The following is a 1,017,484-nucleotide window of genomic DNA, read 5'->3' on the forward strand; positions in this document are numbered from 1 at the left end:
AATCCATCTGCAGCGGGACGCTCTGCCGGAAAAATCCATACTTACCTCCATCAACCTCCAGAAAGCCAAACTAGAGACTTCAATCTATCCAGAACTAGAGACCCAGACCAGAGAACCAGAGAGAGCTGACCCAGATCACTGTGAAGTGCAGAGGCCAGACCAGACCAGACCAGAGTCCAGTTTAAAACCCTGACCAGATCCATGGCGAGGCCCATTTCACTCAAGAATATAGTGTGAGTACCTAGAAAACTGTGCAGAACCAATCTCCTAGTTAAAATAATATAATTCAATCCTATTTTAATCTAAGTAGAACTGCAGCTTAGAAATTGTGTTATTCTGCCATCATTTTTTAAGCTGAAAAAGTGTGCGTTTAAAATTTCAAATCTGAAAAACGACCTCTATTCAATCGCTCATATCTCCGCAACCGTTTGTGCTAGAGACTTGCAATAACTTTTATTTGAAAGCTTAGAATCTTAGCTTTGAATCTCACCTAGAACCGCATTCCTACCCTTTATAGTTTTACCGCAATCGCGGAACACGCATCCGCGAATTTTACCGCGATTTGCAAATTTCTTCACATGTAAAAACTGCTGCTGCTTGCCTTCCATTTGCCAGAAATTCGTTTAACCTGCTAACTATCCCTGCATCATTGCTAGTGTGAGCCTGGACTAATATTAACTAGATACCACTCACCCTGAACCTCTGAAAGGGAATTAAAAAGCATTTCCAGCATATTTCTCATCCATTGCCAGCACATATCAAAGCATTTGGGCCTGTGTTTTCAAAACTCCTATCTGTGTTTTCAAACTTCTGTAGTCTAAGCTTGCTGGGGTGAACTGAATCACATTTGATTGCATTTCTGAGAACTGTGTGTTTTCCTTCCATTTCCTTGCCTTGCATCAAGGGGGGGAGGGGATTGCCAGAGAAAAGTGATTACATTGTTTTGCTGAAATCATATCAAGTTGTTTTCTATACTGCATTTCATTCATTCAACCTTGCATCCATTTGAACTCTATAAAGCATTTTGTACCACCTTCTTCTTTTGTTCCTATTTACCAGTGTGCTACCTTATCCATTTCATGTCAACTCATTAGTGATTATAAGAAGTGTGCTAGTGCCAGATTCTCCGTTGTTGATCTTTATCATATCAGATTAAGTGTGCTATTCAATTATTAATTTATTATAAAGTGTCATATATATATCTATTGTTTAAATTATCAAATAAACCTTTTAAACTTGCAAAACAGAACTACTTCTTGGCTCAGTGGGGTCAGGGGGATTCCAAGAGAGGGGTGTTATATAGGGGTAGTCATCCAGAACGCATGAACTGGACATAAAGTGATATCAATAAGGGTTTTCATTCAGTATTATAGACTAGGCGTTGACTTAGCTGTAGTGTTGAATTGAATCCTCTTACATTCTCAAATTACCCCTTCTATTCATCCCCATCTATCTTTTTTGCTTCATCCCATCTTCCTCTCCCTACTTCAGCTCACAACCTCAGCGTTATATTTGCTTTCATTTGTTCCTCATAGCTCGCTTGTTGCTTGATCCTGCCGTTTCCATGTATTTAATATATATAATATGTATTTAATATTCTCCTTGGTCTGCCAGTCTGTCCTGCCCCTTTATGATCCATCTTCAATGCCTCTATTCACCTCATATGCTTTCTTTCTCCTTGTGATTCTATGTAATGTTCTTAATTTTCTACAATGGTTATCCTTCAATTTTAGATTCCATTTTATTTAAATGTTTGTATGGGATGGGTCCTCTATATCTTTATGCACTTTTCTATTGGTATCACCCCACTCGCTCTTTTCATTCACAATCACAATGTTCACTATCTATCCAGGACTATCCTTGTGCCTAGTCTCACATCTGTTCTTTTTTCTCTTAGCACCTAAATTATGGAATTCCCCTCCACTCTCTGTCCGGTCCCTTGACTTGTTCTCTTCTTTCTGCACTCCCTTAAAAACTCACTTTCTTTCTTCTTCATAATGGATATAAATCTGCATAATTCGGAGGGTGTTTAAAAGGGCGAAAAACAAGGGTTTGGGTGGGGCAATTAAAAATTGCAGCTTTTCAATGGAAAGTGGTATTAAACTACATTAGATTAAAAAATGTGTTGAAAAAAATTTAATGGAACATCTCTTCAATGAAAGAAATTAGATGAAAAGACATGTAACCCTTCAGGAAGAACTTCCTTCAATTCCAAGAAGGAGTGAAACAAGTCGGCCCAGGTCAGGAACCTTTCACACTCTTCCCTGGATTGATATGATTCATAAATAGTCTAATACAATCCAGGATTATCGTACAGAAAATAATCTTAATATAGGAAGATATGAAGTTGTACATATGTGGATTTCATCCCATGGGCGGGTAGACTAATTTTGCAAGCCATATTGTCATTGCTCTTACATCACTGACACTTTCTAAAGATGCTTTCATATTTCCAGTAAACTTGTTTTTAACAGGATACGTTGAGGCTGATTTTTAGAACGTAAGTGTCAACTGTTGGATGCACTTGCCTGGGTGGATATGTCTGTAGTAGGTAAACTCTCAAAGCCCCGCGTATTCCCTGGGTTGCCTCTCTGGATCAGGGCGGCAGCTGGACATTCCCCACTGTTGTGTAATTGGATGAACGGATCAATAACAATGGTTTGATGGAAGATGAACATGTTGTGCTATCCCAATAACTATCACCAGCTCATCAGCTGTGCCCATTCAAAGAGTGCATCACCATCCACGTAAAGATGTGTGTGAGAAGTAAACTCTGGATGCATGAAGGCCATATGGCCATTCCCAGCGTTGAAACATTTGAGCAGCGGGCATGCGTCAAATGAAGAGGCTGCTCTGTTCAGTCCATGCCTGCAATCTTTAGCTTTATAACTGAACTTAAGTTCCATACATACCTCAAACTCTGCGACGAAGCAATGCTCTCCACTACAAAAGGGAGAAGTACCCCCAACCAGCTCCGTATGAAGGCTTGATGGGGTTGCTTCAGCACACCCAAGCGAAATTCTCATGCATGAAATCACATTTTATGATTTCAGTGTCTGGGCACTTACACACTTTCCATTCATTTTTTCTTAGCCTACTCTTGTGCTATTTGCTGACCAATGCTCACCACACTCCCGAGTGGGAGGAAGAGGAAGCGAGAGAAAAAGACATAAAGCAAGAGAGAAAGTACGCCAGAGAATGAAGGAAGACAGAGAGACAAAGAGGCTCATATGGAGGGTCAAAAGGAGAAAAGTTAGAAGAAGCAACACAGAGAACAATCACAAACTAGGAGACTGTGACTGAGAAACTGTGCTTGAAACCGTCTATTATTGGTATATGTATTTATTGAGTGTGGACCTTTCTTCGGGACGCAACAAAGCCCTTTACAAGTCAAAGGGGGAAGTACATGGCAATGGTAGCAGATTGCAATGGATCAATAAAAGGGAGAGGGGAGCTAACAACGGGGGAGCGGGAGGGTTGGTAAATTGGCAGCAAGGGATCTACAAGCAACCATGGGAGAAAACACATTGCCCAGTCCCATGTTTGTTGTGGAGTTTGATTAGGCTGGAGGATTATAAAGGATGAAGACTTGGCAAAGAAGAAAGATTGTCATGAATGAGAAGGTTGGTGACAAAGGAGAATGATTGGAATGAAGGGAAAGGGCAGTGACGAAGGGGAAGCATGTGACAAAAGACTGTGGTGAGCGGGAAGGACTGTGATGAAGGAGAAAGATTGTGCTGCGTGAACTTGATGAAAGAGACAGCCTATGACAAAGGACTCAGATGAAGGGGAAGAAAAGTCACAGAGGACAAGGACTGTCACAAAGGATTGTGACAATAAAAGAGGGACTATGACAAATGTGAACAACTAGGATGATGTAGAATGAAGGTAATGGCTCATGAAGCAGAAGGACAGATGAATGATCTGATGAATGTTCAGAACTGTGACAAAGGACAAAAACTGATGAAAGAGAAGGACTGTGACAAAGGACTGTGGCAAAGAAGAATGACTGTGATTAAGGACTATGTTGGTGGAGAAGGACAGGGACAAAAAGGAAGGACTGACGTGAAGGACAAGGGCTGCCACAAAGGACTGTAACAAAAGTAGAGAGACCATGGTGATGGTAAAGAGCTGTGATGAAGGTGAAGGACTATGATGAAGGTGAAGGACTATGATGAAGGTGAAGGACTATGATGAAAGAGAAGGACTAGGAGGAAGGAGAAGGACTAATGAGAGAACTCTGACGAAGGAGAATGATTGTGATGAAGGACTGTGATGAAGTAGAAATACTGGGATGACGGACTGAGATGAAAGAGAAGGACTGAAAAAGAGCTGGGACAAAGTAGAAAGACTGATAAAGGAGAATCACTGGTGAAGAAGGAGGACTATGATGAATAATAAGGCCTCTGAAAAAGGAATGTGATGAAGGAGAAGGACTGTGATAAAAGAGAAGGACTACAATGATGGAGGAGAAGGACTACAATTGAGGAGAAGGACAGAGATGAAAGAGAAGGACTGCATCCAAAGGGAAATGCTGGAATGGAGAACTGTAATGAAGGGCGAGAACTCTGACAAAGGGGAAAGGACTATTGCAAACTACGATTGTGACATAGTGTGCTTCTGAACACTGTTTCTCTTCTTTCTCTTATCTGCAGTATTGTTTTGGCCTCCTGCGTGGTACTAAACCACCCCATATTGCTGCCAAAACTAAAAACAGCAAGTTGCTTACACTGTCTTGATTGGACGCAGGAAGGCAAAGGAGAGACTGAATTACAATGTATCCTTACCGCAATCTGAAAGCTCATATACACATAAAGACTTTAGCAAAATTGGCCCCAACACTGACCTAAAACTGAAAATGAAAAGCTGAATTCTCACTGTCACACCCAAGACCACCTAAAGACTAACTACCCCAAGCCACGTCCTCGTCACCTGCCATCTCCACCCACCAATGTGGGTGATGAAGAGTGGAGCCAGTTACACAAGGCATGTGATTGCCATTCCTGCCATACCAAACTTAGTATGGCATAAGATGGCAGTACACGATCACATGAGACTTACTTTGCTTAGGATTAGGCTACCTAGCATATGAGGCTTACTGCTTCACTATAGGAGGGTGCACTTAGCTTATTATTTCCACACGTTCCTATGAGGTGGTATTTAGCATAAGATTACTATATCTGTAACTGGAAGCTTTCAAAGGAATGGGATGCATTAACTGGCACTACAAAGGCAATTCACTTGCTCTGGGATGGCTCTGCTTGGTGTGCCTTTGGCATATCATAATTGCACCACAGTTTTTTTTCTTATTTGTGTGTTCACTTCCTGTGATGTAATCAGGGTAAAAGGTCATGTGACAGCACTTCCTTTCATGCCATTGGTGTCAAAGATTGCATGATGACACTTCCTGTAATGGCATCCATTTTGTGATGTCACTTTTGCTACCCCATGTATTTTGGTGAATTGGCGTCCATGTTATTACACTGTTTATGTGTTCAAGATAGATATATTTATGCATAGAGACAGGTGCATAAGTCATCGGAAATTTAGCAGCCACATTTCCAATGAGGTCCAGGTCATAGCTATTTGATTAGAGCACAGGCGGGTTGAGGAGATACTTGGTTAAGCAATGGTTTTTACGGGTCTTGTGGGTCCGGGGATGGACTGGTGATTGGTGCAAGAGGGTTGAAGTCAAGGGAAGAGGAGTGGGAGTTTAGCTGCATACTGAATGGTAGAAGATTTGTGACAACCACAGCATAAACGCTTGAGATCCTTCCATAAATAAGGGTCTGACTACTTATCCTGCAAGGTAACCAAGACATTTTCTCTGTTATATCATAGGTGCCGCACACGCCCCCGACAGAGGAAACCCATGCGTACTCTCTAAACGCTTACTCTCATATACATTTCATGATTGTATTACATGTATTGGTATAAACGATATCATTTGTATTTTCCCATGCTAAATCAGGAGGTAGTGTTATGTACTGAAGGCGAAGGTGCGGCCAAGTGGAGCAGGTCATTATGCACATGGGAAGTCCTGAGTATCAGGAGAGTCTGGGCAATTTGCGGATACATAGATTTAAGGGATGGAGACTGATGGGGAAAAACCTACAGATGAAGCAACTTTACCTTACATTCAAAATCATATATTTCTTTGTCTTCGCATGAGTTAGGCCAAGCATTTTTGGGGAGGAATAGAAAAGTGGCCTCTTCCACGATTCACTATTTAGCATTACTTTTTAAAACGTATACATTTTTGGATTCACAAATGTGTTATGCTGTTCAACAACTCAGTGCAGGGATTTGGGAGCAGTGGTATATGTATATGTATAGAAGGTAGAACGTCAAAGCTGGTACAGAGAGAGTTGGAAGGTTATGGTGTCTGGATTGGTGCTGAGGCAGGTGGGAGTTTATGGACTCTGGTTTTGAGGTAGTCGTTGGCTGGGTGCTGGTACGAGAGGGTGGATGGAGTGTGGTACTATGGTGTTGAGAGTTGGTGCTTGGGATTGGGGATGCTTGGAAACTGCAAATCAAGGACGGGGTTGAGAAGTGAGCGACATATTGAGGGTAGTGATTTAGGTAATACGGAGGAGGGTGCTGCATGTTCTCTGGCAGAAGGGTCAAGCATTAAGGGAGTTTCAGATTGATCATGGCTCCTAATGGGGAGCCAGAACTGAAAGGGGTATGGGGTGCATGGAGGCTGGCTGATTGGATACCAGTATTGGGGAACAAGTAGGATGAATGTAGGGAGCACTGAAGAGAGCTCTGGGCAGTTGGAGGCTGGTAATGAGGAACAGATGCCGGTTGAAGTTGGAGATTTGCGTAAACTGGTAATGGAAAACTAGTCCTCTGGAAGACGGAGATTGAAGAAAGCTGTAAAGGAAGGATTGGAGCAGTGGGGGCTAAATATGGCAGGTGTTTGGAGCACTGCGGGCTACCACGGGGAAGGTTGGGGTTGGGTGAGGCAGGTAATGCTATATTGCTACTGGGTGAGGTGGGAGGTTCTCAGAGGAGGGAGTGCTACATGTAGGATGGTTTTGAGGTTTGGTACAGCAGAAGATGGCTGTGAACAGAACCTGGAAGGCAATCTACAAGTTTGTAGGTATAATCGTCTCTTCTTAGACTATAATGTGACTTGGATCCCAAATGCCCTTGATTGGATAGAATTGCCACAAATATACCTAAAAGGAATTAAAACGAATCCAATGTCTCTAGCTTCCATGGTAATCTCTGGTTGTCGGGAAATCACCCTGATGCTGAAAGCAGACCTCCAGGAAGTGGGTTGAATCACACATAATCAGCCTAAGAAATATAAATAAAATGTAATAATATATTTTTTAAATATGTTTAGCAATTACTGGTCTTGGTTGGCTGTTTTCAGCACAAACAATAGCACCTGCTTGTCTTCCTTATCTTAACAGTACTCTGTGTATCAATCTTGAAAGGATGAAGGGCTGTGTCAGCAGTGGTGGCACCTGAACATGTGACCTGCAGGTTGATGTCAGCTGGGAGTCTGCACCCATTGTGCCATCTCACCCTACGACAGGGTGAACACGTGTGAGCCTTCTTGATTAGTTCACAATCTTCTCATTTCTGTTTTTTAAGCATACATATCTCGGAAACCTCCTAAAAGGTGTCACGCATAACACATCTTCCTGAATTCAAGAAGATAGTCTTAGTGGTGATATGAACTACAGATGTAGTTTAAGACTTGCACCAGGTCACAGAGAAAATGGATTACAGAAAGGTAGACGTACTCATCCAAAAGGAGCCTTCTTGATCCTGGAGGAACCTCCCTCATTACAAAGAATCCTGCCTAATCCTGGAAGACCCTCCATGTTAGCGGAGGATCCTCATCTCATCGGTGCCTACCTGATCCTGGAGGATCCTCCCTCATCCCAAAGAATCCTCCCTAATCCTGGAAGACCCTCCATGTTACCAGAGGATCCTTATCTCATCGGTGTCTACCTGATCCTGGAGGATCCTCTCTCATCCCAAAGAATCCTCCCTAATCCTGGAAGACCCTCCATGTTACTTGAGGATCCTCATCTAATCTGTGCCTACCTGATCCTGGAGGATCCTCCCTCATCCCAAAGAATCCTCCCTAATCCTGCAAGACCCTCCATAATACTGGAGGATCCTCATCTCAATGGAGCCAACCTGATCCTGGATGAACCTCCCTCACCCCAAAGAATCCTCCCTAATCCTGGAAAACCCTGCATGTTACCAGAGGATCCTCATCTCATCGGTGTCTACCTGATCCTGGAGGATCCTCTCTCATCCCAAAGAATCCTCCCTAATCCTGGAAGACCCTCCATGTTACTTGAGGATCCTCATCTAATCGGTGCCTACCTGATCCTGGAGGAACCTCCGTCACCCCAAAGAATCCTCCCTAATCCTGCAAGACCCTCCATAATACTGGAGGATCCTCATCTCAATGGAGCCAACCTGATCCTGGATGAACCTCCCTCATCCCAAAGAATCCTCCCTAATCCTGGAAAACCCTGCATGTTACTGGAGAATCCGCATCTCATCAGTGCCTACCTGATCCTGGAGGATCCTCCCTCAATTCAAAAGATCCTCCCTCATCCCAAACGAGGTTTCCCCTTCCCGAATAAACATCCTTAATCCTGAAAGAGCACCCTTGTTCCTAAAAGACCCTCCCCCATCCCAAGTGATCCTTCCTTATCCTACAGGGCTCTCCCTGATTCTGATCAGGCTCCTCCCAGAAATGCAGAGTTGACAAATAAATTAAATCTCTAAACTCTAATGTTTCCCACCGATAGGGCGTCAATCTTACACATTTAAATGTTTTGAAAATTAGCCCAGAAAACCCAATGTTTCTCTGCATTTGTGGCAGCTGTGTGGTTTGTTTGAATTGATGGCTGCTGGCTATGGGTGCATTAGTGGGGAGAGCAGACATTGGTCATGTGAAGGAATGGCTACTGAGCGCTCAAGCAGTCCCCGGGGATGAGTGGTTTGTCTTGTTTTTTCATTTTAAATCTGGAATTTTGTAGACATGTGTTTTGAATGCGAAATAGTAAAAACCTAAAATATACAAGAAAAAAGCAACAATGGAATCACCGGACATCTAGAAACATAGAAGCGCTGTCATATCCTATATTACCCAATTTAATGGTCCTCGTTTTATTGTCTTCAGATGGATGAACTGCACTGCTGCGCACAGATCTGAGTGCTAGCTTGCTGCTGTTCTGCGCGTTATACCTCCGTGAGGCTTTCCACAAGCCTCTTGGGCAGTGGTCTTCAAACTGTGGGGCTGCACCCCACCCAACCCGGGGGTCCAAAGGGTGTCTAGGGAGGGCACAAGGCTCTCCCAAAATGGAGTACAGTGACTGCTTTTAATAGAGTATAGAAGCAGAAATGGCATTGTGGCGGCAGGGGGGTGCAGCAGCAATATCTTTCCCCAAGGTGGGATCGGGAACAATATTTTTACTCAACGGGGGCTCGGCATAAAAAGGTTTAAATACCACTGCTCTAGGGGTAGTGGACAGAATGGGGGCAGCCTTCAGGTTGCCTTTCTGCGACCAAGGGCTTCTGCTCATTGGGCTATGAACGCTTCACACCCTATTGAATGAACACAAGTTGCCACTTGGTGCGCGCCTGTCAATGGGGAGATGCCCACCCAGCCCTGTTGGTTATTTCCTTTGCACTCTGGGATTAGTCTTGGATTCAGAACCATTGCCATAACAACCTTCAAGTTACAGAAGTTAAATGGTTCAATGTGATAATGTCACCTGGAAAACGTAGCCAAGTAGGAGACTTTTTTTTCCTGCCCTCCAAAATACTTTACACAAATATTTTAGGAGGGGTATCATTTTATATTATGAACTTCAATCCTAGAATATTTCTGGAAAGTGATTGATTTTACTGAGGGTGCATTTTTGGGGAAATGTCGCCCTCTGGTGGCCATTTCCCAGGAGATGTTATCACTAGACGCCATTAGCATCACCTGAATGGCATGAGGCATGGTGGCATGCGTGCTGGCACCCATTGAGCCTTGGCATGGGTGCATGATGAGCTCGCCTGTGTCTGAGGCTGTCCCTACCTCTGGCGAGTGAACTCTCAACCCATTCCACTAACTGATGAAGTGTCCCCGGTCCCGCATGAACCGAACAGGCGCAATGGGGAGGAGTCACAGGGTGAGAATGCAGGTTAAGAAAATGCAGCCCTTCAGTGTGATGTATAGAGGCTGAGCTTCCTTCTCTGTGTTCATTCCTGAGGACCCCCTTGAGCCCCCCAGATCCCCCCCTGACCCCCTATAGTCGCCTCTTGCTCCCCCCCCCCCACCCCCGCTTACTCCGCATCAGTAAGCACTGTAAGCTCATATGCTACTCAGTGGTCGAAGTGTACAAAAAAAAGTAGTGGAACGACTTTCTCTCGGCCCCGCCCCCTTTTTTTCTCCCTTCACTCCCTCATACTCACCGCCATTCCACTCCCCCATTCAAACCCCCTACCAGGGTCCTTCCTTTCTCCCCTCCACCCCACAACCCTGTGTTTTACGACAGTTCTCACTAGACTGAAGAAAACACCATGAAAGAACATACATTTAAATGAGTGTCATTGTCCCCCTGAGCATGCAGCTTCATGCAGCCCCTCCCCCCTTTCAATCACCCGCCATTCACACCTCTTAAGGGACAGTGCCAGGACTACAGTCACACACACACACGCCCCTCCCATTACCAGCAAACACCTCTGTTTGACAAGCAATTTACCCGAGAAGGGAACGTCGTGCCGCTAAATTCCCTCCCACTTGGACTTCTGATGTTCCTGTCACCCAACTCAATGACAGTCACTTTCCAGGCCTGCAAAGGACTAACGGTTAAGTCGACATTTGATGTGACGCAATCCTGCCGCCCGCGTGCTGCAAACAGAGTTTAGCATTGGTGCGCAATCACCTACTGTGCTCGCTTGGTAGTGAGTCTGGCCTAATTGAGTCGGACACTCCTGACTAAAGCAGCATGAACAATGCCCCCTTTGAGTACAACAGTGTTTCAGATGCGACAGGACACGTATCCAAACCATGAAGAGCAGCTTTACAAAAGTTCCAAAAAGAATGAAATCACAGCTGAGCAGGTGACTCAGAATGGCCATGCTGTGGTTTGGCAAGATGGCGGCTAGAATGACAGAAGGTTCGTGGCAGCTATCTACACGCCCATAGCTCCACCCTTGGTTGGAATTTAACCCACCCACACCTAAAACAGGAGAAGGTCCACCTTAAGCTTGTGCGAAGTCTGGAGACGCACCTCTTCGAAGTAGCATAGGGTCTGTAGCCAACCCTCCCACCCCTGGTAAACTGCTCGTCTGACTTGCACGCTTTTTTGGCTGGCCAGGGGCCTAACCATCAAATCTACTCTTGTGGGGATGGTGATTATACCGCGGTCACCTCCACGCCGCCCTTCATCGTTGATGCTGTTCTCGAAACACGACAGCGCTCCGAGGAACTGGTCCAGTCTTCCATTTGACTTTTGTACACCTGCAGTCTCTGTTTAAAGATTCACACACAAATTTCTAGCAGTGCACTGTGGCGGCTGCAATACGGCCCATAGCACTTAACGAATAAATAAATAAATAAATAACATGATTGTCCTCTCAAGGCCGCTATTTCTTTGCATCCTCCTTCATTTATGACACCAACTGCATCAGAACAAGCGATTAGGCGCTGGATGAAGGTCCATGATCTCTTACCTTCCTGCAGTGGCATGTCTTGACCCTTTGAGAGGATCCCTTAGGATGGCACAGGAATGGCTGGAGCCTGGAGAGCACGATTGCCTTAAGGAACCCACCTGTGTACCTCTGGCGCCCACGGATCTGCTTTAGCACGTCAATGGAGGTTTGCTAGCTCTTTTTTCATGTTTTGAAGTCAATCCTCAGTTCAAGATGGGGCATTATTGATCCTGCATGCAACAGTGTTATTTTTAAAAACTCGCATCTGAATCCAATGAGAGTCCGACATTGGACAATCAATCAGGGCCTTGCGACAGAGCATCCACTCTGTGAGGTAGGAATGTTTTCAAACCCTTTGCACATTGCCCGAAGGCCCTCAGAGTGAGACCCGGGGCTTCTCGTGCCGGCAGCTGAAAGCTGGAAGAGGATCTTCGCTCACCCAAGTGGAATGGTTTGGATGGAAGGTATCCAACTCACCACAGTGGAAGTGTATAGTGGAAAGGTATCGAGCTTAACAAAGTGGAAGGGTGTGGTTAAGGGGAATTTAGCTCACCCAAGGGGGAGGGTATTGTGGAAAGGTATCTAACTGAACAAAGTGGAACGGTATGGTGCAAGAGGACCTTACCTCTCTCAAGTGGGACGGTATGGTGCAAGAGGACCTTACCTCTCTCAAGTGGGACGGTATGGTGCAAGAGGACCTTACCTCTCTCAAGTGGGACGGTATGGTGCAAGAGGACCTTACCTCTCTCAAGTGGGACGTTATGGTGCTAGAAGACCTTACCTCTCCCTAGTTGGACGGTATTGTGGAAGGGGACCTTGGCTTGCACAAATGGAAAGTAATGGCGGAAGTGGATCTTCCGTCGCCCAAGTGAAAGGCTGTGGTGGAAGAGAATGTTCGGTCGACCAAGTGTAATTGCATGCCAGAACGGGCTCTTAGCTCACCCAAGTGTAAGAGCATGCCAGAATGGGCTCTTAGCTCACCCAAGTGGAAGGATATGGTGGAAGGGAATCTTAGCTCGCCCAGTATAAGTGCATGCCAGAACGGGCTCTTAGCTCGCCCAGTGTAAGTGCATGCCAGAATGGGCTCTTAGCTCACCCAAGTGTAAGTGCATGCCAGAACGGGCTCTTAGCTCGCCCAAGTGGAAGGATACGGCAGAACGGGCTCTTAGCTCACCCAAGTGGAAGATTATGGCAGAATGGGCTCTTAGCTCACCCAAGTGGAAGGGTATGGTGGAATGGTAACTTAGCTCGCCCAAGTGGAAGTGGTAGGGTTATGGTGTACAGAAATGTAGCGTCATGAGAGCAGAACACACTTTCCTATGACAGACGGCTATTATTTCTTTGTAGATTATAGGGATGCCATGCATTACACAGTGAAGAAATAGAATGTGTTTTTTACACAATGGGGGTCATTACAAGTTGGGCGGTAAGGGATACATCCCTTAGCGGGACCGTCAAAGAACATGTGGTCTGACCACACGTTCTTTATGGGTCCCGCTAAGGGACCAGGGCGCTAATAACGGCACCGCAAATTGTGGTACCGTTATTAGCTACTTCCCCATTCCCATTGAGACCTATTGGGGCTCAAATGGGAATGGTTTGCTCAATGGGGACTTACGTGTCCCTCCAGGGTCGGAATGCACTGGCAAGTCCCCATTGAACAAGACCAGTGCCGGACCCGGTATTGGAGGGAGCCATGGTGCAAATAGCGCCATGGCTACCTCCAATCTCGGAATGAGGCCCAATGACAGATTCAGTCAGAAGGGGGCTCTCTGAATTCATGAATAGTGCATGTCTTGCCACAGTGTGATCCACTCACCAGTAGCTATGCAGTGGATAACAATTCCTTTCAAGATTCTGAATCGATAGGAGTGCACTCCCAGAAAGCCATCAAACATGCAATCCTCAAACTGGCACAGCTTTGGGAAGAGTTGGGGTCAGTAATGCACTTTCTCTGATGACCTACGGGAATTTCAGTGGCCTCAGGGTAAACTGGGGGAAATCAGTCCTCTTCCCGGTTAAAGGCGACGATCTGGCAATTCCCCGGGACACCCCATGTCGAGTGGAGAGGGAAGGTTTTCGTTACCTGGGCATATGGGTCACTGGGACACTATCAAACTATGTGTTGCATAATCTACAACCGCTGATCGACCGCTTCGATGGTGACGTACAGCACTGGAGGCTCCTGCCACTAACACTCATGGGGAGAGCAGCCCTCTTCAAGATGATGGCACTTTCACGTTTCCTCTACGTCCTGCAGAACGCCCCGCTAGCCATACCAAATTCTGAGTTCACCCGGGTAGAGGGCCTCTTAAGGAAACTAATATGGAAAGGGGGGCAGCCCCGAATAGCACTAGCCACGCTGCAGCGCTCTGTTTGGGAGGGGGCATAGGAGTCCCACATCTCAGATCCTACTACTGGGCCAGTCAATTAAATATAGTTAATGACCTCCTCCATGGGGACCCAGAACTCCCACACATCAGAGCGGAATTACCTATTACCCAGGACACCCCACCAATCCGAACACTATACCAAAGCCTACCCAGACCCCTCGGACAAACTACTTCATCCCATATCACGATTGCCTGGAGGCAGGCCCATAGACACATAGGCTGGGAGAACAGGATCACTTCGGCACAACCACTATGGGGTAATCATATGCTGACGGAGGTTAATAAGCTGACCACATGGACCCGATGGGTGAGAGCAGGGATAACAACAGTGGGAGATGTTATCGCGGATGGCGCCATCCTCCCGTTTGAAACGCTCCAACAGAAATTTGGAATCCCGGCAGCAGAACAATATCACTATACACAACTAACACACGCTCTCAGGGGTTACAGGCAAGAACTTGCCGACGCACCAGATTATACACCCTTGGAATGTAACCTACTAACACAACATATCCCCACCAAGGTAACGACTATACTGTATAAGGCCATCAATGCATTCTCTACTCCGGAACTGGCCAGCCTCAAAACTAGATGGGAGCGGGATATTGGGGATATTGACCCTGAGGACTGGATTCAGGTCCTCATGCACCCTCGCGAAATCGCAATAGACTCCAGAATAAGACTGGTACAGCTCAAAATACTCCACAGGGTATACTACCCCCGTGTGGCCCTTTTCGGTTGGGGAAGGGCAGCAGATCCCAATTGCCTGAGATGCCCGGGGGAGGAGGGCACTTTTTTTCATCTCCTCTGGGAATGCCCCAAAATCAGAGACTTCTGGACACAGTGCTCACAAGTACTTACAAGAACGCTGGGGCGTACAATAACACTAGAACCCGCAATAATGCTACTGGGCGCTCCGGATGAAAGCACCTCAAACAAATGGGAGGGTATTTTTCTCTCCACGGCAATGGGCCTGATAAAGCGGGACATAGCACAGAAATGGGGTGCACCGGAATGCCCAACAGTCGACCAATGGGTCAATGAAATGGACATCTGTGCGACGAAAGAACACAGAATATACACTGCACGGGGGTGCCCTCCAAAAGCTACGAAGATCTGGGGAAAGTGGGAAGAACGTGAAATCTGAGAACTATTGGTGGGCAACGACGGGAGCACTGGGGTCTTATCTTGAACATTACAGGCAATATACTACTGGAGGTGATGCATGAAGTGACAAACCTGAACAGACCAAGGAATCAACCTGGGATGGGGGGGTGGGGGGGGCAGGGGGGAAACTGTTGATATGTTGTACGAATGTGTTTAAATCACCAATAAAATATGTTTATTAATAATAATAATAATAATTTTAATGTGTTTAAATCACCAATAAAATATGTTTATTAAAAAAAAGTAATGCACTTTCTCCCATGCAGCGGAAGTGTGCAATGCCATAACCATGATATATTGTGATAGGGGCACCACAGAGACCAGGGGTCTGCGACCTGTGGCTCTCCAGATGGTTTGGACTACAAATCCCTTGATCCCTCACCAGTGACTATGCTGTTTATGTCTGACCGAAATTGTAGTCCAAAAAATCACGGGAGCCAAAGATTGCAGACCCCTGAAGACCATCAGGCTGTCGAAAGTGGAGCTGCTCTCGGGCCCTGCTGTGGTGCTGCTTGGACAAAATGCAAATTTTTCTGTGTGTGACCAACCTTGTAACCGATCCATTAATAGATAATAGCGCTTGGAATGATTGCTGAATCCTCATGCTGAGATCCTAAAATCCCACCCAGGGATGTGCGGGTCCACAGACATTGGCAAAAAATGGACAGAGCGGCCACTGAAGCAGAAGCTAAGCCTTCATCCGCAGGAATACAGAAGCACTATTCCGTGCCCTGAATTGCCAAGTATTACGGCTACCTCAGACCAGTGTTTATGAAAATAATCCAACCGCCTTGATAAAGACCCTCAAGTGGTCGAAACACGTGTCGTCACCTCAGTAACATTAAAAAACAATGGCACAACGCAAGATAAAAGTTGTTGTTACTTTTTCAAATGAAAACATGACAAGCGCAATCCAAGTTTGCTATAATATGTGAGTCTTGTCTACAGCGCAGATTCCGTAAGAATCTCCAACTCCTCTGCATTGGCAAGAAACTGGCCAGTCTGAGAAGGGGCAACACATCTGGCAGTGATTCTTTGCTGTCCCTTCCTCTGAGATCTGCTCGGGGTCCAAGCTCATGACACACCCCGGCTACACCGAGTTTATGTGGCAACTTTTCCAACATCTCGAATACTTTTCCCCTTCCTTCCTGACAAATAAATGCATGATCTTGAATGGCCCCTGACCCCCTGTGCTATGCTTTGCAGGCTTTTAGCCGGGCCTGTGCTCTATAAATATGAATACATACGTCATGTACATGTATTTTATACTCTTAATTGCAATGGGAGGAATCGGATGGTGGGCCTAGACCTGAGAAACCAAACAAGCATGGGTAATGCCAACAGTTTGGGCTTTGTGTGGGCATGGGAAAGGCCCAGTCGTAGTGTTATTAACTGGCCATTGATGGTAACAGGTGCAAAATCGTGTGACTGCCTGGGCATCTCAATGACTGGCAAATGCCTAATACTTATACACAAGCCACATCTGTTGGCTTTGCCAATGCTTGCTTTAACAAGACTTCAGTGAATGATACGCCGAGTGCTTATGAATCGAGTGGATAAAGGCAGGCCTGGTAAGACATTTTTATTACACCAGTAGTGGGTTTAGAACTCCAATTAAGTCATTAACCCATTAACTATCAGAAGATTGCTTTGAAAAAACACTGGCAGGCACTTTGAGTGCAAAGTTTGATGGTAAGGCTTCATTAAAGAGAACTCAAAAGGTTCCATTTTGGGATGGATGGGGAAAGAGCTTGGTGGAAATGGCCATAGGGAATAGCAGGGCCATTGGGAGTCAACCAAACAACACCTACAGGATGTGTGTCCCTCCTCATATGCCATTTCCCGTATCTCTACTCTAATGCAATAGTTTCTGCTTATAGGTATCGCAAGCGACACCTAAGAGCCCAAACTAAAAATTGAATAAAATGACAGAAATATACAAGAATAATGGGGAGGGGATGGGTTATTGTTGAACGAGTCGAGAGGTGTGGGTAGAGTTGGTGAGTGTGACCTGGACTGAAGCAATGGATCCGGTCTGTAAGAACCCATCACATTTGTCATTTATATCCTGTTTAGTTTAATGGTAATTGAGGCATCTGTGTTTATCTCTGTTAGTGACTGATTTGATTATGGCAGGATTTATGGATCCTCCTCGGCCCTCCATCCCCAAGGGGGTGACTGGGGTTGGCTCCCATGGCTGCTCCACTCTGTCTGCCTTACTGGCTAAGCGCGTAGTGTGCAGGTGGGACCAGTGAGCGACGTAGTCCCACGGCGCACTACCTGCCTTACCAAGAAGTACAATAACTCAAGCTGACTCCGTCGCTTATTCATGCATAATCTCATGATGTACACACACAAACACTGAAGATCCAATTATATTAACACACAGCGTTCAAAAATTAAATGACACTTGTACATAGCATGCCCCCAGTGTATCTGTGATCCAGGGCCTACTTTGTACACAAAAAGCACTAGACACAAGAAGTGTTGATATTTAAAGTCGTGGGATACGACCTTTCAAGTTCTTCCAGTGACCCCCGGCAAGTGGCTGGACCTAGTCTTCTTCAGATCTCTAGATAGGATAGGCCGAGTCTTCTTAGACTCATGGCCAGAACTGGACCTACTGACTTAAGATTCATTGGCTGGACCTCCTCAGACCCGTAGCTGGTCCTGACTTTTTTAGGCATTTGATTAGGCTTAGCCTTAGACACACTAAGAATTGTGGCTAAAACTAGACACCCTTAGGCTCGTGTTTGGGTCTGGGCTTCTGTAGACACATATAGTAGTGAAGCCTGGGCTTCCTTAGAACAGTGTCCAGACTCCACTTTCTTTAGACGCGAGGCTAGACCTAGACCTACTTACTTTAGATTCATAGGGCTCGACCTCTGCTGGTGTTGACTTCTTCAGGCATGTGATTAGGCCTAGATACGTGTAGACCTGTGGTTAAGGTTAGACGTCCTAAGACTCAGATTTGGGTCTGGCATTCTGTGTGCTCACACACTGGTTAAGCCTGGACTTCCTTAGAAAAGTGACTAGCCTGTCTTCTTTAGACTTGTGGCTATACATGGACTTACTTCGATACGGTGCTATGATACAACTTTCTTAGTCTCCTTATTAGTCATGGAATTCTAATTAATCTGTAGACTGTAGCTAGACTGGCATGGTTTGAGGCTCATGGCTTGGCCCCACATCTTTGCCTAGACCTCTACTTCTTTAGACTTTTGCCTATTTTCCCTACTTCTCTGCTACACAAGACAAAAGGAGCGCCAAGTCTGTTTTTGCATTTACTTTGAGCCATAGCCTTAAAATACCAATGACAGAGCTTAGTCCTGTACTAACCGAGTGAAGGACAAAAGTCCATAGAAAAGGAAGAAAGACTATGTATGTATGCCCAGCTGGAGGAGACTTGAAAACCCCCGCCTCTCACTCTTAGTAGTCGAACAAAGAATTAATGGCAGCCTGAGGTACTCGTTGCTCCCAGTAAACAGAAAGGCCTCACTCATTAACTGGTCTGTCTGTCAGCGGATCGCCTCAGCTAAGAAGCGATATTCCTTTGAGGAACGAGGGTTCCAGCTGGTGGGATGCGCATTCACCGCTGACTTGTTGAACAACCCTCAACTAAGCATCCACGCACCTGCAGTGAGAAAGCAATCTTGCAATTCCAGGGTTCACTCAACAGTCCTCAATATTATAGAAATAGACAGAAAGATAGTGACAGAACAAGGCCTAATTCCAGGGTTCACTCAACAGTCCTCAATATTATAGAAATAGACAGAAAGATAGTGACAGAACAAGGCCTACCGTAGGTCAGAAAATCACGGGTTAATATAACTCTTTGACAAGCGGTGCATTTTGCTAATACGCAATATACAACCGGAACTAAAGATTCCAACAGAGGGGGGCGTATTCAGCCCAGAGGTGCGTATGCTTGGTACTGCCTAACGCAAGCCGCGGTACTTCTGCATTGTGGATGTGTTGACCTACTCAATGTCCTATTGTGGGACTGCATTGAAGTGTCTGAGGGCCATTATTTGAAGCTATTAGGACCCAACTAAAGTGTTTAATTATACAAATATTTATTAAGATATATTGTTTAGCTGTCTTTTACCAGCTTTTACAAAGGTCCGTCAAATAAAGTTAATCTCTTCCACCTTGGTTTTCCATTTGAACCATACATGGGTTGCTTTTATTTAATTTATTTTTTTACTTTTTGTTTTTTGAGTCTTGTTTAATTCTTAATTCTTTCTTTTCCTGGATATTGGACTTGTCCTTACATCACTCTTTGGTCAGATATATTTTTTTCCAGGTTAAGACTCTCAAAAGGATATGGGAGTGAGTGGGATCCCATGATAATGTATGGGAACGAGTGAGACTCCACTTTGGTACCCTTGGCAAGTGACAGAAGAGTATCAATCTAAGGCCGTTATTGGGCCAGTGGTATGAGAATGAGTGAGAGCCCATTGAAGTATGCGAGGCCAGTGTTATGGGCAGGGGCGTTGCTAGGGGGGGGGGCTTAGGGGGCTGCAGCCCCTGATCTTTTGGTTGTAGCCCCGGATAGAATCTCAGGAGCTACAGCCAAAAGACTAGCTAGCCCCCAGTCCCAACAGTTCCGACATCAGTTTAGCCCCGGGTCTTTTCCAGACCTAGCAACTGCCCTGGTTATGGGAGTGGCTGAGAATGCAATTAAGGGCATTACCATCCGTGCTGCATATGTATAATGATGCTTCTCCTGGCCTGCGGCCGCTGCTGACGCCATGTTTCTTTCTCCCCAGCCACTCGGCCATGCGGTGGATCCCTGGGTTCTGTCTCGCGGTCTGTGCCCTCTTCGGTGCCCAGAATGCTCAGGCTCAGAACCTGCACTTTGCCCCTCAGTGGCACCACCACTATGAGTACCAGTCCCCTGGGGACCAGCTTCCGGTTATCAGTAAGTGCCTTTTACAATCCAATTTCCTCTTGTTATTGGTAGTACATCCATAGTCATTATAAGTCATGTTGCTCAGTTGCTGCCTGAAAGGCCCGACTGTAAATGAAGTGCCAGTGAGAAGTGCCAGACTAGAGTGGCATATGTATTCACAACATGCTTATGCTGCCACACGGAGAACAGGTAAGAATGCACAGTGGAACGCACATGAGACACACCACAGGCAGCAGCAGTGCAAGCGTCCTTCCCACAAACAACCGTGGCAGCATAGGCAGCAGCAGAGCAAGCTACCCCCACAAACAGAACCGGGCAGCATAGACAGCAGGAGAGCAAGCGTCCCTCACACAAACAGAACTGGTGCAGCATAAACAGCAGAGCAAGCTTCCCTCGCACAGACAGAACCGGGGCAGCATAGACAGCAGCAGTGCAAGCATCCCTCCCACAAACAGAACCGAGCAGCATAGACAGCAGCAGAGCTAGCTTCCCTCATACAAACAGAACCGGGGCAGCAGCAGAGCAAGCTTCCCTTGCACAAACAGAACTGGTGCAGCATAAGCAGCAGCAGAGCAAGCGCCCCTCGCAAAAACAGAACCAGGGCAGCTGCAGAGCCAGCTTCCCTCGCACAAACAAAACCTGGCAGCATAGACAGCAGCAGAGCAAGCTTCCCTCGCACAAACAGAACCAGGGCAGCAGCAGAGCAAGCTTCCCTCACACAAATAGAACAGTCACAGCATAAGCAGCAGCAGAGCAAGCTTCCCTCATACAAACAGAACCGGGGCAGCATAGGCAGCAGCAGAGCAAGCTTCCCTCACACAAATAGAACTGGTACAGCATAAGCAGCTGCAGTGCAAACTTCCATCACACAAATAGAACTGGTACAGCATAAGCAGCAGCAGAGAAAACTTTCCTCACACAAATAGAACTGGTACAGCATAAACAGCAGCAGAGCAAGCTTCCCTCATACAAACCGAACCGGGGCAGCATAGACAGCAGCAGAGCAAGCTTCCCTCGCACAAACAGAACTGGTGCAGCATAAGCAGCAGCAGAGCAAGCTTCCCTCGCACAAACAGAACCAGGGCAGCAGCAGAGCCAGCTTCCCTCGCACAAACAGAACCGTGCAGCATAGACAGCAGCAGAGCAAACTTCCCTCGCACAAACAGAACAAGGGCAGCAGCAGAGCAAGCTTCCCTCACACAAATAGAACAGTCACAGCATAAGCAGCAGCAGAGCAAGCTTCCCTCATACAAACAACAGAACCGGGGCAGCATATACAGCAGCAGAGCAAGCTTCCCTCACACAAATAGAACTGGTACAGCATAAGCAGCTGCAGAGCAAACTTCCATAACACAAATAGAACTGGCACAGCATAAGCAGCAGCAGAGAAAACGTTCCTCACACAAATAGAACTGGTACAGCATAAGCAGCAGCAGAGCAAGCTTCCCTCATACAAACCGAAATGGTGCAGAATAGGCAGCATCAGAACACGCTTCCCTCCCATAAACCGAACTCGTGCAGCATAAGCAGCAGCAGAGCAAGCTTCCCTTGCAAACAAAACTGATGCAACATAGGCAGCCGCAGAGCAAGTTTCCCCGCACACAAACAGAAATAGTACAGAACAGGCAGCAGTAGTGCAAGCTTCTCTATCACAAACAGAACTGGGGCCGCATAGGCAGAAGCAATACAAGCTTACCTTGCAAAAAGAACTGATGCAACAGAGGCAGCAGCAGAGCAAACTTCCCTCACACAAACCAAACTGGTGCAGAATAGGCAGCATCAGATCACGCTTTCCTCCCACAAACAGAACTGGTACAGTATAAGCAACAGCAGAGCAAGCTTCCGTCGCACAAACAGAACCGGGGCAGCAGCAGAGCAAGCTTTCCTCACACAAATAGAACTGGTACAGCATAAGCAGCAGCAGTGCAAACTTCCATCACACAAATAGAACTGGTACAGCATAAGCAGCAGCAGAGAAAACTTTCCTCACACAAATAGAACTGGTACAGCATAAGCAGCAGCAGAGCAAGCTTCCCTCATACAAACCGATCCGGGGCAGCATAGACAGCAGCAGAGCAAGCTTCCCTCGCACAAACAGAACTGGTGCAGCATAAGCAGCAGCAGAGCAAGCTTCCCTCACACAAACAGAACCAGGGCAGCAGCAGAGCCAGCTTCCCTCACACAAATAGAACAGTCACAGCATAAGCAGCAGCAGAGCAAGCTTCCCTCATAGAAACAACAGAACCGGGGCAGCATATACAGCAGCAGAGCAAGCTTCCCTCACACAAATAGAACTGGTACAGCATAAGCAGCTGCAGAGCAAACTTCCATCACACAAATAGAACTGGCACAGCATAAGCAGCAGCAGAGAAAACCTTCCTCACACAAATAGAACTGGTACAGCATAAGCAGCAGCAGAGCAAGCTTCCCTCATACAAACCGAAATGGTGCAGAATAGGCAGCATCAGAACACGCTTCCCTCCCACAAACAGAACTCGTGCAGCATAAGCAGCAGCAGAGCAAGCTTCCCTTGCAAACAAAACTGATGCAACATAGGCAGCCGCAGAGCAAGTTTCCCCGGACACAAACAGAAATAGTACAGAACAGGCAGCAGCAGTGCAAGCGTCTCTATCACAAACAGAACTGGGGATGCATAGGCAGAAGCAATACAAGCTTACCTTGCAAAAAGAACTGATGCAACAGAGGCAGCAGCAGAGCAAACTTCCCTCACACAAACCGAACTGGTGCAGAATAGGCTGCATCAGAACACGCTTCCCTCCCACAAACAGAACTGGGGCAGCATAGGCAGCAGCAGAACAAGCTTCCCTCGCAAACAGAACTGATGCAACATAAGCTGCAGCAGATCAAGCTTCCCGCACACAAACAGAAATAGTACAGTACAAGCAACAGCAGTGTAAGCTTCCCGCGCACAAACAGAACTGGTGCCGCATAGGCAGAAGCAATAAAAGCTTATCTCGCAAAAATAACAGATGCAACATAGGCAGCATCAGAGCCAGCTGCCCTCAAACACACAGAACTGGTGCAGCATAGACAGCAGCTGAGCAAGCTTCCCTCCCACAAACAGAAAAGGCACAGGACAGGGAGCAGCAGGGCAGGCTTAATTGGCTTGCAGAGCAAGTATTGCATAAGCGGCAGTGGTGCAAACTTCACTAAGATATACAGAGCAAATATAGCACAGGCAGCAGCACTGCAAGCTTCCCTGACACAAACAGAATGGCTGCGGCATAGGCAGAAGCAAAACCAGCTTTCTTCACACAAACACGAATGGTACAGAACAGGCAGCAGCAGAGCAAGCTTCCTTCACACAAACAGAAATAGTACAGACAGGTAGCAGCAGGGCAAGCTTCATTGACACGCAGAGAAAGCACTGCATATGCATCATTGGTGCAAACTCCACTTACTAATGCAAAACATGTATACCACAAGCAGCAGCAGGGCAAAATAATTCCCTCACACAAACAGAACTGGCACAGAACAGGCAGCAGCACTGCAAGCTTCCCTCAACCAACCAGAAATGCCACAAAACAGGCAGCAGCAGGGCAAGCTTCCCTCACACAACCCGAATGGATGCAGCATTGGCAGCATCAAACAAAGCTTCCCTCACCAATACAGAAATGGTACAGATGGGCAGCAGCAGGGCACGCTTCATTGACATGCAGAGAAAGCACTGCATAAGCAGCAATGCTGCAAACTTCACTTACATATGCACAACAAGTATTGCACAAGCGGCGGCACTGCAAGCTTCCCTCACACGAACAGGACTGGTGCAGAACAGGCAGCAGCACTGCAAGCTTCCCTTACACACAGAACACATTCAGCATGGAAAGCAGCTGTGCAGGGGGGAGGGGCTCAGACCCAAAAAGCAGGCAAAAAAGGAAACCGTATTGCAAGTTTCCATCACCTACAGAAAAGATACAGAGCAGGCGGCTTCAGTGCACATTCTCCTCACACTAGTGCAGCACAGGCGCAGCTGTCCAAGCTCTATTCAGACTTGGAGTACGTATAGCACGGAAGCAGCAGTGCAGGATTACTTCACACACAGGTACAAGCCAGGAAGGGGCTGTCACATGTGCGCTGCATACATTGCAACACAGTGAGCAGCGATGCAACAGTCCCTCAAAAACACATAGAACTGGTACAACGGGGGAGGAGCAGTGCACACCTCACACATTGCGAGGCCAGATGAAGCCTCAGTAATGTTCAGCTGCATGTTTTCACTTTAGTCCCATGGTGTTGGCAAAATACTGACCCTGTTGTGCACATAACAAGGATGGTCCTGGGAGTCTCTCTGCCAGACTTTGGTCCTGGTTACGAGAGCCTTACCCAGAATCGTTAGCTAACTATCTTTCACAGAAGAGAAATATCCCGAACATATCAGTCTTTGTCCTGCCCTGAGGCAGTCCAGCACCGAAATGCTAGGCAATTCTCCTCTGAACAAGATTACCAACAGCAACTCCAGACACGTGTTTCGCTTTCGGTCTGGTTGGACCGCATCAGTAGGGTGGAGCTGTGCCTCTCTAAGAATAGTGAGCAAGGGGTCCACGTCTGGATTTCCCTAGTAACTTAGGGTGCAAATAACAAGGGGGAGTCCTGGGAGTCTCTGCTAGACTATAATATTGTGTTCTCATCAGCTGATTGTGAGAGTTCCCACTCCCATGGCTTTTGCTGCTACTCATATGCCAAAAACACCAGATTATTGCCCGGCTTGATCTTTCCCAGTCTGAGCTGTCGCTGCACTTTCAGTGGTGCTTGGGGGCTGTGGGTCATTGGATGGGTGGCTTAAACTGTATGGAGGCAAGACAGAGGTCCGGGTGGTTGGCCCTCCATCTATTTCTTCGGTCTCTTCTTTGTGGACCCCATCGTTTTGGCTATCTGCTTTGGGGGGCTTCTCCTGTTCTGGTTGCAGTAGTCAAGAATCTGGGAGCCAGGATTTTTACGTCCCTCTCCATTGAAGCTCAGGTCAGCAACATCGGTCAGACTGGTCACTAGCCTCTTAGGGTTCTTCAAAGAGTGCATCATTACCTCCCGGGCCCATTTACGAGTTTTGGTGGTTGCCTCTCTTGTCCTAAGCCATATCGCTACATTGACGCTCTTTTCTTGGCTCAACCTCTTTTTCTTATACGCCGGTTACAGCACCTTCACAATTCTGCAGCTCTTGTTGCTGCAAGTTCTCCTTATAACTCCCATATCTGTCGGGTGACTCGGTCTCTCCATTGTCTCCCAGTTGCTAAAAGGGTCGAGTTTAAGTCCCTACGCATTGTTCACCGGGCCTTTTATGGGCAGGGGGCTGAATACGCGAGAAACGCGTTCCTTGCGTCCCGGGGCGCCCTCTCCGCTCTCAGGATGCTCGGTTGATTGCTGTCCCCCGTTTTCAGTTGTCCGGGGTAGGTGGGCGAGCACTCTCAATCGCCGCAGCCAAACTCTGGAATCAGCTGCCACTTTCTCTTAGAGGCCATGAAAATCATTATCCGTCTCAGCGTCAATTGAAAACCTTCCTGTTTTAAATGTGGACATTGGCGTCTCAGTGCTTTCTGTTCTGGTTTTTAGTGCCAATATGCCCTTGAGCAAACGTGTCTGGCATAAATAAGTGTAACATAACAGAGCTGTATGTGTTCGTTTGAGTGGCCCTCCCTCCCCCCACTCGGGGCGCAAAAATGCAGAGGCAAAATAATACACTTTCCCGGAGGTCCCGAGTACTTGGTGGGCATGTGACTTACTGCCCTCTTACACCTGTGGACATATATATGCCCTGTGAGCAAAACTAAACCACTTTCAAGAACCTAAGGACACTCAACTGTAAACTCTGCAGTTCACTGAGTTACCAAGCCTCGAGCTCTGAAAGTGTAGGTCAGTCTTGTGCGCAATGGCTACAAGAGGGCAAGTGCTTTTATTAAGGAAAGATCACACACTTTGGCTGCAGTGACTTCATGCTACAAAGCGTGAGGGTAAGTCTTGCAGTAAAGTGCTTGTTCCATTGCTTTGAAAAGACAGACTGAGAAACACATGTCAACCCAACTGAATGCAAAATAGTATAGGAATGTCCTGGGAATGCCTGCTGATGCCAGTGACAGAGGTCACTGTGGTGTGTGACAGGGAAGCCAGGCAGCCCACAACATCCAGACAGAGCTGGAGCGTGTGTGCAGGCCTGCTCCCAGCCCCGCCTCACCTGAACATGGCGGCGGGCCGGGCACCGGCTGCAGGACCACCGCCGTCAGGCCGCCAGAGCCCCAGGAGGGAGCGGTGCCACAGGACGCCGCGTGTACGGTAGCAGACGCTGCCGCACATCGCTCGGCATGGAACGTTGCAACACCGGTCACAGGAGAGCGCGGCCCGGCAACCCAAAAGCAGGTGGTGCGGCAACCAGGTCACCGCAGAAGGAGGAAAGCGTGACTCCTGCTGATGGTGTCGGCTGGAGCCTGTTCTCGAGAAAACCACTATACCACCAGGGAAAATATTTTTTTAAGCAAGGCCTCTGTGAAGGCCTCTGTAATGCCACTAGCCCGCCAGGGACACCTTTAAGTGGAAAAGGCCTCCTGGGAGGCCTGGAAGATATGCTGATCCCTGGGAGCCACGTTAGTGTCCAAGCCAGAAATGCAGTTGCACTGGATGGAGAAGGGGTGGAGGTAACAAGCCCTTTTGGAACCTCCCCAACACTTTCCATGTCTCACCCCCTCAGCCTTGAATAAGGTAAGTGGCCAATCCTGGGAGTGAGTGGGCTATTCAAGTAAGTGTTCTAGTGTGGGTTAGTGGGGTGAGGACGGGAGTTGGTGGAGGATGTCTTAGAGACCATAAGAGGCAAGAGCAACCATAGTCTGGAAGCTATTGGGGGGAAGTGGGTCTGTGGAGTATTTGTACGTGAGTGGAGAGCGTGTGGAGTAGAGGTAGAGTAGGAGTAACAGGGCAGTAGTGGCAGCAGAGGTGGTAGTCGTTATGAGAGAAGTAGCGTGCTGCTGGCTGGCATTAGTGGATGGTTGTAAGTCTTAGTGAGTGGTGGTTGCAGTCGAGAGGGAATACTGGGGGCGAGAGGCAATAGTGGTAGCAGCGCAGCGGTAGTAGTGACAGGGAGTTGGAGAACAGAAGTAGTGGTAGGAGTAGCAGTAGGAAAGGAGAGGTGGGAGTAGTAGCGGAGGAAGCCAGGAGGGATGAGGGAGGAACATATAACAGCGGAGGGAGCAGCGGAGGGATAGTTGGGGATCAGATTGATAGTAAGAGCGAGCGGGAGCAAGAAGAAAAGTAAGATCAGTGGGTGGAGGTGGAAGGCCAGGGGAGAGAAGGGAGGGACAGTAACATGGTGCGAGGAGAACATCTTAGGAACGCAGTCTGGTGAAGGGTCGTGCAAGAAGAGTGTGGAAGGAGAGACAGTGACTCAAAGCAGGGTAGGTCAGGGAGAGTTGGAAAATCCCAGAGGGAGTTAGGGAGCCACCGATTTAGGGAAATATCATTAGAGTAAGACAGCTGACAGACAAATAGATGTCACCATTGGCACTAACACCCCCATTAGGGACACCTGGACTGGGGAGGGGGTAAACCGGCAGGAAGACAAGAGAGCAAGGGATGCCGCTAGAGCCAATTCCCCAAGAACCCGCTTAGCCCTGTGAACTACCCGAGAATCCCTGGACCAAAGTGACTGTGAAGTCCCTACACACGGCCTTGCGCTTACCATTCCAGTCAGCGTGCATCTTTGTGGCGAGCCACCCCCTCACAGGTGGCAGGTGTTCCATGGAAGGCTCGTCAGGAAAGGATACGTGCTACCATCAGCACTGTTGCATCCCAGCCAGATTTGGACTATTTGGTCCCATATATGTCCAGCGCCTCGATGCCCTTGGGCTGTAAGGCGCTTTACAAATACAAAAATAAATAAATATACCTCCCATTCATTAAAGTAACCTTGTACCCTTAAAATGCTCCTTCTGTGATTGATTCTGTGCAGTGAACACAAAGGCTAATTGGTTTTGCATTAGGAATTGTTTAACAGCGAGTCCCCAATTTCTGCCCATCACATCGCTCAGCAAAAATGTTAGTAATCCAGAACCCAAGATGAAAAGCCTCCTCTGTGGAAATGTCCTTCCTTCTGGAAATCCCGTCTATGAGAGAGGTTTTCCCTCTCAGAGAAGTAGCAGACTCCTGGCATGTCTGCCGATGGATGAGTTACTTTTCAAGGTGGAGCTCCCGCTTTACAGAAAATTCCTAAATGCAACCAGTGTCGTTTTAAACGACTCACCTCTGCTTTACTATAAGCAGAACTGTCTCTCTCACAGTGCCAGATTGCCTGTTAATTGGGGTGTTCTGCTACATTTATGGGGTGGGCTGTCTACTATGTGTTCTGGAACTGCACCACATGCGACGCGGGTCTCTTAGTAAGAATTGTCACTTAGTCTCAGAGAAGAACTCCAGAGACTTCCTTAGAAGTGGCTTCTGTTGTGAAGACATTATAGAACCAAGATGGACTTGGCACTGAGAGGTGCCCCCCTAGACACTCCAGAGCCAGGGCTTTAAGTGGGCTGGGGCTAGCCAGGGCTAGGCCCCGGCAGTCTCCCCAAACCTCTTTCGAGCCTGGGCTTTGCTCGGGCTCACACTACCACTGACAACCCCAACATGCACTTTTTGTTCCTTTCCCTGCGGGGGATTTAAACTCAAACCCGCGCACTGCTGGTGACTGGCCAGTGTCACATTGCACTGTGCTATTCTGTAGGTGTTGGATTTCGTTTGTTTCATTCAATAGACTATGTATATTATGCAGTCTATTAAATGAAACAAAAGAAAAAGAGCACAAATGAAACAGCACAGTGCAATGCAATTCTGGCTTGTCACGGCAGGGCTCGGGTTCAAATACCCAGCATGGGACAATAAAAAAAAGTAATTCAACAACTTTTCTTTTTTATTGCCCCGTGCTGGGGACACTTCAGGCTATGTCCATTATTTAGTCCACATACCTTCGTTGCAGAGCCCCGCCCCCTCAATTTCTCAGAGCGCCAGGGGACCACTCGGTATCCTTTAACATTAACATTAACCCCACTTAAAGCACTGCCCAGAGCCGTCTCCACTGCTAGTTCTGTAGCCTCTGCCACCTGGGGGCACTTTCATGTTTGCCCTTAGGAGCATGTGCGAACTAAGAGGGTGTAAGCAAAACACAGCATGACTGCCCCACTCTGGTGAGGCGACAGAATACAGACGGGCCCTTTCTCGGGTCTCTTTAAGGGTTTTGGGAAGCTGGGCTTTTGTATTCAGGACCCAGGTACACTCCATTTGTAGCAAGCCGGAGATGTCTTCTGTTGTAGTGTTTTGTGTAGACTGTGTTCCGGCTACTAGCTAATGCATGAAGTACATCAATGCAGCGTTGAGTATTTACACCCGAGTGGAGTTCACTAGAGAAGCTATTTCTGACAGGAGATCCAACTTTAGGTAGGTCTATGTGAAAGTCATGTGAGATGAATGCATGTAACAAACATGTTTCCGTCTACTTCCCTCTACAAACTAATTGGCTTGTTCAGCGTTTAAACAAAACAAAAAAAATGGAAGGACTACGGGCTACTACACTACAGGAGCTATGGAAGTGCCCATTGAGGGCAAGCGGTGTGTCCTCTTTCCATGTATATTGTTCACCATCTTCATGGGGTCAGAAAAGCAACTGAGGGTTGGGTGCTTGATCTGTACAACGTTCATTCATCACCCGTTTTTTTTCGCGCAGTTTTTCGGCGGAAAAAAACCTCATCGAAAAATATGGCGGGCGGGAATGGGTAAGGGCATATAAGGACGTAGGGGTGGTGGGAGGATAGAAAAGAAATTAAATGGAAAGTGGGGTTTGGAGTGCGGTAACCCCCCAATAAAAAAAAGAAATTCGAGGAGCTTTTTCGGTGAAAAAGTTTCGTCAAAACTCCGCGAAATAAAATCCGTCCTGGGACACTTTCAAGAGAAGCAGCAGGTTGTACTCTAAATGTATTCTCCTAGATACCCAGATCAGAGCCTCTACCTGCCTGGGCTTCCCTTGAAGGGGTGTTTCCATGGTGGCGCTTGCCCCTGTCCACACACCCAGAGGGAATGCTGCCTCTTGCACTCCGTCCTCTGTATGACCATCACAGCATATAGGGCCACCATTTTCCCACGAAAGCAAGTGCTTCATGGCAGGCGGGGTTTGACAGGTGTGGGCAAGGGCAGGTTTTAGAGCGGTCGCGGCTTCTTGCACACAGTCTCTACCACCTAGATCTGTACCCATCCTTTCCTGTGCCCTTCACCTGTGACGGACCCCCAACACCATCGGCCATCCCTAAGCCACGACCTTAGAAATGGCACTGACCGGTTGCCATGCGGAGAGGCAGCCAAGCACCGAGGCTCCAGTTCCACTGGAACGTGTCACTACCCAGCCACTGTGGCAACCGATCAGGTTGGCCTTGTGATTTGTCACCAGAACTGATTCTGGAACCTTCTCTGCCATCTTAGTACATTACCGTGGAGAACATTTTGAAGGGGAGGGATATTGAGATTGGAGATCTAACAACCAACCCTTGGAAGTTGAAGAAGAAGCTCCAGACGTGGGACTAGATGGACACTGAAGAGCGTTGTGAGAAAGATGAATTGGGGTGTTTGAAGATTGAGGATGGAAAGGATATGAATGTGCTTCCAACTTACTTGCAGAAATGGCCTTCTCCAAAGATCCTCGACCTTCTACTTCGCTGTCGCCTAAATATCTTGGACACAAGGGAGGTACAGTGGAGGAGGAAGACGCCGGGGGTCTTAAATCCATGGGGCCTCATTACGACCCAGGCGGAGGACCATGGTGCTATTAGCACCATGGTCCATGCCGGTGTCCGCCATGGCGGAATGGGGAATTACCACCCCATTCCGAGGTTGGCGGAGCGGTAATTCCCCATGCCGCCATGGCCCTTCCCCATTCCCATTTTTGCCCCATAGGGCTCAATGGGAATGGGGAAGGCGCTAAGTACGGTGCCGCAAATTGCGGCACCGTACTTAGCACCAAGGTCCTTTTGCGGGTCCCTACCTTAACGGCTGGTAAAACCAGCCGTTAAGGTCGGGTCCCGCAAAGGGACCTCGTAATTAGGCGCTAATAGGTTAACGGCGCCGCAGCTTTTTACAGCGCCGTTAACCCATTAGCGCCTGGGCCGTAATGAGGCCCATGGTGTAGATTCTGCACGCTGCCAGAAACGGTGGAATGTCCGATGCATTTGATAACGGCCTGTCAGTCATTGATCGAAGTTAGACATTTCTTTTTGAAAGGACACATGGAAAAAGGGTCAACCCTGAGCCCAGTGGAGTGGTGGAAATGGGTATTGATGGGTGAGCAAACTGGACTGGTAATTGCTACAATGAAAATGTTAGAGTTTGTATTGATAGCAAAGGGCAATGTTGAAGGGGGTTGAAGAAAAGAACAGCTTCCTAGGCTTTTAATGTCATTTGAGAAGAGGATGATGATTAAGTTGTAAATGTTGAAGGATTTTTTTTTTTTAACAAAATCATGTAACATTCATTTGTACCTGACTTTTGTTTTTTAAACCAATAAAACGTTTTAATGAAAACATTTTTTACTAGGAAGTTGGGAATTTCAAGTCTTAATTTCGGCTCGAGCAGTTCCTCGAAAGTATCTTTTTGTGCTTCAGAAAATGCGGGAAACGTTAAGTCTCTCCAGAGGCTATAGTCCCCGCAGGTCAGAGGCCTGTGCTTCTCTCAGGAGGAGGGGGTACCTCTACCTAGACGTATGCCCCCGCCTGGAATTACTCATGATCTGTAAGCCCAACATTCCCCATTGGTTCTCATGTTCTTTAGTTTTAGACACTCTGCCCGCCCACTTCTTTGTTTTGGTTCCTGAACCTGATTGGGACTCTGCCCTATCATTTCCCATCTAGAATGTGTCCAGCGCCACGTGCACGCTGTGTGGCTTTCAGGGTTTCCTGGAAGCACATCTAGTCTCGAGGCGTCTGTGCGACTCTTCTTCCACTATCTCGCCACAGTGGGCGACAGGGCAGTGCCCGTCTGCCACCAACCATCCTGAAGCCAAAGACGGGCAAAGGTAAAATCTGAGCTCTCCCCCTGCTTCAGCATGAGCAGAAGAAGCACTCCTCGGCCGGCGGTACACCTGCTATGCCATTTGCATTCAGTACCACATGCCCACTACACGACACAAGGTCAAGGGCATTTTTCAATCCCAGCCTTTCATGATCCATTGAGCAGACAGGCTGGTGTAGTGCAAGGCCTGCCAAGGGTGACGTCCTTCATGAACCTACGCAAGCACAGAGATCAGGACTCAGGAAGAAGTTTCTACTGGCACCTTCCCTTGCTTCTGCTTCTTGTCTGCGTAGGCGTAGTATGCCGGGTGGACTAGCTTGGGGAACTTGATGATGTGTGTGGACTACAATAAGCCCATCGGAACGGGTATGTGAAAAAAACAATGGGCCTCATTACAAGTTTGCCGGTCCGGAAACAACGGTACCGGTAAGCTTGCCGATACCGTTGTTTCCGGACCAGCAAACAACGAGTTCTGCAAGCAGGAGCCTTTCAGCCTGCCAGGTCTGACCTGGCGAGCGGAACAGCACCCGCTCGCAGAACTCGACGGATGCACGGTGCCGGTGCATCCTGCCTCCCCATTCCCATTGAGTCCAATGGGACTCAAATCGGAATGGGGAGTCATATTTTCCGGCACCCGGAATGGGCAATTACCGGGTCCGCTGGGGCTGTAATGCCCCGGTAATTGCCCATTCCTGGGCGCCGGAAAATTCATGTCTCCGGTGGCATCCATGCCGGTATTTACCGGCACGGCTACCGCCAGGGTCGTAATGACCTCCAATGTGTGTGTGTGTGTGTGTGTGTGTGTATACACATGAGCATGTGAGAAGTTGTGTGTGTCAGTATGTGCCCATGTGTGTGTGTGCACATGCGAGATTGCCTTCTTAGAGTGGCAATGCCTAGCAAACATGAGTGTGTTCTTAAAGTGGTACTACTGGAATATCTTGGCGCTGCGAGCATGGCTGTGTCTTCACACAGTGTTGAGACTTGCATTATTAACCACAGCTAGCATGCGTGTGTTCTTACGGTGAACATTTTGGCATGAATTGGCACAGTCAGCATGAACATGTCGCCTTACAGTGGAAGAATAATGGCATACATTGTGGGCACAGGCATCATGATTTTGTTTTACAGTAACAATGCTGGCATAGCATGAAGTGTGGGCACTCACATCATGCTCCTTTGTACTATTAGTGACCTGGCATCTATTGGATGTGTTCATGTGTTACCCTACATTGCTGATTGTAATGCTTTGAACAGATTTTTTCACAAAACGTGTGCTGTAAAATTGACCATTTTAACCGATTGTTTTAAAAACTGTTTCTCGAGAAACCCCCCCAAACCACAGTTGGTAGCTCGGGGCTCCCTTGCTACACTCGATTGATAATTCTCGTTAATGGCACATGTTGGCAGCCCTCCAGTGAAAGGATTCTCAGCCAATAATGCATTGGACTCTTCCTTGCAGCGGCCTTCCTGACAGGCAGCATCTTGTCAATAAGCCAAAATCAAGGCAAATAAGGCACCCCCGCTCGAGGCCCCTTTATTATAATCATGGCATCTTCCTCCGTCTGCTCCATCCTTTGTTCTTAGTGTGGCAGAGCGCCCGGGAGTGGTTCGCCCCACTCGGTGTCACTCACTAAGTGTCCTTCCAGGTTACACTCCTCGTCACGGCTGGACGTGTAGCTTAAACCCTGGGAGCGTGGACAGCCGGGCCGGATCCCTGGCAGTCAGACTGGACTCTTGCTGCCAAGAACACAGGCGACAGCTGCAAAGGAAGCCGTCCTTCCTCCTCTCCCCTCCCCTTCCCTTCCCCTGGGTCGCAGCTCCTCCACACTCCCACTCTTCTTGGCCGGGTCTGATTATGGAAGGCAGATAGCTACACCGACCGCCTTAACGCTAGTGCCCAAGCTCCCTCTGTGCCAAACAGGCAACAAGAAGTTAAAATGAAGACTGGGGGGCCTTCCCAAAGTCCTCCGAGGTTACAAAGTGGCAGGGGAGCACAATGGAAGATGTGGCAGAGTTATGATTATGATATGTTATTTATGACGCTGTGAATACCCAGATGTAAGCGCGGACCCGTGATCGAACCTGTGTCTTCTTGTTTTCAAGGCGAGCACGTCGCCGCTGAGCTATCCACTGAGCCTAGTGCCACAGTGTAACACAGAAGTCCCAAATAAACCAAGGAATATCCAGGCAGAGACAATTTAAAAAAAAAAGACTTTTCATAAAAAATTAACTAATGACAAAAAACTTTTCAAAGGGAGGTTTCCATGGAATCAGAAGCTCTTCATTATGAAGTTCGAAATGGCTAAAATGAAAATGAGTCAACACTAGTCCAGCCAACTGTATGTAAGAAATCACTCTGAGAGGAGTGGATTGGGACAGTGGCTGGGGAATGTTCTGATTAGTTACCAGTAATACAATTATCCTGAGTCCTTCTCTCCCAGGGTCAGTCCTCACAAGTGGGCATTTTAGGGAACGTTTTCAGCCTCACGTTGTAGGGACGAGGAGGTAATTAACTTCTCCTAGCTGAGCTCACATAGCCCTGCTTAAATGGCTTGCAGATAGAGCCTCTCCTGCATGCATTATTTGGCTCACCTTTAGTAGCATGGTCCGAGCTCAGAAGGCTGATACTCTGCCAGAGGTTTTCAACTGTGCAGGTGTAACGATTTCAGATTTCCTTCTGGCTCTCAATTGGGATTATGTGTAATGAGTCCTCTTTTGCAGTCTTTTAAGGAGGGGCACAAATGCATTTTCCAGTTAAAGAAAGTGAACAGATGTTAATTCACAGTTCTGTTTGTACAGAGCTGTAATTCAAGCAAACACTCCTGTAACAATTCGTTGCAACCCTATTGAGATTTAAATCCACTGTTGTACAAAAAAATGCAGGGCTCACGGCTCTCCATTCGCCAGAGCCTCTGCAGGGCTCACTAACCTCCGTGGCTTCATTCAGCCCACATGGGTCCTGGCAGTTATCTCAAGGAAAGGGAAAGTACAGTGCAGTGGGCTCTGCAGAGATGCAGTGTCAGGGGAAGAGCGCACAACCCAAATCATCTTTTGATTGCCATTACGGCCACATTTCATTACACAGAAAAACCTAATCAAACACCCAAATTGTGACTTCCTAAAAAAAACTCAGCAGTAATGATGACACAATTTAACATCTTTATACTGACACGTGGTCCAGGCGGACCATGGGCCTCATTCCGAGTTGTGCGGTAAGGTTTTACTGGCACTGGTAAGGATGCCTGTGCCGGTAAACCCTTACCGCCCTATTCTGAGGTGCCTTAGCGGGACCCGCAAAGGACGTGTGGTCTGACCACACGTCCTTTGCGGGTCCCGCTAAGGGACCAGGGCGCTAATAACGGGCCTGCTATTTTCGGCCTCGTAATTAGCGCTTCCTCCATTCCCATTGAGCCCTATTGGGGCTCAAATGGGGAATGGTTTACGGAATGGGGACTTATCGGGTCCGCCAAGGTCGGAATGACCCGTTAAGTCCCCATTCAGCCAGACCGGACCCGGATCGGTTTTGGAGGCAACCTCCAAACTCGGAATGAGGCTCCATGGCTCCCGCCTCCCAAGGCGGGAGGCTCTGTCGCCTCTCCACCATGCCATTCTAGGGGGGCGATACCAGGAGGCAGCCCCTTCGTCACCGCCCCAAGCTGCCCCCTGATCTCACCCCCCCAAAACTTCCCCCGCCCGGACCCTGCGGTGGCTGTACACCCATTACAATGGGGTGCACCCTATGCCCTCCCCCAAGCACTATTCCAGCTTCGGAGTCCCCGGAAAGGGGATCTTAGTGTCCTCATGGTCCTCTCGCACCTGACACAGGGGTGCGGACTCACCGGTCCGTGGCCCCCCCCAACCCCCTCCCCCCGCCTCCTCTACAAATGATCTGGTTATGGCCAAAAAGTGCTGAAGCAATAGTTCGGTTCCTAGTTGGGATAAGTGCACCCCATCCTAATGACATGTCCCAGGGCCCCTAAACAGGCCATGTTTTATGATCCGCAGGCGCCTGTGGCATGAAGCCAGCCAAGCAAGTTCATTGTTGAAATCCCAAGCCAAAATGTTCAATGGGCGTGTTGGTCCCGGTCACCCCCAGTCCAACCTTGGAATGATGTGAGACCAGGCGAGAAAGGCCCTCAGGCAAAAACGTCCAAACCAAGAAAAGAGGCACAATAAGCCTTCTATCAACCCTTTTCTCCCCAACTGTGCCAAGTCGTTGCCCCCCACGTGTAAAATAACCAACGGAGAGTTCAGCAAATCCTTCTTTCTTTTCCGAGACTCCACCAGCGAGCGCCTCTGGCAAACCTGTAAGCCCCCACAACTAATCCAGTCAGGCTGCCACGTCAGATAACAACCCCGGGCACTCCTGAACCCTCCGCTCCATTCTCCGTATGAAAGAGTGGTCCACAATCCACATCACAGGCCTTGTCATTCTTCCTGCTCAGAACAACACAAAGATGTGTTGTCAAAGTAATACTCCCCCCACACCTGAAAATCCAACAAATGATAATCATCCGGATGCACAGGAAATAGGCGAAAAGAAGATTTGATGATATCTGATACCTCTTCCGAACCGCTGCAACTAAGCCAACGCCCCATCAAAAGAAGCATACCTCAGAGAGCGACAAGTCATCATCAATTGCATCATTTACAGAGGGCCCCTTAGGGAATGATAGATTGTGAATCAACCAATACGTCCCTGGCTCCTTCTTGGGAACAATGCCTAATGGGGAACATACCCAATTTTTTAAGAGGGGGGTTAAGAATGGTCCCGTGACCCTACCCACTTTGACATCTTTTTCTACTTCAGTTATTAATGTCCCGGGTTGGGTCCTGGCTGACACATGATTCTCCAGGACCATGGCTGGGGGGTGGGCAACCCCAGAACGGAATTCGAAAACCCTTAGGAAAAAACATCCACCAACAATTTTATGTCTCCCGCCCGATGTGACCTGTTGGCCCATGCCCACAATACATTCACCCACACGGGCGAGGGAAGGCTCACTGGGGGCTCCTCAAGGTTCCTGTCACTATTATGCTCCTTACTGCATTTGACACACCTAATCTCCCCGTGTCTAAACATCCCGCAGAATGAGAAAACGTGCTTGAATTTACAGACCGGTCTTGTGCACGTAGCTTTATTAAATGTTCAGCATGATCCCTTCTTCTTCCCCGCTCACCCGATGTTTCGAAAGGACTGCAGCGGTCTCCCCGTTGCCAGTCCCTTTCTCAATAACATGGCCTCTACTGTGCAGCTGGCCCACAAATCCATCGCCATAGTCCCCCAATCCATCAGTGCATTCCCAGCCCTGGCACTTCTGAACCTTTCATCATAAACTAATCAGGCCCTGCATGTACAGTCATGGTACATGGTCAGCCCTAAATGATTATAAGACAACAGCTTTTGTTGAAGTTCTCAAAACGTCTGGAGCAATACAGCAGAAAATATTGCAAAGCATGTTGCCCAATTAGCCAAGCAACTTTCTACACATGATTTCTACTATTTTCCCTCCCCCTCAGGATCCTTAATCTCCTCTACCCTCCTGTAACCCAGCAGGGAAAACATGTCGATATACTTTTCTTTCCATATCTTTTCTTCTGTGTCTTGTGTCACATGCCACGTGAGCATACTTGGGGCTGCTGGCCTGCTGCCTGAACTAGGGCAGAGGCCAACGCTGCCTTCCCGGCCCCTACAACCTGGCCGCTGTGTCAAACTAGAAATTATATCGGGCCTCCTATTGCTATGAATATATGTATATTGGCCTACGCCAAGCTGCTAACAAGCTGCTTATAAACTACATGTGAATAAACTCGCATTGCAAGGTCCTGACCTTAGAAACCATGTAAACTGTCATTTTGGGTCAAGCCGCCATTTTAGGTTTCCTTGCTCTATAAAGTCACCATGTTAGCTAAAATGGTAGCCTATGTCATGCAGAACAGAACTCGATTGTCATGACCCCTGTACAGCTAATGTATAACTTGCCTGCAGGCCACTTGTTAGGGTCATGAGCTGAGACCTTGTCCTTCTGCTGACCTGTGTGCAATGGATTACCTGTATCACCAAAACTGATCTATAATTGAATGAGAACACCTGCTTAACTACATTGTATAAACTAAGTCCTGCATTGTAATGTTAGGCCTAGAGCATACATTATTACCATTCCTTCTTGTTAATGTATAAACCTAAGATGAACTAGATTTGACCTGGCAAGGGACCCTAGAGCAGTAACTTATTTATGGAATGGTTAACCTGAAGAAAGGCTGGACAACAGGCTGGAGAAATGTATACAAGCCTGACTGTTTCAATGATTATTTGCACTCACTGAGCACACCGAACCACGCCGGAGTTCGCTGTGTTGTACTGAGGGTCGATAGCTATCTGAATTTTGTTCTATTCTTTTGTAACTGGATTCAGTATAAAATAAAGTACTTTGTATGTTCCTTTGTAACCTGTGTTTGGTGTGTTTCCTTTTTGGTTACCCTGCCTCATATTATTTCCTTGTTTTCACAGTTGGCGCCCAGAATAGGGACCCTCAAGATTGATGCCGGATTATTGAAGGTTGACGCACGCTATCGGACTGGGATCGGACGGTGTGACATAACGGGCCCGACTGAAAGAGGCGCGACACCTCAACAGCGCTGCACGATCCGTTCCCTGGACGATAGCCGTGTGGTCTGAGACGGCATCTTGACGAGGGTCAATTTTTTGAGGTGGGGAGATTTGCCGAAATCACCATACACAAGGTAAAATTCGTTAGGTAAGTCCTTTGTAAACCGATCGGTCCTCCTTAGGTTTGGTCAGGTGAGTCGTTACCGACTCTTAATTCAACCCTGACAATTTGAATTTGGCGCATTGTATCTGCAGACACAATTATTGACCAGGTAACACCGAGTATTTGAGAAATGCCTGGGAAATTGTCTAGCTGCTTTAGGGCATTACTCCGCAGCGATAGACAATCTTTGGAATTTAGCCATCCGGCACCACAGGAGGGGTCACCGGCATGTACTATGTACTGTAAGCATGGCATTGGAAGTGTAGTATTTAATAAAATTTGGCACAGACAAACCAGACATGCCTCCAAACTTCAGTGGCCAGTCAATGGAAGTTTTGAGATCCCTCGTATTGAATATTTAGAGTCAGTCTTGTTAAAAAAGAAGGCCAGACCTACAGCATTTGATGTTTTGCAAAATTGGAAAAGAGAAGCGTTGCAGCAGCTTAAAAGTAGGGAAAAACATGTGCGCCGTCATAAAACAAATGCTGAAAAGGCGTTGTTATATGATCAGGACAAACAGTCTGAGTCGGTTAGGAATATGGACAGGGCTTTCTCACTCGGTATTCAGAAAATCTATCCTTCTAAAGATCTTCATGTTTCTGATGAGTTTATCGACAAATTGTTAAATGAACGAATGCCTGGTGCCTCTGTACCACCTCCGTATTTTCCTCTTTCTCCTGCTGTACCTCTTCCTGCTGTTATTCCTGCTCTTCCTGCTCAACCTGTTGCTCCTATTCCTCCGGTTGTTGTTCCTCCATCTGCTCCTCTGCCTCTTCCCATTGCACCAGTAATAGTACCTCCATTGAATTTGCCTGCACCCTCACTCCCAAGTAGTTCTGTACCGCTTGTAGTTGATCAGGGTGCGGGGTCGAGGATTGTTACTCGTAATACTTTTCCTACAGAAAAGAAACAGGATTTGTTTGCATGGGTTAAGCATTGTATGGAGAGAGATGATCGAGCTAATGTTCTTGCCACACTTTCTAATATGGATAATTTTCCTGAGAAAAATGTTTTCATTGAAGGTTTATGGATTCATTTATGTGTAATGTGGGGTAAATTAAATAATGCAGATCTCCCACAAGGGTTGAGGGACCTGAATACTTTAGCGTTTTCTAGAGACACTGTGGAGAAGGTACATGAGCATGTTGAGAGGATATTTGAGTATAGAAAGGAGTTGGAAAGGTTACGGAATGAGGATGACGAAGAAGAAAGTATGTATGTACAGAAACGATTTCTTCCGTGTCGTAAATCGACATCTGAGGAAGCGCCAATTTGTACAAAAGATGCGATTAGATGGATTTCAGACATATCGATAACTCCAGTTGAGGTATATGACACATACAGTCAATATACGCTAGAAATGCAGAGGAAAGTGATACAGGTAATGGTAGAGTACCTGCAGGATGAATGCTTAAAGAGAAAGGTTAGTTGTCCCACAGAGTTATTGAGCATTTATAAGAGAGCTTTTTCACTTGACACTTCTTCAACTGCTTTAGCGCTCGACTTAGCTCTGTTGCTTAGTAAGCGTTCGGAGTTGCCTACATCTCAGTTGCCTATGAGAGAGGTTCCTCCGACATTTGTCCCAAAGGTTGAGATTCCTGCTAATGCTGCAGCAGGTACACCTGCTGTGGAGATTCCTGCACATTGTATCGCAGTTTGTTCACGTCCGGTTTTCAAGACAGCAGGAAGTGAATACTATTAGACAAACTATTCCTGACATTAGGAAAAATCCGACAGGGTTCTATAAAGAGATAGAGTCCGTTTTGCAGTCCTCAGTGTTTACCCTAGGCGACATTGATTTTCTATTCCCTGTACTCCTGCCTGTAGATTTGTGGAAACAAGTTAGAACTATAGACGATGTACCAGGGTTGGGAGATACATGGGCTAACATAGTTAGGCTTGATGGGGAAAGGCCAGCTGGTGATAGACCACCTCAGGTGATACTAACTGACAGAATAATTGCAAAACTGAAAACTATAATCCCCGAAAAGAGAATTATTTGGGACAAGCTTACGGCCTGTGTCCAAGGAAAATCTGAGGGTGCTACCGAGTTCTTTAATCGGTTCGAACAGGTATTCTCGGATTTCAGTGGACAAGACTTAGGCACAGAGTCTGGGAAAAGATTATTTGTGGACAAATTTGTACGTGGATTGCTGCCTGACATCCAGTCACAAATTATGTCTTCTGAGAGCGCTTGGCAGGTGAAATCCCAATCAGAAGTACTGCACATGGCTCAGTACTACGAGAACCGTGTCAATAATGAAAAAGATAGAGTCGAGAAGAGAAAAGGTGATTTGAAGACTAAAGTATTGTTACAGCAAATTGTTAGAGGCCCCAGAGGGGGTAGCTCGCAGATTAGAGGTCAGTATGTTCCACAAGGGAATGTGCCCTTGGGTCCCGTGAATATTAACCAGTGTGCCTATTGTCGCCAGGAGGGTCATTGGCATGCACAATGCCCCGTCCTTCGACAGAGGTCGAATAACACATTTGGAAATATGGGTAGACGATCCAGAGGTCGCCCGGGTGTAGGGGGCCCTGGTGGAGGCCAGTTTTCGCAGGATCCCCAACAACCTTTTTCACAGGATAATCAGACTTCGAGTGTGGATACTAGAAACATATTTGATCATACTTCTGCTGCATATCTATCTGAAGAGCTTCCTTTTGATGATATTTTGTTTCGTTAGGATTGCCCGAAGCAGGGTTTGGAACCTACACCTATTACCGTTAATCAGAAAGGTCCCTACGTTGAAATGGTAGTGGGAAATAGGAAACATCAATTTTTGATAGACACTGGAGCACAGAAGTGCTCCATTGATCATTCTCGGGTTCCAAACATTCCACTGTCAGGGCAAACCAATGTTTCTGTAGGGTTTTCTGGCACACCAGTTGTTTGTCCGGTTTCTACACCGGTACCTATTTCTTTGGGTCCCTTTACGGACCACTGTCCATTTCTCTTGACTTCGAATTGTGGAGAGAATTTGCTGGGGTTGAATCTGTTGAAGGAATTAAATGCGGTAATTCATGGTTCTTCTGATGGAGTGCGTTTGACGATTTCACCACAGCAATGTTCTGTTTTGCAATTCTTGACTAGACCTTTGCCGCCAGAATCCAGTAATGTACCAGAGTGTTTGTGGGCAGTTGATGACAATGATGTCGGTGTTTTGCAGATTGAGCCTGTTAAAATAGTTTTGAAACATGGAATTAAGCTGCCCCGTATTCCACAGTATAAGATCTCAGTTGAAGGCGAGCGAGCTTTGAAGAGCATTGTTTCCGATTTTGTGCATCGTGGGGTGATTGAGGAGATTGCAGGAAGTTTGTGCAATAGTCCGATTTTACCCGTGTACAAAAAAGGTGATAATGCAATTCCATTTTGTTTTATAATTGATTTACGTGCCATTAATAAAGTCGTTGCTCCGCAATTTCCAATTGTGCCTGATGTGACGACAATATTAACCATGATTCCAGCTACGGCTACTCACTTCAGTGTTGTGGACCTAAAGAATGCTTTCTTCAGTATTCCTATACATGAGGATAGTAGATACTTGTTTGCGTTCACCTTAGGGAGACGCTCATTCACATTTACTCGTGCACCTCAAGGTTATACTGAGACTCCTAGTATTTATAGTAGGGCTTTGAAAGAGCAGCTTGATACCCTTGAATTGCCCCCTGCTTGTGCGTTGCTTCAATATGTTGATGATTTGCTTTTAGCCGCTGACTCTGAGAGCTCTTGTAAAGAGGGCACTGTGTTGTTGCTCATCCATCTAGCTAAGCATGGTCACAAAGCTTCGCTCAAAAAGTTTCAATATTGTTGCCAGGAGGTCGCCTATTTAGGCTATCTCCTGTCAAAGGAGGGAAGAAGATTGACACCTGAAAGAATAAAACACATTTCTGGCATGTCTGTCCCAAATACACAAAATGAAGTTAGAGCCTTGATAGGTATGGCTTCTTACTGTAGGTTATGGATCCCAAACTTCTCACTAGTGATAAAACCGATGTTGGCCTTGACGAAGAAGGGTATTTCTTCGCCATTGCCATGGAATACGGAGCATCAACATTCATTCGAGTTGCTCAAGACTGCATTATGTTCGGCGCCAGTTTTGGGCACACCGAACTATGAGAAGGCCTTTGTGTTGTTTGTGCATGAATGTGATGGATGTGCTTTGGCTGTATTAACGCAGGAACATGGAGGGAAGAATTGGCCATGCGGTTACTACTCTTCCTCCCTTGATCCTGTTGCATGCGCTTTGCCAAGATGTTTGCAGGCTGTCGCTGCTGCGTCTGTAAAACAGAGTGAGGGAATGGTCCTAGGCCATGATTTAACCCTTATGGTGCCTCACTCTGTAGATATTCTATTGAACAAAACCCAAACGCAACACCTCACTTCCGTACGACTGACAAGATATGAATTAATCTTGTTTGCTCCCCACATTCAAATTAGGAGGTGCTACATTCTTAATCCGGCTGAACTCCTACCTTTCCCGCAAAATACTGTTTGCAGTGACCAAGAGTCACATGACTGCCTGTATACTACTGAACAAGATACAAAAGGCAGAGTTGATTTGAGGGACACTCCTTTGGATAACCCACAAGGGGAGCTGTTTTGTGATGGCTCCTGCTTCAAACTACTGGATGGTACATCCACAGCTGCTTATGCAGTCGCTACATTGAGTACGGTGGTGGAGACCAAGAGAATTACGCATAACTCTGCGCAGGCCACAGAGATTATAGCATTGACTCGAGCTTGTGAGCTTTCCGAAGGGCTAACAGTAAACATATATACTGATAGCCAGTATGCCTTTGGGGTGGCTCACAACTTTGGGAGACTTTGGTCAGAGAGAGGGTTTTTAACTTCGCATGGCACCAAGATCCAACATGGCTCCCTGATAGTACAATTGCTTTCAGCGCTTGCGCTCCCTAGTCAGTTAGTAATCATTAAGTGCGCAGCACATCGCAAGATTATAGATGATGTAGGGAAAGGGAATGCTTTCGCTGATCAAATAGCTAGACAAACTGCCTCTGATCTCTTCACGGAGATGTATGTTTCAAGGGAGACTGTAGATGCCTATGCAATGGATGAGGATGTTGGGTCTGTACGGGATATCCAAGCCGATGCCACATTAGAAGAATCCAAGAGGTGGGCTGAGGGCTTGGGGAAACTCGATGATGATGGGTGTTCGGTGGACATGGTTGAAGGGAAATGGTTGCTTCCTAATGCCTATATAGTAATGATGGTTACCATGGCACACGGTCCCACACATGTGTGCGCTCAACAGATCACGAGAATGTTAGAGAAAGTCTGGGTAAATGATAAGATTTCAAAAATTGCCCAGCATTATGTCCAAAATTGCATGATTTGCCTACAACACAATGTGGGAAAGGGGACAGCAACTCCAAGAGGTAACTTTGGGCCTCCTTCTGTCCCGTTTGAAGTGTTTCACTTTGACTTTATTGAAATGGAGCGATCTAACAATCTAAAATATGTCCTTGTGGTCATTTGCTCCTTTAGTAAGTGGGTCGAGGCTTTCCCTGTTAAAGACGCTACAGCCATGACCACTGCAAAGACCATGTTAAAGGAATTCTTCTCACGGTTCGGTTTGCCGAGAGTTATCTGGTCGGATAATGGTCCGCATTTTATCGCTGCTGTAATTCTACAGATATGTACGGCATTGCAAATTGACAAACAATTACATTCGGCCAGACATGCCCAGAGCGCCGGATTAGTGGAAAGACACTATGGTATCATAAAAAACAAGCTCGGTAAGATGTGTGCTGGCACCAAACTAAAATGGCCGGACGCCTTACTGATCGTGTTACTAGCCATGCGTACAACCCCTCAAACTAAGACTGGGCTCTCTCCATTTGAGGTGGTAATGGGGAGACCTGCCAATATCTGGGGTCTTCCGAAGCCTAGGGCATTGAGGAATGTAGAAAATGTATTGCTTTCAGACTATTGTAGCCAGTTGACTAAAAACCTGTATTTCATTTATCACCAGGTACGAAACGCTTTACCCGCGCGATACGAGGGCCCAGGCCACAGTATACAACCTGGAAGTTGGGTTTTGGTCAAATCCTTTGACCGATCTTCCTGCCTTGCACCTCGGTGGCGGGGCCCGTTCCAGATCCTGCTGGTCACCCAAACAGCGGTGCGTGTCGCAGGCCGGAAGCATTGGATCCACGCGACGCATGTCAAGAAACTTCCTCATCCAGTGCCACACGTTACAGAAGAAACAGAACCCCTCGCTAACGCTGCAACCAATGATCCCAAAGCAGTGAGTAGCACTGAGAGTGCGTCGGAGAATCTTTCTGAGCCCGTGAGGCTTGGGGAAGCTGCCATTTTGTCTCCGCACTCTCCGGAAATTTTGCTCCCGGAAATTGCTGTTCCAACTTCACTTGCCTCTGATACGCTGCTTCCAACGGGAAGTGACGACATCTTGTTCTAGGATCAAACAATACCAGGCACAACAAGATACAACTTCCGGCCACGAAGATAGACATACGGCACGGTTTTGCTGTGCATCTGATAGACATACGGCACGGTTCGGCTGTGCATTCAAGGAAGGAAAGGATCATCAAGGGCTTGCTTTTGCCCAAAAAGTTGAGGAAGGGGATTCTGTTGGCTAGGGGTTGTGGAAGGACTAAGAAGCCGCGCGACCGTAGTGTCGCCAGCAACAAACATTGGGGTCGTCAATTGAAACTCTACAATGCCTTCTACCGCCACCGCTGCTGCTCGTATTGGACTTATAAATAAGAGGGTGACCAACTCGGACAATGAACAATGTGCCTGGGCCCCGAAAACGTATTGCTGTGTTTTTATGATAATATTTGGTTTTATAATAGTCACTGTCTTAGGCCTTTGGTATTTCGAAGAAACTCATCCTTTAGAGTCTTTGCTGCCGACTGAAATTGTACCCACTGTTCCTACAGCTTTTGTACATTTGCATACTCTGTCACCTAGGGACTCACAACATAGACATAAGTATCACAATAATACCTTGTTGCTTATAATGAATGCAACACATGCCATTTTTAATAAGACTAATTGTTGGGTCTGCTCACATTTACCGCAACATGGGGATAAGGGGCTAGGTTGGTATATTCACCCTTTACCTTTGACAACTGTTTGTTATGCTTCACTTAGAGCACTGTTCTTTGGCCGATGAAACGATAGCATCTCGGGGAACTTTGATGGCACTAATTTGAATAGTTTTGAGTAACGTGTTCTGACTCCCCTGGGATGCTCGCTTTTCGCAAATAGGAGTAAGCTCAATATTGCTTCTATTAGGCCTTCTGATAGACTGTCTCGTCCTTTCCAATCTTTGATTTCCTTTAAAATGGCTCCGATAGGCAATAAGGATGCCGTGCCTCCTTCTTATACTGTTAACCATAGCCCCGATTCAGTTTCTTTCTGCATACAGAGGAATGGCACCCGGTCAATGGGAGATTTTAAAGGTTGTGCCAACGTTGCAAATTTGACTGGGGAAGACAGACCTTTGTATGTAGGCGAACCTATCTATTTTGTTTGCGGTAATGTAGCATTTCCATGGTTGTCCAGGGATTGGCAGGGAACTTGTTATCTAGGAATCCTGTTACCTGGGGTGTTTATAGCAAGTACTGTAGAGGTTTCGAAGGCTCGTCCACGGCGGGACGAGAATGGCGACACTCCAGCACAGGTTTTAGGAGACGTAGCGAAATCATTCCTTCCATTCTTTGGGCAGATAACGAATTCTGAGGATATCAGGAAACTAGCGAGAGTACTGGAGAGAACCATCAACCGGACCACAGATATACTCTATAATATGACTTTAGAGCAGAAAGCGATCAGATTGGTAGCGCTTCAGGACCGGATGGCATTAGATGTCATTCTGGCTGAACGTGGTGGAGTATGTAAACTAGTGGGGTCCGCTTGCTGTGTTTTCGCACCGGATTCCTCCCCAACTATTTTTAAGGCAATACAGAATCTGCACATTCTTAGTTCAGAAGTGCATGTTCCCGAGGGAAATTGGGATCTTAGCGCTTGGTTCTGGGACTTCTTGCGGTCTTGGGGTTGGAAAGTGCTTTCAGTCTTGCTGATTATTTTGGCAATTCTGCTATTTCTTTGTTGTTGTATCCAATGTCTACCAAGTGTATGTTCAATGCTAGGGGGATGTTGCGCTCAGGCGATAGGTACAATAGGACATAAAGTGTATGCCCCGGATAAAACCTCTAAGGAGCATGTACTGAAAGAGATCTTAGTAAAAGATCTAATGGCGATAGATATTTTTGACAGCTATTCAGGGTGTATGGACGATGACGCATGGAGTTATTTGCAGGGAGATCAGAAGTAGTTTAGCACTTGGCATAGGCCAAAAGGAGGGTTTGTCAAACTAGAAATTATATCGTGCCTCCTATTGCTATGAATATATGTATATTGGCCTACGCCAAGCTGCTAATAAGCTGCTTATAAACTACATGTGAATAAACTTGCATTGCAAGGTCCTGACCTTAGAAACCATGTAAACTGTCATTTTGGGTCAAGCCGCCATTTTAGGTTTTCTTGCTCTATAAAGTCACCATGTGAGCTAAAATGGTAGCCTATGTCATGCAGAACAGAACTCGATTGTCATGACCTCTGTACAGCTAATGTATAACTTGCCTGCAGGCCACTTGTTAGGGTCATGAGCTGAGACCTTGTCCTTCTGCTGACCTGTGTGCAATGGATTACCTGTATCACCAAAACTGATCTATAATTGAATGAGAACACCCGCTTAACTACATTGTATAAGCTAAGTCCTGCATTGTAATGTTAGGCCTAGAGCATACATTATTACCATTCCTTCTTGTTAATGTATAAACCTAAGATGAACTAGATTTGACCTGGCAAGGGACCCTAGAGCAGTAACTTATTTATGGAATGGTTAACCTGAAGAAAGGCTGGACAACAGGCTGGGGAAATGTATAAAAGCCTGACTGTTTCAATGAATATTTGCACTCACTGAGCACACCGAACCACGCCGGAGTTCGCTGTGTTGTACTGAGGGTCGATAGCTATCTGAATTTTGTTCTGTTCTTTTGAAACTAGATTCAGTATAAAATAAAGTACTTTGTATGTTCCTTTGTAAGCTGTGTTTGGTGTGTTTCCTTTTTGGTTGCCCTGCCTCATATTATTTCCTTGTTTTCACAGCTGCACCTGTTGCAGCCACACTTGCGCCCCCCGACCCTACAGCAACACGGATACCACTTACTGCCCTGGGTGGGTTTACACTTACTGCTGATGCTGATTCTCCCCTGTAACCACTACTGCTGATCCTAAAGAAGCCTAATCTCCCAGAGAAGCCCCCAGTGGGTTCGGGCTCTGGTGTCGCTGTTCCCTTTGATCCTGCTGCATTGGCTCCTACTGCCACTGTGTCCACCTGACTTCCTTGCACACTTGTGACCACCCGAGGTTGCTCAACTGAGCTTCTCCTTAGCTCACCCTGGACTAGGTACATCCCTTCTTCCCATCCCTTGCGACCCCTCCACTCATGGAAATGATGGCCCCCTTGGTGAAAACCAAGACTGATGCTGTGACCCCCCCTTTGCTATCACACACTATTGCCCCCAAAAGACCATCCAACTCCTCCTCCTTCCGGGGGGGAGGGCGGGCATAAAGGGTCTCAACCATAGCTTGCATCCTGCCAGTTGTTCATCCCGCATGGGCCACTCTGTATTCCACCCCCAGACCCCAATACCCCAATGTCCTCCATTCTGGGTGCACAAGGGTCCCACCAGGGTAGTGGGCCCTCCAGCCATGTCTGGTTGTACCGTGGCAGGTTGTGTTTTGGCTGTGTTCGCCCCGACTTTTACTGTAAGCAGGGACCCCAGGTTACCTGGTCCCACTACCCCCATATGTTCAATTGCCACCACACCAGGCTCGCTATCTGTCAAGAGTGTGGGAGTGGTTATCACCATGATCTCCACTGACATGGGGGTTGCCCCCCTGCTTTCTTACCCCCTTCCTTCTTTGAGCAAGAAGGAAAACAATACTAGGCACTACATTCTTCTGCGGTGGACGTGCAGGAGGAGGCACCTCACTACTGACCTCCCCATTCTCATATGCCCCCCCACGTCCTCTGTTGGTGTGCCCCTGGATAAGGAGCCAAGGGCAGCGTCTAAATCCTTTCCCTGTAGTAATGAAATTACTGCATCTAACTTGGCACGGTCCATGGTGCCCAATATACAGTATTTTATTTCAAACCAACTCCTTCTGTCACTGGGTTACCATTGACTACATAAACATACTCCACCATTTTAAAATGAATAGTCCTATTAGCCCACTGAGCAAAGCAATCCCGCTGCACCCACTATGGAACCCTCTATTAGAGACCTGCACCATTCACAATAATATTTTACTTAAAATACAAAGATACAAAGATGGATCTCGGTCCATCGCTCACTTGCTGACAGGTCAAGCAGTGTTCCCTCCTTCTTGTAGAACTGCTGCAATACAAGGCTCTGAGTGTAATTCAGGTTCTAAAATCTGTGAGAAACTTGAAGGTTTTCTCTCCTGTCATTCCCATGGATTCTTGATCCAGGTGGCCAGGGAAGGGCGATCGCTCTTGGATCCCAACCGTGGGGGCGGGCCAGCAAGGGAGAATCCCCTGGATGAAGGATTCTTGGGGAGGGTTCGAGGGAAGACCTCAGGTGAGACATGGTATATTCAAAAGTGGAAGAAGCAAATAATATAACAGAAGCCTTTATGGGATATTCCAAAGCCCAATCTTGGAAATCTGAGAAAACATTAAACCCCTATACTGAAAGGAAAGTACCAAACAAAAGGATAAAGGTTGCATTAAAATCTAAGGCATCTATTTTTTCAAACAAGCAATCCTCCTTTTTCTCTGACTTTCAGAGTTGTTGTGAAACCCAACCTTCTAATTTACTATCATTTATACGGAAAGAGAGCAGGACAAAGAATAAAAGAGAAATGTCATTTTCCCATTACGCTAAACATTTTCATAAACATAAAACCATACCACAAAACTATTATCCCCACTCTTCTAATAATCACGGATCCAATATTCTTAGAGGATACTACAACTCTCATCTTTCCTACGACAGTCCCGACCATGAGGGCGGACAGGCGAGCGGGAATCACCTGGGTGGAGGGTCCCTTAGGATTGGGGAGGGATTACCTGAGAGTGAGACATGGTATTCCCCCTTTCATATGACCCCCTACCCAATGTTTCCTCAGCCTACTGTAATCCAGACCCCTGGTTTCCCCAATGGTTCTCCCAAAAAAACAATATCCCGGCGGAACAACTACACTCAAGGGAACTTTACAATTTCTATGAATGTCCCTCTAATAAGGCCAGGCAGGGTCAGGCATTTTGCTACAACCACAAACACCTGAATCCAGTTGAGAACCAAACTTAAGCATAAAAGGTGGAACCAGGGCTCAAGTCGAGGGTACACGCGGGGGGTGGGGTCCCCCCACTTTATTCAGAGGGTGGACTCAGTCCCCCCGAGCTAAAATGAGAAACATTGAATGTCCTCTTTGAATTTATAAATTAAAGACGACCTCGGGGATCAATACGCAGTCATCAGGTTTATAGGCCGGACGCTTCACTACTGCACTATATAACCTGATGAAAAATAAACAATGAAAGGTGAAATGTCCCATTTCCATACTGCAAGTCCCAGGGAAACCATTTGTATTGGTTCTTGGAGTGTAAAACATGCACACCTTTTAACATTTTCAAAAACTCTATTAGAAGAATATATCCTCTCTTGGTTTTGTGTGTGTTGATTTTATGAAAGGCAAATGCCATTCGTCCTGTGCAATTTGGGTTGTTATGCAAAGCCAATTTAATGAAATGTGCATATTTCACCTTCGTATGCTAATTTCTGGCGACGTCACATCCCACTGCGTTTGTTCAGGAGTCCCCCACTTTAATTTTTAGGACTTGAACCCTGGTTGGAACCCAGACTCGTTGAAGGCGCAAAAGCAGAAGCACAAAAAGCCAGGAATGCAATGGCGAGTTCAAGAAGGAGAGCAGGCGAGATGGTGAACAGCTGAGCAGTGTCTATCGAGAACCAGGCTTGAGAGAACGGGATGCCGCAACACTACAAGGCTGCAGGTTGAAGCAGGAGAAAGCGAGACGAGAGAGCTATGTTACCAAGAAGCCAAAAGGGTTTGTTAAAGAAAGCCGAGATGATGGTTTATCTCTCCGATCGTTGTGCCAAGAGATTGCTCATTTCCCTGGGACAGTGAAGCCAGCCAGGAAGGTCTGAGGGGCAGGGCTGGAGAGACCCTGACCTTGCATAATAGAATTGTGAGGGGCACATTGTTACAGTACAACTGGTGAATTCAAAGTGATGAGAGAGCCCGGTTTGTAAAAACGCAAATAATTACCAAGTTGCAAGCCGCGCTGAAAGAAAGCTTGAATTAGTTTGAACTCTGATGGAACTAAGTAACAAAGTGGTCCTGTGGAATACCACATTGTGGAAAGTCTCTGTGAAGTGCAAAAGTTAAACGCAGTATCAATGAGGTGAAAAGCGAGCTGAATAAAATGGAACTGAAAACCAACGGGAAAGGTTACGGAAGAGGATATTGAGTGAAGCAAGATCCCGATAGGGATCGGATGAAATAGAACTGTGTGATTAAATGAATTGAAAAGAAAGTGGAACTTGTCGGGGTGCTAAGGGGCATGTTTGAGACGGATACAAGGAAATAGAACTTGTTATGTTGCTGAAAGGCGGCGCGTTTGAGGAAAGACTAACAGAGTATATGGAATGCAACAACCAGATTGCAACAGTGTCAAAGTGGTCCGGCATGAGGATAAGTAAAGCTGTGCCATTTCAAAAGTCTTCGACATAAACTGCATGAGTAAAGCAGAAAGATTGGGAAAGGGAATCCTGTGTACCCAGATGATGAAATGTTGTAATGTGAAATACCAAAGAGTTGAAAGTAACGAGAAAAGAGAGTATAAGCTCTGGTGAGGAAAGCCAGAAAGATCTGCCCAAGAACATTGTTAAAACAGAACTGTGTTGTGTTAGAGATAATTGGAACAGGCAAGGCAGGCCTGAGGAAGAAAATCTTGCTAAAACAGAACTGTGTTATATAAAGGAGCATTGAAATAGTTGAGGGAAGCGTAAAGAAGAGAAAATTGTCAAAGCAGAACTGTGTTAAATTAGAGAGTGTTGAATCAGGCAAGGGAAGCCTGAGGACGGTACATACAGTGTGCTGGATCAGAAAACTAGTGCCTTGTTGTGAACTGTTTGGGACGTACTGAACTTTTGAAGATCCCAAGTGACTTAAGCTTGAGGAAGGGAGTTAATAAAAAGATCCTTGGTCATCCTGATATTCTTTTGAGACATATATATTTTTTATTTTAAACCCTACACATTGTTCAGTTAGAGAGTGAGGACAAGTACAGGTTTGACACAGTTTCTTTAATTTGGACAGGCAGACTTTTAGACTTGTCTTACTTCTTTATTTTTTTTATCGAAACTACTCCCATTTAGAAATAGGGCAAGTTAGGCATTTTTCAAATCCCATCATTTTAAATAAAGTTTTTCAAAATGTGTATCCTAGTGTCTACATCTAACTCTGAGCACCATGCCTTTCTCACACATCCCACAGCAGGGTTTGAACATAGGGAAAAAACACAATTGGTCCCCTCCTGCAGGAGTGAATTTAGGGGCGTATCTTTGATACCGAGCAAGAAAAAGTATTCCTTGCACCCCAAAGAGCTCTGAAGCTCCGTCAGTGTCTGAGATCTCTGTTGGATTCCAGGGCCTCCAGTACAGCTTCGGCTTCAATGACAAGGAGACCTTGCCTCCACAGTTTTTAATAGTTCCCAAGGCTCAACTTCACCTCAAGCAACTAGTGCAGTGTCTGCTCTCTCCATGGACACAGGACTTTCAACCATACAGGACCAGGCTTGCAGTCCCACTCCCAGTACAGATATCCTTGGTGTTGTCGCTGAATGACAGAAATGCATTGAACAGGATTTCCCTTCACCTACTACTTCGACTGGTGGTAACACTGCATGTGAGAAAGGTGGGCCTCTGGGATCCCTGAAGGGAATGCATATCCTGGAAGTCAAGAACCTTTCCTGCTACTGTCAGGAACTGACAGCCGTCTTGCTGACTTTCAAGTCCTTTGCTCCTCATCGGCTTCTCTACCCAATCTTAGTTATGACAAGCAATCAGGTGCCAATCTTATACATAAGACAAATGGGGGCAGTCATTCAGATCTCTTGGCAGAGGTGGTTTATCGGCTGTGTTTTTGGTCAGAGGCTTACTTGGTCTACCTCCCAGCATCCTACATCCCGAGAATGGTTTCATCAGAGTCTTCCTCTCTTCCATGTCTCAGACAGACGGTCTGTTCACCCAGCTGATGACAAGTGTAGCACCCCTTGACTCAACCTGTTTGCGTCTAGTGGGAGGAGCAATTTCTTCTCTGTGTGTCACAGGTCAGGACCATCATAATTGGATGATCCATGCACTGCTGATCGGCTGGACTCAGGAACTCTTTTTTGCGGCCCTTCACCCGGATAATTCCCCTGGACTTCACTGCCCCTTACCCTCTGATTTGCTAGCAGACCACCCCCTCCTGTCTCTTCTCAAACTCTGACTGCCAGCATGGCTAGTGAAAGAAAGGGTTTAGTTAGGTGAGGGATTTAAAATGATGTAGCCCTACCTATTCAGCAATCAAGACGCAAGGCTACTCTAAAAGTCTGTAATCACCACTGGGCAGCATTTTTGGCATGTTGTCTTAAGAAAGCTTGGCTTTTTTGTCTTAAGGCCCCCATGTGTATTATAACTTCCTGAAGGATGGCTTCAACATGTGCTAAACCAGGGGTGCACAACTGATTTAGACAGAGGGCCGAAAGTACCTTACATGATGGCTATAGTGGGCCAAAAAGTAAATGTGGGTGGGGCGGTAGGCGTGGTGGGGCGTGGTGTGGCAGGAGGCTTTTTCAACCCCCTATTTTTATTAAACACTATGCCCCATAGCCCCCACCCCTCAAGCAAACACTATGCCCCATGGCTCCCACCCCCAAACACTATGCCCCATGACACCCACCCCTCATGCAAACACTATGCCCCATGGCCCCCACCCCTCATGCAAACACTATGCCCCAAGACACCGACCCCTCAAGCAAACACTATGCCCCATGGCTCCCACCCCTCAACCAAACACTATGCCCCATGACACCCACCCCTCATGCAAACACTATGCCCCATGGCCCCCACCCCTCATGCAAACACTATGCCCCAAGACACCCACCCCTCATGCAAACACTATGCCCCAAGACACCCACCCCTCAAGCAAACACTATGCCCCATGGCCCCCACCCCTCATGCAAACACTATGCCACATGGCCCCCACCCCTCATGCAAACACTTTGCCCCAAGACACCCACCCCTCATGCAAACACTATACCCCATGGCCCCGACCCCTCATTCAAACACTATGCCCCAAGACACCCACCCCTCATGCAAACACTATGCCCCAAGACACCCACCCCTCATGCAAACACTATGCCCCAAGACACCCACCCCTCAACCAAACACTATGCCCCATGGCCCCGACCCCTCATGCAAACACTATGCCCCAAGACACCCACCCCTCAAGCAAACACTATGCCCCAAGACACCCACCCCTCATGCAAACACAATGCCCCAAGACACCCACCCCTCATGCAAACACAATGCCCCAAGACACCCACCCCTCATGCAAACACTATGCCCCAAGGCACCCACCCCTCATGCAAACACTATGCCCCAAGGCACCCACCCCTCATGCAAACACTATGCCCCATACTCATACAGACCCCAACCCCCCCACCCCTGCATACAAACTAACAAGTATACACCATGCACCCATACAGACCCGAACCCCCACCCCCAACTCAGCACACAAACCCACAAGCATACACCATGCACCCATACAAACTCGAGCCCCCCAACTCAGCACACAAACTCGCAAGCATGCACGCATACAGACTCGGACCCCCCACATCTCAACACACACTGAACGTGCACACAACAACAACAAACATTCAGGCAGACCCGACCTCGCCCCCCCCACCCCCACCCTCCCAGCATCTCAACATACACTGCACTTGCACACAAACACATTCAGGCAGACCCGACCCCACCACCCCCCCACATCTCAACATACACTGCACTTGCCCACAAACACATTCAGGCAGACCCGACACACACCCCACACCCGCATCTCAACATGCACTTTCACACAACAACAAACATTCAGGCAGACCCGACACACACCCCCCGTCCGCATCTCAACACACACTGCACTTGCACACAAACACATTCAGGCAGACCCGACACACACCCCCTCTCCGCATCTCAACATACACTAAACTTGCACACAAACACATTCAGGCAGACCTGACACACACCCCACCCCCGCATCTCAACATACACTGCACTTGCACACAAACACATTCAAGCAGACCCGACACACACCCCACCCCCGCATCTCAACATACACTGCAGACATACAAATACAAACACACCCATAGACACCCGACACCCCCCCCACCTCCGCATCTCAACATACAATGCAGACATACAAATACAAACACACCCATACACACCCGACACACACCCCCACTTCCGCATCTCAACATACATACAAAAACAAAAAACACAGGACGGAGCCGAAACAGACACACACACAAACATACAGCCCCCCCACCATGTACTTACCCAGACGTCCTGGGACGCTGGCGAGGCTTCTGGCACTGCCCAAATCGTTTTGGGTTGGGTGTACCTCTACATCTGTGCACCCCGGTGCACAGATGTAGAAGTATACCCAACCCAAAACGATTTTTAGAAATGGAGGGACAGATGCAAAACAAGAGCCTCTTGCTTTGCATCCATCCCTCCATTTTTAAACATCTTTTTTTCTCCGGCTTTTACCCGGGCCGCCAGAGAGAGACAGTATGGATGGAACAAAGGGCCATCCATACTGCCCCTGTTCTGTGCGGCCCGTGGGGGGGTGGGGATTGCTCAGCCCCGACTTCATTCTGCCGGGGGCGGGAGGGGAGGAGGGCCCCGCAGCCCCCGCTACTCTGCACCCCTGCCAGGGCAGATTAGGTCACTGAGCCCCAGCTTCCCTGGCAGCATACACACACACACACTGCGTGACTCACGGCCCGGCAAGGAAAACAAAGACTTTCTTAATGGAGGGCGACCTTTGCTGCTTGCGGGCCGCCTTCCATTAGGAAAGTCTTCAACCCTGCCGGGCCGCATCCAGCAGCATCACGGGCCGCACTTGGCCCGCGGGCCGTATGTTGTGCACCCATGTGCTAAACTATATCCTCTTTAAGATTTCAACTAGCTGCCATCAAAGGCTTGGGCAATCTTTGAGGGAAGGTGTATTGGAGAAGTGAGACGAGGTCTGTCTCGTCTGCTTCAGTTCTCTTGTTTCACATCCCACTATCTTGGCATAGGTGACACTTGGGACCACTCCCTACTGTTGACTACTCCAGCAAGTCCATCTTGTGTGCTCTTACGTCAAGTTGAGATTACGTTTCTGTCCTTTGAGGTACTGTTTCTTGTGACCAATACATCTGTTGGATCTTTGAGGTTTTAGGGGCCCTTCCTTGTTGTGAAGGGTACCTCCGTTTCTAACTGGAAGGGATGATCCTGAGTCCTCTGTCCCTAAGGTCATGCCTTTGTTCCCTGATCCTCCCTTCCTCTGCAGGATCTTCTAGATGTAGGTTAGGCGGCAGTGGGGAGCCCAGAAATGTTTCATAGGGATGGCCCGCTAGAAATCTTGGGGTGGCACACCAAAACAAACACATGCCTGTGGGTTCTGATGGTGTGGCCAGCGTTTTTATAAGGCTGGCCATAGCTGTTAGGGGGTCCATGAGAAAGTACCCGGAACAGTCCTATTCAGGTCCTGGCGCTGTCATTTTGTAGCCTTTGCACCTGGGGATAAGGGCCAAAAGTCCTTCAAGGCTACCTTTAGTAAATGGATTCGGAAACCATTGCAGTCAAGTCGCATATGCACAAAAAGGTGTGGCTTTGCTGAAAGCGATCCACGGGATATCCACTGGAGGAGTGGCCCTCTCTTGAGCTAAAATGAGGGGTGTTTCTTTGTTTTATCTGTGTGGGGTGGTGCATTTGGACTTCCTCCATAAAATTGTTAACCACCGTCAGCTCTGCTCTTTGTTTTTGTCCCGATGAAGGAGAGAAATCCAGCACAGCTGTGTTAAATTCCACTCCATGATGGTTTGTTTTCCTGTTAAAATGGATGCGTTCAGCAATCGCTGCTTTGTGTAGAATTTGTTGCAATGCCTGGGCGCATGGTAAAAACCCATACTGTTTGGTAGAACCAGGAAGAGGCAGTAGTGCCCTTATTACTTACTGTTGTATTCTGCTTGGAGGGAATGCAGGTGCATGGAGATGCTGAGAGGATATTGGTGTGCATGAGAGAATGTGTGTGTGTGAATATTGGAATGACTGTCGTGGAGGTTCCAGGAGTTAGCAGGAGTTAGCAGTTGGAGAAGCCTAGCCTAGCCTGGGTGATCGGACTCACTGGTTCACTGTATCAGCTTAATATGTAACTAGAATAAAACCTACCTGAGGAACATGACCTATGTGTCCAGGGAATCTGCTTTTCCCCACTGGCGACGAGGGTAACATAAGTGGGAGTGAGTGGAGTGAATCCGTACAAAGTGAGGCGTTGTGTATGTGTGCACCACCTTTAGTTGACAGGGATGTGGTCGCATTCCTACATGGTAGAAGAGTGCTGCAGGGAAGCTAGCAAATGTAGAGAGGGGGGACACCTTGCGTGTATGGATGCTGTGTTAGTGTGTCCCTTGTGTGTTTCCTTTCGTGGATTTGTGTGTGTGTGTGTGTGTGTAAAGGAGGGAGATGTGTTGTATTGTGCTTGGAGTGAATGCAGGTGCATGGTGATGCTGAGAGAATGTTGGTTTTTGGGAAAACGTGTTTGCACTTCAGTGTGAGAACAATGGTGGCGCTCTTTGAAATATCACGGGTCAGTGAGACGCGGCAGCATGCCGGAAGGATTAGTGAGCTGAGTAGGCATCTGGCAGGGAACTGCGTTCGTTAGTCGGGTGGCATTTCAGAAGTGGCGGGAGCAATCGGAGGATTATTTACCGCCACTGAGACAGCAAGAGTTATGGTGTAGCATGCATAGTTAAGGTACTGTCTCAAGATGCCGTGGTTGTCTTAACCGGCAATACAGATTACGTGGTGATCATGGGCATGCAGGAGAAGACAGCAGGGCATGCCCCGTATCCTTTTGTATATTTCAATATGAAATGTGGTCGGTGAAAAACTAATTTACACGTTGAGTTAAATAAACGCCTTATGTTAAATGTGTAGTGCGCAGTGTATGTGAGCAGAGGTTTATAGCTGTGTTTAGTTGCAGATTAATCTTTTGAGGAGTTTCAGGTTAGAGGTGCAAGCCACCTATGGACTTTAAGGTAATGGACGTCATCGCTTTTAAAGGCAAGAGAAGTGCACAACGTGTTGTGAGTGGAGAACCTGAGAAGTGGGCTAGAATTAACCCGTTGAGGAATTTCAGGTGTAGAGCTGTTGCTCAGCATGGACTCTTAGCAAGTTATAATATTTTTTTTTAAAGATGTGGGGTAAAGGATATTCAACATGGATGCACATTGAATGTTAGTTATGTGTTTTAATAGTGCCTGATGTGATGTTGGGATGTTTCAGGGGCTGGTAATTGTGTGTTTCCCATCAGGTAGGAGGGTCATGCATTCCGCAGTGTGTGTGTGTGTGTGTGTGTGTGTGTGTCGGAATGGTGTCCCACCATGTAGGAAGGGCATGCCTTCTGCAGTGTGTGTGTGGGAATGGTGTCCCACCAGGGAGGAGGGTTATACCTTCCGCAGTGTGTGTGTGGGAATGGTGTCCCACCAGGGAGGAGGGTCATGTCTTCCGCTATGTGTGTGCGGGAATGGTGTCTCACCAGGGAAGAGCGTCTGCTGTGTGTGTGTGTGGGAATGGTGTCCCACCACATAAGAGGGCCATGCCTTCCGCAGTGTGTGTGTTTTGGAATGGTGTGTTTCCTACCAAGTAGGAGGGTCATGCCTTACATAACATAAGTGGGAGTGAGTGGAGTGAATCCGTACAAAGTTAGGGGTCGTGCATGTGCACACCAACCTTAGTTGATAGGGATGTGGTCGCATTCCTACGTGGTAGAAGAGTGCAGCGGGGAAGCCGGCAAGTGTAGAGAGGTGGGACGCCATCTGTGTATGGATAAAGAGAGTGTTGGGGGCGCATGCTCCCCACTTTTTATGAGTTGCATCTCTCGTATAAAAGGATGCCATGTTAGTGTGTCACTTGTGTGTTTCCTTTCGTGGATTTGTGTGTGTGTGAGTGTAAAAAAGGGAGATGTGTTGTATTGTGCTTGGAGTGAATGCAGGTGCATGGTGATGCTGAGAGAAAGTTGGTGTGCTTGAGAGAATGCCTCTCGGCAGCCAGGCTTAGCATTTGCCGGAATTATGGTTCCGGGACTTTTTCATTGGGCAGTAACTGTAAGCCTGAGCAAATTGTAGCCTTTTACGTTACAAAGGCCAGTGTGAATATGCTTCGAGATCTTCACACATCCATACACCACTGGTCAGTTTTAAGTGGCTTTCACTCTTGGCTTTCATGTTTTACTATCCTTATAAAGACACAATTTTAGTTTTGAATCCCAAATTCGTCCCTCCTCACTTGATTCAACCAGTGCCTCAGCACACATCCCCAGAAACGCGAACAATTCACCCTTTCTACTGTGCATGCACCTTTCTAAAAACGTTGTCCCAATGCATCCATCTCTAAACACACACTTTAACCACAGCCCACCTTATTTTACCTTTTCCCGTTGCTCCACAGACCGCAACCTGGGCATCCTCCCCAGACCACAGCCTAAATACCCACCACAGAAAACGGCCTAGGCACCCTCCAGAGACCACAGCCTAGGCACCCACCACAAACAACGGCCTGTGCACCCTCCCAGGACCACAGTCTGGGCACCCTCCACAGATTACTGCCTGGGCACCCTCCACAGAACACGGCCTGGGCACCATACAGAGATCACAGCCTGGGCACCATACAGAGAACACAGCTGGTAAACCTCCACAGACCACGGCCTGGGCACCCTCCACAAAACACGGCCTGGGCACCGTCCACAGAACACGGCCTGTGCACCCTCCATAGACCACAGTCTTGGCACCCTCCACAGACCACAGCCGGGCACCCTCCAGAGAACGGTGCCTGGGCACCCTCCACAAACCACGGCACGGGCACCCTCCACAGAACACGGCCTGGGCACCATAGAGAGATCACAGATGGGGCAACCTCTACAGACCACGGCCTGAGCACCCTCCACAGAACACGGCCTGGGCATCCTCAGCAGATGATGGTCTCGACATCTTAGGCAGAGGCACAACAAGCCAAAACTCTGTCAAGTTTGGGTGCCAACAAATCACTAGTGATTTGGTGCAGTACAATAATCACATCACAGGTGTACTCCCCAGGGAGGAGAGGCTTTACTAAGTGGTTGAAGTGTAAAAAGTTAGTAGTGGAACGATGTTCCACCCGACAACATTGTGTGTTACAGCGGGTCAAGCAAGACTGAAGCAAACAAAACATGTATTTAAATGTCCATCATTAGTGTGTCGTCGTCTCGTACAGCATGCAACGTTATGCAGACTCCCCTTCCAATGACCCACCATTCGCAACTCTCGAGGGACATGCCCATGACTATAGCCACTCACATCCCCCTCCTATTACCTGAAAAAATTGCTGCACCTATAGCAATTCAAACGCAGATCACGGCCGAGCTGGGCTTTTTGGCTGCTTTATGTCCAAAGCAGTCTATCGAAATAAATAAAGCAGCTCAGCGCTTGTCAGATAGCGCAGTGTGCTGTGACGCAGGCTTGTTTCCAGCATATCACAGGTTTGAATCCCCAGCATGGGAGAAGACAATCCAAAAACATACAGTATTCCAGGTCACAAAGCAATGACGGATAATCCTGACAATTACTCTTTCGCTCCACTACCACCCTCAGGCTTTACTAAAAAACCCACAAAGTTAATTTAAGAATTCTGCTTTGTAGCGGGCTCTTGGGAGGTGGGCGCCCCATACCGTTTCGTCTGGTATGAGGAGTCTCTGAGTAATAATGGACGTGGACAGGAAATAACCAGAGCATCGCTCTGTTTCTATTTTCTCTGAACCTGTGCCCCTCCCCCACCCACATAGTGGGTTGCTTTGGGAACTTTACAGGAGGCATCCTTATTTTTATTTTATTTTATTTTTGGATTTGTATAGCGCACTACAACCCTTGGGCAACGAGGCGCTGTAAGAAGACTGAAAGTAGGCTTGCATGTGAGCAGCCCCAGTTAGATACAATTGCTTAGTTACAGTACAGTACATGGTATGAAAGCGACAGAGGGTATGTAGCACAAAACAGGTTAGAATGAGAAGCTGTCATACGAAGAGGCTGGTTTTTATTGCCTTACGGAAGGCTGTATGAGATTCGATCACTCTGATTTGTGCTGGGAGGGTGTTCCAGTATGTCGCTGCCATGGTTGGGAAGCTGGAGCCGCCAGCTCGGACTCAGCGTGTGGTAGGGACAATGATGCGATTGGTGTAAGCAGACCTTGACGATCTAGAGGAGGTTTGTCAGATGATCCTTTGGGCTAGATAGGGGGGAGCTAATCCATGCAGACATTTATGTGTGAGTGCCAGTGTTTTAAAGACAATCCTTTCTTTGACCGGAAGCCAGGGCACTTGTCTTCTGACACCAGAGATATGTTCCCTGCGTGAGATTCCAGTTGCAGCCCTTAACGCATTATTTTGAGCCAGCTGAAGTTTAGCCAAGTTTTTTTGGGATGTTCCAACAAAAAGGGCATTGCAATAGGCAAGCCTAGAGGCAATTATGGCCCTAGCAATAGGTCCATGTAGTCCTTTAGGACCACGGGCTGCCTGTCCTGGGATGTGGACTAATCTCAATAAACGTAAGTACTGGGGCGAGCAAGTAATATTAGTTACTGAACAATGAATACTAAGTGATTAAAGCATTTAGGGTCCTCCTCATTGGCACACTTATGCTGGGTGAACCCCCTTCCTAAGTGTGCCACCATTAGCCTCTTAATGTTAAGAGTTTTTAATAGTGTGGGAGATGTTCTTGCGTTTTGTGCAGGGCGCATTACATTTCAAAGAGGCATTTGGATAATGGTGGGCGAGTGGGGAGACCTGATATCCAAATGCTCCCCAAAAATAATTGTGAGGCAGCCCTATATCTGCTGTGCAAAAAGGTAGGCATTTCACGAGCACGCCTGTTTTTGCAGAAAAGGGGTTTTCAGAGGATCTTTGATGTGTGGAGACCAGTAATGAATGCTCTTGGGTAAGCTCTACATATCCTTCACCGGGGAGGCAAATGGGACAAGGCCCTCTGATAGGCTGGCTGCTACAGATCCGGGCAAATGGTGTCCAAAAACAGGACACTCCCGCCCCCCGCACCACTTAGTGCTGTAACTACAGCTAGAATCACAATTTCAAAAACAATTGTATACAAAACTTGAGATTCATATAAAACTGATAATACTTCTTCATTTTGCAAAGTCGACTGCGCAACGTGTTTTGGGACGCTATCCCCTTCTCCAGGAGCACAACTGTAAACATAAGCATTTTAACAGATTTAAGCTCACATTTTACACTCTATTCTCTTTGTAGTTCATAAGTCCTTATGAAGGGTTCTGTAGGCTTCTTCAAGGACACTGTAAGGGGAAATTAAGCATCACTTGTTTCACTATATTTTTTGGGTGATTTTGACATAATATAGGAGCAGCTGTTGAGTCTTATATTTTTGTGATTCAGCTTCTTATGAGAGATGGGTTGGTGTAGTTTTGAGAGATGTACAAATATCTCTTATCCTGACAGCATAACCACTCTCATACCAAACCCCAAAGAACTGCATCAGGCTGGTGTTAAGAAATACAAATATTTTTTTTGCGCAGGCCCTACCCAGACGGTTTAGGAAGGCCTTACATGATTAAAAGTTTGAAAAGGTGGGAGTTGAAAATAGAAGTTGCAAAATGTTTTCAGGAAAGGATAGAAAGATTAGGATAGACAAGTGATGGCAGTAGAAGAGGGAAGGATTATGTGTGAGTAACCAGGTATATTTTGAGGCTTGTTCTGAAAGTGGTGATGAAGGATGTAGTAGGTATTTAAAAAGGTAGGGTGTTCCATTCCCTGGGTGCCCACTGGGTAAATGTGTTGTTCTGTGCATGTGAGCTTGCAGAGTGGAATGTGTAAAGGTGTTGGCTGGCACGTCTGGTGTTTGTGTGGGTGATGGGTTCGAGTTTGTCATGACCGTAAAATTGACTTTTGAGGTGGATGGCTTTGAATACAATGCAGAGTTCTTTGAAGGCAATTATTTGGGGTATGGGGTGCCAGTGGAGCTGGGCAAGAGCCGGGGTGATGTGTGAATGTTTGGGTAGGTGGAGGATGAGGCTGGCTGCTGCATTTTGTACGGCTTGCAGGGGGTCAAGGGTGTAGTTGGGGAATCCAGTCATGAGTGCATTTATTTTCATAGTCCAGTTTAGAGAGAACTAGTGCTTGGGCTGCAGTGCAGAGGTCATCAGAAGGAAGGATGTGTCTGATTTTGTGTAGGAGGTGTAGTTGTAGATTGCATGTTTTGGTTACAGTGGCTATGTGGTGCGTGAAGGAAAGATGGGGGTTGATAGTGAAACTAAAGGATTTGACAGGTGTGGAGAGTGATATGGGAGGTTGTCCACAGTGATTTCTTTGATCCAGCATGTGAGGTCGGGTCTGTGCGATAGAGGACATATGAGGAGGTATTCTGCTTTGGAAGGGTTGGTTTGAGGAAGTGGGTGGCCATCCATTTGGTGATGGTGGAGAGACAGGTTTTGAGGGTGTGGAGTTGTGAAGGAGATGACATTTTGAAGTATATTTGTGGGCCATCTGTGTATTGGTAGAAATATAAATTGTGTCTGCTAAGGGTCTGTCCAAAGAATTCAACATATAGCTTGAAGAGGAGTGGATATAGGAAGGAGCCTTGTGGGACCCCATACTTGACAGAGGTGCTGTCTGATTGACAAGGGGGCATGGAGACAAAGCGTGTCTTGTCAGTGAGAAAGGAGGTGAACCAGTCAAGTACAGTGCTAGACAGATTCATCCTGTGGGCTAGGATGTCTAGTTGATGGTGTCGAAGGCAGCCGAGAGGTTGAGGAGTATGAGTAGTGCTGTGTTTCCTTTGTGATGCTGTAGTGGTCATCGAGGATGTGAAGAGTAGCGGTCTCATTGCTGCGTCCAGGTCGAAAGCCAGATTGGAAGAAGTTGAGTAGGTTGTTTGTGATGATTTGTTGTTGCAGTTGGTTAGTTACAAAGAGTTCTATGGTTATGGCGCGGTATGGTACGATAGTAAGGGGTGGTAGTTTTCCGGAAGCGTGGGTTCGAGAGATGGTTTTCTGAGGAGGGGTAAATTGATTCCATTTTGAGTCCAATGGTGATGGAACCATGTGAGAGACAGGAGTTGATGATGTTGAGTCAGTGGGGAGCTAGAGTGGTGACACAATTGGATGAAGCTTGAGGTGGGCATGCATAATCCAGGAAGTATGCAGGTTTTGTTTTGGCAGTGAGGGTGATGGGTGTGTTTGGGTCAATGGGGTGGAAGATGTTTCATGTGTTGGAATGTTAAAGAGTGGGGGCTGTGTCACGATGCCTGCCCCCAGACATCTGGAACAGGTCCATCTGTCCAGGGAACAGGCACCCAAGAAGACACAGGAATTCCCAAAACCCCGCCTAGGGGCTATATGGGTTCAGTCCTGGTGCCGTAGGCGCCAGGCTCATATTTCCAACTTTAAACTATGCAGGTCATCCTGCAAAGAGCTCATGTACAGGCCATCATGAGGCCATGAAGGTACTACTTCCCTTTAGGAACTATTTTGCTGCTTGGGTGTGGTACTCGAACTTCTTACCTGGGAACTACTTTTTTGATGCTATTTAAACCACGCCCTAAGAGCAGCACACGCTTCGCGTTATTCTGCATCTTAGCAGCGTAACGCTCACCATGTCTGCAGTTCAGCATCCAGTCTACAGCCACACCCGTCTTGTGTCCGGAGCCGATCCTAGAGAAAAGGAAAGAAGAAGAGAAGGTTAGAACAAGGAGATTTCCATTTGGTCATCATCTTTTCCTGGAGCAGCTGCACCTGTGGATAAAGGAAAAAGATATTAAAATAAACCGGGTCGCATTGCCAGCTGCAGCACTGCGCCACATTCACCTGTCTTCGAAGCGTCTCCACGACCCGGCGCAGCACCCGTTGAATCGCTGCCCGAAACATCAGCATCTGAAAAGACAAGAACAAACAAAAGGTGAGTGGGGTTCCGCCAAAGACATTCTTTTACTTACCGCAAGATACTTACTCGGAATTTTACCGTTCGAGGCAGCGCTGGTCACCATCCTACGTTAGACATTTTCGGCAAGGCGCCGCACCTGCAAAGAAGATAAGAGAACTATTGGTTAATTACATTTGGAACAATATTACTTGCTAGACAGTGCTTGGTACAAACTGACTCTTACCTAAACGCTACCTTCATACATCGAGGCAAACTCACTCCTTGGATCACGCTGCAAGGGAAAAGGTATGAAAGGAGAAAGAGTGAATTAACAGACATTTGAACTCTAAAAGAACTATACATTCGGTTTACACACTACTTACCTCGGAGTCATTGTTGTCTGGAACTCTGCCAAATACCTTCGAATCAGTGAAGTAACTGAACTTCTACACGCCCCTGCACTCCACGCAGGATGGAGAGTTCATCCTTCCAAACAATAAGGTGAGACTTTATGAAGGGGAATACTGGAAGTTTTCAGGGACAATAGTGTTAGTGTAACCTCTCTACCACGGGTGGCTAATCCCCCTTTACTGCTTTTAGGAGAATATACTTGCGGGCCAGGCAGACGAAACTGAGTGGGCAAGTGCAGTCGATCATCACTTCGCTACGAGTCACACTGGTGGAGACCGCAGCAGTCCAGCTTCGTTCGACGCCCCTATGGAATCCAGGTGAGCGTAACAGAACGCGAAGCCTTACTACAAATCTCTACCCGGGCGTTATGGAGACCTCAGAGACTGACCAATTAGCCCAACTACTGGGAGAACTAAGGGCTGAAGTGCATTCCGCCCATCAAGAGACTAATGCTCTCAGGAGAGAACTGACTGTGGCAAAAGAACGTACGGATGATCTCGCCCGGCAATTACTTTAAGCTCAAGCTGGGCACACACCTTTACCTGGACTCGGGGGAGCTTCTGCCCAAGCTCAATCAAGTAATCCAGTGCAAGTAATTTTACCAGGGACAGTTCCTTTAGCACCACCAGAACGCTTTGCGGGGGACCCAAAAAGGTTTGCTGTGTTTATGAACCAGTGCCGCCTGCATTTTTTATGTAGACCTGGAGCCTTTCCGAATGATCAAGCAAAGGTAGCCTTTGTACTATCGTATCTGAGCGGCAGTGCAGCCGATTGGTCTATTCCACTAGTCAACCAGGATGACCCTCTTCTTCAGGATTTTCAGGGTTTTCAACTAAGCATGGAAAGACTATTTGCCCGACATTCCCAAGGCCAAGCTTTGGATAACAAACTTTTGTACTTGCGTCAGGGTAACCAGGAGCTGCTGACCTACATTGCAACCTTCAATAGGTTGGTGGTAGAAACCGGATGGCCAGAGGTCAAGCGGATTACGCTATTTCATCGTGGGCTACGAGGTGAACTAAAAGACGTTTTGGCACAAGTAGTGAACCCACCTCAAGATTGTGCTGAATACATAGACCTGGTTGTCCAGTTGGATCACAGACTTCAGAATCGGAAGGCTGATCTGGGTAGATTCGAGAATCGAGTATTGGTAAGACCTAAGGACAACGTCACCCCCAAAGGAACTGATGTATCTGAACCCATGCAAATTGGGGGGGTTAAAGGACTTTTGACTCAAAAAGAAAGGGACAAGAGGCGGCAGTTATAATTGTGTTTGTATTGTGGAACCTCGGGACATTTTTTACGGGATTGCCCAGTGAAACCACCTAAGAAGGTGGTAGGAGTCGCCGACAAAATCAATATGGAATCAGAGCCGGGAAACGACCACGCCCGACAAGCGTAGATGTCCGCTTGCCGAGCATGAAGGACACTCAGACCTCGCACCTAATTATACCAATGGTCCTTATAGATCAAAGGCAACCATCTCATATGCACGCAGTGAGAGCATACATAGATAGCGGAGCCATAGGAAACTACATGGATCAAGAATTGGCTACAAGGATGAACCTGCCTCTTTGCAAAAAACACACAACTGATGTAATCACCACCGTCGATGGGACCGAAATAGCTTCCGGTCCAGTAACTCATTCAACTATGGAGATGACACTGTTGGGTCAAGATGGGCATCGAGAGAGCATTGTGTTTGACTTAATCAAGGCCCCAGAGTTCCAAATAATTCTGGGAATGCCATGGTTGGAAACTCATAATCCTTGTATTGACTGGCGAGAAAAGAGAGTGACCTTCTCGGATTGTGCACACACTTGTTACCCTGAAAGAAGTTTGATCAAAAAACTGGCTACGGTCACAAATCTGATAACTCAGTTACCCCAGGAATACCAGGAATTTCAGGATGTTTTCCAGAAAGACCAAGCAAACACATTACCACCCCCCAGGTAATATGATTGCCAGATCGACCTCCTACCCGGCGCTCAAATTCCATGCAGCAGAATCTACGCCCTCACTGAACCCGAAAATCTTCATTTACGGCAATATTTGGATCAATACCTCGTTAATGGCTTCATTCGCCCATCCAAGTCTCCGGCAGCATCGTCTTTATTCTTCGTCCCTAAAAAGGAAGGTGACCTTAGGACTTGTATTGACTATCGCGCATTAAACCAAATAACGGTAAAAAACTGATAACCGTTGCCCCTGATCCCAGAACTACTGGACCAAGTAAAGGATGCTCGTATCTACACTAAATTGGACCTCCGAGGGGCGTATCATCTGGTACGAGTGAAAAAAGGCGATGAATGGAAGACTGCCTTCCGTACCAAATACGGATTGTTCGAATACCAGGTGATGCCTTTCGGGTTTTGAAACGCACCAGCAGCCTTCCAGTATTTTATGAACAATGTCCTTCGCGAACTCATAGACGTCTGTGTTGTTGTATACATAGACGGCATCTTAGTATACTCTTCATCTAAATCAGACTAGAAAAACTACGCCAGCATAAATTATATGCGAAATTGGAAAAGTGCGTTTTTCATACTTCGGAAGTTGAATTCCTTGGATTTATCCTGACCCCAAATGGAATTCGAATGGATTCATGAAAGGTGGATGCAATCCTCAAGTGGCACTCACCTACCTCGATTAAAGGGGTACAGAGTATGCTTGGATTTGCAAACTTTTACCGCAGATTCATTCCTGATTTTTCACATCTTGTACACCCCATCACGGCTCTTTTGTGGAAAAATAAACGCTTCCAGTGGACAGAAGAAATTGAAAAGGCCTTCCAAGACCTAAAACAGAAATTTACTTCAGCTCCTGTTTTAAAGCACCCACGTCCAGAACTTCCGTACGTGGTTGAAACTGATGCATCCAGCTTATCCATGGGAGCTGTCCTTTCCCAAAAGGATCCTGAAACTGGTCAACTTCACCCGGTGGCGTTCTGGTCACGGAAATTTTCAGCACCAGACTTAAACTATGCATTTACCGACAAGGCACTAATGGCCATCAAGTCGGCGTTCAAAGCCTGGCGGCATTATCTTCTCGGAGCTTGACACACCATCACCGTAATCACAGATCACAGGAACTTACAATATTTAAAGACAGCCAAGGCTCAATCATCACGCCAACTTAGATGGGCCTTATTCTTTGCGGAATATGATTTCGTGATTACTTACCGACCAGGTTGTCGAAATGGCAAAGCAGATGCCTTATCTCGTATTGGAATGGGAGAAGCATGTTCAAATCCAGAACCAGTAGCCATAATTTCGGAGAGAAGAATTCTTGGTATAACCACTCTACAGACTCTGCACGACATCTAAAAAAGATTCAACAGCTTTTCGACCCTGCAGCCTTACAAAGCTGGTTGAACAAAGGCAAAGATTATTCAGTCACCGATCACCTACCATACTATCAAGGACGTCTTTACCTACCAAATAAAGAATTACAAGAACATGTTATCTCCAATTACCATGAGTCTTTGATAGAAGGGCATCCTGGGATCGCTAAAACCGAGTCCAAGATCAAAAGACAATTCTGGTGGCCTACTTGGCGGAAAGACATTAAGTCATTTGTACTGTCTTGCGGTATTTGCGCCCAAAATAAGACCCAGAAAAGGAAACCAGCAGGCCTATTACAACCTTTGGACATTCCGCCTACGCCTTTACATACCTTATCCCTTGACTTTATTACTGACCTTCCCCCATGTAATGGGTATAACACCATCCTAGTTATAGTGGATCTTTTTTCCAAAATGGCTCATTTCATTCCATTAAAGGATCTACCTTCAGCCTCGACCTTGGCCAAGGAATTTCTAGAACATATCGTCCGAATACATGGATTCCCCTCCGTATTGGTTTCCGACCGGGGAAGTATGTTCATTTCTCAGTTTTGGAGGAAATGCTGTCAATTGGCCCAAATCGACGTTAGACTATCAACCAGCCACCATCCTCAAACCGATGGTCAATCCGAGACGACGAATCAGACACTAGAGCAATACCTACGGTGCATGTTACACCAAACCGAAAGAAATTTTGTGGATATCTGAATATGCATACAACAACTCATTGCACTCAGGAACAGGACAAAGCCCATTTTATACTATATATGGGCAACATCCTCGAACCTCTGAACTCGATTCACCCCAACACTTAGAGATGCCCGCTGTGAACCATCTATACGCCATCTTACACCATCTTACACAAGCTTTTAAAAAGGCAACTGAACATTTGAAACAGGCTAAAGAGAGATACAAGAAAACCGCAGATCAACATAGAAGCGAAGCTCCGAAATATCAGATAGGAGACCAGGTTTGGCTGGTTTCAAGACACATACCTTTAAAGGGGACTCGAACCTTTAACCCCAAGTATTTGGGACCTTACACTATTAAAGCCATTATTAATCCTGTGGCCGTCAAATTGGAGTTACCATCAAATATGCGAATTCATCCAGTCTTTCATGTTTCACCTCCAAAGCCAGTACAACCAGGGACAAGGCTAACTAAACCACCTAACCCCATCCTAATAGACGGGGAACCAGAATTTGAAGTAAAGAATATTTTGGACTCAAAAATAGTCAAATCAAGAATTTTTTATCTGGTTGACTGGAAAGGTTATGGTCCACAAGAAAGGTCATAGGAACCAAGTGACAATATTCATGCACCTCGATTGGTGAAAAGGTTCCACCAGAATTTCCCAGACAAACCGGAACCAGTGAGGAGAATAGCCTCAGGAGGGGCCTTGGGGGGAGTGCTGTCACGATGTCTACCCCCAGACATCCGGAACAGGTCCATCTGTCCAGGGAACAGGCACCCAAGAAGACACAGGAATTCCCAAAACCCCGCCTAGGGGCTACATGGGTTCAGTCCTGGTGCCATAGGCGCCAGGCTCATATTGCCAACTTTAGACTATGCAGGTCATCCTCCAAAGAGCTCATGTACAGGCCATCATGAGGCCATGAAGGGACTACTTTCCTTTAGGAACTATTTTGCTGCTTGGGTGTGGTACTGGAACTTCTTACCTGGGAACTACTTTTTTGATGCTATTTAAACCACACCCAAAGAGCAGCACACGTTTCGCGTTATTCTGCCTCTTAGCAGCGTGACGCTCATCGTGTCTGCAGTTCAGCAACAGTCTACAGCCACAACCGTCTTGTGTCCGGAGCCGATCCTAGAGAAAAGGAAAGAAGAACAGAAGGTTAGAACAAGGAGATTTCCATTTGGTCATCATCTTTTCCTGGAGCAGCCGCACCTGTGGATAAAGGAAAAAGACATTAAAATAAACCGCTTTGCATTGCCAGCTGCAGCACCGCGCCATACTCACCTGTCTTCGAAGCATCTCCGCGACCCGGCGCAGCACCCGTTGAATCGCCACCCGAAACATCAGCATCTGAAAAGACAAGAACAAACAAAAGGGCAGCGGGGTTCCGCCAAAGACATTCTTTTACTTACCGCAAGATACTTACTCTGAATTTTACCGCTCGAGGCAACGCTAGTCACCATCCTACGTTAGACATTTTCGGCAAGGCGCCACACCTGCAAAGAAGATAGAGAACTATTGGTTAATTACATTTGGAACAATATTACTTGCTAGACAGTGCTTGGTACAAACTGACTCTTACCTAAGCGCTACCTTCATCCATCGAGGCAAACTCACTCCTTGGATCACGCTGCAAGGGAAAAGGTATGAAAGGAGCAAGAGTGAATTAACAGACATTTGAACTCTAAAAGAATTATACATTCGGTTTACACACTACTTACCTCGGAGTCATTGTTGTCTGTAACTCTGCCAAATACCTTCGGATCAGTGAAGTAACTGAACTTCTACACGCCCCTGCACTCCACGCAGGATGGAGAGTTCCTCCTTCCAAACAATAAGGTGAGACTTTATGAAGGGGAATACTGGAAGTTTTCAGGGGAAATAGTGTTAGTGTAACCTCTCTACCACGGGTGGCTAATCCACCTTTACTGCTTTTAGGAAAATATTCTTGCGGGCCAGGCAGACGAAACTGAGTGGGCAAGTGCAGTCGATCATCACTTCGCTACGAGTCACACTGGTGGAGACCGCAGCAGTCCTGCTTCGTTCGACGCCCCTGTGGAATCCAGGTGAGCGTAACAGGCTGTGAGTGGGAAAGCTGAGAGGAGAACTGTGGAGTTGAAGTAGTCCATGAGGGAGTTGCATACTGCATTGGATGGGGTGTGGATGGTGGTTTAGACAGGAACTTGATCTTGAATAGTTTATGGGTACAATTGGTGGCGGATTTGAGTTCTTGGAGGTAATGGGTGGCTTTGGCATTGTGAATGGCTGTTTTATATTTATTACAGCAGTGACTGTGGGGTATCCTGGTTGAGGGTTCTTTTGCCAGGATCTTTCTAGGCATCTGGTTTCCTGCATGCTAGAGATGAGGAAACTGTTGAAACATGGTTTGTGGTGGTTTTTGTGGGGTTTCTGTAATTTGAGGGGTGCAATTTTGTTGAGTGCCTGTGTGATTAGGGAGTGATATTGGTGGAGTAGGGTGGAGAGATGGGCATGTGTGGAGCGGTGGAGTGGTATGAGTGGTACTAAGGCTTTGTCTGTAATGTTTTTGCTTTGTCTGCCTGGCTTTGGGAATGTGTGGCAGTTGGTGGGATTTTGTGTGGTAGTGTGAGGGGGATAGCAAAGTGGTCAGAACAGGATGCCCAGATTAGATTATCCACAGAGACATGATTTTTGCTTGCAACAAAATGTACATGGTGTTCCCAGCAATATGTGTGGGATAGGTGAGGAGTTGTGTGAGGTCATAAGGGATGAGTGGAGCGACGATAGTCTTTAGTATGGAATTGGTGTATGGAAGGGAACCTCCAGATTGAAGTTGCCGAAGTCGCCAAGGTAGATGCTGTTTCAGGGGAAGTGTGGTTGTTAGTAGTGAAGTCAGTCCACTCATTGTGGAAGCTGGGATTGTGAGCAGGAGGACGATAAATGAGGTGGAGAAAAGTGGAGTGAGGGTGTGAAGGAGTGGAGCAAGTGAGAGAGAGTGCTTCAAAGGATGTGGATGGGGTGGGATTACTAAGTGTGAGTGTGTCTTTATGTATTATGGCAATGCCACCACCTTCTTTGTGTGGGCGGTCTCTGTGGTGGATGAGATAGTGCAGGGGAAGCATGTCAGGGATAATAGGTGTGTGGTGGGGGTTGAGCCATGTTTCTGTAAGGAAGAATATAACTGGGGAGTGTGTTCTAATGAGTCAATTAATTTAATATGTGTGAGCAGGTGTAGAGTGGCAGTTGCGAAGAATGCAGGTGTGTGCAATTAGTCGTTTAAGTAGAGTGTTGTGTTGGAATTTGATTTGGATGTTGTTTGTATGATTTGTTTGTGGAATTTTTGAGGCAACCTCTGGAAAATGATGGCTACCAGGGAACCCAGAATGAAATACTGAAGGATATGGCAGCATCCCTCAGCTCTGTCTTCCCTTTGCTCTGGACGCCTGGGCGAATGGACACCCAAAGGACAGTGCTTATACACCCAAAGTGTCCCGGAAGTAACTTTGAGTCAGGTGAGCAGTTCCCAGATCGATCCTGGATGCTTTGTGTAGGTCCCCTCACCTCTGGATGCAGCCTCCAGCAGATGGAAAGAGTGCCTCCGGTGATGTTGGGGTGAGCTCCATGTTGTTCTCAGTCCAGTTGAGGCCCCTTTTGGAGGTGGAAAGCCCTTTCAAAGATGGCAGTTTAGGGATCGTGGGTCACGTGAGCAGTCCCCATATCGATTCTGGATGCTTCTTGCAGGTCCCCTGACGTCTGCAGTCAGCCTCAGGCAGATGGAGAGATTGTGGTGTTGGGGTGAGCTCCATGTTCGTCTCAGCCTAGTTGAAGATAGTTTCAGCAATGCATTTTTCTCTTGCTTTACTGAGGAACAGGGCCGTGGCATTTGACTGCTCTGTCGTTATGTTAACAATGTTCCATTTAAAGAATGGTTTCAATAGCCGCCCACTTTGCTATAATAAAAGCTTGGGAGTAAGCTACCAATGCTGGAAAAAAGAGAGTGAGTCGAAAGTGTGTTTTAAATGGAATGGAATGTAATTTCTGGGGGAAACCAGAAGGCGCTGGTGTACAGGGGTTACACCAGTGGGAAGTGTTAAGACAGGAATTCCAGCAGCTATTGCTGAGCAGAATTTCACACCTCCTACTGGACACCTTTGTTGTGAGCACAGCCCTGTTTTATTTATGTATTTGTTGGAAATTTGTAAGGCACCAACTGAACAAAATCACATTCTAGTACTACTCACCCCCAAGCTTGGAGGGAAAGAATGAGGGAACTCTGATTATTAACTGCTCGAGGGAAAGTCAGATCAAGTAAGTTCAATAGTGAAAACATAATCAACTAAGTGCTGTAAATGAACTAGTAAGTGCAAGAACAACCTGGAAATGAAGGTAACGTTAATGAGAAGGCATCTGGAATTTCACAGTTCAAGGGAGGTTCAGTTCCAATAAGAGGAATAAGCTCAGGCATGTTCAAATATTAGTGCAGCACATACCTCTTATAAGTGCAATATAGGCCTGTAAAGGAAAAGAGCCGGATGTGTTTGGATGATGTGTTTCCTGCCAGAGAGAAGGTAAGCTGACTTGATGCTTGCGTTCAGTGGTGAGCCTATTGGTGCTATGAGTGGGGCTGGCTTTTTACTAAAAAAAGTCAAATTGTTCCAAAGTATCTTGGAGCCACTTGCCCACTTCGCTAGGAGTGCGGATATTCAGCATCCAGGGCAGTGGGGTCAGCCTTCCACTGCGATCCAATTGGAGCCCAATCCCTCCCATTGGCAGGTGCCACCTTACCTACGAGAGGCTTCCGGTCCAAGAGGTGTGTGTACCTGCTTCGGGGAAGTACCTTTCTGGTGACATCCCCTTGATGTGACATCTTGTGGGAGGCCTTCACAAACGGTGAGCTTGCAACTCTCTCCTCTCTGCCAGGGCCCACCCTGCAGAGTTTTCATGCTTACACACTGCTTGCAACCAGGTATTTTTAGAGCACCCTCAGCAAGACTTTCTCTTAACATGGCGGTTTGCCTTCAGCGTGCACTTGCAAGAACCAGCCACTGGGATGCTGTCTTTGTGATATAGAAAGTCAGGTGAAAGTGTGGCACTTATAATACTGCCTTGGGCATCACAGCACTCCCTATGAGTGGGGAATTGTCACAAATCCTGCTGGGCTTCAACCGTGGAGTTGTACAGCCATGAGAACTCTTTGTTGGTTAAGGAGACCTTTACAGCATTGCCGACAGCCCCCTGTCATGCTTTTGCTGCACATCTATTTAGTTGGATTAACTAAATTGTGGAATTATTACTGTGTAGTCCCACAAAAGCCTGAGAATTGAGAATACATACGTAAACATCTCCAGCGTGGCGTTTCTCACACAAGTTAGTTGCATAGATTCAGAGGCCTGTCTCCCCCAAATCCCTGAAACCAGGAAGAGGGGTTTCTGGCCCTTTAAATGTGCATCCCGAATCTGCATTCAATTATTTACAAGATTCAAGCATTCTCCTGCCCCTGTTTGGATGAGGCTCGTGGGGATGTAAAGTGCATAGACGGGTCCTTTCTGAACCGCTGCTCTCCTGAATTATGTGTTTCTATATCTTTCATGGGGCTCTTTTTTTTTGTTGCATTTCACCATGACATCTCTTTAGGACCTGGTTGACATAGGCAGGGTAAACCCCTACAGTTAACGATGGCTGGGGTAACATATGTATGCAACATAAAGAGGTCCGCCATCTAGTTTTTCTTGTTTATAATCTAAGTCAGTGACAGTGGGTATCTCAACCTGATATCCCACTGAATGTTTTTCTGGCATGACAACCAAAAGAACAAACAAGGCAAAAAGACAATCTTTTTTTGATAGTTATTGAAAGGAGAAATAGGGGCCATAATTATTTAAACAATTTATTTGGGACAAATATGTAATTACACAACTTGAATGAAACATTCATGGCATTGTGCCAAGGGACAGTACCATGGACAGATCGGTTAAAGAAAGAAGACCCAAAAGGTTTAATAGCCTTGATCTCGGCAAGAGTCCCTTCATGGCATAACGGTGCACAATAAATAGAGAGAGAGACAGGGAAATAAGAAAAAATAAATAAATGGTAAAGCAACTAAATCCATGAATGGAAGGGTACAAAAGTACTTATTTCTCAACAATTCCATCCAAAGAAATATAATATAACCATATTATCCAATCATTTGATATTTCTTATATCATCATAATTTATAACCGTTATTTGCAACAGAGATTGATATTCGACCACATCACTCAATCATTTGATTGTCGATTCAGTTTCTATTTCTTTTTTTCTTTGCATCACCTAGGATGTCTTAAATACTCTATTTTTGGTCTATAGAGTTGTTTTCTATGTAGAGTCTGCCAACGTGTGTGTATCATCACGGTGGTGTACGGGGAAGTCCTCAAAGCTAAGCAGAATCCCCAGTTGTTACACGTTTCGGCTGTCGAAAGTAGTGATCAGAACGCCTTCCTCAGGGCAAGTTCAACGGCCCCGTAAACATATGTATGTGTCATATCAGAAACGAACCTAAAAGGTTTAGAAGCCATTTTGTCACCCTAGAAGACTTACCTTCAAAAGGGAGGGGGGTGCTCTTGGCATCTACTCACCTCTCGGTGGCCAGTAGCGGCAGTGGCGCTGACACTGCAGTAGCGATGTGTGGTGGCAGGAAATTATCCTACGGCTGTATGTTTCCTGAAGGACCCCCTCGTTGCTGGAGGGATGTCATAAGAGCTGGGGACAAAGTCAAAGAGTAATTGTTTGGAAGGCCTCTATGATATGACAACATGTATCCTGTGCGTAGGTGTGAGTAAATTAGATTGTCTGTGGGGACCATGGGAAAGTGCAATCCTAGCTGGAGTTGGTGGCATCTCCATTGGTAAATCCCTGCTCTATTAGGATGAAGACACCCTGGCTATGGGACTCTGCATCCATAATTCTGAACATCTGCATGTATTCTTAGCCTCCAGCTCGGCTACAGACTATTTCAGATTTGATCTTGCCCATCGCATCCAGGGTTTGGAGACTATTAGCCATGGTTACTTGAGTGGCACGCAGAAGTGAAGCACGATTATACTTCCAGCTGCTCTATACTTTTTATTTTATTATCTATAGTACTGTTCTGTGATGTGTCATATTTTTCTTTAAGTTCAATGTTATATTTTTATATACTGACCTGCCAAGTCTCCATTTATGCATTCAGAGGGGCATCTCGGAGGGGTCTAGGTTGCTTATCTACCATTTACAGAGAACCGTCGGAGACGAGAGTTCAGCCTCGCTACCAAAATGAAATCAGGTTTACTCCAAACTAACTTCATATCAAAGATGGCATATGAAAGGGCACCAGAAGGGAGCTGGCACTGGACCTACCCAGATGTACCCAGGTGTTACAGCTGGAATTCAGCTTTGCTGAGCCTAAATGTTCTTCGACTGCTCTTAAGTAGAAGCAGAGTAATCCGAGGCTGCCCAGTGTAATTACAGTCAACCCCAAACACTTGTCACAAACCTTTCCCGGAGGAAGGATGTGGTGGCTGGGCACTCAATGGACACTAAGGGACTAACAGGGATTGGCGCCTTCTGTTGCACGCAGTATTGTGATAGCTGTCACGCAGAGGTTCCATGTGGCGTTCCTGTTCCAGTGAAGAAAGCTCTGACACCCCAAATGGGAACGGTCATGTGCAGTGGAGACCTGCTCAAACATCTCCTGCCCGGATGCCACCTTGACCAGAAAGGGGTGTTCATGGTACACCCTCCCGTCAAGAGGGCACTCCTCTGCTCCTATTGACCGCCTCAAGACCGAGTTTCGATAGATCCTAAGATCCCACCCCTAACCTTTTAGCACTTATATGCCCATTTTATGAGCACTTCAGTTTTTCTGAAGGACCTCATGTATAGAACTGTTACCCATTAATCACTAGTGTACCGAGCTTGCCCCCTCAGTGGCTCTTTCAAGAGCCAGACTGAGACATTTGGCAGCAGGACACCAGCAGGACACCTCTCCCGTTCAGCACCCTCATTTGCAATGAGGGGGCCGAACGGGAGCGGTGTCCCACTTTCAGGAAAATGTGCCAAAATGACAGGTTGGTCCCATGACCTGTAGACCCCCTCCGCGGGACGGCAACAGTCTTGCTTTTGCTTCAGGCTGCCTGTGAGGGGGTCTGCAGGACACAGGACCCACTCTGTCGTTTCGGCCTTTGCAGCGCTCACAATTCCAGGGAATTTACGTATTGCTCTGTATCATCAGAGCATGATAATGGGAACCATTAGGCACTGATGGGAGGGAGGGGGGATTATTAGCAGCGACTTTTGTCCCTTACGAAATGTGAATGGGGTAATAAGAAGTGAGACAGGTGCATTATGCTGCATGCTTTTTGACATAATGACTATTGCTTCAAAACGCAAGGGAGATATGTTCAGTTCACATTAATCTGCATAATGCTATTGTGACTTTGCATGCAGGATGGGGAGAACAAAATAAAGCCATGCTCTTATTGCTCAACATATTTCTATGACGATGTATATAGTGTAAAGTTTGTTTATTATGAAAGGCTAGTTTATTATGTAGTGTGGTCTGCTTCCAAGGCATTGCTATAAACAAAGCCTTCAGCCAAACCAATTGACAGTGTCAGGTCTCCTGCTACCAAGTTTGTGAAAGATTTGGTTGGTGTGTATGTGGAGGGTTCTGATATCCTCCAATGGATTGAAGCATTTGAAATGGCTTGTGGAATCCATGATGTTGCTAAAAGAGACTGGGCTAAGTGTTTGTTAAGTAGAGTGCCTCAGACTGGTTATGACTGTATTCTGAAACTGAGTGTAGAAGAAAGGGGTCAGTATGAGTGCATGAAATCTGCTTTGATTGCCAAGTTTGGCAAGACACCTACCCAATACCTTAAAAGGTTCAGGGATTATACAAATAGAGAGAATGTGTCTTGGGTTGACTGGGTGAGTGCTGCACATATGGTTATGATGGGATGGATTGATGATTACAAAGTGAAGTTTTTTTGTTGAACTGTCACACCTCTTGTTTTTTTAACATTTTTCTGCAGCTTGTTCACCAGCGCTGTGTCAGTACATTGCTGACCAGAATATCTTGGATCCCTTTAAGTTGGCCAAGTTGGCTGATAATTGTATCTCCCACAGGGTGTCTGTGATGCTGGAAATGCATTGGAGAGACAGGGGGCCTCCAAGCCCTTCTCCTGTGCTCCCTTATCATGTGTGTTCTGTGATGTTTTCTGCAAAGGAGTTCAGTTGGGACTCCTGGCAGTGCAGCTCTTCCTCTTTTTGGTCATGGTGAACACAGACCTTTGGGATACCCTTATGGCGCCCATGGGTGGGGGTACAACCCTGTACCTCTAGTATATGTTTTTGGGCACCTGTGTGTGGCCCACAGAGCAGGGTATGGGCTTGTGGCCGCTCCATGCTGTTTTTGACAGGTGCTCTGAGTATCCTCCATTTTGGGATACCCAGGCCCTGCCATAGGAATCAGTGGATTCCTGGTGGAAGGCAAGATGGGCCCTGTGGCTTCTTGGTTTCTATTACCTGTTACCTTGTTTTCCCAAAGTCCGGGGAAGCCCTGACTCTGTCCCTTCCCCTGACTGGCTGTTGGGTGGAAGAACCATATATGGTATTGTGAGGAAGTCCTGGCCAGACTGGCTGGAGCCTTCCCAGTGACTGTATGTTGTGAGTACACCCTTAGGGTGGGACCTGGGTGAATGGAGTGTGTGACCAATATGCATTCCATGTTATAGATGTCTGGTTTCTGTGTATGTGACACAATGAATGAGACAGCCCTGCCTGAAACTAACATGAATGCAGTGTGGTGTGCAGAAAGGCTGGGTGCTTGCCCCAATCCACATTCGTTGTTTGTTTGTTTGTTTGTTTAATCACTTTTTATGCGCACCAGACCCGTAGGTAACAGGGCGCAGCAGTAAGATAATGCAAGGCTTACAAGGTTACAAAATATACGAGATATACAATATAAAGGCTTACATGGTTACAGAATATACAAAATATACAATATAAAAGCATATATGGTTACACAAAAGTATGTAATGTACAAATATACATGTTACAAGGTGACACAAAGTTTGACTGGGAAGTTAGGCAAGTGGGAATAAGCTGATCTATGTGCAGGGTTAGCCAAAAAGGTAGGAGACTAAGGGTCAGTAGAGATGAGGAGTTTGATTGCATTTTTCTCTGAAATGTAGGTAGGGTTGGTCTTCTCTTATGTCTAATGGCAGTAGGTTCCATAATATGGCAGCCTTCACTGGGAAACTATTGCCACCAATTGTGGTAAGCCTGTATCTGGGTATAGCCAGGCAGTTAGCATTGCCAGCTCTAGTTGGTCTGAGAAAGATTCTTCTGTGAAGTTTGTCTGTGAGGTATCTGGGGGCTGCATTATTTAACGCTTTGTGGGTCAGTGATAAAGTCGTTAGCTGTATCTTGTTGCCAGTAGACAGCCATTTATGTTGGTGTCTAATGGAGGAGATATGGTTTCTGCTGTTTATGCCAAGTGCTGCTCTCAAGGCGTTATGTTGTAATGTTTGTAGCCTCCGGATGGTGGTTATGTTACCACCACTGTATAGGGCATTACAGTAATCAATTCTGGATAGTATTAAGGCTCTGGCCAGGATCAAACAACTGTCGTTAGAGAGGAATGGCTTGCCAGCTCTTACCAGCTTGCAAGTGTAGGCCGTGGTGGAGGCCAGGGATTTTACCTGTTTATCAAAGGACAAAGTCGAGTCCAAGTAGAAACCAAGGGTTTTTACTTCCTTGGAGACTTTGATGGTATTCCCGTTGATATTGAATGAAGAAAATTCCTGCCCTAGTTTTTTGATGTTGGCATGTGTGGCCATGATTATCAACTCAGTCTTATCATCGTTCAGGCACAGGCCATGAGTGGCCATCCATGCCTGGATGATAAGATATACCCTGTTCACCAACTCCATGTCCTTACTATGATCCCCAGAAAGCGGGAGGAGAATCTGTGTATCATCTGCATAATTAGTGTAGATGACAACGAGATGGTCCAAATCCTCGAACAAGGGCTTGGTGAAGATGTTGTATAGTGTTGGAGAGACACAAGAACCTTGGGGAACACCGCGCAGGATAGGGGTGGGGTATGCGGCTGCCGATGGAGAGAATACTCTCATGGTTCTCTCGCTCAGGAATGATTCAATCCATCTGATAGCCTCAGCGGAGAAGTAAGCGACAGAGTCAAGGTGTCTACAGAGGACCTTGTGGTCCACTAAATCAAATGCAGCAGAGAGATCAAGTAAGAGCAGTAGTACTCTCCTCCCTTTGTCTCTCAGCTCATCGATTTGGGATTTTAAATCAATTAGGGTGGTTTCCGTTCCGTATAGAGGGCGGAAGCAATATTGTCTGTCTCCTAAGAGTTTATGCAGTTCTAGGTGTTTCTGAATTTGGTTGTAGGCAGCGTTATCCAATATTTTAAGTAAAAATGGTACCATGGTAATGGGACAGTAGTTGGTGGGGATGAGAGGATCTAATGTCTGTTTCTTGAGGAGAGGGAGCACCCAAGACTGTTTTAAGTTGGCAGGGATGGAGCCTGAGGCGAAAGAGGCATAGATCAATTTGGTGATGAACGGAGATAGTTCTCTAGCCGCATCTTTTATTAGTTGTGCTGGGCAGATGTCGCCTTTGCAATTGGAAGGCTTCAGTGGGAGGATAATTTTTTCTACTTCCAGGGTAGACATTTTGTTGAAGTAGAATATATTGTTGTGTGCCGTCGGTGGGCCAATAGGCAGAAGGTTTTTAGGCAGGTGCTGTAGGTTCAACGTTTCTTTTTTTGCTGTATTTTATTTTGGAGCATGTTGATTTTGTTAGCTAGTGCATGTTGGATGTCTGTACACCAGGACTTATCCTTAGTACAGATGTCGGGTATAGCTATGGGTGACTCTAATTCTTTTAGTATAGAGAAGAGTTCTTTCATGCTAGAGTTGGATTTGGCAATGCGTTCATCATAAGAGTTACGTTTTGCCCGGTAAACTTCATTCTTATAGTGAGAGGAGAGCGAGGTTAATTTGTCTTTGTTGTCATTGGAGGGGCAAAGTCTCCAGTTAGTTTCACTTTTTCTTTTCAGGAGGCGTAAGTCTCTGAGTTGTGGCGTGAACCATTTATTTAAGTGGGCTTTTGGTTTGCTAGGTCTGAGTTTGAGAGGGGCAATTTTATCCAAAGTGGTGAGCATAATATTGTTAAATTCATGGACTAGGATACTGGGATTTAGATTTTCTGGTAATGCATTAAGAGTAGGGAGGATCGCAGGGATTACTTTGTCTACTGTAATTAGATGAATGGTAAGTGATTGTGAATTGTTTATCTGGAATAGAATTTTGCAGGATTGTGACAATTGGGTAGGGGCTAGTCTGAAGGAGAGACACTTTTTGGAGATGATGGTGATACCACCTCCTCGTGCGCCATCTCGGTCTTGTCTGGCTATTGTGTAGCCATCTGGGATGGATAACATAAGCGACGGTCCTGCCGTGTTATGTAGCCATGTCTCAGTAACCGCAAGGAAACCAGATTACCTTCTGTGATTAGGTCAGCAATGTCGAGGGCGTGGGCGACAAGCGATCTCGCATTTAGAAGTGCGCCTTTAAGGTGGCCGGCCTCAGTTACAGCTTTGACCTGGATAGGTTTGGCTGTTATATTATCAGTTAGTTTACGCTTATGGTTGTTAGTTAGGGAGGCATTGGTATTGGAAATAGAGTGTAGAGGAGGCAAGGTGGAATGACTATGTTTCAGCAAATGCTGGAGGTTTGTTTTCTGGTTGGTAGGAGGTAGAGATCTTCTCAATGGTTCATGTAGTTTTGTTAATCTATTAGACGTGGCACATGGTAGAGAAGCATAGGTAGCTGTCCCTGGGGCACTGTAATGTGTAGGTTGTATGGAAGTGGCATTATGCGTGGCTGTATTTGTCAGTTTAGGTGGGCTGGGATCTAGGATAGGTACTGGCGGCAGCTCAGTGCAGCATACTTGGCTACTAGTACCAATGTGTAAGGTGGCAGCCATTGTACAGAGCAGAATTGTTAGACTTAACATCTTTCTCGAATAAGCAGCACAAATAAGGCAGTGCCTGTGAGGCAACTGGGCACCTAAGGCAGATCAGCTAGGCACCTAGGTCAGATCACAGTTGGGCCGCAGTATTAAGCCAAAAAAGGTCAAAGCAGGTGAGGCACCTGAGCCAAATCTCTGCCAAGCAGCAAGAATAAGGCAGTGCCAATAAGGTCGGATGGGCACACTACGTAAACAATAGGCAAGGTGTCACTTTCACGCTATACCTAACTGCAGCTTTCAGAGTATAGGCTAAAAAGCTATGTGCTAACAACTAGATACAGGAGTAGCAGTAGAGGCGAGGTGTCACTTTCACACTATACCTAAATGTAGTTTTCATAATATGGGCTAAAATGATATGTGCTAACAAGTAGCTGCAAGAGTAGCAAAAGGCGGCACTGTGCCTAGTGCAATTTTCATAGTGAAGGCAAGATGCTGTCTGATAAAAGCTAGATGCAGCTTCAGCAGTAGGGGCAGGGTCATTTTCATAGACTTTCAAGGTAACACATTTTGAATGTAAGAAAGCAAGTACTTTCGGGGGCGCTGTTGCGCCGAAGCAAGATGGCCGCCTGACTCCAGTGCTCCGGACCGGGAGAGCGAAAAACCATTAAAAAATACCCTTTAAGCGCGCTCAATCCACCCTTCGCTGACGGAGCTGATAGAGGAACCCCTCCGACATCTCCCGGCGGGTTCCTGAGCCCCTGCACCATCGTGGGACTTTACTGCGACCCTCGGTCTCGGCTGGGACTGCCTGTGCCTGCCCGCCCCGCTCCGCGGCTCCGGCGGCTGCGGCGGCTGCGGCTCTCTCTGCTGCGGGCCGCCGAGGGGGAGAGGCGTCCGAGCCCTCCTCAGCAGACTGGGCTGCTGCGACCGGGGTGATCGCTCTGCATTCCCCGGATCCAACCCTTCACTGCTCCAGCTGGCCCGCGAGGCCTGTCGGAGCCTTCAGCTGCCTCCTCAGCTCGACTTCCTTGATGCCCGGAGGCATTGAATTCTCCCGCTGCCTACTCCCGCACTGTGTGGTGCCTCGGCGACGCTGTGGGACCCCGCACCCTGGCGCAGCCTGCTCGCCCCCCCTCTGCAGACCCCCTCCTAATTCTACATAGGCTGCATTCTACAACAAGGTAGGGGGACGCGAGGAGGCTCGGGGGGGGGGGGATTTTTTTTTTTAAACGCCGGCTCCTTTAGCCGAGGTGCCTGGTCTTGCCCTGCATGACAACAACCTACAGTGGCCTGGTGCTATCGGTGCTGCCTCACGCCGCAGCCCTTCACACCTGTGACTGTTTCCAGCTATTCCTCCTCTCCCCCGTGACCTGTGGGGACACCCCCAGCGACGTGGCTGGGGAAACAACAACACTACCCCCGGTGGTCGCGGTCCACTTCCCCGGATCCCCCATACTTGCTACATGCTTGCTGAGCCTGCCTGTCACACCACACCTGGGGCTACGTGACTGCCAAATACCTTGCTCACAGGGGCACCGCACTCCCGGCACCTCTGAGCTCCACTATTGTGATCAATGTGTCTGATCTGGCAGTCACTCCCCTGCCGACTGCTGTCCCCCAAAACAACAGCTGAGGACACGAGTCCGTTAGGTCCTCTGCGGCCACACAGACCTGGTGACCACGGATTCAACCCTGGGGCTATCTGACTGCATCTCTCCTCCGGGACGGCTGTGCAGTCCCGATCCATTGCAACCTACTCCGGCTCAAAGCGTGCTGCTGTGCTCGCTCCACCATGCGTGCTGTTCTATAGGACAGTGGCCCTGGTGCCCCCTGTCATCACTGGTGATAATCTCCCTTGGTTTCATCCTTCTACCCACTGCTCCCTCGTGACATTGGACTCGAAGCGCTATAACAAGGTCTGTGCTTTTTGGGAGTCGTGGGACGCATCAAAGTCTCTGGTTGGTTGGAGATAGCCACACAGAGTTCACGACAAACTGAGCTTCACCACCTCCCTATTGGCGTCCCCCCATCTAGACAACCATCTGCATAGAAACTTTTCGCACTCTCTCGCTGGCACTCCTTGGTGTCCCTGGAGCCCCACCTTCACCGTCAACATGACAAAGGGAGCTGGCACAGGAAAGAAACAAAGCTCGCTCAATATGTTTGCCAAGACACCTTCCAAGTCACCGCCCGACCCCCCAGAGGAGGCGCCCACCGTCTCGACACCCTCGCCTTCCGTTGACTCACAGAGGATGTTAGAATACATGCGAGAAGGATTTACCGCATTACATTCTAAACTAGACGATATGAACGGTACTATCTCTTCTATAAAAGCCCATATGGAAAGAACAGATAGTCGGGTCGCTGAGATCGAAACTAGAGTCGGCACCGCCGAAGATGACCTGGGATCTCTTCGGGCTGTGGTTTCCACACTCACCAGTCGTGTCTTGGCAGTAGAAAAGAAGAACAACAACCTTGAATCCCGCTCTAGGCGTAATAACCTGCGCATCGTTGGCATCCCCGAGGACAACATCAAAGAGCCCATGGAGGACTATGTAGAACGTCTCCTTTTAACAATACTGGACACTCCGAAGCTCTCCCCACAATTCGCGGTTGAGAGGGCACATCGCTCTCTCACTGCCAGGCCGAGGCCGGGTGCACCTCCCCGACCGATCATTGCCAGAATTCTAAATTTCCGTGACCGTGATGCCCTGCTGCGTGCGGCCAGTGCCAAGGGTAAACTACACCTCGGGCCGGCAAGGATCTATCTCCATCCTGATTTTTCTGTCGCTGTGCAGCAAGAGCATAAGACCTTTCTTGCTGTAAAAAAGAGACTTTGCAACCTGGGAGTCAAATACTCCATGCTCTTCCCTGCGAAGTTAAGAATCGAACACTCGAATCAAACTTTCTTCTTCACTATCCCGGAAGAGGCATCGAAATTCATTGATGAACACTATCCCGGATGATCCTTACATTGTCACTGCATGGGTCAGACTTAAGATGACTCCTGTTCGCTCCTATGATAGCTATGACGCCATTGCTCCCGAGGCTTTCCATGACACTCATGCTCCAATGAAACAGTTTTTGGATACCAGTTCTATTCTTATTGCCCCATTGATCCACGGCAATGTTGCCCCTCGATGCCACACACCCTCACTGTGTTTGGAGCGGGTTGGCACCCGGATGAGGTCCCAGTTTAGACACTATCCCATAGCCAATTTTGAGCCTCCTGAACTGGTCCCCGGGGCTCTGGATGTACCCGAAGTACACTGCGCTCACTAGTCGCCACCCTGGCGGTCCCCTGAGGTCCACGACTGATGCCCTTGGTCCCGGCTGCTCTCTCCTTGTTATATCGGGACCCTGCTGCTCCCTGGCTCAAACACTATGTATTCTAATTACCGCTGCTGCATTGTATATTCTCCTCACGCTCTCCCCGGCCCGGCGTGCCATCGCCAGGCTAACTAACAGCCCCCCAGGTGCAGATGCCTAGAATTCTGGTTCTGTTGTTGATTGGTTTGGGTTTCGTCCCTCTGATTGGGGGAGGGAGGGTAGCTATGGTTAATAATGGCTTGACGACCACTAGAGGCGCCACATGCGCCGCAGCGCTACATTATATACACATCGGCAGAGCTCCGTTTACACCCAGATTGTCAGACTTCCTCTCATTTGGTAACCTATTTGCTGAGATTGAATCAACGCCCCTGCATTAATGGCGAGTAACGACCTGACCTTTATGAGTTGGAATGTCCGGGGCATGGGCAATCACCGGAAGATGCGCCAGATACAGCTATATGCTGAGCGCCACAATGTCAAAATTCTATGCCTGCAAGAAAACCATGCGCGTTCCGAACAGTGTGAACAATTCGCTAAACAATGGTGCCCTCAGAGATATTATACTAACTATTCTACCCAAAGCCGCGGCACCCTTACTCTAATACACAGACGCTTGAAATTTGTGTGCAATCACTCACGTATAGACCCCCTTGGCAGATATGTGTTGACCATCGGCACGGTGCAATACCAGGAGGTAGCTATCCTAAATATCTACGGTCCAAATGTCGACTATCCCGACTTCTATTTACATCTAGCCTCTATCCTGGAAAGCTTTCCCTCGATTCCGATTATATGGGGAGGTGATTTTAACACTATATTGGATGTCACCCTAAACAGGTCGGGCTCGAGACCTCGTCAGCTCTCCAGGGCGGCCTATACCATTCTTACAACACTCCCTCGACTGTCACTAGTGGATCCCTGGCGACTAATGTACCCCGTTTCCCACACGTATTCTTCCTATTCCTCAGTCCATGATTCACACTCTAGAATAGATAGATGGCTTATAACCGACATGCTAGTTAGGTCCTTGTCCCACCAGGCTATCCTCCCCAGAACACTATCAGACCACTTGCCTGTTCTCATCTCGCTGAACTGGGGCCCTGATGCCTATAGGATGAGACAATGGAGGATGAGCTCTCATGCGCTCCTCGATCAGGTTTTTGCTGCTGAGCTGGAATCCTTCATTTAAGAGTTCTTCGAGATCAATACGGACTCTGTGACAACACACGCTATGCTCTGGGAATCATTTAAAGCATACACGAGGGGGATCGCCATTTCCAAGGGGTGCGGCATTCTCAAGGGAATACGAGCAGATATATCTGAATCAACGCTAGCTGAACTCGAGACCCAATACACTCTCGACCACTCCCCAACCACGCTCTCGACGTTGGGCGCGGAACTAGATAACTTTCGTACCCTTGCGGGACGAGAGATTAAATTCCTGGACTCCCCCCACTTGGCGAGGAGGTACGGCGAAGGAGAACGCCTGGGCCGTATGCTGGCAAGGCTGCTTCGTCGCGAGTTTGGTGCCCCCAACATCCCAGCTATAGTTAAGCCGGACGGATCCATGGCCGTTTCCCCCCAGGACATTAACTCTGAATTTCTATCGTTCTACACTTCCCTCTACTGACGGTCACCCCATCTCAGTAATCGACTCCTTCCTGGACTCTCTTCCTCTCTCTGTCCTATCCGATGAAGCTGGGATCTCCTTGGAGAGACCTATCACTCCCGAGGAGCTCACCGACGCCATAGAGTCATTAGCATCTGGCAAAGCCCCTGGCCCAGACGGGCTCCCCATAGAATTCTATAAGCAATACAAGACACTACTGGTCCCACACATGCTGACTCTGTGGGAGGAATCGTGTGAAAAGGGCATACTCCCCCCTTCCCTACGGGAGGCATTGATTACAGTCCTCCTTAAACCTGGTAAGCCCCCTTCCCAATGCGGCTCATATCGACCCCTCTCATTAATATCAGTGATATTAAAATATATGCCAAACTTCTAGCCAACCGTTTAGTCCCAATTATGCCACACATTATTCACCCTGACCAGGCAGGATTTGTCCCAGAAAGGTCCACATCCCTGAATTTAAGAAGACCACTCTGGACATGCAGAAAGCATTTGACTCTGTCTCGTGGAAATACCTATGGCGAGTTCTTGAGAAATGTAAATTTGGTCCTAATTTCCTGACTTGGGTTAAGTTACTCTACACTGCTCCCTCAGCTAGAGTCCGCACAGAGGACAGGTGCTTGATCCCCTTCCAGATAGCTAGAGGGACTCGACAGGGATGCCCGTTTTCCCCACTAATCTTTGCTGTAGCCATCGAACCTTTCGCTGATGTGATTCGCCAGTCGCACTCTCACAGAGGATTATGTACAGTGGGCCAATCCGATATAGTCTCCCTCTATGCAGACGACATTCTCCTGTACATTCGCTCTCCAGAAACCAACCTTGCCCCTATCCTTGCGGACGTCGCCCAATTTGGGGACATTTCGGGATTGAAAGTAAACTGTTCTAAATCTATATTATTCCCACTCACAGACTCTACACGGCCCCCCTTGGATTTAATGGGTTTCACCTGGTCCCAATCGAGCTACCTGGGGGTGGAGGTGTCCCGACACACGACGAAGCTGCACCAGGACAATTACTTGAATTACTTGACGAACCTGACTATCAAAACGTCCAGTTGGACTAGGCTCCCCATCTCACTAGCAGGTAGAATTGGAATTCTCAAAATGGTGGTTTTACCCCAACTCCTGTATCGTTTCACCAATCTACCTATATGGCCAGGGGCCGCATTCTTCAAGACACTACGCCATATTTGTAACACCTTCCTCTGGCACTCAGGTGCAGTTCGGCTTAAACTCTCCACACTGACCACCCCCAAGGAATTAGGTGGATTTAGCGCCCCAGACTTCACTAGATATTGGGTGAATGCCCAATCCCAATTCGCCTCCCATTGGTTCAACACCACCAACCCCCCCCCACATGTTCGACTGGAGAAGCTAACAGTTTCCGATCGGGTGCTTGGCTCCCTTATCCTCAAGCCCATACCATACAAGCCCGACTCTGCAGACCCTGTAGCTAGAACATCACTAGCACTCACCAAACTCTGGGTTTTGGTTAATACTCCGCACCCATTCCACGGAGACCTGCCACTATGGAACTTCCTCCCTGATGTCTCACCTACCCCACAAACTATCGTATCCTGTTGGGCTGACGCCGGCTTCCTGACACTTCGCAATGTATACGAGCAGGGCAACTTCGTCGAGTGGCCTGACCTGCCTCTATCCCTCAAGCGTCGCCCCACCGCTTGGCTCCAATACTCCTCCCTTCGGAGGAATCTTAAATCCAGATACCCTGATTTTCCCACACTACCACCTGATGAACCCAGTTGCGGAACTCTGTTCCTATCTATCCTTTAAAGGTAAAGTGTCAAGATTATACTCCCTGTTGCAGGCTAGAGCATCCCCCGCCTTTACTAAGTTGAAACACAGTTGGGAGGTGGACTTGGAGGTTGAGATCACTGACGAGAGGTGGTCTAGAATGTGTGCTCGCACCCAAGAAGTGTCTTATAACTCGAAATTCAAGCTTATACAATTTAAGGTCCTGCATAGGTACCATCATACACCTCAGAGATTACACTGTATGTTCGCTGACTCCCCATCTAGCTGCCCCAGGTGCAGTACGGATCAAGCATCTTACATACATATGCTCTGGCACTGCCCTCATCTGTCCCAATTCTGGACTGACATTTGCCACACGTTATCTGACATACTGGATCACACCTTTGCCCCCACCCAACTACATTGTCTCTTCCATGACTTTCCCCAGCTGGGCCGAAAATCAAGGAAGCTGGCGGGTCTCTGTATGCTACTAGCGCTCTGTTGCATATTGTTATGTTGGCTCCGGCCTAGGGCTCCTGCATACTCAGAATGGCTTAGATCAGTTACGTGGGCACATGACACGGAAGAGACCTGGACTGCAATGCAACATCCGCATGCAAGGCCAAGAGATATCTGGCGAAAGTTCAGTGACTACATAGCCTCCATGCCCTCTCCTTTACACTCTGTTCAATCCTCTCCTGGATGTTCCTCATAATGTGACTATCATGCTATCTGTACACTCCTTTTGATTTAAATGCCGGTACCCTGTTTGTTCACTCGACCCTCCTATTCCCCACAGAGAATCCGATGTGTATTGCTGAAGATTTATGCTTGCTGTTATCGCTTCCGCGGCCGTAGGACCGCCCTCTGTTTTCAAGTGTGTTGTCAAGTCTAATAATAATAATAAACATTTTTTTAAAAAAAAAGAAAGCAAGTACTTTAAACAGTGCATAGCTTACAATGTGAGGACATACAGTATAATCCAGGTTGCTGGCACCGTAACGAGAAAAGAGGCGGGGTGGGGGTGCCGAGCCTTGCAGGGTAGTAGCATAACAGTGTTTAGTGTGGTGGCCGCCTAGGAGGGACAGGGGAATTAGATACGAGTAGGCAGTACACGCCGGCGAGGAAGTTGGCTCGTGAAATATATACTTGGGGAGTGAGCAGCGTGGTTTCTGAATAGAGTTCTAGGTGCCAGGGTTGGCGAGCGCTATAGCACGCAGCCTTAGAGGCTTCCTTAGGTGGGAATAAAAGTACCAAAACTGAGTTCTCAGGGGTCCGTCTTGCAGAGTGTCCGGCCGACGGCTGGGAAGGCGTGGACAGGCTGGGACAGGATAATGGCCTTAGTGCAGGCCTTGGTGCTGGAGGCCGGCTTACGCCGGCCGGCTCCAGGATTGGCCCAGGAAGAGGGCTAGCCAGCCAATGGGACGGGCCAGCAGCCTACGTGTGCCAGCACAAAGAAGCAGACACTAGGCTAGTATTGGGCAGCCATCTTGGAGGGGCACCACAAGATCCACATGGAATGGATCGGATCAGGATGTGGCGAGTTAGATCTTGGCACGGCAGGTAATGCGCATTAAATAGCGCTTTTATGCAATATTTCTGGCGGATGCTAGAAGGTGAGGGGTGAGCCCACGGACCTACGTCAGAAATGGCAGAGAACCTCCAGCTTCTCTCCCTTGCGATGCACTTCTCCTGCAGTGTTTTGGAGGGGCTTCTGCTCCTCCGGTGCGTGGGGTGGGTGGAACTCCGGCTTGGACGGGATAATGGCCTCAGTGCAGGCCTTGGTGCTGGAGGCCGGCTTACGCCTGCTGGCTCCAGGATTGGCCCAGGAAGATGTATAGCCAGCCAATGGGACGGGCCAGCAGCCTCTACTTCCACCCAGACACCCATCCTTGTCATGGGTGTCTAGGTGGAAGTGAATGGCCTGAATGCATTATGAGCCTGATTGGCTACCTGCCTGCATGAATGCCCTTCTGTCTGATTGGTTCACTGAGCTTGGCTCAGCAGCGTGAATGAGAGACGGATGTGTATATCTGGGAACCCACTTCCCAATTTGTTCAGAAGCTGAAGGTGAAACTTGAAGCTGCTTATCCTTGAAGTCCAGCTGGAAGGTTTGCTGCTGCTTTCCGTTGACAAAATCTAAAAGCTCTCAAATCTGTCAAGGACTGATCCAAGAGAGAACCTGGCAAGGAGACCTCTCCCCGAGCTACGAGGAAACATTGTGCAGAGGCTGATCTTCATCGAAGCACCCTGGAAGACAGTCCCGAAAGGCTGTCGACCAGAGATGGGGTCCGCAAAGAAATCTTGAAGTAAAGCACCAGAACATCGAGGCCGTCGAAGTCCATCGTTGTCGACCGGGGTTCGGAGGATTTCTGTAACCGCTGGAAGCCAGTCGAGTCGTGATGCCCAGAAGCGGGGACAGCTTGCCCCTGTGCTGCTCGATGACCAGAGCCACAGGCTGTACGGTATTACTATCTACGATGAAACCCTCATTGGGACCGTATGATACTTTAAATTTGTAGCCACCTATGTATGTATTTTTACTTTATTCTTTGTTAGGTTAAACATACATGAAATATAGAAAGAAATTCCTATTGTCAGGCTGCCCACTCTATGTAACCCTGAGCAACAACCCTGAGCCAAAACTTCTTACGTGTAACCAAGACAACCTCATGCAACAGCGCCTCGATGCCTTTGGGCTGTAGTGCGCTTTACAAATTCAAATAAATAAATAAATAAACGCTCCACCTTGTCTAAGAACATTGAACCAAGGTCTCCCTTGCCATCACCGTCAACTGCTTTGTTCCGCCGTATAAAGTCGAGGTCATCGACGACCGGGGAAAGTCTGCCAGTGGGTTTCCCGCCACCTGAAGTCCACAAAGACGCTTACAAGTGAAGATCTGAAGCCGTGGTCGAGTCCCGATCATCGACGCCTGACGCAGAGACCCGACGCCCGCTGCCGGGCCTATGTTCTTTACCGAGTCTTCTTTGTGGCACTGAACTCTTTACATCGAGGTGCACTGCGCACCTCATCTTCGCAGGACGTCCACGATCAATAGTCGACGAGCACCGCAAAGGTCAAAGCTGCGATCTAAAGGCCAGAGTTCACATTTCTTCGAGGAATCTAGACGCCTTGTGGCTCCTGCTTTAAAGGGAGTTCACTCTCGAGGGATCTGTCGACGAACCGTCGAAGAAACTCTTCTAAGTCAGGTACATTGGGGTAGTGGAACATTTTAAACAGGAAACAAGACTATTTAAACATATATAGAATGGGCTTGTCAATACTCTTTATTACATGCTGCCCAGGTGGGGGATCCTCACCCAGAACTGCCTGTAGGTAGGGGGAGTCATTATCTGCCATTGTTTAACACAACTTGTCTTCCTTCCTTCCTATGATCTATGCTGATACACCTTGTTAATATGATTTGTATGACATTATAACTGTCAGCAGTTGATGCATTTTAAAGGAGTCAATAGCTAAGTGTGGTACCACATAGACATTGTATATATTTGCCATATTAGACTTGCCAGAGTAACACGTGTGTTGTTAATTGATGTATATATCTTGAACCTTATTTTTATATAAAGAACACATACATAGTGTGTGGACATTCCTTTGTGGGGGTCTTGGGGACTACACTGTACTTAAGAACCAGCCTACATCACCTCCTGGGAGCTTAAGCCTTGGTTACTCATCCACAGCTACCCTACAGAGAACCTTGGCTGGGATGCTCTGTGCTTCTACTCTGCCATATAGAGGGCAGGAATACAGATACCCTCCTCCAGTCTTTACAGTGTCCCCTAAGGATCCCAGTGGTAAGGACAAGGACAAAGAGAACGGGTCCCCTCAGAAGGCTGAGGAGTTCAAGAAGCAGCCCCATCTGAATAAACCTAAACATTCTCCCTCTAAGGTCCAAACATCTAGTGGGGATAAGTCTCATGGGGTGGGAGTGAGAGTAGTGGTGCTCCTGCTGCAAAGCAGGCTGCCAGTGGACCCAGTTCAGTCCCTTGCATTCCTGCCATCTGTTGGGACTGTGGGGACTTGGACCACAGGAAGGATGACCCCAAGTGTAAAGGTTAGGCACTTGGTGTCCAGGCTGTCTGCCTGACACACCCTTACTCCATACCGGAGGTGGAGGCCACTGTCCTCCCCTCCTCTCCAGGGATCATCTTTGGTGCTCCTGTAGAGCTAACCTTAGTGTCTCCTGGGGCCTTTGACCAGTACTCAGAGGTACTGGCTACTATCCCACAGAACACTAGAAGATTTTTGAAACGTGTCCTCATAAATGGCCATCCTTCCACTGGTTTGAGAGACATAGGAAGAGCGTGATCATGGTGGACAGAACCCTGCTCAGGCCAGAGTACTATTTAGGTGCTCCTCTGAGAACCACTAGGTTACCTCCCAACTTATCTCCTGTAGCCCTAGTCACCATTCAGATTGATGGCAAGACAGCAAAACTTCCTGTCCTGGTTCAGGACAATGTGCCTGCCAACATTTATTTGGGGAATGACTTGGTCGAGATGGGGTTAATCTCAGATGGGTTACAACTGACTGCTGGTGCAGTCACTAGGTCACAGGTAGAACAGGGTCTGACTGATAGTCAGTTACCCGAGACAAAGGGGAAACCCAAGGCTAATAGGAAGAGGAAGAAGAACACTTCTGTGAAGGGGGCTCCTTCTCTTCCTGCTGTTTCTACAGCACCACCTGTGGCCCCAGCTCCCAAGGGACTAGGGCCAGTGGTGACCCTTGACCTAACTCCAGAGGGAGAAGAGCCAGAGGACCCTCACCAGGGCGAGATACTCAACCCAGATGATCACCCAGGCCTCTAATGCCTGCTGGCAAAACGTGGGCCCGCTAGGGGGTATTTGTGTAAGAGAGAGTGCCACTCTCTTGAGGCTCTAAGAACATTGGCCGAAGCCCAGGCACAAGGAGAAGTTCTTAAGGCGTTTAAGATGTATTGAGAGGGTGAGCTCCTTTACAGTGAGCCCACTCAGACTGAACCTGGTGCAATCAAGAGTTTAGTTGCATCCCAGGTATACAGGCCCTTCCTGTTGCAGTTGGCACATGGGGTACCCTTAGCTGGTCGTCTTGGGACCAAGAGAACTAGGCAAAAGCTCTCAGCCCACTTTTATTGGCCCAGAATGGGAGCAGAAGTGGAAGCTCACTGCAAGACCTGTCCCACTTGTCGGTTGTCTGGAAAGACTGGAGGCAGTGTCATTGCCCCACTGTTGCCTTTGCCAATGGTTGGCGCACCGTTTGAGAGGTTGAGCATCGACATTGTTGGTCCCCTTGATCCTCCCACATCTGATGGATACCGGTTCATCATGGTACTGGTAGATCATGTCTCTAGTTACCCCAAGGCTATACCCCTTCCGACCATAACAGTCAAGGTTATTACCAGGGCTCTGCTGGGCCTCTTTACCAGAGTTGGATTTCCTAAAGAGGTGATCTCTGACAGAGGAACCAACTTCATGTCTAGTTACATGCAGGCTATGTGGAAGGTATGTGATGTAACATATAAGTTCTTCACCTCCTACCATCCTCAGACCAATGGTCTGGTTGAGAGATGTAATTAAACTCTCAATGGCATGTTGGGTGCTTTGGAGGAGCCCCTAAGGAGGAAATGGGATCGCCTCCTACCTGCTGTTTGCTTACAGAGAGGTGCCTCGAGAGGGTGGTGGTTTCACCCCTTTGAGCTCCTCTTTGGACATCCAGTGAGGGGGCCCTTGCCTTAGTACGAGAAGATTTGGAAGCCACCCCTCCAGGTCCTGCCAAGCAAGTGGGGGACTATGTGTTAGGCTTCAGGAGGAGGATGGCAGAGATGATGGGCCAAGCATCAGCAGATCTTAAGGCCAGCCAGGAATACAACAAGTTCTGGCGTGACCTTAAAGCCTCACAAGTGGATTGAACTCCTGGTTAGGAGATCCTTGTGATGGAGCCTACCAAGCCTCAGGCTTTTGAAAATAAATGGACTGGACCCTTCAGGGTAATCTCCAAGATGGGTGAAGTCAATTATCTGCTGGACATGGGTATCCCTCGGGTAGTCCCTCAGGTATTCCATGTCAACAGGCTCAAACCTTTCCACAGGAGAGAAGTATCATGCTTCTTTCTAGCTTCAGAGCAAGGAGAGGATGAGAGTGAGCCCCTTCCTGATTTGCCCAGAGAGGCAAAAGAAGAGTAAAATCAGGAGTAAAAGATGTATGCATAGTTTTTTAACTCATGCTCCCACTCCTGGTAAGTTACACGCCTAAACGTCTACACAGCAACTCATTGGGGTGATCAGGTTTGAAGCTAGGTTATATACCTACCTGCTCATTGTTTCTGATATGCAGCCACCCTGTGTTCATCCGCAGATTTCAATGGGGATTTTGAGAGTTTATCTGTGATTTTTCTCTTTAAGCATCCTAGTTTACCCATAAAGCGTAGTGATTTCTATACTGTTAGTTGCCTTTCGGGTCTACCTTTCCTTCAAGGTCTGCCAACTTGTATACATCACAATATTGATGCCAAAACGGGGCAGAATCAGTCTGTGATTAATGGATGTCTTTGAGAGATTACTGCATTAGGCTGACAAAATCCAATTTCTTGCAAATGACTTAAAAGAAAATCATTGTACTGAGCTTTTGGCAGGAATCCCCGATTTTGATGTCACAGTGTGTAAAGGTCCCAAGGCACGAGCTCAGAATAAAAAGTGACTTACAGAGTGAAAGAGAGGGTGAAAATATTATTAGAGAGGGGGTGAATGGGGAGAGAAACAAAAAGAAAGTGATACAAATAGTGAGACACAAAGAGCAAGGCACACATCGAAAGTGAGAGAGCTAGAGAACGACATGACTGGAAGGGGAGTCTTGGTAAATTAAATGGAAATGGGATGAATCCCAAAGGTCCCCGACACAAGAGCATTTTTTGGGGCCTTACTGGGTCTGAGCCCCGGTACACTTAAAGCCTAGATTGGTGAGTACCTGCACTTCTTTTTTTACATTTGAAGCACTGCTTTTACCAGGGCCAGAGATGTGCGTTCAAAACTGACCATTAGTACCAGGGATGCCCTTTCTTTCAGTGCCAGAGCTGCTCCTTCTTTGGGTGCCAGGGGTGCCCTCGGTTTTAGTAACGGAGCCATTCTTTCTTTCGGTGCCAGGAATGCCAATTTCTTTGTGGTCAAGGGTTACATAGAGATGCCCTTTCCTTTGGTGTCACGTTTCTTATTTCTTTTAATAGTACCACCTCTGCCCTTGTGTCATGCCAGGCGGCTCTGAAATGCAGGGGGCATCCCGGCTCCCTCCTCCCAGCAAGGCGCGTCTCTTCTCAATGAACAGCCATGGAGACGGCGAAAGCATGTTTGTGGGTGCAGGCAGCCCCGCCCGTGGCTGGCATCTCCCAGTTGCCGCTGCTCGGCTCCTTCTCCCACACCCCCTCTCGCCGAGGCGGGCGCACAGCATGCTGCACAGATTGGCAGTGGGACGCACTGGCAGGAACAGCGAGATCCACCTTGCGGGTGGGCAGCCGGCAGTCTGGTTCCCAGCGCTCGGACACTGCCAGGGAGCTGGGGGATGGGACAGCGGCTCTGCTCGCTTTTTAAATAATGGGGTACACAAGGAGTATATGGCTGGAGGGGAGGTGTTGGGGAGATGGATGCACTGGACAAAATATGAAAGCTCCTCTGCTCTGAGGGAGACCGAGAGGGCATCCCACGGGAGTGGGTAGCTGGTGGTATAACGGTTCTGTGGCATGTGCCCGCCCATCCACCGCGCTGTGTATCTGTGGGATTAGGGGCCTGTGGTATGCCCGCCCATCCACTGCACTGTGTATCTGTGGGATTAGGGGCCTGTGGTATGCCCGCCCATCCACCGCGCTGTGCATCTGCGGGATTAGGGGCCTGTGGTATGCCTGCCCATCCACCGCACTGTGCATCTGCGGGATTAGGGGCCTGTGGTATGCCTGCCCATCCACCGCACTGTGCATCTGCGGGATTAGGGGTCTGTGGTATGCCCGCCCATCCACCGCACTATGTATCTGTGGGATTAGGGGCCTTTCATGTATGCCCGCCCATCCACCGCACTGCACTGTGTATCTGTGTATCTGTGTGCCTTTCATGTATGCCCACCCATCCACCGCGCTGTGTATGTGTGCGATTAGGGGGCTGTGGTATGCCCGCCCATCCAACGCACTGCACTGTGTATCTGTGGGATTAGGGGCCTAAACTAAAGTATCCCCACCAATCCACCGCACTGTGTATCTGTGGGATTAGGGGCCTGTGGTATGCCCACCCATCCACCGCACTGCACTGTGTATCTGTGGGATTGTGGGCCTGTGGTATGCCCGCCCATCCACTGTGCTGTGTATCTGTGGGATTAGGGGCCTTTCATGTATGCCCACCCATCCACCGCGCTGTGTATCTGTGGGATTAGTGGCCTATGGTATGCCCGCCCATCAACCGCAATGTGCATCTGTGGGATTAGGGGCCTTTCATGTATGCCCGCCCATCCACTGCACTGCACTGTGTATCTGTGGGATTAGGGGCCTGTGGTATGCCCGCCCATCCACCGCACTGTGCATCTGTGGGATTAGGGGCCTTTCATGTATGCCCGCCCATCTACCGCACTGCACTGTGTATCTGTGGGATTAGGGGCCTGTGGTATGCCTGCCCATCCACCACACTGTGTATCTGTGGGATTAGGGGCCTGTGGTATGCCTGCCCATCCACCACACTGTGTATCTGTGGGATTAGGAGCCTGTGGTATGCCTGCCCATCCACTGTGCTGTGTATCTGTGGGATTAGGGGCCTTTCATGTATGCCCACCCATCCACCGCGCTGTGTATCTGTGGGATTAGGGGCCTGTGGTATGCCCGCCCATCCACCGCAATGTGCATCTGTGAGATTAGGGGCCTGTGGTATGCCTGCCCATCCATTAACTGGAATGGGTAACTAAGGGGCTAGGGGGCTGCATCAACTGCAAATTCATCAACGGCAAGGTGTATTCTGGGGCAATAGAGGGCTGTTGTGAAGGCCCATCAATCAATCGGAGTCTGTGGTTGTGTTATTAAGAGGATATGGTGCAGGCCTGTCCATCAATTGGAATGCAAAACTGTAGGACTAGGAGGCTGTGGCGTAGGCGCGTCATCAATGGGGGTGTTCACCTGTGGGATTAGGGGGTTGTGACATATGTCCATCCATCATAACAACTATGTAGCTATGGGGTTACGTGAAAACACAATGGTTTCAGTGTATATTGGGGGACTAGGGGTCTGGGATATAGGCCTGCTAAACGGAGGGAGCTCGTAACTGTGCAATTTGAGAGTGCTCTTGTGTAGGAATGGCCAACCTTAACATTATTTAGCTGGGCGGTGGGGAGTAGGCCCACAATAATGAACGCTTAGCTCGCATTTGGGGGATTCTTTGTAGGCCACCACTACCGGGGGATGTTAATGTATGTAGATCAAGTTCCTAGTGGGAGTTTCTGTAGGATTCATCTTAACGTGGAGTCTGTAGATGGAACCCCGTGGTACGCAGGCTCATTTGACTCCTCCAATGATAGAAGAGTTTCCCTTGGATCACGGGACGGGGTGGAATTTCTCGAAGGAAGCTCTTATTCTGCCCTCCTTGCCCCAGCCTTCCAAACATACATAGTGGGTTACTTGGATTATTTATTTATCTTCATTCTTTAAAGAAACCTTCGCCATAGACTCCCAATTTTCTGTGCAACTCTGTTCCAACTGGATGCCCATCCTTGTTTAGTTTTGGCCATTAAGTGGCACTTTAGTGTCTCCTTTAAAATCAGAACTATTGGAGTTAGTAAAGATGGGGGGGTGCGATGTGAAGAGGGACACACAGCTCGTGGTTGCTGGTTGGCTTTGCATCCACCCTTTGACTGCCCATAGCCATGCTAACACCTATGAGCATTTACACCCACTAGGGACCCCCTTTTTGCCCCAAGCACACGCTACTGAGATTTCTTTGAGCCAGCTCGATCATGCAGTAACAATGGGCCCTTATGGGGATGCCGTAATTACAAGTACCGCGCACACCACCAGTATCTCCGGCCCCGCAGCGTGCACTCCATACCTGCCTACATTTGAAAATAAAAATTCCTGATATGTATGCCCCGCCCACAGCCACACAAGACTCCGCCCATTTGCACGCGGCTCCGCCCACACGCCCCACCCACCTGTCAGTGGAATGCCCTCTTATATCGAATCCTGCGCTTTGGGCAGACATTTGAAAAGTACTGTACTGCATTGTTGTCGCATATTTGGCAGTGCAGTAAACTCCGAAACCAAGACTGGCCACGGTAGTTATGGACCAATCAGATATGACATTGTCTCTGGGGGCTAAGCTACAAGACATTGCACTAGCAACTCATTGACTACTGGAGGGGGGCATTGAAAGACTGGACAAGCTGAGCTCTGCAAGGATTCACCAGTGAGCTGCGAGCCCCAAAGCGAAGGCTCAATCTGCTATTCGCCTGCACAGCTGCAAAACGATGAGGGACGTGTGGGAGTTGTAGTTTAGTTTTCTCCATTATAATTGTGGGCCCTTGTCAAGATGTGTAGAGATATCACATCCCGAATAAAGCACGGACGCGGAGTCTTCTTCAACACATCCTTTATTATCTAACTCGTTACCCCGAAGTGCCTGCCCCACGTCATCTCCTGTCCCTCCCCTTCCTGCCGCCCCCGTGTTCCTCTCCACGTGACTAGGGAGTTATGTGACGACATCACACCCCCCCCCCGATACTAAACATTAAGTTCGTTATCAGGGCATCTCCTCAATGAGACACGGTGGTCTTCTTCGAGTTCTCTGAGGTCTCCAATTATTTCTTTCACTCGATTCCTGAGGTAGCCAACAGGGCTCATCAGTGTCGGAATCTTCTTGGTCTCCTTCATAAGGTGCATCCCGCACCAAAGTGTCTCTTGGCATGTGATGTTCGACTAGGGGTATGATCCCTGGCATTTTCTTGAAGTGAGAGCTGTTTCTTGTCATCATGTGCGTAGTTCCTTCAGCCGTGATGAGAGAGCCTTTCCTCTGTGTGATGGTGAGGGGTTCTTCATTGAATGCTGCCATGTTTTTGCGATTTTGTGGCTGTCTCGCAACGACGATGTCTCCCGGCTCCAAATTATTCTCTTCGGCCCTCCTTTTCTTGTCCGCTGTGTTTTTCATATTCAACTTCTGAGATGCGTCTTGTTGTCTCATTTCAGCGTCACCTTTGTACCTTTCTTCCTCTAGTTCTATGTGGGGTAGTCTAGTTCGCACATTTCTACCAAACATGACTTCTGATGGTGATTTGCCAGTGGTACTGTGTGGGGTATTGCGATAGTCTCTCATTAGCTTACACAGCAATTTCTCCACCGGTTCTCCCGTCAGGCGAGCAATCTGCGTGGTGCGTTTAACACTTCCCATGAATCGTTCAACTGTACCGTTCGCTTGAGGCCACAACGGTGTTACTTTTCTGTGATGGAAACCCATAAATTCTGCAAAGGTTTTGAAGTCTTGTCCGGTAAATGGGGGTCCATTGTCTGACTTCACTACTTTTGGAATTCCGTATGTAGCAAACATTCTATCCAATGCAGGGATGGTGTGATATGCTGCTGTTGACGGTACAATTTGTACATCTGGGAATCTTGAATACTCATCAATGGCCACAAGGATATATTCACCCCCTTCCAAAGGACCATAGTGATCTACTGCAATTTCTTCCCAGGTTCCGTTGGGCAATTCAGTCATTCTGAGCGGTTCAGGTCTAGTTTGAGGGTTAAGAACCACACACGTGGGACAGTTTTTGAGCAGTTCCTCCACTTGTGTGTCCATTTGAGGGAACCATACTCTTTGTCGCAGCATCCTTTTAGTGGACATTATTCCTCGGTGTCCTTCATGCGCAAGCTCAAGGACCATTTTTCTCAACGAATGAGGAATCACTAGTTTTGTCCCTTTCAGTAAGAGTCCTTCTGTTTCAGCGAGCTCTTCCTTTACTGTGAGTAGACAGGTGATGTATTGTCCAGTTTCCTCTTCTGCATCTTCTTTGAGTTGCTTTGCCTGTTTCCAGTGACCTGTCTCAAGACATCTCATGATAACCTGCATCGCATGGTCCGAGTTGGTTTCTCTGGCTATTTGTTCCATGTCCAAACCTTGTGGTGTGCTTTCTTGGACCACATACATGATGTACTGATCTGCAATGGATGGATCGGGGTTGCAATTTTGACTGGGATGACGCGAAAGGAAGTCTGCTGGATTTTGTTCTTTTCCGGGTCGATGAATGATGTCAAATTGATAGTCTTGTAGCCTTAGAGCCCATCGAGCTATTCTGGGAGGCATTTTGGCTTGGGCATTGCCATAGATGAATAGCAATGCCTGGTGGTCTGTGACTATTGTGAAAGGTTTCCCGTACAGGAAAAGATGAAAGTGCTCGCATGCCCACACAACAGCCAAACCTTCCCTCTCAGCTTGTGAGTATGCTTGTTCAGTTTTTGAGAGGCTGCGACTGGCATAAGATACTATGTGTATGGACCGGTCATCTTTGCGATCAAGTTGAGTTAGAATGGCCCCTAGGCCAACTGGACTAGCATCTACTATTAATTCTGTGTGCTTCCGTGGGTCAAAATATGCCATGTTTTTGGCATCTGCAATGCGATCTTTGATGACTTGGAACGCTTGTTGGCATTCATCCGTCCATCGGAAGTCGGCGTTAAGTTTGGTGAGGGCTCTCAAGGGTGCACTGACCGATGCAAAATCCTTAATGTATCTTGTGCAATAACTTGCAAGCCCTAGAAACGATCGCAGATCAGTGACGGAGGTTGGTGGTGTTGTGCTGGTGAGTGCACTGACCTTCTCAGGATCCGGTGTCATTCCATTTTTAGAGAAGATGTGGCCGAAAAATCGTAGGGTTGGTTTTCTAAATTCGCATTTGTCCTTGTTCAGGGTGAGGTGTGCTTCCTCCAGTGCCATGCACACACGCATAAGGGTGTCATCGTGTTGCTCTTGATTTTGTCCAAATACTAAGATGTCGTCACTATAGTTCAAACAATTTGGCACGTGTTTTATTATGTTATGAATTTCTGATTGAAAAATTTCTGCTGCTGAAGAAACTCCAAAACTGAGCCGCTTGTATCTATAGAGGCCCAGGTGAGTAGCAAAAGTGGTGATGTATCTGGACCTTTTGTGGAGTTCTAATTGATGGTACCCTCTATTGAGGTCCAGTTTTGAAAACACTGTGGCTCCATTGAGCAGATGCACCATGTCCGTTATCCTAGGAGATTGATGACGTTCTCTCAGGATTGCTTCATTTGGTCTTCGCATGTCCACACAAATGCGAATGTCAGCAGAGTCTCTTTTTGGGACTGGCACTATGGGGGATACCCAAGGAGTGGGGCCTTCAGCAGGTTCAATTATGTCTGCCTCTAAGAGTTTCATTAGTTCGGTTTCCACTTGCTTTTGTATATTGATGGGAATACCGCGGTAATGCTGCGCTACAGGGGGAATGCTGTTGTCTATATGTAGTTCAATTTGTCTGTCCTTCAATTTTCCGAGTCCTTTGAACAATGCAGGGAAAATTTTGTCAATGTTGGCGGTGGGGTCCAGGTTCTTATGCATCATGAGTCTATACAGGACATGAATTAGACCCATGTCGACCGCAGATTTGTAACTAAGAATGCATCCACTGTCGGTGGCAGCTTCAAGAACATGCATAGGTATTTCTTTACGTGATCTTTGTATCGACATGATGCCGTGAAGAAGCCTTTACACGGTAGCAGCGTCTTGGAGCCATACGGAAAAATGAGTGCTCTAGCTGGTTGCAAACGTGGTGCGTTTGGCATGTTGTTGTACACTTCCTCACTCACCACGTTTACCGTGGCTCCGGTATCCACCAGAAATTCGGCAGCCACTTGGTTGACATTGATGATGAGAGTAGGGCTATTTTCTTTTGCAGTGGGGTTTCCAAGTGCATATAAGTAGCCTTTTATCCGCGGTTCTCCTCTTCGTAGATTTAATTCCTTCTTGGGTTTGTCCTTTGAGGAGGTGCTAGAGATGCTGTCAGAATGTGATTGTTCTACCAGACACCTGACATATCTCCGGGGACGTCTTCTCCGTCCGGAGGATGTAGATTTGCTGTCTCGCCATTCCTGTGAGGTCCTTGATTGTTTTCGATCCGACGGTTCTTCTCGTTGTCGGCGGCGTGTCGCCTCATTCTGGTAGAGTGAGTCACGATTGGGACTCAGACGCCTCGGTTCTCTTTCTGGTGTGGAGCGTCTATTTCTTCCACTTCCTCGCATTTTGCTACGATATATGAAACATACAGCCTTGTAATGATTTTCTCCCCCACAGGCAGAACAGACTTGACCCATAGCAGGGCATGTGCCTTCATGAGGATATTCATGTCCGCAACGATAACAAAATGGATCTGTGTTTCCTTTGATAGTGCTCTCAAGTTTATGTAGATTCTCATGCTTCCCATGAATGATGGTGATGCCATCAAGACCTTCTACCTGTGCTGTTAGTGCCGCCTCGGATCGAGCCAGGCGTAGAATCTCTTCCAGATTTCGAGCCTTTTGTAGAAGTCGTTTTCTGAAATCACCGCTTTCACACCCTACAATTATCTGTGAGCGAAGTGCTTCTTCATTTGAGTAGTTGTTAAAATCGCAGTGTTTCATCTTTATTCTTAATCTCATCACAAACGCATCCATTGTTTCACCCTTTAGTTGTTTAGTGGTGTGAAAGATGTGACGCTCATAGTCCACATTTGTGTGTGGCGTGCAGTAGTTGGTTAGGGTTGTCTTCATTTTGGTGTAGGTCTCTATGTCATCTTCAGGAATTTCATCTAGAATGTCTCTCACATTTGATCCTACGGCATGGGTGAGTAAGCAGTGTTTCCTTTCATCCTCCAAAGGACCTACCGCCTTGAGACACACTTCAAAGTCCCTCACCCACTTTTTCCACCTTTGTCCCAGTGTGCTGGTGTCACTTAGGTCAAAATTGGGGGGTAGTTGTGTTATCAGGCCGTCCGTCATGCTTGTGCGTGTTGCTCTAGCAGGAGTTACTTGAACTGTTAGTGATTCCTCAGATGAGTCATCAAGCATGACAAGCGATATAAAATTGTGCACTTACTGAATGTAGTGGATGACAACTGCTACGTTTTCTCTTGAGGTTTGAAAATGATGGATGTTCCGTGTGACGTGAAGGTGTTTGTGTGGGGAGCCGATGTGCTCCACCCGCGTGGCTTCCACAATTTTTTTTTTTTTAAAAAAAAAGAGAAAGTCTTTGTGCGGAGCTGATGTGCCCCACTCGTGTGTGTTCCGCTTGACGCGAGCGTACCTTTATGAGCGTGGGGAGCCGATGCGCTCCACCCACTGGTGCCACTGCCTTTTGGCGGGAAACGCTGTGAGGAGCCGAAACGCTCCACTCACACGCTTCTGCGTGAGGAGCCGATGCGCTCCACTCACAGGCAAATCCCCTTCCAGAGAATGAGCCGTCGCAGGGAGCCGATGCGCTCCACCTGCAAATCCCTTGCACGCCGTTGACGAGAAACGCTGTGAGGAGCCGACACGCTCCACTCACGCGCTTCTGCGTGAGGAGCCGATGCGCTCCACTCACGGACAAATTTGCCACTCTGGACGCGAGTGATCGCAAGGAGCCGATGCGCTCCACCTGCGATAACGTGCGTGACAATTGCAGGGAGCCGACGCGCTCCACCCGCGGATGTGCTTGTCGCCGTTGACGGGTATTTGCGAACACCCCGCTCGGACTTCTGGGGGGAGTTTCAGTCGGCGGGGAGTATACTTACTCCCACCCGCCGTACACTGCCGTTGCGCCTAAAGTGCCGGGAAAGTGATCCTGCTGCGTGAATTCGCTCGTCGCCAGTGTCAAGATGTGTAGAGATATCACATCCCGAATAAAGCACGGACGCGGAGTCTTCTTCAACACATCCTTTATTATCTAACTCGTTACCCCGAAGTGCCTGCCCCACGTCATCTCCTGTCCCTCCCCTTCCTGCCGCCCCCGTGTTCCTCTCCACGTGACTAGGGAGTTATGTGACGACATCACAGCCCTCTAGCCATATAAATAGCCTGTCCTTCCTAAAGCTGTTGCACGTGGTGTGTAAGAGGGTTTCCGTTCTGAGCGTGTGTATTGCAACAATGGATAGGCTCGGCTACACATGTCGTTTTTGATGCGCCGTTTCCGGGTCCAGCCCACACCTCCACCCGATTGGCTACCGGCAGCAGCCAATCAGGTGGAGAATATGACGGGACACAGAAAGAACAACAAAATTCCTGAGATTGCAGGGTCTTTCCTGGAGACCCGGAGAAATGCTTAAAAATTCCGGAGTCTCTGGGAAAAATCTGGAGGTTAGGCAGGTATGCCGCACTCTCACTACATACAATCCAATCTTGCAACACACACTCACGATACAAAATGTACAAAACACTACAGTCCCTCCCCTTCCCCCAACCGCCACTTCCCGCCTCCCAGACCGCATGCTCCAACTCCCGACCCACCTCCCAAACCACTCCCTACAGTGTCTCTCCACCTGAGCCAGTGCGCTCACATCTTCTCCACCCTCTTCGTCTGAAATACACCTACACAACGGACAGCCCACAGCAAGGAACCCGGAAGGCAAGTCCTCAGGAAGCAGGAAACAAAAGCACTCCAATGCTGACAGGTCGATGACTCGGGGCCCGGGTGGCAGGAACGCAGCAGCACAAACTCCCTCCAGTGTAAGGCAGAGAACTGTGCTCCTTTGCACTCTTGCCCCCCTTTTTGCGCCACTGCACTCCCCCGCACACCACCAGTATCTCCGGCCCCGCAGCCCGCACTCCATACCTGCCTACATTTGAAAATAAAAATTCCTGATATGTATGCCCCGCCCACAGCCACACAAGACTCTGCCCATTTGCACATGGCTCCGCCCACACGCCCCACCCACCTGTCAGTGGAATGCCCTCTTATATCGAATCCTGCACTTTGGGCAGACATATGAAAAGTACTGTACTGCATTGTTGTCGCATATTTGGCAGTGCAGTAAACTCCAAAACCAAGACTGGCCACGGTAGTTATGGACCAATCAGATATGACCTTGTCTCCCTACAGTGTCTCTCCGCCTGAGCCAGGGCGCTCACATCTTCTCCACCCTCTTCGTCTGAAATACACCTACACAACGGACGAAACATGCCAGGCCCCATGCTGTGAAACCAGTTTCACATGGCACCTCCTGGCCGCAGTTGGCCGACATCCCCTCCCATGCCCCCCGCCCAACCCGGCATCCCAACAAGAGCGGTTCATTTGCCGTTTGTTATAAGCAGATTTCACAAAGCTAATGCTTAATTACAACTGTAAGACGACTCCTGGTGCAATCAAATGTCTTAACCAAGTGTACTTTATGCCACTTGATTTATGAGCACGATCTGTGTCCTTGCATCTGTTACTTGCACTGAATTCCTGTTAAAAACAAGTAGTGGAAAAGGCAACAATTTTAGACATTCAGTAGGCATTTCTCAGACATTGCCATAATATTTCCAGGTGCTAACATAATTTGCCAGATGTCACTTTATGGTCAGGTAATACCATTATGGGGTGCCCGAAAAATGGCTATCCGTGCCTACAGAAAAGCCAAAACGGTTGGCTTTGTCAATGCATGTTTTAAAGGTGGCCCATCTTTGCTGATCCCTGTCATGCAAATAAACTAACATCAGAGATCACCCTACATTCACTACATGTTTGTGCTGAAGGTATTGGAACACTGGACACATCCATTGTTCCGCTACCTTTTGCTGCATGCATGCAATGAAATCCCTTACATGTTTCGTCCGTGTACAAAGATAGATCAGAGATTGTGGAAAGATCTAATTTACACACAAATGATGACTGATTGGCTGCCCAGCAGCATATCCCCCAATCAGGCGACGCCAGCAGGCAAAGCAGGCCCACTTGCAAGGCACACTTTTAAGGCTCCTGACTGAGCCTGACCGAGGCGAATGAGAAGCAATCCACTATAGTGCAACATTGGGGTAAGAGCACATTCCTACACTAAGATGCCATCCCACTACCTCCCCAAGAACCCCCTCGCTCAGTCTACATTGTGGCCACCCCCTAGGGAAAGTCGATTCAACTTAATTACTGCACCTCACAGCGGCCCGTGCCCTCCAGGCATCTGCGACTGTACTGCTGCTCTGTAAACCCAAATTACCCAGCTCCCTCTATTACCATTGGCCACTATACTGAACTGCGGAGCGGTGTACACCACAATACACTGCCCGCATGTTGCGTCCTACAGGGTCCTTCGGCATTTCGAACCATGCTGCTTTGCTGTTAAATTCAGACTACCTAGTGCCCCCCATTGTCCTCACGCAGTTGTTACTGTATTGCTTTTTGCTAAATTAGCTACTGGATTGCATACGTGCATTCGCTAGTGTATGGCTGCTCTCTGTTAAATTCAAAACGACTGAATACCCCTATTGCCAGCGTGCACTTGCAATTGTACTACTTCTTGTTAAATGTGCCACTCTATTGCTTTTTGTCAAATTTAAAACTATTTATTGCCCCCCATTGCCCATGCGCAGTTGTTACTGGGTTGTACTGCGGTTCTGTGTACACTATAATACACAGCCTATACATTACGGCCCTAGGGCCACCATGCAGGTCATACTGCACTGCCCTGCCACTGCCATGTCTTGCACCTAACCCTGTTATACACTTAGCCTAGCCACTTCACAAGCGCTCACCCAATCACGCTACCTTGCCACAGACCCAACCCTGCCTAGCCCTGCTCTATGTATAGCCCACACATATTATTAGCCTAGTTGATTTCCGTTTGACCTGCCCCACTTCACCATCGCTGTGCACCTAGCACAACCTGGCTGCACCCTCAGCCCAGCTTCATCACTGTATAGCATGCCTAGCCCAGCCACATATCTTAGGCTAGCTACCCAACTGTGCACTGTGTTATCAACTCTCACGTATTCCTCAAAGCCCCCCCACCCGGACCATGACACATATTCTACCACGCACAGCAGGCACATTAGCCCGCATAGGCAATGGCCTCACCCGTCTAGGATGTCCACGTCACCACCCCCTCCCGATGCCCACCCCTTTCCTACCCACTTTCCGTACCTTCCTACCCACCACCATTCCAGCCTCACCATCGACTCCTGCCTCCATCTTCAGGACCACCAGCCCCCCAACCAACCTTATCCGACCATCCCTTTTCGAGGCCAAAACATACACTCTTGCCTTTGATCTAGGACATTCATGCATGCAACCCCTTCCCTACCTAGTCTAGGGACATCAAGACTAGAAAGATAATCAGATCACACACTAAGAAAGCCCATCCGCCCCTCCACCCTAGCCACGGCCAACCCGCCCATTAAAACCCCCTCACCCTCAACCAACCATGCAACCCAACAATCACAGCCTCCACTACCTACTGAAAGATATACAGCACTCCCTACTGGCTCGCATACGGCCAGACCTGATGTATGTGCCCCGATGACTCATGGTACAACTGTACTGTCCACCAAGAAGCCTACAATAAATGCCCCCAACACCAAGCACAACCTACCACCAGACACCCAAAGCACGCCCATGACCAACATAACCGCTAACCTTCTCTCACACAGTCTGACACCCTCCATCGTCACAACCAAGCCAGATCCCCACACCACCACTTCATACAATAAGCCACCTCAATTACTCAAATGCGCCCTCATCAATGCACGGTCGCTCCAAGCCCACGCCCTTGACATTCAAGCCCTCATCACCACTAACAATCTCGACCTCCTAGATATTAGTGAACCCTGGCTCCACAAAGCCTCTGGCCCAGCACTGTCGCTTGCCCTCCCTCCTGGCTACACCATCTTTAGACAGGATCGCCCCTCCGCAAAGGCAGTGGAGTCGGCCTGATTGCAAACGACTCTATCCCCATGAGAAAGGTAGAGAAAACAACCGAAAACAACAGTGACCATTTACTCCTCAAGCTCAACCCATCCCCCAACTGCACCATCTCCAACCATATAGTCTACCGCCCTCCTGGACCCTTATCTGACTTCCAAGCCTCCCTGGCCCACCTTCTGGCGGAAAACTTAAAACAAATCCACCCAGACCATCCTCCTAGGCGACCTCAACCTTGGCCTGAATGACCAGAAAGATCTGGGAGCAAAAACCCTGAACGAAGCACTTAAAACACTAGGGTTCGAACAAGTTAGTTCAGACCCCACCCATATCAAGGGCTGCACCCTTGATTGGACAGCACAACTGCCAAATCACTATTAAGGCAAACCTACCCCTGCCCTGGACTGACCACCACACCATCCTCTTTGAAATCACTACAACCAAGACAGCCCACCAACCTATTACCCCCCTCCAACCAACTCACACCAGAAGGGCCTGCCAACTAACCAAAGAGAGACCACCCTTCACTAAAGACCCTGAATCACTTATCCAATTTTTCAACACCATCATCTCTCAAACTATAGACACCATTGCCCCACTCACTATCAGAAAACCCAAACGCACCAAACACGGCAATGCCTGGTTCAATCCTGACCTCCTCGAACTGCGCTCCAAAAAAAGGGCCGCACTTTCCACATGGAAAGCAAACCCCTGTGACGCCAATAAAAGCGAATTCAACAGTATTGCAAAAAAATACAAAACAGACATTATTGAAGCAAAAGCCACCTTATTTGACACCGGGATAGATTCAGCAAGTTCCAACACCAAAGAGATGTTTCTATGTTCAGGGACTTAGAAACACCCCTACCCACCTCATTGATAAAGATGAAGCTTAGAGCAACAGCATCCAAGATGGCATGCTCAAAAAACTGGACCTGCTACATAATAAAATCCAAAACCACCCAACAGGCAGTTTACAACCTAGCACCCCACATCCCTGCCGAAAAAACTAACACTGACACCCGTGAAAACTCACCCCTATCCTCCTTCAGAGAAGTCACCAAAAAGGAAGTCCTAGCACTCATGAAGTCCATCAAACCATCGAATTGCAAAGGTGACATCTCACCAGCGAAAATCATTAAAGAATGCGCATCCATCCTTCCCCCTTTCTCACAACCTTCATCAACGCCTCTTTCTCAACCGACACAGTCCCAGCCTGCCTCAACGAAGCATGGGTCCGCCCCCTTTTAAAGAAACCATTGTTAGATCCATCCACACCAGGCAATTACAGGTCCATCACCATGGTCCCCTTTCTCCTCAAGATAATAGACAAAGCAGCCTACCTGCAAGTCCAGCAGTTCCTGGAAAACAATAACCTTCTCGGCCTCCGACAGTCAGGTTTCCATCCCTGTTATGCAACCGAAACATCCCTACTGGACCTTAAAATCAAATAGACGACATCAGAGACTCAGCCCTGCTACTCCTCCTTGACCTCTCAGCGGCTTTCGATCTCATAGACCACGAAACCCTATGGAAACACTTGTCAACCTCTGCACACTTCACATCCAATGCCACAACATGAATCACCTCATTTCTCAAAGCTAGAGTCATGAGAGTTTTCTCCAATCTAGCCTGTGCACACCCCAACACCATCCAATGTGCAGTCCTTCAGGGATCATGCATATCACCACCCCTCTATAACATTTTCACCAGGCCCTTGTTCTGTATCCTAGATTCGCCAGGCATCACGTATGCTAACTACGCTGATGATACACAGGTCCTCCAAACACTCACAGGTGACTAAGAAGCCGATACCAATTCCGTCTACACCGCCATCCAAACTTTGAGGCCCAAAATTGGATCTGTCTCAATGGAGACAAAACAGAGCTACTTATATTTGGATTGCCGGAAACCCTAAAAAAACTGGAAAACCAATACACTGCCTTTACTATTGATAACATTCTAATCCCAGTTTCACAGGCTGTAAAACCCCTAGGAGTCTATTTAGACTCCAACCTCTCAATGACAATACAAGTCAACTCCATTGCCTCGTCCTGTGCCTACTACTCCAAACTCATCACTGCAGCTAGGTTTTACCTGACGAAGGATAACTGCCTTACTACAGCCAGAGCTATAATTGGGTCCTGTATCCTGCTCCAACACTGTATAATCTGAGTAGCTACTATGCATCATCATCACTCATGTAACCTTCTCCAACAGTGCTACGCCTAATGTAACCAGTAAACAAGGCCATGTCATGTAACACATTGCTCCGCCTAATGTAACCAATAAGCAATGGTGTGTCATGTAACTAAGCTACCCTGATGTAACAGCGCCTCAATGCCACTGGGCTGCAAGTGCGCTATATAAATTCAAATAAATAAATAGATAACCTTTTTTCTGCAACGGTCAAATCCCAAGAGTCGGTATGGGCGCATAGATGACAAGTGGCACCATTGTATGCGTAACACCTTGAGCTATCCATGGTAGTGCCCATTACATGCTTGCCCTTGTATTTTAATTTACCCATTTGTTAGTATGGGACTGCAACTGCAATGGTCCCAGCATGCAAAGATAAAAGCCAGGAGTGGCTCCGGGTGTAACACACGTGGGGCCACTTGGCATTTATGTGGGTGACAGACAGGGCACAAGTTGAGGGAACACAGGCACTTTTTTCAATTGGTAAAGATAAATTGACAAATTGACTTCAATGTATATATTCCACTGCAATATATGCTCACTTCCTGTGACGTCACTTCACGTTCGTCGGAGCTCTCCCCACCTTTTTAACCCCGTGGACAGTACTGTGATGTCTTGAACTGAAGGCATGCATGCGCGAGCCTCGCTGTGGAACGCGCATGCGCGGTATGAATAAAGACGGTCCGTGCAGCAGTTGCCGCCGGGACCCTGTATGGCACAGACGTGTTCCTCATTGTGTCAGTGAGTGTGTGCGTGTGGATGCAAGTACAGGGCGGCCCAAGGCACGGGTGTGCCCATCACATTGGCGACAAGGACGGGTGTGGAAAGGGAGACATTCTGACACGCGCGGGCGTTGTCAACGGCAGATTTCTTCCCCAACACACCATGGACCTGACACAAGTGATGGCTGCCATTTGCAATCTCACGTGTGAGGCAGTAGCGGCCCACAAGGGTGGTCGTGCGCTGCCCACGTGCTGAAGGAGATACATATCTTCAATTTTTGGAACCCCTGTGGTTCTCCAACCCGGAGGACTGCGGAGAAGACCGGTGAGGAGGGGCTCTTTACGTTGGAGCGTTGGAGAGTTGTTTGAGGCCACATCTTGGTGCCTGGGGCAGGTGACAAGGCTGAGGCACACCAGGGCAGTGCAGTACACACGTCAAGGTACGTGCATGTCTGCGTGAAGGCAGGTTTGCGGCCTCTAGGACCGTGGGAGGTGCCTGTGCGACCTGTGAAAGAATGACAGACAGCGACGGAGAAGCTACTGCGCCGCCCAGAGTGATGCATTGGCAACATGGCTCGTTGCTGCCAATGCAAGAATTTGACATGTCTGGCCCACCCTCAAAATTGGGCCCAAAATCGCTCCTGTGGATCAAGAAATTGGACATGTTTTTCACTGCCACCGGAGAGACCGATGATGATGCAAAAAGGGCCACTCTGCTCTATTCAGCGGGCATGGACGTTCTACGCATATATGAATCCCTAAATTTGCAGGTGGTGACGTATGCAGCCATCAAAACGGCGCTCCAGAACTATTTCATTCCGTTATCCAATGTTGACTTCGAGAGGTTTCTGTTTTGTGGTGAGAAGCAGCACGAGGGCGAATCTCTCGACAAGTTTTGCGCACGTCTGCGGCAAATGGCAAGCACCTGCAGGTGGGACAACAATGAAAACATGATCCGCAATCAAGTAATCCAAGGTTGCAGTTCTGGCAAACTGCGCAGACAAATTCTGCGGCAGCCAGGTATGACTCTAACCCAAATATTAGACAGTGGCAAGGTGTATGAGCTTCCCAAGACGAGGGCTGCGAAGATGGATGCGGCAGTGCGCCCTGGCAAATGTTAGGAGGCGTTTGCAGTGGGGAGGCAGGCCCCGTCGAAAACTCGCTGGAGTCAAAAGCGCCAGGGGGCGGCTCCTGCGCAAGGGAATGCTGCCAAATGCCAATACTGTGGGTACGACCTGCCCCACTCGTAGGACTGTCCGGCCAAAACGAGAGTCTGTGGAAGGTGCAACACTCCTGGTCACTATGCCAGGATGTGTCGCGCAGCTGCCCGGGTAACCACGCATCGAGGGCCGGCGAGGGCGAGTGGAGGTGGCTTCAGGAGACAACGTAGCATCACCTCACTGGAGCAGGACACTCAGAGGCTCAACATCGCGGAGGAGGAGGAAGATGAAGAGGAAATTTTCTTCATTCCAAACCTCGCGACAGGAGTGAAGAAGAGGTGACAGCCCACATGCGTCGTCGACATTCAAGGGGCCCCCACCCAGGTTTTGATTGACACTGGAGCCTCTGTCTGCGTACTGGCCACTGAACACTACAAGGCCATCCCGGGCCCACCCCCGCTGGACGTGTCAAGGGCCAAGATATTCACCTTTTATGGTGACACACTGCTACCCATTCAGGGTGTGTTCGTTGCACCAGTGACTCGAGTGGACAGGTCCCTCAAGGCAAGGTTTTTCGTCACTGACGTCAGCCCGCACTCACTCCTGAGCTGTGCTGCATCGGAGGCGTTGGACCTTGTGCATTTTGCCCTCGAAATTTACCAGGTAGACACGGATCAACTCGTTGACAAGTTCTCCAGCATTTTTCAAGGGGTGGGCAAGTTGAAGGGTCCCCCAGTGCGTTTGCACATCGATGACACTATCCGGCCCAGGGCCCTAAAGCATCGACACACCTTTCCCTCTCTGGGCACAGGTGGAGAAGGAACTGCAGCTACTTGTAGAGATGGACATCATTGACAGAGGAGAAAGGGCCAACGCCCTGGGTATCACCCATTGTAGTGGCGCCCAAACCTAAACAGCTAGGTGCCGTCCGCATCTGCGTGGACATGCGTCTCCCGAATGCTGCCATTAAACGGGAAAGGGATATTACGCCCACGCTGGACGACATCGTGGGAGAGCTGCAAGGGGCTAGGGTGTTCTCCAAGCTGGATCTGAGGTCGGGGTATCACCAGCTGGAGCTCCACCCAGACTCGAGGTACATTACGACCTTTACTACTCATGAGGGCCTCTATCAGTTTAAACGCCTGAGCCTTGGCATTTCCTCCGCGGTGGAAGTCTTGCAAAATGCCATGAGGGGAGCGCTGGCTGGTCTCAAAAGGGGTACTCAATATGAGTGATGACATTCTGGTTTTTGCGGAGTCCCGGGCTGAACACATGAAGAGACTGGAGTGCACGCTATAGAGGCGGGGTGAGCTAGGCGTTACTTAACATAGAGGGAAGTGCGAATTTTTCAAGGAACGTATTGGATTCTTTGGATTCATATTCCATGCCAACAGCCTGTCGCCAGACCCCGAGAAAATTAAGGACATCCGCGAGGCGGCCGCGCCCCAATCCCCCACGGAGGTACGTAGTTTCCTGGGGATGGTGAACTACTGTGGGCAATTTATCAAAGGTCTGGCGTCCCTGTTTGAACCTCTCCGAGCTTTGACCAAAAACGACGCTACGTGGGTGTGGGACAAGAGGGAACAGGATGCCTTCCTGGAGATTAAGCGTGCTCTCTCAGATCGAGACACAATGGTTTATTTTGACCCCACCGCTGAGTCGGATTGTCGTTGATACCAGCCCGGTGGGACTGGGTGTGGTTCTCATGCAGTCAGACACCAGAGGGGACATGCGAGCCATCGCCTACGCGAGCAAGGCCCTCACGGACACCGAGAGCCGCTATTCGCAGATTGAGAGGGAGGCATTGGCCATCCTATGGGGCTGCCGGCATTTTCGCCTGTACATACTTGGAAAGCCCGTCACGGTCGTGACGGACCACAAACCGCTTTTGCCCATTCTGGCGGGTGTGTCATCGAAGCCTCCCCCGAGGATTGAGCGCTGGATGCTGGCACTAATTGAATATGGGGTCGAGCTTGTGTACAGGCCGGGGACGAACAATCCGGCGGATTACCTGTCCCGCCACCCGAACTATGGGAGAGCGCAGGGATCCGATGAGCTGGTGGAGTGCCAGGTATTTGTAAACAACATTGTGGAGAGCGCGATGCCGGTGGTGCTGTCTCGAGAGGTAGTGGCTGAAGAGTCGTCATCCGACGAGGTGTTCCACATTATACAGGCGGCGATAAGAAGTGGAGACTGGAAAGAGGTGCTCCAGAACAACGCCAGGCGAGATGTCAGGGACCAGAGAGATCTCCAGGCACTTTGGAGGGTAAGGGACGAACTCTCGATATCGGACGATAGGTTGCTGCTGCGCAGATGGCAGATTGTCATTCCGCAGTCACTGAGGGCTCGAGTTCTGGAGCTGGCACACACGGGTCACCAGGGGGTTGTGAAAACCAAGGTGCGGATAAAACCCAAAGTGTGGTTCCCGGACCTGGAAAACCTAGTGGAACTGCATGTGAACAGGTGCCTGCCCTGCCAGGCAGCTAGTCCCATTGAGAAAGCTCCGCCCATCAGCTCCATTGAAAGAAGTGAAAGCCCGTGGGGCACAGTCCACGCAGACTTTGGGTCGACCGGGAGGGGCATGTACTTTTTGGCCATAGTCGACCAATGGTCGAGATATCCAGAGGTGGAGGTGGTGGAATCAACGGCGAGCGAACACACCATCGTGGCTATGGACAAGAAGTTTGCGACCCATGGCTTCCCGGAGATCCTACGCTCGGACAATGGGCCGCCGTTCACAGGGAACCAGTTTGCGCACTACCTGAAAGAAAAAGGAATACAGCACCGCAAGGTATCGCCACTCTGGCCCAGGGCCAACGGAGAAGCTGAAAGACTCATGAGGACCCTGAACAAGGTGTTCAGAATATCAGCCAACGAAGGGGGCGACCTGAAAAGGAAACTGGTGGAATTTCTTTGGGAATATCGAACCACACCCCACCAGTCGACCGGAGTTGCTCCAGCAGAGGCTTTGTTTGGACGCTGCCTGAGAGGTCTCATCCCGGAAGTCGAAGGCTGCGAGCCTGGAGCCATCGATAACGACAAAGTCCAAGAAGAGAGAGTGGCACGCAATGAATAAGAGAGTGTGCGGAGAGGTCTGCAGGAAAAGGAGATTGCAGTGGGAGACGCAGTACTGGTGCGGAACCGTCAGCCAGAAGGGAAGCTATTGCTCCCGTATGAGCCCCAACCGTGGTCAGTTACCCATGTCAAGGGCACCATGGTCACCGTGGCCAACGAGAGAAGGACCGTCACCCGCAACCAGTCCTTTTTCAAGAAGGTGGATGTGCACCGTCATGAGGAGAAACCGGAAGAGGTTTCCCCGCCTGAAACCGGGGCTGAGAGCCCGGAGGTAGACCTGCCTGCGGATACGCAGCCACCAATGGATAACCCGTTGCCGACCCCCAGGAGCAGCAGCCGGTATCCTGTGCGACATGGTCGCAGACTGCCTGTTCGACTCAAGGACTACGTCATGGACTCGGGAGACTGAGCCAACGTTGCCGTCAGGTCAGCGACCCCCGTTGGGTCTGTTTATTGTTACCCTTTAATATGGTTGTTGTCAGTTGTTTTTCTGTTTAAAGAAAAGGAGGAATGTGACGTCTTGAACTGAAGGCGTGCATGCGCGAGCCTCGCTGTGGTCCGCGCATGCGCGGTATGAATAAAGACGGTCCGTGCATCAGTTGCCACCGGGACCCTGTATGGCACAGACGTGTTCCTCATTGTGTCAGTGAGTGTGTGCGTGTAGATGCAAATACGGGCGGCCCGAGGCATGGGTGCGCCCATCACAAGTACCACCTGTCATTTATGAAACATATTATGGTCCATTCACGGAACAGGACAGCAGAGCTATCTTCCCAGAGAGAGGCAGAGCTATATCTCCAGATCATTCTTTCTTGTGGGTGGCAGGGGGGAGGGGGCAGAGCTACGCCCCGCCCAGCCCCTTCCCTCGGCTCTCCCGACACCCAGCCCACTCACTCACTCGATGCACTTCACACCACTTACAGTAACTGCCTCATCCCTCATGTGTTAATTCAATTTTCCTGCAGCCTTTTTTTAAACTCTGGAAGCGACATACAAAAACAATTATTTTATTTTATATTTTGCACCTAACCACGTTACAGATAATTTAGTTGCCAGGCTGGAAGCGGGAGTGAGCATTGATTTTTCTCTGTTCTTTAGTAATGTTGTCCTGGAGGCTGCACCGAGGCTGCCTCGCTCCAGAGCCCCCCGACTCACCCCTCTGTCTCTATGCATGACAGGACTTGACTGTTCCACGCCGAGGAGATGTTCAGAATGAAAAAGGATGCATGCTTTCCCACTGAGCCGCTGCCAGGCCCATTCACTGCTGCACTAGAGAGTGCAGCTCTAGCTTAACAGTGCAGCTGCCATGCCAATCCCCTGGCCGTCAGCACTCGCAGGACGCTGGCTGCTGTTTCAAGCAAAACGCACCGGCTCTATTACTGCTGATGAAAGGCAGGCCCGCTTTCCAACTTGACAAAATGAAACTTTTGGTGCCCAGGGCGAAACACTAGGAACGCGCCCCACCCCCGCACCCCACTCCCACCGTGCGCCACTCCCACCGCGCGCCACTCCCAAACTCAATATAACACTGCTAAACAAATTAAATCGGTTTTATTACATCATGATTCAATAACTTTGTAGAACTAACTTCAATAGGACAGTTGGATATGCCTACCATGTTCTATCCTCTGAGAAGATTTGTAAGACCAAGAGTCACAACAGTGGGACACGGGGACCAGTGGGGCCAGGGGACCAGTGGGGGCACACGCTGGGACACAAGGACCAGTGGGGGCACACATTGGGAGACAAGGACCAGTGGGGGCACACATTGGGACACGGGGACCAGTGGGGGCAGAAGAGTGGGACACAGGGACCAGTGGGGGCACACATTGGGACACAGGGACCAATGGGGGCACACATTGGGACACAGTGGGACACAGGGACCAGTGGGGGCACACATTGGGACATGGGGACCAGTGGGGGCACACATTGGGACACAGTGGGACACGGGGACACACATTGGGACACAGGGACCAGTGGGGGCACACAGTGTGAAAAGGGGACCAATGGGGCAGAGGACCAGTGGGGGCACACATTGGCACACAGTGGGACACACATTGGGACACAGTGGGGGCACACAGTGGGAAAAGGGGACCAGTGAAAACACACACTCTCATACTTTCACGCTGACACAAACACACACTCAGTACACGCACACGAGAGCAATCATGCATAGTACGGCTCCAACAGGGAAAACACAAACGAAGGGGTCAAGGACTTGGAAGAACAAAGCATATTAAAATAAACAAGGCACCTACCTTCTTTTTGATGAAGCGGTGCACACAAACAAATCTGAGCTGCAAAGAAATGTTTCTGCCGTCTCGAGCACAGGTTACAGCCAGCAGCAAAGGTGGGCAGCCATCAGGAAAGGTGCCTTTTTATGCCCCCAGCCCACCTCCACCCCAAGTGCATGGAAAGTCAAGGGAGGGGGTGGGCTGGGAGCCTGCTCTGACTTCCGTAATGTCACGTAGTACATATGTACTACGTGGAGTTAATGTTAGGGCGCCTGGCGGGGTCCTGATATACCCAGGTGGGTACACGTATAAATATAAAAAAATCAGGATGAGAGATCCTATAAACAGCTGCGTGGTTCTGAACATATGCATTTATTTCAAAACACAACATTTTTGAAGATGAATTCTCAATTATTTCACAAAACCTTCGATAAGCATGAAAGTGACAACAGACAGGTCTGATTATATACAGTGGAAATACAGGTAAGTATCAACCTCTCTAATGTTGAGGTAAAAACTCCACACAAGGGCACAGTCACACATGACAGCAGGGTAGACCTACAGTTGAACAAAGTGCATCCAGGACGGAAAATGGTCCAGGGTGACACAGGAGTGTTTCGGCCAAAGAGGGCTTGATTGGATCTTGTCTGAGTGGAGCAGTGGTGATGCTGTATGTAGACAATCCTTTACTGGTTGCTGGATTGTGGGTGTGAAATGCACTCAAGGGTAGTCATGCTGGGGGGCGTGGCTTGGCAGCCATGGACTAGGCGGCTTTTCCTGTGAGCTCCTGGATCCGGACATCGATCCGTACAAGCGCACGCATGTGAACCGAAAATTCCGACGAGAAATTGTGATCGCACCGTTATGAATATATGTGGACTTTAAAGAACGTTGCTGTGTGCTGCCTGGACTGATACATTAAAAGTTACAGAACTTTGATGCTGCTGGTGAGCGCTGCGGAGCCGATCTCAAAATGGCGGCGAGACGCGGACAAAGGAACCCATGGGAGTGAAGACCGTGCCCGTCGCTCGGGCTGAAGTGGTCAGAGGAGCCGGCGCTTCCCAGGGAGGCGCGGTTGATAGCCAGGCACCGTGCAGCACACACCCAACAGGGCACTGGGAAGCCCGACAGAGTAAGCCTGCTCACACCGGAGCACCTGCGAGAACGTGGCGGCGGGGGGCTGCCCCGGAGGAGTCTGAGACTGCAAAGCAGTCTCCCCTGGAGGAGGAACAAGCACGACGTGCCGCGGTGAGACGCGGACAAAGGAACCCACGGGAGTGAAGACCGCGCCCGTCGCTCGGGCTGAAGTGGTTAGAGGAGCCGGCGCTTCCCAGGGAGGCGCGGTTGATAGCCAGGCACCGTGCAGCACACACCCAACAGGGCACTGGGAAGCCCGACAGAGTAAGCCTGCTCGCACCGGAGCACCCGCGAGAACGTGGCGGCGGGGGGCTGCCCCGGAGGAGTCTGAGACTGCAAAGCAGTCTCCCCTGGAGGAGGAACAAGCACGACGTGCCGCGGCGAGACGCGGACAAAGGAACCCACGGGAGTGAAGACCGTGCCCGTCGCTCGGGCTGAAGTGGTCAGAGGAGCCGGCGCTTCCCAGGGAGGCGCGGTTGATAGCCAGGCACCGTGCAGCACACACCCAACAGGGCACTGGGAAGCCTGACAGAGTAAGCCTGCTCGCACCGGAGCACCCGCGAGAACGTGGCGGCGGGGGGCTGCCCCGGAGGAGTCGGAGACTGCAAAGCAGTCTCCCCTGGAGGAGGAACAAGCACGACGTGCCGCGGTGCCTGGGGGCCCGCAGTGAGGGCATGGAACGCCCGTGAACTGGGATATATTCGGCGGTACCGGGCGCAGCCGGGGGCCACCTCTGCAGCCGAAACGAAAAGCGGCTGTGAAAGACGAGGGATCATAGCGGGCGCACACATAATGAAAATGTGGCAGTGATACACAGACGTGCCCCATAAGAAACAAAGGGAACTCCAGCCAAACGAACCTAAGGAAACAAGGATACCGACACTGCCAACCATTACGACCTGCCAGTAAAATGAGCTTTACTACGAGGTGCTAACCCCCCCGCAAGTCAGGGTGCACCACATAGCGCGCCCAGAACGTGGATCAGGGTGCAGCACGATAAAGAAAGGAATATTGAGTGGGGGCCGCAAGGAAGCAACCCCTCACAAAGGAGATGGCAGGCCTTGAGGCACTAGGAGGCTGCCAATGGAAGATGCGCTGAAAGGGCATGGAGAAGTGAGAAGGGCACCATCGGCGAAGTACGGGTGGAATGCTGGACTGCCTAAATGGGCGCTACAACACAGGTTGCCCCGCAAAACGCCACCATGCAAGCGAACTAACGCCTAGCCCGTCCCAGCCACGACACTACTGGGAAGGTGAGCCAGCGAGGATACATAAGTGGGGCCGTGGGAGCATGGTGCATGGTACTGCTGTGCTGGTAGACGCTGCCAAAGGGTAGACTGAAGCGTGTTAAAACAGAGCCTAAGTGCAACCAGCATCACAGCGAAGCACTGCACAGGGTAGGGTGCGAGGAAGATTGCGCAAGACATACCTAACTGTGCACATTGGGCGGATGGCCCTGAAGTTGGATGCCTGCGACGCGAGGTGAACTTATCCCTGCGGTCAATCCAATGAACCAATACGTGGGAGAGCACAACCCATTCCAGGAATAGCCCGGGGAACGCAGGCCTGTACGGAAGCTCTCCTGGCCAGCTCTCTGGGACCTGGGTCTGCATTGATATAGTAGTGCGGAACCGACACGTCAGAAACCAAGCTACCGCAGGCAAGATGACGGGAAGAGGGACTGCAACCAAGAGTAAGGGTAGACAGTCCACAATGGAAGCATTTGCCAAGACGCAGTTGTCCCCAGGGACCGCAGCACCAAGGGGCGCGTCAGCACCAATGGAGAGCACTACAACGATCGAAAACCACCAAATTTTGGCGGCTATCACGGAACTAAAAGACTCATGGGGGTTGGCGATGGCGGACTTGCGCATTTCCCTGGAAGCCAAAATAGATGCAGTGGGCATCGATGTCGCCTTGCTGAGACAGGATGTCAGAGCGTTGGCCGAGAGGACGAGTAGCTTGGAAAGTGCGGTAAAAAACAACACGGACACTAGTAGCAGCAATGCGAAAGAGGTTCACGTGCTTAAGCAACAGGTAGCTAACCTGGAGAATCGGGCAGAGGAGGCAGAAGGAAAAGCGAGGAGAAACAACATTCGCGTGGTCGGCCTTCCAGAGGGAGAGGAAGGCCGAGACCCCACTGACTATGTCGAGAATTTACTCTTGCAGGAAATAGGGGCCGAAAATCTCTCGCAAGGTTTTGCTGTGGAGCGAGCGCACAGAGCCCTCATGAGGAGGCCACAACCGGGGGCTCCTCCCCGGCCAATAATAGCGAAAATACTGAACTATAAGGATCGCGATTTTAGAATACTTCCGTAAAGGAGGAACCATTAAGAGGGCGTCTTGCACTGTCACGGCGTATCCAGATTACACAGTGTTGGTCCAAAGGCAGCGGTACAGCTACGTGGAGATCAAAAGAAGGCTACGTGCGATAGGGATCAAATATATGCTGCTGTATCCCGCAAAGCTAAAAGTGATACATAAGAGCAAGATGTTTTTTTTCCACACGCCCGAAGAAGCGACGACCTGGCTAGACCTTCAGGGCTGTCCGGAACAAGGAGCGGATCAAGCGCAAGAGTAATACGATAAGTGGCTGAGATACTACATGTAGCGGGCAGGATGTGCAGTGGGTATCCATTTTTAAAAAGTGGGTGGTGGCTCTGGTTGAGGGACATCACTGGGTACGAGTGGCACTTGAAGTAGATCTCATGGACTGGAGCGGACACAAGGACTTGAATATAGCAAAACGTAAATATATGGGGTATTTGTACAGTTAAGTGTGTTGAGTTTATAGCAAATAGGAGCGGCAGGATGCGAGCACCCTATCCCCCCATAATAGTCTTAGCAGGCTAGCCAGTAGGGCGGCCTTACCCCGCGGAGCAGTGAGTACAGGCGGGAGCCAGGAAAGCGCTAGATGCGGGGGAGCCTGAGATCCAGGGATGGAGCTGGGCAACAGTTGGGGAGGGAGTTAGGGGGGTTGGGAGGGAAAATGGGGGGTGGGAGGCGTGGGGAGTTGGGTGTGGTTGGGTGGGATGAGGGGAAGGGAGGGGTGTTTGGGGTGTGTGCAGTTAAGGGAAGTTTGAACTGGGATACGAGCCTATGTAGACGGGAACAGGTACGAATAGTGGATTGCGCGGCTGGGGTGGGGGTTGAAAATGTAACAAGCCATGGGGGACCTTAAAATAATCACGTGGAATGTTAGGGGTCTCAACAGTTATCTGAAGAGAAACAAGGTTATGTTATACTTGCGAAGACAAAAGATAGACATCGCGCTATTACAAGAGACCCACTTGACAAAAGAGAGACTGGAAATGATCAAGAAGAAATGGAAAGGAGTGGTGGTGGGCTCAACATACTCAGCCTATGCTAGAGGGGTCCTTATCTGGGTGGCCCCGCATGTCCCCTTTCACGGGTTAAAGGAAACTGCTGAGGGAGACGGGAGGATGGTCATAATCAGGGGCCTGGTAGAGAACAGAGAAATAAGTATAATCAATACATACGCTCCCAATCAGAATACAGCGACGTACTTTAGAACCTTGAGTGCTAACCTTGGTATGTGCATGGGAAGTGCGGTAATCTGGGGTGGGGATTTCAACTGTGTACTAGACCCAAGGGTGGATAGATCGGACCAGAAGTTGGAAAAACCAGCCCCGGCAGCACGAGTGTTGCGAGCGTTACTCAATGATTTTGATTTGACTGATGTATGGAAAGTGATGCACCCCCGAGAAAGACAGTACTCTCACTATTCGGCCCCACAACAGCTGTCCACCAGACTGGACTATGTCTTTGCTACATCGGACATAATAATGGAAATGGGGTGGGCGGAATATAAAGCGAGAGTCCTGTCGGACCACTCGCCCTTGATTGTTAGCTGGCAATACTGCCCTCCAAGAGCAAGGATCCCGACGTGGCGTCTCCGAGCGGAGGCGCTTAAGGATCCTGTGTTTAAAGAAGAGGTAAGGGAGGAAATCATAAATTACTTTGAGGAGAATACGGGTAGTGTAGATTCGGCATGCACGTTGTGGGAGGCCTTTAAAGTAGTGTTGAGAGGCGTGGCCATAGCAAAGTCCAAAAGTCTGCAAGGCGGTATCCTGGCTGATCTGCAGGAGGCGGAGGGGGATTTGGAAAAAGCACAAAGAGAGGATGGCGATATTGGTTCAAATGCGGAGCGGATACTTCAACTTCAACAGAAGTGTGGAGAGCACTGGGACAGGTTGTGCAAATTGAATTATAAGAAATACATAGAGAGACAGCACGCGGGAGGTGATAAGACAGGACGGCTTTTGGCGTGGTTATATAAGAGCGAAACCCCCAGATCCACCATCAGAGCAATAACAAGAGATGATGGCAGTGTAGCGGACACCCAGGAGGGAGTTAATCAGGAATTTGCCACGTATTACAGAGAGCTGTATGGGGACGTTGAGGAGGATAATCTAGGGAGGATAAAAGAAACACTTGAAGATATAGGTCTGCCCAGGATAAGTGCTGAAGAGAGGGAAGAGCTGGATGCACCAATCACTTTAGAAGAGCTAGAAACAGTGGTGAGACAATTGCCTACTAGTAGGACCCCGGGGGCGGATGGGTTTCCGAGCGAGTTTTATAAAGCATACATGGCAGAGGTGCTCCCTCCGATGCTGAATATGTTGAATGAAGCGTTTGAGACGGGACAGCTGCCGGAGTCGCTAAGGGAAGCAATTATAATCCCGCTCCCAAAGCCGAATAAGCCTGGGGACAGTTGTGGCTCCTACAGACCACTGTCAATGCTGAATCAAGACAGCAAGATTTTAACAGCTGTTTTGGCGAGCAGACTGCGAAGAGTCATAGACAAACTTATACACCCGGATCAGACGGGGTATGTTCCAAACAGGAACATAACTCACAATCACAGGCGACTCCACCGAGTCATCGAATGGGCGGGGGGAAATGAGGGCGACTTGGCAGTAGTGTCCTTGGATGCGGTAAAGGCTTTTGATTCTGTTAAGTGGCCATGGCTGCTGTCTACTCTGGCGGAATATGGAATGGGGCCCGGATATGTAAGATGGGCAAAGATGTTATACAGTGCGCCGCTCGCTAGAGTTAAGACGGGAGCTGTCATTTCAGAGAGATGGCAGTTAGGCAGAGGTACTAGACAGGGATGCCCGTGGTCCCCTATGTTATACATATTGGCATTGGAGCCTTTGGCTATATACCTCAGACAGCAGTATGACATCATAGGCATCGAAGTGGGTGGGGAGCGACATTTGATCTCTTTATATGCAGACGATATGTTATTGTATCTGAAGTATCCGGAGGAGAATCTCCAGTATATTTTGGAGGTTATGGATCGGTATGCGGGGCTGTCTGGAATAGCTGTGAATCCACAGAAGTCTGTGATTTTCCCGCTGGGTAAATATAGGGGTCTCCCGGTGGAACAGCTACCGGTGTTGCAAGCCCCTTGGGCAGTTGATACCTTCCGGTACCTTGGGATAGACGTGTATCATACGGTTGAACAGGAACATAAGCACAACACAGAGGTAGCTGTGGGGAAAATAGAGAAAAGTATGAAATTCTGGGGGAAGCTGCCGCTAGCTATGATGGGACGTAGTGCAATGCTTAAGATGGTGGTTTTGCCCAGACTCCTGCATTATTTCGGGAACATTCCATACCTCATACCTGGGAAGTTTTTTGTCAAGCTTAATAGTATATGCAGGGACTTTTTGTGGCAGGGAACTAGATGCAGGATGGCATTCTGGAAACTGCAAAACTCTTACGAAAAAGGGGGGATACGGCTCCCCAATTATGAGGCCTACTATGTAGCAGGCCAACTGCAATACGTTGCTAAATGGCTCTCGGATGAAAATACCCCCGAATCCAGATTGTTCAGTGCAGACTGTGCCCCATTTTACTTAAAAGAGATGATCTGGCTATCCGAAACAGAAATGCAGGGGCGCCCCAAAATGATGCTGCTTGGGTGGAGGATTTGGCGCCGCGCGTGCAGGATGATGGAGATCCCGGCTCCGTGCTCCCCGCAGGTACCACTGGTGGCACTGGCTAAAGGAGATGTGCAACTGCGGAGGAGGATTAGAAACCACTGGGAACCAGTGGGGGTGGCAACGGTGGGAGATGTTTGGCGGGAGGGAGCCATCATAAGTTTTGAGGAGCTGGGCGAGGACACAGGGCTGCACGTAGGTCAATATATTACATATCATAGACTGGCGCGGGAAATCAAGAAGACTTGGCCCGAAACTATTCTAGAAGCAGAGCCGGATGGTATTATAGACACTATATATGACGTAACAGAGGGAGGGCATGAGATTTCAAGATTATATGACATGCTGATGCTTAGGATTGGTAAAGAACCAACGCAACTCAGATTAGATTGGGAAACTGAGGTGGGAGGCCCGATGGAGGATGGGATGTGGGAGAGGGCTCTGCGGTATCATCAGAAGGTGTCGAGGAATGCTAGGCTGAAACAGATACAATTATATATTACACATAGGGCGTACATGACGCCCCTGAGGATATCAAAGTTTAAAAACGCAGGTAGACAAGCATGTCCCAAGTGTGATGAAGAACGGGCTGACATGTTACACATGTTTTGGTCCTGCCCGGTGGTTGGGCGTTTATGGAGCGAGATAGCGGCAAAACTGGCGGATAAAGGAGTTACGCTGGTCGTAGAGTCAGCGTGGGCCTGCCTATTGGGAGGGTTCCCTAGATCGCAGAAGCTGAAGCATGTGAACAAATTGAGGGACTTGGCGTATGTGTTGGCTAAGAGGAGGATCGCCATGGGGTGGAAGGCTTGTCATAAACCACAGGGGGAGTTATGGTGGAAGGAATTGCAGAAGTGGGCGGAAGCAGAGACCATAGTATGGCAGGAGTCCAGTGTGATGGGTGGGGAAGAAGAGGTGGGAACCCTGCTGGCTTGGAAATCACTGATAGCGGAATTGTTTGGAACGATGCCAGATCTGGCAGATTCTAAAGGAGAACAGACCTCACCGCGCGGCGTGAACACAAAGTGAACAGACCGGATGGGCTCGTAGGGGGGTGGGTTTTGGGGAGTAGAGATCAAATTGTATGTTATACACATTCGAAACTGTATTATGGCGTTTTGTACTGTATATTTGGTCTGTATTGTTTTGTTGGTTGAACCTTAATAAAAAAACGTTTAAAAAAAAAAAAAAAAAAAAAAAGGGTAGTCATGCTGTGGATCCCTCGGTGACGCCCGCACCCTCGTAATCGGGATTTGGGACCTGTTCAGGCCCTCTTCCAGCCCTCGGGATCCTGAGACAAGTTCACCCATCAGGAACCCACGGCTACCCTTGAGTGCATTTCGCACCCACAATCCAGCAACCAGTAAAGGATTGTCTACACACAGCATCACCACTGCTATTCCAGCAGAAGATATTACGGACAGTACTACATCCTGTGTCCATCCTGATGAAGGCCAACACTCAGAGAGGGTCCAATCAAGCCCTCCTTGGCCAAAACACTCCTGTGTCGATCTCCTGTGACACAACCATATAAACCCTGTTTGTGTATGTTCTGTAGATAGTGTTGTGTACACCCTTGTGTTAATCACGCCCTCGACCATTTCCGTCTTGGGTGCACTTTGTTCAACTGTAGGTCTACCCTACTGTCATGTGTGACTGTGCCCTTGTGTGGAGATTTTAACCTCAACATTAGAGAGGTTGATACTTACCTGTGTTTCCACTGTATATAATCACACCTGTCCGTTGTCACTTTCGTGCTTATCGAAGGTTTTGTGAAATAATTGAGAATTCATCTTCAAAAATTTGGTGTTTTGAAATAAATGTATATGTTCAGAGCCACGCAGCTGTTTATAGGATCTCTCATCCTGATTTTTTTTATATTTATACATATGTACTACGTGACATTACAGTGAGAAGAGGCAGCACCTGCTACGGTGCTGCCGAACTCTCTGCCCTCGGCAATCGCCACCACAAACCGAGACATGTGAACCCCTCCAGCCAGGGGCAGGGACCGGGGCAATTGCGCCCCCAGGGCAATTGCACCCCGGGCAGGTGCCCGCCTCGCCCGGGCCGAGAAACGGGCCTGCCACCAACTTTCTTCCCTTTCTTTCCTTTTGAGACCTATTATTGCGCTCCTTTCCTTGTTACCTTCCCTGCTTATTTCCCCTCCCTGAGCTCTGTCTCTCTTTGTTCGTTGCCTTTCCTTCCCTACTGCCCTCGTTCTCTTTCTCTTTTCGCGTTTGTACCTGCCCCCACCAGGACCAAGTACTGTTGTTCTTTTCTCTTTATTTTACTAAACCTATCTATTCTCTTTTGCCACTGTTTAAAATGCAACTTTGTTAACCTTTTTTTTCCAGTTTGTCGACTATCCCCAGATGGTGTCTCGCTGCACCCTCCAATCCACCTCTCCACCCACTTCATAAAGCTGCCCACCACGTCCATTAAGCTCATCTGGTGTATTTATGTACCTAAAAAGGACAAATGCACTCAGTCCTGCCGCAAGTACGCTGTATTCTCGAATCATATTACTTTGTGTCCCACTGTCGCTATACCCGCAGCCATGCACAATCCCGGGCACTTCCCTGTTTACTTCCTTCCTAGCTTTAGCATTAGCTGCTGGCTTCCTTTCACACTCCCAAACCCTCCGTGGAAGCACTTGTGTCCAGACAATCCCAGTTCCCGTCCACAACCTTCTTCAGGCCTTCCATGGCACTGGGGCACTCTATCTTCGCAAAACAAACTTGTCAAATATGTTCCTTCAAGACAGTTGCGCTCCGCTAACCAGCTATTACTATCTGTGCCCCATTTTATTCGATCTTCGGTGGGAGGAGGGGCATTCTCTGCGGCCGCTCCCACTCTGAGGAATTCTCTGCCATACTCCCTGTGTGCCACTACTGACCATCTGGCATTTGGGAAGGTACTGCAAACATTTCTTTTTCTTTCACGTGATTGATAAATTTTTCGGTTTTTGGGGTCAGTCGTTCAGGGCTCCTCACTGTGTAGCTTTTTAGCGTCACAATACTTCCGGGTCTTAACTGCACTTGATAAATTCCAATTCATTCATTCACTCATTCATATAATTCCCAACTCTTCTTCGTCATCTTAATTATTTCCAGCCTAGTCCATTGTACCAAGTCATTGGGCCTCATTAGAAGGTTGGAGGTAACCATGCCCCTTTTAGCCGTTGTTAGCTCTCTGGTCCCCTCGCGGGACCCGGTAAGGACGCCTGGTTTTTCCAGGCACCCATTGCGGGTCCCGCGACGAGACCTTGTAATAGGGCGGAACGGGTTTCCCGGCACCGGCACCTTTACCGGTGCCGGTAAACTCATTCCGCCAACCTTATAGTGAGGGCCATTTTCTTCCAAATGATGTTTCACCAGTTCCTCCTCAGCTCATGCCTTTGATATATGATATGATAGGTTATTTATCACGCGCTTAATACCTAGAGGTTTCTAAGCGTGGACCGGGGATCAAACCTGTGTTGCTCCGTGTCGTCTTGCTTCCAAGGCGAGCACGTTGCCGCTCCTCCCGAGACTTTCCAGGCTGCACCATGCCAGCTCTCGATTGCTGTAAACTCTCCCCAGTTGCTTTCTATATGTTTTGTTTCCACCTGTCTAATGGCCCATTTAACAACAGAATGTCCACAATCCACATTTCTTTCAGGATTTCCGTCACTATCAGTGAAAAAAGACACAGTAAGTTCAGTTAATATTAACATTTCTTTTCCGAGCTCATTAACATAACCTGTAAATCTGTGTGACTTCCACCTGCCAAGAGCCTCAATCCCTATTTCCCAGTGCCTAGACCAGCCCCCTATTAAGCCTTCCCAATGCAGAAATAGTGGCTACCAAAGTGTGCTGTGTCCACATACCCCATTCCATTGCAATCAATGTACCCCCATTTACTATGTTACCATTCTCATGCATGAAGGACACCCCCCCTCTTGTGTTCTTTTTCCAACAAAACTCAAAAGTGCCACCAGCAGGCAAATTCCTTGCGCCCCAGACTTGCTCTGCTCTCCTGCCATCCAGTGCATCTCTGGTCTGTTTTACTCTTCTTGATCCACATCCGCACACCTTCTTCTGTCCAACAAATGTATTTCACGCTTAACCCGCCTCAACTCTTCTCCCAAACCAATTTCCGAATCCCAAATGCCCTAAAAGCAAGACCAAAAACATGGCCTTAAATAAACAACTCTCCCGACTCGAGCAACATACTTCCTCCATTGCTGTCATTAATCTTTGCAGCATCAATACTGAAACAGGTCTTTGACAAGCCAAACTCACTCCAACATCCTTCTGCCCATTTCGCCAGCTGTTGACTCGTATCACAAAAAAAATTGCCAGTTTTCAAATAATACAACATTACATGCTACAACTACGCAGACGACACTCAAATCATCTACAAAATCGAAGATGCACAAGCAGATCTCTCAACTCTAGTAGAATGTCTAAAAGAAATCTATGACTGGATGCACGCCAACAACCTAAAAATCAACCCAGGAAAGACAGAAATGATGATTATATCCGAAAACCACGAGAACAACACCTACATACCCTGGCCGATTGAATTGGGAACCGCACCCACACCATATAAGGTAGTAAAAAACTTGGGAGTCCTAATGGGCAACGCTCTAACCTTAGAACCACAAGTAAACGCAATAATTATTAAATGCTTCTTCCTTCTTCACTCAACAAAAAGAATTCTACCTTTCCTCTCCTTCATCCACAAAACACTGACAATCGTTGCCCTCATCATGTCAAGAATCGACTACGCAAACAGCCTCTAACTCGGAATGCCGGATCACCCCCTGAAAAAATTACAACGCATCCAAAATGCTGCAGCTATACTCCTCCTCAAACTATCTAGAAGAGATCAGATAACTCCAGCGCTAAAAATGTTACATTGGCTTCCTATCAAACATTGTATCACATTCAAAACAATGTGCATAACACAAAGGGCAATCAACGGGCAGGGAGTAGAATTCCGACAAAAGAAAATAACAATCTGCAAGCCAACAAGACCCATCAGACAAGCAAAGAAATCTGCCTGGAACCAAAACCATACGCCAGGAAAAAACTAGGGGGCTCCTCTTTCTCCCACCTAGCCGCAAAAACCTGGAACAACCTCCCGAAGGGAAATAAGAAATACCAAAAACCACCTCAAATTTAGAAAACTACTAGAAACCTGGCTCTTCAACACCTCAGAACCAGACAGAAACAACTGAAACAATCAAACAGGAAATACAAAAGAACAGGGCGACCGAATATATGACGGCACACACAACAACTAGGACTGACTAAGGGAAACTCCAACAAGAACAAGGGCGACAATTCTAGGTGGAACAGAATACGAGTGACAACCCCATCAGGATAGAACAATAGCAACCACCAACCATACCCACCCAGACAGGGGGTAGGGTACGGGCGCAAGTAGATTGATCCGAAAGGACTAGTTTGCACCAACCACAAACTGGGATGTAGGGGTTGGCCAAAATAAAAAGATAGAAATGCAAAGAATAGCTAACTTAAGATAACGGCAGAGAGATGAGAGACAGCCTTATCATGCTGAAACTTAATCACTGAAAGGAAGCCAGCCATGTCTAAATCCCGAAAGACACACAATAGGAGTGTGTATTTCTCCGAACAACAAGGCTACTAACCCCACAAAATTTCTAAAAACCACACCACTCCTCACACACCTCTCACACTCTAACTAAACAAAAGCCACACCTCTTAAACTGCAGCAACCTGCATGCACTTCACCACACCGCAACAACAAACACACCACACAGACCCTCACACAACCGCACACAATGGACTCAGCCCGGATACCACACCTAAAAGCTCAGCGAACGGTGTTAACCGAACTGAAGCTGCCAACAGTACATCACAGCTCCCTTGCTCCTATCCAAACTTTATCCTACTAACACGCCCTAACCCCCCCTTCTTTTCTTTCAGATCCACCAGAGCGCCAGGGGACCACTCTGGTGGTGATAGTGCACGATACAAATATCCTTTAACATTAACATTAACATAGAACACCATACCGCTAGGTTAGTTGAAATTGTCACTGACGACAGCCCTCTCTTCACTAGCCACATTATAAATGGAACTATATCATCCCTCTCTTCCATTTCTGTCTTTCTCTCCCACCCCTTCTCATCCTGGCCCCACACTCCTGAAATTCTTCCCTTGCCAAATGATGCTCTTGTGGATTCCGCCAGTGAGCTTTCAACTAACGCCAGTACTTCTCGCTTCCAAGCTTCCAAAGCTCATTTGGCACTGCCACTGGCAATGCATCTGCTGTTGGAGTCAGCTCATAGAAATTTGTCCGCTGTGAACGAGAGAGTGCATCAGCAATACGGTTGTCCACCCCTGGAATGTGCTGTGCTTTAAAAACAATGTTCCTTCTAAGGCACAACAGCACTAACCTCCTGAGTAATGTTAACCCCCATTGATCGTTGCTGGACTGCTTGCTGATGACTGACTCAATGAATTAATTATACACTCTGAATAATACCTTCTTTTATCCAACCTCTGCCGTCACAGTTCAAGGGTACCAGTACCCAGGAAAAATTCCAAGAACGCAGTGCGTTGCTTTTTCACTAACCTCTCCGCCGTCCACCTGGCTGCACAACTCCCTTCCCATTATATCCCAAAGCCATGAGCCTCTGCCGTATCTAAAAACATCTCCACATTCCTTTGTATCACCTTATCCTCCAGCCACGTTGGAATCCCATTGTAACCTTGTAGGAGGAAGGTGTTATATTGTTGTTTTGTTGAGACTCTTGTTGGGAGAAATATTAACATTTTGTAACCATGTTTTTTTACCTATTAGTTATATCTAGGATTACCTTGAGTTGTTATATATGGCAATGCTTTCAACAATACTGATAGAAGGTTATCTTGTTTCTAATCACTTGTAGAGTATAAAATTGCATCAAGACCCATGATGAAGAGAAGATTTCTCGATACGCGATGGGTCACAATATGAATAAAGATATATGTTTTACTAACACACTAATGTCTATTGTAGTAAATGATATATAGTCGAACAGTAGTCGGAATTCAGCTCAAAGTTGTTAGACGGGAAAACACGGGGTTCCTGGCTGTCTTGGCTCTCAAGGTGCTTGTGAGTCCCAATCCAGGTGTTCAGGGACTAGATAGGTATTTGTTCTCATTCTCTTATACATGGTTAAGGCTTGTAAACACCTGCAGGACATCTTCAGCTCCAGTGAGATCGTGGGTACCTTTGTAGCTGACAGAGAGGCAGGTCACCCCCAATGTGTCCTGCGGATGGTAAGGGAGCAGAGCTTGCCTCTGCCTTAGATCACCTGTCTTCAACTGACTGGTGGAGGACTTTGGAAATAAATGTTCTCCCAACAGGGTCCACATGAATTGTTCTTGAAGGTTTGAAGTCCAGAGATGAATCAAAGAAGGAGTGGGTGACCCTCTTTTTCATAGGAAAACCTCCACAAATGATTGGTCAAAAGCAAACCTGCTTTAAGGGGTCCAGTCGCTGACTTTGAGACAAGTGGTCTTTGCCTTCTGGCATCATATCCAAAGTACTTTGTGCTAAAAGAAGTGGAGGAGACAGTAAGAAAAAAGAGGCACAGAGAGAACTAAGTTGGTGGAGTCCTTCTCCACTTGTGCTGAGCTACCTTAGTCTACACTAAGCCGGCCTCTTGCCAGACCCATAACACCAAAGGCCCTTTGGTATGCAACACCCTTGTATGAGGCTAGTCCTTTTCATGTTGAGTATGTCCTTTGATTCTGGTTTCCCAGGACAACCCTTGCTAAGAGCTTCCTGAGCGTGAAAGATTACATGAGGAAACGCTGCTTTGGATTGGATTTATACTAAAAGTTAATCAAATGTATAACCTTTGAAGATTTACTTCTAAGTACTTGGCTTTTGATAGGCCCGTGATAGTGTGCAGGGGAGGGAGTTCCCCTATCTTGGGAACTTTGACTATTCCCTGTCCTTATCTGGTCTATGTGCCAGGACCAATTATTTTCTCCCCCGCACTCCAAATTTTAGTCATTTTCACCATCATTGTACCTAAAAGGGTTACTTCAAATTCAGTCTTCTGACCCTGATATATATAGTGCAGGCTTTTTTCCTTCCCTGTAAAAAGCCCTGCCTAGCATCACTATCGTACATGCAGAATTCAGATGTCTCAATATCTGTTGTATTTTAGAACATCACATTTTTTTCTAGAATGCACTTTTGCTAGCAATTTTCTCAACCTCAGTATTTAATCTTTTGCAACCTTGATACCACTTTTTCTCTGTCTATTTCAATGCCAAAGAACATCAGTATAGACACTGGTCCTTTTGTCTTGTCTGGAGCCAGGTGTCCGCCAGTTCTAGTGCTTCCTCAGAGCTGTAGGTATTTTTCACCAAAACCTGCCATGTATCTAATGGCCATACAATTCTCTGTATATAATATTATTTCCTTGGCATGCCTTAGCTCAAATATTATGTTTCCAATATGTTATGGTCATCTCGTATACAATTCACTATCATTTTACATTTGGTATACGTCCTGTTAATTTAATTTATCAACTTAATTATGAGCTTCATTTTTGTACTTGCTTGTCTGGTAACTCTATCTTTCAGTATGTTGCAAGAGCCATGTGTTAATTTTATACTCGGTGACCATAACATATTGGAAACATAATATTTGAGCTAAGGAATGTGTGGCGATTCAGTAGATGTTGTCACTTCTCCCCGAGGGGATACCCTTTCCTGTGATGCCAGGGCGGCGATGCCGCTACCCGATAGTCCTTCTATCGGGTAGTGGTGGTATATTCACCCGTTAGTGGTCGTATAATGCAAAGTGGGTCTCATGGGGAGGGACTCCCCCTATGTGGATAAGGATGGCCATCTAGGGTACATCCCTTATGAGAACATCACTCCCCCACATACTCTAGCCTCTCCATCCTCTGCCACCCCTTTGTAGACAGTCTTGTGCTTCGTGTAGGTTATCCGTCACTTGTCTCTCGTGTTCCTGTCTCTGCGCCCCGAAGCTTGCGAGCTACCGGCGCAATATAAATAAATAAAATAAAATAAACAGTACACCTATGTACTGTTATAAGGCAGAGTGCCTCAAGGTTCTTGAAAGTACTGAGATGAAGAAGAACGCGGGAACCTAGGTAATCCAAGTACTGGGATGAGTTGGCCACTCAGAGAAATGAAGATGAAACCTGTGAAAAGAGACTAAGGATTTATACAATGGGCCCAGTCAATGCTGGCAACATTGTATAAAAATCGAACGCGGGAGATTCAAACCTGCATTGCTGATCCGTATGGAGAGTGCTCCAAGGACGTTGGCAGTCCGCTGCATCTGATCATCAGAAGGTCTGCAGGAGCAGACCTGTGCACAGTAATGTTGAGAGGAGGAAGGAACGCAGAAGGCTGCCGGGAACGCTGTTGCAGAGCCGCAGGTGAAGCAAGATTCCAGAGAAGCCGAACCAAATGCCTGCCATCCCAGGAAGCCCTGGCGATGTTCTGAAAACCCCAACAAGGTAGAGGGTGGCACAGGAGACCGGGAGGGCGAATGCAGTTGTCCATAGGCTCCTTTGCAATCATAACGATTTCTTGGCATGGCAGGGGCAGAAAGCCTCCACACCTTCTCCTCCACACTGCAGTGGTGGAATGAAGCCTGTTGACCACCAGGGAAGGGTCAAGGAACCCAATCACTATAAAGAGAACTTAAAAGGGAGAGTTCCTCATGACAGTGGTGGGGGAAAGCCCACTGACAACCAAAGGAGGGTCAGGAACCCTCAACTAGATACGAGTCATCTTTTTTGTGGCAGTACTTGGCAGGGAAGTGAACTAAATTAAAAAAAAAACATCTTGAACTGCACAATCTCTTAGGTAACAGACAATCTGGATTCCGTCCACTACACGGAACAGAGACAGCTTTAATCGACCTAAAGTCCCAAATAGACGAGCAGAGAGACAAAGATAAGACAGTACTCCTTCTCCTACTTGATCTCCCTGCCGCATTTGATCTGGTCAACCACAAGGTCCTATGCCGGCACCTTGACTCTGTGGCCCACTTCTCCACGGGAACTATCAAATGGATTGAGTCCTTCCTGAGCGAGAGAACTATGAGAGTCTTTTCCCCCTCGGCAGCCGCATACCCAACACCCATCCTATGTGGTGTTCCTCAAGGCTCTTGCCTCTCGCCAACCCTTTACAATATCTTCACTAAACCCTTGTTCAACAGTCTGGACCATCTGGGTATCACCTACACCAACTACGCAGATGATACTCAGATTCTCCTCCCGCTTTCTGGGGATCACAGTTTGGACACGGGATTGGTGAACAAAGTATATCTTATCATCCAAGCATGGATGGCCACTCATAGCCTGTGCTTGAACGATGATAAGACTGAGTTAATAATTCTGGGCTCACAGGCCAATATTTAAAAACTAGGCCAAGAATTCTCCTCATTTAATATTGACGAGAACACCATCAAAGTCTCTAAAGATGTAAAAACCCTTTGATTCTACTTGGACTCCACATTGTCTTTTGATAAACAGGTCAAATCCCTCACCTCCTCCACGGCTTACACCTGCAAGTTACTCAGAGTTGGCAAGCCATTCCTCTCTGATGTCAGCTACCTTATCTTGGCCAGAGCCCTAATACTCCCTAGAATTGACTACTGTAATGCCTTATACAGTGGTGCTAATAAATCTACCATCCAAAAGCTCCAAACATTACAGAACAATGCCCTAAGAGCAGCCCTAGGCATAAATAAAAAAAACCCACATCTCCTCCCTGAGACGCCAGCACAAATGGTTATCCACTTCCAACAAAATACAATTAAAAACGCTTTCCTTGACTTACAAAGCCCTTAATAACGCAGCCCCTAGCTACCTTATAGATAAACTCCAGAGAAGAACCTCGATCAGACCCACTAGAACTGCGAATGACAACTGTCAGACCATACCTAAATATAAGCTCACCACCATCGGTGGTAATAGCTTCACTGTAAAGGCAGTTACATTTTAGAACTCACTGCCTCAAGATCTGAGAGCCGACAACCCTACCTACACTTCAGAAAAATGTAATAAAACACATTATCGCTACTGACCCCTAGCCTACTAGCACCCGTCTTGGACCTCTTTTGACTTGAATCTGAAGACACATATCCACCTGTATTATTTTTGTATCGCTGTGTTAACATTTGAAGACCATGTGTAATTTAGCCTACCTGTGAGCCTAAGTGATATACGAAGGGCATCACCCATGCAACATATATTGTTGTACATTGTCTACTGTTTATTTCTGCAACTACATAGGCCATTACTTAGTTTTTGCTCCCATTTTTGTACATTGTGTATATTTTGTCAGTATGTAAGGACTGTATCTGATGTATACTTCGCAACTTTGTAAGCTTTGCATCTTCATACTGCTGCGCCCTTTTACTTACGAGACTGGTGCGCATAACAAATGAATAAACAAACAAACAAACAAACAAACAAACAAGTGGGCCAGATTAAAGAAGAGAAGCCAACGTCGTCGACACTCCTAACACTTAGAATTGGGTGTTGTGGGTTTGAAAACTAATGCAAAGAAGACCAGGGAATTATTCCCCCTGTTTGTACAGAACTGATCATAAGATGCCAGCAGAAGGGGGTCATTCTCCTGGTAACCTGGACCGGCAGTCAGGTCCAAAAAGGCCTGGGGAAGAGAGTAATTCCCCTGGGCTCTCTGAGAAGGGACATCAGGAGAAGGGATACATTCGACCCAGCAAGAAAGTATTGTTTGGCACTTTACCATCAGAGGAAGGGAGCCATTCCCCTGATAACATGTAAGAAAGTATTGTTTGGAACTATACCATCGGGGGAAGTGAGCTGTTCTCCCTGACAACGTGTGAGACAGGAGACTGTTCTAAAGTTTGGGAACTGTTTACTACAAAAAACAGGAACTTAACCCAGGAGAAGGGAGTCATTCTCCTTTGGCCAGAACAGTACTGCCTTATTCTTTAGTTTCTAGTGTAAGGGACAAAAGAAAGGTTTTCCTGTCACAGGACGGGGGATACTTTTGAGTTGACATACATCATATCTCTTTAGTTGAGGTAGGGAAACCCCTCTTAGGAATAGGCTTAAATAGATTTTCTTTTTCTTTCATATACAATAAAAGTCTTTAGCCCCCAAACATGCCATCTTTGTGTCAGCCTCCTTCTTCTTTACCCTTACAAATGCCAAGGAAATAATATCATATATAGAGAACTATATGGTCATTAGATACATGACAGGTTTGGCTGAAAAATACTTATGGCTCTGAAAAAGCACTAGAGCAGCAACTTGCCTCTGCATATATGCGAAACACGTGTTAGCCAGTGTAAATTAGCCATTGTTACGTTTTGTGTCATTACAAGTCAATACCGAAATCCTATCAAATTAGATATTGTTGCATTTAGATGTAATTAAATTATATTTGGATGGTTTGTAATTCCTAAATATATAGAATTTCTCAAGTAATTCCTAAAGATATGGAATTACTTAATGTTAATTCAGTAAAAGAAGATTTCTATTATAAAGATTAGATGTGAGAATTTACTGCAGCACACGTTTAAGATCCCAAAAACAATTTGCTGTGCAATTTAGTTTCTTCATGAATAGGAGGTTCGATGTTTGGGAACAGGTGGCTGCTTCTTTGTGCAGTAAAAACTATCGAAAGACAAGTTTAAGGTATAGGACAGCGCAGGACTGGAAATAAGCTATCTGACTTTTTTCATTGTCCTCTCACATTATATGCTAGTGTATATTAAGAAGGTTGACATCCAATTCTCGATCGTCATCAGCACCCTAGGGCTCCTAGATAACTCACATTCCCCTTCCTTCAAACCTCCTTGGCATCTCACCTTCCTCTTTAATAGCTTACATATCTCTACAAACTCTCCTTTCCGAATTCTTTCTTTTATCGCCATTGTCAAATGTGGCCCAGATGGTTTAGCTACCCCATATAAGGCAACCCAATATATTTCCTCGCTTTTTTTGTATGACAAATTCTCACCGTTCCCTACTGTCCTTGTCCACTTCTTCTTTTTCTTATCTCTCTTCACCTTCTCCACCTTCTCGATGTGCTTCTCCCGGTTCTCTTCCTTCCCCTTTCTTTCACTGTCCCTCGCTTATTCCCACCATCGTCCCTTCTCCATACCTTCACCAAACTACACATCTACTCTTCCTACTCCTTGCCATACCCTTGGGCTTCCCTTTTTTCTTTCAAGAATTCATCTCCAAAGCCCCACCACCTTTCTTGCTTTTTCCATATACTCCGTGTTTTATTTCTGCTCCTTTCTCCCACCCATTTTTCATGCCAGAACCATTCTTCCCTCTCACTCTCAGTCCCCTTCCTTCTGTTGTTCTATTTACACTGCTATTACCTGCTGTTCTGGGACCGCACAATCACTGTGCCCTTGCCGGCTGTTTGTCCATATCTCTGTAACTATCTTTTCTCCCCTCATTTTCTCCACTGTGTACAGATCTCGTCCTGCTCTGTGCATAATTGTATGTGTGTGGTCCATGTAAGGAATTTCCATCTGGATGTTTTGATTTTTTTTAAACAATTTTTATTGATTTTATTTCAACAACCAACACAAACCAAACTTACAGCATTCATAACAATATTAATACACATCATCTTATCTTGTCCACTGTGTTCGCCCCTCCCCGCCCTCCCCTCAAGCCTACTTTCCTTCCTATTCCTTTTCTTCATCATGTGGTGAGGTTTCTGTATCGATTACTCCTGGTGGGTCCTGGTCACTATCCCTGTCATTTGTAGGCCCAAATAACTCTGCAATTAGTTGTTTCCAGGCTATAAAGGTTCCTGCTTCCTCTTCCCCCGCAACATTACACGCCTCTTGCCATACTGTTGTTTCTGCTTCTGCCCATTTTTGTAGATCCTTCCACCACATTTCTATTCTTGGTCTGTGACATGCTTTCCATTTCATTGCAATTTTCCTATTCGCTAGTACATACACCAGGTCTTTCAATTTGCTCACGTGCTTTTGCTTGCGTGGTCTAGTGAACCCTCCTAGTGGGCATGTCCATACTGTATCTATCTCTACTTTGATCCCTTTATCTTCCATCCTGTGTGCTACTTCGCGCCAAAAACATTCTATTTCTGTCCATGACCAAAACATGTACACCATTCCAGCATTTTCTTCATTACATTTGGGGCATGCTTGTCGCCCTGCATTTTTAAATTTAGCTATCCTTTGTGGCATCATATATGCCCTCTGGGTGAAATACAACTGTATCTGCTGTAGCCTAGCATTCCTCAACACTTTTTTGCGATACCGTTGGGCACGCTCCCACATCCCATCACTCATTGGGGTCCCCACTTCTTCTTCCCAATCTTGTCTAAGTTGTACCACTTCCTTTCCCACCTTGGTCATAACCAGCTCATATAGTCTTGATATTTTGTGGCCCCCCTCTGCTATGTCGTATATTGTGTCTATGGCGGTATCAGGTTCACTCGATAGTTTAGCTACATATTGGAGTTGGCTTGCTATATAATAGAACTCATAATTTGGTAGTTTGATGCCTCCCTTCTCATATGAGTTTTGCAGTTTCCAAAGAGCCATCCTGTTCCTTGTCCCTTGCCAGAGGAATTCCCTGCATATACTGCTCAGCTTAGCAAAGAATCGCTTGGATATCAAGTATCGGATATTGACAAAGTAATGCAACAGTCTTGGCAGGACCACCATTTTAAGCATCGCCCTCTGCCCATCATCGCCAAGGGGAGCTTCACCCAAAATCTCATACTATTTTCTATGTTCCGTACTGCCTTCTCAGTATTGTGCCGGTGGTCTGCCTCTACCATATGATATATGTCTATTCCCAGATATCGAAACGTGTTAACCTCCCATAGTATCTGGAGGATCGGTAATTGCTCTAGTGGGATCCCTTTATACCTCCCCAATGGAAACACACAAGATTTTTTGGGGTTCACTGCTATGCCTGAGAGCCCTGCAAATCGGTCCATCACTTCCAGAACATACTGTAGATTTTCTTCCGGGTAGCGCAGATACAGCAACATGTCATCAGCATATAAGGAAATTAGATGCAACTCTCCTTTAATGACGATGCCTATTGTGTCATATTGCTGCCTCAAATATATCGCCAAAGGCTCTAAGACCAGGATACACAGCATGGGGGACTACGGACAACCCTGTCTGGTGCCCCTACCAAGCTTCCACCTCTCTGATATAACTGACCCTGTTTTCACTCTGGCCAGCGGTTCACTATATAGCAATTTGGCCCATCTCAGATACCCCGGCCCTATTCCATAGTTTGTCAGGGCAGCAATCAACCATGGCCATTTGACCGAGTCAAAGGCTTTAATTGCATCCAGCGACACAATTGCCATTTCATTCGTCTCTTCGTTAGCATATTCAATGACTCGATGGAGTCACCTAAGATTGTTGGATATATTCCTATCAGGGACATGACCAGTTTGATCGGGATGGATTAATTTAGTAATGACTCTCCTCATTCTGTTTGCCATGACAGCCGTCAATATTTTGCTGTCCTGATTCAGCATCGTCAGGGGTCTATAAGATCCGCACTCACCACCAGGCTTATTGGGTTTTGGAAGCAGTATGATTATCGCTTCTCTCAAGGATTCTGGCAGATTTCCGACTTCGTATGATTCGTTGAGCATTTACAGGAGTGGTGGGAGCACCTCATTTTTATACATCTTGTAAAATTCGCTGGGGAGTTCATCGGCCCCCGGGATCTTACAAGTGGGTAGCTGCCTCACCACTTCTTCCAATTCCTCTAGAGTGATTGCGGCGTCAAGCTCCTCCTGTTCTTCAGCGCTAATCTGTGGCAATCCTATATCATCTAAGATTTCATTTATTGCATTATTATCACTTTCCTCCGCGTACCCATACAGGACATGGTAATAATTTGCAAATTCCAGGTTCACGTCCTCCTGGGTATCTGCTATACACCCATTTTCTTTCACTATCGTCCTGATCACTGGTCTGGGAGTCTCATTTTTGTATAACCATGCTAGAACTCTCCCCGGTTTATCTCCCCCAGCATGCTGTCTCTCTATGTATTTTTTATAGTTTAGGTTGCACAGCCTTTCCCAATATCCCGTGCATTTCTGTTGTAACCTAAGTATTGCTTCATTATCATCTTTGGTGCCACCTCCCATTTTCAAGGCCTCTTCTAGCTCCCTTTACGCTACTTGTAAGTCCACTATGATCCCTCCTTGCAGCCCTTTGGACTTGGCTATTACTATCCCTCTCACCACTACTTTAAAGGCTTCCCAAAGAACCCCCGCTGACTTCACACTACCTATATTGATCTCGAAGTAGCTTATTATTTCCTCTCTCATGTCTTCTCTGAAGATGTTGTCCTTAAGTGCTTCCGCTCTGACTGGATGTTTTGATTTTTATTGATCAATAAAATGCAGGTACTTCCATCTTAGAACGGATGGCCTGCTAACCAGGCCACCCTTTCATAAAAGCATAACATTCCCCTGTGCCGTACTGCATCAGTCTTCTGATCTGCAGCCCCTGCTCAGCAGTGGCACAGAGCAGGTTCAGAGAGCACAGGTGCCCTGTTTGACAGCTGCTGTGACAGCCAAATCACTGCAGTGTAGAGCTTGCATTTAAGTTTCTGTTCCAAATTCCATGATTTTGATAAACCCCTCAGGGTAATCTGAAAATATAAGCTGATCCCTGCGTATTGTGGTGATGGAGGGTTTACATATTTATTAAGAGCCATATCTGATTTATATCACAAATGTGTCAGCTCAGCTGTGGAAGGGTTAGGTGTATTCTGGACAGACAGCCTGTTCCTGAATGGCATGCAGGACCAGAGACGAATGGCTCCTTTGATCCATTGTAAGGTTGGGTAACACCTCTCTTAAGCTTAGGAAGCCCTCAGCAAGGGTTGTCCTGGGAAACCAGAATCAAAGGACATACCCAACAGAAAAGGACTAGCCTCACACAAGGGTGTTGCATACCAAAGGGCCTTTGGTGTTAATAGTCTGGGAAGAGGCCAGCTTCGTGTAGACTAAGGTAGCTCAGCACAAGTGGAGAAGGACTCCACCAACTTAGTTCTCTCTGTGCCTCTTTTTTCCTTACTGGCTCCTCCACTTCTTTTAGCACAAAGTACTTTGGATATGATGCCAGAAAGCAAAGACCACGTGTCTCAAATTCAACGACTGGACCCCTTAAAGCAGGTTTGCTTTTGACCAATCATCTGTGGACATTTCCCTATGAAAAAGATGGTCACCCACTCCTTCTTTGATTCATCTCTGGACTTCAAACCTTCAAGAACAATTCATGTGGACCCTGTTGGGAGAGCAGTCCTTTCCAAAGTCCTCCACCAGTGAGCTGAAGACAGGTGATCTAAGGCAGAGGCAAGCTCTGCTCCCTTACCATCACCAGGACACATTGAGGGTGACCTGCCTCTCTGCCAGGTACACTGGTACCCACGATCTCACTGGAGGTGAAAGTGTCTTGCAGGTGTTTAGAAGCCTCAACCATGTATAGGAGAACGAGAACTAAGACCTATCTAGTCCCTGAACCCCTGGATTGGGACTCACAAGCACCTTGAGAGCCAAGACAGCCAGGAACTCTGTGTTTTCACCGTCTAACAACTTTGTGCTGAATTCCCATTACTGTTTGACACATTTGACCACCAGGACCCTCCAGAGCTGCTTTTGGCACTGCCCCAATCTATGATCCACTGTGCTGCATTCTCAAACCAGTTTGCAGCCACACTGTACTGGCTGAGCATGTTGTTGTCTCACCTTGAACATGAAGCTCATCGCAGCAACCCTAAAATGCTGTATGGACCCCACACAAACTAATGACGAAGTAAAGAATCAAGAGAACCTTTAAATATGAAAAAGATTACACGTGCACAAAGTGCTGCAGAGAATCAACCGTTCAATAATTCTACAGATGATATGATATCATATGATATGATGATATGATATGGCATTTATAACGTGCCTATACACAAGTGTTTCAAGGCGCGAAGGGGCAAGGGAGGGGGAACAAAAGGAAGACAGACAACAATCCTACTAGGCCAGGTGTCATTCAGATCACGCAAGTGCGTGGGAAGGGGGAAGGGACAGTGCAGTACATGGGAATGAGTAAAGGCTAGCAAGTGGCAAGTGCAAGGGTAAGTGCAGACATCAGGTGTTAAGTGCTGGTAGGGGGACTGTAGGGATACAGAAACAGTCCCCAAGTGCGGGGGTTGCCAGGCGGGCAGTGCAGGTGTGTGAGACTGGCGAGGGAGGGACCTGGGCCCGAGATGAGAGGGTGTCCAGGTAATACAGTGCAGATCCGGTTACAGCCAGGAGGTCAGCAGGGGAGAGGAGGAGAAAAAGCAAAAGCAAAGAGAAAGGTTTTGAGGTGCTTCCAGAACCACAGATGGTTTGCCTCAAGTTTAAGGGAGGTAGGGAGGCTGCTCCAGAAGGAGGCCCCAGCTGAAGAAAGAGATCTACCACCAACTTGTTGCTTGGAGAAGCGACTAACCCTGAGGGAGTTGGAGCCAAATGAGCGAAGAGCTCGAGAAGGAAGATATTTAGGAAGAGAGAGTTGAAGGCATTGAGGCCCCGTGCCCCAGAAGGCCTTGTGGACAATGCATAGGGTTTTGAACTTAATCCTCACAGCCACTGGGAGCCAGTGCAGAGATTTCAGACCTGGAGAGATACGATCCCTGGGCTTGAGGCCAAGGACAAGTCTCGCAGTCCTGTTCTGGATGAGTTGCAAAGGGCAGAAAGTAGAGGCAGGCAGATTTAGAAAGAGGCTGTTGCAGTAATCCAGCCTAGAGAGAAACAGTGCTCTGGAGACAGTGAGCTTCTGGCGGAAGGAGAGGAAAGGAGGAATACCTCTGAGGAGGTGCAGCTGGTAGTGTGACTTCTTAGAGATGTCAGAGATGTGAGGAGAGAAGGAGAGTGTGGAGTCGAAGATGAACCCAAGGTTTTTAGCCTTGCAGGTGGGAGCAGGAAGAGGGCCAAGCAAGGCTGTCCAGAGAGCTACAGGAAAGGAGGGAGCGGGTGGGCTGATGAGGAGAATCTCAGTCTTACTGGCATTAAGACAGAGGTCATTGGTGGCACACCAATCCCGGATAGCAGACAAACAGTCAGAATTGAGGGAAGGAGAAGAGGTGGCCGAAGGTAGCCTGAGAATGAGCTGGGTGTCATCCGCATAGCACTGAAAGTTGGGGCAGAGAGCGGCAATGCGTGGGCAAGGAGTACCAAGTATTGGTTGAACAGCCAGGGAGAGATTTTAGACCCTTGGGGAACACCACAGGTAGAGAAAACGATTTTGCAGAGGAAGGACCCAAGTTGGACCAGGGAGGGTTGGTCAGATAGGAAAGAAGTTAGCCATGCCAGGACCTGACCAGTGATACCCAGGTTATCACGAAGACGGTTGAGCAGGGTGGCATGGTTGACAGTGTCAAAGGCAGAAGAGAGATCAAGCAGGATGAGGACACAGGGGGTGTTAGAGTCAAGGTTGGAGAGCAGGTCAGAGCAGTTTCTGTGCTTCTGGCAGCTCTGAAGCCAGACTGATGGTCATGAAGACAATCTACAGTTTCAGTTTGGAGATTAAGTTGGGAGATGGCCAGTTTCTCCAGGAGCCTGCCCAGGAAGGGAGTGATGGAGATTGGGCAATAGTTAGCCGGGCAGGAGGGGTCGGCAGAGGGTTTCTTAAGAAGAGGGTGCACAAGGGAGTGCTTCAAGGGGGGTGGGAAGACTTCAGATGTGAAGGAGTGGTTGCAGAAGTCAGCCAGGGCAGGAGCCAGGGAGTCAATGTGGTCCTTGATGGTTTTGGAGGAACAGGGGTGAACCTGTTTTGACAAGACTTTCATAGATCGAACTTGTCTAGAAACCTTGTCTGCAGAGAACAAGGGAAAGGCAGAGAAGGAGGGAGGAGAGGTGGCTGCTGAAGGGCCAGAGGTAGAGCAGAGAATAGGTGGAGGGAGGTGAGAGGAGAGTGAGGACAGGATGAACTGAGTTTTAGAGATGAAGTGAGAAGCCAGTGCCATGCAGAGGGCCTGGGAAGGGACAGGAGAGGTAGAGACTGCGGCAGGATTGGCCAGTTCCTTGCAGATTTTAAAGGGTTCAGCCAAGACTGCGGCAGGATTGGCCAGTTCCTTGCAGAGCGATGCTGAAACGCAAGTAGACTAAGTCCTCATAAAAGCTGGCTATACGTAGTGAATAGAAGGCAGGCGCAGCCACCATTGTATAGAAGCTGGACATAGGCATCATGAATTTAGTAAGTCAGGGCCCACGACGAAGAAAGAGAAAACTATGTTGCAGCAAGAATACGCTGAAACGTGGAGCTGCATGGCGAGGTTGTCTGGCCTGGAGTCAAGACTGAAGCAGCCAAGGTCGGCTATCTATTCTTAAAGAAGCAAACATGCAAAGTAAGAATCATCCCTTGTTAAGGTGCAAAGAAAGAACACCAAGAGTTGCAAGTTTTATTCATTTAAGACGTTTATAACCTGCAAAATGGACCAAATCATGGTCTGCTGTCACGTGACCCAAGGATGAAAATAGAGTTTGGACTTGGAGTCCCAGAACATGATAGTGAGTGCCCGCACTCCCATGTATTCTGAAGATAAGGATACTTTTGCAAGGCCAAGTTCAAAGACAATCTTCATGGCAGAAGGCTTGGATGATGAGAGATGCAGGGCTAATTGGGTAGCGAGATAGTGTCATGCCCCATCTCCTTGCACCTGGATCAGGGCTTACGTGCTGCTAAGTGAAAAGAATGTTCTAGAAATGGCACAAGCGTGCCAACCAATTATAGTGGTCCATATAACGAAGGACCTTATAGTTTGAAAAGCAATGAGAAACCATGTATCTAATGTTTCTGAAGATTACATGTTTTAAAGGAAGGCATATATTGCCCACCTGACAGTGGGCAGCCAATCAAAATCCTAGTTCCTATAGATAATATACTTAGATCTTCCCCTTAAGCCAATCCCGATCCCTAGTAGGTTTTTCATTATTTGCCATGTAGTATGACGTCACCTCTACGTATTTTGTAATATAAAAGATATGATTTGTGTGAAGATCGCTAAGAGAAATCGTACGTCTGTTGATGTTTGTTATAACTCCCTGTTTTAGATAATTGTTAATAAAACAGTACTTTGCCATCTTCCTGAGTTGGTTCGGTTATGTGGACTCAGAGTTATTCTGTGTGATCCCATCCATTGCATGCACCTTCCTAAAGGGCCCTAAGCTCAGTGTGATGTCACTTCTGCCAACCCTATTACTGAGGGGAAATGGCACCAGTGAGCATGCAGTCCTAGGGCTCCCCCTTGTGTACATTCATCACCTTGGTTCGGGAATTGCAAGTGCACTACCAGCGGAACAGGTCAAGGCTCACTCAGTAGTTTTGGTCCTTTGTCCCTAATGCCTGGAAGGCGATACACCGTAGGAGTCCCCTACAAAGCTATCCAACTTCCATTTTGAAGGGACAGGAACTAGAGTTGTGAATTCAGGGTGACATAAGGCAACTCACTCAATAGTTGCTAATGCTCCCTACACAAAAAGGCACATGGTTGCTTGGGCTAAGACCGCACAGTTTTGACTAGTGACGTGTACTGTAAAGCTCGCAAATCACACGACAATATCATATTTTTAGGAGGCGCTTTGCCAGATTCCTGAGATTTTGTCTGGTTTGGGATGTCCCCGACGTCTGGAAGTACCTAGTATGAGTGTATCACCTATGGTTTACATATATATTCAGATTTTCACAGTGGTCCTGGTGTCCCCAGCAGGCGTTTTCAAAATATTACAAGGACACTGGGATAAGAAACACTCTGAAATGGAAGGACCTCACATCAATAAGATCCTATACAAGGACCTTAGGTCCTAGAAGCAGACCTGAAAAAGAAAATACCTTCCACGGCCTGTCAGAAGGAAATTAACCTCACATAGAAGTAAAAGTGAAGACAATATAGGCAGTACTTGGTCCCTGAATATCGTCCTTGGGACCAAATGGCATTGGACATCCTAGGAAAGCCTATGGGGCTCATTACGAGTCCAGCGGTAACTATGCTGGAGCTACAGCACCGTAATGATTTACCAGCGCCTGACTTGCCGGTAACACCGGGGAATTACAACCCTGGCATTCGGAAAGTCGGGCGCGGGTAAATTGTAATTCCCTATTCCTATACAGTCCAATAGGACTCTATGGGAATGGTGAACACTGGACACCGGCACCATTAATAACGGTGTTGGTACTTCTGTGATGGTCTGCTTGACGTGGCCGCTGAGTCCGGCAGGGTTCGACCTGTCGAGCACAGCGGCTCCAGCATGCAGACCTGTAATATGCCGGTCCGGAAACCATGGTGCCGGTAAGCTTACCAGCATCATGGTTTCCGGAGCGGCGGGCTCAGAATGGGCCCCTATGTCTCTGAATAATAAAAACTTATTTTAATGAAAATCATTCAACAATTCGGAATATTTGTGTAACAGGAATGTTGAATGTATATGTAAACCATAGGCGATACACTCACACTAGGTCCTTCCAGACGTCTGAAACATCCCAACCCAGACAAAATATCTAGATAAATTCCACATCCCTTTGTGCAAGTGGGCCTCCCATTGCTAAGTGTTGTAATAATTACTGTTAGTAATACCCAACTCAAGGCTACTCAAATGTATGGTCTTCGGAAGAATGAAAGGCAGAGTCGCTTACGCCAGGATTTTATCCTGTAACTGCACACAGATCTCTCAGGTGTGCCCTGAATACATTCAGCTATCCTACCATTTTTGTGACATATCTAGAAATAGATATTTAATGCCAAGCAGGAGTGCTAAGCCTTGAAATACCTGGAGGCAAGAGTCCCTCAGAAAATATGTGGGCACTACCTGTGAGCCTTCCCCTTCTTGTGCCAATCTGGTGGCAAAACACTTCCATGGCAAGAGGTCCTCGGAGAGCGGAGCAATGACGCCGCAAAGCCTGCCTGCAGCTTTTATTTTGGAAGTTGACGGAACCGATGAGATTAACAAACCCTTCCATGTTGTCTCTACCTCCAGTGCTTCCTTGAAGCCACTGGCACCGGTCTCCGTAGATCCAATGATACTTCAGAATGTGGGCGAGCTTGCACAGGAGTCCTCCCTACCTAGAAGTGGCCCTTGGGAGTTGTGGTTTAGCTTGCAGCCTATGAGGGCCCTGTGAGACCGCACGTGCCACGCTGGAATCCTTGCCATTCTTTGATTTCTACATCGCTGGTCCCTGCTTGGCCTCTGAATGGCAAAGCTGCTAGTTCATAAGGTGCCCCCACCTCACGTGTCTGGGATTGCTGTTGGTACTCTTGTTCAGAGGAGAATTGCCTGCCCCAGGGCAGGACAAAGACTGATGTGTTTGGGATATGTCTTCTCTGTGAAAGATAGTGAGTTAAAGACTCTGGGTAAGTCTCTCGTAACCAGGACTAATGTCTGGCAGAGGGACTCCCAGGACCCCCCTTGTTAATGTGCCCCCACCTAAGAAGCCCCCTTTGTGGGCTCCTGGAGGGATTATTGCATGACACGCTTGGTCTCCCTTGCAGCTGCTCGCACGTGTGCTCCTGCAAGCCTAATTCTTCTAAAATGCTTGTGAAAATGTCACTGATACATATAAACGGGATAGTGACTATAGCAACCAGTGTAACCATTTGTGAAATAATAGAGCAGGCATAGTAGAGCAGCAGTGCGTGCAGAAGTGCACATGCATGCAGTAGTAAATGAGACAAACACATACTTTATGTGATAAATGCAAACATGTGTCAATTGGCGATTGCTGGTGGGAAGGGTGCAAACGTAACTCAGTTTAAGGCGACACTACTCACAGATACTGGTATTCACTGACTTCTATTTATGATGGGGAAAATAAAGTAACACATATTTTCTGTATTTATTTCTGTTTTAGTATTGTCCTGTTCATTTATCTTGTGATTTGTGTGCTTTGCAAATTAACTCTACATGATAGAGTATTAGTTTAGTTCCGGAAAGTCAAACGTTCACAAATAACCGCCCCTTGTTGTATGACATATGTGGTTAGGTGATGAAATTGCAGAATGAGGTCAATTTCCAGCTTCTAATAAATTGTGGGGCCCTGGGCACCTCATATAATCTCCTAGTGCCTAACCTCTCAAAGTGCCCAGCCCTGCCAGTAGCTAGAACACAAGTTCTCCCCTTTTCCCAAACAATCTCTGTTGTCTTCTCCATTCTCTCCCTCTGTTGTTTTTCATTTGTCTCGTTCTCTTGCTTTCCTGCGCCTGGGCATTTTTCTCTTCCGATATTATTTTCTCTTTCCAGTTTTCAGTTCTTTACTTCCATCTTTCCCGTCACGTTTGCTTCGTTCTTCGAGTGCCTTGCACTGCCCCCCTTTGCCCTCCCCCCACTCTTGCCGCATTCAGCTGCCGTCTTTCCTCCTGTTTTCTTTCACTCGATCGGCTGGAGTGTTCCTTTCTCCGTATAAATTAGGATCAGATATTCACACCACTTTTTGGCGCCCCTGAAATAATCTGGGAAGCAAGAAGTGAGAGCTCCTGGGAAAGAGCGTACATCCGTGCCCAGTCTCGTGGCGGAAAGTGGGCTCTCGAGCCAAGCATGGCAAAGGGGGATGTGAGGATTTCGACCGTCCGCACAGTGGGTTTTGGCTCCTCTGTGCTTTTTTGAAATTTTAAATTAAATCGAATGATGGTAGATCAACCTCCATTTTCCTATGGTCACCATGCTACATATACATAGACCTGTGTACTCTGGGTGGACACAGCCTACAGGTGCAGTCCCACCTGTCATATTTAGTTGGGATGTGACAGCTGGGAGTACACAATGTCATCTCAGAGGAGGTGTTGGGGGACAAATATTCCGCCATGGCCAGCCTAATTAACTAACACAGGATGTCCTTCTGTTGAGCCCAAAGCTGGTGGCAGTGATTAACATAATTAACATAGAAACAGAATATATTTCAAACAGACTCATATGGGGCGTGGCTGCAGAGGCTAACAAAGGAGACAGGAAACTCCAACACCCTTTCATATGCACAGTGTCAACCTGATGCCAGCTCCCACCCTCAGTAGCGAATGACAAGGAAATGTCATGTCTGAGACTGCGTATTACAGTAGTCATTCCCGCACGGAGACCCCATTTAGAAGGTACAAGTATGTTGTAGAGAGGCAGATGTATATGTCATCTCTAGTGCCCGCCCCTTCAACTCCGTCATATTGGAAGAACAAGAAAGCACTGTGAGTGACACCAGATACCATCCCAATACTGCACCGAAAATATGAAAGACGTAAGCACTTAGATAATCGTATCGAATGCACCCTTGCAATGATGAGGTGGAAGGATTTCTGCATACACCACTGCACACAGAAGAGCTATAAGTGAAATCATTATCAGGCCAGAGTAAAGTGACGTCATGAAGAGAAGAAATTAGCACACATTGAAACGATATACAAATACTTAAAGAATGAAGATGCAACTGAAGTAACAAGGGAAACATGTATGCAAATATGAAGAAATCCTATATAGTAAGAAGATACGTAATAACAGAATCAGCAAATGTATATACGCAGAAACACTAGGTAGATGAGGCATATAGAAGCTTGCTGCAGGAGAAAATACAACGCAAGCGAAACGGCCATGATGGAAAGATGGAAGTCGGTTTCGTATAATAGTGATCTAAGAAGCCTTGAAGGGAGAGACCAGAACTGCAGAGCTGACAGGCGCTGGAAAACAGCTTCATGCGAGGAATAAAAAATATCTGTTTGGCTTGAGATCAAGGATGCCACATCAAGAGGCAACTGCAAGGCACAAGGGGAGTTAAAGAGGATAAGCCTCATATGCATGGCATATTTCTCTTAGGTCAAGGAAAAAAGAAAAGATTTGCAAGTGCCGAGTATTGGATAATTAAAGATGCAGAACTCATATGCAAGACAGAGCATCCAAATCTCCAGAGGTCAAGAGGAGTAACAGCAGCCAACTTGAAAGAATTAAATAGCACTAAATAAAAGGTTGTAATTGACAAAATCGTGGCCTCTTCACACATGGTGCAAGACTCGAAAACAAGGCCTGTTCATTAAGCTCCAACTGAAGATAGTGACGTACCTACACTCCCTTAAAAGTCTCAAGGAAGAGAACAGTCAGCAAGGCCAACCACAGAGAAGAAGCCTTGGCTTAGGGCCTAACTGATGAGAGATGGTAGGCTAATTGACCAAAGAGGGCAGTGGTCTGACATTGTTCCCCGCACCTAGGTTTCGTTTTGCTTACGTGCTGCTAACAAGCCGAATGTCCATGGCTGGGAGAGAATGCCAACCAATCATAAGGGCCTATGAAGCAGTGTACCATACATTGTTGCAGAAGCCAATCCGTTGATGTTATTCTGCTATTAATCTGTGTTATACATAGTAAGAGGTAGTTCAAGGCATGCCTACCCAAAAGAGAGCAGCCAATTATGTACCTAAATAAAGTATAGATATATATGTTCCCTTAACCAATCCCTCCTTTCGATAGGTTTTTACTGTTTGCAACGTAGGATGATGTCATAGGTGACATACATCTGGGTATAAAGTCTCTGTGTAATCGAAATGTAGATGAGAGTGTATGAGTTGCAATCTGTTTCTTCACCAGGTTTCCCTACTTTATCATAGCTGATAATAAAGTCGTATTTTGCTGTCTGTTTTTTTGGGTATGAGATTGTTTATTGGTAATGCCATCTGGCACTTGGAACACTCCGGGTGCGATTGCACATTTTGGTAGCAGTGCAGATGGTTCTAATCCAGTCTCATGAGCCCAGATGCAGACTATCGGATATTTGATGTCTTCTACCATTAGCCAGTCAATTGTAGCGTTTCCTGTGGAGAACGGAGTAAAAAACACATGTGTGAAAAAGAGTTGGTCAGCAGGTGCCCCTTTGGTGAAATTCATGTCCGGTCCCGGCAGGTGCCCCGCGACAGAATGCAAAGTGGTCGATTGGGCAAGATTCGATAACGAGGGACTCGAGCTGGGCGACGGATATAATTAGAGCATCGAAAGGGGCAAATAAAGGGGAGGGATTGTATTATAAACGTAAATATATATAGTAACAGGATTTGGGTTAAAGAAAGAGAGAGATACATCGATTCCTGCTTCCAAGAGGGCGAAGGACACGCATTAAACTCCAGGTGGGGTATTTTAAGAGATTCCAGAGGCAAGGCGGAGATGAAGAATGTGTGTCAAACTCCAATATGGGGTAAACCTAAGATGAGATACATTTACTAGAGAAAGTTAAGGAAGGCGATCACAGAAAATGAAGAGTGCACATTTGTTCGGGGTTATAAATATATCAGTGTAAAACTTTAATCATGTTCAAACTAGGAGGCACTAAGCGATAGTAATAATCTAGTTGGTTATCAGACTCTATAATCAAGTGATTGACATCAGAGATGGATAAAAGTAGAGAAAAAATAATAAATAAAAGAAGATTCTTAGAGTGTTAATAACAAAACAGCAGGACAGGAAGAATCGATAGGACTATAGACGAAGGTATAAAGAGAACAACATTATTTTTAAAATTGGTTAAATAATTGTGTTTTGGAAATGGGCAGCAATTGATGGTGCTTGCCCGAATTGATTATTGTAGTGCATTTGATTAAAGTAAAAAAAGAATAACAAATCTGGTAAGTATTGGCAGTCAAAAACGACTAGTCATCATGGGGCACACAACCCTGCTACACCTGTGTAAGACATTACCGAGATACACACCCAAGATTAGGAAGTACCATTCTGAATGGGTAAAAAGCACGGCTGACAAAATGTATATGCCTTGGCCTCAAGAAGGTTCATTATCAAACACTGTATTGGAACACGGAACACATGACAACATACTTACATGCTGCATATACAGGGAAGAAGTTTCAGGAAAGGTTAGCCATTTTGGAGCTATGGAAAATATTTCAGAGCGAGAAGGAAGAACCGCCGAAAAGGAGTGAATTCTTAATCAGCATAAATGGGAGAATGAAACGCCTTTGTCTCCTCTTTCTCCTTCTGAAAACAAGAGCGCAAATACCGAGAAACAGGGACTCTATCCTGTAAAGGAGTTGAAGGCAGCAGCGATGTATGTTAATCCGACATACAAGCCCCCGCTTATAACAGTGAGTACAACATGGAATTCCTTATCACCAAGTTACAAAAAAAGAGTGTGGGATAATTTTCACCAGAAACAAAATAAGTGTTCATAAAATGATAAGTCAGGATGGTATGGCATGGTCTCCCTTCCCCACGTTTTTAGCACGTGACGGTGTGCCTCATGAGCTCAGCACACTCCTGTTATGCTCACCTAGTATCCACGGGGGCGCCACACAATAGAGGATGGAGGTCTAAGCACTATCCCGGACCCCTCTCTGCTTGGTTATGTGCCAGAGGTTGGGTAGCGCCTATAACAGGAGAATGGAGGGTTAAGATACTGATTCTGTGATGGGTGGTCTCCCACCTCCCTCTGGTCCAAATCCCCCCTCCCTTGGGGTTATTGCTCACCTTAGGTTTTTGTGCGTTGAACTCTCCGTCCTGCGTCTCTGTGCAGGGGCGCGTGGTTGGTGCGGGCGTTCCGTGGACCTAGTTGCTTCACTGGTCCGTGTGCCCTTATGTCGGGTCCAGACCGGCTGTGACTCTGACTCTGCTTGCTGTCTTCCAGGTGAGTTATAATGTCTTTTCCGTCTTTATTCTGTCTCTTTCTTTCCCTCTGTTTTCTCTGTCTTCTCAGCGTCTTGTTCCACTACACTGTTCCCTAACAATGTCTCCTTTTGTTTTCACAGGGATGGTTGCGATCTCGGAGTTGCCGTGCCGGTGGCGAAGACCACAGTGAGTTATTGATGCGTGTAGCGCTGTGCTGTTTATTGGTGTTAATTGCTAACTTGTGTTCTCCTCTCTTCTTTGTACAGGTTGCAGTGATGTTCCGGAGTGATGAGCGATCGAAGCGCTGCTTGCCCAGGTAAGTGCTTTATTAATGCTGACCCAGAGATGGGCGAGGTAAGAGAAGCGCACGGTGCTGCCATGACTCGCTGCTTGCCCAGGTAAGAATTGTTATTAATGCTGTCCTTGGCCCTCATTACGACCCAGGTGGTAAGCGGAAAACGATGCCGGTAAATGAATACCGGCATCGTTTACCGTTAGATCTGATTATGACCCGCGATAGTGCAATTAGCGACATCGTAGTTTACGGTGCCGCTAACAGCACCAAGGTCGCGCGCGCGTGACCCACCATGCCGTAAATACCGGCATGGCGCAAAGCTACGCAGATCACAAACCAAGCGGACATGCCCCTAACGCCATCGCCAAGGCCGTAAAGTACCTTACCGCCATGGCGCTAATTCCGCCATCGCGAACCAACCGTAAATGGCCATGTGCAGTGTTCCCAGCTGCCACAGGTGCACAGAATCAGCACAGGTGGAGGCAATACAGACTCTCCCAGTGCAAAAAGAGCACACCCCACCCCTACCAGCCCCAGTCACACTCCACAATGATACCAATAGGACTAGCAATGTTGGGGCTGGAGGACCTGATAGCAATGCGAGTGCTACAACTGCAACAACAACAACAACAACAACCTGCACAGAGGAGACGCAGGAGTAGAAGGGGGGCAAGGCAGGGCCAGCAAGCCCCACCAGCACAGCCAGTGGCACCACACAGGCAGCCCCCAATCCCACGCATCAGAGCCAGTCCATTCAACCTCACCCAGAGCAGATCCACACCCTGTACCGACTGGACCGGGACACCATCACCAACATTGTGCACATGATACACAACGACATCGTCAGCATGATAGAAACACCCACCGCCATCCCGCCCCTACTGAAGGTTGTGTCCGTGCTCCACTTCCTGGCCACAGGCACCTACCAGCACACAGTGGGCCACTTGCATGGCATATCCCAACCATTATTCTCACGTACACTGATCCAAGTGCTCGATGCCCTCCTCAAGCACACAGACGACCACATCTCATTGCCACGGTCTGCCCAGGAGATTGCCAACACCAAAGTGGGTTTCCATGCACTAGCTGGCATACCTGGTTGCATTGGTGCCATCGACTGCACCCATGTTGAATTGGTGGTCCCACATGCCATGGAGGTACCATACCGCAACCGTAAACTATTTCACTCAATCAACGTGCAAATGGTCTGCGACTCCAACAGGATCTTCACACATTGTTGTGCCCGATTCCCCGGATCAACGCATGATTCAATGGTCCTTCGGAACTCCACAATACCACGCTACATGGAGCGACATGCAGGCCCAAGATCCTGCCTACTCGGTGAGTCTAATGTCATGAGCATGGAAATGCGAAGTGTGTAGGTGATCGACGTACCAATGCATATTGCACCTGGCAGAAAGGGGGGGGATGATGCATACGTCACATGGCTGCGACTAGCAGTAGCCAGATCATACCCTGAGGCAGCACTCACGTCATCTGACAACAGTATACATGATGCCTGATCTAATCAGCCCTAACATGTGAATGAAAGTGTACCCCAACCATGACACAACCATCTGGAAGTGCATTGTACGAAATGTGACCACATTGACTCCAAAGGAACGCACCTACATGCACGTCACCAAACACCATCAACTGAAAGGCCTGTCCCCCATAACTGCGCACAAAGGAGGCACATGTCGGACAGGAACATAAATGCACCACTACACAGACAGCAAGACCCACAAACTCCCCCCATTGACACCAGTATTGTTCCCTGGGGTCATAATGAGCCAGAGAGCAATGTTGCAATCATGTGAGCATTGACCTCACAGGACACGTGCCAGGTCACATAAAGTAATGGCCTGAACGGACACAGTGGATGGGCACTCACAAGGCAATTGTCCCCCCTGCATTGTGTCTTGGCATGCAAAACAGTACATGAGAGCCATGAACATATACCGGTTGCATAGTGTGAATCCATTAGCACAACTAAATCTGGTGCAAAGTAACAGTTGAATGCAAGGCATGGTGGTGCGCCATGTTCAGAAAGCAATCTCATTCCTGACACATACATTGTTGCCCATTTACAGGTGATGCAGGCTATCCCCTGAAGAGGTGGCTCCTTACACCAGTCCGGAACCCACAGAACCAGCATGAGGAGGACTTCAACCGTGCCCATGCACGTACCCGTGTGGTGATAGAGCAGGCCTTTGGCCTACTGAAGACATGTTTCCGCTGCCTCAGCAGGTCTGGCGGGGCACTCCTGTACCGCCATGAGAAGGTTGCGAAGATCGTCATGGCATGTGTCATGCTACACAATATGTGCGTCAGACGTAACGTGCCTCTGCCCCCTGACGCAGAACTGCAACCACCTGATGATGAGGATGATGAGGGTGGGGATGGGGCAGCACCTCAATCAGGCAGCGATGCACAGGAGGGCCGTGAAATGCGTCAGAATCTCATTGACCAATGCTTCTAGCACACACTGCGTGTGTGTGTAACATGTGGACGGCACTTGGGGCACTGTGTGTGTCTGGTATATGCACACTGTAGACTGTACAACAATAAAGCACACATACACAATGAGCAATGTCCACACATTTGGTTTGTGATAAACGTAAAAGTGTATTGTGCTCCTGAAAAGATATGACACGCCCAATCCCCCCTCCCCCCTGAACACCCCAACACTCCCAATCCCTCCTCCCCCCTGAACACAGCAACACACCCAATCCCCCTCCCCCTGAACACCCCAACACACCCAATCCCCCCTCCCCCCTGAACACCCCAACACACCCAATCCAACCTCCGCCCCCCGGAACACCCCAACACACCCAATCCCCCCTCCCCCTCCCCCCAGAAATCCCTGCAAAGGAGTGCCAGTGCCTGTGGTGAAGTGGGTAATGTTTTAGTGGTCCACTGTGCGGGCACTATTGCCAGCCCCTTGTCCCGGAACCTGGGGCCCCCCTGCCTGTACTCCTCCGGGTCCTGGATGACCTGCGGACGGGGCTGGATGGGGCCGAACTTGCAGCTGAGGAGGTACCGGGCTGCTTGGTATGCCGTGTGTCCATGATTGTCCGTATCAGTTCACTAATCATATTCCGCACTGCGGCTAGTTCCGTGCATATGTTCGTGCTTGCTGATTGGATGGCTGCCTTGATGCTGTCAGCACACCTCTCCATGCCTGAACTGGCACCTCCACAATCAGCAACATGCTGCGTTAGGATTGACGCCAGTTGTTCTTGCCTCGCAGATATTTGGTCCAGCACCTGGCTGTAATCAGGCACAATGGGGGTTGCAATTGCAGGCCCAATAGAACTACTCCCCTCCTCCCCTACTCCCACTGGGCTTGGAGTGGCTGGCCATGAACCTCCAGGGGATTGCCCCTGTGTGTCCTGTCCATGCAGGCTACATGGGGACAGGTGTGGGGAGGTAAGTTGGGTGTGGGGGGGACCTTGCATGTCATCATCCCCATTCGCCACATCGCTGTCGGAACAGGCTGCGATTGCTGCAGTCTCCCCGACTGTACTGCTCCCTGCAGACACGATCCCCTCAGTGGGCAGCAGTGGTTGTGGGTCTGCCGTGGGTGCCATCATGTCCCTTTCCTCGGGGGGAATTGCTGCCCTGGGCTGTTCGGCAACAGGAATATTGGCCTGCAGTGGGTTGGCCATGGGTCCAGCAGAGGTGGATGGTTGGTGGCCTCTTCCCTCTGTCCTGGTCTTTTTGGCTGGGGTGGTGCCACTCTCGTCCCTGCCGGTGTCCGAGTGTGAGCCTGTGGTGGAGCAGAGGAGGGAAAGTGTTATTGATGGTTCAGCGGACATTGAGCAGGCATTGTGATGAGTGCCATGGTTTAGTTGGATAGATGGTGGACTTTGTAGGCCGTGACATACAGGTTGTCTCCCTTTTGGGTGGGTTGAGCATGCAGGAATGTGTGTGCCTGCTGTAGAGTGTACATGCTGCATGTGTGCAGGGTGTGGGTCTTCTGCTGCTGTGTTGCGTTTGCCATATGGGGCGACATTGTGATTCCCATGTAAGTGTGATTCAGGGTGTTTTGCAAGGCTGATTTGGAGGCACCTACCTGTGTCTCCTGATGTCGGGGCTCCTCTCTCCATTCCGCCGACGCCCTCAATGCGCTCTATGCCGATCAATGAGGCACATGTCTCCTCCCATGGCTGCATCTTCAGTGGGGAGTCTGCTCCACCGCCAGGTGCCAGTCCCAGGTTGCGGTTTGCTGACAGTATGCCCCTTACTCTGAGCCGGAGGTCATCCCACCTTTTGGGGCACTGTCTGGCGGTGCGTGGGGTGGTACCTACGGCACTGACGCGTTGTGCCACGAGTTCCCATACTGCTTTTTTCCGGGCTATGGCTGGTCTCGTCATCTCTGATGAGAAGACGACGTCTGCCTTCTCCTGCAGCGTTTTTGCCAGCATAGTCAGTTCTTCGCGACTGAAGCGGTCCTGCCGCTGCCTGTCGCAGGCTTTTTTAACAACTTTTGGCATGGTTAGGTGAGGAAATGGGTGGGTAATGGAATTCACAGGGTTTCAGGGTCAGATGTAGTGTGGTTGGGTGGGATGGCAATGGATTGTGTTTTTAAAGATGGCCGATGTGCTCTTTCCCGTTCCACCGCGATGACGCTACTTCTGGTTCCGCTTATTTGCGGTGACCGCTAATTACGGGGCCCGCTATGATGGGTGGCGGTAGGTCACCCAGCGCGGCATTCGATGCCGGTAAGGGCTGTTTACGCCATGGCATAGTTTACATTACCGCCATGGCGTAATGCTCGTGCGCGATGGGTCGGAATATGGCGCTCTTTATGCCATCGGTCCATGGCGTAAACAATGATTACGCCATGGCGGTAATGTAGCTTACTTACCGCCAGGGTCGTAATGAGGGCCCTTGTTTCTTTACCTTTGGAGATTGCGGCGAACTCCGGAGATGGGCGAGGTAAGCAAAGCGCAGGATGGATTCAGGGCTGGTTACTTCACAGGTAAGTGTTCTTGCTCGATAATGCTGTTCTTGTTCTTCCAGGTTATTAATGGAATCGGGATCTAGGGCTTCAGGATTGGGCCGCCGGAGAAGCAGATGAGCAGGAGCTGAACACAGTGAGCATTACGCTGCAGGAGTGCAGAATAACGCAAAGCGTGTTCTGCTGTTTGGGTGTGGTTTAAATAGCCCAGGTAAAGTAGTTCCAGGCCAAGTAGTTCCAGGACCAGCCACACCCAAAACACTAGACCGCATGGCTTGGTTCTAAAGAACTGAGCTGTGTAATAGGCCTCCATGGTGGATTAAGGTCCAAAGCTGGTACTGCTTTATTCCTTAGAATGAGCCTGGCGCCAAAGGCGCCAAGCCTGACTCCATGTATGTTTCTGATGGAGTTTTAAGGACCTTGGGGCCAGTGTGAAGGACTTTAGCCCCAGTGCTGCCAGGGGGCTGTTATACCTGAGGGGGTCAGGGGCATGGATCGTGACACTCCGGAGCCTCTCCAGCACAAGGTTTCACAAGTCAATTTCACGATACCATAACCTTCAAGGGTTAAGTCTCTTTCCTCAAAATCTCTTGCCTGAGAAGGCCTGCTGGTTCAAAACAACAAACATACAAAGAAACAAATGTTTCTTCTGAGTTCTTGCACCTTGGGCGATTGCTCTTCGCCCCTAGGACCTCCTTCTGCAGGCTCAGATCCTCTTTCCAAAATGTGCCTCCCTCCGACGCGTTCACTACAGCCTTTCAAATATCTCTCATAAGATTCAAGAGCTTTAATGGCAGTCCTAGTAGTTTCTTGTCAAATAAAAAAGGAACTATACTAAAAAAACTATTGTCAATCCTTACCACTAAGTTACAAAAAAAGAGTGTGGGATAATGTTCACCAGAAACAAAAGAAGTGTTCACAAAATAATAAGTCACGATGATATGGCAGGTCTCCCTTCCCCAGACTTTTAGCGCATGACAAGGCATGACTTGTGAGCACAGCACACTCCTGAGCCTCTCCAGCACAAGGCTTCACAAGTCTATTTCAAAATACCTGAACCTTCAAGGGTTAAGTCTCTTTCCTCAAAGTCTCTTGCCTGAGAAGGCCTTCTGGTACAAAAAAACAAACAAACCAACAAAATCTCCTTCGGTGTTCTTGCACCTTGGCCGATTGCTCTTCGCCCCTAGGACCTCCCTCTGCCGGGCTCGGATCCTCTTTCCAAAATGGGCCTCCCTCCGTCGGGTTCACTACAGCCTTTCATACATCGCTCATAACATTCAAGAGCTTAAATGTCTTTTTAAACAAACAACATGGTGCACAACCCTCAACCTGGTTGAATTCCGTCGGCGCTCTGTTCCTGGGTGCATTACTCTTCACCCCAACTCAAAGACACCCCTCAGCCAGGTTCACATTTGCCACATATACAATTCACTCTGCTTTGTCTCAATGCAGAATTCACTTGCAGTAACTTTCCCCTTGGCATCCCTCCTTTGAGTTCAAATAGCCATATTTAAGGCAGTTCCTGAATTTCTAACACAGTTCATGATTTGCTTATTTTAATCAGAAAGCGTGGGTTCCCTTCTCCTATCTTTCTTTCAGCACACCTCTGTCGGGTTCACACTTGCCTGATTCCACAGTTTCACAATCTTATCAGAAAGTGGGGTTCCCTTCCCCTAGCTTTGTCTCGGCAATGGGTCAGAGACTTTCTATTGTACAGGGGATTTAATGTAATCTCTGTAGGACCACTCTGACCTCTCATGCCGCCCTGTCCTAGGGCCTCTGGTACTTGCAGTGTTCACACAAAACAAAAAGGGCCAGCGAGAGTACTGCAAATGAGTACTCCCGCGATGCCTGACCACTCTGCAGCTGGCCCTTTTCTGGGCTTTTATCAAAGTTCAAACACACACACAAAGTTCTTTCCTCCCAAGTTCCTTGAATACAATAAAGTTGCTACTTGCAACCTTGGGCTCAACACAGTTCAGTTTCCTATCAGCTTCCTCTGACTCACCGGCTGTGTTGAACCCTGTTGGCGTGTCTTGCCTCTGGAGTCAAGGACGGTACCACGGTAGCCAGCATGCCTCCCCAGCTGTGCTATCAATGCAGGAGGCCCTGTGTACCATTGACAACTGTTCCTCCACACGCCAGCTGTAACTCCCGGTCTTATGATTTCCCCTTCAGAGGCTTTGCGGGTCTGAGTTGAAAAGGGCAAGGGCAGTTCCCCCTTCATCGTCCTTCCAGGTCTCGCCACCTTTCTCCTCTGTTTGAACTGCCGGTTCGATGTAGCTGTTTCCTCCTGCATTCGGCCTTGCTCGTAGTGTGCTTTTGTGTTCCGCCTTTTATCCATGTGGGGAAGGTAAGGAGCCGTCAGGTGTACATGGTTATTGTCAATTGCCTGATGCTGCCTGACCCATGTGTTGGGACATGTCAGGTAAACAGCTCTGGTGTAAATCCTTTGTCTGTTTCGCTTTAAGAAAGTGTTTGCGTCGGAAAAGGGGTTGAAGGTAGAGCTTCTAAATATCCTACAGAGTAGGATGGGGAAAAGGTGTTACAAGGAAGGGTTACTGCGTCTCAACTCTCGGTGTCCCACTTCCACTCCCCGAAGACCCCTCATCCAGGTGATCCTCCCACACTGGTCCACCCCCCACTGGATCTAATAGTGATGGCCATGTCCTGGCCACCTGGATGACAGATCCCCAGGGACTAGTAAGTGAAACGCCTTCAGGTTTCTCACAGAGAACAGATATTACTCCAGTTAGATGGAAAGGGCATCAATGGTGTTAAAGAAAGAGAAGAAAAAGAGGAAAGGGACAAGAAGGAAAAGGAATGGGAGACAGCATACAAAGAGGAGAAGGAGAGCAAGGTAGCGAAAGGAAGAATGAAGAAGGTATGAGGAAAAAAAGAAAGAGAAAGAGAGATTAGAGCAGAAGAAACAGGATGAAATAGAAACACAGATTGAAAGAAAGTAGGTTGCAAAGAAGGCGAGAGGGAGATAAGAGGCAGGCATCATTTCCCCCAGGTGAGTGCCAGCGGGCCCAAGATGGGGCCCTTTGGACACAGTCCTGGCGCCTTAGGCGCCAGGCTCATGTTGGACCTCTGTCCTGGCGCCTTAGGTGCCAGGCTCATAAAGCTAGACATGTGTGCAAGTGTTTTAATGTGCACTTACCTGATGCAGACCATCTTGAGGCCTGAATGGAACTACTTTACCTGTGGGACTACTTTCCACCCGGGTGTGGTCGGGGAAGGATACATACCTAATCGGAGGAAGGATACACACTTGGAACTTCTTCCAAAGCTATTTAAACCACACCCGATCAGCAACTCACGCTTCGCGTTGTTCTGCTCCTCGCAGCTGGACGCTCACCGTGTCAGCTCCTGCATCTGGACCTCAGCCACGCCTGTCAGTATCCTGGGTCACCTGCAAAGGGAGACAAAAGACCTTACCTGCTAAATCAGCACCACAGAGACATCACACCAACGATCCTGAAAAGGAAGACATCATTTTAAAAGCATTTCACTACGATCGCTGCAGCGCTGCATTTCACTCACCTTTTCTGGACGCCACCATCTTCAGCAGCGATCATCCGGATCCACAGCCACTTCCCAGAGCCTAGAGAGAAAAAGACAAGAACAAGGTGAGAGAAGGAAGGGAATAGGAAAAGCTCAGTTTCCTTCTAAGTCTTACCTGTTGGGTCATTCCCATTTCATTTCGGGTCTTGCCGCTCCCAGGCATCCGGACCCCGGCCCCTATGGGGAAAAAAAACAAAGACATTGAATGAGCGAATGCAAAGACATTACCCAAGCGCTCATCCAGAACTTACCTGTCATTTACTGGAACAGCAAGTTTCACTTCGGGTCGGCGCCATATCTCCGGCATTCCGAACCCCGGCCCCTAAGGGGAAAAAGACAATGAACATTATTATTAAGCTTGGACTTTTGAACTTGCAACAGAACTTTTACAGAGCCTTACCTGAATAGTCAAGCTTACCTGAACTCCCATCAATCCTCAATCCAGTGAAGTAACTGGATTTCAACGCGCCCCTGCATCAGAAGCAGGATGGAGAGCTCATCCTTCCTGACCCTAAGGTGAGACTTCACAGGGAATCGTGGAAGGGTATCGTGGAGGGTTGGAAGAGAGTGGGAGGCTTGAGCATAACTCAGTCAGTAGGTAATACTCCCTTTTCACGCACAGGGGAATATTCCTGCGAGCCTGAGTAGAGGGGCCCTTCCTGTCCATCTTCAGAGTCCTGCGCTTCACCATTGAAGAAGCATCAGCACTCGAAGCCAGACCTGCGCCTCTGTGGGAATCAGGTGAGCGTTACAGAACGCGAAGCCTACCCACAATTTCCTACCCGGGCGCTATGGAGACTTCCGGGACTGACCAGCTGGCCCAGCTTTTGGGGGAATTACGGGCGGAGGTGCACTCAGCCCGCCAGGAGACTAACGCTCTCAAAAGAGAACTGATCTTATCCAAGGAAAGAACAGATGACCTAGCCAAAAGGTTATTACAGGCCCAGGCAGGGCACACTCCTTTACCTATTTCCGGAGACATTTCCACATCAATGGGTTTGAGTAACCCGGTACAAATTAATCTACCTGGACACATGCCTTTGGCCCCGCCTGAACGTTTTGCGGGGATCCCAAGAAATATGCCGTCTTTATGAACCAATGTCGTTTACACTTTCTATGCAGACCCGGAGCCTTCCCTAACGATCAGACCAAGGTAGCCTTTATACTATCTTACCTCAGTGGCAGTGCTGCCGATTGGTCTATTCCATTGGTAAATCAGGATGATCCCATTCTCCAGAATTTTCAGGGCTTCCAGGCCAGCATGGAAAGATTGTTCACTCGACACTCTCAAGGACAGGCCCTTGATAACAAACTGCTATCCTTACTACAAGGTAATCAGGATCTTCTGTCCTACATTGCCACCTTTAACAGATTGGTGGTGGAAACTGGATGGCCTGAAAACAAAAGGATCACATTGTTTCATCGAGGCCTGCGCGGAGAGCTCACATAGTAAACCCACCCCAGGTCTGCGCAGACTACATAGACTTGGTGGTTCAACTTGATCACAGACTTCAAAATAGAAAAGCAGATCGGTTCAAGTATGAAAACCGAGTACCGATCAAAACCCACGCTAACTCCAAGAGTACCGACGTATCTGAACCTATGCAAATCGGTGGTGTTAAAGGACCATTAACGCAGAAAGAACGAGAGAGAAGGCGGCAAATGCAACTTTGTCTGTATTGCGGGACTTCCGGTCACTTTCTTCGAAATTGTCCAGTCAAACCACTTAAGAAGGTGGTTGGAGCTACTGATAACGAATTATTGACACCTGATTCGGGAAACGACCTAGCCCGACAAGCGTAGGGGTCCGCTTGCCGAGCTTGAAAACTAACTCTTTGACCTTGCATTTTGTCATGCCAATGGTGCTCGTGGACCCAAAACAGCCTCAGCAGTTGCATGCTATAAAAGCATACATCGACAGTGGAGCTATTGGAAATTACATAGACCGTGAATTGGCTTCCAGGATTAAGCTTCCTCTCCGCCTGAAAGTAACCTAAGATGTCATTACTACAGTAGATGGAACCGAAATAGCCTCAGGGCCTGTAACGCATTCCACTGTTGAAGTGACTCTGGTGAGTCAGGATGGACATCGGGAAGCAATCGTGTTTGATGTGATCAAGGCCCCACAATTTCAAGTAATTCTTGGAATTCCTTGGTTAGAAACACATAATCCCAGAATTGACTGGCGAGCAAAGAAGATAAGTTTTCCTGATTGTGAACCAACTTGTTATCCAAGAAATCCAGCTATGGGTCTAGCCTCAGCATCTTCCACCCCTGTACAGCTACCGTCAGAATACCAAGAATTCCAAGACGTTTTTCAGAAAGTACAGGCTAACACGTTACCTCCCCATCGGTCTTATGATTGCCAAATCGATCTGGTACCCAATGCTCAACTACCTTGTAGTAGGATTTATGCTCTTATGGAACCTGAGAACCTGCATTTGCGTCAGTATTTAGATCAGTACCTAGCCAATGGTTTTATTCGCCCGTCCAAGTCTCCTGTCTCTTCAGCTCTGTTCTTCGTGCTGAAAAAAGAAGGCAACCTTAGAACGTGTATAGACTATCGTGCCCTAAATCAAATAACGATTAAGAATCGTTATCCTCTGCCCTTGATCCCTGAGCTTATCGACCAGGTGAAAGACGCTTGTGTGTACACCAAGTTAGATCTCCAAGGAGCTTATCACCTGGTGCGCATAAAAGAAGGCGACGAATGGAAGACTGCATTCCGCACCAAATTTGGGCTCTTCGAATATCAGGTGATGCCCTTTGGGTTGTGCAATGCACCTGCCGCCTTTCAGTACTTTATGAATGATGTTCTTCGGGAACTTATCGATGTCTGTGTCATTGTTTACATTGACGACATCCTGGTGTACTCTTCTTCAGAATCTGATCACAGAAAACATGTTAGGGCAGTTCTTGAGAAATTGCGCCAGCACAGACTATTTGCAAAACTCGAAAAATGCGTTTTTCATACCACAGAAGTTGAGTTTCTCTGATTCATCCTGACACCTCAAGGAGTCCGAATGGACTCGCGAAAGGTGGACGCCATCCTCAAATGGCCATCTCCTAGCTTGGTGAAGGGAGTTCAGAGCATGCTCGGCTTTGCCAATTTCTATCGAAGATTCATCCCGGAATTTTCCCGAACAGTCCAACCCATCACCGCTCTCCTGAAGAAAAACAAACGCTTCGAATGGACTCTTGAGGCCGAACAAGCCTTCCAGGACCTGAAAACCAAATTCACCTCTGCACCTGTATTGAAACACCCGCACCCAGATCTCCCGTACATAGTGGAAACCGATGCATCCAGTTCGGCCATGGGAGCTGTCCTGTCGCAAAGAGACCCAAAAACTAACCAACTACACCCAGTGGCCTTTTGGTCCAGAAAATGTTCACCTCCTGAAATCAACTACGCAATTACCGATAAAGAGTTACTGGCCATCAAATCTACTTTCAAGGCTTGGCGTCACTACCTTCTCGGTGCAAGACACACCATTACCGTAATTACGGACCACAGAAACTTACAGTATTTAAAGACGGCCAAAGCTCAATCTTCACGACAACTCCGATGGGCTCTATTCTTTGCGGAATTTGATTTTGTAATTACCTATCGCCCTGGCTGCAAGAATGGAAAAGCGGACGCCTTATCCTGGATTGGCATGGAAGAACCTAATTCGAGCTTAGAACCTGTGCCCATCATACCTAAGCAAAGAACCTTAGGCTTAACTTCATTGCAAACTATTGAGGACATCCAAACGCAAGTAAAACAACTTCTAGACTCTTCAACCTTATTGGAATGGAGTCAGAAGGGTCCTCATTACACCGTTAAGGATGACTTACCCTACTTCCAGGAGCGGTTGTTTCTGCCAAGTAAAGAATTGCAAGAACTTGTTATTGCCCATCATCATGAATCTTTAATGGAAGGACACCCTGGTATCGCTAAAACGGAGGAAAAAATCAAACGTCACTTCTGGTGGCCTTCTTGGAGAAAAGACGTAAAGTCTTTTGTTCTGTCTTGCGGAATTTGCGCCCAAAATAAGGCTCAAAAGAAAAGGCCAGCCAGCCTACTTCAACTCTTGGATATTCCATCGGCACCATGGGACACCCTGTCAATGGACTTTATAACTGATCTGCCTCCTTGTGTTGGTTACAACACAATCCTTGTAATTGTGGACCTATTCACCAAAATGGCCCACTTTATCCCTTTAAAGGGTTTGCCTTCTGCTTCCACCTTGGCCAAGGAATTCCTGGAGAATATAATTTGCATACATGGTTTCCCTTCCATATTAGTCTCGGATCGTGGAAGTCAATTTATCTCCCATTTTTGGAAGAAGTGTTGCCAACTAGCACAAATAGATGTGCGGTTATCCACCAGCCACCACCCCCAGACCGACGGACAAACCGAGAGAACCAATCAGACTCTCGAGCAATATCTTCTGTGCATGTTACACCAATCCGAGTTAAATTGGAAAGAAATCCTTTGGATCGCAGAATATGCATACAACAATTCAGTGTATTCTGGAACCGGACAAACCCCCTTTTATACTTTGTATGGTCACCATCCTCGGACCTCTGACCTAGATCCACCTTTGACCCTGGAAATGCCCGCAGTGAATCATCTGCATTCCACAATAACCTGAGCCTTCAAAGAAGCTGCAACTCATTTACAGCAAGCCAAGAAAAAGTATAAAGAAAACGCTGATTTGCACCGAAGTAAAACTCCTCCTTACCAAGTAGGAGACCAGGTATGGCTAACAAGTAAACATTTATCCCTCAAGGGCCCGCGAACCTTCAATCCCAGATTCATAGGACCTTATCCCATCAAGGCTATAATCAACCCAGTGGCCTTTAAACTGGACGTACCGTCCAACATGCGTATTCATCCAGTTTTTCATGCATCACTTTTGAAGCCCGTACAACCAGGAACCCGATTGTCCAAGCCTCCAGATCCAGTACAAATTGAAGGTGAATTAGAATTCGAAGTTAAAGACATTTTAGACTCCAAGGTGGTAAAATCGAAACTCTTCTATCTTGTTGACTGGAAGGGATATGGACCTCAGGAGAGATCATGGGAGCCTAGTAACCATGTCCATGCACCTCGATTAGTACAAAGGTTTCACCGGAGATTTCTGAACAAGCCAAAACCCCCAGAGGGAAGACTCTTGGGAGGGGCCTTGAGGGGGGGGGGTACTGTCATGATGCCTACCTCCAAGGAGCCAGGTCCGACCCAGCAACCCCAGAGGCAGGCATCATTTCCCCCAGGTGAGTGCCAGCGGGCCCAAGCTGGGGCCCTTTGGACACAGTCCTGGATCCTTAGGCGCCAGGCTCATGTTGGACCTCTGTCCTGGTGCCTTAGGCGCCAGGCTCATAAAGCTAGACATGTGTGCAAGTGTTTTAATGTGCACTTACCTGATGCAGACCATGCTGCCACACCCAGGCCCTCTTGAGGCCTGAATGGAACTACTTTACCTGTGGGACTACTTTCCACCCGGGTGTGGTCAGGGAAGGATACATACCTAATCTGAGGAAGGATACACACTTGGAACTTCTTCCAAAGCTATTTAAACCACACCCGATCAGCAACTCACGCTTCGCGTTGTTCTGCTCCTCGCAGCTGGACGCTCACCGTGTCAGCTCCTGCATCTGGACCTCAGCCACGCCTGTCAGTATCCTGGGTCACCTGCAAAGGGAGACAAAAGACCTTACCTGCTAAATCAGCAACACAGAGACATCACACTGACGATCCTGAAAAGGAAGACATCATTTTAAAAGCATTTCACTACGATCGCTGCAGCGCTGCATTTCATTCACCTTTCCTGGACGCCACCATCTTCAGCAGCGATCATCCGGATCCACAGCCACTTCCCAGAGCCTAGAGAGAAAAAGACAAGAACAAGGTGAGAGAAGGAAGGGAATAGGAAAAGCTCAGTTTCCTTCAAAGTCTTACCTGTTGGGTCATTCCCATTTCATTTCGGGTCTTGCCGCTCCCAGGCATCCGGACCCCGGCCCCTATGGGGAAAAAAGACAAAGACATTGAATGAGCGAATGCAAAGACATTACCCGAGCGCTCATCCAGAACTTACCTGTCATTTACTGGAACAGCACGTTTCACTTCGGGTCAGCGCCATATCTCCGGCATTCCGAACCCCGGCCCCTAAGGGGAAAAAGACAATGAACATTATTATTAAGCTTGGACTTTTGAACTTGCAACAGAACTTTTACAGAGCCTTACCTGAATAGTCAAGCTTACCTGAACTCCCATCAATCCTCAATCCAGTGAAGTAACTGGGTTTCAACGCGCCCCTGCATCAGAAGCAGGATGGAGAGCTCATCCTTCCTGACCCTAAGGTGAGACTTCACGGGGAATCGTGGAAGGGTATCGTGGAGGGTTGGAAGAGAGTGGGAGGCTTGAGCATAACTCAGTCAGTAGGTAATACTCCCTTTTCACGCACAGGGGAATATTCCTGCGAGCTGGAGAAGCCTGAGTAGAGGGGCCCTTCCTGTCCATCTTCAGAGTCCTGCGCTTCACCATTGAAGAAGCATCAGCACTCGAAGCCAGACCTGCGCCTCTGTGGGAATCAGGGGAGCGTTACAGAGAGGTTAACGTCAGATTTGGAAGATCCCAAAGAAAAAACACCAGTACTGACACCATATACTGAATGACCACCAGCATGGACGTGCAGTACAGGGATATATCCCCACCATATATAAGCAGATTAAGGTTGTTGCCAGGACGGAGACAAACGGACGAAACAAGCCCAACCTGGAAGATGAGAAGTGTAGGTGGGTACGATTGTGGACCAGGATTTGCCCAATTTTTATTATTAAAGAAAGGGGAAGGATGACCACAATATATTCTGTGGCCACAAATGGATAATGAAATGTGAATTACCTACTTTGACTGCAGGTGTAGGAAAATGGGTTCATGAGGTAGAAAGAATGACAGCGGGAATGACGTTAGCAGTGTGCGATATAAAAGGCCTATTAGGGGAAGGAAAGAGCTGGTGACATTTGGAGATGAGCAGGACATGCAAGTGTCACTGCACAAAAAACTACAGACGATGGAGCGCCATTTAATAATTGCAGAGTAGACATATGAGGCCGCTTAGAGTACAATATCCTGACACATCAGACATGGGTGTGATTACGACAAGGAAAATGGGTGAAGATGAGGATCCTGCTGCCTTTATTCCAGAGATCCAAGAACGTTGACCCCTTGAGATGAGAGAACCGTGGGTTAAAGCAGTAGCATTATTCTATCATATTTTAATGTCGAGGACTACCTGAGCCAGTGCAACGGCATATGAGGAAATAGGTAGGGATGGACTTGAAACCATGGCCAGAAATACAGTTGACTTTTGTACATCATTGTCACAGTTGACATCATTGTCGATTGTTACAAGAAAAGAATAAGAAAAAAGCAGAGAGCAGACAGCAGGAGGGGGCAAAGTTGGTTCAGAATCAATTGTCAACATTTGCCATAGAAGGAACAATTTCAACAAGTGGTGAAGGTGTGGCAACTTGAGAGATACAGCCAAGCAATATAGGGTATCCTGTAGATCAAAGTGGGTATCCTTTTTGGCCACAAGGTAGAGGGAATGGACCTAATGAAGTATGAGGGGAAATTCAAAACCCTCAAGGAGGAGGAGGATTTAATGGAGGACAGCTGCAGCGATGCTGATGTTGTGGGAGGATAGGACATATGGGCCAAACGTGTAGAAGCAGAGGGGGCATGCAGCAGAACTGGCAGGCTCCAAGAGGGGGGATGGCCTATTCTCCACAGTACAATACAGAGCCACAAGAATATTATGCCCAAGATCACTCACAGAACCAGATACATGCAGCGCAAATACAGCAAGTGCAGCAAGTTCCATTTCAAGTGCAGCCTCCACAAGGTCAAGCGCCTATGCAAACACAGCAAGTACAAACTCAGCAAGCACAGGCACAACAAACAATAGTGCCACAATGGAATGTGAATACAGGAGCCCCACAAACATCCACACCCAGGACAGGGAGTCTGACCGTGGCAGGTGGACATCCTTTCATGTGTACGGGGAGGAATTTATATCAACAGTAGGAAAGCACAGAGAGCATTCTGATGTGTTCAGTACTATCAGTGACACCAGACCCCCAAGAAGAACCAAGAGTCAAGGTAACGATAGGAGGCAAGACATTTTTGTTTCTTGTAGACACTGGAACAACTCGTTCCTGTGATCGAGAGGGGAAGTATCCAATGTCTGACATTGTCATAAATGCACAGGAATTCTCTGCGGCTATGAGCTTAGTTCCTTTCACAGACGAACTACCAACCTCCATAGGAGAACATGACGTGTATATGCCACTATTGTATTCTCGGCTCACACCAGTTAGTATATTAGGGCGTGACTTGATGACAAAATTAAACATGACAATATCTTTTACTGACAAAGGGATAATGTGTTCCACTCCAGGGACACATTATATGAATATAAGAGAGTTCATATTAGCAATTGCAGGCCAAATGGTATTATGAGGTGTCCCTTTAGATCCAGAAGTATTTTTCTTTGAAGTGAATATTTTGTTGACATGGCTTCCCAGATTGATAGGTAAAGTGTTGAGAATGCCTGAAGACGTTTTTGTTTAGGCCAGAAATACCTATGGATGATGAAGAAGGACATGTTACCCCTTTAGAGTTATAATCAGTAGTGATAAGAGAAGAAAGGGTGGTTGTCCATGGGACAGATGATGAGGGTAGAGGATGGAGAGCGGTAATAGCTCTTGGTGAAGGTGTCACAACGCGACCCTGGACAAAGTGGAAAAGATGGAGGCTTACTTAGGTACCTTGCTGTCCTTACCGTTCTAGTCTTTTTGGTCCTTTTCCTTTAAAAGGTGGCCACGCCCATAACGCTGTGCATTGCAACTCGCATTGTCAGCCTTTCGCTAACTACGCTTGCAGTGCCGCTCCTTGAGCTTGGACCTTTGTTACTATCTACCTAGTACTCAGCCCGCTTCGGCTTTCCCTGTTTCTCGGCTCTTTCCTTTTGTACGGGGTTCCGTACCTTAAAGCTATCCTTCGCGCCCCTTCGCGATTTCTCTCCGGCTTGAGTTTTCTTCCCCCCTGGCGCTTGATTTCTTACTCCTGTTCACCCACTTTTGCTCCCGCTCGCTCTCCCGTACTATCTCTCTCTCTTCCCCTTCCTTGCTCGCTCCCGTTTCTGTTCGCTCTCTCTTTCTCCCTCTCTCACTCTTACCTGCTGTATAGTCTTACCTTCCCACCTGACTGCTCTGGTGCAGCCTCCGCTTTTGCTTTCCTTGGACTCTCTCCCTGGCGTTTGATTGCTTACTCTTGTTCACCCGCTTTTGCTCCCGCTCGCTCTCCCTTTCTATTTCTCTCTCTCTCTTCATTGCTCGCTCCCGCTTCTGTTCGCTCTCTCATTGTCCACTCTCTCCCGCTCTCCTGTACAAGCCTTCCTTCTCTTCCTCTCTCACTCTTACATGCAGTATAGCCTTACCTTCCCTCTTGACTGCTCGTGTGCAGCCTCTGCTGTTGGTTTCCTTGTGGCAATTCTAGTCTGGTAATACTTGGATTCAAGTACCATTGCTGTATACCATTCACCGGCCTCGTCCACTTCTGACACACTCCCTGCCAGCAAGGACTCGCCATCTAACAGGGTTTTTTCTGCCATCACTGGCTTTTTCCCTGGCGTAAAGGGACTGGCTCCCCTGGGTCCACCTGACAGCTTGTTCCTACCACTGTCAGGGTGGCCTCAAGCGGAGCTCGTCCCTATCTCTACGAGCGCAAGAAGCACAAAAAGGGAAGGAAGAGCACCAAGACGGACGAAGAACCGCAGGAGATCAAGAAGGAGGGGAGAAGAAGACCAAAGACATCTACCCAGGAGGATTCCTCTAAGGAGTCAGGTGAGGAGCTTTCGGGGGTGGTAGTTTCCGATTCTGACAGTTTGCAACGCCCACAAGTCAACATGGCCTCCCTAGAACAGTTCCAGGAGATGGTAGCTGCAATCCAAGGCCTTCAGACTGAAGTACAGAATCTCCGAACCGAAAACGTCAGCCTACGACACCAGATCGCAGTACGAGATGATACTCGGGGCGACTTGCCTCCACAGTCATTCTCTTTTGGAAAATATGATGGCAATCCAAAGCATTTGAAAGAATTCCTGGATGCTTGCATGGTCTATTTCACTTTTAGACCGAAGGCCTACGAACTAGACAGGTCCAAGGTTGGTTTCCTTGTTGCTAATCTCGTCGGAAACGCCTTGGCTTGGGCCACCCCGTTGATATCCCAATCCGATCCAGCAGTCAACGATTATTCCCTGTTTACCCAACAGATGAGAGCCAGATTCGACAGACCTGAGGTTCAGTTTTCCTCTTATGAAGCCCTCTTGGACATTCGTCAAGGGAATCAAGATGTCCAAACTTTTGCTTCTGCTTTCATCAGACTGGCAAAGGATGCAGGATGGCCTAACTCTGCTCAACAAACCCTCTTTCGCCGGGGACTCCATGACGATCTCAAAGACGAATTAGCCAGAGTGGCTCGTCCAACCTCCTTTCAAGAACTAGTGACTCTGACTCTTCAGCTGGAATACCGACTTCAAGAGCGAAGACAAGAAAGGAGGAGATTCCGAAACCTTCCTGCTGCCAGTTCTACTCCAGTTCCTCTTCCTAATCGGAGCCAGACTGAAGAACCGATGCAGATCGGAACTACTAGAGGCCCCCTGACTCCAGAGGAGAGAAGGCGACATAGAGATCTGGGTCTCTGCATGTACTATGGATCTTCTAAGCATTTGCTCCGGAACTGTCCCGAAGTACCTCTAAGACGTTCGGGAAACGCCTCTTCTCGGTCTTGAGCAGGGATAAGAACCGAGCAGAGACGATCAATCCCTGCAACATTACTTGTCAGAAGGCTATAGAAGATGATAACAGATTGTTGGTGTTCACCATTCATCTCACTTTCGAGCCCAATCCCACCGTTGAGGTCTTGGCTATGTTGGACTGTGGTGCTGCGGGCAATTTCATCGATGTCCAGTGGGCTCAAGATCAGGGGGTGCCTTTTCTACAAAAGAGCTGTTCCTTACCCGTAGAAGGAGTGGATGGAACTCCACTCTCCTCCGGGCCCATTGTACAAGAAACCATACCCGCTACTATGCTTCTTTTTCAACACCAAGAACAGATCGTTTTCGATGTGATAAGAGCCGCGCACTTCCCAATAATATTGGGAATACCATGGCTACGTAAGCATAATCCTACTATAGACTGGTCAGCCAACACCATATGCTTTTCATCATCTTTCTGTACTTCTTCCTGCCTTCTCCAGACCAATCCGGTCCCTGGTAAGGGAATCCCTACTCCGAAGTCTGCCTCAGTGGTGCAGATGGTGCCGCTCTGCTACCAACAATATGCTGAACTTTTTGAAGACAAATTACCACGCTCTTTACCTCCTCATCGGCCTGAAGACTGCTCCATTGAGTTAAAACCAGATGCTTCCGTTCCTTTCGGCCGAATGTATCCCATGTCTCTCCCAGAAAGAAGGGCCCTTAAGGAATATCTGGACGCAAACCTTCAGAACGGTCTCATCAAAGAGTCACGCTCTTCTGCCGGAGCGTCTATGTTCTTTGTACCCAAGAAAGGGACCTCCGAATTGAGACCGTGTATTGATTATCGAGGTTTGAACTATATGACTATCAGAGACAGATATCCCATGCCTCTTATAAAGGAAGTACTGGAAGCAGTAGAAGGGGCAAACATTTTCACCAAACTCGATCTTCGAGGTGCCTATCATTTGTTGAGAATCAAGGAGGGAGATGAGTGGAAGACCGCCTTCAGAACTCCTCTGGGACACTTTGAATATCGGGTGATGCCCTTCGGACTGGTAAACGCCCTGGCGGTTGTCCAACGGTTTGTGGACAAGAAATTCTCAGACCTGCTTTATTCTTTTGTAGTAGTCTATCTTGACGACATTCTTGTCTTCTCTTCTTCTCCGGCCGAACACCACAGACACGTTGAACAGGTGTTAAGAAGACTACAAGAGAACAATCTATTGCTAAAGCCAGAAAAGTGCATCTTCGAATCCTCGTCTGTTCCCTACCTAGGCTTTATTCTTTCCAAAGAAGGTGTCCAGATGGATCCCGAGAAGGTGAAGGCGGTACTCCTATGGCCCACTCCCAACAGTCCTAAGGATATACAGAGGTTCTTGGGTCTCTCGAATTTTTACAGACGCTTTATCCCAAATTTTTCGGAGATTGTGCTACCCATTACCAATCTATTAAAGAAGGGTCAAGAATTTGTATGGGACTCGAAGGCAGAACAAGCTTTCCAGGTACTCAAAGAAGCCTTCACCACTGCGCCCATCCTCGTTCAACCCAATCAGTCCCTTCCTTTTGTGGTTGAAACGGATGCCTCTGGAGGTGCCATAGGAGCAGCCTTATTACAGTATGGTAAGGATGGTATCGAACACCCGGTGGCGTATTACTCCCGTACTCTCACCCCGAGTGAAAGAAACTACTCGGTGTTGGAACGGGAATTGTTGGCCATCTGCCAGGCTTGTGTCGAGTGGAGACATCTGTTACAGGGAGCTGCCCATCCATTTCTGGTGAGAACGGATCATAGGAACCTTAAGGTGCTCCAACAAATGGAGTGTCGCAATTCCAGACATGCCCGGTGGGCCTATTTCTTCTCCCAATTTGACTTTGACATCACGTATCTTCCAGGGAAGGAGAACGTGTTGGCTGATGCCTTATCCCGGAGTCTAGGAGAAGAATGCCCTGTAGACGGACTCAAACCTGAAGAGATTCTTTCAGGGAAACGGATATTAGGGGCGGTCAATTCATTTCTACAAGAGGTCGAACGTACAACTAGTTCTACCCAGATACCCAATGACCGTCTGTCTCCGCTGGAGAAAAGAGGGACATTGTATTTCTACAAGGACACCCTGTTCCTTCCGTCTAAAGAGCTTCAAATTCAAGCAATGTCTTGGTGTCACGATCTACCTTCTGCTGGTCACAAGGGGCAAGGAGCCACGACCAATTTGGTATCAAGGTATTTCTGGTGGCCCACTTTAACCAAGGATGTAAAGACTTATGAAGCCGCATGTCCTATTTGCGCCTCCAGTAAGCCCTCTACGCATCGCCCTTTGGGTCTCCTTCAACAAGGACCTTTGCCAGCACGTCCTTGGGAACACATTTCTACTGATTTTATTGTGGATCTTCCTCTCTCTATGGGTTCTACCGCCATCATGGTTACCGTGGATTCCCTGAGTAAGATGGCACACTTTTCTCCTCTACCTGGCCTACCTTCGGCTCCAGAATTAGCTGAGGTTTTTCTGAGAGATGTGGTTAGGCTTCACGGTCTACCCCAAACTATTGTTTCCGACAGAGGCTCCCAATTCACTTCTCGTTTCTGGTCTACACTGTGCAGGACTCTGGGAATCAGTAGAGCTCTCTCTTCTGGTTATCACCCCCAAAGCAACGGACAAACTGAGCATCTGAACTCCACTTTAGAACAATACCTTCGTTGTTTCTGTGGTCAAGAACAGGAGAGTTGGAAGTCTTTTCTCTCCACGGCGGAATTTGCCTACAATAATACAGTACACTCTTCCCTAGGAACCAGTCCATTCTTTTTCTCCTATGGCTTTCATCCCATGCATATCCCCTTGGTCGGAATACCATCGACTGCTGTCCCAGCGGTTGACCAAAGGCTTAGTGAACTAAAACGTATACAAGGGAAGGCTAAGAAGAACTTGGAGACTAGCAGGGAGCTCCAAAAGAAGTACGCTGACAGGAAGAGATCTCAAAACCCCCAATGGACTGTTGGCACTAAAGTCTGGTTGTCCACTAAATTCTTGCCACGCTGGTTACACCCAGGGAAGTTTTCTGCCAGATTCATTGGGCCTTTCCCCATTTCTGCACAGATCAATCCGGTGGCCTTTCGACTGAAACTTCCTCACAGTATGAAGCGCATCTATCCTGTGTTCCACTCGTCCCTTCTCAAGGCCTATCTATCAGATCTGCATGGTCGGACAGTGCCACGCTCTTCAATTCCCGATTATCCAGAACCTGAGGAATACGAGGTGGAGAGGCTGGTGGATTCTCGCTACAGACATGGTACAGTTCAGTACCTGGTACATTGGAAGGGGTACTCCACTGCAGAGCATACCTGGGAACCTAGAAGTCACATCCATGCCTCTCGCTTGTTACGTCTATTTCACCGCCTTCATCCGGGGGATCCCAGATGAGAAGGGGGCATACTGTCACAACGCGACCCTGGACACTGTGGAAAAGATGGAGGCTTACTTAGGTACCTTGCGGTCCTTACCGTTCTAGTCTTTTTGGTCCTTTTCCTTTAAAAGGTGGCCACGCCCATAATGCTGTGCGTTGCAACTCGCATTGTCAGCCTTTCGCTAACTACGCTTGCAGTGCCGCTCCTTGAGCTTGGACCTTTGTTACTATCTACCTAGTACTCAGCCCGCTTCGGCTTTCCCTGTTTCTCGGCTCTTTCCTTTTGTACGGGGTTCCGTACCTTAAAGCTATCCTTCGCGCCCCTTTGCGATTTCTCTCCGGCTTGAGTTTTCTTCCCCCCTGGCGCTTGATTCCTTACTCCTGTTCACCCACTTTTGCTCCCGCTCGCTCTCCCGTACTATCTCTCTCTCTTCCCCTTCCTTGCTTGCTCCCGCTTCTGTTCGCTCTCTCTTTCTCCCTCTCTCACTCTTACATGCTGTATAGTCTTACCTTCACACCTGACTGCTCTGGTGCAGCCTCCGCTTTTGCTTTCCTTGGACTCTCTCCCTGGCGATTGATTCCTTACTCTTGTTCACCCGCTTTTGCTCCCGCTCGCTCTCCCTTTCTATTTCTCTCTCTCTCTCTTCATTGCTCGCTCCCGCTTCTGTTCGCTCTCTCATTCTCCACTCTCTCCCGCTCTCCTGTACCAGCCTTCCTTCTCTTCCTCTCTAACTCTTACATGCAGTATAGCCTTACCTTCCCTCTTGACTGCTCGTGTGCAGCCTCCGCTGTTGGTTTCCTTGTGGCAATTCTAGTCTGGTAATACTTGGATTCAAGTACCATTGCTGTATACCATTCACCGGCCTCGTCCACTTCTGACACACTCCCTGCCAGCAAGGACTCACCATCTAACAGGGTTTTTTCTGCCATCACTGGCTTTTACCCTGGTGTAAAGGGACTGGCTCCCCTGGGTCCACCTGACAGCTTGTTCCTACCACTGTCAGGGTGGCCTCAAGCGGAGCTCGTCCCTATCTCTACGAGCGCAAGAAGGACAAAAAGGGAAGGAAGAGCACCAAGACGGACGAAGAACCGCAGGAGATCAAGAAGGAGGGGAGAAGAAGACCAAAGACATCTACCCAGGAGGATTCCTCTAAGGAGTCAGGTGAGGAGCTTTCGGGGGTGGTAGTTTCCGATTCTGACAGAAGGATACAGACTAACAGATTTGGTAGATGAAGAATTGTTTAGAGATGATTACTCAGATGATGAATTAGTATATTTCATAAGTCCCACCTATTGGATTAAAGTATAGAATAGAGAAATGCCACAGATAATGGCATTGGTAAAAAAAAGAACCCGTCATTTTCTAGGAAGATTTAGAAAAGGGGTCAAGCATCTTGTGCACCAGCAGTCCATATGACCTGGGCCTATTAAGTGGAGCAGGAGCGGTTCAAGTTAAGCTCAAGCCAAGAGCAATTTTGCCATGAGCAATACAGTACCCCATGTCCAGAGAAGAAGATGAAGGTATATTTGAAATATTTGCGCTTTAGTACAGTAGGGAATATTGGTACCATCAGAATCTGCATGTAACACAGCTGTGTACCCAGTGAACAAATCAACAGGGGGATTGTGGAGATTCATTCAGGATCTCCATCCCATAAACAATATAGTTGAAGCAGAGTTTCCTCTGGTTCTGAGTCCAGCTACGATATTATGCAATATTCCAGCCACAGCCAAGTATTTTATAGTAATAGATTTAAAGAACGCCTTTTCTCAATTCCCCTTCATGGGGACTCACAAGATTTGACCTAATTTTTGTATAGAAATCAGCGCTTGAAACACACAAGATTGCCTCAAGGGTGCTGTGAGCCCCCCTCGATCTTTAATAGGATCCTCCATATGGATCTGGGGAACGTACAACTCGAAAGCACAATACTTCAGTGCATAGATGATATATTAGTGTGCAGTGAGACAGAAGAAAAGTGCAGAAAAGGCTCAGTTCAACTAATGTGAACATATTAGCAGAGGAAGGGTATTAAGTAGACAAAGAGAAATTTCAATATTGCCAGGAAGAGGTTCTGTACATAGGACAGCTAATCTCTCAAGAAGGGAGAAACGTGACACCTGAGACAGCAGAAGCAATCATGAAAATTCCAACACAGGAAACAGTGAGGGAAATGCAACAATTTTTAGGCCTATGTAAGTATTGCAAGGCCTGGGTTGTTGATTACAGTACATATATTCAACCACTGTTAAAATGACTTAAGTAAGCACAGGTAGGCAAAAGTAAGATAACATGGACAGATGAGTTGACTGAAGGATTGAAGAATTAAAAAGGGTGATTTGTACATCCCATGTGTTAGGAATTCCAGACTATAATGATTTCCCAAACATTTCTGATTTTGAAGAAGAAAGTGTTAAGCAAATGTCAGGACTATGCATGATGGTGCAGGAAGGTTTAAATATGTTATCCATTGTACAGTTAATTGAGTTACAAGGTCGAGCACCACAAGAAGAGCAGGATTTATGGAAGAGACGGGGTGTTCTTTATCCCACATTTATTAGAACATGTGGAACAGTTTATTTGCGAACTGTGTTGTGTGCCAGAAATTCACAGTAGGGCACTCTTTGAGAACAGTGGGAGGAGTAAATCCCCAGACTAATGGTCCCTTTCAGCATCTACATATAAATTATGTGGATATATTACAACCATGCAACAGTTATAGATATATGCTAGTCGTAGTATGTCCTTTTTCCAGATGGATTGAGGCAAGTCCATGTACGCACCCCAATGCCACATGTGCTGCCAGGTTTCTCGTACGTGAGGTGTTTCCTAGATGGGGTGTGTGCGAAGTGGTGCAACATTTTTTAATTGTGCTATTTGAATGGGTCACTTTTTAATTAGGTATAAAGAACAAGTTTTTATCTGCCTATCAGCCACAGGTGAATAGTATATGCAAGAGTTTAAATGGACTCCTTAAAGAAAGGATAGCAAAGATCAAGATAACTTTGAAGAAGGGATGGCTTAATTGCCTACCCCTTGCTTTAATTGCATTTAGAAATCATCCTGGCTCAGATCACCACTGGACACCGCATGAGAGTACCTATTGCCTCTCACTCGAATAGAAACTGATTCCCACAATGTAGCAAAAACATTGGGTGACAAAACGCAGGATTATTTAGCAAATATGGCCGCTAGTGTTTCTTTTATTTCCCAACAGATCAAAAGGGTTGAAGAAAATTAACGAAGACAGCCAAAGAGTTGATCCTACTGACTTGCAAAAATATCCCAGTTTGTATCCAGGGTACCAAGTTCTTTGAAGAAGTTTTGTGCTTACTTGCAACAAACCCCACTTTGAAGGACCATACCTAGTAGAGGGGGGTCACTCCCACACAGTAAAACTTGAAGGAATAAGAGCCTGGTTGCATCTGAATGACATAAAGCCATATAAAGGAGAGACACCTACCCCGCCACCACCCATTGACAGTAAAGCAAGAGAATGCCACGGATGATGACGAGATCAGCTACCAAAATAAAGACTTACTGAAATAAAGACACTTTGAACGTTTAAACCATTACCAAGTCTAAAGGAAAAGAGCACATAACTTTTGCAGCAGTTTCATGACTATTCTAGATAGGCACAAGAGACAATGTGTGGTGAATCAAATATAAAGAAAAAGGAATGTGGTACTTTATGTTACATATACAAAATAATGTTACACACATTTCAATATGCTGTTTTTATCTACGTCTTCGGTCTTACCCAGCTCTAGTGAGATGACACGTTGATGCTGTTCTATTCTTTGGAAATCCTAAAAAATGTTTTATTCATTTCTGGACTATCATTGCAATCCCCTTACAATTCCTACTGTAAAAAGTGTGGTTTTTAAAGTTGATAGAAATTACATGTTGAATTAAGAAATGGGAATACTTCAAAGGATAGGAGACACATGGCCAGCAAGAAGATCGATATGTCTCACTGGAATACTTTTGGCAACTTCATTCTGCATGATGATTTGTCTTTTCTTCCTTATTATTATGGTATTTCATCATATAATGATTGAAAATGCACATACATTGTTGGGCATTGAGACATCTATTTTTGTCCCTAACAAAAGCACAAGTGATATTTTCCCTGTTATTTCCAGGCAAATTGTTTGACTCTAGAGAAATGCTACAGAAAGTCATGAGGATATCAATACATACCTTGGTAATTCAGCCCATTTAAAGAATAACATATGGTATCAGCACATGAAGAAGGTGGGGAGAAGTACAGCAGAGAAAAGCTGCTGCGTGTGTTCTCTCATCCCATATGCCATGAGCACAGCCAGAACATTTATTGCAAGAGAAATATCGGTACATGACGCAAGGTGTCTCAGTCATCTAGCAGCTTGCACAATGAGAGGGCAATTTGAAGGAAGATGGGCCACCCTACGATGGAGGGTGAGAAAGACATCCCCAAATGAAGATGAATACATAAAAACACAGAAAATGGAAAAGGACCCATTGGAAAACCAGAATGCTTATGTACTCATTCAGTGGTATGAATTGAGACCGGATAAGGAATGTTGAACAAAAGAGACTGGATTGTGCAGATGCATGGGAAATGCCAGGATTACGAGGATATTGGGAAATACCTTAGTTATTAGTATAGGGAAGAGTAGCAACCAGTACAGAATGGGTTGAAAATAGGGCGGAGCCCCTCTTTTGGCAGATCATCTGAAGGCTTCACCAGAAGCAAAAGGAAGAACTCAGCATTGGACCCTGGCTGAAGGTAAGTCTGCCTTACATCTTCTGCCAGGGAAGGAAGGCCAGGACCTCCAAAGAGAGACGCAAGAACCCTCCACTAAACATCTCCCAGGGAACAGAGGGAGATACCGAATCCAGAGGACCTTCCAACAGCTGCAGAACCAGTACCGAGCCAGCACACAGCATGCCCTGCTAGGCTCTGCAGCAAGTTTCCTATCTACTTTATTATTATCACAACAGACAGTTCTAGCACACCAGGAAATACAACCCACCCTGTAAAGGAATGCAGAGGACAGTTTCAAAGAAGGAAAAGGGATGCACTCTGGATACTGACATGAGGGTAGTCGGTATAATGATAATCGCAATAGTTCAAGGCGGTAAGGGAATAGCAGTAGTCATTCTTAGGCCTTGACGTTTCAGAATGATCTAACAAAAAGTAAATAGCGTACTAGGCCTGATGGCATTCACCTAATGCAACCGCATGAAGTGTAACAGGCGCAACCAGATTAGGGAGGGGAGACAAACGAGGGACAAGAAAGGACTCACTAGGCCTAGTAAATTCAGGTCATGCAAGTGTACAGAGGGAGGTGCAGGGGAGGGGGGACAAGTGCACCCAGTCCCGCAGGGCCCTGGATTAAGTGCAGAGATGTTACCTCTCTCATGGAACATAAGCTGCAGTGCAATAAGGGGTTACCCCTTTTATGAAACGAAAGCTGAAAGTGCAGTAGTGCTGGGCATAGTGCAGAGCCCCAGAGGCAAGTGCAAAGGCTGGCAGGGGAGCCTGTGACCTGTGAGGCTCTGGAGGTGAGCCAGGCAACCAGTCAGCAAACAATTGAGCAGAGCTAGGAGAGAGATGGAGGAGTGAGGCTGGAGAGAAAGATAGGGGAGTTTAGCAAGGGAGAGAGAAAGAGGAAAGGAAAAGGAAAGTCTTGAGGAGTTTCCGGAACTTCTGGCTCAAGGCGAAGAGAGACAGGGAGGCTGATCCAGGGGTAGACACTTGCAGAGGATGAAGATCTACCCCAAAATCTCTGCTTGGAAAAACAGCTCACACAAAGAGAGTTGGAGGAGGCCGAGCGTAGGGCTCTAGAAGGAGAGTATTTAGGAAGAGAGCGTTGTAGATAGTGCGGGCCCCGTCCGTCAGAAATCCTTCTGGACTATGCAGAGTGTCTTGAACTTGATCCTAGCAGGCACGAGGAGCCAGTGAAGGGATTTCAGCACCAGAGAGATGCAGTCCCTAGGCTTGAGGCCAAGGATAAGTGTTGCTGTTCTATCTGGATGAGTTGTAGTGGGAGGAGAGTAGAAGTAGGTAGATTGAGAAAGAGGCTGTTGCAGTAGTCCAGCCTATGGAGAACCAGGGCCCTGGAGACAGTGAGCCTTTGGGGGAAGGTGAGAAAAGGTAGTGTGCCTCTGAGGAGGTGCAGCTGGTAGTGGGACTTTTAAGAGATGTCTGAGATGTGAGAAGAGAAGGAGAGAGTGGAGTTAAAAATTACATCAAGATTTTTAGCCTCACTAGCAGGTGAGGGCGCAGGGCCCAGGGAGGCCGGCCAGTGTGAAATTGAGAAAGCGGGGGCAGGGGTCACAATGAGGACGATATCTGTTTTACTGGCATTGAAGCAGAGATCATTACCAGCACACCAAGAATGAACTGCGGACAGACAGTCAGGAATGAGCGAGGAAGAGGACGAGGGTAGCCTGAAGGAGAGCTGTGTGTCATCCGCATTACACTGAAAGTTAGAGGTGAATGTGGAGATCAAGTGGGCCAGACGGGCCATGTAGACATTGAAGAACCACATAGATAGGTTAGATCCCTAGGGGATGCCACAAGTGGAGAGAGTGATAGAGGAGAGAAAGGGCCCAAGTTCCACCTGGGAAGGACGGTCAGAGATAAAGGAGGCAAGCCACGCTAGGGCCAGATCTGTGATGCCCAGGGTATCACGGATACGGGAGATCAGGATGTTGTGGCTTACAGTGTCGAAGGCAGAAGAGAAATCGAGAAGAATGAGGACGTAGGAGAATTAGAGTCAAGATTTGAGAGCAGGTTTTCACGGGTGTTCAGAAGAGCTGTTTACATGCCTCTGGATGCTCTAAAGCCAGACTGATGGTCATGAAGACAACCAACAGATTCAGTATGGAGGGTAAACTGAGAGATAGCTAATTTCTCCAGGAGTTTTCCCAGGAAAGGAGTGATAGAGATCGGGTAATAGTTCGCCGGGATAGAAGGGTCAGCAGAGTTTTGTTTTTTTTTTAGCAGAGGGTGCACAAGAGAGTGCTGGAGAGAAGGGGGTAAAAATTACACATCATTTAGGAGAAGCAGACCCTGGGGATGCAATACTAGCCTTAGACGCTGAAAAGGCTTTTGATATGGTCAAATGGGATTATGTTTTCTGTCCTAGACAGGTTTGGGTCCACTGCCCCATTCAAGTGGCCTCTCTGGTGACAAATGACTACACCTCCACCCCGTTATCTCGATACACTGGTAGACATCCTGGGTGTCCATTATCCCCTCTTTTGTATGCCCTTACGATAGAGCCGCTGGCGGTAAAACTCTGTGATGATCCAAACAGGTCGGGTATCATAAGGGGACCAGAAGAGCACCAGATTTTCCTCTATGCAAACGACCTGCTCTACATGAGCCAATGCTCTGTGCCCTTGTCACATATACAACATCCTCTACAAGAATATGGACCCACAGCAGGGTGCAAGGTAAACTGGGACAAGCAAGATCATCTGCCTTTAAGAACAGATGTCCCTTGGGATCCGGGTGCAGTCGTGCCGCTCAGACTACATGGAAACTGCATTAAATACTTGGGGATAAATGTGAGTGCAAACCTTAGTGAAATTCTCGAGCTGAACTACACACCAGTGTTTCATAGAATCCAACTAGACTTGTCCAATTGGGAATAGATAGCGCTCTCGCTTACGGGCAAAATAAATGCCTTTAAAATGAATTCCCTCCCGAAATGTATTTATTTCGCCTCAATGATACCAAGCACCCCACGCCCAAGATGTTCACGGAATTAGACACACATATCTCTAACTTTACATGGTGAGGGGAAAAAGCACAACTTATTCAGAAAATATTGCAGGCATCTAAAGCTGATTACGGCCTGGCGCTACCATCTGGGAGACTCTACTACCTTGGAGCACAGGTGTGGTGGGCCAAGAGATGGCTAACCCCTGAGGAGTTATCGAGTTGGCGAAAGATAGAACTCACCTTATTACATCCACATTCACCGCTAGAGATCCTGACTACACCACCGACAAAACCTCCCATACATATTAAAGCACCCCCCATTTTAGGTCTGACGATTAGGCAATGGCACAGAATGAGATCCATGGTGGGAATGGACATACGCGTGGCCACTGCTTGGATTAGCATAAGGGCAATACTATCATATGGGCTGAAACATAAATTACAACCCAGACAAGATGTAGAATGACAACATATTAGGGTAATGGACTGGACCTATACAAAGATTCAGAACCTACATTGTTCCAAGAGGCCCATCGCGTTCTGGGCATGGGGATTCTGACTGGCTTCACTATAGGACCCTGCAAGCTGTGATGACTGCAGACACCTCTACACAATCCCGGAATGCTTAACCTGCTATCTGTGGGGTAGAATTAGAACACGAGGTGTCGATCTTCCCACGCCTAGGTACGTTGTACTGTATGTGTATCCCCAATTACATTGGTAGAAACAATACTTTCAGGGTCATCACGAGGGGGAAATCTGCTGAGAATTTGCCAATTTTCGGTGCTATTACCTTGCGGTAATACCGCCGACGGTGGTCCCGCTGAAAATTTCCAATTGGGGCCAATGGGGAATAGGGAATTCCCAAATGGGCCCAGTGGGGAATAAGGAAGTACTGTTCCGCCAAACCCATGATCCGGCTCTAACATCGCCGGACCAGTTGGCGGTAGTGCTATTAGCAGAGGTGGTATCCCGGTGGGAACACCACCGGAATACCGCCCAACTCGTGATGAGGCCCTTTGGCTGAAATGTGGTCTGCTGACCTGGGTCTCAAGCAAGATGTAGGGGACATATACATATATATTGCTGGTATTCCAGCTGTGTCTTTTAACCTCAAAAACAGGGACTTTCAAATGCTATATCATTTGATAGGGGTATAATATGCCTGTTGAATTCATATAATGTAATGTCCCTATTTTTGATGTTAAAGGCCATTCTGGGATATGGTACATCAACAGGTCTGACGTGTCAGCGACTCTGCGATCGAACTTTCCCCACGTCCCTTGCGGTTCAGGAAGGGCAAAGTTGACTGGCGTGAGGATGCGCTGAAATGTGAACTCATTGTTCTTAATGGGAAGGTAAAAACTCCACCTACTAGAACCCTGTGGTGAACTATGCCGTCTAAACGCTGCGTATTGATACTGAGTAGCTACGCGTGAGTATCTTGCTCTGAACAGGCAGATCGACTTGGGGAACTGGTGGGGCCCTACCTATAGCGGGGGTCCTATTCCTCTCCTTGTTGCAGGTCTCTATGCTCAGTCCACTGATGGGGTGGTGGGATGGGCTGCATAACCTGGGTTATGGGTACGTCATGGACTTCATATGTCTCTCTGTATGTTCCTCTGTCTGCGCTGTTGGTGGAGGAGGGAGACACATAGGACTTGATACCCTGTGCAGCACTATGCATGGGTTGATATGCTCACGCTATCACATGTATAATTAGATTGAAGATCTCTTGGTTTGAGCAGTAAACCGACCAGATCAGTCGTTCCTATAACTGTAAATTGCTTAACACTACGGAAAATGTCATGAAAGTGACGTGTGGCGTAACACGACATGTAACATGCACTTAGAGGGAAAGGGAATGGGGAGGAGGAGGCGGACAGATAGGCATTTGTTCTGTAACTTTGATTTCATAGCTGTATTAGATTTCAAGTGCAAGTGTCATAATGTCCTCCTTTTATGCTATGTTCTTTAGTTACAATTGATAATAAAAATAGATTACATAAAAAATAACCCATATGCCTTAACAGAGAGGGCCCCACTTTACATATCAGTGTATATTTTACAGAATACGAGTGCCGTGTCTTACAAAGGTGGGGAACTCTGTACCCGTAACCCATGATTCCTAGCTCGTAAACAGTGCAATTGTACGTTCTATTCCATCAGAGAAGAGCTAAGTGTGCCATAATAGGTGCCAGTAGCTCGTGCAAGCCTCTTTTTTACTTGCATTCTGGGACGTGTAGTCCTGCAGTTGCAATGCAAAATGAAATAAAAAGTATTGGGTGTGCCATTCATGACATGTGATGCACTGAGAACTGTGCAAAAAAGAGTGCTTTCCCCGCACTCTCCTGCACATCTTTACCATACAATGAGGCTCATTACCAGTTCGGTGGTGTGCTACATTTTTGCAGTAATTCTGCTACAACCACTTTATTTGGCAGTAACGGAATTACCACCAAATTTACTGCACCAAGGGCTTCATTATGACCCTGCCGGAATCCTGGCAGTAACCCCGCCAGGATACTGGCAAATGTTATTTATGTTTCCATTACTCGGTCCGCCGGCATTGCCGGCAGTGTGAGTGCCGGTATAAATCACTAGGACTCCATGCGGGGATTTGCCGTCATTACCGGTGCCGGCAATACCAGTGCTGGTAGTGACAGATTTTTTGCCATTAGGGCGCCTGCCTTACCTCCAGCTTTTGGCTGGCAGTAACTCAGGTGCGTCACCAGTAAACCCGTAGTCGGCTGGTCCCATAAAGTGCCGGTATCCATGAGTACTGCCACTTTTTTACAAGATCGGCCAACCTGGAATGATGCCCCAAGTTTGTATTTAAAGTGGAGGATTACCTGTCCTGACGGTAAACACTGCCTTACCTGCCAAACAAAGTGGCCGATTTACCGTGGGTGGAATTACATGCTGCACATCCGCCAAATCCCGAATGGAGTCGTATTGACCACCAAAATGGGGATTAACACCACTATGCCACCACCTCAGCGGTCAATAAGCCGGACCGAGTGGCTGGAACTGCACCAGAGTTTGGCAGCATTCACACAGAAATACTGCCAAGCTCAGGATGAGGCGCAATGGCTTCTTCCCCGCCAGTCATCTCCTGCAGCCATTGCACTCTTTCAGTGTGTGCAGGCCCTCGCGTGGCACCAACACCCCCCCCCCCCCCCCCGCCCCTCTCATGCCCCATAGAGCTAGGAAAGAGCCCCCCGCCCTCAGCCTCCTTCCTCTCATAGCCTGCAGGGTGCGGGTTCTCGCCAGCACAGCATGGTCGGTCCATGTGCCTAGAAGCCGGCGCCAGGCGCGCGCTTCCGCTCTCTTGTGTACTCTGCCTCCTGGCACCGGCTGCCTAGTGAGGGCGGATCGGCAGATGGGAGCCGCCAAGCGTTCTGTTCGCTTCTCTCCCGTCCGCCGAGCGTTCTTTCACAGAAAAGGACTCCAAGTTCCTGTGAACGCTGCAATAAAAATATATGTAAATAAAAGATTGGGCAGCAAAACCCGCCATGATGGAACATTGAGGATTTTGCACAGAAAAAAGTTTCAGTTGGCAGATCCAAGAGAAGCACCAGGCAGCGGGAGCCCAGGGATTAGGCGCTCGCTCGCCTCTGGCAAGAGCCCACACAACCCTTCGCTGCATAATGATGACAGCTATTATTACAACGCTTAGAAACTAGAGGAATCCGACCTGAAGCGCTGCATTCAATCCGAATATGATGACTCGGACTCCTACTACGGGGTAATAGTTTGGCACTGATTGAAGCATGTACACCTTTTGAAATTTTCCAATAGTATTATAGGAAAATAAACTCAATTAGGTTATTTTTCATATGTTAATTGTATGAAAGGGAAACAGCGATTCATCCTGTGCACTTTCTTCGACTATACAAACTCATTTGAATGAAATTTGCATATTCCACTTTGATATGTTCATTTATGGTGATACCACTCGCGTATGTTAATGAGTCCCAAAACTTTTTTTTTTAAGGATTTGTGCCCTGGTCTCTAGGTACAGCAAGCTCCGAACCTACATTTGGGCATACTTGTCCCAAGCGGAGTGACATTTGCAAAACAGGAAGATGATAGCTGGAAGGTTCTGAATTCATGTAAACTACTCTGGGCAACCCTCCCGACCACTGTTTTTCATCCTGCCACTCCATTACAGAAGGGGAAAGACCATATGCAAATCAGGCTTGGTCCCACCCCAAAAGGGGCACTCCAGCCTGAACTGCCTGGCTGTGTCGTGTCCTAGGCTGCTGTACAAATGCTGTGCCCAGTTGGCTGCCCAGGCCTTGGGCTCCTCAGGGCAACTCGATCTCAGGTGGGACCCAAATCTTGGTCATATTGCCCTTGATCCTGCCCTTAAGCGATGCCATGCTCTGCTAGCCCTAAAAGGAGCAGCAGGTACTAGCGCCGAGATGCCCGCTCCATGTGGGTGGAAAGATGAAGGACAGAAAGTGTACACGGCTAGGTCTACGCTAATCACAATGCACTGGGTCTGTGTGATCTGTTGAGGGTAATGCAATTCCTGTGGGGCTGTGTCTGTTGTGGGATGTTTAATGAGCTGTTTCAGGCTATGTGAGGGTCTGTTGAGGGCAACACATGTTTTGTGAGGCTATGCCGGGGGTATTAAGAGTTGCTTAATGATCTGCCAGAGGCTATGTTGGACTGAACATGTGAAAGGGAAGGGACGAAAGGAAGGGAAGGAAGAAGGCATGATGATCTCTGGGTTACCTTGATCCTGCATAATACAAAAGAAGAATAACGAACGCCCCGTGCCTGAAACCATTCACCCCGAATGGGACACATTCATAACGACAGATGCCAGCGCAAATGGTCTGGGAGCCCCCCTCACACAGAAAACCGGCAATGTCGAACACGTGGTTGCTTTTGCCTCAAAAGCCCTTTCGAGCGCTGAGAAAACCTATTCCACGGTAGAGAAGGAAATGCTTGCCTGCGCCTGGGTAGTGCAGCACTTCAGGTCATATGTATGGGGCATGACATTTCTGCTGATCACAGACCAGAAGCTGTTAATCCACATGCTGAGCCCAGGAGGCACCAAGAGCTCCACTCTGCAATTGGTGCGGATAGCAGCCAAGTTACACGAATATACGTACAAGATAAAACATATACCGCACTGGAAGAATGCACAAGGAGATTGCATTTTGTGTTTGTTGAGGCGTGAAGAGACACCAACCATATTCCTACAAGACGTGCTGCATTGTAGCGTCAATGAATGATCTGCGATGCAGGGTGTTTAGAGATGAGCGAGAGTCATTGGAAAGAAGAATCCGGAAAAGACACCATGCTCACCAAGATCATGGAATGGGCCAGAGAAGGATGGCCCAGTGAAAGGACCATCCCCGAGATACCAAGCCCATTTTGGAAGGTCAACAAAGACATATATGAGGCTGGGGACCTACTCATGAGAGGGGACCAGATCACACCCCCATAGGGATGGGCAAGATGATCCTATGCAGAGTGCATGCAGGTCACTTGGGTGGCAAAATGACCAGAAGGAGAGTGAGGGAGACATACTGGTGGCCGGGCATGGACCAGGATATAAGAATCTTGGTAGAGATATGCCACAAATGTTTGAACAGTGACAAAAGACTCAGGATTCACCAAGCCCTGTTGATTCCCATTGAAATTCCTGAAGGTGTCTGGCACAAAGCAGGGTTAGACTTTATAGGGCCACTGTATCGCATGCAACCAGACCATAATTATGGAGTCATCGTGGTGGACTACCTCTTGAAATGGGTAGAAGTGGAATTCATGCCCAAAATAATCTCAGCCACAGTTATGGAAGTGCTCAGTGCAATATTGCAGAGAGAGGGTCTGTCCAAAAGATAGTCAACCACAATTGCATGCAACTGGTGTCCAGAGAAATTGAGTGCTTTCTGTGATCACACAATATTAGGCAGACCAAGGAAAGCCTCTATCACCCACAAGCCAATGAGCCTGTGGAAAGAACTAATAGATTAATTAAGGGAGCTCTACAATTGGCTGCGGCTTCCAGAATGGACAGTTACATGACGGCAAAGGAAGCTCTGGCGGCACATCGCCCCACTCCAAACGCTATTATATATGTCTCACCATTTAAAATGTTGAGGGGGAGGAGGGTCGCATCCACCCTGATTCCCCTATGGTTGTCCAAGGTGAGGCGGAATGACAGAATAGATATGAATTAACTTGTATGGAGGATTCAGAAAAACAAGGTGCTCAGTAATGCACGAGAGGCGACCAGAAGAACGGAAGTGAATGAAGGAGATCTAGTGAAGATACGACTGCCCCAGAAAGACCAGATGGCGGGATCCAAGCCAGAAAGACCAGATGGCGGGATCCAAGTACAGCCCACCGATAGAAGTGACTTACAAGGGCATCCACCAGATACGTACCGAGGACGGAAAGAAATGGAGCTTAGAATGAGTTGCCTTACTCAAAAGACAGACACCCAAAGCAAGAGGATTCTTCGAAAGGGAACCCCATTCAGCTGGCTGGGAGCCAGTCCTTGGACAAGAGATAGGAGCAAATCAATCCCAGGATAAGAACAATGCAGAGGCAAGGCCACTGCTGATGATGGAGACAAGAAGAGAGAAAAGCACAACTTCACAACCTCAGCGCAGTGAGGAAGCAAGTGAGGCAGGGCTGGCCGACTCACCCCAAGTGAGAGTTGCCCACGGCGAGAGAGAAGGCCGGCAAGATACAGGGATTTCGAAATGGAGTAGCACCATGCTGCTCAACAAAGGGAGGCTTGTGTCAAGACGGAGCTCTCTGCAAATCTCACCCGCGCAAGATCTCACGAGAAGCCCGCACATGCGCACGGGAGCCGGCGGGAAGACAGAGAAGAGAGCAGGGCCACAGAGGCTCTCTGCTATGGCTCCACACCGTGCACAACTACACAGCACACAGCCCATAACACCACAGATGAGACCCTACCTTTCTACATTGACTTAAGGACTACAGAGACTCTTCTTGACCTAAATATGAGTTTAAACCTGTAAGATGTCACATCAGTGTAGCTTGTTACATGCTCAGTTGGGCCTCTGTGTAATGCAAGCAACCTTGATCCTGCATAATTAAAACTTTTAAATCAATGCACATGTAGTGTCTCATCCCATGGCCACAACGCCCCATATCACGCATTTTCAGCAAGCTCAACCGTTTTCCTGGGCAGACATTTGGCAATAAAATAGGTTACCGCACAAAAGAGGGCTAGGGTGCAGAGGCCTACCGGAAAATCTCCAGAGTTGCATATAGGGCAGTCCACCCCTGATGGCTAGTCCCGCGCTCCCCTCAGGTGCTGGGGCGCTCGAAGACCCTATCCGAGTGGTCGGCACGTGCGCGGTCCTTGTGGGCCCACGCATTGTGATTCTCGAATCAGCCAGCTGCCACCAATTAACCATCGCCGATTCTCAAGGTGGTCCCACCACCACCGGTACCAATTTGTTGTCTTTTGCTTTGACTTAACACCTCCCACGTCGCTCTCCAAATATATCTCCATATGCGCAGAACAGGCCTTTCTTTTTTTATCGGTTTCTACATTCTTTTTTTTTTGTCTGCGTGTTTGGTTGTTTTTGTTCTCGGAGGTGTGAAGGCTCCTCTCTGCCGCCCGCCCACCAACCAACGCTGCGCAGATAAAGGCGTTCTAAATTCTCTGCCAACTATAAACTCCCAACAGGGCCCTGCTGGGGCCGGGATCAGTGCGGAGCACGGCCATAGACACGGCAGAAGCCCTGCTTCTTAACCCGTTGAGTCCCCAGGAGAAATCAGATGTTTCCGAGGGAGTCTATGGAGGCCGTGCATGGGGCTTGCCATGCGGTGGAGCTGAGTGCAGGGTGAGTGGCGCGCTTCCGAGTGAGGGAGAGTTGAGAGGTATGCCAAAAGCAGTTGGCCTTTCCCTTCGCTCTGCTGGGCGCGACTGTGGCCTGGTGGATAAGGTGTTGACTATAGAACTGAGGCCTGAGATCAGTTCCCAACTTATCCGTTTGACAACATTGTTTGATCCTGTGCAGGGGAGTGGGGGAATGTAGGTAGGGCACTAGGAATAAAGTCCTGGGGGGGCTCGAGTGCTCCCAATATTAGAGCGAGACCTGACAGTCATCTCCTTTGGCTTCCATGCCCCACTCCGGCCATGGCACTATAGTCCAGAGAGGTGGCAGCTGGTGCATTTGTAACGAGGAGGAGTGTAAACATTTCCCCTGAATTGGCCCTGAGCCAACGTGCCTCAAGAAATGCAAAACGTTTTTGGGTGGTTCTTAACTTTAGTAATGTTTTTTAAAAATGGGTTGAAAAAATTTAAACTGGTTTCTGCAGGCCCACACATGAAAGACTCCAATAGATGCCAGGCTACTAACAGTGCCCAGGAGCATTTTGCAACAGGTGCTGATGCTGGATCTTCACGAAGGAAACACCATGAGGCCTGTATCAACAATGGTTTATAGTGATTATTTCGAAACAAAAGTTTCGAAAAACAAAAATTTAGAAATCAAAGTTTCGAAAACAAAAGCTGTGACATGCTATATTTAACATGCAAAGTGCATTTCTTTCAAAACCAATCTGTCATCAATAGTTATGGATTGGTTTCAATTGAAATGCACTTTCACATGTAAAAAGTAGCATTTCAATGCTTTTTTTTGTAACTGAAAAGTTACATGGATCTGTCTAGTGCTGTAATTTCAGCACTGGACAGCTGCATGTAACGGTTCAAAGTTTTAGTGTATATTGGTGGCGGGGGAGCTTCCCGGGGGGTTCCGCACCCCATGCCCCCAACCCCCACTCCACCCTCCCACCCCCCAAACCTAACCCAAGCCCCAACCCTAACCCTAATCCATGTCGACTGCACTTCCACATTTTTTTCAACTAAATTGTCATTCGAAAGAATGGCATTTCGGCAAAAAAAAATCGAACGTTTGCCATTCGAAACTTTTGCGCTCCAAAAAATGACAGGACACCATCAACAATATATGCCAGCTTTGCGTCGCTGTCAAGCAGGTGCTGCCCAAATAGGATCATGAGATCTGTTCCCGTTTCATGCTACTTGTGTCAAGAGAAAGTCACGAGGCTGATCTTAACAATACATTCCAGCATTGGCATTGTACAACACATTTCCATTCTGCTTGTGCCCAAAGAAAACATCAGGCATACAGCTTGTAGGTGTTGTTTAGCTCTTTGCCCACTTAATGACTGCCCATTGCCATACCAATCCCTATGGCCATTCCCACACACTTCCTGCCCCTCCACACCCAAAAAACCTCCTGATGGGAACTCTTTGAGCTCAGTTTATTCAAGCCTTACCATCAAACTTTGCACTCAAAGTGCCTGCCAGTGTTTTTTAAAAGCAGTCTTCTGAGAGTTAATAGCTTAATTGGAACTGTAAACCTGCGACTGAAGTAATACAAATGTCTTAACCAGGTCTGCCTTCATCGGCTCGATTTATAAGCAGTAGGTGTGTCCTTCATGGAAGTCCTGTTAAAAACAAGCATTGGTAAAGCCAACAGTTTTGGCTTGTGTATAAGTATTAGGCATTTGCCAGACACTGCTATTCAATGCCCAGGTACTCGCAGCATTTTTTCACCTGCCACCATTGATGGCCAGTTACTACCCCTACTGCAGTGTCTGGCAAGTGCCTTTCCCATGCCTACACAAAAGCCCAGACAGTTGGCATTGCCAAGGCTTGCTTGGTATGGTATGTCCCAATTTGTTTAAGAGTCCACAGGACTCTATGTGGCATGTTAGGTGCTATTACCGCCGGCGCTAATAGCCCTTCAGTAATAGCACAGAAAATGGGCGGAAAGTGGAAAGATTTACCTCCAACTTAAAGCTGTAGGTAAATCTGCTACTTTCCGCCCAAACTCGTGATTGGGCGGAGCGGTAATGCAGCGGTGACAACCTAAGCCTCCTAACGCCACTTAGTGGCTGAGAAGTCTTATTGCAGATAGCCTACACACAGATGTATTTTGCCTATTTTTGTGTTGAGATGAGTTAGGGCAAAACCCTGTTCAATCATAGTTTGTGCCCTTCAGTTTTTTGGTAATAGCATTACCACCACTTTCCGCCCAAATCGTGATGAGGCCCTGAGCCTTAAACGCACAATGGCTTATGATTGAGATTTGTGCCGGACATATGCCAGCATCATTGGAATGGAAAAGGTGAACCAGGCAAGAGGGGACAGCGCAACAGTCACCAGGGGACAGCACCAGCAAAGAAGCAAGGCCTGGGAAAAAGATACTATCACAGGAGGAGTGACAGTGCTGAGCATCGAGCAAGGGCTGAGAAAAGACCACTACCACGAGAGGAGTGCCTGTGCTGAGCATCGAGCAAGGGCTGGGAAAAGACCACTACCACGAGAGGAGTGCCTGTGCTGAGCATCGAGCAAGGGCTGGGAAAACGCCATTTCCATGGGAGGAGCACCTATGCTGAGTGCTGAGCAAGGCCTGGGAAAAGGCCACTTCCACGCTAGGGGTGCCTGTGCTGAGCGCCGAGCAGCGCCTGGGAAAAGGCCTCTACCATACCATGGGAGTTGTGTCTGTGCTGAGCGCAAAGCAAGGCCTGGGAAAAGGCCACAAACTCGGGAGGAGTGCCTGTGCTGAGCATCGAGCAAGGCCTGGGAAAAGGCCACTTCCACGCTAGGGGTGCCTGTGCGGAGCGCCGAGCAGGGCCTGGGAAAAGGCCTCTACCACGAGAGGAGTGCCTGTGCTGAGCATCGAGCAAGGGCTGGGAAAACGCCATTTCCATGGGAGGAGCACCTATGCTGAGTGCTGAGCAAGGCCTGGGAAAAGGCCACTTCCACGCTAGGGGTGCCTGTGTGGAGCGCCGAGCAGCGCCTGGGAAAAGGCCTCTACCATACCGTGGGAGTTGTGTCTGTGCTGAGCGCAAAGCAAGGCCTGGGAAAAGGCCACAAACTCGGAAGGAGTAGCTGTGCTGAGTGCCGAGCAAATCCTCGGAAAAGGCCACTACCACGGAAGGGGTGCCTGTGCTGAGCACTGACAAAGGCCTAGCAAAAGGCAACTACCACAGGAGGAGTGCCGGTGCTGAGCACCGAGCAAGACCTGGGAAAAGGCCACTACCACGGGAGGAGTGCCTGTGCTGAGCGCTGAGCAAGGCCTGGCAAAAAGAAACTACCACGGGAGGAGTGCTTCTGCTGAGCGCTGACAAAGGCCTAGCAAAAGGCAACTACCACGGGAGGAGTGCGGGTGCCGAGCACCGAGCAAGACCTGGAAAAAGGCCACTACCACGGGAGGAGTGTCTGTGCTGAGCGCCGAGCAAAGCCTGGGAAGAGGCCACTGCCGTGGGAGTGGTGCCTGTGCTGAGCACTGACAAAGGCCTAGCAAAAGGCAACTACCACAGGAGGAGTGCCGGTGCTGAGCACCGAGCAAGACCTGGGAAAAGGCCACTACCACGGGAGGAGTGCCTGTGCTGAGCGACGAGCAAGGCCTGGGAAAAGGCTACTACCAAGGGAGGAGTGCCTGTGCTGATGCCGAGCAAGGCCTCTGAAAAGGCCACAAACCCGGGAGGAGTATCTCTGCTGAGTGCCGAGCAAATCCTGGGAAAAGGCAACTACCACGGGAGGAGTGCCTGTACTGAGCGCTGAGCAAGGCCTGGGAAAAGACCACTACCAAGAGAGGAGTGCCTGTGCTGAGCATCGAGGAAGGGCTGGGAAAACGCCATTTCCATGGGAGGAGCACCTATGCTGAGTGCTGAGCAAGGCCTGGGAAAAGGCCACTTCCACGCTAGGGGTGCTGTGCGGAGCGCCGAGCAGGGCCTGGGAAAAGGCCTCTACCATACCATGGGAGTTGTGTCTGTGCTGAGCGCAAAGCAAGGCCTGGGAAAAGGCCACAAACTCGGGAGGAGTGCCTGTGCTGATGCCGAGCAAGGCCTCTGAAAAGGCCACAAACCCGGGAGGAGTATCTCTGCTGAGTGCCGAGCAAATCCTGGGAAAAGGCAACTACCACGGGAGGAGTCCCTGTGCTGAGCGACGAGCAAGGCCTGGGAAAAGGCTACTACCAAGGGAGGAGTGCCTGTGCTGATGCAGAGCAAGGCCTCTGAAAAGGCCACAAACCCGGGAGGAGTATCTCTGCTGAGTGCCGAGCAAATCCTGGGAAAAGGCAACTACCACGGGAGGAGTGCCTGTACTGAGCGCTGACAAAGACCTAGCAAAAGGCAACTACCACGGGAGGAGTGCCTGTACTGAGCGCTGACAAAGACCTAGCAAAAGGCAACTACCACGGGAGGAGTGCGGGTGCCGAGCACCAAGCAAGACCTGGGAAAAGGCCACTACCACGGGAGGAGAGCCTGTGCTGAGCGCCGAGCAAAGCCTGGGAAGAGGCCACTGCCGTGGGAGTGGTGCCTGTGCTGAGCACTGACAAAGGCCTAGCAAAAGGCAACTACCACAGGAGGAGTGCCGGTGCTGAGCACCAAGCAAGACCTGGGAAAAGGCCACTACCACGGGAGGAGAGCCTGTGCTGAGCGCCGAGCAAAGCCTGGGAAGAGGCCACTGCCGTGGGAGTGGTGCCTGTGCTGAGCACTGACAAAGGCCTAGCAAAAGGCAACTACCACAGGAGGAGTGCCGGTGCTGAGCACCGAGCAAGACCTGGGAAAAGGCCACTACCACGGGAGGAGTGCCTGTGCTGAGCGACGAGCAAGGCCTGGGAAAAGGCTACTACCAAGGGAGGAGTGCCTGTGCTGAGCGACGAGCAAGGCCTGGGAAAAGGCCACTACCACGGGAGGAGTGCCTGTGCTGAGCGACGAGCAAGGCCTGGGAAAAGGCAACTACCACAGGAGGAGTGCCGGTGCTGAGCACCAAGCAAGACCTGGGAAAAGGCCACTACCACGGGAGGAGAGCCTGTGCTGAGCGCCGAGCAAAGCCTGGGAAGAGGCCACTGCTGTGGGAGTGGTGCCTGTGCTGAGCACTGACAAAGGCCTAGCAAAAGGCAACTACCACAGGAGGAGTGCCGGTGCTGAGCACCGAGCAAGACCTGGCAAAAGGCCACTACCACGGGAGGAGTGCCTGTGCTGAGCGACGAGCAAGGCCTGGGAAAAGGCTACTACCAAGGGAGGAGTGCCTGTGCTGAGCGACGAGCAAGGCCTGGGAAAAGGCCACTACCACGGGAGGAGTGCCTGTGCTGAGCGACGAGCAAGGCCTGGGAAAAGGCCACTACCACGGGAGGAGTGCCTGTGCTGAGCGACGAGCAAGGCCTGGGAAAAGACCACTATCACGGGAGGAGTAGCTATGCTGACTGGCAATCAAATCCTTGGAAAAGGCCACTACCACGGGAGGAGTGCCTGTGCTGAGCGACGAGCAAGGCCTGGGAAAAGGCTACTACCAAGGGAGGAGTGCCTGTGCTGAGCGACGAGCAAGGCCTGGGAAAAGGCCACTACCACGGGAGGAGTGCCTGTGCTGAGCGACGAGCAAGGCCTGGGAAAAGACCACTATCACGGGAGGAGTAGCTATGCTGACTGGCAATCAAATCCTTGGAAAAGGCCACTACCATGGGAGCGGTGCCTGTGTCGGGTGCCGAGCAAGGCCTGGGAAAAGGCCACTACCACAGGAGGAGTACCCGTGCTGAGTGCAGACCAAGACCTGGGAAAAGGCCACTACCCCGGGAGGAGTGCCTATGCTGAGTGCAAAGCAAGGCCTGGGAAAAGGCCACAAACTCGGGAGGAATAGCTATGCTGAGTGCCGAGCAAATCCTCGGAATAGGCCACCACGGGAGGGGTGCCTGTGCTGAGCACTGAGCGAGCCCTGGCAAAAGGCAACTACCACGGGAGGAGTCCCTGTGCTGAGCGCTGACAAAGGCCTAGCAAAAGGCCACTTCCACGTGAGGAGTGCCCGTGCTGGGCAAGGCCTGGGAAAAGGCCACTACCACGGGAGGAGCGCCTGTGCTGAGTGCCGAGCAAGGCCTGTGAAAAGGCCACAAACCCGGGAGGAGTACCTATCCTGAGTGCCAATGCCAAGCAAATTCTGGGAAAAGGCCACTTCCACGTGAGGAGTGCCCGTGCTGGGCAAGGCCTGGGAAAAGGCCACTACCACAGGAGGAGGGCCTGTGCTGAGTTCCGAGCAAATCCTCGGAAAAGGCCACTACCATGGGGGAGAGGGGTGCCTGTGCTGAGCGGCGAGCAAGGCCTGGGAAATGCCACTGCCACAGGAGGAGTGCATGTGCTGAGCGACGAGCAAGGCCTGGGAAAGGCCACTGCCACAGGAGGAGTGCATGTGCTGAGTGCCGAGCAAGACCTGGGAAAAAGCCACAAACTCTGGAGGAGTGCCTGTGCTTGGCGACGAGCAAAGCTTGGGAAAAGGACACTAGCCTGGCAGGACTGCCTGTGCTGAGTGGCAAGCAAGGCTTGGGAATAGGCCACTTCCACAGAAGGGGTGCCTTTGCCGAGTGCCGAGTAAGGCCTGGGAAAAGGCCACTTCCACAGAAGGAGTGCCTGTGCTGAGCGCCGACCTGTAGAAGACGACCTTGCCACGGCTAACAGGCGGGTGTATCAGTTCAGTAATAATGTTGCCTCCATGTGCCCTTCACTACACGAACAAAGCACTTTCCCTCTTTCCCTAGTTCTGTGGAGATCTCGAAAGAAGTTGGTAAAAGGTCATTTCCTCCCTTTGTAGGGACTCCACATGCGGGAGATCAGCGCTTAAGGTATCCTGTTGGTCATCCAACTGCAACTGGCTGAACCCACACATGTGTGTTGTTCTCCCGGATCTTTACATTTTTACCTCCAACGAACAGAGCCGTCTTTGTGGGAGGGCAAAAAGGGCATGTGCCGGGGCCCGACCCATGAGGGGCGATGGGGAGGGAATATCTACCTGATGAAAAGAGTTATTTGCCCATTTCTTTAAAACCATGAATAACACGTCAGGATATTTTATAGTGAACTGGTGAGGCGATGAAGGTGCTGCCTATCTGCTGTACACAGGTGCCTTGCATTCAGATCGAGCACCCTTGTTGTGCTTCCTGTGCTCACTATAGTGCAACCATTGTGTGCGTTTCCTGTAGTACAACTTCTGTAGCATGTTCACGTTTTTTTGGAACATTATATTATTCAATTGGAAACCAAAGCTGAAATGCATATTGATATATTTGAGTGCCACTACGGTTCAGAAGATAGCTCAGTGTGTTAAGCACTCATTCCAGATATCTTTGTTCATATGCCAGATGGCAGTACCCAATTCTGGCAAGGCATTTTATGCCTGATGTTGATAAACTTGCATGTACATATACTTTGGGGGTAGTAACAGAAAGTGTTACTAAACAATACAAATCCACTTTTTCCCTATAGTATAAAAATGGACAATCGCATTAAGTATGGGGCACATTTAGAGCCCCGCTCCTCCTGAAGAAGGTTGCAAAAATTGGACAGCAGTTCCCAATGAAGAGCATAGCGTGTTAGTCAGGAGGGGTCGCTAAGGTCACATTCAAGACTGTGGAGCCAATGGGCCTCATTACGACCCTGGCGGCCGCGGTATGAACGGTGCCGATAAGGTACCACCACCGTTCATACCGGGCTGCCACATTACGAGTTTGCTCGCGGGTGGCGGTATGGCGGGTCTGGTCTGGCCAGACGTGCATACCGGCACCCACGAGCAGACCAGGATGCTAACAACGGACCCGTCATTAACGGGTCCGTTGTTAGCATCCTCCCCATTCCCATTGATCCCTATGGGGTCTCAAATGGGAATGGGGACGTACCAGGTCCGGGTCCCGAAAATGGGAATTACCGGGCCTGCAAAAGTCAGAATTGCCCGGTAATTCCCTTTTTTCGGGACCCAGACCCGGACATGAGTTTGGAGGTAATGACGGCATGGCTACCTCCAAACTCGTAATGAGGCCCAATATGTTGAGGCTCATATTCCAGCTTTACTACCAGACGATACAGGGCTCCGGGACAAATCATTGTATCTTCCTCTATAGTTCTGTGCTGTCTTCTCTGAAAATGTTTGCCCCCTCACATTCGGGTGAAATTGTTTGAGCCATTGCCTGCTCTTTCCTTTTATGTAGGCCTTTGGGTTGGAAGGGGTCCTAGATAGAAAGGAGCCAGCCCAATGTCACAGGTCTGTGTCAAGCTTATTTTCAGGTCTGCTTATTTGTAACAAAAACAGGTTGCTTTTTTGTACAATTTGAAATGTCCTTCTGCACATCATGAATAGCAATCCACAGGCCCGTGTGTTGGGTGCACTTAAAGCTTTACAATACAATGCAGCGGAAAAACCTACAGGAGATTTTTTTAGGCTGGCATCATTTAGTAGTCTTGCACTCTTCCCTTGATGATGGAGAAAATTAAGCGAAACCATTCACATTAAACATAACAAATTTCTATAAAGATTTTTTAAATGTTGGGTTAATATTTGATTTGTGTACTTTTCAATTCAGGTCTGTTTAAGTTCACAAGATTCAAATATTCACAGCACCTTGCTATACGATACGATATGGAAAAGAGCTTGGTCAAGTACAGAAAGTGCAGACTGGCCTCAAATCCCAGTTTCACCTTTTAATTAAAGTGCGTCCTCCTTAGTAACCCAGTTAAGCTGTCACATTTGTCAGTCCCTTAATATTTCAACATTTTCAGCCCCTAAGAGTGCTTTAGTTTTCAGGGTACTCTTAAAAAAAGATTCACCCATGGTTTGATTGCTATAATGTTGCTTGATATATAATAGTGACCATTGATATACCACACTCCACAAAGAAATGTGTTTCTTTGCTCACAAATAGCAATACCACGAGAAAACCATGGCCCTCTTGTTATCTCAGTCTAAGCCCCAATACCTGCACCATCCTGGTAGCTTCTTGTTGAATGTTAAATGTTAAAGGTATTCATATCGTGCACCGTTACCAACGGAGCTGGTCCCCAGGCGGTCAGGCGGATGTGTAAACAAAAGGTGAGTGGGTTAGGTTAGTCGGGAGAAGAGGGAGTAAAAGAGTGAGAGAAGTGGTGTGCTGTTGGCGGCTTCAGTTCGGTTATCACTGTACGCTGAGCTTTGGTGTGAGTATCGGACCAAAGCGAGACCTTGTGTGCTGTTGGTGCGGTTTATATGTTGTTTGTGGGTTTTTGTTGCGGTGTGGTGAAGTGCATGCGGTTTGCTGGGTGAGAGATGGTTGTGTCAGTTTTCAGGTGAATTTGGTTTGCAGAGATTAGAGGGTGGGTTAGTGGTTTGTATATCCTAGTCCTTGTAGATCTTTTCTATATAGCTAGTATTCCTGTGGTTGATACTTTCCTTTTGTCCATCTAACTATTGTGGGCGGTGTCGTGGCGCATATGTTGTATTATACTTAGTCTAATGGAAGGGCTTTGTCTGGTCCCCCCCTCTAATTTGGTGCTCTGGAATGGCCGTCTCCTATGCCCTGGCTATCTGTCAACGGTGGTCTGATGGTGCTTGGTGTAATTTTGGGCCAGGATGCTATTGGTAATTGTCCTTTTCCTTCCGACCTGATCTAGCTATGTATTCAGACTTTGGTGTCATGCTATCATAAGTATCTCTCAGTTGGTAAGTTTGGTATGTCCTGGAGTGTCTTCCTTGGGTTCTGTTTGTAGTCGATTACTTAGTGGAATCTGGGATCGGTTTCTTCACTCATCAATGTTTCAGCTGTGGGCTTTCTTCTAGTTATGCAGTGAAGAGCCAGGTTTTGAGGAGTTTTCTGAATAGTAGGTGGTTTCTAGTGTTATGTATGTTCTTTGGTAAGTTGTTCCAAGTTTTTGGTGAGAGATGAGAAAAAGAAGATCCTCTGAGTTTTCTTTTGTTGTAGGATTTCAGTTCCAGGCGGATGTCGTTGCTTGATCTGAGCGTCCTTGTTGTGTGATGTAGGCTTAATTTGTCTCTCAAGAACTCTGCACGTTGGTTGTGGATTGCTCTGTGCGTGATGCACATTGATTTGAATGTGATTCTCTGCTTTATTGGTAGCCAATGTAGTGATTTTAGCCCTGGTGTGATGTGTTCTCTTCGAGGTAGTTTGAGGAGCAATCTGGCCGCCGCATTTTGTATGTGTTGTAGTTTTTTTAGAAGTCGTTCAGGCATACCCAGGCTATTGGTGTAATCTACTCTGGACATGACAAGAGCGATGATGGTCATTGTTTTGTTGGCAAATGATAGGCATGGTAGGATCCTCATTGCTGCTTGCAGGAGAAAGAAGCATTTCTTGAGTAGAGCGTTCACTTGTGGCTCTAAAGTAAGTTTGTTGTCCATCAGGACTCCTAGGTTTTTTACAATCAGCGATGGGGTTGGGGTTGTACCAAGTTCCCTTGGCCAGGGAATGTAGTGGTTGTCTACTCCATTTTTTGTGAAGATCATTAATCCTGTTTTGCCTGGGTTGAGTTTGAGGTAGTTAGAGTTCATCCAGTTGAATATCTTGCGAAGGCAGTTCTCGAGTGTTGTTTTCCTCTTGAGTGTCTTGTATCTTGAAGAATATTTGTATATCGCCTGCGTAGTTGTAGCAGGCGAGGCTGTGTCTTTTGTTGAAATGGCCTGCTAGGTGATTGCATAGTTTCCTTAATGGTATTGGAGTATTGTTACAGCCAGGTGGGTTTTTTATTTCATTTTTGATTTTAAAGAGTTCTTTTGGGTGTTTGGTGCTTTGAAGATTCAGTTTTCGTAATATTTCCTTTTTGGCTTTTGTATTTCCTTTTTGTATGAGCAGATATGTTGTTGAAATTTCAATTTATTTCCAATGTCGTTTTTGACCCTCCATTCTAGTTCCAGTTTTCATTTTTTCCTTTTCATGGCGCTCAGTAGTGGGGTGAACGATTTTGCCGTTGATCTTTTGCGTGAAGGGGTGAGGGTTTTTCTTTGGCGTTTTCGTCAATTGTTGTTGTGATCCAGTTGTGTAGTAGGGTTGCATTTTTGTTCAGAACAGCTTCCTCCATAGTTGTTGCTTGCGGTTTGCTGAGTTCCAGGAGTACAGTTAGGTTGGAGTTTTTGATGGTTTTCCAGTTTCTTTTCATGGTGATTGGTGGTTTGTCTTGTTGCTTATTCATTGGAGTGGTCAGTGTGATTATGAAGGGGATGATGAGCTGGTCGCTCTAGGGTATTTGGATTGGCGGTGCAATGGTAATTAGTTTTTTTATTGGCAAAGATCACATCAAGTGTGTGCCCTGCCGCGTGAGTCACACCTTTGACTAGTTGTGTAGATTCATTGCTGCTAGTTCGCTTGTTAGAGATTTGTGTGTGGTTGTGGTTTCTTCTTCGAACTAGATGTTGAAATCTCCGAGGACGGTCAGATGATTATGTTTGATGGCTGGGATGATGATTGACTCCCTGAAGACGTCTACGAATGTTGCATCGTAGGTTGGTGGTCTGTATGTCAATACGTATTTCAGGTTTGTTTTGGGGTTTACTGATAGGCGTAGTATTAAGGATTTGCATTTATCAGTGTTTAAAGGGTCTTCCAATTTGATAACAAGGTGTTCCTTGTGGATGATTGCCAGTCCACCACCTCTTTTGGTTTCCCTATTTGCTTGGATGCATTTGAAGCTGTTGGGCAAGCAGTTGTTGAGGGTGATCTTGAAGTTATCATCTAGCCATGTTTCAGTTACAAATAGGATGTCGATACCTCTGTCGCATAGGAGGTCATAGATTTCGGTAGCACGTTTGGACATTGACCTTGCGTTGATTAGATTGCAGTGGATTTTTTTGGTCTGGTTTTGTCTATTTGCTGTTTCTTGTTTTGGTTTGTGGATGTTGACTCTGAGAGCTTCTGTGTTGTTGTTGATTGGATGAAGATCAGCGAAGGTCGCTTCTTCATTGAAGCGGTCCGCTAGATTGATAGTTGAGCTGTTCAATCATGGCACTTCTCTATTGATGCCAATTGGTTGAAGATTAGTGAAGGCTGTTTCTTCATTAAAACGGTCTAGGTTAGTGGTTGGGTTGTTTACTACCATAGCTTTGTCGTCCAGTATTGTATTTTGTGGTTATCGATAGTGCCCTTCTGTTCTTGTGATGTGTGGAGTGAGGGAGTTGAAGTCTTCCCAGTCTCTTCTTGGGTGTTCTTGTCTTCTTTCCAGCTGTTTAGGGGGGATCTTTGTTTGTCTCGAGATGTCAGTGTCATTGAGATGTCAAGGTTCTGTGATTGTCGCAACATACGTTGTAAGATATAAGGATTTTTCTCTTACAATGTTTGTTCTGTTAATAGGGGAATTTGGCAGAGTGTGTTTTTCAATCAGGCCGCTTCTACTGGGGACAGTTAAAATTGTGCATCCTTGTTAGGTGTTCCATGTTGCTGCTCTCTTTCTCTGCGTCCATTTCTGCATCGGGGCATTTCCGGTCCTCATTGGCGAGGGCTGGTCTCAGTGCAGGGATTATAGAGCAATGGCCGTCAGTCGTGATTTGTGCCATATTGGTGTTTCCTCTTCTGTTGCTATGCCAGAGTCCTGTCGGGGGCTGCATGTTCTTTCCGTAGGGTGGTTAGGGCTATACTTATGGGGTTGCAATTCAGGTGAGTGGGGTGCTGGATCAGGATGGGTTTGGCTATTAGGTTGTGGGAAGGTAGATGGAGTAGGTTGGGGATTAATAGCTATAGAGGCTGCTGTGTGTTCTCGTTTCTAGGTTGGTCTGCACTCAAATTACGGTACAGTAGATATCAATGGAGTGCTCAGAGGTTTTGGCGATAGGAGACAGGAGAGATGGAGCCTATGTTTCACTAGTGTGGCTCTTTCTAGATATGAATCAGTTCAGTATGAGCAACTCTCTATAGTACGACTCAGGCCCACATTCACAGTACCACTACAGCGTGGCCTAGGCTCACATTCACAATACTATCACAGTGTGGTGCTATCTGGGTGTGAATCAGGCCAATGTGAGCAGTTCCCCACGGTGTGACGCAGGTTAATACTCACTGCACTATTACAGTGTGTCGCAGGCTAACAACAACAGTACTATCAAAGTATGGCACTTTCTAGCTATGAATTAATTCACTGTCATCTACTCCCTGGGGTGTGACACAGGCTAATAGTCACAGTACTACTGGAATATGGCACTTTCTAGGTATAAGTCAACTCAGCATGAACAACTCCCTATAGTGCGTCGCAGTCTAGTATTCTCAATATGTCCCTACTCCAAATTGAACACCTTTAAGACCTACAATTCCTTTTTAAACTCAATAATTCTGGCTAGTCTTTGACGTGTCTCCTTGGTTGACATACAATCTGTTCACCATGTTTGTGGGATTGCACTTTTTCTGGGAATCACAAGTAACACGAATATGTATGCCTGTGTCAAACAATGATTAACACACTTCTGAGGTTTGTTTTTAGGTTTTGAAGGCAGTATAAACTACTGGACAACATACAAAGATGTGAAATTGTCAAATAATCACCCAGTCCTAGCTTTCAGACTCATATCACATTGCATTCTAGTACAAGTAGTTATGCACTTAAAATGGGAAACAACTAGACATAATGTACCAGAATGCAAATTGGCAATGACACGTGTGTAGTGGTTTGTCTGCATTACTAGCTTTAGTGGGATTTAGACATTTTGAAGAGGGTCATGAGATGCCACGTTGTGTTTTTTTCCTGAGCTTTTCCTGGACCCTTTCCCCATTTCACCCCTTCTCTCCAATCAGCCTCCAACAGGCTGCTCTAGCTGGACTCTTTTCTTGCTTGCAAGACCGGATGCAAGGTCCAGGGGGGGCCAGCTCTGCTAAGCTGCAGACCGAGCCAATAGTGAAGAACAGGTTGGCCCCGAAACGTACTGCCTGCCCACAGATTGCAGTGCAGAGACTGTGAGAGTGCAGGACACAGGGCCCGGCCCAAAGGATCTTTACACATCTCTCCTTCAAAATCCCAGAAAGGAAACGTGTGCCCAGCCAACACCTGACCAAGGACTAATTCCAATGGATGCGCATAACGACACACAGACCTCACAGTACTGCGCTACAGTTAAAAGATGGCTGTCCAAATGCTTGCTACTGACATTCTGTGCAGCATTGCGCTGCTCTCTAGCTAGGTCTGCTCTTTAAACAATAAAATAAATAAAATATGCCTAAAACCCTAGATTTCATAAGGTTAAGTCCTCGCGTGTGAAGGGCGAGCGACATTAACTTTCGCTGTTTGGCTGTTTGCTGCTTTGTTGCTGGGATGCTTGACCAGGCTGCCGCTTGTAGCTATTAGCGGCTTTCAGCGAGTGGAGTGACTGTGATCAGCAGCAGAGCAAGATTTGTCTTCGGTGCAGGCTCTCGTGATTCGATTGACGGAGGGCCCCCTGACCAGAAGGAAGACGCTTTACCATAGAAGAAGCGGAGTGGCGGCAGAGTGACAGTCTCGGGCGGTGACTACAGGCTGCTCCTTTCTTTCCAGTATGTCTACTGTGGCTACAGTATAAACCGGACCAGTCCAGTCAAAAACCTCTTGACTCCGCGGAGCGGCCGCAGAGAAGCGGCAAAGTAGCAGTCTTTGGCCAGTCATGGACGCCGTGGACGCCACTCTGTCCCCCATGCTTCACCCGCCGGTGTGCGATAAAGACTTGCACCAACGGAGCTCCCGTTCCCGTACTCGAGCTGAAGAGGGCAAACTTCTGTCTCTGAGTACTGGGAAAGTGATAACTCATACAAAACATACAAGCTCGACTAACACCAAGGAAATACTGTCAAAGAAATGCACCACTGAGGAAACACGTTGCCTTGTCCACGATGACCAAAATGTAGGCACTGGGAGCCCTGGAGGCTCGTGTCCGAAAACTATATGGGTCAAGGAACAGGTGCCGACGTCAGAAAATATGCCTCCACCCGATCAGGGCACCCAGACAAATATTATTAGCGCTAGAGGCGAGGACTCAAGGGGCGAGATAACTATGGTCATGCTGGCCACTCATCGTAAAACGGAGCACAGAAATCACAACTTGCCTGTGCTGGAGGATATCTATGACCCTTCCGACGTGCAGGCCCCTGGTCGGCTGAGTGAAGCTGTAGTGGCGTCAAAGGGCGCTGAGTGCTCTTCCCGCACGAGAGACATCGACTCGCCGGTGGGAAATGGCGCGGCTGACGCCTCTCACACGCAGAGCGGCCCCCGGTCCACCGCGGACCCTTTGCCGCCCGTCGGAGGACGGTCGGTATCGGTTCCGGGGGAGACGGGAGGGGCGGACTTGCGGGAGCGAGCAAGAAAAGGCGAGAGCCAAGCGACTGCCTGGGACCGAGAGGTACCCGTGCGCCCTCTGGTGGAGACCCATGGGCCGAAGATGTTGGAGAGTGCTGCCGATTTGCCTGGGGTGGATGCCCAGGAGGGCCTCCAAAGGGGTGAGCCGCGTGGGGATTGCGAGGCTCGTAAATTGCTGAGGGCCTTGGATGACGCCTCTGATTTTGGGGCTAAAACGAAAAACATACCGGTGGAGGTGGATGTGGAAATCCGCCTCCTGCCTCTCGAGACACCAGCCGAAACATCTGGCTCTAACGAAGAATGCCAAAATAAAGCCAGGGACGACTCGAGCCAACAGCCGTTTCTAAAACCATCGATAGCCCAAACAGAAGACGGCCCACTCCCGAAAAAATTGAAAACAGCCCAAAACAATACGGAGAAAAACCTACCAGCGGTCACCCCCCCCCCAAGTAAAATTGTAAAACCAGCCCGGTTACGAAAGTTCAAAGGAGCTGACGCGAACAACACTGACAAACAGAGAGCAAAACGGACCATAAAGCGATCTCTGAAAACTACAGACAAAAAGTGCACACCAGAAAATAACATCTTCTCATCACAAAATCTAGTGGAATTTTTTGGGAAACATCGCAAGAGAAAATTTGAGAACATTTGTGAAATAAGTGACAGCGACATGCTGGAAATTGTCTATAGTTCAGATGATCTGCCGCTTGAGACACCTAGCACAATTCCAGTTGTACGGGGGTCTAGCCTTGAGGCTAAAAGCAATCTAACCTCCGATCAAATGGACAAAATCGAAGAACAAGAATTCTTAAACAAATCTGGGACGGAATACCGACTGGACGAAACTCCTTTAGTAAACCCAGAAAACGAGATTTTGATGGACAGTATCGAAGCACACATACTTATAACAAACGAAACGCAAAACGAAAAAGACAAAGAGGAGATAAACAACGAGAGCTTTGTGACAAATGACATTTTTGTGGCAAGTTTGATACCTGAAGTGGATATCTCAATGGCTGAAGATAGATATACACCTAAAACCACAATGCCTGCAAAAGAAAGGGTTGGAAGCCCCTGTCAAAATTGTATGCCAGAGGAAACATCCGAAAACAAACCGGACATGGTAACGCTGATGTGTGCAGTTGCAGTGGCCATGGCGCCCTTCACAAAATTGTACGAGGCTATAAATGATTCCTTAAAGGACCATAGCTCCCTACTGACAACTATGCATGCAAAGTTCATGTTTTTGGAGGGCTATGTCACTGCAGCAGAAAAAGAAAAAACAAAGGCCTGCACCGTCCAGCATCGACCAACATCGCCAGAGGAAAATATAAAACCTTGTGCAAATGGAACCACCGAAAGAGGGTCACAAACTCTGCATACTGCGTCTAGCAAGACTCTTTTATCATTGAACGAAATTAAGATCACCGAAAGGCCGAAAACAACGATAAACACGAATGTTCGACTTCCGATAAACAAGGCCAATCCAAAAAAAAGCACTACTGGAACTCACCAGGGACAAAAGGATCTCCAAGCCAGTTTAAACGAGAAAAAAGATCACACAACGGGCCCTGTGTAAGAGATTCATCTAACAAAGACTTTTAATTCTATGATAAATAAAGACTTCTCTATCTTCAAGGACTGCAGAACGACAAACGTTCAAGAAAAAAACAGCGAGAGGCAACTGGGTTTCTGCCTACCGGTGGAGGAAAAAAGCTTTAATGATAGAACAAAGCCTCAGAAAGGTGGAACAAGTTTAGAACCAAACTTAAACTGTTCAACTCCAACAAACCAGGAGGCTCAGACCCCAGTGTGTATTGATCTAATAGAGACGTCACGGGCCTCAAACACTTCCAAATCTACAGAAGATCTTTTGATGGAAGAGGTCCTCGAAAACTTAAACCATCCTTGCGAAAAACCTGCCTCTGATCTCGTGGAGTGTCAAACGAAAAGAGAAACACCACGTGAACATCAATCAAAAGTGATTTTGGACCAAGGTCAATTAGTCATAAGAGACTACTTTCCATTTGTCTCATTAGAAGATCGTTGCAAGAAGTTGGCCCGAAAGGTAAACTGGGGCCTAGATAAATCGCCTGATAAGGACGAAAAAAACATAAATCAAAGATTGCAACAGTCAAGCCACAGAAAAGCGTCAAAACTAGATAGTGGCACTGGGACAAATCCCGTACACAAAGAAATGGAAAAAAGTAAGCAAACAAGTGACGGATATAGAAAGAAGGATAGACGGCAAGACAGCCAAGAAAATGTAAGATCAAATAGAAAGGAAAGAGATCATGAGGATAGTGGGGTCACTTCCAAAACAAAACCTGACCCGAGGAGGGTTGTCCCCGCCTTTAAATTGGAACAAATTGGAAACTGTCGAGAATATGTAATCCTCAACAGAAGAACGGTAATGGAACTGCTTCATAGTATCCCTAAATTGAGATCGGTGGAATCAAGAGATTTGTTACTAGTGGAACCAATACACGAAGGTCGTCAAGCAACTGCATATTTATTCATCTCATCAACATCAGTGAAACAGAAACTACGTGATTCCTTAAAACAGTTAATGAAATTAGGATATGACCTAAGTGAAACTGAAGCAGCCAGAGACACACAAAAACCTGAACGCTGGAAAGCCAGCTCTTCCTACCACAATTCAAGGAAAAGACCAGACTCCTCTAAAGACTCTAGATTCTGTGAAAAGAAGACTCAAAAACAAGTATTGGGGCAGGAAAACAACATAAAACCCCTATCACTAGACACAGAGAAGACATTTAGTGTGGAAAAGAGAAGCCCTCGACCAGAAGCTGCAAGAATACTGGAAACATCTCAAATATCTAAAACCAACGACAAAGGAAGATTGAACGAGTCAATAACAAAATATGAAAGAAATCCAAGAGGTCCACTAATACAAATTAAAAGAACATGTACGCAGAATGTGAAAACATCGCAAAAAGATGGAAAAGACAAAGAAAACTCAAATCCTTTGCAAAATCTCTGGGCCTGGCTTCCCAAAGCCTTGACCACACAAAAGAAATAGCAACTCGTTTCCACAAAGCTCTACGACGACTCTACACGAGGAACAAACATCAAACGAGCCAAACTAGGCTCGTGGAACACCCGTGGATTTAAGCACCTTACAGTACAGAGTGACGTTGACTTGTCTTCTTTTGATATCCTGTGTTTACAGGACACTTGGCTAACTACAAAGCCCACCCTAGACGGATATGATATAGCCTTTGAAACAGCAAAAAAGGGATTAAAGGGGAGACCCTCCTCAGGGTTGTTAATCGCAATCAGAAATGGAAAAGGAATGGAATTGTTAAACATCCTGACGTCATCATTACTTATGATCTCAGTACAGATAAAATGGAACTACTGGAACACCATAACGACCAAATCAGTGATAACATCCCTGATTATCATAAATCTGTACTGGAATCCGGATGCCATTTCGGATAAAGACTTTCTGGACTCAGTAGAAAAAGAAATTGACAAGGCTTATATTGAATACTCTGAGGCCCATCTGCTTATCTGCGGAGATTTAAATGCCGTATGTGCTAAGAAATTTTCAGGCAAGGTGAGAACAAAGGCCGAACTGAGAGGTGAAAAATGGTCAGCTTTGATGAAATTAAAAAATCTTGTAAATGTGGCCACGTCATTTCAAACGACAAATCTGCCTCCAACATGGGAAGGTAGAAACATTATGGCCACAATTGATTACATCTACGTTTCATCCACACTTCTGCCGATCATTACATCCCTTGACATTCAAAAAACTAAGGCGAGTGATCACAATCTGCTATGCCTAACTTGGCCAGTCACTGCAACTGAAAAAACAATGAACGCTCCAAAGCTTAAAACGAATCCTAAAGGAAACCGGCTCGCTTTGAGTCAAAAAAATGTCATCTCCCTAACAACCAACTACATAAAACGAGATCTGTTGGAAGGCGTCTCTGCACAACCGGACTATAGTGACCTGCTAGACGTTTTCATGAAACCAAAAACTAAAAACAGTACATCTACAAACAAGTCAATACACACTTATGACCAAACTCTGGTCACCAGAAGACGAAAACTTAGAAAGCTAAAGAGAAGATACATGAAATCCGGTCTAAACATCGATAAACAAGACTGGACCCGTGAATTAAGGGCCTACAAGTCCTGGCTGATAGAGCGCCGACACATCATGTATCAAAAGGACTCAGAAGACATGCTACGGTGCGTGTCCCTCAAAAATCCTAGAGATTTCTGGGCTCTGATAAATGCGACTGATCAAATCAACTCAGATGCCCTGATCAATGGCATTTCGGAAACAAAGTGGAAAAACCATTTTGAAAATCTCTTCTTTGACGTCGCTGCAACCAACATCATTATCCAGGAACAAAATCAATCTCTGTGGGTGGAGCTCCACGATGTAGAAGATATCTTATACATCTTGAAAAAGCTGAAAAACTCAAGAGCCCCTGGGCCCGACGGCCTGACCAACGTGCACTTAAAAGAACATCCGGAGGTCTGGTCAAAATTTATAAGTGCAGTTATTCGAAGAGTGACCACAGCGAAAGCTCTACCAAAATCCTGGACAAATGTGGTGATTGTCCCTATTTTCAAGAAGGGGGCGAGAGATGTCCCCAGTAATTTTCGACCAATCGCTTTGCTAAATGTGATCGGCAAGGTTTATGGATCTCTACTCCTTAAACACTTCCAAAAATGGGCAGAGAACGCGCCATGCAATGACCCGTTTCAATCTGGGTTCAAAAAGAACGTGGGAACAACCATCAACATTCTCACGGTTAACATCTTAAAAAGCAAGTCTCTTGCTGGCGGCCCACGAACTTACATGGCTTTCGTCGACCTCAGCCAAGCGTTCGACCAGGTAAATAGATCGAGGCTTTGGGAAAAGCTAAGGGTCTGGAAGTGTCCAGCAAGTATACTACAACCACTCATAGCCCTCCATACGGCCACCAGAATCCAAGTGAGGCTTGACCACCTAGGAACACTCTCTGATGAGATACCCACAAACCGTGGAGTCAAGCAAGGATGCCCGTTGGCCCCGACGCTCTTTTTGACCTTTATAGGGGACTATAAAGAAACAGAGCACATGGTTCATTCCTTCCCCCCACAAATTGGAAACACGAAAATCTCAAGAATTTTATATGCGGACGACATTATTATAGTAGATCAGACAGCAATAGGGTTGCAAAGACAACTGACAAACCTTGCTATATATATCGCCGCAAATGGCTTGGAGATAAATAAGCCAAAGACTAAGATTCTGTTCTTTGGCAAAGGAAAAACTAAAAGTGATCTTTTTACATGGACTTTGGAAGGAGAACCCATCGAAAAGGTGACAGAATTCAAATATCTGGGTATCATGGTGGATAATAGGCCAAAGGAAAACGCCATGCAAAAACAACTCTTAAGAAAAACAAAGAGTCTAATATCTCAAGCAAAAGCAATAGATAAGAAATTTGGCCGTTTCTCTCTTATACCAGTTATAGAATTTTACAAAACCAAGGTCACACCCACACTTGTGTATGGAGCTGAAGCCATGCCTGGCCTTCCAAAAAAAATCTGGCCCATGTTAGAAAGCCAATATTGGAGAGAAGTTTTAAATCTACCGAGTTCCACACCTCTGGTATTAATAAGACGCGAAATGAGCCAGCTCTCGTTGACCGCAGTAGTAGAAAGGAACACCATGATGCTTTTTAGAAAATTACTGCTTGAAAAACGCTCGAAACTACTAGAAGCGATAGATGTAGAAGCTGAAAGTGGTTGCTCCGCTGTCCTGACCCAGTGGTATAAGGATCAAGAAGCGAAACTGGATGAAATCAATTGCTCAAAAAAAGACCTGGTGGAAAACCCAACGAAAATTCAAAAGAAATTAAACGAGCTTGATTGGGTCAACACCTTGGAACAAGCAGGTTCTTACAAACTGGTGGCCGATTTACCATTCATGACATTTAAACTACATGAACTCCAACCCTTTGTGAAAAGATATCCTGATCGTAAATTGAGGAACACTTTTTTAAGAGCTCGTCTCAACTTACTCCACACTAACGAAATTCTCAAGATAAGAGGGTTAGCAACAACAAACAAATGCAGATTCTGCTTAGACCCAGTGGTGGTAGAAACCACTAGACACCTACTCCTAACTTGTCCAGGCGTAGAGTCTATAAGAAATTCTTACCTGAAGACGACTTTAGCAGCGGCACATATCTTTGACGAAGAGATTTGGTGGGCTAGGTTAATCGGAGGTGGGCGTACTACATGGGTTACTGCAACCGCCAAAATCTTGGACACAATACTCGCGACTGCAAATAAAGAAGATGTGTAGAGTAAACTGTAACCTGTAAAAGAACCCAGGAACGAAGAGTTTGAACACAAAACCTTTTAAAAACCTTTTAGGTTAAAGAAAGTATAAAAAAAAAAAAAAAAAAAAAGACAAAGTGATGGAAATCTTTAAACGTAATGTGGGTGTTACACATTTTAAAGAATCCTTGGTTTCAGATAAGAGTGGGGGTGGGGTAAGATAATGCCCAAAAACAAGCAAATGGGGGTTCTTTCAAAAGATGATGAAATGCCTGTGCACATCAATATTTATACCACGCTAGTCTAAGCCACCACCGTGCTATAGATACTTCAGCGCCCTGAAGCAGCCCTAGAAGCATGCAGTGCTAACCAAATTCCAAGGTGCAAATACATAAACCATGAAATATGTGATGTGGACCAGGGTCTGACTGGGGCATAACATGAACCAATTAAAAAGAGTCCCAACGATGGAAAATGTAATTGGTTCTTTACATGACTGTTTGAGAACGACCCGGGGAAATGGGGGGGGGGCGTTTCTGGTGCAAATGTGTTGCAAATAGGGTCAGTGGTCGAAGCGGTTGGGAGCTGTGCTCCTATACTTTTCCCCAAAAAGTTTTACTGTTCCTATACTTTTATTTAAAAAAAAAAAAAGAAACCAATGGTTTACTTTTAAAATAAATGTGTAGGAAAAAGTTGAAACTTGCACCTTAATGCACTGCACTGGACATTCCCTTAAACAGCAGGTGTGTTTGGGGGTTTGGATTGCGTGTGGGAGGGGGCGTGGCGTTGGGGTTTTACCACTGAATAGTGTATTTTAAAGACTATTTGGTCAGTAACAGTGTATTAACAGATCTAACAGGCCACCTTTGTCTATAAAAACTGTCCCGGTTTGTCCAAAAGAACTGTGCCACTCTAGTATGTTGGTTATTGCCCTGTTGCCCTACAGGCCAGTACAAGCCTGATGTTAACAGCTGCAGGTCACGATGAAATGCTTCGATCCCATCTGTGAATGTAGAAATGTGAGCCCACGTGAAGCCCCAAACCTGAGAGAAGCCGCTGAGGTTGGGGCAAGGCCCTCTTTGCCAGGGCAGGGAGTAAGGGGCACCCAGCAGCTATCTGGCGCTTTGTGCCTCTCCTTAGAGGAGAGCTCTCTACTCTGGCCGAGCGTCTCCGGCTGAACGACTCCGGCTGAGACAGCAAAGAAGTTGGGGTAAGGCCCTCTTTCGCAGGGCCGAGTAGTGGGTATCCAGAAGCTGCCTGGCACTCTGCCGCTCCCTAGACGTGAGCTCTCTCCCCTGGGAGAGTGTCTCCGGCTGAGACACCCCGGAAGTTAGGGCAAGGCCCTCTTTCCCCAGAGGAGAGGGCAGCCAGCAGCTGCCTGGCGCTCTGCGCCCCTCCCTAGATGTGAGTTCTCTCCCCTGGGAGAGTGTCTCCGGCTGAGACACCCTGGAAGTTGGGGAAAAGCCCTTTTTTCCCAGGGGAGAGGAGGGGGCAGCCAGCAGCTGCCTGGCACTCTGTGCCCCTCTCTAGATGTGAGCTCTCTCCCCTGGGAGAGTGTCTCCGGCTGAGACACCCCGGAAGTTTGGGCAAGTGCTTCTTTTCCCAGAGGAGGGGGCAGCCAGCAGCTGCCTGGCGCTCTGTGCCCCTCCCTAGATGTGAGCTCTCTCCCTTGGGAGAGTGTCTCCGAGTGAGACACCACGGAAGTTGGGGCAAGGACCTTTTTTCCAGGGCAGAGGAAGGGGCAGCCAGCAGCTGCCTGGCGCTCTCTCCCCTGGGAGAATTGCAGGTGAGACACCTGGAAGTTGGGGCAAGGCCCTTTTTTCCCAGGGCAGAGGAGGGGGCAGCCAGCAGCTGCCTGGCGCTCCCTGCCCCTCCCTAGATGTGAGCTCTCTACCCTGGGAGAGTGTCTCCGGCTGAGACACCCTGGAAGTTGGGGGAAGGCCCTCCATCCCAGGGCAGAGGAGGGGGCAGCCAACAGCTGCCTGGCGCTCTCCCCCTTGTGAGAGTGTCTACGGCTGGGACATCCTGGAAGTTGGGGGAAGGCCCTCTTTTCCGATGCCAGAGGAGGGGCAGCCAGCAGCTGCCTGGCGTTCTCTCCCTTGGGAGAGTGTCTCTGGATGAGACACCCCGGAAGTTGGGGCAGGGCCCTCTTTTCCCAGGGCAGAGGGGGGGCAGCCAGCAGCTGCCTAGCGCTCTCTCCCTTGGGAGAGTGTCTCCGGGTGAAACACCCCGGAAGTTGGGGCAAGGCCTTCTTTTCCCAGGGCAGAAGAGGGGGCAGGCTGCTGCTGCCTGGCGCTCTCTGCCTTGGGAGATTGTCTCCTGGTGAGACACCCCGGAAGTTGGGCAAGGCCCTTTTTTTCACAGGGCAGAGTCGGGGGCAGCCAGCAGCTGCCTGGCGCTCCGTGCCCCTCCCTAGATGTGAGCTCTCTCTCTCCCCTGGGAGAGTGTCTGCGGCAGGTTTATTCTTAGCAGACTGGCTTTTCTGCGGTGGAAGTGTGAGGCCTGGATGTGAGTGTTGCTAGCACCTCCATCGTCGAGGTGGCGGCTGTCGTGCAAGGGTTGGCACCACCCACCTTCCCCATCCTCAGGTGCTTCGTGTCTCCTTTTAGAGGGGCTGCGGGAAAGTGGCGCTGCAAGGGAAAAGCAGGAGCTGGCGTCTTGGCAGGTCAGGTCGCTGCCAGCCAAAGCGGCGTCTAGACAACAGGGGCCGATCGCCCCTAATGGGCGAGGGGCGCTAACCCGCCAGCACCCTCGCCCACTGGCACTGTGGAAGAGCCACGGCTTGAACTGTCAAAGGGCAAAGGGGGGAGTGTCCGTACACACAGCCCTATAGAAAGTGCAACGGGTATAATAAATATAAGAGATATATAAAGAATTAGGCATATACAGATATTAATGTCATATACAGCATGTAGTATGAAAAGGATCAAAATCCCAAATAATGCAAAAGACTTCAATAACACAGCATTAGCAACAGTGTGAACATCCTCATCGCATGGGTCAGTTCTGGGTGATAACAGGAAGAAGAGGCCTAGGGTGGGGGGAAGCAACACCGAGTGAGCCAGCTCATGATTCCGCTATAAGGGAGGGTCGGCCCAGAGATGGGATGGCGAGTAGGATTGCGCATCCGAGGTGAGGTGCTAGAGCAGGCGGTCATTGATTACTTCTCGGTGAAGAGTTTTCCTTGTGAGAGTCCGCCCATTAACGGGGGGAGCCATGTTGAATGGATTCCTTGAACATTTCAAAGGAAGTGCCTGTTTTGATGTTGGCAGGTAGGCAGTTCCACAACTGAGGCACGTGGCTGTAGAAGGCGGAACGCCCTCATTTCTTTCTTGGAGTAGGCGGGAACCACCAGAGACAAGAGATTGGAAGATCTCAGAGGGCAGGATGCGGGCAAGTATAGAAATGGCTGTTAAAAGGTGTGAGTAAATGGCGTGAACTGCCAGGCATGGCCCATGGCGAGGGTAACTGAGAATATCATCCCCATGTCTGGAGAATGGAATGAGTAGCCAGGCATACGTTACGTGTCAAATCACCACCACAGCGGTCTCAGAGGACCTGGCTTCTCTGGGAGTTGGTGTATTGTGACCCCGCCTGGGGTGTAGGAAAAGGAGTAGGAATAAGGTAAAGAAAGGAGGAAGCCGCTGCAAGAGCAGCAGACAAAGGGAGGGGGTGATGTGGCAGCAAAAGGTCGTGTTTGGGATCGCTTGAGTGCATCTTAACCCTTTAGGGTGGCCCATAATCTGGAGGGAAGAAAGGGGGTATAGTCTAAGCATATTTGTAAGTAAATCGGCTGCTAAATTTTGGGATTCTATACCAACTGACTTCCCCGTCAACATCATACATCATCAAACCTCATACAGAATGTAAACACTCTGTTGCCCATTTGCCAGAAACCTATGTCTACTGCCACTGTAATGGCGTGGTCCCAGGCCACTTCCCCTTCCCGGAACAGCACCAGAGCTTCCACTTTCTTATCGTCAGGTAAGAAGTCCAGAATAGGGCCCCGTTTATACCATCATCATCATTTCAACTTTATCCGGCCGTGAGGCCATCAAAGTACACATATACATCTTGTCCACATTTAGAACACATACCATTGATCAACACCATGTGAACCCCCGCCCCCCATCATCAGGCTGTAGTTTATATCTCGTCTGGGCTGTATCCAACGACTGTAGCATCAGTAAGACCAATACGCTACTATTTAAAGCATGCGCTGCTGGTTAAAATTTGAAATGTATCCCATCACACATTAGTGGACAGCACAGATCTTTTTCCTAGTGGGACAGTGTTGGCTCCAGAAAGCAGTGAAGACTTAGATCCGTGACCCGACAAGATCACCAATCCTGGGGACAAATGTTCTTACTAGAGAGGAGAGTGCTAATTACAATTGAATTGTCAGACTTTAAAGAGCGACGCAGGGCGATGCCCAGTAATTCAGCGGCCATTCTCGGCACCCTGAGGTCCAGCCTGATAGAGTCATGTGTGTTACTCTCATTACAACATAGTCTTTTGCAGCTTATAAGGTCATCTCTTATTAAGGATCAACACCTATGAACTGGTATCAGCTAGTGGATACACTTTTTCAAAAGCGATTCTCCGTCTTCAGACTGCTCGCTGGTACGTTTGGGACACCCATGCATATATACCACTCCCATTCTTTGGGCCCCGCAGCTGTTGGCCATTTTACCTATCTGGACCTTGAGCATTTTGCAGTTTTTGGGCAGATATAGCTGGTGTGCTACGAGTCACCGGTTCTCGGGACATACCATAGTCAGCTACTCCGACCCCAATCCCTCTCGAATATGCTGACCCCCTTCGGCCAACCTCTCACGTGCCCTCCACCGCCTGTGCATTTGAGGAGGTTTAACCTGGGGGATGATGATTGTGGAGTCAGTGCCAACATCAGTTGGCCCCCGCGGGCCCACATTGGCCACTAGTTTCACAAGAGTAGTTGAGTCATGCAAATCAAACCGAGTCGTATCCGACTTGGGGGCACTCTGAGGTTTCTGCGCAGCAAGTTCCAACCCCCTGGTGCCTATCTCCCTCTAGATCGAGAGTTCCCCTGGGGTGGTACTTCCTAGGTTTCCGCCATTTTCAAGGATCAGCAGTAAAAGTTTCTGCAGGGCTGCCAGTTCGACAAGCACCAAGGAGCATTTGCAACATAGGGCTGGTTCATCTGGGCCAGGAGCTATGACGGGATTGAGAAGCATTCCGATTCCAGGCAGCATCAGATCGACAGATGAACACTCAGGAACTGGATCCAGTGTATGTGGGAGCTCCTCAACCAGCCAGCGCCTTGTGAATCTCTTGTCGCAGAAATGCTCTAAGCAGTTCAAGCAGTTAGTGGAACACTAACTCTTTGACATGTCCAGCACACACCATTTTATGTCCATCTTTGATGGACTTGAAATCCATTGGGGTTTCCCCGCGCAGGTTTGATCCTGCCGACTACATCACCTTTGACGCTGGGATGCTTGTATGCTTGAATCCTTCATCTTGCTGTCCCCCCTCCAAGACATCCTTCTACTGCTATCTCCCCGGCATCAACAATCCCTCCCTGTCCATTGTGGGAGTTTGTATTGACATATTATGGTGACACCATCACTGCCTTGTTGCTAATGCTTTGATTTGACTTTTTGGACTCCTGTTAACCCATCTTGAATCTCGTTGTTCTCATGCTGGACTTCCTTAAGCATCACGTAATCATGCTGACCTTGAATCATTTTGTGGCCATCTACGACTTGAATCCTGGCTTGAACTTGCTGATCTCTTGCAACATTGTGTTCAGTAGTGACCTCAGCAATTTGTTGTGCTCTCTCCACTTGCTTACGTGCTCTATAACACTATTTCGCCGGCTTTGCTTCTTCTTCTCTTTCACCACACTCACTTCTTCTCAGTCTTCTCTTCCTCTCCCTGTCTTTTCCCTCTCTCCTCTCCTCTCCCCCGCTCCCCTCACTATATTCTATGCACTTCTATGCATCAGAAATGTCGTCAGACCTAATACGGTAGTCGCTTGGTTTGTTCGTCCCCCCGGCCCCCTCTCTCACCTTTTGTCAATCTCCAGCACTACCAGAAATGTCGTAAGGCCTAGTATGATAGTTGCTTGTCTGTCTCATCTCCTACCTTCCCCTCCCTCCCCTCCTTTATCTTTCTCAAAGCTCTTGCACTATCTGAAATGTCATCAGGCCTAGTACAATAGTTAATTTCACATTCTTGATGTCTCAAGGCCTTGTAAGAATGTCATTGTATTTTCCTTTGCTCCCTCCCTTGCCTTGAAGCGCTTTGAAATACCTGTGTATAGGCGCTATACAAATAAACAATCAATATCAATAGAGTTTGTACAAGTGGGATTAGCTCCCAACAACAGCCCTTTCCCAACAGGCAGGTTCCACTTCGATTTTGAGGTCATTAGGGTCTTCCAGAGTTTTCAGAAGGCTAATCAGAGAACTGATCCTTCATATCAAGAGTCCCATATCATGTAAACCTTGGTTGTGGAAACTTGAATTTGCGGTCGAAGGGGTGGCAGCCTTATGCCCCTCTAGGTTGTGAGATGCAGGTTGCTCAGAGATCTCGGGTGTGTCCGGGATAGAATTGTGGATACACTTCATGTGGAACTTGTTCTCAGAGATCCCCAGAACATTTCTCTGAGACTGGAGCATAGGGGCGGTACTTGAAGGGACAGTAGGTACACCAGTGCATGACAATGCCGTGGGTTCCACGTCCCCTCGAGGAGCCTTCGTTGGGGCGAATAACCTACAGCACAATGGGTGTAGAAAGGAGGGAGATACTCACCCCTGGGTCCCTCTCTTCCAGGCACAGATCCCTCTTGAATATCAGCCTCCCTCCCATCCGGTTCACTCTGGCTTATATTCAAAATGATTTCTCGATTGAATTCACTTCCTAAACACTCAGGACATCCTGTCTTCACTCTCCTCCTTCCCCAGCTCTCAGACTTCCCCTGATCCCCCTCACCCGTTCCCTCCTACTTTCCTCTTTCTCACCCATAGCACCAGATGAGGTCTCTAGACAAGTCCTCTCTATGAAAGTCTCCTCCAAACAGGAGCTCCCCTGCTCCTCCAGAACTATCAAGGACAACATTGCCTCCCTTGCGCCAGCCTTACCGATTTCTGCAATCACTCCTTTTCCACTGGCTCTTTTTGGCTATCCCTCAACCACTCCCTTGGGCATCCTCTCCTCTGCCGACCCCTCCTGCCTGGCTAACTACTGCCCTATCTCTATCACCCCCTTCCTGGGCAAACACCTGAAGAAGCTGTTCATCTCCCAACTGATCCAACACACTGATTCTGTTGGCTGTCCCCATGACCACCGGTCTGGCTTCAGAGCAGCCAGAGGCACGTGCATTGCTCTCCTGAACACCCATGATGACTTGTTCTCAAATCTCAATTTCAACTCTCCATCCGTTCTTATCCTTCTGGATCATTGCTCTGCCTTTGACACGGTCAATCATGCCAACCCGAAAAATTGGCTCTGTGACACCATTGGCATCACGGGCCTGGCACTGGACTTGTAGACCTCATTCCTCTCCGACCAACCTTGCCCGGTTCAACTGGGCCCTTTTCTCTCCCCTATCACTCTCTCTGCCTACGGCATCCCTCAAGGCTCTATCCTCCTGCTGTGGCTCTTCAACATCTACCTTGCCCCTCTGGCCAACCTGATCGCCTCCTTCTCTCCTCACTTCGAGTATTATGCAGACAACATACAGCTCTCCTTTAAGCTTCCCTCTACTGCCTCCTCGCTCCTCTCTCATCCCTGACTGCTTGACTGTTATTCAGGCATGGTGTGCTGCCAATAATCTCTGCCTTAATGGCAGTAAAACTGAGATCCTTCCCTTTGGGACCCCAGCTCCCTCTTTCCTTCCTACCCTCTGGCTGCCCGCTTTTGTTACCCTCCCCTCACTCTCTTGTGAGGCAAAAAACCTTGGTGTCATCTTTGAGTCTCTCTACTTCGCTCCGCACAGCACGGATCTTGCCAAGCAGGCCCACTATCAGCTTCAACTCCTCAGAGGCATCCACCCTTTCCTCACCTTCCCCCAGAGAATGTCTCCAGAGCTGTGCTCCTCTCTAAGGTAGACTACTGCAACATCCCCTTCCTCAATCTGCCTTTATCCTCCCCTTCAACTAATCCAGAATAGGACTGTGAATCTTATCCTTGACCTCAAGCCCAGGGACAGCATCTCCCCAGCACTAAAATCTCTCCACTGGCTCCCGGTTGCTGCTAGGATCAAGTTTAAGACCCTCTGCGTCATCCAGAAGGCTTTCTGGGGCCTGGGACCCCGCTACATCCAACTATGTCTCCCTAAATACCTCCCTGCTAGAGCCCTTCGATCCTCTTGCTCCAACTCTCTGCAGATCAGATGCTTCTGTAAGCAGAGAGTGGGGGGTAAATCTTTCTTCCCCGCAGGAGCCTCCCTCTGGAATGGTCTCCCTGCCCCTCTCAGGCTTGAGCCAGAGCGCCTTAAGTTCCCGGAAGCTGCTCAAGACCCCCTGTTTTTCTTCTTCTTTCCTTCTCCCCATCCCCTGCTAATGCCCCGTCTGCCTAAGTGACTGGCGGCCTGGTTTCTCTCTGAGTTCAGGTAATAAGAAAAGGAATAAACCTGCAATTTTAATCCCAGGTAAAGTACATTATATTGAAAACAAAGTGGACCAGTAGAATGGGATGACACAAAGTATTTTCTCAAATATACATTTTTAATATTTCATAACTACAAATTGCACATAATTCATGTATGTATGATGTAAAACCATAAAATCAAATACTTCATTCCATCACTTGGGCATTCATATCTTATGCAATCACACTTAATCCCATACTTTCACTTTCAAACCATCAAAAATAAAACCAATTTGACATATCAAGGCAGTGTCAACTACTGCTCTGAGTATAATCTTCCTTAGTTTTTGCCTGTACTGATGACCCAGTCCAAAGTATCAGGTGTCAGAGAACTGGTGTTTTTATTAATCCAGATGCACACTGCTAGTCGTCTGCAAGTCGTCGACACGTGTTTCAGTCTCAAAAGACTTCTTCAGGACGTAGGGCACAAAGAAACTCTGCCCTTTTCGAAAGCGTGTAGGCCAATGTTCATTCTAAAAAACATACATATACATTCATCAGAAGAGTGTCATCCCTATTTTATTTCAACGGTGACTAATATTGTCACAAAAAGTGTATCTACAGAATAGAATCACCAAGGATTACTCACCCCCAAGACCCAACTTCTGGGGTATGTAAGTAGAACGTCGGAATCAATCCTCCACAGGACTCTATAGTATTCTAGACATCCTGTGGATAAATAAAGCATAGCACTAGGTCTATTTTTGATCACCCAAGATAGGTAATAATCAAACACCAAGCCATGCTACACTCCATTAAAAAAACATTAGAAAGCAATATACAAAAGTACACTTACAATCTCTGTTGATCCATGCGATAAAAATTCGTTCACACTCCTTCGGCGTAATCAACTGATACATTCCAACTGTTGTATCCGGATAGTTCACATATGGACCAATGCACAGACCTCTCCAGGGTCTTCTACCACTGTAAGAGTAGAGGAGACATACTAGTTAGTAACTTGTATGGTCTTACTGCCACACAACACTGTTCAATAGAGTTACACATGCCAACTCAGGATTATAATACAAGTTTTCTGTTATGGTGGAGATAGAAATCCATCAGTCCCTCAGGATCAAGTCTACTACATTCCCAAAAGTAATATATTATATCGAGTCCTGATACTACTCAGATATATTCACTCGTGTGGTCGTAAAGTGCATGCAGCGTTCGCTCACGCGTATTCAATGCTGCCCCACCTGGATTTCGAATCAACGGAATGCAAAACTAATCAGTCCCCTTTTTACCGCCTCTGGCGCTGAACTTACATATTTAAATTGGATCTAACCCATTAAATACGAGACAGTAATCATCACAGGCTTACCGGCACAGGTTTGTGGCGTTCGGAAAACAATCCAGCGGCACGACTCTACACTCGTACGTAATGAACATAGAAAGGGGACGGCCTCTTTATATTAACAAGCAAACATTGCCTCGAGCGTTCGAAACACAAACAAGGGACTCAGATAACCCCCAAAAAGGCTCCAGTACAACTAGATATCTACAGTACAACTAGATATGCCTTTCGTCATGCCGTCTAAGATTGAGCTGAGAGCACAAACATACTATTAGGTATCGGTCTCAGGAATGATTAAACATCAATAGTGTAGTCATGTGTCATATTTACGAGACACGTTGTGCTGCGGTAAACGTCAGTGTGACATCTGACAATAGCTATCGGCACGCATCAGTGTGACATCTGAAAATAAAAAATTAAAAATTAAAATCCTCTTCATGATTATAACGGGAGGGGGACCCCCTGATGGTCAGAACAGGGTCATCAGTATATCAATACACCTGACAGTGTTCACCCTGTTATTATGGTCTATACTCCCCAATAAGATCTAGTCAACATCATTTCTCCATTCCAACATGAATCTACAGGGCTCTCGATTAATAAACCTAGAGTACTGACCCAAAATCCAATATTCAGCAGAGTGCAAGGTATGCCAAACATCTAAGTGCATACATTCATTTTTGCTCAATTATATTCCACATTGATGTAACAGGGTTGGGAAAGAACAAAATTATGCACAAATTAAGTGAGGCACAATTCAACTATATGATCTACCTCTCAGTTTTTTACAACCAGCTTGTTCCACTCTACTGAAACATTAAGTCCATTCCGGACCGTATCCAGAGTATAAATCCATTTCTGTTCTATACGATGTAATATTGACCCCATATCACCTCCTCTCGTATTGTTTTTTATGTGTTGAAGTACAAACCAACGTAGATCTATGTCTTTATGCTGGAATTTAACAAAATGTTACGCAAGGGGTTTGTCAGCCACTTTGTTCCTTATGCAGCTTTGATGTTCTGAAATTCGTTGTCTGACTTCACGTGTCGTTTTCCCAACATACAACAGTTGGCATGGACACTTAATAACATAAATGACATTTTTGGTCAGGCAATTGGTATGGTATTTCATTTTCCAGACTTTTTCCTCGTACTTGAACTCTCGTGTAGTTTCACTAAGTGGACAAGCCACACATTTGCCACATCTATAGTGACCAAGAATCGGGGGCAATCCCCATTGGTTATTAATAGTTTGTTCTTTTTTTGGTTCCCTATAAGTATGTACCAATTTCTGTATCAGATTTTGGTTACGTTTAAAGGCAAACATAGGTTTTTGTATAAGTGACCCTGGTTGTTTTATCAGGTTCCAATGTTTGTTTATGATCTTATTTATATCACTACTTACAGGATTAAATGTTGTCACACATACAAGACGTTCCCTCCTTTGTTTTTCTCGAGTAGTAAGACATATATCTCGAATAGTGCATTCAGCTGTTTTCATTTGATCTTTAATTAGTCTCCTCGGGTACCCTCTATTTATAAGTCTCTCTTTTAAATGTTTTGTGTGTACCTTAAACTCGTCTTTTTCTGCACAGTTCCTCCTAATACACAAAAATTGCCCGTAAGGGAGGTTCTGGCGTAAACTGGACGGGTGAAAACTGTTGAAATGAAGAAGAGAATTCTTATCAGTGGGTTTTTTTTAAAAAGAGTGGTGATGAGTTGGTTCCCGGATTTCTTGATAACTAAATCAAGAAAACTTACTTGACGGTGACTATACTCAATAGTAAATTTAATGTTCATGTCACACTGATTTAGCCAATCATGAAATTCCATTACTGACTCCACAGAACCCCTCCAAATTAAAAATACATCATCGATGTACAGTCTCCAAAGTATTAGATGGAGTTGCAATGTAGGGTGGGCACTCAACACATTATTGGAACCCAGAATGAACTTATCTTCATGGTCGGCCATGTATAGGTTGGTGACATCTGGAGCGAATGTCGCCCCCATACTGACCCCCTTCTGTTGCTTCTAAAGTTGTTTCTTGAAAATAAAGACATTTTCGGTCATCGCTAATCTTATGCACTCTTGGATAAACTCAGTCGGGGGCTGATGCGGTCTCCTTCTCGTGTTGAGATATTTTCCCAAAACTTGGAGACATTCTAGTTGGGGGATTGCCGTATATAGGGACTCGACATCCATAGTGACCAAAATGTCGGACTCTTCCACTTGGATGTCACTGATAATTTTAATTATATGCGTCGAGTCCCTCACATATGATGGCATCTCTAGAACAAAGGGCTTAAGGAAGAATTCCGAATAAACGGATAGAGGTTCCAACAAAGAGTCAATGGCAGACATTAGAGGTCTGCCAGGAGGATTTGTCTGATTCTTATGGATTTTTGGAAGTATATAGAACGCAGCTCTCTTAGATCAAATTTCATTCAAAAAACGGCCCTCATCTGCACTAATCCATTGTTCACATATTGCATGATTCGTCAGACTCTTTATTTCGTCTTGCAACCTCGACGTGGGGTCAACAGCCAATTTCTTGTATGACCTCCTATCGTCCAAAAGTCGCATACATTCTGCTTCGTACATGGATGTGTCAAGCACAACTATTCCACACCCCTTATCTGCAGGTTTAATGGTGATGCATTCCTCCTCACATAGTTTCACAAGGCTTTTTCTCTCTTCTCCTGTGAGATTGTCTGGCTTGTGGTTCTTCTTCCTGATAACTTCAAGTATTTCCCGGGTTACAATATTCTCGAAAGCAATGATTTCAGGTGTGCAAGTATGGGGCGGGGGTGTGAAGGTGGATCTCTCTTTGAGGCCGCTGATATTAGGCACTGCCTCCAGGGCTGATCCCCTCTCATTTGGGTGTGCTGGGAGATAGACCTCGAAAAAATGTTTGAGCCGTATGTTTCTAAAGAACTTTTGCAATTCCAACTCTGTGTTGAACCTATCGGCTCTCGCGGTGGGGACCTAAGACAGCCCTTTAGATAGAAGATCTAAGTCTGGTTTTTCAAGATGATACAGTTCTACAGGGCATCAGCCCCCCCACACCCAGTTGACCCCCTTCCTCACACTTATCATGCAGACCCCACACCCTGCACCCGATGCAATCCCTGGCACTTGCCCAACTGGCCTCCCCTTAGCACTCGCCCAGCCCCTGTGGCCCTCTTCCACCCCCTGACCCTTCCCTTTTCACTTCACTCTCTCCTATTGCCCTGCACTCCCCTTACGACCCTAGCACTTTGCATTTCACACAAAATGGCACTTCCCCCCCTTGCACTTCTTGTTACTGCACTTGCACGATCCCAATGTCATAAGGCATAGTAGGACCGTTTTTGTTAGCTTTCTCCCTTGTTTCTCCCCCCCTTCCCCATTTTGCCTTGTGGCACCTTAAAAGACCATTTGTTATATAGGCGCCTTACAAATATCCAATAAATAAATAAAAGTAAAATGTGGTCTGTTCAGGCATTGGTCCAATGCCTGACAGGCCAGTCTAAGCCCGAGTGCATCTCCTTAGCATCACTGCTGCCCTGAAGGTAATCCACCAAACATCACAAGTACATTCCCGGGTATGCCGGTGGGTTGCAGCACAGCATGGCATCCGCTCTTTCGACACACAGGTGTTACCACACCTATGGAAGCTTCAGAGCTGTATCTCAGGTGGCATCATAGAGCGTCCACAAGTCACCAGGCGCTACGCAAGATGGCTATTGCTACTGTCAGGCGAATCATTGCAACGGACTTGTCTATTTGAAAAAAATATACTGCTGAGGAGCAGATGTACATGTCATCTGTAGCTCGCGACTCCTCCCCTCCATCATACAGAGCCCTATGTGTGACACCTGGTATTGTCCCAACATTGCATTGGTGTATGAACGACGATATGCACTCAGACAACCGTACCGAATGTACCCTCGCACTGAAAGGATGTCTGCACACACCATTGGACATCAAAGAGCTATAAGTGAAACCGGATGAGGGCAGAGTGATGTCATGACGGAAAGACACGAAGAAGCACTGAAACAATATACAAATACTTAAAGAATGAAGATGTAACTGATGTAACAAGAGAAACATGTAATCGAATATGAAGAAATCATGTGCACCAAAGAAATAAGTGAGTAGAGATGAAGTGAATCTACATACACAGAAAAATGGGTAGTAGTCTGACGTTGTTCTGTACACCCGAGTTTCGCTTAGCTTACGTGCTACTAACAAGCGGAAAGTCCAAGGTTGGGAGAATCATGGGTCTATGTAGCAACAACCTATACAATGTTGCACAAGCCAACCCACTGCCGTTATTCTGCTATAATCTGTATTGTACGTATTTAGAGGTGGTTCAAGGTGTGCCTACCAGATAAGGGGTATCCAGTAAAATTACTAATACTTATATGATATATAGGTACATATGTTCCCTTAACCAATCCCTCCCTTCAATAGGTTTTACAGTTTGCCACGTAGGAGGATGTCATAGATGATGCATATTGAGGTATAAAGCCTTTCTATAATCGAAACTTAAGCGTGAGTGCGTGGACTACATTTTGTTGTTCACCAGATTGCCCTACTTTATTGAGCTGGTAATAAAGTAGTACTTTGCCATATTCTTTGAGTCTGTCCGGTCGTTTGGGTCCGAGATCATTATTGGCAATTCCATCAAGCACATGAGACGCTCCAAGGGGCTAGTGAACAATACAATGGGACTACATCAGACAATATTATTTTCCTGCTTAATGAAGGCAGGGTTTGAAGCATAGTATAGTTTCCTTTTAGGTGTAAATGCCAGTTTTCATTCTGGTAGTATTGTGAAAGTCGCTGTGTTGCTATATGCCTCAGTTATAGGAGCTCTGTTTGCCGCTGCAAACATGGTTGCTGAACCTCAGAATTGACGTGTCTGTGTTCTGGTGGATGAAGCTTAATTTTTTGCGTTAGACTGGTCACATGGCGCTCTCATTGTTACTCATGCCACCTCCCTTCTCGTACTCTGCAGGTGGTGGCACCTGTGAGGTGATTGCGGCCCACCGGTGCTGCAACCGGAATCGCATCGAAGAACGTTCGCAGACAGTCAAGTGCTCCTGCCTGCCGGGCAAAGTAGCCGGTACAACGCGAGCCAAGCCGTCATGCATAGATGGTGAGTATGGCACTCTCAATAAAAGGTGTTTAAGCAGGCCAAACTAAAAATAGAAATGCCTACTTCCGATGAAAATCACACATATATATATATATATATATATAAAATATAGATGTGTATAAGGAACAATGTTTCACCACAAATCCCACCACAAACACATTTTCATATATGTATATATATATATGAAAATGTGTTTGTGGTGGGATTTGTGGTGAAACATTGTTCCTTATACAATTCCACACTGTTTCACCAATCTGCACCAAATTGTGCATAGTTACCTGTTAGGATGCTCCAGACATTACTGGCTACATAACATTTGGACACCACACCCCGTTCCCCGGATTTTCGAAATTTGTGGGTTTGAGGCTTGGCGAAGCTTGCATTGTTCCTCCTTTACTTCAGGGTGCAACACACATCAAGCGATAAGCAAATCGGAACAGCGATCTACTGAATCAGTGTTATCATGTCTGTCTACAGAACCCATTCAGAGAACGGGTACTTCTGCTAGTTCTCTATAAGATACAGCGGTTCAGTCTCTCCTCTCCTGAGCACGCAGGGAAATTATAAGTCTAAACTCTTGCTGAGCAGCCACCTGTACCCGGGGTGGATGCTCTCACCGCGAGCTGGCACGGTATTATAACAGGACATGGTGAGGTTTGAGTCCAGCGGCTAACATTTTAAATAGTGAGACAGTCAAAAGAAAGGCCATGCGTTTGCTTACATTGGGGGTCATTACGACCCTGGCGCTAAGGGGTTAACAGCGCCGTAAAAGGCTGCAGCGCCGTTAACCCCTTAGCACCTAATTACGAGGTCCCTTTGCAGGACCCGACCTTAACGGCTGGTCTAGACCAGCCGTTAAAGTAGGGACCCGCAAAGGGACTTCCGAGGTAAGTACGGTACCGCAATTTGCGGTACCACACTTACCGCCTTCCCCATTCCCATTATGTCCTATGGGGCGAAAATGGGAATGGGGAAGGGCCATGGTGAAATGGGGAAGTACCGCCCCGCCAACCTTGGAATGGGGTGGTACTTCCCCATTTCACCATGGCGGACTCGTTACAATACCGGCACCAACCATGTTGCTAATAGCGCCATGGTTTAGCGCCGGTGTTGTAATGAGGGCCATTGTCTTTGTGGCGTAGCAGGACTTCACATTGACCGTAACACATGCATCTAAAAGAGGGACAGCACAATGGCTCTCTACAAGGCTCGCAGGGATGTTCTCAAGGCAATAGAAGGACCTAACAACGTATGTCCGGTGGGGTGCATTGCTGTTCCTTAGTCACTGGTAGGGCAGTGATGCAATAAGAACATCCAGTCTTCACCTCTTGGAGATAGACTCGTGGACCCCCAAAGCAGCTTGGGTGCTTCCTAGAACCGAACATGCCATTGTACTGTAATCCCACCTAAATAGGTTTTATAATTCAATTCTACAAATGCAAGAGGGCACACTCAACACTACATTTCAAGGCCAGCGAACAGCATTAAGGTCTACAACTTTGGACCAAGAGCGTCATGGGAAAGGCCTTGGACGCAAGCTTTCTCTACTACTTTAAACAAAGTATTAGCAGTGAACCCAGTCCTGAAAAAGACCAGGAAAAGGTTGGAACGCATTGGCATAAGGACATCAAAAGCATGTGATGATGTACAAGATCTTTGCAAATTAGCATTAGACTTTTATTTTGTCAAGTCTGATAACTTCATGATTACTTGAGAAGAGTGAATCAACCAGATTGGCATTCTCAACTACTGATTGATTAGGGCTATTTTAACAAATAGCACATAGTGCACAGGTCATGCACATGTGATCTGGGGCAATAATTCCAATCTCAGTCTTCACCTAGTAGAACAGGTTTTCTTCACCGCAAGTGAGGCATCCAATGTGGCTCCCTCCACCAACGCCATGCGCTATACAACAGAGTTGTGTGAGTGTTCAAGCACTAGTGTATCCTCTAAGTCAAATGGTGCTCAGCAGACCTATTGATTTCCTTTTATTGAATTTGAGTGAGAGCGCAGCAACCCTGAAAGAAGAAAGGTCCCTCACTCCTAGCAAAAGAGAGATGAGGTGCTCCTGCCATGCAGAAAGGCCAACGGGTTTCAGTCAATGGTATCCCTTATTAATAGAGTAAATAAGGGGCATCACACAAGTAGACATCCAATCAAATCACTGCTACTCTGACAGGAAACCTTGCATCATACAAAGGATTGGCTTGGGCGGGGCAATTTCCACTATGGCAAAGATGTTACCGTTCTGTCAGGATTTGCTGAAGGCTCCAGTGACTGGTGAGCCTTGCCCTTCTTAAATCTCCCAAACACAAGAATCAAGCAGCTTTTTATAAATAAATAAATAAATAAATAAATAAATAAATAAATAAATAAATAAATAAATAAATTACATCTTAATGGTATGTGAAATTCCATATAGCTGGTAGGACCTGTTTTGACACTAATTTGAACGCTGTGGAATTTCCCTTAGAGAATCCCTTTCCTTTCAGGGATTCGGTTAAACACTTCATGTTTGCAAAAGCGTCTTTCCTGGGCTTTCCAAGTGAAGCAAATATACTTCAAACAGAGTTTTTGAAAGGGGATTTTTCCAACACCTACAGTTACTGTAGCCAGAAGCTGTCCTCTTTTTACTAACTTATGAGGAAACTCAAATATGCCAATTTTAAAGGTCTGACAAAAGACTGCTTTACACGTTTACTATATGCAGATCTATAGATTTATATCGCATGCAGTCACCCACGTGGGCGCCTTGGAACTGACAGGTGCAGTAAGAATGAAACGCAGATTTTTTTCAGAATGAATGAATGAGCAGATTTGAATGGCTCCGAGAAACAGGAGATGGTCGGTGACTGAACGAATGTTGGTGGAAGGAAGTTCCACATATTAGGAGTGCGCGGCCCAAAAAAATAGTCCTCCATTCTGTATGTGACTGATTGCCCAAACTACTAGTAGATTTAGAAGAGAGCCACAGAGTAAAGTGCAGGGTTGTCTATCAGCTAAGGTGGGCTAACATCACTGTGCATTGAGTGGGTGGCACAGATAGCTTTGAATGTTATCCACTCCTGCAAATGTGTCTCGCCTCTGAATGACACATGCCGCTCTTCTTAACAAGAAGAATCAGAAAGAAATGCAGGCACTGTAAAAGCACTAATGGCATAATATCAAAATCACAGGAACAAAATGAAAATATCCAGGGAAACGCTATTTAGGCTTAACCCAGCCTCACAATGAGTGCACACACCATTGTATTCCATGTCCGTGTGTTTACAATGTGTTTGTCTCCTTCATGGTAGGTGTACTAACTGCTTTTACAGTAATCAAGATATTTAATGCAAAGGCTGACTGATCGTCTGATACCAGTTGCAACCAACACTGAGCATCATGGGGGCAGAGAAAGAAAAATGGGACAATAGAGATGCAGCTTTGCTGCGAGCATAGACACCCGCGTTCACGTGTCTTCCCTCTTGTTAGCTATTAAATGAATGAATGAAGGGGCTTAACAGCAGCCAGCATTGATAACAGTGAAATACTGTTAACCACAACAGTGTCCTTAACATCAGGGGACAGGGATGGCGAAGTTTTGCCTTGGGCAGGCACAAGAGTTCCTTTGCCAGGGGTTTGAAGGCTGAGGACTGCCTTACATCCACATCACATTGCAACCAGACTCTTAAATGCAAACTTGGCTTCAATAATCATTGCCCTTGTGCAAATCCTGTTAGGGTTTTATGCATGTAACGCTCTGTTGTTCTGTTTTCCTTAACTTTTGCAAGCTCTACCTCTTGGAGCCGAGAGAATCCAATATACCTGGAATGAAGGTACCATACGCCATGAACTTTATGACCTCTCCCAAAAAGTAGTGCAAGTATAGTACCCTTGGTCAGTGCCATTAGCACTCTGAAGAACAAATCCCCTCTCACATGGAATGAAGGAAAAGTAAACCCCAGAATCCCGAGGTTCCATCAAGAATTTAAAATGGAATCATGGATGCTCTGCAAAAGTTTGGGTGTAGCCCAAAATCCAGAGGATACGCTCTTTACCAAATCCGACCAAGGTGAAGTCCCTGGCGCAGAACATGGTATGGAGACCAACACCAAAATCTACCATATCAAGTGATGGTTACAGTGCCCTCCTGAACGCAGTAACATCCCTGCTATCGTATTGGTCAACCACAGACCCATTGATAGTGGAAAGAGAGCGAGTTCAAAGCTAGAGAGCTGCAGGGCTGGAATCTGTGTGCTGTGCATCACAAGCTCAGACTAGTGTGATGCTCTGCTACGGGACACTCAGAACATTCAGCCATCCTAGAAGACCCGGGCTCAAGATTCCAAAAGGAGGTCCACTCTGGTTATCCAGGGATGAACCAAAACACTAACACCTTGCCCTCTGCAAACCCAGGGCCCCGTCTACTGTGATCTGCTAGCACTCGGAAGTGATAGCGCTACATGAATAAAGTAAACGAACCTACTGCAATTTACCATACACTAAACAAGATATGAATCACTACCCATAACTCTGACTTTATTAATGATCCCTCAGCACACTCATTCAGGCAAACTAAAGAAACCACTACCCCCTATTACAAGTTACATGACACCATCAAATAACAGATCTGACTCTCGCCTGATCCTCTGGGCCAGTAAAATAGCCACAAGATGGGACTTAATCACACTCTGGTTCCCAGCTCTCTCAGCTTTACAGTCCAGTGGTATTCTCCTCGTAGCACCTTTGTGCCTCTTGCACTAAAAGGAAGGCAGTTCAATACAGGTGTTCCTGGTAAAAATCCAACGTCAATGCTGCAAGGAAGTCTGGTAACTGTAGTTAATCACAGCCAGATAAAGAATACAGGGTGAAACCCCTCTTTTTTGATGACGCGGGGCCTGACTCCAGAGGGGGGGTACGAATTGAACAAAGAAAACAGAGTACAGGCTACCCCTCCCTTCAACTCACAGGTAGTCCTAGAAAACCTACAGAGGGCTAGGAGCTACTTAGGCTAGCCATATCAGATCACACTTACAAAGTGGAAGAATACAGATACAACAAGATTAATTTGAAATTGAAAAACATAATAACATCACAAGGGTGCAAGTGAACACCTTTGTCTTGCAATATACAGCTATGTGAACTCAATACATAGTAACAAATACAGTGTTATTAGATGTATTGTAACATATTCGCAACACCTTTCTACTGTCGACACATTGGGCCTCATTACGAGTCCGGCGGTAACCATGCCGGAAATCCCGACAGGTTACCACCGGACTCGTATTACCATTCCGCCTCCGTGATTGCCGGAATCACCGGGGCATTACAACCCCAGTGACTCGGTAATTCCTGAGGCGGAATGCTGTTAATCCCCATTCCCATGGAGTCCCAGAGGACTCCATGGGAATGGGGAAGTGGAAACACCGGCACCATGCTGTAATGGTGCCGGTGTTTCCATGTCCGCCTGCAGGCGGGTGGTGTTAAACCCGCCAGGTCAGACCTGGCAGGAGTGACACCTCCCGCCTGCAGGACTCTCAATCAGCCGGTCCGGAAAGAATGGTGGTGGCGGATTTACCACCACCGTTCTTTACGGACCGGCAGACTCGTAATGAGGCCCACTGTGTGTTTCTGGTCCAGATACCGATTTGCAACAAAAGCTATGAGTTATAATGATTTTACGGTGCTCCCAACTTTCCTCAAGACACAAAGAGGTGTAGTAGTCAAGGGACGTGTAGAAATGGTCTGTAGATACTTGAAGGCGTCTTGGGAAGGAATGAATGTACATGGGAGTTGAACATTGCAAGCAGATACAGGGCCCCCTTAAAGTGGATGGCTTGGTTTCTGACCTGGTTTGGTTTTGTTGCCACCTCTTGAGGAAGACCAGGACCAATGGAATCTTACTCTTAGTTCCATGGAGGAAAGTAAATGCTGCTGTACGCCAACAGAGGACAGAAGCAGTCGGAAGGCCAGAGATGCCAGCATGCGCCGCGGACGTGCAGCAGAAGCATATGCTCTCGCAATGGAGGAGCTGACAGCCAAGTAGACGGCGTGGCGGAGACCCACAGCAGACTGCGGAGTGCTGCTGCAGTTACGAGGATGGGAGCCCCGACCAGACAGGGACCATGGAAGAATGAAGCAGAGGAAACAGAACGCAACGGCATCCGGATCCAACGAAGCCCTGAGCAGGGGGAGGCCATGCATAACAGCGGACCGCACCGACCAGAAAAAAGGCAGACACAGAACTGTTTGGGCCAGAGAGACCGCCTCCAGTACACAGTGGCGCTGCCACAGAAAAAGTATGCAGCAGCATCCGACAAGCAGCTGCAGGTGGTGAGGTCGAACCAGAGCCCATACTGGGCTGAGAGTGTGAATACCCCAGGAGGGGATTAGAAAAGCCAGAAACCATACAGGGCTGACCAGGCCAGTAACCGACCCAGGGCTATTGACCAGAATACCTCAGAAGGGTGTGATAGAAGCAACCAGAAAAAAAATTGCCAAAAATGCCCAAATAGGCTTCAGAAGCCTGATACCCTGTGAGGGGGTGATAGAAGCAACCGCACAAGCAGGGCTGAGCAGGCCTGCAGCCCTCACATGACTAGCGATCCGAATACCCCCACGAGGGGGAAAGAAAATCAATGAACCAAACAGGGCTGGGCAGGCCTGTAACCCTCCTGGAGCTGAGAATCGATTACCCTGCGATGGGGTGAAAGAAAGTAGAACCCCATGAGAGTGAAACAGATTTGGAACCTACCTGAGACTAAGGGGCTGAGATTCATGGAATTATTTGCGCCGAAAAACAGGGATTTGTGCGCCATTCTGCCCACAAATCCCTGTTTAACAAATGGGGATTTGCGGCAGAATGGCGCACAAATCCCTGTTTTTCGGCGCAAATAATTTCATGAATCAGCCCCCAAGTTTATCAATCAACCAGAGGGAACAACGAGTGGCCTTTGTTGTCTTTGTAAGTACCGGCCTATCCAGGTCAAGAGAACACATCCCAGGAGAAGGGATAAAACAGAGACTATGTGGAGTACCTTACAAGACCATTATTTGAACCGGAGAACCATTGAAAGAAATGTTTCTTTATTGATCATTTTGTGAAAACAAAGAACCAGAAGAGACTCATTGACTCAGGAAACCAGCCACTGCAAAAGGACAGAAGCTTAGTCATTCTTTCGTTACTTCGTTCTTTGTTTCTTTCTTAATTTCCTTCTTTCTTTCTTTCTTTCTTTCTTTCCCTCCCTAGTGGTAGGTTAGACAGTAGTTTAGCGTAGTTTTGTACAGAGGACCAAGTTTATTTGTGAGACATCCTGACGAACACCGGTTTGTTATTTTGTAGCATAGGGAATCCATCATAGAAGTAGGAACTAGAGAAGAGTTTGTACATTTCTTCAATAAAGATGTATGCAAAACATAATCTCTTGTCCATCTATGTTTGATCATACAGGAACTGACTTAACTCCCAGGAACATGATCTGGATTCAGGCTGCAGGTGGACCACCCCAGAAATTCCTGGCCCACCTGATGATCATCACGCATAGCATGGTGGCTGGCTAAACCTGCCAGCCCGCAGTCCAGTAAACTAGCTTTGGGAGGTTGGCGGCCAGATTCCTGTTTGAGTTTGCATCCTGCAATGAGACAATCACACAGTTGCTGTACTGGTATTCTTCTAGCACCTGAGGTCTGGCAGCACAAATCTGTAACAATTGCCAAGAGTGTGATAACTGTAAATGCAGTGCCAAAGCAGGACACATTTTCAGCTAGCTGTCCCTCTGTGGAGAATGTACCAGCTGGCTGGCAGCTGTCACTCCGTTAAGGTCTCGGGCTGCACCTAGCTAGCAAAGATACCATTAAGTAGTCACCTTCCACCTCCCACGAAGGAGTAAACATCCAGGAATTGTGGTGTGTGAACTCCAGGAGGGATACCTCCAAGTAAGGAAGCACCTGCTCAGCATAATAGGGCTTTATCATTTCAAGCTACTTCTACAAGGGTCTGCAGCAGGAAGGTGAAGTGAGTCAATGCCTCTGGTCTAGGCATGGGAGAACCATCATAGCTTGCAACAGCTTTCCAGGTTCCAATACTGCAACAGATATGTCTGTTTATTTGCCCGAGCCTAAGAGAGACGAGGCACATACTCCACCCGAGCACAGCCACCCTGGCAATACATGCAATATCTCAGGTCCCACATAAGGATTACCCCCAAGTCACATTGGCCAGACAGGGGATAGATGCTATCATGCTCCCGTCACCACATATAAATATGGCTGCCTTAAGTGGAACAGATGGCAGAATTTTGATCCTCCCTTTAAATGTAGTGGCACGTGAACTCATGCTGTAGATGGCTACAGCACCAAATCACAGTCATCTAGACAAAACTGAGCGTCCTCGATTAAAGGATCTTTGCACTAACAGCTAATTTTGCATGCTCGATTTATTTGATGAGCTTTGACAGCATCCTCTAGATCAGGTCCTGCACTGGTGACTGAGCCAGGAGCCAGATTGTACAGACAACCCAGCAACACCATCATCAAAGCATAGCAAGTTCTAAGGACATGTTCACTTTTGGTGGGATGTTCTGTATCATGTCATGAAGCTTTTATATGTCAGCAATCACCACCAGAGCAGTCAGAGAAACTGGCGCATTCTGTCCATGTCTGGGGTAAACAGCCCGTATTTTGTGGAGGAAGAAGAAGGAAAAATGGAGAAGAGAGAATCACAGAGATGGAGAGGGATGCACAGCGCTGACAAATGAGGACGATATGATGGGTTTAGGTAGAGGGGATGAGGTGGTATAAGTAGGGGGGGGTGTCATGATAGGCAGCGGATCAGACTTATATCTAAATCAGATGTATAAATCCCATACATACATACATGCAAAGCACTTCTCTAAAAAGAGTGGAAATGAGGCATCTCCTGGTGACAAGCCTTTTCCAGTGGTGACAGTCTCTGGTACCTGGGAAGCTAGCATGAGTACTAGTGGATGCATGGCTGTGCGATGGCCCCTCGAGATGGCGAGACCAATATACTCAAGTAGAGGTTCTTTTTTTTCGGCCCTTCCGAGATATCCTCTGGAACTGGCAAGCCAACTGTCAAGGACTGGCAGTCTTAAAAGTTGAACGAAGAGAAAGCACAACGGAACAGGAAGAAAGGAGGGGAAGTTAAAAGGGCCCCGTGGGGGCAATTTCACCAAACTGTCGAAGATGTGCAAGGAGAATGAAATCTGGCATAAGGGCGGTCACAAAGAGGGCCATACTTGACAGTCGGCACACTGAGGGACGGGTGCAAAGGGAGGGAAGAGTGTCATATTCTTATAATATATTGTCGGCACACTGAGGGACGGGTGCAAAGGGAGGGAAGAGTGTCATATTCTTATAATATATTGTGTGTGAGTGGAGGCACTGAACGCGCCCCGTATGGGCAGGGCTCCGAATACTCCCAACTCCATGGAAACATTTCCTGTTAATTAGATTTGTAGGTGAAGAGGTCAGCGTCACAGACGCAACCTCATGAGTTTTACATGCCCAGGTAAGGTTCTCTCTTATGCGGGCATTAGGAGCAGTGTGCGTGCCCAGTGCCAGGGCCCCTACTATGGCATAAAGGTGCAACTCCTTGCGCACCGCGTGCAGGCCTCGCCAGCCTCTTTGTTGGCCTTCTGCCAGGTGATCAGCCCACGCCATCACATGCCCTGCTTCTCCTCGAGGGGTACGAGCGTTTCCCACGTGCCTCCTCTCACCGAGCTCCCGTGTGGTCATGCCTGGCTGGGCTTCCCGTGTCTGCTGTCATCCCCTGTGACCAATACCTTGTGGCACACGTTCTCACTCCATCCCACCGCATGTGGGGGTCCCGCATACGCGGATCAGCCCGTAGCCGCAGTCAAAACAATGAATGTTGTATAAAAAAAAAACAGCTAGCTGCGGTCCCCCAAAACAAGAACTTCAACAGGGAGCAGAAGGCGTTGCGCTGGTGGGAGATTATTTTAGCTTTGTACTGTCTGTGCCTGTCATTAGCTCACTGCATCAAAGATCCGCCTACAGGAGACGCCTGCAGTGTTCACATCACCCATCTACACTCTAACGAGGGAATGGTTTCCAAACCCTTGCCTCCCAAACGTCAGCAATGGCTGCCATTGCGCATCTGCTGTACCTGGGAGGAGAGACATGTTTACTCTTTAGGGCGAAGTGTTTGCCATTAAAGAAGTGTCTCGGCCGTCAGAGAGGTGTCCCAGCTTTTAGAGTGATGAGTCTGCCTTCAGCGAGGTGTGCCTACGCCTAGAGTTATGTGCCTACCCCTCGAGTGATCCGCCTACCCCTAGAGTTATGTACCTACCCCTCGAGTGATCCGCCTACCCCTAGAGTTATGTACCTACCCCTCGAGTGATCCACCTACCCCTAGAGTTATGTACCTACCCCTAAAGTGATCCGCCTATCTTTAGAGTGATGTTTCTGCCTTCAGACTGATGAGTCTGACTTCAGTGAGATGTATCTACCTGCAGAGTAGTGTGCTCACTACTAGAATGGTGTGTGCCTACCTCTAGAGTTGTATGCCTACCTTTGGAGGGGTACGCCTACCTTTGGAGGGGTGAACCTACCTCTAGAGTGATGTGCCTACCTTTAGACGGGTGTCCCACCTCTACAGTAGTGTGCCTATATCTAGAACTCTACACACAAAAACAAGTGAGTACCAGGTGCCAAGGATGTCAGCATCACTCATGGAAGCAAGCAACCAAGGAAAGGAACAGAAGGGTTGTGATGCCTCTTCTCCACAATGGGTAGCCTGATGTACCACCTGCATGTCATTTGACAGGAAGGAAGTGTGCAACCGCTTTGCTGTCTTGAGACTCGCCTAAAGCCTATGGGCCTCATTACGACCCAGGCGGTAAGTTACCGCCTGGGCCGTGACTTTACCACCATGGCGTAAACTACGTTTACGCCATGGTGGTTGGCGGACCTACCGCCCCATTCCGACCTTGGCGGGGCGGTAAGTCCCCAATCCCCATTTACCCTTCCCCATTCCCATTTTTGCCCCATAGGGCATAATGGGAGTGGGGAAGGCGTTAATTACGCCACCGTAAATTACGGTGGCGTAATTTACTCCATGGTCCCTTAGCGCCATGGATTTTAACACCTGCTAAAAGCAGGTGTTAAAAGCACCATGGCGCTAGGGGACCTCGTACTCAGGCGGTAAGGGTCGGCGCTGTTAACGCTGCCGTAAACCCCTTACCGCCTGGGTCGTAATGAGGCCCTATGTCTAGAATGAAAGCAAAGTTAGAAATACTAAAAGACAACTTTAAATTAATTCTCATTACAGTGAGTCAATGCAAAGCTGACATACATCCAAAACCACCTACCTTGCGGTACACACATTGCAAGTACAAAGGCAAGAACATGCGCATTTTGGATGATTTGGTCTAAATGCGGATGACCCGGATAACCAGACATAATACCTAGAAACATGTCCTGGATGCAAACCACCCACAGGCTGCTGCCGCGTCCCGTGCCCCACTGTCTCAGGAGGATAGCTCAGCGGCAACGTGCTCGCCTTGGAAGCAAGACGGCACGGAGCAACACAGGTTCAATCCCCGGGTCCGTGCATAGAAACCTCTGGGTATTAAGCGTGTTATAAATAACCTATAATTTCATATCACTTGATGATCGTCACGACTAGCAGCTTGACCCGCTAAACCTGTCCAGGAATTAGTCTAGCACACTATCTCCGGGGTGTCGGGCCCAGATCCTTCTTTGAGTTTATATCCCGCAATGAGACAATCACACAATTATCACACTGCTCTTCTCCAACCATAGATGTAGCAACACAATATGCAACAATGGCGAAGAGTGTGAGAACCGTAAATGGAATGCCAGAGCAAGACATTTAGCTGTGCCTCTAGAAGAAAGGAAAAAAAGCAGCTGGCCAGCAGCTGCCAGTCAATAAAGGTCCTGAGCAGGACCTAGCTAACAAAGATACCATGAAAAAGTCACTCACACCAAATGTTCCATCCTTCCATGAAAAAGTAAATATTCAGGAATGGTGCTGCAGGAACTCCAGGAGGGATCCCCCAAGTTAGGAAGCACCTGCTCAGCATAAAAGGGCTTTAGCAAGTAATTGCCTCTAAGTGCAAGCCCTCTACAAAGATCTGCAGCAGGAACGCGTCATTTGTCAATGTCTCTGGTGGAGGCATGGGAAGGTCCATCATAGTTTGCAACATCGTTACAAGTTCTAATTATGACTACACGCATCTACACGCTGTGCCCATTTGCAAGTGGCTGTGCATTGCGCTGACAATGATGTTGCGTTACACCTATAAAGCACATATGCATCTACAAGACAACTGCAGCTACGAGCATCACTTCTCCATTGCCAGCTCCAGGCATATTGCTTCAAAAACCTTGAACTATACATATCTGTAAAGGCAACCTTACGCTTCCCTTTCTGGTCAAATATGTGGCCAAATGATGCTAAGGATCACAATCTCTACCCTTTTATTATACGAGCACTGAAGCAATTGGCTATCGTGACACTTTGCTCAAAGAACCTCACGACAATGACAAATAGTTTTAATTCTATTATTAAATAGGTAAACGCAACTCAGTTTGGGCACCTTACCTCAACCTCCAATTGGGCTTCCACCTCCCTATCTCAGACTTGCCTATTCCACCACAATGATTTTAAATATTGGTAGACTTAGAGTAGCCCCAGGGTGCCCCTACTGTGTGGATCTATCTCTTTCCCTAATGGCCGTGGCCATATCTACCTCTTGTAATGGTGTTGAAGAAGGAAGCTGACACAAATGTGGTGTTTATAGACGTTTGTTTATGAACGAAAAGACCCTCACTATCCCTATTATCTAAGAGGGGTTTCCCTGCCTCAAACTAATATTAAAGGATCAGTCAGAATCAAACACCACCGTTCTGTGTCACAACCTACTTCTATCCCTTACACTACAACTTAAGACTTATGTGATTCCACAGAAAGTTCCTTCCCCAGGAGAATGACTCCCTTCTCCTGGCATCTGGGTGGTGTTCAAAAGAATGTTCTCATAAAAGGTTGCCAGGGTGAATGACTCCCTTCCCCTGGCTTGCGGGGTTTACCCAGTCTTTGCACAACTCGACATTCCGGACTAGGAGAATGACTCGCTTCTCCTGGTACTGGTCTGTACAGTTCACAATCAGGCCAGAGGGAAGGACTCCCTTCCCCTGGCATCTTTTGAATATGTCCCAAGGGATTTTGTGTCATCTGCAGGAGAAAGACTGCCTTCTCCTGGTACTCAAATAGTTCCCTTTCGTGTCTTCCAACTTGCGGTGTGCTTTCCCACTCTCTCTTATTACCAGCAAAGTCCCAAACCCGTCGATGCTGTTCAAAGGATGCATCTTTGCCACTACGCCGAGGAAGTTCTCTTTGGTTTCTCAGATCCCTTTTGTTGGGTTCCAGACCCTTCTCGGGTGGTCAGTGGTTTATGGTTGACATTGCAATGAGGAAACTCTCCTCGGAATGCTCAGTTCCTTTTTGTTGGGGTCCCAGACCCTCCTCTGGTGGTCAGAGGACTTATTCCTGCCACTGTGAAGAGGAGGTTCTTCTCTGATGTTTGGTTCACTCTTGGTAGGGGCCCAGACCCTTCTCTTGTGGTCAGTGGACTTATTGCTGCCACTACGACGAGAAAGTTCTCAGATGTTTGGTTCACTCTTCCAGTGTCCAGTATCTATCTTTCTACGACTCAAATGAGGGAGATCATCGCTGATGCACTCTACAGGGTTCTGTTCCCCAATAGCCATAAAGCTACCACTGGGGTGCGGAACATTATGTTCTGTCCCTCTCTCACCACCCCTGTATCCCTACCGGGTTTCCGTGCCTCCCTCTATCTTCTTGTGTGATGGGGCACACCACCAGTCCTTCCTGAGATGGGGTTTCTTGTCGACGGCTTCCACTGCTCTCCTCGTCTGCTTTGACGGTCCTGGTGCACCCTTGTGGTCCTCCCCTCCTTATGGTCTTGTCTTCTCTCCAGGACCCGACGGTCCATGCTGTTTGTGATCACGCCACCGCTTCTTTCCTACAGCCTTGCAGTTGGGTCTGCTCCTATCAGACCCACCATGGACTCTCGCAGCCTGTATCTGGCACCCTTGCAAAGCCTTTTTTCCTGCTCTCACTCAGAGTTTGAAACTCCTGGGCTGTAATGGGCTCCTGGTTTCCCCACAATCGGACTCTCCTTAGTCCCTCTTCTCTTTCCTTGTTATCTTCAAGATTCCACCACAGCACAGCATCACCACTTACAGATAATTTCTCTTTGGAATTCCTCACGCCTCTGATGAGCCACCTTGTGACAGTACTTAAGAGTTTGTTACTCTTCATGGTTGTTGTGTTCTTCCTGATCTCAGTATGTTTGGTTTTGGCAATCTCCAATGTGCTACAAAAATACATGAGCTTACTCTCGATGAAATGGCTCAGTATGGAAGGGGGGCTAGGGCATGTTGGGAAGTGATGTGGCTCAACAGGCTGTACTCTAGGCGATCGTCCTTGTCACCAAAGGGGAGTCCCTCCCCATGAGGTCCTCCATCCTGCATTAAACCACCCCTATGGGGACTATTGGCCAGCACCCCCACCACGGAGAGAAGTGACGACACCTTGCAAATCATCACACTCTCTACCTCAGGGACTTCCTAAGGGACCTAACAGGGTAGTCTGCTTCTTTTTTGTTACTCCCCCCGATTTTCGACTCCTCAGCTTCTCCTGACTCACTTGTCTTCTCTCTTCTCTCACCCCCTCACTCAATCTCTCTAAACACTCCTTCCACTGGTCTCATTGCTCTCTCCTGTTTCTCCTCTCTGAACCCTCCTGTCCACCTTTACTCTACTTCCTGGTTTTACCTCTTGACCTCTATCTCTCCACACCATGTCCCTTGGTCTTGTTGCCCTCTCTCCCTCTCTCTCCACTCTCCTGTCTCTGCCGACCAACACCATCATGGTTTTCTGTCTCTCCAATACTCTTTGCTCCCACCAGTACATTGCCTGCACTGTCTGCTAACCTCGCGTCTCTCACTTCCCTCTCTCATTCCCATGCGCATAAACCCACTCTTAAACCCACAGCCTTTTCCATACCTACTCTCAAACTACTCCCTTTTCAATCTCTCGCCAAAACTCCTCCTAGTGTGCCTATTCTCCTCCCCTCCGATATTCTCTCCCTGCTCCTACCTACTCTCTATCTCATATTAACTCTCAACCCCCATCGCACACTGTGTCAAGCACACAATAATTGGTACCATGTTCTCAGCTCCAACACCTTACCTCACTTTCTCCAAACAAGCCAAAATCTGCTGTCCATAAATAAATAACCTATCATATCTTCAAACCCTAGAAGTCTGTAAAAAGGCTTATAATCTTCCCCCTTTTGAGTCTCAATTCTTGTGCAGCACCCATGTGATCAGGCTGTTCCGTTTTCCTGGCATTATCTCCCAGCATTAGTGTGTTTCTATGCACGTAGGGGTTGGGGAGGGTGTCTGGGTCTACCCTGTTCCCCTGCAGTCCCTTGTCACTTTCAGTTCTTGATATGCTGCCCCACTGCTTCCCAGTGATGGCGTTTGTGGAGCCCAGGATTGTTGTGGGGCTCCTGTCTGAGTTCTTTAATAAGTTGGGAGCCTTTAAAACAGCCATACATTGAAATTTTACATGAAATTGAATGATGGTAGATCAACCTCCGGAAAATGTGTGGGGCTAATCTGCACACATTTTCCTATGCTCACCACACGACATACACATAGACCTGAGTACTCTGGGTGGACACAGCCTACAGGCGCAGTCCTCCCTGTCACATTTAGTTGGAATGTGACACCCAGGAGTACATCAAGGCATCTCAAAAGGGCGAGGGCAAAACCTTCCCCCTGCCATGGCCAGCCTAATTAAATTACAAAGACTCCATGGATCCACCCTATCCTTTGTTGGCCCTGCAAGAATGGTGGCAGCAATTATACATAATTAGCATACAAATAGAGTATGCTTCAAACAGGCCCACATGAGGCCTAGATGCAGAGGCTAACGAAATACAGAACCCCCCCCCCAACAACCTTTGATATGCACTGTGTCAACATGAAGCCAGCTCCTGCCCCTCAGTATCAAGGGCAGTGAAGTGTCATGTCTGATACATGTGTTTACAGCAGGCAACCCCCGCAGGGGGACCCCATTCAGAGGGTCAATATGTGATTTGATGGAGACAGAAAGTCTGTTCTCACCACAACTTCAAGGGCGACCTGCGCTTTAATCAGGAACCACAGGAATCTCAATTAACCAGAGAGACCCTTTGCCCACAACAGATAGGAAGATGGCTGGGACTTATTATTACATGTTTAAGCACTCTAGTTATGACCTCACGCATAACAGAAGATTATTGCTGGGGACCCAAGATTGGTTTTCTAAAATAGGCTTAGCCTGCACCAATCACTGGGGCCCATTTGGATTTAAAATAGGGTCGAGCCCCACTTTTTGGCCGATAATCTGAAGACTTTGTAAGGAGTAACAAGAACTCATTTGGACCCTGTCTGAAGATACAATCTGCCTTACAGCTTCTGCCAGTGAAGGAAGGCCAGGATTTCCAAGAGGGAAGCAAGATCACTCCCCTAAATATCTGCAGGGAACAGCGGGAGATACTGAATCCAAAGGACGCTCCAGCAGCTCCAGAACCGGTACCCAACCAGCACACAGTGTGGTGTGTCCTGCAAAGCTCTACAAGCAAGCTTCCTAGGTGGGAAGTGCCAGAGAGTCTCTGAATCAAACCAAGGACAAGGCCGTTACCTGCAACACTCTCCTTAGCTTTGGGCCATCCGCCTTAAAGGACCACACAAGCCCAGTGAAGAAGCTAGGAGTGCATCGACAAGCATCAACCAGCGTTTGCCTTAAGGACATTTTTCGAGCCAGTTGAGCCCATCGAGCTGAAACCGACTGCAGCACTGACTGTCACGCCGCAGTCGCTAACGTCATCCGCTTTGGCCAGTGCTTCAGACTCGCCAAATAGCACTGGGACAACGGTTCCTGTGCCGCCATGTAGGCCAGCCTGCAGCTGTCCGTCCAGCCTCGCTCGCTGAACTGCCTGCCGCCTGATACTCTCAGCTGTCTCCCGTCTAGAACTCTGTCATAGAAGCTGCAAAGCACCCTGAAACCGACTCGACCTGTCGAGCACCAAGAACTTCTACAGCAAAAGGTACATTGTGGTTCTGTCCCCATGGTCCTTCTCCGAAGGCACCTAATGAGATTTTATGACCCATTGCTCCCCTTGTGTCGAAAGCAAGTATCCTTGAACTATTGAGATTAATTACTTTACCAACTACCCTCCTGTCAGTATCCAGAGTGTATCCCTTTTGCTTCTTGAAACTGTCTGTCCTCTGCATTCCTTTACAGGGTGGGTTGTATTTTGCAGATCTCTGATTTGACCGAGTGCCAACATTTCAAATTCAAAATTGCTGAATACGGCAATACCGGATTCGAAATCGGCACCTCTGTGAAATCATCATCCCCCAGTCACCCACCCACTACTTACCTGGTGGTGGCACACCGCATTGTGTGCTGCCCATTCCCACACCAGTTCACCCCTCTCCGACGCCAGTTCCCTTCACTTATGCAAAAGGGAACCGGAGCCACAGGGTCCTTTTCTTATATATATATATATTTTTTTAATATGTTTACTTTGTCCCCCGCATTCCTTGTTATGGAAGCTAGGGACACCCCAGCAACCCCCGCCACCCTTGATCAGCATTTTGGGACTGCGGTTATTTTTTCAATGCCGAATTCAGCATTTTTGTCAATTCGTTTTTTTTTTCTTTCTTTTCTGCAGAACCCGTATTTTGCAGTATGTTAGAACTGTATGATGAATTATAATGGACTATTCTTTTTTATATCTATTTTTATACAACCTTGACTGGACAGTCCCTTTTATCATTGGATAATGATTGTATTTTTTCACGGTGTTGCAACTAACCAACTATCCACGGCCTTGCAGCGATAAGTTTGCCGTTCCGTCCACATTAACAAAATTGGACAAGAAGGTTTATAATTTGCTTGAGTTTCCAATCTGTTCAGATCCCTTCTGGTGTACTAGAGGTGTGGGGCTGATTTATGATTTAGAAACTGATATTCATCCCTGGACCACTGGTACCCCGGAAGTTGATCCGTCACAGGGGTTTGGCTGTTGCTCCTAGGTGCATTCTGTGGAATGCAGTTTTTCTATAGTTGTTGTTTCCTTCTTCTTGAGGGTGCAAAGGCTGTTAGTTGCTGCAGAACCTGGGTCTATCATTAGATTCTCGTGCTGCTCTGATCCCGATGGCTGCTTGCAATAACCTGAAATGATGGAAAGAGAGACCTGGCCAGGACAGATTTTGTAGGTGAAGAGAGAAGGACAGTGGTATCAATAGCCCTAAATGTATTCAAACACTCTGGGGAACCAGGCACTGCGGGCCCTCTCAACCCTCCATGGCACTACTGGCGTAGGATCAGCCCTGCCTGTACCCTGATAGGTTGCCTACCCAGGTTGGGAGGAGTCCCTCCTGAAAGGGACCCACCAATGACCATGTCACACTATGTAATTATTTACTCACTCCTGACCCCAGGGTTCCTGGTACGGAAACTGGCAAACCAGACAGATGATGAAACAGAGGCTGATATCAGTTGGGGGTAAGTTCCTTTGGGTTAATGCATGTTCCTGCCACTTTTCTGTGGTTAAAAGTAAGGTTGTTTGCTCCCAGGAAGGCCTAATACCTGCCTTATCCGGATGATATTGCAGTATTTCACTACAGCTGGGTGAAATGGACACTAAGAAAGGGTAACGGGGCAGGCAGGCCGTCCGTCCAATTTCGGAGGGGACAGGTAAGGAAAAAAGAAGGGGAGGTTTGGAATCAGAGATGGAAGTGTCATACTAATCATTGGTATGCCGTACTACTAGTTTGTTTGGTTTCTACAGAGCGTACCATTAGTTCAAAGGCTCAAGAAAGCGTCCTGGCTGCTTTTTCTTTCTCCCATGCCAAATATAGAATCAGCAGGGTCGGACATTCAAGCACTGCCAGTTTCCCAAGTCACAACTAGGCAGACACACACACACACAGTGTCCATGGCTCTGCAGGTCGGTAAGGTGCTCAGGTTGCAAACACATTTGTTTTATCAGTGGCAGAGCCTTTCATATGCATGATGCTAATTTCCAACTCAGAGAGCTCGCAAAGCACCAGTTACCTTGCAAATCTGTGATAGTTAAAGTGAGCAACACTGTGCCCATTTAAAGATGTGTTTATATCCATGATGTCTACTATCTTGACATGCAAAAAAATAAAGTTGCTTTAAGTCACTAATGAAATGTTTTGAAATGTTTTGAACATCATGAATAACGACGAGCTGGAAGTGTGCGACAAAGAATCTGCTTATCTATCTTTGTTTATTACACAACTTCTTTTATTACATGTCTTAAATCAAGAACAGTGAAGTTAACTAGATTTTTCAGGATGGAAATATCTTGCATTCTGGGATTTCTAGTTTACCATTCAAGATTTGAAAATCAAAGCCGCAATGATATTCTTTTGGCTTAACATGTTGCTACAAGGATTTACATGTTGTCATTTGTAAGTAAACTTTTTAAGACATTATTACTGTAGACCTTGAAATCCAACAATTTAAGCCAACGTGTGTGATCCTGGTCACTCCCACTACCGCCACCATCTGTCCGTCCATCACACTCCCTCCTTTTTGGATGCAGCCAGAGCATCACTAGTTCCTTTTTTCCACTTCCACCACTGTTCGGGATGCTGGGAAGAGAACCGAGTCAATCACAATCGGCGAAAGTGTCACGGAAGTCAACATCAGCAAGTGGCTTCTTGACAAAATAGTGGTTTTGTTGTTTGACCGAAGATGGAGAGCTGTTCCAAGATCATTTTCAACAGCTAGCCAAAAGCGTTCCAACATCAGGAATCAAATTGTATTCCACTAACAAAGAACGCATTACACGAAATGGTAGAGTGCCCTCAAACCCTGTGTGCCCAGTTTAATGCCGTGGGAAGCACCCCTAATGCAATAAATTCATCACAAAGGTGAATGCACTCCTGTGAGACATCAGGTAAATTGGCGTTGAGATCCAAGCACGCTGTACCCTGTAGTTGCACCTCGGTTGCCGCCAATCGACAGACGCTTTTGACCGATCATCCCTGATTGTACATGATCTAACATACTGTTTCTAAACAAGGCTGGGCGCTAAGTCCGATGAGTTACCATTTCCAATGACATCGGTCACCTGGGATTTCTAAATATCAAATCATCCTCATCATGCTCCAGGTGCAGAGACGCGTGTTCATGGGAAAGCAGACATGCCTGCTCCCCTTGCCACTGCACTTTGTCTTGGACTTGTTAATTCTTCAGTACTGGCCCCACCTTTACCGATATCTCCTCAGACAATTACATTGTTTAATTGATGGTGTCACCCACGTTCATTTGATTCTCTGATCCATTGGAGCGGTCTATTAATACCAGCCGTGTCGAGCGCTAGAATTCCGTTTTGGACATTGATCCGGATGTGCTTTGTTATTTTTTTCTGAGGCAAAAGGCGGAAGTAAAATTCAACCTTGAAAAATACAATACCTATTCAACGTTACCTTAATTAATATATTTTATACATTTTAAAATAAAACAACTTCCTATGGTTAGTAAATCTCTCAGAAAACGTGTGTATATTTTGTGTAATAACTATCGCAAAGCATAAAAGCGTCTTGAATGACCAGCAACTCCTTTCCAGAAATTGTATATGCGACTTTATGCATCCTTTTAAATCTTGCAAATATATGGAAGGTAATGCATTTCAGCATATACATGTATTCATGACTTCTCTTCCCACACACCTGATGAACCCCTACTGGGTTTTGACCCAGGCTTGGGAAACCCTGCTCTACAGGAATTCCTTCATCAGCGGCTCATGCAGTCTTAAACCTTCTTCCCAGGTCTTCTGCCAGCTTTGCCCAAATAGATAACGCCTGGCTGGCTAGTAGCCCGCCTGGAAACACTTTATTAAGTGGACCTGAAACATATCATTCGTCCAAGGAAGGAACCCAAAGTTCAGTGCTGACCACGGTGCATTAGGATAACATCTAGTGTGGTTGCAGTGCTGCATAAAGCTTCTTAAAAAAATCCAAGTGGTAATCATTTTTAAAAACAGCTACATCGAGCCCCCAAGTGAGACTTTTATTTTAAATCATCATCTGCAGAGGCTCCTGCTATAATGTTCTTTTCTTCTAAAAGAGTCTGATGTCTTTGCAAAAAGAAAAACCAGTATGTGAAACTGCAAAAATGAGGGTGGCTGCTGCAAATGGCATCCCACGAAATGGAGTCTAAAAAGCATACCTCTGCTCGCTGTCGAGTGTACTCATTTCTAGAAATTGCCTGGAGCATTTCCCTGCAAGGTGCCTCTTTCCTCCACAAACATTGAACTCGTCCTGTCAGACTTCCATTTGCCTAATTGCCGAGGCTCAACCACTTCGTTACCATTGGATGGTATCTAGGGATTTTAAAATGTTCCATTTCTAAAAAATCAGGGTGGAAATGAATGGAAAGAAAAATACATGAATCCAGAAAAAGTTAATTTAATTGCATATCTAATTCCTGAACGCATAGTTTTCATTTCCTTATCAAATAATGCTTCATTCTTCAACATATGTATTTGTGATTCTTTTATTTGTGAAAGTAGTATAGTCCATGTGAGCAAAGTCACACATTCCACAATGCCACCTATTAGCCATAGCTGGAAATTCATCACCAGTTCTGACCCACATCAGCAAGGCATTGTGGGTATGCAAATTATCCCAAAGCAAACCTTTTGCAAAACGTCTGTCTAGGGTTGATTAAGCTATGTATAAACTAGCACTGCTCTCTGAGACAATTGCAAGGTGAAAAAGGCTTGCTTTTGAGCCAATTTGCATACCCACAATTCCTTGCTGATGCGTCTCAGAATTGGAGGTGAACTTCAAGCAATGGCTACTGTGTGGTGTTGTAGAATGTGTGACTTGGCGCATATGGTCTATCCTACTTTCACATTTCAGGTGAAAGTTTTTTTTTCAAGCCTTTCTAAACCCACCATAACTTTATTGCTGTTTTTATTTATTTATGAGATCCATAGAGATGTCACCTTGCTGCATCTATAGATTGTTAAAACAGCCTTTGTCTTAAGATGGTAATTGTCCAGTCTTTCTTATGGATTGCCAGCTCATTTTGGGTGGTGTATGAGACCGGCCCCCAGTTTGCAGTCAGGGTGTTACGCAATGTGTGAGCAGAGGTGTGATGGCCTTGAGGTGCATTTCTCTGGTTCATCCACTGGCAGCAGTATGCTTTTTAGAATCTTGTGGGGGTTAGTCCCACTGTATGACCGAGGACCTAACACTTGTCTGAACAGGCTCTTCTTGAAAGTTCTGCAGATTTGCTTTTCCCTTTGAGGGTCAAGAGCATTCCATATTTGGGATTTTCTACTAATTGAAATGTTTGGATTTCTTTTAAAGCATAGAGAAAGACTGACTAAAGGTGAGGTTTCTATGTTGGGTGTTGTGGAAAGTCCAGGTTTGAAAGTATCTAATGCACTTACCAAACCAAAGCCTCTACACTCAGAGAGTATCCCAGAACAAACCAAAGCCTCTACACTCAGAGAGTATCCCAGAACAAACCAAAGCCTCCACACACAGAGAGTATCCCAGAACAAACCAAAGCATGTACATTCAGAGAGTATCCCAGAACAAACCAAAGCCTCGCCATTTAAAGTGTCCCCATACAAACCAAAGTCTCCTCACTCAGAGAGAATGTGGCTGGAGAGATTGTGGATGAACATCCGGTCGGCACGTGAGCACACGTTTTGCCTGTCTCTTTTTGGTTCCTACTCGCTTGATGCCCGTCCTTCTGGTTCATCTCACCTTGCTTTTTGGTTCTGTTCCTCTCTGGTGCTAAGAGGGAATCTGCAGGCCACTTCTAAAAACAGACCCTGTGTAGAGGTGCTGCCTCCCAAGAGGATGAATCTGCTTCCAGAGATGATGCTGAGGACCCTTCCGTGCGTGCTTTAGTGGCTGTAGTCTCTTTTATCATATGATATGATATGGCATTTATAACGCGCCTATACACAAGGGTTTCAAGGCGTGAAGAGGCAGGGGAGGGGGGAACAGAGGGTAGATGGAGACAGTGATCTTACTAGGCCAGGTGACATTGAGATCACGCAAGTGCAGCGAGAAGGGGAAAAGTGCGGGGGAAAGGAGGAGGGGGCAGTGCAATACATGGGATCGACAGTCAAAAAATAAATACATAGAATAAGTAAAAGCAATAAGTAAAAAGGGTGCGGCCAGCTGGGGACAAGTGCAAGGGTAAGTGCAGACATCAGGTATCAAGTGCTGTACGGGGACTGTATGGATACAGAAAACAATCCCCAACTGCGGGGGTTGCCAGGTGGGCAGTGCAGGAGTGTAACTGGTGGCAGAGGGGACCTGGGCCCGAGATCAGAGGGTGGCCAGGTGACCAGTGCAGTTTCAGTTAACGCCAGGAGGTCAGCAGGGGAGAGGAGGAGAGAATGCAGAAGCAAAGTGGAAGGATTTGATGGTTCTCCTCAAGTTTCAGGGAGGCTGTTCCAGAGGGAGGCCCCAGCCGAAGAAAGAGATCTACCACCAAAATGTTGCTTGGAGAAGCGACTGGCCTTGAGGGAGTTGGCAGCGGATGAGCGAAGAGCTTGAGATGGAAGATATTTAGGAAGAGAGAGTTGAAGGTATTGAGGCCCCAGAAGGCCTTTTGGACAACGCAGAGGGTTTTGAACTTAATCCTCGCAGCCACTGGGAGCCAGTGCAGAGATTTCAGTCCTGGAGAGATATGATCCCTGGGCTTGAGGCCAAGGACAAGTCTTGCAGTGCTGTTTTGGATGAGTTGCAGGGGGGCGAAGAGTAGAAGCAGGCAGATTTAGAAAGAGGCCGTTGCAGTAGACCAGCCTAGAGAGAAGCAGAGCTCTGGAGACAGTGAGCGTCTGAATGGGCCCTTAGTTCCCATTGAGGTGCCTTGTGGCAGCTGAACCAGTTTCTTGTAATTGGTGCCAGCAGTCTCTCCAAGATTAAGGTTGTTTGTTTCTTAGTGCAACTACTTGATCCCGATATCTCTTAAGGCTGATAACTCCTTGTATGGTAAGGCCATCTAACATGCCCTTAGAATCCAGCCATGCCCCTATCTCCCACGTGTTTCAGTTTAACGTAATGCATCTACCACCTGCAGCTTGACACTGCCCTTAAAGGAAGGCCTTATTAGACATAGCCTGTAGACCGCCCCACCAGAAGGAGGTGCACTTTGCCATTGCACACATTTCTCAATTTGTAAGCTAAACCAATAAAAAGGGAGAAAAAAAACAAGAATTCCCCAAATTATACATCCAGCCAAATTGAGACGCTGGGGCTGGCGATATACTTTGATAAGCTGGGTTTTCCTGTGTTAGGCTCCTAGGTTTCGATTTTTTACTGATTTTTACACATAAATACCAACAAAAATTAATTTGTGCCCTTTCTGTAATTATTTGTAATGAACAGAAAAACGCTGAAATTCATGTGTCTTGATTAGTTCTTAACGTTGCGAAGTAAGTCTTCCAGAGCAATGGCTGTTCAAAGAAACACAAGTGAGGTGCCAAAAAAGTGATTTCCCTTTGAAGTTGGTGAAAGGGCTGCAGAGGTGTTTACCACATCAGGAGATGGAGCAGCTGTTCGTTTTATTGGTGAAAGGGGATCTTGACTTGATGTGCAAGAATCCGGCTCTATTAGCTTTCCATTACAGGCATCAAAGTGCTACAGTTTTTATTTGAACTAACGCAGAAAAGCACTAATTGGATATATTTTTTTTTTACAGAGCAGACATTAATGTGTTCAATACAGATAAAATGACAACAAAATATAGAAAAATGGAGACGGAAATGTAAAAAAATAAATAAAACCGCGAGCCTTAATTATGATACATGCTCTCTTTTTTTCTAAAGATGTCTTTTTATTGAGCATTTATCAAGGTTGTTTCTCTTTGTGAGCTATTGCCATACCCATGCTATTCCTCTAATAAGTTACAGTACTTGGATCCAATGCCATTGTTGTATGGGAGCTGTTCCTACTTTATCTAAGTTGATGTGCTACTCGGCTCACAAGCACATCAATTTAGATGAGGGAGGATAAGCTCCCATGAAACAATGGCTTTGTATCCATGTCAGTGTAAAGATAAGTTAAGTCGAAAAGCACCCTTCTGCCAATAATGGTAAAACTGCTGCATGTGGCTCTGTAAAAAAGATTAGTGAGGTGCTGTTAGTTGGAATATGAAGCGGCAGATGCAGAAAGATGTCATGCTGATGACTACAGGTTGGAAGCACCTGTTACCTGTGTGGCGGTCGGGATTCTATGTGTTTGGGGAAGGGGCGGCTCATCCCTAATGGGTGAGGGGGCGTCGACCCATCGGGTCTTGGCCCCCTCTCACTCATTATGGAGGAGCCAGCCCAGTGAAATACAAACACTCCCCTCAGCTGTTTTTTTTTCCACTGAGGGAGCGCTCTTAACTGTGAAATGGAAACATTATTTCCCTTTAACAGTCAGGGACGTCATTTCACCAAAATGCTTGGGGTAGCGGAAGTGACAGCACAAGACCCTTGACCCCTGGTGACATCTCAGGAAGTGATGTCATTTGACCCCACCCCGAAGTGATATTGCGGGAAGCGATGGAACACGGCCTTTCACCCGTTGACAAAACAGGAAGTGGCATCACATAGCATTGTACACTATGAAAAATATGGTTACAATATCACTATAATGTGATGTACATTTCATACAAGAATGGATCGCCATATGTATCGTTAAGATCAGTGTGTATAAGTCCATATTACCAAATTACTGTGAATGCAAGCAGACATCCATGACCAAATGATAATGATGTTTTATTATATAGCATTTATGCTTAAGCACTTTATATAGAAAAAATATACACCCAATATCACCCAACCTTTGTTGGTACTCATTTAACGACCTCAGAAGGATGAAAGGCTGAGTTGAGGCGTTTAAGAATAGACTTAGGGCCTCATTACACGGAAGGCGGTATTGATTTAACGTTACCGGTAATGTATTACCGGTAATGTTAAATCCCCATGTGGATCACGACCCGGCACACCGCTATTAGCGGCACCGCTAATTACGGTGCCACTAATAGCGGGCAGGCCGCGTGCGCGCGACCCTCCATTCCGTTAATTACGCCATGCCGCTATTAGCACAGCATCACAAGGCCAGTGCACATGCAAATAGCGGCATGGTAAATCCCCCCAAACCCCTTACCGCCATGGTGCAAATACCGGCATCGCGGACCACCCGTTAAGGGAAATGGACAGTGTACCCACCTGCCACAGGTGGACCAAATCAGCACAGGTGAAGGCAATGGAGACTGTGGCAGCTCAAAAGGAGCACACCACACCCCTTCCCACACCCCTCCCCACAGGTTCCGATACTGGCAGCATTACATGGCTTGGAGGACCTCATTGCAGCGCAGCTGCTACAACAACAGTTAGCACAAAGGAGACGCAGGAGGAGGAGGAGGAGGGCAAGACAGGCACAGCAGGCACCACAACGGCACCTAATCATACCACAGAGGCACCCACCAGTACCCAGGACCAGAGCCAGTCCATTCAACCTGACCCCTGAGCAGATACACACCCTGTACCATCTGGACAGGGCTCCCATCACCAGCATCGTGGACATGATCCACGACGACGTTGCGAGCCTCATAGACATCAGAACTGCCATCCCCCCGCTACTGAAGGTGGTGAGTGTGCTCCACTCCCTGCCCACAGGCACCCATCAGCATACAGTGGGACAGATGCATGGCATCTCACAACCAGTACCCTCACGCACGCTGAACCAGGTACTCGATGCACTCCTGAAGCATGCACCTGAACACATATCCATGCCACAGACTGCCCAGGAGATTGCAAACACAAAAGTTGGCTTCTATTCACTGGCAGGCATTCCAAGTTGCATCGGGGCCATCGACTGTGCCCATGCGGAATTGGTGGTGCCACATCACAATGAAGCAGTGTACCGAAACAGGAAGCAATTCCACTCTATCAATGCCCAAATGGTATGTGACGCCAGCAAGATAATCACACATTGCTGTGCCAGATTCCCAGGATCAACACATGATTCCATGGTTCTGCGGGACTCAAGTATGCCACGCTACATGGAGTGACACACCGAACAACGTACGTGGCTACTTTGTGAGTAGCAGGGCAAGCACATGACAGCGTGATTTGGGGGGGAGAGATACATACTCCAACTGGGTGTGAATGGGGGGGAGATACATACTCCAACTGGGTGTGAATGGGGGGGGGAGATACATACTCCAACTGGGTGTGAATGGGGGGGAAGATACATACTCCAACTGGGTGTGAATGGGGGGGGGAGATACATACTCCAACTGGGTGTGAATGGGGGGGGGAAGATACATACTCCAACTGGGTGTGAATGGGGGGGGGAAGATACATACTCCAACTGGGTGTTGACTGGCGTCCGTAGGGAAAATGGACATACAGATGTACGCCAATGTCCTTCAGGGAAGGCCACGATGTACCTGAGAAGAATCCACATGCAATTTGAAGGTATTTTGTATTTTGTATTTTGTATTTATTTATTTATAAAGCGCAGCCAGGCCCAGGGGCATACGGGCGCATAAGTTAGATCTGGTTACAGTTGCAATTGAAAGCAGTCAATAAGGGTTACGTTACATTGCAGTTACAGGTGGGTACAAACTTAGTCGTGCAAATGCATATATACATAGTCTAGTATAAGTACATTAATTACAAAAGTGTGCCAGTGACAGTCGATCATGCTGGGATCAGGCGGTTAGGGTGTCAAAGAGTCCATGTTGTGAAGCCAACACTTCGTGTTATGTTTAAATAGGTTAAATGAAGGTTCTGCACGCAAAAGCGCAGGTATTGTGTTCCATAATTTAGAGGCTTGTACAGGGAAGCTAGCACCACCCGAGTTATGAAGTTTAAATCTCGGTATGGACATAGTGTTAGCTTGTGCTGCTCTAAGTGGTCTTGAAGAAGTGTGAGGTGTAAGTTGGTTGGTGAGGTAGGCTGGTGCAAGGTTGGCCCTGGCTTTATGTGTAAGGGCCAGAGTTTTAAGGGATATTCTGTGCTTGACTGGAAGCCAACGTAGTTTGCGTCTGGTCTCCGCGATGTGCATCTTTTTGGGGATGTTGAGGGCAGCTCTGATGGCATTATTTTGAATTACTTGCAGTTTGTTGATATTTTTGTGGCTAGTGCCTAAGTAAAGGGCATTACAATAGTCTATCTTGGATAGGACTAATGCTCTAGCAAGAGTAATGCAATTGGGTGAGGAGATGAACGGCCTACATGCAGTGATCAGCTTGCAGGTGTAAGCGGCTGATGATGCTACTGCATTAGTTTGTTTGGAGAAGGATAAGGTGGCATCGATGTAAACCCCAAGGGTTTTGGTGTTATTTGACACGGGGATGAGATTGCCATCTATGGTGAAGGATTTAAATGCGGGATTGAGATTTTTGAGTTTGGCGTGAGTGCCAAGGATGATCAACTCGGTTTTTTCGTCATTGAGACAAAGTCCATGATGTGCCATCCATGCTTGAATTACTGAGTAGATTTCATTAAGGGTTTTGCGATCTGTTTCATAGTTCCCCGAGATAGGAATGAGTATCTGGGTGTCGTCCGCGTAATTGGTATATGTGACACCCAGATAGTCAAGGATATCAAAGAGGGGCTTTGTGAATATATTATAGAGTGTCGGGGACACGCAGGAGCCTTGCGGGACTCCACAGGGTACTGGTGAAGGTTCAGCAGAATCAGTGGGAGAGAAGACCCTCATGGTTCTGTTCGCCAAGAAGGAACTGATCCAGGCTGTGGCTGCGTCTGAGAAGTGTGCTGCAGTTTGCAAGTGGTGACATAGTGTTTGATGGTTGACCAGGTCAAAAGCTGCTGACAGATCAAGCAATAAGAGGAGTGCAAGTTTACCATTGTCTTTCAGGATTTGGATCTGGGTAGTGAGATCTATTAATGCAGTTTCCGTACCGTGTCTAGGTCGGAAACCTGACTGCCTAAGTCCTAGGAGATTGTTTGATTCTAAGTAGGCCTGTATTTGTAAATAGGCTGCTCTGTCCAGTATTTTTAATAAGAAAGGTACAGTTGTTATCGGTCTATAGTTAGACGGGTTGGCTGGATCAAGAGTAGGTTTTTTAAGGAGTGGGATGACCCACGCATCTTTTAGGTTATCAGGCACTACTCCAGTTTTGAAGGAGGCATTGATGAGGTTGGTTATGAATGGTGCCAGGTCGTGCGCAGCAGCTTTGATGATCGGGGCAGGGCAGGCATCACCTTGGCAATTTGAAGGTTTAAGTTTCCTGATGATGTTTTCTACTTCCCAGATTGAGAGGGGTGAGAAGCTGAAAGGTTTACAAGTTGACATAAAGGTAGGTGATTTGTTAGGTAATTGTTTGTAGTCCGGGTCAGCAAGTAGCAGGGATTTTTTTGCGTTGATTTTAGATTGTAGGCGAGCTATTTTATCTAATAAGGCCTTCTGAATATTACTACACCATAGTGCATCTGTAACATATTTGTCTATGGGGGCAATGGGGGATTCTAGTTCTTTCAAAATCTTAAAGAGTTCCTTTGTGTTGGATTCCGCTTGTGTAATCCTTTTGTTATATGTGTCCTTTTTAGCAATAAAGATGGCTTCTTTGTAACTAGAGGAGGCTAGGGTTAGCTCAGTCTTATTGGATGCTGTGGGATGTTTTTTCCAATGTGACTCTGCGGTTCTCTTAGCTTTGCGTAATTCTCTTAGCTGCGGCGTGAACCAAGTGTTAAGGTGACGCTGTGGTTTGGGTTTCCGCAATTTTAGGGGGGCAATGGTGTTCAGTGCTTTAAGTATAGCCTGGTTGCACGACTATGAGAACAATGCAGGCTGCAAAATATTACACATCCATCCCCATTGCACATCATGCCACGCCACACATTACACAAATCATCAACATGGCGTCAAGATGGTAATACAGAATCAGCGCATCACAGCATCAATCCAGCAATGTACCCTTGAATGCATGCAAAGGGAACACCCCTAGACATGGCACTGAACCACACACCTATAGCACCACGGAAGTGATGCTTCACAGCATGGCAACATTGGTGTCAGAATGTCAGTACACAAGCAGTGTGCTACAAAAATTGCCTGGCCCAGGGACACCTAAGACCTGGCCACACCCAGGACATGTGAAAACTACTGTTGTAGCCATTATTGTGCCATTTCTACTTGCAGGGTCAGCCACACACTTGCACGTTGCTGTCACACAGACCATCTGCATGTATGCGCTCATTTTAGCACTTGCATCACAATGCTATGTCAATTTGTGTGATGTGAACAGGCCGCCCTTGAGGTGAACAGTAACAGGACCCCATTCATCCCCCCATACAGGTGATGCGGCCTATCCCCTGAAAACCTGGCTCCTCACACCTGTACGGAGACCACAGAACAGGCACGAGGAGGTAATCAATCGTGCACATACCTGTACCCGCATCGTGACTGAGCAGGCCTTTGGACTTTTGAAGTCACGTTCAATGTGCATTACCAGGTCTGGTGCTGCTCTCCTGTATGGACATGAGAAGGTGGCCAAGATCACCATGGCATGTGTCATGCTGCACAATATGTGTGACAGACGGAATAGCCCACTGCCCCCTGACGTTGGGATAGAAGCACATGATGAGGATGATGATGTTGATGTGGACGGAGGTGAAGGGGATGCAGGCGTTGCAAGAGGGGATGGCCAGGAGGCACGTGCTGTGAGACAGCATCTGATCAGCCAATCAATCTGCGGAAAATGTTATTGTACTGTCACATGGATATGGGGAGGAATGCACTGGTGTATGTCTCAGAGCACGCAATGGACCCTGTCGCCAATGAAGTACACACACACACAATGAAGATGTCCAAGGCTGTGTTTTCATCAGAAACCAGTGTATTGACTAACATAAAGGTGAAGAAGTGCAAGCCCCTCAACATCCCACCACCCTTCCCACACACCCCAACAGACCCATAACACCCTTCCCACCACCCCCCACAACAGACCCATAACACCCTTCCCACCACCCCCCACAACAGACCCATAACACCCTTCCCACCACCCCCCACAACAGACCCATAACACCCTTCCCACCACCCCCCACAACAGACCCATAACACCCTTCCCACCACCCCCCACAACAGACCCTCATGTCTCTGCCATTTTTGCCATGGCCAATGCACACCGGGGTATCCCCATTAACCCCCTAATTGCAATTGTCCTTGGAAGGATCTTGAGGGTTGCCAGACGTGCGCCTGGTGGTTCGCATTGAGTGCCTGAGGGGGCTTGTTTGTGTCGACCCGGAAGTCGAGGATGGGGCAGACTGGCCTTGTTGGTGAAAGTGGCGGTCCATTGTGTCTGCCATGTGGACAAGCACCTCCCTAAGACTTGCAATTTCATTGCATATCCTGTCCGTGTTGGCGTCCATGCGCTCAGTGGAGTGCCTCACCATCTGGACTATGTTCTCAGTGAGATTGGCAGCCTCAGCGACATGCTGGCCAACCAGCACGGACAGCTCCTGTTGGCGCTGCAGGATGGCGGAAATTTGGAGGTCAGTGCCGGGTGACCGTGCATTGGGTGCCGTGCCCTCAGATGGCTCCAATGCAACAGGTGATGGTAGCATGGGTGACATTATTGCAGGGTTGGTGTCCTCGAAAGTCCCATCAGAACCAGGGGTCTGGGATGCCACTGCCTCTGGGCTTCCTGGGGGCTTGGGGTGTGCATCTCCATGTGCTGGAGTAGGGTGTCCTCTGGATCGGACTGGGGGCCAGTGGCGGCTGCCTCACCAGCAGAGCTTGCCGCAGCTGATGGTGGGCCCTGGGTGTCTGGCATTGTTGACAGTGGGTTTGCCACCGGTGGTGGGGCCACAGTTGGTCGTGCAGCTACTGCTGCCCTGGCAGTGGCACTGTGACGTAGGCTGCCACTCTTCAGGTGTGGCCTTCCCCCCTTGCCCCTGGATGTTGCCGGGGTATCCTCCGGCTCCTGTGCCCTTGGCCTCTTGGATGTAGGTGGTGCCTTTGATGCATCAGCAGCATCCTCCCCATCTGTATGTGAGCCTGTCAGGGACGAGAAGGGGGATGGCATTGGTTGCGTTTCAATATACTCAATGTAAATTACAGGAATGATGCAGTTGTGGCCATTGGGACTTAGCAGTTGTGGATGCAGGTGATGTGCCAGTTCAGTGCCTCATCCATGCATGGTTGAGTTTGGGACTTGTCTCTGGTGATGTGTGCATGTGTGTGTGTTTGGGTCTGACACTGACATGGTGATGGATGGATGCATGTGTGGATGTGTGTCCATGCATGAGTGGGGTCTGTGCTCACATATGGGGGTGACTGTACATTCACACCGCATCCTGTCATGTGTACACTCACCTGCATCGGAAGTGGTAGCCACGCCGACCTCCATGCTGCCCACTCCCTCGATGCTTTCGGTGGCAATCATGTTGGCGCATGTCTCCTCCCATTCCTTCAGGCGTATTGGGGAGCCATCTCCACCGGCACTGGCAATGCGGTGGTTCTCCGCCAGGATGCCCCTCACCCGCAGCCTGAGGTCGTCCCACCTCTTCCTGCATTCGCGCACAGTGCGCGTGCTGGTGCCCACGGCACTGACTTTGACTGCCACCTCCTCCCAGATGGCTTTCTTGTTGAGCAAGGTGGCGCGGCGCATGTCATTGGCAAAGACTACCTCTGCATGCTCTGCAAGGGTCTGTGTCAACATGACCAGTTCCTCGTTAGTATACTTTTCCTTCCGCTGCCTGTCACAGGTTTTCTTCAGGACCTTGGGCATGATGCAGGTGTCACGGTTGATTTCACACAGCTCCCAACTCCAAAATGGTCCAGGGGGCAGAGGATGGCAATGGATTGTGTTTTTAAAGATGGCCACCGTGCTCTTTCTTGTTCCGGTGCGATGACGCTATTTCCGTTTCCGCAATTTAACGGTCGATGATAATATCGGTCACCGCTAATAGCTGTGACTGCTAATAGCATGTACAGTGAGGGCGGAGGTGCTATCAGCACTTTGGGCGGGCCCGGTAAGGTGCTTTTGCGGCATGGCGGTAGGGTCATTTACCGGCATGGCGCTATGCGCGTGTCCACTTACTCGTAATGGTACGCTATTGGCGGTCTCCTATGAGGGCGGACACGCTAATAGCGCCATGCCGGTAAATCCCGTTTTTTAGCACCTACCGTGTAATGAGGCCCTAAATCAGTGACTCATCCCCTGAAGTGTGCCGGAAATAAACCTTTAATGAGTCAAGGAATTATTGTATAGAATTCCAGAAAGACACATTATTTGGTATTCCCATTGTTTGTTATTTAGGGTCAGTGCTGAAAGTGTTAGACTTGTGGCACTCATGTTGTTTTTTTAAAGGGACCTGAACAAGAAAGGCAGCCACTCCAGAAGTAAAGAGCCACATGGTGCTGGCCACAGCCCATGAGCTTGCATTACAAAAAAAAAAAGGTCACAAGGAGGACCACAGAGGTCGCAAGGGAGACCTCAGAGGTTGCAGTTGCGACCTCTGGCGACCCCTAAATGACGTCCCGGTTAACAGTTACAGTTCCCTAGCCATGCAAGCTCAATGAGCCATGCAAGGCTGGGGGCATTTTGCTTCCCCAGCCTTGCATGGCTCATTGGAAATGCTGGCTGGGGAACTGCATGTCTGTATGTGCAAGGGGGCCCTCCTGTGCTTCCTCGCTCATACAGACAGAGCAGGCTGGAGTGGGGCATCTCATCGCCCACGCCCCTGCACGCATGTGTAGAAACCAGGAAGCTTCCTGTTCTTGCCAGCAGGAGCCTGAGCGCTGGAGAGGAAAGACCCACGGCAGAAGGTAAATTTGTTTATGGTCATGTTTTTTTAAATTTAAATTTAAATTATGTGTGCGGATGCATGCATGCTTGTGTTGTTAGGTGAATGAATGTATGATTGATGCTGGTGTGAATGAGAGCACGAGTGCTATGTGCATATTGTGTAAATGTGTGTTTGTATGGTCATTTATTATTTAAATATGTATATTTACATAAACTAAATGGCACTGGAGGGCAACCATCGGGGGAGGTGCGTGGGTCGCAAAATGCATATCAAGGATTCACAAGGGGACCTTGAGCATCAGGACGATGGAGTGTGGATGTCAGTGGTAGGAGGCATTGTGCAGACTCCTAATGCTGCAACCTATTGTAGGTTGGTGCAGTCGCATAAGTGGGTGGTTGGCACACATAGTGGAACACGTGGGGTGGCAGTAAGTAACGCCCTAGCATGATGGAAACTGGTCTTATGTCTATTGGGGTCATATTGCCAGGTCAGGTGTTGTGAGACCTGTCACATTCTGTCACTGGGTGTAACAAATGCAATAGGTGAGGACATTATCTAAGACACTCATATGTCTACAGCCAATTAGGGGGTATTCTTACAAGAGCATATCTAGCATTTCTGGCTATATGATGTATAGTTACGCCCAGGCCACACTTGCTTCATTTAATCCGCATGTGATGATTTGGAGATTAAAGATCCACCACGCTTCTTTGTGCTTTAAAGCATTTCTAGTATTGGTGTTACTGTCCACTTTGAAATGAAGTTGTCATGTCCATGGTGGAATTCCAAGAAATGAGACGCCATATGTGCATTATGTACTCTGCATTGAATCCTGGAGCAGTGCTCACAGATCCTTTTGTTGACTGGTCTCTGTGTTTGGCCGATATATCTGAGCCCACATGGGCACTGTATTAAGTAGATAGCATTGCATGTTTTACAGTTGGAGAAATGCTTCAAGACCCAGTCTTTGTTTCCAATTTTGAAGGATTTGATTTTCTTCGTAAGTTTACACGCAACGCACATGAATGAGTGCATGATGTGTGCTTGTGATAATGAGACAGAGTGCTTGCAGTGAGCACGTTGTCTAAATGTGTTTGTATGTTCATTTATTTATTAATTAGATAGGTGTATGGATGCGTGTGTGTGTGCGTTGATTTTGGCGATTGTGGGTAGGAGGTTTGTACAACAAAGGCATTTTAAAAATGCAGTTGTTGCACAATCCCCCTATACAACCAGACGAAATCAGCTCAGGGATGGTATTTATTTTTTACTGGACTCCATGATAGATGTCTATTAAAAAAAATACCATACCTGCCCCCCTGATCCCAGCACCTTGCAAACACACATAATCACTTTGAGAGAGAGTGAGTGAGTGAGTGAGTGTGTGTGTGTGTGTGTGGAGCTCAGGACCCAGGGGACAGGCGTGTCATTTTTTTACTGGGCATCTGTGATAGATGTACAGTAAAAAAAAAAAAACAGACACCAGTGGCCCCATCATCTCGCATACACACAGTCAAATTCATCATGTGCGTGTGAGGCACTGGAACCCAGGGGGCAGGCATGGCATTTTTTTTACTGGGTATACCCAGTAAATAATGTCAACCCAGTCTGCTGGGATTCCTAGCGTCTCATATGCAATGTCAAGCCTCACCCCTAAGCCCCCCAGCGCCTTGCATGTACACACAATTGATTATCTGTGCATGTGAGGTGCTGGAGGGCAATGAAAGAAGGAATGCCATTTATTAATGGGCATATAATAAATGCCCAGTAAACAATACCATGGCTGGGACCCCAGCAACTTGCACGCACACAATTAATGTGTGTCTGTGAGGTGCTGGGGGCCTCAGGGATGGGCATGGCAGTTTTTCTGTGGCATCTATTCCAAATAAAAAATGCCATGGCTGTACCCTGGAACTCCAGCTCCTGACACAAATCTGCCCCCTGCGCCCCCAGCGCCTCACAATACCACATAGTCACATTCATCATTAATCTGATTATGTTTTAGTGCAAGGCTCGGTGCACCATGCAGCAGGCATGATATTTTTTACCGGGCATGGTTCATAAAGCAAGCATGATAAGTGTTATGTAGCTAGACTTGCATTTTAATGCAGCCAATCTAGCAATTTCTTACTGTGGTATGACATTTTATATTGAGCAGCTTTGATAAGGCAAGCATGCTCAGTGGTATTATTCTTTCTGTGGCATGACATTTTGTATTGGACATCTTTGATATAGCGAGCATGATAAGTGTTATTATGTAGCTAGACTGGCATTTCAATGCAGCCAATCTAGCCACTTCTTATTGTGGTATGACATTTTGTATCGGGCATCTTTGGTAAAGAAAGCATGATAAAGGTTATTACGAAGCAAGACTGGCATTTCTTATGCAACCAGTCTAGCCATTTCTTACTCAGGCATGACATTTTGTATTAGCCATCTTTGATAAAGCAGGTAGGATCAGTGGTATTAATGTCACTGTGCCATGACATTTTGTATTAGGCATCTTTGGTAAAACAAGCATGAGTGTCATTATGTAGCTAGACTGGGACTTTAATGCAGCCAGTCTTTTGTATTGGGCATCTTTGGTAAAGCAAGCATGATAAGTGTTATTATGAAGTAAGACCGTCACTTTTATGCAACCAGTCTAGCCATTTCTTATTGGGGTATGACATTTTGTATTGGGCATCTTTGATAAATCAAGCATGATAAGTAGTCTTATGTAGCTCCACTGGCATGTTAGTACAGCCAGTATGGATATGTATTGATACTTTGGCATGCATCTCTAATGGTAAAGCCAAGCGGAGTATGCTCTTACGTGGGGATACTGCTTTATATTGGCAGAACAAACATGGGCATGTTTTCTTATAGTATCATTACTGGCATTATGCGCAAAGCAAAAATGAAGTATATTCTTATATGGAAATACTAGGGTATAATGGTGCAGTCAGCATGGAAATGTATGGGCACAGCCAGTGAAAACATGTTTTATGCTGGCACATATTGTCCGAAAAGGCATCATGAAAACATGTTGGAGAAATGCTCCTGTGCACTGTTGGTGACTTGCATCTGTTAGATTTTTTCATGAGCTACCCCACAAAACCAAATGCAAAATGTTTGGCTTTTTACCCAATTTTTCAAAGAAAAGGTGTGCTTTAAAATGCACCAGATTACCCAATTATTTTTTTTAAATGATTGGTGCAGGATTCCTCACTACGCTCGGTCACTGTGGCATATATGGGATATATATTTATGCCCCTCCAGTTAAAAAATTCACAAGCCGCCAAAGGTGTCGGGGGAGAAAGAATGCTGGGAGGGTTATCCCTAAGGGAGGCATCAGAGTTGGGAGAGCTGAGAGGGACATGTTGCAACTGTTTATAGAAGCAGGAGAAGAGAGGAGTCTCATTTGTACGCTAGGCCTTGTGGGTGATCTGATAAGTAGTTTGAGTAGCGTAAAACATGCAAGATTTTAGGTTTAACGGTATTAATGAGGCAGGAAAAGGAATAAAGGTGGTAAGGACTCAGGAAAAAACATCCCAGTGGCCAGCTGGGGGTCCTTCCTTAGTTGCAGTGCTTATAGTCCGGTTGGAAGACTGAATAAAGAATATAAGTTGAGACTAATGTGAGTTGTGGTCCGTCGATGGGATGCATAGTAGACCAACTCCATGCTCAGCTTTGGGGGTGTTAAGATCAGTTTTTTATTTATTTTATTTATTTATTGTGCATTTGTAAGGCATTTTTTACATCAAGTAAATTGTTTTTCAAATCGCCCACAGGGCAACAGTGAGGGAACATGGGAATGAAAAGCAAATACAACAATGAAAGATAGAGGCGGACATACTAGGCCATGTGAGCATTCAGAACATGCAAGTGCAGAGAGAGAGAGAGAGAGAGGGATGAGAGCGTGGGGGGTAAGTGCTAGGAGTACCATAGAGGGAAGTGCTAGGGAGTAGGCAGCTGTTAAGTGAGAGTGGTCAACTGCCAAAAAAAGAAGTGCATGCCTTTGGTGGTATAGGCCAGTGGGTGCTGAGGGAGATTGGGTGTGGGATGCCAGGACCCAGGAGGACACATAAGGGCACTGGTCACCAATCTCAGCAACTGTGGGGGTTTAGTAGAAGAGGGAGGAAGGGAAGTAAGAAATGAAAAGGAAGGTCTTGAGGGGCTGGAATTTGAGGAGATCCAGGTCAAGACAAAGAGGAAGGGGGAGGCTGTTCCATAGGAGGGAGTCTGCTGAGGAAAGAGACTGGCCACAAGCTCGCTGTTTAGCGAAGCATTTGACACACACAGAGTTGGTTCAAGAGGAACGTAAAGATCCCAAAGGAGAGTATTTAGTGAAAGCCAGTTGTAGAAAGTGAGGTCACCGGCCCCAGAGGTACACTATGACTGGTTGCCCGATAGCCAGGCAGGAATGATGCAGGAAGTAAGGAGAGGATCAGATGGAAGTTTGAAGAAGAGTTGTGTGTCATCTGCATAACAGTGGAAGTTAGGGGAGATTTTGGAGATGAGGTGTGCAAGCAGAGCAAAGTAGGTGATATACAGCCAGGGAGAAAGGTTAGAGCCTTGGGGGTCGCTCCAGGTGGAGATAGAGGTGGGGGAAGAGAAAGAGCCCAGAATAACCTGTGATGGGCGGTCATTGAGGAAGGAGTTCATTAAAGAGACAAGTCTTGAGCGTTTCCTGAATGTCTGGTGGTCCTCTTCAGTGCAAACATGCTTCTCGGCCTTTTCCTCCTGAAGCTAGGAACTGCTACTAAATTGGCATTACTGGACCTTTGAGCCCCCGATGGTGTATAGTGCTGGAACTTCCTTATGAAAGAAACTGGGCCATTTCCATGGTAAGCCCGGTGGGCAATGCAGAGAACTTTCAAGTGCAATATTTTCTTGACTGGGAGCCATTGAAGAATGCACAATGCTAGGATAATGTGTTTGAACCTTTTCATTGTAAGGGCTAGACTGGCTAGTGCATTTTTGACTCTCTGAAGTCTTCTGATAAATTAGTCCAGGAGGCTTTGATAGAGGCTGTTTACATAGTTCAGTCTTGACAGAACTAGTGCTATCACAGCTATTGTCCTGAGGGTAAAGGATAGATGAGGGATGATGCATCCAGATTGAGACGATGGGAAAAGAAACTTGACAATTGCTCTCAATGGTGGTTGAAGCATGAGGCCACTATCCATTGTTGTTTTCAAGGTTCTTTACTGAGGATGATGGCACTGGGTATGGGTCAATCTTGTCAAGCCAAAGGATTGAGGTTGTGTATGATACAGCCACTCTGAAGATCACAAGATCCGTTTTGGTGGGATTAAGCTTTAGTCTGTTTGTTGTCATGCAAGCATCCACTTGTGCGAGCATCTTTTTAGGTCCAGAGACTCTATTTAGAGGTTGTTTTGGAGTTGGTAGACTGTCTGTCATTGCATAATTGTGGCAGGCGAGACCAGCATGGCTGATGAGGTCCAGGTAGGGGTGTCATATATATGTTGAACAGGAGCGGCGATAAGGTGGATCCTTGGGGTTCTCCATAAGCTAGTATGTGTTGTTGGGATCTGTAGGGAGCTATTATTAGGTTTATGATTTTCCTGGTGATAAAGGAGGTGATCCCATGTATTTTAGCCTCCTTGGAAGAATGTTGTGGTTAGTGGTTTCAAATGATTTAGAAATGCTCAATAGGGTTAATGGTGATTGTAAAGCACGGACCACTCAATTAATACCCTGATAATAATGACCCTAATAATAACAGGGTGAGAGCGCTCATGGAGTTGACATCTGCATTGTTCCTTAGCATGATAAACAGAAAGAGCAGAGGGACGAGTCTGCACTCCTCATCAACCTAAAACCATTCTGGGCCTTGTGAAGTAGGTTTCTTCTATGAAGTCGTAGAGCTCGAAGTATATGGTTTTTTTTATTTTTATTTTACTTTCATTGAAATTTTCAAGTCACAATATATATAAACAAATGACGTCATGACAGAATATTACTCAGAGACTTGTAAAACGATTAGATAGCACATTAAAACAACTGTGTCTCTGAGCATCAAACCCCCTCTCCCCCGATCTCAGTACACCTTACAAACAGACGTTGATCACAGCTTTAATTGACAAAACGCATGGGTTCATTAATAACTTGCTCCGCACATGTCAATGCAACCAAACAGACTCAGTTTACATTCATTGCGCCATGTTGCAGTGTCTCCACGTGTGGAGTCACATTGTACATGTTGTGCACAAAAGTCTGCCCAGGCCATCTCAATAGAACCCCAGTCTCCATGTATGGCTGCAGTTAGGCGGTCCATGTGATATGAGTTTCGATCTACATTTCCTCGGGAGTAAAGCTCTTTTCCAAAACATGGTAAGGCATGCCCTAGCTGCCAGAAGCAGGCCATGTGCCATCCTCGGTAGTTTCGTAAGTTCATCCTCCTGCTCTACGAGACTGAACAACATTAACATGGGTACCTTCTCCCTCGTCTCCCGGTCTTTATCTTAAATCCAGCTAAGGACCTCGTCCCAGTAGGCCTGGACCGCCGGGCACCCCCACCACATGTGCCAGTAATCCACATTGGAACCACAATTACGCCAGCATTGGGGACTCACCTCTTGGTACATTTTGCTCAGTTTAACAGGATCATATTGCCACCTACAGAGGGGTTTCATGCCATGAAGCTTGTACTGCGTGGCAATCGACGTTTGTGCTGTTCTCCTATATATATATAGAGCCATGTGTTTGGTGGTATTTATCTCTCCAGGTCACGCTCCCATTTCTCTATCAGATGGGGATTGTTCTGTGTCTATCAGTGCTCTATAGAGGGAGCCTATTAGTCCCCTAGTGCCGATGCCAATGTCTAGTATTTTCTCAAAAGGTGTGAGTTCTCTTTGTAGTTTTCCCTCCCAGACATCTCTGGTCATGACCCCCTTCAGTCTCAATTATAGGAATGTTGAGAGCGGTTTGAACCCTAATGCTTCCTCTATTGCCTGTATGGTTGTAAAGGTGCAATTTTTCCATAACTGCCCCGCTCTTTCCAGACCAGCCTCATACAAGGTTTGGTAGTATGCAAGGCCAGGGATCTCATCTCGAATCCCTGATACCCACAGATGGCTCAGTGGAGAGGGTCAAGTCGTGACCCCCTTCATACCCTTGTTTTGTTGCCTGATGTTCCAGATGGTTCCCAATATGGGGTGGGAACGTATTCTTTTGAGTAGTTTGGATCTGAAGACCCACAACCATTCTCTCACTGTGGCGGGGTGGAGGTGGAAGTTGTCGAGACCTACCCATTGGAGGTCCTTTCGTAGCCGCAAATGTGTGTTTCTTATGGCAGGACAAAACAACCAGGGTCTCAGATAAACTCCTCCGCCTGCACAAAGACCAAGGGGGGGGGGGGGGGTTGGGACTACCAGACCTATACACATATTACAAGGCAAACCAAAAAATGGGATAACAACAACTACCTTTCGATATCCTCACCGGAAGTATCACAACTGGATCTCACACCAAATCCATGTATTCACAAACCATCAATCTTTTAGCAAATATAAAGAGATGGAAGGCTCAATTTTAGAAAAAATATCTCATATATTTATTATATTTTATAGTAAAAGAGACCATATGGTCACATTTGCAACTCATTAAACATAAAAAGCAAATAAAAGAGACGAAATATTCTACAATTTAGATCTTGTGTTCATTCACATAATGCTTTGTAACAAAAAATGTGGTGTTAGTAACACATGGGTGACTTTGAAATAGCCTTTTCTTATTATGCTAAACAATCCCCATTTTTCTTGTGTCGACGTGCATAAATCCGTTTCCAGACTTAATATTTTAATCCCATAGCGACTTTTCCTTCTTTTTTTATTGATTAGTCGTATATATAAGGCTTTCTTCAGGACACGATATTCAAAGATACAGAATGTCACACATTCAATTGTGCAATGTCTTGAGGTATCTATAAAAACAAACAAACAAAGAGATCTATATCAATATATATCAGATCTCACAACAAACAAAACAAAAGAGCCTTTCATTATTTTCAGTATTATACATGTAATAATGGCGGAGAGCCTATGTTTAACCTCTCTATCTAGTTAGGTGGGTATCATATAGTCAACAAACAGTGCACTGGTGTTAGCCACTTGGTGCAACACGAACAGGTCACTTATTCTTCATTTTACATCAGAGTTGCTCTATTTCTTCTAGTAAGCCTTTTTTCTTTTTCATATATTATTCAATATGTCTTTCAGTGACATAGAAAGAGCCATTAGGTTGTCTCTTTTATACAATGACATACCTATTTCCACTCATTTTACGTGAACTGTTAAGTCGCTACTTCAACCGCCATACCTTTAGTGGGCTGTTATATTTTGTCAGTAATTATTTTGACTAGGACAAAAGGAAAAAGAAAAAGACACGAAACGGTCTTTAGAAATTCAGCTGAAAAGTGTCTATGCTTTAAATCCAACACCTAACAATACAGCTAATATATAAATGCTCTAACCTACCAACAATGGTTGCCTTTGACGGCGAAACGAAGCATTGCTTCCTGTTTTGATGCGCGTCGCGATCGGAAAGGGCCGGGCTGAACAAGAGCGATGCTACGGCTAAAATAAGCTGTACATTGCCATTAGAACTATAAGGTAATTCGAAAGCATTTGTAGGACTGATTAAGGATACGCCTTTTCAAAAACGGGCCGGAATAGTAATCATAACTGCATATATGTTTCTGTCTATTTGTGGATACCAGGGTCGGGCGGCCTTTCAAACTGGATACCAGACTGCATGAAATCCGCTGCTGCTGCTCATAGACCAGCGAAGGCAACCATTGTTGGTAGGTTAGAGCATTTATATAATCGCTGTATTGTTAGGTGTTGGTTTTAAAGCATAGACACTTTTCAGCTGAATTTCTCAAGACCGTTTCGTGTCTTTTTCTTTTCCTTTTATCCTAGTCAAAATAATTACTGACAAAATATAACAGCCCACTGAAGGTATGGCGGTTGAAGTCACGACTAAACAGTTCGCGTAAAATGAGTGGAAATAGGTATGTCATTGTATAAAAGAGACAAACTAATGGCTCTTTCTATGTCACTGAAAGACATATTGAATAATATATGAAAAAGAAAAAATGCTTACTAGAAGAAATAGAGCAACTCTGATGTAAAATGAAGAATAAGTGACCTGTTCGTGTTGCACCAAGTGGCTAACACTAGTGCACTGTTTGTTGACTATATGATACCCACCTAACTAGATAGAGAGGTTAAACATAGGCTCTCCGCCATTATTACATGTATAATACTGAAAATAATGAAAGGCTCTTTTGTTTTGTTTGTTGTGAGATCTGATATATATTGATATAGATCTCTTTGTTTTTGTTTGTTTTTATAGATACCTCGAGACATTGCACAATTGAATGTGTGACATTCTGTATCTTTGAATAACGTGTCCTGAAGAAAGCCTTATATATACGACTAATCAATAAAAAAAGAAGGAAAAGTCGCTATGGGATTAAAACATTAAGGCTGGAAACGGATTTATGCACGTCGACACAAGAAAAATGGGGATTGTTTAGCATAATAAGAATAGGCTATTTCAAAGTCACCCATGTGTTACTAACACCACATTTTTGTTACAAAGCATTATGTGAATGAACACAAGATCTAAATTGTAGATTATTTGTCTCTTTTATTTGCTTTTTATGTATAATGAGTTTTGCAAATGTGACCAAATGGTCTGTTTTACTATAAAATATAATACATATATGAGATATTTATTCTAAAATTGAGCCTTCCGTCTCTTTATATTTGCTAAAATATTGATGGTGTGTAAGTGTAAATACATGGATTTGGTGTGAGATCCAATTGTGTTACCTCCGGTGACGATATCGAAAGGTAGCTTGTTGTTATCTCCTTTTCTGGTTCTCTCTGTATCTAGTCCTTTTTCAACAAGCCCCTACCCACAAAAGAGGACTCATGCTGTAAAATCGTGCTCATTGTTTTGTATAAACATACTACAAGGCTGCGCAACGAAGTATATGAATTTTTACAGAACCTTTCCATTGAAAGTAATGGTTCAGCTGGGGAGAGAAGTGTCCTAACAAGGCTGACTTCACATCTGGTGGAAGACACGAAGTATTGATCAAGCCCTTGAGGAAGAATAAGAAGACAAATGTCAGTTCTTGCTGTTTCATGATCGTTTTGTCTAATTTGGCGACCATGTGTCTTTTTGGAATCTTGCTGGGTTACACGTGTTGATAGTAGACAGTAGGTATCTTATGGAAAAGAGGAGGACCAATGTCTGTCAACGGGTGCTTGGTGCAGTGAGTGTTGAATGCAAACATACCTGTCCCTGAGCCAGTGAACGGTGGAAACACCTAGCTCACTGGTTGGGGAATATTTATTTATTTTTTCATTTATATGTAACGCTCTGAAGCCTTAGGCATCTAGGCGCTGATTACATTGTGAAAGAACATGGCAGGTAAAGATGATAGGATAGGGTCAATAAAAGCTGAGGGCAGTACGATTTGGAAGCATTAGGTAAAGAGAAACGTTTTCAGGTTCTTTCTGAATGTCCAGTAAGATAGTTCTTTGCCATAGTTTGGCAGCCGTGACTAGGAAGCTTTCGCCTTCGGCTGTTATTCCTTTGAAGGTGGGGACTTGGAGGCGGTTGGCGCTCGATAATCAAGATGGGTGGTATTTCTCAATGCGTTGAGATGGGTATGCTAGGGCCATGTTGGTGAGGCAGCGGCAAGTGATGGAGAGGGCCTTGAATTTAACACAGTCATGTATTGGGAGCCAGTGCGCATTTCTTCTGGCTTCAGTGATGTGGTCGTGTTTGGACAGCCCTAGGGTGGATCGCAGGGTGGTTTATTGGATAATTTGGAGTTTTCACAGGTTTTGTTCGGTGGTACCTGCTAAGAACGCATTGTAGTAATCGAGTCTGGCTCCAATGATGGCACTGGCTATACTGAGGTAATTGTCCATAGAAAGGAAAGGTCTGCCGATGTTTAGGAGTTTGGCGATGGAGGAGGTGATCACATTTGCTTGATGGAACCTGTCATGGGTGGCATCTAGCTAAATGCCCAGGGTTTTAACCGAAGGTGATGTGGTTATCGAGTTCCTGTCTATGATGAAGGCTTTGTCGGTTGTCTCAAATTTACAGAGCGTGGCATGGGTGCCTACTAGGAGGATTTCTGTCTTTTTGTAGTTGAGGCAAGGGAGGTGGGATGCCATCCTTCCTTGTATGATTTTGTAGATGGTGTTGATGGTTGAGATATCTTGTAAGTAGCCACCAATAGTGAGAAGAGGATTTGGATGTCATACGCGTAGCTCGTGAATGAGATCCTGAGGGCCTCAAGGTGGTCAAAGAGGGATTGGGTGTATATGTTGTAGAGTGTAAGGGATATGCAGGATTCTTGTGGGACACTGCATGTTATATGGGTAGGGGGCTGCATCATCATCAACGAAAACACAAGCTGTTCTTTCGGCAAGGGAGGAAGCGATCCAGTCGTTGACGGCTGGGGAGAATTTGGCTGTTGTGGCGAGATGGTGGCAGAGGGTATGGTGGCCGACAAGATCAAAGCCCACGGTAAGTGCCAGCATTAGTAGGAGGGATAGTTTACCAGAGTAACACCCCCTTACCTCAACCTTACTTCAACACCCCCCTTTCGCTAATGACCCCAATATCCTAGCAGACATCTACAAAGATGTCATCACTAAAGCTATTAATGAAATAGCACCACTCGAATGGAAAAAAGAAAAGAAATCACTACACACCAACTCTTGGTTCACTGAAAAACTGCACTCAATGCGCTCCCGCAAAAGAGAAGCACTACAAAACTGGCAAACCAACCCCTGCAGCAGTGCCTAAAAACAAAAAAACAAATTCAACTTAATCTCCCACCAATACAAAACAGATATCACCGCTGCCATCGCCTTCAACACACGAATCTCTAATGCCAAATCGCACTCTAAGGAAATCTTCACCATTTTTAAAGAGCTCATCTCCCCCTCCAATACACCTGATAAAATAATCAAAGATGAAGCTTGGTGTACAAGTATTCAAGCTGCCATGCTACACAAAATTGGCCTTCTCCAAAAGAACATCAAAGACCATTGCAAAGCATTACCTCAACAGACAGGAACCAAGCCTACCAACTCCACACCTGCCTCGTCTAAGCCCACCATCCCTGACTTCTTCAGGGACGTCACTGAACCAGCAGTTATCAACTTACTAAAAAATCTCAAACCCTCCCCTTTTAAAGGCAATATATATGCCCGCCAAAGCTCATCAAAGACTGCACAGACTGCTTTGCGCTGCTCTTTACGGCCTTCATCAATGCGTCCTTTAAATCAGGCATTATCCCAGCTAGCCTCAAAGAGGCCTGGGTCCGCCCCCTCCTAAAAAAACTATACCCTCGACCTCCTACAACCCGATAACTACAGTGCCATTCCTCTTGAATTTACTGGACAAAGCCGCACACTGCCAAATCCAACACTTTCTGGAAACCCACTCCATCCTAGGGACCAGGCAATCAAGCTTCCGGAAAGGACATGGCACCGAAACAGCCCTGGTGGATCTGAAGAGTCAGATCACCCAAATCATGGATAAGGGCAAGTCAGCCCTACTGGTCCTCCTAGATCTATCAGCCGCATTCGATCTGGTTGATCACAAGACCCTCACCTCACACCTCACACACTCAGCCAATTTCTCTAAAGAATCAGCTCTCTGGATCACCTCCTTCCTCGAGGGAAGAGCCATGAAAGTCTTCTTGGACACTGCTAACGCCACACTCACTACAATCCATTGCGGGGGTCCCTCAAGGATCCTGCACCGCACCCACACTTTACAACTTGTTCACTAAGCCTCTCTTTGACAAACTCGACTCACATGGTATCACGTACACAAACTACACTGATGACACACAAGTACTTCTACCTCTCTCAGGATCATACCACAAAGACGCCAAGGCACTCCACACGATCTACTCCATCATCCAGGCTTGGGTGGCAGTTAATGGCCTCTTCCTTAATGGAGACAAGACTGAAATCATGATACTAGGTCAACAGAGCACCATAGACAAACTGTACGCCAACTTCTCCATTGACAACTCCATCATCCCCGTATCCACAGCTGTCAAGACACTGGGAGTTTACCTAGACTCCTCACTATCAATGACCAGACAAGTCAGCGCAATTACTTCCTCATCTGCGCCTACCACCAAACTTATAAACGCCATCAAGCCATACCTCTCAAAACCTAACTGCCTTTCAATAGGCAGAGCAACCATTGGAGCCAAACTGGACTATTGCAATGCCCTCCTAGCAGGCATATCGGCAAAAAACCTAAACAGACTACAAGTCAAACAGAACAATGCTCTCCGGGCCGCTCTTAGCATCCCAAGAAGAGAGCATATCTCCCAGGCCCGACACTCAGCCCAATGGCTCCCGGTCAAAGAGCGGATCACACTCAAAATCCTCACCCTCACACACAAATGCCTCTCTCTTTCCTCCCGGTCCTACCTATCAGAGACCATCTCCAAACCCTCCTCCTCACGTCCCACCAGGACGCAACTTCCTCCATATCCCACGCATCAAAAAAGCCAAAGCCGGTGGCATAAGCTTCCCCTACATTACTGCCAAGTCCTGGAACGCTCTACCTGCAGACATTAGAGCGGAGAACTCACTCCCGATTTTTCGTAGGAAACTTAAGACCTCCTTCCTTGCACAATAATATGCGACACTCGCTAACCTATGTAAATATACTGCACTGTAAATTTGTAAAAATGTCATACCTGTAAATTATGTATTACTCGTGTACATGCAACTAAGATATGTCTGTAACAAGCGCCAGGATGCCCCTGGGCTGACGTGCGCTCTACAAATCTGAATAAATAGAGTCTCTAATGTCATCTAGTAGTTTTTTTAGGTAAATCAGGGCTGTTTCCGTTCCAAAGATGTGAGTGTGGGGGGGAGGGTGTGTGTGGTGTGTGGTGTGTGTGTGTGTGTGTGTGTGTGTGTGGGGGGGGGGGGCTGTGGGGGGTGAGTGTGAGTCTATTATATATATATATATATCCCTATGACGCCGCCTCATACACAAGTACTAATATACGGTAAAGGTAATGCCTGACTTAATTACCTGTAATCTTCATTACTATTATTAACACCCTTCCTCTTCACAGTACTTACCTATGAGGCAAGTTGCTGTGGAGTTAATTCTGGGCAAAGGAGCATATTTGGGGTGGGAGGGAGAGGGGACATGTGGGAGGGTGGTGTGGGTAGTGCGCTAAATCTTAATGGTCATCCATGTCCAGGCTAAGCAGGCATGATGTGTTATTAGGGCTGTATATGAATTGTTCATTTTACAACTGTTCGCATTACAATTGACCTTTTCACAATTGACCGAATTGTGAAGGTCAATTGTAACATATATGCGGGATGAACCCCCCCCCCCGCAACCCCGAACCCCTCGCAACCTCCACCCAACGCAAAACCCTCCAAAACCCCATATATATATATATATATGTATATATATATATATATAAAGGTTGAAAAACAGATCGCCTAAACACATGGTGGTTACATTAATAATTCCCATGTGAAATGTTTTGTAAACTTGTAATATGTAAAATGCTCTATGGGCACTGTCGCTGTCCTTCAGCTAGATATATATGGTATATGCCTTATTATCTATCAGCCGTAATAGAAAAATAATGTTAAGAGTACTAATGCACCTGAAAGCAATACGCTGTGTGGAATTATACAATTATTGTAAATATATTACTGTGCATATATTAGAATGACACTCGCAGAAAGTAAAAAGTTGTTGGTTACTTACCTAAAACAATAGGCCAATATGGCTGACATGTTATTTTTTGGGACTGCAGCATCCTAGGAAAACTAGTCCTTTGACTGTGTTTACACCCAATTTTCTTGGGCTGCCTCTCTTTCATGTCTTTTTAAATGTTTGTTTGACAATGAGGTAAATCGTTGTGAACAAGCGGCGAGTTGGCCGCGGAACGCATGAACACCTCAGCAAACTGATTGCTGCACTTGGGAGGACCCGTGTATTTTGGTCGTTTTTGGATTTTAAAGGATTTCCATGTTTTTGTATTGTACGATTTTCCCTGCAAGAAAAATAAAGGAAGGTAATTTTGGCTAACAAGGTGTGGATCCGGCAGCATTTTTTGTTTCAATTGGGATTGCTTTTGCCTAATAAATACTGTGGAGAGTGCAGCTTGAATCTTCTGCATGAGAATGGCAGTAATTTGAACATTTCTACACGCCGGAACGTGTCAACGATGGAGGAGGAGCACGCGGCTATCACGGATAACGCTGACTTTGTGTCCTGCAGTTGCTCGGATTGCAGCACGAAAACACGATGACGAACGTGAGTACGGGGCAGCAGCCAGAAACTTCTTTTGCAAAACTAACCCACACGTTGGAGAACGGGTGGCAAAGTGGAGCGGGGGTAGTACGGAGGCTGCGCTGGGAAGCGGGACAGTGTGCCAACAAGAACAATTCTTGCAACCCTTATTCCTCATAAAAAAGTACACGACTCTGAATGACCATAAAGGCTTTCAAATAGAGTTCCACATTTAGGCATTTTTTGTCTGTTGATCTACAGGCACAACCTAACAATATATGAGCCGGTATTCCCACACCTTGACCACCTCCTTTTCGGGGAAACAATAAACATGGCTAACTCCCAAGTGCACAAAGAAGCAACACAACGGCCACAAGCCCTCATACTTTTTAATGAAACATTAAAGCCAACTAAGAAAGACACATCTTCTACAGCAATGCCCAAAAATGATAGCGAGATCAGCCTGCTTAAAGAATTAGAAAAACTGCAACGCAAATAAGTGAGCAAGTGGTGGGAAGAACATTCACTGAAGAATTATATAGAAGTGGGCAGAATACTCCGTGGGTTGAGAATTCTCACTATCCCATCATTTGAAGAACAAGATCCACTTATGTTACAAGAATGGAGCGACGCCACAAATGGCTGCTCAAAGACTTTCTTACTGTTGCTAATTAAATATGCAGGAAGTGACCGCATTGCACTGTTAGAAAAAATAACCGAAGTGGAAGGCAAATTGAAATTACTCACAGAAACGGACGAAGGGAGAAAACTAAAGAGTATTATGGAGAAGAATTTAACAGAATATGAGAAAGAAATCCAACAAAGAAAACAAAGAAAGTTTCTACGGGACAAGGAGGATTATGAAACAGGGAGAGTATATACCTTCGCAAAAAGGTGTGACCAGTTGAGACAAGCATCCCTGAAAAAGCCACCACCAGCCACCGAAGAAAGCACAGCAAGCACTAGTGAAATTTCCTCACTACCAGAATCAGACCTGACGGGGAGTGATTCAGAGGAGCCACAGATAAATCTAAATTTTTTAGACGAAATGCGCCTGCTGTGCCAAGACGGAAAAGAGAACAAACAAAAAAGAGGTGGAAACGCAAATCGGGGCAAGGGAAGAGGCGGCCGAAACAAACGAGGAGGGGACAAAGGAACAGGAGGGTCCCTGAACAATATCCCGGCCAGATCTCTGCGCTCTGGCAAATGAATGGTGATGCTGAACCTAACAACGGTATGTTCAAAATAATAAATTTGTCAAACCATACTCTCACTGATACCCAACACAAAGTACTTTTTGTTTGGATCGTCATTTTTGTCCCAATGCGAAAAATGATTACGTAGAAACCAGAATTGATCTAGACCATTTCATCCGCAAAGTGCGTCTCAAGAATTTTTTTGCAACAAACAGCTGGCACCAACGCAAAAAGGAGGCACAAACAGGAAGAACAGAAATTGAAATTAGAGAACTGGACATTTTGGCAGATCTCATGGAACTTGAAAGCGGCACAGACATGGGAGCAGCGGCAGGGCCCATAGATCTTACCGATGTAGGCATCAACACAGACTGGAGGGCCAAAAGTAGTTTAAAATCAAAATCAAGATTTAATCCGACCTCAAATGTCAGCAGTAACATCGATGTGTTTCAGAGCTTAGTAATTGAGGACTTAAAAAATGTACGCAGAAGAACAAAAATCTCAATATTTAAAGACAACTTAACCTTGAATGAGAGACAAGTTCTGCAAGAACTTCAGGAGCTCAAAAACTGTATAATCAAACCCTCTGACAAGGGGCGTAACATAGTCCTACTCAATAGAGACGAATACATCGAAGAGGCGTATAAACAACTTAATGACACAAGCTGCTACACTAAATTGAAGTCTAATCCCATGGCAGAGTTGGAACAGACGGTGAAAGTATTCCTGGACAGATGGGAACAAAGAGGCATAATATCCAAAGACACAGCAAAATTTCTGTGGATCAGTCATGCTATAACACCTACTATATATTTTTTACCGAAAGTTCACAAAGCTAGACAGCTAGTGAGACATACCTTATTAACAAGCTGTCATAATAAAAAAGAGGAAACAGAGGAAGAAAAGAACAATACTAGGGTTATCCTCACTTTTGACAGAGAAGCCAAAACTATTCGACACATTTTGCAAAACATTGGAATATTCTTTTAGCAGACCCAGACCTCGCTAAAAGTCTTAAAAGTCACCCACACATAAGCTTTAGAAGAAATAGATCTTGCAAAGACATCCTGGTTCAGAGTTTCATGTCCAAAGATGAATCTAAGATACAAACCAATTGGTTGACTATGAAAAAGAAGGGGTTCCATAAGTGCACAAGGTGCAACATTTGCAAATATGCAATAAATTGTGAAGCATTTACACATCCGGTGACAGGCCAGAAAACATGGATCCCACAATGGATCACATGTGAATCTGATCATGTGGTTTATGTTCTTACCTGTCCCTGCCAAAAATGGTATATTGACATCACGAAGTGCAAACTAAAAATTTGTATCCAACAACATAAGCATATGGTCATGTGGCACTGTCCGGAAGGTCCGCAATGAAGTCAAATGCCGTAGATATCTACGGATGCAAAAAACTAGTTGAAATAATTGCAAAAAGTGTATAGACGTGTTAAAAATTATTCTAGAAGGTGGGAAAAGGCAGAGTTTTAAGGTGACCCTTTGTAAATTGGACACAAATATTGTTATATTTGGTAAGTATGATATTAGTAAGTTGTAGGAAAATAGCAAGCACTGGTAAAAACCCATGAAATTCACTGAAAAAATGTTGTTAATGGGACATTATGGTTAAGTTGGACTAATAAAAACCTATGAAATTCAATGAAAATACTTTGTTAAAGGGACGTTATGGTTAAGTTGCACTAATAAAAACCTATGAAATTCAATGAAAAAACTTTGTTAAAGGGACGTTATAGTAAAGTTGCACTAATAAAAACCTATGAAATTCAGTAAAAAAATGTTGTTAAAAGGACATTATGGTTACAAGTAAAATCGAAAAACCCCTGAAATTTGCCAGTTATGGTAAGCTAAGCAACCATAACTCGCGCCACCACCATGCACTGCTAAAACTAACACCCAGGACATCAAAGATGGCATCACAAATATCATTCTTGACATTAAGTAAGTTAAGGTCAGCTAGCCAATCTAGGGTGCAGCCCAGACTGTGGGTAGGTGCAGCTATTCAGTTTGTGAGACCTAGGTGGTAGAGGGCTGTGGCTAGGTCTGTTGCATTTTTATCTGCAGTGTCATTTAGGCATAAATTGAGGTCTCCTAAAAGCAAATGTTTGGATTTGGGTTTGAGGTTAGGTGTAAGGAGTTGTAGGAGGTCTTCTTCAAAGGGTTGGGTGGGACCTGGTGGTCGGTAAATGAGGTGAAGTGTGTTGGTGTTCGTGGGAGATAGCGAGAGTTTGGTGGATAGTAACTCATAGTTAGATGGCAGGCTCGTGTTGATAGATCCGATGGCGATTGTTTCTTTGCATATTAGGGCTACTCCATCTCCTTTGTTGCTAATTCTGTCATTGCGGAGGATGGAGTATCCTGGGGGATCGCAATTGCTGGTGCAGGGTCAGCTGCCGCGTGGAGCCAAGGTTCCATGATGACGAGTAGATCTAGGTTGGTGGTGTTGATAAGGTCAAAGATGGCTGGGGCATGTGCTAGGATTGATCTAGCGTTGATTAAGGTGCATTTGAATGGGGGATAGGATGAAGGGTTAGTGAGTCTAGTATAGGTTTGCTGTTGAGGTGGTGTGTGGTGATTGCGGGTGTGATGTAATGAGTGGGAGTAGGGGCGTCTTAGATGGTGGTGATGGCGGTGAGGGTTCGGAAAGCGAAGGAACCTGATTCTGATAAAGGGTTGGGGGTATTGTGGGTGTGGTGTGCGATATGGTGGCTGCTCACTCTGATAAGGTGGGGCAATTGGCTTGAATTGGTGTTCTTTGTGTGCAGTAGTGTGGTGGACTCGGGCTTAGGTGTGGTATATAACTTGCCTTGAGGTGGAGTTTTTGCATGGTGTGTTTGGCTCAGCTTGGCAACTGTGGGGGGAAATTGGTTGTGCTGGTGGTGGTCCACAATCTTCTAATAAATTGGAAGCAGAGCATAAGCATTAGTTGATGTCAAATAGTATGGGGTAAAGCAATGTCCTTAACAAAAAGCAAGTGTTGGGAAGTGAGCAAAACCATCCCACCCCCATAAGCACTTTAGAGTGAGGCGAGCTCCATTAAGAGAACTGTAATAGACCAGGGGGCAGGGAAGCCTCCTAAATGCCCCCACATGATCATAATATTGTATGCAGTTTAGATGTTTAGACATAGTACACGTATATAAGCAGATGCCATTTTGCAGACGTTAAGTAACCGTAGTCGAAGCATAGGGCCTGGATGGCCATGCAGTATTAGTGTGTTAGACACAGGCCGCGAGCCTGAAGGGGAAATCTGAACAGGCCCAAGTGCTGATGAGAGAGGCCCAAGCTGCTAACTTACACAGAAACTCTTCTTTGTTCTAAAGTTGTTACTAATATGTTTGTTCTAAGAAAGAAGTGGGAAATCTGGGAGGAGATCCCCTTCTCTCTGCCAACCTCTTGATTTTAGCACTATGTTTGTGCTCCTCCTCATTTAATGGTAAAGCACAGGCACTATTTTCAACAGAGCTCACAACATTTTGCACTACTTGGTATTTCCTGCATACGGTCAATACCGCCTCCATTATAAGGCAAATTCATACCATATTGTTTTCATATTTTGACCGACACCAAAGAGGTGGAGTAAACATGTGTTTTCCATTGAGGGAAGGGAAGCGCAAGTGATTCCTTGACTACGACAAAAATAATAATAATGCATGGGGACATCCAAAGGCAGTGAAATGAAAACATGAGCATCTCTGATGCCGACCGTCTTAACCCATCAATGTAATGCAGAGGAGGGCAAAATAATGACCATTCTCTGCATTATAAAAAAAAGAAAGTGCAGATGCATCATATTGTACATCATCCATTTCCATTCCTTAAAATCGGGGTGGAAATTAATGGTAATCAATGACATTAATAGATACCGATTTTCAGTAATACTGCACTAATTTTCTAGCAAAATCTGCTACCGTTAATGGAGGGTAAACTTGAAATGATGTGCAGGTCAATCAATGCCACGAGGGCTAACTATAATTGCCTAACAAGTAGAATCAATGGAAAACTGTTGGGATCTTTGATCCCTCCACTGGAACTATCATGTGTAGGAAAGCCCCTAGACGCTCACACCAGAAAAGATACAACCCACTAGGGGAAAAAGCCCAATGCACATCTTGCAAGGATAACAAATGTATTTCCACAAAAATGGAAACGGAAACAAAGAACTTTGCTACCGCGGAACGATCTGGTCAAATCTGCATCAACAGCACATTATGAAGGTGCACAGCGTCATGAGTGACATCATTACATAAAGTAGAAACCCGCGTGGCTGTTTGGTGCGACCCTACACATAGGTTGCCTGCTCCATAGGGGATGCCAGGCCATTGGTCCCAGTCCCATCCATACATCATCTTCCATGTGTGTGATGCTGCAGTCGTCATCGGTCAGAAGGCGGCCAAGTGGCAGTCATATTGCAAACTGAAAAACACATTTCGATCTATGTAACAATGCACCTGTTACGAGCAGACATGGATCCGGGGGAACATCTGAGGTCATACTAACTGACACACTTCACTAGCTCCCCAGACAGGCTGGCACCTCTCCATGGTCTTCTACGCTCGTTCTAGCCTATAATTGCATCCCTACCTGCACCTCTCCATGGTCTTCCACGCTCATTCTGGCCTATAATTGCATCCCTCCCTGCACCTTGCAGCACAAATCACGTGACCTAGAAGTGACGGCGGGAAAGCCCTGCTTTCTGATATTTCTTGACTGATAGGGGATCTAACAGGTACGATCAGTGGTCTGGGGCTGGCTGGTACCTTGGATTTTAAAGGTCCTAAAGCTAAGGCATTTGGGTGCTATAACTTAGAATTGGAACTGGTGGGGGTCAGAGGCCTGTGCCCTCCTTCTCTTGGGATCTTTTTGTACACAGACACTGAGCACTCCTCCCATGCCCTTGCAGGGCACATTCTTCCCAGGGCGTGAAGATTGGCAACAATGAAGGGTTATGGATCTGTGTAGCTCTGGCCTTTCTCATCAGTGCCTGCGCTACAACCTATTCCTTTACTCATGTTCGCAGACTAGGCCTCGGGTGCTGACTTCAACGCTGCACTTAAGCTTTGTGCTACAGTATGGCTACTAACAGTTCTTGGCGCCTGCTGGGGATTGAACATTTCTCTGTGAGGGGTTCTCGTGGCTGTGGCTTTGTATATTCTGCAGCTGGTCCTCAATAGGTTTGAGCAGGGATGAAAGGGGCAGGAAGGCTGATCGAAAGGGAACAGGGGCAGGATATAGCAAGGGGTAGGCAACCTGCCACAATCTGGACGTTTTGGCATGCAATTCTCATTAAACCACACCTTTTAACAATACTGTCATGGGCTGATGGAGGTGTAAGCCAAAACATCTAGAGAGCCACATGTTGCATACTAATTGGATGCATGTTGCCTAACAATGGGATAGAGTGAGCAAGTAGTGACAGAAAAAGAAATAACCAGGAGAGGTAAAGTTATTTAGGATGGTGACAAGATAATAAGAAGGAAGGGGGGTTAAGAGGGGATAAAGTGGAGAGGTAGGGAAGGGAGAGATACAGAGATACAGGAAGAGCAGAATGGGAAGAGGTGAATGGGATGAGAGAAGGGAGGGTTAGCTAAAGGCAAAGAGACGGCAAGCGATCGTGTGGCATGGGGAAGAGGTCGAAAGACGGAGAAAGAGAGCATGCATTGGTAATAGAGTGGCTGAAAAGAGAAAAGTCAATCTATATAGGAAAATGGGGGGAGACTGGGGAGAAGGCTAGATGGGGGTGAAAAGGGCCCCCTAAGGAATGTCATTCTGACGACACCACTTGCCAACATTCTGTGACCAAAAAGATGTAGGATTTTTCCAATTTCAAAAATAATACTTTGCATAACAATTACATCACAGGAAAATACAAAACATACATTGTTGGCACCACTGGAGCATTCTAAAATGCACAACCCATCAAACAGCACAACATGGATAGATGTTCAAATATTTAAAATGTATAGTTCTGAATGGTAAGTTAACACCAAATTCAATTACCTGAGGTAATCACACAGAGCTGGCAGGCAGCGCTAGTAGGCAAAGTTTGTCACTGCTCTGTAGCAGCATCCTGGGCAATACACATTTATCCTGCAGTGCAACAGCGGGCGACAGATGCCCTCCTCAGTCTGATATGGATATGCTGTGTGATGGTGGTACGCTCTGCCACTCGCCTTCACTTGTGATTCACCTAAGGCCTGTCCCGGCCAGAGTACAGGGCAGAGTCATGTAGCTGTCAGGTCACTGGATTGGTCTGAACCCATCTCTCAAAGTAATCCCTTTCCCGACTAACTAATGTGTTGCATGCCTTGTCCAGCAGCCGGCCTTAAAGTCACATAAATCGCCTGCCCCTGTAAAAGGTAGTAGGATCTGTCACCCAAATCTGCAGGCGGTAGGACTGCTTAAAAAGCAATAGCCTACTGCCTAAATCAGTAGGGTTGGCAAGTATCCACCATGGGATGGGGGGGGGCAGTCTCAAGCACCTGCGAACTTTCCACTATCACGAGAATCTCATAGAGTATGAGATAGCGACTGCCCTGGTGGCACTGCTGGAGTTATTGCGCACATGGCACTTCCCACCTCCTCTCCCCCTAGGCCGTGTGAGGCGCACTGCTGACGCGATTGATCCGCGCGGGCGGAAGTGCTCTGAATCATGAGTAACAGGCGCCGCTCTTTCTGCTCTCTCCCCCCCGCAGCCTCCATTGTGACCGGGAAGTGGTGGTGTGAGATGGAGCCCTGCCTGGAAGGGGAGGAATGCAAAACCTTGCCGGATAACTCGGGCTGGATGTGCTTTCAAGGCAACAGAGTCAAAACGACCAAGGTAAGGAACACCTCTTTCAATACCCTTTTTCATCTTTCCACTGTGGAGCCTTGACCGGAAAGAAGTTGAGAATGTGGCTCTGGGCCAGCCCAACCCTGACCTCTAGCAACACCTACTTCTCTAACCACGAGGCCTGCACACAGATTTTTCATTGCACCCGAATCTTGACCTCAAGCACAGCCTTTTAATCTAGCAATGAGACCAACACCTATCTGCCAATGCACCTGGCCACTGACCTCTAGCTAAGACTGTTATTCCACTAATTAGACATGCACACAGCTCTGCCAATGCACACATGAGACGTGCACATCTGCTAATACGCCTCGGTGCAGACCTCTAGCACAGCCTTCTATTCCAGTAAGGAGAGATGCACATAGATCAGCCAATGTACCTCAAGCCTAATCTCTATTCCAGTAAAGATACATGCACAGAGCTACCAATGCACCTCAGTCCTCACCTCTGTTTCAATTATGAGACATTTGCCCATATCTGCCAATACCCCCGATTCCGGCCTGTAGCAGAGCCTGCTATTCCAGTATTGATAAATGCCCACATCTGAGACACGCACACAGATCTGCTGATGCATTGCAATGTTGACATATAGCATAGCCTGCTATTGGAGTAATGAGACATGCACAAAGATAATCCAATTCACCTCAGACCTAGCCTCCAGCAAAACCTGCTATTCCAGTAATGAGACGTAGAAATGCATCTGCCAATGTGCCCACCCCAACACTGGCATTTTACACAGCCTTCCTTTCCAGTAATCAAACTCTCCCACAGGTATAACCCACACCCCCAACTCACACACCCCAAACTCAACTTGTAGAGCAATCTGCCACCAATGTACCCTAATCCTGACCCCTAAACCACCTGATATCCAAGCAAAGGGGTACACAGAGGTCTGCCAATGTATCCGCGTCCTGCTCTTTACTATCCCCGCCAGCCTAATAACGAGTATCAACGCATACCTCTGCCAGTGTACCTCAATCGCGACCCTCAGCATAGTGAGCTATTCAAGTAATGAGACATGAACAGAAATCAGCCAGGGCATCCCAATCCTGACCTGTGCCAAAGCTTGCAATTCCAGCAATGAGGCGTGCATGCAGATCGGCCAATTCACCTCAGTCCTGACCTGTGCCAAAGCTTGCAATTCCAGCAATGAGGCATGCATGCAGATCGGCCAATTCACCTCAGTCCTAACCTGTAGAACAATCTGCTATTCCAGCAATGGGGCACTCGCAGATCTGCCAATACACCTCAGCCATGACCTGTGCCAAAGCTTGCAATTCCAGCAATGAGGCGTGCATGCAGATCGGCCAATTCACCTCAGTCCTGACCTGTAGAACAGTCTGCTATTCCAGCAATGAGGCGTGCATGCAGATCGGCCAATTCACCTCAGTCCTGACCTGTAGAACAATCTGCTATTCCAGCAATGAGGCGTGCATGCAGATCGGCCAATTCACCTCAGTCCTGACCTGTAGAACAATCTGCTATTCCAGCAATGGGGCACTCATAGATCTGCCAATACACCTCAGCCATGCCATGTGCCAAAGCTTGCAATTCCAGCAATGAGGCATGCATGCAGATCGGCCAATTCACCACAGCCCTGACCTGTAGAACACTCTGCAATTCCAGCAATGAGGCATGCACGCACATCTGTCAATGCACCTCCTCAATCCCAATCTGTAACAGAGTGCTATTCCAGTAACGATGCACGCACACAGATCTTCCAATGTGCCTCAGTCTCGACCTGTGGCACAGCCTGCTCCAGAAAGTAGGCATGTACAGAGCTCTGCCAATGCACCTCAATCTTGACCTCCAGTACAGCCTGCTATTGTGGAAGCGAGGCATGCACTTAGATCTGCTGATACACTTCAGTTCGGACCTGCTATTCTAGTATTGAGACATGCCCACGGCTGCCATTATACCTGAACACTGACCTCGAGCACAGCTAGAGATGACCAGCCTACCGGGGTCTAATGGCCCACTGGACCTGTGTTGCAGGTGTTCTGTTCGTACTACCTCACTTGTATTTCGGAAGGGTCAATACTAGACTAACCATATGAATTATTTTCTGATGGAAGGTTATCATTCCAAGATTGGCAGTCTGGTACACTCTTATTGTACTCTTTCAAATAACTCTATGAGAGTGGAAAAGGGGGACAAATAGCACCAGTGAGGGTTCCTGTATGCTTTTCATTAAATCACAAAACATTTCAGGACTATAACAGTGCTCAGAGATCTCTATATTGGATAAACAAGTTTGTGATAAAAGGAGTGTATGTGTCAATCTCTAAATTCATAACAGATACATTGCTAAGTGCTGACATCACTGTTCACAACACTCACCCTAACATTAAAATGTTTGTAACCATAAACCATACATACTCCTTTCAAAAGCTTATATTTTTGGATGCGATTATAAAATGGCTGCAACATCAGCCACTCAAAGGTGGTGCAAGGGCTCTTTTGCTTCTTGTTTCTGAAATATTTTAGATGACGAATGGCTGGGTCTCAGCGTGAGCATGCCCAACCTCCAATACAGAAGCATTTTTTGTGAAATATATCTATAGACAGGGCAGGTCACCATAGAAGAGAGTCCCATTTAACAATGCACAGAAAAGATTGTACCTCTTACAAACTTAAATCCCACCTGAAGTGAATGTCTCATCTAGTGTCGCCCTGACAACCGACGCGTGACGTTATATGAGACATTCACTTCAGGTGGGATTTAACCCATGAATTAAGCAGCACGAATCCAATTCCGACAGATTATGTAATCCACAGCTATGCCCTGATTTGAAAAAGACATAGCAGTGTCGAAACACGTGTCATCACAAAGGGCCAAGATTAAATCTTGGTTAAACCAATATGGCGCAATAAATGGTGTGTAAGAAACTCATCTTAACCATTAGTCTGCAACAGAGTCGAGGAACTCTATGTCTCTGCAGCTTCCCACACCTATTAACAGAAACAAAATACTAACTTGGTCACGGGGGTCTAGAGTTGATATCTGTTAAGACGGATTTCTGAACTCTGTCCTGGTGGCGCAGAATTTCAGAAGGCCAACCTAATTACTTGGAACAGGGTAACCTCTGGACGAGCCAGACCAATCAAGGTAGCGATCGCGGCGGTCAAGACTAGGTCTCAAGAGGGGTGAGGGTGACTGAAAGCCCGCAATGAGCACACAAAGCAAGATCACTTACAAACTACTCCAAACAGTTGTTATATCAAAAATATATACACATTTATTTTAAGGCCTTTAAAACAATGACCGTAGCGAGAAAATCACAGTATCACAATATTAAACCAACACATACCATATCAACACAATATATATACAAATACGACAGTCGCAAGCGTTATATGCACGAAATGTGTAGTCCACCTAAAAGGGAGGGAAAACAGGCAGTGCGATACAATGCTTTAGACTCAGTTCGCCTTCAGAGGCACCTAACTAGATGGAGGTCCGAGCCCTGCGAAGAGTGGAGCCTTGTGCTCAAAAGTACCTGCATGCGCTGGTGCCAACGGGCAAAAGGAGAGTCTCTTCTAAGGAAATCAGACAGTTCAGTTCAGTGCACAAATGAAGGAGAACAAGTTCCGCGACTCAAGCGCAGCCTCCACAGTGGGCAGAAGCAGAGCGCGAGTACGGCAAAAGGGTGCTGTTTTACACAGCGGGGAAAAGCAATGGGCTCCTGCAGGAGGGCGACCAGATCCTAGCTAAGCTACTCACCGGTCCCCGATGCAAGCAGACCCAGGCTTCTCCGCGTCAGTTTCAGCAGCTGGCAGGTTCAGAAGAGCAGGGAACGCCTCGTCGTCGTGTTGAGTAAAAAGACGTCCCAATCGAAGAAACCTGCACAGTTTTGTCACCACAGCAGGGCAACGGAGCGGCCTTGTGTATCTGAGCCAAATGTACACTACTCACTTCAGACTTGGGAACGCCAAGTGTACGAAGCGTGTGAGAGTGACAAGGACTCGAAATACTACACAACCTGGCGGCGGTTACAGAGCAAGACTCCCGTGTAAGCTGGTCAGTCAGCTGGATGGCCCAGAGACGCTTCCGAAGGCTTACTGCCAGGAGATGGTGAAGATGCCGAGAATAGCTGTTCCCGCTATTCCAAAGGGTCGAAGTACCAGTACAGGCCTTCTGGTTCGATCAAAGGTGAAAAGGGTTTCACAAGGCAACAGCAGTGCAGAGGAGGAGTCCTTCAGCGGGTCACCAGCGATTCCTCGGTCCAGCCTCTTGGTTGCAGGATACTTGGCTCCTGTATTCCTTCGTTCGTGAGAACTCAGGAGATCGACATGGTAGTGGCGTTTCCAGCCCCCTCTTATCCACGGTTCCCTTCGCGCCAAAACGGAGGGGACCCAATGGGAGATCCGCTCATCAACACTCACACCATTCGTGGACCAATCACGGACCACGGTGGTCCCAGGCATTCACACCACCCTAGACTCTCTGGCACCCAGGATGTGTATTGGGACCAGACATCCCAGCCCACATCCTGGAGGCACACAAAAGACATGTAGAAGCCTGCGAAAGCATCCGTGTTTCGCGGGAAAGTACATGCCCAAATAAGGAAGGCCCCGGGTCGGCTCGACCTGGGGAAGGTGAAGGGAGCAGGACGGTCAGCGGACAGGACAAAGGAGCCTCGTGGTCTGGCCATTTTGGGAGCCAGGCCACCATTTTGGGTTAAGCGCGAGAAACGCGCTTAGAACGCCAAAAGGAGCTCAAAATACAAAGAAACGATCGCTGCCACCATTCCCGTCCCTGAATCACTTGCACCGATCAAATACAATCCTAAACGAGTATCTAGGGCCTGTAGAAGGCTAGAGACCCAAGAGAGCTGTAACTTAGCTTACAGTGCCCTTTTGTGTCATGTTGCACGAAAGCCGCAACATGATAAAAGAAACTACGGGAAACAGCGTTCCCGGGTACTGACTGTCTTAAGGGCATGTCAGTTTCCCCATAAGAAAGGAGCAAAAGCCCAGAGGAGTGCGGCAGAAGGCTACACTTCTCTGGCAAAGTCAAGAACAAGGTGGAAAACAACAGCAAAAAGTTTAGGGGTTGCCACATGGAAGGAAAATTACCTACAATTACGAAATCTTTCCTAACAATATCCCTAAAAAGTTCCTCATCACTATAACTTTTCGTAGAAAATTAAGACCTTTGATGCTGAGCGGATGCATTTAGTCCATGTCCCAAAGCCACTAGAATACTTAAGCAAGAAAATGACAGTTAACCTTCCCAGGGATGTGCCGTCTGTAACTAAAAAGTAATATACAAAAAAAAAAAGTTTTAGTGTGTCAAATAAAGAGACATGAAAATAAAGAAAATAGTTTAAAACATTTTCTGTGTGGCATTTGTATTCTCTTTGAAGAATGCATAGGTTTGGTCGGCTGATACTTGTGCTGGCCTGGTGAATAAAATGCCCCATGTGCAGTTCTTAACACTGAAATGTTAAGCACATACTGTGTAAAAACAATGGCCATCACTAATAACTTGCCCCCACTTGAAAGGCTGTCAACACAAAGAATGAGGGGCACAGGGTGTGTGACCCCAGAGCAACTCACACGCTGAGTTTGGAATATGCATTCCTTTGTTTGCATATTCAGAACGCATCGCAGTCATTCACAAGTCGGCAGAGAGCACCCACCGGCACAGCAGGCTGCTTAATCTTTTGTCCGGCAAGATCAGAGTCAGCTTTCTGGGTGGTCCCTTTACTACACCACGGGCCAAGAAACAGGGCTGCCCCTGCTTCAGACCCAAACATGAACACAGTTCACTGCTGCAGCACGTCCAGCTTTCACACTCCCTCCTTTTCCATCTTGGTTTATAAATGGCTTTGGGTCAGCGAATAAGTATGAAAGCTGCAGTGTCTGTGTTTGAAAAGTGATTTGGAATACATTGTGGGAGATCAACTCAAACAAAAACTCTCTAACCCTAACATTGTGTTGGCGAAAGGCCACTATATTCAAGGTAGGTCGTCCTTTCCACATTAACATCATGAAACATACTCTGTTGTGCCCATCCACTACTACGTCTCTTTTTTAGTATATGCTCCCCCGTTTCTTGTTGCCGTCCCTGCAGGTTTCCCTCCAGCCTGGTTTCTCCTTGTTTTTTGCTTTTATTCTGTTCTCGCTTTTCCTCTTTTCTTCTCTCACTCGTACCTTCCCACAATAGGACCACACATTGTTGTTCTTTTCCCTTTGTTTTCCCAACCCATCTATTCTCTTTTGTAACCTCTTATTCCAACTGTTTTAACCTTTTTCCAGTTTTTCCTGTTCTTTTTTCTCTGTTCCAGCACGTTGCCTTAGCGACAACCTATCCCCCATCAATCCAACTGCCACTGCCTCGAGGACACCCTTCATCACCTCCTTGATAAACTCCCCTTATTCCATACATCACTGCCTTGCCCCACCTCAGAAAGAACTTTCTTTCCATTCCCTTCTATGATGCCAGCACGTTATCCAATCCATGTGGGCCCGCGCCTTGCGTCCCCTTTTCCATTCCCTTCTATGATGCCAACACGTTATCCAATCCCTGTGGGCCGGCGCCATGCGTCCCTGTTATATTGTCCGCACACTGATCTTACGTCAGTGTGGAATGTTTAGAGTTAAACACTCTGTATGAGAGTGTTTAACTCATTTCAAGCCTGGCAGCCCAACCTCCGGGGGCCTTTGATTAAAGCTCCATTAAGCTTTATTGGGTCATTTGTTTTTATTACAAATGGCGACGAGGTACACCCCGTAAGGCCCCCGGGGCGGTCACCATTCCCACCCCCTGCCTGCGACTTTCATTCCGTGCCAGTCGCCCCTGCGGCTCCCTGCGCCGCACTTTCTGCCCTGCCTTCCCCGGCTACCAGACGAGACACAGGAGAGGCTTTGCCGACCTTCCTCACAGCCTCCGACACTCTGCCTGTGAAGGGCGCCGCTCCTCCCCGCTGGGAGTTCAGAGCGGCACACATTCCCCAACAGTGCTCCAGGCAGCAGGACAGCTGTCCAACTTTCAGGTCAGAGGTGGGGGGAGGACACAACAAAGACCCTTTAACTCTTCCAATGAACGTACACATTTCATTTTATTTTTGTTCTTGCTGAAATTGGGAACATTTCTTTCAGCCCATTGAAACTCACACGGCCGCCTTCATTGGAACGTTGTGTCCTTTTTGAAAGTTGCCACTTTGTTGCCCTGCAGTGCGCACGCAGCAACAAGGAATTTCAGGGACCTCTGAGGGGAAACCCATCGAAGCTAACATAAACGAACCTTCAATAGCCCTCGTGAGGAGAACATCATCACATGCCCCGAGGCCCTATCCACCTAGAGGGAAGAACTCGCTACGCTTCAATCAACCTTGTCAGCGCTGCCATAAATGCGGTTGGCAGAAACACGGCGACAGAGAGTGCCCTGCAGTGGCTGTTGAGTGCTATAAATGTTATCAGATTGGTAATTTCGCCAAAGTGTGCAAGAACACAAGAGGCAGGTCGAGTAGTTTTAGGAGGCCATTTGCCAGATCAACGAGAGGCACTGTGCGAGCTGTCGAAAACACTCAAGAACACGATGAGATGTTAACTGTCAATCTAAGGAGTCCACCCATACAAATACTAACCGTCACCTCCTTGCAACACCCCAAGGGCCCTTGGGTCAACATGCAGATCAACGGAGTATCACTGCCTGTAATGGTGGACACAGGATCCCCATACACGATGGTTGGTGTAGAAACCTTTCTGTCTGAACTATCTGGTAAAATAAGCGATTTGAAGGACACTACAGTACAAGCTACGGGTTATGGGAAGAGTCCCATAGACATTATTGGCTATACATGGGTGCAACTCAAGTTCCGTGACAGAACGACCTACTGCAAGCTCTTCATAGCAAGCAAAGGTTCATCCATAGTAGGCTGGGAGGAGCAAGCCGCTCTCTGTGTGAGAATCCATCCCGGAGAGGAGAGCCCCATAATGTCTGTTCTGAATGATGGAAAAAACATCAAAGATACCCTGGCACTACAGTTTCCCAAGGTGTTCTCTGGAAAAATTGGACTCCTAGAGGGGTTTCAGCACAAGATCATTCTCAAGAGGGGGGCCATTCCTATAGCCCACAGAGTCCGCGGAGTCCCCATAGGAACAAAAGAAGCCCTAAAGAAAGAACTTATGCGTTTATGTGAGCAGGACATTATACAACCTATTGAGAGCTCAGAATGGCTTGCTCCCATAGTACTTGTGAAGAAACCGGATAATTCCATAAGAATGTGCGTCGATCTAAGGGACCTAAACAAAAACATATGGATCGACAGGCACCCCCTCCCAAACATATCGGAGCTGTTAACGACCATGAAGCCAGCAAAGTACTTCAGTACTCTAGATCTTTCATCTGCATATCACCAAATAGACCTGGAAGAAGACTCCAGAAGCCTCACCTCATTTGTCACTCCCCTGGGAGCATTCAGATTCAAAAGGATGACTTTTGGCCTCGCATCCGCTGCCGCTGTATTCCAAAGACTAATGTCACACCTGTTTGGAGGTTTGGGAGGAGTGCATTGTTTCCAAGACAATATCCTCATATCGGCCGTATCAGAACAAGAACACGATGCAATACTTACCAGTGTATTAAGAGTGATTCAAAAAAGTGGCCTCACCTTAAAATTGGAAAAATGTAACATCAAATGCTACAAAGTGTCCTACCTTGGCCACTCCATAGACTCAAATGGCATCAGTCCCAAGAAAGAACTGATAGATAATATCCTAAGCATCGCTGAACCAGTGAACAAAGACCAATTAAGAAGCTTTCTTGGAATGACCGAGTACTATTCAAAATTTGTAGGTAACTATGCTGATAAGACCAAGACCATGAGGAGTATCATGAAGAAGATGAACAAGTTCGACTGGTCCGAGAAATGCAAAATAGAATTTGAGGAAATAAAACATAATATCAATCGAGCACCCACTTTAAGCATGTTTGACTGCAAGGCAAAGACAATTATATCAGTGGATGCCAGTAAGGTCGGTCTAGGTGGAGTCCTGGAACAAATCCACAGCAAGGGCAAAGTAACGATTGCCTTTGCATCCAGAGTACTAAAAGGAGCAGAATTAAATTATTCTACGATAGAGAGAGAGGCGCTGGGAGTAAGATGGATCCTACAACATTTTCGGAACTTAATTTGGGGTTTACCCATTACACTCAGAACAGACCACAAACCACTTGTACATGTTCTTCAGTCAAAGACACCTCATCTCATATCCCCAAGAATAAGACGTTGGATCCTTGATATTATGCAATACAACATCAACATATGCTACACTCCAGGAACACAAAATCAAGTGGCTGACTGCTTCTCTAGGCTATCGACCAATCAGGACATTGAACCTGAAGATCCAGACCAAGACATAATAGCAACCATAAATCCAGCCATTCCCATTGATGAGTGGAAAAGCAAGACAAACGACGATCCTGAGCAAAGAGAAATTAGGAAAGCAATAACAAATGATTGGGCAACACCATCCCAAAGTCTAACAGACTTCATGCCCATCAGGCAAGAAATATACATGGACAAAGAACACATCTACAGAGGTGACAGAATAATCCCACCGATACAGCTCAGAAACAAATTGCTAGATCTAGCACATGAAGGGCACCTTGGGAGAAGTCTAACCAAGAACCGCTTAAGGTGCAACTACTGGTGGCCGAACATGTGGAGGGAAGCAGAGGAGTTGGTCAAAAATTGCTCCGCCTGTGCCTCAAGCGACAAGTGAAAAACCACAAGAAAAACACCATTACAGCCAATTGAAAGCCCAAAGAATGTATGGTCTAAACTGGCCATAGACATCATAGGGCCATTTGAAAATTTAGAAGCGGTCAAAATCTATATTATAGTCTTAGTAGACTATACATCTAAATGGACGGAGTGGGGTGTAGCAGAGTCAAACGTAACCACAAAGAAAATCACTGAATTCCTGACGGACATATTCAAAAGGGAAGGTGATCCCAAAGAGCTAGTCTCAGACAATGGGTCACAGTTCATGTCACTAGAATTCCAGGAATTCCTCAAAGACAAAGCTATCCATCATATCACCACCTCCTTATACCATCCGATCTCCAATGGCCTCATAGAGAGAATGAACAGGCTAGTGAAAGGTGTCATTCAATTGGCCATCATCAACACACTTCCGTGGAGAGAGACACTCAAGGAGGCCTTATGTGCATACAGGACAACTCCACACTCCACCACCAGTGTCGAACCATTCACAATAATGATAGGCAGAATCGCCTACAATCGACTCAGACCAGCCTGGATCTTTATGGACAATGGAGAGGTGAGATTGGACATGGATCACATTCAGGAACGTGTAAGAGAGAAACAGAGCAAATACAAAACATACTATGACTCAAAAAACAAAGTAAGAGAGATGGCAATTCAAGAGGGAGATTTGGTATGTGTTAAAGAACCCAAGAAGACTCTCAAGGGAGAATCCTGCTTCAGATCCCCACAAAGGGTAGTGAGATGCTATGGCAAATCTGTACTGTTGGAGGATGGAAAGAAATGGTCCGGCGATGACCTAGTAAAAATAGAGAAAGACCACAAAAAACCCAGTACAAGTAAGGACATACCGACAAGAGATGTTATCCAGCCAGAAGACACACATCAACAAGACTGTGATGAGAACAATGACGTAATCGCTGACCCCACAGTCAGTCTTTCCAAGAGGAACCGGAGAATCATCCGAAACTACAACGATGACTACGTCTATTGTTGATGCACGAAGCACTACAGACTACTGTGAAGAGGAAACCTTAAAAAAAAATGTTGTTACAGTTATATTCCCTTGTTCTCCTTTCCCTTTTCTCCCCACCCTTCCTCCTTTCCCTTTCCTTCCTCCTCGTAAGGGAGATGTTATATTGTCCGCACACTGACCTTACGTCAGTGTGGAATGTTTAGAGTTAAACACTCTGTATGAGAGTGTTTAACTCATTTCAAGCCTGGCAGCCCAAACTCCGGGGGCCTTTGATTAAAGCTCCATTAAGCTTTATTGGGTCATTTGTTTTTATTACAGTCCCCTTTTCCATTCCCTTCTATGATGCCAGCACGTTATCCAATCCCTGTGGGCCGGCGCCATGCGTCACCAGCTTTCCCCCCTCTTTTTCCTCCCACAATGTTCGCGTGTCTATGGACAGTTGTGCAATGTGCGTGTTGGTAATGTGTGTGGGAGGCAATCAGCAGATTGTATAGAAGGCAGGGTGTCGGACAAGTCACTGATTTTGTGATGTGGTTTGGCACGCAGTTAAATGTTGGTATGGACGTATTTTGGGAGCACATGCATGAAATGCACAGCATCTCTTCATAAAGTACCTTGGGACATAATTTGCACCGATGCTGCAGCGGCCGTCTATAAAGTGCATTGGGGCACAGTTTGGATATAGCGCACAATGTTTGCATAGCGCTTTTGGACACTGGGTTTTATGGCAGGCGTTGTATGTGTTCATAATGTGCTCTGAGCACAAGCTGATATGTTCTGTTTCCCATCCGCAGATTCATCCCAGATTTTGAAGACGCTACAGACCTCCACCAGGCCTACTACTCAGGGAGACATCACGTGCTTTGCACACTCAGAAAGCAAACGTTTCTGACTCCTTCCACAACACTTCGAAAGCAGGCATCTCACTGGGATGTGGACACGGAAGTGCCTTGCACAGACAACACGCAACCAACCAAACCCCAAAACGTGCCCCTCCAACAGCACAAGGATATTAGGGAAGGAGGCACCATGTAGACCCCTCTTGGTATGGATCCTCGTAGGATGGCATTTGTTTGGTTATTTTATTCCTCCTCAGCTGGTATGGACTGCCCTCGGATGACCCATGTTTCTTGGCAAAGGCCCAGAAACTTTGCAGATAATGCGAGGCTTTGGGCATAGAGGGGTATGCCAATTTAGATTCAACAGACAATTGTGAGTTGTCTCGAGTTTGCTTTGTGCCCACTCTGTCCAGGCTGCCAGGTTTAAGTTGCAGTCTATTCCAGATAGGATTTTTCTTTAAGGAGCTATTTTTGATGAGGGAGGTTTTCTTTGCAAGTTACGGGGGACCTAGAAAGCTCAAAGCTCCCCCAAACCTCTGAGGACTACTCAAGAAGCCATAGACTGATCCACAAGTGATACAGACGTCAAGAGGTTATTTTCTGTTTTTGTGTCTCAAAATAACTTCAGGCATTTGTAGCCTGCAGTGGAACAACATGCATTCCCCTGTGCAAAGTGTTTAAAAGCATAATACAGTTCTCACAAAATCAACATACAAGCCTAGATGCCACAGAATCCGCATGGGCTCGTAAATAATCCAGGATCGTCTTCGGTGCTTATGGAAATGCATGAACCTGTACAGATCTCCAAGGCGTGCATAACTCAAGGTGGGCTCTCTAAAAAGCTAAGTCAATAATCGTGGAGTTCAATAGCTAGGGTTAACTCTGGGCACAGCCAAGTTCATTAAAGGTAGGGGTTAAGTTAAGACTCAGTGATATTCTTGAAAGTTCATGCCAAACTTTTCTGGGCTCAAGATTAAGTAAATAATCGAGAATCATTGAATTTGATCACAATTCATGGCTCAGTCAAGACATAACCATTATCTTTAAAGAAGTTGGCTAAATCACAGATTTCTGAAGCATTTTAAAGTTCATGTTAAGAATCAATGCCGTTTAATTAACCATCGTGGTCAAGTATAGACAAAGTAACATTTTTGGATTTCTAAGACGCACAGGAGTTCTCAAAGGTTTACAAAAATGCAAGACATGGTGGGGACTTGGAAAGTTCTTAACTAGGTCAACATGCAGTATGATTCTCCCACATTCCTGAAAAAATCAAGTTATGATGAGGATCCTCAAGGTTCACAGAAAGTCAACCTCTTATGAAATGCTCCATCATTCACAGAGAAGTGATTTAGACTGCATGCACCCTCCAAGTACCACCCCATCAGGCAGAACGAGAGGTGCGAGTAGTGGACACCCTCTAAAAAGCGATGCATTAACAGTCTGTTCTTGAGGACAGTGTGATACAGCATGCAGTGTGAGTAAACCAACTTTGGACAAGTGCTTTCCCTGCTGATCGATCACAATGCTCCTCCTATTGATTGAAGGGAAACCGGCATAGATGTGGGGCCCTCATTGCTCACCTGTACACATTTTTTTCCAGATAACTGCCTCCACTCCCACCCCTGTATACCTTTGAGCCACTTAATCGATGAGACTTCATTTTTATTTCACTCTCGCTGTGGCTGGAGCAAGACGCTGGCTCCTCTTGCTGGAGTGGGGTGGGGGGCAGAGGCGGGGACACCATTCCTGGATGGTTTAAAAAGGATTCCTCACAATCCCCAAGACTGATGTGACTGGACGGATTAAAAAGGCTGCCACTCTGCACCGCAGCGCTGGCGCTGTGAAGAACACAATCACTCGCTGTTCCCAGAGTCTTATGTTCTTTTGTTTTTCAATGTTGATTAAATTGCTTTGGACGTCTTTGTTTGAAGGGAGTCTCCTATAGTTTATTGGGGGAAATGTCAAGGCACTTCTACGCATATATTCACAGTGGTTCAATCACGGTTCAAGGGCAGCCATTGGTGTGATGCAGGAAACATGTTTCGGAACACCTAAACTGTTTTGTTGGTGGTTATAGGGATATGTGACGCTGGTCCTCATGAATGAACGTCACAACTCATTTAGCTGGCACACTGTGATTGCAGGAACACCTTAATACGAGTGATGGTTAAGGGCCTCAAAGATACGCTTGGAACCCTTTGAAGTGTTTGTTTATCCAAAATAACGCACCCCCTAAGGAACAATGGGTCTTATGTAAGTATACATGGCAAGAGGCACCTTAGCAAAGACAAAGCTGTAGAATAAAGGGAAGACGCCACGCTGCTGCAGAAGGTAAGGAAATTGGCACACATGCTAGTCCTTGGAATCCTTCACGGCTATAAAAAGCCATGCATCCATCTAACCTCATGGGTAGCAGGCATCATCTCCACGGGGTAATGTAGCACTTAGGAAGAAACACATCTCTGCTACTCAACCCTTTGGTTAGTTGGCTGAATGCTCAAGGTGCCCATCAAAAGAGAAGGAAGGGGAATCCTGAAGAGAGCCCAATTGGATCCCTGGCAGGCGAGCCGTTGTATATGCTCTATACCTGTGAACCCCCTGTCGCGTTGGAAATAATACCATGCAGCAGGCACACCCAATTACATAATGAGGGGGGGTGGGGGGGCTATCCACTGAAACGTGCAGAATAAAGGGAACGTTGCTTATAATCGGTGCCAAACAGGCAGCCCCTTTATCAATTTACTTTACCCACAGAATCTGTGCTGTGAGTTGCACGGATATCTAGTTTCATAGGTTCCCAGTAAAAGCTCTCAATTATGCCATGAGCTAAAAGCAGGGTCAGCGCAAAAGTGACTATGATCGACTAGAACAGACATCCCTCAAAGTTGTTAAGTATTCTGAGATGTCGTTCACCCAGTTGGGAGCTCGTCGGCGTGGTTCAGCGGGCACCATTTTAGACTGTTAAAGACAATGATCTACTGTACTCTGCATTTCTTCCACACATGTCTACTGAGCCCTTTCCATGTGTCACTCTTAAAGGGTAGCTTTGGCGGTGCATGGAGGCATGACCGCCCTCATGGTGGTTCAGGTACTCTTACTCGTTGCCAACTGGGCATGATTTGCCTGCACTGCAGATGGGCCAAAGTAAAGCATCCCTGAAAAAGAGGGCTGTCCCTGTTAAACTTTTAGATGGGGGTTATTCCCAGCACATTCTTTGCATGCTAACGCATTCCTATATATGTTCGTCACCAACTGTCACCCCATGTCACAAACATTTCCCCTGTAGGAGCCAGGGTGGATGTGCAGCAGGGGATGTAAGGGTGGGAGCTGTGAAGAAGCAGAATTTCCATGATGGTAATGTTTCCTTACTCTCTTGTTCTGGTCCTCCCTCCTTGCCTCTGCTTGAGAACCTGATTGGAGAGCATACAAACAAATGGAGCAGGTTCTTGGCCAAAGGATGGGTGTCTTCTGATGCTGCATGCAAGGAATAAGGCTTGCGATTCGCTGGGCATGTTCCTGAGAAACCACCAAAGGTGCCTTTGCTCTGGAAGTGTACGGCCTTTGGGCCACAGGATTTCTTCTAAGTGCACAGGGATGAGAGGGGCAGGGCGCAATTCATCCAACTCAAGTCACTTCCCTCATTGTCTGACCTGTGGCAAGATCACCGGGTGTGTGGACACATGATGTGGATTGTTGGTTTCTTTGAATGTTGCCTCTCTCCAGAGGAAGCATGATGTAAAGTAGAAACACCGACAGAAAAATGTCCCGATTCTGGTGAAAATCAAAAGGTATCCTAGGGTTGAAAGATGCAATCGTTCAAAGGACCCCTTAGGTTCTAGGAAATGCATATGGGGAGCAGATTGCTCTTTATGCAGCGTGCGCCTCTCCGGTGAGGCGGCACTGCTGCGCAGACAAGGGTGTGATGCTCCTGCGGGCCACCTCGTGCGTTCATCCTTCCCAAGTCCTAAAGAGAGTACCACACACGGCTCATATTCATGCTATCCCGTGGGTTTCAACGGTGTAATTTACTTCAAAGTAATTACTTTTAAATATATAAAGTTGTGGTTTAAGAGGGGGTGCAGATGGGCTTGGGGTAGTAGTGAAGGGTGGCTTTGAGGGACTCCACCCCTCCTCACCCCCCAAAAAAACAACAAAGTAATAACTTTGAAGTACATTTCCTCAAAGTAATTTCAGCAAAATAAACTAGAATGGAGCCAGGTAGGAAGACTTGTTTCCAAGCTCCCTGAAATGATTACTATTATTATTAAATCGTTTTCTTTATAGAGCTGAGCACGCCCAGAGGCCTCCGTGCGCACGAATGACAGAAGGCACAAACATAAAGGCGGGGAGTCAGGGTCACAGATATGTAAGTATTAGGTATGGGAATTTCTCATATGAAGCGCTATATAAAACACGTTATTATTTTGGGGCTCTTTGGAGGAAAGAGCATAATGCTTGCTCATCCATCTGGCCAATGCCACGTCTACCAGAAAACACTGACCTGCCAAATGTCCCACCTCTAGTGTGACAGTCACTACATGGACACGGAGGATTATGGGCATTTGTAGTTCAGGGACATTTTTCCCAAGTTTCAAAACTGTGCTTACCCCTATGTTTGTTTTGTACTTCCAGAAGATCTGGAAGGAAACAAAAAAGTGTTATCAAGTTTTTAAAAGAAGTGAAACAAATAGTTTAAGTTGAATTGCTGATGGAGCAGCAATAAAATAAGTAAGCATAATGCTCACCTCCCTTTTACCATAGAATCTAATACATGATATGATATGGCATTTATAGCGCGCCTATACACAAGTGTTTCGAGGTGCGACGAGGCAAGGGAGAGGGAACAGAGGGAAGACAGACAACGATCCTACTAGGCCAGGTGTCATTCAGATCGCGCAAGTGCATGTGAGGGGGGAAGTGGGAAAGTGCGGGGGGCACAGTGCAGTACATAATAGAATAAACAACAGTAAGTAACAGTACGGCCAGCAGATGGTAAGTGCAGATAAAAGGTGTCAAGTGCTGGTAGTGGGACTGTTAGGATACAGAAACAGTCCCCAAGTGCAGGGGTGGCCGGCAAGGCAGTGCTGGTGTGTGACTGGCGGGGGGAGGGGACCAGGGCCCGAGATCAGAAGGTGGCCAGGTAGCCAGTGCAGTTTCAGTTTCGGTCAGAAAGTCAGCAGGGGAGAGGAGGAGAAAAAGCAGAAGCAAAGAGAAAGGTTTTGAGTTGCTTCCGGAACCTGAGATGATGCTCCTCAAGTTTCAGGGAGGCAGGGAGGCTGTTCCAGAGGGAGGCCCCAGCCGAAGAAAGAGATCTACCGCCAACTCCGTTCCTTGGAGAAGCGACTGACCCTGAGAGAGTTGGAGGCGGATGAGCAAAGAGCTCGAGAAGGAAGATATTTAGGAAGAGAGAGTTGGAAGTATTGAGGCCCCAGGGCCCAGAAGGCCTTGTGGATGATGCAGAGGGTTTTGAACTTAATCCTCGCAGCTACTGGGAGCCAGTGTAGAGATTTCAGTCCTGGAGAGATACGGTCCCTTGGCTTGAGTCCAAGGACAAGTCTCGCAGTCCTTTTCTGGATGAGTTGCAGAGGGCGGAGAGTAGAGGCGGCCAGATTTAGAAAGAGGCTTTTGCAGTAGTCCAGCCTGGAGAGAACCAGAGCTCTGCAGACAGTGAGCTTCTGAGGGAAGGAGAGGAAAGTAAGAATACCTCTGATATATAATAATGGAGATCCTACTGTAAGACCATATGGAATTCCCAAATATTTAAAGATGATAATCTGGCAGCTTACTCCGTGCCAACTGGGCAGGACTTGCCTGCACTGCAGATGGGCCAAAGTAAAGCCTCCCTGAAAATGAGGGCTGTCCCTGTAAGACCTTTAGATGGGGGGTTATGCATGGCACATTCTTGCATGCCGACTTATTCATATAAATGGTTCGTCATCAACTGCCACTCCTGGTCACAAACATTTCCCCTGTAGGAGCCAGAGTGGAGCATGGTATGTGATGCATCTTTGCATTGTTGCCAGTTACTCTGAACTCTTCAACTTTCATAATGTTGGGAGCACACCCAAGGGAGAGCTTTTCTCTTTAATTGATGTGCCAGGATCCTCCCGGTAGCTGATCTCATCAGGTCTTTGCCTAATGATTGCTGAAATGATGATTCATCCGAGTCAGGCTCCGTCTCCTGCCAGCGAGTGGACCATTGCTGGGTGGTCCTTCTCAGCACGGGTCGCTCATATTCTGAGGTCCAGAGACTGGCCTCTTTCTGCCACTATAGAGTAGCGTTTGCTAATTTTGACCTTGTTGAGGGGCCCAAGGCAAAAGGACAAGGTGCTCATCACTCTAATCCAGAACTGCCAATTGCCAGACATCTATAATTTGTGCAACTCGTAAGTATTTGCACTCCCCCACATTCCAGCAAGCCAAGGAAAAAGCCACACACAGGAGAGGTGTCTTGACAGGCATATAAGCAGTGTTCCAAATAAGATTTGGAAGTGGAAGAATTTTACTCACTATTTTTTTAAGTTGGGAATACATTGATTTTTAGGGAGAAAAACATAAGTCCAATTCCCAATGGGAGTATTTTATAAGCCAGTTAAATGATGTAACTGGAAGACAGATTTGTTATGTCATAATTATTTATTTGGACCTAGTGATTCATGCACATTATAAGATACAGGTCTACTTCTTAAAATCAGGCACTTATAATAGTTTATTTTTGTGTTACTACGTGCACTACTGTTCCAAACATATCCTTGCAGCTGTGTGGGTGAGAGCAGGGGAACAAGGTTCTACCTGTCTGTTTCCTATTTTTTGTTGGGGGGGGGGATTTGTACTCGCTCTTTTAATTGTTTTGGGAGCATTTGCCTATTCCTATGGAGTAAAAGTAGCCAAATCACCCCTTATCTGTAGGGCACCATACAAGAATGCCCTGAGGCAATGCTCAGGCTCAAGACACCTGCTGTTCATTAATAATCTTTCCCTCTCTAAGATGTAATTTCTTTGTTTTTATCTACAACTTGGGGATCCCCCTATTCACCCTGCTGGTGCAAAGCCTGCCAAACAGTTGCTTTCTGTCATATTCTGTTTCACTGGTGGCATCAGGCTTTTGCTGTCTTTTGTAGACCCTGTGGAGCCTGAGAGTACATATATACACGCTGTCAGTGATATAATGGATACAGCCTCCGGAAGAGGCGGGCCCTTTTATTGTATTACAATAACACAACTTCTGCCGTTTATTACGTTACATCGGTTCGGATGCTATAACATTCCCTTACAAACCACAATGAACAACACAAAATCAACAACTTATGAACATCTCCCTTGTCTGGTGCTAGTACTCCATGTCTTTCCAACACCTGCTCTATCAATCATTCAGTTTCTACTGGAAAATCTCATTTTGCGTGCATCTTTCTTTGTTCTCTTGTAGGGTATCCCCTTGCTGGGCACCCAGTCTCCATTTCACAGCTCACTGCTGACTCCTCATATCTTGCATTATCTGCATCGTTATCCTCTGGTGGATGTTCTTCACTACTGCAATCATCATGGAAATGTGAAGCATTCTCCCCCGTCACCTCAGAGCCCTGCTGTTGTCGGGGCACCACCGGCTTGAACCAACTGTAGTTGTGAGTGACCTCTTCACCTCTCCTCGAGGCCATGACCATGGATTCTTTCTCACTCGTTATTGTCAACGGGTCCACCTCATGAGGGAGATCCAACTCCTGGGTGATCCTCCTGTTACGCCGCAATGTGTTGTCACCCACCCGTGTTTTGGATGGCACCAAGTGTCGACGTCTGGACTCCTTGTCATTGTTCACCCTCTGTCGACCATTGTAGGCACATCCAGTTTCTTTGCTACCCTCGACCTATGGTCAGGAATCAGTAAACTAACCTTCCGGTGTAGTAACGCCTCAACCAGCAATACTCCCATTGACGTGTGAGGCGTGGTCGTGTAGGCCATCAGGGATGTAGTCAATGCCCTCAGTAGAGGCATAGCTTCCTCTTAGTGCTATCCTGAACATTTTCTTGAGCATGCACATTAACTTGTCCACATCACCATTTGCTCGAGGACAGAATGGTGTAATGCACTTTGTGTTCAGTATCCAGGTTCTCCATGAACTCTTCAAATGCCCACCACTGGAAAGGAGGACCATGTTCGGTCTTCACTGAGTGAGACAGCCCTGTGCTGCAAAGATGTCCTCAATGATGGGAATCGCAGGACTCACAAACTGAACCACTAGGTACTGCGAAGACTCATTATCACCAAAAAATGTTTGCTCTGTTGAATCGTCCCAAAGTCCATGCGCGTGGCGTGCCGTGGCTCATCAGCTCTCATTGGCATTTGTATGTAAGGAGGTCTTGAAGTGGCCCCCGCCAACTGGCACCACTGACATTGTGCACATCAAGTCCACATATGCCTCCAGATCCGGAAACCACACTTTTTCTGGACAGGCAGGCTTTCGTTAAGCATGTCCCCTGGTGCACGTGTGTGCATTTTTCAGGGTTGTCTGAATCAGTGATGGGGGCATTACTATCCTTGTGTCCCAGAGTAAAACTCTTCCACCCCCACTGACAGCTCAGCCCTCACTCTCAAAGTCCATTCATGAACGGAACGGCTGAGTGTCTCGCGTGCGGTGGCCCATGTCTGCTAATATCGTTTTCCACTGGCCACCTCTTAGATGATCCAGCACCAGTTGCATCCATCAGTGTTTGCTAGTTTCCTTTGCAATCCCCTCCAATGAAATGAAGTTCCATACCATGTCCCTGGTAACCATGTTAACCAGCTCTTCTTTTTCCAGGGCATCATTAGCTTTCACCTGACCTTGTGGAACCGAATGTTGGGACAAATAATCCACTGGATTCGAGGCTCCCACCTCAAAGTGCAGTCTTACCTGAAAAAGTACTGCAATTGTAGCATCCACCAATCCAATCTTAGAGGTGGATGCAGCGCCGATCCCAGCAGTAGTGGAAGCAGTGATTTGTGATCCGTGACCAATGTGACGGGATGACCAAAAACAGATGTGAAAGTGGTGGCAGCCACACAACACTGACCGTACTTCCTGCTCTGTCATGAGAAACCTGAGGGTATCCTCACACCTACTCCCCTTGGATCCCCTTCTGAGGTGGCCTGGGAAAGGTCATCGCTATTGGATCCTGACCCTGGGGGTGGAGAAGCGAGGGAGGATCAGCTGGGTGTGAGGGCCCTTGGGGATTAGGAGTGGGGTACCTGCAGGCGAGACATGGTATCCCCCTTACCCTATATGAAGGCCAACCTAATCCTCCCCCGGCCTTTATAGGTCACTGTAAAACATCTCCCCCCCACCCCCTCCATCTTTTACTTCTGACAGTACTGGGATGAGGAAGAGGTGACTAGGAGTGATGAACGCTAACACTTAATGTTATCACTCTGGTATTGGAACGAATAAGATGCCTGTAGAGTGCTTTAGAGGTCAGCCATGCCCTTTTAATTATGGTCTGGCAAGCCCAATTGGAAATCCCCACCTGCAACCTATCAAAGGGATGCAGGTGTATAAAGGGAGACCAAAAGTGCAGCAGAGAGAGCAACAGGGAGGCCTGTGTGGCAGAGACCAGCAGGGGACCCATGTAGTGAGAAGGCAGCCATTGAGGGACCTGAGAGGAAGCCAGGATGCTGTTCGATGTCCCAGAGACCTGTGGAAGCAAGCAGAAGCTGGGCTGTCAAGCCGTCACAGGTGTGGCAGCCTCCACATTGGAGAAAGAGAGCAGGTGAAGCTGCAATCGAGGAAAGAAAAAGGATGCTGGCCGTGCCAGAGCAGCAGAGCCAGCAGGCATGTGGAGGACTGCCTCTGAAATGCGAGCGGGGCTCGCCGAGCCCAGGCCACCGAACTGAGAAGCCGAGGAGAAGCGGAGCACCAGAAAGGAAGGACCGGTGAGTGTTAGGGAAAGCCACTCAGAACCGGGGCGCTCCTAGAGAGGGGGCGGGGGTATGCATAGGCAATCAAGTGCTGTATCTGTTTAATGAATGACAAACTGATTGAAACTTTAAACAAAGCTGAATTACATTTATTGAATACTGAATCAAATGAAACTTTTGAAACAAGGTTGAATTACAGTTATTGAATGCCGAGCTGAATGAAACTTTGAACCAAAGCTGAATTATGTATATTGAATATTGAACTGAATGAAATCCTTGAAGCTGAGCTAAAGTAAGCTTATTGCATACAAAGTTGAATACAACTTTATTGGCAAAGCTGACAATGGATGACAACTAAAAGGGAACGTGCCCATTTGTAAGCAATTTACAGAAAAGAGCGCAAGTGTGAAAGAAATACAATAGAAAGGTGGGGCATGAGAAAGACCACCACAAAGTGCGTTTTATGAATGAATACCGTGCGGCAAGGACAAAGACGGACAAGAAATGTGTAACCAGGAGAAACCAAGAGGGTGTGAAAGTGCACACAGAACCAAGAGGTCAACAAAGAGAAACAAGTGCGGCTTCCTGGTTACGTGACCGGTGATGGGTGGACCGTGTAGTCTGACAACCGTGTCTAGACCAGTGAGCCCTAAATGCTGAAAGTTAAACACATGGTGAAATAAACCAAGAAGGAGCACTCTGAGTGAGCTGGTAAAGCAAACCAGAAGGAGGGTCAAATGGACCTAGCTTTGTGTTGAACTTTGAAATATTGAAACATATAAAAAATTACTACGTTGAAATCTTGGGGAACGGAACCCTGAGTATTGATGAATTGCAAATCCTGTCTTGAGGACAGAGCCGCAAGACTGCTTTGTTATCTGAACTGTGTTGCCTTGAACTTGGGGGAGGGAACCCCGAGAATTGTGTGGAACTGAATTGCCTTGAACTGGGAAAAGGTAAGCATGAGACGTTTGTGGAACTTTCTTGAACTTGGAGAAGAGGAGAAGAAGAGGAAGCTAAGAGCTGGAAGTAGCTCAGAACTTTGTGTTGATCACTATTTCATTTGTTATTGACATCTCTACACATTGTTTACCTTTAGCTGTGAATGCAAGGATAGGTTTTGGACACAGACAGACTTTTTAATTGAACTCTTTGACTCAGACTTTCCTTAGTTTCGTTTAGGTAGGGAAATCCCACCTTTGCATAGGGCAAGTTATGCCTTCTAGCATCCTGTCATTTGATTTAATGAATCATTTTCTTTAGGACTTTGAATCCGTTGTCTTTGTCTCACTTCATGATGCCTTCACACTGGGAATACCTCCTCTCCATGACAGTTAGCGCTTTGCCTCATCATTCCAGCTTCATCTACTGGGGTAAGCACTGCCCTTAGGCCAAATGGACTGGCATCCACTAGTATTTCCGATTGGCAATGTGTATTGAAAAATGCCATTGTGGTGTCCTCAGCCAGAGCCGCTTTGGCCTTATCAAACATTGCTCAAGTGGTGGCGTTCCACTTGCAATCTATCTTTGCAGATGAGGTTCCGTAATAGTTGCTAGATTGGGGATGAAACGACCACAGATGTTTACCATCCTCAAAAAGCTTGTTAACTCGGCAAGAGATTTGGGGCAGGAAACTCCTTAATTGCCTCCACTTTCATGGGATTTGCAGATATGCCAGATTCTCAAAACACAAGCCCAAAGACAGAACTCGTTGTAGTGGAGGTCCCAAGTACAGCCCGCACTCCAACCATCCATTTTGAAGTACCAGGAATGTTCACGCTGAAGTATGTGACGTACGAGGAGCAAATAAACCAGCCATGAGCCACAGCCAGGCTCTGTCCAGTACCAATTAGATGAACCGCACCCATTGAGGTACTTACACCTAAGAAAACCTGGACAGTAAGGTATCCATTGAGAAAACCACATCAACCAATGAAACGGAATGAAGATCATCTGAGTACAGTCCCTGACAAAACCAAAAAAGTCCTAATGGAAGACGAATAGTGACGTCACAAGAACCCAGACTGATTCACATATAGAAGATATGATGACCTGCGAATGACGAAAAGAGACGAACCGCCATGGATAAGGGACATCGAGAACCTAAAGTGAAAGGACAATGTCAAATGTAAGAAGCTTATGCCATGAGCACGGCAAAGATATCCAGTTAGTTTACGCATGTACATATGCTTGGAACCGCAAGAAAGCAAAGATAATCGTGAGGGTTGCTATGCTTAGTAGTAAGATAGATTGCGGCAAGCGCCACCTATACATATCTACCTCAAAAAAAGCACGTTATATAACTATACTTCCACTATGCACAAGGCAGAATCAACCAAAGGTTACTGGAGGCCGCATGAGGAGAGTTTCATATTTAACAAATGAAGAATAAAAGGCAGAAGCGAAACTCAGCAGAGACTAATCGTGCCAAAAATCCAAGGTCGTATCAGCTGAAATAGACTTACAGTAGCTACAATTAATGAAGCAAATAACAAAATATCCTGCTGAGAAAGGTCAAGATAAGAAACAGAAGGCAGGTGGTGGGTAAAACGAAAATCAAATAAACAAATTACATGAAGAATGGGGCAATTTCACGGTGTCTGAATCACATGACCAGCCGAGCAAGGAAAAGGGGGACTTTCACACCTACGTATGGCAGTGGGCCATGCAAAGATATCAAAACCTTTTCCAGACAGAGATGCAGCCTCAAGGCCAACCACAATGAAATAATTGCCAAATGAGCACCGAAGTGATGATTGATTGTAGCAATAATTCGAGGAAGGCCGGGGGAGCTGACAAGCATTGTGCACCTGGCCGACCATTCTGCATGCTGCTAGGCAAAGGGGAAAAGTATGAGTGGGGTTGGTGCCAACCCAATCATAGTGGACCAAGTAGTCTAGGTTCCTATAGTTAGTAGAACCAATGGGACGTGGTACTTTTAGTGACGTCTACAGTAGCCATTTTTAAGGTAGGGCGTAGATGCCCCACCTGACAATATTTACCCAATCCCTTCATCCTGTTACCATACACAGATATAGCACCTATACTAAAGTTATCTTCCTAAAACCAATAGAATTGTATGCAACATTTTAAGCATTATACGTCAGTGAAGCGTTTTTAGTATAAATTATGTGTTTTTTATGAAGTTCGTTGGAGTTGTGAAATGAGAAGGAAGATCAAGCAACCGCTGATATTCATGAAACTCTCAGTTTTTTGTACTTGTCATTAAACTGACTCCCTTTGCCAAACTATTGAGTTGTCATTATTGATTTGATGCTAGAGTATGAATCTGCATCCCCATTCATCTCACGGGTGCTGCTATTCCATCTTAAAGTGCCATTGGGCAACCTCCAGCTTTATGGGCCGGTTGGGGTCCTGGTGCACACTTGGTAGCAGAGACAATATGGTTTATCGATTATCAATTACACAAGACACCCATTGACCATCGACATAAAGTAACTCTTAGGTCCTCTGCAATATCACGAGTCCTTTGCCATCCGGCTAAGTAGACCGCGAAGCTCCCCGTAGACAGTGGCTAGAATAAATTTAAAAAAAACCTGCAGGTCAAGGTCTGAAGGGACCTCTGTTTTCCCCCACAAAATACCTTCCCACTTCTAGGAGCAGCTGATCGGGTGAACAGCAGGAGAGGCGGTGATGAAGGCGGTGATCCCGATCATCCAGAGAGGAAATACGCAAACGGTGAGTGAAAAAGACTGAATGCTTTGGCAAAAAGTGCATGCCTTAGAACAAGTAGGGAAGGTAGCAGAGGGAGGCGGGAAGCAAAATACAGTTAGAAGTAGAGTAGAATGTATATATGTAAGGGGAAGAAAATAGAGATACCAGGGGGATACCTGAGAAGAGAGAGATACCGGGGGGGACACCCGAGAAGAGAGGATATGCCCAAATTCCTATGCTTATTATAGCGGTTAGAAGAAGCCTGCATCCAAAGTCCTGAATAAAATAGGAATAACTAGGAAGCCGAAGCAGTTAAAGACACTTTTCCCGAAATGGATGGGCTTACACCCCATGTCGGGGTAAAATTCAGGGGCAGAGATTTGTGTAGCTGGCTGGTGTTTGTCTAGTCTGTCAGCGTCTGTTTTATGTGTTGTTTGTTGTGACGTCATAGAATAACATTTTTCCTTTGAGATATTAGCATAAAAATGACACGATTGTTTAGCTAAGACAGTGTAGAATATGAATTGATGGTTGTTGTCAAAAAAAGAAAGTATAATTTTTTGAGGCAAAAACGGGATTGGAGCTTGCGACGACTGGTGCTTGCTCATATTGTTGAAGTTGTTTAAAGAAACGGGAAGGCATAACAAGTGTTATAAAATAAAAGAAGGTGAACAGATTTAAGCATGGAAGACATCACACCATTAATACACTTTTGCAAGCAGTTGCCAAAACATGCACCTAAGCTGAAAAAGTACAGTGCAGAATGGGTTAAAGGAACTGCAAACAAAATGTTTATGCCATGGCTGCAGGGTGGATCGCTATCTAAAACGGTCCAGCAGCATATGACGACATATTTGCACGCCACATACACTGGCAAAAAGTTAGACAAATGCCTAGCTAGTTTAGAGCTTTGGAAGATGTATCAAGAGGCTAAGGAAAGGGAGCCGCCGTTAGACTGGATACTTAACATATGCCTAGAGGGGGGTGAGACGCCTTCTGCGCCACCCGCCCCATCTGAAACAAAGGGCAAAGTCAGTAAAGATGAAGGATTATACCCGCTAAGGGAACTCAAATCAGCCACAGGGTATAGCAACCCGGCATATGAGTCACCTACGCAAAGTAGTGACGAAAATCCAGACAAAGAGAGAGATAGAGATATCACCTCCAAGGTCCCTCGGGAAAAGGAGAGACGTGACAACGAGAGAAAAGACCAGGCACAAGCAAGTACATCTCTCGATACAGAGAGAGAGGGCAAAAGATGGAAAGGCAATGAGGATAGAACTGATGAGATAGCATTCACACAGAACGAATGGATGGTAAGTCAGATTTTATTGAAACGCGATGGTAAAGGCATTGAGGACGCAAAACAAAAAGGGAAGCTAGATGATTTACAGAGAAAGGAGAAGTTAAAGGAAAAAGGATTGAGAGATGAAAGGATCAGGAAAAAAGATAGGCAGAGACGAGAGCAGTTATATCGTGAAGAGCAAGAAAGACAACACACATATAAGCAGAAAGCAGCCAATGATAAGAACGGGCAGGAGCAGTGGAGAATTGATGAAGGAGAGCAAAAGATAAAGGGAGAAAAGAATAAAGAGACGAAGGGATGAGGAAATACGAAGGGCAAATGAATGAAGAGATGCAAAGAAACAGGAAGAAGATAGGGTCAGAGAGTAAGCAAGAAAGCGCAGAGAATTTGATGACGACGTAGAACGCAAGCGAAGACAGAGAACACGCGATCTTGAATATCTGGAAAGAGAAGTTAAAAAACCTGATCCAGTAGTAGACTGGGAAGACATCGAAGAATTTGTTCCTGAGTACGATCTAGTACCAGACACGTTTAAGGCAAATATCGAGGATGACTTCGATACCCAAAGCATCGGAGAGACGATCGATAAAATATATGATGAAATGGGGCTAGAACAGGCACCCCAAGGGAGAGGGGAGGACGATCGTCTGGAGAGCACTCAGTTGTATGACACTGAAGACGCCTCCCGAAGTAGTAGAAATAGGGAACTGTCCCTAGACAGGTTGACAATCAATAGGGACAAGGAGGAGAGAAGGTGCACGAGTTGGGCACAGACGGTATCAGATGCCGAAAGAGAGGAACAAGTGGAAAAGGAGGAAGAGAGAAGACGCGAAAAACGCTTCTCCAGGGCAAAAGGGATAAGATGGTCAGATTCTAGTGGATCTGCACCTAGGGCAGAGTCAGCCACACAGTCAGACCGACATGAAGAAATATCTTACGGTCAGAGGGGGGTCTCTCCACCACCCTATGTGAGCCAATTGAGGACATTGCCAGGTAGGCGGCGATGCGGAAATATTACTCCTGCAATAGACAAAAAAATGATGAGAGAAGAGAGGGAAGACTATGCGTCACAATTTCCGTTGCTCGAGAAAGGAGGAATGAGACCACAGTATATTCCATGGCCACACATGGAGCGGGAAAACCTGAAAAATAAGCTTCCAATGTTGACATCGGGAGCTGGAAAATGAATACATGAGCTAGAAAAAATGACGGGATGGAACACGTTAGCTATAGGGGATATCAAAGGTCTTTTAATCGCCATACGTGGTGATAGAGCTGACGATGTGTGGACATGTGCAGGTTACCCTGGTGTGACTACAGTTAATACAGCGCACGACGGAGTGCCATTCAACAACTGCAGAGCCGCGGTATAGAAAGCATTACAATTGTTATATCCAGATACTTCCGACATGAGAGCTATAATGATGCGTAAAATGAAAGAGTCAGAGGATCCTTTGCTTTACATTCAGAATTTCCAAGACGCATGTGTGCTCGAGACTCATGAATCTTGAGGGAAATCCATACCCGTGTTGTACCATATATTATTCCAAGGGCTGCCAGATCAGGTATAGAAACAGCTCAAGAAATTGGTGGGAATCTAGTCCAAACTGTGGTCTGAAATACAGTTGACCACAGCGCACTATTGCAGACTGCTGCAGGAAAAGAATTGCAAAAAAGAGGCTGCACGAAAATCCAAAGAGGCAAATTTAGCGCAGAAAAAAATTGTCAAAATATGCCATTGAAGGGGCAATGATCACTAACACAGACGGGTCAAATGCACAGCAGGTCAATAATCTACAGCAGAGTAATCAGGGCAATAATGGGTTTTACCCCCGAGGGATAGGATTTAGAGGAAGAGTATGGCACAGTACTCAGGGAGGTTTTCAAAACAATCAGGGAGGATTTCAAAACATACAAAATGGCAATCAAGATATATCGAACGGGCAATTAATCAGACCACCGCCAATATGTTGGATGTGTGGGATGACAGGGCAAGGTGCAAAGAGCAGGTATGGTGAATCCACCTGTGTCTTTACAGCAGGGAGGTTATGGAGTTGCACAAAATCACACGGTGCAACAGCAAACACCAGGAGCGCAGCAAAGTTTGCAACCTCAGAACTTGATGAGTTTTCCACAAGCACAGTCTCAACAGTCGCAGATGCAACTGTCACAGACAATAAGTGCAGGACAGGCTGCAAACTTGGGAACAAGAGCCAACACTGGTGATGGGGGAAGTCCATTCACGAAAAACGGGACAAAGTTGTATATGGACTAGGACTGCTCACTGGGAACCCTGATGTGTTCTATCCTATCAGTGACAGCAGACCCTCACCAGGAACCAAGGGTGAATGTCGTTATAGGGGATAAAGAATATTCCTTCTTAGTTGACACAGGTGCAACCTGCTTGTGTATACGTGAAGGCACATTTTCCTTGTCCGTTGATGCTATAAATACTCAGGGCTTCACAGGAGCTAACAGTCATGTTCCTTTTACAGGTACAATGCCAGTCTCTATAGGAGAATGTGATGTGAATGTACCACTGTTATATTCTAGACAAACCCCAGTAAATATCTTGGGACGAGACCTAATGACAAAGTTAAACATGACAATCTCGTTCACAGAGAAGGGCATAATATGTTTAACTCCAGGAATGCACTATTTGAACGTATGCGAGATAATAAGAGCATATGTGGGACACACAGCTATGAGAGCTATCCCATTAGAGCCAAAAATATTAGCGTATGGAGTACGCGTACTAATGGCGGGACTACCAGGCCTCACAGACAAAACTATGAAGACCCCAGATGAATTTCTATTTAGGCCAAGAATACCTATGCACCAGGAGAAGGGACAAGTATTTCCCATGACGATACACACAGCTATAGTGCAAGGGAAAATGGCTTTGATCGACGGTTGCGATGACGAAGGCTGACAATGGTGCACCGTAATCGCCATTGAACAAGGGTACAGATTGATTGACGTCACTGATGACGATCTGTTTGACGAGCAAGCAGAAGGAAACGAAACAACAGTACAGGTAAATCTCACTTTTTGGGTGAGAATGATCAAGAGAGAAGTGGCCCAGAGAATGATGATGTCACAGACTCATCCTGAGTATTTTGAGGACGACATGGCCCAGGTGCCTGTCTGAGTATGGACCAGGGGGCCCTATAACGTAGGCTTATTGAAAGGAGTTGGAAAAGTAAGGATTAAGTTGAAGGCAGGGGCAATTTTACCCAAAGTACGACAGTATCCTATGTCTAGGGAAGCAGATGAAGGAATTTTCAAGACAATTTCGGCTATGATGGAACAGGGCATCTTGGTGACGTCAGAGTCATCATGCAATACCGCAGTTTACCCTATCAAAAAATCAAAGGGAGGGTCTTGGCATTTAATCCAGGATTTAAGGCCAATAAATGATATAGTTGAGGCCGAGTTCCCTTTAGTCCCTATCCCGGCCACAATCCTATGCAATATACCCGTTGAGGCAAAGTATTTCACAGTGATTGACTTGACAAATGCATTTTTCTCAATCCCATTGCCCAAAGACTCACAAGATTTGACATCATTCACTTTCAGGCAAATGCATCTGAAAAGCACGAGGTTGCCCCAGGGGTACTGTGAGTCACCTTCGATTTTTAACAGAGTCCTGCAGATGGACTTAAGCAATATTGCCTTAGAGAGAGTTGTCTTGCAATATGTGGATGACATCCTGATTTGCAGCACTACAGAGGAAGGATGCAGACGCGATTCTGTTCAGCTATTGACCATATTGGCTGAGAAAGGATATGACAAAGAAATGTTACAATATTGTCAGCAAGAAGTGCTGCGCATAGGCCAACTGATCTCGCATGAGGGGAAAAGGGTCACCTCTGAAAGGGCTGAAGTCATACTGAACACAGCTAAGCCACACTAAAGCAGATGCAGAGCTTTCTAGGTCTTTGCAATTATGTCAGAGCTTGGGTCTTCGACTATAGCTCATACACTAAGCCCTTGTTACAAGCTCTAAAGAAGGCACAAGTGACAGAAGGAAAAAATGAATGGACTGAGACCATGGACGAAGGGTTTACTAAACTCAAGAGAGCCATTTGCACAGCACCAGTTCTAGGGATTCCCAATTATACAGAGGAATTCTCCCTGTTTTCACACACGAATGGCAGAGTTATGACGGCAGTGCTCTCACAGCGAACTGCATTGGGGTACAAGCCACTGGCATACTACAGTGGGAATTTGGACCCAGCGATGAGAGGCCACTTCCCCTGTGAACAATGTTTAGCTGCCGCAATGTTCGCCATAGAGAATGCTGCAACCATTGTGATGGGATGCTCCATGACATTTTACGTCAAGCAAGCGCTATTTGCTATTCTAGTGAAATCAAAAGGCACATTGACATCTCAGAGAGCTTCTGCTTGTGAAGTGATCATATCAAATCCATCAATTAAAATAATTCGATGTAAGATAGTTAACCCAGCTAGGTTTATAGCAGAACCAGTCACTGAAGGAGAGCCAATAGATGACTGTGCAAATTATGAAGAATTTTATGAGATTCCCAGATTGAAAGAAAATGCAGGAAGTAACAGTAACTCTGCCTTTGTGACATCAACAGTGCATGCAGGCCTAGCACGCTGGAAAAGGAGGGGCTACCTCCGAGCGGATGGCACGCCAATGCAGCACGCAGCCCTATTGGATAGGCTCATTAAGGCACTACAGCTCCCAGTGGGCATAGAGGTCATGAAATGCGCTGCCCACACAAAGGGGACAGATTTTATCTCACAAGGAAATCAAGACACAGAGGCCAAGCGTATGGCATCCAAGGACAAGACCACCATGGATGTAGAAATAACTGATGTAAATGAAAAAATGATTGTTGCACGAAGTGAACCCGAGAGCTATAATAACATGGGGCAGACCCAGTTAATGGAACTCCAAGGGGAGGCACCACAGGAGGAGAAGAATCTCTGGAAGCGGTGAGGGTGTTCTTTAAACCCCTCCGAAACCTTGTGGCGACAAGCCAGCACTGGTAAACCAGTAATGCCTATAGCCCTGTTAAAATTAGAATTGGAACAGTTGCACTATCCAGCACACATGACACAAGAGAATCTCGCTGCAACACTCGCTGAAGACTGGTTTATACCAAACTTAGCAGACCACGTTGCATTTTTTATGGTGAACTGTATAATCTGCCAGCAGTTCACGGCTGGGCACACACTAAAACTAAGTGGAGGAGTCATCCCAAGGTCCAATGGACCTTTTCAGCACTTGCAGGTCGATTACGTTGATATGATTGAAGTATGTAACGGGTACAGGTACCCAATTGTTGTGGTGTGTCCATTCTCTAGATGGATAGAAGCAGGTCCATGTACACACCCAGACTAACTGTGCAGCCACATTTCTGGTGAGAGAGGTATTTCCCAGGTGGGGAGTATGTGAGGTCATGAGGTCAGATAGTGGTCCTCACTTTGTTAATGCAGTATTTGAACAGATCAGCTTGTTGCTTGGTATAAGGCACAAGTTCTCGTAGGCGTATCACCTGCAAGGTAATGGGATATGTGAGAAGCTCAACAGCTTGTTAAAGGAAAGGATAGCCAAGCTGAAGCTTACTCTGAGAAAGGGATGGTTGCACTGCCTTCCTTTGGCACTGTATGCACTCAGAAACCAGCCTGGTTCTGACCATCATCTTACGCCGCACGAAATAGCAACAGGAAGAAGAATGCGCACTCCCCTGACACCCCAAGACAGAGCTAGATGTGATGCCCAGTCAACAGGAGAAAACCTAGGATCTGAAATGCAAAATTACTTGAATTGCATGACATCCAGTCTTACTGTAATTTCAGGCCAGCTGCAGCGACGGCGAAAAGGGTGCAGGGCAGCACAGAAAACAGAAGGAAATACTACTGCAGATCCAGCTCAGAGTCTATGTGTTCCATCAATCTTCCCTGGAGACACCGTACTGGTGAAGAATCATACGAGAAAGTAGTGGGACGAGCCAAGATTTAACGGTCCCTTTACAGTGGAAGACGTCACTCCCTCTGCAGTCAAGTTACAAGGAAGAAGAGCTTGAATCTTTCTGGGTGGCATCAAGCCATACATCGGAGAAGGCCCCCTACCCGCACCCCAATGCGTAGAGACTACAGATGACGGGGAAGAACCATAGCATGTGCAGATGAGATCCATGACAAGGAAGAAGGACGCATGACCAGCAAAGAACCAAAGAACCTTTGTGCAAGGTTGTGCCTCAAATTTGGACATTTCCTCTGAGCAAAAAAGAGGATAAGGACATAAAAACAGACACTCTGTGCATCCCAGTTGCAGGGTGAAGAAGAAAACTGCAAGTATAAAGCTATAACATAATTTGTTGACTTTGAACTTTGGAATGAGGCACACTGAAGCCTTGATAAGACAGTATCCAGACTCATTCCACACAGAAGTATTGTTCGGACTCACTTATGGTGTCCCACAGTAGCAACATCACCGAAGACATCCTGAGTTATTTTACGGGATGTGAAATTTCCTCATATGTAGAAAAAAGAACTGCATCCAGAGACAATAGACAATCCAGTGACCAGGCAAAGAAGGACAATTGTTTCAATACCTGCAACCCACAAGAAAAACGGCAGAATCCAGAGATAATATTGTCTAAGAGTGTATTAAATGTTAGTTCCTTTCCTCAGATGATCGAGATGGGAAACCAAAGTAGCAATCGTGTCATCCCTCAGGAGGAGAGAAGCCCTTATTTTTCCAGAACTAAATGCTGTAGATTAACTAATCATGTACCTATGCATTGTATTCATTATGGTTTTACTGTCACTGATGATTAGAACTGCATTCTTTATTTGTGCACAAAGTGTTCCGATTCCAGTGCACCTACCTAATGATGCACACACGAAGCCCACAAAGGCACCCAGACCCTATGTAGCTATTCCAGTCCCTAGAAGGTCTGATGGCGGAGTGAGCTAAACGACTACCTGGACAGCACAGCACATTTGGGAAATAGCATATGGTACCAACACATGAAGGAAGTTGGAAGACAGAGTTCAGAGGGGGAAATGCTTTGTTTGTGCCCTCCTACCTTACAGCATGGGGAAGTTGAAGATCGTTATAGCTGTGGAAATTGATGTCCAGACAGCGCACTGTCTATCACACGTAGCAATGTGCAAGACCAGAGGCCAGTTCATGGGAAGAGATGCCTCACTGAAATGGGCAACTGAAGCAACGGATCCAAATGAAGATGATTTTGTCCAGGACATAAGGACAAGAAACTATGGAAAGACGAAACACATTGTTATCAGATACGAGAAGCCTGGAGTTAAAGGGGCAGAAATCAGACGAGAAGCAAATCACAAACTGAACGTTCAAGGAAAGATGCCAGAAGAGGCTCAAAAGTGGAAGAACCGAGACCAAATGCAAATTTGGGGAACAGTGCTTTCACCAGACGGATGGGAGAAAGGAGTGGTGATCTGCAGAGCATGGATGGTCTTCGGTCACTACGAACCCACTACCAACATAGTGCGAAATGGATGCAAACCATTGTGGCCGAAGCTTGCAAAACTGCTAACATGAGTCGAGGACAGAGAAGGACCTTTGCAGATAGTGCCATTGGAAAGCCCAAAATTCTGCTTCAGGAATAATGGCACAAGGAAGATTGGGGAGAATCAGAACTGTGGACAAGTTTTTGACGCTCCAGGAATGGTACAAGGTACTGCAGTGATCATGGATCATTATTGGGCATGTGGATCCAAAGCATATATCAGACTGCCGAGAAACTGGGGAGGTATATGCACAATAGTGAATGTCCATGTTCCAGCGTTGGTGATTCCATAAAGTGACCTGAATATTGACAGTTTACCGAAAGCAGATGCTCACCTGAGGAAGAAGAGATCTGTGGAACTGATAAAATCGAATGAAGCGAGACAATTACCTTCCTGCCAAATCCATAGAAACTTTTGATGCTATCCCTTACGAACATAGGCTGTTCAGCCAGATTTCCTCAGTGTTCATGACAATCTTCATGCCAAGAATTCAAGTTGGAGCAAATACCAAATGGTTGCAGATAACCAGATGGGAGTTGCTGCAGACCATCAACACGACCATAAAGGGATTCAACGTAATCAGGGAAGAGTTAAGAGCGATACGACTAATGACTCTCCAGAACAGATATGTCCTTGACATGATTACAGCTGTCGGGGTGATTCTCCCGGGGTCGGCTGGGCTGTCCGCGGACCTCCGGGCTGGGAGGCCCCAACTCCTCCCGTGTTCCCCAAAAATGATTATGAGACACACGCAAGAAGCAAGGTGGTTCTGCTGTTTATTAAACAATGGCAGGGATGGGTCTAGGATCGTACGCGTTCGTCCAGACTCTCAAAATTCGTGGGGCTCGCAGGCCCTTTTTGCCTCAGTATGACGCGCTACTTGCGTCACCTGGGAAAGTTAGCGAAAAAACCTATTGCCACTCTGGATTGGTTCATCGAGTGGTAGGGTTAGTATAGCATACATATAGAGAACAGTATTAGTGGTTGAGGATGAGTCAGGTGGTATACTTGGGTTGTCCCTTCTATTAGATACTTGAAAATTGTTACACAAAGACCCCTAATGATTGGCTAATGTTAGTGGCGTCAGTGATGAGTGCCCCCATGTTCTGATTGGTCCACCCGCGAGCCCCCCAGCCTGGGACCATCGTTGTTCCCAGCTCGCGGTGTACCTGTCACTAGCAACAATATGTAACTATGTGTTCGTGCAGACAATGCATAGATTTGCTCATAGGCTTGAGAGCAGACCATTCCCATCGCTGTAGGTGTCCATTGGGTCATTTCATTGTTGCAGCCTGTGTCCCAGACGTGGGACCCAGGCGACTTCTCCCTCGTGGGTCTGGCACCTTGTCAGGTTGGCTTGGTCACGTGAGGGGAGACCGTGGCTGGGGCAGAATTCTGCACATTTAAAGTTGTATTTTGCTTCTGCGTGCTTGGCTTTGTTTACAGGTGTGACCTTGGCGTCGGCTGGTAGCATACGAGTTGCAACATCGCTCCCTTGGCTGTGAGCTCTCGCTGGGCTCGTTCTGCGTGATCAGCACTTGTACTCTTGCTCATTCAGTGTTCATGGCGGCTCTTGCTTGCGGCCTACTTGGGCCTGGTTCATAGGTCGGGAGGTGTAATGCACGGCACCTGTGTTGTGGTGTGACATGGCTTCATAGGCAGTATTACGTCTTCGTTATATTCTCATCACGATGCAAGGGGTGGGAGAAGCGTCAGCAAGCGTATACGCGAGTGCTTTATGCGTCTTGCGTTTCTGCATTACGGAAAACCTATGTGAAAAATAATAAAGATGCGCGTCAGTGGGTGTATCCATCACCTACGTCATAGCACTGATTATATTCTTCATGTGGGTTGGTGCGCGAGTGTCCAGTGTGCATGGTGGCACGTGTGTTCTTGGCAGTTGGCTAGGTCGTCATGGCATCTCTAACGATGTGGGTGCTTGTTGTTGAGGTCTTAGTCGAGTTCATCCATGCCGCAGATGTCGGCTTGAGCAGGGCAGGTTGGTGGGCAGGCTGGTGGGCATATCCGTATGTTCTTGAACCAGGGTATTCGGTCGTCTGGTAGATAGACAAATTCATCTCGTGGTGGGTGTCTAGGCCGCGATCCTCTGGGCCATGGTCACAAGGAGATTGGGGGGAGCTTTTTCTCCCATTCTCCCACTTCAGTCCCCCCACTGGTCGACTTGTCGACCACAAACATATCTTTTTCTTTATCTCCTCTTACTCTCCATATTTTTGTCACTCCTCCCAGGTGTCCATAGTGGTTGACATGGTCTTCAAATGACCAGTACATGTATACACAGCTCCCTCCCGGTTTGCAGTATACCCATTTTCCGATATAGCTCCTCAGGTTTCTTGGGTTCTCAAGCTTTACGGATGGTGGGTCTAAGTGATTGGCGATGATCTGTTTGCGCAGTTTCTCTCTTTCCTTTATTATCACGTCTCTGTGCTGGTCATCGTCAGTTGGCATCAAAGGGTTCATGCCGATCATTTCGATCATTTCGTCTGTAGTGCGTGCCTTCCTGGCCTTCCAAAACCTTATTACAATCAATACAGCTGCAGCCAGTATTATGCATCCAACTATTATCTTCAGCCCGTCCGACAGCCATGATGGCATCCATGACCATAACAATGAAAACCAGCTATCATCCTTCTTTACTCCTTTACTTTATTCCATCATCTTGGAGTGCATCTGGGCCAGTTGTGATACTGCTTCGGTAAGTGTACCATTATCTGCATCGTTAGCAGGAATAAATGTGCAGCATGATTGTCCTATCTTTGCACAAACTCCTCCCTCCATCGCTGTGAGGAGATCCAATACATATCTGTTCTGTAGTGCTACCATTCTCACCGCTCGCAGTTCCTCTTTTATTGCATTGAATCCGTTTACTGTTGAATTAATCGTCATCATTAGTTCCCATCGGGTGATCTGGAGCCATTTAGCGTTTGCATAAGCTTGTAGTCCAGGGTATATTATTGACGAGAAGAACATAGCAGACCTGCTAAATAACCTATGTTCTGGTGGGATAGAAGTGAGTGCTGTTTCCGACCTTCCCCCACAGGTAGTTTCCTGTCAGGGGTTCTCCTTGTCTCTTTATCCTTTTTAGGACATTGTTGTTGTTATTGTTGTTCTCCCCCTCCTGTGATTGTACGGATCTCTTCTTCCTCTTGTTCCCTTCATCCATTTTTGGGAAATTGGCCATGTTCACATGTTTTTGGGGCACCACTAGCGATGGTACATTGATGTGTACCATTGTGCATATACCATTCCACAACGGGGGCGGAGTGTGATATGCCTTATTTCCACAGGCCCAATAGTGATCCATTATCACTGCCGTTCCAGCACCCCCCTCTGGTAATTCTAACACGCTTCCACAGTTGGTTTTGTATCCCACCTCCACATCTCCTCTGTGTTGGTAGCATAACTTGGGCGCGGTCAGCGGTAGTATGCTTATTGGGTCTTCATCCTTCTCCATCCATGTCAGCATGGGTACGTATTTGCCCCATGTCGTCCAACATCTTTCGTTGTGTTCCTGTATGGTGGTAATATTCTCTCTTGTTATCATATTGCTACCGACCACTCCTTTTTCCCATTCATTGTTCATGTATACCTTCCCTGTTATTGTTATCAGTGGCCTTTCCCAACAGCCTTGTATACCAGGAACTTCAGTTGCGTACCAATCACATGGTAGGTATTGCAGGGTTACTTTCTTCGTTTCTCCCTTTTCAGGGCCACTTGTCATGTATCTGAACGCTTTAGCATGTAAACTGCTCTTATAGTAACTCAAATATGACTTGAGGAAGTTGTTTTCGTATGGGTATGTGTCTCTTGTTTTCCACTGCATTCTCACCACCGTTCCTTGAAATCGTCCTCTCGTTTGGAATAGTGCCAGATATACTATACATCGCGCTGTCTTTTCTTGTATTTCTGTAGCGACGAATGTTCGAGAAGCGCTCATGGCGTATGGGATCAATGAGCAAACATAACAGCTATCTTCTGTTGTCTGCTTACCAATTTGGGTCATTCATGTGCTGGTACCACATGTTGTTTGAGACGTGTACTGAATCTGTTATGTAATTATGAATACCCTTGTTGTCTGCATATGTGCTGCGTTTAACTCTACTTCCCTTATGCGGGGGGTTGCTAGTACCACCTGACGTCATACCTGTTGCAGCCGTGGGAGGGGGTATGTTATGTTTGGGTGCAGCCATAATATTGATAGCATAACTTTTCTGCCATACAGAGGGAGCCAATAGACCAGTGATGACCAATACTCCTATCATTTTTATTACAAAATCTAGTCTCACCGGCATTTTCTCTTACCTTGCTGCAGTCCGGCAGCTTATTCTTGCGACGTTAAAGGTGCCCGCCTGAAAATCCTCAATACGCTTGTTATTATTGTTAGTGGTTGTTATTAAGCTCTCCCTATCAAGTAATCGTTCAGTGCCCAGGCGAAGAGCTGTTCCCACGCTAATCTTAGTGATCTATCTCTTAGAGCAGGTAAATGCTGGTGAAGATGGGGAAATGATTGTTCTATGGCCAAAACAAATGCGGTGTAATATACTCGTACCCTCCTTCTTTTCAGGTACTTTGGCCTTCTTATGTGATATACAAATTGGTGTGATAGGGCTTCAGGGGTGCTATCATCCGTGGGCAGCATCTACTCCTGGGCACAGTACACTGTTAGTTACTTATTTTCTTAACAATACAATTATGCACGGTACCTGCATGTGCGAGAGAAGAAAAGAGAAAACATACAAGTGTTTTACATGTGTGTGTGTGCACAATACAATGGGCCTCATTAGGACCCAGGCGGATTTCGCGGTGCTAAATGCACCGCGAAGCATGGCGGAAAGCCGCCGATAGCGCCATGGGGGTTGGCGGATTTACCGCCCCATTCCGACCTCGGCGGAGCGGTAAATCCCCAATCCCCATTCTGCCCTTCCCCATTCCCATTTTTGCCCCATAGGGTATAATGGGAGTGGGGAAGGAGTTAATTACGCCACCGTAAAATACGGTGGCGTAATTAACAACGAGGTCCCGTAGCGCCATGGTTTTCTCCGCCTGGTAAAACCAGGCGGAAAAGGCCGCCATGGCGCTACGGGAACTCGTAGTATGGCGGAGAGGTACGCCATGCACTACGCTGGCGTAAAACCCTCTCCGCCAGGGTCCTAATGAGGCCCAATGTCCTTCAATCGGGGGTGACCTTAGAGGGGAGGGGGTTGGGGCTCAATTGGCGGAAGTTTGTTTACTTTGCGATCTCGTGACCATGGGATGGGCTGTGGGCAAGCGTCCAGTGTCTAGTTCAGTAGTTGCCTTTGGGGAATCTGGGGGGTGCTCACGTGTGGTGACACTACTGTCATCAGCTGTGACCGACGTTTCCTTCTGCGTAGCCGATTCTGTTGCTGTCGTTGCTCTTCCAATGGCCCTGTCGTTAACGCTAGAGCGGGTCTGGAGTTTGTAGATCTTCACGTCGTGTAGGTGATTCCAGGCACGCTTATCCTGCAATTTCACGCTCTGGTAGCTACCTCCTCTACCAAATGAGGACAAGTAAAGCGTGGGCCGTTCCACTTTCTATTGAAGTTGCGGAGTAGCACATGGTGACCTTTAGCAATTTTGCTTAATCCTTCCTTTTCCAGTTCCTTGTCGGTGTCTTCTTGTTGAGACTCTTCGACCCGCCCCGCGTGCGCTTGAGCTGTTGAGATACAAACGCTACACTAGTAATCAAAGAAGACACATATCGATACATTTCATCACCAAGAACAGTTGCAGTGTTTTCATAGTCTGTGAATGCTCTTGACGTAGGCGTTAGAGGAAGGCGCATTTGACGTCCTGTCACCACCTCGTGAGGAGTGAGGTGGAGATCAGACCCTGGCCTATTCCTTAGCTCAAATAGAGCTAGCGGGAGACAGTACAACCAGCTCTTCTTGGTTGTTTGCTGTACCTTTGCTATTTCTTCTTTCAATAGGCCATTCAGGCGTTCACATATACCGTTGGCCTGCGGGTGATATGCACATGCAAATTTATGCTTAATACCCAGCAAGGACGTGATGTGTTGAAACATTTCATTAGCAAAGTGTGGGCCGTTATCTGACCGCAACACTTCGCACACACCCCACCTGGGGAAAACCTCTCTCACTAGAAATTTAGCTGCTCTGAACGCATCTGTGTGTGAGCAGGGTCCGGCCTCGATCCACCTGGAGAACGGGTATACCACTACAATCATATACCTATTTCCTTGACATACATTGATCATATCAACGTAGTCAATATGAATGTGCAGGAAGGGTCCCTCTGGCCGGGGTATAGTACCTTTTATCACTTGCAGCGTGTGACCGGCCGTAAACTGTTGGCATGTGAGGCAATTGCTGATAAAATTTGGTACATGAGAATTTAACTCGGGGCAGAACCAGTCTTCCCTAATTCATGCTGCAATTACTTCCTTTCCTGTATGAGCTGGGTGATGGAGCTGGGCCAGGGCGGTGTTCAGTAGTGCCAACGGCATGACCACCTTTCCAGTGTTATTTTGACACCACAATGCGTCAGTTGGGGGCATCGTACATCCTCTTTTTACCCATAGTTCCTTTTCTGCCATTGGTGCGGCTGCCTGTAATTCCATTATCTGTGTGGCGGGGAGATGGGTGTACCCTTCTTTCATCAACATCTGTTTTGCCATCCCCCTCCCTCTCCCTCTCTCTGACTCTGGGGGGTTCCATATTTCACCAAAGTATGCTGCATGTTTGGCATGTGCGTCTGCTGTTTCATTCCCTTTTGAGATATGGTCGTCTCCATTAGTGTGTGCCGGACATTTAACCAAAGCTATCTCTTGGGGATCATTAATTACTTCAATTAATTCTGCTAACAAGAGAGCATGTTGCACTGGGGTGCCATCAGCTCTCCTAAACCCCCTTCTTTGCCATTTTATCAACCCTGAGTGGACAGTTGACGTGACATATGCGCTATCAGAATATATAGTAACTCTTTTGTCAATGCTTTCCTTCAACGCCAAGATCAGTGCAACCAATTCTGCTGCTTGAGCCGAATAATGCTGTGGTAACTGCACACATTTCACCGGGACATACATCAAATCTTCTGTCATTTTTTACAACTGCTGCCCCAGTTCTCCTTATCCCATCGCTTTGGTCTATTGTTGATGACCCATCAATGTACAAAATCTCACCACCGTTGAGTGCATCCTCTTCAACTTTTCTAGTGCATGAATATGTTTCGATAGTTTGTGTACAATCGTGAGCATAATCACCTTCCTCTATAACTTCTGCTATAAACCTGGCTGGGTCAACTGTACTACATCTGACAATTGACAGTTCAGGTCTAGACAAAATGATCTCATAGCCTGACGCCCTCTGCATGATTAGTGTGGATTTAGGTTTATTCAATATTGCAAACAGCGCATGCTCCACAAATAGTGTGGTTGGGCACCCCATTGTAATCGATGATGATTTCTCTACCGCAAATGCAGCCGCGGCGAAACTCTGTTCACAAGGGAAGTCTCCTAATATAACAGGGTCCAAATGACCACTGTAGAACGCTACTGGCTTGTGTCCCATGCTGGTTTTCTGAGTCAATACTGCTTTCATTACTGCTGAGTCGCAATGTGAAAAGATAAAGAACTGCCGTTCATAATCTGGGGTGGCTAGTACCGGAGCAGTAGATATGGCGTGCTTCAACTCGTCAAATGCCTCCTTCATTTCCCTTGTCCACCCCAACGTTTTGTCCCCTTTGTGTGCTTCTCTCAATGCTTCGAGTAGGGGTCCTATGTATGAGCTGTAGTCAAAACCCCATGCTCTACAGTAGTTGCATAATCCCAGGAACTGCTGCAGCTCCCTCACCGTTTGTGGTAGTGGCGTGTTTGATATAGCTTGTGCTCTTTGTGGTGCAATCTTTCTTCCATGTTGGGATATTAGTTGACCAATGTATAGTACCTGTTCCTGACAGTACTGTAACTTTTCTTTGTCTACCTTGTAACCCTTTTCAGCCAACACTGTCAGCATTTTCAATGAGTCCTCCCTGCACCTTTTCTCGCTTGTGCTGCAAATTATTATATCGTCAACATATTGCAGCACCGTACTTTCCAATTCAATGTTTCCCAAGTCCATCTGTATTACTCTGTTGAAAATTGAGGGTGACTCGCTTTACCCTTGTTGTAACCTGGTGTGTTTCCATTTTGTGTTTCTGTATGTGAAGATTGTCAAGTCTTGTGAATCTGGGTGCAGTGATATTGAGAAAAAGGTATTTTTGAGGTCAATCACTGTGAACCGTGAGGCCTCTGCTATAGGGTATTCTGCTTCTACAATGTTGTTCAAGGGTCTGAGGTCCTGGATAAAACGCCAAGACCCTCCTTTAGCCTTGCGCACTGGGTACACGGCCGTGTTACATGGTGATTCTGATGGTACCAATATGCCATGATTTATTAGGGCCGTTATTGTTTCGTATATACCCTCATCTGCCTCTTTTGATAGTGGGTATTGTTTCACTCTAGGTAGTATTGCACCCTTTTTCAGTTTTATTCTTACTCCCCCTATACTCTTTATGCAGCCCACGTCATAGGGACTGGTGGTCCACAGTGATGTTGGAACTTTTGCCATATCTTCCTCGTAGAAGGGAACTGGGGTAGATGCAGGTGCTTCAAGTGCCATGGCCATTTTCTGTGCCACTTGCTTATATGTCACTCTTAGCCATATATCTACACTCATCATAAATACCATCTCACCTTCTTCCTTGTCTTCTGAAAAGAGCTCCTCATCGGACACCTGGGTGAGTCTGCATCCCTCAGCCAAGACTATCACTGCCCTCCATGCTCTCCCTTCCCGGTCTTGGGCATGTACTGCGATATAATCAGCTGTTGCTATAATACTCTCGATGCTCACCGAAATCACCTTCCCTTCTGGTTCATTGGCTGGTGTCTCAGGCCTGAACAAATATGCTCCTGGCCTCCTCCAGATCTTTCCTTCTATTCCTGGCATCCAGGCGAATGCCATGTCCGTTCCATACTGGAACAGTTCGCCATCCACTGGCTCCGCCCGAGCTACCATCTGTCCACAGTATGCTTGCAGTATTTGTCGTGCAGTGAGCATGTTTATTCCTGGAGTGGAACAAATTATGTCATCCTCCGTGAAGGAGATCGTCATGTTTAGCCTGCTCATTATGTCCCTCCCAAGTATGTTCACTGGTGACTCCCTTGAATACAGGAGCGGGACAGACATGTCATAATCTCCAATAGATAAGGAGATGTTATCAGTAAAGGGAACCAACCCCCTAGCCCCAGAGAATCCTTGGGTGTTCATGGCCTCACCTGACATCTTAAATCTACCTTCCCTTATGCAAGACTGGGTTGCCCCAGTGTCAACAAGGAATGATAATTTTTTGTCACCTATCGTTACCTCAATGCGTGGTTCATCCACACTATTAGGTGTTATCAACAGGATGGGACACACCAAGGACGTCTGTGGGCTGTCCTATTCTGGGTATAATGACTGACCACATCCTGTGTAAGGGTTGTGTCCCAAGACAGTCACCCTTCCCAATTGTGTTTGTTGTAGCTGTGTATTGGTGGAGGTTACCTTATGGTCCTGTATTTGAGTGGGCTGCTGCACTGGCTGCACTTGGTGTTGTTGTGATATTGCTACCTGTTGTTGCGGTAGTGAATATGTCTGTGGCTGCTGCTGTGTTGCTAACTGTTGGTGTGTGCTGCTCTGTGGCAGCCCCTGCAGTTGTTGGTAACCCTGCTGCTCCCTCATAGGCCCTTGTTGTCCTTGTTCCCCCCATGCTGGTGTGGACGGTCTCATTCTACACGTACGCGACATGTGTCCTAACATCCCACAAACCCAACATACAGGTGGTTCCCTGGTCTGCCATGGGAAACTTCCTGCATTAGCCTGGTACACTGGTTGCCCAGTGGGGTAGAAGCTTCGGAATCCTCCCCCTTGCTGTTGTGCAGGTTGGCCATATCCCCTCCCCCTCATCATTCCTCCCCTTCTCCTGATGTTGTTATAATATCCAGTTCCTGATGCCACGTACCCTCCTCCCATGTTAGCCGTGTATGGTGGGGGTGGTGGCAGCTGTTGTGTTATAAGTCGTGGTGATTGTGGTAGTGGTGATGTTTGTAGTTGTAGATCCTGTGCGGCCACTACTTGCGTGGGGTTTGGTGTCATTGTTGTTGGTGTAGTTATTAGTGCACCTTCCATGGTGTACTTAGTCAGTTTTTTCTGCACTAATTTAGCCTCTTCTGCTTTTCTATCTTCTTCCTTTTGTTTCATCTTTTCTTGCCACGTCCTACAATGGTGTACTATTGTCAATTGTATTTCCGGCCAAGCCTTGGCTTCCATCCCCACTACTTTCTTCAATTGTTTTTGTACTGCCTCCGGGAGCCAATTGTCCCATTGCTCTCTAGTTTCCATGCGCCACTTCTCCTGAATCTCCTGGATATAATCAACAGGATCTTCGTTCTCACGCATCTTGCGTGACGTAATTGCTCCTATGTCTGAGGTGTCTGGGTATTGTACCCTCAGCGCTTGCCATAATGCATGCTGCAATTCGCAAATGGTGCCCCGTCGTGTGATGTGTTTGTTATTGTGACCCCGGGGAAACCCGCTCTCTTCCAGATGTCATCTGCCGCATCCCCTAATATTGATATTAGTAGGCCCTTCACGTCTCCTACTGCTAGTTTCTGTCCTGCAGTGTGTTTTTCCATCTCGTATATCCATTTTCCCGCTCCTCCACTTAGTGATGGGAGCCTACACTTTATATTTTCCTTATCAGCATGCTTCCAAGGGACGTATTGTGGTCTAACCCCCCCTCTCTCCAACAGCAGCATTAGATTGTGTCCCATCTGTCCCCCCAGTTGTCGCGGTGTAGAGTCTGCATACCCCTCCTCTACTTCTGTGTCGTCTAGATCGTCTGTCATGTCCATATTTCCGCCGCTCGTTGCAGCTTCCCCTTCACCTCTTCCCCTTCTCTTATTATTTTCTTTATTTGATGTGGGTGTGTGTGTCCGTTCTTCCTGCCTACGTCCGGGGAGATCTCTAAGCCTGCCGGCGTAGGGGGTGTGTTCAGGAGCGGGTGTGGGCGGACATGTTGGACGGGATGATGCGGGTGTAGCTGCACGTGTTTGCCTTCCCGCCATCCCTTGTTCTTTCTCCTCACTTCCCCCCAGCTCTTCCTTCCTTCTGCATGTCCATGGTGATTCCCTGTTGGTGCGGGTGATGTACAATTTGTCTAAGCTTTCCCTACCGCCGCTTCTTCCTTCTCCCCCATTCCTTCTTCTTCTTCGCTGCAAAAATCATCCAGGAGCGACAACCCCCAATCTGTCTTTTCCCCCTAATCGTCAGTGTTTTTAAGTCTATTAAATCTGTTCCTTCCACTTCTTCTTTACCAATTGCTCCCCTTTGTGCTGATGTTGTTGCTACTTCCGCATCCCTGCGTGCATATTTCCTTACACCACTCTCCCCTTTCCTATCTCTTCTTTCGCCTTCCCTCTTCTCTACTATTTCACCACCTATTTCCTCTCTTTTCTTTTTTAATTCCTCCATCACCTCACTACTCACCTTCTCTAATATCCTTTCTTCCTCTTTCCTCCTTTCCCATCTCTCTCTCTCTCCCTTTCTAATATGCTTTCTATTACTTTGCCTTCCTCGTACTTCTTGGTGGTTTCTTATAGTATTTTCCTCTTCCATATTTCCATTTCCTTTTCTTTCTCTTCTTCCTCTCTTTTCCTTTCACGCTGTGCTGCTCGAGATACCCTTTCTGCTATCGCCTTCATCCTTTCAGCTTCCCGCTTCCGTTCTTCAGTTCGTTCCCTCATTTTTTCAAACTCATCCTTACTTTCCTTCCTTTCCCTCCTTCTCTCTTGTTCCTCCCTCTCAAGCTGTTTGATCAGGGCGTTTTGCTAATTCCTTAATTCCGCCAATCGATCCTCCAACATCTCCTCCTCTGCTCGTAACAGCTCCCCTTCTTTCCTTTTACCTTTCGCCCCTTTTATTTCACTGCTACCCTCATCGTCCTCGTTCATTTTCCGTACTACCTCCTTTTCTTCTCCCGTTAGTGTCCCTCGCAATTTTAGCAGCATCTGCGCGGCTACCCACTCGTCATGTCCTATGGTTGGGATTGGTTCTTCACTAGTCTTCCCTTCCCTTGCGTGCATCTTCGTATAAATTGGGCCTACCGTACTTGTCACCTCCCCCCCTGTGTAGCCACCTGTAGCTGTATATGGTGGCGGGCTGTACGCTGGGTTCGAATACCCCTCAGCCGCTGTTAGTTGTTGCCTTACCGCTTCTCGTAGTTCCGTTACAGGATATAACCCCCCTTCCTCCTTTTTCACTACTTTCGCTAAAGGCATGTCGTCGCTCCTTTCCTTTTTTATTTCTATTTAATTTGCGATGCTAAGCTTTTCCTCCCCCTCTCGGCCTCTTTCCCGCGCACTGTGCGCTTTCAACCTCCTTTTCCCCATTTCCCTCTTGCTCCATAATCTTCTTCCACTCCTTCGTTTCCTCCACAGTGAACATTCCGGTTGGTCCTGGTCGGGACCCCTGGAACATCCTCCATAAGTTCAACACCTCCACGTGGTGCGTCAACTTCTTCCCCTTGTATGTGTTATGTATATGTGTCAGTAGCGAGTGTTGGACGTACGGGTCGAAACTGCCGTTAGGCGGCCATGGTGTCGTCATTTTGTTGTCCGTCCCTTGTGTCCACTCGATGCTGTATTTGATCAGTTTTTCCCTATGGGGTGATAGTGTTTTACATATATGCTGTAGTGGAGTAGTGAGGGTATCCCCCCCACCCTCTCGATCCTACCCCATATGACATGGTTACACTGTGTTGTTAGCTCCCTTCAGTATAGTTGTCGTTACCTGGCCCCGTAGTTTGGGGACTTGCGACCGTCCGCTAAAAGGAAAACAGTCAAATATAACACTTGCAAATATGCTGTCTTTTTCCTGTATTTGTTTTTCTTCCTTAATACCGTTACGGCCCCCTGCGGCCACGGCGCACAAAGCCCCCTGCGGCTGCGTGCCCTGTGTGACGTGCTTATACAGCCGTCCCACTTTTTCTCCTCCCCTCCTCCTCCTACCTCACTCGGCGTGGCCGGCGTTCTCCGTGCACGGTCACTTCCCCCTCTCCACCTGTCCCGTTTTTAAGGTGGCCGACACCCTCCGTGCGCACCCCCTGTCCACTATTCACTTCCCCACCACCCTTCAACAATGTTGTGTGGTCGAGGTATCCTATGAAGGCCCTACGGGTGACATCACCGACCTCTTCAAAAACTACCGGTAAGATCTTTTACACTTCAGAAAGCTCGAAATAAGTTTTGCTGTTTGTCCCCGTTAACCCCACAGCTGTCCTCTTGTTACGCCTGGAACAAGGTAACAAACAATATAATCGGACTGCGCACGCTGCGTCGCCTCGCGTGTGATACGCCCCTCAACAGGAGGGCTTAACCAGCCAATTATCTTCCGTACTAGGCAACCGGTTAGCTACCGCCTACAGGAAAACGTCATATATCTATCGAGTTTCGCTGCTCGATCAATAGGGATCATCTACTCATTGATCAATAACCGTCAATTCGTAGGAAGCCACACCCACACACACCCCCTTACAGGTGGTCACGACCTAGGCCAATCAGTGTCTACGAGCAACCGCACGTGATGTTTTCTTGCTCCGCCCACCCTTCTCTGTGACGTAGCGGACGGCTCTCGCGCCTGTCCTGCTACCAGTCACTTCACCGTCAACACTAATTGATCAAATCTTCGCCGCACACCTTAGTAACACCTCCCACCGCCCTTATTGCACTCCTCCCCCCTCCCTCACAATCTCACATTGCTTGTTGGGTGTGACATACTCACCAAGTTCTCTCGATGCGGGGCCACTCGACTGCGTGCACCCCTCCAAGTGGCTCGCCACCTCCCCTCGTCTGGACCACGCCTGGACACTCGCCAACCGCGGGCGGGATACTTCTCAACTGGCTCCCGAGGGCCAATATCCGGATTGCGCTGTCCGGTCTTCTCGCAGTTCTGCGATGGTCCTGTAGTCCTCAAAAAGGGGGCAGCGGCAGAGGGGGCCGCGCCGCTGGGCCTCCTCGCAACAAGAGGCCTTGGAAAAATAAAAAGGTAGATCATAAACAGATCTCAGCGGTGCCTCCAACTTGTCGGGGTGATTCTCCCGGGGTCGGCAGGGCCGTCCACGGACCTCCGGGCTGGGAGGCCCCAACTCCTCCCGTGTTCCCCAAAAATGAGTATGAGACACAAGCAAGAAGCAAGGTGGTTCTGCTGTTTATTGAACAACGGCAGGGATGGGTCTAGGATCGTATGCGTCCGTCCAGACTCTCAAAATTCGTGGGGCTCGCAGGCCCTTTTGCCTCAGTATGACACGCTACTTGCGTCACCTGGGAAAGTTAGCAAAAAAACCTATTGCCACTCTGGATTGGTTCATCGAGTGGTAGGGTTAGTATAGCATACATATAGAGAACAGTATTAGTGGTTGAGGATGAGTCAGGTGGTATACTTGGGTTGTCCCTTCTATTAGATACTTGAAAATTGTTACACGAAGACCCCTAATGATTGGCTAATGTTAGTGGCGTCAGTGATGAGTGCCCCCATGTTCTGATTGGTCCACCCGCGAGCCCCCCAGCCTGGGACCATCGTTGTTCCCAGCTCGCGGTGTACCTGTCACTAGCAACAATATGTAACTATGTGTTTGTGCAGACAATGCACGGATTTGCTCATAGGCTTGAGAGCAGACCATTCCCATCGCTGTAGGTGCCCATTGGGTCATTTCATTGTTGCAGACCCAGGCGACTTCTCCCTCGTGGGTCTGGCACCTTGTCAGGTTGGCTTGGTCACGTGAGGGGAGACCGTGGCTGGGGCAGAATTCGGCACATTTAAAGTTGTATTTTGCTTCTGCGTGCTTGGCTTTGCTTACAGGTGTGACCTTGGCGTCGGCTGGTAGCATACGAGTTGCAACATCGCTCCCCTGGCTGTGAGCTCTCGCTGGGCTCGTTCTGCGTGATCAGCACTTGTACTCTTGCTCATTCAGTGTTCATGGCGGCTCTTGCTTGCGGCCTACTTGGGCCTGGTTCATAGGTGGGGAGGTGTAATGCACGGCACCTGTGTTGTGGTGCGACATGGCTTCATAGGCAGTATTACGTCTTTGTCATATTCTCATCACGATGCAAGGGGTGGGAGAAGCGTCAGCAAGCGTATACGCAAGTGCTTTATGCGTCTTGCGTTTCTGCATTACGGAAAACCTATGTGAAAAAAAAATAAATATGTGCGTCAGTGGGTGTATCCATCACCTACGTCATAGCACTAATTATATTCTTCATGTGGGTTGGTGCGTGAGTGTCCAGTGTGCATGGTGGCACGTGTGTTCTTGGCAGTTGGCTAGGTCGTCATGGCATCTCTAACGATGTGGGTGCTTGTTGTTGAGGTCTTAGTCGAGTTCATCCATGCCGCAGGTGTCGGCTTGAGTAGGGCAGGCTGGTGGGCATATCCGTATGTTCTTGAACCAAGGTATTCGGTCGTCTGGTAGATAGACGAATTCATCTTGTGGTGGGTGTCTAGGCCGCGATCCTCTGGGCCATGGTCGCGAGGAGATTGGGGGGAGCTTTTTCTCTCATTCTCCCACTTCACAGCCATGGATGGAGGTGTTTGTGCAAAAATCAGAGAATCATGTTGCACATTTATACCTTCTCACAACGAAGAAAATGGAACTCTGATGGAGGCCATAGGTATGCTGATTAAACTATAGAATCAAATGATTGATGAAACTGACGAAGTGGACGACAACAGCTGGTTTGGATCACTATTCGCATGGGTTCCGCAATGGATGGCAGACGCATTCAAATTCCTAGGAGCCCTACTAGTGATGATATTGCTCGGATTCTGTATTATAAAGATAATAATCTCTCAGTGTCAGAAGACTATGAAAAAAGCCATAGCGATGAAGATCATGGTTGATGTCGAACCAGGGTGGAAGCCCAAAGACCTGACTGAAGAAGAAATAAGAGACTTTGTGAAGGCCAGCATTCATGCACCAGAAGGAACAAAGTTTCGATATCCCAGGAAGCATAGAAATTATGTGGGAAGATGGATCTATTTCAGCCCAAATGGACAGTGTCAACTAATGACGTGGAACAAAGATGAGCACGTAAGAACAGCAGGAAGTCTAAAAGGAGTCATAAAAATATGGACCCCAAATATACATTTCTTTAGACCGTCATATATAGACCCAGAAGATGAAGTGAAAATGAACACAGAAGATCCAAAGAATATGGATACAAAGGAAGAAATGAAAGTGGTCGATGAATCGCCCAGAGGGGGGAGTGTAGCGGAGGTCCCAAGTAGAGCCCACACTCCAACCATCCATTTTGAAGTACCAGGAACGTTCACGCCGAAGTATGTGATGTACGAGGAGCAAATAAACCAGCAGAGAGCCGCATTGGGGCTCTGTCCGGTACCCATTGAGGTACGTACACCTAAGAAAACCTGGACAGTAAGGTATCCATTGAGAAAACCATATCAACAAATAAAACGGAATGAAGATCGTCTGAGTACAGTCCCTGAAGAAACCAAAAAAGGTCCTAATGGAAGACGAATGGTGACGTCACAAGAACCCAGACTGATTCACATATAGAAGATATGACGACCTGCAAATGACATCGCTACACCATTGCTCCTCTCAAACTGTTCAAACAAACACCTTGCAACCACCTTAACTCCTGGTTCACCCCTCTCTTACGCAACCTGCGTAAGGTTAAAAGAAAAGCTGAAGCTCACTGGAAAAGCTAACTGTCCCTAGTTAATAAAAATAACCTCACCTTAGCCTCCCTTACTTACAAAGATGCCATCCTAGTGGCCAAAAAGGAAGTGTACAACAAAAGTATCATACAAGCCCAATCAAATACCAAGGAACTCTTCAAGATCCTCAAGGAACTAGAGTCTCCTGATGCCCCGCTCGTTACTTGCCCCCAAGGCACTGAGTGGTGCTCCAACATTCAAAAGGCACTACTAGATAAAATTGCCCTGCTCCAAGCCAAAATTAATACTAAAAAAGCCACCTTTCTGATGCAACAGGTAACCCCCTATCCTACAAACCCACCTCAACGATTCACTCCTTCAAACCTTTTAGCTTCACACCCCTTACCATTAAGGAAGATGAAAATATTATCATGAAGTTTAAGCCTTCCAATTGCCAAGGTGACGCCTGCCCGGCACCAGTCATACAGGAAGCTGCACATGATCTCGCCCCATTCCTTACATCATTCATTAACTCCTCTTTCAAATCGGGCACGGTACGCGACAACCTCAAGGATGCCTGGGTCATCCCTTTAATCAAAAAAACGAATCTCAACCCCACCAACTACAGACCCATTACCACAGTGCCATACCTTCTCAAAATTTTGGACCGTGCAGCATATATTCAAATCCAGGACTACCTCGAAACCAATAATCTACTAGGGCTTAGACAATCCGGTTTCCGTCCCAGGCACGGCACCGATACAGCCTTAATTGATTTGAAAACCCAAATCGAGGACCTGAAAGACAAGGGCAAACTGGCCCTTCTGCTCCTCCTTGATCTTTCTGCGGCCTTCGATCTGGTGGATCACCAAATCCTCTGCCACCACCTCAAGATTGTCGCTGACTTCTCCGATGCTGCCACATCTTGGATCGGCTGTTTCGTGGCAAACAGAACCATGAGGGTCTTCTCTTCCTTAGCCACAGCTGATCCAGTACACGTCCCGTGCAGAGTCCCACAAGGATCCTGTGTATCCCCCAAACTTTATAAGGTGTTTACTAAACCGCTCTTCGACATACTTGACTATCTGGGTGTCTCATATACCAATTATGCGGACGACACAAAGATACTCATCCCTATCATGGGCAACTATGTAACCGATGCCAAAGCACTCAACGCAGTTTATACAGTCACCCAGGCCTGGTTGGCACATCATGGGCTCCGCCTCAATGATGAAAAAACGGAGCTACTCATCCGAGGCTCTCACACTAAACTCACTAAACTTGACCTCAAATACAAATCCTTTATTATCGACGGGAATTACATCAAAGTCTCCAACGTCACTAAAACACTTGAATCTACTTAGATTCGACTGAGTCCCTCAATAGATAAACTAATGCTGTAGTCTCAGCGTCTACCTATACCTGTAAACTGATCACAGCGTGCCGTCCCTTCCTGACTCCGGGAAACTGCCTGATCCTTGCCAGAACCCTCATCATGTCCAAAATTGACTATTGCAATGCCCTCTACCTTGGGACTAGTCAAAGAAACCTCGATAAACTCCAGGTCACCCAGAATAATGCCATAAGGGCAGCCCTCAACATACCCTGGCGTTCTCACATGTCTGACACTAGACGCAACCTCATTGGCTTCCCGTCTCTCAGCGCATTTCTCTCAAAGCACTCGTTCTAACTCACAAGGCCCAGTAAAATGCAGACCCTGCCTACTTATCCACGTGCTTTACTCAACACACAGCAATCAGACCACTGAGATCGACTCAGGTTCACACACTGACTATTCCTAGTTTCAAGCTGCAAACAGCCGGAGGCTCGAGCTTCCCAGTCCTTGCGGCTAAGCTTTGGAACACCTTACCCAATGCTCTCAGAAATGTCCCTCACATCCACTCCTTCAAAACGAAAACCAAACTGTGGCTTCGGGAACTGGAGGCCCCGGCCCTTGCGCCATAAGCCTCACGGTTGCCTTTACACAATATAAACTGATCATTATGTATACTCAGGCCACTCGCCTCCTCGCTATGTTATGTGCCCTGCTTGTAAATATGTTAAAAATGTTAAAAAAAAATGTTTCTTTTGTTAAAAACTGTAATTATGTATCTATTACTGTAACCTGTAACTGCCTGCAAAACATGCGCCCAGATACCCCGGGGCAAGGTACGCACTATAAATAAATAAATAAATAAATCAGAAACCTAAAGTGAAAGGAAGATGTCAAATGTAAGAAGCTTATGCCATGAGCACGATGAAGATATCCAGTTAGTTATATCTACCTAAAAATAAGCACGTTATATAAGTATACTTCCACTATGCACAAGGCAGAATCAACCAAAGGTTACTGGAGGCCGTATGAGGAGAGTTTCATATTTAACAAATCAAGAATAAAAGGCAGAAGCGAAACTCAGCAGAGACAAATCGTGCCAAAAAGCCAAGGTCGTATCAGCTAAAATAGACTTACATAGCTACAATTAATGAAGCAAAGAACAGAAAATCCTGCTCAGGAAGGTCAAGATAAGAAGCAGAAGACGGGTGGTGGGTAAAACAAAAATCAAATACACGAATTACATGAAGAATGAGGCGATTTCCTGGTGTCTGAATCACGTGACCAGCCAAGCAAGGAGAAGGGGGACTTTCACACCTACGCATGGCAGTGGGCCATGCAAAGATATCAGAACTTTTTCCAGACAGAGATGCAGCCTCAAGGCCAACCACAATGAAATAATTGACACATGACCACCGAAGTGATGATTGATTGTAGCAATAATTGGAGGAAGGCTGGGGGAGCCGACAAGCACCCTGTACCTGGCCGACCATTCTGCATGCTGCTAGGCAAAGTGGAAAAGTGTGAGTGGGGTTGGTGCCAACCCAATCATAGTGGACCAAGTAATCTAGGGTCCTATAGTTAGTAGAACCAATGGGACGTTGTACTTTTAGTGATGTCTACAATAGCCATTTTTAATGTAGGGCTTAGATGCCCCTCCTGACAATGTTTACCCAATCCCCTCACTCTGTTACCATATACAGATATAGCACCTATACTAAAGTTACCTTCCTAAAATCAATAGAATTGCATGCAACATTTTAAGCATTATACGTCAGTGATGAGTTTTTAGTATAAATGATGTATTTTTTATGAAGTTCGTTGGAGTTGTGAAGCGAGAAGGAAGATCAAGTAACCGCTGATATTCATGAAACTCCACGTTTTTTGTACTTGTCATTAAACGGACTCCCTTTGCCAAACTATTGAGTTGTCATTCTTGATTTGATGCTAGAGTACAAATCTTTATCCCCATCCATCTCACAGGTGCTGCTATTCCATCTTAAAGTGCCATTGGGCAACCCCAGCTTTATGTGCCGGTTGGGGTCCTGGTGCACACCGTCATTGCAGGAAACTAATTTGTTTGCATGAAGCAATATTCCTTTGTACCTCAACCTCTGGAGTACTGCTTTTAATCTCTTCAAGTGCTCCTTTTCCACCTTGGAATATATGCGCACATCATGGCTCTCATTTATGACCCCATCAAGCCCGGCCAGTACCTCCCGAATGGTATGCTAGGATACCCCAGTGGCACAAGATAACCCAATGTTTTGCTTGTAATAGCAAAAAAGACCAATGTGCATCGAGAATGTGGTGATGGCCCGGGAAGCTCAATGCAGTGGAATCAGATGGTAACCTGCCCCAACGTCAATCGTTGAGAAGACCTTGGCCTCATCGAAATAGGCAAGGATGCCATCAGTGGTTGGCGTTGGGTGGCGCTACCATTTTATTACTCTATTCGTTATCCGCATATGTGTACCACATCTGGCTGCTTGGGCTTTGTCGCCATAACAATCAGTGACACCCACAGGGTGGGGCCCTCAATCTGTTCAACTTTCTCTGCCAGCTCCAGTTGTTAAATCTCCACCACCTTCTACCTCAGGTGAAATTGTATACGGCGATGCCGCAATGCCACTGGCTGAATCATTTAATCAATATTCAGTTGCACCTCATCCTCTCAGACATTGAATCCTTTGGAAAATGTCATGCAATTCACAACATCATTTGAGTATTCATTAAAAGCAAAATGTACCCGTCCCAAATCCTCCACTGTGTTACAGCGCAGCAGAGTATCTGTGGCAGCTGAGGTAACATAAAATGTGGCCGGAATGGATAAGCAGTCATACACTACTTGGTGAAGAATGCTCCCTCCGCAGTTACCGGGAATATTTTGATCTACGGTGTTGTCAAATTATGCGTGGGTGACAGTTTCTGAAACTGATATTGCATTGACTGATGCACCAGTGTCAATGAGTACCGGTACAATGGCTGATAGTATCTGCACTGCACAGCGTGGTTGTCTTCTCTGCCCTGGCACATTTTCCAATATGGCAGAGATGAAGAGCACGTCTCAGTCCTCGAATGTATGCACAGCAGTTTCCTCTTCTTCAGGAATATCTTGGGATACCACTGCCACCGTGATCTGACGATTACATGACTGGATTGGTAGCCTGTGGAACTATGGGGGGAGGCCACACTACTTGGCACATGCTGGCGTAGTGATTCGTTTTCCCAGACTGCCTTCCTGGGGATGTGGAAACGGACCACAACATTGTTCACATGACTGCCCCCGTTGTTGAAGAGGGTTCCTTGTTTTCCCTCTTCCTCTACTCTACTTGGAAGGCAATGCATTGATCACACGTGCTGTTTCAATCTTCATACCCTTCATCGCATCTTCCTTGTGTTAGCCAGTTATTGTGCTCTGCTCAGTTCTAGGATGCGTGCTAGAGGCAGGCCAGGTTCTTTAAGAATCTGTGTTCATAGCTGAAAGCAGTGGCATTTCTGGGTAACCAGTCCTCGAATTCCACCTTCGTCTTGGAAAACGCACGTGAATGCTAGGTCACACAATCGGTACCGCCTTTGTATCGGGTACATCCCGTTGCCCCTCGGAAGCATCTTGAATAGGCGATGGGCTTCACTCCCTACCTAGAACAATCCCACACGTTGGTGGCAGCAAAGAACATCTCCAGCATGGCGCGTCTGGTGAACCCCTAATGTCAAATTCCGGGACTGGATTACTGTGGAATTGCGGGGGTCCAATGCTGGACTAGCGTTCTTGACACCATTGGCCCCTGGATGATGAGACCACATGCTTCTTGTAACATCTGCTGGCCCCCACCTCGCTTTGTTGGGCATCTCAGTTCACATTGTCACACAAGCAGTCTCTTCTGTGAGAGCCGCTAACACTTAACCCAAACGTAGGGAGGTGCCAGAACGGAGCAACATCCTGCACTCTAGCACATCAATAGAGCAGCGGGCATGGCCCACTTGCTGAATCTGCACACACTATTCATGTGAAGCTCGCTGCATCTGCCATCAATGTCCTCAAGAAAGAAGCAGGCAGCATTGTTATCACCGACTGAGGTTTGTTCATTTTTTCAGAAGGCGGGCCAGAGGGAGCACCGTCTCTGACCTCTCACGTCAACTCTTGTGCATGCCCCGACAGCTACATCAGGAAACCGTCCCTGTGTCACAAATGGTGTGTCTCTCCTGCACTGCTCTCAGCAGTAGTGGGCAGGGCCAGCACAACAGCCAGATGCCTGTGATGGAGGGGCATGGAGACATTGGTAGCGCCGGGTCCGTCACAACCACATCGTCGCCAAATGTTGTACGACCCGGGGAACCTCGCAGTACAGATGAGCACAGAGGCACACTGTCAGTGGTATAATGGAGACCGCTCCCAGAAATGGGGGGTTCTTTGATTGTATTCCAATAACATCATGTCTGCCCCAAGGTTACAACACGTCGGTTCAGATGCTAAACACTGTCCAAGTCCCTTTAGGTGTCACTCAAAATGTCACACAAAAAATATGTAAATATCACACTTAGGTACATTGCACATCTGTAAATGTCACACATATACAAACTGAAAACTTGAATGCTCTGAAAACAGTCTTCCAAGAAAGAAAATCCAGAGCGAGCAAAGCTATGGGGTCGAACGTCAATTGCAAAAAGGAGCATTTTGCCAGGCTCCGATTGCCATTGAGAAGAATACATTAATCGTGCAATAAAAGGTTTTATCCTTTCAAGAGGCCAGGGACAGAACCTGAGCCACTTGCTCTTGTACAGTTGAGAGTAGACTCTTTCTTTGGTGCCTTTGACAATGCGAGTTTCTGAAATACATAACAGTATAATCTACCTTACCAGGAACCAGGCTCTCAATTTCAAGAATGGTAAGGAGGGATTTAGAATGCCCCCTCTTACTGACTAAGGAGGCGTGTCAGGAAGTTGTTTCGTATCAGGAAGTTGTTTAGGCAAAATAACCCTCGGAGGGCGGCATTACCGGTAGGTTAATTCCCCCAGAGCCATAGTTTCAAGCCTGAGCGAAGCCAGGGCTTTAAAAAAGCCCCAGGGGCATTACCCTACCGGTAATACCCCCCTCCGAGGGTTATATTGCCGTTAGCACAGGGTACTAAGAGCAATTTTTCTCAAGTCGAGAAATGGCGCTGCAACTGTTTCTCAACAAAAGAAAATGGCCACCATGGAGTAGTCCCTTCTCCCTTTTTCCATAGTGCACATTAAAACAAATCTATACAAAAGTTAACAAACCAAATGGCCAGCATGGAAAGGGCAAAGGGACTACACATAGTCCCTTCTCCCTTTCCATGGTGGCCATTCGCAGAAAGAACTCTGGGCCACAGCTATGCTCAGAGCCTTCTCGGGCAGTAAGGCCCGGGTGAGGGCCAATGAGCTTGCTTTCTACAAGCTCATTGACCCTCACCAAATACTAATTCCCGATAACAAGAGGGGTGTTGAATATCAAACCTCGCAAGGCCAGATTGGAAAACGAGGATCAGAAACAAATTAATTGATAACCTTAACATCTGAAGACTCTAGGTGACTGGGTGTTAAGCTTTAATGGTGTAACACCAGTTCAGGAGTAGTGACTCCCAGAAAGGGATTAAGCAGAAACCCAAGCCATTAAGCATTGTAATGTGTGGCTAAGTGTTTATTTGCTCCACACTCCAATGGGTGATGGTCATATGGTCAACTTCTCTGGGACATGGAGGTTGTGGTGATCATCGACTGCAAAGTTTGTTTTTCCTTCCAAAAGCAATGCCAGAAGCGAAGTGAGGCAGAAGTGCTAATCCCAAATCTTTATGGCGACCGAAACAGTCCCGCGAGGGGTGATGGAGTGGGAGGAATTCCTTTGATGGTTTATAGTCTAGGACCACTCTAATAAATGATATCATCATTGGCACAAGCACCGATTCTAGCCTGTTCACTGAAAAGGTGAAGTCTGCTCTAGTGTGTTCAGTACTTTCTGTAGACTTGGAAGAAGACAGTTGGAGTGATAAAGACAAAAACGAGCTAGTAATCCGCACAAGGATCTACATGAGGATAAGCACCCTTCTGAAAAAGATACAGAGCCACCACAGGGAGGACATTCCTGAAAACCCTTTAACTGTGTTCAGGCAAACTGGGAGACACTTTAACTGGTGATGAATAGGGTCTCTGCAATATCACAGGAAGTACCTGTGGTTTGCTAGAGTTGGGATGTGAAAGTAAGCATCTATGATATTCACATAGAACATCCAGTCCTCTCGTGGCAAAATGCATTTGGTTCTACCGTGCCATGTGGAAAGCCAATATAAACAATGGAAATCCAGAATAGGTCTCAATAACCCTCTCTTTTTGAGAACTACAAAGTAGTGTGAATAAAAACACAGAGGCTTTTGATGTTTCAAAGGCAGCTCTACTGAATGGATTTAAATAGGAAAGCATTGGGTTACCTGCAGAAGACCTGAAGATGATTTCTGAGATTTTAAAACAAGCTAGAGGGCGTGGTGGAAGATGGAGAAGAAACCGAAAGGGATCTACAGGACCCGAGAGTCATAGGTTTTTAGGGTCCACTGCTGGCAGTGCAATAACATTGCCACTGACTGCAGACCAATGTTCCTCAATGACCAGAACAACCAATACGCTTCCATAACAGACAAACAGACTTCCCGTGAGGCTCTTGGGAGCAGCGATAGCAGCAGTAGAAGGCTTTCAAAAGAATGCATCTTCGACTTTACTGTTTGTTACACATTAACAATTTAGAAAGGCAAATAAGAGGCTTTAGTAGAACAATCAATTACACCAACCCGTACACCACCAGCAGTAGTTTCCCGTACACAGAATCTGTCGAGGGATGAAAACGAGTCTTACTATTTAATGGTAGCTTGAGTGTTTTGGCAATAAGCTGCGACTTCTTACCAGATGAGTCAGGGTTATTCGAAGTTCACAGGTTATATAACAAGTCTTGATTATAATTGAATTTGTTTGGCACAAGGATAGTGTACATATTAAGATGGATTTTCATAATCAGCCCTGTGGACAAATTCTGAGAGGCCACCCTATTCTGATGAACAGGGACTAGGTATTAGCCTAACTATCAGGGGACGTGTGACTGAACAACAAGCCGTAATCATAGGAGGGCGTGAGAATGGTCAAGAGTTCAGTTAAGCACACATAGAGCACTCCTAATAGTACACGTTAGGCAGAATGTATAAAAATTGTTATTTATTTCGGCCTCAAACTCTTGGCAATAAAATAAAAAGGCACTGGGGTAAACAACAAACTAAAACATTCACTACTATTGTATACACATTCACTTTGGTGTACTCTGCTAAGATCGCCAGCATTCATTTTTAAAATACAGTTCAATCTGTTTAAAGCATACTGTAAATGTAGCACAGCAAGTGAATAAACAAATAGAACCAGGCAAGTAACCAACAGTTAGAGAACTATCAAGCTGAAAAAGAAGGGGTTGAAAACACCCTATAAAACCATGACAATTAAAAAGGTTTTAGCCTTAAAAGGTCCTTCCCAATCTAGAAAGGAAGGGGCCTAGTGTCCTTGGAGTCACAGGTTCCAGTATAAGTATTTTCAGGAGGCTAGAAGTGCCTTTGATAGTTTGTAAGCGTTGGAAATTAAACAAAGAACTAGAGAAAAGTTCTTAGCAGACACTCTTCCAATACAACCACGTTGGGTGGAGACCCAGGGGAGGATACCGGACTACAATATCACCATTAACGGTTAAACAAAAGATGGGTTGGGCCTTACAACCCTATGGAGACTGGGGCAAAACAGGTATGTTTACTCACCCCCTGTACTGCAATTTGCCCAGGGACCACTGTAGGAGTTCCTGAATTTGCTGGGCCTTCTGGATTCATCCCTTGGTTCTGTTGAAGGACGTTCCAGGGCTTCTGGTGCAGAGATCACTTCACACATCTGCTTTTTGGGTCTAGCTAGATGGTGTTTCTATGCTCCCATGAATTAGTTCTAGACAGGCGCACCGGGAAGCACAGTAAAGCGCTGTTTGCTGGCCAGCCAGGATCGTCTACACAGTGCTCGTGAAGTCTCCTACTGGGAAGTATCGGGCTGGAGGACGTCTTTAGCAGTTGCACCACGCTGCCTGGAGGTGATTGAGCGTGTGAAACATTCCTCTTGGTTTTCTTTTTTTTTCTCTTTCTCCTGGACTACAAACGGACTTTGCCATATGGACTTGGTCGTACATTGTATTTACAATTTCTTTTTGTTTTTCTAGTGTGCGTTGGTGGCTCCGCCTATTTTGTGCCTCGGGCACTTTCTCACTTCTACAAATTCCCATGGTGCAGCGCACTCGCGCGCGCACCAGGAAGCACAGTAAAGCGCTGTTTGCTGTTCGCGGTTTGTGTTTTTTGTTTTGTTAAATGACTTTGTTTTAGTTTTCAAATCTATATCCTAGGTGGTGCCAGGCTTTTGAAGGTTTCCTAATGAGAGTTGAATACTCTGTTGTGCAGGGGAAAGTTTCTACTAATATCTAGTCTTTATTAGACTGTGATAGAAGACATCTTTTCTTCCAACAATAATAGCGATATGGGTAAATTTAAATTAAACGCTCTTCGTAAAGATCATAGAGCGGATTTCTTTAATGCCGTCAGCACTCGCAGGGCTAGTTTAGCCCGTGCGGCTGCCCTACCCCTACCTGCCCCTTGTGTAGATGAGGAAGAATTGTTACAATGTGCGCAAGACTGCTCAGCAGAAATCAGAAACAATGATGGAAATTTGGACCCTTCCCAACCAATGTTTGATCATGAGATAGAAGGGATATGTGGCGAATTACAGCAAGGGGTCGATATAACTGAAGAGACGCGTAGTAACACACTTAAAGAAAAATTCTTGATCTAGACACTCCCGCCATCTTTATTTCGGATGTTAACTTGCCGGACCCCATATATGACATAAACTCTGGGGGTGTCAACGATTTTCCACATATGGAAGATACCATGACCATGTTGGGTATCTTTAATAGAGCCATTCTGGTTGAACTGAGGAAAAATAATGAATTGCTGACGACATTAGTATCAGCTTTTGACAAGATTCCAAAATCTATATCAGATGCCTTTACACCAATAGTGAAAAGTATAAAGGTATTACCTAAAGATTTATCTGATTTGTTAATGCCCCTACTAAAGGAGTCTATGACAAAGAGGGCAATCGAAAAGAAATGTTGGGGCAATGCGGAAGACGAAGAGCAGATATCGAGCCCATCTGATTCCTCCGAATTGATGAAAAAAAAAACAATATCCATGAATACTGAGAGAGTCCCCACTTTTTCAGATATTGTGGCAAAGAAGGCTGTAGCTATACCCAAAAATGACCCAAAGATCATAATTATAGACCCCGAGACGGGCAATACGCTATCCAGAGCAGCTAAAAAACAAGCCAAAAAAAATAATAATAAATCAAAAAAGGCTGACCTCAAGAATAAATCCTCAAGGAAATACTTAAGAGATCTGGATATGAGGCATATGATTGATGAGGAGGTAGAAGATGCAACTGCCGATATGGCCTTACAAAAGGGTGACAGGCATACGATTATGTTGGAAACTGGGAGAACCTGCTTAGATCAGGCGACCCAGAGTGAGTATGAAGAAGGAATGGATGGCATATATGAAGTGATGAAAAAGAAAAAACCAATGGATTTACTTGTGGAGAACAAGAGACTGGAAAATGGGCTAAGTGACATTTTTAAGATCTTTAAAGTATCACCTACCATTGAGGGTAAGGGTGTAACTATACGTGAGACGGATGAAATTAACAAGATCTCTGAAAATAACTCTGGTACTGATCAAATTACTAAAAACCAACTATCCAGTGACCATGGTGAGTTAACCAAGCCCAGAATAAGGCCAATTGTTCACTCGGTAAATACTGGTTTATATCATAAAGATACTCTGAAAGATAACACTTTGTCAATTAAAAGCAAAATGTCTGTTACTTCTGGTAACAAACTAGATGAAATATCCTCACCTCAATGTAATAAGGAAGGATTTCCCAATTCCAATCCATCCCCAACACAGATGCAGCTATATATGGAGGATATTCTCAGAAACATGCAGGATTTGATGATTGAAAACAAAAGGTTAAAAGAAAAAAACGATGCTAATAATGTTATGAGTGATATCCCAAACACTGAAAGTGATGGACTGGTATCACAAACAGAAAAACCAACCAGGATTGTATCGGATAAATTTAAACCAAATGAAGCCTTGACTGATATAACGAAAGATCATAAGGCTAATGAACGAGATCTAATTGGTGAACTGCTAAAAAATATGCAGGATATTGTGGAAGATAATAAAAGGTTGCGGAATAAAGATGCACCTCATACATGTGAGAATAGAGAAAAGGTCTTGTCATATGAAGAGAGGAACGAACGTGAATATCGCTCTTATGTAAGAGGGGAAGATAAATGGTACAACGAAAAACCTCCTTATGATCAAAACCAGGTTCAAGAGTCTAGACCTTTGGCTTTTCCAACGATGCCGGGACTGATTCTATGCTCATTGTTTAAAGATGAGAGAAATTTACCATTGAATAGATCAAATATTCTTTCACTATTTGCGGGGGTACCTGCACTCAAACTTATCACTTCAGCTGATATTCATCTGGTTGATTTTATAGATAATGAAAGAATAGACTTTGTAAGGTTGGTAATTCCATCCCCTTTAGTTCATTCAATGATTTTGAAGGAGGCAGAAGTACTGCAACGCATGGGGTTTGATCTTTTTCCCTTCAATGACTTAACCACTGAGCAAGCCCTGGATAGAGGAAGACCCTCAGTACAAGAAGGTTCTGAACAGGTAAAATACCCCCCGAAACAAAGTAATGATGAAGTATTAGAAAAACAAGATTGGAGATGGCTGGCACTGTCATTGCGTGATGCAATCTCCAACTTAAAAGAATTGGCTAAACCTGCATAGCTAGTAAACACAATTTGAAGCTGCTTTGCTGGAATTCGCGAGGCAACTTCAATCTTTTCAATAATGAACAACTGATGAAAGAGTTACATGGTTTTGATTTCTTAATGTTACAGGAAACTTGGCTTACTTCGCGTGTAGGTTTGGTAGACTTTGTAGTGGACAACCTATGTGCCAAAAAGGGACCAAAAGGCAGACCAAAGGGTGGCATATTTACGGCATCTAAAGTTTCCTCAAGTATCTCGAAGATAAATTCTCAGAAACAAGGTCACTCCTTTCTCATTACGGAATATGCTGTTGGTGAGAAGTCGAACTGTTTCTCTTTACTGGTCATTAATGTATACTGGAATGCCAATGAATTAAGAGATCAACAGCTCGAAACTAATTTAATCGACCTAGGTACTATAATTGACCAGTCGACATTAATAAACCTTGACGGCCAGATTATTATAGCAGGTGACCTTAATGCCGATTGTAGCGTAGATAAACTGACAGGAGAACTTTTGTATCTCCAAATAGCATCTAGTTTGTTTGGCAACCAGAAACTTAGAGGCTTCCTATGGCTAAAATATACTGAAATGTGGGGACTAAAGCAGATACCCAATGATCATTATACTTGGAATGCGAGAGGTTGCGTGTCCACGATTGATTATATTTTTTTGAGTGCCAAACTGAGTTATTCAATGTCTAAATTAGAAGTAAGAAATGTAGTGACGAGTGACCATTGTATGCTGATAGTGGACTTTGAATTTACAATTTATGAGAAAACTAAACGAAGTTACAATAAGGAACTATTGGTCAATACTGCCAACAATAGAATAAAATGGTCTTTTAACACTACCAATAAATTTATATCGACTATGGTTGCGGAATACGATAATACTAAGCTGGAACAACGTCTCCAAATGTTTTCTGTACCAGAATTTAATACTACTATTGGAACCAAAATTAAAAGTGTAATGAAGTATGATAAAAAAATTCAACCCATACTCCATAGACACACTATGGATATAGAGGTTTATGAAAGAAAAAGAGAGCTGAATAGGGAGATCCGTAGACTATGCAAATTGAGTAGAACTGATGCCAGTGCCTGGATTGATATTAAACGTCTGAAACAATCATATAAAAATTGGCTGATTAGCCATAAAGGTATCATTGCCCAACGCGATGGAGAAAGTATTTTGAATGCTATGAGGGGGGTGACATCCTCAAACTTTTGGCAATTAATGAACAATGTGGATTCATCTCAGGCGATGACAACGGTAAACCCAATTCCTGAAAGTACTTGGGCGGGTCATTTTGCAGAGCTATATAAATCCAATGAACAAAGTCAAGCATTTCTGAGATTGGGATCTTCTGAATGGTCCATGAGATGCGAGGTGGATATAATTAGGAGTCTTATAATGAAATCTAAAAACACGGGGGCCCCGGGCCTCAATAACTTAAGTAATAAGGTATTGAAATGTAACCCACTATTGTGGGCAAAAATATTATGTATTCTATTTAAGGATGTGTGTATGTCGAAAACTATCCCTCTTTCTTGGAGAGTCTCTGTGGTTATTCCGATATTTAAAAAAGGCTCAAGATTATTGCCCACCAACTATAGACCAATAGCGATTGCAGATTCGGACTCCAAAATATTTGCCTCTTTGGTTCTTATTGATATTCAGAGATGGATGGATCAGAATCATATCTCGAGTATGAATCAAATTGGCTTTAGAAAAAATTGTGGTACTGACTGTGGTGGATTGATTTTGAAATGTCTACAAAGTAAAACCTGGACTAAAGGAAAGGGCCAAACTTACGTTGCATCTATGGACCTTAGCCAGGCATTTGATCTTGTGGACAGACAAAGGCTATGGCACAAATTACAATCCTTAAAAATGCCGAATCATTTATTAGACATCGTTATAGAGTTGTATACGGACACAAGACTAGTGGTACGAATGAATGCGGGGGGAGATCTATCCACGGAGTTTGTAACCAATAACGGATTACGCCAAGGGTGCATGTTGGCACCGACAATCTTTAATCTGTATGTTAGTGGAGCCCAATCTGCTTTTGCAAATGGAGGTTTGATTTCACCTAAATTGAATGGGAAGGAAATATCTTGGTTGGCTTATGCCGACGATTTCATTCTCATGGATAATACCAAGGTGGGCTTACAGCGACTGATTGTCATTTTTGAACAATTTATATGTAATTTGTTTTTGAAAATCAATCCTGATAAAACGACTATCATACGAATGGGACGAGTAAACAAGAAACAAGATTCTTACTCTTGGTTTTGTGAGGGTAAACGAATTAAGATACAGAAAGCATTTAAGTTTCTTGGATACTGTTTTACAGGCGTAGAATCAGTCAGTTTACTCAAAAACCAATTGAAGACTAAAGCAGAGGTGGCCCTAAGACAGATGAGAATGCTAGAAAGAAAATTTGGGGGGTTTTCTTTGAAACCGATGAGAGTTTTATTTAAGAAAGGTGGTCCCGCGGATCACTTATGGTTTGGAATTCTATCATGTAGGTATTGCAGACTTTTTGAAATCTCTGGAAAGTCTAATATGGAGGGGTCTATTATTCTTTCTGCCTAGCTGTATACCCTTTGAAGTGCTAAGGTATGAATTGGGTTTACAATCACTACATTCACTTGTTGTAACCAAAAGATGCATGTTATGGAGAAAATGTAGGTTATTAGGCCCCACAAACTTTTATTTGGAAGCAGGCATTGACACTTCATGTCCTTTTATGCTTGACCTAAATAAATCCATTGAATCCACGATTGAGGACTGCGGTATAGCTAAATGCACGGTGATAAACAAACCTAACAAATGTAAAAGGATTTTAAAAGGGATGGATTGGTCTCTTACCAAATCAAAAGTATATGCTTCTAAATTGTATAATCAGGTGCACTCTTTCTGGAAACTTGATATGGTTATGGAAAACTACTTAAACAAATATCCATCTAGAAGGTATAGAAACTCTTTCATGCGATTTAGACTTAATGTTATGTACACTCGTAGTATATTAAACTTAAGGAATCCTTTGGAAGAAAAGAGATGGTGTCGCTTTTGTAACATCTCAGAAATGGAAGAGACTGTAGAACATATTTTGGTGAAATGTTCCTATTTGCGTAAACAAAGATCAGAGTATTTTATGGAGTTATTTGATAATGGTACTTGTAATGACCCGAAGTTCATATGGTACAGAATGAGAAATGGTTACTCATCGACTCTGATTATTCGATTAATTACGTTTTTAAAAACAGTATGTGATTTAAGTTAGAAATGTTTTTATCTTTTCTAAATGTGTATATGGTTTGGTTTCTGATGCTTTCATTATGATTTTGATTGTAAACTCTTAACAGTGTTTTGTTCTTTTTTTTCCTTCCTTTTTCATTGTAAAAAAAGTGTTATTTTGTAAGATTGATTTTGTAAAGGTTTGTTTAAACCAAGAACAAATAAACAAAAACAAAAAAAGTTCTAGACAGCAAGACACACTGGCCACTGGGACACCACTCCAGCGATGGCCTCCGAGTACTCACAGGACACAATGCAGATGGTGAGCAGCAACGTCTACTTGAAGAAAATGAAGGAAAGCTGCCCTTGTGGTGGAAACAAAAAAACTGGTCCTGCAACGCCCCTCTTTGTGGTGGAGAGCTGCAACATCCGGAGAATGCTTCTTGTTCCATACACAGTGGATTGGTGGAGTCCCAAAGCTCAGCTCAGGATGGTGACCTGTGCAGCGAAGTAGCCTGGGATGACGTCTAGCTAGCACACAGGATGGTTCTGGTACTCATCCGGGCATTTACAATAACTGGATCTCCGACCAGAGTTTGGGATTGGTTGTTCCCACTAGTCCAGGAGTTTAAGCATCTATGACGGTGTTCAAAAGATCTGCAGGGAGATGGGTCTTTGCCACGGAAGTGAAGAAAGGTTTAAGTTACTTACCTGTAACTATTGTTCTCCAGCATGGGTCTGGCATGCATTCACATGCTCATGAATATTAGCAGTCGTCAGGCTGGGAATCCTCGATAAAACAAAAACCAGTTTTACTTTAACTTTAAAACTGCATTTGTTCTCTAAACCAATCACTGACTTCTGGGTATACTGCCCCCAACCAATGACAGTCCTCTCCCTAAGCTCTGCCTCTGGTGGCCATCTTCAGATTTGGTGAGCATGTAAAGTGGCAGTATGAACCAGGAAGAGCCACAGAGGGGAAGGAGGGAGGGTTTGCATGTGAATCCATCCCAGACCCATGCTGGAGAACAATAGTTACAGGTAAGTAACAAACCTTCTCCTGCATTGGGTCTGGCATGGATTCACATGCTCATGAATAACGATTACACAGCAGTTTATATACACAACCACGGGAGATGGCAAGGCTCAACAGAAGCAATAACACTCACCTCTGGAACAGACTCACCTCAACTGAACAGGTTGCGTAGCACCGATTGGCCAACTCGGGACTACTCCCTGGAATTCCTGTTGACGCAGTAGAACATCATGTAGGTGTGCGTGGACCTCCACGTAGAGCCGTGCAGATGTCCTGCAGGGGCACACCAGAGAGAAACGCTGTTGTCGCTGCAATGGCTCTGGTGGAATGGGCTATCAGCCGGCCTGGAAGAGGCCTGTTAGCCAGCCGATGCCAGTGCATGATGCAGCCGGAGAGCCACCTGGAGATGGAAGCCTTTCACAAGGCCACAAATTGACGAATAGCTGAGAAGTCTTCCGAAAGTTCTTCATGCATGATGGTTCTCCTCCTGGACTCGTGCCTTTGATAAAGGAAATCTTCCTTTCTCGTCTCCTCAGGCACTAGCTGAAAGAGCCAAGAAGCCCTCGACATCTTCGAATGGAAGGCTGCAACCTCACCCGGAGGAGAGGCCCTATGCGGGTCATCCACGCCTGCTGGTTCTCGCTCCGTCAGAGCAAAGTCGTCAGCCTCGTCGGTGTCTGTAGCCATAGCCCCAGTATCCATGTCCATGTGCATGGCAGGATCCGACGTTGGAGTCACTCGAGGAGGAGGCAGTGGTGGCGTTGGCTGGTGCCCTGGGCCAACATGGTCCTTAGACTTGGGTTTGCGTGGTCTTGGAGGAGTTTTCAACAGAACAGGGCCCGGTGTAGGAGGCAGCCTCTGCTGAATGACAAAGTTACTCACCGTAGTGACTACCTTACTTCTAGTCCATAGTCCCCCTTTCCTCCATACCCTGTGGGGCATTCTGTCCTTCGGGAGTGAACCACAGCAGTTTTTAATAGCATCAAAATATTTTCTTTTTTGTCCTTTATTTTTACACGGGGCCACCAAACGTGACCGTAGCACTCCCTTTCTGAGCTCCACCCTGCGGATCACCCTTCAGTCCTTTTGTAGCGCCAGGTCTAGGACCATTTAGCAACAATAGAGGATACTTATTAGATGGGACGGCTGGCGGGTGTATGGAGAACTGGGACTATGGACTAGTCACTACAGTGTCACTTTGTCATACTCCTGCGTCCCGTCCCCTTTCCCCCCATACTTGTGGGAGATTCCCAAGCATTGACCACTGACCCTGTTCCCTTATTGGAACAAATTCTTAAAACTGCCCAGGCGAATTGGGCATCAACCCAGGATCTCAGGTCGAGACAGTAATGTTTGCAAAAAGCAGATGGGGAGGCCCATGCAGCCACCTTGGTAATGGACTCCCAAGGGACGTACTTTTGGAAGGCAACAGCAGCCGCTTTGCCACTGACCAGATGTGCATGAATGCCCTTTGGTGGTTGAAGGCCTTGAATCTTGTAGGCCTCGGAAATACATGAAGCTATCCAACGGTATATGGATACTTTTGAGGCTGGTTTCCCTTTTGGGTCAGCAAACGTAACAAAGAGTTGTGAAGAGCTTCTGAGTTCGCTCGTTCTATCCAGGTAGAACTTCAGAGTTTGTCTAATGTCTAGGTTGTGCACGACCCGCTCGGCATCAGAGACCAGGTTCGGGAAGAAGACCGGTAAAGATATTGACTGGTTCAAATGGAATTCAGAAACCATTTTAGGAAGTAAGGAAGGGTGAGTGTGAAGCACAACCTTATCCTTATGGAAAGTTAGGAACCAATGTTCCACAGAAAGAGCATGACGCTCACTTATTCGTCTTGCAGATGTTTCTGCAGTCAAAAAGCCCACCTTCCAAGACAGGTACTTGAGTTTGGCGGTGGCCATGGGTTCAAAAATGCTTATGACATAAAGCAGTGAGAACAACAGTCAGATCCCTTTTGAGGGGCCCAAACTGGCAGAAAAAGATGAAGACCACCTGCAAAGTGTTCTTTGACAAACGGATTCACCAGTGAAAAGGAGCAGCTGTCTGTAGACAGGGAATAAGTCCTGCATGAGAAGACACATATGCCAGAGGCTGCAAGGTCAGATACAAAAGACAAAAGAGTGTCAGTAGAAGCATGCCTGGGATCAAGCTCTTTGGCTAGACACCAATGAATAAAACTGAGCAATTTGGCCTGTATTGAGCTCTTGTAGAGAGCTTTGGTGCTGCTTGAATTATATGCATGTTGTCCTCTGAGAGGGTGAACTGCGCTAATGATCGGTACTCAGGCACCAGGCCGCCAAGCTGATTGATTGTGAAGAGGGGTGCCACAACTGGTGATTGTTCTGGTGAAGGAGGTCAGGAATCTGATCAGAGAGGACACCGACAGGTGCTGCAGTTCCAAAAACCAGAACCTGGCTGACCACACAGGAGCTATGAAAATAAGAGTGCAGTTTGATGCACTCCCGAGTTTCCAAAGTGACCGATGAATCAGTGGCAAAGGAGGGAAGACATACACTTTCATGTTGTCCCATGGGATCTCGAGGGCATCCCCCAAGGAAGACACCCCGAGCCGGTCCCTGGAAGCATATAGAGGAAGTTTCTGGTTGGATGATGTCGCAAAGAGGTCCTCCTCTGATGTACCCCTTTGCTGAAAGATCTTGGTGAGAACATCTCCCACTCGTACCTCGCCGCAGATAGGTAACCGAGTGAGTCTGCAGTCACATTGATGTGACCCGGAATGTGCACAGCTTGGAGCCAGACATTGTGTCGGATAGCCCAATTCCAAATTCCACCAGGAGGGGAGACTTGGTGCCCCCGGTTTGTTAATGTAGAACATCGCTATGGAATTGTGCATACAAATTCGAACAACACTGTTGGTGATAGGTGGTTGAAAAGAAAAACTGCAAGGAGCTCCAGGTAATTGATATGGAATCACCTGTCTTGAGGCATCCACAAATCGTACACCTCGAGGTGACACAGTGTCACCCCCCCCACCCCAGAAGGGAGGAGTCTGTAGTAACCGTTACTTTTGGCAGGGCTCCTGGAAGCAGGTCAGCACTGAAAGTTTGCTGGTGAATGACGATCATTGAAGATCCGCCATCATGCAGGATGGGACTGGAATCATCTTGGAATCTGGTTCCGTAGCATGGGACCAGCAGCTCCGAAGAGCAAGCTGAGTGCGCCTCATTTTCAGGCATGCAAGAGGTGGAGCTAACACGGAGCCATGAGGCCCAGGAGTCTCTGGAACCACCAAGCCAACATCTGAGAGGACTGCAGGAAGAGCTGGCAAGTGGTCAAAAGGTCTGCAATCCTGTCCTCAATCAGGAACACTCTGGTACTGACCGTATCCCAAAGGAAACCCAAAAAGATCAGATCTTGAGCGACCGTCGGTGACGATTTCCGCCAGATCACTGACAGCCCAAGCTGGAACACGAGCTGAAGGAGTGACTGAAGATTGGCCACAGCAGCCTGTGGGCAAGGAATGCGCAGGAGCCAATCATCCAATTATGGATCTACATGAACCCCCTGCAGTCTGAGGAATGCTGCGATGACCAACATCATCTTCGTAAAGACACGCAGTGCCGAGCTGAGACCAAACGCAAGTACACGATACTGGAAGTGTTCCGTTCCCACAGAGAACCACAGATATTTTCGATGCGGGCTCCAGATCAGAATATGCATGTATGCATCCTGAAGGTCTACCACGCTGAGCCAATTGCCCTTCCGGAGAGAGGACATTATCTGGTAGGGTGTAATCATCTTGAATTTCTCTTGGGGTAGAAAGAGATTGAACTTGGATAGGTCAAGGATACTGCACAGGCCAGCCTCGTTGGGTTTGGGCACTGTAAACAGACAGGAGTAATAGCCCTCTCCTTGCTCCCTCAAGGGAACTGGTTCCACTGCTCTGAGGTGTAGAAGTTTCTGTACCTCGGCTCTGAGGGAGGAGCAACCCAGTCTGCTGGAGAGGAGGGTGAGGGCAGAGTGGGGGCAAGGGCAGGCGGAAGCCTTCCCGAGTGACGGACAAAACCCCCCAGTCTTCTGTGATGGTCAGACACGCCTCCAGATGAGATGAAATTCGTCCCCCCACAAGAGTCTTGTGCGACGGATGGAAAATATCATTAAGATGTTTTATCGGCAGAGAGACCACCCGTTGCCGAAGAGGAGGCTTTTGGCTGAGAGAACAACCAGCCACCTTGCCTTTGCTGTTTACGACCGGGCCCACCAGCTGGAGCCTCTGCTCTGCACGCACGGTGGTCCTGAAAGCCTCAAACCAGAGAAGGACCTCGTTTGAGGCCCCAACTTCTGAGTATAAGGGGCCTTTGCTGGGGTTTTCGCAAGGAGTGACAATGACTTAGCAGTTTGACTAGTTGCCTTGGTCTTCATGAGTTCCTCATCCATGGAGGAGTGGAACAGTTATTTGCCCTCGAAGGGGAGATCAAGCACCTTGTCCTGAACCTCCTTCGAAAACTTCACAGCATGCAGCCACGCTTTGCGGGAGAGGTCTACTCTGACCATAAGGCCTCAAGCAGAGGTATCTACATGGGCCGCAGCCTCCAGTAGATCCTCCGCCAGAACCCTGGCATCAGATAAGCCCCCCTTAAAGTCTTCAAGCCTATCAGGAGGAATACTGAAATTCAGCGAGCTCCTTCCACAGTTTGACATTAGCAGCCGCCAGGATAAGCTTTGTATTAGCCTGACGCAGCTGAAGAGCCAAATTGGAAAAAACCCTTTTCCTCAATGGCATCAAGAAGCTTGTCCTCTTTGGAAAGGATCTGGGACACTGCAGTGGAGGATGTAGAGGCCGTTTTGGACTGGAGCGTAGCTGCTGCCTACGTCGATGAGGGAAGCAGGCATGCCGACAAGGATATGTCCTCAGACGTGTGTAGCTTGTAGCGAGCGTCAATTTTATTGTTTAGGTGCTGCCCCGAATGAGGTTTTTCCCAGACTCTAGGGGGCTCAGCCAGGACGTCCTTCTGAAGGAACAGGCCAGTGCGCTCCTGTGTCGACAGAGTGAAGGCTCCAGAAAGTACCCCCTCTTGTGGAGCCGGGGGCTCGGGTATTGGGATGTCTAGCAATGCCATCATATCAAGCACCCGGTTGTGAAAATCTCTAATAGAGTGGGGCATTGCTGTCCTGGTCCGCCTGGTCCTCATCCACTGAGGCGGGAGCAGAAGTCTGATCTGCAGCACATGGGGCCTCAGGCCCTGAAGGCGCAGTTGACTGAGCAACCAGAGTCTTTTCCAGAGGGGAAAGTGGAGGCAGAGGAGGAGGCCCCACATGGAGTGGTGGAGGATGTGGCACTACCCGAAACTGCATAGGGATTGCCGGAGCAGGGCCAGTTCAGGCGGCTTAGGATACATTTCCTTAAATAAATCCTTAAAGAACGCCTTCGTGGGATCAGAATGCATAAGCGGCTGAAACTTGCCAAAAAACGCATCCTCAGACGAAGGTCTAGGCGCTGGAGTGAACAGAGGCCGCTCGGAAGAGGCATACCCTCAGGATCGCAAAGAGGATGGTTGCCAGCATGGTCCCCCACCAACTGGTCCGAGCACGCCAATCCATTGGAGGGCGCAGGGGTGTTGCTAGGCCTCGAAAAGATCCCGGGCTATGCTAATTTTGGGACTGTCAGGACTGGGGGCTAGCTAGCCTTTTTGGTTGTAACCTCTGAGCTTCTATCCGGGCCTGCAACCAAAAGATGCGGGGCTATAGCCCCCTCAGCCCCCCCTAGAAACGCCTCTGGGAGGGCGGAACTGACTTATCCACAAACCATGGAAAAGACTGCTCTGCTGCAAAAACAGGCCCCTCAGCACCAGCCCTGGTGAACGTTGGTGTGAGAGGTAGTCAAAATGGCCACCGTGGACCGCAGGGGTTGGACCACCATTTTGTGAACACCTGAGGTGAACTGCATCACATGTGTAAGTGAGGCCATGGTCACCACAGGGGAGTCAGGGGTCTTATGTTCCATTTTAGCCTTGTGACAAGGAACCTCTGCAAAGCTGGTGCTAGCAGATCTAGTGTGTTTCTGAGACACCTTAGTAGGGACTGCTGATGAATTAGCCCCAAGAGAGGGAACCTCAGCAGATCCGTTACTAGAAGACTTATAGTGCTTGACCGGCTTCTTTGCTCCCTCAGCAGGATTGGTTCCACCACAGGCCTGAGTGTGGGAAGGCTTAAAGACTCCCCCTGAAGCCAGAAATGACAAAGAGGCCCCTCAATGTTGCTGGTCTTAGATATAGCCCCAAGAAGGGGAACCTCAGGGAAAACTCTGGTGCGTTTAGTCACCTTGAAAGGGACCTTGAGCCGAGACTTAGTTCCAGATGTGGAAACTTCGGGGCTGACCCCGGTGACAACAGCCCCAGAAGTACTGGGCCTAACTTTAGCCCCCTAAAAGGGGAACCTCAGATGAAAATCCGGTTTTGGCAAGCCCTTTGCAGGGGTCCTTGGAGAAAACTCTGGAGAGCTGGTTAGGTCCCTTTCGGGACACCTCAGGGAGATCCCTGGTGATAGAGCCGCTTGAGCCCCTCTCAGACCCAGAAGACCCCGGGAAGGAGTCCCCCAGCCGGGGTGCCCTGAAAAGGAACGAATTTACCGGCTGTTTCCTCTTTTCTTCAATGAACTGCTGTAAATGTGGTGGAGGAACGCGTTGAAACACCTCCTCCCACCTGACAAGCTGACGCTGAGTGCCCAAACAGAAAGGGAGTCGCAGTAGAAGCACGAGTCCCAACGGTGTGCCGGGCCTAAGCACTTCAGGCAAAGAGAGTGGGGATCCCTTACGATGAACAGGACACGAATCCCAGACGCTCAGGCATAGACAGAAGATGACCGTGGAACGGGAGCAGGAATGAAGGACAAGGGAACAAAAAGAAAAATATTCACTTTGATGCAAATGCGTCCAACCCCGTGGAGAAAAAGGACTCAAGGTCGATGCGCAGGGCAGACCTCAGGAAGGAGGCGGCTACGGTCACACGCGGTGGCGAGGCCGCGGTGGCAAGGCGTAAAAATAAAAGGAGGACAAAAAGTAAGTTTTTGATGCTATTAAAAAGTGCACCAGTTCCCTCCAGAAGGACGGAATGTCCCACAAGTATGGAGGTAAGGGGACAGGACATAGGAGTATTTGTTACCAGCGTGTGCAGTGTGATCATAATGCCCAACGAAAGGTTTCTGGATTGCGGTATCAGCAGGAATGGGGGCTGGAAGCTCCGGGCTGGTATGCCTCTTCTGAACTGGTAGCCAATAGGATTTGCCCTGAGGTGAACCACCTCCTTGACCACCTTCACGGTCTCAATAGTAGCCCTCGGACAGTTTGTCACCCTCAGAGCTGGTATAAAGGTGCCCACTTGACTTAGATCCCTACCCATTTTAGGGTCATCCGGTTTCTACTCCTTCCCCTTTCATGACTCTTCTGGGTGGGGGGCTTCTGTCCCCTTTCTGGGGAGCTTCACTGCAACCTCCAGCCCCAATGACACCCGCGGAGCAACCGCTGCTGTGACTGTGGGCACAGTCTTCGCGGTCTGCCCTCCCTTCGACAAAGTAGTGGTTCTTGGCGAGGTTGTCAATAGGGCAGTCGACGTGGCAACAGCAGTCATCGTCGAGGTGGCTGTTGATGACGCAGTTGTAATCTTGGCTGAATGAGACGTCTTTAAAGGAGGTAGAGAAGGGCCCACCTTGGACTTTTCCTTCGTCGGCCTTATCCGTCGATGGTATGCATAGCTTCAAAGGGGTCAAGGATTTCCTCTTCGAGTGCATGACTCTTGCTGGTAGGTTCACCATGGATGTGGTTGGTGATGGCAACCTTTCCCTTCCTAAGCCAGGACCCGCAACAGCGGCTAACCCAGTGTGATCAGTGACCTAAGGCCTTGCCTTCTTTTGGACCCCCGCAAGCAGGGCATCGTCAAAAGACCTCTACCTCTTATCTGAAGGAGTTTGATCGTGGGGCCGGCTGGCCCTGGAGGAAGTGTGATCATGGCCAGAGGCTGAGTCAGAATCCTTACCCGACTTAACAAGCCACCAACCTGCTGTAGCGATCCTTCTTGGTTTTCTTTGAAAACCCACAGCAGACCTCACATCCCTGCTCATCATCGTCTGAATGCAGGCAGTAAAGACATTTGTGGTATCGATCCTCCACGAAAAAAATGTCTTTGCCCACATTTCATGCAGAGTTTTGAAGCGGCATCTCTTCTCCTCGGTAATGGTGAAAAGGTGCGAAGTAGGCCCAAGACTGGGCCTTCCAATGAAGATCATAGATGAAGCTTGATCTTACCGAAAATGTGTCCCCGCTGCCGGTAGTCGCGCTTCGGTCAAACAATGAATTAAAAAATCAGTAAAAACTATTTTTATTAAAAAAAATCGTAATCTAAAGAAAAAAAGCTTGGAGAGCACTAGGAGGACTTCCACTGAAGTGTGCGGTAAAAAAATCAGAAGATGGGCAGCAGGGGTGGAGCTCAGGCAGAGGACTGCCATTGGTTGGGGCAGTATGACCCAGAGGACAGTGATTGGTTTATAAAAGAAAGCCTGAAGACTGGGAATATTTATGAGCATGTGAATCCATGCCAGAACCCATGCTGGAGAAATACTGCTGGCTGGCTTCCAACTATTAGGTCCAGGTCTTCAGCAGGCTGCTCTCCTTCATGGGAACCTTGACTCCAATTGATGATCTGTTGACCGGCTGTAGGAGTTCCCCTTTTATCCAGCATACAGACTTGTATGGCCTCCATGCAACCGATGATCTGCAACATTGAAACTGGAAGATGCTTTCAAATCCTGGACATCCTCAGGCCATTATGTCTACCTAGCAACAGACACACACAGCATGAATGTGGACCGTGTCCAGACACAGCCAGTTCCCACATCTGACCAAACACAAAGCCCACCACTTTGCCCATGAAAGCTGGAGATTTTCCCTGGAAAGGGCTCATCATGAATGCACAAAATCTGGCCTTTAATAGAGCAGGAAGAAGGTCAAACTACAAGATGGCCAAATGACAGGTGGAAAAAACTTTTGGCACTGCCATTTCAGAGCATATGGCATTTTAAATGACATTATGCTGTAACATGCAAAAGTACATGGACTATAAAAAAGAACAGTTTAAAAAAAAGCATTGTTGCCACCAGCACATCCTGTCCACGTCATACAAGTAATCAAAGTTGCCAACAACAAATTAATAGAGACACAATAGGTCTCATTACGGGTATGGCGGTAAGGCAACAACAGTGACGGTATCGCTACCGACACCGTTGCTACCGTACCGCCATACTAGGAGTTCTGCTCGCGGGTGCTCTTGCAGCCACCAGGTATGGTTATTAACAGTACCGGTGCTACCACCCTCCCCATTCGCATTGAGCCGAATGGGGCTGAAATGGGAATGGGGATGTACCGGGCCCGGCACCCGCGAAAGGGCAATTACCGGGTCTGGCTGGGCCCGGTTCGCGGGTGCCGGACCCGGATGCGAGTTTGGAGGTAGCCTTGCTGGTTTTTAGGCCCAATGTTTCTCTACTGTACTTTACAGAAGGTGACCCATGAAGGGAAAAACAGAATTTTACTATGCAGTAAAAGGTTCTCCTGCACCGATAGCCATAGGGACTGATCAGTGCCCCCACAACAGATGAGCATAACCAGGTATGATATGATATGATATGATATGGTATTTGTAACGCGCCTATACACAAGTGTTTCAAGGCGCGACGAGGCAGGGAGGGAGGGAAACAAGGGGAAGACAGACAAACGATCCTACTAGGCCAGGTGTCATTCAGATCGCGCAAGTGCAGAGGTAAGGGGAAAAGGAGAAAGTGCAGGGGGAGGAGGTGGGGGGGAAGTGCAGTACAAGGTAAGTAGCGTAATAAAATAATAAATAATAAATAAAAGGGCCAGCTGGTGGCAAGTGCGAGGTAAGTGCAGAGCAAGTGCTGGGAAGGGGGCTGTAGGGATACAGTGACAGTCCCACAGTGCAGGGGGAGCCAGGGAGGCAGTGCAAGTGGAGAGTGGCTGGGCCCTGGACCGAGGTCACTGAGAGTGGCCCAGATGCAGGTTTAGTGCAGAATTCAGTGGGGAGTTAAGCAGGTTTAGCAGGGGAGAGGGAGAGAGAAGGCAGAAGCGAAGAGGAAGGTTTTGAGGTGCTTCCGGAACCGGAGATGGTTCTCCTCGAGTTTCAGGGAGGCAGGAAGGCTGTTCCAGAGGGAGGACCCTGCTGCGGAGAGAGATCTACCCCCAGCTTGTTGCTTAGAGAAGCGGCTGACCATGAGGGAGTTGGAGACGGATGAGCGAAGGGCTCGTGAAGGAAGATATTTAGGAAGAGAGAGTTGAAGGTATTTAGGCCCCAAGCCCCAGAAGGCCTTGTGGACAATGCAGAGGGTTTTGAACTTAATCCTCGCAGCCACTGGGAGCCAGTGAAGAGATTTCAGTCCTGGAGAGATACGGTCCCTGGGCTTGAGGCCAAGGACAAGTCTCGCAGTTCTGTTCTGGATAAGTTGCAGAGGGCGGAGAGTGGAGGCAGGCAGATTAAGATAGAGGCTGTTACAGTAGTCCAGCCTTGAGAGAACCAGGGCTCGGGAGACAGTGAGCTTCTGGGGGAAGGAGAGGAAGGGAAGAATACCTCTGAGGAGGTGCAACTGGTAGTGTGACTTCTTAGAGACGTCAGATATATGAGGAGAGAAGGAGAGTGTGGAGTCGAAGATGACCCCGAGGTTTTTAGCCTTGCAGGTAGGGGCAGGAAGGGGGCCAAGGGAGGCCGGCCAGAGAGCTGCAGGGAAGGAGGGAGTGGGTGTGCCGATGAGTAGAATCTCAGTCTTACTGGCGTTAAGGCAGAGGTCATTGGCGGCACACCATTCCTGGATAGCAGACAGACAGTCGGAGATGAGGGAAGGAGAGGAGGAGGCCGAGGGTAGCCTGAAAATGAGCTGGGTATCGTCCGCATAGCACTGGAAGTGGGGGCAGAGAGCGGCGATGCGGTGGGCAAGGAGTGCCAGATACTGGTTGAAAAGCCAGGGAGAGAGGTTGGATCCCTGGGGGACACCACAGGTGGAGAAAAAGATGTCAGAGAGGAAGGAGCCCATTTGGACCTGGGAGGGTCGACCGGAAAGGAAAGAGGTCAGCCATGCCAGAGCCTGACCAGTGATACCCAGGTTATCACGGAGACGGTTGAGCAGGATGGCATGGTTGACAGTGTCAAAGGCAGAGGAGAGATCGAGCAGAATGAGAACACATGGAATGTTGGAATCGAGGTTCAGGAGCAGGTCCTCACGGATGTTCAGGAGAGCAGTTTCCGTGCTTCTGGCCGCTCTGAAGCCGGATTGATGGTCATGAAGATTACCAACATATTCAGCATGGAGGTTAAGCTGGGAGATGGCCAGTTTCTCCAGGAGCTTGCCCAGGAAGGGAGTAATGGAGATTGGGCGATAGTTGGCCGGGCAGGAGGGGTCGGAAGAGGGTTTCTTGAGGAGGGGGTGCACAAGGGAGTGCTTGAGGGGGGATGGGAAGACTCCAGAGGCGAATGAGTGGTTGCAAAAGTCAGCCAGGGCAGGAGCCAGGGAGTCGATGTGGTCCTTGATGGTTTTGGAGGAACAGGGGTGAACCTGTTTAGACGAGGCTTTCATGGATCGGACTTGTCTGGAAACCTCATCAGCAGAAAAAGGTGGAAAAGCAGAGAAGGAGGGCGGAGGGGCGGCTGCAAGAGAGCAAGAGGAAGAGCCGGGAAGAGAGGGAGGGAGGAGAGAGGAGGAGAGCGAGGACAGGATGTCCTGAGTTTTTGAGATGAAGTGCGAGGCCAGTGCAGTGCAGAGGGCCTGGGAGGGGACAGGAGAGGTAGAGACTGCAGCAGGGTTGGCCAGCTCCTTGCAGATTTTAAAGAGTTCGGCCGAGTTGTTAGATGCCTCAGAGATGCGGGCTTGGATAAGTGCTCTCTTCTTGGTGAGAACGGAGAGCCGGTATTGCCTTTGGAGCAGGCGGCAGGCCAGTTTGTCAGAGGATGAACATGAAGCACGCCATTTCCTCTCTGCCACCCTGCACCCAGGTAAGTGAAGCAAAAAGGATTCACTTACCTTCAAAAGTCAGGAAAGGTTCAATACAATAGCAAACACAGGGTGTCCGTTTGATGTCTACGGAGGGAAAGTAGAAAAAAGACAAATCCTTCCCCAACAGTGGAATTTTCAAAAGATCCCGTTCCTTAATGACCACAAGTCTGCGCCTCCTTATCACGGACAGAGGAAGTAGGAGTCCCTGGACCTTTCCCTTTGCCAAGAGTTGAAGTGACCAGAGAGGGTAATGCCAACAGGTAGACAAACCGAAAGGTTCATCTTTAATGGCATTAGATTTTTAAATGGTAAGGTGAGGTTATTTTAAGACCACTAGAGTGATGAAGAGTGCACTATAAACTTTCATTAACATATTATGCAAGACTAATTTTGTGTTTTTGGAAAGATGGGCAAATGTTGCTCAAACAAGGAGGGTATAAAGAACAAACCTCCAAAAGGTTTGCAAGGTAGTTTATAAGGAGGGAGCTAACCAAAGTCTGCCTACCTTTTCCCTTCATCACTCTGTGAAGTCTGGTTGGCTGCAAAAGGATGGCCTCTCCTTAATTGACTCAGTGCGAGTGTAAATGCTTCATTTGTTCAGCCGGAACCAGATCTGTCTTGGGTCTGTCCATGTTTAGCAGTTATAGTGTTGGAACGTGTGGTAGATCGACAAGATTCAGGTGCTGCTTTATGTGAGCCCCAAGTTTCCAAAAACGGGTCTGACAACAGTGTTTATGAAGCCTTATTCAGGCCCCGCAATTGAGGAGGAGCGTTGCTTGTGCATTGTACAAATTATAACCTTATAGATTGAGAGAAGGGTCATTATCACGGTATACAAACCTGCTCATCTCAGACCGTGGGCCTCATTCTGAGGTGGACGGTAAGGGATACCGGGCACCGGTAAGAGACCGGTGCCGGTAATCCCTTACCGCCCAATTCCAAGGTTCCTTAGCGGGAACCGTAAAGGACGTGTGATCTGAACACACGTCCTTTACAGGTCCCGCTAAGGGACCAGGGCGCTAATAACGGGCTTGCTATTTGCAGGCCCGTTATTAGCGCCTTCCCCATTCCCATTGAGCCCTATTAGGGCTCAATGGGAATGGGGAATGGTTTGGTGAATGGGGATTTACCGGGTCCTCCAGGGTCGGAATGACCCGGTAAGTCCCCATTCAACCAGACTGGTGCCGGACCCGGTATTGGAGGCAGCCATGGCGCAAATAGCGCCATAGCTACCTCCAATCTCGGAATGAGGCCCCATGAGTTGGGAAGAGTCCTTATCCCAAGTGAGAATGTCACCTCCCAGAGGCCTACAAAGCTATCGGCGCATACGTGCCAGTAGCAATAAAGGTTCTGGAGTGTGGTGTTGAAGTATAAGATGCTTGTATTCTAATGAATAAACTACACAATGGGCCTCATTCCGAGATTGGTGGTAGCCATGGCGCTATTTGCGCCATGACTGCCACCAATAACGGTACCGTGTCCGGTTTGATGCAATGGGGACTTACCGGTCTAGTCAGACCTTGGCGGGACCGGTAAGTCCCCATTCACCAAACCATTCCCCATTCCCATTTGAGCCCCCATAGGGCTCAATGGGAATGGGGAGGGCGCAAATAACAGGCCGGCGTGTGCCAAGCCCGTTATTTGCACCCAGGTCCCTTAACGGGTCCCGTCCTTAACACCTGGTCAGACCAGGCGTTAAGCAAGGGACCCGCTAAGGGACCTCGTAGTAGGGCGGTAAGGGATTACCGGCACCGGTCTCCTTACCGGTGCCCGGTATCCCTTACCGCCCTACTCGGAATGAGGCCAATGTGTTAGTAAGGTTAATGTGATTTCATTTTGTAATATTCAAATAACTAGGTTGTCCTTATAATTTAAGCATTTTAATTGTAAACTTGGTTGAACTGGACTAGTTTTAGTATGCGCTTACTTTAGGTACTATGTTCAAGTTATGTTTTTTCTTTACAAAAGCGAAAGCACTGTTCCATGTTTTCACTTTCACTTTTGTTGTGTTAAATTAGGTTGGAGTGTGTTGTCGAAAGAACTCTTGCTGGGAAATTGCATTGCCGTTTCCTGAAAGCAGAGAAATGCTTGCTTCTTCATCCCTAGCTACTTCTGATATCAGAATCCTTGAAATGCAGCCAATGCCAGCAGTTAATGGCTGCATTCCAAACATTGATTGCCTCAGAGGAAGTCAATAAAGACATCCGTGTGGTTAATACACACTTTTAGGCCACTGCACCTACACATTGAAAACACCGGTTATGGATGCAGAGCTGAAGAAGGTGGTGGTGGATGGTCCAAAGAAGGGTCCGTTTTCCAAGGAAGGAAAACTCGTATTCGATGGAGATAACTGCAGAGACGTGATTGTAGTGTCTCACACTACTCAAAACTGCCCTGGTGGAACAGGTGCATATACAGGGCAGGGCCTGAGCAGGCAAGACTCTCGCAAAATCTTGGAATGCCCACTTAATGGCCGAGCAGCGGTGGTGGGGACATGGAGGCTTTTCGGGTCCACTGAGCATGTCAGAAACCAGTAAACGTCCCTGCTACCTAGTCCTGGTCTGCGTGGAGCGCTGGAGCCGCAGGAGCGCAACCCAGAGCTGGCTGGCAAACCGGTAAGAACAAAAGGGCATTTGTTTGTGTGTATGCATACATGCAAGGGTGTCAGATGTATTTATATGCATGGACGGGTGTAAGTGCCTATATGAATGCAATTGCAGTGTGAAACGGGTGTATTTATGGGTGTGAGTGCACGTGCGAATGAGAATGCAGGGTGAATGTTCTAGGTACGCGTGTGAATCATTGAGAGAAAAGCTGTATAAGCGAGTGATAAGTGAGTGAATGGGTATGAATGTGTGTCCGCATGGGTACATGCAGGCCTGGGGGGCAGGTGCCATTGGAGCATGGATGTTTTCTTACAGCAAAGCCAACCTGAGGAGTGTCCTTACGTAGAAGGGGGTTTGGGTATTGGGGTTATACTAGAATGGGGCAGGCAGCTGGGACATTTTGTTTCTGCGGCATGGCATTTTTACTTACATTCAGTGTAAAGACAACATGATGTGCGAGTTGGGGGCGAGGGTGGCATCTGTGCAGCCATCAAGGAAATGTTTCATTACTGTGGCATTTAATTTTGAACTGGCATTCAGGGCAGTCAACATCAGGGGCGTTGCTAGAGGGGGGCTAAGGGGGCTGTAGCCCCTGATCTTTTGGTCGTAGCCCCGGATAGAATCTCAGGAGCTACAGCCAAAAGGCTAGCTAGCCCCCAGTCCCAACAGTACCGACATCAGCTTAGCCCCGGGTCTTTTCCAGACCTAGCAACACCCTTGGTCAACATAGTGAGTGTTCGTACACGGTTGGGATAGGAGGCCTTAGTGCAGCCAGCAACCAGATGATGTTTTATTACTGTGCTATGGCTTTTTTTCTTTTTGCTGGTGTTAAGGGCAAAAATCAACATGAGTGTTCTTACATGGAAGGGAGGCATTTGCGCAGCCAGCAAGTATACGTTTCCCTACTGTGAATTTAACATGGCCAGGCTTACAAACCCAACCGAATTGAACGTGAACAGACTTAAAACTCAATACATGAGTTGTGCTGGTGTTCAACCACAGGTCTGAACCAGCGGTCCTCCCTTTGGTTTATGGGATGATTTTTACTGTCATTCCAGGCAAAGCCAAGAGGAGAATGTTCTCATGTTTCCTGCGAACCACCCATGTACCACTACACTCAGTTGCTGCAACATATTTGGCCATGACCCAACTCCATTACCTTCAAGCCCCACTTGTTAAATAATACAGGCTATACTTCTGCCTCACCAAAGCTGTGCTGCCATGAGTTTGATTCTGATTAGCTTACCCGTCAATGCCATGAAAGACTCTGTTGATATTTTACCCCTGCGTCAAAGACCACAGAGGATTGCCTCGGACTGGATGTGAAAAGTCTTCTTTTCCTCAGTGTTCACAGGAGGCCTGCCTCGATCTCCTCTCCCACTTTTTGTTTTGCTTGCACTTTTTGTGCTTTTAAGCAGAAAGGAATGCAGTGTCTGATGGTACTAGCTTCTGCAACTGAGGCAAGACATTTGAGGCCTCTTGAACTTCATTGGCTATTTATTTATTGAGCATTTGTTAGGTGCCTACAAAACAGAATAGTATTTCGAAGGCGCCACAAGACAAAGTGGCCGTAGCAGAGTCGATTGCAGTCTCTGCAGTCCACGCTATCTTTGAACTGTGTCCAATCTTTCTGCCTTGTCTATCGTTTTGTTGGAGGACTCAAACTGCAACACACCGCAGAGCAGTCACTGAGCCGCAGCAGAGTCGATTGCAGTCTATGGCAGCAACGGCAGTGAGATTGTGTTCGGCGGGAGATGAAGAGGAAGGAAGAATGCTGCGGAGTGCACGAAGCCGACTTCAAGAAAAAGACTGGTGTCTTCAGGAAAAGGACTGGGAGCCGAAGGGTGGGACCCTAGAGGCGGAACCCCTGCTGAGTGGACTTTAGTGCTACTCCACTGGGTAAGAACTTACTAAATAAAAGATCCCGCCTGGTCCCTTCATTAACATTGCCTCCACCCACTGCCCCCTTCACAGCACCTCTAAAGACTCCAGTATGGCGACACCAGCGGACCTAGATCCATGTGCTTCAGATCCTCTAGTCGACACAGTGGTCGACTTGATAGCTTCCCCTTTCCCCTAAAACGGCTCAACATCCAGAACCTGTAACGCTCACCTGATTCCCACGGAGGCGCAGGTCGTGGCAGGAAGGTGTCTGTGACTCGAAAGGTGATGTGCAGGACTCGATGGGCTTCTGGGGTCGAACCTCTTCGCACTGTGTGACGAACTCGTAGGCTGAGGTTTCTTAGATAGGTGAATGCTGGACTCTCAATCTGCGTCTGATGCAGGGCGCTGTTGCCAGTTCCTTCACTGGTGAAACATAGGCCTCTTGGACTCGGAGGACCTTTACCGTCGTTAATCGCACGAGCGGTGAGTTTCCAGACACCTTTTTAGACTTTAGAGTCTTTAGGTGCAAGGCACGTTAACATTGAACAGGACTTCGTATGATGCTTTTCTCCCCTTTTGCTTGCAGGACTCTTGAGGAAGATGAAATAAAGCGCCTGGAAATGCGCGAGTAAATGCAAGCGCTCTAGCTGTTCTTTCCCTTGCAGCGTAGTTCGTGCTGAAGAGGCACCGGAGTATTTGCAGGCGTTCTATTGTGAAGAGCGCGATGGGCGTAAGTAAATACCTGTCTAATGTCTCTTCTTTTGTCTTTCAGAAGCTTGTTTGCAGCGCCGGAGTCCGCGGAAGGCCCGTAAGTAAATACGATGCTTTTATCTCCGCAGGTGGCGATGCAGCGTGAAGAATTCCAGAGTTCACGGAGTGCCGGTAAGTAATGACAATGCTTTTGTCTTCACAGGCGAAAGTACAGCGTGCCGAAATGACCGCAGCCAATGGATCAGGTGAGTAAGCACTGCGAGTTAAGACTGCCTTGCTAACCTGCTGTTTCTTGTCTCTGCAGATGCTGCTGTCGACTGGATACAGGAATGGTGAGTATGATTCTTGCAGATTGAGGAAGAAAGGCTGGAACAGACTCGGTGAGCGTTCTGCTGCAGATGCAGAATAACGCGAAGCACGTTTCATCCATCGGGTGTGGTTTAAATAGCCTTGGAGTGATGAGGCGTCTTCCTCCACGGCCCCGCCTAGGTAAGAAAAGAGTTCCAGTAGCTTTCCCCATGCTGAATCCAGGGAATGGAGCTGCCCCACCCAGGTAAGAAAGTAGTTCCTGTTTACAGAGGACTTCTAAGTGGCTGGTAAGTAAGCAGCATGGTCTGCTGCAGGTAATTCCACCCAAACATCTGCACACATATTATGAGCCCGGCGCTTCCAGTGCCGGGACCGATGATTCTGATGAGCCTGGTGCCACCGGCGCCAGGACAAGGTCCAAAAGGTCCCCGTGGGGACCGGCTGGTGCCTAGGATTAGGGGCCTGCTTCCAAGGGCGTTGGGCTGGTCCTGGCTCCTTGGAAGCAGTGATCATGACCGTACCCCCCCTCAAGGCCCCTCCTAAGCGTGTCTTCTCCGGGGGTTTTGGCTTGTCGGGGTGATTCAGATGGAATCTCTTGACCAGACGAGGTGCGTGGACATATTCTGAGGGTTCCCAAGACCTTTCCTGGGGACCGTATCCTTTCCAATCAACAAGATAGTATAATTTAGATTTGGAGTTTTTGGAGTCTAGGATGTTCTTTACTTCGAATTCGAGTTCTCCGTCTACCAAAACAGGTTCTGGGAGTTCAGTCAATCGAGTTTCTGGTTGCACTGGTTTTAATAAGGAGACATGGAATACTGGATGGATTTTCATATGCGTAGGTAATTCCAATTTGACCGCCACCGGATTAATTATGGTAGAGATGGTGTAGGGTCCAAGGTATCTTGGGTTGAAGGTGCGGGATCCTTTTAGAGGCAGGTGCTTAGTGCATAACCAGACCTGGTCTCCTACTGCGTAGTGAGGGGCCTCTTTACGGTGTCGATCTGCTCCCTTTTTGACTTGAGCTTTAGCTCTTTGCAGATGGGCAGTGGCTTCCTTAAAAGCACGGGTAATCTCAGAGTGTAAATGATCCACAGCTGGTGTTTCGAATTCTTGGGGAGGATCCAAATTAGAGGTTCTAGGATGATGTCCGTATAATAGGAAGAAGGGAGTCTTCCCGGTTCCAGAATGAGTCGAATTGTTGTAAGCGTATTCAGCGATCCACAGAATATCCTTCCAAGGGTTTTCAGTTTGTTGGAGCATGCAACGCAGATATTGCTCTAGAGTCTGATTTGTCCTCTCGGTTTGTCCGTCAGTTTGGGGATGGTGACTGGTTGAAAGTCTTACATCAATTTGGGCTAGACGACAGCAACTTCGCCAAAAGTGGGAGATGAATTGACTTCCCCTATCGGAGATTAAAACCGAGGGAAAACCGTGTAACCGAATGATGTTTTCTAAGAATTCTCAGGCCAATACCGAAGCCGAAGGTAGGCCCTTCAGGGGAATGAAATGAGCCATCTTGGAGAATAGATCCACGACTACTAAAATGGTATTATGCCCTGAGCATGGAGGTAAATCCGTGATGAAATCCATGGACAGGGTATGCCATGGACAGGGAGGAATATCCAGAGGGTGTAAAAGGCCGGCTGGTTTCTCCTTCTGACTTTTATTCTGGGCACACACACCGCAGGAGATTACAAAGTCTCTAATATCCTTCTTCCATGATGGCCACCAGAAATGTCTCTTGATCTTTTCCATGGTTTTGGTAATGCCAGGGTGACCCTCCATCAGAGAGTCGTGATAACCGGAGATTACTTGTTTTTGTATTTTCTCACAGGGCAAGTACAATCGTCCTTGGAAATATGGTAGGTCTTGATCCACTGAGAATTCTTTTCCCTTTAATTGCCAGTCCTGCAAATCGGGCGGAGTTAGGAGTGACTTGACTGCAGTCTTGATGTCTTCAAAGGATTGAGTGTGGACTAACCCCAAAATCCTTTGTTCTGGGATTATGGGTATTGGTTCTGGATTGGTCAAATATTCATCTACTCCCATCCGAGAGAGGGCATCTGCTTTTCCGTTTTTACTGCCGGGTCGATAAGTAATTATAAAGTCAAACTCAGCCAGAAACAGAGCCCAGCGAAGCTGTCTGGAAGACTGAGCTTTGGCCGTCTTCAGATATTGTAGATTGCGGTGATCAGTCATTACGTTGACTGTGTGTCTGGCTCCCAAAAGATAATGTCGCCAGGCTTTAAAGGCCGATCTGATAGCTAAAAGTTCCTTGTCTGTAATGGAATAGTTGATCTCGGGAGCCGAGAATTTGCGGGACCAAAAGGCTACAGGATGTAATTGGTGTGTGACCGGATCTCTTTGTGATAAAACTGCCCCCATAGCAAGACTAGAAGCATCTGTTTCCACAATGTAGGGGAGTTCTGGGCGAGGATGTTTCAGAACAGGTGCAGAAATGAATTTAGCTTTTAAGTCCTGAAAAGCTTGTTCTGCTTCAGTAGACCATTCAAAACGTTTGTTCTTTTTTAACAGAGCGGTGATGGGCTGGACTATCCGGGAAAATTCAGGAATGAATCTGCGGTAAAAGTTAGCGAATCCCAACATGCTTTGAACTCCTTTTACCGAGGTTGGTGATGGCCACTTGATGATTGCATCGACCTTCTTCGAATCCATATGAACCCCATTAGGTGACAATATGAATCCCAGGAACTCAACTTCAGTTACGTTGAAAACGCATTTTTCAAGCTTGGCAAAAAGGTTATGTTGACGCAGTCTCCCGAGAACCTTTTTAACGTGTCTCTGATGTTCCTCTTCAGATGATGAATAGACAAGGATGTCATCAATGTAGACAACAACACACACATCTATGAGTTCTCTAAGGACATCGTTCATAAAATACTGGAAAGCGGCAGGAGCGTTACAAAGTCCAAAGGGCATCACTTGATATTCAAATAGCCCATACTTGGTGCGGAAGGCCGTCTTCCATTCATCGCCTTCTTTTATTCGTACCAAGTGGTAGGCTCCTCTGAGATCCAATTTTGTATATATACATGCTTCTTTGACTTGGTCCAGGAGTTCAGGGATCAAAGGTAACGGGTATCTGTTTTTAACGGTGATTTTATTCAGGGCGCGGTAATCTATACAAGTCCTAAGGTCTCCTTCCTTTTTCGGAACGAAGAACAAAGCCGAGGAAGCTGGAGACTTAGAAGGACGGATAAACCCGTTAGCTAGGTATTGGTCCAGATATTGTCTGAGGTGAAGATTCTCTGGCTTGGTGAGGGCATAAATCCTACTGCAAGGAGGAGTTGTTCCGGGTATTAAGTCTATTTGACAGTCGTAAGACCTATGAGGAGGCAGGGTGTTAGCTTGATCCTTCCGAAAGACATCTTGGAATTCCTGGTAGTCGGGAGGTAATGTAGGAACCTCAGAAGAAATTGCCGCCACTGAAACTTCAGGCCGAGGATAACAAGTGGTAAAACATTCTGGAAACTGAACCGTCTTTGCTCGCCAGTCGATCTGAGGATTGTGTTTCTCTAACCAAGGGATTCCCAGAATGATCTGGAACTGAGGGGCCTTGATCACATCGAACACAATTTTCTCCCGGTGTCCATCTTGGCTCACTAGCGTCACTTCTTGGGTGGCGTGCGTTACTGGTCCGGAGGCTATCTCCGTGCCATCCACTGTAGTAATGACGTCCTTTACTGCCTTAGGGACAAGGGGTAGATTCATCCTTGATGCCATTTCACGGTCCACATAATTGCCGATTGCTCCGCTGTCGATGTAAGCTTCAATTGCATGCAAACGATCCGGACGTGCTGGACTAATGAGGACCATGGGCACCACAAAATGCGAGGTCACGGGACAGATCTTAACGCTCGGCAAGAGGGCCTCTACACTTGCCGGGCTAGGTCGTTTCCCTGCTTAGAACTTGTGGCACTGGTGTCTGCGGCTCCTACAGCCTTCTTAGCTGGTTTCACTGGACAGTCTCGAAGAAAGTGCCCTGAGTTCCCGCAATAGAGGCATAATTGCAGCTGTCTTCTTCTTTCCCGCTCCTTTTGGCTTAAAGGACCTTTCATCCCCCCTATTTGCATGGGTTCCACAGTGTCAGCTCCCTTAGTAGAAGTTTGTGGTTTAGAAAACACTCGGGTATCAAATTTGGAACGATCAGCCTTCCTGTTCTGTAATCTGTGGTCCAATTGGACGACTAAGTCAATATAGTCTGAACATTCTTGTGGAGGGTTCACAACTTGAGCTAACACATCCTTGAGCTCTCCACGCAGGCCTCTGTAGAAAAGCGTTATTCTCTTGTCCTCGGGCCATTGAGTTTCCACTATGAGTCTGTTGAATGAGGCTATATAGGTCAAGAGGTCTTGATTACCCTGTCGTAATGAAAGAAGTTCATGGTCCAAGGCCTGCCCTTGTGCATGTCTTGCAAACAGTTTCTCCATACTGGACTGGAAGGCCTGGAAATCATGCAGAACTGGATCATCCTGGGTGACTAAAGGAATCGACCAATCTGCGGCGCTGCCACTGAGATAAGAAAGCACGAAAGCCACTTTGGTCTGACTTGTTGGGAATGCAGCTGGTCGACATAAGAAATGTAAGCGGCACTGGTTGATGAACACTGCATATTTCTTTGGGTCACCAGAAAAACGTTCGGGCGGAGCCAAGGGCACATTACCAGGTAGATTGATTTGCACTGGATTTACAGATGGTGCAGAAGGATAGCTTCCTCCTGGAGCGGGCAGAGGTGTCTGTCCGGCCTGCGTTTGTAGCAATTGCCTAGCGAGGTCCTCTGTTCGCTCCTTGGAAAGTATTAGTTCTCTTCTTAGAGAGCTTGTTTCCTGACGAGCTGCATGTACTTCTGCTCTTAATTCTCCGAGCAACTGGGCTAAATGATCAGTGTCTGAGGTTTCCAGTGCGCCTCGGTAGGAGTTTTGCGGTGGGCTTCGCGTTCTGTAACGCTCACCTGATTCCCACGGAGGCGCAGGTCGTGGCAGGAAGGTGTCTGTGACTCGAAAGGTGATGTGCAGGACTCGATGGGCTTCTGGGGTCGAACCTCTTCGCACTGTGTGACGAACTCGTAGGGTGAGGTTTCTTAGATAGGTGAATGCTGGACTCTCCATCTGCGTCTGATGCAGGGCGCTGTTGCCAGTTCCTTCACTGGTGAAACATAGGCCTCTTGGACTCAGAGGACCTTTACCGTCGTTAATCGCACGAGCGATGAGTTTCCAGACACCTTTTTAGTCTTTATAGTCTTTAGAGTCTTTAGGTGCAAGGCACGTTAACATTGAACAGGACTTCGTATGATGCTTTTCTCCCCTTTTGCTTGCAGGACTCTTGAGGAAGATGAAATAAAGCGCCTGGAAATGCGTGAGTAAATGCAAGCGCTCTAGCTGTTCTTTCCCTTGCAGCGTAGTTCGTGCTGAAGAGGCACCGGAGTATTTGCAGGCGTTCTATTGTGAAGAGCGCGATGGGCGTAAGTAAATACCTGTCTAATGTCTCTTCTTTTGTCTTTCAGAAGCTTGTTTGCAGCGCCGGAGTCCGCGGAAGGCCCGTAAGTAAATACGATGCTTTTATCTCCGCAGGTGGCGATGCAGCGTGAAGAATTCCAGAGTTCACGGAGTGCCGGTAAGTAATGACAATGCTTTTGTCTTCACAGGCGAAAGTACAGCGTGCCGAAATGACCGCAGCCGATGGATCAGGTGAGTAAGCACTGCGAGTTAAGACTGCCTTGCTAACCTGTTTCTTGTCTCTGCAGATGCTGCTGTCGACTGGATACAGGAATGGTGAGTATGATTCTTGCAGATTGAGGAAGAAAGGCTGGAACAGACTCGGTGAGCGTTCTGCTGCAGATGCAGAATAACGCGAAGCACGTTTCATCCATCGGGTGTGGTTTAAATAGCCTTGGAGTGATGAGGCGTCTTCCTCCACGGCCCCGCCTAGGTAAGAAAAGAGCTCCAGTTCCAGAAGCTTTCCCCATGCTGAATCCAGGGAATGGAGCTGCCCCACCCAGGTAAGAAAGTAGTTCCTGTTTACAGAGGACTTCTAAGTGGCTGGTAAGTAAGCAGCATGGTCTGCTGCAGGTAAGTCCACCCAAACATCTGCACACATATTATGAGCCCGGCGCTTCCAGTGCCGGGACCGATGATTCTGATGAGCCTGGTGCCACCGGCGCCAGGACAAGGTCCAAAAGGTCCCCGTGGGGACCGGCTGGTGCCTAGGATTAGGGTTAGGGGCCTGCTTCCAAGGACGTTGGGCTGGTCCTGGCTCCTTGGAAGCAGTGATCATGACAGAACCTAAGGATGGCCTTTGGGAGGGGGACACGCCATTATAGACAAACAACGCATACTAGAAAGAGACTGGACCAGAACACCGGAGTAAGCGGAAACTTCAAAACTGACAGCACAATGGCCGCCAAATACGATGAAAGTAAATCAAACCAGAGCATACCTGGCTAAATGCCCGGACAAAAAACTATGTCAAAACTTGCTTAAATCTGCTCTATACCAAAGAAGTCTTAGCAAGAAGAAACCAATCAGAAACAAACACATGCCACTTTTGCACACAACCCGAGGAGATGGAAACTATAAGACATCTACTGACATGCCCAGGGAAAATATCAGCTCGTGCAATTCATTTGGGTCACCTTTTTCAAAATTTTAATCATTACGACGAAGAAGAATGGTGGAACAGGTTGATGAGTGGTGAGAAAACGCGGTGGGTTATAGCTGTAGTTGTCTTCTTTGAAAAACTGGATCTAAATAGATCTGCCAAAACTGTACCCAACATTTCAGACTTAACTACACAGGAAAATCATATGACGTCATCTGAAGGTCAACGTTGGCACTTCATAGGTACCTCTTCATCGACAATCTGTGGAATATCACTAAAGACTAAAGCAATAAAGCAGAAATGTTCTATTCCTGTTTAGGAATTAGTAATTATAGAGAAAAGAATATGGGAGGGGGCGGCTTTCTTCCTCTCTTCACACTTGTAAAAATTGTGTTTTTTTATTCAATTGAATCAAGTATAATAAACAAAATAAAAAAGTGGGGAGCGAACAAGAGAGTAAATGACACTGGAAAAAACAGTAAATATACAATTGTGGTCCTAACTAGGCGTTGACACATTCAGACATGCAAGTGCAGTGAGGAGAAGTGCAGGAGATGGGGAAAGAAGGGGGTGGGAGGGAGTAGGGTAAGGACAAGTGCTGGTGGGAGCCTGGGAGGGAAATGCCAAGGGGAACCAAGGGAGGAGGCCACTGGCTAAGTCCTAGGGTGAAGGAATCTCATGGGTGGGATGCAGAGCCGCCAGGAGGGGCCCTGCAAGGGCAGTGCTGCAGGGGCGGGGGTATGGTGCTGGTGTACACTGGGAAAAGGCCTGGTAACCTGTGAGATTCATGAGGACCAGGCCACCAGTCTCAGCATCAGTGGGGTGATTAGCAGGGAAGGGAAAGAGGTGGAGAAAAGCGGAGTTTTGAGAAGATACCAGAATTTAAGGCAGTCCGGCTCAATCTGAGAGGGGCAGGGAGGCTGTTCCAAAGAGAGGCACCAGCCAAGGAGAGATACCTGCCCCCCACTCTCTGCTTGGAGAAGCATTTGACAGGCAGAGAGTGGAGTTGGAGGAGCTTAGGGCTCTAGCAGGGAAGTATTTAGGAAGGAAAAGTAGGAGATTGTGTGGTGCCAGGCCCCAGAAAGCCTTGTGAATGATGCAGAGTGTCTTGAATTTGATCCTTGCGAACACTGGGAGCCAGTGGAGAGATTAGGGCTGGAGAGATACGGTCCCTGGGCTTGACGCCAAAGATAAATCTTGCAACCCTATTCTGTATTAGCTGAAGGGGGCGTAGGGAGGAAAGGGCAAGATTGAAGAAGCGGCTGTTGCAGTAGTCCAGCCTAGAGAGGACCATAGCTATGGAGACAATGAGCTTCTGGGGCAAGGGGAGGAAAGAAGAATACCTCTGAGGAGGTGCAGCTGGTAGTGTGACTTCTTAGAGACCTCAGAGATGTGAGGAGAGAAGGAGAGTGTGGAGTCGAAGATGGCCCCAAGGTTTTTAGCCTCACAGGTGGGCGCAGGAAGAGGGCATAGAGAGGCCGGCCAGAGAGTGACAGGAAAGGAGGGAGCAGGTGTGCCAATGAGGAGTGTCTCAGTCTTACTGGCATTAAGGCAGAGATCATTGGCAGCACACCATTCCTGGATGGCGGACAGGCAGTCGGAGATGAGAGCGGGAGAAGAGATGGCAGAGGGTAGCCTGAAAATGAGCTGAGTGTCATCCGCATAGCACTGGAAGTTGGGGCAGAGCGTGGCAATGCGGTGGGCAAGAAGTACCAGGTATTGGTTAAATCATCCAGGGAGAGAGGTTAGACCCCTGGGGAACACCACAGGTAGAGGTAGAGATAGAGGAGAGGCAGGACCCAAGTGACTAAACCACTTTCATTTGCTATTTTCAATACCTTGTTTTTTAAAGAGAATGGTGTGAAACACAGTTCGTGGTAACAGAAAGGTTTAAATACAAATAAATTTGCATTGTAAAACAAAAACAAACAACAAGTGCTATAGACCATCAATGCAAATGTAGAGAGGTCAAAAAGAATCTAAAGCATACTTAGCACTTTTGCATACATAAAAACAAACCCCATTTTTGAATAGTTTAGACTGAGGCAGCCTGTAGCACTGGCATCAAGTCAGTGCCTGAATCCTAGTAACAAAGTGAGAATGCAAGAGTGACCAATGTAAGGATCAAACCTAGCAACAAATGGAAGTGAGAGATGACCAAACCTTCTTCGGGGCCTCAGGAAATGTCTCTCTGAGGGCTAAGAGGAGAAAGAAAGAGAGAAAATACACGTGTGCTGTTTTAAAATGGTTTAGAAGAAACCAAAGGATGTCATATAGAGATATCTCTATGAAAAGAGGGTACAAAGTAAAAGTTAGACAGAGACTAAATGTCTTGTTCGTCCAAAATGGAGGGAAAGCACTAACCTGTAGTGCGTCCCAGGGACGTGTGGGAAACAGCCTGGCTGGAAGTGAAGTAGGTGGCTTCCTCCACAGTGGCTTCTGGTGTGGCAGTATTGCTGTGCTGCCTTTAGTCTGTGTGTTGGAATGCAGCAGTAGTGGTCTGGCAGTGCGCTCTGTAGGTGTGACAGAGCAAAGTTGTAGAAGCTTAAGTGCTTGAAGAGTGTCTCTGGTCAAAACGGAGTGGTGACAGATGTCTAGTATCTGAGAGATGGCTAAGGAACTTATTGGACCTATCTGGAAGATGTACATACCCACCCCAAAAAAGCCAGGGACCTACTGTGGTCCCAGAAAAAGGTGATCCTAGACCAAATCAAGACACACCCAAGCCTTGCAGTGCTCTGGCTCCAATGAAGAAAAGAATAAGACAAACCTCCTTTCCTCTTAGCCTTCCCAATTGAGTTCAATATGGGGGGGGGGGCCTTTGTCTTGGGATGCAGGGGCTTCTGCTTCATGCAAACTTGGTCGGACAGGGGTGTGGAGAGAGTAGGCCAGCTTTTGCCAGGCAGAACCTTCATTGAATATGAATCTGTGAGTGAAATCCTGGGAAAGACTCCATAACTGTGTTTAAATACTTGCGCCTAAAGGGCCTCATGTCCAACCCCAAATGGCTCTCGTAGGTCTCGCGACCACTCACACCCTCGAGAAATCCCTTAGTGAAGCCCCCGGGAGGAAGGGTATACTGTCCAGATTTTACAAGGTGCTAGTAACCTCGGAACTAGATGGTAGGCAGAGTTTTAAAAAATTCTGTGAGGAATAATTGGGGAGGGAAATCCCAGACACTACCTGGAAAGTGATTTACAAACTGATGTTCTCGGGGAACCTCTACACCTCAGCAATGGAGCACAACTTCAAACTGCTCCACTGCTGGCACCTCCCCCCTTTTAGATTGTCAAAGATGTTTGCGGGATCCTCCCCACTCTGTCCTAGGGAACGTGGTCTGGTGGGGTCATGGTATCATATGCCCTGGGAATGTCCAAAAGGTGAGAGTATATTGGGCCGAGGTACTTAGTTGGATCAAAGACACAGTGGGAATTGCCCCGGGACTGGATCCAATCCAGGTCCTGTTGGGTGCCCCAGACATTGAAAAGGGCAAGTTCAGACTCCCAAAACGAGTAGAATCAATGTTGAGAGCGGGGAGACTAGCCCTGGCCAAATGCTGGAAGGACAAAGTCACACCATCAACCAATGAACTGATGACAAAATTATGGGACATCTATACATATGAAAAACTAGCAGCGATGGTCAACGGCTCCATGGAGTCATTCTCCCTGGAGTGGGGAACCTTTATGCTGAAATGGGGGTGCAGAAGTACAGGCTTGTGATGAGGCCACTGGTGTAAAAAGGAGTATCCGCGCTCAAGCCTTCCAGCTGGGGAACTTAGCGTTGAATCTAAGACTCAACGTGTAGAACCCTTGCCTAGGCCATGTGTGCCAAAATGCATATTAATTTTCTTCTGTCACCTGGAGTGGTCTTCATATTTTTTCTCTAATTATGTGAGGGGGTGGGAAACAGGGAGGGGGTAGGGGAATGGGGGAAGTTGTGGTTTTCTTTCTTGTTGGCCTATGGTGCTTCTGTATCTTTTCGAAAAATGTTAATAAACATCAAAGTTCCTAAAAAAAAAAATAACGCATGGTATATCACGGGCATTGAAATATCAAACCTGCAAGTTGAACATCGATTTATACAGCAGGTGTTTCAACTGGCTGAGCAATGTTTTCAAAGAAGCCACAGCCTCTGTAAGGCTTGTATGGCTAAGGTAATGCTACTGACAAGGAAGGCATACTTGATTTATCAGTGACACGGCCACAGCACCTGACTATAATATCCTATATGGAAATAAAGTTTATAAACTGGTCTGTGCCTCCAAGTTGTACAGTTGAACAAGGATTTAATTGAATGTGCCTTATTAAGAGCAATATGACTGGAAATCACTTACACAGTGACACCACCACACAGTGACCACTAGTGCACATTATACTTGCTGAAGAGGGTTAAGAGGGGAATTCAGACATGATCTTCTTCATATCCCACCCAGTCACAGACCTGGGCAAAGAATGCAGTTAGTCTTGCTCAATGTATAGGTCAACTCACTTATTGTTACCAACTTGGGGGATAACAACCTGGTGTCACTCCTTTCCGTGACTTTGTGCAAGACAGACTTAACTACTTGCTCTCCTCTCTCTTGGAAGTCGTAGATGACCCTTCGATGGATGGCTCTTTTCTGGTTTGCTTCCTTCCTCCAAAAATAGATTGTCAACAGTCAGTCTTGGAGGATTCCAGTCTTATTGGCCCAGGGTAAAGTAGGGTCAACAGATGCTACCCCCCACTGGCCTTTTTTCATGCTAAGAAAGATGTACTATTCTGGCATAGGTCAATGAAAGACTTGGAAAATGTTCCTTTGGGTTCCACAGTCCCTCACAATAGAACATGCTGCCCACTGAGCTCAGATCAGCTATTTGATTTTAGTCGATGTCTTCAACATCTCATCTTCAGAATTGTCCACCTTTTGTTCACTGGAACTTGTCTTGTATGTTGGAAGATGCCTCATTCTAAATGTGGTCTCTTGAGAAGGTGATCTCTTTTGAGAAGTGTGATATCTAGTAGAAGGCGATGATGTTTCACAGTCACAGACCAGTAGACTATGAAAGTCTATAGTGCTTTATTTTACATATGAACAGATTCCAGCTATTTTAGTTATGTGTTACAGAGACCATCACGTGGCCAACCTAATTTTCTTAAGCTCAGGCCCCTGGCCTCTCAGAACATGCCCTATGCCACGCAACAACATTCTCTTGAGCTGTCAATAATATACAGGCACCAACATTATACCTGCACTCATGGATGCCCAGCAGGAGAAAAACAGACATCCAACCCAAGATGCACCATCTCCCTTCCTTACACAGTGGCACCACAATAACTCCTACCCTAACACACATAGAGATTCAGACACACAAGGATCCAAGGTAACGACAGAACCCACTCAGACTTAGGCAGCGGTAAAACACAAATTAAACTTTTGTGGTACCACTGGGAGGGTCAATGGGTACAACAATCCTTAAAACCCAAGCATGCCAGCCTAGAAAGCCTAAGGCACCAGCAACACAACCAACAAAGAGTGGTGTTGCATGTGCCATCCTGCTGAAATGCAGGGCGATCTGACATTGGTGGCCCCAATAAGACAATAGTCCCAATTAGTGCAACAACCCCACGGGGCATCAGCAAACTACACCCCAGGGACAAAGGGAACAGCTATCCCTGTGCCATACAGAACAGCAAAGCAAAAGGGGGTGATGGCTGGAAGAATAATTCTTAACCTCTGGCATTGCTCTGGGCAACCCTCCAAACCATTGTTGTTCTCCTGCCAAGCCTTTACAAAAGGGGAAAGACCATCCCTGCCACCAGTAATCTAGAAGTCATCCATCTTCTCAAGTTTTCAGCAGTAACTGGTTTACTCGGGGTACTCCCAGCACTCCAGGCAAACACATGCATCAGTACCTGCATACAAGATGTCAGCTGTATCTGGGAACTATGGGTACTCCCAGCACTCCAGGCAAACAGACATGCACCAGTACCAACATACAAAATCCAAATCAACCTCCACACAACACCCAAGCATATGCAAACCCAGCATGCATTCAGCCATCCTGCCTCCATGCCACCATACACTCTCCTTTAATACACGTGAATTAACAAAATAATTGCAGAAAAGAAACTACAGTTACGTGAAGATCTTAACAAATTGAAGAGATCCAACTTAAATACAGAGAAACATGAGTCGATAAGACTGCAACGACAAGCATATCACAATTGGGTCCGTTCATTTCGATGGTCCTGTGAGCAAGAAAAGCAGAGACAATGTTAAAACTTATTTGCCAAAGGAAGAGGCCATAATTAATGAAGGCACCCGTAACCAGATGGGCAGTCAAATTGTGGGAGTAAGCCATGCAGATTGGCTAAAACATTTTTCAACCGTTTTCATGGTCCCCTACAAACGAACAGAGAGGCAGTGGATTAATTCTGAGATCAAATGGACGTTTGAAGTAAACAAGGATGAGATTACAGCGGCAATTGTGAAACTTAAAAACTCTGGAGCAGCAGGCCCGGACGGCTTGTCCAATTTAACCCTGAAAAAGAATCCAAAACAATGGACACGTTTCATTGACATTCTGTTTAAGGCAATAGTGAAGTTCACGAAGGATCCCGTCTTCATGGCAATAAGCGGTAGGTGTGCCTATCTTTAAGAAAGGCGGTTGCTCAAATCCAGCCAACTACCGTCCGATTGCCCTCTTAGACGTAATTGGAAAAAAGTTTTCATCTTTTTTGCAAATAAGATTGGCAAAATGGGCTCTACTAAGATAAACCTCATAGATGAAAGAAACTGGTTTCACCAAGGGGGTTGGTGTCGAATTAAATCTTGCCATCTTAAACCTTTTCAAGTTAGAATCATTGAGAAGTCATAAACCAATCTACTTCTGATTTGTTGATCTACAGCAAGCCTTTGACAAAGTCGACCGTGATCTCATGTGGGACAAATTGTCAAAGGCTCATTGTCCACCTGACTTGCTACAGATGTTAATCCAACTGCATACAAATACATCAGTCCGTGTTCGGTTAAATACAATGGGGGAACTCTCTGATAACATCAAAAAAGAAAGAGGAGTCAAGCAAGGCTGCCCGTTGGCGGCTTTGATATTCAAACTGTATCTAGCAGATATGCCAGCTGCCCTGAAGACAGCTAAATCTTTTCCAGCGAGAATAAATGGACATACAATTAGTTGGGCTACATATGCCGATGACATTGTGCTGATGGACTCCCCCATCGGTCTCCAAAGACTCCTAACAAACTTGGGTATTCATCTAACCTCCATCGGCATGGAAATAAACACAGATAAGTCAAAAATCATCGCATTAGGGCCGCAACTTGGCTCCAAGAATAAACATTTTAAGTGGTATGTTGACCAGAAACAGACAGCATCAGGTATCTGGTAATATTGTTCAACAAATCCATCAGAGAATGGAATTGGATTGAAGACTTAAAGGTAAAGATGAACACCTTCACTCTACAAGGTGCAAACTACATCAAGAATTTGGTAAATTTACAATGATGCCAGTCATCTTGTTTTATCGTCAAAAAGTGACAGCTGCGATCACATTTGGGGGTGAGGCCGGCTTCAATATTGATCCTAAAACTTGGGATAAATTAGAGGCTCAATTTTGGTGCAAAGTTTTAAGACTGCCTAATTTTGTTGCCATAGCTGCTATTAGATTCGAACTTGGATTGCAATCCTTAAGTGCAGCAATATTATGGCAATCCCTTTCCCTTTATAGGAAATTGATACTACCAGGATCCATTGCGCCTTATAACATTTTGAAAGAATCATCAATAAATCCCGACCATGGATTGCTCCAAATCTGGTCCGAAGCTGCGTTTGCAAATCTCGAGCATGTTGGCGCATCAATAGATCTTTTGTGCCAAAATCCTTGTGCAGTCAAAAAGAAAGTGAACAATCATGACTGGAGCAATACCATAGACAAACGCCAGATGCTGAAATCAAGTTTATCTCAAAAATATGATATGCGTGCAGAAAATCAGGTTCCAAAATGTCTTCAATTCTTCCCATCAAGATACCACCGCGACATGTTCCTGCGAATGAGTCTTAATGTATTACCAACTAAAGAAATGCTTTTCCTCAGACATGACCTTAATACATCCAATAACATCTGTCGGTTCTGAGATAAAAGCGTAGAATCACTTCGACATTTAGTTATTGAATGTCCACGACTAATTACGGAACGAACCACTGCATTGGGGCCTTTTGTGCCATACTACACTCACAGCGAGGAGTGGTGGAATTCTTTAATAGCGGGCAGAAATGATATGCTAATCTGTGCTACAATTAATTATTTGGACAAATTGATAGGAGTAAAAAGTATGAGTTAACCACAGCATTATAAATGCTTTAATTGCTGTCTTCTTTCGAACTATTGGGAGAGGAATTTAAGAGGTTTCTTCCTTTTATTTTCCTTTAAATAAGAAATGGAATGATGACAAATGCTTCGAAGTAACAAGTGATAGGTTTTTCTTTCGTTTGTATAAAAGTTTTGTATGAACCTACATTCAAATAAAAAAATAAAAAAATACACTTGAATATGACATACATCACACCCACCATGTCACCAAACTTGGTGTACCACCCATACAAAACTGGGATGCCAGTGGACATAATGGTACCTCATGGAGCACTATAATAAAGCCAAAAATATCCCAAAATAAACTTTAAGAGTCCATATCTAAAGAGATATCTGACCTACAGCTGCAAGTATGTCCTGGCCTAAATAATCTATATCATGGGGTGTCTACAAGAACCTGCAGTCACAAAAGCATTACTATTCCTAAATCTAAGGGCATGTAGAAGGCCACAACACCAAATGTGAACTCTAGTCAATCCACTCCACAGGACAACAGCCTCAGACACTTAGCAGGAAAGATTACGTGACATATAATAGCATCCACCCCATCCCACCACTATCTTTACTACACGAAAATCCTAAAACAATCCAAGAATCAGAACCTAGAGCTCCAACAACATGCAACAGCCGTCACCAAGCACTCCAATCCCACATACCTAATGCCTAACCTAAAGACCAAATTGTGAGCCCCATTACGGAAGGCTGAGTAAACACAGTCAAAGGAATGGGGGGCTGGTAGTGGCATGGCAGGTGAGTAGATCACCTATTTCCAGTCGGCATCACAGTGCTGAGACAAAGGGTGGTTATTCCTTCCAAACAACAGGCTTCCAAATCCTTCCTGATGGGGCGAAAATGAATTGCCTCCCATAGTGTGCTTAAACCGAAATGTCACATTACCTATACATGGATGCACTGGGGTTCATGAATCCGTTCCTGCACCTGTCCAAACCCATCCACATGTCAAGAGGGCTAGGGGAGCCATACACCCCACCAATGTTCCCTCTAAGCGATGCGCATGTGCGCTTGCCCAGCTTCCTTCTGGGGGCCGCTCAGAGGAATTTTAGCAGCACACACGGACAATTCCCACCCATTCAAAAAGATTTAATAAGGCATAAGCCACAGCAGGTAACTAACATTTGCTTTCTCTCAAAATAAAGTTAAATTATACTAACTAGTCTTGATATTCTGGTCTAGCCTATCTACACTTTGCCCCACTATGCAAGTTTGACCTTAAAACCCCAAAAATAGAATACACCTACAAGAGGTTAAAACCTCCTATGAAAAAGTGCCTTCATGAACAGAGGGTATAACTAAGATATATCTGCACATATTAACCAAGCGATCTTCCCTCCGCACCCATGACTCCTATATACTTGACTCTACAACATGTATACCTTATGTCGTGTACTTCCACCCCAGGCCACATTCAGATATTACCAGACAACCTTGACTCTACCATGCCTCTGTAAAAGGTTACCAGACTTTGACCTATAGCCTCTTGTTTTAAATTTGATATAATATGAAAGATTTTCGAGCACATGAATTTCTGTTACTCGAGCTTCCTCTGGCATAATTCCAGGAATAGGGTGGCCCTGTGGAAATTACAAAACTCGTGTGACAGAGGAGGCATGAACCTACTGAATTTTGAACTGTATTACCTGGCGGGCCAGCTGTTATATGTTTCCAGATGGTTGACCACAGGGGATTCTGCAGAAGCTAGGCTTTTGCGGGGCGTCTCGTCCCCATACTTCTTAAAAGAGACAGTGTGGCTGCATAAGACAAAAATGGCGGAGATGGGGCGATTGTTGAGGCTGGGCTGGGAGGTCTGGTGTAGAGCATGGAGAACGGTGGGAGACCCGGACCCGTTATCCTCGCAGGCCCCGCTGGTGGCACTATGCGGTAAAGACTCACACCTGATCAAAGGGGTCCGCAAATACTGGGAATCGGTGGGCCTAGCTACCCTTGGAGACTTATGGCAGGAGGGAGAGGCAGTGGAATTCCAGAGGCTGGTGGAAGAGACCAGGGTGAATAGGGGCCAATATATCACTTATACCAGGATTATGAAAAGGGTGAGGGAAAGATGGCCTGAAACAGTACTTGCAGGAGAACCGGATGCCACTATAGAAATTATGTACGATGTCTCAGAGGGCGGGCACGAAACATCGCGGATATACGAACTCCTGAGTGCTAAGGCGGGGCAGGAGCTGTCCCAATTGAGGCTTGACTGGGAGAGGGAGGTGGGGGAACCTATGACAGAAGGGCAATGGGATAGAGCCCCAAGATACCACAAGAAAGTGTCCCGGAATGCGAGACTCCAGCAGATCCAATTATACATCACCCACAGAGCGTACTTGACACCTGGCAGAATAGCTAGGTTTGGCGGCTCAGCCATACAGAAATGACCCAGGTGCTGAGAGGAGGAGGCGGGGCTGTTGCACATATTCTGGGCGTGCCCGGAGGAGAAGAGGTTCAGGGTAGAATTGAAGACAAAAATGGCCCGCTGAGGGGTGATGCTTGATGTGGCGTCGGCTTGGGCATGCATGCTGGGGAGCTTCCCTAGGCCACGTACCCTAAAACATATTCAAAATGAAAGACTTGGCTTATATTTTGGCCAAGCGCAGAATAGCGATGAGTTGGAAAGCGGCCCACAGGCCTAGGGAAAGCGGCCCACAGGCCTAGGGTGGTGGGCGGATCTCCTAAAATGGGCAGAGGCAGAAATAGTGGTCTGGTATGAAGCAGTCACTAAAGGAGGGGAGGAGGAGGTAGGCCCTCTGATAGCCTGGAGGCAACTGGTAACCTCAATGGCGAACCCCCATTGGGGTAACCATGAGATGGAAGACCAGGAAGTGACAACAATAACTGAGACACCTTAAACTCAGATTAAAAGTCTCAGAATGCAAAGAAAAAACAGAACTGGATAAACAACCATAGACTGGAATGGCTCATGTTTGTAACTATGCCCCAACTTAGTACGACCTTTAAAACTATTTAAGGCAATATCAAATTGTCCAATGTTCCGTGTAAAATGATAATTAATTAATAGCTTTTATGCTACTATCATGTTGCATTGTGGTACTTATAGTACAACATGTTTAATCGGAACAGGTATGCACAATGACCTGCCAGGGTTTACAGAAAGTGGTTTTAGAGCAGTCTCTATAGATTACTAATGTCCAATGTGTGAATGAAGTAGTGATCTAAGGTGAAATAAGTGGGCAGTGGCTGCTTATCTGTATTTCTAGCTTGGGTGAGCTTTACAATTCTGATATTGCGCAGATTACTTTGCATGTCAAATTTGATCACTGAGACATGGCAGAATAAACTAGCTTTTGACACTGCTCTGTGTCAGCAAACAGTTATCACATTTGTAACGCGCAGAGAGAAGGGTTCAGGTAGGTAGATTAGGCCGCCCACCACCCCCTGTAAAAAAACAGAGTGATTATGATTGCAGTTCAGCTGGCTGTCTTGGTTGCAGCTCCGCTGTCTGTCTTGGGTCCAGGCCAACAAATAGCCATGCCTGATCCCAGCCCCATAAATATGCTACTGAGCCTGACAGTCTCTATAAATAGCAGTAGGATCTGTGGCTGAAATCTGTATGTGGTAGGATTGCTTAAAAAAGCAGAAGCCTACCGCCTAAATCGGTAGGGTTGGCAAGTATGGCACTGTAGTGTTTCTTTTGTCATCAGCTGCATAGCAAGCGTGGAGCAGGACGATTTTTTTTTGTTGTTTATTTTTAAAAATAAGACGTGATTGAAGGAGCGAGTGGAACCATTTATACAGTGCACATTATAGTGTAAATTGTCCCTTTGCTCTTTAGAAGCATCTAATGGCGCTTTCCTTCAGGCTCTGCGTCAATTGCTTTCAATGCAGCAAAGTATATTTTATATAAAATGTAGTTTAATTGGCTTGAAGCATCTAAACTATGCCACATGTGAACCAGTAACCTGTATTGGCAATGTCCACTGTCGGAGACCTGTCCAAAGTGCCTAGATGCGATTCAGTTTTGACTGCTGGGCTATAGAAGTCTTTTAATACTAGTGCTTGCGTTCCGTGTTTTCTTTGCTCTTATGAATATGTGTGAACCCTCCTGAGACTCACCTCTTGTGAATATGTGTGAACCCTTCTGAGACACTCACGCCATCAGAACATACAATGGATTTACCCTCCACCACGCAATCACACCCTGCACATAGTAAGGCACACACACAGTACATGCAGCTTGTGGTTGCGGCTGAATCCTAAAACCCCGGAATAAAATCAATGCCAGCTGTTCGACGGGAGGGACAATTCCTGGGGAGTGTGGCATGTGACCCCCCCTCCAGTACTTCCCAAGTGCTAGAAAATGAGCAGACACGCGTGTGCCAATTTTGTGTAATTCCGAATGTAAAGGGTGAATGTTTTGTTTGACCACTGATGTGATGCAGTAGTTCTATTGTTTGCTGATGACAAATAATTCAAGGTACCCATCGATTCTCGTTGGCTGTACCTCCCCACAACTAAATCTCACCTGCCCACGTCATTGGTTCATTCCACAGCGTCCAAGCCATGCTTCAGTTCTGATGAAGCAGCAGCAAAACTGTCCTTAAATAGATTTTGAAATAGTTGACATTTCCTAAATTTACGGCTTGACTTGAAAATCAAACTTCGTAGACTTCTTAGAATACGTTTACTATCCTTTATGTTTGTGTTAGATGGCTACGGTTCCTCAAATGGATTTTATCATTTGGTGGTAGGGTGACAACATTTTCAAGATATAAAACCCAGGGCAGGCCACCAACATAAAAGTAGCACTGTAATTTGACAGTGGCCGTCATGACAGAACTCTAGCAGTTGGGTGAGGAATACAACACATTCCCCTGGATGTAAACTGCGCTGATTTGTAGTGACTGTAAGCATGTTAAAAACAAAGGAACTTTTGCTTTGATTGCTATAAAACCAATTCTCAAGCAGCCTCTGTGGCACAATCAGTTAACTCATGTGACAGGTGTTTGAGCTCACCATGGGACGTAAGAGACCTCTTTTAAGTGTTCATTTTAATGTAAAACTACCAAGCTATTCTAATGTTTATTTAATTTTGAACTGTTATGTGGACTTGTTGGCTAATGAGCATTGTGCATCGAGATGTGAAGATTTACTCTTCCAGCAGTGACAGCTGGGAGGCTGCCAGTGGTCACCCCCTCCAAAACCAGTATAGGGCTTTAAAACAATAATGAAAACGAGCTTGTCGGGCAGATGGCCCAATTCCGGGACGTCTGGTGTTAGGAAAGATTTCATGATTGCAGGTAATTTTCCTTCCATGTGGCAACCCCTAAACTTTTTGCTATTGTTTTTAACCTTGTTCTTGACTTTGCCAGAGAAGTGCAGCCTTCTGCCGCACTCCTCTGGGCTTTCGCTCCTTTCTTACGGGGAAACTGACATGCCCTTAAGACAGTCAGTACCGGGGAACGCTGTTTCCCGTAGTTTCTTTTATCATGTTGCGGCTTTAGTGCAACATGACACAAGAGGGCACTGTAAGCTAAGTTACAGCTCTCTTGGGTCTCTAGCCTTCTACAGGCCCTAGATACTCTTTTAGGATGGTATTTGATCGGTGCAAGTCATTCAGGGACTCGAATGGTGGCAGCGATCGTTTTGTTTATTTTGAGCTCCTTTTGGCGTTCTGAGCACGTTTTTCGCACTGAACCCAAAATGGTGGCCTGGCTCCCAAAATGGCCAGACCACGAGGCTCCTTTGTCTTGTCCACTGACCGTCTTGCTCCCTTCACCTTCCCCAGGTCGGGCGACCCGGGGCCTTCCTTATTTGGGCATGTACTTTCCCGCGAAACGTGGTTGCTTTCGCGGGCTTCTACATGTCGTTTGTGTGCCTCCAGGGTGTGGGCTGGGATGTCTGGTCCCAATACACATCCTGGGTGCCAGAGAGTCTGGGGTGGTGTGAATGCCTGGGACCACCGTGGTCCGTGATTGGTCCACGTATGGTATGTGTGTTGATGAGCGGATCTCCCATTGGCTCCCCTCCGTTTTGGCGCGAAGGGAACCGTGGATAAGAGGGAGCTGGAAACACCACTACCATGTCGATCTCCTGAGTTCTCACGAACGAAGGAATACAGGAGCCAAGTATCCTGCAACCACGAGGCTGGACCGAGGAATCGCTGGTGACCCGCTGAAGGAATCCTCCTTTGCACTGCTGTCGTCCTGTGAAACCCTTTCCTCCTTGGATCGAACCAGAAGGCTTGTACTGGTGCTTCGACCTTTGGAATAGCAGGAACAGCTATTCCCGGCGACTTCATCAACTACTGCCAAGTAAGCCTTCGGAAGTGTCTCTGGGCCATCCAGTTGACTGACCAGCTTACAAGGGAGTCCTGCTCTGTAACTGCCGCCAGGTTGTGTTGTATTCCGAGTCCTTGTCACTCTCCCACGCTTCGTACACTTGGCGTTCCCAAGTCTGAAGGGAGGAGTGTACATTTGGCTCGAATACACACGGCCGCTCTGTTGTCCTGCTGCGGCAACAAACTGTGCTGGTTTCGTCGATTGGGACGTCTTTTTGCTCTACACGACTACGAGGCGTTCCCTGCTCTTCTGAACCTGCCAGCTGCTGAAACTAACGTGGAGAAGCCTGGGTCTGCTTGCTTCGGGGACCGGTGAGTAGTTTAGCTAGGATCTGGTCGCCCTCCTGCAGTATCCCATTGCTTTTCCCTGCTGTGTAAAAACAGCACCCTTTTGGCCGTACTCGCGCTCTGCTTCTGCCCGCTGTGGAGGCTGCGCTTGAGTTGCGGAACCTGTTCTCCTTCTGCTGTGCACTAACCCGAACTGCCTGACTTCCTCCGAAGAGCTTCCCCTTTTGCCCGTTGGCACCGGCGTGGCAGGTACTTTGAGCACAAGGCTCCACTCTTCGCAGGGCTCGGACTTCCATCTAGTTAGGTGCCTCTGAAGGCGAACTGAGTCTAAAGCGTTATTGCACTGCCTGTTTTCCTTTCCTTGCAGGTGGACTACATATTTCGTGCTTTAAACGCTTGCGACTGTGCATTTGTATATATATTGTGTTGATATGGTATGTGTTGGTTTAATATTGTGATATTGTGATTTTCTCGCTACGGTCATTATTTTAAAGGCCTTAAAATAAATGTGTATATATTTTTGATATAACAACTGTTTGGAGTAGTTTGTAAGCGCTCTTGCTTTGTGTGCTCATTGCGGGTTTTCAGTCACCCTCACCCCTCTTGAGACCTAGTCTTGACCGCCGCGATCGCTACCTTGATTGGTCTGGCTTGTCCAGAGGTTACCCTGTTCCAAGTAATTAGGTTGGCCTTCTGAACTTCTGCGCCACCAGGACAGAGTTCAGAAATCCGTCTTAACAAATTGGTGTACAGCGGTGGGATACGACTGAAGGTATCCAGTGTTGCGCTCTAACTAAGGCATTTCAGGTTATTCCAACCAGTACACTTAGTGAATTGTTGTAGTATAACTTTAAAAAGGCCATAGTCCTATCAAACAGTATGGAAACAAATACCTTGTTAACTTTAAATGCTTCCAAATCAGAAACGCTGAAAAAGATGTGTGCGGAGAGAGGTGTTTCCTCTCAAGGCACAAAATTGGAAATGATCCAAAGAATCGTGGCGTGGCAAGAAGTGCAGCTTGACGCTATAACTTCTGAGGACAGTGCAGAAGGTGGTGGGGCTGCTCTCACTGGCAGAACCGACGGTTCTGCCGCTGCACTGATCCATCGCGACCACGAGGACAGGGAGGATGTAATGTCTAATGTTTCCTCTGCCAGTGCCGATGGGGAGGCTATGCTTGAATTCAAGAAGCAAGAGCTGCGGTTTAGGCAGCAGGAGCTTGAATTCAGCATAGCCAAACTAAAAATCGAACAGGCAGAAAAACAAAAAGACAGGGATCACCAGTTGGAACTGGCCAAGCTTCAGGTTGCAAATGGGTCCAAGGGTCCTGGACATGGGTCTGGGGCTTCCTCTCACCCACGGTTTCCAAAAGATCTGCTCAGTGTGTATGAAGAAAGGAATGACATTATGGACTGGCTGAATGCGTTTGAGTATGCATGCGAGGTTCAAGAAGTTGACAATGCTGATAAGATTGCGTGGTTGCTCAGTAGACTGCCCCATTCTGGCTGTAGTGCCATTATGGAAATGTCGAAGGCTGAGCGAGCTGATTTCGCAATGTTAAAGCAAACTCTCATTTTAAAGTTTGGGAAGACTCCGGCCCAATATTTAAAGCGTTTTCGAGAGTATAAGAAAAAGGAAGGTGGTACCTGGGTATCTTATGTCGCTGAATCTTTGAAAAACTTAACTGGCTGGGTTGAAGGTTATAAGGTTTCTACCTTCGAAGGCATGATAAATCTTGTCATGCTGGAACACATTTTTGCTTCTTCTTCCCCGGAGCTTAAGCAGCATTTGGCCGATTCGAAGGAGATAGATCCTAAGAAGCTGGCCATTGCAGCAGACTTATGGGTGTCACATCGAGTGTCCCATAAGGACAAAACTCATCCTGGTAAGCAGGAGGAAGGGAAAAAGTCCAAAGATATGGAGGGTGGGGAATCTGCTAAATCTTCTTCCCATAAGGGCCACAAAAAGAAAAACAAGGGTAAGACACAAGAGAACTCACAGGGTAGTGGAGGTTCGCCTCCAAAACAGAACTCTGGTTACAATAAGCCTCCCTACGTAAACAGACCCACTGGGGCTTGTTTTTCTTGTGGAGCAACTGACCATGTGAAGGGGGATCCCCGTTGTAAGGTTAGACCTTTGGGGGTCCACTCCGCTAATCTGGCCTTCTCCTCCTACGAGGAAGAAGAGATTACAGGAGCATCCTTCTCCTCAGACTCATTTCCCAGCGGAATAGAGGCTGAGGTAGTTTTAGTGTCCCTGGGTTCCTGGGAGCCTAAAGTCGCAGAGGCTTATGCTAGGATTCCGGATAATACCAAGCACTACTTTAAAGACAGTGTGCTGATCAATGGAGTGGATACTCCAGCTCTTAGGGATAGTGGGTGCAGTCGCACTGTAGTGGATTCTACCTTGGTAGACTCAGAGGAAGTTGCCAGAGCTACTCTGATGCCCACTAAGTTGGCTGACGGCCCCCTCCGTATGTTTCCAGTAATACCTGTAAATCTTACTTTAAATGGTACAGCAGTCATGATTCCAGTGAGCATTCAGAGAAACGTCCCGGGAAAGGTCTTGTTGGGTAATGATCTCAGAGCTTTAGGGCTCGTAGGAGACACTGCCGAAAGACCCTACACACGGTCTCAAGCACGGGCAGCATTGGCCAAGTCCAATACGCCGCCCCAGCCAAAGGGGAAACCCAAGGCGAAAGGAGTCTACAAGTCAAAACGAGGGAAAGAGAATATTCCCCCGAGCTCGCCTACCACTGCGGTGGAGGAAGTTGGTCAATCGCCCGGGCCTGATGAGGAGGTGGCGATGCCTGAGGTATTCGACCCCAACGATCATCCTGAACTAAAAGACTTGTTAGTTGAAGGAGGTCCTGATAGGGACGAATTCAGTAAAGGCCAACGTGAGTGCCCATCTCTGGAAGGCCTAAGGAGACAGGCCTGCTCCCAGCTTGAGGGTGAACCTCCTGGGATGCATAGGATTTACCAGGAAGGTGGACTCCTGTATAGTGAGCCCACAGAGTCTACAGAAGGAGACCATAGGAGGTTGGTGGTTCCCCTTGCTGTTAGGCCCTTCCTCCTGCAGTTGGCGCATGAAGTTCCCCTTGCTGGTCACCTCGGTATGAGGAAGACCAAGCAAAGGTTATCCATGCACTTCTACTGGCCCAAGATGGGGGAGCAAGTAGAAAGTCACTGCAGGAGTTGTGCCTCCTGCCAGTTGTCTGGTAAGGTTGGCGCGACAATCCAAGCTCCGTTGGTACCGCTCCCAGTTGTGGGGGTACCATTTGAAAGGGTAGGGATCGACATGGTTGGTCCCCTTGACCCGCAAACATCCTCAGGCAATAGGTTTATCCTGGTGCTGGTCGACCATGCAACCAGGTATCCTGAGGCCGTCCCATTTACAACTGTAACTGCCAAGCCAGTTGCAGAAGCTTTACTCGGCATGTTTACTAGGGTTGGCTTCCCTAAAGAAGTTGTGTCGGATCATGGCAGCAACTTTATGTCGAAGTATAGGCAGGCTATGTGGAAAGAATGTGGGGTCACCTACAGGTTCTCTTCTGCATACCACCCCCAGACCAATGGTCTGGGGGGGCGTTTCAACAGGACGTTAAAGAGCGTGATTGGGGCTCTGGAGGAGCCTCAGAGAAGAAAATGGGATCTTCTTGTTTCATGCTTACTGTTTGCCTACCGAGAGGTACCACAGGAGGGTGTTGGCTTCAGCCCCTTTGAACTTCTGTTCGGTCATCCCGTACGGGGACCCTTAGCCATCGTCAAAGAGGGATGGGAGATGCCCACTCCCCCTGTTACTACCAACGTAGTTGATTATGTGCTAGGGCTCAGAAAACGGATGGTACTTCTGATGGGCTTGGCTAGTGATAAATTGAAGGCAGGGCAAGCGCTGGTGAAACATTGGTACGACCAGAAAGCTTCCCTCATCAACTTTACACTTGGTCAGCAAGTCCTGATCATGAATCTCATAAGGCCTCGAGCTTTACAGGACAAATGGTCAGGCCCTTGCCCAGTGGTGGAGCCCCTGGGTGAGGTTAACTATTCAGTGGACCTTGGAAGGCCTGGACAGGCTCCAAAAGTGTTTCACGTGAATAGGCTGAAGGCTTTCGTCCCAAGCGGCGAAATCGCAGCACTGCTATTGGCTTCAGACGTTGAGGAAGAGGAGTCTGAACCTCTCCCCGACCTGTTCCCAAGCAGTCCTTCAGATAGCTCTTTTGAGGGTGTCCGAGTGGCCCCTCACCAAAATGGACAAGGCTCAGTGGTTTACCTTGGACATGAAGTAGGTGGAGGGAGGAGACAGCCTCTACTCAGTCAGGTACAAGCAGTACAAGACTGGCCTACCCCCACTACGCAAACCCAAGTGAGAGCCTTTTTAGGACTCACGGGGTATTACCACAATTTTGTGGCAGACTATGGCACCATAGCTGCTCCTCTGACTGCCCTCACAACTCCGAAGAAACCCAAGAAGGTAACTTGGACCGACGAGTGTGAGAAGGCCTTCAATGGCTTAAAAGACTCCTTGTGCCAGGCCCCTGTCCTAAGGGCCCCTGTTTATCAAAGACCTTTTATCGTGCAGACGGATGCCTCTGACACTGGGATAGGAGCTGTACTATCACAAGTAGATGAGAAGGGTAAGGAACACCCTATCGGTTTTATTAGTCGCCAGCTTAAGGACAGAGAGCTCAGATGGTCCACGGTAGAGAAAGAATGTTTCTCTGTTGTGTGGGCCCTAAGGAAGCTGAGGCCCTACCTCTATGGGACCCACTTCACTGTGCAGACTGACCATAAGCCGTTAAAGTGGCTAATGAACATGAAGGGGGAGAATCCAAAGTTGCTTAGGTGGTCCATAAGTCTACAAGGCTTCGACTTCACTATTGAGCATAGGCCAGGTGTCCAACATAGCAATGCTGATGGGTTATCCAGAATGTTTAACCGACCTGAACAAGAGACTCATCCAGGGGTGGATTAGTTCCCCCTGTCCATAGTCTGGGAGGGGCGAGTGTTAGGAAAGATTTCATGATTGCAGGTAATTTTCCTTCCATGTGGCAACCCCTAAACTTTTTGCTATTGTTTTTAACCTTGTTCTTGACTTTGCCAGAGAAGTGCAGCCTTCTGCCGCACTCCTCTGGGCTTTCGCTCCTTTCTTACGGGGAAACTGACATGCCCTTAAGACAGTCAGTACCGGGGAACGCTGTTTCCCGTAGTTTCTTTTATCATGTTGCGGCTTTAGTGCAACATGACACAAGAGGGCACTGTAAGCTAAGTTACAGCTCTCTTGGGTCTCTAGCCTTCTACAGGCCCTAGATACTCTTTTAGGATGGTATTTGATCGGTGCAAGTCATTCAGGGACTCGAATGGTGGCAGCGATCGTTTTGTTTATTTTGAGCTTCTTTTGGCGTTCTGAGCACGTTTTTCGCACTGAACCCAAAATGGTGGCCTGGCTCCCAAAATGGCCAGACCACGAGGCTCCTTTGTCTTGTCCACTGACCGTCTTGCTCCCTTCACCTTCCCCAGGTCGGGCGACCCGGGGCCTTCCTTATTTGGGCATGTACTTTCCCGCGAAACGTGGTTGCTTTCGCGGGCTTCTACATGTCGTTTGTGTGCCTCCAGGGTGTGGGCTGGGATGTCTGGTCCCAATACACATCCTGGGTGCCAGAGAGTCTGGGGTGGTGTGAATGCCTGGGACCACCGTGGTCCGTGATTGGTCCACGTATGGTATGTGTGTTGATGAGCGGATCTCCCATTGGCTCCCCTCCGTTTTGGCGCGAAGGGAACCGTGGATAAGAGGGAGCTGGAAACACCACTACCATGTCGATCTCCTGAGTTCTCACGAACGAAGGAATACAGGAGCCAAGTATCCTGCAACCACGAGGCTGGACCGAGGAATCGCTGGTGACCCGCTGAAGGAATCCTCCTTTGCACTGCTGTCGTCCTGTGAAACCCTTTCCTCCTTGGATCGAACCAGAAGGCCTGTACTGGTGCTTCGACCTTTGGAATAGCAGGAACAGCTATTCCCGGCGACTTCATCAACTACTGCCAAGTAAGCCTTCGGAAGTGTCTCTGGGCCATCCAGTTGACTGGCCAGCTTACAAGGGAGTCCTGCTCTGTAACTGCCGCCAGGTTGTGTTGTATTCCGAGTCCTTGTCACTCTCCCACGCTTCGTACACTTGGCGTTCCCAAGTCTGAAGGGAGGAGTGTACATTTGGCTCGAATACACACGGCCGCTCCGTTGTCCTGCTGCGGCAACAAACTGTGCTGGTTTCGTCGATTGGGACGTCTTTTTGCTCTACACGACTACGAGGCGTTCCCTGCTCTTCTGAACCTGCCAGCTGCTGAAACTAACGTGGAGAAGCCTGGGTCTGCTTGCTTCGGGGACCGGTGAGTAGTTTAGCTAGGATCTGGTCGCCCTCCTGCAGTATCCCATTGCTTTTCCCTGCTGTGTAAAAACAGCACCCTTTTGGCCGTACTCGCGCTCTGCTTCTGCCCGCTGTGGAGGCTGCGGTTGAGTTGCGGAACCTGTTCTCCTTCTGCTGTGCACTAACCCGAACTGCCTGACTTCCTCCGAAGAGCTTCCCCTTTTGCCCGTTGGCACCGAGCAATGCCAGTGGTTAAGATTCAGTCTAAACCTTCCAGCCATCACCTCTTTGTTTTTGCTTTGTCACCCCGAGTGGGACGGGTATGCCCAGACGTGGGTCCCGTGCCTGCTGGGCCTAGAGACCCAAGCTACTCCTCACTGATGAGCCCCAACAAGGGTGAAACATGTTTGGGGATGCTTGTGGTCTCGTGCAGAAGGGATGTGACCTAGCAGTTCGGGCTGGACTTCCCCTTTTGGGGTGGGGCCAAGCCTGATTTGCATATGGTCTTTCCCCTTTTGTAATGGCTTGGCAGGCGAAGAACGATGGTCTGGAGGGTTGCCCCGAGCAATGCCAGTGGTTAAGATTCAGTCTAAACCTTCCAGCCATCACCTCTTTGTTTTTGCTTTGTCACCCCGAGTGGGACGGGTATGCCCAGACGTGGGTCCCGTGCCTGCTGGGCCTAGAGACCCAAGCTACTCCTCACTGATGAGCCCCAACAAGGGTGAAACATGTTTGGGGATGCTTGTGGTCTCGTGCAGAAGGGATGTGACCTAGCAGTTCGGGCTGGACTTCCCCTTTTGGGGTGGGGCCAAGCCTGATTTGCATATGGTCTTTCCCCTTTTGTAATGGCTTGGCAGGCGAAGAACGATGGTCTGGAGGGTTGCCCCGAGCAATGCCAGTGGTTAAGATTCAGTCTAAACCTTCCAGCCATCACCTCTTTGTTTTTGCTTTGTCACCCCGAGTGGGACGGGTATGCCCAGACGTGGGTCCCGTGCCTGCTGGGCCTAGAGACCCAAGCTACTCCTCACTGATGAGCCCCAACAAGGGTGAAACATGTTTGGGGATGCTTGTGGTCTCGTGCAGAAGGGATGTGACCTAGCAGTTCGGGCTGGACTTCCCCTTTTGGGGTGGGGCCAAGCCTGATTTGCATATGGTCTTTCCCCTTTTGTAATGGCTTGGCAGGCGAAGAACGATGGTCTGGAGGGTTGCCCCGAGCAATGCCAGTGGTTAAGATTCAGTCTAAACCTTCCAGCCATCACCTCTTTGTTTTTGCGTTGGCACCGGCGTGGCAGGTACTTTGAGCACAAGGCTCCACTCTTCGCAGGGCTCGGACTTCCATCTAGTTAGGTGCCTCTGAAGGCGAACTGAGTCTAAAGCGTTATTGCACTGCCTGTTTTCCTTTCCTTGCAGGTGGACTACATATTTCGTGCTTTAAACGCTTGCGACTGTGCATTTGTATATATATTGTGTTGATATGGTATGTGTTGGTTTAATATTGTGATATTGTGATTTTCTCGCTACGGTCATTATTTTAAAGGCCTTAAAATAAATGTGTATATATTTTTGATATAACAACTGTTTGGAGTAGTTTGTAAGCGCTCTTGCTTTGTGTGCTCATTGCGGGCTTTCAGTCACCCTCACCCCTCTTGAGACCTAGTCTTGACCGCCGCGATCGCTACCTTGATTGGTCTGGCTTGTCCAGAGGTTACCCTGTTCCAAGTAATTAGGTTGGCCTTCTGAACTTCTGCGCCACCAGGACAGAGTTCAGAAATCCGTCTTAACATCTGGTCACCCTACTTGGGGGTGGGCACACCACAGCTGTGTATGTGTTGGATACGATTTACTCTCTTGCAGAGGAGAAAACTCATTTTTACTCTCTTGAAATTGCATTTACTCTCTAATTTTAAAAAGCATGCGTAAAATACTCCCACCTCAAAATCTTATCTGGAGCACTGGCTGTGAGAATGGGTGTATAAGGCAAAGGGGATTGGGGCTTGTGCGGGTGTTGGAAGTATGCTTTTCAAACCTTTTTTTTCCACATTCCTGAAATCTCACGAGATGTATGAGTCACAAACCCAGAAAATTCGTTTTTTCAAAACATTCACTGAACCTGCAAAAAAAAAGGCAATGGGCCTCATTACAAGTTTGGAGGTAGCCAGGCCTGTAATACAGGCATGGCTACCTCCAAACTTGCCAAAAAATCCAGCACCCACGAATGGGCAATTACCGGGTCATACCGAGTTTGGTGGACCCGGTAATTGCCCATTCGCGGGTGCCGGTAATAAGGGACTCTCATCCGGCCCCCAAAGGAATGAATGGGGAGGGTGGTAGCACCGGTACCGATAATAACAGTAATGGTCCTGCCATCATGTTCTGCTCGTGGGTGCCAGTACGGCCACCAGGTCAGACCTGGTGGCTGCAAGGGCACCCGCGAGCATAACTTGTAGTATGGCGGTACGGTAGCAACGGTGCCGGTAGCGATACCGGCACCGTTGTTGCCTTACCGTCATACTTGTAATGAGGCCCAATCTCTTCATGTAGCACCTTTTTAATGTTATATTGCACAGCAGTTGTCTTTTACCTTTTAACTCGGACATTACATTATCGCGCTATTGGCTGTTGGAGCATTTGTTTTTTCATTGAATTTACTTTAGATGTAATCGTACCCAATGTAATCATGCAGATCCGTTTTAGCAAAAGCATCACCCAGACTATGTAACCCAAATTTCAGCTCAAATATCAGATAGTGACTGTAAGTAATCAGGCTACTTAGATGTGTAACCTCATCCCTTGCTTTCTATTCTTTGGACATAAGTCACACAAGCACTTTGAGGTGGCCCTTTGCAAGTTAGCGCATTACAAAACTCAAATATAAATTTGCCCTTTAAGGAGTAGGCAAATGTGATGCTCTGCGTTTCCTACTTTAGCATTGCTAATATTACCCTATAAGTGGAGAGTAACATTGCAACATCATTTACTCGGCCTGCAAGCGATTAGCAGTTTGGACTATGCCTGGCATTACTCATATATACTATTAGGGCAATGGATATTCAGATAACTAGAATGCTTTTCACACAATCTGCAGCCTTTCCAAGTTTTCATAGTTTCATGGGGCATAGACCTTAACAAATTGTATGGTAACATGCTGCTATACAAAAATGGGTTCACTGGGCACGTGTACAATTCTACCCAACAATTTAAAGATTGGGTATGTTGCAAACAATCTTGTATGGACTTCATAGTAATTGCGCACATACAGATTCATGACGTTTTCTTAAACTGCACATATCATCATTGCGAGGCTTTACATATGATATGCTTGCAAAGTATTGTGGGCATGCAAATATCCCAGTGTGTGTTTTATTGCTACAATCCCAAGCCTTTAACAGAGCCCTGTCAACTAATATTGGATGCTAGAACAGGAGCCGTGATGGTATAAGGGTGGCAGGGCACAGGAGAACACTTCTTCGGATTGAAGTACAAATCAGCAACTAGTGAAGGAAATGTGGCGTTTGTCTGCAAAAAGATAGGAAACTCTAAAAACAATCTAGGAAGCTGCACCTTGTCCGGCTATGAAAAGTTGGTATCCTTTCACACAGTTCATCAGCGTTAAGACTGCACATCCAGTCAATCCTTGCCCACTGAAGACATGCAATTGAAACTATAGACAGCGCATTTTATACATTAAAAACAAAATCTTTTCAGCAAAACACATATACAAATGTTATTTTTTCAGTGCTTCTTGTTATATTTGTAAAAATAAAGCCTTTGACATTTCCTCTTCATAACACCATATCCTAGGCCGAGCAACAGTGCCACTAGAATCAAGTTCCCAAATGCCCTCTTTTTTCTTTACAACAAAATAGATCTGAAAGCAGGAATTTAGCCTGCTAACCTTCTGGCCTTCCACCATAAATCCAGCGGGAGCTGCAGCGCCCCCAGATCCAGCGCCACGGGGCCTGCACCCTTTGCAGACATTCCTTGTGCGGCTTGAAATGAATGTGTGGGAACAAGTTGCCGGTTTTTGGCTCCGTAAACCTTCTATGGCTAAAAAAATAATCGCGTAAATTGTTCTGTGCTTTGGGAGATTTTCATCTAATGTATGACGAAAATACATGAAAAGGACTAAAAACATGAAGTGGGTGACATCCTAACTGTCGCCACAGGGACCGTTAATTCTGCTCTATTACCAAGATGAGCCAGAAACTAAAGGCTTGCTAAGAAAGCGGAAAAGCTCTTGGTCAATGATCACCACTGCCATCTGGTGGCCATTCTGTGCACTTCTCCATAATTTGTAAAGTGCAGCATACGCCACAAGACGAGTGGACAAAAAATGATATAGATGGTGCTTAGATAGAATACAGTTTATTCGAGACACGAATGTCCCAAAGAATAACATTTTAAGCGTGCTAGATAGTGATGTACAGCCTGAACCAAAAAGAATGTAATTGCAAAAGTAGGTCACTGAAAAATCACACATTCAATTGCTTTCTAAATTCAATAATGTTCTCGAAAGTTCGCAGATGTGTTGTTAGGCAATTTCATTGATAAAGCGGTATATTAGCCTATTAGCCTAAATTGACATCCTCGATCATAAAGATTGTTGGCTGATGCCCGATAAGTGCAGAAGAAAGAAAATCATAGCCCAGCCAATAGAAGGCCGTATGAGCTAGCCAGACAGAGCATTTTGCGTTTGCTGTGTACCCTGCAGGAAATGGGCCGGAACAAGGCGTAGCGCTGACCCCGTCCACGACACTCATGGATCTGCTCTGAAGCCGCATTATCACAACATGCAGTTCAAGGACAGGGGCCGCTTTCAGAAGACTACCAGCCGAGTTGTCACTAGCACGAGCAACCCACGTTTGAACAAGCAGACACATTCAATAGACCCGGCACGGGAAACTGAAAAAGAAACCGCCGAAGCTGCTGCCCAAACCGGTATATATGTCCTGCAATGAACAGACATTTTTTTCTTAGGGTTTTTTAGTGAGGCCAATCAAAACCGCAGAGCCCAACTTCCATTATTCGCTCGAAAGGGCTTCTTACTGACTCGCTATAAGCCAGGATTAAAATGTAAAATTGTGGACATTATGTATCCATAATGCTCTTTGCTTTTATGCAAATTACCAGGGTTGGGTTTTATGCAGAGATACTGTATTTCATGGAATGGCCTGGGGCCACGCCCCCTACTCCACCCCCTCCTCCACAAGGCCCCACCCCTCCAAGGATAAGAGGGTTGCCCCAGTAATTTTTCCATTTCCAGTGCTGCCTACAACGAGAGACCCCCGCCTTTCAGAGTGTTTTAACACATGGCTCTCACTTTTAAAGCTGCAGAAAAACATTCCATAATTGTCAGCATGGCCCTGGAATCGCAGAAGGATAAAATGTAAAATACATCATCCACCCACATGGAGGAGGCAGGACAGAGCACGGTCACATGACCTGACTGTTCCTAGTGGTTGAAATGAAGGTTGAGATCAGTGTTGGCCAATGGGCCGGCTCTCGCTGGATCCAAGATCCAGCATCCAATGTGTAGCCGGATCTAGGGATCCGGCCAGCCTCAGCCCCAAATAGGCCATCACAAGCACTCAACGTCGTTAAAAACAAAAGAAAACACCAACACGTTTGTCGCGCTATGGTATGGCAAGGCAGACTCTCTGCGAACCTGGGGGCTTGCCTCAGTGACCTAATGTGCTCTGTGCGAGCGCACAGTTCACAGTGCGCTCGCACAGAGCAGCTTAGATAACTGAGGCGAGCCCCCAGGTTCGCCGAGGGTCAAATATCCTGTGACAGAGCACTATGCCACAAAGCAGAATCCATTTGGAAAAAGCAATGATCACCGCAGGGCCGGCATTAGGTGCAGCAGCGCCCTGGGTTAATTGGCGCTCCCCCCCTTCCCCTGCGTGCCCTGGTCAACAGGGGGCAGGTCCTGGATGTGGCACTTATTTTTTTTACCTTCTCGCTCCGGCGAGAAGGTAAAGATATGACTAGGGTGCATTAGCACCCTATTGTTAATTGCGCTCTGCCGCCGCAGGCGCATTTAAGAACAATGAGACACCTGCCACGCCTTCTGCCACTACGCCAGCTCAGGGTAGCCCTCGAAAGACTGCAGGCGCATTTAGTAGCAACAGCGTGCCTTCCCCCACTACGCCAGCTCGGAGGAGCCCTTGAAAGGCTCCCCCGAGCTGGCATGGCAGGGGCTAATGGCGCCCTGGGGGGTGTAACGCCCCATGCGATCACCCGGGGGCCTCTCCTAAGGCGGGCCTGGATCGCCGAGCCACCAGCTTTGCGGGTACAGTGGTCGTTGTCTTTCCCAAATGAATTCTGGTATTTGTAGTTTTGGATATCAAAATGCATTCTGAAATGGATGGTACATGCTGCGATGGCTTGAAAAGTACACACACCATAGTAAGGTACGCTTACTATGGATTGTGCACTTTTCAAGCAGTGAAAGAAATTGTGCAATTTTTTAATTATTATTTTGAACATTTCCTTTGATCAGAGTTCAACTGGCAGCTCCACCACCTATGAACTCTGCCTCCTTGGAAGTCTGACCCCTCGTCCAGACTCCCCCCCCCCCCCCCAGCCCACACACTGCTCCCCTGGGACCCCCTGCACATTTTTTCCATTTCCACCACTGTATGCTGCAATGCCCTAGATAAGCAAAACATCGACGGAATTCTGCTCTAGGTTGCACAGAAAAGTAGAACATACAGAAGAGACCATCAAAAGAACGCCGAATGAGGTTTCATTTTTGCAGCTTACATTCCTAAGCGACTATTCCATGTCGTCTTCTTCTTCGTGGCAGTCGTGCTTGAGATCCAGTGAAGACAGAAAGGGTTGGGCGCCTCGCTTTAGGAAGAGGAGAAATCACTAACAGCCAAGATGATAACCGTGAATGTACATGTCTCTGGTACTAGAGGCTCCTCGTCTGGCAGTCATGCTGCCTTTAGGAAACAATGTATAGAGTGCAAAAGTATACATCATTGCAGCAAAGAACACCCTGTTGTGACACTGACCAGTCAGCTGCATATACTCCTTTTCATTGTGCATGTCACAACGTGTCCGGCTGTGGCACAAACACGAGAGACTTCTGTGTTGCTCCAGCTCCTGCCTTGATTACGGCTCAAGTGCCAGGCCTTTAGGCAGCTTCCCCTTCACCGTTATCATGCAGCCACCTGGGGTTGGGCTCAAAGTCTCAGATCAAAGTCCTACAATTTCAGCAATAGCGAGGCGGCTCCAGGAGTCCTGCTGTAGTGCCCTGTGTTACCTGGCACATTTCTGATTCTGCACTTTCTTTTGGTTGAGGTACATCACACCTGAAGCAGGAAGACTGGCCTAATGATTTGGCATAAGGACTGGCCTAAAACATCTAAACAATGAAAGCAGATGTTGCAGAGAACCACCAGAGCACAACCAGCCGAGCTAGCTGTGGAATGTCTGCCAGCCAGGCCTCGAAAGATGAGCATCAACAGCCCTCCTTTCTGAGAAGTACGCGGCTCTGAAGCTCAAGCTGCTTGCTAAAGTCCCAAGGTCGATAAGAGCCTGCTTTGCAAAGGCAATCTGAAATGTACTTTATTCGCTCTCTTCGGCGAAATGACCTGTTGTTATGAATACGTACGGCTAATGGGAGGAGATTAATATGTAGCTTTGCATTGTACATAAGTATAAAGCCAGGCCTGGGAAGCGTCAGAGTCGATGCAGCCCTTCAGAGCCTGCTGTGTGTGTTAACATTACAGCTTTTACACCCAAACCTCTGGCTTTGCGTATTATTTGTGTCCAAGTGCCGAGTGCGCAGTGCCTGGAAAGCCTGAGACGGTGTGAGGGAGCTAGATGAGCACTAGTATCAGGGGGAGCAGGACGGACAAATGTAACATATAGTGCCGCAACCTGGAAGCTCCTCTTTTCTTCATCAAGTGCATGGCACAGAGATAGAGATTACAGCAAAACAACGGGTAAGTGAAAATAATTTTTCGCTGTACCTGTTGCATGTTTCAATAGTGGACTTTGTGGAATTTGGAGTCTTCAGGGACTCTAGGAAGAATACAAAGATAGGGCAGAGCATTCTTAGGCACCTGTAATACAGTCAGAGCCCCGGGGAGTGGGTGTAGGGGTCAATGCTGTAGAAGTCACAGAGTGGGAGGTCTGTCTGAAGGTTGAGTTAAAGTGGAATAAAAGATTAAAGAATACAGATTACAGAATACAGTTTCATTGGCAACATGGCAGATGCTGGTCCACTGACAAGGCAAGAGGCAGGTGGGGATCTGACATATAAGGCAGGGCAAAGGGCTGTGCTGGAAAGGCTAAAGAGCATGTTGCACAATTGGGATGTGATCCCCCAGTCGGCACAAAAGAAAATGGAGGTGGGGGCTGCCCAGGAACATCCGTTACAAAGGGCAGTGGAAGGGAATGTGGAGGGGAAGTTAAGATCCACCCAGGGGTGGGCAGACATGCTGAATGCAGCTGATGACGCATGGCTGAGAATGAAAAAAGCAGTGTCAATGAAGGAGGAGAGAGGAGACACAGAGGGGCAGGAATGTGAGGTGCCAGCACCAGTGCCTGTGGGGGTTGGGGTGGATGACGCACAACGCTATGGGGGTGGCTGTATGTATTTCCGAGAAAAAGGAGGAAGTGGGGGAAGACACCGGAGGAGGCTAATGTGTGCAAAAGAGGGGAGGGAGGACATTTTGGAAAAAAAGAGATGCAATGACTGATTTGGCAAACGGGGTCCTGACATAATGGGGGGAGGCATGTCCGGACAAAGTGGCAATAAATAAACTGGAGTTCAGAAGGACGGGTGACTGTGGAGTGAGCACCTTAGACAAGAAAGTGAACAAGAAGCTAGTGAAAGGTGTAGTGTCGAGCAAATACATGTCAGAGAAAGTAAAATCACAACAGGACGCTTTCAGGGCATGTGCACCAGAGAAGGACAATGACAGGCCCACATATGAAGTTGGTGGTCAGTGTCAGCGTGACTTAATAGTGTTTGAGGGGAAAGAGCAAAGCATGGTGAAGCACAATCAGTGGTGCTGGCTCTGGGAAGAAAGATGATAACTGCACCCGACAATGACCCACAGCCACAGCTAAGGGCATCCGTAAAAGATAAGGCGTGTCATGCGATGGAGGAGCCAGAGTCTGAAATGGTGGAGATAATCCTACAGAAGAGCAAGAAGGAGGATCAATGGAAATGTGAGCGACTCCTGGCCATTTGGAAAGCAGAGGATGAACTAATGATTCAGCCTCTCAATGCAGAGAAAGGGCAAGACAATGCATTTCAGTGCTCGACAGAGATGGCCTGGTGGCCAAGGGCAAAGGGCGGCTGGTGATGGACGAATGTAACACCCTGACCCTGGCTCCTTGTCTCACGAGGGGTAGGTGGTACAGGATTCGCACACATTGTGGTCTCTTTGGCGCATATTCAAGGGCCATGTCAGAGTGCTTCTTGAGGAGGACTGGCCAGGCCCTCCAGGTGACCATTGAGAACCTCATCATAGTGTTTGCTCCCAAGAGATCCAAGACATGCGGGATAATTCCAGGATGTCCACTCAATCTCTTGTAATACACAGAGTCTAGGTTATGGAGCCTCAAGGGTTTTCGGCAGTGATCGCTGTCCTTTGGTGCTCATGTGGGTGTTTCACTCCTCGATCGCCCGGGGCTCAGGAAATGTTGAATGGTGAGGTTGGTGCGAGGCAGTCAAACCATACAATGTGCCTAATGGGCACTGCTTGGGTCAGTGCAGAGTTGTTGGATTTGGAGGATGGTGTTCAGCTCTTTCTGCCTCCAAATTCCCTGGAGGCCATCCTGGGGTGCTACCGTGCTGGCAGTGGTGTTGTGTAGAGTTGCAAAAAGTGTCTCTGAAACCCGTTTCCCTGGGAATGCTGCTCTGTTGCCAAACTAAATTGACTTCTGGATACAGCCACCTCCATCTCGGGCTACCTTAATCAGTCTTATTCATCGGCAAAGAAGTGCATGCCATTCAGCAATGAACAGCAGTCAATGCCAATGTTCTCCATAGCATTGTGCCCACTCTTCTCCTGAGTGTGGGTGGGCAGGGATGATTGGCAGGGCTGGTGACCTGGCACAGGGTTCAGGCTCATGTCATCTTCCACAAATTAGTTGACTCCAGAGAATCACTTTTTTACAGGTGTGCTGTGGTCTGGCGGCATCGCAGTGCCCCATGTGCACTATTTGGACAGCAGTCATGGTACGGAGGATGATGGGATAATTATTCCAGGCAGGGGAGCCGACTTATAAATTTCCCGGGGGGTGCCCAAATATAGGTAGTGACATCACTGGCAGTTATATAACCGCATTTGCATGTAGTCACCAACTTGGTGCAATGGGGGCGGGGAGGCGCAGAACAGTGGAAACATTGGCTAGCATGTACTGCATATACTAAAGTCAAGCAAGAAGGAGGTTTAAGCCTCCCAGTTGCATTCCAGTAGGCCATCACTGCCCCTACTCCACCCCCTCTATAATCATCCGTGGTTGTAGTTCCCTCAAAAGGCAGAGCAACACAACTAGGACGGGAGAAGGAAATGCCATCCCATCCTGTGAGTGTGTCAAACCTCAGAGCAAAGACTGTGCATGTGCCTCCTACCTTAAAGCACAACCTCACTAATTTGGTGCAAATCTTGCAAGTGTGAGCATGGGAATCCCCTGCGTGTGTGTGGGCTGCAGACCCCGGATCACATGCTCACTTCTTCAGTGTGAAACTCTGGCCAAGGCTCTTTGGGCAAGCATTCAGGATGGGTCTCACACCTTTAAACAGTGTGATATATTGTTGAGGGGGCACCGCACTACTTGGAGCATAGTATCACCCACTGCCGGTAATCTCACAACTGAATGTACAGTTTCACTCTTGGTCATCTCAATGACCCCATGTATATTAATGGAATCAGTCTCCCATCTGGGAAGACAATTATATTTCTGTTAAAACACTCTGAATTCTCACTCCAGTTTTCTCGATCTAGAGATCCATACCATATTCATTCAATGTGTGCGCAGGGGTGTTAACTTGTGTCTGAGGGAGCTCATTCTTTCATTCAGGAGAGATAAAGGGAGTTCAACCCCCTGTATGTGGGACCAGGCTCATTTTGCCCCATGGCCCCTCACTGCAGAATGAGTGAACAGGTTTTAAGACCCTGCTAATTCTGCTATCCTACAGGCTCAAGCCTTCTATCCCTTGCCCCATCACAGCTGCCAACATCCTGAGCGGCAGCTTATGGACAGCAGGCAGCTCGGGAAATGCCTGTTGTCAATTGAATGTAGCCAGATCTACTATTTAGACATTGGGAGAGTGCCATGAATCCACATTGGTGGTGAAGAAGCACTCAACATACAGAACACCATGGTAGAGTGTTGCAGTCCTGCTGAGAAATGACAATTCGGTCTGTTTAAATGTAAAGCAGAGTGGCTGAGAAGTACATGTGTTCAGGAGGAGAGGAATTCACCGACGGGCCCATACTTCAGCGTTCAGCCTCTAGAACTTGTAAGACAAGATAGCTGCACCATGTGAGGACAGGGGGTGCAGGATTCACTTACTCCAACACGACTCAATAATGAGGACTCAGTAAGTTGGCAAAGGGAAGGCCTTTTAACGACAAGTACATCAAACAGAGAAACAAATGGAAATCAGCAGCATTGCGATCACCCGTCACGCTCTGACTTCCTCGAACTTCAGTTGAACAGCAATTCTTGTAGGCAATATTCGTCATCATTGACGTCTGACTCTACAAAAACTCGACATGCAATATAATTGGTTAGGTAAGGTAACTTAAGTATAGGTGCTATATCTGCATATGATAATAGGGCATGCGGATTGGATAACTCTTACACTACACCACACGTGACTGACGTCATTACAAGTATAGCGTCTTATTGGTTCTACTATCTATAGGACTCCAGATAACTTGGTCCATTGTGATTGGGCAGGTTACACCCCTAGACATAAATCCCCATTTTAATTAGCGGCATGCAGAATGGACACCCATGTGCCTGGTGTCCCAAGTTTCACCCCGCCTCCCTTCCATCAATCAGTATCTTAGGGCTATGTGTCAATTAGTTGGCTGGGTATGGCCTCAAAACTATAGCCTCTTATCAGGAAAAGTTATGGCATCCTCAGGTCCTGGATGACATCAGGCGGTGGTACTTCTTCGCGGCTGGCTGATCACGTGTTAGTTCACCATGAATCTGCTTCAGTTTCCAGTTTTTAGTGCATTTAATTCTGTTTCAGCCTCGCCACCTGCATGAGCCCCCCTTATCTTGCCCTTCATGTGGCAGGCTGGTATGCTCTGAATTTTGAGTCTTGTTAGCTGACGCTCTCCTCCCTTTCTCTGGTTGACCTCGATTTCCTAGGCATGAGCCGCTCTTTGGTGAGTTTCGATTCCGCTCCTTCTCTTGCCTTGGCTGGGTTACGAAACTTGGCCCGTCAGGCCTCTGGCAGTCTGGGTACATTTCTGCTTTTACAAAATGGAGTCGCACTTGTATAAGGATACATATAGTTGGTGCTTGCCGCTCTAATCTTCTACTAAGCATTGCAAGCAGTATCGTTTCTTTTGCCTCTTGCGTTCCAAGCCTCTTTACACACGTTTGACAGGTCGGTTGCTTCCATCTTGTCTCGTAGCAACGTTTCCTCACGTTTTAACATAGTCTCTTCTCTGTGTCCATTACATTTATTTTTGTAGTTCCTGGCACTGGCGTGCTATCTTTGATAGCCACTTTTGTTCATTCACGAGTCTGTTCAGGCCCTTCTGTCATTTCCACTGGCCTTCCATTAGGGCTCTTTGGGTCTCTTCATGGACCGTCTGTAGGTACTCTTCGTTTCGTATCAGCGGCTGGTACAGCTGTCTGATAGGGTACCGTGCTGCCCAGGGTTGTCTGGTTATGGGCGATTCAACAGGTATGGATCTTCTGATGTATGCTGGGCAGAGAGTCCCAGTGCAGCTCTTTGTTGGTTCATTTGCTCCTCATACGTCACATACCTTGGCGAATACGCTCCTGGTACCTTCAAATGAGGGGATGGGGTGCAGGCCGTGTCTGGGACCTCATCTACACTCCCCAGCCCTCTGGTCGGTTCATCGACCACTTCTGCAACCTCTTTTGCATTTATTTCTTTTGATTCTTCGGTATCATGTTCATAGTCTTCAGGGTTAGGTACACGATGGTGTGAATGTGTAAGCCTTTGGAGTCCATATTTTTATCACTCCTCTCAAACTCCCTGCCGTTTTCACATGTTCGTCTTTGTTCCATGTCATTAGCTGGCATTGTCCATTTGGGCTGCAGTAGATCAATTTTCCTTCATACCTTCTTCGTTTCTTAGGGTATGTGAACCTCGTTCCTTCTGGTGCAAATTTGCTGGCCTTCACAAAGTCTCTTATTTCTTCATCAGTCAGGTCTCTGGGCTTCCACCCTGGCTCAACATCAACCATTATTTTCATCCCTATGGCTTTCTTCGCAGTTTTCTTGCACTGTGTATGGATTATCTTGATAACACAGAGTCCTAGCAATACCATTGCTAGTAGAGCTCCCAGAAACTTGAATATATCTGCCATCCATTGTGGGACCCACGAGAATAGGTCTCCAAACCATCCGTCATCGTCCACTTCATCGCTTTCATCGATAATCTGGTTTTTCAGGTTTGTCAACATACTTATGGCCTCTGTTAGGGTTCCGTTTTCTTCATCGTGTGATGGTACAAATGTGCAACATGATTCTCCGATTTATGCACAAACACCTCCATCCATTGCTGTGATCATGTCAAGCACATATCTGTTTTGGAGGGTCATCAGTCTGATTGCTCTCAGCTCTTTGATCGTGTTGAATCCTTTTATAGTGGTATTGATGGTCTACAATAACTCCCATCTGGTTATCTGCAACCATTTAGCATTCACTCCAATTTGGATGTGGGGCAGGAGTAGTGTTGTGAATACTGTTGAGGTGAGGAAGAACAGCCTGTGTTCCTACGGGATTGCATGGAATGCCTCTTCTGATTTGGGAGAAAAGTAATTTTCCCTCTTCATCCTGGATACCAGTTCCACAGATCTCCTTCTTAGATGAGCATCTGCTTTCGGGAAACTGTCCAACTTCAGGTCATTCTTAGGGATCACTAGCGCGGGAACGTGGACGTTCACTAGTGTGCATATGCCTCCCCAGTTTTTCGGCAGCCTTATGTATGCCTTGGATCCACACGCCCAGTAATGGTCCAGAATAACTGCAGTTCCTTGTGTCATTCCTGGAGCTTCAAAGATTCGTCCTCAAGTTTTGATTCTCTCCCATCTTCCTTGTGCCATTGTTTCTGAAGCAGTGTCGGGCTCTCCAGTGGCACTATCTGCAGGGGTCCCCCTCTATCTTCGACCCATGTTAGTAACTTTTCTAGCTTTGGCCATATGGGTTTGCACAGTTTTTGAGAGTTTTCTATTGCTTCTTTTCAGGCTGCAAGGACCATCCAAGCGCGGCAGATCACTACTCCTTCTTCCCATCCATTTGGGGAAACCAGTGTTCCCCAGATCTGCATTTGACCTCTGTTCTTCCAGATTTGTGCCTCTTCTGCAGTTTTTCCTTGAACGTTCAGTCTCAGGTTTGTCACCCATCGTGTTCCTGATCCTTTGACGTCAGGATTCTCGTATCGGATCACGTGATTCCTGGTGTGCGCCCTGTTTCTTGTTTTAATGTCCTGGACGTAGCCATCTTCGTCTGGGTAGTCCTTTTCGGTGGCCCATATCAGTGAAGCGTCTCTTCCCATAAATTGTCCTCTGGTGTTGCACATTGCTATGTGTGACATACAGTGTGCTATGGGGACATCAATTTCTACAGCCACGAAGATGTTGGATTTGCCCATGCTGTACGGCAGGAGAGCACAGACGAAGCATTCTCCTTCTGATTTTCTTTATCCTACTTCCTTCATGTGCTGGTACCATATGTTGTTTCCGAGATGGGCTGTGCTGTCCAGGTAATCGTCGAGCTCATTGCCATCTGCGTACGGGCTTCTCTCGATTCTCAGCGTTTTTCTATAGTTTGCTATGACTATGTCTCTAAATGCATCTGTGCTGCTTTTCCACTCTGTGTGTCTTGGTGGAGCAGGGTCCTTTTGCTGCATTGCTGTGGTAGGAAAAGGTTTTTCGTTTCTCTTCCTATACTCTTGTAGTTTTTCATAGAGGTTCTCTGGCCGCCATTGGCTCACCATCGTGTGGCTGTGTCGTAGATCTGGTGCTTGTTAGCAGTGTTCGAGCTGGCGTGCTATTTATTACAGTCTCTGTAGTTGTCATGATGCCTACCCCCGGGGACCCAGACCAAGTCAAGCAACCCCGGAAGCAGGCATCAAGTTACCCCAAGCAAACCCAACAACCCCCGCTAGGGGCTATTTGGGTGCAGTCCTGGCGCCTATGGAGAGTCAGTCCATGGGCGCCAGGCTCATAGATTAAAGCTTACCTGATGCAGACCATGCTGCAAACTTACATGATGCAGACCATGCTGCAAGAGCTCCAAGCCAAACGAGGCTTGGAAGGGACTATTTTACCTAGGGACTATTTTTTTTACTCGGATGGGGCTGGGGAGGAATACTTACCTGGGACTACTTTGGAGGCTATTTAAACCACGCCCGAAGAGCAGCATACGCTTCGCATTATTCTGCATCCAGCAGCGCAACGCTCACCGTGCCTGCAAGTCTGCATCCAGTCTTCTGCCACGCCCGCCTCGAGTTTGGAGCTCCTAGAAAAAGGGAGAAAGAAGGAGAAAATGTTAGAACAAGAGCAATACCTTTGATCCTTACCTGAATTCCCGATCCATCGCGCCTCGCCTGCTGCAGCGCCGCGCTGAACTCACTGGCCTTCACATTTCACTGCATCCTCCTGCATGTTACCGCCGCACTCCGGCACCTAAGGAGAAGACAAGAACAGCAAGGTGAGCTAAGGGAATACACAGAGGAATACCCCCATAGACTTACCTGATTTTACCACCGGGGGTACTATTCTTCTTCACGGGTCGGCGCAGCTTCCACTGCATCCTAGCCGAACCCCCGGCCCCTAAGGGGAAACAAAAGGAGAGCAAGGTGAAACAAGGGACTAACAAGGGGAACCCCCCCCTCACCACAAAAGACTTACCTAATTTTACCGCCGGAGGCATTATTCCCCGAGACTTCATACTTTCTCTCGGCGCCTGAATAAGCGAGAAACCAAAAGGTTACATATGGACAGTATACAGTATTTTATCGAACTGTGTTGGATAATACAAATCCTTACCAGAACATTACCGGTTGCCACGAGGAACTCTTCAGTAGGGTCAAGCTGCAACCTGCAGGGAATCGGACAAGAGTGAAAGTCAGGCATTTGAACTCTTACGAACTACATACTTACGGCGTCTTGCCAGGAATATTGGAGTCAATATTGTCCTGGAACTCCCCAATTCCTTTGAGCCAGTGAAGCAACTGGTTATCTACGCGCCCCTGCGCTCAATGCAGGATGGAGAGCTCATCTTTTCAAATCATCAGAAGAATATTCCTACGGGCCAAGCGAAGGAAGCTAGGTGGGCCAGTCCAGTCCGTCATCTCGGCCCTACGCGTCACATTGGTGAAGACCACAGCAGTCCAGTCCAGATCGACGCCTCTGTGGGAGCCAGGTGAGCGTAACAGTAGTTCTATTTTTCAGCTCCTCGTGCAGATTCTTTGCTCCGACTATGAATGGGAACAAATAATCTATCAGAGCTTGTGTTTTCTCTGCGAGTTCCTTTGTGGCTACTTCTGTTCTTTCGAGGGATTTTGCTATGCCCTCTCTCTTGGGTTTCTCACTTGACTTCTCTTGGTTACTTCCACTATGTTCTGGAACCGATTGCTCGGCAGGCTGTCGCCCCTTCTCTGCAGCCTTCGTTGGAGGCCCTGTAGCCATTGACACTTGCCCTTCTCTGTGTGCATCCTGTGTGTGGGTGCGTGCAGTGGTCAGTGCAGCCTTTTCATTCATTCCGTGCTGACCCTGTCTCAAGCTTTTCTCTTCATTTGTTACCTCAAATGTGTCTAAATTACTACTGATTACATTTAATTTTAGTTTGTTACTTTTATCATGTTTTCTTGGGACTGGAATGACTATATAGGGTCTGGGTGCTTTCGTAGGCCCCAGACGTTCATTATCTGGTGGGTGCACTGAGATTGGGACACTTTGTGCGCCAATAAAGAAAGGAGTTCTGATTGTTAATGACAGAAAACAATAATAATAACTATACATATACACATAATCGTTCGGAACGACAATTTGCAGCATTTTCTTCCAGGGAAGTGGGGGCGCCCTTCTGCTGGGGGTAAAACCAAGTTACTGTTCTGGGCCCCCATTTCGAATGAGTTACTCGTCAGTTATTTATTCCTTCTCTTGCTCTGATCTCGTAGTTCGAGAGTTCATTACTATTAAGTGATGAGTGCTTTCCAAATGTCCCCCCTCTTGTGGGTGATGACGGTAGTCTCTGGGTATGCAGTACAGTTCCTGTGCTAGACTATGGAAAAGGGCTAGGCTAGCAACTTTGGTACATCACATTCATTATGCATATCTATAGTAGGTAAGGTTCCAGTGTACTGCTCGAATTTGCTTTGGTCCTGAGGACATGCTGGAATGTGCTCAATGCGAAGGAATGAAAAAGATGGGACTGCTAAAATCGCACAAAAATAAAATGTTGTAAAAATAAAAAGAACACAAGTGAACATGAAAAAATAAAAACAAAAATAAGGAACAATAGAGGAAAAGTACAAAGAAAAAAATAGGACGGTGTAGTTCTTGTCTTTGCTCTCCTCGATCTGCCCTACGGCTGAAAATTGAACTGTGTCTCTGTCCTCGGCTTGTTCCACGGCAGAAAGTCTTACTGGAATCTCCTAAGGTATTCTCGCTGGAAATTGGATAGCTCCACCTGGAGCATTATGCAGTGGAGGAGTGTGCCCATGTGTGGGGTGTTGGCCAGATCTCTAAGAAAGGTGATGACGTCAACATCTGCAGGCCTCCCCACCATTTCCGGATAGTCCGTGACTAGTCTAAGCAGGACATTGTGCGCCAGCCGGGTGTCCTCGGGGGATGGGGACATTTGTCCTGGTCATTAGCTTTTCTTTTGATTAGCACAGTCTTTACACTTTCCTGCTGCATGGATTGCGATCACGAAATTTAGCTTGATCCACAAATAGTTCAGGTATTCATGGTTTCTTGGATCTCCGATGAATGTTAGGGTATCCGTGGTTCTCCCTACGAGTCCTGGGCGTTCCTCTATGATGTGAAAGAAGAGCGTGTATGTGAGCTCATCAATGATCACTTGTGGTGGAAGCATGTGTCCTTATCACCGTACTCAGGCAGTACAATGAAGGCTTCAGCGATGACAGTAGTTGCCAGATTATTTTCTTGTTGGCTGGATCTTGGACAAAGTCTGTGATACTGGTAACACTCCCTACAAGCGATGGATATGTCTCTAGCACTAACTGAAAACAGGACAGCACATCTCTTGTAATATTCCTTTTGGGGGATGTCATACGTTCTGTAAAACAAAGTCTGGGTGTTGGTTGATTCAGGTGACTGTGTGATATTCTTAACGTTTGCTCTTAGTTCATCAAAGTCTTGTTACACTCTCAGAGAATATTCTGTTTACAGTCTATCAGAGTATTGATTCTTTGTACTACTTGAGCATGACGTGCCTTCAAAAGTTTGTTTTATCAATGTTGTTGTGGCTTTGGATGCGCTTCGCTTTACCCTGCAACTGGGATGCACAGAGTGTTCATTTTATGTCCTTTATTATCTTTCACTGGTTTGAGAAAATGTCTTGTTTATAAGCCACAATTTAAATCAGTGTTCCTTTTGCCTTTATTGTGCTGCTAATGCTTCCTTCTTCCTCGCCATGGATCTTGTCTGCACGTGCTGAGGTTCTTCCCCGTTGTCTGTGGTTACTTCGCAGTTGGATGCAGCAGGAGGGCTCTCCCCTATATACGGTTTAATGTCATTTATGAAGATCCATGCCCTTCTGCCCTGGAGCTTGACGGCAGAAGGGGTGCAGTCCTCTACGATGAAAGGGCCATTGAATCGTGGCTGATCCCACCTCTTCCTGGTAAAGTTCTTCAGAAGCACGCTGTCACCAGGGAAGACGAGGGGCACATGTAGACCTAGTGCGGGGTCAGCTTCAGCACTTCCTGATGTGTTTTGTGCTGTCCTGCCCCCTTTTCGCAATCGCTGCAGCTGGCCTGAAATGACAGAGGCGCTGGATGTCATACAGTTAAGGTACTCCGGCATCTCTGTTCCCAGAACCTCTCTTGTGGGCTGGGCATCACATCTAGCTCTATCTCGGGGGGTGAGAGGGGTCCTCATCCTTCTGCCTGTAACTATCTTGTGCGGCGTAAGATGATGGTCGGAGCCGGGTTGGTTCCGAACTGCATACAATGCCAGTGGTAGACAGTGCAGCCATCCCTTTCTTAATGTGAGCTTCAACTTGGCTATCCTCTCCTTTAACAGGCCGTGAGCCGCTCACATAGCCCATTTCCCTCCCGGTGATGCGCCAACGAGAACTTGTGCTTTATACCCAGTAATACGCTGATCTGTTCGAAAACTGCATGAACAAAGTGAGCCCTGTTGTCTGATCTCATTACTTTGCACATCCCCCCCATCTGGGGAACACTTCCCTCACTAGAAATATGGCAGCACAGGTAGCGTCTGGTTGTGTACAGGGACCTGCTTCTATCCATCTAGAGAATGGACACACCACCACAATTAAATACCTGTACCCGTTGTACACTTGAATCATGTCGGCGTAGTCGATATGCAAGTGCTGGAATGGTCCATTCGGCCGGGGGATAACTCCTATCACTACTTTTAATGTGTGCCCAGCGGTGAACTGTTGGCAGATAATGCAGTTCACCATGAAAAATGCAACATGCTCTGCTAAATTCGGCATGAACCAGTCTTCTGCGAGCATTGCGGCTAGATTTTCTTTTGACATATGGATGAGGTAGTGTAGTTGTTCTAATGCTACCTTTAGCAGGGCGACAGGCATCACTGGTTTACCAGTGCTGTCTTGACTCCACAACCCGTCAGAGGGGGTTAAAGAACACCCTCGACGCTTCCACACATTTTTCACCTCCTGAGGTGCCTCCCCTTGGAGTTCCATTAGCTGAGTCTGCCCCCATGTTACTATAGGCTTCAGGTGAGGCTCGCGCTACCATCATCCTCTCATGGGTACGTGCCACCTCCACGTCCATGATTGTTTCAGTTCTGGATGCCATGCGCTTGGCTTCTGTGTCCGCTTCATATTTTCCACGTGACACGAAATCTGTCCCCTTGGTGTGGGAGGCTCATTTCACGACCGCTATGCCCACTGGGAGCTGTGGTGCTTTTATCAGCCTGTCCAATAAGGCTGCGTGTTGCACTGGCGTGCCCTCCGCTCGGAGGTAGCCCCTCCTTTTCCAGCCCGCTAGACGTGCATGTACTGTGGACGTCACATAGGCGGAGTCACTGTCCACAGTTACTTCCTGGTATGCATGATTCTCAATGGCGAGTATCAGCGCCAATAGTTCTGCAGCGTGCGCAGAATAGTGAGAGGGTATTCGCGCACTGACGAGTACTTGGAACTCTCCATTCGCTAGGTGTTTTTCCACGGCCACGCCTGTATATCTTTGTCCGTCTTCTTGATCGATTCTTAAAGAACCGTCAATGAACACGATTTTACGACCTGCCAGGGCATTTTCCTTTACTCTGGGGATTTCATCATAGAATTCCTCATAATTCGCACAGTCATGTATAGGTTCTCCTTCTGCGACTGGCTCAGCTATGAATGCAGCAGGGTTCTCAGTTTTACATCGAACTATTTTGATCGATGGGTTGGAGATAATCACCTCATAGGCAGATGCTCTCTGTGATGTCAGCATGCCCTTTGGCTTCTCTAATATGGCGAATAACGAGTGCTCGACGTACAATGTCATGGAGCACCCCATCACAGTAGACGATGCCTTCTCAATGGCGAACGCGGCAGCAGCTAGATTTTGTTCGCATGGGAAGTGGCCCCTCATGACCGGGTCCGGACTCCCGCTGTAATATGCTAGGGGCTTGTACCCCCGCGAGGTTCGCTGCACGAGCATTGCCGTCATAAAATTACCATCAGAGTGTGAGAACAGGTAGAATTCCTCTGCATAATTAGGAATCCCGAGAACTGGGGCCTTACAAATTGCCCCCTCAAGTTCTGCAAACCCCTTCTCCATTGCCTCAGGCCATTCAATTTCTCCTTTTGTTGCCTGGGCTTTCTTCAAAGCCTGAAGCAGGGGCTTGGTATACGAGCTGTAGTCGAAAACCCATGCTCTGACATAATTGCACAGGCCTAAGAAACTGTGCATTTGTTTTATCGTGAGTGGTTTAGCCGTGTTCATGATAGCTTCAGCCCTTTCTGGGTTACCTTTTTCCATTTGTGTGAAATTAGCTGGCCTATGCACAGCACCTCTCGCTGACAGTATTGTAACTTTTCCCTAACAACTTTGTATCCTTTCTCTGCCAGGATTGTCAGTAGCTGGACAGAGACGTGCGTGCATTGTTCCTCAGTGATGCTGCAGATCAGAATGTCATCCACATACTGCAAAACACTGTCTACTGCAATATTGTTTAGGTCCATCTGCAGGACTCTGTTGAAAATGGATGGAGACTCACAGTACCCCTGTGGCAACCTCGTGCTTTTCAGGCGCATTTGTCTGAAAGTAAATGACGTCAGATCTTGAGAGTCATGGTGCAGCGGGATTGAGAAAAACGCATTTTTCAGGTCAATCACCATGAAATATTTTGCCTCATTTGGTATGTTGCACAGAATTGTGGATGGATTAGGGACTAGAGGGAATTCGGCTTCAACTATATCATTTAATGCTCGTAAATCTTGGATTAAACGCCAAGACCCTCCCTTTGATTTCTTGACAGGGTAAATAACTGTGTTGCAAGGTGATTCTGACATCACTAGGATGTCCTGCTCCATCATGGCAGGAAATTGTCTTCGCGATCCCCTCATCTGCCTCTCTGGACATGGGATATTGTCGCGCTCGTGGTAAGATTGCTCCTGGTTTCAGTTTAATTTTTACTTCAGCTGCCCCCTTCAGGAGGCCTACGTCATAGGGCCCTGTAGTCCATACCGCGGCAGGCACTTGGGCCATGTCGTCATCAAAGTATTCTGGACGTATTGGCGCCAACATCATTCTCTTTGGCACCTCCCTTTTGATAATTTTGTCCCAAAATGTGAGACTTCCTTCCTCTCTCGTCTCTTCCAGGGCAGGGTCTTTGAACAGATCCTCATCGGTGACGTCAGTCATTTGATACCCTTCTTCGATGGCGATAATAGCACACCATTGTCTGCCTTCCTCATCATATCCTTCGACCAATACTACTTTCCCTCGCACTGCGGCAGATTGTATCTTTAAGGGAAATACTTGTCCCTCCTCTTCGTGCATAGGTATTCTGGGTCTGAATAAAAACTCATCAGGTGTCCTCATAGATCTATCTGCGAGGCCTGGCAATCCGCCATGAGCACCAGCACCCCATATGCCAAGACTTCTGGCTCTAACGGTATAGCTCTCATGGTTATACGTCCGGAGTATGCTATGATCATTTCGCACATGTTTGAAAAATGCATTCCTGGAGTGGAGCACACTATACCGTTCTCGGTAAACGAGATTGTCATATTCAACTTAGTCATTAAGTCTCGACCCAGGATGTTTACTGGGGTCTGACGTGAGTATATTAAGGGTACATTCATTTCACACTCACCCACAGAGACTGGGAGTGCGTCTGTAAAGGGAACTCTACTGTGAGCTCCCGTGAAACTCTGAGTATCTATGGCCTCGCCGGACAAGGAAAACTTGCCTTCTCGTATGCACGAGCGCGTCGCACCCGTGTCAACTAAGAAGGAATATTCCCTACCCCCTATGACGACATTCACCCTAGATTCCCTATTAGGGTCTGGTGTCACTGATAGCATAGAACATATCAGAGTACCCCGTGAGCTGTCCTAGTTCATATATAAGTTCAGCCCCTTGTATACTTGTTGATTTCCCCCAGCCCCAGGTTTGACCCCCCCTCTGTAGCTAGTGCCCTGTGACATTTACGGTGGTGCCTGCTGGGATTGTCCCTGCGGTATGTTCCCCATGTACAGGGGTTGAACCACTTGCTGTGCACCTTGCTGCACGCCTGGTACCTGCTCCTGCACTCTGATTTTGTGCAGTGCACTGCTGCGGGACGGCAAGCTGATTCACCATGCCTGCCCCCATCCTTTGGCTATTTTGCCACATGCCTTGCCTTCTACACACGCGCGCCACATGTCCTGTCATTCCACACAGCCAACACACTGGTGGTGGTCGGGCCATCTGTCCATCTGGCATAGCTGGACCGCCCGTCTGCGCGTTCTGAAAGCCACTTTGATTATTCTGAAAGCCTCACTGGTTACCTCGAAACCCACCCTGATTACTCTGCCATCCTCTTCCTCCAAAACCCCTTCCCCTCGGGTAAAATCCTGTGTTACCCTGATTGTTCTGCGATGGGCTAGTCGCTTGCTGTGCACTTGGTTCAGCTGGGCTTGTCAGCATGGCTCCCTCGAGAGCATACTTTGAGAGTTTCTTTTGCACCAGCTTTGCCTCCTCACCCTTACGAGTTGCCTCCTTTTTCCGGTTCTTTTCTTGCAGCAATCTACAGTAATGCGCAATTGTCAACTGTATTTCGGCCCATGGTTTTGCTTCTACTCCTACCAATTTTTTTAGCTGCTTCTGCACCGGTTCAGGCAACCCCTGGCATAGTATGTGGTAGAATACAGGGATAGATTTCGTCCAAGACTCATGCGTTTCGAGCACCCACGCGTCTTGAAAATTCTGGATATAGATCAACGGATCCTCTGACTCTTTCATTTTCCGAGTCAATATAGTCCCCATATCGGAAGTGTCTGGATATGGCATTCGCAGCGCTTTCCACACTGCTGCCCTACAGTTATTAAATGGCGCTCGGTCATGGGAGGTGTTAGTTAGGGTCCATACATCATCTGCTCTTTCACCAAGTATGGCAATTAGGAGGTCCTTAATGTCTCCTATAGCTAGGGTAACACCCCCAGTCATTTTCTCTAACTCATGTATCCACTTTCCCGCTCCCGATGTCAGCATTGGAAGCTTATTTTTAAGGTTCTCTCAGTCCATGTGTGGCCATGGAATATATTGTGGTCTTGCTCCCCCCTTTTCTAGCAACGGGAATTGGAATGCGCAGTCTTCCTTTTCCTTCCCCATAGCTCCTCTGTCTACCGCTGGGGTGGCATTCCCGCCTTGCCGTCTTCCTGGGCATGCCCTTAATCTGTCTTCATAGGTAGGTGCTGACACCCCCTTCTGACCGTGGGGTGTTCCTTCATGTCGGCCGGACTGCACGGCAGACTTCGGTGTCCTACTTGTGGACTCGCTAGCATCTGCCCATCGTACCCCTCGGTCCCCTGGGAGCCGTTTTTCACACCGTCTTCCTTCCTCGAGTGCCACATCCTCCATTTCCCCACTGGAGTCAGTTCCTGAATATTCCCAGTTTACACAACTCCTTGCATCTTCTTTGTTCTGCCCAATCTCCAGCCTGTCCAGGGACAGTCCCCTGCTCCCACTACTTCGAGTGACATCCTCAGTGTCATATAGCTGAGTGCTCTCCAAGCGCTCATCTTCCCTTCCCCCATCGGATATCTGCTCTAGCCCCATCTCATCTTATATTTTATCAATCGTTTCCCCTATGCTTCTGGTGTCGAAGTAATCTTCAATATTTGTCCCACTTATACCTTGCACCGAGTCGTGTGCAGGAAAGAATTCTTCTATATCTTACCATTCTACAACAGGATTGGGTTTTTTAACTTCCCGCTCCAGATATTTAAGATCCCGTGCCCTCTGTCTGCACTTACGTTCCATTTCCTCATTTAATTCCTTGCGTTTCCTCGCTTCTTCTCTAGCCTTATCTACTTCCCGCATTCTTTAGTTTCCATGTTCCTTTGCCCTTCTAATTTCCTCCTCTTCTCGTCTCTTCGCTCTCTTCTCACGTACCCTTTGCTCTTCTTCCATCCTTTGCTTAGTCGGTCTGTACTGGTCGTAGGCTACCTCTTGTCTGCGATCGAGCTGTTTCTCTTGCTCTTCGTGATATAGTTGTTCCCGCCTTAGCCTATCTTTCTTTCTTGTCCTTTCATCCCTTATTTCCATCTCTCTCTCTCTCACTCTCTCTCTCTCTCACTCTCTCTCTCACTCTCTCTCTCTCTCTCTCTCATTTGCGTCTCATCAGACCTCTCCCTTGGCCTCAAGTCATCACTTACTTTTCCATCCAACTTCAGTAATATCGGAACTCCCATCCATTTGTCTTTCGCGAATGCTATCTCATCAACTCTACCTTCATCTCCCTTATGTTTATTTCCCTTGTTCTCCTTATCTGGAGGTGCACAACTCTGTGCCCAATCTTTTCCTTCATCTTCGCATCTCTCTTTGTCCCTTGAGACCGTGGAGGCGATATTGTTTTCCTGTTCCTTTCCCTTATTTTCGTACTCATATGCGGGGTTGCTATACCCCGTGGCTGCCTTAAGTTCTCTTAGTGGGTAAAGCCCCTCTGTTTTACTCCCTTCAATGACTGGCTCAGGCGGGGCTGGTGGCGCGGTAGACGTCTCAACCCCCTCCGTACATACATTTAGTATCCAGTCTGTGGGTGGTTCTTCCACCTTCGTTTCTTCAAACATCTTCCACAATTCTAGAACAGCAAGACGTTTCTCTAGCTTCTTGCCTGTATATGTGGCGTGCAGGAAGGTCGTCATATGCGGTAAAACAGCCTTAGAAAGGGACCCATTCTGTGGCCAAGGCATAAACATCTCGTGGGCAGTACCCTTAACCCACTCTGTGCTATACTTCTTGAGTTTTGGTGCATGCTTAGGTAGTTGCATGCACAGATGCGCAAGTGGGGTGACCTCCTCCATTTTTGATTCCGCTACCAACATTTATACAGTTTGTTATCCTTCTACTAGTATGAGTGAGCACCAGATAAGCAAGCTCCAATCTAATCTTTTCCCGCCAAAATTTTACTATCAATTAACTCAAAGCCATCAATTCATTGGCGATTCCCTCTCAGTTACAGAATCACGTAAAACCAAATTTCATTTCACACAATCAATAATACAATTTTTTTTCACTCGACATACAACAAAACACATATGACAGACACTTGACAGACTAGACAGACACCAGCTGGTCATACATATAGTTGCCTTCTAATTATTACCCCGTCATGGAGTTTAAACAAACTCCTTTAATGCATCTTTAAACATCACCGTAGTCTATTTGTCCCTTATTATAAGGGCTATGAGTTCACGTTTCTTCTGACCGCTGTATTAAAGCGCAAGAATAAGGCGAACGTTTTTATCTCAGCTGCCCCCCTGGTAATCCTTCGTTTTTATCTCAGGTGTCCCCCTTGTTTTTCTCTCGGGTGTCCCCCCGGTATCCACTCTCTCTTATGCTTGAGTCATTACCATATATATATATATATATATATATATATATATATATATATACACATATTTATATATACACACAGTCTTCTCTACTTCTATTTAAAGTTTTTCTCCGCCACCCACTGATACCTTTCCCTTACTGGCTCTAATGCCTACACGACATTTGCCAAAGTAACGAGTTTGTTGTTTCACTCACCGATCGCATTTTTTCCTCTCTGGAACTTTGGGATCACCGCCCCTTCCTCTTCCAGCCTTTTAAGGTTTTTTCGTCCGATTGGCTGCCCGTGGGAATGAGAAGGGTTATGCTTGGAAAGGCGGGTTCCTTCAGCCCCACTACAGATTTTTTATGGACTTACTCTATCATTGAAGGAAGAAAAAATGGGCGGAACCCTCTTTTTTGTTGGGGGCCTGACTCTAGAGGGTTGGGAGGTACAGAGATATAGAGGAGTAGAGTCAGCGGCTACCCAGGCCTAAAACGTGACAGGGGGTCGCAATACTCCTTGCAGGAGAGCTAGGAGAATACTAGCTGGAAGAAGAGGTCACCGTGGAGTTCAAAAAACAGGAAGATTTATTTTGACAGGAAGACATATTTACAGAATTCTTTATGTGCCGTGGCACATAGTATATGCATACTTGAAGTACATTTACAGTTTGCATATTGGTGAGTTAGTAATCATAAAGTAGTGACAAGATATTCCATGTATTGTTTACATTCACAATACATTTAACGTTGTCGACACATTAGTTGGTGTTTCTGGTTTCGGTAGGTTACAAAGGGCAGTGGCTGGCTGAAATGAAGCAGCGCTGCAAAGTAGTACCGAACTGTCTTCAGGACATCAAGTTGTGGTCGGATTTGGTTAAGTGAGAAGAGCGTCATCCTATAGTTTAAGGGTGGAGAAAGCATTTAGAAACAGTGATGCAAGATTTGACAAATAATGAAAGTAGAGCTGCAAGGAGTCGACCTACCATGTGCAAGTAAGTTGACGCCATGGCGGTGGTCTTGTTTTCCCAGCTGTCGGTTAATACGGCTGGGGGGGGGGGGCAGTCTGCGAAAGTCAGATGCCCAAATCTATTTTGAGGGGGGTCAAAAGATGACAGTGCGGTAGTTAGCGGTTGGATTAGAAAATTGGGGTACAGGTAAGATCTTGTCGTGCGTGGGTTTAGTGATTAGTTTTCGAGCAAGGTCCATCAAATGAATGCCCTTATTGGGTTTTGGGACCTTGCTCGAAAACTAACTGATTGAGGAAGCAGTACCTCTTTGATGTCTCACACGTTTAAAGGTCCTGTGTGATACCATTGCAGATGAACATGTAGCTTGGAACTCATGTTGATCCATGAAGAATGCTAATTTTACTCTGTGTAAGGTAAACCACAGCCCGGTGCGCATTGCTCCGGCTCTGGGCAGGTGTTCTTCCATTTGGCATAAACAAGCATGCCACTGCCCATGTTGAGGACTTCGAGGCCACCTCTTACAAATTATGTTCTTTGAGGCTTCGACGGTGGAGACTATGCCAAAGCGGAGGCACCAGTGGCTTCAAAGACCCCACATGTGTAGGAAAATAGGCGTACTCACAGCATTAGTTGGTGGCAACCTCTTTCAGATCTAATTCGGAGAAGACAGTGGGGTACCAGGATCAAAATGTAAATTCCTTCAATCCATGAACTGGTTTAGGAGCCATTGTTCTGCCCCTCGGATGATTGCTGGATGTTCTAGTGTCAGCCTGCTCGTAGTTTCGTGCAATTTCTAGAAGCTTCAGAAGACTGTCACTGGAAAAAGGACCATTCCACAGTTGCGGCAAAGCAAAGGTGAACAGCTCTAAATGACTCAATAGCCAACTTCAGGCCTGCCTGGCTTCCATTTTTAGCATAAACTGGGTACAACATTCAGACAGACTTCCAATCAGCACACAGCATCTCTGGCAGGAATGTATCTTTTTCAAACAGGAGATTCCCCCAAAAGAGAAATGCAATGGGAAATGACATTCATCTTTCAGCCAGGGTCACTGTATGTGTACTGAGTTCTTCTCTCCCCCACAGGTAGTGGGGCTCAGTCCCTTTGCTCACAGGGCCAAACATACAACCTTAAAGAGGTGCACAAATTCATAGCAGCTGCTTCTGTTGAGACTGACCATCATATACTCATTCACACTATGCTCGCTTCTCAAAACAGCAGAGTTCACTTAAGAGAAGAAAGAATGTCCTCACAGCAGATCACAGCCACACTTCATTCAGTCATTTGTAATAACAAAGGGAAAATGTATGCTCAAAGGGGCTTTGTAAACACGACCCAAGCAGCCGTATGCTTTCTTTGACCTCTCCAGTAGAACTTAAAGCAAAATCAGGACTTTTCCTTTCATAATCGTCCCCGCCAATCCACTGCAGACTTTTGACGTGAGAGGGGTTTACGACTAACAAGATTTAGTGCAAAAAACAGGCTAGATAAGAGGAAAATTAAGCAGCCCTCTAAGGCATTTCATCAAAATGTCTGGATAAAATACAAAAACCTATGGGAACACAGCTCATCCACCATCACAAAGTTGTGCTAAGTCCGTTTATTTCTGTAGTGAGTTAATTGGCTTTCCTTGTACAAAATAAGAATATAACTGAAAGACCAGGAGGCGAGCGCATGGGTGAAAAGGGATGTGTTATACAGATAATGCCTCGAGTAGTACAAGATTATGTGCTGCTTGGAGGTGCTTCTAAAAAAAAAGACTTGCAAGCCCTCCAAGTGGTACAAAATGATGCTGTCCGTATCATTAAGCAGTAGCCACGAAGAGACCACATTACACATCACCAAAAAATCCTTCATTGGTTACCCATCCAAGCTAGAATAAACTTTAAGATGCTAGTTTTTGTCCATAATGTGGTTTATGGACCAGCCCCAGATTACTTGAAAAGGAGAGTTATTCTCTACCAGCCAAAAAAACAGAGATCTACCAACACTATGCTATTAAAATGTCCTTGCCCACAGAAAATAAAAGCAAATGGTATTTCCTTCTCTTAACGCTGGCTCTTTGGCCTGGAATTCTCTACCACCACCACTACGTTTGGAAGGAAATCCATTATCCTTCCGAAAAAAGTTGAAAACTCATTTATTTGAGTAATTCACATTCACACCACTTCACAATTGCTATATAGCTGTATCCCGTACATTTATGTGAAGCCTTATGTGTTTATTTCTCTCTGCCACACGGCCAGATGCTTGTCGAGTTATCGGCGTGCATTAAAAGAGGATAAAATAAGAGGCCCAAACTCCGAAACACTAAAGCTGCCCGAAAAAAAGATCGATTGAAGCCCTTCAGAACTATCAGACGCCCATCTGCATGCAATGATGAGACGGAACCTCTGTTTCGGAGCACAATAGGCTAATATAGTACAGTGAAAATACAAGATTATTAAAAAAATGTGCACTTGCCAATCCCTTGTGGACTGAGCTTGAAGGAGTGGCAGGACAAGACTCTGGTGTCAGATGCTACAGTGGAGGACATTTTGGAACATGCTAGTAATTTGTAGGTGTGCTTTGAATTCTAATCTCCACCCTTATGCTCTGCAAACTTGGCTACTGCTTGTGCCCACCTAATTGGACTTGCTCTCTTCTAATTCCTACCCACTGGACAAAGTCATCAACTTTGCTACCCACACTCCCTTCAACCTATCCAGATCCCCCCACCCACACTTAACTACAGACACCTTGCTAGTCGCTTCTCCTAATCTTCAAAGTTATCAATGGCTTTTCTCCTCACTACCTGTCTACTTACCATAGCATTTTCTCCCCTCCTTCTGTGCACTCAGCCTCACTGCCCATGTCTCTTGTGCCACCACTTTCTTCCTACTCGTACTGCTGCACTGGAACCCACTACCATTCACAATCAAAGGCAGCCCAACTGTGGCTCTCTACAAAGCTTGCATAAACTTCACTTCCTCGCCAAAGAAGAGCTCACCCTGCACTCCCTCCAATGCCACTTAGCAATGTCATTTGGTACATTTGTACAGTAGTCCTCTTTAGCTTGAAACACTTGCCCCTTAGGTTAATGTTACCTCTGTAAGTCATCTGTTCTTATATTTTTGATTATGTCCCACTTTGTTTTCACACTGGCTGACTGCACTTTTATCGTTGTGCTAGTGAACCAGCACCCTACCGAAGAATGCCTCAACCATCTATAAAGGTGTAATCAGAAGTCATTTTTATTTGAAAGTGACATTCCATGTTCGTCAAATAAACACACATGTCACTTCAGAGCAGGTCCTGCAGAATCCGTTCTGGTAAAGTATCAACTGCAAGTACTTCCATGGGTTTTGCGTGATAATATTGCTAGAGGAAATCACACTCTCCCAGACCCAGCACGGCAGAAAGTAATACCACTGTGAACGTGCCCTAAAAGGACATTTAATAAACAATTTCCTTGAAACGCCACCCCACTGATAGACAAGGCTTAGGGTAAAGATATATCCCACAAGCATTTCAAACCATCCCGCTCCCCAGGATTTCCTGATTGCAGAATGCATGGAGGACACCCACGTCTCCCCTATACTGGAATCTCCTCTGCACACAACAACAAACAAAAAAAGGATGCGTGGCATGAGGGTCACACCGCTGCTACCCACAAGATTGAGGATCGTACTCTAAGGACTAGTGCGAAAAATTGTTTTCACAGATAGGCCAAGCCATAGACAAGGGGAGTCTATGCCGTCACCCAGGGCCCCGCCCTCATGGGGGCCAAGCAGGTACCAAGTGCATACTTACTAAGACAGAGGGTTTCCAGAGTGGCAGCTCTGCTTTCAGGCATGAGCCTAGCCATTTTCCGGTCTACCCCGGGCGAAACACAGCTGTCACTTCCCAAACCCATTGTGATGCACAAAGGGAAATCCTCTCCCCCAACCCGCCTCCCCCGCAGCCCAGCAAACACTGCACAACAAGTCCCACTGGGGCCTCCCAAATGCTTCACTTCTTAACACTCTGTTTGGGCAGAGAATTTTAATTGGGAAGCTATTTATGAAGGGATGGTTCATTTGAGTAACCACCATTTTCGACGAGACCTACGTTTTAGGTGGTCAGAAATGCAATATAGGCCCCTTTCTTCTGAAAAGAAACAAGGGACCAGCTAGCTACCCAAATCTATGCCCTCCTACAAGACAAGTAAACTATGTCACAAAGTGTTAAACTATTGCCTTTATTTTCTTATAGGCTTATTTGACATACCGAAAAGCATTTTTTAGTATTAAGTCCAATTTTCCTCATAGGAAGCATGCCTTTGTCCAACAATGAAAAAAGCTTCCGCACTATCTGTTACCGCACTTGAATTAGCAGAAATGTCCTCAGGCCTAGTATGCTATTATTACTGTATATCATTCGGAATCTCCAAGGGCTTATGAATGATTGTATCCCATGATCCCCCTCCTGTCTTGGAGCGCTTCGAAGCACTCATTTTGTGTTTAAGCGCTTTATAAATAAACAATATCATACCATTTCTGCTAAACATATTTCTCTAAGGATTCATATATTTCTCCGAATGATTTATTAGAATGTGTGTACGTCATCTCTATAAAAACAGAGTTGAAAGGCAAACTCGGAGTCCAGGCAAGGTCGAGAGGGCCAGTAGGTCAAGATGATTTACCAGGTCCAAGGATGAGGAAGAAAGGTCCCTTGCCTGGAAAGGGGAGAGGTTGCTTTTCCCATTCCAGCATTTGATGGGCTGACACATTTCTAACTCTCGCTACTTAAAGACCTCCCTGGTAAAAAAAAGATTCTGCTCCAACGACACGATAAGACAGTCCTGCAGTAGAGGGACTTTGCTCTGCCTGCCCCATGCCGAATCCTCCCCTCTAGCTCCCTGATACCTGCACTCACAGCAGGCAACATTATTCCGATATCTAGTGCGCTTGTGTTTGAGAAATGCATGCCTTGCAAGCTCATTTCTTTTGACAGACGAACAATTTTCACCTGTAGCTTCTGAATTAAAAGCATTTTAATAGTTTAGACAACATTGCCAAATATGTACACCACAAAAATAAAAGCAATCGCGAAGCCGCTGCTTTTCTTCAGTTAGCAAAACACAATCAGAATAATTATGAAATCCATTCCAAAGTCAGATGGCGTTTTTAACCCAAAGTTGCAAAAGGATCTTCAGAAAACAATATTTTTGCAAACTATTGCTGTGAAAACATGCTCAACTGCGTGAGCCGAAAACTGGTCTCCAATCCTGGCTTTTGCCATTTAACCAAAAAGCGTGCGCCAGGACAAATCGTGTTATCACACTAACAGGCCGATTCATGGAATTAATGTGCGCCGAAAATTCCGGCGCAGAGGTGCCAAAACGTGCGATTCGCAGTAAAAGTGCCAAAATCGCAGTGCAACTGCGAAAATCGCAGGGAAACCAGCGCACATCGATTCATGGAAATCCGTGCGCCAGAAAAATCTTGGATGTGCGCTGAAAAAGTGCACGGCGCACACCGGCGCACAGGTCATCCGAAGGCGTGCGCCACGGCCGCTGCGAAATCGCACATAGCGCGGCGCACATAACAAAAGTAGGCGGAACACGGGGCGTAACACTCGGAATGGGGAACAACGCGTGAAAATATGGGCATCACGGGGAAGTACAGGAGGCAAGTGCGCGGAACGCCCACACGCTCCCCTACAACTCGTATTCATGGAATCGAATAGGGCAAACCAGCGCATGGTCAAAGACGCGCACATGGCCAAACGAGTATGCCACAAGAAAGCAGGCGGTAGCGTCCCTGCGCCTGAAATAAATGTGTGCCAAAATGTGCGCTAACAAAAAGCACCCATATACAGCTATGATGAATGATCCATACTGTGGCCCTCTAGGACAAATGAGGTGCAAAGGGGTACCGACAAACACGGACACCCGCTGTGTGAAAAATAACATGTGCGTGTATTACGGGGTGCGCGGGAAGTTCCACACGCGATTGCCCTGGGTACGTGTATTTCGGGGTGCGCAGGAAGTTTCACACGCAAATTTTCAGGGTACGTGTATTTCGATGTGCGCGTGAAGTTCCACACGCAATTTCAGCAGGGTACCTGTACTCCGGGTGCGCGGGAAATTCCACACACAAATCCAGCAGTCTACGTGTATTTCGGGGGTGCCGAGGAGTCCTACACGTGAATTGGCCGTGTGGGTCCTCCCAGCTGTTCCCTCTACACCCTCCACGGCCCCTGCAGGCGGCCCACACCACAGGGGACTACCCTGCACCCCTGCACATGTCCCACATGCAGCCCATCCACCATGGACATGCCCCCCAGCCAACCCACATGTCACCTTGCACTACTGCCCACCAACGCATGTCTCCCAGCACCCCCACCCCCCAGCATCCAGGGGCACCCTCCACCAGGCCCCACTCATGTCCCCCTGCACCCCCACCCCCCTGCATCCAGGGGCACCCTCCACCAGGCCCCACTCATGTCCAACTCATGTCCCCCTGCACCCCCACCCCCAGCACTGTGGGGCACCATCCACCAGGCCCCCACACATGTCCCCCTGCACCCCCACCCCCCAGCATCCAGGGGCACCCTCCACCAGGCCCCACTCATGTCCAACTCATGTCCCCCTGCACCCACACCCCCTGCATCCAGGGGCACCCTCCACCAGGCCCCCACTCATGTCCCCCTGCATCCAGGGGCACCCTCCACCAGGCCCCCACTCATGTCCAACTCATGTCCCCCTGCACCTCCACTCCCCTGCATCCAGGGGCAACCTCCACCAGGCCCCCACTCCTGTCTCCCTGCACCCCCACCCCCATGCATCCAGGGGCACCCTCCACCAGGCCCCCACTCCTGTCTCCCTGCATCCAGGGGCACCCTCCACCAGGCCCCCACTCATGTCCCCCTGCACCCCAACCCCCCAGCATCCAGGGGCACCCTCCACCAGGCCCCCACACATGTCCCCCTGCACCCCCACCCCCCAGCATCCAGGGGCACCCTCCACCAGGCCCCCCCACTCATGTCCCCCTGCACCCCCACCCCCCAGCATCCAGGGGCACCCTCCACCAGGCCCCCACTCATGTCCCCCTGCACCCCCATCCCCCAGCATCCAGGGGCACCCTCCACCAGCCCCCCACTCATGTCCCCCTGCACCCCCACCCCCCTGCATCCAGGGGCACCCTCCACCAGGCCCCCACTCATGTCCCCCTGCACCCCCACCCCCACCCCCCAGCACTGTAGGGCACCGTCCACCAGGCCCCCACTCATGTCCCCCTGCACCCCCAGCATCCAGGGGCACCCTCCACCAGGCCCCCACTCCTGTCTCCCTGCACCCCCACCCCCCTGCATCCAGGGGCACCCTCCACCAGGCCCCCACTCATGTCCCCCTGCACCCCCACCCCCCCTGCATCCAGGGGCACCCTCCACCAGGCCCCACTCATGTCCAACTCATGTCCCCCTGCACCCCCACCCCCCTGCATCCAGGGGCACCCTCTACCAGGCCCCCACTCCCGTCTCCCTGCACCCCCACCCCCCTGCATCCAGGGGCACCCTCCACCAGGCCCCCACTCATGTCTCCCCACCCCCCCACCCCCCAGCAGTGCGATATGCCTGGGTACGTGTATTTCCGGGGTGCGCGGGTAGTCTTACACGCGATTTCATCAGGGTACGTGTATTATGGGTCCGCGTGAACTTCCACACGCGATATCAGCAGGGTACGTGTATTACGGTGTTCGCGGGAAGTTCCACACGCGATTGAACTGGGTACGTGTATTTCGGTATGCGCGGGAAGTTTCACACGCAAATTTTCAGGGTACGTGAATTTCGGTGTGCGCGTGAAGTTTCACACGCGACTGGGCCTGTGAGAGTGGGGTACGTGTATTCCAGGGGTGGGCGGGAATATTTATTCGCGACTGGGCGTGGGAGAGCGTGTTGCGTGTATTCCTGGGGTGGGTGGGAAGATTTACACGGTCGCCTACAACGCGCCAAAAAAAAGGTCCAATCCGGAAACACGTACGCCAGCCTGAAGCAGGCGCACGTCCCGCGCAGCATAAAAGAGTGCGCAAACAACAAACAAGCTCAGACGCCAGGATGAATATACCGTTCCTAGCAGCAGTGGCCGTGGGATACCGCAGGAGGAGGAGAAGGATAGTCAGGGCCAGAATCTTCACACCCAGAACCAGCCTATTTGGTATGCCCGATGACCAGGTGTATGGGAGGTACAGGTTTCCACCACACATAATACTCGACCTGGTCAGTGAGTGGGAGGAGGACCTCACATCACCCACCCTGTGCTTCCAAGAACTCAGCCCCCTGAAGAAGGTCCTCATTGTACTGCACTTCTTGGCTACCGGATCATTTCAGCGGACAAGTGCCATAGTGTGGGGGGGGGGTGTCACAGGCCACGCAGTCACGGTGCCTACACCAGGTGTTGGCCATCATCACTGCATGCCCATCAGTCCGCAGGCACATATACCTGCCCAGAACACCTGCAGAAAGGCAGGCTGTCAGCCAGGATTTCTACAGGGTGGCACAATTCCCCAAAGTGCTAGGTGCCATTGATTGCACCCATGTGGCTCTACGTCCCCCCAGGGCATCTGAGCACATCTATAGAAACCGCAAGCACTGGCATTCCATCAATGACCAGGTAGTATGTGATGCCAAGGGAATCATAACCTCAGTATATGCCAACTATCCAGGGTCCACCCACGACAGCTTCATTTACAGGATGTCAACCCTAAGCCTGGACATGGAAGCTGGGCGGCATGGCGATGCATGGCTGCTTGGCGAGTATAAATGCCACAGCACACGCATGCATGACAGATACAGAGTAATGTCAGTACCCCACTAATGATCCCCATCACCACCTCCCCAGGGGACAGTGCCTACCCTCTGAGCACCCACATGATGACGCCAATTCGGAACCCCATCACGCCTCCCGAGGTAAGATACAACACAGCCCATATTGCAACCCGGGGCATAGTGGAGCACACATTCGGAGTGCTCAAGTCACGCTTTCGCTCCCTTGACCGTTCTGGCGGGCAGCTGTTATACGCTCCCCCAGTAGTGTGCAGGATCATAGTGGCAGCATGTGTCCTGCACAATGTTGCAACACGCCAGGGCCTGGCTGTGGACATGGTGGTGCCCCCACATCCCCAACCACATGCACGCCCGCTGCGCATGGGAGGGGAAAGGGCACGGGGTGAGGCAGCCCGTACGCAGCTGGTGGCTAATTACTTCACATAGAAATCACACCCCTGTGGAGTGCACACAGCCCTGGCACATACCATCTGACAATCAATGATGACTCAAACTGACAATTATGATGAATTAAGGGACAGTCAACTGTCAGAACCATAGCAGCCTGAGATTGTTCATCTGGAAGTGTCACAATGTGTGCATCCCTACCTACACAAACATCATCAAAAGACACTTCTATGCAGCAAAAATGAACACCCACTTGCAAAATACAACATGAGAACAGTGCCATGTCACCCAACCCCTCCCCGGCACCGCCATACAACACACCATGGCATGTCATGCTATGTGAGAGCAAACAAATTAATCCCCACAACATGACACAAGTGTCACAAGTGTCACAAACTACAGTGTCCCTAATGGAAACTGGCCACACATGAAATGCTCACAGTAATGCAGGACCAACAACACACATTACCAAATATTTACCAATAATACTAATCACCTACACAACCTCCAACCTACCATAAACATGACAGTACAGACTTAAAAAATTGGTAGCCTCACTACCTGATAATGCCAGCACTTCGAACACTTCCAACTGTACAGTGTTAGCGCCACGCAAAAGTGTAGGTGCACTGCTTACAACATGGACTCCATTTCCAAAGTAGACCGCCTTGTGAAGACATGAGAAATGGACCTGCAAATTAGGAGGATGAGATGGATGCAGAGGCACATATCAATACACCATGCAGTGTACAATACAACAACAATATGCACTAGGAATGTATACACAGTATTGACTACAGACTGCCCACACATCAAATGGGAGTCCAACGTCACCGTGTAAGTCAATGTCACTTGGGCACACCCTTTGCAAGCCCATGGAAACGGGAAGCAGGAGGGGTGTGTGTCACACAAAACCAAGCATCTGACCCAAATTCAGGACAAGCCTGCATGTGCCCAGCCACAATACAGCGTATGCCCACGGGAGCCACACAAGGCAACACACTGTCCAAAAAATCAAAAATCAAAATTCAAAAATCAAAAATGGCCATGAATGGGCTAGGGGGAGTGGGGGAGGCCACCCAGGAGGTCCAAGAACAGGGTGCACACCAAAACCCACCTGTGTGGATCTTGCGGAAAAGAAACACCTCCATGGGCTCATGGCCTGCACGGCTACCCTATTGTGAGAGAATCACTGCTGTCACTCTCCTCACCCTATGCAGCTGCATCAGGAGGTGGTGGCACTATGGGAGGCAGCCCACGCAAAGCCCTAGTCTGGTCCTCCATGGCAGCAAGCATGCGGGTGTGGAAGGTCTGGTTCTGGAGGATAATCGTGCGGAGGTCCCATGCAACAACTCACAGGATGCCCGGACCTCCTCCCTAGTTGTCTGCATCTCAGCTGAGAGCATACGTGTGAGCCGCTCCAGCTGCTGTTCTGTCCTTGTGTTAGTTGAAGCCTCAAGCTCAACAAGAGTTACCCTGAGCTGACGGAGTTCCATCCTCAGGGCTTCTCTGTGGCCCTGGGACTCAATAGAAATGGCTTCCCGCAGAGTCTCCAGTGCCGCCCGCCTGTCCCTGTTGGACGCCAACATGTCCTCCCTGTATGACTGGCAAATGGTGTCTGTTGCCTGCTGTAGTTGTTCAATCAGCCTTTCTTGGGGGGCAATGGAAGTGGCCACCCTATCCATGGCCTGAGCCATCATCTCAGATGATGCTGCCTGTCTGCTTGCCATACCGTATATGGATTGCTCCCATGCGGTATTGCCAGGTGGCGTACGGCCACCGCGTCGGCGGGCACCACACCTGTCTGGGGCAAGGCGAACTACGCCTTGCTGTGCCGGCACTGCCTGAGGCTGCAGGACTGCATTCCCCCTCTGATCTGCTGGCCCAGGAACAGGATCAGATGTTGCGGAGTGTGACCCTGCATCCGTAACCACCAAAGGCGGACCTACCAACACCGACATCCCCATTGAGGGTTCTACCCCTGGTGCAGGTGGGTTGGACAGTACAGAATCCCTCCCAGAAACACTTACCTGCGACGGCACATAGGTCTCATCATCCAAATCGACACCTGAATAGAGCTCGGGGGAGGTGCACCCAGAGACACCCCTTGAGATGATGGTCTGCAGCAAGTGTGGGTTCTCACCCACCACCACACCACGTCCCTCACTGGTGCCCGGTCGGGCCTGAGACCCCTCCTGGGTCTGCACCGTCTCCACAACCCCAGCAGTATCAAGTGCGTCATCCCCTGCAAAGACATGAAAGAAAAGATATGGGAACAGGCATTAGCACCATGGCACACAATTAGAGCTGAGAAGCAACAGAAACAGTACTTCATTGACACATGTCCCACATGACTATAACCCTCCCATGCATGCACCATCACTGCGTATGAAGGGGAGGCAAATGGCACACATTGATGACACCAAGATGGAAGACCAACACATTTGCTGCATGCTGGCTAGCAGTGCCATCACACATTGGCCTGCGATTGGCATGTCCAATACACATACATGACACATGCCATCACACAGATGGCATGTACCATAGCCATGTCACACATGTGACAATAGGACTGAGAAATGCCTAGTGAAAGTGGTGGAATGCAGACAATCAGCCTGAATGAACACAGAATAATACGCAACTATGTTGTGGCAAGATGACACTTCAAGGGCAACTGCCGTGAGGTTGGGCTGAATGTCTACTGTTGCCAGAAGGGATACTGCAATACCCAAATCCTGGTGCGCAGAATGTATTGGATGAAGCACATGGGTGACCCAAACCACTCAGGCACACACACCCTCACCTGGCACTCAATCAGAAGCCCTCACACACACACACCATGCACATGGATGACACACACATGCATGTGCACTCACCGGGCAATGCCTCGTAATCTGGCAGGTCTCCCACGCCTTGGATCTGTTCCTCCGTGACGTAGGTCCCAGCAACATACTCATGTGGAGTGAGTTCTATGTCCTCTGCTGGAGACCCACCTCCAGTCACTAGAGTTGCAGCATCACTTGAGGCCAGCTTTTTCTTTGCCCTGCGCTTCAGGTCATTCCAGCGCTTGTAGCAATCATTAGCTGTGCGCCTCACGAATCCAAGGGCACTTATGAGGTCCGCGATGGTCTGCCAGTGTGCCTGACGTTGTGCAGGTGTGGTCTTGCATCCTGCAGTAATCACCATTTCGCTGTCATGTGCGGACACATACTCAACAAGTGCATCAAGTTCGGCCTGATTGAAGCTGGGCTTCCTTGGTGGGCCGGACTGTGTAGCCGTGTCTGGGGCATCAGCCTGTACTGGACGAGCACTCTTCCTCTTGGAAGGTGGTGGGGATCCTGAGTGTCCTACGCCGCTCTGGACACTAGGGGCAGGAGCCCCGGTGGACTGTGGACTAGGAGTGTGGGAATGAACACTCACCATGGGACTTGGTGCAGGCATTAGCTGAAGTGTGATGTAGTCAGGGGGAACGTCAGCACGATGGACTGGGACCGACACTGTCCTGGCTGGGAGACTCAGAGCTGGGGTGGATGGAGCCGCAGCTGCCCGTGCAGCCTTCCCACCCTGCCTACTCGGGGCAGCAGATGACATAGCTGCCCCTGATCCACGTGGCCTGGGGACACCAACGTGCACCGCCACACATGGCCTAGACCTGCTGACCTGGAAGTCAGCCATGGAGTCACCCTGTGCCAGGTCTGGTGCCACAATGGGCTGGTCCAACAAGGGCTGAGCAGGGATGGTGTCAGCCACGTTACCCTCAACCGGGGAGGGGGGGGCATGGATGTCCCTGACTGGTCACCCACACATGGGGGGCTACGGGCACCCTGCAAGTCCCGGCCACGTCCCCTACCATATCCACCACGGCCACCCCTTACCGCGTGCTCGCCTCCCAACCATGGCACTGATGTTGTTGTGCGTATGGGAGTTGCAGTAAACTATTGTCCTGGGCAATTGGGGGTCAAAGGGGTAGGGTACTAGATGGAATTCGTACCCTAGTGCTCTAGCAAGGCTGTATGTGACCCCTGGGGGAAGATGACGGGTCACGCAAAGCACAGGCACCCCAAAAAAGGGAGATAATGTGCACGCAACCCCTCCTAGACCACGTGCGTGGAAAAATAAACCTGCACTACGCTGTGGCACCCAGAAACACAAAAATGAACGTATGCGTGTTACACGCAGCCTAGACTGACCTCTGAAGGGGTAGGCAATACACGGGTCAAGCACAGATGTTAAATATGTGCGCGACTCACCGTCTGCCAGGAAAAATCGTGTGAAAAATACGAGCGTGTCCGCATTGGCAACACCCCCGCCAAAAGAAAAATTGTACGCTGTCTGAGGAGACAGGACAACAGGAGAAGTGAACGCTGTTTGAGGAAACAGGCCCAGGAAAAAGACAAAAAGAGAAAAAGCTGTCAGAGGTAACAGGGAGTACGAACTTGGAACGCCGTGAAGTAAATCGCGTGTGAACCGACAAGAAGTACAGATTTCACCCACTCGCTCTCCACGAAAAGCACATACAAGGAAATGGCGTTCTACACGTACCATTTAAACATACCCACACGTCCAGCGTCACTTCCGCGTGTACGCGCTAAGGCCCCATCCTCCAATTACACGAGCTGACACTCTGACGTGCAGTCATTGGACGTGTAACATGCACCCGTGTACAGGGAAACGCCCGCGCACACGTCATAGACGCGCTGGTGGCCTTTGGACCAATGAATTTGCGTACGTGTGCTGACGCGCTTACGCGCTAAGGCCCTTTCCTCGAATTACACGCAGACGTGCTTGATTTTCACGTGCCAAATCACTCCGTATCAAGCTGGCCACGCGTAGGCACACGGAAGACCATGCTCCTGCCCAGAAGGCCGAATTACTGCCCCCCAGAGCCCCGAGCACGCTCCAACCTGCCATCTGCTGCTGCCTGATTGCCTACTGCCCACGTGCCCTGCCATTTGCTGCCTGCACATCAGCCAGGGGTGCTGTTGCTGTGACCACCCCTGCTGGAACCGAAGACTCCCGACTGGGATTCCATCGCTCCACAGACCAGCCCCAGGACCCAGTTGCCCACCCACTTCTGCCTCTGGGGTTGTCATGTCGGGCACTGCAACATCTGGCACCACTGGCAACCCCCGGCCAGAGAGGCAGAGGGGCACCAGCTTCACTGCCACCGAAGTTGGTGTCCTGGTGGAGCAAGTCCTGGGGCAGTATGATGCCCTCTTCGGAAGTTTGCGCGCCGACAAGGAAGGACGGACTCGGATCTGGACGGACATCGTGACTGCCATCAACGCGGAGGGGGGGCAGTCCGACTATTCCATCATGTCAAGAAGCGGTGGGAGGACTTCAGGTCCAGGACCCTCAACAAGGCCCGGCGCCTCTTGAAGGCAGCGGATGCTAAGGGGCGCCAGGGCCACTTGTCGGACGATCAGATGAGGGTCCTGGAACACATATCCCCAGCGCTCCACATCCAGGTTCTTGAGAGGCAGACCCGTCTGGAGTCGAGCGGTAAGTATACATGCATCATCATTGTAAGCTGTGCGTGTGGTGATGTGCCAGTAGTGTGCAGGTTGCACATGTGTTTTTATGGGGCCAAGTATAGGGTGGGGTGTACAGGGCTGTGAGGCTAACACATGCGAGGGCTCTCATGTGTGAGACATGGATGGTGCGTGTGTGTGTGTGTAGGCTTGCATGCCAAATGCAGTTGTGAGGGCACACATGTTTGGATGAATGTGTATGTAAGTAGGCATGTTCGTGATGTCACACATGGATGTTGGTTTCAGCTGCATGTATCAGCAGTGTGTGCATGTGTGTGTATTTGACGAGGGTGCAACAGTGATGCAGCATAGATGCATGTGACAGCGGGATGTGGAAGCCTGATTGGCAGATGTGACATGGATGCCATTCTGAACACTGCGACAGTTGGCAAAGGTGTACACATGCATGCAAGTGTGGTGCTGTGTGTGCATGTGTAGTGCACTCCAAGTGTTGCATGTGATGTCTGGGTCACCTTTGCCTGCTCATGCAGTTGTATGTGTATGGATGGTGCTGGCTGTTGCGATATGGGTGTGTTATGGCTCATGTGTGCGAGCTGAAATGACATGTGTGTTGGCGATTGTGATTGTAACGCTTACCTTAGACTCCTAGGGGACACCACGTGATATTATGAAACTTCTCAGGGTGCGCAGTCATCTGTTGTTCACTACCCCTACTGGACTCTCTTTCTATACCACAGAAAACAAATCACAACACAAGAACAATTGGAATGCGTCCTAATGTAGGGAAAATATTGTAGGTCAAAAAATCCCAGCAAACAGTATTGCTCAATTACCTTAGTTTGTGATTTGGTTAGCTCTCCATCCTGCTTCTGCGCAGGGGTGCATGTTCTGAAAAAGGGCTAGATTAGCCGTGGAAAAAACAAGGGGAGAAGGACAGCCCTATATGGAATGTAGGGTGTTGAGAAGATGCCTAATGTGAGGTGAAAAAACATTCAACCTTTTCCAACAAACACAACTGTGACTGGAGAGGTACTAAGGAGAGAACACTGAAGAACTGAGGCAAGTGAAAGGTAACAGTGTGCTAACTCCAATCCTGGAGCAAGGTACCAACACGGTTAAAATGCCACAAAGTCTGAGGGTAAGGTAAACTTTATTCTCCCGCTCTCCTGTAACTACCTCAAGAGTGCTATTCCTGACTATTCCTGGTCAGAAATAATATTGCTAACGAATTCCTTACAAGAAAAACTCTAATGTGTCAAAACTAAACGTGCGCAAACATTTAACATTTAAAGCACCTTCATGTCTAGTATTCTTGTACCCAACTGTGACAGAAAAAAGGAACGCCTCTGTTCCTCGAAACAGAATCTCCACACTAAACCCACGGGCTCCGTAACACTAATACAATTACTAGGCGGTTAAACATACACTTGCCCTTGAAGAAAATGCAAGCAGAGCACTCGCCATTAGCAACGGATAATGAGTGGAGAAAGCTACTGAGGTAAATGATACTTGCTGTGGATAGGAGACAGAACAGGGATGCGTGTCTCGAAAACTCCTCACAGGCGAACGCCAAAAATGAATGCGTCTCCCGACAACTCCTCACTGACGAACGCCAACACCTCACAGAGCACACGAAACAGTAGTTGCGGGAATGGCACGGGAAAACAAATGACCATGGCACAATAGAGGGGGAGAGACAGGAATGTTAACGGGGAGGACGTGAGGGGGTATCTATAAATTACAAGGGGACTGAGGAATTCTTGTCAGAGGGATGAACCGCGGTAAGCGTCCGCTGAACACAGCTGAAGACGCGAAGCACCGTTGAACAAAGGGGAGGGGCTTAAGAACTCCAGAGTGACAGAAAACTAGACCGCTTGCCCAATCTAGCGGTTGCAACACCAGGAGGCCATGTTGGTTGATGAGGAAGCGCCCTTGCAGCATAGCCCAAAGCCTACCTATCCTTAGACCAGGAATTGTAAGCGGCCACCCAGGAAATTTTGGAAATTCTTTTGAGGGGGAATCCAGTAGTCATGACAGTGATGCCATGTCTGAGGTTTGCCAATGCCACTCATGTACAACTGTCATGTGTGTATGTGTCCATTGTACAGTGCCCTGATGCCTGTGTTTTATTACTCCCGGTCTGCAGCGTCAACTGATGAAGAGGGCGGAGAAGGTGCTGTGGAGCACAGCGGCGGGGATCGCACCGCCAGCCGGAGACGCAAGGCTCGGCTCCCCTCCCAGGTTGTCATCTCGTGAGGGAGTGAGGAGTCCGGTGCCGCGTCCCAGGCCGCAGCTGCCGGGGGGAGGTCCAAGAGGCGGAGGTCGGAGTTGGACTCCTCGGCAGCAGAAGGGGCAGCTGGGACCCCACAGGGCCCAACGGGGGAAGATGGCACGGAGTCATCCAGGTTGGTGGGGGGTTTGGTGGAGGAGGAGGCCGTGCAAGCGACAGAGACGGGGTCTGGAGGTGGGGATTCCACTGGTGGTAGTGGTGCAGTGCAGTACCAGCGACAGGAGGCAGCACAGCCGCGGAGGTGCCTGTGTGCAATCCTGTCCCTGATCCTGTCACTGCATCATCTTGCACCAGCAGGGATGCCTACGTCCAGACCCGTTTTCAGGCAGGGGATGAGCTTACAACAACTGGCCTTCCTCTGCCTGCGGACGTGGCTATCCAGGTACGGGTTGAGTCTGTCCTGACTGGTGTGGCGTGGCGTTGCGTCAACGGGCCATGTGAGGTGACCTGCAGTCTTTTCATGAGGAGACTGCACGTCATCTCAAATGGCTCGTTGACCGCGTCGGCCTACTGGGACAGGTCACCCAGGCCGGATTCCTCTGTTTGCTGGAGCTTGTTCCGACCCCCTCCTTAACGGAACACCCTATGCGCCAGTTGTCCTCCGTGCCATCTTTCCACCCATTTGTCACCTGGGTGCCATGTGGAGCTGCCTCTGACGGTGCGGCCAGGCTGGTGGAGGACACATCCCTGCCACAGTCGGGAGTCGGACGTCCAGCAGGGGTGGCCACATCAACGACTGCACCCCGGCCGGTGCAGGATGTGCAGGCAGCAGGAGCCAGGGCACGGGCACAGGCACAGCAGCAACAAGGTGGGAGCCATGATGGCTCGGGGCCTTCGACATCGGAGGGGCAGGCATCGGCCGGAGGGCAGGAGGACCCAGGACGGGAAGTGTCTTCCGTGTGGCACCGGTTGGGCCACGCCATAGATGCGGAGCGGCAGCGGGCAGAAGAGGCACGGCTCACGATGGTCAGGGCGGAGAACTCCATGTGGAGGGCCCTGAGGCGGGCCGAGTGCCTCGAGGCAATCCGCAGGGAGTTGGAGGAGAACATGTCGTCGGCCCTGCGGACCCTCGGGGCCATGGAGGAGGACCGCCTCTGGGACATTGAGCAGGAGTTCGATGATGCCCTGGCCCGGAACATCCCGAAGTGAGCCGTCGGACTAGCCCGCTGCCCTTGTAAATAGTTATGTAGTTAGTGTTAGGTTTCCTTTGGTTTTTCTGTTTTTTTTTTGACCTTTTGGACAATGGACCACATTTTTGTATATATTTTTTAAATTAGGTAGTATTAGTAGATAGGGTTCATTTCTTCTGTTGGGATCATGGACCCTGGGTTGGTTAAGCTGTATATAGTTGACTGTTGGATTTTATTTTTTTATTTGGAATTTCCCCATGGAGCAATGGTTTTCGGTTTTGATTTTCCTTTGGATTTACTTTTTTGAACTGTGACTTTGGACACCTTTCCTTTGGATTATGATTTGTGGTTTTACATTATTTTACGGACATGTTGCTTTTTGTTTTTAATTCCCATTGCCGTTTGTTTATTTTTGATTCCATTTATGTTGCTTTTAATACATTTTTTTCATCAAACTTCAATGTGTAGTAGCATCTCATTGGTTTCATGCATGTCATGATGTGTTTTGACATTCACTGACACCCATTGTGTGTATGTGAGGGACATGTGTTCATTTACATACTTGCCATTGGGGTTGTATCATGTAATTGGCATTTCTAAGTGGGTGGATGCAATACTTGGGTGGGTGTTTGGCATGTGGAGGCAGCCCATAAGGGCCAGGGATCTAGATTCTGATGACGTGGTGGCTGGGAGACATGAGTGGGGTTCTGGTGGAGGGTGCCCCTGGATGCTGGGGGGTGGGGGTGCAGAGGGACATGAGTTGGACATGAGTGGGGGGCCTGCTGACAGGTGCCCCACAGTGCTGGGGGGTGGGGGTGCTGGGAGACATGAGTGGGGGCCTGGTGGAGGGTGCCCCTGCACTGCTGGGGGGTGGGGGTGCTGGGTGACATGAGTGGGGGCCTGGTGGAGGGTGCCCCTGCACTGCTGGGGGGTGGGGGTGCTGGGTGACATGAGTAGGGGCCTGCTGGCAGGTGCCCCACAGTGCTGGGGGGTGGGGGTGCTGGGTGACATGAGTGGGGGCCTGCTGGCAGGTGCCCCACAGTGCTGGGGGGTGGAGGTGCTGGGTGACATGAGTGGGGGCCTGCTGGCAGGGGCCCCACAGTGCTGGGGGGTGGGAGTGCTGGGAGACATGAGTGGGGGCATGGTGGAGGGTGCCCTGCACTGCGGGGGGTAGGGGTGCTGGGAGACATGAGTGGGGGCCTGCTGGCAGGTGCCCCACAGTGCTGGGGGGTGGGGGTGCAGAGGGACATGAGTTGGACATGAGTGGGGGGCCTGCTGACAGGTGCCCCACAGTGCTGGGGGGTGGGGGTGCTGGGAGACATGAGTGGGGGCCTGGTGGAGGGTGCCCCTGCACTGCTGGGGGGTGGGGGTGCTGGGTGACATGAGTGGGGTTCTGGTGGAGGGTGCCCCTGGATGCTGGGGGGTGGGGGTGCAGAGGGACATGAGTTGGACATGAGTGGGGGGCCTGCTGACAGGTGCCCCACAGTGCTGGGGGGTGGGGGTGCTGGGAGACATGAGTGGGGGCCTGGTGGAGGGTGCCCCTGCACTGCTGGGGGGTGGGGGTGCTGGGTGACATGAGTGGGGGCCTGGTGGAGGGTGCCCCTGCACTGCTGGGGGGTGGGGGTGCTGGGTGACATGAGTAGGGGCCTGCTGGCAGGTGCCCCACAGTGCTGGGGGGTGGGGGTGCTGGGTGACATGAGTGGGGGCCTGCTGGCAGGTGCCCCACAGTGCTGGGGGGTGGAGGTGCTGGGTGACATGAGTGGGGGCCTGCTGGCAGGGGCCCCACAGTGCTGGGGGGTGGGAGTGCTGGGAGACATGAGTGGGGGCATGGTGGAGGGTGCCCTGCACTGCGGGGGGTAGGGGTGCTGGGAGACATGAGTGGGGGCCTGCTGGCAGGTGCCCCACAGTGCTGGGGGGTGGGGGTGCTGGGAGACATGAGTGGGGGTCTGGTGGAGGGTGCCCCTGGATGCTGGGGGTTGGGGGTGCAGAGGGACACGAGTTGGACATGAGTGGGTGCCTGCTGGCAGGTGCCCCACAGGGCTGGGGGGGTGGGGGTGCTGGGAGACATGAGTGGGAGCATGGTGAAGGGTTCCTTGCACTGCGGGGGTGGGGGTGCTGGGAGACATGAGTGGGGGCATGGTGGAGGCCGCCCTGCACTGCGGGGGGTGGGGGTGCAGAGGGACATGAGTTGGACATGAGTGGGGGCCTGCTGGCAGGTGCCCCACAGTGCTGGGGGGGTGGGGGTGCTGGGAGACATGAGTGGGGCCTGGTGGAGGGTGCCCCTGGATGCTGGGGGTGCAGAGGGACATGAGTTGGACATGAGTGGGGGCCTGCTGGCAGGTGCCCCACAGTGCTGGGGGGTGGGGGTGCTGGGAGACATGAGTGGGGGCCTGGTGGAGGGTGCCCCTGGATGCTGGGGGGTGGTGGTGCAGAGGGACATGAGTGGGGGCATGGAGGGTGTCCCTGGATGCTGGGGGTGCAGACGGGGGGGTGGGGGTGCGGGGAGACATGAGTGGGGGCATGGTGGAGGGTGCCGTGCACTGCGGGGGGTGGGGGTGCTGGGAGACATGAGTGGGGGCATGGTGGAGGGTGCCGTGCACTGCGGGGGGGGTGGGGTGCTGGGAGACATGAGTGGGGGCATGGTGGAGGATGCCGTGCACTGCGGGGGGTGGGGGTGCTGGGAGACATGAGTGGGGGCCTGGTGGAGGGTGCCCCTGGATGCTGGGGGGTGGGGGTGCAGAGGGACATGAGTTGGACATGAGTGGGGGCCTGCTGGCAGGTGCCCCACAGTGCTGGTGGGTGAGGGTGCTGGGAGACATGCGTTGTTGATCAGTAGTGCAAGGTGACATGTGGCTGGGATGGGGGGCATGCCCATGGTGGATGGGCTGCCTGCGGGACATGTGCAGGGGTGCAGGGTAGTCCCCTGTGGTGTGGGCTGCCTGCAGGGGCCGTGGAGGGTGTAGAGGGAACACCTGGGAGGACCCACACGGCCAATTCACGTGTAGTACTCCCCGCGCACCACTGAAATACACGTACCCTGCTGGATTTGCGTGTGATACTTCCCGCGCACCCCTGGAATACACGTACCCAGGACGATCGCGGGTGGAACTTCCCGCGCACCCCTGAAAGACATGTACCCTGCTGAATTTGCGTGTGAAACTTCACGCAAACCCCTGAAATACACGTGCCCTGCTGAATTTGCGTGTGAAACTTCCCGCGCACCCCTGGAATACACGTACCCAGGACAAACGCGTGTGGAAATTCCCGCGCACCCCTGGAATACACGTAGCCTGCTGGATTTGCGAGTGAAACTTCCCGCCCATCCCTGGAACACACGTACCCAGGACAATCGCGTGTGAAACTTCCCGCGAACCCCTGAAATACACGTTCCCCGCTTGGCGTTTGCTGTTTGGCAGCCCTGTGAACTGGTCCAGGGTTAGCGCAGACATTTGCGATGAATTGGGGATTTTGATGGCTTTTCCTTGCGCGAGGGCGTTCTTGGGGGCGTAACTGGCGCTGGTGCAGGGTCGCTGCACCACTCTGCGCCACGGATGGTTTTGGAGGCTAAAATCCATGAATACGCTGTGCGATGAAATGGATTTTATCGCACGCGGCTGGCGCAGTGTATCGCACGGGGACACTGTGCGCCAGCCGCGTGCGCCACTTTTGTGCGAAATTCTATGAATTACCCTGTCAGTCTGTAAAAAAAATAGACGCCCCAGCTCACACTGTCCACTACTCCAAAAAAAAGCCTCACTTATGATATTGCCCGAAATAGAACAACAGTTGAGTTACCATTCCTATATCAGGCATTATAAAGGTTGTCTCCTGACATATTCCTGGCAACTTGTTTTGAATGCAACTTCCCACGATTACCTCGTGTATGAAATACGCCTTCTACGGCGTCAGTGACGTCACCTCATATGCAAATTAGGGGCCCAGAAAATCTAGTAACGGCGCTGGCCACAGACTGATTAACTTGAAGGTGGATCTTGCACTAAACATTCGAGTTTGTGGGACTATGCTCATTTTTCCTCTATCAGTCGTAAGCAATTTTTCATAAGTGTTCATTCGCTGTCCATGGCTGCCCTCTAGTGGACAAACGTAACCAACATAATCCAAAAGGTAGCTTACAAAAGGGAAGGAGTTCATTTTAAAGCAATAATTAACCTCAATGGCCTTCACGTCCTGGTAATTGGCTAGAGCCCAAGGCATAGGCATAGGCCCCAGAAAAGTGAAGGGCTTAACACCTGGGAAGGGGGGTTTATTACTGCTATTAGCTACATGAGGGTTTAAAACCTAAAAGCAAGGTAGTTGTTTGAATGAACGAGTTGCGGCTGGCGTTGTAAGAACAGGTTGCCCGACTAGCAGCGACCCGTTCATTCAAATAACCATAATGGCCACCATGGAAATAGAGGCGGGACTTAATGCAGGGGGCCCTCTCCATTTCCATGGAGGCCCACGGGCTGTTAAGGAGCAACACAGCGCCTGCTCAATAAACAGGTAAGTGATCGAGGGAGGGGTTGGGGCAAGGGTTTGCAAAGGGACCGAGAGGGCAGTGGGGAGCAGCAGAGAAGATGACGGCCAGGTGAGAGCAGTGGCCAGGGACGTCATTTCACCAAAATGGCAGGGATAGCGGGCGTGACATCATACGACGCTTGACCTCTGATAACATCACAGGAAGTGATGTCACTTGACCCCACACCAAAGTGATATACGGGAAGCGATGGAACACGACCTTTCACCCCTTGACAAAACAGGAAGTGGCATCACATAGCATTGTACCTAATTACAGTACGAAAAATATGATTACGATATCACTATTATGTGATATACATTTCATACAAGAATGGATCGTCAAATGCATCGTTAGGATCAGTGTGTATAGGCCCAAATTACTGTGAATGCAAGTAGACATCCATGGCCAAATGAAAATGATGCCTCATTATATAGCACTTCCGCTTAAGCGCTTTATATAGAACAAATATGCATACAATATCACCCAACCTGTGTTGGTACTCATTTATCAACCTCAGAAGGATGAAAGGCTGAGTTGGTGTGCTTAACAGACTAAATCAGCGACTCACCCACCCCTTGGAGCGTGCCTGAAATAAACCTTTCATGAGTAGCTATTATTGTATAGAATTTTAGAAAGGCAAATTATTTGGTATCCCTATTCTTTCTTATTTAGGGTCACTGCTGAAAGTGTTAGACTTGGAAACCCTGTTCTTTTTTTGTCTTTTAAAAGAAGAAAACCAGCCGCTCCAGCAGAAAAGAGCCACTTGGCACTGGCCACAGCCCAGGAACTTGCCTTTTGGGGCAGGGGGGGGAGCAAGGGAGACCTTAGGGATAGCAAGGGAGACCTAAGGGGTCACAACTGTGACCCCTGGCACCCCCAAATTACATCCTTGGCATCACTAGAAATGAGCATTAGGGGAGAGCAAACAAGGGAGCACAAATACACCATGCAGGGCCATGGCGTGGCACCTCAAAGGCTGGTTAAAAAAAAGTGACATTAAACATGTTCAGAGTAGGTTTAAGACAATTACATTTTTACATCAAGTTAATATACATCCTAAAAAATAAACAGACATCACCCTAGCACAGATTCAACCAATGTGTAGTTAGAGGTACTAATTACCAGAAAATGCATCACTTCCAGCTCGTGTTTAAATAATAGCCAAACATAGTTTAACAGAGCTATCACTCATACCTCAGTGTTAAATGATAGTCAAGGACAGTCTGTTCAACAGGTGAAATATCACCTACAGGTGCAGAGTAAAGGGGAAAGGAGGCAACTGATGCCTTGGTTCTTTAGCAATGGTTGCAGGAATCTCATATTGCCCCTATTAAGTTTCTTGCTGAACATCCCAGTAGCCACTGGTGAACTTTTCAATTGTAGGGGCATAACGATTTCTCCCAAATAAGCCAGAGCGACTGAGTTTAGCAATAGAGCCCGAACCAATCAAAAGGGTTGGGGAGGGTTTGGGCCCCCCCTCGTCCCTCTCGGGAAATGTTTTTAATTAATGGCTTAAAATGGTACATTTTACATCACGCTCTCTGGGAAAACATGGGTAAAAAGCCAAACACTTTGCAATTACTTTTGTATGGCAACTCATTAAATAAATCCAATAGACTGCGCATGCGCGCGCGACGCATGCGGAACTAAGTACATCGGCTCCCGGCAGCCGCTACTATTATCCTGAATTTTTTTTCCCTTTTACTGGAATCAATCTCGCCTCAACCGCCCGCCAGCGGAGGCGGACCCACTAGAGCTGCTGGCGCTTCACTCCAGAGAAGTACCGGAGCGGGAGACACCAGAACCAGCCCGCGGATGACTCGCGGCCATTGCGGCGCGGGCGGGAGAAGAGGATCGCCCCTCCCCCCCTGAGACGCTGAGAACGCTGTGGCTCCCAGGCGAGGTCGACGCTTGAAACTAGACCCCGCAACGCTCTCCAGGCGCCGTCGAGCGGCCGCTGAGGCCCCCCCCACCTGCTCCACCCTCGGGACAACAGTTGCTCGCACACCTCCCGATCTACGAGAGAAACGCATCCGGATAGACTTCGCGGCCTGGGCCTTGCACCGCCAGCCTTCCCATCGGGGTCTCCTCCCCCCTCATCAGCAAGACTGCAATACCTGGGGTCGAGCGCCAGCAGGAGCCGTGAGCTGCACTCCCCCGCTGAGGGAAGACACGCTGCAAACAGAGGCACCCACGGCAAGGTACACGGGTGTGGGGGGTGGATGTTTTGCTTTGTTTCCCCCCCCCGCGACCCTTTTTGCAACTAGCCTGCTGCAGAGGCCACGGAGCCCGCGAGGGCCACAGCTGCGCCATAGACCAGCACGACCCACGAGCCACAAACGCAGCAAAACAACACTGGGAGTGTGGGGACGAAAAGATCCTCTTCTCACAACCAAGTGAGCCCCCCCGGTCCACGGTGGACCCCAAGACTTGGCGTAAACGGTGGAACTGCCCTGCCCCTCTCTTGGGACCACCCCGGGCGACTTAAATAATCGCTCGAAACATAGTACTCGCGGGGGGCCACCCTATGCAGTGAAGACAGACGCTGGTCAGCCCACAACAGCGGATGAACAGGGGCACAGTCCTCCCCACGAGACCCCTACGCACTTTGGCCTAGATCCCAGATACCACGACGCTGCGGCCATCCCAAACGTGACTTTTGCAGAGGCTCGCAGTGTGCACCCTACGCAGCCTATACACAATCGTCTGCTCCATACAGGACCTCTCCCGACGGGGAGCATCCAGATCCCTGCTACACAGAGCCGCTCGACCAAAGCATGGGAAAGGAGAAAACCAAGAGGCAAACGCTACAGAGCAAGATGGATCTCTACACCGTGGGGGCCCCTCCCCAGTGCGAGCCTAAGCCCCCAGAAGAAGAGAGTAACCCTGGAGAACTCAGAGACCCTCCTATCTCTTTGTCAGACCTTATGAAAGCGATTGGGGACTCGAGGACGTCCTTGGAACTTAAAATAGGCGGCCTATCCTCTGAGGTGTCCCTTATACGCCAAGACCTCTGCAACTTATCGACCAGGGTGGGGGAAGTGGAACAGAGGGAGTCTAACACTGAAGATGCGGTCCACCGCATGGAACAGCAGCTCACTGCGATTGCCCAAAAAGTGACCCAACTGGAAAACCGCACCGAAGACAGTGAGGGGAGGGCGCGACGCAATAATCTCAGGATCCTCGGTATACCAGAGAAAGAGGAAGGCCCCAGCGCAGAACTCTTCTTAGAAGATTGGCTCATTCATATCTTTGCCCCTAAGAAGCTATCCAAATTCTTTTCCGTGGAAAGGACACACAGAGTCCCCACCGGCCGACCTATACCGGGTGCCCCGCCCAGAACAATGATCGCACGCCTACTGAATTACCGCGACCGGGATGCGATCCTACAAATGGCAAGGGCCATGGGCCCGATCACATACAACGGCTACAAGGTCGGTTTCTATCCCGATTACACGAAAGAAGTCCAAAAAGCCCGCCAGTCTTTTGACTCCGTCAAGAAGAAGCTCCAGTCGCTATCCATCAAATATGCCCTCTTCTTCCCGGCATTGCTAAAAGTCCAGTATGAGGGCGCTACTCACTTGTTTTACAACCCCAAAGATGCATGGGACTGGCATGAAACTCATGTCCTCACGGACTCCAGCGGGAGACGTGTGCCATCGGGCCCACCCACACAGCGACCTCGACCTGGGAGACCCTCGCCCCCTCGTTCCCTGACCAATGCGGATGACGACGCGTCAAGGACCCCTACGGAAAAAGGATGAATACCCTGTACTAAGGGGCCCAAACTCCAGATTGGTAGAATGGGAATGCTCACCTAGTGGCCACCGCCCCCTAATGCGGCGTGCGCGTTATCACAGTCGGGTTATCCCGAAGAAGTTTATAAAGTTATAGGTTCAATGTTTGGGCGACAGGTGCTCCCAGTTGGGGGGGGAAGTACAGGGTGGGGGGGAGTTCAAGGACCGTAAAGAAACCGAATCAAGAAACAAGAAGGCACGACACATAGAAGCACTGGCAAGGGAATCAAGTAATATCTATGGGCAAGACCACAGACATAATCATCATCCAGGCAGCAGATACACCGACACGAGACGACCCCCGGATGTCTCCCCCGAAAGTACAGCGCTGCACACCTCTCGAGTGTACATGACCGCCACTGATCCTCCCAGAAGCCCAGTTAAGCGGCCCACGCAGATAGAATGAACTCCAACAAGGTAACCGTGCTCTCCTGGAACGTCAACGGCCTCGGCTCCAGCATAAAGCGAAGACTGGTGCTCCAGTACCTTAACCGTTACTCGCCGGACATTACCCTTCTAAATGAAACACATTTGCTAGGCACGAGCACAAACATTTTCAGAAGGTCCAACTACTCTCACGCCTACCAGGCTGGATTCACGACAGGAGCTAGGGGCACGATGATCCTTGTCCACAAGCGAGTCCCCCTGCAGGTCAGGAAGGTCAAGACCGACCCCCGGGGCCGCTATGTTATGATACTGGCTGACATCTGGGGCGAGAAATGGGGCCTCGCTGCAATTTACGCCCCCCCCCTCACAGACGAAAGAACTACTCTCCGAGCTACGGAGCCGGTTACTGGAAGATGAGGCCGATGTATGGGTGATTGGCGGGGACTTTAATGAAGTGATGAACACTGCAGTCGATAGATCTCACAGGAGATCAGGTACCTGCTCTGCCCCCACACCACTCGCCATGTTCGCCGAAGCTCTGGGAATGACGGACACATGGCGCTCGCTCCACAACAATGAGGCTGGGTTCTCCTTTTTCTCTGGCGTCCACAAGTCATTCTCCAGAATCGATTATGCCTTTATCCCCCGCAGTATAAATCACAGGCTCCTTGACGCTGAATTCCTCGCAAGGGGTATTTCGGACCACTCTCCGCTCCTATTGTCCATGAAGAACTCCTGCCGTGGTCCGGATCGTAACTGGCGCCTGAACACATATCACCTACGTCTCCCTGAAATTGCGGAGGAACTGGAAAAGAAGACAACAGAATATTTTGAAAACAACGAAGGATCAGTGGATTGCCCGATCTCGCTCTGGGAGGCGTATAAGACTGTCCTCCGCAGGGAAGTTATCTCGGAAGTTTCAGCCTACTAACGACGACAAGTCCAAAAGATCAAAGAGTCAGAAGCGCGTGTCCTGGAGTGCGAACGGCAAACCCTAAAACACTGCACCCAAGAAGCGAAAGAGGATCTGCTTACAGCACAAGAGGCCCTTAGCAACCTGGCTCTAGACAACGCACGGATAGCCCATCAGTTAGTCCGGAGCCAAATCTATGAACGAGGCGACAAGGCGAATAAGACACTGGCCTTGTTGGAACGGCGCGAACAGACCAAGGGACACGTGCGGGCAATTGAATCTCCAGACGGAACACTCCTCACAGATGACGCCGACATTGTTGCGGCATTCGCCGCCTACTATGAGAAACTCTATACTCCACCGGCCGAGAGCCCGCCTTCCGAACCCGCATGCTACCTTGACCAGATCGAGGTGCAAGAGGCGCTCGCACAGCTCCAACCTGGGAAGACCCCGGGTCCTAATGGGTTCCCTACAGAAACATGGAAATGCCTCGGCGGTTCACTACCCTCCCACATGCACCGTATGTTTCTACGCAGCAAAGAGCTGGGGGCACTCCCCCCGGACCTCAGGAAGGCATGCATAATCGTCATACATAAGCCCGGGAAACCCCCAGAGGAATGTGCCTCCTATCGCCCAATATCCTTGATCAACGGCGAAGCCAAGGTCCTCGCAAGAACACTAGCCAACAGACTACTGCAAGTTATAGAGACCCTTGTCCACCCCGACCAATGTGGATTCATGCCCAACAAATCCACCCGCATGAACCTGCGTAGAGTTCAGCTGGCGCTGAGCAGAGCCAAGGAAATACCAGCCCCACTGGCCCTCCTGGCAGTGGACTTTGAAAAAGCATTTGACTCTGTAGAATGGGAGGCTTTGTGGGCAATCATGGCTCGGATGAACCTGGGGCAAACGTTTATATCGTGGGTTAAACTCCTGTATGCACACCCGGAGGCCATGGTAAGGGTGAACGGCAGGTCTTCTGGATCATTTCCCTTGGGTCGGGGTACGAGACAGGGGTGCCCCCTCTCCCCGCTGCTTTTTCTCTTGGCCATAGAACCTCTCACAATTGAGCTTAGAGCTAACACTAATTGGACAGGGTTTGCCTGGCCTGGAGGGGGAAGAGGACCGACTATCCCTCTACGCGGACGACCTCCTCATATACCTCAGTAACCCACGCACTTCCTGCCCGATTGTTTCCCGCATCCTTAGGGAATACCAGCTCTTTGCAGGCCTTAAGGTAAATGAGACCAAAACCATTTACTTCCCGATCCAGGGCGGCGAGTCTGCGATCCCTGAAACCTGCCCATATCATGTCTCCATTAGAGAACTTAAATACCTGGGTATAAGACTCGACCCGACACTGGGTGGGTTCCTGCAACTCAACGTACAACCAATAATTGACCGGTTCAATAGGGACACCTCCCACTGGCAATCACTCCCACTATCACTAATGGGCAGAGCGGCGCTATTCAAAATGATGACCCTCCCCAGACTGTTGTATGTAAATCAAAACGCCCCCCTTGTCATCCCCCGAGACACCTTCGCACTCATTGACAGACGCCTTCGCACACTGCTGTGGGGAGGGAAACAACCCAGGATCGCCCTTGAAATGCTGCAGCGATCAGTGTGGGAGGGAGGCATTGGTCTACCATGCATACGCACCTATTACCTTGCAGCCCAGATTGGGGTGGTAAACGACTGGATACACGCAGACCCCACACTCCCCCACATCCGCCTTGAAATAGAGAGCATGACCCCACTAACCCCACTACAGATCCTGTACGCCACCCACGACCAACCCCCGATGTTACCCAAAATGACACGCCATATTTGCCGGGCCTGGCGGGATGCGCACAAACTAATAGGCTGGAAAGGTAAACCAACACTATCTCAACCCCTATGGCACAACGCACTCCTCCCGGAAATAGTAAAGATGGAACCTTTCGGTCACTGGTGCGTAAAAGGGATACACACACTAGCGCATGTGATACAAGAAGGCCACCTCCTTCACTTTGAGGCCATGCAAGAGCAATTCGACCTCGCACCCATGGACCGGTTTCGAAATGCGCAACTGGCCCACGCCATCCGCACCCAATTCCCTGATACGACAACCATACCCCCCTGTACTCCCATTGAGACCAATATCCTTCCGCAATGCATTGCCTCCAAGGTCACTTCCACGCTCTATCAAGCCCTTAACTCCTTTGGGGCGGCGCAGCTAGATGGGCTCAAAGAAAAGTGGGAAAAGGACATAGGACAAATGGAACCAGAGGACTGGGTAGAGGCATTAATGTCCCCTAGAGAAATTGGTATAGACTCTAAACTCAGACTTATACAACTGAGGATCCTCCACCGCACATACTATTCACGTACTGCCATGGCCAGATGGGGGGGACTGGAAGACGGGACATGCCTCAGATGCAAAACGGAACCTGCCACTTTTTACCATAAGATATGGGACTGCCGAGTCTTACAGGTCTTCTGGGAGAGCTGTATTAACATGATCTCTGCCACCCTGGCGACACCAATCCCCAGGGATCCCAAAATGATACTGTTGGGAATCCGGGGTGAAGTAGATCTCTCGAAATATGAAAAAATATTTCTGGCACTGGCATTCGGGGCAGGCAAAAGATTAATCGCGACTAGCTGGGGCTCTGCTGACCCTCTATCTGTGAACCGCTGGAGCAATGAGTTGGACAGATGCGCGGCCTCGGAGCGCCGGATTTATAATGCACGGGATTGCCCCCGCAAATTCGAAAAAATATGGGGTAAATGGCTTGACGCTAACTGAAATGTGCCGATGAAAATAGAAATGTACTGTTGTTAACATTGGTTACCTGCCTTATCCCACAAATGTCTGATGGCTCTCGGCCCTACAGAGTTCCTTTTGCTTTTTGAAATTGCCTTACCACCATGATCTGATGTATGCCTTTGATTTATGTCTGTTTTGTTGTTGTATTATTAAAACGTAATAAACAGAATTATTTAAAAAAAAAAAAATCCAATAGATGCAAGTCACCAACAATGCACAGGAGCATTTCCACAACACATTTTCATGATGTCTTTGCCCACAATATATGCCAATATAAAAAAAAATGTCATGCTGGCTGTGCCCATACATTTCCATGCTGACTGCACTATTATAGGCCAGTCTTCAATAGAATATACTTTTGTTTGCTTTGCACATATTACCATTAATGATACTAAAAGAAAACATGTCCTTGCTTGTTCTGCCAATACATGGCAGTACTCCACGTAAAAACATACTCCAGTTACAAATGCCATGCCACGGTATAAAAACATGACCAAACTAGCTGCATCAAAATGCCAGTCTAGCTTCATAGTAACACTTATCGTGCTTCCTTTATGAAAGATGCCCAATACAAAACGTCATGCCACAATAAGAATTGGGTAGACTGGTTGCATTAAATTGCCAGTCTAGCTAAACACCAATTCATGCTTCCTTTGTCATAGATGCCTAGTAAAGAATGCTATGCCTGCCCCCCAACCCTCTAGCGCGTCGCACACACACTCACAATCCATGCGAGTCATGGTCTGTTTTACTAGGACACTATCACAGATGCCGAGTAGAAAAATGCTGTGCCTGACCTCTGCCCCTCGACCCCCCCCCACCCCCGAGCACATCAGATACACACAATCTGATTATGTCTGCATGCAAGGCGCTGAGGGGCAGAAGGGGTCAGGCATGGCACTTTTATTATTAGGCATTTATCGAAGAAGCCCAGTTAAACAAAAAAAAAAAGAAAACATGCCTATGCTTCGCACTGAGCTGATGTTGGCCAGTGAGGAGGAGAGGGTTGAAGGGGGTTGTGCAACAACAGCACTTTTAAAATGCCATTGTTACACATCCGCCTTTAAAAAAAAAAAAATCAGACCCCCACACAGGCACAGATTCACAAAACGTTCACACGCAGAATGCACTCACATATTCACACTTGCAACCATCATCATACACCCATTCGTTACACACAACACAAACATACATAAACATTTACATTAACTTACCTTCTGCCCCAGTCCATAGGTTTCTTCCCAGTACTCTGGCTCCCACAAAGCACAAACAGAAACATGGAAGCAAAGTGCTCTTCTGGGTTCCTGCACAGGTACACAAGAGCCAGAGTGCTGATGAAGCACCCTGCTCTGTTTGTATGCGCTGGGAGACGCAGGAGCGCCCCCATATACATACAAACTTGAAGTTCCCCAGCCAGCATCCCCAATGGGCCATGTAAGGCTGGGGAAGCAAAAAGTCCCGGCTTTGCATGGCCCATTGGACATGCGTCGCTTGGCAACAGAAGAACCTGTGTTTCCCTTTGACAGTTCAAGCCAGCTCAGGAGCGCTCCCTCAGCTGCAGAAAGCAGCTGAGGCTGTGCACAGTGTTTACACTGGACTGGTGCCTCTGCTCCTCCATAATGGGCAAGGGTACCAGTGGGTCGGCACTACCTAACCCATTATAGACTAGCCACCACTGGTACATCAATAAACCTATGCGCAGTGTCAGTGTGGGCGGAGAATAAATACGGTTTACTTTGAAGTCATGTATATTGCTACCCTGTTGGTAATGCAGTGATTTTGAGCACATTTATTTATTTTCATTTGTTACACGCCCAGAGCCTGGGGTATCACGGCATGGTAACATTAAGGGAACCATAGACGCTCTACAGTAGAAGGCTACCAGGGTAGTCCAGCAGATTGGGTGACCATTGCTGAGATGTTATATATTTAAAACAGGCTGTTAATGTAATGACTTTCGTCAATTCTTTATTAAAAAAAAGTGCTATAAAATGTTTTCAGCCAGGGGATGGTTTGGGATGGTCGCTTTCTTAGATTCAGGACACCAGGGGTGGGCGATTTCTGCGCCTTTATTGAAATTCAAAGGTTGGCACCAACAAGCCCACAGTTAAGTTTCCTAATAACAGCTATCAGCACAATGGAAGCATTTATTTGTGATTAAGCAGTTTGACAATGGAAGAGGCACAAAAATCACAGGTTATTTGTGTGATGGTGAAGCAAATACCTAAACACAGCATCAAGAATACTAGTGGATGCAAGTTTAAGAAGCATGTTTCAATTTGGAAATGTCCTTTTTGTTTTTGTCTATGAAAGTGTAAGCTGCACATTTGGAAAGCAATAGTGTGCCCAGGATGTTAGAAGCTTGCTTTTAACAGTGATGACCCCACCCTAATGATATTCATGGCCCCTTAATTCCCATGGTGTCCTTTTCAGGCCAGAAGAACAAACACTGCGTAAGCAAACGGAGCCTGCAGACGCGCAAATGACAGCTGGGCAAAGGAACCTCTAAAACTCCAGGAAAGAGTTATTTGTCAGCGGGGGGGTGGAGTCAGGGGAGGGGGGCAACGCAGCAAATAGGAGGGTGGGGGGCACTGCTCCCTTAACCTCCCTTTAGAGACATCAATGGGTAAGAGTAGTTTACAGATTGCTCAGAATGCAGGCTTGGATCATAAGATTCAGCCCGCAATATGATTGGCTGAGCACCCACCGGAAGTGCTAGTTAATTAACAGTATTTTCATAGCTGGCATTTTCACTGTTTAAACTAGAAGTTTGCTAAACAGCACAAATATTCAGATGTCCAATAAAAATGCACATGGGAGCCGAGATATGATTTAGTAATGGAATCAATATTTCCAAAATCAATGATACTACGGAAGGATGAAAAGCAAAGTCATTTCTGGTTTTTTTTTAATTTATTTTCAAATATACAGAATTTTAAAAGCAGTAAGGTATAAGATAGATCTCAACCCATCAATCAACATGGAACATCAGTACAATGTAAGCAATTAGTCAATCAGAACTATGTACAATAACTGAAGACATTCAAAAACAGCCCCTTCCCCTTAACAACTCCATGCTGTGTCCACTCCCCTCCCTCCCCCACCCAGATCCACATTCACAACAAACTGAGTGTAATACATTAAAAACTTCCCCCAGATCTTCTCAAAAAGGGAGATTCTCCTTTCTCTCCTATATATACAGATCTCTCCACCTCCGTCAGCTTATGCATTTCCGCGGCACCGCAAATTTCCAACTAGGTCAGATTAATTTCTTCCCTATCATTGCACCTCTAAATAGCCACTTCTTCTGACATGTAGTCAAATCCTCCAGTAACTCATCACTCCCCAGCAGCAAAGTCTTAAAATCAAAATCAATTTTCTCCGCTAGTACCTTCTCGCAAACATCACCAAATTCCATCCAAAAGCCTCTCACCTTCATGCAATCCCACATCATATGTCCAGACTGATGCACACATGCCCAACAGTCATTGTTGCCAACAAGTCCTCTTTTCCACAACCGCTACAGGGTCCAATACACCCTGTTTAAAATTTTAATCTGTCAGGATCTTTCACCAAGACCGAAGGAGCAGAGTCTGACATTCTGACACATTTTCAACCAGAGCTCAGTTGAGATATCACATCCAATTCTTCGACTGCAATCCTCCTTCAGGCAATCATTTCCCTTATATCCAGCAGCAATCAGATGGTAAACCTTGCTGGCCAAACCCCCTTCACTCTGCTTTGGTTTAGTAGTGAACAAATCTATAGCCAACCCAGCTCCCAACTCCACTTCACCAATCGCCCTCTTGAGTTTCCAAAAACCTGAGTTCGAAAAACCTGTGATATTCAAGTTTTCCTGAAGTTTTCTGGCGGTCAACCACTTTCCATCCTTGAAAAGGTCAGCAATCCACCTTACTCCACCCAGGAACCATTCCGGCCAGAAGATGGTCTTTCCATCCACCTTGATTCTTGGATTAATCCACATCGATGCACCATGGGCCTTAAAAGCATCTATTTTTAAAAACTCAAAGTTTCTTCCAAGAGCTCTTCAAAGAATTGGCAGAGGGGTCCTTCACACAGCCAGGTCTAGAGACAGTTGTCAAAACCGCCCTAGGCGATAGGGGCCCATTGTAGCTAGCCACTGCTGCCGCCCACTCGTCCGGTTCAACATTAAAGAGCAGAACAAAGAAGTGCGATATAAACGCCAGGTGATAAGCCCTAAAGTTAGGAATTCCCAACCCCCCCTTTCTGCAATGCCAATTGTAATTTCCATAGTTTCAATCTGGGGGGTTGTGGACCCAAATGAAATCTTGAATCAGTCTGTCCAACTCTTTCCAGTACTTTGAATTAATAATAATAAATAATAATAATAATAATTAGGCTTTTATATAGCGCTACAAACCCTCAGGTATCTGAGCGCTGCTTATTATTACCCACGGTGTGTGGTGCTCATTTATCGACCTCGGAAGGATGAAAGGCTGAGTTTGGCCCTGCCGGGATTCGAACCTGCGTTAACAGGCTCTGCACGGGTGTCAAAGCGGGCGCTCTACTCGCTGTGCCACTTGACCGGCTGTTCTTGATGTTCAACGGTATCATACGCAACACATATGTAATCTTTGGAGTCAAGGACATCTTAAGGGCATTTACCTTCCCCCAGAGTGAAAGGTTCAATACCCCCCCCATCGTTCCAAATCTACTTTAAGATCCGTACAGACTTCTTTCAAATTCTCCTGTGCATAGTCTTCAATCCTAGGCGTCAACCAAATCCCTAAGTATTTCATTCTGTTGGCAACACCATTTGAATCCCAATGAGGTTATAAATTGTTTATCACAAGTTGGCATCAGTGGCATTACTTCGGACTTCGTCCAGTTTACTTTATAATCAGAAGACTGATGACAGTAATAGGATGTCCATAAGTGCTGGCAGTGATTTTGCCAAGTCCCTGAAGACCAAATGCAAATCATCAGTATACAGCCATAATCTCTGCTCTAAACCCCAGCAACTCACCCAAAGCAATCTAGAATCTCGCCTCAATGCTACTGCCAAAGGCTCATTAACAAATAACAGAGGGGACAGTGGGCACCCTTGTCTCGTGCCCCTCCTCAAAGTGAAAGTGTTTGATCTTAAACAATTGATATTAATATCCGCTGTGGGACTGGTGTAGTAACTTTATCCAAGGCAAAGGTTTGGAGGGAAATTTGAGTTGTCTCTGCTTGTATCAAGCTGAGGCCTGGTTTCAGTAAACCAGTGTGTTATGTTATCCAAATGCAGCCCCTGCACAGCAGGGGAGCATACGCAAATTAACCTCCCATATATTGCACACAAATGATTGAATTGCATCTTGATACTTTAATTACAAAGGTATTGTAGACTTAAAAAACGAAATTACCAACATCCTAGATAAAGGCAAGCCCGCCCTCCTCCTCCTCCTTGACCTTTCAGCTGTGTTTGATCTGGTAGACCACACTACTCTTACCAATCACCTGACACACGCGGCACACTTCTCAAATGACGCAGCATCGTGGGTAACATCATTCTTAGAGGGTAGAGCTATGAAAGTTTTCTCCAGCACAGCACATGCAGCACCCTCCATCATCCACTGTGGTGTGCCACAAGGTTCCTGTACTGCCCCCACGCTCTATAATCTTTTTACCAAGCCACTATTTGATAAACTAGACGCGCTGGGGATCACCTACACAAATTACGCAGACGACACGCAGGTTCTCCTCCCCCTGACAGGGAATTACCACCAAGACGCCTCTACCCTACAGCAAATCTACTCCACCATACAAGCATGGATGGCTACCAACGGCCTCTGCTTGAGCGGGGACAAGACCGAAATCCTCATTCTAGGACAGAAATCCACCCTCTCCAACCTCAATCCACTGTACATCAAATTCAACATAGACAATTGTACCATCCCAGTCCTATCCTCAGTCAAAACTCTGGGGGTTCACATAGACGCCACGCTATCCATGGACAAACAAGTCAGCGCCATAGTCTCGGCCTCAGCACTGAGTACTAAACTCATTAATGCAATAAAACCATTCCTAACCAAGGATAACTGCCTTTCCATCGCCCGAGCAACGATAAGAGCCAAACTAGACTATTGTAATGCGCTCCTAGCCGGCACCTCCAAAAATAAACGTATCTAGGCTCCAAACAACCCAAAACAACGCTCTCAGAGCAGCCCTCAGCATACCAAAAAGAGAACACATCACACAAGCCAGAAAGGCAGCTCACTGACTCCCAGTCGAAGACCGTATCTCCTTCAAAATTCTCACAACCACCCATAAATGCATCAACCTCACAGCTCCCTCTTACCTATCTGACACGATAGGTAGATATCAATCCACGAGACCAAGAAGAGCACAATACACGAATCAACTAGCAATACCTCGCATCAACAGGACCAAAGCAGGAGGCAGAGGCTTCCCCTTCCTCGCACCTAAACTCTGGAATTCCCTACCTACTGACCTCAGAGCTGACACATCGCTCTTCTCCTTCCGAAAAAAGCTCAAAACTGCCCTATTCAACTAACCCCGTTATGTGCTCCTGCTGCTCCTGAATATCTGTTAAAAAAAAAGTATATCTCGTCCAATGTAACCGTACAGACATGAACTATATGCAACTAAGTATAAGCAACACTGTAACTAGTGCCACGATGTCTCCAGTCTGCTGTGTGCTCAACAAATGCGAATAAATAAATAAACAAATTATTTTTACTTTTACCAATAATTTTACGGAGTTCACCCAGCCTGCTTTCAAACCAGTTAACAGGAGGTTAAATATACATCTCTGAGCAGATATGTAAAAAGAACAGAACAATTTTACTGGGAAAGTACCCTATGAATAATTACAGAGACCCTTGCAGTGGTAACAATAACGCTCTAAGCTAATTATGGCAAAACGCGAACCACGCCCAAGATTAAAGAGTCAAAAGCTTGCTCCTGATTAAAGAGATTCTGTCTTTACCTCCCTGAAAACCAACTACCTTCATTTTGTAGTGCTTTATATGTTGAAGGAATTCCAGGCCAAACTCTTTTAGTCTATTATGGAAATTCAGGGTTCAGGAACATTATGCCTGTATATCGAGAGACAATGTGGTAATATGACTGCTTGGAAGGCCCCCACAAATCATGCACATTTCCATGGGAAAATCGACGAGAACCAGACAGTAAAAACATGTAGATCCTGCAAATGTCCAGAGCACACGACACCTTCTAGAAGCACACTTGCGCTGAATTATCACCACTGAAGTTTATTTCTATCCCCTGGGCTAGTTCACATCCCCTCAACCATCTTACAGATTGAAGGTTGCCCTCTCAACCCTGGATGCAGGTCTTGCACCATCGAGGCAGCTCTCCATTATTGCCTGTGAGACGTAGCCTCTTCTGGGTCTAAACACAGTGCTGCAAGTATTTCATCATTATAGCTTTGAAGGAGTGGGGAAATCACTTCCGCTACACCTATCCCAGCGCAACCCTGACATTCCCATACAGTCTTCTCTGTCTCGACACACTCACACAGTTTATATACTTCGGGGTCAAAGCAAAACTGAACACCAATCTCCCATGTTTTTAGTGATTCCGGAGTTGTGTCTGCCAGCAATGCATGGCTTAGTACTTGGCTGCATTGAATGTTAGTGGGCAACGCTCTGGTCATTTTACCTTCTCTGATATCCAGTCTCTTCCTTGCGATTCTTCGGGCTAAAGAGATTTGTCATCTGCAAAGGCCCAGCCTGAATACCTTCACAGACAAAGGCATCAAGAAGAATGGGCCCTACTACGTATACTGGAGGCTACCACCTGTCCAACTCAACTTACCTGCACCTTCATCTCCTGGAACTTAGCAAGTCCCTAATGCAGTGCGGCAGCCTGGTACCTTCACACCAAGGATACACAGCTTGCTTTTGTACCTCAATGTATTAGAACACTTTGGAATGGAATTTGCTTGCCATATTTAGGAAAAGAACTGTCTTCCGGTGAATGTCTTTATGCAAATTTGCTTGAAACCATGCAGACTCCTCATAACAAGAAAAAGCCCAACATTATTATTGTATTATAATACGGCAATTGGAACGCATTGTTAAACTCTGGAACAAATTAACATGAATGTTGAAACCCCAATTCTAAATCCAGATAAAGTAAAAAATAAACTATTAGACTTTGATTGGATCACAAACCTAGAGAAATTCCATAGTTATCCTTCTATCGCACATATAGGACATGAATACAAAAAATAAGAGGCGAGATCACTCCTTACCTAGTTAGGTTTCCTGATAAAAATTATAGACACATTTTTACGCAACTGCCTTGGAATTTACACCATACGAAAGAAATTCTTGCACGACGCAGCTTAATTGAACCTAAAGAATTGTGTTGCCGGTTTTGCCATCATGACGGACCAATTGAGTCAACAAGACATCTATTCTCGTTCTGCAAGAAATTGAATACAATACAGGATTGTTATTTGACAAAAATGTATCACAATCACCAATGGGCCAATGAACAACACATATGGCACAGATGTCTGAGTGGATGCAATACTTCTGAAATACTAGCTCTAGCTTCCTTCTTCAAATCTCTGAACATAAATGATGGTAATGTTAATATGAACAATGAGGTAGATATGGTAGTATCCTGGTATGAAGGAATGACGCCTGTGCTCGTTTTCCTTATATTTGATGTACAGGTAACAGAGGATTTTGTTTCCACACATTTTTAGTGATTTAAATGTCTTCTTACTGACTTGTTTAAAGTGGCTTATATTTGTCTATGTTATCTTAATCTTGTTATTTTGGTTAATTTTATTAGTCTGTGGATCTATAAATAGTGTACTAAGAATTTTTGTAAAGGTTATTTAACCATAAACAATAAAAAAGAAAAAAAAATTAGAACACATTGCTACATTCCACGTATACAGCACCCACAACACCCCACACACAACTGATTTAGGTACAGGCCTTTATATCCCTCTTGTGAGCAGTGATCAATGGCTTTCAACTTTGGCGCACTCTGCTATTAAATCTCAGATTTAGCAAGAATTGCCTATAAGAAAAATTAAAAACCTAATACTAGAGTCGCTGCCTAACCAGGCTCACATGACCACCCCTTTGTATGGTGCTACAGTGCAGGCAACACTTCTGTGACTTCTCATATCACCAACAGGGAATTAATTGCCTGCCTCAACTAGGATCTTAAAAGGAGCCAAATGATTCCCATCAGTCTAGTACAAAAGGTATGAAAGAAAAGTGGTCTGGGGCTCTCTATGACACATGAGAGATGGCACCCTCTGTGCCCCCTCATCAGCTGAGCATAGTCGCTTGGCCCGAGGGACTGTAGCCAAGAGGAGAGTGTGCAATTAGAGGGAGTTCAACAGTGTTGAGCAGAACCAGTGTGCTATAGCACAGAGAGCTTAAGGGTTGTGGCTATAACACAGCAGCCCGACAGATGAGCCTTGACGTTCAGCCCGGGCAGCACTCAAGACTCCCAGAGACCCATCCCATGAAGGATGACACCCTTACAGCCCAGATGAATTGGAAGAGGGCTGTGGAGTAATCCCTAACCCAGTCATCCCAGCAGGGCGATTTGTTGTAGTCTATTCAAGGGTCAATGTTGGTTGCAATCACAAACAGGTGACGATCAAATTGAAGCTACCGAAGCATGGTTCTTGGTCCACCCAAAGTGAAAGACCAGGAAAGGAGCCCAAGTGTAAGAGATGATCATTCAGGACAATCTACCATTTGTAAATCTTGGGCACTGCCAATGAACAAATCTGACAAACAGCAAAGCGAAAGAGGCATGTGGCAACGTTAAAACAGCTTAATTTACAACTGCCTAATCATCTGCAGAAATCATAGAGGCATCCCAAATGGAGGGCAATGCATATGTATTGATGTTTGGTCTCATGGGTAGGCAGCACCAGAGCGCAGCCAAAGAAAACACGACATAGGAACTGCAGAGGAGACTAACCATCGAAAAAGCAATATATGCAAGATCACAATTTGAGGACCAGAGGGTGTTAACATGTAAATCAATAATTCTGCAAAAAAAAATGGCTTCAAGGCAACTGGGGATGCATTAGAATCAAAGATACATTCAAGTTACAGACTGATTGGCATTTCCGCCCCCCCCCCGATTCTTGCCGTTAGGCAGTCCATCAGAGTGGAATGGTCATGATAATGAAATGAATGTTTTTGAAAAACTGTAGCCCTCTGTGAAATAGTCAGTGTATTGACCCCATCAGAGAGACGTTCTCCCCCACCACAAGTCACAATAAGGGGATCAATGGTAGGAATCCATGGGATCTGCAAAACCCAGCCAATTTCAACAGGACATCCGTACCTAAACCCGGTGGATGAGAGTCAAGACCAGGGGTCAGCCCTCAAGAGAGGCATATTGTTGCAACTTCCTTTTTCAACAGAACAACTTTAATTTCCTTCGAACCAACTTCCTTGTTATCGTAGGGAAAGGATAAGACCCATTCAGATCCCAAGAGAGCCAACTCTAAGCAACAACCTCAATTACATAGCAGTAGTGGCAAGGAGAAAACCTCCTCTCCCTCACTCAGCATAGAAATGTAATAATAGAAACAACTCCCTTTCCTCATTTAGCAGCAGGTTTGGCACACAAACGATAAAACTCTTCACGGCACTGATAAACCTAAAAATGAAATGAATTAGGAAGGAGGATGTCAAAGCAGCACTAGAGATCCAAACATCACACGCTAACCCAGAAAAAGGAAAAAAAATAAGGGAGGGGAAAAAACGAAATGCCAGACAACCAAACAGCAGAGCACATGGACCAAATCAAGACCACCATGCCCTTCAAAGACTCCACCCCCCCCACTCCCCCACTCGAGAACTCCAAAAGCTAACTAGCATTGAGACAGAAGTAAACAAAGACAACTGCCCATGACAATCTGGGAGCTGGTATTTGGCGGAGGTCCTACATAAAAGTCAAGTTTCCAGACAACCAGCATGAAGGGAAGTAGGAGCAAAGAAGATCGTTAGATGAGCTTGATAAGGAAAATCAGGGCAAGCAGTTAGGGAACTGAAAGGGGGTGAGGAGAGAGCAAAGAGATAGAAGAGAAAGGGAGAAGAGATACAGGGAGAAGAGATACAGGGAAAGAGAAAGAAAAAGGAGAAAGAAGAGAAGAGCAAGAGAGAAGAGCGAGAAAGAAGAGCGAGAAGAGCGAGGAAGAGAAAGAAGAGCGAGGAAGAGAAAGAGAAGAGCGAGGAAGAGAGAGAAGAGCGAGGAAGAGAAAGAGAAGAGCGAGAAAGAGAGAAGAGCGAGAAAGAGAGAAGAGCGAGAGAAAACATGTCCTTCGAGGGGGATCCCCCCTCGAACTTCAAAAGTAAATTGCTCCATTATGAAGATAAATGAATTCGTGTTGAAATCATAGGGCTCCCTGCACCACATGATATGGAGGGCTCCAGATGGCCTCTAGATGGTCAGGACGGGAGCAAGCATTCCTGGATGCTGCAGGCCCAATTCTCTGGCATATTAAAAAGGGTAAGAAAATGTATTTTGTGTAAATGTGTGTGTGCATGTATATAATGTATTGTGTGTGAATGAGTGAGTGCATGATGTATGGGTGGCTGCCTGGGTGTGTCTGTTTGGTGAAAGGGTGCACATGCATGGGTGGCTGGGTGTGCATGTCTTCGAGAGTATGTTAAATGGTGTGTATGCTTGTGTTTAATGCCGGGATAACTTATTGGAAATCTTCATTACTCCTAGCCTTACTCTTCCTCGTCACAGTACATATGAGGAACTTTGTCCAATTTTTATGACTTCCACGTCGCTGACCTTTTTCTAGTCACATGAGTTCCACCCGCACTCTGAAAACACAACCGTTCTCCTAAAATGTATGACTACTGGTCTCCGCAACTGCCCCAGGAGAAGCCACCTGCTTCAAACAACCCCATTAATTCACAAGATGCCCATCTCTTACAACAATGAGCTCTCCATTGCCCTCCAGCACTTGAGCCATCTGCAAACTGACTAGAGCTACCCCATTGATCAATTTGAAATTCCTGTTCCGCAACTACTGACAAAGCCTTTGCCAAACTTTGCCATGATGGCGAAAACACCCTTCTGATTAATCCACAATGCGGAGACCCATGATACACAGAGCAATCCCACCACATATATTTCATATCTTTTACTAAATTCAAAAAACACTTCCCATACATGTATACCATTGTGTGCATTTTATACCTATTATGATCTATCATGAGCGCCATTCATACAGCTAAACTGCATGTGCACATACTGATCGCCTGCTTTACCTTAATGAGGGGCCCTCCGTTCAACAAAGTTTCATTGATATGTTTCTGCATGCATGCTACTCTACAAATGTATCGCCTTTACACAAAGTAACCTAAATGTAACACTTATCCCATTTACCATAAACATTGTAGTATGTGTAGCAATTTGCGAAAGTGACAGAAATGACAATGAGGTGTGGTATGGCGCACAAAGTTTGAACTTTTCCAATTTCTCAACATTCCCCCCTATTGTTAATCGATTAACAAACCAATTTCCAAATCAATAATCTCACTATTTTTATGGAACAAATGTACAGTTTTTCAGATAATTCCCCGCTAGACAACCCCAATTTGACTCATTAGTTCTACAATCTACCCATTGTTCTACACGTTCATTCCAGCCTGTGGAAGGACAGAACCCCCCCCTTCAATCATTCCAAATCAGTTTGAGTGCCCATGTGAAGAGAATGTGTCCTATATCTAGCCTTAGACAGGGCTAAAAGAAACATTGCAGTACTCCTAGGCATCCGAGTCGAAAAGCAGCGAAGACATAACTGACGAGAACAAAAAAGTGCTAGAGAAAAAAAATAAAAACAGGTGAAAGTACTTTTAAGTTTATGTTCATCCACAACGGCATCCAAGAGAAAAGTTTCCAAAAAAGTATTGTCAGTAATTACCGCTTCCCTCTCCATGGCCCCCTTCAGAGTTTGCAGTTCAGTAATTGTTTGAGTCAAAGTTCTGTTATCCGAGTAATTAGGAGGCACATATGTGCAGCAAGATTTGCCCAATTTACGGCACACCACGCCCTCCATAGCAGTTAGGAGGTCCATGATATAACTATTCTGCAGGGATACAAGGCACAAAGCCCAAGTTCTTCTTTGATGGCACCGGACGCTAACACAGATGAATTGACAAATAGTAACTCGTAACAGGTTATCTGAAGCCATTTTTATTGACAGAGAATTGCATGCCTGGGGCCAATAGAGAGGAGAAAAAAGTTTCAGTACAGCTAAACAGTCGTAAACCATCAGGAATGTTCCTTAGAGCCTCAGAAGATGCTGCCGACAGATTTATTTCAATCTCCTCAAAAGGTCAGTTCCTCCAGAGTCCTGCAAAGTTCAAAGATTGTCCATGTCTGATGACACAAGGGATACATGGAGTACGGGGGACAAAGGAGGCCCAAATATGGATTCAGACAGTGTCAGGTGGCTCTGAGGCACCACGAGGACGGGCATGTGCGAAGTGGTGATGCTGCATACACCTCTCCAGGCTGGAGGTAATTGTTTGTACAAAAAGGGCCCACATGACCAGAATACATCGAGTATTGCTGCTGTACCACCAGCTAAATCAGGAATACGCAGAGTGGTGCCGCAGTTTTGTTTTATGTCCACAGGCACCGTACCATCAACCTTAAAACACAGAAAAAAATGTGTAAGTAACCGGTTCTTAACAGGTTTCTCAGGCTCCTTGAGCCATGTCAAGAAATTCACATATTTTCTCCAAACTTTTCCACATGCCAAATTAGTTTGTGCCACTCCTTCAGAGAGTCCCACCATCCCTCCATCCTTGCAACTCATTACCCCTTGTTCCCATTTGTTGTGTGCGAGTATCAGACCATATCAATATCAGGTTTAAGCTGCACTCTTTGCGTACAACGAACATCTTTACGATCTTCCCCAGTTGAACTTGAACATTCTTCATCGATCAGAAGGACCGAAGCTGCTACATATTGCTCCTGAAACTGCCCTCAAACCCTGCATAGGGCTAGGTGCACCAGGCAACGAGCATCTGTCACTTCTACCTCATCAGAAATAAATAATCTAGGAACACCAGAGGTATGGGTAATGAGGGGGCAAACGTAACATGACTCAGTTACTATCTCCCTTCCCACTCTCTTCATGTGCTGGTACCATATATTATCAGCTGCAAAACTGTGTATGTCATTTACAATTTCTAATGGCCCATCAGAATTATTAGATGCAAAATCAATTTTGAAACTTAGTTGCGTTTCCGATAGTGCATCCATTGTACCCAAATGGCCCAATGTTTCCTCCCCCTGTGCACATTATATGTCCAACACAGGACTCAAAAATAAAATACCTATATACATTGCTGAATACATTGTCCTTCAACCAATTCCTACCAAAACAAGTCTAATTGTAAGACAATTAAAAAAAAAATGTATTAAACACAATTCTTAGGTTTTGTATGCTCGTCTCCCTTCCCCCCGGTCAACTGGAACAAACTGTGATTCCTTAGGTGCTACTTAAGTTAATTAGTCGACTCCTGTTCCTCAGGCGTCAGGGGTGGCGTACCGGTGTCCGTCTGAACACCGTGGAATGCACCCAAGTTTTAATGCCTTCCACTCTCACAGCCATAGGAGTATAGACGAACAATTTACTTCTTACCTTGTAACGTTCTTTCGATGGGATGTTCCTCCGACGTATTCCTTATCTTAGATATCTTCTTCCAGCTCTGCTGGCCTCGGAAAATTTTTCTCTAGAGGGCGCTGCGCGTCGACATCCGCCGAGTCGATGTCCCTCGACAGCCGCCGTATCTACGTCGACGTCATCCTGCCTATAAAGGCCGTGCGCAGCGTCCGTTGCTCAGTTCCGTTTGTAGCCCACAGTATTTCTGTCTGGACTAGACTAATCACCCTGAAGGAGCGTAAGCTGCAACAACAAGGGAAGTAGAACTGCGGGGATGGATGGGAGGGTCGATAAGGAATATGTCGGAGGAACATCCCATCGAAAGAAGGTTACAAGGTAAGAAGTAACTTGTTCTTCGAAGGGATTGTGTCCTCCGACGTATTCCTTATCTTAGATAGGCTCCCATAGCAGTATTCTATCATTGGAGGTGGGGGTACTGACTTCACGCTGCCTTCTATTGATGAATAGAGTGCAATACAGCCCTTCCAAACCTAGTCTCTTGACTGGAGGAGGAATCCAAGTTGTAAAATCGTGTAAAGGTATGGACGGACGACCATGTGGCGGCCGCACAAATGTCTTTAACCGGCACTCCTCTTTTGAGGGCCGATGAAGCTGCAATACCTCTGGTCGAATGAGCCCTAAGGTTTTGAGGGGGATCTTTTCCTGCCAGTTTATAACATTCCAAAATGGCTAGAATGATCCATCTGGAAATGGTCTGCTTAGTTATTGGTAACCCCAGCTTGTGACCTGTGTAGCCTACAAACAGCTGGTCTGCTTGTCTTATCCTGGCCAGTCAGTCTACTGATGTAAAAACCTAAAGCCCTTCTAGGGACCAGCCTGTGTAACCTCTCTTCCTCTTTCCCCGGATGAGGAGAAGGATAGAAAGATGGCAGGGTAATCTTCTGAGTGATATGGAATTCAGAAACCATCTTTGGGAGGAAATTAGGCTTCACTTGCAGGATAACTTTGCCTTTGTGAAAGATTGTATGAGGGGGTTTACAAGAAAGAGCTTGTAACTCGCTCACCCTTCTAGCAGATGTAAGTGCTATTAATAAAACAGTTTTAAGGGTAAGAAATCTTAACGAACAAGAATGGAATGGTTCGAAAGGTGTGCCCATCAGGAAAGTTAGGACTAAGTTGAAATCCCATAGGGGAACCTGGAATGGTCTTGGGGGATAAACGTTGGTTAACCCCTTTAGAAACTGTATTACCAAGGGTAACTTGAAATAGGATGGTTCTTCCGCAGTGCGCTTAAAGATGGATAGCGCTGCGAGATAGCCCTTAATGGTGCCAACTTGAAGGCCTGAATTCGCCAAATAGAGTAGGAAGGACAAAACCATTGGTGTACCACATGAAAAGGGGTCGATATTCTTTTCTCTACACCAGCTGCAAAATCTGTTCCAACGGCAGCGATATAAAGACTTTGTTGCTGGCCTCCTTGCCGAAAGCAACACCTCCATAACATCATCAGGGAGGTCCCAATCCTTGTACCTCAGCCTTTCAGAAGCCAAGCGTGAAGGTTGAGGGTTTTGATGTCTGGATGGAGAACCTGACCTCCCTTCTGTGAGAGTAGGTTCTCTCTGAGTGGAAGTCGAATTGGAGGGCAGATGGACAAGTCTAGAAGGTCCGGGTACCATGTTCTCCTGGCCCAATCCGGGGCAATTAGGATCATGGTTTTCCGGAATCTTCTCAACCTCCTGATCATTTGAGGAATGACAGGGACCGGTGGGAACGCGTACAGAAGCGGAAACTCCCAGTCCACTTTGAACGCGTCTCCCAGAGCTCCTCTCGGGGGAAATTCCCTTGAGCAGAACAGATCGCACTTCCTGTTGACACTGGTGGTGAACATATCAACCTGAGGGATTCGCCAAAGGGCGAAGATCTATTGAAGGACTTCCTGAGCTAGTTCCCACTCGTGGGAGACTGTGCTCTGCCTGCTCAGAGCGTCCGCTGTCAAGTTCTTCTCTCCGGCTAGGTGAACTGCCGATAGAGAGATTCCTTCTTGGATTGCCCAAAACCAGAGCTGCATCGCCTCTCTGCACAGGGGTAGTGATCCTACGCCTCCTCTTTTGTTGAGGTAATGCATGGCCACTGTGTTGTCCGTCATTATCAGGACATCTTTCCCTTGTACAGCTGGCAGGAACGCCTTCAGCGCAAGTCTGATGGCCCTCAGCTCTAACAGGTTGATATGTAGTCTGGACCCCGATGGAGACCAACGACCGCTGATGGTCAAGTCGTTGGCATTGGCTCCCCACCCAGTGAGTGAGGCATCCGTGACTACTGTTATCTCCGGTCAGGGTTGCCAAAACTGTTCTCCTTTGAGAATGTTCTCCTGACAGGCCCACCACTGAAGGTCTCGAGCCACCCTGTCGGGAACCTGAAGAAGATCTCTCATTCTTCCTGAGAATTGTGACCACTGAATCCTCAGTGCCCACTGGAGGGATCTCATTCTCAGGCGAGCCTCTGGCACTAGGAAAATGCAGGATGCCATGAGGCCTAGCAACCTCAAAAAGTCGAAGGCTGGGAGACGTTGGGCATCTTGGAACTTGGTAACCATCTGTAGAATATCTTGAGCCCTCACCTCTGGTGGCGAGGCTTTTCCCAGGGAAGTGTCCAGGATCGCTCCGATGAACTGGAGTCTCTGCGATGGTATCATTTGTGACTTCTTTAAATTGAGGGAGAAGCCCAGTCTGTGAAGGGAGTGGCAAACGTGATTTAGCTGGATCTGAGCTTGTTCCGAAGATACAGCCCTGATCAACCAATCGTCCAGGTAGGGGTAGACTTGAATCCCTTCCCTCCTTAGACTTGCCGCCACTACCGACATTAACTTGGTGAAGACCCTCGGGGCGGAGGTCAGCCCAAAAGGCAGCACTCGAAATTGATAATGAGAGTTGCCAATTGCGAACCTCAGGTATTTCCTGTGTTTAAGATGGATAGGCACATGGAAATAAGCGTCCTGAAGGTCCAGAGATACCAACTAGTCCTGGAACTGAAGGGCATGAAGGATCTGAGAAAGAGTTACCATCTTGAATTTGTCTTTCCTGAGGAATTTGTTCAATTCTCGCAGGTCCAAGATGGGTCTCAGTCCTCCGTCTTTCTTTGGAATGAGAAAGTAAGGGGAGTACCAGCCCTTGTTCCTCTCCGCTACAGGTACCGGTTCTATGGCACCTTTCTCTAGCAGGTCCAAAATTTCCTGCAAGAGGAGCGGATCTGGAGCTTTCTGAGAGCTGATCCCCGGTGGATGACTCTGAGGTATGCGTAGGAGAGGCAGGCAGTAACCTTGGGCAACTGTTTCCAATGCCCAAGCATCTGACGTGATAGCCTGCCATTCCGCCAGATGTTGAGTTAACCTGCCTCCTACAGGTGTCCTGTGAGGGAAGTCCTCAGAGTGGTTTTGGGGCGGTTGATGCAGATGCCGATGGTAAAGAGGCACCTGCTGTTGCTGTGGCTTTTGAATATCTACCCCGTCCACCTCGGGTAGTTCTTCGTTGTCCCCTTTGAGCCGGTCGTCCTCTACCTCTTCCGAATGCGGAGTAGAAGCGAAAGGACTTGCCCCTCGCAGAGGTTCCTGTGGGATGAAAAGGTGTCTGACGGATTGCAGCGCCTAGGGATTTTGCTGCTGCTTTTGATGTTTGCAGTTTCTCTAAACTGTCATCCGCCTTTTTCCCGAAACAAAGAAGAGCCATCGAATGGCATGTTCAAGAGCCTGGCTTGCACATCTGGGGCAAAACCAGACTTTCTCAACCAAGCGAATCTCCTGGTTGTTGTACTTGCCGCCATTGCTCTGCTGATACTGTCAGCCGAATCAATGCCCGTCTGGAGGGATTCGCACATAGCGTCTTTAGCGTCCTGTATGATATTTAGGAACGCCTCCCTTTCTTCTCCCTCCGGGATGCAGTCAGCCGCTGTAGAAGCACACTCCCAAAGTGTATGGCTGAATCTAGCAAGGGTGCAAGTAGCATTAACAGATTTTAGCGCCATGCTACATGCCGAAAAAACTTTCTTTGCCATAGCATCATATTTCTTATTGTCCCTGTCCTGTGGGACAGTAGGGTAAGCAGTCTTGGCGTCAGTAGAAGATGCTGCCTGTACCACCAGACTTTCTGGGGATGGGTGTTTTGACAAAAACTCCGGGTCTGCAGAAGATACCCTGTATTTTGTAGACAGTTTTTTATTTACTGCCGGGACGACATCTGGGGTTTCCCAGTTCGTCATAATCTTCCTCTGAAGAGCTTTATGAAAGGGCACTACAGGATCCTCCTGTGGACCTTTGTCAAGAATATCCGTGAGGTCATCTTGTTGGAAAGCCTGTGAAGGTGTAGGCCACCCCATAAATTCTGTGATCCTGGCCATTATGGCTCTATACAGGGTTTCAGCATGCTCCCCCGGGTCTGGCCTAGCAAACTCCACCTCAGGGGAAGTGTCTAACCCACTTGCCTCATGTAAGGAATCATGAAGATCCTTTAACCTGCGTTCTTCTGAGGATAACTCCTCTCTAACTGGGGTTGCAGGTCCCTGCAACTCAAATGTGTCTTCCTGTTCAGATAGTTCACCCTCTTCCATAATTGAGGACATAGTTCTCAATTGTTCTGAACTCACATAGGGTGTAAACCCCAACTCCAAGGCAGATGGTGCCAAACTTGTCATAATCGGCCTCGAAAACGTCAATGTCGTCGACGCCGAAGGCTTCGGGCGTGGCGTTGAAAACAAAGGCAGAGGCCTCGAGGACCTCGACAGAATTGGGATTCTGCTCGAGGAAGTCGACAATCTCGACGCCATCGTCATCGAGGACCTGGGGATAGCCACTGGGTGCGTCGTAACCGTGACTTTCCTTGGCGTCGACGCCGGTGTCGAAGATGGCGTCGAGTCGACAGACCCGTGTGTCGAAGGTCCCTTCGACAACGGCGTCGAAGACACCGACCTCGGCGTCGACGGAACCTTTGTCGATGGCGTTGACAGAACCTTCGAAGAAGGTTTTGAGGTCATAGCTTTACTCGAGGGTTCGAGACATGCTCGAGAAGCTTCCTTCGCCGGGTACTGCGACTCGCGGCGTTTTTGACCTTCGGGTCTTTCGACCAGAGCATCGCTCTCGGCAGTCTTCGAGGGGGTAGAGGCCACTTTCTCGAAGACGCTCATCATATTTTTGCGGAATTCCTCCCATTCAGCCCGGGAACTATGCTTCGTGGGGCAAGGGATTCTCTTTGGAGAAACAGAGGAAGAGGAGGACGGAGAAGGGGATCTTCGACGTCTCCTCTTCGAGTGCTTCGATCTCGAGGAGTGATGGGACCCACTCCGAGACCTGGAGCGCGAATGGTGACGAGGAGACAAATGTCTCGACTTCGTCGAAGAAGCTTTTAAAGTCTTACCTTTCTCCAGCTTCCCACTATGCTCCTTCAGGGCCTTAGCTGTCATGGACATACAGTCCTCACACTCTGAACAATGGTGTTCAGCTCCCAAACACCACAGACAAACTCTGAGGGTCAGTCAGCGACATCTTTTTCCCACAATCTCGGCATTTTTTGAAGCCGGACCGAGGAGTTGTCGGTTCCGACGAGGAAGCCATCGAGTACGGATCGAATATCTCGAGGTAAATAGGATTAAATTGACAAAACTGAGCAACGGTATTCCGAGGCACTGAGTAAGCGCAGAAAAACGGAACTGAGCAACGGACGCTGCGCGCGGCCTTTATAGGCAGGATGACGTCGATACGGCGGCTGTCGAGGGACATCGACTCGGCGGACGTCGACGCGCAGCGCCCTCTAGAGAAAAATTTTCCGAGGCCAGCAGAGCTGGAAGGAGATATCTAAGATAAGGAATACGTCGGAGGACACAATCCCTTCGAAGATGCCCTTATGGGGTCCGTGGAATCGACAGTCATTCTAGCGACTTTCTCGCCAGTTAGTAACAACGGATGCTGATGCTTGTTTGGTCCCACGCCGCCTTCGATCTTGTTTTGCTGATGAGATGCAGTAACCTGTGAGGACACAATTCTGACGCTCTGGGTTAAAGAATTTCTGCTGACTTATGTGCAGCAGTACCTATGCGTGCAGGTGAGAGAGGTGTAAATATTCTACAACCCATCACCACCTCATGGGGACTAAGGTGGTGATCTTTTCCTGGCTTATTCCGTAAACAAAATAGTGCTAAGGGAAGGCAGTACAGCCATGAATTATGCACATCAGAAAACATTTTTAACAATTGAGTTTTCAACAAGCCATTGAAACACTCCACAATCCCATTGGCCTCAGGGTGGTACCCCGAGCACAACCTGTGCCGTATTCCTGATAGTAATTTCACAGTGAACAAAGCATTAAAGAAGTGAGTCCCATTGTCGGACCTTAACACCTCACAAATACCCCACCCTGGAAACACCTGCCTTACCAAGAATCTGGCCGCTGATTTGGCATCAGGGTGCACGCAGGGTCCAGCCTCAAGCCATCAGGAAAATGGATACACAACCACAATTAAATAACAATAGGTGCTGCACCTTTGTACCATAACAATGAAATCAACATGTAATTCCTTAAAAGGACCTGAAGGTCGGGGTATAACCCCTCTTACCGCCTGCATAGTATTTCCTGGATTGAATTCTTTACAAAGTGTGCAATTACCAACAAACCTACTCACCTGCTCAGAGAGGTTGGGCACAAACCAATCCTTCTGAAGTTCCACTGCAATTTGTCCCCGAGGAGTATTTGCCGAGAAATGCAGTTACTCCAAAGCCACAAGAAGCAACTCTACGGGCATCACTATCTTCCCAGTCAGGTCCTGCCTGCACAACAAATCTGTGGCCGAGAGCATACACCCCCTCTTCGCCCATAGCTCCTTTTCCCTGCAGTTCAACAATTTCTAACAAGGGGACTGCAGTATACTGGACCGGCAATAGTAACTGTTGGGACATAATCTCAATTTTTGGGATATCTGGGAGGGGCAAATAAGCTGCAGCCTTTGCCGATCAGTCCACGGCATTGTTACCAAGTGCTAAAAAATAAATCCATTTTTACTAGTATGCACTGTGCATTCAACAACCCCTACCTCCACAGGCAATGTTAGCGCATCAATTGTGAAAGCAGCGGAGCATGCTGGACAGGGGTGCCATCAGATCTTCTAATCCCTCTTCTCTGCCATCTATATAACCCAGAATGTATTGTTGTGGTAATATACGCAGAGCCGGAGTAGATAGTGACTGCCGCCCATTTACTTATTTACAGCGCCTCAGTAAGCACCACCAACTCAGTAATGTGACAGCAATCGCTTCTCCATTTCCACCCGGTACTCACCACCCACAAGACTTATCACTGCTGCTCATGTATGTCTCTCACAAGTGCCCTGATCAATCATTGATGATCCATCAACAAAAAGTGTTCCTCCTGTCGCCAAAGCATCTTCTTTAACACTTGTACTTCTTCCCTCATCTCCCTCGTAGGTCACACAATCATGATCACCAGACTACACTGGGTCAGCCAAAAAAGTCACTGGCTTTACTACTTGACACCTCACTGGTCGTACGGAAGCATTTGACAAAATAATCATGTTGCCAGAAACTCTTTGAGAAGTCAAAGTTAATTTTGACTTCTCCAAAATTGCAAAAACTGCATGCTCCACGTACACTGTCCCCAGGCAGCCCATAGTAATGGCTGAGGACTTTTGTATTGCAAAGGCTGCTGACACAAGAGATTGCTCACACGGAAACTGGCCCTGTATAACTGAGCCTAACAACCCACTATATTAGGCCAAGGATTGTTGAGCTAATTAGGTTTTCTGTGTTACGACCGCTGTCATTACCTTCCCATCTGTATGCGAAAAAGAAAAAATGGCTTTTGGTAATCTGGATTACAATTACTTATCGCAGTCTTGAGCTCCTGAAAACAAGTTTTCATTTCATCTGACCACTCAATCACACTTCTATTTCTATGCTTCCTTGAGAGCTTGCAGCAGGGGCCTTGTGTAACTATAGTAGTCGAAAATCCATGCCCTGCAATAGTTACAGAGCCCCAATAACTGTTGCATGTGTTTTTCTGTAGTTGGATGAAGCGTGTTCTGAAATGTGGTTGCTCTCTCAGATTACCCTTCTTCCTGCAGATGAAAGTACCTGTCCCAAATATGCTACTTCTGTTTGACAATATTGCAGTTGTTCTTTGTCCACCGTGTACCCCTTCTCCGCGAGCAGCGTAAGGAGTCCGACTGAGTCTCCTCTACACTGTTCATCTGAAGCACTACAAACAAGTAAATCGTCTGTTAAAAACACTTGGAGATTCACAGTACCCCTGGGGTAATCTAGTGTGTTCAAATCTATGTCCACGATACGTAAATCCTGTGAGGTACTGGGAATCGGGGTGCAAAGGAACCAAGAAAAAGGCATTTTTCGAATCAATAACTGTGGTGTGTCAACCCAGTAGGGATGTTACAGAGAATGGTAGCAGAATTTGGTACCACTGGAAATTCTGCTTCAACAATGTTGTTCAGTGGCCGCAAGTCCTGAACCATCCTCCGACTAGACCCCTTTGCTTCTTCACAGGGTAAATGGGCCTGTTATAGGAGGACACGGAATGTTGCATTATGCCTTGCTTCAACAACGTCATAATGGTCTAAAAAAATCCCATCATCTACCTCCTTGCACATGGGTTATTTGCCTAACCCTTGGTAAAATTGCTCCTCGTTTTAATGTTATTTGCACTGCCCCTACACCTTTCAATAGCCCCACATCATGGGGATTGCTGGTCCATAAGTGGTATGGCACTTTCTCCAAATCCTCCTTCCAGTATGGCAATGTTTTTCTCACGATTAATATAGTATGTGGTACCACCCTTTGCTCCAGCATTACCTGACAAAGCACCTTAATCTCAAAAACTATTTCACCTGCGTCTTCTGCGTCCTCGAACAATTACTCATCATCAGACACGTCAATGAGGTCTGATCAATACACAACACTGTTCGCCATTCGCCTCCTTCCTCATCAGTGCCTGAAAGAACCACCTTGTCCTTCACCACCACGACTTCTAGAAGAATGGTAACGATAGTCCCTGGCATCATCTCCTGTGACTCGACAGATAGGAGCAAAGATTCTAGGGGTATTCGCCACATCCAATCTCTTATTTCAGGTACCCAACTTAACACCATCATTACCCCATACAAGATTAATGCAGAATGTATTGGCAACCCATAATCATGCTGTCGCTACAATACGCAGGGAAAAGGGCTGCTTCTCTTAATGGGTACAATCCTGGAGTGGAGCATACCATGCCGTCCTTTGAAAACATGATCAACATATTAAGCTTGCTCAGGAGGTTCCTTGCCAGAAAGTTTGCTGGGGTATCTTTCAGGTACAACAAGGGAGCAGATAAAGTTTGATTACCTACCTTGATACACAAATCTTCAGTGTATGGAACCGATAGGACAGCCCCAGAAAATCCCTGCGTGTCCATTGCTTTGCCCGATAGGCGAAAATCACCTTCTTTAATACAGGATTTTGTGGCCCCTGTGTCGATCATGAAAGAAAATGTCTGTTTACCTACCTTTTACACCTATCCGGTGTTCCTCTTCCGGATCTGTAGTAACCGATAGAATTGGACATGTCAGAGATGCCTGTGGGCTGGCACTATCCCCACCGTTTAAGACCAAAACTATGCATCAGAACATTGTCACGAAACGGCACAATGTACATAACTATATCCCACTATAAGAGCTCTTAACTATGCTCTCCTGCACAACATTTGTTACTATGGTTACATTGACACGATCAATTCCTGTCCCCCCACTCCCGTTTCCATTGGGGCGCGTGACGCGAGGCACCGACGAGCTGGCACACCCGTCGACGCATTGTGACGCCTCGCATGGTTGCCTTGGCAACTTTAATAACATGAAGTCTCAGAAGCACCCGCTCGCGGGCAGCATAACTTTACAGCAAACGCCGAAGGTAAGCGGACCAACGCTCAGTCACACACATGTTTAACTGCTCACCAAGTGATCTAGAAAATAAAAACACATTTACCTTTACAGCTCCCTACACACGTTAGAAAGCAGTGATTTGAAGTCCATAAGGTAATAACCTTTAACTTTATCCCTTTAAATTCTCATAAATACACAGAACAATGCACTGCGTACCATGTACTTAGCATAGCGAGACATATCGGTTTCTTTTTCTTCCTTGCAAATTTATAGTGATAAGGCTCAGAAAATAAGGTACATCCAAATTAAATTTTCTATGTATGAAACACTTTGATAACGTTATTCATGATGTTCACTGTGATATTCTATCTCTGTCTTTCCATGCTGCAACTGTATATGGACGAAAATGGTATGTACTTTATGGTGTTTTTGTTTTGTTGGTTTTTACAAATTGTACTGCATTTATTATTGTGACATATTGCTTGATTTAAGCCCTAAAGATGGAGAATTACTCTGAAATGCATTGGCTTTCTAGCCATATTTAGAGCAAGGAACTGCCTTCGTACGATTACAGCCAATTTCAACATAAATCTCAAGTTGAATTAAATTTGTTATTTTACTATAACTATGAAACTATACAAATGACTCAACCTTTCTTTTGCGAGTGAACATTAAGAAGGACAGCATTGGAAATATGATATCAAGCGATTCAAAGTAACATATACAAAGAGTAATTGATAGCTCAATCTTGAGCACTTTTTGAAAGCACCGGACATAGCTGGGTGTGCACACCCAACTTATTGTTTTTCTGTATTGTATGGATCCTGGTGTCAAGAGATCATCATAAAGTCTGGTAGCTCTTTGAAAATTTAGTTGGCGCTTAAGCAACAGTTACATTATATTTAGAACCTTGTGGTGGTGCCCACCTCTATCCCCCTTTCCTGGCCTATTCCTGATACATTTGGGCACCAGGATGCGAAAATGGGTTTCCTATGAGTGCACATGCTCCAGTGTAATGGGTGACTGTCCCATTCGGTAGAGGATTCTTCTCCCAAGCCTGTACTGGTGCCTGGGCTGACATGATTAGGGCGCGAGTCTGTGTCATTCCAGCTCCTGTACTTGGCTGCAATGGCACAGAGTTCGGGCATAGGGCGATATTTGGGCATTCGTCTGGAGGGGACCTGTGTTAAAATACTGTGGACGACTTCGACAATCCCGTGACACATGCCCCATTCTTCCACATACTCAACATAGCACTCCATGAATTCCTCCATACCCCCTCCCATAGGCCCACTGAACCGGAACCCCATTCCTCCAAATCCCCTGAATGGCCTGATGCCTCACGAAAATCCTCCTCTACACGGCCATCACGGCATATACCTCAGTTAGCTTAATTCTATGTGACTGTCCCGTCTGCTCTGTCTAATCACTATCTGTTCCGTCCGTTCTCGTGTCCTTGTTTCTGCGCCCCGAGGCTTGCGAGCTACCGGCGCAATATAAATATTAAATAAATAAATAAATACACCGTGGACATACTCTCATCGGTCTTGGTCCAGGTACATTCCCGTCCGGCCATGCTGGTCCCTTTCCAGAGTCTATTTGTCCTTGTTGTCTAAACTGTCCCTGCTGTCCCTCTATGAGGCTGGTTAGCATTGCCCTCTCTAAACAAATCTTTAATAGTTTTTTCTGGACCAGCTTGGACTCAGCCTTTTGTGCCTGGTCCATACTTTCCTTTTCCTGTTACCTTTTACAAAACTGCACAATGTGCATCTGTATCTATTCCCAAATCTTTAGCCTCCATCCTTACAACCTTGTCTATGTCATGCTGTACTTCTTTAGGAAGTTCCTTTTTCAACTTGTGATAAAAAAATAGCCACATTTTTCTCCCATCCTCCTTCCGTCTCTGCTCTCCACATCTCCTGAATAAACTGAATGTGGGCAGTGGGATCCTCGTCCAGCTTAATTGTTTTTGCCAAAATGAAATTTATGTCTGAAGTATCAGGATACATTATCCTCAGTGCTCCCCAAACTTGTGCCCTATAATTATTGAAAGCCGCTCCATGCTGGGTATTCGTGTCTAATTGAATTCCCAGATACCCTGCTTTCTTCCATAACTCGTCTGCCCGTTCCCCCCCCCCCCTGCAGTGAGCGAAGGAAGCATCTTCACCAAGTTATTCCGGTCCATGTGTGACGATGGGACATATATGCCCTCCCCTGACCCTTCTGTGGGTATTGAGTCACTTTTGCTAGGGCCTCCCCTAGCTGTCCACGCCCTCTCCATGTGGCCATGCATGCTCCACGGCACATACGAAGACCCCGTGGCGTACTTTGCAGAGCCCTGCCTAGAGCGGGAGGCGTAGCCTCTGCTTCCAGTCCTCCATGCTCGTTGTCTGTCTCCTTCCAATTCCTCATCTGACCCTTCTATCAAATCCCCTGATCCTTTTGTGGGGACAATCACACCCTCAGTGCTGCCGTAGAAGACCGCCTCTCTTCCCCTTCGTTCTAACTCTGCATCTATAGCGGTGTTCTCCCTTTCCATATCCACACTTACTCTCTTAATGACAGATTTATCAAGCCGTACGAGAATCAGACATGTCTCCATCTTCCTTCATTCGCTTCCTGTGTTTCCCTGTTCTCGTCATCCTGCTTTTTACTCCTATCCTGTTGTACCCATGCCGCTTCGCTCTCTAATAACCTTGCTGCTTCTTCCCTATTCTGCTTGTTTTGCCTTTCCACTACTCTCTGTAATCTATACTCTATCCTGGAACCGTGGGGCAATTCACTCCTCGCTGACTCTTCTTCATGCCTGCTCCTTACAATCCTCTCTCGCTCTGGCTCTTCTGGTCCCAAGGTTAATGCTGATTTATCCTTAAGGTACGACTTTTCTTCTTTTCTTTTCACTTCGGGGGCCCGCCAACAACCTTTACTAAAGAAGGCGTTACCTTTCTGCTTCCCTGTCTCTTGAAACTTGGTGCAGACGGAGGTGTTACCCCTGACCGTCCCGTAATCACTGGAGTAGTTACTGGAGAATATGGAGGCTCAAACTCTGGATTTGGATACCCTTCTGCGGGCGACAAAGGATAGCACCCATATAGAGGTGGTGCAGAAAGAATTCCTAAACCTACCTTGTCCCTTCTTCCATAGCCACAGCCTCCTGGGCCGTCCCGCCATCATATAACCTCCATAGCTCCAAGATATTCAGTCTATTGTCCAATTTCAACAACTTATGTTTGGCCCCTAAGAAAGTATGCAGATTTTCCAATATATCCTTATCGTAGGACCGCTCACCAGGCCACGGTTTGGACATCTTGCCCTTCGAGTCACTCAACCATTCCCGATATTTCAAAATGTTTATTGTATGTCCGGGAAGCTCAATGGAGCTTCCATGTTTCAACAAAAATCTCTCAAATCCCAATATTATTAAAGAAAACCCCTGTCAATACAAAAATGACTACCCAAAAATTCCTTTTCTGTCCCTTCACTCGAGCATAGAAGGAGTGCAATATTTTCCACTACAACACTGCTGTATACCTTCCTTTTTTCACTAGTATGACCCTTTCTACTACAGAGACATCTTGCCGGAAACTACCAGAGGAGACCCACACTACGTTAGACTAACCAAGAAACTTGAGGTGCTAGGTCCGCCTGCGTAATTACTAAAAGTACGGCTTTACCAAGGTAAGCCTCAGAAAGGTATCTACGGGTGGTCTTACCATAAGATGCCACCTCACTCTAAAGTGAGGGCTCCAGCCAACTAGACAAGCAACGTGATGAGTATCAAGCCTATCCCCATCCCCACCCCCCCCTGCCCCCGAGTAACACACTGTGCTCAAAGACTACACCTCTAAAATAACAAACTAGATGATAAAAAAAGTTAACATAAAAAGTTTTAACTGTACAAAGAAATCTAAAAACCCACACAGTTCATTGGACACAGACATTACACAATCCCATAAAAACGTATAATTACAAGGTTTACATTATCAACACAGCCCTTCAGAAAAAGGCCCTCCATACTTGGGGGCAGACTTGCCTCTTAGTTGCACAACAGAATTCCTATTAATGACCCACACAGACCTACCCCAAAAATACCCAAGCACATGAAGACGAGAGAAAGACAAACAGATTTCCTTCTGACCTATTCATGTTTGCTAATCGCATTGCCCAAATCTGTCTGGTGTCCGATTTTTATCACTTCCACATGGCTGACCTTTTTCTATTCACATGAGTTCCGCCCACTCTCCGACAACACAATCGTTCTAAAATGTATTACACTACTGGTCTCTGCAAGTGCACCAGGAGGAGCCACCTGCTTCAAACAACCCCATGAATTCAAAAGATGCCCATCTCTTACAACAAGGAACTCTTCAGTTTACCAGAGAATATATCTTCCCTTGCCCTTCAGCATTTGAGCCATCTGCAAACTGACAGCAACTACCCCATTGATCAACTTGAAAACCATGTTCCCTGAACTGCTGACAAAGCCTTTGTCATGATGGTTGAAAACGCCCTTCTGATTAATCCACAATGTGGAGACCCATAGTACACAGAGCAACCCCACCTCATATATTTCATATATTTTACTAAATTTGAAAAACACTTCCCAAACATGTATACCATTTTGTGTGCATTTTATACCCATTATGATCTCCTATCATGAGGGCTATTTATACAGCTAAACTGCATGTGCACATACTTATCACCTGCTTTACCTTAGTGGGGAGAGGCCCTCCGTGCAACCATGTTTCATAGTTATGTTTCTGCGTGCAAATCTATAAATGTATCGCCTCTACACAAAATAACGCAAAGTAACCGAAATGTAACACTTATCGCAATTACCATAAATACTGTAATATTTGTAGAAATGTGCAAAAGTGACAAATGGCGAGGACGTGTCCACCGCCTGTCAGTGGTATGGCGAGTGAAGTTCGAACTTTTCCAATGCCAGAGAAAAGACCACCGTAGGTAATCAACAGATGGTCTGATTTCCAGAAAGACAGTTCTCTCCAGATAGAACTTCATAGTTTTTGCCACATGGAGATTTTGCAGATTCTCCTCTGCTGAGACAGCGCGAAATCTAGGGTGGAAGATTAGCAAAACAATCTCCCAATTTAACTGAAAATCAGACAATTTTAGGAATGAAAGATAGCACAATCAGGAGCACCACCTTGTCTTTATGGACGGTAGTAGAAGGAGCTTTGGAAGAAAGAGGCTGAAGATCGCTCACCCTACTCCTGGCACAAGTAATGGCCACCAGAAGAACAAATGACTGACCCCAGGTAATGTTCTTTCTACTGGATGTTCCTCCCACGTATTCCTCATGTTTGATATATCCGATATCCTGCTTGCAGCTTCAGAAACTTTTCAACAGCAGAGGGCGCAGTGCATCGTCGACTTGTGGGCCCTAAGCAGCTTCCATCCAGCTCTTGGCCATGACGTAGACACTGGTAGAGGCAGTGTCATGGGTATCAGGCAGGTAGTTGGGACAAGCTGGGTAGAGGCTTGGCTGGCCTGGCATAGGCACACAAAGAACTCATACCAAATCCCTCCTTTCATTCCTTCCTAGTGTTTGTAGTAACTTCCTGGTTACCATTTCCTGTTGCCAAACAGGAAGTGCATGATAACTCATGACGTTTCTAGTGTTTGGGTGTGGCCACACCCAAGATTCTTCCAGTGCTTTGTGTTGCTTACTGTGAGCTGTATCAGCAACACACTTGCCGTGCTCTGGATCAGCCAGCATCTGATTACCTGCTCCGGATCATCCTGCTTTTGCTTACCTGCTCCGTATCATCCTGCTTCTGCTTACCTGCTCCGGATCATCCTGCTTCTGCTTACCCGCTCCGGATCATTCAGCTTCAGCTTACCTGGTTCTTACTCCACGCCGCAGCTCTCTCCAGTCAACAGGGGACTTCTACACTGGCACCTGTAAGAATAAAGAAGAACAGCGTTAACACGCGCACATCAGTAACGCTGCGCTTACTCACCGAATCTTCCCGCAACGCTGGAATCCAGGTTAGTTGCACGAGCGCACAAACCCCTATAAGAAAGAAGAGACATTATTCATTGCGCTCGCTCCAATAACACGACACTTATTTCACTGCGCTCTCTCTCTCTACGCAGTGCATACTTACCAAAAGCCTCTGTGCAAACTTACCTAACCACCAAGTCTCCAGTAGCGCTGAACCCGGACTCGAGGCGCTAATACCACAATTTCTCCTGCAAGGGAAAGGGAGAGACATTACCAGGCACACTCGAATTGAAGGCGCTGCGCAAACCTACCAGCAGCTAGCTTCTACACGCAGCGCTACTCACCCACAAAAATACCGGCAAACAAAGACGATACGGACAATTTTGCACACTCAACATTCTCCGCGCAACGTTCACTTGTGGGAAGGACTTTCTAGCCAGTGAAGAAACTGGCACCTTGAACTCTCGGCCTCGCTGTGAATCGCGCCCCTGCAAATGCAGGATGGAGTGCACACCCTAATAAAGATCAAGGTAAGCCCATAGGGGGACATCACAGCACACAGTAAAAAAGGGAAGGGCCCAGGAGAATCGGGTGAATTCAGGTCTGAGTGTACACCTTGTATTTAACAGGTATTCCTCCGGGTGAAACGGGAAGTGAAGACTCTGGGTCAAGGGAGTCTCGTCCATCACTCCTGCAGGGTCACAGGTGAGTGTGACAGGCGGCACTCACCACGCCCGTTGCTTCAGTTCATGATTTTCCCCTCCTTTCAGCACAGCCGTCTCAAAGGTTAAAGAACCTCAAACATTGAAGAGAGGAAGGTATAAATAACAGAAATTCTCCCACAGATAGAGCGGTAGGTTGAGAGGACGATGAGGAATACATGGGAAGAACATCCAGTAGAAGGAACACTACCAGGGGTTATGTCCTCCAACGTATTCCTCATCGTTGATAGACTACCATAGCAGTATGTAGCTGGAGATGGGAAAAAGATAATTTACTTTCGATGTAAGCCAAATTTAGCCTCCTGGCTCGATGCAGAATCTAGGCAGTAATGGTTTTGAAAAGGTGTGGAGCAAAGACCAGGTTGCACCACTGCAAATGTCCTGCACCAGCAACCCTCATTGTAAAGCCGGAGAAGTAGCTCCTCCTCTATTGGAATGGGCTCTCAGACCATCAGGGACTTCCTGGCCAGACAGAGTGTAACATTTGCTAAAACGCAAAACAATCCATTGAGACAAGGTCTGTTTAGTAACAGCCTGTCCCCCAGTCTATGACCTGTATGGCCCACAAACAGCCGATCGTCTTGCCTAACCTTAGCAAGCCTGCTAATGTAAAATTGTCCCAAACCGGAACAATAAAAGGTACCAGTGGGAAGATGTTAGTTAGTCCCTTCAGGAACTGGATGACAATAGGAAGTTTAAAATAAGAGCCTTGTTCAGGTGAGCGCTTGAAAATGGAAAGCACTGCCATATAGCCATTTGCAGTGGAAGTCTGCAACCCTCGCTAGGCTAGATACCACAAGAAAGATCATACTGATCGTGTGTCACAAATAAAAGGGTCAACATTCCTCTCTACATCAGCTGCAAAACTAGTTCCAACGGTAGCAGTATAGAGCCTTCGTTGCTGGTCTCCTGGATGAAAGAAACACCTCCATTACATCTTTTGGGAGGTTCCAATCGCTATATGTCATCCACTAGGAACCAGGCGTAAAGGTTCAGGGTTCTGATTTCTGGGTAGAGAATGCAACCTTCCACCTGAGTGGGCAAATCTGCTCTTTGAGGAAGACGAATCGGAGGGCAGATGAACATGTCCAGAGGTTCTGGGTACAACATCCCCTTGGCCCAATCCAGAGCAATCGGGATCGTGGATTTCCCAAACTTCCTCAACCTCCTGATGACATGAGGAGTGATGGGGACTGGTGGGAACGCGTAAAGGAGTGGAAAATCCCAGTCCACCACAACCTTGTTGCCCAGAGTTCCTATCTGACGAAATTCCCTGGAGCAGAACAGGTCGCACTTCCTGTTGGTACTGGATGCAAACAGATCCACTTGAGGGGTTCCCCAAAGGTCGAATATCTTCAGAGGGACATCCTGAGCCAACTCCCACTCGCGAGAGACTGCTTTGACGGCTCAGAGCATCCATCGCCATGTTCTTTACTCCGGCTATGTGACAGCCGATAGAGAGATTCCTTCTTGCAGTGCCCAAAAACAGAGCTGCATCACCTCTCTGCGCAGTGGGAGTGACTCTAGACCTCTTCTCTTGTTGAGGTAATGCATGGCCACTGTGTTGTCGTCATTATCAGGATGTTCTTCATCCGCACAGAGGGCAGGAAGGCCATCAGTGCCAGTCCGATTGCCCTCAGCTCTAAAAGGTTGATGTGTAGTTTGGACTCTGATTGAGAATAACGACCGCTTATTGTCAGATCGTTTGCATGAGCTCCCCAACCCGTGAGGGAGGCGTCTGACTGCTGTCATCTCTGGCCATGTTTGCCAAAAGCATTCTCCTTCATCACATTCTCCTTGCATGCCCACACAGGAGATCCTGTGCAACTTTGCTCAGGACCTGAATAAGGTTTGTCCCCCTGCCGGAGAATTGTGACCCTTGAGATCCGAGGGCCCACTGAAGAGCTCTCATCCCCAGACAGGCCTCTGGCACCAGCAGAATGCAGGATGCCATGAAACCTGGCAACCTCAGAAAATCAAAAGCCTGTCGATGTTGGGCATTTTGAAACTTCATGACCATCTGGAGAATATAGTGAGCCCTCACCTGAGGTGGCGAAGCTTTCCCAGAAGAAGCATCCAGGACCGCTCCGATAAATTGAAGCTTATGGAAAGTGGCCCTTCTTGAAATTGAGAAAGAAGCCCAGATTAAGGAAGGAGCAACAGTTGATGCAGAGATGTTCCAGAACTTGTTTGGGAGAACGAGCCCTGATCAGCCAATCTTCCTGGTAGGGCTAGATGTCAATCCCTCCCCTCCTTAGACTTGCCGATGTTAATGGCATCAATTTGGTGAAGACCCTCGACAGAGGTAAGCCTGGATCGCAGAAGAAATTGAAAATGAGAACTTCCAATGGCGAACCTCAGGTACTTCCTGTGCTTACAAAGCATAGACACATGGAAGTAAGCATTGAGGATTCAGTGACACCATCCAATCCTGGAATTGACAGCATGGAGGATTTGCCAAAGAGTGACCATTTGGAACTTGTCCTTTCTGAGGAACTGCTTCAAGCATCTAAAGTCCAAGATGGGTGGCAGTCCTCCGTCCTTTTGGGAAATTAGAAAATAAGGGGAGTACCATCCTTGGCTCCTTTCCGCTGCAGGTACAAATTCTATTGCACCTTCCTCTAACAGGGTGATAATCACCTGTAAGAGGAGCAATCCGTATCATTTAAGGAGTGGCTGCTTGGTGTAGAAATCAGAGGACTTTTCAAGAATGGCAGGTAGTAACAATGGGCTACTGTTTGCAGGGCCCAAGCATCTGAAGTAATTCCTTTCCATTCTTCCAAATGATGCGTCAGTCTGCCTCCCAACAAAGTCTTGTGGACTAAGACCTCAAAAAGGAAGAAAGACATTGCAGCCTTAAACCAACGACCAACGGATGGCGAGCTTAATTGACAGCTTGTATAGTGAGTTGGTTGGGGCTGCACAGGGGAGATACTCATATATTGAGGCTGCCCAATATGATGTCATGTAGTTGAATGTTCTTGGAGTATCCTTAAATCTTGTGTAAAGGAGGTCCCAAATAAAGGCTGCACTCCAGTCGCCCATTTTGAAGTACCAGGAGCCTTCACACCGAAATATGTGACGTATGATGAGCAAATAAACCACCAGAGAGCCGCAGTAGGGCTCTGTCCAGTGTATCAGAAGAGCAATACCTATTGAAGTACCAATAACCAGACAATCATGGGCAGGAAGGTATCCATTGAGAAAACACTACCAGTAAATGAGACGAAATGAAGTCTGCATGAGCACCGTCCTGGAAGAGACCAAAAATGCCTTAATGAATGACGAATGGTGATGTCACGAGGGCCCGGACTAAGACAGATGGAAGAAATGACGACCAAAGGATGACGCGAAGAGACGAAATGCCATGAAATAGGATTTCGCGAACCTAGAAGAAGAAAGCGATGTTGAAAAACAAAGAAGCATAAGCTGTAAGCAGAATGAAGATATTCAACCAGCTAATGCCTTGCTTGCAACCGCAAGAAAGCTAAGAAAACAGTGCGGCTTGCTATGCTAAGTAGAAGACTAGAACGGCAAGTGCCATTGTACACAATCTACCTCAAAACGAAGTACATTGTATAAGTGCTAATCCACTTCGCAATAAAAGCAGAACCAGCCCAGGGTATTATCGGCCAAACGCAAGAAGATTCATAGTCTAGCAAACACGAGGAAAGAAGGCTGAATCGAAACTCGGCAGAGGCAGCTTGTGCCAGGGAAGCCAAGGTCACATCAATAGAAGCTATGAACAGTAGCTACTTTTCATTGAAGCAAAGAACAGAATATCCTGCCTCTGAAGAATCGAGATGCGAAGGCAGGTGGCAGGTGAAATGAAAATCAAATACACAAATTGAGAGAAACGAGGCAAATTCACAGCGTGGTAGCACGTGAACATCCAAGCGAGAATAGGCACCGATTCACACCTACGCTTGGCACGCGCCCAGACAGAGATATCAGAACCTTTTTGAGACAAGAAGATGCAGTTTCGAGGCCAACCACAGTGAACTAATTCACACATAGCCCATAAAGTGATGATTGGTTGAAGGAAGGCAGGGTGAATTGGGGACACCCTGCACCTGGTTGACCGTTCTGCGTGCTGCTAAGCAAAGTGGAGATTTATGCATGGGGTTGATGCCAACCCAATCACAATGGACCAAATAATCTAGGGTCATATAGTTAGTAGAACCAATGGGACGTCGTACTTTTAGTAACATCTACAATAGCCATTTTTGAAGTAAGGGCTTAGACGCCCACCTGACAGTGTTTACCCAATCCCCTCACTTCGTTACCATATACAAATATAGCACCTATATAAAAGTTACCTTTTCCTAACCAATAGAATTGCATGTTAACTTGAGTGTTACACGTCAGACTATGACACGTTTTGAGTATAAAAGTTATGTTTTGTATGAAGTTCAGGGGAGTTGAAGCGAGACGGACTATCGCATCACTGCTGATTGCCATGACTCCCCGTTTTTTGTACTTGTCATTAAACAGACTCCCGTGGCCAAACCATTGAGTTGTCCTTATTGATTGGTGTTGGGAGTAATAAATCTGCACCCCCATCCATCTCAAGGTGCAGCTATCTCGTCTAAAAGTACTTCGGAGCAAACCCAGACTCTATGGGCCGGCCGGGGGTCTCCCCAGTTCACTTGGTAGCAAGATCGGATGGTTTATCAACTATCGATTATTGATTAAAATAAGACACCTATTGACCGTCGACATCAAGTAACTCTAGGTCTTCAGCAATATCACAAGTCCTTTGCCATTCGGCTGAGTAGACCGTGAAGCTCCCTGTAGACAGTGGTAGATTAAGACGACGATGCAGCCAGGGCCTGAAGGGTCCCGTGTTCCCCACATTTCCCTTCCCATTCCTACGGGCAGCTAAGCAGGCGAAAAGCTAAAGAAGGCGGCAACAAAGGCGGTGATCCCGAGGATCCAGAGAGGACAAATCGAACAGTAAGTGAAACAAAAATGGAATGCTTTGGCAAATAGTGCATGCCTTAGAATAAGTAAAGGGAAAAGGTAACGGAGGAAGGAGGGAAAACAAAAATAGTCAGAAGTAGGAAAGACTGTATATATTAAGGGTATAATGACTCAAAAATAATTAAATAAAGGGTTACCGGGGAGGACACCCGAGAAGAGAGGATACCGGGGGAGACGCCTGAGAAGTGAGTGGATTCGCCTTATTCCTGCACTTAAATATAGCGGCTAGAAACGTCTACCCAGAATCCCACATAATGGGGAACGATTAGGCTACCACAACGCTTAAAGACGTTGTGAAAGGGGTACGTTTACACTCCATGAAGGGGTAATGATTAGAGGCAGAGATATTTGTATCCAGCTGGTGTCCGTCTAGTCTGTCAAGCGTCTGTCCTACATGTTTTGTTGTGACGGCATATGTAAAAATATATTTTTTTAAGAAAACTGATTTAAAATGTTTGCGGAGGTAAAAATCACACAGGAATTGATGGTTTTTGAGTAGATCAGAAAATATAAAATTGTGAAAATTTGGATTGGAGCTTGCAGTGTTCGGTGCTCGCTCATATTGTCAGAAGTTGTTTAAACTACACGAAAGCATTGACAAGTGTTGTATAAGAGGAAAGGGAACAGATTTAAGCATGGAGGACATGACTCCATTAGCACACTTATGCAAACAGTTGCCAAAACACGCACCCAAGCTAAAGAAATATAGCACCGAGTGGGTTAAAGGTACCGCCCCACAAGATGGTCATGCCATGCCACAAAATGGGTCTTTATCTAAATCCGTCTTACAACACATGACAACATATTTGCATGCCACATATACAGACAAGAAGTTAGAAAAACGCCTTGCTGTTCTCGAGTTGTGGAATATGTACGAACAGGTAAAGGAGGAAGAGCCGCCAACAGATTGGATACTCAATGTAGGCACAGAGGGGGTGAGACGCCTACTGCGCCACCTGCCCCACCCGAAATGAAAAATGAAGAAAGGACGAGGGGTTATACCCACTAAGAACTTAAAGCAGCCACGGGGTATAGCAACCCCGCATATGTGTCACCTACGCATAGTAGTAACGAAAACCAAGTGAAGGACACGAACAATAATATTGCCTCCACAGTCTCAAGGCACAAGGAGCGACGTGATGACGAAGGAAAAGATCAGGCACAGACAAGTACATCTCTCTACAAAAAGAGATGGAAGGGAAGCGAAGGTAGAACTGATGAAATAGCATTCGCAAAAGATGAATGGATGGGAGGACAAATATTACTAAAACTCGATGGGAAAGACATTGATGACGCGAAACAAAAGAAGAGGTTAGAGGAGACACATAGGAAGGGGAAAGAGAAGGAGTTAAGAGACGAAAGGATAAGAAGGAAAGACAGTCAAAGGCAAGAACAGCTATATCGCGAAGAGCAAGAAAGACAGATTGATCGCAACCGAAGAGCAGCCAATGATCAAGACAGACAAAAAGCAAAAGTTAGATGAAGAGCAAAGAATAAGTGAGAAAAGAATAAGACGACGAAGAGATAAGGAAATTCGAAGGCCAGATGAACGTAGAAATGAAAAGAGAAAGGAAGAAGATAGGGTCAGAGAAGAGGCGAGGAAGTGCAAAGAATTAGATGATGATATCGAATGTAAACGAAGACAGAGAGCACGCGATCTTGATTTGGAGAGGGAGGTTAAAAAACCCGATCCAGTTGGGGGGGGCGTTGTTGCGCAGTGACCAAGATGGCCACTGCCTGAAAAGCTCCAGCAACAATGAAAATGTGCTAAATATCCTGCCTTCTTGAACCCGAACCCCCCAGCGCCCGTTGGCATGGACGGCTGGGACATTAGGCTCTCCTGGACGAATTTGTGAGACATTTGGCGCCACAGAAGTGCGGAGGCGGTCGGTGCGGAGTGGGGGAGGTGCAGCCGAGGTGGCTGCAACAGTGTTTACACCCGCTCATCCTAGAGAACTTCCCTGTGGGTGAGGCAACGAAGGAGCAGGTTCGGCGGATCTAGGACTGCACCCGGATGGTAGCGGCGGAGTGTGAAGTAAGAGCCGTGAATTGTTAACTGGGCCATAGCTCCTGATAGGATATATCCGCAACTGGTGCAGCGCTTACCTGCGACCTGGACGGTGCGGATGCATCCCCCCCCCAGACTTTCTCCGTCTGGGGAACGCCCCGCTGGGGGTTGGGGGTGCGGCGTGGCAGTAATCTGCAGTCCTGAGCACCGTGGATGAACGAGTTGACCCGGCAGTGCTAAGTGGCGCTCAGGCGAGCGCCCATAGACCCTGGCGGTAGCTGCATAAGTGAGACTGTGGCGGGTCCCGGTCTGAGGCTGTGAAGGCGCGAGACATAGGAGCAGTTGAGGAAGCTGCTCGGACCGGGTGAGTGAAGAGTGGCACTCCGGTACCGACAGACAGCGTGCGAAGGCTGAACAAGGCGACACTGGGCACTCTGCTGCGTGGGGGAAGCAGCTAGTGGCCCGAACAGCGTGGACAGCTTGAGGAGCATCGGATACCAGCTCCTGGGGGCTGGTGTGCAATTGGGAGCAGGCGGAGGTTGTGCAGTGGAGGAACTTAAGGGGTGCACAACGATTCACATTGGATCCAAGTTGGAGGGCGGCAGGTGATACTGCTGATCGGGCTACGGTCAAGTGCTGGAGCCTGCTCACCCTCCCCTGAGGATTGTACCTGCAGTAAGGACACAGCTGAGAGGTGGCATTCTGGCAGACTGGTCCCCCCCTTATGATAGAGTGGTGCTTATAATCCGCACATTCGATGAACACCCTCTCTGGATATCAGTGAGGGACCGCTGGGGGATCGTGCCTTCGGGACCTTATTTGCACAGGATTCACGTTGGTATCTGTGCGCTGGCCACATAGGTGCAGAACAGCACTGTGGGGGACTGGAGGGGGGCTGGGCAGACGAAGTGAGCGGACAGCCACAGCACATAACAGATAAGGTTGGAGATGGGGAGGTGGGTCTGGTCCCTCCTGCTTGCAGTAGCTGAATGGGTAACCAGAAGCAGCAGGCGAAAATGGAGCAATTTGCCCGCCTGGACCAGGCACAATCCCAGTCAGGCGCATCGCAAGCCCCAGTGGCGGAGCAAGTGGACATAGCAGCCCTAAATCAAACGTTACTAGCACTGAAGGGAAGCACAGACACGCTTGGGGTCAAAATAGATGCCCTCACTTATTAAGTGGACATCTCAGCTGTGCAGATTGAAAAATTGTGTGGGCGTATGGAGGAGGCGGTGCTGTCAGTGCATTGGGTTGTTCTGGAGGGAGATCGAAGGGGCAATGTCTGTAATGCTCTCTACACCCCGACTCTACACACCGGCTGTGTGGATGTCAGCCCTGATAGAGGGCGGCTTCCATACTGAACGGAGACTGCTGGGAATGGCGGTGGGGGTTGCCAGGCAGTTGGTGGCCAAGATGTGGGGCAAGAAGAATCCACCAACCTTTCGTGCCTGGCTGGAAGTCATGAAACAGTGTGAACGCAGGGAAACCAAATATGCTGCAACTATGTCGGCCACAAGCTGTCCAATTTACTATTGTCCCCCATTCCGAAGCTATCTGTCTGGATTGGACACTGGGGCACATTCACCAGGCGGTGAATTGGAATGAACTTGGTAAGCAAAATTAACTGAGGCCCCCAATTTTACAGACGAAAGGTGGGGAGCAAAGGTGGACCTCCGGGGCTAGGTGTCTGACGTGATGTCAACTGTGGTCGAGGTGCGAGTTGGGACGGGAATATGTACTGCTTTGAGACGTTAACAGTGGTTCGGTGGGGTTGGGGGGAGGCAGGGTTATGAGTTGTAGTAACAGTGTTTGTGTTTGTATGGTTAAATTAATAAATGAAGAGTTTTAAAAAAACCCGATCCAGTTGTAGACTGGGAAGGCATCGAAGAATTATTTCTTGAGTACGATTCAGTACCAGGCATGTCTAGGGCAAATATTGAAGATGACTTCAACACCAGAAGCATCAGGGAAACGATTGATAGAATATATGATGAAATGGGGCTAGAACAGACACCCCAAGGGGGAAGATGAGCGCCTGGAGAGCACTCAGCTGTACAACACTGAGGATGTCTCCCGAAGTAGTGGAAATAGAGACCTATTCCTGGATAGGCTAGAAATAAATAGGAATAAAGAGGATACGAAAAGTTGCATGAATTGGGGACAAACAATGTCCTACTCCAAAAGGGAGGAGCGCGAGGAAAATGAAGAAGGGAGGCGGAGCGAAAGACGACTCCCAAGGGAAAAAGGGATACGATGGTCAGACACTAGCGAGTCTGCACCGAGGGCATCAGAGTCAGCCCCACAGTCTGACTGAAATTAAGGAGTATCTCATGGTCAGAGGGGGGTGTCTTCACCGCTCTATGTAGACAGACTAAGGACATTGCCACGTAGACGGCGATGCAGGAATATTACCGCTGCAATAGAGAGGAGAACAATGAGAGAAGAGAAAGAGGGCTACGCATTCCAATTTCTGCTACTAGAGAAGGGGGGGAGTAAAACCACAATATATTCCATGGCCACACATGGATTGAGAAAACTTGAAAAACAAGCTTCCAATGCTGACATCGGGAGCCAGAAAGTGGATACATGAATTAGAAAAAATGACAGGAGGAAACACGCTAGCCGTAGGGGACATCCAAGGTCTCCTAATCGCCACACATAGTGAGACAGCAGACGACGTGTGGGCACGAGCAGGCTACCCTAGGGTAACCACAATCAATACCTCGCATGACGGAGCTCCATTTAACAATTGTAGAACCACAGTATGGAAATTGCCACGAGTGCTTTATCCAGATACTTCCGATATGGGAGTTATGACTCGAAAAAAGAAGGATTCGGAGGATCCCTTAATTTATATACAGAATTTCCAAGACGCATGGGAACTCGAGACTCATGAATCGTGGACGAAATCAATACCTGTGTTTTACCATATATTGTGCCAAGGGTTGCAGAACCGGTACAGAAACAACTCAAGAAATTGGTAGGAGTTGAGGCTAAACCTTGGGCTGAAATACAGTTGACTATCGCACATTATTGTAGAATGCTGCAGGAAAAGAATCGCAAAAAGGAAGCAACTCGAAAGGGTGAGGAAGCGAAATTGGTGCAGAAGAAATGATCAAAGTATGCCCTTGAAGGAGCCATGATAACTAGCGCAGCTGAATCAAGCATTCAGCAGGTGGCTAGTCCACAACAGAATAATCAGGGTAACGTAGGGTTTTACCCATGGGGAAGAGGATTTAGGGGAAGAGGATGGCAGAGCAATCAGGGAGGTTTCCAAAATAATCAAGGAGGCTTTCAAAACATGCAAAATGGAAACCCGGATATGTCAAATCGGCAAATAATCCGACCACCGCCAGTATGTTGGCTGTGTGGAATGACAGGGCATTTGGCGCGCAGATGCAGAAACCAAAGCATGATGCAGAACGGCCAAGGAACAGGAGCAGGCATGATGAATTCACCTGCAGTTGTACACCAGGATGTTGCACAGAATAACACGGTGCAACAACAAGCGCCAGGAGTGCCACAAGGAGCGCAACCTCAGAGCATGGGGTATATTCCACAAGGACAATCCCAACAGGCACTGTTGCAAGTTTCACAGGCAATGAGCAAAGGTCAGACTCCAAACCCTGGAAGGTGAAGTAACAATGGGAATGGGGGAAATCCGCAAGTGCACAGTGGACCAAATTTGTATATGAACTAGGACAGCTCACTGGGAACCCTGATGTGCTCTATCCTATCAGTGACACCAGACCCTCACAGAGAACCTAGGGTGGATGTCGTTATGGGGGTAAAGAATATTCCTTCTTAGTGGACACGGGTTCAACATGCTCGTGCATACGTGAAGGCAAATTTTCCTTGTCTGGCGAGGCCATAGATACTCAGAGTTTTACAGGAGCTCACAGTCGAGTTCCCTTTACAAACACACTCTGTCTCCATAGGAGAGTGCGAAATGAATGTACCTTTATTAAATTCACGTCAGACCCCAGTAAACATTTTGGGTTGAGACTCAATGGCAAAGTTGAACATGACAATCTCGTTCACAGAGGAGGGCATAGTATGTTCCACTCCAGGGCTGCACTATTCAAATGTACGCAAGATGATTAGAGCATACTCAGGACACATGGCCATGAGGGCCATACCATTGGAGCCAGAAATGTTCACATATCGCATGCGTGTGCTTATGGGCGGGATTGCCAGGTCTTGCAGACAAAACCCTGAGAGACCCTGATAAGTTCCTACTTAGACCAAGAAAACCGATGCATGAGGAGGAGGGGCAAGTATTTCCCTTGATGATACACACAGCTGCAGTGCTAGGGAAAGTAGTTTTGGTTGACGGTTACGATGACAAGGGCAGACAATGGTGCGCAATAATCACCATTGAAGAAGGATATTGAGTGACTGACGCCACCGATGACTATCTATTTGAAGAACAAACAGATATAGGAGAGACAATGGTAGAAGTAAGTCTCACCTTTTTGGTAAAGATGATCAAGAGGGAGGTACCTCAAAGAATGATGCTAGCATTAAACCGTCCTGAATATTTTGACGATGACATGGCCCAGGTGTCTGTCCCAGTATGGTCTACAGGACCGTATGACGTAGGCCTCTTGAAGGTGGTGGGAGAAGTGAAAATCAAAATAAAACCAGGAGCAATTTTTTACCCAAAGCACGACAATATCCCATGTCCAGAGAGGCAGATGAAGGGACTTTTAAGAAAATGTCTGCCATGATGGACCAGGGCATCTTAGTGATGTCAGAGTCACCATGTAAGGCTAGTTGGAGGCTAGTGCAAGATCTTAGGCCAATAAAGTATATTGTTGAGGCCGAGTTCTCTCTAGTCCCTAACCCGTCTACAATCCTATGTAATATACCAGTTGAGGCAAAATATTTCACGTTGATGGACTTCAAAAATGCATTTTTTTCAATCTCGTTGCACCGTGACTCACAAGATCTGACGTCATTCACGTTCAGACAAATGCGTCTGAAAAGCACAAGGCTGCCAAAGGGGTACTGTGAGTCTCCGTCTATTTTCAACAGAGTCCTGCAGATGGATTTGAGCAATATTGCACTAGAAAGTGTTGCCTTACAATATGGGAATGACATCTTAATTTGCAGCACCACAGAAGAGCAGTGCAGGCACGATTCAGTTCAGCTATTGACTATACTGGCTGAGAAAGGATATAAAGTTGACAAAGAAAGGTTACAATATTGTCAACAAGAAGTGCTGTACATAGGCCAGCTGATCTCGCATGAAAGAAAGTGACCCCAGAAAGGACTGAAGCCATTCTTAACACGGCTAAGCCTCACACGATAAAGCAGATGCAGAGCTTTCTAGGCCTATGCAACTATGTTAGGGCATGGGTCTTCGACTACAGCTCTTATACTAAACCTTTACTTCAGGCCCTAAAGAAGGCCCAAGTGATGAAAGAAAAGATTGAATGGTCTGAAACAATCGAGAAACGGTTTGCAGAACTCAAAAGAGCTATTTGTACAGCTCCAGTTCTCGGGATTCCAAATTATGCAGAGGAATTTTATCCATTTTTGCACACAGATGGCAGTGTTATGACAGCAGTACTCACACAGACAACCACATTGGGGTACAAGCCCCTGGCATATTACAGTGGGAATTTGGACCCAGTAATGAGAGGTCATTTTCCTTGCGAACAAAGTTTAGCTGCCGCAGCGTTCGCCATAGAGAAGGCTACAACCATTGTAATGGGATGCTCCATGGTATATGTCAAGCACTCACTATTTGCCATTCTAGAAAAAACCAAAGGGCACATTGACATCTCGGAGAGCTTCCGTTTATGAAGGGATCATATCAAACCCATTGATTAAGACAGTCCGATGTAAGATAGTAAACCCAGCTATGTTCATAGCAGAGCCAGTCACTGAGGGAGAGCCGATACATGACTGCACAAATTATGAAGAATTCTATGATGAAATTCCCAGGGTAAAAGAAAATGCCTTGGCATGAGGAGAGATCGTCTTTGACAGGTCTTCGAGAATCGACCAAAGTGATGGGCAAAGATACACAGGCGTTGCTGTAATGAAGCACACAGCAAATGGAGAATTCCACATTGCTTCTTAGTGCTCGAATACCATCTCATTATTCAGCACAGGCTGCAGAATTATTGGTGTTGATACTTGCCATTGAGAATCATGCAGACCAGGAAGTAACGGTGTACAGTGACTCCGCCTATGTGATGTCAACAGTGCACGCAGGCTTAGCGAGCTGGAAAAGGAGGGGCTACCTCCAAGCAGACGGCATGCCAGTGCAGCACACAGCCTTATTGGCAAGCCGATTAAGGCATTACAGCTCCCAGTGGGCGTAGCGTTCGTGAAATGCGCTGCCCACACCAAGGGGACAGATTTTATCTCACGCAGAAATCAAGCAGCAGACACGGAAGACAAGCGTGTGGCATCTAAAAGTGAGGCGGTTATGGCAGTGGAAGTTATCCATGACAATGAACTAATGATGGTGACACAAACCGCACTTTAGGGTTACAGCAGTTTGGGGCAAACACAGTTAATGGAACTCTAAGGGGAGGCATCACAGGAAGAGAAGAACCTGTGGAATCGTCCAGGGTGTTCTTTAAACCCTTGACAGCTTGTGGCGATAGGACAGCACTGGTAAACCAGTAATGCCTGTAGCCCTCTTAAAAATAGCGATGAAGCAGCTACATTACCCAACCCATATGACAAAAGAGAATCTAGCAGCAACGTTTGCGGAAGACTGGTTCATACCGAATTTAGTGGAGCATGTTGCATTCTTTATAGTAAACTGTGTAATCTGCCAGCAGTTTATAGCTGGGCACACATTAAAAGTAATGAGAGGAGTAATCCAAAGGCCAAATGGGCCTTTTCAGCACTTGTATGTCGATATGATTCAAGTATGTAACGGGTATAGATACTTAATTGTTGTGGTGTGTCCATTCTCTAGAAGGATAGAGGCAGGTCCATGTACACACCCAGACTCTACCTGTGCGGCCACATTTTTAGTGAGGGAAGTGTTCCCAAGGTGGGGGGTATGCAAAGTCATGAGATCAGATAATGGCCCTCACTTTAATAATTCAATATTTGAGCAGATTAGCTTGCTGCTTGGTATAAAGCACAAGTTCTCGTCGGCGTGTCATCCACAAGGTAATGGGATCTGTGAGAAGCTCAATGGCTTGCTAAAGGAAAGGATAGCTAAGTTGAAGCTTACTCTAAAGAAGGGATGGTTGCACTGCGTTCCACTGGCCCTGTATGCTCTTCGGAACCACCCAGGTTCCGACCATCATTTTACGCCACACGAGATAGCCACAGGAAGAAGAATGAAGAACCCCTCTGGCCCCCTCCACCCCCCCCCGATATAGAGCTAGATGTGATGCCCAGTCAACAGGAGAGATTTTAGGGTCTGAAATGCAAAACTATCTGAACTGCATGACATCTTGTCTTACTGTAATTTCAGACCAGCTGCAGCACAAAACACAGAAGGAGATCCTACAACAGACCAAATTCAAGGTCTACCTGTTCCAATCGTCTTCCCTGGAGACGCCGTCCTTGTGAAAAACCATACAAGGAAAAGGTGGGACGAGCCAAGATTCAACTGTCCATTTATCATAGAGGACTGCACTTGCACTCCATCTGCTGTGAAGCTACAGGGCAGGCGAGCGTGGATTTTTCGCGGTGATATCAAACCCTACATCGGAGAAGGCCCCTTGCCTGCACCCCAACAAGAGGAATCGACAAGAAACAGGGAAGAACCACAGCACGTGCAGACGAGATCCATGACGAAGAAGGACGCATGACCAGCTGGACAAAGACAAGAACTTCTGCAAAATTGAGGCTTACATTGGAAGCAAATACAATATCCCGACTCATTCCACACAGATACCCTATTCGGAATCACTTATGGTGTCCCACAGTAGCGATGTCACAAAGGACGTGGACACCTATTTCAACCTAGTGCTAAGATCATACCCGTCGTTGGTAGGAAGGCTCACCAGTGTCACAGACTTTCTTCAAGATCCTGAAAACGAAAAAATAAGACAACTGTTTACTGTCATTTCCAAACAATTTATTATACTCCCTGAGTACAGTGAGAAAGAAGCAAATGTTCCAGACACAGGCGGAAATAGATGAGCTCATCAACACACTGTTCTTTCGCATAATTGAAGACTGTCCAACTATTGTCGGGAGAACAACAGATCCACTAACATTCCTTCAAGATCCAACGAATACAGAGAACCTAAGTCGTGTCCTAAACAACATAATATTTCTGGTCACACTCCATGCAAACGGACAGTGAAGGCATTGTTTACATCAAGGAAAAAAACTTATGATCCTGAACCCCAGCAAAGACAGAACAGATGTCCTTGTCACCCTAGAACAGCAGGCTGGCACACAACTTCCTTTTCCGCCTAGTAACTGACTTTCCAGAGCTAGTGGGGGGACCAATCTATGTTGACATCCTCAAATTCATCAGAGATCCAGCTAATGTCGCACAAATGGGAAGGCTCCGGCATGGAATCGTGCTTCAAGTGGAACTTTCCAATCATCAGAGGAGGTATATGAGGAGATTCTGAGAAACCTTCCGCCGAGGGACAGATCGAGAAGGCAGAGACGAGAACTTCACTTGTTGTACCTGTTAATCTTCCTTCCTATTCTTCTCAGACTGATCAGTGTCCAACGTGTCCTCAGGACTGAAGCAAATTCGAGGGGTGGACTGGGAGCTTACCTACTTTGAACATGCACAGTAAAGGAACTCACTGAAGTATTACTTAATTTGATTTTTTTCCATAGTCTAGCAAAGGGACTGTATCCTGAAACAAGAGACAATTTGTTACTCAAAAGAGGGGGAACACTTGTGGAGCACCAGAAACTCCTAAACACAGAACTCGAAAAACGATATTGGTTATGGGAATAATAACATTGACATTTGCTGAATGATCGAGATGGGGGTCCAGAGCAGCAACCTGGTCCTCCCACAAGAAGAGAGGCATCCCCGCTTCTCTTGAAGAAAATGCTGCCGCCTGACATACAAAACTATCATGTATCCATGTATCATATTCATCATTATCTTACCGTCATTAACGATCCAAACTGCATTCTATATTGGTGCACAAAGCGTTCCAATTTCAGTGCACCCACCCAATGATGCACGCATGAAACCCACAAAAGCACCCAGACCTTATATAGTCATTCCAGTCCCTAGAAGATCTGATGTTGGAGTGAATAAACTTGAAATGGATGTAATTAGCAATGATACGCACACACTTGTGGTAAAGAATGAAAAGAAAAGCCGGAGACAGGGTCGGCAAGAGATAAATGAAGTAACATCACTGACAACTACACGCACGCAAACACTGAATGTACACGAAACAGGCCTAGCATCAATGACTGCAGAACCACAACCCAAAGCAGCAGAAGGGAAGAGACTGCCTGCCATAAGAAACTCCACAGAAGCTATCATGAGAACGCAATAAGAGTTAAGAGAAAAGCCAACAGAAGCAATCATATCTGAAACTCTTGAGAAAACAAGGGCCAACTAAGAAAAACTCTCTGCACGGACACAAATGTTAGTAGACTCACTATTCCCGCACATAGCCAGAACGAGAAACTGCATGAGGAACTGAAAAACAAAACCGCAGAGACGCATTACCAAGCATATATGTCCCAACACAAGGAAAAAGCACCAGTTCCACCGTGCAGCCATATACCGGACCAGTGCCAGGCTGGTGGGTATGGGCACTTGCATCCAGCAGGGAAAAAATGTATGAAGAAAAGGAAAGAGCTGCCAGATTCCTGCCCACTCAAATGGCGCAGATGAGGAAGCCTTCACCATGGACCAGGATACCCGAGAACCCTCCAGCAAGAAAAAGCCATACAGATGCATTCAGAGATGTAGTAATGGCAAACTACATGAAAACCTTAAGAATCAAGAGAAGCATGTATGAAGATGACAATGAACTGAACGATTACCTGGATAGCACGGCACACCTAGGTAACATTTGGTGCCAGCATATGAAGCAAGATGGAAGACGAAATACGGAAGGGGAAAGCTTTGTTTGTGCACTCTTACCGTACAGCATGGGGAAGTCCAAGATCTTTGTAGCTGTAGAAATCGATGTCCAGACAGCACACTGTCTATCACACGTAGCCATGTGCAATACCAGAGGCCAGTTCATGGGAAGTGATGCCTGATTGATATGGGCAACTGAAACAGCTTATCCAGATGAAGATGATTATGTTCAGGATATTAAGACGAGAAACAGAGCTCATACTACGAATCATGTGATCAGGTATGAGAAACCTGGAGTTAAAGGATTAGGAATAAGATGGGAAGTGGACCCAAAACTAAATGTCCAAGGGAAAACTCCAGCAGAGGCTCAAATTTGGAAAAACAGAGGCCAAATGCAGATTTGGGGAACAGTGCTTTCACCAGACGGATGGGAAAAAGGAGTAGTGATCTGCAGAGCATGGATGTTCCTCAGAGCCTGCAAGGAGGCAATTGAAAACTCACAAAGTCTGTGCAAACCACTATGGCCTAAACCTACAAAACTACTAACATGGGTCGAAGACAGAGGAGGAACCTTGCAGATAGAGCCACTAGAAAGCCCAAAATTGTGCTTCAGGAAAAATGGCACAAGAAAAATGGGTGAGAATCAGAACTGTGGATGAATTTTTGAGGCTCCGAGAATGACTCATGGGACTGCAGTGATCATGGATCATTATTGGGCATGTGGATCCAAAGCATACATCAGACTGCCGAAAAAATGGGGAGGTATTTGCACAATAGTTAACGTCCACGTTCCAGCATTAGTGATCCTGAAAAGTGACCTGAATATTGACAGTTTTCCGAAAGCAGATGCTCACCTGAGAAAGAAGAGATCTGTGGTACTGATAACCCGAATGAGGAGAGAAAATCAGAAGAAGCATTTCAGGCAATCCCATATGAACACAGGCTGTTCAGCCTCACCTCATCAGTGTTCACAACGATTTTCATGCCACGACTCCAAGTTGGAGTAAATACTAAATGGTTGCAGATAACCAGATGGGAGTTACTGCAAACCATCAATACGACAATAAAAGGATTCAATGCAATCAAGCAAGAGTTACGAGCCATCCGACTGATGACTCTCCAGAACAGATATGTACTTAACATGATCACAGCTATGGATGGAGGAGTTTGTGCAAAAATAGGAGAATCATGTTGCACATGTATACCTTCTCACGATGAGGAAAATTGAACTTTAACAGAAGCTATAGGTATGCTGACAAACCTGCAGAAACAGAAGATCAATGAAACCGACGAAGTTGATGATGACAGCTGGTTTGGATCACTGTTTTCATGGGTTCCACAATGGATGGCGGATGCATTCAAGTTCTTGGGAGCCCTGCTAGTGATATTACTAGTATTTTGCATTATCAAGATAATAATCTCGCAATGCCAGAAAACCTCGAAGAAAGCCATAAGGATGAAAATCATGATCGAAGTCAAACCAGGATGAAAGCCCAGAGACCTGACCAATGAAGAATTAAGAGACTTTGTGAAGGCTAGCAAGCACGCACCAAAAGGTACAAAGTTTCTCTATCCCAGGAAACACAGAAATTATGTGGGAGGATGGATTTACTGCAGCCCAAATTGACAACGTCAGCTGATGACATGGAACAAAGGCGAACATGTAAGGACGGCAGGAAGCCTGAAAGGAGTTATAAAAATATGGACTCCAAAGAGACTTCTTCAAACCATCATGTACAGACCCAGAAGATGAAGGAGGAATTAACCCAGACGTCGAAGTGAAGATGGATACAGATGAACCAAGTAAGATGAATCCGAAGGAGGAAGTAAAAGGGGTCGATGAATCGCCCAGAGGGGGGAGTGTAGAGGAGATCCCAAATAAAGCCTGCACTCCAGTTGCCCATTTTGAAGTACCAGGAACATTCACACCGAAATATGTGACGTATGATGAGCAAATAAACCAGCAGAGAGCCGCAGTAGGACTCTGCCCAGTGCCCATCAGAAGAGCAATACCTATTGAAGTACCAATAACCAGACAACCATGGGCAGTAAGGTATCCATTGAGAAAACCCAACCAGCAAATGAGACGAAATGAAGATTGCTGGAGTACCGTCCAGAAAGAGACCAAAAAGGTCTTAATGAACGACAAATGGTGACGTCACAAGGGCCCGGACTAACACACAGATAGAAGAAATGACGACCAAAGGACGACGCAAAGTGACGAAACGCCATGAATGAGGATGTCGCGAACCTAGAAGAAAGCGGTGTGGAAAAACAAAGAAGCTTAAGCTGTAAGCAGGATGAAGATATTCAACCAACTAACGCCTGTACATATGCTTGTAGCTGCAAGAAAGCTAAGAAAACAGTGCGGCTTGCTATGCTAAGTAGAAGAATAGAGCGCCAAGCGCCATTGTACACAATCTACCTCAAAACAAAGTACATTGTATAAGTGCTAATCCACTTCGCACTAAAAGCAGAACCAGCCCAGGTTATTATAGGCCAAACACAAGAAGATTCATATTCTAGCAAACACGAGGAAAGAAGGCTGAATCGAAACTCGGCAGAGGTAGCTTGTGCCAGGGAAGCCAAGGTCACATCAATAGAAGCTATGAACAGTAGCTACTTTTAATTGAAGCTAAGAACAGAATATCCTGCCTCTCAAGAATCGAGATAAAAAGGCAAAGGCAGGTGGCGGGTGAAATGAAAATCAAATACACAAATTGAGAGAAATGAGGCAAATTCACGGTGTGGTAGCACGTGACCATCCAAGCGAGAAGAGGCACCTATTCACACCTACGCTTGGCACCCGCTCAGACCGAGATATCAGAACTTTTTCGAGACAAGAAGATGCAGTTTCGAGGCCAACCACAGTGAACTAATTGACACATAGCCCATAAAGTGATGATTGATTGAAGGAAGGCAGGGTGAAATGGGGGACAACCTGCACCTGGTTAACCGTTCTGCGTGCTGCTAAGCAAAGTGGAGATTTATGCATGGGGTTGATGCCAACCCAATCACAATGGACCAAATAGTCTAGGGTCCTATAGTTAGTAGAAACAATGGGACGTCGTACTTTTAGTGACGTCTACAGTAGTCATTTTTGAAGGAAGGGCTTAGACGCCCACCTGACAGTGTTTACCCAATCCCCTCACTCTGTTACCATATACAGATATAGCACCTATATTAAAGTTAGCTTTTCCTAACCAATAGAAGTGCATGTTAACTTTTGAGTGTTACACGTCAGACTATGACACGTTTTGAGCATAAAAGTTATGTTTTGTATGAAGTTCGGGGGAGTTGAGGCGAGACGGACTATCGCATCACTGCTGATTGCCATGACTCCCCGTTTTTGTACTTGTCATTAAACGGACTCCCGGTGCCAAACCACCGAGAAGTCCTTATTGATTGGTGTTCGGAGTAATAAATCTGCACCCCATCCATCTCAAGGTGCTGCTATCTCGTCTTAAAGTATTTCGGAGCAAACCCCGACTCTATGGGCCGGCCGGGGGTCTCCCCAGTACACTTGTGCCCCAAAAAGTGATTCTGAATTAGTTCCTTGAAAAAAGACCTCTTAGTCTCTATTGATATGTCGAAGTAATTCATTAGTTGTTACTTTTCAGATGTGATGGCAAAATGTTGCTTCACATCTCACCTTATTGGCAATATGGCAATAGTTCAATTTATCACATTACCAGAGTTGCAAACATTGTGGCATTCCTCTCAATATTTAATTCCCCTCACCACGTGTTTCTCCATTTACATCAAATGGTTCATCAGGAGGGTAAATCTTTCAATCATATGTGGTTTTATATTCACTTGATCTCTGTAGGGTAGTGGTAATATGTGGACCCTTAGAATTCTTGCTGTTAACTTGTAGCATGTGGCAAAATGATGCCCAATTATCGTGGAACGGCACGTTGTATTTTATCTGCTGGTCGCTTGCTAAATGTCACGTGAATACCCTTTATATTGTTTCGTACTTGTTCCCTTCGTATCCATAGATATGTTTGAGTATCGGCATACTAGCCATGACTTGGGAAAAATACGATAATTGGGCATCATTTTGCCACATGCTACAAGTTAACAGCAACAATTCAGAATTCTAAGAGTCCACGTATCACTGACATGAATGAAATATTGAGAAGAATGCCACAATGTTTTGAACTTTGGTACTATTGCCATATTGCCATTAAGGTGAGATGTGAAGCAACATTTTGCCATCACATCTGAAAAGTAACAATAAATCAATTACTTCGACACATCAATAGAGACCAAGAGGTCTTTTTTCAAGGAACTATTCAGAATTTTTTTTTGGGGGCGCAAGATTTAAGGATACTCAAAGAATATAAGACCTCAGAGGTTTTGGGTGCTGTGGCTGATGCGGAAGGCAACAAGAAAGAGGTTTTATGGGCAGCTATACCCCCACGGCCTCGTTAACCAAGAGGCAGTCTCCTCTGTCCTCAGAGAATTGCCCTCTCGCTCTTCCAACCGAAGAATAGAAAATACCGACTCGTCCAACTCAGAGAGGCTGAATGTGTCTACTGTGGTTGGTGAATCGCAGCACCCAATGATTTTGCAGCTGCTTTGGAAGTTACCAACTTTTCCAAACTCTCGATGACCTTAGAACCGAACAGTTGAGAGCCATCAAAGGGCATATCCAATAGCCATGCCCGAACACCAGGGACAAAGTCCGATCTGCATAACCATGCAAACCGTCTGGTTACTGAGCTTGCTGCAATTGCACGACTGACACAATCCAAGGGGCCTAAATCAGACTTCAAAGACTGGCCCATAGCATCCTTGCCATACTGCATACTGGTGAGGAAGCCTTCCCTGTCCTCACCCTTAGGAATATGGCTCTGCTTCATTGCCACAACTTACCACAAACTGTGTGTCAGAATTAGCATTAACTGCTTTCAGCACCATGCTACCCTCCAAGAACAACCTTTTCTCAGGGTGGCAAACCTCTTGTCATCCCTATCGGGAGGAATTTTGGGATAAGCTGCAGCCTTTCAGGTTGATGTGGCCACCTGAACAACCAAACCTTCCACAGTTGGATGTTTGAACAGGAATTTTGGATCTATTCCAGAAGGCCTGTGCTTCCTAGTCAAGTCCTTGTTAACTGCTGAAGTAGTATCTGGCTTTTCCAATTCTCCAGGACCCTGTTCTTGAATGCTGTGTGGAAAGGCAAAATTGGATCCTTGGGAAGACCTTTATCAAGTATGTCTGTAAGATCATCTATCACATATTCAGCCACAGGCCTATGACATCCTAAATAGTCAGCTTGGCCATGACTGACCTATATGAGGCATCACCATGTCCAGGCACATCTGGCATGGTGAACGCCATTTCTGAAGATGTATTCTGGCCACTGGCATCCCTTCAAGGTGTCCACTAGGTCTCTTAAGCTCGACTCCACGGAGATCAGCTCTTCAGGAACATTTAGAGTGCCATATTCCAATCCAAACAGGGGACATCTCTCCTCCTCTTGAAAAATGGAGCTCATCGACTTGAAAGAACAAGTTACTTTCTTACCTGGTAACGTTCTTTCGATGTGATGGTCCGACGACGTATTTCATATCTATGACAGATAATCACCACAGCTGTGCTGCTTCAGAAAATTTTAAGCGTCTGCGTCCTGCGTCGATGACGTCGATACGCTGTCCTCGAGGGCCTCCGGCGAGCGACGTCACTGGATGTTATAAGTAGGACGCACGACGCCCGTAGCCTCAGTTGTAGTTTTTTCCCCCAGAACGAGTGGCACCAATCTTCTGCCAGTCTGACCACAGAAAGCCTTGCGGAAATGTAAGCTGCAATCGCATAAGAAATTCTGTAGCGGGGCAGGTAGGGAGGGAGCGATATGGAATGCGTCGGCGGACCATCCCATTGAAAGAAAGTTACCAGGTAAGAAAGTAACTTGTTCTTCAAGGGTTTTGGGTCCTCCGACGTATTCCATATCTATGACCCACTCCTAAAGGAGTAACAAAGTATGGAGGAGGGAAAGTAGAGGGCAGTAGAGGTAACCATACCCCTAGTAGAATGGGCCCTTAAGCCTACTGGAGGGTCCTTATCCGCGCTAAGCGGTAACATTCAGAAATTGCCAAGATAATCCATCTAGACAAAGTCTGCTTAGTAACAGCTTGTCCCAAATGCCTTCCAGCGTATCCTATAAAGAGCTGATCGTCCACTCTGACCCTGGACATGCATGAAATGTAGAAACCTAAAGCTCTCCTAGAAGCCAACCTATGGAGCCTCTCCTCTTCCTTACCAGGATGCGAAAGAGGATAAAATGCCGGAAGAACTACCTTCTGGCTTAAATGAAATTCCGACACCACTTTCGGAAGAAAGGAAGGACGAACCCCAAGGACAACCCAGTCCTTATGAAACACTGTGAAGGGTGGCTCAACAGAAAGTGCCTGCAACTCACTCACTCTGCGAGCGGAAGTAACCGCAACTAATACAGTTTTTAAGGGTTAACAGTCTCAAAGGACAAGAATGTAAAGGCTCAAATGCAGCACCCATTATGAATTTTTGAACAAGGTTCAAATCCCAACCGGGCATCTGGAAAGGTGACGGTGGAAACACACTAGTGAGCCCTTTCAGAAACGGAGAAATTAAAGGAATTTTGAAATAAGAACACTCCTCAGACGAGCGCTTAAATATAGACAGCGCCTTTAATGGTACCCACTTACAGGCCCTTGTGGGCTAAAGAATGCAAAAAAGACAGAACCACAGGAATGTCACATGAAAAAGGATCCACATTCTTAACCCTGCACCAGTCGCAGAACTTTCTCCAAAGGCAACAGTACAGGGACTTTGTTGCAGGCCGTCTGGCCGAAAGCAACACCTCCATCACGTCTTCAGGGAGGTCCCAATCCTTATACCTCAACCTTTCAGAAGCCAAGCGTGAAGGTTGAGGGATCCAACCTCTGGATGGAGAACCAGACCCCCCACCCATGAGCAGATCGTCTCGGTAGGGAAGACAGCATGGAGGACAGATGGACAAGTCGAGAAGGTCCAGGTACCACGTTCTCCATGCCCATGCCGGAGCAATGAGGATCATCCGGGAACCGAACCTTCGTAACCTCTGCAGCACTTGTGGGATGACGGGGACTGGAGGAAACACGTACAGCAGTGGGAAGGACCACTCCACCACCAATGCGTCCCGTAAGGCTCCTCTTGGAGGAAATTCTCGCGAGCAGAACCTTTCGCACTTCCAGTTGACACTGGAGGCGAAGAGATCCACTTGTGGGATCCCCCCAAAGGGCGAAGATCTCCAGGAGAATCTCCTGAGCCAGCTCCCACTCGTGAGAGATCGCGCTCTGCCTGCTCAAAGCGTCCGCCGTCTCGTTTTCATCTCCGGCCAGATGAACTGCCGAGATCGTAATTTCCTGCTGGATGGCCCAGAACCAAAGCTGCATCGCCTCCCTGCACAGAGGAAGTGACCCTGCCCCCCCTTTTTGTTGAGGTAGTGCATGGCCTCTGTATTGTTCGTCAGAATCAGGACATTCTTCCCTCGCACAGTCGGCAGAAAAGCCTTCAGGGCTAACCTGACGGCCCTCAGCTCCAACAGATTGATATGCATACTGGACTCCGGCGGAGACCAACGACCGCTGACTGTCAACTCGTTGGCATGAGCTCCCAATCCCGTGAGGGATGCGTTCGTCACGATCGTCACCTCCGGCCAGGGTAGCCAAAATGGAGCCCCCTTCTTCAGATTGCCGTCGACGGCCCACCACAGAAGGTCTTGGGCGACCAAGGGCGGCACCTGAATGGGGTCTGACATCCTGCCTGAGGACTGTGACCACTGCATCTTGAGGGCCCATTGCAGAGATCTCATCCGCAACCTGGCCTCTGGCACCAGAAGAATGCAGGATGCCATGAGGCCGAGCAACCTCAAGAACTCGAGCGTCTGGGCAAGTTGAAACTTGTGCACCATCTGCAGAATGTGATGAGCCCTCACCTGGGGAGGGAAACACTGCCCCAGGGATGTGTCGAGCACTGCTCTGATGTACTGGAGCCGCTGAGTTGGCGTCAAGTGGGACTTCTTTAAGTTGAGGGAGAAGCCCAGCTTGTGAAGGGAGTGGCAGGTGATGGACTGATGATCCATGACTTGCTCGGGAGAGCGCGCCCTGATCAACCAATCGTCCAGGTAGGGGTAGGTGTGAATTCCCCCTTTCCTGAGATACGCTGCCACCACCACCATGAGCTTGGTGAAAACCCTTGGGGCGGAGGTCAATCCGAACGGCAGGAACCGAAACTGAAAGTGCGAGTCGCCAACCGCGAACCTCAGGTACTTCTTGTGCTTGGGATGAATCGGCATGTGAAAGTAAGCGTCCTTGAGGTCGAGACACCAACCAGTCCTGAAGTTGAAGGGCCCGGAGGACTTGAGAGAGAGAGTAACCATCTTGAACTTGTCCGTCCTGAGGAGCTTGTTCAAACCACTTAAGTCCATGATGGGTCTCAATCCTCCGTCTTTCTTTGAAATTAAAAAATAAGGGGAATACCATCCCTTGTTCCTCTCCGCTACAGGCACCAGTTCAATGGCGCCTTTCTCCAGCAGGGATTTTATTTCCTGCACAAGGAGCGGATCCGGACTCTTCAAAGAGAGATTTCCAGGTGGATCGTCGTGAGGCCTCTGCTGGAAAGGAAGACAGTAGCCATGGGCTATGATATCCAGAACCCACACATCTGAAGTAATGGCACTCCATTCTACAAGATGCTACGCCAGCCTTCCCCCAACCGGCGAACCATGTGACATGGCTTCATGACTGAGCTGAAGCGGCTGCGGCATTGCCTGAGGGTAAAGAGGCAAATGCCCGAGCGGCCTTGGCACCTCGAGTACTTTGTTTTCCACCTCTGGTACTCCTACGGTGGTCCCTTTGACTTGCAGCTCCTCTCGACCTACCAAAGGATGAGTAGTATCGAAAGGAACCTCCGCTCCATTGCTATCCCCAGGACAAAAAGGCGGAGGTTGGCGAACTGCAGCGCTCAACGACTTTGCTGCAGCTTTGGAGGTCTGCACCCTCTCAAGGCTCTCGTCAGCCTTGCTGCCAAAAAGATGTTCACCCTCAAAGGGCATGTTGAGAAGCCGGGCTTATACATCAGGAGCAAACCCCGACTTCCGCAACCACGCGAATCTGCGCATTACGGTGCTCGCCGCCATGGACCAGCTGACGCAATCTGCCATGTCCAGACCCGACTTAACTGACTCACACATGGCATCCTTGACATCCTGAACAAGAGCAAGAAAGCCATCCCGTTCCTCCCCTTCGGGAATATGTTCAGCCGCCAAAGAGACAATTCCACAGAGTATGAGTGAAACATGCTAAGGCACTTGTAAAGCCATACCGCCTGAAGAAAACACTTTCTTCGCCCAGCCATCAAAACGTTTGTTGTCCCTATCAGGAGGGATGATAGGGTACGACGCCTGTTTTGCCAGGGCCGTAGCCGCCTGCACCACCAAACTCTCCGGAGTGGGGTGCGTAGTCAAGTAGCTGGGGTCGCTACTGGCAGGACGGTATTTTTTTCGACAAGGACTTGCCCACTGCCGGGAGACTCTCCGGAGCAGTCCAAGCCGCCGCCACCACCCTTCTTTGCAAGGCCATATGGAATGGCAGTAGTGGGTCAGTTGGTGGACCTTGGTCCAAGATGGCTGTCAGGTCATCCTGCAGAAAATCTCCTGGTGGCGCAGACCACCCCAAGTATTCTGTGACCCACGACATGAGGCGCCGGTACAAGGATTCAGCATGTGTACCCGGCTCAGGCCTGCCAAACTCAACCTCCAGGGAGGTGTCCAGACCACTGGCATCGTGCAACGACACACAGGTCTTCTAACTGGCTATGACCAGATAATAAGTCATCAGGAACCTCCTCAGGAACCATACCATCATCAGACCCTTCATCCACCTCAGAAATATAGTCAAGAGGCTGGAATAAATCCCTGGATGAGGGCACGTGTTTGGACTTGGCCAGAGCCTTCCTCGGGGTTTCCACCCGTTTCCGGGGCACCTCCGGAAATCCTCCTCGAAAGGCGTTGACGGAATCTGCATCGAGCGTGGCGCTGATGGCTTTGCCACAGGCCTCAAGGGCAGAGCCCCGAGCGTGTCCTTCAAAAGCCTCGGCGCCGATGGCTTTCCCCAGAGGCGGAGCTTCGAGAGAGTCCTTCAACGGTCTCGGCGCCAAAGACCTCACAGGCTTCGACTGTCTCGAGGGCGTCGAGGACCTGGAGCGGGCATGGCTAGAGCGATCCACCTTGTCCGACCGGGACCTTGAAGGTTCCCGGTGATCGCGACGACCGCTCGAGCCCGAAGGCGTATGAACAGTGTCTCTAGCACGTTCCCTACCGGCGTCTTTCGACGGCGTGGACGGAACAGAGCCCTGCGACTGGAAAATTGCCATCATCTCCTTACGGAATGATTCCCATTCCGCAGGAGTGGGATGCTTGGTGGGACAAGCAACCCACCGACGGGCAGAGTCCTCGGACGAGGAAGGCGTCCAATGACAGCGCTTCCGTGAGTGCCTCAAAGAGGCAGAGGAATGGCGGGACCCACTCCGGGACCGAGACCCCCTGGACTTACGCCGACGATGCGGAGAGTCGCCCCTCGAATCGTCAGTCGAAAGCCCAGTGGATTTCGACTTTCGTGGCTTGGACACCTTACCGACAGAAAGCTTATACTTACGCTCCCGCAAGGCCTTTGAAGTTAACGACTGGCAATCGTCACAATTGTCCGTGGCGTGGTCCTCACCGAGGCACCAGAGGCAGGCGTTGTGCAGGTCCGTCAGCGACATCTTGGAACCGCAGTCCCGACACTTCTTGAAACCTGGCCGCGGGGTAGAAGACGAAGACATCATGGACTTCAGAAACAAACTGGTTCGAAGAACCGAAAGAACAACTCAGAAGAACCGAGGCGCGCCGAGATCTCTGAAGCGAACACGCTCACGGAAAAAACAGAACTGACGCTACGGGCGTCGTGCGTCCTACTTATAACATCCGGTGACGTCGGCTCGACGTAGGCCCTTGAGGACAGCGTATCGACGTCATCAACGCAGGATGCAGACGCCGAAAATTTTCCCAAGCAGCACAGCTGTGCTGATTATCTGTCATAGATATCGAATACGTCGGAGGACCCAATCCCCTCAGTCATTCTTTGCTAAGGGCTTAAAAACCTTTGCCGATTCAGTTGAGGATATTGATGGTTTCGGAACCTGCTTCAAAGAACCCAAAGTCGATACCTTCGACGTAGCAGAAGAGGATAAAGATGGCTTCAATTTCATTTGAGGAGTCGATCACTCGACACCTTTCGAGGGGGGCTCGAAGATTTACTGCCTGGGCTCTTAGGCATGCGAGCAGAAGATTTTGCCGCCGCCCTGTCGGCCTCACGAAGCGCAATGGGGTGAGAAGCCTTCCTAGGTTCACCAGAAGAGGTGGATGATGCTGCCTTCCTGAACACTTGAGGCGAACACTCCTCCTAGAGTGGGGAAAAAAATAAAATTGGAGGCTGATCACATTCTCGAAGATAAGCAAGAGAGCACAAGAAAGACATTTGGGGAGAACAAACCTGTGAAGCCAGGAACCGACCCTGGGAATGGGGGGGATTGGAATTGGATCTTCATCTACTATAAAAGAGAGTAGAAGAGTAACAGAGATTCAGGAACCATACACCAGGGAGAAAAACTTAAATAGACTTAGCTGGCAATAAGGACCAGGCAGGATCAGTCCCTCAAAAGAACTGTAGAACCTGATACAGTGGATGACAAGGGACTATATGCATATGGTCTACTGAAAGGAGTCAGAAGAAACTTGTGACAAAACACGAGAACCAGGAGAAGGGAGCAATTCTCCTTGCCTTAGTTATAATAGTGGTAGGGTCAGATAGCTTAAATTGGGACAGAGGACTGATTTGTTTTTGGACATTCATCCTGATTGACGAGCATCTTAACTAGAATAGTAGGCAGCAAACACTCCATAGTTATAGGGAGAGATGGGCCTCATTTTACTTTAAATAAACTTCACAGTATGAACATGCCTTTACTGCATCTAAGTCCTCCTCCTGATCCTCCACAGCATGCACCTCCACTTAAGAAGTCAAGACTATTTTAGAGCAGCGTGCTGACTGGTAGTGTTCGATGCTGCCAATTTAGATCTTGAAAAAGAAATGGATTATTTTTTGCAAACCCAGAAGAAGAATCCAAAGATTTGCCTTTAGCAGATTCTCTCACCTTGAATGTTCTGAAGGAAGCAAAGGTTTGGACACCGGATCTGGAGGGTACAGAAATGGCGCTCAACGATTTTGCGGTAATCAGACCTAAATAAGGATTTGCCATCAACCATCAAATCAATGTACTGATTAAGTTTTCAAATAGGCACGCCTTCTCGTACCAACTAAAGCATTTATAGCCATCTATATAGTGTAAGATCTTCATTGACTTGCAGCAGTTACAAACCAGCTTCCTTGCCTTCCCGACAACCAAAAGAAATATTCCTCCGGAGCAGCAGGAGGAGGAAGTAGAACACCAAATTTCACCAAAGCTCCCCAGGTCTGTAAATTGTATTCAGCTAGGACGAAGCTGCATTAATATTTCGGAAAGAAAGTGGCATTTTGGTAAACTTTCTTACCCTGAGATTCCCATAGTTAAGAATTGTTGTCCTGGACTGTTGAAGGATTTTGACTAGGGCCTTTTGCCCTTACTGCGGGATGCAGAAACAACAAATAATTGTCGAGGCACGTTTCCCATAACCACAAATGGTTGCTCTTTGGGAGTTTTACATTTAGAATCCAAAGATTTAGAAACCATTGGTTCAGAATAACAAAGTTACTCACCGTAGTGACTACCTTACACCTAGTCCATAGCCCCCTTTCCTCCATACTTGTGGGACATTCCGTCCTTCGTGACGGGACCGGATCACTTTTGTTAAAAAGCATCAAAAATGAAAAATGTTTGTCCTTCTCTTTTTACGCGGGGTACCGCATGCAGCCGTAACCCTGTCCTCCTGAGCTCCACCCTGCACATCATTCTTCTGTCCTTTTCTATCGCCAGGTCTGCGACCATTTAAGCAATAATGGAGGAGGCTTATTCGAGGGGACGGCGGGCGTATGGAGGAAAGGGGACTATAGACTAGGAGTAAGGTAGTCACTATGGTGAGTAACTTTGTTATACTCCTACGTCCTGTCCCCTTTCCTCCATACTTGTGGCAGATTCAAAAGCACTTCTCACAGATAATATGGGTGGATGGAGCCTCCTTACTGAAAAAGGTTTTTAAGAACAGCCTGACTGAATTTAGTATTGGCCCTGGAGCTCAGGTCCAAGCATTAATGCTTACAAAAAGCTGATGGGGAAGCCCACGTAGCTGCCTTGGCAATGGTCTGCCAGGGAACATTTTTGGAAGGCAACAGCAGCCGCTTTGCCACGTACAAGATGGGCATGAATAACCTTCGGAGGTTGAATGCCCTGAATGGTATACACTTCTGAAATACAGTAGGCAATCCATCGGGAGGTAGTAGCCTTTGAAGCAGGTTTTCCTTTCGGGTCTCCGAAAAAACAAAGAGTTGGTAGGAGCTCCCGAGTTCAGTTGTTCTGTCCAGATAGAAATTCAGAGTTTGTCTGACATCTAAATTGTGTAATACTCTCTCAGCATCTGAGGCCGGGCTCGGAAAAATAGACACGTAATGAGATAGATTGATTCAAATGAAAATCAGTCACTACTTTAGGGAGGAAAGAAGGATGAGTGAGGCACAACCTTATCCTTATGGTAGGTAAGGAATGGATGTTCCACGGAACAAGCTTGAAGCTTGCTTACTCGCCTTGCTGAAGTCACTGCAATCAAAAAGGTAACCTTCCATGAAAGGTACTTTAGATCCGCCATAGCCATGGGTTCAAATGGTTTATGGCATAAGGCCGTCAGAGCCACATTTAAATCCAACCTTGGATGAGGATTGCGTACAGGTGGGAAAAGATGCAATAAACCTGCAAAATTATTTTTAATGACTGGGTTTGTCAAAGAAAAGGAACAGCTGTCAGTGGACAAGTAGGCGGCAATAGCCAGCAAGTAAGTCCTACAAGACAAGACATGAATGCCCGAAGCTGCCAGATGAGAAATGAACGAAAGGACAGTGTCAATTGTAGCATGTCTGGGGTTCAGCTGCTTAGCTAAACACCAGTGACAAAAACGGAGCCATTTGCTCCTATACTGAGGCCTCATATAGGGCTTCCTGGCTGCTTGGATAATGTGCATACTGTCCTCAGACAGGTTAAACTGCGCTAAAGATTTGAATTCAGGCACCAGGCAGCCAAGTTGATGATTGTGGGGCAGGGTGCCACATCTGCTGATCGCACTGGTGAAGCAGGTTGGGAATCAACGGCAGTCTGATTGGAGGACAAATCAACAGATGCTGAAGTTCCGAGAAACAGAATCTGGCTGGCCACCAAGGAGCTATGAACAGGAGAATGCAATTCGATGTATTCCTGAGCTTGCAGAGTGAACGATGAATCAGTGGAAGAGGAGGGAAGGCATAAGCCTTCATGTTGTGCCACGGGATTGTGAGAGCATCTTCTAGAGAGGAGGCCCCGAGGCCGTTCCTGGATGCATAGAGAGGAAGTTTCCTGTTTGTAGCAGTCACAAAGAGGTCTACTTCTGGAGTGCCCCATTGGCGTAAGATGGTGGAGTGGACCTCCATGTTCAGTTCCCACTCGTAGCTGGCCGCTGTCCGTCGACTGATTCTGCAGTCACATTGAATTGCCCCGGAATGTGTACCACCAGTAGCCAAATGCTGTGCTGGATGGCCCATTCCCAAACCTAAATGGCAAGGTCCCAAGAGGTGGTGACTTGGTACCACCCTGCTTGTGTTGATATAAAACATTGACACTAAGTTGTCCGTGCGGACGCGGACCACCTGGTTCGTGATGGATGGTTGGCAAGCCTTCAGCGCCAGAAATACAGCCAGGAGTTCCAAATAATTTATATGAAACTGCCTGTCCTGTGGCGTCCATAGATCGAAAACCTGGAGATGATCCAGCAATGCGCCCCACCCCAGAAGGGAGGAGTCCGTGGTAATTGTCACTTGTGGGCAGGAATCCTGGAAGGAGGCCCTCGCTGTTAGATTGTTGGTCGAAGACCACCATAGAAGGTCCATCATTATGCAGGATGGAACTGGGATCACGTAGCGAATAGATCTGCATTCATGTTCGCCGTCAAATACACCCTGGAGTTGATTGTGTTCAAATGGAAACCCAGGAAGTTCAGGTCTTGGGCGACAGTCATGGAAGATTTCCGCCAGTTCACCGACAGCCCAAGATTGAACAGGAGCTGGAAGAGGGACTAGAGATTGCTCAAAGCCGTCAGTGGACAAGGGCTGCGTAGGAGCCAGTCGTCCAAATACGGATATACATGAACACCCTGTAGCGAAGGAAAGCTGCGATGACCAACATCATCTTTGTAAAGACACGCAGCGCCGAGCTGATACCAAAAGGGAGCACACGGAACTGGAAGTGCTCCCCTCCCAGGGAGAACCGCAGATATTTTTGATGCAGCCTCCATATCAGGATGTGCATATACGCGTCCTGAAGGTCCACTACAATGAGCCAGTCGCCCTTCTGAAGAGAGGACTTTATTTGGCAGGGTGTGATCATCTTGAATTTCCCTTGGGGAAGAGAAAAGTTGAACTGGGAAAGGTCAAGGATGGTGCGCAGGCCAGCCTGGTTGGGTTTGGGCACTGAACAGACGAGAGTAGAAGCCCTCCCCTTATTCCCCAAGGGGAACAGTTTCCACCGCGGGAACCACCGAGGTCTAGAAGCTTCTGAACCTTGGTTCTGAGGGAGGGTGTGCCGGTCTGGACAAAACCCACTGGTCCTCAGTGATGGTCTGCCACACCTCCAGATGAGATGAAATTCATCCTCCCACTGGAGTCTCGTGCCACCGACAAAAAATATGATTTTGCAGATTTGTCGGCAGGGAGACTACCTGCCCCTTGATAGGAGGCTAATGGGCGAGAGAAAAACCGACCACATTGTTGCTTTTGATGGGTGCCGCGAACCAGAGGTTCAGTTCTGCACGCCCGGTGGTCCTGAAACCCCCTGAAGCCAGAAAAGGATCGAGACTGAGACCCTGACCTCTGTGTATGAGGGGCCTTAGCTGGGACCTTTTCCAGGACTGACAAAGATTTGGCGGTGTGGGTGCTCGCCTTGGTCTTTGTAAGTTCATCATCCGTAGAAGAATGAAACAATTCCTTGCCATCAAAGGGAAGGTCCAGAACGTTATCTTGCACCTCCTTCGAAAACTTCATCGCATGGAGCCACGCCTGGCGGGAGGTGTCAATTCCCACCATCAGGCCTCGAGCTGAGGTATCCACATGGTGTGCCGCAGTTTCCAGGAGAGCTTGTGCCAACACACTGGCGTCCGACAAACCAGCTTGAAAGTCGTCTAGCCTATCCGCAGGAATACACTCCTGGAAATCAGCCAACTCCTTCCACAGCTTCATATTAGCTGCTGCCAGGACCAGCTCAGTATTTGCTTGGCGAAGTTGCAGTGCTGAGTTGGCAAAAACGTTCTTGCCCAAGGAGTCCAGAATCTTATCTTCCTTGGAGAGAATCTGAGCCACAGCCGTAGAGCTCACAGAGGCCAGCTTGGATTGAAGAGTGGCCGCAGCTACCACAGTCGAGGAAGGGCTCGGACAAGATACCAAGGCTATCTCCTCAGAGGTGTGGTGCCTGTAACAAGCATCAATTCTCTTATTGATATGTAGCCCGGTGTCGGGCTTATCCCAGACCTTGTGGGCCTCAGCCAAAATGTCCTTCTGGAGGAACAGGCCAGTGTGCTCTTGTGGTGACAAGGTTAACGCTCCCAAAAGCACCCCTTCTGCGGAGCGGGGGCCTCAGGTACTGGAATGTCGAGGAGGGCCATCATATACAGGACCCGGTCATGGAACGCTCTAACAGATCGGGGCTGCTCATCGCTATCCTGATCTGCTTGAGGGTCATCCAGCGAATCGGGAGCAGACCGTTGTACCGCCGCAGGTTTTAAAGTGCTTTCCCATTCTACCGGTGTCTTCTCTATGGGAGACAACGGGGTTAGGGAAGGAAGAGCTGGAGGCAGACCAAGAGGAAGTGGTGGTACCACCGCAGGAGCTGCTGGAGCCGCCAGAGTGGAAGGTGGAGGCGGAGGTTCAGGGTAGATCTCCTTGAAAAGACACTTAAAATACTCCTTGATAGGGTCAGAGTGCATGAGCCTCTGAAATTTCCCGAAAAACACATCCTCTGATGAAGGTTTAGGCGCTGGGGTAGGCAGAGGCCTGTCATATGGGGCATACCCCCACAAACGCAATGAAGATGGTTTTCCAGGAAGGCCCACCATCAATCGGGTCCGCATAGACCAGTGGAGCAGAAGTAGGCGGAAGCAAGAAAGTATGTGGCAGTGGCATCCGAGCATGCCAGTCATAAGAAGGGCAGAACTGATTTTTACTTTCCACCTGAGGTGAAAAAGGCTGCTCAGCCCCAAAATTAAGATTCCCAGCACCCGCCGTCGAGAACGTAGGTGTAAGGGAAGAATCCAAAATGGCCGCCGTGCACCATTAGGGTTGGGCCGTCATTTTGTCGATGCCTGAAGAGAACTGCGTCACATGTGTAGACGAGACAATCGTCTCCTCAGGCTGGTCAGGGGACTTGAGATAAACTTTAGCCTATGACCGCCCTCTTTGCCCCCTTGACAGAACCAGTATCACCACGACCCCGAGCACGGGAATGTTGAGGAATCACCCTTACAGACAAGACCTTAGGAGCAGGTCTTGGTTTTGTCGGTACATACCTTATCCTCAAAAAGAGGAACCTTGGGTTTCGTCCCAGTATGTGTAGCTCCCTCGTGAGGGGCCTCAAGCCGTGGCTTGGTACAGAAAGCTCCAGAAAAGGAGTCCTCAGGACGTGCCCCGGTGTCTGTGTGGAAAGCTCCAGAAACTGAGACCTTGGAGCGAACTCCAGTGTCCAACGCCCCAGATGAACTGGGCTGAAGTTTAGCACCTAACAGGTGACCCTCGGAACGTGATCCGGTCTTGGCGGTCTGACGCGGGAACCCTTGGAGAAAACTCTGGTATGCCTATTAGGCCCACGAGGCACCTCCGGGGAAACCCTGGTGGAGAGCTGCACAAGCCCCTCCCGGACCGAGAACACTCTGGGAAGGAGTCCCTCGGCCGGGGCGCCCTAAAAAGTAAGGAACTTACCGGGTCTCTCTTCTTTTCGTCGTTGAAAAGCTGAAGATGAGGTGAAGGAACATGCTGAAAGACGTCCTCCCACCGAAGAAGACTGCGTTGTAGTGCCCGGGCGGAAAGGGAATCGCACTAGAAGTACGAATCCCAGCGGTGGTCCGGTCCGAGACACTCCAAGCAGCGAGAATGGGGATCCGCCCTAGCGAAGCGACATTCGCATGTAGAACAGGACACAAATCCCAGACGCTCCGGCATAGACGGAGGACTAAGCGACCGCAGAACTGAGCAGGAGAGAAGGAGAACGGGAACAAGAAAATCTCCCGGTGATGCAAGTGTGTCCAGCCCAGACCACGCAGAGAAAAGGATTGAAGGGCACGGGGCGTAGCTCAGGAGGGCGGGGTTACGGGCTTGTGAGGTACCCTGCGTAAAAAGAGAAGGAAAACAAATTTTCGTTTTTTATGCTTTTCAACAAAAGTGCTCCGGTCCCGTCCCAAAGGACGGAATGTCCTACAAATATGGAGGAAAAGGGACGGGACGGAGATTAGGAGGTTTTGACCAATTGTGCATTGCCTGTTCCATTACGGAGGCCTTCACTGCCAAAAGTGGCTTACCTGAAGAGGAAGACAAGAGTCTTGAAAAAGGGCCCAAAGCAGCAGGTTTTTCAGGAGGCAATACATAAGCATGCATTACCTTGGACATTACCACACGGAACTGCTTCATAGAATGAAAAGGAATTGGTTTCCTCTTCATCCGAAGAACATAGTTACCGCTGGAAACCTCTGGAGGAGTAGGGTCGAATGGTACTTCTGCTGGTAGTGGAGGGGGAAAGGGGAAATATGGTCCAACTGGTGGCAAACTATATGAAAGCTGACTCACTAAAACCTCAAGAAACTCATCAGACATAATAGACTGCTTGACTGCCAAAGTTATACGCTCAATTAACTCTGTATAAGGTGTCAAAGGGCCAGGAACAGGACCTCTTCTAAAGAAACAGGAAATGCAAAAGCGTCCACCAGGTTTGGGGTATAAGCCCTGGGTAATGAAGACGTTCTACACGTGTTAATCATATTTTGGTACACATTCAACTTGGAAACTAAACGTTCATTCAAAATATCTGTACCGACAAGCTGAAAGATAACCTTTCTCATGAGAGAATTTGGTATGGGAGAAGGCAATTCTCTCACAGGCTTCCCAAAAAGCTTGAGCGGCGGTACCATGAAATATTTCTAAGAATCCAAATGGTCATCCTCTGAATCTGAAAACTGAATTGGTGTCAAAAGAGAATTATGCACACGCTTCTCAGCTCCTTAAGAGTGCATGTGCTTCTTAAGTTTAGTAGACCACTGGTACCAAACGAGGTGATGAGTGGGGACTATGGTCTTGCCTCTTAAGGGAATCTGAAGAGGACTTGCCCAGTTTATGGTTTTCCATTACGAAGTACCAGACTTGGGAACCACCAGCGCAGATTTAGTGGTAACAGGACCCTGGAGGGTGTTAGACACAGCCTTGAGAAGAAGAGAGCTAGAATCTACCTTCATGGAGATCTTTCAATCTTTCGAATGATGTTTGCCTCTTTGGGACAGAGCCGAGGCAGTAGCACTCCTCTCTAGTACCTTCTGAACTTGGTCTGGAGTTTGGTGGTCATCCAGTACCAAAAGCCAAGCCTTGCAACATGGTGATTTCCCATTGGGAGGTGCTCACATGTGTGTGTGCTCAGAGCAAACTCCTGAGCGGATGGTTAAAGATTCCTTGGGTCTACGTGAGTTGGAGACCTTAACACCAGTAGTTAAAAGCAATGCAGAGTCGGAGACTGTGTCCGGTCCAGAGTCCCTCTTACCGCTAAAATGCGAAGTTCACTGTGGCTTGTAGTACCTGACCCTTCTTTAACATGGGGACTAAGCAAGTTCTCAACGACCTAGGTTTGAGGCCCACACAGGGCCTGAAAGGAACTCACCAGGAGGATGTTTCCAAGACAGGTTTACATAGGCTTTGTGAGAGTCAGCATCAGAGAAATGCTTACTGCATCCAATGTAACACTTGAATCCTGTCGTCAGTGGCATGTGCAGATGAGGAAGAAATATTGAGTGAAATATAACCAATTGAATTGTAAATAATACCCCTCAGGGAGGGGAGACAGCAAAAAAGAGAAAACCAATGCCCAAGCAAAAGGGAGGTGCACAAGAAGCTCTTCCTACATTCAAATGCATCAGTGGAAAAACGAACTGGGAAATGTTGGTTGGTGATGCACAGGTGGGGGCAGTGTGCAGAGGGATGCTGGTGTGTACCAAGCCCTGTTCCAAAAGCCTTAAAGAGAAAGAATCCTCCTTTGGAGGACCTTTTTCCGCCATCAAGCCTGTCTTGCAGCTATCCCAATCCCTTATGGTTGGGTGTAGTGCGGGAAGCAGGACACTGGAGTACCCAGAGACTGTACTTGGAACCAAAATATAGGTGGAGATTCAGGAGGCACTATAGTAACCAATCCCTGCACTGTTTTCTTAGTTGTGCGGGAGGAATGTCCCTTTCAGTTGTAGAGAAACTTCTAGAACCTATAGACGTAGACGTTTATCCCATTAGACATCCTGACCTCAATAAAGCACATTTTAAAATCAGACTTCCTTGAAACATGATCTGTAGGATAGGGCACACCTCACACCAACACCCCTCCACCCCCCGTCCCACTGAGGAATGGGTGGTTAAAGATAACAAAAAGTATTCGGATCGGGGTGTGAAGGCCGCTAAAAGGCCGACCGTGCAGATTGTAGGTCGAAAAGGCAGCCTCCGCAAGTTTCTGCCTTTTGTTACCAGCCATTTCCCGGTTCCATTTCATGGGTAAATTCCCTTGCCCCCACAAAATCCCAACACCTTCTGCTGCACGGCCCCGAAAACACTTACCTGCTGCGCTCCCACTCACTCTTCTGCCTCCCATCTAGGCCACAAACTCCTACAGGCCTACGTACGGGAGGCTGCTTTATGTTGGCGGCCTTCTGTACAGAGACCTTTAGGGGGGCACAGCCTATGGTCCACAGAAGTGTCACATAGGGCAGTTTATTAACAAATAGATAATGCCGTAAGTGGGTAGAACATGAGTTGCAATCAAGATTTATAGCAAAGAATGGTGGCCCCTTAACTGTTGGAAGCTGTAATTTGCACATTTTAAGAAAAAAGATGACAACTAAAAGCTTACCCACTTAATCTCACAATCCCAGTCTTCTTTAACATCTTAGGCTCTATAGAAAGCCCCCAGAAGTCTGGCATCAAACATGCAAATATCAGATCATCTTAAGAAGACAAATGGGGAGATTATTTAGGGAAAGCTCAAACATGATTGGATTGTACATGATGGAATGGAAAGTTTTTCTCAAAGGGATGTGACACGAATCCCCTGATGTTTCTCGCCTAGGGCTAGCCCCTTGCCATATGGCCAGGGAGGTGAGGCAGCTACCCGATAATAGCCCTGTAGGTGGTACTCAGCAGGTGAATCTCATGGTGAGGAAAGCCCTTTATGGGATTAGTGACGACCTGGGAAGAACATCCCCATAGTCCACCTAAATCTAAGACACCGTCCTATCCCCATCCACCAACACTTTCCCTAGTGTTCCTCTATGTTTTTGTCATGCCACCAGTATAGGAAATACTGGGACGAGGAAGAGTGTGGGTTCATCAAGGAGCATGCATCTAAGTACAGAGAAGAGGGAAAGACCAATTGACTCACTGGAAGACCTAAAGATGAGTACTGGGACACAAACATTGCAGAAGGAGAGTACTCATTAGAACCTGAATTAACAGTCTAGTAGTTCCCACAAGCTAATTGGACAAAACTCATTAAAAGCAGAAGCTGGAAACCAGGAAAAAAAAAAGAGAGAGAGAGAGAGAGGAAGAGAAAGAGAGAGAGAGGAAGAGAAAGAGAGAAAGAGAGAGAGAGGAAGAGAAAGAGAGAGAGGAAGAGAAAGAGGAAGAGAAAGAGGAAGAGAAAAAGAGAGAAAAAGGGAGAGAAGGAGAGGAGAGAAAGAGAGAGAAAGAAAGAGAAAGAAAAAGAGAAAGAAAGAGAGAGACAGAGAGAGGGAGAGAGACAGAGAAAGAGACAGAGGGAGAGACAGAGAGAGAGACAGAGAGAGAGACAGCGAGAGAGAGAGAGACAGAGACAGAGACAGAGAGAGAGAGAGAGACAGAGACAGAGACAGAGACAGAGACAGAGACAGAGACAGAGACAGAGACAGAGAGAGAGACAGAGACCGAGAAAGAGAGACCGAGAGAGAGAGACCGAGAGAGAGAGACCGAGAGAGAGAGACCGAGAGAGAGAGACCGAGAGAGAGAGACCGAGAGAGAGAGACCGAGAGAGAGACAGAGACCGAGAGAGAGACAGAGACCGAGAGAGAGACAGAGACCGAGAAAGAGAGACCGAGAAAGAGAGACCGAGAGAGAGAGACCGAGAGAGAGAGACCGAGAGAGACCGAGAGAGAGAGACCGAGAGAGAGAGACCGAGAGAGAGACAGAGACCGAGAGAGACCGAGAGAGAGAAACCGAGAGAGAGAGACCGAGAGAGAGACCGAGAGAGAGAGAGACCGAGAGAGAGAGAGAGACCGAGAGAGAGAGAGACCGAGAGAGAGACAGAGACCGAGAGACCGAGAGAGAGACCGAGAGAGAGACCGAGAGAGAGACCGAGAGAGAGACCGAGAGAGAGACCGACCGAGAGAGAGAGAGACCGAGAGAGAGAGAGACCGAGAGAGACAGAGAGACCGAGAGAGACAGAGAGAGAGAGAGAGACCGAGAGAGAGAGAGAGAGACCGAGAGAGAGAGACCGAGAGAGAGAGAGACCGAGAGAGAGAGACCGAGAGAGAGAGACCGAGAGAGAGAGACCGAGAGAGAGAGACCGAGAGAGAGACCGAGAGAGAGACCGAGAGACCCTCTCTGGCAGAACCGCAAGCGTGGGGGAATGCTCAGCAAAGGACCAGAGCAGTCGCAGGAGAGCTTACCAGGTAGGCGAAGAGGCTCTACTTGGTTCAAAGTGAAGGACCAGAAGAGCAGCAGACATTCTGGCCAGCCAAGCAGAAGGGCCGTGTGGTTGTAGGAAGGTGCACCCGCTGACAGCCTTGAGTGCCGCAGCTTGCTGAAGACTGAAGAAGTCTGACACAGAGGGCAGAGAATCTAGAGACCGACTGGGCTGAGACAGTATAAGGGCTACCAGGACGGTGGCAAGGGGTACCAGAAGCCACTGGCAGGTGCTGTGGCTATTATATTGAGGTCTAAGATAAGCCACTGAGGGTAAAAGCTAAGGCCCTCAGCGAAAAGGAACTGCAATACCAAGGGGAGAAAATCCCACCGATATGGGACCTGCATCCTCTTATGAATATCATCCCCAGTCATCTTCATAGTCACAGTACCTGGCAGAATAGTGAACCAGGACTGCCGAACCCAGTCAGGAGGAACACACAAGCCTGGGACCCGCATCCATAACATTGGGAACTCATGTGAATTAAGAACTTTTGAAGTGCAAAGCAAGCCAGGGAAAGGGACGTATTTCTCCCAGAAGATTGTGTTTGAAATGTGAAAGTATGAGAAGAGCTTGGGGGAAGGGAGTCAATCCACCTAGCCCTTGTGAACTGGAAAGCAAGGAGACCTTAGGAGAAGGAGACAATACCTCCTAGTGTCTTCCCAGAAGATTTGGTATCGTGAAATCAGTCAAAAGTAGGCCAGCGGAGGGGAGTCATTCCCGAGGGTTTCTGAGGAAATGGAGAACCATATACCTGAAGAAGGGAGGCATTCTTCAGGTACCTAATAGTGAAGTACAACAATGTTCAAGAAGGAATAATGTTTAATCTGGAACTTTTTCTTGTGGAACTTTTTCTTTTGCATTGGAACTGAACCCTTAAGACACTACAAGCTGGAATTTTGTTTGTTTCCTCAGAAAGAAACTGACAACTGGAGAAGGGAGTCATTCTCACAGGCCAAATTGCCCCTACGATTGGACCTGTGGCTCATTGTCCAGAAGGAAAGGAGTCATTCTTCTGGGCCAATAAGACCCACTATACCTTTCTTATTAGTTAGAAGTGTGAGGAATAGAAGAACAAGTTACTTACCCCTGGCAACGTTCTTTCGACTGGATGTTCCTCCCACGTATTCCCCATCTTTGATATTCGATAGCAAGCTTCAGCTGCTTTGGAAATAATTTTTCTGTGAGTCGATGCAGTGAACTCGATGTCCCTCGAGGGCCTCCGTCACGAGGGTGATGTCAATTAAGGTATATAAAGCATGCGCAGCCCCCATTGGCTTCAGTTCTGTTTTTTTCTTTTAGAAGAACTACCCGCATAAACACAGGTTTGACTGTACTAAGCTTTGAAGGAGCAAAAGCTGTAATAGCATGAGAAATTCTACTGTGGTGTAGGCTGGGATGGCGATGAGGAATACATGGGAGGAACATTCAGTCAAAAGAACGTTACCAGGGGTAAATAACTTTTTCTTCGAATGCATTGTGTCCTCGTATGTATTCCTCATCTAGGGTTTGTTTTGGTGCAGGGAGTAAGCATTTTCTGAATGGTTTCCATGAACCGAATGGAGGACAGCTTTTCCAAAGCTTCCATTCCGACTGAGGGAAGAATCAAGGCAGTGATGCTTCATGAACGTGTGTATAGTAGACCACGCAGCTGTCTCACAAATGGTTTTGATAGGAACACCTCTTTGCAGCCCCAAAGAGGTAGTCATGCCCCTGGTGGAAAGGCCCTCAAGCCTTCTGGAGGATCTTTGCCCACCAGCCTGTAGCATTCTGAAATTGCCAGAATGATCCATCTGGAAAAGGTCTGCTTTGTCACAGCCTGACACAGTTTGTGAAGTGTATAGCCTAGCTCATCATCTATACAAAGTTTGGACAATTTGGAGATGTAGAAGCTTAGCGCTCTACATGGATCTAATCTGTGTAACCTCTCTTCCTCCTTGCCAGGATGAGGTGAAGGGTAGAAAGTGGAAGCTTAACCCTCAAAACGACCCTTTCCTTGTGGAAAATTCTAAAGGGTGGTTTACATGATAATGCCTGCAATTCACTCACTCCACGGGCTGAAGTTAGTGCTACCAACAAAATGGTTTTAAATGTTAGAAAACTTAATGGACATTAATGTAGAGGCTCAAATTGTGCACCTATAAGTCATTTTAACATCAGATTAAGGTCCCAAACTGGAACCTGGAAAGGAGATGGGGGTGAGGGGGGCACACTGGTGAGTCCCTTCTGAAATTGTGTTACCAGTGGGATCGTAAAATATGAAGATTCCTCAGACGAGCACTTAAAGGCGCACTCGTGAAGTACGAGGAAGTACTGTTAGCTGTTTGCACATCATTCCCTGTCTGCTGTGTGCTTCGTGGCAAGTTTATACAGTTTGAAAATCCGAAGCAATTTCGACGGGAGGAAGTCTTTTGCTGCAACACGGAAGTTGCCTGACCTGGACTTCAAACTCCCGTGGGATTTGCCTAAACTCTCAAGACCCTCCTTTAAATCCACCCCCTTGTGCCTACAAATACCGAGTGCCCTGCGCACCCGCGCGCGCACTCGTGAAGTACGAGGAAGTACCGTTAGCTGTTGTCTGTGGGCGGTGCGCGGTAAGCGTCCTAGCCTGTCCTGTTGTATTTTAGGAACTCGTCCCTTTTTTGCCCCTGGCTTTGATTTTGCTTATAGAATCAGCAAGTCACCTTTGAACAGAGCCATGTATGCGGGGCTTATACTGTGGTGTTTGTTTGAAGTATTAACTGTTCGACCCTCACTTAGACAAAGTCAATGGCTAAAGTGTACACGCTAAAGTCTAACATGCCTAACATTGAGTCCCTTGTGGACAAACCTTATGATTTTCAAACTACCCCAAAGCGTATTGTGAATGGCTCTTACCCCCGCATAATTGTGCGGGGTCGCTCTTTATCCCACACTAGCGACATCAGGAAGTTTTGTGCGGAGCATAATTGTGCGGGGTCGCTCTTTATCCCACACTAGCGACATCAGGAAGTTTTGTGCGGATAGCTCTGCTGGCCAAGCCAATTCTAACGTATGCGAGCAAGATAAGAACTGCAAAAATAATCATAAAAGTGCATTCGGAGTCCCTGCCTGCAGTGAAAAGCTAAGCGAAAATGTTGCTGTGGTAGATTTGTGTATACCTACTTCTACCCCGGCCATATGTGTAGAAGGTACTGATTGCGAAAATAGTAACAAGGGTGTATCTGAAGCTTTAGCAAGTGACGAAAGAATTAATGAAAAGGGATCAGATTGTGAAAATAGTAACAAGGGTGTACCTGAAGGTCTTACAAGTGACGAAAAAATTAATGCAAATGTTGGAGCTATAGATCTTTGTACTCCCTCCGACTCCCTTTTAGCTGCCTTTTCAGAAGAAAATCTGCTGGGGGTTTTTGCGTTGTCAGCCAATAAAAAATCCACTGCTGATATTCTTGTACACTCTATTCACAACCCTCCTACGGATGTCAAATCCCCTGAAAGCTTTCCGCCAGAAGTAATTGTAGAGTCTGATGAAGCGCCTATAGCGACAGTTGATTCTTCATCTGTCGACGCCATAGTTCAACCGTGTGCTGAAGATGATGTTGATCAGTTGTCTCAATCCCCTGTGATGTTTCCAGAATGTTCTCAAGAATCCTCTATTTTATCAATTTCCTTTACGCAACACTCCCCTCGGCGTGCTATCTCTTCTAAGGCAGATTCCCAAAACCTACAAAAATCCCCTCCCTCCTCACCCACCGAAATTGCATTACAAGCGATGAATACGGCTTTGTTCACTTTGGCTAAGCTATATGAAACCTTAGATGCAAGACTGTTAGATCAAAATTTTCTATTAAAAGAGCTGCTAGGAAGTAAAAATGCGGTCAGCTTGCCTGTTGCCTGTCCTATAAATGAAAATACAAACACTATTTTTAGATCTGCTAGCGCGCCAATAAGTGTGGCGGAAGAAGTATCAAGAATGACCGAACCAGTGCCTTTGCTCCAAGAAGTTAGTGTGAGCAACCTGAGTGAAAAGAGAATTAAGAAAGCAAGCTCTAACTGTGTGGGTCAGGACATGAGTGTAATTGAGACAATTGACCTCAGAGTGGGGAAAGATGAGGAAATAAAATTAGCAGGGAAGATGACAGGTGTTCAAATTGATAAACCTGCTTTCTGTCCCGCTATAGACACAGAGACCTATAATATATTCAGTGCTACCAAAAAAGGGAAAAAACATAAATAATCCCCAATCTGATCTAAAAAAAACAAAGAATCAAAAGATCACAAAGACGCAAAAGAATAATAATTCTCAACAGTTTATTAAGCACATTTCTTTACCTGATAAAAGTTGTCAAGAGAAAAGTGCAGCTATTGTTCGGAAGTATACTGCCATTAAGAGGAACTAAGCTACCCAACCTCCCATTAAGCTATCAGCAGCAAGCTTTTGTAATTCTAATAACACTGTTCCGATACATGAGCCCCTTGATAATCTAGTGTCCGAAATTACCAAACAGGATTCGAGAGAGGATTCTTCAAATTCTATCACTATGGGGCAGCAACCTGTGATGAAGGAGCAGATGAGCTTTCCTGATAACCAGTTACAAAAATACTCTTTTCTAACCTTAGATGAGAGACGTGAAGAGATCATGAAGTCGATGGGAATATTCTTCTCCCGTCCCTCTGACCTTTCAAGGGCCCCAATAAATAGATCTTTTGAAGCTGGTCTTAATCAGACAGGTAGGCAGAATCCGTTAGAGCAGGGTTCAACTTCTCTCCAGAGCATAAAAACACCATATGTGAACACGATGCCTGCACAGAACCAAAAGACCACAAAAATGATGCCGAGGAACAGACATGATAAATGCAATGATCATACTCATGTAAGCTTAATCTTACAATGCAGAGGTGGGGAGTATGGCCTGTATGATTTAAATCGGTCATCTGTGCTTAACATCCTGAGCACTATCCCAACTTTACAAGGAATTAAATCTGAGGATATGGCTCAGATAGAATTCATAGATGACCAAGATAGAGCAATTGTGAAAATATGGATGACCTCAGACATAGTCAAACAAACGATCTGGCAGGCAAGGGATATTTTGCATCTAGGGTTTTTATTGCACAATCCTTCGGCTACGTCGGCAGTGATGAATACTTTCCCCGCAAATGTAGCCAATATATTCCCTTCAAGTTCTACTAACGGTATAAATGGAACCATACGACGTAGTGACAAATCAGCTGACCCTTTAATGATAAAATGTTTCACAACAGGTGGAAATCAATCACGAATGGTAATGACTGCTGCTTTGAACAAAAGGCTAAATGAATGCTAGCTGCCTTGTAATGGGACTAGTATGAATGTCCAATTGGCCTCTTGGAATACAAGAGGTCATGCACACCTCAGTTCATCTTCAGCATCTATTTTTGGTATGTATGACATTGTCATGCTTCAGGAGGTTTGGTTAACTTCTTCCCCGGCTTGGGAGAACCATCAGGTGATCTTGGAACCAGCAATTAAACTTCCGAGAGGTCGTCCCAAGGCGGGCCTTCTTACAGCCGTAAAATTAGATCATGGCTGGAAGATCGAAGCATGGGCCGCCCCTAACAGCTACACCCAGATGGTCTGAATATCCAACAAGGATCATATTATTGCCTGTATTAACTTGTATTGGAACCATTTAGAGATCTCTGACAACCGTTTTTTTAGGGACTTGAATAACTGCCTGAATATGATTGACAGAGATCCTCTGGTGAAATTCATAATTATTGCAGGTGACTTGAATATGGATTGTGTGTGCTTGAAGGGGGGAAAATTACGAGAAACTAAAGAAAAATGGAAATCATTGATGACAGAAAGAGGTCTTAACATGATAAATGGCTCTGTTGAGGGCGATGTACCGCCAAAAGCCACATGGCAACAAGGTAATGCTACATCAACTATTGATTGTATATATACCAACTGTGAACTCTTTTCCATGGTTACCTCTTTTGAAGTGCTGTACCAAACTAAAAGTGATCATAATTTGCTCCATCTGTCCTGGTGCTTACCAGTTAAGAATATTCTAGAATCTGGTTGGAAATATATGCCAAATCTAGGAGTCTCTACCAATGGCAACCGCTTTAAGTGGACTGTGTCGAATCTTAGCAAATTACTGCAGGCGGTTTCATATCCGAAAGATATCATAAACCCTGACTTGCAGTATATACAAGGGGATTATGTGAGCATACTCCAGAATTTCAAAAAATCTGCTCGATGTAATGTCAATGCTCAGAAATCCCATACGCATGCATATGATGAGGAAATAAGGTCCAGGAAAACAGCCCTTAGAAGAGAGATACGATATATTACTCAGCAAAATGCCACTAATAAGGTTCTTATGATATCCAAATGTAAAAACAGATATAGGAACTGGATCAAACAGCGGAAAGCAAAGATGATTTTGCAGGATGCACATACTATGTTGCATTCCATAGCATCTAAGAACTCTGCATTAATATGGGGCCTGATTAAAACCTCCTATGGGGATACACAATCCATCAGACAAATTAACCCTGTCCCTGAAGAGGTTTGGGTTCAATATTACACCTCTCTGTATGCTGAAACGCATATCCCTGCCCGGATGTATCAGATGGATTATATTGGGAAATACGACCTCGAGTATGACAACATAGATATCGAAATGTATATTAAAAAACTGAGCACATCTAGGGCCCCTGGGCCTGATGGTCTTTCCAATATTATGCTAAAGGGAAATACAGAGGCGTGGGCTGCTATTTTGGGTGCGATTTTTGATCAAGTAATTACTAGCAGAAGAATTCCTGCCTCCTGGCAAAAATCCATTATTGTACCCATTTATAAAAAAGGAGACAGGCTCAACCCCAAGAATTATAGACCAATTGCTCTCCTTGATGAACCTGGGAAAATTGTTGCCCGCTTGATATTAAGGGACTCTAACAAATGGTCACAGCAGGAGAGAATAAGAGATCCGTTCCAGACGGGGTTTATAGCTGGCCTTGGCACTTCTGTAAACCTAAAAGTGTTAGATGCAATTAAACAGCACGAACTTCAACTTAATCAAGCGGTCTTTATGGCCTTCATTGATTTTGAAACTGCTTTCGACTCTGTCTCAAGAAAATTGTTATTTAACAAGCTAGCTAATAATGCATGCCCAGAATACTTAATTCATTGGATAATCCAATTTCATTCACAAACCTCAGTACAAATTCGTTTGAATATGGATGGCTCTCTGTCGAGAGCAATCAGCACGCACAAGGGATTAAAACAGGGATGTCTTTTAGCTTCGACCTTGTTTCATTTCTTTATAGCAGATGTGGTGCAGGATTTTAGAAAGGTTTTGTCAGATGCTCCGCGGCTAGGGAAATGTGCTGTCCCTTGGATGTTTTATGCAGATGACCTGGTTTTACTCTCCAAAACATCCTGTGGATTATAGAAGCTACTCGAACAATTGGGAGAATATGTTAAACGAAATGATCTGGTCATAAATGTGTCAAAAACAAAAACTTTGAAAAATGTACCCAATAGAACCTCTAGTGCAGCGCGGTTCTCGTGGTCATTAATGGCGGCGCCATTAGAAAATGTGACGCAGTATAAATATTTAGGGTTAAATGTTAATACATACAAGGCTGATTTCCCCTACTGGGAGGAACTGAAAAATAAAGTTAATATGTCAATCTCCCAGGCTTCCATTATTAAATACAAATACTGTTCTTTCTCCATGAAACCCATCATCTTGTTCTATTGTCAGAAAGTAGTACCGACAATTCTTTACGGTGCTGAAACTAGATCGTGGAGAAATGAACTGGCATGGTCAAAAATGGAAGGCAAATTTTGGAAAAAGATCTTGAATGTTCCCAAATCTTTGCAGATATGCCTGTTGAGATATGAACTGGGATTATCTTCTCTTTACTGCATGTATATGTGGAAAGTATGTAGTCTATATCGTAAATGTCTAATGACTCATCAAGACAACTCTCTTTTGCATGTCCTGTCTGTTTATATGGAAAAAAGTGATCACAAAGTAATGGCCAAATGGCGTTTGCAAGTGGAGCAATTTTTATTAATAACTGAGGTCTCTAAGGAAATGCTGATATCTAACCCATGCAGAGCGAAACAGAAGATCATAATGTGGGACTGGATTAATACTTATGAACAGTGCCAAAAGACCAAACATGCATTTACCCATAGGATAATTGTTAAAAAGATCAGAACAACAGAGTTATTTGCTGAAGTTCCCAAATGCTAAAGCTAGACTTTCCTTTTTAAGATTCAGAATGAATTGCTGGATACAAGGAATATTTTGACCAAATGGAACCTTATATCTAAGGAAGAGGATGTTTGTAGATTTTTCAAAACTCCTAATGTATCTGAAACCTTATTTCACTTAGTCGCGGAGTGTCCCGCGTTACTGAACATGAGAATTGAACACTTTAGGAAACACTTTTGTACTTATACATATGTATCTATTGAACTTTTTTGGGATAGAATTTTCAACACTCAGCTAACTTAAAGATGTATAGCGCTGCCAAAAAGCCTTTAATTGTTCCATCCTGGAGCCCCAGATTGGCTAGGTACAGTAGAAAAGATAACACCTCTGGTGTTTTGCATAATAAAGGGTCTATATTCTTGTCCTTGCACCAGCTGCATAATCTGTTCCAACTGCAACATTACAAGGACTTCGCTGCTGGCCGAAAGCAATATCTCCATTACGTCATCCGGGAGGTCCCAATCCTTGTATCTCAGCATCTCAGAAATCATGCGTGAAGGCAGAGTCTTGACCTCTGGATGGAGAACCCAACCCTCCTCTCGTAAGAGAAGGTCTCTATTGGAGGGCAGATGGACAAGTCCAGAAGGTCTGGTTACCACGGCCACCAGGCACAATCCGGGGAAACTAGGATCACGAATTTCCCGAACTTTCTCAACCTCCAGATCACGTGAGGAATTACGGGGACTGGAGAAAATACGTACACGAGTGGAAACTCCCAGTCCACCACTAGAGCTCTTAGAGGAAATTCCCTGGAGCAGTACAGTTCGCACTTCCGGTTGACACTGGTCGCGAACAGATCAATTTGAGGGGTTCCCCAAAGGGTGACAATCTCTTGAAGGACTTCCTGAGCTAGTTCCCACTCGTAGGAGACTGTGCTCTGCCTGCTCAGAGAGTACACCGCTGTGTTCTCTCCAGCTAGGTGAACTGCCAATAGGAATATTCCTTCTTGAACTGCCCAGTACCAGAGCTGCATTGCCTCTTTGCACAGTGGTAGTGACCCTACACTTCCTCCGTTTCCTCGTACAGATGGCAGAAAAGCCTTCAGCGCAAGTCTGATTGCCCTCAGCGCCAAATGATTGATGTGTAGTATGGACTCTGATGGAGACCAGCGACTGCTGATTTGTCAGATTGCTGGTGTGGGCTGCCCACCCCGTGAGTGAGGCGTCCGTCACTACTGTTATCTCCGGCCAAGGTTGCCAAAAAGGTTCTCCCTTCAGAATGTTGTCCTCGCAGGCCCACCACAGGAGATCCTGTGCAACCCTGCTTGGAACCTGAAGTAGGTCTGACATGTTGCTCAAGAATTGAGGCAAAACAAAAGAGGTGCTAGTTGGAAGGTTTAGAATAAATCTTAACCTCTGGCATTGCTCTGGACAACCCTCCAGACAATCGTTTTTCAGCCTGCCAAGCCATTACAAAAGGGGAAAGACCATATGCAAATCAGGCAGGGTCCCGAGTAGGACAGGTATGCCCAGACGTGGGTCCCGAGTCTGCCGGGCCTAGAGACGCAAGCTACTCCTCACTGATGACGCCCAACAAGGCTGAAACATGTCTGGGGATTCTTGTGGTCTCGTGCAGAAGGGATGTGACCTAGCAGTTTGGGCTGGACTGCCCCTTTTGGGGTAGGACCAAGCCTGATTTGCATATGGTTCTTCCCCTTCTGTAAAGGCGTGGCAGGCTGAAAAACGATGGTCTTGAGGGTTGCCCAGAGCTGTGCCCGTGGTTATGATTTATTCAAAACCTTCCAGCCATTACCTTTTCGTTTTGCTCAAAAATTGAGACCATTGAGTTCTGAGAGCCCATTGAAGGAATCTCATCCTCAGGTGAGCCCCTGGCACCAGAAAAATGCACGATGCCATGAGACCAAGCAATCTCAAAAAGTCAAAGGCTGGAAGACGCTGGGCACTCAAACTTGGAGACCATCTGCAGAATGTCTTTAGCCCTCACCTCAGGTTGCAAGCTCTTTTCCAAGGATGTATTAAGTACGGACCGATGAATTGGAGCTTTTGAGATGGCATCATATGGGACTTCTTGAAATTGAGGGAGAAGCCCAGTCTGAAGAGAGTGGAAGGTGATTTTGGGATGATCCAGTGCTTGTTCAGGAGAATGCGCCCTGATCAGCCAATCGTACAGGTAGGGGTACACATGAATCCCCCACTCTCCTGAGACTCACTGCCACCAACGCCATCAGCTTTGTGAAAACCCTCAGTGGGAGCTCAGCCTGAAAGGCAGATCTTGAAACGGATAACGAGAACCACCAACGGTGAACCTTGTGTACTGTCTGTGCTTGAGATGGATTGGCACATGAAAATAAGCATCCTGAAGGTCCAATGACACCATCCAATCCTGGAGTTGGAGGGCTTGAAGGATCTGAGAAAGTGTGACGATCTTGAACTTGTCCTTCCAGAGGAACTTGTTCAAGTATCTCAAGTCCAAGATGGGTCTCAGTCCTCTGCCCTTCTTGTGCATTAGGAAATATGGAGAGTGCCATCCTGTCCCTCTTCGCTACAGGCATTGGTTCTATAGCGCCTTTCTCTAACAGGGTCAACATTTCCTGCACAAGAAGCGGATCGGGAACCCTCAAATAATGGCTCCCCGGTGGATGGTTCCGAGGTCTCTGAATGACAGAAAGGCACTAACTTTGGGCTATGGTTTCCAAGGCACAAGCATCCAAAGTAATATCTCGCCATCCTTTCAGATGCTGAGACAGTCTGCCTCACGCTGGTGTTTCGTGACTCAAGACCTCAGAGAGGGTTTGAGGCGGCTGAAGCAGTTGCTGTTGGCAAAGATGCCCCTGCTTGAGTGGGCTTTGCACCTCTCCCTCGTCCATCCCAAGGGAATCTCCTTTGGCCTCTTTGAAAAGCCATTCCTGTCGCTCTTCCAACTGAGTAGTAGCGAAATGATCTACCCCTCCAATGCTGTCCACTGGGGTGAAAGGGCTGAGGCTGCCTAATAGCGGCACCTAAAGATTTGGCTGCCGCCTTCGAGGTCTGCAACTTCAAGGCTTTCGTCAGCCTTGCTGCCAAAAAGGTGAGACCTGTCAAAAGGCATGTTACGGAGTCTGGATTGCACATCCGACGCAAATCCAGACTTCCTCAACCACGCAAATCTGCATATTATGGTGCTTGTTGCCATGGCTCTGCTGACGCTGTCAGCAGAATCCAGACCCAACTAAAAAAAGACTTGCACATGGCTACTTTGCCGTCTTTAACAGCCAAGAAACCGTCTCTTCCCCCCCAACCCCCTTGGGAAAATGCTCAGCCGCCATGGAAATACAGTCCCATAGAGTGAATGAAAACATAGCTAAGGCACATGTGCAGTTGGCTGACTTAAGAGCCATGCACCCTGCAGAAAATACTTTCCTTGCTCATGCATCTACTCTCTTGTCATCCCTTCTGGAGGGATGGTTCGGTAAGATCCCTGTCTTGAGGTTGCTGTTGCTCACCTGAATCACCAGACTTTCTGGGGTGGCGTGTTTTGACAAGTAGTTGGGGTCACTACTAGATGGGCGGTATTTTCTTATCAAGTTTCTGTTGACTGCCGGACTTGACTTCTGCATCTTCCAATTGGCAGACACCCTTTTTTGAAGTGCAATATGGAAAGGTAAAATGAGATCCATTTGCAGACCCTTCTCATGGATGACTGTAAGAGCATTCTGCTTGAAGGGGTGGGTAGGTCTACTCCATCCGAAGTAATCTACATCCATAGACATGAACTGTCTATATGATGCATCTGCATGTTCATCAGATTTAGGTTTACCAAATTCTAGCTCTGGCGAAGAGTCCACTCCACTGGCTGTTTGCAAGTTGTCATAAAGATCTTTTAGCCCGGACTCCTCTTATAAAACTATCAGGCACATTTGGTGTACCATATTGTAGCCCAAATGGCGCATTGTTTTCCGATGGCTAATTTTCCTCATAAATCGAGGTTAGTGATTTGAAATAATCCATTCTAGGTAAAGGGGTATAAGTCTTATTTGGGATGGGCATCGAAGACTTCAAAAATTTTGAACTCGACGCTCCAGGAGTCGATATTTGTACTCACTTCTATTTTGACTTTGATGACATCGAAGGTGCCATTGGTGCAGCTGGCGTCGATGGTGCCGCCAGCGTCGAAGTCACAGCTGGCATCGATGGCCTTGATGGTGTCAATGATCTCGACTTATTCTTCGACTTATGGCTCGAAGGATCCTTCGATTTCTCATCGCGTCGAGGCCTTGATGGCTCTCAATGAGGACCTGGCCTTTGTCCAGGGTTTGAGGGCGCACAGGATTTGACTCGAGCCTGTTCCTTCCCGGCTTTAGAAGGTGTGGTAGGAGCATGGCTTGTTATGGGTATTTGTTGCTCAAATATTTTTAGCATTTCTAACCTAAATACTTCCCATTCGGCAGGAGTGGAGGCCTTTGAGAGACTGGCTATAGCTCTCTCAGCAGAGGAGTCGGACGAAGTAGGCGACCTTTGGTACCTCTTCAACTTCCTCGGAGGAGTGGTGGAAGCCACTCCACGACCTGGACCTTTTCACCTTCTTCCTTCAAGCAGTCACCCCTCGCATCGTTCGAAGGAGGTTTCTTCGACTGGGTAGTCGATTGGGATTTCTTGGGGTTTCTACCTACCACCAATTTCCCCTTTCGCTCCTTCAGAGCTTTTCCAGTCATCGACTGGCATTTCGAGCAGGCAGAGGTCTTGTATTCCACACCAGAACACCACAAGCATACTCAATGTGGGTCTGTTATCGACATCTTGGAACCGCAGTCCTAACACTTAAACCCGTTCTTCGGGATAGTAGGTTTCAAAGAAGAAATTTTTGCGAATAAACAATAGAAGCGTGCTGTAGTCCTCGAAGTGTAAGCTTACTCGGAAAAACGGAACTGAAGCCAACAGGCGCTGTGCATGCTATATATACCGTCAATGACATCACCCTCGAGACGGAGGCACTCGAGGGACATTGAGTCGACTGCATCATCGCACAGCGCCCTCTGGCGAAACAATTTTTCTGAAGCAGCTGAAGCTGGATATCTAATATCAAAGATGAGGAATACGTGGGAGGACACAATCCATTCGAAGTAGGTATTTTGACACACCAGTGGACTCTATTTACTTAGACATTCTGACTGACTCCTTAAACTTCTTATTCGAGGCAGTGAAACTCTTCATAGAGTTAGGGAGGGTTAGGTTTCCTCTTATTTTTGTCTAAATAAAAGGCTTTGCCAATCACCATGCCACCATTGTGTCAAGACTCTTACTTCTGCACCCTTACAGATATTTAAATGCCTTTTAACTTCAAAGTAAAAAAGATTGACAATTTATCACAGACTGTTATACAAATATTGACTGGTGCCAGCTGTAAAGAAGACTGAACGAAGAAGGACGACAGAGGTAAAAAACATAACGGAATTTCAGGTTTATCCCGATACAAAAAAAACTCACCCATCGCAAGCCTGTTTCATGAAGTAATCTGAGGGACCAAATTTATATTCAATGAGAGGATAATAAACTCAGTCCAATATTCTCTCCCTCTCCCCCTCCCCCTCCATACTGAACCTCACTTTTCTCACTGGCCTCTGTGAGAACTAAACTGGGAGAATAAAGAGGGGGATGGGCAAGAGGCTAGAGGCTCAACAGGCTAGCTGAGCTATCACAATACCCCTTTCAGCGCCTTGTAAACTGAGGCGGGCCAAAAACCTGAAGTAACGTATTCTTGGCTCACCATTAGAAAGCAAAGGCAGGTACACGGGTAAACTTCATCAGATATGCTATAAGATGCAGACACCATAACCAACATTGCAATTCAGTAGTCAGAAAAATGAAAGTATATTTTTATTTAAATGAGGGCTGCAAGGGTTAACTGGTAGCTGCTAAAAATGGATTTCTGAACACTGACCTGGTGGCCAGAGGTTCAGGAGGCCAGCCTAGTTTCGTGGAACAGGGTAACCTCCTTGACAAGCCAGACCAATCAAGGTAGCTTGGCGGCGGTCAAGACTAGGTCTCAGGAGGGGTGAGGGTGACTGAAAGACCTCAATGAGCACACAGAGTAAAGGACACTTACAAATCACTCCCAGCCAGGTGTAGATATATTAAAAATACATATACGTTTATTTCAAGGCCTTTGAGTTACAACACACAAATCACAGTAATACTATTAAGCCAACTCAATCCTGTCTTAATACATATATACAAGACCATTGTGGTCTAAAGGGTTAATGCACGAAATGGGTCCACAACCTAAAAGGGGAAAGAAACAGGCCGTGCAAATAGTCTTTAGTCCCTTCTGCATCCAACACACTCCTAAATAAGAGGCAGTCCAATCCCTAAGGAGAGTGGAGCCTAATGCTCAAATGTACATGCAATGCCAGCGCACGGGGTAGTTCAAATGGGCAAAACGGGGTCTCTTCAAGGGTCTCTAGCAACTCAGGAAGGTGGGTGAGGCGATGAAGAATAGGTTCCCACTATTCGAGAATAGGTTTCCATTATTCGAGGGGAGGGTCTCCACTTGAGGGAAGAGTCGATTCCAAGAATTGGGAATAGTTTGTTAGTTCGCACTAGCAGTGGAAAGGGGAGGAGCCCCCGGGGCCACTCGTGCGTTAAAATGGATGGAAGCGGTATGGGCCACCGGTTAGGGTTGTGATTACTCACTGACCCCTGGTGCACTCCAGACCAAACTTCGGCAGTCGAGTCCACTTTGGTTGCAGGTTCAAGTGCGGCAATTTGGCAGCTCTGCGGCTTTCAGCGATGAAGATACAGCGATGATTCCCAAACGGGACAGTGGTGATTTCTCTGCTCCTGGTGGATGGATCAGACCAGTTTCACTGCAGCAGGCTCCAGAGGCAAGAGGGGCACAAATGCAGCGCACCTGCAAAGTTCATCACTACGGCTGGGCGACAGTAACCGCGTGTACACCGGTTCTGGCACACTCATCTCACTTCAGACCTGGGAACGCCAAGTGTATGAAATTCAGTGTGAGGGTGCTGTGATCACAGAGCTAGCGATATGCCAAGTTTCGAAGGCCACCTCGAAACGGCGGCGGAATCATGGCAAAGAGTCTGCCTAAGCTGGTCAGCCCACTGGTTGGCCCAGGGACACATCCGAGAAGGCTTACTTGCAGGGTTTGATGAAGGTGCCGAGAATAGTTGGTCCCACTATTCCAATGGGTCGAAGCGTCTTTGCAGACCTTCTAGGACAACCAGATGCAGAGGGGTCCCACAGGACGACAGCAGACTCAGGGTGCCAAACCTTCCAGCGGGTCACCAGCGGTTCCTCGACTCGGCTTCTTAGTTTCAGGACACATGGATCCTATCCTTCGTTCAGTAAGAACTCCAGAGATCGACATGGTATGGGTGTTTGGGACCTTCTCTTTTCCAGAATCTCCTTTGCTCCAAAACGAAGAGGACCCATCGAGAGATCTGCCACAAACAGGCATACCATACGTGGACCAATCACGGACCACGGTTGTCCCAGGCATTCACAGCATTCCAGACTCTCTGGCACTCAGGATGTGTATTGGAACCAGACATTCCAGCCCACATCCTGGAGGCACACACACACAAGGCATGCAGAACTCCACGATAGCTTGGCGTTTCGTGGGAGAATGCATGCCCAAATAAGGGCTGACCTGGGTTTGGCTCGACCTGGGTAAGGTGAAGGGGCAAGATGGCCAAAGGACAAGACAAAGAACCTCGTGGCATGGCCATTTTGGAGCCAGGCCACCTATTCGTGACAAATGTGGTAATCAAGGTTTACCTGGCAGGAAAAGGTTTAAAAAATAAACAAAATGATAAGCTGCCACCAGCCCTGTCCGAGGCACATATGCACTTGGAAATGACTAATAGAACCAAGTGTACTGTACTGGAAGGTAAATTTTACACTTGTTACATGTTGCAGAAAAGTTGCAACATTGGAAAGGACTAAGGGAAACAAAGTCCCAGTACTGACTGTCTTAAGGGCATGTCAGTTTCCCCATAAAAAAGTGAGCAAAAAGCACAGAGGAGTGCAGCAGAAGGCTGGGCTCCTCTGGTAAAGTCAGACTATGGTGTTTAACATCAGCAAAAAGTTGGGGGGTACACAATTGGAGGGAAAATTACGCATACATGGAAATCTTTCCTAACAGTAGCCACATAAGAGATTCTCATACACAAGGTCAAATTAGGTAGCAACACATTTTTGTTACACACCAGTGCAGATGGAACTCTTCCACGTGCTGTTTTCACTAACCGCATTAAGCTAGGGATGGTATAACCAGTCTGGAGGCCTTAACTTATTTCTGTTGACAATTGCCTTAGCAATCCATTCCTCTCACTCCAGTAGTTCCTCAATATATCCTGAGAATCCCATTATTAGTATATTTTCTTAAGCAGCTTTCACTTCAAAATGAAACATCTATAGGCACCAAGGACCAGTCTGGGCTACATCAGCTCAGTCTGAAGGTTTTTCACATGACAGAGTAATTTGTTCCTTGGCTTCTATGCAAAACCTGATGATGTGGGCCCATTTTGGATCAATTGTGCAGATAATCTGGTGGGAACATGGTTTAGGAATAGGAGATAGTCGTCAATAGGGCCCTCAGAAACATATGCTTGTGGACCAAACATTGGAAGGTGAAGGGGGGGGGCGTTCTCCCTCTCCCCACTTCACCTCCATAAGAGGCATTCTCCCTTTCCTCACCTTTCCCCAAAAGCTCAATGTCTCCAGAGCTCTGGTCCACTCTAGGCTAGACTACTGCAACAGCCCCTCAACCTCCCCCTAGTCCCCCTTCAGCAAATCCAGAACAGGGTTGCAAGACTTAACCTTGGCCTCAAGCTCAGGGACTGTATCCCTACAGCCCTAAAATCTCTACAATGGCTCCCGGTGGCCACAAGGATCAAATTCAAGATCCTCTGCATCATCCACAAGGCTTTCTGGGGCCTGTGACCACGCTATGTCAACTTTCACTCCCTAAATGCTGCCCTGCCAAAGCCCTCCGCTCCTCTAACTCCACCTCTCTGTGTGTCAAATGCTCCTACAGAGTGGGGGGCAGGTCTCTCTCTTGGCTGGTGCCTCTCTTCAGAACAGCCTCCCTGCCCCTCTCAGACTGGAGCCAGACCTCAAGTTCCTTAAACTCCTCAAAACTCTGCCTCTTTCTCTACCTCTTTCCCTTCCCTGCTAATCACCCCTCTGCCACTGAGACCAACATTATGGTTCTTACCAGTAGGATTCAACCTTGCACACCTGAATCACATCTACCTCCCTCACTGCTGAGGCATGAAAGCACGCGTGGAGGAGATCATCACTTGACTGAGCTGAATGCAGCTGATGCATAGAGTTGCAAACCAACCAACTCTCTTGTCTACACATATTCCTGAGTCTGTGGTCCAGAGGGGCTGCACCAAGAATGCGTAGGCTGGACTTTGGCAAACCCCACTGTTGCTAATTCCACCCTTTCCCCACTGAGGGCAAACACTGACTAGTGGGGAAGAAATGGATCCCGGCTGGCTCTGAACTACAGGAACATTACTGCAACATCCTGGTGCCTACCAGTAGGATTCAACCATGCACACCTGAATCAGATCTGCCTCTGACGATTGCGGAGGTATGAAAGCGCACTTGGATGACATCATTTGACTGAGAGAGGATTGCAGCTGGGACCCAGAGTTGCACCCCGACCACCCTTCTCGTCTACATATATGCTAATAACAACTCGCATGACAGATTTGGCTGAAATTCGGAAATTTAGCAAATAAAATGTTTGTCACGCCCCCCGCCCCCTTCACCCGTCCCTTGAAGAAAATCTTGGGAACGATCTGTTAAAAAATCAAGTTAAAAACGCTGTTTCTGCTAAATCCCCATTCATTTTCCCATAGAGAAATAGTCCAAACTTTGGTCCAGCGCACAGCCAAAACTCCTGGACGGAACTGGACCAGTTGCGAAACAACTTGGGCACAACCGTTGAATTGATTTCGGCTGGGGTGCTGAGGTTATTCCGTCCAGTAGTTGTCAAAATATGTGACAGAGAAGAGGGTTCCCCCTTCTATCAAAATTATAGCTATATCTCCCATGGTGCTTTGCAGCCGACTGACTTTTCAGAAAGGAAAAGGCTGCCCTTTTTCTTTTGTTCGATGCAAGAGATGTTCGTGAACATTTTCGAAATATATGCGAAAATGTGAAAAAGTAAAGTTGAAAAAGTGCCTTTTGAAGGAGGAATAAGGATGAAATGGCTTCAGGCTAGAGGTGAGGAGGGGGAAAGGAGGACATTGAAATTGGGGTTGGGGACCAAGTTCAGAGCTCAAATGTTTTTGCATAGTCAGGGTTATTTTTCATGATCAGGTTTTTTTGTGTGCATATTCTGGGTTGTGGTACAAAACTGGATCGGGAATTAATGTGTGTCGCATGTATAATAACCACAGCAAACAGTTTTGAAATAGTCTGTGTTATTTGTAGTCCATTGCTAATATAACTCCGACTCCGGATATTGGGGGGGGGGGGCTTTTTTTGTTAAAGCTACAAAACGGAGAATGCAAAAAAGTGGAATTTTACAGTTACAGAGAGGTGTAAGGTGATTTACTGAAGTAACATGTCATGGGGTGCAAAATGGCCCAGGCCAGTGAGCACGAAGGCCGTGCTCACTGGCCAGGGCCAAAGGCCATGGCTAGGGGGCTCGAAACATAGGTACAGTGGGTCCAAAAGAAACCTATTTGGGGAACATGTACAGTGGACACAGCCGAAGGTTGTGGCCAGTGGCCTGTAAAAAAACGATGGCATAACAAAACCCTTAAAATGCACTGAAAAATAACGTAGTTACAGTGCAGTGAAGTTGCGCGGATTTAACATAGCAAGACACTCGAAATTTAGCAGATGTGGGAAGTAATGACCAACTGAACTCAGCATGTTCCTGTTGCAAAGCCCATGAGATCATAGAAGATTATAAGAGAAGGGATTCAAAAAGACATATAATGGCATTATGGGAGACATGGCATCATGGGGTACATGAATGGGTACTCGCCAAGTTAAGCTGGTCATTACTTCGCAAATCCGCTGAATTTCAAGGGTTTTGTGTTAAATCTGCACCACTTAACTGCAACTTTACTAAGGTTATATGGGATACATTACTCACCTTACTCGTATTTCTGATGCTTGTATCTGCTTAGATTCACATGCTGTGCATAGGCCGACATCTAGTGGAAGCTGCGGAGTATTACAGTTTGTTTTTCGAAACTCGAAAATGGGCGTCGACACAGGGCGTGCCAGTAATACTATCCCTAGTGTGACGTCCACTGTACCCAAGATCCCTCACGCATATGCATAAGACGACATCTAGTGGAAGCTGCAGAGTATTACAGTTGTTGTTTTCTAAACTCTAAAAAGGGACGTCGACAGGGCGTGCCATTAACACCATCCCTAGTGTGACGTCCACTGTACCCATGGTCCTTCAACCGTTATGGTCCCTCAGATTGTTTTGTTTCTGACATGAAGTTGCATGAAGTGTAGCACAAGTACAGGTGTGTAGAGCAGATATGTATCAGATAATCCCAGAAAAACATCTATGCACGTTCTACTCCAAGGGGACGAAGGGTTGGGCGCATGTGAATATAAGCAGATACAAGCATCAGAAATATGATCACGGTGAGTAATGTATCCCTTCTGAGGCTTATGGAATCTGCTTAGATCACATGGATAGATTAGCACGCTGTGCTTGGAGAAGGTAGTGGGTTGTGAGAAGTACAGCAGCAAATAGATGTTTTCGAACCGCTTGCCCCACCTGGGAATCTGCTTTAGAGTGTGTGTGTCAATACAGTAGTGCTGAGTTAAAGTGTGTACTGAGCTCCATGTATCTGCTTTGCAAATGGCATCCAGTGGGACATTTGTGATAAAAGCCAAGGAAGCTCCGGTACCCCTATTGGAGTGAGCTCTTAGTGCGAAAGGCAGTGTTTTGCTTGATAGAGAGTAGCAGAGCTGTATGCATCTCACTATCCATCTGGAGATGGCATTTTTGGAAATGTGGTCTCCTTCTCTGCCTGGAACTATGGAGACAAACAGTTGGTCTGTTTTCCTTAGCGGTCGGGTCTTGTTTACATAGTAAAGGACCGCCCTCCTTACATCTAGTGTGTGGAGTTTTTTCTCAGCTGAGCTTGATGGATTTTGAAAAAAAGCTGGTAGTTCTATGCCTGATTGACATGGAACTTTGAAATGAATGTGTCATGACCCTTGCCCCTGGCCCTCACTGGCAAGTCAGCCTTCCAGTTAGGGCCAGGTCAAAGGCCTTAAAACCTCATCCAAGACTCTCTTGGAGTCAGCCTTTGGCGCCAGGCTCATAACCACCATGAAGACCAACATTAGAATGGGACTATTTAACTTGGGGGGGTTAGGGGGACGGGGGGGAGTTCAGCCAACATCGAGGCACACTTATAGCTCAGTTACAAGGAACTGAGCTATGCGGTCTAGCCTTTTGGGTTTGGCAGGCCTGGGACTACTTTACCTGGACTACTTTGGGTGTGGCAGGCCTGGGAGTATTTTACCTGGACTACTTTACGTGAGACTATTTAAACTGCACCCAAACAGCAGAACATGCTTTGCATTATTCTGCTGTGGGCAGCGTAATGCTCACTGTGTCCAGTTCTTTGATGCCAGCTTACCTGAAGCCAAGGACCTGCAGAGAGAGAAAGAACACTATGAAACTTACCTGGAACAGTATCCTGTCTTCAATCCATCGCCGACTTCATTTCCACTCACCTGAAGGTACGAACTCAGTCATCCGGCACCGCATGCATGCTGGAATACCATACCCTGGAAGGAGGAGAAAGAAAGACGGCATTAGTAAGCGTTTACTCACGTTTCCTCCCGAAAGAAGAAAGTCACACAATTCTTACCTGGGTAGTCCTCTCCTGGTCAGTATCATTGCTGGAACATCACTTTGCTCGGCGAGGAACATCGCAACCTGCAAGGAGAGAAAAGACACAGGTTAGCAATATAAAAGGCAAAACAGCGCTGCGCATCACACATTACTCAACGGACAGCATCGCGCACACCGCGCTTTCGCCTACCGGCCCATGCTCATCTTCAAACTGCATGACAACACCAAAATACCTTTCCATACCTAAAAGGAAAGAAGCAAGACATTATTATACGAACTAAGAGGAACATAAGAACTGCATATAAAGACTGTAAAGCAGCAAACCTACAGAGTCGCAGCAGGCCTGGATTCCCACAGGGGGGCTTGCACCAGTGAAGTAACTTGATCGCTGCTCGCTCCCCACATCTACACGCCCCTGCCACGAGGAGCAGGACGGAGAATCCACCTTTTACAATATTAAGGTGAGGAGAGGGCCCAAGGGGGAGGAAGGAGTTGAGGCCAAGGGAGGTGGGAAAACAAAGACAATCTGGTATTGAATCCAGCTCTCCTATATTGCAGACCCATCTTTAACCAGAGGCCTTACCAAGGGACCGGGAGAGGTTTCAAGAGTGCAAATCATCCACCCAGGGCTGGGTGGCGTCCCCGTAGATACCAGGTGAGCGTAACAGAATGTCAGTGAAAACCTAGGATGTGTTCTTAATGCCAATTTTTCTTTGTGGATAACAGAGAAAGGGCTTTGCACTGACAAAGCTTGCTGTTCCATGACTCTGATTATGGAGGTGATTGCCACCAAGAAAGCTGTTTTATAAGTGAGGTGTTTACGGCTTGATTTATGCATAGGCTCGAAGGGGGCGTCCCATGAGCTTTCCAAGTACTACATTGAGGTCCCAGCCTGGCGGCGGGTTTCAAATAGGAGGGTGGAGTCTTTTTACTCCCTCCATGAATGCCTTGATTACAGGGACTTTTTCACCAGGACACCTTGCTTTGAGAGGTGGTGTACAAAGATAGAGCCGCTAGGTGAACTTTGATGGAGTTAAATACTAGCCCTGAGTCTAGTAAGTGAAGCATGTAATGAAGAATGTGTGATGGAGTACATTATATTGGGTTGGTTTTGACTGGCACCAAATTACAAATCTCTTCCACTTGTTAAAATAACAGTATCTAGTGTTTACTTTACGTGTCTCTGAGGATTTCCATACACCTTTGAGGTAGATTCAGATGTCCAAACTCTAGGACTCCAGGAGCCAAGCTGCCAAATTCATAGACTGAGGTTGAGGGTGTAATGTTGTCCCCGCGTGCTGTCTGAGCATGTTGAATGGGCAGAGCAGTTTGATCTGGTCGCACATCGCCAGTTTGCGCAGATGTGGATAGCAAGGATGTCTCGCCCACATAGGAGCAACTAAGATTGTCATTTGTTCCTTGTGAATCTTGTTCACCACTTTGCTCATTAGTGGAGTTGGGGTGGGAAAGCGTATGCAAATTTCCACGAACCAGCTCATCCACAGGGCGTTCCCCTTGGAATCGTGTTGGAGAAACCTGGATGCAACGTCTGGGCTTTGTTTGTTTTCTCTTGTTGCAAAGAAGTCTAGCGAGGGGAAGCTCCATTGTGTGAAAACTTAATCTACTATATTTTTGTTGAACTGCCACTTGTGCTGGTAGAGGATCTCTGCTTAGTGAGTCCGCCAGAGTATTGAGTTCCCCTGGAACATGTTGTGATGTTAGGAACATGCCCCACTTGCGTGTCCACTTCCATATTTTCTGTGCTAGCCTGGATAGATTTGGAGAATGTGTGCCGCGCTGCTTGTTTATATAAAACATGGCAGTGGTGCCATCTGTGAGAATGTGTACTGATTGATTTGTCAGTTGCACTTCAAAGGCTTGTAGCTCTCTGAGCACGAGTTCCAGCAGGTTGATGTGCTTCTGTGCTGTAATTTGAGTCCACAGACCATGCGCTGTGAGATAAGGTAATAGCCCCCCCCCATCCGGTGAGACACGCATCTGTTATAACAACCGCTTGTACCGCCGGGTCGTGGAAGGGGTTTCCCCTTCAATAGATTCTCCTTTGTCCACCAGCGTAGAGCTTGTAGTGAGGTTGGCGAAACAACCACTAGATCGTCCCACTGACCGCTTGCCTGAGACCACTGTTTTGCCAACCACTCTTGCATTGAGCGCATACGCAATTGCGCATGTGGGACCAGGTAAATGCACGATTCTATCATCCCGAGCAAGCGCATTGCTTTATGCATGGTTATCTGGCGACCGGCTAGATACTGAGATATTTGCAGCAGTATGTTTTGTACTCTTTCTTTGATGGAAAGACTAGACCCTCTTCTGTTTTATGACCGCTCCTAGGAACCGTTTGGTCTTGTTTGGTACAAGGCTCGACTTTTTCTCGTTGATTGAGAAACCCAATTGAAAAAGTAGATTGATCGTTCTTTTGGTATTTTTGCTTGCACATTTAGGTATTCTCCCCTGTGATCAGGCAGTCGTCCAGCTAAGGGTACACTGGGATTGACTCCCTGCGTAGGTGCGCCGCAACCACCGCCAGTACCTTTGAGAATACCCTTAGAGCGGATGCTATGCCGAAGGGTAGCACCTTCAATTGGTAGTGCTGGTTTGCTATCTTGAAACGCAAGAATCTTCTGTGTGCTGGGAACATTAAAATATGAAAGTATGCATTTTTCATGCCTAATGTTGCCATGTAGGCCCCCCGTTTTAGCAGTGGGATTACTTCTTGTAGCGTTGTCATGCAAAATGTCTGTGGCTTGACATATGTGCTTGCAGGCTGCAGGTTTAGGACAGGGTCATTGTAAGGTCTTTCTTTGGCACAAGGAAGTACACTGAAAAGATACCCTTGTTTACCTGGTTTGCCGGGATGATCTCTATGGCGTCCTTCTCTAGCAGTGCTTTGACATCTTCAAGCAGAATGCGCTGTTCCTCCTGCATTGTCTTTCTTTGTCTTGGCTGGTGGTTGGGTGGTCCCTGTAGGAGTTATATGCAATAGCCTCCCGCTACAGTGCAAAGTATCCACTTGTCTGACGTGATCCCCCTGCCATGCGTGTGTAAAATGACAAATGTAACCTCCTACTGAAGAAGCATGGGAGGGGATCTGGAGCGTGTGGTCATTGCTTTGGTGGGGTGGAGCCTCTACTTCTCAACCTTTTTGCCCTTTTGAAAATTTTGCTGGGAGGATTGACTTTGCAAGGAACCCCAAGATGAAGCTTGTCCGCCCTGGTTGTAGTTGGAGGGCCACTGGGAGTTTTGTCCTCCAAAACGTTGTTGAAGCACCATTGCCAAATATCAGAGATTGGATCCTTTTTGTTAGAGAGCACCTGAGAAGCTGGTAAGTCAATCCGCCAGACCTTAATCTCAAGTCTATCCCTTTCCTCTCCCGTCACTGTCCTTTTCTATCTAAACTACCTCTCTGGTGCCAAAGTCTCCCAATTCACAGTCAATGGGCATTTTATTTGTTCAAGATATGTGGATCAGCAGCTGAAAAAGCAGAGTCCCTAGAGCATTCAGTTATAGAGGGATGGGCGAGAATGACTCAGGGCTTGGGAGAGGGGTTTGGTGAATGCTGTACTAAAACCTCTGGGCACAGTCTGGCTTCAAAGGGATCTCTCAGTGGAAGCAGCACTCTAATGGGGTGCCTAGATGCAGGCAAGGAATCTGCTTCCTGACACTTACTAACACCAATATTTGATATTGCAGTGAAAGTCTAGACACAACTAGCTGCAATAGTTTACAGCACCTGCAATATGGTGTAAATGAGGACAAATCCTTCACCCATATGCATGGAAGGCAATTGGTCTCCATACCTCAACCAAAACACAGGCAGACACAAGTATGCCTCTGGGTAAGGCATTAATGATATACGATATGATATGGCATTTATAACGTGCCTATACACAAGGGTTGCAAGGCGTGCCGAGACAAGGGAGGGGGAACAGAGGTAAGACGGACAACAATCGTACTAGGCCATGTGTCATTCAGATCGCGCAAGTGCATGGGAAGGGGGAAGAGACAGTGCAGTACATACGATAATAGAGTAAATAAATAAGTAAGGTACAGCCAGCTGGTGGCGAGTGCAAGAGTAAGTTCAGACATCAGGTGGCAAGTGCAAATATAAGTGCAGACATCAGGTTTAAGTGCTGCTATTGGGACTGTAGGGATACAGAAACAGTCCCAAGTGCGGGGGTTGCCAGGAAGGCAGTGCAGGGGTGCGACTGGCAGGCGAGGGGATATGGGCCCGAGAACAGAGGGTGGCCAAGTAAGCAGTGCAGATTCAGTTTCAGCCAGGAAGTCAGCAGGGGAGAGGAGGAGAAAGAGCAGAAGCAAAGAGAAATGTTTTGAGGTGCTTCCGGAACCGGAGATGATTCTCCTGAAGTTTCAAGGAGGGAGGTTGTTCCAGAGGGAGACCCCAGCCAAAGAAAGATCTACCACCAACACGTTGCTTGTAGAAGCGACTGACCCTGGGGGAGTTGGAGGCGGATGAGCGAAGAGCTCGAGAAGGAAGATATTTAGGAAGAGAGAGTTGAAGGTAACGAGGCCCCAGAAGGCCTTCTGGACAATGCAGAGGGTTTTGAACTTTATCCTCGCAGCCACTGGGAGCCAGTGGAGAGATTTCAGTCTAGGAGAGATACAATCCCTGGGCTTGAGGCCAAGGACAAGTCTCGCAGTCCTGTTCTGGATGAGTTGCAGAGGGCGGAGAGTAGAAGTAGGCAGATTTAGAAAGAGGCTGTTGCAATAGTCCAGTCTAGAGAGAACCAGAGCTCTGGAGACAGTGAGCTTCTGGGGGAAGGAGAGGAAAGGAAGAATACCTCTGAGGAGGTGCAGCTGGTAGTGTGACTTCTTAGAGATGTGAGGAGAGAAGGAGAGTGTGGAGTCGAAGATGACGGTTGTAGGTCAAAGCGTCGACTCAAAAGGATCGAAAACAAAAGGGTTGATTTTTTATGGTGTAAAAAGCACTTTTTCCCTATACGGAAACCCAAAATAAAAGAAGGTGGGAGCAGGGAGAGGGCCAAGAGAAGCCGGCCAGAGAGTGACAGGAAAGGAGGGAGTGGGTGTGCCGATGAGGAGAATCTCGGTCTTACTGGCATTAAGGCAGAGATCATTGGCGTCACACCACTCCTAGAAGGCAGACAGAGTCTGAGATGAGAGAGGGAGAGGGAGAAGAGGTGGCTGTGGGTAGCCTGAAAATGGGCTAGGTGTCATCTACATAGCACTGGAAGTTGGGGCAGAGCGTAGCAGTGTGGTGGGCAAGAAGTGCCAGGTATTGGTTGAACAGCCAGGGAGAGAGGTTAGCCCCCTTAGGGGAACACCACAGGTAGAGATAGAGGGAAGGACCCAAGTTGAAACTGGGAGGGTCGATCAGAAAGGAAAGAAATCTGCCACGTCAGGACCTGACCGGTGATACCCAGGTTATCACTGAGACGGTTGAGCAGGATGGCATGGTTAACCGTGTCAAAGGCAGAGGAGAGATCAAGTAAGATGGGGACACAGGGGGTGTTGGAATCAAGGTTGGAGAGCAGGTCTTCACGGATGTTCAGGAAAGCAGTTTCTGTGCTTCTGTCAGCTCTGAAGCCAGACTGATGATCATGGAGACAACCAACAGCTTCAGTGTGGAGATTAAGCTGGGAGATGGCCAACTTTTGCACGAGTTTGCCCAGGAAAGGAGTGATGGAGATTGGGCGATAGTTAGCTGGGCAGGACGGGTCGGCAGAGGGTTTCTTAAGAAGAGGGAGCACAAGGGAGTGCTTCAGGGGGAGGGGAAGACTCCAGTGGGGAAGGAGTGGTTGCAGAAGTCGGCCAGAGCAGAAGCCAGAGAGTCAATGTGGTCCTTGATGGTTTTGGAGGAACAGGGATGAACCTTTTTTGACGAGACTTTCATAGATCGGACTTGTCTAGAAACCTTGTCTGGGGCGAACAGAGGAAAGGAAGAGATGGAGGGAGGAGAGGTGGCCGAAGAAGGGCCAGAGGAAGAGCAGGGAGTAGAGGGAGGAAGGGGGGAGTAGGAGAGAGAGGACAGGATGTCCTGAGTTTTAGAGATGAAATGAGACGCCAGCGCAGTGCAAAGGGCCTGGGAGGGGACAGGGGAGGTAGAGACAGGATTGGCCAGTTCCTTGCACATTTTAAAGAGTTTGGCCAAGTTGTTAGATGCCGCAGAGATGTGGATGTGGGCTCTCTTCTTGGTGAGGACAGAGAGCCGGTATTGCCTTTTGAGCAGGCGGCAGACCAGTTTGTCAGTTCACACATGGAAAGAGACAGGGTTTGATGACAGTTTCTGCGCTCGTGCTGTGTGCTCCTCTATTATAAATATGTCATGGAATGGCAAACGTGGACCTAAAACAGAATGAAATTTGCAATTCTTTTAGGATCTGGTCTACTCTACTGAATGTGCTGGTCATTTCTCCAGAACAGATGGGTATCCATTCTCGGGATGAGGATTCTGAAATAAAACACAACACTCCCTGTAGGACCATGGGGAGACATTCTAAACTATTAAGCAGCAAGACCATGAGTCACTGGCTGATAAAAAGCATGCAAAATGACCACCAGACATCAAGGTTCACCTACAAGCGCTATCAAAAGGGTTCAGTGCTGAAAGTGGGCAAAATGTGCTCTAGGGAACCCTCCCGCCCCATCTTGTTTCAGGGTAGGGGTTAAAGATATGGGAGAACACACCTGATGGGTAGAGCCCCAGCCCAGATCGAGCAGAGCCCAATATCCTCAAGGAACCAAATCAATTGCATCTCAGGGGGCTCCTGCAGCAGGCACTGAGTCTTTGTGATTTGCATTAAAGCAAAGAGCATTTTGGGAACATAAGAATGACCATAGAATCGTATATTTTAAATATGTCTCCAAGTGATTAAAGCATGAAACTGTTCTGATATAGATGATTTCTATCAGTGTTCTGGATCAGTGGGATTCTTGTTAAAATTAAGGACAATGTTTCCCGTTTCACGCCCAACGCTGCATGATCAACCGAATCTTATGGTAAATGGGGGTGTGAGAATCTTTTTAGTTTGAGCTATAAGGTCACGCTTGCCCCACCGATAAGCCAAAACTATTGCATTAGAGTACAGATCGGGAGAAATCGCATTTGAGGAGGGAAACAATGCTTGTAGGTTCTCTTTGGTTATTTTTTGCCCAACCATTGCCTGTCCATGGTCATGCTAATCCCTATGGCCATTCCCACCACTCCCTGCCCAAAACACCTCCTCATAGGAACTCTTGGAGCTCACTTTAATCAAGCCTTAGCATCAAGCCTTGCACTCACAAGTTCCTGCTATTGTTTTTCAAAGCAGTCTTTGGAGAGTTAATGACTTAATTGGGGCTGTAAACCCACTACTGCACCATTTTTGCAGATGCTACCCATCAATGGCCAGTTAATACCACTACAGCAGTGCCTGTCATGTGACTTTCCCATGCTTTTGACACCAGGGGCGCAGAAACTTCGGAAGTATGATCCGTCGTCTCCTTCATTCAGGCTGATTCAATCGACTTCTGATCAATAATTATTACAGTTTTCCGAACTTCTTTGGCACTTCCTTGCCATTAATCATTCCGGGCACCTCCAGACCTAGTCTCTGCAGTATCCACAGACTATTTCAGCACTAACGTGGGACCTGGTTTTCAGCCGCGAGCGCTCCAACATGGCGTCTCCAGCAAACCTCCTCTAATCCCTTCCAGTTTCAGCCTACAAATACTGTCGCCGCTGCCTCACCCTGCTTGAGCCTCCTGAGACTGAGCGGGCCTGATTTCTGCCCACCTTCCTGCTCTGTCACACCGAGCACCTCTGGACCTAGTCTCTGCAGTATCGCCACACTATTTCAGCACCAACTGCTGAAATGGTGCAGCACATGGTCTTCAACCATGAGCCCTCCAACATGGCACCTCTAGCGAACCTCCTTCTAAGCCCTACTCTCTCCAGCCTACATCGACTGTCGCCGCGGTCTCCCGCCTGTTTGGGCTTGCTGCGACTGAGCGTGCCCGATTTTTGCCAGCCTTCCTGCTCCAGCCAGGTGTAATAACTGTCTGTTGTCTCCTGCCTGCTTGTACTTGAAGCAATTGAGTGCACCCGATTCCTGCCTCCCAATGTGTTTACCGCCCCGCTCCAGTTACTCTGAGCTGCAGGGAGCGTTCCTCTGTCCGCCGGCAACCCTGAGCCACCCAAGGCCTCCCAGGGAGTCCAGCGCACAGTACAGCAGCTCAACTGACTATCCGCCAAATGTTCTACTTCCCAGAGCACAACTTGCAACCAGGTCACCGAACCCAGATGCAGACAAACCTCCTGCCCAGTTGCGCCCGTTAGTGTGCTCCACGGCTTGCTGAGCCGCTTTTGTCCTTCTACAGCTGTCATACTGCAACGTCTACCACCGCTGCCTCCCGCCTGCTCTGGCTCTCCAAGAAGGTGCGTATCAGGATCCCTCCTCCCATTGAACTCTCTGCCGTGCCCTGGTGTCTCTGTTTGGCAACCCTGACCCGCCCAAGGCCGCCCAGGGAGTCCTGCGCGCTTTACGGCAGCTCAACTGGCTATCCACCAATTTTCCTACTCCCCCGAGCACAACTTGTGCCCAGGCGACCAGACACAGAGCAGACGAGCCGCCTGTCAGTGCGCTCCACGGCTCGCTGAGCTGCTTTTGTCCTACTACAGCTGTCATACTGCAACGTCTACCAGCGCTGCCTCCTGCCTACTCTGGCTCTCCATTAAGGTGTGTACCTGCTTCCCACCTCCCAGTGAACTCTCTGCCCCCGGTGTCCCCGATTCGCCCATCGCCTCCCAAGGTCTCTCTTACTCAGTTCAGCAGCTCGGCAGGCTCTCCCCCTCATCTCTTCATCCCCTGAGCACAACTTGGGATCCAGCTCGTGCCCTAGTGTATACAATCCACCTATCCCACAGTGCCTGCCAGCTCGCCCCACGCTTGTGCCAATCACTATCGAGGACGTGTTGCCATCATCCACGCTTGTGCTGATCACTGCTCAGTGTAGCTACCTACCCTCCGCGCCATCGTTCTTCTGCTCAAACCTGTCTGCACCATCTGTGCCTGCTGTGTGCCCTTCCACTCACTACCACCCTTTGTAGCTTCCCCCAGACTAATTCCGGGCTGCACCACTGCCTCTTAACCAAACACCTCCACCTTACTGCTGCAGGTAGGAACCTGCTCCGAGTGCACCTACCTATGCTCCGCACTATCGATCTTCTGCTCTCCCTCCCACTCTGCGACCAACACTCCTACCACTATGGACATTTCTGAGTTGCTCATTGTCAACTCCCATGGACTGATCTACCACCTCCATACCTTGCTCTCCAGGCACCTCACCAACCTTCACCTGTCTGGCTCTACTGGACTCTGTCCATCATACTAACTATTACAGCAATCTCCTACCTGCACCAGTGACCGTCACATACTACTGCGAAGAACTCTCCTACAACCTGCCTGACACTATGGGAATCTGTTCATTGCACCATCTGCAACGGCCATCTCCCACCTGCACCTGCGACCCTGCACTTACCACAGCGACAATCTTTGCCACAACCTCTTCAACAGTCCCCTGTCTGATCCCTCCAACCCCCACAACCCAATTTTCCTTCATCCCCTCCGCTCCTCCCCCTGCCCTTTGTCCCATTTTTGCCTCTGACACATCCCAGTGACCTAATTGCACACACCTCCTCATTTCTCCCTCCTACCCTTACTACCTCCTTGTCAACCCAGCATCTGCTTCTAGCACTCCCTCACCTTTACCTGCTCCCACTGCTCTATCGGGCATGCGCAACTCCTACCACCACTCCTCCCCACAGTCCTATCCCACCCCTTTCCCCATCTCCTGGCTTCTCCTCAGAACCCTCTGCCTCATCACTATGACCGCCTCATCACTTAACCTCCCCTCCCTACCCCCGTTCTACCAAACGTCCACCAATCCCAACTCACCGCCACGATCTCATCTATCCCCCAATCGTGGAAACCTCCAACGTCATTGACATCGTTCTCTGGAATGCAAGATCCCTCTGCAACAAGACTGCAGCTGTTCTGGACCTGTTTCTACGATTAAATCTTCATTTCCTATGCATCACCGAAACATGAAACCCTCCCTTCAACTCAAATGTTCATGCTTCTCTCACTTCCTACTCCTCTTCCTTTACTCATGTCCCCCGCTCTTCTGGCCGTGGAAGCGGCATCAGTCTTCTCTTTCATCCTAAATGCCTATCAACCCCCTGCCCAACACCTCTCCCAGACTTCCCCTCTTTCGAATATTTGTATAAAATCTTCACCTCCCCCCCATTCTATCTCCTTTCTTATCTAACGCCCTCCTGGCCCCCTCGCTTCCTTCTATGACATTGACCACCTCCTCTCCCATATCTCCTCCAGTCCGACACCCCTAATTGTACTCAGTGACTTCAACCTCCATCTTTCCACCACCCACCAATTCTCCCCCCTCCTATCTATTCTTGACTCCTACCTCCTTTCCCCCCTCCCTTCTCCTCCCACTCACTCTTCTGGTTCCACTATGGATCTCATTTTCGTTTCTTGCGTCTCCCTTCCTCTGTTTGTAGCCTACCCAACTATCCAATCACGCTCTACTCGCCTTCTCTCTCACTCCCCCCCTCTTCCTCCATCTCCTTTTCCTGTTGCGACCTATGCAACTTCAACCCCCCTAACTTCTACGAGCACCTCTCTTCCCCCTCTTGGTCACACTTGTTCTGTCTCTGCAAATGATGCCTTATCCACTCTCTCCTCTTCCCTTACCTCCAGTCTTGACCGACTATACCCCCCCACACTCCCCTCCACACCTCCCTCAAACCTGCCCAACCCTGGCTTTCCTCTCACCTTCTGTCCATGCACTGCCTTCTCCGACGCCTTGAAAAACGTTGGCTTAAACATCGTTCACCAGCCAACCAAGCCTCCAACTTCTCCTATCATTCCCTCTACGACAACTGTCTCCGCTCTGCCAAACAATCCTACTTCTCTAATAACCTCCTCCACTCTCAATCTTCTCACCCCGCTGAATCTTGGAAACCTTGACTCGCCTTCTTTCTCCCCATACTGCTGACCACTCGATTGCCTCTCCCCTCTCACCCTCTGACTTTGTAGACCTCTTCTACCCTAAGATCCACACCCTACACCAAAACATTCTACGCTCCCCATCTTACTCACCCCTTCACCATCTCCCACTACCCCATCCTCCTTCATGACTAACTTCACTCCAGTCTCTCACTGTTTCCATTCTCCTGTCCAAAGCTCACCCTACTGCTGCCCCCTCTGATCCCCTCCCCACCCCTCTAATTCCCCAAATCTACCCCCTCCTCATTCCTTACCATAGCTCCCTCTTCAATATCTGTCTCACAACCTCTACCTTGCCTTCAAACACACTACCATCATCCCTATCCTAAAAAAAACCTATGCTAACCCCCTCTTAGCTTCCAACTCTCTGCATTTGTTTCCAACCTCTCTCCCCCTCCCCCCCACTCAGTCTGGATTTCGTCCCAAACACTCTACTGAAACAGCTCTGACCTCTGTTCTTAACTTCCTACTCTAAACACTCTTCCATTCTCATTCTCCTTGACCTTTCAGCCACCTTTGATACAGTGGACCACCCCCTACTCCTAAGCACTCTTTCCTCCTTTGGTATCAAAGACTCTGTCCTCAACTGGTCCTCCTCCTACCTTTCTAATCGCTCCTTTGCCGTCTCTTCGGGTGGCCACACCTCCCCAACCCACACTCTCGACTTCGCGTTCCTCATGGTTCTGTGCTTGGCCGCTTTCTCTTCTTACTATAACACCTCCTTCCTAGCCCCAATCATCCCCTCCTATGGCATCTCTAACCACTTCTACGCTGATGACACTCAACTTTTCCTCTCTTTCTCTTCCTTCATCCCAGACATCCACCTCAAACTCTCTTCCCGTCTCACCGCTATTAAGCCCTGGATGTCCTCCCACTTTCTCACCCTAAACACTGACAAACCCGAAGTTCTATTCCTTGCTGCCTCCACTCGTCCCCTCCCTTCCGCCCTCCTTCCATCCTCTTTCCCCCGCAAAACTCCCCATCTCTGCCTCCACTGACTCGAACCTCTCCTTTTCACACCATATCTCTCTCACCGCCCGCGCCTGTTGCTTCCATCTCTATAATGTCCGTAAAATCCACTCTTCCCTCACCTTCCACGCCACCAAACTCCTAATAGCTTCCCTCATCATTTCTCGTTTCTTCTACTGTTCCTCTTTCCTCTTTGCTCTCCCTGCTTCACATCTTGCCCCCCTTAAATCCCTTTACCACTCCGCCATCCATACTCTCTTTTCCCTCTCCCCACATGACTCCATCTCCTCTTTCTCTTCTCACTTGGCTGGCTTTCCTTCCACTCGCAACTCAAATTCAACTTCCTCTGTCTCGTCTTCAAATCCCTCCATGATCTTGACCCTCCATGCCTATCTTCCCTCCTCTCATTCTACTCTCCCTCCTGTCTCCTGCGTTCTGCTGATCAATTCCTACTTACTGTTCCACCCCCTCCTTGTGCCCCCTAACGCTTCCCCTCCATCCAGCTCCTTGCTCCCCTCCACTGGAATTCTCTCCCTATCCGCTCCATCTCCTCTTACTCTTCCTTCCGCTCCTCCTTAAAATCCCACTTTCTCCAATCTCCCTCTTGACAGCTCGCTACCACTTCCTCACCTGCTTTACCCTACTATGTCCATTAATATGATCTCGGCAAATTGTTCTACTTATTGTTCCTGTTTTTTTTAATCATGAGTCGTTTTACATTGCTTCTTATGTATTGCTGTTTGTTCCATGTAAAGTGCTATATAAAATTTAACAAATACAAATACACAGAATCCCGAACTATTGACATTGCCAATGCTTGTTTATAGTAAGAAATTGGTATTCAGTCGCCTTTCACACCCCAACGAATCATGATCATCCGGATCTTATGCTATATGGGGTTGTGGGGAATATTTTGTGTAGTTAGCACTGGGCACTTATTCCCCTTCTAGCAATGATCTCCAAGTACATGGGAACTTTTCTAGTTAAAGGAGAGGCTGAACCATCTCATGTTATGCTAAACACAGTATTCTGAACGCAAAGGAGAATTCTTTAGGTGTAAAGAGGCCATGGCCGCGTAATATCAGGGCCCCAACTAATGCTAAGCTGCAGGCAACTGGTGATGCATACTGATCTCGAAGCACAGGGGACCCTTTGTATTACTAGAGGGAGGACAATCCTTTCCAACCCCAGCATCGTAGCCGATCTCAGTTCATGGGATCCCTCCGTGGATAAACGGAGAACTAGCATTCTTATTTAACCACCTGTGCTGCACCCTGATCTCGGTTCTGGGATCATCTTCACTGCAAGCAGCAGACAGTCAATTTCATTCATTTTCCTTCAACAGAAAGCACAGCGTTCGGAAGTCGCAATACAGAGCACCCGGTGCATTAGCAGCACACATTCATCTTTTACAGTCAGCGCTCTGTTCGCAGAGTGCCAGCGATCACGTATGTTATAAGAAAAGCACAGGACAAAGTTCCGACTCCCCTCACAGCACAGGGCGCCATTCACTATATATTCATAGGGAACACCATCTCCTTTTGGAATCGATGATGCATTCCGATATCATAGTAAAAGGTTAGCCTTTCCATTGTTGGTCGAGGATCGTCACTTTTCTTTTACACCCAGGAACGGTACAGATTTCACAGTACAATGGATCATTTGCAGTTTACAACAGACAGGTCTGCAACCATGCAAGCACTGCACCTTGATCTCACAGTACATGGGATCCTTTCCATTATAATAAGCAAAGAGGAACTTTGTTTTTTTAAGGACCAGTGCTGTATGCTCATCTCTCAGAGGGTAATATTTACCTTATAAAGTGACCACTGTTCTTTTACACCCTACACTGGGTCACTTACATGGAACCTTTGAAATAATAAACCGAGGATTATCCTTTGTTTAAACCGGGTGCTGTTTCATAATCGCACAGTATAAGGAACACTTTACTCAGAGGAAAAAACAAGTTACTCACCATAGTGGCCACTTTAGTCCTAGTCCAGTCTTCCATACTTGTGTGGCATAACCCCCTATGGGGATGAGGAAGGTGCATAATCTGGAGCAGTGCGCCTCTCTAGTACGTATCCTCCTTTGTGAATGGTTCCAGCCCCATCAGCTCTTTAATGCATCAGAATTGTATACTGAAATGTTTCAATAGGGGTGGTGGGAGTAGGGGGGAGGAAAGGGGACTAGTAGTTTAGTAGTCACTATGGCGAGTAGCTTGTACTTACTCCTACATCCTGTACCCTTTTCTACATATGTGTGAGATTTTAAAGCACCCCTTGAAATGGGTGGATGGTAGGAAAACAACAGAGCAGGAAAGTCACTCATCCAAAAGTGTTGTGTAGGGCTACTTTCCCATACTTGGCATCTACCCTGGATCTAGTGTTCATTGAGTAATATGTACAGACTGTATATGGTGTAGGTAATGCAGCTGCCAGCATGCAATGCTCTTCCCTACATGCAAAGAAGCACTTCACTGCATGTTACAAAAAGATAAGAGAGGACTTCAAATCCTCAGGTCCTCTCTAAATATAATTTCAACGCTCTGCTAACATTAAGATTACGTATGGACTTAAGATTTAGCGTGTGGACCTGGAAAGAACACTAGATTTATCTCTCGATTGATATGGACATTTGTGAGAACCATTAGTAGGAAACCAGGATACATATTGAAGACCATTCGATCCTTGTGAAATGTTAGGAATTAAGCTTCTAAAACACAATGCTTGGGTCTCACTTATTCTGCATGCTGAAGTGGTCACCACGAGGAATGCAGTTTTCCAGGTCACAAATATAAGGTCAATAGAGGCTATGGATTCAAATGGTTTGTGTACAAAGGTTGAAAGAACTACGATCAGATGCCAAGTCCCATAAGGGTTTTGATATGGGGATAAAACAACCTCATGCAATTTAAGTGCCTCTTGATAATCGGACCGAAAGAAAAAAAATGTCATGGAGATTGCTAAACCCTCAGTGCAAAGTCCACTCATATTGGGTATAAATATTGTGCCCCTGTAGTGTGGCCCAGAGTAGTTCCACAACAAAGGAAAGATGCACCTGCCGCTAGAGACACAGTGGGAATGGGCACAGAAAAGGGCATCTACCAGAAAAGGTCTCCTTTGGAAGATTTCGGTATCAACACCATGTTGAATTGAAAACAGAATTCCTAATCTCAGCTTGCTAGCAGCTGTTACTGCATTCAGAGGGCATATCCTTTGATATGTGATGGTAGTCTGTGCAGAGTCTTGTAAAATGTCCAGACACATGTGGAGAGCATGAATTCTGGCCTTAAAGGTTCAGACCATCTCTCGATGAGCATCTCTGATCGAGCCAATGTAATAATTGCATCGAGTTGGTGTGAAAGCGCATTTCTTGATACTGACCAAAAGACCCAAGAAGAACACAAGATACCAAGGCCATCTGAAGAGTGTGTGATGTTGTGGGAACAAATCAATCAAAGGTATAAAGGAAAATGTAGAACTTCCCGTTTTCAGGGTGTTAGAAACTGGCGATTGCTGCAACGCCAGCCCCGATGCATGCATCGGACTACGATCCCCATCAGCCCTGGCGTTCCACACCTCACCAGGAAGCATGTATTTATGCATCTGAAACTGTGCTCCTATTCTGTCTCGCTTAGTCCACGGTACGGTTGCTTTGTACTATCATTCGAGTCCTTGTTTTTCTTGATTCTCGACTTGATATTTTGACCTTCTGCTACGCTCACGGATATTGCTTACTTGTGTACCCTCGACTGGCACCGACGCAAGGCACCCTTTCGGATTGTTTATCCGGCTCCCCCCGACTCGGCTAACGTGTGCTGGTAACGCTTGCTCTCTACTCCTATTGATCTCCGTTTGCTCCGATCCCTTAGCTCACACCTCGGCTCCCTGCTGATTCTGCCTACCAACGTGTTCTGGGATTGCCATCTTCTCCTCCCTCAATTTTCCTTGCCCACAGTCCCCGGAATCCACCTCCAGACCTTTCGGGACACTATGCTGCATTTGTGAGGGGCTTCCACTCCTTTAGTCAGGACACTGTCCTGGCTTGGTTAAAACCTTTGTGTATGAACGTGATACAAATAAAATATATCTGCTGACCACCCTCACAAATACCTTCCACTGGATCCCAGTTGCTCTGTTCTGGTTTCTCCTTTCTGGCACTAAACCTGGACTCTTCGGTTGCGCTTGCTTTTGGAATTCCCCGATTGTGCTTGGATGCTGGCGACTTTAACTTTCCCTAAATTGCGTCATCGTGCCGCCTGGGTCAGGGTTCCTGTTGGTGACTTTCCCCCTGAACTGCACAATGCCTCCTGGCATCTTCATTGGACATATCAGGACTCTCTGAACCCTCAAGGGCGAGGTGTCTTGCAACAAGTAGGTTTCTCACCTAGTCTAGCAGCTTGACAGGTAAGAGTTGGGTTCTCGGGGGGCGACACGGGTGGTGTGTTAGAAAAACGCCTTGGAAACAATACTGAGTGTTTGTTTTTCCTTCCCTCTCGCTCTGCTGTTCGCTCCTGGCTTTTCGCCAGAGCCCATAGCCTGACAGGTCTTCATACCCTACAGGCTGCGCTCTTGGGAGAAAACTCTCCATTCCATCCGTGGAAGGAGGCCGCGGTTACCCATAGGGACTGGGGCTCCTCATCTGTCTTTGACCCGGAACAAGGAGTCCTTGATCCTGACAATTCCCCACTTCCTCAGGTGGGCTGTGGCAGCCATCACCACCCTGGTTAAATCAGGGCAGAGCTGTGGCCAAACAGGAGAACTCTGAACTGGTAAACCTATGGTTGTAGCGAACCTCATGAGCTTACAATCGGGCGGGCCAAATGGGGATATGCATATCAGCATACTGCAGATCCAGGCACATAACCCATCCTTCTGGTGCAGGGAGGAGATGGGCCATGCCAATGAACTTCTCTTTCAGAAGAAGGTAAATCCAAGATGTCTAGAACGGCACACAAGCCTGCTTTATCCTTCTTTGGAAAAATGAAGAACCTGGAGTAAGAACTTTTCGTGGGTCTGTGTCAGGAATTCGTTAGGGGAGCATAGGGCAATAGATCAAATGTCTGTAGGATTGGGGTGGGGGGATTCAGGCAGTAAATCTTAGCATATAGGACATACAAAAGAAAATAGGCTGATCTATGCTGAGACAGTTGGTCACAGGAACTGCAGGGTAGGAGCTGGCTTTTAGCCAAGAGAGTAAGAGAAAGAGAGAAGACAAGTAAACATATTGCATAGTAGGGATCGATCATAAGGGGTTGTGATAAAGGATCGCCTGGGAGATTAGGGAAAACCCTTGGGATTGATACCAGCAAATTATTCTTAACTGTCATACAGCAGAGTCATGACTTGGACACGCTGAAGTGATTGATGTACTTGGTGTAAAGTTAAAGCTGGAGACCATATGCTGAAGGTGAGACTACAACAGACTAGGAGAAGAAACAGAAACCTTTCCATTATCTGATCTTAAGCAAGAAATACCCAATTGTATCACTGTATACGGATACAGAGCTGAAGTACAAAAGTGGACCAGTTTGCAATTAAGGGGGCAGAAAAGGAGCGGACAAATATAACCAGGTAAAATACAGACGAAAAAAGAAGCAAAATGCAAAAAACTACAGAGGCTAGCACCAAGATAGAAAGGACACGGGAATGCCAGTACACACAAAAATCACAGGCCAAGAATCAGTACAAATATCGGGGACTAGCGGGGAAGCAGGCAAGAAAACTGCAACTTTAACTCTGAATCCTAGCATTGTACTAATATCAGAACATTCAGCAGAAAAAGACAGTACAGCAAGAAACTGGGACTACAGGTAGAAACAAAAACATCAGGGAAGTCTCAGGGATGAAAACGCACAGAAAGGGAATAGTTTCTTACCTGTAACTCCATTTCTCCAGCATTGGTATCTTTCATGGATTCACATGCTTAGAATATTTCCCGTCGTCAGACTGGGACCCCTCGGTACACATATATAGCCTTTTCCAATAGGAAACTTTCGACACTTTTGTGTCCTATCTACGTCCTTTTAGGACCCGTCTACGCCTGCTCCGTAGGCCGTCCCAGTATAAGAGGCCCACCCCCGCGGCTCCCCTTCAGATTTCGGCCCCTCCAAAGTAGGAAGGGTTAGACTTATCAATCAAGTACATTACATTCCGGGGAGGTTGGCGGGCGCATGTGAATCCATGAAAGATACCAATGCTGGAGAAATGGAGTTACAGGTAAGAAACTATTCCCTTCTCCAGCATTGGATCTTTCATGGATTCACATGCTTAGAATAGATTGTATAGCAGTAACACTTGAGACGGCGGTGAGAATGTAATGTAATATACCCTCAACATACTACACAATGCATATGTACAGTAGGAATAAGTTACCTCAAATAACCTAACCCACATAAAATAAACTGTCATTAAAAGGTAGACAACATATTCTCCACAGCGTGGAGCTTACCTTAGTGAAACAGATGGCGCAGGACAGCTCTTCCCATCTGCACCTCGTCCGCATGCTGCCTGGCAAGGCAGTAGTGGCGGGTAAACGTGTGGGGCACTGACCATGCCGCAGCTTGGCATATGTCTGTCAATGGAATTCCTGCCCATAAAGCTGTTGAGGAGGACATCGATCTTGTAGAATGGGCTCTAGGATGTCCTTGCAGTGGCCTTCCGGCCTTAGAGTGACAAAACGCAATCGTCGATGAGACCCATCGAGCCAATCCTTGTTTAGAGATTGCTTTTCCTCTCGTCGACGGACCATACGCGACGAACAGTTGTCTAGTAGACCTGAATTCCTGTGTACGATGTAGGTAAAATTTCAGAGCCCTCTTAACGTCCAGGGTATGAAGAGCTTTTTCTGCTGCCGATGATGGTGTGGCGAAGAAAGTAGGGAGAACAATGGACTGGAATGGATACACTGTCGGAACTTTTTGGGACGAACATAGGATTAGTTGCCAGGACTACTTTGTCCTTAAAGAATCTTAAGTATGGCGGGTCTACGACCATCGCTTGCAGTTCCGAGATTCTTCTAGCTGATGTGATAGCAATCAAGAATGCCAACTTCCACGAAATGAATTTTATGTCGGACGTGGCCATAGGCTCAAAAGGCGGTTTCATTAAGCCTGCCAACACTGTGTTAAGACTCCAAGTCGGGGGGAAACGTTTTTCCGGGGGAAAAGCTCGAAATAAACCCCTCATGAAGTGTTTTACAAGTCTGTCGCTAAATAGAGGAGACGACTGCCTTTTCCTTGTGAACCTCGAGATGGCCGCCAGGTGCACCTTTATCGATGTGAAGGATAATCCCCTCTCCGCTAAGAGGAGCAGGTAAGGTAGAACTTGTTCCGGCGTCACCGACAACGGTTGTAGGCCCTGTTGTCCCGTACACCATTCACAGAACCTCCGCCACTTATAGGAGTAGGATTTGTTTGTAGAAGGGGCTCTAGCCGCTTGCAGAATTTTTTGACAATCCTCCGAAACGTCTAAAGCACCGAACTCCGAAAAGTCAGGAGCCAGGCTGTAAGGTTGAGACTGTCCGGGTCGTGATGCCACACCGTGCCTTTTTCCCTGGATAGTAGGTTCGGGGCTTTGGGAAACCCTATGGGATGTTCCAGCGACAGGTGAAGCAGGTCGGAGAACCACGGTTGCCTTGGCCAGTATGGTGTCACTAGAATTACCCGGCAATTGTATCTGCGTATCCACTGTATTGTCCTCCGTATGAGGGGGAACGGGGGAAAAGCATAGAGGAACATATCCGTCCATGAGAAGGAGAATGCCTCCCCCCTGGAGCCCTCTTGAGGCCATCTGCTTGCGAATTGCTCGCATTTCTTGTTGTCTTTGGTCGCGAAGGCGTCCAGAGGGGGTGACCCCATTTCTCGAACACTTTCATCAGGTGAACTGTGTCCATTTCCCACTCGTGTATCTGGGCCATGCTTCTGCTGAGGGAGTCTGCTTGGGAGTTCCTCACTCCTGGAAGGTGATGAGCCACGATGGAAATTTCGTGCTTTAATGCCCAATGCCATGTTTTCTGGGCTTCTATGGAAAGAGTTCTTGATCGCGTCCCTCCTTGTTTCCTCAGATAAAACATGGCTGTTGTATTGTCGGTCAGTATTCGTACTCGCGAGCCCCCGATGTGTGGTAGGAATGCCTTCAAGGCCCATCGTACTGCTCTGAGCTCTAACACGTTTATGTGTAGGAGTGACTCCGTTGGAGACCAGCTACCTTGCGTTTGGAGAGCACCCATGTGAGCTCCCCATCCGGTTAGGGACGCATCCGTGACTATGGTTCGCTGAAACTCCGGCTCCTGTAGGGGTACGCCGTTGTTCAGATTGTGGAAACTCTGCCACCACTGAAGGGTCCGAAGCAGCTTGTCGTCGTCGATGGTTATCTTGTCTGACCACGATCCTTGAGCCTGCGTCCATCGGTCCGTGAGGAATTCCTGGACTGGCCTCATGAATAGGCGACAGTTTTCCACCAGATGGATGCAGGATGCCATGGCCCCTAGGACCGAAACGTATTTTCTCACTGAGATCTTGGTGTTTCGCCGTAGTCGGCATGCTTGTTGATTGAGTCTTGAGGTTCTGTCGAGAGAAGGTTTCACTAGTCCGAACTGGGTCTCGAACTGTGCCCCCAGGAATACCAGCGATCTCGATGGCGGCAGAACTCCGAAAAGTAGAGAGGATTTTCCAAGTTTATGGCGAATCCCAGCTGTTGTAGAAGCTGCATGGTGGCTTGTAAGCTTGTGTTGGTCGACGCCGGGGAGGATCCCCTTACCAGCCAGTCGTCGAGGTATGGGTATACATGGTGGCCTTGCTTCCTTAGCCAGGCCGCTACAGGAGCCAGGCATTTCGTGAACGTTCTGGGGGAGGTCTTGAGCCCAAAAGGAAAAACCGTGAATTGGTAGTGAGTCCGCCCTATTACAAATCTTAGGAATTTCCTGTGTTTCCGACACATTGGAATATGGAAATACGCGTCCTGTAAATCCAGGGATGCTAGAAAATCCCCCTCTTGAACGGCGCGGATCACGTCCTGCAGAGTGAGCATCTTGAATTTCAGGCTCTTTAAAGACTTGTTGAGATCGCGTAAGTCTAAAATGGGACGCCATTTGCCGTTCGGCTTTTTTACGACGAAATATCTTGAGTAGACTCCTTGACCTCTCTGTGATGTTGGAACTAATTCTATCACGCCCTTTGCTAACATGAGTGTTACCTCTTGTTGCAGTATCTTCAGATGGGAATGAGCGGTGAACGCAGGTGGAATTTGCAGAGGGCTGTGTTTGAATTGTAGAGAGTGTCCGTTTCTTATAGTATCCAGCACCCATTGATCCGTCGTTATTCGTTCCCATTCGTCGACATATGTTTCCTGGAAGTCTGGAAGTTCCGGCGACGGTTTGCCGTTTGGGAGGCACGTCTGTATCCCTGGGAGGAGTAAGCTGATCTGCCAAAGGATCTGTCTCCAGATGCAGAGAATCTTGAATTACCTGAAGCCCCTCTAAAGGGACGAAAAGACTTGTAGTTTCTGCCACTCTGGAGGGCACCCAAAGAACGTGCCGTGTCCGAGTCCTCTTTCATTCCCTTTAGGGCTTCGTCCACTTTCTCACCGAAAAGAAGGTCTCCCTCAAAGGGCATATCTAAAACTTTGTATTGTACTTCTGGCCTGAAGTAGGTACACATAAGCCATCACTGTCGACGTAATACGACCCCATTATTGACTTGCTTGAAGCCTGACTCAGCGAGGTCCACCGCAATGTTTATTGCGTGATTTGAGGCTTCCTCACCTTCTCGGACGAGTAACATCGCTGCCTTCCTATGCTCTTCCGGAAGATGATCAAGCAACGGAGCTAGCCTGTGCCACATCTCCCTATCGTATCTGGCAACAATTGCCAGAGAGTTTGCGGCCTTTACTGTGGTCGCTCCCACGGATAGCACTTTTTTGCCAAAGGCATCTTGGCGTCTTGCTTCGTTCTCAGGAGGAGTCGTGCACTTGTGCTGGGCCTTCGCCTTCTTCGCCGCTGCCGCCGACACCACCGAGTCTGGCGTTGGTTGGGAGGATAAACACTTAGGGGTAGACTCTGGAGCCTTAAACTTTTTTTCCAGGCGTCCTTTCACTGCCGGCTCTGAAAACGGGTGACGCATTGTCTGCAACCCCTCCTTCCATACATGGTCTAGTATTGGTATCGAGAACACAGACCTCCTTCTCTTACCCATGTGGTCGAACAAAAAACAGTCCTTTTTCTGTTCTTCCTGGGACAAACCAAATTCTTTGCATGCCTTCTCCATCATAGAATGGAATGACGCAATGTCGTCCGGAGGGGACGGGTGAGCTGGGCTTCTAGGGGTTTCCAACTCCACCTCTGACTCCCTTTTTTAAAAAATGCCCAGGAGATTCCAGACATTGGATTAGAAAGGTTGGATCCCTGGAGGGGGATGATGAGATATCCGACCTGGCTCCCCTGTCAGACTCCGAATCTGGCAGCTCACCTTCCTCTTGTACCAGCGCTGAGATTGGCGTGCGTAGGTGCGCCGATTGACGGGACGGGCCCGGCTTGTCGATGGGTGCCTGTGGTAGGTTTGCCTGAGGTAGTCTCTGGTCCAACGACTGTAACAACGACTGAAGCGTGGACAGAATTTCCAATGACAAAACAGATTGAGGATTGAGAAGAGGGGCAGATACCGGTATAACGGATCCCCTCGTCGACGACTTGTCAGCCACTCGTAGCCCTAGGTCTGCTGGGCCAGCTATTCTCTCATTCTCGTCCTCCGAGGACAGCAACACAGCCTGTTCTTGTAGTAAAGTATCCGGGGGGGGATCGGATCAAAAATTTCAGGCCTCCAGGCCTCCTGTAGAACCCCCGTCGACGAGGCCATCGTCGACGTCGTTGTCGGTGCGGTGGATGCCACCTGCGTAAGTGGCAGGGTGGAGGCCGATGACTGGGCCGCCGTCGACGACGGTGAGTTAGCCGGTGGTTTTGGCGGTCCCGCCTTTTCCACACTTGGCTTGCTTCTACTCGACTCTCGACTCGTGGTCGATCTATGATCGCCCGAGGAGGATTTCCTTTCCTTTTCATGCTTTTTTGATGAAGATGATTTCTTTGACGAGGGGTCTCTCGTTGAGTGACTTCCAGACGACTCTTTTTCCGTCGGTCGAGATTTCTTCGCGGTGGTTCCGACGAGGTAGCGCGGCGTGATGTTTTCGCCGATTGTGTGGAGCCTACCTCCGAAGGGGGGTATGCCCCCGCTCCATCATTCAGCCATGCCACCAGTCGTCGACTGCGGTCTTTTAGGGTTTTTTGAGAAAACCCTTTGCATATGTCGCAGTTATCCGCCGAATGATGAGGGTGGAGGCAATATATACAATCCATATGTCCGTCCCCCTCGTAAACTTTTTTCAAGTCGCACGTCGCGCATGGGCGGAACAGCGCTTTTCCTGAAACGGATGACATTTTCTGTACTCAAATTCCAGTAATGCAACCTTGTACAAAATAGTAAGACAACGCGAGGAGATCCCACTACTTTGGAGACGGTTGAAATCTGAAGGGGAGCCGCGGGGGCGGGCCTCTTATACTGGGACGGCCTACGGAGCAGGCGTAGGCAGGTCCTAAAAGGACGTAGATAGGACACAAAAGTGTCGAAAGTTTCCTATTGGAAAAGGCTATATATGTGTACCGAGGGGTCCCAGTCTGACGACGGGGAATATTCTAAGCATGTGAATCCATGAAAGATCCAATGCTGGAGAAACAGGGTATGTAGAAAGACAGCAAAGACACAGAACTGGTAGACCTTAACAGTAAAAAGGAAAGGATGCTGCACCAATAACCATCACAGGAAAGATTCAGAAACAAAGCAGAATGTCTCGGAAACACTACTCCATATCAGAATTTAAGGTCGGAGTATTTTACTCCCTGTTTTTTTTAATTGGGAGTAAAAACATTTTTGGGGAGTAATGTAAGTCTGTTCCCAGTGGGAGTATTTTAAAAGTGAGCAAAAATGTTTTAACTGGAAAACAGAAATGTTTTTGTGATAATTATTTCATAGCACCTAGTTTATTCATGCACATTAAACTATACCCGTCTACTTCTTCCCATCGGAAAGTAATAATTGCAGTTTCTTCATGTGGTTACTTACATGCATTACTGGTCCAAACATACCCATGGAGCTATTTAGATGCAAGCTGGGGCATAAGGTCCTGTGTCTGATTCTTATTTTTTGCTGGGAGTATTTGTACCCCGTTTTAATTTTTTGGGAGTATTTGCCTATTTTTAGGGAGTAAAAATGGCTGATACACCCCTTATCTTTAGGGCTGCCAGGAAAGGTTCAACAACTGGCAAACTTTAATAGCAGACTGGTCAGGACACTGCACAAGCAGCTGAGCTGATGCAGAGAAGGCTCAGAAGCAAAAGCAGGATCTTTAGGAAAGGTGGAAGAACAAGTAAGCTCTGACAGCAGAATGGACATGATGCACCACAAAGCAGACAAGATTTAGTAGTAAAACATGATCTAAACGGTAGGTTAAAAAACGTTAGCCACAGGAGCACAAAGCAGGAACTCCGAATGAAAGCAGTTGATAGAACAACTGCGAATGTTGAAAGAAATCTTATAAGAGACTTTCCAGTCCACACATGGTGGAGGAGGTTGCACAGAGCGGCAGCTGTGCACAATCAAGCTCCTTCTTCCCCTCTACAGTCTGCAGCACCTGATTGTAATCCACGTCTCTCCAGCTAGCGGCATGCCTGCTGAAAGTTAATGTAATTAAGGTCCATCCTCCAGCTCTTTACTTCTTGGAAAGCATGCATCTACCAGAATGCATCTGGTGGATTAACCCAAAACCGGGAATAGAACATAGAATGAGAATGGTCCAACACCAGACCAGAAAAGCAGATAGCAGAAATAAGAGGGATTCTGTGGGCTGTGAAACAGTAGTACTGCTGTAAACAGATTGTGGAGCGGTGCCGAAAGCCACGAGGGTAGGCTCCTGACCACCTCTGAAGTAGAAACTTTCTCAACGGACCGCCTCCTCAAACTTGAAAGTCTCAGAAGGGGACGCAAGTGAGGTTGTTAAGTAGGAGGGATGAGAAGGGAGGGAGGGGGGAGCAAAAACCCCAGAGACCACCAGGCTAATCCAAGCGTCTGTGGTTATTTTTCTCTAATTGACCAAATAGAGAGACACTGTACCTCCTAATGAAGGTGTGCTCCTTGAGAGTTGGCCGCTCAATTCTGTGATTTCTTGTTGCAGAGGCGTAGAAGGAAAACAATCCCCTTATAGATCCTTTTATGGATTGAGATGACGGGTACAAATCCCTTCAGCTATGTTCCTGCAACTGGGACTTAAGATGTCTATGAAAGGATGGCCGGCAGATTTCACAGCCAGTGCGTTCGTTTTTCTTCGTGAGGACTTCATGCAGAAGAATGAAAAAACTGCTGAACCCAAAAAAAGGGAACTCACTTCCCCCCTGGATTTCACACACAGGAGGGCACCGACTTTCCCCCTGGATCTCACACACCAGCTGGTACATTTTAGAAGTGCAAAACCGCGAACGTCCAAGGCCAATACACATGCCCCTCGCTACTGTGTCTGTAAGGCAAGCTGCTGATTCAGACATATTCAATGAGATCTGTTCAGCATCGGGGGCTAAAGCTAAGAAAGCCACGAGTCTATCAGGTAGGAGAACAAAGGCACAAACTAGGATATAAAACTATAGCTTTAGGTGGCAAGCCGCCAGTATGGAAAATAAATGTGCCCGCCATGATAAATATGAGGGCGCTGCTGCTGTACACTTTTTTTTTTACCAAAAGAGACGCATGCTTTTTTTTGTCTTTAGGCAAGGGGAAGAAGCAGCAGTTGTTAAACAGCCTGCTCAGCCAACCACTGTTCTGGACCAGGCCATCAGTAATCATCATTGATCGATCTGGAAGATTGAGTTCCCAGACACACTTCTTCTCTACACGGCTTCTGAGCATTGCATCTAGCTTCATATCGGTAACAGTTGTGGAGTGTGGGGGACTCACAAAGCTTATAAACCTCCTTCAGTACTTCAGGCTGTAGAGATTTGTCGGTTTTACACTATTTGCCAGATAGACTGCTACCAGTACTCCTATTTCAACAAGCTTAGCAGTTTGTATTTCCAAGAATGTCTTCCCCTCCCCCACACCTCCCAACATACGCGTACGAAAAAAAGCCTGTACTGTATGTGGAAGGTCATTCCACATTCTCATCTAACAGAAGGTGGGGGCAGTAGCTCTGACCATTGCGACCTTTCAGGATGGAAAGTGATGGTGTACCATCAACCAGTGACGGCAACGATGGGAACACTGCAGGAGGTAGAATCAGAGGTTGAAATGGCCACAGAACGGTTGGTGGTACGATGGTCGATGGAGGCATTGAAGCCATTAGTGGCAAGGAAGCAACATACAGAGGTGGGGCGAATGGGATGAAGACTGTAGAGGCTGGAGCTGCTGGAGGAACCACTGTGCAACTAGGTCCTTGAAAAAGGAATGCATGGGAGGCAAAGACACGGTTTGCCTAAATGTGTACAGGAATGCAACATCATGCTATAAAGGACCTAAGTGCTCTGAATCAGAAGCACAGGAGGGGCCCAAGTGTGTGTCGACGTGGACCTTGGTTAGTAGGTTATCGGATCCTATAGCCTATATAAGGGTGTATTACAAGGTGGAATTCAATCCCATGCCTGTAGACATAAGATCTCATCAGTACACCCTCAGTTGAAATTCAATCAGGGTGTGATGCAATAACTCAAATATGGTACAGCCAGTGGGCACAGCTACTGCCAGATAATCCAAATTATGAAATATTGGCACACAACTGTCAGCCACAGAAAGGATCTTGAATTTCCTGTGCTTGCTATGATTTGTCGCAGTCTCCATGCGATTCCCCCACCATGGGAAACAGATGTGTAATCTTTACAAAAGCCCTGCCAGAGAAAAAACATCCTCTATAAAAACCTAAGGGTGTCTATATAGAGGGCTTATATAAGCCGTTACGAGAAACTATCAACAGGTGATACCTCTCTGGAGTATATGTTTTTGGTGCAGGATGATAACTGTGTAGCATCCGTTTGTCAGAGTCTAGATTTGGTACAGGTTACCCTCCAGGAATATGCAAGGTCTGTCCAACACCTACGCACCTCAAGATTGTGCCCGGTGGCAGGTCTGACAAGACCCTCTGTTCGGACGCCAGTACCTTGCACCTTCTGACACAGTATAGTATTTAGAGAACTCCTCCCAGTCTGGTGAGTCGTTTGGAACAAGTCACCTACCCGGATTTCAAGGTGAACATCAAATCCATTTACCATCCAGTCGAAGGAAAAGTAGTTGGAGAAAAAGTCGACAGGGAGGAATTTTTTTTTCCTGCACCCGAGAAAGCTTTCCCCAGCATATTCTAGGACTGGTTTTATTTAACATTATGGCCTCCAGTCCTAGAATATTTGGAGAAAGTTCTCGATTTTCCTACGAGTGCACATTTCGGAAATGGCGACCTTTTCCCCAGCGACTTTATCACTGGAAACTCCCTCTAGACTCAGAGCATGGCGCTGGAAAAAGTTTACCTAGTGTTGAGGCACACAATGACCTGTGGAAAAATGCCAAACGCAGGAGCAAAACACGGCAAAGTGGACGTGGATCCAGGAAGCACATTCCAACCGCTAGTGCAGAGTCTAAATAACAACCCTTCGAATATTGATTGATGTGCATTTACTCAAACACGCTGATGCTCCTGCCCAGGCCGCACAAAGAAAAGGGCTGACTTGTGGGGCAAGAGCATGCGCGAGAGAGGATCTGTGCTCGGTGTGTCTGCATATGCCCAGCATGCTTCCCCGCCCTCTTAAAATAAGTACTACTTTGCATCGTACTGCAGGCCCATCCCTATACAGGCCTATCATCCATAAATATGGAGAAAAGGGGATATTGGGAGGAGTAGATTATTTTACACCCCCAGCAACCGCATCCTGATCTCACAGCAGAAGGTATATCCCATTATCGTTATAGTGTTGGTGCTGCATCCAGATCTCACAGGACATCGGAACATTATTTATCAGAGGTTTCAAACAGCGCTTTAAGCTATATTCCTCAAGCTCATAAGCAAAGTCTTTGCAGTTATGACAAATGTACCCAATTTATCAACTTCGGAAGGATGTTGGGGAGAGCTGGCTCTGCAGCGATTCATACATGTGGCTACAAATTCCTCGGATATTCAAGGCAGGCACTTAATTCACAGTTACCCTTTCAATTGTTATCAGAGGCCAATTCTTCCTTTACATCGAGCACAGAGCCTGACTTCTCAGTACAAGGAAAGCCTTCCTATTACGAAGGACCTATTACTGAGAATGCCTTTTTTCATTTTGCACAAAGTTCTGGATTCTAACTCTCCGTCCAGTCTAAAATATCCTTGCCATTAGAAGCAGATTAAGAGCTTTTGCATATAAAGTGTTAAATGTTGGAGCATTCCACATGCAAAATATCGTTGAGCAGCATTAGCAGCTTGTAAAAACAAGAGATCTTTTCCTCAACATATATTTCCAAGTTTTAAAATACAACATTTAAAATGACTCAACGTTCAAAAAGATGTCCAGAGAGCAACAAAGGCCAAAAATGTGCCATGTCCCGAATTACTCACCACTGAGGTATTCTGGTGCATCAGCTAGCACATGGGCTGAGTCTACAGCTTAAAAATGTGCAGCGCTGACAACCCATCGCCTACAGGCGCACGTAAGAGTATTAGAGTGGGCGGCAACACATGAGGCAGTGAGGAGGAAGGGGGTGCTAATAGGGATTGCTGGTTAAATGGCACATCTCATCAGCGAGGTATGCAAATTCACACCTTCTACAAGCAAGACATCTGCTTCGAGGTGGGGAACACTCTCCTTTCCCAGATTAGGTTTAATATTGTATATTTCTGTCGTGATAAAGTCCACAAATCCCACCTTCAGTAGCACAAAACTTTTTTTTTTTTTTTTTTTAACTTTGTGGTATATTGTTGTCTCTCGCGCCCTCCTTCCCCACCCACCAAGACAGCAGTCTCTGAGAAAAATAATTCATATCAGTTCTCTGTGTCCATTGGTAACAATTCCTCTCTCTCAAGCAGAGACGATACGTTTGCCGTCTACTGCCAAACAATAAGGAAGCTGGAGATCTCAAGTCCAATAGCACCACCTGCTTCATCCCACTGACCCCCAAGTCAGCATCACTGGTACTGTCCGTAACCACCATAGCCTGGAGGTGGTGATCCATCCTGAGGAGGGAGCTGGCTAGGGTCTTCACCAAAAGGATTTGCTGGAAAGGAAAAGAAACAAAATTAATAAGAACGAAGAATAAATAGGCGGGCAAAGTTCTTTAGTCACCTACATTCCCCTGGCAGGCTTTTAGGTTAAAAACAAACAAATCCAAGCTTTGATACGAACTAAAAATATTATGCTGAAGAGGTAAAATGCATGTTTTCGATGCCCCATAGTTTTTTCATGTAATTTCCCTCCATTGACGCAACAAATACAACATCCACAAATTGTGCTACGATTTGAACCCTGCATTGATTTTTGTAGGCAAGTGAAGTCATTATGCTCTCCTTTCCAGGCTCACCTCTTTTTGGGGGCAATTGTAAGCTTGCAAGTATACCAGTGCATGGGGACCTTGTTGCCTTTGCCACACTGCTTTGTTGTTATACAGCAGCGCACATCACTTTGCAATCAAGTGCTCAAGGGGTACTTAGTATCCCATTTTTGTTTTGTAACATTTCTGTTACTTGTAGAACGTCCAGGCAGGCTGGTGGCAGTGGTCATTTTTGAAACCCGTTTTTAGTTTTTGCTGCATGCACCTTTCCATTTTAACGGATAATGCCATTTCGAGTACAATATACTCGAAAAGGAAACGCCACAAGTTGTTAGCACTGTGTTTTAGCCTTCTTGTCCTGTTTCTGGACAGACGGGGGGCAAGAGGCAGTCTAGGACTGGATAGCCCTTGCCAGATTGAATAGTGCAGATCCTTGCCATTAGTGGGAAGGGGGGCGACCACAGGTCAAATCTGGGATAAAAGAATGAGTCTGGCAGTAGTTCTTCAGCTTGTCGCTGGGCACAAAGGCACCTACGAAGAGTTGCAACCCACTAATGTTCTGAGGGTGGCCACTGAACACATCCAGCATCACCTCCGGCCTGTCCCAGTGACACATTCTCTGCATTGATCTCCAGAAGACCCTCGTTGATGCTTCGACCCATGGGATGGTGGAAACAACCAATCCAGAACCCTGTACAAGGATCCTGCCCTCAGAAGTCTTCGGAAGCATCCCAGAACCATACTGTAGGCTGACCAGTTTCATCCACTGCATGTTCTGTGCATCAGTCCCTGTTCCGAGTTTTGTCTAGGAACTTTGCAAGTTGCCAGCTTCTTGCCGAAGACCTGCCTACCTGTCAACACAAAGAGTGGCCTTCCTGGAGAGCAGAGTCGTCCTCATTGCCATGAAAGTCACCTGCTGCCTCCTGCTTGGAGAGTTCATCACTGCGGTCAGTCTCAATCGAGTCCTGGGGACCTTCTGTTACCTTAGGCCCTGTGGTGATCATCGTCCTGTGGTATCCAGGTTTTAAGGTATCAGAAGTTATCTCATCAAGAGTGCAGAACCGCTGCTGCCTAACTCCCGAATCCAAACACTACACTGCACCTGCAGCCCGTGGACCCTATGCAATGGGAACATCGACTGAAGTAAGTGGGCCCAGCTAATCCAACAATCCTTGTCGTTTACAAGTGAATCAGGGTAAAGGTGGGGCGGGGGTGGGAGGTTGGGGGTGGGGGTTTGTATACGAGTTGCCACACCTTTCCCACCATATGATATGGCATTTGTAACACGCCTATACACAAGTGTTTCAAGGCGCGACACGGCAAGGAAGGGTGAAACAGAGGGAAGACAGACAACGATCTTACTAGGTCAGGTGACATTGAGATCGCGCAAGTGCAGGGGGAAAGGGAAAGTGCAGGTGGAAATAGAAAGTGCAGGCGGAGGGGGCAGTGCAATACATAGGATCAACAGTAATAAATCAATAGAATAAATAAAAATAATGGGTAAAAAAGTGCGTCTAGCTTGTGGCAAGTGCAGACATCAAGTGTCAAGAGCTGGTGGGGACTGTAGGGATACAGAAACAGCTCCCAAGTGCAGGGGAGCAGCATGCCTGGGAGGAAGTGCAGGTGTGTAGCTGGCGGGGGAGGGGACATGGGCCCGAGATCAGAGGGTAGCCAGGTGACCAGCAGGAGTTCAGCAGGGGAGAGGAGGAGAGAAAGCAGACGCAAAGAGTAAGGTCTTGAGGTGCTTCCGGAACCGGAGATGGTTCTCCTCAAGTTTCAGGGAGGCTGTTCCAGAGGGAGGCCCCAGCCAAAGAAAGATCTACCACCAACTTGTTGCTTGGAGAAGCAAATGATCCTGAGGGAGTTGGAGGCGGATGAGCGAAGAGCTCGAGAAGGAAGATATTTAGGAAGCGACAGTTGAAGGTATTGAGTACCTACGCCCCAAGCCATTGTGGACAATGCAGAGGGTTTTGAACTTGATCCTTGCAGCCACTGGGAGCAAGTGCAGAGATTTCAGTCCTGGAGAGATCCGATTCCTGGGCTTGAGGCCAAGGACAAGTCTCGCAGTCCTGTTCTGGATGAGTTGCAGAGGGTGGAAAGTAGAAGCAGGCAGATTTAGAAAGAGGCTGTTGCAGTAGCCCAGCCTACAGAGAACCAGAGCTCTGGAGACAGTGAGCTTCTGAAGGAGAGGAAAGGAAGAATACCTCTGAGGAGGTGCAGCTGGTAGTGTGACTTCTTAGAGACGTCCGAGATGTGAGGAGAGAAGGAGAGTGTGGAGTTGAAGATGACCCCAAGGTTTTTAGCCTCACAGGTGGGAGAAGGAAGAGGGCCAAGAGAGGCCCGGCCAGAGAGCGATAGTAAAGACAGGAGCAGGTGTGCCTATGAGGAGAATTTGAGTCTTACAGGCATGAAGTCAAAGATCATTGGCGGCATACCACTCCTGGATAACAGACAGTCAGAGATGCGAGAAGGAGAAGAGGTGGTGGAATGGAGCCTGTAAATAAGCTGAGTGCCGTCTGCATAGCACTGAAAGTTGGGGCAGAGAGCGGCAATGCGGTGGGCAAGAAGTGCCAGGTATTGGTTGAACAGTCAGAGAGAGAGATTAGACCCCTGGGGAACACCACAGGTAGAGATAGAGGGAGAGGAGAGGAGAGGAGAGGAAGGACCCAAGTTGGACCTGGGAGGGTCGATAAGAGAAGAGGTCAGCCAAGCCAGGGCCTGAACGGTGATACCCAGGTTATCACGGAGACGGTTGAGCAGGATGGCATGGTTGACTGTGTCGAAGGCAGTAGAGATCTCAATTAAGATGAGGACACAGGGGGTATTGGAGTCAAGGTTTGAGAGCATGTCTTCACGGATGTACAGGAGAGCAGTTTCCGTGTTTCTGGCAGCTCTGAAGCCAGACTGATGGTCAAGGAGACAAACACCCAATTCAGTGTGAAGATTAAGCTGGGAGATAGCCAGCTTTTCCAGGAGTTTGCCCAAAGGAGTGATGGAGATTGGGCGGTAGTTAGCAGGGCAGGAGGGGTCGGCTGAGGGCTTCTTAAGAAAAGGGTGCACAAGGGAGTGCTTCAGGGGGAAGGAAGACTCCAGTGGCAAAGGAGTGGTCGCAGAAGTCGGCCAAAGCAGGAGCCAGCGTGTCAATGTGGTCCTTGATGGTTTTAGAGGAACAGGGGAGAACCTGTTTTGACTAGACTTTCCATAGATCAGACTTGTATAGAAACCTTGTCTGGGGAGAACAGGGGAAAGGCAGAGAAGGAGGGAGGAGGGGTGGCGACAGAAGGGCCAGAGGAAGAGCATGGGGTAGAGGGAGGAGGAAGAGAGCAAGAGAGAGAGAGGACAGGATGTCCTGAGTTTTAGAGATGAAGTGAGAAGCCAGGGCCGTGCAGAGGGAATGGGAGGGGACAGGAGAGGTAGAGACTGCAGCAGGATTGGTCAGCTCCTTACAGATTTTAAAGAGTTTGTTGAGTTGTTTGATGCCACAGAGACGCAGGCTTGGATGAGGGCTCTCTTCTTGGTGCGGACAGAGAGCCAGTATTGCCTTTGGAGCAGGCAGCAAGCCAGTTTGGCAGAAGGTGTACAGGAAGCATGCCATTTCCTCTCAGCCACCCTGCACTTGCGTTTAAGGGTGACGATTTCTGAGTCGTACCAGGAGTTGCACTTGGCTTTGGGCTTCAAGCGGATCCTCATGACAGGGACACGAACATCAAGAGTATCAGATACAGCAGAGTGGGGCATAGAAAGGGCTGTGTCAGGGTGTGAGTCAGCCAAAGGGTATGTGGGTGAGAAAATGGCGACGAAAGCCACGACTGGCATGCTTCATGGGTCGGTAACCGAGAAGGTAAGTGGCAGTGCTGGAGTTGGCTTGGCCTGAGGGGTAGACAGAGTGAGCTGGGAGGAAAGGAGAAAGTGATCACTCCAGGAGAGAGGGGAGGATAGAGAGTGATAGAAAGGGGAAGGTCTGTAGAGATCAGAACATCCAGAGTGTGCCCTGCAGAGTGAGTCGAGCCAGAGTGGTTGAGACCAGGAGGGAAGAGGAGAGGTCCGCCCACTCAGAGAGGAAAGAGGAGATCTGATCAGGTGGCCGATAGATGGAAGCCACAGTAAGGGAATGGCTATGGGGGAAAGAGGGGAAAGAGGGGAAGCGAGAGAGAGGGAGAGATGAGGGGGAAAGAGACTGCAGATTATGCATTCAAAAGAGGAGTAGGCCTTCGTAGGAATGACAGAGGCAGGAATCCACTCAGGGAAGATCAGAGCTACACCCCCTCCAGAGCGATTGGACCTTGGCGCGGAGAGGATCTTGTAGCCATCAGGAAGGAGAGTGTCAAAGCTCATGACAGAGCTGGCCGTGAACCATGTCTCCATAATGTGGTAGGGGTGTAAGGTCCACGCCCTAACTCTCTATTGCCAGGTCATGATCAGTGGAGTTCAGGCCAAGGATTCCCTCTCCCCCACCTCTGGAAACTTCACTGACCATGCCAGAAGAAAAGGTATCATTACCACCTCGCACTTACAGCTGTGTGACACCGTTTCAGAAATTCAAATGGTCGAGGCACAAGAAACCAAAAACAGTAACCATGTTCATGTAAACTCAAATGACTGGCACCAGTTATTAAGGGTAAGGCACGCTGATCTAACAGTGGACATAGTTCCATCCTACCAGTGGCAACGTATTTTTGTATTTGAAACATTGCATGCAAGCCAGTAAGGCACTGTCGAACAGGAGGCGCATAGTACAAAAATCGGACATTGCACCATTTAGAGGTTCCATAAAAGTCAGGGCAGTAGACAAATAACTTCAGCTTACCTAATGTAAGACCCTGGCACTGCATGGAGGCTGCAAAAATATACACTCATCTCTGACAATGTTTTACTTTCAACACAACAGTGCGGTGCGCCATTCCTAGGCCGGTTTTGGCATTGGAACCGCTGCAGGTAAATGCACGGATGTTAATGCCAAGGTGATGCAGACAAACACTCCATTTGGAAAAATTGGAGGCTGCTTGAAACAATTAAAGTTTCAGCAAATTGAACCTGCAAAATGGTTTGACTGTGTGAAGAAGTTGTGAAATACCACATCCTATTTTCAAATTGCACCTTTTCGAATCTTCGATTTCCGGACTTCTCTACAATACCATTGATTTTTGTGGCTCCCACCTATTTGACTAGTCGTGCTTATGCACATTCAAAACATTGCACAAATCACATAGTCCTGATGTAAATATAATTCCCCAGCACTGCTTGTGTTGAGAACCATTTTCTAATGGATGCAAACATTCAACTGTTCTTATCTCAAACATATTGCCCTGGAGATAAATGGGCCTCCAAAGGAATGAACTCCATTATTTTTCTGCAGCCAATGAAGATTAAAAAGTGGAAGATTCTCTCTTCCCATTTATTTGCGCAAAATGTAGGTCCATCACGTTTTTTTGTTGCTCTTTTTTCACATTAACTACCAGCTGATGAAGTCTATGGGACTATTAAATGAAAGCTTATGCATTTTACCATCTCCGCATACTATTAGCAGTAAGTCCAATAAAAGGCGTAAAAACGGGACTAGCTTGGCTCCAAGTATTTTGTTTGTATAAAAAAAAGATTTAAAGCATTTCCCCAAAACAAATATCCATTTTACGACAAAGCTTTAATGGACATAAACAGGAGGTGCATCTGTTCCTGCCACGCATGAATTCTTCCAAGTATCACACCCGCCCTCCTCAGCCCACCCTCTGGTCGGTCAATGATGGAGGGACTCACGATTCTGGAACTGCTGTGCCGTGTAGCGTGTCAGGAGGATGCCCACACCTTCAATCAGGGCCAGCAAGATGCCACCCATCATTGCAGACCCCACCATGGCCAAAGGGCCACCTAAGTGAGAGAAGAAGAGAGGTGAACCCAAGAGGAGGCAGAGCGAACTGGTGATATTTGGGGATCAGTCCTTTAACAGCAGATGGACATCAAGCATTGGGAAGACAAAACCCTTCTCCTTCCTTTGGCTCCTCTATGCCCGCCCCATCCCCACCTGGGTCTCCTGCAGCACACAGTACTGCATGCCTGACTTTAGAAGGAAACCAAGAACCCCAGTGTCAGGATCCTACCCACCTGCCATCCAGCACTGCTACATGCACGCATTCAGAGACTCTGTTTATGGCATAATTGCACAGTTAAAACCTACAAATTGCTTCTGCAGACATTTACTTGTTTTACCACTGCAACTTTGGACCAATCTAATTTCATGTTCCATTCCGGGTTTTGGGTTAAACCAGCAGATGCATTCTGGTACAGGTATGCTGTCCAAGAGGCAGAGGGCTGGGGGAGGCATACTGAGTACATTTGTTTGCAGCAGGCTAAGAGCTGGAGAGGCCCTGACTGCATTCGCCTGCTCTAAGCTACTGTAGGCTAGGCTGCTGAGAGCTTAATGGACTTTAATTACAATTAGATTACAATCAGCTCCTCCCTGTTCAGCTGTTGGCCGGGAGGGCCTTGATAACCTCACTTTGAACAGAAGAACAAGTTACTTCTTACCTTGTAACGTTCTTTCGACGGGATGTTCCTCCGACGTATTCCTCATCTTAGATATCTCCTTCCAGCTCTGCTGGCCTCGGAAATTTTTTTCTCTCTAGAGGGCGCTGCCTGCCTATAAAGGCCGCGCGCAGCGTCCGTTGCTCAGTTCCGTTTTGTAGCCCACAATAATACTTTCTGGACTAGACTAATCACCCTGAAGGAGCGTAAGCTGCAACAACACGGGAAGTAGAAGGTTTATAGTCAAAAAGTCGAATCCAATAATGTCGAATGTCAAAAAGTCGAAAACAAAAAGTCGAAAACAAAAATGTCGAATTTTTTTTTTTGGTTGCTTTTTTTTCGAAATGGGGGGTTTCCCCCCCCCCCCCCCAACCCCCCTTTTTTTTAATTTTTTTTTGTTTTACCCCTTTTTTTTTACCCCCGGAGCCCAAAAAAAATATATAAATAAAAAATAAAAAAAAAATCGACATTTTTGTTTTCGACTTTTTGGATTCGACATTTTTGTAATTCGACATTATTGGTTCGACATTATGACTGGACACCGAAGTAGAACTGCGGGGATGGATGGGAGGGCCGATGAGGAATACGTCGGAGGAACATCCCGTCGAAAGAACGTTACAAGGTAAGAAGTAACTTGTTCTTCGAAGGGATTGTGTCCTCCGACGTATTCCTCATCTTAGATAGGCTCCCATAGCAGTATTCTATTATTGGAGGAGGGAGTACTGACTTCACGCTGTCTCCTATTGATGAATAGAATGCAGTACAGCCCTTCCAAACCTAGTCTCTCGACTGGAGGAGGAATCCAAATTGTAAAAACGTGTAAAGGTATGGACAGACGACCATGTAGCGGCCGCACAGATGTCTTTAACCGGCACGCCTCTTTTGAGGGCCGATGAAGCTGCAATACCTCTGGTCGAATGAGCCCTAAGGTTTTGAGGGGGCTCTTTCCCTGCCAGTTTATAACATTCCAGAATGGCTAGAATGATCCATCTGGAAATGGTCTGCTTAGTTATTGGTAACCCCAGCTTGTGACCTGCGTAACCTACAAACAGCTGGTCTGCCTGTCTTATCCTGGCTAGTCTACTGATGTAAAAACTTAAAGCCCTTCAGGGGTCTAGCCTGTGTAACCTCTCTTCCTCTTTCCCCGGGTGAGGAGGAGGATAGAAATATGGTAGGGTAATCTTCTGAGTGATATGGAATTCAGAAACCACCTTTGGGAGGAAATTAGGCTTCACTTGCAGGACAACTTTGTCTTTGTGAAATATTGTGTGAGGGGGTTTACAAGAAAGAGCTTGTAATTCGCTCACCCTTCTAGCAGATGTAAGTGCTATTAATAATAATAAACAAAAATAATCAGGATGGGGAGATCCAAAACAGAGACACAGAGGTGCTAGGCGTGTGTGTTTATTCTATAATCACACAGGAAGAGGTAAGTATCTGTACAATATATTTTACATTACTTCCGATAAGCACGAAAGGTAGTATAGAGAAGACGGACAGGGTTGGTTATGCAGTGGTGACACAGGTGGGTGCAAACCTCTGGAGTGTAGAGGTCAGCATTACATTGCGATGCATATTGCCTCATATATCGAGGGGGTATAAGGACCCGCTATTGAACATAAACACAAAGAGCACACAATAATCTTGAAAGTGAACAGGTACAAGTAGTGATGCTGTTGTGATGAGTAGTTCGACACAGGGAGTGACACAGGGTGTGTTTCGGCCTAAGAAAGTGGCTTTGGAAGTAGCCGTCTTTATGCTGGCCTTCGTCAGGAAAAGGGCACCAGTAGTAGTGCTGTCCGTGGTGTCTGCCGCCGGAGGGGAGCAGGTGGGTGCTGTCGGGTGAGCCGCGAAGAGTGCAGGCGGACCGGTGCTGGGTGTGGCACCAGGTGGAGGGCTGTGAATGCCTACGAGCCTACGTGGTCATGAGTATCACGAAGCAGGAGTGGGGCATAACTCGACCCAAGTTGTAGTCTGGTTGGTACGCTGCCGTGCTGGACGTAGACTGGTGGGAGCCGGATGAGTCGGACAGATACTTACCTCTTCCTGTGTGATTATAGAATAAACACACACGCCTAGCACCTCTGTGTCTCTGTTTTGGATCTCCCCATCCTGATTATTTTTGTTTATTATACGTATACCCACCTGGGTAAATCGGGACCTAGCCAGGTGCCCTTAAGATTTAAATATAGTGCTATTAATAAAACAGTTTTAAGGGTAAGGAATCTTAACGAACAAGAATGGAGTGGTTCGAAAGGTGTGCCCATCAGGAAAGTTAGTACTAAGTTTAAATCCCATAGGGGAACTTGGAATGGTCTTGGGGGATAAACATTGGTTAACCCCTTTAGAAACTTTATTACCAAGGGTAATTTGAAATAGGATGGTTCTTCCGCAGTGCGCTTAAAGATGGATAGCGCTGCGAGATAGCCCTTAATGGTGCCAACTTGAAGGCCTGAATTCACCAAATATAGAAGGAAGGACAAAACCATTGGTGTACCACATGAAAAAGGGTCGATATTCTGTTCTCTACACCAGCTGCAAAATCTGTTCCAACGGCAGCGGTATAAAGACTTTGTTGCTGGCCTCCTTGCCGAAAGCAACACCTCCATAACATCATCAGGGAGGTCCCAATCCTTGTACCTCAACCTTTCAGAAGCCAAGCGTGAAGGTTGAGGGTTTTGATGTCTGGATGGAGAACCTGACCTCCCTTCTGTGAGAGTAGGTTCTCTCTGAGTGGAAGTCGAATTGGAGGGCAGATGGACAAGTCTAGAAGGTCCGGGTACCACGTTCTCCTGGCCCAATCCGGGGCAATTAGGATCATGGTTCTCCGGAATCTTCTCAACCTCCTGATCATTTGAGGAATGACAGGGACCGGTGGGAACGCGTACAGAAGCGGAAACTCCCAGTCCACTATGAACGCGTCTCCCAGAGCTCCTCTCGGGGGAAATTCCCTTGAGCAGAACAGATCGCATTTCCTGTTGACGCTGGTGGCGAACAGATCCACCTGAAGGGTTCCCCAAAGGGCGAAGATCTCTTGAAGGACTTCCTGAGCTAGTTCCCACTCGTGGGAGACTGTACTCTGCCTGCTCAGAGCGTCCGCTGTCAAGTTCTTCTCTCCGGTTAGGTGAACTGCCGATAGAGAGATTCCTTCTTGGATTGCCCAAAACCAGAGCTGCATCGCCTCTCTGCACAGGGGTAGTGATCCTACGCCTCCTCTTTTGTTGAGGTAATGCATGGCCACTGTGTTGTCCGTCATTATCAGGACGTTTTTCCCTTGTACAGCTGGCAGGAACGCCTTCAGCGCAAGTCTGATGGCTCTCAGCTCTAACAGGTTGATATGTAGTCTGGACTCTGATGGAGACCAACGACCGCTGATGGTCAAGTCGTTGGCGTGGGCTCCCCCCACCCCGTGAGTGAGGCATCCGTGACTACTGTTATCTCCGGCCAGGGTTGCCAAAAATGTTCTCCTTTCAGAATGTTCTCCTGACAGGCCCACCACTGAAGGTCTCGAGCTACTCTGTCGGGAACCTGAAGAAGATCTGTCATTCTCCCTGAGAATTGTGACCACTGAGTCCTCAGTGCCCATTGGAGGGATTTCATTCTCAGGCGAGCCTCTGGCACTAGGAAAATGCAGGATGCCATGAGGCCTAGCAACCTCAAAAAGTCGAAGGCTGGGAGACGTTGGGCATGTTGAAACTTGGTAACCATCTGTAGAATATCTTGAGCCCTCACCTCTGGTGGCGAGGCTTTTCCCAGGGAAGTGTCCAGGATCGCTCCTATGAACTGGAGTCTCTGCGATGGTATCATTTGTGACTTCTTTAAATTGAGGGAGAAGCCCAGTCTGTGAAGGGAGTGGCACACGTGATTTAGTTGGATCTGAGCTTGTTCCGAAGAAATAGCCCTGATCAACCAATCATCCAGGTAGGGGTAGACGTGAATCCCTTCCCTCCTTAGACTTGTCGCCACTACCGACATTAACTTGGTGAAGACCCTCGGGGCGGAGGTCAGCCCAAATGGCAGCACTTGAAATTGATAGTGAGAGTTGCCAATTGCGAACCTCAGGTATTTCCTGTGTTTGAGATGGATAGGCACATGGGAATAAGCGTCCTGAAGGTCCAGAGATACCAACCAGTCCTGGAACTGAAGGGCCTGGAGGATCTGAGAAAGAGTGACCATCTTGAAATGGTCTTTTCTGAGGAATTTGTTCAATTTTCGCAAGTCCAAGATGGGTCTCAGTCCTCCGTCTTTCTTTGGAATGAGAAAGTAAGGGGAGTACCAGCCCTTGTTCCTCTCCGCTACAGGTACCGGTTCTATGGCACCTTTCTCTAGCAGGTCCAAAATTTCCTGCAAGAGGAGCGGATCTGGAGCTTTCTGAGAGCTGATCCCCGGTGGATGACTCTGAGGTATACGTAGGAAAGGCAGGCAGTAACCTTGGGCAACTGTTTCCAATGCCCAAGCATCTGACGTGATAGCCTGCCATACCGCCAGATGTTGAGTCAACCTGCCTCCTACAGGTGTCCTGTGAGGGAAGTCCTCAGAGTGGTTTTGGGGCGGCTGATGCAGATGCCGATGGTAAAGAGGCACCTGCTGTTGCTGCGGCTTTTGAATATCTACCCCGTCCACCTCGGGTAGTTCTTCTTTGTCCCCTTTGAGCCGGTCGTCCTCTACCTCTTCCGAATGCGCAGTAGAAGCGAAAGGAATTGCCCCTCGCAGAGGTTCCTGTGGGACGAAAAGGAGCAGCCGAATCAATGCCCGTCTGGAGGGATTCGTACATAGCGTCTTTACCGTCCTGTATAGTATTCAGGAACGCATCCCTTTCTTCTCCCTCCGGGATGCAGTCAGCCGCTGTAGAAGCACACTCCCAAAGTGTATGGCTGAACCTAGCAAGGGTGCAAGTAGCATTAACAGATTTTAACGCCATGCTACATGCTGAAAAGACTTTCTTTGCCATAGCATCATATTTTTTATCGTCCCTGTCCTGTGGGACGGTAGGATAAGCCGTCTTGACATCGGTAGAGGATGCTGCATGTACCACCAGACTTTCTGGGGATGGGTGTTTAGACAAAAACTCTGGGTCTGTAGAGGGTACCCTGTACTTTGTAGACAGATTTTTATTTACTGCTGGTACGACATCTGGGGTTTCCCAGTTTGTCATGATCTTCCTCTGAAGAGCTTTATGAAAAGGCACTACAGGATCCTCCTGTGGGCCTTTGTCAAGAATATCCGTGAGGTCATCTTGTTGGAAAGATTGTGAAGGTGCAGACCACCCCATGAACTCTGTGATCCTGGCCATTAAGGCTCTATAGGGGGTTTCAGCATGCTCCCCCGGGTCTGGCCTAGCAAACTCCACCTCAGGGGAAGTGTCTAACCCACTTGCCTCATGTAAGGAATCATGAAGATCCTTTAACCTGCGTTCTTCAGAGGAAAATTCCTCTCTAATTGGGGTTACAGGTCCCTGCAACTCAAATGTGTCTTCCTGTTCAGACAATTCACCCTCTTCCAAAATTGAGGACATAGTTCTCAATTGTTCTGAACTCATAAAGGGAGTAAATCCCATTTCCAAGGCAGAGGGTGCCGAACTTGTCATTATCGGCCTCGAAAACGTCGATGTCGTCGACGCCGAAGGCTTCGAGCGTGGCGTCGACAACAAAGGCAGAGGCCTCGATGACCTCGACAGAATTGGGATTCTACTCGACAATCTCGAAGCCATCGCCATCGAGGACCTGGGGATAGTCACTGGGTGTGTCGTGACCGTGACTTTTCTTGGCGTCGACGCCGGTGTCGAAGCTGGCGTCGAGTCGACAGACCCGGTGTCGAAGACGGCGTCGACGGAACCTTCGAGGAAGGTTTGGAGGTCATAGTCCTATTCGAGGGTTCGAGACGCGCTCGAGAGGTTTCCTTCGCCTGGTACTGCGACTCTCGGCGTTTTTGACCTTCGGGTCTTTCGACCAGAGCATCGCTCTCGGCAGTCTTCGAGGGGGTCGAGGTCTCGAAGACGCTCATCATATTTTTGCAGAATTCCTCCCATTCAGGCCGGGAACTATGTTTCGTGGGGCAAGGGATTCTTTTTGGCGAAACAGAGGAAGAGGAAGACCGAGAAGGGGATCTTCGACGTCTCCTCTTCGAGTGCTTCGATCTCGAGGAGTGATGGGACCCACTCCGAGACCTGGAGCGCGAATGGTGACGAGGAGACGAGTGTCTCGACTTCGTCGACGAAGAAGAAGCTTTAAAAGTCTTACCTTTCTCCAGCTTCCCCCTACGCTCCTTCAGGGCCTTAGCTGTCATGGACATACAGTCCTCGCACTCCGAACAATGGTGTTCAGCTCCCAAACACCACAGACAAACTCTGTGAGGGTCAGTCAGCGACATCTTTTTCCCACAATCTCGGCATTTTTTGAAGCCGGATCGAGGAGTTGTCGGTTCCGACGAGGAAGCCATCGAGTACGGATCGAATAACTCTAGGTAAATAGGATTAATCTGACAAGAACTGAGCAACGGTATTCCGAGGCACTGAGTAAGCACGGAAAAATGGAACTGAACAACGAACGCTGCGCGCTGCCTTTATAGGCAGGATGACGTCGACACGGCGGCTGTCAAGGGACATCGACTCGGAGGACGTCCACGCGCAGCGCCCTCTAGAGAAAAAAATTTCCGAGGCCAGCAGAGCTGGAAGGAGATATCTAAGATGAGGAATACGTCGGAGGACACAATCCCTTCGAAACAGGAGTTTGTTCTTTTAAACCTTTTCTGAATAGCCCGATGTTGGCATTTGAATCCTGTTTTTTTGTTTCTGCTTTGTAGCACCTTTCCAGTCTGCTTCTGCAGTCTTTCTGTTTTTGAACCTTTTCCTTGATTTACAGCTTTTGACTTCTGAAACCTTGTCCTGTTTTGCTGTTAGACATTCAGTTCTTTGCTGCTATCTTTTCTGCCTTTCTGTAGACACCTTTTTTTCTGAAAGCATTTCTGCTTCACAGACTTGTCCTGTTTCTGCCTAGCTTTTCTCTCTGCAATCCCAGTCTCTTGATGTGTTCCTGTTTGTTCCTTGACTGCGAAATTATCAGACTTGAGGTCCATAGTTCTACTGCTTGTTCTTAAGTACTATTCCTGAACCCCTCGTATTCGCTGTGGTGGCAGCAACCTGTCTTGTGGAAGTCATTTTTGCCTTGTGCATTCTGATGTTCCCTGGTTACTTCTTTCAACATTGCTTTCCGCCTGTATTACATCGTGGTCCGCTGTTGTTCCGCTGCTTTGTATCCGTTGACCCTGTGACCCCCCACCCCACAGGTTGGTCTCCGTTCTGATGAGGGAAAGACTTCTGTTGCCTTTGCCTAGTCCATTTGAGTCTTACCTTACACTGAGTACAACAGTCTCTTCGGCACGCCGAACTCATGACGCGGCTGTATGACAGTTAAGAGTAATCTGCCGATACTGATCCCAAGGGCTTTCCCTAATCCATGGAGACCCATTATATTCCAGTACACCCTTTATTCTGATCAACCTGTGTAGCCCAGTAGATTTGCTTGTCTGTGCTTTATTTCTGTCTCTTCACTTACAACCAGCTCCTGCCACTGCCCCTGCATTAACTGTGAATACATGTCTCAGATCAGCTTGGTATGTACCCTGTTTCTGTTATATGCTAGCATTGCCTCAGGAATCTACCCTAATATACAGTGCATACTGTGTGAAATAGCTTTTGTCCTGTGCTCTCCGGCCAGACTCCCGACACCCATGCACCTTATTAGTTTGTTTTGCAAAACAGAAGCGTGTATAAAAAGGATGAAAAGTCAGAAGGCATCAAATTAAATTCAGGTTTAACCATCTTTTAACAGACGCTTTCTTTTTTAGGCGCTGGAAGTGTTTTTATCATTTAGTACAACAGATTTAACTTGTGCTTGGGTGTGCAAACCAGACGAGTTAAGATCTTGTAGACAGATACTCATTTATGAGGGATGTCCATTCCAGGAAACCTCACCATCACTTGGGATGGAAATACACCAATGACAGATGTGCCTTTCCTAGAATGCCCTATGCCCTACTATATCAGAGAGCAGTTGTGTTTTCAGGGTTTCTCAACTACCCTGCCAATGAAGACATCACTGCTTGTCCTAAAACTATGTTTCAATTCCAGAAAAGCCATGGCGTACCTAGGTGTGGGGCCAGTTTCCGCTCTTACTTGTTGTATGATATTTGTATGTATTGACATTTACAAAACACATTCAAGAAAAATTGTATAATCACAAAAGAAATGTCAGCTTAATGTTTGCCGATATCACATTCCAATGCTATGCTCAGCAATAATGAACCAATCAACATTTATACATTCAAAAGGCGTTACATTATGTCTGTGTACATGAATTGCCCCTCCCCACCACTAACTGACCAACATGGCGTGAGAAATTTGGGATCTTCAAGATCCCAAAAGGACCAATATCATAAATCATGTGTGGTGCTTCTAGTCCTTAAAGATTCCATGCATTTAGTGCCAAAGCAACACCAAACTCAGAAATATACTAATCAGACCTGTGGTGGAATAGGTCAGCTTTTCACAGAGCATAATATTCCATGTTCTCAAATGCCAACTATTAATATCAGGCATATGCATCAATTGCCAGAATCCAGTAATCGCTTGTGGGGCAACCATCAGGAGCTGTCCGATTCCCTCAACCCTCTTATGGGACACAAAGTCGACTCCTTAAACAGGGGGTCCCTAGCAAAAACTGGAGGCACAGAATACCCAATCCTTATCCATTTATTTAAATGTCCGAATCGTCCATCATAGGTCCCTGAATCGCTTCATGAGAGCAGACATTTCATGCATTATTCACTGTAGTAATATTTCTGATGCTTTTACCTGCTTAGATTCACATGCTTTGCATAGGCCGCCATCTAGTGGTACATGCACAGTATTGCATGACTTGTTTTTTAAGTCGAAAAGGTGATGTTGACAGGGCAGATTTGTAATATTATCCCTAGTGTCAATTCTGTAGTACCCATGGTCTTTCACGTAAACTCCCTCAGACAGTTTTGTTTCTGACATGAGGGAGCATGAAGTGTTTGCGTGAGTACATAAGAGGAAGTGTAAGGTATTTGGTGCCTATTTACCTTTCAACTTCAAGGAGGGGATTAAGGGTGGGCGCATGCAAATCTAAGCAGATACAAGGATCAGAAGTATGATTACAGTGAGTAATGTATGCCTTCTGAGGCTTGTGGATCTGCTTAGAATCACATGTTTTGCATAGACTTGTGAGCAGTACCTGGAAATGGTAGTGGGATGTTAGAAGGTACAGCAGCAAATGGATGTTTTAATACTGCTTGTCCCACCTGTGAATCTTGTTTGGCTTGAGTATCCAGACAATAATGCTGTGTAAAGGTATGGATATGGAACTCCATACCTGGTATATATGTATATATGGTACATATGGAACTCCAAGTAGCTGCTTTGCAAATGGCATCTAAAGGAATATTTGCAAAATAGCTAAGGTAGCCCCAGTGCCACATGTAGAGTTCTGGGTGTGAAAGGCATAGTTTTGTTAGAAAGAGAGTAGCACATTTGAATATATTTGACTACCCTCTCTGAAATAGCTAACTTGGAGACCGGATCCCCTTCTCTTCCACTTGCTATGGACACAAAGAATGGATTAGTTTTTCTGATTGGGTTTGTTTTGTTACCATCTGGAGGCTTCTGCCAAATTGGTTGGGTTTTTGAAGAAAGTTGGAAGTTCTATGGCCTGGTTAACATGGAACTTCTACAATAATTTAGGGGAATAACATGGGCGTGTTCTTAGCACCACTTTGACTTTATGGATGTTAATAAAGGGATCTTGAACAGAGAGCGCTTGTAATTCACTGACCCTTCTGATGGATGTAATGGCAACAGGAAAAGCAGTCTTGTAAGCGAGGTGTTTAAGACTGATTTTATGCATTGGCTCAAAAAGGGGTCCCATGAGCTTTGTAAGTACAACATTTAAATCCCATCCAGGAGTTGGGTTTGAAATAGGTGGGTTTAACCTTTTAGCACCTTCCATGAATGCTTTAACTACTGGCACTTTCCACCATGAAATTCTTGTTTGAAAGGTGGTGTATGCACAGTACAGCTTAGTGGAATTTAAGAAAGTTAAAACTAATCCTGTGTCCAAAAGGTAAAGCAAATACAGAAAAATGTGTGAAGGAGAGCAATCAATTGGATTGATGTCTTGAGCTTTGCACCATATGACAAAACCTTTCCAATTATTGTAGTAGCAATGTCTGGTATTAGGTTTGCGTGCCTCCTTGAGGATGTTCATACATTTTTGTGGTAAATTTAGATTACCAAACTCTATGACCTCAGGAGCCAAGCTGCCACTTTGCGAGTTTGAGGCCACAGGTGATATACTGTCCCCTGATGTTGGGCCAGCGAGTTGAATGGGCACAGAAGTTTCACTGGTGAGCAAAGGGACATTGTGAAAGGGTGCGAGTACCATGGTTGATGTGTCCACCATGGTTGATGTGTCCACATTGGAGCCATTTGAATTAGATTGACTTGCTCCTTGTGCATCTTGTGGATGATATTGTTGAGAAGTGGTGTTGGGGGCTGCGGGGGGATTGAGCATAAGCAAATATCCCTGACCAGTTAATCCACAGTGTTTCCCTTCGACCCTGTTTGGGGGTACCTGAACGTGTAGTCTGGGCATTGCACGTTGTGCTGGGTTGCAAAAAGATCTAGGTATGGTTGACCCAAGTTTAAGAAGACATTGTGTAGAATGTCTTTGTTTAACTGCCATTCGTGTTTTGATGGAAGGTGTTAAGTCTCTGATAAGGACATTTCTAGACAGTTGTGTTCCCCTGGAACGTGTTGGGACAGGAGGAACATGTTGCATTTTAGCACGCAGTTCTTTATGTTCGGTGCTAGTTTGGATAGACTGTGTTCCCCTTGTTTGTGTACTGTCTGCCAGGACTAGGACTGATTTCCCTTGAATTAGGTGTTGAAAATCTTGGAAGGCATACTGTTGACAACTCCAGAAAGTTGATGCGTTTCTTTGCGAGTGTTTGCATCCATTTGCCATGAGCAGTGTGGTTGAGGAGATTTGTTCCCCAACCTGAGTGATGCATCTCTGGTAAGAGTGGCTTGAGCTGTGGGGTGGTGAATGATTTCCCTTTCAGAAGGTTCTCCCTAGTCCACCACTGCAGAGAATTAACTAGGTTCTGCAAAACTACCACTAGATCGTCCCACTGATCGCTTGTTTGTGACCATTACTTCGCTAGTCACTCTTGCATCAGACACATGCGCAGTCGTGCGCAAGGCACTATGCAAATGCAGGAGGCCATCATCCCTAGTAGGCGCATGGTCTCCCGTATGGTTATTTGACGACCAGCTGCCTAGTGTGGAATTTGACAAAGGACATTCTGTACCCTCTCATTGTAGGGCAAGCCTAAGGAACCTTGCTTGGATTTATGCTCCAAGAAACCGGGTGATGGTTTCTTGGTTGTTTAATTACACTCTTTGGGTGGTTCTTTCCTGTTATTAGCCAGTCGTCGAGATAAGGGTACAATGGAACAGACGGTCTATGCAGTTAGGCAGCTGCCACTCTGAGTACTTTGTTGAACACCCTTGGTGCAGAGGATATGACAAAGGGAAGCACTTTGAACTGGTAATGAGTCATGCCGACTTTGAAAAATGAAAGTATGCATCTTTCATATCCAATGTTGCCATGCAAACCCTGTTTTAAGAGTGGGATAACTTCTTGAAGGTTTGTTGTTAGGGGAATTTTCCTAAAGTCTTACTTGATAGTAAGACTTTAGCAAGCTATCCCAGTGGTTTGCAGATCCCAAACTCTTAGTATCAGTCTGTACTAACTCAAGAACTTGGTAGAAGGGCAGAGCAGTCAGGCTCATTTTAAGAGGATGGTGTGAGCTGTAGGTAAGTACACTGAACCCAGTAGGTGAAGCACATCAAAGAAACACTTACACATAAATGTATATTAAAATATATATTATATTTACACAAGAATCACTGTTAAATACCTATGCCAATAAACCATCACACACAGATATACTTTTCAATACTTTCAAATGGTCACTTCTTAGTTGATAGTTGCTGAACGCATACAATTGTTACAGGAGTTTGACAGTTCTATCAGTAATAACGCGCAGCCGCAAAATAACGCAGTAATTGTATTTAGTCTGCATACACATATAAAATATTGATTCTTGGGAAGGAAAACAGTTGGTTAGTGTTACCGTAGTCTAGAGAAAGTCTTTCAAAGTCAAAAACGCAACCCTAGCTAACAGGAAGTTCAAAGGGGCTTAAAGTCTTGCAAAGCAGTAGAAGGTTTCTGTGGATACTTTCTAGTCTCGAGGAGGGAAGATACAAGAAGGCTTAACCAAAGTTGGAGACCCTGTTAAAGGACTTGCTAAAGGGACACAAGCAGCGGCTTGAGTCGGAGATAAGAGGGGGTTGCCCTGGACACCTCTATGTGCACCCCAATGCTCTGGAGCGACTTTCTGAAATCAGGTAAGCAATACCTTTTTCCCCACAGTACCTTTGGTTAGAACAAAATGTTCTTGCTGGATGCTCCACGGTGTTGCAGCTCTGGACCAGACCTCCGGATTCCTTGGTCTGATGACTAAAGCCAGGACATTGGATGTGGTCTCTCGGCAGCAGTCTCAAGGGAGGATCTGGGGCACAACTTTCAACAACTTCTTGGTTCAGTCTGCAGTTTTGGTGCCTTTTCTGCAGCACCAACAAAGAACGCAGATCGCCTGGTCAATAAGCTTTGCTTTCTTTAGTCCTGCACTATGATGAGGGGTTTGGGGCGAGTTTGATCGGATCTCTTGAGTGTCCTTGAGGGCTAAGCAAAGATTTGGACGGATTCGGCCGTTCCACAATGATGCACTCGAAATGGGCAGCAGGTCTCCTGGTATTGGGGTTCCACAGCTCTGGAAACTCACAGGACCTCCGGAGATGGCTCAAATCAAAGTTCGTCTTGGGACTGATCATTCCCACCAGCCAAAGGGAAGGAGTCCTCTTCAGAGCTCCTCTTTCATACAGAAAACGTAGTCAGGACCGCAGTGGTCGCTTCACAGTGTTGCAAAGGGTCTGCAAGCGTCTATGGTCATCGTCTTCTTTGGTTACTTCAGCTTCCAGTGGTCGACTTGCTTTTCACTCCAGGAGCATCACCTTTCATACAGTTCCAGCACACTCCTCTGCAATCTCTTGTTGCCAAAGGCAAAACACAGGCCTCCTCCTCCCAGAATGGTAGAAGGGCTGACCAAGAACAAACACGTTAGTAATGACGAAAAAAGAAGGCAGGCCCCAAGTTGGTTTGGACATAACCTGCAGTATAAAAATTAAACAAGAGTTGGTAGAACATGTCCAATGCCACCAGCCATAACTAGGAGATTGTTTATGGGACTAAAAACACTAAAAAGTCACAGGAACAGAGAGAAGGTGGATACTAGGTATCCCTTTAGCACTCCACATAAGGTGGTGTTTGCCAATCTCTCAGACTATAAAGTTTAGGATACTAAGTATCTCCCTATCCTTAAAAGGAAAGTGGGCTCAAAATTTTTATTGTCCTAAAAGATGGGCAATAATCAAAAACATATTAAACATCTTTTTAAAGAAAGTTCACACGTAAAATCTTGAGCAAATAATGTTTAAACCCCTTTAATTTCAAGCACTAGGAGGAATCCATTTTGTGAAATGGATGAGCCTCCTGTGCTTGTGTTAATCTCTGCCCTCGTGGCACTAATGAAGCAAAAGCCACCTGCTGGTAGCTTTTATTACAGCGGCTTTTGCTTCATTATTGCTGGAGAGCAGTTTCCCTTTAAGAACTGTAGTTACTTGAGGATAAGAAAATCGCAAAGGAGGACCCCAAGGGTCTCCAGCAACAATGTCCATAAGGAGCTGTGTGCTGCAATAGTAAAATACAGATGCCTTTAAGAGCTATACAGAAAAATAGGCTCCATAGTACAGGTAGAATACAAATAATAGAGTTCCAAAAGACAGAGCCCACAATGAGTGGGAAAAGGCTCCACTCATTCAGGTTTAATGAAAAAGGTCCAGAAGTGCACCAGAAAGTGCTGGCGGGGTCTCACTAGGAAAGGGGATGAAGCATACAAATGATAAATCTCCCCAACACTTGTCAATCAAAAATGTTTTGGTTTGACATACGCGTTTGCTGGTCGAAGGTCTAACACAGGGCGCATAGTCCAATCCTTTTTGGGAACAAGGAAGTAAGTTGAATAAATACCCTTGTTTACCGCGTGAGGAGGGACCAGTTCTATCGCTCCTTTTTGAAGAAGTTCCTCGATTTGTTCTTGAAGAATTTGTTTATGTGCCTTGCGCTGTCTTGGATCTTGCATCTTAAAATGATCTGCTGCCCTCTTGAGTAGACCATTGTATAGGACCTGATCATGCACTGGTGAGTCAGGAACAAGCTGATCAGCATGTGGAGTTGAGGGGAGCAAGAACTTAGTCGTCATAAGTTTGCTCATCCTCACATTGATCATCATCATAATAGTCAAAATGATCCCGATCTAAAACGTCCTGATCTATATTAGTAACCCCATCTTGTGAAGAAGTGGTAGCAATGGCCTGCAAACATATATCCACTTGTAGGACGCTCCACTTGCATTATTTTTATCTGTTTCTCAGAAAGAGGACACTTCGCCATAAAGTTTACAAACGAAGACACTTTATCCACGGTTTGTATGAACCTTTCTTTAGTCCATGGATTAGAAGAATGTGTGTCTTGAAAAGGAGAATGTAGCCTCTTCAGGGGTATGATGTGGGCTGTAGCCTGAAGCTTGAGACAAAAGAGAAGAGGCTTCTTTATAATGTGAAATCTTTTGCGACGTACACGTTTTTGCAGAAATCTGTGTATGCGGGCGTTTCAACGGTTATTTGTCCGAAGTTCGCTCCTTTGTGTGGGTAGTACTGGGAACGGGTTTCTGTTTCGGCACACATTTCGGTGAGTTCGCTTTCAAAACATGTGGCCCGTGTTTTGTATGTGCGGACGATAGTTCGCACGAATTTTGTCTCTTTGAACTGTCATGGTGCGCATGAGTTGTGGGCGCAGAGGACTGCATAGAGGCAGAATCGCTAGAGGTGTGCTTCTGGCCCACAATGCCATGCTTCCACAAATGTTTTGTTAAAGGGCTTTGGGTTGTTTGCTTATTTTATGCATGTCTGTGTGTGCCACAGTCGCCAGGTGTGGTCTCCATAGCGATGTGGCCGGCATGCCCTTTGGAGTGGGGGACTGGCGCCAGGGAAGGCGCTGCTCTCCATTCATGTTCAGCATCACTCTGTGCACTAAACGCCTTCTCCTTCTCCGTTGAAATCAGCATCTTCTGGCACCTCTATTGGAGCCTTGGTCTGCATGGCACGGGCTGCACAACGTTTCTTACGTCAGCCTTAGGTCGAAAAAGCTGGCAGGTGGTGCAGCGTTATTCGGGTGATCTCTGGGAAAGCCTGATGCATACCTTATGGGTATCCTTCTAGGGATGCTTCTTATGGCAGGAGGGGCAGAATTTAAAGGGAGTGTTTTACATGTTAAGGGAAACTTGTAAAGGTGCAAGTAGAAAAGAGGGGTAGTGAAAGGGTAGGCATTCTCTAAGGGACACCTGGAATGTGACGATCCCTGCCCCCTTTCTCCCTACTGTATAGGACAAGGCCCGAGGTAGGCCGAAACCATGACCTTGGAAGAATAGCAGTCTCTCAGCAAAGATGTTTGTCTGTCGAAAGCACTGTTGAGAACAACTGTATTAGTCAAACGTGATATTAATTTTAGCGATAATTATAAGAAATAATGGCTAAAAGCCGCAAGCTCGACAACTTGTGACCATACCCTATGGCGAAAAAAAACGATCCGAGGGACTTTGACGCATGAAGGACCACGGGTACTACGGATGCCACACCAGGGATAGTATAACAGACACGCCAGTCAACGTCCCTTTTCGAATTTCGAAAACAAGTCATGCCATACTCTGCATGTACCACTAGATGGCAGCCTATGCAAAGGATGCAATTCTAAGCCCCACAATCCTCAGAAAACCTTTTTTCATATTATTTCAGATTGTTTGGCACCAACCTTAAGATCACTGTGCACATGTTACGTTTTCTCTGACAATAAATTGAGCTTTAGTAGCACTTACCAAAATGCTCTCCCACATCCTCCCAGCTCAATATCTATTTGAGACCCTGTATCATAAACATAAACCAGGATGGGTTTGTACCTTTTTACAGACTGTCTTCTCGTCATTTATTTCTTCATTTATTAATTTGGTCTTTTTACATTTTAAATGGATGTGGGTGGGGAGGGGCTAGCAACTCTACACCCCTTCTTTCTTACATGTTCTACTTCCCCGACCTATTTGTTTCTCTGCTTTGAGCTGACTTGCAATGAGACAGATGAAAATTCATACCCAATCCCATATACTTCTGGCCAGAATGGGAATAAAAAATCCATGAATTAACAAAATAAGGCCATTGGTTCCATATGTCGAGAGCAGCAACTCTTCCTGATGTATTAAGGTCCATATCGCTCCCCATTGAAACACAGGATTCATAAATCAATGCTAGTTATGGAGGTAGCATATGCACTTACATTCTTTTAGTACAAAACCCTGCTTACTTTCCAGACATTATTTCCTGGATCCCTTGAAAATATATATATAAAAGTAGCAAATGCACATTCTCAAAGCTTCCATTTTGATTAACCCATTTTGTCTATGGACTGGAGGGAAAGACGGAGTGAAATTGGGGTAACATATTGGTGAGTAGCATGCTGTGGTAAATTGTTAAACCCGCCCCAATTGCCAAACGGACCCACAGCCATATCCAATCGTCGAATTATCACTTGTGGGGGGCATCATATAGCCAGGGGTCTAATACGATGGAGGAAAGAGGCATCTTCACTTGACACCAGTAATATAATCTTCCAAATGCTCCCACAGGTAAGTGCTGTGCTGAAAAAAAAACATCTCTCACTATTGTTAAAGTTACTCACTATAGTAACTACTGTACTACTAAATCCATAATCCCTGCTCTTCCATATTATTGGACGAGCCTGTCCGTGGCACCACAGCCATTTTTGACCAACAACAAATAATCTCTCAGAACTACCGACGGTGTAGCGAACACCCCTGCAGGAGGCCACCCCAGCCCATGCCTGACCAGTCCTTTCCCATCCGACTAGTCATGCCTTCCTATTGATCGGTTTTAGATTGGAAGGTGGGACAGTGCATCGACGGAGGGAGACCAAGGATCTGTAGTACTGTAGTCATTACGGTAACCTGAACTCTCACCAATTTCCCCACCTGTTTCCTCCATACTCTTGGAAGACTACCAAGCAAGACTAACATTACTTGGAAGACTTAACTTGATATAAGCAAACATATTTTGAAACACTGTTTTGATAAATCATGAGTGTTTAGAAAGATTTTCATTTTGCTGTTGTCACTCGATAGACATCCATGTAAAAGCCACCCTCCAGCCCCCAACTCCTTAACGTTTTGCTGTTTTGTGCCTGTCTAGACATTTGGAGGCAAGTGAAGCCTTTTAAACTCACCTGCTGTGCTGGATTGGGAGAAGGTCTTTTAAGAAATGTTCTACAATTGTTTTACTACTTTGAAACTCAAACTGGCTGTTGGTTTTGCCAACTCTTATTCAGACTCCTAAAAAGGCCACTAGCCGCCTGAAAAGAACTGCATTGTGACCTGTGACTCTAAGGGCACTAGACCCCTCTGTTCTAGCTAGGGCAGACTTTTTAATTTAAGTCCCTAATTTTATAAGTCTGTGTATGGCATTTCTAACTCTTATCTGCTACCTATTTACCTCGTTCATTATTCTCTTGCTTTGCTACACTACAGCTGCTCAGAGTATTTTTAACTGTTTTTAAAAGGAAAGTGTTAGTGATGCACCAGAAGAAAGTCCGACTAGGGTTTAGCATGCTCAAAATGTTTTATTTAAATAAGAAGAAAATGCCTATCTAGCCCTTTAGTTCATAAGGTAGGGTGTTTCCCTACCTAACAAACTAAAGTGAAGGTGCTCAGCAAATGCACATATAAATATAGTGTTGAAATGCACTTTCAGACTACCGCCCCTCCTAAACTATTTAAATTGCGAAAAAATGTATCAACATATAGACATGAGCACGGGACAGTGTAAGGGGGAGGGGTGGGAGTTATGGGTGGCGATAATTGGCGGGTGTGGGAATCATACAGGGGAAAGTTATTCAGTAGTGTTGTGATTGAATTACATAGGATGTAGTATACACATTTATATAACACTCATAACCTGAACTAACACTACGATTACGTGTAGTCCCGAATCCTCGCAGGCTGGGTTTTCACAGAAACACAGAACAAGGTCTTATCCCTTGCCTCACCATTGCATCCCGATTCCCAGGCACGGCAAAGGAACACGCATACATCCCCACATCAGTTAGGCTCTGAACTAATTAGGTAGGAATGTGTGCAGCCGAAGAAATGAAGGGCTGCAGCCTAGTACCAAGGTCGTATTTCTGGAAGTCTTGCGATGCCGAAACATGAGCCAAGGTTTTAAGACACTAGCGCCCCTCAGAACGATGGTCAGTCTATTTGAACTACCAGACATGCAGGAAATGGGCTCAAAATCCTTTGTGAACTGGACTGATTAGTGGAACAGTAGGTTCATTCTTGGGGAGGGGAACTGGAAGTGGAAAGCGGAGAACACCATGATCTATGTTTTGTGCCAAGGAGAGCGAAGAATGATGCCCTTACAGTGGGGAGGGCATGATGGGGGCACCAACGTGTGTGGGACAAAAAAGGGCTGCTTTGCTTGCAAAGACCAGGCCGACCTCTTAGTAGCCCACTGAGTTCACGCTGATAACTAGGTGCATGTCACATGATTAGGATGAAAGGTAGGGTGGTGCTAATGTATGTTAACGAATTGCTTTTTAGCATTCCATGATGGACAAGAACATTACTTGCGCATGGTGAAGAGGAGTGAGAAGATAGCCTAATGTCAGAACTTTCGGCTCTTGGTCCCGGTGGAACCGCTGGCACGCATGCAGGAACCGCTCCATTTTGCCATTACGGAACAAACCGCTTCTGTTTGCGCAGTCTATTGTTTCATCCAACATGGCCGCATACGCAATTCGCACCGGCAACCAGTGTTATACGGAGTCTGGAGCTTCGCGACTCAATAGGTAATCCTGCGGTTACTGGTGCTTGGTTACTAATTTTCCATCTTGCGACTGATCATTGCCTTTCCTCCTACTCTGTGTTCTTTTCCCCGTTCCTTTGTGGTTCCTTGGTTACGATTGCGTCCTACCTTCAATTCCTCATTCCGGAGATCCTTCATTCGCAACACTGACCGCCTTGGTCTTGAAGCAGAATCCGCCCTCCAGCTACTCGTCTCACTCCTGCTCACCAACTAGCCAAACGAGGATTTTTTTCTGGACACTCCCTTTTTCCCCTCGTTCAGGCTCGGCAGCTGGACCTCTCCTTGCTTCTCCTTCCGTTATCGCTGGGAGTACAGGGGAAAAAGGGGAACAGAACGCCGAGTTCCATTATCCACAAGGGGGGCTTGGCAGACTGACCGATTTTCAGGGGTTCCATGTGATGTCCCCCCAAAAATGTCGCCATGCAGAAATTGCACCTTTTTTTGCAGCGACATCATCATAAGAAACATTTAATTTTTTTTTTTTTTAAGTGAACGGGGGACCCCCTGCAACCTGTGCTCACATTTACCCCATATATTGTCCCCATATATAATGTCGCCTACATCGTTTCCCGGCAACTATATGCATGGCGACATTATATACAGGGACAATATTACCTAATACCCTTTCAGGACGGAAAATGGCATTAAGATCTCAAACAGAACCAATCAGAGGATGGGCTACATGTAATTATTAGCATGTACATAGGCGGCAGCCAATGAGGGTGGGGGATTAACACTGTATATCATACGCGTCATGAGTGACAATTTGTTTATAAACTGTTTTTTGTACGAAAGACATCAGATAGCTCTTTGGAAGTGGATTTGTAATACCCCGTCGCCATTTTTCTTTTGTATACAAAAACAAACTTGTCTTTCTCGAAAAAGGGTGCACCCAGCCTTTTCCACTAGCGGGTTGTATTTTCTTGGTCTGATCACAGGGAGTTGCCCTACAATAGTCCTCTGTCCAAAACCTACCTGCTATTGGTCAAACTACTTGGTTTTCATCCCAAACGAAAGTTCTCTTTTTTTTTTTACATGGTCAAAGTTCAAAATACAGTTCTCCAGCCTCTGCAGGTTTTTCAGGGCAAGTCGTGAGTCTTCACACATCCAATACTTTCCATTCATTAAAATGAAAAAGGATTTCTCGTGTAGGGTTTCTTGTTTGTATTTCTCGTGCTCCCAGAAGCCCTATTGCCCTTTGATGTGCAGGGTCTTGATTGTGTCTCTGCCCACGTCCAGCATTTGGGTTTCTCAGGATCCCGTAACCCTTTAGGCTTCTCCACCCTTGTCAGTTAGTTCTCTAGGGCTCCCCAAAACCCTCTGGCCCTCTGATATAGTTCATGCAACAGGTTCTCCACCCGTATTCAGCATTCAGGTTTCTCAGGCTCCCGTAATTTGATCCCTGCATGGCGCTCTGGTCTCAGCATCTGTTAACAGGCCCCAAGCCCACCACAGCCCTGATGCGGTCACGCCACCAGACGAGACAGTTTCTCTGGTGCCTCATTTCCGGCTTCATTGCCGCGTGACGCCAGCCTTCTGGTGTCTTGCTAGCAATCCACACACTCTCCACGCTACCGCCGGCTCCACGGTCTAGCGTGGCTATGCCCCTCCAGCATGTCTTTCCATCAGAGGAGCACCTCTGCATAGCATTCTCTTCTCCATTCAAGGTTCACTGTCTAGTTATGTTTGTTACCAATAACTAAAGGGGTGAGAAGTCCTTCTTTGACTGTTGGGTTCAGGGTGGATCCAGCATTACCTGAAGCCAAGGAGATTATAGCAAAAACATGTACATTTGAATTTAAAACAGATGACATCCATACTTTTGGTTCCCATATGTGCAGACAATGTATTCTTGATAGGGAGTTCGGGAGTTCCTTATAGGAATGGGAGCCCTTGTCCCGTAGAGGGGAGTCACTCCCAGTGAGGTCCCCCTTTCCCAGACCCAAAGGGAGGGTCTTGCTTAGCGGGCTCACCTTCCTAGCCTCAAAGGGGGTGGCTCACCTCGGGGGAGAAGCAACCAATAGTCCAGATTTGTCACATGCCCGTCCCGTTAAGCGAGTGGCTACTCCTTGAATGAGAAGCAGGAAAGGGCTGAAGAAGTCCACATTGCCTTCTTCTTTTCCTTTGTGATGTTCCACTGAAAAACTAAAAGGGTTGAAGATCTAAAAACAATCTTATAACCCTGGCATTGGAATCTTTCCTTAAACTCATCCAGGTTAGGGGCGAGGGGTCTGTCACGAGCCGAAATCGCTTTCCTGTTAGATAGCAACACAGGCTTACGGTTGCCCATTTGATGGCTAGGGCTTCCAATTCAACTGTTCCATAGGTTTGTTCTCTAGGGAACAGCTTCTAGCTTGTATGCAAGATGGTGTATTCCTGGTCATGTTCTTATGACAACAAGGCTCCCAACCCGGCTTTAGAGGCATCAGTCTGAAGGATGAGTTACGGTTGAAGTCTGCCATTTTCAAGGAAGGATTTTGACACAGAATTCTTTTTAGACCCCCAAAGCTTTGTTGGTCTTTTCTCCAGACAAGCCTTTGTAGCTAAGGGTCTTTAGTTTGTCTTTAAGATTGTCAGCCAAGGTGGAATAGGTGGGTATATACCCTTGGTACTAGCCTGTCTCGAAGGTCTTGTTTTGCATTGGGTACAGATGTTTTTTGTGCCGCCTTGACTTCTCAGTCTGATGTTTAATCAGTCTGTTCTCCTGAGGGCTCTTGCAATCACATAGATGGTGCATGTGTTTGGGCCAGGTCTTGCCCTGGATGAGAATATCATCCAAGTATGCTCCAGAGAAAGTAGAGTATGGTCTTAAGATCTTGTCCATTTTACTCTGGAATGTAGCAGGAGCCAGTGTAAACCAAGGGGAAGTAACAGCCCTTGTGGAGTGAAGAAGGAACGCTTCCCTTCCCCCCCGCCCCCCTTCGCCCCCATCAGTGGGATTTAGGGGTACCTGCCAGTAACCTTTGGTTAGGTCAAGAGTGGAAATATACTTAGATGACCCTAGTTTCTCAATGAGTTCACTGATTCGTGGCAAGGGGTAGTTATCAAACAGAAATGGAGTTCAGTATTCTGAAATCTAAACAGACCCTCAAAGTCTGGTCCGGTTTGGCCACAAACGATGGGAGAAGACCATGCAACCCCTGCACCCTCCCTGAGGGCTCAATGATGTTAGCCTTGAGCTCCGTTTCAACAATGTTTTTCCTTGCCTCTGGAATCCGATAAGGTTTTAAGTTTACCGTCTGGCCGGCTGGTGTTAGTCTACAAGGAATACAATTGCTCACTGTACCTGACTGTTCAGAGAAGACCTCAGGAAACTACTTCAACAAATCTTGAAGGTCTTCCTGTTGGGAGGGTGGTAGATGGTTCGGGATTCATTGGTTTTCTAGGTCTTGGTCTGGAAGGGGGTGGCCATTGTCACTGTAGATTCCTCTAATGGGTCCATTTTACACTCCTTTAACAAGTTTACATGCTATATCCGAGTCTACTGACGTCTTATCTGGTTGCGCCACTACATAATTCAGGGGACTTATTCCTTCCAGAACTTTATAGGCATCATACCATTTAGAAAACTTCTAATTCTCTGAGGTGGGAAGGAGAACTAAGACTGATGCACCCATGGATAAAGATTGGGCTACAGCTCGTTTATCATGCAAAGCCTTCGGATGTTCTTGGGCTCTGCCTAAATGATGTTTCACAAATTCCACAACAGCAGCCATATGTTTTTAGGCTGTTTGGGAGATGGGTAGGGTAGCCTCTTCTCTTTCTTCCCATGTCTCTTTCAGCATGTTGAGTAGATCTAATTCAAACAGGGAATATCAGATGCCCGAGGGGGGTTTCTAACTGCAAAAAGAGCCCACAAAATCAAAACCAAATACGGCATCAATCTCTACTTACTTATGTACAATTATTTTTACGGTTTGATTGACCCTTTCCACAAGTCCATTGGTCGCAGGCCGATACCAGTGTCCGTAAAGTATTGATGTGTAATATTTCTATGATGTCCTGCATAATATTGGACATAAAGGTGGTGCCAGTGTTTTCCAAGTTGTTTGTATATTGATATCCTTGTGATGAGTTTGTTGATGCTGATTTGTTGTTGTAAATTGAAAACTGTAAACTGTAATTGTCTAAGTAAAAATCCCTTTTATTCTCTTTTTATTCATTGTTATTAGAATTGAATGATTGATAAAATTGTAATAATTGAAAAAAGTTGATTTATTACAACTATATTCAATAAATAATAAAAAATAAATAAAAAATAAAAAAAAAGGGTGGTGCCTTAGTCCGTAAGGATTTCCTTGGGGAATCCAACTTTGGAAAGGAAGGGACTTAGATGTTTTAATATTTATTGACTAATGTTGTTCCTAATTGGGAATGCTTTGAGATAGCGAGTAGCATAGTCAACAATGAAAAAAATAGGTGCTCCCCAATTTAGATGTTTCCAACGTGCCTACTATGCCAATTGCTATGCATGAAAAAGGTACCTCAATAATTGTTAGAGATTGTAATGAAGCCTGGGGATTATAGAGGTTGCCTTTTTTTTGGCAGATGGTTCAAGTTCAGACATAGCTCTTTACATCTGCAAAAACCCTGGGCCAATAAAACTGGGAATCACCTGGCTTTGGGTTTTACCTATCCCCTGGTGTACAGCAGTAAGATGGAATGGGCCAGCTCCCACACAATTCTACTGCGACTCAGGGGAATTATTAATGGACTTTGGGGAAGACCATCTTTCCCGGTGTCCCCTCTGTATGACAACCCCTTTTTTGAGGAAGAAAAAGGGCCTAGCTTGACTTCACCCATGCTCTTTCAAAAGTCTCTGTAATAGCTGTGTCATTCCTTTGAGCAAAGGCAAGGTTGGTTAGTGGTGAGATTTCCTCATTCTCCCCTGGTTCTAGCTCCTCTCGGGGAAGGTCAGCCTCTCCGAACCACAGGTATCCCTTTTCAGTTTTTCTGAGGGTCTCCACCTCTTGAGGAATGGGAGTGAGGGCCTATTATAATATCACTTGCACCAAGGCTTCTCCTTCCTTGACCACGTAACATTGAGACCTATGGTTATGGATGATTATCTTAACCTCCTCCCGATAATCAAGATCTATTATTATGTCCTTCCCCCAGCCCCTTTCCTGCTAGCTCTCTTCTTCCCTCTTCCCGCCTCCCTTATCCTTTTTGCCACCCCCCCTACACCTCTTTCACTACATCAGTTGTCGCGATTCACTATTGTCTCACCATCACCGACCTGCTGCCAACGCTTGGATTTGACTTTATGGACACATTGACTTGGTGTTTCACCTTCTCAACTTTCATGCTGGACCTCCCCGGGATCTCACACTCCAGTTGACACTGAATCATGCTGTGCCCTTCTTGATTCCTTGCCTACATTCTCTGTTCCCTGCAAGAATATGTGTTTTACTGACCTCTGAAACTGTATTCACTCCCCTCCGCTTCTCTTCTCTTTTTCACTGTTTATTCTCTTTTCTCTCCTCGCCCTTCTATGGCCCTCCCTTTCTTTTCTATGCACTTATTCTATCAGAATTGTCCCATGACCTAGTACGATAGCAACAACGTTTGTCTCCCCCCTTCCAATACTATCTGAAATGTTGTCAGCCCTAGTACGATAGTCGCTTGTTTTGTTCCTCTCCCTCTTTTTTCCTCTCGTTCTCCCTCACCTCTTGCATATCTCCGGCTCTACCAGAAATGTCGTCAGGCCTAGTACGGTAGTCGCCTGTCTGTTTCCCATTCCTTCCCATCTGTGTCTTTGCACTTGTTCTATATGAAATGTCGCCAGGTCGAGTACGATGGTTAATTTCACATTCTTGTTGTTCATGACCTACCTGTAACAAAGGCATTGTAATTTTCCCTTGTTCCCTCTCTTGCCATGAGGCGCTTTGAAACACGGTGTGTATAGGCGCTATGTAATTAAACTATCATATCATATTACTCCAGCGGTGACATCTAGGGCATATTGCCTGGCAAGTACTGACTTTGCAGCCAATCGCACATACGTCCCAAGTGGAGGGGAAACACTAGGTATAAAGTCATTCGGGGTATGGAGATGTTCTCTCTGCTGTCAAAAGCCATCCCTATGGATTGTGGGTGAGCCAGTGTGGGTGCTTTTGCCTTAGGGGACAATTGAGTATACAGCATGGGTCCCAAACCTTTATGAGATGATCTTAATCCACTTGCAACACCATATATGGCGATTTTAAATAAAGAAGCTCATAACCTAATGAGTGACTCATAAGCACTTTTCTCAGACATACCTTCCATAGAAACTCATGAAACTGAAATGTAAAGAATTATTTTACATGAAATCTCTTATTCAGTCCAAATACTTGCAAACAAAAATCTACAAAGAACTAATACAAATAACATTTGTTAGTTAGTCAGAGTTTTACACTTTAATAATAGAAGAAAAAAACGGTCTGTAAAAACGTATTCTTATAGATGAAAGGACAATTTAGGAAAGGTGACAAATCCCAACATGTTTTCATTATATCTAATCCTTCTTCAGGGGAGCAAGAACTTTCTTCCTAAAATAACAAGTAAATACTAAATTATCCTTATGTTTGACTTGAACACAATTCAATTCAACACTCAAAGTTAATGTCACAATCACTAACCTGTAGATGTCTCACTCTCTACGCTCCCAAAGGAGCCACAATGTTCCAACTCTAAAATCAAGCAATCAAGAAATCCCTGTTTATCATTATATCACCAAAAGTCATAGGATCACAAACAAGGAACCAGAGATGGCTTACCCAACTCAATGTGAACATGCTCTAACATACATGAGATGTCAATTCCCAGATTACCCCGTGGGAAATACATTTAATGCCACTGAAAACCAATAAAGCACAGAACCCAAAGAGCCTGATGTAATATGCTGATTGGTGAAAAGATACTAACTTTCCCTTCTCACAATCCTTACCAGTCATTAAACAAGCAATGGGGCAAAGAAAGCTGGAAAACCAGCTTGTCGAACCATGCTAGTTCCTAAATTGAACCGCTGGGTCATATGACTCACGTGTAACGTAATGACATCACACTTGATACCGTGAGTCGACCGGTGGCCATCTTTAAATGCTAACTTTCAGTACATGTGAAGTTACCGAATCCCATACTTTAAATCCCATCAATCCAATGTGCTAGCAAAAGAATATCAAGAAAACTAAATCCATTTAATCTCCATGGTCATAATTAATAGAGAACATATTGTTTCAAAAAAGCTTCTCCATCACGTCATGTCATGCATGTCGCCTTAAACCATGCAGCGGTGCTCTAGAATTGCTATATACAAAATAATTCGATACCTACATCGCGTGACGCCATTGTGTATGGCCCCTAGTTACGTGAATGCCTTCATGCAGTTTTTGGAAACAGAATGTTTTGAATTGTACAAGATGGATGCAGCACCCAAAATGTTACTTCAGGTTTATTGATGATATTTTGGAAATTTGGGGAGTGTGATGAACTATAGCGTCACGTCACTTCTTACCGTGGGGGGGTCCTTCTCTGAGGCTAGGGAGGTGCCTCAGAGAAGGACCATTCCCCTAGGGGTAGCGGAAAGCGGGACCTCATAGGGAGGGGCTCCCCTCATGGGGACAAGGACTACTGTTCCATGATGGAACTCCCTAACCCTCTTGCCCTAGAGTCTCTGAAGTCTATAAAATATGCCGAAAAAACCATATGAAAGTACTACTGTAGGTTTTGGCAATACCTCATCCTTTCATCATGTAAATATTGTGTGACGATCCTTCAGATGGCGCCACTTCTCCCCAGGGGACTAGCCCTCCCCATAAGGCTAGGGAGGTGAGGGGGCTAACCAATAGTCCCACTAGGGGTGGTAACATGGGAAGGATCAAATGCAAAGTGACTTCTCTCCTGCGAGACGCGATTGGGAGGGACAGCCCCTTTAACCCCAACCCGGTAGGCTGACGATAGTACCTGAACCTTATGGGTTTAAACTCATGTCCAAAATCATGCGTTACTGTATACAATCCGGTGACCGTGGGGTACTAAAGAATGAGAAAAGGAGGAACAGGAGAATAATACTATTAAGCGAAGAAATCACCAGACCAGCCGCAGCTAATCAAACCGAGGTTCTGCTAGGGACATACACCGCTATATAAGGCCACCAGGCACCAACAACAAGGAGAGCAAGAAGGAACGAACGAAGAGGAAGAGCGAGTCGAGGCTGGAGAGACCGACTTGTGGATGAGAACTGAGACAGAGGAGGAAGCAGATGTCGAGAGATTGAGAAAGAACGAGAAGGCGTGGCAGTGTGTGGTTCAGGAGAATGCACAAGGACGCCTAGTAGGCCGCTCCGGTGTTGGGAGTGGAAGCAAAGACTGGAGCACGAATATCTCAGATCAGCTCGTGCTACGCACTACAGACCCAGTTGAGGATGTGGCAGGCTAAAGACCCTATGTTGAAACAGGCCATCGATCTGAGAAGGACAATTGAGCTGGGCAAGAAATGCATGAAAGTTGTGCAACAAGATTCAGTTACTGCTGAAGTGAAGAGGATAGAGGAATGTGGCGATGACAGGGACAACGCAACTGTCGAACTGGTAAAGCAGAATCCCGTGTCTGCAGCACAGCGCAGGACAAGTGTCAGTGACAAAGCAAAGAGACAAAGAGGACAAATCCCCCGACAAGGGTGCACATGGCTTACGTCCCCAACCAAAGTGCTACAGATGTGGACGCACCACACACTACAATGGAGAAAAGGAGTGTCCAGCTGTAAATGCAGAATGTTACAAGTGTGACGTTGTGGGGCATTATGGAAGAGTGTGCAGGAATTCCAAGATGAAAGGACGTGGCTGGATAAAGGCCCTTGAGGATGTTGGCGGACCCAGCAGTATTCTTACTATCATTGAGCAAGAAGATGAAGGTCTCATATGCGTCCTGTCACTAAATGCTCCCAGAAAGAAGGGACCTTGGGAGAAAGATGAAGTAGACAAGACCCCGCTGGAAGCGATGATAGACACTGGGTCACTGTACACCATGGTGGATGTTGTAACATATCAGAATGTATTCAGTGGATCCACATGAGAATTAAAAGCTTCAAATGTGGGAGCCACATGATATGGTCAGAGTCCCATAAACATTTTAGGATTCAAATGGGTACACCTTAAGTTCAGAAATAGGGAGACACATTGTAAGCTGTATGTGGCCCAGAAGGGATCATCTGTCATGGGCAGGGACAAGCAGGCTTCTTTGCATCTAAAAATACATCCAGGAGACGACAAACACATTCTAAGTGTCACAGCTTAAGATTTTCCCTCTAAGGAAGGTTTGGCAGAACAGTTTCAACAAGTGCTCAACGATAACATTGGGAAGCTTAAGGGATTTTAGCACCAAATTGTGTTGAAAAGGGGAGCAAAGGCAGTTGTGCATGAAGTGAGGAACATCTCTATTGGCAACTAGGACGCGCTACATGAAGAGCTAGAAAAAATGTGCAGACATGACATCAGAGCCAATTGAGTCTGAAAGGTTGTCTCCAATTGTAATTGTGCAAAAAGGAGATGGCTCGATATGAATGTATGTAGATCTCCGAGAGATCGAAACTAACTTTTGGATAAAGAGGCACCCTCCTCTGAATATCAATGGGTTGTTTGTTAATCACGATGAAGCCTGCAAAGTTTTTCACAACACTGGACTTATCACCCGCTTATCATCAGGTGGTCCTTGATGAAGACTGAAAGCATTTAACATCTTTTGTTACACCTTTGGGGCATACAGCTACAAGCGTATGCCTTTTGGTTTGGCATCAGCCGCTACGGTGTTCCAGAGACGTATGCAACAACTGTTTGGATGGGGTTTACTTCTTCCAGGATGATATATTGATAGCCATACCCACAGAAAGGGAGCATGACGCAAAACATTTAGGGATCCTGCAAGTAACTGGAGATAAAGGCCTTCCATTGAAAAGTGAGAAGTTCAAGATCAAAGTATAAGAAGTCATTTATCTAGGCCCTATGACTAGCAGTGAAGGGATCAAGCCAAAAAAAAAAATGTGCAGAAACTATAACGAGCATGCCCACTCCCATTAGCAATGAACTCACGTCTTTTTTGGGACTCGCTGAATATTACTCCAAGTCTGTTCCAAGTTTCACAGAAAAAAAACAGCACATGAGGGCACTCAGGAAGACATGTGTACAATGTGTACAGACTGCGAATTGTCAGAAGGGTTGGGAGGACATAAGAACAGATGTCAATAAGGTGCCAACTCTCACAATGTTCAGTACTACAGCTACAAGTATAAGCACAGTGGTCGCCAGCAACGTAGGATGGGCGCTAGGGGGAAGGGAATAGAGCAGATTCAGGGGGGAGAGAAGTGACCATTGCCTTCGCCTCCCGGGTTTTGAAGAAGGCTGAGTTGAACTATTCCACCACTGAGAAAGAGGCCTAAGGTGTGAAATGGGCATTGGAGCCCTACAGAACTCATTTGGGGCCTGCCTGTGGTGATCAAAATGGATCACACGCCTTTGATTTGCATTATGAACTCTAAGAGTCCACATTTAACTTCACCAAGGATCTGTAGATGGATGCTACAGATCATGCAACACAATGCCAGGGCTGTGTATACCCCAGGAAATGGAAATGTCATTGCTGACTGTGTCTATAGGTTGCCATGGACTGGGGGAACGGGACAGTCGGAGATGGGAGAAACTGAGTATCATTGCACACAATCAGCCAGGATTTGCAAAGGAAGAATGGATTAAGGAATCAGCGGGGGACCCCCAACAGTGTCTACTTAGAGTTATCTGTGAAGTATGGGAGACTGTGGGAACTCCCTTCCCGAATATGATCAAATTTGTGATGAAACTGCTGAGAGCACGGAGTGTGTGCTAAGAGGAGATCCTATAATTCCACCAAAGTCCATAAGGAGCAGGATTCTTAGCTTGGCACACAAAGGTCACTTAGGGAGAAACCTCACAAAGAGACATTTGGGGGAAAACTATTGGTGGCCTGGGATGTTGGGAGATGCTGAAGATCTAGTAAGGTCGTGCCAGGCTTGTGTGGTCAGTGACAAGTCCAAAAAGACAAATGTCGCACCTCTGCAACCTGTGCAAGTTCCTGATTCTGTGTGGAAAAACTGGCTATGGGCATAGCTGGACCATTTTGAGGGCTTGGAGACGTGCAAGGTGTACATAGTGGTTCTGATATGTAGTCTATCAGGACCACTATGTACACACGTCCACATGGGTGGAATGGTGTATGATGGAAGATAATGTGTCTGCCATGAAGATAGTGACATTTTTGGAAGCAGTGTTCAGCAGTGAGGGGGATCCAGAAGAATTGGTCACCGATAATGGGGCACAATTCACTTCTGAAAATATGCAAAGATTTCGGAAGGATCATGGGATTGAATATAAGCGCACGCCATTGTACCATTCCATGGCAAATTGTCTTGTGGAGCGCATTAATGGTTTTATGAAGGGAATGATTTGGTTGGTGGTGGTGAATTCCTTACCCTGGAGAGACACTGAGGAGTAATTGAATGCATACAGGATGACTCCTCATTCCACAACTGAAATGTAATCTTTTGTGATGATGAGGGGCAGAGTGCCTTATAGTCATTGAGTCCCTTGCGGTTGATAAAGAAAAATGTCAAGGCGGTGGATATGGAAGTTATTCTTGAGAGTAAGAGAGAAACAGAAGACAGACAAGGTTTATTATGACTGAATCAAAGCCACCCGTGATGTTATGTTCAAGGAAGGCGATAAAGATTGAACGAGTGAGCAGAAACACTGTGGGCCTGGAAGATGGAAATGTTTGGTCGTTTGATGACATTGTTAGAGCCTCTGCTGATGCACCCAATGATGAGATGCCATATGAGAGAAGTGTGGTGCAGTTCCCTAGGCAGGAGGAGGGAGCTGGTTGTTCTGGGCTGTCTGCTCGGAGGAGGAAGATGTTGCCTAACATTAGAAATTATTTTGTGTATTATTGAGTTGTATCTTTTGCTGTTCTTAACCACCCAGCCCTTCCCCTACCTCTGCCACTCTTCTTTTCCCTCATTACCTGCAGGGGAGATGTGATGGGAGCTTGTCCCGTGCCGTTCTAGAATCCCGGTTCTTGAGCGGCACAGCAGAAGCAGTTGTGAGAGATTTGTAAAGGGAAGCAGAGGCCCGGTCACTCCAGTGTTCTGGGGGCCCTCTTCTGTTCCATTAAACCTACTGACTCCATAATTCCTGTGTTTGGTGAGTTACGTACCTCACCAACCACTGATGCTGCCTTAGCTCTGGCAGAATGAGCATGTGGGTCTTTCAGAAATCTTTAGACCACAGCAAGTTCATAAGTCTTCGAAATAAAGAGGCCATCCATCTACAGATGGTGGCTTACTCCAGTGGTGAGTCAGAATCAGGACCTGGACACTGGTGTGTTGGTTTTAGGGGTTTTATTTGGATATGGTTCACCTAATCCTTCCCTAAATCTACAAGTTAAAGCCCTATTCTATAAAAGAAAGCTCAAAGGCTGCCTGTCAGGATTTTTGTAAATTAACCAAGTGCTCAGTCGGGAATCCTACTCTACTCTAACCACTTTCCCTTTCTTCCAAAGGAAAGCAAAGACTTTGAAGAACCATTAATCTGGATGACTGTTGGATTCTAACCACAACCCTGGCCCCTTTTTAGTAGATGCCTATGCCCACAGTTCAAGATTGTCAGTTCTTGGTGTGCTGGAAAGCTTTCAAGGTGTTCCAGCCCAAGTCTCCCTCAGTCTCTTCACACTCTGGGATTCTTCAGTCTTTCAGCCTTCCCACTCTGGGGTATTCAGTCTCGCTCAACTCTGGGGCTCTACTACTTCTCACTCCCGACTCCAAGGTGTTCTCAGGCTCTCACCACTTTGGGGCTCTTCCAGTTTCTCTCCCCTCTGGGTCTTTACTCTTTCCGCCCCACTCTAGGGCCTTTTATCATCCCCTAGTCTGGGTTGTTCTTAACCTTTCCTCCATCTGGGCCTTCTCCTCCACTGGAGCCACTGCGTACCTGAGAGTCTAGAGCGGGCAGTGATCCTGGGGAGGGCTGTTGACTCTTGCCAGTTCTCGGGTCGGCTGAGAGCCGCTTACATGTCGCTTCTGCCAACCGCTGAGTCGGTCTTGTGGGGTTCGACTCTCTAATCCAGGACACTTGCTAGACACAGAGTCGCTTATGCGACTTTTCCATTGGGCTCTGCATCAGCTCTACCATCCTCTTCTTTCTTGCTCTCACAGCTTGGTTGGGGTGGAGTCGCTTATGCAGCTTCTCGGCAGGGCTCTGTGCCATCCTACCGACACACACTCATTCTCTTGGCTTGGTTGGGACAGAGCCGCTTATGCTGCTTCTCCGATGGGCTCTGTGTCAGCCTACCACTGTGTCTCGCTGCACTCTTCTGGGGCCGGTCGCGGTCCTGCCCACCGACAGTGACATTCTCCCCATCCCTCTGTAGCATATTTGGCACAGTTAAGCTTTGAAGGGCCTTCTCAGCATCCTCCATGATTGTCTGTTCCAGGGATGCTCTTCCAGTGGGCTGGCTCACTCGTCTTTCCTAAGTCTTCACAGGAGATTGGACATACCTAGGGTTAAAAGCCACGACACCCATTAGTAAAGGATGTATGGTCACCGCAACATCCAACCCTACAAAAAGTGTTACTGCCTCGGGTGGAAATGTGGAGATGGTGATCTATACCCCTATTGGAGTCTCTAGGGGGAGTCACCGTCAGAGGGAGCAAGCTTACCCTGTCCCCCCCCCCTAGGGCTTAAGCATAGTGGGCTTACCTCCCTAGTCCCAAAGGGGATGCCTCCCTTTGGGGAGAGGTGACCATATCTTCACATTGGTCTTTCTCCCGGGAACAGTACAATGTAAGAAATGAACAGACTGTCGGACTGACTGAAAGACTTGCTTTTTTTCCTAGGTAGAACTTCAAAGTTCTTGCCACATGTAGATTGTGAAAAGTCTCCTAGGCTGAGGAAGTGCAAGGTTTAGGGTGGAAGAAAGGAAAAACAATCTATTTAAATGAAAGTCCGCCAAACCTCCCTAGGCTAAGATGCCCTAAGAAAAGGAAATTAATTCACCTGCTGAAGCTTCTTTGACTCCAAGAAATCATTCAGATGTTACGGTGGAGGAGAGAAGAGATCCTTCCAGAGTTGAACGGGGAAAATACAAAGTAAACTGCATGACCGAAACAGGTGCCAACAGTGATCAGAGGTAACACGTTACTTACCTGTAACTATTGTTCTCCAGCATGGGTCTGGCATGGATTCCCATGCTCAAGAATATTCCCAGTCGTCAGGCTGGGAACCCTCAGTAAAAGAAAAATCAGTTTCACTTTCACTTACAAACTGTATTTCTCCTTTAAACCAATCACTATCCTCTGGGTCATACTGCCCCCTTCCAATGACAGCCCTCTACCCAAGCCCCTCCTCTGGCAGCCATCTTCAGATTGGGCAAGCACCTAAAGTGGCAGTATGACCAAGAAGAGCCCAGACCCATGCTGGAGAACAATAGTTCTGGTGACGAAGGCTTCGGGAAAAGAAACCGGTAACACCAAAGGCTCGTTGAGGTGGAATTTCAACGGAGCCTTTGGCATGAAAGAGGGGTGGAAAAATATGCAGGGCTGTGACCCTCAGAGGGTTAATCTTCTGAAACCAGCACCACGTAGCGAAACGCTTCCACTTGTGACTGTTGCACTTCAAAGTCGACGATGCCATGGCGAGGACCTCCCTGCAGTCCACGGGCAACTCATATCCTCCATCTAGGGATGCAGGAGCCAAGCCCTCAGGTTCAGTGATCCTGGGACGTGATGAAGGACTGCACCACCTCCTCTGGTGAGAAGATGCAAATCCACTGCCAGCTTGACCGGAGGCGACGCCGACAGGCTGAGAAGGTCTGGATACAAAATCTTCCTCGGCCATGCCGGGGCGATGAGCATCTTCCTGCATTGGCACTGTGAGTGTTTTGATGACTCGTAGCAGGAGAGGCAACGGAGGAAACGCGTACCGAAACATCCTTTACCACGTGAAGGAGAACGTGTCCCCCAGGCTCCTTAGTTGGTGGAATCTGCTGGCAAGCTTCTGGCATTTGGAGTTTGCTGCTGTCACAAACAGATGGATCTGGGGCCTGCTCCACTTGACGAAGATGCTGTCCACACCTGGTCCTGCCGAAGTTCCCACTCGTGGCAGGAGCGCAATTCCCTGCTGAGGGAGTCTGCAATGGTGTTCTTGACTCACGCCAGATGATGAGGGACAAGGAACATATCTTGTCTGACGGCCCAGCGCCATGAGTCCTGCACTTCCTTGGAGAGCGCTTGGATAGTTGATGGGGAATCCCAGATCCGTCAGCAGCTGGACGGTCACCTCTGTGTGTCCGAACAAGGCTGAAACACGTGTATGGGGTTGCTGTTGGTACTCTTGTTCAGAGAGGAATTGCCATAGCATTTCGGTGCTGGACTACCCATATGGGCGGGACAAAGACTGATATGCAAATGCATATTTCCCATCTGTGAAAGGTACAGTGAGCAAAAAGCGTGTGCTGCAAACTCTCATCTCAGAACAGGTTATCATGCCATGTTCTTTGTGGAGAGGGGCGCCTGCTACCTTTTTTTGACAGTAGCCATAATTAGTAGCCAAATGTGGTAAAGCTAAAACGAAAATCCCCAAAAAGTGTACAAATGTCACTGCTGCCACCAGCCTATCCTTTTAGCACACCTAGAGTAACCAAAAACACTGTTAGTCTAGGGCAAAACAAAAATGTACCAAATTGAACTGCAGTCTAAGCTGCATTGTACAATGATAAAAAGTGATACAAAAGTAACCAAAAGTAGTAACATAGTAACACGACAAAGGGAAACATGGTTTCCCAGTACTGAGAGGCTGAAGGACATATCGGTTTCCTCAGAACATACGAGAAAGGCCAGTGTAGTGAAGCTTAAGGCTTCACTGCACTGTTAAAAAGTACAGGTCAAATTCAAAAATAAAAGCAAAATGTTTGGGGGTTCCATAAAGATGGAAGGAAAGGTGCAGTAAAGAGAAAATCTTTCCTAACACCCTGCACTACGAAACGCAAAAGCTTCCAGTGTTTCTTGTGAATGCAGACCTGGAAATAGGTGTCCTCCAGGTCCAGCGCAGCGATGTCAAGAAGTCTGCTTCCTCCAGTTGGCCGAGTGTCAGTAATCCACGCTCTGCTACGGCCTCTACATCATGCCTCTCTCATGGAATCAGATCAAAACGTAGGTTTAGGCACACTAAGAGTAAAAGCCCACATATGTCCCGCCCCCACCTACTCTTACTGTCCTTGCCCAGGTTCAGGCATTGTTCCCCTTCGATGCGGTCTCCACACTACAAAGACCAAAGTCCTGTGCGAACCCGCAGGGAAGGACGCTATGGCCCGGACTGGAGGTTGCCATGGAGATTGACAACACGGCCGTGGTGTCTCAGATGGCACACGCCCCTCCATGCTCACATGTTGCAGCATCATGACATTTAAGCAGCTCCTTCCTGTTCAGCAGTGCTTCTGAATTCGGAAGTACTTGATCCTTGCCTTGCTGTTCGTGTATGGTTTTGCTCACCTGGATATTGAACTTGCCTGCGTCTGGATTCCTTGGTCTTTTCCTTGACTGGTTTTGTCACTCGATCTTGCCCCTTCAACCTGCCGACCCGGAACGTCTACTGGATTGTATTGCCTCACCCACGTCGGCTTTGGTTGCTGTGTGCTCACCCAACCCGGAATGCCTCCTGGACTTGCCTCGTTTACTCCTCGTCTGCTTCATTGCTGTGTGTCTGCTATTACATTGGTTTGGTTTTTCGGACCCGGAACGTCCCCTGGATTGCTTTTCTTGGTTTTCGGCATTCTTAACTCTGGTTGAATTCTACTTACCTGGATCTGCTACCTACTGGAATCGGAGCACCCCGCAGATTGTTACACACGGACTGGTGACTTAGTTGTGTGTTTGCAATTCCGTCAGGCTTCCTCATTTCGTCGGGTTATAGCCTGTATTAGAGACATTCCGTTAGGCGTCCTTGTTTCGTCAGGAATAGTCAGAAAGGGGTTGCTCCGATTTTGCACTTCTGCTGCTGCGACTCTTACACCTGGGAACACTTCCAGTATGAACACTCCGGATTCCACGGTAATATATATTCTCCAGTTCTGTATTGCTATACACATTCACACACACGTTGGTAAGATATTTCTATGGCTAAACTATAGGGTACGTGTCTTACAGCTGTCATAATATATCTTCAGGAAGAAAACCTATTGGCAGCTATAAACCGCAGTAGGTTCTTCAGCAGTTCTGTCCTTATTCATTAAGGTTGGTCTTGAGTTTTCTCAGTTACTTACACCATTATTGAGAGAGTACAGGATTAAGTACTGTCCTTCCTCTCTAGTTTGTCTGCCGGTTCCTACTTCCTTCTTCACCTGTGTTCCTGGGAGCTACTCTTTCAAAGAATAGATCCTACTGTCTGGTTTTCTTTCACAGACTGTAGGTTATGTTGTTGGGAAGAATCCGTCAGCTACACTACGAGGGCAAGTAGCGGTGGATTCTGACACCAAGTACGTGTGGTAACTAGACCATCCTGACCTTTTTGCACTTCAAGTATTTGTTGAGACGGCGCAGGTCTACAATGGGCCCCCAGCCACCTGTCTTCTTTCCGACCAGAAAGTATCTGGAATAGACTCCAGAGCCCCAGAGCTGTTGGGGAACTAGCTCCATCGCCCCTTTTCGCAGCATGGCCCGAACTTCATCCAGGAACTGAGGGATGTGCTGTTCCTGGTGGGTAACCGGAAGGATCCGCGGACAACTACGTTGAAACTCCAGGGTGTGCCCCTGGGCGTGAGCGTCCAGTACCCATCGGTCATTGGTGATCTTCCACTCGCCAAACGGTCAGCCGGCCTCCCAACGGGATGCAGGTGTGGGGGCCCCACACCCTGGCGGGATCATATGTGTTTCGGAGCCGGCGTCCTGATCTGCGGGTGAACACGATGCTGTCCTCCACTACCGTAGGCCTGGGAACGGCCTCTGCAGGCTTCCTGAGTCATGGATCTGGAGGGCTGACGGTACAAAGAGGAGTAACCTTTGGCAGACCTGCTTGACTTTCCCCCGGAGGAGCAAAAAGAAGGGCGATGCTGCTGGAGAGTGCCCAGGGAACGGGCCATCTCCAAATCGGCCTTGATGGCCTGGAGGGACTCTTCAACGACCTTCCCAAACAAGTTCTCTCCATCAAAGGGCATGTACAACACATTTGCCTGGACCTACTGCTGGAAATTCGTGGCCTTCATCCACCCTTATCAAAGGCAGACACTGTTCCCCCACCTGCCGGAATCCTGCGTCAGCGATGCCGGAAGCCACTGTAATGGCGTGATCAGACGCTACTCCCTCCCCCTCCTGGAAAAGAGCGATTGCCTCCATCCCCTTATCGTCAGGGAGGAACTCCAGAATAGGCTTCGAGCTTGTACCAGAGCTCCCCGTCGTACCTTGCTAGGATCGCCAGTGCGTTGGACGCCCCTGGTAACGTTCTCTGAGCTGCGGGGGCTGGTTCCTAGTCATTCCATCGACATCCATAGCATTGACAGACCAATCCATCTAAAAAAAAGTGCAGCGAAAAAAGTGCATCGAATGCATTATGTACTTTTTTTTAATGGGGGGATTCCCCACCCCCTAATCACCCTTTTTTATCCTTTAAAACTCATTAAAATAAAAATAAACACTTTACCTTCCAAAAGCATGCATTCAATGCATTTTTTTCAATACTATTTTTTAGGAGCATTGGTCTGTCGATGCTATGGATTCGATGCAATGACCAGATACCGCAGGGGCTACCTTCACAGGGTCCGATCCCTTAGCAGTCGCGATAGAAGCCACCACCAACTATCGTCAAAGTCTTATCCTGTGCCGATTGAGCCTGCTTGGGCTGTTCGGCCGCCTTCTCCTCCGTCTGTGATTTCTAGGACTTCTCCCGCAGTTTAGCTGGGTTCGATGATTTCCTTTTGAAGGAGGAACTCGAATGCCGGCTAGAAATGGTAGCGGGAGGGTGATGTCCATCGTGCCCTGTCCACCTTGGGACCCGCTTCCGCGGCGAATGCGGTGGACTCGGACTTGCGGGTCTTGGCCTTGTCTTGGGCCCCCACGAATGAGGCGCCCTCATAGGACTTAGAAGACCGTTCCTTGGACCGGCCAGTCCTAGGTGAGGCATGAGCCTGTTCGAAGCACGAGCTGAGGCCCTGGCATTTAGCGCCACCGCCATTCTTCTGTGCCTATCCATCGTCATCTTCTTGGAGAACCCGAGGCATATCTTGCACTCCACCTCCTTATAATCTAGGTGCAGGCAGTAGAGACATTGCAGGTGCTTGTCTTCAACAAACACATTCCGTAGCCGGCACTTGGTGCAGGGCTTGAAGAGGGACCTTCCCTCCTTCTCTTCCGTCATGGTCGGAGGGCACGAAATAGGCTTTATGGCCTTCTGGCATCTTTGACGATCTTCGCCCGTTGAGCAGCACAGAAATTCACTGACAACCGTTCCCTGCTGTCGGCAGATGGAGAGGAGAGGACACAGGCCCTTTTGGAACAAACATTGTACCTTTTTCCATCAAAAACACGAAAAAAACATAGAAGTAGCTCGCAGCGCAAACTCCAGGACTCCCAACAATGAAGCGTGCGGTAAAAATCAGAAGATGGCTGCCAGAGGAAGGGCTTAGGGTGAGGGCTGTCATTGGATGGGGGCAGTATGACCCAGAGGACAGTGATTGGTTTAAAGGAGAAGAAAAAGTTACTTACCCGTGGTAACGTTCTTTCGACTGGATGTTACTCACACGTATTCCCGATCTTTGATAGTCGATATCCAGCTTCAGCTGCTTCTGAAAATGTTTTTCGGCAGAGTGCGCTGTGCATCGATGCGGTCGACTATATCCCTCGAGGTCCTCCGTCACGAGGATGTGATCATCAAAGGCATATATAGCACACGCAGTGCCAGTTGGCTTCAGTTCTGTTTTTTCCTACAGTAGAAATACCCACATAACCACGGGAATGACCGTGCTCATGAAGGAGCGAAAGCTGTAATATCATGGGAAATTCTACTGTGGGCTAGGTTGGGAGGGCGATGAGGAATACGTGGGAGGAACATCCAACTGAAAGAATGTTACCAGGGGTAAGTAACTTATTGTTCGAATGGATTGTGTCCTCCCAAGTATTCCTCATCTTTGATAGACTCCCAAAGCAGTATTAGATTTAGTGGCGTGAGTAAGAATTGGTGTTGAAGTTTTTCATGAACCCAATGCAGAACTGCTTTCCCAAAGCTCCCATCCCGACCGAGGGAAGACTCCATGCAGTAATGTTTTGTGAACGTGTGAATAGTAGGCCACGTTGCCGCCTCACACATACTTTTTATCGGTACAACCCTTTGCAGGTCAATCTGTAACATTCTGAAATTTCCATAATGATCCACCAGGATAAGTTGTGTTTCGTAACAGCCTGGCCCAGTTTGTAGCCTGTATAGTCCATGAAAAGCTGATCATCAATGCAAAGTTTTGACAGTCTAGACATATAAAATCTCAGAGCTCAACGAGGGTCTAACCTGTGTACTCTCTCCTCCTCCTTGCCAGGATGAGGTGGGGGGCATAGAAAGAAGGTAAAACTATTTTCTGCCCTAGATGAAAATCAGAAATTATTTGTGTAGGAATGAAGGCTTAACCTTCAGAACAACCCTATCCTTGGGGAAGATGAACGTGCCGGCAATTTACTCACTCTACGGGCTAAAGTTAGAGCTACCAAGAGAATGGAATTTAAAGTTAACCTTAATGGACATGAGTGTAAAATGTTCAAAGGGTGCACACATTAGACATTCAAGTACCAGATTAAGGTCCCAAATTGAAACTTGGAAAAGAGGGTGGGGGCGGGGGGGACACATTGGTGAGCCCCGATAGAAACTGTGTCACCAGTGGAATCTTGAAATATTAACATTCTTCTGCCAAATAGCACTTAATAGTTCCAACATTGAGTCCCAGAATAGCTAATGATAGTAGGACAGGTGTTTTGCACAGAAAAGGGTCTACATTCTTGTCGCTGCACTAATTGCAGAATTTGCTCCAACGGCAACAGTACAAAGACTTACGTCATCTGGGAGGTCCCAATCCTTGTATCTCAGCCTCTCAGAAACCATGCGAACGGCTGAGAGATTTGACCTCTGGATGGTGAACCTGACCCTCCTCTCGCGAGAGAAGGTCGTCTCTTAGTGGAAAACTTATTGGCGGGTAGATGGGCATGTCCAGAAGGCCCGGGTACCACATCCTCCTGGCACCACATCCTCCTGGCCCAATCCGGGGCAAGTAGGATCATGCTTTTCCCAAACTTTCTCAACCTCCTGATCATGTGAGGAATGACAGGGACTGGAGGGAACACATACAGGAGTGGAAACTCCCAGTCCACTACGAACGCGTCTCCTAGACATCCTCTTGGGGGAAATTCCCTGGAACAGTACAGTTCACACTACTGGTTGACACTGGCCGTGAACAGATCCACTTGAGGGGTTGCCCAAAGGGTGAAGATCTCTTGAAGGACTTCCTGAGCTAGAGTTCCCACTCATGGGAGACTGTGCTCTGCCCGCTCAGAGCGCCCACCGCCGTGTTCTCTTCTCCGGCTAAGTGAACCGCTGATAGAGAGATTCCTTCTTGAATAGCCCAGTACTAGAGCTGCATTGCCCCTCTGCACAGTGGTAGTGCCCCTACACCACCTCTTTTGTTGAGGTAGTGCATGGCCACTGTGTTGTCCATCATTATCAGGACAATCCTCCCCCGCACAGAGGACAGGAAGGCCTTCAGCGCTAGTCTGATTGCCTGCAGCTCCAAAAGAATATGTAGTTTGGACTCCAATGGAGACCAACAACCGCTGGCTGTCGGATTATTGGTGTGGGCTCCCCACCCCATGAGTGAGGTGTTCGTTACTACTGCCATCTCAGGCCATGGTTGCCAAAAGGGTTATCCCTTCAGAATATTGTTCTCGCAGGCCCACCACAGGAGAAGTAGGTCCGACATCTTTCCTGAGAACTGGGACCATTGAGTTCTGAAAGCCCATTTAAAGTATCTCATTCTCAGGCGGGCCTCTGGCACCAGGAAAATGCAGGATGTCCTGAAGCCGAGCAACCTCCAAAAACATTTTTTTTAATTCGAAGGCCGGGAGTCGCTGGGCACTTTGAAATTTGGAGACCATCTGTAGAATGTCTTGAGCCCTCACCTCGGGTGGCAAGCTCTTTCCCCAAGGATGTATCCAGTACAGCTCTGATGAACAGGAGCTTTTGAGAAAGTGTCATATGGGGCTTCTTGTAATTGAGAGAGAATCACAGTCTGTGGGGAGAGTGGCAGGTGACGTTGAGAAGATCCCGGACTTGTTCAGGAGAACATGCCCTGATCATCCAATCGTCCAGGTAGGGTTAGATGTGACTCCCCCCTGCACCCCTCCCCTGAGACTCGCTGCCACCACCGCCATCAGTTTGGTGAAAACCCTTGTGCGGAGGTTAGCCCAAATGGCAGAACTCAAAATTGATAATGAGAAAGGCCAAATGTGAACCTCGGGTATTTTCTGTGCTTGCGATGTATTGGCACATGAAAATAAGCATCCTGAAGGTCCAATAACACCATCCAATGCTGGATCTTAAGGATATGAGAAAGAGTGACCATCTTGAACGTGTCCTTCCTGAGGAACTTGTTCAAGTATCTCAAGCTCAAGATGGGTCTCGGTCCTCAGTCCTTTTTGGGTATAAGGAAACATGGAGAATAGCATACCTTGTTCCTCTCCGCTACAGGCAGTGGCTCCATATCGCCTTTCCCTAACAGGGTTAAAATGTCCTGCACAAGAAGCAGATCTGGAATCCTCAAAGAGTGGCATCCCGGTGGACTGACTGCTCGGAGGTCTCTGTATGAATGGAAGGCAGCACCCATGGGCTATGGTTTCCAATGCCTAAGCATCCAAAGTAATGTCTCGCAATTCTTCCAGATGCTGAGATAGTCTCCTCCCCCCCGCAGGTGAACTGTGACTCAAGACCTCAGAAGTTTTGAGGCGGCTGATGCAGTGGCAGATGGTAAAGATGCCCCTGCTTGAGCTGGCTTCGCACCGCTCCCTCCTCCACCATGAGGAAACTTTCTTTGGCCTCTTTGACCAGCCATTCCTCTCACTCTTCCAACTGAGGAGTAATAGTGAATAGACATACCCTTCCAATTTTTGTCAAAAAGGTGAGATCCGTCAAAGGGCATGTTGAGGAGCCTGGATTGCACATCCGGTGCAAAACTGGACTTGCTCAACCACGCAAATCTGCATATAACCATGCTAGTAGCCATGGCTCTGCTGATGCTACCAGCAGAATCCAGACCTGACTGAAGAGACTCACAAATGGCTTCTTTGCTGTCTCTATTTATGACCAAGAACCAGTCTCTTTCATCCCCCTCGGGAATGTGCTCTGCCGTCATGGATATGCAGTCCCATAGAGCGCATTAACATTTTGCAAGTGCACATATGGAACTGGCTGATTTGAGCGCCATAGTCCCTGCCGAAAATACCTTTGTTGCCCATCCATCTACTCTTGTTGTCCCTATCTGGGGGGATGGTAGGGTAAGCGGCTTGCTTAGAAGTTGTGGTAGCTGCCTGTACCACCAGACTTTCTGGAGTGAGGTGTTTAGCCATATTGTCCGGGTCACTACTGGAAGGGTGGTACTACTTGGTCGGATTTTTATTCACAGATGGATTGGTTTCTAAAGTCTCCCAATTCGCTGCCACCCTTTTTTGGAGAGCAAATTGGAAAGGCAAAATAGTATTTTTCTGGGGACCCATATCCAGGATGTCCATCAGATCATCCTGCTCAAAGAGTAACAAAGGCCTACTGTCATGACCCTTGCCCCTGGCCCTCACTGGCAAGTCAGCCTTGCAGTTAGGGCCAGGTCAAAGGCCTTAAAACCTCAACCAAGATTCTCTTGGAGTCAGTCCTGGCGCCTTTGGCGCCAGGCTCATAACCATCATGAAGACCAACATTAGAATGGAACTATTTACTTGGGACTATTTAACTTGAGGGGGTTCACCCAACATGGAGGCACACACAACTCAGTTACAAGGAACTGAGCTATGCGGTCTAGTCTTTTGGGTGTGGCAGGCCCGGGACTACTTTACCTGAGTATTTAAACAGCACCCAAACAGCAGAACATGCTTTGCGTTATTCTGCTGTGGGCAGCGTAACGCTCACCGTGTCCACTTCTTTGATGCCAGTTTACCTGAAACCAAGGACCTGCAGAGAGAGAAAGAACACTACGAAACTTACCTGGAACAGTATCCGGTCTTCAATCCATCTCTGACTTCAGTTCCACTCACCTGAAGGTATTAACTCCATCATCCGGCACCGCATGCATCCTGGAATACCATAAACTGGAAGAGGAGAAAGAAAGACAGCATTAGTAAGCGTTTACTCACGTTTCCTCCCGAATGAAGAAAGCCACATAATTCTTACCTCGGTAGTCATCTCCTGGTCAGTATCATTGCTGGAACATTACAGCGCTCAGCGAGGAACATCGCAACCTGCAAGGAGAGAAAAAACACAGGTTAGCAATATAAAAGGTGAAACAGCGACGCGCATTACTCACCGGACAGCACCGCGCTTTCGCCTACCGGCCCATGCTCATCTTCAAACTGCATGACAACACCAAAATACCTTTCCATACCTAAAAGGAAAGAAGCAAGACATTATTATTCGAACTAGGAGGAACATACGACATGCAAATTAAGACTGTAAAGCAGCAAACCTACGGAGTCACAGCAGGCCTGGATTCCCACAGGGAGCCTTGCACCAGTCAAGTAACTTGGTCACTGCTCACCCCCCACATCTACGCGCCCCTGCCTCGAGGAGCAGGACGGACAATTCACCTTTTACAATATTAAGGTGAGAAGGCCCAAGGGGGAGGAAGGGGTTGAGGCCAAGGGAAGTGGGAAAACAAAGACAATCTGGTATTGAATCCAGCTCTCCTATATTGCAGACCCATCTTTAACCAGAGGCCTTACCCAAAGGACCGGGAGAGGGTTCGTAAGTGCAAATCATCCAACTAGGGCTGGGTGGCACCCCCGTGGATACCAGGTGAGCGTAACACCTACTCCACCCCATATATTCCACCACCTTGGACATAACCTGTCTATATGACTAATCAGCATGTTCCCCAGCCTCGGAACCAGCATGTTCCCCAGCCTCTGGTCTTCCAAAATCTAACTCAGGTGAGGGGTCTACCCCACTGGCCGTCTGTAGATTTTCATAAAGGTCTTTCAACCTTGGCTCCTCAGAAATGAAACTCTCAGACACATTTGGTGTGCCAAACTGGAGACCAAAGGGTGCATCGTTGTCTGAGGGTTCATTCTCCTCATATATTTAGGTAAGGGACTTAATAATCTTACCTTGGTAAAGGAAGATACATTTTTTCAGGCAGCAAGGGTTTGATAAATAGTACATTTGCCAATAGACGAGCCGATAAAAAATGTTTTATGGCGCCACAGGCTTAGCTGGGGCGCTCAGACTCGACGGTACAGCTGGCATCAATGGCGCAGCCGGCATCAGCGTCAATGGCGCAGCTGGCATTGGTGGCGCAGCTCGCTTCGATGCCGCCTCTGTCGAAGATGACGCCCATGTCGAGGGCTTGGCAGGCATCGAAGACACAGTCAGCGTCAACCTCCACTTGTGCTTATGTTTACAGTTCGATAGATCCTTCAATGACTTGTCATCGCATCGAGGCCTCGACGGCTCTCGGTGAGGATCAGGCCTTCATCCCGTGCTCGAGGGCACGCAGGATTTAGGTCGAGCCCTTTCCTTACCAGCTTCTTTGGAAGGCATGTTAGGAGCATGGCTTGCCGTGGGTTTCTGCTTCGCTAATATTTTTAGCATTTCTGCTCTAAATGCTTCCCATTTGGCAGGAGTGAACTTTTCTGTGGGACAAGATACCCTCTCAGGGAAGGTGACGAAGTCGAAGAAGGCAACTTATGGTGCCTCTTCTTGCACTTCCGACGATGAAGACTGGTGGGAGCCACTCCTCGATCTTTTAACTTTCTTCCTCCGAGGATTTATGCTCCACACAGACACCATAGACATATATGGTTTGGATCGGTCAAAGACAATTTCGAATCACAATCTCAACACTTCTTCAACCCGGTTCTTCGGAGTAGTTGGTGTCGACGAAGAAGACATACTCGCGTATGAAGTAGTGAAGCGGGCAGTATTTCTCGAAGTGATAGCATTCGTACAAAAACAGAACTGAAGCCAAAGGGCGCTGCGCATGCTATGTATGCCTTCGATTATATCATCCTCGAGACTGAGGCCCTCGAGGGACATTGAGTCTACTGCATCTACGCACAGCGCCCTCTGCCGAAAAAAAGAATTGCCAAGCAGCTGAAGCTGGATATCGAATATCAAAGATGAGTAATACGTGAGAGGACACAATCCATTCAAAATACAATTTGTAAGTGAAAGTGAAACTTTTTTCTTTTACAGAGGATTCCCAGCCTGACAACGGGGAATATTCATTAGCATGTGAATCCATGCCAGACCCCATGCTGGAGAACCCAGACATTTCAAGCATGAGTGTAGATCTACCGCAGAACCTACAGGTCACTTAACGCAGGACGAGTATCCGGTCTTACCTAGCATAATCAGATTTATGGACTACAGTGATGCCAGGGAACTGGACAGACATAATGTATCACAAAAATGGATGAAGAAAAAGAAAAAAAGTACAAAAGCCTGCCTGTGCCCTGCAAACGAATGACAGTTGTGGCCATGCTGGGGACGGCACAGCTATGTCTTGACATTTTTAGGACTCTGGTGCATTCCCTGAATTCTCCCAAGATTATCAGGGAAGGGCGAACGTATGTAGTAGTACCAAGCATGACTCCCATCCATCCTCCCCCTCTGTCATGTCAAGATCATTCTAGGAACTCACACAGCAGATCCCCACCAAATAAGCCATAATCTCAAGTTGGAAATCTTTCAAGGAGACAATGAAGACCTGTATTATTAAAGTTTGCAACTAGTATAATAGGCACAGAAGAATATTAAGTTACAAAGGAGTGTGGGAGTCCCTCTACTGAGAACGATATATCAATTTGCATGTCTTTGTCCCACCCACAAGGTCAGTCCCCCACCCACAAGGACAGTCCAGCACCAAAATGCTAGGCATATCTCCTCTGAACAAGAGTACCTTTAGCAACCACAGACACATGTTTCGGCCTAATCAGGCCTCAGTCAGGTGAAGCAGAGGAGATTTGCCTAGCATTTTCTGTGCTGGACTGCCCTTGTGAGTGGAACAAAGACTGATATGCAAATGGATTTTCTCCTCTGTGAAGGTTGTAGTGAGATAAAACGTGGTTGTAGACCCACCTCAGTGGAAGAAATTCCATAGAACATAGTATTTGACCCAATGTGATTCTCAGTAGAGGGGTTCCCACACACCTTTGTAACAGAAGAATATTAATGTTCACCAAAGAAAGCTTCCCAAATCCCCAAGCCACCAAATTCCTCCACAATCTCAAGACTTTCCAGCTTCCCAGAATCATTAATGTATAAAGCATAGCATGTTACCCAGTAATTTGTAACCAAGGTAAGAAAAGCTGATACTCAGCTAAAAATAGAACCTGCCTGAACTTTCCCAACACCAACTTCATCCCAGATCATGCAGAGGGCCCTCCAACATCCCCAAATGTGCAAATACCTGAAGGCTTTTATGAACAGCACCAGCCACACCAGGCCCTGGTCTATCCTGCACTACCCACCGAAAGAAAGTCCGCCTCCTCCCACAAAGGGCCATTTTGCAGCTTTTAGGCTTTCCATGCCACAAACAAAACAATGTAAATGAGTATGTGCTTGGAGCTTGCCTCTGGAAGAATCGTATATGCTGTCCACTGGTGGTTGGCACAGAGTATTGCAAGTTGTTCTTCACGAAGTAAAACGTATGCATTGCCATGGTCATTCCCATCACACTACATGTTCAGGGGCACACAATGCCCCACAGTGCCTATGCCTTCATTTGGTTTTCTTTGTATAAGTTTGTCTGAGAGAACGTGCGATTCCCTCTAGAGATCAACACTGTGGTTTCCCACTTCACCCATGTTGTTGCTTACTTTGAGCTTGTGTGTCACATCGGGAGATTGTGTCTGTTTTGAATCACATGCACCACCCAATCTCGCGAAAGACTTCAAATCGGAAAGTAAATTATGTCTTCTTGGGCTCGTGAATCCGTTTAGATTCACAGGCTATGCATGAACTAGCGAGCAGTGTACGACTTCGGTGGTAGATTTGTAGTTGGCGCCATAGAGTAAACATTCCACAGTAATGCCTGGCCCACTTGCAAATCTGGTCTGTGTATGCAAGCAGTTGTGTTTAGTAAATGTATGAACATAACTCCATGTTGCTGCTTTGCAAAAAGCGTCTAGAGGAACTTTGGCCATAAATGCGAGGGTCTATCCAGCACCCCGTGATGAATGTGCTTTTGGCTAAGAGAGCAAAGCTTTTCCTGTAGTGTGTAGGGCTCCCTCAAGAAGAGTATAATTCACCTAGCAATGACAGATTTAGTGATCCGACACCCTTCTTGTCCAAGAGCAAAAGAAATAAACAGGCTTGTTTTTCCATATTTTCCTGGTACAGTCCATGTAGAAACCTGAGTCCTGCATACATCCAGTGTATGTAAAGCCCTCTCCTGCCATTGCTGCTGTGTTTGGAAAATAGCTGGAAGCTCAGTAGACTAGCTGATATAACACTTGGATATGACTTTAGGTGAAAACTAAGGATGTGTTCTGAAAACCATCTTGCCTTTTGACTAGAAATGGTTGGTGTACGAAAAGAGCTTGGTCACTCTTTAGTATAAGTTAGTGTAAAATGGCCTTTAAACCCCAGGTCGGTGCTGGATAAACTATTAACGGGTGCATACATTTCACAACCTCAACTACAGGATTCTTCCACCAAGAAACATTGTGCTGTGGTGTTTGCTGCAGTGTATGCCGCTAGAGCAGCTAGGTGTACTCTCAGAGTTAAATATTAGGGACGAGTCTAGTTAGTAAACATGGCCCATGTTGGTGGAATTAGTTAAGCTCTCAAAGAAGCGGTTGCACAACTTTCGAAGCAGTTTTGCTGAGGAAAAGCATAAGCATATATCCCAAGCCATGTCGTCCACAGTGCATTGCTGAGAGACATTGGGTTGTGTTAACTGGACAAAAGGCATGCATTTTGCATTTATAAAAGTTGAAAAAAGTTGATAACATAAAAGTGGTTAGAGTGTACTATAGCAGAGCTCCCATTTATGACCTTGTTCAACATGTCAATAGGCTATCTGTTAGGTAATTGTCCACACTGGGAGATGCAGGGTTTGAAGCCATATTTTCTTGCATTTTCACCAGTACCAAACATCTTGGGGTACTTGTGATAGTGTTTGGGAATGTGTGGCCCTTGTTTCTTTACACATAATTGCACACTCTTACACTTGACTTGGCTTTGAAAAGAATATACCGCCCTTTGAACTGCCATAGGTTCAAAGACATTGATATGAAATGATATGCAAGGGTCTCACCTCGGCTGCCCATTTGCCATGGACAGAGCAAGCAGAAGTGAACCCCCGACCTCCTCATGACGGCATGTATTGCAATGGTTATTTTCACTTGGGGCTCAGGGAACAGTTGTCTCAATTTCTGGTATTTCATCATTGCAGAAATAACACAACCTTCTAAACTAGATCTTAACAGCTGCCAGTTGCTTGTGACAATTGTGTGCCAAGCCATGCTCGAATTGGTCTCATGTGTAGCATTATATATGACATGCATTACTTACCGTAATAGCATTTCTGATGATTGCATCTGCTCAGATTCACATGCTGTGCATATAGTCTGACATCCAGTGATAACTGCGGAGTACTGCATCTTGTCTTTCGGGGACCAAAAGGGGACGTCGGCATAGGCGTGTCTGTAATACTATCCCTAATGTGACGTGTAGTGTACCCAAAATCCCTCACGTGCCGAGGTCCCTCCGATTGTATTTTTTCCTGCCATGAGGGAGCCCAAGGCTCTAGTAAGTTGAGTACATAAAGAGAGAAAGTAGTAAGACGTCTATGTTCCTTCCACCCCGAGCGGGGAGGTAGGGAGGGCGCATGTGAATCTAAGCAGATACAATCATCAGAAATGCTATTACAGTAAGTAATGCATGTCTTCTGATGCTTGTTAATCTGCTTAGAATCACATGCTGTGCATAGACTAGCGAGCAGTACCTGGAGTTGGAGGTGGCTTGTGAGAAGTAACAATAGAGAAAAGATGTCTTAGTACTGCTTGTCCCACCTGAGAGTCAGACCTAGAATGAGTGTTTAGGCAATAGTGTTTTGTAAAGGTGTGTACAGAACTCCAGTTTGCCGCTTAGCAAATGGACTCGAGGGGAACATTTGCAATGAATGCTATGGATGCCCCAGTGCCTCGAGTAGAATGTGCTCTAGGCTTGAAGGGCAGTTCTCTCTTAGCAAGAGTGTAACAGTGTGATGCATTTGACAATCCATCTGGAGATAGCTGATTTAGAGACAGGATCCCCCTCTCTACAGCTGCCACTGAAACGAAAAATTGGTTTGTTTTCCTCAGTGGTTTAGTTCTCTCCAGGTAGAACATGACTGCCCTGCGCACATCTAGTGTGCGTAGGCTTCTTTTGGCCATGCTAGTGGGATTCTGGAAAAAGGTAGGTAGTTCAATCGACTGGTTCCCATGGAACTTCGATATGAATTTAGGCGCAAATCTGGGGTGCGTGCGCAGAACTCCCTTATCCCTGTGGACTGTGACAAAGGGGTCTAGAACAGAAAGTGCCTGTAGTTCGCTAACCCTTCTGATAGAAGTGATAGCCAGTAGGAAGGACGTTTTATAAGTCAGGTCTTTTAGACTTGCTTTATGCATAGGCTCAAAGGGAGCTCCCATTAGCCTGGTCAAAACCACATGTAGGTCCCACCCAGGAGCTGGGTGAGAAATGGGAGGATAAATCCTCGTAAACCCTTCCATAAAGGCATTAATTACCGGTATCTTCCACCACGACACTTTTTGTTGTGATGTGGTGTAGACCGACAGAGCAGCACGATGAACCTTTAGGAAATTGAAGACAAACCCAGTGTCTAACAGATGGGTTAGGTACAGCACAATGTGCGTGGGTGAGCAATTGATGGGATTGACACCCTTGGAATTACACCAGATGACAAAACTTTTCCATTTGCTGGCATAGCAATAACGTGTGTTCGGTTTCCTAGCTTCCCCGAGTATGTCCATGCACCTCTGAGGGAGTTGTAGGTGTCCAAACTCTATGACTTCAGGAGCCAAGCTGCTAAGTTCAGAGTTTGTGGGCATGGGTGTAAAGTCTCCCCCCTGTCCTGAGACCACATGTTGTACGGGCAGGGTAGTTTCACTGGTGGTGAGAGGGACATTTCCATCAGGTGAGCGAACCAGGGTTGGCGGGCCCACATAGGGGCCACCAGTCTCATGGTCACTGGTTCCTGGTGCATCTTGTGCACTATCTTGTTGAGAAAGGGGAGTCAGGGGGAAAAGCGTAGACAAATTTTGCTGACCATGTTATCCAGAGACCGTTCCTCTAGGAGCGGTTCTGGGGGTACCTGGAGGCGTAATCTTGGCATTGGGCATTCTCCTGAGTTGCGAACAGGTCGATCTCTGGGAAGCCCCATTCTGCGAAGACATTGGACACAATGTCTTCGTGCAGACACCATTTGTATTCTTCAGGAAGAGGAAAATCTGTGCTGAGCACGTCTGCCAAAAGATTGAGTTCCCCTGGAACATGTTGGGACAACAGAAACATCTTGGGTCCGAGAGCCCATATCCAAATGTTTTGGGACAGCTTGGATAGCCCTGGAGAGTGAGTACCCCCCTGTTTGTTTAAGTAATACATGGCTGCAGTGCTGTCCGTTAGAACCAGCACTGTATTCTCTTGCAGCTGCATCCAAAAGGCCTTTAGTGCCTTGAACACCGCTAATAGCTCCATTAAATTTATATGGTTGGATGCTACTTGAGGGGACCACACTCCATGTGCTGTCTACTGAAGCAGGTGAGCTCCCCACCCCGTGAGAGACGAGTCTGTCGTGAGAGTGGCTTCCACTGCAGGGGTGGGGTAGGTTTTCCCCTCAAAGAGGTTTTCTCCACTGCAGAGAGAGAACGAGGGCTGGCGAGACCACTACCAGATCTTCCCATTGTCCGCTGGCCCGACACCATTGGCTGTTGAGCCACTCATGGGGAGGCATGCGCAGCCGTGCGTGGGGAACCAAGTATATGCATGACGCCATCATTCCTAGCAAGCGCATGGCCTTGTACACCGTCACCTCCCGACTGGCCACATATTGAAGAATCTGAAAAAACATGTTCTGAACTCTATCGTTGGAGAGGAAGACAAAACCATCTTCCATCCAAATTAGAGCTCCCAGAAATTGTTTTGTTTGACTGGGGGCTAGACTGGATTTCTTCTCGTTGAATGAGAAACCCAGACTGAAGAGAAGATCTACTGTTTTTTGGGTGTTTGAAAAACATGTGTTGTAAGAGTCCCCTGTGATGAGCCAGTCGTCGAGGTAAGGGTAAACTGGGACGGATAGTCTGCGCAGGTGTGCTGTAGCTACTGCCAGGACCTTGGTAAACACTCTTGGCGCCGAGGCGATGCCGAAGGGGAGTACCTTGAATTGGTAATGCCTGTCCTATCATGAACCCTAAATATTTCCTGTGCGCTGGCAACATTGAAATATGAAAGTATGCATCTTTCATGTACAATGTTGCCATGTAGTCCCCCTGTTTCAGAAGTGGGATCACTTCCTGTAGTGTTACCATGCAAAACTTCTGCGGTTTTATGAACTTGTTCGCTGGGCGCAGGTCTAGAACAGTGTGCATGGTGAGGTCCTTTTTGGGTACAAGGAAGTACACTGAATAAATACCCTTGTTTACCTGAATAGGGTTGACTTCTATGGCGTCCTTTCCCAGCAGCGCTTTTACCTCTTGATTCAGGATCTCCAGATGGTGCGGTGAAAGGCGCCTGAGCGCGGCGGTCTGAATTGTGGAGGTCGGCCGAATTCCATGCAGTACCCGTGGGCAACCGTTTTTATGACCCACTGGTCTGAAGTTATCCCCTCCCATGCCATGCCGTGAGGAAAGATGTTAATCGCCTCCCGCCCGGGTTAACATGGGAGGGGACCTGGATCTGGTGGTCATTTTTGACCAGAGGCTGCGGCTCCTCTAGGATTGGGGCCTCTGCCTTTGCCTCGTTGCTGAACCCTTGAAGGGTAGTATGTGGGGTTTCCTGAAGTTTGTCCTGTGTTGAAATTCCCCGTGCCATAGTTGTTTTGACCTGCACGGGACTGCCCTCGAAAGGACCGCCGAGAGTTATTACCTCTATGGGGGGGGATTTTGTGTGATCTGTTGCAGAGACTTAAGAGTCTCATGCTCTTTCTTGGCCGTTTCCAAGGCCTCATCAACCGCTTTCCCGAAGAGGTTAACTTCTTCAATGGGCTTATTGATGAGAGGTGCTTGCGTTTCAGGTTTAAACCCTGAAGTACGCAGCCAAGCATGTCTTTTTAGTAGGGTCCCTTGGGCCATAGACCTGCCTGCTGTTTCTGCTGCGTCCAGGGTGTTTTTAATCACATTCTGGTTCACTTGTCTTCCCTCGACTACAATAGAGAGAAGCTTGGATTTGACGGGTTCCAGAACCACTTGGAGGCCTTCCTGGAGCAGGTTCCACTCAGCCAATGTATGTGTGGTATTATTTGCTATCCGTGTAGTATATGCGGCAGCCGAGGTGACTTGTTTGCCTAGAGCATACAGCCTCTTAGATTCCTTGTACGGAGGTGCCTCCCCCGTGGCGAGGGTTACCCCTGCCCTTTTACAGGTGGTAGTCAATACCAGAGAGTTGGGGATGGCATGCCCTCTAATGTACAGAGGGTCGGAGGAGACGGCTGAAACAATTTTTCCACTCTTGGGTTCACTGCCCGGGTTTGAGCTGGTGATGCCAAGGAGGGAGCCAACCTTCTCTGTATGGAGTTAAAGAGGGGAATGGCTTGGCTAGATGGAGGTTTTTCCTCCTTAAGGATATCCTCTACAAAATCCTGCTTAGGCACCGCCTCTTGAGTAGAGATCTGAAAATGTTCAGCTGTCTTTTTCAACATAGAGTTTATGGCCATTTGGTCATCCACAGGTGAGGCATGGCGAACCGGGGTGGACAGGGGAATCCAGACACAAAACATCAGTGTCCTGATCTTGATGTGGCAATGTCCATGGGTCCGTTCCCTCCTGCTGGGTTTCTTCCCAATTGTATGTGGCACCCTGCTGTTCCTCTTCATAATTCTGCAGAAATGAAGCTTCTTCCTCTTCATTGTAAATGTCCCTATAGGTGTCCATGTGGACAATGTCTTCATGCTAGACTAGGACAGAAGGCTGATTTTCTTGATAGTGAGAAAAAAATTGAGGGTTAGGTTCCTCACGAGACCTTTTCGGGGATGGATGATCAGAAAAACTGAATTCTCTCCAGCCGATCCATACACCCTTCGAATTTCTCTCTAGTCCATTTGGAGGACCCAGACGGGCCTACGGGAGGAAAAACGTCGCCTTCCGCCTATGGTGACGAAAAGAGTCTTAGGGTGTCGGAAAGAGGCTCTTGGCTATCTTCATAAGTATTGTGAGAATCGGGGTCCCAAACCGCATCCGAAGATTTGTCCGTGGCTTGCCCCATGATTTTAGGCGGAACCAGGAGAAGTCCCACCGCCGCCGTAATCCTCTCGATGCGGTCTTCGATAAATCGCGGAATTGGCGTGAGATAATCGCTCCGATGGTCTATCGGTAGGTATAATACCTTCCGCAGCGTTAGAGGGTCTAGCGGTTGGTTTTTCGACTAGAGGCATAGTCGTAGCTTTCGGGCCTACCGCGGCCTTCGGGACCATCGAAGCCTCAGATTTCCGCGCTTCGAAGTGTGAAGTAGTGCCCTTACTTGTTTTAGATTGCCCAGTCGCAAGACGCTGCTGCGGATGCAGAGAAGGATTCGGATCTGCGTGATCCGAGGAAATCGTCGACGGCCCTGTTGGCATCCTCACCTTTTCTGACGAGGACGTCGAAACCGGTGTAGGGGTTGTATGCTTAGTGTGATGCGTTTGTATGCCCCTGTCGCCGGGTGTTGTCCCTGAAGCGAGACCAGATTCAGGTCTTGAAGGGACGGGCGTGGCGGATCTAGAAGTGTCCACCTCGAGGTCTATTACATCCGCAACGGATGTTTGGTCATCTGAGATGCCCCCGGCACTCTCAGCGGGTGCGGCGGTGGGGGAAGGAGGTTGCACCCGCGACATACCATACGCGGCCCACTGCTTTCCACGGTGCTCCTTAAGGGTCTTAGGCTGAAGGAGTTTACAGGCCGCACACCGCTTTTCGTCGTGATCTAAGGGGAGACAGGCGTTGCACGTCCTGTGTTCGTCCTTCCAAGGATATCTGACACTACACTTAGGGTAGAACCTAAAAGGAATCCTTTCCATAGCCAAATTGGAAGATGACCATACCAAAAGGGTAAAGAGGGGAAAGGAGGAAAGACATACCGAAAATATGGCCACCCCGACCCCACTCTCCCTACTGTAAAGGTCAGCCAGAGGGCCAGACCACGTGGAAAGTCCGGCCGCCGAATCTTAGGCGCTGAAATCCACCGCCATAGACGAATCCCCCACAGTCTTCGTCGAAGATGTTCTTGTGACCGAAGTGACTTCACGGGGAATAACCGACAAGTCGGTATAAGATAAACAATGTCTCTTCTGAAAGAGCTCTGCTATAGGGCGACCAGTTATCTAGGCAGAAAAAAACAATCTGAGGGACCTCGGCGCGTGAGGGATTTTGGGTGCACTACACGTCACATTAGGGATAGTGTTACAGACACGCCTATGCCGACGTCCCCTTTCGGTCCCCGAAAGACAAGATGCAATACTCTGCGGTTACCACTGGATGTCGGACTATATGCACAGCATGTGATTCTAAGCAGGTTAACAAGCATCAGCAATGATATGATATGGCATTTATAACGCACCTATACATAAGTGTTTCAAGGCACAACAAGGCAAGGGAGGGGGGACAAAGGGATGACCGACAACGATCCTACTAGGCCAGGTGTCATTCAGATCGCGCAAGTGCATGGGAAGGGGGAAAGTGCGGGGGGAAGATGGGAGGGACAGTGAAGTACATGAGTATAGAATAAAACAATAAGTAAAGGTAACAGCCAGCAGGTGGCAAGTGCAGAGGTAAGTGCAGACATCAGGGGTCAAGTGCTAGTAGTGGGACTGTAAGGATACAGAAACAGTTCCCAAAAGCGGGGGTTGCCAGGCAGGCAGTGCAGTTGTGCGAGACTGAAGGCGGAGGGACCTGGGCCTGAGAACAGAGGGTGGCCAGGTAACCAATGCAGAGTCAGTTTCAGCCAGGAGGTCAGCAGGGGAGGAGAAAAGGCAGAAGCAAAGAGAAAGGTTTTGAGGTGCTTCTGGAACCTGAGATGGTTCTCCTCAAGTTTCAGGGAGACTGTTCCAGAGGGAGGCCCCAGCCGAAGAAAGAGATCTACCACCAACTTGTTGCTTGGAGAAGCAACTGACCCTAAGGGAGTTGGAGGAGGATGAGCGAAGAGCTTGAGAGGGAAGATATTTAGGAAGATAGAGTTGAAGGTATTGGGGGCCCAGAAGGCCTTGTCGACAATGCAGAGGATTTTGAACTTGATCCTCACAGCCACTGGGAGCCAGTGCAGAGATTTCAGTCCTGGAGAGATACGATCCCTGGGCTTGAGGCCAAGGACAAGTCTCGCAGTCCTGTTCTGGATGAGTTGCAGAGGGCGGAGAGTAGAGGCAAGCAGATTTAGAAAGAGGCTGTTGCAGTAGCCAGTCTAGAGAGAACCAGAGCTCTGGAGACAATGAGCTTCTGGGGGAAGGAGAGGAAAGGTAGAATACCTCTGAGGAGGTGCAGAATGGTAGTGTGATGTCTTAGACATCAATGATGTGAGGAGAGAATGAGAGTGTGAAGTCGATGATGAACCCAGATTGCATGTGGCATCAGATAAATACACAAGACCACCCACTTCATCTCTCTGCAAGGCAATCCACAATTCCCCTCATCTTTGAGAGCCTTTCCTCCTTGGAAAACTAGATCTCAGCGGTCACTAAGGGTCTCCATGCTCTCAGTAGTGCTGGGAGAGCAGCCCACCAATCTCATATCTCGGAAATGGCAATGGAAAGCACAACACTCAAAAGCAACCACACCAAATGGAAGAGAGGTGGCTGAAGTCACATCATCCGCTTGCACCTGTCAGTTCTGCCAGTAACCCTCACTGTAGTGATTGAAGGTGTTTGGCCAGCCGAAACTCCGACTTCACACAACTATCTTGGTTTATGGCCGACAGTCCCACTGACTAGTTCCTCTTCTATCAGAACATTCTCAGTCCCACTTCTTCAAATTGAGACCAGCCCTGCCCTTTTGAGAATCTGTCCTTTTTACATCCAAGACTGGCACAAAACGTGCCCATAAAAGCAAGCTCTTTTGGTTTAACTACCTGATGTTCCAACTTAAAGGATGAGTCCCTGGAGTTTGGAATGACCGTATGCCACAAACCTTAAACTGGACCGAAGTGGCTCCTAAATAAACAGATGGAAAGGCCAGATAACAGTTTATAGAAGTAAGCAACATTCTTTTGTTTCACTTACTGCGGGAAGCGAGAACGGCACCAGTGAGGGCTCCACTTGTGATCGAGTTCCAGGGATCTTCTTTCCCTCTGAGCTTCACTAACCCACAGTCAATGGTGGAGAAGAGTCCACCCCAAACAGCAAAGCTACCTATCAGAGGAAGAGGAAAGTAAACATTTCAACACACATAAGGACTTGGTAGAGGACACACAGGGACGGGGACAATAGAAGCAAAGGAGAATGACTTCAAACCAGTCAACAATTGGCAAGTAAATCGAACATATCTTGCACAAAGAAACAGAGGAGGCAAGCGGAACATCAGGTGAGAAAGAGATTCCACATTAGAACTTCACGTTTATAACAGAGAGGGTGAACGCCCCCCCCCCCCCCCCCCGTGACGGAGAGAAAAGTAGCAGCAAAGCTTCTAGTTGGCAGCCGACCCTGCATTACAAAATGAGATTCAGCATGCACATCCAAAACGGGAACTAATTAGGATCCTAGTTACAAAACATAAATGATGGGTGTTAGGCAGAATCCTGTGCAGTTCCCTTGGGGAACACTGCAAAAAGATTAAGACCACAGGAGTAAGCAGTAAAGCCAATTGCTAGCAGTCTATCACCCAGATTTACCTGGTAGCTGTGACTGAGCAGTCAGACTTCTCTCAAGAAGAGTTAGGCAGTATACAGAGGACACACAATAGGGCTAAAAACACAGTAGAGCAAGCAAACACTGACCAGAGCTTGCTATCAAAAGTATATAATTATTTAACACACACTTTAGAAAACACACTAGCACTATAAATCAAAAGCAAGTTCCAACACAATCAGAAAAGTATTCACACCTCCCTTAGCAATTACTAGACAAGTCTAAGTCAAAACACCACTTTTTGTCAAAACAGAGGTGAGCGTGTAACTTAGATGGCACTCCAATAATTAGGTTAACGGGAGAGAAAAAGGCAGGTCATAAAAATAAAACAGTTCCCAACACTTTTAAAAGAAAAAAACAAGTTACTGAGGGCAGAGTATACTGTAGAGCCAAAGTTCATAGACCAAGCCCACTTTGAATGGAGCAAGGCGAAATGTGCCCAAGATCACACGGTTTAGCAATGCATTCAAGTCTTTGTAGAAATGTTCAAAAGAGGTTGGGGTGATTCAAACGACAAAGTTAGAAGGTCTGGGGGCCAACCCAGTTGGAAAGCCAAGGATTTAAGGGTCACCTTTAGCAATCCGAAAAAAGGGAGGCCAGGCAGAACACAGTACCTTAAAGAGAGAGGAAGCTCCAGCGGTGGCAGTTGTTCCTGGCAGCGGGTGCAGTTCGTGGTTTCGACCAGGGGATGAGAGGATCTTGTCGAAGAGGAAACTTGGAGTCGTTGCACTGCCCAGGGAAGAAACCAGCCACGGAGTTCGTCGGTTAAAAGGTGAGTTCCTGGTATTTGCGGTCACAGTGGTGAGACTTGGCTATCCGGCCGCCGGGGTGCTTGGCACGGGTGATTCGACCAAGAGACGTCCTGGAAGGCAAAATCGCGAACTGGTTGATTCCACCAGCTCAGAGGGAGAAGACTCTTCCAGCAGAAGATCTCCTCTTGTCATCGGGAAAGTGGTGAGGTCGTTGCAGCAGGGCTCCACCGGTGGTGTCGTCGTTGCAGATGGCTCAGCTTCTTCCCTCTTCGGATTTCTTAGGTCCTGTGGCGACTTCTCAAGTCCCAGTCTCAAAAGCCCTGCTTTTATGCAGAAAACCCCCAATTCAACAGCCTAGCTGTCACTCAAACATGCTAAGTGGTGAGCCGGGCGGCTCACCACTGGGCCAATCAGAACAGAGTGCGACTTGAGTTGCTAAGGGAACGCAGTCCAGGGTGCCAATTCCCCCACCCACACATCCTGTGGAACCCAGACAGAGTGGCACCAGTTGGAGGGCTTCTGTGGAGAAGCCTGCCAAAAAGTGGAACAAAGGGCCCGACCTTGGTTGGAGTTACAGAGACGGACACAAACGCCATTTTAGAAAAGAGTTCTGGCAAAAAGACCCAACCGGTGATTTAATATTAAATAAATAAACCGGCGTTATCTTTAACATTGCACCAAAAAGTGGTGCGTTTAAAATCAATGGGAAAATTCCATAGGAAATATTCCGGTGGAATATTTTGCGTGGTAACCACTGCCACCAGCCAGAAACTCGACAAGGGGGGACTGGACAGTGCCCCCTTGGAAACAGACCCAGGGGCAATCGAATGAACCCCTTCCAGTACTTCCACAATATGATGGTATGTACTGGTTCTGTTCACAATTTTGGTCTAGTAAAGTCAATGGTGACTTTACATGCCCTGGGAGACAGTAGTCAGTCCCAGGGTATGGACTCTATGCTTGGGGGTCACTATGACACCCCTGTGTTACTGCACTGAGGGTGCTGTGTAACACATACACAAAAACAGATGATACCCTATGGAGTAAAAAAACCCATAGCCCATAAACACACAAAAAGTCAAAGACATACCTCAAATCATGCCTAAGAGTGGGAGGAAGAGAGTCTCACTCTTAGCAGGAGAAAAAATACAAACCCCATAAAATCCAGCAAAGCTGCTGGGAGACTCACTAGGTTTGGGAAATTAGCCTTATAAGAGAATTCTCCCTAACAATGGGTCTCACCCTGCCTTGATTAGTTGTCTACTGATGTTTTTCAAAAGCTTATCAACAAGGCCAACAATTGTTTGACATCTTTGCAACAGTCTGGAATCCAGGAAAGTGCTCTTCCAAATGAATCAAGCACTGGCAAAGCCAACAGGTTTATCTTTCGTTAAGGCATGGGTTAGGCATGTTCTGTGTAGTACAATAATGGTAATACCTGGCAATAAGCTGGCAACAGCTAGAAAATGGTTTTAGTAGCTGGGCAATGATTATCTAATGCCTGTACAAGGGCCACAAATGTTGATTATGACAATACTGGTTTGTAACAGTAATTTAGAGCAAGGAACGGATGCATGTACACATATACTACATACAAAAGAAATGGCGGAAGGTACACTTAAGACATGTTTATTCTACCAGAATCTGATTTACGGCTATAATTTTAGCCATTTGTTTTCCGGAAACTCCTTAGAAAAAACATTAGCATCCCCTTAAAGGCACAGAGCTAGCTCAAAGAGATGCCAGGCTTGTGTGTTTTGGGCAGCTGGACAGAGGGCACAACCCACCTCTCTACTATTTCACCATGGCAATAGTTTCGGCTTATAGGCAGCGCTTACAGCGCAACCCAATAGCTAAAACCTAAAATGCACTAGTCACTCCATTACTAAAGAGGGCATTATTTGGCCCAGAGGACGCAATCATATTTAGACCAATATCTAACTTGCTTTGTATGGCTAAACTGCTGGGGGAAAGCAGTTTTAGAACAGCGTAAAATTGTGTATCGGTTTGTATCCTTGGGAGTGCGCTTTGACCACTAAAATTATAGGCGGTGGCGAGCTGCGTCACCAATCCTACAAGGTCTACCCATAAAGACCTTGAGAAAATGAAACAGTAAATGAGTTGAGTTTAGGCAATCCGCGCTCTGCCTCCTTATGCGAAGATGAATTTATTCTCATAAGGTCAGCACTTATGAGAATACAATCATCAACAGATGACCTACCTGATGTGATCGAATTTATGTAATATTAATGGACTGTTCACCTTAGTATAAGGAGGCAGAGCGCGGATCGCCTAAACCCAACTCATTTACAGTTGTAGAACAGCAGGCCTCCTTCACTGAAAGCTAGCATTGTTCAGGTAACATCAAAGAGGAACGGAATCCAAGCTGGTAGCAATACTGAAGAATTAGAGATTAAAAAAAGAAACTCAATGGTGACAGAGCATTTACAATTAGATCTTTCATCAACATCGCCAATCACTGTATTATCAACGATACATTCCATTGGCATTCTGGAAAACGTACTTGCTTAGGTCACATTTTATTGCAACGACACTGATCAGGTCACACATGGTTTCCAATGCCATCTGTTTTGAGGTGTCCCTAAAGGCTGGCTCTAGTTCCACTTGATTTTAATTTTTGAACAGCTTCCTTGCAACATTAGATCATTCTTTTATTGCAAGGTTTGTTCAGTGGTAGAAATGTGCCAAAAAAGTAGTGGAACTGTGACTACGGTGTGTGACTGAGTAAATGGGAGAGAGCAAGGTGCAACACATCAAGGGATTGTGAATATGCAAGTTTTACATCCAAGTGGGTGGAACAGGCAAAAGAATGAGGTCCTCTTTATTGTTTTTCATTCATTTCTCTCAAAGTCAGTTGCAACATTATGTATGGCTTTGTGAACACAATCGTCTCTACCCGCTGATCTTATCCTTGCTTGAACCCATAATTAATATCTACCTGAATAGCAGCTGCTTCAGCAGGCAGGGGCCTGCCACTACAATAACGTGTGCCGTTGTGAATGGAATTTGGTAATTTATTACAAAGACTGGATCTCAACACTGGAAATCTTTAATCTCCTCTGGTCTGGCAGAGTCCAAAAGGATAAATAGTCTATGGTCCTTAAGTATATCACATGGGTGCATTACAGTAGTCCAAGTAACTAGTCACTAAGGATCCTACCACAACTGCACACTGTTCCAGAAAGGGCAAATTCCATGTAGGCACCCAATGTTAAAATATAAACCTGTGGAAATGGCCTGGACAGTTATCAACTGTAATATCTAAGCATTTAACCTGATATAACAACTTGACTAGTTTCCAAAAATGAGGGAAAGATAGGGTGCTGCAAGAGACCTTGGTGTTAGCAGAACCTGCTCCAGCTTCTGAAAGTTGAGATGAAGCCAGATAGAGTTCATTCATGCTGAAATGGTATTCTGGCTTTGTGAATGTACGGAGAAACAGATTTCCGTTTAGCTGTAACAGCTGCACAGTGGTGAAATTAAGAGGTATGCTTTAACTTCAAAAAGAACAGTTCCAGAATGGTAAAAATGGTTGTAAAAAGTAGTGGAACTGTTAGCAGTAAAAAATAAAAGTAGTGGTACTCCACTCTCAATAGCTTCCACTCACTTCGACCACTGCTGCTGTTACACTTATGCTTTAGTTGTCAGCACTGTGGATGCAGTTAACCTTCTGCATGGGGCACCTTCCACCTCATCGACACAGACAGCCTCATCACCCGTACTGACATTACAAAACCTGCACACTTAATAGATGATGCATGCCGCCTTCAAACTGCAACCAAATTGCATCACCACCCTCACTCTCCACTGGCTCAACATCGACTGTCTCTCACATGACACAATCCCCTATGCACTCACAACGGAACTAATCTCATCCCTCCACAAAAAAGCATTTCTCGATCCCACACTCCCCGAAGATTACCACCCCATCGCTATCATGCCATACCTCGCCAGAATCATTCAACACTTGGTTACTACCCAACAGCAACAACACATCACCACAAACAACCTACTCAACCTCTTCCAATCTGGCTTTCGGCCTTGACACAGCACAAGACCTCTGCACTTCACACCCTTGACCTTCATAACATCAACACACAAAGACTCCTTGACCTCTCTGCAGCCTTCAGCACCATCAACCACACCATTCTACCCAACATTAAAGCCCACATGTTGAAACTCTCAGGCACCGTCCACTACTACGGACCTCCTTCGTTACAGACAGCCCACACTTTCTCTGCATGCCCCCTTTTCAATACGACCCTAGACTGGTCAAGTCCGGCATACAGCAAGGCTCCCCCCCTATCGCCACTCTTCAACCTATATGTTAAATCCCTTGGACAGGCCTTTAACAAAATACAACATCCATTTCCACCAATATGCAGACCACAAGCAAATATACTTTGAAATCACACCCCCAACTACTGCACACCCTGAAACGCTGCCCTTCCACTATCAGCACATGGATAGCCACCCACTTCTTCAAGCTTAACCCTTCCAGAACAGAACACTTCATCTTCCCCTCGATATACAAACCCAAATTCAGCCCCACAATAAAAGGACTTGCCATGGACAGCCCACACACATCTCTCTCTACACAACTTGCCTTCAACCCTGACTGCCACCTTTCCTTCACACACCACATAGCTGCTGTCACCAAAACATGCAACTTACAAATACACCTCCTATGAAAAATCTAATAAGAAACATCCTTCCTCCTAACGACTTCCACACTCTTTCTCTGCAAGATGGACTATGCAATGCCCTCCTCACTGGACTCCCAAACAGCATCCATGCCCCGCCTGCAAGCCATACAAAAGATAGCAGCAGCTACCTACCCAAACATTTACACATCAACACAGCTCTAGACCAGCTCCACAGACTTCTCTTTTGGAAAGGCAATAAGTGTTCCAAAGTAACAAGGCATTTCCAGAAGCAAGGGTATAACACAGGATTTTATAAAAGCAGATAAAAATCAGGAGGATCAGCTACAATTCTAGACTTTGGCCTTAAAACTACAGGGACCCAGGTGGTATCCTAGAAAAATGTCAATGTTCAGTTAAGGAGCTGTTTACATCACTTCAGAGGAGTCTCTGAAATGTTTAAGTGTTCACTGTATGAATAACAGGGCAAAGGCAGATCTGCGGTGTGGTGAAAATCCAGGTAAGTACCAGTTCTACCCCTTAGGTGCAGAGAAGACAGCGCCTGGCCACCCAACAATAAAATCCATGGGGCGTATGAGAACATCCCAGGAATTATGTCCAATAGCAAAAATAAGAAGCAGAGCTAGGTCCAGCTAGCATAGACCGATCTAGTCCTAAAATGCACACAGCTGACATCCTCCAGCAGGTAAGCAGACCTGCTGCAATCCTGGAATTCACAGCAGAATGGAGTGTGGAAAAGGGTCTGCCCTAGGTATCCCATACACACAGAGCCTAGTCAAATCCAGCCTCCCAATAACGCCATTGGGCTTTTAAAAAAGGTTTTAGCTGACAGCCAATTAGGCTGGACCCAAAAATCACCAAACACCCAGAACCAGCACCTGTGGGTATGTAATGGACATGTCTGAGGCAAGGGCCTGATATACACCAGCCAAAACCACTCGAGAGTGTACAGGGCTTGGCTCAAGAGTGAGCCCATGTGTGCACAACAACAATTTAGTCTTGCCTATTGGTTGCCCAATCAAACTAATTCCCTAGAAACACAATGTCTAAGATAATGACTTAAAAAATGCATTAGTACCCCAATGGCTACCGGAATGGTATATTGGTCTACTAAGGTGGTAAATCTGCTTGCACCCCTGGTGAAGACAAAACTAAATAACAGCTGCCACCAGCCTACTCCCCAACACCAACGTAGGGTCATAAAGTCAACCTAGGGCAGGAATACAGTGCTTAAAAAGCATCCCTGTTCTAGGACTGTATAGGTTACCGTAGGACCAAAAAGAAAACAAGCATTGGCAATGCCAAAGGATTTAGCCTTTGTGTAGGGATGGGAAAAGCATTTTCCAGGTACTGGCAAAGTATTATTTTCTTATGCGTTTCAGTTTAAAGAACTTTCACATATTTCTTTATACAAAACAGCAAAGTAAAATACATACATTTCATCATACATTTACAATACTTACAAAGAAAATAACATATTAAAATATGTCCCTAAAAACAATATTTCTGCTACGATGTACCTTCTAAGTTCAAATTTCATTGTAGAATTAATTAGTAAAGTTTGCAAGTTGTTCCTTTATGTTTTTGAATAGTGGCATATTTCTACAAGTATTTCTTGCCCTTAACCAGAAAGAGCTTGACTATCTCGTTAACATCATGGCAAAATTCCCCTAAATATCTCACATAGACATCACCCAGGGACTTACATTGGGTCGTAACATGTCTGTTGGACTCCATCATGGAAAGGTGTCTACATATACGGCACGATCTATCATTTTTTGATAGTCCAACCTTGGGGCAATTACTGAGCGAGTGGGTAACTCATTTAGGCAAAACAACATTGTAAATCTCAACAGTGCTGGTGAGGGGAACTGAAGTATATACACCTATGAGGCCATGGATATTCACAATGGACTAATGAGTGTAGGTCTACATTTTTTCGAGATGGGGGAAATTTGCTGACCAATCCCACACCTCCAATTTTCTTTTAAAATCCCTTCTGATGGTAGCATAATTCGTCCTCCCAACATGGGGACAAGCCTATATCTTTGAACACACCATAATTTATCTTTACAAACTCATGAATAGAATGTCTACCAGCCCCTTTCATATATTGTCCCATGATATTTAGCAATGGTGACTCTGGCATCTTCATACATTTGATATAAAGCAGGTCTCTACACAATTATAACAATCGCATCTATGAGATTAGCCCCATTCTTACTCTGAAGGCATCGATTGGTATATTGTGGGAGCCTCAAAATTCCCCTCCAATTTTTCCCTTCCAATTTGCTTAACCAGTATTTATCAGCCATTAAAGAGCCCTTAAGCCCATATAGAATGACAGGAACTATGCTATGTTTGTAAATCTGTTGGGTGCCCTCCGGGCTATATCCAGCAAAGTTACCTGCAAATGCTCTTGTGATGGTGATATGCGCCACTGCATTTTTCTCCTTGGCTTCAATGATGTCCAAATATCCATTATTGGCTCTCAATAATAGACCAAGGTATTTGTAAACTGGGACCCTTTCCATACCATCAAGTATAACTGCAGTTGAACGGGACAGCCCATGTGCATTACTAACGTAAATAGCCTGTGTTTTCCCTATTTAAAATCAGCTTATTTTCAGAAGTGTAACAGCAGAGCGCTTCAAAGGCCCTTCTGATGCTCTTCAATGTGTGGTCCATAAGGACCACATCATCGGCATATGATAACCAATGAAACCGGTGAGCCCCAATTTTGGGTGGACAGCAACACTGAACCTCCAAAGCAGATGACAAGTCTGCAAAGTAGAGATTGAATAGAATGGGCACGAGCACACAGCCTTGTGTTTAAACCTTTGCTGGTTGCAATGATTTTGGAACAGGCGCCCCTACTACTCAATCTCACCTGAACTCCCGTTGTCTCATGGGACTGCTGAGCGATTGCCAGCACTGACGGAGGAACCTCCCATAGTTTTAACTTTACCCACAAACTATCTCTACAGACTGTGTCGAATACAGACTTCAAGTCCACATATATCAAGTACAGGTCCAGTTTACCCTTCTTTTTTGCCTCCTTTATCAGTGCCCTCAACAATAAAATATTGTCAGACGTAGAGCATCCAGCTCCAAAACCAGTCTGATATGGGGATAGAATGTGCTTCAAGTATCTCACGCAATATCCATGATGCAAATATTTTATCAGGGACATTGAGCATTGACAACAGGCGATAATTTGCCGAATCATTACGGTCCGTGTTTTTGCATATACGGACTAGTGTTGCCCTCTTTCCTGCTTGCGGACGCCCTGCTGCTGAGGCAACTCGCCCCTCCTCTACGGAGCCTCATCCTTTCCGCCCTGTCAGCCTAAGGCTCTAGGTTCCTAGGCTCCTCAGATCCTGCTCCGGACCCTGATCTCTACTCCGTCTACGATCACTTCACTGCTGAAGCCCCCCACCACGTACTTAAATCCCCTCCTTGTCATAAGCTCTGCCTGTCTCTCCCCTCCCCCTCTTCCTCTCCCTCCTCCTTTTCCTCTCCCTCCCTCTCATCCTCATGCCCACCCCCATGAATTATTCCCCTTCCCACCCCATTCCCCTCACACTATCCCTCCTCGTCCCAACCTTATCCACCTCCCAACTGCCAAACCCTCCAACATCATTAACATTGCCCTCTGGAATGCCCGATCCATCTGAAATAAGGCAGCTGCGGCTCTCGACTTTTTCTTCCGACTCAACCTCCACTTCCTCTGCATCACCGAAACTTGGATTCCCCCCTTCAATTCTACTGTTCCTGCTTCCCTCTCCACCCCCTCTTCCTCCTCCACTCATGTCTCACGCCCCTCTGGCCGCAGAGGCGGCATTTGTTTCATTTTCCACACTAAACGTCTTTCTTCAACCCTTACCCAACCTCTCCCTACCTTCTCCTCCTTCGAATTTCTTTTCAAATCCTTCACTTACCCTCATGCAATCTCCTTCTTAATTATTTACAGGCCTCCTGGCCCCTTCTCTTCCTTCTATGAGGACCTGGATAACCTCCTCTCCCTCATCTCTCCCTCCCCTACTCCTCTCTGTCCTCTGCAATTTCAACCTTCCCCTCTCCATCTCCTCCCAATCTTCCCCTCTTCTCTGTATTCTCAATTCTTATCTCCCCTCTCCCCTCCCTTCTCCCCCTACCCACTCCTCTGGCTCCACTCTCGATCTCATCTTTCTCTCATCTTACTCATCACCTTTTTTTTCTCTTCCCAACTATCGCTTTGACCATGCCTTACTCTCCTACTCCCTTACCCCCTCCTCCTTGTCCTCCCCCCTATCCTCTTCCTCCTCCCGTCGCAACCTCCACAACTTCAACCATTCTCTCTTCAACTCCCGCTCTTCCTCCCTTCCCCCTCTTCCCGACTTTTCCTCTCTCTCGGCTGATGACGCCCTCTCCACTCTGTCATCCTCAATATCCACCAGTCTCGACCAACTCTACCCTCTTACTTCCTTCCATCCTTCTCACAAACCTTCCCAACCATGGCTTTCCCCTCATCTTCTGTCCATTCGTCGTCTCCTCCGTCGCCTCATACGACGTTGGCTTAAATCCCCTTCTTTGACTAATCAATCCTCTATTTCTCATACCACTCTCTCTAGGACTCGTCTCAAATCTGCCAAGTGCTCCTACTACTCTAACCTCCACTCACAAGCTTCTCACCCCCACCGCATTTTCCAGACCCTCTCTCGCCTTCTTCCCCCTCCTACTCCTGATCCCTCTACCAACTTGCCCCTCTCCCTCCGACTTTGCCAACTTCTTCTCATCCAAAATTCTCTCTCTACGTCAAAACATCCTCATCTCCCCTTCCTACTGCCCTCCTCCCTCCCCTATCTTCCCCACATCTGCTAGCATGTCTAACTTCTCTCCTATCACCCCATCCTGTGTCTCCCTCCTTCTGTATAAAAACTCACCCTACTGCTGCCCCTTCTGATCCTCTTCCCACCTCACTTATTCCCAAAATCTACCCCCTCCTCGTTCCCTACCTAACTACTTACTTCAAAATGTGTCTCTCCTCTGCCACCTTTCCTTCAGCTTTTAAACACGCCACCATCATTCCTATCCTGAAGAAACCTTCTGCTAAACCTCTTCTTGCTTCCAACTTCCAACCTTTCTCGCTTCTCCCTTTTATCTCTAAGCTCCTCGAGCGCCTAACCTACTCTCAACTCTCAGCTTTTGTATCCACTCACTCTCTCCTCCCTACTTCTCAATCTGGTTTTCGCCCTAAACACTCCACTGAGACTGCCCTCACCTACGTACTTAATTCTCTGCTCGCTACAGTAAGCAATCCTCTATTCTCATCCTCCTCGACCCGTCTGCTGCCTTTGATACAGTAGATCACCCCTTACTTCTTACTACTCTGTCCTCCTTTAGCTTCAAAGGCTCTGTCCTCTCCTGGCTCTCCTCTTACCTCTCCAATCGTACCATTGCTGTCTCCTGGGATGGCAGTACCTCCTCCAACTTCTCCTTGGACTGTGGCGTCCCCGAGGGCTCGGTTCTTGGTCCTTTTCTTTTCTCTCTTCACACCTCCCTTCTTGCCCCCGTTATCTCTTCTTTTGGCATTTCTGAACATTTCTATGTGGATGACACCCAACTCTTTCTCTTTTTCTCTTCTTTCACTCCCGACCTCCACCAGACTATCTTCCTGCCTTACGCCCATCAAAAACTGGATGTCATCACATTTTCTTTCCCTCAACGCTGACAAGACTGAAGTCCTTTTCTTTCCTCCTAACACGCTTTCCCCTACCCCCCTCCTTTCATCCACTTTCCCCCTTCCAATCTCCCCATCTCCACCCATGCTCGCAACCTTGGTCTCCACATTGATTCTTCCCTCTCCTTCTCTAACCACACCTCTCGTGCCTCTCGGCACCATCTCTTCAACATCCGTAAGATCTGCTCCTCCCTCACCTTTCACACTACCAAACTCCTAATCTCCTCCCTTATATTCTCCCGCCTCTTCTACTGCTCTTCTCTCCTCTTTGGACTCCCGGTCTCTCATCTGGCCCCCCTAAAATCCATCTACCACTCCTATCTGTACTCTCTGTATCCTAGGTCCTTGTGATTCTATCTCCACCTCACTCTCTCAGCTTAGCTGGTTCCCCTTCCTCTCAACAAAAATTTCAATTCCTCCGTCTAGTCTTCAAATCCCTACATTAACTCACCCCCCTATCTCTCTTCTCTCCTCTCATTTTACACTCCCTCCGCTCTGCTGACCTCTTCTTACTCACTGTACCCCATGCGCCTTCTCGCGCTTCCGTTCCTTTTTGCTCTTGGCCTCCCTACATTGGAACTCCTTACCTCTTTCTATCCGCTCCATTCCCACCTACTCATCCTTCCGCACCTCCTTGAAAGCCCTGCTTCTCCACTCCCCCTGACTTTCCTTCCCTACCTTCTCCCCTCTCCAACTCCCCTTCCCTTCCCATCTCCTTTCCCTCCCTTCCCCTTCCCCTTCTCCTCGCACCCATTTATCTCAATTCAGTTATTTGTAACCTCCTACCTACCTCCTCTCCCCCTCTTCCCTCTTCCCTCTTCCCTCTCCCCCTCCCCTTCCACCTAAGTAAATTGTTCTACATACTGTCTCACTGGTTTGCTTCATGATTGTATATATGCTTCTTTCTTTATTGTACCTTGTTGTTATACTGTAAATCGCTTTGGATTAAAGCGCTATATAAACCCAATAAACAAACCTCTGGGATAACCCCCTCAGTACATACCCAGGTGAATAATGCCAAAAGTATCTCTGCCCAGATCACCAGATTTTCCAGCATAACTACACTGGCTAAGCCATCAGGGCCTGGTGCGCAAGATGTTTTTCTTACAGATCAGTAGTATTAACTGGCCACTGATGGTAGCAGCTGCAAAACGGTACAAGTGCCAGAGTATATAATAGTGTTTGGCAAATGCCTAATAGTTTGTAAGACAACTTCCGAACCAAGTAGTCAAAATCAATCCAAAATACCCAAAAATGAATGCATGAGATATGGGAATTGTTTTTTTTTTAATTATAACTGTCTTGACAGGGAATCAACTAAAAAGACATTAAAAAAACATAAGCTGGACGGTTATATAGCAAATTACAGAAAGGAAAAGACAACAAATGCTACAGTCTGATCACGCATTCCACGTTTGCCATTGGCCATCGTCATTTACAGTATAGCTGCTTACATGCATTTCTTAACTCAATTGGTCTAGTCTAACCTCGTGACAATTGAAATGTTAATTAGTTCGCTTATTTTCATCGATATCCTCTCCTTTCACACATTTTCTGATTGGATGGCCCTCTCTTAAACCTATATCATTCAGACACGACTTCCAATTGGTTGCTCCAAGAGGAGTATGTGTGGAGTGAATGACTACGTACATTTCAGCAAATCATCATGCAAGATGTGAGTGCGACATTGAAAATGTAATTTTTACATCCTTTCTCATTGACCTAAGTGATTGACACCACCTTACCGTTCTCACCATTGTTAACTAGTCATCATGAATCCACTTTGCAACTCGTCGTTGGACTTGCATATCCTTCCTTCCTCATGACTTCATATGTCCTGCTTTTGACCCTACGCGCTAGGGCTTAGCTGCTTGCAAACGTAATTCTCTTACAATGACAAGAATATGCGTATATGTATTTAAATGGCTGGTAATTTCATAAAGTTCTTTTTACTATTATTGCATGCATGTGTGAGCTTCTGTACAAAGCACTGATTCCCAATTGGCCCTCCATCGTGGGTAATGGTGCTTGCATGGCTTTTTTCCTTGGCAATTGGAGCTCTGTTAGTGCAATTTATCCTACAGAGGGCAGTGATGCACTGTGATCATTCTATCATGATTACCATCAATTTTCCCTCTAAGCTGTGCGCATGTACGCTTGCCCAGCTTCCTTCTGGGTGCCGCTGAAAAGATTTTTAGCAGCGCACACCAACTATTGTCACCTTTTCAAAAACATTTAATAAGGCACAACCCACAGTAATTAACTGACATTTTCTTTCTCTTAAAATAACTAACTAGTCTTGATATTATGCTCATTTGCATTACCCTACAATGCAAGGGTGACCGTAAACACCTAAAATCCCAACAGGATACCGACACACACACAAAAGAGGTTAAAAACTAACATGAACAGAAGAATCTAACCAAGATATACTGGCACACATTAACCAAATAATAATCCCTCCCCACCCAGGACTCCTAAACTTGACTGTACCTCACTTTTACTGTACAACTAACTTTTGCCCCAGAACACATTTAGATACTACTAGACAACCTTAACTCTTCTTCTCTTGGCTCTGCAAAAGGTTACCAGACGTGTACCTACATCCGATTGTTTTATGTTTGTTGCAATATGAATAAGGATCACGCGCCAGAATTTCTGTTACTCATGGTACCTTAACCAAAGGGGCACCCACACTATGTAATCGAACTACCAGCTCAAATATCGGATAGTGACTAAGTAAGCAGGCTACTTGGATGTGTAACCTTATCCCCAGCCCTTCAGATAAGGGGTATATCAGCTACTTTTACTCCTTAAAATAGGCAAAAACTCACAAAAAATAAAAACAGCGAGTAAAAAACACTAACAAAAAATAGGAAACAAACACATAGAACCTTGTGCCTCTGTTTTCACTCACACAGCTATATGGATATGTTTGGACCAGCAGTGCACGTAATACCACAGGAAGAAACTGCTGTTATACATTTGTGATCAGAAAAAGTAAACATGTAGCTTTTAGTGTGTATGGATAACTATGAGCAAAGACATAAGTATTACTAAAACATTTCCCTTTTCCGCTTATCAAATACTCCCATTGGAATATGAACTTATATTGTTAGTCTCTGTAAAATCATTTCACACCCAACTTTAAAAAATAGGGAGCAAAATACTCCCACTTCCAAATCTTATCTGGAGCACTGCTTATCCCTCACTACTCTTCTTTGTACAAGTGCTTTGAAGCGGTCCCCTTGCAAGTTGACGCATTATAAAACTCAAATATTAATTTGCTGTGTAAGGATTTTGAGAAAACAAACGTGATGCTCAGTATCTCCTACAGCATTGCTAACCTTACCCTATAAATGGAGAGCCACATTACAATATCATTTACTTGGCCTATAAGGAATGATGGGTGTGGACTGTGCCCGGCATTACTCGTCTGTAGTATCAGGGCACTGGATATTCAGACAATAGACTGCTTTTCACACAGTCTGCATCCTTTCCAGGGTTTCAGAGTTCCATTGGGCACAGACCTTCACACATTATATTATAACTCGCTACCAACCAAAAACGGTTTCACTGAGCACTTGTGAAATCCTACACAATGATATAAGGGTGGAATATGTTGCAAACAATCTTGTATGCAGTGCAAAATAATTACGTACATGCAGAGTCATGACATTCTTAAAAGGCACATCATATCATGGTGAGGCCTTGATTGCAAAATATTGTGTGTCTGCAAATATCCCAGTGAGTTTTTACTGCTACAGTCCCTCACTTTTTACAGGGCTCGATCAACCAGTATTGGAGGCTAGCAGAGTGGTCAGGGAGGGTATGGGTGGAAGAGCACAGGTAATCACTCCTTACGTGTGATGAACAAAGCAGAACATTTCAAAACCCAAATCGGATGTTTCGGCTGTACACTGAAGGAAATGTGATGCTTGTTTGCTAAAGGATATAAAATCTAGTAACATTCTAGAGAACAGTACCTTCTTTTTCTTTCTATGCTCAGTTGTTGAGGGCTTTTACTATATAACCATGTGCTCTATATGGATTGTCTCTAGTAACTCCCTGCATCTTATTTAACTGATAAGGAATTACGGAAGAGGGATCCCTAGTTACAGAAGGCACTCAAAATATTTTATCTCTGAGAATTGATGCTACTAACTTAAAAGGCATATATATGTGCTTTTCTTCAACAGGGTTCCATAATGAACCTCAGTAAGGCTCTTGTTTAATTTTGTCTAGGCTGTGGTGCGGAAGGGTGAGCAAAACTATAGACTTTATTAGGCACCCATTCATTTCACTTCCTATGTACTAAAATTCCTCTTGAGATCGGCCATTATTACTAGAGTTCCTTCCTGTGCCACTGCTCTGCTGGTCACCAATTCAAAAAGATATCAGTGGAGCTTTGTGAGTTGAATCAGGGTGGGTATGATCCTATATGTTAAATTGTTTCTTGTTTTTGTTAGTCATGTTTCCCTTTTTTAGGGAGTAAACATGGATGGTGTATATGTCTCTTCGCTGTAAGGCTGGCATTAGGTCAACTCACAGGACAACGTAATGTGGATAGTAAGCAGAGGCACAGGAATTATTTATCATTCTGTGGTGCAGTTATTCTGATGCAATTATCATCCCTGCACACATTATTAAAAGGCATGTTCTCCTGGCCCTTAAATTACTTAAAGTGGCACTTGAAATCCTATTGGTACTTTTTTTGACGCATTGCTTTTCATTTCTATTAATCCATCTGTATTCGGTTTGAATTTTTTGGACAGCCTCATCATTTATGCCAAGCGATATTTGCTTTTTGTTATACACAAGTGTTTTTCCAGTGGCATTAAGCACACACTATTCTCGGCACAGAAGTACATTTGCAAGGTAGTGTGGAAGATATTGAAGTCATGGTTAATTTGTTTTAGCTTATGTGTTTGGCAAAAGTATTGTAAGATGTACCTTTTAAACATTTGAAAATAATTGCAGTGACTGGGAAGAGGACATTCCGTTTAAAACTCTCTTCTGATATGGTAGTTCACTAAATACGCATTCTCACAAAGTGGCTTACCTCAGTCAGTTGCACACATGGAAAATAATGTGCACACGACAGTCAAGCTGTTCCGCACAGAGAAGAATAATTAGAGTGAACATTGATTGCCATACTTTTTAAATACTTGTCGGGCAATTCCAGCCAACTTGTGACCTTCATTATGATACTTTCTGCCTAGCAAGGGAATAGTTTCTTACCTGCAACTCCATTTCTCCAGCATTGGTATCTTTCATGGATTCACATGCTTTGAATATTCCCCGTCGTCAGGCTGGGAATCCCTGGTACATTATATAGACCCTTTCCCGTAGGAAAACTTTTTCGACGCTTATGCGTCCTATCCACCTCGTTTTGTATCATGCGTGCCCGCACCGTCAGGACGTCATGATATAAATACAGGACCCGCCCCCGCGCTCCCTCAGATTTCGGCCCCCTACTTTGGGGGAACCGGTTTGCATGTTCAGGGGAGGCAGGTGGGCGCATGTGAATCCATGAAAGATACCAATGCTGGAGAAATGGAGTTACAGGTAAGAAACTATTCCCTTCTCCAGCATTGGATCTTTCATGGATTCACATGCTTTGAATAGATTACATAGCAGTACCACCCCCAAGAGGAGGCGTGCATGCAAACCCCTATACTTTCTTCGCAAGCCCGTTCCCAATGATCATGTATACATCAGTAATCATTAACATAGGAAAACGAACCACATACAGTCATAAATTCCACAGGATGCAACCCCTCAGCCGGGGCTTACCTTATTGGAATAGGTGTCGAAGCACCGCCTGTCCCATCCGGGTATCTTCGGCATGTTGCTGCGACAGGCAGTAATGGCGGGTAAAGGTGTGTGTAGCCGCCCAGGTAGCCGCCATGCAGATGTCCCCTAGAGGGACTCCGGCCCACAGTGCCGTCGACGATGCCGCTGCTCTAGTTGAATGAGCTCTTGGCCGTCGTAGAAGAGGCTTCCCTGCCCTGGAATGGCAGTACGAAATGGTAGATGACACCCATCTTGACAGTCCTTGCTTCGAAATGGCTTTTCCTCTAGCACCCAAACCATAGGCCACGAACAGCTGTCTCGTTTCTCTGAACGGTTGCGTACGATGAAGGTAAAACTTGAGAGCCCTTTTCACATCCAATGTGTGTAGCATGCGCTCCGCTCCCGAGCATGGCTCCGGAAAAAACGTAGGCAACACAATAGAGGAGTGTTTATGGAACACCGAAGGAGCTTTTGGTATAAACTGTGGGTTAGTGGCTAGGACTACCTTGTTCTTGAAAAATCGTAAGTATGGTGGGTCTACCATTAGAGCCTGAACTTCTGAAATACGTTGGGCTGAAGTGATGGCCACCAGAAAGGCCAATTTCCACGACAAAAACTTTAGAGACGATGATGACATTGGCTCAAAAGGAGGCTTCATAAGAGACGTTAAGACCAGATTAAGGCTCCACTCCGGCGGAAATTTCTTCTCTGGAGGGAAACTCCGAAAGAGGCCTTTAAGGAAGTGCTTAATCAGGCGGTCGCTGAACAATGGTGCCGAATGCCGTCGACGAGTAAACCTGGAAATGGCTGCTAGGTGTACTTTTATTGACGATACCAACAGGCCCTTTTGAGCTAAGAACAGCAAGTATGGAAGGAGCTGTTCCGGCTTAATCGATTGCGGGGCCAAACCTGGTTGATCCTCACACCATTGACAGAAACTTTTCCATTTGTACGCGTATGAGGCGTTTGTGGAAGGTGCTCTTGCCGCTTGCAGGATACGCCGACAGTCCTCCGGAATAGTTAGCCGACCAAATTCGGCGAAGTCAGGAGCCAGGCCGTCAACTTGAGGCTGTCCGGGTCGTGATGCCAAACGACACCCTCCTGTCGAGAGAGAAGGTCGAGGGTCTTCTGGAATCTCATCGGTTCCGCCGCCGCTAAGTGTAGTAGGTCTGAGAACCACACCTGTCTGGCCCAGTACGGGGCCACCAGAATTACCCGACATGGGTACCTGAGGATCCATTGCAACGTCCTCCGGACAAGGGGAAATGGAGGGAATGCGTACAGGAATTTGTTCGTCCATGGGAAGGAGAACGCATCCCCCAGTGAGCCCTGCTGAGGCCATCTGCTTGCGTACTGATGGCATTTCCTGTTGTTCTTCGTCGCAAACAAGTCTATGGAAGGGTGTCCCCATTTCTTGAATACTTGTTGTAGTTGTTGGTCGTTCAGCACCCATTCGTGAACTTCGTTCACTTCTCTGCTGAGGGCATCGGCTTCCACATTTCTCACGCCTGGTAGGTGGAACGCTAAGATTTGCATGTTGTGTTGCAGGGCCCAATGCCAGATTTTCTGTGCCTCCGTCGATAGGGACCTGGAACGTGTCCCTCCTTGTTTCCTCAAGTAGAACATCGTAGTGGTGTTGTCCGTCATGACACGCACCACCGAGTCCCTCAGTTGAGGAAGAAAAGATTTCAGAGCCCATCGCACTGCTCTCAGTTCTAGCAGGTTGATATGCAGGGAGGACTCCTGCAACGACCACTGGCCTTGTACCTGTAACGTATCCAGATGAGCTCCCCATCCACTCAGCGAAGCATCCGTCACCACCGTCTTTTGGAACTCTGGTTCCAGGAGAGGTATTCCTTTCGTTAGATGAGTAGACACTCTCCACCAGCAGAGTGCTTGAATTAGTTGTTCGTCGACGACCAGTCTGTCGGACCAGCGACCTCGGCTCTGCGCCCAACGGTTCGCTAGAAATTCCTGGCAAGGTCTCATAAACAGACGGCAGTTGTTTATCAACGGAATGCAGGACGACATGGTCCCTAGCAGGGACATGTACTTGCGCACTGAAACCTTGGTACCGCCTCTCCATTCCGACGCCTTGCTTTGAAGTTTCTGAATTCTTTCGCTGGATGGTCTCACCAGGCTTGTGTGTGTATGAAACTCCGCTCCTAGAAAGACCAAGGTCCTCGAGGGCTCTACGGAGGACTTGTTGAAGTTTATTGCGAAGCCCAGTTCCTGTAAGAGGGACATTGTGGCTCGTAGACTGTCTCGTGTTTGTTCCTTGGATGAACCTCTGACCAGCCAGTCGTCTAGATATGGATAGACATGGTGACCATCCTTCCTTAAATGGGCCGCTATAGGGGCCAAGCACTTGGTGAACGTCCTGGGGGAGGACTTGAGCCCGAACGGGAGGACCTTGAACTGAAAATGCTTTCTCCCGACGACGAATCTTAAATATCTCCTGTGTCGTGGGCGTATTGGGATGTGAAAATAAGCATCTTGAAGGTCTAGTGATGATAGATAATCCATGGGTTGCACCGACCTGATAACCTCTTGGAGCTTTAGCATTTTGAATTTTAGGCTCTTTAGCCACTTGTTGAGTACCCTCAGGTCGAGAATGGGCCTCCATTTGCCGTTTGGCTTCTTGACAACGAAGAACCTGGAATAAACTCCTTGTCCTTCCTGTGCCACAGGAACTCTCTCTACCGCCCCTTTTCGCAACATAAGCGCCGCCTCTTGTCGTAGGATTCGGAGGTGGGGCTGTGTCGAGAATAAAGGAGGAAGACGCGGAGGCTTGTCTTTGAATTGTAGCGCATGACCCATGCGAATCGTGTCTAGGACTCATTGATCTGTGGTGATGCATTTCCATCGGTCGAAGTGATGAGAGACTCGACCCCCCAGGACGTTCCGAAGGCCGTCATTGGTTGCTGGTTTGCTTGTTCTTCGTCGACGACGGACCTGAGCCTCGCCGCCTGGAGGCTTGATAGTCCCTGCTTCTACGTGCCGACTGGGACGCTCGTCTGAACCCTTGTGAAGAGTACGAGGGCCTGTTAAACCCACGGTCCCTCGAGGCTCCAAAGCGGGAGTTTCCAGAAGCACCCCTGAAGGGGCGAAAAGAGCGAAAGTTTCTACCCGTTTGAAGGGCGCCGAGGGACCTAGCAGTATCCGTGTCTTCTTTCATCCCTTTCAACGCTTCATCAACCTTTTCGCCAAACAGGTGTTCCCCTTCGCATGGCATGTCAAGGACTTTGTACTGGACTTCAGGACGGAAAGTAGTACATTTGAGCCACGCTTGTCGACGAAGCACTACTCCATGGTTGATTTGTTTGAAGCCAGACTCTGCTAGGTCAACTGCGATATTAATAGCGTGGTTCGAGGCCTCTTCGCCATCCCGCACCAGTAACATAGCTGCTTTCCGGTGTTCGTCTGACAGGTGTTCTAGGATAGGGGCTAGTTTGTGCCACATTTCCCTATCATATCGGGACACGATCGCTAAGGAATTGGCTGCTCTTACTGTCGTCGCTCCGACCGAGAGCACCTTCTTTCCAAAGGCGTCCTGCCTCCTAGCCTCACTTTCCGGTGGCGTTGAACATTTTTGCTGGACCCTGGCCTTCCTAGCCGCTGCCGCCGACACCACCGAGTCAGACAGGGGCTGTGATGTTAGACATTTTGGAGTGGACTCCGGAGCTTTAAACTTTTTCTCGATCCGTCCCTTTATGGCTGGCTCCGAGAACGGATGGCGCATCGTTTTGAGACCTTCTTGCCACACGTGGTCCAGGATTGGGATGGCAAATACTGATTTTCTCCTTTGACCCATATGGTCAAAAAGGAAACAGTCTTTCTTCTGCTCCTCAGGGATCAAGCCGAACTCGGAACAAGCTTTTCCCATCATTGCATGGAAGGCTCCCACATCATCCGGGGGAGATGGCTGTGTCTGGCTCCTCGTAGACTCTAGCTCTACATCCGAATTCCATGTTGGGTCCCTCGACGGTGACAGGGAGATGTCTGAACCCGAGTCACCCAGTATAGAGTCGGACTCCGACAACTCACCCTCCTCCTGAGCTCGAGGACGATCTTTTACCGCCTGGGGAGCCGATGGGTGTTTAGTCGTCGAGCGAGCCGTACAAGTTTGCTCGTCGACGGAAGGTACAGACAAAAGTGACGATGACGTCCCAGGTTGAGGGAACTGCGTATCCAGCCGCTGCAGGAGCTTCTGAAGAGTATTAAGCACATCCAGAGACAAAACCGTCTGGGGGGTCAGTAACGTGGATGATATAGGTACCATACCCCCGCTCGCACTCGTCGTCGTCGCCGACGTGGAAGGCTGTAAGCCTAAATCCGATGGCTGCAGAACCGTGTCACCTTCCCCTTCCGCCGAGCAGGCCGTGTCTGGCTGCAGTAAGACCTCAGGGGGGGATCGGGTCATAGACCTCTGGCATCCAAGCCATAGACTGAGTCTCCGTCGACGAAGGAATCCCAACCGCTGCTGCTTGAACGGTAATAGGCATCGTCAATGACACCGAGGTCGACGAGCAAGTCGTCGTCATCGAGCCCTTAGACTTCGTCGTCGATTTCGATGCCGACTTCCCGGCAGAAGCATCTCGACTCATGGAAGACATGGTACGGTCCCCTGAGGAGGATTTTGACAGCGCTAGCCTCTCCGTCTTAGATGAGGAGGAGGAGGGCTTTTTATGTGATGAGGAAGATCCAGCATGTTTCCCCTTATGCTTGTCCTCAGCGCGAATTTCTGCTGGCCGTACCTTCTTCGATGGAGGCTCCGACTTGCTCCTGGAGGCCGTGGAGCCAACTTCCGAAGCCGGGTATGCACCCGCTCCGTCATTAAGCCAGTCGACCAGCCTTCTTTTACGGTCCTTAAGGGTTTTTTGGGAGAAACCCTGGCATATCTCACATGTATCCGCCGTGTGGTGCGGGTGGAGACAGTAGATTTGAACTTCGCCGAAGCGAAACAGAAAAAACAACCTAGTTTTCACTAGTAGTAAACACGAGGATCCCACTACTTTGAAAGACGGTTGAAATCTGAGGGAGCGCGGGGGCGGGTCCTGTATTTATATCATGACGTCCTGACGGTGCGGGCACGCATGATACAAAACGAGGTGGATAGGACGCATAAGCGTCGAAAAAGTTTTCCTACGGGAAAGGGTCTATATAATGTACCGGGGATTCCCAGCCTGACGACGGGGAATATTCAAAGCATGTGAATCCATGAAAGATCCAATGCTGGAGAACATAACTTGTTACATCTCTTTTGAAAATGGGCTTGGAAACCCAGCTAAGCTGACATGTTTTAACCAATCAGTGAGCAGTGTCTTGTCCTTTAGCTCCGCAGTCTGATATCTCTTTTTGTTGCTCTTTCATGACCTCACTACCGCAATTCAGGCCACGAAAAGATGCTCACCCCCCCTTGCACTAAACTATCACTTCACAGCAGTTTTTTCCTTTGGGAAGTTGCAACTTGGAATGTAAGTGCCTTTCTGCAAAGGTCTGACTGATGAATCTGCTGAGGGGGTTAGGGGAGAGGGGATTCATGCTTCCGGGATAGCTAACTAGATCACTGAGGCCTACATGTATCCAGCTAATGTAAAAGGTGATGATCATTCATTAATACTATGTATACTTCTATGTTTCCATAACTAATGTGAAATGATGCTGTATCTGTTTGAGGACACAGTTCTATTCATCCATAAGGTGGATGCATATGGCTTAATGAAGCATGGCTACTAGTGCCTTGTTGGGCCTTTGCAGGAAAGCCTTCTTTATGTGGGGATACTTGCTTCTATGATATGTGCCTTTTCATAGTGACTTTCGAAGCTTGTATTTTCGCATGCGTTTAGGGCATTGGACATAATCTCCAATGTTGCTGTATTCTCCAACGTTCCCATACTTACTTATTTAGAAGCCAAAACTGTATGGTAGACCTTAATCACATTTTTATTACACCTGTGGCACATTTACAGCTCTAATTAACAGGCCTTGCAAATTTGGAAAAATCCCACTAGACCTGCAGGGCGCATTCCTTAGTTTACATACTCGACCTAAGAGAAATGCACTTGCCCCATGGTGACGGGAGACAAAATATTTACCACGGTTTTCTGTAAAATGGAGCATGTCACCATAAGCACACTTCAGATTTGGTGCAATGCTGCCACCCAAAAGGCTGGCCATGCACAGAGAACATTTTATTTGCCAGCTACTGCAAACAAATTTGTTTTGCAGTAAATGTCAAGTAAAAGGTTTCAAATGTTCCCATACTCGCCAGCAAGGTCGAGTACCATGCAAGTGGTACTCGCCCTTCATACAATCTACTCGCTAATGTGAGTGGGCTAGTACATTTTGTGAGACCTGTTAAGTTATTTACTCTCGGAAGACTGCTTTGAAAATACAATGGCAGGCACTTCAGGGTTCGAAATTGTCAGGAGTTGGGAACTATTTAGCTCCTGCTTATAGCCCAGGGGACCCTCGTTAGCTTGACACAAACAGCTACCAACAGGAGCTACTTTTGAATCCTGTGGCAAGTGGCGCCATAAAATCCTAGCTATGGGATATTAACTGTGTATGTTTGGGAATGTATATAAAGGAGAATAAAGAACACGCCGAAGGGACATCTACAGCATATTGGATCATTAAAAATGGACAAGGTTAGAGTTTACATCTTGCGCAAGTTACGACCTACTAGCACCTGGTTGCCCAGAGATGGCGCATACCTACCTGGTTATGCCCGATAGCCAGGAGCTGCTTTTTGCTCCTGGACAACAAATCCCGATTTCGATCCCTGCACTTCAAGCACAGTGGTTGATGCAAAGGCTGTTTCGGGCGAGGGAGGGGCAGGAAGTGGGTGAGAATGGTCATAGGAATTAGCACGGTCAGTCAATGGGTGGGTAAATAATCATACACCACCTACAAGCTTTGCGCCCCTCATATGCCATTTCTCCCTAGCTGTACTCTAGTGTTAGCCAAAACTAAAAAGGGTTGCCGTAAAAGGAGGACTTCAGTGTAAGTACCCCTGACCACAAAAATAAGTCCCAGTTCCTGTAAAGCAAAGGAGGGGAAAATGCAAAAGGTTTAAGAGTCACATAAAATAAAACAGCAAAACCTCCAAAAATGAAATTCTATGCCAACATATATATTACCAAAAGCAAGAAAACATGAAAATATCCTGAAAGACAAGCATAGGGAAACAGCATGAAAACAGGTATGAAGATGGGAGACACAGAACAACTTTGAGCTGCCATTATGAAAGCATTAAAATGGACTAGGAACTGTTAGTAGTAGTGGGCAACAAACCTCATGGAAGTACTACATACCAATAACAAAAATAATTATGTAAATTGGTTTGGCCAATGGCAAAGATGGTCATTCTAATTCAAATGTGTCTGCTGCATTCACTGGATATGCCAAATCCACAAGAGGATGCATGGGTGAACTGCCAAGGCGATTCCTGCGGACAACTGCACTAAGTCTATCAAGGCTTAATTGGCTCTGAACAATACAATGTGTTAGTTACATGCAAAAACCATTAAACTGCTTTGATTAAGTGTCAAATATCCACATATATAACACAAAGAATCATTGTTTTAATCTCAATGTTTTTGATCTCATTGTGAACTCACAATTGCAATAAATATTTAATGCAATGGATTCATGAGTTTCCCAATTAGAAAATGCACCAGATTATGTATTTGCCACTCTATACCCATGCCTACGCCACTTCCAATATGACTGAGTGAGAGAACCATTGGATACACTGTGGGGTCTCTTGATATTGCATACCACAACCTTTTAAATGGGTGTTACAAAAGAGGATTTTAGGATGCGAGTCACACACAATGGAGGGAAAGTGTAGTAGTTCTGCTTCTCGACCAGATTAATCCATTTTTTGCAGGCATTTCCTTTTTGTGTTCTGCTACAAAATCTGTCAGTAGGTGAGAGGCACAATCAAATACTGTGCTTCCTCACCTCAGACCATTCATACCCAAATATACCATTATACTCCTGTTACGCATACGCCTGCACCCCCCCCCCCCCAAAAATATTTCTATTGCTCGCACGGCTACCTCTCCAAATCAATTCAGTGAGAAAAATGGTATACCATGGCTTAACAGAATGTTGGCATGAATGTAGGATCGGTGGTTGAAGCCTAACCTGCCACAGGTAAATACTTGGGAATAACACTTATTTAACAGTTTGATCAAATTGGGTTATTTCCAGGCACTAAGTGGAGGACAATGTAGTTGTTTGTCCTAAAGGAATGGGGTCAGTAGTGTGAGGTGTATACATTAAAGGTAGATGGATTATCTGTCACATTCTATGGGGAATTATTTAGTTTATATGTGTTGCATGCAACCAATGGAATCTCCAGAATGCTAATAGCAAAAAGGAGAGTGAAGGGCGATAGAAAGGAAGGAAGGAGGAGGAAAGGTAATTGGCAAGGCGAGGAAATGTGGTGCAGCAAGGGACTTGACATAAGAAAGAGCATGAAATAATCCCCCCACAGGCCATCTTCCTGCTCCTTCCTGTGAGGCTAAGAACCTTGGTGTCATCTTCGACTTCACCCTCTCCTAACATCTCTGAAGTCAGAGGTATTCTTCCTTTTCTCACTTTCCCCCAGCATCTCACTGTCTCCAGAGCCCTGGTCCTCTTTAGGCTGGAATATTGCAACAGCCTCTTTCGAAATCTTCCCGCTTCTACTCTTCGACCTTTACAACTTATCCAGAACAGGACTGCGAGTCTTGCCCTTGGCCTAAAGCCCAGGTATCGTATCTCTCCAGCTCTAAAATCTCTTCACTGGCTCCCCGTGGCTGCAAGGATCAAGATCAAGACCCACTGCATCGTCAACAAGGTTTTCTGTGGCCTGGGACCGCTCTATCTCCAACCTTCTCTTCGAAAACATCTTCCTTCTGGAGCTCTCCGCTCATCCACCTCCAACCCACTGAGGGTCAGACGCTTCTCCAAGCAGAGATTTGAGGGCAGATCTATCTCTTGGCTGGGGGCTCCTCTGGAACAGCCTCCCTGCCTCTCTCAAACCTCGAGCAGAGCAGAACCATCTCTGGTTTCTGAAAGCAACTCACAACCTTCCTTTTCGCTTCTGCTTTCTCTTCCTCTCCCCTGCTGATGCACCCAACTGCTCTGCGCACTGGTCACCCTCTGAAATCCAACCCAGGTTCCTGCATGTCCAGTTGCACTTGCACTGCCTCCGGGCTCCCCAGCACTTAAGTGTCTGTATCTTCAATCCTACAGTCCCTTTTCTCTGCACTCATGAGCCATCCGCTGGCTGCACTTGTGAGTTAACTACACTTTCCCCTTCCCCTGGCACTTCGCCCATTCCGCGCACTTGTGCGATCGGAATGACACTAGGGCTACTAAGATGGTTATTTTGTTCTCCCTTTGTTTGCCCCCTTCTTGTCTTGTCGTGCCTAGAAATACTTGTGTACATGCGCATTATAAATGCCACATCATAATACCAGCATTTAGATGCAATTACTTTTTAGAATCACTGAATAGGTGTAAATGCTCACAGAGTTCCTTCAAACCACCCCTGCCTTGAGATCTCTCATCTCCAACCACAAATTAGATGGTACAACTAACAAACGCTAGCCTTGCTGTCCATCTGAAACTGCCAACCACGACTACCTAATCTATCCCTCACCAGCCATCACTATCCTAGCTGATTTACCTGCAAACAGCACAGTTGTACCTAGAAATGACCACTAGGCCAGCATTCACTCCTGAAAGTAAAGCTGTTCCTCACCGCCTGTATAACTGATTTTCTCCAACAATTACCACTAATTCAGCAATCACTAATAGGTAAGGCATCCCTCAAAGCTCATCGACCCCACCTCCCTCACTGTCACTTACCTCCAATCTGAGGTGCGCGGATCCGGATGGCATTCATGCTACCCTTGAAACGATGCCTCACACCCTGAATATTAGAAGAAAAACCACAATATGTAGCACAGTTGGTACAGGGCTTTGAACATCTATTTTAGTCAAAAAGATCAACAGCCATAACCACACAGTGCACACTGTTCAGCCAATTTTATTCATATTTATTGCGTTTTTTCACAGAGAAATTATTGCAAAGCAGCAAACAGTCATCAGCCAGTCCTGAATCAGGTGCCATACGTATGAGGAACATTAGTGTGCAACTGACCAGTGTATGATTGATATTTTCATTTTTATTTATTTTATTTATTTCTATCGCGCTCATACACAAGTGTTTCAGAGGAAGAAGAACAGGATACTTACCCCTGGTAAAGTTCTTTCGACTGGATGTTCCTCCCACATGACACTTGTTGTGCAGCTTCAGCTGCTTCGGAAAACACATTTCAGCAGAGGGCCCTGTGCATCGATGGCATCAAGTTGATGTCCCTCGAAGGCCTCTGTCGAGGGTGATATAATCGAAGGCATATATAGCACGTGCAGCGCCCGTTGGCCCCAGTTCTGTTTTTCCCCTTTAACAGCAGAGATACCCGGAAAACACAGGAGTGTGCTCAGCCTTGATGGTACGAAAGCTGTACTAGCACAGGAAATTCTAATGAGGGGTAGGATGGGAGGGCGATGAGGAATACGTGGGAGGAATATCCAGTTGAAAGAACGTTACCAGGGGTAAGTAACTTGTTCTTCAAATGAATTGTGTCCTCCCACGTATTCCTCATCTTTGAGGGACTCCTACAGCAGTATTTGTTTTGGAGGAGGGAATAGAATTTGGAATCATATTTTCTTGGACAGAGTGCAGGGCTGCCTTGCCAAAAGTACTATCCTGACAAAGGGAAGACTCCAGGCAATAATGCTTAGTGAATGTGTGGAAGGCAGAACATGTTGCAGCTTCACAAATGTTCTTAATGGGTACACCCCTTTGCAGGGCTGTAGAGGTAGCCATGCCCCTGGTGGAATGGGCTTTTAAGCCTTCAGGAGGGTCTTTCCCTGCCAGCCTGTAACATTCTCAGCTTGCAAGATCTGGATAAGGTCTGTTTACAAACACTGTATGGGAGGATGACATGCCCCACCCCCGTGAGGTTTGTGACTCGTCAGAAGCCCCCCCCATGCACCTGTGCTCAGGTCGCAGGGTGGCTGCTGATCGATACACAGGGCCAATCGGATTGTACTGTAACATACCATGGACACCATTTTGAAAGCTCCAAGACTCCATTTTAGATAGAAGCAACCAAAACCCTAATGGAACAGCCTGCTTGCGAAAGCTGCAGCTTGGCCCCCCCACTCACTGTGCACAGGGAGCCATGCACTCCCCCTCCGCCTCCACCTCATGGCAGATCCGCGGAAGGCCCGGTCTCACGAGCAACCAGACACGAACGAGTATCTGAACAAACACTGTATCATTTACCTTCCGCAGTACATCACTGTCCCCGAAGTGACCCGACTCGTGGTTCAATTTTGGAAAATAACAGGAATCATCCCAATTGAACAGACTCCGACCTGGCATCTAACCCTTAACATTTAAAATATGGTGTTGATAACCTTCCTGTATGAACCCCTGCCCACGTCTCCCAAATAAAGTATTAACTGCATATCAAAGCCTAATGATTCACAGAGTTGTTTTGTAAAATTATAACATGGGAGTGGGGAAAGGGATGAAGCTCATAGTGCTGATAAAGCAAGAATGACCTCAGCCCATTGCAAGAAACCATGTGCCTCGAAGACTCAATGAAAGGGCCTGATACAGCCCACCTAGCACGAACGAACGATTGCTGCTAATGTACAAAGGAAGGCGAAAAAGCATTACCAAAAATATTTGTGTGTCGTAGAGTAGAACATGTTTAAGTGTTATGAAGAAGAATGCACATGTACAATCGCATATGAACGTATTGCTTCTATGCTCCCGAGTACACAACCCAACCTGATGCTACCGCACGTGTAATCCATGTTATCCGTCTGTCGCCTTATGAATTACCAATATGTGTTCAACTAATGTTATGTAATATATGTGACACTGCCAGACTCTCATAGCTATGTACGAAGAAGTACATGAATGTATAACCAATAGAAGCCTGTAATCGTCCTAATGTTACTAACTTTATTAACTGTCCCCTTGCATGGTATACTGTGCAGCCCAGGCACCGAGAATCGCAGAGCCACAAGGCCAACCCCCCCCTCCTCCCACCAAGGCCTGCCAGGGCTTGCTGGAGCGCGGGCAGCACAGCCTCACCTCCCCTCACACTGCTGGATCCGCTTCAAGTATTTACCTCCCCCATGTCTGAGGCTGCCATGGTCGGCCAAATGAATTATTTACAACCTTGTCCTAAACACCATCGCCTCAAAGGGCCAGAGGTGCACCCTCGCTGATCCAGTAGTACTCCAGTTCACCCCAAGTTAATGGGCCTTGGAGATGGGTATTCAACCCTGTACTAACATATCATAAAGTAATTCTTCACTACAGCTAACAGAACGGAATGACAAGGCAGCTCACCTTGTGCTCTTAGACCAAACACCCAGGTTTATGACACCCGGTCAACAGGTGAAAAGTAATAGTGCACTGATGTATTGGTGGAGCTTCACATTGCATGTTGTTTCTCCGGTCTCCTATTATTTCTTAGAGTAACATATTGTAGGATTTACAGGACAACTGGAATCGTCTAAATGATGAGTGTTTGTGTGTGTGTGGCCACAAGTGCAAAGTGTAGTGCAGCCGTCAATCCTCGACACTGACCGCGCCTGGCATGGCAGCTCCACCCCGATGAGCCCAGCTGACCCATCCCCCCACATTGGCACCACGCGGATGTCCACCAACCCTGGAGCGGATCACTGCCTCACCTATAGTTTAGTTGACACCACCCATTCCCTGAGCCTATGTGCCCCATATAGCGTGTAGGATTTGTGATGTGGTTTTGTAATAAATATGACTGTCTTTGCTATTGTCAGACAGAGCGCTCTCGGAGCTTGCAGAGTCCTTTGCATGCCCTATATTGATTAGATAAAAAACCCTCTACATCACCCGCACTTGGTCTCATTCCCTCCTGGGGTGTGTCCTTTATTGCATCTCATTGTGGGGAGGGTACTGCCTTTTGGGGACGCTTGCTTTCAGTGGTGACCCCGACGTGATTAATTCTTTCATCATCCCCTCTGGCCCGAGAAATTCCGGGCGGCAGTGGAGACGCACGGTGCACCCGCTCAAGAGAGCTGCCCGCCTACAGCAACTGGTACGCTTAGACGTGCGCACGCAGTAGGCCAAAGGGTATGGGTCCCGCTCCAAAAAAACCCTTCAGTACCGAGGGGAACACTAGTCCCTCGTCTGTTTTGATTAGTGCCCGCAGAAATTGCTTTACTTGGCTTATGGAGAAGCCCAATTGGAACAGCAGATCGATTGTCTGTTGTGTGCTTTGAAGGCATCTCTGGGGAGAATCCCCAGCAATTAGCCAGTGGGGACACATGGGAGGGAATGTGGATCAGCCTGTCATTTGGGGGCAGGGGCTACTGTGCCCCTAGAAGCTGCAGCTCTGCCTCGTCCTTTCCCACGGTAAAACCCATGCTGTTGGTACTGGTAGGAGGCACTGGACCGGCTTGGCCTGGCATGATGAATCCTTGCGCCCAGATGTTTTGGCGGGTATTGTATACCCCATTTTGTAAGAATGGTGTCATATCTGGCCAAGGGTTTTGATGGTCTCATGTTCCTTATTTTCGGTTTCCAGCTGGTCAACTGCTTTACCGAAGAGGAGACCCTCTTCGATGGGCGTATTGATCAGGGCTGCTTGTGTCTCTGTCTTAAAACCAGAGCCCGCCTTGAAGTGTCCACAGAATCGAGAACATTTTTCAAGCTGTTTTGAGGCACTGGTTTACCCTCGGTGGCAACCTTGAGGAGATGTAAGCGAGACAGTTCTGATATGGAGTTGAGGTGTTCCATGACGTTTCATGACGTCATCCCACTGCATGGTGCTGTGGCATTGTTTGCTATGTGTGTTGGGTATGCAGCCAAAGTAGTGATCTGCTTGCCAAGAGTGTGAAGACTTTTGCACTCCTTGTTGGGAGGCACCTCAGAGGTTGAGAGTGGCACGTCTGCTCTTTTTTTGGTGGTGATAACCACCAGAGAATCTGGCTTGACGTGACCTCTGATGTAAAGAGGATCATATGAAGATGGTTTGAATGTTTTCTCTAGCCGTTGGTTGGCCGCTCTGATAAGAGGGAGTAGACCGGGATGGAGAGACCCTCTTCCTGATGGATTCCAGCAGAGGTATAGTCTGGGTAACAAATTTCCTTTCGCAGGACTGGATTCTTCAGTCTCTATCCCAAGGTGTTATGCTGCCTTTTTTAGCAACTCATTGTAAAGTAATTGGTCTGCAATGGGGGGTGGAGGGGGTATGACCTCTCTACACTGCTGAAGGGTTGATAGGGTCTGATAAGAGGAGATCTGGGTCATCTTGGTCTTGCAAGTATGTGTTGTCACCGTCCAGGCCGGGGTAATCCTGGTCAACCACCCTCATATCCTGGTCTGCTTGATTAGATATCAGATCTCCTGCCTGAGATGCCTGCGAGGGTTCCCTGGGCGTGAAGGCTTGAGCAGTGGTCCAAGTGTTCGGAAAGAAGTAGTGGAACTATGTTCCCTTCTGCCCTGCACCGAACCCACAAACACCATCCCCTTACCCCCTCCCATGCACAATACAAACCCGCAAACACATACACCTGCTGTTTAAGGGCACGTCCATGTCAGTGCACTGAAAGTGCAAGTTTCAACTTCTTCCTACACTTTTATTTTAAAACAAATCCGTTCCGGAACAGTTTCTTTTTAAATAAAAGTATAGGAACGGTAAAACTTAATTAAAAGAAGTAGAGGAGCACCGCTCCCGCCCACTTCGACCATTGGGCTTTTGAGAGTTTGTGTGGGGGAGGTGGAGTTGGTTGAGTGGGTTGAGTGGGTTCCACTGGCCCTGAAGGCTGTTCCATGGGTTTTTGTGTCATGGGTAACCTACTCAAAGTCCACAAAAAATAAATCTTCCCCATGGTTTCCTCAAACTGTGTTTGTGTCCAAGGAGTTTCTGATAAGATGGTCCTTGCAGCGTCGGGGGTAACCATGGGAGCTACTGGAGGTGCCTCTGTAGGGCACTCAACCCTGGGTGTGTATTTGGGGCCATCCCAGGGAAGTTATTGTTGAGGGCAGAGGACAAGGTAGAGGATTCCTCCCGATAGTCCTCAGAGGTTTCAGGGGCCCATTTGACATGAGCCTGAGGCTCCCTAAGGTGTTTTTTCCCTGTGCAAGTGAGATTTGTGCTTTTTCGGTGGCTGTTTCGGAATCTCTGCCTCAGCAGTAGGGCCCTTCGTCAACAGATCCATCGAGGAGCAGCTGGGGAGTATGTGCTTGTGTGTAGATGGTGTGTGTGTGTGTGTGTGTAAGCCGTTTCGCCAGAGGCAGTCTTCATAGCAGCATGCTGCGACTGCCTTTTGAGGCTGGGGACAGGCATGCAGGAACTAGTTTGTCCCTCAGTAATGTCCTCGAGCTCCGAATTGGAGTCTCGGCCGCCTCAGCCTTCGTGGTCTGACTCAAAGATCGCTGCAGTGTTTTCATAATTCCCCCGACATGCATATGCTTCCCACCGCTTGGTCCGGTGCTCCTTTAGGGTTTGGGGCCTAAACAGTTTGTACAACGTGCAGCGGGAAAAGTGGTCACGTGGAAGGTGGTGGTTACTACACACCCTCTGTGTGTCTTTCCAAAGAAATTTACTATTGCACTTTGGACAAAACAAAAGGGAGCGTGCTCCATAGTGGAAGGTGGACACAGAGGCAGAAAGACGAATGCAGTACGGGTATGAAAAGGGGGTAGGCATTCTCTAAAACAAGAAAGGATCAGCCCCCCCCCGTTCTCCATACTGATCCGGCTAATGCCTGTCGTCAGAACAGACGTCAGTTTTGGTGTCTAGAATCAGGCATCGAGATGCTCCGAAGATCAACTGTTGAAGATGTGCGATCGGTAACCGATGTGAGAGGTTTGGGTGAAATTAGCTCTCAAAGTTGCGGTATGTTACGGACTCCACAAAGATACAAATAGCCATGATGGCTGGAAAAAATTACCTGAGGGACCTCGACGTGTGAGGGATCATGGGTACAGGGTACGTCACACTAAGGACAGTATTACAGTCACGCCCTGTGGATGCCCCTTTTCGAACTTGGAAAAACTTCAAGTGCAATACTCTGCAACTTCCACTAGATGTTGGCCTATGCAAAGCATGTAATCTAAGCAGATTCACAAGCCTCAGAAATCAGTTTTATAGTAAGTGTGTGACAATATTAGACTACACATTTTACTTGCTTAGTGTGTATTTTAAAGGCCCAACAAGTCATTTTAAGTTACCCGTGTGACTTGAATTACTGGTGTTGTTCTGTGTGGACTCCTTGTAGTTCTGGACCACTCTCACAGCCCTCCTAAGACTAAGCCTTGTTACTCTGCTACCTTACCTTGATTGGGTTTGACCAGCCCTCAGTTTTTCCCTGTTCACCACAGTACGGTGGGCCTCCCAAAATCTAACTCCAGGGTTGATTTTGGAAATCTATCTTAATGTGGCTAACCTCTTGCTGCTCATTGCAGACAGTTCAAAACAACTGCTTATAAGACAAAAGGGTGTGTGTGTACAATTAATAAGAGCACATGTGAACACATCTAGTAAACGCATGTTGAGCATTGCACATTTGGTGTGTTTACCGCCAAACACTGCTAATGGCCCATTTGGGAAATAACCTGTGCATGGACTTGTTTTACGGATCCTTTTTATGGATAATGATTCGTCCTGTGTTTCAATGCTGTATATTTTAGGTTCACCACAGAATAACAAACAATGCGCATTGCATTAGTTTGTGTTTTAAATGCATAGGACATTTGCTTGACCATAAATGGCACAGTCTGGGTGCACCTGAGCTGGGTTGGTTTGGTCAGAACAGCGTTCCAGGGAGGAAAATGATGTCCGTTATGAGTAGCAATTTGTCCGAGGGACAAAACATCACCACATTCACAGCACATGTTGGCGTGTGAAGCTATAAGCATTCTCAGTGTTCCATCTAGATTTATGCTGCTCCTGGACGAGCTCAGATTTGGGCATTACATCACCTTATCAGTAATACCTTACGGATCCCTGTCAATAGCAATGAATCTGAAGGCGTGCCTCATTGCATAAGGCAGCAGGAATCTGAATGTCTTTCGGCAGCATCGCAGCGAGCTGGTGGGCCGTTTAAAGGAGGAGCACAGCCCGCACCGCATGCCCTTAAGAACCCCTAGATGGTGCGTGGGAAAGAGGACACATTTCTTACAGCCCCTTTGTAGTACCATCGGTATCAAGTGCCAAACAAGCTGTCAATGCCAATGTCACAACTCATGTGACTGTGCGTAGCAACTCCACTTCCAGGTTTCACTGCTATGCCTGGTTTGGTCCAGAAAGGCGTGGTCCTCACGAAGGGCCGCCCATTTCAGGTTCACGGCTTAGGCCTCAGACATCACTGCATCCAGCACTGAAAAAATTCATTTGATACTCATCGAGGAGATAACACGATGCCCCATTCACACAGCAAGCCTGCTTTTGAGATTATTTATGTATGTACACGTTTCTTTTTCTCTATGCAGACTGCAGCTGTTACCAAGAAACTAAGGGACAGTTCTTAATCACTGGGGCACAATGATCTACCTTAAAATGCCAATAATTGTTTTATTTGCAGTCTTAACATGAACTTGAGGTGAGGCTATTTATATCAGTAGCAGGCATGTAAAACGAAATTTAGCATTACAAACTTCGGGGACGAGAATGTTACATGGAGAGATGTGACAAGGCATCATGTTAAAAGACTCCTTCATATGGGCGCATATTTACTTAACCTACAAATTCCTTGGCTGTAGACGCTTTAAGGGCTATTGTAAAGATCCAACAGTTATGAGATGACCAGCTGAAAAAGGCCCCCTAACTTCATAAGGACTGATGAATGATCAGAATATTCTCTTAACGTTCGACCCACATATAACCATGGTCGACTTGCACTTACTGCTTTCTTTCGGTTCCATGTAATAATGTCGCCACAAAAATCTCGCCATGTAAAAATATCGCCGAAAAATGGATGTTTTTTTGTGGGGACATTATTGCATGGAACATGCGGGGGACACCCCCGCAACCCCCACATTTTTTTTTCTTTTTTTTTATACATTTAAAAAAAAAAAAAAAAAAGTTACATTTTTTTTTGCGCCTGTCCCCATATATATGGTCACCCATATAATATCGCTGCAACCTTTTCCCGGCGATATTATTTACGGCGACCATATATATGGGGATAATATTACCTGATACCTTTCTTTCTTGTTTGTAAACTATCTATAAAATTTGCTCAAGCTTTTGGCGCCCAGTTACCTGATGGTTCGGTGCGCGGAACAAATAAAGAAATTAAACTAAAAACGTAATTGTTAAAAAAAGAGAGACATCTTCACACAAGGTGAGGTTACTTATTTATTTTGTTCTTGGAGCTCCTGCTTTGCATAATCTAGTGTACCTACATTTTTTGCTTTTTTCTCGAAAAGTCTCGCCATTAAGCAGGGTGCAGTGGGTACACTGTGTAAAACAGTTTATGGAAAATGTGCATGTCATTTAAAGCAACGGTAGGTGTACTTACGACATCTTGGTGTATCTAGCTAAAATGACTGTTGATTTTACTGAAAAAGTAATAATGATCCTTTTGCCTGCGTTTATATATTTTCTCTAGGTCAACTTGATACCAATTTGTCTTATGCCACTGAAGAAAGTCCGACTGATAGGACTGAAACTTGTGGTTGAGAAAAAATGGTGCTTAAAGAATGTACAATTATTAAGGGGAATCTTCAATGTTTAGTACATAGCTTTGATTTATGATCATAATGTGTACATGCTTATTTGGCGATTGGTGGATTTATAGGATACAGTATTTAGAAAGACGTTCATTTAGGTATATTAATTAAGATGTACGAGGTAAGGGTCATGTTTGCATAGATATGACAATGCATTACTTACCGTAAAAGCATTTCTGATGGTTGTATCTGCTTAGATTCACATGCTGTGCATAGTCCGACGTCCAGTGGTCACTGCGGGGTATTGCATTTTGTTTTTCGTAGTCGAAAAGGGGACGTCGACATAGGTGTGTCTGTAACACTATCCCTATAGTGACGTGCAGTGTACCCACAATCCCTCACGCGTCGAGGTCCCTCTGTTTGTATTTTTTCTGCCCTGAAGGAGCCTATAGACGTACAGAAAAGAGAGAGATATATAAAAGGATGTCTATGTTCCTTCCATCCGAGCGGGGAGGAAGGGTGGGCACATGTGAATCTAAGCAGATAGAACCCTCAGAAATGCTTTTACAGTAAGTAATGCATTGTCTTCTGATGTTTGTTAATCTGCTTATAATCACATGCTGTGCATAGACTAGCGAGCAATACCCGGAGTTGGAGGTGGGTTGTGAGAAGGAACAGTAGAGAAAAGATGTCTTAATACTGCTTGTCCCGCCTGGGAATCTGATCTAGAGTGGGCATTTAGACAGTAGTATTTTGTAAAGGTGTACACAGAACTCCAGGTTGCCACTTTGCAAATGGACTCAAGAGGGACATTTGCAATGAATGCTATGGAAGCCCCAGTACCTCGAGTAGAGTGTGCTCTTGGCTTGAAGGGTAGTTCTCTCTTAGCAAGAGTGTAAAAGAGAGTGATGCATTGTACAATCCATCTAGATATAGATCTCCTTCTCTTCCTGCTGACACGAGACAAAGAATTGATTAGTCTTTTTCAGTGGTCTAGTTCTTTCCATATAAAACATAACGGCTCTGCGCACATCAAGTGTGTGTAGGCTTTTTTCTCCCAAGTTTGAAGGGTTTTGAAAGAACGTTGGTAGTTCTATTGACTGGTTGACATGGAATTTAGAAATAAATTTTGGTGCAAACCTAGGGTGTGTGTGTGTAGAACCACCTTATCTTTGGGAACTGTTACGAAGGGGTCTAGGATAGAGAGCACCTGTAGTTCACTTACTCTCCTAATGGAGGTGATAGCTATCAAGAAAGCAGTCTTAAGAGTGAGATCCTTAAAGCTTGCTTTATGCATGGGCTCCAAGGGGGAGCCCATTAGTCTGGTTAACACAACATTCAGGTCCCATCGGGGAGTTGGGTTTGCTATAGGAGGATGGATCCTCTTTACTCCCTCCATGAAGGCTTTAATAACTGGGACTTTCCACCATGACACTTTATGTGAGAAGAGGTGTATGCGGAAAGTGCAGCTAGATGGACTTTAATAGAATTAAATACCAAACCGGAGTCTAATAAGTGAGTCAGGTAAAGAACAATTTTTGTGGGAGAGCAGTCAACGGGGTTGATGCTCTTACCTCTACACCAGATAACAAACCTCTTCCACTTGCTAGAATAGCAGTAACAAGTGTTAGGTTTCCTTGCCTCCTTAAGGATGTCCATGCATCTTTGAGGGAGCTGTAAATGTCCAAATTCTATGACCTCAGGAGCCAGGCTGCTAAGTTCATGGTCTGTGGGCATGGGTGTAGTGTCTTGCCCTTGTCCTGTGACAGCATGTTGTACGGGCAGGGTAGTTTCACCGGTGGAGACAGAGACATCTACATCAGGTGCGCGAGCCATGGTTGCCGGGCCCACATAGGGGCCACTAGTATCATGGTGACTGGTTCCTTGTGCATCTTGTTCAGAAGGGGAGTCGGGGGGGCGGGGAGGGAGCGTAAACAAATTTCCCTGACCATGTGATCCAGAGACCATTCCCCTTGGAGCGGTTCTGGGGGTACCTGGAGGCGTAATCTTGGCATTGGGAGTTCTCCAGAGTTGCGAACAGATCTATTACTGGGACGCCCCATTGTGGGAAAACGTCGAAGACGACGTCTTCGTGTAACCGCCATTCGTACTCTGAGGGCAGAGGGAAGTCTCTGCTGAGTTCGTCTGCTAGCAGATTGAGTTCCCCTGGTACATGTTGTGACAACAGGAACAAGTTGTGTCTGAGAGCCCACTTCCAGTTGTTCTGGGACAGCTTGGACAGTCCTGGAGAGTGAGTGCCCCCTTGCTTGTTCAGGTAGTACATGGCTGTGGTGCTGTCTGTGAGGACCATCACTGTCTTCCCCTGCAGGTGTGCCTGGAAAGCCTTCAGCGCCTTGAAGACCGCTAGTAGTTCCAGCAAGTTTATGTGTTTGGACGCTACACTCAGAGTCCAAACTCCATGTGCAGTCGGATGGGATAGGTGAGCCTCCAATCCTGTGAGGGATGCGTCTGTGGTTAGAGTGGCTTCCACTGCGGGGGTGGCGAATGGTTTCCCTATGACAAGGTTTTCCTTCGACCACCACCGTAGCAAGAGAACCAAGGCCTGCAAGACCACCACTAGATCGTCCCATTGTCCGCTGGCCTGACACCACTTGCTGTTGAGCCACTCTTTCATTGGGCGCATGCGCAGACGAGCGTGAGGTACCAAATATATACATGACACCATCATTCCTAGCAAACGCATTGCTTTGCGTACCATCACCTCTCGACCGGCTACATATTGAGGGATCTGAAACAGCATATTTTGGACCCTCTCGTTGGAGGGGAAGACGAGCTGTCCTCTGTTCGAATTAGAGCCCCTAGGAATTGTTTGATTTGGCTGGGGTCTAGGCTGGACTTCTTCTCGTTGATGGAGAAGCCCAGTTGGAACAAAAAGTCTACAGTCTTTTGGGTGTTTGTAAAGCATGTCTCATAGGAATCACCTTTTATGAGCCAATCGGCGAGGTAAGGGTATACTGGGATGGACAACCTGCACAGGTGGGCCGCTGCCACTGCCAGTACCTTCGTGAATACCCTCGGCACTGACGCTATGCCGAAGGGTAGCACTCTGAACTGGTAGCGTTTGCCCTCTATCATGAACCCGAGGTATTTTCTGTGCACTGGCAACATTAAAATATGAAAGTATGCATCTTTCATGTCCAGTGTTGTCATGTAATCTCCCTGAGATAGCAGGGGGATCACTTCCTGTAATGTCACCATACGAAATTTTTGAGGTTTTACATATTTGTTCGCTGGGCGCAAATCTAGTACAGGGCGCATGGTTAAGTCCTTTTTGGATACAAGGAAGTACACTGAATAAATACCTTCCGTTACCTGTGATAGAGGCACGACCTCTATTGCTCCTTTTTCTAGTAGCAGTTCCACTTCTTGAAGAAGGATGACGAGGTGCTCCAGTGACAGGCATCGTCCCCTGGGGGTCTGTACGTTGGGGACCGACTGAATTCTATGCAGTACCCCCGGGCTATTGTTGCCAGTACCCAGCGGTCTGTTATTCCCTCCCATGCTGGTAGAAAGGATGTTAACTGGCCCCCGACCGGCGATGCATGGGAGGGGACCCGAACCTTCGGGTCATTTGGTGTTGGTGGCTTGGGAACCTCTGGGAGTGGAGCCCCGACCTCTTCCCTTGCCACAATGTTGTCCTCTCTGGGTGTATTGTCCGCTGGTTCCTTGATTAGAGGACCAGTTGCTTGCAGAGTACTGCTGCTGTAGTAGTAGTAGTAGTAGTAGTTGTTGGCGTTGGCCTTGAAAAAAGCATTTGTTGCCGTACCCTCGCTTATTGGGAGGCCTTGAGATCTGGTCTAAAGTTTTTATGGTATCAAAATCCTTTTCAGCAGTCTCCAGTGCGTCATCCAACGCCTTCCCAAAGAGGTTGGAATCCTCGATTGGTTTAATGAGTGAAGCCTGGGTTTCTGGCTTAAAACCTGAATTTTCGGAGCCAGACATGACATTTGAGGAGGATCCCTTGGACTAGAGAATGGCCAGCCGTTTCCGCAGCATCTAGAGTATTCTTAATGATGCTCTGGTTTACTAAAGTTCCTTCAGTAACAGTGGCCAGCAAGCGAGTTCGTAAAGGCTCAGGCACCTCCTCGAGGTCTTGGCGTAATTTACCCCATTGGGCATCTGCATTACTTGCCAGTAAAGAGTTGTTATTGCCAATTCTGGTGGAAAAAGCTGCCGAGGCTGTAATCCTCTTACCTAGGGCATAGAGCTTCTTTCCTTCCTTATCTGGGGGTGCTTCGCTGGTTGATAGCGGAACTCCTGCCCTCTTCCTTGTGTTGGTTACTACCAAGGAGTCTGGTACTGAGTGACCCCTAATGTATAATGGGTCCGATGGAGAGGGACTAAGTTTTTCGATCCTTGGGTTGACCCCTCTGACCAACGCAGGTGTAGGGAGCGAAGGGATGAGTCGTCTCCTTACTGAGGCGAGGAGGGGAATGGTCTGGCTAGTAGAGGGTTTCTCCTCAATCTTTTCCACAAAGTCTATGTCGGGAGAAATGTCCCCAGTCTCAATTTCGAAATGTGCTGCTGCTTTACGTAGTAGCGCATTGAAAGTAGATTGGTCATCTATAGGTGACGTGTTCCCGATTGGTGAGTCTTAGGGGGGGGACAGGTTCAGGACGTCAGGGTCTGTTGACGCTGATGGGGACTGCCAGGGCTGTGAAGCGCCTTCGTCTGGGTCTTCTTCGAAGCCCCCACCACCCATGTCTGGGTTGTCCTCAAAACCTTCCTCGTCTAGGTTCTGTTCCTCTTCATTATTTAAGAACTCCTCATCCTCATGAAAGTGAGAGTCCTCTTCAGTGAGGTCATATAAATTAGCCTCCTCTTGGAGGGGGTTAAATACTCTAGGGTATTTGGCCCTGGGGTCCTCCTGAGGTCCCTCTCTTGGTCTCTTGGGTGTTGGCTGATCAGGAGTAGACATGAATCTCTCCATTCTATCCATACAAAATTGGAGTCTCTCTAGGGTCCCTTGTGGTAACCCAGAGCGGTCTGGAGGCAACAACCCTCTGCCTGTAGGCGTCTTGATCTATCCCATAACGTCGAGGATAAACTCCCTTCGCCTTCTGAGAACCCTTCTTGTAGGCTAGGTGTTTCCTTCGCCGGAGGGGGCGGTCCCTACCTTCCTTCCGATCCTCTCGGCGTTTCCATGGCCTTGTGAGCGGTATTCGGCTTGTCTTTCGCCGTCTGTCTCTGGCTATCATTGGAAGCTATACGCGCCAAGCTCTCGACGAGTAAATTGTCCGTTGAGGGTTCATCTGGCGTTGAAGGTACCGGTGTCACGTATTCTTCGCCGACGGGCGCTCTCTGACGGGGCACGTCGCCTGGAGGTTTGGTCATAGCGCCCTTATCTGGGGGTAGCCTAGTTGCATCTGCGGTTGCGAGGGGAGCTTGTGACCTTTACGGTCTGTGGAGGCCGCCGGTAGGACCTGCATCTCGGTTGGCACTAGTGCTTTCTTCGTCTTCGAAGAAGAGCCGTGGGTTGTGTGCTTATGTGTGTGTTTCTTGTGTGCGTCAGTGTCGCTGCGGTATTCATCCCCATAAATTGGGCGCGAGCTGGACTTGTTGGGGCCGGGGACAGACGCGGAGGAGCGGGAACGCTCCCTCGAGAGGTCTACAACCTCCCAAACGGAGGTAGGGTTATCACTGTACTCGTCGCACTCGGCGGCGGCGGGTGAGGAATCAGCTCTAGACATAGCGTAGGCTGCCCACCTCTTGACCCTGTGGTCTTTTAAAGTCTTTGGGCGAAGAAGCTTACAGGCCGCACAGCCGTCCTTGTTGTGGTCGAGGGGTAAGCAACGGTTACACCGTTTGTGCTTTTCCTTCCAAGTGAATTTGCCCTTGCAACGTGGGCAAAATCTAAAGGGAGTCCTCTCCGATAACGACCTCAAAGGAAAGGGGGGCGACAGAGAAAGGCATTCTTATAGAGAAAGAGAAAATGACCTGCGACCCCCGGTCTCCCTACTGTGTAGGCCGGCGAGGCCAGGCCACGTGTGCGGCAGAACCATTGGATCGCCTCTGTCGAAATCACCACCGTCGAAGTTCTTAACCGGCGGTGAACAGCTTCGCCGTCGAGGGAGAGATCTGGTGTTATATAATCTTTAACAGGATAACGACCAAGGGTCAAATATAAAGTTTGCAATTTCTCTCTAACGAGCTCCACATAAAGGCGACCAGTAACTGGGCGGAAAAAAACAATCTCAGGGTGAGGGATTGTGGGTACACTGCACGTCACTATAGGGATAGTGTTACATACACGCCTATGTCGACATCCCTTTTTCGGCTACGAAAAACAAAATGCAATACTCCGTAGTGACCACTGGATGTCGGACTATGCACAGCATGTGATTCTAAGCAGATTGACAAACATCAGAAACAATTATACATTGAACTCAGTTGCAAAAGATCAATAGTGTATATATAAAATCACATGCCATATTTTTCGGACACCAGTCACTGGCTAGAAAAGGCTATTGCTTTAATGAAATGAAATGGAATATATCCGGATTACCCCAACTCTTTGTGTCCAGGTCCCTCCTAATAGTTTAGCTATCATGCAAAAGTCCTACATCTGGCTAGAAGCTGGGTGTTCTCATATTGGTAGCAGCAATGTGTTTGAAGAATGGGTTTGCTGTGAGGCATTCACAAAAGTCTGGCACAGCCATACACATTTCAGATGTGCAGTGATGTGACAGAATATTAATTGTTGCATGTGCCGCGCTGTTCTAAGAGCCATAAGGGCTAGAATCGGACAGCACATGAAAAAGGGTTGAAGTGACGGGGGAATTCAAATAACAGAAATTAAGTTAAAGAGACAAAAAAACAGCATGGGAAAGCTGAAATAGTACAATAGATGCCAAAAAGGAAATCGATGCCAACACTGGGGAAGTGTGCTTCATATGAGATTTCCGATGCAGTACGTTTTACTGAATGCAGCCACACTGAAAAGAATACAAGAGGCCACAAAGCACGATGACTGCTTACAATTAATGAAAACTAGTGAAACACGAATATGAGCTCTCCCTAATCTCTTAACGCAAACACCAAACCTGCCAACAAGAATTGTGGTACCACGTGAACTATGGCAAAAAGGTATGACCATTAAGGTGTGGTCAAAACGAACGCAATGTTAAGAGAACCGGTAGGACTCTTGGGAAAGAATCTGGTACATGAAAGTGTGGGCAATTAACGCTATGCCAGGCAACGTTGAAAGTGCTCCAACCGCCACTGCTAAAAAGAACTCGACACCAGAATGAGAATGGGTGCCGGTTAGAGTTTTGAAGCATACGGGAGGAAGAAAGATGCTCGATGACCTCTTGCAGTACCCCATGTTGGAAGAGGTACGATCAACTGAGGCCGAACAAGTCACCTTTGTACTAGACAACATGTTTGCACTGCTAGGTCTAACATCAATGTTAGAAACGAGTGGTGGACACCGTTCCAAAGCAGACAGTTTATAGAATATGCAGCAAGCACACGATTTAGACACTACAGAACAACCCTGTGCTGGCTGCAAACAAATTGGGCAAGTAGAGCACTTAAAGTACACCAAGAAAGATACTCCGCAGTGAAGAAGGCCAGCACAGAATTGCTGATGACCACAGTGACCAGGTTGCTACGGATATACAGAATGGGAATGAGCAGCAGATACAGTCGCGTTTGGAAAACAAGTGCGCACAAAGACACCGAAGTACAGGAAGCTAAATGAGAAATGTAAATAAATACACTTGTGTGATGATGCATTGAGGAATGCAAATGAGGTCACACCCCTCAGATAAGGGCAGCAACAGCAAACATACAAGGAGACCTAGTGATGCAGCGCAACCCAATGCAATTAGTAAAATTGCAAACATATGGCCTGTGCCCCATGTGGTAGTTTCAAGGACAGCTCAAAACAAAGTGTAAAGGAAAACAGGGAGGATTAGCATTCATTTCTACAGGAAACAAAACATAGAAAAGGGTGCCACTAGCACAAATAGGTGAAGGAGCACTGTGCACACAGTAGGCAAGCCTGCCCAAGGGATTGTTGTCTAGAGGATAGGCCAGAAGTTGACATTCAATGTAAAGAGGAGGCAGAGGGATTAACCACCAGAGAGGGCTGGAATGAAAACATATATTCAGAGTGCAGGGAAGGCATCCAATGTGGTTGCAGGACTTGTGGCATAATGAAGTTACAGTCTGAACAGACATGGCTAGTCTACAAAGTTAGAAAAGGAGAGATGTCATGTAGCCTGCATGGACATAGTATGAATGAATAGTCTGAATGCAATCTAAGAAGTTGCCACGAGCTCACCGCCATCGTAGAGCTGTGTTTTGTTGGGTCACCATAGCATTAGCGCCTTAGGTTCCTGCATCATCTCTGCGGCATGATGCTATTTTACCGACAGCTGTGCTACACAAACACCACATCTGCAGTCTCCACATTACCCCAAACACCACAGCCAGAGGGAACCCCCCCACCCCACACACACAAGTCATGAACACTGCGCTTCAGCGGAAAGAGGCACAGACTCCATATTCAACAATAATACTTCTACACAAGTTTTGTTTCCGAATTTGGATTTACAATGGAGTCTTGGTACCACTAGTTTGCAAAATGATGGTGTATTCATAGTCTGTAGCTCTCTAGACAAACCTTAGGAAGACGCTATCTTTTTCTCCACCTACTAAAGTCTGAAAGGCATAGCAACAGAGGCAGGGCAGCGGACAAGGCCCACCCAAAATCAGTAAATGCCTACTCAGCATCGCTGTGTGGGCATTTACAGATGTTAAAGACACTGTGGTGGGCCCAACTACATTAGCTTCAGGCCCCACATGTTGGACAATCCCGAGTACGCCTCTGGACAGCAGCCTTTGCTTGCATCAGGTGCCATCTTTTTCAATTCTTTGGCAAGCATGAAGGCAGTGTGGTATTCACTACACAGACAAGCACTGTTTTGGCTACCTGGAGAGGCTGTGGTAGCCCCCATCACTCCGCAGATTCTGCAGTGATGTAGGGGCTTGTCAGGCGGCGGCAGACCAACACGTGAGCAGCACACAAAGTAGGCGCTATCGGAGCACGAAATAGTGCAGTATCTAGCATACAATTGCTGGACATCTTGAGACTCGGGTTTCTGTGGCAGGCTAACAAAACAGACAGGTCTGTGTTGTGTTTTTACGTATCCTGACTATGTGGCTATTCCCTGTATGTATGTGTGCCTGAGTCTGGAATGTTTGGTATGGAGTGTTCTGGTTGGAATATTTGGATGCGAGTGCCTGTGTTCCTTTATTGCCAGTTGGAAACTTAAGCTTGGCACAGGGGGACCGGTGGATGCTTCTATGCTATGAACTTATCCTGTATTATATCTAAATATAATACCTGTGTTCCTACAAACTTACTAAATATACCTAAACCTAACAAGGCTACTGAGTGGTTATTTCTAACCCTAAACCCACAGCTTAACAGATTGGCAGTCAGAAGCATTTTCTGCAGAAGCGCACTCAGACGAGCACAAACAATGTACGACTACCCCTCGGTCGAATTCAAGAACCATCAAAGAGGGTAGGAACAGGCCAAAGTCAGCCGTGCCTCTTGGAAGGCTAGACCACTGTCCAGCTCTGTTCGCTGGACAAGGGAAGCAAGAGGAAATGAGGACACAGCAATACGGTGCAACAACATCAGGGTACAAGGAGAACGTCTCATGTGAGTCACATGTAGGCTGCTCTGTGACGCACAGGAATGTAGCAGGTGGCTCAGGCATACAAGAATGGGGCCCCGAGAAGTAGGGATGCGACATTGGTACAGGGAGTGATTATCTAGATACCTACAGAGTACATAGAGGAGGCCGCTAAGGGACACACAGTTTGTGCCTATTTTGACAGGGTCAGAAACACAATGCTGTCAAGATGGGATTAGGACTTCCCTCAGCCTTTGGTGGGAGGCCTACCAGGGTTTTCGCCAGTGACTGTCCTGCCCCAACAGCTGGGTTTGGGAATGGGAAGGGCCCCAGTCAATCCCTTCTACCTGTGCCACATGCATGAAATGTGTAGCTCTTCTTGCCCCAGACCTGTATTGCACAATGCAGGCCAGTTTCTTTCTTGACCCATAGGACTTCAAGAACCGGCATGGACAGCGGAGGAAAAACGAGAAAGCAGCCTACCTGGGAGACAAACCTAGGAGAGCCAACAGGTCTCTGAGCACTCAACAATGCAGAATAGAAAACCAGATGAAGTACGTGACATGAGTCAGTGCGAGGATAGCATTGACGGCAGCAGCTAGGATGATGTTACCCACAGAACAGTGATCTCAGCATTAACAACCAATCCCACAAACCAACATGAACAATCTCCTTATCTGCAATGGGGCAGCAGAGTAGAAACCGTATCAACCCGCATCTCGCATACACTGGTAAGCCCTCGCATGGACTGGGACATTGAACTCCATTCTTGCTGCAACTGGCACCATGAACGAGAGCTGCCGGACCAGAGTACAAAACAAATGGCGCCGCTCAAGGCCCCTTTTTTACTTTTTCTCACCTGCAACTACTTCCCTGGGGAACGTAAAGCCACTGGTTGGACCAGGGAACCAGATAAGGGAGGTTGCCAATCGGGGAGGCAAGGGGGATGTTAAACAGAGGGATAGGAAAGTGTGGGTTGAGGTCAAGGGAGGAAAAGGAGGACCAACAGACCAAGAGGAGGCAGGAAAGGGGTTTGCAGAAGGAGTGTGCAATGTGAGGTATTTGTTGTTGAGCAAAAGTGGCACTTTGGTTTGAGTTTGTGTGTAAGGTGAATGAGTGAAACGAAGAGAGTAACAGTAGGGAATGAATGCAAAGGTGGCTGAAGAGATAAAGAAGAGCGACAGTGAGAGAGGGTGTGGATGGAGAGTAGTAGTGAGGGTAGAGTAGTAGGGTTTGAGACGGGTACCAGTGTGGAGAGGAGAGAGTAGTGGGGGGTAAGATCGGAGGGTGGAAGTAGGTAGAAGAGAGGAACAATGGCAGGATAGAATAGTCTGAGAGGTAGAGGAGAGAGTGTGTGTGGAGTAGAGGGGAAGAGTGTAGGAGGAATAAAGAGAGAAAGACAGACATAGGGGGAGGAATATAAGGGCGTGGAATTAAAGGACCAATTGGGGCCAGAGTATCTGGAAGGTTTCAATGCTTACGTTACAATGCTTTGGAGAAACTAGATCAAGGACCCCCTAAAATGTTCCCAGAGGTAGTTCAAGAGGGAAGGCATTTGCCTTTAGGCCATCACAGCCAGTCACACAGCTTCAAACTTCTTAGAAAGGTGTTACTTATTTCTAGATTCAAGCCTGGGGTTGAGGGAACCATTCTCTAAGGAGGGAACGGCCTTCACTAGATGACAGAGAGGGACGCTCTTAGCGAGCCCCCTTACTAATCTCTTGACCTGTAAGGTGTGGTCTTGATGTGCATTTGATTGAGGTGCATGATGTGAGCAGGTTGCAGTTACCCAAGTATTTAAGAAATGCGATTCTGAGGTTTATGTAGGGGTGAGGAGCAATTGCAAAGCAGTTTGTGGGTTCCAATGATGAACAATAAGATTGCAGTTGAAGAATGGATTGGGAACGTCTGCTGAGCTGGGTGTTTAATGCTACAATTGCAGATTGAGTTGCAGGTTTGAAATGAGGTATACATGTGTTAGGAAAGATTTCCATTTAATGTTTAAATGTTCCCTCCAGTTGTGTACCCGCCAACATTTTGCTTTGTTTAAAAACCACTACTCTGACTTTACCAGAGGAGCATAGCCCCCTTCTGCACTCCCCTGGGCTTTTCGCTCACTTCTTATGGGGAAACTGACATGCCCTTAAAGATAATCAGTACTGCAAGACTTTGTTTCCCTTAGTCCTTGTCGATGTTGCAATTTTTCTGCAACATGTAACAAGTGTACAATGTACCTTACAGTACAGAGCAGTGCCCTTGGGTCTTCCTGTCATTTCCAAAGGCCCTAGATACTCTCGAAGGATTTTTTAGAAGTACAGATGTGCCTTGGACAGGGCTGGTGGCAGCTTTTTCGCATATTTTTAACCCTTTCTTGCCAGGTAAACCGCGATGACCGCGTTTGGCATGGTTAGGTAGTTTTCCAATGAATACAAGGACTATCTATCGGCTGTCCTTTTCTTTCCAAAACGTTTGGCTTTAAGCCTTAGATAGAGTGCAGGGGACGGGAGTTCCCAACTTGGGAACTTTGTTGTACTGTATCTGTTTTCAACCCATATGCCAGGGTTCTGTTCTATTCTAAAGATATTTTGTATAGCGCCAACTCGCCCGAAGGCCTCCGAGCGCTCACATGACAATACAGACAGAAAACATAGGCCGCCCAGAGGCGGTAAGGTGCACAATATAATCTGCATCACTGGTGATCTGTATCGATGGTGAAGAGAAAGACAGGGGTGGACTTTCTCCTCTGCACCTCAAATAAGATCAAGAATACTTATTACCTACAACACAGGAATTAATTGGCACACTACCCTTACAATACGAGTGCAGGGTATATCGACTTATATTTATTAGTTACCCTTAATTGAGTTGACATAATAAAATACAGACTGTATCCAGAAGACAAAGTATGTCCTTTTCCAAAATGAATTCTCAGACAAGCAAGTCAGCTACCACTCTAGCATTTAGTGAGGAAGAAGCAACTAGAATGTTGGGTCCGTTTACAGACCTAGAGAGACACCAGTTGATGATAACGCAGAGAGACTAATAGCACAATTGGAAAGATTGATTTGCAAAGAAATTTCTCAGAAATTACACGCAATCACTTTAGCACAATATCAAACATCTAAAAGAATTCCTAGAGGTTTAAGAGTATATTTGCACCCAACACTCTACATAGAAAATCAAGAATTTGCAAAACATTAGGAACCAATTTTGAACAAATGCTTGTTGGATCTCATATTACTCATAATTGAAGAATTGGGAAAATCTTCATCTGATATCAAACGATTGAAGAAATAAAAACCGTATCAATTTTGAAATCAAAAGACAAGCTCAAAAAAATATTGGAAGACACCAACCAAAAATTGGACTCGTGCAAAAAGGGCATAGGACAACGGAAGATTAGAAAATTCCGTAGGGACACACTAGATTACGCTAGCGATACAGTGTATACCTGGCAAGACTTTTACAACACCACCAGACAAACTCCAAATAGACCTCCAAGACAACCACCCACTCAGGAAAATACAGACAGTAGAGAGATTACGAGAGCAGAGACTACCAATATTACAAATACTCTGAACAAAGTGAGCACACTGGCAAAAGAAACTTTACCTCGACAACCAGGCACTTCATCAACAACCACTCTGGTCCCTTTTTTAGAAGGGGAAAAACCAGAAGAGGTAAAAAGAAAACAAAGGCCAAGGAACAAAAAGGATTCCATAGTACTCAATATTTCTTCTAAACAGTTATCGACCACACAACTTGAGACCTTGAACTTGGGCTTGTCCATTATCCCAGCAAATAACACCACTTGTTTTGAGGAAGAGATCAACCTATTCAAACCAATAAGAAAGATGGAAATCAATGTGTTTTCTTAACACCTTACCGGAAACAGAGAGATCCACAATGTTGGCTACTTGGAAATGAAACCCAAGAATTCTTTCCATCCTCAAGTCAATCATCCCATAATAGACGTGTTCAATCTCAAAACAACTAAGGAGGTGAGGCGGCTTAACTACAGTACACAGCAAAGAGGGGATATTAGGAGACATCAACTCACAATATTGAAAGAATTCACTGAGGACAGCACTTTCAACATGAAACCTGCAGATAAAGGGGGGGGATTGGTCATTATGGACACCACCCTTTAGAACCGTGGCTGCCTAGAACTACTACTCGACCCTAAAACGTATCTGATTCTGGATAATGATCCCCTGACATCAATAAAAGAGATTTTTTAATACAGACACTGTAAACAAAGCATTTGAATCTGACTGGATGACTGAACGCACAAGAGAGTTTCTATAAAAGAAATTCTTAGTCACATCAGTGTTTTATGCAATTCCTAAAATTCATAAGAATGCTATTTTCATCAACTGTGGCAGGCACAAAAAGTGTATTTCATCCGCTAGCTACTTATCTGGACACAGCTTCACAACACAACCACTTGTACAGTCAACACCGACATATTTTAAGGACACAGCACATTTCCACCAACTGTTGGGCGAACTACAACTTACAGACCCCTGTTGGATTCTCTTTACATTGGATGTGAACAGTCTATACACATCCACTCCCCACAGCAAAGGCATTGACGCAATGTGTGTGAGTGGTTTGTACTAGAACACGAAAATACACAAAGTCTTTGCGATTCAACCGATCGACTTAAATTGGGATAATAAGTATTTCAGGTGCAATTCTACTTTCAGATAGCAGGAACATCTATGGGCTCGTCAGTCGCACCATCCTATGCAAACACAGTCATGTAGCAACTGGCGAAAACCCACGTATTTGATAAATAACATTGGGCCACAAGAATCAAATTTTGGAGGCGGTATATCGACGATAAATTCCGAATTTGGGACGGTACAAAAGAAGAACTGCTGCAATTTGTTGAATATTTGAATACCTGTCATGTATGAATCAAATTTACTTTGGCAATAGGGGCACCGGACATCCACTTCCTCGATGTGGCTATCACCTACACAGGGACAGAGCTACTAACTAACATCTACAGAAAACCAACCAATCTCAATAACAACCTACATTTTTACAGCTTTCATCCAAAACATCTGAAAGAAAACCTAACCGTCAGCCAATTTTTGAGATTAAAAAGAATTATATCGAACACATAACTCATACAAAATGAATATGAAATTACGAGAACCAGATTTGCAGAGAGGGGCTTCCCGGATTACATTTTGGATAAAGCCATAACAAGAGTAGGACCACTGAGAAGTGATGATCTCCGTAAGGGACAAAACGGAAAGGAAAATACCAGACTGATTCACTCCCTTAAATTTTCCGCACAAAGTTACCAGATTAAGATCATCACCAACAAGAATTGGGACCTGATCAAACTGGATCCCAATTTAAAACGCCTTTTTCCGGGAACCACCAATGTTGGCGTGCAAGAGGGGCAGGAATTTGAGTGACACCCTGATTAGGGCAGAAAACCAAAAACAACCTCTCCAGACTATTCTGAAAAAATGCAAACGTGGAACATTCACATGCCTAAATTGCCAACACTGCTCCAACCTGAACAAAGGAGACTATATCAGACACCCACATACGGGCAACAAGATTCCCCTACATGACTATGCAATTTGTGACAGTAAAAACATCATTTATGCTTTAAGATGCCCTTGTGGCATGTACTACGTAGGAAAAACAATACGCAAAGCGAAAGAGAGATGGACCGAATAAAGATCCAATCTGAGGACTGCCAATGTACAGACATTTCAGAGACAACAGACACCACAGGACAACTGAGATGTATCATCTTGGAAGTGATACACCCCCTTCCAAGAGGAGGGGGATTTACCCAAAAGACTCTCACAACGATAACTTTATTGGATACATAAACTTGACTATATGACCCCGTTAGGAATGAATGAGGAACTTTACTTGTGCCCATACCAATAGCAGCATTCAAGGCTATTTAGGTATTACAGACCCGTCAGAACAACCCAAACCGCACTTCCTGAGAATCCGTATACGAATAATTAGGAGGATAGATTGTGAAATCTTTTGAGGCAGCATTAACAATAGTAGTCCTTGTACATTAAGTATTGTACTGTTAATTGATATATAGCAATTGTTGGGAATTTTTACCTGTAATAAATTGAAGTTGGTCATATCTTAGATGATTAATAATACACCATATCTAGTCTTGATATCCCATTTCCCTAGGAAGGCCTTTGAGCCATATGCAAGAAACGTCTAGAGATAATGATCACCCATAAAAAATCATAACATACATTATGGGTATCATATAGTAGTATACAGACATCATTTACGTACAGGAGCAAATAAATTGCAGTTTGAACTAATAACACCTCCAGGGATAAGATCCCACCGCAGTCGGAGGCGGCATGATACAATTTCCCACTGATTCACTGATCTTATTGTTATGCCAGTAGGGGGTAGCTAAGCCACACTATGTATATCTCAAAATTCCCCATCCTTCTAAATTTGCCGCAGTCTGAGACATTTAGATAGTAGCACTGACCAAAGCGGCAGGTATCCCACCCATATCATATATATACTTTGGGGATTAAATCATGTTACAACTAGGTATGGAGTCTTTACGACTGTGCAGACAATAAAAGTAGCGACAAGTAGCTTATCTACTTTGTTTACAGGAATGACATCACAAACGTCATACGTGAGGACGTCATTGCAACGTCAACACGTTTCTATTTAAAGCGGCCATCTTGAGCATCACGTTTTGTTTCCTATACCGGCAAGAAGATGACATTTTCCTTCTATGCATAGGACTTCATAAAGAGTGAGTATTTACCTACAGGTTTTTACTTGTTTAGGATAAGGAATGTAACATATGGGGAAATACCTTTTAAATCTAATACTTTATCCCTAGAGTCCATTAGCCTTCCGATCGTATGTGGATTCCTACTCACAATTACAAAGAGCGGAAATCTAGACAAACGTTCTTGGGGTGAGTCTTATTTTAATTGATGTCCTCTGTGTTAGTTTTGTAAAACATACAAGATAATTAATTGACTATTCCTGCCACCACAGATAAGGACTTCTCACTCAGTGGGACACCGAAGAGGAATAGACATAACTGAGCCTCCAAGTATTTAACTGAACCATTGCACTAAAGGTCAGCAAATTATTATGCTTATGACAACTGTTAACATTCAAATGAAAAACATTTGGTTGATGCAATTGTGCCATCTGTGCCCTGATCTTGTTTAAACCCAATGTATCTCAATAATACTAGACATTATCATTTACGATAAGTAATAACCAGGTTACTCACCGTAGTGACCACATTACTCCTAGTCCATAGTCCCCTTTCCTCCATACTTTTATCATCCGGTCACGCCCAGAAGCCAGAGCCCCTAAATGGAGCTCCTCAATCCTGCTGGTCTTTGAAATAGCCCCTAATTGGGGATCCTCTGGGTTTACCCCAGTACTTTTAGTCACTTGACAGGAAACCGCGAGACTAGGCTCAGTACGTTTAGTCCCAGACTGGGAAACCTCGGGAATAACCCTGGTTGCATCAGCCCCAGTAACGTAGGGCTTAGTCTTAGTTCCCAGTTGGAGAACCCCGGTGGAAAAAACGGTCTTTGCAGCCCCTTGACAGGGAGCCTCAGAGAAAACTCTGGAATCTAGATTAGAGCCCTTTTGGGACACCTCAGGAAGAACCCTTTTACTAGAGTCACTTGGAACCCTCCCGGTACCAAAAGACCCCGGGAAGGAGCCCCCTGGCCAGGGTGCCCTAAAAAGGGAGGAACTTATGGACGCTTCCTTTTATCGTTGATGAACTGCTGTAAATGAGGAGGAGGACGCCATTCGAAGACCTCCTCCCACTTGTCAAGCCTACTCTGAAGCGCCCAGACAGAGAGAGAGTCTCAGTAGAGACACAAGTCCCACCAATGTTCCCAATGTTCCATGCCCAAGCACTCCCGACAGAATGAATGGGGATCCACCCTCGTGAAACAGTACATGAATCCCTGATGCTTCGGCATAGATGGAGGAGAAGACGACCGTGGAACCGGAGCAGGAAGGAGGACAAGTAAAAAAATTAATAAAAAAAAAAAACAGAAACAAGGCGATGCGCGGGGCAGAGCGTAGGAAGGTGGGGCTACAGATGTGCTGTGGCCCAGCGTAAAAATACAAGGATGACAAAAAGTTATTTTTGATGCTTCAAAAGTACTCGGGTTCCGTCCCGATGGACGGAATGACCCAAACGTATGGAGGACAGGGGACGGGATGTACAATTGTTATGGTTACAGAGCAAGTCCATTGCCCCAAGAATCCTAAAGTTCTTGATCACGTTTGTTGTTGCAAGTACCCATTTTTGTAGACCAAAACATTTCTACTAGTGGTGCAGTTTGGGGAGGACCGATCAACGATAGATCGATCTATGGTTTCCTTGAGAACTTAAAACTAACAACCGATGGCCAAGACATCCTTAAATTGGTTACAGGTAAACCCATACCTAACATATATTTTAAAAAAATTAAAAAAACAAAAGCGATGCCAAAATTCCTTGCAGGGTCATAGAAGGAAGCGCCCCAAATACAATTTGAGGCTGTCTTCGCAACTTCAAACCTCTCCCTAATAAAAATGTATTACTTCCAATGAAGTTAGAGAGTATTCATTATCCTGATCAATCACAAAAGAGTCGTGGTAACCAGAATATCAAACTCTTTTTGAGAAATAATAAAACATTGTAGTGTCTTTGTGGTGTCACGTTCTAAATGTTGCTTTCGCACCAGCTGATTTCCACTCTGACACACCAAGTCTTTGGCCTAATCCTGCACATGAGAATAAACCAGGCTTCACCCCATCAAAGAGGTCTTCAGTACAAAAAGCAGTTCAGACCACCAACATAACCAAGCTAGAAAGCACATATCAAGTTCCACCTCAATTGCCAAGCCCTCACCGTTATATTCCCCTCCTTTTCCTGCCTTCTCTGATGTCCTTTAGGCCCATCCTACCATGCTCTTCTACTATGGCACATTTCCACTTTGAAATAACCCACCATGCCCATTTCACTTTTTGGTCTAGTGCCCCTTAAAAAAAACACTGCCCCTCTTCACCATTTGTTTGTCCCGATCTTAAGAGAGGCTCATACATCAGGATTCAAACCCATATTGGAATTTGCGCAGTGTGATGGGGTCATGATGTGCATGAGCAATGCCAGGCACTCTCACTACTTTGAAATCTCTCTTCAGTTTTAAGTGACAGATTCAGTAACTTCCACTTTACTGCCTTACACTTGCACACCAAGGACCCAATCACTGAGTGAAAGCTGCAAGAATCCGGTGTCCTGCATCTTTCACGCAACCCCAGTGCTCCCAAACATTACCAAAGCCTTTGCCAGGTCAAGGCCTTTGTAACCTCTTCAGAACCATCGCACTTTGAGGTAAAGTGTGACCTCGAGCTAAGTGGATGCATAGTTAATGTTGCATTCAGGTAAGTGCCAATGCATGGTTGGCATCCCAAAAGTAAGGGGTGTCATATTTAAAAAGGGATAATGATGGAGGAACCTTTCTAGTGTGGGTTTCCCAAGGGTTTGACCTCAGCGCCCTGTTTGTTTTAGTAATGTATTCAATGATTTTCGGGGTGGTCGCAAAAGACTAACAACTGAGTTCCGGTTCCTCTACTCCGTTTTAGTTGAGAAACAATAAAGTGTTTTGGGTTACTGTTTCTCTTCTGCGCCCTTATAGAAAAAAAAATATGTATACCAAACTTTTTTCTTGATTTTGTAATAAATGGATATCTTTTATTCAAACATATTGTTATGTTTGTTGAATTTCCCTCTATGATAACACGTGTTTCGGCGAAACCATCGCCTTTTTCAAATCAGATTGTCAATTTATGTTTTCAAAAAATCACTATCATGAATCAGGTTGTTGAAACGTTAAAGTACATGAGAAATGAAAACATTTTTGTTATATTCATGCAATAATTAAATGGTTCAAAACAATATAAAAACATTTGGTTGGCCATTGGGGAGGGGTGAAAGGACGTATTGGTAAGGGATACATTTCACATCCCATGTTGCTAGTAGAAAACCCTCTTGCCATTTAATTTCACCAAGTTTATTTATCGCTGCAGTTGTATCGCTTAGGTAAGATTTAGTTTTCATGGCCACGGGTTTAATGATGTTGTCTATGTACTGAGCCATGTTCATGGTTGCCCAACCTATTCCGCTCAGAATTGGCCTTCCTTCCTTCCTTCCATTACAACATGGCACAGACAAGGACTCATTACGGATGACGAGAGAGAATTTTTGGAAATGAAACAACCAACCCTGCCAACAATTTATTTCTTGCCAAAGATACACAAGAACTATGACAAAATTCCAGAAGGAAGGCCAATTCTGAGCGGAATAGGTTGGGCAACCATGAACATGGCTCAGTACATAGACAACATCATTAAACCCTTGGCCATGAAAACTAAATCTTACCTAAGAGATACAACTGCAGCGCTAAATAAACTTGGTGAAATTATATGGCAAGAGGGTTTTCTACTAGCAACATGGGATGTGAAATCGCTGTATACATTAATCAGGCATGATACCGCAATAGAAACAATGGATTACACTTTCTGGAAAGAAAAAGCATCAAACTTCCAATCAGTCAGTATGCTGAAAGAAATGTTATTGTTGACACTACAGAATAATGTCTTTTTATTCAATGGGCAATTCTTCAAACAAACCAGAGGAGTAGCGATGGGAATCAAATATGCCCCAGCACTTGCGAATCTAACTATGGCCATGTATGAAGACAAGCACATCTATACAGATGAAGCTTACGAACAACGTGTAATTTTATGGACCAGATATATAGATGACGTTTGTTGATTTGGAATGGGGAAAAAGAAGGACTAGAGAATTTCAGATTAAGAGCGAATAAAAACACGATGGGAATCAAATTTCCAGGAGAATCAAGTAAAGAAGAGATAAACTTTTTAGACTTAAATATATATGTTGCACAAAACCATCTTAACACCAGAACCTTCAGGAAACCGACAGAGGCCAATTCGACTTTATTTTCAACCAGCTGTCACTATACTTCCGTGATTAGGAATATACCCATGGGAGAGTTCATAAGAGCACGTAGAAATTGCAATGAACAAAAAGCGTTCAATGAAGAATGCAAATTGCTAACAAACAGATTCAAAACAAGAGGCTATGGAGATAAAATAATTTTACAAGCAAAAGAGAAGGCATCAAAACTGAAAAGAGAAAGTACTCTTAAAATGATCAATGTTGATCCAGTGAGAAAAGAAGAGATCAACTTCATCACTATTTATTAACAATAAGGTACTAAGAAAAATTTTGAGAAAAAATTGGCATTTGCTACAATTGGACCCAAATGTAAAGAAGTACATAGGAACGAATCCAACAGTGACTTACAGACGTGCGAAAACCATCAAAAACATTCTCAGTCCCTCTTCTCTTCCAGAAGTTAAAAAAGACCATCCTATTACGTGGCTTCTTCCACCACCAACAGGTTTCCGAAAATGTGGTACTTGTTCCATGTGCAGATATGCACTTACCAACACGATGATATTCAAAGATTCATATGGCATAAGTGAAAGAATTCTAGACTCCATTAACTGTAAAACGAAGTTTGTGGTCTATGCGATTGTTTGTGACTGTCAGAAAATCTATGTAGGGAGTACAATTGGGGAACTCAGGATCAGAGTAAGAGAACATCTTTCAACTATAGGAAGCCAGGACATAAATTTACCATTGGCACAACACTGGCAAAGCAATCACCAATTAACAGACAAACAAAAATTAAAATTCCTAGGCATTAAGAAAGTGACTTTGGGCCCAAGAGGAGGTGATCATGAAGCAAAACTCAGACAAGAGGAAGCGAAATTGATATGTAAATTTCGGACAGTAGAAAGGGTTCTCAATTCAGACCATGAAATGGCCTCTTTCTTATGGAATTGACTGTTTAAAAAATCAGGACCTTTGAAGGATTCTTTCTTAATGTAATTGATCATTTTTATACATTGGTGCTGTCATATATTTTGAAAGAACTTAAATTTTCTCTTTCCCTGTAAAGGCTTGTTTCAGACCAGCACGTTTCTAATTTTTTAATTATTTTGTCTCAGCTCCAATTAAATCAGGGGCAGACAACAACAACACACGTCAGAGTGTGAATTAATAATGACCATTGTCACCAATTTGGTGTTTTTCCGTGCATTTTTGACCAAAAGATGGCCGCGACAAAGAAAACACAAACAAAACAAAAAAAGGACCATTTGTAAACAAGCAAGGAACACATATATGTTACTATGATTAAAAATAGACACGTAATTATTTACCCGCATAGAATTCCATCATGGATATGAACACATAAGGTCGGAAACAACTTTTTAGCAACACGTAGTATCTATTGGTGCGTAACTACGAGATTAACAAATATTTTCTTTTAATTCGTATCTCACAATGTTTCAAATATACGTACATATAAAAGTCATTTTTTCATGCTAATATGTAAAAAGAACGTTGTTAAGTGGTCCTTAGCCTCCCGTAAGTGAGGCAAGGAAACCAACATGGAGAGCATAGTAAACACAATGATAGGACTAATTAACATCATGCTGAAAGTAAATAGGAAGACGACAAAGAACCGCGAGGACCATTTGAAACAGTATTCGCGGCTGAAGGTAGGCGTACAGGCGGGTCACCTTAGGGGGCTGCATTGGGAACTAGCGCAAACATGTGAGCCCACATGCAGATGCGGAAAAAAGGGGTTTTTTTTAGAAATTATCAGGACGTCAGTACAGCGTTGAGGCTTAAAGATTACCCCATTTGACATTTGCAACTTTAAGCAACAACAGAATGTTAAAATGGTAAAACCAACACAAGCCTTTAAATTAAGCCGAGGCCATTTTTTGAGGACCTAAAGTCCGTAGAGGAATACTAAAAATGAGCACCTTAATGTACCAGTAGTGTGTACAGGAACATTGACGCAATGTTAAAAATAAGCGGAAGTATCTAAGTATTAAAAGGGAAATCAACCTGTAAAGCTTAACATTACCTTTTGTGTGAATTTACAGGGATTTAACCCATGACTTATTCGAGTACACAGTAATGAACGTTTCAAGTATTATGAATATCCAAATTAAAACATTAGGTAAGAAATTTGATGAAACCAAATTTCAATGCAATTTAAATGAATATTTGAATTACTTTCAAATACAATGTACTTCAAAACTTTTTCGTTAATCTTTATTTTTTGCAAATTTCTTTTTCTCTCTTTGTTGTTTTATTTTTTATCCCTTACCAATCCGTCCTTTCACCCCTCCCCAATGGCCAACCAAATGTGTTTATATTGTTTTGAACCATTTAATTATTGCATGAATATAACAAAAATGTTTTCATTTCTCATGTACTTTAATGTTTCAACAACCCGATTCATGATTGTCAATTTATGTTTTCAAAAAATCACTATCTATTTTGATTTACTAACTAGCCCTGATTTGAAAAAGGCGATGGTTTCGCCGAAACACGTGTTATTATAGAGGGCAATTCAACAAACATAACAATATGTTTGAATAAAAGATATCCATTTATTACAAAATCAAGAAAAAAGTTTGGTATACATATTTTTTCTTTCTATAAGGGCGCAGAAGAGAAACAGTAACCCAAAACACTAATATTTAAAAAGGGGGAGGAGAAGTTAGAGGGAAAGAAATTAGTTGTGATATAGTGCAATACCATTTTTTAGTTTCTTTTACAAAATATATACATGACAAAGTTTCCTATAGAACATACAAAATACTAAGGAAATATCTAGACAAATATAATAATCACTATTACTATTTTCCATGGATTAGTCAACATCATGCTTAATAAAATAAACTATTAGTATAACAAGATGTGCATAAGTATTTATGAGTTATTAAAAGGAATGACCAAAGAAGTTTGGAAGCCCTCAATAAGGCAGAGCCAAAATTTATCACCATCTACGGAACTCATGTGGGGAGCAAATATGCCAAATATTGAAACTCTTGCACGCTCGATGTGGACAAGAGATTTAAAAAAAGGTAATGTTTCATATTTCAAAAAACACTTACATGATCTTTAGGTGTGCTTTTCTGTATAAACGCCCCGAATGGGACCCCAACACTCCAATGATCCCTAATATTTCAGATGGAATCTCACAAGAATACAACAGCCGACTTTTCAGAAATGTAATGAGTTACTTGGGAAAAGTATTAGTGGATCTAGACATCGTTGCATATTCAAAAAGGAATTTTTATTTTACTAGTCATATAAATTGTTGGCACCAGTCCTGTTTTTATTTACTTTAATGATCTTTTCTGTATATTCTGATAGGGCCTGGGAATGACTATGCAGATGCGTCAGTATCCACTTCCATATCTTGATGAATGATAGGCCTTCAGAGGATGGCCTGGCTGCTTTATGCAGATGATTTGGTTTTGTTATCAGACACCACGGGGGCTATGCAAATTAGAAGAATATGCAAATGATAATAACCTGCTTATTAACACTGCGAAAACACAAATTGTCATCTGTGGGAAAAATGTGGGGAAGACATCAAGGACTTATCCGTGGCTATTGCAACAGTCGGAACTGCTGGTGGTGGATCAATAGAAATATTTGGGAGTTATGTTTAGTGGCGTTGCCGCTTGTACCTCATTTCAAACAAGCGTCGATACCAAATTACGAAACGTCTCTCTCAGGCCAAGATTCTAGCCTATAAGTATGGCAAATTTTCTTATTCTCATATTTTGTTATTCTTTCAACGAAAAGTGGCCCTAGTTGTCACTTATGGTGCTGAAGCTTTGTTGTCTTTGGAGCGCAAAAAATGGGATGCTTCTGAAGCTTGTTTTTGGAGGTCGGTTTTGAATCTTCCCAAATGTGTTCCAGTGGCATTACTCATGTTTGAACTGGGCTCCCTGTCATTGCACATTCAGGTGGCTTGGAAAATGTGTTGCTTTTTTAGAAAATGCTTGCTGGGTATTGATTCAAACAATGTACTGAGCGCTGTGGCCCATTATCTAACATCACTAGAGAAATTTCTGCTTACATGGAGGAATAATGTTTTGGACATATTGACCAGTGCAGATTTATCCGTTGAAGAACTGAAACTAAATCTGGGTAAAGCTAAGCTCAAATTATACAGATATGATTGGATATGCACGCAAGAGAAGTGTATTAAGTACGCTGATTTTAATGTGTTAATTGTTTGGGCACAAAATGTTTCAACACAGCTGACTACTTAGTGTGCTGTCCATCTCCTCATATTCGTAACCAATATCTAAGATTAAGAATGAATCTGTGGCCAACGAATGAGATCCGAGCTAGACGAGGCCCAATACCTAAAGCAATGAATTTTTGCTGTATTTGTAAAGAAATTTCACAGAAAGAAATGTTGCAACATCTGGTAGTAGTCTTCTGCTTTGAAGGTATAACGAGGAATGTTATTCAAGAATACATTGGAGTTGCAATGTCCTCTGTCTTGTGACGAAATATGGCAAGGTCCATTTTCAACATCTAGAATGTTAGTTAAGATTGCCCTTGTACATTTTCTGGCTTTGGCAATGCAGAAAATACCTACACTGAATTAAGTTAAACTGTATCATAACATTTTCTGACCTTATGAATATCATTGAACAAAAATGTAAGTAGTAATAATGAGCTAATATTGTAATCTATGTCTAGCTGGTAGTATGTTGGCCTCATTCTGTTTGTTTCCTTATATATTTTATATTTTGTTGTTTATATTCTGTTTTTATATGTTTTAATATGGCATTGTTTAAGCGAAAATTGTAAAAAATTAATATGATCATTAATTGTATGTTTTGTAAGGAATTTGAAAGGTTGATCTATTTCAGCCAACCAAATAAAACATTTTTTTTAAAAACATAGTGATGTTTGTGTTTTTAAGTATATTGTATTTAAATCCACATACATGGAATAATCCGGTGGCTTCAAAAGTTTATAAACATGTTTTACTTACTCCTACAGGTTACGGATACCCACAATTGCATGCCTAGTTCCTATCGAATAGCTATTGTGACCCTAAAATTTGTTAACTAAAGGATCTTTTTCCACAAAGATCCTGCTATTCACTCTAAAATCTGCTTGTCAGGCATTGTTACTAACTGTAGAGCATACATTAAAGCTGGAATGGTGTTCTCCTTGGAGAATTTTATCAATGGTGGAAGTGTAAATCTGCAGTATTTTAGCCGGATTGTCTACATTTGAGCAAGAAGATAAAGCATTTTGTTTTTCAACCTTGTTATAGTATCTGTCACACAATATTTTTTCGTAAATGGGGAAGCCCAAAGAAGTCAAAAGAGCCGTGGTAGATAGATTTTTACCATTTATGGACCAATTCATTGTTTCCATTTCATTTTCCTCCCAGATTTGTCAGGTTTACGAATTTGGTCAAATTGATTTGAAAGTGGTTTCATTTCATATAGCTCTTAAAGCCAGCTAGGGCACGTTGTACACCAATTTGGGTTTGGTTGAATATCATTACGTCATCCGCAAATAGGAGAGGAATTGACAGGTTTCCCCACATTCACTGGAAAATGGTTTACTTTTTCAATTTCTTTTACCAGAACTGATGCACATTAGTTAAACAAGCTAGATGCCAGATCTGTCAAAAGCCCATATATGTATCCAGTATTCCAATTAATGTTTCGCTAGTATCTAGTGTCAATTGTATTGTAGTGTCTTGGTGTAAGCCAATCATCATTTTAAGAAGGCACTGTGGAATTTACCGGGACCATAGCTAGTTCCATATCGGTCAACAGTGAAAAGCTAGGGACATGCCGACACAGGCTATGCAAAGTGGAGTAAAGTGGAAAGTTTTTAGCTTGGAGGGCCTGTTGCAAAAGATGAACTATACCAACAAGAACATACAGGAAAGTACTAAAGTGAATTCACTCCATTTGCGAACAGCTGCCATCGCAGCCATACACTTAAGAACATTTCCCAAAGGGGAATTTATCAGGGCTTGCAGGAATTGCAGCGAGACCGAAAGCTTTCAAGAATTTTTTTTATTATCACCCGGGGTGGGGGGAGAAGCCAATCGGGTTCGCAGGCTTGAACTATTGACCTAAGCCCATGTTCCATGGAACCCGATGGCTGCTTCCCCAACCCTGCAGCGTCATCTTCTCCCCATCCTCTCTTCCCTTCATTTTTAAGTAACCCTAACCCCAACCCCTCTCCTGAGCCCCACTTAACTGATTGTGGCAGCTGCGACGCCCACTGTTCCTTTGCTCTGTCTCCATTTGCCGCCTTTCATGGACATGGAAGAGGGGCTCCGTAAGGAGCCCTGCCTTCCAGCTCCATGGCGGCCATCTTATGTATGTATTTTCTTTCCATGAATGGGACACCATGAGGTGTACAGTTCATAGAAAGAAAATACACTGTTCCTCAGCAGCCTGTGATTGGCAACCCGCAGTGCTACACTCGGGTTCGCACCCATTGCAGCCCTTGGAACGGGTGCTTAACGCTATGTTATTGCATCACATTTCCATAGTCATTAAACATCAGTGTTTTACATGTGGACCGGCAATCCCATTGCCTCAGCGGTCCTCCGCTCACTTGGGAGCACTCTGACCTGCCTTCACACCACGGCTCGCACCACAGCGTCCCAGAGTCATTCAGCCTCACCGGGTATGCTGTCTTCATGTTCCCTTCGCTGCTCCGGTCGGTTAGTCATGGCCACTGCTGTTCCCGGCTTGGCAGGCACTTCCTCCAGGGTCTCCGACACCTCAGGACAAAGGAGATCGAGTCCTTTCGACTCCAGGAGGTCAGCAGGCTGCCCCTGCCATCAGAGACCTTCAGCCAACGCCCGCGACATTCTGCTTCCACTCCAACAACTTTGCAGCACTTCCGACATGCATCTCTCCGGCCTCTTCCTCTGGCTACCCAGTCAGCCGGCATTCCACAGGCGATCTCCTTCCTTTTCCCCCTTCTATTTGCCTCATTTGAGCAGGCCCTTTATGCCTCCCCCTTGGCTTTAGGTGCAGGCCAATGAGTTCATACCGGTCTTGGTACTCTTCATTGCTCTTAATCGTCCCAGTACCAGATTAGTATACGTTGGGAGATGGTTTTCTAACACAATAAGAAAGGGATTGGAAATATCCCATAAAAGCCTGGAGGGCTTTTGAATCCTTATGAAAGGGAAATGGGGGGTACTGTGTCTCACTGAAGGGTGCCTCATCCCCACTCCCCAAGTCTCCTCCACCGAGATGATTCCCCCTCGCATATCCACCCCCAGGGTCAGGATCCAAGAGTGAGGGCCTTTCCCTGGCCACCTGGGTGCAGGGGGGTATTTTGGGGAAGAAGTGAGGACGCCCCAGATTCCTCACACTGCCTAAGAGAGGGGGGGTGAGAGTGAGAGTGAGAGTGAGAGTGAGAGAGAGAGAGAGAGAGAGATATCAGATGGACCACTGCTGTGGTGTCAGTGAGGGCCAGATCTTCCATTGGGTGGGCTGGGTTTTTGTCTCAACCAAGTTTCTGGATAAGAAGGGGAGTCCTGCAACCATGCCTCAGAGATCATGCGAGGAGCCAAGTATCCTGCCCAGCTGTGACGACATCGGAAGACCCATGGTCCCATCCCGAGAAGGTCTGGCAACGAACATTTGCTGTAGTCCTGGTAGAGCCTTGTCTGACTGGTGATTTTTACAAGTCCTTCAGTGGAGCTTCGACCCTTGGAGTGGTGTAAACCGCCATTCCTGACGTGCCCTGCGATCAAGTGTCTTAGGAGGCATCCCTGGATCATCCTGTGTTTGGGATCCCTGGATCATCCCTTGTTTGGGCTATCGTTGTGGAGGCTTCATCCTTTCATGTTTCAGCTCAGACTTTTGGGGACCCTCAGCTTATTTTAGAGAGGCCCTCCTGCGCAACATTTCGGCGTTCCGGCATCAACGGCACCTGAGATAGGAGGCCAACTCTGAAAGCAACAACTGTGTCCTCTCCTGTAGCCGTGCATTGGTGATTCGTCCAAACAGGCTTTCCCTCATCTGGTCGAGTGCTGCATCGGTGCGCTCTGCATTCATCCACTGGAACAGGTTGCACCAGCTCTTGGACCCAACCAGAACTTAGTCTTGCAGCCGCAGCCCCGTGGCTTCTTGGATCGGTATCAACGGCGGGAAAACCAACCTCTGATTACCTGTCAAATCTGAAGAGAAAACAGATTTCGGAGGTGTGGACGGGAGAGGAGTTGCAGCAATACTTACCTGCACCACTATCTCCAACTGTACATTTTTTAATACTTTTGAAACATTTTACATTTGTTTGCCATTGGCAAAACTTGTTGACGAAAGGCCTCCGAAAGCTGGGAACAATGTTATTCGCTACAATACATCCTACTCAGACTTTTTGGAACCATTCTCAAATCCACAAGACCCTGAGTTTAACGTTATCCCAGCTCCCGAAAATTTGCCAACCTTTTGGGGGGCAAGGCCTTACACAACTAAGGGTAGATACTACCAAGCTAGGGTTGTATTCTTGTGGACTGTCAACGCAAATAATAACCACTGCATTCTCTTTCAGTATTGTGGGGTAGGGGCTAGGATTATATTGCACTGGCTACAGGAGCTGTATATATGTATTTTATTATGAGTGCTGTGTGATAGTGTTACCTGTGTGTAGTCATTTTCATAGTGTGTTCATTGGTCATAAAAAATATAGAATGTTTTAACTAGCTGTCCAAGTGTAATCCTTAGTTACTTGCTTTGGGGACTCATTGAGGACCACTTACCAGGCTCACCCCTCCTGAGACTTAACCTTGACCACTTCCTGCTTCTTTGATTGGTTTGGCTACAGCTCCCAGAGTTCTCCCTGTTCACCAAGTAGGTTGGCCCACTACACATCTATTCACCAGGACTGAGTGCAGCAATCCAGTCTAACGGGTAGTGTGGAAACCACCAAGGTCAGAATGGTCACGAAGTACAGTAATACCAGCAAATAACTATATAGAATATTCAACAAACACTAGCATTTGTCTGTCTGTCAATGGATAAAGATATGAGCAGATTTATTGGCAAAAACCAACTGTCACATATACTAGAACAACCTCTTTGAAGATGAAACACAGTCCATCATTTATGAAGAACAATGAAAAGAATTGGATGAATGGTGGAAAGGCAACGTCATGAGTGGTTTCCTTAAATGTAGATCATGTACCATGTGCCAGTACGCTATGGATAAAACCACCACTGAACTCAAGATAGACAACAAAAAGACACTGTAGATTTATCAACTGCAAGAGCAAGTTTGTTGTCTACATGATAATCTGCCTGCCATAAAATGTACATTGGGAGTACGATTAGAGAACTGCGGATCAGAATTAAAGAACACTTAAATTCTATCAGAAGCCAGGACCCGAAGTGGCCTCTTGTAACACATTTGCAGCTGCATCACCAGCTGGAGGATAAGAAACAGATACTAGTAATAGTAGCAAAAAGGATGAATGAGAAGAGAGGTGAGGTGTGGTGGTGACAGGGAACTCAAATTGCGAAGGATGAAGCCAGAATAATCGGTCAATTAAGAACTGTAACAGGGGGTTGTGATGAATCAAGGGAATTCATCCCTTCTTACCAAGGGGTATCCCCCCCCACTGTGAGGCTAGGGAGGTGAGCCTGCTCCACAACACCCTACCAAAGGGGTTGAGGCAAGTGTGACCTCACCAGGAGAGACTTCCCCTCTTGGGACAAGGACTCCCATTCCTGTGAGGAACTCCCTAAAAGGATACCTCGAATTGTCCTACTTGGGTCTAAAAGACCTATAAAAGAATATATAATAAGGAGACTTTTACGAAGAGAGAAATAACACATTATTTTCAACAGGAAAGAGCATATCACTTTGAATAGAAATTGGAGCCGAGAGAGACGATGCAACAAGCAGTGTCAGAGAGACGTGAACGTCAGCCAGGGAAGGTTTAGGGCGACATAACAGCTGAAAAGGGAGGAGACTCTGCAACCTACAGAGCCTGCAAGTTTGGAAACTGCTCTCAAGCCGACAGAAGAGCACTGGACGTGCAGCATCCTTTGAGAAGGAAAGAGCGAGAAGCTAATGGGGGTGGTGTGACCAGAGAGACTTCGTGGTGGACCAGTGGTCCACAAAATGCCGAAACCACTTGACGGTCAAAAATGCATACTGTCCGGATACCCGCAGGACGACCAAGCTGTCCCGAAGGAGAGCATGGAACGTGGGACACCAGAGTGAACAGAGAAGCAGAAAAGCTGAGAAACCAAAGAACACAAACCCCGAGCAAACAATGGCCCCGGACACCTTGTCCCAGAGAATCCAAAGTAACAGGGAGAATGGGAAGTCCGGGAGGCCGCCAGGAAATCTTTATGGGACTGCCCATACTCGTCCCACTCGAATCGACGTGGGCATAACATGAATAGTAAAAACATTGAATGATGATGATACTGCGATAAGACAAAACGTAAGAAATATTGAGACACGCCAGAGGAGAAAGGCAGAGTACTATATATGTCAAAAGAGACTATAAACTAGGAGGAGAATCCTATGAACAGAAAGAACACTATGAATTAAGACGAAGAGAAGAAAGAAAAGGGAGAATAGTAGTGTCTGGATATCACCATGCTGGGAAGAGGGGAAAAGTATCCCTTTATTGGAAAAGTACAGCGAGGGAACCTAAATGAAAGAGAATGCAATGACTTGAAATATTTTTTAAAAACTAGAGTTTATAAAAGTCTAGGAGGACTATCTGGGATAGAAGTGAATTATAATCACCCAGAAGGCAACTCCCAAACGCGAACCAACATTACGCGAAGCCCAGTAACACAGACTAAAGTATTCATCCAAGATCAAAGAAACCAATATTTGAGAAAGAACGAAAGTCTAAAATTCTTGAAAGAGTTACACAAACGTGTTAAGAATGTCATGAGACTATTTGAAAATCACCTATTAAGGAGAACTAAGAAGAGAATTGCAAGAAGAATACCCGTGAAGGACATTCTCCTATCTTAAGTTGTTAAAATAGTGGTCAGGTCAGTAAGTGTTAGTTTTGGACTGTGGATTGATTCTTTAGGATACTCACAGACGACTGATGAGCACCTTAGTAAGTTTGATGGGTAGCGAATACCCCATAGTAATATGGAAAGTTAGGCCTTATTCTTTAATAAACCCGTCTTTGAAATGTCTCTTAGTGTCCGCGCCATCCTTCTGACCCACCACAAGGTCTAAACACATATCATGAAATGCATGTGTTTCTGTGAGAGCACACACTCGCGGTTGACAAAGGATCGATGAATGGTTGAGCATTCCGTTTTATGCACCTCAAAAGCAGTTATATAGCTCATTAAGTGCTTTTCTGCCATTTAGGTATTCTGTTGAGGTCAATCGGACGTGCTCTCAGTATTTTCTTTATTTTTTGGTTGCTAATGTTTGTAATCTGTCCTACAGACCAGCAAGCATGTAAAAATACCGATATTCCACAAATATAGGCAGCCCATATTATTATAATATTCAGCATATGTATCAATTATCAAGTCACATCTATATTCGTGTCAAGAAAGGCACTTGTGAATGATCGAGTGATATTTAACACTAACAAATCCACAAACAATATTTGGATTCTTTTATTTTATAAATAAAACTGTTTATTGATTTACAATATGAACCAGAAACAAGCAAACAAAACAAGGTCTCATTGCATAAGTACAGTATATCAACAGTTGTGAGAGAGTGACAAGAACGAAAATACATGTATGCGTGGCTTAGGTTAGCAGGGGATAAGTGCCCCACGGTCACTGCGCGCCGAACAATGAGTTCAGCGCCACAGGGCATTTCAGTGTTGAGTGTTCACACAGTTCCTGTCCATTTCCCACAGGCCTTCCTAAACTTCCCAGGACAACCCCTGGCATTGTAGATGCGTTTCTCTAAGGATGCGCATCTGTCCATTTAATTGACCCAGTGGCCAAAGCTCAGGCTGTCTGGAGATCCCCACGTAGCAGTCGTAAATCTCTTCCCCAGTCCCAATGCCACTGAGAGGAATGTCTTCATGTTTGGTGTAGTCCACTTCCCCCCAAATTCCCAGTAACACTAGCTTCGGGTCCTGCGGAACTGGGGACCCTGGTACACTAAAGATCCTGCAGATACATTTCCACCAGAAGTCCTATATTATATCACAGCTCCACACCATACGGAAGAAGGTTCCTTCTAACCTTTGGTATCTCAGGCAGTTTCCATTGTCCGCTACCCCCCACCTTGCCATTGCTGTGCGGGAGTAGTAGGCCCGATGCAATATTTGATACTTTATCAAGCAGAGTCTGGCATCCATTCCAATATCTTGTGTGAACATTTAGTGCCTCTACCCAGTCCTCCGATTCCAGCAGGCCCAGGGCCCACTCCCATTTCTCGCAGAGCTGGGATTGTTTCTGGGCCCCAAAAGCGGTAAGTACTTGGTAGAGTGTATATGTGACCTTCGCCGGGATTCTGGCATGAAGAATGTTTGCTTCTAAGGGGGGGGGGGGGGGGGAGTATTTTGGGACCTCAGCTAATACAGGGAACTGGGCAAGGATGGCATCCGTTAGTTGCAGGTGTCTATAGTGTTCGCTAGTGGGTGGCGCAACATTTTCCTGCATGGCCCCAAATGTCAAAAGGCACCCGTCCTGTACCAACGCAGCGAGGGTTCGTATCCCAAGCACCTCCCACCTCGCAAAGTGACCCATTTTTAGGACTTTGGGATGTGCATGTTGTTCCACAAGGGTTGGACCCACCCCCCCCCCCCCCCATCCAATGTGGTGGTGAGTCTCTATCCAGATTTGTCGAATGTGTTGTTATCCTGTGCACATCTGGCACCTCCTTTTCTGTTCTGTATAAAAATCAGAGGGGTGTGTTTGTACCCATATTCCTAATCTCTCCCCCTATATGTGAATATGTGGATTCTTGATGAGAAGGGCATGTGCAAGCAAACTTCAACCATGGAGGGTTATCAATCTATTTTATGTGTTTTCACCCACTTAATTAAATATGGATATGTATTCATATTCACATAACATATGTATTCGACTTACACCTTTTTTCAGAGCCACGAGAAATGGCTCCATAATATAGATTGCAGGGCATACCTGCATTAATCAATTCTACAGCAGAAGAAGTGCAATGGAATTTTGCATTTTTAAATTGTTTGATTCTACATTAACGCATTTTGAAGCAGTGCACAAGTATGTATTAGCATCAGGGTACGTTTACATTCCGTGCAACTAAGTTACTGTTGTCAGTATCAGACGTTTTAATGTCACAGCCTTTGTCGTCACACGCAATACATGTGACCACCAGACTGTATGTATTCAATGTACAAAATGGTGTTCTTGTTCACGACGGCAAACAAACAGCCGAACACAGCTTTCCTTTATCACACGCGAAGGTAAGTCACAAAATCCAGGCTTCTTCTGTACATTAGGTAACTCCACAGAGAGCTTTTATTACATTGACCGCTCAGTTATTACTTTCATCGAGTGCAACTGCTGTATTTGACAGCTTTATTCATATTAGCATAGTTGGGTTTCTCTTTTCACAACCATTTCTATAGCCATTAAAATTGAGCACTCGGGTTAATGAGGTTCTCTTTAGAATTGGACAACACGAGCTTCAAAGAGAGGTTATTGATAGCCCTGACCCTGCGGCAGCTGTACTCAACAGCTTTATTCTTTTTTGGAAAGTTCAGTTTCTCTTGTCGCACACAGTTCTATGATCATATTAGTATTGAGCACTTGGTTTATGGAGTTCCTCTTTAGAAATGCATTTCTCCCCTTCTCTCGATCTTACTTAGGCTTAGGTTTTTGCACTAGCAACAGGAAGCTTGCATGGAGAAGAGGTGAAATGACATGCCTATTAGGTTATGAGCACAGCACTGCCTCTCACACACAGAACTGTCTGTATCAGAGTGATTTAGTATTTAATTTATTCTGATCATATTATCCAGAGAGGCTACCAAGCTTGTCACATGCATTTTGAACAGATATTTAGTCAGCAGAGAACGAGTATACTGAAAGTGACGCTTAGAATTTGGGACATAGCAAAGAAATTGGATACGTTTGGTCAAGACATTATACAATGAGTCTAGGACATGGCTCTTTTCTGATGAACAATATTATCTAACCTTGATCAAGACCAGAATGGTCGAAACAGGTCGGCTCAAACCATATTTAGAATTGCAATTGTCAGTAATAAAACACAGACAATAGCAATTAGCATTGTCTATTTCTTTATGCTTATAAGGGATCAAGTGCATGTGTGAAGCAACGCACTTCATTTTTTAATATACAGATTCCACGACAGAGGGCACGGTCACAGGGGCTGTTTTTCATGCTGCTTTCCATGATCTCTATTATTATCTTGTGACGAGAAAGAATTGTCCCTAACAGCGCAGTATCACGTATATCCAGTTGCCCTTCTTATTGTGACAAAAGATTAACTACGACTCCATTAAGCATCATTACTGTGAGATCTATAGCCCGTTTGAAACTTGAAAGGTTTATTTATCTTACTATCCCATTTATTTAGATCATCTAATATAATGGAACAGAAGATTTTGGATGTCAGATCTTGGAAAGCAAGTGGAGGATAATTGCTCAGGTTGATCCGGTCTCCTTGAAGATTGGCACAATAGAACTTTCTCTCTAAGGTGGGTAGGACTCCCTCAAACTGGATGTTGGAAAATAAACCGCACAAGATTGGAGCCCACAAATTGGGATGGCCTTTTTAAAACTTTTGCATTTCTACATTGTCTTTTCAATAATAGCGGGTGAATAGCATCCGAGCCATGATTGAAGCGTTGCATGATTAAATACTCATGAAGTATTTGCATGGTGCCTACATTTTGTTTTTTGAATGCTCTATCCAAAAAGACTCTTAAAACGTTAGTAAGGGAACTGGGCAATTCTTTAGACCATTAATCGGTTCCATGTGTTAATATCCCCGCAAAAATATCGGCGTATTTTTGCAGCGATATTGACCCATGGACCCTGCGGGGGATACCCCCGCAACCCCTGCATTATTTAAAAAATGCGGGGGACCCCCCGGCAGCCTCCGCTCCCACAAAATATACTCCCCAAAAATATCACCTAGGGCGAGACAAACAGCCATATGTATGGCGATATTTTTGGTGGGGATATTTTTTAGGGATACCCATTAATCGTTCTCTAGAAAGCATGGGATGATTTGGCAATTACAACACCCATCATGAATTCAAAATCCCTTATATGTTCATTATTTTATGGGATATAATCAAATGTGTAAAATGTTTAATTTTTTGGATTCCATCCACATCCTTCAGTTGGAAAATCCTGTCCGTGGGAATAGAATAGGCCACATAGGTTACTTTGTTTACAGCCCCCTCACCCCCTTGCTACTCCCCAAAAGGAATGTCTTCATCATAGGTATGGGCAGGGTGTAAAGGTCGACCTTAGGTCTTCAATCCCTTTTGTACTAAATGCTTATACGATTCCCTACATATTTCAGTTTATTTACTATGAGACATGGTACCCAAGTTGTAGTCATTGGCAATATATTTTAAAATCATATACAGTGACTTATTAAATTTCATTATGATGTTTGGATACCACTGACACCACATTCGGCCTGTAGATCGGCAGAAGGCTCGTCACTGCTGATAGGCAGGCGTGATCAGTTAACTGCGATACAGTTACCATCATAGATTTAATATAGGTCAGAAGGCATAAGGACTAATAATCGCCATTTCCACAGCCATCTTGGCAACTTTGTTCATTGCAACTTGAGGTGTGTCTGGAGTTGTGTTCCTTGTGCATCTGCATACTGGCAGTGGCGGCAGGTGGGGAAGTTGTACTTTTTACCTGCTGGTGTTGTGGAGGAGACCAGAGCCATGTGCAATTTCTGGATTTGTCAGCAATGTCATTCTGCCCTATTTGAAGCCTATGGGGCGGAGAGTGCTGAGTATTCCTACTGACCTTTCGTTTTGCCTGGGCAAGGGGCCCCACACCATTTCTCGTGACACCAGCGCTGAGTGGTTTGCACTGGAGCCTGGTAGTAATCCATAGCAAAGGGGACTCAGCTCCATTCTAGACTGCCACTTTTCCACAAGAAAGACCTGCAATGCATAAACCATCTGTAGCTGGGTTGGAGGGGGGAGCCCCAGAAAGAAGACTTGCTTTACTCCTATGATGAACTGCCATAACATTGCAATCGCAGGAAATCCCTTCCGACTGGTGATTTAAGACTTCTTCCTCGTATTTCTCATCAAGTGTTCATCCCTCCTGAGCTGCCTTCTTTTCCTCCTCTGCTCCTGGATCAGCGAATTACTCCATTTGGCGTCCTTTGCATCATTGTGCACCCGATTCGTCTATGCCCGTCTTGCTGCTAGGCTGCCTGGTGAGTTAATTGTGCATTTTGCAGTTTTCTCCTCTCTCCGCCCCTCTCCCTCTCCCTACCCTTTGCCATCTCTCTGTCCTCGCCCTCCATGGTGCTCTCCATCTCCCCTATCTACTCAAACTGCTACTCTACCACCTATCCTACCCCTCATTTGAAGCTTGGAAGGAAAAGGTTCAAGAAAGATCTCCTTATCTCCAACCCAGGCCTGCCCATCGCAGACACCTACGTTAATGCTTCTTGCAGGCAAACTATCAATGACATACTCTTTGTCGCTCCCTCTCCGGACTTATGGACTTTCAATATGGTCTCAGTCCTGTCCCCTTTTTCTTCTTCGCACATAAATAGTGGAACCAGATGTGAACTACTCTTGGCCCGCTTGTCATCCTGAAGGTGCATCATTAATGTATACTAGAATGGCACTGTCATGGCCCAGGGTTCTCAGCCCAACCTCCTCTTTCTTGAGGGGCATCTTCCATCTCTCATCAACTTCCTCCCTTCTGCCACTCCTCCTTCTGCCACCATTGCCCCTTCGCCACCACGACGGGTGTACCACATCCCTGTACCGCCCCTCAGAACACCTTCAAAAGGTGGCAGCCAGCTTCACTTAGCTACCCTCAACTCTCGCTCTGCCGTTCAACACTCCTCGGACATCTGTCACCTCCATGAAGACTTTGACCTCGACGTCCACTCTCTTATGGAGACGTGGTTCACTGCCAGCTCTGTCGCTGCTTTTGACACTGTCCTCCCTGAGGGCTACAAGATCCTGCTGGAGGTGGAGTGGCCCCGATCTTCCCGGAATGGGTCCCTGCTACAATCATACCCACTGAGTTCTACTCTTCCTTTGAATGCCTCATCTGCATGCTTGGCATCTCTTATCCTCTCGCTGACTCTCGCCACCATCTACAGGACTCCTGGTGCGCTCTCCCACTTCCTTTCGGAACGGGTCAACCTCACCTCTTCTCTGCTTGCCTCTACCTCCAAGCTTCTCCTCCTCAGTGACTTCAATATTCACCTCGACTCTCCTGATGCAGCCACTGGACTCTTCCGCAGCCTCTGTGACTCTCTTCCTCACCATCATACCCTCCGGATCAACACACTCAGCCGGACACACCTCGGATGCTCTCATTTCAGCAGACATCCCCTTTACCCCTCTCTCCTGGTCTGACCATGTTCTCCTGTCCTCTCATCCGGATCTCTTGGGTACCCCCGGCTAAGCCTCTGCCCACACAGCCAGCCTCCTCAGTCATTCGACCGATGAAGCAAGTGCCAGGTGCTGCTTTTGCCACCACTTTCATTCCTCCTCCTGCCACCGACTCACACACTGACTCTGCCCTTGCTAATCTTCACCTCTCTATCACCAACACCCTGGACATTCTTGCCCCTGCCACGAGGATCAGCATGAAGAACAACACCTTGTACGACTGTGACCAGCCTCTTTGAAACACAAGTGCACAGTTGCTGTGCAGAAGTGGCAAGCATCAGGCACATCCTCTGACAGACTGGCCTGCCCGCCTTCTCCAAAGGCAATACAGACTTCATCTGCTCGAAGAAGAGGGTCCATATCCAAGCATGCATCTCTTGGGCCACTAACATGGGCAAGCTCTTTAAAATATGCAAGGAACTTGCCAATCCTACCGCAGTCTCCACTTCTCTGCTGCCACCTCTGTACTTCACTGGCTTCCCACTTCTTAAACAAAACTCAGGACATCCTGTCCTCGCTCTCCTCTACTCCCCTCCCACCTTCCACCCCATCTCTCAGGCCTCCCTTGGCCCCTCTCACACTCTATTCTTCAGTTTCTCACCCATAGCACCGGATGGGGTCTCTAGACAAGTCCTCCCTACGAAAGTCTCTTCCAAACAGGTGCTCCCTTGCTCCTCCAGAACTAACAAGGGCAACATTGTCTCTGTTGCGCCAGCCTTTGCTAATTTCTGTTACCACTTCTTTCTCACCAGCTCTTTCCCCCTACCCCTCAAGCACTCCCTTGTGCAAAGTTTCCTTAAAAAGCCCTCTGCTGATCCCTCCTGCCTGGCTAACTACCGTCCCATCTCCATCAAACCCTTCCTAGGCAAACTCCTGGAGAAAATGGTTGTCTTCCAACTGATCCAACACACTGAATCTGTTGGTTGTCTCCACGACCACCAGTCTGGCTTCAGAGCACCAGAGGCACAGAAACTGCTCTACTGAATACCTGTGAAGATTTGCTCTCAAATCTTGATTCCAACTCTGTCCGTTCTTATCCTTCTGGTTCTTTCCTCTGCCAACAACACGGTCAATCATGTCATCCTGACAAATTGGGTCCGAAACACCCTTGGCATCACAGGCCTGGCACTGTACTGGTTGACCTCCGACTGACCGACCAAGGTTCAACGGTTCTACGTGATTTCGCCGACCTATTTTTGGTCGTGGTACTTTTCATCGCCGGATTTTACATCGCCAGAAACCCTGTTTTCGTTTTTTTTTTTATTCTGGGGGGGGTTCCCCCCCCACGGCCCCCCTTACTATTCTAATAATACCCCAACAAAACACCCACCAAAATAAAAAATAAAAAAACGGCGTTTCTGGCGATGTAAAATCCGGCGATGAAAAGTACCACGACCAAAAATAGGTCAGCGAAATGCGTGTATACCGGTTCAACTGGGCCACCTACTCTCCCCCATCACACTCTCTGCCTGCAGCATCCCTCAAGGCTCTAACCTCTCGCTGTAGCTCTTCAACATCTACCATGCCCCTCTGGCCCACCTGCTCTCCTCACTTTCAATATTATGCAGATGACACAGCTCTGCCTCAAGCTTCCATCTATTGCCTCCTCTCTCTTCCCTGACTGTCCGACTTCTATTCAGGCATGGTGTGCCATCAATGCTCTCTGCCTTAATGCCAATAAGGCTGAGATCCTTCTCATTGGGACCGCAGCTGCCTCCTACCCTCTGGCTGTCCTCTATGGGTCCCCGCCCCTCACCCTCTTGTGAGGCAAAAAACCTTTGTGTCATCCATGACTCTCCTCTCCTCCTCTCCTCACATCGCGGACCTTGCCAAGAAGGCTCACCATCAGCTGCACCTCCTCAGAGGCATTCGCCCTTTCCTCAACCTCCCCCAGGAACTCAATGTCTTCATAGCTCTGGTTCTCTCTAGGCTGGACTACTACAACAGCCTCTTCCTCAACATTCCTTCCTCCTCCCTTTGACCCCTTCAACTAATCTAGAATGGAATCTAGAATGGAACTGCGAGAATTATCCTTGGCCTCAAGCCCAGGACTGCATTTCTCCAGCCCTAAAATCTACTACATCCAACTCTCCCTACCTAAATACCTCCCTGCTAGAGCCTTTCGGTCCACAACTCCAAATATCTGCATATCAGGCGCTTCTCTAAGCAGAGAGTGGGGAGTAGATCTCTCTCCTCTGCAGGAGCCTCCCTCTGGAATGTTCTCCATGCCCCTCTCAGGCTTGAGCTGGATCTCCTTTTCTCTTTATCCTTCCCTCTCCCCCTTCTGTGCTAATACCCCCGTCTGCAGCATTGACTGGCTGCCTGGATCCCTCTGAGTTCTACATGGCACCAGGCACACCCCCACCCAGCCCACCCCACCCTACTCGCACTTAGCATGTGGACCCTCACTCCCTGGACCCCATACAATCCCTGGCACTTGCCCTCCTGGCCTCCCCGTAGCACTCGGCTAGCCCCTGTGGCCCTCTCCCCCCTCACCATCCCACCCTTTTCTTGCACACTGTCTTTACCCTTCACTTCCCTTCCCACCCTAGTACTTCGCGCAGACTGGCACTTCTCCCCCCTCCCCCCTTTACCCCTCCTCTCCCTCACACTTTTTTACTGCACTTACCTATTCCGAATGTCACAAGGCCTAGTAGAAACATTATTCTCTTTCTCCCTTGCTCCCACCCCCTTTTTTGTCTTGTGGCGTCTTGAAACAATATGTGTTGTATAGACGCCTTACAAATATCCAATAAACAAAAAATAGCAATCTTGATGACGCTCTTCCTCTACTCCACGTCAGATGACTAAGGTGTCCCCCTGTTATGTTCCCATTTAATTTCGACATGCCCCAAAATGACCAACTCGGACCAGCACATTCCATTCTTTAAAAGAAGGGACCCGCCTCACAATGCATTGTGGCTAGATTCTCATAAGAAATATCAGGACAAACAATTTAAGTCACCTGTAATTAAAGTATCATCTCATGTTTGTATCGTGTATCAATTATGTCTCCCGAGTGAGGTAAAAAGTAGCCATTCAACATTCGCAGAGGATTCCATTATACTGTGATCAATAGTATATTACAAGGCATTCCCTTTTCTGTGATCACCTCACGTAAACCCACCACAAGAATGCTGTCAGAGATTGTTTCCCCATTCCTATGTAAATGTACCCAAGACATTTTTTAAACCATTAGGAGGCCCCCAAAGGTTCAGGCTATTAAGCCCCGTTTAGCTTTTTCTAATAGGATTGAATAACCGTCTATGTAGAGTATTTTGGAGCCAAATTTCTTGCAACAAGAAGATTTTTGTTATATGTAGTAGAGTTCACTGTTTACTTTTCTAGTTGTTTATTTACTTTCAGATTCATATGGACTGGAGCATGCAGAAGCAGTTCCGTTTATTCACAAGGTGTTTGTTAAGTATTCCCCAGTTCCACCATGGAACGCTTCTGAGATAGAGAGATATAGATATAGCTAGGATACATTACTAACCGTAATCGTATTTCTGATGCTTGTATCTGCTTAGATTCACATGCTGTGCATAGGCAGACATCTAGCTGCAGAGTATTACAGTTTGTTTTTCGAAACTCAAAGGGGCGTCGAACTAGGGCGTGCCAGTGATCCTATCCCTAGTATGACGTCCACTGTACCCATGATCCCTCACGCGTGTAGAACCCTCAGATTGTATTTTTTCTGACATGAGGTAGCATGAGGAGCAGCGGGATTACAGAGTATCCAAGCAAATAGGAAAGATAAGAGTACAAGCATCCATGCGCCTTCTCTCAGAGGGGAGGAAGGGCGGGCGCATATACATCTAAGCAGATACAAGCATCAGAAATACGATTACCGTGAGTAATGTATCACTTCTGAGGCTTGTAGAATCTGCTTAGATCACATGCTGTGCATAGATTAGCGAGCAGTATTAGAAGAAGGAGGTGGGATGTGAGAAGGGTCATGAGCGAACAAATGTCTTAGAACTGCTTGTCCCACTTGAGTATCTGTCTTGGAATGAGTGTCAATGCAGTAGTGCTGAGTAAAGGTGTGAATAGAGCTCCATGTAGCTGCTTTGCAAATGGTGTCAAGGGGTACATTTGCAATGAAAGCCAGAGTGGCCCCAGTACCTCTTGTAGAGTGGGCCCTTGGCGTAAAAGGCAGAGTTTTATCTGAAAGGGAATAGCACAGTTGGATACATCTGACTATCCATTTAGAGATGGCACCTTTAGAGACGCAATCTCCTTCTCTGCCTAGAGCTATGGAGACAAACAGTTGATCTGTTTTTCTTAGTGGTCTGGTCTTTTCTACGTAGTAGAGGACCGCTCTTCTCACATCTACTGTGTGGCGTTTCACCTCAGCAGAGCTTTTGGGTTCCTGGAAGAAGGCCGGTAGCTCAATGGCCTGGTTAACATGGAATTTTGAAATGAACTTAGGGGAAAACCTAGGGTGAGTGCGTAAAACCAGTTTATCCTTATGCACAGTAAAGAAAGGATCCTGCACTGACGGAGCTTGAATTCCACGGACCCTTCTTATGGATGTAATGGCTACTAAGAAGGCAGTTTTATAAGTCAGGTGTTTAGCGTTATGCATGGGTTCAAAGGGAGGTCCCATGAGTTTAGCAAGCACCACATTATGGTCCCAACCTGGTGGTGGGTTAGAAATTGGAGGGTGGAGTCTCTTTACCCCTTCCGTAAATCCCTTGACAACTGGCACTTTCCACCATGACACCTTGTTATGGCGGTGGTATAGGCTGATAGTGCAGCCAGGTGTACCTTAAGTGAATTAAACACTAACCAGGCATCCAGTAGGTGGAGCATATAGGTGACAACATTGGAAGGAGTACAATGAATTGGGTTGATTTGTTTATTCTGGCACCAAATAACAAATCTTTCCCATTTGTCATAGTAACAGTGCCTAGTGTTAGGTTTTCTTGACTCTTTTAAGATATCCATACATCTCTGGGGTAAATTGAGATGGCCAAACTCTGACTTCAGGAGCCCTGCTGCCAAGTTCATCGAGTTTGGTTGAGGATGCGCCGTTTGTCCTTCGTGCTGGGAGAGTATATTGTACCAGCACAGGAATCTGATGGGGTTGCACACCGCAGTCTGCGTAGGTGTGGAAACCATGGTTGTCTCGCCCACATAGGAGCAACCTGGATGAGCGTCATTGATTCCCTGTGTATCTTGTTGACCACCTTCCTCATCAGAGGGGTTGGTGGAAAAGCGTAGGCAGACATCCCTGACCAATTCATCCATACAGCGTTCCCCTTGGAGCCTGGCTGGGGAAACCTGGATGCGAAGTCGGGGCATTGACTGTTTTCGCCTGTGGCGAATAGGTCTATAGTGGGGAAACCCCACTGAGAGAAGAGATCTTCTACGACTTCTTTGTGTAGTCGCCACTCGTGTTCCTCTGGGAGGTGCTCTCTGCTCGGAGCATCTGCTAGTGAATTGAGATCCCCTGGAACATGTCGGGATGACAGGTAAATCTTCCGTCCGAGTGCCCATTTCCAAATTTTCTGGGCAAGCTTGGAAAGATTTGGCGAACGAGTGCCCCCTTGTTTTTTTAAGTAAAACATTGCTGTTGTGCTGTCTGTTAGGATCTGCACTGACAGGCTGGACAGGAGGGGTTTGAATGCCCGAAGTGCTCTGAAGACTACCAGATGTTCTAGCAGATTGATGTGGTTCTGAGCCACTGTGTGAGACCAGAGACCCTGAGCTGTGTGGTGAAGGTAGTGAGCTCCCCACCATGCTAGGGAGGCGTCTGTTGTGACAACAGCCTGCATCTCTGGATCGTAGAAGTGTTTCTACTTCATAAGATTCTCTCTTGTCCACCAGCGAAGACTCTGTATTAGAGTTGGCGAAACGACCACTAGATCGTCCCACTGACCACTTGCCTGAGACCACAGTTTCGCCAACCATTCCTGCATGGGTCGCAGGCGCGCATGGGGAACCAGGTAAATGCAAGATGCCATCATGCCTAGCAAATGCATCGATTTGCGCACCCTTATTTGGCGACCGGCCTGATATTGAGGAATTTGCAGCAACAGATTTCAAGTTCTTTCCTCTGATAGAAAGGTCATCCCCTCTTGGGTGTCTAGGATAGCTCCTAGGAACTGTTTTGAGGTGCTTGGCACTAGGCTTGATTTTTTCTCGTTGATCGAAAAACCCAATTGGAAGAGGAGGTTGATTGTTCTTTGGATGTTTAGTCTGCAAATTACGGGGGGGACTCCCCTGTAATGAGCCAGTCGTCCAGATAAGGGTACACTGGGATTGCCTCCCTGCGTATGTGCGCCGCCACCACCGCCAGTACCTTGGTGAATACCCTTGGAGCCGAGGCTATTCCGAAGGGCAGCAACTTGAACTGGTAGTGCTGGCTGTCTAGCTTGAACCGCAAGAATCTTCTGTGCGCTGGGAACATTGAAATATGAAAATAGGCATCTTTCATATCCAATGTTGCCATGTAATCCCTCTTTTTTAGTAGGGGATTGAGTGTAGTCATGCAGAATTTTTGTGGCTTGACATACTTGTTTGCAGGGCCAAGTCTAATACTGGGTGCATCGTTAGATCTTTTTTTGGCACAAAGAAGTAGGTTGAATAAATACCCCTGTTTACCTGGTTGCCCGGGACGAGTTCTATTGCGTCCTTTGCAAGTAGAATGGCGACCTCCTCGAGGAGGATTTTCTGGTGCTCCAAGGAGTGTACTTTCTGTTTTGGAGGATGGTCACGGGGTCATTCTAGTAGCGCTATAAAGTATCCTGCGGACACTGTGGACAGCACCCATGTGTCCAAAGTGATCCCTTCCCATGCGTGGGTGAAGTTGGAAATGCGCCCCCTACTGGGGATGCATGGGAAGGGACCCGGAGCGGAACGTCACTGTTTACTGGGTGGCGTACCACCTGTACCGGGGCTGCCCCGAACCCTAGTGCGGCCCCTGTGCTGACCTCTGGTGAAACCCTGTGTTGCCTGGGACTGATTGTTGCCCCATGAGGTTTCCTGATTTTGATAGTAGTTGGAACCCCTCTGGGAGCCTTGGGCGCAAAAGCGACGAAAATTATTATTTCCCCTCTGACCTGAGGGTTTATTTGTCACTTGGCCGAGATATTTTAAGGTCTCAAATTCGTCCTTAGCCGTCTTTAGTGCCTCTTCCACTGCTTTGCCGAATAGAACGTTCGGCTCCACCGGCATGTCTATGAGCGTGGCTTGGGTCTCGGGCTTGAACCCTGACTGTCTTAGCCAAGCATGGCGTTTTATTACTGTGCCTTCGGCTATCAATCTTCCAGCATTATCTGCCGCATCAAAATTTGTCTTAAGGATGCATCCAGACACGGACCTTCTGTCTGCTGCAAGTTGGGCTAACTGGCCCTTTAGTGGTTCAGGTGCAGAGGCTACTAGAGCAGCTACTTGTTCCCATTGATGGCAGTTATAGCTTGCTAAAAGAGTGGTACTGTTAGCAATACGTGCCTGGTAGGCTGACGTGGAGGCAACTTTCCTTCCAGAGCGTATATTCTTTTGCTCTCTTTATCGGGAGGTGCTTCGCAAAAAACAAGTGGTGTACCTGCCCTCTTTCTGGTAGTTGTTACTACGAGGGAGTCAGGTTTTAATTGCCCCCTAATGTACATGGGATCAGAGGGTGCGGCGCAAAATAATTTTTCCACTCGTGGATTGACAGCACAAGTAAGATTAGGAGTTACCAGCGAGGGATCGATTCTGCGCTGGATCGATCTTAATATGGGAATAGCCTGGGTAATGGCTCTTCTGTCACCTAAGATTTCCTCCGTGAAATCTTGATCTTCTTGGGCACCTTGTGTGTCTATTTGGAAATAAGCTGCTGCTTTCGCCAGTACCTCATTGAGGAGTGGCTGATTATCAATCGGTGAGTCGTTCACCAGGGGGTCTTTCGGAATAGGAAAGTCGAGATTGCAGGCTTCCGCCTCATCTTCCTCCTCCTCTTCCTGGTCCTCATCAACCCCATAGTAAGAAACCCCTGTCTGGTCTTCCAGCATATGTGTTTCTGTCTCCTCGCTATAAGACTCTGGATGGTAAGGTTCAATTAACAAATTGTCTAAAAACGACCCCTGCGCCTGAGCCTCAGAGCGGAGCCTTTTGGTTGGGGGTTGAAAGGGCTTGGACCCCGAAGGGCGGGGGTAGCTGGAGTGCTGGCATAGCTCTCTAAATAATTAGGGTCTTTCTCATAGAAGTCTGCCATAAATGACATTCTTCTCATTACCCTATCAATGTCCTCAGAATTCCATTCTCTTGAACTAGGAATGACTACAGGATCTTCATCCTCTTCCTCCATGCCCATATCCTGTGCAGTGGGAGGAACAATCTTTACCTTGGTGACAGGGTCAGGGACCTTGGATTTTTGTAAAGATTTAGGGGCTTTTTGTTTTTCCTTTTGAACATGGTGTTCTGAGGGTTTTTATGTTGTTTTTCCCCCTTCTCATGACTAGAGAAATGTTTTCCTGAACTTTTAGGGGTCTCTGAGGGCTTCGACGCCTGGAATCGAGATTCAGAGGTGGCTTTCGACACATCGTGTCTAGGCTCGGAGGTGGTATGAGATTCGGAAGTCTTGGAACCGGGGCATCGAATCTCGGGAGTAGACGTTGAACGTGCTACTTGGGGGAAGAGGTCGGAATAGTCTTCCGACGAGCGGGCCTCAATGACTTTTGGTAATGTGGCACCTTTCCCAACCGTGGACGGTTGTTGTTTGTCATGAGGCGAACGTGACCGGGAACGCCCAGAGGACACAGATTCCATGGACCGCTCTCTTGATGCCTTTCGTTGCCGATCGCTCGACATACGTGTCAAATCTCGGCTGGGGCTAATGTGCTTGGTGGAAGTGGTGTGTGTTGCGCTTATGCTGCCGGGTGTTGTCCCGATAACTGAACCGCCGGTCAGTCGTCCAAGGTCAGGGGCTTGCGCGTGGGTGACTGAAGTCACCCCTGTGCCCTCGCCGAAGGATCCCACAGCGTCCATGGCCTCTAGCTGCCTGGCGTAGTGGGCCCAGCGCTTCGCCGAGCGGTCCGAGTGTTTTGGGCTTGAAGAGCCTACAAGCTCTACAGGCAGCCTCGGTATGGACTTGTGGGAGACACAGGTTACACGTATTGTGTTCGTCTACCCAGGGAAACTTCCTGTTACACTTTGGGTAGAATTTAAAGGGAGTACTTGCCATATGTTACTAATTGGCAGCAGGCAGGTATATGTAGGAAACGAGTCTATGACCACCCCCCACTCTCCCTATTTGTACAGGGCCGAGGCCAGAGGCCTTCCAAGGCACGGGCCGAGGCCAGAGGCCTTCCGAGGCCCAAAGTCTGTCGTGGAGTCTCGACGGCTGATTTCCTCAATCTCGATTCACCGACGTCGATCTTCGGCGTAGGGTGGGAGAAACAGGGAAATATTGTAATATTTGATAAATGGCTAAAGCCAAGGGAACTTTGCGATATACTTTCGAAAAGTATGGCGGAAAAAAACAATCTGAGGGTTCTACACTTTTGAGGGATCATGGGTACAGTGGACGTCACACTAGGGATAGTATTACTGGCACGCCCTAGTTTGACGCCCCTTTTCGAGTTTGGAAAAACAAATTAATACTCTGCAGCTTCCACTAGATGTCGGCCTATACACAGCATGTGATCTAAGCAGATTCCACAAGCCTCAGAAATAGATATACATACATACACCATCTGACAGGGGAGTGGAAGGTAAGTTTGCCTGCTGGGTGTAGTATACAGTGGTGAGGGAGGCCTCGTAAATAATGATTGTGTGAATAAACAGTCACCCAAGAAGGTCAGTCTGCGGTGTGTTTCTTGCCATTTTACTGAGCGGGTTGACGCCTCCCCATCTTTTACACACTTTCAGAGACAGTGTCTAGTGTGGACTGCCCTGGTCAAGGATGGCTGGGCGTGTGGATGCCGGGTCCTGAACTTGACATACAAAGTATTGAAGCTTTACGTCCCGGGCCGCTGCTTGAGCGGGCGTGTGCAGCCCGTGAGAGCATAAGAGGAAAGCACTCACCAGCGTAGATTAAGTGCTCATGCCGTTGCCAGCGGCAATGTCGGACAGAGTTTCTGGCACAGAGACCACTACATTACCACGGGAGGAGTGGCGGTTTGCAGATTGGATCGGATCCCGAGACATGGAAAGGGCATCACTGCGTGCATGGCTGATGTAAGGTTATGATATGGCCTGGTGCATCAGGGCCAGCATTTGTTTTCATTAAGTGAGGAGTGGACTAGGGGTTTGGGACGTTATGAACATCTACTGAGTGCCGAGCATCACAGACAAGTTGGGCTCGTCATCACTTGATCACCATAACATCTGCCAAAAGTGTGAGTTCCGTACCGCCTCAGTTTCTGCCCACACCAAGGGAGCCAGCAGTCAAATGGAGACCTGCAAGGAAGATTTCCAGGACTACATCCAGGCCATTTTGGGCCTACCACCTACACGACAGAGCACCACAGAGCCTTACTGATTAACAGCTTCAGCTTTGAGGGCAGACGTATTTTGAAAAGCCTACCAGATTTGGCACCATCGATGTGGGTGAGGGAGAGAGGAGAGTGAAGAACAGCCAAATGCACAGGACAAAGCCATCAAATTGTCAGGGCGATTCCTGCCCTGCCCAGCTTATAGAAGATGCTGCTAGGACCGCAAAGCTATGGTGGACCAAGCTGGCCAGCGCAGCGCACATCACGCCAATAACAGAGGCCCAAGGTGTGAGGCATCCTGCTTGGGAGCAGCCGGGGGAACTTGTGAGAAGGAGGACCCCGCCGGACCAGTGAGTAAGGCAGCGGCCAGTGACATAGAAAGAAGCGCCGGCAGATTTCAGCCCGAACGTGCGGCAGACCGTGGTGAGGACACATCCGAAGTGCAAACGCCTGGTGCCCGTCACGGCGACGCACAAACTGGTGGCCCTGGGACGTGCAGTAGCTCCCGGAGCCCCCGTGCCCGAGGGGGGGGGGTGAGGACAGAGCGGGCGGCGCCGCATCGCTGCTACGGAGGCTACTGCACCGGAGCCCAATCGGGGCAGCAGCGTGCCGAACCTGGACCAGAAGTACCGGGGACCAGTTGCGCAGGAGCGCTTGAGGTCCCGAGGCGCCCAGCGGGGCCCTGCGACAGCCTTGATGGTCGGATGTGAGCGCAGGCCCCTTCATGGTGTGTCCACACGGTGCAGTGCCGTAAAGAGAGCTACGGTGGGACCGGGAACACCGAAGCAGTCGGCCAAGGACGTGGGACCCGGACTGCCGGGTGGACTGTGGCGGGGCCGGCGAGGGACATCTGCAGAGATGTCTGTACGCGGCGGGTCCCGGGAGGTGCTCCAGCTGGCTGTGCGGCGATATGGCGCACCAGAAAAAGACAGAGCGGCCTGTGGTAGGGACCTCCCTGGACGCAGGAGACTGGGGCGGATAGCCGGAGAGCATTGAAAGTTGTGCCCAGCTGAGCCCCTCAGCAGCATACACCAATAAGAAGTGAAAACACATCCGGCCCTGAAGCGAGTGCATGAGCAAGAGCCCCCCACACAGCGTGACATCCACAGCAGCTGAGTAGCTGCAGCTGGCAACATAGGTGGGAGAAAAGGAAAGCCGGGGAGCTTGGGCCTGGAGACAGGAGGAGATGACACCGGGGCCGGAGACATTTACGGGGAGATGGGGACCCCTTGCCACTAACCAGGTGAAGGAGAGAGACCAATGAGCTGCTTGGACAGGGTCCCGGCACTGAAAGACACCGTAACCTAAGCAATGAGGTTTCAACATCACAGCCCACTCCGGGACATATGCAGTACTCAAAGGGGTACACAGAGAGTAGCTTGTGATGGTACTGGATCTCGAGTAGGTGAGAAAGACACTATTGTGGGTCAAACTGCCGGGAGGCCCTGTAGGGTCCCGGTGCAGTAGTGTGTGGGACCGGCGAACGCACCGGACCTCCGGTGACTGGGGAATCACAGTGTAGGCCCGCGAAATATCACTGAGCTGGACCTGGCACGTGGGAGGACACAGCCCATTCCGGGAGCACAGAGGGCAGTCGGCACACAACCTCGGAGTGGCGAGGTGGGCCCCGCATGCCAGGAAACGCAGCGGGGACCGGCGGAATAAGACCGAGTGGGTGCAAGTTACGGCCCACCCCAGGAGCGCAGCAGGCAGTGGGTGTGCACCCCCAACACGGTAGAAGCGGGCCCCAAACATCGGGAATAGCTCGACACCACACAGACCCTCATGCGAGAGGTGGCTGGGCTGGCCAACATCTAGTTAGCACAGCACAATGTCCAACAAAGTCGTAAGACCAAAGAACAAGCAGCCCACGCTGGAGGCCTACGCCAAGACACCCCCAGGGGCAGAGGGGGCCAGGAGCAAGGACAAAACTACCACTGCAATGGAGGAGGCTCTGGGCAAAATCCAGGAGGTGCTGGCAGCAATTGCGGACCTGAAAGTTGCCTGGGAGACTAAACTGGGCCTGGCTATGAACGAACTGAAAGTGGCACTGGACCTTAAGGTTGGAGCAGTCCAGGAAGATGTGAACTAACCAAGACAAGATGTGAGAACACTTGCAGAGCGCTCCGGAAACCTGGAAAAAGAAATGGCCCCAAACACAGCAGAATGCGCCGCCCACGGATCGGAACTCCATGCCCTGGTGCAGCGAGTAGGCAACCTGGAAAACAGAGCAGAAGAAGCAGAAGGACGCTCTAGATGCAATAATATCCGCATCGTTGGATTGCCAGAAGGAATGGAAGGGTCTAAACCAACGGAATACGTGGAAACCATGTTACTACAGGAAATAACCAGAGGGGAACTGACCAAGGGGTTTGCTGTTGAAAGGGCGCATAGGGCTTTGATGAGGAGACCGCCCCTGGGATCCCCCCACCAGGCCATTGATCGCAAAGATTCTAAACTACCGAGATCGGGAAAGAATACTTGAATTCTTCCGGAAAGGGGGAACGATCGAAAGGGGGCCTGCGCGAAAATAACTGCATATCCTGACTATACCTTGCAGGTACAACGCAGCAGAATGAACTTCGGAGCGGTGAAAAGAAGATTGAGGGAAACGGGTTATAGATATATGTTGCTGTATCCAGCCAAACTGAAGGTGTTCCACAAGAACAAAACTTTCGTTTTTTGAAATGCCGGAGGACGCTATGGGATGGCTGGATATGCAGAGCCGCCCCCAACAATCGGGGATCCAGACAGGAGCCGGAGATAAGTAACGTGCTGATGTGGCAACCTCGGTGACATAACGTGAAACACGGGGACTACAATATAGCATTAAATAAGGCTCACAGGGATTGTGCTGTTGGGAATGTGCTTGTTTGCAGGATCCGTTTGAACTGAATAATTCTAATTCTACAAGAGAGAGCTCCCGAGAGACAACCCTTGAAACCCCATAGCATTACGCTTAGTTAGGTCACTATTAGTTTGGTGACGCCCCGCGGGGTCCTAGTCCTCGGCACCACGAGAAAGGACCAGACGCGGGTGGGCCTGACATCCAGGGATGGAGCTGGGCATTTGTTGGGGTTGGGTAGAGAGGGGGAAGGGTTGTGTGCAGTGGGGTATGGGGGGGAGTTGGGAGGGAATTGAGCCAGAAAACAAGCTATAGGGAAAGACATGGGAAGTGGTGGGGAGAAGGAGATCATCAAGTTAATGGAATCGGGTAACCTCAGAATCGTGACATGGAATGTGCGGGGCCTCAATAGTTACCTAAAACGTAATAAAATAATGATGTACCTAAAGAGGATGAGGATTGATATAGCTCTGCTACAGGAAACCCACCTCACCTAGGAGAAATTAGAGGTGGTTAGGAGAAAATGGAAGGGAAGGGTCACGGGAGCCACATATTCGGCATATGCAAGAGGGGTGGACACATGGGTGGCACCACATGTGCCGTTTCAGTTGCTCCGATCGATGTCAGACACCGCAGCCTATTTTAGGTCTTTATATGGTAAAATGAGTCCCCTATTGGGTGGGGCGATATTGTGGGGAGGAGATTTCAATTGCACCCTGAACCCTGGGATAGACAGGTCGGATAGCAAGCTAACAAAGCCTGCGCCAGCAGCTAGAGTGTTGGGGATATTGTTGACAGACCTCAAACTGGAGGATGTGGGGAGACGGTTGCACCCAACGGACAGGCAATACTCGCATTACGCAGCGCCACATGACCTGCATACCAGGCTGGATTATGTGTTCACTGCCGCCGAGATAGCGGAAGAAATGGTGAGCGCAGAATATAAAGCCAGGGTACTTTCGGACCACTCGCCCTTGGTCTTGGAGTGGCGATACCGTCCCCCCCCAGGGTGCGAATCCCGGCATGGAGGCTCAGAGCTGAGGCCCTACAGGATCCGGGATTCCGAGAGGACCTGAGGGAGGCCATTGAGGAATATTTTGACATTAATACTAGCAGTGTACGATCCATGGGAACAGTATGGTAACCATTCAAGGTGGTGGTGCGCGGGGTGGCCATATCAAAATCCAAGGGGCCCCAGGGGGGCATAGAGCGAGATTTGCAGGAAACAGAGAGAGTTGGAGGACTTGATGCGAAGGGGGGGAGACCTCCCGAGAGGACAGCGCTAAGATAAGAGATTTACAGAGAGCCAGCAGCGAACTCTGGGACAGACTATGTAAGCTAAATGATAAGAAATACACAGAGAGGCAACATGCGGGGGGAGACAAGCCGGGCAGAATACTGGCCTGGTTATACAAAAATGAGACACCCTGACCGGTGATAAGAGAAGTCAGGGATGCGGAAGGCCAGATCCGTAACACCCAGGAAGGAGTAAACGAGGAGTTTCTTATATATTATAAACGCTTGTATGAGGATGCAGGCGGAGATGTGGGTCAAGAAATTCAGGATACAATAGAAGATATAGAGCTTCCCACCTTAAACGACTTAGAACGAGTGGATCTGGAGGCCCCAATCACCTCAGACGAACTAGAAGCGGTGATCCAACACCTGCCCACATGTAAAGCGCCTGGGTCGGATGGGTTACCCAGCGAATTCTAAAAAGCGTTTAAGCAGGCGCTACTCCAGCCACTGCTGGCCATGTTTAATGAGGCCTACGAACAGGGCAAGCTGCCGGAATCCCTCCGAGAGGCAGTGATCATCCCGCTCATGAAACCGGGCAAGCCGAATGTCGACTGTGGGTCCTATAGGCCCTTATCGATGCTTAATCAAGATAGCACAATACTCAGGGCGGTGCTTGCCAATAGGCTTAAGCGAGTAATTGGCAAATTGATACACCCGGACCAAACGGGCTATGTCCCGGCATAAACATTACGGATAACCATAGGAAGCTACACCATATTATTTATCAAACTGAGAAACACCCGGGCGAACTGGCCAATGTGTCGCTGGACGCGGTCAAAGCTTTCGACTCAGTGAGGTGGCCATGGTTGATGGCTAGCCTGAAAGGGTACGGGATAGGACCGGGGTATATTAGATGGGTCAAAATGTTATACAGCTCCCCGGTTGCAAGGGTCAAAACGGGCACTATAATTTCAGACAAGTGGCAACTCAGTAGGGGGACTAGGCAGGGAAGCCCCTGGTCGCCCATGTTATATATTCTTGCGTTGGAGCCATTGGCAGTTTGCCTTAGGCAACAATACGGAGAGGTGGGGATACGAACGACAGGAAATACGCACTTGATATCACTGTACGCAGATGACACTCTCCTCTATCTGCGCTTCCCGGAAGAGAATCTGCAATATGTGCTGGAAGTGATGGACCGCTACGCTGTCCTCTCGGGCATATCGGTAAACCCTGCGAAGTCCAGCGTGTTCCCCTTGGGGAGGTACAAAGGTGTTCCACTGGAAAAACTGCCCATTTTGCAGATACCCTGGGCAGACCGAGAGGTTTAGATATTTAGGCATAAACATATACCACAAGATAGAGGTAGAGCACAAACACAACACAGAGAAAGCTTGAAGGCATAAAAAATAGCATGGTGTTCTGATCCAGATTACCCCTTGCCATGATGGGAAGAGCAGTGCTGCTCTAAATGGTGGTGCATTTTTTTGTAAATGTCCCGTTCTTGATCCGCAGACGCTTCTTTGTTAGACTTCATAGCCTGTGCAGGGGCTTCATGTGGCACAATTTTAGGAACAGGGTGGCCCTGTGGAAACTACAATACTTGTGTGATAAGGGGGGCATAAACCTACCGAATTTTGAATTTTATTACTTGGCGGGACAGCTATTATATGTATCCAGGTGGTTGTCCGCAGAGGACTCAGCAGAAACCAGGCTTTTGCGGGGTGACTCTTCCCCATACTTTCTAAAAGAGACAGTGTGGCTGCATGAAACAAAAGTGGCGGAGATGGGGAGACTGCTGGTGCTGGGCTGGGAGGTCTGGCGCAGGGCATGGAGAACTGTAGGGGACCCAGACCCGCTCTCTCAGCAGGTCCCGCTGGTGGTGTTATGTGGGGAAGACTCCCAACTGATCAAAGGGGTACGCAGATACTGGGAACCGGTGGGCCTGGCCACCCTTGGAGACATATAGCAGGAGGGGGAGGCATTGGAATTCCATAGGTTGCTGGAGGAGACAGGGGTGCATAAGGGTCAATATATCACTTACACCAGGATCATGAAACGGGTGAGGGAAAGGTGGCCTGAAACAGTTCTGGTAGAAGAACCCGATGCCACCTTAGAAATGATGTACGATGTCTCGGAGGGTGGGCACGAAATATCTTGGATATATGAGCCCTTGAGTGAGCAGGCGGGGAAGGAGCTGCTCCAACTAAGGCTTGACTGGGAAGGGGAGGTGGGTGAACCCATGACAGAGGGACAATGGGATAGAGCCCAAAGGTACCACAAGAAAGTGTCCCGGAATGCGAGACTTCAGCAGATCCAGGTATATGTCACCCATCGAACTTACCTGACCACCGGCAGATTAGCCAGGTTTAGTGGCTCAGCTATACAGAAATGCCCCAGATGCAGAGAGGAGGCTGGGATGTTGCATATGTTCTGGGCTTTTCTGGGCTTGTCCAGAGGTAAAGAGTTTCTGGCTAGAACTGAATATGAAAATGGCCAGGTGGGGGGTGGTGCTTGAAGTGGGGTCTGCCTGGGCATGTATGCTTGGGAGTTTCCCTAGGCCACATAATCTGAAACATATTAGCAAGATGAAAGACCTGGCCTGTGTCTTGGCCAAGCGCAGGATTGCAATGTGCTGGAAAGCGGCCCACCAGCCTAGAGTGGAGATGTGGTGGGCAGACCTCCTGAAATGGGCAGAAGCAGAAACTGTGGTCTGGTATGAAGCAGTCACTAGAGGAGGGGAGGAAGAGTTAGGCCCCCTGATAGCCTGGAGACATCTCGTGACCTCGATGGGAAACCCCCACCAGGTCAATCATGAAACAGAAGACCGGGATGAGTTGACGATAATTGAGTTACCTGAAGATGCTCAGGTAGATGGCATGGATACGACAGCTCAAGTTTTTGGGGAGGGAGGGGGGAGGACGGAAGAGAGCATTAAATAATGTAATGACTAAACATTCATCATGTACGTCCGAAATGGTTATAATGTTTGGAGTGTTTGTTTAAAATTAAAAAAAATTGTTAAAAAAAAAAATGTTCTGTGTCCGAAATCCTATCCTCGCCCTCACATTCTACAAAACAATTCTAACATGTGATAGGTAATGTCTTTGGCCTTGTAACTGCCCAAATGTTCAGGTTCAAAGAAATGTATAACTCCAACACAAAGGTTCCTTATGGATAAAGGTCACAGTTCCAGGGCACAACTCTTGGCTGTTAGTCTTAATTTTGTATTTCCTTGCCAGGTTTCTTCTCCTGTTTAATGTAATTTCCACACAGTCTTTGGCTATACCTGATGTATCCTCATAACGCAACTTTCTCATGTGATCTACTTCACACACTTGCCTTTGCCTGGTATACTCTGTTGCCAGGACTTTCTCATGTGCTTCACTTGACAGACTTGCAAACTTGAATCTGCCTTGTATACTCTCCTGCGCTTCACTTGACAGACTTGCAAAGTTGACAATATCTTGAATTCATTCCATCACTTCTCTTTTGAAGATATAGTAACACATTCTCTTTTATATGCTTCATGTGTTCTTATTTGCCTTCGGTAGGCTTGCCGAAGTGCCACTATGTCCCAACTTCCCTCTTGTGGACTCACCGGTTCTCAGTGGCGTGCTTCGGTTCTCCTGCAGTAAGCATGCACCGTCTCTTCAGCTCGCCGTTCCTTTTTCACAGGTTCGCCGACCTCACTATGCAGCTTTTGCGCTCCTTGCAGCTCCCGTTTGCCTGCTATGCGCTTCTCCGTGCTTGAGTGACGTGGATGCTGCTTCCAGTACCTGCGAAAGCCAGGCAGTCTTCCCTGCTCTTCCTCTCATGGTGTCGTCGTGGCGAACCGCTCCGGAAGGCTTCTTTCCTTGCATTTTCCATGGGCTGGTTGGCTCCACGGTCTTCCAAGCAGCACAGCGGTCCCTCGGTCAGCACCGAGAGGACGAGATTCTACCAGCCAGCGTCTCCCTCCCGTCAGCTGGTTCAGTGTTTTAAATGTCCTGGAACCAATCCTGCACTCACCACCACTAGAGCGCAGCTTGTGCATCTGGTCTTTTATCGATCTTTATTACTCCCCTCAGCTTTCTCTTCCCAGTACTTTACATTCATGGAAAGGGAAATCAGTTCTTGGTGACTTTTAGATGGGGCATGGAAAGGTATTCTTAGTAGCTTCCATGGGTGGTGTGAAGGCATCGTGAAGCGGACACAAACAACTGACTGAAGTTTGGGCTACGAATTGTATTCACATAAAAAGATGGTTAGAAGAAGGCCTAACTTGCCCTCCCTACCTAACTGAAACCAAGGATAGTCCTTGTCAGGAAGTCCAAAGCAAATATCGGTCTGTGTCATAAAATGATGCTTGCCCTCACATCTAATTGTAGGGATGTTGGCATCAAATGAAAAGTGTTCAAAATGAAAGTTCAGAGGTTTTTACAGCTCATCAATGGAAAAGGGTTCTCCCTTCCAAGATTCAAACTGTTCAGGTTCCAAAAGAGGGGTTCCCTTCCTCACGCAAGTTTTCAAAAAAACACCATTCCTTGGGACCTTCAATGTTCCAAAACAAAGTTCAGTTCCTCAATTGCAGTTCACACATATTTTCTTCCTTTATCTTTATTCATTCACAACAATTGGGTGGATGTGTTCGGTCTAGGCACGGTTGTCAGACCTCACGGTCCACCCATTATATGTCACGCAACCGACACATCATACTTTAATTTGTTTCATGAATATCTCCTTTCAAGTGCCCTTGTAGTTTGATTTATTACGGTTTGCTCATCATTTGATTGTTCAACAGCTTTCAATTGTAAAACCAACATAAGCTTATTGTCTGTTTCTTTTTGTTGCACAAAACCTCATAAGCTCCCCAGTACACGCCGCTGCTAGGAAGCTTATTCACTGCGTCAGTTCTTAATGATCACACCTGGCGTCCTTCTCCCAGGTTACTTTTACATATAGATTTAGGTATATGTAGCTTTGCTTTTGCCCAATTCTTGGCTCTGCTTACTTACTCAACCCTTGATAATGCTTGCTTATTCAATTCGAGCTTTGAAAGTTTCTTAATGTACTCATTACGTTTTTACATTGGGATTTGATTATCTAACTCAAATAAAAATGTGAAATGTTTTCCACCATGCCCCCCCACCCATCCACCTTGACCGTGGACACCTTTTACCCAGGCGGACTCTTCGGTCTTGTCACGGACAGCTTTCTGATCTCTGCAGCTTTACAGAGATGCTTCTCCGCTTGCGGACTGCTCGCGCTGGTTCACTCAGGCATATGGCTTCTTGCCCGGCTTCCTCACTTCTCCTCTGCTTCCGTTGGAGCTCCGGTATTCTGCAGTCAGTGGTCCTGCACCTGTGGGCGTTCAGGAGTCCTTCTGACGCTCCCTGTACCTTTGCTCTGTGCTGCATTGCTTCCTCAGCTCCGCCTCGTACTGCCACAAGCCCCTCTTGCTCGCTGCACCGAACCACGCTCTCCAAACCTTCCAGCATCTCTGGAAGGTGCCGGTTTGCCACCACAACTTCTGCCTTGGAACTCTCCTTCGGGCACTCCTCATGGCAACTCTCTGCTCTCCCTGAGCTTCCCTGCTATCCTCTCAGCTGAACCATTTTTAAAGTTCCCAGCCCCGTATCAACGAGGCCAACACCTAGACCGCTCAAATTTCTTCTTCCAGTCTGTCTTCTGTCTTATTGGGGGCCTCTTCGTCCCAGTACCTAAGTGGTGTTTGTGGGAGTTAGAATTTACAAAGGGAGAATGTATGTCTCTGGTGTGTCTTCTTCGTCCCAGTAGCTGCCTGATATTCACTGGGAGATGACCTATGGATAGAATAGGGAAGGGATTGATAGCAACCTATAAAAGGCCTGGTGGGATGTTGGATTCACTACAAAAGGGCAATGGAGACATTGTGTCTCACCCAAAGATGCCTCATCCCCATTCCCCAAGTTTCCTCCACCCAGGTGATCCTCCCTCGCATATCCATCCCCAGGGTCAGGATCCTATAGTGACGGCCTTTCCCTGGCGCCCTGGGAGGAGGATATTTTGGGAACGAAGTGAGGACGTCCTTAGATTCCATACAGTGAGTGAAGGGAGTTGTGACAATGTGCCATTAAAAGGCATGGGAAAAGGCGGGGGTATCCCTAAAAGCAAAAGGAGATACCATGTCTCATCCAATGTCATGTCACTACCTTGAGTGTTGCCTCCCCCCATGGGATCCTCCCTCATATAGCTACTCCCCCAGGATCAGGTGGCGGCTACCGTCCCCCGGTCACATAGGGAGAGGACACAGCTGGAAAATGAGTGATGACACCATCAGATTCATCACACCAGTTTATGCTGAAAGCTAGGGAGAACCCAATTGGGGAGATCTGGGCTAAAGGGGATCCGAGCCTGGAAGAGGTACTTGACATTGCCAAGCGTATTGAACACATGATGGCATTTGTTAAAGAATTGAAAAGGAGGAAGACTACAGAACTTGATGGAAACATGACTAATGCAATGATGGGCAGCTCCAAAAAAGGGAATACTTCTACTCAAGAAACCCACTGCCAATATAAAGTATCCCAACAAGAAACCCGGGGCTATGGGGTTGAGTGATAAAGACACTCGGAGTAGAGTTGCATGTAGGGATAAAATAAAGAGGTACTTCAGATGCTGCAGCATATTCCGCTTTGTAAGCTCTGAGGCGTGCCATGGTCTCGATGCTGTGTGTCTTCAATGTGGGAAAAAGGGACTTTATGCTAGTTGTTGCCACAATTTCTCACAGGGGGGGGGGGCAGAGGGAGGTGAAAGATCACTCTTGATCAGGAGGATGAATGCAATGAGGATATTACTAGTGGTGAGAGTCAAGGTGTCAGGTGGTCTTTAAGTCAGTTTTGGACCAGGGCAAGGAAGGATGAAATATCCTCATGCATATGCACTGGTCAATGGGGTGGCTACTCGCATGTTCGTAGACTCAGAGTCTGACTACACTATGGTTGACTACGAGGTATGATCAGGATACATTTAAGAGAGTACAGTTGCAGTCGCCCAATATCAGGGCAAGTGCTTATGGACGAGAACGGATTGAAATTGTTAGTTATTTCAAAGCCACGTTACAGTGTCTAAAAAAGAAAACAGTGGCAAAAGTATATGCGTCTAAGAAAGGGGGCAGCCTGCTCTGGTGGTACGAGCAAAGCAATGTGGACATTGTACGTAACCCCAAAATTCCTGGAAATATTATATTAGTTAAGCAGTGTCATGGTAAGCTGAAGGATGCATTTGAAGAGGTGTTCAGTGAAAATTTTGGATGTCTGAAGGCGTTCTGTCACAGGATTAGGTTTAAGGCTGGGGCTATTCCTGTAGCAGCAAAAAGTTGATGCGTTCCCACAGCTTTGAGGAAGGGGGTTTTGGCAGAAATCAAAGGATTGGAGAGTGAGGGAATTATGGAAGCAGTAGAAATCACAGAATGAATTTCTCCTGTTGTGGTAGTTAGAATAAGTACTAAGAGTGTGAGACTATGTGTGGTAGTGGACACATTTCTTCTACCCAACATAGACAAGCTAGCAAGCATGACTGCGGGGGCCAGGGTATTCAGCATATTGGATCTGGCATCAGCCTACCATCAGGTTGTACTACATCCTGAGAGTAGGAATTGCACTATATTTATCACCCAAGATGACACATTTAGATTCAAACACGTGCCATTTGGTCTTGTATCGGCAGCATTATTTTTCCAGCGGGTGATGCATGCCGTACTAGAACAAATAGAGGGTGTCCTGTATTTCCAGGATGAAATCCAGGTTACTGGAAGGTCTATGGAAGAACAGACTAATAGATTGTCAGATGTACTGGAGTATTGGGCAGGGTGGGCCTGACCTTGCAGCAGGTTAAATGCTACTTCAGAGTTACAGAAATGGGTTACTTGGGGTACTGGTTGAGTGCAAGGGGTGTATCACCCAACAAAAGTTTAGTTTTTGCCATTGTAGGTATAGTGCCACCCAAAGACATAAAAAGTAATGTCCTTTTTGGGCATAGATGAATACTATGCCAAGTTTGTCTGAAATGTTGCTGACCGATGTAAAAACGTAAGGAGTCTCTGTAAAAGATGTGGTTTTCAACTGGTCGCCAGATTGAGACTAAGAATTCGAGGCCATTAAGAGAGCAATATCGAATGCTCCTACATTGGGGAGTTTTGATATGGAGTGTGACACTCATCATGACAGATGCCAGCAGTTCGGGCCTGGGAGCTGCATTAATGTATTATATTGGATGGACCTTTCTAGAACAGAACTATGACCAAACGGCATGTAGGTGCTAAGCAACAAAAATAGGGGAGAAAGCCAACGGAACAGGCCATATAGAGATCAGAAAAGATGAGTTTTCAAATTTTGACGCAACTGAAGGTGATCAGTGAGTTCACAAAGAAACAAAGGAAGAGAGTTTCAAACCGTAGGAGCCAAGACTGAAAAGGATCAGACCCCGGCTTAAGCCCTGCAGTAGCTCAGAAGTTTCAATAGAACTTGTGTAGAGGATCACAGGGTTCCAATCAGCTTATATAGGGTTAGCTTGGAGCACAGATATTCTGCTCCAGTATTGTAGATGGCGCTATGAACCAGGCACAGTACCTTGAACATAATCCGGCTAGCAATAGGGAGCCAGTGCAACTTGCGAAACAAGGCCAAAGAATGGGACAGCCAACCGCGCCGCATAGTTCTGCTAATCCCGCAAGCGTTGGAGCAAAAGGACAGGTTGCCCGAAGTAGACGACATTACAGTAGTCCACCGACCCCATAATGGAAGAAGTAACCACCTTGGTCCTGGACTCAGGGGGGAGGAATGGCAGAACTGTCCGTAGTACTTGCAGCTTGGCAAAGCCCATTTAGCACACAGAGAAAATGTGCACTTCTCTAGCGCCACTGGAAAGAAGTTTAATTCCAAGCATATTTACATCTTCCACAAACGGCAGACAGGGTCCTAGGGAGGGAGGCCAGTAATCAGCACTCCGTAGGAAACCCACCACCAACAATTCTGTTTTATCACCATTGAGTTTTAGCCATTTCGTGGCCATCCAATCTCCCATGGTAAACAGTTCAGCATTTTACAGGGAGGGTCCGGCCGTGGGGCAGTTAGACGAAAAAGAATCTCTATGTGGTCATCGTAGCTGTAGAAACGCATCCCATGCTCAGCAATAAGATCGGGCAGTGGACGCAGGTACAAACTGAACAAAAGCGGGGTCAGGGTGGAGCCCTGAGGGGACCCCGCATGTCAGTGCCACTGGAGAAGATTTAAACCGAGGCAGCAACACTGTCTGAAACCAGTCGGGCAAGAAGGATCTGAACCATTAAAGCAGGTGGCCTACAACCCTAAATCCCTGCGAAGAGGTCAAGGAGAATCAAAACTCGGTCCTCTCTGTGATCCTGAAACAAAGCAATATCATCTAGGATAGACATCACAGACTCAGTGCCCATACTAAAAACCTGGAAAGTTGAGGAGTTACAATAGCCTCCATCAACTTCATGAGAACAGGGAGAAGGGGGATAGGCTTATAATTCACTGCGAAGTAGGGATCCAAAAGAACCTTTTTCAAGAGGGGAGAGACAATGGCATGTTTAAGTGGAGTGGGGATCGTCCCAGTCATGAATAAACGATGCACATCAGCAGTAAACAGAGCAATAGCCTCATCAGGAAGGGTCTGGGTAGCATGCAAGGGAATCAAATCAGTAGGAGAAGCCTACCTAAGTTTTAAAAGAGAGGTTGAGACCATTTCACTAGTCACTGGCTCAAACTGAATTTCCTTTCCGGGGTTGTTCCGAAATACATGGAATTAAAGTGCAAGAGACAGGATGGGGTAGAAAAAGTAATTGCTTGCAGAGACAAACAAGTTACTTCTTACCTGGTAACGTTCTTTCAATTGGATGTTCCTCCAACGTATTCCTCATCTTAGATGTATTGCATCCAGCTTTGCTGCTCTTCAGAAATTTGTTCGGCAGAGGGCGCCGTGCGTCGATGTCGTCGAGTCGATAGTCCCTCGAGGGCCTCCGTCGAGGGCGACGTCATCGGGTGTATGAGTAGCACGCGCGGCGCCCGTTGGCCTCAGTTCTGTTTTTCCCCTCTTTTTGTATCTGTGATCTTGTACTGTTTTTGTAGATTGTGCCGGCAGACAGGTATCAGCCTTGCGAGATCTGAGATGGCAATAACCCAGAAAAAATCTACAGAGGGGTAGGTTGGGAGGGTGATGAGGAATACGTTGGAGGAACATCCAATCAAAAGAACGTTACCAGGTAAGAAGTAACTTGTTCTTCGAGTGGATTGTGTCCTCCAACGTATTCCTCATTTTAGATAGGTCCCAAAGCAGTATTTTGCATAGTTCCTCTGGAGGAGGGGTCAGATTTTTTTAAACATTTTTTTTTTAATGCCTTTAGATGGCAGAATAAAGCACTGCTTTTCCAAAAGTTAACTCCCTAGACTGGGAAGCATCCAGGTTACAGAATTTTGAGAAGGTGTGAAGCGAAGACCAAGTTGCTGCTTCGCAAATGGACCTTATAGGGACACCTCTTTGAAGAGGCGATGCCTCTGGTGGAATGAGCTCTTAACCCTTCTGGTGGGTCTTTTAGTGCTAGTCTGTAGCATTCTGAAATGCAAAGCACGATCCAGCGTGAAATTGTTTGTTTTGTTACTGATTGACCCAGTTTTGTTCCAGGGTAGCCTATAAACAACTGGTTGTCCTCTCTAAGTCTAGAAAGCTTAGAGATGTAAAAGCTTAAAGCTCTTTTAGGGTCCAGTCTGTGTAGTCTTTCTTCCTCCTTAGAAGGATGAGGTGGAGGATAGAATGAGGGTAAAACAATTTTCTGATTTAAATGAAAATCAGATTTTACCTTCAGTAAAAATGATGGTTTAACCCTCAACACAACTCTGTCCTTATGGAACACAGTATAGGGTGGCCCAGAAGATAGTGCCTGCAATTCGCTCACTCTTCTTGCTGATGTTAGAGCAACTAAAAAGGCTGTTTTCCATGTTAATAATCTTAATGGACACGTGTGCATAGGCTCAAAAGGGGCACACATTAAGAATTTTAATACCAAATTAAGATCCCAAATCAGTACTTGAAAAGGGTGAGTAAACACATTTGTGAGACCTTTTATGAATTGTGTTATCAAAGGAATTTTGAAGTAGGAGCATTCTTTCGATGAGCGCTTGAAGATGGAAAGCGCCGCAAGATAACCCTTTTATTGTTCCGATATTCAGACCTAGGGTCAGAAGGAAAGATAATACTTCCGGAATAGAACATAGAAAAGGATAGACATTCTTTTCTCTGCACCAGTTGCAAAACTTTTTCCAACTTTTTCCAACGGCAACGGTATAGAGACTTTGTTGCTGGCCTTCTTGCCGAAAGCAACACCTCCTTAACGTCATCTGGAAGGTTCCAATCCCTGTATCTCAGCCTTTCAGATACCAAGCATGAAGGTTGAGCGTTTTGACCTCTGGATGGAGAACCTGACCTTCCATTTGAGAGAGAAGGTTCTCTCTCTGAGGAAGACGTACTGGAGGACAGATGGACATGTCTAGAAGGTCCAGGTACCGCGTTCTCCTGGCCCAATCCGGAGCAATAAGGATCATGCGGCTCCGAAAACCTTCTCAGCCTCCTGATGACCTGAGGAATGACGGGAATCGGAGGGAACGCGTACAATAGTGGGAAATTCCACTCCACCACAAACACATCCCCCAGGGCTCCTCTCGGGGGAAATTCCCTTGAGCAATACCTTTCGCATTTTCAGTTGATTCCGGTTGCAAACAGGTCTACTTGAGGGGTTCCCCAAAGGGCAAAGATCTCTTGAATGACTTCCTGCGCCAGTTCCCATTCGTGGGATACCGTGCTCCGCCTGCTCAGAGCATCTGCCGTCATATTCCCTTCCCCGGCTAGATGAATTGCCGTTAAAGAGATTCCCTCATGAATCGCCCAATACCAGAGCTGCATTGCCTCTCTGCACAGGGGTAGTGACCCCACGCCTCATCTTTTGTTTAGGTAGTGCATGGCCACTGTGTTGTCCGTCATTATCAGGACATTCTTTCCCCTGACAGATGGCAGGAAGGCCTTCAGCGCTAGTCTGATTGCCCTCGGCTCTAAAAGGTTGATATGTAGTTTGGACTCCGATGAGACCAACGACCGCTGATTGTCAAATCGTTGGCATGAGCTCCCCACCCCAGGAGTGAGGCGTCCGTCACTACTGTGATCTCCGGCCATGGTTGCCAAAAGGGTTCTCCTTTTAGAATGTTCTCTGTACAGGTCCACCATAAAAGGTCTTGTCTGACCTTGTTCGGAATCTGAAGAAGATCTGTCATTTAACCCGAGAACTGGGACCACTGAGTCTTTAGGGCCCATTGAAGGGATCTCATCCTCAAGCGTGCCTCTGGCACCAGAAAAATGCAGGATGCCATGAGGCCGAGCAACTTTAAAAAGTCGTAAACCTGGAGATTTTAGTCATTTTGGAATTTGGAAACCATCTGAAGAATGTCTTGAGCCCTCGACTTGGGAGGCGAGCTCTTTCCCAAGGACGTGTCTAATACAGCTCCTATGTACTGAAGCTGTTGGGAAGGTGTCATCTGTGTCTTCTTGAAATTGAGGGAGAAGCCCAGTTTGTGGAGCAAGTGGCAGGTGACTTTCAGATGATCCAGTGCTTGCTCGGCAGAGCACGCTCTGATCAACCAATCGTCCAGGTAGGGGTAGACATGAATCCCCGCTCTCCTGAGGTGCGCTGCCACCACTACCGTTAACTTGGTGAAGACCCTCGGGCGGAGGTCAACCCGAATGGCAGGACACGAAACTGATAGTGTGAGTCGCCAACTACGAACCTCAGGTATTTTCTGTGTTTGAGATGAATCGGCACATGAAAATAAGCATCCTGGAGGTCCAATGACACCAACCAGTCCTGGAGTTGAAGGGCCTGAAGGATCTGAGAAAGGGTAACCATCTTGAACTTGTCCTTCCTGAGGAACTTGTTCAAGTTTCTTAAGTCCAAGATGGGTCTCAGTCCTCCGTCCTTTTTGGGGATCAAAAAATACGGGGAGTACCAACCCTTGTTCCTCTCCGCTGCAGGTACTGGTTCTATAGCACCTTTCTCCAGCAGGGTTAGAACTTCCTGCTGTAGGAGCGGGTTTGAAAGTTTCAACGGGTGTCTCCCTGGTGGATTGCTTTGAGGTTGCTTTAGAAAAGGAAGGCAATTGCCTTGGGCTATTATTTCTAGAGCTCAAACATCTGAAGTAATGGCTCGCCATTCTTGCAGATGCTGAGACAGCCTGCCTCCTACAGGTGTTTAGTGGTGCAGGTCCTCAAAGTGGTTTTGTGGCGGATATTGCAGCTGCTGATGGCAAAGAGGCTGCAGCTGGAGCTGGCTTAACACGTTTTCCTCGTCCACCATGAGTGGCCTTTCTTTGGCCCCTTTGACTGGCCATTCCTCTCGTCTTCCCGTATGAGGTGTAATAATGATAGGATCGTCCCCTCCATGATTGCCCTTGCGCAGGAAAAGGCTGAGGTTGCCTAATAGCAGCTCCTAAGGATTTTGCCGCTGCTTTTGAGGTCTGCAACCTCTCAAGGCTCTCGTCAGCCTTGTTGCCAAAAAGGTGAGACCCGTCAAAGGGCATGTTCAGGAGGCGGTACTGTACGTCCGGTGCAAAACCCGACTTCCGTAACCACGCAAACCTGCACATTACCGTGCTAGTGCCCATGGACCTGCTTACACTATCCGCAGTGTCCAATCCAGATTGAAGGGATTCCTGCATGGCCTCCTTTCCATCTCTAACAATGGCTAGGAAACCTTCCCTTTCTTCCCCTTCTGGTATGTGCTCTGCCGCCATTGCAATGCACTCCCATAGAGTGTACGAAAATTTTGCCAAGGCACATGTGGAGTTGGCAGATTTGAATGCCATGCTCCCGGCTGAAAATACCTTCCATGCCCAACCATCGACACGCTTATCGTCCCTGTCTGGAGGGATAGACGGGTACGCAAGTTTGTTGGAAGCTGTGGCTGCCTGTATGACCAAACTCTCGGGAGTTGGATGTTTTGACAGATAGCCGGGGTCGCTACTGGCTGGGGGGTATTTTGATGCAAGGGATTTATTTACCGGAGGAATAGAATCCGGAGTTTCCTAATTCTTGGCCACCCTGTTTTGAAAAGGTAGTACTGGGTCTTCAGTGGGACCATGGTCCAATATGTCTGTTAAATCGTCCTGGACGAATTGGGCTGGTGGTCTAGCCCATCCCAAGTAATCTACCACCTTGGTCATTAACTGACGGTAAGATGGACTGGCATGCTCTCCTGGATCTGGTCTACCGAAGTCATTCTCAGGAGAGGTGTCAATGCCCCTTGCATTGTGCAAAGACTCCACCAAATCCCTCATTCTGCTTTCCTCTGAGATCAAGCATTCTGGGACATTTGGGGTGCCATACTCCAATCCACAAGGTACTTTTTCCTCCTCGGATCTCTCCTGTTCCTCAAAAATTGAGGTCAAGGATTTGAAAAACTCCTTTCTAGGGAGAGGCTTGAAAACCTTCTCTGGAAGAGTACCAGGCTCTGAAGGAATTACATGTTTAACTTTTTCCTTCTCTTTTTCTGGCTGCCCTGGCTTGGTTGGAGCCTTTGGCGCCGAGGGTTTCGGCGTCTACGTCGATAAAGGCGTCGACGGCATCAATGACATCGTGGTCGTCGACAGGGTCTGCTTCGAGGGCGTCGAGGCGGCCTTCGACAGTTTCTCCTTCGAGGTGTGAAAGGTCTCGGACGGCGTCGGTGACCTCGAGCGGTTGACTGGACTCTAGCGTTTTTCGCCGGGCGTCCGGGAAGGTTCCCTATCCTTCCTTTTACGATCACCCGGGCTCGAGGGCGCGCGAGTGTCGGAGCGATGACGCTCCCGGCCGGCTTCCGAAGAAGGTGCGGACCGAGGCTTCGCTTTCTCAAACAGCTCCATCATTTTGACCCTAAATGCTTCCCACTCTCCGGAAGACAAATGTTTTGTGGGGCATTTCATTTTTGGAGACTCGTCCGACGACGAGGTGGAGGGAGATCTATGTCGTCGTTTCTTTGACTTTTTCACAGAAAGAGGACGAGCGATGAGAATCGCTTCGAGATCTGGATCCATGCCTTTCGCGTCGAGGAGATTTTTCCCCATGGGGTCTCGACTCGACGCTAGAGGCTTTCCGATCCTTCCGACCTACCTGTAGCTTTCCTCTCCTTTCTCGCAAGGCCTTTCCCGTCATCGCCTGACACTTCAAACAGGCCTCCATGTCGTGGCCTTCCCCGAGACACCACGAACACTTGCAGTGCGGGTCCGTGATCGACATTTTTGAGCCGCACGACTTGCATTTCTTAAAACCCGATCTCGTGGTCGGCGTCGAGGATGAGGACATAATTACTTCTCGTAATATTATATTTCCTGACAGAATTCGAGGCGCGCCGAATGTCCGAAGCAACGTACTGCGGAAAAACGGAACTGAGGCCAACGGGCGCCGCGTGTGCTACTTATACACCCGATGACGTCGCCCTCGACGGAGGCCCTCGAGGGACTATCTACACAACAACATCGTCCTCTGCCGAAAAAAATTCTGAGGAGCAGCAAAGCTGGATGGAATACATCTAAGATGAGGAATACGTTGGAGGACACAATCCACTCGAAATTATATTCTGTCAAACAGAAAAAGGCTTTGTGGGTCATGTGGGTAATAACATTTGAGGCATTATTGTCGGGCAGAAAATGTAGGGTTCTTAGTGATCATAAGCTCCCTTGTCGGTATTTTCACTTCTAAAGGGATTGGTGGTTCAGGGTATGATGGAGGAAATCAGGATTTGTAAATCGGAGTAAAAAAGGTCAATTGTATGCTTCACTTCTACATTTATTGTGTTATTTCTTCTTTGTCGCCCTCGCAGACATGCAGAACTGCAAAACTGTGCTTGCCGTTAAGCCCATCTGCACTTCAGCACCGCTGCGCTGATAGCTTTTGAATTGTCCTCTTACTTTTGCTCACAGCTCAAATGTTCACCTTGATTCAAAACCACCTCCACAAAACTGTACTTGCCGTTCCGCACTACCACAATGTGGTAGGTTCAGAAACACCCGGGTCTTCAGGGCTCCTTTGCAAGATTGATTCTAAAAGCCCACCTTCGAATGAGGCTAACTTTAGGTTTCAAATGAGTGGAACCATCAGGATGTAACATATCCCTCCTATACGTCAAATCCTGGCTCTGTAATCTTACCTCAGCTGGACAACCCATACCCTACTATTCTACGTATAGCATCACAGAGGCCCATCTGCCTACCGGCTTCACAGTCCTAACTTCATATTTGGGGGTTTGCCCCATAGAAAACTGTAAAAGGCAATACCGAGTCAAAGATCCACCACAATTTAACTGGGCTGCTGTAGCACATGTCAAGCCCATCACAGAGCCATACACTGCTTTTAGATACCCATTGCCCGTCTAAAGTATGTGTGGGCATCTTGGAGTAAGACACAGACAACAGATTAAAAGTTCAAAGTAAGCACTTTTATTAACTTAAATGTCAGGATGGAAAAACACCAACCTTGCTCTATGCTATGGTGGGACTTCCCTACCAAACCAAAACTAAGGAAAGTCAAAGTCCACAACTACTCTGCAACTATGTATTCATGCTAATTTACAAACTAACAAGTCTTATTGTTCACTGTTTTACCACTCGGAGACCTGCCACCATTCACGAGACCACTCCAATACAAAATATCCTTGTGTGTAGCTTCAAAACACTCACATCCTGGGTTTCTGTTTGTATAGAAACTCACTGGTTGCTTTGATGCTAGCTCCAGCAGCGTAGGTCTGCCAGCCTTCTGGTCTTGCTTCAGCGTTCCACTCCTGCCCCTCAGGCACTCCTGGTTCAGCTTCTGGCCCCAGGAGAAAGCAGCCTTCCAGCACAGCTCCCCTCTCACGCTTCATTTGGTTCCACAAAGCCACAGCTCCCGGGCCACTCTTCCCTGAACCATATGTGCACTCCACACAGACAGCTCCTTGCTGTTCTTGGCTTCTCTGCTGATACTGCAAATTCACTGCCACTGCTCCTCTCTCCACTCCCTCTTGGTGGGGCTTTTTATACACCTGCAGCCCTTTTTACAGGTTGCAGGTGCAAGTTCACAATTAGCCCTGCCGGACTCATTAAGGGGCATGGCTGACCTATACTGCTCTCAGCAGGCCTCTTCTTCGTCCCAGTACCTAAGTGGTGAAAGTAACTAATCTTCATTGCTCCGGGTTGTTTCTTCCTCATCTCAGTACATTTTGTAGTTATGTATGAAGAATTCAAGTGAGTTGGTTTGTAACAACCCATAAAGACGGGGTAGGGCTGGTTTAGTCATTAGAAAAAGGAGGGTAGCATGTCTCTCCAAAGGGCATCCCACTCCCAGGTCCCAAAGACCCTCCGCCCAGGTGATCCTCCCTCGCTTGTCCACCCCCATAGTCGGGATCCAAGAGCGATGGCCTTTCTCTGGCCACCTGCGCACAGGATGCGTGGGGAATAGGAGTGAGGATACCCTCAGGTTTCTCACAAGTGCTTAACATAGACAATCCTATTTTGGCCACCAGGGGGTGCGCTGATGTGGAAACCTTAGCGTGACCCTCCTCACTGCAGGCCCGCAAAGTGGCTTGAGACCCCCACACTTTCTCGCCCCCCCCAAACTGTCTTGGCGGATAGCGGAGACCCCACTGTGTCTGCAGTCCCAAGAGCAGAAGAAAACAGACACATACTGCCGGAGAACCAGCCGCCCAAAGCGACGGCAGAAACAAAAGGAGAAGAGCCTGCCTGGCAGTGCGTTTGAATGGAGGTTGCACAATGCAGGCAAAGCACCAGCACCCTGAGGAGAGCGGAGTACAGACCGGAGGTAGGCCTGTGTACCCCCCTGCCCCCTGTTCCATCAGTGCCCTGGTCAAAGGAGGAGGGGTGGGGAGGCCTCCCCTCTCCCCACTGGTTTTGCTAGGCGGCCGCACCTCTTCACACATTCGAGCCACCCCACCAGGGGGAAGGAGAGGCACATTGCGGACTGCAACGGGAGGCATGGAGGGCGCCCCCGACCGGCAGAGGGCCCGGACAGAGTCTGCTGTCCCAGCCAGCTCCCAGATTATGCAGCCACAGAGGGGAGGCGGCGGAAGCAGGGCACCCACACAGGACTCAGAGTGTACATCCTCCAGAGTTGAAGGAGCTGCCGGCACAGGTCCCTACACTGCCTGTGAAGAGGAGGGTGACCTGGCAGCATCACTGCACACGGGTGAGAGCCCACAACAGGGGTGATCCCCTACAGAGGAGCTAACCAGAAACAGGACACAGCCTGGGTGGATTGGTGCTCTGACATATCAGGGCAGGAAGACCCCTGTCTGGAGCATGTGTGTTGGCCCTGAGCAGGTGGAGAGAGCGAGCCTGGGGGCAGAGGAAGAAAGTGTCCCTCTCACACAATAGAGGTCATCACACCCGTAATCAGACCTTACAAGAGGTGTGGGGCCATCCAGATATTTGAAAGAGGAACATAGCAGAAGGCTTCCCACAGCAGAAGCGCTGGGCTAACGGCTGTAGGAAAGGGCCCCCCCGCACCTCTAAGGGGGAAGACGACATGTCAGGCCGCCCAGGGAGCCACCCCTCCCCCAAGTATGGGGCGTGTGCCCGCCTTCTGGGCACCAGGCGAAACAGATACATCTGAACTTAATAGTACGCTCAATAAGACGACACGAAGAGGGCACTGACCTCCAGCACCCACTCCTAACGCAGGGGGGAGACTTTCCCGGATTGATAAGAGGAGTTGTATGGAGGCGAAGTTGAAGTTGGCCTCCTTCGAATACGTTCCAGGTCATTCAAGAGGTGAATCCACAATACAGCTCAATATAGCCACGAAGTTAAGATAGAAAGAATTCACTGAGCGGTTGGGGCGGCAGGAGGTCCAAAGTCAGTCCTCGCCCGGTTCTACAACTACTCTGATAAAGTGAACATTCTGGGAAAAGCAAAACAGAGGCCCGGTCATGTATGGCACATCCAGAGTAACGATCTTCCAGGATTTGTCATCTATAACCCTAACCAAGAGGAGGTTGTGCTTGCTCCCGACTAAGTGGCTAAATGAGAAAGGAGTGATGTATATGTGGGGATTTCCGTTCTCTGTTTTTTTAAAATTCGATGGACACAAATACTGACTGACCATGGAGGAGGACATTCAGAGGGTCGCGGGGAGCTGCTTGGAGAAACCGACACATAGAGGAACCCAGGAGCAAAGGCTGAAGGTGACAGGCAGTGGCTTATCAAGGGACCTGGGAGAAGACGGATGCCGAGATCCAGGAAATATCGGACATTGAATACATTGTCCATGGCTGACACTTCTCTCGCAGTCAGAAGCACCTAAGCGCAGTCAAGGAGGATGGGGTGATGTATAGCCAGGTGGTCCACTAATGTGTTTTGCTAAAGTGGTTGGTTTAGGGGCACATTTGACAACAGGAAAGGGTGGCGGTAGCCTCGAAGGTTGCCGTACAGTTTGGTGGTGGTGAGGCTCAAGGGTAATGATATGATATGACATTTATAACGCGCCTTTACACAAGTGTTTCAGGGCACGAGGCAAGGGATGGGAACAGAGGGAAGACGGACAACATTGTTACTAGGCCAGGTGACATTGAGATCGCGCAAGTGCAGGGGAGAGGTTCTTAGAGCGCAGGACCGACCTGGAACTGGTCCCAGCTGGTGGTCCGCCTCTACCCTGGTGGAGGTGACCAGGAGAAGTCGGTGCCCTTTAGAGTTGTTAAGGGGCGCAGGGGGGACGGAGGGATACCAGGACGGGGGCTAGGACTCAGGTCTTTGCAAACTTGTGGTTCTCGGATGTTGGAAGACGGATGCGTGTGTATAGGCCGCCCTGGGAGCAAAGGAGATTCATGTGCAGTGCAATGCTCTGATGGCTGTAGTTGCGGATGTCGCTGGGGGAGGCCACCTGGGGGTTGGGACGTTTAATGTAAAGGGAATTAACTCACCCACAAAAAAGGTCTTTATTGGCTAAGGAGTTTCGTAGGGCAGGCCTTGGCGTCATGTTCCTCCAGGAGACTAAATACGCTAGAGGGGTGGAACAGAGGGTCCCAGACAGGGCGCTGGGTCAGGAATACTGGGGTTCAGGGCCCCTTAGGAAGGCAGGGGTGGGAATTCTCATTGGTAAAGGGCCTAGAATGGAGATTACAAAGGTTTGGGCCGATGAGGAAGGTAGGGCCCCCTTCTGGTTTCCGGGAGTACAAGAAATGTGGGGTTCACATTTGCCACAATTTACTGCCCGAACCAGGGTCAGTTGAGGTTCCTGATGAAAACTCTCCCGAAGATAATGATCGAAGCCTCAGGCCACATTATATTGGGGGTGATTTTAATATGTGGGCTGATTTGAAGCTTGATAGGGAGGCCCGGACGGGAGGGACAAACCCAGGGCCGAGGCAGGTTTACGGAGAGGTCCTTGAAATGTTGGAGGTCTATGGGATGCGGAATATATGGCAGTACATGCATCCGGATGGAAGAGGGTATACCTTTTACTCTGCCCCACACTGCACTTTCATCAGAATTGACTATATGTACATCTCAAGGGGACTGTGGGGGGAGGCTTTGAGTTCTGAGATTTCCCCCATTGCATGGTCAGAACATGATATGGTAACAGTGGACCTGAACTGCCAAGGAATGGTACCCAGGGGATCTAGAGGGAGATGCAAAGAATCCCTATGGAACGACCCAGTGTTTCTCACTGAATTGGCCAAAGGGAGGAGTTTTTCAAAATAAAAAATACGGGCGAGGTCTCGAAGAGAACGGTGTGGGAAGCGGGGAAGGCGACAGGAAGGGGGATCTTTATCAGAGAAGGGGCTCGGAAGAAATGTGAGCGGTGGCTAATCAAAAATAGTTTGCAGGCTGAGATTGAACAACTAGATAAGAAGGCGAGGGATATCATGGAGGGTCGGAAGGAAAGGGTCATGGAGGCACAGGAGGAAAGGAACAGCTAAGACTCCTAGAGGAGGGTCAAATAATTAGGAAATTGCAGTTCCTGAAACAAACGTTTTAAGAAAAAGGAGAGAAGGCAGACACACTACTGGCCGCAAGACTAAGGGGACAGCATGCCGAACGCTGGGTGAAGGCCACAGAAGGGGTTGATACAACACATGAACAAGGGGTGGATAGGATCCAAGAAGCATTTGCATCCTTTTCTGAGAATCTCTATAAAACCGATACCAACTTAAAGGTTGGAGAAATAACCATGTACCTGGAGGGAATTCGGATGCCCATGCTCTCCCCGAAGGAGGCCGCAGCAATGGAAGCCCCTATAACGGCTGAAGAGAGGGCAGTGGCAAGAGTGCCGTTGGGGAAGGCCCCAGGTGAGGATGGCTTCTCAGCAGGCTTCTATAAGACATTTATCACCCACCTCATCCCATTCATGGTAGAACTATTTAACGATATCCTTGAGACAGGGAGGCCCCAGAGTCCTCTGATAATTGTGATACCTAAGGAGTGCAGGGGCCCCCAGTTATGTGGGTCGTATCGCCCCATCTCCCTCTTGAATATTGACGCTAAAATGTATACAAGAGTTCTGGCGGCACAACTTGAGCTGTACATGCCCCAATTGATCCATTCGTATCAAGTGGGCTTCATAAAGGGACGGCAGGGGGAAGACAGTTTAGAAAACCCTACACCTGATCCATGAGGCACGCGAGATAAAGGGAGACCAGCTCTTCACTCGGTAGACGCGGAGAAGGCATTTGATTTGATAAGGTGGAGTGGGACTTTCTTAGGGAGGTGCTGGGCAAAGTATACCTGGGCTCCAGGATCAGACAGGGCATCATGGCAGTTTACGCATCCCCCCCTGGCCTGTGTAGTGGTTAACAGTGGTTATTCCCATTAGTTCCCCCTTAGTAGGGGAACGCAACAGGGATGCCCAATTTCCCCGATCCTGTTCGCACACTCCCTGGAACCACTACTTCAGGAAATTAGAGAAGATCCTCTTGTAGAAGGACTCATGGTGGGAGTGGAATACAAAGTTGCACTGTACGCGGATGATATGCCGTTACATATGAGGAACCCCCTAGCCTCCATTCCCAGAATAATCTGGTTGATCGAATGGTACAGAGCTTGCTCAGGTTTTAAGATTAACAGGGCTAAATCCGTCCTGTCCCCTTTGGGTGGGGACGGGGACCGAGAGATATGTAGGTTCACTCCACTGGGACTACTGGTTAGTCAGGGCACACTGAGATACCTGGGAATTTACATCACGAGGGACATAGGTGACCTATTTCAGGCCACCTTCCCCACACTCTTGGCCAGATTTCGGGCTGACCTGGGAAAATGGGAAAAACTGACCTTATATTGGCTTTGACGCCTCAATGCCCTAAAGATGGTGTGCTTACCAAGGATCCTCTATGCGTTCCAAATGCTCCCGATTCAGGTCTCAGAAGCCTTTTTCCAGGAGATGAGATAAAGGGGGCTATGGTGAAATTCATTTGGCAGGAGAATATCATTTGAGGTTCTCACTTTTCCGAAAGACAGGGGCGGGGTGAGGCTCCCGAATGTGGAACTGTACTACAAGGCGGTACAGCTAAGGGTCCTTATACCCCATCTCAGAATGCAGAGGGAGTACCAATGGGTCGGTTTGTTAATCTCCCCCTGTCCCCGTTTCATTGGGGGAATGGCTATGGGTGCATAGAGGCAGGCTTCCGCGCAGTATCCGTGATCACTCGATTCTGGGCACAATATGGTCTTTGTGGAGACAAGGCGCGGCAATGCAGGGGGTAACAACATGGCCCTCTCTTTTGAGTTACTTGTGGGCCCCGGGAATACAAGACGCGATCCCGAACCCTGAACGATTCCAGGCATTGTTAAAGGCAGGCCTTGAGAGGGTTGGCCAATTGTGAGGGGACGGCTCCTTAACGCCATAATGGACTTGGAGGAGAGGTTGGGCCTGGGTACCCTCTCTGTCTTCTCATATCTTCAGTTGAAATGGGTGCTCACGGAGGGAAAGTGAAGGGACGGAATACAGAGGGCTCTTACTACCTTTGAGAAGCTCCTAGACAAAAGAATGGAAATGAAGGGCTTGATCTCCGTTATGTATAAGGAACTGGTGGTTGCGGGGAAGGGGTCCACCGAAAAGCTGAGAGAGAGATGGGAAAGCGACATGGAGAAGGAAATCGATCCGGAGTTGTGGTTGAGATTATGTAAAGGTTTTTGGGAACAAAGTGCTGGGCTGGATGAAGGAGCTGGAGGGGGTGCATAGGACCAGCACGCCCCTCTTGATCCTCTTTGGAATGGAGGAATTTGAGGGAGAATTACAGAGGTTGAGGGGGTTGACGGCGCCCCTGCTACTTGCATCACGGGCCTAGTGACGAAATGGAAAAGCGCCCAGACCCCATGTAAGAGGGATTGGATCAACGTGGCGATGAATATTTGTACCATGGAAAGAATAACGGCAGGGCTCCACTGGAGAGCTCCCCCTCACAAGAGAATGTGAGGGGAATTTATAAACACATATTTGAAGACTTGAATCATTTGAATGAAAGGCACAAAGGCTAAGGACCTAAGGGCAAGCTCTGGGTTGACCCGGTGGTAAAAGTGCAGAGCTCCCTCCCAGGGGGTTGCAACTAGTAGAACCACATTCCAAAGAGAAAGGGAAGAGAAGGCCCCAGAGGCGGTCATGTATCACATGACTTTATAATCCTTTATCTCCTAGACATCCAAGGTTGTCTGTTAAGTTTTTTTCTGAGCCAAAGACACAGTTACCTGGTGGGTGGGGGGTGTTAATGGGGTGGGGTCAAAACAAGGTTTGACCTGTAGTCTTGTTCAAAAAGTTTCTATGTTTCTGTTGTGCAAAAACCTTTAATAAAAAAATAAAATGTAAAACAGACAATCCTTTTAGGACAGACCATTTTAGAACGTCTTCCTTTCTGCAGTCTCTATCGATGGGTCCACCTTATTGGACCTACATACACCCAAGTGATCACAAAACATTCCTTTAACCCATTTTACATCATCCCATTCTTAGGTCTGCTGCATTTTACCTACTTTCCTTTCCATCTTCTCACCTACTCTTTTTCCTCTGCCGACTAAGCTTTGGATACTGCATGGGAGAGGGTGTACAAGACGCCAACGTCCAAATTAGCAAGCCCTCCAAGACCATTAGATCGCTGATCTGGTGCAGTGTAAAAGCCCTGAAACATAATGTAGCTTAACTGACTGGGACATTTGCATTTACATTTGATAGATTTCATTTCTATCCTGAATTTGTATGCAACTGTTGCACCACGTGGCTATTATTGTGTCATGGCAGCTGGTTGAATTCAATAATAAAAATGTACTTAAGAACATTAGACTGAAGGGTTTTGACAAACATTTTGTTGGACTGTAACAATACACAATCATCCTTCACACTTCACGCCTTGTACGTGGGCGGCTCATACTTGTGTCTTAAGGTTTGGGATATATAACTAAAACATACTCGCCATAATACCTCCAATAATCCCTTTCACTTATACAACCCTCCATTCATTACCTTTAGTCCAACCAAGCCAAATTATACTTCGCACTTGCAGGTGGAGAAGAAAATGAGCAGAATATCAGACAGGATCTGAAAGAGGGATGGATGCTGCACCTCATGAGATATTCAAGTTCTCTCAAAAATACTAGGGCATCGTCTTTGGTGCCATCCAATATAATGATACAGCAGTAAAAAATACTCACCGCCATAGCTCCCCACCGTAGCTCTCCTATCAAATGACTGCCGGGTGGAAACTAAATAGATTCTCACTTACGAGCTTAAACTATATGTGGCATTCCTTAGCTCAATGATTCCTTTATTGACCTTGGAAGGAGGCAGTGTTCAGTTGGCACCGTTAGAATTTAAACCTGAAAGTTACACACAGACCGCTGCAGTGAACAGTAAACTTGCTGTTTTTTCTTGCCTACTCTTGGGGACGAGGGGGAAGAGTTACCAATGCACCTAGAGCCATTCAATGTGGCACCCTCAAACATGAAAATGACTGTGAAACAGATGTGATACGGCGAATGGCTGATGCAGAACAATGCTTACCACTGGTGCGTTCCGGAAGCCTTTAACTGCTTGAAAGATTCCGCCTCCAATGATGCCCATGGTGAAAGCCCCACCGCAGTCGTCGACAATCCTCCATGGGCTGAAAAAGACAAAATCCCCAACAAATCAATCACAATTGCAACCTCAACACAGGCAAATATTTACTGCCAGGACGGCAACCAAAACAGATTTAAATGCTTGCCTCAACCAGACCTCAAACATGTACACTCACAACTAGCCAATGCCAAGTGATTATTGTTGAGATGGATTTCCAAAATCAGCCCCGAGGTGAACAGGGAAGGCACAGAGTTCAGCCAAACCACAAAAAAGGTAAGGCAGCAGAGGCAAGGCTTAGTCTAAGGAAGAGTGTGAGAGTGGTCTAGGGATACAGTGAGTCCACACAGAGCATTACCAATAATTCTAGTTAGATAGGTGAATATAAAATAATCCAATGGTTTATTATTAGACCTTTAAAATACACACTAACTAGGTACCAATTCTGGTCAAATATTGTCACACCAATACTATAAAACAGATGAACAAGCTACTTAACCCTGGTAACATTCTTTTGACTGGATGTTCCTCCCACGTATTCCTCATCTTTTGACATCTCCAATATCCAGCTTCAGAAAAATATTTTCGGCAGAGTGCGCTGTGAGTCGATGCAGTCGACTTGATGTCCCTCGAGGGCCTCCGTCTCGAGGAGGATGTCATTGAAGGTATATATAGCACGTGCAGCACCCGTTGGCTTCAGTTCTGTTTTTCTATGTCATTCTTAAGTAGCACTACCCGCATTAAACTGTATTTGACCATACTAGACTCTGCAGCAGCGTAAGCTGTAATAACATGGAAATCCAGCTGCGAGGTAGGCTCAGAGGGGCGATGAAAATATGTGGGAGGGAGATTCAGTCGAAAGCACGCTACCAAGGGCAAGTAACTTGTTCTTCAAATGGATTGTGTCCTCCTACGTATTTCCTCATCTTTTGATAGACTCCCAAAGCAGCGTTTGTTTTGGAGGCGGGAGTACGAATTTTCCAATCAGAGATTGTCCTGAACGGAATGAAGGACTGCTTTCCCAAAGCTTCCATCCTGACTTGACGTGGAATCAAGGCATTAATGCTTAGTAAAAGTGGGAATTGTAGACCAAGTGGCTCCCTCACAAATGTTTTTTATATTAACGCCTCTTGCAGAGCAGAAGAAGTAGCCATGCCCCTAGTGCAGGGATGCACAACTTAATTTGCTTGAGGGCCGAATGTACCAAAAAAATCCCATACAGGGGGCCAAACTTTTAATGCAAATCTGCTGCTGGGAAGGGCATCGGTTCACAAATTTGAGTTAAAGAAAACATGTTTTTGACTGGCCACCAGGGGGCGCACGGATGAAGACCTTCCTCGTGTGAGCTCCGTCTCACGGTCCCCCAAAAGTGCCCTGAGCCCCCACTTTTGGCCCCCCAACCTGCTAAACATCGACGGCCCAAGCTTGCTGACCCTGGCCCCCACCCAGTTGACGAAACTCCGGTGAAAATCGGAGCGTTTTTGGTGGAGAAAGGAGCTCCGGCCCGAACTTCCCTTCAGGGCCTCCTACGCGGCACCCCTGCGTCGGAGACCAGCGACGCCGTTGAGCCCTGTTCCGGCTCCCCACCCTGGCTCCCTCAGCGATGACCCGCCTGGATTTCGAGGAACGGGAGAGCCCTCGACGAGCGGCGACCGCTCCCCTCGTGGAATCGGAAGCGACCCACCTTGAATGCAGACCCACGCTGGTGAGTCCCACACGCCTTTAGTACGCGGAACTAAGCGCGGCTCCCTGTTGCACGTTCCTTGGAGCGTGTTGCGGCCCGCTTCTATTACGACCCGCCCAGGCAAACAGTGCAGCGCGGACGGCACGGATCAGGCTTATAGTTGCCCACGGCTCGCGTTTTGGCCCACTACTGAACCGTGCGGCCCACTTCAAGCGGGAGGGTAGGGCCCCTGACCCCAGGGCGTGTGCCTCCTCCCACCCCAATACCTCGGACCCCCGAGACACCACTGACATTGCCCCGCGGAAGACCAGGGGACCACAACGCGCCGACCCCCACGCTGCTGACTCCCCACATGCGGCAAAGACTCCCCTAACCAACCAGAGTCTCGGCTCCCCTGTATCGTGACCCGAAAGGCACGGAAATTATTGAATGCCTTTCTTGCATACACAGTCGCGGGGAAACAACTCAAACTTATCGAAGAGCTATAAATAACAACAGCTCCTCAGAGGGTATGGCCCCCTGACACACCCGGCCCCAGCCGAGAAGTGAAGAAAAGAAGAACAGGGAACAGGGGCGTGTGCCTCCTCAGAGTACTCCGGCAACTCCATGAATCGACGTGTAGGGAGCGGGTCCACAGGCGCATGAACGCTCGACGGAAACTTGCTGCCTTTGCTTACATTGGGCCCAAAATGGCTGCATCTCCCACTATTGATAAAGAAACTGCCGCTACGAAGGGGGATATAGCGGACTTATTAGCAGAAATAAGAAACATGGGGGCCAACATTGGAGGGAAAATTGATAAGCTCACACAACGCCTGGACAGTATGGAAGGCAGGGTCGAAGGAGTCGAAAATAAACAGGCCTCTATTGATATCCACGAAACACAGCTAGACAACAGAATCACAGACTTGGAACGAAGGGAACAGGAAATTAAACTCAAGATGGATGACTTGGAAAACCGTGAAAGAAGAAACAACCTGCGCTTCTTTGGGATTCCAGAGAAAGAAGGGGAAACGGAGGAGGACCTGAAATCAACTCTCCACGACATCATCAAGCTTCTCGTCGCAGACGATAATATAGACGAGCCCAAAATGGAGCGCATCCACAGAGCTGGAGGCCCATCTGGAGGCCCACGATCAGTGTTGGCCAGGTTTCACCGTTACCAGGACAAGACGAGAGTGTTGGAGAAGGCGAGGAGTGGAGGTGCTATTACCCTCTGCGGGGCCCAAATATCCATTTTCCAGGACCTCTCGTCTTTGACCCTAGCTTTACGGAAAATGTGCAAACCACTTACTATCTGGCTTAAGAGTCGGGACACACGCTACAGGTGGGGATACCCCTTCTCCCTCTCCTTCGAGCACGAGGGCACACGAATCAGACTAAACTCGGAACAAGAAATCAAAACTTGCATCTTCGAACTACTGGGCCCGCAGGGACACGAGGATAATCGCGGCCAACCATCTAGAAGCCAAGAGGAATGGCAAGTGCAGGGCCCGAAACGAAGGAAGGTGAAAGGCTCGAGGAAATACCGCAGGGAAAATGGCCCGTCAGAAGGAGCCAGCTGACTCCGAACAAGTGTAACGCACCTATATTGACTTAATCTTTGATGTGAAGACTTCGAAATTATGTGCTTTAGAATTGGTTCTGAATCTTCTGCCTATATAACACTGCACTGATTACTGTTGGGGGGGGATAAAGGGGGCTCATTGGATATTACTAATGTTTATGCGATACGGGGACCGTGAAGTAACGGTCTCCTCTAGTGGTTCGATCTCGGACCAGTGGTCACAACTGGGCTCGATCGAACGCCATCGAACTTGGGGGGGGGGGAGGGGGGTGGTGGGTGGGAAACCGGGAAGAGACTCAGAGCAGAACCAAGGGAGCACTTGAAAGTCTTAGAAGGGAAAATGCTGGCACGGTCGTCAAAACCCCAGGGCTTGAAGTTACAGCGATCACCAGGTCCACACGAGCACTCAAAATGTTGCTATACTGACCGCTGAACCATACAATAGGGGTACCATAAGGGTGGGAACGCTTAACGTTAAAGGTCTTAATTCCCCCACTAAAAGATCACTCCTTGCTAGAGAATTTCGGAGGTCAAACATGGATATACTCTTTGTGCAGGAGACCAAGTACATAAGGGGGGAGGAGAGGACGACCCTGGGAAAAAGAACTGGGTTGGAATTTTGGGGCTCAGGACCCCTGAGGAAAGGAGGAGTGGGAATACTCATTAGAAGGGGGCTAGATTTCAAGGTCTCGAAAACCTGGTCCGATGTAGAGGGTCGGGCTCTTCTAGTGTCAGGGACCGTTGGTGGGCTGTCCATCTCGATTGCCACGATTTACTCCCCTAATGTGGGACAACTCCGATTTCTATCCAAGACAATCCCCAAAATAATGCTAGAGGCAACAGGTCACGTCATCATTGGCGGTGACTTTAACATATGGGCTGACCCAGATCTTGATTGGCACCCTGGTAACCCGGAAAGACGCGAGACAGGCAGAGGGGACCACACTCAATTCAAAACAATGATGGACTTGTATGGCTTGCTTGATGTGTGGCGCTGCATGCACCCGATGGAGAAAGAATACACCTTCTTTTCGGCCCCGCACAACACGTTCACTAGGATAGACTACCTGTACTCCTCCAGTGACTTATTTGACACGGCCATACACTCACAAATCGCGACCATCTCGTGGTCCGACCACGACATGGTATCCGTTGATTTAGTATGGGATTCCTTGCCCGTTAGATGCGGACAATGGAGATGTAACGAGACGCTATGGAAAGATCCTGTCTTTAAAATAGAGATGGAAACTGAAATTGAGGAATATTTCCGAACGAATGATACAGGGGAAATCTCGAAACAAGGGGTTTGGGAGGCTGGGAAGGCAACGTGGAGGGGAATCCTCATGCGGGAGGGTGCAAAGAAAAAAAGAGAGAGGGCCCTAATTGAAAACAGAATCCGTGCAGAAATCATCCAACTGGAAAGTGATGCGAAGAAGGGGGACACTGTTGACCCTGAAAAAGTTCTAGAGGCAAGGAAAAAAAGGGAAGAGCTACGCCTCCTGGAACATGAGCAAATAGCCCGTAAACTTCTCCTCTTGAAACAAAAGTTTTATGAGAAAGGAGACAAGGCTGACGCGCTATTAGCGGCTAGACTCCGCGCTCAAAGGGCGGAACGCAGGGTTCAGGAGATACTAGAGGAGGAATCGGGTGTGGGAACTCTTCGACCTACCATTCCGGAATCCTTTGCGGATTTCTATGAGACCCTGTACACCCCTGAAGATGACCCACAGACCTCCAACATTCGATCCTACTTGGACGACGTTGCCATGCCCAAATTGACAAGAACCGAATCAGATACGCTTGATGCCCCCATAACGGGAGAGGAGATCCAAGAGGCTATTAAGCGACTTACATTAGGCAAATCCCCGGGGGAGGACGGGTATACAGCAGGTTTTTACAAAACGTTTGCCCCGCAACTTACACCCTTCCTAGTTGACTTATTCAATCGAATTTTAGAAACAGGAAATCCTCCAGACTCATTTGTCAAAGCACTCATAGCAGTTATCCCGAAGGAGGGAAAAGATCCCACGAAATGTGGATCATATCGCCCCATCTCCCTATTAAATATAGATGCCAAAATATATTCCAGGGTTCTCGCAGCTAGGATTGAATCCCTTATGCCCCGCCTTATCCACCCCGACCAGGTGGGCTTTATAATCGGCCGTCAAGGCGCAGATACCATGCGCAAGACACTACACTTGGTGCACGCCTCACACAACCTAAATACTGACCCGGCATTGCTTTCCATTGATGCTGAAAAAGCGTTTGACAGGGTGAACTGGGATTTCTTAATGGAAGTCCTCCAAAATATCGGGCTAGGTCCCAACCTTAAGAGGGGAATTAAAGCGATATATTCGTCCCCCATCGCCTCGGTATTCGTTAACGGGGAGTACTCCAGGTGGTTCCGACTGAAACGAGGCACTAGACAGGGATGCCCCCTCTCAGCTATTTTATTCGCTTTGTCACTTGAACCGCTTGCACACAAGATCAGAGAGGATGAAACCATAGAAGGGATCCATCTAGGAGACACTGAATATAAACTCGCCCTGTATGCGGATGATATCCTTTTACATGTGGTTAATCCTGAGAAATCAGTCCCCCAAGCCATCCTCCTCTTGGAGGAATACGGTCGCCTATCGGGCTTCAAGATCAACCGCTCTAAAACCACGCTCTTCCCCCTTCAGGGCGACGCTGAGGCGAATACTGTGAAATACTCCTCCTTGGGTTTGACGATTGAACACGACAAGATGCTATACCTCGGGGTACACATAACGAAACAGTTAGATTCCCTGTATGAGGCAAATTTCCCACAACTTCTTACTAAGCTCCGCGCAGATCTCGCCAGGTGGGATAAACTGACGATCTCATGGCTTGGCCGCCTCAACGCCGTCAAAATGACCTCCCTCCCGAGGTTTCTTTATCCCTTCCAAATGCTACCAATTAAAATACCGGATCAATACTTTAATGAGGTGAAGAGGGAAATTCTAAAATTCCTCTGGAGGGGCAAAAGAGCCAGGATAGCCTACTCTATATTAACGCTCCCCAAAGACAAAGGCGGGGTGGGACTCCCTGATCTCCGGAAATACTACGCTGCTGCTCAGCTACGTCTGTTTGTCCCCCATTTACGTAATCACAAAGAACCACAATGGGTAGCGATGGATAATCATTACTTGACCCCAGCAACACTTGGGGAATGGTTATGGGCCCCGCGAAACCGAGTATTGGGGAGAACGAGAAACCACCCGCTTTTTGTTGCCATATGGGATATATGGCGAGACAGTTCGGAGATGACGGGAATCACAACGTGGCCGTCCCCATTAAGCCATCTATGGTCCCCGGGCATCAATAACTATATCCCCAATGTCGAACGGTTTCAGACATGGTTTGAAGCGGGACTAGAAAGAGTGGGGCAGCTCCTCCGCAGTGACTCATTTATCACCCTCCCAGAGTTAACAGAAGCTCTAGATATTGGAGTCCTCTCCACCTTCCAATATTTACAAATTAAAGGGGTATTGACCAAATCCGAGTGGAAAGAAAAATTGAGTAGAGACCTCACCCCTTTCAAAACAATCTTAGACTCCAAGACGACCAGGAAGAATCTGATTTCCCTCATGTACACCTTACTTTTGACCGCAGGTGGTAAATCCTCACACACACTCAAACGGCGATGGGAGATCGATATGAAGATCGATATAGATGATGACGAATGGGACAAAATGTGTGCCATGGCGACACGTACCTCCATATCATGTCAATATAAACTCCACTCCATAAAACTCTTACATCGCTGGCAATATGATCCGTATAGATTATCCAAGATGTACCAATCCTCCTCCCCCACCTGTTGGCGCGAATGTGGGCAGGTTGCAGACTACTGGCACATGTGGTGGGAGTGCCCCAAGATCAAGATCTTTTGGGATGAGGTCCTGGGATGGATCAGGCACATTGATGGGATTTACAGGATAGCAGAGCCGCGCTTAGTCTTGTTTAGCCTCGAGAAAACTGAAGACGAATGGACAAAGGTCCGAGGCCTGACCCCCTATTTATTGCTCGCGGCCCGAGCTTTACTTGCCACCAAATGGAAATCCCCCACGAACCCGTCCAAACAAGAGTGGATCAATGTGGTACTGAACATATGCACCATGGAAAAAATCACTGCATCCATCCACGGTAGAGCAACACAATCCGAGCTCATATGGTCGGACTTTCTGAGAGCACACACGTCTATCGAAGACCCAACTTCAGACGCGGACGACCCCCCGTCATGAATGAAATAAAACACGTTTCTTGGAAAGTACACATTGACTCTCACCCCCATGGAATACACCTTCCCCTCTCCAATACATAAGCACTGCCCGAAGGTCTCAGGCGCTCCTCCCACATGTCGAACCCCTAAAACATACCATACACAACTGAAACTTCACCCTTCTTGACGACCACAGCAACATAACACCTTATTCCCTAAAAGACTTATCTCTCTTTCTCGGGGCAGGGGAGGGGGGACGGGAAAATTGTTAATGTTTGAAAGAATGTTCTATAATCGGATTTCATTTATGCCTTTTTCCTTCTATTATCATTTTCTGTATGTGCACGCTCACAGTTCTACTGATCGCTGACTGATGATACTACAAGAGGCGGAACAGAATGATGATGAAAAAGCCTCATTATATTTTTTTGATGTATCTGTTCCTCTGTGTTGCCTTAATGAGGAGAAATGTTAACTTTGAAAACTTAATAAAATTGAATTTAAAAAAAAAAAAAAGAAAACATGTTTTTACTTTGTCATTTTTAAGAATTTATAGCTAGCCCTTTTAAAACTGCATAGGCCATGATGCAAAGATAAAATCTTGACCACAGAGGCTTCACACACATGATATGACACTTAGTGGCAGAATGACCAGGCAACACTTCATCATTACATTCTTGTGAGTGGGAGGGCCATAAATAAGGTCCTGAAGGCCGCATTTGGCCCGCAGGCCGCATGTTGTGCACCACTGCCCTAGTGGAATGGGCTCAAGCCTTCTGGGGGATCTTTCCCGCTTAGCCTTTAGCATTCGGAAATGGCTAAAATAATCCACCTGGATATGGTCTGCTTGGTTACAGCCTGTCCGAACGTATGACCAGTGTAGCCTATAAACAGTTTGTCATTCAGATGCAATTTTGACATTCTTAAAAATGTAGAAAATCAGAGCCCTTCGTGGGTCGAGTCTGTGTAGTCTATACTCTTCCTTGCCAGGATGAGGTGGAGGGTACAAAGTAGCTAACACTATCTTTTGTCCCAAATGAAAATCTGACACGGCCTTAGGTGGGAATGATAGTTCGACTCCAAGGACCTAATATAAAAGAGTGGTTTAGAAGATGGTGCCTGCAACTCACTCACTCTACCGACTGATTTTAGCGCTACCAACAAGATGGTTTTAAATGTTAGTCTTAAGGGACATGAATGGAGCAGGTCAAATGGTCACACATGAGAAACTTTAAAACAAGATTAAGGTCCCAAACGCGAATCTGAAAAGGAGTTGAAGGTAACACATTAGTGAGTCCCTTTAGAAATTGGATGACTAAAGGTATTCTAAAATGTTTCCTCAGACGAGCGCTTGAAGATGGAAAGCACTGCAAAATAACCTTTAATGGTCCCAACCTGGTACAGCAGAAAGGATAGCACCACCTCTTGAGTTAGACTGAAAAAAGGTCAAATAAATTTGATCAAATGTGATTAGGTCAAATGTTTTTGGTCAAATAGACCCAAACCAAGGGTGCTCATTTTTGTCCCTGCACCAGCTGCAGAATTTATTCCAGCGACAGCGGGCCGAAAGCAAAATCTCCATTACGTCTTCCAAGAGGTCCCAATCCTTATAACTCAGTCTCTCCGAAAACCATGCGTGAAGACCGAGTGGCTGTCATGATTCCTGCCCCTCATGTCCCCAGCCCTACAAGATGTCAGGCTGGAGCCAGGCCACGATCACCTACATGTCCCTCAAGGGCCTCTCCATCCCTCCAAAGACCAACTTGGAGTCAGACTTGGCGCTTGTGGCACCAGACTCACTCACTCCCATAGCATAACATTGGGGACTGGACTTGTAGTGCATTGATGGGGACAAGATGGATGCCCCCACATATTTCTGTTCCCAGAACTGCATGTGCAGTCTAGTCTTTTGGGTGTGGTTCAGCCCAGAGACACCTGGGATATCCAGAGACTATTTAAGCCATGCCCAGGCTGAGAAACATGCTTTGCGTTTTCTGCACCTGCAGCGTGACACTCACCGTGTTCGGATCGGTCTCCAGTATGCCTGCATCTTTCTTCTGTGCTCAGCTCCTGCAAGAACACCGTTGGGAACAGCCTTACCTTGCGGCACTTCTGGCCATCATTCATCGCTCCTTCTGTTCTGCGGGCATCTTCGGCGGTGTCATTCCCATCCCAGCACGCCGCTTCCTAAGGAAAAGGGAAAAGAACAGAAAAAAGGCATTAGTAAGCATTCAGCAAATCTTCGCTTATTTTTAAAGACTGTACGAGCTTCAAACGCTTACCTGAATCCCAGCCTCTCTGGGGGAACTCTGTCTCCGGAACTTCTCATCCATCTGCAAGAGGGAAAAGACACTCCAGGTTAGCGTGGAAACATCTAGAGGCGCCGCATACTGCGCTTACTCAGCGCATTTCTTCTTCATAACCGGCATCCACGCTGAAAACATTGCGGCACCTAAAAGACACAGAAAAAGAACTCCGTTCAATACAAATACGAAAGGGTCGCATCGCGCATCGTGCTCTCACTCACCTTCAGCGCTACTCATCTCAGCAGCACGTCGCCATCCCCGGATGCCAGCAATCATCTAAGGAAGGAAAGGAACGAAGTTAGAGAAGTATTCAAAAGACTCATTATGCTTACCTGTTGGACTCTTGCCAGTGAAGTAACTAGGCAGCAATGAGCCCGCAACAATCAACGCGCCCCTGTGCTGAAAGCAGGATGGAGAGCACACTTTCCAATGAAACAAGGCCCAGTCTCCAGTCGAGTAGACTCCAGGGAAGGGTTCGAGGTCGTAGAGGTCAGAACAGGCTGAGTGATGTCCCCTTGGATACCAGTTGAGCGTTACAGTGTCTTGACCTCTGGATGTAGAACCCAACCCTTCTCTCACAAGAGAAGGTCCTCTCTTTTTGGAAGATGCATTGGAGGGCAGATTGACATGTCCAGAAGGTCCGGGTACCACGTCCTCCTGGCCTAATCCGGAGCAATTAGGATCGTGGATTTCCCGATCTTTCTTAACAGCCTGATCACGTGAGGAATGACGGGGACTGGAGGAAATGCGTACAGGAGTAAACACAACCAGCCCACTACGAACAAGTCTTCTAGAGCTCCTCTTGGAGGAAAGTCTCTCGAGCAAAACAGTTTGCACTTCCGGGTGACACTGGTCACGAGCAGATCAACTTGAAGGGTTCCCCAAAGGATGAAGATCTCTTGAAGGACTTCCTGAGTTAGTTCCCACTCGTGGGTGACTATGCTCTGCCTGCTCAGAGCGTCCGTCGCCATGTTCTTCTCTCCAGGTAGGAGAGAAGAACTGCTGACAGGGAGATTCTTTCTTGAATTGCCCAGAACCAGAAAACTGCATTGCCACTCTGCACAGTGGTAGTGACCCTACACCACCTCTCTTGTTGAGGTTGTACATGGCCACTGTATTGTCAATCATTATCAGGACATTCTTTCCCCGGACAAAGGGCAGGAAGGCCTTCAGCTCTAGTCTGATTGCCCTCAGCTCCAAAATATTGATGTGGTGTTTGGGCTCCGATAGAGACCATCGAACGCTGACTGTTAGATCGTTGGCATGTGCTCCTCACCCCGTGAGTGAGGCGTCCATCACTACTGTAATCTCCAGCAATGGTTGCCTAAAGGGTTCTCCCTTCAGAATATTTACCCTGCAGGCCCACCATAAAAGATCCTGTGAGACCCTGTCTTGAATCTGAAGTCAGTCTGACATTTTTCCTGAGAATTTGGACCATGGTGTTCTTAGAGCCCACTAAAGGGATCTCATTCTCAAGCGGGCTTCTGGCACCAGAAAAATGCAGGATGCCATGAGGCCAAGCATCAAGAAATCGAAGGCCGGAAGATCTTGGGCATTCTGTAATTTGGTAACCATCTGAAGAATGTCTTGCGCCCTCATCTCGGGTGACGAGCTCTTTCCCAAGAATGTGTCTAAAACAGCCCCGATGTACAAGAACTGTTGAGAAAGTGCCATATGGGACTTCTTTGTAATTGAGGGAGAAGCCCAATCTGTGTAGAGAATGGCTGGTGACTTTCAGATGATCCAGGGCTTGTTTGGGAGAAAGCGCCCTGATAGGCCAATCGTCCAGGTAGGGGTAGACGTGAACCCACCCCCCTCTCGAGATTCACAGCCACCACCGCCATCAGTTTGGTGAAAACTCTCAGGCAGAGGTCATCCTGAAAGGCAGAACTCGAAACTGACAGTGAGAACAGCCAACTGCGAACCTCGGGTATTTTCTGTGCTTGAGATGGATTGGCACATGAAAATAAGCATCCTGTAGGTCCAATGACAAACCGATCCTGAAGTTGGAGGGCCTGAAGGATCTGAGAAAATGTGACCATCTTGAACCTGTCCTTGCTGAGGAACTTGTAGTATCTGAAGTCCAAGATGGGTCTCAGTCCTCCATCCTTTTGGGGGATAAGAAAATATGGGGAGTACCATCCCTGGGTCCACTCCGCTACATGCACCTTTCTCCAGCAGGGTTAAAAGTTCCTGCACAAGGAGCAGATCCGGAACCATCAGCGACTCCCCGGTGGATTATGCTGAGTTCTTCTTATGAAAGGAAGGCAGTAACCGTGGACTACTGTTTCCAGAACCCAAGCATCTGACAAAATGTCTCGCCATTCTTGCAGATGTGGAGACAGTCTGCCCCCCACTGGTGTACTGTGACTCAAGACCCCAGAGTGGTTTTGTGGCGGCTGCTGCAGAAGCCGATGGTAAGAAGGCTGCTGCTTGAGCTGTCTTGGCACCTCTACCTCATCCACCACGAGGAAACCTTCTTTGGCCCCTTTGACTCGCCATTCCTCTCGCCCTTCCAAATAAGGAGTAGTAGCGAAAAATCTACCCCGCCAAGGTTGTCCTTAGGACGAAAAGGCTGAAGTTGCGTAACAGCAGTGCATAAAGACTTGGCTGCCGCCTTTGAGGTCTGCAACTTGTCAAGACTCATCAGCCTTGCTGCCCAAAAAGATGAGACCCATCAAAAGGCATGTTGAGAAGCCTAGACTTCACATCTGGTGCAAAACCAAACTTCCTCAACCACGCACATCTGCGCATCTCAGTGCTGGTAGCCATGGATCTGCTACACTATCTGCAGTATCCAATCCTGACTGAAGGGCTTCAAAATTAGCTTCTTTGCCGTTCTTAACAATGGCCAAGAAGCCATCCCTTTCTTCCCCCCTCAGGAATATGCTCTGCTGCCATAGATATACAATCCCACAGAGTATCCGAAAATTTTGCCAGGGCACAGGTGGGGTTGGCCGATTTCAGTGCCATGCTCCGTGCTGAAAATATCTTTCTTGCCCATCTATCTAATTGCTTGTCGTCCCCATCAGGAGGGATGGTAGGGTACGCCGCTTGTTTTGAAGTTACTGTAGCCGCCTGCACCACCAGACTCTCCGGAGTGGGCTGTTTCGACAGGTAGTCCGGGTCACTACTGGAGGGGGCAGTATTTTATTGTCAGATTCTTATTAACTACTGGATTAGTCTACGGAGTTTCCCAATTGGAAGCCACCCTCTTTTGTAATGCCATATGGAAGGGCAAAACAAGGTCTGTCTGAGGACCTTTATCCAAAATATCGGTTAGATCGTCCTAGTCATAAGGGAGTGGTGGTCTGCTCCATCCTAATTACTCTACAACTCTGGACATTAGTGGTCTATATGGTGCGTCGGCATGTTGGCCAGGTTCAGGCCTACTGAACTCCAGTTCGGGTGTAGTATCAACTCCACTCGCAGACTGTAAATTGTCATATAGATCTTTAATCCTGGACTCCTGATAACAGACACCCGGGAGCATTGGATGTCCCATATTGCAACCCAAACGGAGCATCTTCCTCATCAGAGTGTTCCTTATCTTCATAGATTGAAGAGAGTGATTTGAAAAACTCCTTTCTGGGAAAGGAGTATAAAGTTAGTGTAGGCTTCAATGGCGTGAAAGGCTTTGTTGGTGCCGATTGAGGAAGGGCACTTGGCTTCGATGGAGCAGCCAGCATATGTGGCGTAGCTGTTTTTGAAGTTATCAATGTCGAGAGCCTGACGGGTGTCGAGGACACCGATGACGTTGAACGTTTTGATGGCGTTAAAGGTCTCGATGGTGTCGAGGACCTCGATCTCGACTTCGCTTTGTGCTTTTCATCGGAGAAAGACCTCGAGGGCTCCTGATGTTTGTCAGGCCGTTTTCCCGGGCTCGAGGGTGCGCAGGATTTCGAATGAGACCTATCCTTACCGGCTTGCTTTGAAGGCTTGGTAAAAGCAGGACCTTGTTTTTCAAAGATTTTTAACATTTCCTTTCGGAAAGCTTCTCATTCGGCTCGGGTAGATTTTTTTTTTTGTGGGAAATGCAACCCTTTCGGGTGAGTCGTTGGACGAAGACGTTGATGAAGGCGACTTCCAGTGCCTCCTTTTTGACTTTTTCGCCAATGACGAAGAGTAGTTGGAGCCACTCCTAGACCTAGAGCGCTTTGGCCTTCTTCCTCCGAGGAGAGTCTCCTCCTGACTCGTGGGTCGAAGGCTTAGGGGATTTGGGGATTCTTCCTACCTGGAGTTTCCGCTTCCACTCCCTCAAGGCCTTTCCCGTCATAAACTGACACTTTGAACAGCTAGCCGTGCCGTGGTCCTCCCCTAGGCACCGCAAACATCTGTTTGTGGTGCCTAGGGGAGGACCACGGTACGGCTAGCTACAGTGTCTACAGTGCGGGTCGGTAAGGGACATCTTGGACCCGCAGTCCCGGCATTCTTTAAAACCAGTCTTTGGTATTGATGGTGTTGAGGATGAAGACATATAGAAGGATTTTCAAAAAATTTTTCAAAAACGAGTCGGGGCGCGCCGATTCTCGTTCGATGAAGCGAATGCTGTCGCAGAAAAAACAGAACAGAGGCCAACTGGCACCATGCGTGCTATAAATGTTCTCCGATAACGTCACCCTCGACGGAGGCCTTCGAGGGACACTGACTCAACATCGATGCAGGACGCGCTCTGCCGAAAAAAGTTTTCCAAAGCAGCTGAAGCTGGACATTAACATGTCAAAGATGAGGAATATGTTGGAGGACATAATCCATTCGAAAGAAAGGCTAGAGACGGCAACATGATACCAGGACAACACAGGAAAGAGCAGAAACAGGCGGAAAAAGATGGGCAAGTTACACACACTCCATACATCACCAAAACTCAAGGGGACCTACAGCAACGAGACCCAGAATAGGAGAAGAAGTCGTGGATCCAATACGAAACCTAGATGATCTACTCTATAATGAAACAGACCCCACAGAACACACCTACATCCTGAGAATAAGGAATCTCACCAACAAGTCCACACAAACACAAAAGCAAGAACAAAACCAGGACTATAAAGAAAAATACACTGTAATCTAAACACAAGATCAATGTCCAAACATGCTACGAATCTACATGTACTCTACAATGGTGACATTCTATTCATCACAGAAACCTGGCTAGATGACAACTACAAAGTCACACTACAGTAGTCTACAAAGACCGCCTGAAAATAAAAACAGCTGAACCAATGAACATCCAGAACTGCAAATCCATCCTTCTCCGGACATCGGACCGACAAACAACCTCCATACTCATCTATAGACCGCCAACCTACAACGCTACCTTCGTAGACACCCTATAGAAGCCATCACAAACCTGGCTATCAAGCATGATCACCTGATAATCCTCTGGGACTGAAACATATGGTTTGAAGAAGAGACTGCATTCACGCAGAAATCACTAATTAAGCAGCGCCCGACTATAAGACTACGTCAGATGGTGAATGGAGCAACACACACTCGACCTAAATCTTTGCCAACAAAAAACTGATCTCAACTGCGCCACCAATATTAATACTATGGAGCGACCACCTCATTATACCATTTGTGATACAACTACCATCAAAAGCATTATAACAGCCATTCCCCCCGAAGTGGAAAAGAAACTGGAATACCAGCAAAAGTAGTAACTTCGAAGAACAACAAGAATCCTCAAAACAGTTGAGCGCAAACTTGGACGCAATCTTGTTAGATAAAAAGCAGACCTAATCAAGAATTGGATCACTGAAACAACTGATGGCATCTCCCAGGAAAAAACCCTCCTCCCATCACGAAGGAAAGCCGTGGCAAGATGGTTTATGCCCCGCCTCAATACAATGAATAAAAACAGAATGGAGGAAATACTACGACCAAGCCAAAAGATTTATTTATCCAAAACGAATCCAAGCATACAAAAAGGAAACACTTGAAGCCAAAAAGAAATACGACGACCAGATCACAAAAGTCCACCGGCAATCGGAAAGAACTATTCAACATCAAACGAGATGAGAAATCCTCCCCTGGATGAAATACCACACCAGTACCTTCACAAAAATTATGCAGTGATCTTGCAGATCATTTAAAGAATAAAATCACAGACATACACTGGATCATGCAAAGTAGACCAATCAATGAGACAGGGTCCACAGAACAGGCTGAAAAGCTTTGCCCAAATATCAAGAGAAAAACGCTCAACCTGGTGAAAAAAAAGCAACCAGGCAGGCTCCCCAATGGACCCTGCCCACCTGACATCTTTAAATCAATCCTTACAAAAGGCAAACCATCAGAATGCTACCTACACCGCTTCAAACATACACTCTCAACAGGGAGAGTATCGTGAGCATTCCAATCTGCATTCATCAAACCACTCCTCAAAGATACAACAGGCGATGTGGAAGACCTCTCTAACTGCAAACCAATCTCAAACATTCCCTATCCAGCAAAACTATCAGAAACTTATGTCTACGAACAAACACTGGAACACGTTAAAAATCACCAACTATTGGACGAGGCGCAAGTCGGCTTCAGATCCATGAGAGGGACAGAGACGGCACTTCTCTCTATATGGGACAATCTTAAGACTAACGCAGACTCCAACACAACACAAACTCGCCACTGATACTACCCTAACTCTCCACAGCATTTGGCACAGTCAGCCACAACACCCTCATCAAGAGAGTCGAAGCAATAGGGATCACTGACACTGCGCTTCCGTGGATTAAATCTTTCCTGTCTGAAAGAATAGAAACAGAGTGCATAAAACCATTCAAATCAGCACCTCATGACACCATCTGTGGAGTACCACAAATATCCTTGCTATCCCCCCGCCTATTCAACATCTACATGACTCCACTATTCAACCTCGTCAAAACATACTGCTTCACTTGCTACAACTACGCAGATGACACCCAAATCTACAAAATCAACGATGAACAAGAAGAGTACACAACGCTAATATACTGTCTCAAAGAACTCTACCAATGGATAAAAACCAACAACGTCAAAATTAACCCAGGCGAGACAGAAATCAGGATTACATTCAACAATCAAGTAAGCAACTAGTCCATCCCATGGCCCACAGAACAAGAAACAGTACCCACAACATCCAAACTTGTCAAAAAAACTGAATCGTCATGGACAGTGAGCTAACCCTAGAACCACAAGTAAACGTGATAATCAAGAAATGCTTCTTCCAGCTACAAAATATCAAAAAGATTCTACCATTCCACTCCTTCACGCACAAAAACTGGTCATCAAATCCCTCCTGTCCAGGACAGACTACGCCAACAGCCTATACCTCGGAATGCCGGACTATTTAGTGAAAAAATTGCAATGTATACAGAACTGAGCTGCCATACTTCTCTTGAACCTCTCACGAAAGGACCACATCACTCCATCGCTAAAGATGCTCCATTGGCTGCCAGTCAAAAACGAATCACCTTCAAAACAATGTACATAATACACATAGCAATCCACAGCCTAGGAGCGGGTTTCACACAATCTACCAGCCAACTAGAACACTCCAATCCAGTGACGACATCCGCCTAGAGCCTAAACCACACACGAAAAATACATTTGGTGAAACAGCATTCTCTTGCCTAGCCGTTAAACTTTGGAAATCCTTCCCCAGAGAAATACGAACCATGAACAACCATCTAAAATTCTGAAAACTTCTAAAAACCTGGCTCTTCAACTGGGATGAAAACCAATGACCATCACCCACCCCCCATGAATCAAACACAGCGGAAAAGAAGGGTGAGTAGGGCAGACCAGAGTGTAATGCAGGGAAGAGGCGTCTGATTGGGAGGGAGACTGAGGTGTACCCATCCCCTTAGACGGTCAAACCGGAAACAGGGGTGAAAGATGGGACCAACTTAATTGGACCACAGATAGAGGGCCTTAGATAAAAAGGGGAGAGAGGGGAAGTCCCAAACTGTAACACATAGACCACAAGGGCACAGGGAATACTGCCTCCTCTTGGGGTGGGCTGTGGAGGCCATGGTTTCTGCAAACCAGGATGTGGCAGGGGGGGAGGGGGCAGTGGGCAGCAACTGGTCTTAACATTGGGGTTGGAGAGGGTACCTCCACTGAATAGACCCGTTGATAACCCACACCTCGGCACATAATATAGAAGACGTAAGCATGCCACAATGGATAACAGGGGAAGGAATATATGCTGCACAGTCTCAAAACGGAGGTGGTTCCTCCACTAACCAACCCTACTAAGTAACTCATACCTCTGCATACAGCTCTCAAACACTGAACTAAACACAACCATACCCCCTTACAGCACTATAAACTGCACGCACTTCACTACACCAAGACGATGAAACAAACCACGCACAGCCTCACACAAAAGCATTTGACGCTACCAATCAAAAAAAAAAAAAAAAAGAAACTACACTAACTTACAACTGCCCTTACCCTCTTGCTTTACAGATCCACCAGAGCGTTGCGGTATAAGAACATTTAACATAACTTATCATTCCCCAATTGAAGAAGAAATCACCACTCTGGTGGAGTTGCCAATGGATTCTAGTGCTGCAAACTGGTTTGAGGTCCAATTTATGTCACCTGTACTAGTTGAATTTATATTGTACTTCTCGGAGGAGTTAAGAATGGGCTTTGACATTCATTTTGGTGTAGAGAGAGATACTGCGTGTGAAACAGATCCTACGTGGAATAACGAGAAAGCATAGAGTTTGAAAATTGTCTCTACTTTGAATGTGAGAACCACTAGCCAGTTAACATCTAAATTTGAACACTTTAGGTTAGCTAAAGGTGATAAGCATTGGCCATGGCTACCAGCTGCACTGTGCTCGAGGAATGACTGAACCCTTCAACTATTGTTCTCCAGCATGGGGTCTGCATGGATTCACATGCTCATGAATAACTAATACATAGCAGTACAGCATTACACAACTACGGGAGGGGGCAAGGCTCAACAGAAGCAATTAACTCTTACCTCCGGAACAGACTCACCTCAAACAGTTGCGTAGCACTGCTTGGCCAACTCTGGACCCCTCACTTGAATCCCTGTTGACGCAGCAGAACCTCATGAAGGTGTGTGTGGACTTCCACGTAGCAGCTCTGCATATGTCCAGCAGGGGCACACCAGACAGGAGCGCTGTTGATGCAGCGATCGCTCTGGTGGAGTGGGCTCTTGGATAGTCGGGCAGCGGTAGGTTCACCAACCGATGACAATGCATGATGCAGGCGGAGAGCCACCTTGAAATGGAAGCCTTGGACAAGGCCTACCCATGGTTCACAGGACCAAAGTTCACTAACAGTTTTGAAGTCTTCTGAAAACCTTTCGTGCGCATCACCTAGACCTTCAAGTCATGAGCAACGTCCAGTGAATAAAAGGTCTTTTCAGCCGGTGATAAAGGTTTCAGGAAAACCCAGGCAACACCAAAGGCTCGTTGAGGTGGAATTTCGACAGAACCTTCTGCATGAAAAAGGGGTGCGTCCGCAGCACCACTCTCAATTCGAGGAAAGTCAGATATGAGAGGGGCCTGATGCATCGACTCAAAGGCCCCCCCGCCCCCAAATAAGCCTCGTCAGAACCACGTTTAGTTCCCACAACGGGGCAGGAGCCTTCATCGACGGGAAAGATCGAAAAAGTCCTTTGAGGAACTCCTTGATATGAGAGTGTGTTACGCTCACCTGGTCTCTGCGGGAACGTTGGGGCATGGTTGCAGCCCTCCCTGGACTTGGCTCCCCTGGATCAGACTTCTTCCCCTGCTCCGGTAGTGCGGACTGCGCTGGTTGCTGACACTGCCCCTGACAGAATATGAGAGGCCGTGAAAATGCTGTGGTTGGACTGTGATTTCCCTCAAACCCTTCTTCCCAGAATGAGGTGAGCATGCATTTACCCATATAGTCTCACCTGTTTATGAGGATGAGCTCTCCATCCTGCTTCTCAACTGCAGGGGCACCTTTAATGGGACCTAGTTTCTTTACTGGCCCACTTGCGTGGTAGCCCAGACCAGCTGTGGCTAATCCACTTCAAAGGTAAGTGTTTCTCTACAATGATTATTGTCCATATCCTTTTGCAAGGTCTTTTTTCCGTGATTATTTTTCGTAACCCTTGTAATGTCTTTCCTTCTCCCCATTAGGTGGTGAAGGGCCCAGCGGAGTCGCGGTGTTGGAAGCGAGTCCAAATGGGGGCCCCGAGGGGTTTACAAAGTCCGAAGTAGAAGGTAAGTTTGATTCTAAGGTCAAGTGAGAGGAATGTGTTGCGCGCAACCTTAGCGTAAAGTCTTTATGTTGTTTCTAACCTTGTTTGTCCTTTTCTCCTGCAAGGATGGCCTGGCGACGTCTGACGAGATTGGAGCTATCCGAAGACCTGCCGGCGGTTGGTGGATGGATGGATCCACGAGGATGCTGGACGAGATGAGCTCCCCGCGTAGGTTAGGCACCCGGAACAGGCGAGGATGCGCTCCGACTGCGGTGACTGCTGGAATCAGGTAAGATGTGCTGCAGGCGATGGTATGGCTGGAGTCAGGTAAGATGCGCTTCAGGCGATGGTATTGTCGGGATCAGGTAAAATGCGCTTCAGGCGATGGTATTGCTGGAACAAGGTGAGAGCGCTTCAGGCGGCTGTGAGCGTTACGCTGCTATAAGCAGACTAACGCAAAGTGCTTGCATGCGGGCGGGGCATGCTTAAATAGCCTGGTCCCAGCCACGCCCCCTTGGCCCCGCCTTGTGGCCCCCACCTTGCCACTCCCAGAGGATGCTGCACGTGCAGCCCAATGTTTTGCTATGGCCACGCCTGATCTAGATGCACGTGGAGACCCTGCAGGGGAGGAAACAACACGTACACCAGAAATAAAGTGTGCAGAGCACACTTTCTCATGAGCCTGGCACCAAAGGATGGGTCCACCTGGACCCTTTAGATGATGTAACTAGTGGTCCTTGCCCAGTGGCCATGACAGAGTAAGACCACAGCGAAGATCTTCTCTGAGACCTGGTGTAGCGGGAGATAGCTGCCAGATGCACCCTGATAGAAGTGTGTGCCAAGCCGACCTTGGCCAAGGACAGCAAGTATGGAAGAATTTGCGAGCCCGTGACCCTCAGCAGGGTAATCTTCTGCGACCGGCAACATGTAGCGAAACACTTCCACTTTTGACCATAGCACTTCAAAGTTGACGACACCATGGCCTTGGCAAGGTTCTCTGCAGTCTGCAGGCAACTCGTATCCACTAAACTCTAGGGCTGCAGGAGCCAAGCCTTCAGGTTCAGTGATCCTATGTCGTGATGCAGGATTCCGCATCCTTCTATAGGGAGAAGATCCGGAACTACCAGCAGCTTGACTGGAGACAGCGCTAACAGACTGAGAAGGTCTGTGTACCAAATCTGCCTCGGCGATAAGCATCATCCTGCATTGGCACAGTCGGAGTGTGTTGAACACTCGTAGTAAGAGAGGCAACAGAGGAAACGTGTAAATGAACATGCCTTCCAACGGGAAGGAGAAGCGTCCCCATGGTCCTTGGTTGGTGGAACATGCTGGCAAACCTCTGGCATTTGGAGCTTGCGCCGTCACAAACAGAACGATCTAGGGCCTGCCCCTCTTGACGAAGATGAGGTCCACCTGGTCCTGCCGAAGTTCCTACTCGTGGCAGGAGCGCAACTCCCTGCTGAGGGAGTCTGCAATGGTGTTCTTGACTCCCGCTAGGTGAAGCGGAACATCACGTGACCGACGGCCCAGCGCCTCAAGTCCTGTGCTTCCTTGGAGAGCGCTGGGGATCGTGTGGTCCCGTTTCCTGATGTATAACATTGTGGTGGTGTTGTCCCTGAAGATTCTCACCACCTTTCACTTCAGAGGCAGAAGTAACGACTTGAGGACCCAGAACACTGCCCGTAGCTCCAGGATGTTGATATGGAGATCCTTCACCTCCGGCAGCCAAAGGCCTCTGGCGTGCAGATGTCTGGTGTGGGTTCCCCAGCCTTCCAGGGAAGCGTCTGGTGACAGTCACCTGGTATGGAGGGCTTTGAAACCCCATAACCCGGGCGATGTTGGAGCAGACGCCCCACCACATTATCGCCTGACGGAACTCCACGTTGAGCGGGATTTGGTCCACAAAGCTTCCGGACACCTCTATATAGCAAGCGCCCAGGAACTCCTAAAGAGTTTGAATCTGTAACCTGCTGAGCCAGATGAGGTAGATGCAGGAAGACATCATGCCGAGCAACGACTTGATGGTTCGCACAATGGCGGTCTTCGACAACAGCAGCTGCAGCTTCCCTTGAATGGCCGCTACCCTCTCCTCCAAGGCTGATGAGCGCCAGGACACCGTATTGAGTTTGGCTTCTAGGAACAGCACGTTCTGCGATGGTGTCAAGCAGGACTTTGGATAGTTGGAGAATTCCAGATCCATCAGCATCTGGACGGTTGCCTCTGTGTGTCCGACTTCCAACTCTCGCTAGTGAGCCCATATGAGCCAGTCGTCGAGGTATGGATATACGTGTACACCCTGTAGACGTAGATGGGCTGCCACCAGTTCCATACACTTCGTGAACACCCTGGGGTTCAACTTCAATCTGAAAGGTAGGGCCTTGAACTGGTAGTGCTGGCCCTGCACTACAAAACACAGAAACGTCCATGAATGGAGACATGCAAATAGGCGTCCTCCAGGTCCAGCAACGTCATAGTCTCCTTCCTCCAGTTGTCCAAGCAGGGGCTACAACGTGATTGGGGCTTCAAGTATTTGTTGAGATGTTGCAGGTCCAGGGTGGGTCTCCAGCCCCCTTTCTTCTTTCTGACCAGAAAGTATCTGGAATAGACTCCAGAGCCCCAGAGCCGTTGGGGAACTAGATCTATCGTCCCTTTCTGCAGCATTGCCCGTACCTCCTCCAGGAGCTGAGGAATGTGCAGCTCCTGATAAGCAACCAGAGGGATCTGCAGACACCTGCATTGAAACTCCCAAGGTGTGTCCCTGGGCAAGAGTTTCCAGCACCCATCTGTAGGTGGTGATCATCTTCCACTTGCTGACGAAGTTTGTCAGCCGGCCACCCACTGGGGTGTACGCGTGGGGGCCCGACGTCCCAGTCAGATCAGGCCTATTTTGGAGCCGCCGTCCTGCCCTGCGGGAGACGGCAACAGTGACCTCCACTACCGTAGGCCTGGGAAAGGCCCCTGTAGGCTTCCTGGGTCGTGGATCTGGAAGGCTGACGGTACGAAAAGGAGAAACCCTTAGAGGACCTGCTTGACTTTCCTCTGGAGGAGTGAAAAGAAGAGCGCTGCTGCTGGAGAGTGCCCAAGGAACGGGCTGTCTCTGTATCCACCTTGATGACCTGAAGGGACTTGTCAACTACTTTCCCAAACAAGTTCTCTCCTGGAAAAGAGCAATCTTCTTATCGTCAGGGAGGAACTCCAGAATAGGTCCCAGCTTGTACCACAGCTCCCTGTCGTACCTGGCATGGATCGCCAGTGCATTGGCCACCTTGATCATGGACGCCGCAGTGTAATTCACCTTCCTTCCCATGGCTTTCAGCTTCTTCCCCTCACTGTTCGGAGGGACCAAAGATGACGGGTTAGCCGACCGTTTCCGCGGCCTCCGACACCACCAAATCAGGCGACGTTTGCAACCTCAGGCACTTGGGTGCGGAGTCCGGCACACAGTACTTCTTCTCCAGCCTATCCCATTGGGCTGGAGCCATGCAAGGGTTCTTCATGAAGGCCAGGCACTCATCCCACACGTCGTTCAGAAGGGGCACTGCCATGATAGTCTTCCTCCTGGACTCACGCCTCGGGTACAAGAACCCCTCCTCCTTGGTTTCTTCGGGCACAAGCAGAAAAAGGTTGAAGGCTCTGGCAATCATAGAATGGAACGACCCCCACCTCGTCCGGTGGGACACCCTAGGTGGAGCATCCAAATGCAGAGAGCCGCTGCAGCGATACCATCGACCGTGGCCATATCCGTCCCTCATCAGGGTCTGCTGTGGGACAGGGGGCCTCGATGAGGATGTGGAGGCTGAAATGGGGGTGTCAGATGATGCTTCCTCCTCTTAGTTGGAGGATGAATGGGGGCCTGAGGAACGACAGGAATCGGGACCGGTGGCATCCTCTTCTGGATTTTTAACACCAAGTTGAGAAGGGTCGACAGAATGTCCAGAGAAATATCCTTCGGCTGAGCAGGCGGTATCGGAAAACTAGGCCCAGCGTCGTCGTCACTGTCGCCTCTGTAGTCCTCTTCCACGTCCTTGTCGACCGTGTGCAATGACTCCTGGTCCTCGTTGTCTGTGGACGAAACTTTCATGGCTTGCGCCACGGCCAGAGAGGGCTGCATCAGGGCCTCCTCGCCCCGCACCCATTTGTCCCCCCTTTGGGGCTTCAGCCGGGGCCTGAGCCGGTTTGCCCCCATTCTGGCGTGCCAGCAGACTTTTCCAAAGTCACTACGGAGGTGTCGCGCCTAGGGGGCAAGGATACTTTCTGTGCTGCGGGGGCTACCTTCACAGGGTCAGCTCTCTAAGCCATCGTCAGAGCAGCTGCCACCAGCTCTATCATCGACGAAGTCTTAGCCTGTGCCGATTGGGCCTGCTTGGGCAGTACGGCCTTCTTCATCCGCGGCCTCTCTGATTTCTCCCGCAGTTTAGCTGGGGTAGATCTCCTTTTTGAGGAGGAGCTGGATTGCTGGCTGGCAATGGAGGCAGATGGTGACATCGATCACACCCTGGACCCGCTTCCGCAGTGACCCCGGTGGACTCGGACTTGCAGCTCTTGGCCTTGTCTTGGGCCCCCACGGATGAGACCATCAAAGGACTTAGAAGACAGCTCCTTGGACCGGCCGGTCCCAGTTAAGGCAGGACCCAGCTCGGGGCAGAGGGCAGAGGCCTTAGCATTAGGCCATGTCGCCAGTCTACTGCGCCTGTCCTCAGTGGTCGTCTTGGAGAACCCCAGGCATATCTCGCGCTCCACCTCCTTATTGTCCTGGTACAGGCAGAAGAGGTATTGTAGGTGCTGGTCTTCCACAGTTCCGTAGCTCACACTTGGTGCAGGGTTTGAAGCGGGACCTCCCTTCCTTCTTCTCCGTCATGGTCTGAGGGCGCGAAGTAGGCCCAATGGCCTTCTGGAAACTTTAACGATCTTTGCCCTTGAGGGGCGCTGAAACTCACCAACAACGGATCCCCGGTGTCGGCAGATGGAGAAAACAGGACGCAGGCTCTTTTGGAACAAAAATAGAAGCTTTTTCCATCAAAAACCCGAACAAATGTAGAAGTAGCTTGCAGAGCAAACTTGATGACTCCCAACACTTAAGTGTGTGGTAAAAATCTGAAGATGGCTGACAGAGGAGGGGCTTAGGGAGAGGGCTGTTATTGGATGTGGGCAATATGACCGAGAGGGCAGTGATTGGTTTAAAGGAGAAATACAATTTGTAAGTGAAAGTGAAACCGTTTTTTCTTTTACCAAGGATTCAAAGCCTGACAATGGGGAATATTCATGAATCCATGCCTAACCCCATTCTGGAGAAAGGAAAAACTCTGGATGATGAAAGGGGGTAGCATTTATATCTTGGAATACTCAGGGGTTTCAGTCATTCCTGGTGAAACCGGAAGGGAAAAAAAGCTTTTTTTGATGCCGACATTCATTCTGCAGGAGACATGGCTCACCTATGACGTATGTATTGCTGGTAAAAAATTCTACATAGATATGCCACGCGAAAGACACTTGGCCGTCCAACGGGTGGTCTGCTTATTGGAGGCAGTACTAATATGTCAAAGGTAATACTTAACATCTATAACAAACGTAAATGCCATGGAGGCAGTGGTTAGTTTTAACACTGAGAATACAACACTGAAAATACTGGTTATAAACGTTTTAGTTTATCTATATATTAGTTTAGTATATATTATGATATGTTGTTGCTGCATGGACTAATACCAACAGAGTCAACATCCCCTAACGAGCCCGACACAAGACAACAAAAAAGATATTTGGTCTGTCCACTGCGCATATCCTCAAAACTCCAACGGCGAATTGTTTTAGTACAATTTGTGTGTTCTCAAAATAAATATCTAACCACTCTTCGTTAAAACATATACACTGTTAATGTTTTCATTCAAGAAGTAATTAATCTAATGTGGTGATTTTCTTGATCCTGCCAGCACTTGTTTCGACTGCAAAGTACATAGGTCCTCACCAGGGCTGTTAAATCACCCTCATACATGGCAATTAATACATTATCATTGCATCGTACTGATACGCATAATTTAACAACTTTACACGTAACATCATCATATGAAACATTGTAGCAACCAATGTATTATAATTAAAACATAAAATAAATAGCAAATAAAAGTTAAACTAGCGATTAGCTGCACAGCATGGGGAAGAAAGTAAAAATAAAAAATACCAACATTGTTTAAGCAAATTGTCAGAATGGTACAATAATTTCATCCTACATAGCGATTTAAAAACTCTTAATGTGCACAAAGTCTCTTATATGGAAGTTGATAATGCTCACCCACCGTGCATCCATGTGTCCACCACCATTTGAACATAATATACTTGCGACCAAACGCTCCCATTGACCCTACCTACTCACCAAAAAAGACCCCTATTGAAAGTAGAGATAACATCCATAAATAAATCAAATACCATCTACTCATCTTACCTAGACCCCCAACTAAAAATACACAAAGTCCATTGCTAAATGCGCTCTTCTTTCCATTAAGGTTATTGTCTTTCGTTACAAATTGCACAGCCTATATTGGGCAGTGTAAAACAGGTAAGCATGATCTGGGAAACATACAAAGTGGTGATTAGAGGTGAAATGATAGCTACATCCGGGGAGATAAAGAAAGTCATCACTAAAGAATTGAATGACGCAGATAGAAAATTATGGAGTTGGAGCGGCGGGGGGGAAGCCAGTGAAGAACATGTAGAGGAAGAAATCAGATTGAGGCAGATGTGTCTAACACATTGGGATAGGTTGGGCACGTTTAGCTATGTGAGATATCTAGAAAGAAGTCACACGCAAAGGGACAAACCAGGGCGGATGCTAGCCTGGCTATATAAAAACAGACAGGTAAGATCTCTGATACATACTATATTAAACGCGGATCATGCAGTGGTTAACACCCAGGCAGGTATGAATAGAGTTTTTTCAGAATATTACAAGGAGTTATACACGGACCCAAGCGTTGCACGAGATGAAGAGCTGCAGGATGCCCTAGATCTTATTACCCTGCCGAGATTAGAGGACCAACATAGGCACATACTAGAGGAGCCCATTACCGCGGAAGAGGTCATAGCCACCATAAGAAAGTTGCCCTCGGCCAAAGCCCCTGGTATGGACGAGCTACCAGGCAAGTTGTACAAGGACTATGTTGATACATTGGTGCCACTACTCGCCAGGTTATACAACAAAGCATATGAATTGGGTATCCTCCCTGAAAGTATGCAGGAAGCAGAGATAATCCCACTCGTCAAACCAAAATCAGGAAGACACGGATCATAGTGCCTACATTTCACTGTCCTTGTTGTACCAGGATAGTAAGATCCTTACGGCACTCCTGGCAAACAGGCTTAGGAGAGTAATTCCAACCCTAGTTAATACTGACCAGACATGTTCCTGGGAGGAGTATTGCTGGGAATCAGAGGCGATTGCATCATGTCATCCATTGCACGAGAGACAGGGCTGATCAATGCGCCGTAGCCTCATTAGATACCACCAAGGCATTTGATTCCGTTCATTGGGACAGGTTATATGCCACCATGGAAAAAAGGGAATAGGTCTGAACTACATGAAGTGGGTGAAATTAATATACACTCAGCCTATGGCTAGGGTCAGGACTGGTTCCATGTTTTCTTACAAATGGGAGATGCATAAAAGGGACTAGACAGGGGTCTCCGCTGTCTCCAATGCTATACATAATTGCTGCAGAACCTATTGCGGCGTATCTGAGACAGATTAGAAATCGGAGACAGATTTCCAAGCCACGCTTAGAAACCTCTGTGTATTAAGCACGTTATAAATAACCTATCACATCACAGGAATATAGTGATGCTGGCATAGAAATTGATGGGGTGCGGCAAACAGTGTCAATGTTCACAGACAATGTTGCTTTACCGGAGGGATCCGCAGGTGAACTTACCATACATGTTGGACAACTTCAGTATACTAACGGGGATCAGAATAAATAAGAGCCAGTCTCGTCTGTTCCCATTGGCAGGTATAGTGACTCAGCAGACCAGCCGACCCTACCATTTCCGTGGAGTAAGGACTCCTTCAGATATCTAGGGCTGAACATACACCATGATCTGAAACTGGAACATGAATCTAACACAGTTCGGGCTAAGGAGGGTTTGTATAAATCAATGGATCTTTGGTGCAGACTTCCCCCGTCAGTGGCAGGTAGAATGGCACTGTTAAAAAATGGTGGCGTTGCAAAGACTTATGCACTGTTTCAGAAATGTCCCATATAATATTCCTAAAAAATTCTTCATAGAACTAGATGAAACCTGTAGGGGCTTCCTTTGGCAGGGAGGTAGGCATCGAGTTGCACTGAATGTCTTACAGAGGCCATATACGTAGGGTGGATTGAAGATCCCTAATTTTGAATTATACTTTCTGGTGTGCCAGCTACAGCATGTGGTGCAGTGGATGGCAAATGACCCTACCGGTGATCCAATTCTCCTACAACCAGCATTAAAAATGCTACTCCTCAGGGACATGATCTGGACTCCCCTGAGAGAGCCAGCCCCATTTAGTGTCTTTGGGAATACAGATATGGTGAGGTCCTGCATAATCATGGGACTGGGAGACCCGATATCGCCACAAACACCCTTTGCGGCGGTAGTGGCGGACATACATGGCTATAGAATTAGAGTGAGAACACAGTGGGAGGCCAGCAGGATTGCGACAATAGGGGATTTGAGGAATAAAAACAGGTTGCTAGATTTTACAGAGCTAACAGAGGCCACTAATATACATGAGGGTCAGTTCCTGCTACATAGGACTACAATATTTATAATAAAAGATAGGTGGCCAGCCGTCACAGAGGAGACCATAGGGTGTGAAGACATGGAAACACTCCATCTCGGAGGGTGGGCACGCTATTTCCAGGATTTGTGAGGTATTAATAGACCGTACCTCGAGAGTAAAATTGAAATGCATGGCTAGATGGGAAGAAGAATTGGGGAGAACGCTTGGGGACGAGGAGTGGCAAAGGATTGCCCTATATCAGAAAAAAAAGTCGTTAGAAATAGCTCATCCAATTCTATATTACACAAAGGGCTTATCTGACACCGGCTGCAATAGCGAAATTCAAAGGGGCAAGTAAGCAGGCTTGTCCCAAATGCAATGAAGAGAATGCTGGATTGATACATATGTTTTGGGTATGTCGAGTGGTGCATTCCTTTTGGAGGAGGGTGGTGGGTAAACTGGCTCAAGGGGGTATAAATCTGGATATCCAAACCCCGGAGGGCTGTATGTTGGGTCTGTTTAATAGAAGCAAGAAGCAGAAATCCATGGTAAATATTAAAGACCTAATTTACATACTGGCCAAACGCAGCATAGCCATGCAGTGGAAAGCTACCAAGGAACCCAGCATTGAAAGATGATTGGAAGACCTAAGAAAGTGATCAACAGTGGAAACGGGAGTGTGGGAGAAGGCACTGGGGGAACAAAGACAGGAACTTGGAACAGATAATCTCCAATGGATTGCCCTGACAGTGACATTGTTCAATCAAAATGAGAGTGCTGATCGGCCACCAGGGGGCGCAGTGATGAAGTTCACCTCCGTGTGAGCTCCATGCCTAGGGGTCCTAAACGTGGATTGAGCCTCCACTGAGAAACCCCCTTTCCAGACAAAATGGTGTGCAGAGTCATATGAAAGCACCCCCTACGGTTGGGCGAAAGAGCGGAGAAAAAATGTCACGTTTTAACTGAGAACGGAGGAACGAGACGGCGACGTATTATCCGAACTTCTCGGAAGCTGGTGAATGCAGGGGAAGGCATTACGGAGCACATGTGCTGCGCCCAGTGAACCTGTCCTGGACATAACACTGCGGCTCTGCTGACAGCAATTTGCAGTGAGAACGTGCCTACAGGGAGGCGTTTCCCCTGCTCGTGCATCCCGACTCGAAGTGGGGGACGACGTGAGGAAACGGACTGACTTCTCACTTCGGGGCTGAGAGTTTACAGGGGCGACACAGACCGAGCCGCAGCGGAGGACCCGCTGTCACTGCCCAAGGACTTCAACGCTGGAGGAGGTGCCCGCTTTCCCTCCCCGCGGTAGGTGCTAGCGGGGATCACTGGAGGGTTGCCCCCCCCACGAGACCTCCTAAGGTTGGAGCCTAGTTAGCTCCCAATGAGAGCCCACAGGCTCATAGGAGAAGCTCCAATCGTGCCCCGCCCCTTGTGGAGGGGGCCTCTTCGCAAGGCATGCGCTGCCCTCGCAAAGCCATCAGAGCACCGTCTGCCGCATCCCCGCTTTCGGAGCCATTTGCCCCACAGTGGTCCCCGGCGGGTAGTCGACCCAACTGTCAGGGACCCTGCACACACATGGCGGGATCCTGAGTAGACAGGTCGAGGGAAGACGGCAACTCCGCACGCCAGCCTCACCGCCCGTCGCCAAAGTCACATCAATTAAAAGTCCCCCTCTGGAGGTCATAGAGGGCCCGGCCTGGTGGGACAGCTAACCTGGCACCCGCAGCAGTTGTGAGTTGCTGGGACCAGTTCCTATTGATAGCCCCATTCAACGCCTCATCCAAAAGGCGGTTGGTCCCTCCTTGGGCCGCTTTGACATTAGTCCCACAGAAGACAATTAACCCACACGCTCACCACGGTCCACCTAAGCCATATGAGATAGAGGCCAGTCAGGAGGCCACACCTGATCCCCACTGCCCGTCGTCTGGGTGAATCACTGTGATACCTCCAGACGCATAAAAGAGGCTAAAGACCTCCCCCTCTCTCGGCCACACGTCCCAGCGATCCCAGGAACTGAATGATTTCATCACACATTCGACCCCTGAATAGAGCAGCCTGTATAATCAAAAAGAGCCTTATCCCCAGGCTAAGAAAATTTGGACACTACCGAGGGGGTCACGCCTCACACTCTACCCCTCTAAGCTCCACCCAGACGACTAGGTTGCCTCACGTTCAGGTGTCATTGTGAAGGACAAGGACAGACAAGTGCTCCCAGAGAATGAGGGGTTGGGTCCCAGGTACTGGGGCGTGTGCCCTCCCTTAGGACCCCATCGAAGGCGGCCAAACAAAGGAGTTCTGAACAAGGTTAAGCAGTGAAAAAAGTTTGCAAAGTCTACCCCCACACAACAGCATCCTTTGTGTAGACGTGAGGTTTGTAAACAGACACAAACTTTAGCTAGGCCCTCAACTGTGATAAAGACCCGCTGTGAAAACAAAAGTACAAGAATGCTGGTCCACGAACACATGTCCGAACTGTTGGACCGCTCCTTGATTCCCCCAAACTGTCTATCAGTTTCCTCAGACATAAACCTCCCCAAACCGTCCAGAGCCCTGGGGAGGACCCGGTTCTCCTGAACCTGCGAAGGTTGGGCCCCCAAAGTCGTTTGGGGCGTGTGCCCTCCTCCAGGGAATTTACCTTCGCACCTTCGTTGGACCAAGGTTGATCTGCCTGAGAAAAAAATAAAAGAAGGGCATATCCTGTTTTCGGCAACGTATTCGGGCCTATACACCTCGACTAACCCCTCAATCACAAATTTCATGAACATACGAGAGAAAATGGCACTGTTTAAATACTCTCCTCCTCACCCATCAGCCGAAACCGGCCAAGATCCAGGCATGCCGACCCTAGCGGCGGAGGCTGCAGCTACCAAGGGAGGCGTTGCAGCCCTGCTTGATGAAGTCAAAAACCTGGGGGCGAATATTGGAAACAAAATTGACAAGATCACCCACAGAATGGACAAGATGGAGGAGAGACTTGAAGGGGTCGAAAACAACCAGACCTCACTGAGCACTCTGGAGTCTCAGATGGACCACAGGATTGCCGAAATGGAACGCGAAGAGGAATTCCGTCTCAAGATTGATGACTTGGACAACTGAGAGAGGCGGAACCACATACGCTTCTTTGGAATCCCTGAAAGGGAGGGGGAATCCAACCGGGACCTGAAAAAGACGCTTCACGAAATAATTAAACTCCTATTTGAGGATGATCATATTGATGAACCGAAGACAAAGGATACACAGAGCAGGGGGGGGACGCAGGTGGCCCAAGGTCAGTCCTAGTTCAGTTCCACAACTACCAGGATAGGGCCAGAATCCTCGAGAAGGCTAAATGGAGTGGCCCGGTCGCCCTAGAGTCAGCGAGTGTAACGATCTTCCAGGACCTGTTCTCCCTCACCCTGGCTCTCGGGCAGATTTGCCTCCCTCTTACTAAATGGTTGAAAGAAAAGGGAGTCCAGTCCGATAAAGATGGGATATCCTTTCTCCTCATCATTTCAGCTGGAAGGTAAGAAAGAGAGGCTGAGGTCTGACAAAGAGACAAAGAGCTGTATGACAGACTTACTTGGCGAATCCGTGAAGAGTACAAGACCAGGAAGAGAAAAGAATTGAGGAAAGGCAATGGCGCATCAAAGGCCCGAGGAGGAAGCGCATACGAGTCTCCATGAAATATCGAAGGGGGAATGCTTCCCCAGACCCAGTCGACTGAGAGCCTCACATGATACACAACACGTCACCCTGAGGCTGCGCCTTACTCACTGTTGGAGACTCGCCATTATGGGAAACTAAGAAGCTGCTGCATGTACAACTATGCAAGTCTCAACTTGGCCTGTGGGGGTGTGTTAACTAAGGAGGATTAGATGTAATACGTGTAATTTGGATTGGATTAGATTAGGGAGTTTACGTTCATACAAAAGTTGAAGGGGGGGTTGAAACGGGGGGGGCTCAATGATACATTGGTTATTAGCCATGCAGGACTGTGAGGTAACAGTCTCCACTGGTGATCCGTATTCGACTTGGTAAACTCAACCGGGTTGGATCGGACGCCGTCAGAGGGTTGGGATGATGGGAGAGGGGGAGAGCAAGAGAGGGGGAGGGCAGAGGAGGGGGGGCCATGGGGAGGAGAGAGGAGGGGGGGCTTGGGGAAGGGCAGGAACAGGATCCTCTTTAAGCCACGAATCTGTGATAATGTGTGTGTCCCAATATTTTCGAGGCACCCAACTCCAACTGGTGAGCCATCGAATGTGCATCTAAATGAATGGCTGTGATCTAGACACTCAGAGGAGGTCTCCTCAGGGTGGGCATGCTGAATGTCAAGGGGCTGGACTCGCCGCCCAAGAGGTCGCTCGTGGGCAGAGTTCAAAAGAGCACATCTTGATGTGGTGTTCCTACAGGAAACTAAATATGCTCGTGGTGAGGAACGGACCATATTGAACCCGAGAACCGGGACTGAACACTGGGGTTCCAGCCCCCTGCGGAAGGCGGGAGTAAGCATCCTCATTCATAAGGGTTTAGAATTCTAGGTCACCAAGATTTGGGCTGATGTGGAAGGTAGAGCCTTAAATGGTGGTAGGGACGGTACTGAAAGTAAATATTGCATCAGCAAAGGTATACTCCCCCTAATTCGGGGCAGTCTTGATTTCTCACTAGAACACTTCCCAAAATAATGCTGGAAGCCACGGGGCATGTAATCTTAGGTGGAGACTTTAACCTATGGGCTGACCCCAGATTAGATAGGAGGGCCGGGAACTCCAGTACACGCGAACCAGTCGAGGGTGGTCGGGCGGGAATTATCGAGATGCTAGACTTATACAAATTACGGGATGCTTGGAGAGGATTCCACCCAGAGGAGACCGGTTACACCTTCTATTCTGCCCCACACAGTACATTTACCAGGATTGACTCATATATATATATATATATATATATCACAGAACTGAGGGAGGTAGCAGTGGGATCAGAGATAGTCCCCGTAACGTGGACATAGTAGACAAACTGGGAAAGCCTCGCGCGCAAGGGCTCCAGGTGGAGATGTAATGAGACGCTTTGGAAGGACCCCATTTTTAAGACCGAAATGGAGAACGAAATCAATTAATATTTTAAAGCCAACACACGGGAGAGGTCTCCAAGATGACAGTGTGGGAGGCGGGGAAAGCAATATGGCGAGGCCTCCTGATAAGAGAAGGAGCCAACAAAAAGAGGGAAAGGGACCTTATTGAAGGCAAACTGAGAAAGGACATAGCCTAGCTAGATGAGGAGGCAAGGAGGCTAGAGAAGATAAGGAAACTAAAGGCGAAACAGAAGAGGGAGGAATTTTGATACTTGGATGAAGGGCAGGTAGTTCGGAAACTGCAACTTCTCAAGCCAGGCTGTGGAGTCAACGCGCTGAGAGGAGTGTTGTGTCCACGAAGGGGGGCGGGGGGTAATGTCCACAGTCCAAGGGAGGGAACTATTCCAGAGGCTTTTACTACTTTTTATAAAACCCTATACACCTCAGAGGTGGACCCCACCACATGTAAAATTAGATAGTTACATAGAAAGGACAGTAATGCCGAGGCTCACACATGATGAAACCCTTCAACTTGAGGCTCCTATGGCTCCTGAAGAAATTAAGAAGGCAGTGACAAGGCTCTCGCTAGGGAAGGCCTCAGGGGACGATGGCTACACCACCGGGTTTTATAAATCCTTCCTCTCCCCTCTCCTTCCCTTCATGGTGGGCCTCTTTAATGAGATCCTCGAGACAGGTATAGCCCCCGACGACTCCTCACGGGCGCTCATTACTGTGATCCCCAAAGAAGGTCGAGATCCCAAACAGTGCGGGTTGTATCGCCCCATATCCTTATTAAAAATTGATCCAAAGATCTACACTGGGGTTCTCGCTGCGAGGTTGCAAAAGCTCATGTCGCGCCTAATACATTCGGGCCAGGTTGGATTCATGATGGGAAGACAGGGGACAGACACTATGCTTAAGATCCTACCCTAAACCAGATTCACGAATCACAGAAGATCTTAAATGAGCCAGCCCTCCTCTCAGTTGATGCAGAAAAGGCCTTCAACAGGATCGAATGGGGATTCCTGATGGCAGTTTAGGGCATGGTGGGAATTGGTTCGAAATTCAGAAAAGGGATCCAGGCACTGTATAAGTCCCCCAAAGCCTCGGTATTTGGGATGGATCAGGGATCTGGACGGGATCCAAAGAAAAGCTGATGCCCTACTAATACTGTTTAGGTTATTGGAATATGACGGTGAATGCAGGAGGGCGACAGGCTTGGTGGCCCCACTCTTATTGGCTGCTCGGCCGCACTGGTGATGAGGCGGAAAACAAACCAGATACCTGGGAAGAATTAAGGGGTAAATGTCAATAAAAGCATTTAAAAAAAAAAGTGCTGGTGCTACCTAGGGCATACAAGACGAAATCGGGGACAGTGTGGTGGAATAAATAAAAGTATGATTAATGAACAGGCAGTGGGTAGGGGGAGGGGTTGGGGGAGTTATCAGGGGAACAGTTTGAAGCAATTTGAAGTATATGATAAGTTAATTGTTGTTAGTTATAGTGTGTTATTGTTGTATGCAAAAACTAATAAAAATATATTTTTTTGAAACAATGCTATGGGAGAAACTTCCAAAAGGCTAAATAATGTACCTATTCTAGACAATGGTTTGCGTTTCCCCATACATGTAGGTACATTGTGAAAACTCTATGCATCACCTTAAGAAGAATTATCATGAGATTAAGGTTTTAGTAGTTAGAAACCGTTAAGAATATGGGTGCATGGAAAAAAATACTGTATATCAATCCTAAGTGCAGACTTTGTAGTACAGGGGTAGAGACGAGACATGTTCTTATTGGTTGCTATAAACTGACTGCAATGAATGTCAAAGGGTATATAAAGTTTTTCAATGACCTCAGATCTATTAACTCTGACCAATTTGGGAGGGGAATTTACTCAGGGAGTTCGCTAATCATGACTGCTGCTGCATATTTTATATGGAAATAATTTGTAAAGTTAATATCGGCTGTCTAAATTCAGTAAATATTTCAGTTTTTCTATTAGTTTTCTAGGTTTTGCATGTTCCGATGTTTCATGTGGAATCTACTGTGGAACTTGTAATGATGTATTGTCTATTTAAGGTATAAGAACATTTAAGTATGTATTTATTCTTAATGTGCATAAGGCTTGTGATATAGTGCACTATTAAAAAAATAATTCTGAATCAAGCAGCAGCTTTGGGCCTAGAAGGTAAAAGGTTCTATCAGCTGAATGTAAAACGATGTGTTTATGTTTAATTCATTACTAATGGAAAAGCCTGTGTACACAGGCTAATGTGCGTAGAGGAAGACAATTTTCAGAGTGTAAATATATTATGTAGTGTGCTTTAACATAATTAATGTTAATAGACAAATGTTGTAAAGGATCTTGCTCTGCTCGCGAAATTGGTAGGAGAGGGAGGATGTTTTGAAATCAAGAATTCCCAACAGGTGGGCTGCCTGTAGGTCAATAGTGATGGGCATGGGGGTCAGTTACATGGCAGGCTGTACAAAATGTGTCTGACATTTCCCATTCTATACTGGCCACGCAAAATGGAAGGACTTTGCTTATTGTGAAATCTCTCAGATAACATTACAGGCCAGTCTGCCCCAACAGAAAAGATTTGGGAGCCAAGAAGACTATTCTTTATCGACCGAGAGCTAGGAAGCACTGTACCTGCTGATGGTGTTGGATGGAGAGTTGAAGAGTGAGAGACAGAAAAGGCCATAGAGTCTTACATCCTCTACGGTGGCGTAAGGGGGTGGTGGGGGGGGTTGAGGGGGGACAAAGATTTGGTGGAGGTGAGTGAATGCCCAACAAGCAGCGCCTTTTTAGAGCTTGTAGGGTTTGGGCAGATTCAGTTACGTCAGGTTTTCCTATGTGCAGGTAACACTGCTCAAATCCCTCTCTGGGAAAGTCTTCTACCTTGATTGCCATTAAGAGACATGGGGACGTGAATTAACAAGTACAAGATCCAATTCCCTAATCCCACATGTACATTTGACTTCTGTCATTCACAAGTGGACGGTACGAAACTCACATTCTACCTAAGCTACCTTCTAACACACAAGAAATTGCAATGTGCGGGATTCGGAATGTCAACTGGAAAATTGCAATATCCTTTTTGTTCATTGCAACATACAACTTTTGCATTTGCCCCTTTGAGCAGCACTGGTTTTGAAAATGCGCCATCCTTCAGTAAATTTGGTCCTTGCATTTATGTTAATTTGCTCTTTTTAGGCTTGTATACAATGTCGATTGAAATAAAATGAAAAAAATGAAACATGGGAACACATTTAAAATATTTGAATTAAGGGGGAGGGACTATTTAGACCTGGCAAATAGCTTGCACATTGAAATGTTTACCCCAGGTTTATTGGGCTGCCCCATCTGATCCCTCTGGCCCAAATGCCCTCTTTCACTTTCAGCAGGCTTCTCTCCATCTTCGTGCAGCCGCTGCACCGCATTTAGAGCAAGGGTCCCAGATTTGTGGAGCTCACCAAGGAATCCACACAAGCGGTAAGCTTTCCTGCTCCTCATTTAATCGTGAAGAACCTGGTGCACGGTTTCATCATCATTCTGAAACCAGTTATGGAGTTGAATTTGAGGCTTGTGGGAGACACGGGTAAACGACAGGGACAAATGCCTAGGGATTCTTGCCCTAGCCCAGATTTATTTATTTGTATTTATTACATTGTATCACGGCGAAAGATACAGGAGAGTTAAACTCATTATTATACAATGTTGCAGTTACATTACAAATAATACATTTTTCTTTATACATAGGTTACAAGATAGCACGTAGTCATATACCAGATTCCAATTGGTCAGTTAGCCCTTCCCATTTTGTTTCAGCCTTATTTGCAGTACAGCGGCTGCCCTAAGCAGTGTAGTTGGTCATGGGAGGGTAGGGCTTGAGCGGTTAATATTTATTGAATAACCAGGTTTTCAATGCTTTTTTGAAGTTTCGTAAGGAATCCTCGTTTTTGATACTCGGAGGTAGTGCGTTCCAGTGCGAAGGGGCTAGAACCTTGAAACTACTTCCTCCTGCTCTGCTGTATTTGTATTGAGGAACTTCTAAGAGGGCCAGATTATTAGATCTCAGCGACCTACATGACATTTTTTTTTAATGGAGTTGTTGAGGTAGCTGGGCGCTTTGTTGGTGGTACATTTGTAGACGATACTATAGGTTTTGAATATGATCCTTGCTTCAATTGGCAGCCAGTGGTTTTCTCTTCTAGTGCTGGATATATGTCCAGATTTCTTTATCCCTAAAGCCGCTCTGAGGGCTTTGTTCTGTAGTAATTGGATTTTGTTTAAATTGGTTTTGGAAGTTCCTAGGAAGAGGATGTTACAGTAATCTAGTTTTGTTAGGATTAGGGCTCTAGCCAGGGTGATGCAATTTACAGGGGTGAGAAATTGGCGGCTGAGTGCAATAAGCTTTGCTGTGTAGGCTGTGGACGAGGAAATGGCTACTATTTGTTTATGCATGGACAGGTTGGCGTCAATGTAGACACCTAACATTTTGACTTGTTTGTGTACTGGGATCTGGGTACCGTCGATATTAATGTGAGAGTAGTCCGGGTGGAGGGTGCTTATTCTTTTTTGGGAGCCCACAATGAGGACCTCCGTTTTCTCATCGTTTAGGCAGGGACTGTTCAGGGCCATCCAGTTGTGGATTATGGAGTAAACTTTATTAATGGTGAGGGTGTCTTGGGTGTAGTCGCCTGTAATAGGGATGAGGATCTGTGTGTCATCTGCGAAATTGGTGTAAATGACATCCATATCGTCTAAGGCTGAGAATAAAAGTTTAGTGTATGCATTATAGAGGGTGGGGGAGAGGCAGGATCCCTGGGGGACTCCAATGGGTACTATTATGGGGTCCGCTGCAAAGTTTCCAATGGTAACTCTAGATGTACGGTCAGTGAGAAAGGATTTGATCCAGTGTGTGGCGTTGTTGGAAAGATTAAAATCTTTTTTTAGAGTGTTGCATAGTTTGTCATGATCTACCAAGTCAAATGCTGCTGATAGGTCAAGTAGCAATAGTGTGGCTAGTTTGCCTGAATCTCTAATAGAGTCTATTTGGATTTTAAGATCCAGGAGGGCTGTCTCAGTGCTGTGATTAGGCCTAAAGCCTGATTGTCTGGCTCCTAGCAGGTTATTTTGTTCTAGGCGAGTTTGTAGTTGGTTGTAGGCTATTTTATCAATGATTTTAAGTAAGAATGGGACAGTCGTTATGGGCCGGTAGTTTGTGGGCACTAGTGGGTCTAGTGTGGGCTTTTTTAGTAGAGGGGTGACCCAAGCCGCTTTAATGCTGACTGGGACCTGATTTGTGGAGAAGGAGGTGTTTACAAAGTTAGTGATTATAGGCGTGAGAGTGGGGGCACAGAGTTTAATTAGGTGTGCTGGAAAGTTATCTCCTTTGCAGTTGGACGCTTTAAGTGTGGTTATAGTATTAAGTACTGTATCATGAGAGACTGGTGTGAAGTTGAAGAGGGGGGCGGTATTTCCTATAATCGTGGAGATCTGGTTGGCCGTGGAGTGTTTGTCGGACAAGAGGTTTCTTTTGGAGATAATTTTGTTTTGTAATAGTTTAATTTTAGTGGCCAAGGCATCTTGGATGGTGGTGCACCATTCTTTACTTGGTTTGACTGGGTTAATTATGGGGATCGGATTCTCCAGCTCCTTGAGTATGGTAAATAGCTCTTTGCTATCGGAGGCTGCATTACTAATTCTAGTATTGAAGGCATCTGCTTTATGGGCGATGATGGCTGATTTATAGGTTTTGTTTGCAGAGTTGAATTCTTCCAGAGCTTCTGGGGTGTGGTTTTTCTTTAGGCGGTGTTCAAGCAATCTTTTGATCCGTCTAAGAGAGACTAATTCCTCGTTGAACCAAAAGGAGAACTTTTTGTCTTTACGTTTGGTTTTGTTAACGCAGGGTGCTAGGGCGTCAATTGTACTGGTAAGACAGTTATGGTAATGGTCTGCCAGGGCACAAGGTTCTTTGGCAGTAATGATATTGTTATTGAGGGCATTGGCTAATAGGGGGTTGATGTTTTCTGCTGTGAGTTTGCGGATGTTTCTTGTTACATAGGATTCTTCAACAACCGTTTTCGGTAAGTCTGGTTTTTTGCACAGGATAGTGAAGTTTATGCAATGATGGTCTGACCAAGGTACCAGGGTGATGGAGTCTATGGATACTATAGTGTTAAGATGTAGTATCCAGTCTAGTGACCTCCCTTTTGTATGGGTAGGTGCGTTCACGAGTTGCGTGAAAGCCATGTCTTTAAGTGCACTGTGTAGTGCATCTGCTTTGTGGTCTTGGGGGTCGTTAAATCCTAGATTCAGGTCCCCTAGGACTAGGCATTTTGTGTTTGGTTTAGTAAGTGGCGTTAACAATAGTGGTATGTCTAATTCTGGTTGAGATATGGTTTTAGGTGCTCTGTAAATGGTTATTATGTTTATAGTGGTTTTGTGGTCCGTAGCTAGTTTGGCTAGCAGGACTTCATAGCCGACTGGGCTCTCAATAGGGCTGGTTCTTATTTTGAGATGGGCTTTAGAGATAATGGCTACTCCCCCACCTACTGATTTTGTTCTGTCTGTTCTGAGAATGGTGTAGTCTGGGGGAATGGCAATGGAGAGCGATGGGCCAGAAGCTTGGTGGAGCCAGGTTTCTGTCACTATGAGTAGGTCAAGTTGTTGCTCAATAATGAGGTCATGAATTTCAGTGGCATGAGCAGGTATGGACCGCGCTTTAATGAGGGCTGCTTTGAGGTGTGTGGATGGAAGTGGCTCTTGGGGTGGGGTGGGTGGGTGAGTGTTGGTAGTTTCTATGGAGTTAGATTGTTGTTTGAGTATGATGGGACTTTTAGGGTGTTTAGCTTGGGTTTTTAATAGGGGTATATTTCCTGTGTTAGCATGATTGATAAAGGTGATAGCTCTAGGAGGGTTAGTGATTCTAGATCTGAGTCTTTGGGTTCTTATGGTACCTAGAAGAGGGATTTGATTGGGTTTATTATCTTTGATGGGTCCTCTGGTTGGAACGTAGGAGGTTATGTAGGTCCGTGATCTGAGTCTAGTGCGTCTAAGTGCACTGAGAACCGGGGTAGTAGTTATAGGTACTAAGTGGGGTGTGTTATCACTTGGTGGCTTTTGGATGCTTTTGTGATCTATTAGACTATTAGTCGAATGATACGGATTGGGGAATGGTGTAGTGCGGGGCAAGAAAGGCGTAGGGCATGGGATGGGGTGATGACGGGGGCAGGCTGCTCTGGAGAGGCTGTTATCGAGGAAAAGGAAGTGGGTACCTGTGCAAGGTGTGTCATACGGGATGACACAGAAGGAAAACATCACGATTAGTAACCAGCCTTGCATGGTTTGGCTTAGTTTGGAATAGTGAGGGGACAGGTATTAGCTTTCTATAGTGTACCTGAATGTCTCTCTAGTGGAACGTGCCTGGGCGAGTAATAGTGCTATGGGCTACTACTATTTTATCGGGCTAGCTAGTAGTATAAGTCTGGGCAATGACTGGTACATATGCGTGATTATGGTTGCAAAGTGCTAGGTCCTAGGCAAATTAGAGATGGATAGTACTAGCAGTGGCAATGCTGACTAACATCACAGGGGTTGAGATGCGACTATGCACGTATGTGCAAAGAAAGGCAGCAATGGCAAATGCTCGCAACATCACATTAGGCGAGATGCGACTATGCACCTGTGTGCAAAGAAAGGCAGCAATGGCAAATGCTCACAATACAAGAGTCTCTACGGGACCATAAGGCACAATACAATAGCACTGCGGTCTCTAAGCGAACATAAGGCAGAACACAATAGCACTGAGGTCTCTAAGCGACCATGAAGCACAACACAATAGCACTGAGGTCTCTATGCGATGGACAGACGAACATGTTTGCTATCCCGAAGGGCAAATGTCCTAGCTGGCCAATGTGCCCAGCACCTGAAAACGTTAGCGGGAGATTTGGGCCAGCTCTTAGCCTTCCAACAAACATACTAAGGAAGGTGAAATGGGTGCCTCGGGTCATCATTTCAAGGAGTCCTTTGTCTCAAGCAAATCATCCTGCCTCTCCTAACCCACTGCAGGCGATACTCAGTGAAGAATTCGATTCGGAGAAAGGCTTTTAGCAAGCAAGGCCGGAGGAGAGGGAGGGTCGGGGGTGAAACCCCCCAATTGACAAAACGTGCCAATGACGGAGGGGAGGTGAAGGGATGTGGGGTGGGGAGGAGGGGTGGTGGTTGGGGATCATTTAATGTGATATTTCGGCATTTTAAGGGCTGCACAAAATCAACCGGTGGAAAAGAAAACATTTCCTTTTGGTGTTCGGTCTTCAATATGCGGAAATATCACATAGAACCCTGCAGGTAGCTTGTGGTAATGAGTTGAGTTTTTAGACTGCCCGCTTCATCACCTGCCAATGTTCAGATCCTTGTTGCACATGGGTACAATATATCTAGGTGAGGGAAAGCTTGACAATGGCAATGTGAGAAAGTGAAACAGAACCTGTTTGCAAGTGGAGAGTGATAGGTGTGCAGGGGGAGACACCAGGGGTAGCTGGTGATCCCTACTCTTCTAACCCCCTCTCAACAATAAACCAACTGCCCTCCAAGATATGCTACCACCTTACACAACACACAAATCCCACATGGACCTAGCAGTTAGCACACCATCACTAGATAGTCTGTCACTAACCTCTTCTCTTTCCCTGCCTACCCATGAGTGTCAAACCAGACAAAGCAATGCAGTCCGCCAGATCTTGAGCTCTCCTCTTCAGATAACATACTCCCAAATGTGTCTGCCATAGCAAGAGAGTCAGAATGGCACTCAGAGCTCAAGTACTTCTGACCAGCACCCATCAAATTTGCAGGTTTTCCCATCTGCCTCTACTGCTAGTGCAATCCAATTTCCCCATTTTCTTACAGAGCCCCCTGCAGCGAGAACAACCAACATGGCATTACATGGCATCAGAGGCATGTAACCCTTTGTCCGACATTAAAATAACATTGGGTTTGGCTGCTAACACTGAAGTGTGATGGAAAGTCTACATGATCCAAACTTTAGTTCCTTTGCGGGTACTAACTCCAACCAAATGCGTCACAACTCTAACCAAGCAGTTCCAGTCATCCTTTCAAACCAGATTTCCGAGAGGGTTCTTCTAAAAACATTTTTGAAGTGCACAGACATGCTGGAGGGAGAATTATGTCCAACAAGAACATTAAATACAATTAACACTAATTTGTGTGCTTTTATGAAGACTTTGGAAGATTTATTTTATTTGTCTGAGAGGTGCCGTGGGACATGTGGCCGCTCGGCTGCCTGAGACAAAGGAGCCCGTCAAACGAGGAGCAGCAACGCACGCACTCGCTACAATAGCATATAAGTGCCCAGCGGACAGCCGGAGCAGTCGGGGGTCACACAACACGACATCGTTTACTGCGGTTGACTTGGATACTGGGACGATTCCACATGGAGACAGTAACGAGACATTGCATGTGAAATACTGTCCTCCCAAGACAAAGCGCCCGCTGCAAGCCTATGATGAAAGACGTGCAGTGAACCGAATCAGCCCAAACCACTAACTGCGGACCAGAAATCAATCACGAATACAGCCGCTACCTGGGAAACATTAGACATGGCTCCTGTCATCCCTCACCCAGGCATATAGCATAGCGTTGGAACGGGACACGTGTAGGACGGGGAAGAAGATTGCAAGTGTCAATAACCAAGCAACATCTTCCTGTTTCGATGAATTCAGGAAAACAGTGAGCTAGCCACAACATTTAAATTCAGGAAAACCGTGGGCTAGCCACAATGTTTGAATTCAGGAAAACAGTGAGCTAGCCGTAACGTTAACTCAAGGCAGACGGACGTCACACGCAGGAGGCAGCAGCACAGTCGTAGTTTGATGCAGCCTGTGGCAGCCAAGCACATACATAAGCATGCATGTGTGGTTCAGAGGCAGGTTGAAGTGGTGAATAATCACACAAGCGGTCAGTAATAAAGCTCAAGAGTAAAGAGCCAAATTTTACAGACACAGTGAGACCCTGGCGCGAAGGGATGAACGGAATGCGCGCAGGGGACCAATCAAGCAGGAAATGCATGAAGGATGCTATGCACAAGCTCAGAAGAGGGCACGAGACACCCATATGTGCAAGACAGGTGAAGACGCGAAACACTACCTCCCACCTGGGTGCGCATAATCTAAGGCTCGAGTGCTGTAAAGCGGGTCAGCCAGACATAATTGGAGGCCACACTGAAGGTACAAAACGATAGCAGTTACTGTAATGTGCGAAGCGACCGCAATGCAAACCAGCATTCCTGTATACAGGATATAAGACTAAAGAAGTCATAGCAGTGGGCGGTCCCTCATTACCAGGACAGAATTTACGGTAGAGGTCTTGAACAGAGCATGCCGATACACTTAAACATCAGCGAAACGGCCTACAATACCGCTAGAATCACCCATTTGGCACGCTAGAAAGACCAAGCGGATAAAATCCAAGAGTGAGCAACCCACCCAGGAGGAGTTGTCAGCAAGAAGCGCATATACACGAATTGGCAGGGGGAAATCATAGGAGGTCGATTATAGGAGTGCCAGGGCATCCAAAAACCAAAAAACCAAGGTAAAGCAACCCTCACTAGAAGCGTTCACCAAACTAGTACACCCAGCTGAGAGCACTGCCCAGACGACCTCAACACCACAAGGAGAGCAGATGCACAAGAGTGGGGAATCAGCAAATCCTGAAGGCAATAGCAACCTTGAAATTGGCACCTGAAGGTAAAATAGACACCATCAGCATTGATCTGAACCTCCTAGGCAGGACGTGAGGTCACTAGCCGAACACACAGGAACTCTTGAAAAAGAAGTAGCGGTTAACACAAGCGGCTTGAAAGACACCTCAGCAGAAGTCAAGGTATTGCAGCAGCAAGTACGCAATCTCGAGGACAGAGTGGAAGATGCGGAAGGAAAGACCAGGCGCAATAATGTAAGAATTATTGGGCTCCCGGAGGGTGAAGGGGCGAAACCCGACAAAATTTATAGAACATTTGCTGCTATAGGAAATAGGCCCGTAGGGCGCATAGGTTGTTGAGGAAACTGCCGCCTGGAGCCCGGCCACGACCAATTATAGCTCGGATACTGAACTACAAAGATCGGGAAAGGATCCTTGAACACTTCCGTAAAGGAGGGACAATCCAACAAGCGTCTGCCACCATCACTGCATACCCGGATTGTACCCTACAAGTTCAGAAATAGCAGATGAACTATATATCAGTCAAAAGGAAGTTGCGGTTAGCCAACCTCAAATACATGTTGCTGTATCCCGCTAGACTAAAAATTATAAACAATGGACTTGACATTTTCTTTGACCCTCCCGAAGAAGCACATCAATGGATGGACAGGGAGAACTTGCCAACCGGGGCAGATGCCTGGGCGAGCCGAGAAACACGCATGCTGAGGATAGTATTAACAGCAGGACGGTGGCGTACGCCCATGACTACGGAAGATGTGGAGATAGGACCTCCAGGCGGAAGCCTCAGGAACTCAGTTTGAACAACTGTAGGAGCCAACAGTGTAGTGCCCACTTAAGATCGCACTGCGATGAAACATGCTACACCCAAGACTGGATTTGTTTTTCAGATACTAGCCATTACGTATCCGCCTGCTGCGCCCCATGCACCAGGACAATAACCTCAGGCGGGGGCGAGACACGGGGATGGCTGAGCACAAGGTATTGAGCGGGGCAATTGTTGGGGGGTGGGTTATTTGGGGTGTTGGGATAGTTAGATGGAAGTTAGCCTATAGATCCACACATGGTATATTGAATTTGTGCGTTAGGGTATGTTAGAGCATTAGGGTGCGATGGGGGAACTTAAAATGGTGTCCTGGAAGGTCAGGGGTCTTAATAGCTATATGAAACGTAATAGGATCATGACATATTTGAAACATCAAATAAAAAGAAAAATAATGGACATAACACTTCAGGAAAGGTATCTCACGAGAGAGAAAAAAGTGCCCTCGCTAGAAAATGGAGAGGTATAACACTTGGCACGCCATATTCAGCGTATGTGCGAGGGGTACTAATATGGCTGGGGCCTACAGTGCCATTGAGGGTGCTCGAGACTGTTCAAGATAAAGAGGGCAGCATGTTTGTAATGTGTGTAAAGTTGAATATAGAGAATTCTGCATTGTTAACACGTAGGCGCTAAACCAGCAGACTGCAGCCTACTTCTGCATGTTATATACACAAATAAGCTCCCACAGGGACAGTACACTGATTTGGGGAGGAGATTTTAACTGCACGCTCAACCCTGCGCTAGATAGATCTGATGACAAAGTCCTACACCCTGCCCCTTCGGCCAAAGCCCTGAATAGACAGGCATTCAAACTTTCAGACATATGGCGGCCCTTACACCTGAGGATAGTTGCATTATACTGCCCCCCAATAACTATACACTAGATTGGATTAGGTCTTCACCGGTGGGGAAACTTCGGGAGGATTCAAAACTGGCAGAATATAAAGCACAAGCGCCATCAGATCATGCCCCTCTAGTAATCGCATGGTGCACTCCCCCCCCCCAACCCCGAGGGCATGTATCCGGACGTGGAGGCTTAGAAGCGATTCTCTGAGGGATGGCACGTTCCGGGAATACCTGCGAGTGGGGGTAAAGGATTATTTTGCACATAACACAGCAAGCATCGAATCCACAAGCACACAATGGGAGGCCTTCCAAGTGGTCAGGGGAGCGGCGAAGGGGTTCAAGCCATGCTAGAAAGGGTCTTACGTAAAGGAGAAGCCATAAATAGCGGACGCTTCTCTAGAGAAAGGGCTCAGGAAGCTGTTGGCCTGCAGCAGGAGTGCCTATAGCACTGGAATAGACATGTTGAGCAATAAGAAATATGCGGTAATGCAGCACGCTGAAGGGGATAAACTGGGATGCCTACTAGCCTGGTTACATAAGAGCGAGATACGATACTGGCAATAGTAGCAGAGAATGGGGGGGTCTCTGAGACACAAGAAGGCATTAATTAATGTTTTTACGATTATTACAAGGCGTTATACGAGGAAACGTCGGGGTCCAGTGCGGCAGATATAGATGAAGCTCTGGCACTGATCTTCCAAAGCTGGATGTTGAGGCTGCAGACAAGCTAGAGGCCCCATCACCACAGAGGAGTTAGAATATACTATAAGAGAGTTGCCGACAGGTAAGACTCCCGGTGCTGACGCCCCGTTATTATCGATACTGAACGAATCCCTATACACAGGCATTTTGCCTTTGTCACTGAGAGAATCAATTATTTTCCCACTGTTGAAATCCAACAAACGCAAAACCGAATGCGGCTCTTATAGAACCCTATCGCTGCTTAATCAGGACGGGAAGATACTAACAGCGCTGATGGCTAACAGGCTAAAGCCAGTAATTCATAAACGTATACACCCGGATCAGACCAGATATGTCCCAGATAGAAGTATTACATATAACATGAGTCGGCTATAAGTCACACACACAATAGTACTCGGCCACTGTCGATATCTTCGCTCGATGCAGTCAAAGTGTTTGATTGAGTCAGTTGGCCATGGCTGCTGGTGGTGTTGAAAAGCTTTGGTGTAGGTCCTACTTATGTTAAATGGGTAAAGCCGCTATACAGTATTCCAATAGCTACAGTCAAGACAGGCACCAATATTTCAGAACAATTGCGGTTAGGTAAAAGCACACGGCAGGGTTGTCCATGGTCCCCTATGCCATTTATAATGACCTTGGAGCCCATTAGGAGCATACTTATGGAAAGAATACAAAGAGGCGGGCATAACCGCACAGGGCAGCAATCACCTGACCTTATATGCAGGCGATATGCTCCTTTACCTACAACATCCAAAAACTAACTTGCAATAAATTCTAGATGTGTTAGAGAGATATGCAGATCTAACCGCTATTACAATTAATGCACAGAAGTCATGCTTGTTCCCCCCATCGGGGTATAAAGGGAATCCCTGGAGTGTGCTACCAAAGTTACCAATTAAATGGCAAGTGAACGCATTTAGATATCTAGGAGTAGATATTTTTCATGATCCTAAAACAGAACACATACAGAATACGTTAAAGGCGGTTGGCAAAATTGAGAAATCCATGACTTTCTGGGCCAAGCTGCCGCTCTCATTAATGGGGAGGGCCTCGTTATTGAAGATGGTGGTGCTTCCGAGGCTGCTCCATTATTTCACTAATGTCCCGTATGCAGCCCTACAGTTAAGGAGCGTATCGTGCCTTTTTACGCATATAATGAAAGGAAATACGAATGATTTATTTTTCTACTGCGTACCATGTATGCTGTATTTATTAATTAAAAAAATACTTTCCGCCACTAGATGGCACTGTAGCAAGCAAGCTCCTGCCTTGAGGCAGGCAGACCCTTCCCTTCTCTCTAAAACATGTATCCTAATCCAGGGCTCAAACCACCCCCTCATTACCCCCTCCTGGAAGACCTTTTTTTTTAATGTTATAGTTTTATTCAAAACTTTTCATTTATCCATACAGTCGTACAGTAACAAAATTCACAATAATAAGAAACAATTTTTTAGCACACGCATTTTTCCATTGCCCATACTCTCCAAACTATCTAAGGTCATTTCCTTTCTACATTGAATACTACTCTAAGTCCTCCCTTTCAAATGGTTATGTCCTCTTCATCATAATTATGTAATTCCAAAATTGAATTATAACAGTGTTAAGACTCCTGTTATTCCCTGACAGTATTAAATTAAATTCCATCTGTCCTGGCAATTGAGTTCATGCCCAGGTGTTATCATTTCTCGAAACCAGTTTCTTTTTTCAGCTAGCGCAGGGCAAGTCATGATGATATGATGAATGGTTTCGAACATCTGTTTATTCTTACAGAATCGACAGAAAGCTTCCTCTTTCAGGATTTGCCTGTTATTTGTCATGAGTTCCTGTGATGGTAATCGATTTAGTTGTAGTCTAAAAAATTGATCCCTTATGTTCCCATCTGGAAATTGCTTCAGATACGCAGGCAAATCATTGATAGCACGGTTGTCCAATTCACAGTGCAAATTCATCTGATAGCGTGTTTTCTCTGTTAGAGTAGATATCCAATCATTTCGCTGTAGTCTTCGTTTAGCACATTGAGGGCGCTTCACAAGCATCTCCGTTGTTATACTGTTTGCTGCCATCACGCTTTTCATTACGTTCTTCCATAATGCTAATGCCGTGTTGGCCACAGTAATGTTTCTTTGTTGGAACAGTTTATATGCAGGGATTTCATCCTCATTAATCATTTTTCTATTCAAATCGATTTTTTTCCACTCGACTATCGATCTTAATGATTGTGTAGCGATCTCATGTCTGATTCTTTTAATCGGGAATTCATTCGATAACCCAAGGATTTTCCTCCAAAAGAGGCCTTCCAAGATATCCCAGATTGGTCAAGATTAATCATAGTCTCACTCACGTAACTCAGGATTTCAATCACTTTTTGTCGATATACTATGAGGATTGGTAGTAAAGAGTATTTTCCAAATGTTCTATGTATGAATAACCCTTGTCTCGCCAGTGAAGCTGTTTGGTTCTCAGGTGCTTTATCTAAGGTGTTTCTACTAACTATTGATTCACTAGGACTCCTAGGTATTTGATTTCAGTTACCATGGTCAATTTTTGTTCGTTCATGTAGAACTGAAAGGATTGTTGATTTCTGTTCTGTGCTTTCCTTGCTGAGAGTGGCATGATTCTTGTTTTGGCGGTATTGATCTCTAGGCCATTTTTCAACAAATAAGTTTCCAATTCTTGGAGACTTCTTTGTAGACCCAGCTCTGTTTTGTCTAGAATAACTATGTCATCTGCATACATCAAATGCTGAATCTGGTGGTTGTTTAATTTAGGTGGATTTGCCTTTTGAACGCGAGGAGGCTCAGGGAGATCCATGGTGTACAACTTAAACAACGTTGCTGAAAGGGAACACCCCTGTTTGAGACCATTTTCCGCTTCAATCGGTGCCGACAATTGACCTTGTTGTGATAATCTAATTCTTAAAGTGGTATTGGTATATAGTTGTTTGATTGGTTCCAATAGCGTCAATGGACGGTTCCACTTCTTTAATTTTCCCCACAATGTTGTCCTATTAACCATATCAAAGGCCATATACAGGTCTAATAAATGCTGCATATGTGGTGTGGTTATTGACCAATGCCTCCTGTTTCAATAGGTTCAAGATCATAAGATTTACATGAGTGCCAGTGCTCTTAGTAAATCCCGTCTGCCGGATATCAAATTGCTCGGTTTCTTTCATCCATATGTTGAGTTTGTTAAGGAGGAGCATTGCAAAAATCTTCCCAATCAGATCCAAGAGTGCGATTGGTGTATAGTTTATAGTTATTGTCTATCACCTGCTTTGTATATTGGTATCAAAATGGCTGGTGTCCATGTCATCGGGATTTGTTTCACTTTCTCAGTTGCGGCAAATAGATGGAGGCAGAATTTGGCCCAATCTTCTGGATGTTTCTTTATGAGCATATTACTTAAGCCATCAGGACCTGGGGCCCTTGATGATTTGAGCTTCTTTATGATTGTTAATATGTCCTCCAATGTCCAAGAATTTGACCACACAATCGATTCACTCTGCTCCGTTCTGATGAGTTCATTTTTCACTGTTCATTTATATATGGACATAAAATGTTTAATCCATACAGATTCTTCAATCCCTTGGATTAGTTTGTGTTGGTTGTCCATTTGCGGATTTAGTAGATTCGACAATCCTCGCGTATTGTTGTTTTTCAAAAGAGCTAGGATTGCTTCTGCATCTTGTTGAGAGAGCAGTGCTTTTGCATTCTTTGTCCAATTTCTGTAAGTTTGTTTTGCTTGTCGAATGGCATTCCAAGAGTTGGCTTTGTTCTTTCTTTTTATTTCCGTGAGCATTCTCCTCAATTCTTTTTTTTTGTTTACTACTTGCAAATTGTATGCGTGAGTATGGGTATTCTTCGAGGATTCTGGTTTATTGATCTTTCGTAAAAACGGTAAAAGTATCCATTCATAGTTTATTTGTTCTATGCCAGACACCTCAGGACTGATGTATGTGCTTACTAGTTTCTTCATTTGATCGTCACTAATACGTAGTCGAGTGACTGAGGTATTAGATTCCATGGGAGGTAAGTGAGCTTTACTACTTTCACTATACGGTCCTTTCCATGTAATGCTGACAATTTGATGATCGCTATTGTCTGATCTTGTGATGTCTCGTGTCGTAACTTGTGACATTAAAGTCGGTGACATATAGATGTAGTCTAAAGTCGCTGAAACTTTTCCATTCGTCCAAGTAGTACATTTTGAGCTGTGGTTCATTTGATTAGTACAGTAGAGCTGTCGCCATGTGGTTTCTTTAATCCAATTTTTCGCTCTTGCTGAGGAGTTTTTTCTCAATCGCTAGTCCTTGTCGGTCGAATAAGTGAATATTAAGGTCGCCACATAAAATTATTTCAGTGTTGTTAGAGTCCAACAGTACTTCATCTACAGCCGAGAATAAAGTGTCAATGAATTCTTCCATCTGGGTCGCTGCTTGATTCCAATATATATTAAATATTGCTCATCTCTGCGCCGGTACTTGTACCAGGGTTCCAGAGGACATCTTGGTGCTCACAATTTCTACTTTTAATTGAATCCACAGTGAAATATTAGTAAAGTTTGCCACTTGGATATTCTCTTCCATTTTGATCAGAGTTAATAGTCCTGCTGATGGACGTCCTTTTTTACGGGATATTGTAAGATTCATGAGCACTGTATAACCATCACATCCCGGCATGATGTCAATCCATGTTTCTTGTAAACATATCAACGTGTGTTTACAGAGATTGTCCGAATTTAAACGAAAGAGATGAGAAAATCCTCTGGTGTTCCAACTACATAGAGACAGTGTAGTTGTAGATCTTCTAATTGATGGTTATGAGTTGGTTTTTCTCATCGCTGTCATCCTCCTATTTGGGGTTTCCTCCTCTTTCCAAAAAGGAATGTTAGTAAAATTTACTCGCTTATATCTATTTATCACTCTTTCTGCAGAGCTAGCCATTCTGTTTTTTAAATTATTCCCCGGGGGAATGTGCACCATCGTTCCCCTCTCTCTCCTGTTTTATTGTTCTCTTCACATAATGCTGATATTCCCGTATAGGTTTCTTCATGTTTGTTGTTACAGCAGTACATGAAAATCCTAATTTCAAAAAGAGGGGTGCTTCATTCGCAATCTTTCCAATATTCTCTGTATTATGAAAATGTACCAGAATCACATCTGGGTTCTTTTCATCCATGAATTCCACCACTTTTATGTGTCCTGTATTGACCCATCTAAGAGCAGGATTTGCGTGCATCAATCGCAAAGTATTTGTTCTGTTTAGTAACAGTTCACGTTGATAGTTATTACTTTCAACTTGCTCAATTTTTAATTTTGTATTTAGATCTAGGATCTGTGTCTAAACTATTTTCTGATTGGTTAGTTCTTTGACTCCTCTCCGAATATTGCGACGTAAAATCTTCGCTATCTGAAATTAATTTCATACTAAGTCTCGACATCTCCAGCTCGGAGTCCGAGATGTCTTCACAGCTAAGATCTGTGTAGATAGATTCTACGGTATAGCCTTCTTCATAGCAGTCAACAATAATTAGAGATTGTTCACTAGTTGAGGCTTGCGAGTCCCAGTTACTATCTTCCTCTTCTTTAGAGTAAGTTGATAGGTTCATCAATGCTTCTTGGCTAAGTACATCTCTTCGCTGTCGATCTGTGACTGGATCAGGTGTAACTTCTTCCATCATAGTAATATCTATATGTATTATTTCATTCCTATAAACTCTTTGTGGCTCCACTGTCTTACTTTCCATTGCAGCTTTTTTCCCTCCCTGTTGCGTCGTCTTATTCTCTTTAGGGGTTGTCAAATCTCGTAGGAAGGCTCTAGAACCGTTTATTTTCTTTTTCTTTGTTACTTTAGTAATTTTTTTCTGTGTTTGTTGTGGCATGTTATTGTTGTTCTTATTGTTATCAAAAATAGCAAAGTTTTCCATTGGCTTTTCGGGTAAGGAGGTCGGAGCCTCCATAACTTCATTCGTGTTCCCGCGTCGTTAGGTGGTGTCCAAAGTCAATGTGTCCATTCTGCCCTGCACACTTTCCAACTGTGCTTGTGCTATTATTTGTGGCATGGATTCCTTTTGTCCAATTTCGTTTTGTGATTTTACACTCAGCGGTTGATGCCCCTTTGCTAGGATTTCCATCATGCCTGCTGTCAGTGCTGCCTTCTCTTCATGATCTCTTCTCGCTATTTCAAATAGCCTCGACTGCCATTGGGCGCTTGTTTCAGCGGTCTTGGTTAAGTCGGTTGTGTATCGTGTTCATAAAGGACTCCACAAAAATCTGCTTCGAGTGGATAAAAGCCAACAAGGTAGCTTGATCTTTTTGGGCATCACGATTACTCTCTAATAACTTCATGAAAAGTATCATCGCTTGAGAGGTTACGGCTAACAGCAAATTTTGTAAGTCGAGCATTGTTGTGGGGATCGCCTCTGTTATTTTAGTCGGTGGTACATGAGATTGGCACTGACAGAATTGCTTAGTGTTCGAGTTGTTACCTGATAGTGGGGAGCTGTCTCCAGGTTGCCTGCTGGTGTTCACTATAGAAGAAGTCTGATGCTCCTTTGTCGTCACAGGAGGGATTAAGGCTTGTGGTGTTGAGGTTAACCAAGACAGCTCTCCCTTTATATTTGACTGCAGGTTAAATACTTCCTTTCTTTTGCTCTGATTCATCATCAAATCCTCAATTTCTGTAATATCCATTGAAAGGCGGTCTTGCCTGTTAGTTATCTTCTGTGGTGTCAAGTGTCCACCATCTTCTTTTAGTTTTGTCTTTATGTATGCCAGCTCCCAACTTTTTTTTGCAGCGATGGCCTTTTCCTTTTGTGATAATAACGGCTCATGTATCACTGTCTGGACCTTTGGTACGTGATTTGGGATCGGGTCTATCACTAGTGGGTCATTGTCTGGGTGAATCGACTCCTTATTAGTCTCGGTTTGGATATTACTTCCTTGCTTAAGGTCATCTAAGGTCTTATTGGTATCACTGTCTCTCCTTTTGTCAACAGAACTTGTGCGGTCTCACCTTGACTAAGTCCAGGGGACAGCAGTTCCACCGTTGTACCCAGTTTATTCTTTGATCTAGTTGCAGGTCTCGTTCCAGTCACCATCAAAGGGGTGTTTATGGGCAAGTTTTGTCAAATACAAGTTTAACCTTTCAATCAATCAGTTTAGCACCCCTGTTGAAACAGTTGAAACAGGTTTTCCCAAGCACCGTTCCCAGACAGACTCTGTGGTAGATAGATGTCACGCAGCAACAGATTGCGTGTTGTGGTAAAATAAGGAGCAACTCACCCGCAGGATCAAAGGACCCAGTCCCGCAGTCTCCTGCTTCTGTTGGCCCACTACCACCACGCAAGTAAAAGGACCCTTGCGGGCTAGGCAAAAAGTTGATGGCACATAATATCAGAATAGGAGTTGTATTAAGCCTTGGACCAACTCACAAGCAGGATCAAAGGACACCGTCCCGCAGTCTCCTGCTTCTGAAGGCCCACTACCACACCTGCAGTTCTTCAACTGAATATTGTCAGCGAGATACTGGTACAATTAGGGGCTCCACTCACACAATCGCCTCCTTACTTGACTATGCAAACAAACAGGGGAAAAAAAAGCAAAAGAAACAAACAAAAAACAAATTACTTTCCTGTAGTCGGGGTAGTGATCCCACTAGTGTTCGTTTCCTGAGATGTTCTTTGTGAGCGAGGAGTCTCACGCCATCTACCTAATTGCACTGTAAAGTGTGTAACGCACTCAGATTCCCACAGTTAGCAGCAGGGGGAGTGACCGGAGTAGTAGTCAGGGGCGGAGCACCACTCCTGTGTATGTAGTCTCCACGGCGCCTCCACGGCTCCTCACCGTATCGTGGCCGTCCTGCAAGCTGGCAGCTTCACATATTTCTCGGCCGAAGAAAGGTAGGAACGGGGCGAAACAAGTCTGGGCCGGGAGCAGGGTAGGCTACGTTGGAACGGCTCGGCCCGGCAACAAAAGTCATAGCAGTTGTACCGGTGTTGACGCAGGAAACAGGATCTTACATACTGGTGCCGGATGTAAAGTTTCTCATGGAATTCCCATGGACTCGTACCTCTCGAGGGCGAACAAGCAGGCGAATTACAATACCAACGCCCAGGTTGATCACACAAAAGTGTTAAGGTGCTCGCTGGCGCACGCAAATGTTAAATACAGTAGTTATCTTCCTGGACTCCACCAGCAGCACAAGTGTGTATGGTGTCTTACCGTCAGCCCAGAAGACCTGCAATCCGACTCCGCGGCCCGCTCCGCGGCCAAGTCAGGGTTTTAAAGAGTCAGCTGATACTGTGTAGAGTAGCAGAAGTGGTAGACAGACTGCAGCTCCTCTCAGGAAAACAGGAATCCAACGCAGACAAGAGAGACTGCAACCCGACTCTGACCTTTTCAGAAATGCACGTGTCCTGCTGCATTTTTTTATTTGTAGAGTGAGCTGAGAGAGGAGGCTACAAACGCGGTGACACCAGCCAGGTAAGCATAACGCCCTTCTGCTTCTGGCAGCGCTTTTCAATTGCATTTTTATTTTCTGACAGCCCGGACCTCTATCTGATATAATCTTGCATGGTCCAGGCTGTCAAGAGAGAGAAAAAAAACGCAATTTAAAACAGTTTAAAGTATTTTGTTTCTTCCGAAGTCAGGTCGGATGATCAAGCAACTGTCTCTTTCCCAGAGGAACAGTCTCCCTGAGACACAGGCTGCGTCCCTGATGAACTCCACAACACAGTGTTGTCGACGCAGCCTTGTGTCTCAGGGGGGCTATGCATTGCATGTCTCCATGTGCACGTTTTGCATTGTAAGCAGGCGAGCAGCCTGTCATGTCGATTTGGCTTGGCATTCTTGTACTGTGCCCCCCTAAATCTGCCCCACCTTCTGCTCCTTCTCCCCATCCAAGCTGCTCTGCAAACCCCCACAATCTACCAGTAAACAAGTGGGTCCCCTAAGCAGAGCGCTTTTGCGGTGGGTTTGCACATGAAGGCTGCAATGTATGGTTTCTTTCGCAGCCGACCTGAGAGGCTGCGTTTACCTGGCCTTCTTTCAATGGGAGCCTTGTGTGTTGTATACTAGCAGCAGGCAGTGCTCCCATGAAATGTTCGATTAAACGAACATCACATCCTCATGTTTGTTATTTTGCCTAATAGTGAAATCATAAACTGTGCTCTTTTCTCATTGCTTCCCATGGGCAGCACCCAAAAATCCCAGGGCCTCCACACGTGCTGAACAGTAAATCACCCCAGAGACCAGATAACAGAGCCAGTTATGTCATTTGCACTTTCTTGCAAGCTCTCAGGGCCGTCATGAGAAGTTACCGCAATGTGGAGAGATGGATGAAAGCCCGATGTTTGTTCAGGGAAAGGCAAGTTTGCATGCGTTTCTTTTGTTTTATTCTCCAAGTCAAAAGTATTGTAGGTGTTGCCGAGTGAGAGAGAGCAGCCACGAGGCTCGTTGCTCAGCAACCCCCTCTCCATGAGCCTAATTAACTATTTTGCCCTGCATTACCAGCAGACATTCCAAGAGCTCTCTGCAATGGCTCCTCTGGGGGCTTGGCTGCTTGGGCTGCACTGGCTGGGCAAAGGCCAGTGCAGTCTTACTGTTGTGGATACTATGACTGGACTATACCTATCTGGTTGCCAATGCCTGGTGATTATAGCCTGCATCCACATTATAGCACAGAAGCAGATTAGGATATTTTCTGGTGACCGGAGACATAAGTGGAGTCGGCACACCCACTGGACTCGGATATGGGAGACTTACATGACTGGAGCAGACAGACTGAAGGTAAAGGGAGATTTGGGGTGGGTAAGGGGTTTTAAACTGTAGAAAGATTCTTGACCAGTACACATGATTTGCCACGTCGGTCTGTGGGAGCCCTTTAGCTGGCATGTGTCTGCAGATTTTTACCTTTCCGAAGTGCAGCGAAGGCAACCAGAGACTTTTAGCTGAAAGTACCCTTGACGGGGCCCATCAGCTGCCTCCATGTTGCCAGTCAGCAGGTTTATAACACATCAGTAGATTCTTTTCTAGATTTTTCTTGTTCTGGTGCTTTAAATGTGCGTTTTACAGCACTCTCTTTACAGGGTGTTTGCTGAAGCCCTTCCGGCTGTCCCTTCCCCTGTGATAGGAAGAAGTGGTATCACCTCGTTGCCTTTTAACATCGGTTCCACCACATCCGCCACTTGCTGGCAAAGGATTTATAGCCTTTCAGGGGGCCGTTAGTGTTTCAGCTCGCTCGTGGCTGTCTCATGATTATCGGCAGGTATTAACTACTGGCTGGATTTCTTTATCTCCATTATAATATATGCGCCGCAGGGTGCCCGAGACTGTTTTCCACTCTAAGTAGGGGGGCCCTCAGCCATGTTGTTGAAATGCGCCCCCAGAAATCTTCAGCCGGGCATGAAATCAACTTTAGAAGCATGCATTACACTGTTAAAATAGCTTGCCTCACTGGCCTGTTTTGCCAGTGACCAAGGTCTCTCCCAAATAGACAGCGCTGCTTACAAGTGCCTAGGTGCTGCATGATCAATGGGATGGGTACGTTTCTAGAGGTGCAAATTGCTTGTGTCATTAGCGCTGGCCTGCTCCATGATACTAATAATACACCAGACATATAATCAACTTCTGGCCAAGGCTTTGACTTTCGGACAAAACATGATTCTAAAAAATACCAATAGGAAACAGAGGGATGTGACACATTGAAACTGACTTCATTCCAGAAAATCATTTAAAAAGAGCACGACCGAAGTGGTGCAATGACGGTGGGTGATTCTCTGCGGCTCCCGGTTCTTCACAAGCACAAATCCCCGTTTTGAAAGGGGGGTATATGACTGAAGATGCAAATTAACATTTAAAATGTTGTGCATGTTCACTTCAGTGGCCACCTTTGGGAGACAGAATGACTGCCAGCAAACTTCAATTCCGAGTGGTCTTATAAGTAGCATGCCTGCCTGCCTCACATGGTTAATGCTAATCCCGGCACGCTGGGGTTCCACTAGACAATCTTCATGTTGGGGGCTGACCCTTCAAATGTTGGTAGAGGCGCTAACGTCAGATATTGAAGTGAAGTTCAATGCTAAAAGCATTCGACTCTCACCTTGATGTCTGAAACCAGACACTTAAGGACTGTTGTACCCTTACAAGCACTCCTCTGATAGGTAAGTGCTAACATTCCAACACCATTTCAATTGCCTAAAAATGTATGCATAGGAACGCAGTTGCTAACAATGAACTGCTTTACATTAGTAATTTAGGGCCTTTGTGAACAGTACAGCCCCGGTACCATTTAAAGTCTTTCAGTCCTGCCTGCTAATAGTCCTGTTGGTAAACCAGGTCAAATTAACCTAGCCAACCATTTTCGGGGGTGGGGGACTAAGGCCCATTTGCTCAATGGTCGTTGCACCACTGTCTGCACTACTTTTTTAGTTCGGAATACTTACTTTTGTTTTAGGTGGGATGCCGGGTCTCTTTTCCCTGGTGATGAGATGCCAAGGGCGGGTGCTGCTTAAGTCACACATTCAGCACAGAAAACTCATATTTTAAGGGTATAGCACTATAAGTAAGCAATTTAGGCAGCTATTTTATTTGCAATAAAGACAGAATAAGATGATAAACCTGCTTTCATATAACAGCACAGCATAGATTCAGAATTAATGAATTAATGAATAATGCACACATTGAGGGCATATAAAAACGATAGCTCCCCGAAAGATTATTTAAAGAAAGGGAGGTGCAGTCAACTTCCACTCCCTAAACGTGACTTCCGAAAAGCAGGCCTTACAACCCTGAATATATATATAACATTTTATCATTAAATTATAATTTAATGATGCATTATAATTAATCTATGTTGATTAATATATTATGACTTTTGTATATGGCCATATTAAAATGCAGCCATATGTCATTAATGGGTGTTTTATATGTTGGATAAGTTTTACTCTCTTGCAGAGGAGAAAACTCATGTTTACTCTTGAAATTGAATTTACTCTAATTTCAAAAATCATGCATAAAATACTCCCACCTTAAAATCTTATCTGGAGGACTGCCCGTATGATACACCTAAAGCCTTTTTAGGACATTTAATACCATATGACGTGGCTTCCTATGGCACAACTTGAGATGCCGGTTGTTGTTAGCGAAAACAGTGATCACACGAATGTGGAGGGATAAGGGTGGCGGATTTTGAGGCATATTTTCTGGCAGGTCAACTTCAATTAGTCACAAATTGGTCGTCAGATGAACAGACACTCAGTTGCTACAACTGGCATGCACAGCATTGTTTTAGAAAGAGGTGATATAGACCATAACACCACGCAATTCTAAACAGCCATTGCTGTTGCTCGGTTTTTAAATAAAGACCCCAGATCCTATTGGTGGCACAAAAGAGTGAAGACGCCCAACATACGTTAAATTTGAGGAAGCACTGGGAGCCCAATGGGGTGGTGACAATAAGTGATGTGTTACGGGTGGGGAGAACGATGGCCTTTAGCACAGTGACTTCAGAAACGGTAGTCCAAGAAGGGCAACAAATAATTTACACCTCACTCCTACATATAATAAAGCAGAGATGGCCGGGAGTAGACAGGGTGCTGCAGGCAGATGAGACAAAACGCTCTAGGATATCTCAGAGGGCAGACACGCAATATCAAGAATATACAAGTTGTTAATGGCAAGGCCGGACGATAAGTCAATACAGACCAGGCGTAGCTGGGAAATGGAATTGCAGGAGCAATTGTCAGACGAAGTCTGGGGTAGGGCAATGGCATATCACAAGAAAGTGTCCAGAAATGCGAGGCTCCAGCTGATCCAAATACATGTCACTCACAGCGCATACCTCACCCTGATGAAAATCGCCAAGTTCAGCAAAGCGACGGTACAATCTTGCCTGAAAATGCAGCCCGACCAATGCAGACCTGGTGCATATGTTCTGGGCCTGCACAAAGAGTCATCAGTATTGGGGAGAAATAGCTCAGGCCCTGGCTAAGGCAGGCACGATAATAAGATACTGAATCTCCCACGGCTTGCTTGTTAGGAATATTCCCAAGACTGAAACACATCAGACACATTAGTAAGTTGAAGGACCTAGCATATATCTTGGCGAAACGAAGTATAGCAATGGGTTGGAAAGCACACAAAGAGTCGAGTAGTAAGTGTGTGTTTGAGAGACCTCCAGAAATGGTAGCTGGCAGAAACTGCAGTGTGTCAAGAAGCATCCCGTTGGGGTATAGAAGAACAGAATGTAGACTTAGATGCTTGGAAATATATGCTGCATGATCTATTGACCTCTGCACACAATACACCTAGATTCCGACGCAAGCACCAACGCAAACGGTGGAATAGAGATGTGGCACACATTTGGTATAGTCAGATGCATAACACAAGTAATCAATGTAAGTGGAATAGGCTAGGGTGGGAAGTTATGGAGGGGGGCAGTTTGTACAGGCGCAAGTTGTGATATATTATCTTGTGAACATTTGCAAAGTCTGTAAATTAATTTGTTGAAAACTAATAAAATAGTTTTCAAAATAAAAAAATTCCTGGTCAGCATCAAAAGCATACAGGTCTCACCTAAGCCTAATGGTGAGGGGCCAGTGGTGTCCAGCTAAATAGTGCTACTGTTATGCGAGCCATGAATGGCATAGGACCTGCGCACGAGGGATCTTCCTACACCCAGATCCAGTCCTACAACCTATGAGTGCTCTCCCCATTAGATCCAAGGACTATGATGTATTAATCATAGAAACTCAAAGTAGGCTTTTAGTAAGCTGGTCGCTTCGGCGACATTGATTTGGATTCTTTAAATTTGTTCTGTATACAGAACTAGCGTCTGTTTTCCATACTTATGCAACGTTATTTCTTTTTCTGTCGCATTCTATCAGAGTGTTGTGGTGAGAAATGCCCAATAAATAACCAAGCAATAACATATTGTGTTAGTGCTCAGACATGAGAAACGCGCCAGTAAATCTTAATCAAATGAAGTATTTTTTCCATGTATTTATTTAATACATCTTGTTAGCCCTTGTTGATGACACGTGTTTCGGCTTTTTACATCACCTTTCTCAAATCAGGGCTCATATTTCTTAATTTGAATTCCAGTTACACGCAATATATAAATTTAGACCATACGTGAGAAAAAACATATGCATTATCCCAACAATGTTGCATATCATCATTAGTTTAAAACAAATAATTTGAACACAAATATCTGCATAAAGACACAGATGAGGGTTGCTGTAGGGGAGGATTGATTAGGATTAGTAGAATAACATAACAGACGAAAGCAATAAAAAAAAGTTATTTTAGTTATCTCCTTTTCTTAATATTTCATTTCAATTTGCCATAATTATCGTGCTTGGGTTGGACTGTTACCATAAAGTCGTGTTCGTAGTTGGTTTCTTTTGTAGATTGGTGTATTTATTGGGTTAATCCATGTTGAGAAATTTGAATACATCAGGATTTGTGCCCAAAAACCCATATTTGCGGACTTTTGTTCACTAAACAATTGAGTCATGTACTAGGCTTGATATTGATATATAGATTATCATTGTTACGTACTTCGGCGCTACCGTGCCGATTTAAACAGTATCTGCCAATGTTTGCATGTAGGACTAAGTACAGCGCATTTGGACATCATGCATATGCATTATCATTGTTACGTACTTCAACGCTACCTTTCTGATTTAAACAGTGTCCGCCAATGTTTGCATGTCGGACTAAGTACAGCGCATTGAGACAACGGCATCATATCACTGTCTTGCCGTAGCAGACTAATAGTACCTCCTTTCTCGCACATAGTTTAAAATTGCCAACTCTATTTGTCTTCCTGAAAATAGCGACGGTCTCCTACCTCCTAGTAGTATTGCGTCTTGTCTCCTGCGTCGGCTGCGTTTCTGGCGCGATTAGCGTCCTCTTGAAAACCCCTAGCTAGTTGTTGCTCATGGCAACGTTTACCATCAAGTCCTTTTACTATTTCGCTTTTTTTTCCATTAGGTAGTGGCCATGTTTTAGTATAGCTCAGCGCATATTGTTTCACCATTAAAAAAAGCGTGCTACTTACCAATTGTAGAGATAGCGTTCTAATTCAAAATTCTAGAAAGATACCAATCCATAGTGTGAATGAATGCAGTGGTGCACTGAGACAGTTTGTGCTCGTAAATATACTAACGTTCACCTTTTCCAGCAAGTTTCTCAATTAGTAATACACTGAATTATTTATCCCACATTCCACAATAAAACTTCCTATAGAGAATGCATATAGAGATAAACTGGACCAATGCAATTTTACCAGTCTGCAATTATGTTCGCACATTTTTAACATTCAGATGGACATATCAGTAGTGTGAGCATATTAGAGATATAGTGAGCATGATATGTCTTGTATCTTATATTGAGTGTTGAACAAGAAAGAGAGAAGCAACTATGTATATAGTCCACTGATTTATCATCATGGTGATGAGTCCTTCAGTCTGCCTTTTCTACAAGTGTTAGAGGAATGAGATAATTTCATTGTCCGAATTGAGACCCGTGGCTGTAGCATTAAATTTACAAATGGTTCTTGCTTCTGCTTGTCGAAGCACCTTCTCTCTGTTTTGACCTCTTTTCCCCATGGTGGTTTGTAATAGTACAATCAATCTGATGTCCGATTTGTTTTCCAATTGGTGAGTAAGTTGCCAATGCATCGCTAAAGGGAGTTTAGGGTCCTAACTCCCTATTATGGCCAAGTGTTCTCTAATTCAAATTCTTAATTCCCTAACGGTGCTACTTATGTAGATCTTGTTACACACACATAATAGCATAGACCATATGTTTGGTTTTACATTTAATTGGTTGCACGATGTTAACTGCTTTACCATTAGTGTCCATACATTTTTTGTCAGTTCATGTGCATATTTGCTCATGGTGCAGTCTCCACATTTTCTAATGCCTGTATTCTGTGGTTGTAGCCATGCCGGTTTTGTGGTATCCTTAAGTTCCGGTAATAGTGACAGGCTCAAATTGTTTTTCAAAGTTTCTGCTCTTGGAATATTAGTTTGGGTGCATCTTCCACATATTCTTTAATGTTCTCGTCCAATTTAAGAAGATGCCAGTGTTTTGATAGCACCTTCCTGATCTCATTATGGGTTCTTGCTATATTTTGTCACAAATCCTACTTTGGATTGATCGTCCAAGGCCTTTTTCTTGCTGCTTGGTACTAATGTTTGTTCTTGTGTCATGTCATGTTTTTACTTTTTCTGTATGCTTGCCTGACACATTCTTCAGTATACCCTCTTGCTTTAAATATTGATTGAAAAAGCGTGCATTCATAGTCAAAAGATTCTTGTGTCGCACAATTCCTCCTAGCACGGATAATCGCCCCTAGGCATGTTCTGAATTGTGGATTTGCGGAGACAGCTTGTAGCATAGAGTGTGGAGTTTACTTCTGTCTCTTTTCTGAATGTCCGTGTACTTAGTTCCTGATTCTTAATATATAGTGTTAAATCTAGAAAGTTTACAGATTCTGCATTACATATCCCAATAAATTGGATACCAAATGAATTGTTGTTAATCCTTTCTGTGAATTGCTTAAATTGATCTTCAGTCCCTTTCCAGGTGATTAGTACATCATCTATAAATCGTAACCACTGGACAAGTTTTTCAGGGTATGCTTCATCTTTGTAAATTACTCTGTCTTCAAATAGTCCCATAAAGAGTTTCGCTAGGGCTGTAGCATATTTAGTGCCCATAGCTACTCCTTTTACTTGTTTATAGAAGCCGTTGTTAAAACAGAATATGTTGAAATCAAGTGTTAGTTTCAGCATTTCCTTGATCATTTGGATCTGTTGATACATGGAGGATGAGACGTCCTTAAAGGTATGTTCCACCGTCCTTATTGCCCATTGATGTTGTATAGACGTATATAGTACCTTGACGTCCAAGCTGGCTAACTTGTAACCATCTTTCCATTCATCTGATTTGAGTTTGGAAATAACATCTGTAGTGTCCTTTAATTACGATTTTAATTTACTTGCCCTGGGCCTTAATACATGGTCCAGATATTCAGAGATGTTTTCAGTCGCCCATCCTATTCCATTGAGGATCAGGCGTCCTTCGGGTAGGTCGTCAAAATGTTTATGTATCTTAGGTAGGAAATACATGATCAGGGTTACCGGTTCCTTAATCAATAAATAGTTCCTTTCATCGTCTGTAAGCAGTCCACTCTTGTGCCACTTGTTAATGCTTACCTCTAGTTGGTGTACAATTTCTTTTTTGAGGTTGGTTGCAAGCAGTATGTAGCAATCAGGGCTCTCAAGGTGTTTAGTTGCCATTCTTATATAGTCTGATCTTTCCATTACCACTATATTCCCTCCTTTGTCTGCCACCTTAAGTACCATCGATTTATCCAATGTCAGATTTTATAGAGCTCGATATTCATTAAGGCCTAGATTATGTCTATGTGGCCTTTTTCGTACCTTTTCGTTCAATTTGTACAGATCCTTTGTCACTGCTTTGTAGAAAGTGTCAATAATGTTATCTTGGGGTAATTGTGGTAGAAATTTTGATTTCGGTTTTAATTCTTTCATTGGTAGTGAATCCCTTTGTATATCCAATTCCCTCAGGATATTGCTTGGTTCAAATGTTTCTGGTTCATTAATTGATCTGATCAAATGTATGTCTTCAATTTCTTGTATAGTAAGTCATTCTGTTCGATTTGTGATGGCCTTGTGTAATTACATTTGACTCTGGTTGCAAATGTGAATATCAATTTCATTATAGTAGGCTGTATGTGCGAATGAAAATTCTTTGTTCAATAAGTTCTTTTCATCAGCAGTAATTGTTCTTTTTGATAGATTCAAGACTAGATCAGTTTTTACTTGTTCCTGCTGACCAAATCCTTCCAATCGTTCAGAAAACTAGTCATTAGTTGGCTTCTGGAGAACACAATCCTCAGATAGACCAAGATCAGTACCAACTGTATATATTGTACATACTCTGAAATGTTTCCTAATACCTGTCTGTACATATTACATATGGCATATTAACGCTACAATTGTATAACTGCTTATATACTGTAACTATGTAACCTGTCCCTAAGCGCCCATTTACCCCTGGGTCTGGAGCGTGTAGGGGAGGAGTGGTCCAAAAAACCCTCCTTGCCTACATCCCCTCCCCAGGTGAGGGCCATGGCTCATTGGGCGTCCCCTCAGACCACCCGGGCCCAGGTGGTGGAGGGTTCACCTGCTGAAGACATTGCCCACACATATTGAATTTAGCTAGGCCCAGAAACCATTTTGCCTATCAAAGATGGTGTGAGCTCAGCGCACTGTAGCGCAGCCCCCACCCTCGGAGAGTTTCAATTATCCCTGTCGCCGCAGCACCCTGGCAGATCCGCTGTGAGCCCGTTCTCACGAACAAAACGGACATGAGCTAGCATAAGATACTAACACTGTAACATTTCACCGTCCACAGTGTATCACTGCTCCCAGCATGACCCGGTCAGCGAGGCCTGGGTGATGGGGAGAACTGTAGAATGGTCATCTGATGAAAGCAGAAAAATACCCAAATACGAATGTCAAAAACTACTTGTAATACATGTATCCTTTCCATAAAACTACTTCTACTAAAGAAACCTGTAAAATTGTGTAATTATTGTAAGAAACGCATGTTTACATGACACCAGCAATGAAGGACTCACACCCCTGCAGGGGTGTGCAAATGATAAAAAGCATTCCGGGGGATTATTCTCTATATGTATCATTGAAAACCGTACACCCCGCGGTCCCGCGCCATAACTGAACTAATGCTGCTAGAGTGCAGGGGAGGACGAATGCAACTATACATAAGGCTCGTGTGAAAAGACGCGGGCAAATGCGCCAGTCATGTGTACATATCTACAGCCCTTATATGCCATTACCGCCGCGTACAATGGCGGGTCTCGTTCTCTATGCTCCACCAACCACACTACTACCTCACGTAATGCAAATATATATGCATATTACTAAATCCTGTAGTTATTAAAACATAATGTACTAGTAAGGTGCTTAGACTGGCTATATTCGAGAGACATGTAGTGAGTTGAAATGTATGTTTTCAAGTGATCCAAATGAGTATTATAAGAATGTTCAAATGTTTATGATGTTCTCATCAAAAGTCGGCAACACACGAGAAAAATACCTTTGTGAATATGTACAAGGCCATTCTCCCCCCCCCCCCACCCTGCAAAGTCTGACAAATAAGAGAGCTAAGGCCTGCGCCACGCTGCTCCACCTCCCCCAACTAGGCTGGAGCCGCTTCAAAGATTTGTAGTCCCCGCTACAGCACCCAAGGCCACGGCCTGCCACCTGCATTATTTACAGCCCAGCAGTAAACCTCTGCTTGAATACACAAATCCAAGGCGCCCCCTCGTAAACCCCACAACCCCCCGGAACACCTCAGACTTATGACCCGGTGCAACGAAGACACCCAATACTGTGGTAACACACAACAGCCCATTCATAATAACTTCTAACGAGACAGAAAGACATGTACCGCCCGTCCCATGCCCGGAGACTTAGCCCCACGACCTATGGTACCGGTCAAACAGGACACTGGTAACCATGCACGGATAAATCACCATCAAACCCCTCACAAGGTGCATTCCTCCTGTGTTGCATTAACCTGTAGAATAACCTATTGATAGATTTACTAAAGAAGATAACATTGCAATGACTGAATGACTGCGGTGTGCATGGCATAGGGCAAATAAGTCAGGAAAAGACATTCATCTCTGACACTGGCCACAATGGCACAACACCCCCGCCCGAATGAACTCAGCTGACCTGCCAGGCCCAGCCCAACCCACGAGGCTGACCAGTGACGTCCTCCAGCCAAGGCCAACCACATCGCAGCAGCACCTATAGCTAGTCATCGCCACCCAATCCCATTGAACTTGTGCCCCTTATAGTATGTAGGTACTGATGACGTTTTTTTGTAAATAAATACGCCTGTCTTTGCTATTGTCAGACAGAGCGCTCTCGGAGTTTGCAGAGTTCTTTGCATGCCCTATTCTGATTGATAAACTCCCATTTAAGCTCACCCGCACTCTGTCTTGGCTTTATTCCCGACTTGGGAGAGTCCGTCATTGTCTCTCATTGCGGGGAGGATCGTGCTGGCTGGGGACGCTTGCCTTCAGTGGTGACCCCGAAAGCGTGATTATTATTATTATTATTTTTTCCCGACCTAACATTACCGTCCCCTTTTGGCACGAGAATCTCCGGTCGAAAAGGGATACGCACGGTGCGCCGGCTCCGGGAGGCTGCCCGCCAACGGCGACCGGTACACTAAGAAGTGCGCACTCAATAGAGAGAGGGTACGGGATCCCGGTTGAAAAATCCCCTTTGAGTACCGCTCGCCGGAGCCGGGGCTGACTGTTGAGCGGACGGCAACACTGCCTGGACGGACCCAGTTTCGGAGACTATCGGTTCAAGACGGGCACGTGAGTATTGAGTGCGAGCGATCATAAAGGGAGTGGAGGAAGAAATTTAGGACGGAGAACGTAGAGGGGTAGAAAAGGGGGGTACGCAGATCTACTAAGGATCATCCTAAACTTTCTTTGCTTTTTCTTTGCATATGGCCATTAGGATTAAGAGGTGAATAAGAGATAAAAGTGACGGGAACCTAGCTCCGAAAGGGGGTGGAAGGCGGCGCCGCATAGTGCTATCTTGACTAGTACTGGGAATATATGAAGAAGTGGATAATAAGATAAAAGTGTCTGGCAAAGGGGGACACAGAGAATATATTAGTGACTGCGATTTCTTCTTTCTATTCTTTTCTTTAGGGTTGGGGGAAAATAAAAGTGAGATCAGTACAAAACGTTAGGGAGAAAGTAAAAGAGAGAGAGTCCTACTAGAAGAGGGAAGAGCAGACCAATATATGGGATACATTACTCACCGTAATCGTATTTCTGATGCTTGTATCTGCTTAGATTCACATGCTGTGCATAGGCCGACATCTAGTGGAAGCTGCGGAGTATTACAGTTTGTTTTTCGAAAATCGAAAAAGGGCGTCGACACAGGGCGTGCCAGTAATACTATCCCTAGTGTGACGTCCACTGTACCCATGATCCCTCACGCGTCTAGGATCCCCAGATTGTGTTTTTCCTGACATGAGGTAGCATGAGGAGTAGCGTGAGTACAGATAGTCCAAGCAGATAGACAGAAAGGTAAGACTACAAGCAACCATGCGCCTTCTCTCGGAGGGGAGGAAGGGTGGGTCGCATGTGAATCTAAGCAGATACAAGCATCAGAAATACGATTACGGTGAGTAATGTATCCCTTCTGAGGCTTGTGGAATCTGCTTAGATCACATGCTGTGCATAGATTAGCGAGCAGTACCAGAAGCAGGAGGTGGGATGTGAGAAGGGTCATGAGCAAACAGGTGTCTTAGAACCGCTAGTCCCACTTGTGTATCTGTCTTGGAATGAGTGTCAATGCAGTAATGCTGAGTAAAAGTGTGAATAGAGCTCCAAGTAGCTGCTTTGCAAATGGTGTCGAGGGGAACATTTGCAATGAAAGCCAGAGTGGCCCCAATGCCTCTAGTAGAGTGGGCCCTTGGTGTAAACGGCAGAGTCTTTTTAGAAAGAGAGTAACACAGCTGTATACAGTTGATAATCCACTTAGAGATAGCGCCCTTAGAGACGCGATCCCCCTCTCTGCCTGTAGCTACGGAGACAAACAGTTGATCTGTTTTCCTTAGCGGTCTGGTTTTATTTACATAGTATAAGACCGCCCTACGCACATCTAGGGTGTGTAGTTTCACCTCAGCCGAGCTTTGTGGGTTTTGGAAGAAAGCCGGAAGCTCGATGGACTGGTTTACATGGAACTTGGATATGAATTTTGGTGAGAACCTAGGGTGTGTGCGTAAAACCAGTTTGTCCTTGTGGATAGTAAAGAAAGGATCTTGCACTGACAGAGCCTGAATTTCACTGACCCTTCTTATGGAGGTAATGGCTACTAAGAAGGCCGTTTTATAAGTCAGGTGTTTGAGACTACTTCTATGCATGGGTTCGAAGGGGGGCCCCATGAGCTTAGCTAGCACCACGTTGAGGTCCCATCCTGGCGGTGGGTTCGAAATAGGAGGGTGAAGTCTCTTTACTCCTTCCATGAAGGCTTTAACCACTGGTACTTTCCACCACGAGACCCTGTTATGGGATGTGGTGTAAGCCGAGAGGGCTGCCAGGTGTACTTTGAGAGAGTTAAAAACCAACCCTGCATCCAGCAGGTGGAGCATGTATGTTACCACGTTGGAAGGAGTGCAATCAACCGGGTTGATTTGTTTATTCTGGCACCAGATAACGAATCTTTTCCACTTGTCAAAGTAACAGTGTCTTGTATTTGGTTTCCTGGACTCTTTTAGAATGTCCATACACCTCTGTGGTAATTTGAGATGTCCAAACTCTATGACTTCAGGAGCCATGCTGCTAGGTTCATAGAGTTGGGTTCCTGATGCAGTGTTTGACCTTGTTGCTGGGACAGAAGGTTGTACCAGGCTGGGAGTCTGATGGGCTCGCACACCGCCATCCTGCGTAGGTGTGGAAACCATGGTTGTCTCGCCCACATGGGAGCAACTAGGATGAGCGTCATTGATTCCTTGTTCATCTTGTACACCACCTTCCTGATGAGAGGAGTTGGTGGAAAAGCGTACGCAAACATCCCTGACCAGTTCATCCACAGGGCATTCCCCTGGGAGTCCGTTTGGGGGAACCTGGATGCAAATCCTGGGCATTGTTTGTTTTCGCTTGTGGCGAATAGGTCTATAGTGGGGAAACCCCACTGAGAGAAGAGATCTTCTACTACGTCTCTGTGAAGGACCCATTCGTGTCCTTCTGGGAGGGGGTCTCTGCTTAGAGCATCCGCTAGGGAATTGAGCTCCCCTGGAACATGTTGCGATGACAGGAAAGATGTTCCGTCTGAGTGCCCATATCCATATTTTCTGGGCAAGCTTGGACAGATTTGGCGAACGAGTCCCTCCTTGCTTGTTCAGATAGAACATGGCTGTCGTGCTGTCCGTCCTGATCTGCACCGACAAGTTCAGTAGATGGGGCTCGAACGCCTGCAGCGCACGGAATACTGCCAGAAGCTCTAGCAGATTGATGTGGTTCTTGGCTACTGAGTGAGACCAGAGACCCTGAGCTGTGTGGTGGAGATGGTGAGCTCCCCACCCAGTCAGGCATGCATCTGTAGTAACCACTGCCTGTACTTCGGGATCGTAAAAGGGTTTCCCCTTTGCGATATTCTCTCTTGTCCACCAGTGTTGGCGAAACGACCACTAGATCGTCCCACTGACCACTTGCCTGAGACCACTGTTTCGCCAACCATTCCTGCATGGGACGCATGCGCAGACGCGCGTCGGGGACCAGGTAAATGCATGACGCCATCATGCCCAGTAACCGCATAGCTTTGCGTACTGTTATCTGTTGACCTGACTGATAATGCGGAATTTGCAGAAGTATATTCCGAATTCTTTCTTCCGAAGGGAAGGTCAATTCTCTCTGAGTATCTAGGATAGCTCCTAGAAACTGTTTTGAGGTGCTTGGCACCAGACTTGACTTCTTCTCGTTGATAGAGAAGCCTAATTCGTGGAGGAGGTCGATAGTCCTCTGAATGTTTGATCTGCAGATTCCTGGGGTTTCCCCCGTTATGAGCCAGTCGTCTAGATAAGGGTACACTGGGATTGCCTCCCTGCGTAGGTGTGCAGCTGCCACCGCCAGTACCTTGGTGAATACCCTTGGTGCTGAAGCTATCCCGAAGGGCAGTACCTTGAATTGGTAGTGGCGACTGTCCACCTTGAAGCGCAAGTATTTTCTGTGCGCCGGGAGCATAGAAATATGAAAATAGGCATCTTTCATATCCAAGGTTGCCATGATTACCTCTTGTAGCGTGGTCATACGGAATTTTTGGGGCTTGACATACTTGTTGGCAGGCCGTAAGTCCAATACTGGGCGCATTGTTAAATCTTTCTTTGGCACAAGGAAGTAAGTTGAATAGATACCCTTGTTTACCTGGTGTCCTGGGACGAGTTCTATCGCGTCCTTTAGGAGCAGATTGTAGACTTCCTCGAGGAGGATCTTTTGATGTTCTAAAGAGTGGACTTTTTGTCTTGGAGGGTGGTTTCGGGGACGTTGCAGTAGTTCTATACAGTACCCCTTGGATACTGTCGACAGCACCCATCTGTCGGATGTTATCCCTTCCCATGCCTGGGTGAAGCTGGATATTCGTCCCCCTACTGGGGTTGCATGGGAAGGGACCCTGAAATGAGCGTCACTGCTTTGGTGGAGGCGTGCCGCCTCCTTTACTGGGGCTGCCTCTGCCTCTACCACGTCCCTCTTCTACTAGCCCTACCATACCCCTGGGTAGACTGTTGTGAATTGGTGTTCCACTGTGTACCCTGGGTGTGGGAATAGCTATTTCCTCTATTGGAATTTTGGCCGCGGGGGCGACGAAAATTGCCGTTCCCTCTTTGGTTAGGTGGTTTTGTAGTTAACTGGCCAAGGGATTTGAGGGTGTCGAATTCCTCCTTAGCGTTTTTTAGTGCGTCCTCGACTGCCTTTCCAAACAGGAGATCACTTTTCACTGGTTTGTCTAAGAGTGCAGCTTGTGTTTCTGCTCTGAATCCCGACTGCCTCAACCAAGCATGTCTTTTGATGACAGTCCCCTCTGCTATAATTCTGGCCGCATTGTCTGCGGCGTCTAAAATTGCTTTTAAAATGCAGCCTGAGACGTTTCTTCCCTCTGCACAAATGCGAGATAGCTGGCTCTTAAGGGGTTCGGGAGCGGAATCTATTAGTGCTGCCACTTCTTCCCACTGATGGCAGTTGTAGCTGGCCAACAGTGTGGTGGAATTCGCGATTCTGGTTTGGTAGGCTGCCGTGGAAGCTACTTTTCTACCAAAACCATAGAGTTTCTTACTTTCTTTGTCGGGGGGAGCCTCCGAGGAAGATAATGGGGTTCCAGCTCTCTTGCGGGTGTTAGTTACGACTAGAGAGTCTGGCTTAAGTTGGCCTCTAATATATAGAGGGTCCGACTGGGCTGCTTTAAACAGCTTCTCTACTCTCGGGTTTACAGGTCTTGTCAAGTTTGGATTGACAAGGGATGGTGCTATTCTGCGTTGAATAGATTTCAGGATGGGAATGGTCTGGGCTACTGTCTTCCTTTCCCCTATTAGTTCCTCCGCGAAGTCCCTCTCTTCTTGGACACCTTGTGTGTCTATGTGGAAGTGGTTAGCTGCCCGAGAGAGCAGTTCATTTAGGAGGGGCTGATTATCTATTGGGGAATCAGACACTGGGGCTTCCCTTTCGACTGGTGAGTCCATTCTGAAAATATCTGGGCTATTTTCTGGCTCATCCTCGTCTTCGTCCTCCCCGTAATAATCTGACACTGCGAGATCTTCTGGTGTTTCAAAATCCTGGCCCTCTATAAGGGAAGAGTCTCCTTGGCCTGTAGGGAAAAGGCAAGAATAGGGTTGGACCTCGAAGGGTTCTGAAGCCTTTACTGGTGTCTCGACCCGGGGCCTTTTATTTGAAGGGATAGGGTCCCTTGAACCTGAGGGAGAAGATTCCTGAGGGTTTAAAGCTAGTAGTTGGTCAGGGTGTCTTTCGAAGAAATTTGCTAAGGAGGACATCCTTGACATTACTCTGTCAATGTCCTCGCATGACCAGAGTTTTGAGCTTGGGGTGACCCTGCTGGAACTCTCTATGGACTGTCCCTGAGAAGACTTGGACGGGGAAGTCAGTTCTATTGTTGTGGGGGATTGCAAGGGTTGTTTCCTTTGTTGCTTACCCCCTTCCCCGTGGGTGGAAGTGTGTTTACCCTTTCCCTTATCTTTCGACGCCTGGCGTCGAGGATCGGAGGTGGAATCCCTGTGTTTCGAACTAGGCTTCGAAACTGGGCCCTCCTCACTCCCAAGTGATGTACCCTTTCCCTGGGGTGCAGGCTGGGGATGGAAGCCGTGTTCGTCTCCGGACGAGTGATCTTCCGTGATGTTAATGGGCGAGGCACTATGTGCAAGTGTGGAGGCTTGCCTGACGTCGTGCGGCGACCTCGACCGGGACCGCCCAGAGGACGTCCTTTCGGACCGCTCCTTTTGTGCCTCTTTCCGAGGTTTCGACGACGTCGAATCTCGGGTGGGTTTTTTGTGTTTAGCGTGTGTATGTGTAACGCTCTTGTCGCCGGGGGACTTCTCCATAGTCGCCGGGACGGACGACCTTCCGAGGCCGGGGACGTGCGTTAGGCTGTCTTTCGACGCCTTGGTGCCCTCGCCGTCCGAAAGTCCGGCATCGCTGCCGTCGCTGAAGGTACCCTCCGCCTCCATAGCTGCTAGCTTGGCGTGGTGGGCCCAACGCTTGGTGGAGCGGTCCTTAAGAGTTTTTGTCTTAAACCTGCTACAGGCCCTGCAACCCGCCTCGGGGTGGTCTCTGGGCAGGCAAAGGTTGCACGTAGCGTGCTTATCTACCCAAGGGTATTTTTTATTACACTTGGGGCAAAACTGAAAGGGCGTACCCTCCATACGCGCCTGTGGGCAGCGGGCAAGTGTGTGTAGGTAAGAAAGTGTTTCTAACCGAGTGTGGAAGTGTACCACCCCCCACTCTCCCTACTGTAGGGCCGAGGCCAGCAGCCCAGGCCCGAGCCGAGGCGGAAGCCTCAAGGCCCAATCCGTCGGGTTTCGACGTTGATCTCCTCCCCGGTTCAGCGTCGAGATGCTGGTCGACGTAGGGGTGAGAAAATGGGGCAAATTAGATTTATTTTTAAGTGTAAATATGGCAAAGCCAGGGAACTCCGATGAAGTGCTTCCGACCAGAATGGCGGAAAAAAACAATCTGGGGATCCTAGACGCGTGAGGGATCATGGGTACAGTGGACGTCACACTAGGGATAGTATTACTGGCACGCCCTGTGTCGACGCCCTTTTTCGATTTTCGAAAAACAAACTGTAATACTCCGCAGCTTCCACTAGATGTCGGCCTATGCACAGCATGTGATCTAAGCAGATTCCACAAGCCTCAGAAATATATATATGCGCATCCATATATCTGAATAAGACGGACAGAGACAGCCGGCTAGGGAGGAAAGGGAGGGCAGCTTGAATTGTGAATAGAGTGTTACAGAGAGGTGTGTGCACCTCGTATGTGTCAGAAGACAATTTGGTGCTGTGGGTGTGTAAAATGGTTATAAATGTATAGTAATTGAATGGTCATGGTAAGTGTGGCCGGATAAAGCTTCTTGAAGACAAAAATGACAAGGTGAAGTGAGTGTGTACCTTTTTGATTTCCGGGTTAATATTGTCAAAATCACTGATGGTTTGCTCTTGTATGTGCCCCCCCCCCAAAGAGAATAGCATAGAGACTGTGTACAGCCAGTTTTGTATTGTGCAGGCAGGGGGAAGAGCACAAAGGAGGCCATTATTGAATGTGAAGTAGAAGACGAAACCCATATTGGTAATAGGTTTACATTGTAATTGTGGATACACAGAGACACACAAGTACTAGGAAAACACAAAGATGGGGGCCGAAACACCCTTATCACATATTTGTAAGAACCTACCAGGGTACGCGGAGCGAATTAAGAAATATCATGACCAATGGCTAACAGAGCTGAAGGGAGAGGGGTTACCCCAGATATGGCCCGAGGGAGGGTCATTTGATAAGTGTTCTGGATATGGTGGCCACATGCATTTGTTTGAAATACAAGGGGAAGCAGTTGCACAATAGGAGGGAAATATTAGATCTCTGGAGGTTATTTGAAGAGATACCACCGCCTAAAGCACCAGCATTAAATCCTGACCTACCATCCACCACTGACAATCCACTGATGATACAGAAAGATGGTAAAGAATCGTCAAATGTAGAGCCGCAAATAGAGGTAATAAGCTTGTACCCGATATTAAACAAGCCTGTGCCCGCAGAAGGGTACAGTGACCCCACTTATGTCCCTCCCCTGACAACTACTACACCCCACCGGCCAACAGCACCCCCGCCATATAAAAGTACAAGGGAGCGAGCCCAGGCATGCACACAAAGGGTGGACATAGAAAAGCTAACAGATGATTTACAATCAAGACTCTCAATAGCGAAAGATGAGCTCGCAAGGATAAAAGACATATGTGAACAAACAGCACTTAATGCAGCAAGATCAGGGTGCACGTCTAGAGCGCCGAGTGAGAATAGAACACTTGAAGACGGGTGGAAAAAAGGTGAGATACTGTTCAGAATTGAGGAAGAACCGACACGAATAATCGAAGTAGGGACACGAGAGGGAGGTATTGATAATGAAGAAAGGCCTATAGGGGACAGAGAGGAACTACTATGTGATATAAGGGACGATTTAGAAGAAAGCGACAGGTTGAGCATGGCAATGGGAGGGGGAAGTGAAGGGGTGGATGGTACATGTTCAATGAGAACACTGGATGATGAGTGGACGGGGCGATTAAGGAACAGGGTGGGGAAAATGGCATCACTGGGAACAGCAGCCAAAACGGGTGTAGATGCGACGACAAAAGGAAGGCTACAGCTCCCATTGATACATAGGGGAGGAGGGAGGCCGAATTATATCCCATGGGCTCAGATGGATAAAGCCAACTTATTAAAGCTATTGCCCCCGTTATCGGGAGGGGCAAGTAAGTGGATATACGCCTTCGAGAAACACACTGCCCGGGTACCCCTCGCAATAGGAGATGTGAAGAGCTTGCTTGTATCAGCAGTGGGGGATCAGGCTGATACAGTATGGGTCAAGGCCGGTTTCCCGGGAGTAACATTAGACTGCGACCGCCATGACGGGGCCTCCTTTAACACAGTGCGTGCAAGGGTGTGGGATGCCTTGCGAGAAACGTTTCCAGATACGCCAGACTTACAGTCAGTAATGCAGTGTACAATGAATGACGGGGAGGAGGCTATGGATTACATTTTTCGGGTCCAAGAGATGTGGAGAGCAGAAACGGGCACGCCCTGGTATCAATCGACATCTTTATTTTACTTCATTATAAAAAGAGGGCTCCCAAAGGAAGTGCAAAAGGCGCTCGACAAGATAGCAGGTATTGAAGCAAAGGGATGGCCTGAGATCCAGAGCATAATAGTACACCATTGTAAGAGAATAAAGGAAAGGGAGAAGGAGGTGGCGCAGAAGAGATTGGCAGACGAAGCAAAACTAGTGCAGACAAAGTTGGTGAAGGTCGCAGCGGCTGTAGCCGCACTCCCCCACAGCAGGGAGGGAGATGAGGAGGAGGAGGGGCTGATAGCAATACAAGGAAGGATGGCAACTAATTGGGCTGGAGCAGGACAGCGGCAGTGGAACGAGCAGGAGCAAGGCGGAGGTCCGCAGTGGCAAGAGTGGACCCCTCGAGGGGGACGAGGTGGGTACAGGGGTCGAAGAGGAGGTGGACCGGGGTACGGGGGAATGGGAGGAAATGGATGGCAGGGCCCTAGAGGTGCACAAGGGAGTTGCTGGAACTGCGGAAGATGGGGGCATTACTCTAGGGAGTGCAGAGCCAGACCCAACAACGGGTTCCAAGAGGTAGAACAGTATGGCCATCCCCACCCAGGGAGCCCATATGGTCTTCCAATGGGACAACAACAACCGAGAAACCCAGGCCAAGGTAATAATGAGCAACAACAGGGGCACCAGTATAGAACACAGAACCACCCACAAAACAATGATAATATGCAGTACACGCCAGGCAACCCTTTTGTGACAACAGCAAACGGGGCCCCCGCACCAGCACCTTACAACGGCGTGTCAGTAGTTTCACGAAGTGTCTTTAATGAAGGGGGGGCGATGAGACACCCTGCATAGGACAGCCCACAGAGAACACTTGCGTGTCCAGTTCTATCTACCACCTACGATGCAGCAGAGGAACCATTGGTAGGGGCGCAGATAGGAGACAAGCAGTTCATATTCATGGTGGATTCGGGAGCGGAGAAATCATGCATCAGGGAGGGCCGGTTCCCGTTATCTAACCGGAAGTTAGAGACGCAGGGGTTCTCTGGGGCTGTAATTGAAGTTCCTTACACAGAAGCATTGGACGTAACAGTGGGGGGTAAGACTGTAAAGACACCCTTACTGTATTATGAACACTCACCAATAAATTTACTAGGGAGGGATCTCCTGAGTAAACTCAACATGACCATATCATTCACTGAGAGAGGTATAGTGTGTTCAACACCCGGAATATGCCCATTGCGTGCAATATTGGTAGTACAAGCCCACACGACCACACAAGAAGTACAAGGTTTGCCGAAAAATGAGGAAATGTTTATTGAAGGGCTAAAGACATTGGCCCTCATAGTTCCAGAGCTGAGGAAGATGGATTGGAGGATTCCAGCAGAATTCCTCTTCCACCCCATAGTGTGCCCCGACACAGCACCAGGGTCAGTGGTATCATTAGACTTGCACGCTGTACAGGTATCGGCGAAAAGGATTGCGGTGATAGGAATAGATATGGAAGGATGCGAGTGGCGTACAGTACTGTGCACGAATGCCAACATCGCCCTAAGAGAGTTAACAGATGAGGATCTCTTTTCAGACGCAGAGAGGGATGGTGAAATTGTAATGGAAATAGCGATGCCCTGTGACATTTTGATTCAAGCTAGGGAAATCCCCGCTCAACTGATGGCAGTGGTAGGAGCACCGCCGTCATTCTTTGATGATGACATGAGACTCGTACCAAATAATTTGTGGACAACAGGCCCCCATGATGTAGGGCTGTTGCATGGAGTACAACCTGTAATAATAAGACGAAAGCAAGGAGCAATTCTACCCCGAGTGAAACAGTATCCATTGTCCCGTGAAGCTGAGCAAGGGATAAAAGAGACAATAGATGCACTACTAGTACAAGGGATAATAGTGCCTTCAAACTCCCCATGTAACACATGTATTTATCCAATCAAAAAAGTGAAAGGAGGATCTTGGAGGATGATACAGGATTTACGCCCCCTAAATGATGTAATTCAGAAAGAGTTCCCTTTGGTCCCGAACCCTGCATCAATATTATGCAGCATCCCAAAAACAGCATCACACTTCACAGTAGTCGACTTGAAAAACGCATTTTTCTCAATCCCCCTGGCTGAAGAGAGTAGATACCTGACAGCATTCACACTGGGGGGAAAGAGATATGAACACTGCAGATTACCGCAGGGATACTGTGAGAGCCCAAGCATATTCAACCGCATATTGCATGAAGACTTGGGAAACCTATCAGTTGAGAGTACGATCATTCAGTACGTAGACGATTTACTAGTGTGTGCACAAGACGAAGAAACATGTAGAAAGGATTCAACAACGCTCCTGACTCTATTGGCCAATAAGGGGTACAAGGTAGACAAGGAAAAGCTACAGTACTGCCTGACAGAGGTCTTATACTTGGGACAGCTGATATCAAAAGATGGAAAAAGAATAATCCCCGACAGGGTAGAAGCGATAAGATCAGTAGGAGAACCCACAACAGTGAAAGACATGCAGAAATTCTTGGGAATGTGCAACTATTGCCGAGCATGGATATTAGACTATGCAGCATACACGAGACCCCTACTACAAACACTCAAAGAAGCACAACAGGAAAATAAAAAAATAGAATGGTCAGAAGAAATGAGCGCGTCATTCAAATCATTAAAAGAGTTAATTTCAAGCGCTCCAGTGCTAGCAAATCCTGATTATGGACGCGAATTTTACCTATTCTCACACTGCAAGGGAACACTCATGACAGCTGTTCTGACACAAAAGACGTCTCTAGGTCACAAGCCTTTGGCTTACTATAGTGGTACTTTAGATGCCGTGATGCAAGGCCATTTCGCGTGCGAGCAATCACTCGCTGCAGCCGCGTTCGCGATTGAGAAAAGTGCCACAATAGTAATGGGATGCCCTGTGACATTGTTTGTGGAACATTCACTATTTGCAATACTTGAGAGGTCAAAAAGCACACTGACGACACAGCGGGCAACAGCCTATGAGATCATATTGTCTAGCGCCAATATCCATGTGGTGAGATGCAAGACAGTGAACCCCGCAACATTCATTACAGAAGCATGCACACTAGAGGACATGCAGGAACACGATTGTGCAACTTACACAGGAGAACGAGGGGAGGACACAGTGGTGTGTGAGAACGCTCTGAGCGAGGGGGAAGTGTACTTCGTGGATGGGTCTGCATCGATTGATGTGGACACGGGAGAAAAACATGTTGGTATGGCAGTGGTGAGGTTAGAAGACGGTGAGTATGAAACACTAGTACAGTACCGCCTCCCATAACATTACTCCGCACAAGCAGCAGAACTGATTGCGCTCATAGAAGCACTACATGCAGCAAAGGGTTGCGCAGTGACAATATATACAGACTCAGCTTACATGACGACAGTACATGGAGGTCTAGTAAGATGGGGGCGGAGTGGATTTCGACGGGCAGACGGAACACCAGTACAGCATGCAGAATTGTTGAAAGAGTTAATTGAGGCCCTACAAAACCCAACTGCGGTAGCAATAGTGAAGTGCCAAGCACATACATCCAACACAGACGTTGTGTCTTTGGGAAACGCGGCAGCGGACGCTGCCACCAAGGAGGCTTCCTATTTTCAGAAATATGAAGCAGGTGAGTACATGCTGCAGCACAAGACGAACGAAGAGCTCCCAGAAGGGTACAACATGATGCCTATATCACAAATACTAGAATTACAGGAAGGAGCTAGTGCAGACGAAAAATTGATGTGGACAAAACGAGGGTGCAGCAAGTCGGCGACAGACTTACTGTGGCGGCAAAAGAACTCAGGGAAAGTGGTAATGCCAATCAAGTTATTGGAAATTGCGTTTCAACAACTACACTTCCCTGCACACAATACCAAACAGCACATCGCAGCAGAAATACAGGAAGAATGGTTCGTGCCCTGTCTCCAGAAGCACGTATCTCGATTAGCGATGGAACGCACAACATGTCAGATATACAATTCAGGAATGACATTACGCACGCTCCGGGGAACAATTCCAAAACCCATTGGCCCATTCAGAGAGCTACATATTGATTACGCAGACATGGGGGAAAGGTGTAATGGAGCACGGTACATGATCGTGGTTGTATGCCCATTCTCAAGGTGGGTAGAAGCAGCACCATGTGCACGACCTGATGCCAAAGGCGCTGCAAAGTTCCTAATGAGGGAAGTGTTCCCGCGCTGGGGAATTTGTGACGTTATTCGCTCAGATAATGGCACTCACTTTGTAAATGAGCTTTTCAAGGAAGTTACTACATTATTGGGAATAAAACATAAATTGTGTTCGATTTATCATCCTCAAAGTAATGGCGTAGTGGAAAAGATGAACGGACTGTTAAAAAGCAGGTTATCAAAACTATGCTTTTCATTGAAAAAGAATTGGATTTACTGTCTGCCCCTTGCGCTATTTGAGCTGAGAAATCAGCCAAGCAAAGACCACCATTTGTCCCCGCACGAGATCGTGACTGGGAGACGAATGTGCACAGCACACTCTCCACTGCGCGAGCACTCAGATGCACACAGAAGCGCCGCGATATTGGGAGAAGAGTTCACAGACTATTTGAAGAAATTGACAAGGGCAGCGCGCGCAATATCAAAGCAGCTCTCTCCACCCTTCACGAGAGAGGAGGGAAACATAACAGGGTCTGTCACGGAGCCTGAGCAACAGCTACAGCTGATGCCGGGCGAATTAATTTATGTCAGGAGTTTTGTGCGTCGATGGAATGCACCACGGTTCCATGGCCCATACGAGGTAGTGTTCTGCACGCCCACGGCAGTAAAAGTAAAGGGCCTAAAATACTGGGTACACTTGACAGATGTACGAAAAGCATACAGTAATGTGCAAGAGGAGGTAGATGAGGAGGCACAGACAACAGCAAACGGTGCAGCTGAGCAGAATGTCTGAATATGAACTTGTGTATGTGTGACAGTAACGGACCTGAATGGGAAAAGGACTGATAAGTATACTTGCATTCTTTTTAAGTTGTTACTGGGAAAAAAAAAAAAAAACGTTTTTTTCTTTTTATCTTGTGGACTTATATGTAATTAATGAAGTGATCAAATTATGACGGGTTTACACCCTTGTCTGTGAAAACCCTTCCCTGCAACCCTACCCGCTTCCATTCCCCGTCAATATATAACTGGCACTGGTAGTGCCCACAAAATGTTTACATTCATGCACTTAATGCACTTTTATATCTCGAACAGGAACTACCATGGCATCCAACGGGCAGCCTGCAACGGATACATTTACTAGAGTTAGAGAGTGGTTAACTGAGAAATGCAGATATTCGTATGAATGTGGACTATCAGTGTGTATTACATTGTTTTTTACACTAATGTTTGGCCTGGTTACATACTGGTTAATAGTGTTCATCTCTATCGAGATAAACGAGGGGGGAGGGACTAAAAGCACTACTGTAAGTAATACAACCACGAGTGTAAATACTAAGGAAGGTGACTTCTTGGTATGGGACGGGACGAAACTTGTATGGGGTTATTATACAACACCATCCAATGCTGTCATGATAAAAAACGAAGAGCTACAGGGTGAAATGCAAAATAACACAGTGTCCCCGCCAAAGTTATCTAATTACAATGCTCACAGTCTAAACGACCGAAACCCCTCCGCCATATCCTGGTTGTATAACACCCCTACCAGCCAACCTGCCCCCATAGCTATAGACACATTGTCAAATAATAGAATGGAAGAAAATGGAAAAATGAAAGCAACACATGAAATATTATATGATGATTGGGTAAAGGGGGGCGGGAAGGAGAAAGGGGGGTCTACTGTGTCTATCACCCTTGAAGCCGGGAAGTACATTAGGAAAAGAAATAACAGAAGAAAAAGGGGAGCGGAAAGGAGGAAGTATGATGAGTACTATGGGTTAGGATTAGATAGAATGGAAGACCCACGACACCCCCATCAGACAAATAAATGGTATGCGGATATGAGTGCCACAGCGAAACAAACAACAAACGAGAGCTGTTATGTCTGCTCCCTCATTCCTCATGCTTCAGGTACACCCAAAGTATTGCTACCCAAAGAGTTGCCAATTATAGATGCCCAATGTCTCCTTCATCTCACGTTATGCAGGATTAAGAACACCTTCCAGGCACATGGAGTTACTTTTAGAATGCTACAGAACGAAAAAACTTGCTATCCAAAGACGGCAGGGGTGGTATGTCTGGAAGAACCATTTTTTGTAATACAAGGGACACTTTTTTCGGACAACAAGTGGAAGGATGAAGAAGTAATGTGTAAAGCTGAAGCACTGAGAGGTGTGGCACCAGAGAAATTGCAATGGATAGAAGAAACATGCACACCAGTATGGAAGGAACACATTTCAAAACTAACTTGGGTGACCGCCATTGAAAAACCCTTCAAACTGCAGAACGAAATAGACTATGAACTATGTTTTAAAGGAGAGAGGAAAACCTCCATGGGGACAAACAAGAACTGTAACAAGACCCTCACCATCCCAGATCTGAGAAAAGGGACAGCGGCCCTGATGGACAAGTACTGGGTATGCGGCAACCAGGCATACCTGCACCTTCCCCCGTCATGGAGCGGCAGCTGCTCAATGGCCACTCTGCACTCAGCCCTAATGGTAATACCAGAAAGCCACATCGATGGGAGCAAAAAGACACAGGAAAGCATACAACAGAGTGCAGCCCAGCCGACTGCGGAGTCACAAATGTATGTCCTGTCTTCCGGGAGCAAGGAAGAGGTGCTGACCCGTAACAGACGAGCATCAAACTACATATCAAAGGCATCATCAGAACTGTTGGCTCAGATCCCAGACAGATATCGATTATTTAGCTCAGCGGAAACATTCTTTGCCTCACTCATCTCAAGTGTCCAAGCAAGGGCAAACGCAAAATGGCTCCAGATAACACGCTGGGAATTGATTCAGCTGGCAAATGACACTGAAGAAGGGTTCAACGTAATAAAAGTGGAACTAAGGGCTTTACAGCTGATGACAATGCAAAACAGGTATGTCTTGGACCTGTTGACGGCGATGGATGGAGGTGTTTGCCGAAAAATTGGAAGTGCCTGCTGCACTTTCGTACCTTCCGAAGATGCAGAAAACGGCTCCCTGTCCCATGTGATCGAAGCAGTACACAACCTAGGAGAAAAAATGAGAATGGAAGGTGGAGCAGAAGACAGTACGTGGTTCGATAACATCTTCTCCTGGGTCCCCTCATGGCTTGGAACGACTGTGAAATTTTTGATGCCAGCTGTGGTGTTCCTCCTTTTAATTTTTTGTATGTGCCAGGTGGGTCTTCGATGTTGTGCTAACGCAGTACCTAATGGTGCAATGATGATGGTGACAATGGGCAACACCCGTGGGACAATGCAAACTATGCAGGAAGTGCATATACAAACCGGAACTGATGATACACCAAGGTATCAACTAGTGCCTAGGTATCATTACAAGGATATCATAGACAAATTATGGCACACCACCATCAGAGAGCCCCGTATATTAGAATGGTATCAGGAGGTGTGGGTAGACTTGGAAGGAGAGAGCGGATGTATATACTTAACCTGTACCCCAGATGAATATGCTAGGAGGGGTGAGAGCTTAAGGGAGGTGTGCAGAGCCTGGATGCCGATAAAAGGCACACCAGCATGGGATGAGGCAATTATGGACGAAGAAGAGTGTAGGAGATTGAATGAGTTAAAGAATTCGTTACTTAAGTAACGAAAGGGGGGAAATGTAGGGGAGGAGTGGTCCAAAAAACCCTCCTTGCCTACATCCCCTCCCCAGGTGAGGGCCAGGGCTCATTGGGCGTCCCCTCAGACCACCCGGGCCCAGGTGGTGGAGGGTTCACCTGCTGAAGACATTGCCCACACGTATTGAATTTAGCTAGGCCCAGAAACCATTTTGCCTATCAAAGATGGTGTGAGCTCAGCGCACTGTAGCGCGGCCCCCACCCTCGGAGAGTTTCAATTATCCGTGTCGCCGCAGCACCCTGGCAGATCCGCTGTGAGCCCGTTCCCACGAACAAAACGGACATGAGCTAGCATAAGATACCAACACTGTAACATTTCACCGTCCACAGTGTATCACTGCTCCCAGCATGACCCGGTCAGCGAGGCCTGGGTGATGGGGAGAACTGTAGAATGGTCATCTGATGAAAGCAGAAAAATACCCAAATACGAATGTCAAAAACTACTTGTAATACATGTATCCTTTCCATAAAACTACTTCTACTAAAGAAACCTGTAAAATTGTGTAATTATTGTAAGAAACGCATGTTTACATGACACCAGCAATGAAGGACTCACACCCCTGCAGGGGTGTGCAAATGATAAAAAGCATTCCGGGGGATTATTCTCTATATGTATCATTGAAAACCGTACACCCCGCGGTCCCGCGCCATAACTGAACTAATGCTGCTAGAGTGCAGGGGAGGACGAATGCAACTATACATAAGGCTCGTGTGAAAAGACGCGGGCAAATGCGCCAGTCATGTGTACATATCTACAGCCCTTATATGCCATTACCGCCGCGTACAATGGCGGGTCTCGTTCTCTATGCTCCACCAACCACACTACTACCTCACGTAATGCAAATATATATGCATATTACTAAATCCTGTAGTTATTAAAACATAATGTACTAGTAAGGTGCTTAGACTGGCTATATTCGAGAGACATGTAGTGAGTTGAAATGTATGTTTTCAAGTGATCCTCGTAAACCCCACAACCCCCCGGAACACCTCAGACTTATGACCCGGTGCAACGAAGACACCCAATACTGTGGTAACACACAACAGCCCATTCATAATAACTTCTAACGAGACAGAAAGACATGTACCGCCCGTCCCATGCCCGGAGACTTAGCCCCACGACCTATGGTACCGGTCAAACAGGACACTGGTAACCATGCACGGATAAATCACCATCAAACCCCTCACAAGGTGCATTCCTCCTGTGTTGCATTAACCTGTAGAATAACCTATTGATAGATTTACTAAAGAAGATAACATTGCAATGACTGAATGACTGCGGTGTGCATGGCATAGGGCAAATAAGTCAGGAAAAGACATTCATCTCTGACACTGGCCACAATGGCACAACACCCCCGCCCGAATGAACTCAGCTGACCTGCCAGGCCCAGCCCAACCCACGAGGCTGACCAGTGACGTCCTCCAGGATCGTGCTGGCTGGGGACGCTTGCCTTCAAGCGCTATACTAAATAAATCAAACAAACAAACAATCCTTCGCACTGGCTCTTGTGAATCTCCTGTTTGTGTTTTCTGGGGTTTCTTGTATTCCTCGATTTCCTGGGCAGAGCCCCTCCTCCCCCTCCTTCCTCTCCTCCTTGTGTAGATTGTGTTGATGCCTGGTCCTTTGGTATCTGAAAACGGACCTGTTTTTGCGTGATGTTCTGGTACCTTTTTTTGTATCTTTTGATTTGGTTCATAAAACCTTGGTTGTTTCGATTGATCCTTGATCATTTGTGACATCTTTAGTTGCGGCTGCAGTATCCCCCTCTGGATCTGCATCAGAACTCACCGAGGAGGTATTAGGTGTACTGTCCGAGCAGAATGCCATTAGTTACAAGAATTGTCATTGACAACAAACGTTTATTAAACTTATCTTGGTCATTTAAAAACAGTTTGTTTCATTCCTTTTCACAGGTGGTACAGGCTGGTGGCCTATCGTTCCTTTACATGGTGGCTTCACGGGAGGCTTGGACACCGCGTTCGAAGAGTGATACCGGCCTGTGCCGTTCGTGCCATTAGAGAAACGTTCCCGAGTGACAGCGGTCAGTACAGGGGATTTTCTCTCGCTGTGCTGCAACCTGAACTGTACAATGTGTAAAGTTTTGTATTTTTGTGTCATCAAAATAAGCTACAAAATAAAACACCACATATATTTTAACAACGGTGTTTTGATTTTTTAAATCAATCAAGTGTGTCTCCATTCAAGGATGGACGTCATACACCTGTGCTCGGAATGGGTGAAGTTCAGGTCGCTGTGAAGCGGGGTGGTCACTATCTAAGCTAACATAATATATTATCAATAATGCATGCACTAAATAACACTTGTTCAAAGTCTTTCAGTCGGTTATGTCTCTATAAAAGTCACATATATCTATACTGTCAATTAACATTGGATTATACAGGCCTTAGGTCAAGGGTCTTGACCACTATAATACACTGTTTGAAGTGTGGGTCTGTGCTCACAAGAATCTCCGATATGTGGCATTTGTTATTGATAGGCAACAATATACTGCAGTAGGAGTCTAATGTTAGTTGGGGATCTGCTAGGTGGGCATCATGGCGTGGTCAGTGGTCTGGCACATGAAGAGAATACCTTGCAGGGACACAGGGTCAGAATGGCAGTAAGTTTCCACTGGCGAGGGTGCGTGGGCAAGGACACGTTTGTGGAGATGAACAAGCCATGTGCTTGGTTCAGGCCGGTTCACATGCAGGACCGTGATCTCAGAGAGTGATGTGTTACATTTATTAGCTGTTGCAAATACCTCTGGAGTTTTCCAGTCAGAGTGGGAACGAGGCTGTGGGCCATGTGCTCTGCGCGCTGTACTATCGCAGTGAGGCCTGGTCACCAAAATGGAGTGGAAAGGGGGTACAAAAATGGATGCCCCCGTGTCCTGCTCAGTGTTCCCATCTACGTGAATGTCATCCAAAGTTAACATCACATAAGGGCAAGGGGCGAACCCACTACTGGAGGCACTTGGTACGAGTTTCTACTGAGAAGTAAAGGATGAGAGGGGCCCGATGGCCCCTCGCTCCCACACACGTGCCTGCACGCCAAAAAGCGGTTCGGACCCGGGGATGAGCGCTGGCATGGGGGACTGTGACGGGCGCAAACGGCCAAGGTGCCAAACAGCATGTACACTTCAAAAGGTATCCCACGCCCAGAGGCCATCACTCACATGGCCTCCTCAGACCCCGTGTCTCCAGCCAGGCCTCCCCTGAGGCAGGCCGCCCCCCATGCAATAAACATAATACCACGACATACACACGTCATTCATTCACAAACACACCCCTGTCTCTAATACTTTATAAACCACTTGATATGATATGATATGATATGATATGGTATTTGTAACGCGCCTATACACAAGTGTTTCAAGGCGCGACGAGGCAGGGAGGGAGGGAAACAAGGGGAAGACAGACAAACGATCCTACTAGGCCAGGTGTCATTCAGATCGCGCAAGTGCAGAGGTAAGGGGAAAAGGAGAAAGTGCAGGGGGAGGAGGTGGGGGGGAAGTGCAGTACAAGGTAAGTAGCGTAATAAAATAATAAATAATAAATAAAAGGGCCAGCTGGTGGCAAGTGCGAGGTAAGTGCAGAGCAAGTGCTGGGAAGGGGGCTGGAGGGATACAGTGACAGTCCCACAGTGCAGGGGGAGCCAGGGAGGCAGTGCAAGTGGAGAGTGGCTGGGCCCTGGACCGAGGTCACTGAGAGTGGCCCAGATGCAGGTTTAGTGCAGAATTCAGTGGGGAGTTAAGCAGGTTTAGCAGGGGAGAGGGAGAGAGAAGGCAGAAGCGAAGAGGAAGGTTTTGAGGTGCTTCCGGAACCGGAGATGGTTCTCCTCGAGTTTCAGGGAGGCAGGAAGGCTGTTCCAGAGGGAGGACCCTGCTGCGGAGAGAGATCTACCCCCAGCTTGTTGCTTAGAGAAGCGGCTGACCATGAGGGAGTTGGAGACGGATGAGCGAAGGGCTCGTGAAGGAAGATATTTAGGAAGAGAGAGTTGAAGGTATTTAGGCCCCAAGCCCCAGAAGGCCTTGTGGACAATGCAGAGGGTTTTGAACTTAATCCTCGCAGCCACTGGGAGCCAGTGAAGAGATTTCAGTCCTGGAGAGATACGGTCCCTGGGCTTGAGGCCAAGGACAAGTCTCGCAGTTCTGTTCTGGATAAGTTGCAGAGGGCGGAGAGTGGAGGCAGGCAGATTAAGATAGAGGCTGTTACAGTAGTCCAGCCTTGAGAGAACCAGGGCTCGGGAGACAGTGAGCTTCTGGGGGAAGGAGAGGAAGGGAAGAATACCTCTGAGGATTGATATGTCTCATGAGAACATCTTTGTGCTGTGCACGTCAACTCCTGAACCTTCTACCTGAGAAGCACTGAGATCTATGCTAATCTGCTCGTTGCCGTGCTATCTGTGACCGCTTCGAGCAAACTCGTCAGTGTGCTACCTGTGGCCATCTACCTGTTCTCCTGCAACATACTGCTCGGTCTGCTGAATCCAACTGTTTGTTGGTCAAGGTAAGGCCATGTATCCTAGTCATATTTCGGTCATTTTTACATTTCAATCTATTTGCTATTACAGTACTCAATAGAGCTATGGTCATTGGTCTCATTGCTATTGACTTATGCTATTAATAGATCTATTTATTTTCATCTGTGTCAATTGTCATCGAATTGCATCCTTCGGGTGGCCAGTCTATAATGTAAGCATGGTTCCTTTTCGTGCATGACAGAACATCAAAGGCACGAGTAACATGTTCAGAGTTTAGCCACATAATTTAAAAAATGTCTGTAACTTATGCAAATATTAAGCCGCACATGATGAACTGGTATAGTTCCGGCGACCAAAACAAACCTTGCATTGAGCATGGTATAGTTCATTTACTTTTTTATGACATTTTTATTCATCAAGGTTTTATAATTTGAACGTTTCTGTGCAGAGCACTGATCCATTGCCACCCAACATTGCCACTGTGCCATGTCCACCCAAAGGAGAGCTGGTTGTGAGGTACAAATCCGGTTTAAATAATTGTAATACGATTGTCTTTTTGTAAATAAATTTTATAGTACAGTGTGCATACAAAGTACGCTAACCCCTACCTTCACCATCCTGGGTGCCGAACTACCTGGGTGTCATCTTTGAATTCTCTCTATTCACCTCATATTGCTGACCTTGTCTATATGTGTATGTATATATTTTTGTTGATATAACTAATTTTCGCAATCTCTTATAAATGCTGAGCACTGTTAACCGAGGGGAGGCTTGCATATTGCAAATAATAAAACAAACAAACAATAAATCTCACTTTCAAATCAACTGCTCGGGTACTTTATACTTTCACCTGACCTTCCCCAAAAAATTAAAAGTCTCAATAGTTATGGTTCTTTGGGGCTTCAAAGCTCGCAGACAATGAGGCCAAAATTGGGGCCTTAGAACGCACCAAGCGAGCCGTTGCAGATGGGAGAGAAGCCAGTTCGCATTTGCACATTGAGGCGCACTACATATATGGATTCAAAACTTCAAGTTCTCACAGATGGCTTTACTACGGGATGTTGCAAAGAAAGAATGTATGCTAATTTCTAATGAAGGTCAGCGGCTTTGATTTTCAGCTCGCGCCCTGAAGAGGCCCACAACTCGCACTGGCAGTATAAGGTTCTATTGTTTTTTGACCTTGAGAGACAGGGACCATGCAGAAAGAACTTCATTTGAAGGGGGGTTTGGGGGTGCAATAACGTTTGAGATGATAAGGCAGAAAATTCTTAAACTAGACCGAGTTTCATGTTAGTTCAGTATACGAAAAATCGTTGTCAAGAGCACAGTGGGATTTACGGACTGCATTACGCAGAGACACAATGGAAATTGCAAATATAATGTAAGTAACTCTTTAGACGCTTTTATACCGGAATGAAGAATTAATGAATGGATGCATGAATAAATGAATGAATGAAGAGCTTTGAAAAAGTTTGTGGGCTTGTCCTTGTAGCGGGCACATGGGCAGCTTAATGTAAACAACTGCACCATTCTGATGATCTTATGGGACGATCGCCAAGGGCCCCTATGCCCTTACGCGGTACTAGCGGCTAGAAGCAACATATCAACCTTTACTCTGGCTAGTGCCTACTTGATGGAACAGCCTTGAGGTTCAACGTGCGACAAAAGTGCTTCTTTGTACGAAAACCAACACCCTGTGTACCATAAAGGAACAGCGCGTGACTCATGATACAATTTTACGGATTTGCGGATAGAGAAAAAAAAAAAATGACTTTCGGAATTCATATGGCAGTTGCTGAATATTCTATAAACATTTAATGTCAAATAAATGTACTTTACCAAATTTACCGTGTTGCTGTTTGATTTTAAAGTACAGTTTCATATTCCAAATTGTGGCATGCTGTGTTGTGAGCTGATCTGTGTTGGTTTCCGGGTTCTGTGTGAAGTCGCATAGAAGACGACAGGGCGCGTTTGCCTACGCAGCACAGAAACGTCACAGAGAGAGGCGGGGAATATGAATGTTTTGATAATGTCAAGCTCAGGGGAGGGGGATATGATTTAGTGCCGCAAAAGCAGGTCAGCCAGGGCGATGCGGCAAGTGATAGGATTATCACAAAATGGCGGCTCCCTGGTGCCTGTTTTCGCGTGCGTTTAATGGACGAAAACTCGGGTAAGGTCCATAGGAAATTTTTCTAAAATCGAGCAATTTAGGCTTAAAAACACATGGCCGACCCGTAGGGGCAATAACATTTTTTGACCGAACCATTCCTTTAATACCGAAGTCAGCACTGCCAATGCCAAGGAAGTTCATATCTTGAAACAACAGTTGAGCCACCTGGAAAACCGAGCAGAGGAGGCGGAAGGAAGGGCGAGACACAACAACATCCACATAGTGGGGTTGCCGGAAGAGGGCCCAGACCCCACAAACTATGTGGAGAATATGCTGATCCAGGAGATAGGCGTGGGCAAGCTCTCCCAGGGATTTGCGATCGAGCGGGCGCACAGAGCCCTGACAAGGAAGCCCCAACCGGGAGCTCCTCCCTGCCCGATCATTGCAAAAATCTTGAACTACAGAGACAGGTAAAAGGTCCGGGAACACTTTCGGAAAGGTGGGACAATAACCCGAACATCAGCGATGGTCACTGGATACCCGGATTACACCATGCAAGTACAGAGACAACGCCTCAGCTGCGTGGTGGTGAAAAGACTGCGAGCAGCTGGCTTCAAATACATGCTCTTGTACCCTGCAAAGCTCAAGGTCCTACACAAGGGCAAAGCACACTTCTTTGAGGAGGCGGAGGATGTGACAAAAGGGTTGGACGCACAAGGTTGCCCAGAGGACACTGCTGGGTCAGGCTGAGGAGGACAGGATAAGTGAACCAGCAACATACCATTGATTAAGACGGGGGGGCGAATGTAGACTGTTGGTATAAGTAACTGAGGGCAGCTCGAAAGAGAGCTGATCCTGGTAGTGGGCACATTAATCATGTGGACATGTTGGACTGGAATATAGTTGAGGGTAACGTCTGACAGGGCTAACAGAGCACGTCAAACCACAGCCTTATACAGGAGACATCGGAAGATCAGACCTACCCCCAGTAATCAGATGAATCAAATCATCAGTAAGGCGATAAGCCCTGCTGTGTCCTAAGTATCAGCAAGGTCCAGGAAAAGGGCTAGATGCGGGGTTGCCCGAGATCCAGGGATGGAGCTGGGCATCAGTTGGGAATAGGGATGGGAGAGGAGGGAGGGGAGTGGGCAGCAGGGAGGTCTGAGTTGGAGTTGGGCAGGATGGGGGGCGGGAAGGGAGATTGAGCTGAGCAACAGTTGTGGGGAGTTGGGGGAAGGCAACAGCAACAGTTGGGGACGGGCATGGCGGAGGGAGGGAGGGTGGGGAGTTGGGGGATTTGCAGTGTGTTTTGCTGGGGAACGAGCTTACATATGTACGTGCCAGAGCTGGAAGCAAGAGGGGGAGGGGAAGTGGAGAAGACCGGGCAAGATAATCGGTTGTGGGGTTAGGGGTGAAATCAGACGGGATAATGGGAGACCTTAGAATAGTAACTTGGAATGTCAGAGGGCTCAACAGCTACCTACAGAGAAATAAGGTAATGATGTACCTGAGACGGTAAAAGGTTGACATAGCCTTATTGCAAGAAACCCACCTCACCAAGGAGAAACAAGCAGTGGTTTAAAAAAGTGGAGAGGGACCACCATAGGAGCAACGGTGTATGACAGGGGGGTGATCATTAAGGTGGCGCCACATGTGCCTTTCCAGATACTGCAGGCCAAGGTATAGCCGGATGGGAGGATGGTAGTGATCCGTGTGCTGCTAGAGAATAGAGAACTGTGCATCATAAATACATATGCCCCTAATCACGACACAGTAGCCTATTTTAAGACACTATATGGTAAAATCAGTCCTCACATGGGAAGTATGGTCATATGGGGATGGGACTTCAATTGTACGCTGAACCCCAAAATGGACAGATCAGATATTAAACTAGATAATCCCACCCCTGCAGCGAAAACGCTACAAGCCCTGCTGAGAGACTTTGGGCTGGAAGATATATGGAGGCAGCAACATCCCTATGCTAGGCACTATGCCGCCCCACAAAACCTGTACACGAGACTGGACTACATATTCGCCACTCCGGAACTGGTGGAGGAAATGACGGGTTCAGAATATAAGACGAGAATACTATCGGACCACTACCCTTTGGTCCTAGGGTGGCGACACAAGCCCCCCAGAGCCAGGATCCCAACATGGAGGCTTAGACGCGAGGCTTTGAAGGACACCGTATTCCGAGAGGACCTAAGGGAAGAGATTATTGGGTACTTCAAAAATAATACCGGTAGCGTGGAGTCAGAGGGTACCCTGTGGGAAGCCTTTAAGGTGGTAGTAAGGGGGGTAGCCATATCCAAATCTAGAGGACTCCAAGGGGGTATAGTGAAACAGTTAGAGGAAACAGAAAAGAAATTAGAGGGGATTTTGAAATGAGGGGGCAACTCACAGGAGGATGCCAAACAAGTGAGCCAACTACAACAGACATGTGGTGAGCTCTGGGAGAGGTTATGCAACCTGAATTACAAAAAATATATTGAAAGATAACATACAGGGGGGGACAAACCGGGAAGGCTGCTCGCATGGCTATACAAGAACGAGACACCAAGATCAACCATTAGGGAGAAGCGGGCCAAGTCTGGAATACCCAGGAGAGTGTTAATGAGGGATTCCTTAGATTCTACAAACACCTCTATGAAGATGTAGGAGAGACGGCAGAGCAGGAGACTTAGGAGACGCTAGAAGATATAGGATTACCCAAAGTGAGCGAGGAAGACAGGGAGAACCTGGACGCCCCAATCACAATAGAGGAACTAGAGATAGTGGTAATACATCTACCCACGAGCAAAGCCCCTGGGAAAGACGGGCTCCTGAGCGAATTCTATAAAACGTATAGACAGGAAGTGCTCCCCTCGCTGTTGGCAATACTAAATGAGGCCTTCGAGAAAGGGAGACTGCCGGAATCCCTAAGGGAGGCGGTAATCATTCCACTCCTCAAACCTGACAAGCCAAGCACAGACTGGGGGTCATACAGGCCACTCTCTATGTTAAACCAGGACAGTAAAATCCTCACGGCTGTGCTGGCAAACAGACGTAAGCGAGTAATAAATAAACGTATTCACCCCGATCAAACAGGCTATGTCCCAGGTAGAAGCATATCCGATAACCACAGGAAGCTCCACCATATCATAGAACAGACGGAGGATGACCCAAGTGAAATAGCAGTGGTCTCGTTAGATGCAGTGAAAGCCTTTGACTCGGTAAGGTGGCCTTGGATGATGGCGGCCTTGAAATAATACGGGATGGGACCAGGATACCTGCGGTGGGTGAAAATGGTGTATAGCTCCCCAACAGCCAGGGTCAAAACGGGGGTGATAATATCAGATAAATGGCAACTTGGCAGAGGCACGAGACAGGGCTGCCCATGGTCCCTGATGCTGAACATCCTCGCACTAGAACCACTAGCGATCTATCTGAGACAGCAGTATAAGGAAATAGGGTTTACACTAAGGGGATACCGCACTTGATATCATTGCATGCGGATGATATGCTGCTATATCTGCGGTACCCAGAGGAAAACTTGCAATACATTTTAGAGGTGATGGAGCGCTACGTGACTCTTTCGGGCATAACGGTGAACCCCAAACAATTGTGCATGTTCCCCCTGGGGAGGTACAGGGGAGCCCCACAGAAGAACTTACCGATTTTGCAAATAGCCTGGCAGACCAGAACATTTAGGTACCTGGGGATTAACATATATCACACAATTGCAGACAAGCACAAACTTAACACAGAGAGGGCAGTAGAAGGCATCAAGAACAGCATGGGGTTCTGGGCAAAGCTCCCCGTAGCCATGGTAGGGAGGTCGGCCTTGCTTAAGATGGTGGTCCTCCCAAGGCTATTACATTTTTTCATAAATATCCCACACATGTTTCATGAACTTTGAGATATACCACTTGGCAGGGCAGGTACAATATGTTGCTAAGTGGCTGTCGGAAGACGGGACAGCAGAATCCAGATTGCTGAGGGGTGAATGTGACCCTCATTTCCTAAAAGAACTGATATGGCTACCCAAACTGGAGCTACATGGGCGATCGAAACTGTTGGAACTGGGCTAGAAGATATGGCGCAAAGTGTGCCAGTTGTGGGAAACCCTACCCATTGCTCCCCGCAGGCGCCACTCGTGGCGCTATGCAGGGCGGATGAGCAATTGAGGAAAGGGATCTGCAAACACTGGGAGCCGGTAGGCTTAGCGACCTTGGGCGATGTATGGCAAGAGGAGAAGGCACTGCATTTTCAAACATTAGTTGACGAAACTGGGGTAGATTCACAAATACTAGAATAACTAAACGGGTGAAGGAAACGTGGTCCGAAATAGCATTAGCAGAACAACTTGACACTGCTATAGAAACTATGTACGATATCTCGGAGGGAGGGCACGAAATATCCCGGATGTATGAACTGGTGATGTCTAGAGCAGGCAAGGAGTTGCCCCAACTAAGACGGGACTGGGAGGAGGAAGCCGGGGAACCTATGCAAGACGGGCAGTGGGAAAGAGCCCAAAGATATCACAAAAAGGTATCTAGGAATGCCAGGCTGCAGCAGATTCAGCTATATGTCATCCATAGGGCATACATGACCCCCCAAAGGATCGCCAGATTTGGGAGTACTGAAGTACAAAAATGCCCCAGTGCGGGGAGGTGGATGCCGGGATGATCCATATGTTCTGGGCGTGCCCGGAGGTGGGAAAATTCTGGGAGGAAATTAAGCTACGACTATCTGAAAAGGGAGTCAAGATAGATGTGGAATCCGTGATGGCATGCATGATGGGGGGATTCACCAGACCACGTAACCTGAAACATGTGTGTAAACTCAAGGACCTGGCCTACATTCTAGCCAAAAGAAGAATAGCTATGAGCTGGAAGGCTGACCATAGACCTAGATTAGAGGTATGGTGGAACGACCTCCTGAAATGGGCAGACGCTAAGACAGTAGTATGGTACTAAGAAGCTGACAAAGGGGAGGATAATGAAGTGGGACCTCTGATAGCATGGAGACAAATGGTAGCCACACTGTCGGGATCCTCCCATGCCAATTCCGGTGAATATGACATGTCTGAGAATGTGGGACTAACCCTAAAAAAAGGGAAACCTGAAGAACTGAAGTGGAAGCTTGAGTTAAAGAGGTGGGAGGGGGGAAAGACAATAAGAGATAATATGCAAATGTACCCTTAAAAGCTTGTAACTGAATAGGTCAGGTGTGATGCTTACATGTTTGTTGTAAAAAATGAATAACAATTGTTTTTTAAAAAAACAGTGAATCAAGCAATATCCTGAGGGAGGAACAAAGTTACTTACCTGTAACTGTTGTTCTCCAGTATGGGTCTGGCATGGATTCACATGCTCATGAATATTCCCCGTCGTCAGGCTGGGAATCCTCGGTAAAGAAAAAAAATCAGTATCAGTTTCATTTCTGATCTGTCTTTCTTAGTAGTAACCAATCACTGGTCTCTGGGTCATACTGCCCCCAGCCAATGACTGCCCTCTCCCTAAACCCGACCCCCGGCAAGCATCCTCAGATTTGGTAGCACGTAAAGTGGCAGTATGACCAAGTGAAGAGCCGCAGAGGGGAAGGAGGGAGGGTTCGCATGTGAATCAATGCCAGACCCATGCAGGAGAACAACAGTTACAGGTAAGTAACTTGTTCCTTTTCCAGCATGGGGTCTGGCATGGATTCACAAGCTCATGAATATAAGAATGCATAGCAGTACACACGTGCACAACCACGGGAGGTAGCAAGGCTCAACATTAAGCATTACATAAAACTCAACAGTAAGCATCTCTTACTTCCTCACAAGGCTCACATTAAGTGACCAGGTTGCGCAGCACTGCCTGGCCGACTCTGGACTCCTCCCTGGAATCCCGGTCGACGCAGTAGAATCTCGTGAAGGTGTGCGTCGACCTCCATGTATCAGCCCTGCAGATGTCCAGCAGGGGCACACCAGACAAGAATGCCGTGGTAGCAACGATCGCTCTGGTCGAATGGGCTCTCGGACGGCCGTGCCAACGGTCGGTTTGCCAACCGATGACAGTGCATGATGCAACCGGAGAGCCATCTGGAAATGGAAGCCTTCAAGAGAGCCTTCCCTTGGTTCACAGGTCCAAAGTTCACAAACAGCTGTGATGTCTTCCGAAAACTCTTAGTTCGGTCCAAGTAGAACTTCAGCGCTCTAGCTACATCCAGCGAGTGCAATGTCCTCTCAGCCGGCGACGAAGGTGACGGGAAAAAGCGGGAAAAAACTGGTAACACCAAGGGCTCGTTGAGATGGAAGTCCGACGGCACCTTGGGCATGAAGGAGGGGTGCGTCCTCACCACCACCCTCGTCTCGTGGAAAGTAAAGTATGGAGGCTTGCAGGAAAGGGCCTGAATCTCTTCCACGCGTCGTGCCGAGGTGATGGCCACAAGGAACGCTGCCTTCCACGACAGAACTTCAATGGAGCCGAATGCACAGGCTCGAATGGCGGGCCCATGAGCCTGGTCAGCACCACATTGAGCTCCCACACCGGGGCTGGAGCCTTCAACTGCGGGAACAATCGGACAGTCCTTTCATAAACTCCTTCACCAGGCGATGAGACCACAGGGACGACCGTCCTGCAGTTCTGGTGTATCGGGAAATCGATGCCAGATGTATCTTGATGGAAGCGTGAGCTAGTCCAGCTTTGGCCAGCGACAGTAAGTACGGTAGCACTTGAGGGGCTGTAATCTGTAGAGGGTTAATCTTCTGTGCACGGCACCAGACAGAGAACCTCTTCCTCTTGTGTCCGTAGCACTTGAGAGTTGAGGACGCCCTGGCCTTTGCAAGAACCTCTCTGCAGTCAGCCGGGATATCATACCCTCCAAACTCTAGTGCTGCAGGAGCCAGGCCTGCAAGTTCAGCGACTCCAGGTCGCAAGATGCAAGCTGCTCGCGGGCGCCTCACCACCGGATCGCCTGGCGGAATGTCTCGTTGAGAGAGATCCTGTCTTCGAAGCTGCCCGTCGCTTGCATCCAACGGGCGTCGAGGAACTCCTGTAGAGGACGCATCCGAAGCCTGCACAGGCGCACTAGATATATGCATGAGGACATCATCCAGAGGAGGGACTTGGACCTCACCCTGGCCACGTCCGTGGCCAGCAGACGCTGCACGTTGCCCAGGATGGCCTTTGTCCTTTCCTCCGACGGCGAAGCTAGTCGCGCAACTGTATCAAGCGTCGCTCCCAGAAACAGTGCAACCTGCAACGGGACAAGGTGGGATTTGGGCAAGTTGATGGAGAATCCCAGGTCCGTGAGCAGCTGAACGGTCTTTGTTGTGTGTTCGACGGTGAGATCCCTTGTTCTTGCCCGGATGAGCCAATCGTCCAGGTAGGGGTAGACGTGGATCCCCTGTAGGCGCAGCCGCGCCGCCACCGGTGCCAGGCACTTCGTGAACACCCTGGGCGCTGACTTCAATCCGAATGGGAGGGCTTCGAACTGGTAGTGCCGTCCCTGGACAATGAAACTGAGTAACTTGCGGTGTCCTTTTAGAATGGGGATGTGAAAGTACGCATCCTCCAAATCCAACGACGATAGGCAGCAACTGGTGTCGGCAATGTCCGTGGCCACCGTTATCGCGTGGTCTGACGCCACCTCACCCTCCTGCAGGATCGCCAGGGCCTCTGCCCTCTTGTCGTCCGGGAGGAAGTCCAACAGGGGGGCGATCTTGTACCACAACTCCCTGTCGTAGCGGGCCACAATCGCTAGGGCGTTGGCCGCCTTAATCAGCGTCGCCGCAGAAGAAGAGCCGACTCGTCGTCCCATGGTATCTAGTTTCTTTCCCTCACCGTCCGGCGGTGAAGTAGAAGTCGAAGCCGATGCCCCCCCTTTCTTCTTGGCCACTGCCGAGACGACCGAATCTGGGGTCAGTTGCGCTCTAAGGCACAAAGAGGTGGCGTCCAGGACCCGGTACTTCTTCTCGTACCAGTCACTCTTGGCAGGCGTCGTGGACGGGTTCTTCAGGAGAGCAAGTCCCTCGTCCCATACGTCATCCAGCAACGGCACCGCGAGGACCGTCTTCCTCTTGGCCTCGCGCCGTTGGTAGAGGAAGCCTTCCTCCTTCTTCTCTTCGGGGCAGAGCTGGAAAAGCTTGGACGCCCTGGCAATCATGGCGTGAAAAGAGCTGATTTCGTCGGGCGGGGATGCCCGAGGAATCGGCGACGGGAGGTCAGTCCCATCGTCACCACCGTCATCATCCGTCCCCGTTGTGGCCGTATCTGTTCCCGTGTTATCCCTCGGAATCGGGGAAGGAGACAAAGGGTGAGAGGGCCGTGAGGGCTGAAAAGGTGGGGTTGGATGAATCGTCCTCCTCTTGCCTGGAGGGCTTCCCGACAGACCCAGCTCATTTGGGTTATCCATCGGGGCTAGGGGCAATCTCGTCCTTATCTCCGTGCATAAGGCTTGGATTGCCATCAAAATGGCCGCCTCGTTGTCCTGTGGCTCGGGCTGCGACAGTTGCTCCTCCTCCACGGGAGCCTCGTTGTCACCACCCTCGCTCTCGTCGTCCCCCTCGTCGGGATCCCTCCCGTGGGAACGGGCCTCTTCCAAATTCTTGTCGAGTCCCTCTTCGACTTCGACCGGCTCTTCCTTGGAGGCTGTGTCCGTGTCCGTAATGGCCGCCGCCCCCCCCCCTCTTTTTCCACCGAGGTCTTCTTGATGGGCCTAAAAAAGGATTCCCTCCGTGGAGGCAGGGAAACTCTGGGCCCCCGAGTTCGCCTCCACTGGGGAAGCCTCCACAGGCTTCGCCAGGGCTGCAGCGACTCCCTCAATAGAGGCCTTGGCCGGGTGAATCAAGGCCTTCACCACCTTGGGCGCGCTCGAGGCCTTCACCTTAGGAGGAGGGTCACCGCCTCACTCCCCTTCGGCCTGTTCCTTCGAGATCGACCAGGGCCTCTCCAGAAGCTTAGCCAGGTTCTCGGATTTTTTCTTCCCCGAGCCAGAGCGTTGGCTCGTGATTGATGGCGTCGGTAAAGGTGCGCCCTGCCTAGCAGCCGAGGAGCCCGACCGTTCGGCGCTCCCGGTGACCGCGGACTCGCGGTGCTTTGCCTTCTGTTGGGCCCCCGTCGCTTGGGCGCCCTCACAGGACTTAGAAGACAGCTCGGACTTCTTCTTCTTCTTCTTCTTCTCACCTGCTGGGCTCTTGCCTTTCAGCCAGTTGGCGAGACGGGTCTGACGATCCCTCATGGTCCCTTCCGACATGTTCACGCAAAACGCACAGTCCTTCTCCACGTGCGTTTTGTCCTCGTGAAGGCAGTAGAGGCACCTCGAGTGCTCGTCCTCCTTGAACAGGTTCTGTAGCTTGCATCCAGGGAAGTTCCTGAACAGCTTGCCGGGTGTCGAGCTTCCTTTCTCCTGGGCCATGTCCACGAGGTAGGCCTCAGAACTTCTGGAAACCTCCAAGAAGGGTAGCTCAAAGAAAACTTCACCCTTAAGGGGCGTAGAAAATTCCTAAATGGGTCCCCGTTGATCGGAAGAAGAAACGGTGGAGCTTGAGGCTCGATTTAACCGGAAAATTAGATGAATCTCTCTGAAAAAGCGCGAAAAAGCAAAAAAGCTCAAGAGCTATTGCAAGAGGACTCCCAACACTTGAACGTGCGGTAAAAATCGGAGGATGGCTGCCGGGGGCGGGGCTTACGGAGAGGGCAGTCATTGGCTGGGGGCAGTATGACCCAAAGACCAGCGATTGGTTACTACTAAGAAAGACAGATCAGAAACAAAACCGATACTGATTTTTTCTTTACCGAGGATTCCCAGCCTGACGACAAAGAATATTCAGGAGCATATGAATCCATGCCAGACCCCCATGCTGGAGAAATTGGATATACAAAGGGATTCACTACCAATGAAAGAATTAAAACCGAAATCAAAATTTCTACCACAATTACCCCAAGATAACATTATTGACACTTTCTACAAAGCAGTCACAGAGGATCACAGAGGATCTGTACAAAAGGAACGAAAAAGGCCACATAGACATAACCTAAGCCTTAATGAATATCAAACTCTACAAAATCCGGCATCTGATAAATCGGTGGTACTCAAGGAGGCAGACAAAGGAGGGAATATAGTGGTAATGGAAAGATCACACTATGTAAGAATGGCAACTAAACACGTTGAGAGCCCCGATTGCTACATACAGATTGCAACCAACCCCAAAAAAGAAATTGTACACCAATTAGAGGTAAGCATTAACAAGTGGCATAAGAGTGGATTGCTTACAGACGATGAAAGGAACTATTTATTGATTAAGGAACCAGTAACCCCGATCATGTATTTCCTACCCAAGATACAAACATTTTGACAACATACCTGAAGGACCCCGTACCTCAATGGAATAGGCTGGGCGACTCAAAACATCTCTGAATATCTGGACCATGTATTAAGGCCCAGGGCAAGTTAAAATTGTACTTAAAAGGACACTACGGATGTTATTTCCAAACTCAAATCAGTTGAATGGAAAGATGGCTACAAGTTAGCCAGCTTGGACGTCAAGGCACTATATACGTCCATACAATATCAATGGGCAATAAGGACGGTGGAACATACCTTTAAGGACGACTCAGCCTCTATGTATCAACAGAGCTAAAAGATCAAGGAAATGCTCAAACTAACACTTGATTTCAACATATCCAGTTTTAAAAACGGCTTCTATAGCGAATCTTTTAATGGGACTATTTGAAGACAGAGTAATTTACAATGATGAAGCATACCCTGAAAAACGTGTCCAGTGGTTACGATTTATAGATTATGTACTAATCATCTGGAAAAGGACAGCAGATCAATTTGCAATTCACAAAATGGAGTAACAACAATTCATTTGGTATCCAATTTATTGGGACATGTAATGCACAATCTGTAAACTTTCTAGATTTAACAGTATCTGTTAAGAATCAGGAACTAAGTACACAGACATTCAGAAAAGAAACAGAAGTAAACTCCACACTCTATGCCACAAGCTGTCACCACAAATCCACAATTCAGAACATGCCTACGGGCGATTATCCATGCTAGGAGGAATTGTGCGACACAAGAATCTTTTGACTATGAATGTACACTTCTTCAATCAATATTTAAAGCAAGAGGGTATACTGAAGAGTGTGTCATGCAAGCATACAGAAAAAGTAAAAACATGACACAAGAACAAACATTAGTACCAAGCAGCAAGAAAAAGGCCTTGGACGATCAATCCAAAGTAGGTTTTGTGACAAAATAGAACAAGAACCATAATGAGATCAAGAAGGTGCTATCAAAACACTGGCATCTTCTTAAATTGGACGAGAACATTAAGGAATATGTGGAAGATGCACCCAAACTACTATTCACAAGAGCAGAAACTTTGAAAAACAAATTGAGCCTGTCACTGTTACCAGAACTTAAGGATACCACGAAACTGGCATGGCTACAACCACAGAATACAGGCTTTAGAAAATGCAGAGGCTGCACCATGTGTAAATATGCACATGAACTAACAAAAAAACGTATGGACACTAATGGTAAAGCAAATTACCATTGTGTAACCAATTAACTGTAAAACCAAATATATGGTCTATGCTATTATGTGTGTGTGTAACAAGATCTACATAAGTAGCACCATTAGGGAATTAGAGAACACTTGGCGAAAATAGGGAGTCAGGACCCTAAACTCCCTTTAGCGATGCATTGACAACTTACTCACCAATTGGAAAACAAATCGGACATCAGATTTATTGGACTATTACAAACCACCACGGGGAAAAGATGTGGAAACAGAGAGAAGGTGCATCGACAAGCAGAAGCAAAAACCATTTGTACATTTAATGCTACAGTCACAGGTCTCAATTCGGACAATGAAATCTCATTCCTCTAACACTTGTAGAAAAGGCAGACTGAAGGACTCATCACCATGATGATAAATCAGTGGACTGTTTACATAGTTGCTTCTCTCTCTCGTTCTTGTTCAGCACTCAATACAAGACATATCATGCTCACTATATCTCTAATATGCTCACACTACTTCTAATATGTCCATCTGAATGTTAAAAATGTGCGAACCTAATTGCAGACTGGTAAAATTGTTATTGTCTGGTTTATCCATATGTGTATTTTTGATTATGATTTAAATATGTGAGAACAGAATTGCAGACTGTTAAAATTGCATTGGTCCAGTTTATCCCTATATGCATTCTCCATAAGAAGTTTTATCGTGGAATGTGGGATAAATAATTCAGTGTATTACTAATTGAGAAGCTTGCTGGAAAAGGTGAACGTTAGTATAATTACGAACACAAACTGTCTCAGTGCACCACTGCATTCATTCACACTATGGATTAGTATCTTTCTAGAATTCTGAATTAGAACGCTGTCTCTATAATTGGTAAGTAGCGTGATTTTATTAATGGTGAAACAGAGGTTTTCACATAAAACAATATGCGCCGTGCTATACTAAAACATGGCGGCTACCTAAGGGAAAGCAAAGCAAAATAGTAAAGGGACTTGATGGTAAACGTTGCCATGAGCAACAACTAGCTACGGGTTTTCAAGAGGACGCTAATCGTGCCAGAAACACAGCCGACAAGACACATTGCTACTAGGAGGTAAGAGACCGTCGCTATTTTCAGGAAGACAAATAGAGTGAGCAATTTTAAACAATGTGCAAGAGAGGAGTTACTGTTAATCTGCTGCGGCAAGACAGTGAAATTATGCTGTTGTCCCAATGCACTGTACTTCGTCCGACATGCAAACATTGGCGGACACGGTTTAAATCAGCAAGGAAGCGCCGAAGTACGTAACAATGATAATGCATATTGCAATATCAAGCCTAGTACAGTACATGACTCAATTGTTTAGGGGACAAAAGTCAGCAAAAATGGAATTCTGGGCACAAATCCCGATGTATTCAAATTTCTCAACAGGGATTAACCCAATAAATACACCAATCTACAAAAGAAACCAACTACGAACACGACTTTATGGTAACAGTCCAACCCAAGCACGATAATTATGGCAAATTGAATTGAAATATTAAGAAAAGGAGAGAACTAACATAACTTTTGTTTATTACTTTCTCCTCATCTTTTTCTGTTATGCTATTCTACTAATCCTAATAAATCCTCCCCTACACCAACCCTCATCTGTGTCTTTACACATATATTTTTGTTCAAATTATTTGTTTTAAACTACTAATGTGATGCAACATTGTTGGGATAATGCATAAATGTTTTTCTCACATATGGTCTAAACTTATATATTGCGTTTAACTGGAATTCAAATTAAAAAATATGAGCCCTGATTCGAGAAAGGTGATGTAAAAAGCTGAAACACGTGTCATCAACAAGGGCAAACAAGATGTATTAAATAAATACAGGGAAAAAATACTTCATTTGATTAAGATTTACTGGCGCATTTCTCATGTCTGAGCACCAACACAATCTATGATGTATTAATGTTTTTATTATTGTTCACCTCTTACACTTGAATCCTTTGGTTTCCTTGTTGGAGGGAAAGCTGAATCATTCTTTATATTGCCTCATCCAATTGAAACGAGGGTGAGATGTTGACGAGCATTCATTAGCAGATAAGCAGGCATTGTCTCTGCCACCTATCAGTGCTCGGCCCTCACCTGCATCAATAATAACGGCCCTTTACTCGTGGCAGCAAGTGAGAGCCAGACTTGTAGGAGAATCGTAATGAAGTCTTGTTGACCACTGAAACTATAGTGGGTGTGGTTTGCATTGAAAATACCCATTGGTGAGCATGTGCAACAGCCTTTGCTTGATCAGCCTGGATAGGTTTGGTGGCTGGATGCAACGATCCCTGAGGTAAGTATTCAAAGTGTTGGAGGAATACTACAACTACAGTTTGCAATGAGCATAGAAGCTGGTTAAGTTATCTGCATGGCATGTGATTAATGTGCAGGCCATGAAAAATCTTTAAAATATTGCTAGAGTTGCAGGTTGAGCAACTTCGTTGCTCTACTCAACCTAAGAGAAATGAACTTGACCCATGATCTTGATGGAGGGCACTATTGCACAACTTTTGTATGGGGGGGAGGGGAATGGTGCCGCACGAAGAAATATCACTAGAGACGTTACCAGTGGAAGTCCTTTGGGTGTGTGTTTTTGGGTTGCAGCCTCCTCACATGTTCTTGCTCGAAGTGAAAACACTGAGGCCAGACAGCAGGAGTTTTTAATGTAACTATGTCAGGACTCGCCACCTCAATTCTATACATACGCACAGCACAACGTTTCCTACTCACCAAGAGTCAAATAGCGCGAGCTAATGGCTAGTGGCGAGTGCAAATGTTGTACCCTGAAGGCATGTAGATGTAGCAGAAAGATTGCAATGGACATTTAGAGGCACACAGAATGTGAAGGAGGAAACTGTGCAAGTCGTGTATTTGTTCAAAGCTTTTCATTAGCATGAAAACAATGCTGCTCATAGCTAGATATAAAGTACCAAGCCCATGACTGAATTTTTTTCAGTGTGCACAGTCAAAATGAAACAAATGGATTCATATCTAAAACTTATTAAATAAAATCGACTTTACTATGGGCATTCACTTTATTGCAACAAAACCCATGAAAATCATCAGGTGTGAGAAGTGGCGATAATCTTAACTAAGAAGCAACCCCATACATGTCAAAGATGAGGTAATGTTTTATCTCATTGTTGATCCCTGATGTGATCTCATGTCTGTGTTCATGGACTGAGCAACCAGGGTGATCAAATTAAGATTGTCCTCACTACCCACCCCACCCAAAATTCATAGGTTTTGTCCCCTAAATTCTCTTACACTAAATTTCAAGAGTTTTGTTATGCGATTTCTTATCCACTGCCTTCTGCCATGGCCACTGTTCATTCTGCAACAATTAAAAGACAGTTACCCATTGGCCTAGGCCTTGGGCCATGTCCCACGAGTGTGGCCCCCTGGGTCATGTCCTACGGGTGTGGCCCCTGTTCCCTTCAGGGCTAAATAACCTGATCCCATTGGCCCCCATCACACTGCAGTTATTATGACATGGGGCCGTAAAGACTGTCCCACTAGTCAAATCTTCGGGTCGGTGGCCAGAGCCTAATGCTGTGGCCCATATGCCCTCACTAGTAAATAACTACATTTGACCTTAAGCCATGTCCACTGTCCATGTTGTTACAGTTAGGCTAAAAGATCATGGGCCATTGCCAATCGTGTATGCAGACTCTCCTCTATTTTAATTTCAACAATAGTGCCCCCCAAATATTTCCCTGGTAGGCGCTGATGGGGCAGAGTGGCATTACAGTCGCTGGGCGCATGTGGTAGCCATCCGGCTGAATGAGAGCCTAAACCCATGCTGTACCGGTTCTTTACGAATGACACTAGCACGGAACCTGTCCAATGAGTGTCAATTGTGTTCGTGAAGGACGCTTGTAGGGTACTGCAAAGCTGTCATAGCAGCCATTTGTCAGGGAATCTTGCAATGAATGGGCCTGCCCATACTGAAACTGAAAATGTGTTTGGGGAGCTTGCACTGGCCATGCCCATACTGTAACTTTTCTATTTGTGACGGATGCTTGCCCTTCAGTGGTGTGTGTTGGTAAAAGTGTTCTTTGTCCAGGCACAAAGTGAGAAGCTGGACATGTATGGAAAGAGGCTGAGCAAGTAGTGCATGTTCTATTCAGAGGTACATGCGTTAAGGGCCGGTAAAATTGCCTTAGGTTGAAAAAGCCTTGCACCAGCCTGCTGTCGGTGCAATTTCAAACTTGAGTCTGAACTGATCAGTTTCATCATTACTAAGAAACTACATCATTCAAGTTCTGTATCTAAGAGACTGCAAGGTAGTTTACCAGATGATAGGTTTTATAAGAAAGGAGTTGGAAAAGTGAGGGAGCCTGTCAGGGATAGATTGAATGGTGTCTTAAAGCAATCTGCAGGAGAGGGAGAGCCACAGCGAGTCAGCAGGTTCTGCTTCAGCCTGGAAGATGTTGGGCCGTGAAGCAGGCAGCTGCCGTATGCAGCAGGTGCGCCTAACGTGGCAACACCTAGAGACCGTGACGCAGAGGACTTCTGGTATCCCTCAAGGTGCCGCAAACACCACAGTGCCAGCCATAAGGGAGAAGCAGTGCTCCAGATAAGATTTTGAGGTGAGAGTATTTTACGCATGCTTTTTAAAATGAGGGAGTATGCAATTTCAAGAGAGTAAAAATTAGTTTTCTCCTCTGCAAGAGAGTAAAACGTATCCAACACATACACAGCTGTGGTGTGCCCACCCCCAAGTAGGGTGACCAGACGTCCCGGAATTGGGCCATCTGCCCCACAAGCTCATTTTCATTATTGTTTTAAAGCCCTATACTGGTTTTGGTGGGGGTGACCACTGGCAGCCTCCCAGCTGTCACTGCTGGAAGAGTAAATCTTCACATCTCGATGCACAATGCTCATTTACCAACAAGTCCACATAACAGTTCAAAATTAAATAAACATTAGAATAGCTTGGTAGTTTAACATTAAAATGAACACTTAAACTAGGTCTCTTACGTCCCATGGTGAGCTCGAACACCTGTCACATGAGTTAACTGATTGTGCCACAGAGGCTGCTTGAGAATTGGTTTTATAGCAATCAAAGCAAAAGTTCCTTTGTTTGTAACATGCTTACAGTCACTACAAATCAGTGCAGTTTATATCCAGTGGAATGTGTTGTATTCCTCACCCAACTGCTAGAGTTCTGTCATGACAGCCACTGTCAAATTACAGTGCTACTTTTATGTTGGTGGCCTGCCCTGGGTTTTATATCTTGAAAATGTTGTCACCCTACCACCAAATCATAAAATCCATTTGAGGAACCATAGCCATCCAACACAAACAAAGGATAGTAAACGTATTCTAAGAAGTCTACGAAGTTTGATTTTCAAGTCAAGCTGCAAATTTAGGAAATGTCAACTATTTCAAAATCTATTTAAGGACAGTTTTGCTGCTGCTTCATCAGAACTGAAGCATGGCTTGGACGCTGTGGAATGAACCAATGACGTGGGCAGGTGAGATTTAGTTGTGGGGAGGTACAGCCAACGAGAATCGATGGGTACCTTGAATTATTTGTCGTCAGCAAACAATAGAACTACTGCATCACATCAGTGGTCAAACAAAACATTCACCCTTTACATTCGGAATTACACAAAATTGGCACATGCGTGTCTGCTCATTTTCTAGCACTGGGGGAGAACTGGAGGGGGGGTCACATGCCACACTCCCCAGGAATTGTCCCTCCCGTCGAACAGCTGGCATTGATTTTATTCCGGGGTTTTAGGATTCAGCCGCAACCACAAGCTGCATGTACTGTGTGTGTGCCTTACTATGTGCAGGGTGTGATTGCGTGGTGGAGGGTAAATCCATTGTATGTTCTGATGGCGTGAGTGTCTCAGAAGGGTTCACACATATTCACAAGAGGGGATTCTCAGGAGAGTTCACACATATTCATAAGAGCAAAGAAAACACTGAACGCAAGCACTAGTATTAAAAGAATTCTATAGCCCAGCAGTCAACTGAATCGCATCTAGGCACTTTGGACAGGTCTCCGACGGTGGACATTGCCAATACAGGTTACTGGTTCACATGTGGGTTAGTTTAGATGCTTCAAGCCAATTAAACTAAATTTTTTATAAAATATACTTTGCTGCATTGAAAGCAATTGACGTGGAGCCTGAAGGAAAGCGCCATTAGATGCTTCTAAAGAGCAAAGGGACAATTTACACTATAATGGGCACTGTATAAATGGTTCCACTCGCTCCTTCAATCACGTCTTATTTAAAAAAATAAATTTTAAAAAATCATCCTGCTCCACGCTTGCTATGCTACTGATGACAAAAGAAACACTACAGTGCCATACTTGCCAACCCTACCGATTTAGGCGGTAGGCTTCTGCTTTTTAAGCAGTCCTACCACATACAGATTTCAGCCACAGATCCTACTGCTTTTTATAGAGACTGTCAGGCTCAGCAGCATATTTATGGGGCTCGGATCAGGCATGGCTATTTGTTGGCCTGGGCCCAAGACAGACAGCTGAGCTGCAACCAAGACAGCCAGCTGAACTGCAATCATAATCACTCTGTTTTTTTACAGGGGGTGGCGGGCGGCCTAATCTACCTGCCTGAACCCTTCTCTCTACGCGTTACAAATGTGATTCCTGTCTGCTGACACAGAGCAGTGTCAAAAACTCGTTTATTCTGCCATGTCTCGGTGATTCGTCTGCAAAGTTAGTCAGATAATTTTGGAGTGAAACTCAGAGTAACTTACTTTTTATGTTACTTCAGAGGGCTAGTGCTTCCCTGCTTGCATTCTTTTGCAGGATAGTCTGGGAAATTGTAATCATTGCTTGTGGCAGTAACTGTACATGATTTCAAAGAGTCATAGTGTAGAAAAAAAACTGAACCTTCCCTGGCAGTTTGTTTTTTTGTGCTATAGTAGGTAATTTGGTGTTAACTCTTAATTGCAGAATGTATTTCAAATTTGACATGCAAAGTAATCTGTACAATATCAGAATTGTAAAGCTCATCCAAGCTAGAAATACAGATAAGCAGCCACTGCCCACTTATTTCACCTTAGATCACTACTTCATTCACACATTGGACATTAGTAATCTATAGAAACCGCTCTAAAACCACTTTCTGTAAACCCTGGCAGGTCATTGTGCATACCTGTTCCGATTAAACATGTTGTACTATAAGTACCACAATGCAACATGACAGTAGCATAAAAGCTATGAATTAATTATCATTTTACACATTCGACAATTTGATATTGCCTTAAATAGTTTTAAAGGTCGTACTAAGTTGGAGCATAGTTACAAACATGAGCCATTCCAGTCTATGGTTGTTTATTCAGTTCTGTTTTTTCTTTGCATTCTGGGACTTTTAATCTGAGTTTTATAATGAGAAAAGCAGAACTACAAATCCCAGAATGCAAAGACAAAAACAGGACTGGATAAGCACCATTTGACAAAGCATGCATCTTATTGTTATATATAACGTACAGATTTGCCCAACACATTATCCCTTACACATGGCACAAACCTTTGAAAGGGCATAAACTGCTGCTCAATAATGGAAAGTTAATGAAAAAAATATAATTGTTACTGGTTTTTTGATTAAAATGTTGTTAGTATGGTAAGAGCTGGGCACAGTTCTCAGAGGTCACCCGCACATGGCTAGACTGACCTACATAGGTGCAGCCGGTCTGGGAATGTTTTCTAATTGTATCACGGCATTTTCACATGCAAAACCAACATGACAACCCTTCCTACTTGGGGATAGCGGCATATAGTGGTCCAGTCAGAATGGACATGTAAGAGCAGAAATATATTGTGAGAAAAGCATCATGACATTTCTTCTGTGCACTCTAGGTGACCGAATGCAAACTGTGCGGCTCCATTATTCAGAACGTGTGCTCTATAATGCACCTTTTTAACCCATTAGTTTAAAAATGTTTGGGGGGGAATCAACATGGCCTCAGACAACCCCAACCTCCGACCCCCAAACCACCCTTTCCTTGATTTGGCTCCCTCGCTAGGCTCAGACACATCTGTAGAATTGTGTGAAACATTTACATTCCTCTAATTTAAGAATTCACAAGCCGTCACTCTCATTTCAGTAATCCTATTGCTTATCTTATGATGCTCAGAGGATCTAGGATAAACCATGCCAGACAGTCATTTACTGTAATCTGTTGTGGACGATATGTCACGTGATGTTATTTCTTGTGATGGCATCATGGTAGAGGTTATGTGATGTAATTTCCTATCATCTTATTAAGCTACTTACTATTTTTGAAACTACAAGAATCCTACAGCTTTTTGATCACATAATGTTGGCAAGTATGCAGTGCCGTCTAGTGGTGGAAAATATGTTTTTTTTTATGAATAAATAAAGCGTACGCAGTAGGAAATTAAATAATTCGTATTGCCCATAAATGCATGCGTAAAAAGGTAGAATACGCAGCTTATCTAGAGGGATGGGGAGAAGGATGCCACAGAGGCTTGAGGAGTCGACTCAGTGTCCAAAAATGGAGCCTGCAGACCACCACTAACCCACCATGGATTATTATCTAAAAACAAAAGGCATTAATGCATAGTCCCCATTAAACCATCTGGGAATGGTGAAATAAATCCTCAGGCCTAGGAAAGAGCAAACATAAGTTCCCTTGTGGCCAGTGCAAGGCCATTGTGAGAAATGTATCAAGAGGGGGTGGGGCTTTGAAATCCTTATCAGCACTCCGTGACCCTTCCACCGCCACCCCTCTGGAGACAGGTAGGTGATTCAACAGTGTAACTTAAGTTTTTTGCTTTTGCTTGGCCACGTGAGGAGAACACTTACATTTCCCCGGCACCAGGCAAAACAAGTTATTGGACTCAAAAGAAATCACACATAGACTGATGGTTATAGTAGAAAAATGAAGATGGCTCATTATAGGCACTTTATTCACACAATATAGATATATATGAACTTATAATACAAACAATCATACACAAATATATATAGATATAAATTGCTTCCGCGTTAGCAAAGACGCCGGAGACACCATCATCTTGGCCACTACGACACTGCTTAGTCCCTGAGCAGGTAGGCGAAGAGATCACTCCTGCTAATGGGGTCTGAGGCGGAGCGTCCTCCCTCACAGCGAGACTGCATCACCCAGGGGTCCAAGTACAAACTAACTTTGCCACTAAATGCCCTCTTCTTTATGGGGGCATGTCCCCCACCCTTCTCAGTTGTGTCTACCCTTGGCCGAAGAGCAGATCACAAGTGGAAGGAGCAGAGTGGAAAAACCAGCACCCCTCTCCTGGCACTCATTCCCAGAACCCCTTATCATGCACCTGCAGGACGCTCCGACTTCCTTCCCGTATTCGTCCTTCAGTGGACAATACCATAACTATTCTCCTCAGTAACAATAGTTACGTGACCTTGCTCTGCTTTCGCTACTGAAATGCTTGTTTATTCTGAGAGGCCTGCATAGACGCAGGCTTTTATAACAGTGATGGGAGAGGAGTGTCCAAAATGGCTGCGCACCGACGCCATGCTGTTCTAGCTCGCATTTCGCAAAAGCATTACAGTAAGCAATCCTGGGGGGCAATGGGGGTGAGGTATTAGGAGTGGCCGAGTGTGGGATAGTTGGGTGAAGCCAGGAAGTTGAGGACGATGTCCGAGAGACCAGACAAGGCGAGAGCAAAATTAGTGCAGAGGCTATTGGAAGGAGAGGGTTTGTGGAGGTTTGTGTGGAAAGTGTGAAGAGTAGAGGTAGAGTAGAAGGAGCGGAGTAGTACTAGTAGTAGTGGCAGAGGTGCAGGGAGCAGAGACAGTAGGTAGTGGCAGTAGTGAGTGAGAGGAACAGGCAATAGAGTGGTAGTTGGTAGTAGAGGGGGATAGAGAGCACTAGTGAGCTGAAGCATAAGTAGGCTGACAGCAATAGGAGAAAGTAAAGGTAGTGAAGAAATAAAATTAACGGAGAAGGAATAGCAGCAGAGGAAGAGTAATAGGATTGGCAGAGAGGGAGAGAATAGGAGTAGCTAGTGCAAAGAGTAGAGAGAGACTAACAAGGAGAAAAGCGTGAAGCGAGGAAGTAGAGTGGATAGGGGTAACCCCGCGGGAGACAGAGAGGCAGCCATAGCGCCAAAATCCCTAAAGAACCCACTTAGCCCTGCGACCCACCCATGAATCCCTCAGACCAACCACTTCGAAATTCTAAATGAACACCCTTGGAACTTCTTACAGTCTCCAGCGTGGTTATTTGTGGTGGGCCACCGAGTCACACCACCTACTGCTGTTTCACAGCAAGACATTTTGCCACATTTTACTAAGGCAGATAATGTGGCTGTTAGAGTGTGGGGAACTGGGTGTAGCGTAAGGACCAAGGGGGCTAGTCTGCCATAGAAGGGCTGCAGTAAAATGTAGTGAAACTGGTAGATCCATTTTAAATACTAGTTTTGGTCCCTTGAAAATCTATTGAACATTATGCACAACGTCATACTAACACAGTGAATTTTGTCAACACTGTGTAACCCTTCAGTGCCTTGGGAATATTGATGGAAATGTTCAAATTATACATCATGGCCGGCGGGGATCTGGGACGCACTTAGCCAAGTCCTGGGAATTAATCACGGGGGCAACAAAGGCCTGGCGATACTGGGATTGGGGGGGAGGACCATGGCATCAATTAAGACCAAGGCGGACCGCAAACTCTACGCAATAATGATGATGGCCGCAGAAATGGTTCTAGCCCGCAGATGGAAAGCAAAGGACCCTCCACAGGATCACAAATGGGTGGCAAAGATGTGGTCCCTGGTGGCACTTGAGTGGCTCACCTACTCAATACAAGGAGATTATCTAAGGTTCAGGTCAGACTGGGACTCCCTTCTTTCGTATTTGGTGGATGGTACTAGGCAGCGGTGGTGCCCTCGGAGCATGCGACTTTTGGGCATAATAGATGGCCCCGATGTAACAACATCATGCAGGGGCATGACAATTTAGCTCATCCTATAGGGGCTTGGCAGGGGGGAGGTGGGCGGGAATGGCTCTTCGGGCGAAGCGAGGTAGCACTGGACTTCTCTTGAACCCTGGGTGCGGGGGGGGGGAGGAGAGAGGGGGTTGGAGTATTCTGTTCATTGTGTTGTTCTGTTTTGGAAATACCAATAAAAATCAAATAAAAAAAAAATTATACATCATGGCTCATAGTAGGGGAAGGTTTTGCGGAAGACAGAAAATATGCTATCTTAATGACAAAGTTGGCAATGTTCAAAATTGCTGGGAGATATTCAATGCCTTCTTGGCGAATAGAAGAGTCTGGTAAGCTTGACCCTAACAATTATCAGAAGCTACGTTTGACTCTGCAAGGCAAAACCAACATACATACCTATAGGACAATAATTCGGGGGTTTGGGGAATATGTCTAAATGAGCATTGTCATATCTAAAAGACAAAGCAAAACGGGTCCCAAATAATGAATGGACAAAAGGTAGTTGGCCTCTCGTATGAAGGTTGGATTTGCAACTTGCTAGGTACTCCCTCTTAGTTCCCAAGAGGTAGCTCATGTTTTCTTGGAGATGCTGGATACCCATGAGCTGCCTTTGGCTCCTGCTGAACAAATCCTTATTTCGATCATGGTGTTGGCAAAGAATAATGATTTTTACACACGTTCCCAATGTAGTGGCAGGGTGATGCAGTCTTTATCTGAGAAAGCTTTAAGTAAATTAGAAGACTATCTAGATCACAAAGCCAATGTTGTCTTAGAGTGCATTTATTAATTCACACCATAGAAGCTAGTGGAGGCTCTGTGGATAATTTCTTGCAGATCTTGTGCACTTATAATTGAGTGGCTTTTTTATAGGAATGAAGGAGCAGTGTATTTAAGACCAGATTAGAATGAAAATGTTAATAAAAATAAAGGAGACACTGTGGTTAGCCAGATCTCCCTCTCTACAAGAAGCACAGGGCTGGAACTCTTAACTAAATGTGTTCATTAAGTGCATTACATTAATGAATACCAAAAAGATGCAACTTTGAGGGAGACTGGCTAATCAACTTTTTTCCCCCGGATGGGTCATTATCCACAGCCTCGTCCACGACAACTCCGACAGTCTCTCAGGGTGACTATGTCCCACAGACACCCAATTCCTTGTGCAAGTAGCCATACGTCTGGTTGTGTGGATACCACTGGTTAGCAGCAAATATGTTGTGTCCAGCTTTCTGCATCCCAAGAGGTCGTCTGGGCATGCCAAGTGTTAAAATCCAGTCATACAGCTAAATGTTGCTTGCTGCAAATGAATGGGACACAGATATTGAAATATATGGTAATGGTTTCTGCCAGGCCAGATCACAGCTTGAGTAAAAACCTCAGAAGGAGCCTATGTTTGCAGTGTTTGGGATGCCCCAAACGGTTTCGAAAGGGTGCATCCTTAGGACTGGGAACAGAGTATGCACTCTGCTCCCAACTTTATTTTATGTGTGGGTATGCATCCTTGCATCATTTTAGGAGCCCCCACTGAGGATGGAAATGGTACTATTTACTGGAACTGGGAAAAGCCAAATTGAAGATTGTTTGGAAGATCTTCTACTGCAGCCTGAACAAACCTGTTTCATGTAGAAGTTCAGCTTGTGTCTTGTGAGCCAAGGAACCAAGAAATCAGCTTGGGCACATTTGGGTTGCAAGTCTCAAGGATCGAATGTATCCAGAGAATGGTTTGCTAATAGTCTTGGCTTGGATCCAACACAAAAAGGTGGAAGCATCAGAAACTCTCAGAAACTCGGAGAACTGGGAACGGACAATTCCATTGGCCTATATCAAAGACCAAGCAAAAACCAAGAAACTGAAAGAATGCAAACCTTATCTGAACGCTGTGGGGCAAACATCACTTGTGCACCATTTCCCAGCAACAGCTTCTTCTGAAGCAGCACACTCTGCCATAGGTCTTCTGTCGACCTGCTCAAATTTAGAACTTTGGTGCACCAGCTGTCAGTCCCCAACCTGAAACAAGGACGGACACTAATGACATTTGACTTTTAAGTTCCTTTTTTTCACAATCAGGATTAACGAGTGACCAAGACTGCTGACTTTATGGGGATACAGATTATCCTCGACACTGGGCATATGCTTAACATGAAAGTACTATCAGGCCCAGTATCCTGCTCAGCCAATCAGAACTCGTTTGTCTCTCACAGTCAGTCCCATTCAGGATACTGCAGCCTCAGGTATTGACAGTCAACTGCAAAATAAGACTTTTCTACCTGTAACTTCCACAACATTTTAGTTAACCTCAGATAAGATTGAGTATTTTAATAACATATTTGTGGGCATTCCCTTATTGAATGCTACACGTTTTATTCTGTATCTTTAACTGCCTTGCTTCTCGCAGAGTTCTCCTCAACTGCTCAGCCATTACTACCACTATGTCAGCCAGCAAAAGCTTACGGACATAATTTTTTCTTGGCTATGGGGCCGGTGCCCCTAACTCCCTGAACACAGTGAGGAGAGAAACCATCCTTACAGTTGGCCAGAAGGAGGGAAGGAAACGAGCGATAGAGAGAAAATGAAACAAGGGCAAGAAAAAGAGGTCGCAAGAGGAAAAACCCAAGAGGACAACCTAGAAGAATGTAGCCAAGTCATTCTGCATGTACAAGTTAACTCACACAGGGTACACATAGCAGAGGTACTCCTAGCAGGGATTCGGCTGAATGTCTTGGTAGTTTGTGGACCTTTACACCATTATTCAATTAATATTGTATGAAAAATAAAAGCTGAAAAGGTTGATTGGGTAATCTTGCTGAATCTTGGTTGATCTTGCTGAATCAAATATTGAACAACTGCACATGGTGGTATGCCGATATTATCTTATTTGAAAACAGAAACAGAAGACAAATTATCTGCGGCTAAGAGGAGTGGTACCTCTCTGGGATGGAACCATCAGGTGAACATAAAGAATGGACATCAGATACAAATGAACAAGTGTTGTATGTGATTGAACGCATTTAATTACAAAATGCAGGTAAGTTATATCCAAGTGATTTAACTACAAAGATACGACTTCCTAAAGGTTTCCAAGTACAAGAGACTATGGAATAGAGATGTCAAACCAGTGATTCATAAGGTTTGCCATGTCCCATTAATCAAAAAAGGAACTGGAAAGAGTTTAGAGATGTACTTTTGTGTTGCCATTGAGTCACAAAGGACAGTGGTCCTATTGAAATGATGCTTAAGGAGGATAATAGCATTTACAAGTAGAAATGGACCAATGCAATCTAGTTGGAGCAACACGTTTTCCCCAACATAGCCAAGACGTTGGTTATGATGGCAAAGCTAGGGGACACACATAAGTAAGTGAATGTCATTTGGTTTTGTATCTGCATCAGCCAGTCTTAAGGCCCAAAGATGGACGAAGGGGACAGTTAGACAATAACACCTTTCTCGGTGGTCTGCTAGCACCGCACCAGAATTCTTAGCGTTGTACCACGTGATTTGAAGATGGGGAGTGGACAAAAGGCAGCACTGGAGGGTCCTGATGGTCCGAACATATCGAACGGGTCTTGAAACATAGCTCCAAGCACTTCAATGCTGAAAAGACTACAATCCCAGCTGTCTTGGCTCTCCAGGCACTGCAAGTTCCAATTCAGGGGCTCAGAGACAACAGAAGTCCTTTTCCCATGTTCCCATACACATGAGTGCTGCACATCAAAAGGCCCTTGATTCTACTGAGAAGGGAAGGGGATGTGTTAGTGTAGACAAAGGGAGCTCTTTATAGCTGGAGCTAGGTTCTATCGCCTAGTTTCTCCCGGTCTCTATCGTTCCTGTCCCCTCCTCTTCCTGTAGCACAAGAACAGGGATTGGACCTCTAAAGCAGCTAGCTTTAGTACAATCACCTGGGGATTTTGCCTTTTGAAAGAAGAGTCTTTCACCATTTCTTAGATTCATCTCTGGACAACAGTCTTTGAAGACGACCCTTTTGGGAGAAAAGGTGTGAGGCTACTCCTGTTGTGACTGGGTATGCACTTTCATTCCGATTCCCAGGACAGCTTTCTGTGGAGTGGCAGTCTCTCCGGGCAGGGTGTTGCCTGCCCTGACTAAAAGTGTAATGAAGCCCTGGGTTTTACATTTGTATTAATTTAATAAAATGATGTGGGTAATTCCATCTCAGAAAGGGTAACCTGCTAATCAGATTCCCCTTTCATAAACCCTGTGCCAAAAGCACAGTGTACACTCGTGCCCTGCTGCATCAGTAGCCTGATCTGCTCTCAAGTGGAACAGAGCACGTTCAGAGGTCACAGGTGCCCTTTTGATGGCTGCAGTGACAGCCAAGCCTCAGATCAGCAGATTACCCTTTCAGAGATGGAATTACCCACATCATGCTATTAATTAATAAAAACCAAATAAGCCAGGGCTTCTAGGCCCTTGCCAGATGGCAATTCCTCACGGACCCTTAATCCAAATTTGGTCTGGCGGTCCTTCTGGATATTCCTGACAGACCATTATTGCTGTGAGGAACAGTGATGCAGGTCTTACTGGCCAATACACTTAGGAAGGAAATACTTAAAATGCAGAGTCGCTAACCGATTAGCGAGAGTGCTCCCGGACATTATCGATCCAGATCAGACAGGATTCGTACTGAATGGATCCGCTGCAGACAACGTCCGCAGGGTCCTAAACCTGGTCGAAGTCACTCAGCGAGATGCACGTAAATTGGCTGTGCTAGCTTTAGATGCGACTAAAGCCTTTGACAAAGTAGATTGGTCATTCCTCCGATTCACCCTAGAGTCCTTTCACTTTGGACCCACATTTCAGAAACTCGTCTTGGCGAACTACCAATAACCGAAGACCTTGCTCTGCGTTAACAGCTTCCTATCTAACCCGATCCCCACATCATGCAGCACCATACAAGGATGTCCCTTGTCTCCTCTGCTCTTCGCCCTAGTTATGGAGCCACTGGCCCAAAGGATCCGACTGAACCCCAGAATCAAAGGCCTCCAAGTAGGCCCCACTCAACATAAAATAGCACTATATGCGGATGATGTGTTATTAACCATATCGGACACCACCCAATCGCTGAGGTCCTCCCTGGCAGAAATTCATCGCTTTGGTAAAGTTTCAGGATTCACGATAAACTTTGCGAAATCATCGGCTCTGGGGGTGAGACTGGAGCAGGAAGATAAGGATTCTTTCAGAGCCCTCTGCCCGATCCAGCTCAGCGAACAGCCCGACCAGAGGATACCTACCAAGCGAATTTTCAGCCACTATTCAAGACCTTGGAGGAAGACTTCACTCGCTGGCTCTCACTACTGGGCCGTATAGCGGCATGTAAAATGAACCTCATTCCACGGCTGCTTTACACCTGTTCGGCTATTCCAGTCTTGATCCCCCGGTCCCCACTATTGCGCCTCCAAAGGAAGGTACTGCGCTTCATCTGGAAAGGTAAAAAGTCAAGGATCCCGCTCCCTGAAGCAGTGAAGAAAAGGAAAATGTGCAGGGAGGAAGACCAAGGGAAAGAGTTTGATCCGGACAGTCCACATTAGAATCGGCCAAGTTGGAGCCGCCTGCCAAAATAGCTGCTTTTCTAAAAAGAAATTTGCGCACGCCATTACATAAGGAGGCCACGAATAAATTCAAAAACAGAGTATTCCAGATCTCATCTTCCCAACAAAGTGGCAGACACCCTGGACATCAACAAGCGCACGCTCTTCATGGGCTGCTATGGGAGAGATGTAAAAAAAAAAAGGGGAAGATGGCGTGCCAGGACAAGATATTGGACCTGGTTGGGCCACTCACTAAGATATGCCAACTAGCAGAGGAGGCAAAGGAGCAACAGCAACCCATAGATCCAAACATTTGAGTGGTCTGTGCACAGCAAGCCATATGCCTTCTAGGAAATGCAAACAGAGCCGTAGCCACCAAAGGTAGAAGATCGATCTTGGTCAAAATCGACTCAAAACTAGGAGAACTCACCTCCACAGAAGCAGCGTCGGCCACCAAAGGGAAATTGACATGAGTAAATTTGCCAACACTTACGCAGCGCTGGATAAAACGCAGGCCTCACTTAATCAAGTGTTTGGCAGTGGTAGGGGGCACTCGGCCAGCTGCTCTTCATTCTACAGCAGAGCCTACTGCCGTGAACAGGACGAACGAAAGCCCAGCCCCTTCTTCCCATCCTGGGGGAGAGTGTCAGAGGAAGAGCTGGCGGTACAATGGGAAACAGCAACCCGCCAATACAGGTGAGAGCAGCGTTGCGCATCGAGACAGCGTGCACAGGAGTTCCTCTAGTTGCAGGAAGACTAGTGCAGTGCGTAAGGAAATGGAGACCTCACCAGAGACGCATGGGTGCTAAGAGACAGTTGAAGGCTTCTTCTTGGCGTTCTATCAAGAGCCTGCTCAAGCGCGACTACCAAAGCCGATAGTTTTTTCCAAACAAGAGAGGCTTCTAGGTCTAGAGATCACACAGCTATGGCACATGCAGCCCACTGCGCCAGCTGCAGCCGATACAAAGAGCTTTGTGAGCAACAAGTTCTTGGTAAAAGGGAAGCTCAAGCTGCGACCAGTGATAAACCTCAGGGGTCTAAACGCTTTTCTGGTGTACCAACACTTCATGATGGAAAGGATTCACCTCATGCAAGACATCCTCCGGAAAGGGATTGGCTAGCACGGATAGATCTGAAGGATGCCCATCTCGCAGTGCCCATCGCACAGGATTATCGCCGCTTCCTGCAGTTTCTTTGGATAGGCCAGAGGTGGGAGTTCACATGCCTCCCCTTTGGGCTGGCATCAGCACTGTGGTGTTTCACCAAACTTTTGAAACCGGTGATCAGCAGGCTGAGGGAGCAGGGTATCCAGCTCAGTCTACCTGGATGACGTGTGCGTGATTTGTCAAGACAGGCAAGTGTTGCAAGAACAAGTAACGAATACGACCACTTTACTGCAGGAACGGGAACTCCTGATCAATTGGGAGAAATCAGACATTGGGCCACATTACAAGTGTGGCAGTCTGGAAATAAGGGTGCCAGTCATACCGTACCAGCACCCTTTCCGGACCGCCACACTACAACTCTGTGTGTGGATGCCGTTGCGCCCGACAGGTCTGACCTGCCGAGCGCACTGGCACCCGCCTGCAGAGTTTTCACAGAAGCAACAGTGTCAGTGCTTCTGTGTCCCCATTCCCATTGAGTCCTCCAAGACTCTATGGGAACTAACCTTTTCCGGTGCCCGACTTCCCGATCCGCCAGGACTTGTAATGTCCCGGTTTAACCGGGAAGTCAGGCGCTGGTAAAGTGTTAAGAGTCTGGCGACAACACGCCGGTAGCACCGGCGGGCTTACTGCCAGACTGTTAAAGAGGCCCATTGTTCTGTCTCAATCGATGGAGTTTCTTCTGGGCTTTATCGTGAATTCGGTCCAGGGGACCATCAGTCTGCCCCTTGCAAATGTAACTATATTAAAAAAAAGATATCAAGGCATACATGAAGGAGTTGATCTCATTAAGGGGGTTAGTAGGCATGCTCGCATATCAATAAAGGCGATTTTTTTCCAGGCCCTCTCCACTACCACACACTGCAACGCCTAAAGATCCAGCACCTCCAGAGGGGACACTCACACAAGCAGAGAGTCCCACTCTCCCCAGAAGAGAGGAACAGAATTGTCCTGGTGGTATTACCACATAAGCCTGGAGTGTGAGTGAAATTGCAGGGCAAGTGGTCAGAGACGGAGCTCAACTTGCATATCAACTGTCTGGAATTGGTGGCAGGTTCCTTTGCAAGGAGATGTTGGACTCACGAGAGAGCACAATGTTACGTACTGCTCATAATGGACAATCTCTCAGCTGTGCGGAATATCAATTGCCTAGGCTGGATGAAGACCAGGACACTGGCCGAGCTAGCGAAAGACTTCTGGCACTTGTGCCTGTGGAACAACGCAAGTGTGATGGCAGATTACCTTCTGAGGATACAGAATCCGGTTGTCAACTGGAACTCGAGATACTGCGCTTTTACAACTCGGATCTGACCCAGAGGTGGTGGTGAAAGATGGCTTCCTCCAGAGGTAGGGTGCCTGACAGAGAATATGCTTTACAGCCATTCGTCATGATAGCAAGGACGCTGGCACAAGTGGGGAGGCAGAAAGCGAGGCTGGTGCTAATCACAATGGTCTGGAAAGGTCAACCCTGGTTTTCAAGCCTCCTAGAAATGTCCTGTGAGCTTCCCATTCAGCTACCTCAGAACGAGGCGATGTTGCAGGGCTCAGCAGACGAGTTCCATCCGTTGGTGCAGCTAGGCAATCTTGGACTGATAGCGTGGATGTTTTCCAGAGGACTTGGTCCCTGGCAACCCTTTGGGGAGAAGCTGAGTTCATTGGAGAGTCCTGGACACCAAGAAAGTATATAGAGTCGCTTGGGGGAAGTGGAAAAGCTGGCGACTGGCTATTGAAGTGCATCCTGCTAGAATGGATGTGGTACACGTGGTAAATTTCCTGCCCACCATGTCTGTGCAGGGCAAAGCATACAGGACAATCAATACAGCATGTTCAGCTATATCAACAGGACAGGCGCATGTGGACGGGGCTCCCGGTTGGAGAACATCCTTTGGTATGCTGGTTACATAAAGGTTTAAGACTACTGAAGCCTCCAGCACCTAGGTACTCCTGCTTGTGGGACTCCAATGTAGTTCTCCAGCCAGGACTGAAAGAGCCTGAGAACAGAGCCCTTTCCCGAAAAGCCCCGTTGACAAACATGCTACCTTACTATGCCTAATTTCTTGTAAAAAGGACTTCAGATGTTCTGGCTCTAGATGTCAACAATCGATCCTTTTCTCCCGTGATGTTTTACATAACCAAGAGAACGAAGACAAGGATTAGATCTGTAGCATACCTGACATTCCCAGAGCAGCCAAAGCTTTGTCCGGTCAGATGCTTAACAGCTTATGAAGCCATGACAGAGCAGTTTAGGCCACCCAGTGAATCGCAGCTATTAATCTCCTTGCGGACACGTTTTAGCACAGTTGCTTATGCAACATTATCCAGGTGGGTTCGCTGGTGCACGCAGCAAGAAGAATCGATGTTGGGCGTACGGCGCCTACTCAGTTAGAGGTGCAATGGCGTCCAAGTCATTTAGCACAGGGGCTCGACTAGAAGACATCATGAAGGCGGCAGACTGGTCGTACAAGTCTGTTTTTAAGAATCCAAGCCTCCGGTCCTGACATAGAATACAGGTTTTCCATACCAACTTAAAGTCATGATTCTATTAAAGACACAGAGGGGCGAAAGGATTATCACACCCCAACAATCGCAAAGCATGAGGAGGCATGTGGGCAGAAGGCATGATCAGATTAGGCAAGATCGCGGCAACTACATAGGTTCCGTATGCTCGCCCTGTAGCTAGTTTTCACTCTGTGTCGTTGCCTTCATTAGGTCTCCCTGGAGGTACGGAAGTCTAGCCGGAAGGCTCTTGAGACAGAAGGCTATGTGTCAATTACAGTTGCAGAGTCTACCGGTTGGGACGTATAGTTCGTTATCACAGAGGTAGCATAATAGAGGAGCAAGTTTAGTCAGCAAGAGAAGGTCAAGGCAGCGAAAGAGCGCGATTGGATGGGCGCATCACGTGAAGTTAAACGGCTCATCAAGTTCAAATTAAAAGAACACTTTGATGTCTTGGCTGATCCCGTTTTTTTTCCTCGAATTGTACTGGTTATATTTTTTAACAATGTTGCGCCTGCTCGAGAAGTAAAGAGTAAAGTTGAGCATAATCCTTCACCTATGTATCTTTAATAGAATTAAGACTTTCTGTTACGTTAGTATGAAAATTAGTATGAAAATCTGTATTCATAGGTATAACCCTGAAGTAGATAAGCTGTGACAGATATGTTTTATGGTTTTGTTTACTACATGTATGTCCATAGTCAGACCCAGGCACAGATTCACAAAATCTTGTAAGAATATATAACAAGGGGGAACAACCGTCAATGACTGTAAAAGAAAACAACCTGAGAATATGCAGTGCTTGTAAGATTACATCACGGGAAGAGTTACATTTCCCTTCTGTGACAAGGCCTGCTTACAGGCCGTGTCGGTGAGGGAGTCCCAAACATTCCCTAGTGCTTGCAGGAGTGTAGACAGACCGAGGTAGGCAGTAGTGCAGGGCACCATATCCCTGGGTTCTGTAGCAGTGAGAATGGTGTACAGGGCAACATATCCCCGAGGGTCAAACCAGGATTAGTAGAGGGTGAGCAGGACACCATATCTAACAGTGCAGGAGGTTTGCAGGGCACCATATACCTGAGTGTCTTAGTGCAGTAAAGGTAGTAGAGAGGTAGTGGCGGTAGGGAAATGGGAGCATTAGTAGAGCGGGAAGAGCGACAGTGAGTGGGAGAGTAGGAGGGGCTATTGACATTAAGTGAGATACAAATTATAACGAGGGGAATAGCAAAAGGTGGGGAAGTAGATGAGAGGAAGGAACCAAGGTAGAGGGATAGTTGGCAGTACAAGCAGCAGTAAAGAATAGGAGTGGGTAACGTGGGGCGAGGGCAGGCTATACTCCAGAAGTGGTCTGAGCTGGTACAGATGCAACAATAGTACGGTGGTACCAACATTAAAAAGTCCAACCAATGTTATATAAAAAAAAATAGGGCTTTAAAAAAAAACTAACAGCAAAGCAGAGAAATCAGACAAAAATAAATGGGTACATGAATTGTGTGGCGAATCTAGGGATACCGTCACCGACTCTCTGGAGGGAAGCTTCTCCTACGTGGCCAGTGAAAGGCAGAAGTTACATGATACTGGGATTGGCTATCTACGGGAGGACCATGTGAGGGGAAGACCAACTTCAGGGAGATAAGGGGTTGTTAAAACAGAATGACCCTCAGGGGCATGGCCTGGCTGGAGGCTAATGGTGGCGTAGCCCAAAGAGCTCTGCAACCCTACAAACAGAAATATGGTACGAGTGGCCTCTAATCTGAACGCTGTTGCACCTACATTCCAGGCGCAGGTCTGACACCTCTGCTGCATACATAGTCCAAGTGATGGCGGGTGCAGTGATACCCAAACATGCGTAGGTGACTGAAGCTCATACCCTCGGAGCTCCGGCCTTGGCAAAAGGGCCGCTCCGTATGGAAATACAAGGGGGATATGGGCTGTATTAGATCTGCTGAAGCCCAACACAGAAGTTGCCTGCCCTGGCCCCCTGGCTCAATAGTGGCACACTGACGGGGCAACCGGAGTGAATGGTTTGCCGGAGCACTAACGAGCATGATCAGTCCTCCCCATGACTTGGATGATGCTGCACAGTCTGCACCTTCACTGCTCCAATGTCTTCTGCAAGCGTGAGCACCCGGGCAGTTTGACCTTGCCCAAGCGACACCACGAAGCAGTCCACCTATCTTCGGGGCATGGACCCCCACCACAAAACATCTTTGCAGCCGCTGGGGCCCGACAACTGCATAGCTGCATTACTCCCCAGCGCCACTACAGGGCTACCAAGCGAGGCAGTGTGAGACACCCGAGCATATTGATGCTCTTTACAAGCACTGAGTGTAGGCTGCACGTTGTGGCGCCCTGAAAGGGAATACATGCCCCAGCCGATCTGAGGAGAGCAAGGCTGACAGGGACTTATTGGCTGTTTAAACACAAAACCGGAGAAAGGGTCACCATGGAGGATGATTGGAGACATCCTCTGGCCATTACCCACCATTGCGTAACGCATAGTAGGTCCCCCGTGGGCTTGCCTGGTGACTGCCTGACAGGGGAGTCTACAGCAAGCACACTGAGACACAGGGGCCCACCTCACAGTCGAGTTGGCACCCTCGAGGCTGGGGGTTTGCGGGGTGGGGGTCAAGGGTTCAGGCACCCTTCTGACAGGAAGGAGGCAGTGATGACTGAAACAGAGACGCTGAACCTATTGTGCAGCCACTTGGGGACCAGGCCGGAGCAAGATTCCGAGAGACCTCTTAGATCTCCAGGTCTCTATCATACCCAACAGCATAGTGCCTCCCGAACTGAAGGACCACGGTACCAAGCAGCTCCCTGGAAAAAGTGTGAGTGGGCATTTGGTCAAGATACAAGGAGTCAGAGAGAGACCTGAACACCAGATCGGCTGTGGTACCAGTATGGGACCGTCGAGCCTCTGAAGGGCATAGCCTCACAATCGTATATAGTCTAGCCCCACCGGCTTTGATCCCATCATGAAGTCAAGTAAGCCTAAAGACAAGCCAGCGGCCTCCATCAAGGATATGCTTCAGCAGACAAAACCCGCCGCTGAGAGGCCCCCCAGCCTCCTTGGATGTAGATGCCGAACCGGCCACGAAAGGCAATATCGCTCAACTGCTTCTCTCCATCCAGAAAGAAATGGCTACTGCATTGCAGGAAATCAAAGGCTCCTTCTAGGAACTTGCACGCAGTGTTCAGCAGAAAGAGACCACACTCAGCCACTTGGAGACTGCCTTAAGCGATCAGGCAAACTCACATGACTAGCTGGAGCAGCGGGTGGCCGCATTGGAGGCCTATAGGAGCTCTGCGGAAGAAAAACAGGAAGATGCTGAGAACCGTTCTCTTAGAAATAATATCCGTATCAGAGGGAGACCACGGGAAGTCAAGGGCCGAGAGCTGGAGCAATATGTACGGGGTTTGCTTCAGGACATTCTGTGAGAGGCTGAGGTGGACCTCACCCTCGATCGCACACACAGAGTATACTCAATTTTTCAGATTCGGCAAAACCTCCTCCCAGACGTGGTGACAAGAGTTCCCTTTTTTAAGACCAGAGACCTCATATTTTATAAAACCAGAATGAGGCGAGGTATGGAGTACAAAGGCATCTCCCTCCAACTGTTTCAGTACCTGTCTCAAGGGACCATTCAAAGGCGGATGAGGACTAACTGCGTGAATGGTTACAATGATATTCAATACCAGTGGGGGTACCCGTTTCAGATTCTGTTCAAAGGAATGGGGTTCAGCACCAATTCACCTCCTTGAATGCAGCCATTGAGACTCTGAAGGTTCTGGAGGGGGAAATACAATTAGCCAAGAAACAGCTCCCAGTGGCCTCTTCCACTAGTAGGCCATGCGCACGTACGAGGAGAGGGAGGAGGAAAGATCGCAGGAGACCCTCTATGGATAGAAGAGAACAAAGCAGAGACTCAGTGGCCCGCGCATTAATGTTTGTTGTGGCATCTGGGAAATATGTTGTCTAAGTTGTTTAAAATACACTAGGTTGCGCAGTGTGGACTGTTTATCTCTGAAGGTTCTGTGGGCTGTCTAATCAGCCAATGTGGAGGCTTTGGAAGCAGTCTTGTTGCGGTTCATATGTAGTTCGAAGAACATCGGGAGCATGTATTCCTAATAAGGAAATTCTTTTTTACCTGATGTTAACCCCGTCTGGGGTGGTTTTCCTTTTTTGCTACTACTTCAAAAGGTTTTTCGGTGGTTGACTTGCACTGGATGTAGGTCTCAGTGGGCCAAGAGATACAGATTGTCCTCATTAAGTGAGGGGGGTTCAGTTCGGGGACATACTCAGCAGTCCATTTGGAGATGTCTGAATTGGGAGGGGGGGGTGGCCGATCTGAAAATAATCTCAAATTAATGTTCAAGGGCTGAATTCCCAGAGGAAGAGCGTGCCATCTAAATTGATGGATCTCAGGGCTGATATTGCTTTACTCCAGGAGTTTACTGCGACACTGGCAAAGGCTTCGCTGCAGATGGTTCCCCTGCCAATACTTTGTCTCTTCAACCCAGAAAAAAAGTCAGGGTAGCAATTTTAACAGCCATATCTCTTCATTTTGTGAAGTTGAAGGTAGTAAGAGATGCCCAAGGTAGGTATTTGTGATTGCATAAACAAATAGGGGGCAATGATCTCACTTTGGTCTCCATCTATGGGACAGACCAGCAACATTATCACTTTTATGCTCAGGTTTCTCCACATATTGCTCAATTTCAGAGGGGAGAACTTGTAGTTGGGGCGACTTCAATGTTGTGTTAGACGCAGGGGTGGATAGGTTGGGCCCAGTCAACCCATCTGAGGAATCGAAAGCGATCTTGCTCAGGAAAGCTATAAAGGACATGTATTTGGTGGATGTGGGGAGGCATCTTCACCCCCACACCGAAGATTATTCTCACTTTTCACACGTTCAGCGCAGCTACTCTAGAATCGACTATTTTCGGATTTCCCAACCCTCTTGCAGGGATCAGCCCTGCAACTATAGAGTTAGAAATGATATCTGATAATTCTCTCCATCACGTTGCAGATTGACAGTAATGGGATGGGCGGTAGAAAGACCACTGGGCGGAAACTGAATGATTCCCCATTAGCGGACGAGGCAATCTGTACCACCATCTCGGAAAGAATCATTCAATATTTCAAGGAAAAACTCGCAGGGGCCTGGGGGGCATTCCAATGGCAATGGTATGGGATGTCCTAAAACCCACACTGCAGGGTGAATTGATGTCTGGCATCTGCGTGAAAAAAGGTTTTAGCTGCCCAACGAGTACAGGCGGAACAGAGGGTTCAAGAGTGGGAAGCCCGCCATTAACGGGATGGCGCTCGGAAGACCTATAGGCAGTTGCAGGTTGCGAAAATCAGAATTAAAAAGGCACTATGGGTAGATGACATCTCTCATAAGCTGCTTAGGACTAAGCACTTTTATTTCAGCACCTCTAATAAAGTGTTGCGCATCTTGGAATATAAACTCCATGCGCAGAGAAATAGCACCGCAATTGGCGAGTCTGAGGGATAAAGCAGCCCAACTGCTGGATGTTGAATCTGCCAAGATGTGCGTATATTATCACAGTACTATTAAGCATCGTTCACGGCAGAGTCCCTTAGCAGAACTCAGCAGGACAATCAGTAATGCCCATCTCCCCCAAATTCCAGAGGATAGCAAGTAAAGGCTGGAGGTGCCCATTACCCTAGAGGAGGTTTCTCTAGCAATCCACACTCTTGCTGGCAATAAGGACCCAGGCACGGATGGTTTCACCGCCCTTTTTTATAAAAAGGTTTGTGGACATACTTGCCCCCCAATTGGTAGATTTATTCAATTCCTTTGCAGCAACGGGGTCCATTACACCCTCTATGGGGGTATCAACACTGACGTTAACAGGTAAGCCTGGTAAGGATCTCACTCTCTGCTCCTCCTTCCGGCCAATAGTGGTTCTCAACTATGATTCCCGCATTTATTCAAAGATCTTGGCCACACACTTAGCCACAGTGCTCCCCGTAGTGGTCAGTAAGGACCAAACGGGGTTAGTCCCGCGACATCAGGCATCCAACAACATCAGACACACTATTGACAGAATCAAAAGGAAAATTTGGCTCTACTTTCTATTGACGCAGAAAAAGCGTTCGACCGAGTGGACTGGACATACCAGTCAAAGGTACTGAAAGAGTTTTGGTTTGTGGTCATTTTTACCAAAAAAGTGTTTGCTAATTCCGTGCTCCCGTCCACTCGGTTCAAGGTGAACTGAATGTTGTCGGACCTAGTGAATCTGCGGAGGGGCACCCGTCAGGGATGCCCGCTGTCCCCATTACTGTTCGCTTTGTCTATGGAACCATTAGCGTGCTTGTTCCAAGCTTCTAACAGCATACATGGGCTGGATATCACAGGCAACTAACATAAATTGGCGCTTCACGCCAACGAGGATCTTTTTTTATATGAGGGACTCCTGGTCCTCATTGCCCCACACGGTTGGTTTGTTAGAAAAACTCTGCACAGTCTCGGGGTTTAATATTAATTATACAAAATCTACCATACTTAATGTTTCTGACACACCTGAAACAGTTGCATGACTAAGGGCCCGCCTTCCCATTTTTGTGGGCCTCGGGAACCTTGAAATATCTCAGTGTTCATTCAACTGTGCAATATGCGGACCTATAAGCGGCTAATATGCCACCACTTTACTCAGCGGCTAAACAGGATTTGGCTCGATGGAACACGTAAAAACAGATTCTCCCCTGTTCCTCTAAAGCCATCAAGGACCACATCGACATCCTGGCTCCTGCTTTTGCTGACTTCTGCAACCACTCCTGCGCCGCTGGAGTCTTCCCTTCCCCCCTGAAGCACTCCCTTGTGCACCCTCCTCTTAAGAAACCCTCAGCCGACCCCTCCTGCCCTGCTAACGACCACCCAATCTCCATCATGCCTTTCCTGGGTAAACTCCTGGAAAAGCTAGCCATCTCCCAGCTTAATCTTCACACTGAATTGGTTGGTTGTCTCCATGACCACCAGTCTGGCTTCAGAGCTGTCGGAAGCACTGAAACTGCTCTCCTGAACATCTGTGAAGCCCTGCTCTCCAACCTTGACTCCAATACCCCCTGTGTCCTCATCTTACTTGATCTATCTACTGCCTTTGACACGGTCAACCATGCCATCTGCTCAACCATCTCTGTGATAACCTGGGTATCACCGATCAGGCCCTGGCTTGGCCGACCTCTTTCCTCTCCGATCGACCCTCCCAGGTCCAACTTGTATCCTTCCTCTCCTCCATCTCTCCCTGTGGTGTTCCCCGGGGGGGAGGGAGGGGAGGGTCTAACCTCTCTCTCTGGCTTTTCAACCAATACCTGGCACTTCTTGCCCACCGCATTTCCACTCTCTGCCCAACACTAAGCTCATTTTCAGGATCCCTTCCGCCAACTCTGCTCCTTCTCTCATCTCAGAATGTTTGCCCGCTATCCAGGAGTGGTGTGCCACCAACGATCTCTGCCTTAATGCCAGTAAGACTGAGATTCTCCTCAACTGCTCCCTCCTTTCCCATCACTCTCTGGCCGGCCTCTCTTGGCAGTCTTCCTTCTCCCACCTGTGAGGCTAAAAACCTCAGGGTCATCTTCGAATCCACACTCTTCTTCTCTCCTCACATCTCTAAGAAGTCACACTACCAGCTGCACCTCCTCAGAGGTATTCTTCCTTTCATCTCCTTCCCCCAGAAGCTCACTGTCTCCAGAGATCTGGTTCTCTCCAGGCTGGACTACTGCAACTGCCTCTTTCTAAATCTGCCTGCCTAATCTCCGCCCTCTGTAACTCATCCAGAACAGGACTGCGAGACTTGTCCTTGGCCTCAAGCCCAGGGATCGTATCTCCCCAGGACTGAAATCTCAGCACTGGCTCCCAGTGGCTGCGATGATTAAGTTCAAAACCCTCGGCATTGTCCACAAGGCCTTCTGGGGCCTTGGGCCTCAATGCCTCCAACTCTCTCTTCCTAAATATGTTCTTTTTTTTAAAGTATATTTTTATTGATTTTACAACAATGAACTTATAACATTCCCATCCCCCCTCCCACCTCCCCCCAGGATGTTCCATGTGTCAACAGTTTTCCGAGATGTCTCTACCCCTTATTTAAACATGTCCAATATCTTTATTTTGTGTGGGCAATATAGTCGCTTTGAAGGTATTCAAGGGTTTCTGCCCAGTCGTCCCTAAATTTCTGGTTACTCCCCTGTAGGTTATACGTGATATTTTCCATGGTTATATGGGACCAAAGTTTCTGCTTCCACTTTTGGGCTATTTCCAGCCATGCTCCGATCAGTAGGCCCATAAAGCTTCGTTTCTGTGTTTTTGATAGCTTGTCTTTCGGATCCCACATAGCCATACTTCCTCCCCCATGCCTGGGAACATTAGCTGCATATGTGCCTTCAGATCCACCCAGTATTGCTGCATATTTGGGCATTCCCACCAAATGTGTCGCCAGTCCCCTTCCCCCACCACATTCCCTCCAACATACATTAGGGGATTCCCAGAACATCGTATGAAATGCCATTGCAGGAGGATTTTCATCCACATTTCTTTTGCCTTTATCGCCCTTGTAAGTTTGGGTATCATCTCCCATGTGTGTTCCCACCTCTCCTTTGGGATTGATCTTCTCAGGGTCTTTTCCCATCTTTTCATGTATAGCCACTTTATTTCTTCTGCGTTGTTGTTTATGTATCTGTAGGTGCTAGGGGGGCGTGGCTAACTAGCCATGCAGTAGGACGTCTTTCCTGGCAGCTCCTGGTGATCCGCAATCGATCCTTGTATTAAACATGCATATTGTCATTTGAAAACCCTGTCAGCAAAGGGGAGAGCATTGGAAGGTGCAATGCAGAGAACCCCCGAACTACGCGAGTGAAATCCTGCAGGATCCGGAGATAATCGTGTCGGGAGCCACGGCAAATCACTAACAAAGGAAACAAAATGGCGGACCCGAACTCGAGGGCCCGCCGGCAACTTTGTATGGAGTAAAAAGCCTTGTCCTGCAAAATAGACAAACGCTTCGCTCCGGCGGCGGCAGCAGCAGAAGCTGGGCACTGTCAATGATTCCGGCGCCCCTGGAGATCGAGGATTGCGGAGCAGTGCGGCTGTAGGAGACGGATACGGCCCGAGGACCCGACAAAGGAGGGAGCGTGGCATTGGCAGTCATCGGAGGGGGCACCGAAGGCCTTGCGTATACGGTGGAAATAAGTTCCACAATTGAGAGTTTTCAACACAGAATGGCACGGACCCTCTGCTGAGGCCATCGGATCACGCACGGCCGGAACAGAAGAAACAGGAGAATCATAGCCGAGAAGCAGCCATCCACTAGAAAGCCCGATTACACCGAGCTCTGCCCTTACACCCGCATTATCAAGGCACCCTGAACGAACGAAGCAAGGCAGCGCAAGATGGCCGGAGGGGGGTGGGCTGCAATGACAACCACACGATTGCAATAAAAGAAACTGGAGAAACACAGCGGAGAAGCAGCCATCCACTCTAAAGCACTGACCCCTGATTACACATCCGCACCATCAATGCATCCCGAACGAACAAAGTAAGGTAGGGCAGTGTCGGCGAGCAAACTGACTGGGACAGTGTGAGCCACTAACATATGGGCTAATAGTGCACATATTGAGGCGCCCACCCTCCTCCCCTGGGTGGCAGGAACACGCAGTGCGCAGGACGCCGAGGAGAGGAACTGGCTGGTGAGCAGTGCCTCCGGTGCTAGAGCGCAGGATGGCCGGAGGGGGTGGGCTGCAATGGCAGGCGCTGCACTGAAGGTGCAGAGCAGTGCTCCACGAGTCGAGGAATGGAGCGAGTGAAAAGGCAGCAACATTGAAGTGTAAGCAACCAGGAAGAAGTGGGCCATATGCGCACGGGCCAAGCAGGAAACGCATACCGGTGCCCTGCAAAGAACGAAAACGGACTACAGCACACACTGAAGGGAGATGCCCGAATAAAGGTGGATGCAGGCCGTGCTGACACTATGGCAGATTAGAGTGCAGCATAAGGGGAATAACAGTGGCGTACAACACACAATCAGTGGACTTGGGAATGAATGGTAAACGCTTCTCCGGCACAACGGACTGAGCGGCACAGGTAGTGCCACACTCTGCTATCAGAAGACAAGCAAGAACAGATGGCACCCCCCTGCACCGGGAACTAGACTGTCATGGTACGGCGGGACAGGAGGTCCCATAGAGGAGTGGCAGCAAGGCTCCGCAAAAATTGCAAGCATACAGACACGATCGCATAACTTGAGTTGGGGCGGAAGCACCCCCATACCAGCAAGGAGCGCACACAAGTACGGAGGACTCTGCGCTCGGAGATAACTGCCACGAGGCCCCTACAATTTAAAGCAATGGCAGCCAAAGCACCCAAATCCAAGGGGAAACAACCCTCCATAGAGGAATTTGCTAGGGCACCACAAGCTTTGGAAGCAAGAAGCGGGGGCCGCCAGGGCACTAATGCATCGGGGAAGACGGCACCCCAAGACCAACAAGTGCTAACTGCCATCGCTGAGCTGAAGTGATCTCCTGGGAAACCAGATGAACACGGCACTATCGGACATGAGGACAGCGCTCGAGTTCAAAATTGAAGCAGTAGGTGTCGATGTCAACCTGCTGCGGCAAGATGTGAGGGCACTATCAGAGTGCACGGGAACACTGGAAAAGGAGGTGAAAAGCAACAAGACCATGGTCACTACCAACACAAAAGATAGCCACTTGCTGCAACAGCAAGTGCGCAACTTAGAGTCCAGAGCAGAGGAAGCGGAAGGGCGGGCTCGAAGAAATAACGTGCGCATAATAGGACTCCCGGAAGGAGAGGAGGGCGTTGACCCGACGAATTATGTGGAAAATATGCTGCTACAGGAGATCACTGGTGGAGCGCTGAGCCGCCAAGGGTTTGCGGTAGAGAGGGCGCACCGGGCCCCTGTCAAGAAAGCCGCCGCCGGGAGCCCCACCAAGGCCCATCATCGTCAAAATATTGAACTACAAGGACAGGGAGAAGGTCCTAGAGTACTTTCGCAAAGGGGGAACAATAAACAGAGCATCGGCGAACATCACCGCATACCCAGACTACACCCTTCAGGTGCAAAGGCAGCGTTTGAGCTATGTCGCAGTGAAAAAGAGGATGCGTGAAGCTGGCTACAGATGTATGTTGCTGTACCCAGCAAAAATGAAGGTGCTTCTAAGGAACAAAGCTTTGTTTTTTGAGACGCCGGAGGATGTGGCCGCATGGCTGGACACACAGAATTGCCCGACAGGAGGGGAAGAAGGACGAGGGCGCAGAGTGACGCAGACACGAGCACGCACAGAACTATGGCACTGAATGTGTGGTATGTGCAGCATACAAGCGGACATTGGGACTGGATTATAATGGTTTGAGGCATGCAGTCATTGCATTATAGAAGGCTTTTTCCAGGAGACTTGCTACCATCCCCCTAGGTAGGAGACGCACCTGCACCCCCAGTAGTTGGAGATATTAGTAGAATAGTATCCTCCTGCTGTGTTCCGAGTACCGGCTAAGCCGTAGAAAGGGACTAGATGCGGGGTAGCCTGAGATCCAGGGATGGAGCTGGGCCGTTGTTTGGGGATTTGGGGGCGAGTAAGACAGAGGGCGGGTGGGGAGGGAGTTGTGGGATTTAGATGGGGGTTTGATGTGTTTTTTGTTAAGGGGTGTTTAAGTTGGAAAACAAGCCTATAAAAAAGGGGAATATACTGGGATTCGGACTGCATTGGGGTGGGATGGGACTCTGATAGGCCATGGGGGACCTTAAAGTAATGCTATACCTCCGCAGACAGAAGATAGACATAGCCCTGCTGCAGGAGACTCACCCGACGTGGGATAAGATGAAGATGACGGGAAGAAATGGAGAACAGTTGTGGGCTCACCATATTCGGCTTACGCTAGAGGAGTAATCATCTGGGTGGCGCCACATGTCCCGTTTCAATTGTTACAGACGATAGTGGAAACGGACGGAAGGATGGTCCTAATGAGGGGATTGGTGGAAAACAAGGAGATAAGTATTATAAATATGTACGCTCCAAATCAAAATACGGCGGCATATTTCAGAACCCTAAGTGACAATCTTAGCACGTGTGTGGGGAGAGCGGTGATTTGGGAAGGAGACTTTAATTGTGTACTAAATCCTAAAGTGGATAGATCAGATGATAAAATGGATAGACCCGCCCCAGCACCAAGGCACTGCAGACACTGCTGGATGATTTCGGTCTTGGGGATGCATGGAGGTCACATCACCCCCCAAGAGAGGCAATATTCGCACTACTCCGCTCCTCAGCAACTACATATTAGGTTGGACTATTTTGTTGCCACGCAAGAGATAGTAACAGAGATCACGCAGACAGAATATAAAGCGAGGGACCTCTCAGACCACTCGCCATTAATCCTAAAATGGAAATATCGACCCTGAGAGCGAGGATCCCGACTTGGCGCCTCAGGGAAGAGGCGCTGAAAGATCCCGTTTTCAGGGAAGACGTGAGGGAGGAGATTATTAACTATTTTGAAATCAACACCGGCAGTGTGAACTCGGCAGGTATGCTTTGGGAGGCCTTTAAGGTTGTGATAAGAGAGGTAGCCATAGCAAAGTCCAAAGGGTTGCAAGGTGGGATCCTGGCTGAGCTACAGGGAATGGAGGAAGAATTAGAGAGGGCGTTGAGGAGGGGAGATACTACCAGGGATGCACTGAATTGATACTCTGGCTGCAACAGTAATGTGCAGGGTATTGGGAGAGGCTGTGTAACCTTAATTATGGCATGGCTATATAGCCATGGCCTACGATCAGAACAATAATATAGGAAGATGGGAACATGGTGGACACCCAAGAAGGGGTTAATCAGTAGTTCGCAGAGTATTACAGGTCATATGAAGATGGTAAGGAGATTAATTACACGGAGATAGTAAATACACTGGAGGATATAGGACTGCCGCAGATTAGTGCTCAGAAGCAAGAGGAGGTCGATGCACCGATCACTTTAGAAGAATTGGAAGAGGTGGTGCGGCAGTTGCCCACCTGCAAGACCCCCGGGACTGACGAACTCCAGAGTGAATTTTACAAGATATTTAAAGGAGAGGTGCTCCCCCCACTTTTGGAGATGCTGAATGAGGCACATGAGATTGGTAGATTGCCAGAGTCCCTCAGAGAAGCGATTAGAATACCGCTCCCTAAACCCAATAAACCTGGACATAGATGTGGTTCATATAGACCTCTATCGATGCTGAATCAGGACAGTAAAATACTCACGGTTGTGTTAGCAAATAGAATGAGAAGGGTGATTGGTAAATTAATACATCCCAAACAGACAGGGTATGTTCTGAATAGGAACATATCCAACAATCTCAGGCGGCTCCATCGAGTTATTGAGCATGGAAACGAGAACAAAGACGAAGTGGCAATTGTGTCACTAGACGCAATAAAGGCCTTTGACTCGGTCAAGTGGTCGTGGCTGATGGCGGCCTTGGCTGGTTATGGTATAGGGCCTGGATACCTACGATGGGCAAAAAGTTCATACAGTGAGCCGTTGGATAGACTTAAAACGGGGGCAGTGATATCAGAAAGGTGGCAACTCCATAGGGGTACTAGACCAGGATGTCCATGGTCTCCTATGCTTTATATATTGGCCCTAGAAGCACTAGCGATATATCTGAGGCAGCAGTATGATATGATAGGCATTGCTGTGGGAGGGGAACAGCACTTAATTTCTCTATATGCGGATGATATGTTGTTGTACTTGCGGTACACGGAAGAAAACCTCTGATACATCATGGAGGTGATGTAAAACTATGCGGGGCTGTCTGGTATAGCTGTGAACCCCCAGAAATCTTGCATGTTCCCATTGGGTAGATATAAACGGATCCCATTAATACAGCTATCGGTATTACAGATACCATGGGAAGTTAGTACATTTCGATATCTTGGGATAGATATACATCATACGGTGGAGGAGGAGCACAAACATAATACAGAAGTAGCAATTAAAGGCATGGTCTAGTAAAAAAATGTATTGTCCCTACGGGTCGGCCATGTTTTTTTAAGCCTAAGTGGCTCGATTTTAGAAAACTTTCCTATGGACCTTACCCGAGTTTTCGTCCATTAAACGCACGCGAAAACAAGCACCAGGGAGCCGCCATTTTCTGATAATCCTATCTTTTCCCCGATCGCCCTGGCTGACCTGCTTTTGCGGCACTAAATCAATTCCCCCGCCCCTGAGCCTGTCATCAGCAGACTCGTACCGCCCATTTCCCAACGCCAAAGCACGTCTCGTGTCAACATTCGCTGCGCTTCAGCTAATGACGTGTCGCCATGGAAATGGCAGGACGCCTCTCTCCTCAATAAGTATAAACAGACCGTTTCACAACACACAGCAGCCGATTTTCGATTCCATTCCTCTCTCTGTGTTACTTTGAGTATTCTGTGACTCGTTTCAGTGTTCTGGTCAGCTACCTTCGCCGCTTGTAGCCCGTGTGAACAGATACCAGTACCACCGCTATAAATTATTTTAGTTTGTTTAACACACAATGGCTACAATAATGCCCTACATGTACGAGCCCGACTATACCGAGGAGGACCTACTGGAAAGGGAAGCACGCGAAAACGATGGGGATTCGGACGGCAGTTGGCAGGACGAATCAACAGATGAAGAGCCTGGGCCTAGTCAAATGGACGGCGTCTCCACCTGGTGCACATGCAATCGGTGCGAGCTAATGCCAACTGAGGACGAGAACTGCTGCTGCCGAGAAAACTCGGGATGCCTGGCCTACATTTCGGAAGGCGAGCCACGACCGCAATGCATCACCAAGCTGCCAGACGGGCCGTGTTGAGAATAATGATGGTGCTTATGCACGAACTTCGAGCAACTGTTCGTCCTCGTAATCCGAGTAACGAGTAAGTATACTCTGCTTGTCATGCCACTCCTATTTCATGGTCTTCTACTATATCCAAAATTACATCTACATATCATTGTAACGCATGTAAGTCGTTGAATAGTGTGCATTGTCTAGATAGCATTTGTCCGTGTAAAATGCCATTAGTTACAAGAATTGTCATCGACAACAAACGTTTATTAAACTTGTAATTTAAAAACAGTTTGTTTCATTCCTTTTCACAGGTGGTACAGGCTGGTGGCCTATCGTTCCTTTACATGGTGGCTTCACGGGAGGCTTGGACACCGCGTTCGAAGAGTGATACCCGCCTGTGCCGTTCGTGCCATTAGAGAAACGTTCCCGAGTGACAGCGGTCAGTACAGGGGATTTTCTCTCGCTGTGCTGCAACCTGACCTGTATAATCTTTAAAGTCTTGTATTTTTGTGTCATGAAAATAAGATACAAAATAAAACCACATATATTTTAACAACGGTTGTCTCGATTTTTTAAATGAATCAAGTGTGTCTCCATTCAAGGATGGACGTCAGACATCTGTGCTCCGAATGGGTGAAGCTCTGGTTGCTGTGAAGCAGGGTGGTCACTATCTATCTAAGCTAACATAACATATTCTCGATAATGCATACACTAAAACACACTTGTTCAAAGTCTTTCAGTAGGTTTTGTCTCTATAAAAGTCACACATATATCTATACTAACATTTACCATTGGATTATACAGTCTTGACCACTATAATACACCGGTTGAAGTGTGGGTCTGTGCTCACAAGAATCTCCGGTATGTGGCATTTGTTATTGATAAGCAACAATATACTATCATTGATATAAAGGCGATATACTGTATATTGATATAAAGGCGGTTCGTGCCAGTGGATGCGCGCTGGCATGGGGGGCTGTCAGGGGCGCGAAAGGCCAAGGTGCCAAACTACATGTACACTTCAAAAGGTGTCCCACGCCAAGGGGCCATTGTTCACATGGTCTCCTCAGACCCCGTGTCTCCAGGCAGGCCTCCGCTGAGGCAGGCCGCCCCCCTGCAATCCACATAAGTGTGTCTCCATTCAGCAGTCTTCCTGTGCCTTATCTGCACGCCCCATGGCCATCCATCCCACCCCCCTGTATCAAAGGCGGTTCGCGCCGGTGGATGCGCGCTGGCATGGGGGGCTGTGACGGGCACAAACGGCGTAAGGTGCCAAACTACATGTACACTTCCAAAGGTGTCCCACGCCAAGGGGCCATTGTTCACATGGTCTCCTCAGACCCTGTGTCTCCAGGCAGGCCTCCGCTGAGGCAGGCCACCCCCCTGCAATCCACATAAGTGTGTCTCCATTCAGCAGTCTTCCTGTGCCTTATCTGCACGCCCCAGGCCCATCCATCCCACCCCCCTCTATCAAAGGCGGTTCACACCCGGGGATGAGCGCTGGCATGGGGGGCTGTCAGGGGCGCGAAAGGCCAAGGTGCCAAACTGCATGTACACTTCAAAAGGTGTCCCACGCCAAGGGGCCATCGATCACATGGCCTCGTCAGACCCCGTGTCTCCAGGCAGGCCTCCCCTTCAAGCAGGCCGCCCCCCTAATACCACGACATACATACGTCATTCATTCACAAACACACCCCAGTTTCTAATACTTTAAAAACCACTCGATATGTCTCATGAGAACATCTTTGTGTTTTGCAAGTCAACTCCTGAACGTGCTACCTGGGAACCACTGAGATCTATGCTAATCTGCTCGTCGTCGTGCTATCCGTGACTTTCTGTTGCCCGCTTCGAGCATACCCATCAGTGCGCTACCTGTGGCCATCCACCTATTCTCCCGCAACATACTGCTCTGCTTGCTGAATCCAACTGTTTGTTGGTCAAGGTAAGGCCATGTATCCTGGTCATATTTCGCAGATTTTTAAATTTCTATCTATTTTCGAGTAGAGTACAGAATAGTGCTATGTTCATTGGTCTCATTGGTATTGACTTGAGTTTCCATTGCTATGCTATCAATAGATCTGTTTATTTTCATCTGTGTCTATTGTCATTGAATTGCATCCTTCGGGGGTCCAGTCTTTAATGTAAGCATGTTTCCTTCTCGTGCCAGACAGAACATCCAAGGGACGAGTCACATGTTCAGATTTCAGTCACATCAATTATACATTTCTGCAACTTATGCAAATACTAAGCAGCACATAATGAACTGGTATAGTTCCTGCGACCAAAACAAACCTTGCATTGATCATTGTATGATTCATTTACTTTTGTATCAAATCTTTACTCTTGAAGATTGTATAATAATGTCGATATTTACTTTTCAGATTTATCAACAATGCCTGCCTGTTCGATTAGCGGTTGCCCTTCGAAGACCCATGCGAAATCTGAAGGAACTACAATGCATGTATTCCCGAAAACTGTTGATCGAATAAGAGAATGGGTCAGACATTGCGGATATCCACTGGATGAGCTGGAAAGTACAGTCCAACAAGTCTTAGAGGACAAGAGGGGTGATCGATACCGCATCTGCAGCCGGCACTTTTCCTTGGACATGTACACAACTTCTTGGGTAACAAAGAAGAATAAACGGCGAACGACACGGAAATTGCGCGAAAACGCTATTCCCACTCTATTCGTCCACATTCCGCCACCGGTGAGTCAAGTGTCCGGATTTAGCTTTCGGCCTTGCGGTAGTGTGTAGCCGAATGGATTAATAGATATTGTAGGCGTTCTATCCCTTGTAATAATTTCGATATTGATACGAGTGTATAGTTTTTTGAATAATGACATTTATCAATATATTCTTTTTCGATTTCATAACCCACAAACGCAATGTATATATATATATGGGGACAGGGAACAGTGCTGTATTGAGCATTTTTCAAGTATTCTGTCGGCTTACATGGCTATTTTTAATATTGGCATTTCATTATCAATCATTAATTGACCTTTACAACTTCTTGACTATCCCTTGAATCTGAAGCAAGAACATTCTACATCCTTGACGTGGTCGCAGTTATCAACCACTTCTAGCGCGTATCAGGTAATCTTACTAGGCTAATCCGCTCCATACTTGTTTTATGCATGTCAAGTAATAGTTTTATTCTATCGTGTAATTATTTTACCGAATGTTTGGTTACTGCTTTCCAATTGATATACAGCTTAGTTATCGTCCACTGGTGTTTGTTTTCAGTTATAATTAGTGTTATCCATACTAATGCAAGTACTGTCTTTCAGGGAGATGCTGAAGCGTCCGCCACATCTACAACATTTCTAGATGTTTTTCAACATCAGGAGGTATGGATACTGACAGCTCCATTGAGCATCATCATCAGAGCTGGAATTCTTGTCGTTTGATTGTTCTACACAATATTTCATTCGTGGTTAGCCGTTGATATGTACCTGTGCTGTCGACCCCAGGTGTGTGTTATGTTTTCACAATTGTAATCCTCACTAATGCAAGTACTATGTTTCAGGCAGTTGTTGGAGCATCAACCCCTGCACTTGATGCAGAGCCTGACATTCAAGTATACGAATCGGCGCAACAGCTTTCGGAAGTGCGCACTACATTTGCAACGTCCATAGATATTCTTCAGCAGCACGAGGTATGGATAATGACAGCTCCATCATGCGTGATCATATAACGTGATTCCATTTGCTATACTTTCTTCCCTATTAACGCAAGTACTGTGTTTCAGGGAGACGACGGAGCTTCCACCACAATCACAACATCTCATTTAGATGATGCAGATGTAAAGGAATCGTTGAAATAAGTCGATGAAATGTGATCATATTTGGATTTTCCTTGATTCTTTTGGACAATGCATCTTTCGCGGTTATCTCTTTATATGTACCTGTGCGTTCGACCCCAAGTGTGTGTTATGTTTCTAATATTGAAAACCATACTAATCCAAGTACTGTGTTTCAGGGAGACGACGGAGCTTCCACCACAATCACAACATCTCATTTAGATGATGCAGATGTAAAGGAATCGTTGAAATAAGTCGATGAAATGTGATCATATTTGGATTTTCCTTGATTCTTTTGGACAATGCATCATTTGCGGTTATCTCTTTATATGTACCTGTGCCGTCGACCCCAAGTGTGTGTTGTGTTTCCAATATTGAAAAGCATATTAATGCAAGTACTGTGTTTCAGGGAGATGCGGATGCCTCCTCTCCAATACAACCATTCATGGCAGTCCATGCAGAGCCAGAGGTATGGATACTGACAGTTCCATCGAAATAGATCATCACTGGTCGAATACCGTTGCACACAATGTTTAAATCGTATTTGGCTATTGAGATGTACCTGTGTGTTCGTCCTCATGTGTGTTTTATGCTAACAATATTTTGATACATAGTAATGAAAGTACTATGTTTCAGGGAGACGAAGGAGCCTCATTCCGTGCTGTCTATGCGGATACAGAAAATATAGTTGTTGCAGCGCAAGAGGAAGGGAGGATATGCGGAAACGAATCGGAGCTACAGCGTGCAGATGTTGAAGGTCGAGTCAAAAAAGTTGCAAAGAAAAAAAACAAAAAAAGGTTAGTTACAAACAGTTCATAACTTTAAAAAAATGTTTGTGCTGGGGACTATTTTATGTTTTTTTCCAGTCAATTCTACTACACTCCATCTTGTGTTTAAACTGAACATCCCTTTTCCAATCTCTCTTCCAGTTACCCGTGGGTGTCAGAACTATACACACACAGACAGTGAAGCAAATGAGAGATGTGGCTTGCCAGACCGTGTACACTATGGAGGAACTATTAATTGAGGCGAGGCGTGTTCAGATGCCAGAACATTAATTAATTGTGTTTGGAGACTACAGCAAAGTTGCATTGGACCATAGCTACAGTGCGACCGCACCACCACAAGAAGATGTTATTGAATGTATTGAAGATAGCTCTGAAGTAGTTGCAGATCAATTTACACAATCTACACCCACCAAAAATTTGCCACCAAAAAACCTGTCGACATTGTTGTGTTCTCCCATCAATGTTGAAGTAATAGATGTTGAAATGACAGAGAATGAACCAGCCGCAGCATCCATAGACGCATCAGAACTTGATATCAGCGATATTACTTTCCAATGTGTTGAAATCTCCACAACGTCAAAGGCCGAAACAACGTTGACGCAGGATGAGTCTAATGAAAGAGAGCAAATACATTGTATTCGACAGTTGTTTGATGGAAATTATAAGTATGCTGAAATGTGTGCATTCCATTAGAGGGAAAGTATGTGGGAAGCCATTGATTAATGTGACTCGTCAAATAAAAGGCAGCAACGTCAAAATAAATGCCGCCTGTAGATTAAATCATAGGTTCTCATGGTCTGCACAACCGATGCTGGGGAAACTGCCAGCAGGCAATTTACTGTGTGCAGCTGCATCACTTTTTAGTGGCTCCAGTTTTAGAAAGTTAGAGGCTTTCTTTCAGTTTGTGGGACTCCATTTCATTTCTAAAGCGCTGTACTATACATACCAACATGATTATCTGTTTCCGGCCATTAGTGATGCTTGGAAAATTGAACAATTGTCTCTAGCAAGTACATTCGAAGGCAAACGATTCAGGCTAGCCGGCGATGGACAGTGCGACAGCCCTGGATTTTCTGCCAAGTACTGCACCTACCACTTTCAGGACATGGATAGTAAGAAAATTATGAGTTCGGTGGTCGTGCAGGTAACACAATGTACATCCTCAGTGGCCATGGAAAAACTAGGTTTTATAAAATCAGTGGAATATCTACAATCGAGGGGAATGCACATCGACCTCATAGCCACGGATAGAAGCGTTTCAATTGCCAAGACAATGAGAGAGCAGTTCCCACATATTAAACATCAATTTGACGTATGCCATCTTGCTAAATCAATCAATAAGAAAATCTCGGCTGCAGGGAAAAAAAAAAAGGTTTTGAAAGTATTTTGCAGTGGTCACATTCTATCACCAACCATCTTTAGTGGAGCTCAAAAACTTGAGAGGGGTCAGTGGAAATACTACTTGAAAAATGGCGGTCACTGATGCACCACTGTACCAACGTTCACCGCTGGACAGCAAATGAACATTTCCACCAATGTGAACATGGCCCTTTGTCCCCAAAGGAGGCACGGAAGAAGAAGTGGTTGATTCCATCTTCACCGACACACAAAGCCATTGAGAAGATTGTTTTCGACAAAACTCTATCAAGAGATTTGAGAGGACTGACAGAATTCTGTCACACAGGAGATTTGGAGGTGTTCCACAATATGTGCCTAAAGTACAGGCCAAAGCGCTTGCATTTTAGCTTTCGGGGCATGAAACATCGCACTCTACTAGCGGTCTTGGCCCATAACAGCAATGTCGGACATGAACAATCTAGGACAAGGGGTAAAGTAAGGATACCTCGCTACACTAAGGTGTTTTCAAAACGAAGTAAGCAATGGGTGATCAAACCAGTCTATGATGAAATGCAGTTCGACTTTGTGAAAGGCCTTATTGTTGCTGTGTTAGAGAAGCACAGATATGGAATTTTGGACGTTTCTGTGCAGAGCAGTGACCCATTGCCACCGAACATTGCGACTGTGCCATACCCACCCGAAGCACAGCTGATTGTGAAGTACAAATCCCGGTTTAAATAATTGCAATACGATTGTCTTTTTGTAAATAAATGTTATTGTACAGTGTACCTGTAAACCTAACCCCTACCTTCACCATCATGGGTGGCGAACAAGCTAGGTGTCATCTTTGAATTCTCTCTATTCACCTCACATGTGTGTATGTATATATTTTTCTCATGTCTCATCTCATGTAAATGTAAATGCTGCGCACTGTTAACGGAGGGGAGGCTTGCGTATTGCAAATAATAAAACAAACAAACAATAAATCTCACTTTTAACTCAACTCCTGTGGTACTTTATACTTTCCCTGACCTTCCGCCAAAAATTAAATGTCTCAATTTGGGCTGCAAAGCTCGCAGACAACGGGGACAAAATTGGGGCACTTAGAACACGCCAGCCAAGCGGGCCGTGGCATTTGGGAGAGAAGCCAGTTCGCATTTGCACATTGAGGCGCACTACATAGACTGATTCTAAACTTCAAGTTCTCACAGATGCCTATACTACGTGATGTTGCAAATAAAGAATGCGAAGGACAGCGCCCAGATGAGGCCCACAAGTCGCACTGGAAGTATAAGGGTCTATTGTTTTTTGACCTTGAGACAGGGACCATGCCGAAAGAACTACATTTGAAGGGAGTGCGCAATAACGTAAGAGACGATAAGGCAGAAAATTCAGAAACTAGACCGAGTTTCAGTTTTAGGTCAGCATACGAAAAATCATTGTCAAGAGCACGGTCCGTTTTACAGACTGCATTACGAAGAGACACAATGGAAATTTCAAATATATTAATCTTTACACGCTTTTATACCGGAATGAAGATTTAATGAATGGATGCATGAATAAATGAATGAATGAACTAGGAAAAGCAAGTAAAACTGTTCGTAGTGGGCACATGGGCATGCAGGTCCACTGGTCTCACCGATCTCGGTCCTTGGCCCAGCCACTTTTCCCTGCACTACGGGACTCTCTCTGTATCCTTCAGCCCCTTCTCCCGGCATTTACCTTGCACTTGCCACCAGCTGGCCCTATTATTTAATTTGTATTCAACTAACCATGTACAGCCCTTCCCCATGCGCGATCAGAAAGACACCTGGCCTAGTAGGATCGTTGTCTGTCTGCCCTTGTTCCCCACCTGCCTCGTCACGCCTAGAAACACTTGAGTATAGGCGCGTTACAAATGCCATATCATATATCATATCATTCCTCACGCATGTAGACTGTCGTTTATCATTGTGTGTTGGCCTCGATTTATCTCGTTACTTTTCGCATTGATTTTAGAGACGAACATACTCCATTGAACTATCCTTGCAAGCAAATAGTTTCTGATCGGCCGTAATAAATAAAATGAGTAATATTAATGAAGTTCGGCTAGCGAGACTAATTATCATTTTTTTGTTTTCATAACAGGTATTTGATCCCTTTCCGCCACTGCCATCTGTTTGAGACACCGGCGGACGGATTCTTCAGCAGACACCTGCAGCTTCGTGTCAACAACTGGAGCACGATCACCATATTATGGGACGATCGCCAAGGGCCCACATGCCCTTAGGCTGTACTAGTGGCTAGAAGCAACATATTAACCTTTAGGCTGGACTAGTGCCTAGTTGATGGAACAGCCTTGCGGTTCACCGTGCTTCCAAAGTGATTCTTTTTACGAAAAAGAACACCCTGTGTACCATAAAGGAACAGCGCGTGACTCAAGATGAAACGGAACAGTTATTGCGGATACAGATAAAAGAAAATAAATGGCTTCCGGAGTTCATATGTCAATTGCTGAATATTCTCTAAACATTTAATGTCAAATAAATGTACTTTACCAAATGTACCGTGTTGCTGTTTCATTTTAAAGTACAGTTTCATATTCCGAATTGTGGCGCGCTGTGTTGTGAGTTGATCTGTGTTGGTTTCCGGGTTCTGTGTGGAGTCAGACGACTGGGCGCGTTTGCCTACGCAGCACAGTAAAGTCACTGGGAGAGGCGGGGAATATGAATGTTTTGATAATGTCAGGCTCAGGGGCGGGGGAATTGATTTAGTGCCGCAAAAGCAGGTCAGCCAGGGCGATCGGGGAAAAGATAGGATTATCAGAAAATGGCGGCTTCCTGGTTCTTTTTTTTGCATGCGTTTAATGGACGAAAACGCGGGTAAAGTCCATAGGAAAGTTTTCTAAAATCGAGCCACTAGGCTTAAAAAAACATGGCCGACCCGTAGGGACAATAAAAAATTTTACTAGACCATGCCTTAAGAAAATTGAAAATTGCATGAAGTTCTGGGTGAAGCTGCAGTTGGCATGGATGGGACATGGTGCAATGTTAAAGATGGTGGTCCTACCCAGGCTCTTGCATTACTTTGGGAATATACCACACTTGATAGCGAAGACATTTTTTGCGAGATTAGACGGTATGTGTAGGGATTTCCTTTGGCATGGAACGCGGAACAGAGTGGCCCTCTGGAAATTACAAAATTCATATGAGAAAGGGGGAGTAAAACTGCCTAATTACGAAGTTTATTATATAGCAAGCCAGCTCCAGTATGTAGCTAAATGGCTCTCAGAGGAGGCAACCTCGGAGTCCAGGCTGTTCCGACAGGATTGTGCTCTGTTCTACCTAAAGGAAATCATGTGGCTGCCTAAGGCAGAAATGAAAGGGCATCCAAAGATGATGCTTGGGTGGAAGATGTGGCCAAGGGCATGCCAGGTGATGGAGAATTCGCTCATGTGCTCCCCCCAAGTGCCACTAGTGGCGTTAACAGGTGAAGAAAGGCAACTGAGGATGATGATTGGAAATCACTGGGAACCTGTGGGGATAGCAACAATGGGTGACATATGGAAAGAGGGGACTATAATGGACTTCGAGGTGTTGAGGGATGAAACTGGGTTACACACGGGCCAGTACATTACGTATCATAGAATGGTGCAGAGAATTAAGCTGACATGGTCCGAAGTGGTACTGGGGAGGAACCAGACGCCACCATAGATACGATATATGACATAGCAGAAGGGGGACATGAGATTTCCAGAATATAGGAGCTGATGATGTCCAAAGTGGGAAAAGAGGTAGTACAACTGAGACAAGATGGGAGGCGGAAGTGGGCATTCCGATGGGTGATGAGGTGTGGGAACGGGCGCAAGGGTAAAACAAAAAGGTGTCTAGGAACGCAAGACTGCAGCAGATGCAACTATATATTACACATAGAGCATATATGACACCTCGGAGGATAGCCAGATTCAAAAATGTAGGACGGCAGGCATGCCCCAAATGGGACGAGGAAAATGCTGGAATGGTAATATGTTTTGGTCATGTCCAATCATTGAGCGCTTCTGGGGTGAAGTGGCGCATAGACTAGAAGAGAAGGGTATTAAGATAGTGATAGATATGGTGTGGGCCTACTTGTTAGGTGGGTTTCCTATGCCACGCAAGTTAAAACATGTGAGCAAACTAAAAGACTTGGCTTATGCACTTGCAAAGAGGAGAATTGCTATGGGGTGGAAGACATGCCACAGACCATGACTAGAAGTATGGTGGAAAGATTTACAGAAATGGGCTGAAGCAGAAACCATGGTATGGCAAGAAACGAGCAGTGCTGGGGGGGAGGGGGGAGGATGAAACAGGTACCCTGATGGCCTGGAAATCACCAATAGCTGAGTTATTTGGGCCAATGCAAGACCCTATAGAAGTCACGGAAGAGGAATCCCTACCGCAAGATGCAGGAAAAGAATACGAGAGGAAGTAGGCTCGAACGGAGGGTGGGATTCGGGGGAGCAGTGGACATAACGAGGTGATACATAATTGAAATATTATTACATGCACTGCAAGTTTGGTTTGTATTGTTTGTTTGAATAATTAAATAAAAATATATTTTTTTTAAAATGTACCTGTAGGTGCTTGAAACACATTTTTTCGTTCCATCGTGTGTCATAATGTAAGTTTCAAAAGGCATTAGCTCCCTCGTTGCAGCTTCTTTTATTCTGGGCGTGTCTAGCCAGTGGTATAATTGATCGTATTTGTATTTGTCCTTAGCGTTTAGGGTAAGCTGCTCGGTGCATTCTTCAAAAGATCTTGTCCCTGGAACATGTCTCCGACAATTTTGCATCCTGCCTCCGCCCACTTCTGGAACGCTCTTTTCTCTAGTCCTGCCGGGAATACTGGGTTTTTGAATAGAGGCATAAAGGGGGCTGGGTCTTTTTTTAAGTGTACCTTTCTGTGTCGCCTTATACCATGTTTCTAGTGTCGCTTGCATAATTTTGCTGATTTGTAGATTGGGATGTCTAGGTTTCCTCCTCACCCATAACAAGTGTCTTGTGGGCATAGTTGCCACTGCTCTATCTTGAGCTGCCCACATCCTCTGTGAGTTGTCTGGTATCCATTCTTTCAAAACCCATAATTGGGCCGCCTCACAATATTTTTTAAAGTGCGGGAGGGCACACCCCCGTCCTTCCTTGGGGCATTTAGTACCGTGCTCGATACTCTCGGGCTTTTCCCCTGCCATTATGTAATAACGGCTTTCGTTAGCGATTTGAAGAAAGCCAATGGAAGTCTTATCGGTAACGCTTGAAATGGGTACATAAGTTTAGGTAGGATGGTCAACTTGATCACCATTAACCGCCCCCACCATGAAATTGATAGGGGGTTCCGTCTCCCTAAATCTCATTTAATTTGTCTTTATAGAAGGGGATAGTTTTGGGGATATAGATGTTGTATCTGGTCTATCAGAGTGATTCCCAGATATTTGACCCGCATCTTTGCCACTTTTAGGTGCAGTTCGGCTGCTACCGATTGGATCTGCACATGGTTACCTGCCAGTACCAGGATTTTGATTTCTGCCTGTTGATTTTCAGCCCCGACAGGGAACCGAATGTTTACATCTCCTGCATGAGGATTGGGAGGGAGTTCTCAGGGTCTCCCAGAATCACTACCATATCGTCTGCGTATGCTGCTATTTTATGGGTGTTGCCTGCCATTTCTATGCCAGTTATTTCCTTTTTATTTCTAATCTGCGCCAGTAGTGGCTCCAGAAAGATTGCGTACAATAAGGGGGATAGAGGGCAACCTTGTTTTGTCACTCTCTCGATTTGAATTTTATTGGATAGTCCTCCATTCACTGCTACTCTTATGTTGGGCGAGTTGTAGTTAGCTTTAATCATTCTAATGAAGGAATACCCTAGCTCCATTCTCCTCATTGTTGTGAAACAGGAGCGTCCACTCTACTCGATCGAACGCCTTTTCTGCGTCCAGGGCCAGTATTCTTGCTGGGGAGTGTGTTATTCCTATTTTTTCCACTATGTGAAGGACCCTCCTGATGTTGTCATGCGTTTGTCTTTCAGGGCTGAATCCAGATTGATCCTGATGGATCAACTTCAGGAGTACTCGCGTGAACCTGGTGGCTAGAATTTTGGTATACAACTTAGCGTCCTGATTTATCAACGCTATCGGGCGGTATGAAGATGGAAGCTCCGGGTCCTTACCCTGTTTATGTAAAACCAGTAACTTGGCATCATTCATAGATTGGGTAATATTAGCTTGGTCTTTAAAGGAGTTAAAAAGATCCGTTAGGACTTGGGCCAGTATATCACTGTAGGTTTTATAGAATTGTGTGTAATTTCTTTGTCTAGTGTTTGCCTCTCTATGTCCGATAATACCGGAAGATTTATCCCCTCTAGATAAGCCTTTTGAAGGGTCTTGTCTGGTTGGTCTGTCGAGTAAATTTGCCAATAAAACTTCTCGAATATGGCCCCGATTTCCGTCGTTTGTGACTTTCGTATCCCCCTTATTGTCCCTCATTGCCATTTTCCTAAATATCTTCCTTCTCAAGTTCTTCGCTCATCCATCTTCAACTCCCTCAGGGCCAGTCGCTTCTCCAAGCAACGAGTTGGTGGCAGATCTCTTTCTTCAGCTGGGGCCTCCCTCTGGAACAGCCTCCCCTCCTCCCTGAAACTTGAGGATAACCATCTCTGGTTCTGGAAGCACCTCAAGACCTTCCTCTTTGCTTCTGCTTTCTCTCCTAATCTCCCATGCTGAACGCCTGACTGTTACTGTAATGGTTACTGCCCTCTGATCTCGGGCCCAGGTCCCCTGCCCGCCAGCTGCACACCTGCACTGCCTCCCAGGCATCCCCTATACTTGGGGTTTCCCTACAGTCCCCCCAGCTCTTGGCACTGGATGCCTGTACTTGCCACAAGCTGGCTAAACCTTTTACCAACTGTTTTTTTTAAATTCTTTTGATCCTATGTATTGCACTGCCCCCTCCCCGCACTTTCCCTTTCCCCCCTCCCCTGCACTTGCGCGATCTCAATGTCACCTGGCCTAGTAAGATTATCTTTGTCTTCCCCCTCCCTTGCTGTGTCGTGCCTTGAAACACTTGTGTATAGGTGCATTATAAATGCCATATCATATCATGGTTGGGCAGAATCACTACGGTCAAGATGACCCTCCTCCTGTGGTTGCTATATATATTTCAGATGCTGCCTTTCTGGATTCCGCAGGCAGGGCTCAATGACCTACAGGCGCATATTAATGTATTTAAGGCAGGGTAACGGTCCCAGATATTGAAAGCCATTTACATGCCACCCAGCTTGCACCACTATTGGATAGCTAGGCCGTCTTGCAACAGCCCAGACACTGGGTGAACATAGAACAGGACATCCTGGGGACCCGCCTACATCAATGTTGCTGCTATTCCCTGACGGCAAGAAAACAGGGGGTTTGGGGATGGGTTTATAACAACTAGAACCACGTTGGATTATTGGGACAAAGCCACCCATAGGTATGCCACAACTACATTTCCCTCCCCATGACAGGCATATGGGAGAATAGGGAATTCCGGCCGGGTACCACAAGGGACGCTTCGCTCGATGGATAGAAGGAAGTCCACTAAGCCTGGGTCAGATGCAAGCAGATCAATGTCCCCTTAATTTTTGAGCAGTGCAAACAGGCCTATATGGTGGATGAAACGGATAGATATGGGTACATACAGCTCAGGCATTGGTTAGCTCAACCGAAAGTGGCTGCTCAGGCTAGACAAACAACGTCCCAGCGTGAGGATCTCTTTATAGGGGACCTCCTAGCTAGCAGGATCTCTTCTCTATATAAAGTATTGAACTCCAACAACTTCAAACCTCCTCATGGGTATATGACAAAATGGGAAGAGGATAAGTAAGCCATTGACCAGAGTGGGTAAATCCTCCAGATCAGTCCAATTTAAGGAGAATGGCTTTAAGCTGCTGCGTCACTGGTACCTCACCTCCAGAACACCTGCATAAGATGAACTCTGCACTGTTCCCTATATGTTGGAGGTGTACAGCTGCTGCAGGCTCTTTTTCCAAACGTGGTGAACATGCCCCCTCATTCAGGTCTTTTGAACGGAGATCTTAGTCCCCAATAAAGGAGTCTGCAGAGTACACTTGGTCATGAAGATCAGCAGAAACACTACAAGCCGATAACTTCCAGACTTATAGCGCACTTTCTGGTAGCAGCTCGACTAGTGGTAACAAAACATTGGAAGTTCCCGGCTGCAACAGACTGAAGGGTGGGCGAGTGTGGTTTGTGGTTGCTATGAGCAAAATGGACACAGGGCTGTCTGGAAGGATGGTACAAAGTCTAATTGACTGGAGACCCCTTATCGAGTTTGTGAGCCGGCATGATAACCCCAGTATCCACCACAAACCCCAGGAGAAGGAGTCCTTTTCGTTGATATAATGCACATGAATGCTTATACCGGACAAGTTCAACCTCACCGACTTTTAGTACTGCATGTTCTGTTATGCTTAGGTTTGGGCATGTTTTGTTTGACTTAATCTTCATTTTAAAACTTGCGTCTATGGTTTGGCAATTGGAGCAACCTGTTGATTGTAATATGCACAGGAAACATGGTGCAGCAGTGAATCTCAATGGTGCTTTTTTTGCTTATGCTTTAATAACAGTTCAAAGAAGAAAAACAAACGACCCATCAAATATGATTTTGAATAACACTCATGTTCCTTTACAACATTATATAACAATAACAAAGACTATTAAAGGGGTATTAAAGAACATTCAGAGCAACTCCTCAACTGCCAATACTCACTTTTGCTCTGGTCTTATGTCATATAGGGAAAATATCAAGTTACCTGATCACTCTTCACAATTAAAGAGAATTTTATTTGCTACTTGCAACTTTCAAAATGAGCAATAACCTCAATGCACATCTTCCAAACAATGTTTTAATTAATCATTAGGTACATAAAAATTAATTAGTTACTATCCATGTACTACTTATCAGCACAGTGGGTTTTTGGTTTACTGTGCAACACAAGAGGTTTTTTTAAATACCTAAAAATAAATTTCTATTCAACTCTGCAGTCCAGATACTGTCTCGTTCATTCTCACTTCCAATCTATTCATTTAATCTCATCTACATTTATCCCAACATGTTTCATTCCTTCCGTCTTTATTTAAAACTAATTGAGGAATTTCTTCGGGCGAGTGCTGTCCGTCTTTCCACAATCCTGTTTTTGTCACCAAAATGTGTTTAATAAGTGTCCTTTCAAACACGGTTTCTGTTTTCTATAAATCTTGTTGGTCTGATCTTGACACTTGTGTTACCATTTCGAGCTCATGTATATATTGGGCTTTGTGTTTCCTGCAACATGTGTTACGGGGTATTAGTTTCCAATTGTCCAAATATAATAAATACACATTTAGTTCTATTTTTAATTTTTGTTACCAGGATGTTGCTTCCCGCTATACTAAACATCTTGGTGAGTTAGTGTACTTACAGTTCCAAAGCAATGTCATTTATTATGATATTCTTGAAGATGCTTTCTATTGTAGATATTGGCATTAATTTCTACTCTGTTAAATATAGGAGGGGGGGGGGGGACATCTTGTTTAGTTATTCTTTTCTAAGTCGATCCAATACATGGGATACTGAGCTTGTTTTCTGTATTAATTATCTTTCACACTTAGCGCTGGATTAAAACATGGCTCACTGTAACGTACATGAAGAATTCTCAAGTCTACATAATCAACCTCCTCTTGTCTCCCCTTTTTAGTACGGAGACGAGAAAGAGGATAGAACTAGAGGCCGGAAGCAAACAGTGCTCTAGTCTTTAAAGTAGGCATGGCGGACTGGTAAGTGTAAAACACATACAGCTGATGCAAGGAGAAAGGGAAGCTGTGGGGGAACGCAGCTTGTGCTGGCACTTGTTGGACCGCTGAGCGCAAGCGTTCTGTGCAAAGTATCACAGAGGCTGATGAGAGTGGCGATATAAAAGAGCAGACAAGGAGAAGTGTCCTACAGTTGTGTGCGAGGCAACCAGAGATGTCTGGAGCAGTAGAGGGGAAAGCGAGAGCCGAGCAGATAACAGGTTGCACTCACAGTCAGTGCATAGAAAACCAAAAGGACGGAAGAATACGAGGAATGCTGGAAGTTGCCGATAAGCCCAAAGAGAGAGAGTGGGTCACCAGAGCGCTTAGCAGCAAGACTCATGTGTCCTTGACAGCATGCAACTGAGCGATTGAAAACAGTGGATAGACTGATTCAAACGGAAATGAGAAAGGGGCTGAAACCCATTATCTGGGGAAAAGTCTAAAACATTTATGGACAATGTCACGAAAGGATCAAGGATCTGGTACTGGACAAGAAAGGCTGATACTAACCCGAACAGTGTGGGAAAAAGGTCAGGAGTCCAATACTTAAAAAAGGCAAATAAAATTGCGAATAGTGAGCGAGCCAATATTGGAAGAATGTGATTTTGTGGAGGAAAAGGAAAGAGATTGAAGTTTGTTAAAGTCCTGGCAAGCCAGTGAACCAGTAAAATAGTGGGTCGGGGACTCACACGAAAGATAAGAGTGAAACATCCTAGCAGGAGAGTAAACCAGAGGTAAAAAGATAGAAAATAAGACTATATTTTGGATAAAAGAGTATGACATCCTGGTAGAAGGGCAAACCAGGAAGGAAGAGAACAATATTGTCAAACTGTGATAACCAATTGTAGAAGGGAAGAGCCAAGCCCCGTTTGAAAATTGGTGAGAGAGTGGCAAGCACCCTGGCAGAGGAGTACACACGGGTAAAATGAAGGAGCCATTAAAATAGAAAAGAAGAGTCATCCCGCTTTTAAGTTTGATGAATATACAAAGTGAAGTGCGACAAAGATACTGAAGAAGTTGTGTTTACGAAAGAGACTCAAGGGAAGAGTTGGCCTGCTTAAACTGTGATAAAGCAACATTGAACACACCAGAGGAAACCTAGGGGAAGGGAAGACCCTTTTACCTGATGTAACTTTATTCCTTCCGTTTTGTACACGCAAACATTTTGCTTTGAACCATTGAGAGAAAGCTACATGCATATAGCTTGGATAACATCTTTTTCAATGTCTTGATCCTATGTCTTGCACTTGCTCCTCCTCCCCTCCCCCTTGCACAATCTCAAGGTCACTTGGACTAGTAAGATCGTTGTCTTGTCCTCCCTTTTGGTCCTCTCCCTTGCCTTGTTGCGCCTAGAAACACTTGTGTATAGGCACACTATAAATGTCATATCATATCAGATACACCCTAAACTCGTAACAATGTGTACAAGGGGGTAAGGGACAGTTTAGGTTTTGAACAAAGGACACAGACGTTGTGGTGAAGCAGGGAAACACCTCTTAGGATCAGGAATAGAAAGGGTTTTCCCCACCCCTTATTATTTTGCGCTAAATAAAAGTCTATAACCCATACTAAACATTTAAGTTTAGTATGGGTTATAGACTGTCAGTCTTACTCTTGATCCCTTACAGTTGGCAGATTGGGGTAAGTCAGGAGGATTTCAGCAACAAAATGTCAGTTTATGAAGAGGTCTTTAACCCCTTAAGTGCCAAGGACGAGCTATCTCGTCCTTGGCATTACGTTTGCAGTGCCATGGACGATATACCTTGTCCTTTTTGACACCACTTTGTGCGATCACTGCAAAGCAGCGAACACACAAAAGTGAAATCCAACCCCCGGGCTATGTGAGGGGGAGGTTCCTCCTCATGGCCCAGGGGTTGGATTTCTAATACACACTGATGTTCAACTGAAAGTAAATTTCACTGACGCAGCCATTTTCGGCTGCAGCAGTGAAACAGAAGGTATGTTTCTACCTTCCGCTCCCTCGATGTCCGGCATTATTGAGCCAAAGAGATCGAGAGAGGTGTCATTGGAAAGGGGAGACTCTCCCCTTTCCAACAACACCTTCTTTGAAGCAATGCTGGGATCGAGTGATCCACACACAGCAATGCCACCAGACTAGACCACCAGGGATCTGTTTTTGAAGTGGTGGGGGCAGAGGGGGTTGCTTACTATGTAAGCAGCCCTCTCCCCTTTGGCCCCCAAAGCATGGGGCAGTAGGTTTTGCCCACCCTGGGGGCAGATAGGCACACTAATGTGCCCATCTGCGCCTAGGGAAGGGGCAAAACGAAAGAAAAGAAATTAAATGTTTTTTGGGGGAGGTGGAGGGGACACTAAACCACCAAGGATGTTTTTAGTGGAAAGGGGGAGTGGGCCTCTCCCCCCGAGCCCAAATGGATGGGGGGAAATCTCATGTAGCTCGGGGCAGACTGCTAGTGTAATCTGGCAATCTGCACCTAGGAAGGGGCACATGTGTTTTTACTGGGGGGGTGAGGGTCACTAGACCACCCGGGATGGCTTAAAAGGGGGGGGGTGATGATCGGAGCATGATAGTTATGATTTGTTTTTGCTGGGCTGACCACAGGTAATGAATGTTTTTTGTTTACAGGTTTTTTTACGCGAGGAGCTGCAACGTTGCGAGTATTTATTTTAATTATTCTACGCTTAGGGACCATTGTCAGTGGGGTGGGTGGGACTGGGGCTGGATTGTTGGTGATGTGGGCGGAAGTGGCCAGTGTGGGGAGGTATTTTGGTGGGCTGGGACAAAATTGCAGGGTCAGGCCACAAATTGCCCCTATGTCTGCAGAACATTGGCGTTTCCCTGGGAGCAGCTGTCTCCCATGTGGGTTGACCATCCGCAAGCCCAGGCTGCACCTCTGGCTATGCTGCGTTACAGATACCTCAGGGGAGTAATGGGGACACTGCCGGGGTCTTGGACTTGGGGATGGTCAACCTACACAGGAGACAGACGCCCAAGTCCAGGACATGACTCCCAACCATCCTGGAGCTCTGGCTGGGTTGCGTTACAGCTTCTCCCTCTGGGAAAGGTTGTGTACCCTGCCAAGGCTCCCTGGAACCGCTGCTGGGTTTGTGGACTGTCAAACCACATCAGGGACAGCCCCCCCGCCCCCCAAGGCCAGGGACAACACCCTGGACCATCCAGGAGCTCTGGGCTGGCCTGCATTATAGAATTTCCCTCCGGGAAGAGATGGGGAAACCTGCCGGGGCTCCCTACGACTGCTGCTGTACTTGAGGATGGTGGGCCCACACTGTAGACAGTCATCCAAGTTCAGGGACATTGACACCGCCCCCCCATGGACACACCCCCCCCTCCCATGAACTCCCCCCTCCCCCAACTATTCTGGAGCACTGGCTGGGCTGCGTTACAGCTTTTCCCTCCAGGGAGGTATTGTCACACTGCTGGGGCTCTCTGGTGGGGAAAAGCTGTAACAGCCAGAGTTCCAAGATGGTTGGAGGTGATGTCCCCAGCCTTGGGCGGCTGTCTCCCATGTGGGTCGAACATCCCCAAGCACAGCAGCAGCCCCAGGGAGCTGCGGCATGGTCCCTGTCCTTTCCCGGAGGGAGAAGCTATAACGCAGAGCAGCCAGCGCTCCAGGATAGTCGGGGGTAATGTCCCTGGCCTTGGGCGGCTGTCTCCCATGTGGGCTGATTCCCTCCCCCCGACCCCCCCCCAAGCCCAGCAGCAGTTCCAGGGAGCCATGGCAGGGTCCCTGTCCTTTCCCAGAAGAAGCTGTAACGCAGGGCAGCCAGAGCTCCAGGATAGTCGGGGGTAATGTCCCTGGCTTTGGGCACCCGTCTCCCATGTGGGTCGACCATCCCCAAGCACAGCAGCAGTCCCAGGCCTATTACTAATACCCCTTTTCAAGATAAACGACAGTGGCCACTATGCAAATGCAATTTAGTGGAAGCTATGAACACCTTCTCCACAAGAAACAATCCGGCTTTTGGTCTTGGAAAGGAGTGGCTCGGGACTGCTGATTGCTTTCAACAGCTTTCGAGCTCCTTGACCATAAAAGGCTGCTTTGTAGGTTCATTGATATTGGTGGTTTCTCAAGGGAAGCCGGGACATGGATGGAATCCTTCCTCTGTGGCCAAAACTCAGGATCCATTGGGGAGATGCTTCTTCTGACTCTGAGCCAATCCTGCGTGGCATTGCACAGGGGGCATAGTCTATCCCCATCTCTTTTTAATATTTATATCCAACTGCTCTGTGAGGAAATATAGAGTTTGGGATATTCTTTGCCAATTATGCAGATGATTTTCAGCTCTCCAAGGAACTCAGTGGGGATTACGCAGGTGATCAAGAAAAGCTAAGTAAAATCTATATGCTCATCAAAGGCTTGAGGTCCTCCATCTGGCTTTGCTTAAAAGCTAGTAAAACTGAGCTTATGGTGTACGGGTCAAATCATGCCCATGATGGCCTTAGCCAGGAATGAGCTTCCGTATTGATTGAGGCCATACACCTGTGTGCCAGTAAGGTTAAAAATCGCGGCACCTTCATGGAGGCGACGCTTAACGCGGACGCCCATATTAACTACATAGTTAAGAACTCAAACTATTACTTAAGAGTCCTGAGACAGATCTGCCTACTGGTTACGAAGAAAGATTGTGAAAAGCTGGTTCGAGCTATCATTCTACCGTGGATTGACCATTGTAATTCTTCACTTGGGGGAGCAAGCAATATATGAACAAGCTTCAGAAGCTTCAAAATAATGCTGTACGCATAGTGTACAACATTGCACGCAGAGACCCAGTATCTAAGGCCCATAGGGAACTTCACTGGCTCCCAGTGGCAGCCAGAGTTCAATTTAATATATGCTGGTCCATAAGTGTCTTTTTCAGACTGTGCCGTACTATTTGAAGGAGCAACTGGAGTTCTACAAACCAGGTAGAAGTCTGAGATCATCTGGGTCTCGCAGTCTAAGGGTCTACCGGTTCAAGAGAACTCGGGGGAATGGTCGGTCTTTTCCCCATCTTGATTGCACAGGCCTGGAATGAGCTCCCAGAGTCTCTGCGGAAGGAAGAAATTCAGAAAACACTTGAAAACTAGATTATTCGCCTCTGGAGGTTTTCTTTGACTGTTATTTTGTGTCTGTCTTGTTTATCTGTCCTTGTTCAATGTAGCGCCTGGATGCCTATGGGCTTTGGCGCTCTAGAAATATAAATAGAAATACAATGGTGCCCTAAGAATTTGTGAATGTTGGACATAATGTAGAGGACGGGATGTTCCTCAGTTGATGGGGCAATAATTATGCAAGTGAAGAAGGAAGGACTGGTAAGTCAGGGGGCAGAGCGGGCACAGGGATAGTTTAATTTTATTTTATTAACTATTTAACCAAACAATACAAACCAAACTTGCAGTGCATACAATGAAATGTCAATTTTACATTATTCAATCGCACTCACTGCATCCCTATTCGCACCCCCCGTTACGAGCCTACTTCGCCATTATTCTATTCTGCATCTTGTGGTGGGGGATTCCGGTCCATGAGGTCAGCTGAATCTGACACAGACCCAAATAGTTCTGCTATCAACAGTTTCCAGGCCATCAGGGTCTCCGTTTCCTCCTCACCCCCCCCCAGCATTGCCGGTTTCTTGCCACACCATGGTCTCCGCTTCCGCCCACTTCTGCAGATCATTCCACCACACCTCTAAGCGAGGTTTGTGACAAGTCTTCCACCGCATGGCGATTCTTCTTTTCGCAAGCGCATATGCCAGGTCCTTTAGTTTACTTACATGCCTAAGTTTCTTTGGCCTGGGGAACACCCCCACAATACAAGCCCACACCGTATCCACGTTGATCGTAATGCCCTTATCAGCTAGTTTATGTGCAATCTCACCCCAGAAGCGCACAATGATCGGGCATGACCAGAACATATGCACCATGCCCATATTCTCCTCGTCACACCTGGGGCATGCTTGCCGTCCTGCATTTTTAAACTTGGCTATCCTCTGGGGTGTCAAGTATGCCCTATGCGTAATATACAATTGCATCTGCTTAAGTCTCGCATTCCTTGACACCTTCTTGTGATACCCTTGGACTCGCTCGCACATCCCATCTTCCATCGGGGTACCCACTTCGTTCTCCCAATCTAGTCTCAATTGTGCAACCTCTTTCCCTACTTTAAACATCATCATCTCGTATATCCTAGAAATCTCGTGCCCCCCTTCTGCTGTATCATATATTATGTCTACAGTAGAATCCGGTTCTTCCACAAGCACCGCCTCAGACCACGCTAACTTGATCTTTCGCACCAGTCTATGGTACGTGATATGCTGGTCGGTGTGTAGCCCAGTTTCCGCCCTCAGCTCCTCAAAATCCACGATGGCGCCCTCCCGCCAGATGTCCCCCATTGTTACTACTCCAACCGGCTCCCAGTGATTCCCGATTAACATCCTTAGCTGCTCCTCCTCAATCGCCAGTACAACCAGCGGTACCCGAGGGGAGCATGGGCTTGGATTCCCCATTAGCTGACATGCTCTTCGCCACACCTTCCATCCCAGTAACAACATCTTGGGGCACCCTTCCATTGCCGCCTGAGGCAGCCATATACGCTCTTTCAGATAAAATGGGACACAATCTTGTCTGAACAGCTTGGTTTCCGGGGTCACCTCTTCTGAAAGCCATTTGGCTACATATTGCAGCTGACTGGCAACATAGTAAACTTCATAATTGGGCAATTTTATGCCTCCCTTCACGTAAGTATTCTGCAGTTTCCAGAGGGCCACTCTATTCCGTGTCCCATGCCACAGGTAATCTCTACACATGCTGGCCAGTCTGCTAAAGAACTTCTTAGCTATCAAATACGGGATATTCCCGAAGTAGTGCAGGAGCCTGGGCAAGACCACCCTCTTTAACATTGCGCTGCGTCCCATCATTGCCAAAGGCAGCTTTACCCAGGATCGCATGCTGTTCTCTAGTTTGGCCATTGCTGCTTCTGTGTTGCGCTCATGCTCTTCTTCCACTGTGTGGTATATATCTATACCTAGATAGCGAAATGTACTGGTTGCCAATGGTACTTGCAGTACCGGCAATTGTTCGAGGGGGATCCCTTTGTATCCACCCAATGGGAACATATTGGATTTCTGAGGGTTTACAGCTATTCCGGACATCCTTGCATCTCTATCCATCACCTCCAAAATATATTGGAGGTTTTCTTCTGCGTATTGTATATATAATAGTATATCATCAGCGTATAATGATATCAGATGTCGTCCCCCCACCAGAATGCCTATCATGTCGTATTGTTGCCTTAGGTAGATCGCCAAGGCTAGTATGTAGAGCATAGGGGACCATGGGCAGCCTTGTCTTGTTCCTCTACCCAGCTTCCATCTTTCTGAGATCACAGACCCTGTTCTAACCCTGGCCAGCGGCTCACAGTACAACATTTTAGCCCACTGTAAATATCCCAGACCCATCCCATAGCTAGCCAGGGACGCCAACAGCCATGTCCATTTGACCGAATCAAAGGCTTTTATGGCGTCAAGCAACACAATTGCCAATTCGTCCTCACTTTCATGCCCATATTCAATGACTCTGTGGAGCCTTCTCAAAGTCTTGGATATATTCCTATTTGGGACATAACCGGTCTGATCCTGGTGAATCAACTTGCTTATTACTCTTCTTAATCTGTTTGCTAAAATGGCAGTCAAAATTTTACTGTCTTGATTTAACATCGACAGGGGTCTATAAGAGCTGCAATTATGCCCTGGCTTATTCGGTTTGGGGAGTGGTATAATCGCCTCCCTGAGTGACTCCGGCAGTCTACCTAATTCGTACGCTTCATTCAATATGTCTAGCAGGCAGGGTGGGGGTTGGAGTGTACCTCACCCATAAATATTTTATAAAACTCACTTGGGAGCCCCTCTGCCCTCAGGGTTTTATTAGTCGGCAACTGTATCACCACCTCCTCTAGCTCCTCTAGGGTAATCGGTGCGTCCATCTCCTCTCTGTCCTCTGATTATGTATTATTTGGAAATGCCAATAAATAAAAAAACAAAAACAAGCCGAGAGACCACCAAGGGGCACGGGCAACATGGATGCCTAGACGCTGAGCTCAGTATCCAAGCCCCTCTGTGCATAGGAGACCTAAACGGCGAGCCCGGCTGTATGCCCAGCAAACAGAAGGCAAAGGGTGTCCAACCCTCCAAGGTGTCGGCGGGGGTGATTTGGGTGGACTATGGACCCCAACAGTGCTAAAACATGCGGCAAGGTGCGCTGCAGCAGAGAGGATGCTGGGCCCTGTGGCGGTGAATCAAGCCGCAGTGCGGTAAGAAGTAAAGCAGAGTAGACTGATCCGCCAGCATGCAAAGCCCAGTGGCGTTGGAGTGAGAGCTGCTGCTTGTGCACCTGGCAAGGCGGGCCTCAATGAGTGGAAGCACATACTGGCACAACGGCTGTTCCAGGGAGGAGGAGCAAAATACGTGGGACAGTGGGCCGAGGACCCACAGTGGCTTGAAGAGCGGCCAGGAGGGTCTGTGATGAAGTAGGTGAGGGGGGTTTGGGTTCCATGCGATCAGACTGGAGTGCGGAGCAGAGAGCGGGAAACCCCACCCCCTCACGAGACACGTGGATGGTGAAATAGGGTAAGTGCCCCTCATCGAACGCTGAGCTTGCCAGTGGCCTGATGGTCCCAGCAGCTGGTAGCGAAGTGTGGCATGGGCGAGCTGGTCTGAGTCCAACATGTCACACCTGGCCAACACTGCACCCCCCTGTATCCAGGTGCAGAAGTGGAGTGATGCACCCAGGCAAAAAGGTAAGTGAAGCTAAGGGGCCTGCTTGGTGAGAACACAAGAGCGAACATACGGGACCATTGGAAGACCAGAGCGACAAAGTAACCAGTGAAAGGCACCTGTGGGTGCCTGCGCTGCAGACTGAAATGGTGCACCAGGGGCCTGCTTGAGTGACCACCTACCCCCACCCCCCCGCCCAAACCCTACCTCCTCAAGTGGATCTGTATCTCCGCAAGTGGATCTGCAGCAAATAGGGGGGAACTTGGCATAGACAGAAGAGCTGGGAAAGGCATGGCCTGAGATGTACATGCTGCCAGAGGGTGCCACTAGGAAGCTGGAGACCTCCAGGAGAGCGAGACAGGTAATGGCAGGCATGGCCAAAATGGAGAAGGCCCCAATACTGGAGTCGCAGGGTGATGGAATGGTTATGAAAGCTGACATTTACGTTCTAATGGGAGAAATTAAATCAGAGGAGACATTCAGGCTTCGCTTCAGACATTTGGTGGGATAGTGGAGGGAAAGAGTCGAGAAGGTAGAAGGACTGGAGCACTACCAGAGGTCAACCAACCTCCTGTAGAAGAGAATAGAGGCACAGATGAAAACTACAGGAAAAGGAAATACCTTGTTGAAGATTGATAACCTAGAAAATATAGATAGAAGATGTAATATTCGCTTCTTTGGAGTGAAGAAGGGGGGGGCGGGAGGAGCTGCTCTCGGTCTGGACCTGAAGGTACAGTCGATCCTGCAGATGCTCTTTGGAGGAGAAGACGACGGAGTGAAGGAAATTAGTTTTGTAAGAATTCACAGGGCAGGGGGCCCCTCCAAGGAGTCCACGCTCCAAATTAGTTAAATACCATACTACAAGGACAGCGTTCGTATCTCAGAAAAGGCCAGCCAGGCAACACCCCGATCTCTCTTACCAAGGAGCAAGAGTGGCTTTGTATCAGGACTTATCGGCTTTCACGCTCGCAAGACGCAGAGACTGTAGGGCCAGTTGTTACGATAGCATGAGATCAGATACCGTTGGGGCCTCCCCTTCTCACCTCACATTTCAGAGGGATGACGAAGAGTTCTGCGTGATAACCAAGGAAGAAGCGGACGGAGTACTGGCCCACCTGCAAGGCAACACTGGTGAATTAGTAGAAGCGACAGTGGATACGCCAAAGCAACAGACCAAAAGGCCCGTCCTTGGGTGGGAGAAGAGCAAAGAAGCCAGAAGTAGAAGATAATAGACGGCTCAACACCCTCCCCCACCCTGTCTCTACCCACCTAAGAAAGAAACATTGGACACGGTGGGGGGGGGGGGCAGAAACGTACATTATTGGAAGCTATTGATGATGAATGTTGGGGCTTGCTGTTTTGAGTCTGGCTTTTTGTTGGGGCATCTTAAAGGACAGAACAGGGGATTGGGGAGGAAGGGGTGGGGGAGGCACCCCAAGTTCACAGCTTGGGGGCAGTTACAAATGCATTATTGGGAGGCAGGACAGTGGGGGGGGCAGTATGTGGGAGGTGTTGAAGTTAATTGTCCAGGCAAAGGTACGGTCTTGGGAGGTGGAGGAGGAGACGTGGATAGGAATGGAGAGTGGTGGGATCATGGTTAATCAAGGATGGTAGACAAAACCAAGATACGCAGAGGAGAATGCACACTGAAAATAGGTACTCTTAATGTCAAGGGCCTAAACTCACCCACGAAGAGATCTTTTTTGATGCAAGAATTAATCAACTCGGCCCTGGATATATTGTTCATACAGGAGACTAGGCTTATGAAGGGGGAAGGACCCCAGCTTAAGGGAGGGGGCATAGAGCATGCTTTTTGGGCATCAGGAGCAAGTAAAAAGGGTGGGGTTGACACCCTCGAGTACCCACTTAAGATTGAAGAATACCATAGTAATGGAGCTGAATGAGGGGAGGGTGTGGATTCTTCAGGGGCAGCTAAGCAGTGGCATTGATATATATTCCATTCCCTAAACCAAGGTCAGAGAGAATTCAACTCGCAAGCACTAAACGGGGTAGTAGCACAGAGGGGAAACAACGATCTGGGGGGGAGATTTGAACTCATGGGCTGACATGAGCACTCTTAGGGTCACAATTGGTGGAGGGGTAAAGCAGGTGGGCATGGGGCGAGGAGATTATTTTGGCAGCTGTGTGGCGGGCAGAGGTTTGTTGGATGCATGGCAGGAGAAACATCCACACCAAGCGGGATACACCTTTTATCCGGTGCCTGCCTGTATTTTTTATAACAATACATTACTTACCGTAAAAGCATTTCTGATGGTTGTATCTGCTTAGATTCACATGCTGTGCACAGGTCCGACATCCAGTGGTCACTGCAGAGTATTGCATTTTGTTTTTCGTAGTCGAAAAGGGGACGTCGACAAGGCGTGTCTGTAACACTATCCCTATAGTGACGTGCGTTGTACCCACAATCCCTCACGCGTCGAGGTCCCTCTGTTTGTATTTTTTCTGCCCTTCTATACGTGAGTGAGTACAGAAAAGAGAGAGATGTAGAAAGATGTCTATGTTCCTTCCATCCGAGCGGGGAGGAAGGGTGAGCGCATGTGAATCTAAGCAGATATAACCATCAGAAATGCTTTTACGGTAAGTAATGCATTATCTTCTGATGTTTGTTAATCTGCTTAGAATCACATGCTGTGCATAGACTAGCGAGCAGTACCCGGAGTTGGCGGTGGGTTATGAGAAGGAACAGTAGAGAAAAGATGTCTTACTACTGCCTGTCCCACCTGGGAGTCAGATCTAGAGTGTGTGTCTAAACAGTAGTGTTTTGTAAAGGTGTGCACCGAAATCCAGGTTGCCGCCTTGCAGATGGACTCGAGGGGAACATTTGCAATGAAAGCTATGGATGCCCCGGGTAGAATGTGCTCTTGGCTTGAAGGGTAGTTCTCTCTTAGCAAGAGTGTAACAGAGAGTGATGCATTGAACAATCCATCTAGATATAGTGGACTTTGAAACTGCATCTCCTTCTCTCCCTGCTGCCACCGAGACGAAGAACTGATTAGTCTTTCTCAGTGGTCTGGTTCTTTCCATGTAAAACATGACAGCTCTGCGCACATCGAGTGTATGCAGACTTTTTTCTCCCAGATTTGAAGGGTTTTGAAAGAACGTTGGTAGTTCTATTGACTGGTTCACATGGAATTTTGAGATGAAATTAGGTGCAAACCTTGGGTGTGTGTGTAGAACCACCTTGTCTTTGTGAACTGTTACGAAGGGGTCTAGAACTGAAAGAGCCTGTAGTTCACTTACTCTCCTAATGGAGGTGATAGCTATTAGGAAAGCAGTCTTAAGAGTGAGGTGCTTAAGAGTTGCCTTGTGCATGGGTTCAAAGGGCGAGCCCAGGAGTCTGGTAAGTACCACATTTAGGTCCCATCCGGGAGCTGGGTTAGCTATCGGAGGGTGTATTCTCTTTACCACCTCCATGAAGGCTTTGATAACTGGGATTTTCCACCACGACACTAAGTTGGGAAGTGGTGTATGCAGAAAGTGCCGCTAGGTGGACTTTAATAGAATTGAACACCAGACCTGAGTCCAAAAGGTGGGTCAGGTACAGAACAATTTGTGTGGGTGAGCAGTCAACCGGGTTGATGCTTTTCCCTCTACACCAGATGACAAATCTTTTCCACTTACTAGAATAGCAGTGACGAGTGTTAGGCTTTCTAGATTCCCTGAGGATGTCCATGCATCTCTGTGGGAGTTCTAGATGTCCAAACTCTATGATCTCAGGAGCCAGGCTGCTAAGTTCATGTTCTGAGGGCAGGGATGCAATGTCCTGCCCTTGTTCTGTGACAGCATGTTGTACGGGCAGGGAAGTTTCACTGGGGGAGATAAGGACATCTCCATCAAGTGAGCGAACCATGGCCACCGGGCACACATAGGGGCCACTAGTATCATGGTGACTTGTTCCTGGTGCATCTTGTCCACGATCTTGTTGAGAAGGGGAGTTGGGGAAAAAGCGTAAACAAATCTCCCTGACCATGGAATCAACAGACAGTTCCCCTTGGACTGGTTCTGGGGGTATCTGGAGGCGTAACTTTGGCATTGTGAGTTCTCCAGAGTTGCGAACAGGTCTATTTCTGGGAATCCCCATTGTGTGAAGACGTCGAAAACAAGGTCTTCTTGCAACTGCCATTCGTACTCTGAGGGCAGAGGGAAATCTCTGCTGAGCTCGTCTGCTAGCAGATCGAGTTCCCCTGGTACATGTCGTGACAGTAGGAACATGTTGTGTCTGAGAGCCCACTTCCATATATTCTGGGACAGCTTGGACAGTCCTGGAGAGTGGGTGCCCCCCTGCTTCTTGATGTAGTACATGGCTGTGGTGCTGTCCGTAAGGACCATCACTGTCTTCCATTGTAGGTGTTCTTGGAAGGCTTTTAGTGCTTTGAACACCGCCAGTATTTCCAGTAGGTTTATGTGCTTGGATGCTACGCTCGGAGTCCACACTCGGTGAGCAGTCTGATGGGATAGGTGAGCCCCCCATCCTGTGAGGGATGCGTCTGTGGTTAGAGTGGCTTCCACTGCGGGTGTGGCAAAAGGTTCCCCTATTACCAGGTTTTCCTTTGTCCACCACCGTAGCGAGAGAACTGAGGCCTGCAAGACCACCACTAGATCGTCCCATTGTCCGCTGGCCTGACACCACTGGCTGTTGAGCCACTCTTGCATTGGGCGCATGCGCAGACGCGCGTGAGGTACCAAATAAATACACAACGCCATCATTCCTAGCAAGCACTTCGCTTTGCGCACCGTCACCTCTCGACCTGCCACATATTGGGGGATCTGAAACAGCATGTTTTGGACCCTCTCGTTGGAGGGGAAGACGAGGCCGTCCTTTGTTCGAATTAGAGCCCCTAGGAATTGTTTGACTTGGCTGGGGTCTAAGATGGACTTCTTCTCGTTGATGGAGAAGCCCAGTTGGAACAAAAGGTCTACAGTCTTTTGGGTGTTTGAGAAGCATGTCTCGTGAGAATCCCCTGTTATGAGCCAGTCGTCGAGGTAAGGGTATACTGGGATGGATAACCTGCGCAGGTGGGCCGCTGCCACTGCCAGTACTTTCGTGAATACCCTTGGTGCAGATGCTATGCCGAAGGGTAGCACTCTGAACTGGTAGTGTTTGCCCTCTATCATGAACCTGAGGTATTTTCTGTGCGCTGGCAACATTAAAATATTAAAGTATGCATCTTTCATGCCCAGTGTTGTCATGTAATCTCCCTGTGATAGCAGTGGGATCACTTCCTGTAAGGTCACCATACGAAACTTTTGGGGTTTTACAAACTTGTTCGCTGGGCGCAGATCTAATACAGGGCGCCTGGTTAGATCCTTTTTGGGTACAAGGAAGTACACTGAATAAATACCTTCTGTTACCTGAGATAGAGGCACGACCTCTATAGCTCCTTTTTCCAGTAGCTGATCCACTTCTTGGAGAAGGATGGCAAGGTGTTCTGGTGTCATGCGTCGTCCCCTCGGGGGTCTGTATGTTGGGGAACTGTTGAACTCTATACAGTAGCCGCGGGCTACGGTGGATAGTACCCTGCGGACTGATATTGCCTCCCATGCTAGAAGAAAGGATGTTAACCGGCCCCCGACCGGCAATGCATGGGAGGGGACCCGAATCTTCGCGTCACTTGGTGGTGTTGGTGGCTTGGGAGCCTCTAGGGGTGGAACCCCGGCCTCTCCCCTTGCCACGGCGTTGGCCTCTCTGATTGTACTGGCCACTATTACCTTGGTAGTTGTTGGCAGAATACTGTTGTTGCTGGTTTTGTTGCTGGCGTTGGCCACGAAAAAAGCGCTTGTTACCAAATCCCCGCCTGTTAGGGGGCTTTGAGATTTGGTCCAAGGTCTTTAAGGTGTCAAATTATTTTTTCCGCATTCTCCAGAGCGTCGTCAACTGCCTTACCAAAGAGGTTAGACTCTTCAATGGGCTTATTAATGAGGGACGCTTGCGTTTCTGCCTTAAACCTGGAATTGCGAAGCCAGACGTGACGCTTCAGCAAAATTCCCTGTACCAAAGTACGGCCAGCCGTCTCTGCTGCATCGAGTGTATTCTTAACAACGCTTTGGTTGACCAGAGAGCCTTCATTAATTGTAGCCAATAATCGAGTTTTAAGAGGTTCAGGGGCCTCTTCGATGTCCTGCTTAAGCTTTCCCCATTGAGCATCTGCGTAGCTTGCCAATAATGTATTATTATTGGCAATTCTGGTTGAGAATGCTGCAGAGGTGGCGATTCTCTTGGCCAGGGCATAAAGCTTCTTCCCCCTCTTTATCTGGGGGTGCCTCGCTGGTAGACAGTGGGACCCCAGCCCTCTTCCTAGTGTTGGTCACCACCAAGGAGTCCGGGATTGAATGACCCCTAATATATAGTGGGTCTGACTGAGAGGGTGAGAACAATTTCTCAATTCTCAGATTGACCCCTCTCACCAGTGCCGGAGTGGACAGTGAGGGGGTAATACGTCTTTTAACTGAGGCGAGGATGGGAATTGTTTGGCTAGTGGGAGGTTTTTCCTTTCCACGAAGTCAGTATCTGGGGTGACCTCCCCAGTTTCGAGTTCGAAATGTGCTGCTGCCTTCTTCAGTAGCGCATTGAAGGTGGGCTGATCATCAACAGGCGAAGGGTTCCTGACTGGAGTAGTTTCAGTAGACCTGATGACTATACTGTCCGTGTCTGTAGACCTAGCTGGTGACTGCCAGGGATTTGGGTCACCCTCGCCTGTGTCCTCCTCGTACCCCTCCTCACCTATGTTAGTGTCCTCATGAAACCCTTCTTCTTGTTGGTCTTCATCATTAATGAACTCATCTTCCTGCTGGAAGTGAGTGTCCTCCTCAGTGAGGTCGTAAGAGTCCACGTCTTTGTGTATGGGGTTATAGAACCTTGGGTATTTAACCATTGGACTCTCCAGGGGTGCCTCCCTTGGTCTCTTGGGTGCCCTATTTTCTGGGATGGCCATGAACCTGTCTATTTTATCCATACAGGACTGGAACTTCTCTAGGGTCCACTGAGGTAGGCCAGAGCGGTCTGGGAATGAAAAAGGATTTTCTTCTCCCTGTAGTTGCCTGGTTCTGTCCCATAACGTCAAAGAAAGCGAACCTTCGCCTTCTGAGAAGCCTTCTGGCAGGCTTGGGCTTTCCGTCGACGGTGGGAGCTGTCCTGACCTGTTTTCCTGCGCCTTTGGCGTTTCTTTGGCCTTGTGCGCGGTTTTCGGCGTATCGCTCGCCGTCCGTCTCTGGGCGTCTTTAATGGATATACGCGCGAGGCTTTCACCGATCATTCTCTCTGCCGAGGGATCGGTCGCCGTCGCGCTAGGTAACGTTGAGTCCTTACTGGTAACGTGAGCACTCTTACGAGGCGCGTCGCCGGAGGATTTGGTGTTAGCGCCCTTATCTTTAGAATGCCCGGACGCCTGTCACGGAAGCGGTGGCGGGGAGGGCTGACGACCCTTACGGTCGCGGAAGACGCCGGTGGACCCGACGCCCCCGTTAGCGCTATGGCTGCCTTCCTCTTCGACGAATGCGTGCCGGGGGGTATGTATTTTTGTGCTTTTTTGTGTGCGTCCTTGTCGCCGGGGTGATCATCCCCATAAGCTGGCCGTGAGCCGGGCTTGTCGGGGCCGGGGACGGACGACGAGGAGCGTGAACGCTCCTTTGAGAGGTCTACAACCTCCATTAAGGGGGCCGTGTAATCACTGTCCTCATCACATTCGGCGGCAGCGGGCGAGGAGTCAGGCCTAGACATGGCGTAAGCCTCCCACCTTTTGACCTTGCGGTCCTTTAACGTTTTGGGCTTCAGTAACTTACAGGGCGCACAGCCGTCGTCCTTGTGATTGAGGGGCAAGCAACGGTTGCACCGTTTGTGCTCGTCTTTCCAGGTATATTTACTCTTGCAAAGCGGGCAAAACCTAAAGGGCGTCCTCTCCATAGCTGAGGACCAGAAGTGTGATTACGACCTCGGAAGAGAGGGAGGGGAAAGAGAAAGGCATTCTCAAAGAGAAAAGAAAGACCATACAACCCCACTCTCCCTACTGTGTAAGGCCGGCGAGGCCAGGCCACGTGTTCGGCAGTGCCGAAGGATCTCCTCCACTCGTCCTTCCGTCGAAGATCTTGCTCGGTGGAGAAACAGTTCTGCGTCGAGGGAGGGATCTATGTTATTAATATTAATAATAAACGACCAAAGGTCGAAGGAATGATTTGGCAAGGTCTCTCGAGGAGCTCCGCATAAAGGCGACCAGTAACTGGGCGGAAAAAAACAATCGGAGGGACCTCGACGCGTGAGGGATTGTGGGTACAACGCACGTCACTATAGGGATAGTGTTACAGACACGCCTTGTCGACGTCCCCTTTTCGACTACGAAAAACAAAATGCAATACTCTGCAGTGACCACTGGATGTCGGACCCATGCACAGCATGTGATTCTAAGCAAATTAACAAACATCAGAAATATATATATATATACACACACACACATATACATACACACATACATACACACACACACACACACACTAGAATAGACTGTTTATTAATAGAGAACAGGGCACAAGGATACGTCAGTGTGAAATCCGCCCATTGTGGTGGTCCGACCATGATATGGTGCACATACATGTTAAGAGATGTGGTGGGACTGGGCAGAGCAAATACGAGGTGGCGCTCTAGCGACTTTTATGGAGAGACCCACTGTTCGGCGAGCGCCTAGGTCAAGATATAGAGGAGTATTTCCACACTAATGATCTGGGAAGTGAGTGTGAACATGTTATGGGAAGCAAGGAAGGCGACATGCAGGGGTCTCTTGAAAAGAGAGGGAGCGTGTAAGAAACGGGAGGGTAAGTTACTAGTGGACTGTATACGGAGAGACATATACACAAGGAGGGGGAATATAGATGTCCTGAATCCACAGGCGAAGCACATGGAACTGAATGCGGTGAACATGGGAGAGATGCACTGAAACTTAAGTTTCTCAAACAGAAGTACTATGATGTAGAGTAGCAGTTACATGCCAATGCAGGAAATCCCGCCTCCCTACTTCGTGTATGTTGGAAGCCCAAGATTGTGCCATGCCCGACACCAGCTGTTGTGACTATATCACAAGTGTTCAAAAGAAGATAACCTTTGAGAAAGCCCTATGAAATGGGTCCGTGAGGAGATGATAATCTGAGGGAGGAACTCCTTGAAGGAATATGAAAAATGGAGAAAGAAAAGCCAGTGACGTCACAAAAGACGAGCGCGACAACATGAAAAATACTGGCTGAAGGAAAATACATGGATCTTATGAAAGCTGATGAAGTTAGGAATCGAGTAAACTTTCATATACAAAGAGAAGATTGCATGTGTGCACAGCGCTGAAGGAAACGCAAGCCATTCAATTAATGTACAGACACAGCAAAGCAAATAGACTAAGTGATTATAGAAGCTGGCTATATGTAGTGAATAGGCTGCAGGCGAAGCAGCCATTAATTAGAAGCTGGACATCGGTGTCATGAATTTAGTAAGCCCGGACCCATGAATTAGAAAGACCGAGAGCTGTGTCGCAGCAAGAATTGGATGAAGATTGTAGACGGGCATGGTGAGGCTGTCTGGCCTGGTGTCAAAATTGAAGCAGCCAAGGCCGGTTATCTATTCTCAAAGGCAGTGAATGTGAAAAGCTGAATCATCCCTTGTTAAGGTGCAAAGAGAAAACACCAAGCATGCCAAGTTTTATTCAATTAAGACATTTAAATGCTACAAAATTGACCAGTTCGTGATCTTCTGTCATGTGAACTGAGGATGGAAATAGAGTTGAGCTTGGCGTTGTAGAACAATCATAGCGCATGCTCACACTCCCTTATATTCCCAGAGACAAGAAAACACTGCAAGGCCAAATTCAAAGACAATCTTCATGGCAGAAGGCATGGGTGATGAGACGTTGGGCTAATTGGGTGGGGACGTTAAGTCAAGTCTACCTCCTGGCACCTGGGTCTGAGCTTACATGCTGCCAAGTGAACAAAATGTTCCAGACATGGCATAAGCACGCCAACCAATTGTAGAAGGCTGTAGAACGAAAGGCATAGTTTAAGAGCCAATGATATACTGTGTACTTGATGGGGTAGAAGATGACATGTTTTAGAGGTAGGCATAAGTTGTCCAACTGACACTAGAGATCCAATCACAATCCAACCCTGTATAGAAAGTATACTTAGATGTTCCCCTTGAGCATATCTCATTTGTCATGTAGTATGATGTCTCTTATGGCAAATATTTGGTATATAAATGTGTTTTTATGTAAAATGCACTGAGAACTCGAGCAAACAGCAGTTCATGTCCGTTGTCACTCCCTGTATTAGATAATTAATATTAAAACATCAAACTTTACCATCTTCCTGAGTTGGTTCAATTATTTGGCGTCAGTTATTCTGCATCCCCTTCTTTTGCATGCACATTCCCCAAATGGCTCTAAGCTCACGTGGTAGCCCTTGGTAGCCCTGCCGATGGTTCACGATCCAAACTAGTTTGTCTCCAGAGTTTCGGACAATCGAGTATCCACCACCATTAGCTGGAAGATCGCAGGGTTTCCTGTGGAGAGTGGCCGATAGAAATAAGCAACTTGCAAGAAGAACCAAGACGGTGGGCATCTGGTAAGTATTGACAGAGAAGAACCAAGACGGTGGGCATCTGGTAAGTATTGACAGTCAATTGAGGCTCGTCATTATGGGAGCTACAACTTTGATTCATTTATGTAAGACATTACCGAAGCACATGCCCAAGCTCAAACAGTATAGGACGCAATAGGTGAAAGTCACTGCAGAAACATTTTCATGCCATGGTCACAATGGGGGAAATCGCTGTCAAAAGCAGTATTGCAACACATGACATGACATACTTGCATGCTGCGTACACGGAAAAGAAATTAGAGAAAAGATCAGCAATTCTAGAGCTCTGGAAAATCTACCAGGAAGAGAGGGAAGACCCTCAACCAGAGGAGTGGATGCTTAGTCAGCATAAGGAGGAAGGTGTTGAGCCATCAGCTCCCCTTACTTCGCCTAAAGTAAAAGGCGCTAGCACAGAAGAAATAGGGTTGTAGCCTTTAAAAGGTGTTGATAGCGGCAACAGGGTATAGCAATCAGATATATGAAGCCCCGGCTTACAGTGGCTATGATAGTCCAGAGGAGAGTAAGAGAACAGAAGAGATCTATAAGATCAAGACAAGGAAGAAAGGAGGGAGCGGTTGAAATTGTCAACAGAAATAGACAGGGAGATTAGGAGATGGAAAGGAGAGTAGGATAAAGCCGACGAGGTAACGCTCGTGCAGAACGAATGGATCAGAGGACAGATATTACTCAAGTTAGATGGGAAAAACATCAAAGAAATTATGTAAAGAGAAAATAAGGACGAAAAAGAAAGAAAGGATAAAGAACGAGAGAATAGACTGAAAGAAGACGGTTATAGGTGAAGGTTTCGAATGCATATGATCGAATGCCAAAAGGGTCAAATCAAAAGGAGCTAAAACCAAAAGGGTCGAATTTTTTTTTTGGGGGGATCCCCCAATCCCCTTTTTTGCGGTAAAACCACATTTTTTTCTAAAACGGAAACCAAAAAAAATATACATTTAAAAAAAAAATGTGACCCTTTGGTTTTAGGTCAAATTGAGTCGACCCTTTGACATTCAATCCTTTTGCATTAGGTACTTTAACTGGACACCAAAGAAGACTAGCAGAAAGCGACGAGAACAGCGATATCAGGAAAAGCAGGAGAAAAGAAGAACAGGCCGAAGAACAAAAGAAAGTATGACAATAGACAGATCAATAGAAGACAGACACAGGAAAGGAAGAAAGAAGAGGAATAAGCACAATAAAGGACAGAAGATTACAAAGAGAAGAAGAGAAAAGAAGGGAAAGAGTAAGGCGACAAGAACGAAGGCAAGTGAAAGAAAGAATTAGAAGGGAGATGAGAAAGCAAAGAGAATTACACGAAGAAATATAACTAAAGAGGAGGCAATGAGGTTTTGATACCAGTCTCACTCGTAAAGAACCAGTAGGGACAAGCCCAGAAATGCTAAAGGATAGAAGTGGTCCTCCCGATAAAGGAGGCTATGCCAGGGGCATCTAGAGTTGCGTTAGACGAAGAAAGGCTTGATGCGGTAAGCATCGGAGAAAGGATCAATAAGGCTTATCAACAGTTGAGACGAAGTAACGAGTATGAAACTCGAGAGAACGATGATCGACCCTAAATGCCTCAATGACGAAGAGAGGAGGGAAACTTGTTCAGTGATGAACGTGGAGCTTTGTCTTTAAGAAGATTGAATCTGGATAGGGGCGAAGGGGATGATAATCATACTAGTTGGGACAAGACATGTCAGACGAGGAGAGAGAGTCTGCCCTTGAGGTAGGAGGAGGGAGCGTGTGCAGCCCTGAAGGAAGCTTGCAAATGGACAAAGAAGTAAGGTGGTCAGATCTGGAACCACCTAAGGATAGGACAAAAGATCCCAGAGCATATCCTAAGCGTTCCCGAGGACGAACGTATAGCGAGAAGGGAGAATAGCCATGATACGCAAGTAGGTTAAGATCATTACCTACAATGAGGCAGACAGGGACAATCGTCTCTGCCAGGGATAGACTGATAGTAGGATCTGATTGTGGTACAGTGTTTACGCAGTTTCTCATATTGGAAAAAGGGGGCGCAAGACCACAGTATATTCCATGGCCACAGATGGACAAGGATAATTTAAGATGCAAGATCCAGAGTTCGACTTTGGGGACTGGGAAATGGATATACGAATTAGAAAAAGAAAATGACAGGAGGCAATACGCTGGCCATAGGGGCCATAAAAGGTCTCCTGGCAGCTATTCTTGGGGACAGAGCTGATGACATATGGAGAAGAGCGGGGTATTCAATTGTGACTGAACAGAACACAGCGCACCATGAGCACTGTTTAATAATTGTGGAGCAGATGTTTGGAGGGGTCTCGGGGTACAGTATACAGACATCAGAAATGGGTGCAATTATGACGCGGAAGATAAAGACACGATTGCTTACATTCAGGACATTCAGGAGAAATGGCAACTTGAAACTCGCGAGCCGCGGGAAAAGATGTTATTTTACCACATTTCAGTGCAGACACAAATGAACAAACAAGTGGGAATGGAAGCGAAGCCTTGGGCAGAGATACAGTTGACGATAGTACACCATTTCTGGTTGTTGCAACAGAAAAACAGGAAGAAAGAGGAGACTAGGAAAATTGAGGAAGACCAGTTAGTGCAGAAAAAAATTGACAAGATTTGCCATAGAAGGGGCAGTATTGACAAGTGGAGAAGGATTGGGAATGTATGAAGTAGTGGGTGCATCACAGGCGAATAATCAGCACCCAATGGACCAAGGTGGATATGGGTTTGTGCCACGAGGCAGGAGGTATGGGATATAGAGGAAGAAGTGGATTCCAAAATAATCAAGGCGGGTTCCAGAATACACAGAATAGAATCAGAGTATCCAGGGAGGATATAACCAAGGGGGACTTTTCAGACGAGTTCCCCCGGTATGTTGGACTTGTGGGATGACAGGGCACATTGCACGCATACGTGGGAGCCAAGAGAATGTACAGAATGGCCAATTTTCGAGAGGGGGGGAGCTTATCCTCCACCATATAGTACTCAAACTAGGGATGGCTTTACCCAAGATCACACAGCTTATCAGATACAAGCGCCGCGAGTGAAACAGCAAGAGCAAATGCAAATGAAACCACTGCAAGGGCAGTCGCAACAAGCTTTCATGAAGACAGCAGTAGGCAAATACAGCACAAGTGCTGACACCCAGACTAAGACTAGGAGGGGTCACTTAAGAGGAAATCATTTCACAGGTACGAGCCTGTACCCACAATAGGACAGCTCACAGGGTGACTTGATGTGTTCAGTACTATCTCCGACCCCAGACCCTCAGCCCCCACCCCCCCCAGAGGAACAATGGGTTGATGTGACGACAGGAGGCATCTCCTTTTCTTTTCTAGTAGACACTGGGGCTACTCGTTCATGTATACGATTAGATATATGTCTGGAATTGCCATGAATGCCCAAGGGTTCTCTGAAGCTAAAAGCAGAGTTTCTTTTACTAATGAATTACCAGTCTCTATAGGAGAGTGTGACAAGTCCATTCCTTTGTTTTAGCCATGACAAAAACCAGTTAACATTTTGGGAAGAGATTTGATGACAAAACTAAACATGACTTTCATTTACTGATAAGGAATAGTGTGCTCCACTCCAGGAATACACTATTTAAACGTGGGAGAATGTATTACTGGCGTTCACAGGGCAAGTGGCTCTGCAAGGTATTCCGATAGATCCAGGAGGTTTTTCTATATGAAGTGAGCATTCTACTGACAAGGCTACCTCTCTTACTGGGAAAGATTGCGAGATTGCCGGATGAGTCTTTATTTAGATGACGAATACCTATGAACGAAGAGTGGGGACAAACTATCCCTATAAAATTGGAAGCAGCTATAGTACGAAAGGAAATGGTGATGCTTGAAGGAGTAGATAAGGGTAGGCCATGGAGAAAGTAATAGCCCTCAAGGAAGGATACAGATTGACTGTAACACTCACCTTGTTGGTCCACGGGGTCGCCTCTCGAATAGCTGGAATGCTCTCGGGAACCCTTCGCCTGTCCTGGGACCTGGATAATCGAGGGATGACTCTGGAAGACAGGAGGGGAAGATCGGTCCTTTCCTTGCAACCCACCTCCCGGGATCCCCTCACAATTCCCCAGGGAACGTCTCTCACCTGGTTCTCTATAAAAGGTGCGCTCTCCGCCCTGCCGCGCTGGGCAGGGGCGCGTCGAAAGGTGGCACCATTCTGCCGAGTTTCTTCACTGGCGAGGGCCGGAGTTCAGTACGGCTGCAACAACTCCTTTCAGGTAAGTCTTTCTGGCGAAAGCAATGTCTTTTAGATGCAAGCAAGTCCTTAGTTGAGTTTGCAATATTGTCTTTTTCGCTTCTTGTTGCAGGTGGCAAGCGCTGCGGTGGAAGTCGAAGTCCGGTTAGGACAGGTAAGAAGAACACCAAGCAGCGCTGGCAGCGTCCTAGCAAGTGGCTAACCGGTGATTTTGGTTTTGTTCTGTAGGTCGCGAGGACCTGGAGGAGGATGTTTGACAAGAGTCCAACGAGATGAAGATGTCATGAAGATGTTGGCCTTCCGTGCGACCAGTGGAGCTAGTAAGGATGGTGAGGAATCTTGCCTCGGATGATATTGAACCCGATGAGTGCTGCTAAGCAGGTAAGGATGGCGATGGCTCTGCCTTGGAAGAGTTTGAAACCGATGGATGCTGCAGAGCAGGTAAGGATGGCGATGGTTCTTACCTTGGATAAGTTCAGAGCCGATGGATGCTGCAGAGCAGGTAAGGGCAGGATCAGATGAGCGTCACGCTGCTAGGCAGAATAACGCGAAGCGCGTGCCCTTGATCGGGCGTGCCCTTGATACTGGGCAGTATCCCAGGTGTCTTTGAGGCGGGCCCCACCCTGAAGGCTAGACAGCAGAATGCAGTTCTCCAGTATTCCGCATGGGGGCGGCCATGCTTGTCCTTAGTTCATAGAAACCCTGTCCCAGCAAGCGTCTCCTATGCCAACAGCGCCAAGACTGGCTCCAAGGCATCAGAGGGGATCGAATAAGGTCCTTAGGGCCCCGTGAGCCCTTGGTGGGGATAAGGTTGTGACATTGACATCACTGATGACGACATGTTTAGGGAAGACCAAACAGACAAAGTGGTATTTTATGAGCATCACATACTATATAAGAATAGAAAAGAGGGAAGTCCCACAGCGAATGGCGATAATGCAGCAACTTTCAGCATTTTTTCAGGAAGATTTAGAGAAGGTGCCAAGTGTCCTTTGGACCATAGGTCCTTATGACGTAGGTTTGTTAAAGGGGATAGGGGAAATCAAAATAAAGTAAAATCCTGGAGCGATTTTACCTCGAGCAAAGCAGTACCCCATGTCTTGAAAGGCTGATGAGGGTATATTTCAGCACTAATTAAACAATGTATTCTGGTGCTGTCGGAATCATCATGTAATACTGCAGTGTATCATATCAAAAAAAAAATCAGAAAGGAGGGTCATGGAGATTTATACAAGATATGACACTGATTAACCAGATTGCAGAGGCAGAGTTTCCTTTAGTTCCTAATCCGGCATGGATACTGTGCAGTATCCCAGTGGAAGCTTGATATTTCACGGTGATCGATTAGTAAAATGTGTTCGATCTCATTACACAAAGATTCACAAGACGTCCTTTACGTTCCGTCAAACTCAAGTGAAACATACTCATTTGCCTCAGGGATTCTGCGTGTCCCCATCGATATTTAATAGAGTCCTACAGATGGATTTATATTGATTTTAAGAGTGCAGTGATACAATACGTAGATGACAGTTTAGTTTGTAGCACCACAGAAGATGAGTGCAGACAAGATTCTATTCAATTATTCTAGCAGAAAAGGGATATAAGGTGGACAAGGAGAAGTTACAATATTGCCAAGAAGAGGTGTTATACATAGGGCAGTTGATTTCACATGAAGGAAAGAAAGGGATGCCTGAAAGAGCCAAAGAGATTATGAAAACAGCAAAGTCAAACACAGTGAAGCAGATGCAAAGGTTCTTGGGGTTATGCAATTATGTCAGAGCCTGGGTGTTTGATTGCAGTACACATAAGACCAATTTTGAAATCTCTAAAGAAAGCGCAAGTGGAAAAGGTAAAAATAGAATGAACTGCAGAAAAGGAGGAAGGGTTTGATGAACTGAAAAAAGCAATTTGTACAGCTCCGGTTTTGGGAATTCCCAATTATGCTGAGGAATTTGATTTGTTCTCCCACACAAATGGGACCGTCATGTCAACATTGCTTACACAAAGAACCACACTGGGGTAGAAGCCATTAGGGTATTAAAGTAGGATTTTAGAACCAGTTATGAAAGGACACTTCCCATGCGAACAGTCATTCGCAGCTGCCGCGTTTGCAATTGAGAAGTCTACAAGTATTGTCATGGGCTACTCTATGACTCTCTTCGTGGAGCATGCTATATTTGCCATTTTAGAGAAACCCAAGGGCACATTGATATCCCAAAGAGCTTCAGCTTATGAGGTGATGAATTCAAACCCATCGATTAAAACGTAAGATGTAAACTAGTTAATCCTGCAACGTTTATAGCTGAGCCAATAGAAGAGGGTGATCAGGTACATGACTGTGCTAATTATGTTGAATTTTATGATATACCCTGTGTGAAAGAAAATGCTTTAGCAGGAGCGGATTTTTTTTTTATTGATGGTTCTTCGAAAATTGATCAGACTAGCGGGGAAAGGCATCCAGGCGCAGCAGTAGTGAGATAAGATTAAATGAATATGCATAGTTTTGGGTTGGTCTGTAGGACTCCTCACGCGACAAGGGTGAATATATTACTTCTAGACCAAATTGCTCCTTCTAATGCAGATCACTATTGCACTGCGTGCAGGCATAGAATGCTCCCACTGCCTTCTACATATCGATGAAAATGATTGCCAACACAAGTTGCGCCAGTTATAGACCCATTTATTCAAACATGGGTAACGTCTGTAAGGCGACACGAGTTCTGTTCTCCTCGCGTCAGCGTAAAGGAATGAGATTAAATGGAGAATTTGAAGTTGTAGCAAGTGCAAGGCTACCGTCTCACTTTTCAGCACAAGCAGCAGAATTAGTGGCGCTTATTGTCGCGCTCGAAAAACACAAAGGGGAGGAAGTTACGGTGTATAGTGACTCCGCCTACCTGACCCTCAACCGTACACATAGGCTTAGCACATTGGAAAAAGAAGGGGCTACCTCCATGCGGACGGCACTCCAGTGCAGCACGCATCCTTATTGGACAGGCTTATTAAGGCACTACAACTCCCAGTAGCCATAGCGGTCGTTAAATGCCCAGCGCTTACTAATCAGATGGATTTGATCTCTTGCGGAAACAAAGCCGCAGACGAAAAAGGCAAGAGGGTAGCATATTCCCCAGATATTTCGAGTTTTGATACCGAGAACGTTAAAGAAAAACAAAAAAATAGTATTAACCATGATAATGCAAGAAAGGTTTAATAAATGATCGATAACCCAACTACTGGAGATTCAAGGGAGTGTACCGCAGGAAGAGCAGAATTATTTAAATGAAAGGGGTGTTCCTTATCCCCCACAGAAGCATTATGGTGACAAGACAGCACTGGAAAGCCGGTGATGTAAGTAGCATTATTAAAGGACGCGCTTCAACAGCTGCATTATCCCGCGCATGTAACTAAGGAGAATCTTGCTGCTACAATTGCAGAAGACTGGTTCATTTGTGAATTTGTTGGAGCATGTCGCTCTATTTATGATTAACTGCATTGTGCGTCAAAAGTTTCCTGCTGGGCATACACTGAGAATTAGAAGGGTAATCTCTCAACCGGATGGTTCGTTTCAGCATTTACATATTGATTATGTCGTTATGCTGCAGGTGTGTAATGGATACAGGCATCTATTAGTGGTGCTGTGTCCCTTCTCTAGGTGGATCAAGGCAGGTCCGTGAACACACCCTGATGTCACTTGCGCAGCAGGGTTTTTAGTGCACAAAGTCTTTCCGAGATGGGGTGTGTGAGGTGCTGAGGTCCAACAATGGCCCGCATTTTGTTAATGAATTATTTGAACAAATAGGGCTTCTATTGAATATTAAACACACGTTTTCTTCTGCTCATCACCCGCAAGCAATTTGGGTATGTGAGAGACTGAACAGCCTCCTTGAAGAAAGGATTTCCAAGATTAAAATGACTTTGAAGAAGAGATGGCTATATTGCCTACCCTTAGCATTGTATGCCCTTTGGAATCAGCCTGGTTCAGACCACCACCTCACCCCACATTGGTGATTTAGTGCCAATAAAAAAAAAACTTCACTAGAAAATGGCATGAACCTCATTTTAATGGCCCCCTTTGTGTAGAGAATATAACCCCTTCAGCTGTAAAAGTCCAAGGAAGACCAGCGTGGCTCCACTTAGGCGACGTGAAAGCTTATAAAGGCGAGACCCACCCTCCTACCATTGCTGATCCAGAAGCAAGCCAAGAAGAAGAATTTCAGCATGTGCAGACTAGGGATGTAACGGTATAACGGTATACCGTTAAAGATACCGTGAACCACTTAATTGACCAATAATAACCGTCACATTGTTTATACCGGTATACCGTTTATACCGTTAAGTGTGCTTTTCAGTCTGATTTGGAAAGGCTGCAGAAAGCAAGTGCTGTGCAGTCTTGGTCTTGCACTGTTGGATGTGCCATCTGCCAAGTAGTTTTAGTTGGAGCAGTTTTTAATGCCATTCCATAAACCACACATGCCTGACACAATCAATATGTTAGCAATAGGAAGAATAAATACAGTGCCAAGAAGGAAAAGGGTTTACTTTGGGATGGCGGCTTTGGGGTTTATATATTTATAATGGATAATGTTTGCTAAACATATGACAATGGGGGATTTCCCTGGTTCTATCATTGAATTTACATATAATAAGTCACACTGCAAAATTCACTCATCTCTGTGGGTATTCACAGCTGCCATACCAAAGGTGACATGTCCATGTTTACTGAACACCTTTTGGCCCGCAAGTAAACTAAAGGCTGTCACATAAAGAGAGAGTGCGTGTGTGTGTTCATTCGCACACGCGTATACTACCATCAACCTCGATTGATCTGTGGCGTGCAGGTTATCAAGATGGCAACATGTTCATCTTCACCAGTAGCTAGTGGGGGAGCCAAAAGCCTAAATGACCACGTAAGAAAAGCTATTAAGTTTGCTTTGCCAGTCGCAGCAGGGCTCTCCCCTCCTCCTCTCCACACGTGTTTGTTGGAAGCAAGGGGTGACATTTCAGTGGAAAGTATGCTTGAAAAGCCCAATTCTGGTTCTGGGTGCCTGGTTTTGTTTGTGATGATAAATCTGACAGTTTATGATCTTTTAGAAAATATTTGTTAAGATTAGCTAACTCCACCTGCTATACCGCGATAACCATGATATACCGTCATTTGGCAAGAAGGTTATCGTTCCGTCATAAAACTAATACCATGACACCCCTAGTGCAGACGCGATCAATGACAAAGAAGAAGGACGATAAAAGCGCACATTAGTGAAAGAGACACATTTTGCATGGACACTCCTAATAGATATTTTAGCAGGCGTACAAAGACTTGCTGAGAATCGTGGAATTTTGAAAATGAACTTTGAAACATCAAAGTTATGCCTAAACATCAGTTCTTGATCAGAAATTGGAAACAAGATCAGTTTCCACATTCATTTCATGGTGCATATCTGTTCTAAGCAGTTAAACATATGGTTCTTACTGACAGTGATGTCCATCGGCTTGTGCTTTCTGTCTTTGTGTTTATACTTCAATCTTATCCTGCTCTTGTCAGAAGAAACATTGATATTAATACTTTTTTTACATGATCCTAAAAATGGCCCAGTGATAAGGATCCTCATTGCGATAATATCGAGCAGGTTTTACAGTTGCAAGTATAAAAGAAATTTGATAACTATCAAAAATTAGGAATTTAGAAGCTTGGCACGGTTCTAGAAACAATGATTCTGTTTTTGTGCATAATCTATGCCTGTAGTACGATTACTCTTGTAGTCTTTCTGTTCCTCATCTTTCACAGTCTCCATCACATTAGTACTCTAACTGAGCCAGATACCCATATGGTTCTGCCTACTACGAGAACTGCTTTTGTTTTGCTTACTTCTATTGAGGTAGGGGCTCCTATAGTTCCCTCGACTAAGATCTGTTCTTGACTTGCTTTGCGAGTATTACACATCCTTTGCATTTGTGAGACAGAGAAATGCAGAGGAAGATAATGAGCAAATACATATCTAGATAAAGAAGGGATAAATACCCAGATAATGCAGCACATGTGGGTAACAACATGTGGTAGCAACACATGAGAAAAGTAGAGGAAAGAACACCTAAAGAGAATTTCTAAGTCTGTGCTCTCAACCCCTATGCCATAAATACAGTGCAAACTTTTATCTCCAGAGAAGTTCCAGAACACGATGCTAAGTGTCTCGTTTATCTTGCAGCATGTGTGACCAGAGGACCATTTCAAGGGAGTTGGGCCACCTTGCGATGGAGATCAAAATGGTAGTTTCCATTCCAGGATGATTATATCAGGACTTCACAGATGGAAAAGGAACCCGGATGGGAAAACAAGATGCTTGTGTATCCTGCAGCAGGACGAGAAGAGGTAATCATTGAAAACATGAAGAAAATGGATTGTCCCGATATAAAAAAACAGCTGGATCGCCCGGTTGTTGGGAGCGAACTCAAATCTCAGTCTATGGACGAGTAAAAACCAAGAAAAGATGGGAAGGAGGACTGATGTCCTGTGCAGCTCATCTATTAAAGACAGAATATGTGCAAGAAGTGCAGAGAGTGAACAATGGATGCTTGAAGTCATGGGCTAAGTATGCCAAACTACTGACATGGATAGAAGATGAATACAGTCCAATGAATGTAGTCCCATTGGCGAATGCGACATTGCACTTCCAAAGAAACGGAAAAAAGCATGTGGGAGAAACTACAATTGACCTATCTAGGATGGGAGAAGGGACTGCCGTCCTGATTGATCAATATTGGGCTTCTGGACCTAGAGCCTTCATGAAGCTGCCCAATGATTGGGGAAGACCGTGTTCCATGGTGCTCCTCCATGTTCCAGCATTGGTGATTCCTCGGAGTAACCTGAACACTAGAGAATTTCCAAAAGTAGATGCCCATTTGAGGAAAAGAAGATTGTTTGAATTTCTCAATCGAACCAGAAGAGGTAATTACTTCTCAGCCAAGTCAATAGAAGCCTTTGAAGCCATTCCTTATGAGCACAGGGTGTTCAGCAAAATTGCTTCAGTATTTACGACTATCTTCATGCCTGGGATCCTGACGATGGCCAATGCCAAATGGTTGCATACTACCAGATAGAAACTCCTGCAGACAATCAATACCACCATAAAGGGGTTCAATGCTATCAAAGAAGAGTTGAGCCTACAGAACAGATATGTCCTTGAAATGATCACAGCAATGGAAGGAGGAGTTTGCGCCAAAATTGGGCCATCATGTTGCACATTCAGACCTTCTCATGACGAGAATGGGACCTTGGCAGAGGCCATAATGTTGCTAACAAACTTGCATAACAAGACATTATATTTGTGACAGTTAGTTTGCTTCCATATTCTCATGGACCCCGCAATGGATGGCAAACATTTTCAAGTTTCTTGGAGCAATATTGGTGATGGTGATGTTTGCATTCTGTGTGATGAGGATAATTGCCCAATGCAAGAAGACGGCAAAAAAGTCAGAAGAAATGAAGATCATGATTGATGTCGAATCAGGATTTGGACCCAAAGCGTTAAGATGAAGTCACAAGATAGCATTGTAGCACCTGAAGGAACGAAGTTGCTGTATCCAAAGAACCATAAGAAGTACGTGGGACGATGGGTCCATTGTAATCCGAATGGACGATGCAACTACATGAACTGGAGTGTGGATGAACATGTTAAATCAGCCAGCCCCCTGAAAGGGGTGAAGATCTGGACTCCAAAGCAGCACTTGGTCAATAAGAAATACCAGGATGTGGAGACTATTGAAGAGGTGGTCAAATAGACCAAGGGGTTGGGGCGTGTACAGGAGCAGTTGTATGCTTCTGCAGGAAATCCTCCATGTCCTCCATACTACAAGCCTTCCATATGTTGGAAGGCCCGAGATTGTGCCATGCCGACACCAGCTGTTGTGACTAGATCGCAAATGTTCGAAAGAAGATATCCTTTGAGAAAGCCCTATCAAATGTATCCCTGAGGAGATGATAATCTGAGGGAGGAACTCCCTGAAGGAACATGAAAAATAGAGAAAGAAAAGACAGTGACATCACAAAAGACGAGCGTGACGCCCTGAAGAATACTAGCTGAAGAAAAATGCATGGACCTTACGAAAGCTGACGACCAAGTTAAGAATCGAGTAAACTTTCATATATGAAGAGAAGATTGCATGTGTGCACAGTGCGGAAGAAAATGCAAGCCATTCAATGAATGTACAGATGCAGCAACGCAAGTAGACTAAGTGATTATAGAAGCTGGCAATATGTATTGAATAGACGGTGAAGCCGCCATTGTATAGAAGCTGGACATCGGCGTCATGAATTAAGTGAACCCGGAACCATGAAGAGGAAACGCCGAGAGTTGTATCACAGCAAGAATTAGCTCAAAATCGTAGGCGGGCATGGCAAGGCTGTCTGGCCTGGTGTCAGAACTGATGCAGCCATGGCCGGTTATCTATTCTCAAAGGCAGGGACTGTGAGAAGCTGAATCATCCCTTGTTAAGGTGCAAAGAGAGAATACCAAGCGTGCCAAGTTTTATTCAATTGAGAAATTTAAATGCTCCAAAATGGACCAAATCGTGGTCTCCTGGCATGTGACCTGAGGATGAATTAGAGTTGGGCTTATCGTTCTGGAACAATAATGCATGCTCACACTCCCTTATATTCCCAGAGACAAGAATACGCTGCAAAGCCAAGTTCAAAGACAATCTTCATGGCAGAAGGCATGGGTGATGAGACGTTGGGCTAATTGGTTGATCAGGTAAAGTCAAGTCCACCTCCTGGCACCTGGGTCTGAGCTGACATGCTGCTAAGTGAACTGAATGTTCCAGACATGGCACAAGCGTGCTAACTAATTGTAGAAGGCTCCATAACGAAAGGCCTTATAGTTTAAGAGCCAATACTATACTGGATACTTGATAATGTAGAAGATGACATGTTTTAGAGGTAGGCATAAGTTGTCCACCTAACAGAGATGCAATCACAATCCCACCGCGTATAGAAAGTATACTCAGATGTTCCCCTTGAGCGCATAACAATCCCTCTTCGGTTTTTCTCATTTGCCACATAGTATGATGTCACTCATGACGATTTTTTTTTTATATAAATGTGCTTTTCTGTAAAATGCACAGAACTCGAGCAAATGTCCATTGATGTCCGTTGTAACTCCGTTTTATTAGTCAATTGATATTAAAAACAGCAAACGTTGCCATCTTCCGGAGTTGGTTCGATTATTTGGTGTCGGAGTTATTCTGCATCCCCATCCATTGCATGCACCTTTCCCAAAGGGCTCTAAGCTCAATGAGAAGGGGTATAAAGCAGATGCGATGCTGGTGGCTGGGCTCTGGGCACAGAAATCGGGTAGATGGGTAACAGGCTCCGAGATGAGAAGGTGAAGCTTAACAACCCAGGTGGGGTGGTAGAATGCTTTGCACAATATTACGAGAAATTGTATGAGAGCGATGCCACACCGAGAGAAGAGGATCTGAAAGGCTACATGGGGGTGCTGGGCATAGTGTGGCTGCAGGATAGTGGAGATGTTGGACAGCCCATTCAATAGATCGCTGAATGGTAAGGCGCCGGGGGAAGATGGGTGCACCATAGGACTTTAGAAAAGGTTTGCGGTACCTCTTCTACCTCAGTTGTCGAAGCTATATTATAACATAATGGGAAAGGGAATCGCGCCCCTTCCTTTAGCAAGGTGCCAATTGCTGTTATCCCAAACGAGGGCAGGGACCCAGAACACTGCCAATCCTACTGCCCATTATCTCTTGTAAACGTAGATGAGAAAATCTACAGCAGGCTGCTAGCCACAAGGCTAGAGGGACTGATGTCGCACTTGGTCGACCCGGATCAAGTGGGCTTCATTAAGGGCAGGCAGAGGTCAGACAGGATGCAAAAAACGCTAGATGTGATGCAACACTCTAGGGTTAGTGAAGGGGACTATGTGCTACTAAGCCTGGAAGCCGAAAAAGGCATGTGATCGGGTGAAATGGAGGTTTTTATTTGCAGTCCTGCAGAAGATGGTGTTTGGTGATACAAGGTGTACAGGCCATATATTGGACGGCCCAAGTAGTAGTGAACGGGAGGACGTCCTGCACGATTCACTTGCCGGGAGGCACTAGACACGGCTACCACATGTGACCCCCCCCCCCCTAGCTATTCACAATGTCTATGGAGCCCTCGGGGATGTGGATCTGACAGGAGGGGAGTATTCAAGGCGTAAAAATAGGCGACAGAGTATAAGTTGGAGATATGCACGAATTACGTGCTCCAATATGTGAGAGACCCGCACATGGGGATACCAAAGGTGCTACAGATCCTGGAAGAGTATAGGCGCACGTCAGGTGTCAAGGTAAATACAAGTAAGTCGGTTACCTTTCTTTTCAGTTGTACTAACCAATCAGTGGAGGACCTAGTGTTGTACGGGATGCCTACTAAGAATTAGGCCCTGAAATACCTGGGGGTTTGGGTCACCAGGGACCTGAAGGGTTTTTATGAAGCCAACTTCCCCACATTACTTGACAACCTTTTCAAAAGAGCTGGAGATGTTGTCCTCCAAGACACTATCCTGACTGAGCCGGTTTAACACGGTCAAGATTACCCTACTTCTAAAGGCGTGGAACTTAGACCATATGTTACAGATAGAATTGCCTCCAGACCACTTTAGGGTACTGGAGCGAAACATTTCTAGATTCATATGGATGGGGCAAAAACACAGGGTAGCAAGGAAGACTTTGGGGCAGCCAAAGGCGTGGGGAAGGGTGGCGCTTCCAGAAATGTACACATACTAATGTGCGGCACAGTTTCATGCCCTGATCCTGCATCTAACCGAAAACAAGGATAAGCACTAGGAAACCACCTGTTACGACCAGTTGGGGAGTGAAAATGTGCGCCTATGAGAAGGGTGGCCCATATGGTTAGAAAACACCACATAATGGGTCCACTTTGGAAATTGTGGGGAAGAAAACATGAGATGAGGGGGTGACAGCCTAGCCTTCGCCATTGAGGCACATGTGGACACCACCTTTCATAGAGTAGCTTCAGGAACCACTACGGTTTCAGGCTTGGTTTGAAGCAGGGCTGGAAAGGGTGGGACAGTCGGTTACGGGAGGTACCTTTGTCCCTATAGCGAAGCTCGAAGAGGCATTGGGAAAGTTATCAGTGTTCCAATACTTACAGCTTAAGGGGATACTGATGGCTGGGAAACGGAAACAGGTCCTACAGCAGGAGCCGATGGATATGGAGCGAGTAATGAGGGAGACAGCTATGAAAAGGTCTGACCTCCTCTATATAGCAGGCATTATTGCAAAGGGGAGACGTGGACGCAGGGCAGTATCGCAGAAACTGGGAGAAGGACTTGGGTAAAACGTTAGAGGATGGGCAGTGGAGAGCACTACGTACTAATGCGCATAAAACATCAGTAACGTGCCAATTTAAGATGCGTGGGTTGTAACTCCTATACAGGTGGCAATATGACCCCTATAGCCTCTCCAAGATGTTTCCCCAACGTAAACCCATCATGTTGGAGAGGTTGTGGCCAGAGGGCAACGTACTGGCACATGTGGTGGAAGTGCACTACAGTACGTGATTTTTGGAAGGATGTCTTAGGTTGGATCAAGAACCTAGGAGGACATGTGGAACCATTGTTGGTATTATTTGGGGTGGAAGATCTAGAGGGTGAATGGAGGCAGTTGCAGTACATGGCCCACTTCCATCTGTTGGCAGTAAGAGCATGTATTGTTATAGGGTGGAAGAATCTCCATCTGCCTATGGAGAGAACGTGGGCGCTAAAGGCGAGGGAGATATATGAAATGGAAAGTCTGATGAGTATAATACATAATAAACAACCTACAAGGGAGATGGAGTGGAAACTGTTTATACACAAATATGACTCTGCAGCTTCTCTGCCACGAACATACAGGCCTGACCTTTGTAACTGGAGATAGTGGAAAAGAGATCCAAGATAGGGCTTGGACGTTTGTAGTGCTCCCCTTCATTGTCAGCACTGTGCCAGAGTAAAGCGGATGCTCCTATCCAGGAAGATGTATATGAGTTAATGAACTGCCTTTAGATGGCTATGATTGGGGAAATGTTACAAGCTGCCAGGTGGAGGGTTTGCAGTATTATACTTTATGTATAATAAAAAATAAAAACACATTTTAAAAAACTCTAGCTCTTTATTGTGTTTGCTCAAAGACCCTGGTTACTTGGGGGAAGAGTTGGCTATTTGTATGTGCAAAATAATAAAGCATTTTTTTGTTCTTAAACAGGCCGTACAAAACCATGCTGTGAGAAAAGTGTATGACTTAGGCCCAAACCAGATTTCTCATTATCATTCGGAAATGGGCGGCTTATGATTAAAGAGCGGATTCAGTTTAGACGCCTTGCATTATTCTGGAAAATACTGATTGGGGCTTCACCAGAGTGCTTATATGGCTCAACACTACACCCCACCACGCCTTCTCTGATCAAGTGCATAGGATTTACTCGCTGTAGGAAAGTCTCATAAAATTTCCTACGGAAATAGACTTTTGAGTGTTGCAGTCTGCCGACTGTGGAATACACCACCTATCCATATTAGAAAGAGTGCCACTCACCACACTTTATATCCGATAACATTTTTACCTCTCTGTATGTTCCATAATTGGATGAACAGAGCGGGATCACTGGACTAATCTAGGCTTCAATTAGCCATTGTATGTATTGTTCTGTCTGTGTACGTTATTCATTGTGTGTAATCTATTTTTAATAGCGCCTAAAAACAGTTTTTTCCGGTAATTAGTGTACTTCGATACATTTTACTACGCTCCCACCAGACAGAAGGTGTCTTCTTTTTTTAGGGGGTTCTGAGAGACGTATCCAAGATAAACCAGACTCCACCAGCTCCACACGGCTGTGCATAGAAGCATGCTCCCTCCCAGGACAGCTCATGGCTAACACATCATACGCCAAACCACAGGGACATGCTACCAACTACACACCACACAGCCCTGACACAATCTAGCAGCCCAAAAGGGCCCCAACATACACCTGAAGATATTTCAGACAAATCACACTCCAGCCGTATGCCCAATCAAAGCAATAGGCAGCCAGAGGACAAACCCTGCAGCACCTGTGTACAAACTGGGAAAGAAATTGCCGAGCAGAAAAAAAAACTATATATGAGAGACACGGTGTAACAATCTAAGTGAGATAATTTGCAAACTATAAAATGAGTGAAATATTTCTGTAGTTCTGTAAAAACATTAATATCTCAATGGATGATATATTATACATTTTGTGATGCATCATAAACAGACAATGTCATTGAACAAACATGGTGGGTTTATCATAGGCAGCCTTATACGAATATTAATGACACTTGTATTCATGAGTAATATCCTAAACATTGATGGGCACAAGCAGCATAAAACAAATACAAGATCGCAACACGTTAGAAACTAATTGATCGCATTTCAACACTGCCATTCCAAAATGACTTAAGAAATAAAAAGGAACACATCACAACGCTGCCCTTTGATCATTGCAGTAGTTAATGTTAAAGGTATTTGTACAACGCACCGTCACCAACGGAGTTGGTCCCCAAGCGCTCTGGCGGATCTATAAACGAGAAGGTAGGGATGGGTTAGTAAGGTGAAGAGGGAGTAGGATAGTGAGAAGAGTGGTGTTCTGTTGGCAGCTTCAACTCGGTATACACAGGGTGCTGAGCTTAGGTGCAAGTATTGGATAAGTGTCAGTCCTCATGTGTTGTTGGTGCAGGTTATGTGTTGTTGCAGTGTTGTAAAGTGCGTGCGGTTTGTTGTGCAAGAGATGGTTGTGTCTGATTTTTTTAGTAAGATAAGTATGCAGAAAGTTTGAGTTTTTTGGTTAGTGGGTTATGACATTTAAGACTAACATTCAAAATTCTGTCCAAGTTTGGCACCTGCTAACCTTCCCAATTCAATCCGAGTGCGGCACCTGCCAGCCTCCACAATCCCATCCAGATTCGACGCGGGCCAATGTTCACAATTCCATCCAGGTGTTGCACAAGCTAACATTCACAATCCTATCTAGACGTGACTCAGGCCAAAGTTCAGAGTTCCATCCAAGTGTGGCAATGCCAACACACAAAATCCCATCTAGATATGGCACATGCTAACATACAAAATCCTATCTAGATGTGGCGCATGCCAAAGTTCAGAATTCCATCCAGGTGTGGCGCATGCTAACATACAGAATACCATCTAGATGTGAAGCAGGCTAAAGTTCAGAACTCCATCTAATTGTGGCGCATGCCAACATACAGAATACCATCTAGATGTGAAGCAGGCTAAAGTTCAGAATTCCGTATAAGTGTTACGCATGCTAAGATTGTTACACCTGTCTAAATGTGACGCAGGCTAATCTTCATGGTTCTCGCTGGGTGTGGCACTAGTTAACATTAGCAGTACGGTAGTGTGTAGAGCATGGCAGCATTTACAGTCCAGCCATAGGTAGATTTAGGCTGGTTGTCACATATCTCTCCAAGTGTGCATGGTGTAGGTCTATGGCAGGCCACGATTATGGAAAGGAAAGGTAGAGTGGCGGGGGCTTTCTGGAGTAGAGTAATTGCTCTACACCCTACCCATGCCACACTTGCCACACTTACAGTTTTTGTTGGTGTCTGTTCACCGCTGGCTTCCCCTGCTGACACCTGCAGACACATCTTGGAGCCGCCAATGTAGGAGCCGCCCTTGGCCTTGCAGCCCTTTCGCTGCATGAGACTAACGTTTGATCCTTTTTCCATTTCTTACGAACTTGAAAGCAATGTGGCCATTTGTAACAAGAGAATAGCAGTGTTCTGTTCCTATCAGGACGCAAGTGAACACTTGCTTTTCAACATGCAGTGGATTTGAACACGGGCAAGCATGAAGATTTTTTAAAAAGATGGATCATCAATGAGGTTTGTAATACAACCTGAACTCTCTTGGTTCCAAATAGTTAGGAAACTGATCAAATTGCGGAATATTATAAAATAAATACTATTCTAATTTACAGAATATATCGAATACAACTTTGAAGAAAATAGGAGCAACTAAACATTTCAACATTAATAAGCATTTAAAGTCAATAAGACGTATACTGTACAGTATTTTAAATCAATTTAATAAATGGTCTATATACAATAATACACTTACAACAAACACCTAGAAGATTGCAGAGGTTCATTTAAGTATTAATTAAGACCAATATTCAAGTCAAGATAGAAATAAAAGAAATGTTGCAGGATTAAAAAGAACTATCATTGTGCTCCATTTAATGACAATACGCAATTGTATGTAAATATCTCAATTTTATGTATATGTGATTTCACATAATATTAGAAAATATAATAAAAACCTGAAAAAGCTATCTTATTTTAACTCGTAGTGGATATGCAGTGAAACATGCGTTGGCCAGGGTAGAATCTCTACATTTAAAGTTATGCTAAGATGTGTTCTCAAGCGACACGCAGGGGTAGGTAACTGCCTTACTGAGATACAGGTTTCCAGGATCACAGGTAAGTACAATAGGATTCAAAATGGACCCAGAGGGTGCCCGTGGATGTCTCAACAGCTCACCTCCTAATGCCACTCAAGGAACATTACACACAAACACCCCCTCAATATTCCATAGGCCGGCATTCCATCAACATTCTCAATTTATCACCCAAGCTCACAGCATAGAGAAAGGAAGCACAGCAAAGCATAACCATTTTTATCAATGTAAACAAGGACCTGTTTTAACGAATTCACTTTCTACCACTTCAGCTGGGGCAAGTGGGTGCGGTGGTGGGGGGTTTCTCGTTTACGCTGGGAATTGAAGACATTACAAAAAAGCCTGGGCTGGGAGTTTTATTGCTGAATTATAATTGCCAGCTTCAAAACGCCAGTTTCTAATAGTCTCAAATCCTTTGTGGTATGCGACCCACCAATTCTCGCGCATCTCAGTTGAAAATGCAGTTAACCTGTTGCCACCCGCCCATCAAATCACAATTGAATGACAAGACGTCTACAATTATGCATTTACTATTTCACTAGTCTTTCTACACCGGCAGTTACACACATCAACAAATTCCTCCTCCAGTGATTTCAAAACGGGAATACAAGCCCCCGACTTTATACTAAGAAAAGGGGAACGGCAGTCACGCTTCACCACCCCTCTTTCCCTCATTGGAGGATAATTACCAGGGCTCTCTGGCATATTCTTCCATTTTGAAATCCCATCAGGCTACGCTGGTTTGGGAAGAGAACCTTGACCTCGCGCTCCCTCCACTATCACGTGACACGTAAACAACTTTCATCACTTGATCTACGAAAACGAAATAATATGTCAGTGGCTCGGGGAACACGGCGGCCATCTTTAAACGAGTACAATTTTGCAACTGAACTTCAAAAAGAAACAAACAATGGAATAGTTTTCTTTTTCGGTCCAAATTTTTCTATGTATTATGACACAATGCTAATAATGTTCTAAAACGCTGTTCGGAAGTTAAGAAAAGAAATGGTTTAAAGAATGGCCAGTGCCTAGAATCGGAATACAATTAGAATGAGAGCAGTTCTGTTGTGCTTCACGAAAGATAGGGGAAACGGGCATACAAATATATTCATGCTGGTTGTTCCCATGTGTGTCCATGCAGGCTGCATCAATATATGGCATTATTACCATGTACAGACTCCCAGCCAGTAAAAATGCCATGCCACAGAAAGTGTTGTATTGCGGTGGGGGAATCCCTGGCCCCCAGCGTTGTGCTCCATGAGCCCCAGGCCTCCCTCCTCTTCACAGACTCACACGGAGATGAAGTGCTCTGCTCGGGCTCCCCCGGTCTCAAATGCCGCAGCCAGAAACGCCCCCCTTATTAATAGGGCACGCGGCGGCGTGCAACATCACGCCGCTGCGTGCATTCCCTTAAAGGGACAGCACCACACTCCTCCTTTTTCATGAGGACAAATAAACAAGACAATAACACACTACATAACGTCAATAACATTTTTAACACACTAACACCCTTAACCCAAATAACTAACTTCCCAATGAGCCGTCGGGCTCCTTCATGTGTCTAATACAAAGTCACTGAAACAAGCAGGTTTCCCTCGCCCTGTCCTCAGGGGGTACCTCCTGCCCGCCTTGGAGTTGGGGGTCACACTGTCGGCTGACGTCCTCACCGGGGATCGAGGACGGGGCTCGGCACCCCGTCCCTCGTCGGGTATGTCGACATAGTCCCATAGCTCTCAACCATTTGTGTCACAAAGGCGGGTGAAAACACCTGATTTTAATTTTGGCAGGTGAGGGGCCCATTGAAACGAATGGGCGTGCTGGAGGCTTGGCGGATGAGTCAGCTCTTTGCAAGGCGGGTGACACCTGCCAAAAGCGTGTGAGTTGAGAGCTATGCAGTCCTGGTCTGCTGGCGCCTCAGGCCTGGGCTCCCCCAGCTTCTTGAAGAAACTAACGTTCCGGGTGACTGAGGCTCGGCCGTCTGACGCAGTCACCATGGACCCCTTGACTGCTATCACGTCAAGCGTCTCAGGTTCATAAGTTAGTGACAGTTTCCCGCGGGGGTGCATGTTCCTTATCAGGACCTCAACCCCGGGCACGAGTTGTTGTTGTAGACCTCTCCTCTCATTCTCTTGTGCAGTTCTTAGTTGCCGCTCCAGCTCCACCTGTTGCATGTCGATGACCGCCGGCTCCTTCTCCCCCACTTCGGGTAGCAGCCCTCTCGGGCACCGCTTGAAAAGAGCTTCGGCAGGGGCCACTACCATTGAGGTGTGCAGGGTTGTTCTGTACACCCTCAGGAATTGGTAGAGCGCCCTCTCCAGACTCTGTCCTTGCCCTTGCGCGATTCGAAAGACCTTGTTTAGCGTGCATATCATCCTTTCTGCCTCTCCATTGGCCCGTGGCCACAGGGCTGTAACCTTCCTATGGTGCACCCCATATCCTTCCAATAGGGCCGCAAACCGTTCTCCATGAAATGGATCCCCATTGTCCAAACAGAGTACTGTGGGGAGACCATGGGCTGTGAACACCTTTTCCACCGCAACCACCACATGCTCGAAGGCCACCGACTGGATGAACTCCAGCTCCAGGTATCTGGAGTACTCATCCACGACCACCAGGAAGTGGGTCCCCTGCGATGTGGATCCAAAATCAGCATGGATCACCTCCCAGGGTCTCGTGCCGCGTGGCATGGCCTCTATGGCCGGCTCCCTCTGGGCAGGCGACGCTGCCTGACACCACACACATGATGCGACATAGTCGTCCACTCATTTTTCTAGCTCGGGGAACCAGACCTTGAGGCGTAGTCAGGCTTTGGTCTTCGCAGCCCCGTGATGGCCTTGGTGTGCCAGGCCTATCACCTCCTGTACTTTCACCTGCAGGACCACGATCCGGTCACCTCTGAGCAGCAGTCCTTTTTCTGAGAATGACAGCTCCTCTCGTACTTTCCACAGCTGCTCGAGGTCTGTTTTCGCTTCCTGTGTGCGCCCAGCCAGCGACTCCAGGACACTCTTCCATGACCCCTGCTGCAGGGCCGCCTTTAGTATGCAGAAGCACTCATCGTTAGCTGCTGCGGCCTCCAGATCTTCCACCGATAAGGCATTTGGAGTGCCCGCTTCGACCACCAGCTGAATATGGTCACTGGCCTCTTCCGCACAGTTGTCCGCTTCTCCATCCTGGTGACTCCTCGGATGGCGAGAGAGCTAGTCGGCCACGTTGTTCGCACCTGGCCGATACACTAACGAGACCCCGTATTCCAACAGGGCCAGCATCCACCTCTCAATCCTCGTCGGTGGGTTAGACGATGAGCCTGCCAGGAACGGCAGTAGGGCTTGTGGTCAGTCACCACAGTCACCAGCCTTCCCAGGATGTAAAGCCGGAAGGGTCTGCACCCCCATAGGACCACCAGCGCTTCTCGCTCTATCTGCGAGTATTGCTGTTCGGTGCCTTGCTGGCATGGGCCACGGGGCGAATGCACAAGTCTTGCCCCACGTGCGTCAGAACCGCTTTGAGGCCAAACGGGCTGGCATCCACAACAATCTCAGACTGAAGGGCCGGGTCGGAAAAGGCCATCGTGTCTTCCTCAGTGAGGGTGCTTTTAATGTCCTCGAACGCCGCCTGTTCCAACGGACGCCACTGCCACGCCATTTCCTTCTTGGTGAGAGCCCGTAGTGGCTCTGACCTGGATGCAAGGTTTCTGATAAACCGGCCACAGTAGGTGACCATCCCCAGGAAGATTCTCACTTCAGACACATTCTCGGGTGGTTTTGCGTCCTTGATGTCCTTCACCTTCCTGGGGTCTAGAGACACTCCTCCCTCCTTGAACATGAATCCAAAGAATTCTATGCTTGTCCTCAGGAATTCACATTTTTTGCGGTGGAGTGTTAGGCCCAGTGACTGAATAATCTCGAGGGTCTTTGCCAGTCTCTGTAGATGGTCCACCTCTGACTTGGCGAACACCAGGATGTCGTCACTGATGTTGAGGACACCCTCTGGGTCTGCCAGCGCCCCCCTGATAATGTTTTGGAATACCTCTGCTGCGAAGGAGACCCCGAAGCTGAGTCGCTTATACCGGTACAGACCCTGGTGGGTCGTGAAAGTCGTGATGTACCTCGACTCTGGATGCAGAAGGACTTGGTGGTAACCCGCCCTCAGGTCGAGCTTCGAAAAGAAGCGAGCTCTCTGCAGCTCTGCGATAATGTCATCAATCGTGGAAGTGAGATGGCATTCCCTCCTGATGACTTTGTTAGGAAGCCTCATGTCCACGCAGATTCTCACTGAATCAGGCTGCTTAGGTTTCCTGGCAACAACAATTGGGGACACCAAGGGTGTCGTACCTTCAACCTCCTCCATGATGTCAAGGTTCACCAGATTGTCTAGTTCCTTGTCCACCTGTTCCCTCAGATGGAATGGCACCCTGCGGTGTTTGAGGGCAATTGGCTGCACCAACTCATTGAGGTGGAGTCGTACCAGTTCCCCAACCATGCGGCCAATCCCTTGGAAGAGGCCTGTGTACTTGTCCAGGAGCGTTTGTATATCCTCCACATACACGGAGTATGCGAAGCACACCAGTCCGAGGGCTTCCGCCAACGCACAGCTCAGTAGGGTGTTGGTGCTAACTGGGGTGATGAAAAACCAGGCCTTAATTTCAGAACTTCCATGCCCTACCCGAGCCACAAATGCTCCATCCAGGGGAATAGGATATGATCCCCCAAATGTGAAAAAGCACGCTTTCGGGTTTGACAGTCTGGGGCGGCAGGGCATGGCATCATAATGCTGACAGGCCATAAAGTTGACCGAGGCCCTGTGTCCACCAGCACCGACACTGGAGAGTCATTCACAGCCACAATACATCTTGGCTGTCTTCGGCCCTTGAACTGGAGGGCATCAATGCTTGATACAAAGAAGATATTCTCTTTTTCCTCCTCCTCTTCACGAGGTTGGGCAGTTTCCTCCCCCTGATCCACTTGGACCACGTTTGGTGGGCGAGATTGTCTGAAAAACCCAGATCGGACTGGGCCCCTCGGCACCATCACTGGCAGGGACGCTCTGCACACCCTCTGTAAAAGAGGACGAGATATCCACCGACAGGCCCATAGGTCAGTGCTCACCCTCTAGTACCTGTAAAACAAGATAGCTGCACCATGTGAGGGATGGGGTTGCAGGATTCACTTACTCCAACACGACTCAATAATGAGGACTCAGTAAGTTGGCAAAGGGAAGTCAGTTTAATGACAAGTACATCAAACAGGGAAGCAGTTGAGAATCAGCATTGTTGTCACCACCTGTCTCGCTCCGACTTCCTCGAACTTCAGTTGAACAGCAACGTTTATGCATAAAACACATCATCATTGCAGTCTAATTCTACAAAAAACTCGACATGCAATATAATTGGTTAGGAAAGGTAACTTAAGTATAGGTGCTATATCTGTATATGATAATAGAGCATGTGGATTGGATAATTCTTATTGGGTGGGCATCTACGCCCCTCCCTATACATCACACATGATAGACGTCACTACAAGTACGACGTCTCATTGGTTCTACGATATATAGGACCCTAGATAACTTGGTCCATTGTGATTGGGCAGGTTACACCCCTAAACATAAATTTCCATTTTTAATTCGCAGCATGCAGAATGGACACCCAGGTGCCTGGTGTCCCAAGTTTGACCCTGCCTCCCTTCCATCAATCAGTATCTTGAGGCTATGTGTCAATTAGTTGGCTGGGCATGGCCTCAAAACTGTAGCCTCTTATCTAGAGAAGTTATGGCACCCTTGGATCTGGGTGATATGAGACGTTGGTAATTCTTTGCGCCTGTCTTGGTCACATGTCTGTTCACCGTGAATCTGCTTCAGTTTCCAGGTTTTAGTGTATTTAATTCTGTTTTCGGCCTCGCCACCTGCATGGGCCTCCCTTATCTTGACCTTCACGGGGCAGGCTGGTATGCTCTGAAGTTTCGATTCCTGTTAGCTGACGCTCTCCTCCCTTTCTCTTGTTGACCTCAATTTCCCAGGCATGAGCTGCTCTTTGTTGAGTTTCAATTCCGCTCCTTCTCATGGCTTTGGCTGGGATATGAACCCAGGCCTGTTAGGCCTCTGGCCGCCTGGGCATACTTCTGCTTTTACAAAATGGAGTCTCACTTGTATAGCGCACCTTATTGAGGTAGATATAGTTGGCGCTTGCCGCTCTATTCTTCTACTAAGCATTGCAAGCAGTATCGTTTCTTAGCGTCTTGTGTTCCAAGCCTATTTACACGTGTTTAACTGGTTGGTCACTTCCATTTTGTCTCATAGCAACGTTTCCTCACGTTTTAACATTGTCTCTTTCCTGTGTCCATTACATCTATTTTCATAGCTACTCGCACTGGCGTGCTATCTTCGATAGCTGCTTTCGTTCATTTGCGAGTCTGTCCAGGCCCTTGTGTCATTTCCGCTGGCCTTCCATTACAGCTCTTTGGGTCTCTTCATGGACCGTCTGTAGGTACTCTTCATTTCGTCTCAGCGGCTGGTACGGCTGTCTGATAGGGTACCGTGCGGCCCAGGGCTGTCTGGTTATGGGCGCTTCTACCGGTATGGATCTTCTGATGTACACTGGGCAGAGTCCCAGTGCAGTTCTTTGTTGGTTCATCTGCTCCTCATACGTCACATACCTTGGCGAGTCCGTTCCTGGTACCTCGAAATGAGGGGCAGGGGTGCAGGCCATGTGTGGGACCTCCTCTACACTCCCCCCTCTGGTCGGTTCATCGACCACTTCTGCGAACTCTTTTGCATTTATTTCCTTTGATTCTTCTGTGTTATGTTCATCGACTTCAGGGTTTGTACATGATGGTGTGAATGTGTGAGTCTTTGGAGTCCATATTTTTATCACCCCTTTCAAACACCCTGCTGTTTTCACGTGTTCGTCTTTGTTCCATGTCGTTAGCTGACATTGTCCATTTGGACTGCAGTAGATCCATTTTCCTTCATACCTTCTTTGTTTCTTAGGATATGTGAACCTTGTTCCTTCTGGCGCAAATATGCTGGCCTTCACAATGTCTCTTATTTCTTCATCAGTCAGGTCTCTGGGTTTCCATCCTGGTTCAACATCAACCATTATTTTCATCCCTATGGCTTTCTTTGCAGTTTTCTGGCACTGTGTAATGATTATCTTGATAACACAGATTCCTAGCAGTACCATTGCAAGTAGGGCTCCTAGAAACAGAAACTTGAATATGTCTGCCATCCATTGTGGGACCCATGAGAACAGGGCTCCAAACCAGCTGTCATCATCCACTTCATCACTTTCATCGATCATCTGGTTTTTCAAGTTTGTCAACATACTTATGGCCTCTGTTAGGGTTCCATTTTCTTCATCGTGCGATGATATAAATGTGCAACATGATTCTCCGATTTTTGCACAAACACCTCCATCCATTGCTGTGATCATGTCTAGTACATATCTGTTCTGGAGGGTCATCATTCTGATTGCTCTTAGTTCTTCTTTGATCGCGTTAAATCCCTTTATAGTAGAGTTGATGGTCTGCAATAACTCCCATCTGGTTATCTGCAACCATTTAGCATTCACTCCAATTTGGACATGGGGCAGGAGTAGTGCTGTGAATACTGTTGAGGTGGGGCTAAACAGTCTGTGCTCGTATGGGATTGCATGGAATGCTTCTTCTGATTTGGTAGAAAAGTCATTTTCTCTCTTCATTCTGGATACCAGTTCCACAGATCTCCTTCTCCTTAGATGAGCATCTGCTTTCGGGAAACTGTCCAACTTCAGGTCATTCTTAGGGATCACTAGTGCAGGAACGTCTACGTTCACCAGTGTGCAAATGCCTCCCCAATTTTTCGGCAGCCTTATGTATGGCTTGGATCCACACGCCCAGTAATGGTCCATAATAACTGCGGTCCCTTGCGTCATTCCTGGGGCTTCAAAGATTCGTCCGCAGTTTAGATTTTCTCCCATCTTCCTTGTGCCATTGTTTCTGAAGCATAGTTTTGGGCTCTCCAGTGGCACTATCTGCAGGGGTCCCCCTCTATCCTCGACCCATGTTAGTAACTTTACTAGCTTTGGCCATAGGGTTTGCACAGTTTTTGAGAGTTTTCTATTGCTTCCTTGCAGGCTTCAAGGACCATCCAAGCTTGGCAGACCACTACTCCTTCGTCCCATCCATTTGGGGAAACCACTGTTCCCCAGATCTGCATTTGGCCTCTGTCTTCCAAATTTGTGCCTCTTCTGCAGTTTTTCCTTGAATGTTCAGTCTCGAGTTTGTTGCCCATCGTGTTCCTGATCCTTTGACGTCAGGATTCTCGTATCTGATCATGTGATTCCTGGTGTGCGCCCTGTTTCTTGTTTTAATGTCCTGGACGTAGCCATCTTCATCTGGGTAGTCCTTTTTGGTGTCCCATATCAGTGATGCGTCTCTTCCCATAAATTGTCCTTTGGTGTTGCACATTGCTACGTGTGACATACAGTGTGCTATGGGGACATCAATTTCTATAGCCACGAAGATCTTGGATTTTCCCATGTTGTATGGTAGGAGCGCGCAGACGAAGCATTCTCCTTCTGATTGCCTTCGTCCTACTTCCTTCATGTGTTGATACCATATGTTGTTCCCGAGATGGGCTGTGTTGTCCAGGTAATCATTGAGTTCATTGTTGTCTTCATGTGGGTTTCTCTTGATCCTCAATGTTCTTTTGTAGTTAGCTATAACCATGTCTCTAAATGCGTCTACATGACTCTTTCTTGCCGGAGGATTCTTGGGCATGCTTGTTAGTGGAGCGTGTTTCATTACCTGTATCGCTGTGGTAGGAGAAGGTTTTGCGTTTCTTTTCCTTTCCTTTTGTAATCTTTCGTAGATGTTCTCTAACTGCCGTTGGCTCACCAACTCCCCAATGCGTGGCTGTGTCGTAGGTCTGGTGCTTGTTCCTTGCGTCTGAGCTGGCGTGCTTACTGTTATAGTCTCTGTAGTTCTAGTTTTCAGTTCCTCATGCAGTTTCTTTGCTCTGACTATGATTGGGAACAAATAATCTATCAGCGCTTGTGTTTTCTCTGTGAGTTCCTTTGTGGCTACTTCTGTTCTTTTGAGGGATTTTGCTATGCTCTCTCCCTTTGGTTTCTTACTTGGCTCCTCTTGGTTACTTCCACTATTTTCTGGAGCTGTTCGTTCTGTAGGCAGTTTCCCTTTCCCTGTTGCCCTTATGTGAGGCCCTGTTGCCATTGACACTTGCCCTTGTTTGTGTGTGTTCAGTGTGCGTGGGTGTGCAGTGGTCAGTGCTACATTTTCATTCTCTCCGTGCTGACCCTGTCTCTAGCCTTTTTCTTCATTCATTACCTCAAGTGTGTATGAATCACTGCTAATTACATTTATTTTTATCTCGTTTATTTTACCATCAGCTTTTCTGGGGACTGGGATCACTATATAGGGTCTGGGTGCTTTCGTAGGCCCCAGACGTTTGTTATCTGGTGGATGCAGTGAAATTGGGACGCTTCGTGCACCAATAAAGAAAGCAGCTCTGATAGTCAACGACAGAAAGACAATGATAATTACTAAGCATATACGCATGATAGACGTGTAGGACATCTGGCAGCATTTCCTCCCAGGGAAGTGGGGGCGCCCCTCTGCTGGCGGTAAAACTAAGTTAATGTTCTGGGCCCCCATTTCGAACAAGTCCATAGTCAGTTATTTATTCCTTCTCTTGCTCTGATCTCGTAGCTCAAGAGTTCATTACTACTTAACGTGACAAGTGCTGCTTTTCAAGTGTGCCCCCTCTTGCGGGTGATGTCAGCAATCTCTGAGTATGCAGTACAGTTCCTTTTGCTATACTATGGAAAAAGGGTTAGACTAGCATCAACAGGTGCATCACATTCATAATGCATATCTATAGTAGGTAAAGTCCCAGTGCACTCCTTGAATTTGCCTTGGTACTGAGGACAAGCTGGAACCTGTTCAATGCGAAGGAATGAAAAGACGGAACTGCCAAAAATCATACAAAAATAAAATGACGTAAAAATAAAAACAAAAATAAAAATAAAAGTGAACATGGAAAAAATAAGAATCAAAATAAGGAAAAATAGAGGAAAAAGTAAAAAGGAAAAATAAGATGGTGAACTTTCTTGTTTCTGCTCTTTTCGATCTGTCCTTCGGCGGAAAATATGGCACTGTGTCTCTTTCTCTCGGTCTGTCCCACAGTGGAAAGATAAGCACTGTCTCTGTTTCCTCGATCTGTCCCACGGTGGTAAGTCTCACTGGAACCTCCTTAGGTATTGTTGCTGGAAGTTAGATAGCTCCACCTGGAGCATTATGCCGTGGAGGAGTGTGCCCATGTGTGAGATGTTGGCTGGATCTCTAAGGAAGGTGATGATGTCAACATCTGCAGGCCTCCCCACCATTTCCAGATAGTCTGTGACTAGTCTAAGCAGGATGTTGTGCGCCAGCCGGGTGTCCTCGGGTGATAGGGACATTTGTCCTGTTTGGCGGGGTCCTGGTCATGAGCTTTCCTTTTGATTCGCACAGTCTCTGCGCCTTCCTGTTTTGTGGACTACCACAAGGTGCTTTAGTTTAGTTCACAGCTGGTTCAACTGAGCTAGGTTTCTTGGGTCTCTGATGAAAGTACGTGTGTCAGTTGTTCTCCCGATGAGTCCTGGACATTTCTCGATTATTTGAAAGAACAAAGTGAATGTGAGTTCATCAATGTCTACCAGCGGCGGAAGCATTTGTGTCCTCTTTGCTGTGCTCGGGTAGCTCGGAGAAGGCTTCGGTGATGACAGTCAGCAGTTGCGAGATTATTTTCTCGTTTGCAGGATCTTGAATAAAGTCTGTTACACTGGTTTCTCTCCCTATGAGTGTCGGATATAACATTGCCACCAGATGGAAGTAGGTTAGCACATCCCACTTGAGGTCTCTGCTGGGAGATACCATAAGTTCTATAAACAAAGTCTTGACCCTGGTTGCTTTCAGGACGCTGTGTTACGCTCTCAAGAACTGTCCTTTTTTTTTTCAGTCTATCAGAGTCTTGATTCTTTATACTACTTGAGCGTGACGTTATTTCAAAAGTTCATTTTATCAGCGTTGTTGTGGCTTTGTGTATGTAGTTCTCTTCTTTATCCTGCAACTGTGGTGCCCAGAGTGTCCGTGTTATTGTTCTTTATCACCTTTCTCTGGTTTGGGGAAATGTTCTTATTCAAAAGTCACAAATTAAAACAGAGTTCTTTATCATTGTGTTGCTGCTCATGCGTCCTTCTTCCTCACCATGGATCTTGTCTGCACGTGCTGAGCTTCTTCCCCGTTGTCTGTGGCTTCTTTGTGGTTGGATGCAGCTGGAGGGCTCTCTCCTATATAAGGTTTAATGTCATTCAGGAAGAGCCATACCCTTCTGTCTGGACTTTGACGGTTGAAGGAGTGCAATCCTCTACGATGAAAGGGCCATTGAATCGTGGCTCATCCCACTTCTTCCTTGTAAAGTTCCTTATGAGAACAGCGTCACCAGGGAAGATGGGTGGCACACATAGAGTTTGCGCGGAGTCTGTTTGAGCACTTCCTGTTGTATTTTGTGCTGCGCTGCACCCTTTTCTTGGTCGCTGCAGCTCGCCTGAAATGACAGAGACGCTGGATGTCATACAATTCAAGTAGTCCTGCATCTCTGTCCCCAAGACCTCTTTTGTTGGCTGGGCATCACATCTAGCTCTATCTCGGGGGGTAAGAGGGGTCCTCATCCTTCTGCCTGTGACTATCATGTGCGGTGTGAGATGATGGTCGGAGCCTGGTTGGTTCCGAAGTGCATACAATGCCAGTGGTAGACAGTGCAGCCATCCCTTTTTTAATGTGAGCTTCAACTTGGCTATCCTCTCCTTTAACAGGCCGTTGAGCCGCTCACATACACCATTCCCCTCCGGATGATACGCCGACGAGAACTTGTGCTTTATACCAAGCAACAAGCTTATCTGCTCGAAAACTGCATTCACAAAGTGAGCCCCGTTGTCTGATCTCATTACACTTCACTCACTAGAAATTTGGCAGCACAGGTAGAGTCTGGGTGTGCACAGGGACCTGCTTCTAACCATCTAGAGAATGGACACACCACCACAATTAAATATCTGTACTCATTGCACACTTGAATCATGTCGACGTAGTCGATATGCAAGTGCTGGAATGGCCCATTTGGCCGGGGGATAACTCATCTTACTACTTTTAGTGTGTGCCCAGCGGTGAATTGCTGGCAGATTATGCAGTTCACCATGAAGAACACAACATGCTCTGAAAAATTCGGTATAAACCAGTCTTCTGCCAACGTTGCAGCGAGATTTTCTTTTGACATATGTATGGGCTAGTGTAATTGCTCCAATGCTACTTTCAGTAGGGCGACAGGCATTACTGGTTTACCAGTGCTATCTTGCCTCCACAACCCGTCAGAGGGGTTTAAGCAACACCCTCGACGTTTCCACAAATGTTTCTCCTCCTGAGGTGCCTCCCCATGGAGTTCCATTAGCTGAGTCAGTCCCATGTTGATATAGGCCTCTGGTGTGGCTCGTGCTACCATCATACGCTCATGGGTACATGCCACCTCCACGTCCATGATTGTTTCATCCTTGGATGCCATGCGCTTGGCTTCCGTGTCCGCTTCATGATTTCCACGTGACACGAAATCTCTCCCTTTGGTGTGGGCGGCGCATTTCATGACCGCTATGCCCACTGCGAGCTGTAATGCTTTTATCAACCTGTCCAATAAGGCTGCATGTTGCACTGGCGTGCTGTCCGCTCGGAAGTAGCCCCTCCTTTTCCAGCGTGCTAAGCCTGCGTGCACGGTAGATGTCACATAGGCAGAGTCCCTGTACACCGTTACTTCCTAGTCTGCATGATTCTCAATGGCGAGTGTCAGCACCAATAGTTCTGCAGCTTGCGCAGAATAGTGAGATGGTATTCGTGCACTGACGAGTACCTGGAACTCTCCATTCGCTAGGTGTTTTAGCACGGCCACGCCTGTGTATCTTTGTCCATCTTCTTGGTAGTTTCTAGATGAGCCATCAATAAACACGATCTCACCACCTGCCAGGGCATTTTCCTTTACCCTGGGGATTTCATCATAGAATTCCTCATAATTCGCGCAGTCATGTACGGGTTTTCCCTCTGTGACTGGTTCAGCTATGAAAGTAGCTGGATTCACAGTTTTACATCGCACTATCTTGATCGATGGGTTAGAGATAATCACTTCATATGAGGATGCTCTCTGAGAGGTCAGCGTGCACTTTGGCTTCTCTAGTATGGCGAATAACGAGTGCTCGACGTACAATGTCATAGAGCACCCCATCACAATCGATGACGCCTTTTCAATGGCGAACGCGGCAGCAGCTAGATTTTGTCCGCATGGGAAGTGGCCCTTCATGACCGGATCCAGACTCCCACTGTAATATGCTAGGGGCTTGTACCCCAGTGAGGTTCGCTGCGCGAGCACTGCCATCATAAAATTACCATTGGTGTGTGAGAACAGGTAAAATTCCTCTGCATAATTAGGAATCCCGAGAACTGGGGCCTTACAAATCGCCCCCTTGGGTTCTGCAAACCCCTTTTCCATTGCCTCAGTCCATTCGATTTTTTCCCTTGTCGCCTGGGCCTTCTTTAGGGCCTGAAGCAAGGGCTTGGTATACGAGCTGTAGTCGAAGACCCATGCTCTGACATAATTGCACAGGCCTAAGAAGCTTTACATTTGTTTTATCATGAGTGGTTTAGCCATGTTCATGATAGCTTCAGCCCTTTCTGGGGTTACCTTTTTCCCTTTGTGTGAGATTAGCTGTCCTATGTACAGCACCACTCGCTGACAGTATTGTAGCTTTTCCTTGTCAACTTTATATCCTTTCTCAGCCAGGATAGTCAATAGCTGGAAATAGTCGCGCCTGCATTGTTCCTCAGTGACGCTGCAGATCAGAATGTCATCCACATACTGCAAAACAACACTGTCTACTGCAATATTGCTTAGGTCCATCTGCAGGACTCTGTTGAATATGGATGGAGACTCACAGTACCCTTGTGGCAGCCCCGTGCTTCTCAGGCGCATTTGCCTGAAAGTAAATGACGTCAGGTCTTGTGAATCACGGTGCAACAGGATTGAGAAAAACACATTTTTCAAGTAAATCACCGTGAAATATTTTGCCTCAGTGGGTATGTTGCATAGAATTGTGGATGGATTAGGGACTAGAGGGAACTCGGCTTCAACTATATCGTTTAATGCTCTTAAATCTTGGATTAAACGCCAAGACCCTCCCTTTGATTTCTTGACAGGGTAAATCACTGTATTGGAAGGTGATTCTGACGTCACTAGGATGCCCTGCTCCATCATGGCAGAAATTGTCTTCGCAATCCCTTCATCTGCCTCTCTGGACATAGGATATTGTCGTGTTCTTGGTAAAATTGCTCCTGTTTTCAGTTTAATTTTCACTTCACCTGCCCCCTTCAGGAGGCCTATGTCATAGGGCCCTGTAGTCCATACTGCGACAGGCACTTTGGCCATGTCGTCATCAAAGTATTCTGGACGTATCAGCGCCAACATCATCCTCTGTGGCACCTCCCGTTTGATCATTTTGACCCAAAATATGAGACTCACTTTCACCCTTGTCTCTTCTAGGTCAGGGTGTTCTTCAAACAGATCATCATCAGTGATGTTAGTCACTCGATACCCTTCCTCGATGGTGATAATCGCACACCATTGTCTGCCTTCGTCGTCATATCCTTCGACCAATACCACTTTCCCTTGCACTGCGGCAGATTGTATCATTAAGGGAAATACTTGTCCTTCTTCTTCACGCATAGGTATTCTTGGTCTGAATAGGAACTCATCAGGTGTCCTCATAGTTCTATCAGCGAGGCCTGGCAATCCCGCCATGAGCACCCGCACGCTATATGCGAAAACCTCTGGTTCTAATGGTATAGCTCTCATGGCTATACTTCCTGAGTATGCTCTGATCATTTCGCACACGTTCGAATAATGCATTCCTGGAGTGGAGCACACTATAACATTCTCGGTAAACGAGATTGTCATATTCAACTTAGTCATTAAGTCCCGACCCAGGATATTTACTGGGGTCTGACGTGAATATAATAAGGGTACATTCATTTCGCGCTCTCCCACAGAGACTGGGAGCGCGTCTGTAAAGGGATCTCTACTGTGAGCTCCCGTGAAACTCTGTGTATCTATGGCCTCGCCGGACAAGGAAAACTTGCCTTCTTGTATGCATGAGCGCGTCACACTCGTGTCAACTAAGAAGGAATATTCTTTACCCCCTATGACGACATTCACCCTAGGTTCCCTATTAGTGTCTGGTGTCAATGATAGGATAGAACACATCAGAGTCCCCCGTGAGCTGTCCTTTTTCATATATAAGTTTGGCCCACTGTATACTTGCTGATTTCCCCCATTTCCAGGGTTGACTTCCCCTCCGGAGCTTGTGCCCTGCGACATTTGCGCTGGTGCCTGCTGGGATTGTCCTTGCGGTACGTTCCCCATGTGCGAGGGTTGAACCACTTTCTGGCAACCTTGCTGCGAGCCTGACACCTCCTGCTGCACTGCGGGATTTTGGGCACTGCCCTGGTGAGAGACAGCTGATTCACCATGCCTGTTCCCATTCCTCGGCCGTTTTGCCACATGCCTTGGCTTCCGCACATGCGCGCCACATGTCCTGTCATTCCACACAGCCAACACACTGGCGGTGGTCGGGCCATCTGTCCATCTGGCATAGCTGGACTGCCCATCTGTGTGTTCTGAAAGCCACCTTGATTATTCCAAAAGCCACCCTGGTTACCTCGAAACCCACCCCGATTACTCTGCCATCCTCTTCCTCCAAAACCCCTTCCCCTCGGGTAAAATCCCGTGCTACCCTGATTATTCAGCGATGGGTTAGTCGCTTGCTGTGCATGCGGTTCAGCTGGGCTTGTCAGCATGGCTCCCTCAAGAGCATACTTTGAGAGTGTCTTTTGCACCAGCTTCGCCTCCTCACCCTTACGAGTTGCTTCCTTTTTCCGATTCTTTTCTTGCAACAATCTACAGTAATGTGCAATTGTCAACTGTATTTCAGCCCATGGTTTAGCTTCTATTCCTACCAATTTCTTGAGCTGGTTTTGCACTGGCTCAGGCAACCCTTGGTATAATATATGGTAGAATACAGGGATAGATTTCGTCCAAGACTCATGCGTTTCGAGCACACAAACGTCTTGAAAATTCTGGATATAAATCAACAGATCCTCTGACTCTTTCATTTTCCGAGTTATTATAGCCCCCATATCAGAAGTGTCTGGATATAGCGTTCTCAGCGCTTTCCACACTGCTGCTCTACAATTATTAAATGGCGCTCCGTCATGGGAGGTGTTAATTAGGGTTACCCTAGGGTAGCCTGTCCGTTTCCATACATCGTCTGCTCTTTCACCAGGTATGGCAATTAGGAGGCCCTTAATGTCCCCTATTGCTAAGGTGACACCCCCCGTAATTTTCTCTAATTCATGTATTCATGTATCCACTTCCCGATGTCAGCATTGGAAGCTTATGTTTTAGGTTCTCTCGGTCCATGTGTGGCCATGGAATATATTGTGGTCTTGCTCTCCCCTTTTCTAGCAGCGGGAATTGGAATGCGCAGTCTTCCTTTTCTTTCCCCATAGCTCCCCGGTCTATCGCTGGGGTGGCATTTCTGCCTTGCCGTCTCCCTGGCAATGCCCTTAATCTATCTGCATAGGCAGGTGCTGACACCCCCCTCTGACCGTGGGGTTTTCCTTCATGTCGGCCGGACTGCGCGGCAGACTTCGGTGTCCTACTTGTGGACTCGCTAGCATCTGACCATCGTACCCCTCGGTCCCCTGGGAGCCGTTTTTCGCACCGTCTCCCTTCCTCGTGTGCCTCATCCTCCGTTTCCCCACCGGAGTCAGATTCTGAATACTCCCAGTTCACACAACTCCTTGCATCTTCTTCGTCCTACCCAAACTCCAGTCTGTCTAGGGACAGTCCCATGTTCCCACTACTTCGGGTGGCATTCTCTGTGTCATATAGCTGAGTGCTTTCCAGGCACTCATCTTCCCTTCCCCCATGGGATCTCTGTTCTAGCCCCATCTCATTGTATATCTTATCAATCGTTTCCCCGATGCTTCTGGTGTCGAAGTCATCCTAAATATTTGTCCCACTCGTACCTGGTACCGAGTCATGTGCAGGAAATAATTCTTCTATGTCTTCCCATTCTACAACAGGATTGGGTTTTTTAACTTCCCGCTCCAAATATTCAAGATCTCGTGCCCTCTGTCTGCGCTTACGTTCTGCTTCCTCATCTATTCCCTTGCGCTTCCTCGCTTCTTCTCTAGCCTCGTCTACTTCCCTCATCCCTTCGTTTCTACATTCCTTTGCCCTTCTAATTTCCTCATCTTCTCTTCTTTTCACTCTGCTGTCACGTACCCTTTGCTCTTCTTCCAACCTTTGCTTATTCTGTTTGTACTGGTCGTAACCTGCCTTCTGTTTGCGATCGAGCTGTTTCTCTTGCTCTTTGCGATATAGTTGTTCTCGCTTCAGCCTATCCTTCCTTCTTGTCCTTTCATCCCTTATTTCCTTTTCCTTTTCTCTCTCTCTCCTTGGCGTCTCATCAGACCTCTCTCTTGGCCTTTCATCACCACTTCCTTTTCCATCTAGTTTCAGCAATATCTGCCCTCCCATCCATTTGTCTGTTGCGAATGTTATCTCATCAGTTCTACCTTCATTTTCCTTTTGTTTCTTTCCCTCTCTCTCCTTAACGAGAGATGCACAACTCTGTGCCTGATCCTTTCCTACGTCATTGCGTCTCTCCTTGTCCCTTGGGACTGCGGAGGCAAGATTAATTTCCTGGTCCTTTTCTTTATTGTTGTTGCTACTATACGTAGGCGACTCATATGCGGGGTTGCTATATCCCGTGGCTGCCTTTAGTTCTCTTAGCGGGTAGAGCCCCTCTGTCTTACTTCCCTCGATGGCTGCCTCCGGCGCGGCCGGTGGCGCGGTAGGCATCTCACCCCCTCCGTGCATACGTTTAATATCCAATCTGCAGGAGGCTCTTCCTCCTTTGTCTGCTCAAACATCTTCCAAAGCTCTAGAACAGCAAGACGTTTCTCTAGCTTCTTGCTTGTATATGTGGCATATAGATAAGTTGTCATGTGTTGTAAGACGGCTTTTGATAGGGACCAATTCTGTGGCCAAGGCATAAACATCTTGTGGGTGGTACCCTTAACCCATTCGGTGCTATACTTTTTTAATTTAGGTGCATGCTTAGGTAGTTGCTTGCATAAATGCGCAAGTGGGGTGCCCTCCTCCATTTTCAATTCCGTTACCAACAATATTTATACAGTTTGGTATCATTCTACTAGTATGAGCGAGCACCAGATACGCAAGCTCCAATCCAATCTTTTCCCGTCAAAATGTATACTATCAATTAACTCAAAACCATCAATTCATTGGCAATTCCCTCTTCTTCACAGAATCGCGTAAAACTCAATTTCATCTCAAACAATCAACAATACGGTTCTCTTACATTCAACACACAACAGAACACATAGGACACTTGACAGACTAGACAAACACCAGCTGGTCATACATATACCTGCCTTCTAATCAATACCCTGTCATGGAGTTTAAACGAACTCCTTTAATGTGTCTTCAAATGTCATCGTAGTCTAATTGTCCCTTATTATATGGGCTATGAGTTCACGTTTCTTCTGACCGCTGTATTAAAGCGCAGGAACAAGGCGAATCCTTATGCTTTTCTCTCGGGTGCCCCCCGGTATCCTTACGTTTTTCTCTCGGGTGACCCCCCCGTTAACCTTAGGTTTTTCTCTCGGGTGCCCCCGGTAACCTTTCGTTTTTCTCTCGGGTGCCCCCCCCCCGGTAACCTTACGTTTTCTCTTTTATACTTGAGTTATTAACCCCTTATATATATGCAGTCTTCTCTACTTCTGACTATTTTATTTTTTCTCTGCCACCCTCCGTTACCTTTCCCTTGCTTGTTCTAATAACTACAAGACATTTGCCAAAGTAACGAGTTTGTTGTTTCACTCACTGATCGCATCTTTTCCTCTCTGGAGCTTCGGGATCACTGCCCCTCCTTTTCAGCCTCTTGCGGTCTTTTCGTCCGATTGGCTGCCAGTGGGAATGAGATGGGTTATGCTTGGAAAGGCGGGTTGCTCCAGACCCACTGCAGATTTTTTATGGACTTACTCTATCATTGTCCACGTGAAGCTTCTCAGCCTACTCAGCCGGAATGGCGAAAGGACTTGTGATATTGAGAAGGCCTAGAGTTACTTTGTGCCGTCAGTCTATAGGTGTCTTATAACTATATTAATCAATAATCCATAATCGATGGCCGAAACCATCCTCACTCTACCAAGTGTAAAAGAGGACGAGATATCCACTGATGGGCCCATAGGTCAGTGCTCACCCTCTAGTACCTGTAAGACAAGATAGCTGCACCATGTGAGGGATGGGGGTGCAGGATTCACTTACTCCAACACGACTCAATAATGAGGACTCAGTAATTTGGCAAAGGGAAGTCTGTTTAATGACCAGTACATCAAACAGAGAAGCAGTTGGGAATCAGCATCGTTGCGACCACCTGTCTCACTCCAACTTCCTCTAACTTCGGTTGAACAGCAACCTTTATGCATAAAACACGTCATCATTGACGTCTAATTCTACAAAAAACTCGACATGCAATATAATTGGTTAAGAAAGGTAACTTAAGTATAGGTGCTATATCTGTATATGATAATAGAGCATGCGGATTGGATAATTCTTATCGGGTGGGCGTCTACGCCCCTCCCTCTGAATCACACGTGATAGACATCACTACAAGTACGACGTCTCATTGGTTCTACGATTTATAGGACCATAGATAACTTGGTCCATTGTGATTGGGCAGGTTACACCCCTAGACATAAATTTCCACTTTTAATTAGCAGCATGCAGAATGGACACCCAGGTGCCTGGTGTCCCAAGTTTCACCCTGCCTCCCTTCCATCAATCAGTATCTTGGGGCTATGTGTCAATTAGTTGGCTGGGCATGGCCTCGAAACTGTAGCCTCTTATCTGGAGAAGTTATGGCACCCTTGGATCTCGGTGACATCAGACGTTGGTAATTCTTTGTGCCTGTCTTGGTCACATGTCTGTGCACCGTCAATCTGCTTCAGTTTCCAGCTTTTAGTGTATTTAATTCTGTTTTCGGCCTCGCCACCTGCATGGGCCTCCCTTATCTTGACCTTCACGGGGCAGGCTGGTATGCTCTGAAGTTTCGATTCCTGTTAGCTGACGCTCTCCTCCCTTTCTCTGGTTGACCTCGATTTCCCAGGCATGAGCTGCTCTTTGTTGAGTTTCGATTCCGCTCCTTCTCCTGGCTTTGGCTGGGATATGAAACCAGGCCTGTTAGGCCTCTGGCCGCCTGGGCATACTTCTGCTTTTACAAAATGGAGTCGCACTTGTATAGCGCGCCTTATTGAGGTAGATATAGTTGGCGCTTGCCGCTCTATTCGTCTACTAAGCATTGCAAGCAGTATCGTTTTCTTAGCTTTTTGCATTCCAAGCCTATTTACACGCGTTTAACTGGTTGGTTACTTCCATTTTGTCTCATAGGAACGTTTCCTCACGTTTTAACATTGTCTCTTTCCTGTGTCCATTACATCTATTTTCATAGCTACCCGCACTAGTGTGCTATCTTCGATAGCTGCTTTCGTTCATTCGCAAGTCTGTCCAGGTTCTTGTGTCATTTCCACTGGCCTTCCATTACAGCTCTTTGGGTCTCTTCATGGACCGTCTGTAGGTACTCTTCATTCCATCTCAGCGGCTGGTACGGCTGTCTGATAGGGTACCGTGCGGCCCAGGGCTGTCTGGTTATGGGCGCTTCTACCGGTATGGATCTTCTGATGTACACTGGGCAGAGTCCCAGTGCAGTTCTTTGTTGGTTCATCTGCTCCTCATACATCACATACCTTAGCGAGTCCGTTGCTGGTACCTCAAAATGAGGGGCAGGAGTGCAGGCCATGTCTGGGACCTCCTCTACACCTCGCAAAATAGTCCATCACGTCACACCGTCCACATGGCCTCCCTGCGGCTGGGCATGAGTCGGGGTGGGGGAGGTCGTACCCGCACTTCTGACATGCTTCACCTGGCTTTCCGCCCCTGTCACGGAAGTTGCCAGACAGTCTCCGGGCACCTCTGCCACCCTGAGCCACAGCACACACTTCTTATGACTTGAGGGACCCAGCCTCCATCGTTGCCGCACGTACCTCAAAAACCTCCTGGCAGCGGCCCAGCTCCAGGATGCGGGAAAGGGTGATTCCAGGTTCCCTCATCACCTGTCTCCTCAACTTGCCCGAGGAGCACCCTTGGATCAGCTGGTTTCTGATCAGGTCATCGGCGTTGTCCCATGCACAGGCCACGGAAAGTCTCCTGAGGCGACCATGAAATGTGTCGAGGGTCTCGTCCTCCTTCTGTTTGGTGGAGAGCATCGCAAACCTCTCGTAGTCTGCATTGACCAGAGGAAGGAAATAGTTCTGCAGGGCTGTCTTTGCTGCTGCATATGAGTTGTCCGTTGGCTGAAGAGAGTCAAAGATCTTGTGAACTGCTGGGCCGGCGGCATACAGTAGTGTGGCCAGCTTGCTGTCGTCGCTGGTTTCCATAGTGGCCTGAAAATACATGTCCAGGAGAACAACCCATTGTCTCCACCTGAACCCTAGGCTGGATGGGGGGGGCCAGACACGTGAAAATTGGGTATGGGTGGTAGCACTGCTGGGGCCCTCATCTGGGCCATTGCTGGAGGTTGTGGTGGTGGGGGCACTTGAAATTGTGGGACAGCCTGGGCCCCGTCCTGATTCGCTTGGTCATTCATGGGTTATAGCGCACAGGCACCCCTTCTTCATGTACAGGGGCGCAACTCATCCAGCCAGCGTGGTCTTCCACCTTCCAGACCAGGATCTCAGATCTCAGGGCCTCCTTGATCTTCAGAACTCCACACTCTGTCCTTCACAGTGCACACAGGCACTCACCAGCTTCCAGCAGTAGGACTTAACCAGTGTCCGGTTGGTGGGTTGTCCAGCAAATAAGGGGTGTCCAAAAATTGAGCCAGTGTGGCCTAGGGTAGGAGTTTCAGGATAGCAAGTCTCCCCCCAGGGTCTTCACTTCACTTGGTGAAAATACACCTAAAATCACAAAAACATGTAGAAATCTGGTATGTCCATGTAGGGGTATTGATTCTCTACCCAAACGTCCAAAAATTGTGCCTGGATGGCACTTACAGACCCCACCGTGAGGGCTGCCCTTCTCCCCATGCGTAGAACAAGAGAAATCTCCCTCGTTTGGTGAAAAAATTAGCATAAATAGTCACCGCCGGGTCCGGGCATAGCAATAATTTTGTCGCCACTGTTGTATTGCGGTGGGAGAATCCCTGGCCCCCACTGTCGCGCTCCGTGAGCCCCAGGCCTGCCTCCTCTTCACAGACTCACACAGAGACGAAGTGCTATGCTCAGGCTCCCTTGTCGCAAAAGCCGCAGCCGGGAATGCCCCCTTTATTAATTGTGCACACGGCGGCGTGCAACGTCACGGCGGCGTGCAACGTCACGCCACCGCGTGCGTTCACTTAAAGGGACAGCACCACAGAAAGTATGTCCAGGCTGACTGTGCACCATAAGTGTTATTACTGGCTAGATGGCCCTAAATTCAATGTGGGGTAATTTAGCCAAGTAGTATGTTTGCTTTTACCTTGATGCATGGTCTTGTGCATCAGGGGTAAAGCAAAAAGAGCATTGGCAATGCTAACAGTTTGGCTTTCGTGTAGGCACGGGAAAGCATACATGCCAACCCTCCTAATTTTTTAATGAAAGATCGGATTTTTTTACTGTCTCCCTCCTAAAATAATTATATAACTTCAATGCAATCCTATGGGAAAAATACTTTGTCCCGATTGCTGTCGTGAAATCTCCCTCTCGTGTCCTGACGAATGTTGGCATGTCTGGGAAAGGCACTTGTGTATTGGTATTAGCTGGCCGTTGATGGTACAAGGTGCAAAATAGTTTGAGTACCTGAGCAACTAATAGCAATGTCCATAGCTCTCAACTTACATGCTTTTGATGGGTGTTAACCGCCCAGACCGGCCTACATTTGAAAATCAAATTCCTGAGATGTACATACATGCCAGCCCTCCCGATTTAGGCGGGAGACTCCCGATTTTTCCCACCTAAAATAATTATTTCCCCAATACATTCCTAAGGGAAAATTGCTGTCTCCCGATTTCTTTGAAGAAATCTCCCTCCGAGGTGCGTCGGAATGTTGGCATGTATGGATGTACGCCCCGCCCACAGCACCACAAGACTTTGCCCACTTGTACATGGCTCCGCCCACACACCCCACCCAGCTGTCAAAAAGGTAAACTCTGTAGCATTATTACATACATGCCAACATTCTTTGACCAAAATTCTGTAGGAATCTTAAGTTTCAAACATATTGGAAAAAATCCGTATTTGTTGCCACTAAATCGGTAGGTGGTAGGACTGCTTAAAAAGCGGTATCCTCTCGCCTAAATCGGTAGAGTTGGCAAGTATGTTATTAAGGCGGTGGCGCCGCTTCATTTTGCTTACTATGGCATTGACAATCATTCATTCAATGGTATAGTGAGCAAAATGAGCACGGCAGCGCCACCGCCGTAATAATACTGCTTTCAATCCTGACACAGATTGAAAGCAGCATTATTACGGCGGTGGCGCTGCTTCATTTTGCTTACTATAGCATTGAATTCAATGCTATAGTAAGCAAAATGAAGTGGCGCCAACGCCGTAATAATAGTGCTTCAAGTTCAAATCCAAACTAAAAATAAAATACTAGCGCACTTACTTCAATTTATGGTACGGCACACGGATGGCAGCATCGGTGGGCTCACGGCAGCTCCCTCTGCTCTTCTGCTGCGTGCTGTTTCCGGGTCCCGCCCACACCTCCACCCGATTGGCTACCGGCAGCAGCCAATCGGGTGGAGAAAATGACGGGACTCGGAAAGAACTACAAACTTCCTGAGATTCCAGACAATTTCCCAGAGACCTGGAGAAATGCTTAAAATTCCGGAATCTCTGGGGAAAATCTGGACGTTAGGCAGGTATGCACCTGCCTTGTGAACAGCTGACTCACCCACCAAGCCTCCTGCATGCCCATTCATTTCAATGGGCCTCTCACCTGCCAAAAATAAAATCGGGTGTTTTCACCCGCCTTTGCGACATAAATGGTTGAGAGCTATGAGTGCCTGGCAAATGCCTAATATTTATGCACAAGCCAAAACTGTTGGCTTCGCCAACGCTTGTTTTTAACAGGACTTCAGCGAAAGACACGCAGGGTGCTTTTAAATCGAGTGGCTGAAGGCAGACATTTTTATTACACCAGTTCCGTGTTTACAACTCCAATGAAGTCATGAACTCTGAGAAGACTCCTTAGAGAAAACATTTGCAGGCTGTCACGCCCCTACGTTCCATGAACACATCTCACAATACAGCTCCCACTATCTCCACCAAAATACATGCCAAAACACACTCTCCCCTGCAGACCTGCCGGCAAGGAATGGGACAAGGTCAACGACGCCGGTTCTTGCCATCTCAGCGTTGGTTTCCATTTCGGCGGTGGCAGTTGCCATGGAGACGCGCCACGGGCATTCTACAACGTCTCCGTTGCCGGCACCTGAGAACTCCTCCTTCAGCACGTTCGATCACGTGACGGATGATGAGAGTCATGTGATCATTAGTCAGCATTCAAAAGGGACGCGCTGACTGCCCTTCAGAGCTTCACAGCTGATCCTGTTGGGCGCATTACGGACTACGGATTCAGATCACTACCACTGACCTCGGATTGATTTTGGACTCTGATTTTGGCTTCTTCCTTCACAGTACCTTGTTTGGAACTATTCTCTACTGGATTCGACCACATTTCCGTCCCTGGATTGCTATTTGGATTGCCCTTTTGTTATGAACTATGTTCTTGGATTACGCACTTTTCAATTGATTGACTTACGTTTTCTGGCTTTTACGTAAGGTGGTGATTTCATTCATACTAAGTGCTTTACCAACCTATCATCTGGTCGTCACCCTTGCCGGCTGCCTCCGACAAACTTTACACCATTATTAAGTCCCGACCAACTCCTAAGGGTAAGCCTTATTCTAGACTTATCACACATTCATATACAAGTCTGGGGTTCTGTGTTTATGACCTAACTTCGTGTTTGCCTTACAGTGGTCATAGGGGGCACATTCCGGCATTTTCAGGCATTCCTGGTTGCGGCTGACGAAGATCACCACCTGTGGCCTCAAGGACTGCTCGGGCAGTAATTTCTTGTTTGCTCGAGTGGTACTTGGGAACGGAGGTTTCATCGGCTACACGACCATCAAGTCTTGACAGACTGTGAAGCCATTTTTCTTGGTCGTCCAGACGATGGAACCTGCTGCCGGGGACCCTGTGGCTGCTCTAATGCAAGCTGTTGCATCCCTTAGAACCGAAGTAGCGGCTGCCACAACCGCGATACATCATCGCTTAGATAATATCCAAAGTACCCGCAACCCTTTTCCGGCAGATGCTGAGTTTGGCGATCAGGCAACACCACCACCAGTTCCCTCTGTACCTCCTACACCACCTACTCCCGTGGTGTTACCTACTCAGTTTCCATTGGCACCTCCTGAGAAGTTTCAGGGTGATCCTAGAAAATATCGCACTTTTATTAATCAGTGTAAACTTCATTTTCTTTGCCGACCACTGGTGTTCCATGATTCCACCACAAAAGCTGCCTTTTTGTTATCCCATTTGACCGGGGTTGCAGCTACCTGGGCTAATCTTTTTCTTGAGAACAACCACCCAGCCCTTTACTATTTCGATCTTCTGGTGAGCGAGTTGGCAAAAGTATTCGATACCAGGTACAAAGCCCAGTCTCGGGATCTGGAGCTCCTAGAACTATCACAAGGCAGACAAACCTTAATAGAATACATCACACGCTTTAACCAATTTTCAGCTGAGACTTCATGGCCTGAAAACAAGAAAGCTGTGGTATTTTACAAAGGTCTGTGTAACACTATGAAGGACGCCCTTTCTGTCATTCCTTCCCTTCCTGTTGCATATCCCGAACTAATAGACCTAACTCTTCAGGTAGACGCTCGGAAGACTGAACGTCGGGCGGAATCTAGTTTTTCAGGTAAACCCTTACCCTCTCCACCGGATGGTGCAAGTGAATCCATGCAAATAGGTGGTCTACGAAGTCCCATCACTCAGACCGAAAGGGAGCGTCGGAGAACCGACAATACATGCTTCTACTGTGGACTCAGTGGTCACTTCGTCAAAGAGTGTCCCAGACGCCCGAAGAACAAGTCTTCGGGTTTTCAGAAAGCTCGTTCTTGAGTATGGGGGACAAGACGAGCTCGATTCACAACCCCAGGGTTCCTACTTTCGGCCCAGTAAGACCAGTGGTTGTTCAAGCAGTGCTTCATCCTGATAGGGAGTGTTCACACACAGTACATATAGTTATTGATTCAGGGGCTACTGGTTGTTTTATTGATATACCCCTGGCCAAAGCATTGAACCTTCCACTAGGGACCAAGACACATCCCGAACCAGTCCAAACTGTGGACGGGTCCTCTCTCATTTCTGGTCTGATTAAACAACAGACCGCCCAGGTGGACGTGATTATTCAGGGTAACCATAAAGAACAGTTGTCCTTTGATTTGATATCCACACCACAGTTTGGAATAATCCTAGGCCTTCCCTGGTTAAAGAAGCATAACCCACTCATCGACTGGGGTACGGGGCAGGTTTCTTTTGAATCAGACATTTGCCAACACTTTTGTTTACTGGAAGATGATTTCAACAACCCTGCGAGGGCACTTGGGGCCCTACACTTAGCCCCTGTAGGGGAGAACGACCCACCCGAAACAACCCACACGGTGGGAGCCACTTTGTCAGGAGTACCCCCAGAATACCATGATTTCCATTCAGTTTTTGATAAAACATCTGCCGAGATACTGCCCCCTCACAGACCGTATGATTGTTCTATTGACCTAATTGATGGGGCATCACTTCCCAAAGGACGCATATATTCACTATCACCATCTGAAGAAACTTCCCTTAAAGAATACATCCGCCACGCTCTACAGTTAGGACATATCAGGCCTTCTTCATCACCCGTGGCCAGCCCCATTTTTTTTGACCCGAAAAAAGAAGGCGATCTCCGCCCCTGTGTAGATTACAGACGCCTGAATGCGATTACCATAAAGAACCGTTACCCTATTCCACTCATCTCTACCCTATTAGACAAGTTGACCAATGCCTCCATCTATACCAAACTAGATCTGCGGGGGGCATACAATTTAGTCCGCATGCGACCTGGGGATGAGTGGAAGACTGCTTTCTGCTCTCGCCAAGGATTGTATGAGTACATGGTGATGCCTTTTGGCCTCTGTAATGCCCCTGCCATTTTCCAACGATTGGTAAACGATATATTTAGTGATATTCTGGATGTTTATGTCGTGGCGTACCTGGACGACATAATGATATTCTCCCAAACATTGGCCGAACATGTCATTCATGTCAGAGAGGTACTCACAAGACTCAGGAAGAACTCACTATACGCTAAACCTGAGAAATGTCTGTTTCATACAGCTGAAGTTGAATTCCTGGGTTTCCATATTTCACCTGGGGGGCTAACAATGAACTGATCCAAAGTCCAGGCTATCACAAATTGGCCAGTACCTGTTACATTGAAACAATTGCAATCCTTTCTAGGGTTCGCAAATTTTTACCGGAGGTTCATTGCAAATTTTTCCTCCATTGTGGCACCATTAACCGCATTGACCAGTCCTGCAGTATCATTTAGCTGAACCGATGCACATCAAGCAGCCTTTGACTCCCTTAAAACCTCGTTCACCACGGCCCCAGTTCTGCAGCATCCTGACCCAGAGCTTCCGTATATCGTAGAAGCAGATGCTTCTTCCTTTGCCCTAGGGGCCGTCCTATCTCAGCCTTGTCCTACCACCGGAGCACTATACCCGGTGGCCTACCATTCCAGGAAATTCACACCGACCGAAACTCACTACACAGTCACTGAAAAAGAGCTCCTGGCCATCAGAGACGCATTGTTGGTCTGGAGACACCACCTTCTGGGGGCAAGACATCAGACTATCGTCTATACAGACCATAAAAACTTACAGGACCTAGCGTCTCTGAAATGCGCCAATAGTAGACAAGTTCGTTGGCACCTCTTTTTTGCTGCATATGATTTCCTTGTCAAACACAGACCGGGTTTGTCACATGGTAAAGCGATGCTCTGTCCCGTTCACCTGGGGGAATACCTCTCCCTTCATATCCCGAAACTCTCTTAGGTAAAGGCCATGTTGTTTGTACCTGTACTCCATCTCCTCCTATGATTACGGCTATACGCCAATGGGTTATACAACATCCCCAAGTATTGGATGATTGGGATGCCGTTATGCAGGATGGGTTGCCTTTTGTTCAAGGAAAACTGTTCCTCCCCACCAGTGACTCTCGCAACCAGGCCTTAGAGTGGTCACACAATGCTCCTATCAATGGCCACCCAGGTCAGCGACGTACTCTAGAGTTGTTGAAACGCTGGTGCTGGTGGCCATCGATGCGGCGAGACGTGGAGACATATGTTAACACCTGCTCTATATGCGCACAATGCAAGACTCGGAAGGGTCATCCACTAGGATTGCTACAACCATTGCCCATACCCCCGAAACCATGGCATACGGTATCCATGGACCTGATAACTGATCTACCACGAATACAAGGCTATGACACGATTTGGGTGGTAGTAGACTCATACACAAAAATGGCCAGTTTTTACCATGTAAAGGCATTCCTACTGCTCCCTCATTGGCTCGTATGTTTTTTGAATCTGTTTTCTGTCTGTTCGGTTTGCCGAGTGTCATTGTGTCAGACAGGGGGTCTCAGTTCACCTCACGTTTCTGGTTGGCTCTTACCAAACTACTAGGTATAGATGCCTGTTTTTCTTCATCTTACCATCCAGAAAGCGACGGCTAAACTGAGAGAGTAAACCAGGTCTTGGAACAGTACTTGAGGTGCTTAACTTTGCAATTCCAGAATACCTGGCTTGAGTCTCTTCATTTTGCGGAATTTGCATATAACAACGCCCTGCACTCGTCCACTGGGTTTTCTCCGTTTTTTTCGCTCTATGGCCAACATCCACGTACTTTACCCTTTTCTGTTTCGAATCCTGCCAATGCCCCTGTATTGAGTACCAGTACCCCTGCGGCAAATGACTGTGCCAGAGATCTCGCATCCGTCCATGCTCAAACCCTTGTCCATCTCCAGGAGGCCCAGGTGTCTATGAGTACTGCCACTAACAAAAAAAGGAAAGAGGCCCCGTCATATAAGCAAGGCGACCGGGTATGGTTGTCTACACGGCATCTCCATATACCGGGTTGTCGTAAACTGCTGCCTCGTTTTGTCGACCCGTATAGGGTTCCCAAGATCCTGAACCCGGTGGTCTATAGAATCGCCGTCCCCGCTTCATGGAAATTACACCCTGTTTTTCACACATCTCTCCTCAAGCCTTGTCCTGATGATACACGCATTGCTCCCGCTCCTGGTCCTTCATAATCCTCCTGTGATTTCCCAGGAGGATTATGAAGTTAGCGCTATTCTGGGATCCCGGGTTGTTAGAGGGAGGTTACAATACTTGTTGGACTGGTTGAGTTATGGTCCTGAGGAGAGGTCCTGGGTCTCATCGTCTGATGTACATGCCCCGTTATTTGTGTCCAGGTTCTATCGGGAGAACCCTTCTAGCCCACAGGGTCGTGGGCCTTTGAGGGGGGGCTCTGTCACGCCCCTACATTCCATGAACACATCTCACAATACAGCTCCCACTATATCCACCAAAATACATGCCAAAACACACTCTCCCCTGCAGACCTGCCGGCAAGGAATGGGACAAGGTCAACGACGCCGGTTCTTGCCATCTCAGCGTTGGTTTCCATTTCGGCGGTGGCAGTTGCCATGGAGACGCGCCACAGGCATTCTACAACGTCTCCGGTGCCGGCACCTGAGAGCTCCTCCTTCAGCACGTTCGATCACGTGACGGATGATGAGAGTCATGTGATCATTAGTCAGCGTTCAAAAGGGACGCGCTGACTGGCCTTCAGCGCTTCACAGCTGATCCTGTTGGGCGCATTACGGACTACGGATTCAGATCACTACCACTGACCTCGGATTGATTTTGGACTCTGATTTTGGCTTCTTCCTTCACGGTACCTTGTTTGGAACTATTCTCTACTGGATTCGACCACATTTCCGTCCCTGGATTGCTATTTGGATTGCCCTTTTGTTATGAACTATGTTCTTGGATTACGCACTTTTCAATTAATTGACTTACGTTTTCTGGCTTTTACGTAAGGTGGTGATTTCATTCATACTAAGTGCTTTACCAACCTATCATCTGGTCGTCACCCTTGCCGGCTGCCTCCGACAAACTTTACACCATTATTAAGTCCCGACCAACTCCTAAGGGTAAGCCTTATTCTAGACTTATCACACATTCATATACAAGTCTGGGGTTCTGTGTTTATGACCTAACTCCGTGTTTGCCTTACAGTGGTCATAGGGGGGCACCTTCCGGCATCTTCAGGCATTCCTGGTTGTGGCTGACGAAGATCACCACCTGTGGCCTCAAGGACTGCTTGGGCAGTAATTTCTTGTTTGCTCGAGTGGTACTTGGGGACGGAGGTTTCATCGGCTACACGACCATCAAGTCTTGACAGAGGCACATTGAGGGCAAAGTTTGATGGCAAGGCCTGATTAAAGCTAGCTGAAAGAGTTCCAATGAGAAGGTGTTTTGGGTGGGGAGGGCATGAACTGGGTGAGAATTGCCATATAGCTTAGCATGGCTGTGAGAAGTCAATGGGTGGGGAAATAAACATCTACAAGCTTTGTGTCCCTCCTCATATGCCATTTCTTCCTCCACAATCTGGGAAACCTATGTGCACTTTATGTTTATTTTAGAATGCTGTGGTGTGCTCGTGCTTTAAACTATGTTCGGCAGGGATTTGAACCATGGTCGCTAGGTTCCAAAGAGAGACACTTTCCCGCAAGACCACTTGAGGGTCTGAGCGGGACCCCCGTGAAATCCCTTGTTAATGTTGCACTGTACGGGAAATATCGATGTGCATTTTTTAGGTTTAAAAGGGGTGCAGATTTTGAACTTTGCTGACGATAAATCCTCTGAGGGGAAGAGGCAAATGTTCATGGGGGTGACTAAAATACCTGCCCTACACCCTCCTAATCCTCCTGTTGCTGGACCTGGCCTCTTTCACTCCGGTAGGTGGGATGCCCCAGAAAACAAGTTTTTTTCCACCACTGCATCGTTTTGGCTTATTGGTGGCACGCTCAATTACCCAAACAAAAAGAATGCCATGCAGTGGTGCGGTGCAACAACATTGAGCAGATCAGGCTCTAGCCCCCCTCCTGAAATGTTGGGCTTTGTTGACTTGACCTGGCTGCATGGGCGGCGCCAGCCCCTGGCCACTTTCGATGTGTCATTTACATAATAGGGGATTGCCCCAACAAAGTGGTACAGCTATTGAGGGGGTCTCAATTAGTTACACAAAGAAATTCAAAAGCTGTAAAAAATGAATTTGCATGGTATCCACAGAAGGATATCCTAATTAATCTTACTTGAAGCAACCCAAGATAACAGTGAGAAGTCTAGCACAATATAAAGCCAAACTAAAACTACATTTTCAAAAAATGTATTTCGCAAACATTTATTTCACAAACACTTTCGATGTGTCGCCAGCCAGTAGCACTCGGTAAGGAGTGGCAGCAGCATCAAACATGCAGAGCACAAAATCCTATCCATGCGATATCAACAGACTAACTTTGATAAAACCAAAGTCTTTTGTTCTGGTCTCAGCTTTTAGATAGCCCACCTCAACAGAGATTCGCAAAGCATTATGAAAGTTTGCAGCCTCTGATTTGGGGTGAAGGGTACGACTAGTGGCCAAAGGGAAGGTGCAATATCTATTCAGCTTCCTAGCTGAGCTCAGGGAAATGGGAGGGAAAGGGGAGCAGGGCTGGCTGAAGATAGGTCAGGGCTGGTGGGGGCCCATTTCTTTTTGATGTTTCAGGGCACACTTTGCCTTACTGATTGGGAAAATAGACCAAGGCACCTGTGGATTTCTTAAATTAATAATGAAGTCAAAATAATGCAGCAAGGTGGTTAAAAGCTGCAGATTATCAGTAGGTTTCTGTGTCACAAGACTGCCAACATGGGGGCAGTGCTGGGGGGGCATTTCAACTGTAAAAGCTGTAAGGCCCAGATTCCATCCCTCAGTGGGGAGACGAACAGCAAATTGGTTTATTGGCCCCACTCACTATGCGCTTTCAAAACTGTCATCCAGCCCTTGCTTGGCTGACCAACAGAGCCGTGGTCAGACGGAACAGGGCACAAACATTAAATGGTGCCCTTGGTTTAGCTGTTAATAAAGGCCCTGCAATTACTAACATAAAACATTTCACTGTTAAGCACCTGCATTCCTATGCATACATTTGTAGGTAATTGAAATCATGAAGTGGGGTTAGCATTTGTATGCCAGGGGAGTGATTAGAAGGGAAGTGGTGACATGAGACATCTCATTCTCACTGCAGTCCTTCAGTGTGACGTTTCAGAAATGAATGCGAGAGTTAGCTGCTTATAACATTGAAGCTTCACCAGAATGGTCTCATTCGAATGTGGAAAGATGTTAGATGCCCTCACACATGCAAGTTTGCCCCTCCCTCAAAGCCTCTGAAGTTAGCGCCTCTCCCAACATTTGAAGTGTTATTCTCCCTTACCCCCGAAATTGTAGCCTAGGTGCACCTTTGATGCCATGATATCACCCATTAATGAAGTGGCCCGCATGGCGGCTAAATTTAGAGGTGGGGCTGCACACACACTCACATACAACAATTTCAACCATGCATTCATCGACCAGTCACACAACTTCTTGCATGCATACATAAAACCAAACACAGCATGGACACAAACATAAACACCAACATGCACGCATGCATTCATACACATATACATACCAATTTAATTAATTTAAATTCACATTTGCACATTTTATTTCAAATAAAAAACACCTTACCTCCGTGCACTCTTCAAAAGCACCCGCGCAGCCACAGGGGACCGGATGGCCCTCCCTTCACTCTGACACTAGACATGCTGCCTGACAGGAGAGAACTCCTCTCCTATCATTCAGCGTGTTCACGCTGAGCAACATGAACACACTGACTGACAGGAGAGGAATCCTTTCTTGTCATTCAGCATGTCTACGTTGTCAGCTGAATAACAGGAGGCAGCAGAGCTCACTTCTCGGCCCTGCTGTCTCCCATTGTTTAGCTATTTGTTGCGGAGCCAAACGATTTTGCAACAAACAGCAAAATCATTGCAGGGGCAGAGAGGAGACAGCACCGTCTCCCAAGTGAATAAAGGACACAGGGGCTATCACGATGGAGAGGGGGGGGCAGGAGGGGCAAACTGCCCCGTGCCTCACGCTTGCAGGGGGCCTCGCAGCACCCTCTTCTAAGTAGAAGGCAGCACAGTCCACCTGTGTCCTTTATTCACACTGGGGGCTGTGTGAATAAAAATACCCTCAACTGCCAGCTAATACCAATACAGAAGTGCCTTTCCCATGCCTACACGAGAGCCCAAACTGTTAGCATTGCCAATGCTCTTTTTGCTCTACCCTTGATGCACAGGACTATGCATCAAGGTTAAAGCTGTCATGATTCCTGCCCCTCATGTCCCCAGCCCTCCAAGATGTCAGGCTGGAGCCAGGCCACGACCACCTACATGGCCCTCAAGGGCCTCTCCATCCCTCCAAAGACCCACTTGGAGTCAGACTTGGCACTTGTGGCACCAGACTCACTCACTCCCATAGGATAACATAGGGGATTGGACTTGTAGTGCATTGATGGGGACAAGATGGATGCCCCCACATATTTCGGTTCCCAGAACTGCATGTGCAGTCTAGTCTTTTGGGTGTGGTTCAGCCCAGAGACACCTGGGATACCCAAAGACTATTTAAGCCACGCCCAGGCTGAGAAACATGCTTTGCGTTTTCTGCACCTACAGCGTGACACTCACCGTGTTCGGATCGTAGGCCTGCATCTTTCTTCTGCGCTCAGCTCCTGCAAGAACAAGAACACCGTTAGGAACAGCCTTACCTTGCGGTGCTTCTGCCCATCATTCATCGCTCCTTCTGTTCTGCGGGCATCTTCGGCGGTGTCATTCCCATCCCGGCACGCCGCTTCCTAAGGAAAAGGGAAAAGAACAGAAAAAAGGCATTAGTAAGTATTCAGCAAATCTTCGCTTATTTTTATAGACTGGATGAGCTTCAAACGCTTTCCTGAATCCCAGCCGCTCTGGGGGAGCTCTGTCTCTGGAACTTCTCATCCATCTGCAAGAGGGAAAAGACACTCCAGGTTAGCGTGGAAACATGTAGAGGCAGCGCATACCACGCTTATTCACCGCATTTCTTCTTCATAACCGGCATCCACGCTAAAAACGTTGCGGCACCTAAAAGACACAGAAAAAGAACTCAGTTCAATACAAATACGAAAGGGTTGCATCGCGCATCGTGCTCTCACTCACCTTCAGCGCTACTCATCTCAGCAGCACGTCGCCATCCCCGGACGCCGGCTATCATCTAAGGAAGGAAAGGAATGAAGTTCGAGAACTGTTCAAAAGACTCATTATACTTACCTTGCCAGTGAAGTAACTAGGCAGCAACGAGCCCACATCAATCAACGCGCCCCTGTGCTGAAAGCAGGATAGAGAGCACACTTTCCAAGAAAACAAGGTGAGCTGTGGATCAGAGGGAAGGGTTGGACCCCAGGGAAGAAGGGGTTCAAGCACACAGAGACAATAGGGAGGTAGACTCTACCAATCCTGTGTTTCAGGCCCAGTCTCCAGTCAAGTAGACTCCAGGGAAGAGTTTGAGGTCGTAAGAGGTCAGAACAGGCTGAGTGATGTCCCCGTGGATACCAGGTGAGTGTTACAAAAGCAAACATACTACTTGGCTAAATAGGGCAATCTAGCCAGTAATAACACTTATGGTGCACAGTCAGCCTGGACATACTTTCTGTGGCATGGCATTTTTACTGGCTGGTAGTGCGTACATGGTAATAATGGCATATATTGATGCAGTCTGCATGGACATAGATGGGACCTTGATGCTTTTAAGGTGAAGTTAGAACAACACCTGAAAGGGCTGATTGTTTAAAAAATGATACCAATCTAGAGAGAGTTAAAAGGATGTTAAAAGACTTGTCCAATTTCAGTCATGAAAAATCGTTCCCATATACTGTTGAAGGTTTCAAATTTGGCAATACTTTTCAAATGCCTAAGAATTCGAGACGAGTGCATTTTCGTGACACCTCATATAGCTCAAGCGATGAAGGTAGCACTGGAGCCAATGCTTCGGATCCACACCAGAATCCTAATCGAGGGAGAGGTAGGGGCCAGAGAGGGGCTAATCGACAGCGTCAGAGGATGCCTTTTTTAGGGCAAGGCACGAATCGAGGAGATTGGGACAATCAGATCAGAACAAGAAGTCGATCAAGGAATCAGTGGTAATTAACCTTTCATGTCATATCCTGAGCAGAGAAGAAGAGGATGTCTTAAATAAAGGACTTCATTTTGTTACCACCAAATTTCATGATCCCTTTGAATTCAGAATTGAGTTCCAGACTTTCATGCAGAAAATCCACCTCAATGAGTATTTTAGTGAGAACCAGGAATACACCAATAATAACTGCAGTGGTCTTCGCAATCGCTCCACCTTTAATGCCCATTCTCATTCTTTTACTCCGGAATCTGTGGTATTTGAACGCCAGGTTCTTGCAGAAGTGAAGAAGTTGGAACGGCAGGAGAGGTCCCTTAATTCTAATTTCAGTAATGCTCAGAGATCCTTGACCATGAAACTGGCTAAGGACAAATCTATAGTTATTAGACAAGCAGACAAAGGCAGGGCTATTGTTCTTATGAATCGTTATGACTATGTCACTGAATGTGAGAGATTGTTAGCTGATGAGACGTGCTATCTACGACTCTCAGACGACCCCTCCATAGAGCTGATGAAGGACATAAAAGAAAAAGTCTCAAGGGCCTTTGAATCCGAAATGATTAGCAGACAGGAGCATGAATACCTTATTAGGGAACAAGGGAGAGTTCTGGTATTTTAAATCTTACCCGAAATACATAACTATCTGTTACACCCTCCCGGTCTCCCCATAGTCTCTGGAGTTCATTCCATTTTGGAACCACTGTCCAAATTTGTCGACCTTTACTTATGGCCCTTTGTTCTCAAGATGCAGAGCTATCTCAGAGACACCACTGATGCTATTACAAAGATAGAGAATTTAGCCTTTGTGTCTGCACAGTCCTTACTCATCAGTTTGGACAATCAATCGCAGTATACTATGATAACCCAGAAAGCGACCCTAGACGTTATTGAAGATATCTTGTTGAGTAGAGAAGACAGACACCCCGTAACAGGTTCATCTTATGGTGTACCGAATTTGCCTTAACTCAAAACCTCTTCCAGTTTCAGGGGAGGTTCTTTCAACAAATCGAGGGGGCCGCAATGGGGGCGGCCATGGCCCCTAATTTGGCTAACTTGTACATTGAATTTTTTGAGAAGTCTGTCATATATCTTGCCACCAACCCTTTTGGCCATCTATTGAGGAAGTGATTACTTTATATTGACAATGTTCTAATTGTTGGGGATGGTTCTTTGTAAGAAGCTAACAGCTTTGTGGACTGGTTAAAGCAACAGAACCAGTTCCTGAAAGTTACAAAATCTATCAGTTATTGTGAAATACATTTTTTGGACATCACCATTTTCCACTCCATGGGGGTGTTGAGTCAAACCGTACAGTAATACCACTGTTAAAAATGCTTTGCTTAACTATAGCAGTCATCATGCAAACACGTGAAAATGAACTTGCCCTTTGGACAATTCCTGAGGTTAAAAAGGAATAGTAGTTCTAAGGAAGATTATAGTAAGAGCGCGAACATTTTGACACAAAAATTGTTGGCCAAGGGCTATCCATCGCAAAGGATCAGGAATGCCTCTTAGAGGGCCTATAACATTAACCGGGAAGCCCTGTTGGAGAAAACCCACAAAGAGTCCAGAGAGATTGGGACAGTGTTTGTCAATACTTACTCCAACTTATCTTTCAAGATCAAAACAATCATTAAGAAAACTTGCAAAAAAGCTTACCATGGCAAAGAAGTTCTACCTCCGTTGGTAGCTTTTAAGAGCCAAAGTTTACGGAACATGCTGGTTAGAAATGATGTAACAGATTCCCAGACTAGGCAGGTACAACAAACCACATTGTGGGGGTTGCCAGAGGTGAAGGGACATTTCCTGTGCGGCCAATGCAGTATGTGTGGACAAACAGAGGAGAAAAGAACTATTCATATTCTACCCAACCTGCTGTGGAATCTCAATGAAATTACTAATTGTAACACTCAGAATGTCATTTATTTGATTACTTGCCCTTGTGGCCTACATTATGTAGGTAAGACAAATAGAAAATGCCGGCTTCACATGGTCAAACATCGTAGCTGTATAAAGAACAAAATAATCACAGCTCCAATGGTGAAGCATTTTTTGGAAAAGGACCATGTACACACAGATTTTACATGGTTAATATTGAAAAAGATACATGGAACTAGTAAGCTAGAGATTGACCGCAAATTGCTTAATTTTGAGCAGAAAATAATTTTTTTAACTACAGAGCCATATAGTGGGTTTGAATTAGGGCATTGATTGACACTGTGTGAACTTAATATGAACTACAGATCCTGTGGCTGTCTAAGTAATTGCACCTGGAACATAGTCATCTGATGGATGTGTACTGTAGAAGCTGTCATGTGAACTAATTAAGCCATTGTCTATTGGAATGTTACCTGTTTTGACATTGTAGAATATTGTAATTATCCCCCTTGTTTAAGTCTGGGATGAGGAGGCCAACGTAAACATGTGGTGAATTACGGACTTGGGGGTTTCACAGAAATTTGATAAATACATGCCCCAAATGTCTGCATACACGTGTCTAGGAATTAGTGCTAGAGTGATTGTGCTGACACAGGGTGTGGTCTATGACCTCTTATGAATGTATTTATGTCACCATGATGGTCATGTATATACCAGTTGAAATATGTTTACTTTTTCGAAATGTGCTGTGATATTTACATTGTATGTGATTAATATGGCTCATTATTATCCATCAGTTTCCTTTGTTCTAATCTCAATATGAGGAGGCTAATTAATGCAAATGTGGTGAATCGAAATCTCTGCCTGTAATACTTGACGAAGTGAAAAATATTTCCAAATGTCTACAATACTGTTGCGTGACCTATCCTAAGAACTTGTGCTTTTTTGCCCTTATTTGGTGGTAACTGACACAATGTTGTTGGCCAGGTGACTCCACCCCCCCTGCAGGTTTTTTCAACTCAACACGTGTTAAGGGTGGTGACAGTCAGCAATATCCTCTTTAGGTCACGGGATGAACATTCCGATCCAATTTGTACTCCCACTTAGATGGCCGCGAGTTGGCGGTTTAACAGTAGTACGTTTTTTGTATCACGCTGTGCGTGCCGCAACGTAGTGAAATAGTCCTTCATCGTGGACTAGTCAGTACTTCTCTGGTTGGCGTGTATAGAGCTGTATGCCGCCGTACCCGTGGTAAGTACATTAATTACATGGCGTAGGCTCCTCAAGTTTTGCATTAGGGCGACAGAAGTATGGCTGGAATCAATCACGCGGCTTGGCTTTACCACACACTACAATTACAATATTTGGAACTAATGGTCACTTGAGGTTCTTAGAAGCATGTCGTGAATCCACCACGTTGGCAGTGAGTTATTGCACTGACTACAACTACAGAGTCTGTAATTAACAGGCACTTGGCGTTTTCTTGGTGTTGGGACAAATCACGTGAATAGCCTAGTTGTCAGGGCAGTTGTCGAGCATGCTAAATGATATTGCTAGGTGATTAAAGGATATTGGCCTTATAAGTTACGGGCTTTGTCTGATTTCCGTCTCCAGGTGCCTTTGATGTTGACATGATGCTAGACTGAGCTAGGTGTTTACCTCTGGTACCTATGAAATTTTGATTTGGGTATCCACATCCAGACACATTTTAAGGCAATAAAGAGGAACAGAATACTCGTCTGTGTTGTTATGCCTGCTTTTGGCATGAGGAGGACATTACTTTTATTAAGAGCTTGGTATGTGGTCTGTTTTTCTATGCAGTGTCTCCAATTGAATACTGAGGCAACGTATTACGCCTATGGTAGAAGTAGATGCATCTAGGAATTGGTGCATGTGGTGTAGCCTCTATTAAGAGAACGCCATTGATGAAATTCCCAGTGAAGGCAATTTTGAGTTCATTTATAGAACTGTGGGAGGGTGGCCTCGTTGTGGACCATGCCTCTAGTCTCCAAACTCCAGAAGCTACTGCTGCTGTGTGTGATGATATATTTAGTATTGTAATACTTGACCCAGACCTCAAGGATCCCCTTTTGTATTTTAGGTGTATTAGTATCCATTTGTGTGACGTTTGAAATGACCCCCATAACACGGTGTTGAAGCAGTCTACAGTTTTTACAGAGTTTCCCCTGAAGAAAGTTCACCTTTTGAGGAATTGGAAGAACAGAAACATGCCGGGAATCATTTTTACAACACATTTAGAGTGTTGAATGTATTATGTATTAGTGTATTATCATTTGTGTCTGTCGAATTGTGTTTGGTTGTTTTAGATTAACTTTTGATGTATTAGTTTTTGTATCCACTTTGTTTTGTTTTAAGGTTAATCTCTGTTTTAACATTGAATATATTTTTGAATAAATGTACAGTTTTGAGAGTTTTGATATATCAATGCATACAGTCTATTTTTTAAGGACATAGTGGGCTGGGTAATCGGGGACCTGGAGTTTGGTGATGAGATAATTGGTGCACAGTTTGTATCTATCTCCTTTATAAACTAATACATACATGGGAACAACCAGCATTAATTTATTTTTATACTGGCATATGTTGAGTGGAAAGGAAAATCTATTGGAAAATGTTCCTATCCATGGTTTGTGATTTGCAATGATTGGGATTTTCCATGTGCTTCCATACAAAACCAATTGCACACTGTATGGATTTCTTCCCAATTTTGCAAAGAAAGTTCTGTAAAATGCATTTTTTTAACCCAATGTTTCAAACATTCTTGGAAGTTAAAACCCCCCCTCAGGCAACCCTTGTTTGGCTTGGGCTCCCTCGCTGTGCTTGCTCTGTTGATCCTGCATAGTTGGCACAAACACTTAAGCCTCTTAAGTTCAGAAATGTACCAGCCTCCACTGTACATCATCTTTCTGTCACTGTATATGATGTGTGTTTGCGCACACAGGGGCAAGGTTCTCCTTAATGTTGGCATCACGCACCACATGCGTCATGCCATCCTATATATATTGATGCATATGATACAAAAGTTAGTCTGGCATAAACCTTTCTTCAGTAGAGAAATCTAATTTTGCTGTAGCTGATTTGCAGTTGTAGTAATAAACCATATTTGGGATCCTTCAAACAAGCTCAAGGGGAGGTGCCGCCGCTGGCCCAGTGCAAAAAACTGTAAGGGGGTCTCACCAAATATTTTGCCCCAGGCCTCACCACATCTTGTGACAGCCCTGGCTGGTACAAGGGAAAGCTTGACTCGTCTCTAAGCTAAAAGGCATGAGAGTTGGCACACGAGTGACCGTGGCTAAACGATGAATCAGCAGGATTGTCCTTTAAAAAAGAGAAATCTAGCTGACCTGCAAGTAAAAAGGCTTGATCTCCCTGCCACTCATTTGCCTGCTAATGGAAGCCAGTTATCTCAACAACCCCCAACCCATGACACATCAGAACAGCAAGGAGAACTCGCTCAATTGCGAGAGGCAGAGGTTCAAAAAGCCTCTTCCAAGAAATACATTATTCAGTGAAAAATATTTGCCTTTGCTGGTCCACGCCAACTGAAGTGGCACATCTGTGTAGCCAGATGATTTGCACAGCAAAACACTGATAAACAGAATCAGGATCCCAGTTAAAATGTTGATGTTGTGTTGTGATTGCAGTCACGGCACTTGGCCTTTTATATGTCTAATGCCGTTACCTAAGTGCATGGCGCTTGCTAGATACGAAAGTATAATATGCGATACAGCTTTGCAAAGGCCAGGCACGTGCATGCAGCAGTTAGTAATCGTGGACTCCTTTGGGTAATAACAACCAACAACAAAGGAGCATCCAACCGCTTCTGCAGCGTAATGTGTTGGAACGCCCCTCACCTGGGTGGTTAATGAAGGAGCGCGTATTTTACTCTCGAGGCCTATTGGCCTACATGCATAAGGTTCACACATGTATGCATCTACACGTTGCAAATTAAATAGGGGCGTAAATGTTAAACTGCGTTTGCCCACTGGCTGTCCTACAGCGGGCATTTTCTTAAGAGTAATTGACTTTATATCTTGCCTGACGTAATGGTGAGCACAGGATTTGCTTTTACGCTGTCAAATAAACCCAGAGCCACATTTGGGATTAAGGGCTAGCTGCAGTGATAGAAGTGTACCAAAAGAGTAGTGCAACTGTGGCTCAGGTGGGGGACAGAGTAGGAAGAAAAGGAGCAACATGCAACACATTTTTCAAGGGTTGCAGTCATGCTGGTTGACCTTCATTTGAGTTGAAAAAGATATCAGTTTAGCTGTAACTGATATCCGGTGTTAAAGTGGAGAAGTGTGCTTTAACTTCATACAGAACAGGTCTGGAATGGTGAAAATGGTTGCAAAAAGTAGTGGAGCTGTAACAGTAAAAAATAAAAGTAGTGGAACACTTCTCCCAACCGCTCCCGCTCATGTCAACCACTGGCTGGTTGTGTAAACCACGAGACTTTGTAAGTAGGTGAGCAGCTTGCTGGGTAGTGATTTACATTCCCCAAACAATACAATGCAACTAAAACTATTTAACAGTCCGTGGAGACTTGAATTTTCCACAGGCGGCAATTTCTAGAGTGATTAAACCATTTTGTGGTAACAAGAATCATAGGCAAACCATGCCACCTCAAGGCTATCGCATAGACCCAATAATTTCACTGAAATGATGAAAGCCAACCACGATGGCGGCTGCTACTGCCCTACTGAAGAGCCGGGTTCCCCTGTCTGATGGTCAGTGGAGAGGGACCTGTGCAACTCGGCTGACTGGGCCTTTGTCAAGGAGCATCTGACAGACACAGCAGGAGGCAGCACACATTAGTTAGGCTAATCATGTACATCAAACTCTGATTAAAGATGAAAACTGAACCTATTAGAGGGATTAATTGAGCCAACTGGAGGCACCTGCACATAGGAATGCCAAGCAGGCACATGAAAACAGCGGGAATGGGGCTGCAAGGTATCTGCTCTTAAATGCGCCTGTCCCCTGAAGCGATTGGAGCAGTCACTGCTTCCAACTCCACTCCACAACAGAGCTGGCCTTGTTAGGGGATCCTTGACTGCAGGTTGTGCCGAGGAGGAGGAGAACCACACCTTTGCTAATTTCCCAGCCTCAGACGCGAACGGCACAAGCCCCTGCATTTAAAAGCATGCAGCGGGCGCAAGCAACGTCAGGCTTACTTGGAACAAAGTAACCAGCAAACTCAAGGAAGGAAAGACTTCTGCTCCAGCCACTGTTTTGCTGCCTTGTGGATATCTCCACTCCCACCACCACAGAGTTTCTGGAAGGGAAGTGAGGCTCGAAGTGGGCCAGGCCTCACCCACAGAGACAGGAGGCCTCTGTTCACCTCCTCATACTCACTTTTCCTCCACTTCAAATATAGAAAACAAAATGGCTTCCTGTAGAAACAAACATCGAAGATGGATCCAATCACATTATGCTGACATCACTAAGTAAACATCCAATCAGGTTGTGTTTACATCACAAGACACTTGAACACCACCCATAATTCAGTACATGGACAATTTGAAAGCCATTTCATAAAACACACAACACACATCTTTAACAGTAACTTCTTTATTTTGAAAACCAAATACATTCAAATATGTAATATAACTTAAAAGATGCAGTAAATATTTTTTAAAGCATCAATCAAGTCAAATAACTTTTTAATAACATTAACACATGACTGCCGCCATTTTGGAAGTAAAAATGGCTGACACATTCAGCACACAGTACAAATTCAGCCAAAGAGTGCAAAAAGAGGTGTGGTTGGAGGGAAAATGGGTGGGAATGGGAGGAAAGTCCTATAGCTTTCACTTAGCAATGGGTGTTAAATGGGTGGGACAGAGTCAAACAACATAAATCCATCCTCATATGTCATCTGCATTGAAAATCATTACAAACCTACATTCAAAGCCCCTATTTCAAACTCTTATGTTAAAGCTCTTATTTTAATGACAATAGTTTCAGCTTTAAAGATAGCACTTTCAGCGCCACCTATTAGTCAAAACAAAAAAAGCAACCGGAGATTTTGCAAAGAAGGGTTGTTTAGTACATTAAGCTTCCACCGTTCAAGCTCAAACCTGTACTGTCCCCTAGGGACCGCAGAGGGTTTAAAGGGGTAGTCCAGCAAAAAAAATTATTTAAAAAATAGATAGGCAACATTAAAAAAAAAATACTAGCACTTTTTTTTTAACTTCCTATGTAAAATTTTGAGCTATTCAAGCTCAAAATTCGCAAAAGCAAGCACATGGGCGCATCCATTTTGTGAAATGGATGCCCGCCTGTGCTGGCTTTTGCTTTTGCGGCACTAATGAAGGAAAAGCCAGCCAGCTGTAGTAAACAAAAGCTACCGCTGGGTGGCTTTTCCTTCATTGGTGCTGTACGCGGAGGACGGGGACCGGAGACCAGAGCAGGAAAGCTGCAGCTGAATCTCGGTAAGTGCTATTTATTTATTTTTAAAAATAAGCACTAGCTGCGTTTTTTTTTCTAGGTTTTCCGGGCTGGAGGAGCCACAGCTTTAAAAACGTTGTATTTATGTTTGCAGTCGCTTTTGAAGCTACCGCACACATAAATACAACGTTATTTTGTTTGGTTGCCTGAGCCTGAGAAACTCGGAAAGAAAAACCGCAGCGTTTTCAAACACAACCGTGTTGTGTTTCTGCCTGCTGTGGCTATCACTTTGGGTCTCCGGTGCTCCCCAGTTTTGCTGGCAAGACTAGGTAGGTGTCTGCATTTTCACTGTATACTAGCATAGCATACATGAACATGCAGGCATCTAGTCAGGGAGACAACACAGGGAAATAAAGAAACTGTCCTATACAGACAGACAGCGGAAGAAATGCTGGGGTGGGGGTGGAGGGGTCAAGAAAGCCATCTTGTGGTACAGACAGACTCTTGCTGGTACAGTTCAATGCATTGCCTGCCAGCACTGAGAGGTAAGGTTAGGCATATCTCCCTGCAATGTTCAAGCCAGAACCCCACACCTTGTAAAGGCAGTAGTTACAGAAATCAGAGCAAGGGAACTTCATGCTGTTGTGCTCCCACCTCCTGCCCCGCTGTCGCGGCCGCTGCTCTTCATCCAGAGCCCCGGGCTGCCGATGTACTCGTCCCCCAGTCCGGTGGCAGCATAAATATCACCACTGGCGCAGAAGGGCTCGGCAGCCCCAGAGGTATCCAAGCCCATGTGAGCCTGTGCAGCAGTTTAAAAAAAGAAACAAAAATGCGCATACAGCTTTGATAAAAATGGGATTGACATGGGGCTTAATTTCCAACTGGGTGAGTTAATTGCTGTTCAAACAGTGAAAGTCGTGTTACGCAGATATGGGTGAAGAAAGATAACGTATACACCACAGTTTTGTAGAAAGCTCGTGCATACAGCAAAAAGCCACTGCCATTTGGAGGTAGAAAACATGCAGGTACGCTTACAAAACAATACATCCGACTTGCTGCACGCCCATACATCACTTCTGTTTGGGGGGAAGCAGGGGATACTACTTACCAGCCAAGAAGACACACAGACACATGAAGACCTGCTGTTGCTGCAACCAAAATCAAAATAGGAAGAACAAAGCCAACGGCTGCTAAATAAACTTGCCCGTGCATGGCATGGAGTCCTCGTTCCTCCACGATTCTCTTCCTACGCATATAGATCTCCTACGTAAAAAATGTCCATACTTCATGACTGAGGCCTTAAAGGCATTCCAGAAAGCGTTGACAAACTTAAACAACCACACAATGCTATCGGGTCTCATAGGGACTTTAAATGTGCGTTTCAATTATAGTTAAAGTAACACAAGGCCTCCCTTTACGATTGATACAAGTTCCGATCTGAGAAACTGACCTTTGGTTGCTAGGGCCATTTCTCAGATTGGAAATAGCAGCTTCATTGTGAGAACGCTAGTTCCTATTAAAGAATTGGCCCTTTTTGCCCCTAGTGGTCATGTCCTGCATAATAATGGGTTTTAGATTATTCTCACTGAGAACGCTAGTTCCCATTAGAGCAAAGGCCCTTTTTGCCCCTAGTGGCCAATAACTGCATAATAATGGGTTTTAGATTATTGTCACCGAGAACGCCAGTTCCCATTAGAGAAAGGGCCAAGATGCTCCTTTCGTGGTCAGGTCCTGCATAATAATGGGTTTAGATTATTCTCACTGAGAACACTAGTTCCCGTTAGAGGAATGGCCGCTTTTGCCGCCAAGACCTGCATAATAATGGGTTTTAGATTATTCTCCCTGAGAACGCTATTTCCCATTAGAGAAAGGGCCCATTTTCCTTCCCTAGTGGCCAGGTCCTGCATAACAAGGGGTTTTAGATTATTCTCACTGAGAACGCTAGTTCCCATTAGACAAGAGGACTTTTTCTGCTTCTCTGGGTTGGAGGTTTGTTTCTCTAATGGGAAATAGATGCTTCATTGTGAATAGTCTAGTTCATATTAGACAAGAGGATCTTTCTGCTTCCCAAGGTTGGAGGTCCGTTTCTCTAATGGGCAGGGCCGGTCTTTCACCAGATTGCACCCCAGGCGGGCAGCATCGTTGGCGCCCCCCCACCCCGACCTCTAAAAATGACAACCATAACCAATTGAAAGGCGATTCATGTATGGACCTTGGCAGGATGGCGGGATGAGTGGCCCCTGCCCGGATTCGTAAGCTTGACCCATGCCAACGGTGAGAGATAAGCCCGTGGCATATTGCCTGTCACAGTCTGCAGACACGTGGTGGGACCCGGCTCTTGTGGTATCCCACAGTGCATTTTCCCCCTGGCAAATCCATCTAGCTACATTCTGAAATGGCGGAGGGATGGATGAGAGTGTCATGATTCCTGCCCCTCATGTCCCCAGCCCTCCAAGATGTCAGGCTGGAGCCAGGCCACGATCACCTACATGGCCCTCAAGGGCCTCTCCATCCCTCCAAAGACCCACTTGGAGTCAGACTTGGCGCTTGTGGCACCAGACTCACTCACTCCCATAGGATAACATTGGGGATTGGACTTGTAGTGCATTGATGGGGACAAGATGGATGCCTCCACATATTTTGGTTCCCAGAACTGTATGTGCAGTCTAGTCTTTTGGGTGTGGTTCAGCCGGGAGACACCTGGGATACCCAGAGACTATTTAAGCCACGCCCAGGCTGAGAAACATGCTTTGTGTTTTCTGCACCTGCAGCGTGACACTCACCGTGTTCGGATCGGTCTCCAGTAGGCCTGCATCTTTCTTCTGCGCTCAGCTCCTGCAAGAACAAGAACACTGTTAGGAACAGCCTTACCTTGTGGCGCTTCTGCCCATCATTCATCGCTCCTTCTGTTCTGCGGGCATTTTCGGCGGTGTCATTCCCATCCCAGCACGCCGCTTCCTAAGGAAAAGGGAAAAGTACAGAAAAAAGGCATTAATAAGCATTCAGCAAATATTTGCTTATTTGTTTAAAGACTGTACAAGCTTCAAACGCTTACCTGAATCCCAGCCGCTCTGGGGGAACTCTGTCTCCGGAACTTCTCATCCATCTGCAAGAGGGAAAAGACACTCCAGGTTAGTGTGGAAACATCTAGAGACGCTGCATACCACGCTTAATCACCGCATTTCTTCTTCATAACCGGCATCCACGCTGAAAACGTTGCGGCACCCAAAAGACACAGAAAAAGAACTCAGTTCAATACAAATACGAAAGGGTCGCATCGCGCATCGCGCTCTCACTCACCTTCAGCGTTACTCATCTCAGTAGCACGTCGCCATCCCCGGACGCCGGCCACCATCTAAGGGAGGAAAGGAACGAAGTTAGAGAACTGTTCAAAAGACTCATACTTACCTGTCGGACTCTTGCCAGTGAAGTAACTAGGCAGCAACGAGCCCGCATCAATCAACACGCCCCTGCGCTGAAAGCAGGATGGAGAGCACACTTTCCAAGAAAACAAGATGAGCTGTGGATCAAAGGGTGGGGTTGGACCCCGGGGAAGAAGGGGTTCAGGCACACACAGACAATAGGGAGTTAAACTCTACCAATCCTGTGTTTCAGGCCCAGTCTCCAGTCAAGTAGACTCCAGGGAAGGGTTTGAGGTTGTAAGAGGTCAGAACAGGCTGAGTGACGTCCCCGTGGACACCAGGTGAGCGTTACAGAACACAAAGCCTCACATCAAAATCCACCTGGGCGTCATGGAAACGTTAGAAACTGACCAGTTAGCCCACATGTTGGGGCAGCTACGTTCCGAAGTACATGCAGCCAGGCAGGAGACCAACACCCTGAGGAGAGAGCTGATAGTAGCCAAAGAACGCACTGATGATTTAAGCCGGCAACTTCTCCAGTCACAAGCAGGGCATGCACCATTGCCGGGAAGCGTGCCCTTGATGCCAGCACCATCAGCCAATCCCGTTCAGATAACCCTTCGTGGGGCAATTCCCATGGCCCCGCCCGAACGATTTACGGGGATCCCAAGAGGTTTGCAACGTTTATGAACCAGTGCCGCTGCACTTACTTTGTAGACCAGGGGCCTTTCCGAATGACCAATCACGAGTCGCTTTTGTGCTATCCTACCTTTTTTTTTTTAAACTTTATTTTTGGAGCTTTTCATACCATTGTATACATTTGCGCCAACATGGTGCACCCTCCGAACAACAAAAGAAGGAAAGGAGGGGAAAGAGAAGAGGAAGAAAGGAAAGGATAAGAAAAGGAATTACATAACATTACCCACTAACGAGTTCGTCCACAAAGCCGCTCCCCACCTCCCGTGTCCACAAAACAAATATCAATACATTCTTTGCTTAATACCGACTCGATTGAGGTCGGGAATCTACAGTAGCTCTTCAGTTTGAAAGCCCTATTTCAAGTTCAGGTGGTTTCGGAATCAGATGATACAGTACTATTTAGCAGATATGCGACATACGGCCCCCAGATGTCAGGGGGGCGAGCATGTAAAGGAAGGGTTCTTATAAATTCACTCTCTACATCCTGACAGTATGTTATGTCTTTCCTCCAGTCTTCGATTTTTGGTAGTGTGCCGCGGCTCCATGCCATGGCGATTCGTCTTCGGGCCAGCACCAGCAGAAGGGATGCTAGTTTACGGGACGCGGGTTGTAGGTGTCTAGTGAGGCCAAGAAGGGCCGCTAATGGCAGCGGGGCCACCTGTTCACCTATGATGTCAGCAATTATTTGTAAAACTTAAACCCAGAAGCGCTGAATTCCCAGACAGTCCCATGCTAGGTGAAAGAAATCTGCGTGTGGCGCTGCACATCGCCCGCATTGGGTCGATGCTTCTGGATGGTGCTGGTGCTTCTTAAACGGGGTGTAGTATGTTTGGTGTACAAAGTTGAAGTGTATTAGTTTATAGAGTGTATTTATTGCAACTTTTTGAGTTTGACGCAGGATATAAGACCAGTCTTCTGCGTTTATTGATTCCTGAATGGCAGATTCCCATTTTTGCTGTGTTTTAGGATTAGGTGACCCGGTGTCTGCCACAAGGGATGTGTAGAGCAGCGAGACCAGCCTCCCCTGCGCCTGGATGGTGTTGTGTAACAGATCACATCTAGGGGGTTGTTTAGGAAATGAGGAAAACAATTTGTGTAGGGTGTGGCGTAGTCTAAAGTAAAGGAAGGTGTTTAGGGAGGTGTTTCCGCCTCTTTCTTTGGCCATTTGTGGGGTGAGGAAGGTGCCCTCCGGGAAGAGGTCTCCGAAGGAGTGGATATTTACCTTATCGGCCCATATTAAGAAAACTTTTTCATTCGTGAGTGGGATGCTCGGGATGAATCTGATTGGCAATAAAGGGGAATATCTTACGGTCACGCCGTATTTAACAGCCATCTTTTTCCAGATTGCATATGTGGACAGGACCGTGTTTAGCATGTTATGCGGGACTGGGATTTGACTTATAATAACGGCACTGAGCAAGTCCGGTGAGGCTAGGGCTCGTTCCACCAGCACATGTGGGCGAACGAAATGGGACATGTACCAGTAGCTCAGAAAATGAGCCTGGGCTGCCCAATAGTATTTTTCTATGTCTGGGAGCGCTAGACCACCTTTTGACGTTGGTAGAACTAGGGTGCTATACGCAACACGCGCAGGTTTACCTGCCCATAGAAGTTCCAGAACTGGAGATATGACTTTCAGGAGAAAGGGTTTGGGGAGTAGTAGCGGAATATTAGTGAACAAATACAGAAGCTTAGGGAGAATGACCATCTTCGTCAAGGAGGTTCTGCCCCACAGCGTTAGTGGAAGCGTCTTCCACCTATGTTTTCGGTCTTGGATGGCGTTCAGCGCGGAAATATAGTTATCTTTATATATCTCGTGGTGATTGCATGACATATAAATCCCCAAGTAGCGCACCGTCGAGTTTTCCCATTTAAAACCATGATTGTCTACAAATTCAGTCGTATTAGGGGGTCAAGGGAAATACTACAGATTTGGAGTGGTTAATCTTAAGGCCCGACATTTGACACAACCTTATCACTTCACGCATTACAGGGTTGAGGTTCTCTTGGGGGTCGCCGACGAACAGTATAACGTCGTCGGCGTAAAGGGAGACAATCAGTTTGTGAGGACCTAGTTTAAGACCCCTATGTATTTGGAATTCCCGTAGTCTCGAAGCCAAGGGTTCCATGATGAGGGCAAAGATCAGGGCAGAAAGTGGGCATCCCTGCCTCGTTCCACGCTCTAATGCTATGCTCGAGGACCCAGTGTTACCCAGAGTGATATAAGACCAAGGGTCATTATACAACAGAGACACTAACTTAATGAAGAAGTTGCCAAAGCCCATTTGTGTAAGCGTTGCTAGCATGAAAGGCCATTCCACAGAGTTGAACGCTTTCTCAGCATCGAGAAGCACTGCTATTGCCTGCTGTGTCGGGTCCAGGGCCTCGATAACACCGAACAGCCGTCTTATGCCATAGGTAGTGCTGCATCCCGGGATGAATCCGGCTTGATCTCCAATTACTAGAGCCGGCATAAGAGGGAGAAGCCGTGATGCGAGAATTTTTGCAAGGATTTTATTGTCCAGGTTGATTAGAGAAATTGGCCTGTATGATGCACATTCATCTGCGGGTTTGCCGGTTTTGTGCAGCACCATTATATTAGCTTCACGTAGCGTGGGGGGAAGGCTTCCTCGCTCAATAGATTCCTCGTAGACGCGGAGCAGGAGAGGCGCCAGGATAGTCGCGTGAACCTTATAGAACTCTCTGGTGAGCCCGTCTGGTCCCGGCGCTTTGGAGCTCAGAAGGGATTTTATTGCGTCCAATATTTCTTCTGCAGTTATTGGTGCGTTCAGTGGTTCTCGCAGGACTGCCTCCACCCAGTACAACTCGGTGTCGTCGAGATACTCTTGTAGAGATTTCGAGTCTGAGTTACCCCTGGGACTGTACAGGTTCTGATAGAAGTCACGGAATGCATTGGCGATGTCCTCTTCTGAGTATACCAGCTGCCCATGTGCGTCTTTAATGCATTCCACACGGGTTGGGGTTTTGTCTATTGATAGAAGCCGGGCCAGCAGTGCGCCGGGTTTCTGTCTTTCTCCGTATTGTTGGATTTGATGGTTGCGGCTGAGGAATTTTAGTTCCCTTTCGGCTGTTTCCCTGTACTTCAGGAGTTCTTCTTTCAACTCTGCCTGGATTTGAGGGTTTAGTGCTGTGGAGGCTCTCAGCTCTAGTGCCTTTAGACGTTGTTCACTGTCAGAGAGCTCTCTACGGATTAGCTTTAATATTCAGTTTTCTTTGGCTAGGCATATGCCTCGAACAAAGCACTTTAGTGCTTCCCATATGGTGCTGGTCGAATCGACAGAGCCTTGATTTATCTCTATGAAGGCTATTATTTCTTGACGTAGTTCAGCTGCGAAGACAGCATCCGAAAGTGAGCCCGGCTTGAATCTCCAGCTTAGTCCGGGAACTGTTGTGCCTGCTAGGGAGGCCTCAATCGTGACCATCGAGTGGTCGGAGAATGTGCGTGGTAGGATTTGACTCATTCCACATGAGAACGGACAGTGGGTGGATGCCATGATGTAATCAATCCGGGAGCTGGTGTTGTGGACGGGCGAGTATAATGTAAAGTCTCTCGCATCGCGGTTATGATGTTTCCATGTGTCCGATAGATCAAATGCTTGACATATCTCTCGAACTTGAGTACTGGCTCTGGACCGGTTCCCGGTTGTGTTGTGGGATTTATCGAGTTTGGGGTCAATTGGCGTGTTGAGGTCAGCTCCCCATATAATGGTTGCTGTATTGATCTTTCCAAGTTGGGACATCACCCAGTTGAAATTGTCGGGACCATCAGTGTTTGGAGTGTAGGAGTTTACAATCACCACTTCCCTCCCTGCGATTATCCCTCTCACCAGCAGGGCCCTTCCCTCAGTCTTTCTGCGAGTCAATTAGGCTAAAGTCCGTCTTTCTGTCAATCAAGATTGCAACCCCTCTGGCATAGGACGAGTACGATGAGAAATACCTATGGCACCCCCAGGATTTGGCCCACTGAAGTTCCGTCGCTGGCAGGAGATGGGTTTCCTGGAGTATGGCGATATTGATTTTGTGTCTGCGGAGATACTGGAAAATTCTCCTATTCCTCGCTGGTTGGCTACCACCACGGATGTTCCAGGTGGTGATTTTAAATGTTGTCACTGTCATCCAGGGTGCCAGGTAGGTTCTTACTCGACAGGATGCGAAGGCGAGACTGGTATCTCGATCCATGTAGGTGTCTGAAGGGCTTGGCTTCCGAGTGATCAGCGATGCGCGGAGTGACTGTTGTGGAATGAGAGTGGGGGGAATAAGGCGATCGTGTAGAACTCGGTTCCCTCCCTAATGTGGGCAACCCCCAACTGGCCCACGGTAAGCCCCCCCTTAAAAACAAAACTGTAAACATTGCTGCGCTAGTAGCCCGCCAAGAGGGACGGGGCGCCGGTAGCTACCCAGGAGCGGGCGGTTCCATGCTACTGATATAGATTGGGTCTGTGGTGGTTGTTTCATGAAGTTTGTGGTGCCACGATACCTTTGTTTAGTGTTTCCTACGGTGTAGTTTTATGGCGGGTCTTTCCTCATCCGGTCTCTTCTTTGTGGTCTACCACTGTTTGATGCAGGTTTGCATCTGACGCGATCTAGGTAGTCGCTGGTTTCTTCTGGAGCGTTAAAGAACTGGGTTCTGCCTTCATGTTGAATACGGAGCTTTGCTGGGAAGAGCATTGAGTATTGTATTTTATTGTCTTGCAGTCTGCGTTTTATGGCTGTGAACGATCTTCTTTGTGTCTGGACTGCCTGGGAGAAATCCGGGAAGAATTGAATCATATCTCCTTCGAAATGAAGTTCTCCCTTTTGCCTGGCCATCCTTAGTATTGTGTCGCGGTCCTTGTAATTCAGGAGTTTTGCAATGATGGGCCGAGGGTTCGCTCCCGGAATTGGTCTTGTGTCGGGAATTCTATGTGCTCTTTCTATCACGAATAGTTTAGGTAGGCTCTCCACTCCGAATAGTTCAGTGCAAATTTTCTCCACGTGCTCTTCCATTTTAGTCTTGAGTTGTTCTCTAACCCCGACAATTCTAATATTGTTCCTGCGGGAACGTCCCTCCAAATCTTTGTTCTTTGCGTACACGATTTTCATTTGCGTTTCTAGCGAAGAAACTCTGGAGGTTAGGGATATAGCTCCGTCGTCCAGGTCTGACACTCGCTGCTCCACTGTGTCAAGTCTTTCTGCGTGCTTGTCTAATTGATGTTGGAGCTGGTCAACTTTTGCGGAGAGCGTATCTAGTTTGCTACCCACACCTCCAATTCCCGCTTTCAGGTCCAGTAGGATTTCTCTGATATCGAAATCATGCGTTTCTTCTTCCTCCTGGGGGGGGCACTTGTGTAGGTGATTGTGGTCTACTATTGGGGTTTGATGCCTTGGAGGAGGAGCTGGTTTCAAAGTTCAATTTTCTTTGCGATTTGTCCGTCTTCCCCATTGTTTGTGCTGATCCAGTTGTTTTCCTCTCAGGTTTTGTACTGGGATTGGTTTGAGGTTGGTAACTGGGCGACTGAGCTTGTGCCTGAGGACTTGTCGCACTGTTATTGGTGGGGCGGGTAGCTCTATGGCAGGTGGACCCAGGAGAGTGTGGGACCCGGATGCCGAGCAGCAACTGATGCTGATGGTGTTGCCCACTGTGGGAGATCCAGGTTCCAAGACTCACCTTTGAATGGGGAGTTTGTGTCAGCTATGGTAACAGCTGTGTTGGGGATGGTCAGGGGGTCGGGCCGATCTCTCTGGGCTTGGGCAGGATAGTCTAGGTCTGCATTTTAGAGCACCTCGAGGATGTTTTGTGAACTAGTCTAAGTTGCGTTCTTGGACACTGTGCAGGTGAGCGCACAGCCGCGACTTGGAGGTGTCTCCTGCTACGTGGGTTCTCTGCCAGGTGTGCCGGCTAGGAATGGTGTGGTACAGTCACTGCCTGCGATCACCTGTGTTGCCTTGGGGTGCTGCGATCTGGCTTTCCGTTGACTACACAGTTTTTATGTTGTGCAGCTGCACCTCCTGAACGTTGCAGGGTCGTCTGGATGTGGTAGAGGTCTCTCCGGCCCTGGGGACAAGGTCGTGGGGGTGACGGGAGCTCTTGAGGCCAGCTGCTAACCACGCGTCACACGGGAGGACCGGGGCAGCATGGGCGCACGACCCGCGGGTGGGTGTTTTGCAAAGCCGCGGGGGCGCTCCTACCTGTGTCTCCCCAGAGCCTGTCCGGGTGGCGGAGAGCCCCCCCTGCGCCCAGCGCTGTTCCTCCGCAACTTCCAAGGCCCTTCTGGGCGATGCCTCCACACGCACTGCGGTGCGCTCCGATGGTGCGGTTCCGCCGGCTGGACGCGCCCAACGTCCGCTGGATGTTCACTGGACGCTCCCCCCCCACAGCAGGCCCGCAGTCCACCGGCTGGGGGGCGTTTACTCTGCACCGGCTATCTTTGCTTTCTGGGGCCCTTCTGGATGCCGATGCCACAAGCCCAGCAGTGCGCCGCGGCGGCCTGGACCCGCCAGCAGCAAGCGTCCGTTGCCCTCCGGATGAATGGGCTGCAGCGTAGCGGGCCACTCGCCTCGCGGGGGTCCGCCACTCGCCGGCTGGAAGATGCGTTTTATGTCAGCTCCCCCTGATTCCGGGTACCGCTGTATGACAGTGTGCCGCGGTGGCCTGGATCTGCCGGCAGGATGCGACCATAGCACTCTGGGTGATCCCTTCCCCGGATGTCGGGTTCCTGCGTGGCGGGCCATTCACGTCATGGAGCTCTGTCGGGTTACGGCTGGAGGCCCAGACCCCGCTCAGGGAAGGGGGGGGCACTTCTCCGCTGAATATCTGTGCAATTTGGCAAGCCACGGCCGGGAGAAGGAATGCGTTTTGTACCGCTCTGCCCCGTGAGTTTGCTGGTGACACTGGATGGCGTTTCTAACACCACAGACGCTGCAATTCTTCAGGATTGGTGTATGAGCTACACAGAGCTACACGGAGCTACACGGAGCTCACTGGAAGGCTGCCATCTTGGACGGCTCTCTAGCGCCCTCTTGTGCTATCCTACCTGAGTGGTAGCGCTGCTGACTGGTCTGTACCCTTTGTGGCCCAAGACGATCCTTTGCTGCATGACTTCAAGGGCTTTCAGCAGGAGATGGAAAAGCTGTTCGCCCGTCGTACTCATGGGCAGGCATTAGACAACAAACTTATGTCCCTACGCCAAGGGAATCAAGACCTATTAACATACATAGCCACGTTCAATAGACTCGTAGTTGAAGCAGAATGGCCAGTGGAGAAGAGAACCACGTTATTTCATTGGGGGTTGCGGGGGGAGCTCAAGGATGTTCTTGCAGAAGTAGTGAACCCCCCGAAAGACTGCTCATAATTCATTGACCTTGTTGTTCAACTGGATCATAGGTTGCAGGACCGAAGAGCAGTTCGAACCAGACCGGACCCTTGCCCCGTGTATGTGTGTTCAAAGGACAATATTGCCCGAACAACGGAAGGTTCAGGAGAACCAATGCAAATCGGGGGGGGTCAGATCCCCCTTGACTAAAGCGGAAAGGGATAAAAGGAGACAGCAGCAGTTATGTCTGTACTGTGGAAGGTCAGGTAATTTCCTTAAAGAGTGCCCTGTGAAGCCACCGAGGAGGACGGTAGGAGCCACAGACAAGGAAGATACCATCAAGGAATTGGAAAACTCCCCAGCCCGGCAAGTGTAGGGGTCCACTTGTCGAGCGAAGAAAGTGAACTACAGACCTCCCATTTTGCACTATCTGTGGTCTTGATGGATCACCAACAACCATTTCGGATTCTGTGCCAGGATGGACACCAAGAATCTATCGTTTTCGACCTCATTAAGGCACCACAGTTCCGGTTGATTTTGAGAATGCCATGGTTGGTAGCTCACAATCCTCAAATCGACTGGTGAGCAAAAGAATTGGCCTTTCCCGAGACTTGCGCCCACACATGTTATCGCCAAGAGAAACAACCAATAGACACCAGAAGCTCCACGCTTGCGACTGTGGCAATCGGCACCCTACCAAGTGAATACCAGGACTTTCAAGATGTCTTTCAGAAAGAACAGGCTAATACCCTGTCACCGCATAGATCATATGATTGCTAAATCGACCTAATGCCCGGCACACAAATCCCTTGTGGGCGAATTTACGCACACTCAGAACCAGAAAACCAGCACCTGAAGGCCTATCTTGACCAATACCTGGCCAACGGCTTCATCAGTCCTTCGAAGTCTCCAGCAGCCAGTCCTCTATTCTTCGCACCGAAAAAGGAGGGGGACATGAGAATGTGCATCGACTATTACGCACTGAACCAGATTACCGTAAAAAACAATTACCCCCTGCCACTGATTCCTGAATTGCTTGATCAAGTCAAAGATGCCCAAATCTACACAAAACTAGACCTGAGGGGGGGCATATCACCTTTTTCGCGTAAAACAGGGGGACGAATGGAAAACCGCTTTTCGCACCAAATACAGCTTGTACGAATATCAAGTAATGCCCTTTGGCCTTTGCAGCATTTGCAGCAATGCCTGCAGCATTTCAATACTTCATGAACGATGTCCTACGGGAATTGATCGATGTCTGTGCTCTAGTGTATATCGACGATATTCTAGTATATTCCGCATCAAAGCAGGACCACGTTAAACACGTCTGATCTGTATTGGAGAAACTCTGTCAACACCAGCTCTACGGCAAGCTCGAAAAGTGCTCATTCCACGTCTCCGAGGTGGAATGTCTGGGCTTTATTCTCAGCCCGAATGGAATCCGAATGGATGTACACAAGGTAGATGCTATCCTGAAATGGCCATCCCCAAATTCATTCAAGGGGGTTCAAAGTATGCTGGGTTTTGCAAACTTCTACCGCCGGTTCATCCCAGGATTTTCACAAATCATGCATCCCATCACGTCATTGCTAAGGAAAAGCAACAAAAAGTTCCAGTGGACAACAGAAGCCGAGGAAGCTTTCCAGGAACTCAAAGCAAGATTCACATCTGCCCCAATCTTACGCCACCCTCGCCCGGATCTCCCATACCTGGTGGAAACGGACACCTCAAGCATGGCTATGGGAGACGTCCTCTCACAAAAGGACCCTGAAACGGGCCAGTTACACCCTGTTGCCTTCTGGTTGTGTAAATTCACACCCCCTGAACTCAATTACGCTATCACAGACAAAGAACTCCTGGCCATTAAGTCAGCCTTTAAGGCATGACGGCACTACCTCTTGGGCGCCAGACACACAATCATTTTAATAACTGACCACCGGAACCTCCAGTACCTAAAAACGGCAAAGGCGCAATCCTCACGACAACTACGTTGGGCTCTTTTTATTGCTGACTATGACTACGTGATTACATTTCGACCAGGGGTGAAAAACGGGAAGGCCGATGCCCTTTCCCATATGGAGGTGGAAGAGCAAGGGTATCAGACCCCTGACCCAATGGCAATCATCCCGAGTGACAAGCTCCTAGGAATCACAGCAACCATAACTCAGAAAGAATTACATGAAGAAATCCAAAACCTGATGTAACGCTCACCTGATTCCCGCAGAGGCGCCGGTCTTGACTGGGTGAATGCCGTATCTTCAAAGGTGATGTGTAACACACGGTTGGCTCTTTGGGCTGGACCTATGTGCACTGTATGTCTGACTCGAAGAGTAAGATGTCTGCAGATAGAAAATATGGGATTAATGAACTGGGGTTATTGGGTGCCTCTCTCCTCTTCCCTTTCTCTTCTCCTGTAGAACCCCAAAGGTTAACGCCCTCACCTTAGGTAAGTGAACGCCGAGCTCTCCATCTGCCTCGGGGCAGGGTGCCGTAACCAGTTTCTTCACTGGATAAGGGTGCAGGCCTCTTGACCTCAGAGGACTGCTGTCCGTCGTTAACTGCACGAACGGTAAGTTCTGGGCACTTCAAATGTCTTAAAAGTCTTTTGTAATGCTATCTCTTGGTTTGCAGGGTTCCGGCGATGGTGGATGGCGGGCTGATGAGAGTTGAGGATCGAACCCGCGTGAGGAATAGAAGCGCCTGGAAGCACGTAAGTAAGCGCTTGTAGCCTGCTTCACGATGCGCACTAACTGTCCCTTTTATCTTGCAGGTACAAGTTCGGAGCTTTAGAGAAGCTGAAGGGTGCTGGAATACCCACTGGATTCGGCGTGGGAAGGAGTAATGGCACGTGAGTAATAAAGTTGCCCAATGTCTTTAAACGCACCTTCTTTTGTCTTTCAGATGCCGGATGCAGCGCCGAAGGCCTCCGGAGCGTTCGAAGAGCTGGTAAGCTTTTGTCTTTCAGATGCCGGAATGCAGTGCGAAGACCTCCGGAGCATGCGAAAAGTAGGTAAGCCTTTGTCTTTCAGATGCCGGAATGCAGCGCACGGCGTTGGTGACAGCCGATGGACCAGGTAAGAGATGCGCTGCCACTGAAGACCATAGTGCTAACCTGTTCTTTCTTTGTCTTTACAGGTGCTGCTGAAGACTGGATTCCAGGATGGTAAGCCTTTGTTCCCTTAGGCCCAGGATCAGAAGCAGAAGACACGATGAGCGTTCTGCTGCAGAGAATGCAGAATAACGCAAAGCAAGATTCATCCATCGGGTGTGGTTTAAATAGCCTCCTGTAGTGCTTAGGTGTCTCCTTCCACAGCCACGCATAGGTAAGAAAAGAGTTCCTGCTTTCCAGAAGAGTTCCAGTGTTCTGAACCTAGGGAGTGGCTCCTGCCCCACCCAACAGGAAAAGTAGTCCCAAACAGAAGAGGATCAGGGGTTCAACTGGCAGGTAAGTAAGCAGCATGGTCTGCTGCAGGTAAGTCCACCCAAGCATTATGAGCCCGGCGCTTCCAGCACTGGGACTGGGCATCTTTATGAGCCTGGTGCCACTGGCGCCAGGACAGGGTCCAAAAGGTCCCAATTGGGACTGGCTGGCACTCGGAACCGGGGTTATGGGTCTGCTTCCAAGGGAGTTGGGCAAGTCCTGATCTTTTGGAAGCAGAGCTCATGACACCTGATGAGTCTGGAGCAATTACAAGCGTGGAGTGCACAAGGAGAACATTACATGATAAAAGATTGGTTGCCCTACTTCAGGAATCGCTTATTCTTACCAAACCAAGCACTACGAGAACAAGTCATGTCCGGTTATCATGATTCCTTGATCGAGGGCCACCCCGGAATCGCTAAAACCCTAGCCAAGGTAAAACGAAATTATTGGTGGCCCACGTGGCGTAAATACATTATCCAATTCATCCCATCTTGTGGAGTGTGTGCTCAAAACAAGTCATCCAAGCAGAAACCTGCTGGGCTATTACAAACATTGGAAATCTCACCAGCACCCTGGCACACGTTGTCCCTCGATTCTATTAGTGACTTACCACCCAGTCAAGGGTTTAACACTATTCTTGTGGTTGTGGACCTATTTTCAAAAATGGCACATTTCATTCCTCTTAAGGGGCTCCCAAATGCTTCCACTCTGGCAAAGGTATTTCTTGAAGGCATCGTACGGCTCCATGGGTTTCCTTCAGTTTTGGTCTCAGACCGAGGTACTCAATTTGTATCTAACTTCTGGAGCAAATGCTGCTCTATGGCCCAGATCGACATCCGGCTATCCACCAGTCACAATCCTCAAACGGATGGTCAAACTGAGAGGACAAATCAGATGCTCGAGCAGTATCTGCGTTGCACGTTACACCAAGCTGAAGGAAGCTGGTTCGACCTATTATGGATAGCTGAATATGCTAATAATAATTCCCTACACACCAGCACTGGGCAGACACCCTTTTATACCATGTATGGCAGGCACCCACGTACTTCCGAGTTGGACGTTCCTACAACCCTGGAAATGCCAGCAGTCAAAACCTTGCACACGACCATTTCTCAAACCTTTAAAAGGGCAGCTGAACACCTACTTCAAGCTAAGAATCGCCAAAAGAAGTTTGCTGATGAACACCGAGCAAAGGCCCCCAACTACCAAGTGGGAGACAAAGTCTGGTTGGCGTCTAAACACGTGTCCATTAAAGGAACTCGAACTTTCCATCCAAGATACCTGGGTCCCTTCACCATCACCTCCTTGATAAATCCTGTGGCGGTCAGACTAGCTTTGCTGTTAAACATGCAGATTCATCCTGTGTTCCACGTGTCTCTCCTTAAACCTGTTCAACCTGGGACCCGGGTAGCAACGCCACCGCAGCCAGTAGTAGTCGCCGGGGAGCCAGAATTCAAAGTCAAGGACATCCTGGATTCAAAGTACGTCAGATCCAAATTATACTACATAGTAGACTCGAAGGGGTATGGTCCACAATACAGGATATGGGAGCCTTGTGAGTACATCCATGCACCTCGCTTGCTTAGACGATTTCATCAAAACCATCCAAACAAACCAGGACCAGACAGAAGAGCCACCTTGAGAGGGGCCTTGGGGGAGTGCTGTCATGATTCCTGCTCCTCATGTCCCCAGCCCTCAAAGATGTCAGGCTGGAGCCAGGCCATGATCACCTACATGGCCCTCAAGGGCCTCTCCATCCCTCCAAAGACCCACTTGGAGTCAGACTTGGTGCTTGTGGCACCAGACTCACTCACTCCCATAGGATAACATTGGGGATTGGACTTGTAGTGCATTGATGGGGACAAGATGGATGCCCCCACATATTTCGGTTTCCAGAACTGCATGTGCAGTCTAATCTTTAGGGTGTGGTTCAGCCCAGAGACACCTGGGATACCCAGAGACTATTTAAGCCACCCCCAGGCTGAGAAACATGCTTTGTGTTTTCTGCACCTGCAGCGTGACACTCACCGTGTTCAGATCGGACTCCAGTAGCCTGCATCTTTCTTCTGCGCTCAGCTCCTGCAAGAACAAGAACACCGTTAGGAACTACCTTACCTTGCAGTGCTTCTGCCCATCATTCATCGCTCCTTCTCTGCGGGCATCTTCGGCGGTGTCATTCCCATCCCGGCACGCCGCTTCCTAAGGAAAAGGGAAAAGAACAGAAAAAAGGCATTAGCAAGCATTCAGCAAATCTTTGCTTATTTTTTAAAGACTGTACGAGCTTCAAACGCTTACCTGAATCCCAGCCGCTCAGGAGGAACTCTGTCTCTGGAATTTCTCATCCATCTGCAAGAGGGAAAAGACACTCCAGGTTAGCGTGGAAACATCTAGAAGCGCCGCGTACCGCGCTTACTCACCGCATTTCTTCTTCATAACCGGCATCCACGCTGAAAATGTTGCAGCACCTAAAAGACACAGAAAAAGAACTCAGTTCAATACAAATACGAAAGGGTCGCATCGCGCATCGCACTCTCACTCACCTTCAGCGCTACTCATCTCAGCAGCACGTCGCCATCCCCGGACGCTGGCCATCATCTAAGGAAGGAAAGGAACGAAGTTAGAGAACCGTTCAAAAGACTCAATATACTTACCTGTCAGACTCTTGCCAGTGAAGTAACTAGTCAGCAACGAGCCTGCATCAATCAACGCGCCCCTGAGCTGAAAGCAGGATGGAGAGCACACTTTCCCAGAAAACAAGGTGAGCTGTGGATCAAAGGGAGGGGTTGGACCCCGGGGAAGAAGGGGTTCAAGCACACACAGACAATAGGGAGTTAAACTCTACCAATCCTGTGTTTCAGGCCCAGTCTCCAGTCGAGTAGACTCCAGGGAAGGGTTCCAGGTAGTAAGAGGTCAGAACAGGCTTAGTGACGTCCCCGTGGATACCAGGTGAGCGTTACAGAGAGGTGTTGCGGCAGCTGCTTAGGAAACTAACATAAGGGGGTGCGCAGAAGAAGTGCTGCAGGTGCACTGCGTGCAGAGCACCTCCCTGGGCCAAAACAAAAACTCTCTGTGAAGTAGAAATGTGGTGCAGACGGATTGTAGAGAAAACACCATTTAGAAAATAGATTGCTTCACTGCGGGTTTTCTGCACCCTCTTGGCCCATTTCTGCAATACCCTTTGAGAGCTTCTAATACAAATGTATTTTTTTTTAAATACAAAACCTGACACTCTGTTTTGAAAGCGGCTTCTTTTCTACACGAATAATACTGTGCACCCTTTCAAAGGTTAAAATATGCGCCGAGCGTGCAGAATGAGACTGCACTGGCGTCTCAGTGGTTGGTGCATTAAATAGGAGCGTTGCCAAGCTGTGCAGCGAGGACCTGGACTGGTGAGCAAAAGTGACAGATTATACTCCAGTGAACTAATTCTAGAGTCCAAGAGAGTATGGCGCGATGTAGAAAAGTGTTCTTCCTTAAAGAAACACCACTGTTCTGTTTTTCCACACAGCTCAGAATCAGGTCCTGAGGTTGCTGCCTGGTCGGTGATGACCGCAGGTTCTGATCTAATCATTTGTCCTGTAATGGAGCGTGTGTTCAATGCAGTACATACAGGTTATGCTTTCATATCGCACACTTGGTGTTGCATGCTCACCTTTTTGTGGGGATTATATCGGTCATAGGCGATAACCAAAGTTCAAATGCACATTAAAAATGTGAGTGCCATGATGGTCAGAAGATAGTTCAATGTGTTGCAGAGATGTGTGGCTCACATGACAGATCAGGGTACCAAGTTCCGGTAAGATGGACTCTCTCTGATCAGCTTAAAATATATAAACGTTGCTGATACATAGCTGCCAATTGGCCCCAGGTTAGGTGTCGTCACCTAGAGCCAGTCCTGTTTTTTACATTGTATTCTGGGGCTTATAGTTTCATTTTTCCAATTGTAAGTATGAGCCTACAAGTCCCAGCATGCAATGGAAAAACCCAGGCCTGGCTAAAGGGGTCACCCATGACATGGGTCCACTTGGCATTTATGGTGTTAGCAGCACCAACAGTGCTACCAACAATGCGCCTGCACCAGAGTGTGGTAGGCATGCAAATGTGCATAGCATCAGTGCGGTGCAGGTTTGCAGCTGCCTATTGTGATCGCTGCCTGTCATGCCACGGTTAGCTTTGCAGATTTTCCCACTGTGCCTCTATGATGTCTTTTTAAGGTACACGTGAGCGCTTCCACACTTGGGCCTGTGTGATGTAAAGCATCTTATGTGCCTTGCCTCACTAGGTGCAAGGCGGGAAGCGGCTTCACACCTGTGCTTTGAGGCCCACGGGTATGTCGCATATTCTGTGTCATCCCAGCGTCCACGGAACATGGCTTCGTGTATGTGGGTGCGTATGCAGGGCCCGCGGAGAGCAGTCGTCTTTAATATCTTAACTCCACTGTTCCAATGCAAAGCTCTGCCAATTCATCTCCATTCTGACCAGCAGCACCCCGTATTATTCTATGACTGAGACCATTGAGATTCAGCCTGCACCATGCATCTATTATATCTATGTGCGGTCCGTCTCTATCAACATACATAATAGAATCGAATGGTGTGGCGACAGACACTACTAGGAAGAAAGAGCATTTGGGAACACAAAAGGCCCCAAACACTTACCTGCTGCGCACCCACTCGCTCCTCTTTTCCGGAATGGCGGGGGCCCGACAATGCCAGCCAGCCCCAATCAATCCTCACTGTCAGTGCGTGCGCATAGCCTGGAGGAGGGCACGACGCACATGCGCCCATGGGCCTGGCTGGCGCCAGCGGCACCACCCCGGGCCGGGGGAAGTGAATAAAGCAACAAATGTTATCAATTTATTTGCCAATTGCCCTGCCCTGCCTGAGGGCCAAGGCTGCAGCCTGCAGCAGTGCCAGTGCTAGAATACACGTGCAACACCTTTGTTTTGTAAAAAATGAATGTGCATGGCCTGGCTTGTAGGAGCACTGCCGCGGACTGCTGGTGCGGCGCCCCCTAGTGGCGGGCTGACGATAGGCAGTCGCCTGAGCTGCCTGATGCAAAGACCGGCCCTGCTAATGGGAAATAGATGCTTTATTGTGAATAGGCTAGTTCCCTCTAGACGTGGGGACCTCCTGCTCTCCTGTTGATCATTAACTTGTCACAAATGTACTCTTTCTGACAATGTTCAAAACAACACTTTATAGCCAACCCTGTCAGTGCTGTAACAAACTCCTCAATGGTCTCACAATATTTCTATTGCCTGATGGCAAAGTGATAACAAGCCAAAATGTTATTCCCCTTCACCTCATAATACTTGTCCATCTTGGCTATGCATACATCAAACTGAGTCGGTTACCTATCTTGTTGCATTCAGGTAGTTTTAAGAAATTCTTGTCCAGCCCGACCTTGACAATGAAACAGTGCCCCTTTCTTTTTAACTTTAATAATTAGGACCATACACTGCCGACATATACTTCTGGAATGTTTCTTTCCTTTTAATAAACTAGGAATAACCCAGTGCCTGATGTGTTTGCCATCATCTTTGAATTCGTTTCTGTTGCTTCCCTATTTTTGTGCCCTTGGTATTTGTCACCTTGTTCACAGAGACAAATGTCTGTAATCTCCCTTTTAAGGTCCAATGTGAAAGAAATCCTCTCAGAGTAACAGCCAATTGTGCTACAGCGTGCTCTTTAGGTGTGCGAGTGTCCCTTTTGGTCGCTACACTGCATGTGGGAGGGGTACACCAAGGAGTGCACTGCCCGCGGTGAAGGCCTTCAGCTTGTTACATAGCTAAGCAACAGATATGTCATCTCCTTATCGTGTCTCAAATTGCCAGGTAACAACTAGCAACACACATGGTGCGTCCATGGATTACACATGCTTTTGCACGCATACAAAACTATGCTACTAGGGGGCTTTCTGTGTCCTCAAAGGCTCACGCACAGCCCAGACACTTCCCAATACAGGCCTGGAGAGTCCAATTGAGTCACCAATCGACTCTGCAACTAACCGTGTACCCACTCTGCCAGGGCCACGTCTCCTCCATGGGCAGCCACAATAAATGCTAAGTGCAGGCTCTTTGTCATTGCCACAACTCATTACCAGTTCTTAAGGAAGTGAACCAGGACACAGCCAGTATGTGTAACTTCTTTATTTTCTTTTAGTTCATCTTTATGCGGTAACAACTCTCTCTCTGTGCACCAACCACCATACTACTTTCCTTGCATACTCTTCTAGTGTTCTCTTTTCATTCCACACCCATATTCCCTATGCTGACATTCCTAACACTCGTGAGGATGCCCCCTTTCTTCTAGAGGACTTTATTCCTGTGTCAACTTTCTGTACTCTAATCATACTCGACTCGGGTTGTATCGCCCAGTGTGAATGGTTCAGTTAGTCCCCCTCTAGTGCTCCAGGACACACTTTTTTGGGCTCCTCTTGGCACTCTTCTATATGAGCATGGGTTGGCCCTACTAAGATTGACAATGCTTTGGCCCTACTAGGCATGAAGATTTGTTTACTCTCCTGGCCAGAAAGACTATTTGCCCATCCTGGGCATGAAGACAAAGATAGGCCCTTTCATTGGCCAGAAACTGATGATGTGATGCATTGGCAAGGCCATAAACCGAAGAGATGCACCACTCACCTTGGTGTTGAGTCAAACCATGGTTAAGTTGGTGTACCCAGGGTACTGCGCTCCTCCTCACCTTTCCACTACCTCTCTCTACTTTTGACTTCTCCTATGGGCTAGTTATTAGATTAAGATGTACAACCAGGTGCCATCTAGCAGACATAACAGACACAGGCATTCTTCCACCTACCTTATTTTCAGGGTCCACTTTCTGCACTTCTTCCTTCCTCCACCTCCCTTTTCTTCCTCAGTACCTCTTCCAAAATGTTCCTCCATCAGTGGCCCTCATCTTCCTATACCGATTTTGTCTGTACCTTTCAAACTGTTCTCCAAGTAATTTCCTCCTTTCTCTTGTCTCACCTTCCATCTCTCTCCTTTCCCTCTCGCTAGTGTGTCCCCTTTTCAAGCTGCTCTCCCTCTTTCCCTTCTTCACCTTACTCTCCCATCACCTTTCTACCATCCACCTCTTTAAGTCTTAGGGCCTAATTACGAGGTGGGCGGTAACCTGCCGCTGCTACCAGCGGGTTGCTGCCGACTCGAAACACTGAATCTGCTGCCTGACCTCCCAGTGCCACCCAGACATTACAAGTCCCAGCGGAGCGGGAAGTGAGGCGGGGGATTCTGTAAGTCGGTAAGTGCCCATTCCTGTCGAGTCCCATAGGACTCCATGGGAATGGGGACTCGGAAGCACTAGCACCGTTGCTAACAGTGCTTCAGTGAAAAGTCTGCCTGCAGGGGCCGTTGCGCCTCGCAGGTCTGACCCTGCTGGGCGCAACAGCCCCTGCAGGCAAACTCGTAGTGTGGCTGTCTGGAAACAAAGGTGCCGGTGAGCTTACCGGCACCCTTGTTTCCAGACCGCTTCACTCGGAATGAGGCCCTTACACTCCCTTCGTCCTTCTTCCTCTTCCTCTTTTACTCCACTCTTTACTGCAACGCTTGTTTCCAAATTCCCATACTAGGCCAACCTTGTTTAGCGCAGAATACCAACATTCCTTGTGCTCTAAAACCCCCCCCTTTTTCCACAGAGAAACATTGTCACAGTTCTCTCCTTTTTTATGTTTTCACTCAGTTCATTGTTGTACTAAATATGTAATTCTTTTCATTGATGGTTTCATAATTTCAGTCATTTAAATTCCATGAATGTATTTATATTGTTAAAGTAGAACTTATTTTCATGTATTATATTACTCGCGTTATCATTTCATGGTTCTTACATATTTATCAAATTCAAGATTTATTATAACCATTTAATTGGTCCAAAGTGTAAGATATCTTGTCCACTGGCATAATTATGGATCTGTGTGTTCAAATTGACCCTCCCCACCCCTTACCCAAACCAATATTGCCTGACCCCAACCCACCATCTACATTTTGATGGTATACAAAATAAAAGCAAATTGAGGGGGGGGGGGGGTCATGGGGAGTTACCAATTGGGGCTCAAACAAAATACATAAAGCCATAATTATATAGTTAACTGGTGTTATGTTCACCAATATTCTGTTATGTTCACTAATTTGCATCGTGTTGGCCCAAGGTGAGTGTAGCCTCTATATAAGCCCCCAAAACTGCCCATAGTAAATTTGAAATCCCCCCCGTCAGCCCGCCCGCATCCCCTCGCTCCCGCTTCCTGGTTTAGTGTGTAAACCCGCCTCCTGATTGGCCCTTGCCCCTGTGTTTTTGGTCTATAACGTTCTGATCGCCCCTCGGGTCCCCTTTTGCATCGTGTTGGCCCAAGGTGAGTGTAACCTCTAGATAAGCCCCCAAAACTGCCCATAGTAAATTTGAAATCCCCCCTACCCGCCCGCATGCCTTTGCTCCCGCTTCCTGGTTTAGTGTGTAAACCCGTCTCCCGTGCCTGCCCCGCAATCCGATTGGCTCCTCAACGAGGACATTACTGATCACTCCAGGGCAGCCCTCTGCCCGGCAGCCCCATCGGCTAAGGACCCTGAGGCAAAGGATGGCTCCAACAGAGGCAGCTCCGGATCGTATCTGCAGGTATCCGCAGGAGAAGCAAGAAGCCAGTAGCCTGCCATCAACCAGCACCAACCAAAACATAAGTGTGGCAAGGGTGGGGACTGAAGCAATTACTTCATGCCAGAAAGCCCTACCACCCTTACTTAAAGTCTTTTGTGTTACACCATTCAGACACATACAAAAGGTCAAACGATTATTCGTTCATTAATAGCTCTCCTATCTTAAACCTTGCTTCTTGACTGTACTCCCAACACCAGTGAGTGAGCCCTAATCAGCGTCACTGTGTTAAAAGTTCAATTGTGAAAGTGTGACAACCATGTCACTGTGCTAAAGTTGAATTTAGAAAGTGTGCCTAATAGCGTCACTGAGGCAAGTCTGAATTTAGAAAGTGCTCCTAACACATTGAGTGTGCCTAATAGCGTCACTGTGTTAAAGTTCAACTTAGAAAGTGTGCCTAATAACGCCAGTATGGTAAAGTTGATTTTACAAAGTGTTCCTAATCGCGTCACAGTGGTAAAGTTGAATTCAGAAAATGTTACTAATAGCGTCACTGTGTGAAGTTTGAATCTGAAGGTATACCCAACACCACCGAGTGTGCCCTAATGGCATCACTGTGTTAAAGTTGAACTTAGAAGTTGCCCTGATAGAGTCACTGTGGTAAAGTTGAATTTGGATAGTGTCCCCGGTAGCGTCACTGTATTTAAATTCAATTCTGAAATTGTGCCCTAATAGCGTCACTGTGGTAAAATTGAACTTTGAAAGTGTGCCTAATAACATCACTATAGTAAAGCCGATTGTAGAAAGTATTCCTAATAGCATCACTTCGGTAAAGTTTTAATTCAGAAAGTGCTCGTAATAACACTGAGTGTGCCTAATAGCGTCACTGTGTGAACGGATGGAGGGGATGGTGTGGATGGAATAAATGGATGGAACGGATGGAATGAAAGGATGGAGCGGATGGAAAGGATGGAACGGATGAAGTGACTGGAACAGGTGGATTGAGTGAATGGGAAGGATAGAGTGGATGGAGTGGACAGAAAGGACAGAGTGGATGCAGTGGATGGAGTGGATGTATCTCTGTATCTCCTACATATGCAATGTATATGCTATGTACCTGTATCCCCATGTTATCTGTATCACATGTTTACCCCTATCCATCGTGTCGC

At 47.1% G+C, this 1,017,484-nt stretch overlaps 2 protein-coding genes across 5 annotated transcripts in view; one reads left to right on the top strand and one right to left on the bottom strand.

Moving 5' to 3' along the window:
* The window catches only part of LOC138569477 (chemokine-like protein TAFA-1), a 495,533-nt gene extending 194,993 nt beyond the window's left edge, over positions 1–300,540 (top strand). For all 3 annotated transcript variants that reach the window (XM_069647477.1, XM_069647478.1, XM_069647479.1), the window contains exons 2-5: positions 20,021–20,172; positions 229,609–229,749; positions 286,916–287,040; positions 298,563–300,540. In XM_069647477.1, coding sequence (XP_069503578.1) covers positions 20,021–20,172; positions 229,609–229,749; positions 286,916–287,040; positions 298,563–298,580 — 436 coding nt within the window. In that variant the 3' untranslated portion in view covers positions 298,581–300,540. The remainder of the gene's footprint in view (positions 1–20,020; positions 20,173–229,608; positions 229,750–286,915; positions 287,041–298,562) is intronic.
* Positions 300,541–470,933: 170,393 nt separating this feature from the next.
* On the bottom strand, positions 470,934–949,812 carry TIMM17B (translocase of inner mitochondrial membrane 17B). 2 transcript variants are annotated; one of them, XM_069647481.1, is made up of 7 exons: positions 949,697–949,792; positions 757,365–757,464; positions 670,696–670,759; positions 643,247–643,375; positions 585,608–585,718; positions 579,461–579,580; positions 470,934–471,423 (listed from the first exon to the last, which is right to left on the bottom strand). In XM_069647481.1, the coding sequence occupies exons 1-6, from the start codon at positions 949,720–949,722 to the stop codon at positions 579,492–579,494; spliced, it is 519 nt and encodes a 172-aa protein (XP_069503582.1). In that variant the 5' UTR covers positions 949,723–949,792; the 3' UTR covers positions 470,934–471,423; positions 579,461–579,491. The 2 variants fall into 2 exon arrangements, with proteins under 2 accessions (XP_069503582.1, XP_069503581.1); XM_069647480.1 differs by lacking the exon at positions 470,934–471,423 and having other exon boundaries at positions 578,806–579,580; positions 949,697–949,812.
* Between the last annotated feature and the right edge of the window lie 67,672 nt (positions 949,813–1,017,484).

Source organism: Ambystoma mexicanum, chromosome 2q, assembly GCF_040938575.1.
Source record: "Ambystoma mexicanum isolate Mex_15411 chromosome 2q, UKY_AmexF1_1, whole genome shotgun sequence".
Taxonomy (NCBI): Eukaryota; Metazoa; Chordata; class Amphibia; order Caudata; family Ambystomatidae; genus Ambystoma; species Ambystoma mexicanum.

Excerpts from the sequence above, each read along its gene's own strand:
- TIMM17B (XM_069647481.1), bottom strand. The coding sequence starts at position 949,722 with ATGGAAGAATATGCCAGAGAGCCCTG. Across the intron at positions 757,465-949,696 it reads GAATATGCCAGAGAGCCCTG|CCCATGGAGGATTGTCGACG; the intron begins GTAATTATCCTC and ends TGTCTTTTTCAG. Across the intron at positions 643,376-670,695 it reads CCGCGCACCTCAGATTGGAG|GTAGCTTTGCTGTTTGGGGT; the intron begins GTAAGTGACAGT and ends TTCCTCTGATAG.